We start from the raw sequence: 1086558 nt of genomic DNA, 5'->3' as shown, positions 1-1086558 counted from the left end.
CAGTATCACAATCTCTCAATCTGTCAGAGACCCAGGTAAAAATGTCACCATGTCGTCAATCTGTCTACTGCAGGGACAATTTCACATTGTTTCAAACTATTGATGGCAGTGTCCCAATCTTCCAGACTCTGTGTCCTCCGCAGAACCCTTGGTCTGCTAACATTTGAGAGATTGTGTCATGGTCAGTGGGACCTGATCTAGAATGACCGATTGTGACATGGTACTGGCGTCTGGTCTTGCAAGATTGTGACTTTGTCGTATGTATACTGCAGTTCGTACATTGACCAGGAGATGGCGCCTCGATCGAATGTCTTCAATCGCTGGATGAAAACGAGACGAAGTGTCGTCCAAAGACACTTATTCTGGAGGAGCATGGTCAGTCTCTTTAATCATTACGCTCACTATCAAATCAAGTAGTATAGCCTGGTCTTACACTGTACAATTCACCTTAATATGCTTCAATATCTTGATGTCATCAAACGATCCCTGCAGCCGGGAAAATCTATAGTCATCCATCTCAGATCACGAATCGATCGATCGCAACCCGATGATAGATTGCTACTAATTAGGTGTCGGGATGACAGGTACGTCGTCCACGGACGGGCGCTGGCCACGGTCCGAGGAAAAGCTCGGTCCTCCCGCACAGGTGTGGAGACTGGCACGGTTGTCCCGTTGTTGAACCTGTGGCCGCCTGAGGGGCAAAGGAAATCCTATTGTCCCGGGTGTTGTCGTTGATCTCTCCCATCTTCCTCTTATTGTTCTTGAAACATTACTTGCAACAGCGATCGAAGCAAAAGGTCGCATCAAAGTTACATTGAGAAGTTTGTTCATGACCCTTTATGATCGATGCCTAATTATGAAACTGGCGCGGTTTCACTTGGAACTCATTCACCAAATCAGGACATTATCTGACGGGACGATTTTACTGTTATTTTGATGTGAGATGTAAAATCCTTGACCAGGTCAAGATGCTGATGGAATAGGCCTTCATGATACGAAACGTGAGATCTAATTAGCAAAAACACACCAGCCCATTATTAGGCCCTCATTAAGATGTGGTCATCACTTTGAAACGGACATGCATGTTGTCCTCAATCTACGGACACGCATCACGCCGGGCACGCGGGATGAACTGAACTCAAATCCTTTGTTGTTTAATGTAAGCCCTATTATGTAACTGTCCCTGTGTATTGAAAGACATGGTCAAAGTTGACCGGAAGGCCAAACATGGAAGATCAAAACATCAAAGAAAACTGAAAGGATTTATGTTATTTTCTATGCCTACGTCCTCTCTAACAAGGTAAGTCCTTCACACTAACCCAATGCTAGTAGTCTACTGTATTCCCTTCATGTCCATAAACCCAGCTCCCGGCAAGATATAGTTTAAGACACATTTTGTGGTTATGAAGGGTTCACGTGTGTTTGTTTATACAGGGTTCCCCAGAAAGTGATGAGCATAATCTTGGGCAATTTCATCCAAGAGCCACACTGATCGGACTAAAAATCATTTCATATTTGGCAGTAGTCGACCATTTTAGAATAATCCTTTGTAAATGTATAACTGAGCAGTATGACTAGTGTCTCTAGCGAACTTTGTCCGCCGGTCAGGGATCTATGGCCAGGAATCATAGCCTCCGATAACGATCGTACAGACATGTAGATTACATTTTATTTCTAATTCCCCGACTTCAATGCTCGGGGTCAATGCTCGGGTCCCTGTCACAACCATCTCTGTTTCTATCCATTTTGGTCTTGTGAGGACAAAGTCACAATCAGCTACTCTCGCTAGTCCAGATTTCGTCATCCTATTCAGACTGTCTTAGGGTGAGGGACGAAGCCGGTCCACTGCGTCCGGTGTGCACAATTAGCAATTGGATACGATCATATGCAACACAATATACCGTGGTTGTGCAACCTTCAGATTTCCGACACCGAGACTGGGTCACGGCGGCCGGCCGAAGACATATTGGTTTGGATTGAATAAATGCATCAACCACCTTTTAGGTCAAAAGAATATTCATCTTATGTTCTATAACCTATGCCCTATATTTCATTTCAGACACGACTGAGATGATCCGGCGTCTTCCATCTTCCAGCTCGTCCGCAGATCTCGGGGTTGCGGTATCATTCACTCGACGATTCACCTCCATACCGTTCTGTAGTTGTAGTGTAATAAGGTAAACCATACTCGCACAAAACTGAACATCTCCGGCATCAGATAACCTTTTATCTGCCAACTAGAGAGTCAGTTCGGGGTGGCCCGAACTTCTGAAAGAGGAGAGAGCGAGAGCCGGGACACAAGTCATCTCGACTCGAATAGTTTGGCAGCTCTTTATAGGGCGGCCAAAACGGACTACAGACTCAAGTCACTATGCTAGTATCCATGGATGGATAATCTTTCTAGAGAAACAATGGCATTTGTATCCCGATGCACTAATTCTAGCTACATGCACTGAGCCAATTTTGTGAAGTAACTACCCGACTTTGCCCACGAACTTGGCTCAGTAGCTAAAAGTGCTTGACCGAATCGGGATACATCTGCTTATGTGTTTCTTGTAGAATTCAGAAAGAAACCAGTGAAATCAACTCCTTCATCAGCAATTCGGCCACTGGTCAGCTTTTCGGTTAAGATACTGCAGTCCAGTTAAATCAACTCCTTCATCAGCAATGTGGCCACGGGCCAGCTGCTTTTCGGTTAAGATACTGCAGTCCCTTCATCAGCAATTAGGCCACTGGCCAACTTTTCGGTTAAGATACTGCAGTCCAGTCAAATCAACCCCTTCATCAGCAATTAGGCCACTGGCCAACTTTTCGGTTAAGATACTGCAGTCCAGTTAAATCAACCCCTTCATCAGCAATTAGGCCACTGGCCAACTTTTCGGTTAAAGGAGTTGGGAAAGCAAAGCTGCTGATACATGTATAGGTATTGTTTTTTTGTAACTGGTATATTTACTTCCCTATTTGTGTTTTAAAGCATTACATATTTTGTAAGAAATGACTTTGACTGCTTGCCAGTGTACACGTTATTCGTGTAACATAACAGGCAGATAAATTCAGGTGACTGTCATGCACTGACGATCACTTCATTACCATGTTGTATATGACCTGCCATCCTGGCATGTGTGTACAGATGATTGGCGCATGGTCGATAGAAAAATCAGCAATTACTCCGTAAACGGTGTGTCATATCACGATTGTTCTTCGGAATAAATTAATACTTGATACCAAATTGAAACAGTCTGCTTTTTTATCATCCAATGCAGACTTCTCTGGTGAATGTAGGGAATGTATTGATTATTTTACTCTGGCGCCCTCTTTACATTTGTCAACTTTTGGCAGTTTATGATATCAAGTTGATATTTTTTTTATAAATATTGAATCTTTGAACAAATCAGAAAATAAGAAACACAAGCAACTTTTTGATGATCAACTCAAATATATCTATCGATTGAAATTTTAAACTTTTATCGGGTTTTGGTGTTTTTGATGAAATAAATAATCCTGCATTCCTTTTTCATAAACCACAGAAGCCTTGCATTGCTTCGTATACTATTAGTCACTATTCTCTCGTTCGTGACCGGCACGTGAATATTACAGATCGCTTACTTATGTTAAGCATTAGTTTTATTCTTTCTCCTTGGGTGTCCGGGTCTCACAGGCGGTTCGTTCGCCAGGGCGGTTCTTATCGCCTTTTTTGAATGATCTTCAAGGTACCCCCTGTTTCCACGCCGTTTCATTATATCATTTTTGACGCCATCCTCCTTTAGATTGTTCCTCCATCAACCCCTACCAACCGCCCCTAGTGCGCAACTTTATAAACTTCTTTCCAGATTTCATTGTCCCCATGGGTTTATGTATTAAACTATTATTTCAATTTGGGTCACACGTAGTGGCGCCCTTGGTGTAGGAAAGAAATAACAAATTGAATTAAAATATGGTAATGAACTTAAACTTTATTACGAAGTTGAAAGTTATATTACAAAACGCGAACAGAGACTAACAATAGTTGTACAATTATGTTGATACACAGAGTCATAACTTGAGTAAGAAGACATAATGTTCACAAAGGACTCTATACAAATATCTACTTGACACCCGAGACTGAAGGAAACTTATATGAGATAGTTTGCACAGAAAGAAACAGACATCAAGGAAAGGATTAGATTGCGCATGTGCGTGGACTTAGAATAATTTTTAAGTTTGCACAGAAAAAACAGACATTAAAGAAAGGATTAGACTGCGCATGTGCGTGGACTTAGAATAATTTTTAAGTTTGCACAGAAAAGCGTCAGTCTTCAGCAGAACAATACACAGAATGCACTATACAATAATCGCAGGCAGAATGAAGATATGAGTATGGAAGATTCAATCACCAAGGAGGACACAGGAGTATACTATTGCCCCTTTGATGACTTACACATGCGCCCGTAGAAAAGGATTCCAGAACTTTACACAAATGCAAACTCATAATAGCGTCTGAGTTTAGATTTCTTTTTGCGTGTGTGTACGACGAAATGAGACATCAGCATGCCATCCAGTGCATGACACAATAGATGGTTTGGTGTAAATACAGTATATCGCCAATTTTCTATGCCTTTTTCAAAGGCAACGTAAGTTTACCGTGATATAAAAGTTACAACGGACACACTTATTCAAGCTATTTACATTGTACTTGAAGTCTAATGTTCATGATATTTTGAATGATTTTGGTTTTCCTTTGATTTAAAAATGACTTTTATGTCATGGTAAACTCCAATTGCCGGTGAAGAGGGCACTTCCAAAATGGCCGAAGTATTTTTGCGAATCATCTATACGACTATACCATCATTGACGGAGAAGAGCTCAGCATTCACGACACTTCAAGAAGGATTATGGGCCCAATGTAAATAACCTGCCCGGTTCTCTCGACAAACCCCGGTGTAGTTTCTACCCCGGTGTGGCTGTTCCCCATATTTTAGTGTTTTCACACAACAGACATCTAGAAAGATTATGACTTTTCAATAGGGGAAGCAGAGAAGAACACAACAATATATTTTTTAGCGCAAAGACAATGAGGGAAACACTCAGAAACTGAAACGCTCAATACCTTACACCAGGATCAAACTTACCAATTCCATGAAGGTAATCTTGTACAGGCTTTATCGAAAGTTGAGATCTTGAGAAATAGTGTTCTTTATATCAGTTTCACCGAGTTTCCTGTGCTGCACGGAAGGTACTGTATTTCGTAAGGGAACCAAGAGCCCAATGTCAGTGGAGGAGAGGTAAGTTCTCTTAACGATACGAACACTACGCGATGGAACGAAGTGTCAATTGTCATTCAAGTATCAGAAAGTCAATGAGTACGCGGTGGATGGTAAGATATCCCGCTGAGATCTTAGTTTACCCTCTTCTAAATGCCCAGTCCTAAACGACGAAGACGGCATGGCACGGGTTATTATTGTCCGCCGACCATAGGGTTAAAACCATTGCCAAAAGGCCATGTCAATCAAGTTTCTACTAGCAGTCAACACAATCAAAACGTCCATGATATTTTAAGCAGAATGATTCCTCGGATTGCCGTGAAATGAAGTAAAAGATCCTTCAAAAGAAGGTGGCAGGTATAGTTCATCTGCATCAACGTTTGCTTCCCGACTTAGTCCATCAATCTCCGTTTCGTCCCGCACTGTGAGATCGTTAGCCAAGAAACTGCACCGTTCGTACATCACAATTACTATAAGCAATGTAATGGAGAATGCTTCGATTCTTGCAATCAGACGACCAATCCAGGGATCTGCTTGGAAAACTCTGCTGTTCATCGATTCTATTGGAGACAAGGGATGACTCTCATGACGGTTTGTACTTGGGATACACTGAAGAGGAAAGTAAGTATTTTGTAACGGCGACAATGCTTCAAAAGGAACTATAGTCTACAATATTGAATCTGAAAATGTTTTGCTGCTTTCAGTCCATATACACATATCATTATAATATATAATACTAAGCCAACCCTTGCTTAAATTAACACAGATTCAGTCATACAAATATCACTGAACCGCTTCCGCCGTTAGGCTTGTTCATTTATGAAATATGAACTAATGCAATGTAAATGGATGAATTACTTCCGTTTGACAAGACTTCAAGGTCTCCTTAGTCCTGCATTTGCTGGATTTCGTTGATGAACATCCTAAGTAACTCACCTTTTACACATGTGCTACACCCTGAATCGTTGGCTTGTAAATCGGCCATCGATGTATCGTTATCACTGACTTGAACGAGGGTACAGACTGGTGTCAAACTGTCATCACACGCAGGGACTTGCGGCGGAGAGTACGTCAAGCGACCGTATACCTACAAATACACAAATTGAAAATATTTCAAGTTTGCGAGTATAGATCTGTAACGATAGAATACCGTTTCCGCAGGTCACGTCTTCTTCTTCACAGGTGTTATGCGGTTGTGACAGAGACACCATGTTCTAGGTGGTTGTGACAAAGACACCATGTTCTAGGTGGTTGTGACAAAGACACCATGTTCTAGGTGGTTGTGACAAAGACACCTTGTCATGGCAAATCAAATTAGTTTGTCATTCTCACATCACGTCGTATCGGGCTGAAACAGGGAAAAATAGCACTTGCTCTTAGAGGTAACGCTTTTAACAGGTTGTGACATCCACATCATGTCATAAGTGGATGTGACAGTCGCATCATGTCTTATGGATTGGACAGTCCCACCATGAGTCACCTGGTTGTGACGGCAACAATGGGTGATATGAATAAAGACTAGCAAATGCTTTTATCTAAAACTTCATGTACATATACACTAGGCCTTTCTGTACAAAATTGAAGTAAAAGCATTTGCTAGTCTTTATTCATATCTTACTGTCTCAATCTTACTGATTGTGATAGTCACAATAACCTATATTCCGTCGGACTGTGACAGTGACACACCGTTCGGACTGGTTGTGACAGCGACACCATGTTACAGTCAATCTATAGTAGTGATAGAGGTACTATGTTCAAGGTGGTTGTGACAGAGAAAAGATCGTGGGGAAACCAACTTTCGACTGGATTGGACAGTAATCAGTGCAAACAAGGACACTTCAGCCGAAAAATCACATGTAAAGGCAGAAAACTCTCAGAACATAACCAGTTGCGCCCAGTTGCTAAAAGACTAAATAATACACTGGTGCGTTATTTTATGGAAACCCCCGTTAGATACAAGGTGGACGAGGAAGGAGGTGACATATATGGAAGAAGGCCGCCTGGGGAAATTGCATACTGATGTGAAGTGCAGTATGGGAAACGCTGCATCGGCAAATGATACTTTTGATAACTTTCTTACCAGAATAAATCCAAAAATTGACACATTTTGAAAACATTCTCGTAAACTTTCCTCTTGTTTTGGTTGCCATTTTGGTTCCCGACGTCACTTCCTTTGACCCTCATGAATACTCAACAACTATTGAATAACGTCTCAATGGTTAGTCGAGGAATCAGTTTCGCATGGTGTCTGCCATTGTAGGTTATGTCATTTAATTCTGACCGTGGCATTCACCTAGTGAATCAGTTTCTGATCTTTTACATTTTATGCTACTAAGAGGACTAATGAGACCAAGATATCGTGATTTGGTCCAGTAGTTTTTGCGAAAGAGCAAAAGCTGGGAGTAATTTTAGCCGAATGAAACAAAGACTGGTCCCGAGGCAAAAACTATTGGCCTGATTGGTGATTTCGTGTTCTCTTATAGTGCGTTTGGTGTCTTGGCGGCGGAATGTATGGTTGTGCGTTTCTTTGGTCACCTAATACGTTATAACGTAGGAATCTTTGGGAGATAACCTCTCTATTAATTTAGACAAGTACAAGCCTCAAAAGGCAACAATGAATACACCAACCATGTCTTTGGCATCGCAAGACGCTCGGATGTTAGCTTTGCAAGCCACAGGGAGCATAGACATCCAACTCTCGCCATAACGTTGCGATGACGCGTAATCGTTGCCGTTTGGCATTCGGCCGTAATAATCCGGCATAACCATAGACATCTTCAGCCAAACTATTCTTCCAAAAAAGGAGCAGTTTTTAGGGCTCTTTGATGACCCTTCTCTGACCTTTGTCACAAAGGGTCAAGTATGGGGACTTATGTAACTAATGAATGGTCGAGACGCTGTTCTATGATAAGGTTTCTGGCTTTGCCGGATGTGACAGTACATTTTATTTTTTTCTCGAATATCTTTTCCATCTACCCTTTCGTCGGTCGGGTTGTTCACAGTAGGCCTCTAAGCTGTAATTTGCAATCAATTGGATCCTGACTTCAGAGCGGGGAGACGAGAGATTGTCGGTCTACAGATCACCAAAACCACTTAGTTTATCAGCCCAGGCAAAAACAAAATGTGGCCAGGGGCGTCTGTTGCTTTTAGAAGTTATCTAAGTTCTTTCTGTGAAGTACAAGAGAATGTTGGAAAAAAATCGTTTATTGTTACAGATAAATCACAATCGACTCATTCTAAAAATATTCCAATCGCAAAAAAGAGATTTTAGACTTAAGTTCACTGAGCTTTTCACACTTCGCACGTCATAGAGGAATGCTCTGATTTGGTTGAAATGTCCACAGTTTGCAAGTGCATCGATGACGAAAAGCATTACCTCAAGTTAAAAGGTGACCTACATTTTTGTATACTTATATTGATCCGCGAGACATCGGTAACATTAGCGCCGGGCATCCTAAATCTGCACAAGACAGTCGTGATCTAACTCTTGAATGGCATCGAAATTCAAATCGCATCAAAAATGCTTCAATGTTACATGCTTCAGGCCCCCCGAGGACTAGATCACATCATCCAGAATATACGTTACGGACAAAATGGCCAGGACAGTCGTTACGGGCAAAGCGGACCACCCCCAAAGAGTGGCATCATCAGAAAAAGCAGAGATTGACCTGAGGTCATGACAGCATGAGGGAGAAAAAACACATTTTTTTTCGTTAATTTTGTTTTGTTGTACTTTTTTCTCGAGCATCTTGATAAATACCAGGTGGCAAGAATCCATGATAATATTACGGTCAATACAGCGTGATTTTCCGCCTATTTACGCATTACAGTTCGATCCTGAAAAGTATTACAAATCTGTCTCCAAATCACATCCCGCGGACCTGGATTAGTTTCGTAACACAGCAACTTCAAGTCCCTTTTTTCGCCGACCACTAGACATAAGAAAGACCACCCCCTGACAATTTGACCAGAGGCGAAGAAAATACTGCATAATATTGTGGATGTATAGTCAGTGATTTCTTCTCAAAGTATTCCATCTTTTTTGTCGCCAAATTCCGACCTTTTGGAAACGGACTGAACATTGGTGCTTGAACATATGACCGACCCTCTTTCTCAGGATAAAAAATACGAGATTATAGTCCATCCCTATCCTTTTTTTCCATTTGTTAGAAAAGGGGTCATGGTGTCTGCCAATGCAGCAATTTCATGTTGCAATTTGCTGTAATATTTCAAAGTCTTCATGGTCGACTCAATAAAATACTCCTTTGGATCATGGAGATATTATTCTTAATAATACCTCCATGTTTGGATGAACATAGAAACAAATAAACTAAGTCAGGAGTAAAACAGAAACCCTCGCGACGTCACCACCGACCCACGTGGAGGTAGCATCCGGAACTGGTGATCTGTCGCTCAGTCTCTCCACCCGGAGGTTCGGACAAGAGCGACCAGAAGGCTCAGGTATACTCTGCATCCACGGACCCAACCGGTTGCATTTCCGGTAATGCTGCCCACCCTTGTCCGTCATGAGACATTCTGACCTGGAGGTCACCTGCGCTGAATCGACCCCCTAACCCATGTGGGATGCAGGGCCGTCTCCCACTTCTCATTACCACCGGAAATGGTTGTTTCCACAACATAAGCGGGCGCGGTAACAATATGTACGTTCTCGGTTGCCATTTTGTTTTGTCTGTGTTTTGAATTCAACGGATACTGCGGCACGCGCGCGGCGTAGACTATCTCGTCTGCTTTATCTACTGTCGTCTCGCTGCTTTTGTAATACCGCTAAATATCACGGACACGCGTCCTTTTCATAACCTATTGCAAGTATTCGCGATACGGGCCACGATTTTACAAGAAAGAGAAGGCATTAAACGTATACAACCAGCATTTTTGCTTGAAATAAATTTTATCAGTACAATGTACTCTTGAGTTTCATGATCTTGAAGTGCTACGATTCGAAAAGATAGAGTGTGGTTGACCGGAAGCGCATTGGTAGCGTGGCGAACAGGTGTAGGGTGGAAGATCACTCTTTTTTGCCGGAAATGGCGAGAAGTCGGCAAAGAGATGAAGTTTTTCTCCAGTGGTATCACGAATGCTTTGATAATCTTGACACAAGCGGAGGATGTATTCAGCCACGACGATTCAATTCACTGACAACCGCAGTGTTGGCCAGATATATCTTCCCACGTGAATGCAAATTACCACACAAGAGCAGACAAGAACAAGAATAATAACTCTTCATCTTGCATATGATTGCTCCTCCAAAAACCATCCTATAGCCACCCATAAATCGTTACTTTTACAATGATGATAGTGTTGTAAACTGCTGCACCAGTTATTGTTCTCATCTTAAGGGGCACGGATTGCAGAAAACCAATTAGAGCAACCTTGTTCCTCAAGCCACAAATTCGTCCAATGTACATTCATTATCGGGTCCACGCTAGATAAGCTGAGACGGGCACTAGAGCGAGGTCTTGTCATTTGAAGATATCTGTTCTCTTCTATTTAACTTCTAGATATTTCATTGCAACAATACGACAATAACATTTTGATAGCAATATTTGTAAAGAGATAGCGCGCCATATTGCACCTGTCCTGTCCCCTTGTCGCGCAGACGTTATCTCACCGCGCGAGAGCTGAAGACGCGCAGCGTGTGCCAGACCTGAGGACAACCCTTGACCATGTTTACACAGCGCTGTGCGATGTCGGAATGTCTGTTTGAAAACACTCGAGATCGGAGGAAGATTTTTGCACGATTTCTTTATGATATCATAAGGGCGTGTGAACGCTACGATTTACTCGTGTGAAAACTCAGTTCTCAGAAACACATTTATTGACCTTTTAAATCCAACCTACCGTTAAAAAAAACAACCAGCAAAAAAAAGAAAAATATTAAGGCCTCTCCGGCCGGGAATCGAATCCAACCCGGGTCTCCCGCGTGACAGGCGGGGATACTTACCACTATACTACCGAAGATTGCTGATATGTTACGCGTTTGGTTAACAAGCGTACGAAATTGTGAAGTAAGCCTGCAATACCAACAACCTGTGGTTGGTTATAAAGCGTTTCACGCCGCGTCTAACGCACAAGATCTTTAATCATGCGCAACGCGGCGTAAAATAATACGGCGTTCCGGCTTCTGTTGATGGAGGTTCCGTACTAAGATAACTTCGCTGACCTGAATCATAGTGAATCCCCTTGGCGTTGTCCATTTTAAATTACAAAGTCACTCGATATCAATCATCTGGGCTTTTCTCATCGGTATGATATGAAAGTTGTGATTAATAAATCTAAGTCAATTCATTTGTGTTTATCAGCGAGTGATTAGAGCAGGGGAGAGATTCCGGTTGAACCACTTATGGCAGAAGATAACCGCAATATTCAGTGTCTCTGCTGGAAAAATGGCATATGTCACTCCTTCCTGACTACTATCACGGTTTTATACTCCCTTGAAATATGGTTCGAGTACAATTTTAAATTGATGAGATGTAAAAGTGTTGGTGGTCAAAATGATTTCGCTCTGGAAATTTCATGCTTATGGTAAATGGTAAACATCACAAGTATATAGTGAGTTGACAGTGTTACATAATTATGCATAGTCTATACGCCTCCTTCAAAGTTATGATATAATGATAATATTGGTGAGAACCACCGATCAAGTCCCTGACCCTTCCATTCAATCGTATGACCCGGCCAAAACCAGACCACCGGACCACAGCCCGGGGCAGATTTATCACCATTGAAAGTTAAATTGTCTAGAAAGCAGCGAAATCACGGTTTTGTCTCCTTTTTACTGTTCACCTCTCTAACACCTGCTGGGAGAGATTATCCAAGACCCTTTCGTGGCTCCCCGGACTCTTCTTCTGCATGGTTAGGTCTTAAAACCCGTCCACTCGACCCGCTACTGACCCTGTCCGTCCAAAAATCTCACATTCCGATGATCAGGAGAGAAAAAAGCGTGAATTACCCGTTGATTTGATTTGAATGGGAGGGAAATAACGTAGGAAAATATTGACGGCTTGAGTGTTGCTGTTCCACCTGTTTCAGGATGTTGCTTTAAAAAGTGTTTCGAGAGACGTATGCTATCGCCTAATTTATTGTAAAAGCGTTAATCTCAGTTTAAAGTCACTGCTTTTCAAATCACCCAAAGAGAAATATCGTTGTTTGCCGCTTTTGGTATGTTTCAGTTTGCCGCTCCCAAGAAGCAAAAAGATAATTCTAATTTCAGCCATCATATTTCAGAGGTTTCTCACACTTACCAAAACCGGGGCTGCCACTGTTGACATTATGATATTTGATTTTTTAAAAATGAGTTCTGAGCAACTGTTGATATTGTCTCGCCAAACAAATTGGACAATGACTCAAGATGATTCTGAGGAAGAAAAAAGGAAAATCTCAAAAGATAAATAAGCCATCGTCCAAAAGCCAATGAACAAAAGACACCATTTCTTTACAAATCCAAATGAAAAAAGGCAATTATTTACTGAAAAGGTACAACTGTTGACAAAGCATTGCGTTTTTTTCGCCGCAGACGGCCAGTCCGAGAATTCGAATGACACAAAAAAAGGATAAAAAGTTGTCCTAATTCATTGTGTGAGGTAACTCAAATTGCCCCGCCGTACAAATGAAACATTGAAGATGTGCGACTCACTCTTAAGAGGCGACTTGCAATTGAATGATGTACTTTTTTTAATCAAAGCACCGAATGAAAGAAGTAACTGCAATCAGAATATCATTCTCGTTTTATTTTGGCTCAAATCAGGCGGTTCCGTTGGCCAGACAAAGACATCCCGCTGCGTGACGTCACTTGTGTTCTTCCGGTGACAATGTTCGGAACTCTCCGGAAACAATCGGACACCTGCTCAGGACCGGACGATATCGTGTCAGCATTGGAGTGTTTTTGGGCGAACTACCGGCAGCTGAATAACGTACTCAGCTTATTTCGTGTTTTAAAAGCAGCCATATTGTGACTGGAGCAGAAAACGATTGCTTGTTCGCACATATTACAAACCATGGATGAACACCAGTCCTTATATCGGATCTGATAATGAGTAAGCACCGATAGTGCAAAGTTCCATACAATACGCGTCAGATCAATACCCAACGTGACGCGAAGTTGCTCCCTAAAATCTAGTCTCATCTGGCTGTGGTAGTCATCACGTGATGATTACATTTGTAATTGCGAAAATCCACTGATATAATCTTGCAATCATGAAGTTTAATCTCCGGTCGAACTAAACTACGACAATCAATCAGGATTTTTCCCAGCCTCACCCGAAATCTACAAAATACAACCCCTGTGGCCCTATCTTCCCATTTTTAAAACGATCCAAAAAGAAAAAAGGAAAAAAGACCTGTGGGGCTCGAACACGCGACTACCCGAACCAGATTCAACACTCTACCCGCTGAGCCATCAAGGCTTTCATATTGGAATGGCGATGTTTTTCGCTTTTGAGTCAATGAGCAGGCTCGGATGTGCCTCTGACATCATTCAGACCATCGCCATATTGAAAACGCGCCACAAGTGTGACTGGGTCGCGCAGGTGGCAGAGTGATTTGCCGAAATAGTTCCAAGTAATCGTATATTTCGATAGTTGTACGGATTTTTCTCAATCTACCGTATTCACATATCTCAGTGATATAATTGATAATGTTTGCATTTGATTTTAACGTTTGAATGGCCTTTTTGAAAAAGTTTTAAAACTCGAGGTCACCAGGTCAAATGAAATAGTTTTTGGCGCCAATGATGTCAGCAATGGCGAATTTGTACTGGAGTTCGAGACGATTCTCTTAGAATCGGAAAATTAGACCATCTGCAGACTTAGTTTTGCATACTCTGATTTAAAGGGACGACTTGGGCGTGGGATTTTGGAGTTATTGAAGGTTCTGAGTCTCTATAGAACTACAGCTTAAACTGTCACCATGCAACCAATGGCCCGATGGGGAAGGACACTTCCTCCATCGCGGGTATGGCTGGCGGGAGTGGACAAATATCTGAATTAAGGGTCGGGATAAATCAGATTTATACCACGACTATATTCATAATAGCAGACAGCCAATCAGAGAGCCGAATTTCATGAATTATGGTGACCATTAAATCTGAATTATACCACGACATAAATGAATCAACCCACGACTATAATCGTTTTAGACCCACGACTATATTCGTAATAGCAGACAGCCAATCAGAGAGCCGAATTTATGGACGGAAGTGCGATTTATGGACGCCGGAAGTGCGATATATGGACGCCATAAATAGCACTTCCGGCGTCCATATATCGCACTTCCGGCGTCCATAAATCGCACTTCCGTCCATAAATTCGGCTCTCTGATTGGCTGTCTGCTATTACGAATATAGTCGTGGGTCTAAAACGATTATAGTCGTGGGTTGATTCATTTATGTCGTGGTATAATTCAGATTTAATGGTCACCATAATTCATGAAATGCGGGGGTCTGATTGGCTGTCTACTATTATGAATATAGTCGTGGTATAAATCTGATTTATCCCGACCCTTAATTCAGATATTTGTCCACTCCCGCCAGCCATACACGAGTGGTATGGAAGGAGCCGTTTCCCTTGAATAGGAAGTCTGGATAAAATATTTTCTATGAAGGGAGCGTTGCATTATATGAACAGTATGATAGTGTTATGATATTAATATTATTCTTATTGGATCACGCTGTATGTATACCTGACCTATTGTTATCACATGACAAAGAATGACGCGCGCGAATTCACGCGCACAGCCTGTTGTGTTTTCTCTAGAGCGCCCATTCTTTCAGCAATCTTCGGTAGTATAGTGGTAAGTATCCCCGCCTGTCACGCGGGAGACCCGGGTTCGATTCCCGGCCGGAGAGGCGTTAACTTTTTCTTTTATTCATGAAATTGTTTTTGGTCATTTTTGACTGGCAGATGAACCGGATCGAAGATCAATATGGAGACGTTTCGGAATTTTTTTCTTCGATAATGCTTTCAAAGACCGTTGGTTCCTATATAGACATTCAACTTCGACCAATAGAAATAAAGGTATTAAGGCCTACAGGACTGACAAATGATCTTCCAAGGACTACATTTACTTTTACACACCTGACATCATTACAGAATGTGGACCACATTTGCCATTTTCTGGTTTGATTTGAAGTGAGGAACACGGTTCGATTCGAAGGTTCGATGTTTCGTCACTAATAAAGTTGAAAACCCTGTCCGGCAACGCCCTTGAGCGTTTCCGAGGGCACTGATTCCGTTACCCACTGACACCACAGCAACTCACTAATGAAATCATTACGTTTGCACGTAATGAGTACTCAGTAATGAAGAAACCCTCTCTATATTTGCTACAAGTAATTAAATAATTACACCGAGCAAATAAAATGGCCGATCGCATTGTCTGCCATATTGTTTTTCATTGTCGGCATATTGTTTCGGACAACAGGTCAACAATACTGGTGGCGTTGTTATGTAGCTAATGCTATTGTTGGGCGTAGCAATGCAATGTTAGCTTGTTTATTTGAAAGCATGCAGGGAAAATATTCAACAAACTCTTTTGATAGCTTTTGATGGGGGTAATACAGGTGCTATATTGGACCCGAAGCTACATCCAGTTCGTGTGGTGTTTTTATTGACTTTCTTAAATAAAGATTCCGTCACCGTGGTATAAGTTACGTGAGGTTCCCTTGTCTCCCGATACAGTTCCCACCATCCATGATAGGGCGTGTGCCACAGGTGCTCTATTGGACACGAAGTTACAGTGAGCAGAAATGTGTCTTTGTCACATCTTGCAAAGTGAGAGTCCATGTCAGTGCATTAAGGTAGCTGGTCAAGCGACAATCACGCGCCTGGAAACTCTAATTGCATTAGCTAAAATCTTATCGAGAATGCGAATGATCTTATGACAAACTTTTTTATTTTAAATTTTCTTCATCCTCGTAATCCGCCGCTCCGTCAAAACTTTCCCTTTTCATCTCCCGACCACCTGCGGCCCTTCTCGCCTGGATACAAATTCACTTTAAAAAACAATGTTATTCATACTGTATCAACTATTTATGACCTTGTAAGAATTATATCCTAGAAGAAAAAAACAAGAACTTGATCACGATACTAGAGAAACGATTAAGAGCGCTAATGAGATCAGTTAGAGAAAATTACACTGAGAGTTTTGAACGCTGCGACCCATTGCAACAAAGCAACAACAATGGACTAAGATTTAAAAGTAAGCTCGCCAATTGATTTCTCGGGAAAATCCTAAAATCGCATTAAATATATTTTCGGTCTTTGACCTGGTTTAATTCGCTAGGTCGCACGTCGGTCGTCTGTCGTTGTGAGAGGCCCGCAGATGCGTTTTGATAACCATATTTGTTAATTTCTGATTGATTTTGAGCATCCTCATACTCAAGAGTGGGATTCGAACCGACGTGCAAAGCAGAACCCGCAGTCCTCTTACTGCTTGTCGGGCTACACGGTCTACAGTGCGCCGTCAGTGACAAACCGACGACGATATTCAGAAAGATAGTTTAAATGAGCCGAAAGTGCGATAAAATGGGATATTAATCCCTTTTGAGTAATAACATTCAATGAAATATTACTGCACTGGTCCAAATTTTCTTGCTGGTTTTTCAAGCGTACCGCTATGAACCTCGAGAGAGGTGATGCGACTGTTTCCGGGCAGAATCCATGAAACCGGTTTACCTTGATTACGGCGGAGGGACAATGGCGATAAAACCAAATCGTGGTCACAGCCACGCGTGAAGTACAAAAATGTCCAATAATGCACCCGAAATATCCCTTTAGATTTTCTAATGGGATTCTGTTTACAAAACAACGCCATTGTTGACATTTTATTTCGTTGTTGTCACGTGATCATGGAACCAAACAGACGATGTGATGTTACGGTTGAGAAAAACACGCGAAGATTTCTCCGGGTTGTTTCCACAAATCTTTTAATGCTTTTGTCATTCTGGGAACAAGGTAACAAAACTAGAAAAATATTAAACACGGAATAAAGATGAAAATAAGCGTATATAATCCGTCAACAATACATCTTGATGAACGATTCCACGGTTGTAAAGGAATAAGCGTTTTAGCGACACATAAAGAATTTAATGAGGTCAAAGGAAAAAGGTCTGAGCACCGCGGGGCTTTCCATTGCCGTGGCGGTGGCACCATGCAGTTTCCATGCCCGGGGGACCAGGCAAGCCCGACCTGCTACGGTCCAGAGATCAGGACCTGTTTCCATACACAAAGAGGACAGAGACAATGCGATTTCCCTTTATTATCTATCGTATCTTCCTCTTGTCGGACTCTATTTTCCGTGACGAGGGCACGGGGTGGTATCCAGGCAGCTAATTACGAGATTGCGTGACCCTGGTCTGCGTCCGGGGAATTGTGATGACTTCCGATTCCAATGGAACAACACTGAGCCCTCGGTTTCTACCCCTAAGTGTCGAGGGAAAGGGTATTTACCGGCATTTTGCAGTCCGAAAGAGAAGAGGCAACCAGCAATGACGATTTTAGCGGAGTGCATGCCCATCATTGGTTATAGCACCCGGACGAATCGCATCGCAAAATGTCAAAACTGTCCTAATCAATTTTACTGTGCATCATTCTCACTTGACTAGCCTTCGTAGCAACATTTTCTATCGATTTTGAGGAACCCGATCCCATCCACAGAGGACGCCACTTGGCACGAGTGCACATGCCTCCGTGTGGAGCAGCTTCAACAGATAGCTTGGTCCAGAGACATTCCATGATGAAAATAATTTAGATAAACATGTAATCACAAGTGCTTTCTGAAATATGCTGGACGCCAGACGTATTGCTGAGCAAAAAATACAAATGTACCATTCTTGAGTTCCAATCCTCACCAACAGATACACGAGGCTCGGAGAGGGCAAAGTCCCTTCAACGAGTGACAGCCTTCTGCGGTGAGGACTGTGATCGGACCAATGGTTCGGCGGATTGGGGGAAGATGGAATAGGCTTTGAACCCTGAAGCACGTTATCGATCTATGAACCCTGTCGTAAGTCGGATGCAAACCTAAGGCCGAATACTATCAATGATCATGGCCTGACTGGACAAAGTAATCAACTGCACGAAAAAAAACCCAGAAGGCGTTTTTTTACTTCTTTTGTTCATTATCGTATTTAGAGGATTCTAACTGTTGTAACTGACAGAATTGTACGTTTAGTGAATGTCAAAGGATTTTTTTCGTAAAAAAGATGGCATCTTTGTTCAGTCCAAAGCTGAAATGAAATCTCTGTGAATGAGACGTCGCTGTGATCAGAGGTGAAGAGGACGGAGCAGATGATAACAATTGTAAAATTACCGCATAATTACCATCGAAATATTACGTCCATTGTTAAAACCATATTCTCTGGGTCCTACTTAACCAGCGCAGTGCGCCGGGAGGACACCGCTGGACGGGTACTTCGCGTGCCGAAACTTCGCCGCGATGGTCCTTGGCAGTATGATGGAACACGGCGCATTGTTCCATCACACCGGCGCGTGCCCCGAAAGTGTAGAACACACCGTCCGTGTGAAACCCAAGACGAAATACGCTTTAGAATACCAGAGCATACGCTCAAGTATGCTTTGAAATAAACACTTGAAGCCAGCCGCTGATATCTCAAAGCGCAGAAAAAACAGGGAGTCTTTTAGGGTTGCAGATGATTTGTGACGCGTGCTTTACCCGCTGCCGCCACCCGTACGTTCTACCACAGCACAACAGCCGTCCCTTCTGCGAAAAGCATCAGCGTCTTCGGCCAAAGTGTCCTTCTGGTGGCCTTCAGGTGCAATTTAAACGCTTGATGTTCATTTAGTGGATGGCCATTGTCTTGAATGGTGAAGTGAATTATTGCTCACCACCTTTCGGCATCCAATGATCTACTGATAAGCTTACCAGTGTATATTATAGCTCATTCTAGCCCTGTTGGCTACTTCTTTTTTATCATGAACGACTGATGATCAAATCGGACACGCAGCCCATTATATAGCGTCCGATTGTTAATTTTTCAGAAGATGTTACGCTTCGAGCCTCGAGAATTTTGGTCAGTAGCTACAATCATGTAGGCCACACTTTTTGGCCAAAAAAGCGCAAAAAGAAAAAAAACATCAAAGCATCAAAGCGTCTTCAATTTGTTTTAGAAGTGAGAAGAGTGCCCGCAGAAAGTAACGCTTTCTTGTTAACCAAAAACAAGCAATCTTAACGTAATTCATGAATCGTTGAGCTTTTAACGCCCATCATTACACCTGCAAGAATTTTGTTGTCTTTTGGGTTTCGCCATGCCCAGTGCCCCTGGCGTCTGTAGCTAGGGGCAGCATTTTAGCCACCATGCGATTTAATCGGGCTCATTTGAGCAGAAAGATCCCGGTAAGAAACAGGGTGATTTTTCAGTTAAGTTTTTGTTGAAAAAAATACGCATTTTGGTGAAACCTAGAAGAAATGAAGAAAAAAGACCTGAAAAGGGGGACATTTTCATGGTAAGGCACGGTCCATCAACGTCACCCTGAGACAAATCGCGCCCCAACGCGTCCGTAATGAAGCACCACTCTTCTCAACATGAGCAAGTATGTTTTTGTAAAGAGGATGTCACGCCCGAGACGACAAGGTGGTTGTAACTATGGCCAGTATTCACCTATCATTAACTCCAATGATTAGCACACAATGCTGATCACAAACGTGAAGGAGACGGAAGGATATTTTTGTACAAATAAACGGTCAGGACATTCTTCAACACCGCGAGTGTCTAAGCCCATCAAGTTGACCGTCATCAGCCACATCCAAACACCATTGACTTCACTGCTGAACAGAAACAATTGAAAGTGGAAGGGTCTTTGACACTGCAAGTGTCTAAGTTCATCATTGTCTGCTGAGGGAAAGAATTAGGTCATCTCGGCATATACACTGGATAGCTCAGTGGATGCTGAGAAGAGCTCACATTTACACTATCTCAGCATACACTGGGTAGCTTATCAATGGATGCTGCTGAGAACTCATATTGACACCGTCTCAGCATATACACCGGAAAGCTTATCAATGGATACTGATATAAGAGCTCACATTTACACTGTCTCAGCATATACACCGGATAGCTTATCAATGGATACTGATATAAGAGCTCACATTAACACTGTCTCAGCATATACACCGGATAGCTTATCAATGGATGCTGCTGAGAACTCATATTGACACCGTCTCAGCATATACACCGGAAAGCTTATCAATGGATGCTGATAAGAGCTCACATTTACACTATTTCAGCATATACACTGGGTAGCTTATCAATGGATGCTGCTGAGAACTCATATTGACACCAGTCTCAGCATATACATCGGATAGCTTATCAATGGATGCTGATAAGAGCTCACATTTACACTGTCTCAGCATATACATCGGATAGCTTATCAATGGATGCTGATAAGAGCTCACATTTACACTGTCTCAGCATGTACAGCGGCTAGCTTGTCAGTAAATGCGATGACTTTTCGGTAGGTCTCTCAAAGTCATTAATGCCCATCACGAGACTCTGAACGATTTTCATAAGAGACGATACCAACATCGTCTGACGCGTGCATGGTCAGGCAGATGTCATCAGCGCATGTTAGTCTGGCGACATCCACTCTCAAAGTAGACATCTTAGCCCTGATCCTAAACCCACCTTCCCCCAATCGCCAGCTTCTGTTGTTTTTAATGGCGACAACATCTCATTAAAGGATCTGACTGTCACATCCCGATATCCCCATCTTACTGTCGCAATTTCTAAATGATCGCGATAAAATTCATGGATGGCATTACAGGTTCTTAATTCTCTTTTATCCGCACTTTAATTACTGTATCCCGCCAGCGGCAGTCGAGAAACGTCATCAATTCAGCGAGACAGGCGTCCCCAACCTCATGAATGAAAGCTCCCACCTCCACGCGTAGCTCCACGTGCAGGACACAAACTCCACCAATGAAAACACGCCCTCATCTTGACATTCGCGCGGTTTGAATCTGATTGGCCAACGGCTCGCGACTTTCATGCTAATGACATTGTTGCCATTGGATGCACCTGTGACTGATATGTGAGCAAGTGGAACATGAAAACATATTGTCCTGATATGAAAAGGTCCAGATTACTGCGGGCCATATAAAACTGGACGAGGGAGGGCGGTCCAGAGATTTCGTCAATCGCGAGGCGAGAGTGCACGCACGCGGACGGATTGCGGACACGGATTACTATACCTGCAGACCAGATTTCTTGGACATTTTTATTGTTGCATCACTGCATCGTTTTGCATGTCACTTTTGAAGGATACAACGGACTTTAAGATGCCGCGGTCGTTTTTGGTGAAAAGTAAGAAGTTTTTCCATCACCATGCTGGAGAAGAGTCTGCGGATGCAGTGGGTAGTGCCTTCACTGTTGTCACACCGAAGACAAGAGAAAGAGGTAGGAAGATTAACTCGTTTTTTGTTTTGAATTTTCTTTTAAAATTATAGTTTTTCGCTTTATGTTTGCATATTTCAGCACTAAGAATATCTTCACTACTTTATCTATATGCATTTTTTATTAAGGGTACTTGTATATAGATAATGATGTATCAAAGTTTGAATGCAATAGTAGCGACTTCGATTTGCAAAGTTGTGGAGATTTTAGATGGTTAGAGGTTATTTTATTTCAGAGGTTTGCTAAAGATTAAATTGTGTTGACTGATTCTGATATAATACAATGTGAGGTTTTTATACGTCCAACATTGCATTCCTGACATTTGACATGAGTTAATGAGAGTTAAATTGGTTGAAAAAAGTGAATCTGAATTACAGTACATGTATCTGAAATTAAGATTTTCTAGTTCGACTTTAAAAATGTGACGTACCTTTTTGAGAACTAAATGATTTTTAGATAATTGCTATAAATGTACAATTTATATCAAAGGCCAAAACGGATATCCATACATTTGCACAGAAATGAATAAGCGAGCCCTCCTTATCAATCGATGGTTTGCATTTTGATAAAATAATCGTTTAATAATGGTAGATGGAGAATACTTATGAGTAAGGGATGGTGTGGCCCCATCAAAGATTGACATGAGAAAAAAAATGCTGAGTCAGCTGCAAATGCCTATATTTTGTTTTATTTGCCATTCATATATCATGCTATTAGTAGTGTACATCATCTCCGACCCCCTTCCATAATATCAATGGCCGGAATTGCGCGTCTCAAAACCTCAACGAAAGATAACGGCGAGTCCACTGGACTTGTGTTTGTTTTTCACGGGGAATGTTGATTGTACCATTGTCCTGGAGTCTCCCCCACCTGCTCCGTGAGATAGCCAGGACATATCAACAGTGCCATCATCTGGCAAATCACACCGTGATTTAGAACATGAAGATACCAGTGCAAGAAGATTCAAGTACCATTTTTTTCCATTTCGAGAAAATGCCCTGCGCACACATCACAAGAGACTGAGACTGCATGTATAAGGGAAGATGCATCTGGATAGCAAAGTTCAATGATTTACACTGGTTTACATGTATATCGTTTTTTGAGTTCTTTGAGTTCCGGCCATGGAATTAAAAGAGGCAATTTAATCATTTTGAAGAATTGCAATGAAGCCTTTGGCGAAAATAAACTACAGTTTTGAAGCTTATTCAAGATATGGTTACCATGACAATGCAAAATCTACGAAATCCTTTAAAATTGACGACAGCGTGCAGCTTTCACTGTTTCGTGGCTCTCATCTCAACTCCCTTTCTTGTCCCAGGGTACAATGAGTTTCACATAACTAAAAAATACCCACAGAAGTCAAAACTATTGTAATTTCGTAACAAAGATGTCTTTTCCTGAACAATCATAACCGAATACGAAATTTGACAATCAAATCGAATACAAAGATGTTTCGCTCAATCTGGGACAACGCGAAGATTTTTTCCGAGAATTTGAGAATTGTTCAAAAACTATTTAGAAAAAAGATAAATAGAGCGGAGACTGCTGGGGTGGATCTTTAGGGGCCTGGGACATCTTTCATTGTGTCTCTTGGACCCATTGGGTTTCTTTCGGCCGTCGTGTTATTGATGTTTTGGTAAACAGGTAGCTGGACTTGCATATTTTTCAACCTAACTAAACACCTCTAAAATGTGCATTGACGAATGTAATTTTAATTTCTGTTATTGTGAACTTGTTGACGATGTAAAATTTCAGAAGGATTATGGGCATTGTTGTTTTGACTATTTGTTAGTTTTTTTTTATTTAAATTTTTTTTTCTGTGATTCGTCATTGGTATTGTTGAGGATATCTTTGTATTAAATGTTTATCATAAAATCATTCTTGGTCTTCGTGCATGGTTACTGACCGTAGCTATGTCAACATTTTTTTTTTCATTGTGAAAATGAGATTTTCTTGGAACTCAGTGAAAGGGGTAAAAAAGGAGACATCAAAAGGAGCTTTTCACTTTCCCATTCTGAAGATTTTTTTGCTACTTGTTCACCATTGTCATATAAAAGTGAAGCAAATTTTTTTTACCACCTTGTACAATGCGGCAACGGCTAGCCAACACCAATGCTAAGAATCTGCATCTTTCAGAGTCACTGCGAAAAAAAAACTAGTCTTAATCTGATAAAAGCGAATTGATGGGTGAAAAAAACTAAACACGATTCTATACACGTTCTATACTGTCCCTTCGAAAAAGTCAAGTCTCCATTTCCAGCGCCATCACATATCTTACTGACCCACAACACTACTGGCACAATAAGCTGATGTCTTTGTACAGCCATTACAAGACAAGACAAGAGTCAGCCTCATTTGGGTATGGCAAGGGTGACAATTAACAAGGGGTTGGGGAGATTAATGAGCCAATGGCGTGTTCAGTATCTTAGCCAGTCTTAGAGACGCGCGCGTTCCTAATCTAGAACGCAGTGATCGTCAGTAAGGCTTGTTTGGTCGACGTTTTGATAGTCATGTCGACTCCAAATATGTTGTTAAAAAACCCTAAGAAATGACGTCACAGTAGTTGTGTGGATTTAAAATTGCCTGAATACCAAATGAGTTTGAATCAAGCCAATAGATCATTGACATATTTCTAGCCCCCCTACCCCTCCAATCGAAAAAAAGCGAAACGCTTATCTCATTTACAAGCGGATTCAGTAAGCGTCATTAATACTCATCAGATCGATCAACTCAAATGCGGGTGGGGGAATAAAAGAATAAATCGAAAGTAAAGTATCGCTTGGCGTCAGTCTAACTCAATGTCAGGGTACATTCTGACGTACCATACAGGAATCCGGGATATTTATACATTTATTCATTTCGTGTTGCATATTAATCAAAATCATAAAATGACATGCAAATCAGGGACTAGGAATCGGGTGACGAGCTGTTACAGTCTGAGCACCCACATTTTAATCAATTTAACTTTGTTTAAAGGGTCACTATAGGCTATATGCGGCCCAGGCCACATGAATTCACCGATAGGGGTCACTACTATCTAATCATATCGACACTAATCACGCATCTATCGGGATATTTTATTCTTTCAGTCAAATCGTCCCAGTTGCCACCAACTTGGCGTCATATAATAACATGTTATGAAGTCAATTTCGCATGGTTTCCTGTTTTAGCAAGACTCAGACAAATCACGGATATCTCGGACCTTTCACGGAAAAATACGGAAAAATCTCGGAAGAATGTAGATTTTTGTTTCCGTTGAACACATACATGAATACACGTAGAGCAAGTGATACAAACTCTCGAAATATTTTCAAGCCGTTCAATGATCAAATCGTTTGGTTCGGGCTGTGGCCAGGTGCAGTGGCCTCGCAGACGGTTCCTAACTGCTGGTAATAATACGCTCATCAGTAAATTGGTTAATGTTATTTCACATATTACATCTAATTAGCGTATTTTTCTACCAGAAATCTCTCAAATCGCCCACAGATTGCGTATATGTTGTCGCATCCAATTCATTTAGCCAATTTGATCCATAATTGAATTGGCTAAATTTATTTCAAAATTAGACATAGCACAGTAATAATGTACAAATGACCATCATATATCAAAATGTTACTTTCAAAAGTTGCAGCACAAGTATATAATAAATTGTATTCTTGAAATTTACTCAAGTATGCAGCCGCCATCATTTTCAAATCATTTGACTGGAGCCCGTATAAACACTTAGGTACACCCCCTATCTCGTTTTATCATATATTAAAATGATGATACAGGTTATCTGAATGTCTACACATCAAATAGTCACAGATGGTGAGAGGAAATCGCGCTTGAGTGGTCGGGCAGCTGACAGAAATTTGGTGTGAGTCAAGTTGGCCGTACATTCCTGTGCATTAAAGCAAAATGTACGTGAGAATGTGGTGGTGATACTTGCAACTTGTGTTGAGGCACACCTGAATCATATCATCCTACGCTGCATAGAAATCTGTGTGCATTGATGTACATGTTCATGCAGAATGTACTGTTTAACAATTGTATTAATATTGAGGTCCTCATATTTATCAATTTTCAATTCAACAAAATCACTGAATAATGTTTTAATCAGCTGTTTGCCCAGTGGGCGTTGAAGTTCAGAAAGTGTTGCAGATTTTTAAAATGATTGATACTAATAAGTAGGATCGGTGACGACAGTAGCTCACTACATATAGGGCCTAACCGTAGGGGCTGAGCGCATGACCGCAGCCAGCCAGAAAAGGGCTTTAGAGTGAAAAAGTACCCACCGGAAAAGCAATGAGTGTGCGAGATAGCAGCGTTAAACAGTAGCCCCCTCTTCACCACACTATCAAGTGCCTATACAATCATAGTCACTAAACAATAAGATTCCGATACCTCACGGATATGTGCTGATATAACACTAAGTGCTGTGTCAACCGCTGCCGAACTGTCGTAGCGAACGGCGACAGGACCGCAGCTAAACAAACAGCCATATTGAAACAGGTGGAATGACTGTTCAATACATTATAAAACGCCTAATACGTCATTAATCAAGCGTAAGGATACAAAAGTAGCCCTGTAATGTGTGATATGTTTGTAACAAATTCCGCTGTTTTGAAATCGTATTAGAAATCCTAGTGAAAACAGGGGGAAAACGTATTGAAATGCTAGGGTAGGTGTAAACGGCTCCATTCTTTCAACGCATTTTGGCGCGCGTTTACCATTTTGTGAACTTGTGGGTCACTGTCAAACCTAACACATGTATCACTGGGGTTACTGACCATTACTAAGAATGTGTCAACTGTCACTTTTTACCCTGGTCGTCACGAGATTTCCAGCAAGGCTCGAAGATGTTGCAAAAACGCCCTACGATGGCTTGCTAGGCAACCATTCCCGAGGAGGCTAATAATCGCGTGCGCCGTTTGCCGCGCGTCTACCCCTATAGCCAGAATCACAGCTCAACATCTTTTTTGTTTAGTTTCTACTTCAAATTAAGTTAACTGAAGTACCTAATGCATTTTGTACTATTTCGATTCAAAAACATGCTAGAAATAAGTTCAGGAATGAAGGAAGCCGCATAGAAAACTCAAGAGAAAGTGTAATCGCGTGTAAGAAGCGCAGTGTTGTCACGATATCTGGCTCCCGATCTCACCCAAGGGACGGACACTGCAAGGCGTCATCCTCGTGGAAAGTGCGTGCAGATCCGTTGGACAGGCCGAAAAGGAGGACAGGTGCATTGAACAGTTGATGCGAACAAGCAGAAAATAAAACATAAATATGGCCATTTTTCAGCGATTTCTGAAATTTGTTTATGTCAGATCCAAAATCGTATGTGCGTAAATAAAACATCGCCATTGGAAACTCACACAAAAGTGAATTTTGGCCCTCCTGGGATTAAACATAGAGTAGTGCTTGGTTCGTGGGATTAGAAGGTCCCTAAATAGCCCACTCCGTGCACTACTATTGGTCCAGGGTTGGGGTAATAAGTGCGGTGTTAGGTCTGGGGATATACCCCGGGGCACCTGTTAGGATGACACAGGGATTCCCATGTCCTTATAGGGTCGTTGAGTGCAAAGCTGGACTCCAAACTTTGGACAGGATTTCACAAATTCCCACACAATTGAATACGGTTATGGTTTAGTTTGATATATTCTCATAAAAATAGGCAAAGACTATTGATATCGTCTAAAAAGTGGGTCCAAATAATGAAAGGATAATTGAAGATTGATATAAAAAATAATTACTTAACATCTAATTTCTTTAAGAAGAGAAAGGTCATTGTGTCCGATGGCTAAAATGGTGTGTGAAAGCCGCGAGTTTACTTCAGAAAAATTGGGATTTCCCGAAAGATGTTTGAGCGGCGAGACAAAATCCATCTTTTATGGGAGGTGAATCTCCCGCTGTGAGATGTCCTTGGTGTGGACATGCAAATATGCTTGGACCTGATACTTAACACTTATGACAGTGCTGTCTGCAACCAACGATATTTTCTTGGCACCATTTAAAGAGTTAGGCTCCAAAGACATGCTTAGGTCGCAATTGTAAAGACGAGTCAGATTTCCTTCCTTTGCTATCGCGTCCCTTTTGGGCGAAAAATCTGCGTTTTTTCCCTGGTGATTTGAGAGAATCAGCGAAGTGCCAAATTGTCAACAAACACCCAGTTAAGGGTCTCTAAGCACCTCGTCAGTAATTTATGACTAAAGAAAGGTTATTAGTCTTTGTAAATGCAAATTAGGCTCGGGCGCGCGCCGGGGTCGAAAGGCTTAGGACTGCTGGACCCTGCCCTTCATGGCGCTGCATTCTAGTCCCCGTAACCTGCCCTACAACCTGAAACCCTGATTAGCATCAGAAAGGCATTTGCATTTAACCTGCGAAATATTTGATACTATCCACCCTAAAAAGAACTAACAATCCCCTGCATTGCATGTGAAAAAGACCAACAGATTTGGCTCAACTGAAATTCCGAGTGATTATTGTGACAAAAGTCTTTTTCCCACGACTTGCGCCAAAGCGTTACAAAAACGTGAATCATTTAGAACCCTTCTTTTCATAAAGGACCAGGACAATAGACACTTGTCGTGATCCCATTATTTTCCTATTGTGAATTTTCGCTGATTGACGGGGTAAGGGACCGTATTAAGGGGCAAGATGAGGCGCCCTGGCAACCCGCCCCGCGGCGCTCAACCAAGCTTCTTGGTCGTCTGACCGCGAAGACGATCTCCTCCCAGCGGAGTCGCGATTGTCAAAGTGCAATGGCGCCTGACATCACCAAGAACAGGTTGTTTGTCTGTGGCCTATTAGCGTATCTTCCCTTTCTTTCCCAATACTTCCCATATCTGTCTGACCAGTTGTGTCTTATGGTGAAAGCCATCAGAACAAATTATCGACCAATGGTCTTGAATGGTGTCAAAGTCAGGTCGTGGTTGGTATTGATGCCATGTCCCAGGGTTGGACCAGTTTCGCCCATGTGGACCTTGTGATGTATGATTTTGATAACCCCACCAGCGTAATCATTTGTAAACATCACCAAAAGACCCCCAACTGATAATTGCTCATGAACTGGTAAAAGGTAGGCTACACATGAAAGAACTATGAATAGAATGACAAATGGACTGCTGAGGGAATTTGGTAAAAAAAAGGTGTCGATCATGTTCAGTGGCACCAGCGAATGAACCACCACCCTTTTTCTGTAGAGCACAAAAAGTGAAAGATGAAATCATCCACTCGGTCAATCTGCCTGAAATGTTACATTAGAATCTTCTGATATTTTTAAGCACTGCAGTTTTGGCATTTTAAACGAGTTATCTAAAGGACAAATTCCGCTACAGTTTGTACGCATGTTACAGCCCCTAGATACAATCCGCCTCAATCTCACGACAACTGGCCACTTAGGAAATAATTCATGAGACTATATAACCATCGTCGTTTTCGCTTGTACTTTTTCGGATGGAATCATTTGTACAGTGAATATCACTTAGTTAATATTTGATGGTATTTATCACCTAGCTGTCAGAGATGTAATGTACTTGGTTAAAATTTCATGAATGGCCGCTCTTGGTCTATAATGTTTTCGCAGCCAGTTTTTTACACAATGCAAACCTTCTTTCGGGAATTACCTAAACCTTTTGACGTTTTCTCAGAGGAATCTTCAATACTGACTCGGTAAACCATTTTAGATGTCTGTCAGAAGCGCCTGAAAACACCACTGAAATGGACTGCAACACAGACGAATCAATATGTAAACAAAAGTCATGACAGAACACGGCAACTGATGATGAACGGCCCTACTTGTGGTGACGTCACATCGTTTGGTTCAAAGATGGCTCTGTTAATGGCTGTTCATGTCTTACTTTTGCTATAACTTATTTTTGCTATAACTATAGTTCGGAAACGAGGAACAACTTATTTAATCTTAGATAGTTTCGAGGAAATATTGCTTAAGGAATAATAACAGTTACAAAGAAAATATTGTTAATACTTTGTTTTCAAGGTAAACAGTGATTACATACTGCGACATGATGTACATGTACTATAATGTATGTATAGTCGAGAAAAACAACCCCGTATTTCAATTTTTAATAATTTGTTAATGTAAGCAAGAGAATTAATTTTGCCATAATAATAAGTATAATTACATATTATGTGTAGTAGAGATTTTAGCAAATATTAATGCTGCTGGCCCAATTTTCTCATTTCATTACATCAGGGTAAAGCAATATTTGGATGTAAGTTTGATTACCATGATTGTTCTGCGCTGTGTATTTGTCTAGTTCTGATTCGGATTCTCGAACCAGAACTGTATCCTGTAATGTAATTACGCTATAATCACTCGAATAATTTATATTATAATTTAATTACAGGCTATTTGGATAATGGGTTTGCCAGTGCGGGCATAAGGACAGTGGCGGCATTGCATCCCCTGGGGATCTCCGCCAATGCTGTTTCATACACTGCTTTAGTTATCGCCAAGTCTCAGTATAATATCGACTTTTGAAAAGAAAAGAGTTATTGCATTATATCATTGTCATTGTTGAGGTTTATGAAGTTGATGCGTGATTTTTCCTTCTCGGTGATTACTTGCTTGATTGAGAGTATGCAGTTTTTGTCTCGTTGGTATGAGAACAGCAATGTGCCCAATCAATTCAATTATCATAGATTGTGATTTTTGATTTGAAGACTGAAAGATTTGTTATTTTTTTCTTTCTTTTTCTCGAAATGTTGCAGAAGTGGGATCGGGTCAACTCGTGAGAGGGAAAGTATGTCACTAAAATTTCGCTCGTTATGTTGATAAAGGGTTAACATCGAGGCAGAAGCAATCAAAAGACAAAATCTCTTATCAAAATATCACTACCGCGAGTGCAGACAAAACATCCAATCGTTTCATCAAATACATCCAGTTGTTACAACCACTTACAGACCAAAGATCGCCCGGAGGCTGATATTTCTCTTCTCATCAATATTGTCACATTCCCGACACGAAATCTGTTGGATACTTCATCATATAACGAGAAGTGATTTCATTTCGTTTCGTTGACACATAGCCGGTGCGCTTATACAAACACCCGCTGTTTGGAATTCCGCATTTTCGTCTTGGCAATCTGACCCGAGACGTCTCGAGATCAAATCATATCCAGCCTGGGGTGAAAACCTGAACCAACCAATAACGCGAAAAAAGTGGCGAAGAAAAAAGTTGCCGAATAGATTATGCTAACCCAAAGTTTTGTCATAATTGCACCCGGAAAATATAGAATGCACTGATTATTCATCCAGAGTGCACATCACGAAATGCAACCCTCTAGTAAAAAAATCATGAAAAACTCGATTGTGGATGTAAGGGTATTCATTAAAGAAAACAAAAGGCCATCCATCTTTTTACTTCTTCCCCAGTTCCCTTTTTTAATGAAGCCTTGGATTACATTTTGAGGTTGGTGATGTGACGAATACACCATTCGACATTTTCCAAAATATCACCGGAGGGAGGGTTAAAAAATCACGACAGATGTTGACTTTTCAGGACAGAATCAAAACATGGACAAAACATTGACAAGTGATTAATAAAAGTCCATTCTAAGACTAACCAAGCAGATGCCATTTTGGGGGAGAGTTACGAAAAATGAAGTAAAAATCACGTCGGAGCGACCCAACAAGATTCCCGAGCGTGCCGAAATCGCGGTGTCGTCTGCAAAAAACATCACGCTGGCAGACGAACCTCAGGACTTGACACCGGGTCGAAGATTTATTTTCATTTTATCAGAATGTATTCTTCGAAATCTCACACGAATCTGACACCTCCTATGACGACTGTTTAATTTATTCCCGATGATTTTTTTCGGCCGTAAAATTGTCACGGCGATTTCTGATTGAGGACCCGCCATGTCAACATGGTTTTGTGCAGTGCTACATTGTCTAAGTGCCACAGTGACGAATGGCGTGACCTCGAAGCACAATATGGCGCCCGTGCCGCCATAGAGAGTTTGGGGCCTCAACGTTTTCTAAATTTACCGAATTCGATAAATGCGATACTGCACGATTCGACTTTTTAATAAAAAAATAACTTTTGTTGTAATCTCTTCGGCATTTTGATCAGACTTTCCGGACAAAATGTCAGGGCAATTCGTGATTTAATGGGACTTTCTCTCCACGTAACTGCCAACGAATCCTTTGTAGTGGTTAAACGACCGTTACGCCTTGATCTGCCGAACCGATGGAAATCGGTGATATCAGACACAAGCCAAAGAAACGCTTGTTCCACCAGATGGTAGAATATGACGAAAACTAGATCAGTGAACTTTAGTCTCACTGGATATCACAAATTCACTCTCTTACAAAGTAGATGCAAATTCTAAAAGTGAAGCGGGATACGCTGACCTCAAATGTAAAAGTGCGGTGATATCTATCCGCTCCAACGACATCAAAGGGTTGAAGGACGTAACAATCGACCAGCAAGTTCAACGAGCGTTCATTTCAGAACACTGAGCATATCAAAGAGTTAACCGTTTGACGTGATAACACTCTCATCTGCCTCGAGCTCCTTTTCCAGTCGAATGTTTGTCCAATTGACCCAAGTGTCGTTTCATCAACATTTACCCAATGTCTAATTCACTTGCCGTGGTTTTCACGTCCACGACGCCGACGGCAACGCAGCACGACCACGGCCATCAAAGCCCAAAGTTTACTTATCAAAACGCAATTATCAGTCGTCGTTTTCGTAAACTGGTCACAAATTGCCGCGATTTATCGGCAGTACTTCCAAGGTGCGGATCAAAAATGATGTTCTAAAATTGAAATTAGCTACACCGGTAATCAAAGGTGTAGCAAATCAAGGAAAATCCGGGATAAATAGGATGATGATTTCCCGCCTTTAAATTGTCGTCTGCTCGCGGCAAATCGATTGCGGTGAGAGTACGCATAAACAGAGCAAATTTGATCAAGCTTTCATCCCTATAAGGGTAATTATATCGGAAAGTGGCAGCGTTTGGCTTGTATAAATCTTGCCGGGAGAACGAGTGGAAATGACTTAATCGTTTCCCTAGCAATATTAGATTTAGCTCCCGCGTCGATTCTCCTGGCGCAATCTGGTCTGCAGTTTAACGCAATCTTGACTGCAGTTTAACCTTTGGTGGAGGTTGGCATATGACACGCGAGCTTTGTTGTCGACAATGTTTGGAGCTTGATAAATCAGAATAAAATCGAGCTATGATTTAGGAGTGCATTCTCCCGAAGTATTTCACAAAATAGAAATAATTGTTTTTTTTCAATTCTTATCCTAAGGTATCGAACAAAGATGGTTGCAGAACATGTCAACATTTTCAGTTGTATTCCAACAAAATATTCAAAAATAAGATATGTCTGACGTAGTACGCACTATCCTAAGACGCAAATCTCATATTTGTCGTTATTGTCTTTTCAGATGTAGTAGATGGACGACTTGCGGGCAGCCCGATCAGTGCCAGTACGGCTAGTCCTCAGAGGTCGCCGCTGTACTACGGACCCCCTTACCACCTACCACAGATCTATGACGGTCATATACCAGTCAAGCCATACTTGCCGCTCTACCCCTGGGCTGCAGAGGACCTTAGTCATTATACACAAGCGCTTTCAACCTTGCCACGATCAGGTAAGAATATTTAAAACAAAAAATTAGTTGTGCCATTAGCCAAATTAGCCATATTTTCTAAGGTTGTTACACTAGCATCTTTTTTTTCTGCAAATATTTGATGGGTTGGCACCATTGACGACTCTCCCAAAGTTAAACGTAATGTCTCCCCCACAATGAAACCCAACACATTTCATTCCCCAGCCACCGAGGTGTGTCTTCGTGAGGAAATCAATGTCCTTTCCATCTACTGGCTGAATCAATTGCCAGTGTCGTGGACCAGCCGACATGGGCGGCACATTACCGTCAATGTATGCTGCCGCGGCGGATAATTCGATCTTGGCCAGATTGATATGGATTTTGTGGACGTGAGCTGCGGTCTGATAAACCGAGACTCGACGACGCAGTTTCTTTGGAAGAGCTTGAGCCAGGGGTGCGGGAGCACCAGACAATTGCTATCCATAAGCATTAAAATTCAAATTATAAATGGCGTCATTATGTGTTGGCGGTTATCCATATTTATGCTTTGCCCAGGACACAAAACGACAGAAGACACATTTCATCCGAGTCTTTGGTTAAACCAGATCCGGTACGGTATTCAAGATTGGTAAACAAATCACACTGAAGAGTGCAAGATGGCCGATGAACTTTAATATGTAAACATGGAAACGCCAAAGCAACACGACCTGTTGGCCGGACACCAATATACTGCCCATCTTCTATACTCTCATTGTCATCCTATTCAAATCATCGCAATGTTCACGTACTTGTACAATACAAACAATCGTGAAAGTCGTAGTCTGTTTGATAGAACGGACCTCGCCCCAATGTGATATATCCCGTCTTGTATTCTTGTGTAATAATGGAAAATATCGAGCACTGTTGGCGAGCTTCGATATATCACTACAACAAAACCACCTGCCAAGTCATGCGCAGTGACCCGTGACCTTGTCCCTGATTGGCTGGCAGCACGCCCCTCGTCTTTAGCCCATTTTAACGTCTGCTTTCTGTCCGACTCTCTCACCTCAGGCTGATTCCGTTTCATTGAATGCCCATTGAGCACACTTCAGATTCTCTTGTCCCATCACTTAGAAAATGTCCGCCAAGTCCGCCAAGTATTCTGGCGTTGTCAACACTAGCTTTTCTCTGCTTGAGCGCGGATGTTTTCGGCTTGAGTTGGCATCAATGGGGGAGATCCAGGGATTGATACTAGCGACTGGAGTGACAGGTCTGGGGCTCCCAGTCGCGAGCCACCATGGAAATAATGTAAGAATTTCAATGTTTTGGTTTCGAATCTTGGGGTGTTTTGGTTTATATTTAGAATTCTGTACGGTTTACTGATGACAAAAGATGATGGCAATGATTTCTGGCAACAATCTAGGAATGTCAATGTTATCGTTTATATTTAGAACTCTCCTAAGCTTACTATAGGATTGAAAAATGTAGCCGCCCCATCTTTCATGGTCGCCAGCCCACTTGGAAAAGCCTGGTATGGGCTGGTGCCGGTTGTTTTGGTAGGCTTTAGGAAAAGTCGTCAGCATAACTTCAACATGGTTTTGTTGAAAGAGAAAATTTAATCAAAATTGAGTCGAGTAGATAGATAACCCTTGTCCAAGTGGCCATGGAAATAGAAGTGTTCCATGTTTTGGTTTCGCGTTGTGTTGTTGGTTGGTTGCCGGGTGTGACTCAAGCTAAGTCCGGCCGGGAACCATTATTAGGTCCTTGCATCTGAACGGTTTGACCAAACATTGCTGGTATGTACCCAGACTCGATCCGAACTGCCTCCGTGTCTATGAATCAAACGTATTGACCAGTTAGCGCGGCTGCTCATTAATGGGTTCTGATCATGTGTTGACGCCAACAGGTGTCCGAGTCGTCTCACTCATTCTACTCTGGCGACACTTAGCTGCAATCTTTTATCGGTAAACAACGTCTAGCACTTTATATACGCCTCTCCTCCCAAGCTTATGTGCGATGCTATCTATGGAATTTTCTAGGTCACCAGATCGGTGATACAAAAACGCGCTACAGGTCTGGTTATGTCGGGATGGAATGGAGTTTGTGGTTGATATTGTTTAAAAGTATGTTTCAAATTGTTTATTGACTGCAACTTTTCAACTCCATAAAGACATAAAAGTGCAATGCCAAATAAATTAAACAACGTTTGAAGTTTATGGACTTTTTAAACATGAATGCAGGAGTCATGCAAAATATAATGGTAATTTTTGGTACGGGTCCTTCCATGAATGAATCAATTCTGTCAGAAATATTCCAAACAACTGGTGCTTTTGAGTTGTGACAGAAGCCAAATACCATTCCCTTTCATTGGAGAAGCTGTCCCGTATCGTTATGCTAAATGGGAATCATACCATAGCTGGATGTTGGTCCCCCACCTGTGCATTGCATTATTGAATAATAGAAACACTTGCCTTGGTAACGTATCCAGTTGACAATGCGGTTTGAAAAAGACGCAAGGTGTACAGCAGATTCTTAAGGAATACAGATTTGTCCCGCGGTTGTGGCGACCCAAACCAGTCTTTAATAACTCCAAAAACAACATTCTTTGAGTACAACGTACGTCAAGTGTTTATTGTCGTATTGTTGTAAAGTTATTGTATTTTGATATATGAATTGAGAAAAATGACAATACCCTTGGATATGAATTGTATTTTGTGCTTTGTGATTTTGAAGACATTGTGATATGATGCATTGTACTTCAACATTGTGTTTTGAGACACTAGAAGAATGTTGATATTAAAGCAAAAAGAAAATCAACCGTTACCGAGACCAAAAGGCATATTGCTCTTTTTCACTTGACCTTGGCAGGATAAAAAGCATAAAGTGTCTCCACCCAAACGAGCATCGATATTTTGCTTCTTCTCTCGTTTGAAATTATCTTTATTGTTATTCATTTAAGCGACATTTGTTGTCAAGCGCACAAGTGGTGACCTTCACACCTCAGGTGGAAACGCCTGGGGTGACTGTCTGGACCAGCATCCACATGGTCAGTGCCGATGAATATGTTTTATGAATGTTTGAGACGCAATAAGATTATGCAATGAGGGAATGCTTCTCAGTGTTTGTCTTGTGGCGGGCACTTGCAAGTAAGAGCCCGGCGGAGAACTACCGGTTTACAGCGTTGACATTCGGTGCACCGAATCCGAAACCCTTCGAAGTTTTCTCGATTCTCCCGTGAGAAAACGATCATCAGGCATAGAATTAACGCTCAATCACACTGCTGAGCGACATCTCCATACCATTTATTGGACGTAAACTATACTTATAGTATACAACGCTAGATTATACTTGAACAAACCAATCTTATTCGTATTTCAAGAGGCTTTAGTGTTTTTAAATCACAATATCACTAAATCTTATCATCCTGCCGTGACTGATCCAACTTTTTCTTTCGCTTGGACCTTCAAATGAACAAATCCGCTCATCTGCCAAATGAACAGGATCATCCGGCGTTGTCACTTGACATGCGCATAAGACAAGGGTTTGTATAAAACATTGAAGACAAATCCGGCGGAAAGGGGACAATGGCTAAGAATAAAACCATGACAAACATGGCGGAAAACCGGTGTGGGAAATCGAGCAGAAAACACCTTTTATGTAGTAACAAGATTGGCTCGCGATAGGAAAATTGCTCCTTGAAATTTAATGACGTTTATCTGTCGTCTGCTTGGTGCGGATCACGGCGCATCCGGACGCAGTTGAGTGATTCTACAAGGTTGTTGTTATTGTTATCGGTGTCGTCGTATCCAGGCCGTTGTCACCAAGTTTCTGTCGTGGGAACTCGGTAATCTCCGTGAACCAATCGGATTCCGCCGTGTTGGAAATGCAAAATGCAAGATGTTCATTTCTCATGTCTGATGGGCCCAAACAATATCAACTCCTGTCTGAGTGATAAAAATAAGTAAAAATTAAGTTAAAGCACTGCTGTACAAGAGGAAGAAAACCCAGAATACATTTTGATGCGCCTATTCGGCACGCAGTTATGATTCGGGTCATTTTTATCGATGACTTTAAACATTTGATCTGATACCAAATTGTCCTAAAGCGAGATGATACCAGTATATTAGAATCGCATTCAGTCTTAACCCAAAGGTTGTTTACATATTCAGACAAGGGCCTATATATCATATCCTAATCTATTGAATGGGCTAAATAGTACCATACGTGTCCTATTGATATTCAAAACTGTAGACAATGACATAAAATCTAAGATTGAGAGCCATATGCTGGCAGTTTATCAAATTGAATACAGAAAGTAGTAAATAAACCCCATATCAATCACTGGAGGTATGTAATTAGCATATGCAAAGTATACATCATCCCGCCAACAACAATTTTCAGCCATGATGGATGATTACAAAAACTTTCCCAAACTCCATATCTGGAGAGTTAAAATTTAAATATTCCAATACATACGCAATAACTTGTGGTTTTTATGATTACAGAATACGATTTAATTCCATAAATTATGCTAATGCGAGCTCAACTATGTCTACGTCATTTCGACTTTTACTTGCAAATGATCTTTTGGATTTAAATTCATTGATGTCAATCTCATCTGGTCCATGTCTGTGCATTAACATTTATATTACAAACCCATATATATTGTACATGTTTTTCTGATTAGTTCTTCAAGTGGTGGCATAAATTCACAATGTTCAGACATTTCGCATAAAAGGTCTCATAATCGTCTGGCTCGGTTTACGATGAAGACTTTGTCACAATCATTCATTAGCAAATGCAACATGCATGGGAGCCAGCACAATCTTTTCACAACTGCCTTATCAAGCAATCTTTGGGTCAGGCATTTGAGGTGTGGGAGGTCACTATTAGAGCTCTATTACAGATTTATCTGAAACATCACTTCATGATTAAGTAGAAATAGCTAAGCGCACATTGGCTCCTCAAAAACTGGCCATTATAAAACCCTTGCAGCTGAGAGTCGAGAACATACCCTCTGGGAAACACCACAGGGGCTTGCGTTTAATTAGTAGAATGCAAAAAGCGCCTGAAATTGCCTCTATCGTATCATAATCAGTCAAAAGGGTCCTAATTACGCTCTCGCGGCAGGGTCCAAGATATTTTGTCCCTTCATTAGTAAAGAATAGTTCACCGCCACAGTTTCGAATTTTTCTCAGCTGCGGCTAAAGTGACCGAATATCTCGTGACATTCCGCTCTAAAAGCCCCAGGCGAGATCTTGAAAAGAATTAATACATTAATAAATCTTTCGTCCATCATATTTGAAGACTGGACATTCGTCGGACGCCAAACGACGTTCCGTTCCCATGGCCCGCTTGCCTGACCGAGTCCTTCTTTTGTAACAACCAAACAATCAAAACAAAGATGAGATGCGTGTTTTTGTCTTGCGCGCGCGCATCCTCGCTAACCATTGGTGATTTGGCACCGTCTGCCCCGGGCCTAATCCACCTCGGCAACCAAACCACTTAAGATGCGACAGGTTGTTTTAGCATCGCATTCAGGCGAGAAATCCATCAGACCGCCATCATTGACACCGATGACTTGTCATTGTTTTACCCCTATTGTCCGCACCCACAAGAAATTGTCTTCGTATCCCCCCGATTTCCCACAGCGCACGCTGCATTGACTTGTAGACAGTAATTGATGTCACGGGCCCCTCGTATTCTTTCGACCGTGGTTGTCGCTCCGATAGCCGCCACACGCGTCTTTGCGCTTGGACACCAACCGTCGTACACCGGTCACTTTTTGTCCCGCTCACTCCCCACCGAGGCCGGCCCGCGTGGTGCCGCCGAGACGTTAATTCTCAGGGGTGAAGGGTTCACGGGTCGGGGTCTTACGGCAAATGTTTGTAATTCAAATCATTCAATAAATCATAAAGAAGGGTTCAACTTTAAGTTGGACGCATCAGGGGGTTGGTGATGGGTCTAAAGTGATGATGATGATAACACGCCAGCAACGGGTTATCTCATTAGGGAGAGTGACATCCTCAAATTCAAAGGGTTTATATATTTCTCGAAAAGGAATATACTAGTAATCTACACTATCGTGCAGTGATAGTTGTCGCAAACGCTAATATACAAGTCAGTGATAGGAAGTCGCATATTCTTTAAAAAACAGGCACGATGAACTGATCACAAAAGACTCCCATAGGATTAGCAGCTCAAAAGTCGTAATTACTTGTATGTACAGTGGAACTCATTCTCTCAAGTGTTATAAATATAAGATTTGACAAAAATCATGCTTCCCACGGTCAATTACAATCAAAATGTTTCCATTTATAAGTATTTGACGTAAGATATACCATTTTCCCATAAAATAACTCTGCAGTCGTTGTTTCCCATGGTCATCTGAACATATGTCACTCCACTCATCACTAAGTAGCAATTGTTAAGACGCTTACCGGTAAAAGATCAAGAATGTTCCCACACCACAAGACCACACTGGACACCAAAAGATAAAGCACTCTCAAAAACATATTTCGAATTCTGCCCTTTAGTCTGACCTGCTGCCAGATATTGACCGTAAGAGCCGTTAATTTACAAAATACGGCCATCACGCGACTTCATCTATCAAAATGGCCGACGGTCACTAGAAAATTCCTGAACTCATTTGAAGTCTCCGTAATTTTCAGTCAAATGTTTCAAAACAATGCCCTCGATCTCTCATAATCTGTGTATTCTTCTAAAATAGTGACCAGAAGGTGAGGTTTAGCGTCTACGAGATTTTCAAATCGTCTGCTTGTTTTGTTCAAACAATATGGAATAGCTGACTGAAGATGACAAGAGATGAGGCTTTAGAGAATAACCGTGTTTGAGGACGAGTAAACAGTTGTCTTGGTGCCTCAGGCGTGTCCGCAGAGCTTGCTCCAATGTAAACAAAGAGGTCCTTCTGATTGTTCTAAAGGGGATGCTTTTGGGAAATGGTGGAAAAAGGAGACCCGTGAAATTCCTGGAGGCATGGTTTTACCGAAGGAATGCTTGGGAAGCAGTTAGGAAAGGACCGGAACGGTGTTCGTTGGTAGAAGCAGGGCTGCAGAAAAACCAATTATTCCGTCCATGGACGGAACTATCTGACGTGTAACCTTTCCCTCAATCTACAGAACCCAGCCTTTTGGTGGTTGCCGTTGTTACCAGGTTACCATGCATACAGATTTGTAATTTGGAGCTATAAAATCCAATGAGACCATCACTATATACCATGCATACAGAAGCAGTCATGGGCTACATCAACGATTAAGAAAATATCCAACCCCTTTTCTTATACTGCACAATGGAAACATATACATTTTCACTTGTCAACAAAAGTCCACGAACAATCAAATTTAGCTTCTTATCTCCTGGTGAAAACCAAACTCAAACATATCAATAACCCAAGCATCTTAACAACTAAACGAGATCGGTTTCGTGGAAGAACCAAACAATGGAAAAAAGGTAATAAAATCTCCAACTGTTTACAAAACGCCAAGATGCCTTGATATTTTCCGTTCTGGTTCAGCGCACAACAAGGTGGCAACTAGGACCACGAAGATGCGTTATTGTCATTTTCTAACTGATGATGTTTGGGCGTTAAGAAAGATAGATTATTTCTGATGAACAGAAACTAGGAAAAGTGCAAGAGCTATTTTCATGATTTTGTGTTATATTTGGAACGGACTTTTGAATCTTCGGCGTGACTTGTCAGTTCGTGCCCAAGTGCTCATCCGCTATCTGTACATTAGGAAACATGATTCCCGATGACAATGAAGGCTAAACCGCGGCTAAACCGTGAACATTTGTCTTGATATTTGGCCTTGAACCAGGTGAAGACTCTGGTGGCTCTCCAACTAGTTCAATCACGCACACGGAGCTCCAAATCTGCATGATTCCAAGGCAACGAATATCGCCGAAATCGGTCAGTTGACTGAAGTACAATGTACACATGTCCTATCAACAGCAAGACCCCTCAGTTGTAAGGTCGCGCTTCGAGGCTTAGCACCTGAAATCGCCAAGCCCGTCTTGACGTTTCGCTGTCCGAAAAAGTCTCACCAAGGCAACACACCGGACAAGGATCGCCCACTTGACTCCCTCGGCCACTTAGCTCTGGATAAACGCACAAGGTCATCGCGTATTCAACCGAAGACAAATCGGATTCTTCCGTCAGATTCCTCGGAGTCGGGCTACGTGGGAGTCGCGGCGAGTCAACAAGACTAGGGTGCCACCCTGTCCGGTTGAGAGAAGAGGGGTGAGACCTGGTGCGGTCGATTGACTGCTATCGCGGTGGTCAGCCGTTTGCTTCGCATCAGCCCCCGAGGGTGTGGCTAATGAGAGTCTACTTGCCCAATCATCGAGGTACCTGTGGTGTTGCACTTGTTTCCTTGGCGAATATTCGAGACATCATGTCTTGCTCTTTCTGTTTGAATGATCAGTGTTGAGCTTTGTTCAGCAGCTAAAGGATCAATACAAGTACATGTACTTGCAAGAGTAGGATCGCTAGTTATAGCAAAGGCCGGAATGATGATAGGCAGAAGAGAGTCCCTTGACCCTACCGTCCATAACCAGGTCTTCTCTTTCAACCAAAACGACACTATAATACCCAACCGCGAATATCAAATATTTGATTTAAAGCTCGTCATTCGTGGAAACGCTTCTGGACAAAAAGACCTCAATAAATTTGGCAATAAATGATAAAGTCCCAGGGTCACGCCAAGGACAGCGAAACATCTCGAACACGGGTACATGATCCCGAACAAAACGTAACAATCGCCGATTTTTTTGCCTTGGAGCAATGATAGAAGCAGCGCAATTTGTGGATCCTGTTCACCGACCCGTAAATTTGGGCGACAATTATAAACTCAATAAAATCATATCTTCCCATTGTCAAATGATTCATTTATTTTTCGGTTTAACGCTTCGGGATTTTTACATCTTTAGGGGGTTATTAGTGATTCGTTATCTCTCGTGACACCTAGGTTACCCGGGCTATCCTTCGAGCCCTTTCTTCGAAGCTTTATCCCAGCAACATCATTTATAGCGTCGCTTTTATGACACCAATCAGAATTATTATCAAATTCACCAATTCTGATGAAAAGCATAAGTTTTTTTATCATTCAAATCAGTGGTCAGTTCTGTTGCCATTAGATGCTCGCCATTTTGTAGCCATGCCATCGGACTGCAACCATTGGCGGTTACACATTTCCACGAGATTTTTATCACGAAATATGACTTGCCTCACGCTATTCGCACAATGAATGTAATACGTCCATCATTTCGGTATAAAATGTTTATCACCAAATAATGTGAAACTTGGGATTCATACTCGAAATGTCTCTATGGCACCACAGTTCCAGGAACTTACTGGCCCAATGCTGAGTCTATTAACAAAGCATGAACTATCGCGGTGAAGACACACTGTAATAATGATAATCATCATCATCCTTGATACATGTTGAAGAATGCGCCATGAATAATGAGAGCAGACGTCAATGATACAATGTACCACATAATGTCATTACATTTTATTCACAGTTTGAAATAGAAAGCGTCCTTGATAATCATGAGACTCTCATCCGACTGTCCGACAATAGATACGACATAATTACAATCATTCATCACGGAATGCATCCGGAATAAAGCACGGAGGCTGTGGCAACCTGCTAATGAATGGGACGCATCTATCGGAATGCATGGGGTCCTTTATCCCCTGGTCTATTCATGCACCTGTCACCGACTGCGTAGTTTCACTATGCGCCGCCTTCCCTGGACGAAACAGACAAAAAGCGAAGAGCAGCGCACGAGCCCCAGGGTTTTGTGGAGATTCCCGAAGACCCGCCACGGTCCAGTGCGCACTTGTCTTCAAATTGTAACGACGCACCAACGGGGCTCGGGATGCGAGGAAGGACACAACACTTGAAAGAAGCGTTGTCACGGCTCACTACCCCGCTGTCTTCAACATAGGGCGGGATGCTTGGTCTCATAGTACAATTACAGGAATTATTTCTCTGTAAATTTCTTGGGCTGACAAGGAACAGGTTGATGACGGACGACCTAAGGAATTGATGGCATTCTACGGGACGCCTCCCCTTCTCAAGTGCACATTGTCCGCCTTCACGTCGTGGGCCCTCCCTTACGCGTCATTTGGAAGGGTTGGGTTGGCAACCGGGCCCGTATCTCCTGACTTTTGAACTCTTTTGGCACATGCGGAGGGATGCTAGTTGCAGCCCTTAATACATCCGCTGGTTACGCCCATATCTCCGAAGAAACCTGTTGACCTTCACTGGTATTGTGATATTCTTTGGACCCCTTCCCGGGTTACCCTAGATTCCGGTTATAGGGCCTGTTGCTCTCATACGTATTGATCGTTTTTCTGTTGACCTGTTTCGGGTGCTGGGCATTTTTTTATTCAACCATATTTTGTCTTATGTGATATACTGCCAGATACAAAAGCGTAATGGCTCATTATCATCACGTTCTTGATCATCAGTATTTCAATGCCCTGTGTTTTTGCATGCATTTTTTTCAACACCGCCATCTTGATTCTCTATGCTGGCCATATCACACCATACAACATGTGCATTTTTCCACGGGAAATCAGTCACGGTTAATTTCTAACCTATCTTCGCACAATTAATTTCAGCATCAATCTGCCTATTCGGGCGGAACTACAACGCACGTGAACTGATTCATTGCAACAGTTTACATATTAAATATTCATAAACAATCTAGGTTAAAATGTAAAATCCTGAACATAATTTATCATCAGCCTGATTAGTAGATCGTTTTTTTTTCTTCAAACGCAGTATGCACCTAATAACAATTACACGAAATTGAATTGATAAGATGGACCTGAAAGTGGCATATTGACAGAGGTAGTCAATGGTAGCCCAACTTTGATAAGGTGTTTTTTGCAAGCGTTCATGTACACGTATAAATACTACAGTATATTCTGATTTACAGCCAGTTTTAAATGGGTTGTGCTTTGATATATCATTCACAGAACTTGCACCAATTCCCAACGGGCCGGGACCAGATTTGTTCAAAACAATAAAACTCTATCAAAGGTATTTAATAATTCATGGCTGTATTACCACCAGTCACAGCCAAGAGCCCACGGGTAAAATCCCACCGATTGCCGCCACTTGATCGAATTCGGGAAAAGAGCAAAATATGTCTATTCAATTAACGCGAGATCTCCTAATTGGTCTCTGAGGAAACATCGAATCAGAGACGCGTACAATTTCATATTGAAACAATAGATGTTTGGTGAAGCAACTGATGAGACTGTTTTGATAGTTTTCTTTGATTCTTTGATTTCACCTTCAGGTAGGTTAACAAACTTGTAACGGTACACGCGGTATGCGAACTCTGTATAAGTATGCATGAATATCTCCTATCACAAACCTATAAAAAGAGTGAACTACGGACGTATTTATTCTTAAAACTAAATATCAAATCTATGGTAGAATCAATTTATTCATTGATTTGTTAATATGTACTTATCATATTCAACATCTGGCCAACTTATTAATTAATCGAGGTTTAATGATTCAATAGTTGATGAGTACAAATTTTATGGAGGTTCCTCCTGAAAAGTTTCGGTGCAGAGCCGGGCTATACATGAACATGTGCGCCATTATACATAGCAAATTACATGTATACCTGATGTTTCTACACGAATGATGTTGTAATGTGCTGAGACGCGTTCACCGGTATCTGGATGACTACATACATTTGTATGACTTGGCCAGTGCGATATCATATTTTCATTCATTTGTATAGTTATTTTCGACTTCGTGTAATTACAAATACATAGCCCGTAAATAGATCACGACCACTAGACTACAGACCATATGTTTAAAGGTTCTCATCGCCGGGAAATCAATGCGATGATTTCAACATGAGAGTTGAAGATGTATCACTGCTGGCGTCGGCCCGCGAGCTTCAGATTGTGCTCAAGTGGTAAACACAATAACAAGGGGTTTCGGGCTATTCAGTTGGAATGATCAGGGAGTATGGCAAGTGCCACGCCAAGCAACCACGTACAGATCAGAGAAAAACGAATTAAACCATTCAAAATAACCAATTATATATATGTCTCATAGTCTAATATATAAACCATGTCTGCGAGAAATATGAGATTGCAAACTTTTAAAGAAGGTTGATGATTGGGTGAAAACAAGCAAACATCCTGGCAGTGACCAATCGCGTTTCTTGTTACATACAATTCGGCATGGCGGTGATTCCAGCACTCCCCACTTAAATGCGTGCCTCCAAACAGCATCTGGTTGATGGGTCCATCAACGACATACCGTCATCTGTTTAAGGATGAGCACAGGTGAATCATCAATCTATTATACACATAGATTACCAGGGATGTCATTGCAACAATTGGAGAGTGAAATCATTCAGCGCAGCAGGCGTTGAGGTTTGAAAAACTGATTTTAACACTTTCATACTTGAATTCTTTAAAAGAATTAAGCCAGGGATGTCTTTATTTGAAATAAATGCATATACATGTATATGTACACTCACAGTTTCTGGCCATCACTCATCATAGTACGGCTCCAATGCCAAGAAAAATCACCGTCTACTACAACTTTTGGTGACATATCTCATTCTCCATTACCAATAACTCCCATCCATCTTTTCGCTTTCAGAATGCACCTTGAAAAACAAGAGTTTCCCCCCCTCAAAATGAAATGTTTACCAACAATATGATTCTCATATTGATATTGTTTTCTATCTTATCATTGCAGGTGATCACCTCAAATACTTGATGAAACACGCCGACAACAAATACAGCTACGCAGACCTCTACCGAACTCATCTAGCCACCTCAGACTTCCACAACCTAGTAAAGAACTTCCACCAACTCGAACGCCAGTACCTCACCTGGCAGAACAACAACTATTTCAAAGACCAATCCTCGGAGAAAACGTTAGAAAAGCCAATCTTCCCGAATGTACCTTTAAATTTACGCCAAGAGGAAAAAATACAAGACACTGATAGTACAGGTTCTTTCGAATGCGTCAAATGTAATAAGATGTTTAGTACGCCGCATGGGCTAGAAGTGCACGTGAGACGCTCACACAGCGGCAAGCGTCCGTACGCTTGCGACGTCTGCAACAAGACTTTCGGGCATGCGGTCAGCCTGAGCCAACACCGGGCCGTGCATACCCAGGAAAAAAGCTTTCAGTGCAAGCAATGCGGAAAGACATTTAAGAGGAGTTCGACCCTTTCGACTCATCTGCTCATTCATAGTGATACTCGGCCCTACCCCTGTCAATATTGCGGGAAGCGATTCCACCAAAAGTCTGACATGAAGAAGCACACGTATATTCATACTGGTAAGTAATTAAAACATGTCTATTATGTTCAGAAGCTTTGGTATATTCATCTTTTGTGATAATGAGATTTCGGCAGAGATACTTATTCCGAAATTCATCATTTCTCGTATTACAGTGTGAAGTAATGTCAACTCGCCAGACGTCCACAATCAAAACAAATCGTATTTGTATCAAATTTTCATAAGCCGCTTCATAAGTGACGAAATGCTCAAACTGACACGTTCGACACTCAGTAACTTAAACCGGAGCAGCCAAAACTGAATTGAATCATCAACTTTGGTAAAAATCTTAAACAAAAACAGAAATTTCTATGGCAGATTCACAAATCTGTCAAGAACCGCGCTGACGATATTTCTAGTGCGAAGCAATTTTCAGATTCCAAATCTCATATTCTGTTACTAAGAATTCTAAAGCTGGTCAGGAAATCCAAACAATTCTTAATTATCCTATTACTATGCGTGATATAAAATTAACAGGGGTGCGGCCAAATGGGGGAGATCTGTGCTGTTTGGTGACATTCTTGCATTAGCTCTGAGGTCAGGGGTGACACCGGACACTCTTTCGCTAATCGTTTCGTCCGGGCGGTCAAATTAAATGCGCGTTAACTTATTGGCGAGTCACAGTTTTGATTTCAGGACGAAGATGTCATTGAAGAAGCGATACTGGCTCTCATCTGGTTGTTTAAAGTATTTTGAATTTTCCCCATTTTTGCCTTAAACATATTGAACTCTTATAATTGAAGGGTTATTCCCAATGATGGATCATGATGCCTCCACTGGTGGCAGTGATAGATCAATTCGATAACTTTGTATGCGTGCGCATCAATATCTCACCTGTGCAACTCGAAACCTCACGAGAGGATAATTTTTGTGCCAAGCGAGCCGGATGAGAGGTCACAATATATAACCACCCGGCATCGTCTGCCAATGGCTGTGGCAATCTCGTCCAAAGGCCGCCACTTTTACAGACTTCGTAACACTGCAGAGCAGAGTTTAGTCTGATAGGGTGAGGTTTGTTGTTGTGTTCGGCAGTGCATCAAAGCAAATCACGTAAACGCGTCAATATTTTATATTTGATGAATTGATGTGTGAGATTTGAGCCTTTACAGCACTCCCCAGATTGAATTTATTGAACGAGAATATACACTACCTCAAATAACTATCACTACACTCGCAATCACTCGCGATATTGCTCAGGAATGAAAATATTTCGCCATAACTTAGAATATTTCAGTCACTGTGACAGGCAGTTGGGGAAAAAAAAACCTTCAGGAGTCGAGAGTAATTTGACCAGCGAAAGAGATTACATTTCCAATATCGCTGACATACACAAGATTCAAGATTCAATCTGCTACGAGCAAAATTGCTTTCATGCACTTGACGCCCTTTCGCTGTCTTTCACTTGGCGACAGAAGTCACCCACGAAGTGTGATAACCGCTCGGAGACAACCGCCTCGAGAAATCATGACAACATTGCCCCATTCTCCTGGAGACCACGGAGTTGCAGGTGTCAGGTCACAACTCCGAGGAATGGACTCGACGCCTTCAAAGGCAATCGCTCAGGACCATTTGCCCCGCGGATTGCTGAGTTTTGCCAGCGGGTATGGGTGAACCACAGCCCGAACCGCAATCATGCTGGATTTGCCATTACTCAAAGGATGTAATTATGTAGTGAAATTGCTAAGGAGGTGAATTTTTGATCGTCAGGCTATATTTAGCAACGACTCATATCAATGAATGATTTTATTATGGCGAGATGAGAATTTCAAAATTCTGGATGCATTGTTGAGATAATCATAGGTTGTGTTTGGCGTTGTTCGCGGGTTGTTATTTCGTTTTGCCAGCGGTTGGGAGGGGTATGGTCCCCAATACGTGAGAAGGCTCTGAAGGGTGTGACCCTCGTTGCTGGAGTACGGAAACAAGATGGTTTGCATCTTGATGAAGACGTATTCACAATGAGACAATACGACGAAGTTTGCCCGCAGTGGGGATCGCGCTCAGACATGTATGAGCTATTTGAATGAAGAGTTATCAAATGGGAGCTGTCTCCCAATTTAGGCGGTCCAGGTCAAACTTTCTTCTTCATCAAAGAATGATGCATTTTATAAGAAGTTTATCCAAGGACAAGACTGGTAGGCAGTGGTGTTTGGAGCCCTTGTGTCCGGCCGAGATTTGGGACAACACCTGTAGTCTGCAAAGTGCTTTCTCTTACAAAACAAAATATCTGACACTTCACAACATGGATACAACAAAATACAACAAAGTAAGAGCCTGTGTACTTTTGCCAGCGAACCGTAGACAATTCACGGCATCATCTCAAAGAATCGTCTATCAAAAGTCGGAAAGATAAACAGTTTCTTTAAGAAAAAATAATAAATTATACTTTTTGTCGGTTGGCCAACTGTCGTCTGGCCTTAACAAAGCCATGTTGTGTTGGTTCGCGTGGACCGCGCGTCTAAAAATCGTGCCCATCAAAACACTTTTTAAAAAGTTGTATTTTTCTATTTCTTTATGAAGAAACGGCCACTATCTCAAGTTATGTCAACAAAGAAGATTTTTAAGTTTACAAAACTTATTTGAATACACTTAAAAATAAGCACCCTGGGAATCCTAAAGGATTTTTTTACTAACGATGTTTACGAAATTTCATTTGACCTATCTGTATTTGAATGAAACCTGTTTCTTCGTTCATGACGTGTGACAATGGTCTTGAATCTGGCCTCTCCAATCCGGTTTTCAGCAAATGTAAATTTACAGAAAACTGTTTTGTTGATAATATTGTCCACCTCCAGCCGAGCACGCGCATCACTGCTCATGATAGCGCAGCGAGGTCCTAACGAGATTGCGAAAATCTACAGAACGTAACGCTATATGATAGATAAATTCTAAAGAATGGTGCACCTGTTGAAAGAAGACTAGGACAATCGCTAGCCTCATCCTTTTCATTGAAAGATAAAACAGCACCTCGCAGACGATGCGCAACAGTGGGCGGGAACAATGCAGACGACCTGTTCTGATTTGCTCTAACAATGGAACTTTTCACGGCGCGTACCCTACATTATGATATTTGAAATTGGGAATAATGACGCACCGGTCCTGGGGCCGGTCTCTGTTTTATCTCATCCAGGGTGCGAATAAAAGATGAAATAAACGACAGGTATTGTTGTGAGACTTTTTTGTAAGTCGCGTGGCTGTTGCAATCACGAGGGAAAATATAACGTTTGATTGAAAATAGTTTGAATGAAGGTGTTTTGGGCACTCGACAGCCTCGTTCTTGCTGCGCGGTGGTCGTCTGCAACCATCAAAGAGGTCGTCTGCAGACCAGATCACTTGATTTCAGAAATGAATGAAACTATCTCTGATTTACATGTCTGAAATGAGGTAACATCTGTTACAGCAGAAATTATCAAAAACTTAATCACCAAACGAAGACGGGGCGTGACAATCATCCGCCATTTTTTGGGTTCTCATTCTGTTTTCAACACTAAAATTCGGGCTCGTGACGAAGTTGATGCCGACCCTTGTCTGGTAATTCAGTAAATCATGCGCAGTAACTGATTAACATTTTATCGGCCCCAATCCAATGAACTCGCCATTTTTAAAGCACAAAATCTGCCTCAGGTTCGCAACAAATCTATCACAAAAGAACCCTAAACGGACGAAATCTATGGAGCTTACAAGTCGTCTCTCCATCAGAAATATCTTGCCAGTTTCTCAGGCAATAGGTTTGATAAATCTGGCCACAGCACAGCATCAGGCTGTTCAGAGCTCAACTATAGGGGGCAAAAATCTGCCGCCATCTTGCCATAAAACGTTAGTTACATCCGGGCTTCACGCGATTGCCTCGTTCTGATTGCGCAAGTCAACATCCCATTTTCACTTCGAGTCGCCTTGGTGTGACCCAAGGGAGGCTCGCGAAAACGTCTAACGTGCAAAATCCAATTTGCTTCTCTTGGAAGCTGTGAGATTGCCTGCGTGGTGGATCCTAGGCGGTGTGACAGATGTTCACACCTCGAGAGTAGAGGACCGAGTTCGCTCTAATGTCACTGCTTTCATACACGAAAGAATGTTCAGGAATATGCTGTTTAACTGTTCTAAAGAACAGAATGACTATTGAACATCATGTGTTTGAAGTTGAACAAAGTCATGCCATGCATCCAAGTTTTTTTCGGTCTGTTGACACTTGTGGGCACATCTCACTGACGCCTTCTGTGCCCTTTGAACAGCTCTATGGTTTGCATATAAACAACAAAGATATAAGTGAAATCATCATTAGGATTCCTTGAGTGAAATGACCGCGCATCTCCTCCACGACCACCCATAATCAATGGGCACTTGTCCCTCTAATCCACCGCCCTCCTGAGCCACTCAAGGCTATTATCGACTAATAGCACGGTAATATTCCTGCAGTCTGTTTCATTACGCCACTACATTGATAATCGGCGATATAAAGCCGCCTGAACGATGCTCAATTTAGCAATCTTCAGTCAAACAGGACTGCAGCGATTACTGCCGCGAGCTTGGCTGAAGTCGTAGCTTTGGAACACTTTCAAGTCCTCACGCTGCCTCTAGCTTACTGTCACCGTTTTACCAACTTTGTCATTAATTATTTCATCCCCCTGATGTGTGAAATTAAATTTCCTCGGCCAAGTGCTCAGATGTAATTGTGTTAGTTTAGATTTGTCGATTACATCCGGGGATTTATCGATTACATCCGGGCTTTTATTGATGTCGTCTGCCAGTCAATGTGGCGCCGGTCACCGCGTCTGATGACAACATCGTCCCCGGAGGTCCATACGCTAGTCGCCATCGTGCATTTTGTTTGTATACAAGGAAGAAGGGAGCTAGGTTGATGAGACGACAGGACATGATGATCGACTGACGTGAAAGAGTGTCATGACAATTATTACGATTATGTGACAATCTTGCGCATTTTGTCTTAATCTTCGCAGAAGATTAGACAAAATCTGAGTGTGTTGGTCTAGACAAAATCTGCGACTGTCTGCAGACGCCAGACGATCATATGATGTCTGGGCCAAACAAATCGGGTGCAGTTTTATGACGCGACGTCTATTTTACAAGTTTTCGTATGACTCGACGTGAGTCAAAACAATTCACATGTAATTTAATTTTGTTTTGGGAAAGAGAGACATTTCTGAACTTCGAAATAGCAAAATCAGCACTGGTGAAACCAGAAGATACGTCGGCATTTCGACAACATACCGTGAGATTTCACGAGATGCAATAAATCTTACCCGCACACCACCAGCCCTGATCAGATTTTATATTCATCCGGACCGTTTCTCAGGGGTAATCGGGGCGCATTGTTTAGGAGTGGGCTGCAAAATCATCAACACAAAGTTCCATCCCCAGTGCTGCAATTAAACGGAGAGATGATCTATTGGGGTGTCCATAAAATGCGGAGTGATCGACCTGCCAATTGGCCTTGTATTGTTTTATTGTGCTAATAAAAGTCGTTCTCCTTCTGATTTCTCGTTCAATCTTCCCGATAGATTACTCCAGGGCTGAGGAATGTGTCTGGGTCCATTCCAGGCAGAGAACAGCAAAATTGTCCGGAAATAGTTACATGGGGTACTTTTCATAGGTCGAATGCCAAAAATGAAGCCCACTTCCCCACCAAATGATGACATTATTTTGATGAATCTGGCATACAGAGAGTAATTTAATTCGAATCTGAATCCTTCATCCAAAATCCCATGACGCCAGTCCGGCGGCCATATTTGTTTTGATGTCAAAACCTCGTCCTCAGAATAACTGTCACTCTTCAAACAATGCAAGTACTCATCTAAACTGTGTTTTGGTGTCTTGGGTCGAGGTTTAGTAATTCCGCCCCGACAAGATGGCCGCTTTGAGATAATCAGACGATCCAAGATGACACGCGGCAATCAAACTGTGTAATTACCGAATTACGATCATTCCTGGATGAGAGTGTCATTAGCTCACCAATCTCTCACTCTGGCAATCTGGGCTGTTGGCGATTCATCTCAACTCTGCCAGGAGCATCCCCGATAAACCAGACACCGCGTACGGTAATCTACCCAAGGTAATTACTGCGGGAAATAATTCTGGAGTAATTCACAATGATGGCCTCGCTATCTGATCGTAGTCCCAAGTAAATCTTGTCAACAACCCAAGTAGTGCTTGTAGAGGAATAGTAATCCGAAACTTGTCTTTGTAGTTCGTACGATTTGGTGGGTTATTGCCCTTTCAAAACATGCCACGGGCTTATAAATACTCTGTCGAGTACTTTGGCCTCTTATGACTTGGCTGACATCGGCAATCATGACGAAAACTTTGATCAAGCCGATCTTTGGCCAACTCGCTTGAAAATGGTGTATTAATATGTAATTTGTCAACAACCTCTCCTCGAGATGAACTGAAGCTACTTGAAGATTCCTCCTTTTGCAATCAAGCTGGGACTAATCTTAGACTGGCGCCATTTGAATAAAACAACCCATTTCATTCAATCCACGCATCTCTACCGCCCATTCGCCCTTATCATTCTAATAACAGCCAGCAAACACAAAAAGAAAGACACCCGAACAAGACGGTAATTTTGCAATTTTTCCCGACAAAACAATACATCATGGCGATTGCTTCCCTGTCACTAAGAAGCCAATTTCACGTTTATTTTCGGTGCGTAATCCGGAGAACACGTGTGATTGAGAGGAACGCGTAATTAAAAGTCAGAGAAAAAAATACTGATGCTCTTCGTGGTGCAAATGGTTGATTTTGTTGTTCAGAAGCTCCAAATCGATGTTGTTGTTTTGGCACTAACAGCACTGACGCCACATGGACTCGGCCACAGGGACGTGGTCGTTTTTTGATGACGCCATTGCAACTCCTACTGCGCCGCTGTTTGGACATCGTCATCGTTTAAAAAAATCAGATAAAAACGAACAACAAAACTTCGGATTCTTTTGAAGTATGTAATGGTTGCCAGATCCAATAAACCTTAATGCTAACGGTTTCCACCAAATGGAATTGTAATGCATTGCTTTGGCAAGTATACTGCATGCAAATAACGGATGATATGAACAAACCAGTAGATGCTTGTACTGAAAACTTAATGTACATATACACTAGGCATTTGTGTACAAAACTGAAGTAATTGCATTCACAAGTTTTTATTGTTTTGTATTGTTTAATGTTTCGCTGGCTCCTGGGAAGAGCTATGTCATTGGTTGTTCATCCTCCAGATGTATCAAGAAAAAACTGGTCGTATTCATTGCTCATGACTGATGACGCAGATTACCTCTCTAAAATGGGCTTGATGCGAGTTTTGGAAAATAGCAGCAATCATGGGGTGCGCCATGCTATTAGGTACGCTAAATCAAGGGTGTGCCGAAAATGGTTTGGTTTGGTGCGATCATTACGCAGAATGAACTGGACAGCTCTTGGAACTGTTACAGATTACTAGCATCATAATATTGTTTTAGTATGCTGATGTACTGTTTGGGGTAATTCAGGGTTGATGGTCTCAAATTGCCCATCACCATTCAAATCGTATTTGCTGCTGTATTGAAAAAAACCTCGCCGATTTTTATTGGTCTTTAGATACGGCTAAAAAAGCTACTAATGACCGAACAACTTGATAACCGTGGAGCAATTTGGAGTCGCTGGTTGCCGGTTCCCAACTCATAACAAAGGACACTACATCGTCCGTGGCATGAGCGGACGCGTCACCAACCGTCAAACCAGCTACTGCCGCGATTTATGTTATAAATGGTGAATATTTCATCACCACCAGCAGCCCGGCGCTATAATCATGAATAAACGCCCGCCATTATGCAGCGCTGAGGAATAAGATCGAATAACGTCTAACAAACCTCGGTCAAATATTCATCACTTGGTACAACCAGCTTGCAGTATAGTCATAAGCTGGCCCCACTGCGGGTCTCCTGGGACACCATCCTCAAATCTGGCCAAGAAGTGTCACGGAGAAATCTGTGTGCACTGAGTTTGTGTTTCGCTGATTTGTTTTCTGTCGTGCAGCGTTAATTTATTCGGATTTATGCCGCTTCTTCACTTGTCTATGCTGGGGGTTGTTGCTGCGACAGCTTTGCATGATGAGACATGCAATGATTTGTTTTTTATCAACCATTTGAAGAAATAGATACTGCTCGTTTTGGCTTCGTGTTTCAAAATTTCAAGCCACTAGCTCCTCATGTTAATGATGGCTGTTTACTGCCCAGCTTTGAACGGCATAAATGGGCCAGTGAGAGCGATTGAAAACGGTGTGACTTGATGTACAAAACATCGATACAACATTTCATTACAGTCAGCTTGATCAGGTACAAGAACCGCTACACTTCATTTAGTGGGCGTCATCATCGTCCAACAAAACAGCCTCGCTGGCAATGGGTTGGCGTATTCCTCCTTTGACCGAAAAGGTTAATTTTCAATCAGTGTTCCTAATGACTGTCACTTATGTGAATATAAGACGCCCAGCAGGGAGATGCCCTCCGCTGATGTAGTCGCTCTCTGTGTGTTTCTAAAATAGCCCATTTACACTGCAACCGCCGAATCCGATCCACTGCGAACTCCTCTGGGTGTCGTGAAACAAATTACTTGAAAATCAAAGTCGGTCATTTTTCCTCTGCGCCGAGTCACTAGATTTCATTAGGAAGGGAAATCTGGCAACTTTACGATGAAATCTGTTCTGGCTCTTTTGTGTAGAATTCAAGCGGCTTTTATCCATCACGCACACCATACGATAATTGTCGCAAATTGAAGTCCTCGGATGTCATCTCGCGACTGCTTTACGACACATCACGGTGCATTTCGGGCCCTTGGAGAAATAAACGATGCACGACTCCAAGAAATCTTAATCAGTTACTCATAGCCTTGTAATTAGAGTTGATTAGGTTTACTCAATCTCGCAGCATCGGGTGAGCCCGTGCTAAGTCCTGCCGCTGACGCCAATGGAGTCATCAAGCCAATTACCATGTTGACACCGAAACGATCCTCCATGAGACAAAATACCACGAGCTCCTCAAAAATGGAACGTAATTAGGAATTTTCCGAAATTTTTACAAATTCCCACAATGAGCGATGGCTGCAGAGAACGTGCTTTTTAAAGTCTCTAACAAATTAATCAAAGAGACTCGCAAAATTGTTCTGTAGTTTTTGTTAATCAAAATGGTTGCCAACGTAAAGAATTGCTATTCTCTGCATTCGAGATGCATTTTCAGAATTAGCTTCGTGGTTTCCAGTGTTTTTGTAGAGGTTAATACAGATTTCAGAATCTGAGTTGGAATGTAATGCTATAAATTGTATTCTTTCAATTTGAGCGCAATAATTTCGCAAAACATTCCATCGTTCCATCGTCAAGATTACCGCCATGCTGAATATTTTAACTGTAGTCAGTCAAAATTTGCTGGTCACCAGCCTTGGAACCGGGCTTGAATGTTACGGAACCTTCGCCGATCAGACCTGTTACAATTCTTCCAAGCATAATCTCTGACTCCGAGGTCGGATTTTTCAATCGCCTGTTCCTATACGACATTTCAAGATGGCGGAGCCAGAACGCTGTTCACCATCTCCATAAAGATGAAATACCAAATGAGAGCCGACACATTTCCATGTGGTAATGTTGTGTGAGAGAATCAGCCGAGAAAATCAAGACAAATCAACACAAGGTTTGCCACATGACGGCCGCGGCAGACGATAATCTGGCCTAGTGTCAAAATCACTCCACCAACAAACTCCCGAGAGACCAGAACTGTTGACTATATCTAGTTATAGGAAAAGTGTTTCCCCAATCCGCTCCGAAGTCAAGATTAACAAATTTGTTATTCGCCATTTTGTCGATTTGATTTGGTTGCAGAGGTGGCCCCCAGGGGGCTAGTGCGCAGATTACAGCAGAAATTTCTTCGAATTACCCATCCGTCGTTGTGATTTCACATTCCGCTCTGGCCGTAACGTTTGCGGATCTTCCTGAATTTTTTATCCAATTTCGCTAAAGAGTTGAAAGCTCTGTCGTACTGCGCGTACCGCTGCTTGTAACGGCTGTGTACGGATGGGGCACCCGCGTATTGGGCCGGGTGAGACAGGCCACCGACCAGCACCAATTAGCCGAACTTGCTTCAGATTGCTCCCTGAAGACTAGAATCCTATATTAAGGCTTGTCATAGCGCCTCTTGATTAGCTACTTTCGCCTAAGATGTTCCAGATCTCGTTTTCGCCATTTGGCTTCGGCGTGAGTCGACTTCATTGTATGATCCCGCCATGATTTTTTTCTGCGGAGCTACAGATGATCAAGACTTCTGTTTCGTTGGCACACTGACAGAATAACATATATGACAATCAGATAATTCGCATTTTCCCTCATCGACAGCGTCTGGAAGAGCAACACGGCAGATGGTTATCTGTTCGGATTATGTAGGCCATATTGTCTGTGAGAATAAGGCTCGTTTTGGAACACACGTCAGGCAAAAAAGATGAAGAGCACGAGCTTTGTTTTCAATACGAACCATTATTCAGGCTTTCTCTCCTTTTCATTTCGTCTTTTTTCATCTTTTGGCTACAGGCTGAGACAGACCTTCTCCGACCAACATGAAGTACTCATCGTCCACGATTGCAGATACTAGAAAAGACTATCTATTAGACATTAATCACAGCCCGATCACTTATGCCATCAAATCTTCTTTATGTACTCCTTTCATACAAGTATAAGACTTACGTTTTCTTCCATCTTGTCTTTTCAGGAGAGAAGCCCCACAAGTGTCTTCAATGCGGCAAGGCTTTCAGCCAATCCTCCAACCTCATTACCCACAGCCGAAAACACACCGGCTTCAAGCCTTTCTCATGCGACCGATGCGGCCGGGCCTTCCAGCGCAAGGTTGACCTCAGACGCCATGTGGAGACCCAGCATTCCCCACCAGGGTCCGTGACTGCTATTGATAGCCACGGAAATATCACTGTGTCGCCGGGTGTCCCGCCGAAGACGCCGTCTCCATCAACTCTGACTGCTCTTAGACAGTCGCCTCCACCCCAAATGAGCGCACCACCAGCTCATAGCCCACAAATGAGCAGTTTCAGGCCTTCACCGCCACCGATGACGGGTATGAGACCCTCACCCCACCTACATCTACCCGGATTGTCTTCTTCACCACCTCAGCTTACGGGCCAGCGCCCATCGCCCCCACCATGCCCGCCACTGCGACCAAGCCCGACGATGCACTCCGCCATGAAGCATGATCTTTCGACCATGCACTCTGTCAACCAGGATCTCTCTGGCCATATAGCCCCGCTAGCACTGACTACAAACCGGTTATCAGTCTGAGGGAGTAGCGAAGGAAATTAACAGGAATCTAGGAACAGGCGTGGCCTTGAGACCCGCATCAACAGAGACCTGTCCTCGCAGGACGACCTGCGCATGTTCGAAACGGACTGGACTTTGGAGCGTCGAACAGGTTGAAGCTATAAATCGATGATGGCTAGATGTGATAGATACTGGAGCCACAGCTCCGAAAATATTTCAACGAGAAGGCTCGAAACAAGGGCCAGAGATTCTTACACGGAAATGAACATTTGCCCATCGAACAGTTTGCTTGTCACCGATTGCAATGTGCTACTTTTCGAGAAAAGGCAAACTCACAGAAGCGCTTTTTTCAGAAATGACTATGACTATGATCATGACTATACAGTAGTTTTGAAATCATCATCCGCTTTTAGTCACGCATGACCGGAAGCGGAATCCATATAAATTTACATAGCTTTTCAATGCAAACCGTTAAGAATACTTTGTCCTTATGGCATTGGTAGCTGATAAAACCTTTTGAGCATTTTGTGCTAAGGGTAAGAAATCTGTAAAATTTTGCTCTGGTTGATTTTGAAAGGTATCCTTCAAACGAAACCTAAGATTTATTTGACTTTCTGTTGCATTTCTTTTCATGCATTTCTAACTTTTATTTATCTTTTATTTGTATCTTTTATTATTGCTAATTTAATTATTTGTTTCATAACTGCCTTAGGCGTTGAACGGCCATCGGGCTTTAATCATATAAAATTATTATTTAATTTCCTGCAGCAACAACATGAACGTGACTATTGGCCATCCACCAGGGTCGAAATTGGTACGCAATTTTGGATTACGTCATCACATTTTGTGTGATTAGTATTCAGCTTATTTGAGAGTTCGTTGGGTGCAAATGCCAGAGAGGTCATTTAGAAAGTTATCAAACTAAATGATTTTACCCTCATATGATATTCTACGCTGTTGCAGAGAAAGGCATAACAATGGTTCCCAACCCGCCAAAATTGAGAAAACAAATCGATTTTGTCGGCATGATATATATTTCATCGCTTGCAGAAAGTCATTCCATAATATCGAATCAAAAATCATTATTTTTGTTCCACACCGCCTTATTGGGGCCGAAAAAACTATAGCTAATCAAATTATTTATTTTGCATGAATATATTAAGGGGAAAAGGCGAAAAGTAAGAATTCGGTGAGGTTGTTTTCTGTGCTAAGTTTTCGCTTGGTCTTTTGGTTCGGGGACAGAGCGGATGTTCTCATTCTTGGTGTGAGAAACCGTGTTTACTGTTTAAAACAAGAAAACATACAACACGAAGAAAAATCACTCCCCAAAGTGGACTTGACTCTCGAAAATGTGACATTTCGTGGTTGACCCATCATTAACTGTGGCTTTCTGATGTTCGTGTGTGACCGACATATGTCAACAAACTACATTTAATGAATTTGTTGCCCATCCAAGAACGATTAGGTATCAATGATAGTTTACACAAATTATGTGCTCTAATCATTATTTGGACTAAATTGATGGAAAAGAGGCAAACATGGTTGATGGCAATTACTGTACCTAACAGGGCTTGTTTTAGGATGAGACGATTTATAAGTGTGTTTCAAGCCTTCGGCAATGCGATATGGCAGATGTAATTAGATAAAGACAATAGGCTTCATGCAAACTTTTGATGAATGAAAGCTTTGTTAAAAATGGGTATCGTCTGGAAACTTAATTTTGTCGGGAATTTTTACTCTTTTCTGCGCATCTTTTCAAACATACTGATGGTATGACAAACTTCTTTCGTGTATTGTCGAAAAAAAGCTGTTCTTGGGAACCCGATCTTTTTATGTCCCTAACGAATGGTTTTTATATTCTCAGTGCTTTTACCCGCCGAATGTCTTCTACAAGTCTACATCTTGTTGCGGCCTTTCTCTTACGAACAATATAAAAAATTCCTAATCATGGCCCTAACCATCAAGCAACAAAAGTAAGATTCTGTCGAACGTTTCTTTTGTCTATAAGTTGGTTTCCAGGGCCCAACTTTCAAAAGCCAAGGACGTTGGTCAGTTTGGCGTTTCTATCAGATCTCTACTTTGTATATCATCCTAATAAATCTTAATCACGGCCGCCATCAGCAAGCAAGATTCAAACAAAACAAGCCACTTCGCCTAGACTGATATAATTATGTTTTTACACATTGCCATTTGGGAAATAATGAGAGAATTATTCAGCTCATTTGTGCTCATCCCGCAGTGAATTGCCGCCATTACAGCGCCGGGCCATCCGTGTTTGTCCTGCCATGTGAACTATAGACAATAACAATCACACAAGCACTAAATGTATGACAATAAATCATTTCCTATATATCTCACCAGTAATCTTTCGTTGGCTCTTGCTGTCAGCATCTGACTCTGATACAGAGCCATGTTTTTTCCAAAAATATTTGGCCGCACTCGGTGTTTGGGGTTATGGTGTTTCAAACTGTTCACGTAAGGCCTAAAAGTACCCAACTCGTCATAAATTGGATTTTTACTTTTCACAAATCAGATCATTTCACGTTCATATGTACATCTAGATTTAGCTAAGGTTCGAACTACTTCAAGAGTTATTTGGCAGCGATTTGGTAATGGGCCAGTTCGGCTACAGAGGCCTGAAGAAAGACTCTGGGTTGACCAACAGAAAAAGCAAGCTGGCAAAGATCAGAACTTCATGCGTCATTTACAGACATGCACGTATTTAAATATTGTATTCCCAATTTTTTTTCTCGGACCTTTTTCGTCTGGGTTAATCTTGCCTGGAATTCGATGTTAATTTCATCTGTCCTTTTGATCACTGCTGTGACCTCGACCATAGTACTAAATCTCTCCACAACACAGTGCATGCTGATAACACACTGCAGAGATTTAACAAATCTTGATCCATCCCTTCGAGGAATCAAATAATTAGGTTACGAAATGCAATACCATACTCCACAAACCCCATTTACCTCTCTCACCCACGATAAAATCTAATATTAATTCGAGATTCCCTATTAATGCATTGGTTTCACACTCCCCAGGGGTTGCCAAATACCATAAACGACCACTGTAACGGTTAATGCTTTAATAGAGCGGCCCATGTTTCAGTTTTGTAATAATTTTAATCGAGTAATGCGAAAATAAACGCGGTTAATAAGACGATTGAGAAGATGACATTGATGGCTATCGTGGAGGTTTTGTAATCAGCCATCTGGATGGGTTGTCGGCGCGTGCTCAGTGATGAGAGACACGAGTTAGTCGGAAATCACACCATTTTGTAACTTTCCGTGTGTTATTTTGTCTCCTGAAATTGCTATTCGGATCTCAATGTTGACGTAGTTTTGCTTACACTAATTTACATGAAAGACTGGTTGCAGCTCCGGGATGTCACTCGACTCCCACAGCTCCCTCACACAATCGCCCTGTCTATATAAATACGGTTAGATTTTAACTGCAGTATCATGGAAGACAAAACCATCGTAATTACTGTGTCAACGCCCCGAACCAAATGTTGTCCTCTGAATATTTTCGAGTGAAGTCAGAAGGCAAAACGTAACAATGTTATTTACTGCCAATCTTATTGTCCGTTCTTGCCGAATCAACTGCCTATATGTTCACTTTTGCCTATTTATTTTCATTGTGTTCAGTATCTTTCAATGGTTGCGATTATTTTCCGGAAAACCACTTTCTGGCTTCATGTATTTATTTCGATTTTGTGTTCTAGCTTTGCGTAAAATAGCAGAGTAGATTAGATTAGAAAAGATGGCCGAACGACGGCCATCTCTATTTAACTCCACTCAAACCTATGACGTCACTAGGTATATAGTGTGCATCGTCATTAAAACCTGTGTTCATCTGTGTGTTATTTTTGCATTTAATTTAATCATTGTGTTCAGTTTGACTTTCTATTTATTTTTTTCTTGTGTAATTAACTTATAGACGCGCTACTGTACTGCCCTTAGATGAAAAACATGTACAGAATATTTATGAAAATAGCTACGACTCTTAGAGAAGAAAGCCATTGTCTACCGATTTATCGGCAAATATAAAGAATACTAAAACCTGAATGAAATGAACTACAAAACTGTACATTACAATCTGCAGCCCCAATGATGATAAAAGGTAGCAACTCCAAAGGAGATGAAATGGAGTTACTGCCTTTTCCCACAGTAGGCCTCGAAGCTCCATGTTGAAGATTCTCGTTGTATTCTCGTGGTACATGTTTCTGTATTTCAAGATCTCGTTAACTTTTCGATGATGTGCAAACAGTATTAATATCTGTAATTATCTGTATATTCATGATATAAATAGAGTAGATTATATGCTGTTGTATTTAATGAGATATTTTCTACGGTGCAATAGGATAATAGAATTGGGAATGAAGGAATGAATAGTTAAATATCAGTCTTTGTGTTTCTTATTTTCATTAGACTTTGACAGAACTGATCAATAACCAATGAGAGGATGAAGCTTATTCACTGCGAACTTGTCACGGACCGTTAGCCAACTGAGGCAGTCTCAGTGTACTTGGCGACGGTCACCTGTAGCGAGGCTTGAAGAATGAGATCTGACACGGCCTTCAGAGGAATCGTGAGCCCTCTTCAAACCTCATGGACAGCCCCGATAACGTTATTTATCCTACCCCTCGGACAGCCCCTGAGAGTATCTTACCCTGCCACTATAAAACACAATTTTTAATGCCTGCATGTTCTTTAATTAATCATCAAGGCTCATTTTATCATACACAAAATCAAGCCAGTGAGAAGAGACAAGACGATTTTTTGTGTCAGCTAAAAGTCTCGAAGCAGATAATTAAACTTGAAGCTGTGGACGGGTTGTGAAGCACGCGCTGTCAACTGGTGGTGATTGTCCTGGATCGTGATTTGCGATACTGACCATGCAGCTTACGATCAGAGAATTTGCATGCTAACCTCATATTATCATGCAAATAGCTGATCACCATACTAACCGACATACCTGATTACCGTACTAACTGAAAAGCCTACACATGCATAGCCCACACACAATGGATGGCTCTCACACATGCATACCCTGTAATTTCTTATGATATATTTTGTAATAATCATTGTATGTTACCGTTGGCCCCTAGTGGGCGTTTTTAGTGTAATAAAAGAATTTGAATTTTGAATTTGCATGTTAGACAATGCATTGAGGAATCCAAGTTAGTTTACGACGGATAGTACGCAAATTAAGCTCACGCGGATTATTTGGTTAGCATTCAAAATAAGTTGATGTATAAACAAGTCCAACATGATTTTGGTCTGGAAGACTGCATAGGCGACGAATTGAGATGTCCTACTGCCTTATATATCACATGTACAAGTAACTTCCAGTTCTCACTTACAAGAACGCGACGCGGGCCGTTAAAAAGATTCATGATATATGGAATTAGGAAGATTAACACAGGATTATAGTCTGTGGCAAAACGGGTTATTCAAGCTTAAATAGCAATTAAGGCGTACTTCACATAAAAGGAAACCTGCAGTATCATCTGTCCCTCGGGACAAGGTTTATAATAGATCAATGCACGTCATAACACTGCCCCTAGGGGAGGACACTGACAGCGAATCCAAATACATGTATTGAAAGAGTGCAATATAAAGTCCGAGTGCACGGGGTTCGTCAATGTCAATTACATATCATAATCTCGTCCCTAGGATATGAACTATGATATTGTACATTTAACCTCGGACATTATGTCTTAATTGGGTCCTAGCTTCGAGGTTTTTAACGATCAATACCTTTAATATCCCAGTCCCTAGGGTCGGCATCCGCCTCTGGATGACACGCGGCGCATAATCTTCTGGCAAGTGGTAAATTATGATATCAACGTGGTCGGGTTTAATATAAACGCGATGTCGACAATCTATTAAGTGCTCAGCTATAATCTGTGTCTTCATATCAAGGCGATCTTAATCTGGCAGACGATATCTTAATGACGTCATCAAAGGATGCCTTTGGCTTGAGGAAAAATGACGCCAATGACGCTGCTGCCATCGCAGAAAAAAGACATCTGCCCAAGAGAATAGGGCAGTGGACAGAGAATAGTTTGTGGTTGGGGTGCATCCATTTACCTTACGCCAAGCAAGGTGTCAGACACTTCCGGGCTGTATTCGCCAATCAGAAGACAGCTCAGAGGCCTGCTCCGTCACGCTCGTTCGGCAAAGGACGTAGAATCGACAGCCTCCGACTATTTGCCACAGACAGAACGTTTTTCAAAAAAATCTATGTAAGGAAAGTGGTTGGTTAAATATCTATTTTGAGCCATTTAATTCGAGTGGCTTTGGGTGAAAAACCAAGGAAATCGGAAATTCTTAGCAAGACCACCAGTATTTTCATAGTAAAATATAAGATGCACTAATTACAAAAAGAAATATAAATCTCTCCAACGTTGAGAAAGTAATCACTTTTTTCAACGTGCTGAAACCGTTAAGCAACAAGATAAGTAAAGTTTGAACATTCCAAGCATGTCCAGATCAACCCATGATGATTTCTTTCCTGTTCGTGCCGGCAAGTTCTGATTTTACAACAAGTCCCTCAAGTTAGGAACCGTCACGAACTGAAATGAACAAAAGACAACCCGAAATGTCTTCTGGGTAATCACAGCCTCGCACCTGATAGGAAAGAGAGAATCGCACGAAGATTCAAATCAGACGGCGAGCAACGAGAACAAGAAGTCGGGACTGATTTCTACTGGGACCATTTTGATTGGTGCAGCGGGTTTGGATTGGCGTCTCAGTGTTACTTCGAATACTAATAAAGAAAGCTATGATATACGATTACAAAGCTAGCTACGGAGACTATTGGTACAGCTATAGCTGCTCTATTGGCTAAGATATTTTGGGCTCAATGTTTGATGGTTTTTCTCCTATTTCCCCCAGGCGTCGCATGAATATCGTGAGGGCTGCAATTACAATGTACGTCATCTACACTGTACAAGGTTGCTGTACGAGTAGATAAGCACATTCATGCATATTTATCATCGTTTTTTCTTCTGTTTATATATATTCATTGGATTTGTAAAATGTACCAGCTTAATGTTCATTTCCTAATGAAAATGCATGAAACATGTGATGATTTTGAATAAATCGGTAATATCAATAACCAATGACAGGATATAGCTTATTCACCGCGAACCTGTCAGACTATTAGAAAAAAAGTTGATGTTGGGAGGATAAGCACATTCATGCCTATCTATCATCGTTTCTTTCCCTGTTTATATACATGTATATTCATTGGATTTGTAGATGTATGAGCTTAATCGGTTCATTTCCTAATGAAAATGCATGACACATGTAATGATTTTGAATAAATGGGTAATATCGGACGTGTTTTGGAACTAAGCCAGACCCAGGTTGACATCTGCTGTGGTATCGCTTTGAACAGAAAAACAGATTGCTGCGTTGGTGTAACATGTTTGGTTGTTTTAAAAAAACTAATAGAAGTGTTTCCATACTATAGACAGCTAGAGAGACTATGACTTTTCAATAAGAAGGAGACAGAGAAAAAGTTGTCCATCTATCATTCTGCGTTCCAAAAACGAGGGGAACTCTCGGAAACGGAAACAATCGAAAATGTTACGACGGGGAAGCTTTTTTGCAGTATGACTGTTCAACACCCACTTGGGAAAAGGGAAGTCTCTTGAACTCACTAAATCTGAACATATCGGCCGAATTCCCCCAAGGTTCATTTGGGTAACCGGCAATAAAGTCACACAGGACAAGCTGGAGATTGAATCTCGCCGTACACTTTGATTACCCCTCATAAATCTTCACCATTGTATCTTGACGATTCCAGCTTCATCTAAATGAAATAAAGATGGTGCGACTAATTACTGCCAGGATTATGTGATTAAACCTCTCACATCTCCGAGGCGGGGTCCATCGGCATAGTGTCCTTGCTTTGGAGAGTGAAACGTCTCATCCATTCCGAGTGGTCGCCGAGACTCTGGCTTTGACTTTGTAGTCCCAGCGACCAAGAGTCTGAATTCACTGGGTACTATCTTTGAAAAAGGATAGCACGAGTGAGTACCAAGAAATGGGTATAGAAGCGTGAAGGAGCAAGAAGACTGCGTTACGTAAAAAAAGATAGAGAAAAAAAGAGAAAATCATACGAATTTTACTTAGGACTGCTGTACGCGCAGATCGCGACATGGCGAAGTGTCGTTGAAGGCTGCAAGCGAGGTGGAGAAATCCACTCTCAGTCAAATCAAGCATTTACCACTGTCTAATTTTTTTAACGGAAAACGAATGATCTATCAGCTGTCTAGCTGAAATCAATTTAGAAAGGACAGGTATTTCGCTACAATTTAGGGCCATTGTGACCCCGGGTATCGGTGATTGCGCCCGTGTCAGCTCAATCAAGAAGCCGTTCTCCACACAGCTAATTGATCTGTTTCGGGCCTCCCATACCCGAGATTAAATCGTGTTTCCTTTCACTGATTGATGCTGATGACTTGAACGGGACTGTAGCAGGATTCTGATTAAATCTGGCACACAAAGATGTAACTTCGCGCCGTATAATACATTCATTGCTTTCCAGGCCGAACTATGTTGGTTCACATTCAGAAATGGCCTTTAATTAAGATCATTACGACAATTTGAGAGCGCGGGTCTCCGGAACAAGATTAATATCTTCGCAATAGAATTGACTTTCAAAGGTGCAGGGCAATGGTGTCATGTAAAACAAGGAATAACTCGGATTGAATCGGTTCTTTTGTTGCTGATGAATGCCGAGAACAGTAAAGGTTGGCACTAAAATGTGAACCGGAAATTAGCAATTGGATGAATCGACGCAATTTCAGATTTGATAACTTGAGTGATTTTTTTCGCAACGATTTGAATTGTTTTGAGCTGATGTACATTTGTTTTGGAATCTGATTTTTATCATAGATTCATAGCAAACTGTTTTGCTCCGATCGGAAATCCAATGTCCGTCATTTCTGTAGACAGCTTCTGGCGAAACAGACGACAATTCAAAATTGGTATACAGTAAAGTATGCAGGTACTTTAGAGTTTTGACATCCCGAAGTGGTGTACATGTATGTACCCAAGGGGTTCAATGAATGAAACGCTGAACCCAGGCACTATTGTTCGGTCCCTCGGCGGGTACGGTAGCATGCGACCCCACCACGCCGTGGCTTAGAACGACCACTCGTCAGATTCACTAAACCACAGATTCTTTCAATTTTGAAACGAAACGCATTTCAGATGTTGATCACTCGTGTAAAGTCAACATCGAGGATGTCACGTCAACAAAGAGAAGGGCGACACGGAAAAACTCGATGATAAATTAGTAAGCAGAATGTATAAATAATCAAGTGTAATTCACGTTGAAAACTAAGCTGGTGCTTTTGGTGGACCTCTCTGGACTAGTTTGCCATTCTTGCCATGGAATACAAAGTCAGTTTTTCAAGGGTCCTTTCACTAAGTTTCTCTCAGGCATCCTTTTTGGGCTTGAATGTTGACATACCGTATAATGACTCTTGTTGACGACAAGCTGTTAAACAATCACGACCAAATATTGAAAAGAATCTCCAATTCATCAGTGATTGTATAGTTAGGAATTGCTATTAAAGTACATCTTGGCGAGGTATATTATTCGGCCTCATCATGAAACGATTTTCCTACGAACTGTAAACAAGTAAGATCAATCCTTGTCTAGCCTCGAAACTTGTATGTTTGAGTTTATGTTTACCTATTCGCCCCAAAAGTTGCTGTAATACGTTCTGTAGCAACAAAAACTTTTTTTCAACTTATAAATTTACAAAGCGAGGAAATTAGTTATGCACAGGACGGTCAACATTTCATCAACTGGCCAATCTCAATCTCAAGACTATTGTTTTTATTCATCTGCTTGATCACCTTGCGTCTCCACTATTCCTCCGCAAAAAAACCGAGACCGCAAAACAATAAAACAGATTATTCCCTTATGCAATATGCATGGATGGCTATTTCACTCACTTTCCGCGCGCGCTTGTTATTAGCTAATGCGACTAGAACAAAAACGCCCATGGAAACCGTCTACAAGACGCCATCTTGAATCCGGTAAGCAAAAGACTTCGAATTGACCTCGTACCCATGAATATTTAACGATGTTTACAAAGTATTCTAGCTGACAGATTTTTGTTATGCATTGCCACCAAACGTCTTGACTAGTTTGTAGAGCGCCACAAATTAAAGATTTATTTTATTTTTCTGTGGACCAAGGACCGCAGACAATGGTCCGGTGTTTATTTTATGTCTTGGGTGCGCGTTTAATCTCGCGCTGCGCGAGATTTGCATTCAACTCATGGCGGAAAGAATCGTTTCCGAGATTTCATAATATTGGTGAGAAGCTGTTATGAAAATACAAGATATTATGAACAAGATGGCGACGAGATTAAAAGATAACAACCAGCCATCGAACACATCTGGAAAATCTCAGACCGACGAGATTTGATATCGAATAAATCGGCAGACGACATTGTTTTGTTTGTTTTGGGACGCTTGAAAATCGCCTCGGAGCTGTGGATATCGATTGGTATGACTTAGGATTGCCAATTTTATTCTAATAGATTACACGAGGATCGTTTTTGCTCCAAAGTAGGCGACATTTCAATTCTCAGGCAGGCGAGATTTTCATACAATGTACATACTACAGTTGAACCCCGGTCCGCGAAAAAAAATTCAACCTCATTCCCATGAGTGGTCGTGTTACCTGGGTTCCACTGCATTGTACAATGAATCTCTCGATTCGGAATGGCGGAAAAAGCCGCAAAAAATTCACACAAGTCTTCTAAAATCAGCAATAGTATTGACCGAGGTAGGCTATATAGCAAGACCAGGAATGCCATTGAGGAATGTGATGTTCGTCTTTCTGGCGGCTTTCAATCTACAGCCATCATCCCAACGAATCGAAAGACCTTCTTTATAAATAAGAAACGTACCCTCCATCGCCGCGAACGAAGTGAGTAAGACACCGTCCCACTTTGGCAAAACCTGGCCTAGAATTCCCATTGAAGGTGACACACTCCCGACTTTTAATGATTTCTCACTCAGACTAACGAACTCTCACGAAAATCAAATTAATCACAAACGGGGCGAATCCCTGCCTCCCCGGACGCCCGAAACGTGCTCATCTGTTCCATTGTCGAGAGCGAAGGCTACAAACCTCCCGCCAAGCATCTTCTCCCTCAGCTCTCTTGTGCGCAGGCGGTGCAATGACAGCTATCAGGGAGGCGCCTTGGGAATCCTACCCCAGAGTTTCTATAGAACCTGAAATTCTGTCTAAGGTCGTCAAGGATGGCGACAAATGAAACAAAGTAGAAAATATAAAAATATTTGCCATCAACCGGTGGTTTTCCTGGTGCAATTAAACCTAACATTTGACCGACACCAATACCGGATTCAGGAACTCAACAGCGAAAAAGGAGGTGTCTCGATGTACATTTCGTTACCACAGCCTAAAAAAGTCTTATTGTGATATGATCAATGGGCGATACCATCTTAGTATACCAATATCTGGCTGCAGAATGCAAGTAGGCCGATGTAGCTTTTGGTAAGCTTGATCAGCCTCTTCGCCAGACTGCCTCATGGTCGTCATCAGACGCAACCCTCCCCGGACCCTCCCAGGCAGCACCGCCAGCTGAACCCACTGAACTGCCACGACAGAACCAATCGTCACCAGTTCGTCTCATCCTCTGTGGGGGCGAGTGAAATGAATGATACGCCAAACAGAAGTTGTCCGGGTCTTCTGATTGCCCGGCAGGGGTTGGTCCCTGAGGATGATGGCGATTAGACTAGGAGTGCGTCCCATCCTCGGTCCTCCCTGTCAATCCATAACTGCCATGTATCATATTGATGATTTTCCCTTCACATTTCTTGGCAGAGGTGTTACAGATTCCTCACCTTTACAAGCTGGCACGATGTAATTAAAGCATGGATTTCCACAAAAAAGACTGGGATCAACCAGCCAAGGCAACGTTTTTTCAAAAACAACTACAATGCTGGCAGGTCCTCCATCAAAGTGGCAACCACACAAAAAAATATCAACGAATTCAACATCATGGCGATCTGAAGCTTGTGTGAAATAAAAATATCGCTGTATTTCACACAAGGTTCATATCTCCATAGCCTGGCTATTAGAGGCGAAGAAAATCCCTACCCTTACATAATAAACTCTGTGGTTCAACGGTTAGAATGCTGGACTTTCGATCTGGTGGTTACGGGTTCGACTCCCCGTGTATCCACAACATTTTTTCTCTTCATTTACTTGACACAGATGATCAAGGGATGAAAATGATCATAAAGCCATTTTGGATATGTGGCAACGTTGAAGCGGCAGCGACGTTAAGTTGGTAAACTGAATCAAAAAGCAAAAACATCCTTTTGGTTGTAACGGAGTTCTTTCCTCAAGATACATGGCTTGTCGAAGGTTGTTTCAACCCTGGTTTTAGCCATGACCATTATTCTGCATGTTTCATAGCAGAAAAACGAACTCATGGTTCTCCCTTGGACAGTGTCCTTGGTACCTCACTCTTCAAAACAAATTATGGAAGCTTCGGTCAACTCCCAGTGAACGCGAACGAATCTGAACTTTTGACAGGAAGTGACACTGGCGCATGGCGGAAGCGGTCCACAGGGACCGGATGTCATCTCCTGTTACCCTAGAACCCGGAGTATCTCTACCTGGCAGGGCTAATCTAGCCCCGAGGTCCCCAGGGTAAACAAGATGACTTCGTCTGCTAATTGGTTTGATTGGCCTCGCCACGCCAAGTGCATGGAGGGGAATATTTTCAAATTTAGCCAATCAGGGGACGGGGCGGTTGCAGGATTTCTTCAATTAATCCAAGAATCTCGCGGTCTCGCGGGACTGGGATGAGATTCCGTGGGTCTGTCGGCGAGCCGTCGGAATTAATCTCTGTGTTTTGATAGCAATGTCGTCTGCTCTCAAAAGAATTGGGTCACGTGATCAATCTAGTCAGTTGAGACGATTGGTGAGAAACATCGCCAAACGGTGTCTGATGACACCTGGATAAAAGTGTATTGGTTTGTCAACTCCTCATTGTGTCTGCTATTAGTTTATAAAGGGTTTTTTTCCGTTCCTCTGCTGATTTTCCCAGAACCAATCTGCTTTTTACACAAAATACTGAAAAATATAAAATTAAGAATACACCTGATGACAACTGATTAATCTTATTTTGTATTGTGTCTAAGTAACTTTTATAAATGCAGTTTTTAACTTTTAGTTCGCTTTCATGATGTATGTCACTTTCAGATGGACACTCCCTGCTCAAGGCGTTTTCACATCCCAGAGTGCATGATCCCCGAAGGAGCAGCTATAAAGCGCTCACTTAACCTTCGTTCTCTAACGGGAAAGAAGTAAATGCCTCTTGAGTGATTCGATCCCACGACCTCTAGGTCAACAGTGCGATACTCTAACCACTACACCGCCGTGCTTTCTACCTCCTTTCTAACCGTTTGGCAGCTGGAAACTTTCCTTTGTGCCTCTTAGTCGTATTGATGTTGGCAACCCCAGTAACCTCAGGAGGGGAACGATTTTTAATGCCACTTGTTACTAAGAAGTTAGAAAAACTGGATGAAAAACAACCCCTTCGTTATTCATTAATTGATCAAGTCATAGATTGCAATTAGTATTAATTAATTAACCTGGCTAATTCAATAGTTGTAAGAAGGTAACGAGAAATTAAAAATACCGAGATTTTGCAGCGTGTTGTCGGTTACGGACTATTTTGTTACTATTTTCATATTTCGCCACCCTGCAAGGACGTTTCAGGAACTTATGATTAAATTATTAAGGTCTAAATGGCTCTAGGCTATAATAGTTCATGCGTAAATCGTTTTTCTAATAAAAACAGCGCTCCGGGTTAGAGGATGTAATTCAAAATAGCATGAATATTAAAGCTGAGGTACAAAGCAAGTAAGGGTCAACACAGTAACTTGAACTGACTAATAGGTACATGGCACTTATTGTTCTTGGTCAACGGATTGTTGTGGGAATTTCTGCCCCTGGGAAAGTTGAAATATATACGCTAATGTTTGACTTCTGTTTTGCAACACCTCGCGGGGATGGACCAGGGGCGGCGCCAGCGAATGACGACCGCTCCAAGCCTCGCCATTGATAATGGTTGCCTGTGATACATGCACCGTGTATTAGCGTACCTTTGCTCCGCGTAGCTTTCATCTAATGGGGGAGATGATTGCGCGGATTCCATACGCCTTGTGATTGGTTCAGTTCCAAAGACAGTCCCGGTGAAGTGGGATCGAGGGCTTCTGATTGGCCAATTCGACTCTGGCAAGGAGATCGGGAAAATCGCCAGCATGATTAAAAGACTAAAAAATGGTACTAATCCGTTTGATCAACATCCCCTGCAATCCTCTTACGGGAAAACTGAAACGGTTCTAATACATTCATTATAATGACCAGAGCTGAAATGTAAATAAGCTGGATAGTTTCAGGACAAAGAAATATTGTGGGAAATTGTGCCTCTGGGAAGTTTGAAACATATACGCTAATGTTGTGGCTTTTGGAACGGCATCAGTTGGAACCATATTGTAATGCAGACAAAATGTTGAACAGAGAACTACCTCCACACTGGCAGCTTCCCAAGCTTTTAATCGGATCAACTAACCTTGCTCGATACGATATAAAAATGTGAATAAGACTGACCACAGATATTTCGGACACGAGTCCACTTTGGGGGTGCAAATGACAATAACCATAAGACACCATTAGAAATCTCCTCAACAATTAGCTTCACAAACCATGTTGTGTCGCATCTAATTAGGAGATACCCTGCTTCATTTGGACAAAATACCCAGTGGTTAATGCAGCCGGCCCGTAGCGGGGATGCGGGGCAGGGTCCGTGGTTTATCAGGGGTCCAAGCAGGAGTGCGGCCCTCTCCATGTGAGGGACAAACTGCGGTCATTGTTGGCGCAAAGATTTAATCAGTGTGCGCGAATGATTGTGTTGATCAACTTACATTTGACCCCTGGCACAGCAGTAAGATTCCCAGTTCCTCAATACACATCTGAAGCTACTTAGTCGAAATGACCAAACAACAGACCGACGAAGACAAAGTCAAAGTTTGAGAAGTGGTCATTTGTTTTTTCGAAATACCAAACCTATTTCTTCGCATAGATATCTGCAGCTTCTTAATCAATCTTTTGCTCATTTAAGAACTTAGGCATGGTAGTGTATTTTACAAACAGGATAGAATTTAAAACTTGCTAAACACGTTGGTCGATGGAGGCTGATCAGATTGGTCGATCGATGGTAGAATCGACCAAGCAGATGCGAACCTAGCTCAGTCAACTGACCAATTGAGTTCAACTGACAGATCTTCCTGAATTTGACTGTAAATTCTGTCAACTGACCATTCCGACAAGGAGTTTGGTCACCAGCAGTTGACTGAACCTTTAACAACATTGACTTGGTCCAGTGATACTTTTTGATCTAGCTACGCTTTCGGTGCGTGTAGTTTTACTTGAGGGAAGTTGCGAAAGAACAGAAATGAAATGGAAAGCATGGTCGTAGATGCTCATGAAAATGGACTCGGGTGCCTCGGATGTTGAAATTCCTTGACCGGCCACAGCATCTCTGTCAACCAGTTTCCACATCCGCGATCCTATTGCCTCAGCAAACCATGGGTGTCTTAAATCCTGTTCTGATTCGCCTGGAGTTCCGAAACACGGACCAAATCAAATTTTCATGGCACCCAGCAAGTGTCGTCTGCCCAGAATCAGAAAATCGTTTCAAGAACATCAGAAATGAGGAATAATTAATAGATATCACCATTTTCATTGAATGACTTTCAAAGGAGTTTGTTAGATAGCCCATGGTGTATGTAGCTTCGGAACAAGATGATTGTTGCGTGGAGGGGCGGCGCAGCAGGGCGGGCGCCGACGGGCCGAGGGTGGCAAAAGCCATAAGGGAGCACGCCTTGTCTGAATGGTATCGAGGCACCTGGTCAGCGGAGCATTGGACACTTCACTTCATCAGATCATTTGAAACAATAGCAAATTTGCCTTGGTAATTAATTTATGTTGTAGGTCACTCCTGGCGCTTTGCAAGGAATTAAAATCAGTTATCCTTCATCACAAATCATGTGATTTGCTCATATTTATTACTGGCTCTGGCTAAAGGATCTGTATGTCGCATTTTGGAAAAGGGGAGAAAAAGGGTAAAAGTGGAAAAAAGTCTGACGGACGCCTCTCGAAAAGCTATTTGACAATCTCGTTAACTTCACACTGATGGTTCACATCGGCGCGTGAAATTGAGAGGCCATCGCAATTTGGGCATTCTATCAAATCACTCCATCAATTAGTACACCTCCATTGTCCTCACAAACCACACTATCATCTCCAATCTTGTCCCTCCACTCTTAACAAATACTCTTGTCAAGATTTCTTTGAGATGAATTAGAGACCGATGTTTTAGAATTGGCCATGAAAGCCGTATTGTGTGGTGGCCCGGGCTGAGATTCATGAGTTTGATGCTATCGATTGACCGCTGCTGGACCTTTGGACAAGAAATGACCCAGCCACACGCAAACTGGAACCATCGGATGAATCAAAAAGGCTATTACATGAACTACCATTCATTTGGCTGCTCAGTCACCTTCTACTCAACAGTTGTACTTTCCATCATCAAATCTCAGTCACCTCTAGAAGAAAATATCAAAATCTGACTGAATTCCCACGCTTTTCCTATTTTAATCCGACTGGGCCCAAGTTAGCTCTCCATACAGCGCTTATCTTTGTACAGATCGATACACTGGCGATGCACTGCACAGATCGATGCACTGGCGACGCACTGTACAGATCGATGCACCGGCGACGCACTGTACAGATCGATGCACTGGCGATGCACTGAACAGATCGATGCACTGGCGACGCACTGTAAGATCGATGCACTGGCGACGCACTGCACAGATCGATGCACTGGCGATGCACTGCACAGATCGATGCACTGGCGATGCACTGCACAGATCGATGCACTGGCAACGCACTGCACAGATCGATGCACTGGCGACGCACTGCACAGAGGTGAGAAGCGGCATCATGACTTCCAGATTACCCCAATACTACGGGGCGACACTGACAGTGACGTTTAGAAGACCATTTCACAGAGTGTGGTGATATCATCTCAAAATTGAGGACTCAGTTTCCGAAAACTGATGAGCATCTTTACGAGAGTATAATTCGAGCCTCTTCTCATTGTCATCTGCTCCATGGAGCTACAAAGGCTATCTCCATATTCTGTGAAGGATAGACGAGCTGTTGCTGGATACTAGCTTGGCAGGACACTATAGCTTAAGGGCCGGGTAGCAGAGATTTTGATTTAGTGATGAAAAGGGCAAGGCGTCTCGCTTTACAAGGGGTACGTTTTGTGGCTCGACAATAAATTTGCTTCTAGAACAATGACGAAGGCTGCAAAAGTGGGATTTTGATTTTGACAACGAGGGCACTGGCCTTTACAAGGTGCTAGAGGTATACATATTGAAGAAGAAAAGGTTTGATATAAAACGGCATATGGCGTTTAGTGTCATCCTTTACAAGACCGAGAAGAGCAATTTGAGGCTAAGAATAAAGCACGATATCAGTTGAATCCTTCACAGAATTGCTAGCAGACTTGGGCTATATAATCCCGAACCAGGCCCAACTACTACATTAACTCTTAGCTTTATATCCAATGTTATCAACTCATCAATATTTGATATGGAAAGGTTTCGGACCATGTGGAGCCATTCTGCAGACAAAGGCATCAAGAATTGAAAGTGGTGTCCGTGTCGGTTGCCGGGATTGTGACGAGGTGGTTAAAATATCATAATGACGCACGTGTCACGCAAACCACATCTCTGGCATCGTTTTTAATAATTGATCAGGGGCCAGGTTTGAAATCTCACAGTCGCAGAGTATTCAGATTGGAACTATCTTATTCATATTGTTCATTCTGTTTTGATGATAACTAAACAGCAAAATCCTCTTCGTATAAATTTAGTCTTATCTCAACAAACATGACAGTAGATTCCCTACAGTCACAAGATTTTGAGGCCGAACCACTGCGACCGGAGTATAGAGCTTACCAAAAGATAATTATTACACTAGTTGATTTGACCATGTTCCTGCATGCTGTAGAACTTTGTCTCAGCATGTTCAACGGGTCCTCAATCTTTCGGTGCGATACGCGTACAAAATTTCCAAGTGAACCAAATTGAGACTTCTCCATCTCACAGGCCGACTAAAGCCCAATGCCACAAGCGAACCGTGCCTGAAGTATAATCCTCTGTAATGCGTCGTGTGATACATACTTTTCATTCTCTGATCAAAAATAGTCCCACAGCCCTTGCCGACCAATTGCTGAAAGTATTTCCGCAAGGAATAGGTCCTATCTCTCCAAAGCGCCGAAGTGCCACGAGTCATTATTTACCTTTCTCGATGAGTGAATTTCTCCCAGAAGTAAAAGGCACCTTCGAGGACACAGATGGCTACAGGTATGTGCTTCATCAGCAACCAATTAACAAAGCTTTGCCATCACCAAGGCGTTTTTTCGTGAGAGTTTCTAGCAGGTTGGTGATTGACCAGAAGTGTCTGACGACCACGGACGCGGTAGGAAACTGGTATTACAGAAACTGTTTGATTACCAATGTCTAAACCATCGTGCCATTGACAATCTCGGTTGATTGTTTGAAGATTCTATCAACTATATTCCAGTATGCGTCGCAAAATGCTTTTTCCCGAAGGGTGATTATCCAGAGAATGGAATTTCTTTAGAAGTGTCTCCAAATCTATTCAAAGAAACTAATGGGTGTTCTGAGCTAACCTAATTAAGCGACTGACCACTTCTGATGGTCCTTAGAAGTTGTTCAAACTCTCCGATAAGGGCGTACAGCGCTCCAACTTCTTTGCCATCGCAGACACAATGATATATATTCGAAATCAACATATCGAAATCACAAAAGATAATTGGATTCTGATGTTGCCAAATCCTTTCGAGATTTCTTTGGAGTTACATCATTACATTAAGCTACATCATTAGTCCAATCAAAGATACCCTCAGTACTCTTTGGTCCACTCAAGGTGGGGCGAAGAGATTTACCAGTCCCGAAATCACCCCGGCCATTGTGCCATAAGATTATGATAAGGTCTGAAGGGTCAAGGCGGTGGAGATAATTGACTCGAAATGTCATGGCATTGCTTTTGAGAATGTCATTCCGATCGAAGTTATAGCGAGTTGTTTTTGTAACCATATGGAAAGTTCTATGCATCTTGAAAACTTAAGCTAGAATGATTCTAATTTGGTAAATAGTCGGAGAAATCTAGGTGGTCCAGAATTGTGTGGTATCGCCGATTCGTTTTTATCATTGGTCAGAATAAATTGGCAGTCTTATGTTCGTCTGGTGACAGTAAATGAGGCCACGTGAGTCTCAAATCCGAAGGTTTAAGGAATTTGGAAGTAGTGATAGCCTTTCGAAAGAGAAGGTTGTCGAGATGATTGTACTAGTGAAAGTATTTGGCTCTCATACAAACAGAGTTAGGTATAATGTCATAACTCATGGCCTGTATAAATTTCAGTGTTGAACAATTTGAGACACACTGTCAATTAAAAATTGTCTATTCAGCATCACCGTGACGAAAACATCTACTAAACAAAGTCGATTGATTGCGTCAAACACTTTAAAACCTTGTTGAAATTAATGCAAAAGTTGAAGTAGGGGCTGTAGCAACGGTGAAGTACCTGTCTGAAGTGTTAACTTCTCACATTTTATAATGATTTACTTGTACACAGAGGTGTCAACAAACTCCAGAGAATCAATAATTCACCATTCACCATAACTAGAAAACTTCACGTGTGTCTTTTTAAGGAATATCTTTATTATGTTTAAGACCATGTGGTTTGGAGAACTGTGCATCAACATATTTTTTTTTGATTATTCTCAAAATACCATATACGTATGCAATAGAATTCTCGGCAGTGGTTACCAATTACTTTAAAGTCAACTTATCCCAGCATTGCTGGTTGTGACTTTGTCCTCAAAAGATCCATTTTGGGACAAATGGAAATTATAATTAAAAAAATAACATGGATCCCTTAACGTAGTTTGGTAGATTTGCACAGCACGGGGATGCACTTTTTGTGGAATATTTGAAACGTTCGATATGAGGCCACATGCAGTTGGTTTAGTTAAGGTTCTGGCCAATTTGGGTAGTTTGGGATTATTCACAGGTTTTCAGCACAGCACACCTAAAATCAGAGCATGCATATTTTATGCCGGTACCTGGTTTGCGCATATATATCTGCAATAATGAGGACCGCACATTTCAGGCTGAAGGGCCCTACATGCAAAGCACACAGGACGACAACACGCTTAACTACTTGAAACTGACTAACAGCACTATAATTTTAATTGAATTAAGGTAAGAGGACATCCAATCGATGGTTGGCATTGCCAAGGTGATGAATTTCAGAAAAGGTAAAGTTTATATCTCTACTCGGGCTTTGTCAATCCGTTTTTCTCCTCTCGGTTGTGACTTTGTCCATTTCCCTTCCATTTCTTTCGACAGGTTCGTTGTTGCGACTTTGTCTGTCCATTTATCGTCCACAGGATTGTGGTTGTGACATTGTCCATCGATTTCTCTTTCACAGGTCCTTGGATGTGACTTTATCAATTTCCTCCAGCAGATTTATGGTTGTGACTTGGTCCGTTCATTTCTTGACAACGGGCTTTTGGTAGTGACTTTGGTCTATTCCTTTTCACAAGTCCTTGGTTGCGACTTCGTCTGCCAATTTCTCGTCCACAGGCTTGTTGTTGTGACTTTGTCCATTCGTTTCTCTTTCACAGGTCCTTGGATGTGACTTTGTCTGACGATCCACATATTGTCCACAGGTTTGTGGTTGTGACTTTGTCCGTCTTATCTCTTCCATGTCCTTTATTGTGACTTCGTCTTTTTATTGGTGAAGACAAGCTGGTGTTTGAACAGACTACTGGTCTGGTTGTTTGCAATAGAGAGCATTACTGTCCTTACACAAGACACTAAGCCTTGTATTTGGCAAAGAAGACAAGATACAAAGGACTAACGCAATGAGAATCAATTAATATAAGAAATAAATTTTATTCATTTCTAATGTATCCTGCAAATTTGTCATAGAAAGAGAACGCATATGATATACTATAACTGACTATACATACGTGAGGAACTTATCATCACGTGTAGCTCCTGGGGGGGGGGGGGGGGGGCCTATTTGGTAAGCCAGAGTCTTAACATAAAGACACAGAGGCTCATACAATCTGTAAAGCAGAAATTGATTACTGTCTCTCTGTCAATCAATAGCCATATGAGATGTTTAACAGAACCGACATCCATAATGATCGGCGGTTTAGAGTCAATATTTCCTAACAATTTGTGGTTGTCCAAGAATAAGTGGAAAATGTTGACTGAAACTAAATAAATCATGGCCCAGCAGTTAAACAATGTGTGGAGGAACAACATTTTCAATTCAATGTTTCTCAGTCTTTATTTTCAATAATCTTGGAAAGTTTCTTCCAAACCTTCACAGAGCATCATTGTAAAGACGGTTTTGTTCAAACCCTCTCGAGCTTTTAGAACGAGACAAATATAGGCAACTCAAGTCTGTATCGGGATAATGAAAGTTGAAATCCAAGGTCGAGGGTTTTGCAAGAGCCTGCTACAACACTTGACCAATTGACCTACCTAACATGTCGTAAAATATACCCATCCACCACCGCCACATTTACAAAAGGAAGCTATGCAACACATTTTTTACAGATCACAAACGATCACTTTCACTATTTTGGCCTAAATAAATCATATCCCTGTACGATATGTTTAATTTGCCGAGACGTGTTCGGATTTTTTCTGCCGCTTTCACAGCCAACCAATCTTGAGAGGGGGCACTTTTACAGGATGTCATCAAATATTTGCCAACATGGTTAGGTTACATGTGATTGTGGACCTTCACAACAGATTAGTGGAAGGTTGTCAGGTGGAATGGTGGACACTGGTTTTAAAGGATTTAAATCAATATCTCGTAGCAGCATAGGGTACCAAATTAAACCTGATTTTGGGCTGTCTAACACAGCCAGGCCATATTTTTGATAAAAAAAAGAAAACAGTTTAGTTGACCGAACCCAAACTCTCAACCCGGTCAATAATGAAAATGAAAAATGTCGTAGATAAAAGATTGAATCAGATTTTAACAAACCTGCCATAGCGACAGAATAAATGGCCCAGAGACAATACATGTTAAATATTAATAGCAGAAATTTTTCTGGTTTGTTTTACCAATTTGCATAAATTAGAACCATTCCTGACGGCGCGCGCTGATGGCTGAAGTCATTCTTCAAACATATGCAGCAGCGGGGATACAGAGAAAACAAAAGTTGTGAATTATGCAAAGTCACCAGAAGTACCCCTCGACTGTTTTACTCAATGGTGACAAGTGTTTTTTTAATAATTGTATGCATCTGAGTGCCTGTCATGGTTTATTGAGCCGTGGTTGGGACAGTAAGGACCTCTGGCCCAGTTGTCAGCCTGAATACTTCCATCACCCGACACTAATAGTCTCAATCAAATTTTCATCAGATTTTATTGTTCATCCTAAGTGGATGAATAGTTTTCAGTGACATAAACGGTGGTGATGAGTTATTGGGTTGTGGCCTGAAATATTTACAAGCTGACAAGAATCTATTCACTTGATTAACAGATTTTTAAATACTGGGTCAAGATATTGACAAAGTAACCCTTTCTGATTTAGACAATTGAGGATACCAGGGCATGCATGATTTTCACTCTCCTATTATCTGCTTCAAAAATTACCACAGTTTACTTCAGAAATTACAGCTAGGTACTCTCTAAAGTAAATTTTTCTACGTTGTCATCAATAGTCACCTTAAAAGTGACAAGATACACCCTAAAAGCCTCCAAGGGTTAATTCTTGAGAAACCAATTAATAATGATACAGCATATTGTCGTACAAATCATTTTGAAAATTCAAAGAGACATTTCGCACTCAAGGAAATGAACTCGAGCGATTCTCGTTGATAGATACACCAATTTGTGGGTCCTAAATCAGTCATCTTCTAATCAAATCAGAGATAATTCAGGCAGGCATTGCACGGTTTGGGTCCTTGGGGAGGCCACTTTATTGCATCTGCGGCAGTTCGTGAGGGCACCAGTGCTGTTTCGTATGGTAGTGACTGCACAATGACAGCAACTCATTTCCAGGTGCCTCGGCAGAATGATCATTTGAGATGTCGTTTTGTCTTTAATGCCTCAATCATTTAACACTTGCCTGTCAGCGTACTGTCTGTCACCAAGCTGTGCCAAAAATGTCATAAAACAACTGACATGTACATAAATAACACCCAACCATGGGGTGTCATGCAGATGGAACTTTTAAAGAGAGACTCCGAGTGATCTGCACCTCACACTATGGCACCTAATGAAGAACCCGAACAAGAAAATTGGTAAATTTGTTAACTTTTCCCCAGGAGTGCTGAAGAATAATAGACAATCTTAAAGTTGGAAAGTTGAGGTGATACCTGTAAGGTGGAAGAAGCCATTTTGAGTTCATTAAGTTTCTGGAGCAGCGACGAGTGAGAAAAGAGAAGATTTGGCAAGAAAAGGAGTGGGAGAGAGGAAAAGGTGCAAATTATTTTGTCACTTTCCGTTGACTCTTGTTAGATTTGTTATTAGTTGTTTTGGAGTCCTTATTATATCCGTCCAATGCTGAGAACAATGTTGAAATCACCAGCAAAAGTACTTCAAACACTCATACAAGACATCAGAATTGACTGTAGAGGAATCCGATCTGAAACACGACTCTATTTCAGTCTAATGTTGATATGTCTGAAGATGTCATTAACTGGAGCAGATGGTCCAAATCTCCATGAGAGAAAGCAAACGTATCACAGAGGCTTTCCAGAAGAAGGGTAGCAGATCTTGAACTGAATGATTCCTGAAGGTTCTTGTCTTTAAGTGAAAGCCTGAAAATATAGGCAATAGATAGGAGATTAATAGCATTTGAATTGATAAGTTTATATGGTTTAAACAATTATTTGAATTTTGCGAAACACTGAAATTTACAAGAGAGACGTTTGAAAACTGATTTTTTTTGCAATGAAGGAGAAAACCGAGACTTATTCAAATCCAGGTAATATTGATGCAATGTAATCTCTGTTAAAAAGCCATATTCTTTTAAGATACTGCATAACATATCCATCAATGGGAACATTCATTAAGTACCCTTATTCCAACCCACTTACAATCAAATAGACTAAGCATGTCAGCTGATACATTTTAATAAACTGAACATCTCAAAAATTAAAATAGCAAGAGTTGAAGTGGTTGTGCACCAGGTCAGCATATTGAGTAATCTTCACAGTGGAAGTGGCCATGTCTAGCACCTGTCAGATTCTGAACAATCAAGGACAATGCCATACTCTGGCCGTACCAACCTTTGCGGTATAAGTAGTCTCCAACAACCCTCAGAGCATCAAAATAAAACAAATTTCCAAGGATACTCAAACACATGTGGACCTGAGGAGGCTGTAAAAATTGATAATTTGTCTGATGGGATCATAATCTGTTGAACAACCACTTGTTGACATTGAACAGGAAATTAATGTTTGTTTTTCGTCATACTTGTTTTTAAAAATAAAAACGACCATTATTTATGTGAAGTTAGCACCACCGATATGTGGACACCGATTTTTTCAATTTTTTGACAACAGGTGACAGAAACACTGAAAGTGTGCGCATTCAACAGATGCACTGTCGTCTGACAATGCACTGTGCGTCCTTGGCACATCCTGTCATGACGTGCGCCCAAACCGCGTCCTCCTAGGCAGGTTTTCAAAGAGACAATGGATTCTCCGATGATCAAGCACTTCCTGTATGGGGACTCAAGTAGCAAATGTGGATATGCGGATACTCCCCTTTCAATTTAAACTTCATAACTCGTAATTGTTTAAATTTTGTGGTAATTTATTTGTGTTTTTTCGACAAGCTGGACCCATTGATTTTTTTGTCATTTTGAAATGGACCAATATGTATGTTTTGCCTGCTATGACACTTCCGGTTTTCTATCCTCTGTTACGATTTTCCAGAGAATCACTTTAGGCAAAAAAATTGATGTTTAATAGAAATCTCTTCGATGAATAGTGTAATTTAGAGAAAGATGTCTTTTGAAAAAAGGGCATGTATTCTCTGACAATTTCCTTGGACTAGACAGACCAGAGAGATGAAAATTGGCATGCGTGATGTATCTGTATTGGTGTACACATCAGTGAAGTTGAAATTTATATTCATATATTTATTTACGTAATTCAAAAATCTCAAATTCAATTTGAAAGTTTCAAATTTTTAAACGAACCAACAAATGAAAATGATTTACATAAACCAATCATTTTAAATCACTCTCATTCTTTGATGTTGACATAACTGGACAAATAAAAACAGATTTTACAAACCACATGGATTTATCGTTATTTGTTTTAAACTATTATTTTTGGTTTTAATTTGAAATTCAAGCTTTGATTTGTTGACCACATCAATAACGTGGTTAGAGAAATCACCAAGGATTAAACATATAGATTTCGGAGTCACACAACAGTAATGACTGTCTATAGTCATCTGAGCAACATTTGTGGTTGAAGCAGACACTGCATGACTGTCTATAGTCATCTGAGCAACATTTGTGGTTGAAGCAGACACTGCATGACTGTCTATAGTCATCTGAGCAACATTTGTGGTTGAAGCAGACACTGCATGACTGTCTATAGTCATCTGAGCAACATTTGTGGTTGAAGCAGACACTGCATGACTGTCTATAGTCATCTGAGCAACACTTGTGGTTGAAGCAGACACTGCATGACTGTCTAGAGTCATCTGAGCAACACTTGTGGTTGAAGCAGACACTGCATGACTGTCTATAGTCATCTGAGCAACATTTGTGGTTGAAGCAGACACTGGATGACTGTCTATAGTCATCTGAGCAACATTTGTGGTTGAAGCAGACACTGCATGACTGTCTATAGTCATCAGAGCAACATTTGTGGTTGAAGCAGACACTGCGTGACTGTCTATAGTCATCTGAGCAACATTTGTGGTTGAAGCAGACACTGGATGACTGTCTATAGTCATCTGAGCAACATTTGTGGTTGAAGCAGACACTGCATGACTGTCTATAGTCATCAGAGCAACATTTGTGGTTGAAGCAGACACTGCGTGACTGTCTATAGTCATCTGAGCAACACTTGTGGTTGAAGCAGACACTGCATGACTGTCTATAGTCATCTGAGCAACATTTGTGGTTGAAGCAGACACTGCATGACTGTCTATAGTCATCTAAGCAACATTTGTGGTTGAAGCAGACACTGCATGACTGTCTATAATCATCTGAGCAACCCTTGTGGTTGAAGCAGACACTGCATGACTGTCTATAGTCATCTGAGCAACATTTGTGGTTGAAGCAGACACTGCGTGACTGTCTATAGTCATCTGAGCAACATTTGTGGTTGAAGCAGACACTGCATGACTGTCTATAGTCATCTGAGCAACATTTGTGGTTGAAGTAGACACTGCATGACTGTCTATAGTCATCTGAGCAACATTTGTGGTTGAAGCAGACACTGCGTGACTGTCTATAGTCATCTGAGCAACATTTGTGGTTGAAGCAGACACTGTGTGCTTGATTTCAAATTTTTCCACCGAGCTATGACCCGTTGATTAATTGCTAAGAAACTGAAACTACAGCCAAGCCATGATGTCATGACCATAGGCAAACTTAGTGTCACTAACCCATCGTCTATCCAAATTGAGCACAAAAAACACCATTCTACAATCCAGAGTTGAAATTGAAGTGGGAATCAGAAGGGTGTGCAACCTCTATAACATCATAACCAACTCCTCTTCCTCCCCTTGAAGTATAAAATCTTATCACAGTAAATATCCCATATATCTCAACCCCAAATCCAAACCGATCAACTTGATTGAAGTGAACAACCGCACACACCATTACCCTGATCTCTAAATGGTGCTCAGGGACCGACGGTGGCTCAGTGCTCAGATGTTCAGACGAAAGTAACGCGCATTAGCATAAACCAGGAGCGGACTTTGGATCAAACTCGGCAGCAGATTACATATTATTCCGATAAAATCAGCTTTATTATAAGATTTTGACATTTCGTACACATGTGCCAAGTAATTTAACAGCTCAACATAATTACAACATTTAGTGTGAGAATTTGAATGCGGTGAAATTTCACTGACGCAGATGTTGCATTTTTCTAAGCATTCAATTGGCCATTTGGGACGTGTGTCCTTAATAGAGCAATCATAATCCTTCACAGTCTTCAAATAAAGCCATGCCAGGCCTATCAATTTTGGCTGCAAGCATACATTATTGGCAGCAAAATCATTACGTTTCACAATGACTCTAGTGATCTTGCAGTAAATAAAGGTATGACTCAATTCCTAGAGATTTTTTTTTTTTTTTAAATTTTTTTTGCAAATCAACTTATTTTAATTTTAATTATAATTTTTAAAATAATCTTGGGGGTATATCCCAAGTTCAGTCTGAACAGTTCGGTGTATTTTCTTGGAAAATAATTCACTTTTGTGCCACAACATGTAGGAGGCAGAGTTACAAGTGGACGACTCTTACATGAAGAAATTTAAAGAAAACCTGGAATTTCATATTTAAGGCCATTTCACTCAAAATTTAGGAGGTGATGACCTACCTTACTTTCTGAAAACATATCGAAAGCTCAAATATCAAATGTCGCACCTCGCACATCTGCCCCATAATGCCGATCGATTCACGAGACAACGTCTGCTACCCGAAAAAAGGTTTCAAATACGTCTGCTGGCATCTGAAGCAGGTTGCGGTAATATGTGGCAATGTGCTGATTATTTGAATTTCAAACCTGTTCAGTAAAAATCACATTACAATGGAGGTCGTACATTATTAGTTCTGATTAAAATTGATAAAACTTTGTGACACCCGTTTACAAAAAGTTCAACAAAAGATTGAATTTGTCCAAGTTACGCGCAACCTGTTTTGTTTTCTTGTGAATATTTCCATAGAAATATATATGGAACATTTGGGAAAGTTATTGGCATCAACAGCAGGCACTGCATTGAATGTCTGCTCTTTTATAAAAAAATGGCTGATACAAAAGTATAAAACATAAACCAATTAAACACTTAAAAATGATATACTGTTATTTTTCAATCAACAGGCTGCTGCTGTTCAGTACAGAAAGAGCACGATTGTGCAAGATGGTGATCAAGCGAAAATTTTTCTTTGAGAATAATTCATAAAAGTTACAATGAGGCAAACTGAAAAAGGACTGCGAAGAGCCAGGAATTCAGGCCACGCTGGCTACTCTCGGGGCTAAATCATTATCATTTAATACTCATCATCAGAGTACATGAATTCTATCCATCAAATCCAGAAAAAATATGCCTGTTGACTATTCTCAACTTCTATTAAAAAGATGAATTTTAATCTCAAAAATTTCTAATCTCGCAAACGAGCATCTTTCAAGGATTTTGATTAATTCTAAAGCATTTCCATTAATCACCGATTAAAGTATTTAAATGCCGTAATCTCCTCTCGAGATTATTGCATTAAAATCCAGCATCACATTATCGCTTATTACAATTTAGCATCAAGTTATTCTGCGGTGATAAAATTTCATTTTGGGATTGACGACAGCGGATGATCGAGCCGCGAAGTGCTTAAGCGCATCTCGGGGGACACTTAAGTAATGATGGTGTGTGCATCATTAGTTTTATAAAGTTACCGGATGTCCGGGAGTCTTTGAAGAGATTACCGGCTGCTGTTTAAACCTTTCCATCCTTTTTAAAAACAAAGTTTAAGATAGCAACAGAGTTAAAATCAAATTTTTGCTGGGTTGTTAAAAGTTAAACTTGAAGTATGGGTTTATAGTATGATATCAGCTGTAAAAACTAGTCCACAGCAGTTGTTGAGACAGAGCTTGTGGAGCAGGAAGTTTTACGAGTGGCAGCCAGTCAGATGGGTAACCACTTTTCTACTACAGTGGACGAATCCCGCTTAAAGGAGAGCGGTTTGCAACAAACCGCAGACAGGTTCCTAAGAATGGAATTTGCTCTCGAGGTCCTCACCAATTAGCTAGTTCAAGGAATAATGAATGATATGGTCATACAATTTCATATCAGGAAGAAATAATTTCCGAGTTCCAGTTTCAATGACTAAGGCTTCAAATAGTTATATGTAAAATGGTTTGATATATTGAACGCACCCCACTGCTCATTGCACTGTGTGATTGCATGCATTGACAATGTGGGACACTTCAGATATCTGATTTGCGATAGTGATTTCTTACGATAATGATTCCACGGAACACATGTTGCCTACTCAACCACACCAATCAAATACAATGAATTGTTAACAAGGTTTTTCCAAATCAATTTCTTTTTTCTGATGACAGATTTGGCACCAGTGTCCAGTGTCTAGGGCATATTAAGACAGGCAACTGCAGTTGTCAGCAGAACAGGACTATATGCAGAAGAAAAAGAAGCTGAACTTTTTATAAAGTGTTTTTCTTCTTCAAAGGTGAAGGATTTTTTGTTGATGTTGACTTGCCAACTAATCAAATATATGATGAATAGTTAACATGGTTCCAAATCAATGTCTCCCTAGGTGCTGATTTTGAGTGGTACCATTCGGGTGCTCCTTCTGTCTACAATAAAACTATTGAACTCAAAATCAATGGCACGTATTGCAGTACAATAGGTTCACCATTGTCTCAAAATAACTTTCCAAATCACCTTTTATCTATATTTTCAGGTTATTACGTGTGTTGACTTGTTTGATTGGTGAAACAAAATTTATCATCAGTGATGGTGGATTATGGAAATTTAGCTGCAAAAAGCAATATCACCTAAAGACAAAAACTGATATACACCACATTTAACACCTCGATATCTAGAGATTTATAACTTAAATGTGGATATCATCGAAAAAACCAACACAAAGACATGTGCTGTGTGCTATCCATTGAAATCAGTCAATGACTGAAAGACTCCACGAGAAAAAAACTGACATGTGCGTCGTTTACCGCTTTGAGATCACAAATCAAACAAGTCACTTCCGTTCTACACTTCCGGTTTTTGTTTGGTTATCAGAAGCTGGCTTCCGTTCTCGTGGTATGATACGGTGTCTCGTCAATGCCGTCACAGATGTGGTCGGATCAACATTTCTGTGGTATTTGACTTTTACACTTTGAGGGGGTTTGGTTTCTGAACATGTGCACTTGGATGATGATATTTAAGTACGAAAAGTTATAGTGCAAATCGGGCTTATCCAGAACCAAGGATTGCAAAGGTATTTCGAACATAGGGAAGCTATTCCATTAAGTTTTAGAGCTTTGCAAGGTCATGCAAAATCAGGTTTGCCAGTGATTGTCTTGCATCCTCTGATCAGTACAATACCCCCAATCGCAAAAAATGAGAAGTCAAGAAAGGCCTAAATCACTCAAAATCAACATGGTCCAGAGTATAAAAGTCACGGTAGGCTTTTTGATCAGCCCACAATGCCAGCACACCTTTTTCCACTGATGAGAGTAAAAACATTGTGAACAAAAAGAAAGTGCCAAAAATTATTCATCGGAAAATTGGGAGTATCCTGTCCTTTCATCCGCTTAAAGGATTAATGCAATTGACACCTACTGGCCTCCATTGTTCATCTGCATAAATTACAGCGCTTGAATTTATAATGAGGGGCAGACAGGACAATATTACTAGATTAGGGAGTCACCTAGGGCGTTGCTGATTCCTCTGTCAAGAAATTACACGAGATCGGAGCGTGTTTTTGAACTTGTCTCCGCTACAAATTTCATGATTAGTTAGATTAATATTACAAAGAGATCAAATGCCGTCGTCTTCGCTGCCGGTGGAGAAATAAACGACCTGATTACACGGTAGGGGGTGGCATTTTCTACGAAGACAAAATTGCATGTTGGAAGGATGTCATCGATAGTTCATATTTCTGCTCAATTGGGCCCGCCTTCACCTAATGGAAGTTCGAGGGATGGGCTGAGTGTTAGGAGGAATGTTTTTGTTGGAAAATTTGTAGGATCATCTAGGTTATTTCATTTGCAGGGCAGAGGTGATTGTATATTCAGCCAATTTTAAGTGAATTTATAACAATTTAACTGGCTTTTAGTTTTGTGTTATTATTAAAATATATGATATTCAAAGTGACGAAAGCAGACAAACTTGTTATTTCTTTATGAACTCTGTATGAACTTGGCACTGCTTTTTATTTTAGTTCTGCCTCCTCACAATACTCCCACTTTCTGATAAATCAGTGTAAAAAATGATCACACACCAAAATACTTGTACTTTCATATTAAACTTCGAACATCACGCGAGAATTTAATTAAAATCTTGGTCGCTTTGCGTGAATTATTGTGGAGCACACAACATTACTTTTATGGCTAATCAATGTGGCAGTTTTTGATTTACGTGTAAAATACGACTTTGAGATAAATCATGCAATCGTTTGTCTGGAGAGTTGTGTAGTTAAAGCTCCAACAAAACAAAATTTTACGGTTGATAATTTCGTTTCCTTACTTGGGGGGGGGGGGGGGGGCAATGGACACAATCATGCCTCCAACTCATACCAGGGGTCACTTTCACCACAGCGGAGAAGAGACATCATGCTGCCACCTGGATCTAAATCCAAGAACTCATATTTAAGCTCGAGTATGCTTTACTCAAACTCAATAGATTGGTCACTGCACATTTTGGTGCCAGCCTTCCTGTCGCGGGTTGTTATTCTGATCACTGCTGTAGCAAATTGTGACCGCCAGAATAGAAGAAGAGGCTAAGTAAGACATACTGAAAATCTTATTGTTAGTGGCACCACTGTGCACCCATTGATTTCTGCAAGTCGGCTCCCTAACTTTGACCCAACGATTTCTCGCGTGACGACCAACCGGCCAAGATTGATCACCAGACTGAGGTGACAACTATTTGATTCGGTCACGCCAACGTGCCATTTAATTTTGATTAAACTTTAATGCAATTAAGGCTAATTACCAGTCCTTTAACGAGATTTAGTAATTGGCCCCTGATTGGAGAAGGGTCTATTTCAGGCGGTGAGTAGATTGCTAGGAGTCTGCAGGTGAAAGGTGGATCGATCATTGTCAGTGGGGTTTGATTCAAGTCCCAAAGCCCTCTCGGAATTCTATCAGTGTTATGAGGGAGTTTGTCTCTGTACTCACTGAAAGGTGAGGGGGTTTGGGGTTACATCAGGTTATCTCCTTGGCAGATATACTTTACTCTTTTTCTTTTGAACACTCTTAATAATCATATTTGGCACACATTTCATAACAGAATGAAGAAAGACGTGTTTTTTAGTGAAAAAGCAACATTTTTTCTTAAGAAAAGTGAAACAAGGTTGAGACTGAAGACAGGAGAAAAACAAGACAGAGGTTACAGACCTAGATGATGATATAGATGAAGTAAGAAGTTACAGACGCTTGAATTGGCATGAGAACAGTATGGTACTCAAAGCCATACACTCTATCATAGATACAAGACAATGGGTGATATGAATAAAGACTAGCAAATGCTTTTACTTCAATTTTGTACAGAAAGGCCTAGTGTAAATGTACATGGAGTTTTAGATAAAAGCATTTGCTAGTCATTATTCATATCACCCAATAATAGCAAGGACAGATCGATAAGATACATGATAAAAGTGTAGTAAGAACAGACTGATAAGATATACATAGATAATAGCATAGCGAGCAGAGATTGATAAAAGATATACATGTATATACACGTTAATGACAAAGCAAGGATGGCCTGATGAAAGATACAGATGATAATAGCAAAGCAAGGATGGACTGATGAAAGATACAGATGATAATAGCAAAGCAAGGACAGATAGATAAATGATACACAGATAACCTTGATGATAAAAGTGTAGCAAGGATGGGTTGATAAAGATACATAGATGATAATAGCATAGCTAGAAGGATACGTTTGATAAGATATATAGATAATAGCAGAGAGTAGAAGGAACTACAACATATTGAAAGGGTACCCATTGGAATGATGCAAATAACATCCGGCACAGTTTCTCCCATGATAGACCTAAACTTGCGCTGCACTTGCCACAAACACCAAATCATTTCAGCACATGTTTCCCCTTTAAGGTGAGTGTACAACTGCAGATATTTCGCCTTTAAGGTGAGTGTACAACTGCCACCATGTGTGACCTCATAAACAAAACATTTCTTTTCATGCAAAACACTTCAGTCCATGTATTTTATTTTGAGATCAATGTCAGTTTTGTTTGGTTTATAGTGTCGATTATTCTAACGAATGGGTGCGGATGTTCCCTTTGGTCTATGGTGGAGCAAGTTGATGACTTGTGATTTGAGTGTTTATAGGGTACATGTAGTATATTTGCGTGTTTTTGTACATTTCAAGACATATCTTTCAGGCATTATTTCTAAATACTCTAGCCTCATTTATCTAAGACCATTTCTGAATAGTTCAAATCAAGTATCTTTTTTACTGATTTTATTCTGAAAAGGTCCAAAAAATTACTGGCTGTGGCCTATCAAAACAGAAAAAACCCTCTGTTTATTTCTTTCGCAAAATAAAAATGTCAAACACATTTCTTGAGACATCAATGTAATACACAGGAACAGCCATCCTGTTAGGAAGACTCCCAGAGGGAACCACCTCATTTCGAACCGAGATTAACTTTGCCACGATCCGCGCGAAAACTCCGTAAACGGCACAAATAGCAAACGAGATTGCCAATCATGGGTCTCTGGCTGTCCCGATGAACACCAAAAAGTAATTTAAAGAACTCTCGATTTGGGGTAATCAGTGGTTATTGGGGAAAAACATCGCAAAGCGTCATGCTGTTTATGGAGGTGAATAATCGGGATTGGTAATCCTTTGAGGAAAAAATGCAGGAAAAACTCTTAGATAAGTCAGGTTTGATAGAGATAGTTTCTTAGATTTACTATCTTTTTTGACAGAATGTCAGATTTGATTCGACTTGAAATCTTTACAGAGTAATTCAGCTTGAAATTGAGATTTTACTTTGAGATTGGAATACACTTTTGTTTCTGTCATCGGTAATGGTTTCATTTCTTCAGGATTTCAAGACCTAGTGAAAAAAATGCAATTTTTTCTTCTTATTTTGCCATTCAATTTCTATTAAACGATCATCACATTATATAATAATTCCATTAATTCTAAATGAAACATCAATTGAATTGCTATCAAATTTCATTTGGAAGATATCTATCAAAATAATTGACTTTTTAATAATTTAGGACAGTTTTCAATCAAGTTTCTATCTGCTTAAATAATGAAACCCTCAGCCCTCAAAGGTGACTCTATCAAACTTGAAAGATAAAGGCCTATCTATTGAATTGCTATTAAGCAATCTAATATGTTTTATTTATAATAAATCTATAAAATTCTACAGCGTAACAATTCCTGATCATTTTCAATTAAACTTCTTGAATTATCATCTTCAACTCAACCTAGTCTCTCAAAGGTGAAACACTGGAAGATTAATCACAGACAAGAGATCCACTGACCGGCAAGTCAACCCACCTCACACGATGTCTCTATTTACTCCAACAACTAATCACAAACCTACTTAATTGACACAAGAGAGGCATCTTCATTCCAATAACGAGGTAATCAAAGAAAAATAGCAAAGCTAGCACGTGTGTTTTCATGTTGATACCAGGATAGTATCGCACAACTGCTCTCTGAACATCACTATAATTTGATAAACTATCGCCAAGGATGTTATCAGTCATGTGACAATGGCCACCGCCCGGCATTGTTGGAGTAATTAGCGTCATTGTCGCCCCGGCAGACGTTATGTATCGTCTGCTGTAATGTGCGTTATTTTACCTAGGGGTCGTTATGTTGATTGGTTTAGATTGCAGGTGGGTGATGACCACTTGACTGTAGTCTGGCGGAAATAATCGCCGACATTTGTTACGCCATTTAGGTCCATTTTTGTGATTGTCTTTTTCAGTCATCTTCATTGATGTTGTCTGTTAGCAGCATAATCATTGTCATGCCTGGTCGAGTCTGTGGGAATCTCGTCCCATGAGATGTCAGTTTATTCTCTCTAATAAAGCCGGCTAAATTGCTGTATTCCTTATGCCATTTTGGCCTGTTTTATGCAACCTTCTTTCTTGACTGGTAGCGGCCGGTAACATGTTTTTGGGATGCGACATATAAAATGCAGAAATAATGATCTTCAAAAAGGGAAAAAACATCATTTTGCCACAGGTCTAGAGTTGTCATGGCAATGAAATCAGGGTCATTACGGAAAATGGCAAACCCTGATTCCTACTTAACAATGGCGACATTAATGACTATGATTATCATGTCGGATGCGATAGGTACATGATATGATGTTCAATCTCGGCTCATCTCATTTAAACAGAAACTAAAATTACCCGAGCTATTATCTGTATTATCTTTGAAAAAAGTGCACATATTGCAAATTTTTCTGATCAAAATCAGAATCTATCATTTCGTCTATTGAACTGTAATCTTTCGACAAGATAATCATCATTTTATTGTATGATAGAAGTTACTTAATATCTCTTGAGCTCCAAAATATTGTTAGCTTCTTACTTCCATTTCATATCTTTGGTAAAAAAGAAACATTGTCCATTTTGACTTTGAGATAAAAATCAGTTCTTCGGGAAACCAAATCAGTATTTGTTGGTCGTTACATTTCAACAAATCTAAATAATGGAGACTGGAACCACCATCATACAATTAAATTATCAAATCACTCGGGATAAATTTTCGAGTTAATTTCTCGGAGCTGGACCAACATAAAAGTTGCATTCTGGGATTAAGATTTTTCCATTATGAGGTCTGATGTGTTAATTTGGTTATATCCGATTGGTCGAGTTTTCCAGAGGTACGCCAGGGAGCAAGAGCAGTTGCGATCTGGTACACAGAACGGCGGTCCAAACCTTCCGCTTCCAAATTGGCCCAAATTAAATAGATTGATAATTGCGATGATATTGTTAGAATGGCTGCGAGTCCCTCGCGGATCGTTTAAATTTCAATGATGGACAGTGGTGTCACTAGATATCCGTTGAAATTAAGTTAGCGTATTGCGATCCATCATGAAAATTTTGTAGCGTGGTCCAGCAAACTCGATTAGGCCGTACGGAATACCATGTTATTTCGATAAAGTTAATAATTAGTAGCTGTGGCGATGATGGATGTCTGGCCATTTGGTACGATTTGGCCGTTTCAATCTGATTCTGGTTCTGATATAGAAATCTACGTAATCGTAATTAGCCCATGCATTTATCAGCCTCGACTAAATGCATTATTACGTTCATTTTCTGATGTGGCACAGATCACTTTGACCATTTCCCTTACAGTCATCAAGACTTCAGATATAGTCAGCCTCATACTCTAGTTTCACGGCTCTAAGACTGGTTCTGAATATTCCATTCGATATGTATATGCACACAGTCATTCGATGTCATTCGACATGTTCAAGTTAGATAGACAATGGTTGTCAACACCAAGTTATCTGAGGTTCACAACATCACATTCCCGCTTGGTGGTATTTTTATGCTTAATTAATCAACAGTCTTAGTTCAGTTCAGCTAGACTATCTATGTGAGCTTTGCATTAGATTCCTTAGCAAGAGGACCATGTGACAAAAAAGCCCACCAATGCAAGTGCCCCCTGTTGGTCATAAGATTGATGGATGAGCTAAACTAGGAGAACTGATTGCAAAAAATTTCAAGCCATCCACACCAAATTATGCCGGCCAGATTAAGTTAATCAGAACCATGTGTCATAAGCAACGAAAATATCAAAGCATCTTCCGTTAGTCATTGCGATCATGTGACCCAGGGGACCAATCAGCTTTGACCGATGCCAGCGGAACAGATGTCAAACTTTGTCCCTTGTTGGTTATAGGCAACAGAAATGAAGCCAAGGACCAATGCCTGTTCAGAAATGACCCAGGAAGGTTTTTTTATGTTCTGATATATTTATGCTCTTTTTTCTTCACTTTATGATACTTTCATAAATGAGGTTGGGACATGGCAACTAATCAAAGAGAAACATGACAAGTATAGAAACTAGGACGAGAAAGGAATCTGAAGATGTTGTGACGGCCTGCTCCTTTGCGTCAGCTGAATATTCGGCCAAAGACACAAAGCCAAAGGCACCGTTGTAGAGACATGCACCAAATTCTCACCATGCAGACGATAAGGTGAAGCTGGATGCGATATTTTCCCTGCAACATTCTCCCCTGGTGCATGGATACTTTCCTTCAATACATGTACCCCAATTCAGTGATATCAATATTAATTCGGAAATGTCCGATTTCAGAAATGAGGTTAGTATTTCCTGACGGATGGTACAGCAGGAGATCGCACCGGACCACTTCAGCATCCCCACATCCATCATATCTGATAACTACATGCGGACCTCAAATTATCCGATTCCGAATATTAGATTGACTAACTTATCTTAATGGATAACTTATTATTCAGCGGACATTATCGCATTTATTTGGCGTAAACTTGTTATAAGAATGTTTAATTTGATTATTTGACTATAAAAGTACATCTCACAGTTGTGAATTTTGTTGACCATTGGAGGTGACGTTGATGAAATACATCACATAAAGTATAGGTGCTGCATTTGATAATGATTGAAATTATGAGCAAAGGTGGTGCGTATTGTTAGGGCCAAGCTGGCATTGTTATACTGTACATCAGCTGGCATCAAAGGCCCCCGAAGCATTCAACTGCTGAGGACAATAAAATTGAAAAATGATCACAGTTGTATTTAGATAAAATAACATTTTGACTAAAGGTGTTTTTGGCATCAAATCTGTTTGCTTTAAGTGTATTATTTTACCTTCTATTCAGAAGCTTGAAACTCCACTTCTGTCTCTGTTTTTTTTAAACTTTTAGCTAATAAAGGCAACAAAATATACGAAGATGAAAACTTATCTTCAACTTGGACACAAACAACGGTACAAGGATTGATATTCACATGAAAAAACCCAGCAACTTTTTTGTCACCCTATCCTGATTGACAACTCCCACTTTGATATTTCACTCCTCCTGACAAAATAGAAATCTTGGAGACAAATGATGAAGGATTTCCTATATTCCTGTGGGGTTCCCCACAATTTTCGATCAGCATAAACATTGAAGGTAGAATGAGTTGCTCTTGGCTGAACTAACGGCCAGTCAGTGGCTGTCACTTTTGTATGCTGTTTCATCCATCAAGCAACGACAACAACGCTTGCGCCTTCTGTCTCATCAGAGCACGAGCAGAAAAAAAAGACAGAAAACTTGACCATTGACATATTCGATTGGATTTTACCGGCAAAGATCCTCATGCTATTTTCTGTCTAGACTGAGAGCTCCTTCAGACCGACTTATCATAGAGACACACTTTGATAGTTTGCGAAGTAAAAAAACACCGAACTTGCTCATCAAAAGGCACAGATTCCCAGTGAAATAATATTTTTAAATAATTAAAAATATTTCAATCGCACATCAACAATAAAACACTGATAATTTGTCAATAGTGACACCCTCCCGATTCCCGAAAAGGTCAAACGAACTTAATAATCACTGCCAACCCCAGTGGAACAATGACCGTTATAACACAATAGTCAGAATGATTTATGTTATAACATTTTGTGACTTCCGTTTATGTATTGATCATTTTGAAAGAAAGATTCTCCCAACACTGACAAACAAACTTTTATTCTGAATCGCACACATTACCTAAACGGCGGTGAATTGAAGTTTTCAAATTGAAATTTCCTGATGACGAGTTCTATTGAAAGGTTCACGTTCAGCGCATGTGTTACAGGTGGTATAATGTCGGAAATCTAATATCAGGCGACCGAACAATTTCCCGCAAGATTTCCATGGCCGGATCGGGTGAGAATACAACCTGTTGGCTGATGGGTTCGACGAGATCAAAAGTTGGTGATTGGGAAAGGTAATGTTGGATGGGGGTGCACACAAATATTCATAATAGCGATGCAGGCTGCAATTATTCTGTGCAAATAAAATTCGATTAAAACACTTAAAATTCAAAATTCAAGAGTTTTAAAATCTGTATAGGCTAGGATTCGGTCAATATGTTTTCATCAAAGGAGATTTTTTTAAATATTGGGATGAACAGAGTTCTGATATTTTGAAATGTGATTTGGGGTGGGGTTGAGTTCCCACAAGCTTTGAGCACAAATGTTCATGACACAACTGCTAGCATGTGTTTTGAAACGCCTTGTCACTGACATCATGACATTGAATAATGATTAACTATCCCATGAATCAAAGGGAAAAGTCAAAAAACTTCAGTAAATCAATCTGGCCAAAAACATTTTAAAAGGGAGAAATCATACAATTCCAGATCTTGAAACATTATTTGGAGCGATTTGAAACAATAGCCAAATTTCCAATCAGATTTGGAAGGGTGAAAAACAAGGCAGTTTCATTTACATTCTTGATATTGAGGTGGTGAATTGTATCGACAAACAAAGGTTCTACATTTGATTTCAAAAGTATGAGTCCAAGTTAAAAGACTGAATACTTGCAGTGAGCAATAAGCTTGTTTCAGTAAGATTTCTTTGAAGTGCTTACGGCCCTTGTGAAAATAACAAAATAAATTGAGATCACAAGTGATTTATAATATTGAGTGGTCCAGCTTAGGCATTCCCCAGCCCATTCAGACAAAGTGCACTACCTCCGTCTTCAAAAGACCCACACCAATTTACTCATCAACTCTCCTAATCATATGAAAACTTCTCAAATGAAAGACAAAATCCCCAAATGAATTCAGAAGATTTATCCTGCGCATGAAATAAGAATTCCCCGACGTATTTACCACGATATCTCAAAATAAACGCCAAACCCATCAGAGCAGACTCATTCTCTCTTCTCTGTACGCTCCATTACCCTGTGTGGGCACAAGAGTTAACGTAGCATCACCGTGACAAGCCGTACCATCAAAAATGCCTACTGACGCGATCAACACTGCGATATCTTAATCGCTGCCGTCCGACTGTCTTTGCCTCAAATCCACAAAGGATTCAGAGATGCAATCGGCCAATCATGACTTCCTGATTTATATAGCAGTTGACACCCACGTCAATTTGGTGCAGAGCCTTTGGCATGTCAATCAGGGTAACAGAGCGTGACCGTGAGGGGTCTATGTCGGGAAAGATTGCATTCATTGAACGTGTGATGCCTCCATCCAAATGCAACCAACTTTGGTCTTATCTAATAAATTTCTCTGACACACAGCAGTAAAAATAAGACAGGAAAAAAACGATCAGGCTGTGACTGTGGTTGGTCACAATGAAACAAAAAAACAACTGAATTATTAACTGATTTGCTGTCATCTGTCATGTTCTATTCTCATTGGCCAAAACTGTATGATTTAATTCAACCAAGAGATGTAGTAATCTAGCTTTTTTTCATATTTTGTTTGTTTTTTATCATGACAATCTAATTTTTTTTCTCTTAATATTTTTTGTGATGTAACTTGCGAAATTAGATTTGCTGACTAGACAAGATCTGTGATAGGATCTTACTTTACATATGTTCTCAGGAATAGGGTCAATTTTGTTCGTGCACCAACAATATTACCAAGAGTTGTGCGCATGTGCAAATGACATCACATGTGGACATGTGCGAATTTAATGAGAATATGACAAATATTGCATCTTTAGTAGTATCCAATGGGGCACGTTAGCCCAGTCATTGAAAAATAAAAATGTAACTTACATTTTTAAGATGACAGCTGCCAGAAGGGTCAATTCTTGTGGCTTGAAAACAATGTTGTGACTACTCAGTCTAGAAAAGATAAACAGAAGAAAGTAGAGAGAGGCGCTATATTGAAATAGAAATATCCCCCTCGGGTTATTTTAGGAGAAGACATGCCTACCCAATACAACAATGGTTACGACCCCCTGACAACATCACCCAGCTAGACAGAAAGCATCAACAAAGACCATCGATCAGATATGAATAGTGAAGCCATCTATCATAAGATGATAGAACTGAGATCAAATACTGACACTTTCCTTTCCCGTGTGGCCGGAGAGTTTATTCCTCAGCCATAACTGAACAGGCAGAGCCATCTTCCCAAACGTTGACCAACTAACTTACCGGAATGTGTAGACAAGTTCCTTTATGGAGGTAGCGACATCCCGCGGGATCAACTTCAGGGTTGAGAGCAGCGAAGGCAGCCTGAAAAAATGTTTCTCTAATCACTATAGTAACACTTTATAGTAAATGACAGTATTACTGCATAACTTAGTTCACTATAAAGGGTGTTTATAAAAGTCTGATAACTTTGCCATCTTGCTCAAAATATGATTTAGGCCAGCTTTATGGGGAGCACCTTACAAGAATTGCAGGTCAAAGTCATCCCTTTCTTATGTCGTAGTCACTCCAATGTTAATACTGCCTGGAATAAAAGCGCTTTTTAATTACTTACACTCTGTTGATGCCATCCAGTAAAATTTTTCTCCTGATCGACATCTGTGATTGGGAATCAACCAGCGGCAGGGGAGGTTCCCACTGGATATCTCGTTCCACCACACCACCCTGTGGAAGATAAGCAGAAATTATCATGATCCTTGTCCAGGCAAAGAGGCCGAAACGTACAATTCTCAAAGAGCAGAAACGTACAATTTGACACAACCGGACTGGTAGCAGAAGCAGAAAATATACTGCTTACCTGTGCGATGTTATCTAACGTTTCTGAGGCAGCTGCCTCTCCCTCCCCTTCCACAGGGTAACTCAAATGACCTTCAAAAAACTCCTTGACCTTGAGATCATAATCATGCGTCTTCTTGGCCAAGTCTTGATAATCTGGAAGCTTCTGCTTCTGGCCGTCACCGACCGAATCCGACTTATCTAAATTCTCTAAGATTTCTTCTTCATCCAGATTCTGGCAAATTCTAGCAACTTTTTCCTGCATCAGAAGTTTTTTCCTAAAGTCCACGTCGTTTCCACTTGAAAAGTATTCTGATGTCTGCCTCGTCTTCCAAGCAAGCAGAGAATTTTTCACATCATCAAAAGAATTTTTCGGACTACTTTTTTTACGAGATGTATAATGAAGAGGACCACCACGTATTTCACTAGTAGCCCGATGACCTTGATCTTCGACGCCAAATTCTGTTGAGAGGTCAACGTTTCCCTTCTGCACAGAAGCCCTCTTGATATTTTCTTGCACCCTGGATGCAAAACTAGTCTGTGTTGGCTCCTTTTCAAATCCGGTTGCATCCCTTCCCCTTTTCTCCACAATTTGAAGGTCATCACCACCGTTTTTCTCATCACCCCCAGCCTGAGCACCACTGGTCACCTTTGCATTAACCATATCTTTCACCTTAGCAACTCCAGCATCACTGGGGGCCTTACTGCATTCAGGGCTAGAACCTTTGGGTCGAACTTTCTGCTCCTCAGATGAATGATCAAGTTTCCCTTCCTTTAAATCCGCTATCAATTTGTCCCTTTTATCAATCATCTCCATTAACTTTTTCATTTTGTCCTCCACAGACTCCACTTGGTCACCATTTCCACCCCGACCTTCCAATGACCATGGAACACCCTGTCCTGTCACCTCTGTCCGATCATTTTCAGTTTCCAAATGACCTAGGCCGACCTCTTTCCCATCATCATCATCATCATCATCATCACTGTCTAATTCTTGCACAACTTTCCCCAAACCTTTCGAATCTGATGCTATACCATCAACATCCTCACAGTGACCGGCGGCAGACGCAGAACTTGTTTGTTGCACCTCATCGCAATCATCTAGTCCCAAAAGCATCAGCTCCTCTCGTAGATCTACTAAAGGGTTCGTCACAACTTCTTCCCCAGCCTTGCCACTGAAGAAACGAAATAGAAGGGTTAGCACAATTTGCAAACTGCTCAGCGTCATGAGTGAGAAATCATTCCCGCCATAGGTTTTTGCCAAGCCATTCAAAACTCCCCAATTATAACCGTTTTGTGACAGATTTCCTTTAACTACTGACATACCTTGTTTGTTGTAGAGGTAGCAATGTGAACCGGACTGGTTGTTCCTTGTCCCTTAGAAAGAGTGGTGCCGTAGAGATCTGCCGTTCAAAATGCCTGGATGCTTGGTAACACTGGTTGCTACAGAATTTCTGAAATAGCCAAAAACATGGATAATCATCTCCTGTAAAACATGTGGAAAACAGGGCCTGTTTTTTACCATCACTTCTGTGTTTCTGATATCTTCTTCTGTTTAGCAGATCTAATTTACTGCCAAATTGTAACTGTCTCCAGAAGTGTCACGACAACTTTGACACTGGGACTACAACAGGTGTCCATTGTGCTCTTGTGCGTCAAGTTGCTTCTCCTGATAAAGTGCTGCACTTTTGACAGAAGAAAACCAATGAAGTTATCCTACCTTTCTGTCAGTGATGTCATAAACTTTATTATGTTTTGTAGAGATGTGGTACTTTTGTTTGGGAATCTGCAACAGAGTAAAATATATAGAATAGTATTCTATGAACATCTTTTGAGATCAGAATACTTTTTTGAAGCCTTCTAACCATGTAAGTATGTAAGTATTTTGTTAAAAAGTTTTGAACGCCCAAATTGCACAAATCATGATAATACGCACAGGTCCAAGTGATTTGCTGCACACTGGATATCCACACAGCCTTGCAATATTTCTCTCCTCATTCACGTCTGCATAGTGCGATGGAGTGATGAGCTGCGCCTAAAAAAAGGATTTAGAATGTCTAGATTGACCATTGTGCCCTATGATGACAAGAACATGACAAATCGCTAGCAAAGGTTTGAAAGCACTGATTTGCTGACATCTTTTCTGTCATCTTGGATTAGGGCATGTTTTTGTCCAACAAACATTGCACTTGCAAGCCAACCCAACCTTGAACATATCATTCAAAGAGACATAAATTTACTACCATGTCCTAAAATCTTGATTTTTCAACATACAGAATCTTTCAAGAATTCTTCAGTGATGTTCTCCTCGAGTAATCTCTCCACAATCTTCACTGCACGGTTTTCACACTCCTTTTGTTTCTGCAGCTGTTTTAGAACTTCTTCTCGTTTCCTAAAATAACACTTTAATTTTGATGACAGTTTTAAAAGTAAAATTCTATACAAAGATTACAATTGCTTTAGGATTTTGAGGTCTAGCCAAAATGGCTGTACCTCTGCCTTCTGCTCAGCCTCAGGCTATGGCGATGGTCAACCCTAACAAGACTTAGACTCTAAGACTGGTCTGAAAACTGACATCACTTATCAGTTCCAAATAGAAGAGTCCGAGTGTAACACTGACCTCTGTGTTACTTCATCAGCCTGCTTAGGAGCCTTTGCTGCTGACATATTGAGTTGACCGCAGTTCTGAAAACAAATAATACTGTCAATTAGATCGACGATGGTCCATGGACAACAAACAAAGTTAAACAATCTAAAAACACAATTAAAGCGTAACTGGAACAGATTCAGCACTATGTACCTACTACGTATCTTTACTGAATATGTTACTTATTCAATAGAATACAAAATACGATAACCATTCATTGACATAAAGACATAAGGTGATCAGATATACAGTTTTTAGTCCAAAAACGACTACATGCTTGAAATTTCGTGAAAACAGCGCGACACCAGTACCATCCAAACGCGATTTGGCGAAATCCGGAAAAACTAAATGAGGGAGGTTTACTCATTTGCATAATTTATGAACTTCGGAACCGAGGCGCGCCACTAGCGGTGCTGAGACAAACCAGGCTGGTGGGCGAGAAACTAAGTCTTTTGGCGGGAATAACTTGTACTGCGTGAGACGAATAAGAAAGTAAAGTTGCCTGTGCTTGGGGCAAGGATGCTGGGGGTCTGTGAAGTTGCCTCCCAGTTCCCAGTTCCCAGTTCCTTATTCGTGCCCATTTTTAAAGTTGTTATTTTGCCTGCCAATACTTACGGGTACGAATAAGGAACTGGGAGTTAAGCTAAGTATTGCACAGTTCTCAATTCAAATTTCTTTCAATCATTAACCCTCAAAAGTCTGATAACGCCAGCGATTGGTTTTAACCCATTGTTACTCCATTTCCCGGTTCGAAATGCTAGACGTTTTTTTCCACTGAGTTTATCAGTAGGCCTATCGGAATAACTCAGGAGATCAATAACTTTATGAATATTTGATAATGCGTTTCTCTCAATATACCGCGCTGTGCAAAGTACGACCCGACTGGCAACTTGTACCGTTTTCTTGTGTACGGACTAGGCCTACCTATGCTATTTTCTCTTCTAGGCCTTCCTTGTTTCAATCGTCAATGCACTCGATAATCCTTCGATAATGATAGGCTAAGGAGAAAGCTTAGATCTAGGCCTTAAGGTCTACCTAGCAAATGACGTACTGTGTTATATTTGGCTTGTTATTGTCAGATCAAAACATACATTTATTGGAATGTACAGCAAGTCATGGTTCGATGTGATGATATGTCGTGTTGAATAGAAAATACGGCGAATATCATAAATTGAAAATGGCGGAATCAAGTGGCAGTTCTGAGGACACGTCGAGGATGGTTCCTCGGGGGAAGGTGTCGTTCAACGAGACAGGTGAGACGTTTCCAATGGTATTGAACAGGCCTCGGATAGGCCATGATGTCAACCCACAGCTATTCCTATCGGTTATTGGAGTAGCTATTGACATTTTCCTTAAACGCTAGCCTTTAGCAGCCTAGATACACCTCACGTAGTCATAAATTTCTTATGGTATCATAAAACAGGGGCTTGGCTAGAGCAGAACTGCTTAACTAAAGCAGGTAGGGATCGGTGGATGAACTTGTCAAGAAGGTCACCTGCGCTTTTGAATTATGTTCCAAGATCTTGGCAACTTCCACAGAAGCTTCAGCGCACATGCCCCCACCCCCGTTTTGAAAGCTCAGCGATGTCAAAACATGGAGGGTTTAAGATGGTTACACGCACAAAGCTTCTCTAAATACCGAATATTCCTTCGTTTCAGTCCAAGAACGTCCTATTTCGTCAAGAGGAGAACGATTTGAGAATGCGGTTGAAGAAAAGAAAAAAACAGAAAACAAGGTAATCAAATCAAGCATACAAAGAAAGAATTTACATGTACTAATAAATATGGTGATTTCTACGTCTTTCACTTGTGTTCCAGTACGGGAGCATACAGTCACGCCGAACCCCCACATTCACAAGCTTGTTCGTTATTTATGGTGATAGGTCTACTGTATTCTCTAACTTTTATTTCAGTTGGAAGCCCCAACTGTTGGTGACAATGGAAGATCACGTGAGTTCGTCTACACCCCCCCCCCCCCTTACCAAAGGAAATTGCCATAGAGAATGAAGACCCGTCCTGGCCACATTCTGATCAACTTTAATTGTCAATAAAGCAGCCAAGTTCGGATTAGTTTTTGTGCTATGAGAATCCGCCCAATGATAACTGTAATAAACGATAATTTTTGCATTAATTTCAATGCCGTACACCGGGGTCGTACAGTTGATTATGTTAACTTATGCGATGATGTCACAAAAGTAAAATGACATATCTATTTATCAGTAAGATATGAAAGTATGTTTTTATCCGGTTTAGCTAAGAGTATGTACCTATTGAGGTCATTGGCAAACTCTCTCGGGTTCGACAACTTGTACACGCCGCCAGAGAAACACCTGGAAACTGTAGACATGGCGGGTGTGGTCAAATACATCAAAGATGGCGGCTGTAAGAATATCGTCTGCATGTGTGGCGCTGGCATCTCCACGTGTAAGTATACACATCAATTAATCGGGATGAAGCTTTCATGATCAGTTGAGGTGCATCAGTGTGTTAGCAAAATGAGGCAAATCGAGGAAATGAAAAAGCGTGTGACCTTGTCCTCGGCAACTTAACTGTGTACTGATACTATAAATGGCTGCCACCAGGAGATCCTGACCACTCTTACCCTTTCAGCTGCGGGCATACCCGACTACAGAAGTCCAGGCACTGGTATGTTGGACATCATGAAGCCAGAAGTGGCGAAGTTTGGATTACCGGATGCGAAGGCGGTTTACACCTACGAATTCTTTAAGGTAATCGTCAAGAAAATTTTTGGTCGTAAATGCTCTATCACACCATGGGTGAGTCCAAAACACTCCCGTCTGGTCAGTGGTTAACTGGCTCTACCCCCAAAATAACTTGAGACACTGGTAATGCTGAGCCTGTTAGATCCTATTACAATTACGGAGGCTACCATAGAAGACACTTCTATGACGGGCCATGAGTAAGATTTCTTGAAAGAGCAAAAACGAAATTGTAATCCAGATTGTAGATTCCTCATACAACGCCGTTCATTTATTTTTGCTTCTAATGGCGCCTGCTACAGTTCCTGAAATGTTATCATTCCAGGACAACCCTGAACCTTACTATTACTTCGCCAGTCAAAGGTTCCCATCAACTGAGCGAGCAAAGGTAAACACGGAATATTCTTGCAGACAGGGCACACGTCAATGCTATACTTTCATGAACGCAGTATCCTGGTCGTCAGGATGATACATTTGTGCTGGTCCGCAAACACTGCCACAAAAATGACGACGGATATGTTTGGGTTCGCATTGATCTATGCCGTATCGCACATTTCACAAGAAAATGGCACACTGATGTGTGATGATGCCACACATCAAGTGGACTGTAGCAAAGTCTCGTTTTCTGGTGATGTCTATCATCTAAGTGCTTGATACAGAAACTCTTCTTTTTTAGCCCACCGCCGCCCACTACTTCATCAGACTGATGGGCGAGAAAGGTTTATTGCTGAGGAACTTTACTCAGGTAAAGATGGGGAAATTAGTTGGGAGAATCCTTGAGGTTTTTTCAAAATCTCAAACTCCCTTCTTTGAAGAGTAAATGACGTGCTCCAAAAAAACCAGCCGCCTCAACCGGAAGGCACTCTCTCCATTGCCATTGGTTTCTCTATCACTACAACGGTGATGAATATTCTAAAACTTCTGAGTGGTCGAAATCCTTCTTTCTTACATCTTAATGGCGGATTCCTTTCAGAATATTGACAACCTTGAGCGACTTGCTGGCCAGTCTCCTGAGAAACTCGTCCAAGTTCACGGCAACTACCATAACTGTTACTGCCAGAAGTGTTATGAGGAGTACACATGGAACTGGTGCCTTGGTAGGTTTCGGCAGGGGATGAAACTTTTGCCGAGGTTCTGATCAAAATCTTGTTTAGAATCTCACCACGACATATGCATGTTAAGATCTCGTCGGAGAAGGAACTGTCCAAGAGTTGACGAAGATCCGGTGTGGCGATATCAAATGCTCTCCCTCCCCCGGAAACTAGTCCTATCATTTGTCTGGTAACCAGTTAAGGCTCTATAAATCCGACATGCAATTCTACTTTCCAGAGGCTGTCAAAAAGGACAAAATTCCCAAATGTGTTCAGAATGGTTGTGATGGGATCATAAGACCAGGTAAGCCTGAATGTTGGTTGCCATCGAATTCGGACATTTTTGACACCAAAAAGGATAAAAATAAAAACTGCATACTACATTGACACTAGTAACGGTACTAGAAACTCCTGTCAACTGAGCTAAAATTAAAGAATAGTTTCAGTTCGTCAATTATATCTAAGATGGCAGCATTGTATGGAGCATATTTGGCCACCAAGGAGGGAGTTGTTGAACTAAAATAACTAGTTTTTTTCACTCTATCATAATCGAGGCGCGGGTTGATAGACACACGATGAAGCTCTTCGAAACGGCGAAGGAGTTATCAAGCTCTCAAAATGATTTCACGCTTCTTATCTTCACATTTCAGATATAGTCATGTTCGGCGAAAACCTTCCATTCCCTTTTTTCGATAAAGCAAGTGAGGTAAGTTCACCAAGAATAATATGCATGCCCCCAAAATGAGAGCTGAAAGCTGCTATCTAAGATATTGGGTTCCTGTCTATAGTATTTACCTTAAAAAAACCCTGACAAAGAGGAATATCCCCACGTACCATTTTTGTGTTTCCAGGATTGTCCAGCCTGTGACCTGCTGATTATTCTCGGCACATCATTAGCAGTGGCGCCATTTAACAGATTGGTTTCAAAGTAAGTGTTACTGTATCATTGGCAGTGGCATCATAACAGATTGTTTTCAAAGAGATTGATGTGCTTATTTTCTCTATGCCAGGAATCATATAGTTCAGGCCGGCTCATCTAGAGATACAAATCTGGGTTCGCCCGGAATCGAACCCGGGCCCCATTGCTGCAGTGTCAACCACTAGGCTATAATGCTTCTCTTTTTCAACAGTGTCCCAGAAACGACACCAAGATTAATGATTAACAAGGAGAAAGAGGGAGTAAGTAGAGCCGCCTCCTCCATTCAGCTGAAACTCGTGGCGGGAAATATTTGGCAGCCATTTTGGATTTTGGTGGCCATCTTTGATTTGAGACTATACGCCATGGTTTCCCCGAGGCTTATTAAGAATAGTATGTTTTTAGGATTAAAAATGATTGAGAAAAACAAGACTGGAAGAAGTTGTGCCTCCACCGGCAAATGGTGACACTTGACAGCAAACAACCGAGACAAAACGGCGAATAAATCGCTAGAAAATTATCGTAGGAAGGTTATACTGGCAGCTCAAATATGCCATTTCCTCCCGAGACCATTGTAATTCGGTAACTTATCAGGCTTGTTAATATGATTATGCGTTTGTTTCCTTCAATCTTTTAATATCATCCTATATTTCCTATATTTTACAGACGGGTGATGCATTTTTTGCTTTGATGGGATTTGGGTCCGGCTTACAGTTTGATTCAAAAGACAACTACAGGTAAGGGGAGACTGAGTCTCTGAAAGACTAAGTCACTTCGTCTTGGGTCTGACCAAGTTTCCAGAAACAGTTCCTTGTCTGAGACGAATACGTTTTATAAGCAGTGAAAAGCAACTCTCGTTCTAAAGTTTATGAGGACGAGCTATGATTATCAGATAAGATTATGTGCATGTCGGATATACTTTACAATCGTGGTACTGTTACACATTCTATGGTTCCAGGGATGTGTTCATGCAAGGTTCCTGCGACGATGGGTGCTATTCTTTGGCTGATGCCCTTGGCTGGGGCGAGGAGCTCCGGGAACTCATCAAGACGGAGCACGCTCGCGTGGATGCCTTCGCAGCTGAGAAGGCCGCGGCAAAACACAGGCCAAAATCAGAAGCTGCCCCTTCAGATCAACGACCGAAGCTCAAGGGCCCTTCGCCACAGAGTGGCGACACCAAGGCTGCTTCTTCAACTGGCTCGAAGAAGGAATCGTCATGTCTGACAAAAGGTAGCAGGTTATTTCGAGTCAAAAGATCCCAAAAACGAGACGACACGTTGGATCATTGACATAAATAGTCGGAATCTCCTCCAAGCGAAATATACAGTGAATTGATTTGATTTAAACGCGAGTGCTGCCATGAGATTGGTGATTCGCGGATCGAGGGCTTATACTTTGTCAAGTTTGACAACAGCTTGCCATGTGTTATCTCTTTCCAGATAAAACTCCGACGAAGTCTCCTCTCCCGGCGAAAACACAACAACGGAGAAACTCAACATCAAGTGAGTATACCAAACGTCAAAATATCAACACACCCTCAGAAGGCTTTTAAGCTTTGGGGAAAGAGGGAAAGCTACAATCAAGATCGCTGGTCGCAGCGATTTGAATCGCGCATGCGACGATAGTTGCTCGTTTGCGGTGGTCATCGCAGGTAAACTGTGAGAATTTTGAAAGATTCAGTGATTGCAGCGGCGACAGTTGCGATCAGTTCTAAACAGTGAGATGCATCGGGCAAACGAACCCACTGTTACCTGCTATATTCTGTTGCTTTCTTTTGTTTCAGGGGTGGGTGGTGGTTACAAAGCATCTACTGCTTCGTCAGCACCAAGGAGAAATTCGACACAAGCAACACCTAAAAAATGACAGGATGACAGGAAACCCACAAATATGGTTTATTCAATGTGATATGCATTTGGCACCAAATATTGTATTCAAGGTTACTGCTTGATACTACACATTCTCCTCGTGACTAAAAGCCGAGTCACACGTGTTTGTATTGTTTACTTCAGTTTTTGCTTCTTTCTAATATCATTCATGTTAGCCCTTTTCATCATCAATGAATAATTACACAGAGAAAGAAATGTAAACAATTGGTATGATTGACAAAGATCATTTGAGGGCAGATTTTACACAATGCTTGTTTTACGGCGTAGCGGAAGAACATCAACAGCCTCCATGATCGGTCCACGGGCCTTCAGCTTGTAGACCTTCTTCCCGTGACTGGTACACGTGCCCCACACCTCCGATCTCACGTGATCCTCTTCGGTGCTGCTGGACGCCGGTTGGTTCTGATACTGTCGCCGGGGAGCTTCTACCACGGCTGTCCCGGGTGCGCCTACAGTGAAGACCTTCGGCGTCACCTTCCGGGCGCAGGCGAGGAAGGACAGTTTGAAGCATTTTCTGAAGTTTTCGCTGAGGAAGGAGTAGATAATTGGATTGACCGCGCTGTTGGCGTAGGACAAGCAATGGGCGAGAATCTTCAGGACGTACTTGAACATCAGCACGTTCTCTGCAAAGAAAAATATTATTCAGAAATTGTTCCAAGGTCGTACCACAAATTCATGATCTGTATATTAGAGTCTCAGCAGATCCCGAACACAGTCACCTTGAGAGCCCCATCAGCTCATGGATTCGGTAACACCCCCTTCCTCCTCTCCCCGCAATTTGATATACGTATTCCAAAGTCACCCCTCGGAGGTCGATGATGTCGATGTAGAGCCAACAGAGAGCGAACAGGAGCACCGTCCTAACTAAGTGCATTGTTCCAGTGGCAACTACAGATCCTCCGCTGTAACCCTTACCTGATGTTATTCCAAAGTCGTTCCAGAGGTTGATTGTGTGAATTGGGAGCCAACAGATACAGAACACGACCACCACCATGAGAACCATCTTGGTGATCTTCCGACGGGACTTTATTCTCCTGCAAAAATACTTTCTCATTCATTCGCATGTGATGAAAAGGATAAGCTGAATTATCAAGGTGTTATGTGTGTAGACTCCAGGCAATTGGCGACTCAAACACTCGTTACCAGTGTGGGGAGTCATGTGATAGACAACACATGGTAAGTTTTTTCCAGGAGAGCAACTACAGTGCATAGTCTATCACGTAAATCACCACACTGGTTACCACCCTAACTGTTACAGTGTCCCCTATTGATGGGAACAGTAAAATATGTAACTCTGGTACCAACCTTGCCCAAGACTCGTTCTCCAGGACCTCCGGACTGACACTGGACCAGAGATTCCTTGCCATGAGAAGGTAACACCCCGCGATTACCATCAATGGGAGCATGTACAGCAGCGTGAACACCAGGACTGTATAGATCTGCCTGCGGAGAAGAAAGCATTTTTTACGCCATCATGTTCGGCCAAGTTGACAGTCGAGGTACCCCCTTCCCGTAACTGATGATAAGTTTAAATTTGAAGCGGAGCGATGACCCAATTTAGAAGTAAACATTACATGCAGAGGTTTTCGGCATTCCTGTCACATAAAACAATATGCTGCCTGTGCGGCGGTGTTTGCCCAGCTGTGTATATTTTGAGAGAGCCAGTCATCTTGCTGAGCTGAAGTCTTGTGGGTTTTTTTAAGACCAGAACCACAGCCCGAGGACCATTTTCCCTGGCCCTCTCGCTGACGGCCCTCGGCTCCTACTTAATTCGACAATATACGCTTACCTATGGAAGGGCACTGACCAGTGTTCCATGCAGTAATTCTGCCAGCCACCGTAGTCGAAGTGTTGTCTCACCTGGGTGACGAAAAGTATGGGGAGCAAGACAAGAAACGATGCCACCCAGATGGATCCAAGGACCCACAGGGTCGTCTCAATAGTTCTGAAAGAGATCAAAAGCATTGAATTAGACGACGATCATAGTTCTAGAGGACCGAGCGTACCCCGTTTACATGGGCCCCAAGAACAAAGTGAGAATGGTAAGCGATGGCATGGATACTTTCAATCTTGGTCAGGTAAGATTCCCTTGGCGAAAATATAGCAACACGTTGTCTTGGCGTTACCTTGCGCTGGCCATTTTTAGAGTGACGTGAAGGCTGATTCTGCCAAAAGGGAAAATAGGACTACAAAACGACGGCTCAAAAAGAGGCCTCGTTAGTTCCGACTCGCGTTTTCAGGAGTTTCGTCTCCTCACCAGACCTACCTGTAAACCCTTGACCTGACTGGGTGGACGATAGCATAGTATCGTTCGAGTCCCATCGCAGTTAAAGTCAGGATGCTGACTGCCATTGTCACAACCATTAGATAACTTGTCAATTTACCTGAATCAAGATATAAATAGGAACGTTACATGGAATAAGTATTCCTTGAATTTAACACAAGTTTGGGGCGTGGAGAACTTGGGAAGGTGGAACTCATTTGTAGACTTGGAGAGAAGTTTGTGCTACTCGTCGAGCAGGGCGCCTGCTTGGGCCATTGAGGCCGGGACTTTCTGGCATCTGCTGGGACTAAGAATCAATGTCGTTCAAGCAGTAAAAGCCTGAGTCTCCGTCACTTAAACCAAGCGCCCTTCTCAGAGCGATGGAGAAAGCAGAGATGCAGGAAACATGCATGATTGCTACATCATCTACGGGAGCCAAGGTTTAATTTAGAATGTAGAACATCGTTTGGATTAGGACACTACCCCTGTCGTGACAAGGGCTTTTGCGTTGCTTAGAGACGCAATGACGTTGCCGTTGGCAAGATGACCACAATGCCATGAGAGCAAGAGCCAGCATGGGCCCACGAGATGTAATTTATTTTAGGCTAAAAACAGTTCAAACCGACCAGGGGGAGCAACTTTCAAGTTCCAAATATCACAAAAAGATCGGAAGATCTTACAGCTAAATTACTTACATTCGGTTGAGTGTGTACATATGTTAGAAAACAGCTGGAAAATTTTCCACCCTCTATGGCGAGCTAGACGTATAGGTTATAGAATAACAAAAACGATACGACATTGCGTTATTTTGGCCCTTATTACGGTGAGTACCTTGCAGAAGAATTCAGGCCTTGCCCCAACACACAGTCTATTGACTTTAAACAATACCCGCTCGCACTTAATAGGCTTAAGGTCCCATTGTTCTCTGTCTTATGAAGGCAAATCATGACCACATCGACCCCCGCGAAACCTCTTTCGAGTTGATCGATAAGCCTTAACCGGAGGACAAATAAACGAATTGGAAAGAAGTTACGGTTACTTACACATGGGTTCGCCGAATATCCAGTTGGGAAGCACGTACAGCCAGGCAGTGAACGGCACGCAAAACACGAGGAAAAGAAGATCAGCTACCGCTAGGTTTACTAAGTACAGGTTGGTGACTGTCTTCATGGCGCCGTTCCGCAGGACGACGTAAACGACAAAGCTGTTCCCAACGAGCCCGACCACGAAGATGAAGCCGAAGATGCTGGGTATGGCGTAGGCCTCGGGGAGGACCAAGTCCGAGGCGTACGTGTAGTAATCGTAGTAGTAATCATAACCGTAGCTGTCGTCTGCTGAACAATTGGCATCGTCTGCTTGGGATTCATTGCACGTGGGTCGAAGGAGGTGTAGGTCGTACTGGTCCTTGTAGGTAGTCATGTTTTTGTTTCAGGATTCCAAAACTGAAGTCGAGATCAACAACCTACGTTTCCTTTGCTGCAGGTGAATCTTTTGAAAACATTATCCCCTTCTCATAGATGACCAACATTGATAGAGCAAATACTTCGGTCACTGACATCTCTTGCTGTTGCTGCTAGATTAATCAGATTAATTGCAAAGGATCATCAGGTCAGAAACCATGCAGCGGCTCTCGAACACCGGCGACTTCGTTAGGCAGGCTGATGTCAAGAAAAGGTATTCATAACTTTCCCAGGTTCTCCTATAAAAAGCATGTTTTCTGAACCAGTATGTAAGAGAAGGGGAACTTGGTGTCTAACAAGATGAAGGCACAGAATTTTTAAACATTAACATAGGAATGTTTATTCATAATGGCACATCATGCAGCTGTCGGAACAATCTGGCAAATGTACAGGGTTATCGGCAAAAGTGTGCTGATCTCTCAAGCACTCAACAATGCATCATACAGTGTTGCATAAATGACATACTACAGTTTACTAGTTTACAAATACCAATTAATGGCGCGCAAGCCACAACAAGCAGAGCAGATGTGTAGGACTGACTACCCGAAGTTAGCATATCACAATCTCTGTTTCTATCAATCGAGTGTCGAGTTGGTTTGAAGACAAATTTATTAGTTCAATTGCCTTTATCGGTAAACAATAACAAACAGATACAGTTCTAGATATTAAACTGAAGATGCTATAAGAAGATGGTCAAGTGCACCGTTTTTCTTTCGAGAGAATTGGTTAAGACAATGATAAGGCGAATAGAAAATGCATTAGGGGAGCCAAGTTTAATGTTTCACACTGCTTTTTAGGCCAGTCTACAATAATGCATTCAGACCATACCTGGAGAAAGCTACGTTGTCATACAACTCAATTCTCACAAAAATGGCACTTGACTACCATCTTGCAGTAGCACCGTCATTTTGAATTGCATGTATCATCACTCTAGCCACGTTTTCGCTTTATGAACCAAAACGGGATAGTCTACATTTTCCATCACATAATGGCTCACACTTCCTAGAATGGTCCTCCGCAAGACACCCAGACCCCTGGAGCCCATCACGATCATCATCGGCTGCTCTTCGTCAGCGATCTGGACAAGTGCTTCCCCGGCATTGCCACCATACTCCATGCAACGACACCTGTAGGCATCTTTATTCTGGATTTGAAAAAAGGCCACAAAGCAATTATGACATGTACGGTATTAGACTGAAATGCGGAACAAAACGTAGATTTCGCAAGGGGAACGACGATGTACAACGTATGTAGTATATCGAATTTTTTATTTTATTTTCCCGACTTTTAGAAAATAAAATACTAATGACATGTATAAGAATGGAATGACGAATGCTGCACACTGTTACAATGTACTTACATTCACATCAATGCCATAAGACTTGAGCTTGTTTATATAATGATGCTGTAACTTGTTAGTTTGTTCCCTCTTCATCGCCAACATTGCTTCATATTCTTTTTTCGTTTCCGACTCTGCAAAAAGGAAAAAATATTTGGGTGACATTTGGTCGTATACTAGTATTGTCCAATCAAAGTGATGAAATTTGTTTCACCGGCGGTGGATTTTATCAGTGAAGGAATGAATAAAATATAGCAATTAAATGCTTTGCTTTCCTGTCGCACAAAAACGTCATTTCCATAATTCCCTTAAAATGAATTTCACCATCTACCAACTTTTGAAAAGATAACTTACGATACCAGCCCCCGAATCCCTCGAGGACGGATGCCCCTCCATAGTAAGGTGGTTCAGTTGTGTGAGCAAAGACGATCTGTACGCCAGGACGATACAACTTGGTCATGTAAACTGAGGAAGAAAGGGGGGGGGGGGGGTAATTATCACAAGAAAAGCTCGGACTTGATAAATTAAGATAGGAAGTCGAGTTCCATGTCATCACAGTATATTAGGTCAGAGCACGAAAAGGAAAGTAGGCCTAAGGCGTTTGCATGTTTTCTATCCAAATCCCTCTCGCAATTATTACTAAAGAGTCCGTGTAAAAATCTCCCTGAACATGCAGAGATTCATCGCTTACAGAAGCAACATTTTGAGGCTTCATGTGACCATATGAATGTTCATTCTTCAGGCTATCATAGTCTTAGTCAATCATAATCTTATAAAAAAGCGGCAGTGGCGATTTCATTTTTGCCACACCGACGAGTAAAATGGGTGGAACGGGATGCCTCGGGATACTCACAATCAAATGCCTTTTCGCAATTCTTACTGGGATCGATAGCAACCATGACTTTGTCTCCCATGTCCTGCTCCGACTCCTTGTCCTTTTTCTCATTATCAACAGTAGCAGCTTCAACTGTTGGCATCACTGAAGAATTGCTGGCATAAGCCATGTAGTTGGTCATATAGTTACCCATTGCTGCCTCGGAAAATCGTCTGAAACAATGCAGCCTTTTAGAAGGAAGAATTTGGTGGTGGTATTGGCCAGAATGCACGAGACGTACGTCATGCCCATTGTTGTTGACCCACATGACACGTTCTGGCGAGTTACGCTGACGAGTCACGTGGTTTCACGTGACGTCATCACCTACCATACTGGAGGGACAGACAAAAGAAAGCAAGGCCAAATGTACACTCCGGACCCAATGGACCGGCCTCATCCCTCATCATTTGATATGATGACGCAATGGACTGTTTTGGGAGTATAGGCCAAATCACGGTTCTGTCACTGCTTCAAAATCATGTCCCTCCCATATGTACCTAGGCTAGTAGGCCTACCCTACCACACCACTACCGCTACCACACCAAAACCGGCCCATAATGCCGGCCGGTTAGTGGTTCACCGACGTTCAATGATTCAATATACTAATATATCACAATGTCAGTCCAATGTGACATTGAACTTGCATGCACATCTAGTGTCAGTGCAAAATGGCCTTTCTTTTCCAGGATTCGAAACAAATGACCTCACAACTGTCATTTCGGTATATACTATACTAATCAAGGGCCTATACCTGATGGACCCGGGCTAGCGGCAAGGTCAACTGGTCAAGGGTTCCTGAGAAAAACACGGAATATCACACAGCTTTTCGATACTGAAAACTGAATAAATGCGGAATATGTTGTATGGCAGCTGTGTAGTGCTTTGATCAGCTGCAATGATGGCCTGGTTTCGATGACCCCGTTCAATAGAATATTGGCCTGCTCAACCCGCGGCTGTTCAATCTAAACAGGCCATGTCGCCTTTCATAATATATGTATCGGCCTAGTGAAAAAGGCACGCTTTTCAAACTTATATTTGTCAGAAGGGCCCAGAACGTATAGCAGCCGAGACATTTAGGCCTAAATTTCACCATACCTTTTGTCTTTCCTATCTCCTGCATACATGTATGACATCAAGGTTTCAACCCTGCTATTGCTTTTCTCAGCGCAGAGAAAACAAAAGACATGAAAAAAAGATGGAAACGTCATAAAATCGTCATTTTCCTAAAGATCATGCGGTTTTTAGAATTAACGGATAAATCGATTTCATTTCACTTCAAGGATGACATTCTACAACTTATATTTGCCCTTGTTGATTTAGGTCTAATTCGGCCCCCAGGAAAGCCGTTTCGTGCGAGTCGATGTCATTAATATTTGCCCCGATACATTGTTACCCTTTGTAAGACTGTAGAACAATGGGAATTAAGGCCGAGGTGCGAGCAATAGACGGACCGTGTTGGGTCAGGCCCGAATGCCTGCAACTGCGAGGCGTGGGGCAGAACATCAGTTCAAATATCACTGCAATGATGAAACTGGCGAATCGTTTTTTAGGGAAAGTGTCTGTAGTTTCTCCTTGAGTTGGGTCTTCAAGAGAGGTGTCCAAAGCTCAGGCTTCCGACCTAGATCTTGACACGACTCCCTGCTGAAAGTAAATGCTTTACTCCATTGAGATTCCCTAACGTGAATGAATGACCCATCCCGTCCAATGTGACACAGCCTGTTCACTCGTTCATTCATATCTATCAAAAGTTCAACTTCTGTCTTAAAACTTGCATCTTCGCCTGCAATTTTTTCCCATAAAGTTTTATTGAAGTGTTCATATAGGGCGTAATCTACCCGACTCCAGGCCTTGTGTTTTTTGACGAGGGAGAAGTAGCCATTAGATTCGATTTTATAGTCTGGGCGGTTTAAGAATATGAACAGGAGATCACCTAAATCCCAGCACAGCACACGCCTTAGCAAGACTAAAGATTCATAAAGATATTCCTTTATTAATACCAGATGGAAATCTTTTTGAATCTCTTTTATAAATGCGGCAATTTCTGAAACGTGTTCTAGATTTTCTTCATGAAGGCCAAATTCCATTGACATAAAATTCTTCGTGATGGACCTGCTACCATATGCTGTGCCATTGAAAACGAAATCCATCCTGCTTTCGAAATGCTCGGCATCGTTTAAAAATTCCGACATCGCCTCTTGGTTGGTGCGACCGAGGTATGAAGCAACCCGAAAAAAGTTGAGCGATGAACGAAGTTGTGCCAATGGCTGCCGTATAATTGCAACCAACCTTGTCCCATTTGGCATCATAGATCGTACAGTATTCCGTTTGTAAGTGGTATGATGTGCAATGATATTGAGATCGAGGTTGGCCTCGTTGATTTCCTTATGCAAAAACACGTGCCGCTTTTCTATTGGTTGCGGCCAACCAATATGGCCGAAGTCATGTGGCGGCAATGCTACATTCAAATTATGTTTCCTGGCATAGCGGAGGAATACACTTGAAATCATGCTAGAAGCGCATCTGTGAACTTTCAGAAACATGATGTTTCGGATAGGTTTGCATTCGCTTTCTGAAACATTCTTGACAATCCTTTCAAATCTTTTCAGACCTATCCAATGTCTGTTATCCGAATTTGGTGCCTTGACTTCATTCAGCGACTCTCTGAAAACATGGGGATCCTGCCATGAAGTTCTCAACCGTTCCGTTGTTCTGAAGATAAAAAAGATTCTTTAAACTCCTCGTCGATGAGGGGGGGGGGGGGGCGATGGCGATACCGAACCTGCATGCTTGCTGCTACCTGCACTTCAAATAGCTTCTTATGGATGTTTAAGACTACATGTATATACACATATGAAATAAAACTTACCCATTTATATCGTCCATCAAGGCTGACCGAAGCTCATAACAAAATATGATGACAAACATTGCCAACAGAACATAGCGCCATCTTCCCAGGCGATGAAATATTCTACAAAACATGGCCGGTAGATTCAAGGTCACCCAGTTAGGTATCGTTTCAGGTCAAGGTCAGATGCTCTTCGGCTGATGGGTGAAGGTCGCCCGCTACGACCTCGATCGTCAGAGGTCTAGGTCAGATGTTATGGCGTGTCGCCATGAACTGAAATGACATGTACATTGTCAACTTTGTGGATATCGTGATCTTAGGCATGACAGGCCTTATGCACGTTTAAAGGGTCTAAAAGATTGGGAAAGAGGTTTAGGTGGGGACGGAATTTGCTACAGCCGTAAATTTCTATTTCATTTCTTCAATAAGTTTCAAGTCTAACAGACTTTAGCATGATATGAACAAAAAACGCCATGCGGTCTATCTTTGGAGTGATGTACCGCTCTGCGGGTCAACGGCGATGAAAGGGTTAACAACATACCTGTTTTACCAGATTCCCTGCAACAATTCAGGTGGACTCTGTAACAGTTGTGGATTAGTCAAATTCTATGCCCGAATCAAATCTTTTGCCTGAACCACACGTGAAACGTAGACCAAGTTTGAAATGATTTAAACGTCTCGTCAGATACCGTCCCAAATTTTCGCGGTATGCCATAAAGGTTCTTTGAAAACAGTCGGATTAAGTTTCGGTAGGCCTCTAGCCACATATATCTAAAAAACAAGCTGTACACTTAAGCTAATCGACCATAATTCTCGAGCTTATACTGTGGATGTATGTACATGTACCTTGACGCTATTAGGCCTTGAGGGGCGCCTGTACAAAATGTCTCTTTTACGTACATAAGAGGCTTAATCCCTTCGGCAAAGCCTGGATCGCACACAGGTGGTTTGAAAGTTCGTTTTAGAACTTTAACAATCCAACAAAAGGAAAAAAATCTCCAAAATACTTGCCAGAAATGCACTTGAAAGTTTGAGCAACGAACAAAAAACGCAAAATAGGTAAATGTCATATATTAAATAACGTTTATTGAAAAAGTAATAATAATTGCTATAATAAATTTGTATAATATGTAATAACCGTTCTCATCTATATTGAGGTTATTTTTTTTGTTTGGGTAATATGTGCATTTAGATGTACATCCAGTGCTCATACCTGAATTGGACAATCTTGTGATACTTTTGCTTCCAGCTATTGATCAATGAATAAATCACAAAGGGGGTTCGTTAGAAATATAAATTGAAAATCCCTATACGCCTCGTATACAAATTTGCGTGAATGTCTCAATATACCAACAAAAACTTATATGAAAAACATTTTTTGAAATGACTTCATTATTTTCAAAAGTGCATGACAAAACTTAACATGAAAAGACTTTGCAAAGGTTTCAAAAGCAGAAGCGAATCAAGTTTAATTAATACAGTTAATATGGTAAACACAGTGAGATTTTCTCTTTTGGAAGGTGTGGGTACAACAAGTGCGCGTTTATAAGATCACTGACGAGATATCCCATCATGCCAAACGAACAAACTTAATTAGACACTACAAATGAGTCAAGCTCGCCGTCCACTACTACTGTCCACATCTTAGTTTTGTATAGTCCAGCTGAGTTTATGGCCGTAATTGTTAAGTAAGATGGGTGGATCGCTAGATATCCTATTGGGATAAGCAGATCAATTTCCTCATCGGTAGATTCCTGCCACTGGACGACATCAGCACCGTACTGGGCTGTCCCCCAGGAGATTTCGTAGGACAGAGGACTGGAGCTGTTGAAGAGACCACGCCAACTGATGGTGATCACCTTGTTTACGATTGTCCAGGCAAGTTGGATGTTTGATCCTAAACGAATACAAGGGTTAAACATAAAAATGAGAAAAAACAGGGCGACTTAAAACTTGTCCGACTTTATTGATGTTTACTCACGCGGTTTGATGACAAAAAAGGAGCTGAGCTTTCCGATGGCATCTATCATTGTATCAAAGCTATACAGGCCAAATAACACCCGTGTCCTTTTGAAATGTGTAATAAAAAGAAAAAAAGATCAAGATATGTGCCCCAATCATTCGGAAACCTTCGGATGTCCTATTTTTGGTAGTTTAACCAATTTAAAGGCATATCTTAGAACGACTGGAGCTCCCTTTTAGTGCGGTCAACTGGCCATCTGGTGTGGTCGACTTGCAATTTAGTGTAGTCAACTCACCACTTTAATAGTGCGGTCAACTCACCATTTGATATTTTTGGCTCCTCACTGTCAAGCAGGAATTTCCGCTCCACGAAGTCGCTCTCCATCCCCGCGCCGTTTTCCGCCTGGACGAGGGCAGAATACCTCTCTCCATCACCGAGGTCAAGACCACAGATCTCGGCGTACATTCGGTCACCATTGGGGATGTGGGTCGATTTCCCGCGCCAGAGTTTGTTGCCACGTAAGTTCAGCTGATCAGAAAGAGTTTAGCACATTCAAAATGGGAAACAATGTCTCTAAAATAACAAATTTTATATTGCGTACGTTCCTGCAGATTTGTAAATGATAATAATGAACTGAATGACCAACCTCTGTAGGTTATAACGAGACAGGAATCTGTAAATTAACGCTGCAGCTGTGACAGCAATGGTTTCACTGAAGAGCCCAACGCCACACCTACACTGCCATTATCATTGTCCTTATGATGACATGTTAAAGTAATGGCCGGGTCTATTTGGCAAGCCGCTCGCCAAACAGCACTAAAAAGCCACCCTGTTCGGCCAGCCGGGCTTGCCCAACAGGTAAAAAATCTACCCTGTTTGACGAGCTGGAGACTTTACTTTGATATTAATGAGTTCGGCTCTCCATTCAGGACAAGAAAAAGTCGCTGTTTGGTAAGCCGGGCTTGCCAAGTAGTCACTTTCTAAAGTAATTCTGGTGCTATTTTCTCGGCGCGAGTCATGCTGTTGATGGCCAGTGGACCTGTAACTTGTATTCCAGTTCCCAAAACTGCCAACGTATCAACTGATGATGGGACTCGTTAAGACTTTGTTTCTGCTGAGTCAATTACCTCATATTCCGCAATCCTCAAACTGTCCTTAAATCCAGACCACGATAAGAAGATCTTATTCCTAACGCTGCTATACGGACCACGACTCGGGAACTGAGTCAGAGATGGTTCGATTATGGTCACCTCTGCATCATCAGTCGTCGGTGGCTTGTCCCCTACCGTCAGCCCATCACTAGACGCAGTAGATTCTTCCCCAGCCAAGTTGAAGCAACGGACAGTGACAAATATCTCTTCAAAGGGACGCCTGCTCTCCACCGGAAGATTGGTTTCGAATTTGAATATTCCGGGTGGAAGGTCTGTTAGTTGCAAGATATTTGTGACGTATTTGTGTTTTCCTGCAATAAAGTTAACGTGTTGTAGAATGGTATTTGACAGCAATCGGTGTATTACTAAATAATTGGATAGTATGTCAAAATTAAAGGAAGTGACTACTTGGCAAGCCCGACTTACCAAACAGCAACTTTTTCTTGTCCTGAATGGAGAGCCGAACTCATTAATATTAAAGTAAAGTCTCCAGCTCGCCAAACAGGGTAGATTTTTTACCTGTTTGGCAAGCCCGGCTGGCCGAACAGGGTGGCTTTTTAGTGCTGTTTGGCAAGCGGCTCTCCAAACAGGACAAAAAAAGATGCCCGTTTGGCGAGCGGCTTGCCAAATAGACCCGGCCAAAATTAAAACGAAAACTGTTCATCTGGCCTGAGAGGAATCAGGCCAGAGTCTGGCCCTAGGGAAGGTTGCGACGAAAACGGCTTCATCTCTTCATCTCATTGTGTGCAATGGCCTCAACAGACAATCAGAAAGTAATGTCCGTCTTCCCCAGGGGAGGGGTTTAGTGAGACTCGGAGTAACGGATGTTAGTGAGACTCCGATGTTTATGCAGTACCTACCTATACCATACTGACAATAGTCTATCCCAGATTCTGGATCTGATACATTCCAATGGGCTTTGACAGTCAGTGACGACTGGAAGTCGATATCTTCATCTGAAAATTATCTATACTGTTTGCAGTAGAAGTTTAAGAGGTTTGATGTAATGGGTAATCGTAGACATGATACCCAAAAGTGAAATATATGAAGATGACTACTTCCGCTTATAAACTGCTGATAAGAGCTCAAGGAGAAGAAAATTGGTGGCCGTCAAAAGGCTGTTTCCTGTTACATTATCTATTTATAAGCTACAATGCATTACCCATGTCTATTTCCAGTTCCAAATGATGAAAAACTCTGAAGTAATACAGTGAATGGAAATAACGTAGTGTGAAAAACTGAAACATACCCGAGTCCCCGTCGTATAGATAACTGAAGACAGGTGGGGTCAAATCCAAAGTTATTCTGTCGGACAAGTGAGCAGTCTTGAGTCCAGCGGCGTTGGTGGCTATGACAGTGACGTAGATGACGGAGGTATGGCCCAATTCGAGATGATCAGACTCCCCACATGTCTCTGTACCAACGGATGTGAAGCCTTGGAGCTGGACGTCTCCTCTCTGCGTCCCTGTAGAAAAGGATGACAACATTGTTTTTCTGTCTGATTATATTCAAAATTGAGATCGGAGGTAGATCGAAACGATACACACCAACGAAAACTCGCGGCATAGTACGACGGATCGGAGATCTGAGAGTGGCCTGTTATTCAGCATGCTTAATGTACCCTTGTATACTTCCACGTGTACCTACCTATAGCCCATGTATAATCAACAATCGGACTTTCATTATCTTCAAAATCCCAGGCAACATGGACAGAATTCCAATCATTCGTAAAGATCCCACGTACAGACAACGGATGGTTATCCGTCAGTTTTCTCTTTGATGTCCATCCGTCATCTTGCGTTTCCACAATACTTATAGCATCAAATAAGACAGCGTTAGTGACGCCGACAGAAGCGATTGTGAAGTCCCCTGAAGTGTTAGTAGCATAAAAATAAAAGCTGTATCGCTGCCAGAAGGATATCATTTCCTTTCCATTGACGTCTGGACGCGAGGCCCTCTGATTGAGCTGGAAGATGTATTCCTTTCTGTCCGGCAAGACCACTCGGCCATGCTGGACGAGATTTGGCGAAGGTGATGGGTAAATCTGACTCGCATGGATAATGACCCGGTACTTCTCGCCAATGATCAGGCCGTGTATTTTCTGTGTGACTGCACCAAAAAGAATCAAGAGCTTCTGACCGTCTTTTGCCAATTTCGTGTACCCAAGGATAGCTGCTACTGTGTAATCCTGCCCAACGGTCCATTTGGTGGGGACTTGTTGGTTGAAGTACAGAAGTCCAGTTCTGCCGCTGTCCTCCTCAAATGATGGGTTCTTGAGTAAGTTGTCCCCATATTGTAACTTGCTCATGACAACAGGAGGTGTGGCGTCGATTGTGACGCCGTCCGAGACCTCGGCCGCAGATTCATGTCCAGCCTCGTCCACTGCGACAACTTTGTTGTAATATGCAACTCCTGTGAAAAGTTAAACAGAAGTCTCAATGCCATTTCAAATAGGGGCAGTGGGGATACCAAATTCCAATTAAGTTTTAAGAAATTTGAAGAAAATGCATGGACGTTTGTTGACGTTACACTGCTTATAGTGTAAGCGCTCGATTTGTATATGCACTTTTAGATATAACATTCAAAAATATATGTGGTGTTGGTCAGGTTCCACATGGCAGCCGCGACGAAATAAACCCAGACGTTAGAAGGGACAACACCTACAACCATCTCAAGGGACTTCGGGTCCAACGTTCAACCTCGCCCTCGAGATTCTCATTAACTCATGATCTTTGCCCCTGCGATACCGCATGTCCTTAAACATCTTGGGTTCAGAAAACACCTTTAAGAAACTTCATGTTCAAGTTACATTTCAAGATGTCGGAGCAAGTACAAGGTATTTACCATGTGTGAGGTCAACTTTCGCACTTGCTCTTGTGTGCAGGCCAACATTCTTCCAAGGTACCAAACCACAATCATCCGCAGCGGCTGTTGGTCCGACACACCACATGTAGTGGTCGATGTAAGATTCTAAATCCACGAAGCCACGCCAGTGGGCGCTGATAGTATCCGTACTGTTTTGGTACTCCGCATCGTGGAGACCTGGTAAGGAAAGGACAAGAAAAAGTAATACGAAGCTTAGAATGATGAAAGTATCTTAGGACAACAACACGCCTGTCGTCTGGCGAGATCCCATTATGACAATCAAACCACATGTAAACACCTTGGAAACTGTGGATGCAAAGTTAGCTGAAGAAATATTGCCGGCCTTCTTGCTTGACTGCCATTTTGTGTCGTTGTTGAACAGTCTGCTCAAGAACAAAAGTGATTAAAAAACATTTAACGATGACACATTGCCACACCAGCTGAAAAATAAAATCATCTGCAAAATGAATATCAAGATTCACCTGGTAAAGTAAAATCAAACGAAAACCGTTTCAGTCTCTGTTAACACCTACCGTGTCCATCATATACAATTCCTGTCGTGGGCGGAGTCTGATCCAGGACCAAACCATCAGAATAGGACATGGTGCAGAGTCCCGCATTGTTGTAAGCAACAATACTGCTGTAGTACCGGCGGCCTGGCTTCAGGGATGTGGTCAGGTTGGTCTTCAAGGAGGTCATGGAGGGGTCGGGGTGCTTGAAGAAATACTCGACATCGCCACCTGTTGGGTATCGGTAATTGAAAAAAAATCTGTCCGTCAGTTTGTGCCTCTTTGCTACAGGTCCAGCTTCTTTGACGAAGGAATAGAGGGGTCCATTTGTGAATGTGGACGCATACTCGTCAGGACTAGTAAGCCTGCTATTTCCCAAAACGTCCGTGTTGCCATCGAGCGTTTCCTTGCCAAAACGCCAGTGATACCGGTGTAATGTGTTTGAGTGTTTCTGTTTTTGAGTGTTTCCCCTCATTGTTTGGGAACGCTCAAAAATAGATTGACGAGTTTTTCTGTGTATCCCCCCTATTGAAAAGTCATGGTTTCTCTAGCTGCCTATTGTTTGGAAACACTGACACATGGGAAACAACCACAGATGTTACACCGGTACTAAATACGGTTACAGTACTATGCCGATACGAATATGAAATTGGTACTATGAGGCACTGTCTTTCTTCAATATCAACAAACTAGATCTAAATGGGCCGTGGCAAGTCCCAAGGTGACAACTGACTCTAAAAATGAGACTTTACTGAACATCCAAAAGACTTGCCTCCAGGGTATGAGCCGATTGAGACGAAAAACGAGTTGAACGCAGCAGTAGAACTTTCGTGAAACCTGTGCTTCCAGGAAGTACACATGAAGCGGGAGTTGGTGGTGATGTCAACGTCTCTGTCGATCGTTCCTTGGATGGGTACGCCTTGGTCATCGACAGCGCAGTCCTTCACCTGAAGGGTTTGAATAGAATCGCAACCAATCATGGAGCAGAGATATTTTCTCGTTCAAAGATAGGCATTTACCGAGTTGAAGCGATGGCACTTTTCTTACAGGTATCCGATTTTTGGCACGAGGCAATTTTTACGAACGGCATATTTCGTGCGACTGTCTTTCGGACCGTACCTCACTACTTTGGCTCAACCCTCCGGGTTGTCTGGGAAGAGTACAAATATCAAGGCTCTGTACTTCGCGAATTTACGTGTTCTTCAGTCGAAGTGAAATAAAACCAAATATTGGACCCACCTCAGCTCCCTGTAACTTTCCAAGCACTGGTGCTTTATCATCCTGAATGATACCATCAGAAGAATACACCAAGAAACGACCATTTGGGAACCATGCCCTGACGAAGATCTTGTACTCAACATCCAGATGGAGGTATTTTGCTAAAAGTATATATCGTAGAGGAATCGCATCGTAAAAGTAAAAAAAGAATGAATGTTGCGGTAAAATTCTTTGGTAATTTCATGATGAGAGATCTTGTGCGACTCCCAGACCAAGGTCAGATCATCAACTAATTAACGATCCGCCTTATATAGGATTTAGTCGCCACATTGATCCCTGCCCAGACGAGACGTACCTGGTTCAAGGGTCAGAATAGCCTGTTTAGCCTTTCCAACATCATGCCAAACGATGTCATGACTCGGGTCAAATATTCCTGATGGCTCGCTTCTTCCTGCTAGGCCTGCACTAAAGTCATATCTACGAAATAAGAAAGAGCGAAAAAAAATCACTTTGAATTGCATTTGCAATGTAGGATTGGCCAAAACTGTGCCAGAATGCAGTTTTATGTGATATAGGAAAGGAGTTAAGGTTCTTGCCAGTCTATATGGCGATTGCCTTAATAGTTATAATCGATCATTGAGAAAATCGATTTCTTGGGTCACTCCCGTGAGCTTGAAATCGTCGTACCTGACAGGGTCGTAACCATTTTCGTCAAACACATTCCAGCTCGCCGCCATCAGGCATTTTGACGGGCTGTACTTGCGGCCAACACCGCCTTGTAAATCCAGAGTGTCGATCAGTTCAGTTACCATCACTGAAAGATAAGGATTCGGTTATTTAGATTCGCCAAGTTGCGTTGGCCCAAACTTCAGAAGTAGGCCCTACCTGTATTTCAACTGAGGGTTTTAGGTTGATTTCCAATGCCAGTCAGTGCCTGAATGGAGTTGTACGACTTTCATGTACTCAAATCACGGTTTCTAAAGTCCGTTTGTCATGAACTGCAGCCTTATTTGGTAGTATTTACAAATGTTTTCTTTGTCATTATCATCGTCAAAGAATGACAATGTAAGAAAAGAGAGACCCCCTACATTCAGATACTGGCAGTAGATGCTCATCCTTTTGAACAGTCAGCTTCAGTTGCACACTCCTCTTCAATCGGTTCTTGACCTTACCTTGCTTGGTATAAAAGTGGAGTTGTGAGAGATGTGATGCGGACAGCGCTCCCAGACACGCGCTCCATTTCAACCAGCAATAATTCCAAGGGGCAGACACCCACAAAATCGATTTGCAACGGGTATCTTTGTTACATTCCGCCTCACAGACCGAGAGGGTGGTACTTCTTATATTTTTGATATCCCTCCCACCGCAATCCCCGTTCCTGTATCTGTAGCCTGCAATCTCATTAGCAGTCGGATCTGGAAAGATGAAAACTGCAGGAGGATCACTTGACAAGGCAGAAACACATGAAGGGGAAAATGATACAATAAATCTGCTCCTGGCGGGTTCACCGTGTCTTTCTTGCTGACTAGTAGAGATGGAGACCAATTGGACTCTGGTCATCAAGTTAGGAGCTTTGCGCAGGGTAATCACTCAGTGCTTTGAAAGAAACAGTTATTGGTCAGCTAAGCGAACTGGTAAATTCAGATCCGTCTCTTCCCTCAGGTAAGTCATTATCTATCTGGACTTTCGAAGCTATAGCACCCACTCACGGTGCAATAATATATTGGGAGATGAAACCTACTGCATGCTGTCGTTGGGTTAGGACACCTCTCCCCTTCCTTCGCACATATGCAGTCTCCCATGCACGTCTCGGGCTCACATCGCCTAACAAGGTCCATCTCCCCACCATTGATGAGGACAAACTTCTTCTTGAAAGGGGGACTTTTCAATCCAACCTAGGTGAAAAGTGTACATAATTTAACCTTTTGAAGTTTTGGCCTTATGCTAGTTCAAAACAAAGAGTAGTAGGTTCATCAGTGCTAAATGACGAATCGACGGATCAACTCCACTTCACGATTCCTTGACCATATGATCGATCGATCTCAGGGGCCGGGGAAAACTGATGAGGTCTTCTTGATTAGGCATACATACCTTGTTTACAGCGACAATTGTTACGTATATCTGTTGGTCGTCCGAGAGAGCACTTGATGTTGTTATCGTTCCACGCTGCACATCCAGGTCAGAATGGTTGATTGTAACCATTTCATTACCCTGGAAAAAAATTCGAAAATTGGTCCTTCAAGTATGAGGATGAGTGTGAGTACTGATACTCTCCATAAATATTGCGAGGATGGACTACTAGTAATACGAGATGGATCTCTCTAACCATTGTTATATGTCTACTTCCGGTCTTCGTAACGTGAGGACGTAAGGGGAACATGACTTCTGCAATTGTTTTATTGGAGACCATTCCCATGGTGTATCAACCTACCGTAAGCTCCCACCCTTCAAAAGTTGTTCCAACAAACAGCTCATAGTGTTTGATACCAGAATGCAGGTCGGAGAAACCCAACCATCCCAGGGTCAGAGTGTTGGCATTCCATCTCATGGTTGTCTCCTGAACTTGTCTCGAGACCCCACTGTGGGTGTCCACGGTGAACATGCCTGGAACGGAGAGAATGGCAGTGAATATTGGACACAAATTCTTGTAGAGTAACGAATACAGAAATGAACGACATTCTGTGGATTTATATTCGAGTCTGAACTACGGAACTCCGGGATACTAAAGAGGGCAGGGATTCTATCCAAAGGAAAGAGGTTTGACTTTTGCTTTTAATGCCTTTATTACCTGTCGTCGGTGGCGAATGATCCACGAGAATCACCTGGCTGACAGCACTGGTACACGCTTTGGCAAGGTTACACGCCGTCACCGTGACGGAGTACTCATTGCCATCATGGAGATCCAAGTCAACGAAGGTGTGTTCCATCAAGACTCCTTCGATCTGGAAATACAAAATGATTAGTTATCAAATTGCAACAGCTGAGAAGTAAACATTCAAACAAGGGAACGTGTGTCGTATGGAGTTCATTTTCTTAAAATTGTCCTCACCAGTTTTGTTGGGGCCGGTACCTCTCCGTTTTCATGGGTCGAGATGAACACATATTGCTCTTCAATGTTCGATTCCGGATCATCGGACTCCCACCAGACCCTGAGGATAGTCTTGAAGACTTGTGTGTTGGGATAGACGACGCCCATGTCATCCCTCAGCTCAGGATTTTTCGTAAAGACTGGAGGGCTTTGGTCCACCTTGATACCATTTGAAGTGGCGATGGCTGAGAGACCTTGAAGTAAATTTGAAGCAAATTATAGGGTCCCCGCTCATACATTTTACCACGACTTCGAAAAAAATTCATGAATTTCGGTTTACAATGGGCCGTTCCCCGAAAATATCGTATAAGTTTTAAGGAAGTGACTATTTGGCAAGCCCGGCTTACCAAACAGCGACTTTTTCTTGTCCTGAATGGAGAGCCGAACTCGTTAATATTAAGTAAAGTCTCCAGCTCGCCAAACAGGGTAGATTTTTTACCTGTTTGGCAAGCCCGGCTGGCCGAACAGGGTGGATTTTTAGTGCGGTTTGGCAAGCGGCTCTCCAAACAGGACAAAAAAAAGATGCCTGTTCGGCGAGCGGCTTGCCAAATAGACCCGGCCAAGTTTTAAACCCATCCAGACCTTCATGTTGCTCATATCAAAATGAGTAAATCGATCGTTTTATAGCTATCAAATCTAACTCAGTGTCCCGTGGAAGTTACAGCATTCAATTTGTCAACATTGGTGTGAGTTTTACTTCTGATAGATCATGATTGTTGCACCAACCTGCATTATTAGTCGCCTTGACAGTGATATAGATCATGGTCTGTTCGGGGAGATCGCCATTCGGGAAAACAGTGCGGTACGCCTCCTCGAAGTGGTGGAGGGGTTCCTCAGGGAAGATTTCAGTGCCTCCTTTGGTCGTGCCGGCCCACCATGAATACTGCTTGATTCCAGACTGCGGGTCCACAAAGCCCCACCATTTTGCAGCAAGTCTTCCCCTGGAGAAAAAAACAAACTTACATGTGACTGGACAGATGCTCTGGTCGATCCTAATGTAAATACAATTTACTGAGAAGAAGATGAAGCTTAGTTGATCGAGTTTACGCTGACGTTTATCCCGAATGCCACGAGAACAACTTAGCCCTGGACTGCTGTTGACCATTTGCAGCTTAACGGCAAACGTTAGGACTTAACCAAGAGAGCATGAACTGTTTCACCTGACTGTTTTTGGTTATTCCAAGTAACGTACCGACCAGTAAGCAACAGTACCTTGAAAACTGAAAATCTGAATCCTCAGGGTCAGTCCCGTCAGACACGACCCCTGGAATGGGTGGCGAGTTGTCCATGATAATACCATCAGAGGAGGCATCCGAGCACATCCCGGCGCCGTTACAAGCTTTCACGGTTACATAATAGACATGCCCAGGAAGAAGTTCCAAATGTTCTGCTGTTGCATCTAGAAAACAAACGTCTCGTTTCAATACAATATTAACATAAGGTCGGTGTAATGTTTTTGAGTGTTTCTGTTTTTGAGTGTTTCCCCTCATTGTTTGGGAACGCTCAAAAATAGATTGACAAGATTTTCTGTGTATCCCCCCTATTGAAAAGTCATGGTCTCTCTAGCTGCCTATTGTTTGGAAACACTGACACATGGGAAACAACCACAGATGTTACACTGGGTCTATTTGGCAAGCCGCTCGCCGAACAGGCATCTTTTTTTGTCCTGTTTGGAAAGCCGCTTGCCAAACAGCACTAAAAAGCCACCCTGTTAGGCCAGCCGGGCTTCCCCAACAGGTAAAACATCTACCCTGTTTGGCGAGCTGGAGACTTTACTTTAATATCAATGATTTCGGCTTTCCATTCAGGACAAGAAAAAGTCGCTGTTTGGTAAGCCGGGCTTGCCAAGTAGTCACTTCCTTAACATAAACACGAAGATGTTGGGGAAATATTTGCACAATTACTCAATTTCTCATATCATCATGTCATTACCGGCGTCGTAACCCTATTGGATATTTCCCGAGGAAATCGAGTCCACTAAGCTTACATGTCATAATCCCGACCGGATGCTCCTCCACCTTGTCAGAACACCCCGGGCACGATCCTACCGACCACTTGTAGGCGAGGATGCCCGAGTGAGGGTCCTCGAAGCCTTTCCAGGACGCCGAGATGGTGTGGGGGTCTGTCTGGTAGTCACTGTCTTCGTCCAGGTTTCTTCCAAGGGCGAGGCCGTCATAGACGAGGCCAGGAACTGGGGGCGAGGCATCCACGATGGTAGGCCAGGAGTTGATTAAAGTGGAGAGGCCTGCTCCATTGTAAGCCTAAAGTTTTTAAAAAAAGGAATGAACTGCCAAGTAACTGGTGAGAAGGTGTTTTTTTTCTTTCCAAAATTGCAAAAATTGAGATGACGAGCATGATGGGAATTCGGTGAATTCTTACCTTTACTGATACATAATAAGCATGCCCCTCCTGGAGATGAAGAGGTTCACTCTCGGTACTAAAACTGTTAGGATATTCGCCAAATTCTTGTTTTGTTTTGGTATATGGCATAATGTCCGCGTATCCTTCTTCGGAACCGACCGCCCATTCATAATAATCGACGAAGCTTTCATCGTCTCTGAAAATGTCCTCCCATCTATAATACGAGATGATATTTGAAATGACATTATTAGGTAGTACAGAATAATTAACTAGGTCAACCAGTCCAACCAAAAAAAGAGCTACGAAAGGAGAGCCAGTGAATCAAGTTTTTTTTTCTATTTTTCGATAACTGAGGAGAATATTCTACAGTTCCATAAAGTTAATATTCTGGGACAAAATAAACGCGACGTGTGAATGATATTGACCATTCAGAATCACTGAATCCTGCTTCACCGGTGTAAGTTTTACATTTGAACCAATGAGACTATTGGTTCATGTTCCCTCAAGAAAGGTGGGAGGTCTCCAATGGCTTACACTGCTCTCATCTCTTCGGTAGAGGTGTGGTAGTTGCTTGCAAAGCGGATACCCTGCTTTGTCGTGATTGGCGGACTCCGATCAATTGTCACTGCATTTGTGGTAGACTGTGATGACAAGCCAGCAAAATTGGTTGCTAAACGAACAGAAAGAAGAGATGTTTCAACTGCAGCGAGTATTGTTATCCTGATACCGTTCTATCGTGAGTAAGACGAAAAGTTCAAGAAACCAATTCTAACTGACATCATCGCAGCAATCGGAGGTGGTAATTGAAAGCAAAAGATACCTAGAATATGACCGTGGTATGCGACCACACCGTATTTTGGTTCGCTGCTGGTTTGTCGTGGCCTTCAATGGCTCTCCTGACTGGTGCCAGGATATCTCTATCAGCCAAGCATTGGCGAACTTCGATGGCACCCAGATGCCCCCTGTTCCTTGAGAGTTGTCAGTTGGGTACACCTTATACTGAATTTTGTAAAACAACCCACCTCTAATTGTTATATAGTAGTTATGACCATCCTGCAGCTGAAGACCATGGATCCGTGCGTGATCTGTCACTCCAACATTCACCCAATCACGGATATCGCTTTCACCATAATGGGCCCCTGCAAAGACATGACAAATTGAACTCAATCTTTTGATTATGCTCGAGACGTTGTGGTCATGAATGGACCATAACATGGACCGGTGGAAAATGCTCTTAACAGCCTGAGTGCTGCCGTGAACACCATAGATTTACCCGGTACACTACACGTACATTTTCATCACGTGATTACTGCACAGTTGCCGTATTCGTCCCAATTTACCTTTGTCACCAGTAATTACAATGTACACCAACAGCATGACTCTGTAAAGCCTGGCCGAAGCTGTTCAAAAATTAGATTGTAATGGCGTGATGAGTAGGTAAAGGTCGCCGTGAATGGAAAAGGAGGATGTTCTCATATATAGACGACCGTGTTCTCATTTACCTATCGCGTACTCAAAGAACTGAATGCCAGCATTTTGAGCTGCACTACCGTGACACTCTTCGGGTTCGTCAAACGGGTCCCAGCTTACGAAAAGCTCATTCGAAGTACTCTGAAAGGAGAAACATCACTTTAGGCCCGTTCTACCAAAGACGTTTTATCAACAAAACCTTCGCTTTTGCATTTAAAATACTACATTATGCATCGGACTGCGAAACGATTGACTCGCATGTTAGGCATTACAACTCAGAACATTGAGAAGAAGGCGAAATTCCAGAGTAGAATATCACCTACCAAGTAATCGAGAGGCCTATCGAACCCAACCCAGGCACGCCCAGGGATGGGTGCCGTGTTATCCACAGTAATGCCGTCGCTACATTCATAGAACTCGGGTAGATGCTGCACACCGCCAATGGCGTCAACTGTCACATTCGCGGCGTACAGACAGATGAAGTACATACGACCATGCTGCAGGTATCCTTCCTCGAATTCTATATTGATGAATGGTTCGCCATCATCTGTACAAAAAGGCAAAGTGAAAGCTCGGAGAATCACCTTACTTAACTTGGGTGTTTGGACAGATTATTAGTTATCGGCACATTGAGCAGTTGAGATTGCAGTACGTTTCAGCAATTTGGAATTAAGACAGCAATGTCGGCAATGGAGATGAGATGGAGAAATGGTGTTGAGCTCCCGAATCCAAAACCTACGACGTAAGACTTCAATAAGAACTCGTTTGGTATTATCAAGATCATCTTCTCTCTGTAATGACCTACCTATTTCCCCACACCGTATGGAAGTTGGCAGCGAACATGGGTCTCTGAGTTTTAGCTTGTCTGGCTTCTTGTAAAAGGTAAAAGCGTCAAAGTCTTCATCATATATCACAGCATAGTGATAGGCTCGCTTAGGAAGGCTTGGGAATACTGCGGACAGAATATTGGTGTACGCGGTGAAATCTGCATCCCCATCTATCATATTGACTGTCTGTAGGTTTATAGGTTCTCCCCGGTGTCTTGATGTCTGGCCTGTAAATAAACCCACGAAAAAATGATTTATCTGAAATATTAGATCAACAATGGATGATATCAAAAATTGATGTTCTTGGTTTTGTTTCTTTTGTTCACAGCAGGATTTCGACATGACCTATACACTCATAACGTCATACCAGACCACAAGATTTCCATTCGGACTGTGCATATATCCCCTTTGAAATTTTTAGATTTCCCTTTGGCTCCGTAAAGGGTATATGCACACTAGGGATAGCGAAATGTCATTTCTGATTTCCTTTGTGGATTTTTCCATGCTAAACTTACCATCCCCGTCTACCGGGCTTCCAATTACATCACGAATTCTATGCAGGATCTTCGAAAACTCGCAATATTTTCCCACCTTGTATATCGTGGTACTCATCATGGCTTTGGTAAAACCTCGCAATGCAAATCTGGGACAATTGCCCTTTTCTCTGGTGACATTCCCAAGGGTGATGAAGAATTCGGCCTGCGGATAGATTATCAAATAATCAAATATATATTTGTTGATACATTGTATATGATACTGCAGTGTCGGAAGAAAGGATTCATCATCAATTACTAGTCTCCTATAGCGTATAAAATTTGAATTTACAAGACATCACACCTTATGTGAATGCAACTCCGATGCAAATATTTTGTGGGAAGAATTCATATATCACTTTCCCAAGCATGCATGTAAAGTAACATTTGAATGTGCACACAACACTTTTTATTAGGCATTACCAAACATGGACAATGGCCTTTATTCTTCGTCATGAAAAAGTGCAAATACGATGTGCTGTCGTATTGGCCAATCGTGAGCCATCGATCATCTTCATTGGCGCTGTCTTCAGAGTTCAACCGATCAAACTGCTTTAGCCCCGTTAGCTTTCAATCAATTTTGCAATTTGAATTGAAGGTACATGTACACGTAGATGGACCATTACTAGCGCTCACCAAGGTTCCGTTGACGCTGACCACGGTGGCTTCCTTCCATTCGGTTACAGACCCATGGCCATTGATCCCAGAGACGGACCACTCGTACCTGTCCACTACTGATTTGGCAATATCGGGGTAGATCTCAGGAATGTCCAAGTCTTCAAACTTGTCGAAAATGACATTCAGCTGAAATAGTCAGGGGGGAATAATTGAAGGCCGGGTCTATTTGGCAAGCCGCTCGCCGAACAGGCATCTTTTTTTGTCCTGTTTGGAGAGCCGCTTGCCAAACAGCACTAAAAAGCCACCCTGTCTGGCCAGCCGGGCTTGCCAAACAGGTAAAAAATCTACCCTGTTTGGCGAGCTGGAGACTTTACTTTAATAATAATGAGTTCGACTAGAAAAAGTCGCTGTTTCGTAAGCCGGGCTTGCCAAGTAGTCACTTCCTGGGAAAGAAGACGGTATTAACCATGTTAGAACGACACTTGCACAGTATCCATCGATGGAAGAAAATTAACAAAACACTCCGCGGCCTACGGATTCGGATGGAGAGCAATGGCAAATGAAGCAAAGGTATAACCACTGAGTAATACCTGTATCTCACCACCTTTGACCAACGGTGGTAGGAGTACCACCTCCATTTGTCCAGGGGCCGGAGGTTTCGACTGAATCAGGACACCATCGCTATAAACCAGGTCATAGCAGACAGTGCCGTAACAAAATTGGACTTTTGAGCGGTACTGCCGCCCGCTGACCATGGCTAGCCCTGGTTTGATAATGTTGTCGGCCATCTTGAGGCTAAGATAGGGTTCGAAAGGCTTCCATCCGATTTCTGCAAAGGAATGCGTCGGTCAGTTTCATGTGGTCAGTTACATGTGGAGCACGTGAAAAGAGGAGTCTGAGAGATCATTGTAGACCTCTGGGGAACAGCGTTTTTATTTTGGCCGGGTCTATTTGGCAAGCCGCTCGCCGAACAGGCATCTTTTTTTGTCCTGTTTGGAGAGCCGCTTGCCAAACAGCACTAAAAAGCCACCCTGTTCGGCCAGCCGGGCTTGCCAAACAGGTAAAAAATCTACCCTGTTTGGCCAGCTGGAGACTTTACTCTAATATTAATGAGTTCGGCTCTCCATTCAGGACAAGAAAAAGTCGCTGTTTGGTAAGCAGGGCTTGCCAAGTAGTCACTTCCTATTAAAAATACCCATCTAGACGTACTTGTTCCTTTCGTGGGGTCTATATTCTCCTCTATTGCCCAGTGGACATTGGCTATGAATGGCTTGAAGTTTTCAGGGATATCCCAATGGGCAGAAAGGACACTCGAGGACACTTGGTAGTCGATTTCATCTAAGCAGGTTTGGTTGCCGAAAGTCTGGAAGGAGAAACTTCAGTCGTCAAAGAGGACCTGTCGTCAGTGCTATTTAGTTTTACGTCCAGCTCTCAAAGGATTTTTTTTCATCGGATCTAAACATCAATATCCACCTCCACAACCGCCAAATCGGGCGGGATATTAAGTTTACTCAGAGCTTTGTAGGCTCACATGAGTTCATGAAGAGGAGAGATCGTTTTCTACGCGAGGATATTCGAAGGTTCATCCGAAAGTGTATCAGGTATGATATTAAATTTCAGTAGCTCTTTGTGTGAGCGATCAAAAGAGCTGACATGGGAGGGTGTGAGGAGGTCGCTCAGAGGATGAAATGCGAGTTGGTACACAGTTCCTCAGCGAAAGGTATGCAAGTACAAGACATTGTCATCGAAACTGCTTTAAATGCCACCCACCTGATCACAGCGACGCCCGTCCTTGACCGTGATCGCGTCCATGGCTGCGCCTTTCCTCAAAATCATCACGCCGTCGGAGGTCATTCGAGTTTCTCCATGATCATTTGTCGCGATGACCGTTGTGTAATAACGCTAGAAGGAAATGAACAATGTCCCATCTTTTCAATGCACCGAAGCCAAAATCACTTGGAGACTTCATGACTGAAGGCAGATATTTAGTCTATTCTAAGTCGATAATGAGTGCTGTGGACCTGCCATTCCTAATGGCGTTTAAATGTCCTAACACATTTGTCATCATCTCCCTAACCTGTATACTCACCACAAAACTCTTCAGAGGAATCCATCGAAATCTATACTTGGTCTGTTGTCTTACGGATGTAAATTTAACCACGTTGTCCGTTCCCGGGACATCCCCCAAGCCAACCATGTAGCTGGTCGTCAGTGAAGGCCGCTCGAATCCGTACCATTTGGCATCAATCTGATTGTCTATGGTCTGGTAGTCAACATCTTCTTTGAACCTAGCCTGTTGGTGATATTTTTAGATAGTATTTGTATTAACAGCACTTTTAAATGTCGCCCACAAATCTTGTTCTACCCAATTCTATCCAGTGTAAGATCCCTATCGTGCAGACATTTTTGTGGAGAAATGTTCAACGTACCGAGAATGTGTAGGAAGGCTTGACAAGTCTAACTATGATGCTTCCAGTGCGGATGCGGCGCATGTGTGTACACCTACCCAGTTGGTTGTAAATATATCTGGTAACATAACGCTAGCCATGCCTTGTACCACCTCTGTGTCCATCACAACTCCTTCACTGGGCTTGTCCATGAAGTGGACCAGCGGGTCTGCTGTGACGACCACCGACCGTCCAACAGCATTCGTGGCTTGGAGAGATACGTAGTATGTCTTCCCCTGTACGAAGTCGTCCCCGGACGTGGTCTGGATGGTTGTACAATGAGATGGCGCCTTCATCTTGCAAGGTGCGCCATCTACTAGAGGATGCCAGGATATTACGTCAGTGGCCCCTTTTCGTGTTCCTGCAATATTCGAAAGACAGATGCAGCCTAGAATTGCCGGAGCCATATCAGCACCATTGGCTGTTGAAGGAGCGCCTCGTTCAAGGATAGAATCAAATGTGGAGGAACTGGACAAAAGTGGCAACACTTGGAACTGCTTTCAGGGTTGTTCGTGGATGAATCTTTACTAAGAGCCAGTGCGTCAACAAAATTCGGTTACCTTTTGGGAATCAGTCTTGATTAACTGATTGTTCAGGGATTCATTGCTGGAGAGACCAAGGTCTTGGCACACAGACACACACATACACATGATATAATCGAGACAGAAGTCTTAGATAAGGTCACCGCTGATTTACGCACCGACAGCGAATTCCAACGTGAGCGTGTCCGCATCCTCCCCGTCATCAAACTTGCTTTTGTCATAGGCCACCATAAGAACTCCGGCATCCATGTAGGGCATGATGGCCCCAGAATATGTCGGAACGACAACGTCAACAATGAATGGTCCGAAAGCCTGAAATGGTACACGGCACTGACGAAACTTGGCGAAACGAAGGAAGGGGAAATACCAATAAGCTTTCAGGAAAACATAGACCTACCATTTAAACTTTCAACCGATTTGCCACCGCACTATTGGACGACGGACTCGACAGGGCTCGGCTGTTCAAAAAACAGTCACCAACTATGCCTTGACTTTAACTTGATGCTTAACAAAAGGTTCGCCAGGTTAAAGCTCGAGAATATGCCTTGCATAATTCGAGCGCTAAAGAAATTCTCTTATATTATCATTAATAAATTTCTCTTCGGAAATTTGTAACGCGAATCACTGACCTAACTTGTTTCGAACAACCATGCCGTAATAAATTGACCAACCTAAAACTTTGCATACCTGTGTAGCTTGCAACATGGCCTGGTTGGTACCTCGAACGATGAAATAGAAAACTTTGCCCTCTTCCAAGCCAGGGTGATATTTCTTGTAGTATCCAGTCGTTCCCCTCGCCACCTTTTCGAAAGCCATGATATCCTCGTCACCTGGCCTTGAGGCGAGCGCCACCTCGTAGTGTCTGATGCCGCTCTCGGGATCAGAACCTGACCACCAAGCCTCGATCTGAAATTAAACATGGCAGATAAAGTTTGATCACCCCTCCCCCATGTATCCCTTCCAGTCCGTTGTCAGGCACCGTGAAGCGGTCTACTCTGCACGAATCAGCTCCTGAGGATTAAGTCCACTCAAACTTACCATTTTGTCCTGTGTGAGCCCCATGGGAAAGGTAGCTGACAGCGGTAACTTGTCCTGACAAAATGATCCGGATCCGTCGATAGTTTTAATTGAGCCATCATGTTCCCGATCGAACGAAAATTTATCCGTGCCTCCTGGAAAGTATAAGGCCTTGGTTCTGAAAGGAAAAGTTTCACAGTAAACTCATCTTTCAGCTTTTGGTTTCGCGGTTTCTAAAACCAGTGGACGTGATGCAGAAATACATATGCAGTAAAATAAAATATCGGTATATTTATTCCCGATCGGGCTTTGGTATTTGCACAACAGATTACAAAGCCTTTTTGCAGCAATATGTTGATCGTATTTCCTTTGCAAGATGTTGCTATAATTCAGTTGCCGGGTCAGATATTTTGGCCAAAGAAGCAATGAAATGGAGAGGTACATCTACTTGGTGCCGCAATAGGTGCCGCAATAGGTGCCCAAAAATTGCGCTATCATGTTGACGAAGGCTTCTACCGGGGGCTGCTCTGAAATCAAAGTTCTAGTTAGTCCAAGCATTGGGTTACGAGTTCAGCTCTATATCACGTCATTGGTCGAAGATACTATACCTGCACATTGTAGACGGATTATCAATCTTCATCTTAAGCCCGTTTTCTTGCAGATAATAAACTTTGGTCTCACTCTTCTTCATCAGACCAGCCTTCATGGCGATGCTTTTCATGCCAAGTTCCGAGACTACGGGCCTGGTTGTGTCTACGAGAACACCATCACTGCAGACGGGCTCTGAAGGGCTGAAAGCCGCGTTGTACGCCACCACCGTCACATAGTATCTGCCTGGACCAGGGGCTCGCCAGGTGGCCTCCCGCCGATCATGAGTAAGGGATTGAGCCTGGAAAAAGATCATAGTATCTAAAAACATTTTGTAATGTCACTTGGTTTTGTAGTCCGCCGAGGCTACCGATTGTAGAAGGGTGGGCTTAGTCAATCAATCGTTGCTGTAGCCACATCTCAGTCTCTACCACCTGAGGCACACAATTGAATGTGTCGACACGATGGCCAATTTATTACGCCGAAACTTAACTGTTATGTACTTACCGTTGTGTATGGAAAGTTTTGAGCATCTAAACACGAAGTCCCAAAGACATAGGAATATGACCTCACTCCGCTCTCTCTGTCTAAGAAACCATCCCAATGGGCTGCCAAGGAATAGCTCTGCTGGAAATCTACCTCCTTCTTGATGTCCGAGGCAAGACCGTCGTGAACTATGCCCACATGGGGAGGACTCGCATCGATGGTGATCTGAAATTTGAAATGAATTTGTTGAATTGTGATCCATCTTGGCATTGCTCTTCTGAAGATCAGATTTGCCACGGATAGGTAGGTACTACCAAGGTGCTAGATCAAGAAGCCAGACTCATTATTAAAACAACTTGCTACATATGCACCAACCATCTCAAATTTGAGGCAGGCTAATTGATATCACGGCTTAAACGGAAAATGAACCTCGCCCTAGTGACAATCATTTCCTATTTATCAGACCATTGAAGCATACCATCATCTCAAAGTTCGACGTCAAACCAGCCCAATTCTCTGCCTCTATACCAATGAAATATTCAGCGTCGTGGCGGCCACTAGCGGTGTCGGCGTTCAGCCCATTTCCACTAGAAACTTGTGGTTTTACACTGAAGTCCATGTTGAAGCAACGACTGACGCCTCCAGGCTGGTTCTCCGCACAATAGCAACTTTGTGGTTTGCCGCATTGGTCAAGTGTCTGGAGAGAAGAGAGTCGAGAAGTAAGATGTCACAATTGTTAGCAGAAAGTCGCAAGTCACGATTCAGCCTATTCAAAACAAAAAGGAAGTGACTATTTGGCAAGCCCGGCTTACCAAACAGCGACTTTTTCTTGTCCTGAATGGAGAGCCGAACTCATTAATCTTAAAGTAAAGTCTCCAGCTCGCCAAACAGGGTAGATTTTTTACCTGTTTGGCAAGCCCGGCTGGCCGAACAGGGTGGCTTTTTTAGTGCTGTTTGGCAAGCGGCTCTCCAAACAGGACAAAAAAAGATGCCTGTTCGGAGAGCGGCTTGCCAAATAGACCCGGCCAAACAAAAATCATACTTATGGCGAAGTAAACGCTTTCATAATGTTTCTCAGCAGAGTAGTAAGAGAGGGGAGCATGTATGGAGAAGGAGAAGTCGTAACCTAAGATTGCTTATTTGTTGGAGTGAAAGTTTGAAATGTCTTACGATATTTTGTCCGGGCACAATAGATTCTATCATGTGCCGTTACTCTCCGAGGTACTGATGATAATCGACTGGTTTCGCAAGCATTACAAACGACGAAGCGCTGTGGTTACATCGGGTCCTGTGCTAATTCATTTACTCTTAGTCCATTCGTAGGTTTTTGTAGATAATGAAATTTCAGTACACAAGTTCGCGATGGCACTCATTAAACTTTTGATTATAAACAACTCTGTACTTACGCTATACATGTTGTTGCCAATACTCTGAGTACCGTAGGTGATTATGGTCGTGTAGTTGTCGTAGAGAACCCATGTTACTGACTTCAGACCGCTGTGCTGGTCGAACACCTGCCACTCAAACCTAAAAAAGCAATAGACCTGTCACTCAAACCCTAAAAAGCAATGATCATAAATCTAAACATGCCCGATTCCAGAGTAACCGTTAGCATGAGTAACACGTTTTAGAGGAGAGGCGAGGTTCCACCCGACCCCATACCCCTATCTCAAACTAGAAATTAGAGCATGACTCGTGGACTCACGTCATCTCAGTGAACTCTTCCATGTTGTGGATGGCGAGGCCGGTCTTCCCGTCGCGGACAAGGCCGAGGTTTCTGATGACCGGAGGAGAGGTGTCCACCTGGATGGTGACGCTCTCGGTGTACTGGTGATCCGCGTAATCCGTCGCACGCACGAACACTCTGAAAGAAGTAGTAATGGCATAAATCTGTTTTTCAAAGCGAGCACCGGCCTCACAGCACCATCTTAACTTCTCGCAAAGTCTGAAAACCTATCTACTTTGGGAAGCATTGCTGCAGCAGCTGCCATGGCGCCCCTGCGACAGGGATCAGATAGTAGTGGTTACATGAACGAATTGTGGAATGAAAAGATGTCTATGGAGGTGAATTTCACCACGCCGTTTTTTTCACGTGAGCCAACCACAGCATCTTTCCCGGTGGTATTGTCCACTCAACAGTGCCGGAATCTGTATGCCCTGCGTGCTCATTTGGAGTTAACCAATCAGAAAGCTCTTCGTAGAAGCACAAGAGTAAAGACTGAATATGGCGGCATGAGATCGGCGCGGTCTCGCGGGATCGGTCAGGGCGCCGCCTGGCGGCCGAGCTGTTAACTCAGTTCTCCCTTTGGAAAATTAAAGGGATACTCTTGTGTTTGAGCCCAAATGGAGTAACATGCAAAAGTGTTCCATAGGTAAGTATGAACTAACAAAATGGCCATTTCTTGTAAGGAAATGGGCATTTTCAGTAAGCTCAAATCAAATTTTGCTTTTAGAAACGGGTCAGTTCAATGTACGTTTACGTACTGCATTGCACTTCCATCCTGTGGTTTCGTACTGAAGGTACTGGTGTAATCGTTCCTGGTAGTAGTATCATCTACGAATGTTTCCCGCCTGTAACGTATTCCTGAGCCTCGAGGGTCGGGATTCGCCCCCTTGAATATCTGATAACCCACTTCGAATTTGGTGATCCCTAGAAAAAGACAATGACAATTGTGTCCAATACATAACGGAAGATTACAGCATACTCCTGTAAGCGAGCGAGCGATTCTCTTCGACAGCATAGGTTTCCCCGTGGTCTCTGGTTTCCTCCTACTTGCTTATATTACAGCCCTATGTTTTTTATAGAGCTGATAATGTAGGTGACGCTCAACTCAATATTTCAGGTAACAGAAGATAATTTTGAGAGCTCTCTTCTCGGTTTGCTTTTGTGAGCGTACACGGGCAAAGTTTTCCACATTGAATAAATAGAGGACTTCGGAGAAATATCATAGTTTTTATAAAGGATGATTTCCATCCTTCAATTTAAGCACCCAAGAGTTTTAAAATCGCAAGCCATCCAAGAAATAGACATTGAATTACATTAAACATTTTATCTCCTCCGAGCCCCTTCCAAAAAGGTGAAAAGATATTTTCCATTGGAGACTTACCATTAAGATTGTTCACAGCATTCTTTGTTCTAAGGCCTTGGTCCAAGTCATCATAGGCATTTATGACGCCGGGAAAATCTTGAACTTGATTGAGCCAGCCACCGGTTACGAGGCCCTGGTTGATGTACCTGCGGATTGACGAAAAATGCCAGTGAAACGAAAATGGATTCGTGGCGACCAATGTTATTGGCTTTGAAGTCGATATGATGCTGTATCCGTATACGTATACGGATTCCTGATTAGTCGCTGTTCTCAACCTCCCTAGGAATAAACGGTATATCGGACTGAACATATTTTGATGGTTTTCCAGTTTGATTGGGCGTCGCATACTTACCGATTGGTGTACTGCACTGTGATACCGCCGGCTACACTCGTGATGAAGGAGCCGCTCGCTCTAACCACTGCCAGGCTTGTACCACCCTGGAGAGAGATGGCGGTGCCTGCATCGTGGAACACCAGTCTCCTTGCTGTGCGGTAGTTCCCGGCCTTGTCGTACATGTAGAAGATGATGGAGTAGACTCCGGTTGTGGTGGAGGTAAACTGGTAAGGATGAGAGAGCGTGGTTTTGATTGTTTAAGCACGCAGAGTAACATGGAAGGCTCCAGTGTGTAAGTAAACCTGGTCCCCTACTGAAAAAGTCCCATCTTGTTGTCTAGCATATTTTTTATAAACCCGACGGATTTTAAGGTTTATGGCGTAGAGGAGAACAAATGATGGCCTTGAAAAAGCCTTTGACGATAATACATAGTATATTGTTTCTCGGTTATCAATGTTCACCCCTGGAGCAGGCAAAGTGCATTTTAAGACTCAACATTGAAATTTATCATTATCAAGGCCGGGTCTATTTGGCAAGCCGCTCGCCGAACAGGCATCTTTTTTTATCCTGTTTGGAGAGCCGCTTGCCAAACAGCACTAAAGAGCCACCCTGTTCGGCCAGCCGGGCTTGCCAAACAGGTAAAAAATCTACCCTGTTTGGCGAGCTGTAGACTTTACTTTAATATTAATGAGTTCGGCTCTCCATTCAGGACAAGAAAAGGTTGCTGTTTGGTAAGCCGGGCTTGCCAAGTAGTCACTTCCTATTAATCAAATGGTTCTCCTGGATGTTGTATAGGAACCGAAGGGGACACCCTTCTTTTCGTCAGCGCATGCAATGCAAGATGTAGCTTCACCTTTGCTAGTGGCTCCAATGGTAGAGTGACACATACTTACATAGTCATATTGTGCAGATGGGCTTACGTCTCTCGACTGAATATGCGAGTATTCCTTGACCTGGTTGCCAGTCTTTATCATATTCATTATCTTTATCTCGGCCTTGTCGATTCCAGAAAAGTCGTCCCTCCAATCGGCGCTTGTCCATCTTATGCGAAAGGTGGCCCTTGTCTGGAGTACAATAAGGTTGTAAAAATCGTATCTGGGAGTATGGGATTTTCCTTGTAACTCTTTCAGTACGCATGCCGCTAGCGAAATTTTTTTCTGCAGGATACTTCTGCCATAGTGTACATCTGACAGCCAATCAGAATTCAAGGCAAGCACGTGTCTTTGTTGACATCATCTTTCCACATGGCGCAATAATGTCAACAATGCCACGTGTTCTGATAATCTTGGAAAGAACAAGTTAGCAAATGGTTAGAGGAGTATATTAGCTAAAATATATTTATTTGCAGTATCTTAACATGTATTTTCATTGTCGAGTGGACTGTATTTATTGGACTTGTCTGTTAAAGGCGCACTGTGCTCGGCAAAATAGCCGAGGTTGAATGTTTATCTGTCAACCGTGTAACTAGTTCTGCTGTATATGCATAGGTGGCGCCACCATTCAATTTATTTTGTTTGCTTGTCAAAATGTGTTTTATACAATGGCCCTTCAACAATGTTCAAACTACCAAAATCAACAGCAGACATCGGATACACTGTCCCTTTAATAATTATCAACATTGGCAACACTGTCAGTGTCACTGCCCCTTAAAATTTCACAAATCAATGCATGCACTGCAATGTAGCGATCAGATCAGCTGATGCCTCTTTTGTACGCATAATATCATCAATTTTACAATGAATCTGTGCAATTCATTCCTAAACACTACGACACAAACCTTGAGCTGAGCATAATTGGGGTCAGACAATGAACTATTGTCACATTCACAGTTGAAGTGGCACTCGGCATGCGACTCGGTATCGTCCATTGTATTTGCATTATCATGCATAAATAAACAGTGTGACGTCAAAGATCGCGCCAATTGTGATTGGCTGTCAGATGTACACTGTGGCAGAAGTATCCTGCAGAAAAAAATTTCGCATCCCGCTACTCAGCGGGCCTATTCAGTTGACCCAATAAGCGCAAACCGCCGGACAGCGATCTGTCACCATGGCAACTTCATTGTCGTCTGCTATCCACAGCATTACTCCTAACTATTGGGAAAGTAGTGTTGAGCAATGCAGACATCTATACAATAGTAATGGCCGTCATGTTAAGCTCGGTTCAGTTTTTCAACCAAAAAATTGCCCAAAATACTAGGTAGGAGAATGTTTATTTGCAAATGACTGATATGAGTTGAATCACTAGTAAACAAAGAATTACATTTTAACACTTAGCTTATATTTTTTATAAATTCTACAATAATTCTACTTTTTCTTTTGTTATTGAAAGTTTCTTGCAGAAATATTGAGTTTGTTTCCTTCTAAAGGTGGAATAGCTGAAATTCACTAAATTTAAAAAAAACTATTCCACATGGGGGGGGGGGGGGGGGGTACACCCCCTAAAAATATTTCGCCCTGAAAGGGTTCATTAATGAGTTTGAAGAAATACGAGGAATTCGAGGTCAAAGATTATATTTCAGGAAATAAACTGACTCACCCCTGTTATATGATCATCGTCGACTCGGAGACATTTATACGTGCCAGCATTACAATAGGGGGGATATTGGTCAAATTTGAATAAAACAGTTCTAGTATTGGTCTTGTAGTCATAGTAACCACTCCATCCGTGCACGGGTGCTTGCGCGTTGGTATCCATATCCTTAAGGGTTAACCGAGCACCATTTGAGGAGTGTATTTTCACTTGCAAACTGAAACAAGTCGGAATGAACGCGATGAAAAATTTCCAAGAAATCTGAGATCACATACGTATGACGCTTGCAAGACGTTAAAGTCGATTGCTCGTAGATGGAAAACGCTGTTTAAATTGGGCAAGAAACGGTTATGTTGAGATGGTCTGGAGTTTATAAAGTTCGGGTTCAGGGGTGTTGTTCAAGACAATTATGATAATGATAATGATATTAATAATAATAATAATGAAAATAGTAATATATGTACATGTACATGAAGGAATAGATAACAACAAAATGAAGAGAAAAATGAAAAATGTAGTGGAATCATGAGGAGTCGAACCCGTGACCACCAGATCGAAAGTCCAGCATTCTAACCGTTCAACCACCAAGGCTTTCATGTCAAATTTGAGATTAAGTCGCTTCTCATAGACAGGGTGTGGCGATTTGAACCTTGTGTGAAATAGAGCGAATTTTTATTTCACACAAGGTTCAGCTCTTTGCGAATTTTTGGTCGGTCAGGGCCTATGCCAGCAATAATCTATTGTCTTCAAAACTGGGTAATGAACATATTTAATATTCCTTAATTCTTGCATGACTTTATCTTCGAACAACCAATTTAGGGTGAACGGAAATATATATACGTATACAAACAATCCGAAATCTATATGCAGCAACACCGAGGCAACTGTGATCATAATGGTATGTGCCTCGACAGAACATGACGTAGGGGATTCCTTTTCTCTTATACAGCACACAAATCTGCCGCGATTCGGGGAAATATTTACATTTTCGGAAAGGAATACTTACATTGCCCGATCTCCGATGGCTTGATTTGCAGTGACTTGCATGACATCTAACTCGACATCACAGCGGACTAGTCCCTGTTTAATACCGCCACCAGTACATGTTAACACCCGGGCACTTCCTGTAAGAGAGGACAATAACTTATTCTTTTGCGTGGCAAATGCAACACCGAGTCAACCGGGCCACATCCTGATAAAATGACAACAGGCAGTCCTGAAAAAGGAGTTATGGCCATCCGGAACATGCAATCGAAGAATCTTTACGGTGGCCAGGACGAATTCTGACAGACGACAGCAAGGAAAGGAAAAGAAGAAGATGGAGAGGAAGAACACTTGAAGCATGGCTCTTGGAGCCTGCCGATGAAAGAACCATTTCAAAAATACCGAATGTATACTTTGATCTTACTGAGGACATAAAACGATTCGCAAATCCAAAAAATAATGTGATATGAACATTAGGGGGTTTACAGGAGGCCGATGTATATCTTTCAATAAATCGTTAATACAACCGTGACGCACCTCCGCTAGAGATGTACTGTACCGCCACCTTCGACGATGAGATCCCGGTGGTGAAGTCTGTGATGAAGGCGGGCCTCGTCGGAAAGGAAGCGCTCGGTTTCCACTCGGTCGTGTACTGCACGCTGAGGTAGCGAATATTATTGCCATTGGTGTAAATGGTTTGTACCCCGTTGTCATTTGGGTCGTTCTGTTTTTGTGTGGCGCCGTTCGACCTGTCAAGCAGCTTTACGGATGGTGCGTTGATCATCGGATAAGTCTTGACTGGAAGCAAGAAACAAAGAAGTTATCAGTTTCAAACTGGCGAGGCAAATTACGACAGGCAGCACAATACATGCCTGTTGACAACATGGTGCAATCAGGTGACTGGCAGCGAGATGGTCCAAGCCTGGCGGCGACCAGGTTAATCATGCTGGGTGGTGTTCACAAACATCTCTGCTAAGCAGGAAACATAGTGCATGGTATGTTTCATACAGCCAAAAACAGCATGGTTTATTTTGGCTCCAATCAATGCATTGCTAGGCGAGTCACTCAAAATATTTACTTTTGCGGCATTTGTATGTGGTACTCCCGCACGAGCTTCCAAAGCATTTCGTATCCTCGAAGTCTTGGTGACACCGGCAGCTGGTCCTAAGCATATCCGAGGCCGAGCCGCAGGTACCAGGCCAGCATGGAGTGGAGTCGGATTTCCATGAACATCGCTCTGAAATAGGATTGAAAAAACTCACTTCATGACAGATTAAAGGCAGCTGTTCTTGAGTATCGAAATGAAATGTATATAGTTACAGAAAAAAAATCGTGAGTGGGGTCAACTATTTCAATTGGATGTCTTTGCACATGTAGTACACGTAAAATATAGTATAAACTGCGGGAATGCCATAAACTACATGTATACAATGATCCGCGCCACCTTCTTTCGAAATCAGGTTAAAATACGTACGTCGACATTCGCTTCCAAGGTTTCTGTAAGCTGTGCAACCGAGACAGGCTCCATGGTCGGAAGCACACCTCGCGCATCTGCTGGCAGATCCCGAAGTGCACGTTTCTATGTCGCAGTTTCCGATTTGACGGCAAACTGAAATGGGAAGAAATGGAAAGGACTTTGATGGAAATTAGGTTGACATCATCACGCGGCTGGTGTTGGGTGAAGTCTGATCACTGATGACAGAGTGGGTCGAGTTTAGCGTAGAGGTTTTTCCGGTGTCTCCGTTTCTCACTTAATATTACAGCAGTGAAGCAATACCACATGCCGCTGATCTTTTTCCGCAGGACACACTTTGCACGACCTGGAAACTTCAAAGGGACTCGTCACTCAACAGCCGTGCTAAGCGCCAATGATAACTTGACTTTCTTTTCATGATAAGCCTGATTCAAGTGATACCATAAAGGTATACCCATAGCTCAAGATTCTGCCGTATGAATACTTACGTTCGCAGTACGATCCACTTGGGTAGAAACCCGTGTTGCAGCTGCTACACCCATTTGGGTAGTAACACCTCCCTCCACTCGCGGTCACGCTCCTCCCGTTGACAATAATCTGATTAGCCGCAACATTCTTACTGCACGGGCTCGGATTGGCATCTGCGGGCTTGTTATTGCAAATAGCTAAAAATGCATAATGCTACCTTAAAGGTACATGTGAATGGCAAACTCGCTAACAGCTTATCCGGGTGATAGAAGTCCTCCAACCGACCGACAGATGGCTCTTTAACACAAAAAAGCTGCAACAGGACTTTGATACATATGCTCGGGTTACAGTACTGCACTGAACAGTGCTCGATACAGACTCATGGTGTTATCAAATTGCTAGATTTTCATCTGGGTCACTTTCAACAGGCCTCGTCTCGAGGCAGGAAGAGAAATTCTGCCTTGCCAAGCACTGTGCTAATCAAAGAACGCGTGTGACTACTTACGAACGTTGCATTGCTTCCCGTTATTGCTGACCCATCCAGAGCAACAATTGTATTTAGTTCGGCTCCGTTTCCTGTAAAGTGATGATATATATGCAGTCATTCGCGCTGTTGCGCGCAAGACATGTAAGTGATACACGTACGTGCTACCATACACGTACGCATACGTAACTTGCACGCTACTCTGCGCGTAACTTTAATACGCGAAGCAATTGTGATTCGGACAAGTACATGTACATGTAACTCCTGAATTATATCTTTTTAGAGACGATTATATCGAAATCTACTGAAAATCTCATCTCAAGTCGTGACAATCCATTCATCGTATATTTTTTAACTGGCTCAAGGCTTTGTCGCAGCGACTTTCAATTCCAACTGATAATTTACATGTACACTGTCAGATACTTCCTGATCTGGAAGCGTCGCTTTCACAAATGTTTGAATGTCGTCAAGGTTATTTTGATTGACAATATGTGAAAGGTTTTTAAAAAGTCTCAAAAGGTGCGATTCGAGTCGACATGATTTCTAAAGTTCTCGCCATTTCGTCCCCGAAATCAATATTTCGCTGGCGACTGACCGGACGCGGGATTTTCTTTGCTTACCTATATGCAGTGCAGTAGCCGTCCCACTCCCAACAGGGATTTGAGTCATATTTTTCTTTATAGTAGGTTTTGACCGGACAGACATACGCTCTGAAATGATAATTTCATCAAAAGTTCTAGTCTCAAAATCAAAGAGGAGCAAGCTAATGCCTTATATAGGCTTTATTTGGAGTTAGGCATTTCTCGAACTTATTCGGCAGGCATGAAGACACATTCGGTGATATGAATAAAGTCTTGTAAATGCTCTTACCTCGGTAGTGTACAGAAAGGCTTAGTATAAATGTACCTGAAGTTTTAAGGTTTGGCAATAGAAACCACATTTTTGGCCAGAATTTGAAATCCCAAAGAAATTCGAACTCCTTCAAACTGAAGGGAATGCCAATTCCAAGGGTCGGAGTCTTCTTCGTCTTTCAGAGAACGGACTCTTATGTTTTGAATTGGCTTTCACTTCATTTTGAAGGAGATTAATTGCTTTAGGATTTAGAGTTCTAACCAAAATGGTGCATGCGTATGGGCAATCCTTAAGTAAAGGCATTTACTTGCCTTTATTCATACAATGTAGCATCCACTGCATATCATGATCAATCACCTGTTGTTTCTAGTCCTATCCACACTTTCTTTGAATTTCATGACAAAATATTGTAACGCACTCACCCGTTTCTATCAACGACAGAAGTCTTCCCTGAGAAAGCAACAACTACCTTTGTGGCGGCAGCTATCTGATTCGCTATCTGTGCGGCAATTTGATTCATCAAACCACCAGCGAAGGCGAACCCGACGGCCGAATGATCTACCAGAAGCAGGGCGATTAGCACGCAAAAACATGATAGAGGGTTGGCTATGTGGAGGATCTTCATGTTGGAGGAGCAGGTGGGGATGGAGGGTCACAAGACTGGGTAGTTTGGAGCAGGGCGTCGCCGTCAGCCCGTCCAGCAGGAAGTCGAACCTGAACTGTGCGCTTTCGGTGTTCGCTATTTATGTGTATAGGCCTGGTGGACAGTCGGCATAATTGTCGTTTTATAACACAGAATAGAATTAAATTTCAAGTTAAATTGTATAACATTTAAAAATCAACGCTTTTACAAAAGCCTGGTCTTACAACATAGGCCTCGACGTTCCGATCTATTCGTGGCATAAAGAAATATACATCGAACAGGCCAAGGCGGTTCCCGCTCCAACTTAACAATTATAAGTATACTTATATAAGTGTTTATGGTGTGGCCAATCAAGCGACTTTCGTAAAAAACCAACATGTTTCAAACACTTCTGGTACCTTTAAATATTTTTCCATCTTTGTTCGTTTTAAAATGACAATGGCGGGAAAAAACGAGATGCGATGGGGATGTTGTTGGTGTGAGGTAATAGGGGGCATCCTGGATTAAAATGCCATACCAGTCGTTACAACAAACAACTAGAATTGTTAGTTCCAGCCTCACCCTAAAAAAACGCGACCCAAGCTCCTGAATAAAAAGTTCCGGAAGAGATGATGGTGTTTTCCTGGTTATTAGAACCATATACATCAACCCACATTTTGCCGGAATTATCAGCCAAAATTTATAGGCCTTGTGGCCTATTTTCTCACCTAAACAAACCTGGTTTTATCACCACTCGGCCTGTGCTATAGGGCCTACCCAATTAAGACATTGATTGGCCTAGATAGTTTGTTCTTTCGCAAGTTTTGATATATATGATCATATTCAATTCAAATCCCAAAGCATTTGGCATTGAAACCATCGTGTTGTGCTGTCCTGTGATCATATCATGGCATTCGCCGGGATTGAAGGGTAAGTGTTTCATTCTCCTACAACCAGACAGGTATGCAAGGCCGACCTCCTGAAAAGGACCTCAAACGAAGAGGTACGAGGGAAAGGCGTGTTCTTCGAGAAACTTGGGTGCTGAGCAACCACCTCTCTTAGAGTCCGGCTCGGATCGAAGCAAGGGTTACCAAAAACAATTATAATGTTTGCGAGTTTTTATGAGCACTTTTCACAATACTATTTACTATCTCAAAGCGCTTTACAATCGCACGCATTATTACCCAGCCTACAATGGCAGCAACAATCCAGCCCACGCAAGGACATTTCAGCCCAGTTGAGAGTCACGAAGTGACAGCGGCCGGGTATCAAACCCGGGATCTCTCGATCACAAATGCTCAACCGTTGTGCCACCGCTCCAGATTCATGTAAGGTGAAGTGGCATAATTTATATAGCCAAAGTAGAGGAGTGTCATGGCCGGAAATGCTTAGGGTTTTTTATCTTCGACATAGGGGAAGCACTCATTCCACTATTGTCATACTAGACTCCGAAGGAAAAATACTTGCTGAGCATGAAGGTCCTTCTATCAACAAATGGGTAAGTGCAGTCCATGTTAAAAGCAACATCGTTGTTATCAAGTTTTCGATGATGAGAAAAACTGTTAGAAGGAAACCATCAGAACGTTACAAGGGAGCCCGCAAGAGCGGTCATGCCTAAAGGGTCCGTAGCGCTCGACTTATTACGATCATTTTGAACAAATTTGTTATTCTTCTAGGACGTCCTGGCTCTGGCCAGTGTCTAAAACCCCTACCACACCTGTATGTTTGAGCATATATTTTTGCAATAATGACATTAAAAAGGAGTTATCATCTTATTGGGAAAGCTGCGGGACATTCGCTTGATCTGAATTTCATTGACCTATAGGAAGTTATACGTCTACAAGAATTCTATTCCAGCTTGAAGGCATTGACGTCAGCCTCGCCCGGCTGCGTAAGATGATCACTGAGTGTCGACAAAAAGCGGGATTGGACCCTGACGCCTGTTTGGCATCTTTGGTAGGCATACGATACTAGAGTTGTAACTAAGTAGATATAGAGATATATTCGACAAAACCTTGGTGTTACATGTAATATGATTTTTTTGTGATGCATTATGTATTAAAGACCGTGATCATATGTTCCATTCCTTCCTAAAGGGTTTGTCACTGAGTGGTGTCGAAGGCCCAGCTTCCATCAAGGAATATGAAGAGGGATTAGCTGACATAAACTGTAACCATTTGTATGCCTGTAATGATGCGTTTGGTCCAATTGCAACAGTTACAGATCAAGGTCAGTATGATAATTGGTGCTTATGAGTTTTTGTCATGACTTATTGTGCGCTGAGAACACACTCCATTCCTCTCTTTGACAGTATAGCGCCTCCGTCTTCCCAAATCTGATAGTAGGTGGAGATACCCTTTTTAGAGTATTATGTGATTTCCCAGACTTTCCCAGAATCGAAACAGGACATAGTGGAGACTTCACTGGATGTCAAACAGAAATGTTACGATGGATTCCCTTGTGATCATTGCTTTCCTATTCTTTTCTAGGTGGCGTGGTAGTCATAGCAGGTACCGGATCGAACTGTTACCTTCTGAATCCAGATTCAACGTGGGTTAGATGCGGTGGCTGGAGTTACATGCTTGGGGACGAAGGCTCAGGTTGGCATTTTTACAGACGTTGTATTTGAAGGTAGAGGATGGGCAAGCCAGGGTAGTCAGATTAATTCCCTTAGATGGTGCTGTGAGCAAAACGAACTTTCTCGAACCTTTTTGGATCAACCAGTTGTCATACCGACCGCGCCCACGGGCTACGCTAGTGCAATGATCAAACCCATTTCTCACTTTTTAAGCTTATTGGATCACCAGGAGGGCTTTGAAGATACTCGTCGACCATGATGAGGGCATGGCACCTATCGACTTGGATCTAGATGTTGCTGGTAATATCACGAAAACCTTTTTTAAGGTAAGCATAAACAAATTCGCTATAAAAGAATACATTTCCCCCAAAAAGATCAATTTTCTTTAAAATTTCCTCTGAAAACATATCCATTCGCCAGTTGATGTTTGTACAAATAACCAACTAGTGTAACCAAGGGGCGTACATTGCAGATAGATTCGCGGGAAGGTCTCCTCCCGTATCTCTACACGAATTTCGACAAAGCGTTCATGGCCAAGATGTGCATAGAGTTGGCAAAGGGTGCGAGAGACCAGGAAGACGCGCTGTGTAAGAGGGTGTTCAGAGAGGCTGGGAGATACTTAGGAAGACATGTGCAGGCTGTTGTCAGGAATAACAAAGCGGACAAGGTGAATATAGAGGGGTTAAGATTATATCGATGTGTGGATACGTCAGCTTTGGGGTGAAATCGTGGGCTGTGCGGAGAGCTAGTATATCCCAGAAGAAAATTCACCAGAGCACTTTTGAGTATTAGCAAGATAGATTTAATCCATAGTTAATGACTTTCTTCCTTCAGTGTCTTCTTACGGCTGACGGTGGGCTGCAGATTGTTTGTGTAGGAAATGTCTGGAAAAGTTGGGACTTGTTAATCGAAGGTTTCAAGGAGGGGATACAACCGATCTACCAGGAGGATGTAACTGTACAAGAATTTAGCTTGATTCGGCTGACCACATCTGGTGCGATAGGTGCAGCATGTCTCGGAGCTAAGGCGGCGAAAAAGATTATAGACATCAACTATAGAGATTATCACGAAGTATTTTATCATCATAAATTCTAGAAATCAACCCCGTCTTGAAATTCTCCTATGGCAGAGGAACTAAATGTAAGTGCTGTTAAATAACGTGATACATATCAAACAACAAAAATCGATGGTATATAGAATAAATTTATTTGAAACATCCAATCCTTTCTATCATTTGTGACTGTCGATATGCCTTGGGTGTTGGGCCAACCCGACAGCAATTAAAAAACAAAACTATGTCTGTTTTAATAATTTTATTAATAAATAATACATGTATGTACAAAAATATATTTACATCAGTGTGTTGTAAAGCACAAAAAGCAAAGTAATTATCATAGGCACTAAAATTGTTCAAAAAGTTGGTCAGAAGCCGCAGTCATTGCATACATGGGAATCATACGTACAGGCTATTAGAATGTTAGCCTTTGTAAACACGGTAAATGTCTTATCAAAACTAGTTGTTAGCCCAGTTGAAAACATAGTAAGTAAAGTCGAAATCATAATGACAATGTTCGATGCAAAATTCGTCGATATTATCAACTGGGATTGGGATCAGAATCTGTAAAAGTTTCTTGTACGATACGTTTCCCTACAAGCTTCGTGCGGCTTCTTCTGTCGAATGAATGTGTTATACTGGCGGGCTCTACATGTATGTACTGCTTGTACACAATGGGTTTTGGTAATCACGAGTGGATTATAATGATTGGGGATTGGGGGTCATTGGCACCTATTGATCAAGAAACTTTTACAGATTCCAAAATCCCGAGCAAAACGAACTCTACTACATCCACTTATTGCAAGTTATACAGGTGGTCCAAAAAACGGACGACCATATTCAGTTCACAAAAGAGAGACTGACTAGTACCGATAAAAAAATGAGGGCCGGGTCTATTTGGCAAGCCGCTCGCCGAACAGGCATCTTTTTTTGTCCTGTTTGGAGAGCCGCTTGCCAAACAGCACTAAAAAGCCACCCTGTTCGGCCAGCCGGGCTTGCCAAACAGGTAAAAAAATCTACCCTGTTTGGCGAGCTGGAGACTTTACTTTAATATTTATGAGTTCGGCTCTCCATTCAGGACAAGAAAAAGTCGCTGTTTGGTAAGCCGGGCTTGCCAAGTAGTCACTTCCAAAAATGAGACCGATATCTCGATCGGTTCAGTAGTACTGCATATAGCTCCATGCAGGGTCAGTTACATGTAAGCAAAATCGTTTGATACTATTGCTGTTTTATTCCAGTTCCCTCTGTGCAGCAGCCAAAGCGAAAGGTCTATGCCGTGCACTCTTCTGATGGGCCCGTAGTCCGGCTAATTGGGAGTAGGCACTCTGACACATGTTGCATCTGTATGGCTTTTCGCCTGAAAGGATAAGAAGAGAAATCATCATTAAAGGACTACTCGGCTTATTGCTTCTCCTTCTGTTTATGTACAAACTGCACGTTTGTTAAAACGTGGCCATGGTTCTTAAGGCTTGTCCTCTGTAATTACACTCATGTAAGAAGATGATAACGACAACTTTAGGCGTATTTAGTCAGATACTAGAACACCGTAAGATAAACTTCTTAAATTTTTTCTTCAAATAAATTTGGACCTTTGACACGCGAGGTGTTACAATTCTATAAACATGTACATGTACATGTACATGTACGTACCTGTGTGTAATCGTATGTGATTCCGTAACGTCGATGACTGGCTGAAACTTCTGTGGCAATATTTACAAATAAATGGCTTCTCTAGAGTGTGAATGCGCATGTGCGACCGAAGATTACTCCGCGAGTTGAAACCTCGTCTGCATATGACGCAATTCAGGCGGCTGGGTGTGGTAGGAAACTGTGTTTCTGTTTCTGAAAAAACAACAACATCGTTTTATTGACGGAAGAAACACATAAGAGGGGGTTAATGATTAAAAGAGAAGAGACAACTTTGTTCTACAACGTGATTGTTACAAATCTGAAACTTCAGATTTCAAAGTATCTCTTCGCCAGAATCGAACAAAGCGATGGGCTATTCGGAGCAAAATACTGACTACTTTCCCCTGTTATTACACATTTTTGCGTGCAGTGCCATTTTCTCATGAAATGGACTTTCAATATCGTCTTATTTCTACCTGGTTTGCTGGCGGCGGTGGTTTCTCCTTCTTGAGCAGGTATCCCAGGGAGGCCAAGGTAAAGACTGTGTCGTCGTCCATACCATATCAGCAACTCTTGGCCCGGGGGTATCGACTGTAACAAGAGTAATTCAAACAATAAAGATCTGGCAAAGTGAAATTTTCCCTCATCCACATCCTGGTTGAAACTATAATTGTCCTCATTAGACCGATTTGGGGTGAATAGAAATCAATCACCACGGGATCTCTACGCGAACACAGCAATCAAGGGTGACTGGTTATACCTTTACATTACGACGGATGGATCCTGTTTAGATCCTACATGTATTCGAGTTAATCGAGCCACATATCAAAGTTATGCATATCTCGATTATTGATCTATACCATCATATTAATTTCAGATAATCAACCACTTGTAACCATTGTATTATCGGTACTCATTACTGTCCAATTAATGACAAATCATTGTAAAGAACAGGCTAGGCAGAAAATGTCATCCACCGCGAAAAAAAGTCCGGCGCCCGTTAGGCAGCTGGCTGGAAACAATACTGACCACCTGACCATTGAGTTGACCCAGAGACGAACCTATGCCTCCCTTTGTCATTCTTACATACCAACAATACGATGACACTGTATTAAGCTAATACAATATAAGTCCCTATAATGATTGACTAGTATTAGTTAGTAACAATGAGGTATTCATTAAAGAAGATCCTGATGACATCAATTGGATGTTTCGCCGCGCAATCACGCGGAGAATGTGTCGTAAAGTTGTTCTCATCATTTAGCGATCAAGACATTTATTAATTATTATCTGTATCACCTTTTGTGTTCTCGGGGTGCAACAGATAAGGCATTCAGGGACGACTGGGGATTTGCAAGAAGGGACAAGGGGAGGGGTATTCAGACACCCTCGAGACCGCGTCCCCGGCACCCGATTATCAATAGCACCACCGGCTCGCCGTGCGCAACCGACGTGGACACAACACCAAAGACGACCCGTTAGACAACAATTGTTACAAACGACCACAGAAAATCACGTCCCTTTAGACATTGTCCAGGAATTGTAAGAAGAACAGTAAAGATTACTGATAAAACCCATTGTCTTCCAATTCCTAATCTATCGAATATGGTTCAGGCATTGCCTTCGGACTGATCCGTTATTCCTGAAAGATGATATCGCCGATTTCTTTGCGATTGCGGGAACAAGGCAAGGAGTAGGACTCGCCCTCTCGGCGGCTGGCCCCTGGACAAAAGACAAGTCGTGGTGGCGGTATGCGGACTCCGGTCACCGACTCAACCTGCACACGCCCGACACCTTCCCTGGCCAGTTTTACAGTAAAACCTGTAATGCGTCATGCAGTTACCTAATTATGAGTCAAGTCACATTCAACTTTTGCGAGGGCGATTTTTCAATTGAAATTGATGATTATTTGTTCCGATTTTATCAACGTGGGTGGGAGGATGTTCTATTTTCATTTCGAGTACGCAGTAACCTCTAGCAATTAATTTGATTTTATGATTTAGCAAAAGAAAGCAGTCGTGATTTGACTTATGTAAGGCGTTCTTTATGACTTATTGCGCCCACGGATATATAGCACGTTATGCCCCACGAATGAACACCGCATCCTAAAGAGCACCAAAGGTAGGATCGGAAACGAGAGGGCCAGGAGGCCCTCCCCAGAAAGTCTGGTCTATCGATCCGTTATACGAACTTTTGACTCTGCCTATCACATATATACCAATATAAACATCGTCAGTAACTCGGAAGTCTTGAAAAGTTATCCCGTCAGCAACGAGGGAAGGTTACAATCAATTATCCATGGAGTCATCGCTCTCCAGAACAAGTGACGTTAATTACAAGATGAAGACCATCAATTGAGTAAAGTTATCTCGCCACAGTGGCGATTTCGGCTTCTTTCCGTTTCGTCCACCCGGGAACATCCTCCTGCCCGAAGACAAAGCCTCACCAAGGATGATAGTGACCGGCATGCCCAAGAAATTTGATTAACTTTTGTTAAATGTCTGCCCTGCCTGGTCCCGGAGTGAGCCTTTCTGAGAAGGCGGCCAAGCGGATGGAAGACAAGGGGTGGCGCGCCATGTTCCTAGGGCATGGCAACTGAGAGTAAAAATACTGACATGGTCAATTGTGGGATGATCTTGTAGTTGGAGCAATGTTTACCGCGAAAATATTTCGTTACTTTTCTCCGGAAATATTTCGAGAAAATGATCAATATAGCGTTCTCTCCCACTATTTTGGAAGTTATCCATAGCAGTCGTCGCCAGTGTGACAGTCTTGCTGCCGTCATAGCAGGAGTTTCGCCGGAAGAAACTTATCATTCTACCTCATTGCGCAAAAATCAAGTTACAGAAGACATGTTGCCAGCTGTAAATTTCCCTTAAAGTAACACAGATATTAGGGAAACGAGTGAAGACAACATGATCTTGAAGAAGACGATTCAGGACCGCCAGCAACCCAGCGAACGATCCAAGCCCAATCATCGACATGACAAATAAATTATCCTATCTGAGAAGCCCTCCGTGTATCGCTTTTCAACCTGATTACAGAGCCTCATAAAAATTACAGGACATTGTCTCTCTGACGAGGTAATCAATTCCAAAGCGACGTTTTGAGGGGATAAATTGGAAACCTCAACACGATCAGCGGTCAGAAATTGATATTAATGGTGACAGGCACGTGCGCTCGCGCAATAATTTACACTAGTAAATTACGGCCATTTTGTGACATACGATACCATAACCCAAGGCCGTTATGTGGTTGTTGGCCGGAAGTGACGTAGAGAAGCGTCAGGCAGATTTATGGATTGAGACTGTCTTCGCCTCTCCTCAGCATGCATCATCATCATCGTCTGCGATAGCTCAACTATTAAGCGCTATCTCATTCATTGAATTTTTAGTTACAATGGTAGAACATGAAGTATTAGAATTGCGAAGAAGATGCAATAAAAAGCAACCGTATGCTGTTCAGTAAACTGCTTACTAAAGGGATCAAGGGTTCCACTTGGGTAGACCTTTGATCACCACGATTTGCCAAGGATATGAAAAAGGTATGCTGAACTAGTCACGGTGAACTCGTGACATCCGCCGTGCCATCCTGAGGAGCGACTTGCCAATGATATAGGTATAAGTAAAGGTATGAAAATACAGATACGCTTAGTCTATAATAGTGATTGATAAATTTAGACAAGATGGCGTATTTGATTATGAGTAAATAGTTTCATTATTCCGCTCGTAGTTATATCAATCAGTGATTATGATTTTCATTAAGTCTGCACCGCAATCAGACACGTGCAGTAATTAGAGGCAATCTCTGTCGACAGTATTGCACAGATCATGGGCGTGTGCTGGCAGGCCATGTGAATGAGTTTCAACGTTTCGTGTCAGAGTGACAGCAACACTGAGTGGTAATGGGAACGGTGGGCAATGATCGTTCCATCCTTTCTATGATAGGTACGACCTTGTCGATTTCGCTGCCAAAGTGATGATTTGATACCCAGATCAAGATTTTGATACGAAAGATGCAACCCCCTCCCTGGTTAGACCTTTCAGTATTCTACTGAAAAAATTTGGCCGAGAAACTACATATGCTTACATATCTTAATACTGTCAGCACACCCAACCGTCCGGTTCTCACCTCGAGTCAAGATTGCAGTTTTGTTTATACTGAAACTATGCATCATCGGTAAAATGAAAGCGCGAACGTGAAAATCATGTTTAAATATCGTGCCTCATATCGCTCGCATTGTCCCTTTACCTGCTGGCTAGCCAGGCAGAACACCGACAATCACAGATCTCACCAAACGCCTCATTTTCATCTAAACACAATACAGATTCTGGTGTGATTGTTCAAAATACCGGGGGCTATGACCGGCGAGATTTTGCCGTCTTGTTTCTTTTGTGGACGGAAAACCTGGCCTATTAGTTCGAATCTAGCAGCCGCGCTTTCAAAAGAAACGCCTGTTGCAAACGCGAAATGAAAGGAATTCGACACATTTTCTACAAATGATTTTTAATTCCGCTATTTTGATATTATTACGGTTGATTTGGAGAATTACGAATGGTACAAGGCAGCAAATGGTCGGACGATTATTCTTTGGTATTTCGCAACGGGAATTTTGTCGTGGAGCATGCTCGTATCTTACCGCCCGATGTTTCGTTGAATGTCGCGATTTGGATTAGATTTAGTTGAGAAGTGATAATCTAGTTTGATATTGGTGGTCGTTGTTAAAAGATTGGTCACTGCGGTAGTTCAATCAGAACTCATAGAGAAACAATGTTGACTAACCTGTTTGACCGATTACCATATTACTGTCGGATAATTAAATGTTGCACTAAATGCCGCCTCCTCGGGTTATTTGATTCGTGGTCCTTTGATACCCAACGATTGCTGTTCGAAGTCATGGCACTAGACTGAAGCTCATGGATCGTTAGACCATTGCTGATTTCGAAGTTGAAAACTTACTCTGGTCAACTAAATTAAAGTTACAGTGTATTTGATTCAAGATTCATGGCCAATCAGAAGTCATCTCTCATGCTTCATATGTCGAAGTAGCATGATACAGGGCTACGGATTGGCCAATGCTGATTGCTAGACCCGACACTCAGCTCATAAGCAAAGTGATAAATCGTGACCTATAACCTAAGTATTGAAAATGATTTACCTTCAAAGCTCTGTAATATATTTCTTGTCCGACTTGTATCAGTTCTAAATTTTGTTCCTCGTCCATTCGCGCGCAGTTGACGTATGATATCCAGCACCGCGGAACTTCTTGATCGCCGTCGATAAAGTGAGTGATTCGGCCTGACTCGTCAAAAACCTGAGAGAAAAAGGCACCATTACAAACAATAACGACCTATCTTCAGGTTGGTTCAAAGAGGGTATGTAATCAATGAGAAAAAATAGTATAGCAAAGTTTTTGAGTTATGTGATAGTGGTGTCTGAAGAGTGGCACTCGCTCTTTTTTGTATCATCATCATTGCTCAATTTATAACAGCAATGCATTACCTTTCCGTAATGTCAGACACAAGCAAACATAAATCACCTACAACACTTCAACTCGGATTTGAACATGGGTCTCTTCAGGGGCTGTAGGGAATTGAACAGCTGCATTTTAAGTTTCGCAAGAGTATTTGCAGGCCCAGTTCAACTCAGGGTGGCCACTGAGGCATTGCTGGTAGCCTCCTGGAGGATTGAACCTGTCTGGTGACAGTCATTTTCAGTGTTCATTACCTCCCACATGTTCCCCCGATGCGTCGTGTGATTCACTTTCTCCAGTGGCACAGCTTTTCCAAGGAATGGTCCCATCTCTGTCCCCTCCTTTATCCAGCAAGAGGTGAACACGCCGAGGGCTTCCCCGGGGATCAGAGACTTTGCGATGCGGATCTGTGGCGGCGTTGGGACGTGCATGTTAACTGAAAAAGAAAGAAAACTATGTCATAATAAGTAGAAGAGTGTGTATTTTCAAGTTCATTTCGCAACTCGATATGTTGTGGTTATGATGATAACAGGTTAAACAGATGAGTAAATTGCTGGAGTAGCAATAACAAATAACATTCGACTTCTGGTAATGCTGAAGAGAGACCAGACTGAGTAAACCGAACTACTTTCCTGTCTGCCTTCTCAATTGAACTCTCCTAACCGCCCGTCACTTTCAGTGCACCCGCATCACACTTCAAAAGTTATTAAGCAGGAATACCTGGGGTGATGACATGAATTTTGGAAATATTGCTGTGCAATTTGTTTGTTTAAGCCCTTAAGTATCGTATGCTGGTTGGGTATATTACGCGTGTCACTGGTGGTCCCCACTTACTCTTGAGTTGGGTACTTAAAATGGTAAATATCTTGCCACGATTGGAACTCACAACCCACAGTTGCATGCTTTGAACATTTTATTTGCCAAAAAACGCCAAAAAAAACCTCGCAGTGAGTTTCGTGGTTGTTTTGAACAATGGGCCTGGGAGTAAAAAAGCTGCACATTCTTTTTTGCCACTTCGAAAACTTTTATCGACGATGCTCCATTGAGGGTAAAACACTTTACAACCTAGATGAGGTACTTCTTTTTATATTTTTTAAATCAGACCTGTTTTGTTGCTCGACGAACAATGAGATTAAATTTGGAAAGATGGTTAAATCGCTAGTCTCGTCAAAACTTATTTTGATGGTTGCTTCAGAAACTAAAACATGTGATGCTTTCAGGATATTTAAACACTCGAAAACTTCATAAGCACAGCCTGAGCACTTTTGTAGGATGAACAACAAAATCACAGATTTTATGAGGGTGAAAAACGAGCTTTTGGGTCTACAGGTTCTCGACACACAAACAGCAGGAGAGGAACATTACAGATCAGCTTCTCCTTTAGCTGTGCATGATTTTCAACAAGCAGTTCACGGTGATGAATAAAAAATTAAACAAAAACCAAACCTTTTGAGGCGTTATGTTGACACAATTTACACTCAAGAGTTTCCACTCAACGAACCAGAAGTTTCACCACAAAACAAAGAGGTTTTCCCAAGACAAATATAAAGTAATAGTACAGTAGCATGTGGATGGTAAAACCAGATTCCCCAACAATGCGGGCCGTTTGTGCAGAAAAACCTTAGAGTCGCGCGCGCTTGTCTGGCGATTTGAACTCAGCGCCCTTCGAATCAACTGCCACCCGCATCTAAAACACTATGACATTTCTAATATTCATATCACTAAATTCGCAATCATATATTTGTTAGAAAAAAATAAACTGATTTGAATGGCATGTTGCGAAGTGTATTGTTGCCCATTACATGGCGAGATATCAAATCCAAAGGCAACAAGTGCTGCAACGAATTCATTCAGATCTTAAACACGTGCGCCGTTGCGCGTGCGCGTGTGCGGTTCGTTTGAGCGTAATCTCAGATTAAAGCGCGCGGTGTGCGCTAGTATAGCACCTGCAGTTTCTTGGCGTGACTTTACGGTACCGAGTCACTTCTAACTACGCCCTTGCCGTAGTCCAGCAAGTAGCACAAGTCGCCCGCATCCGCGGACAGGGTGTGACTCCCGCCGATCAAGTCCGAAATGAGATATATTGTGCTGAGGCCTTTGGACATGTACCCCTTGGTAACCATAAGTTGGCTAAAGTAAGCGAATTAGCACAGATTAATAAATGATGGCGCTAATAATTAATTAACTGGTAACGCTTACACGTGCAATAATTTTCAGCATGAACGAACCAGGCGTGGTGAGAAAGACAAAAAAAAACTCAGGCTGGCGAATCTTTTTTTACGAATCTATATCATTGCCGGAACGCCTAACCGGTTTATTCACCGTTAATACAAAAGAAACCAGAATAACCCACTGATGTTGATCCACTTCGTAAGATAATATCGGTGAAGCTGAATTGAACGCTCTCTGACTGTATGGTAGGAAAGTGCCTTCCAGTGGTGTCACCAATAACACTTTTGAAAATTCCTTGCCTGAAATATTACCGAAGATCGCCGTACTTATCAGGACCAAGACGTCCAATATCATATCAAGTTTGGTGAAACGCGCTCTCGATAGTAATGGTGAAAGCCCTTTATTCCACCCGGCATTACCCCTGAATTTCGGTTCCGTTAATATATCTTACGAACTGTACCCTTCGATGCCGACCAAGACTCGGATGGATGTCCACCTACTTCCGGTGACCAATATGCAAGAGTAAATCACTGAATATGTCTGCATTGGTGCAAAAAACTGTATAAGGACTGCGGAAATGATGTCATTATGAGCGAGTAATCAACCCTTCAGCTTGAAAGCTGCTGTTGAAACGTGACTGTGCCATCCCTAGTAACTGTAGTCAGGGTATGAAGACTTCCACACGTTGGTCACACCTACTGTGCGGGCTTTAATACCATGATATAGCAAAGATAGCGTTGCCATGCGGCGCAATAACCACATTTTAAATCACAACATATTATTCAGTATTTCCCCAAACTGAACCAAATAAAAAGAACATTTCGTAAGATGCTGGTAGACAGCTACACACAATATTGCTTCAAATGTCGAGGGCAATCTCATATTTTTGACCCGGACGAATGTTAAGTGACGCAACGGCTGTTTACAACCCTTGCACGAAAGTCAACGCTTGTCAGTGAAGTAACACGATCCACTTACGGCAGCTCGCAATGCGCATGACCCTATTGTCGCAAAAGAAGTCGGCACAGCCTCGAGTTGCTCCATTCACGAGAAGTCAATTCTCCCGCATATTTGAAACTGCAACTGCGTGCAGCAGTGCGAATACATGACGTTTGCGAGTGCGTCGATCATGCACTACAACTTACATCTGGTAAAAAAACTTTTGAGTGGTTATTGTCAGTGGTTTGTCCGACACAAGACTGAAAAGGTGACAATCTATAACGAGGTTTTTTTTCTGGGGCACTCTACTGCAGTGGTTGGAACTCGCCTGAAAGTGTGGCTGCTTGGTCACAGATGCTTTAGGTGCTACATTAGTATTATGCCAATATCATTGCGTTGGTTGTAACTTATTCGGAGTTCATTATTCGGTTTGTCGGACTGTTATGTTTTGTATGTCGGAGAATGTCCCATCGTCATCTGAGCCAGGAGGAACATCATCGCCAAATCTATGCACTCTGCATATTTGCCATCACTAAACCACGTGCTTCCTTGGTCGGCCGGCCAATATTTGACAATTGGAAAATTTCATATAATTCCTGATTTTGACCAATTTGGTTAAAAGTCGATTCAAATTGATATGTTGACTGATAAGCACGCCTGATTATTTCTCAGGGGACAATGCCAATGATATAGACTAGGACCCTCCTGGTATGACTTTTTCTAATATTAATCATGAAGTCATCAAATCAGACCTTTAATCTACAATAGGTCGTTTGCCGGGCTATTCCGCTTTTTATAGGCACGGTTTGCCGGATTTAAATATGGCGGCGGGCGTTGGTTGACCAGAGGTTATGCGTTGCATGCGGGCACGGGACGGGTGCCGCTGCCATCAGTACGTTGGCCGATTCTTTAAACTGTGGTGCACCTTTGCTTATAACGGCTTGAAGCAAATTGACTCTGCAATCATACTTTGAGGTTACAATAGAAAAAAATCCGTTATTCTTTATGCTACTGACAAGATGTGACCAAAGAGTAACGAACGTGCTAAAATGATGACTTTCTGCTCTTGTGGGGAGAAAAAAGTGCAGGCAACCTTCCGGAGTGGAGTGCAGCAAAATCATATAAATCAATGTTGAGTAAGCGTCCAACACACATTGACGTGTACTTATGTACACATTACTACGTGTCTGGTCAGAAAATCTGAAAGAAGAATATTGCTCCAGAAACCCCTTGACTCATATTTTCACAATCTTTCAACCCATGCTGTTTTTAAAAACCTGTCATTTAATCAAACAAATAAATGAAATGCAAAATCTACGGGCCATTTTTCATGATATGTATTTAAAGCAGCAGGGATCCTGATATAAATTAGAGGCCAGATTCTTCCGAAATAATAAACTGATGAAGATAATCATTGAGTGTTTCATTTCCGGAAACTCAGACACTGGTTTGTTTTATACGAAAATATAATGACATGTTCGAATTTTCATAAACTGATAATTTATAAAACTTCAAGTGATAGATGAGGATCGGTTAATTAATGATGTTTACACTTAACGCCAGTGACTGGTAATTAGGCAGACGACCCAGAAACTGGTGAATGTAAATTTAGGATCCTGACTGGTAGATGGATCACCGAAGGTACAGTATTATCTCTTTGACAATGGTTGAATATCAATAATGCTTTTTGATGAGGTCCATTTCGGTTCGGATCATTACTTTTCAATGGGGGAGCAATTACTTTCACGCCTTCTTGATGTCCGGTGAAACATGGTCGTCATCCATCAGAACTGGCCGGAGTCCTGGGCGGGGAACTGGCATGGACGCGCCGCGGAGACTGACCCTCGGACCGAGGCGCATCCGACCCGGGATAATGGTGCCCTTTCCTGGACTATTCAAGCAAATTATCCTCTAATTGATATTGATGTCTTTGGGGTTTACTTGGTCCGGGGAAGCTGTTGAAAGACACACTGATTGTTGGTCAGGAAGTCGTGGACGCTTAAGGTAAATATTTCTGGGTGCAGCATCCCCGCCAGTATATTGAAAATCTTTACTTCCGAACTGAACCTCTATTTCTAATGCCAGGCGCCTGGTGAGAAGTAAGTTCATGCTATATACTTTAACTAGCTACCAGCGAGGGTCGAACATTCCACCGTCCGCTCACGGGGCGAACGAAAAACCACTAGGCCACCGAGTTCGCCTACAGATTGACATGGGCAGTTATAATACGTTTCTTCATGATGATATTAACAGGCTTAACATTTAAGTTACAATGTACTAAGGTTCGGGATTGATCCATTTTCACCTATACACTAATCTCTTCGCCTAACATATTTATGAAAAAAATTGATGACAGATTGTTATATATCAGTCGACAGAAGAACAATGCAACGTCAACACATTATTTATGACGTTATCAATAAAAACATCAATTGGTAGATTTGGTTAAAAAAATACATGCGGGTCGTGCGTGTTAAGTTTTTCTCGGTTTAGCTATTTCGACCATTGAACATTGGCGAAGTTTGACTTGGTTTGGCGGATATGTAACAGTTTCCATCATAACAGATGTTTCCAGATAGTTTTAGGTGCAATTGAAACAAATAAAACTTATGCTGAGTTAAATCGCTTGGTCGAGTTGAGAGATGCGGGCTCATTGTCAGCATTCATGTGGTTATTGAAGTTTGATATCGCGGCTTTTTTAGTTCCCACCAACTCGAGTGAAACACGGCGATGAAAATAGCAAATCGTTAAATGTTTCGGGGATTTTTTACTCGATCAAAAGCTTTTGAAAAACTAAATTGAAGGAACGTAAATCTGTCACGTATATCATATTACTGACACTTTTTTTTCAAAGGTCTCAGTTATTCATTTATAACAAATGCACTTTTTAATTTCCGTGTTGCATTATTATTTTGCTGTATGATTCAGCATCTCCAGCCCTCAATGCAAACGTCATGGTCATCCGTATATCGTATGAACGGACACAACAAACGAACAATCTTCACGGTTGTACAATTTGTCAGACAAGGAGCCGCTCAGTGTGGTGTGGTTGTTCGGGTCCCTGACTATAGCGTCATGAGGTCACTGGCCAGGTTCGATCCTACGCGTTTATACTATACCTTGCCTGACTCGTGACCATTGTTCCAACCCTACGAAATATCTGTCATAACCACATCACATATCAAGCACAACCTTATTATTCACTCAGAAAGGAGGCGTTCTCGCGACCACTGCCAGAGTAACATTTAGATAACCCTTCAGTGATGGACATAATACTACACCTAAGATATGGTTTGGGGCATGGTCAAGCTGAAATTGGAATATCGTATGGTAGGTAGCCTTCCCAATGAAAACCCATTCATTTTGGGACCTTGGAATAGCGCATAATCATAGGGCGGGACACAGATTCTGCGCCAAGCGTATCTAATAATGGCGGACGAAACGAGACGAACGCACTGGCCACGTGACCCTCACGAGATTTGGAGCGGTATTTAATTACGTTATCTTTGTGAGTCTTTCCTAAGAATGGCGGACGGATGTGGGAAGTCCTTGTGTGACCAGCCGAATCAAGAAAATCAAACACAATATGTTTCCGAGACGATTATTCTGAAGAAATTAATAAAACGCGGTAATGTATGGAAATGAACAAGGAAACTCGAAAACCCGGGACAAATTAATTTTTCCGATCCATGTCAAATTAAATGCGGTCCACGTCACAAGAAAACGACTAAATCTCCCCTATTTAACGGTACTGAGCATTTGAAATTAATTTTCTTGCTTCCAAAATAAATACAAGCGCTATATATGGTAATTTCTCTTTGTAATGCAATGAATATTGTTCTTTATGATTCCGGTCTCCGCGTGTCTTAAAATCGGGTCACAGAAGGACCTGTCAGAAGTCAAGATTGGGAGGCAACGAAAACAACAAGACCTGATTTGACAAGATGGAAGTTGTCAAATGAAAGTGTTCTTGGCGCAGTAGTTCATGAAATAGCGGATTCCATATTGCTTTCCAAGTCAATTGTGGCTGAAGATTTGCTCTAAGACTGACAAAATTGAAAACATATGATAATGCTTTGACGATTAAGATTGCTATGCTCATTTGGAATCCAGAATAATGGTTGCTTTTACATCAAACAAAAACTTACAAGTGCAGAGTAATGAACTATTTTAACGGGTAACAGTCGAAAATCTGAAGCGTCCACAACTACCCTTGAGGGTAATGTTCTCTCTCACGATATATTCTCTCTTGATATCGCTCCTTTCGTCCTAGCTACCTTCATAAACTGTTTAAATTGTTTAGAAACGGCGAGAACAATTTACCAACCCCAGTCAGCCGTGACCAAGATTTCGTCCTTTCTGTTCTCCCCTCCCCGGAGGTGTGGTAGGGCGGTCCTCGGCCCGCTATTCTACCCATAATTTATTTCACATTTATTTCTGTTACTAGATTAATGATTATTGGTGCCGTTGTTATTGTTAGAGATATTTCAATACTGGAATGAGTTCCTATTCGATAAAGCACATACGGCTGGCTTTTGGTAAGTCATTCCTTGTTTAGGGAGGTATGAATAGTCATTGTTAGCATATCACCAGTTCGACAAACGTGTACTATAAAATGTCTTCTTACATCCCAGCTCCAGTTACTATTGGTTGTAACTGAAGACATATGGGCGGACAACAAAAAGATCAAGAAAATCCAAACAGCAAAAAATTATAGGTTCCACCCTTGTTTTCTTTCTTATATTCCACCAGGACCTTAAAAACACATCTCCTGCCTCCTTTTCTGATGCTCAGTCCGCAAACAAAAGGGTCTACTCATTATAACCCTATTAGTAGCGGGAGGTGCAAGCCCCAAGCGGGTCAGATAATTGGCCTCCATCTCCCTGAGACAAGAAGCTAATACAAACCCTTTCATTAGAGGGGCATTTGTTGAAAGTGACAACCCCATTAACAGATACTTCTCGGCCACTGTGACCATGTTTTGTTCAAGACACCCCCTATCCTCATAGCTCACTAGGGGTCGAATTGGCCCGGGGGTCAGGACAAACAACAAGAATAAGAAAGTCAAAGATATCGTTAAGAAACTGTATCTTCGTTTCTAACGGGCCGGTCCCGAAGTGAAGATTAATATAGACCCGTATCGCTATAAACTTGAAGAGTGCAATTAAAAAATGCTTTTGTAAAAGACGGTGGTATTAAAAGTGGCGAGTGTCCGATGGTCGGATACGGGTATCATTACGAAGTGAGGTGACTGGAGTCATAATAGCATTGGGCCGAAACTGCTCGCGCCGACGGACCTGTAACATTTCTGATGCTGGTAGCGAGCCTCGTCTCGCGGTCTTTAAACCTCCTTGAGACAAAGCCAAGAAATCTTATTCCATAACCCTATTATTTTACAAGACATTATGTTTTTCTCTGAAAAAGCTATCGGTTACTTGAGTTGTCTACTTCAAGCGGGGATGTGTTATTTTGCTTCGGGGCTGGGCCGTTACTCACGGCCAATCATCCACAAGACATGGTCTCTCCCCAGGAAGTCAGCCAAGCCTGCCCAGCATGCCCAGGACACAGTCTAGTCATTTTATTGATGAACAAGACCCCTTCATCCCAATTTATTTAATCCTTGTCTTCTTTGACGAACTGACCAAAGGATTCGAGTGTCCTCTGCATGACTGCTTTCTGGTGAATGAGATGGTTTAATTCTTTGAAACTGGAGACAATTACGACCAATTACAATAGAGAACCTTGAGAGAGGCGCTTTACCTCTTTCCCACAGAACAACAGCTTCTGAATTTTGATTTTTTTTCTTCAGCGAATACATGACAAACCGTATACTATACCAGGTTTACAAACGGTGCCGTTTTTGCTATTTTTTTGCTGATATATTTACAGTGAATTGATAAATCATTATATCTGATCCGGGCCGCTCTTTTGAAAAGAGACCATTTTCTGCATTTCTGAAACTCCAAATTCTTTGTCTTGTTAAATTCTGGCTAACGGTAATACTGTATAACTGAAATTTCGCCAGCAGTTTACGCCTCTCAAACCCGAAGAAGGATTTGACTCGATGAAGCACGAGCTTGAATCGACGCTGGTCCCTACAAACGCAACCTGATGATTTATCATAAAGAATTTGGCAACAAAATTATTGTTACTAGGTATCGCTTGTTACGCCTTTTGTGCTAAAGTGACATTTCAAATTGTAACATACGCAATAACCAAAATCTACGATTCTCCGATCCATCTCCTTACGGAATAATTCATGGGATAAGAAGACGCTAAATTAGCGCACGTGGTGGCGGCTGCTTGAGTAAACACCAAGCCATGGAGGCATATTGGTCTAGGGACCTCAAAGGGAAGCTATTGTGTTTCAAATTTGTAAGGTTAATTCAACATCCATTTTACGATGTTGACGACCATTGACCAGTTTAGTGTATTGTTGACGTCGAGTACTTTTGAAACCGCCGTAATGAAAATCGTGATATTAACGATACTTTACAGTTTGTATGGTAATCTAAAGTTGATTTATATAAAATTATTATATCATTTTTATACCAACTGCCGTACATTTTTCAGTCCACTTGAAAATCGTCATAGAGACTTTGGAATCAATCCGAAGACCAAATTCTACCGTTCTCATCTACCTGTTTCTTGGCCCGCAAATGATACTATCGCGATCAGTATCAGCGGCCTATCAGATCGCTCAATAATACTTTCACCTCTCGTCATATGTTTCGATTGAGCTATCACAAACGCTTTTGATTACCCAGATACCAAGATAAACTTTTCCCCATCATGAAGAGTTAAGTGCTCAACCATTATGCAACAATACACGCCAAGATAACAGGAAATTAGAGAACTGGTCCTCAGCAGAAAACATGGCGGCGCTTCCGGAATACACTCGGAGACAATTCACCCGCGTTTTCTCCAAAACCCCGTAAGCAGATGTAACTGACCTGCTAAAGGAGCAGTTAAACTGTGATTAAAACGGAGCAAATTAGAAGTGAAATACGATAGCCTAATTTGAGTGCACGTCTACCGTAGTTGAGTTAGTTAAAACTGGCAGGATATACCTCGAGGGTCCCGCATAGAGAGATACGTTTCATATGGGGATATTAGTCTATGAGGGGTGACAGGCGTACCGAGGGGACGCCCCGTCTTGTGTTGCGTGAATGACGTGTGAGAAGACGTCAGACTCCCTATGAAGACTTCAGACGATGATAAGAAGTGTCAACTGATGACATAAGACGATGTCTTCTTTCGAAAGGCGCCGCACGACACCGGTGCTCGGTCAAGTTCGCATTTTTTTCAAAAACACGTTAATTTTCTATAGTCTTCTGTCACTGTCCTGTCATTGAGTTGAAAGGATTTTTTGACTGAGAAGTTTTTTTAAAGACAACGAGTACTTTAGAAAAGAATGGTGTGAAAAACATCGCCTTAACGACACCCCTCTCATCTGTTATGCCGGTTAGAAATCGGTGACACAGTCTAGAACCACCAAAAGGAATGACAATCATCCAGTGGAATACATTTGTTAGTTGTGAGTCGAAAGATATCGAAATGTTGCCATAATGAATTACTTGACGAACTTTTATAGAATTATTGGTTTGCTAACGTTCCAGCTGCAAATGTGGAAAGATTTGACTCAAGATCTGTCTAGAATACGTACGCGGAATAGACACTGATCAAGACGCGAGAGTGGACATTAAATGCAGCAGGATATCGAAAGGGAGTATCATTCAACTTTTCAAATCTAAGCTCGTTTCAACAGAATAAAGTATATCTATTGATAAGCTGGTATCCATCTCTTCTTGTGTTGCGTGGTCAGTAGTAAATTTGAACAACAAATAAGTGCCCACAATCTCAAGAAACCAAACTTCAGAATTGTTCAGCAGGTGTCATAAATTCCAAACAAATGGCAAAATGTTGAGGTATAGTTACTGCGCCGACAAAGCGATGTGACCATATTCGCCGCCCCGTGGAAGACGAATCAGGTCCAATACCCCAGGCGGAAGCCCACATTTAACACCACCAAAAACAGTTGTCACATATTATTTGTTGGCGGTTTATGGCCTAATGGAACAATAATGACATTATGGGACCAACTGGCCTCCTTCCTTTTTCATAAATCTCTCGAATAAATGGAAGCTCTCCGAATAAATTAAATTTGGTTCGATGTTATTTCTTTGCTAGTTTACCGACATAAGTTTAATGCGGTTTTATGATTTTCGTTTTGATTTGTGGTTTCAGTTGATTAATTTGAATTTGAAACGGGTGATAAGGATCTCGGGATAAATCAGATGGGGAGAGATAAGGGCATGCATTGAGAGGACCAGAGGATGTAGCACAGGATGTCCCAGAGAAAATATGGATGGGTACCTGGTTTTGATAAAATCTTATTCCGAATAATGACAGGTATTAAAATAAGATGAAAGATTCGTATATTTTGATAGGTATTGACATGTTTTTATAAATGTGAACTGAAGATATATATAAATTAACCGAATAGCTAACGCTTATTAAAAAAATAAGGACGTGGAATCAAAAATATCCCTACCGTGCTGAATGAGTTTCCTATGTTCATCACTAATCACTTGTTCCTGACAACACTTTCCTGTCAAATAACACCGAAGTATTTCCGCAGTTATAACCTCTCTCGGGAATGCCATAGTTGCTCCGACGCCCTTCTGGCCATGCGCTGTCACCATTCCGCAGTCTCCCATTTATATACGAGGTCCTTGAGACGAGTACCAGGTAAAATACTGGTGGACACGTGGAGGGCATTGTCAAACCGCCAGGGACATTACCGCCACGCTCCAGCGCGGTCACAACGGCCAATCAGCGAGCCCAAAAGTGCACGCGCTCGTGACGTCATTATGGCGCGTGCCCCATTCGGGAGCTACGTTTCGTTCGAGATGAAATTGTTGCTATTCATACACGCCACAGGTTGATTGGGAGAAGAGTACTTGAGATTTTGACTTGCTGACTTTCAGTGATCAGGAGTGGCGATCTAAACCCCCTAATAAACCTTTTGGGATGCCCGGACACAAGTATACTGACGACTTCTAAACATTGAGCGTTTCTTGTGACCAAAAGTCAAGCAGCCTGGAAGAGACCTATGAGGCGCGATATGGGAATTTAATGATATCCCTAAAATTCGAAATATCTTCTAGTGTTTTCTTGAAATATCCCAATATCTTCCTGGATCATCATTTGAACAGATGGTTTATTGTATGGAAATACTTAGATATGTGGAGCATTAACAACATTACGCCGAATAGAATATTCAAGGAATGTTATGATTGCGACTTAGGCCACTTCTATATCTTGTATATATTTCATAGTTATTGTAGTAAAAGAATAACCTCGTCTTTAAGACTACTATTTCTAGGCTAATTACCGAAACGAAATTATCTCCACCCAAATAAAAGTAGCTCCGCCGCATTACTCCCCTTAATACCAACAACAATCCCTGTCATAATCTTACATAACCTGAGCCTTTGTGCGTCTCTGTAGAAGGGGCGGTTTACTCAGCCATAATTCCTTCATTGACTCCATTGACTAAGGCCGCGAAGGCGAAACAGTTACGCCTGTACATGTTCTAATGCATTAGTATTGATCTATAGGCCAGTAGAACATACTAGGGTTTCTGGCTGGTCGGTTTTCCATTGATTTGCTAGTAACAATTTGCCCCGATTTTCGGATAATTCCCCCGGATAGTTCCCCAGATATCGAGACATTTGGACCCGAAGTCGAGTTGGTATGACGTCATAAAGTAACAGACACGCAGGCTATTTGATAATCGAACTTGAGTAAGTGGCCTGTTATCATTTCCCTCTCAATGTTGGTTATGTGGCAAGATTCCGCGTTATCGCTCGGTCAGATTGTCCGGTATTGTTTATAGTGCATTCTCCATCTATCGTAAATTGCAATTCTCGAACTCAAGAGTCGCTTGGCATTCGACTCGAAACCACGCCCACTAAAAGTCTTAGTGCAAGAGTGTTGTCACTCTTCATGACGAAGCTACTCTCTGATGAAGAAATTCAAGGATGAATTTTCAGACCCATGCCTGCATCACTAAACCCATACTGTATACATAGACTCATCCATCTACCAGCTTTTACTAACTTAATTGGGAAGGAGTTTACAATCCCCGATCACACCCCAAAAAAAGGTCATCGGTTGACTAACGAAGCACCACTGTTCAATGGATTTATAGTTGAATGCGATCAAACTACGTCATTTCCGAGCGGGGATTGTAAATTTTAACCCTTAATTGTTCAGGTCGTCTTCAGGTTTAGATACCGGTGTAATGTTTTTGAGTGTTTCTGTTTTGAGTGTTTCCCCTCATTGTTTGGGAACGCTCAAAAATAGATTGACGAGTTTTTCTGTGTATCCCCCCTATTGAAAAGTCATGGTTTCTCTAGCTGCCTATTGTTTGGAAACACTGAAACATGGGGAACAACCACAGATGTTACACCGGGCGTTACAACCTTCAAACCATAGATCCGTGCATGTACCAGTTTAACTAACCGTTCATGTCTTATTTTTAGGTTATAATGGCGGGCGTGATCACCTTCAAACCATTCCGGGCCTTGGCCACCTCCGTGGTCATTGTCTTCCTCTTCTGCATTGTCCTCCTCATGCTGACTATCAACAACAACGAGAGAAACGCCTCCTATAGGCGAGTCAAACAAATAACCAGTACCCTGCCCGAAAACCAGGTGGAGCTCTCCATCAACAAGAGGTTGGAGCAGATGTTGCGCGTGCAGGATGCAATAGCAGACGATGTGAAGGTCTTGCCAGTTTTAAAAAATGAGCACGCCTTTCATCACTATGACGAGTCGGAGCGACCGAACAGAAGGACAGGTATAGCTTTGGGGGGGGGGGGGGGGGGGTAACGTCGACCTCCCTTTAACAGCGAATTAAAGTAAAGTATGAATCAGTGGCCCGCCTCTGATTTGTTCTGGTGTGACAATCGGGACCCACTCTCCATCTGGGCCTAGTTCGAAACAAGTCAGTCATTTCGGCCATAAATTTTACGTGACGTTGCAGGGTAACGTGGCTTAACTGTTTTGAGCATGAACTGAGCCACTACAGCCTATGTTGTCGCTGAAAGGGCTTCCGGTGATTTCATCTCAATCTTTGATACTCTTCTCCACAGTCTCCCCGAGGCAGGCCAGCCATAAAGACATATTGGCCAAGAACCGCGACATCCTACTTAACCTGCAACACGCGATGCTCAAACCTGACAACCGCCCTCCAGACTCGGCCTACAACATCAACATAACCCTCAGCGACACTATCTCTCTGGATCGGAAGATCATTGACAGCAGGCCACAGCAATGTCAAGAAATTCAGTATGACGTGAGTTTGAAAGTTCGACGGGCGCCTCATGTCTATTCTCTCATCTCAATGTTATTCTTCCTTCAAATTATAAGGAAAGTTGGTCCAATATAGCATGTGTGTTCATTTAAATGTGTACTGTCAGCTGTCTTCTAGACGGTAGGAGCTGTTGTATAAGGGCTAAAATATATCACTTGACATTACAAGGAGATCTTATGGTTACCATCAAGCCTCACAAAGAAACGACAAGTTTCAAAGAACAGTGTTTAAATTTTCTCCATCACTTTCAGATTAATACCTTACCCACTGCCAGCATCATCATCCCCTTCCACAACGAGGCCCTGTCTATGCTCCTGCGCACTGTGCACAGTATTTTGAACAATGCCCCTGATGTCCTTTTGGCTGACGTCATTCTAGTGGACGATCATAGTGTTTATAGCTATCTTCAGGAGCAGTTGGTGGAATACGTGAAATACTTACCTAAGGTGAGCATGTCAGATGGGATCCCGTGATGGCACCAAGTCCCAAAATTAAAGGACTCGTCGTTTAGGGTCACCGCGGGAATATGCAGTCGTTCCATCCTAACAATATATTTGTGGCTCCGATGCCGATATGTATTGGACCGAACAACAACCTTTTATTCTGAGAAAGCAGTGCGAAACAAGAAGCCGCCAAAAGCAAATGAAAACATTTCTAGCAACGAATCCAAAACAAAATTCTGATGAAAATCGTCTGATGTTTTTTCAAGGTAAAGCTTATCCGTACTCCAGAGAGGGTCGGCCTGATCAAAGCTAGGCTGATGGGGGTCGAGCACGCCCGAGGTGACGTCATGATGTTCCAGGATGCGCACACAGAGTGCAACGTCGGTTGGTTGGAGCCCCTTCTCACGGAGATCCAGCGAAATCCAAGAGCTGTGGTTCAACCCCATATTGATCGCATCGATCCTAGATCCATTGAGTATAAGAACGACATGGAGTGGTATCCGATCGGAGCATTCGGATGGGATCTGAGGTAGGTCTTGGCTCGTGACCTTGGACAAAGCTTCTATGTCCCCTCCACAGTCAAGCCTCTACGTAGGCCAACCTTGATGAAGCATACAAGGCGAATACGCTGCGACTGCGTCGCAGTTTGGAAACCAAAGCAATGTGGGGAAGTGTTCTTACATTCTGTCCTCTGTTTTTTTTCAGGTTTGCCTGGCTTGCTGTGCCCATTCACGAACATCGACGGATCAAGTCGGACCCTGTCAAGTCGACACGGAGTCCGACCTTAGTCGGCTGTGCCCTTGCCGCAGAAAAGGACAACTTCCTCGCTACGGGCGCTTTCGACACTGGCCTTAAAATCTGGGGTGGGGAAAACCTCGAATTGTCGTTCAGAACTTGGATGTGTGGTGGTGAAGTTTTGTCTGTGCCCTGTTCACGTGTTGCACATGTGTTCAAAGTTCAGACATACGGGTTCCAAGGAGAAAAGGCCAAGGTCGTCAAGCGGAACTCAATGCGTGTAGCAGAAGTCTGGATGGATGACTACAAGCGATTCTTCTACGCGGCAACCTCGCAAACGGAAGTACCACTAGAGGATGCTGGGAAGGATTCTATAGAAGAACGAAAGCAACTAAGAGAAAAAATGCAGTGCAATAACTTTGATTGGTACTTAGACAATGTTTTCCCAGATTTACAAAGACCTTCGGACGATGCAACAGTGTATGGTGACGTCACGAATACTCACAGTGACGTGTGCCTAAAACCAGACCCAAAAACCAATTACGTTACCCTCACCGGAGAATGTTATACATTTCGAATCCAACCTGCCTACGAGTTTTACTTGGACACAAAATCCCGTCTGAGATATCGTAACTTGTGTATAGACTTTAGTGATAATCTTCTGCTAAAAATAATGAACTGTGCTGACGTCAACTCTCAACGCAGTTGGTCACTGCGCTCCTCCGGATCCGCAAAACGAAGCGGGAAAATAGTTGCTTCTACCGCCGATGGTGGCGTTGGAAGTGAATATTGTTTAGCCCACGTGACGAATGTCATTGAGCCGTACAACGGGGAACAAATGCCACAAATGAATACATGTAATGAAGAGAGTAAATTTCAAACCTGGGCATTTATGTACCACATGGACCAGAATACTCTGAACCTCAATAAACCACAATCAGAACTCTAACATTTCGAATAACATTGACTCTTCTTCCGTTTCTGTCCTACTTGGCGCATTTAACAGAATCAGCGCCACAGTCGATAGGCTATGAAATCAAAATGCAGAAAGAACGCATTCAGAATGTGTTTGCGATGCCTGCCGATTATTGCGCCGATTCAGTCCTCGAGGAGAATAAAACGAGAATATTTTCACTCTGTAAGGCAAAAACAACAGCAGACCCAGTCTAACTCAAATTATCATGAGGACTGTGGCCATCATCTGGATCAATTGATGCCATACACATATGTTGAATAATTAAAATAATGGACGCTTTGTAGGCCTAACTGTATATCAGCTGGTAACTGATGACTGGTGAAACGGTAATGTGATGGAACCGAGTGAGAGTAATGCACAGGCGATTTAACTGGACAGTGATCATCAGCGCCCCACTCGTCATCCTTCTTATTTTTAAGTCTCTTGCAAGGATTTATGAAGGTCTCGTACGGATTCACGACTAAGGACAACTGTTTAAAACAGTCACAAGTCGTGAATTAGTAAAAGACATTCCCATCCGAAAGAAAATGAAGTATTTTTGAAGCACATATGTCAATTTTGCAATAAATCTTTATAACAAGGATCGTTTTTTTGTGTTCTTTGTCATTCTTTTCGCAAAATTATATATACTTTATTGACAAGGCCAGAATTATATATTTTCGCCAATGTTGGTCGAAGCGAATCTTACGGCATGTGAACTTCTGTGAAACCTGGTAATCGTAATTTGTCCTACACATTCTGGACTGAGACCGCAAAGCTAAGTTAGCCAACTGCCAATAGGATTTCATATTTTTACCATTTGCAATTGGTCTTTAGTTATTCGATGAATTAAGACCAGGGATAAAGTGATGACTGACGCTTTTCATCATTACCATAACTCGTTCTTCGGGAATTTCCGTACGAGCTGGACGAGTTAGACCTGTGTGCCCGAGACTGAAACATGATCAGAAAAACATTTCAAATTTCGGAAGTAACGAACACGGCCTTTGATATATAGTATCGTGGTGTTCATTGAAAACAGGGACAATTTACTTAAAGTGAACAGACAGTACAGGCATCCGTCATGTCAGTTGAGGAAGACAAATCCGCAGTTTGCCTTGACTTTATCGAGTGCATGATGTACACATGTACATGCATCCAAGACCATTTATGTATTTAAGCCCGAAAATGATATTTCTTGACCGAGGAGCTCTCAAGAATACTGTTTGTCTAAATATAAAAATAGCGCTAAGCACGTTGTCATACCGGAAGAGCTCGAACCACCATCACCGGAACTGGATCGTCTACCGTATCCCAAACTAGATCTTCTGCTATAGCTGGGGCTGGAGCTACCGTATTGAGATCTCCGGCTATAGCTGGAACTAGATCGTCGGTTGTAACTAGAACTTGAACTGGGATACGACTAAAATTTAAGAAAAGCTTCATCATGTCACAATAAAATATATTTTCTGGTAAGAGTTTTGAGGTCAAAGTGTACTGACTGCACCCTTTTATCATGTTTTAAGACTGGAGACGCTCCCGATAGGACGTGTAAAGGTATTGTCGGTTTTTGAAGCCACGATCTCAACAGTTTCAACATTTTCCATGCGGTTATATATACGCATGTGCATGACTAAGTGCTGTGCTGCAGTGTGCAAGGACAACGAATTCATGCCCACAAAGCGAGCAAGGACATGGCCGACTTATACATGTACGACTGATAAAGTCACGAAGTGTATGTCAGGGTCGTAAATGGTATACAACCTCACTCTACTTACCGATTTAGAAGACCTCATCTTCTGGCGCCGGTAGGCATTAACTTTCTGAAGAATGTCTGAATTTGAGAATCAATCTCCTTATAAGAACCTCAAATAATTGGTGATTGAAACACGAAAGATTAGATAGATTTATCTTCTAAGAGGACTCTTGAATAAACAGTCGAAGTTATACAACTGTTTAACCAAAATGATACAGTAGATGTGGTAATTTGGTTTTGGTAATTTGCGGCTAGATCAGTTTAATCGCATGTTACAGACACGCGCAAGCTGGGGTAAATGATGATGGTCATCTGACTAATTTCACCACACTTACCAATGTATTTCTTACCCTTCGCCAGGGCGTCCTGCAACAAACGAGTAAGAATGATCGATCAGTGAGTTTGTTGATTCCTTGGAAGACAGTCTGAATAGTCTAAATATCAATTGTAGTCTAACTATGTAATTGTAGTTTAAATATTAATTGTAGTCGAAATATAAATAGAATCTACATAAATATCAATTATATTCTAAATATCGATTGATCCTTTACAAAGAGCGAATGCTGAAAAAAAAGCTGGTATACCAAAAACGACCACGAACCCAGGATATTGGCAGAATAGTTTAATCGGTAAAGTTAACTTTATCAACCTTAAATTACCCGACATGTACAAGACCTTGATCAGCCTACCTTTCTTGCTTCTTGAGCCTCCAGAGATGAAGCTACAATATAAGTGAAAAGACTTCTACTATCTATGTAAAGTGTAACACTTTCTTCAAAGGCCTATATTCGTCGTTCGATCATGTCGAACAAAGTATGACCAGGAACGAGCAATTTGAAGAGAAATACTGATAGCTTTTCCAAGGCATTTTAGTTTTTTACGTGCACTGCCTTATAATGTATATAGGACGTGTAGTGTAGTGTAATAAAATGTAGGGGCAGCATATATCCTCTATCCCTCTGGGGGAAACATTCTATATACATTTTGGTATTAGATGTACAGGTAAGGCAAAACCACCCAGTATTCCATATACATTTTGGTATTAGATGTACAGGTAAGGCAAAACCACCCAATATTCCATATACATTTTGGTATTAGATGTACAGGTAAGGCAAAACCACCCAATATTCCATATACATTTTGGTATTAGATGTACAGGTAAGGCAAAACCACCCAATATTCCAGCTTCAATGCATTGGTATCATCTTTCGCTTGGTCTCAGTTTGGATTCTAGATTGTTATACGTTTCTAAGTCATGTATTCTTTGTTCATGCACTTGTCATTTTGTGTCAAAAGGGAAAGCAAGGCCTTGATACTTACGACCATCCCTAGCTTTAAGGACGTTGAACTTATGAGTCGCGGCCTGCCATTCCCTAGTTGCTAGAGAGAACAACAATATCCATAAATTGGAAGAATGTAAAAAAACAGTATGCGTATACATTAGTTAAAGAATGTACATACGTGTAGTAATTAGGCAAATGAAACATATATCGTTACTTTTAAGAAAAAATTGTATCGATTCCACGCTCTTTTCAATGAGTAACGATGACAGTGATTTCGAGTGGCACATCGGGCCCCGTAAGCAGTGCTCGATGACGCAAAAGACTTTTACAGCTTTTTATTATAACTCCGTTCGATTTTTAAAACTGTTTGCTTTTTATTTAGGTTCTGTATCTTAATAACTTGTCTAAGAACAAACACGGCCGACAAGACTACTTGTCCAAAAAGCGCGGGAGAAGCAGCATTGCATACCATTCATCTTGTCTTCCTTTGTGAAGCCTGATCCAGGAGGCCCTGAAAAAAAGGGAAAGTCGTACGAAGCACTTTGACACAGGCCTTGGTTATCTAAAAACGTTGTGACCTTTGAGCAAGCACTTTTGAACGTTGATCGTTTCTGGTGACAAGGACGCTATTCCTAATCTTGTTATGTGTCATCACCTACAAGTATTTGTATAATCGTACACACTTACCATATAAATTGAAGCGAGCTGCTCTGGCATTCGATCTCCGTGACAACCCATAACTCCCTCCTGATGACCTGTAACTAGGCCTTCGCGAAGGGCTGTAGGGTGACGAGCCGTACCTACTTCCTGATGACGCGTAACCTGGCCTCCGCGAAGAGCCGTAGGATGACGAGCCATAACTCCTGCCTGATGACCGGTACCTTGATCCAGAACTGCTAGAATATCTTGAACCTAAAATGGAAACAACAGACAAGTAATCAAACCATTATGTGTGGTTTTCTTCCTTTGTGCATTCTTACAACACTCTTCCTTAAATTTTTCTTTTTCGTTCCTATATACGGTCAAATCTCGAAATCTAAACTGTAAATATTAAATTGTAAACCCAACCATGGACTATGAGTTTACCTACTTGGCCTCTTTGGTGCGGCGCAAATGAAGTACCCTCCTATTTGAAACACCTTGATGTTGTTGTGAGGACTTGCATGACATCTGCGGCTCTCATCTCTAAAAACCACCTCATATTCATCTGAAAGAGGAGACTTAGATATAAGAGGAAAATATATATCAGAGCAAACAAAATAAACAAGTAAAGGAACATTCGTATAAAATGATAGTATGATTTCCCGTGACGGTGGACCTCAGAGAATAGATTTGAATGTTGGTTCTGTGAAAGTAATTCCCAACTGGAGCATTTAAAACTATTGCCATGCCAACTTACTGGATTTCGAGCTCGATGACGAAGGATATCTTGATCGGCGTCTCGATGAATAAGAACTCGAACCATAGCGAGAACTAGTGGGATATCGCGAGGAACTGGAGCCATAGCGAGATTGCGATCGATACGAAGAGCTGGAACCATAGCGGGAGCTCGTTGGATACGAAGAACGTGAACCATAGCGAGATTTCGATCGATACGAAGACCTGGAACCATAGCGGGAGCTCGTTGGATACGAAGAACGTGAACCATAGCGAGATTTCGATCGGTAAGAGCTGGAACCATAGCGGGAGCTCGTTGGATACGAAGAGCGAGGACCATAGCGAGATGTTGTTGGATACGAAGAAAGGAAGCAGGCGTAGTAATCACCAATCTTGGCGACCTTGGTCGTCCTTGGCGATGAACTAGAGCACCCGTATTTACTGGCCGAGAACGCTGCCTCATATCTTTCTGAAAATATATGCATTTACAGTGATATCGGGCAGATAATTACATGTCACATTCATGTGCTTTGTAAAATCTTTCATAGACCAAAACTATCAAAGCTAGTCGAAGGAAGATACCAATCTACAAAATCTCGATCAATTTCCGAGCTGTTATCATATTTGGACAATAATGATGACTTGCTGTTATCATGTTTTGACACTTAATGTCCAGCTGTTACCGGTGTAAACTTTAGGTCAGTCACCCTGTTATAGATTTTGCCACTTAGGGTCGCGCTGTTACCATGTTTTAGGTCTTTCTGTTTCCATATTTTGATACCAAATGTCTCATTTTAGAGCTGAAATCGTTTTACATATATTTCAAAAAGGACCTCCCTTTGTTGAACTTACTGGATTTCGAGCTTGATGACGAAGGATATCTTGATCGGCGTCTCGATGAATAAGAACTCGAACCATAGCGAGAACTCGTGGGATACCGCGAGGAACTGGAGCCATGGCGAGATTGCGATCGATACGAAGAGCTGGAACCATAGCGGGAGCTCGTTGGATACGAAGAATGAGAACCATAGCGAGATTTCGATCGGTACGAAGACCTGGAACCATAGCGGGAGCTCGTTGGATACGAAGAACGTGAACCATAGCGAGATTTCGATCGGTAAGAGCTGGAACCATAGCGGGAGCTCGTTGGATACGAAGAACTCGAACCATAGCGAGATGTTGTTGGATTCGAAGAAAGGAAGCAGGCGTAGTATTCACCAATCTTGGCGACCTTGGTCGTCCTTGGCGATGAACTATAACACGCGTATTTACTGGTCGAGAACACTGCCTCATATCTTTCTGAAAATATATGCATTTACAGTGATATCAGGCAGATAATTACATGTCACATTCATGTGCTTTGTAAAATCTTTCATAGACCAAAACTATCAAAGCTAGTCGAAGGAAGATACCAATGAACTACAAAATCTCGATCAATTTCCGAGCTGTTATCATATTTAGACAATAATGATGACTTGCTGTTATCATGTTTTGACACTTAATGTCCAGCTGTTACCGGTGTACACTTTAGGTCAGTCACCCTGTTATAGATTTTGTCACTTAGGGTCGCGCTGTTACAATGTTTTAGGTCTTTCTGTTTCCATATTTTGATACCAAATGTCTCATTTTACAGCCGAAATAGTTTTACATATCCTTGAAAAAGGACCTCCCTTTGTTGAACTTACTGTATTTCGAGCTTGATGACGAAGGATATCTTGATCGGCGTCTCGATGAATAAGAACTCGAACCATAGCGAGAACTCGTGGGATACCGCGAGGAACTGGAGCCATGGAGATATTTCGATCGGTACGAAGAGCTGGAACCATAGCGGGAGCTCGTTGGATACGACGAATGAGAACCATAGCGAGATTTCGATCGGTACGAAGACCTGGAACCATAGCGGGAGCTCGTTGGATACGAAGAACGTGAACCATAGCGAGATTTCGATCGGTAAGAGCTGGAACCATAGCGGGAGCTCGTTGGATACGAAGAACTCGAACCATAGCGAGATGTTGTTGGATTCGAAGAAAGGAAGCAGGCGTAGTATTCACCAATCTTGGCGACCTTGGTCGTCCTTGGCGATGAACTATAACACCCGTATTTACTGGTCGAGAACACTGCCTCATATCTTTCTGAAAATATATGCATTTACAGTGATATCAGGCAGATAATTACATGTCACATTCATGTGCTTTGTAAAATCTTTCATAGACCAAAACTATCAAAGCTAGTCGAAGGAAGATACCAATGAACTACAAAACCTCGATCAATTTCCGAGCTGTTATCATATTTGGACAATAATGATGTCTTGCTGTTATCATGTTTTGACACTTAATGTCGAGCTGTTACCGGTGTACACTTTAGGTCAGTCACCCTGTTATAGATTTAGTCACTTAGGGTCGCGCGGTTACAATGTTTTAGGTCTTTCTGTTTCCATATTTTGATACCAAATGTCTCATTTTAGAGCCGAAATCGTTTTACATGTATTTCAAAAAGGACCTCCCTTTGTTGAACTTACTGGATTTCGAGCTTGATGACGAAGGATATCTTGATCGGCGTCTCGATGAATAAGAACTCGAACCATAGCGAGAACTAGTGGGATACCGCGAGGAACTGGAGCCATGGCGAGATTGCGATCGATACGAAGAGCTGGAACCATAGCGGGAGCTCGTTGGATACGAAGAACGTGAACCATAGCGAGATTTCGATCGATACGAAGACCTGGAACCATAGCGGGAGCTCGTTGGATACGAAGAACGTGAACCATAGCGAGATTTCGATCGGTAAGAGCTGGAACCATAGCGGGAGCTCGTTGGATACGAAGAACTCGAACCATAGCGAGATGTTGTTGGATTCGAAAAAAGGAAGCAGGCGTAGTATTCACCAATCTTGGCGACCTTGGTCGTCCTTGTCGATGAACTATAACACCCGTATTTACTGGTCGAGAACACTGCCTCATATCTTTCTGAAAATATATGCATTTACAGTGATATCAGGCAGATAATTACATGTCACATTCATGTGCTTTGTAAAATCGTTGATAGACCTAAACTATCAAAGCTGGTCGAAGGAAGATACCAATGAACTACAAAACCTCGATCAATTTCCGAGCTGTTATCATATTTGGACAATAATGATGTCTTGCTTTTATCATGTTTTGACACTTAATGTCGGGCTGTTACCGGTGTACACTTTAGGTCAGTCACCCTGTTATAGATTTTGCCACTTAGGGTCGCGCTGTTACCATGTTTTAGGTCTTTCTGTTTCCATATTTTGATACCAAATGTCTCATTTTAGAGCCGAAATCGTTTTACATATATTTCAAAAAGGACCTCCCTTTGTTGAACTTACTGTATTTCGAGCTTGATGACGCTGGATATCTTGATCGGCGTCTCGATGAATAAGAACTCGAACCATAGCGAGAACTCGTGGGATACCGCGAGGAACTGGAGCCATAGCGAGATTGCGATCGGTACGAAGAGCTGGAACCATAGCGGGAGCTCGTTGGATACGAAGAACGTGAACCATAGCGAGATTTCGATCGATACGAAGAGCTGGAACCATAGCGGGAGCTCGTTGGATACGAAGAGCGAGGACCATAGCGAGATTTCGATCGATACGAAGAGCTGGAACCATAGCGGGAGCTCGTTGGGTACGAAGAACGAGAGCCATAGCGAGAACTTGTTGGGTACCGCGAGGAACTGGAGCCATAGCGAGATTTCGATCTGTATAAAGGGCTAGACCCATAGCGGGAGCTCGTTGAATACGAAGAACGAGAACCATAGCGAGAACTCATTGAAGAGACAGATGATCCCCCTGAAAAATATGACATTTAGAGTCAAGATGTATGTATCGTTGCGTATAATGTAGGCCTACAGCTGGGACGACCTCACCTTTTGTGCGTAGAATCCGCCATTTTGCAGCGGTGTGTGATGCGAAGTAGAACGCAGAAACACTTGTTTAGATATTCTACACCCAAGTTGAATTACTCTCTCTATATGAGGACCTTGGCTCGGCTTTCTCAGGAAACTTGACATGTCTCAATGATTTTTTTATATACATACGGCTCCGGTAGCTGGATCTTGTGTGATGCTTAGGTATGCGACCTTTTAGAATGAAGAGAGAAAGAGAATTACCATGCAACAGCATTACAGACTCAACGATAAAAAGGGAGTAGACACAACGTATCGCGAAACATACCAGTATGCCGATTTGAGTTACGGTCGTTAGACATGAATCTATGTGTGTGCCTGTACATGTAGCTACATGGTCCTTTACGAATAAAATTGAAGGGGTGGCGGAAATCGTCAAATGAAAATAGCAGAAAGTGTGGCTGACATCACTTACCTGATTCTGATTCGGTAAAGCAGCCGTAGTAAGAGGCAATCTGATGTTTAGCGCTTCCTGACGGGCAACCCATTCTCTTTTCTGTAAACATCACCCTCATCATGAGATGTTCGTGCTGATGAGATGCCACCTCATGATACACTGAAAACAACCAGAAAAAGATATGAATAGAAAAAGAGACGAATATCTTTTTTGGTACCATACCAATGGTTAGCAATCCAGTCACGGAGACATGTAGCAGATTATACATCATTAACTTTAGCTTTCCAAAAGTTTTCGTTATGAGGCATTGCGAAGTTTTGGTGATTCCAAAATATGATACGGCGTTGTCCACGAGACTTTCTTTGTGTTGATTCTCGATATTCCTAACTGCGACTTACAAGTCATACTTCTTTTAACACGTAAAGCGTTTATTTTGAATAAGGAAATGAACAATATTGCCGATAAGAACTTACTTGATAGCGTCGCAACAGCAATTATCAAAATATGGCCCGCCATCTTGGCAATCACCTGACGAACTGATGATGTGGACGAATATAATGGAGAAGAAACACGAAATGTTTACACAAGACGGAAATCTGAAACAAATAGCAGTATATCCCTGCGGCAAAAACAATTATGGCCCAACCCCAGCCGATGCTTGCCATATTCAATCAGGAACAAACATGTGTCGATTAGAGAGGTGCATCGTTTTGCTGGTAGTATCAAAATCATTTTAACAGTCTTTGATATTGGTATACCTGTGACATACCGGGACGACTTACACAGCACATGTGATCCCTGATATTGGCAAATATCACGAACCCGGCCCGAAGCAGGTTCCAAATCGAAGACCAGAGTTGTTAAGTTGCGGACCACATTCATTCCTTTTCTGGCAAGGAAAAAACAAGTTATATACGCACCTAAAGACTGATAACGAAATTATGGCCAAATATATGAGCCAGCTTTACTGTTCTGGCAAAAGGCTGATGCTGTTCGATAATAACTCAACACGACTTCGGCCTCAAAATATTTATTAGCATTTTCAGCGAACCTTACTTCTTGGAACAACTGGTCTCTATTCCAGATTGTAATCATCATAGACAGCAGTTATAAGGAAGCTGCTGTTGGAAGCTGCATTGGTTTACCCTACCCACGTGGTATGGAGAGGCATATTTTTAGCCAATCGCATCCATCGAAATTGATCGTGACAACAGCTGGATTAACTTCCGTGTCTACCGTGCGTGGACTCTGGGGCTTCTAAAACAATCAGTAGTCATGGTAGTTTCATACAATCCACGGTGACAGGTGTTTATTATCATTGGACTGAAACACAGGAATATCGCGAACAAGCTATAGAATATCTGCAATACCGTAGTCCATGGCGGTCTCGAAGCCGCTGCCTTGTCTGTTTGAACAGCCAGCTGGGAGGGTATAATGAGATGAAAACATACCAATGATTAGCAATCGTTTACCACAGCAGTATTTGAATTTCATGTACTACGGACAGGTCGATGGCCATTCATTTCCGTTGCGTGTGGAATACATTCTGACCGAGTCTGTGACCCGTCGGGACGAAGGCAAGCAATTGGATTATATTTCAAGGTAAGGTTGGTCGGCTAAGGGGGAAAAACTAATTTTATCGGAGTTGGGTCATTTGTCAAAATCTTGTTATTCCGGTTGGACTAGCTGAAGAACTAATTTTCTCAAATTTCAGCACAAAAGGGGAAAGGGTCAATGATATATTTTGGAATCGGGATTGGCAAACAAATTTAAGTTCCATGAGATGTCGTCTTTCTAGGTGAATGAATAATACAATCTTAATGAAAGTTGTTGGTACATTCGAAAAGATTATTTCACGGCGCAGATCACTAATAGTCATAATGCGCACAATATGCATTTTCATTCTTGAATAGTGCTAAATTTGTCATTATAGATGTATGGATTAAGACTATAAAACGACAGTTTGAAAGCCCCATTTACGTTTGAGGGGGACGTCAGTCATTGCTCCGTGGTATTCACCACTATCCATAGTTGGTAGCTGGCCATACGCGTTTATGTTATATTGTACAAATACATGTTCTCATGCAACTAACTGGAATGCATACACTTTTAATTAATCACTGTAAATATCCTCCCTTACGGCATAGGCCAAGCATCTGTTCAAATATCTGGCGTGTCTTTGCAATGAATATATGAAAATGAATGAGAAACAATATATTACTGCTACATGTACAGCCACGTCTATATTTTCACCACTTGCTCTTTTATAAATGACTTGTCAGTCCGTTCTTAAAGGGACACGATATTTTACTTGTGGCTCAGTCGACCTCTTTTGCATTTTCTTTGTAAAGTGGATAAATACACCTTTCACGTTTCCTTTGAAAGGTGACCCAATGTACACCTTCCGTAACATCCTACATTGAGAATCTCACCTCTCGGCGTAATTGATGTAATATTTGCTTCCCAGTGAGTTTCCGTTTGCATTCAATCATGGCTAGCTGCCCTGTCGGCCATGTTTGTTCAATTCATTCCAAACACGGTCAATACTGGAAGGTGAACGCCTTGTTTTTCCTGGTGTTCTTGGGGCCATCTTAACGGGAGAGTATTAGTCACAGAATTACTCCCCTAGATCTCCACAGATCTCTCCTCTAGAAATCCTTTCCCAATGGAGGGGTGTTTTCAAATAATTATTAAATTTTCGCGGTCAATTTTAACAATCAACATTCGACCTTATTGACGTCTTCCGTTGACAATCGTTTCCACATTGTCCCACATTGTTCCGCTGATAGCCTTCTTGGTAGAACTTTTCCTTTTCGCCAATACCATCGACTAACCTTTAATAAGATATTGGTAGTTACACAAGACCAACATAGTTCGTGAGCTATTCCAATATCAATTTCATAGCTCAGCTAGCAAGACAGTGATGACTTATCAATTCGACTCGTACAGGTGAATCACGGATATAGCAAAACACTCTAGGGGGTTGCCCCTGCATGGACAGAAGTCCGTGGTTGCGCGAAAAGATGGCAGTAGGCATTTACACAGGATGTGATCTTGACAAATTATGTTATTCAAAAGAGTACACAGGTTACTTAACTTAAACTACAAGTGTGGAATGGGAATATGGCCAGAGAAATAGCCTCACATTCTCCTATAGCAGACGTACTATACGAGCATATTCTCTACATCTCTGTGTCTGCCAGTACTGTGGCTACCATGTTGAAAATTTACTGTACATTACACATTGCTAGATGAGGTGATAGGGACATCCTGTCCCAACACTCCATACCAGACGCTATAATAAGCAACACGTATTTTTCGTCCCAGCCTCATCCGAGATCCACACTGGTTTATTTGCCCTAGGATTTTCCCCTGCCTCGCCCTGCATCTAAAAATTACAACCCCTTTGGCCCTTAGACGGAAGGAAACCAACTTGAATTTGAGAAAACTACCAAAATTGATAAAGAATCATTACTTGTCGAAATTTTACATTTGCGTCTTTGACGTCTCTTCATCAATACAAAGATAAACCACATGTACATACGTAGTTCAATTTCAATATGTACGAAGTTATTAATATGTTTGTGTACAAAAAATGAAGAAGAAAAAAAAAGGTAGAAAGAGGTAGGTAGTTCGGGTGGAGGAGTTTTCTTCATGATAGATTCGCCGGGGCTCGAACCCGTAACCATCCAATTCGTAGTGCAACCATCTAACCGCCGAGGCCATCAAGGCTTTACTGTAAGGGGTATGATAGACAGGGATTTTTCCTTGTTCAATTCGTCGCCATATTGAAAAAGCGCAATGATTGTGACGAGGTTACGCTGGCGGAAGAGTAATTGGGTTCAAATAGTCCCAGATATTCGTATAATTCAATATTGCGACAGAGTTTTCTTGATATATCGTATTTATATAGCTCGGTGATATAAAAAATAATGCTCGCATTTGATTTAAATGTTTGAATGGCTTTCTCAAAAAAAATTTAGAAGCAAGGTCAACAGGGTCAAAAGAAATAGTCTTTGGCGCCAATGATGTCTGCAATGCCGGATTTGAATTAAGATTCGAGACGATTCTTTTGGTGTCGGAAATGCCCATGCACACGGCAATCGTATCTATATAGCTCCGTGCACGTGATTTGAAGGGACAATTTCGGTGTGGGATTTAGGTGGCCAGGAAGCTGATATGTAATTTGAATCTATCCGCCTGCTCATCACTGTAGTTACACACTAAATGCTCATCACTAATAATGAATTTAGCGTGTAATGTGAGACGGGTTTGACATGACTTGAAAATCTTAGATTTTTAGGCAAATGTACAGTTACATTCCGTTTTGGTGAGATCTTTTTTGCAGTTTGATGATATGTCAATAATTCTCTCAGCTCCTTGAGAAGTCACGGTCCTACTTGAAGCTATTTTGCATGAAAAACAGCCTGTCTCATGCCAAAGTTGTCCCTTCAACAAAGAATGTTTGTAGCTGATTTTATGGTTTGAATGGCCATTTTGTAAAAGGGTTTAGAATCGAGGTCAACCAAGATAGTTCTTGGCCTCAATGTACCCTCGGGAATTCAAGCCGCCGACTAGTCAAACAATTCTCTGGATTGCTCGAATACCTGGAATAAGTGTGTACTTCAGCTTGAAAAGTTCGGGTGAAGGGGTTTTCTTCATGATAATATTCACAACGGTATAAGATGATGGTATAAGAGGGCCGGCGAATCTAGGAACTGGAAGAAGAGGGAGCGTGCACTGCATTTCTCATCAAAATTGCTGGACAGGTGTGTTCCAAAATTTCATGAGTGGTCAATTAAAAAAAGTTTACATCAATTAGTAGCCGTGTGTCTGGTGCACCCGCTTGGATCCGCGCCTGATAAACGTACATGAATAAATAATAAGAAGAAAATGTTTCAAAAAACACGTAAAAATTAGATTTGCCGGGGTTCGAACCCGTGACCATCCTATCCGTAGTGCAACCGTCTAACCGCCGAGGCCATCAAAGCTTTACTGTTAGGGGTATGATAGACAGGGATTTTTCCTTGTTCAATTCGTCGCCATATTGAAAAAGCGCAATGATTGTGACGAGGTTACGCTGGCGGAAGAGTAATTGGGTTCAAATAGTCCCAGATATTCGTATAATTCAATATTGCGGCAGAGTTTTCTTGATATATCGTATTTATATAGCTCGGTGATATAAAAGATAATGCTCGCATTTGATTTAAATGTTTGAATGGCTTTCTCAAAAAAATTTTAGAAGCGAGGTCAACAGGGTCAAAAGAAATAGTCTTTGGCGCCAATGATGTCTGCAATGCCGGATTTGAATTAAGATTCGAGTCGATTCTTTTGGAGTCGGAAATGCCCATGCACACGGCAATCGTATCTATATAGCTCCGTGCACGTGATTTGAAGGGACAATTTCGGTGTGGGATTTAGGTGGCCAGGAAGCTGATATGTAATTTGAATCTATCCGCCTGCTCATCACTGTAGTTACAAACTAAATGCTCATCACTAATAATGAATTTGGCGTGTAATGTGAGACGGGTTTGACATGACTTGAAAATCTTAGATTTTTAGGCAAATGTACAGTTACATTCCGTTTTGGTGAGATCTTTTTTGCAGTTTGATGATATGTCAATAATTCTCTCAGCTCCTTGAGAAGTCACGGTCCTACTTGAAGCTATTTTGCATGAAAAACAGCCTGTCTCATGCCAAAGTTGTCCCTTCAACAAAGAATGTTTGTAGCTGATTTTATGGTTTGAATGGCCATTTTGTAAAAGGGTTTAGAATCGAGGTCAACCAAGATAGTTCTTGGCCTCAATGTACCCTCGGGAATTCAAGCCGCCGACTAGTCAAACAATTATCTGGATTGCTCGAATACCTGGAATAAGTGTGTACTTCAGCTTGAAAAGTTCGGGTGAAGGGGTTTCCTTCATGATAATATTCACAGCGGTATAAGATGATGGTATAAGAGGGCCGGCGAATCTAGGAACTGGAAGAAGAGGGAGCGTGCACTGCATTTCTCATCAAAATTCCTGGACAGGTGTGTTCCAAAATTTCATGAGTGGTCAATTAAAAAAGTTTACATCAATTAGTAGCCGTGCGTCTGGTGCACCCGCTTGGATCCGCGCCTGATAAACGTACATGAATGAATAATAATAAGAAAATGTTTCAAAAAACACGAAAAAATTTGATTCGCCGGGGTTCGAACCCGTGACCACCCAATCCGTAGTGCAACCGTCTAACCGCCGAGGCCATCAATGCTTTACTGTAAGGGGTATGATAGACAGGGATTTTTCCTTGTGCAATTCGTCGCCATATTGAAAAAGCGCAATGATTGTGACGAGGTTACGCTGGCGGAAGAGTAATTGGGTTCAAATAGTCCCAGATATTCGTATAATTCAATATTGCGACAGAGTTTTCTTGATATATCGTATTTATATAGCTCGGTGATATAAAAGATAATGCTCGCATTTGATTTAAATGTTTGAATGGCTTTCTGAAAAAAATTTTAGAAGCGAGGTCAACAGGGTCAAAAGAAATAGTCTTTGGCGCCAATGATGTCTGCAATGCCGGATTTGAATTAAGATTCGAGTCGATTCTTTTGGAGTCGGAAATGCCCATGCACACGGCAATCGTATCTATATAGCTCCGTGCACGTGATTTGAAGGGACAATTTCGGTGTGGGATTTAGGTGGCCAGGAAGCTGATATGTAATTTGAATCTATCCGCCTGCTCATCACTGTAGTTACAAACTAAATGCTCATCACTAATAATGAATTTGGCGTGTAATGTGAGACGGGTTTGACATGACTTGAAAATCTTAGATTTTTAGGCAAATGTACAGTTACATTCCGTTTTGGTGAGATCTTTTTTGCAGTTTGATGATATGTCAATAATTCTCTCAGCTCCTTGAGAAGTCACGGTCCTACTTGAAGCTATTATGCATGAAAAACAGCCTGTCTCATGCCAAAGTTGTCCCTTCAACAAAGAATGTTTGTAGCTGATTTTATGGTTTGAATGGACATTTTGTAAAAGGGTTTAGAATCGAGGTCAACCAAGATAGTTCTTGGCCTCAATGTACCCTCGGGAATTCAAGCCGCCGACAAGTCAAACAATTCTCTGGATTGCTCGAATACCTGGAATAAGTGTGTACTTCAGCTTGAAAAGTTCGGGTGAAGGGGTTTTCTTCATGATAATATTCACAGCGGTATAAGATGATGGTATAAGAGGGCCGGCGAATCTAGGAACTGGAAGAAGAGGGAGCGTGCACTGCATTTCTCATCAAAACTCCTGGACAGGTGTGTTCCAAAATTTCATGAGTGGTCAATTAAAAAAGTTTACATCAATTAGTAGCCGTGCGTCTGGTGCACACGCTTGGATCCGCGCCTGATAAACGTACATGAATGAATAATAATAAGAAAATGTTTCAAAAAACACGAAAAAATTAGATTCGCCGGGGTTCGAACCCGTGACCACCCAATCCGTAGTGCAACCGTCTAACCGCCGAGGCCATCAATGCTTTACTGTAACGGGTATGATAGACAGGGACTTTTCCTTGTTCAATTCGTCGCCATATTGAAAAAGCGCAATGATAGTGACGAGGTTACGCTGGCGGAAGAGTAATTGGGTTCAAATAGTCCCAGATATTCGTATAATTCAATATTGCGACAGAGTTTTCTTGATATATCGTATTTATATAGCTCGGTGATATAAAAGATAATGCTCGCATTTGATTTAAATGTTTGAATGGCTTTCTGAAAAAATTTTTAGAAGCGAGGTCAACAGGGTCAAAAGAAATAGTCTTTGGCGCCAATGATGTCTGCAATGCCGGATTTGAATTAAGATTCGAGTCGATTCTTTTGGAGTCGGAAATGCCCATGCACACGGCAATCGTATCTATATAGCTCCGTGCACGTGATTTGAAGGGACAATTTCGGTGTGGGATTTAGGTGGCCAGGAAGCTGATATGTAATTTGAATCTATCCGCCTGCTCATCACTGTAGTTACAAACTAAATGCTCATCACTAATAATGAATTTGGCGTGTAATGTGAGACGGGTTTGACATGACTTGAAAATCTTAGATTTTTAGGCAAATGTACAGTTACATTCCGTTTTGGTGAGATCTTTTTTGCAGTTTGATGATATGTCAATAATTCTCTCAGCTCCTTGAGAAGTCACGGTCCTACTTGAAGCTATTTTGCATGAAAAACAGCCTGTCTCATGCCAAAGTTGTCCCTTCAACAAAGAATGTTTGTAGCTGATTTTATGGTTTGAATGGCCATTTTGTAAAAGGGTTTAGAATCGAGGTCAACCAAGATAGTTCTTGGCCTCAATGTACCCTCGGGAATTCAAGCCGCCGACAAGTCAAACAATTCTCTGGATTGCTCGAATACCTGGAATAAGTGTGTACTTCAGCTTGAAAAGTTCGGGTGAAGGGGTTTTCTTCATGATAATATTCACAGCGGTATAAGATGATGGTATAAGAGGGCCGGCGAATCTAGGAACTGGAAGAAGAGGGAGCGTGCACTGCATTTCTCATCAAAACTCCTGGACAGGTGTGTTCCAAAATTTCATGAGTGGTCAATTAAAAAAGTTTACATCAATTAGTAGCCGTGCGTCTGGTGCACACGCTTGGATCCGCGCCTGATAAACGTACATGAATGAATAATAATAAGAAAATGTTTCAAAAAACACGAAAAAATTAGATTCGCCGGGGTTCGAACCCGTGACCACCCAATCCGTAGTGCAACCGTCTAACCGCCGAGGCCATCAATGCTTTACTGTAACGGGTATGATAGACAGGGACTTTTCCTTGTTCAATTCGTCGCCATATTGAAAAAGCGCAATGATAGTGACGAGGTTACGCTGGCGGAAGAGTAATTGGGTTCAAATAGTCCCAGATATTCGTATAATTCAATATTGCGACAGAGTTTTCTTGATATATCGTATTTATATAGCTCGGTGATATAAAAGATAATGCTCGCATTTGATTTAAATGTTTGAATGGCTTTCTCAAAAAAATTTTAGAAGCGAGGTCAACAGGGTCAAAAGAAATAGTCTTTGGCGCCAATGATGTCTGCAATGCCGGATTTGAATTAAGATTCGAGTCGATTCTTTTGGAGTCGGAAATGCCCATGCACACGGCAATCGTATCTATATAGCTCCGTGCACGTGATTTGAAGGGACAATGTCGGTGTGGGATTTAGGTGGCCAGGAAGCTGATATGTAATTTGAATCTATCCGCCTGCTCATCACTGTAGTTACAAACTAAATGCTCATCACTAATAATGAATTTGGTGTGTAATGTGAGACGGGTTTGACATGACTTGAAAATCTTAGATTTTTAGGCAAATGTACAGTTACATTCCGTTTTGGTGAGATCTTTTTTGCAGTTTGATGATATGTCAATAATTCTCTGAGCTCCTTGAGAAGTCACGGTCCTACTTGAAGCTATTTTGCATGAAAAACATCCTGTCTCATGCCAAAGTTGTCCCTTCAACAAAGAATGTTTGTAGCTGATTTTATGGTTTGAATGGCCATTTTGTAAAAGGGTTTAGAATCGAGGTCAACCAAGATAGTTCTTGGCCTCAATGTACCCTCGGGAATTCAAGCCGCCGACAAGTCAAACAATTCTCTGGATTGCTCGAATACCTGGAATAAGTGTGTACTTCAGCTTGAAAAGTTCGGGTGAAGGGGTTTTCTTCATGATAATATTCACAGCGGTATAAGATGATGGTATAAGAGGGCCGGCGAATCTAGGAACTGGAAGAAGAGGGAGCGTGCACTGCATTTCTCATCAAAACTCCTGGACAGGTGTGTTCCAAAATTTCATGAGTGGTCAATTAAAAAAGTTTACATCAATTAGTAGCCGTGCGTCTGGTGCACACGCTTGGATCCGCGCCTGATAAACGTACATGAATGAATAATAATAAGAAAATGTTTCAAAAAACACGAAAAAATTAGATTCGCCGGGGTTCGAACCCGTGACCACCCAATCCGTAGTGCAACCGTCTAACCGCCGAGGCCATCAATGCTTTACTGTAACGGGTATGATAGACAGGGACTTTTCCTTGTTCAATTCGTCGCCATATTGAAAAAGCGCAATGATAGTGACGAGGTTACGCTGGCGGAAGAGTAATTGGGTTCAAATAGTCCCAGATATTCGTATAATTCAATATTGCGACAGAGTTTTCTTGATATATCGTATTTATATAGCTCGGTGATATAAAAGATAATGCTCGCATTTGATTTAAATGTTTGAATGGCTTTCTCAAAAAATTTTTAGAAGCGAGGTCAACAGGGTCAAAAGAAATAGTCTTTGGCGCCAATGATGTCTGCAATGCCGGATTTGAATTAAGATTCGAGTCGATTCTTTTGGAGTCGGAAATGCCCATGCACACGGCAATCGTATCTATATAGCTCCGTGCACGTGATTTGAAGGGACAATGTCGGTGTGGGATTTAGGTGGCCAGGAAGCTGATATGTAATTTGAATCTATCCGCCTGCTCATCACTGTAGTTACAAACTAAATGCTCATCACTAATAATGAATTTGGTGTGTAATGTGAGACGGGTTTGACATGACTTGAAAATCTTAGATTTTTAGGCAAATGTACAGTTACATTCCGTTTTGGTGAGATCTTTTTTGCAGTTTGATGATATGTCAATAATTCTCTGAGCTCCTTGAGAAGTCACGGTCCTACTTGAAGCTATTTTGCATGAAAAACATCCTGTCTCATGCCAAAGTTGTCCCTTCAACAAAGAATGTTTGTAGCTGATTTTATGGTTTGAATGGCCATTTTGTAAAAGGGTTTAGAATCGAGGTCAACCAAGATAGTTCTTGGCCTCAATGTACCCTCGGGAATTCAAGCCGCCGACTAGTCAAACAATTCTCTGGATTGCTCGAATACCTGGAATAAGTGTGTACTTCAGCTTGAAAAGTTCGGGTGAAGGGGTTTTCTTCATGATAATATTCACAGCGGTATAAAATGATGGTATAAGAGGGCCGGCGAATCTAGGAACTGGGAGAAGAGGGAGCGTGCACTGCATTTCTCATCAAAATTGCTGGACTGGTGTGTTCCAAAATTTCATGAGTGGTCAATTAAAAAAAGTTTACATCAATTAGTAGCCGTGTGTCTGGTGCACCCACTTGGATCCGCGCCTAATAAACGTACATGAATGAATAATAATAAGAAAGTGTTTCAAAAACACGAAAAAATTAGATTCGCCGGGGTTCGAACCCGTGACCACCCAATCCGTAGTGCAACCGTCTAACCGCCGAGGCCATCAATGCTTTACTGTAAGGGGTATGATAGACAGGGATTTTTCCTTGTGCAATTCGTCGCCATATTGAAAAAGCGCAATGATTGTGACGAGGTTACGCTGGCGGAAGAGAAATTGGGTTCAAATAGTCCCAGATATTCGTATAATTCAATATTGTGACAGAGTTTTCTTGATATATCGTATTTATATAGCTCGGTGATATAAAAGATAATGCTCGCATTTGATTTAAATGTTTGAATGGCTTTCTCAAAAAAATTTTAGAAGCGAGGTCAACAGGGTCAAAAGAAATAGTCTTTGGCGCCAATGATGTCTGCAATGCCGGATTTGAATTAAGATTCGAGTCGATTCTTTTGGAGTCGGAAATGCCCATGCACACGGCAATCGTATCTATATAGCTCCCTGCACGTGATTTGAAGGGACAATTTCGGTGTGGGATTTAGGTGGCCAGGAAGCTGATATGTAATTTGAATCTATCCGCCTGCTCATCACTGTAGTTACAAACTAAATGCTCATCACTAATAATGAATTTGGCGTGTAATGTGAGACGGGTTTGACATGACTTGAAAATCTTAGATTTTTAGGCAAATGTACAGTTACATTCCGTTTTGGTGAGATCTTTTTTGCAGTTTGATGATATGTCAATAATTCTCTGAGCTCCTTGAGAAGTCACGGTCCTACTTGAAGCTATTTTGCATGAAAAACATCCTGTCTCATGCCAAAGTTGTCCCTTCAACAAAGAATGTTTGTAGCTGATTTTATGGTTTGAATGGCCATTTTGTAAAAGGGTTTAGAATCGAGGTCAACCAAGATAGTTCTTGGCCTCAATGTACCCTCGGGAATTCAAGCCGCCGACTAGTCAAACAATTCTCTGGATTGCTCGAATACCTGGAATAAGTGTGTACTTCAGCTTGAAAAGTTCGGGTGAAGGGGTTTTCTTCATGATAATATTCACAGCGGTATAAAATGATGGTATAAGAGGGCCGGCGAATCTAGGAACTGGGAGAAGAGGGAGCGTGCACTGCATTTCTCATCAAAATTGCTGGACTGGTGTGTTCCAAAATTTCATGAGTGGTCAATTAAAAAAAGTTTACATCAATTAGTAGCCGTGTGTCTGGTGCACCCACTTGGATCCGCGCCTAATAAACGTACATGAATGAATAATAATAAGAAAGTGTTTCAAAAACACGAAAAAATTAGATTCGCCGGGGTTCGAACCCGTGACCACCCAATCCGTAGTGCAACCGTCTAACCGCCGAGGCCATCAATGCTTTACTGTAAGGGGTATGATAGACAGGGATTTTTCCTTGTGCAATTCGTCGCCATATTGAAAAAGCGCAATGATTGTGACGAGGTTACGCTGGCGGAAGAGAAATTGGGTTCAAATAGTCCCAGATATTCGTATAATTCAATATTGTGACAGAGTTTTCTTGATATATCGTATTTATATAGCTCGGTGATATAAAAGATAATGCTCGCATTTGATTTAAATGTTTGAATGGCTTTCTCAAAAAAATTTTAGAAGCGAGGTCAACAGGGTCAAAAGAAATAGTCTTTGGCGCCAATGATGTCTGCAATGCCGGATTTGAATTAAGATTCGAGTCGATTCTTTTGGAGTCGGAAATGCCCATGCACACGGCAATCGTATCTATATAGCTCCGTGCACGTGATTTGAAGGGACAATGTCGGTGTGGGATTTAGGTGGCCAGGAAGCTGATATGTAATTTGAATCTATCCGCCTGCTCATCACTGTAGTTACAAACTAAATGCTCATCACTAATAATGAATTTGGTGTGTAATGTGAGACGGGTTTGACATGACTTGAAAATCTTAGATTTTTAGGCAAATGTACAGTTACATTCCGTTTTGGTGAGATCTTTTTTGCAGTTTGATGATATGTCAATAATTCTCTGAGCTCCTTGAGAAGTCACGGTCCTACTTGAAGCTATTTTGCATGAAAAACATCCTGTCTCATGCCAAAGTTGTCCCTTCAACAAAGAATGTTTGTAGCTGATTTTATGGTTTGAATGGCCATTTTGTAAAAGGGTTTAGAATCGAGGTCAACCAAGATAGTTCTTGGCCTCAATGTACCCTCGGGAATTCAAGCCGCCGACAAGTCAAACAATTCTCTGGATTGCTCGAATACCTGGAATAAGTGTGTACTTCAGCTTGAAAAGTTCGGGTGAAGGGGTTTTCTTCATGATAATATTCACAGCGGTATAAGATGATGGTATAAGAGGGCCGGCGAATCTAGGAACTGGAAGAAGAGGGAGCGTGCACTGCATTTCTCATCAAAACTCCTGGACAGGTGTGTTCCAAAATTTCATGAGTGGTCAATTAAAAAAGTTTACATCAATTAGTAGCCGTGCGTCTGGTGCACACGCTTGGATCCGCGCCTGATAAACGTACATGAATGAATAATAATAAGAAAATGTTTCAAAAAACACGAAAAAATTAGATTCGCCGGGGTTCGAACCCGTGACCACCCAATCCGTAGTGCAACCGTCTAACCGCCGAGGCCATCAATGCTTTACTGTAACGGGTATGATAGACAGGGACTTTTCCTTGTTCAATTCGTCGCCATATTGAAAAAGCGCAATGATAGTGACGAGGTTACGCTGGCGGAAGAGTAATTGGGTTCAAATAGTCCCAGATATTCGTATAATTCAATATTGCGACAGAGTTTTCTTGATATATCGTATTTATATAGCTCGGTGATATAAAAGATAATGCTCGCATTTGATTTAAATGTTTGAATGGCTTTCTCAAAAAAATTTTAGAAGCGAGGTCAACAGGGTCAAAAGAAATAGTCTTTGGCGCCAATGATGTCTGCAATGCCGGATTTGAATTAAGATTCGAGTCGATTCTTTTGGAGTCGGAAATGCCCATGCACACGGCAATCGTATCTATATAGCTCCGTGCACGTGATTTGAAGGGACAATGTCGGTGTGGGATTTAGGTGGCCAGGAAGCTGATATGTAATTTGAATCTATCCGCCTGCTCATCACTGTAGTTACAAACTAAATGCTCATCACTAATAATGAATTTGGTGTGTAATGTGAGACGGGTTTGACATGACTTGAAAATCTTAGATTTTTAGGCAAATGTACAGTTACATTCCGTTTTGGTGAGATCTTTTTTGCAGTTTGATGATATGTCAATAATTCTCTGAGCTCCTTGAGAAGTCACGGTCCTACTTGAAGCTATTTTGCATGAAAAACATCCTGTCTCATGCCAAAGTTGTCCCTTCAACAAAGAATGTTTGTAGCTGATTTTATGGTTTGAATGGCCATTTTGTAAAAGGGTTTAGAATCGAGGTCAACCAAGATAGTTCTTGGCCTCAATGTACCCTCGGGAATTCAAGCCGCCGACTAGTCAAACAATTCTCTGGATTGCTCGAATACCTGGAATAAGTGTGTACTTCAGCTTGAAAAGTTCGGGTGAAGGGGTTTTCTTCATGATAATATTCACAGCGGTATAAAATGATGGTATAAGAGGGCCGGCGAATCTAGGAACTGGGAGAAGAGGGAGCGTGCACTGCATTTCTCATCAAAATTGCTGGACTGGTGTGTTCCAAAATTTCATGAGTGGTCAATTAAAAAAAGTTTACATCAATTAGTAGCCGTGTGTCTGGTGCACCCACTTGGATCCGCGCCTAATAAACGTACATGAATGAATAATAATAAGAAAGTGTTTCAAAAACACGAAAAAATTAGATTTGCCGGGGTTCGAACCCGTGACCACCCAATCCGTAGTGCAACCGTCTAACCGCCGAGGCCATCAATGCTTTACTGTAAGGGGTATGATAGACAGGGATTTTTCCTTGTGCAATTCGTCGCCATATTGAAAAAGCGCAATGATTGTGACGAGGTTACGCTGGCGGAAGAGAAATTGGGTTCAAATAGTCCCAGATATTCGTATAATTCAATATTGTGACAGAGTTTTCTTGATATATCGTATTTATATAGCTCGGTGATATAAAAGATAATGCTCGCATTTGATTTAAATGTTTGAATGGCTTTCTCAAAAAAATTTTAGAAGCGAGGTCAACAGGGTCAAAAGAAATAGTCTTTGGCGCCAATGATGTCTGCAATGCCGGATTTGAATTAAGATTCGAGTCGATTCTTTGGAGTCGGAAATGCCCATGCACACGGCAATCGTATCTATATAGCTCCCTGCACGTGATTTGAAGGGACAATTTCGGTGTGGGATTTAGGTGGCCAGGAAGCTGATATGTAATTTGAATCTATCCGCCTGCTCATCACTGTAGTTACAAACTAAATGCTCATCACTAATAATGAATTTGGCGTGTAATGTGAGACGGGTTTGACATGACTTGAAAATCTTAGATTTTTAGGCAAATGTACAGTTACATTCCGTTTTGGTGAGATCTTTTTTGCAGTTTGATGATATGTCAATAATTCTCTGAGCTCCTTGAGAAGTCACGGTCCTACTTGAAGCTATTTTGCATGAAAACATCCTGTCTCATGCCAAAGTTGTCCCTTCAACAAAGAATGTTTGTAGCTGATTTTATGGTTTGAATGGCCATTTTGTAAAAGGGTTTAGAATCGAGGTCAACCAAGATAGTTCTTGGCCTCAATGTACCCTCGGGAATTCAAGCCGCCGACTAGTCAAACAATTCTCTGGATTGCTCGAATACCTGGAATAAGTGTGTACTTCAGCTTGAAAAGTTCGGGTGAAGGGGTTTTCTTCATGATAATATTCACAGCGGTATAAAATGATGGTATAAGAGGGCCGGCGAATCTAGGAACTGGGAGAAGAGGGAGCGTGCACTGCATTTCTCATCAAAATTGCTGGACTGGTGTGTTCCAAAATTTCATGAGTGGTCAATTAAAAAAAGTTTACATCAATTAGTAGCCGTGTGTCTGGTGCACCCACTTGGATCCGCGCCTAATAAACGTACATGAATGAATAATAATAAGAAAGTGTTTCAAAAACACGAAAAAATTAGATTCGCCGGGGTTCGAACCCGTGACCACCCAATCCGTAGTGCAACCGTCTAACCGCCGAGGCCATCAATGCTTTACTGTAAGGGGTATGATAGACAGGGATTTTTCCTTGTGCAATTCGTCGCCATATTGAAAAAGCGCAATGATTGTGACGAGGTTACGCTGGCGGAAGAGAAATTGGGTTCAAATAGTCCCAGATATTCGTATAATTCAATATTGTGACAGAGTTTTCTTGATATATCGTATTTATATAGCTCGGTGATATAAAAGATAATGCTCGCATTTGATTTAAATGTTTGAATGGCTTTCTCAAAAAAATTTTAGAAGCGAGGTCAACAGGGTCAAAAGAAATAGTCTTTGGCGCCAATGATGTCTGCAATGCCGGATTTGAATTAAGATTCGAGTCGATTCTTTTGGAGTCGGAAATGCCCATGCACACGGCAATCGTATCTATATAGCTCCCTGCACGTGATTTGAAGGGACAATTTCGGTGTGGGATTTAGGTGGCCAGGAAGCTGATATGTAATTTGAATCTATCCGCCTGCTCATCACTGTAGTTACAAACTAAATGCTCATCACTAATAATGAATTTGGCGTGTAATGTGAGACGGGTTTGACATGACTTGAAAATCTTAGATTTTTAGGCAAATGTACAGTTACATTCCGTTTTGGTGAGATCTTTTTTGCAGTTTGATGATATGTCAATAATTCTCTCAGCTCCTTGAGAAGTCACGGTCCTACTTGAAGCTATTTTGCATGAAAAACAGCCTGTCTCATGCCAAAGTTGTCCCTTCAACAAAGAATGTTTGTAGCTGATTTTATGGTTTGAATGGCCATTTTGTAAAAGGGTTTAGAATCGAGGTCAACCAAGATAGTTCTTGGCCTCAATGTACCCTCGGGAATTCAAGCCGCCGACTAGTCAAACAATTATCTGGATTGCTCGAATACCTGGAATAAGTGTGTACTTCAGCTTGAAAAGTTCGGGTGAAGGGGTTTCCTTCATGATAATATTCACAGCGGTATAAGATGATGGTATAAGAGGGCCGGCGAATCTAGGAACTGGAAGAAGAGGGAGCGTGCACTGCATTTCTCATCAAAATTCCTGGACAGGTGTGTTCCAAAATTTCATGAGTGGTCAATTAAAAAAGTTTACATCAATTAGTAGCCGTGCGTCTGGTGCACCCGCTTGGATCCGCGCCTGATAAACGTACATGAATGAATAATAATAAAAAAATGTTTCAAAAAACACGAAAAAATTTGATTCGCCGGGGTTCGAACCCGTGACCACCCAATCCGTAGTGCAACCGTCTACCCGCCGAGGCCATCAATGCTTTACAGTAAGGGGTATGATAGACAGGGATTTTTCCTTGTGCAATTCGTCGCCATATTGAAAAAGCGCAATGATTGTGACGAGGTTACGCTGGCGGAAGAGTAATTGGGTTCAAATAGTCCCAGATATTCGTATAATTCAATATTGCGACAGAGTTTTCTTGATATATCGTATTTATATAGCTCGGTGATATAAAAGATAATGCTCGCATTTGATTTAAATGTTTGAATGGCTTTCTGAAAAAATTTTTAGAAGCGAGGTCAACAGGGTCAAAAGAAATAGTCTTTGGCGCCAATGATGTCTGCAATGCCGGATTTGAATTAAGATTCGAGTCGATTCTTTTGGAGTCGGAAATGCCCATGCACACGGCAATCGTATCTATATAGCTCCCTGCACGTGATTTGAAGGGACAATTTCGGTGTGGGATTTAGGTGGCCAGGAAGCTGATATGTAATTTGAATCTATCCGCCTGCTCATCACTGTAGTTACAAACTAAATGCTCATCACTAATAATGAATTTGGCGTGTAATGTGAGACGGGTTTGACATGACTTGAAAATCTTAGATTTTTAGGCAAATGTACAGTTACATTCCGTTTTGGTGAGATCTTTTTTGCAGTTTGATGATATGTCAATAATTCTCTCAGCTCCTTGAGAAGTCACGGTCCTACTTGAAGCTATTTTGCATGAAAAACAGCCTGTTTCATGCCAAAGTTGTCCCTTCAACAAAGAATGTTTGTAGCTGATTTTATGGTTTGAATGGCCATTGAAAAAGGGTTTAGAATCGAGGTCAACCAAGATAGTTCTTGGCCTCAATGTACCCTCGGGAATTCAAGCCGCCGACTAGTCAAACAATTCTCTGGATTGCTCGAATACCTGGAATAAGTGTGTACTTCAGCTTGAAAAGTTCGGGTGAAGGGGTTTTCTTCATGATAATATTCACAGCGGTATAAGATGATGGTATAAGAGGGCCGGCGAATCTAGGAACTGGAAGAAGAGGGAGCGTGCACTGCATTTCTCATCAAAATTCCTGGACAGGTGTGTTCCAAAATTTCATGAGTGGTCAATTAAAAAAGTTTACATCAATTAGTAGCCGTGCGTCTGGTGCACCCGCTTGGATCCGCGCCTGATAAACGTACATGAATGAATAATAATAAGAAAATGTTTCAAAAAACACGAAAAAATTAGATTCGCCGGGGTTCGAACCCGTGACCACCCAATCCGTAGTGCAACCGTCTAACCGCCGAGGCCATCAATGCTTTACTGTAAGGGGTATGATAGACAGGGATTTTTCCTTGTGCAATTCGTCGCCATATTGAAAAAGCGCAATGATTGTGACGAGGTTACGCTGGCGGAAGAGTAATTGGGTTCAAATAGTCCCAGATATTCGTATAATTCAATATTGCGACAGAGTTTTCTTGATATATCGTATTTATATAGCTCGGTGATATAAAAGATAATGCTCGCATTTGATTTAAATGTTTGAATGGCTTTCTGAAAAAATTTTTAGAAGCGAGGTCAACAGGGTCAAAAGAAATAGTCTTTGGCGCCAATGATGTCTGCAATGCCGGATTTGAATTAAGATTCGAGTCGATTCTTTTGGAGTCGGAAATGCCCATGCACACGGCAATCGTATCTATATAGCTCCGTGCACGTGATTTGAAGGGACAATTTCGGTGTGGGATTTAGGTGGCCAGGAAGCTGATATGTAATTTGAATCTATCCGCCTGCTCATCACTGTAGTTACACACTAAATGCTCATCACTAATAATGAATTTAGCGTGTAATGTGAGACGGGTTTGACATGACTTGAAAATCTTAGATTTTTAGGCAAATGTACAGTTACATTCCGTTTTGGTGAGATCTTTTTTGCAGTTTGATGATATGTCAATAATTCTCTCAGCTCCTTGAGAAGTCACGGTCCTACTTGAAGCTATTTTGCATGAAAAACAGCCTGTCTCATGCCAAAGTTGTCCCTTCAACAAAGAATGTTTGTAGCTGATTTTATGGTTTGAATGGCCATTTTGAAAAAGGGTTTAGAATCGAGGTCAACCAAGATAGTTCTTGGCCTCAATGTACCCTCGGGAATTCAAGCCGCCGACTAGTCAAACAATTCTCTGGATTGCTCGAATACCTGGAATAAGTGTGTACTTCAGCTTGAAAAGTTCGGGTGAAGGGGTTTTCTTCATGATAATATTCACAACGGTATAAGATGATGGTATAAGAGGGCCGGCGAATCTAGGAACTGGAAGAAGAGGGAGCGTGCACTGCATTTCTCATCAAAATTGCTGGACAGGTGTGTTCCAAAATTTCATGAGTGGTCAATTAAAAAAAGTTTACATCAATTAGTAGCCGTGCGTCTGGTGCACCCGCTTGGATCCGCGCCTGATAAACGTACATGAATAAATAATAAGAAGAAAATGTTTCAAAAAACACGTAAAAATTAGATTTGCCGGGGTTCGAACCCGTGACCATCCTATCCGTAGTGCAACCGTCTAACCGCCGAGGCCATCAAAGCTTTACTGTTAAGGGTATGATAGACAGGGATTTTTCCTTGTTCAATTCGTCGCCATATTGAAAAAGCGCAATGATTGTGACGAGGTTACGCTGGCGGAAGAGTAATTGGGTTCAAATAGTCCCAGATATTCGTATAATTCAATATTGCGGCAGAGTTTTCTTGATATATCGTATTTATATAGCTCGGTGATATAAAAGATAATGCTCGCATTTGATTTAAATGTTTGAATGGCTTTCTCAAAAAAATTTTAGAAGCGAGGTCAACAGGGTCAAAAGAAATAGTCTTTGGCGTCAATGATGTCTGCAATGCCGGATTTGAATTAAGATTCGAGTCGATTCTTTTGGAGTCGGAAATGCCCATGCACACGGCAATCGTATCTATATAGCTCCGTGCACGTGATTTGAAGGGACAATTTCGGTGTGGGATTTAGGTGGCCAGGAAGCTGATATGTAATTTGAATCTATCCGCCTGCTCATCACTGTAGTTACAAACTAAATGCTCATCACTAATAATGAATTTGGCGTGTAATGTGAGACGGGTTTGACATGACTTGAAAATCTTAGATTTTTAGGCAAATGTACAGTTACATTCCGTTTTGGTGAGATCTTTTTTGCAGTTTGATGATATGTCAATAATTCTCTCAGCTCCTTGAGAAGTCACGGTCCTACTTGAAGCTATTTTGCATGAAAAACAGCCTGTCTCATGCCAAAGTTGTCCCTTCAACAAAGAATGTTTGTAGCTGATTTTATGGTTTGAATGGCCATTTTGTAAAAGGGTTTAGAATCGAGGTCAACCAAGATAGTTCTTGGCCTCAATGTACCCTCGGGAATTCAAGCCGCCGACTAGTCAAACAATTATCTGGATTGCTCGAATACCTGGAATAAGTGTGTACTTCAGCTTGAAAAGTTCGGGTGAAGGGGTTTCCTTCATGATAATATTCACAGCGGTATAAGATGATGGTATAAGAGGGCCGGCGAATCTAGGAACTGGAAGAAGAGGGAGCGTGCACTGCATTTCTCATCAAAATTCCTGGACAGGTGTGTTCCAAAATTTCATGAGTGGTCAATTAAAAAAGTTTACATCAATTAGTAGCCGTGCGTCTGGTGCACCCGCTTGGATCCGCGCCTGATAAACGTACATGAATGAATAATAATAAGAAAATGTTTCAAAAAACACGAAAAAATATGATTCGCCGGGGTTCGAACCCGTGACCACCCAATCCGTAGTGCAACCGTCTAACCGCCGAGGCCATCAATGCTTTACTGTAAGGGGTATGATAGACAGGGATTTTTCCTTGTGCAATTCGTCGCCATATTGAAAAAGCGCAATGATTGTGACGAGGTTACGCTGGCGGAAGAGTAATTGGGTTCAAATAGTCCCAGATATTCGTATAATTCAATATTGCGACAGAGTTTTCTTGATATATCGTATTTATATAGCTCGGTGATATAAAAGATAATGCTCGCATTTGATTTAAATGTTTGAATGGCTTTCTGAAAAAAATTTTAGAAGCGAGGTCAACAGGGTCAAAAGAAATAGTCTTTGGCGCCAATGATGTCTGCAATGCCGGATTTGAATTAAGATTCGAGTCGATTCTTTTGGAGTCGGAAATGCCCATGCACACGGCAATCGTATCTATATAGCTCCGTGCACGTGATTTGAAGGGACAATTTCGGTGTGGGATTTAGGTGGCCAGGAAGCTGATATGTAATTTGAATCTATCCGCCTGCTCATCACTGTAGTTACAAACTAAATGCTCATCACTAATAATGAATGTGGCGTGTAATGAGAGACGGGTTTGACATGACTTGAAAATCTTAGATTTTTAGGCAAATGTACAGTTACATTCCGTTTTGGTGAGATCTTTTTTGCAGTTTGATGATATGTCAATAATTCTCTCAGCTCCTTGAGAAGTCACGGTCCTACTTGAAGCTATTATGCATGAAAAACAGCCTGTCTCATGCCAAAGTTGTCCCTTCAACAAAGAATGTTTGTAGCTGATTTTATGGTTTGAATGGCCATTTTGTAAAAGGGTTTAGAATCGAGGTCAACCAAGATAGTTCTTGGCCTCAATGTACCCTCGGGAATTCAAGCCGCCGACTAGTCAAACAATTCTCTGGATTGCTCGAATACCTGGAATAAGTGTGTACTTCAGCTTGAAAAGTTCGGGTGAAGGGGTTTTCTTCATGATAATATTCACAACGGTATAAGATGATGGTATAAGAGGGCCGGCGAATCTAGGAACTGGAAGAAGAGGGAGCGTGCACTGCATTTCTCATCAAAATTGCTGGACAGGTGTGTTCCAAAATTTCATGAGTGGTCAATTAAAAAAAGTTTACATCAATTAGTAGCCGTGCGTCTGGTGCACCCGCTTGGATCCGCGCCTGATAAACGTACATGAATAAATAATAAGAAGAAAATGTTTCAAAAAACACGTAAAAATTAGATTTGCCGGGGTTCGAACCCGTGACCATCCTATCCGTAGTGCAACCGTCTAACCGCCGAGGCCATCAAAGCTTTACTGTTAAGGGTATGATAGACAGGGATTTTTCCTTGTTGAATTCGTCGCCATATTGAAAAAGCGCAATGATTGTGACGAGGTTACGCTGGCGGAAGAGTAATTGGGTTCAAATAGTCCCAGATATTCGTATAATTCAATATTGCGGCAGAGTTTTCTTGATATATCGTATTTATATAGCTCGGTGATATAAAAGATAATGCTCGCATTTGATTTAAATGTTTGAATGGCTTTCTCAAAAAAATTTTAGAAGCGATGTCAACAGGGTCAAAAGAAATAGTCTTTGGCGTCAATGATGTCTGCAATGCCGGATTTGAATTAAGATTCGAGTCGATTCTTTTGGAGTCGGAAATGCCCATGCACACGGCAATCGTATCTATATAGCTCCGTGCACGTGATTTGAAGGGACAATTTCGGTGTGGGATTTAGGTGGCCAGGAAGCTGATATGTAATTTGAATCTATCCGCCTGCTCATCACTGTAGTTACAAACTAAATGCTCATCACTAATAATGAATTTGGCGTGTAATGTGAGACGGGTTTGACATGACTTGAAAATCTTAGATTTTTAGGCAAATGTACAGTTACATTCCGTTTTGGTGAGATCTTTTTTGCAGTTTGATGATATGTCAATAATTCTCTCAGCTCCTTGAGAAGTCACGGTCCTACTTGAAGCTATTTTGCATGAAAAACAGCCTGTCTCATGCCAAAGTTGTCCCTTCAACAAAGAATGTTTGTAGCTGATTTTATGGTTTGAATGGCCATTTTGTAAAAGGGTTTAGAATCGAGGTCAACCAAGATAGTTCTTGGCCTCAATGTACCCTCGGGAATTCAAGCCGCCGACTAGTCAAACAATTATCTGGATTGCTCGAATACCTGGAATAAGTGTGTACTTCAGCTTGAAAAGTTCGGGTGAAGGGGTTTCCTTCATGATAATATTCACAGCGGTATAAGATGATGGTATAAGAGGGCCGGCGAATCTAGGAACTGGAAGAAGAGGGAGCGTGCACTGCATTTCTCATCAAAATTCCTGGACAGGTGTGTTCCAAAATTTCATGAGTGGTCAATTAAAAAAGTTTACATCAATTAGTAGCCGTGCGTCTGGTGCACCCGCTTGGATCCGCGCCTGATAAACGTACATGAATGAATAATAATAAGAAAATGTTTCAAAAAACACGAAAAAATATGATTCGCCGGGGTTCGAACCCGTGACCACCCAATCCGTAGTGCAACCGTCTAACCGCCGAGGCCATCAATGCTTTACTGTAAGGGGTATGATAGACAGGGATTTTTCCTTGTGCAATTCGTCGCCATATTGAAAAAGCGCAATGATTGTGACGAGGTTACGCTGGCGGAAGAGTAATTGGGTTCAAATAGTCCCAGATATTCGTATAATTCAATATTGCGACAGAGTTTTCTTGATATATCGTATTTATATAGCTCGGTGATATAAAAGATAATGCTCGCATTTGATTTAAATGTTTGAATGGCTTTCTGAAAAAAATTTTAGAAGCGAGGTCAACAGGGTCAAAAGAAATAGTCTTTGGCGCCAATGATGTCTGCAATGCCGGATTTGAATTAAGATTCGAGTCGATTCTTTTGGAGTCGGAAATGCCCATGCACACGGCAATCGTATCTATATAGCTCCGTGCACGTGATTTGAAGGGACAATTTCGGTGTGGGATTTAGGTGGCCAGGAAGCTGATAAGTAATTTGAATCTATCCGCCTGCTCATCACTGTAGTTACAAACTAAATGCTCATCACTAATAATGAATGTGGCGTGTAATGAGAGACGGGTTTGACATGACTTGAAAATCTTAGATTTTTAGGCAAATGTACAGTTACATTCCGTTTTGGTGAGATCTTTTTTGCAGTTTGATGATATGTCAATAATTCTCTCAGCTCCTTGAGAAGTCACGGTCCTACTTGAAGCTATTATGCATGAAAAACAGCCTGTCTCATGCCAAAGTTGTCCCTTCAACAAAGAATGTTTGTAGCTGATTTTATGGTTTGAATGGCCATTTTGTAAAAGGGTTTAGAATCGAGGTCAACCAAGATAGTTCTTGGCCTCAATGTACCCTCGGGAATTCAAGCCGCCGACTAGTCAAACAATTCTCTGGATTGCTCGAATACCTGGAATAAGTGTGTACTTCAGCTTGAAAAGTTCGGGTGAAGGGGTTTTCTTCATGATAATATTCACAACGGTATAAGATGATGGTATAAGAGGGCCGGCGAATCTAGGAACTGGAAGAAGAGGGAGCGTGCACTGCATTTCTCATCAAAATTGCTGGACAGGTGTGTTCCAAAATTTCATGAGTGGTCAATTAAAAAAAGTTTACATCAATTAGTAGCCGTGCGTCTGGTGCACCCGCTTGGATCCGCGCCTGATAAACGTACATGAATAAATAATAAGAAGAAAATGTTTCAAAAAACACGTAAAAATTAGATTTGCCGGGGTTCGAACCCGTGACCATCCTATCCGTAGTGCAACCGTCTAACCGCCGAGGCCATCAAAGCTTTACTGTTAAGGGTATGATAGACAGGGATTTTTCCTTGTTGAATTCGTCGCCATATTGAAAAAGCGCAATGATTGTGACGAGGTTACGCTGGCGGAAGAGTAATTGGGTTCAAATAGTCCCAGATATTCGTATAATTCAATATTGCGGCAGAGTTTTCTTGATATATCGTATTTATATAGCTCGGTGATATAAAAGATAATGCTCGCATTTGATTTAAATGTTTGAATGGCTTTCTCAAAAAAATTTTAGAAGCGAGGTCAACAGGGTCAAAAGAAATAGTCTTTGGCGTCAATGATGTCTGCAATGCCGGATTTGAATTAAGATTCGAGTCGATTCTTTTGGAGTCGGAAATGCCCATGCACACGGCAATCGTATCTATATAGCTCCGTGCACGTGATTTGAAGGGACAATTTCGGTGTGGGATTTAGGTGGCCAGGAAGCTGATATGTAATTTGAATCTATCCGCCTGCTCATCACTGTAGTTACAAACTAAATGCTCATCACTAATAATGAATTTGGCGTGTAATGTGAGACGGGTTTGACATGACTTGAAAATCTTAGATTTTTAGGCAAATGTACAGTTACATTCCGTTTTGGTGAGATCTTTTTTGCAGTTTGATGATATGTCAATAATTCTCTCAGCTCCTTGAGAAGTCACGGTCCTACTTGAAGCTATTTTGCATGAAAAACAGCCTGTCTCATGCCAAAGTTGTCCCTTCAACAAAGAATGTTTGTAGCTGATTTTATGGTTTGAATGGCCATTTTGTAAAAGGGTTTAGAATCGAGGTCAACCAAGATAGTTCTTGGCCTCAATGTACCCTCGGGAATTCAAGCCGCCGACTAGTCAAACAATTCTCTGGATTGCTCGAATACCTGGAATAAGTGTGTACTTCAGCTTGAAAAGTTCGGGTGAAGGGGTTTTCTTCATGATAATATTCACAGCGGTATAAAATGATGGTATAAGAGGGCCGGCGAATCTAGGAACTGGGAGAAGAGGGAGCGTGCACTGCATTTCTCATCAAAATTGCTGGACAGGTGTGTTCCAAAATTTCATGAGTGGTCAATTAAAAAAAGTTTACATCAATTAGTAGCCGTGTGTCTGGTGCACCCACTTGGATCCGCGCCTAATAAACGTACATGAATGAAAAATAATAAGAAAGTGTTTCAAAAACACGAAAAAATTAGATTCGCCGGGGTTCGAACCCGTGACCACCCAATCCGTAGTGCAACCGTCTAACCGCCGAGGCCATCAATGCTTTACTGTAAGGGGTATGATAGACAGGGATTTTTCCTTGTGCAATTCGTCGCCATATTGAAAAAGCGCAATGATTGTGACGAGGTTACGCTGGCGGAAGAGAAATTGGGTTCAAATAGTCCCAGATATTCGTATAATTCAATATTGTGACAGAGTTTTCTTGATATATCGTATTTATATAGCTCGGTGATATAAAAGATAATGCTCGCATTTGATTTAAATGTTTGAATGGCTTTCTCAAAAAAATTTTTAGAAGCGAGGTCAACAGGGTCAAAAGAAATAGTCTTTGGCGCCAATGATGTCTGCAATGCCGGATTTGAATTAAGATTCGAGTCGATTCTTTTGGAGTCGGAAATGCCCATGCACACGGCAATCGTATCTATATAGCTCCCTGCACGTGATTTGAAGGGACAATTTCGGTGTGGGATTTAGGTGGCCAGGAAGCTGATATGTAATTTGAATCTATCCGCCTGCTCATCACTGTAGTTACAAACTAAATGCTCATCACTAATAATGAATTTGGCGTGTAATGTGAGACGGGTTTGACATGACTTGAAAATCTTAGATTTTTAGGCAAATGTACAGTTACATTCCGTTTTGGTGAGATCTTTTTTGCAGTTTGATGATATGTCAATAATTCTCTCAGCTCCTTGAGAAGTCACGGTCCTACTTGAAGCTATTTTGCATGAAAAACAGCCTGTCTCATGCCAAAGTTGTCCCTTCAACAAAGAATGTTTGTAGCTGATTTTATGGTTTGAATGGCCATTTTGAAAAAGGGTTTAGAGTCGAGGTCAACCAAGATAGTTCTTGGCCTCAATGTACCCTCGGGAATTCAAGCCGCCGACTAGTCAAACAATTCTCTGGATTGCTCGAATACCTGGAATAAGTGTGTACTTCAGCTTGAAAAGTTCGGGTGAAGGGGTTTTCTTCATGATAATATTCACAACGGTATAAGATGATGGTATAAGAGGGCCGGCGAATCTAGGAACTGGAAGAAGAGGGAGCGTGCACTGCATTTCTCATCAAAATTCCTGGACAGGTGTGTTCCAAAATTTCATGAGTGGTCAATTAAAAAAAGTTTACATCAATTAGTAGCCGTGTGTCTGGTGCACCCGCTTGGATCCGCGCCTAATAAACGTACATGAATGAATAATAATAAGAAAGTGTTTCAAAAACACGAAAAAATTATATTCGCCGGGGTTCGAACCCGTGACCACCCAATCCGTAGTGCAACCGTCTAACAGCCGAGGCCATCAAGGCTTTACTGTAAGGGGTATGATAGACAGGGATTTTTCCTTGTGCAATTCGTCGCCATATTGAAAAAGCGCAATGATTGTGACGAGGTTACGCTGGCGGAAGAGTAATTGGGTTCAAATAGTCCCAGATATTCGTATAATTCAATATTGCGACAGAGTTTTCTTGATATGTCGTATTTATATAGCTCGGTGATATAAAAGATAATGCTCGCATTTGATTTAAATGTTGAATGGCTTTCTCAAAAAAATTTTAGAAGCGAGGTCAACAGGGTCAAAAGAAATAGTCTTTGGCGCCAATGATGTCTGCAATGCCGGATTTGAATTAATATTCGAGTCGATTCTTTTGGAGTCGGAAATGCCCATGCACACGGCAATCGTATCTATATAGCTCCGTGCACGTGATTTGAAGGGACAATTTCGGTATGGGATTTAGGTGGCCAGGAAGCTGATATGTAATTTGAATCTATCCGCCTGCTCATCACTGTAGTTACAAACTAAATGCTCATCAATAATAATGAATTTAGCGTGTAATGTGAGACTTGCAAATCATACAGTTACATTCCGTTTTGTTGAGATCTTTTTTGCAGTTTGTTGATATGTAAGCAATTCTCTAAGCTCCTTACAGAACAGCCATTCTCCGGCAGTCCGAAGAAATGCGCTGGTGGACCATCACATAGCCATATGGCTTTCTCCCACGTATTTATGCAAGAATATTCTGATCCATCAATCTCAGAGTCAGTTTGTTGTCCTGGCAAATATATGTCACCTTAAAGAAGTAGTGGCCGTGTTTATGGTTCTTTTATGGCACCGGTGAATCAGGATTGGGCGTTTCAGATTCGTCAATACCGGACGATGGAAATAGTGCATTTAGGGTAGTTATCAGAATCTTAGTGACCAACGCATCGTAACATATAGTCTAGTTTGATTGGATGGCTTGACTGGAGATCAGATGATTCTTTCTGGAAATCCCTGAACGACGATCGCTTGCCTACTACATTCTGGGCAATTCCTCCAAGTACGCCAGATGGAAAGTTGTCTTGTTGCCAAGGTAACTCGGGGTGGTGTCTAAAAGGAGAATGTGTTGGCAGGATCGACAAAGACATTCCATTAAAATAACACAAAATCAAGGAAATTATTAATTATGCATTTTCTTTGCTACGAAAGCGAGGCATTATTTGCTTGGTGTTCAATACACCTTGTGTAGTAGAGTTGCGATAGCTGAATCTATTGACGCCAGACATCAAATGTAGGCGAGCAGAAACAGGTGGAAACATACGTATGCATACAAAGATTACACAATCACAAAGCTAGTCACCGCTAAAACTTGTTCAGTTGCCATGACGCAAATTTGACTAGTGACTGGGAAATTTTTTTTCTCCTGTGACGCAGAATTCGCCAAGCAGACCAAAAGCGTTACAAAATTCGGCTTGACAATCCGGACAAATTTGGAGTCTTCCTATCCTGTGTGTATACTGGTGAGTTGATGCTTCCGCTTTATACCAGACCGTATCATGATGGTATTCGCCGCTCAACTTAATATCAAGAGTAACTTAAGACAAGTCTTTATTTACTCTTGATGAAGCCGATGTCTTTTCTCTGTTCCGGTGGCTGTCAATCACTCGCTTATAATTGGATTAATCCGCACATGCTGTTAAAAGCATTTTCTTGTGTCATTTGCACACCGTTACTGTCAATAGGACTTGAAACTCTAGCTTACCTTACATTGAGAATAATGTTTAAACAGACATGAGTGGTTCTGCCTACTATGTCACAATATCTCCATCCAAACAACGGTCCAATTCATTCTGACGTAAAGCACACTGAGATAAACCAGCTTGGTCGTCATGCGAATAAAGCATATGATAGTGACTCATATTTCGCCTTTTGAAACTCCAGGTATGTCTGCATTCATTACAAATGCTGCCAGTGAGTTGTTAAACCATGTTTATAGTCCCACCATTGATACCGTTACCAGTAACGCGTCATCAAATTCTGTAACATATCGGTATCAAGCATACATGTACTGATAATCTGTCGTTGCTGGACACATTTTCTGAGGAATGCCAACAAACGCTCATCATCTGGCCGTTATCCTAAAAATTCCCATGATTCTTCACAATCCTGTCATTTTTGCTGAGTCATTCATCTGGAAAGAGCGCATCTTCAATCGGTCTCAGGGTGTTTATATTCTGATGCTGTGAAGGCATGGGAACAGGTATTTTACAGGTTTTTTAAAATTAAAAATACCAAAGGCAGGGTGTCCACCTAAAGCAGTGTTTTGAAATGATTTTTTCAGTTAGATTATTCATACACATTAAAAAAATTATGTCAGGGCCATGAAACTACGTACAAGAAGTTAATTGGCCAAACAGACGATGTGCATCGACTGCGCCAGCCTGTCAATTGATTATATTGGATGGTTTGGTAATTAGTTTTTTTCTCCAGTAACGCATTAATCCTGATCCATTGATATGTTTAATAATTACTATGTGCTTTAGTGTTGTTATTTGCTTGGCATGACATACATCTATAGTGCATTTCCGAAAGCAAATGAACCCCACTAAAATCTGTCTGACTGGATCATTTGTGATGAGGTCGCCGGGAATGCAGAATTTGGCACTTTTGATTGGTCAGTCCATCGGAACTAACCACACTTTTTTACTGTCGGAAGTCCCTGAATTTCACATTTCTGACCTCATAAGAGGTAAATAGTCTCTACCTTTGACCCTACTTAACACTTTCTTTTTACAGGCCTGCACAAGAGATGACAGTTAAAACGATATCTTTCAATTTTTGACCTTCTGAGAGGAAAAGAAGAGAAACGCCATGAATGATGCGATCTACATCACTGCTGCAGTCATTTCGACGCTCCTCACCCAGATCAAGTCAACCAACGGTGAAGAGAGTATTGGCATCAATGGAGGGGGCGCCAGTTTCCCTGCAGAGGTAGGCCAAACTAGATCAGTCCGTTCAAAAAGAATTGAGTTGAAAGCTTAGCGTCTGTACCGCGCCTCTTCATTTCTGACCACAAAGTAGTGATCTTCGATTGTCACAAAGTGAACCCCTCTCCTCACCAAATTCCTCGATCCGTCCCTGAAAAGTTTATTCCTCCGTAGGTATACCTAAGATGGCAGAGCAGTTTCTCAGCCGAACGCCGGGACTATGTTCTCCTGAACATGACGTATGAGCCCGTCGGAAGTGGGGAAGGGAAAACGTCCATCTTGAATAATGACAACGGCTACATGTACGCCGGGTCGGATGTGGACTTTTCAACGACAGAAAAAGAGCATGTTAAGGACTTGGTTATATTTCCCTCACTTGCTGGGTAAGTTTTAGCCGCCAAAACGCCCCGACAGCCAGCCCTGCCCCTTCACCTTCTTCAGGGCAGCGTGCCCTGCTTGACTTTTTCCAAATTCAAAAACTTTAAGAAGGCATTCTTAATGCTGTAGCAAGTTGGATGTGAAGAAAACTCGCTGAGGGAACGGCCTGCTCACGCTAAAACAATTCCCGAAACGGTTATTTCTCTTTCAGAGCAATCGTGATCGCTTACAACATACCTGGCCTACCATCATCTCAGCAACTCAACTTAGGTTCCCACCAATTGGTTGGAATTTTCAACGGAACTATCAAATGGTGGAACGACACATCTCTGTCAGCGGCTAACCCCAATGTCCCGCTTCCAATTGCACGGATCCTTCCTGTGGTCCGAGCAGATAAGTCCGGGACCACGAAAGCCTTAACAAAGGCTCTGAGCTATTTTTCGACACAGTGGAACCAGACCTACGGCACCTTCGAGAATGGTCTCAACCCGAAAACATGGCTGCCGTACCACTGGCGGAATGATACAATCATGTATTACGGCAAAAAGACATCAGGCATGGCGGGGATTCTCACCTCCATCCGGTATACCATCGGATATCTTTCCGCCGCTGACATAGCTGGTAATGCAGACATAGGCAGAGCGCGAATTGAGAACAGGGACGGCCATTTTGTGGACAGTACCTTACAAAATGTCATTAATGCAATGAACCAGCAACGTGATAGGATGAAAAGTTCTAGTTCCTTCGTAACCGACCTCTTCAGCGCAAGAGGGGCAAATTCCTACCCTCTCTCAAGTTTTTCCTACTTCATCATACACAGCCACCACAATGACAATTGTGATGCAACCATAGAATTGATACGCTATATTGAATGGTTCCTTTACGAAACAGAAGCTAGGGATATCTGCAGTTTGTACCAAATGGTCTCAATTAGTAAGCTTCTGGCTGATGAGATCAGAGATACTATTCTGAAGACAATGAAGTGTGGAAGCAAAAGCAATGAAGATGCGTATCAGCTGATGTTGAAGGCGAAGGAAACCGAAGCTATAGTACCAAAAACATGGCTCTTACCTGTGGCTATAACGTTACCCATTGCGTTAGTTTTGATCGGATTTCTTGTTGGCTATCTCTTTTACCAGAAGTACAAACTATGGAAAATGATTAACAGCAACGAATGGGATATACCGTTAGATGATATTTTGTTCTTCTATAACCAGAGGAAGATGGGGTCAACGAGTCGTTCTCTGTTTGGAAAGTCCAGGGTTTCGTTCACGTCTTTGACGAGTGAGGACCTCACTGCGTTGGATGACAACGATGCCCTCGTCTCTCAGATCATCCAGTGGCCAGGGAAATGGAAGGGGCACACTATAGGAATCAGGCTTATGAACATATCGGACATGAACGATTTGTCTCAGTCGACAAAGCGCATGTTATTGTGGATCAGAGACAACATTATCCATCAGAATGTGTTGAGGTTCCACGGGCTTACTCTAGTTGATGCTGACCGGTATGTTGTCAGTGAATATTGCGCGAAGGGGCCAATGCTAGACATTCTTCAGGATGAGAAGTTTACTTTGAATAACGATATAAAATTCAGTTTAGCCACGGATATCGTGGCGGGGATGTGCTATCTTCATTCTCACGGCGTCGTCCATGGGAATCTAAAGTCTTCGTGTTGTATAATAGATTCACGATGGACGGTCAAGATTACAGACTGGGAATACGTCCATCTTTACGAAACCTTAAAACAGAAGAAGAGCCCCTTGTTGGCGATCAGACCAAACGCAGACGATGTAGGAAAACAACAAGCTGCATTTCGGGAGTTTTGGACAGCACCAGAGATCCTGAGGGCGAATTTTGACATTGATGTTTCACAAAGTTGTGATATCTACAGTTTTGCCATAATTCTTCAGGAGATTTTCAGTCGTGAGGACCCCTATGCTGAGCACGCAGATGTGATGAACCCGGACGATGTTCTCAAGGCTGTTGTTAACAACTGTCTACGCCCGGAGCATACGGACGAGTCCCCCGTACGGATCCGGCAAATAATGGAAATAGCTTGGGCGGATGATTCGAGTACGCGCCCAAGCTTTGAACAAATCGCAAAAATGCTCAAACACGCCAACCCAACGAAGAAAAACATGTTAGATAGCATGATGGAAGCGATGGAGGAATACACCATCCAATTGGAGGAGAAAGTCGAAGAGAGGACTTCTGAATTGACCTCGGCGAAGGCGAATATGGAGCAGTTGCTCTTCGCCAATGTGCCGAACTTTGTGGCGCAGAAACTCGTCAACAACGAGTCTGTGCCGCCACAGGAGCATAAATCAGTCGCGTTGTTGGTTGTGGAGTTGAACAACCTCGCTGCGGCCTGCCAGGAAAACAAACCAGACAAAAATATGCAGCTTTTGAGTGAATTACATCGTGATATTGACGTCATTGTTGGTAAGAGACGAGACATATACAAGGTTCAATTGTTCGGGGATACGGTCATCTGCGTTTCCGGTTTGACCAAAAAGTTCGGGAAGAAACATGTGCTCCGGATGGCGGCGCTGGCTCTGGAACTGGTCAATCTGGCCATCTCGAAATATCAGGTAAGCTAACCCAATAGCAACTAAAGTTATCTTTACGTACCGCTTTTGGTCCAATTCTTTGCCATCATTGATTAAACATCATGTATGTACTGAAAACAGTGCTACTTAAGCACATTTTTGGAGATAGGTTTATACGGCCAATATTGCTTTCAAAAAGGCAGTTAGATTGGTTGCGGTTTAAGGGGATGTCTGATCAGTCAGAATTGACCTTAACAAAGGCTATCCTGTGATCGTTTATACTCATTTTTACCGGCCATTTTTTACGGTTTTCAATAAAGTTCACATTTCACTGACAGCCTGAAGAATCCACAGACTCTTTGAAGAACATCATCTGCCGCTGTGGCCTTCATTGCGGACCTGTCCAGTCGGGAGTTCTTGGTAACAGTGCCGGAAACTACGTCATATTCGGTGACGCAATCAACGCGGCCATTACTCTGATGTACTCGAGTTGCGCAATGAAGATACAGATCTCAGAACATTGTTACAAGGTGCTGCAAAACACTGGCATGTTTCAGATGGAAAAGGCAGCAGTTATAACCCTAAAGGTAAGTTCAAGTCTCAGATATGCTGCTAACGCTGGGTGATAAAAGCCACCTGGTGGCAAGTAAAGGCAACTCACATCGCTGGTAGCCTGCAGGTTTTTGTTGAAGTGGACCCTTTTAGGATTTATTTCTTTATGATATATACGTCCAAAATCTAAGTTTCTGGTCCATCTATAAAGCGGTTGCGTTGAAGGTGGATTTGGGTTTGGCTTTGCATCTAATACCTGACCTTCGTTGCTAAGGCGGTGTTCTTTACTATACAAGTATGCACCTAAATTGTGGTCGGCCTCCTTTTTTCATCCTCGAGTACCAGGGTCAGTTGCATACTTCTCCCCTCGCACACTACCGTGCAGAAAAGAACTGTATTACTGAGTGAAAGGCTCTCAACAGTGGAATCTCCCCTTATAGCAGACCTCAGTACGCAGGTCACCCTTTCTATAAACCACCGGTTTTGGTCCCGAAAAGATAATTTCTATATTTCACCACTGTCGTCAGAACACCTCTCTAAGGACAGCTTTTGACAATCCCAAGGGTGTCCTCGATAAAGAGGTTCAGCCGTCTTTTTTGTGTGATGGAAGTTGTGCCATTTCTTGCAGGATCGATCAACGATGCAGACGTATTGGCTTCTCGGCAAAGAAGGTGTGAAGTATGGGATACCGGACACGGACCAAGAATCGGACAGTAAGAGCACCAGTACGAAGAACGGAATACCTCCCGTTAGCGTCGTCTAGCATTCTTGTCCTAGTTACTATGTGTCACGAAACAGCGACTCCAGAAATATCATGACGACAAAAAGATACACAGACTAATGATCTGAAGAATGGATATATCTAATGAACATAACTTCAGGGAAGGGTGGGCGCGCGGCGTCCACAACGCATTGCAAGAGATGACACTGACTAGACTGATTCGGGCTTGCTGCTCCACCGTGTCCCCAACATAGTGAGAGAGATGCGACAGCCGTTACAACCAAGCCTATTCGGGTCTGGGTACCTGGCCTCCACGACACATTGCAAGAGATTGGATAGGCACAACCTGACCGATTCGGGCTTGCTGCTCCACCGTATTGACAACGAGGTGAGCGGCTAGAGAGCTACGACAGTAACAACGTCACTCACTCACCGTTTTGCCAACACAGTGGATCTGCAAGCCCGAATCTGTCAGGCTGTGCCAGTCTCATCTCTCGCATTGTGTTGGGAACATGGTGGGGCAGCCAGGTCCAATTTGCTCCATGATTCAGTCATGTTGTGACTGTCTCATCTCTCTCACTATGTCAGCGACACGGTGGGACAGGCCCAAATCGGTTTGGTTGTGACTGTCTCATCTCTCTCACCGTGTTGGCAATGAATCAGTCTCTCCCCTTGTTGGTGACACGATGGAGCTGCCTGGCTTAACTTAGCCTGGTTGTGACTGTCTCAGAGCTGCCAGGCTGAATCAGTCTGGTTGTTGCCATCTTATCTTTCTCACTGTATTGGCAGTACAGCGGAGCTTCCAGGCCTGATTTGGTCTCGTTGTGACGGTCTCATACCCTCTCACCCTGTTGGTGAAACGATAGAGCTAATGGGCTTGAGTTAGCCCGATTGTGACTCTATCAAGAGCTGCCAGGCCAAATCAGTCCAATCGTCACAGAGTTGGTGACTGGGTGGAGCTGCCAGGCCTGGCTGATTTGGTCATCTTGTTGTGACTGTCTCAGCTCTCTCACCTGGTTGGAGACAAGATGAGGCTGCTGGGCTTGATTGAACGTAGTTGTGACCGTCTCAGAGTCCACCAGGCCCGAAACAGCCTAATAGTGGCCGTCTCCATGTCACTTATCATGTTGCTTGGAAACACAGGGAGAGCCTGGGCCCAGTTGTTAGAAATCGCCTTGGTTTCTAACACCTGGGCCAAGTTCTGATTCACTCTGGTTGCCACTATCACAACCAACAGAAGGGAAAAGAAATTTTGAGCTATGTACCACAACATAAAAGAAAAACAAGCCCATTATTATTCAAATGCATTTCCTTAATTTCTTTGCTTTTCAAAATAATTAATGCAGACATTACATGTAACATGATTGTGATTCCAGAAATAGAATCTTTCTTTACAAACATTGTGATGCAGCATCAAATGAAAATGCATCACTTCTTCCTATTTACAAGTTTGCAATGCAAATAACCAGGCTGTCTGCTCCTAGAATGAAGACAATGTAGGGTCAATACATCTCGGATTCCTCAACAGCCACCCGAACCCATCAAATTACACCCCAAGAAAGCCACGGCTTGTTTCATACTGCAACATTCTTTGTACCCCGTACATGCACGGTATCAAGAATTAATGGTGTGTACTGTACATGTATTTCACTTCAATTATGTGTGCATAAGACGATACTGAAACCTTCAAAGCTGGGAAGAAATACAATGATATTACTTGACCAATTATCATAGCACAACTTACCTATAAATTTCTTAACTGATATCACCCCAATGCATCACTTCACAAACTATAAATCCTTAGTTACCTGTACGACTGCACCCCTCGAATTAACTTCTACCAAGAATTGATCAGCTTGGAATGAACAACTAATAAGCCCCACTCTATCCTTTCCCTCACTAGGCTTTGGCCTTTTTATTCTTTAGTGATATGTACATGTAGGTCAATATTTCATATGGCCAATAAATTTTCTATTTTTCAACTTTACAGATACATATTTTACAGACATCTCAGAATCTCTGAAAGAATGTTCAGAGTAACATGCATTTCAATTTTCAACAAAGGTTCATTGAATTTTAACAACGAACAATGCAACATGCTGACAGATCTCTGAAGGTACTATCAAAGACCAACAATGCTTCTTTGAAAAACCGGCCCTAATATACAGGGTTGACCCAGATAAATGCATCAGCTGGATTTTCCCCTTGACGATGATAAGTAGAACTGAGATAATATTACAAAACCCATTCTAAGCCCAAAATGTGTGGTCACCGATTTCCAAAGACAATTCCGTCTGAGCACAAAACAGAAATATTCGATGTCTGCAACAGGAGGGTGGACACATCCTAAAACAGCACATGGCTGTTCCCTTCTTTGCACAACACCGCAAGTCTATCACAGTTGAAAATTTGAAAATCCTATTAAGGCTACGTGGGTTTCACGTGTCGAAATTGACAGTTTTCTCCCTTCCAACAGCCCTTAGGTCCCTGGAAATAGTTGCATATTCCATTGGGGTCACGACCCCTCCCTCTAAAGCCTCCTCCTCCTCTTGGTGGTCCTGTGCCACCCCGACCACCCCGCTGGGGGAAGTTACCCCGTCCAACTCGATTTCCTTGGAATCTCTGGCCACCAAAATCATCAACCATTCCTCGGCCACCAATTTGTTGCATAGCTGAAATATGAGAAGATATTTTGAAATTCTACAGACACAGATTGAAGTTTTATTTGCCAAATTGTTCAAAAAAGGAGGTAAAATGAAAGGTCACATCTACTAGAGACCATTCACTATCAAAAACGTTTTCAATCTCAACATACCTGGGAAAGGAGGTCTCATTTGTGGCCGACCAACCACAGGTACTCCAGGGATTCCACCAAGCGGTGGCGGTACACCTGTGGGGATCATTCCTGGAGGGAAACGGATGCCAGGGGGTGGTGGCAAGATCTTGCCATCGGGGCCAACAGGCGGTGGCATTGGGATCGGGAATGGTGGTGGGGCAGCCCCATGAGGCAACATCATACCAGCTGGAGGAGGTGCCATCGTGCCTAGAAAGTAAATGAAAGAATAAGGAATAAGGAATTTGAAAAGTTGTGAAGTGTTCAGTACAGGGCAAAATAACTTCGTCCCAGTTCATCCTTGTGAGCATTGAGACACTTTGATATATTAAATGATGTCATTGACATTTTTCCTTCGGATTACTCACCAGCCAGTTGCTTTTGGAAAGGCTCCAGGATCTGCTTGAGTTTTTCTGTGAGAACATCGTGTTGAGCTTGGTCCTGGTTTGGCACCTCAGGGTTACCATTCTGGCCCTGTGAGAAGAAGAAACAGATAACATAAGATATGCAGACTCGCAAGTGTCCTTACTTTCCTGTCCAGTCGTCTTTTGACCAAAGCAGCGGTTATCTAAACAGATACATAGTATTCCCTGGTTTGTGTTCATTGACAAACTGGTATGACTTGCTAACATATAGAGATTGCTAGATTTGCCTAGCCATTTATCAGCTTTTTGGTAACTGAATGGCAACTACTTTTGCATGCAACATGAAGTTTTCTGCTAAACGAAACTATTACTAAGTGTAACCAACACAAGACACAACTGCCACTGAACTGAACCCATTGTAACAACACCCAGGTGATTGGACATTCCCCAGTGCAGATCAGGGTACATCAAATGACCTGACAACACACACGCCTAAGTACCTCGAGCCAAAGAGGATCCTTTGATGGCGAAGGGCAAGAATGATTGGAATAATGAGACCTGAGACTGTTGTTGACACTTCTGCTTTGACAGATTCATCTTTTAGCAAAGTTCTAAATATGTCATCAAAGTTTGTTTAAGTATAAAATACGCGTACATCAATCAATGAAAGAATTTTTACAAATTACAAATTACAAAAGTTTATTGAATCCGTATAAAATTTACATTTTACATGGGACGAAAATACAATAAACAGAAGTGCAGTGTAGATAGAGAGTCAGAAGAAAAGAGAGCAATAAGTAATAAAAGTAATCAAATAATACAGAAATTACTTAAGAGTGCAAGAGAATTGGTGGGCATTATTACAATGATTGCAGCAGTATTGATTGGACAAATATCAATTTCCACTAGCTTTACCCTCTCACACTTGATTGACATGTCCAGTACTGAGCAGATCTGAGGCTGTGACAAGGCACATCGGGTGAAACTGCTGACGAGATACTGAAGAACGTCAGCAATGCTTACCATGAAATTTGTGAGCAAACTCTGCACACTTGTGAGGATGGAGCTGGGATCTGGAGCAGCACCAGTAATGGGGTCAACAGCCCCAATTGGTTGTTGAGCATTCTGTGTTAACGTCTCCAGCATGCCTGTGATCTGAGGTGGTAGGGCAGGGGCTTGCATAGCTGACGTTGACGTGTCTGAGGCCGAGATGGCAGGGGGGTTCTGAGCCCCCACCTGGGAAGAGATCTGCCCCAGGAGACTGGCGATTTCTGGAGGCAGAGAGGCTTGAGCTTGACCACCAGCGGCAATTTGGTCCATGGTTTGTTGATTGTCACCAGATGTAGTGTCATGTTGCTGTTGTTGTTGCTGACCCTGCGTAGAATCGTCTGTTGGGACATAGGCGTCCTCACCAGTGCTTTCCTGCAAACAAACAAATATTGGTCACCGACAAACTCACCGAGTGAAGGTCAGGAAGGTCTGACAACCAGTCCTTATTTCAGTACAACAGAACGATCATGTATAATTCTACTTACATCTTCTAAAGGTATAATCCTCGGTTCTTCAACATCAGTGTTCTCCATTTCTGGCTCCATTGGAGTATCAGGGATCCTGAAAATGAAACGAAATGTCATTAGTTTTCTGACTTACACTTTTTTCCAGAAGATTTCTATTACAACACACAAAGGGACTCATTCTCTTTCAGAATTCATGCGGAGAGAATTCATTTTGTAAAACTCACATCTCCTTTGAGAAGAAAATCGCCTGTAAGACTCCCTGTTCTCGAGACCTTTGGACGTCACGCTCCGTGCTCCTAGCACCATGTTCAGTAGTCCTCGGAGTCAGATTGGAGATCAGGGAAGGTCGTCTCCACTGAAAATATACATGAATCACTTTTAGAGATGGATGGAGAGAAAAATTTATCCCGTTCTGATTGACAGAGGCGAAATAGTTAGGCCTACATACATGTCTACATTCTTGTAATCTTTTATGCATCAGATGCTCAAATCCTAGGCCTGGGGTGAATTCGAAAATAACAATTTCACAAAACCTACATAAAGCGCTGACCAGCATCTCCCCAATAAACTGTCATTTTATTGCTTGTATGTACATGTACATCATGTACATGTAAATGTACATGTGCATGACCATGTACATGTAGACGCTGGATTCTAGACAACAGTGCTGTTCTCACAATGATGTATTCGATTACGGGCAAGTGATACCGTCTAAAAGCCAGACACCTCTCACACACAACTCCCAACGATCTTCCCTGAAAAGTCACTTACTGTCATCTTCTCGGCCATTTTATCAGCACTGATAGCCTTGGCCCTCTCCATCCCATGACGTTCAGTCGCCATTTCTTGCTTCTTCATGTCCTCAAAGTTGTGCTTATTCACATTCACTGTAAAAAAGGAAAACATGTCGCATTAAAAACATGTAAAATGAAGTACTTTGTAGCTGCTCCTTGACCTTTTGGCAAAGAGGGCCCAAGTGCTCGAGCTTTCTGACCTTGACATTGGTGGTTAGAGAGCTAGTTGTCCAGGTTTACAGTCATGATAATTCATGACAAGAACATGACAAATACCTTACCTCTCTCATGTTCATCCATCTCGAAGAAATGAACAGATCGTAAAAACTTTTCATCACGCCATGAAACTGTCTTCTTCTTCTTCTTCTTGCCGTTGTTATTATTTGAGGACTGACTACCGACGGATTCTGTGTCAGTCGCGCTGGAGGCATCTCCACCTGCCATGCTCATCTCAGCTTTCTTGGCCGCACCTTGCTCTCCGTCGGCCATGGGGAAATCCTCACTCTCACCCATTAATCCCTTATCTTGTTTCACCTCACTCGTATCAAGAGTCTCTTTGTAAAACTGAAAGAACAAGCGTGAATAGCTTTGGAGAACTATAGCATGAGATAGGGGCTTGAAGTAACCTATCATCTGACCTTCAAGGGTCCTCGCCAAAAGTCTCCCTTGAAGAGAAGACAAAGAGACACAAGTTTCCCTGATATGCTTACCGATGGCACATTTTTTGTAGGAGTAGGAGGCGACGTTGGCGTTGACGGTTGCTTGACGATTGTCCCAATACTTGTCTTCCGCTTCTTCTTGAGCGGCACGACTGGTGGCGGTGCAATTAAAGCATTCATGAAATCAGAACTGTCCGCCAATTCGTACGCCTTAGGTCGTTTTTGGGGTGGAATGAGCTTGATTTTCCCCGGTGATGTTTCCGTTGGTGAAGATTTCTGGTTCTCCTGACTATTTGTTCGTACAACCGGGGCCGGTAGAACAGGTCTTGGTTTTCTCTCGAGAGGTTTCGTCGTAGTTGTGCTTGTACTTGAGATGGTGATGTTGTTTGAACTGATGGAGGTGGCGCTGGTACTGGTTGTGACCATTGCACTGCCACTCCTAGAGAAAGAAATGGTATAAATTATGATAAAAGACAGTCAAGAATTAGATGCTGCTGTGGGAAATTATCATCTGCAAAGCAATAAGATGAATCAGGAGCTCAATGGCATGCACAAGTCCTGTTTGGCAGAAGAACATGCATGGACATTGTAAGTTGCGAGTAGGATATTGTCAGTCACTATTTTCTCAAGATAAGATGAACCAAGACTCAGCACTCAGTGTTACAGGTACAATAACCCATACGACCAAGCAAACTTCAACTGGGTTCTTTGAGGACAGGGTGTTGCAATGTGCTGCGTAAAGTGTGGTTAAGTGCGAACTGTAAGTTCATATGACCCGTCTCAATATAGAAGATCGCGTCATAACAATAATAATCATTATTACTTTTCGAAACAAGGACATCCAATATTAGTCTGAACATTGATAACCACAAAAAGCTTGAGCTTTTCACATTGTGCATGGACTTATAAGCAATGGGCGAAAAACTATTCAAAGTCATCTCCCAATGTGCACGCGAAGGACAGTCTTAGTGGACAGGTAGGGGACAATAAACTTTTTGTACAGTTACACTGTGCAGTGAGTTACCCGGGCCAAATTTTCCACTGCAGCCTATTGGTTAAATTTGAAATGAAAAAAATAGGTGGGATTATAACTTGAAGTAAAGGAAGTGTGTGGAGAATGTTGCAGGGGATTAGACCATGCCAGACTCTCACAAGTTCCTGGATTTGATGCGGGGAATGGATGGCAACCTGAAACTAAGAAGTGATCCAGCTTTTCAAGACATGCCCATCTGGATTTTCTTCTTCCCGCCGCACAATATTTAGATCACGATTGTCCTGAATCAGGTCAAATACCAGTACTAGCAGAAGGGATGTCGATTGTCAACCATAATACACTTTTTTACAGCATCGAGGTATATTGCAGCCTTTATGACTAACAACTCATGCAATAGAGAGCGATCTTTTCATGTGGATATGAGCCAAGTTACAAAGAGTTGCAACAAACATTTTATTGTCTGTAAAACCTTGGCAAAATGACACAAACACGAATGATAGTAAAATGGGGAAAATCGAGCTATTTCATTGCGTTCTATTCAAAATATCCAAGTGTTTGAATAGAGAACAATGCTAGCTTTACCCTTTCACCTTACATGAATTAGCATTCCATTGCCAACCATTCTTTTATGTTTCATTTAAAAAATCTATCACAGAAATAAGACCACACTTTTCAACACCCAGACACTTACGGTGTTTTCTTGATGACTAATTTTAACTTCTCTCTCTCCACCTCATCAACTTTTCGTCTCACTGGCAATGAAGGCTGCTCCGTCAAGCCAGTATCACGAAACTTAGTCGTGAAAGGTTTGACAGTCTTAGGCCGCTCTTTCCCGTCCTTTCTATCCACAACACCACTCTTCACGTCTAGTAATGAAGACGTCTTCAACACCTTTGGTTTGATATCATTTGACAGAAAATGTTCACTAGTCCGCTTATTAAGAGGTTTTTTAAGTACGTCTAATTTGCCACTATTTTCTTCCTTTTTCACATTAGGAGTCTCTATTTTAGCAGTGTTTCCATCAGTCTTTTTGTGGGTGCTGGTATCTGAATTATTTGAATGCAATCTATGATCTCTGTGTCTTGAACTTGAACCTGACCCCAATCCATCTTTTTTCTTATCATCATGACGTCTATGTTTATCATGGCGATGTTTATCAGATTTATCACCGTCCTTGCGTTTATCCCCATCGTTACTATGGCGACGATGTTCCTTATCTTTTGATGACGACTTGTGATGATGACTATGACCATGTCTGTGTTTATGTTTGTCAAGTTTATCGTTTTCTTCTTTGATCTTATCTTTCAAGTCTTTGATCTTTAAACTCCTCAGTTTGTCGTCTGCATTTCCCTCCTTCGCATCACCGTTTCCTCCCTCCGTCTTGATCTTCTTCTCCTCCTTTGATCTGTCACTTTTCTTGTGTTTTTTCTTTTTCTTTCCATCCTTGTCACCTGCTAAATGGAGGAGGAATACAACTGTATTGTATACTGTATAGTGGGGTGAACGCTAATACTCTAAAACCACAAATGTTTGGTGCCTTTTACTCTCGTGTTTCACAGAGAATATCATGGTCGTAAAAAGATCTAATTGTCACGGGGTCGACAAAATGCAAAATTAAATGTACCCCAAGGTTGCACGTCAGGACAATGGTGAAAAATATGCACTGGTAAAATGTTCATTCACATTTCCTGATGCATTCAAGAACTTCTATGTCCGCCTCGCAATATCAAGCCCTTCAGTTGTCTTACCTGAATTCACTGCATTTTCAGCCAACGCAGCATCACTTTCCCGTATTTCCCGTATCCTGTCCATCCATCTTTCGACAATCTCATTTGAAAGATTTTTTATTTCTGAAAAATATGAAAACAGTGTCATCTCCAAAACAAAGACTTCAATATGTGTTCACATCATAGAAGTCTGTGCATGCTTTTCCCCAAGCAAGTTTTATTTAATAATCACTGCCACAATCAAATCTTGGACAGGAGAATACTCCCCCATTCAGCAGCACGGTACAATATCAAAGAAACAATTCTTACCATCAGTTTCAGCCAGTTTACACAGTCCTTTGATGGTTTTAGCACAGTTGTTCGACTTTAGTAACTCGACTGAGAATTTACTGACGGGCATCATTTGATACAGGTGGAGCAATTCAAGAAGGAATGGAGTATTTTCATCTGACTTTGCATCTTGTAACCAGACATTCAGTAGGTCCCAGCCACCGTCGTCAATGAATCTGGAATGAAGAAGGTCAAAGGTCAGTGGAAATCTAGATATAATCATAAATCATCAAGGTATATGGTCACTTTGTCACTTGGAGTATGCTTTCTCTGAAAAAAAACATTGGGCCTATGAATATTTCACAGGAGACTGGCTTCACCAGGAATATTAGACTTTGACTGCAAGGAAAAAATGGCCAAATAACTCACTTTTCAAATAATTCTCGACTTCTTGTCGCCCTCAGAACATTGACAAATACACATCGGCAGACAAGCTTTTTGGCCTCCTTCATTAACCTGAAGATTAAAAACATGAATCAGTTAATCACTCGGAGATTTCTGGGGAATCCTTTTTTGTTCCACCAGTGCCTGTACTTGTGTCGCTAACCAGCCTACCAGTGTCGCTACCCAGCCTACCAGTGTCGCTACCCAGCCTACCAGTGTCGCTAACCAGCCTACCAGTGTCGCTACCCAGCCTACCAGTGTCGCTACCCAGCCTACCAGTGTCGCTACCCAGCCTACCAGTGTCGCTACCCAGCCTACCAGTGTCGCTACACAGCCTACCAGTGTCGCTACCCAGCCTACCAGTGTCGCTACCCAGCCTGGCAAGATTGACAGTCTCAATTTTATTCATCAGAGGACCTGAAGAGACAACCATCTGCTTTTCAAGACTGGGCCCACTATAACCCCTCCCCCCTCCCAACGCTGACCCCCCCCAAAATAGGACACAATGAGTTTACTTACACCACTAGTTTTGCAATCTCTTCCTCATTCTTGATGTCACCATCCACACCAAGATGAGGGGACAAGGCCTTTAGCATCTTGCTGGGTTCCACGCAGGCCTATAAGTAGACAAAGGATGAACAACATTAGAAACAGAGGCTGCAAAAGGATGAAAGAACGAAAGGGACACTTTCAATAATACAGTTTCAGAGCTCCTGTGTAGTGGGAACTAAGCGGCTTCAACCATAAGTTGAAAACAAAACAGTTGGTGGAATGTTTGTGTACCATTTTGGATGCAAAAAAACTGCCCTTTACACGTTTCACCAGTTAAATCAGGGCACACCCTTTCTGAAGTAGTCCTCAGCTCAGAACTTTCTGAAGGACTCTAGTAGTGTACAGTAGTGATGCTCAAAGATGTTGGAAGATTTCATGAAAATGCAAGTGCAAGAATATCAATATGAAGCAGAATGAAAAGAAACTGACCAATTACAATATAACCTGATCACTCTTATAGTCATTACCCAGACAATAATATGACACAAATACTATTTCAAGCAAAAGATAATTATACATGTAGTTTAACATAATATCATACAAACATATCGAAGGACAAAAAGAAAAACATAATGACAATTCATACAAAACCACCTTGGGCACCATCACAAAATGATGGTTTGATATGAAAAATCATGATATAGCAATATTCAATTAACAAAGGGAATACACAAATGTAATTGATCACGTTTGAATCACTGAAGGAAATATTGAACAATGTATGCTTCGATACCATAGGAACCTGTAAACGTGAGGCCAAAACAGCCCCAGGGCAAATGAATGTTTCACTGACAATGTGCTTTTTCCAAGATGATTACTGCAACACTGTGTATTTGGGATGAGCAGCTTGTTTAAGTGGCCTCCGGCAACTTGGAGACTGTTGCACAATCCATCACTATGGTGAACAACAAACCAGCACAGAATCAGCAGACGTCATCTTAGGGTTCTTTGTCAAACATCTTAGGCATATACCCAGCATGACAGTATTTTACAAGGACGTCTTGGTTGGAAGTAGTTGATCATGGCGTCCAGATATGTATTGTGTGCCAGAAGGTCGACTTGCATTGCATAGCACCATAAAGGACATGTTTGGAGATGAAGCCTACGGCACAACAGGCTTGGCAGGAATATCGTTTACACAATAATTGACTGCAATTCACATCGACTCTTCTCATTTCAAACATGGCGACCGAAAATTCATCAAGGAGTCGTGAATCGCTGCCAGCCACAACCAATGAAATTACTCAGTTCCTATAGAGTGAGCACTGCAGACATTGATCTGCAGGTGTTAATAGTTGGTAGAACATTGGCCGGCATTTCTGGATGCATCCAGCAACAGCCCTCTGTATGGCTCCAAGCCACACACGCCAGGCTGTAAAGCCGGCCAAAGTAATGGCTGGTGTCAATTCTTGCTGCGTTTCAAATTTTTAATTCTGGCCACATCAGTTCTTTACTACCAACAACAAGCTCTTCCAACTCTCATAGCCAAGGCTTGAAATGGTACCAATTCATGGCATTGCAACTTCTTTTATATACTTGTACTAATATCTGTAGGTGGTGCCAGCGGCTCAATTTTTCTGAACTTTCAAGTGGATTTGGCAATTCTTCTGAATTACTTATATCATGTTCATCATATTGTTCAATCTTATCTTTCACTTAATATTTCAATTTTTAAAGGGATTCAACATCGGTCGTCATCTTCTGCTGGACTCCTCCTCGGGGCTGGAGTGATGTTGTCAGCTGATCCTCAGTGTTGCATCAGGTGTCCCATGACGATCTCCTAAATTGATTCCACCTATCACCATGGTTACCTGTTGCCATGATCTATACTACCACTGAGGAAAACCACAGAGAACTTCTTAATTTCTTTCAGCCATCAGAAATGCGAAGTTATATATTTTCATCAGTTAATTGACAAAACTTAGTTAGCATGGATAAAAATAAAATTTTCATTTTTTGACAATCAGACCATCAAAATAAAATGTTGTCAATTCACCTTATGATAATATTGTGAACAGATTAATTAGTGAATAATCTTGAATTAATCAGCCTAATCTGCCTAGTCGGTGGCATTTGTCATTGTATGTTGCAATCGGATGCAGTTATCATACATTCATGGTACCAGGCGAGTATTCTAGACCCCCCCCTGTGGAGCCTACTTGACCCCCCTGTGGAGCCTACTCTACCCCTAGGTTCAGTTTCCAGCCTCCAGTCAAGGTCTTGCTTCAGGCAGTCAGTCTGTACCAAGAAGCCATTGTCCAACATCAAATGCAGCCTGCCAATGACAAATCAACAGTTATGTCCAGCAAGACCACTTCTACTAAATGAAAGCAGTCATGCCTCATTCTTCGCCAATGACAAGATGTATTTAACATCATAGCAGTAGCCGATGGTCAGAATTAGGTGTATGTCAGTCTCGTTTACCAGGGAGAGTGCTTACTGAAGATCATTCCATTGGCATTGCTGATAGCATTTTCATATTGTGAAGAACCATCACCTCAATCAGTGTACTTTGATATGTTCTTCATACAGGTCTATTCATCTTCACTAGTTTTAAACCTTGGTTCAGATCTTCTTAGGAATTCTAGGATGACATTTCAGTCTTGCAATTGGGTCAGGTCGGCAGGCAACACTTCACCAGTACCATCCTAGAAACAATTTTGTAAGATTTTTAAAGCAAGGAACATTACAGTGAGAACAATGAGATATCACATGATGCACATACATTGGAAAACTTTACAGAAAGAGACATTAACTCCACAGATACATTTCAGTTTTGAAATTTACACTAGCAGGGAATACAGCTGCATCGCAATTGAGTGAAAGGAATTTTGACTTCGAGGCAACACTATGCAAAACTGATAAACCAGTGACATTACTTCTGTGATGAAAATACAACATTAAACTTCCGCATTACATGTCCACTTTCACTCTTCGACATTGAGCCAGGTGGCAGTAGCGAAGTGTGGAGGGGTCAACCAGGATGTAATCTTCACATAGCACATGCTGTCCGCAACATCGGCAGCCGCATTGGACACGAATGGCTCCAAATCACCTCGCGGCACAACAACTAGAGGACGCTGCAGTCCATCCGGTTTGTGCACCACCCTGGCTTGAACATTTTACCAAGGAGAAGACAGTAGGCCCAGGGTTACTGCAAGGCCAATACAGTCCTGGCTCTTCCATAATTTTATGAACGTGCTCTCATCCATTAGAGAATAATTTCTTTTGGGCAGTGCTAGTACTGGGTTGAGATTCAGTTGTAACTCTGTCACAGACTTTGATAATTTGCATAGTGCTGCATCAGCTAATACTAGGGGACAGTATCAATGAAGTGTTGCCTGTCCTTTTGTTCTGTGAGGGTTCATTATGTATAATTAGTTCAATATGATGTTCCATTGAAAAGACAAGAAACAACCTTGTAACTAATCTCAAAGTTTATTGACCATATCTACATCATTTGTTACATATACACAATATGAAAAACATGGTTTATAGCAAGGTTCAGATACATCCCACAAATCAACTCCATACCAATACTTCCTTAATGAGGTTCATCTGTTCAGTTGTATATTGAGATAACAAAGTTTACCAATACTTCACTGCGATAATCAAGAACTGGCATTATAGAGCGGGCACTTTGAGGCTTTACCAGTCAGCTTAGAATACCAGAAGTTGACGGAAAATGTCAAAGCCTTCTACAGTTCTATTCGAGCGGGAGTCGGCAGATCTCTGAACCTCTCTATTGACAGGAATACCAACAATAAAGTCATCACAAAACTTCTCGAGATCAGTTTCATATTCATAATACATGACAGACACAAGTCCCTTGAAAACCCAGCAAGGCCTACTTACAGCAGACAAAAGCTTTTTATATTGGTATCAAGAGAAGAGTTGTCAACTTACCTTGTATGTCAAACGAGGAAAACAGGAAAAGATTTTAAAACAGCCACTTACCTGTTTTACAACACTCATGTTCACCTGAATTCTGAAGGACTAGATATAGCACCAGACCCCCCCCCCCCCCCAACAAGCATGACTCATACACTCCATGGAAACTGAAAGACTACAAACATCACCGCCCCCTCCCCACCCAAGCATGGCTCATTCACTCCATGGAAACTGAAGGATTAGACACAGCACCCCCACAGAGCCATGGCTCATTCACTCCATGGAAACTGAAGGATTAGACACAGCACCCCCACAGAGCCATGGCTCATTCACCCCATGGAAACTGAAGGATTAGACACAGAACTTGACACAGCCACCGGGAACCCGAGACACGCCCTTCATAGAAACTGATGGATTGGCAAGGCATGGAAACTGGACTGAACAGCCCCCTCCAAGCCGACACCACATCATGGACGAACCTTACCAATGGCATAAGGTCACCCGACACATTCCCCTCGACTGAACAGCCCCCTCCAAGCTGGCACCACATCATGGACGAACCTTACCAATGGCATAAGGTCACCTGACACATTCCCCTAGACTGAACAGCCCCCTCCAAGCCGACACCACATCATGGACGAACCTTACCAATAACATAAGGTCATCCGACACATCCCCCCCTCCAAAAAGCGGACACATCCTATCAACACTGAATACATGTGTACCACCCCCAGCAGCTAAACACCCCATGAGAACAGAACAGCTGGACAGAATGTCAACCAAGAAGCCTGGGAACCCTACTGTACTTGTGTAGCACTACATCACAATCCATTCACACTATACATTGCTCCAGTATTATCAAATCATCCAAATCATCTATGCTTTCCTCCCAAGGTTGTCATATCATAGACACAAGGTTCCCACTGCAACATTTTTAACTGTCTAGGTTGTATCGGGCTCAAGTTTAACCAGGGATTACCGCTGTAGAAGTCAGTGCCCTCCCAAATGGCCTTCAGAGGCAGACATGTGATAGCCACATTGTAGATAGTTCTAAATGTAGTGCCCAGCTACAGGTCTTCACTTAGCTATGCAAAATTCTGCATACTCAGCAGTTCTTTCACAACAGTAGCCAGTTGCTATAGCAACATATCAGACTCCCAATATCGCTCCAGCCTCTTTACATGGCAACCAGCGTCTATGATGCAACAACCTTCATCAGCACTTTTCTATTACTTGATGCTCGATTGCTTTTTTTATATCTTGATATAAATTACTTCATTGGAGTCACTGCCTCGTCATATTTCTTATTTTCAGATCTGTTTATGCTGTCAGGCAGGTAGTACTAGCAGAACTCAATATTTTCTGTTATAAGTTTTCCTGGCTGTTTCTCTGACCATCTCGTCTTGTAAGTTCCTTTATATACCAACACTAGTCAGCATTAATGTGGCTTTTGTACTTTTATATTTCAACTTTGACATTCATCCAATCACTCGCATTCGACTCGTGCAATTATTTATCATTGACAACTGCAATCTTTTTTCAAACTTCATATTTTATTGAGAAAATAGTAAACATACTTACCACCTGTTCTCCATAATGAATTATACAGAGGTGAAACTTTATGTTCATTCCTCAATAAGTCTATCCAAACTATATAGGCCCTTGTCTTTTCTATGGCACAGTAATGCCGAGTTCAGGGGCAGCCCCAACGTTTCCAAAATATTTCATCATGTACATGAAGAAGATGCATTTTCAGGTTGTGGGTTGTCTCAATACATGCAATAAGAACAGCCTGATAGAGGATACACTTATTGGGAGAATTGCACTCGTCTTTTTATGGAGACATGGAAGCTCCTTGGTTATCTTGGCAGCACAATTTTATATTATGATCCTCAATTGTTAGTCCAGCTGCTGCATTTTTTGTGGTACTAACTATTACCAGTACATTTATTCAGCTTCCTCCAGTCTTTTTAGGATGATTTCTTCAGAGAGACTGAGTCTAAGTAAGACTTCAGTGGCTAAATGAACACTAACCTTCTAATAATCTTGTTGTTTCCTTAGATCCTTCGTGATAATCCATGCAAGATATTTCGAAGAACAATCCACTGCATAATGTAATCCATTGTGATCCTAAGTGGCCTGTCCTGGCACACTTTCCGTTGAAGATATAGCTTGACCGAAACGGCAAGCAGCACCACCACAGCAACTGATTATGAATCATTTACTGTCCTCAGATCGATGATAGGCCGTGGCTCCCCCACTGGCAGAAAAGATTGGCGAAGACTCCAATTTTACAAGGATAATTCAATTGGTTGAATTTAAACCACTAGTAATCTGTTTTCACAGAAGCAGCTATGTGGGAAATGGCTTCAACCACGCAGATGGTGACCAAAAATATTGCTGTAAGTCCTACTCATTGGTTTTCTTTTCTGCCACTGGCGGCGCCGAGGCCATTACAGACAATTCGACTGCCACTCGATGGCCAAGTGATCCTTTCAAAACGTCTGTCACGCTTACTTTGGACCTTGAACTGAACCACCCAACAGTTGGTTCCCAAACTTGGTCCCAATAGAACAACTTCACGAGATGTCTGCCACATCGAATGGGTGAAAAGGCACAGGTGGTCTCAAAGTCTGACCAACCACAATAACATAATACTCACCAACTTCCCAAGAGAAAACGTTCATTGATCAGTACAGATTTTCTCCCAACTTTTTTACAGCTATACAGTAGATGCTATGGATTTTCTCTGATGAGTGGAGCTACAACTGCAATACACAACTGTAACATTGAAAATCTCATCTGTGATGTAAGCAAAGGTTAGAAGTAGCATATGTGCAACATAAACCATGAATGAACTTTTCATTACATCTTCAGGAGGTTGACTATTGGGACCAAATTTACCTAACACAATCTCAAAACAGATTCATGAATGGTCATTTCAAATTCAACCAGCTTTTTCAAACGAGAAAATAAAGATACATATTACATGTCGGTCAAACGCTTCCCATCATAGAAGAAAGGTTTCTATACTCTAAAACATACCTGAAAAAGAATGGCTGGAAGGATTGCATAGAAACAGATAAGAAATGTGCATTTTTGGATGGCTTCATTTGTCGGCTCCTGGTCGGTTTGGTCACGAGCTCAGACAGTAAAGACCATCATGCACTAACAGTTACTTCTGCTGTATCACATTGGTGCAAATTCTCTGATGAGTGACCCCTGCCCCATGCCTGTCACCAATTGACTGGTGAAAACTGATAAAGGAGTTAGTATTAGTAATAGGACCTGAATGAATTTTGAACTTGTCCTCAAACAATAGGCAATCCTCCCAGATTAAAACAAAATTCTGAAAATGCACAAAAAGGATAATGATTATTTTGTCTACTTGCACAATTGCATGAAATCTTCCCTTTGAGATCTACACTACCACAGTCTCAGAATCAACAGATACAGGAATACAGCATCACTTATGGCAACTTCTTCACACCAAAATAAGACTGTATCCCAACCAACAAAACTGCCAAATATTTCCATCAGCTAGTCGAGATTCAGAATTGAATAATCCCAGTGCATTTTAAAACAATGTCAAGGACAACAATTTATTGAAAAACCTGAATTACCATTTCCATGAGTGATTTTATATCAGTTTGAGAGTCAGCTTCATCTAACAGAGAGTCTGTCTCTGAAAGATTCCAGTTCATGGGCTCGGCTTCGGGGGAAACCATGATTATATCTGAAAAGAAAAAGAAGCAGGTCTGAGGAAATGCCTATTTGTATTACAAACAGCTGCTGCACTGGATGTGACCAAATGAAAGTTGGGGCAGGTTGCAGTGACCTTCCATAGCGCATCAAGTCACATGCATGCATGAAAAAGGGTGTTTGTCTGGTGAGGGCACTAAATTATTCCTGTCGCTTGGTTGGTGACAGTGTCCCACTCAGAATTTTTCAAGGCATTTGACAATATCATCCCAAAACAATCTGTCCACTCGGATAGGCAACATGTGCCCAAAGACGTAGGTAATTTTGTCTACGGGCTACACGGTAAGTTAGACCTCAATCACATACACAAGGACAACCCAGACAACTTGTCCCGTAGACACAACTCAGACAACATGTTCCCATAAATTCAAGACAAAGTGTCATTTTTCCTACACAATGTTAGACCACAATCTACCCTCGGGCAAGCCAGACAACTAAGAAGGCCCCTGGAACAACTCGGGACAACATGTTTCCAAGGATAACCTGTCATTTTGCCGAGGACCACAATCATCATACTCCCAAGAACAAGTCTGCCCCTGGAACAACTACATGAACTAGGACAACATGTTCCCAAGGACGATTTTGTCTAGGAACAATATCATACCCCCTAGAACAAGCCATACAAGTCCCCTGGAAAGCTCATATGTTCCCAGAGACAACCTGTCATTTTGCAATGGATAACTATCTTATCCCCTTGACCAAACCAAATAACTCGTCCCTTGGAACTACTCAGACCACATGTCCCCCGAAAAACAATAGGCTCTTTTTTCCTTGGACCACAAATTTGGCACAATCGGAACGAGTTTACAATCCCCGATCACACCCCAAAAAAAGGTCATCGGTTGACTAACCAAGCACCACTGTTCAATGGATTTATAGTTGAATGCGATCAAACTACGTCATTTCCGATCGGGGATTCTAAAGTTTAGCCGCACAATCTTATCCCCGTGTCTAATAAGCCAGGCTAAAACTTGTCCCCAACTATGAAGAACAAAAGGGGCTTAAGCCCTCCACGGTACAACTTCCTGTGCTCAAATATACTCAGCAGAAAAAGAAACTGTGCATCATGGAACTGAGGTAATCGGTTTATACTAATCATTCAAAATCTTCAATCAAATTTTTCTGATACAAAATCATGCTGCAATTTTTCAGTTTCACTGACAACAATAAAGCATAAACAGTAAAAAATGTGTTCAAAATCAAATGCCAAGTATGAAATCTTTACCTTGAAACAGGGTGAAAAACAAACATAGAGAGCCACAAATAATTTTAAAATGACAAAGATGAAGTGCAAAGTTCAAGGGGACAAGTCCAATCTGTTCAAGAGTGCGGTGCTGCCCCCTATTGGCAGTCGTTAATACTACGAACGCACCTTACCCACCACAGTGCTACCCCCTATTGGCAGTCCACAATATTACGACCGCTCCTTCCCTTCCAAAATCAATCTTCCCGACCAAATTCTGGCACAAAATACGGGGCAAAATACAAAGGGGCACACCATCTAAACGACATACGTGAATTCTAATGATAATAAAATGGCTAAATTGGACACTCTGGTGTACCAATAATGTTGTATACGGTGTGAAAACGGGAAGAAACACAAAAAGCCAAGTCGTCACAGCGCCGTCGCGCACAACCACAGCTCATTATATATGCATGCTAATCGGAACTTACGCCCATATGCTGTGAAATACGTCCTCTGTAGCTTCTCACAGTTATTCCTCGCACTTATTATATATATATTTCAAAAGTATAGTTATTATAGATCACTTTGGTATATATCTTGTTTTATATAGATCAGTAATCTTCTGTATTTTCGATGTTGAAATGGTCACATTCCTTCCACATCAATTTCGTCCGGAACGCAATATGGCCGTCTACTGGTTGGAATTTTGTCTTCGCCACCTCAACTTCGTCCCCCTCTGGTTCGATCGACGAGCATCTAACGCGTATGAAACCTGTAAAGATAGAATAATGACACATTATAGCATATTTTGAACATTGTTTGGGGTTGAAAATATTCAGGGAAAGGGAATTATTTTGATTTTATTTCAGACAGCAGATTTCTTGCCATCTTCACGCACCTTGCCACAGCCTATCTCTGACGTCAGAAGCGAGACAAGAAGGGTGGAAAGGAAGTGGAGCGTATCAGCTACGAATCCGCATTTAGATATAATAATTATTCTGTGATTATGAGCTTATATGAAAACAACTATACTCACATCAGTCCCATGTTCATATTTTCGTTCGAGAAGTTATTTTTGAATTACAGATACAATGTTTCTGAGGTACAATTGATATCGTTTCTCATGCCCGAACCTCCCATGCAATCCTCAATAAAGTGCATAATCAATATAATTTAATGAGGTCCAATTAGACACGCTTTTCTGGGTATATTCACCCTTCTATGATAAGCATGGCTTGGGTATGCGAGGGCAAACTGTTATGATTAACACTCAATGTCACAAACACGTTGATAATGCGTTAAATTGGTGCTTGTACACTCAAAACCAGTTAAGACCTCGCTTTCAGGTTAATGGTGTTACAAATACACACCACCAATGTACAGCTTTACCAACAGGATCTCCTGGATCACAGGCTAAAAAGCAAAATGGCAGCGCCCATGCGAAGTGCATGGCCAATATTTTCTCTTCTAAAAAAGCAAATTTCTATCCAATCAAATACATTTCGTGTCAACAAGTTAGCTTTAAATTATGCTCAAGTATGTATGTTTCTTATAATCCAGTTATTTACATGAAAAAGATCCCCGTTTGTTGATAAGATCACAAAATGTGTGGAAGAAACCCCCTCGCCACCAAACTAGTACTGGGTGTCCCAAAAATAAACTTGTCAGATTTGGGAAATTCTATAACATGAAGCAATCTTCACAACAATAATATAATCTATTGCTTCAGGATGCTGCAAGAACTTTCTCTGTAACAACCTCCCTAAGACAAGATGAAGAATCTGAAGAGATGGCAGCAGAGAAACCGAAACGTCTTGTAGTCGATCCACCAACAAGCATTAGGTATCTAAAAAGTAAAGGTAACTGTCATGGACAATTAACTTCAGATGCGGCCTCGCACATATGGATCTACTGATGATAGCTGATCCAATTGTATAGTGGATGTAGCAGGCTATTGTTCAGTTTCTAATGCTGTCTTGTTCAAATGCAGTCAAAAGTGTACATTATCAGAAAGTTAACTTAGTCAAATCTTATATTTTTTGGCCTTCAAACACCTTCGTCGATAAAAGTGTGGAAACCTCTTTTACTAGTATGCAGTTCTTTCACTTCAGCCTACAGAACAACTTATGGAGATGACCCTGTATGGAAGCATTATCGCAGGAACTTCAAAGCGGGAATACCACCTGAGAAGACGAGGAAAACGTGCATTGTGAGTCTTAACTGTGTTGAGTCACGTGTGCCTCAAGTATGTGATGTCATACTAGGTCAAGGTCACTGACAAAGAGAAAGCTTTGGCCAGGTTTCTCTCATCAAAAGTACTGTCTTGACATGTGATTTACTCTAGAAATATATGGTGAATATAGTGTGAGCATTCTTAACTTACTGAGGCCAACTGTACTGTAACTTAACTGTACTACATTTCATTCATTTATCTGGCTTTTACTGTTTCAGAGAGCGGGTGAGGTTTCCACAGGAAATCCTTGTCCAATATGCCGGGATGAATACTTGGTCATTGACTTCAAGGTGAGAATGTTTCACTCGATAGAGTGAACTTTGCATCTCAATAGGTGGCGCCTAATTTAGATATATCTATGTGTCACAGTACAGAGTGTAAGTCCAGCCTGTTTGAGGTTGGTGGATATTGTGGCTAGTAGGTTAGCACAGTGAAAAGCATATTCATAGGGTACATAATATAAGCCTTTGCCTTTCAGAATCGAGATCTGTTGAAGCAGTTTATCAATCCGTATACTGGAGAAGTATTGTCATGGGATGTGACAGGTAAGAAGGATATCGTAATATCTTGTTATTGGAACAACCTAGCATCTGTAAGTCTTCCAGGTTACACGATTTGCAATTTTCACTGTTAAGATTGAATGCCAATTTTTATCTAGTTTCAAATCAATTACAAGCCTCTATCCAAGAGCCATCCTGAGAAAATCGGGGGTTAGTGTTCCTATTTTAAGACTGGCATCTTTAATATTTTTCAGGTATTTGCCAAAAACAGCACAAAAACCTTTTAGTTGCTGTGGAACAAGCACAGGATTATGGTAGGTACATTTCTACAAGATGGTGCAGTAGTTGAGTAATAGGACCGCCAACAAATAATTGCATGTAATTCACCCACGAAATATTCATAGAAATAAAGTAATTTCTGTCTTCTTTTCAGGCCTGATCAATGTGCCTCTACCCCACAGACATTACGATTATAGCGAATATTATCGAAAGAAGGAATCGTCATGATCTAGTATTGTAACCATTCAAAATGACTGTGAAATGTTGATGATCAACAGGGGTAATTCTGATTACCGGTAATGGGCAATAGTTGACTTGCCAGAATCTTTTGTAGCTGGTGAAATTGAGAAAGAATTGAAAGGAGTGCCTTTGACCCCTTTGTAATTTGATTGTGATGGTGGGTTATGCTTGTTTGAGATGCAAAGACATGTAAATAAAGTTTTCATACAATACAAGGGTTGTTCAATTCATTTTCTATTTGCTTGCATCAACTAGGCGAAGGCAACATGCTGAAGTACCACAAACATGAGACCGAGTGGGTGATTCCAGGCTTGTGTCCAGCCATCAATGTGCGATTGGTGCTATCCAGTCTTCTGACTGTCCTTGTCAGAGTAATGATTTAGGTGGTCTCCAGCAGTGGTTATCCTGCTGAGACTATGCCCAGCCCAGTGCTGTCACCTCGACTGTCTTGGAGACTATGTCCATGTCATCAACTTTCTTGGGTCCAACCTGTATATCCCCACAATCTGCATTTAATAAATAAACACTCAGTCAATATTTTGAACGCATGATCACTTTACTCTCTTTATAACATTTTTAATACCATGGTATAGAAAGAGTCATTCTGCAATACAATTTGTCTTTCGACGGAAAAAATATGAAATAGTTTGCAACCATGGTGGTGATTCAAACCATAAATCCAGGAATGTGACTATTGCCACTCAAAACATGCCTCTAAAATGGTTACTTTTTGTCTGATTTGGAAAAGATCGACTAAGAGCTGAGGCATAGATCTTTCATTTCTGCTGTCAAATTATGCCCTCTTCAGGAGGGGAAAAAAGGAAACCATCCAAAAATGAACACCTCATCCCCGTAAATGACTGTGTTGGTAATCCATTTCACAAGTAATCACACCCTCACATTTGCAGCTGATCAGGCAAATGAAACAGGAAACATAACCACCTTTCATCCGTTCTATTTGGCTGCTCAATAGCAAAAGCTGTGAACACCATCAACTTATGCATGAGTAAAATAATGGGTGATATGAATAAAGGCTAGCAAATGCTTTTACTTCAATTTTGTACAGAAAGGCCAAGTGTAAATGTACATGGAGTTTTAGATAAAAGCATTTACTACTCTATTCATATCAACCAATGTTAGATCTGAATCGCCACCATGAACTCTATGGAACGGAAGCACCAAATGAAGTTTTACTCAAACATGAATTAACAGCCGCTGTCATACAAAACACAAACAAATCTTAAAACACGCAATTGAAAAGTTAAGCTTATATCACAAATATGCCTTAATGTGGTATCTTTTGCAGTGAGGTACACGAACATGTAGATCTACTTTTAAGTACACGTACACTCTACCTACAGATGCCGTATTATGAGTTGGATATCAAACAGATATTTGGGCCAAAAATCAGCATTCTTAGTAAGTTAGAGTGTCATCTCGGCCACTGTATACACCCAGGTCCTTCTCCTAAATCTTAGGAATCAACCGTTGTACAGTAGAACCTCTCTATTAAGGACACCCTTGGGACTGACTAGTGCTGTCCTTAATAGAGAGGTGTCCTTATTAGAGAGGTCAAATTGAATGGAAACAACCTAGTTGGGACCAAAACCAGTGTCCTTAACAGAGAGGTTGTCCCTTATAGAGAGGTGTCCGCTAAGGGAGGTTCCACTGTAATTACTTTAAGGAAACAAAGGGTTCTAGAAAGGTGAGGGGAGAGGGCTTCAAATTCATTCTAAAGATTGTTCTGATTAAATACACACTACAGCCTGTCCCCCACTGCAAAAGTCAGAATAAGACTTCTTGAATCACAACTTTGAGCTGCAGTACAAACAAGGACAGAATAAATTCCACAAATAGATCACAATTTGCTTTTTCTAAAGGTGAGAATTTGGAAGGGACAGACAGCCAAACACAATGCAAGCACAACTTTGCTAAGACTGCCACAGATGGGCCTATTTTTCGTCGGTATGTCAGCAATATATATCGGACTCGATACTGGTTTGAGTTGACATTAGGAAAACACATGCATACTCTTTTTGGGGTTGAGATACATGTAGGAGGCCTCCATGGTCTTTGGACCATTTGGTCATAGCGGGAGACATGATAGATTGCAAAGATGACATTGACTGAGCTTTTTAGGAGAGGGAGCATCTGAGATACACTACAAGTGGAAAAGAGCCTTAGACTTGACAGAACGGGCACAGTGTTTTCCTAATATGAGACGCTGTGTGCTTCTGATCGCTACATATGAGAAACAATCCCACTGTCAACATTAAGTGAAGCACCGCCATCTTGAGCATGTGCATTACTAGCACTCGCTGATGTGAAATCCTCACGCTCCGTGCTCATCATAAAGTTCAAGTCAGACTCAGCAGCGCTTGCTTCTAAATCATCTGGCGGTTTAACCACCGAGTCATAGGGCATTAGAAATGATGGCTGGTCCATCGACTCATATCGCTGGCCCTCACTGGCGCATGTAAAGTTCGCATACAGAGGTTTACTATACTGAGGGTACGAGCTGATTTCGTGTGGTTTGTATTTTTGAAATGCATTTTTTCCATCTGTCGTGATGCTCCGGGTCAAGTAGTCATTTGATACACTTGGAGCTTGAGCGTTATTTGAAGAGTCAAATTCTCTGTGACTGGAATCCAATTGGTCGAGTGATGAGTTCTGCTCGACTGTGATTGGCCGCGTCGTGTGCGACACTCCATTTGTTTTCTGCTCCGGGCTTGTTTCACGACTAGTATCTTGACCTAACAAAAAGAAACAAATTCAATTAGAAAACACTTCTACTGAGGCTATTTATTATGAAATGAAAATGAGTGAATCTAATAACATTAAGCTTTGCCTTCACCAGTTCTTTCAAATGCTGTTAACTTCCACCTTTATCATTTCGGAGACATCTTTATCAATCAAAGCTGATTGACACTTACTTAAGCTACTCCCATGGGGGCTTCTGTGACTAGAATGGCGCCTGTGGTTCCGACTGTACTTGTGGTGAAGTTCAAGAACGTGAGCTTCCAACCTTTGGATCACGCTCTGTTGACCTCGATATTTATCATTCACACACTGAAAGGCAACACAAAGGAGACCATGGGATTTTGATCGATGTCTTAAAACCTCATTTGGCACCGAAAGTGTAAGTCACGTTTCTGTAATAAAGCACTACCCAACGTCTCACTTCTCATTTGGACAAAAAATAATAATAAGTCGCCCAACTAAAACAAATGATGAGCCTCTGTATATGTCATGCGAAACACGTGGCAATCGCATCTCAGGTTAAACTTCTGTAATGTAGGGTTATATCTGTTTTACATTTTGCGAAGCGGTTTACCAACTTACCTCAAGTTTTGAGGTGTAAACGTTTTTCACTTTTTCCAATGACCTTTTCTGATCTTTGATGACAACGTCTTTATTTTTAATCACTTCCTCTAAATCTGCAACTCGTGTTTTCAAAGATTCGGAATGAATCAGCACCTGATCTTGAGAGGACTTTAAAGCTGAAATAAAAGGAAGTATGGTGTAAAAATGAAATGCAGAGAAAACAATTCAGTGAATAGATGAATTCTGAGGCCTCTCAGGGTTGTTTGAGTCCCTCTCCCAGGCCATTTGAACCCCTCACTGAAGAAACATGAAACTTGTTGGCCTCTGAACAACTGTCTCCTCCTTTTACATGTGTGACCCGTCACAGCAAAACCAGGTGCTTGTCGCACAGAAGATGAGCCTAAATGACACCAGGAGATAATGGAAGTAATTGATGTGCTCATATTTCACAAAAGGCAAACAATAGAGAAATGAACAAACAGTCCGTCTCAACCTGCCAAGCTCAGAGCGACATGCGCCTGGTTTTGCTGTGATGGGTCACATGTGTACTAGGTATTCATCACCCTACCTTCAATTTCTGACTTGTACGCTTCAATAATCTGCTTCTGCCCGTACCCCCGCGTATCATTCTTGGACAATGCTGCCATCTTTTCCCGATATTTCTTCTGTAACTCTCCCATGAGAAGAAGCTCCTTATTGAGATGTTTCACTTGTTCCTGCAGTTCGTTTGTCAGTGCGACTTTGCTCTCGATGATGCCCATCTCCTTTCTGAGGTTGAAAAGATCTGACCTGGCCGTTTGCAGTTCCTGCAAATGTGCAAGCCCAAATTTATGTTGTGGAAGTTCCACATGAAATCAACAATGATTTCTGTGGCCTGGGTAGCCAGTAATCAACTGCAAAATCTGGTGAAGAGTTCATGTTTAGACATATAACAATCCCACAACGATGGACCGATACTTTGCTATCATGTGTCATGATGCACGCTGTGATGGATCAAAATACAGTTCGGATGATGTCAAAACGCAATGTACTACGATGCATTACAAAATGCATGACGTCATTGCCGCAAATGACGCCATCTGGCATAAAAAACCCATTGGGAACCGCAACACTGTAACATTTAGCGAAGTGGTTAACGTTTTCCCATACCTGAAGCATGATTTTCTTCTCATCCTTCTCAGTGACTAACATTGACTGCAGCTCCTTTGTCTTGTATTCAAGCTCCTCTTCTGAACGTCGTAGTTTACTATAAAATACACAAAATGAGGTCAGAAAAAGAGCCACCAATGCAATGGAACTTGCAAGTTTGACCGTTCATTGACTAGGTGGATGCGATCACCATTACGCCCTTGGGTGGTAACAAAAGACACTCACACTAATTCTGATTCCTTCTCAAGCTCCATGACCTTCTTCCCATCGGAGATACGCCGGTTTTCCTCCCGCTGTAACTTGAGTGCCACCTGGAGTTGCTCGATGTCTTTCTCCTGGAGCTGCAGCTGGTCACGCTGAAAGGTCAAATTTTGGACATGAGAGGCAAGAAATGGAGAGTGCCTGCGATGAAGACACCAGTAAGGTAACAATGGAGTATCAGCATTGGTGACATGATGGCATCTCTTGACAAATCGAGCAGACTTTATGACATTTTCAACTAACCATAGCGGAATTCTGTTCCTCCAGAGCTACATTTTTCACAATCTTTCCCAGCAGACGACGGTTCCGTAAGGCATGCTGCTCCCGTTTGTGGCGTTCATACATCATCTGCGTATGCAGTAGCATATTCTGCCCTCTGAGGATGTTTACTTCATCCGTGGGTGGAACACCTGCAACGAGGAAATAATCAGGAACATGTATTCTGATTAATCCACTTGTGCAGCACCGCAAGTACCATAATTCATATATCTTTTTGCATCCCCACAGCAAGGCAAACATCATGAAACATATAGCCAGGTACTAAGATCCCTAAAGATTGATGTCATCGTATCTTCTCTTATTGATCTACAACTTCCAAATCATGCTGGGTAACTTCAATCGTAATATTGTTAGAACACTTTCAAGTTCAGTGTAGGTCAGACAACTACTTTGGAACACATTTTTAGTCACAATCAAATGCTAAATCGAGATCCTCAATATCTAATAACATTATCTTCTTTTTTAAACAAGATAATTACACAATGAACCTATAGGTTTGTCTGTAAAGGGAATCCTATTCTTTCAAGAGTCCAGAGTTAAAATATTTAACAAAATGCTCGTGCTTTATACATGTAAAGGAAATAGCATACTCAAATGAAGCTTATGGTTGGTCTACGAAATTAAATCTACAGTATTCTTTTGGTGACTAAAGATAAGAACAAGAACTTACAACAGTCATTGTGAAATGGAACTACAGTAGAACCTCTCTACTAAGGACACCCTCGGGACTGACAAGTGCTGTCCTTAATAGAGAGGTGTCCTGATTAGAGAGGTCAAATTGAATGGAAAGTACCACTTTGGGACCAAAACTAGTGTCCTTAATAGAGAGTTTTTCCTTAATAGAGAGGTGTCCGCTAAGGGAGGTTCCACTGTACATATTAAAGATGTGTCTGGCTATGGAACTACAACAGGGGAAGTGTGTGGTTATGTGTCGGGTCAGGAGAGGAGACAGCAACAGCATGCATGCCTACCTCCAAAGTGAGTCCAGCTGATACTCTCACCGCTAGTCAGTGGTATGTGACTCAACTCTTTAGCATGAACCTCACCTCCGAGCTGGATCTGCCTGTCAAGGAGATCTGGTGGTGACAGGGATGTGAACAGTGGAACTTCACACCCTGAAACATAAAAGCAAGACAAAGACTATAAAAATCCTCCTCCTTGAAATGCTTTTGGATTTTTCGAAACATTTATCTTAACAACATGGTTGTGATGACGTCATCTCAACGTGGAAACAGTGTTATGTACCAGTAGTAAATGGGAACACCCTTGATGCTGTTATAGTGCAACTCTACAAACAAAGGAGAATGAGGTGTTCATGACCTTGACCTTATGACTGAGAGCATGGAACTGGGAACTTCCATACCGGAAATGTTCACGTAAACTTTCGTAAATGAAGTGTATAACTTACCTAGCACCCTTGGAGGGGATGTTGTGCTCAGATGAGGCTGGTTATGTGAATCCGAAGGAACGTATGACCTATCCATACAATTCTGACACTGAGTTATCGGCGTTAACGGCAGCGATAATGTCAACAAATCTTCATACGGGAAACGTCGCACGGGCATCTGGTCTAACTGATCAGTCTGTGATGTGTTGATAAAAGGCGGGCACTGTGGAGGTGGTTGCAAGTGATGCTGCATGTGGGGCAGACTCTGCACAACACCCGCAGCCATTTTTGGGTAAATACAGTGGACAGTGGTGCTATGAGTCACTGTAGTACTCTCACAAGTCACTGCAACACTCCCGGGAAAGGGCGACAACAGACTTTGGTTAATTGTAGTAGTCCCCTTGGAATCACTCTTGGTGACCCTTGACTCATCATTGTTCTCGACTTCCTCATCAAAACTATCCTCAATGGCGTCTGCAATTTCCATTTTGGATTTCAAATCAGGACATGAACTACTACGCACAAGTTTCCCCTTTTTAACGGATCGCTTTAATGTTGAGTCATTGTTGGTATTCATACTATTGAAGCGAATCCGGTTCACGTTTTTCATGAATTGTTGCATTGACTGAGCAGTGAGTTGGGGATCGTTCATTTTGGCACTGTGATCGTATGGTTCATGGTCTATCGTGATGCTGATGTGGGAGCCGTTGATGTCACTGACCTCATCATCATCTGCATCTGAAGTGACAAACACATTTTTGAAAATCTTTGCACGAAAGTAGAGAAAAAGTACGTCTGGAGGCAAAACAAACATGCGAAAACAAAAAGACTTGTTACACGTAAACCCCTTGCATCGCAGAGGCACTCTGCTTGGGGAGCTTTGTATGAGAAGTGTCACTCAAAAGTCTTTAAAGAGCCTGGAACAGAACGTCTCAAATTCCAGCCAGGTGATTCAGAAGTGGGTTTCCCTTGCTTCTGCTTCTGTAAAGAGCAACATTCTGTTTAGAGCCTGTACCTGTGACTTACCATGAACATGACTAATATCCTCCGAATCCGCCTCAGATAATCTCTTGATCAAATTGGGTAGCATTTCCAAGGGCACAGAATGATCTCCATTCAAACTCAGCTCGGATGCAGTCTGAAAGTCCTCCGAGGCTGTGCTCACGTCACAATCTGACTGGTCTACAATATTGGGCATCGAATGTGATGGATGGAGCGTGGGAGACTTCCCACTATCAGTTACAATAATTTCTTTCTCTGCTGCCTTCGTAGTATCACAGATTTCCTTTTTAGAGCCGTGTTCGCTTATGCTACGGTTCAATTTCAACGACACATCTGTGCTAGGGTCAAACGTTTTGCTTGTTTCTAATGCCTTATCACACGGCAGTAGCAGCTTTTTTGCCACCATTTTTTTCGCCTGGTTAGGCGGTTCTGATGTGAAGTCCCTCTTCATTGGCGATACATCAAGTCCTGGAGAGTGTATGGCACACTGTTGATTGCTACAAGGAGGAGTAGGATGTCCAACTGGTACACTTCGTCTTTTTCCCACAATACCTTTGGCATTTCCCTAAACAAAAACCAATGAAAATCCTTTAGAAATTTTGAAAAAAATCTTGTTCCATCTTCTGCCAAACATGGCGTGACAACACAGATCAACATTTTGCGTTATCACAGCAAATATCCTCAAGTAGTTTCTTTTGATTATGTTCCTGCCAATACTTTCTTCAGAACTTTCATCATCCGAGTACAGGAGGATAAATTTGAACTTACGTAATTACCACTATCTTCGTACGGCGGACTGTGCCTCATGGTTGGCGTTGGAATGGTTGGAGTCTCAGCATGTAACCCTGAAAATAAAGTTGAAATTTTCGTCCCATTTTGTCTTGTTTCTTTCCGATAACACTAACAACTCAATGCTAAGTCGCCCTCATTACCAGTCAAAGAGGTCAAACCTCTCTCATGACTTATGGCTGATTTTTTAGTAAAAAGGCCCAAGAGGCTTCACAAATTTGGACCTCAGGGCTTTCACAGGCATGAGCATCATTAAGAATATTGGTCAATTTGTCACAAAATTACCTTTAAGACAACCTGTCCAGCTAATAATGAGAAGGCTAAATGTGTCACTTTGACATATTCTTGGTGATGATCCTCGGCAAAGATCAAAAACGATCAAGATGTTTCAATGATTGTGACGATGATCACCTCATGCTGTCTACTCAAAACCATACCTTGATGTGAAGTGATGCTTGCCGTATTCAGGTCCGACACACTCTGTGAAGGCGTAACCTGCTGTGAGAGAGGTGGCGTCATCATGCCACAAACTGACGACGGACTCCACAGATCAGTGCTAGAACATTTCAACTGGTTGACTAATGAGTACTGGTCACTCGCCTCGTGGTCCCTTACATGTACACTTTGGTAGGGCTGGTGATGTGAAAAGAACGACTGGGTTTGTGTGTCTGAAATTCAAAGGAGGACAACAATTCATGATGAGCTTGTACACTCGAAGCTACTAAACTCGAAGAGGAAGTCAAACTGGGTACTCATTTTTTGAAAACTTGATCCAGGCCTTCCTGGGATAACTTGTGGTCACTTCCATGTGGCATGGCATTCATACGGTACCGTACCTAGAGGGGTAGTTGGCGCCTCCATCAGAAACATACTATCAATCGACGTTCTCTTTCCAAACAGGGGGCGGCGATGACCTTCAGCAGTTCCCTCAATCATGTCAAGGGACATTTTGGCACATTCGATCGTGATGTCATGTATTTCCATCGACTTCCATCGTGACGTTGACATCTCCTTCTCTTTTGAACTCGTCACTAACTGAGGATGCATGCGCACTCTCTCCAACATCGGCTAAAATTGAGATATCATATCTAATTGAACTAATTCTAGAACTTTTTGGAAAATGGCTTTTCCATCTGATGTTTTGATGATGAAAATTTCGCTCATTTTGACAAAATGAGACCATTTCATTCTCGAGGGAAGAGGTTACAGTGAATTCTGTTTTTAAACCTGTTCAAGTACTGTGTCAACTTTGCCGTTGTGCACTTCTGGCTTCCTCCAGGACTATGAAGCCAGCTTGTAGACGACCAAGACAAGGGCATACCTTAACCTTCAGTAACAACCTACCTTGATTCTTTGCTCAAAGACCTGTGCAACTGTGTGGTCCTTCTTACTGTAGTAACTCCGCAAGAAGGCAAGAAAGTTACATGGGTACATGCCATAGAGGCGGTGGAACAGGGCATACACTCCCACTTGTAGGTGGAGCAGGAAAATATCCGGCACATTCGCTGAAAAAAAGTTCAAATATATAACATCACTAATGACTAAGGTGCCTAGCACTGTTTGTACTGGTTCGTTCCGCCAAATCTTAACGGCATTGACTGTGGTTTTACCCACAAGTGCATACTGATAAGGGTTTCGGAAAGAGGTTTCACATAAAAATTTCTCTAAAGCAACACCTTAAGCGGGGTTTACATAGAGTACACCTTAAGCGGGGTTTACATAGAGTACAGAAGTGCCACAGAGAATCCTATGTAAACACAGCCTTGTTCAAGTTGAATGACAATGACTAGTAACCCTAGTAATAAGGCACCAACATAATATTCAACTTTAACATATTTGGGCAGGTTTTCACGACCTCTTAGAGCTTCTAAGAGGCTGTCTTTTGGACAGGGCTGCTTGTAAGTGAAAGTTCAAGTATTCTACTGCATATATTTCATTATAGACAACACACATGACTCAAATGCATCAGATCAGATGATGTGTAGAGGGAATAAGAGGGAGTTAAAGAAGCAGGCAAGGTCATGCAACCCAACTTTGGTGTCATCTGAAAGGCAGGGGTGGCAATGATGCTTTTTTCAGTGTTTGACCCTTTCCAAGCAGCTGGCTTGAGTAATTTTGTTCAGTCAGAAACTTGTAACTCACTCCGCACAGGAGTCTAAAAGGTCTAGCATTTTGGAACTGGAAAGTAGGCAGTGTTAGGTCATATGGACAAAACTGGCGAGTGGAGGGTCAATTGCAGGGGTTAAGCTCTCTGGTCAAATATACATGCAGACGTCTTTTTTAAGGCAAACTTATTCCTAAAGTATAGGCATTGATTTGTTGGTCAGGCACATGGGGAATTAAAAACCATGCAGCATGCATTTGGCAAGACAGAACTGCTACATTAACAGAAAATGTATGTTTAACCATCATTGTCTTTGGCCATTGGTGGTTGCTAAAGGCTAAAGACTAAAACGTACATTGAAGTTGCAATGCCTCAAATTCAAACTTCTATTTGAAACTTTCTTCCGAAACAAAATTTTTACACTTTGGGGGAAAACACTGACTAACCGTTCGGAAGTTCTTCATCAGAGTATCGTAACCCTAGAGATAGAATTATATTCATAATAATCATCATCATCACAGCACCACATAAACATATCTTAGGATTTTGCCAGAGATTTGTAAGTCGCCCACACTTTTGACCCCCTGTGTGGGATCTCTTACTTGCCCTGGCATAGACACTCAGGTACAAAGTCTCATCCAAAAGAACTGACGCAATATTTGTACCTTATTGTGTTGTCAACAGCCAGGAATTGGACAGTGACAGCAGTTTAGTTTGATTTAAATCCCCACTTCGCTGCTCAGGAATGTCTGGGCATGCAGACATAGCATATTGTAATGAAGCACTGACAGACTATGAGATGACACTAGGACTGCAGGACAGCAAGGTTCCCTTTCTATTCCCTTACCTGGTTTCTTTAGACTGAATGCAGCAAGTCTTGTGAAGACAATAAAGATGTCTTGAAGATGACTGCCGATTGATACGGGTATGACTGGCAAGAGTGTGGTGATGATTAGACAGGCACTCATCAGGATTGGCACGTCTGTGTCCGTCTGGGAAAAAACGGAGATTGTTCAAAGAATAGATACATACGTAGAACAGCTCACTGCACGTACTGACGAGCCTCATAGCCGAGAACATGTGTGCAGAAGACCCACATAGTCATTAGCCTAACAGACAAGGACATGTGTTGAAGAGCCTCATAGCCAAGTACACATGTGCGTCGAAGAACCCTACACATGTACATGTGAAGAAGAGCCTAATACACGTGTGTAAAAGAACTTCACAGTAACTTAGTTACTTACTTTCAAACATTTGATGATCGTGGTAAATAGATGGTGATTGACGATCTTATGAAGCCACGAGGGCTGCTTGCGGACGATGAAGCCAATGGCAGTTAGAGTTGAGACCCGCGTTGGTCCTTTCATATAATCATTCAGCTTGTCAAAAAGATGCTGAAATGAGGAAAAGACAAATTAATTCAACACTATGTTATACAGTACAGTCCTGGTCAGAACAGCTATACAAATGTATACTTAGCTGATTAAGCTAAGTCTGTAGCAGAGTCTTGACTCCAACGTCAGTGGTATTCACTGTACCTGGCATGAGATTTGCCTGGCAAGGAGGATAATGCCCCTGCTTGACACCATTAGTATCACACTTCTGCTGATCTCCCGAGTATTGGCTAGAACAGGGCTGATCCATCACTATGATGCTGGTACCTTCATCCACCAGTGAATCATGGAGTAGCAGGTCCAAAATAGTGGCCTGTGTCGAGAGTCATGGAATAACGTAGTTACGCGACTGTTGCGAGAGTATAACATTTTGAAGTTTTTGACAAACCTTGTCATGTGGTTCCCGAAGTCCTGCCAAAATCTCCAGGCTGTTATCGGACTGTGTCACCATATAATACTCCACCAAACCATTCAATAGCCATGCTTCTCGTGCTTCAAGGGAAAATGAGATAGTGATCATGTGGAGAAAGTCTAAAAGTTATGTTTTACCTCGCTGAAATAGAGTCAATAATCTCAAAAATACTCATGAGTTTTAAAAGTTTTAAACTTTCGGGATAGAGTTTGATTTTTTAAAGCACTTTGCCACAGTCATCAGCGCTTAAATAGTTAAAAGGCCATTTTATGCTAACAAAAATGCTGATAAACTGTAGGCCTTAGCCCATGCAATTCTATATCTTCTACATTTGTCAAATTAACCTAGAAAATTATGTATATTCACTGTAATTTGGAATCGCAGTAATTGTAATAATGTGCATGACACTAACTACATGTAAAGTCAAATTTAGGATTCTGAAATCCTATATTGAATGAATACGATTTTATAATGCAGCTGTTTTTCCATAATTGAAACCAGCGCCTGGGGTACTCTGGAAATTATCACTGATCAAAACAATGTTGACCTGGTTACACAAACAGAGCTTTGTAGATTAGTTTCAGACAGTAGTTTGCACAGCTCAGACATTTTCTGGCACTGTTACTGTTAGTCAACTCATAGTGTTAGTATCATGAAAATATATGTCTTATCAACTTATGTCATTCTAAAAACAAAGCGTTTCAAAAAAACCAAAGTTAAAACTCAGCCTATCAGAATACCGGACATTTAGCCATGATAAACTGGGTCATTTACTTATTTCATTAGGGGACACCGGCTCAGACAGAAAAGTCAACACAGACAGTTATTTTAGAGATAAGGTTGAGAGTTCAGTTTTCTGTGAAGGTGAGATCAGGCAGATGGATTTGCATGACAGGGCTATGCCTACATGTAGAGCAAGACACCAGGGCTCTCGATTAGATTAAATATACACACCAAAATTTGGAGGGGGTGAAAATCACAGAAAAATGTGGGGGGGGGGGTTCAATCCTCCTGAAGTATTTTTTGGGGTAAAAATGGCCAAATATGCTCCTATAGACCTTTTCTCCATCCAACATCAAAGTTCTCCAAATGAAGCCAAAGAAGACTAGCGATTGGTTTATGGCCTGAAAGAGCAATGTTTGGCGCAAACATGATGAAATCATGGTACCCTGCTGCATAACAAGCAAAAATCGTGAGAAATTCAAATTTTTATCTTTGGGCATCACCGTATTTAGTGTTGGTCCCTCACCTGAGTTTAGATTCTCATGAATGAGAGCCTTTATATCCTCAACAACTTTGAGCTCCTTAGACTCAAGGAGATTGAAAAGTTCACTGGCATCGACTTGCTGTTGTTGGAGGCTCATTGTGTTTCATTCATAGGTGTCTTTCATGATGAAAGCTGAAAAGAAAGAGAGTTTTACTTAGAAGTTAGATTTCATTTTTTTCTCTACCATGAATGATGAAGTAAAATCAAGTAAAATGGTACCATTATTTGAAATGAATAAAAGCTGTGATACAGTGATGATATTGATAATGCTTACAAATACAAAGTAGAAAACAGCCAGCCGCACACAAAGGCTATGTACTGGGGTTGTAACTAAACTGCTCACCACCTTGAAAACTAACTTACTTCCAAAATAAACTGAAAATGCATTGTTTTCATTAAATACTGCAAAAACTTAGTAATACATACATTAATTTTAAAGTTAGTAAATCCATGGCAGTATTCTGTTAGTTCTTCAGGGGCGGAAAATACTTCCACACACCCACTATCTCGAGACCTCTGGGGTCAAGATTAATATGATTAGGATACGTGTTGGTCAAGGGTGATTTTTTACGAACCTCATTTCACTATATATTTTAAATTGATTTACAGGGAACTAGAGAAAAAAACTGGCTGAAAATGGGTCATAACAATACTTTCTCAACTGAGTCAAAATGTTCGAAGTGCAAGTCCTGATTTTGACACTTTGAGCACAAGGTCAAACAAACAAACAGGATGTAGACTAGAGTTTATCAATACAAATGATAAATCACTTTTACCGATAAACTCTGTGATCATGAATTTCGCAACCTGTCCTGCATCCAAGTTCACCAAGAATCGGGCCAACAAACAGGTAAAACTCAGAAAAAGAATAGACAGACAAATATTTTTAAGCCATTAGCACTACCTATTGAGTAATTGACACATGTAGGTCAAGGACCTGACTGAGATATTAGACCCTTGAGTGGAGTATTTACGAGTTATACACTAGACATTTAGTTCTGGAACTTAAACTTCCAGCCTAGTTCCAGAAAAGTTCCATTACATTCAGGGGATGTGAACATTATACCAGAGGGTGGACGCCTTGATACTGTTCATGCTATTGCTAGGAAGATTTGTCCTTGTTGCCTACAATCCAACGGCCATGGCCACCAGATTTTAAATTCTATTTTAAAAGTTAAGACCGCGTGTTCTCCACTGACCATTATGGTCTAGTGGTTCTGTCTGGTGATCCGTTCACCAGACATACATGGATGAGGGCAGGACCAAGCCCTAACAACTGAATAAAAGAGGCGGACCCTCTTTTTTTCTGTTTCACATGAGAGTTGAGTGCAGGTACATTGTAGACAGAGTCTGTAGCTGTCCATGACCAGGCAAGACCTTGTCTATAACCACAACTTACTCCTTCTCAGAGTTCACCACAACAAGTCGATTTTGACCCGATATATCAGGGGGAATGATAACAACGAGAATACGCGACAATACGCCAATTGTCCAGCTAGCTGGGAATATATTAAGTGCTGCCGCCTGTGGCCTCTCTATGATCAAGGAATGGCACTGGCCACAGTGTCAGTGTCAGTGCACTAGCAACACATTCGGCTAGCCCAGCCCTGGCCCATCCCCAGGCCTAGGCGGCGGCAGGCCAGGCCAGTGAGCCCAGTCCGCTACACTAATGACTAAGTCAGTAGCAGTAGTATTAGTGAGTGTAGTCACAGTCACAGTCGCCAGTGTTACTGTCAGTGAACATGGTCATGGTGTACTACTTTTACTGGTGTAGTATTCATTACTAGATGACATAAGACAGTGTGACTCACACTGTGAGCCTGATCGAAGGACCGAGTGTCTGGCTGGCTGTGCACTGCATGCATGCGAGAGACAGTGCATCGGCAGGTAAAGCACAGAAACTTATTCACTTCGGAACTTAAAAGAGGAAATAAAGTGTGAAAAGCAAGTAGGAATGGTACATTAGATAACTAAATTGGAAGATAAAGTAATAGAATATTAAAGTTTACCGAAATAAGATGTATCAGAAAGCCGAAACTCTCGATTGAGTCATATATTTAGGTGAAAAGTTCCATATCACGACTTCTGACAGCCATTTTCCGGACAGTTCTGCGCATGCGAAACAGTAACCAGCTGGCAGAGGGAAAAAAACAATAACCAGCTGGCTAAGATCTCATTAGAATCAGGGGAATCGGGCGTTTCCAGTGATATACGACACAAATGGGTTGTCCTCATGCATTCACTTTCGAAACGCATTTTAAAATAGATGTTACGTCCTGTTAATGGGGCACGTCATCATCGTGTGCTTTTGGGAAAAACTCCCTAACGAGACCTAAGTCAAACAATAACCATTTTGAGTCTGGTTATACCCTTATACGTGTCTCAATTTCACCATGGTAAATCCACAATTCACCATGGTCAACTGACAGCACTTCACCATGGTGAATTGGGACGGTGAGAAGTATTTACCATGGTGAGCATGGTAAATCTGAGATCTACGGTAAGGGTAGGGGTGGCAGATGAGTCATCCTAATAGCATTCCGCGAAGATGACGTCACTGCAGCTCCTGCCCTCTATTTCCCCATCGCTGAATTAAAGGCAATGTCGGACAAACATGCGGTTTCGTAATGGATTCAGGCTTTCTAACTAGGGCAGTTAGATTCAATCTGGCACATGTCCGAGTGTTGGAAATACTACATAATTGTTCTGAATATTTCTCTCTCTGACTCTTTGGTATCATTCATGCTAAAAACAATGCAGGGTCAAAGATAATTGACTTTGAAATAAGCTCAAATGCGTAGAAATAGTGTCGATGTCCGACTGTCACGTGACTAAAACGTCATGAATATCTTATTCAAATGACCTTGTGAGCTATAAATAGTAACTTCGCGGAATGCTATTGGGTCTCCTTATGGCAACAGAACGAGGCCGATCCAATGCGTCCGATGAGTTGTACTGATTTGACGAAGTGACTGTAAACATGGTTGTGACTATGTCTCAGTCTTAACCACTGCCAAGTTCTTGTATAGAGTGCATTGTCACATACCCCATCAGTCATACGTTGACGGGAGCCGGGTGGGGTATGGTTAGACTCCCGAGTCAGTCTACTTCGTCATTCTATTCATACTGTTTCAGGATAAGGGTGTGGGACGATGCCGGTCCACTGCGTCAGGAGTGTAAAGCATGGTGAGTCACTGAGTGTACACAATGGGAGTGACAATACTGAGTTTCCGCAACGGTCACTGATCTTGTGATATTGTAATTTGAAATTCTTGAGATTTGTAGAAAGTCGCTATGTCTCACCTTCCATCGGCGAATTTTAGTGCAACAAACTGCATATCTTTCATCATAGTGAACAAAGCGTTTTAGGTATATGCATTGTTGTGACAATGGGTGATATGAATAAACACTAGTAAATGCTTTTACTTCTATTTTGTACAGAAATGCCTAGTGTAAATGTACGTGAAGTTTTAAGTAAAAGCATTCCCTAGTCTTTATTCATACCACCCATTGTCTCTGAAGACAAGCGTGATTTTTTTCCCTCAGACGGAAACTTTCGGAAGTGCTCGTGGTGTGTCACAGAATTGTTTCGCGGCTCTAACCAACCATGCAGGTAGACTCCCGGGGCAGTCCATTGCCAGTGCATCATCCTAATTGGATCTCCTTATGGTGAAGGACGCGGCCGGTCCACTGCGTCCGGAGTATAACCAGGGATATAGACAGAGGAATGCAGTATTGAGTGACTAAAAACATAGTTTTATTACAACTACATGTACATGTAATACGATAACACGGGATACTAATTCTGATTTGGAAAGTAGAAAAGAAGTTGTACTTCACCCAACTTGGAGCAGCTAACACCAAGACGAACACCAAATGAGAGACAGTTTTTTCCAAACACCTCAGCCCAAAGACAGACTGTGCACTGATTCAAAATGCACTGGGCCGTGGTTATGCTAATTAAGTCATGTGACCCCCAATCCATCTTTCCTCCACATGAGGTGAGCACAATGGCCCTGGCCATTTCATTAGAATTATTCACAAGATCAGTATCTTTCATGTCATTGTCAAAAGTTTGAGCGCCAATTTCCATCTCAGTTTTCTTGGAATCTGATGCGGACTCAATAATCACGCCGCCCTGGTCACCAGGCGGAGGTTTGTAAGCATACGCTGCCGAGGCATGGAGAATGCGATCCCGAAGACGGTTTTTCGATGGTCGCACTGCGCTGTGCATGAAACTTCCTCTCAAACTTACGACAAGCAAAATACAACAAATGGGATGGAAAGTTTGTTTCAGATCGCGAGAACGTAATCATTATTCAGAAATAGTGTCTCTAAAGCTGTCTGGAGACTTCCACCCCACAAGGCTTAGACATATGAATGTTAAGCAAGCCAACCGACCCCTGCAGCTGTCCTAAAATTTATACAATGGGATCGACTTCTCTTGGCCTTGGATTCTGGATCCCAACAACGGCATTTCAGTTGATGTTCCCTTTGATCCAACTTATGAAACGCGACGTCAATTGGGTGACCACCGTTAACTTGCCCGGCCGCATGCACTCGCTGCCGTCCTCGACCAAGGCAACCACCTTGTAGATCGGCTTCCCGTCAATGTCTTGAGCTGGAACCACGATCGGAGAACCCTTGTCGCCGGCGCAATAGCCGCGTTTCTGGTACCTGGAAATTGAATAAGTATAAGATGAATGCTGTTCATTCACGGATGCATCTTGGCAAATCTCAATCTCAAACTCGACCTTTAGGAGTTTGTCGTTTCTCTGATAAACATCCAGCGGGTGCTTATTTTGCTGGCTGAAAAAACACTATAAAGGTTTTTCAGACGCTCAAAAACCTATATTGATGAGTGTAGCTTAACCATCGGATTTGCGTCTCCATTTTTCTATTTCAATTCAGTATAAGCAAGAGGTATCCGAGGTAGGCCTGGATGACTAGAAACATAAAGGCTACCAATTTGACCACCTAGCACCTGCCTATACCGCCCACCTCCTCCTTAAAGCAACCCCTAAGTCGAACATGAAAAGCAAGCAACCATACCTGTCCCCCATACACTGAAGATATGACTGCGAAGCTGTATACGAATGCGCCCGGCTGCAATCACGCTTTCCGTGCAGCTTCATGGTGCGCTCCCACGGCTTTGCCGTCATTGTCATCAGTGGTTTCGCGTTGCTCGAATTCCAGCCAACCAGCCACCTTGTCCTGACTTTATGGAAGAGGATACTGTCGGCGGGACCTGAAAATAAAATGTCAAGGACCTTTTGAAGACAAAGATTATTGTACATGCAAACTGCAAAATGTCCGCGCCTTATCTTTATCGCAATTCGCGTAAAATTCAGGAAAAAAAATTCCATATTTTTTGGACAGATTACAATTTGTTTTGGTTTTTTATATAAAAACAAATATTTTCACAGCTTTTATGTTCAGAAATCGACGTTCTCGGAGAAGTAGGAGATTTATGGAGGGGTGAGAGGTTTTCAAAGAGATCGCTTGCCGTTTCCACAGGCTGATGAAGTAACGAAGCAGACAGTTATGTCTTGGCCACTCACCTGGAAGGCAGAGTATTCGAACATATGAGTTTAGCTGGACATCGTCACGAAGCCTAATCAACGCGACATCGTTTACCCTCGGATGTGCGATGCTAAAATTAGTGTAAACTTTGAGTTCCGCTGCCACTGATGTTTGCCAACCTCCCATATCGTTCGCGTCAAAGTATCCTACCGTTACAGTGATGGGGCTGTCAGACTGTAAAGGAAACAATGGATGATGTTAAAGCCAAGTTAAGCTGATGGTGTTACTGCCAAATTCATCTCCAATACTGGTGTTCGTAGTAGAACTGTATCAGTATATGGAGGTAACTGCACTTTTGAGAGTTTATGCACAAACCTTATGGATGATAAACCCGCATACATGTAAACATGATTGAATAGCAGATAGCTGTATTACCTTCCCTACAGGTCCAAGCAGGACGCCACTCTCACTGTACAGGCAACTGGCTGTGGTGAGGACGTAGTTCTTAGCTACCAGGGCACCACCACAAAGAAATTGGCCCTGGTTCTTGGAGATTTTCACCAGCCATGGCCAAGAACGCTGAAATGTAACGAAAACCTCATTACTGGAAAGTAGTCGGTACTAAATTGAGCCGAAAGAAGAACTCAAATGGCAAAACAATTAATGTAGCTAAGCATATTTTACTTCAAGAAATTGGCTCTGGAGCTAAAACTAATGGACCGAATCGAGTTGGTTTGGAAATAAGTTCTATCTTTACTCATCCGGTACGACATGTATATGTGCGGATGGCGAAAGTAGAAATCGTTCGTTTTTTAAGCCACCGTGTAATAACTTTGAGTGTAAACGCACCGGTTTGGCTTCTTGTACTTTCGATCTATTGACAACCACACTCCTTGTCCTCTGTACGGTTGAAACACCGCATGCGCTGTAGTCTGAAAGCCAATAACAAAATACAAACTTGGAGCCTTCGGCGACCAATCGAAGAAATATTACACCGGGTACGGGCCAATAAAATAGAATACAGTCCTTTCTAAAACGAATTTAAGAGAGGTGAAATGCACTCCTTACACCATTTCGTATTCACCACTGAGCTTATTGCGATCGTAAACTGTACTTTACAAAGAGCGATGACTTCGACTTCGAGTATGGAAGTCCTCTCAAAAGATGCTTGAGAAAAACCCTTACCATTCTGTGTGGTAATGATCAACTGCTGAAGCTTGGCGAGCTCCTTGAAGTCCCTCAGACGGAAAACGTGTCTAGCTATGGGTTCGCTGGCGATTGCCTCCAATTGGTCCATGTGCAGGTCTTGCCCGATGCCAATGCCAAATATCTCATCAACTGTGATAATATCAATGACGATGTTTGTTTAGAAAAGTTTGCCCGAGACGAAAGCGCTTGTGATAATTATATCATAATCTCGTGGTGAGTGATTTCCTGGCCCAGAGGAACCGTTCAGAGCGAGACAGAGGAGGTCGTGTGATGACATCACATCACGAGATTTCATGCTATACTAGTATATCATCCTGAGATCAGGGTTTTTGCTATACTCCTACCTCGTATACAAAATCGAGAGGCGGAGTATCTTTAAAACCACTGAAGTCGTCAGTACGGCTATATATGTATACTCACTCGTCTGCTAACGCACTTCGAGCCATCTAACTGTAAATTTTGATGCAATATTTTAGCACTATCAGTAGATAAACGAGATGACATTGGAAAAACATGTCGGGATGACATTTTTAGGAAAACCGACCTCGAACCGAACCATGCTCTCCGGGAATGTGGAGATAATTCGCCACGGGGAGAATGGACGTGATCATAATTGGAGTTTTTCGGTTTCCGAAAAATGCCAGAAAATGAAGTTTGACCACCTTACCTGATCTACGAATACCATGCAACATGGCGTCTAGTGCTAGGTTAGTAACCATGTTGTCGCGTCCATCCGACATCAGGAATACAGCCTTTTCTGCATTGCATCGCATTTTAATCTTCCTCACTATGCCTAGAGCATCTGCCATGTTGGTGCCACCGCCAGACGACTGCAGATAGGAACACGGTAGAGTTGTGTGATAACAAAAAAAACACGTAAGGTAAACTCGTACAGTTATAGCCAGGGGTAAAATTTTGAAGCGTCTTAGGATAGAATGTCCGAGGAACAAAGAATTCTATCATGCGTTTTATGTCTAAGCTATTGAAGGTCATTGCCTCCATAGATTCCCCATACACCATAATCCATCAGAGTATATAAGGAAGGGACACTTTTCCCAGGGGGGACATTTTCTACGTCTACACCGGGCACTTTTGTAGTCTATGAGGGGAAACACGGTACCGTGTAAATAAATGATTCTTACAGTCATCTGATAATGCCATAATCTAACATAAAGTCACGGTACTGGTATTGGATGAGCTCAATGTTAGGTACACCAGAGTCTTTCAAATAAAAAGACTCTGGGTATACTGGGGGTTCTTTTCTGGTGCAAGTTTGAAAACTTTATTCTTAACCTAAAATAAAGGTGAGCATATTTTTACTCGATGACATGAACCCTCCAATTTAAGGAAAACACCATACATGTCATACAATCATGTACCTGTATCAAATTGATCTTGCGTTTGACCAGTTCCTTCAGCGACATCCCGATCTCGGTCTCGTTGATCCCAGCCGGGATGTTTACTGGAATCAATCCTGTGCATTTAGGGTTGTAATCGCCCAGAGGATCTGCTGTGACGTTGATACATTTCTTTGCCCAAGCAGCGTCATAATCTTGAATGTTCTCCCCGTCTTGTTTGGCCTTAATCAGACACTCTTCCATTTTCTGAATCACGTCAAAGCTCAGTTCCAGCCTAGCGTCGGTTCCGAAGGAAATTACGGCGAGTCTGGTGGCTCCTGGAATCAAAATGGCACAAACAATTTGATAACATACACTGGCAATCCTACCGAAAAAAACAACCTGTCATAATCGCTGGATGTTTTCCTTTGAGTAGTAGGAAGGGGTCATGTAAATGGCGAAGGCGACGTAACATATACTGTATCTGAACCTATAGTTGTTGTATTGCACACCGCGAAACATTCTCATCTGTGTATGCTACAATGTACTGCATTGTGTATTGCATTGGCTCATGAGTAGAGTCTACCCTCCAAACACAAAAGACACTTGGGCAACGTTTTTGTGCACGAAGTATCGAACGAAAGGTATTGCTGACTTTAAATTACTAGTAGATGAAAACTCATATGCTTTTTGAAAACATATGCTTCTTGAAATTCATATTTGAAATTTGGAAGGCGCACAACCTTGTGCTCAGGGAAGTAAGGAAAATCCAATACGGCTACACAAGTAGTAGCTGAGTAATAGGAAGAGAACGTGTGTGGAGAAAGACGTACGTTAACCAGCAGGGATACAACATGAGATTTTATATGCGTTGCAAGCAAATTCTTTGAAGAAAACTCCGTGATCTCAGCGGAAGGGGCCACGGGACACTAACTCTAATAAAAATTAGACCCATTTGGTTCATGTATTCTAAAATGCTTTCGCATATCACGCAAATTACTCGCAACTAGGGTTTTTTCTTTGACAGTGGCTCCTCCGTCAACCCAAATCTGTTTTGAGGTGAGCTCTTACCTCCTTTGCTAGAGATTCCAAAAAAGTCTACCAATGTGTTGATGAAATCCCGCGCCATCTTAAAATCGCCCGCCGAAATGCTGTCTGATCGGTCCACCAGGAAGAACAGATCGATTCCATTAACATTGGATGCGGAGATCCGGCCTGAAAAGAAGGCATGTTTGGTTACTTCGGTTACTTAACAATACGCACGCATAACCGGATGCAAAAACTGGAAATTTTGTTCCGAAGTCAGCCAACAGTGGTGTTGATTTAAATGCCTCAAATTAGGTGTTGATTCAAATGCCTCATCACGGACCAGCTGTTGTCATAGCTCTTACACTATATGTACTGAAACGCCTCCCTGCGGCCGATAAAGGTGGTGTCCCGCGCGCCGCGAGATATATATACAAATACAAGTACCTTCTCAACGGGACGAAAGTTGTATTAGACCTGTCTACGGCGAACACGCTTACCCCTGTTAGCCGCTGAAACTGTATGTTGCTTGAATTTATCGATGATGTTTTCCTGTATTCCCTTTGCCATTCCTGCGATACCCAGGTCCTCTGAAATCGAATGGATGCAACATACAGTATAAACAGGCGCTACGAATTGGTCAGGTACATTGTTGTGACTTCTAACATCTAATAAAAAGTGGTTTCATACATGTACATGTAGACAGCACATTTGTTTACTTATCATTTACTATGAGGCTGTGATTAATTGAAAACGGGCTGGTGTGACCCGATCAGAATGCCTGCATCGAGACTGAGAAAACGTGAGTTGACGTCCACTATAGGTAATGTACGCTTGAGTTCTTCCTTGGGCCTGTACAGGCTGGTAAATCGTTCTAATTATTAGGAAGCAAACTAACTTTGACTTACTTTCGCAAAATACGTTATAACCAGACCAACTTAGCGTCGATTTGCACCTCCATCTCCGATCCCCCATTAACGTGTACCCTCTCTTGCATCCGAAATGGACCTCATCCCCTTCGTTTCTAGAGTTCATGTCTCCGATTGTGATAAAGCCATTGATTGGCGCAGTGATCTTCGGACAAACACCTAAAAGAGGGAAGTTCAATAACGGTGACCATTTAGTGCCTTTACCAACATGGGTCGATCTCAAAGTACTGACACCAACAGTTAATATCAAGTTTCCAGATACTCCGTTGTAGAGCTGCGCTAGCGCTAAATCCAGGGCGTCCCCGAGTCACCATTTTCGACTGAGCAATAGGAAGGGGACGTAGAAGGAACAGAAGACCCGATAACTCAATCATCGGATGATACATGTAGTCTACGCATTGTTATTTCGTAGAATATATACTGTATTTCCAAATGGATTTATTGGACACGAGTAATATTGTATTCTGGCGGATAATGTCATGTGGTTCTTACTTTGAGTTACTTTCGCAAAAAACGTTAACCAGGCCAACTTAGCCAAGAGAATCAATACCTCAGATATGACAAGCACGCTAATAGATATTCCAGACTTTTACACCAGGACTCCTGTACCCTTTACACCAAACGCTTAGTGGTACTTACGCCTCTTAAGGCAAAAGCTGTTCCCCTTCCATGTAGTTCCTTCGCAGATGTACACCCCGGGACCATGCAGGTAGTAGTCCTCATCCACATAACAATTCACATAGAGCTTCCAATAGACGCCGCCTGCCGCCTTCTCTGTGCGATTGACGTACATTCCTTCGACCATATCCTTCGATGCCGTACACAAAGGAGGAGGTGGAGCTAGAAGGGAGTTAAGTGTTGTCACCTGATGTTGACAGTGGTCCAGACCCCTGTCCCAAGCAGGAACTTGTAATAACAAACAACTTGACCTACGCATCGTTTATCCTATTTAAAAACTAGTCTCAAACATCAAAGTTAATTGTTGATATACCTAGATACAATATAGCTTTCATGTAGTTGTAATTCATGAACCTTGGCCTTTTTAGCGAGAGCCTGAGATGCCCAATCGCCACCACGGTACTCACGTTTGGGAACGCATCGAGGCTCCACTCTCCAGCTCCAAGTCAGATCATCTTGACACGTCGCCTCCGAGTCGCCCCTGTCGATCATGTAGCCCTCGTCACAAACCACTCTCATGCGCTCACCGATGTTGTAGGTATCCTTGGGGGATCCATCGTTGCCAACGCCTTTACCGTTCACTATTAAGGACATATAGCACGTGGCATCCAGAGTGCAGCCATCTGGAAGGTTAAAGTCAAGGTCAAACATATGTTGGTCCAAGAATAGACGAGGAACTTTTGCCTTATGCTTCACTGCTGGCACCCACAAAAAATATATATATTTTGCTCCCACGCAGTAGGGTCAGTCCGGATTCGATCCCGGGGAGAAACCAGGATTGTATTTCTGGATGAACCGGCGTAGCTATCAAGGAAGGTAAATTTTCGGCTCTTCACAATCCTTCGAAAGAGCCATAAAACCCAGGTTCGCTGAATGATCTTATTGTCTCTAGCAGGGACCAGCCTACCACTGACGCATCAGATGGGCGAAGAATTTTTCAGCGTTGAAAAAGTGGTAGTCAAACGTCATTGTAATTTGAAATAACTTATCGAGACAGGCATTTTATGAAACTTACCCGCAGTGTAATCATAATCATCACATTCCGCCCTGGTGTGTGAGGTCAGAAATCCCACCACGAGGAGAAGGCAATAGCCAATCATGTTAGTATCTTGGACTGTAGCAAAATGAATAAAAATCGGGGGACCCTTGATTTTGTGGTGTTGAGCGATAGCGCGGAAGCATTATTATATGGCCGCCGTGTAACCTATATGCGATACTTGAGATATTTAAGGTGACATATCCGACCTGCTTAGATAAGAATGAGCCGGATTTCGCCGAAAAACCATTTCAACAAGGATGTGGTTGGAATTCCCGTGGCTCTTGCGGCGAAGGAAAATCTGTCATGAACGAAATCTGAATAATACGTCTATTCTGATCGAGTACGCATACACCTATAGTGTCTTTTTGCCTCTTGCGAAATTAGGTATTCCCTCAGTTCATAACTAAGGGCCTGGTTCTCCGACCAAAAAGAGATACGTATAGGTATGAGGTAGGCTTCTCTTCTGACATAACGGATGACAGAAATCGAATGCATGGTCACCAAAATGTTTAGTCTGGTGATATTTATCTCTCTCAGTTGGGCCTTTAATGAGAGCTACAATGTAAACACCGTTTTTCTATTTACACGAGTTTTTCTACATAAAACAACCTTAGTTGACCTGGATATCATTAAATGGCCTGATTTATGATTAAATGCGAGATAAAATGATAGTTCCTACATGATTGATTAACTTGGTGTTTTAGATTGATAAGTTTTTTTATCACAAGCAGAAATATTTACAAAATCAATATCGCGCAATAGGATAGTGACTGAACTATTGCATAGCCTCCCGTATGTCACAAGCTTCCTCAATCGGTGGATTTTGGGTCACTTATCCGAATCCGGTTGGGTCACTTGATCGGGCGAGGTCACCTAATTGGTTGCAACAACCTCTCTCATGCTACACTCCGGACGCAGAGGACGGGCAACGTACGAGTATGCGCCCGGGGAAGTCCAAGGCATTCGGTCATGCTAGCAGCGGTAACCACGAGGATATGAGAAGGCACCAGGATATTTCAACAAGTCCTTCTAAAGTTTGCAAAAAAGCAAAAAACTGCAAAGTTCATGTAAAATCATTTATTTAAAGATACTTTGTCTATTGTGCCATTCTCTGAATGCCAGCACAAGTTTAACGGCACAAAAGAGGACGGATTTGTCTGCAGTAGAACATTATGACAGGGGAACGATCACCATTTCTATATTATTTAAGCTATCTCTTTATAGTTCAACATACTATCAACAACAAATTTGGCAAGCATTATTTGAGTGGTGGTTGCATAAAAAAACCAAATTAAAGTGATCAAACGAAACTTTATCACAGCTCTTAGTTCTATAGATCAGTCGACTCAAGAAACCATTACTATAGAAGAGACTATAAAATAGATTATAGATTATAGATTGATGGTTTAACCTCTATAATCCGGACACCTCTCCATTCCATTAGGACAGGATTGTTCAGTAACTGGGGTGTCCTTAATACCAGAAACAAATAACGCTGTTTCAGTCAATACAGAGGTTGTATGGTCCAATACTAGTAAACTCTAATGATCATCGGCACAACAAGAGGCCCAAGGGCCTGGCGCTCAGCTGAAATACATGCAATATGGCTCAAAAAGCATGTTATGAAAATACCATACGAGAATATCTTATGGCAAGACATGAGCAATTAAACCAACATCTATGTGCTTAAAAGTTGGTCTATTACAAAAAGTGCACACTCTTGTCAATGGACATGTATTCACGAATATACACAATACTCTCAACAATATATTCTCTCAAGTGTAAATGGACTTGTGTTTCATTTACAAATCTATAAAATCAAGTATTTATTTACACACGTAAAAACGTAGAAATCATTGTTTGTTCTCTCGCTTTATTATACATGCATAAGCATAAGTTTCATTATTTACACTTTACAACACATACCAAATCGTTGATCACTGGACCCAGTTCCACTGGCCGAACCCACTCCTTTTCCCTTGACTGCCCTCACTACCCTTCCCCTGACTACCCTCCCCATCATCATCCTTTCCATTCAGATCTTCCAACCTCTCATCTATGTTCCCTAACTCTTCCTGCAAATCTTTCTTAAACCCATTGTGGTCCCCACCATCCTCCGTCATCTCCTGATTTTCCTCCTCCAGGACATTAGCGACCAAAGCCTCGGAATTCCTACGCATCATGTCTGCCATCATTTGTTCTGAGGTCGGGAAATTATCACCAAGTTTTATCATGAGGCTGGAGATAGCATTGTTTGCCATATTTTCGTATTCTGTCGCTTCTTCTAGAACTGGAGCAATCATCTTAAACCCAGCTAACTCCACTGTTTCTGGCTGGCCAGCTGTTACGTCGGTTCTATCTGTATTCGACCCATCCGTGTGCTCTTCCTCTAATACTGGCAACATGGACAACTCCTTCGCCGACCTCCGTTCTAGCTTATCTGGGGACTCCAGCTCTTCCGACTCTGCCAACGCACTTTGTCTCATTTCTGGTGAAGGTGGTGGAGGAGCAGGAGAGAAGTCAGAATCAGGCAACAGCTTTAACATGTCTGGACGCATTCCAGCAGAACCTTCAGACCGTGCAGCTGGTGTTGTCAAAGCTTTGACGGACCTCTCGTCCAAGTTAGCTATTCTAGAATCCGGTGTCTCGTTCAGTATAGATTTTTCACTATCAGCAGCTCGTGGGATTGGCTCAGGTGAAAGCATGTAATCGTCCTCGTTCACAACAGGCCATAGTTCAGGACTGGATGTGATTGAGCTGTCCTTGTCCCTAATGACCAACACTGGGCCTCTCGTACCTGGTGATGGATCAATCGTACGGCTGATCTGAGCACCAGTGACAGCCATGCTAGTAGCAGACGTGCCAGTTGGTGTCACCGGTGTCTGACTGGCTGCATGATTAGTTATGGGAGTATTGGACTGCGAGTTTGCACCAGTAGGAACAGATGATGGAGATGCTATTCCAGGGGCAAAATGGACACTGCGACCACCTCGTGATTTTAACTGATTGTGACTGTTCTGAAGCTCGGCAATCTGTCTCGCCTTTTCTGTCTCTGGCAATACGTCGAAGGATATTTCTCGAACTGGACCAAGATCTGCAAAAAAACAGAGAAGTTTGATACCACAACACGAAATTTTGTGCAGTTTTTTACCTGGTAACCTTAACAAGGCAATGAGATGAGAACCATGGGTACAACAATGAAACAGTTTTAAGAAGAAATTAAGTCAAGCGAACTGTCTTATGAAATCAACTTAAGATACAACAGGACAGTCTTAGTGCTTTGAGGTAACCAGGTCACAAAGGAAACCTGTCATAAAATGGGCATACTGGAGGACCTGGGCACCAACAGAGGCAACCATGGCGACATATCCTTGATACTCGGGATAAGCTACACTGGACTTACTAGTAGTGTCCATCGAGACCGGGCTCGCTGGAGGTGCGTGAACAGGGAGTTGTACAACACCTCGAGAGGACTGTGACCCGAGTCCTTGCCCCCCACTGGCCTTGCTACGCGAGACTGGGGTGGCTGCAGGTGTCTTGGGAACATTGGTTGAATCGGCTGGAGACACATGATGTAGCACTTCACCCTGGAATTAACAAATTAGGACATTTTGAGAAAGTTGGAGCAAAATTTCCAGCACCAAGCGCCGGTACTTTTTATGCTTTGACACAAGTCTTTTTCAGTTGCCTAAAATTTAGAAACTAATGATACATTTGATCATAGCGATACTTACAGCTGTTCCTCGTTGGTACGTGTACTCCAGCTCATCTCTTTCTGATGCAACGGTAGGAATGGTAACATGGAGCGTAGAATCAACATCAGATTCCCTTGTGATCGATTCCCTCTCTGATGGTGCGACACTGGTGACTGGAGCTGAAAACACATTGAAACTATGAGGGGCTGTTCATTTGGCACTTACGCACAATTTTCTGTGATTTTCAGTACCATTGGATGACAATTCAGTGGAAAGCTCATTCTTAACCAACACTATCTACGAGTACCATTTGTTTTACACAGATAAATCCTAGGCCAATCGTTAACACTTGAAAAAATTTCCTGGCCACAGACCTTGAAAGGTAATTTTTACTCCCTAGTAACTTACCAAGAGAGAAGTCTAACTCGCTACCCTTATAATACGTAAATGGTTTGGTGAATTTGTAGCCGGTTGGGATTTCTGGAAGACCTAGCGATATTGACGTCATTTTGTTCTTACTCTTCGGTGAGGGAGCTGGGAAGAATAAATCAATATTATCTCTTCAGGCAAACAATGAAAAGAAATTAATGAAAATTCGATATTAAAGATAGATCGCTGAAAGTGAATGATGCTTGATATTGAGTTTATAACTGTCCTTTATTGTCCTATACCTACTGACCTATTTTCATGTCTATCATTGCCAAGAAAAGGGACAGCTATAGCTGCTCGACTTACCTCTAAGAGATGGTAGCGGTTTCTTTTTGCCGTGACCAGGAGGATAATCTGACAGGGAGCGGATCTCTCTATTGGAAGATATCACAGATTCTGCATCATAATAATCATTTGGTAGCCTGCAAGAGACATTGATATTACATGTACATATAAGTGATGGATTGCCTCAAGACTAACATCAGAGGAGGATTTGAAAATTACGGAGGAGAAAATCGCATTCAAATTACTGAAAGAGGCCAGAATAGGTGATTGCTTTGAAGGAAAGTCAACATGATGTCAAACTGATCGCTTACGGTGGAGGAGGCTCATCCAACTGGAACGCAGGCTTTGTCTGGTGCAACTCTGGCTGTCGTACATTACGATTTCGACTTTCAACGAGTTTGACTTTTTGTTGCTGTAAGATGGAGCTACTGGTCAACGTCAGCGCCGTCTCATGACGAGAAAACTCAGGAACAACTTGGAGTAGAGCATTCTGGATTTCGTCTCTGGTGAGGTCATCACTGAAAAAAAAATTATCAGGGAGGATAGGGGAATGTTTTCCTGAGGTTGGGGTAGTTTCATGGTAGTGATGGGGGTATACTGAGGACTGTGGCTATTGAAAGAGCTGATGCCGGATAAGTCATTTAAGTTCACTCTAAAAGAATAGAGCTTTTCTATTGTGGGCATTTCAACCAATTACCGGTACAAAGACAATTGAACATTTCTTGTAAAAATGTTGTGGTGTTCTTACTTCTGAATTATGCATACCTTTGCTCCAAATTATCTAAGACAGCTCGGAGTATGTCCCTGGGTAGGTCAAGCAGATTGATAAACCTGGAAAAATTGAAGTGAATTAGAAACTAACTTTGGTCGAAGACGAAGTTCCTAGGCCAATAATCCCAATTGGTGCCTCAACTATAGTGGCTCCTAAAAAACACTCATCCCGCCTCGGAGGAGGAATACTCCCTGGAGAATGACATCACCAAGTGCAGAGTGAACACTAAGGAAGAAACTAGCTGAGAAACGAACATGAAATAGAAGTGATATCCCTCCAAAATCATTGAAGGTTATGTTATTTATATCAATTCAAAGGATAAGCATGTTGATCTACAGTACCTGGTTTGCATCGACCTTGGTCTCCTTGGTGACATGGACCTTCGATGATGTCTCCGCTGAAGATCAAAGGAGATGATGTTATTTTTACAAATGCTTAAACTTGTACAGTTATTTTTTTGTATATTTCAATCATCCAAACACTTAAATGTATAGAAACAGGGTTTCTACATGGAAAGTGGATCTACAGTCTGCAATACTTGTCCCACATCATGAAATGGATGCCAAGGTCTTTTGGAATATCAAGCATGGTGCAATGATGACGAAGTGAAAGGTTCTGGTATAATCAATCCTTGATTAGATTGAACTTGTATTAGTAATTCATAGGTTGGGGGATGAGTGGGTTCTATGTCGATAGTATACGAGAAACATTAAAGATAGAGAATTTCCCATTTGTTCCACAATTTGCTGTTAAAGGCACTTTAACCTATAATAAATGAGCTACTACTATACAGTGCATATACATAATGTACCTTGTATTGCAAGATAGTGTCTATAAACAGCTAATTCTTTGCGATACTAATACAGATTGTAGTATAATATATGTGACCCATCGCACCAAATCAGTAAAAGCGAAGACTCTTTTAAGGCAATTTATCATACAGTTACATGTACAGAAGCAATAAACTACAATGCTAAACTTGAATAAGGATAACGTTATCAACAGCAAGGTGAAATTATAAGCAGCAGTACGGGCCATCACTAAAGTATACCACATGAGCTCAACAACTGAGGCACGTCTTTTGGACAAAATGGCCTGAATTTGAATGAATGTACATGTATTTATTGGAACAGGTGCAGCAAAGGGACTGTGTTGCCAACCGATTGAAATTCGGTTCATAACACCCAAGAGTAAAATTGCCAAAACATGACCATCAAGGAATCTGGGTGGTCTACTTTTGCATGAGTAACATTCTGTGCTCATACTCTAACAGATGGCCCGTGACTATAGCAAGAGTTGAGACCATTACACTATAATACCTGTACTGATGGCCACAAGATGGGCACAAGCTGAGAGTGAGAGAGAAAAATAGAAGGAATATATAAATATGTTTGTAAAGGAGTTTTTCAAATGAAATGATTCAGTGGAAATATGGCAAAGTTTCTGAGCAAACTGAATGAAACATTGAATAGTAAATTGTGAAAAAATATTTGAATACTTTGTGTGGGTTTCTGTTGGTGAATGTGGCATGAAGGTGTCTGTTATTGGGAAAAAAATATCATCAACATGCAATTGATGAAAAAACAAGCGCTCATACATGTCATACTATAATAATAATATTCATACAAATTAGTGTTAACTAAATTGTTAACTCATCATGCATAGTAGTATTCTATTTTTTCAAGCATTCCCAATTTATACTTGCAAACAAAATCAAAATCAACACATCTAATACACCTAATACACAGCCCCATGTCTATTCCATCTTAATTGTCACAAACTTCTATGAAGAAATGTGTACATAACACGCATGCAACTCTGGTCAACACTGATACTTACAGACTGTTCTGATTCCCTCTGTCTCTCCAGCTCTACAGGAACCATGGACTCAGTCATGTCTTTCGTTGGCAGTGGCACCGGGCCTTGGCTCAGCTTACTGATTGTCATTCTGCAGTGTAAAGGTAAAATAGATGGTATCTGAGAGACTCTTCCTACCCCTTGATGCTTTTAACAAGTACTAGACAAGTAGTTGAGATGCTAGAGGACCAAGGCACCTGACAGTGTCATTACTCTGCTGGTGTTAAGGCAAGGCAAGGGGATATCTGCCACTTTCTGGCCTTTGGTTAAATCAAGCACTGTCAGAATTTCTGGGTCATCAGGTTGGCTAACAGTACTAGTACTCTACTGCTACATTCAAATCATAGTTACCTTTCAGTCTCAGGTGGCCTTGGTGTCTTTTTCTTTCCAGGCACCCAAACTAAACATTTACTGGCATAGAAAGTCTCATGCCAATCCTTCTGAAGGTCATCTAAATCAAACAACTCCTGCACTTCTACCTTGTTGAACTGCGGTATCGTTTTTATAGTCTTAGAGGTGATTTGTGGAGTGACAAATTTTCTTGGGCCACCACTCATAGTAGCTGGGGTAGTAAAGGGAGCAGTTGTTCCAGTCCGTCTGCAAAATGGAAGCTAAAGATTACCACGAGGGAACCATGTTATGCATTTGGCAATCAAGGAATAAATTGATCTTTTGTTAAAAATAGTATTCCTGATAACATTATGGTACTGCAGCAAAGAGCGCTCAAGTATCAAGGCAAGCACATTTCAATGAGTACCACCAGATATGATCACTGCTTGGAGCTACTCATTATTGATAATAAAACAACCAACCATGCTTCAATTTACATACAATGACTTCACACTTATATTATACTTACAAAGACATGCCAAATGGCATAGGTTCAGCGGATTTTTGTTTTTCCTTCGGTCTCCCCTGATGCTTGCTAGGGTAACGATCTCGCTTGTCACTACCATAGTCATCAAGCATATTATAGACTTTCTGAGTAGGCAATTCTGAAATTAATTTTTTTCAAAGTTATTTTATAACTCAGTTTTGAGGACTCCTGATTAAAACATTTTGAAAAAGGAGACTACGGTTAGACTAGAGTGACACCAGCAACAGCTCAATCACCAGCAAGGTCATGATTCATGAAAGCATTTGAATTACAACATAACATTTTAACTACTTTTAAAATCTTTTAAAATCTCCTACCGATAATAAATACTTACCGTCTTCATCATCACTGCTATCAGTTAGGTTATCCTTGAGCTCTACTTGGCGCTGTCTGACTCCCTTCAGTTGTTGGTTTATCGATGCCCAGCAGGCTGGGTGTTGGCACAACGGCCCACATGATGTTTCACCCAGCATTTTTTGGGAAAACAGTTGCACTGGATGAAATGAGTATCACATTATGTGGAGAAAATCTGAAATTAAAAAGCAACACTACTACAGGCTCAGCAGCGAGCAAGTAAGGCCATGACCCGCACCCGATCAACCAAGGTTCACTGCAGTTAAATAGACTTACACACGTAGTCTGAGTATGCATTGTTTAAGTGAATATCTTCTATACACGGTGAATCCTTAAGTTATCTCTCAAAATCATTATAAAGTGTGAAATTTGCAAAAACTGTAAACATTGACCACCATTTTGAAACAAAATGCTTGACAACTTGGTTGTAACGTCGTTCAAGATAAACTTAAACACAAATTCTAATATATCTTTTTCCATGCCTACCGGGATCCATATTACCGCGGTAGCCTGTCGCTGTTGCGAAATCTTGACACTAGAGGCGCTGATTTCGTTCGTCTAATTTCGGCACTGAGGCCAAGGCGAATTGGGGATGGTTAGAACACCGTAAAGCGGTTTAAAAGGGCGAGGTGAGGCGGGGGGGGGGGGGTGGTCATTTGGAATTGGACCAATTAGGGAGAGTGTAGAACGAGGGAGAGGTTCAATATCTATCCCGCATGCAACCTTTGCGTGTCCTTATGCCAGGTGGGAACAATACAGTCCGGATAATCTTTTGATTAATTTTTGGCTAATTAGCACTTATAACGTTTAAAGTAGTCGTATATCCAAGTTAGCTTATGGAACCTGAGATCATATCGTACAAAGATTTGTGCAGGTCCAAGGATGACGCAATGGGCTGCCCCGAGAGTCTACGACCGGCTAAAAGCTTTAAACAACTGCAGTATCATGCTGTAAACTCAGTCATAATCCGTCACAACCATATTATCGTAAAAACACCAATTGTCCTTAGCTGTGTCATAAATGGTACAAGCACTATCCCTATTATCTCAGGGCGTTATCTTGGGAAATCAAATACTCCCGCGCTAAATAAATCAACGCTATCTAGGTTAGCGCGCCATTGATTGTGCCAAGAATAGACAGACGCTTAGAATAACAATGGCGAGTGTATAGTAATGGTCCCGGGTCCAGATTGTGCCTCCATCGCTGTGCTGTTGTCACTCTCTGTTATATCGTGTGTGTACAATATCAACACGATATTGTTGTTGAAAGTGTTGCTTGTTTCGGAGCCGTAACCAAAAAGGCGAAGAGGTAGGAGGTTTTACTTTCGTGATCCTAGATATCAAGACGAGGTTCACCATTCGCCTTGGACTGAGAGTGAGATCCCCCCCTATATCAGCTGGCCCGTCTCGGGACCGGTCTTTGTGTTGCATACCCTGATCGTGATACCACCCGACATGGACAGGCAGTGTATTGAGTTGCAGTGGTCTGTCGGTCGTTCAACTGAATGGCTGTCCTGTCCTGGAATCGGTCCCAGGTAGTACTAGTCGAAGACACGGTCAGGTGTACATCGCGTAATCCCTAGGACTAAGGTTGCGGTTTATGTCAGGCGTGTCGGCATTGCCTATTGTATCCGGAATCAAATAATGACAAAGTCAATATATCTTCATTGTAGTTCATTATTCCAGGGCATACATTCCAGGATACATGCAGTATCTTATATGGTTTATACCGATGGGCCTAGCTGTCTCGATTGATCTCGTTCCCTTGGCAGGTCAATCCTGATCCTGTCCGGACTCCCAAGAGTCCATTCGTCATCCTATTTGATTAGTTGCCATATCAATTAAGTATCTATCTGTCACATGGTGCCACTGATTGAGAGGAGTATAGGCAGCCCTAGCAAGCTGCTTTGAGCCTGACTGGCGAGGCAAAGGCTTCCTTCGAGACCAGGACGATTGGATGCCGGTCCACTGCGCCCGGAGTATAACTTGCCAATTAATGAATTGTGGGTAGGGACTGAACAGTAAACGCCTAAAATCTTAGGGCCCCAGGAACATGTCCGTGATTATCCACGTCAATTTTTGATAAAGTCCATGGGTAATGTTCCCAAAACGTCTCAAATAAAATTGGGTTTTTTCGGGCAGATTTCGGACGTTATACGTCGTGTTCTGCTTCCCCAGAGGACCTATTGCCCCTCTCTCAAAACAATAGGGATACAATCCTCTCTGAAATCCCTCTTCGTCTTTTCTACCACAGGTACGTCTTTTGCGGTCAATACTTGCCATGAAGACGAATAGGTACGCCCCAAAGAAAGACAGTAATGATGTACCTGCGACACCTCCGACAAGACGTCCATCCCGTGGACAGGAGGAATTGCAACGCGCGGGGAGCAGCCGCTTGTCGATCTCGAGAATACAACAGCCGTCATTTCTGGACCAGAGGACCCAGCCATCGAATCCTACAGGGAGTAGAGGTTCCTCAGCGCCTGCTACCCAGCCAAGTTCCGCCAAAGGAGATCCGAGGCCGCGGAGGGTCTACCCATGCGACCATTGCAGCAAAGTCTTCACAACTCGGCAGAATCTGCTGTCACATCATCGGATTCGACAACGGGTGTATCCTTTTAAATGTGACTCTTGCGACATGGCCTTCATTGAATACAGTACTTTGTTCAAACATAAAAAGATCCACGCAAAAGTTCGGGAGAAGTTCAAGTGTAGCGAGTGCGAGGTGACTTACTTGTCAAAGCTTGGACTAAAGAAACATCAAAAGAAATGTCATCCAGTTGCATTAGATGCAAGAGCTCAACCAGAAACTACGACTGAGGACAAGAGTAAATTGACACCAATTGCAAAGGATGTGCATGAGCCTGCCGAGAAAATAACTGAAAGAAAATGTTCTGAAACTGGCGTTGTTCAGGAGTCACCACTAGCTAACGAAAATGTTTTTGATACAAACACTTCTGGTGCTACTGACGTCATATCCGTCACATCAGATACTGGTGTTATTTCCGATGTTGCTGTGGAAACCACTTCCGTCCCGGCAACTCTTGACATTGTTCTAACCGCCTCCGAAGTTTCCATGGTGACCTCTGATCCAGAGGTGCCATCGTCTAGCAGCGAGAATATCCGGGAGTCGCCAAAAAGTCAACAAGCTAAACGTAGCCCACGGAGGTCTGATCACGTGTTATCAGAAACGCTCCAGTTTGAAACGTCGCCGAAACAGAATAGGACGAATAACGATAAGGGCAGAGACAAAACTGCTACGGGTGCGATGGCATCGACTTCGGAACACAGCTCTGACGTTTGTGCAAAGCCCGTGGAAAAGTCTAAAGAACAGTCAGGTGGGAAAAGAAAAGTGACGAGGCTGTTAACTGAGACTAAGTCGCGGACAGCCAACAAAGAAAATGCTCAAACTTCACTCGGGGATCACGGATGGGGACGTCGGTATAACTGTAAATTCTGTCCGGAGTCGTTTCCGCAGGCAGTACTCTTAAAGACTCACGTTGAGACAACGCATTTAGACTCAAAGCGATACTGTTGTTGGGAGTGCGACCGCGTCTTTGCGAATCAAAAAGCTCTAGATGCGCATGCTGAAAAGCACGCCGCCAGAAAATTTGAATGCAAGACTTGTAAAAAGACTTTCGCGCAGAAGATTACACTGGACGGACACATCCGTTGCCACACTCGCGAGCAGCCATTTCAATGCGATGTCTGCGATCGTAGGTTCGCGCACTACCAGAGTCGCGATGCTCACATGCGATTTCACACTCGGGAGAAGGCGTACAGGTGCCAGAGTTGTGATTTTAAGACGTCCTGGCGGTCCTCAATGTCAACGCACTTAATGCTACACAAAGGTGAACGTCCGCATAAATGTAAACAGTGTGCGATGCGCTTTACTCAGAAATCGCAGCTGAAGACACACATGAAAGGTGTGCACAACCCTGAGAAAAAGTGCAAAGTGTGCGGCGATTATGTCAAGAATCGGAAAGCAATGGTGGCACACCTGGCAGAGCATAATGGCGACAATCCTTTCCAATGCGAATATTGTGATGATGGTTTCGTAAAGATGTTTCAGTTGAAGAAACATGTCTTGGAGTCGCACACTCTTCCGAATCGCTGCGACGAATGCGGCGCCGCATTCGCCTACCCAAGTGGGTTAAAAGTCCACAAACTCTCCCATACCCAGAAGCGCGACTTCAAATGCGATTTCGAAAACTGTGGTGCTAGTTTCTCTCGTGTGAGTAACCTGAACGCCCACAGGCGTTTACACACGGGTAATCTTCCATACGCCTGCGATATATGCAATAGGAAGTACGACCGTCGCTCTTTGTTGGTTGTTCATGTGAGGAATTTTCACGAAGCTAAGCGTAATAGGTCTAAGCCGAGAAAATCTAAATACAGGGATTGTGTCCCCCGCCCTAGGACTCTGATAGAGACGAGGACAGATCCTACCTCAGAGACATCCGCAGCTGTTGCAGCTACTCCAATCACACTGGCTGAGACAGAGTCACAATCAGAGGACACTATCATTGTGACTGTTCAAGCAACAGTTCCAACGCCAAAGAGAGACTGCATTTCAACTCGGACTGGGAGCGATGTGGAGACGACACAAGACACTACCATTGTTACACTTCCTGCGGCCAAGACTGTTTCTCAAGTTGAACTTCAAAATTCAGAGAGAAGGCAGTCTGAATCAGAGGCCTCGTTCGAACTATCGTTAGGACACCAATCTATGTCGGGTTCTCAGTATATGGAGGTAAACTCCATCACTACACCACCGCAACCTATGACACCGCTCCGGAACCCCGACATGGAATCCGATGCAAGGTCCTCCGCAGGTAGCGACAGGCAACCTGTCACCACTGTCAGCCCCCATTCGCCCTTCACTGAGAGATTGAGGCAGTGCTTATCTCCACCAAAGACTCTTGCTCCTGTAGAGATCTGGACTGCCAGTGACGATAGCTGTTTCATGATCCGCAGACTACCACGATCGGGTGGTTCTCAGGGTACCGAAATTGGTTCGGGGGGTCAAGAAACCCGAAGTAGATCAAGCGCATTAGTCATTGGCGCCACAGAGAGAACCGATGGTGTGTTTGGTGACCAACAAAGACCTCACGGGTCCTATCAGTATCAAGCTGGGGGACCCCATGATTTAGTTGCCTTAAGCCAGGTAAATGAAACCAGCCTTCAAAAATACAAGGCAACCTCTCTGATTAAACGCAAAGATGGCGGATCTACAAGTTCTGAAAGCACCGTTGGGACGCCCCGGGAACAAGAGAGACGGTCACAACATCAGATGGTCTCGAAGACTGGGGCAAAACGGAATATGGAACCATCGAGTTTTGCAGGAAGATCGGCCAAGCAGCAACGTGTAATGAAGTCACCTCATAAAACAGGCAAACCGAAAGGAAAAATCGGTACTTCCTCAAAAACTGTGAAATCGAACGGGCCTTTTAAACAAAAATTGAAATCGAATAAACTATGTGCTTCATCCCTAAAAAGGAAGGTTGCAAAAGGAGGTGATGCTTTAAACAAACTTGCCCAGTCCCGAAAGGTTTCCAATACTTCCGCGAGAAAGAGAAAAATGCCGACTAATAGTTGTAGTCCGAAACCAGAAAAACGGAAGACAGAAAATGCACTTCATCCCAAGATTGTTCCTTCGTCCTCTGGGACAAAGTCATCACAGACTTTGTCAAGAAAATCACAAAACCAGGACAAAACAAAATTAAAACCATTAGTGACACCGGTAAAGCCCAGGCCTCTCTCCAAAACGCCTGGCCCAAAGACGCCCGTGAAGGCAAGACTGATCTCCAAATCGCCTAGCCCAGAGGGGCCTGTAAAGAAGAAGCCTGTCTCCAAAACGCCTCGCCCTAGGACGCCCGTAAAATCAATTCATGTCTCCACGTCTACGGTTCCCGTAAAGGCGAGGCCTGCCTCCAAAGTACCTGGGACGCCCGTACATGAAAAGACCGTCTCAAAAACGCCTAAGACCACGAAAAGGATTCTTGCGACGAAACAGAGAAAGGTTTCACGACGACCTGTCACACACACCCCGAAAAAGCGCAGCCAAGGGCTAAAGAAGGCCGTCCCGAGAAAACCTGCTGTAGTCGCCGCCCGGTTACACCCAACAGGAGCCGTGAAACGTGTCATCTCAGATCATTCAAATGGTGCAAAGAAACCGCGAATTCTTCCGGCGACTGTGACGGTACAAGACGTGCCCATCGTTCGTCGAGGCAAGTCCAAACAGCCTGTACCTTATCGAAAGGTATCTAACTCTAAATCAGGAAGTGGTGACAGATGCATGTAGATGGCAGATCCCATCTTCTCGAAGAAAAACATATTTCTGTATTACGTATCATGTTTCCGACACTTGTAGAGGTGACATTTTTCCGGTAACACCATTGCCAAACGGACGATCGTGACAGATGTATTTTACTCCAGTTTAGCACTCGTTCTGTTTATAGCCTCTCCTAATGGTCTGATTGTACCAGTGGTGCTTCTTTTACACAACTTGCTCATTTGAAAATATTAAAATCCGTAAAATTGAAAGAATGTTTTGCTCACTTTATTTTCATCCGCTATGAACTTTAATAAAATATAGGACCATGAATTTCAGTACCTTTTCTTCACCAAAGATGGCGTTGCCAGCGTTTTTCACATCGTTCACTAAAATGGCTGTTGCATCGTAATATTAGAAAGAGCAACATAAACTAAGACCGAAAGCGTTATTTTGAGGGGGCACAACGTCTTGTGGCTCAAGACTGATTCTTGGTGTATTTCATGTGTAGGAAAAGATAGGTGGGACGTGTCTTCGTCACAAAGAGACGTATGCCCCTGGTAGTCCTCGCCACATGAACCCGCTGGTGGAAGGACAATCAACCGCCGTTGGGTGCTGAGCTGGTCTAGACATCTGTGGTTGTGCCCCATATTTCGATGCATCCATGTCCATGACTTTTCACAAGGCGGAAATCGACGTATTGCTTGCCCTGATGCATCGGTACAAGGAACCTTGGTTTTACGGCGCATTCGAAGGTCGACCAACTTGAATGAATCCGGTCGTACTCCGCCCGAGTGCGGCAGTTTTTTACCTCTGATGATTTCATTGACAGACGCACGAAGCATCTCAGAGGCGGGAGTCGGTGCGGAGTTCACCGACACTCAATCTTTGCAGCATTTTGTTGTAGCGAAAAAAAATTGTCTGGAAACATACCAAAGGTAAATATGAAGATAAGTACGGCTGCACTCGGCATCTCTGATGCCATTCATGCCTGCCATTCATGAAAATCGAGACGAGATTTTTTTAGGTTGAGTTGTTTTGTTAATTCGTGAGCAGCATTACAATGGTGCCGCTCTCCACGGTGGCATTCTCGAGTTACAGTGCGGTGGAGAAGTGCGACCTCAAGTAGCCAAGAGATAGCCCTGGTGGATCCCGCCACGCAAATGTTCTACAAAAGCCGCGTTTTTTGTGAGCTGCAAAATTGATACCTCCTACTCCCTGCTCCTCAATGAAGGGTCTACTTAATTAACCCAAACATAACCACATGCCCACTGTTGTGACAGAGACATATTTAAAAACATCGCTATGATACCACGGACCTGGTGTTTCATGGAGATTCCGTGGTGTGTGATTATAATTTCCATTCAACCCGAATCGGCCGTATGAGGACAAAGTCACAACCACTAGGCATGATAGGATCACTTTAGACTGAAGTTCGCCTTTACCAATCGACTAGTAAAGATATCAGCGCTCTCGAAGCAATTACTAGATTTTCGTCACCACCAGGGTAGTACTTAGTGACTGTCTTCAATCAGGGGTATGCGTCGGGGGGGGGGGGGGGCATTAGTTTTGGATTGTCCCAAGCCTAGTCGATCGGGCGTTAGGTCGTCTTGTGACTGGCGACACGATCCACCTTTGGCCGGGCGGGGATGACAGGAGGAGTTCGGTCACTTGCGCATGTTCATCATACATTTATATATACCCCCATTGTGCGTAGCTCCAGTAACAACACCAATGGCCACGAGCATAGTTCCGGTTTATGCAGTCGCAATAGCCCAGGACATCATCGTTGCCGGAATTCAAGAAGGCCGACTTTGCTCTCAGCCCACCTCCCTGAGAGATCTCGTGATATTTCGGTTGTCGATCGCTTGGATAACTTACTGGGCGCAGAGCCGGCAGAATCCAGACCAAAGTGGAGTCAACCGAAAGACGAAAATAATGAAAGCAAGGATATTTTACGAAATATAAATAGTGTATTTACGGAGACCATATGCTATCTGACTGACACAAAATGTTCACCTCGTGAATAAAGTAAATAGCATGCTCTTTATGAACATCCAATTCTCTAACAAAGTGGCTGTAAATTGAGAACTATACGCAGTTCCCCATGGAACTCCCAATTCTTTACCAAATACTGCAACTTCGGCTTTGTACGAGCCGCTGGTGGAGGCCTATCGGACAAGAGGATCAATGGTGACGATCGAGAGTTCTGAGCAAACAGAACATAGACAAATGGTTGGATGAGACAACTGTCCATTGCTGTATTTACATCAATTATCACACCACCGGTGCATTTAGGAGAAGATAACAGTAGGCGAGCAACATCCAACAGCGTTACATTTTGTAAATTATCCTCTGATTTTGTACAAACTGGAAAATTATTGTGTTGCCACCGCCTGGCTCGAACATAACCGTTATTGCAGTAACTTTAGAATTCTCAAAATCCGAGCCACCGTTTAAGTTAATTTTAGGTATGCAACCATCACAACAGGTCCGGCATAAAAGCGGCTGAAGAAAGACAATTATTAACAAATTCACCAAAGATGCAACTTTCGGGATCACCAAGGTTAGTATGACAATCTACCGTTACACTTAAATATTTCGCTGTAATGTGACGTCACTAAATGTGAACGTCACTTGGTTTGTACTGACCTGATCAATGGAGAAGTTGGCCAAGAAGTAAGGTGACAGACATTGTTGTTGTTAAAATTCAGACAATTCGCCGTTTTGAGTAAAACCATGCATTTTATGCAATAGACGCTGTCAAAATGTGGCACCACGTACTAAAGAAGTCTATCGCCAGACAACCGTGACCTTGACCTCTCCATGTGACCTTGACCTTGGTTTAAGAACAAAATATAACATCTTGCTCCAGTTCACCTGCAAGTTTACCTCACTTGTAGGTTTTATTATGCTGCATTTAGCTAGCTGGTTCCAAACAAATAAGCCAAAACATATTTCCGTCTTCCTTCTTTTCGCTGTCTCAGGCGAGAGTTCCGAATTGATGAGTTCCGATTAACCATCAACGTGTCATTATTGTCTCTTTCTATTTTCTTCAAACTCTATAAATCGTAGATAGCGAAATATTCAAGGTTGCCATTAATTTTAGTTCATGATATTCAGTGCCATATTCAATCAAGGGTTATTTTGGTTTGGAACGATAGTTGTTTGATCATATGATAAAAGAAGGTATGCAATCACAAAAAGATGCCAGGTACAGAAAGAAATTATGAAAATACACATTTTAAATGCTTTTTCTAACCATCAATTCTACAGCCTTGGTCTATCACAACAAATACATCCATATTCATACAACATTGACCAGGATTTTATCATAACCGTTCGAATTCGTTAGAAAATAAGTAGTTCCTTTTAACCATGATAACTTGAGACAATTACATCCATGCAGTGGGTCTCAGTTCTCAGCGTAAGCGGCGGTTTAAAGCTGAACTGTCAGATTTTCGTCAGGTTTCAATTCATCTAAAATAGACAGTTCAGACTTCAGACCAAACTACATGTATACTTATCTTTTCTAAGTTGCTAACAACAGCAATATGATCATACAATTACAAACAATATACCTATTCTTGGGCTCCATTTTGTGTGTTATAAGTTATTGTGACACTTTCTGCATACAAGTGGAACAATCGGGGGCATGACAATTCTTCTAGGTGGCAGCACCTGTTACATTATGATAATTTATTCATGACATGGCGCGTTGTAATGGCTCCTGACTGAAGTCACAGTAGATGAGATTCACTGATGAAAGAAACGAGAAAGAATTTACAGGAGATGTAGCAATGACACAGATACCTTCTCTCAGATAATTTCACAATCCGGCCATATTGTTATAGCCTATGTTGGGCACTCAGCCGCAGATAGTTCGCGAACCATTTGCGCCTGGATGCAGTGGCTAGGTTCTAGCGTAAAGCCAGAGACAATGGTACTTCAGACAAAAATATAATAAAGGTCACTGACCTTTAATTGACAATACATACCAATATCATTTAATCTATCTATACACATATAAGCTGTACTTATACACTCAAAATGCGATACTTCACTATTCACCAAATACACATCAACAACACATCAACAAAATACGCCGGAAATACGGCCTTTCTTTAATCGTCCATGATGAGAGAGACCCCAGCCTTATCATCTAATGCCGAACAATACTAGATGCATTCGACTGTAACATTTTTTACTGGCACATCTTTATACTTAGCACGGTTTCAAAATAGTTGCCAACAAAATGGCCACCAGAGACAAATGGCGGCCATTTTGTTCGCCGCATTCGTACCCAAAATAACCATCATTGACAAAGTACAATGTAGTAAACTTTCCATAAGATAATAACTCAACATGCGTTCATATTCAAATAGATTTTTTGTTGATTTCATGATCAGATGATTTCTTAATCAATGGAATATGGAATTACCCCGACCATACAGAGTACGACTAATTTTATAAAGAGCGTTGCATGTGACGCAATCTTATAATCTTAGTTATCTTTCAAGTAATCCGAAGTAAAACTTTGATCAGGCAGAAGTCAAAATAGTGATCAGGAGTTGACAGAGTGTCCCAAATAATGGACTTTTTGATTTGATGACATCGTCACGTGATGTCATGAAAAGATGGCTGCCTGTTCAATATTGCGCCAATCTGATTGACATCTCGTGCGATCTCGCTGTGCGTGAATTCAAAGCCCCACATTTATTCAATGAAGGCCATGTGCGTATGATAATAGGTAAGACATTTCTTACTTAATCTAAAACTCTTGCATTTTATGCAACAACATTAAAAGGCATCATTTAATATGACCTCAATATCAACATCCACACAAAAGCTTCCCATATGTTTGTTGGTCATCGCAAACATTGCACAGATGCTCTACAGTTATGACTAGATATGGCGAGGGACGATGTTACAAGCAAAGTATATGTACTCGTCGTCTCACCTCGACCTCTAGAGCAATTCTGCAATAGGTAAAATCCCCCCTCCCCCCGCCGAAATCAACAGATGGAAGTCCCTTTAATCGGGTAATACAATTTTAAAACGTATTTGAAGAATCATGAATCTTTGCAAAAGTCAGCAAAATGCGTTGAAATAGAAATAGAGACGTTTCGCTGACTGGCAAACTCTATGTAACGTAGAGTTTTTGGTAGAAAAGCTGCCTGTATCCACACGTTTTCACCATGAAAAGGCACCGACCCCATGATTTGCATTTTAGGCATAATTAACAACATTAACATCTTCTAACACACAAATAAATAAGAATATGTTTAATTACAGATCACAAGACTGAACAGAATCAAACGAACAGGTTTTTGCTTTATAAAGACTACCAACGATATTGGCTTCTAGATATATTTGGTAGCTTTGATCAAGACTTTATCAAACCAAGTTTGTGGATACTGCTAAAACCCAAAATGAAACGAAACGCAACGAAAATGGTTGAAATTAAATAGAAATCGTCGGAATAAAAGGGTCTCTTTAAATGGAAGTTAGTCGTTGACAACGTTGTCGTTGTCCAACTGAGAGGTTGTACTCGTGCCATCCATAATTCCGAATTTCCATTTTTGCTATAAGATATCGACTTCAGTTTGAGTGCATCTCGCTGGTTATATATCTCGTTCCGTTTCGATGTTTTCATTCCGGGGCTCATCTGTAACCACAATTTTGTTGCGATGTGTACTCTTGTTCTTGCTTTGATTGATTAGGTCTAGGAGCAGAAAAATATGTCTGGGAACAAAAACATAAATTCTTGTTTCTGTCTCGAACTCGAGAAATCTCAGACGGTTTTCTTTACCAACTTTAGGTCTCCTGTACTTTCTTAGGGTACCAGTAGAACTACGACCACCGCCAGGTGGCGCTGATTGTCACTGGGGAATTGCATTGTTGTGAGAGAGGCATGATGTCATTTCTGTCACTTTGACGATTACTCAACTTTATGAATTGTAAGAATAAAGTCGTTTTTTATTTCGTACAACGCAGTTCAACAGAGGTTTTTGAGTTGAAATTACCACAGACACAGGTAATATGCCGGTTTCGTATATTTAGCAACATGGATTGGTAAACGATCCCACCGCCCGTCTGACTCTGTTCAATCAGTTTTTCACCACTGCTTAAAGGATCATTTAGACCACACTAGCAGTGAGAGTGCGGTCTTATGATGCCAATTACCCTAGGTAATTACTCCTAATCGGTCGTGCATCTGTTGTCTGCACTTACTGAAACAACATGGTATCCGCAAACCTAGTTCTCAATATCTATGGTATGTCCCTTTTTGATGAGGGATGCTGATACTTTTGAAACTTCTCGGAACATATCCTGACTGATGTCCAATAAGCTAAACTGTGACCGATGGAGTATTGGAACGTTAGAAAACGACAAATGAAGAGCATGTTTGCTTCATGATTCTTATGTTCCGTTGTTGATGAAAGCCCACTTTTAAACTTCTGCAGCCTAAGCTCGGTTTGGAAACAACGATGTTAGGTGGCGTCGGCTTGAATCGGAATCGTCGAAATTGACGATGTATTGTCGGCAGAGAACGGAGTTTTAAATGAGTCAGATCTTCCTCCGCACGAATTGTGATAAAATCCGGATCGCCGATATAAAGTGGACTTTGGACATCAAATGGCGTGTTTCTTGATCAAGATGACGTGATTTTTGAATAAATTATAATAATTTACATGTCAATGATGAGGTAACCGTGCCTCCTGCGACTGTAGTGCCGTCTGCCTCCGCGCCGTCTCGTGGTGTCTCGGCAGGCGCTGGGGTTGTGCAAGCAGTGTCGTCGGTAGGCATCCATCATAAAGGCAATCGTGCTTCGCTTTCGCCGGCTTAAAACTGGTCCATCTCTTTCAATCCCTAAAAGATACCAAAGTTCTGGTCAATCTTTTGCCAAGATGGCTGTTCACACAGCAGGCGCGTCCGCCATCTTGGACTTCAACCGATGCCTCTTTCAGCGTCGACTGACTTCAAATTCAACTTCCTCCTCGCGAACGGACTTCCATCCGTTTATTGTACTCGAATAACAATTCGAGTGTTCCTAGGTCTGCAAAGTTCTGGCTTTGATGTACAGAGTCTAGCTCGGATAAGTGCCTCAGCCAAGTATATAGAGATGGTACGCCTTTGTCGATGTTGGCGACGGCGGCGGGAACCGGAGGGTTCAGCGTCACTGAGAACAATCTCTAGAAACAGGAAACGGATGTTATAGTCACCGTGGTAACGTCATGTGACTAGAGACAACTGGGAATGTTTCACATTTGATGTGCAATTTATTCCACTTGAGTGTCAAAAACCAAATTTTGTAATCAATGTGACAATCTGATTGTGATACGTTCCCAGTTCAGTTTTTAATGTCATTGGCTTGGTTGGGAAAGGCATGGTATTATGTACAAATGTACTTTGGCCTCTGCGGCTGAGAGTTAATCAAACCAAATGCGAAAATGCACGTGGAAAATGAGAATCATCAGAAATTTCGTTTTGCTTTCTTTTCGGCTGACGTCATAAATTAAGCAGCCAATAACGAGAGAGAGGCCAACAGCAACATTAGGAAATTAGCCAGTTTGGACAACATTGCTAGACGGCAGTGTGATGCATAGTTCTCCGGAATATATATATCGGACCTGGTTTATTTATATCGGTGGAAGTGAGAGAGAGGAATTGTGAAGTCTGTCGAAACTGCTGAAGGAGGGAAAGGTCAAATGATTATTAACAAAAAAAATATATTGAAAGAAGAACAAAACATGTTCTCAATTTGAATTAGGATTGAACTAGATCTGGTGATTTGTTGATATCAAAAGTTATTGAGCACATCTAATCAACAAAGACATAAATGTCGAATACTAATGAAAGAAGGTCGTACTAGTGACCCCAGATAGCTGGGCCGCTATCAAAGAACATCATAACTTGCAAGCAAGGATTTTGATTCTCCGGTCTGTTTTGGCCAATCACAAGCACTTAATACTGTTTCCGGTGCCGAACAAATTTGATAAAATGGTTCTGATTGGCCAATACAGTCAGGAAATTCTAGTAACTCATGAACATACCGACGATGTCTTCTGAACTCTCTTCGGCAGCATCAAAGGTGTGAATGCCGCCATCGGTGTCAATTTCAATATCTCGTCGCCTGCGGTGTGGCCTTGCTGTGACAGATTCGAAGGCCATGATGCACAATAGGCAAATAACGATGATCTTAGTGGCGTCCATGACTGAAAATATTAAAAAGAAGGATGGTCAAAGATCAAGATGTGTCAATGTCAATGATCATGAAGAATAAGCAACGCCATTGGTTCTGGCTGTCATGACTGAAGGTATGAGGATGGTTTGCTTCGATCGAAGTTTCAGGGTCAGAGGCGCTGGGCAGCCTTCAGCATAGCCGCGTATAAGGCGTATAAGGGGAAAAAGAAGTCGATGAGCCCGCTCTAAAGAGATAAATGGCCTGTACATGTACTTGGAAACTGGAGGAAAAGCAACGGAGTGACAGATAAAAGTACATTTTTAGATAGAAACGGTTAATTTTAAGATTATATCTCAAGGTAGACCTTGGGTCGGCTGTCACGGTGTCTCTCTGAAGGTTTCTTGGCACTAGTCCTACCCAGTGACAATGCCAGGCTGGTATATAGACAGAGTAGAGGCGGCGAATTACTTTTAAAACATCGAAGTAAATATGATTTTCTACTCTCAATAATGATATTTAAATATTCTTTCCAGAGTTATTGAATTGAGAGAACGTAGGTGCACTCGACGCGTGTTGTGTTGAATATGTCCTTATGGGGATTAGGTGTCTGGCTTATAATAATATAACTCATCACAAAGTCAGTCAAATACAACTGAATAAGTGGTTTTGTCAAACAGGAAGTGAGAGTTTGAGATGACTATTTATCGAGTGACAAGCTATCTGGCCGAGAATAGGCCGGGCGGATTTTGTCAATGAATAGTTTAGGAAGACGAAAGAACCTTCAATCGGGCTTTTGGTCTGCTGAGAGTGCATTTCTGATAGTCCACTTCTAAATGAGTCATACATTTGGTTGGTTCAAAAAGTCAAAAAGTTCTATAAACAGGCTTAATTTGTTTTCTATTTCTAACGTTGATAGTCTGATATACGGCGCTGGCCGGGGTTTCCTTTTTGCTCTTATTTCAAACATTCCGATACTGCATTGATTATTTTTACCGTCAAATATAATACAAATTTAAATTTATTCTGGGTATACATATAAAACGATGACACCTAAAACCACCAATACTGCAATCGTGTCGTAAAACAATAGTGACCGCGATGTAACCCGGCCATTTAAAATCCATCTATCATAACCAGCAGTAAACCAATTTTGATTATTTCAAGTGTTTACGACTTCTGATAATGACCTTAATCGTTATTTCTATACGAGGTATATGATAGTTGGACATGTTTGTCGTTTCATTGTATATACCCGTCGTGAGATTGTTTCCGTCAAACGGTTACAGGAAAATTCGTCCCCGGATAATTCGTCCCCGGAAAATTCGTCCCCGCAAATTCGTCCCCGGATAATTCGTCCCCAAGGAAAATTCGTCCCCGGAAAATCCGTCCCCGAGGATAATTCGTCCCCGAGGATAGTTCGTCCCCGGAAAATTTGTCCCCGAGGATAAGTCGTCCCTGGAAAGTTCGTCCCCGAGGATAATTCGTCCCCAGAAAATTTTACAAAGTTGAAAGTTTCTGACTTTACTTTCCAAGACTCTTAAGTCTCGTCGAATGGACTGTAGTAATAACTACTACTTTCGATTTTTCTCATTCAGTGTAACATCTCTCTTTACTATCCTACTAGCTAGTTAACTACCCCACTATTTTCAGGTAGAGGTGGGCAGGCGAAATATTTTATTGAAGAATTTAGAGTTTTTCTTTCATTCTGACCAGTAAAAATACTTATTTGTAAAAAAATAAATTATTTCGCCTGCCTACCTCTACCTACTATGAAAAGAGTGGAGTAGGTAACTAGCTAGTAGGGTAGTAACTAGAGATATAACACTGAATGAGAAAAGTCGAAAGTAGAAAGTAATGTCAGAAACTTTCAACTTTTGTTTAATTTTCCGGGTACGAATTATCCTCGGGCACGAATTTCCCAGGGACGAATTATCCTAGGGGACATATTTTCCGGGGACAAATATTCTGGGGACGAAATTTTCCTCAGGGACGAATTTTCCAGGGACGAATTATCCTCGGGGACGAATTATCCGGAGACGAATTTTCCTCGGGGACAAATTTTCCAGGGACGAATTATCCTCGGGGACGAATTTTCCGGGGACAAATATTCCAGGGACGAATTATCCTCGGGGACGAATTTTCCGGGGACGAATTTTCCTAGGGGACGAATTTTCCGGGGACGAGTTTTCTGGGGACGAATTTTCCGGGGACGAATTTTCCTAGAGCCCGTCAAACATTGTCAAAATGATTTAAGTTTTGAAAGTGGAAAAGTCAAAACGTTCACCTGTTAATGGCAATTAATTCCATCAAAACCTCTGGATTAGTGACCTTAATCCATGACCTTAGGCAATAAAAGATGGTCACTGTCAATTTATCAAGGTTAAAGGTAGTTAAGACTAAGCGTACAAAGTAACTGTTAGCAAAAAATGAACGACTGACCCCCCAACACGTGTCTTATAATTTCTAATCTGCATGTATACTTGATGTTTAGAGTTATTAAATTTCATTTATTGAATAAGGTGCCATTGTTATATATACCATTATGAGCTATAATCGGAGTTTAAAAGTTTACTCTAGAGGGCAAACGGTGGCCTATATTTCAAAAGGTAAACACGCCATATAAAAGTAGTTCCAAAGTTTCAGTATGATACAAAATTGTACCTCGACTCGAATAGACTGACATAGACCACGATTGAGACGCAGAATCGTCTATACCAAAGCCACAGTGACGATTTGTCCATGAGCTTTCAGTTAAATCTACTATCGGGAATGGAAAAAAACGATTAATTTGCATTATATGACGGTCCAGAATTTCAAAAACAACTCGCGGACAAAATGCTGTTGACCCAATTCCTTGTTCGTCTTCTGCGTGTGCAGTGGCCCCTTCCCTGACGAAAATGCGGTGAAGGGCTACGTGATAATACTACGTCACAAGACAAAATAAGCATTCCCCATTTTTCACCACTTGAAATCACTCAAAATGCTCAATTTCTTTGTGACGGTGTAAAAATTCTGTCCACATTTGACCCAGGATCTAACTGGACCCAGTTTTCGGGTTGAACTTGACCCATTTTACTTTGTGCGCACGTGCCCATCAGATCCTTGGAGGTCTGGGTGTGAAAAGACCTAGAAAGCACCGATATCTCTCAGACAGTCACTCCGACAGTCGCTAATTAGCACACTAATTAGCAATTGTGCGCGGAGTAAGTTCAGCAAACTGCGTCGGTGCAAAAGCAACCATGGGGTTGAGACAACAAAGAATGATGGAAGTAGGCTACTATACCAGATTGATAACTCTTCTGATCGGAAATTAGTAAAGGTGGCTTTGCAAACTGACAGAATAGAAGATGCTATTCAAGAAAGAGAGTATCCTGGAATCTTTTTTTAATACATAACTTATCTCCGCGTGACGGATAGACCAGTAACAAAAGAGACTCTCGTGGCAAATGCGTTAATTTGCGAGACGAGACAATCGTATTAACAGATTCTCGTTCTTTTTGTCTATTTCTTGGCAAATTCTTTTAGCATGACGTAAGCCAGACAGAAAACGATCGATAATTAATGAGTGCAGGGGAAAAAATATCTCACAGGACAAAATAGTTGTAAAATCGGCATCTTTTTGCCCTTGGCGCTCATTCACTGCGAAATGCAACGAAGTCATCTGGAGAACGCAAAACTTAAACACCTAATTTTTCGAGAGTCATAATGGTGTCATTTTTTGTAGATTGGTAATGATATATCGAAAAAAGCTGTCAAGAAAAGATATATCGATCAACTGATACTTTAAAAAATACTAGTTAATCGACATTTTTCTCAAATATCAGACTCCCTGCAGTGAACGACGGAAAAGCAGACTAAATCAGTTTAACCTTTGTGGCCACCTTTTGCCTCGGGTGTCACGAAAATAGTACAGGAAGAGACGGAATACCCAGTCAGCATCAGTCGGCCTTGATATCACTGATGTAGGCCACAAATCAGTGGGCCTCGCATCCACAGGAGTCCGGGTCCCTGATATGTTGTTGGTACACGAGGACTAAAATCATCTTGCGATTCACTGATAGCTGCTATTCATGTAGCCTGGTAAAATCCTTAAAAGATGTGGGTCAACCTTATTCAAGGTCTACGGCATTCGTCTTCATCGTAGGCCCTTCTTTCTTGTGTCTCAACAACGTACATGTACGATGTATTTACACAATTTGAAATTTTCTAATTCAAGTTCAATTTTAAATTTTTGAACAAACGGAGTTGACCTTTAAGAAGGACACATGTACGTGTAAGGACCTTGAAAAAAGAGACAATATCAAGTTCCAGTACAAGGACCCTTATTGGTTTCGTTTAACACCCCGGGTTTTACACTCTGAAATATGAAGTACCATTCTAATAGGCGAATTATTCGTCCCTTGACACCTTTATTAAAGGTCGAAGACACAAAAACGGCCGCTGTGAACTGAAAGCATCTTCACTGTCTCAAATGAAAGCACATACTCGAAAGTTCAATGGTCCTTGCTGTTTCAGAAGAGGCTGCAAAGCGTCAGGAGCCACTTCGATTTCAAAAAGGAATTGCCGGTGGGCATGGCAAAGGCCTACTCCTGATGGAAAGTACTGTAACTAGATGAGTTTTAGTAACAGATGAGTTTTAGTAATTAAAGTGTAATACTGTAATTGGGTCAGTTTTAGTAACATGATGCGTCCTGTAACTGTATCAGTTTGAAAATAAGTATGGCACCGTAACTAGATCAGTTTTTATAGAGTCAGTTTTAATATAAACCGCGTACGGTAACATGGGTTGTCATGTAATAGCTACACCCTAGTGATACGTGTACGATAACTAGAGCACTTTTGTAATCATCGTATTGTAGAGAAATCACCATTGAGAAGCATTTTTCATTAAAGCGAACCAGACATGAGTATATACATTCTGTCTGAGGGGCTCCTAGACGGACGAACCATTTCAAACTTGAGCTAAAAATTATGAATGATCTTAACCAATATTTGGTTGACATGAATTGAAAGTTTTGTTGAGCCCGTGCTGTGAATGCTAATGAGATAGATCTGCTCCGGTATCACTGTATGTATCATTGACACCCTATTATGTCAATGATATAAGCCTACCTAGCCTTGTCACCTGACAGTTCCACGGACCTCCAATGAGTCCCGCCAATAATATACAAGCGAGCTTGCCTTGCATATTTTTTTGTATGGGCTACATGTATGAATGGCATTTTGTCTGCGAATGTTGGATATAAATCTTCCTATATTTTTAACTAAAGACGGATGAAGGAGCAATTAATTTTGTTTCGTTGTCAGACCTGACATCGTTCATATATGATACACATCTTATTTTCCCGTTCTGGCTGGCAGGGCGCCGAAAACAACAAGCTAACTTTAGGAGTTTCTTTGTCTGTTTTGCTGAAGTGTCCTTGTAAACTTCTTCATTCATTATCTTAGTTTAACCATTGGGCGTGGTAGTTACCTGACCAGGAGGATAATGACTCTGCTTGCCACCATGCGCCGCCACCAGTAGTATGACACAAATGCTGAGTTCTGATAATGATTTTGGACGGTGTTGCGAGGCAGTTTTGGACATGGCATGTGAATTTCAGACAGGCTTATGATTACACCCCGTTCTAGTGCATTGTTTATTGCAGTTTAATGACTTTTTGGAGAAGTCACGGTCTTGCTGGAAGCCATTTTTGTATGATAAAACCAACATACCTCATACCCAAGTTGTCCCTTTAAGACTGTTGGGGTTATAATCGTACCACTTTACCTTACACCTTCGTATTAGTTACATTTGTTCATCAGTTGTGAGTAAGGTTTACTCGCGTGTCTGGGTTATTAAAGTACATACCAACCAGTGCTAAAGAATAATAGGATTTGGCTTTAGAGTTGTTCAAAAAGGGGAACGACTCGGAGCTTTTCAGTCCTGGGTTCGCTTTGACTTGACATAGACTATCATATCAGACAACGCTTGACAAAGACACCAACACTATACAAAGTCAAGTCACGGGACAACAGGATAATACCAACTTCCTGAGTTTTGTCAAAATGATAAAACCCCAGCCAGAAAAATCTCAGGTCTTGATGTGGTTAAGAATAGGAAGGACCTGTTTGATGTGCGGTGGTTGTATGGGTTCTTTGCCTAGCTTTGTGGCCACCTAGACGGCAATGGAACCGCCCCAAGTCCGCAAACGACTGGCGCTGCACAAAGTGCATTGAAATAATCCACTCCAGGGCATTTCTTGTACTCCAATGCTCTGTTCGGATTGAATGGAAATGAAAAGCCAATTTTATTGTCTTCAAACCTGGTAACCCGACTCCAAAGCCATTTGTTCAAGATATTGGCCATGGAGTTTTCTTTAAGAATGATGATAGAATTACATGTACTATGCTCTCAAAACAAAATGAAATATCTGTCTGTTTTTCTACAATATTAAGGTGAAGGGTGAAATGAGGCCATTTGTTTGCAGCGGGAGGTTAGTCTCGTATGGTGGTCCATTACCATCGAGGACAGCGGTGCACACTAGAGAGGTTAAGCACAGAGGTTCCGGAGTTGCGTTTGCCGCTGCTAACGAAGTAGCACTGAGCTTAAACACACGTCTAGTCAGCATCGACGTCATTTGCACCTGAAGCATTGGTAATCATGTTGTTTTTCAGTTGATACCTTGGGTTGACTTGCCTTAAAGACTGGCGTAACTTGAGACGTTGCTAAACCTCCCTATTTATTTGAGCTGGCCTTGCAGGGTTCAAATTTAGGGCATTGGCGAGAACTTCTTGTCAAATCAGTGAGCAATTTGAATTTCTAGTTGCACTTTCTCTATAGAATGTTTCGATGATATCAGAACTCGACGTGACCTTTACGCAGTCAGCCTGAGGTTAACGTAGATTTCTTATGTCAGGTGCTGCCTTCCCGGACTGCCGAAAATGAGTAGCTGTGCTTCTCTAACCTGAATGTTGGCAACAGACCAACGTGACCGAGAGAAGGTGTTAAAAAATCTGGTGCATGTAGTTTTTGCGCAAATAATGTCAACGTTGGCTTATTAGCGACCCTTAAACCGGACATAAGACACCTAGGACAGAGATATGTAAAACTGACAAGTCATTGATACGCGCATATAGCGCATAGAACGGCCATGAAATGCCGAAGCAGAGTAAGGCCTGTTTACTGTCAAAAGTTGACTTACTGTTCTATAAATTTTACATAAGAAGACAATAAATCAACCATGAACTCGATATGTATGTACTTAAATCAAACAATGCCAGATAAACAGTTGAATTAAAGTTTATTCAATAAGTTAGACCACTGGCGTTCAACACGAAAATCCGTCACAACCACAAGCGTGATGTGCCAAACCGTGGCAAACAGCTGTTTGTCAGACAGACGCCCACACAAGTTTTTTTGAAAGTTTGCACCGCGTAATTTTAAACCATTCATAAATCTGGTTGAATGAAAATATAGTATGCGTTTGGGGAATAGTGAAATCATTATATACACCTTTTGCAGTTGGTGTTAAAGTTCATGGCTATGTCGGAGTTAAATCGGGATGGTTTGCCGTTTGAGAGAAAAGTCAAAGACTGATCACAAAACAAGGTGAGCACTGTTTCTACGCTTCCAAACCACCTACCTGCGTTCATATAGTATCCAAGAAATAAAACAGAAAAATGGGAAAGGGTCACTCAGCGAACTTACCTTTTTTTGCTTTTGGCTTGTTGCTTTTAAAATGTTGAGAGAGCGAGCTAGATGTTTTCAGAGCTCTTGTTCGTTAGATCGGGTGCAGCCCACAGGGACGAGGCACCGGCGCGCGGCGCCTTAAATAGGCGCGCGGCAACCCGTAGATGCGCTCCATTCATGAAGCACCACTGAATGAACTACTCGTCACAAACTGACAGATATCCAACCAATCAGCTTCTAGGATTTGGATTTCTTTTGTCACGCCACGAAATAATCGGGGCTAGTTTGCAAAGATATGAATGGGATGAGCGTTAAAGTCTAGTCTTGTAAGGTTAAGCGCCGCCCCTTTCTAAACCTATCCAGGCCAACTTTTTCATTCAGGCCGAGTGCTGAGGTGCGTCAAACAATCTCGATACCAGTTAGACTACTGTAGAACATGACACACTGGCATGGAGTGCTGAGCGATCCAGGGAGACCAGGTACATTGAACTCGTGATCGTGCCTCGTTTTATCAAATGGCAAGCACGCATGTCATTGATTTCTTTTTACGCAACTGAGAAACATTCAGAGTCCGTCATGATGTATTGAAGTAATTATTTAAGATGATGATATACAAGTATATACCTAGTCAGATATTGACGGTGCTACGAATTACATGTATATTTTTCTCGAGTTTCAGGAAGAAAGAAAAAGTCTAAAAGACAATTGAATGAACTAAGTTAACTGGTAATAGATTAAAACTGACGATGTAAAAATCTTTCGTTTGCGAGGCGCTCAAGACAACTAAATGACAAACAAGTTCAAACTTTCCTTGAACCTGCTTGAGACACCCTGCAACAATGCATCAGAGCTAAAACGATCAAGTACAAATATTCAAGTTGACGAAATCTTGTGTAAGATGTTAGTACAAATAATACAAATCCACTCAATACTTCAACTTTAATTTGTCATATATGAAAAAAAATGTTGGCCTGGTATAGTATTTCGATCAAGGAAATCCATCTCTGACCGGCCATGAATGAAAATTAAGAAGATTAAGTGAGTAATACCGGATTGGGGCCCAAGTAAACAGATTTTACTACAAGGTGTCAGATAAGGTCTGTCAGGCTACGCTTTTATTTGCAGACATGTTCGAGCGTCCATTAGGAAAATGGTATCATCACAAAGGAATACTTAATCCAAATATTAAGATAGTGATTATTGTTATGAGAATGATGAGTACTTTCATTGACTGAACCAGATTCGACCAGTTCAATCCGTCGATTTATTCGCGAGACCGGTGCAAAATGGTCAGTACGTCAGGTGTGACAGTTTGAATGTCACAGGATAGCGTGTCCAGGGACAAAGTATTATGTAATACACTTTTGATCCCTGAGGTATTAAACGTTAAAGATTCATTGGTCTCTATAGAAGCATACCTTAAACCGTCACGAGAACGAGCTCATGTTGCACCAAATACGTGTACATACATAGTTACCGAGTATATTCTGGTAAAGTTGATAAGTCGGAAAATAAGCACACTTTGTGACTGCAACAGGTTACTTCAGTGCGACGATTTCGGATGATCAGTGACATGTAATTCACTCATCTTTAGAAGGTCCTGTTTTATAGATATGGGCCCACTGGCCAAAAACTTCTTAGAAAGATGACTTCCCCTCATGTTTTCATCGAAGTTGGGATTTCCCAATTTGCAATCAGTCTATAGATGCGGAATTAGTCAGTCATTCTACTCTCCCGTTTCACTAATCAATCTGTTGCTGGTGATAACTAGTTGGATGACATTCAGACCAACTTTCATTAAAAAATAACTACTACTACCATTAGGTGGTGATTAGTTTATACTATAAAGAGCCGACCCAGAAGACGCCCAATGATTACCAGTGTCATTATTTCGGTTCAAGCTCAAACTCCATGGATTGCGACTCCCCTGAAGTTCGAATGCCGAATTGCCAATGGTCTTTCCAAAAATTACTTATATTTTAGTTATTTCAATTCATTTGCACACCGGAAAATATTCCTTTCCTATTGTATGGTGACGGATTAAGGTATGGTTCTGTAGAGACAAATGACCTTCAATACATCAGAGATTGAAAGCACATGAAAATCTTTTTTAGAATTGGGCACTTTGTTGTGCACATCGATCTCATATTGAAAACAAAAAGAAACAAACTCGGTCATTGTCCGTCATCGTTTGAGCAACCTCTCTGGGACACTTTTTGCAAACAATTAAAATTGTGTAATTGTATCCGTGTCCCCAATTGACTCAAACCAGTATCACACCATGTTTACAACTCATGATCCGCGTTTCACAGCTTGTAGTGACGTATTCATCATAGTAATTGTTTTGTTTACTAAGATAAACGCATTGTTTCGTCTTATCTCCCGGATGAATCTCGACTGGACAGGGCAATAAAGATCTTGACCCACCCTAACCGAATGAATAGTTCAAATAAACCAAATCTGTAGCAATAAAAAACCAGTCACAATCGTTTCCCTATTGTTTTTTATGAAGACAATATTGATGAATGCATACAATGGAGTCATCAAAGTGACGTTAATACTAACGTCATGAAATGATTGCTCGTCACGAGACCTTGGTCTTTGTAAACATCGGCCATGATTGCTAATTGATTCGACACCAAACATACATCTTTTTTATTCCATATTCAACCAAACAAGAGACTTTGTAACACCAGTTCTATGTGGCCAGTTTACAAAAAACTTCAATACACTGCTGATACTGCGAAGGGAACATGTATGGAGAAGGAGGACATTTACTTATAATTTTCATTCGCGAAAATAGATTTCCTTGATGGGAAATTCATCACTTCTTGTTTCCTTCAACATTGTACCTTGTCGAGATGATGCTCTGCCTGGTACATACTCTAGGTAGTAAAAAAATCTGTTTACTGTCTTATCTAACAGAATGGTTAAATATTATTGGCGGGGGTACCGGAATCAAACTTGTAGAAAGAACTACCCAGATTTTCCAGGAATGACTAACTTCCCTCTAGGGAAGACAACTAACTTAATAGCTTACTTTCGACAATGACACTTGACCGGCATTTTCTAATTACCGAAAACTGTTGGGGAGCAGCCATAGCTAACTACCAGTAATGAGCACTACAATTCACGACAAGAACTCTTTAATTGTCATAAAAAGTAAAACACCCTACAACAAATGGTTAAAAATTCCAGGCGAAGGGATTTCAGCGAATTCCTGAAAAATTGACATTTTAGACATTCCGTCAAAATAACCCTTTTTAGATTCCTCTATTGTCATATTGAGTTCTATCGCACTTCCCAGGCCAGCGAGAACGGCCAAGACTTCACTCAGACAGACCGCGATCGTCTTATCTGTCTTTGTGAGCCACGTACTTGAGTTTCGGTGATCTAGGGTAACATTTAAAGTGTTTTACTGAATGGATGAGATCATGAATGATGTCGGGCTGATTAATGATCTTCTATCGCCCTGTAGGGGCATGTCCCCGTAACGACCGTCTGAGTTTTGTCACAGAGAACCGCGGGCTGTCTCGTCCAGACAGTGCCTTCCCTGGATCAATTTCTTGAAACACAGAGAGTTGAGATTCCGCGTGCAGTGTTGCTGATACCTAGAATTTTCTCGTCGGAAAAACCGAGGAGCAACTAAATTATACATGTACAGGCTATATGTGGTCCGTAATCCGGAAAAACAGCGGTCACAATGCAGAAATACGCGGCGTTCGGCTATGCCATAAAGCGTCTCCGTCAGTCAATGTCGGCGATATTGTATGCATCATCGTCATCTAGAAATAACAGAGTTGTCTCGATTTAAGACAAATTTCTGTAGTCATTTTAAGTTTATTTTCAAGGGGAGTGGATTTCCACGATGGAAGAGCGACAGTTGATCAGCTGATTACTGTGGTCTGCCTTCATGAATGAAATTCGATATTTCGGTATGAATGAGTCGGTGAACCAGTCGTAACTCGACCCTCTGCCTATCAATATCACTCGCCAAACAATAGGCTAGATTACAAGGATCAGTGCCAAAACCTAATCGGGGTCACCAGGCTATCATTTTGGCCCTTAATAGTCACGGGTCGGGTCGCGGTGAGACCTTGTACATGTAGCAAATCTATAATTCTGGGCATTTGCAAAGCTTTCAGACAAGTAAGTTCAGATAAAGTATATACTGGTAGAGTTTTTGGACTTATCAAAACTGAAGATTTATAGCGGGTACGCCGCGAATGTGTGACATTATGCCAAGAGTGCACTGTCAGGTATAGTTCTCGTCAAGTACTTCAGCGTTATCGCTGAACCCCGATGAGGCGACTTAGAGGTCGGTACTATTCCTGCGTTCATATCATCACCAAGGACCCTTCACAGATGACCATCGCCCCGGGAAGAAACCAAGTATGTTTGTGATTCAACAAGAAGTCATTTGATTGGCGTCCCGATCCATCATCACGACACAGCCGAGTGTTTGTGTATCGGCGGCATATCCCTGTAACGGGGATCAGTCACAACAAGTATTTTGTTTTTGAACGTAATATCATAATCTCGAGTCGCCAAGTTAAACAGTATTGATGCCACTCCGTTGGGTGTCTGCGATTTCACTATAGTTACACAAAACTCTACCAAAATCTAAACACTTAAAATGAAAATGGTTCGAGGAAGGAGAGTGTATATATGTTGTGGTAAGAAGTGCGCCGAAAAAGGGTTTAAGCGCACCATGCCCTTCGGTCCTCACTTTAAAGTTACCGATATGCGAGGCATCCAAGTTCACGTACAGCGAGAGTCAGCCTAGAGTTGGTCAGAATGGTGAGGGAAATATCAGAATAACATTGTATTCTTGAAGGTTTCTTTGACTTCAATATAGCATATGCCGAACTATTCTAATGGCGTCTGCCTGCTAGTGGCGATATTCTACGGTCAGACGACGGTTGTCATGGCGTTTCCTTTTTATTGCCTGTTTCATGTCTGCTCTAGGACCCTGCCTGTATAGCCGTCTCGTTTTGTTGTGTAAACTGCCCTTATTTTGCAATCTCCGCTTCCCTCCAACGACAGTCAAACTTCGCCAATTAGAAGACATTTACGATGCTTCTTCGGCACAGAGAGCATCATCACGATGAAATAAAAGGGCTTTTGATTGGCCAGACTGAGCGGATGTCCCTAAAAGCTGCTTGTGGGAAATGGGTGATATTTATGGGATCATGATGATGGAAGAAAAGAGAAATCATTCTTTTCCCTTTGCCATTCGGATCAGTTCACCTAACAACCTAGAGTACACATCTTTTTTCGGTTCGATACAAGGAAGATTGCCATAAAATGATGGTGTCAATATGACTAAAAAAGCAGAACAGCCGGCTAGACACCTCACCAAAGTTAAGATGGCCTAAAAGTGTCATGTCTAAAACACTTCCTTTGATAAAAACGTGTCACAAAACCACCATGTCATCAGATGGTATAACTTTTGATGAATAATTTGACGACTCTCTACTTTTCAATTGTTCAATGATGATTGTAGTGCCATTAAATGAACATAATTCATTTGGTGATATAAGGACAATGACATTGCTTCTTGTCATTAAAATGAACTCGTCAGACTTATTTTGTGACAAACTTGACCTCACGAAATGGTATAGAGCTAGATATCAGATTCAGATCTAATTGTATTGTTGAAGCGTATTTTCTAGAATTGCCTATCAATTACAGTCAAGTCAACACAATGCAGTCTGTGATCATGACACTCATAAATTATCTGTATTTCATCAGATTTTGTTTGCTTACTGAATTTCGGACACATTTCAGAGGTTAATCAACTGAAGCTCTTTAAAATCAACGATTTCATCAGATTTTGTCAAGGGAATCTGCATCAATAAATCATTACCGGCCTCTTTTTCAAACAAGATGGCCGCCATCCTCTCACAGATACGTCTGCTACGTCTGACCTTTGACCTCTATTTCTTTTCCGTCTGTATGTCAGTTCGTGTAGCTTCATAATTCATATGATTCGTCGTACAGAAAAGAAAGCTCCCAATTGAGAGTCAGAAACAGCATTATGGAAGTATTTTGGCCGTTTCCAGTAACTGTTAGGTTTAATTCCAAATGAATGTACATTATCTTACAGACAGACAATAATTCGCGCAATTATATCGGAATATTTCTAAATCGCCTGACAGGCAGACGTTGTCCCATTTGTGAAACATCACACGCGCCGCAACCATCAAAATCACCATTTACTAATATTCGATTTGTGCTACTGCCCTAACTCGATATCGGTTCCTGTCAGGTTACTGAATGACCCCGCTGCATGTGACCCGAAATCTCCATTGTCAACTTCACTGTATGATACAGGTTCTTGAAAATTCATGTTGCAGTAGTACCAACATTGGTCCGGATCATCTCCTGGGGGTCAAAGTCGAAATGAGTCGTCACCATTATTAAATCAGCAACCTACATGTCGACAATGCTAGATACAGGGGTTTGTTTGGCAGGCAATTTGAACATCCCTAAACGAGAGTAACATAACTTACATTGCTCGTTATCCCAGAAATGTGACTCGGGTCCCCCAAGGGGCCCTCCTAAGACCTCGCCTATTTTTGACGTTTGAGTTGTAAAGTGCAGTTCTGAAGTGCTTGATACCCCGTAGTCACATAGGTTTTCTGTATCCTTGGGGATATTTCTTATTGGGATACCGCATTGACTGAGGGGTGAGGGGGATAAGGTCAGCTTCCGAATCCTTTTGGTATGCAGCTTCCAAATGGCATACGTAATAATCATATCACGCCAAAAATGATCGATGGTGAAGAACGAAAGTTATTTTGGGGAGGAGGAAATGGCGAAGATACGCTTTCAGGATAAAATAAGGACACAGGAAAATAGGTAAACACAGGATTGGTAAATATAAATAGACTTCAAAGCTAACTCCACTTTGATAGTGACAATAATTATGTCGACAGGTTTGGCGACTCCAGTGAATAAGCCACAACTGCGTTTTAGAAAAATATCAAATCAAACAAGAATAGACGTTTTGAAACATTTGCAAGTATTACAGACGCTTGACATACTTTTATATTACACTTTGATAAGCATTTGACAAGTTTAATTCGATTTTCAAGTGTGGGTATTGATATTGATGTCTTTGTGGTTCAATTCGTATTGTGTGAAAATGTCATAATCTGATTCCTATTGTTTCAATCATCTGTGAGGATGGCCTCTAATTGGATGTGTCAACTTCTCAAGGTGCCTTTAGGTTATTGATGTTATCTCACGTGATTAAGTTTCTTATCTCAATGACTTTCTTCCGCTGTCAATGAACTATCGATAAGTTTGATTTTTGAATGGATATTTCATTCATACAAAAAAAGCTAAGGTAACGAAGAAAGAAAAAAGTAAAGGTAATGAAAAAGGCAATAGCGTACATTGAATCATCCCGGTGTAGAAGTTTAAAATGTCCTGGGATAGAATGTCCGGGAAACAATTGATTCTATTATGCGCTTTAATCTCTGAGCTATTGGTGGTCATGGCCTCTATAGAACCAGATAGAGTAATACAATAGGGCCGGACACTTTTTCCAGGGGGACATTTTCTTCTTTTACACTGGCACCAGATGTTTTCAATATACTCCGCCTCTCGATATTTTCTTTGTATATGGCCAGATATGACGTAGGAGTATCAAAAACCTTTATCTCCGGATGATATTAAATTGCATTGTATGTGGTTAGGCAGGCAGGGATGCCCGAACGGCGATCGAGTCGTCGCCCGAAAGAGTCATTCGTCCTTTGACTATCGCCTAATCAGCGGTGAAGGTTCAGCCTCAAAATCTAACCGTTTTAGAGACATCGACGGTTTTAGATTTCACCTGAAATTGTGAAAATATATTTGCTCAACACCTATCTGTCTCGTCTTCTGCCTTGCCAGGCTTAACTTTTAACCTGTTACGGCACTGTCAATATCTTGGGAAAGGCTTAAGCAAACACGAGCTTTCACACACAGTTCCTGGCCTTGCACTCTATCCATTTCATTCATAGATTCTCTTGATCACCTCATTCACATGTATGACCCATAGCACCCTCGTGCCTTAATTTATAATTATCGCTTCGCCTATTTATAAAAGTGTCATTCAAATTCTTTATCTGATATTCTGTGACTTTATGACAGCCAAAATTGTCTGGGCCTCAACATTGTTTAATCCCACATTGAGAATTGAAATATTGAAATTTTACTCAATATGATCTAATATATATCATAATTTCATAATGGAGCTTTTGTAATTATATGATATAGGTGTGCAAATGATTGATTTATTGACCTTAGGGACTTTCACAGTAAATGTTATAAGTGATTATCCAGAATTATATGTGTGCTTGTTGTCCATCTTTGATCAGTGTCATCTCCTGACACGGTTTCAGTCATGACTGCTGGATGCTCAACAGGCACTTCGCAGGGAAATTCCGGTGACGTCTATTAGACATCGAAACATCACCACTAACACTGAGATGTTTGGTAGACATGTAACAAGATGTCTTATCGACATCAGAGTCATCTGTCTCTGTCGACATCAAAGGACTTTCCCTCCTCTCATCCTGTGTACGTAATCGTCGTTCGTATAGGGGTTGCGGCCGGCCGAAACCAGCCTAATTCAACGTTAATCGTGAACACGTTGAAGTCTATAATGTAATCTACCTTGAAATTCGTGTTCTCACACCTTGCAAAATTTTAATCTCCAATTCTAGACACCCCAGACAATGTGCCTAATGACCCTAGATGTTGTGGACGAATCCTCATTGTCCCCAGCTGACACGACCCTTAAATGACCCCATAGAGGCGTATGTCTGAAACCTTGCCTTCTCCATCGAAGTCACAAATTTCAACGAATACAATGTAAAACGTCAATTGTTGATGGCAGACGATATGTCCACAACTGAAAATCACACCACATTTGGTCGAATGACAACTTCGATGAAAACATCATAGCTCCTAATCAAGCCTTTGATAAGCCTGAAACGTCTCTTTTCAGGTTTCTGGTCTATTGAAGATGTCAAGCGCTTTCACACACCAGACGTTTCATCCGCTTGAAGTGCCCGTCTGATATCGTTCGGGGATCGTGTCTATGATGGGCGGTATGGCGGACATGATTCGGGTTGCCGCGCAACGCGTAGCAAAGATCTGAACGATCAGAAAATAAAAAGAAGATGTTTTTGTCAAATTTGAAATATTTCTTTATTAAATCATTCGGGGACTGCACTCCCGATCAGGACCAAAGACATTCTTAAAATACCCTCCTCTTCTGTTCTTCCATTACCTTGTCTGCTCGGCAATGCCCGGTGAATCATTACATCGTGTCTGAAATTATAAGCAACGCCTGTTTTATGGTAAATAGACGGGGAGCTCTTGGGTACAAATCAATGTGGTCTTTGAGTCTTACCACCGGGAAATTACTAGATGATTTCACTTTATACCGTCTGGTCGTTTGACGTATCAACTCATTCCCCAAAGATAACATTGTTGAACAAGCAATGAACAAAATTGGTTGCAAGGATTAAACTCGACCCAGTGACATACATTGCCGTCTGCTCCACGGAAGAAGTTCAGACAGAAGCCCCCATGGACATTGTCAAACTTGCGTCAAAGACCACGAACGTGATGGAGAAAGGAAAGCAGAGATTCGCCAAGATCCTTGAAAAGTGCGTTGAATGAGAGGCCGCCGTTGTCGATGTTCGATTAACCCACTGATGAATGTACTTCGCATTCTTTTGCTTGCAGTTCACGATCTCGTCGTCTGCTGCTTCGATGACGTCAGAGATCACGTGTGATCTACCGTCACGAGGAAACCTCATCGTAAATCTTCCATCACACTTTTTAGCTCACCTCTTAGGGTCGCTCGTGTTTGGCCTGCAAATCCATCCAAAAATGACCCAAAATGATATATTGTTATAATTGATATCTGGACATGTCAGAACCAATAAAATACGTCCAATGTAGTTGTTGATGTCGTACAGATGCTGCATGCAAAAATCAGCGCAAAATTCCAACCGCTTCATGGTTTTTCCAAAATTTGGTAAATTTTTGCAAAATTCGGCCATGTTCCTTTGGCTCACAAGCCGCGTTATCAAACTGCGTCACAGTTGTGGACTGCTGACCCACATTTCAAGAACCCGACCGCACACTCATGGACGAAGGGCTCTCCAAAGACGTTCTGCAATTGAGAGTATTCTTCAAAGCTCCCGGAGCCAAGTGACCCGAAAACCAAACGCATTATGCGGTGGAGCTCGCGGAGTAATTGGGCGTGTCACACCAGACCACCCTGGTGTATATGGCAGCAGGCAGACGATGATTTTGATATTAGTTTGAGAAATTCATGCTTCACACATCATGATTGTGCCGCAATTAGTCCAAAAGCACTTTGATTCTCACAACGTCGTGCAAACTAATCAACTTAATGAATGGTAGGCCTACTGGCAAAATCATTGGCTACAGCACCAATCTTTATTTCTGTTGTCTATTCTGGTGACGACAAAGGAGGCTGGTATGAAAGCTTCCTGGCAAACTAGTGTCATCTGCATGCTCCTCCTTATCACCCTAACATGAAAAGCGAGTGAAAATGGCCAGCAGCATGCGGGCGTGTTGGTGAAACCGCTAATAGTTAAGAGGTACAGATACATGGTCCCTTTAATACGCGCCTTACTACTCGGTGCCTGTGTCATCGACCAACAGGCCAAGTCCAGAGACATGCCTGAAGAACAGTGTGGTACGGACGCGTCCCCGGGCTCATTCTTACAAAGGTAATGCATTTTAAACTTCGTGAAAGAAAACGTCCAACTCATTGACTATCACTTTATCATACAATAGTAATTTCCATATTGAAAAGGCCTATTTTGATAGATTTACGATCGCCATATTTCTTGAACCTGTCCACCCAAAAAATCGCAAAAACAAGACGCCAATGAGCTCATTAATATTCATATCGTTTCCGAGACCAAAACTATCAATTTATGTCTTTGAACAGAGATATGTGAATAAACAATAATAAATCACCAGTGTACCAATCCCCATGAACAAAGCAAATCTGAGGACGAAAGTTAGCATAAAACGATATTTCAACGTAACGTATTATGCAGATTGTTATCAACCGTGCAGAGAGCGAGAACACTCTGCATAGTGAGGTTTATTTCAGTTCAAAGCCATTTATTTAACTGTCAAATGAAAAGTATCATGAATCAAAACGCTGTTTTTCGTTTTGTGAATGAGATTTGAAGGAATTTACGAATCGAATTACTGCATACGGTTTTGTTGAAGTCGACTGACCCCATCAGGCAAATCGGCGTATCCGGGTGCGCGTTTTAATGTCAAAATTTGAATATTTTTTTCCCATTTACAAATGTTTCGCAATGTAAAGGCTCCTTCAGTTCTTTGACATAAAGGACCATTTCTTGGAATGACAAAATAATACACAGTCGTCACTACGAATGAAGCACAAACTATCCGATCTAACATGACCCTTGTTCTTGGCGTGAAATATATAAATCCTTTGTCGAAACATCCGTTGTCTCTCTGTGGAATCACCCGCTTTCGCAGCAGGGGTGGCGTATCGATATTTCTGCTGCGCAATTTCGAGGGGACCGCCGGAGGTGCTGGACCTACTTCTGAAACATTGGCGGCTAGATCTAGTATCAGCACTATAAATTGTCCAATGCATCTTTTTTGCGGCCCCACTGTCCTGCCTACTACGATTGTCTGAGTCCCATCCTGTCACACCACAGCCATGACGGTGCACCCCAGCTCGACCTAAAAAATAAGGCAGATAAAAAACAGCCAAAAAACCACTTTATACCCTTGGTGGTATGACCCGAAAGAAAAATTGACTGAGCTCTTTTACTGTGAGGTGACTGACCTTGTCCCGGCACCCGTCGCGTGCTTGGTGCGATAAGGTGCCCGCGGCTAAAGCTGGGTGGGCAAAACTACAAACAATGAGTATTTCTTATTTCTCACACAAAAGATATATTCAAATTTGAAAATCAAAAGTCTAAAAGGTGTCTAAAAAGTCTAAGTTTACTTTTGTAGAGCTCAGAACAGGACATTTACACACATTTATGTACATTTTTTTCTTATCACGAATTAATGTGTCTGGGAGAACTTTTGAATTTGTCCTAATCCATGGGCGAATCAAACACTGATCTGCCAATTAAACACAAATACCATGATATTTATGGACGGTGTTCTTCACAAAGTACAGGGATCATCCCCGAGATCATCTCGCTCAAGTGGGTCGAACGACAGAAGATTGATTCGGCCCCAGTTGGTTATGTTCAGGCTGGTGGAATGGTTACCAGATCTGGCGAGATCACCCTTGAAACTTGTATGAAAACATTTGGTTTCTGTCCAATGACTATCGTAAGGACTACATGGATGTTTAAATAAGGGAATTGGCTTCTTTCACAGTGGTTGGTTGTGACTGTCCTCATCGATAAAACGTAGGAAGAGTTGTCCTGGCTGAAGGCAGATCGAGTTGTGACTTTGTTCTGGCGAAAGACAGACGTCCCGAAGCGATGGTCGTTGTGACTATGGCAAATCCGAACTATGTAGTGGATCGAGGATGGTCATTTTCCTGTAGTGTCCGGCGTAAACTGATACGACACACCCTATACGGGAATGACAGATGCCCGTTTTTATTTTTATTTTTGGGCATTCTATTAGTGGTTGGTATGTAGAAATGTATACCAGTTGTCCTTCTTGCAAAAGTGATTGCCCAATAGCCGACATAGTTCTTGAGATGTGGTGGTTGTGACAATCCCCTTGTAACGATGTGGTCGACAGAGACATCCTGGTCACTACCAAGAAAACAGTTCAACATAGTCAAGAAACAGTTGGATGGGTCTTGATCAAAATAAGATAACAATCGTGGTCGACTGAATGAAAATAATGCTCAATCCAAATAAAAGTGCATCATGGTAATAATTCATTATTCCACAAGTCAAATTCATAATGTTATCTTGTGGAATCGTGTCAGTTCCCTCAATAATCATTCAAGCACCTTTTGACCAGGACCTCTCAGACCCTGGATGACCCGCTTTCAAGCCCAACCTACTTTTTCCTCAATGGGGCAAAATCTGTGTGAATGGTACTAGAAAGTATGAATGAAACAGCGGTGGACATTTTTGTGGTTTTCGACTATGCAGGTCCAGGTCTCTATATGCGAGTCACTACTCCGATGGTAAAGATTGTAAACACCATTGTGGTTTTGGAGGGCATTCTGTGGTGAGGACCATCTCATTGTCGTCTCATGAGATGAATAACATATCGGTGAACAGTTCCCCCTGTAGTGATTTTTATAAGAAGTGATTAGTTTCACTTTCCTTGCATTTACCTAATATTCTAGTACAATACTTTCAACTATCCATTGAGCCAACCAACAATTATTTCTGTTCCAAAACTTAATCCCCGAGAATCTGCTATAGGCAAATTTTATACCAACCCAAGAGATCTACCGTTATGTGGTCAAAACGAGGCTAACCCATTATAAGAATAAAACATTATAACCAAGGTGTTTTAGGATATACATGTATTATAAAGAGGCGCAGGTATATCACAGACTAGAGTAATAAATATACAAAAACACACATCAAATTGACATAACAGTTATTCATGTTTAACATAAAGTCATTCATGATCATTGCTGTCCATGATCAATCTATCTGTCTAATCTATATCCGCTTTCCACAAAGGTCTTCCAAAGTCAAATGACAGACAATTACTGATATCAAATATTAATAAAAAGGCCCAAGTTTATACACAGCATAGTCTATTTCAATTTTGATTCTATCTGAAGGAATCACATAGCACTTTCACTTTACAGCACCAGCTGTCTGACAAACTGAAAAGAACTGTCATGTCACCTGGCATACTATTTAGGGAACGAGTTTACAATCCCCGATCACACCCCAAAAAAAGGTCATCGGTTGACTAACGAAGCACCACTGTTCAATGGATTTATAGTTGAATGCGATCAAACTACGTCATTTCCGATCGGGGATTGTAAATTTTAACCCTTTACTGCCTCTTCATCCCAGGCTGTTGATATGAATGTCGACAATTTATTATCCCAGCTCAGAGTTTTTCTTTTGCAAGGGCCCCCAAGTCAGATACCAAATCACTCATGCCATCTATTGTAGTGTTCTCAAACTATCAACTGGCAATAAGAGAGACATCCAGCAGCTTCAACATCTGCAGGACAGTGGGGTACACCTGCACCATTCTGCCCTTCAACTATAACTTAGACTTGAGCACACTGCCCTGCAGTAACAAATCATGCATATCTACAAGGCATTTTCCGATACATTGAGCAAATTCTTTGGCATTTGTTTCCGGGCTACTATTGAATGCGGTCACGACGTAAAGAATCTGGTCAGGTTGTGGGTTGTAACAAATCCCGAATCCATCAGGTACCACAGGTCCAAAGAAGAGAGTTAACTCATGTTTACCAGGGACCTGCAATGAGATGAAAAATGGCTCAGTATTTGGGAAGTTCATCAAACTGATGCATCATGAAGAGTAAATTTCATTCATTTCAATCTCACATACATGTAGTTAGTGGACAGTTTAAAACCAACACAAAAATAAAGGCTTTAACAGAATCTTTACCAGACAAACAGCAAGATCAGAGTAGAATAACTTGAGATAAACTCTCACCTGACTCGTGGAAATGTTATGATGCATGTAGACCTGATAGGAAGAGTCCATGAAGAGATCGGGGATGTTCATGCGTTTCTCTAATGCTGTCAGTTTCAGGCCAAAGAGATGTCTGTCAATACCTTCACCATTCATTGCCTGAAATAAATAAGCTCACTTTTGAGAATTGGATCTGTAACAGTTTTGGAGAAACAGCAAATTGCTACATAGAACATTAGATGTTTACAAATCTGCAGCCTTCTTTCTTAATCTTGATAGTTTGTGTCTGCACTCCTAAGCTTGTGATTTTTAACACCTTCAGCGCCGAACCACGTCGATATACGTGGCCCAGATCCCCTCCCCTTTGAGCTGGTTATCGGAGTCTCAAGGACTACGCCATCGCCATCTTCAGGGCAAGGTAGGAACTGTGCCATCTTCAGGGCAAGGTAGGAACCGAAGAGTCTTCAGTTCCTACCTTGCCCTGAAGAGTTCCTCCCTTGCCCTGAAGATGGCGATGGCGTAGTTCTTCCATGCAGTCATTTAAAGTTCTGAACTACGCCATAGCCATCTTCAGGGCACGGCAGGAACCGAACGGTCTTTTCAGTTTCTACCTTGCCCTGAAGATGGCGGTGGCGTAGTTCTTTCATGAAGCCCATGAGACTCAGACAACCAGCTCAAAGAGGGGGATTTGGGACACGTAGATCTTCGTGGTTCGGCGCTGAAGGTGTTAATCTCCACAGAGACACGTTGGGTTGTGACTCAATAAGATCCCACAACAGGACATCAAGCAGAATAGAAACTTAGAAGTGGCCAATGATCAAACTGAAAGTCATAATGATCTACAAGACTAAGGCCAAGGACTAAGGCTAATGTTCTAGCACTCCACCACAACACTTTTACAAAACCTCAACAAAATGTATCCCAAGATAAACTGCTGATAATTGATGATTGAAGCAGTTGATCATTTGAAGGGAAATGGCTGACCTCTCTTGTCTTAGCACTATGACGAGCAACAGCTTTCTTCAGAAGTTCCACTTTAGAACCCGTGGTCAAACTTGCATCACCCATAGCCTTGCAAAATGCTAGTGACTCTATCGTACAGCATCCAATGTTTTCTGTGCGTGCCTCTTGGAACTTTTTAGTTGAACCTGTCTCGTAGGTGGAACATGTTTGGCCGAATGTTCTGAAATGAACATGATACAACTGAACAGAGAAGATAACAACTAATTCTTGGTTACATTACACATAGCTCAAAATGTTAGTTGGAGTTCATTAAGCTACCAACAGCAAGCAATCTCATCGTCGCCCCAATGGCTGCATGGCTGCAGAACATGATAATGATGATGATGATGATGATGATGATGATGATGATCTTGATCATAAGAAATTCGTATTTGTGGAAAAGGACCCTCACACTTACCGAAAGTATGCAAGCTGGAAAGACAACTGAATAAATGCATCCGGGCTCAATCTCTGCGATTTGACAAAATTCTTGCCAAATGATTTGAAGATGTTGGTCGAAAGATCCAAGTCTTCAACTAGTCTGAAATATCGGAGGCAACAAATTCACTTCTACACAACACACAGACGGTGATGTCTATGTGACAATTACATGTCTCACTTGCTGAGCAAGACACAACATTAAACTACACCACAACATCAGCTCCTAAACTCAATTGTGCAAGCTATCCATTTCGTGGACAATCAACTTACAAAAGCTCCGAGTCTGAGCCCTTTTGCCCCTTTGTCATATTATACTTGTGGTTTGCACATCCACAACATCGGCCTTTAAAACTACTGAGGGAGAAAAAGTCCAGTACATAATGAGTCATTCCTCTAGTCAATATTTCACTGAGCTCACAGCAGTCCCTGGGAACCAATTGAGCTATATCTGTCAACTTTAACTTACGAGTCAATGTTTTCCTTGGCACCTTCAATATCAGCCATAACACTAGCTGGGATGTCAAATTGTAACTTTCTTGGAGGAGTAATGCTGGTTGCGGGTAGAAGTCTCGTAGATGGACCTTTGGCACTGCAATAAGAACAAGATTGACACATAAAAGCATACAGAAATTTAGCCGAAGGCAAAATATTTAGGATTTTATGACGTGATTCAACAGTGAAGGAGTTCCCACTTTGCTAGCAATTACATATTTTTGTTAACAGCACCAAGCCCTTCAGTAATGGCCTGTGTCATAGGACACTACAGTCAATAATTCAACTCTGGTCTACGGTGCAGTCTACATTATATCAAAACCCATAGCCTCCTTAACCCGAGACAATGAGCGAAGAAGGGCACCTTTTTTACTTACATGTAATCTAGAGTGTGATCAAGTATTGACACAATGGGAGGTCCCTCGGCCAGTGCGTGTTCGTAGAGACAGCCAACGGCTCCATCAGCCCCGACAATCATCTAAAATAGTGAAAGAAGTTGTTAAAAGTTGTTGTTATTGTTAGAAAAAAACCCAGTCCATCAAGCATCATAGTTTTGAATGAGCCTTACCTGTAATGTCTTGTCAAACCACCTATTGCCACTATTCCACTTGCTACCACCTCCGTGGATCATCTGGCCTGCACACAGATCGGCCCTAGCACCCCCATCAGCTGTATGTAGCATCGGCTGGTCCAAACATAGCACCAATATACTCTTTTGGATCTCTTCCAACGACCTCTTGTTTATTTTTTCTGAAAAAATATTGCGTGAAAAAAATTGCAAATTTATCGACAACAATGTACAAGGAGGCACAAAAAACAACCATCATCTCACACAGGGAACTTCTATCATTTCTTCTTCCTTCTACCTTCACCCTTCGTGGGCATTTAACACTGTTGCAACCACTTAATGATTCTTGATTCAGTTGGAACCTTTGACATCAAAGGGGGCAGATTTCTTTTGCATAACACAGGTTACCTCAAAAGCACCGGTTTTCTCCTCTCTAACAAATCACTCAATACTGTTTACGCAGCCAACGATTTCCTCACAGGGACTCTCCTCTAAACTTTACACTTACTCTTCATTAACTGCTTATAAGCCTGAGCCCACACCGGCCTGGATTCTGACGTGAGGAGGCCTAGCGGTGTCGTTAGATGGGCAGACTCGCCTACAACTCTCTCTAGTTGTTTAAACAGCTGGAGAGTATTTAATCTTTCGCCATTTTTACCATACACATCCAAGGAAAAGATCTGAAAGAAAATGTAAAAAGGTTTCGAGCAGATATCACAACAAAATCAAATCAACTCTACAGTGATTTGTCTTCTCACCAGTTCCACTGTATTGAGTTACCATATCACTCTTGCAAAAGAAACAGTAGATACAGACTACTACTAAGTCAAATTTTTCAGTGAAATAATACACCTTGCACATCATTTTAAAATATTTCGAGGGATAAAACATGTACATGTATACCTGAATGACTCACATGGTTATTATGGATGACTATGATATGTTTGGGTCTGTAAGGATCATTGGCTGGATGGCTGAAGACCGAGTCACGTCCTTTCCCGGGGATTCGGCACGAGTTCAGCACGAGGTAGTATTGTTTCATACACTTGGGGTCTTTTCCATGATATTGGATGGGTAATGTACCACTGGAAGGAGGAGGATTATGTTGAGAAAGGTGGTGTATGTAAGATACAGTGTTCTAATCCTCCACTAAATGGCTAATTGTGTTATTTACATCATGACATCGAAAATAGAAATTTGTTTCCAAATCTTTTTGCACAGGTCACATTCTTTGATTCAAACCATATCATTACCTACAAAAGCACAATTATATTTTTCTAAAAAACTATAGAAGAAGAATTCTAATCCAATAATACATACTCATCTATCATGGTTTTGTAATCTAGGATTCCAGACAACAACTTTGAAGCATATCTGATCTGTCCCTGGATGCCACTGTAGTCTTGAGCTGGAAGAATCAGGGCGGGACTGGAGTGAACCACAACAGGCATCCGTCCCTCAAGATAGGCTTTATCTAGCCACCATTCATCTAGCTGAAATTATGAGTGTACAATGCTCTTGATTATGCCACAAGCAATAGTGAGTGGATTATTTTCAAATTAATCGGTGGTGGAAAGTATAACTTCTATATCCGATCCAAGCACTCACCCAGTTCGTTTTTTCAGCAGCTCTGTTTTCCAGCATCACTTGTAACTGACGCCCGATGTAACCAGGCAACCCAAACTTCTTAACAATCTGAAAGGAATATCAGATGATGATTTTTGAAAGGTGAGAATTAATTATTTTCAGAAGAGATTGCCCACCTGTTAATTTGCAAAGAACTAAAAACTCTAGTGTATTGTTGTGTCTTCTGTAGATTTACTACACAAGTATACTTTGGAGGAGTCTTGGTCACAATTTAATTACCATCGGGCACACGCTTTGCACTTTTAAACAGCACCATAATATTTCGAAAAAAATCTCACTTTTTCAGTTTCCACATATTCCTCTTCACTCAACAGCGGCTTGAGGGCAATCAGATATTTCTCTAGAGTCTGATTCAGGGCAGGAACTGGAAGCTGTGGCATTGTCTTCTGTAGGGCAAGCATCCGCGCTGGATGGTCAGTCTTTGTTCCTTTCACTGGACTCAGGAGATCACTGGAAAACTTCTCTACTGTCCCACGGATGTTTCTGCTGTGTTTGACCTGAAAGAGTAAGAAGTTTATCTAGTCAGTCTGGCTAAAAGGCCCACCCCAGACCTAGGTTATTGACTGACATGACCGATTGTGTTACTGTCAAGTATATCATGAAGGCCCCGGCTATTCTTACGACGATCCCTAATGCATTTTACATACAAACTACTGGTTATTCTTACGACGATCATTTTCACCTTTTTGGGCCTTAAATAATCCTAACCCTGACCCTAACACTTACTCCTAGCGCCAACCCTAACCCTAACCCTTCCTTTACACTAGTCTTATCTCCCTAGATCCTCAGTTTAATCTCTGAAATCGCATAAATCCTAAGTTACGACTAGTCGTAAGAATAGCCACTTTGTATCATGAATGATAATGGATGGTCCTGGATGTGGATGTAATTCGACATGGGGTTGAACATTTTCACTGCATACAACAAGATCAACTCACCATTTTAAGTGTCAGGTGGCGTAGCATAATTGTGAGGTATGCCAGAACAGATTAGTCATATGCTTATCAAAACTAATTCGTGATTAGAGCCCAGAAATCAGGCCAAAGTTAAAAATATCAGCATTTAATTTTGCTCATTTGTTTGGGTTGGAAAGGTCAAGGTCGGTACTGAGCATGCGCTGTGTGAGTATCCAAGATGGCGTTGCCGAAACTCGAAAGAGGTCCACCGGGTCGTTTAGGTATTAATTATTGTCATATCTAATGCTTTTTCATGGTTATAATTTTTCTCTCTCATAAAATATGTTACGGAAATCGTCTTGTGCAAATTTCGTCGGAAACGATTGCTTCATAAGCTGGAAATTCAACCATGAATGTCCAAAACTCGAATAATTTTATTCGCAGTGCTGCCACCAACGGTAAAATTGGTAACCAATTTCCAAGTTATCCTGAACTGTGAACATAATGTGTTGTGAACAGCCAACTACTGGACACATTGCCAGAAAATGACCCACCCACAAGCCTGGACTGGGTCGATATGATAGAGGCAGAGCCCCAGCCCAGGCAAGAGGCTGAAGTATTTGACCATCCATGATTGAACATCGAAAAGACCTGTGAGTGGTGATTGATCAGGTCTTTGCCTTTGGCTTGCAGTCAGTCAGGTACACCAGACAGTGCCTCTGGAACCATTGAATGACCGTGAAGGCCAATTGCTCAGTGTCCGTTTTGAGCAGACCTTCAATGTTGGATACATGGATAGGGTTTGTCTTCGTTACCAGTATCCATCCTACTTACTTGACTTCCTTTGAAATCTGTCTCTTTCAAATTTGCTCTTTTTGCAGGTGGTCCCAGAAGCCATCCAGCCCCAGAGATTGTTGATGTGGAAAAACATGCATTCACCATACCACAACGAGCAGTGTTGAATGTTACAGATATTCAGAAGTGGGAGAAGTCAAAGGTAATATTTTCAATCGGATTTTAGTTCTGAGATTCTTCGCCAGTACATTCAAACAAATAAATTCTGGATTCTCAGTAGAGTTGACCACTAAGCTAAATGTTGCTCTTATGAATGCCAGATGTCTGAGATGACGACTTTAAGCAGGGGTTGGGTGCACAGAATTCTTTTGCTCAGGAAACAACCTTGAAACACAAGAGTTTGTTGTACTACTTACCATCTGATTTCTGCTGGACTGCAAATTTCTATTCACTTTGCTATTTCAGGCTTATCATGACCTTCTGGGATTCATTACTGTACTGAATGATTCTGTGAGGGGCAAGAAGATGTCTCAGTCACCTCCAGACTCCATGTCAGATGTAAGTAAGAGTGTCATGCCTCATCTTTCTTTGTACCTGTAGGAGGAAACCGGTGAGAGCCACAACACTGGCTGCATCGGAACGGAGCCTTCCACCCTCCAATTACAAGGCGGACACCATAACCACATGGCCATTGGGAGACGTAAATATGGACATATCATATGTTTGTACTGCTTGGGTTTTATCACCAAGTCAAATTTATTTCAGAATGTGAAGAAAGTGATTGAAGTCCTTGAAGAAATGGATAAATGGATTGCTGAGATTCCAGCCATTGACCAGCCTCAGAGATTTGGAAATAAAGCTTTCAGAGACTGGTTTCAGAGACTACAAGAGGTAAGCACGCGAGGCATCAACTGCTTTTGTAGGGGGATCACTTTGGCCATACAATGTAGTTTGCTTGCTGGGAACAAATAGAAATGAATTTCGTTGAGTACCGTACTACTTTGTTATAAGTCCTGGAATAACCTGGATTTTGTATACTGTGGGAGGACTGAAAACTAATACAGAAATAAATTTGATGTTGAGAGAGTGGATCTTATACTTTCTTGAGACGGCCTCTAGCAATATGTTTAGGATAACTAAATCTTCAATATCCATCACCTTTCTCCAAATATTAGTTCAGCATGGACAAAATACCCTCATTTACCTTTGGGCCCAAGCCTGTACTTCCTACAACATTGTAATTCTTTTCCTTTTTACTTTTTTCAGAAATCAGAAGATCTTGTTCAAGGAATGCTTGGAGAGACGTACCCAGACAGTGCAGTGAAGGAATTATCAGTGTACCTAGTGGAAAGTGTTGGGAACAAAACAAGAATTGACTATGGCACGGGTCACGAGATGGCCTACATTTTCTTCTTGTGCTGTTTGTACAAAATAGGATTCTTAAAAAAGGAGGATTACTGTACTACAGCTCTGAATATATTTAACAAGTAAGCAAAACATTTGTGGAGTAGTGGCGAGTTGAATTTTTCAAGTTGAAAGAGAGTCTTCTTTTTCATGCTGTACAAGGAGAATATCTTACTTTTTTAACCTCCAGAAAAGGAGGGTCAACAAAAGAATTTTTTATTGGTAATTTTGACCCCGCCTCCACAGTTGGGGAACACATCAGTTTTAAGTGTAATTGAGAGGCCTGCATCTGTATTCTCATAGTTTTAAAAGATCATTTACTTTGCAGGTATGTGATTCTCATGAGAAAACTGCAGAATACATACAACATGGAGCCAGCCGGATCTCAAGGTGTATGGAGTATTGATGACTACCAGTTTATACCATTTGTTTGGGGCAGTGCTCAGCTATTAGGTAGGGTACAGTATAAAACTTTCCCTTTTCCAGAACTTAAAAGGACTTTCTTTTGATTCTCTAATAAAAGTAGTAACTGCAACAAGTTCATACCTTTCTTTAAGTGATCTTATCCTGCCTTCTGGTTGTGCCTTTGTCCTCATAAGGATGAGGGAGATTACAAGAAGTACTGCCTTGACCAAGTTACTTCTTTGCGGTTAATCAACAACCTTAATGCATGTACATTGTTAAGATATTTTGAAAAAGAAAGTATGTCTTGCTCATTCTTATTCCTATTATCATTATTTTAGACCAAGCTGCCATTGAGCCGAGACACATCCCTGAAGCAGATCGCAATGTGAAGTGGGTCGAAGAATACATGTTCTTTCAGTGCATCGCACACATTAATACTGTAAGTAGCGAAAAGGCATTCTTTATAGCCCAGAAACCTTGAAATATCATCCCTTGGTGCAATTTTTTTTGTTTTATTTTAGGTTAAAACCGGCCCCTTCTCTGAGCACTCAAATGTGTTATGGGGAATAAGTGGTGTACAGTTTTGGTCAAAAGTAAATGGAGGACTCATCAAGATGTACAAGGCTGAGGTGAGCTTGTGTGTATTTCGTATTTACAGTTGTGATGAGTGATTCCCACTCTTGACCCACAATCTGATTTGTTGGTTTCAAGCATAATTGGTTACATTTATCTTTTTCAGGTTTTACCCAAATTCCCCATCATACAACATGTCCTGTTTGGCTCACTGATGTCCATCGATCCAGTCACTGCGCTAACGTGAGAATCGCATACATGAACCGAAAGAACACAATGGTGGATAAGCTCATGACTTTAGGATCTTTGCAATAACCGCTGGCGAGCTCTCTGAGGCTAAGTTGGGAGCCCTGCGACGTGTAAGCTTCAGATACTGCTGTGTCTCTTCATGCCAATTCACCACGTTCTGCTAATATCCATCCTTCAGGAGGAGACTTTAGGACTGTTATTCACCGCCGATAAGTTGGCATGTGGCTCCTTCTCCAAACCTGAGTCAGAGTATGTATGAAGTCAAATTGACTTCGAAGGCTAAGGCGGATTGGGAGTGACTGATACATTTCAAAACCAACAGGAGGACCCAAAATTAGACAATGTGGAGTTTGAATGCATCTGAGCCTTCTTCATCGTTCAGAAGGAAATAAACTTCTCTACTGACTTGCTCCTTCAAACAAGCAATTTTCTGTAAACGTGTGTAGAATGATGTACTTAATATGATGTTTTCTGTTGTTGACGTGCAGTGTAAATGGACCACTGGCATTTTTGTTAAAAAGGCTGATATTAAACAAAGCTTCTTTTATAGATATATTCTGTGTTACTCTTTCCCACTAAGAACTAAGTAATATGCAACAGTTCTCCCCAGATATTTGCACACATGTATGACCCCCCTCCCCAAAGATGATCACCCTGAAAACGATTGTATATTGTACTTTCCCCAAAGACCTTTGCCCCTGTCTTCATTGTCTGAAAAAGCTCTAAATCAGACAGCACTAGGTTGTGACAATGTCTTCATAATATCCGTCCCTCGCCGCCCTTGTGTCTCTCCATATCCTTTTCTGATACATCCTGTATAAAAAGGCAGATTGCAACGTTCTGTCCATGAGATAGGACGGGCGCTGACCCTCTACTTAACAATGAAGACATAGCCAACAGCAACTATACTGATGCGAAATAGATGGGTTGTGACGATGTCTTCCTGTTGAACCCTTGGTTACAAGGCCTTATAGATCCTCTTCTCAGTGGGATAGTAAATTTCAACACCAATGCCCAAAAAATCAACCACAGCTAGGTTGTGACGGTGTCTTCAGATCAGATCCTTGACGCTCAGAATCAGACAATCAGAATGAACTGTCTCCATGTCGGGCTCTCCAGCTTTAACAGATTCATTTTCTGGGACACTCTGTATAGCTAGGCAGATTGCAACACTCTGTCCAACGCCCGAGGCAGCTAGAGACAGGTTGCGACGATGTCTCATTGGTAAACAAGTCTTTATAGACCGATTTTTGAGACATCCTGTATGTGAACAGATTTACCGGTCAGACCATCGAGGCTGCTGCGGACCATGGTTAACAAGGCTTTGTAGGTCCTTTCTCGAGACATCCTATATACATCAATGACGGTTGCCTCAGTATGTCCAACTGAAGAAACAGCGAGACATCCTAAATGAGGAAGACAGCATAACCAACTATACCAGTGTGACAGGGATAGGTTGTGACGATGTTAGGACAGGCCATAGGTTTACAAGGCTATCTAAATCCACTTTTGAGCTGCGCATACAAAAGAAATGCCCAACAAATCAGACAGAGCTTGGTTGTGACAATGTCTCCATGTCAGCCCCTTGGCCTCCCCGTTTCGTTTTCGGAGATCTCCTGTATATGGCAAGACATGACCAAGATTCCAACCGAATGCCCCGCAGTTCAGAGAGAGCTAAGTTGAGAAGCTGTCTCCATGCCAAGACCTCAAAGCTTTACGGATTACTTTCCGATACAACCAGTCCACTGCAGATTGCCACAGTCTGGCTAACTGATGAGACACAGCTAAGTTGTGACGATGTCAGTCCCCCAAAACGCTCTATGTTGTTTTATGAGACACCCTGGATTGCAATGCAAGGCGGAGATTTCAACAGATGCGCCACCATTTGGAGAGAGATAGGTTGTGACGATGTCTCCATGTCAGGCCCTCATCGAGAATTAACAGATTCTATCCTCTAGCAACGGAACTTCTTATGTGTTATCCGCTGCCTTGCTCGGTAGCTTGCAAAAGTCTGTCCAACGGCATGATGTGATAGAGCTAGCAGGTTGTTGTGACGATGTCTCCATGTCTGGCCATTGGTAGACAAGACCTCATAGACCCTTTTATCAGACGTCCTGTGCAACAGCAAGGACGACAGTAGAGACAAGAGTGTCCAACTTGCAAGACCGCGGAGGCTTTCAGTGCTAGGTTGTGACGATGTCTCCAGGTTCTTGGTTTACAAGCCCTTATCGACGGAGTATTCACTGAGATACCCGGTTTGTAAAAATGAAGACTGCAGCAGTACAAATGTATATCCAACTGAAGCAACAAACCGACATCCTAAAGCAAGGAAGACAGTACAGCCAAATGCAAACTGGTGCAGACATAGATTGTGTCAATGTCTCCATGTTGGACCCTTGCCGTTTACACAGGCTTTATAGATCATTTTCAGAGACATCCGATATAGCACGGACGACAGTAACAGTTTGTCCATGGCCACCTGAAGCGACAGAATGAAATCTTGATTGCATTTTGAAGAAAGAGTGAGGCTTTGACGATGTCCTCAGTCAGGCGCTCGCGAGGTCTTACCTCTTTTCTAATGCACACCGTAAAACACGGCAGACCGTTACAGTATGTTCAACAGGTGCGACCGAACAAGGTTGTGACGATGTCTTCATGTCAGGTCATTGGTTAACAAGTCCTTGATCCTTTTCTGAGACATTCCGTACATAGGAAGGCAATCAGTGCTAGGTTGTGACGATGTCTCCATGTCGGACTCCGTGTTGTTCACGAGCTCGGCCTTATAGATCCTCATGTATAGGAAGTTTGCAGCACTGCCAGACCTGCGTGCACTACGGACCGGCCTCGTCCTGTCGCCATCGAGGGAAGATGATCATGATGACGAAATGGACTGAATAGGTGTCGACCAGGGAGAGTTTCAGTGCTAGGTTGTGACGATGTCTGCGGCATGCCTGGCTCCAAAGGCTTCACAGATACTTTTTTGAGACATCCAATATAGAGCAACAGTATGTTCAATTGGTGAGACAGAGCTCGGTTGGGACAATGTCTCCATATCGGTCCTTGATTACAAGGCTGAAAAAATCATTTTCTGAGACATCCTGTGTAGGCCTACAGCAAGTATGGTACATCAATGAAAGGATGTGCTCTGCAGCTCTGCCTTGATTGTGACACCGTTGCACATCAAGGACAAGACATCTAATGCAGATCTGACTCGATGGAGACACCATCATTTAGGGTACGTCCAAAACAGGATGTGCTATGCAGATCTAACTTGGTTGTGAAACCATAGCTAGAGACAGTTCTAGGACAGGATGTGGTATTCAGATCTGGTTAGATTGTGACACCATAACTTAGGACACGTCTTGGACATGATGCGTTATGCAGGTCTACTTGATTATGACACCATATCTTCTGGCACATCCAAGACAGAATGTGCTCTGCAGCTCCACCATGATTGTGACACCATAGCAAGGACATGATGTCTTATGCAGGTTTGACTTGATTGTGACACCATATCTGGGAGCAGATCCAGATAGGATGTGGCATGCAGATAGGACTGGATTGTAACACTATCACAGATTTTCAAGAAAGACATATTTTTCAATAGGTTGTCCATTTATTTCCAACAAGTAGCTATACTTCTCTATACACAACAAATCTACTACATATACACTGTAACATGTACTGGTTTAGCCAAATGATTATTTACAAGGTTGTGGGGTAATATGAGCAGAAGCCGTACACTCAGCCGTACAGTCAGGAACTGCTCTTGACCTTGTTTACAGTAGAGAGCTATTTCTTAGTCTTTCATTTCAATTTGTGGTGTGGAGCTGCCTGAGTCACGAACAGCTCCTGACCAGGTTTACAGTAGAGAAAATAATAAACAGCTTTCTTCTCACTGCTTCTACATTTCTGCCCACATTCTGTTTTGATGTTGGCTTAGCTAAAATCATACCATATCTATACAAACTAACAATATAGAAATTTACATTTATAAACAAATAAATATACATTTATGTATAGCACCATTGATTTACTGACAAACAAGACATTTGGGCCCAATAAGTATTCCTCCAATCGGGTTTACAGGTAGGACTACAAGTGGTGAGACAACATTTGGAGGGAACCAGCTATCAATTGGGGGAAGCATCTTTTATAGCTTTGGGTTCAAGTTCAAGTCCAAGTTCATTCTTGGCTCACATGCCTTGTCTGAGCAGAAGACTTAGCACAGCTTTTAAGCTGTCCGTTTTTTTAAGCACTATTGGAGAAGATTTGACACTTTTGAAGCAATCCATATCCACCTTGAATATGCAGAAGTCTCCTGTCATTCATATTGCTCTGAAGTTGTCTCCTCTGAAAGTGGCAGAGACTGTCCAGCATATGCTGCTCTCTGGCGGGCTTCACGTAAATCCGCACTCATAGATCTTATGGTCTCCAGCCGCTGTTGTAGTAACGCTTTCCATGTGTGTTTCTGCTCAATACACGGGACTTTTAGCACCATGGACTGGTAACTATCGTTAACTTTCCAGATGACTTGAAACTCATTAACTGGAAGGTAAAAGCAGAAATATTGAGATAGTGTTTTGATAATCAAAAGCTATGTGGTCTGGTCCTTTGGCCAGTATTCTTCTCTATTCTTCATCAGGTACCAGGTTTAAAGCAGATGAGCTGCATGGAGCATGGAGTCGGCTCTCCAGCTCAACATTCAAATAGAGCAGATTCTTCTAAGGCTATTCTATGAAATTGTTTGGCAAATCTTTACTTTTTCAGATACTTTTGTGTAATAAAGTGCATCATTGAGCACAACCCGACAATGACATCAGCTTGAACTCCCTGGGGCTGTCAGTTCAGTCCGATGCCCTGATAATCAAGCTTGACGTATATCAACCAAAGACAGCATTTGTTAGGAAGAACTGCGAGTCTTTTTCCAAAGAGTCAGAGGATCGAAATCTCACCATTAGGCCTTGAGAAATCTTGGAAGACGATGTCAGTCAGATATACTGGTTCCTCGACGATGATGAAATTATTTGGCGTGTCCTGCTCAGCGATCAGAAGGATGTCAGTGAAGAGGAGCATGAAGATCTAAAAGGAAGAGATATCAAGATTAGATGGAGAGACAAACAAAAAGTCTATAATTTAGTATGTAAAGGTCAATACAGTTAGACAACAATCACAGTACCCACAACACATAGCTTTGATATGGCTCCATGATCTTCCCAGAGAAAAGTTCCTTCAAAAGAATAGTAATCTCAAGCAAATTTAGTCAAATTGAGATGTCCTGATATCAGACCCTCCCTCCCTCGACTGCCTCCCATGTCCTATGACTTTACCTTACGCTGGCCTTTCAATTGCATCTGCTTCAAGCCGCTGCTGTAGATAAAATGGCGGTTCGGGATGACGAGCGGAATCGTCTTGACGTCTTCCGAAAATGACACACGATTTTGAAGATCGACGATCTCGGAGTCACATGACGAGGAACTGACCAATGAGGATGTGGTGGTGGATCTGGAGGTGCTCGTTGAGATGTAGGAGGGACTCCCCTGGCCACTTGATGGGGAACTGTAGCTGATAGCTGTGCAACACTTCCGCAGTTCTGAAAAGATGGCAGAAATGAAAATCTGAATTGAGTACGAAGAGAGAGAGAAGATGTGATCATGGATAAGTTAAAGTGTTTTCTCACAGGTCATAGGAGCATCTTATCCTGTGTGAGTTCATACTGGAACCGTATTTGGTACTGAACATTGGTAAAGTTTACACTGAGACCGGCCCTCACTCGGGTGCTGAACTTTGGTAAATAAGTTCTTGTGACGAATCTGGAGATTTCACACCAACTGTGATAATTTCATCACTAATACTCAACCACAGTACATGTATAACATCCCTCTAGCTGGATGTTGTCCAGTTTACTTAAAATTTCAAACATTTCTCAGTCCTATCTTTACCTTGGACAACTTCCTCAATGAAAGAGAAGTCATGATGCTGTGTTGATGTGTACATCTGAACCGACTGCAAGTGGATCAACATCTGCCAAACATGCTGCTGGGGCTTGATCAGGAATTCCTCAAGAGTTAGGAAATTACTTGTGTCATTGCTCATGGCATTCTGTAATCAGAAAAAGAAACGACTGTTATATTACTGATCCCTTTGTGCCAAACACCAATTCACACCCCTTCCAGTAGCTATCTGGATATTATATAGCCTATTGCCCATTTCATCAGAGACTTAACGCTAGTCCCTGGGTGAGTGAGTGATCCTTGCATGTGGTCTTGGCCAAGGCGCTTGATTTGACCAACAAGAATACAATAACTAGTGCATGTATAATGCATGTTGTCATATTTCCTTTAATAGATGGCCTGATTGCATATATATAGGGTCTTTGGACAATACTTTTAAATGCTGGTAAATCTTATGTTAAAAGTCTGACGTGACATGATTCTGAATCAAATTTTTCTCTTTTCATATCAAACGACATTTCCTTACCTCAATAAATGTCCTAAAGTCCTCATCTTTCATCTGTTTAGCTAGTTTTATCTTGGCTTGCTGGAGGCGGGAACAATATGTGGTATAGGCCTCACACACCAATTGTAACTGAAAAATAATGAAGACCAAGATAAGACAAAGGGCTCTGGGAGTAATTTCCATCATTTTAATGAGAAAATGATGAAAAATGCAAAATTATCAGGTGTTCCTCATGTGGTATTCAATATCCATTGGTACTAATAATCACCAATATTCATTGATACTCATCACCAGTTCTCTAAGAATCTGATAACCACGAGAACCGACGTCAAGTGTTAATCGCTCATCTTTGCTCTACCTCTTATCAGAGATAATGTTCATTATCATCTCTCTTTACCTTGGACATATAAATGTAGCCCCAAGCATTATGAAGCCATCGCACTGCTTCTCATCGTACCGCGGTATACGACAGGCTAACGATGCCAAGACTTACGCCAAACCAACACAGATTCTGTGGATGGCTTTTTCTTAACAAACACTTGTGCGGGGAATATTATTGTCGTGAAGTCAATCCAGACCTAGCTCTCTAACTGTGCATTAAAGCCATATGGAGACCACCTGTCTGACCCCCCTAACCTAAGTCTGTAGTCCCCCTTTAAAACTCCTTTCAAAATATTTTAGTCAAATCATTTTTTACCTTCGACATATAGATGTATCCGCCAGCATCAATAAAGCCATCTCGCTGCTTGTCCATGTCGATATACGGCAGACTATTAAGCTTCAGCTGACGGACGTAATACTCCGAGATCGTCACGAGCTTTTCAATATTTTGGAACACGGTGCTGTGCTCTGTTGTTGACAGTATCTGCCGTTTAAGCGGTTTTAGATACCGGCTGATACCGTCTCTCATAGACTTGATGTACAACTCCTCACATTTTAATAATCTCTGTGTGGCTTCTTGTCGAAATGTCTCAATATCTGGCAAGTCCTAAAGAGAAAATAATCAAGATACGGTTACACTATATCTGGCACCAAAAAAAATGTCCTTGCCAATAAGCCCCTGACCAAAATTAGCTGACAAAATCTTGTCTCTAGAAACCTTTTGTTTCATTTTGAGTAATGATGCAATTTCTAATATCATCTCAAATGTCCCAATGGATTAACATGCGAGGTCAAATCTATTGATTTAACTATTGTGTTGCGATTAATCAGGACATCTTCCTTATCTTGTCATGTCAATTAGTAACCAGGAACAGACAGTAATGCTTAATGGAAATATGACCATGATTTATGACCAAGCATCGTTTTGTGATGAACATGCAGTGATAAACATCTTTGTAAGGACACAACACATGCAGGTGCTGTGACAAGTTCCTTCAGAGAAACGCCGGTCACAACCATTTTGATGCCAAATGACATTACTGATAGCAATTCCTTTTGGAAATATGACCATGATTTGTTGGCAAGTATGACTGACTGATGTTGATGGTCGATACTCACTTACCTGATAATTAAAGGTTAAAGATGGTGTTACAGTATTAACCCCTCGTGACTCCAACCTCTGTCGAGTTTGATTCTCTTTTGAATCGTCCGATGAGTCTGCGAGGTGGTCATTCTCGACAGATCGTGATGGTCGTTTCGAGTCTCCTGCATGCTGGATGGATGGGCTGCTTTCAAGGGATTCCATAACGGGGACGTCCAGCCTCTTTGCCCGCTGGATATCCAGGATGACCTTTTGGCGACAGTGGCTGTAAAAATAAGAATAAACTCATGAAACACAACAGTTTTTCTTAACAGCATAAACCAGATATCCATTTTTTTACAAGGAACTTGCCTCAAAACATAACTTGATGTCAACAAAACCCTTGTAATTCATCTCAGATTAATTGTGAAACCTTTTGATTACTGCTTATGCAGTCACCTGTACAAATATTCAGTAATTATGACGGAGAAAAAATGCTTAGCTAATGTTAGCTAAGAATCAGGCAAAACTAGGGGAAACAGATAATCTTGAAATCAGAATATCATAATGTTGGGTCCAAATATTTGTTCAGCCGCATGGCCTCACCTTATGTTGACCATGTTGACAGTAATTACATCAGTGTATGTTGCAGGCCTGTCCTGTGGTGCCCCCATGACACTGAGTGCTACCTCCAGAAAGTGGTAATTGAGGGCTTCCAACAAATATATGTAGCATGTCAAAAGCCTTGGAGAATTCTAAGCTTTTTAAAACGTTTTCTTGGAAGATTCTCTGAGCAGCTAAGTTTCAACACACTGCATGTCTGCATTACACATACTTTGTCTAATGGACTGATATAACAAGATATTTGCTTACCGAATGATTCGCCCAACGCTATCCGCTGATGACCGAGAGACATTTTGTCCATTGATTCGGACAATACAGTCACCACTCTGCAGCCCAGCCTCTTCTGCTGCAGAACCTGAAAGGTCAAATTCAGATTAAGGTCAAGGCCATTAGCTATTATTCTGCGCTGAGTGACAGGCCCTTGGGCTTCTAGTTTATATTGAAGTTACTTCACAGGTGCTCTTCGTCTTGTCAACAGAGGAATGAGATGACTAAGGTCAATGGCAAACAAATGTGGGGACAACTATTACAATATTAGTTTGAAAGAATGGTTTTGATCTTGATGAGTAAATCTATAGGCTTACCTGCATCAATACGGCCAATGGCAGCTGGGCTGCAGCCCACAAGTGTGAATCCATATCCAGTCTTCCGTCTCTTAATAGTAATCTAAAAGAATAAGATGGAGGAGAAAGGTAAGTAATGACAGAGGTTATTCTTACTATACTGGCTTCAATCCCTGGTACTGTTAAGCGTTAGCAGCAGACCACGAACCCTTTGGCTTGACTATTAAAACGAACCCATAAACGTGAGCGTGCAAACTATCAAATATGGCCAATCTGACAATAATTAGTTTACTCATATTCTTGACAATTTTAATTTGCTAATTTCTTTTCCATCAAACTCAGAAATGACCTGTGCGATAATAATTGGTGTTGATTGGCTAATCACCGATGAGTAATGAGAAATACGAATTAGTTTAGAGATGCAGTGAGAGCACGAAAGGATCTGGGGAAAGGAAGCTAATTCAATCACGGGTTGCTGTGGCATCTCGGGATGAATTCACTGCTGCAGATAGCGAATGCTAATTTTTCATTCACATCAAATCTAATGTGAAATCAAGGCAAATGTTGAAATTTATAGTTTGATATCAAAAATTTATCTAGGGCTTTGGTAACAGAGGGAAATTGGCTTTTGAGGAGGCGGATAAAGATTATAATTATTTGCTAGCATTCTGCACCTTTCCTGAAGAATGGTTCTGTATGACTTGCTCAAGCAATATTGCTCAAAGGGTAGGTAAGGTAGATAATACATCTGCACCACACCCCTCCGGAAAAACCAAGGAAAAAACAAACATTTTCTCCATTAACTTTGGTGATTCGTATCCGCATAGCTGAGGGCAAGGCAAGTTTTTATTTGTTGCATATGATCACTTGCCTGAATGCTGCTAATCATTGCACGGACAAAAAAGTTGTCAGAATGGTAATAGTGTTCAATTAGAGCACGGTTGTTAATTACTTTGTTAGCTCACAAAGGAGAGCAGCGCCAGCTGGAAGCGGTCGCAAATGTGTGGAAATAACAACTTTTTATGAAGAGATATTGCCACAAGTCAGCTCGCCAGCTGCGCGCAACACTACATGCGACTAGACCTCCAAGGGCTGCCAAAGCCAAGAATAGTTCTTTTAGCGAATTTCGTTCAAGCAAGACAATGCTCTTCCCACGCCTCAGTCGGCATCAAAGCAACTAACTGATACATCATCAGGTCATACATGAGTTTTTTAAGTTCACAACTATACCCCTCTATTGTGAAAATTTCAAAAATATTTGACTTGTGAAAATAGTGCCGGTATTTGAAAGTCTAAAGATGTAGATGCACCTGAGTGATGGGCGCATACATGTCCCTAAACTTCTACAGCCTCCCACTTCTAATCCGCCTAAGACATCCGTGTGCAAATTACCAATTCATGTATTTTGTAGGAACAGTACCATAAAAACATGAAATTGCAAGTACCCAGTATTAGCTCGTAAGCCAGTAAGCCGTAAATTACCTTCTATTAGCAATTTCTGGCTGATTTACCGCAGATAATTGTGTGCATTTTTCAAGATTCTAGCAGCTAATATGGCCTGACTTGACGTCAGTAATGATATTGGAGACAGGCGAGAGCACATGGTAAGAACTATTGGAATATTTTTACTTTCAATTTATTTATTTTGAGGAGAACTATTTTGGCCATTTTACTTAGTTGATTGCACCACCTTGTCACAATCCTCAAGTGGTGGTGACATATCTAATTTGTCAAGATGTCGACAACGAACGACATAAGAGGCACAAGCCTACGCATGCCAATACTGCCTCGGTATTAGTCACATCTCAGCATCTCAAATTTACCATATCATTCCTGAAGCAGTTCTGGCTCACATTGCAGAAATTTCACCATCAAATACAATTTAATGACACTCAAGGGATTCGTTAGCAATCAGATGACACCTGCTGAATGATTATTTCATCTTGTAATTTTATGGGACTTCAACCTCATCTAAAATTTTTCCAATTTCTCTAAAACAGGACCATTACCCATACTTTCACTGATAAGTTTTCTTAACGGCCTCTCCCCGGGATTACATTGATCTCAGTTGGCTGTAATTAACATGTCAAACAGTGCAATAGAACAGGGAACTTCGATAGCTCAATGGGTAGAGCAGTAGACTGGCGAACCAAAGATCTATGGTTCTAAGCAAAGTAAAGGCAAGTTGCTTTTCTGTCCTTATTTCATTTTTGACGACCACTGAATATGTTTGCTCCAACTGCCCTACATCTTAAGAGGATACGGAATGAAGAAATGCAATCATCATGGCGTCCCTATTTAGCCAATTGTACTTTCCTGAGATACCACCTGCGACAAACCACACCCACAGTTAATTTACAGCCGAGAATTAGTCGCAAATGAAGACAAATCCCAGGTTTGATTATACATCTTGTTGCGTAAATTGAATTTGCAGCGATAGAATAAGATTTAAACGTCGGTGAAATGATCCCGTTAAGTGTGCACTATGTTTTACTTTGACGTGAAATTGGCCAGCCATGGTGTTAAAACTCTACACTCAAGGCATAATAACACAATAATGGTTTTGAATTTAGTTGGGTAAAGTACCGAAGGTTCGATTGACTTCCTCTCAGCGCCACCTAGCTGGGGCATTACTAGTGTTTTGCTATTAATTACCCCTCTGAGTTAGTCAAGGACATAGTGGTACAGCCAAAAAGGAAGTAAACTTAATGAAAATGAACTTACATTGAGTGGGTCCATCCATAGCACATCTTTGTTGACTTCAGGAATATTTTTGTGACCTGCAAATAAAAAACGTCGAAATTCATAATATTACTATGACTATATGGTACATTGTGCAGATATCTGGGACAAAATAAATCAACTGACCATATGAACAGGCCATTTTACTCTGTGTTCCATCCAAACTCCATTTGCCAGTTTTCAGAACAAAATAAGACACACAATATTACTGATTATTTTTAACGGAATCATCAAACTCTCAGTCAAACACTGAAAACAAAATGACAAATACATGTACTTTTACCTAAAATCTTTCCGATTCTACGTAACATTTCCAACATGGCCCCCATCAGAAACCAAAGGGAATCCTAATCCATGTCCATCTCACACGAAGCATCATAAAATTCACAGCCTCATTGACCTTTATCTGGGTATCAAAAACCAGCCTTTGAAAAAACAATTTTGCAAACTACCAAATGTTGATATTCCAAATCTAGTTTGAACTCCAATCAAATCTGAACTTTGTAACCAAAATGCCTCTAAATCATGGATACCGATATTCAAATTTTGAACTAATCACTGGCCACCTCAATAACGGACAGGACTTATCCATCCCTCGCAATTCTAATTACAGATCAAAGGAAAACAATCAAACCCTAACAGATCTGATGAAATGACAAGTTGATGTGACGGAAAAAAGACACAGCTTGGTTTCAATCATTTTCCCATCAAAACCTATCATTTAAGATGCACATGTGATTCTCGTCACCTTAGGGTGGAACAGAAATGTCAAAAACTTGATTTCCGGAACAGAGATTTCCTAACGGATTAATTTCACAAGCAAAAGATAATTGGAATGATTTTCATTTTTTGTGTTCTGGATGCAAAGGATGGGAAAGGAAATAGTGAGGAACCACCATTTTCTGGGCACTTTAACTCTTCCACTGCTATAATCTTCTCAGTTTCTCATTTTAGTTTGTGCCTGATATTCACTTTTGAAATCATACAAAAACTCACCAACCCCACAAATTAAAAAGTTATCTAATCAAAATTGCGTTGTGTTGAATTCCGCGACAACAAACAAAAAGTAAAGTGTTGGAATAAGTTTGGAGTTATTTTCATCAAGGAAGTCGAGAAGACGAACTTGTGTGACACGAAGGAAGCTAAGCAGATTCCAATTAGCTACGCACAAAGGATCAAATTAAACTTAAAACAGATTCAATCTCATTTTGACGCCTTGTGGAGGAATTTACTCGACATCTGCTAAGCTGCTTAGCCTCGGTTCGAGGGAGACTGTCACTACCATCAACACAGAGACTGGAGTGCAAAACCGTAAAGACAAACTTCAGTGTCCAGATATTAATCAAAATGAGGGATAGAGGGATATTGGTCCACAATGCCAGTGTAGGCTCCCTCATATGAAATGCCTTGACTGGTATATTTCAGTGCGGCAGTTTTGAGGAAGACTTCACCACGAAACACTTTGTGATGAAAACGGCAATGGAATGGTTACAAATATGGGATTTGAATATAAAAACACATTCAAACACTCTGTGAATGACACGTTTTTCAAAGTAATATTCCAACTGATGCAAGCATTAAATAGGATATATTCCTAGTTCAAATTCCTCGCAGTCACATCTGTCCTCAATAAATCAGAGCTTGTATTTTAATCATCGCAAGTTGGAGGTCGAAATTTATCGACAAGAACAAAGTTTTCCCACATCCTGCAATCCATAACAAAACTATAAATTTGATCAAAAAACATCTGAATCAAGAAATTTTGATAGCAAATTGAAAACCACGTCCGTCTGATAGAACAAAATCACTAAAAGATGGAAAACAAAACCGTAATCTTGTGCTCGTTGAGACAAGTGCAAACTTCAAGTAATCCTTAACAAAACAAAGGTTTCAGCCTGCAATAAAGTCCGAAATTCCAAAGTTTTATCAAAACTTTACTCTAATCAATTTGATAGAAAGCGGACACCATGTCAGCACCCATGTGCAACAAGTTTGTAATTAAAACATCGTCTGCTCGTTCGGTGCCCCGACGAAGTGTGACAGGCACGTCCTTCATGCGGAATACTTGATGAAGCTAATCGCAGTGAAGACGCGTTGCGGTGGGGAAGAGGGGCTGTGTCCAGAATGAGGCTGAGCGATGAGTGCAACAGGTGGCAATTAACACAAGATACCGTAGTTTCTCATAGCAAGTCATTGGGGTATTTTAGGATTGATCAAGAAAATACAATGCCTATATGCCTGGAGGGCTTAATTAGGATGTCTGACCCTGTGGTCTTGACTGAATGATGCAAAAAAATTGTGGTGGGGAGGAGGGGCATGTCGAGAATGAGACTGTGCGATGCTGTACTAGGTGATGAGATATCCCCAGTCCTTACATCATGACAGGGTTAAATGTACTTTGGTATACTTGCAGTAAGATTCAGATACGTAGTTAATTTGCTATAATTAATTGCCAATGATGCATTTCAGCACATAGTGTCTCGGCACTATAAAACTGCATTTTACCCCGACATCGTTGCGTTAGATAAACGCGGCAACCACAAAGTGATGATGCAGCTAGCCAGGAGGGAGATATCCCATTATTGATGCAACGTAAAGAGTGACGCTTCGCCGTCAGCACGATTCAGTTCATTAGCGTTCAGATCACACGTCTTATGTCCTTAAAGCGATTTCATCGTCGTAGAAACCACCATTCCATTAAACATGTTATTATGGCTTCATTGGCAAAAAGTGCGACAACAAACAATGATGCACTTTTTCGTCAAATAGGATTCAATGGACTATTTTGCTTTCGTGAAAATATTTCACAAACAACCCAAGCAAAGATCGAGCTAAATTTTTGAGTTATCTGCCAACTTCATAAGCTTGGCACAAAATACTGTACACTTGTTTGACTGCAGAGAGACACAATTCATGTTTGTAAAAGTACTTCTTCAGATTCCCAACTGGCCTGTTAGAATAGAATAAACCTTCCAATTGTCTTTGTAGACAAAAACTTCAAAGTGAACAATCAGTCTCAGAATCACCCCAATGTGATATTTAGATCGAGCAGGTTCATTACAGAAAGTGCACCAGATTACACCCAGGGGTCATTGTTCAGATGTCATTTCAACAAATGCAAAAATGTGAGATGGATAGACCCTTTTTTACTCAAGGTTGTTACAGAAATCTACAAAAAGAAACACAACCTAAAAACAAAACATGAAACTCACATCTCTCTTTAAGTGCAGGACTTTTTTCCGACGGGGCCTGGAGGTGTTTCCTCCGTCCAGTGTCCTCTGTCAGGAGGTAGTACCAGCCATTTACGGGTCTCGTCGGCTCCAGAAGATGTTTCACACCAAAGGACATGCATCCCAAGAATTCGCTGCGGCTGAAAAATAGACAGAGAAGTTTGTGAAAATAACGGTGGAATAACGGGATAGATGTGCAATAACTATGAATTATTGTGGTCGTTTGGATTTGTTTAGTTGCAGTTTTCATGGTTATAGCGTCTTTGCGGTGAAATGAGACGACCGATTCAAACAAAGTAGCATGCACCCTTAGAAACCTGCCACTGCAAGGAGGGCACATACTTCGATAAGCCTGGCCATGTTTGGCCAGTTGAGAGTATTCAGAGTGACAGTGGCTGGGTCTCGAACCCATGGTCAAACACTCTTCCACTGAGCCAGCACACTCCGCAGGGGGTTAAAGGGCTAACATCACTAAGGGCGTGAAGGAAAGGGCACAAAAGGGAAGAGGCATTCAAATGGAAACAATCTGGGTGCAATCTGAACGCTTGAGTACGATCAACATGGATGGGGAATGTCCCGACAGATATTCATGCTTCGTCACCCATCTTAATGAGATTCATAAACACAGGAGCTGATTAGCAAAGATGTTACTAAGATAATGAGCCAAAAGGTTACAGTTACGGCAAGAAAACCTTGGAAATCTACTCAAAAGTTGAAACATCTTTTAAGCCCAAATCTACTTTTCAACCACAGAAATGAAGCTGTCTTGACTTCCCCACAAATGGCACTATTCATACAATAAAATCTGAATGTGAATTTCGTTTTCAATTTCAGCACATTATTTCATCACAAATGTCCTGCCCCTTCCCCCACCAGACCAGGACAGACACCTCCCCATCACTAAGCAGCCATTACCAAAGGGTTACAGGTTAATGGATTGACACTAATTCCTTCAATAACTTTGATATATGTGGCTCATGAACCCATAAAGCCTTCATATTGCATGATATCGACACATATATCATATTTCATATCACCCGATCGAGTAAGTCCACCGTTAATACGCAATAAGTGCGTCTCCGTGATGAGCTAATTGACATCCAGCCCACCAGGTGACAATATCTTATGGCAAGAGCTCCATCGAGTGCAGAGTGCACTATTGTTACAAAAAAACATACTTTCATGAAGACTGGCCAGTCCCTTCAAGATCCTTCACAACATTGATCCATTCTTTATAAACCTTTCTGACCATTATTAGACATTGCATGCCTCAGTTATCAAATGTCAGTATGCAACTGCCATTTCTTTTACCTGACTTAACTCTGAAGCTGTTTCTCTACTTTGTTTATGCCACAATACCGAAAGGTTTTCTTAAAGTGTAGCATAATGTCCAATCAATTAGGTAACAACAGTATGCTGACAAAGGTATGCTAACACGAAAAGCAATAACCTTAAGACATTAATTGGTCTGCCAGATCACCATACATCAAGTGTGACTGTACACATTATATCAGGCCCAATTTAGGATGGCAGGTGGAAAATCAATCTGTATCAATCCCAAGGCCAAATTAGGATCCCAAATCCACACTTGTCTTTAGAGGACAGTTGCAGATGACACTCCTTGTTAATCTCAACCCCAACCTATCAGCGTTGTCCAAATCAATCAGTGCCGACTTCTAATTAGCTGACACTGGTGACTCATGTTATGGCCTTGAGCTGCCCTTCTGATCAGATCTGAAAGTTGTTGACATTAGGTATCGAAGGTATATTTACTCATGTTTGATTAAGCCCAAGCATGTTTTAATTTAAACTGACTGAGCAGTGCACCCCTCTGGTGATTCGTCTTTTTATCAAAATCAACTCACTTATTTGTCTCATCCCTGTGCCATATAGAAACCAGCAAACGCTTCCGATGATCCTCCTCAAGAAGTTCACTGCAAAAAAAATAATTTATTCATATCACTGGGTAAAGACATCACAGATTTTCACGATTTTCTGCAATCGAATCTATTGAAGATGTGCTAGCCATGACCTCAGAGTGAAAATAATGTATCAGATGAGCTAGGGTCTCTGCTGCAGTGCTTGGAGCAGCAAACATGCGAACGGGAGGATAGCTACAAGGATCTTTGTCCCTGGTGCTGTGACATAAAACCTTAAACAACTATTAAATGTAGCGTTTAGGCTGATTGATACTTACAATGAAAACTTCTGGTCAAAGAGTGGGTTATTTGTGTCAGGGATAACAGCGGTTTTACATCTTGATCTTCTATCTGTGTCTGGCACCAGTGAAATCTGTAAGAAAATATTGGTAATATTTGCAGATGAGGTTTAATATTACCACGCTCCCTTTAAAGAATAATGGCGTCATTTCCAGGGACGGTCCCCATCATGAGTTCAGATAAGCTTTGTGACCACCCATCAAATGCATGTCTCCCTCCGGCAAGCAGTGTGCAGCCTGATTTGACAGATTAAGGCCGACACCACAAAAGGCTTATGAAGCAGTAATAGGAAACGGTCATGTAACGGTAGCATTAGAGTCAGAGTTCCAACGTTAAGTGATGCACTTTACAGCTGGAGCTGCTGCATACATCCCTGGTAGAATCTTGGACACCCAAAGCAAGCATTTTTAGACAAGTTCTATCATTATGTGGTGGACTAAGTCATTGTATGTAAGATTGCAGAAGGCTCTGTGGGATCAACTTGGGAGTAAGGATTTCTGGGAACAGAGCTCCATGCTAGAGTTGTTCTGTTGCCAAAGTGGAGGACACCGTGATGAATACTACTATTACCAAGAGTAAGAAACAGGCATCACCCAAAAAATTAAGATATTATGGCTCTTGATGAGCACTTTCTGATGGTAGGTATCATTTGCAAACCGTTGGAAAGCTCTTGATGAGCATTTCCCATTGGTACCATTTGTAATGTGGAGTCACTGTCACTCATCCTATGTCCTAAGAGGGTTAATGCTGCGATATATGTTTACTAACCTTAACATATGCATCTCCTAATGCTTTCCATTTGGACTTGAGACGTCTAGCTTGAATAACTAGGGAGAAAAATGATCCAATTTAAGAAAATAGCGCCACACCAATTAGGGTCCGTCAATTTCCTGAATGTAAATGTCTCCACATCAAACGAGACTAATTTATCTAATTTGTGTGTGTTACTATGTCGGCAAATGACATTCCTCAGGTATCATGAAATCGCATGAGAAAAGGATACTGTAAGACAATACACTATGATAATGATAACGAAACCATCTTGAAATTCAACTTTTGTTAATTTCTGCAATTTTACCCTTTTGCTGCCAAATACTTATTTGGCCTAAGGCAGCCCATATGCACAGCAGTATAGCAATGCTGAACAGTACTTCGATACTTTTATCCGAGCCGGTAGATAATATTCAAATGTGTCACCAATTATGATATTCGGTGCAGTAAACTAATATTTCCCATTGCATATGGCATGATAAAGTAAAAGAAAAAGATGTCTACTTACTGTGTACAGTCAGAAGGCCACAGTTCATATAAATTGATAATTTCAGCTGTCCTGAAAAATACAATTGGGGAAAATGTTAAGAACGCAAAAGGGCAGTTTTCACTTCTTCCAAAAGTTGCCAGATGGGGTTGAGGAGTTGTTAAGTGGAATAGACAGGGTTGTTGGGCTTCGTTCAACAGGTTTGAGACTGAAATTAAGACATCATCAGACACAATTTCTGACATCGAGAGGGAAAAGAGAAATAAATTGATGACCAGCAATAACACGTACCTGGGAAAAGTAACTCGGCCAAGTCGATATAATCTGATGCATCAATATAACTACCACCTAGAATCATCCCAAAGTCAATGAACGCGGGTAGAAATGTGCTGTTGGTGTAACTACCCATGATGATGTGACATCAACACTTTCTGAGAAGAGAGTAAAGTCTGAGAGACTCCTCATCCCAAATAACCAAAAATGACACAAAAGTGTGTTTGACGCACAAAAAACGTTTTGTTTTAAGTGTGATCTATAACATATCACAACTTCTTACAGTATGAATTAGAGCTCTCAACAGGGGCTTTTGATGGTTTAGCATAGAAACCACACTTTAAACACAGAGGAGAAGACACCTGAGGAAGAACTTAAGAGACACATAGTGCGAGGCTTGTGGTGGTTTCCCGCGCATATATTGCACTTCAAACGAAAAAGGAAACCTGAGGACCAACTTGAAGAGAAACCCTGTGATCTTTACCCTTAACTCAAATAGCATCATTGTCTTTTTCAATGCAGCACTTAAGATAAAAGATTCACAAGTTTAACACTTTTCATGAATGATTATAGTTACTTCACAATTAACTTACAAGGGTTAATTGTGACTGCTAATTGACCCACTCTCTTTCATCTCCAGATCTATTGTCTTAATTACTAGTTCCCATTGTTGATTAATCAGTGGTGCTAATTAGTAACTTCAGCTTGGGTAACAGCAAAGCTAAGTCATCAGACCCCTCTAAAGAGGTGTAAACATCAGAGTACTGGTAATTTCATCGACCGTTTGAAGGTACAGGCAATTTGGGGATAACCTTTACTGTTCCATCAGTTGAAAATATATTTTAAATTTCTGAACACTTTATAGTCACGTGGCAAAAGCTTAAGAAATGTGACTATTTGATCAATATTATCGTGGCCCTTGACTTTAAATGCGTCCATTAAGGAAGACATCCCAAAAGCTTTTTTCGAAAGACCTCTGGTCAAAGTCAGATGAAGGATGATGAGAGAGAAATTGAGCAGTGGTTGACACCAAATCATCAGCACCATCATCACCAAAGTCAAAACAAATTGGATTTTGGCAGTGGTTTGGAGTCCACTGTAGGCTCTGAAGTTAAAATTTCTTTGGCAGTAGTCAGGCACTCCACAGGGGAGATGGAATAGAGGCAGACCAAGAGAGACCTGGCGGCATTCCATGGCAAAGGAACTTCAAGAGAAGGGCCTAACGTGGGAGGCAGCCAGACAGCGAGCAGCCAACAGACTTGAGTGGAGGACCCTGGGGAACGCCCCATGTGCCACCTTAGGGCACGAAGGGTCCTAAGAGTAAGAGAAGACAGGCACTCAGGCACATAGGGGTACAAAGTTTTCATTAATGGTGAGCATAATTATTGTCATTGTGCAATAACATAAGCCCTACCTTTTGCTTTCCTATAAACCGGCTTGCCGTCACATCCTGACGACCCTGAACCAGAGCGTGGTGAAACGTCTTTCCCAGAATGCAAATTATTCAAATCGTCCTTGCAATCGTTAAGCGGTGGTGACATCACTATTCTTGAGTCAACAACCATGATAAGAAACTTCCTCAAATCCCAAAATGTTGTAAAAACATGAAAACCTGAATCCGCGAAATGAATAAAACTCACTACAAACAAATCCTCTCAAAACATTCTCATGTTTCTCGATCTTAATCCAATCAACAATATCACTCATTAGACAGCAATCCTCTCCAATCTAGAAATGTTTCAGAACTAAAACTCAGAACACCACTCACAAATTCTCAATCCTCTCTGAACAAGCTGCACACTCCAAAATATAGTCAAAAACAATTGTAACGTTGCCTTATTACTCAAATGATAGGCCAATCACACTCTCAAAACAGTGTCAAAATACTAGTCCACTCCACTTTGAGTATTAATTAGTGTTGACGTCGTCAATAATTAGCAATAAGTAATTACTGTCCATAATTTGATACTCTTCATAAAATCGGTGTCAAAACTTTTATAAAAGTTGCTCAAAATTGATCTAAATAAAATCCAGTTCTCATAACAATACTATATTGCCAAGCTCATAAATTTTCATTGTCATCATTATCATCAAATGAAATGAAATGGTGTTGTTAACTCAGAATTGTATGATGCAACCACTTTATCCTTGACTAAAGTCCTTTGTCTTTGCTCAGCTAGGCAACAAGTAACACTTCTGACTGTTGTCTTGGGGAAAAAACTGAACAAAATTTCGATAAAAATCCGTCACTCGAAAATAGCCACCTGCCTGGTGAGTAACGTTTAAAGGAATGGCTACATAAAATCGGATCAAAAATCTTTCGCTGGAAAAGTTGAAGTATCAATTAGACAAACAAGAAATCAAGGCACTGCAAAAACATCATAATGCACTAATCTCTCGGTCCATGTCAGGTAAGTTGAGCGCGTCACACTGTGCATCAATGTACTGCTTTGTGTACATGATTTTCAGGTCAAGTTCAACCGAGACCAAATCGAACATTTTTACAACAAATAGCAAAGTTTACCCAAAGTAAACGCCACACTTGATCAACCTTGTTTAACCTCTCCAATTTGCGGCAAGTCAATATTGCCCTCTAACCAAGACCAAACGATTTCATGGTTCTCGAAACAAATGCAAAGGTATAACAACTTGGAGAGAGATCAAAGGGAGTTAATCATGACCGTCCCTTCCTCAAGTGGTCAGAAAAAACCCAAACAGACTTGTCTGAGAGTAAATTGTGGTCTTTGACCAAACCATATTAGAGGAAACCTGCCACGAAGCACTTTTAGAAATGGGGAGTTTTGGATGGCCCAGTAAAAACATAAGGAATAAGTTCTGATTCATATATCGAAGCCGTTTCAAGGGCTGAAGACAGTGGGACTAGTACTGAAACACTATTTCATGTGTGTTCTTGTGAAAGATGTTTAGCACCAGTCCTGTAAGCCACCACAAAGAGTTCGATGTTCAATATAGCATCTGCTGCACACCAGCTCAGGTTCAATGCCACACCAAGGAATTTTTGATTGCCAACTTTCTGAGAATGATTAGTATTGTATTACCAACTTGATCCTTAACTCTGACAGGTTGCAGAGAGTAATGAAGACAACTTAGAGTTGCAGATCTTTCAACCAGAAAGGAATTCGCCACTTCTATTTGTTTTACCATGCAGAGCTGCCAATAACATTCTTTGGATCAGAAAATAATCAATCAAAAATCTCAACGTTGTTTTTAGGCTAACAAGTTTTAGGCCTAACATGTCCAAAAACACAATATTGCATCAATGCAGAAAGGGTGCATACTGTAGCAGCTTACATGCCTTTGATACTATTCATTTGACGCCTTCCTTCTCAAACCAGAGCAGAGGAACCACTTACACCCTCTGATCTTCTCCAAATCCCTTTCATCCCCTACCCGGGCACCCAAATCCAATTATAACCATGTTAGTTTTACCTGATTACGACAGAATAACGACTTACGTAGAAGAGTCAGATGTCCCCAGAACCCTGGGGCCTGAAAACAGGAAATGAGAAGGGGGAATGTGTTGACATGAGGGGACTTGACCCCTTTGATCCTCGTCAGATCTCTGTAATCCTATACCTGGGATTAGGGTAAGGGTGGAAGTCCTGATGAACATGATGACAAGAGGTTATTGGTTTAGGTCATGCCCGAGGCCCTGGACCCTTAAAGTATCCTTCAACTTTTCAAAGAGGAAACACAACAAATCTGCCCTAAAAAAATACTTGACACATGTTTTGGTGGAAGGAAAGCTGTAAGATGAACTATAAGCCAAAGTGTTGACAACCCCAGGCAACAGGAAATTATAATTTGGACCCTTGCAATCAAGTTTTTAAGAGAAAAAATCCAGAACAGAAAATATTGGTTACATTTCAAAATCAGCTTCTTTGGGGTTTTTCTTAAAGGGAGAATATGGGCAGGAGCCCAGTAGGTCATGAAGTCATTGATTGCAAGGGTCTCTCCATCTCAGGGGTACATCAAATCTATAAGGAATGTAAATATGGCTGAATAAAACAAACTACCCCTTGCACACAAGTACCAGGGCACGGAAGAGTTGTCATTTGAAACAAACTCGGCCAACGAGCTGACTCACCATTAAAAACCTAGGCAAAAACTCATCGCCTCAGATCTTCGCCTCAGCCATTCAAATGAAATCCTTACTCATTGTTAGCTTAAACTGTCTTAAAAGTTTGAAGTAAACATTTATCACTGTTGATATTGTTAGTTTGTTTGAGTGTTTAGGGCGTACGGCCCTGTCGTCAAATTTGCAAAGTCTGTCCGACCCCTGGTAAGCTAATTTCTATGTATGCTGTTATGTTGACTGACTTCTATGAATTGTTCCTGCTCCCGTTCAAGTAAATAGTATTTTCTGATTCAAATTTCCATACAGATTTTGAACTTGTTGCTGAATTGGAGTGCATCAAGATTAATCATTCCATACATCCTCTCATCTAGAAGATGCGATAAGCATTGTGTACATGTTTGCTATGTATCACCTGCTGCCATCTACATTTTGCAGCTGGAACTGGTCATCAAGTAACAGACCGAGACTGGTGCTGCCCTCTACTTTCCAGGTAAGGAACCACAAACAAACAAACAAACAAACAGGGTAATACCCCCACATGAGAATCCCACCCATAAGGATCTAACGTTTTAAAGAAACTATGTCGTTTTGAATGAAAATATGAAGAACCTACCTTTTCCCGCAACCAGACTGCCAATCTTATTCCCAAGCGCTTGTTTTGGAGAAATGTACAGAGAGGGCGATGGTAGATTATTAGACGATTTCAACTTGGGCGTAGAACACAATCGGAGCTTCTTGAATGGGCTCACGAAGTTTGGATCCTCATTCTCGACTGAGCTGAGGCTTGTTCGGGTCCCTCTGGACTTGCAGGACTTGGCACTCATGCCTTGGTCATGGAAACTGGAAGGAGGAGGGAAAGGAGATGTGTTAGTTGATTGCTAGTGAAGTCTAAATGGAAATGAGACTAAGTGATAACTTTGCTGTTGTCTGTGAGCTGTCTGTATGGGGCAAAAAATTGCATTCGAAATTTGGCTTTTCTCCGAAAGGTGATGGCCAGCCGTGGATCAGTTGTATTCTCCACCTATAAGTTCGTATAAAATAAGTGAAAGCAAGGGAAATCAAGATGCGAGAACTTAAACGCAGAACTCGGAACTAAAATAGCTTACATATCTGATGCGTTAAACTTCACTGCAGGGCTACTGAAAGGCAGCCTGCGTTGTGTCTGGACAACCATGGTCGAAATGATCCCAAACACTAAATAGTAAATCCAATCAAGCCGTCGAGAAAAGTCCAGAATATCAATATCCAGTCCAGGAATGTCATTCCACGAGAAACATTATTACTGTTTTGGAAAGGAACCAGTCGTCAATGATTCAGTCTGTATGAAAGTAATAGCGGTGGTCAGGCCAGTAACACGTTCAAACTGCAGATGACACAAAGTGGTGAAACCTAATCTACCAAAAGTTGAAACAAACACAGTAAAGAGAGAATGTTCTGTCTATCAGGAGTATCCTTAACTGTTCTTAACTGTCAAGCCGTCTGGGGCAATCTGTGCTCCATACTCCTCAAAAACCCTCTCCATTCGTGGAACAATGACCACTCATCACCCAAGCATATCATATTGGCCCAGTATTACCCCAGGCTACAACCATTTCGTCATTGTTCTGGCCCTTTTTAGCCCCTATAATGCTACCTCTTGGAGCAGAAATGTTGGCTTTTTGGATAAGCTGTGGACCGCGACCACCTCTGACCCTGCTTAGCCCTGATCCTGCCCTCCCTCACCACTAAACCTGGGATCATCACCTCCTCCCTTGCCCGCATCACAAAACTTGCCAAGGAAACAAAAGCATCAACACCTCCTGGGATGATTAAGTTTTTGGTGTGAAGTCATACAGATGCATGTTTTTAAACAATAACGTCAAATAACGACATCCCAATTTTGCATACATTTGTGTTGTTAAACAATAATGGTTAACACAGGAAAAGATAAAACAATGTTTTACAGATCTGTGAACATAAAACAAAGATGATTTAATAATTGGTTGACCAGTTGAGGGTTGTAACAGGAAAGGGTTGGGGAGAGAATGGTTGAAAGTACGATGGAGAGGAGTAGTTGATGTGACGATGGACCCCAGGGAACATTCAACTCTGTGGTCGCAATTATCATAGATACTGTTATTTTTATGACGTTTCCACCCCAACGAGGTACTGACAGAGTGTAGTGAATATTGGGCAGGGGGACATTACAAAGTGTCTTGCACAACTGCATGTGATGAAAGGGCCACTGCCATGACACCATGGCTTTGAAGTCCGACCTCGGACTTATTTTGATTGTATTGGGGGTAAGATGCAGATGTCTTCCCCATCTGCTGTTGTGGAAGTCGATTGACATGTAATCAAGAGATCCAGCAGATATTTTTTCTTTGCTCATGCCAGTATTCGATTGCCTGTTGCGTGTGGCATGAGATGTGTCAAGTCCATTTTATCAAACCAAGAAGAATACAACCTCTTCATACATGTAACTATTTTAACACCCAGCATAAAGCAGAGATCAAATCTACCAATTATTTTACACCTCTAATCATGTGTTTATAAAAAATACTAATTGCACTTTTTAGAATCTGATGAAAAGGAACTTCCTGCTCACGTTTAAATATTGTTTCGGGGGTTACAAGATCAAGGGTTAGCTCCAAAAACACAGCTGACCCTCATAGCCCTTGGCAGTCTGCTTTATTAATTTCCAGGTTAATTATAAGTTCCATCTTATTAACCTTATTAATGGTATTGTGTACTGATTATCATGCATGGTCTCTCTTGTTTTTAAAGCATTTCCGATAAGCTCCCAATATTATAAATTTTCTGATTGTTGGGAAATCTGAAAACAAAATATTAAAACTCAAGTACATCTGCTGTTTATAGAAGAATGATAATTCAGCCAATATTATGAATTTTTAGACTGTTGGGAGAGCTTATGCCCAAACATTAAAAGTCAAGTTCTCTGCTGTCCCCACCAGCATACTCTGGGAATTCACATGCCATTGTATACACTGTATAACTGAAACATATTTTCAAAATTTGAAGACACGTCTTTGTTGGATCAGGGAGGTGGTTGAAGGTTTCAATTAATCAGGCCGGCTTTAGCCTAGGGGCCCAGATCAGTTAAAATCAGAGGAAGTTCCCTCCCCACTTCAACCAAAAGCAAAAGTCCAGTATAAAATGGTTCTCAAGTGTCACTAAGCCTGCTAAAGGCGGGAATAAGGAAGCCTAAGTCACACCAATATAAACAAGCCTCTGATCTACCTCCTTGGTGTGACTAAATCCAAAAATATATAAGCCCGCCTTTTGCTAAAATTAAAAGGGGAGGAAAATAGAGGTAAAATAGGCCTATACTATAAGGGAAACGAATATTTTTGAAAGACGTAGCCCCAGGAATCATTCTTAAGAAGGAAGGAGCAAAACATGCTCGGGATATACCAGACTTAGCGCTGTTTCTCAAGTGGCCCACCTGAGAAGATAAGGTGTGAAGAGTGTGCCAGAAATGTGCCTCTCCTTTCAAATCCCTTTTTCTGAAATGTCTTCATGGAGGATTTGAAATATTTTGAATTCAGTCTTCAAGAGAGGTGGCAGAAGCAAAGTAGCTTATGCAGGGTGCTAACCTTTGTGAAAGTGGCCAAAAAAGGTCTTCAAGTATCTTACGCAGGGGTCCTATTAACCTTTGTTTAAGACCCCTAGAAGCCGAAAATACTCAGCACTCTTTGATGTCCCCCTAATTTTTTGTCAAGGGTCCTAAACGCTTTCTGATGGAGGTTGGGTCAAGTGGCCTAAAAGGTTTTTGATGTTTGTAAAGTGGTGATTAGCCCCTGCGACTTAGCACCAGACAACAATGTGAAACTGTCGCCTTTGGTGATAAAATCCTTGCCTCTGTCACCAAAAAAGTGACTTGAATTCAATGGCTGATGAAAGGGGAGGGAGCGGAACCAGAGGTAATGATCATTTGGGGACATCACAAAATGTTTTATTGTGATTTAGGATGATGGGTTTTTCTGCATTCTTGAGCCATTTCTTGGTAGATTTCACTCTCAATGATCAAAAGTGTTGGGCAGAGTGCTATCGAAATTTGAGAAACATTTTCTCAAACTTTGACCGAGAGGCTGCTCTTCCGTTTGCACTGGGTAACTACTGATATTCAAAATGCAAGGGGAGGGACATGTTGCTGACTGCAGTATTAAAGGAGGCTGTTTCCAAAGACTGCATCATCTGATCATACGTCATATTGGCTAGCAATATGAAAAAAGCAAAGGTTAGTAAAATTGATTTGGGCAGACCTTAGCTCAAGCATGAAGGATTTAGGCCTAGATGGTTGCTTTAACCACTTACCTCTTTTGTAGTGACAACGAGATGTCCAAAGTCACATAAAAAATATCCTTAGAAATACCTTTGGTAAAGATTCATAAAAACAGAATTGCATACAGAAACAACATGTACCTCGGATCCAATGTCGTTGAAAAAAATCTTCGAAATCCAGTCTCGGCCAAACAAAACGCCAAATCAGAAATCCACCAATCAGAAAAGCCATCATTTCTGACTCTGAATCATGGATCCCAGGAAAAACATATCGTAACCCTGCGTCAGAGCCCTAGAGGTTTGACGGCTACCAGATCAGCCAAAAATACAACAGAACACAGAAATATCCAGAGGCAATTTGCGACCTTGGGTGCCTGCATTACAATCGGTTATGAATCGAACAATTTCACAAGAAAGAATTTTAAATCTTGTCAATGAATTAAAAGAAGGAAGCGATAAAAGCGATTAGAATATCATTAAAGCAATTTCAACATAACTTGAATCAAATTTCCTCTTCATAAATCAATTTGAATATATGAATTTTAGTTCTTTCTTGAGTGAAATTGACTGGAAGGTAAGTTGAATTGAGTTTCACCACAGCGTGACATAGATTGATACCAGATTGCTCACTATGCATGTACATATTCTATGTGCTAGTCAACATGACTCCAGAGACTATGCAACCAAAAAGAAATCAAGGAAGGACAGAGCATATCTCTCAAAAGCTTTGAATATCATTAAGAAATCTAAAGGAATTTGAGGTTACAGATCGATTCCGATATGATTCTACAATAGAATGACAACCTCTTGCATCCTATATTCAATAAGGGTGACAGAAGCATGTGGCCATTATTGAATTTGATCACAGATGCTAAAAGCCTGAAAAGGCAGAGCAGGATTCTGAATTCATTGTTGTTACCTAAAATGTAACATAGGTCACATCGTGTAATGAAAATGTGTTCTTTTTCAATGCGGGTCAACTTGAAGACTGTCTTGAAGATCTAAGGCTGCCGCCTCTGGGGTGATGGTGGCAGCGAATTTGTCAACAATGGACCTCGAGTCTGTCCCTCTGAACTGTGATTGAAGCCCTGGGGGTATAGGCCAAGTGCCCCCAAGAAATTTGAGTAACCTTGAGACATTGGAAGCCCCAAGCAGTTTTGATCATTGGCAGGAACTGTATCAAACATTTGTGGATGATTGAGGCCTACCCTCTGGCAAGTAAAACGGCTAATTTCACTAACAACCCTCACTCTCTCATTAACTATTGTTCACAGGAACTCTGAAACATGGTATCCAATAATTACCAACCAAAACCCCAACACAGTTCCTGGAACCTACAATTTCCAAACATGCACCCCTCGATTTCCTCGGAGCACTCTTTCAAGCTACAGTTTAGTTCCATGAGACATTGTGACCCTCAAACTAGCCCCAGGGAAAAACAAGGAACTGGACACCATGGAACCTTTGGGGCTGATTATCCTCTGACAAGATGGTTATCAGTGTGCCACACAGAGAAGCTACTGGACCTGGACCTTAGGGCAGAGAAAACTGCAATTTTATTGCCCTGAAGCCCTTCCACCTCTTACGAGCTTCCTTTCAAGTTCCCGATTTCTCCCAGCCCCAGAGTCTCACACCAACTGTCATTGGCTGTGGGTTTTGAACCAGGGACTGCTTGATTGCTAACCAAGAGGCCGAGCCTCTAGTCCAAAGTGGCTGCTCTCATGAAGAGGTATAGCAATGCCACAGCCATTGTTTCAGCTCCACGAAGGCAGCTGACTAGCTGATTTGCCGGCTGCAAATGGCAGTATAACCCCTTAAGATTAACTCCAATTTATTCCCCGCTTTGTTGAAAATAAACAAGAGCCAAGGACTCCCATTTTCCATTATGAAAAGACCAGGTGAAAACGAAGGACACTGATTATACTGGGTGAGGTCGCTCATTATTGTTGCCTCCTAAGAAAGGGAAGTTTTCATGAAGAACTGTTGTCGCTGATTGTGATTAAGGTTGGCCCGCCCCCATGGGCAATTGAGTGGAAACAACACATTCCCAGCCCAGACTTCCTTGCATGGGGTCAGGGATGTGGAGGCTTAGAACCATTATTTCCTCCTTGTTGGGCCATATGCTCTATTTTGTTGATGTTCTATAGGAAGCAATGTGAACTAGCACACAGAGGCAAAGGCCTGCAGCCAGCAAGACACTGACGACTCTTTCCAAAATAGAACATATTGAAAATCACAGCCATCAATTCTCCTCTAAGATTTTGGCCAAGAAATCTGTTAGTTCAACATCTTTATCATCATAAGTTCCAATGTCAACAGTCTGACCACAAACCCTGCCTGAACCACCGAATCATGTCCTGAAATACTTGAATAGGCAAGGACCATGCCTGACTTAGGGAGGACAATACCCTGGATGGAGTAAGTCACAAATCCTTCCTGCACTCAAGCACAATCAAAACATCTTTGACTGACTAGACTCCAGGTCATAATTGTGTCATTATAAAACAAAATCTGTAGCCCTTTTGAGATGATCATCCTAAGGTAACAAGTAAACAAAACCATGCCAGCAGCATGGATTTCTGCCCTGACTTAGCAAGGACTATGGCTGGGTGGAGCAGGGGTGGTCAGAGTCACAAATCCTTCCTTTTCCCCCCAAGGGTATGCCAGGGAGAGGCCCATGATGCAGGTTAGCTCAACACTATGATCATAAAAAGTTCTTAAAAGTTCATAAGTCAACAATTTGACCAGTGAGCAGTGACAACAAACCCTTCAACCAATGCAATGAACTATGCCTGACCATGAGGGGAGGACTCCAATGCTAAACCATTTCTCGAGGATCTTTCGAATTTTCTGCCACGCCACCAAATCACTAAAATTTTTCAAATAATGACTGCAAGTAAAGTATCTTACCTATGAGGATGAGGTGGCAAGACAGTCAGCATCTTAAGATAAGGACTGAATGCCAATACTCCTTTGAAATATGAATAGAGTCCTCACTGCAAAGCAAAAGAATTAGCGAAGACATGAATATGATTGTGCAAATCACAACGTAGATACAAAATCGGGGTCACAGGGTTTGGGGGCGCACCATGCACTCACAATGGGTAATTGACGGAAAATTACAAGGGGTACGTGATAATGAAAAATTGGAGTACCTGTTTTGTGAGGCTGTGACAGGTGAATTGGTTGCTGTGTGATGATGTTGAGATGTTCGAATTTTCATATTTTTTGAAAGATGACCCATTGTGATGCTGGTAGTGTGGTTGGTCACAGTTATTGGGAGGATTCTTACTGATTCTGCCTGTGACCTTTCGCAAGTCAACCTGAAACACCTGTACCTCATGACATCATGATGCAATGCACTATTCAGTAGAACCTCTCTATTAAGGACACCCTCGGGACTGATGAGTGCTGTCCTTATTAGAGAGGTAAAATTGAATGGAAACAACTAATTTGGGACCAAAACTAGTGTCCTTAATAGAGAGGTTGTCCTTTATAGAGAGGTGTCCGTTAAGGGAGGTTCCACTGTAATGCAAGTTGAAATGCTTTGCATCAGTTATTGCCATGAATGACCCCGTAGAAAGCTAGCGGACCACCTCGTACTGAAATGGTTAAAAGGGTTAAATCTGAGAAGGATGCAGGATCTAAATAATGCCTAACATGACAGGGACAAAGATATCAACATCACTGACAAGCTTGAGAAATATTATCGTGTTTGCTGATAAAGCGATAAGATTGGAATCAGACAATGAATGGTCCCTATTGTCCTGGATGCTGGACAATCGATAGTCCCCATTGTCCTCGAAGCCCCCTCAATTCTGCCAAGACTTCCGGAACAATCTCAGCAACCCACGGCAATTTATCAGGATGACGAGGACGACAACTAGACATCAATTTTACAAATCCTGTTATCCTTGATTCATAAGGGTCACTCGAGTGGAAAGGAACCCTTGTTTTGGTGGCCGAGGACCCCTTGAGATGATCGAAGGGATGACAGCTCGGGGATGTCAGAGGCTGGGATGATACTGAGAAGGTTTTCCGATGGGAGAAGATACACAGCCCACCTATCCTTTAGAAATTGGTCCCTTCATTTTGGATGAGCAGTAGACCACCTGGGGTAAAATTACAATGTCCTTGGGCAAGACACTTTACACTTTGCCATTGACAGGATAGGTTAGATGCAGGGTTGAATTAGGATGAGAGGTTGGATAGAAGACAGTAGGCTACAAAGGATATAAAACAGTCTTAGACTACATACCAATAAATGGTGGTATTATGAAACGAGTACACATGGCCAGTGGAATAGTTAGGGATGGTTGGTGTATGAGGTTGAGGTTGGTTCATGACCTGATGACCCTACCAAGACCCAGACTGAGCAATTTAGATTTGGTGACAGTGTGACAAGACCCAGAGCAGGAGCAGCGAACTGGGTGACCTGGGCTAATCATTCCCAAATGCCAAATTGAGCTGGAATTGGCAACGCTACCGATAGAATGGAGGACTATCACTCACTTCTACCAAACTAAACAGTCTCTGAATTCTTCACAGCCACACTTTATAACAGTGCCATCAACTGGAAGAATAATTAAGGGAAGCAGAATCCATTATTCAAATCATCTTGTAGCCTATGATCAAAAGACATTTAAATTTGACATCCTGGGGTCCATTGTAGATGTGTCATCTTGGCCCCTTAGAGATTAGCCCCTGATGTACCTCAGAGTTGACTTCTTGCCCTCTTGGTTCTAAGTATAACACCGGCGGTAGGTGGTTGCTTTCTTGGATGACATCGCCAAGGTCAGAGCAGCGATAGATTCCCAACATTTTACTTTACAAGTTTATCATTTCAAGTGATCATTTCAAGTGATCAATCGGGTAAACTTACCAACATGTCCCTCCAGACACGGGTAGTAACGGAAGGCTGTAGCTGACATCAGCAAATCTCTCAAGTGAACGCTTCATCGCAAAAATGAATAACAAATGAAAATCCTCAGATTGAAATTAGACACAGACGTACACAATTAACCAACTGATTGTTATCCAAGATGAGTTTTTTTATCGAAATCACTTGATCGAGAATGTATCCAGATACTTTCATTCTGTCAGACAATCAGTAATTCCATCACCTAGTATCCAGGTTAAGGGCCCACTATCAAATTAATGTGCTTTTCTAGCTGTTGCTGTAGTCCAAGAGTCTGGACACAAGACAAAGACCAAGTCTCCAATCAGAATAAAGTTATCCGAGATGAAATCACAGCAGCTAACCTACTCTCAACTGTCTCCACAGCAGGTGAGCACTGGATATAGTCGGTCTCAAATGACCTCTGACCCCTGACATGTCAGGCTGCCTCTCGAAAGGACTCGAGCCTGGTTAACATAACAACTGAGAGATCCTGGCTTGATTCGATGACAATGTCGGATGTCATCCCAAGGGGTGTTCAGATTTACAAGGTTTTGAATACTTGTTAAATTGATTTGATACAACAGGGACAATGTGATTACTAACAATGCTCCAATCAAAGTTAGCCGGTCTCACCTGGCTCAGACTTTAGGAGGGATGTCCCTTTCAAATTGAAATTGTTGCAAATGGCTGACCAATACAGATGACTAGGAGGAGCTGGAGACGGACATATCTGTGTCAAGAATCTCCAAGCATCATCAAGTGATTTTGTTCCTGGAAACTGGACTGGCTGAAGAGACCCTCTGAGGTAGTCCTTCAAAAATGTGTCTGTCAAGAGGCCATCAAGCAAACTTAACAAGAAATTTACAATTCTGTCATGAATCGGATGCTCTCTGATTCAGGATAGACCCCTTTTTATAATGGGATGGCAATATTATCAACCCCCATTTCCCCGCTAGTTTTGCTAAATAGTCGGAATCGTTCGGTCATGATTTCTTAACTACTACATTGTAACAGACAAAATAGTGATGCACTCGTGAAGAGATGCCAAATAACCCAACCAGGCAACCTCCCCACCTCATGTAACCATAACCATCTAAATCTTCCACACTGTGAAATTCCTGCTAATAAACCACTTAAATGTTCTGCTTTGACTGGTTGCTCCTCAGACCTCTTACTGGCTCCAATATACCTGGAGAGCCAACACCTAAAAGTAGCACAAACATTTATGACAGTTTCTCCCCTACTTGATAATTGAGCCAATTTCAAGGGCACCAGCTAGATCAGAAGAAGTAGCGGTTAAATAGCGCTTTCTTTTCCTCATCTGTCGTATCAGGCCATCAATGAACAACAAAAATAGCCGCAACATAACCAAGTTTAGCCGGCCAAAGTTAGCAGATCACAATGGCCGACACAGTTGGTCATCATTACAAACAAGACGACAAAAGGACTCGTAATTTTCGGACCCTCACCCTCAAGCAGCCGTCATAAATATCAAGTGAGTTTCACCCCCAATAGGTCAGAGAAAAGTATACAATATTGCACAGGTTCTAAGATCCAGTATGGATGAAACCAATGACTTACAAAGTTTGCCAAAAGGGTTGAAATTAAGGTTATTTTCATGTGCAGTGAATATTAGAATTTTCGAAATCCTTGTGAAAATACCACCGATTATCCAAGATATCATAAATTTATCATAAATGTTTGCCCAACGGACAGGTTAAAGTTATTTTGATCCTTTTATAATTTGTTTCTCTGGGGGAAAACATTGAGAGTCTTTTGTGAGAATTTCTCATGGTAGTGGATATTACTGTGGTTTTAATCTGTTGGAATTTAAAACCTCTCAAGTTCTGCTTCCAAAATCTCAATACAAGTCCTTTGGTTCCATGTACTGTTGTTCCTTTCTAAAGTACTTCAATCACTCATTGGGCCTTTACAATGAATCAATTAAACTGAGTATCTGATCAGGTTGAAATTTCCTCCTTGAAATTTACTGTTTAATCTCCCTATGAATGACCATACACTTGAAAATTATTACATTGGTTCCCTTTCCCCTGGATACAGCCAACAAGCTTTTGTTGCTGAAAATCTCAGATTGCCCAAAACTTTCAAAATTCGTATGACATGGTCAAACTCAGTTGCCCTGAAATGCCTGAGACTTGCTTTGTCATGGAGGGCTTTAAATCTTTATTGTCTGTCAATCACAAAGTCGCCATTTTTTAATATTTAGGTCAGATCCCAGGATTGTAAGCATTGAGAGCATGCTCGATGGATGAGTTGATGGTATTTTGAGGACGGCTATTGTGCAGCCACATGTTTCCTCTTGAAACATCATCAAATGCCATGAATATGGGCTACATAGAATATGCTGTTTCCAGGTGAAAATTTTGCTTGGGGATACCTCAGAAGTCCAGCGATCCTTAAAGCACAGGTTCGAAACTGACTCTAGATTGCTTTGCTTCACTTGGTTTGCAAGTTGAAAACAATATGTCATGGACAGAGCATCACAGAGGGAAAGACATTAGCATGGGTCAAATCCCTGTTACAATAAATCACCCAGGACAGGATCAGGCATGCCAAGTGGATGCAATTATCAGCAAGTCAGATCCAAACTTTCACAAATATAAACCAAAATACCCATGTAACACAACATCATAAGCCCAAGACTGTAAAAACAAAATCAGACATTTCATTCAAAGTCTTGCCATGTTGTAACTGTTTATTTTGACCTTGGGCATTAAGCACCAAACTATATTGTTGCAACCCAAAACTCCCATTGTTGCAATTTAAACCACCACTGTTGAACTCTAAAGGGCATTGTTGTAACGAGATACAGTGTTGGGACATTTTTGAAGGAATTCTGCACTAAATACCCCAAGATTGTTTTGATTAGAAAATGAAATTTGTTTCTCAACTGGACAGCTGGGAAAATATTATGGCAGTGTGGGGAAAATTCCATAATTTGGGTGAAATTATCTTGTCATTGCTTTCATTCAATGTGAATGTAACCTAGCACTACCAAATTTTCAAATCATATAATAACTACATACAATGAAATGCATGGACAGTAATTAGGTATACTTTCAGTTATTTCTTGGTTCATACACAACCTTTTCTTTGCCAGCACTGAGTTTTGGGTTGTATCTGACATACCAGTATTCAACGAATCTTTCCCCAGTCATGCCGACTGCATAGCATTACCACACTGGAGAATCAGCTTCCCAACTTGTTGAGAAAGAACCATGTGAATTACGGAAGGCGTTCCAACTTATCGAGCTGGCCTAACCTGGGAAGGGCCTGGAAAAAGGGTTCCCTTCATTTAGAAAAAACCTTTAAAGAATTTCATCCTACCTTGATTAACAGCATTTAGAATCGAGGATATCTTCTGGATGTCTCAGTCTCAGAATATTATTCCATGCCACATAATCAAAAAGGCTCATCTGAAAGTTGAAAAGATTTGGTATGAATGTTTTGCAAATTGATGATGAAGAACTTCCCAGATGGTCCATCTACAATTAAACGTCGCCACGCACACTCACTTCATCAATTCAACCGACATCCTCCTGCTCGCGTGGTCACACACATTCTCATACTCAAGAGGACGCATCAATGAAATATGAGAAGACAACGGTCAACAGACGCTATTGAGCTGCCACAGGCCATAACTTCAATATGCTAATTAGGCAAATTATCCGAGTAATCCACAATATTTATGCCCACGGTTAAATCATCAAACGTTGTCTTTGTCGGTTTTTGACCATACAAACAACGCTGCTTGATAAGGCCAAACCAATTTATCAAAGGATGGATGCTCTGAATTTGTATGTTCACAAACTTTTCGAATATGAAGTGTTTGATATTACATCAGAGTTTGTCCTACAGTGGATCCAGAAGGATGGGATGCACCCCATCTGGTCTTTACAAGTGCTCTGCACTAGAATAATGTTGTGCCTTGATTAATTATGGATAGCAATGTGTTGAGAACCTGAGAACCTGATTTCAGAATGTCCCACATCGCATTGGACTGAAATAATGTCCCATGAGCAAATATTCGGTCAAATAACCTACATGGTCCCTTTAAGTTTTCATTGCTCTTGTGCAATGCGAAGCCATAGAAAATTCAAAATTCCATGGGATGCACATTTCAAAAATAACCTGACAGAAATAGTTTTGAAAGCAAACAGACAGTCCACGCACCAGAATTCTTCATCCCCAATCCCACCCATAGACAAATTCCATAACAATATGAATCCTGAGTCATCACAAGCAGTAACTTTTGTTTAAATTACATAATTCTATATCATTTTCATGTCATCATGACTAATATTGGCAAAGGTTTAAATATATTTCTGATAATGATCATGATAATTTGACAAAACAAAACAAAACTCGAGAGCAAACATGTCAAAATTACGTCATGAAGAATAGAGAATATCTTCATGCAAATAAATGTTGAGAGATATTGTTGTTGATAATGTCATGTTTTCTTCATATTTTGAAAGATTTGACAGATTTTTTTAGAAAGGATGATGCTATGATTCCCTGGTGACACTGAATGGACAGACAAAGTATCCTCAAGATTTGCACTTGGTTTTTCCCCCGGACATTTCACTGAAAAAATGAAAAGCCCTCCCCTCACACGCACACACACACAAGCTTGTACCAAAGGTTTTTTGCTTACCTCAACTTCAAATCTCCTTCAGTATCCTTTTCTCATTTGATCTACCTGCCAAATGGCAGATAAACCATAATGTGATTGGTATTTATATGATTGACATCTGCCAGTCAAATCCAATTAGTGCAAATCAATCATGTGTAGATCCACTTATCAATCCAATCAAGTGTGAAACAGGTATCATAATCTATCAATCCAATATTGGCAGCTGGAAAACGGCCAGGAAAAATGGTATCCAGAAGCATCATCTGCATTCCTGACTAGAAGCTGTAAAGAGATGCAGCAGTTGTGGGGAGTCTGAGCATGTGGAAACGTTTTTAAAGGATTTCAGGATCAGATACCCTGGGGATATTACCTTCCATCCTGGGGGTAATGCTAGAAGGATTACCTTACACTTTCCCAGGAGTTCAGGTGAGGACGCAAACCTCAGGCTATTTCTGTGAAAATTATGTTTATTTCACTGTGAAAACTACAAATATTACACATAAACACGATACATACAGTACATGAATGGTTTCTGAAATGAGGCTAAAAACATGACATCATAAAGACTAAAAATCAATCATATAGATATCAAAATCTAAAATACCACACAATTCAATCTCACTATCACAGTACAGTATCATAGACTGTTGAAAAATTGCATGACACCAAATTTTGTTTAGACTAAAATTTTTCATTATTTCCATGGCACTTACAGATAATACGTCTTTGACAAAAATCAATGATAAAATTTTAAACTAATTTAGTTCAAATAAAGATTGAGATCACCTCCCAAAATGCCCTTCAAACAATATATTTTTCCTTTTAATTGTTTCTTTATCAACAAAATTATTAAAAATCTAGGTCCACAAAGTTGTAATATACTACTTTTGTGAAAGAGTATCTATAGCACATAGAAAAAAGCACCACTACGAACTACAACTAGGCCCAGCTTCTGAGACAACAGTTCTTTAGAGCTGAGGTGCCTGTACAATCCTGTAAGAGAAACTCGGCTTCCCATAAAGCTAGGCCTTTACTTCTAACAAAGAAGAAGTTAACAATACAAATATCATTACATCCTTTTGAATGATAACATCATCACAACATTGCCCAATCTTCTTACAAGACACCGGTAACTGGTTACTACAGCTGGCAACCTGATTTCCTGAGACCAATATCATTGCCTCTTCTAAAGGACAAGTCACACAAGAATAATACATCTTAAAATATCAGGGGAGCCACCCACATCACAGGAGAGGAACTATGATGTATGAGCATTACCTTTGCATAATATTCACACATGATAGTTCCTACTCATAGAAATTGTCATTTAAACATTCGTCATTCATGTCAACCGAATCTGGTGAATACTATACTATACACTTCGGTACTGTAAACCCATACACTTTCACGACTGTCAGTGAAAATATTCTCAATGTAACACCAACATTTTCATACATTCTACAAAAAAAGCATGACCATCTTTTGAAATAATCGAAAGATTTTCTCATTGAAAAATCGATCTATCTGCAGAAATCAATGGAGAGTATGAACTTTGGCATCAAAATTTAAAGCAGGTCGTGAAAATATGGAGGTTCACAGTAGTATGATTTGCAGAAATGTCACAATTCCTAACTTCACAGCACATTATACATTTTCACAACAGTTCATGAAGTAGCTGTATAATCTATCGCTTGAAGATTATTTTTTCCAGGCCCATCATTGGTGCTTCGATGACAAGAGATGTCAAGAAAGCCCATGCATACGATACGACGAGGTGACCTATGAACAGGTATGACTGGAAAGGAAGGAGAGAATCATTATTGAAGAAGAAGGGTAGAAGCATCTCTGAAGATGACACAGGTATGCAAGGGTAAAACCCGTGTTGACCGGTCATGACCAGAAAGTGAACTCGGCATAAGCAATCGCAATTAAAGTCTCTTCTTATTCTACAGCATTGGCTCTGAACTTTGAGGTGATTTCATCCAGCGAGTAAATCTCCTCTAAGGCGGGATGAGTGTTTTTTACATGCTTCTAACGTTGGGTTTATATGCCTGGTTAACGTCTACAATTAAAAGTCGGAATAAACTCGCACAGTGTACTTGCTGCACACATCAACCAATCAGTACACAGGACAAACTATTCGAATTCTTGAAGGCAACTCTGTCACATCTGGTTCTCAATCATTGATTACAACTGTGATACTTACGATACCAACGTCTTCATAATGTATCGGCTCCTTCAGACCCATCACATACAGGAAAATGATGACAGGATGAACGAGATAGGCGCAGTAGGTCAGACGGCTGAGAGGTACCCACCCAGACCACGACAGGAAGGCATCAACAGGACCTGGAAGGTGGAATAAATGATTTGGAGACATCTTAGAATTGTATATTTGCAATATTGAGAGCTATACACTGGAAAGTTTTCCCTGTTGGCTGGCCCCCATGACTGACACATGAGCTCCTCATCTTTAGACCAACTTTGACATGACAAGGGGGTAATTTAACTACAAGGGATGCAGCTTATAAGTAAGAATGTCCAAACCAACGTTGGAATGAAAAGGAAGGAAACTGCCTTACCTCCATGGCCATGAACGCAAGCAACCACCACAATCATGAGACCAACGGACCACGCAAATCGACTGACGCTGTTGTAGAACGCCGACAGATCGATGCTCATCTTTTCTTGGTCATGGACGTACCCATAACAGCCGTAGAGCACAGAAATACAAATCAGTGCAGCGCATAACCAGCCGATCAGCGCATAGAGCTGAAAATATGAAATGAAACTGACTTTTAAAATGTTTGGTGATAATGCCCATAACAACTCTGATGGTCTTTTAAACTTAACAAACTTTTTTTTTCATCTTTCCTTTGAAATGTAGCAAACCTACCCTGAATCTTGCTCCTTTGAACATCTTCTGACAATCAGTGAGGTAGAGAATATACCCTGCGAACATTCCTACGGTATACGTCGATATCCGGGTGTATGGCTTGACATAAATCTGGTTAAAGCCGGATGTTGTATTCACACTGAAACATGCAATGCATGTGAGTATTTATAACGACTCAGAATCTTCTGAGTGGATTTAAGGTCACACATGGCTACGGCTGGCCCAGTTCTGTTTGGCCAGCCATTCCCACAATAAAACACACTAGTCCATTGAGGATACCATTTACATCATGTGACTTCACAGATGGTCTAGTACATCTTACCAACATCTGTTGTGGTGGGACGCAGTGCCCCACCGTTTGTGAAAGAGTGAATTCTATTTCTGAAGATTCTGAATGTGATCTAGTTCCTCTTCAAAGAAGTAAGTAAATAAGTAAATACAGCATCTACAACTCACTTATTTGGTGGCACTCCAACATCAAATATGGAGAGCTCGTAGGCCTTGGAGATCACGCCGGTCGCGATCAACGATGCAACAGTTATAGCAAATATCACGGCCAATCCGGCAATTCGATTCCTGCAAAATACAGTGTTAAAATAACTCACTTATTTGGTGGAATTCCAACAGCGTTTGTGAAGAGTGCACAGCGATTGAGCAGTCATGATAAGATCACCGATGATGGGTAAATCAAAGTAAAAGCAGCCGCAGTAATATAATGACACTTTTAGAAAAACAGAATGTTATTACTTGATCTAAGGTTATAGTTAATGGTTATGGTCATATGGTGATCATTTGTTGGAAAGCAAGTCCAACGGTATATGCAAACTTACTTGTACAGAATGAAGAGAATCACAGGAGTGATGAGGAAGAATTGCATGTCATTAGCAAGATACCAACCCCAATTCATGCACTGAAAAATATGGATTAACAAATAGTCAATAAGGTCATCTTAGCTTACTTACTTATAGAGGATGAAGAGGATGATAGGGGTTATCAAGAAGAACTGCATGTCATTTGCAAGGTACCAGCCCCATCCCATGCACTGCTGAAACAGAGACAGGTGGTGAAGATATATCGTGATCTGGGGTGGTCAGAGCAGTTTTTCTGACTATCTTGAATGTGATGACTGATGGGCTGACACATAGTCAAATATTGGTAAGACTGATATTAGAAATGAACATCAGTGCCTGTCGCCACTGAGATTGTGAGTTTGACTCTTGGTTGGTGTATGTCCTTATGTGACAGTTTCCTTTGGGGTATCCAGTTTCCTCCTACATTACATTATATATCGCCCCATATTGCTAATAGAGGTTAAAATGTACTGGTAGACACTCGGCTCTTAAACCGATTAAGGCGCCTGATGTTGATCAAAGTCATTTGGCAATAACAGCAAAAAAAATGTCTGCTTACACCCAGTTGTGAGTCAGTCGGGTAGAAGTTGTTGATGTACAAGAGGTTAGTCCACCAGTAATCCACGCAGGGATTCTTCTGTGTGTTTGCCACCAATGCTGCCGGTCCGATGTTGATGTATTTAGCCAGAGCGGTGTAGAACATCAGGACAAACATGTACGCAGGCGTCAACCTGAAGATGAACAAAGTTAATATCCCCAACCAAAAGTCAAATTGTAGTAATTCTTTATTGCTTGGGAGAATTTGGAGACATTTACCACAACTTTTCATATTGTCGTAGCTGGTCAGGCCTGTCCAATGCATCATTCTCTACACTGCAACACCAAATCAATAAGGTCGGTCTCTCAATAATTCACAGCAATTTGGAGCAAGTAAAATGTTTGTTAGGACTTTCTGGGTATTTGGAAATGATTGATATGGCACCAAGGTGACCGCAGGCTGTGACAAATATGAGGTTGGAGTGCAATCAATGCAAGAATGAGGGTCAACTATGACTTTTTACATCCACACATGTAGTTCCTTTGCCTTCCGTCAGCAGCTACTTGACTTACCTCCAAAACCGATGGAAATACAGCAACGCCCAGTTCACTTTGCCATCCTTCGCTCTCATTTCTTTCAGTATGAGAAACGTCACAAGCAATCCACTGAAAAGAACAAAGAATATGCAATCGTTTAATACTGCTTGGAAGGCTCAGGTTGTTAAAATAGCTAAACGAATCAAGAATTAGCATGGAGGGCAGGAGGGTGGAGCCAAAATGTTGGACCGGGTGGAATTTGAGCTCCCACATATAAGCAAGCTACCTCAGCTTTACATCTACATGAAAACACTAGCTTGTTGACAAAGGATAGTCCAGAAGGAAATAATGAGTCTGTGCAAGGTATCGAACCTAAAATAGTATGACCAGTAAAAGCATACACCAGCTCACTCACCTTAGAAAGAAAAAGGAATCCACCGAGAATGTAGCATTTCCGATCGCTTGGAATGAGAAGCGCTTTAATACGCCAGCCAGGTCTAGTAGGTTATCTGAAGGAGAGAGAATATCACTAGAGTGTGAGAAACATCTCACGTGATAACATAATAAGAATTGATGAAACATAGAAACATTCCAGTCAATTTTCTGCTGCTTGTTAAATCACTTACCTACGTTGTAAACACTGAAGGCGTAAACATGTCCCAGGATGACCCACCACATCGAGAGAACACGGATCCCGTGGATGCAGCCGATATCTGTTTTTATGTTTCCGACGGTTAGAATCTTTCCGCCATTGGTTATGGCCGAGAATGAGAGGAGAACTTTCGCGACTGTTCCTGAAATGTGATTGAAATGTGCAGAGGACATGCTGTTTATGACAAATATGATGAAGAATGGGTGGGCGAGAAGACAACAATGTATAACTGAAGAAAATGAAGCGTTCTGGTCAAGGAATGGATAGAAAATAGTCAAGTTAGTTCTCCCAAAGACTAGACAATAGACCTTGCCACGAGTCGTCAAAATCTACATGCAGGACCAACCTCGTTCCCTTGGTGTTTGTATCTTGACTGAACCGTCCAATAATGAAGTCTTTTCTTCCTCTGTCACCTCTCCCGAGTCCTCCTCATGGAGCATCCCCATACATCGTATGGCGGCATCATAGAGGGTCCCCATGACAACAAAGAATAGCAGGAAGCCAATGATGACACTGAAAATGAAATCCTACTTCTGTGAGAACAAATAATACCCCTCGAAGGTGAGAACCAAGTTCGGCATCTTGATTAAGCCATTGTTCAAAGACACACAGGCTAGAGAGTAGTTGACCCTCGGGGAGTGGAACCCACAACCTCCTGTTATAATCCCCATGCGCTAACCACTTTGCCATTTTTTTCCTTCCCATCTGATAACTTACAGGGCAGCTATAGCTCCGCTGTCGAGATCAACTGGCCCTGCACACACAGCATAGTCAGCATGAACCTTCTGCACTCCGGTGGTTTTATTGGCAGTGATGCTGAGGGCTGAAAAAGGTCAAGGAAAGGTCATATTGTGAACTTCCATAGAGAGGGCCTCATGTCCTCAATAGAGAGAGCCAACAGCTGATAGTTGTATCTCCGAGAAGCGGTTCAGATAAACACAAAAACATCTTAATTTCTTTTGTGTCAACCTGTAGTGTAGGCCATTCGGGTCATGCCGGTCCACAGCACATTCAATGATTGACCTGATCACGTGACATTTCATGGGCATAATAGAGGCCTAGTTATTGAACTATGATATGTCGAAATCAGTACATTAGTGACATTAGGCACGTTAGGTCAGTGTGAATAGGCAAAATAATGAATGCCAATTTTCACAGAGAATGATTGGGAATAACATGACTTGATAATGAAATTTCGGGCTGTGTGTTTAATGAGACATTACAATGTATTAGCTTTATGAACAGTGAGAAAGTGTTCAGGCAGATTGGAGTTGCAAAGATTACATTGACCTTAAACAGAATGGACCCTTGGCCTAAATGTGAAATATTTTATCATTGAAAGTCACTCCTCAGAAGAGCGTGACTGGCACAGACAGGTCTTATGATAGCAAGTCCATACATCAGTGTTGTCAATTTTTTTCTTCTACCCACATTATCCAAATATTGGGTTCCATATTTTGAATTGTTACATGAATGTCATGTTATTGTCTCGACTACGAAAATAATGCCTTGGGTCTGCAGTCTTCAGCCAGAAGTATGCTTAAATTTGAGAGTATAATACTGAAATTTAGTTATACTAGTAATACCGTCACAATTGCTGGCATTGCTTGATACAGCAAAACACTGTCTGCAGAAAGCACACTTACCTGCATTGAGTAGACCAACAGCATCCATAGCACTACAAGAACTAGGAAAACATGTCCCTAATGTGATCCCGAGCTTCTGACCAGGGGCTAATTCGAAATCAATCTGGAAATTTAATGATACATGTAAATCAAATTTATTCAGAGATAGGTTATTTTGATCACACTTTATTCCTAAGAAATAAACCCACATTCTGTCAGATATGAGAACTGACATCTACAAAATCGAGTTCAAATCGCTTCAACATCAACATCAAATTCTAAGATCTTTGGACACATTGATTTTTAAAATGAAGTAAAAGGTCGGCACTACAACATAGACAGGGCCAATTTGGTCTCATAAACAGTTTGTTCGAAAAATATCAGTTTTTTCCCAACATATATCTGTAAGTTGATATTCATGCAATTACTGTGTAACCTCAATAATACAGATTACACAAAACTAGTCTCCCTTTTAATACATCGAACACTATTCGTTAAAAAGAATGATTGCTTTCATTTTCGGTTTTTTTGTCAGATTCAATCAAAACCTTATCAACACTAATGAATACAGTAAAACACACATCTATCAAACTTGCATTACACATATCATGGATTGGTTTTAAGGTTCCAACTCCTGTTACAACATTGTACAAAGTCTGTTGGCGATGTGGATAATGGATTTCACAACTGACCTATTCAGTTGCGCAATTCATTCACTAACAAAGCTGGAACAATTCAGTTATCAATACACTCAAGTGCATTTGATAAATGAACTTGACCTGAGTGTTTGTTGATAGTCGATCAGTTGCTCGGACATGCTCCACCAAACTGTGTACATGTGCTTTCGCTATACGTCACCCAATGAGAGGTATCTATTTATCATAATTTATTCCTTGTTATGCGGGGTGTTTTAATCCAACAAGGACAGGTTTTTATTGGCTATACACAGACAGCATTAAAAAGTGCCCTCAGCCACTCTAAATAACAAAGGATGTAACCATTTGACGGTTCTTCCAGTCTGTATAGCAGGGTATGCTTGTGACAACTAAGTCTAAATATAACAATGACAAATACATTCAAACCTCGCTTCAACTTGACCCTCATTTATCAAGCAGTTAACAACATTTTCTACGAACCAAATTGATCTTTGGGCCTATATTTAGTGGTTCTCAAAAATGTATCGACCTTCATGAGATCATGACTATTTCAATGAATGGTGCCACACAAGATATGGTGATGGTGTAATATGGAACCATTCAACTGACAAATTGGGCAATGTTTGAGGTCATTGGTATCAAAAGACCCTATGTGAGCCTTGTTGACACAAACATATCAGAGGTCTACAGGAAATGCATGATTTTGAGCAAGGCCTTGACTTCTAACGGGATAGCAGACTGAGATGGGTTAATGTCTAATCCTGGGAATTATCTGCAGGCTGAAAGTCTGCATGTATCTCAACACTATCACATCACAAACAACACCTTATTATTTTATGCCATGTGGCCCTCAAAAAAGCTCTTGTGTGTCATACGCAGCGTGAAATACAAATGTGAAGCAAGGCTTTTTCTCACCAGTCCTCCAATAGAGGCAGAGCAGTATTTTCCAATAAAATTGCCTGTGTTTGAAGTGACGTTCATACACTCCTCATAAGCCCCAGGCCACTGAAAGTGTCCAGATAACAAACCACTCGGAACCTTCCCAAATGCATCCAGCACTGAAGAAAAGAGATACAGACATCATCAATATTGTGAACTCGATCATTTTAAACTACATTTTGATTTCTCCAATAGATTTCTTTGCTATTTCATTATTGTGATAGGAGGTTCTTTGCAAAGTCCTTAAAAATAAATTGCCTCGAAAAATTAGTGGTTTAGAGAAGACATACTTTGCAAGGCATAGTGCTGGCCACCAGTCAGATCAACAATCATCTTCTCTGTATCATTGATACATTGTTCTGACACGTTGTAGTTGTAATACGCTGATGCTACAAGTCGTGTCGTCTCTTGTTCAAAGACGGTCTGGGCGATATTGGTCAGGGAGGAAGATTGGAGCAACTGGAAAATAGATCATTTTAAAAGATCATATACTATTGATATCATTGGCAGAGTGGTTAGCACCAGACACATCACATATGTGTCATGATATTTGGCATCACTGTTAGCATATATTCACCACTCCGGCCCATAAAGTATGAACAAGAGGAGAGACTACCACATTTACCGGTGTTGTACTTTACTACTTAAGATAGGCCAGGGACAGGGTGTTGTTGTTAGAGCTACTTACGTCCATCAAACTCTCACGTATTTCTGGAGTATTTGCTGCAAGACGCTTGACATCATCTGTTATTTTTTCTGCAGCGCTATTTACCCGGATCAGCGGTTGGGTATCAACATCTTCCAACGGCAGAATATCTGGGGCATTGGCAGCAGAAGAAATCACTCCCGAAATAAACACAAACAACAAAATCGGTATCACTAAAGTCTTCATTTTCAAGTTTGACAGACCGATGGAACGTCAGTTGTTAACCCAGTAATTACCATCAAATGAAATGATGTAAAAACAGGTCGTCAACTTTGGCAAAATGTCAAATCTGATATTTGTGTGTCGCTTGCACCACTAAGAATAAAACATTAAATGAATTTGATTAACCATTCGATGTAATAAAAGTGCATTCTATTTTGTTTGTTTTGCCTTTTAAACGTATTTGTATCACTAACATTGGTTAAATATACAATAATATACATGATAAAGTCCTTTTTATGCTCTTAATAAGGCTTGATCTGTTTATTAAGCAAGATAATAGTGAAGAAATATCATTACAACAAGAAATATGGAGATAATAACACAAATTGGTGTGCAGCGCCCTGAATTGCGGTTGTTTCGCCCACAGTCGTTTCGCTCCCTTGGACTTTAGAGTGAGGATTGAGAAAGTGGCAAAGTAGATGTCTTTTTTAGGGTTGTCAAATCTACATCTATACCTCTGAGACCAAGATGTTGAGAAATGTTGCATATGGATCTCAATCTCAGTTTAACAATAAAATTTCTATCGACTTCCTCTGACTATGTGGAAGGATAATGACCTATCTTTTCTCCTTTTTTTTCAGATTTGTGAATATCTGTTTATGTAGGCCTAATCAATAATCCTCTCTGAAGACCAAGTGATATATCCAGCTCTGATTGGGAGTCTGTCATGTCTGTGATGATAACAAAATAAAAATGTCAGCACAAAACATAGACATTGAATTTCGTGTCTGTGTCGAAACTCGACCTCAGGAAGTTGTCTGCGTTGTAGGAGACGACAACAAACTTGGTAAATGGCTGCCCCATCGAGCTCAACGGTTACGATGTGTACAGAGCGCTGATATGAGACCAGGAGAAGAAGGGTAAGTCTGTTGAATTAAACACAGGTTGTCATTGCCAATAAGCAATGAACTTGGGTACATTTATCGTGGCCATTTTCGATTAGCCGTACTAACTGTAGTAATTGCCAATACCAAGACTAAAGTCCATTTTAGGGTCACCAAAATATTACATTTCCTCTTGCTTTATCTTGTAGAGAAGTTTGGAGTCGCATAATCAGTCTACCAGTAAGCAAAGACGTGCAATATCGTTACTTTACGAGTTACATCAAGCAGGCAGATAACGAGGACTGTGATAATGACATCACCATCACAAGATGGGAAACAAATATAAGACCAAGGGTTTTATCAACAAAAAGTAAGTCATAGTTACCATGCTAACGTAATCAGATAACCCTTTTTTGGGCGTTTCAGTTTTCTGCTGATTAAGCAAATCACCTTGATTCACGTAAATGAACTGAAAATCACTGAAAAAATGTACAAATGGGTCGCAGTTATATTAACTTCATGCCATCATGATTGGATGCAGTCGATCTGAAGTTAGAATCTTATTCTTGAGTTTTGTATTGTTTTTTAGCATGTCAAGAAAATGGTACAGGAAAAGCAGTTGAATTTGGATTCTATGGTAAGGGCGTTGTTGTTGTGCTGAGTAACACATGTTCAGCATTATTTTGTAGGTCAGCATCGGGATAAAACACCTTCATTTAGATTAAGAATTCTTGCCAGCCCTAATGGTACATGTACATAACTTTTTCTTTCATCCTGGATACTCCTACGTGTAGTAGTATGCTATAAGTCCTTACATTTGATACTAGTCTTGTAGGAAAATTATTCATCTTATTATTTCATGTAACATTTGATAATTTCTATCATATTCATTTTGTTATCAGATGGAAAGAAAAGCATAGATAAAGGTTGGCTCCTGGGCCACACTGAAATCCAGCTCAGACTTCACTCGTCGCCAATAAAATTATGGAAATCGAAGACGAACGAACAACAGTACTACAAGGTCAAGAGCACACACATGGACTTGAGATACAGAGAGGTAAGGAAAGAAGAGTTCATTTACATGTAGCATCTTTTGGCATTTTGGTATGCTGATAAAATGTATGGCATGGTTAACTTCAGGAACATTTCTGAAGGGAATGGGAATGGAAGTAAAAGTTTTAAAAAACCTGTCTTGTCTTGCTGGATGATGGTTCCCTGACTGGTGATAAAATTATTCTTGTTTTGTTATGCACTTTCGTGAAATACCCCGACTGTCTAAGTCCCATCTCCCATCCAAAGTCCACACAAAAGGTTCTTTTGCAAAAAAATTATTGGTTTTGTGACCTTACCAAAGGTATTTTCCAATGCTGGTGTTTTATGTTATCCAATCTGTACACTTGCAGTCAGACGAAGATGAGGTAGGAAATTGCACAGTCTAGCTTGACACTACTAACCAATCCATATTGGGTGAACTCTGCAGTGCGAGTTTACGATGTTTCAGTCTACCATTTTAACTTCTACTTTTCTCATCTCAAATTCTTCTGTGCAGTCATTACTGTAAACCCCAAATGTTATGCTGCCATTAGACTTGGCGATTGACTTTAAGGTCAACGCCCATTTATTTTTTACAGTTTCAAATTCTCTTCTTCTTCGTATTATTTAGTTCTTTATAGTTACATGTAGCCCTTCATCTTCATCTTCTTCAATTCTTTGTCAAATCTTCTCTTCATCTTGAACATAAAGCCAATGGCGTGTTGTCTGGGATTATGCATGGCGTGATGTTGACATGCAGATTCGATATGGCTGGAACGCACTTTCAATCTGCATATACAGACACGTTGGGTTTATATAATGAAACAGCGTGTCCAAGCAATTTAATGACAAGAATGATTAGGTCTCCAAAATAAAAAATAAACTCCAGATGTCCAAGAGAGTGATTAATAGAGCTTGATCAACTTTTAACTAAGAAAGCCAGGTGTGCATTTGGAATGAAGTATTTACACCTTGTATTTGCAGGCGTCCTCAGAATTCGATGACGATGTGAGCCAAGACGTTGGTGCCTTTAATCCCCAGGCTGCTGTCAGTGTAGCGGTATGTAGCTCTATATTAGTGGGAGCCTTTGAAAAGGAAGCCTGTTTTAACTGATGTGGTTTCCCTGCATTTTATTTACTTGGTGACCTGGGCATGCAGATTTACACTCATCATTAGGTGTAACAGATATCTACATGCACCTCCTTCATGTGGCCTTAATAAATGATTCTATATTTGGTACATTTTGCAGGTTTTGAAGGAAGGCCAAGCCTCACTCCATGAGCAAGGTCCATTCGGAGAGACGTTCTGTCCTGCCACTGACTACATGGTATTCAAAGCTCAAACCACGGAACCAGAATTTATAGTAAGATTTTTGCTTGAGAAGGTCATGCCGGACTTGAATTCATATATCTGCAAGTTCCTCTGTACAGAGTGTGTACAACTTCCTCTGTACATGGTGTACAGTACACGGCTACTTCTGTACACAGTGTGTTCAGCTTCCTCTGCACATGCAGTGCAGAGTGAAGAACCGTAATGCGCTTTGTTAATGTTCTTAATCCATGCTACCAGAGAAATGACCTCAGTCTGTGACCTACATGTAGGTGTTGGACAAGATTTATTAGAAAACAATAAATATCTCATAAGTAACTTCAAAGTTTGCCAACCATCAACTTGATAATTGTTGTACTTTGACTTTTTTATGTGAGTTATTGTAAACAATTTTTGTTTTTAGAGTTTTAAGTTGGAGATATACCTCGACTCCAGTGCCAACTCGACTGATGAACCAATGTACCTTGGATATGCCTACCTCCTGCCTGTTAACTTTCAGCAAACGACCGGCGTCAAAAGCCTGCCAATAAATGGTCCACGACACAAACCAATAGGACAGATTGCAGGTATGTTTTCAAAAAGTCCTGAACCCAATTGCGGTCTCATCATCTTCTGTGTTGGATTTTGTTCAACATTTTTTATTGCACTGTTACAAAGGTCACTCTCTAGGTTATTAAGAATGGATCCTTCATGTTTCAGTCGACTACCTCATTATAAAACCATTGAAAAAGAGCGCATGTGATATGAAGGTTTCCTACGCTAACCATTGGAAGCAGCGACGGCCTCTAGATGTCGGTCACAGAGGCATGGGCAATTCCTACAGTGCAAAAAAGTAAGAAAAGCATTTGTCATTGGCTTAAATTCATGGGGAACTACTGCAACAATTAAGAGAAGTTTGTGAGTTTGGTCACAGATCCCAAATGTCTCAGGATTTTAACTGCAGCTGGCAACAAGGGATCAGTCCACTGATCATTATGTTGTTCAAATTACTAATGATAAAATATCAAACCACGATGTCTTGTGATTGAGTGATTGATTTAGTTTGAGTCTCGTCACCAAGTGATTGAACTTGGTTTCTGTGTTTAGTTCAGCCACCAGTACAAGATATTCAAGATTTAGTCTATCGTATTTGTCAATATAATTTTCAGGCTCGCCGTTGTGAGAGAAAACACCATAGCATCTCTTTCGACGGCTGGTACCCATGTAAGTCAATCTTCCGTTATCAATTTGATGTCTGTCAGGCCACACTTCTTTTGGTGGAATTACTGCAAGTTGTGAGCGTGTGGGTCAAGCCAGTATTGGCTTTGATTGTGTCTTCTCTAATTGGTGTAGTGTTTTAAACATGATGTTTGCAGCGAAATGATGATAAGACAATTTTTTCATTTCTGACTGTTTTCAGGGAGCAGATTATGTCGAGTTTGATGTTCAACTCAGCAAGGATCTTTTCCCAATTATCTACCATGATTTTTCCGTCGTCCTCACATTGCGCAAGGTAAGTTTAGAATCAACATCATTTCTGGTCATCATCTGTGCTGGTCATCTGCTGTTTCAACACTTTGAAGGATAACCGCTGCTTCATCTTTGTAACCTTGAGCAAGATACTTAACTCGGAGTTGCTTTGTCTTTTGCAAGTAGTGTAGGCGAAAACGAAGGCCCAAGATTTTGTACCAACCCAAGCGGTGATGTTTGCAACAGTAAAACCACTGAAAATAATACGACTTTGCAAAATATGTCTTGTAGAATTTGGGTTTACATTACAATATCATTTTCAGAAAACCAAAGGAGATATGGATATGTTTTCAATTCCTGTGAAAGATTTGAATATGGAACAGTTACAATCGCTCAAGGTGAGTTGTTGGATAAATGTTATCAGTTATAATCAGTTGTGTGGGTAATTAAGCAATGTCAAATTACATGCACAGCCAAAATCAACGCAAGATAAATTAGTATGTCGCTAAAATTGGAGCGCCTTCGGAGGGAGATATAGACTTAGAAATTGAGAGAGAGAGATTGGTATTCTGAACTTCCTCTATTTATTTCAGACTGATCACCATACAGTATTGCATGATAAATCAAAAGACCTCCACGAAGAAGTCACTGACCACGAAGATCACCTGCACTTTCCCACGCTCAGCAACTGCTTCCAGTCCGTCGACCCTCACGTTGGCTTCAATGTGGAGATCAAGTATCCACAAAGTTACAAGGTTTGCTTTCCAAGTTCCTGTTCTTCTGCATATTATAGGCTGTATACTCCTTCAAATTCAAATACAAATATCAAATATCGAACAGAGTAGGCCTTTAACACCTTCAGCGCCGAACCACTTAGATCTGCGTGGCCCAATTTCCCCTCTTTGAGCTGGTTATCAGAGTCTCATGGACTTCATGAAAGAACTACGCCATCGCCATCTTCAGGGCAAGGTAGGAACTGAAAAACATCTCCAGTTCCTACCTTGCCCTGAAGATGGCGATGGCGTAGGTCTTTCATGAAGTCATTTAAAGTTCTGAACTACGCCATCGCCATCTTCAGGGCACGGTAGGAACTGAAAAGACCATCAGTTCCTGCCTTGCCCTGAAGATGGCGATGGTGTAGTTCTTTCATGAAGGCCACGAGACTCCGATAACAAGCTCAGAGGGGGATTTGGATCACGTAGGTCTACGTGCTTCGGCGCTGAAGGTGTTAAAGAGGAGCAAAGTTTTTAACAAGCAGGCATGGCAGCGGATGCCTTCCAGATATGGAGCAGACATTGAAATAAACGTTTCATATCTAATACCCATGTCCATTATTTCAGGATGGTTCACATGAAATGGACCCATTCTTCGAGATGAATATGTATGTTGACATCATTCTGGAGGACATCTTGAAAAATGCCAGCAACAGAAGGATCATTCTGTCGTGTTTCCATCCTGACATCTGCACAATGTAAGTCATATATTAATACATTCTTGATTCGATAGTAATGTTCTAAGTTTGTCTAATGAAATAAAAAATGACAAAATTATCCTTTTTATGGCACAAATTTTCAGTCCTCTTCAAATTCACACTCCTGCCAGCCAGAAGTTCATGGACCTGGCCTGTAACCATACCGGTACTTGAAAGTTCTTGATGAACTCTTCCTTTTCCTACATTGTTGTAGTGGTAAATATTACACATTACAAATTTTCAATGTCATAAAGGTTAAACCGTCTTAAATCTTTTCAGGGTTTGTTTTTCAACTTGCCTTAAAATTGCTTTGACTTCAAGCCTTTCAGTATTACTTTTAGTCGACCGTGTTGAATTCAGTGGCCATGTTGAATTCAGTGACCATCTTGAATTCTGCCGTCACCTTGAATTGATTATTTATCTCGTCTTTTTTCAGGCTGAAGCGAAAACAGAACAAATACCCAGTTCTGTTCTTGACAAAAGGTCAAAAGACCGAGCGGAAAGATTTTCGTTGTGATACCCTCGAACGTGCTCTTTATTTGACAATCTGTGAAAATTACCTGGTGAGCAAATGAAAGGGTTAAAGATGAAGGGGTTAAAGCCCTGAAATCAACCCCATGCTCCATGTGTGTCAACTGTCATTCGGGGGGAGGGGGAGGAGTATTATGGAAGTCGATGATGTGGTCGTTTGACTGAGTGTTTATGACCTGCAACCTGGTAAAGATATGGGAATATATGATATAAATCCCTAAAGGTAGTTGCGTAAGAAGAATTAACATTATAGGCATTGGAGCACTTTGTTATTTAGGACTTAAAGCTGACAACATTTTCCTCTTTTTGTGATTTCAGTTTACTAGGCTTATTCCATCCTCCCTCTTCCATTCTAGAGGTTCTTCCCTCGCAGTGCACTGTTCTTCTTTTGGCTCCAATTGCAAGCTTTCATTTCTTGCTCCTTTTGCTGACACAAACAACAGAATTAAAGCAATGTGCTCTTTCTTCTTTAGCACAGACTGGGCCGAAGACCTATAGCTATGTCCAAGAAATTCTCCATTACTTTTCTTTCCTTTAGGCAAACTGGCAGCCGATGTCTTCAAAAATTCAAGGCTATCAACTTACTTCAGGCCCTTTCAAGTCCTGAGGTGGAGTTTTAACTTAAGCTTGCCCATTTAAGACTATTGACAATTTCAATCCTCATTTCATACTAGGCTGCGCTTAAAGCAGAACCGCTACCCCGTCCTGCTCCTGACCTGTGGTATAAACAGCATCTGGTGTCCATACACAGACCAACGCTGCCTCGGGATCATGGACGCCCTCTACTATGCACAGAGTGAAGCCATATTGGTAAGAAATTTGAAAATGTGCTTCACCAAGTTCTTTTTCATCTTCCCTGGCTTTGGTTTCGCTTGTCCAGCTGAATATGCTGTACTCAGTCAGCCTTCTCTAGCTCCAGTTGAACTTATACCTTCACCACCTGAGGTCCAGTTGAACACATCGGTTACCTTGGCCACTCAACGTCCAGTTGAACACATCGGTTGCCTTGGCCACTCAACGTCCAGTTGAACACATCGGTTACCTTGGCCACTCAACGTCCAGTTGAACACATCGGTTGCCTTGGCCACTCAAGGCCCTGTTGAACACATGGGGTTACCTTCAACACTCTATTTTTCAGTTGAATTTCTTCACCATTCTATAGGCCCAGTTGAACTTTCCAGGTTGCAGTGTCATTTTCTTGTATAAATAGCGTATCAGAAGTAATGAAATTGTCGAGATCTCGCTATTAAGGGTCAGCCTTGGGACGATTTAAAATTGTGATTAGTTGATTATGTTTTGTTAGAGTAGCAACTGGGCATCCTGACCAAAGAGTCTCCCAGTGTGCAAATGCCTTTAGTCTTTTAACTCCTCTTTCAGGGAATAGATGTTTACACCTCAGAGCTGATGGACCACTTGGATTACGTGCAGCGTGTCAAGGCGGCCAAGTTGGTGCTGTTTGTCTGGGGCGCAATCGATGATGCGGATACTCTCAATTTGCTGCGGCGACATGGTGTCGATGGCATAATCTATGATAGGTACATCTCATACTGTTGCGGCTAGTTTTTTCCCGCAATCCTTGGTCATTAGCATCCTCCAGCTTTTGATACATTGAGCGAGGGAAGATCATATGGCATCTTATCACTACTCAGATTTCTACTGAGGTAATTGCTTGGTGGAATTATAGCGGTTTTCCAGTTTATTCAAGCATCTAGAAAAGATTTCATACAAAACATGTTGTTAAGTGTTTAGTGTAATGGAGACGTCCTACCATTCACTCTGTCTGGAATTTCCTTAGAGTTTTAATTTTTTTCTTCCATTTTCAGGATTCAAGAACTAAAAGGCGGAACTGACAATATCTTTAAGATGGAACAAGATGCAAAGATGCAGTTGCCGACTGCAATGGCTAGTAGCAGTAACGAGAGGATGGAGGCTGGTGGGGGTCTAGCGCATCATGGCTCTTACGACAGCCATGCTCTGGGTTCTATGGAAAGCATGGATAGTGTAGAATAGTGACTGGTCCGTCGCAAAGCCGTAAGGTGTGATTTGCTGGGTACGGGTGTGGAGTGTGTAGAATAAACAAGATACTCTGTTGGCGATATTAACCAGTTTTTGCATGTCTGTTTCTCATAGGCCTATCACATGTAAGATAGGCCTGTTGTACGTACAGGCATCGCTCAATCGGCTATATAGTGTCTACACAGTATTTGTACCTGTATAGTATAGTAACCACGATGTGGGTGAAAAGATATATTTTGTATTGATTATTGAGGCCTTGTCCTTACATTGGTTTCCCTCTCTCTAGAACACCCCTACAAAAGTCCTTTAGGCTCAATCTGAAAGCACACCTGGATATTTTGTATTGATTATCGAGGCCTTTTGTCAGGGCATTAGGTGACATGCATCATTCACCCACCAAATACTTGTATATTCTTTACGATTTTATTCATATGTTAAATTTGGGGCTAGTTTTAGAGGTTCTGTTATTTTGGTGTCGGATGTGTAAAAAATGTTGCTTGCAAAAATGACCATCTTTCATTCAATATTCAGAGTTGTATCGGCTCTGAAATTATTGATATAGTTGTAAATAGCATTTTCGTATTGAGTGTGATGCTCTTCAGATTCTTTAACAATAAAGGCATGGTTATGAAATATGGCTTTGTTTTATCATGGTATGCACAGAGGTTGGTTGAACACCGCAACCCTTTTATCCCTACACAAAAACCCGACTTCAACTCGTGAAGGATTTATCTTCCTATTACACCATGAGAGACGCCATGGTCGGATAGGATATACGAGTTCTTTGCTGGTGGGCATCCTAGCCCTTCAGTATTCAGAATTAGGCAGGACTCTAATCCTGGAGGACATATCTTCCTGTTACACCACCAGCGGAGTCGTTTTCTGATAGGACAGTGTTCCTTGCTGTGGGCATCACAGCCCTTGAATCTAAGAAATTGGCAGGACTTGACTCCTGGAGGATGTATTTTCCTGTTACACCAATGATTTCTGAGGACAAGTAAAGCAACCTGCTGATTGACCCCCCAAATAAAAAGGCCGCGCTCTAAACAACCGACGGCATTGGTTGTAATTTACCCTTGCACGATGCCTGGCTCCTGCTGCTCGATGCATCTGTTAAGGTATGTCCAACTGGTCAGAGCTAGGTTGTGACAATGTCTTCCTATCTGATCCTGGAGGCTCCACAGATCAAGGACAGGGTGTGACAATGTCTTCATTCCAGGCCCTCAGATAAAATGCCCTTAAAATCTTTGTAGCTGCCCTTCACAGGATGTCTCAGGAAGGGATCTACAAAGCCTTGTAAACAAGGACCTGGCTTGAGACATCATCACAGCCTATCTCTGTAGTTTCAGTCAGATATTGAAAGGGGCTTACATGACGGAGGGACAGGGACTAGGCCTCGAAATTGGTTTGGGTGGGAAATGTGAATGGCCCAAGTCACTCTGTGCACAATCAATTCTGACTAGTCACAACCATTATGTGTCTTCGGCATAACCACGGCCCCTTTGGAATTGTTTAATTCCGCTTTGGCCGTGATCTTCCCAAAGACACTGGTTGTGACTAACATCGTAGGAATGTGGCACTGCCCGTCCAAGACCCCTGACGAGTAACCTGGGTGCCTCTTCAAAACAGATCTCTCTCGCTCCGGTTGAACATACTGGTTCAATCCTCCTTGCTATTTTCTGGATGTCTTAGAAAAGGATTTATAAAACCTTGTAACCATGGGCCAACACTGAGACACTGTCTCAACCGATCTCTCTCCTGCTGAACTATTCCTTGCAACAGGATGTATCTGAAAAGGATCTGTTTAGCCTTTGTCTTACTACATCCTACATGGAAAGCTTGAAACTGAGATAACGAGATGGAAGAGTCGAAATGTCTTTGTGGAACTAATAACCAGCTGAGAAGATTTTCATATCGAGTATGATGCTCTTCAGATTCTTTAACAATAATGGCATGTTTATAAAACATGGCTTTGTTTTATCATGGTATGCACAGAGGTTGGTTGGACACCACAACTATTTTATCCCTGCACAAAAAAACGACTTCAGCTCGTGAAGGATTTATCTTCCTATTACACCATGAGGAAAGCCATGGTCTGATAGGATATACGAGTTCTTTGCTGGTAGGCATCCCAGCCCTTCAGTATTCAGAATAAGGCAGGACTCTAATCCTTGAGGACATATCTTCCTGTTACATCACCAGCGGAGTCGTTTTCGGGTTCCTTGCTGTGTGCATCACAGCCCTTGAATCTAAGAAATTGACAGGACTTGACTCCTGGAGGTTGTTTTTTCCTGTTACACCAATGCTTTCTGAGGACAAGCAAAGCAACCTGCTGATTGGCCCCCCAAATAAAAAGGCCGCGCTCTAAACAACCAACGGCATTGGTTGTAATTTACCCTTGCACGATGCCTGGCTCCTGCTGCTCGATGTATCTGTTAAGGTATGTCCAACTGGTCAGAGCTAGGTTGTGACAATGTCTTCCTATCTGATCCTGGAGGCTCCACAGATCAAGGACAGGGTGTGACAATGTCTTCATTCCAGGCCATCAGATAAAATGCCCTTAAAATCGTTGTAGCTGCCCTTCACAGGATGTCTCAGGAAGGGATCTACAAAGCCTTGTAAACAAGGACCTGGCTTGAGACATCATCACAGCCTATCTCTGTAGTTTCAGTCAGACATTGAAAGGGGCTTACATGAAGGAGGGACAGGGACTAAGCCTTGAAGTTGGTTTGGGCGGGAAATGTGAATGGCCCAAGTCACTCTGTGCACAATCAATTCTGACCAGTCACAACCATTATGTGTCTTCGGCATAACCACGGCCCCTTTGGAATTGTTTAAATCCGCTTTGGCCGTGATCTTCCCAAAGACACTGGTTGTGACTAACATCGCATGAATGTGGCACTGCCCGTCTAAGACCCCTGACGAGTGACCTGGGTGCCTCTTCAAAACATATCTCTCTCGCTCCGGTTGAACATACTGGTGCAATCCTCCTTGCTATTTTCTGAATGTCTCAGAAAAGGATTTATAAAACCTTGTAACCATGGGCCAACACTGAGACACTGTCTCAACCTATCTCTCTCCTGCGGAAATATTCCTTGCAACAGGATGTATCTGAAAAGGATCTGTTTAGCCTTTGTCTTACTACATCCTACATGGAAAGCTTGAAACTGAGATAACCAAATGGAAGAGTCGAAATGTCTTTGTGGAACTAATAACCAGCTGGAAGAGTCAACAAAAATATGATTTTTTTTTCCTGGTAACAGTCTGGGGCAATACCAAATTATGGAACATTCTTAAATTTAGCCACTTTGAAGTGCATGGTTATGTGTGGAATGAGTAAATGGAAATCAGCTAAGGGAAGGGGTTCTTATATGCAAAAAACCCAACACAGATTGAAAAATAACATTTTGACAGAATGTATTTACGCTCGATTTGACAACTTACAATACCATATCAATATGGACAACTTGGGTTTATATCTCTAAGAGTTAAAGAACACTTGGCAGTACTGATTGACACAATTAGGACATAAGACAAGTGTCTCGCAACACGTTCAAAACTGGAGGAGACGCATGACTTTCTGGATATAATATTCCCAGGATTGTCCTCATGTCTATTTGAGACAGATGTCTCAACAAAAGCCCAACACCCACTTGGAGGACACCTGCATTCGAAGCATGTCTAATCGATGTTTACAATTGGAGGATACTGTTCTTTTAGAGATGGTTTGAATCCCACCTGGAGAGGACTGTCATCATAATTAATGTCCAAGGAAATTAAGAGGGAAAACCACATAAGTTGAATGTCTCTTCCCTCAATGCTCAGTGTTTTCACAGCCAGCAAAACAATGATTTATCATGCCTGACTTAATCAACTGAATCAAATGCAGTCATGGTCATTTTGGCTTGCTCTCTTTTGTCTGTTCCTCCAGTGTGGCAGGCGACGATGTCACGTGAAACCACTCTAGCTATTGGAGGAGTGCGGAGACAAGACTATTTTAAGGACAAGACAACATTCCCTGGATGAGAGTGTCCTCGTGCCTATTAGACAGGTTCGTCTCTGGTGAGGACAGACACACTTGGAGGAGACTGTCCTCATATAGAAACTGGAGGAGCAGACACAGTAAAATGTAAAGCTGCATGGCAGCACTCATTGTCACCAGGACCAAACTGCATGAATATGTCACTCTCATTCTCACGCAGCAACATTATGACATGTACATGAAGTCGGGGCCCAGTTGTTTAAAACAAGTTTTGTCACTAATGCTAAAGTTAATTTAACTTAGTATTAAATACATGTGTTAACTGAAGGAGATAACGCTAAATTAACGTCAGTGTTAGTGACAACATTTGTTTTCTACAACCATGAGGACCCTGGTTGGCAGTTTTTTTACTCCATTTTCTTATCTATTTTAGAGCATCACAGATCATGGTTGCAGAAAACAGTACTTTTGAAGCCAGTGTACACTGAGCATAATATTTACAAAGAGTGGATGAAAATTTCACAGGCAGATGATGTCATACCAATTATATGTTGCTACCAATGCTGCAGTACACAATCGATATCAATCAATTGCCTGTGAATAGATTCAATCTTTTATACAGAATTGATAACAATTGGATATCTCATATTGTATGTATATGATTTCAACATAAAGAATGATTAAACATAATTCAACATAAATGAACATAATTCAAAGGGAATAATAAAACATTGTAAAGAGATCACTAGAATAGAAATATAGATGACTTTGATACTGAAAACCTGAACAATTTGCTGTCCTGATGTCCCATTCCTCGAAGAAAAGGATTCCTGACCCGATCTGATCAGTAACTTAGATCAATCCTAATGCATGCAATCGATGCCTGTGTGTCTACCCCAAATCCTGTCAGTGATTCACAGCCAATCCTTGGGTCCTAATTTAACGCCTCGATTCAAGTTCGAGTCATCAACATTTTCAGGTTTTACAGTATTGACTAGATACAGACAAGAAAGGACTTAAAGGGTGGGTAAAGGATCGGTTGACCTGACGTGTGCTTCGGCAGAACTGCCCGGGCACTCTTAAACCGATACCTGATCCACCATGTACGAAACAACCTGCCCTGTGGCATTACAATTTGACACAAGACATGACTTTATAATCATAGTATTTTACCACTAGCTTTAACATGTGATTACAACTAACTACGGTACATGTACTTGTACATGATACACCGGTAAACCAGCTGTATTCAAAATTTGAAACGAATCCACACCGTTCTGATCGAGTGACTAGTTTACATAATAATTTACGCTACGATACATGTACAAGAACTGATTATAATACTGATAACATCGTAGAAAATCTTGAGTTACTACGAGGACACTTGAACTTTTTTGTTTTTAGTTTATTTTCAAAAACTGCACACCCACCACGATTTTATACAAAGTAAAGGATTGGGTATCGGGGGAAAACCACAATCTTGACGACCCTAATACAAACAGTGGAACTTTTGGGTGAAGAATTTATCATAAATTACTAGTATACAGATATATCCAAACCAACTTTGACAAAAGATTGCGTATTACGCACTATAGCAAGTACACAAATTGAGCCAAGTCAGCTTGAATCAGAATGTACAGTACTTATTTACAATTTACACATAATTAAAAAATGTACCTGCATACATTTCAGTTGATCACAGCACTGCTTGCCAGTGGCATTCAAGTCTTCGCAGGTCGGAGCAGGTGCTGGGCACTTCAATACCCCACAGATGTCAATGAAAAACATATTTTTCACGATCATGATTTTTGCATCCACCCATCCTGGGAGAGTGAGCCACAGTGGCACAGTACTAAAACTGAGTTTGAAAGGGTGGAGTTAAAATGTAGGCCTACACCGGAATTGGTTTGGCCAAAAGTTTGGGGCAGGACCTGACACAGCGGCTCCATTTTTTGAACATTCTCAACATTTTCAATTCTTTTGTACTGAAAATTAAACAGGTTGTCCGCACCGAGCATACTGAAAACCAGCTCTACAGGTGTCTCTCCATTCTGTCGAATCCCAAACAGCATTGCACCTTCCTATCTCGATCAAAGAAACACAGATTGTCAATCCAATCTCTGACATTCATCCATCCTTTGCCACTGACATTACCACGATTGCCAGACTGAGGACTAATTTCCAGACTTTCAGGTCCTTCCACAATCAAGTTCCACGATACTCTCAGCACCTCCATCTGATCTATCACCAGCGACATTTCCAACTGTCCGGTGCTGCCAATCGACCAAGATGCTATGATTCTTCATCTGATATATACTCACTACCTCCCTGAAACAATAAAGTCTTCAATCAATCTAAAACCTACAATTCTGAATCATTCTACACACCATTGTCCCACATGAACTAATGTTAGATAAACTATAATATGCAAAAACTTCCTAATGCCTTCCTAAATGAGTGGGCTTGTGATACAAAGCGTACATTCGAACATTGTAGTCCTCCATTAGCCTACCTAGGGCTGGAGCCAAGGTGTGTAACATAACCTGGAGGAAAGACCTACCCGTTCAATTTTTTCATCTAATAATCGGAAGAACTCTAGCTGACTATCTGATATATTTCTGAAAGAAGAACATAAAACGTCGTCAAAAAAATTAATCTGTCATGCAATAATTGTGGTTGGGAGAAAACTGCCACAATCACTATTCTGAATGTTGAATAGAAATCGGGAACCACTAGGCGATTCTCCTGGCAGAAAAACGAGTATGGACAGATTTAGAAGACGCTTCTGTGATTCATTTTCACACCTGAAACCAGTTTGTTCAGTTGTCAGTGCAAGTGCCTGCGACAAGCATCGGCCATCGCTGTGACAAACCTCAAACAAGTGACGACTGTCCTGTTTGTCTCTCATCACAGCGATAATAATCTCATATCTCGGCATCGAAAATCTCTAGTTTGTGTAGCGCTTTGATACACGCCATATGAAATCAACTCAAGTCAGTCAAAACCTCTTTGCCTGAGCCTGAGAATTTTGTAAACAGTTTTGATGTTTTTATAAAATCTTGCCACGATAACCTACCGTCTATCCTGTGCTTTGTTAGAACTGCAATAAGATAGGGGGAGAAAAGGGACAATTAGGACCTGGACTACGAGGGGTTAAATGGTTGTGACAATCGGCAGATGGCTGTACGTTGCATGCATACGGTACAATATGCTACACACCCTAAGAAATGGGGGTATTCCTCCATCAAGGGCTACCAACGTGACGACGAATATCCACTAGCTGGCAAATAATCCTCCATCTTAGATTACCCCAGCAGCTTCTTTCAATGGGGTTGGCATTCGCATCTCATTTTGACAATGGCCCTCATGTTGTTCAACGTTACCAATCAACACAGTGTTCATTACACAGTAATAGATTGCCTTGGCTAAGAATGTCCCCAGACAACTGTTGAATTAAAGTGTCAGTTACAAGTAATCCTGGATCAGATATACGGCTCAGCTCCAAGACACTGGGGAATAATTGGTACAGCCAGGATGGGCTGCACCAGCTTGGTGACACGACAGTGGAAAGTTTCCCAGAGGCAATTGGCAGCAAGCGACTTAATCCCGGGAACCCAATAAGGCGCAAATAGTACCAACAAGAGCCGGGTGTTAATTAATTGGGGTTTCTAATTAAGATTTCGCCTCCGATGATACGATTTAGTAGTACACCTCCGGAGGACAGCAGATATATATGGTCAGCAAGCAGATGAATCACAATGATGCTTTACGAGGCATTTATGTATTTGCTGCATTAACAATACAGAATCAAAGTTGCCAGTTTTGCCAATCAAGAGTCAATAAGGATGGCGTGCGGAGGTCCTTTAAATCAAGCTGACCAATCAAACATGATTGATTTATCTTCAGCAGACCAGTGGTATTCACCATGTTAACGACTAAATTGCCTGCCGAAAGGTCAAGGTATGTATTGACTTTCACTCGGAGGGGGTCTGGAACTGTAACCTGATAAATAAGTCTCAATTTCTCCATCTATCTAGACATACCACGCTGGTAATCCCTCTGTGAAAGGCCACCTCAGTAAGTTGGAATGCCAGAATGCCCATTTCAAGGAGTGCACACCTATGGGGCAATTTACCTCTCGGCAAAGTGGATACTTACGTATTAGAATGCAACGGCCCAGTGTTTGAAACCTTGTCTTTAAAAGCTGTCTTGGTTTGTGTTCCCTGTTTATCCTGAAGAAGAAAAGGCGACTTTTCATTTCAAAATAGAAATATCAGGCAGACATTCGCAGTGACGGTGATCATATTCAAAAGTAAGCGTTGGGATATAACGATGACATAAGGTTACGCCGTTAGTTTACTTTGATGGTTGCTTCTACTTACATCTTTACTTGGCGATGAAAACTCCTTTTTATTCTGAGCATTGTCCGTTGTCTGCCAATTATCCGGCCGTAGCCCAGATTCGACACTACCCAAGCTCGACGTGACACTAATTTTTTGGTTTACACTGTTCATACTAAATAACGTTTGATTTGATATCGTGTCGTAGTTGGATCCTTTGTCCCACGACAAGGGCGTCTCATTTCCTGGTGACTCTTTCTTTTTGTGGTGCCGATAGTGCGAGTGAGATTTCTCATCTAGAAAGATATTTGAAAACAATAAAACTCATTGAGGATCGATATAAGCCTCCAGGTGGTAAATTGTTTTTTCTCAAAACAGTTCCGGACTCCATATTTTTACATTATCCTGTTCTAAGCTGTAACGTACCATAAATGTTTGCTGTTATTATCATGCTATTGCTAATGCATTAATGCAGACTTAATTTGTAATACTCCAGCATAGGACACAATGCATCGAGGGTCCACAAATGTCATGGGAATAAGAAATTAGCATTATCAAGATGAGGGTAGGAGTTAGGTCATACACTGCTGAAGACAGTTAGAACCAACGTTTATGCGGTCCACTAGAGCTTAGCATGGTGATGAACTCCAGAGGGAAAACCAGTTCACCTACTGTACAGTGACAGATTATCTGCAGACAGGGTGGACTTGGGATATAGCAGTTATGGTGAGGTCCTTTGTGGCCAAGGGGTATGTTAGTATACAGCTTTTCTGTTGCCATGGACGACTCGTTTATTTTATGTGTTATGTTTTATTTCCTTTCCTTTTTTTGGAAACTAATGTAACTTGTTGCAAACTAAATAAAAATGTTTTGTATATAAGATTTCATATTTCGTGTTTGGCGTGTTTCAATATTCACAAAAAGCTTTCATTAGCAGACGTACCGGAATCTCTGTGTATCTTTTGCTCGGCACTCTTGGAGTACATATCTTGCTCTTGTTCACCGTTGGTGTCATGCATTGACATCGTCTTGCTTCGACCACAACCCATCTTCATGTGGAACTTCATTGAGATTGTTCAACCAGTGCACAACAGAACTCTGCAAAGACAGAAAGAAGAAAAGTTTGAACACTTTGTTGATATCCATCAGATGTTAAAAGTGTTGTGAACGCTTGAACGCTGGTCTAAAATGCTTTGAAATAAGACCATGTTATAAGGGACAATGTAACGCAATACAAGTGTAGAGTAGAATGCTGAAGTTTCTACCAGATCAGAGCAATAGGCCTACCACGTAAGTCTGAAGTGCCAAGAATCTGAAGAGAACAGAGCACATCAATCTGAATGATATATCCTGAAAGATATTTCAGCTTCCACAAGCAGAATTGTTAGTTGGTCCTCATTCACCTTTCCCTCACCTCATTTTTTGAAAGTTAGTCCAGAAATAAGAAGTGAAAGCTATCCCCAAACACCACCTTCAAGAGACGAATCCATAAGAGTATCAGAAAACACAACTAAGACATCCACACTGTTTCCTCAAAGTGATTTGACTTACATATGACAGGGGGGTGACACGATAGGTGATAGTGAGATTGTTAGATGGTAGTCAAGGCAACTGTCAAAACAATATGCAGGTTCAACTGGAAATCCCAACTTTTTGGTTGTGACTTTGAGAGCAAAGTCAAATGTTGCCATTATTATCAAAGCCTGCAATAAGACAGCTGGATTCAGTGAACCTAAGGGATCGATATTCTGAATAAGTTTCCAATAAATATCTTAAACAACCTGTTGCATTTGTACTGCAAGAAAAAAGTTTACATCAAGATGCAATAGTCGTTTGTCTGTGTGGCAGTTTATTTCATCTTACCGGGTAAGTTCTTTCTGAATAGCAAAATCAACCTCTCTGGTCATCAACCCGGAACTGCTAGTGTCCAAAGGTAGATCCTGCTGATTAAATACTGGCAGTAAGAGGGGATGATTTGAGAGCCGACACTAACCCATGTCTGGCGGGGCTACGTTCAGCTTGACTGAAGGATGATGGGGAACTAATGATCTGAGGAGGTTAGGTGGTACTATGTGAAAACATTGTAAAAGATTTGATGAACACGACTGTTGCTGCTGAATTCCCAATCAGTTATAAACGCATTACTATCCCGGAAAATCGTTCTAAAACCACACTCACATTGTTAAGAGGGAAACCTGTCTCAACTCCGAAAATGTCAGCATCCAATTTCAAAGTCCATCAGAAGTAATTCCATACAAGGTTTCCAGACTAATGACATTCTGAAGTCGGGTCTGGTAATCCTAGCCAAAGCCACTGCATCACCGTACGGTTGAATTGATATCTTAATATGCATTGGCTGAGAGGATAAGGCCGGGATTGAGAGAGAAATGAGCTGTGGTATTCAATCTAGTCTGGCACCGAAAACCAAGTCGCTTAGGATAAATCATTCATCTTTTATGAATTCTTCTCAAACTGCTGAAATTCAACCTTATGCGAAATATAAACTATAAGCAAAGATACGCAGATATGCAATTGAGACGAGGCAGATTATTTTTTCTGATTTGCCTCCATCGTTGTTTCTGTCTCTTTGACATTGATCGAGGTTGGCAATGTGCCGGATCAATGAGTTTCTTTCAAAATCAAATGTCAAGATTAACTAGAAAATGTCAAAGAATTATGCGAAGTGTTGCAGAGTTGCCGAGAAAAAACAAAGAATCCATTGAAAAATTCTTACTCACGACAAGATAGCTTGTGCAATATATCTCAAGTTTTTTATTACAACACTCGATACATACACTACATTGGTGATTCAGCTGTCAGAGATCAGCTAGCCTCATGGAGGGCAGCATCTAACCATATCCCCCTTTCGACAGATATTCCCATTTGGCAGAGTACCACATCCGGCGGAAATATCAAAAAATTTCCCCTTTAAAAACAGACTTCCCCTTCAACATAAGTTACTGGCGGTGGCACCCTCTAAGGTCAAAAGATCGTGAGATTTTCCTTTAACAATAGTTATATAGAAAAAGCTTCAATCGTCATTGGATTGCCCCACCTGGAAAAAATAGGCATGTGGGTATGTGGGTATGTGGGTATGTGGGTATGTGGTATGTGGTATGTGGTTTTAGATACTGCCGTGTGGCAGAGCCAGAGGTGTATTGTTCTCGGCGGCATCAATGACCATGGATAGGGCCTACACCCCAGTCCCTATACCGGTATACCGGTTATCCTGAATAACAGGTTTTTGATACTCCTACACCATATACAATCGTTTGAAATATCGTGAGGCGGAACTATATTTAAAACCACCGATTACGTCAGGATGTATACCGGTATGCCATCCTACTTATGTAATCCTTCAAGGGGGACTATAGGCAGGGGCTAATGAGAAAATCTCATGTTTTAATAGTAAGACAATCCTGAGGAAATTGGGGACCCGTCAGGCAGCAACTAGTAGGCAAGATAAAGTTATATACACGGAAGTTGCCAGGGGTCTTTCTCATCCCACAACCACCAAATATCTAGACGGTGAGCACAACAGCCCCTGGCCATTTCATTTTTTACATAAATTCAAAAAACTTGTCAAGCACGCAGCAGGAAAGCTGAAAGCTTTCTGCGAAGCGCTACTCTGGTTTAACATGTGTGCTTATCCAGTAAGTTCACCACTTTTTTCTACCAGTTTTCATTGCAAGAAACTGTTTTAGGAAAAACTGTACTGATTAACACCCTGTACGATTTCTATAGACCCAGTCCATAATAATCAAATAAAAAGTTTATTCATTTATCAGCTTATGGCCAATTAAATCCCATTACCAATCTGGCTTAATTGGCCTGAATTACATCTGACACCTTTGTTTGGTCATTTGAGGCAACAACAGACTCTGTCAACCATGAAAGAAAGTTTGGGTGTGTTACATAAAACCACTACCTGTCACATTTTATATGTTCCAATGCTTGGTTCAAGCATGCAATGCAAGCAGAACATTTGTTCTGGCAGGGTGTATATGGTTCTTCCAAAAAGAACTATCTCCAATTTTGACTTATTTCAACATTCTGAAATAGCAACATCATTTGTGTTTAGCATCAATGTTCTTAAAGGTGGGTATCACCGTGACTGTAACTGAATCTTGACATTATCTCTTTTTACAGGCAAAAGAGATAAAGAAAGCACTGTAAATTTCTTTGTTCTTTTTGGCGGGAAACTCACATTTATTTCCATAAATACAAAGGAATAAGGTCAACCTCTGCCAAAGAAAGGCATCATCATTTTTAGGAATTTAGTTTAAGTAATGATTATACAGTACTAGCAGTGCTGTAATTTACACATTTGTGCCAATTTGTCATTTCAGCTGACACAACCTTGTCCGCAATTGCATTCGAAGATTCTCGTTTGATTTCCAAGAAGAAGGGTAGGTATTCTCATCTGACTGGTCAATAGAGGTGCCACTGTCAAATCTGTGTTATCGTTGGTAAAATAAACCTGTAACTTGACCCCAACAGGGCCTCTGAAGGCAGTGAAAAAAAATTACAGACTAATAATCTGCGAGATATATGGAAAAAGAATGAGTCACGATTCATTTTGGCGTAAGAATGCATCAATTACGAAACACATCTAACTGTTATCCCCATTGCAACTTTATTATGTGCACTTTTTCTAAGAGATCAAAGATATTAAAAATTCAACTTATTGATGTTTTGTATATTCAAAATAAAACATTTTTATCCCAAGAAATGTTTTTTAAATGCAGTGATATATTTGGTACATACATCATGAATAGCCACTGACTAAATCATATTTTGGTCATGAAGAAAATTATATAAATTGACAGTGACACTTCTATCTGCAAATCGGGTTGTAACCATAGTAAGATGGGAACGAGTTTAGAATCCCCGATCATGACACCCCAAAAAAAGGTCATCGGTTGACTAACCAAGCACCACTGTTCAATGGATTTATAGTTGAATGCGATCAAACTTACGTCATTTCCGATCGGGGATTCTAAAGTTTAGCCGTAAGATGTTGTGTGTTGTGTGTGTGCGTGTGTTTGAGATGGGATTCAAAAAGGGTGTGGGAGGTCTACGGGGAGGAGGGACTCTAGTCGCTGTAGTGAGTGCTGGAAGTGTGACTCGGTGATCAATGTTGTGATAGTTTTGTAGCTATTGTTGTTATTCTAGTTGTTAGAGTAGTTATCTAGCTAGTATAGTTGTTAGAGTAGTTATCGTAGTTATCTGGCTATAGTACAGTTGTTATTCTTTTGGTTTCGTGTTTCCTGCTTATCATCTTTTTCAACCTATTCAGCTTTCAGTTGTCCAGGCCAGGCCAGGTGACCAATGACGATGATAGATCGGGTTCGATTCAAGCTATACGCTTGGTGTATTTGGTTATCGTGACTGGCGACTGAGTCTAACTCACGTCCAAAGCGCGGTGGCTGGGTCCCAGGCATGCTTGCCACTTTGTTCCACAGTCCTCATCTAAGTTTCGACGGTGATGACATGGACTTAGGTTCAGGGTACGTGATCCCCTTGAGTCATTGTGGTTGATTGATGGGGGCAATTAACGGTTGCGTGTCGCTAGTCATTCAATTGGTCCCCTTGTTTTAGAGTGTTGGCGGGATAAGTCTTACGACTGTTAACAATAGTAAGCAATAGCTGGCCAGCGATCCCCTACCTGATCTCGAGGGGGATGGAATGACTGGGGTTAGAGGCCTGTTGTTAACCTGCGGAATTTCGTCGGACGAAATGTCAGGCGTGTCCGTGTGGGACTTGTGCTAAATCAGTTTAGTACATATGACGAAGACATTGGGCTCTTTGAATAACAACAGTGTTCTCAACCTCCTTGTGCCTCACAAAACTGACATATATACCCGCTGAAATCGACAAGACGGCGATGAAGAAGGAGAGCCGGCCTCCAGCTCGAGAGCCGAGAAGACACTGGATGGACCTGAAGAATATGTTGCTGCCAATGTTGGAGCCATACAGGGTAAGCATCACTTAGTCGTCAGTTACGTCTGGATTAAAAGAAACATTACAAAGATGTCAAAATAACTCTGAAAAAAGTATCAATCTGTCAATGTACAATTTCACCTTTTATACGTATTCACGTATTGGGGTGCCACACTCAAATTCTGCTATTTTGAAACCGCTTCAACCAATTTGGTTCCAGAATACAATTGAATGTGCTTTATTGAATTCGCATCAACTGATTCTCATTGAAACTTGTAGTGTGGGCGGTAAATATGTATTAAAACAGTCTATTGGCAGGGGGCATGCATACTAGCTTGTTCCTGTCTTGATTATCTTCTAATTACAACAAAGGGCAGGGACTTTCATCCGCGAAACGCACGTACTACAATATGCGGCAAGAGTTGCACTTTTGCATGCGCATTAGGCCAAGTGTGGTGCAGCTGTTGCGAAACTGGTGTAGCCAATTTGTAATCCGGGTAGTGCTCTCTGGAAAACAGTTTTAAATCGGATTCAGCGAGAACACAGCATGCAGTAGAAACACTCAGAAATTAGATAAACCCCTAAACAAAAAATATGATTCTTTTTAGGCAGCCCGAGCCAACATTGTACAAGGGCCACAAGGACAAGGGACAAGGGACACAAGAACAAGGGACACAAGGACAAGGGACACAAGGACAAGGGACACAAAAGACGATGTTACGCAGTCTACAGGGTGAGCATCACTTAGTCCTGGTTGATATTATATCTTCCTATGAAACAAACTTCGTAACTGTCTAACCAGTGCCACTTTATAAATGAAATGGCAAGGGCCATTGTGCTCACCTGTTGACATGGAACAAAAATGGACTCAGTCACAGTCTTTATTAACAGTCTTCAATCATTTTTGTGCACACCTCAGCTCGTCCTATGAAAAAAGGCAGAAAGTGTCGCAAAAATAAAACTTGACACTAAAAGTGATGACCATCTCCCCAAAGGAATGAAAATATTTAATTTCTTTTGGCTTCAATCTATGTAGAGATTACCCTGTATTAAATGAATTTTTCCTTGTTTTCTAGGCTATGCAGATGACTGGAGATGATGGCTGTTGAGTTGACCCAATGACTTCCACCACAATCTACAATGACGGAAGCAAGAACGACTCTCAAAGACCCAGAAAACAACAGATGCCAACACTTCGCCCCATGATAAGATGCCTTCATACCCATCCATCGACAATTTGGGGAAGACAGCCTAATTGACCTTCATGGGGATCTTCCTGGCAGATGTTGTATGAGGAAGGATTCAATGCATGTACAGTAAGATAAAGCGGTGTACTTAAAATTCAATATTATGATTTGCCCTAAAGCTGTTTCAATGAAAAGGCTGGGCTGTGTTTAATGGCATTCTGAAGATTGCGTCCGAAAAAAAGGTTGAGCTAATCTTCATTGCATTCCTGCAGTTATGCACTACTGAACTAAAACATCTTGAAAAAGCGTGGTCAAAAATGTCTTTGGACAGACAAGCAGTCCATGCAGACACAATGAGTTAGGAAGTTCTGCGCTTAGGGTTGAAGGTACATTGCCCAGTGTACTCTAATTCTATCAAAACGGCTCAAGTCTTTAATCCTGGTAAACAATGGATTGACCTTGATATTTTGTTTTCCAGCCATGCTTGGATGAGGGACTGAGAGTCGGGTAGATTCAATGGATGGAATCGTCTCGCTCACGGATATCGGCGGTGGACACTTACATCATGTGACATTCGAATAGACTTTAATGACAATCGAAATGATGCTATAAGGGGACTCTGATGACTCTAAGGACATAGAGCCCTTCTCGTTATGTAATGTGACGCCATATCCAGCAGCCACCATGGAGCCAGCTCATCTCTTACATATGGAAGGATGCCATCTCATACGGTAATAATATAAAAAATTCAATTTCTAATTTCTGCCTCATTGCTTTGCTGTGGCTTTAGCCTTATTTAGGGATTGTGAACAATTAGAAACATTGTTAAAGAGAAAACTTCTTAGATTGATCAGACCTCTGATATTAAGAAGTTTGCATTGACTTATATATGACCAGACAGATTTGTGTCTGTTGTTATTCTAAGTAGTTCTGAGAGTCCTGATGATATTTTTGGAAAGTTCACTACATTTGTAAAAATTACCAGAAATTTGAGAATTTGAAGTAATTTGATCTCTCCTTAGAAGTTTTCTCAAACATTTCAGTGTTGTACTTGATCCGTTATGATCTTAAGAATTGTAGAAAAACAATGCACCTTCACCGCAGCGTCTGCAGACCGGTGATCCAGTGCCTCTGCCAGCAATGAGAGGATAAGTGACACTTTCAAATCACTGTCCAGAAAGGGAACCTGTAACTTTGCTGGCCATAGAATGATGTGTTCTCAGTATAAGCAACCAGATTTTCTGAGATTGGCTCATTTGATGATATTGGGGAAAGAAGAGCAGCTCATTGGTGATTTTAAATTTAACATCTGAATGCCCCCTCCCCCTCTTACCAACTGCAATTAATTTTAGGGCAACTCACTGAGTAACCCATGCATTGGGCTGAGACTGCATAAAATACCCCAATCATCAAATCTAGTCATAAGTTTTGTTTTTAAATATTGACCCGAGAAAGGCAATTTTTCACAGTATGGTAACGAAATGGATGTCAATAAAGTTGGTGCTTTATCATTTCTGTACTAATCTTTACCTCACTATTGTGGAATCTAATGCGTTCCAGTGCATCATATACTTTGCTGATGATGGTGTGCACCTACTAATATTACATTATGTTCCTTTTCAGGAGATGAGCCATCCCACAGAAGGGAGGAGAATGTCGCTGATCCAGCGCATCTCTACCATGCTCCCGTCGCCGTCAAGGAGGTTTGATTTTTGTCACCGTAGGCCTTGCCCTTTTATTGCAATATCTGATTGAAAGGTGATTTAATAACAATCCTAATAATTTGTTTTCTGATTGCGAGAAGGCAATTATTTGCCTTCTTTCGGGCAATGACAAACTCTTGCCATGGCTCAAATTAGTACACATTTAAAAAAGAGTTTAGAAAATGGGGGAGGGTGTCATAAGGTAACCAGGGGGAACCAGTCTGGGCCTGTCACAAGCCCAGAAATTATTTTCAAGCAATATTAATAAGAAAAATCAAAACGTGGAGGGGACGTTCTGGCTAACAGGACAGCCAATGGGGTAAGTTGGTACCCAAACAAAACATTTGCAATAGCCTAAGGTACATTGGGGCCCTACCGGCTGCTTCAGATTTGATTCAAGCAAAAAATGATCTTTCTGCTTAAAAAATCACCGAATTCATCAGTTATTGTATTTGATTGTCCATCACATGAGACATGGGGTTCACATGACATTCGCTTTGCTCTGACCCCAGGCAAAGCGAATGAACATGTGTGTCTTGATGGAACTGTAGGCCTTTTTACTGTTTCTTGATCTCTTCAGTACCACAGAATCCACTGACATTTAAACACCACCTGGGCCCAGGCGCCAAAGATCCTTCGTATCATTGGCTGGCTCAGCTGCTCAGTGTCTTTACCTTCATACTTGAGACAACTGACCAACAACACAAATCTCGTGAATTTTTAATTCCTCGTCACTTTTTAATCAATACCCGTGAACAAAAAAGAAACATCTTTCAACCAATTTCACCAAGACAAGCTTTTTCAATAAAACATTTGTTTTATTGAAACTAATTATCAGAATAAGACTGGTTCTTGATCCTATACCTATAGCGTCACAGGAAAGAATCTTAGTCTTTTTCTTTGTTTCGATTCAAGAAGACTTTCATTGCAAGAGCATAATTTTCATGTTCTGCAGGTTATGAAAGATATCATTTTGCCCCATCAAGAACATTTTTATTGGACATGGTACTGAATGATTTGAGAAAAGTGTAACGTCAATGTGTAAGACGTTTTATATTGTCATATATGTATGTAATTATATTTGTAATGCATGTAAATCTTGTAAGTAAAATAAAAGAGATCTAAGACTCAACTTGCAAAAAAAACCTGGCAGACCAACATCCAGTCTTGCCAGGTCAAGCTACCTCTTTTGTCATGCAAATACATGTCACCTCTGCTCCTTTTGTCATGCTAATTGGCAGCCTCTGTCCAGTTCCTGGCCATGAGAAATGTGGTTCTTTTGTTATTCAAATTGGGCCCTAAACCTGTTTGGTCATGGATTAATGAGAGCAGTGACATAACCTATTGTTCGCTGAAGATGGCTCAACTGAAGTCATACACAATAGGTTTTAATACATGCATGCAGAGGTTAAGTGCCAGCTCATTGTTAGCTTGCTCATTGTTGAAATTGTTGAGTCATCTAGTGTAAGATCTCTGTTCAGCAGTGTCTTTTTTGGACATTCTAAAGGGGAAGAACATGTGTGATAGAACAATTATCTCCATGTCTTGTCCTTTAATGGGCATTGGAGTGGCAAAGTGACTATGATCGATGTAATGTACATGTATGAAGTCATTATGGTTGTAAGCGCTGTGCCTGTCACCTGTGTGATGGAGTTGATGACTCCCTCTGATTGCGTAGGTTTTCTCCCGTTGAAACGGTTTTCCTCCTACACTGACTTTCCAAGTTGCCATGTGAGGATAATTCTTGGAATGTATAACAATAAATAATTTTCAAAAGAAAATGATTTTAATTTGCTTTTCTTCTTTACTTGCCTGGTGGTGCTCCGACATTGTCATGCATTTAAACCAACAAACTGGTGACCCTGTTGATGAGGGCAGTATCTAAAACCACATACCACATACCACATACCCATACAACAGACTTCCCCTTTAACATAAGTAACTGGCGGTGGCACCCTCTAAGGTCGAAAGATCGACAGATTTTCCTTTAACAATAAGTTAGAAAAAGCTTCAACCGTCATTGGATTGCCCCACCTGGAAAAAATTGGCATGTGGATATGTGGGTATGTGGTATGTGGTATGTGGTTTTAGATACTGCCCTCATGGAGAGGGAGGAAAGGGAAAGAACGTTCAGGTCCATCAGACAACCACGCAACGGCCTGTGGAACTTGGAATCATCGGGATACCTAATCATTCCAATGTGATTGCTTGTCTGCAATAGTCACATGCAAATCAATCACCTGGATTAGTGTGTACTCCTTCATCTAATTTCATCTGTACCCCGTCATCTAGATTAGTCTGTATTTTAGTGTCATTGCCTACAAGACACAATTAGTGTATCCACAAGGAGGTTAATGACTGCTCTCACAGAGTGGGTTCATAGCTTGTTCAGCTGCTGTATCACCTAGCCCTTGGGCTGTGGGGCAAAGACTGGGAGAGCGAATGCTTCGGCCATGTCATGCATGTATGTATCGACTGGATTCCTGGTTTTCATAACCTCTGAGCATTTCCAGCGTCTGTCATCTGAGATGATTCATCGAGATCTCAAATGGTTAGATGATGACTAACTGCACAGATTCTGAAATGTACTTGAGCAAGCACTAAGAGTGGCAACCACACTGGATACATGCTTGGATTGTGAACCAGACACTGTGAATCGACACACCACCACGCTCAATTCAAGACCATTGACCATGCCAATCATGTCTCTCACATCTCCCCTCAAAAAATACTGTGGGGAAATATGCAATATTATCACTCATTGATAGGAAAATGACCTATGCACATGTTGGCACACAGAATCTTTTCTCCGATCCAAAATGATGATAGACTACACCAGTCAAAGGCCAAAAGGCAATCAAGACCACTAGATCATCCATCATGATAATCATTTCCCAGATGTCCCCCAGCAAAACAATAAGAGGAAATAAGTGATCTCATTGCAAATAAATCTGCATGTGACCAGTGCAGATGAGCTAATCATCAGCCAATAGAAACATTGATGGAAGTCATTATGGAGTGTGAGTAGGTATGAAATGAACAATGTGATAAGTTTGTAAACAGAGACTGACGAACCGTTAGATATGCCTCAACTCCAATGATAACATCTAGTTTATGGTTTGATTTTAAATGGAAATTGGACCTGCTCGATCTGTTGTATGAGCAGTGCTGGAAATTGTCGTGATACAGAAGGATCAACTTAATTTTGTTGTTTTGTCCTTTGAACAAAACACTCAACCCAAGATTGCCTCATCCTTCATATGAGATGTAAAACCGAGGGGTCTTGCACCTGGTACCCATGTCAGGGCAAGCAAAAAGAAATACCAACAGCTTAATGGAGATGGGCCTATCCTCTGGCCGAAATTGAGTCACAAGGTCATTGAACCCAATCTGTGCCTTATAGCATTGTCACGTAAACGGTGATCTCACCTTATTGGTGTTACTCTACCTGGGAAACAACACCTCCAAGGTGCAGAGAAAATACTGCAGAACAGGAAGTCTTAGTGTTCCTACAAGTCAAACAAATGAATACTTGAATTCATATTACCGCGGCATATGTCCCAATCATCTTCAACTCCAGTCACCAAAAGCTTGATCTCAAATGTGAATTGCTTAGAACAAACCCATCCTGTTTTCAAGGTGGTGGTCTCCTGAGCCTGTGGGGGAGATACCTTGAAATATTCTAGGACATTCTTCCAACGGGCCAACACTCTCAGTGTTAATCTATCTGTGACTCAAGTGATAAAGTGAACATTGCTGAATAATCTTGGGAGGGGGACTCCTGCATGAATACGCTTGAGCTGACCGAGACCACATAAGTTCTCGAAAAATCCATTTTTCACAATAAATACGGCCAATAATCATTTGACTCACTGTAAGTCACTCAACTCCATGTACAATTATTGTGTTTCTGGAAAATGAGATATTTTTATTGCTTCAACCTTCGATAATCATTGCAGCAGTGAGAATAGGGAACTTTTTGACCAAGACAAACTTGGGCTTAAACAAAGCAAATGCGCACACTCAGAACACGCCAGAAGGCCAAAGCAAACTTCTGACAATGCCAGTAAAGCCACAGGGGGGACTGTGACCCTGCTCCAGGTGAAACACAACTGGTTACCACGCTCCCGAACAAACTTTTTCGAAAAGGTCCACTGTCTGCTGTAGAGAAGCTGAGTAGCGGTTGGAGTCTGCCACAAGGACAAGCGATTACTCTGGAGATTCTTACGAGCACCTAACTCCACTTCCTCGTTATAACCCTGGCGCCCAAACCACTATGCGACTTATCCCCATTAAGGCATAACATGATCTCTCTCTTTGCCTTTCCGTCCTCTCTTCAAGAGTAAGTAGATTGGGACTGCACTACTTTACATTTACGATGATTCTAGATGCGATACATCACTGACTCATTTAGTACCTCCTCATCCTACAGTAGACATGACTGATCGATGATGGGTCGACCAGCCTCCTTTAATCAACCATTAAGTCTGAATACACACAGTATCAGACCACAGCATAACCTAGCCTTTTCCATAAATATCAGTGGCAAAAGCCCTTTTTTGTGGTATATTGAATAGCATCCTCATCCTATAGTAGCTGTGACTGATCAATGAAGGGTCGACCAGCCACCCTAATCAACCATTCAAGGCTGATTACGCATCAATAATAGACCACACTCACAAATTACTCGCTTTCATAAACGGATTGTGACCGTTCATAGCTTGGTCGCAATTGAGCCGCAAGATCCATGTGGGTTGCGCTAACCAGATTGCTGGTCTGATCCTAATGGACTTTTTGATCTTCTGAAACAAGTCTCTATACTTCATTTCCAAGTCTATAAGTACATCCCCCAGGCCTTCCAATTGCACTTGGACCAAGTGCAGCACAGTGTAGTACAACTAACCCGTGCCGAAAATGACTCATACCAAAAACTCCCTCCATCCAAAAACAATATGCAGGACTGTGATTGTCAAGGTATATGCCTAAGCAGCTTGCACCATGAACGTACTAGGGTACCAGTCCCTCACTACAGAGCAGTGGTCTGCAAACACCACTGCAACCCTGCAAATACCCCTTCCAACCACAGTACTGGAAATACCCTGCAATTTGATGCATGCCCTCCTGCCCTGCAATGGCAGGCATGGTCGGTACTCCTGTTGCAATAACAACAGCACAGCAAGCTTCACCTCAGGTTTGTGGATGATGTTTCCCTGTTTATGAAGCAATTTTCTAAAGTGCGAGTCCCTTCCGGGCGTATTTCTCACTGCCTTGATCCAAAGTGACAGTAGCACAGCAGCAACCTATCCAATTAGGTCCCACTTCCGTCTGGCTTCGTGGGCAATTGCAAGGGGAATGACAGGCGCAAGGGCATAGGGAAAATGTGCTCGCAATAAGATGTTGGATTAGCAGGGTAGACCTGGCAAGGGCAGGGGAGAAGCGAAGACAGCAAGCTGGTTTTTTTGGTTATGAAGTCTTAAGTTTGCAAGGAAACTCTTTACAGAGACTCATAAAAGAAACTCACCAGTTTTTGTTCAAGTAGAGAGACATCAAAGAAGATGCAGTTAACAGCATTCGGAGGTATCCTGGTCACATCAAGCTTCACTTCTCAAAGTCCTCAAATATCTAATGCACTGAAAAGACAGACAGATTCATCCCATTATAACATCATTACTTAACCATCCAAGAAATCTCAAGACAAAACATTGCAGGGAAAAAGGCTTACACATTGCATCTTTACACCAACCTATTCCCTTTCATCGTAACACTTTTCCTACACACAAGTGCAAATTGATGTAAAACCAATCCAGCCAACCATGAGGTAAAAATGGCCCCGCCTTTGATAAGTACCAAAGCTCATATGCATCTGAATGAGCGATGAACCCCGGATCAAACCTGACTTTCGTGCACTGAATTATTCATCAAAGCCATTTTTCTGCTTTGGTTTAATCAACCAGGTTCCATTACTTCCACCACCAAACTCTTTGTTTTCAGACTGACAAATTGATTTGGAGAGAAGCGATGCAATCACAGGGTAGAATTCCTCCAGCAAAAGAAAATCCTCCCCGAGAAAGTTGCAAGCTTTTGGCTTAGAGGTAAATGTCCACAGCCTTTTTGGGCAACTGTGTGAAAACTGCTTGGCCAATTTCTTCCAAGTGTGATTCTTCTTGGTCAAATAGTTCTCACACAGCAGCTGAAAAGGATATGTACATTAACTTCTCAAAGAAAACTTTAGGTTTTGATCTCCTTTTCATCAATGTACTCCGACTATTGCTCATCACAGTCTCAGTATGCAGTTTGTGTAACTAAGATTTTAGACTGTGCGATCGTGAAAGTGATTTTAACCCCATGTCTGAGTCCACTTAGTATACCAATTCTATGATGGTGAATATTATCATGCGGCCACATCGCATGATCTCTCTCAAACAGGAACATTGACACGTCTGAGACATGCGAGCCATCTCCGCAAGGACACATACACAGATTGGTGGACAAATTTTGCACATAATGATGAGATGCAGGTTCGGTTACGAGTCCCTCTTACAAGACATTTGCTGGCCTTTCTGTACATACAGAGCATAGCCCTGATAATCGGGTAAGGGATTTTAACACCAGGTGTGAGCCCACTTAAGTCATCAAAGCTGGATAATGAAGAATCCAATACAATTTGCCCATAGCCTGCGATAATGACGAATATTATTGGACAGCCAGGTATTGGGCGATCTCTCCCCGCTGAGAGGACATTGACACAGCTGCGATATCCTGCGTGATTTCTGTGAGGAAACACGGAAATAAGAAATGTTCATCAGAAAACCAATCGAGCACCTTGGCGGAAATGTAAATTTGACCAGGGTATGCACATGGTTATGAGATACAATGCCAGACAAAGGGAGGACCTTGGCAGACATGTATTATTTGACCAGGGTGAACATGGAGATGAGATACAAGTTTGGCTAACTGTGCCTGTCCAAGATCAGAGACAGAGGGAAGAGACAGTGAGTTGCTGAAATAGCCCTGTACGTGCAGACCAGTTTTAAACTTTACCGACAGCAAGTATAGATCAGATTCACTTATCCGTCGATTTTTATATCTCTTAGAAACAGGGACACCACCAATATACCTAAGATGATTACTATTAGATATAGACAGATCAAATCTATTGAGATACCAGATGCAACTCCCTATATCATTTTCCAAGTCTCATTACCAGAGTAGTCAACACGGACACACCACACCTTTCCCTTGCAAAACTTCAGATTCCCGGTCAATGAAATGATGTTGATTTAATACTCGTTCAGAGTGTGACAAGAATCTGAAACAAGTGAGAGGTTTTTGTTTACTGATCGTGACTTGAATTGGAGATTACCTGAAGCTTTCACTGGCCAACACCGAGGAACCACATAGCCTAGGGGTAAACACTGCTGGCTAACCACATATTAGGGCCCGAATGCGATTCTGGAGAGAATCCAGGACTTTCTTTCTCAATGAACAAGCAAGGCGTTCAAGGGACAACATGGCTTTCCTTTTCGCAAGTTATGTTTTTTGCAAATTCTGTCTGGGCAGTTGACCTGTATCAAGCCACCTCGTCTTTCTTGGCCAAATATTTTTTCTAAGAGGATGACAAACCTCAGTATATCATCCCATATTCTGTTTGCCTCGACACTTCATAATGGATGAGCGTCTGAAGCGAACTTGGGCTCCAATCAAGAAGCTAAGACCAGCACCACTCAATCTCATGGCCGTCATTTCTGAGGGTTAATTTCAGAACGTAATGATCCATAGCGTGCACAGCACCTCATTGGTATGCTCCGCGCAAGACAGCCACAGTCTCGTCTAGATTGCTGGCAAACGCGGTCCATTCGATAAAGGATAGATGAGTCACTGAGGAAAGTTCATTATCTGAAGAAAGACGTTAGGAGTGGTGAGGGAAGGACTGGTATAAAGATTGCCTTAGAAACACTGCTGGAATTCAGTATACATGGACACATTCTGCTTATATGTAGTCAAACTTGTATTTGACACTGTAGATAAATATTCACAGAATGTGATCTTGGTTTCCGACCAACCGCTACATACAATTGCATCCTCAATGGTCAAACCCATATCACAACTTTTTCATAACAGCTAGTCAATTTATTCTGTTGGGATTTCCCTACAATGATGTATGATCTGGAATGTAATTTACAGTACTCCGGCAAACTTCCATCCTGACAGTCTGCAATAGAGCCGCTGCTTCCTGACTCACTGCTGCCAGCTCTCAGCCAATTAAGATTTTTTGTCTGGCGAATTCTGTCATGTAACTCTCCGGGGAGCTTCCTCTCCGTTACTTCATTTATGAGGTTTTACACGAATAATCACTTTCATCAGGAACATTGCAACATAAAAAGGTGGAAAATTCAGACAATATGGGTCTTTCACATGATAAATTGGCTCAATTACTGTTGCTCCTAAAACAAATCAGTAATAAATGAGATATTAAGTTTTCAGTTTTCAGTTTTGGCCCCCTGGTGGCTTAGTCAAGAACCAGACCAAGCTGAAATTCATCGTCAGAGGTCATCTGACCTAGAGGGTCATGTGTACTAAGTTTCATATATTTATAGCTTAAGCGGTCAGGGGACAGGTCCTTATTTTGTGAATTGTTCACTGGCAAAGATGACTGGGATGCTGACGATGACGATGATGAATGACAGACACTGTGCTATGGTATAGACTCGACATACCAGTGAGCCAAAAAGAAAGTCCAGATCCTGACCACAAGATTTGAAGTCAATTCCCGATTATCTTGTCTGTAGCCTTTAAATGCATCCTCCACAACTACATCCATCACAACGACTCCATTGAACCAGTCTAATGGAAAGGAAATGTAGGGAATGCAATTAAACACACATTTTCATCACGAGAGTGGATTTAAAACCAACTATTCGAGTAAATTGACATTTTCCACTCGGAAAGGCAGAATCCACTTTAAAGTGAAAATTGATTGAGGCTGCATTTGCGACTCACCGAATGTTAAGGTCCAGTGGATAAGCATTTGAGGTATAACGAACCAGTATTCTCACATTTATCTCGAGACAGTAGGGCTCATCAATATGTGACTTACAGTTCTTGTCCAAGGCTAAATTGCATTTCCACACCATGAAATAACCCACTTTGGGGCAACTTACATCCTCAAGTACAAGGCTTAAATTTGCCTTGGCATGGCCGGAGGGAATGTTGAAAATTGATGTCAAACTTCACAGAAAAGGCCCAATACATACACGACTGGTTTCTCACACATTCGTTGAATACCTATATCACTTCAACATGAGATGATCATCTTAGACATGCTAGATTCATAAGGAGCTTCTTTCAGCCCACGCTGTGTCTGAAGTCTTTGAAGTGTCGGCTAATTATGGAAATGATATGACTTAAAGGAGGACTATAGGCAGGAACCCGTAGTTGCATTGTGGGTCTTTGGGTGACATGAGCGGTTACTGTGCAGCTGGAATGTTCATTTTCGTTAATTTGTCCTGCGGCACAGACAAAAGAAAGAAAAACACACAGCAAATTACCTTTATCATTCCGCATTTGAATGGATAAATTCTGAGGTAAAAATTTGTCAAACTCAAGGCAACGTCACAAGCATAAACGAAAGCTGAGATAAAGATACAAACCTACAGTGATATCCATGAAAACCAAAGAAATCCTAACTGGTGTACATTCGGCCATATGTCACGTTGTTGCCACAGTTACACAGTTCTATCTATACAGATGCAAGAGGCATGCTCCACGAAGGACGGTAAATGGATACTTCTAAGGCTACAGATCTAGATACAAATATACAAACCTCGAAAAAATCGATCCACGGATGCATCCACGTGCCACAGAAAATGGTCTTGCCTAAAAAGAGGCTTAAGACCGGCTCAAGACGAATACTAAATGGTCATTACATGAATCAATACCCAAGACATCCTCAAAGACATTGCCAAGTCTCGCAGCTAAGCTTTATTGATCCCTCCGACACGATTCACAGACAAAAGAAAAACAGGCAGATGTCTCTAACCAGGTTATTCAACGCCATGGTTGCAAGACCAAGAAGGATGAAGGATGGGAGCACTGCCGCTGGCCATCTGTGGGTAGAGTGGTCAAGTCACTTGGAATCGTTGGTTTAATACCAGATACAGATGCATTACTTGTTACCTATGGCAAGTCACTTCACTTTGATTACCACTCGTCCTTTGAATATGCCTTGAAATAGATGGTTTACAGTTTATTTATACCTCAGTTGTCACCCTTACAAAATTTTATGAAATCCCAGTGACAAAAAATTGACTTAATTGTCATCGATGCGTGGATATGGTCAATACACTAACATTTACTTCTATGATCGTATTAGCAGTAGATGTATGTGTGAGAGAAAATTTATAAGACTAGTTTTATTAACTGCTAAGATTATATCAAAGCTGTTTGCATTGCAGAGATTCTCTGTAAGTCCAGAGTGAACCAGTTTTTTATTGTGGTTAATTCCTAATCTAGAAAAATGTTATGTGTATTAGCTTAAATGTTGCGTTACATCGTGTCAATAAACTGACCAAGGGATAGGTTGGCAAATACTCTTATCCAAAGATAATATCAACTGTTGTCAAGAACTTTTCTGTTTCGTGACATATGTTTTCCCAAGATTTAAAGCGGGACTAGCTAAGACGCTATCCTTGGTTTTCCACACATCAACATTCATTTTTTAAGATCATCGTGCCTCTTCTTTTCATGGTGTTCTCATGTCCTCTTTCCAATGCTAAGTATGGTTCACCTAGCCTCTGCAATCAGCCTGATGATTAGCAATTTCGGTTTGCATCATGCACCCAAAGCATCTTGAGAAGTTACAGTAACCATGGCAACATAACCAATCAAAAGATAAATGAGTTCATTACGGAAAAACGGTTATCTGTTTGGAGTCAATTGTCATCATATGATATTGTTTCAGTCCAGGTAATCACATTTGGTAATTAAGTGAGTTGCTATGACAATCAGTTGATCAATCACAAAAAGACGAATTATAGTGTGTTAATATGTTCTTGTGGTTAATCATGATTGTGATTAAACAATGATTGTTATGTGATTACGCAATGATTGTTACTTTTTGTATTTGATATCAATATACTGTTCAAATGTAACATACCTTGCCACATGCGACATCTGCGCAGAGCTTATTTCTATACCCTACAATGTGGTCTGGGTCCTCTGCCCTATATAATGATGGACTGTGTGCAAGGTCCCTGTATCTGGGCGACTCTTAGCCATGTGACAGCATGCCTAATCTCTGAAATGTTGACTTTTGAGGCGGGGTTCAGGATAAGATGACATCAAGCATGTGATCCAAGAATGTGTTTGCCTGAATGGTAATGGTAATACGTCCCCCTCCAGCTCTTCTAAATTATATATGCAATTAGTAATACTGAGTATTACTGATGTCCTCGGCAATAAATTGTACCCTATGGACCACAATTGTACTATTGATAATATCAAATAGCATTAATTATGCAATTATTACCAAATATGGTAGAGATAGTACACATACACTGATCATCATTAATCTTCAAAATTTATTTTCACGCACTAATTTTGTGATCGTTACCATCGTCGAATGATACTCGTACAGTTAGTAATGTAACAATTATCCAGAGAAATCGTTTAAATGTGGACATTTTTGGACAGGAAATCAGATCATTGTATGCAAACAGTGCCTATGGTATAAACCCGACGCCAAATTGCAAATAACCAACAATCAATGGTCACAAAACAATACAAATATTGATACTTTGTGGCTGTCTTGGCATCAGCCATTGGTTGGTATATCAAATTAGCTGGTCTTATCTCAGTGTTGACAATTATGTGTGCATTTGGGTGACAGATCTAGGCATAGCAAAGTCAACTTTTTACCATCATGGGAGTAGTCATCCAGCAGATTACTCACTGCCAGTCCACCTCCGGTCAGTGCATATTGCCAAACAGATCGGCAGTCTCTACTTCTTCTCTGCGTTAACTGCCTGGACAGTCAGCCCTATTCTTCGGATGTACCTGTCTCCGTAGAGTTGGTCCTGTAGGCTGACATCATTTGGCTTTTTTCATAAACTTGAAAAAGCTGATGATATCTTGCACATTTCTGTCAGAATGAGACTATCAGTGTCAGAATATGAGAAGCCTCACAGATTTCTTAGCGATGACTTTTAGAGAGTTCTTCATCCGGATTGAAATTTCAGAGTCATAGCCGATTAATTTCACCTGTGCGCTCGGGGCATGACTCAAGCGGGGCCATGATGAATTTATTCATGCCATGATAAGAGTTATCAATATTTTATGGACTTAAAAACTGCATATCTTTCAGGAAAGGACCAAGATAGCTGACAATCTTTTAACCCTGTAGCACTGGCAACATCTGCAAATAGTTTCAGAAAATGTAAGATAGGCTGAACTAGGATGAGGGATGTGTCAAAGCATAGCCCTCCAGCCTAGCCCTGATCTGGGATTGACATAAAGCATTGCCTACATCTTGAACAGATTGGCCGGGATAATTCTCACCCCTCCTGTCTGAAAATGTCACCATTTACCAGTGAGATGTATTGAGAGAGACTACATATGATTGCCATACCGCACTGTTTCTCAGTTTCCATCTCACACACAGCCATCAGCAATACTGCACCAACAGTGACTTGAATTGATAAACAGCTGTCTGACCGCTAACGCCAGGCTATCGGCAACCCTCGTTGTTATCCGACATCGAGGGCCATCAACGTTGTCAGTTGCCAACAGGGAAGTGGCAGCTCCGGGAAAATTGCCAAATTGGTATGCCAATGGGTCATCAGCGCTGCTTGACACAGCGATATGTACTCTTGGTTTCATCTCATCACCCTGGTAGCAGAGATAAGCGGAAATTGCTGAAAAAAACCTCACAAGATGCTACAAGATGGAAGAGTTGACCTGGCCTTGTGAAGGCTATCTCGTGTTACTGTGGGTCGCATGAAGTGGTGAGGTCACAGAAGTGATGTCAATAAAGCCAATCAGTTATTTCAGCTTGAAAAGTGTTACATACTACTTATTGTCATGTTGGGATCGTACATCATAAATGGAGCTGACGAATCACATTCTTTTATATATAGTTTATTCACCACAAGAATCCTAACAGCGGTGCACTTAATCACGGCAAAGGTTGGATGACCAGCAAGATAACTCCGAAACTCAAGGGAAACTCAAGCGTGGCCTATACAGACGGAGGTCCGCGCACTTCTGATGGCTTGACCCAGTTTATATCTTGACCAGCATCCTTCCACGTGGTCACGTGATGGAGGGTCCTAATGCTGAGCCTCCTCATGGAGGGGTCTAAACTATACATAACATATTCTAAGAGTTTCTGTGACTTTCCAATGACTCAGACAGTTGCAAATAGAGACCACCTCCAATTCAAACTACAAACAGTAGTAGGCAATACTGCCTATTGACTGTTTCAGTGGTCTGTGCCATTGAGATAGACAACGGCAGCCGTCATTGACTGGAATAGAGACTAGAACCAACACCGATGAGACTAGGTCATAAAGCTAGACCAACTATTTCCATCGCAAAGAAACCTGCCATTGATCGCCGGCAGAATGAGCTAGCATGAGGTTGCACATGAAGACCAATTGTCATTGGAAAAGATATCGAAGTCAAATGTACTTCATGAGAAGGTGTTTGCGTCTGTGAGTGCTATTGACGCCAGAGAAAGTAACAAAACTCGTTGAACGGGGTCAGGCGTGAATGTGTGAACAAGACTGTAGCCTGCTCATTCAAATCAATTTGGAAGAGAAATACAGACTGTTTGGCATTTACTGCCAGATGATTCTGAATGATTTGTGGACCCACAACGACATATGCGTCAGAAATAATCAGCCAATATATCACCACCATCATCACTGACTGATCAAATTTTGCGGTCCGCCGACCACCTGATGACGACCATCTAATAATAACTTATCGAGGTGTGCAGAGTGAGGGTGATATCGTCTCCTGGATCAGTTAAGAGTACATTCAAGTAACGCAGGTCAATTTCGGTCGTGGAGTCAGTGCTGGTCAAGTATGGAGGTCAAGAAGCATACTAGGTCAAGTGGATGCCATAAAGGCATTTTAGACATTCCCGAATCATAATATCATGATTTCAGGTTGAAATTATGTCAAAACTGATATTTTATGTCCAATAATGATCAATTGAACAGGCTGAGATGTACATTTTTGAAGTGAATGAATAACTATCATCCAGGCTAATAGTCTGAATGAATAGTTAGCTTGTCAAAACCAGCGGCCACAAACCCAAAATAGAGAAAACGATTTTCCTGTCGTTCCATCCCCATGGATACGACACAGATGCAGCTATTTTCACTGCTCCCTCCAGATATGGCTTTCTCATCATGCTGGCATCTCTTGTGTTCAGTTTCTTATCCGTGGGCGATATCCGTGTTTTGATACGGTTGTAATAAATTGGTTGTGTCTCACCATCAGGAGACTCGAGTCTTATGATATCTTGCACTTTTGCATCAAACTGATGCCTCTTGTACCTGTCACCCATCATTGAAAGTTGTCCGTCGCTCCACATAGTATTAGGCCTATATTTCACCTTACACACTGATGCCACTTGTACCACCCATCTTTGAAAGTTGTCCGTCGCTCCACATAATATTAGGCCTATTTCACCTCACAGAAACACCCTAGCAGGACTGATATTATGCCCTGACATCCCCATATAAAAAAGGGTCGTCCTTGCAGCTGGAGAATGACCATCATCCCTCTTGCTATGAGGCTGCCATTCGTTCAAAGTTCCACTAGAAAGGATGTTTTATGAATAGCAATCGATCTATTTCTATCGGCCTATAAGCTATTTTTGCACTGAAGTGCCTAGGAAATTGTCCTCTTTTGTTATTTTTGCATTCGTTGAAAACAATGGAAACAGCTCCCCTTAGGGAGGATAGATGGAATAATTCTGCGCAAAAACATGTATTTTTTCTTAGAGGATGAACTGTAATGGCAAGGCAGTGTGGTCCAGTGGTTCAGCTGCTAGGCTCATAATCTAAACATAATGGGTTTGATCCCAGTTACTGATACACTGCCTGTGTCCTTGGGCAGGTCACTTCACTTTGATTGCCATGTCTTTGAATGCTTTCCCCTTTAAGTCGAACTCTAAGTACGTACACAACATTCAAGCCCTACATCTGATGTCACTTATTGATTGAACACTAAAGGTCACTAATGTTTTATTGATTCCTGCCTTAATCAGATATTAAAGTGCAGATACCGAAGGCCACTATAAATACTATAATCTTAACTCAGTCACTGTTAGAATAGATTAGAATACTTGAGATAATATATTTCATACATTGAGAGAGGAAATCGATCAGAATATCATTTCAAAATTGCTTACAGTTCACAGGACATTAACCTCGCTGTGCAAACCAGTTCCAATTCCATGATGGGCATGATTATCAATGGCTACAATGCTTTCAATTCAAGATGGGGAAAATACAAAAACAAAATACAAAATATGAATATCAATCAGAATACAAATAATGCCATCATTTGCGAAGTAGGCCTACAACTGAGTCAGATCAATGCCTGCGTTTTGAGAAGTGATAGGATTCCTGGAAGTCAGTCGATGTTCATCTCAGTTTATCCGAACAATGCCATACATTACAATATATAGCAAAATATTGAAATGAGATGATAGTATAATTCTAGTCGGCTAATTTAGAAATAGATTGGTGATGAAGTAAAATGAGTAGTGGTAATATCACTACCGACATTGTTGTTTCTCAAGTGGCCGAGATAAATGTCAACATTGTTCAGAAGGAGTCTGCCTGCCATGTTTTCGTACCAACCGCACCGCCTTCGATAAAATGTTGAATAATGAAGAACAAATTTTGGAACGTAATGATAGATACATAATCTGATTGATGCTAAAGCAAAATATCGATATCAGTGCAAATAAACCATTTATTCTTCTAAATATCATGAAATGACAACTTGGACATGTTCTCAAAATATCAACAATTTTTGAAAATTTTCTTGATGACGTGGAAGACAATGTCAGTCTTAGTACTGAACCAAGATTTGGGGTGAAAACATCAAAGTCTAGTTGATTGAGAGGGAATATCGTTTTCGTGATATTTTGAAGAATTGCTGCCAAACCAGCATTGATATAAAAATTTGATTTGGTGATATAAGGCTTACTTTTTCCCTTCGTAGAGGGAGATACAGGGAAACAAACAAACTTATTAGTATTACTGTGGACGAGGAACACTCAAAGCAATGGACATACTGTCATGTCAGCACTCAAGGGCTGTTCATTACATCTCACTATTGACACTCACTCCACATACAGCTCTACACAACATGCTCAGTGTGGGGGGGGGGGACACATCTGTCAGTCTTAATGATCAAGTAGAAATCTGCATGAAAGACAAGACAGTTGGGGCATGCTCCTTCCAGCGATGTCAATGCACATGATCATATCGTGTCATGTCGACTCCCACATACATGTATATAAAAGTACTGTATTAAAAACAGAACGAATGTGGCATATGACCAGACAAAATGTATTTGACCCAACAAGATTTATAATAGGGAGTGTCTCATATTGTCTTCTCTTCCGTTGTTTCGTCACCCAATACCTGATATGACAGATTATTTCAGCTTAATCGCACCTGCATGCAATAAATCATTCTCAATTTCAATATTAAAGACTGAATTGTTTTTTTAAAGGCCAGTTTCCTCTGATCAATAGGAAGACCAATTACAACTGTTGCATCCCATCCGGCCAGCTGGCCCATCGCTGATGTCACCAGTTTGTTTGTGTCTGTATAGGATGAACTGTTTATTTAAAGTCTGATGACAGCGCTAGCAAATCCGAAAAATTACATTTTCGAGACTGATAAACTTGTGACAAGTGATTAATCGAGTGATTTCAGACACATCATAATCTAGGTAACGCTGTGTCAGATGACATCCTCGATGACATCACGCAACAAGTCATGGGTGATGTTTGAGACATAGAACATCATGCTCAAGGTGCAGATGAGTCCGACGATCACCGTTAATATGTTCGGAGTTCATTGCTCCCACAGACGTGATTTTTTTTGGGCACTGTGAGCGCTGTTGTTGGGCTTGGCATGTAGAGGTGTGTGCCTGGTGAGCTGGCCGCAGATTCATGGAGACACTGCGGACAACAGGTGTCACAGGGAATGCCAGGGCCAAAACTGGTTCAGCAGTTTTAGGAGCACATAATGCTCAGCCACTGAATAAAGATTTCTCCAGCTCAAAAACTTGCTCAGTTTTAACAATTATCCAATGCTGCCTAAAGTCATGAAACCCAAAGCCTGATTAAGAGTTACAAAAGCGATTCCATTAATAAAATTAATCACGGAGCTCGCAGAGGAAAACTGCTTTGACAAATGAGAACCTGATTAGCCATTATATGCTCGCTGCAGATTTTCTAGACGTTTCATTGGGTCGGCTGGGGGAAAAACAACTTTGGTTGAGCAAGTTCTGCAATCCAGTCCCTATTTCAAATACATGTGGACTACAGAAGAACTTAATGAAATCAACATTGCCCAACAAACACTTTCCTCTCACACTTTCACAAACTCACTCACAATCCTGTTGAAAAAATCTCAACCATTCATCACATATTGACGTAATTGTTACAGTTCATTAGATGGGCATGGATATATGCACTTTTTTCTTGGTGGCCTTTTCAAAACTGTTGAGACAGAAAATATTGTAATTCATAATTCTGATGCAGGATTCTAGCCCGTTGGTTCAGAACTAATATCATCATTCACAGGAGGTCATATTTTGAGCGTGACAAATGAAAATAATGCATAAAATAACTACTAGTCCATGCAGAGCAGTGGGGGTCATATTGGGTCTGCTGCAAACCATCTGTTCAAGAAGTACTGAATTGGAGAGAGCGAAGTACATGATTGACTGTCCTTGCCACATCCAATGACCTCACGTCACAACCTGAGGGGTCGACATCAGGAGGAATCTTGACTTGTCTCTTCAAGGGGTCTGCACAAATCCCAGTGGTCTTTACCACCAGGACTGTCACAACCTAGGGATGTTCCCAATCTCTTGTCACAACCTTGAGGGGACACCACAACTGCTTTTCTTCACAGCTTTTGCATCAGTCTTCAACCAAAGTGGGCAAATATGTGAATATAACATGCTATCATCCAGGACAAAAAAAAAACCTGTGAGCACCACAATGTTGTGTTTATTTCTGGATGTTTTGTGATGTTCCAAGGCGGTTAAGAACAATACAGGTTGCCAGGGGATGTATTGATTGGCTTGATCTTCAGTTCAAACCTGCGGTCGATAAACATGTATTGGCTCTATCAGCTGATGTAATGGCTGGTGAGAATCACTAGAGATATAAGACGGCTCCTGCATCAGGCGATGAGATGATCGACTATTCAATGGCTCATGAGAATTGATAGGTGACTTAACAGTTCAAAGGCTGATTATGGGAGACCACTAAACGTTGATTAAATATCTCATCTTATCTTATGGACTCAGCTAGGTTTTACCTGTCCATGTCGAGTGGTCAACAGGCTGCACCCAGCTTCCGTGGTAACAACCGTGACAGGATGGTGTCTGCATGCATCAGTAAATCATACATCATACCGACATTCTAGCAACTGTTTGAGTTGCTTTTGAATGTACATCTATTATAGTACTATCTATACAGGAATTCTAACTGTACAATAGTCCTGGCCTAGCAGGATACTCCCTCAACCTTCTCTCCATATCGAGACATGTAACTTAGTCACCTGCAAAAGGAGAACATGCTCTTAAATCAAAGAAGCTTACCATCTACAGCTCAAAGTAAGAGAGGCAAAAAAAATCCATGATGCAACACTGCAATATGATGCTAGCGTTTGTATTGATCCGGTTGTCTCGTCTTGATTATCCCAAAATGCAATATTCCTAAAAAAGACGAAACATGATCTGGGAGTGATTAAGTTATAAAACATAACGAATTAGAGACTCTTATATCGATATTATAGCGTGCTGGAGAGCAAGACAATGGAATGTCAATTCAGCTACATATTTGATATGTCTGTAACTCTGACTGAATTTAGGAGAAGTGTCCTGAGATAATGCTGGGTCAGCAGTAGAATACTGCTGGAGAGAACCTGTGGAGGGCGTGCTGCAGATATAAGCGGCTTCAACAGAAAAAATTTACATTTAGTAGAACCCTTGTGCACATTTTCTGATCCAAGAACTGCAGCTCTTTATACAGGAACTGCGTAGACTTCAGTAAGTGCTGTCAGATTTATTTCGATACACTCATCCTTAAGACAATCACATTAGCAAATTGATGTTTTGATCAGAAAATTAATTAGAAATGTGTCATCTGACAATTCATTTACGATGGCTGAAAGGCACTCAATAGATTGCAATGGCATGTAAATTATGCAGAAGATTATAAAATCACATGAGATTACATTACAAATTTTACGATCGATCGCGAGAGCATGCCATGTGACTGGATTGCCAAAGTATTGAGCGATGGCACATCCACACAAAGAGAGGATGCTCTGACACTTAACCATCAAAATCCTGGTCAATTTGGAAGATTCAGAATGTCACTTCCTTGTATATTCAAAACGTCTTTTCCTCGTGAATTCAAAGATTTTTTGAAGTGGGGAGAAGGTGGCCTCAGACCGTGAAGTCAAGTCTGACCAACAAAACCAAAGCTAACGCCTCGGGTTGCTGATAAACATATAATGGTTCGGACGGCCAGACAGTCATTTATCATGCCACGTTTGCGTAAATTAGCCGTCAGCGACCCCAGGTTGACTTTTATATAACACAGACCACGTCTCGATCAGCCCCAGGAATCATGAAAACAGGGCCACACATCGTCTGATAATAACTAGAAAACCTCTGGTAACCATGGTAATGGTGTAACCAACTGGTAGATTTGGAAGATCCAGTGTCGGTGATGTTGTCGGAAATGACGCAGGAAAAAATCTTTTGAAGAAATATGAGAGAGTATGCAACACACTATGCAAAAGACGGGCAGTTAAAAATTCAGTCAGGTACATTATGGAGGGTATGGTCTTTTTCAGGATGCAGGGATAAGCCACAAATGGAGAGATTTAATCCAAAATATAAAGTATCTGGGGCAACTGCAAAAACCACCCACACTGGACACAATTGGAAGCCACAAACTTTGACGTCAATCCTACAAATACAAGTATAGGCACCTTGAATAAAACATCTAGTTGATATCGCATAATATGGTAACCTTGAGAATAAATACTGAATCGCTATTCAAACTAAAAATACACAGCCAAGTTTATTCTACTCTATTTGTTTGAACAACTACTAACATTCGTCAAACATCAATGATAGGGTCATACAATGTTGCCGTGAAACAATGTTGCCAGGGTCATAGAGTGGCAAACACACGTTTCCGTTGAAAATACTGATGGAACTGCTAAATGCAGTAAAAGTACACAATTGGCTCAGGGTAAATATCGATCAGACCATGTACTCCAGCAAAGAAATTATCGAGAATTGTCTGTGTTTTGCCAGATGGGCTGAGGTGAGATGCAGAACAACCTTTCACAAAAGGTCAACTCAAGCTAAGAGCCAAGAGAACCTTTCCCGTTTCTGTTTGGAGACAGTCATAATCTCAGACGAGTGTTCCCATGTTTCACTCGGAGTGTCACAATATTGGGGGTACTCCAATGTCAAATGTCTCACTTAGAGACAGTCACAATCTTAGGCAAGTGATCCTCTGTCTCACTTGGAGACAGTCACAATCTTGGACGAGTGATCCTCTGTCTTACTTGGAGACAGTCACAATCTTAGGCAAGTGATCCTCTGTCTTACTTGGAGACAGTCCCAATCTTGGGCGAGTGATCCTCTGTCTTACTTGGAGACAGTCCCAATCTTAGGCGAGTGATCCTCTGTCTTACTTGGAGACAGTCACAATCTTAGGCAAGTGATCCTCTGTCTTACTTGGAGACAGTCACAATCTTGGGCAAGTGATCCTCTGTCTTACTTGGAGACAGTCCCAATCTTAGGCGAGTGATCCTCTGTCTTACTTGGAGACAGTCACAATCTTAGGCAAGTGATCCTCTGTCTTACTTGGAGACAGTCACAATCTTAGGCAAGTGATCCTCTGTCTTACTTGGAGACAGTCACAATCTTAGGCGAGTGATCCTCTGTCTTACTTGGAGAATGTCCCAATCTTAGGCGAGTGATCCTCTGTCTTACTTGGAGACAGTCACAATCTTAGGCAAAAGATCCTCTGTCTTACTTGGAGACAGTCACAATCTTGGGGAGTGATCCTCTGTCTTACTTGGAGACAGTCACAATCTTAGGCGAGTGATCCTCCGTCTTACTTGGAGACAGTCACAATCTTGGGCGAGTGATCCTCTGTCTCACTTGGAGACAGTCACAATCTTAGGTGAGTGATCCTCTGTCTTACTTGGAGACAGTCACAATCTTAGGCAAGTGATCCTCTGTCTTACTTGGAGACAGTCACAATCTTAGGCAAGTGATCCTCTGTCTTACTTGGAGACAGTCACAATCTTAGGCAAGTGATCCTCTGTCTTACTTAGAGACAGTCACAATCTTAGGTGAGTGATCCTCTGTCTTATTTGGAGACAGTCACAATCTTGGGTGAGAGATCCTCTGTCTTACTTGGAGACAGTTACAATCTTGGGGAATGATCATCTGTCTTACTTGGAGACAGTCACAATCTTAGACGAGTGATCCTCTGTCTTACTTGGAGACAGTCCCAATCTTAGGCAAGTGATCCTCTGTCTTACTTGGAGACAGTCACAATCTTGGGCAAGTGATCCTCTGTCTTACTTGGAGACAGTCACAATCTTAGGCGAGTGATCCTCTGTCTTACTTGGAGACAGTTACAATCTTAGACGAATGATCCTCTGTCTTACTTGGAGACAGTCCCAATCTTGGGCGAGTGATCCTCTGTCTTACTTGGAGACAGTCACAATCTTAGGCGAGAGATCCTCTGTCTTACTTGGAGACAGTCACAATCTTAGGCGAGTGATCCTCTGTCTTACTTGGAGACAGTCACAATCTTAGGCGAGTGATCCTCTGTCTTACTTGGAGACAGTCACAATCTTAGGCAAGTGATCCTCTGTCTTACTTGGAGACAGTCACAATCTTGGGGAGTGATCCTCTGTCTTACTTGGAGACAGTCACAATCTTAGGCAAGTGATCCTCTGTCTTACTTGGAGACAGTCACAATCTTGGGGAGTGATCCTGTCTTACTTGGAGACAGTCACAATCTTGGGGGAATTTTTCTATGTCTCATTCAGAGACAGTCACAATCTTGGGGAGTGATCCTGTCTTACTTGGAGACAATCCCAATCTTGGGGGAGTTTTTCTATGTCTCATTCAGAGACAGTCACAATCGTTTGAAGTGTTCCAGTAACTCAGTCACAGCCAAGATGAGATTGGCATGTTAGTCACAGCTTTTCTGGCAGACTTTCCCAACCCTGCAGGAGGCACCACAAAGTTAATTTCATTTTTAAAAGAGGTCTCTGTGAAGTGTCAGGTGCTCAATACCAATGATTACTGTTAAAACGTCAACCGTTTCAGTTGGAATACCGGAAAACAAAGTGGTTTCTGGACAACAATGTGGTATTGCCATTTTTACTAAAGGCCACCTCATCAATGTCATCCATCCAAAGGTTTCCAAGTGCAGTTGATGACACCATATTGATGTCTCTTGGTAACGAGTAAAAATCAATCCAAACCTTGCCGAAAGCCACTCGACCTACTTTATCTATTTTGCCATTGAACATTTAGTCATAAATAAATGATGTGACAGAAAGTGAAAATGTCCAACTTTCCATCTAACAACTCGTCAGGACAACGCTCTCTGACGGTATCATTATTGTTTTGCACCAGCAGCTGAACTTGAGAAGTGTCGCTGCCAAATTTTTTCAATTGGTAATTCATTGAGGAGTATCCAAGTGGCTGTTTGGCACTTATCATTGCCCTGCCATGCGCTGAAAGGGGGGACAACATGAGTCCGGTATCAAGAACCACCATAAAGTTAGAAAACATTTTTTATTAGACCTTATTACTCGCATCTATAGCACAAATTTCACAAAGAGGTCTTTATTGGGAATGATTTCGAACATGAGAAGACATTTTTGTTCTTAAATTTCACTTTGTCTTCTTAAAATATATGGGTAGGAGAGGGTCTTGGTCTTGCTGGAGAAATATCAAGTTATATCTGCTCTCTTCTTCTCAAACCTACAGTGATGAAAATCAAAGAGAAAAAAGAGGACGGAATGATACGCAATTTTCAAGCTGTTCAACACCTCCAGTGAGGTACGACACACAAAGATGGTCCTTTTTAAGTGTGAATATCACCATAGTAACACTTTGAATAGGAAGAAATGTTGTGCCAATATCATTACGTTGTGCTACAGTAACCAAGGTAACGCCTCTAACAAGTCACATCCAAGGGGTCTGTGGATGATGGTCAAAGGCCTCGTCTTCTGAGAGATGATTGTATGACATGTATACACTCAAGTTTCATCCATCTAAGACCATTTCAGATATTCAACTTCCAAGTCAAGCTCCATAAGCAGTTATGCATTCCAATGCCATTCAACATGTTCAATTCGAGTAGTCAATCAGGGTGGCGACACCAAGATATTTGATGGTCAGGATGTCTCTTTGGCCCTTGCCCCTTGTGAAATGAAGTGGTCTTAAGACTGTGATAACATGAGAGTATCTTTAACTTGAAGTGTTCCTATTATAGTATGACAGTTGCAACCAAAGTCAAGGAGCTTTCTAACTCCACTGTGCAACCACTGGCAGACCCTGCAGATGACCATTACATGTTGTTAGCATTTAAAGTGGATCCCAGGAGTACGCCCCTTACTTGAACGTATTTGAACTCTGAGAACTTTCAGTAAAGAACATTGCCCATATTCTACAGACAGGGCCAACCTGACTTGTCAAGCTTGTACCTGCCTTGTATTCCTGATCTGTTGCATCAAGTTCTATATTGTAAACACGTGAAGCAGCACAAGATAGCACCTCACAAATCCTCTTTATTTTCAGTTTTCTTGCAAAAGGAAAAACCCTATCCGTCTCAGGGAAAGAAGAAAAGGTAACTTGATAAGCGTGTACTGTAGCTTCCTATTGTATCTGAAAAGTGGATGACCTTTTACGATATTGAGCAGGCATTTTTTCTCTTTCAGTGTGATGGGATTATTCATCGGTTTAGATTACAGCTTATTTTCAATGAAAATCTTGTTGATCTTATGTCATAGAGGTGACTGGACACTTTTGAGATGATTTACGCTCTCTATTAAGTTATGTTTTCACTACTTCTGCATTATAGAAGATACTGGCATCTATTAATATGTCTTTAATTCGTCTATGTTTTGTCGAAGTGGTGACATTCAAACTGCCTGCTGTATTGAATATTGACAAAAAATGTGAACCTTTGATGATTTACTTAACTGCAAAAATGACGAAAAATTGTTCGCTTATAAATTGATGCTGATGGTAAAATTCCATAACCCAGAATTCATGAAAGTGGTTTTACTATGTATCCCCACGCCCAACGGCAAATCATGGCAAACAGCCAGCAAACAACACTCTACTCTCATGAGCTGCATCCATTTATTCTCGACTTTTTCGATGCATGACATGTTGAGATTAATGATTTATACCCAATGAGAAGCAAAAGTGGATTAATGCTTCGGAAAAATAAACTGGCAACACATTTCTGGTGTTTTTTTATTGATTATGACATGCCGCGTCAACAACATGAAACAGAATTTGTATGGGAACGTCAATAAACGGGATTAAAGATGACGTGAATAAGCTACAGATCTATACACTCTATACATGATCATGTACCAAGGCAATGCTCTGGTATCGATCATGTTCTGAAACAACTGGGCATCTCTATTGAATATCAACGGGGATGAACTGATGTTATGGCATTACCACACCCTGGAACATCCTGCCATGAGGATCTATTGTAATTCTTTCCCATATGATAATGCCACTTACTTTGCCTATCAAAATGAGCCTGGGAGGTGACGGCAGTAAAAAACAACCGACTCCCAACATTAAAATTTGCACTCATTTCATTATGAAAGAGTTCTGCTGAGGATTTCAAGTTCTAGCCTAAGTGGTAATGCTTCTCTGGCAGGAAACTACAACTGACTTTCTTTTGAAGACGACCAAGGAAAGTGTCAACTCAAAGTCAGCGACAGGAGCCTTACCTGATGAGGGCAATATTTAACCTCATTTTTGGGATACTTTTTTTCTAAAAGTCTATGCAGAAAGTGATATCCTACTAGGCCTTTTGGGAGATATACCTTGCCTTAATATGGCCTCACTGTCCATCACCAAAGATAGAACTTTTTCCATTACAAGGCATCATAGGCCTGGATTCAAGATCGCATCACAACTTCGATTCATGGACAGGGGAATTCGATAGGCCTCTTTAAGTGAGTGGTCCAGAAATCCTAGCCTGAAATGTGAAATTGTATCTGCTAAGGCTCTCCCAGACTACTGACCAGGCCCGATTGTTTTGTTACAACTTACCTCTCCTACCCGTCAGTCACAGTGTGTCTCCCTCGACTCAGCCTTGACATTAGATCCCACTCGGTTAAGTCATGAAGTCGTCTCCTGGTAATTTCCGATCTATTCTAACCGTACCATCACCAGAGTCAATCTAGGTGAGAATTAATTCACACACACAAATCTTTACTGACTATATCCCGATACAAAGGCTTAATCACTACCGTATTAGTATTAAGTGTCTTCTTATCAACGACTGCTAAGGACTCCATGAAAACACAGGAATACACTATCAACAAAGAATAACAGTAACGTGTCTAGTCAAGGCCCAGGCATGCAGGGCCGCCCAGGAGGAAAAACTGACAATATTGACTGCTCAAAACAAATGTGCTTGTGTGCATAAGATGCCACTTCTTTACCAATATCCTTTGAAAACACTATCTGTTTATAGAAATAATCAGTTTCTCCAACAAAAATAAATCAACAATGACTCATGAGAAGCTAACTCCCAAGATATGGACATTTTGATGAGATGACAAGATAATGTAGAATGTGAAGACAGCTGCAGCCGTGGTCGTTGTGCTCGATATATCACTTCCTGGCTGGCTGCAGAATGCTCCATCTGAGGGACCATCTCAGAAGTAATAGATTTTTTGATAAATGAGATTCTGGGATGTCCTTTTTTGGTCCTTGAACAATCCAGTTTCCAATCCTATGATATGAAGTGATGACCAAAGACTTCTCCCAGTCACAACATGGGTACCTCACCAATCAAGAGAAGCTTCTTAATTCCAAGTTTTTATTGATTCTGATTTTTTTCAATACACACAAAAAAAGATAGTATTCAATCATAATGTTTTATTCTTTCTCACAATGACTGACTTCTGTTCATTTCAGTGAGTACATGTACACATATTGTGCATGATTAATACAAACAGAATATTTGTCACTTGTTTCAAAACAGTAAACATTAAAGACATGGTTTTAGTAAGAAAGTATGCACATTCATAGATCTGATAATATCTTTTTAACACAAAAGATCTGTTTTGAAGTGTTCAAAGTGAGCATCTCTCAAAAAATGTCAAGGGCAAAAGCATAGACAACTAAAACTAGCTTATTCATATACACACTCTGGAATAATAAAACATGCTTTCTTAGAAACATAAAAAGACACCTTTGTCAAATACAAAACATTCAAAACGTCAACTACGGCAGAATTGCTTTTTTCTGTTCCGAAGAGTTGAATACAAAAACGGATCTCGATGTAAATACAAACAGAAATTCATGAAGTTGAAATGCATTTACAAAACATGGACAGTCAATTCTCATTCACATAACCCACATTCAAAATATAATTTCCACACTTAACTAAACCCTACAGAGGCAGTGCAGATGACATCAAATCTACATCATTGACCCACACAGCGCACTCTGTTGTTGGTATGATTCATTCACTTTCAGATAAGAAAATGCAAGAATCTCTCCAAGTAAAGTCAACACAATTCTCTTAGAAACACTTTCTAATGACACAATGCTTTCTTGAAGAGATTCTATCATACGGCATATCCAAGACTGACCATGTCTAAAACAGTCCACTATTCAAGACTTTGGTGCCAAATGTAACACATTCAGCACAAAGTTTATTGCCGGGAGAGGTTCTTTGATTTCCTTCATTTTGTTTTTACGTAACACCCAGAAGGGGCTCATCACCTTCGGCTGTTTGCAAGGAGTTGGGTGCAGCAGACTGTTGTTGGCGGCCATCTTGGATTTGATGACCTGCTGCCGTTCCTTCATCTTGTGTTTGCGGGTGGTGATTGCGTGGATGCTCAAGATCTTGTCTTTTAAAGTTTTGTTCTCGATAATCTCCTGAAAGTGAGAAGTACATTTATGAATATTTCAAAGAGAATGCTAACACTTTGATTCCTGATTATGAGCCGCAATGCAACTGACCATCACTTTGAGATAGGTGTAGCCTTGAAGATTAGACACAGGGCCGAGCAGGAGAATTGACAGGACAGGGTGTAGGTTCCTTCAGTAGCTTCCAACCCAAGTACTGCTATACTTAGCTCACCTGAACAGCAAATCAAGTCAGATCCTCCCTATCTTCCTTTTATGTCAGTCCTGAGCTAGGACTATCCCAATCATGTGCTTGTACTCAGCCCTTGGTAAAGATATGGATAATGCCTTTGGAATAGATGACCTGTGTCCCATAACCACTATGCCACTGATCTCCTCCTTTGAGGAAGAGGCCAGCTCTATTAAAAAGACTATACTTGTAAATCAATTAAGCGGCTCCCTACCTCTCTTCTATGCTTGTCTTGGGACAGGACTCCAAGGAGTGTACACGCCTTTGTGAAGATATTGCCTTTCCCCAGGAAGATCTGCATTTGGTGTATAATCGTATCAATGGCTCCCTCAACGCACACGCCATCTCTGGTTTTGTCATACTGTTGGAAAAGAGAAGGAAATGGTTTGAATCAAGTCATTTCTGAGAAAAGGTTCCCACATCACAAAATAAACCGTCCATTCATTATATACATGTACTTTAGATGGCCTTAACATCGATGAGTGTAGATTGTCCTCACAGGTTGACCTCAAGTGATGCACTGCAAGTCTAGCTTTTTGAAACACCACAGTGCCTCATACTGCCCGTGCTCCATCATTATCACTATCATAAGTACACAGTCGGATGGACCGTGTCAAGTAACTAGACTGGACCAGCCAACAAGTTCTGATGAAAGATCATGGTGACCATGTCCTGTTTGTGCTCAGTCAGGTATTGAAGTTGGTGACTTCGACAATGGTCTTACCTTGGCTAAGTTGAGCAAGATATCGAAAGTATATCTGATGAGTTCCATATGAGCCACGCTCCTGTTACAGCCGTTAATGAGCGTATAGAGTACCGGTACAGCGTTGTCTTCTACCATTCTTTCACAACAGCGGGGCGACAGACGCGTGGCAACCTCTGAAATGATAATATTCATCACTTTTTTGTCACTGACATTTGTTATGGTACAATTCCCAGCTTGGAGTAAGCAGTCAACGCTACGACTCGATAACTTTTTACACAATTGGGTGGAGGCATGTTAGGCAAAGAGTCTCGCAATGACCACGGACCTCATGATTGCTAGCCAAAGACCTAGGCACCAGAACACCCTGGCTCCTCTGTTGTATGCATGTGATTTGGAGGAGAACCCCACCTGTCTTGAACGCAATGACGGCAAAAACCTACCTAAGTGCATGAGTGCCTCCAAGATGGCTGCGAGCTGTCGACAGACCAGAAGATATTCCAGAGCAGATGTGGTACGGTTGCACAGCTTCTTGTCCTCTGTTGCCTCTCGGTTCGCCACGGCGATACGCTTCCGTGCTTGATGGATTTTGACATTCTTAATTCCGTTACGGAGCTTGTGTCCTCGGTACCATGCCTAAAAAGATTAGGAAATGATGGTTCAGATATTTATCTCGCACAGTTTCAACCATTCTTATTCTTTGAACTTTTAGTGTTGTGTCCAACAATAAGAAACAAATTCGACCATTAGTTCTTAAAATGTGAAAACAGGCCGGTCACAGCCTACCTGTATAAGGTTAGCCGATTTCATCCTCCTCTCCTTATTCTTCCGATCTCGCCATCTTCTGACCGCCGCCTGAATCTGAACTGCAGCCTGTTCTCGCCGCTTCAGCCACAGGCGTGCAGCAGCCTGGATCTTTAGGGCAGAGGCTCGTTTCTTTAGGAAGTGGAGTCTTTCAAGTCTGGCTCTCATCCAACCCTGGAATTAAAAATACACTCATTTTAATACAAGTTTTGAAAATATAGCTACTGGTTCAAAGATTTGTTGTACAATCTTCTATCTTTTGTCTCAGTTGTCACTACAGTGTACACCCATGACAAGAATGAAGTTGTCAAGCACTTGTCAATATTTTCGTCTAGCATACCTGTATTAGTAGCACACTGTGCATCCTCTCCTTGGCAAGCTTCAGCGCCCGGTGACGACAGAAGCATCGCTGTATTCGGACTGCAACAAGATTGTAATGAAGTACAGAGGCAACTCTCGTCAGATGCTCTGCTCGCAGTTTCATTTGCTCCTGAAAATTAGAAAGGAAAATAAAACTTATTATAGACATTTTCAGTGGTAGTAAGGGAGGTTCCACTGCACTTGGTTGCATTATCAATGTTGCTTTGCTCAGTAAACATGTATGAATTAATCAATTGATGACGTATTGAGTTCCTAATGGAGACAAGCAAATTACCTTGATTTCTTTCCTCGTCCGACATCCTCTGTACCAAGATTGGATGACCACGACAGCAGACGTCACTTTCCTGTACACGGCCCTCTGGATCCTTCCCCTCACTGCAGCCTGCATCCTGGTTACGAGGTTGACACATCCACGATAACACAGCTGCTCACGGTGCATCCTGAAGACAGACTGAATCAAGATTGCTGCCCGGATTCTTCTAACTCGATTCCTTGCCTGTCTTCCACGCCACAATGCCTGCAGGGAAATGGCAGCCATTTTCAGACTGGCAAATCTCAGACATTCTTCTCTTGCTTGAACACATGCTCTTCGTCTGCACTGAAGAAGCATGGCAGTACTTCTCAACCGCACAAATTCTCGTCTCTTCTGAAGAGACTGAACTCTAGCCTGCAAGTTTACAATCAAGACTCTAGATCTCATATATCTCCTACGGGCAATGAAGGCACGTACACTAGCTTGAATGGTAATCGCAGCGCCGACCGACACTAAAAAGTCCTTCTGCACTAAACGTGCCAACAGTGTGGCCCTCAAACGACGCTGTATGACCCGAGCAGCTGATTTCATTCTGATGAAAGCACGCCTTGCCAGGCACATCCTCCAGGTCGCCTGAATCTTCATCACAGCTTGTTGCTGTTTCTGATAGCTTGAACAACACCTGTGCATTTTCCACGAAGCTTGGATCTTTGTAGCAGCAGCCTGTCTCTGACTCGCTCTCTTTGCCAAAAATCTTCGGACAGCGACTTGAATTCTGCATGCGGCTCGTCGTATTCCTCGATACTGCCGTCTACATTCCTTTCCAACAACGTAATTCCTGTAGCCCTCTTGAATAACAACAACAGCTGTTTGCGTTTTCTTGTAAACAGTCTCTGCACGCCACATCCGGACACAAGCTTGAATCTTTACTGCAGCTTCCTTCATTTTCTGGAACCTAGACCGCTGAACATGGCCTCTGAATGCTGCCTGAATAAGGCAAGCAGACACCCTTTTTGAAACAAACTCCTCCCTTTCCCATTTCACAAGCAGACGACTGCGGAATGTTCTCTGGATGATGACAGCAGCTGATCTGCATGTCTTGTATCGCTGACAGGCCCGATGTGCTCTAAACCATGCCTGAATTCTGGTCGCTGCCCTGTGCATTTCCTTGACTTCCTTGCGTACTTGGTAGCCTCTGTACCAAGCTTGTATCGTCATCGCTGCACCTTTCAGAACCAAATAATCATACCTTTCATTTTGCATGACCAACAATGCCCTGTAATGTCTTTGTATTGTAACAGCAGCACTTCTAAACTCAACATACTGTGCCCTGGCCCTGTATCTCCTAAAGCTGGTTTGGATCTTCCGAGTTGCATCATGCTGCTGTTGCAAATCTCTCCTTGTGCTGTACCCTCTGAACAAAGCCTGAATGGAAACCACAGCAGTTCTCAACACCAGGTATCCATGTCTTTGGTGTCTTGTTACTAATAACGCCCGGTAATGGCGCTGGATGGTTAGAGCAGCATTTCTCCATGCAAGATACTGTTCCCTTGCCTGGTAGCTCCTGTAGAAGGTTTGGATCAATACAGCCGCATTGTACTGTCGCTTCAAACCTTTTCTTGTTGAGTAACCCTTGAAGCAAGCTTGGATCGTAATGGCTGCACCTTTCATGATCAGATATTCATACCGTCGCTGCTTCGTGGCCAATAATGCCCTGTGACGTCTTTGGATTGTGACCGCAGCTCTTCTGCAGGCAAGATAACGGCACTGAGTTCTGTAGCATCTGTAGTAAGCTTGAATCTTAACCGCCGCTTCGTGTTTCCACTGCAGATGTCTCCTCACCAGAAAGCCTTTGAAGCAGGCTTGAATTGTAATAGCTGCCCCTTTCATGATGAGATATTCATACCGCTGTTGTCGCGTCGCCAATAATGCCCTGTAATGCCTCTGTATCGAAATTGCACACATTTTGAGAATAAGATATTCCTTCTCAGCCTTGTATGACCTGAAGTAGGCCTGGATCGTGGTTGCAGCTTGATGTTGACGTTGCAAATGCCTTCGCATTCTGTGACCTCTGAGAGCAGCTTGAATCAAAATGGCTGCATGTTTCATCTGAAGGAACTCTGTTCTTTGCCTCTTCATTTGTAACGTCTGGCGTAACGTCTGCTGCAGGAACCACGCTGTCCGCTTCAAGGTAGTGTAACGTCTCTGAGCAGCATAAGACCGATACGCTGCCTGGACGATGACAGCTGCACAATTCTGCCCCATCAGACAGCGCCTAAGTAGGAAACCCCTGGCAACGGACTGAATCTTCACAGCAGCTGACCTCATAGCACAATACTCGTGGTGTTGCATCCGACTCAGTCGGAAACTTCTAAACCTTCGCTGTAACATTACAGCCACTGCCCTCAGCTTTTGATACTTTTTCTGTTGCTGGTTCCCTCTCAGGACACTCTGGATCTTGATGCAGGCTTCTCTTTTCTCCTGGTAAGTTCTTATCGCCAAATAACATCTTACGTGAGCTTGGATTCTGATGATGCTCTGTCGAAGTTGACAATACTCCTGTTCCTGCTTCCTGGAAGCAACGGTAGCCCTCCAGCGCCTTTGAACTGTAACTGTTGCATTCTTCACACCTTCATATCGTTCTTTGGCTTGTAAACAACGCACATATTTCTGTATTATGATGGCAGCAGACCTCATCTTTTGGAATTTAAGTCTGCATTGCCAGCCTCTAAAGTTGGCCTGGATTGTGGTAGTACTCCGTAAAACCTGTTCACAATTTCGCTTCTGTTGTCTAGCTACGATAACGGATCTGTAGCATCTCTGGATACTAACAGCTGCATTTCGCACACAAATATAACGTAATTTGGCTTGGTGACACCGTACATTTTTCTGTATACAAACAGCAGCAGACCGCTTGATCAGGAGACTCTTTCTGCACTGCCAACCTCTGAAGCTTGCCTGGATGGTCGCAGCAGCGTTCTTCATTCTCAAGAATTCGGTCTGACATGACTTTGTCAAGAGGAAACTGCGGTATGAGTTCTGTATGATGATGCAAGCGGCCCTCCTGCGCAGGAATTCACAACGCTCTTTCACCATTCTAAAGTAAGACTGGATAACAAGAGCGCTTGAACGGATGTTGCAATACTCTTGGCGAATGACGTGGCCTCTCCATGCCGCCTGGATTGTTATAGCAGCACCCTTCTGGATATTGAACACAAGCCATTGTTGGTACCCAAGACGTTGAGCCGAGTAGCGCTCCTCGATCACTCGGACTGCCTCCTTCATCTTGAGGTATCTTCGTCTGGAAATATTACTTCTCACAACAGCTTGGAGTCTGATCACAGTCCTGAGCAGACGTTCATATGCCTTTCTAGCCATGTAGCCTCGGAATGCTGCTTGCAACGTCACAGCTGCATTTACATTATTGACAAATGCCTCCCTACAAACTCTCTGCAACTTGAGAGCATTGAACTTCTCTTGAATCACGAGGGCTGCCCATTTCATTCGATGGTAACTTCTGACTGCAACATGTCTCCTGTAGCATGCTTGAATCATAACGGCAGCATGTCTTTTCCTGAGGAAGGCAAGTCGGTCCCGATGCATCCTGTAAGTGGCTTGGATAAGAACAACTGCACGCACTTTTGTTTCCAAATGCTTGGCCAACCAACTGCGCACTTTCGTCTGTATTGTGACTACTGCATTCTTCATCAGGACAAACTCTTCCCTCATTTCTCGGCCAGCTCTCACAGCACGATACCATTGCTGAATCTTGTAGGCAGCAATTTTCATCCTCCAGAAATCCATCTGGGCTCGATTCTTCCTTGCGAATGCCTGCAGCGTAACTGCAGCCCATCTCATTCTGGCAAAGCGAACAACCGCACAATGACCTCGCCACCAACTCTGAATCAGGACAGCAGCCCTTTGCTGCGTTGCATACTTCCTAGCCCAATGCTGTCTCAGAGCCGTCTGTATTACCAATGCTGCGTTACACATCTGAAGGAAGTGTTCCCTCTGTTGCAGCATGGCACACCTAGCACGGTACTGCTCTTGTATGATGGTTGCAGCAGTGCTCTGTCTAAGGAGTTGTTGCCTTGCCCAGTACCCTCTCCAAGTGGACTGTATCCTGATACTGGCTGCAACTGATTGCTTGTACTTCTTCTTCGTCAGGTAGGATCGGAAGTACGTCTGAAAATAATCAACAAAAGCACAAGTGTGAATAGTTTTTCAGAAAGAAATAAACAAAAACTTGTGACTGTGCCATGCCCCCAAGTGGATTCAGTTTATAGCCTCATTATTATCACCTGGGAGACTTTTATTCGGCTTTATAGAAAAGGTGAAGGAAGCACAAATATCCTAACTCAAAACAAACTTGTTGTGCTTCACCAACAGGGCACGTCGTTTCAGCTCAGCAACCACCCTTGGGAAGTCTCAATGTACACAGCCTCTCTTGTCAAGGCTTACAACCTACCTGAATGCAACATGCAGCCATCGTCTGCTTTGCCAACAGAGCACGCTGCTTCTGCTCAGCAATCAACTTGCGTATTCTGTATCCTCGCCAGACGGCCTGAAGTCTGATGACAGCACGACCCTCCAGGATTGCTCTCTTCCTAGTGTAGTACAACTTCCAAGCTTTCTGGATGGTGATGATAGCCTGCAGTTTGACCTGAAATATAACATTTCAATCATTACAAAACGACATACACTTATCTCAAGTGACAGCTGACAGCCAACTGATGGGTGAAAAACAGAGCTCCTGGAGAGACAAAACTAGCATTGTCAGACAGTTACCTTCTCGAAGAAATAGCAAGTAGTTGTACTGGGATGGAACTCAAGAACACAGGCGTGAAAAATGTTGATGTTACTTTCTAAAATTGATCCACAGCTGTAGGTTTTTTGTTGTTTGCTTCACATACCCGATTATGCTTGATCTTGCTATGAAGCCAATACTTCCTCCACGCAGCTTGGATGGTTCTGGCTGCCCTTGCCTCCTCCCGGATGTCAAGCAAACGCGCGCACAGGTACGACACATATGTGATCACCACTTTCTCATCTGGGATGGTATTGGACATGTCTGTTGATTTCACCATGATGGGAACACCGCCGAGCTCTGAAACCTGGAGAGACGAAGAATTTGCTGGTAAAATTTCTATTTGACACATACATGTCGAACTTAACTTCATATGACTTCAACCAGTGTTCCAAATCACAGGAGTATAACTTACAGAATCATAAAGGACTTTGAAGTTCTCCTTCTCATTCGCCAGCAACTCACTGTAGATGGTTGGCTTCCCGGTACCTGAAGAAATGATAAGAGCTTTTCAGTAACGAAAATTTTCCAAACAGGGTTTCCCCAATATTATTAGAAGGCTGTTCTGTTCCCATTGAGGCATATTTATCATTAGGTACTCAACTTTCTGTTAAGTTGAGTCCATGACTTTGTTTTCCATACTTACTTGGACTGAATGTTCCAGCCCATGGTGCATCACCATCCAAACTCTCGTCTCCGCTCTCATCCTGGTCTTGATCTCTCTGGCCGTGGGTCAACATCGTCTGGTGGTTGATGTTACGAGACGGTAGCATACCTGGGTGGTAGTGATGGACGATATAGCAGAGGGCACGTCCGTCGGAGAAAGACACCGTGAAATTCTCAACCGATACGCCATAATAGGCACAGACAGCTTTGCACCATTTCAACAAGAGATTCAGCCGCTCACTCCGGAAGTACAGTTCCTGTTCAGCTGCATCTTGATCCCGGGGAAGGCCAAGGTACCGTGATTCTAAGTCGTCGCTGACCTTTGCAAGGTCACGTTGGATTCTGAAGTTGTTCTGAAGGAATGCAATTTCCTCTCGGAGTTGTCTTTCATCAATCAACAAATCGACCTGAAAACGTGGAAGTCGAATAAGAATGATCAAGGTGTTCAATTTCGGTTTGAGTTTTAGTTTGAGGCCTTGTTCTCAGCAAGAGGTTATTATCTACAGTTTGCTTTGAAGTTTCAAACAAAAATAGCTTGATAGTGGAAAACCTTTTCAATTTTCATCAGTTGAATCTAAGACTGAGACGAGATTTTTTAACCGATTATGAACTGTACCAGTGCAGTGTAAAGTAAACATGATTGTATTTGAGACAATCACTGACATCTTTTCTTAATCAGCCTACCTGAAACTTGAAGATCAACTGCCACAGGACCCCGAGGGTCTTCTCCCTGTGTCCATCCACGACGTCCCGTGGCACGACCCGACCACCCCGCAGACCTTCCAGCTCTACACCACGGGTGGTTAGCTCCTTAAAGGCGACTTCGACATTGTGTATCTTCTGAAGACGACTGATAGCTGGAGCACGGAGGCTTTTTGACAGTTGCCAGTTTTGGGTCAACATCTCAACAACCCTCCTGAAAATACAAAGCTTTTTTTACAAATAGGAATGTTTGATAAACTGCAGGAGTCAAATGATGTGGCATGAATCAATACAATAGCTTTTCTACAGCACTCATTCTAAGTCAGTATCAGTTCATTACAAGTCAGTACCCGGTCATTTTGAGTTGAAGTTTGCTACCATTTTGGCCTCCACAGAGTGAGAGGTCCTGTTCTAGTGAGGAGGCTACAAATAGGCCCACGCTCTACCACTATTCTTGCAATATTCCCCTGAAGTCACATCCCAGTGGGATTCAAAACGATGAGAAACTTACGTCAATCTGAGGCCATCCCTCAAATCCAGGGCCAAGTTTGTCACAGCAAAGTCGTACTCCTCTAAGGCAGTTTGGACGTGAGACACATTGTACCTCAGGTAACTGAGATGCTTGGTAAGGTCTCCCTCTCCACTTAGGTAATCTTTGTTGAACTGGATCAAGAGATCCCGACTTGTCTGGAAAGGAAGGACAAATAGAGCTTCAGCCAAATTTTAATTACGGGTAGAACCATTTGGGAATGACATGCTGTGTGTTGTCCTCTAAAGCGAGGTGTCATGACAGTCATACGGGAGGGTGTCCTGCTGGCACAGCTGCCTGTCATAAGAGGTTCCATTTTTACTTGGATCATGCAGCTGCTTAGCTTATCATTTACCTTGAAATCAGCATCCTTACAAAAGAGGCAAGGATTATGGTCAATGAGACGGCGCTGCTTTGCTTGATCCAGGAAAAACACCAGCATCAGAAACTTCTTCAACGTGAACTTTGCCAGCATCTCCTCGTAGCCTTCTCGGAAGAGATGTGGTACTGTTGGATGGGCGTATTCCTTGGCGATGTCTGGGTTCTCCAACATTCGGGTGAAAACGAAGCGAGAGAGGCCAACAACGTCAGTGGTCTTCTGAATTGGGAGGATCTCTCCATAGATTGTCTGGAAGGACAAAAGTTGATATTGAGTGGTGAAAGATCTGAGTTCCTAGTCAATCCATCTAATTTGGAGCAGCATTTGATTGTTGGCTGCCAAGTACAGTATAGAAGCATGTACAGCAGTCAACAAAAAGATACATTATGACCAATGTAAAACCAACCCACCTCTAAACCGATCCTGAGCCACAGGGGATTGTAAGACAACACCATATCAAGGATTCGCTGCTTGATGCCAAGATCAGCCCTCAGCTTCCTATCCTTTCTCACTGCCAATCTCCCACCTTCGATCTCTCGCTCAACCTTCTGAATGACAGTCACTATCGCATCAGACTGGAACAGCCGACAAGCAGCCCGGCGCAGGTTGTTCAGTTTACGGCGAGCTGTGTATGCACGGAATGACAGGACTTCTTTTGTTGGCGCGAGCTTGTCATTGTATTTCATGGGGTCAACGCAAAGTTTACTTGCATCAACTGAAAGAGAGAGTCATACGTGATGACTAACAAAACCTGGAGAATACATCTAGTTTAAACCTCAAGAGATTAAGTTCTAGAGTAACATGGGGCTATCTGCCTCCAACTCATTTCACACCAAGAGATCAAATGCAACTTTTTCTGCTTGTTTGATACTTGAGTCTGCTGTTTGAAATAACATTAAAATCATGCCCAGGCAATCTGAATGGACTGACACCATGAATGGCAAGATGTGCAAACTCTCCAAGGAGATGTACCCACCCTTTTGTTTTGTAGCCTCTGTATCATCTAGCGGAGTCAGAATGAAGTTCAACCAGCGGGTAAAGCCCCGTTCCTGTTTCTCGATCCATCTTTCATCGTAGTACATGTTCTTGGAGGCGAATGGCATTGGATGTTTTGGAAGAACTGGATAATGAAGATGAACATTCTAAGGGTACTATTTTTACTGTTTGTTCCTCACATCACTCTAAAACCTCATTCTCGGCAGACCATTTTCAATAAGGTATTGAACAATGGAAAGGGGAAGGCAACCTCCAGCTAGGCTCTTAATACATGTCGTCATAAATCAAGTTTGATGCTGGAATACACTATTCAGATGATAAATAAGATGATTGAGGCTCTTCTTACCAGTTTCAGACTTCCTATTCAACACCAGTCTTCCCTGGGCGACACCCTTCACGGGTCCTCTGACTCTGATGCTAGTTGTCTTAGGTTTATCATGGACCGTTTTCTTTTTTCCAGCAGCTGTAAGATGAAAGGTTGACCATAATCTACTGGTAGTTATTACTTGTTTACTAAAGTGGATCAATTTGCTTAAAGCGCAAAGTTACAGTGGAGTGGGAAGCAAAATATTGAGAGGAACATATCTTGTGGTGCAACTTTTTCCTTTGATATATCTTACTCATCACCTATACACCAAACCAGATGCCAGAATGATAACAGCTCTAACAAACAACATAGAGCACTACCTTTGCAAGGTAACCAAGTAAAGAATCGACAAGACTCACCAGCTATTCTCAACTGCTCTGTACGCGTAAGTTTACGCCCATTCGGAGATGGAACCTTCTGCGTTTCTTCAGCCAGCTCCTTCTTCATCTTCTTGACGACCGGGCCTTTCTTTGAAAGCGGACTGCTCTCTCGTTTGCCAGGGCTTTTCTTAGGTGCTGGCTTTGGATTTACTGACCGTCTGGGTCGAATTGGACTGGCAACGGGGACACTAGCAGTTTGCACCTTAGTGAATCCATGCCTAGTGTTACGTTTGCGCTCAGAGACAACCATGTCTGACTTCGCAACATCACTTCGACATGTATTTACAGCTTTCTTGGGCGGTGGTTGCCAATTTTTCCTAGATACGGGTGCAAATGAGTTCTCCTGACTAACTGATGACTCAGTCACAGACTTCTCCTCAGAATTACCTGATGACGAACTGAAAATACTCTCATCATGGAGTGACTGTGGCACGATTGTCTCCTCGAAGGTGTCAGGTTCCGATTCATCTTCCTGCACAGCACCAGGGAACAACCTCTTGCAGGAGTTGGCCCCATTTGGTTTCAGGACTGACGGCTTGTCCTTGGTGACCGTCATACGTCGTATGAGAAGATCAGGGGTGTGCGGAATCTCCAGGCTGGCTGGATTCAGCTGGGAGGGGCTGATGAAGATTTCCCTCCTCTCGGTGGTTGGAGATGGACAGAACAGTCTCGCAGAAATACCACAATCTTCAGGAGATTTTACAGTGTTCTCATATGGTTTCCGAGATAGCGCAAATTTTGACTCTTTCGTAACAGTTCCACTATTCACAAGTTTATGTCCAAAATCGACGCTAAGCCTTGGCATACAAGATCCCTTTGGACTATGCATAGGGAAGTTTGTACCAATAGTGAAGAGAGGTTTGGGGCTACATTTACATGGAGACTGTGGAGGAGATGCAGGTACACCAAGCGACAGACGACCTTGTACACAAGTTTTGACCGTCTCCAACTGCTTCACCATGACGTTGTGTGGGATACTGGAACCAAGGACTGCATCAGGACTTGGAACCTGGCTTGAGGGTGGTGCATCAGAGTGACGCAAATTTCCCACACTCTCCTTAAGGAAGGAGTTTGGTGTCACAGGCACGTAACAGAGGACTCCATCAGGACTTTGAACCTGGCTTGAGTGTGGTGCATCAGAGTGACGCAAATTTCCCACACTCTCCTTAAGGAAGGAGTTTGGTGTCACAGGCATGTAACGGAGGACTCCATCAGGACTTGGAACCTGGCTCGAGGGTGGTGCACCGGAGTGACGCAAATTTCCCGCGCTCTCCCTGAGGAAGGAATTGGGAGTCACTGGCGTGCAATCAGTGATTCGACCAGACACATTTCCCGATTCTGAATCTGCAACTGATACACACAAATCTGAGGAAGAAATGTCACCTTTTGAATGTCTCAGCATGAGGGAATCCTCAAACTCATTCAATTCAGACGTCTCAGACTTTGGAGACTGGACATCCTGGGGAAAACTCTCTGAACTATCCACCACCTGGGGCGTACAGTCAATGCCGCTCTCTTCTGAGGTCTCCACACTTTCAGGGGACATTTCCAGCTTTTTCCGCTGTTTGGGACTGATGGTCAACTGCAAGGCTTTAGTGTAGGTCAAAGATCTCCTCATGGAACGAGGGGTGTACAGAGAGCGGACATTTTCTTTCAAAACAGGGGTCTCACATTCGGTCTCCTCATCTCCAAACATAATAGAAAGTTCCTCGATTTTGATCTCTGGGACATTGACTTCTTCAACTTTTGGTTCTGATTGTCTCTCAACACTCGCCAGAGGTTGAACAACAGCAAATGTTTCCCGCCCAATTGAAGGTGGATCGGACAGCGTAGCTACTTGTACAAAAGTCTCCCTGTTTGTATCAATCCCAGAAGGCACGCAAGATACTTCTTGAGTGTCTAGAGCTGGATGCAAATCAAAGCAGCCCGTTTTGGCTTCTCCCTGCATTAGGCTCTTCTGTACTAGATGCAGATCTTTGTCTACTTCTCGATGATCTGAGACAAAATCATCTGATTTGCGACCGGACAATCTGTGCACTTGGCTCGCACGGACTTTGGTACCCGAAACCCTGGGTCTTCGCTTTGGGGTCTCCATCGAAGGCTCTGATCTTGATCGCATCACATTTTGAACTGATCTTAGAACATGCTGAGGTCCCCTGTCCGTTGGTTTTTTCATGCCTTTAACACTTGCGACAGCTTTGCTCCGAACTGGATGAGATTGGACTTTCTGAAATGGTGCTTTCCATGCCTTCCTCTGAAATAAGACCAAAATCAAAATTGTCAAAATTAACATAGTTTTGTGTTTTTTACAAGTGGCAAAAAGCTACAGGGTGTAATCAGTGCAATGTTTTCAGCAATGGTTGACGCATTAATGCATTATCGAAATTCTCGTGCTCTTTAAATTTCCTTTTGACAGTGTATTTATGAAAACATAATGGCTCCCCCAATCGTCCAAGTATTTTACTGACAGAATTATATAGATACCAACCTTTCTGGGTTTAGGAGGATCAACTGCTGATCCAAACAAGTAAGCCTGCAGCCTGAAGACACTGTTGATCTGAAACAACACCATCTCTCTGCAATTCTGCTCGCTCATAGGAGTCCATGAAATCACCAGGTGGACCTCCCTTTCTGGGCCAACCATAAACCTTGTAAAGTCAACATAGAAGTCTTTCTTGAATGGAAACTTTTCGATCAAAACCTCCTGTTCATAATCATGCGGATTGCGCAAGATTAATGTTTTGGATTTCGACTTCCCGGGTCTCATTTTTCCAAAGTCCATTCGCGGAGGATTCGTAAAATGTGACAAAACCAGTAGGTCAGCTTCCTCTTCTTCCGGTTCAGTTGGTTCCACTGGGTTATTCCTCTCACATTTGATTTCCATGGCAAGCATGGATGTCCGACCAGGAGTGAACCATGACCGTCGTCCCTTCTTCCTGGAGCTAGGAGTCGGCAGTTCGGCACTGGGTGGCCGATTTTCAAAGTCTGTCATCTCGAAATGTCTTCTCAAACTGATTTTAGAACACTTCAAGGTCTTCCATCATCTGTGAATAGACAGAATAAGGGAAATGGAATAACTTGACTAGCCTATCACTAATTGACTAAACAAGGCCGTTGAGCACTAGTGTAGTGTCAGTAGGCCTAGTGACTTCAATGTCTTCATGACTTACGCCGCGCCTACGCTCTGCAACCACGGAATCTCATGCCAGTGGTCATTTTGATCTTCAGTTCATTCAGAAAATGTATCGAGTTACGCTATAAAGCAAAAATGCATACCTACGGATTAATCTCTTCTTTTACAAATATCAAAATCGGAGTTATTTCAAGCAAAACCTGCTCATGTTGCTTCACCGTTGTTTACGGATCCAAATTTCGAACGTTTCTGAGGAGGAACCTATCACATCCAAGCTTTCAACTTGCCTTTAAATTTGTAGCCAATGGGGTTCCATCGTACAAATGGGGGAATTAGTTGTGGTCGTCGTTACGATCTTTCCCCCAGTGTAGCAGGTTGAAATATCCCCTCGAAAATTCCCCTTCCTATTGTATGGTGAAGGACTTGTGTGGTTGACGACGGGCCTGCTTAGGGAGCCTATTATTGCAGGGAAGATAAATGGTGACTCTCTGAGGAAAGGTCATGGGCTGAACCTGATTGTCTTCACCACGTGTGCCACAGGCACAGGCACAGAGAGGGCGGGATAGGCAAAACATTAATCTGCTCAACCATTGATGTGTAATCTTTTTAGTGAATACCACTAATTTCGAATCTAATGTTGAATGCATATCGTGCAGCGGTTTTTTTGTTTTAGGGGTTAAAAACTGATTGCACTGGTTGCATTGTTTTGTTTGTCAATTACCCTGTATAAATCTAGTTTCTACGTTTCCCAGAAGATAGCGCTGAGGGATCAAAATTCGCACGCTGATTGGCTTAAATTCTACTTCCTCAAAATGGCTGCAACCATGTTAGCCAAAAAATTGATTTTGTTTTCATGAACATTACTTATTTTGGCATATTGAAAAGTCAATTTCAAGATAAGAAGTGCCAGGGTCATGCAAAATTCTTTGCTTAGCAGTACGGCAACATCATGATGCGTGTAAGTGCCTCTGACCAGCAGTTTTCCTGCCCCCACTGCAGGATTAGTGATGAGCAGAGTGGATTGCACTTTTTGCAGGCAAAATATGCAGCGGGGGGGGGGGGGGGGCGTGGCTTTTCAAACGATTAAGCCAGGCCCAGACCAAGGGGACATTCACAACGTCGTTGAGTATTTGTGTACCTATCTTGCTATCTATTTATCTACTGCTTTGATATTTTCTCTTAATATTTCCACTCCAGATGTCATTCGAATTTGTGGATACATTTAAGGACTTCATTTTCCGAGGATGGAATGCATCGACTCTTGGAGGTAAAAGATGTTGAATAGAATTGTTTTACCATTATTACGTATGCCTATGTACGACCAAGTTCCAACATATGTGACCATTGGATTGTGTAACTGTAAGAAAACAGTCACAAAAATGTTAATTAAGTCGATGTTGAGATAGGCTGCAATCAGTTTTTCCCCTCATCCTTCTTTGAATTAATTACAATCTTTAACCAGTAAGTTTGGATGAGTTCTATTCAACTACATTTGTGAAAATCTATAAAGCAAATCTTTATTTTTAGTTTTTATTGGGTCCTGTATTGGAATATGCTTCCTCGCTATTCTCTTGGATGCAATAACAGTCTTCAAAGAATACTTGCATAAACAAGCCAATCTGAACCCCCTCACCTATGCCAAGACAGATTCGAACATTTATGGACGATCTCCTTTACTCGCACCACTCATTATACCACCAAGCTTACGGCACATCAAGCGCAGAAAGTAAGTAGTCATGAGAGAAAACTTTCAATTAATTGAAAGATTGTAAAAATTGTATTGGGCGTGTATGTTTGCTTCCCTAGAATGACAAGCCTCTAACACTACTCAACCGCTTGAAGAGCAAATAATAATATGTTGAAACCACACAACCTGAGAAAACTTGTACCAGATGATCTTCTTGGTAAATACTTTGGATTTCAATAGAATTTTTTTCTTCAGGTTTTACTACCACTGCACAGCATCACTGGTGTACATGATCCGGGTAATACTAGCCTACGTTGTAATGTTAGCTGTTATGACTTACAATGCTTGGGTTGGTATTGCAGTGGTTTTAGGTGAGTAATATGTTGCCTGTTTTGGGATTTCTGGTTAAATCCAGATTTATTCATCATAATAACCTGGCATGCGTTTCAAGGAAGTGTCAGTCACAGATATTCACAGTCTTTTTAAAATGAGTCTTAAATCAACATTCTCAGTACAACAATTCCTCTATGACAGGACAGACTAGGCGTCAGGTCAAACTTACTATATCCCATTTTCTTGGAACTGAATGGCACAAAGCTAATTAGGAATTTCATCAAGTTTTTTACCTTTGTTTCAGGGTCAGCAGTTGGCTATTTCATTTTCTATGGTCTGAAACTTCAATATATTGACCAACTAGGGGCAGATGAGGACAAGGACTCTGCATTGTCTCAAACAATTGAAGGATCAGAGATACAATGTCAAATGTCGTCTGCCTCAGCGCCAACCCTAGAGATATAAAATATCCAAATGACAACTGAGATTATATGAAAATCAGGTGCTAATAGACTGTGTATACGGGAGGACGAGTTGTGTTTGGGTTGCAAGTTTGAAGCATTTATTCCATGACTAAATGTATAAGGAAGGTGTTTTAATTTGTGCAGTAAAATGTGATAATTCTTCATCCGGTGAGCTTATGATAATTTCTCAATATGAAGTATGTGTGTGGATTCTATCATGGGCATGTGATTAATATATATTTTATTAAATGATTTATCAAGATGAACTACATTAGTCCTTTTTCCATCTGAGAATCCAAGATCTGTCGGTAGATTTGCTGAAATGTGACATATCTCTGGTAGAATACAATTACATGGTCACAGCCATGCAGGACTTTGGCACTGTCACATTGTTCTTTGGTAGAAAAGACTGTTACAACTGTCCTTGACTGTCGTATGAGACACAGTCAAAACCATTACTGAATAGACGGAGGAACATGGTCACAATCAGTGTCAAAATTGATTGCCTTGTCTCCACAAGATAATCGACATTTAGACAATCGGAATTAACCAAGATGGCAGAAGTGCAGACAGTCTGAACCATTCGGACTGTGACTACACTGTGGTATCACAAAATCATATACAACCATCATTGTCAGTGGCACTGGGTATAGTAAATCATGTTGAAAACATGACAAAGCTTGTGACGGCATCACAGTAAAAGGTTTCTGTCAATTGAAAAGTCCCTTGGAAATCACAATGATATTACTTTTCATATTTTATTTGACAATAGAGATCAAAATCAGACCTGAATTGCAACCATTACAGCACTTTACATTGGTTGGTAAATTTGGAAGGATAGACGCAAAATGTACTGCATTCAAAGGCCTAGGTCACAGGATACAATGTTGGTAATTGAAAACGTGTTCAAGGGTCATTATTGTCAAAAGGTGGACATCCACGTAAAATCACTTGTACCACTACCATGTTAGCCTAGGCAGTTGAAGCAGCATTGTTGGTTTCATTTTCACATCGACAGAATAAAATGAAATGGACACAATGATTTGGAAGCACAAAACCAGGTACATATAGAAACAGGACATCAATTTGGCCCAACAATTCAGCAAACTACATGTGCAAGATACAAAAGTTTCACATAAAAAACTTCCACATGACTTCAACTCAACAGTATCATATTTTCATTGAGAAAACAGCTTGGGAGACCAGGCCAAGGTTACATCACTCCAACACTTAAATCTTTTTATTGTACATACTGTACTGGACAACACAGGCTGATACCAACAACTCATTACTTCACATGTAACAACTTACAATGGTCTGAAGAGCTACTTATACTTTCTGGAAGTAAACAAATGTGAATCATGAAGTAAAGTTATAAATGCCAGAGATATGAAATAAATAGATAACAGTTTTATAAAAAAACAATATTGGGATTTCAGTTGCAGAGACTGACAATTGAAAACACGTCAAAACTTACAAAACAATACTACTGGACAAATTACTGGACCTTCATACAAAACAAACAGACTGGCTGATTCCCCTGGAATAATTCAAGAAATTACTTACTGAACAAGTTGTTAAAAGTACTTTTTAGTATATGAATTGGCTAAAGCTAGAAGACATCGGAATCAGTAATCATTCTTTTGATGCCACATTCCTATTTTTATTCCCTACCAATCAGACCTGGTATCTCTTGCCTATAGTCGTCCCTTGATAAATTTTAATGCCTTTTATGCATGCCTTTTGAAAATAGAGTCAGTATTTAAAGAACAATTAACATCAGCACCATCATCTACAGATCGGGTTGTTGTCCAAAAGGACAAATTAAGTACCCGGCAGGCAGATCTGCAGTTTATGACACCTTAAAAACCGAATGTGAAATCATTCATCCCATGACTCCACGCAAGCCTGTAAGCCTGCGTATAACCCCTCACAAAGTAGGGGTGTCGTTAAGTCATCCTCAGCATCTGAGAACTGTCCTGAAATTATGCTTGCACTCCTGGCACGTTTAGGTTTCTCATCCTCCGGTTCATCATCTGTATCCGGATAAATTTTGTACAAGACGGAATGTTTGTTGGATGTTAAATGGTAACCTGAATTCTGAAGCACGTCCCTGAAAGACCAATTGGGAAAAATGGTGAGTCTTGGGTAGATCTGTGATAGCTGGATCTCAAGGATGGAGCACAAGAGCTTGGACTTACAAAACAAGTGTGATTTTGTGCAGTTTGTAAAATTATGTGACTCATTAGTATAGATCCAGTGACTCTGACATCAGTCAACAGACCACACTTGAATGCATTTCAATCGACTATTTACCAAGTACAGAAGTGAACAAGGCTAGAAGCCTTACCCTGTTAAAACACACCTTGCCCCCGATAAACAGTGGAGCAGAAGTTCTTGGTGAGCTATCCACCATGAAGACTGATAAGCCAAGAAGGAATTCTGAATACCTCAATATGTTTATGTCATCACAATACTCCTTCAGCTTTCTGAATTGTAACATGTGATTCAAGTCTATTGGCATATGATTTTCGTCTAACGATTGTTCCTCATTTTGATGCTCCCGTGCAAGAAATGACATCACATATTCAGCCTCCCAGATGATCTTTTGTTCCAAGGATACTGTGTCTTTCTGGAATGGATGTTGCCAATCGGAAATCTGAAACGTAACCCAAAAAAGACTGAAAGACAGCTTATGAAATTGAGGACATTTAGGTTAAATTACATTTTTACATGTCAATACAAATCCTTGCCGTCATTGTCAATAAAGTGTGCCTTGTGAGGATTTGACGTCCAAAATAGTGCAGTTTTCTATGAGAACATCATCTGCAGTGCCTGAAAAACAAGCAGCTCTCCTAACGATCTCGTGGATGATAGAACTCTCAAGTCCCCACCACAACTTGACCAGTTCAAGAGGATGAAAGTACCACCTACCAGTTCATAAGGAAATTGCTCAGCAGGATTCCCACTCGCTGACGACCTCTGCGAGTGGTCCATCCCATAGCACCATTCATCTGCTTGATTCGCCAAGCATGATTCAAACACAGCCATCTGACTGCAGCACCCTATATGTTCCTTGCCCGGTGGTGGAGCACCGATACCCTGATATTCAACGATGTAGTTATACTTCATAGCAATATTTTCGCACCTGAAAGATATAAATGAAATATATTGATGCTTTCTACCAATAAGAACCTGCTAGGTAAATGTAGTTTTTGGTGATATATATAGGGCCAAGAAGGTTTTGAAACTGCCTCATTCACTGGAATGATCGACAGAGCCAAATTCAAGTATGTACCTTGTGCCGTCGGCACTTGAAGATCCCAAACAAAGAAACACTGCAATCCCCAGTGGATCAAAATATATCTGGCAAGCGCATATGATGCTAGAATTGTGATGTGAAGAGTAACAACCAAAATATCTTACCATGTTTTAAAATCTTCTCTGTTCCATTCAAACTTATGATCCCAGTGACGTTTTCCCGTAAAGTTCTTGAAAAGCACGTTATACTCGGCATTTGGTGTTGTGATCACCACCAACTTGGGATTCAGCTTGCCAAATATTGCATCAGGCATGGCAACCAGGACTGGCTCTGTTAAATGTTCAATCCTAGGGAAGACAAATTACGATCAAATTGTAGTTTTAAGACAATGAAAAGAAACAGAAGCAAAAAAAGGAAATTAGAAAAACAAATTTGCTATGACATTCATGGTTTCCGATTTCGCACTATTTGCATAGGCCTAGCCCTTTTTATACTTACACCTCAATCAAAGTAACACTCTCGAATTCTTCCAACCGTGAGTCATACTTTGTCAGATCTCCAAAGAATAGTCGCATCCTTAACGGTTTCTTTCGCGGCTGGAGGTAATCTGCTGTCATCGGCCTGCAAACCATCTTCCTTGATTCTAACCCACCTCTGTTCACATCAACACCAGCAATATTTTCAACACACTCAATGTTTTTTAGTGTTTGGAGAAATTTGCACTCAGCTGTCCCAAAGTCTATCACCTGAAAAGACAAAATGACAGAGCACCATTAGTATTTTAAATCAACGCAGTGCAAAGTCTCAGGATCGACACAGTTGGAGAAACAAGGCAAGGCTGTTTAGTGTCATCCTGACAATATCACTATCAGGCCATTTCACTCGATATATACTATTACTTACTCCCTCAAAAGGAAACATGCGTAAGGAGAAGTCGTGTTGTAGGCCCTGTTTGCAAGTCAGACAACAGAAACAGCTACAAAATAATGTCGGAATGACAAGCCTTTTTTATCCAAATTAGAACGTAGGCCTATCGTAAATCACAAACAAAATTTTTGAAATATGTATGATGTGGTAATGTTGTCTGACACCAATTCAACAGACATCCTTATCATAAGAGGTAACTTATTTAGTTGCAATGCATGCATGCACTTCTCTGGGACACGCTGTGGTGTAGGGCCTATTGGCCTATGTTCTGAATCTGATTCTGAACGATTTTCCTCACACTTGAACATCCATATTTGCGAATCACGTCGGCCACCCGCCTGTATCTTTGGAGATAAAGAGGAGGATTGAACACAGCACTCTCTGGATCTTTTTCCTCTTTATCTTCTTGGTCTGACTTGTCCGTAGCAGTGGATGTTTGAACATCATTTTCAACACATTTCTCCATGACTTGTTTGCGATTTGTTACATCCTCGATGTACACATCGAGGGATGGCGGAGGGGTGTCGGAGTTCTCCCCATGAATAATAGGTAACGCCACTATGAGTTCCTTACGCGGGAAATACGAATGTGCACGTGACGTGTGGCCTGGTTATGACTTTTTAACACCCACTATGCCCAGTTTCCCCGATACCGGCGCCACTGTCTAATCGTAACCGGGCATTATCAGAGTGGCCCATGCATCTATGGCTCAGCCTCCCTCCCCCTCCTACTAGGGGGTCATCTTCAATCGCAGGAGGACTCGCTAAATGCTGGGATGTCATCAGTGTGAGAATTGAGATGACAACTATCAGAGATGGAAGTTAATTCCATAATCCCCAGTTTCGTTCTTTGACCAGGTCTCGTCTTGGTCCCGAGAACTATAGTGTCCTCAATACACTTACCCTGCGAAAGATAACGGTTCCACGTGGTCCACCAATACTATTGCCAGACACTCGCCAAAATACTCCCATCTGTTGTGTAGGACTTAAACAAATAAAAGTATGACGAAGTTATATAATTCGTTCTTCCTCTTTATTATGTGAAAATCCTCATCATTATCAAGTAGATGGCATGAGAGCACCATGTATAACACATGACACTTGATATAAATGATTTTTCCTTATTGGATTTGCACTCAATATAATCCCCCCCCCCCCCCCACCACCCACTTGAAGTACTTCTTGGAATGATTCAGTGGAATAGTTCCTCGTGGGAACATGATTCCCAACTGATGATGATGATGATGATTACAAGAGTTGGAATGTTTGATACAACTCTAAAGATGAATAAAATATAATCATAAAAGTCCACTAATGACTTGTTATGCCCACTATTAAAGAGTAAGTAGAAAGCATTTAAAATCGTTCGAAATACAGTTTACCGAGAGACATTAACTCGATATATCATGATGATGAACAGTACACAACATTCAAACATTTCACCATACTGGAGCAAAGTTGACCTCAAAATGAAAACTTTAGGTCCGATCACTTCTGTGCAACATTCATACTCACAGCGATGACAAAGTTAACAGAAAACAGAATACTCTCCAAATTTATAAATTCCATTGTAATGACATTGCAACATGATGGACGGAGCCAATCAATCTGTCATGCTAATCGGACTAAGACCATCAACATTGCCAATGGGCAATCATAAAATCTATATGCACCCAGTTACTAGAAACTGATACAACAAAAACTAAACCTTATCAATATCAGTCTGAATCAGCTGTTTCCTTCCAAACTAGTCTTATAAGGACAAAGTCACAACCAGAAGGCCCAGACTGCCAAAGGCAAATTCTCACAACAGATTGTGAATTTGAAGGCAGCTGTTTTTCAAAGCAACCAGTCACTCTGGTTAACTTTCAAATGTTTCTAAAAGCATTCTCATCATCGCACAAAATCATAAAATTTATAATGGAATGTCCGTACACATCCTATGCTTTCCCATTTAGGTACAGTTTTTCCTTTTCAACTCCCATCACATAGTTGTACAAGAGTTCGTGCCATTTTGGTGAATCGTTCATGTAAGCAGCGTGACCACACTTTTCCATGACAAAGTGGACATTATTTTGTGTATTTTGCAGGTTGCTCAATGCCTGAAGGCCAAGACCTTTGTCCTTTTCTCCGCGAATAATCATGGTTGGAACCTGTAACAAAAAGTATCAGAGTTAAAAGAAATTGAAAGAAAAAGTCGTTATTTCTGGTTAAACTTCGTGCATATGGTATGAAATTGAGTAGGATCCAGAACTGTTTTAGATATCCACAACAAGAATAGGAGGGATATAAAGCAATATAGACAATGCCTTTATTGGAAAATTCATGAGGGAACCAGAAGGAAAACCTCCATCCCTCCTCAGAAACAAACAGGGAGAGTTTGTACTTGAGGCAACATTCTGTCCCCAAATTGAAGCTCTAACACAACCAACACTAAAACTGTAACACCTACCGTGATTCTATGAAACTGTGCATGGGTGTAAGTGCCAGTGTTGACTGGTGCTATGGCAATGATCCCACTGATTCTCTTGTAGGCTTTTTCTGGCGCCTCCATGACATACGGCAGACCAAATCCACCACCCATAGACGGCAGCACTATGATAGGTGGCGTGACAATCTTGGTTTGCTTGATGATCTCTTCGATGAATTCTACTCTGTTGACGTTAGAAGCACTCGAAGTGGAGCCAAAACCTGCAAGTGAAAAGAAATCGTTGATCATTTGCAGGATCCTTTGTATTTCTCCTTCAAGTCACTTTCCCAAGGAATCTCAGGCTTTTCTACTGCTTTCCCATGAAGTAAACAAACTGTATTTTGGCGCTTTTGATAACCCTACCCTACATCCCTACTTACAGACTGGTACATTCCAGTACCATTCAAGCTCAAGTCACTGGCCAATAAGCTAAAAACCATACTAACCACTGGCAAACCAGCACATGTCCTGCTCAAGGAGACAGACTACACAGTTGTTATCTAATGGTGAGAAAAACCCAAAACCTTTCAGTTATTAGCCAGACACTTCCAAACTTACCAGGCAAATCTACAGCGACCACTTGATGTCCCAGAAGAGCCAGTAATCCCAACGTCCCGAGATCCTGCCACGTTTTTGATGTAAATGATGCCCCGTGAAGAAAGAGTACTGGTGTCTTTGCCTGTTTGTCTTGCGGGCCGGCCGAGCGGTAAAACAAGTTAAGTTTCTGAAGAAGGAACAGATAGCATAATTTCATTTAACTCTCTATGTTCTTGTCACATAATACTGGGGTTTCTAAGTTGCTGCAGGCCCAGTAATGGCTTTGGTCCATTCTAAGGATTGACAACCTTAATTTTGGTGGACAAAATTGAACAAACTTCTACTGAAATTGATGCTAACAATCCTATGATAGTGCTAGCAATGCTGTCCTCCTAGACCTCGCTTTCTACTTTTAGAGTATCTTGTTTACCAAGTATTTCATCATTTAAACAAATCCAGTACTTACAATTCCCCCAACCGTCAACTTGATAGTATTTTCATGAATAGGGACTGATGTTGCTTTCTCCATAAGATCTGCTGGTGGGGCGCCGTAGTCAAAGGAATTCCATGCTGATTTCACCTCCTTGTTCTGTGCCATGAGGGTCGAGTACGAATAGTAAAGATAGAGGGCGAGAAAGATGACAACAACAATACAGACGATGAATGTCTTGTTACATCGTGGTTGGCGGGCATCTTTCCTCATCTTCCCATTGTCGTCAGGAGAGAAAGCCTGAAGAAAAGAAAGACAAAAAAACAAGTTCAATAATCATTGGGTTATTCGTACCCTTAAAATTTGTGAAATATGTGTCTTTAGATCTGCGTATATATTTCTGAAACAGCTTGGTATATCTAAATAGATATGATGAAATCTTTGCAAGAGATGTGTACCTCGGTTGAACTGGGCTACCATCGACATCGTCTTAAAAGTTGTCAACTTTCCACTTGCCCATCGGGGGCTGGTCAGAACATGTAGTATACCAGTTGTCCCAAAGCAATTGGCATCAATTCTTTCTTGAAGCATTATTGATAAGTGAATTATAAAAGGCTACTAAAGTCATAGACAGAGCAGTTACAGCAGGCTAGGGGCAACAATGACCAGGAATTATTTCCTATTCAGCGAGTCCCTTTTCAGCATATAGTACCAAGCTTCAGCATACAATGGTATGGCACAGAATGTACATACATCATTGAATAGTACAGCAGTCAAGCTTAAAGATTATAAATTACAGAAACTTGTGAGTGAATGCAGCACTGCAATTAATATTGTTTTAAAATGTTAGGAAATATTGAAAAACTTCAGTGTATCCATGTGCTTAAGAAGCCTAGTGTTTATAGGGATCCATCAAGTGTCTTGCTTGAGGACACAAAGATATAACATCCTGAAACATTGAACCAACAATCTGGTAATAAGCTTGGTCTAGCTTCTATGCAACTGATCTTTCTGCAGATGCTAATCCAGCTATTTCTTTTTTACCAACATATTTTGTTAGAAAAGAGGGATGCAGATTTCCCGTACAGACACCTAACAACATTGAGAAGAATAAAATTTGATTTAAATTTTACGAACAATTCTACAAACCTGGTGTCAAACAAGTAGATGAATAAATCATATGGATATTGCAGGTTTATATAAATATAGTGCTAGATATCGCAAACGATAAAACTCTTTTGCTGCGGCAGTCATTTTTAGGCTGAGCAGTGGATAACAATACCATCATTATTAACAGGCAAATGATATTGCCTGTGTAGACACATCTATAATAGTATTTGGATCAAACTAATAATTCCCAAGTGCCTTTGGCTTCGGCATGTTTCGAGAGGCTGCTGCCGAGTTCTGATGATTCAAAATTATAGTAGGGCATGACGTGCCATACATTTAGATGTCACCCACAGCAAAAGGGTTAACAAGAAGCAAGGACCAGTGCCAACCTCTACTCACAGTTCCCACCCTATAATGCATGCTGAAATGAATATATAAATGACTCTGAATAGTTGAAAAGCAACCCAACACCGTGGATTTTAAATTCCTACTGGTTACAACGTCCCGTTGAAGATAATTTATGTTAGAACAAACACAACAGCACACCACAAATGATGATTTGGTGGGATAAACTGAAGATGACTTACATTCACAGAAACTTCCACAGAATCTAACTGTGGAAAATATAAAGCACTTGAGATAAGAGGAGGACTGATAATACCCACCAGACAGATTGTAGGTATAGATCAAAGCAAGGCCAAATGAAACTCACAAATTGGTTCACGAGTCAAAACCATACAAAACATTGAGAAAGGACAAGACTTACTCTGGTTTCTGTGGCAGCTTTCCTACTATAGGGAGTACTGCTCATAGTACAAAACCTCTTCACTATCAGTAAAATAACCTGTGAAATATAAAATCATGTCAAAAATCAGCATTCAAAAAATAGAATTCATAAGCAAAGTCTGCAACCCTGCAGGGCAGGTTCATTTCAGGCATGGCCTTCATTCTAGTACTGATCTAATCTGTCATAAACCTACCAATATAATGTTTGATGATAACTGATCTGCCTAGTCTAAAACTGCTTGAATAAACACTTACAAAAAGTTGACACAAACAAATTCTGCTTCTACGAAATACTTGATGGCTTGCACAACTTCAAAACACTATGACTAAATACCAACACAAAACATACAGATGCTGGCCCAGTTGTTATGCTTACAAAAGAGGTCTGTAACAGCTGGATAAAGGTGATTATGCCTTCCGGTGTCCAGGTGGCATGAATGAAGATGGAGAAGGAATGTTATTTATCATTGAATGTACAAACAGACAAAGACACCAAGTTTCAACAAGCACACAGACAACACAGTGAGTAGACGACGTGGACCAAGGCAAGTTTCTGTTACCACTGGCCAAACTTCTCAGTATGTTCTCCTGGGTGGTCTCCAACTAACTGGTATGGTGACATAGAGTGACACTAAACTGGTAGTGTTCGGAAAGCTGGACAACACAACGAAAAGATTGGTGCATTCGGGAGCTGTCGAAAATGGAGTTATTTCTATGAAAGAATTACCAAGTAAATAGGCCAAATCCTCCATTTTCTGCTTGGTCATTGAAATTATTTTGAAAGAAGGATTTTATTGACCTGGAATACGGGATCGGTTATTGAAAATATAGCTTTATTTACCTTTTACGGCGATAAATTCGGAAGAAATTCAGATTTTTTTGCAAAGAAAATTGGTGTGCCGCTACCTCTGAAAGTACCCAACATTCCTTTGGTCTCGTTAGGGAGTTTTCCCAAGTGTACGCGATGATGACGTGCCCCATTAACAGGACGTAACATCTATTTTAAAATGCGTTTCCAAAGTGAATGCATAATGACAACCCATTTGTGTCGTATATCACTGGAAACGCACAATTCCCCCCCCTGATTCTGCAGGATGTTAAATCGGGCATTTTGTTTCTTTAAATAAATCATAAGCGTCGCATTTGCTCCTATCCTAGCTCTGTTCACCATCCCAAATGGCAATATTGCCAATTGGGCCGGACAATCACGAAAAAACCCAAATATTATACATTTCTTCCTGAATAATTCTTACAGTGACTATTCTTCCATGAAAGACAGTTGGTTACGCTAGACAAAAATCAAAAAAAAAACGAGGGTTAAGTAAATGAAAAAAAAGCAATAAAAACAAAAAGTGCATAATTTTTTGGGTCCTTCCGACTCCGAGATTCGAACTCGCACCATTTGTCAATGTGCATCGCTGATCTTGTTTACATAGTAACAACACGTGCGTTTCTTACTTGATGACGTCAGGCGAAGTTACTGAGCTCTGATTGGCTGGTACGAACCTACCTGTAAAAACCTCGCCGCCGGGCCAAATGTCCAATTTACATGCACCCGCTGAAATTGTCACATAGGTCGAGTGAGACAGGTTTAGCGACAATGGTCATCATTGACCACGCTTGGAGAATGTTGCGAGCCAACTGTAGCAGAGATAGTAGGTTGAGTGGGGCTTCGCGACTATGAGCACCTTTGACGACGCTTGGAGAATGTTGCACGCCAACTGTAGCAGAGACAGTAGGTCGAGTGAGGCTTTGCAACGATAATCACCTTTGACGACGCTTGGAGAATGATTATTAGTACCACAATTTAGCATTTTACGAAAAACATTCCACATTTCCATGAAAACCACTGTCAACAAACGAAAATGAATTATTTTAGACGCATGGGGAGGTTTTTTAGAAAGCTGGGAGATCAAGATGGTGATGAGAGGTAGTTGTTTCATGGGAGCATTGCCTAATTACAGTGTTTATCCTCATTAATTGTAGATTTCATTGCAAAAACAAAAACTCAAAAGTGAAAAGTCAATTAGGGGCCAGCTCAAAAGTCAAATCAAAGTGCATGAAAATTGGAGAGACCTGATCAAGCTCCTTTTACTGGTGCAGTTTTTGTATATCACTCCATCGGAGCACTCCAACAATGATTGATTGTCTTTTTCCAGTCACTGACAACCCTGTCGTCCACGAGGACGATTACAAGATGATTTCATGTCGGTAACGTTTTAGGGCTCTCAGCTGCAATCTTCTTCGCGGTTGACCTCTTCTGGGTTTTTTTGGTTAAACCCTTTCGGCAGCAAAAGATGTGATTTCAGCTAAAGATTGAGTTAACCACCATTTCTTGATGTTCTGGGAGCTAGTGAAAGGCCAAACAATACTAGTTGACACAAGTTATTTAACAAATCATACTGTCTTTTTGCAGACATTCATCCTCCAGACAATCTGCCTACCACTCGCAAAACAGCTGTCAAGCATACCATAATGAAATCAAAGAGTTCCCTCCCGTCCATACTGATGCTGTATCAAGCTTGGCTGCCATTCAACCTGGAATTTGTCTCTCGGGGAGCAAAGATCATAGTGTTGTTCTCTTTGACTACAATGGAGGTAACACACTGCAGAAATGGACAGGACACCAGCGAGAAATCACTCAGGTTTGTTGTTCTTCATTTCATTATCAACGCTGTGCATGGTTGTTAGTTTCATTACCTTTTATAGTCTCTGTCAAGTGGGCGTTTGGCAGTTTAGTTTCCTTCACAGCGCATACTTCAAGTAGAACTACTTAGCTTAGATTTTGGAAAGGTAAAGAAGTCGAAAGGGCAGTGTACTGTCTTCATCATGCTTCACTTTATGTACCGATAGTTCAGTCACCTCTACATTTCCTGTAACAGTCACCATCTTCATTTTCAGGTTGCATATGGACAGCAAAGCAAAAATGTATTCAGTGCCTCCAGAGACAAATCAGCCAAGATGTGGCAGCGAGGCCATAGTGAGCAAGTGCGGTCATTTGAAGGACATAGCCTTGTTGTGACAGCATTGGCTTTGAACGAAGGTAGGTCATACGTACATCAGATATTGAATTTTTAAAAATATCCACACAATGAGTATGCAGTTATGCAATCCCAAGTCTGATAAAACTGGTGAACCTTTCACTTTCAGATAATACTCACCTCTGTACTGGGTCAAGGGATAATACTCTAAAAATGTGGGATGTGGAGTCTGGCGAATGCTTGCAGCAGAACAATACATCAAGAAATTTGGTAAGTTTATCAGAGGTTTTTAATTAAGTTTGGGGATAAGACACATCTAGATGTGTAGAGCTCTTTCAGCCAGGAGTGTGAGGTGATCAGTTAGGGTGCCTGAAGGGTACCAATGTTGCCAGGACAGACCAGTAATTGGTCAGACAACCCCAAGTGTATAAGCATGAGAAGATCTGTGATAATAATATATAAAATCGGTTTCCAAGAATAACATGCATGTGTTTTTTTCCAGGTCACACATATGAAATGGGGAAGAGGTGCTAACATTCTTGCGCAGACTAGCGAAGACAAGGAACTAAAAATATGGGATACACGTTCGTTACAAATTTCACAGACATTCCCGAGAAAGTTATACATTCAGACAAGTTGTGATCTGTCATCTGACAATTTACACTGCCTTACAAGTAGCAATGGGTTTGGTGGAAATGGCTGTGAAGCTACGGTAAGAGGTCCAGTTGTACGATGGGATGTTCAGCGTTACAAATATCTCATATACATATAACAATAGAACTTGTACTTAAAATAGTTTATGTAAGAGTAATTTACGAGCATTGTGGATTCATTCAAATTGTCAAACAAGAAGTACATGTATGACTCAATTTTGATCACAATCTTGCACCTTCTCCTTACAGTTATGGGACTTACGGACAACCACCCCTGTTTGTGAATATAGAGGTCACATTGAGACAGTTGCTAGTTGTATATTCTTACCGAGTCAAGGTGGCATGAAGCTTATTGCCACATCAGCCAATGACTGCAATGTTAAAGTCTGGAATCGAGACACTAAAGGTATGTTGAGTAGTTGTTAATAGCTTTTCTTGAAACTAGATGCATTTCAAAGGGAGGCTATTGTATAGGCAAGGGTGGGATGGGTCAGATTAAGTTACTCGAAGTCGTCAATAGGACTCTCCTATCGCACAGAATATCAGAACTAGCCATGCTTGTACGAGGAATATATTTATCGCTCATCAAACATGACACAGTCCCCTAACTTTGATATACCTCCTTCAACGGTAGTCACCTCTCACTATCAAAGTGGATAAGTGCCTGTCATTTCAGGCTGTTGGTTAGTTCTATATTGAACTTTACTAGGACTGGTAGGATTCCAAAGGAAATTCACACAAATAAATCAAATCATGTCTTATTTTATTTCAATGAAACATCTTTTTTTGTTCCAGAATGTTTATGCAGTTTGTCTCTAAGTGGAGCTGGTCCTCTAACTAGTCTTGTAGCCTATGAAGACAATACGTAAGTTCTTGATTAGATACATCATTCTGAGTAGGAAGAGGTTAAATTCAAGGATGCATTCTCTACATTGTTTCATTGGCTTTGTAAATGAGAACCTTGACAGGCAGAGACCTGATACTTCACGTTCTGCTGCTGGTGCTTGGATAATTACAAATTGTACTGTGGAGTCTGGTCCAGATCTGTATGAATCCAAAGCCAAGGGATGCAATCAATCAATGTGTTTTAATATGTTATCACGTCATTGTATTTACTGACTTGTTGAATCATTACATTTCAGAATACTGGTGTCGAGTTTCAACCTGGGTGTTCATGTCCTATCTCTCCAAACTGATAGGAATGGATCATTGTCTTTAGTCAAGACTGCACAGTACTGAGGGATAATGCTGATTTTGATTTGAAAACTTGCGAGGTTTCCTAGTACTGTGACTCCGATTACAGTGTCTCCAAGGTTGGCACGTCCAGGACAACCTTCTCAGAGTTTGAGGGGCCGAGGACAGGAGCCTCAAAGATACCTCCAAGGACTCTCATCAGCTGGTGCAATCTTCTAATGGGAGCTGCCGAACAGTAGAAGTTTGAATGACTGGTGATACTCTACTTGGTTTTGCCTTTTGGTGTACTTCTGGAAAAGTGAGGTCTGTGATAACTGATGGAAATGGTTCAGATCCCATATATAGATTTCTTGAATCTTGGTTCAACGATGAGGTTCTGCAATTCAGATCTCAGTGGCCTGGCCGGAGAGTATAGTTTTACATATAGCTGTTCTGATCGACAGGAACATGCACTCTGGCATGTGGGTGGACCGAGTCCTTACTTGTAATCGGCACAAAAGTGGCCGTGTTTTATATTTGTGTGCAATGATTTCCCGTCCAAGTGTGAGTTTGCTTCAAGCTTGTTATACTTTTAAAGTATTTATAATTCTGTAGTTTTATGTCTATATTTGTTTTGCTCAAATTATATTTCGTTTGACTGAATGATTATTGAGTTGAGGGGTGATTGTCAAGTAACACATTTTTAGCTCTAAACAAAGATTTTTTTTCTGTCTAACCTGGATATTGGATGAATTGGAAAAGGCTGTTAGAAGTGTTTGCTTTTCTCAGCCAGTAGATTATACTGTTATACATGTGTGTATGAACATATTTGTTTGTCTCCCAGTTGTATGTGTAGTACTGTTACTGTTTCAAGTATGTTATGATACTGAAATTTAGCCAGTTTATATTTGTAATAATGTCAGTTAGTGGGGTGCACATATTGGATCAAGGGGTGCACTTTGCCATGGAGTATACCATTGTAATAAATGTAAAGTGCTTTGAGAATGTTGCACATTATAAAAAGCGCTATTTAAGAAATTTTATCTTATTTATTGTATTTGTACTGTATGAATATGATCTGTCCTCTCAACTTACAAAAAATCATGTACAATGTTTGACATTCAGTTGTATTGAGCCTATCATATTGATGAGGAGAGATTTATTTGTCTTGCAGATTAAGCTAGTAAACCTCAGTTAGATTGTGTTCTTATTTAGAAGGCCTACAGTTGTGATTTATTTTGAATAAAGAATTCATTTTGCAGAATATAAATGTTCTTTGAATCTTATTCTGTTGTCAGAAGTTCCTTTATGGCCAACACTCTTTAAACCATCAAAAGATCTCAACCTTGGTAAAGTGTCCTGCCCAAGGAAGGCTTGGGATAACATTGATTAGCTATCACATTGACAAGCTCCTGATTATGCCAGAGTACCACAATGCATCGTCACATTCATGGTCCTGATAATTGCCAATAAAACACCAGGACCCAGTCAGTGAGTGCATTGAAAGAGATTCTACAAAACATAAGAAATTTGACAAAATTTTTGAGATGCCCCCCTTGACAAACATTGTAGGTACACAAACAACGTACCGAACCTCTACCCCGACCTAGGATTGACTTTGTTCTTATGCGCTAGTACACGATACACTACATCTTACGAAAGATAGGACACCTGAAACCGGATTGACAGGTGCCCTGCACCACCATACACACAGTACAGTGAAAGTCGGAAGAAGGAGGAAGCAAGGTCAATTTTGGTCGATTTATCTGCGGTAAACAAGAAATATATAGTGGATCTTAGTGTAAATCTTCGCATTACTTATTCACAAAGTCAAGTTCAATTTTTGGTTCCTGCAGTGAGTCTGAAGACTGAGCTTCAAGGCGTCTTGAGTGAGAGAGTAGAGTTCCATTCAGTCAATATGGTAATGCCACTGGTATTGGTATATACCAATACCCTGGCTTGGGGCCTAGGCCTAATACTAATATAGGTTTGGGATGCCCCGTCGAATCAAACTTTCATCTCATGTATTCAGACATTCAGTTCATTCTTTTCCTTTTCTATCCATTTGTAGGTAGGATACGTCAATTAGATCAGGCAGACTGTTTCGTGGATACCTCACTCGCTTCAGTTTGTCTTCCCTGGTTGTAGCCCTGTTGCTAGTCTTTGTCATCTTGCGGGGCTTGGAATTTGGCGGATTAAAGCAGTATAAAGAATTCAAAATTGAGATGGATAAGATGGGTGAGATGGTGAGTTCTGGTTATGAATCAAATCTTGTACCGCTTTTTTGGTTTCTTGGTTTATGGGATAGCCATGGGAGGGGGGGGGGGGGTAATCTGGTAATTCTTACAAAGCTGTTTAATTACATACCAGTATATATGTTTATGGTTCTTCATGATTATTTGAGGAAGTGGCCTGAACAGGGATCAGTCAAACCCACGACTTTACACTATAGATTCATGCACTTGATTGGGAACAACGTTTACATGACGAAGTGTTGGCCGTCGTCACGTCACCATCCATTTTACATTACTGTAACGTGACGAGACGCGACGTTTTCGTAAACGTTGGTCCCAATCAAGTACATGGATCTATAGGTATGACTCTGAGAGTCGGACTGGTGAGCCCAAGCTTGGTTGTAACGCACTCAGATTTGAGAAAAATATTTCATTCAGGGTCACATGACCACAGGGATGCCAATGGACCACAGCACGATGAACCACACTGGTATGGACCACAGCATGATGAACCACACTGGTATGGACCACAGCATGATGAACCACAGTGGTATGAGTATGATGATGATGAAGGTAAGCCTGTTATTTTTAAGCAACCATTTAGAGATGTACTTCAAATCTATAATTTAACCAAATAAATATGAAAGCGAATAGAAAGATTTCTAACGAATGGTCATGTTGATAGGTTTTGACATTCCTCAAAATGTTAGGCCATTTTCTATGGTTGAGCTCATTTTATAGTGAGGAAGTCTATCTATCTAAATCAGTAGCCGTGTCAGGTCAAAGAACATACACCAAAGTTGCCGTTCGTGGTCTCTTCATTCACACACTCACAGTACATTGTACATTGAAACTATTCACGCTTGTAAAAGGAATATCCGTTGCTGATTCACATGCGACTACATCCCCTAAGTTGATATTAGTTGTCTGAAGACCACCAATTTGATCCTCTTTCCTCCTGCCTAAAGTCTGTCTTAGAGTGTGTGTAATCATATTTCAGATGTACTTCCACACTGGTGTGGAAGAAACTGTACTGTTCCAACAATGGAAGATTACAAATGTCGGAGGTAAGTCGCATACATGTTGTAAAAAGTGTCCTGTGTCTTTCTGTTTGGTTGGAGAACCAAGTCCAAGAATCTCACCTCATGTAGAGAACTTTTGAGGGCGTTGTTATTGCACTTGCAACGCCTTATAATATAAATTCAAGTAAAATAGGTTTATTGGGAGCTGTCCCACTCTGTATCTCAGTAATTTTAAGTGGGAAATTCTTTTTAGATGATTGTGAATTTCAAATTGCAGGTACAGTATTCAAGTGATTAAATGTAATATTAATAAGTTAAGAGCAGTCATATGGTTATACGTGGCCAAAGCCGAAATATTACTTTCAGTGTGATGTACAATAATCAATATGAAGACAAATTTACACCTGTCATTTCTGACTTCATTCACAATATGATACTGAATAGTTCTGTAGTATTACGGAAGAAGTATACTGTGCTATGGTGATTAACAGGTTTTTCTTGTTGTGATTGTTCTCATGGGTTTATAAATGACTCATTTAATCATTCAATGAGATTTATATGATAAAAGTACTGCTGGCTTTTTTTCATTTGCGGAAAAGGTGTTTTTGACACATTTCAACTGATGCGAGAATCACACTTGTACCTTATACCTTCCCCCTCTCAAAGCATCGACACCTTTTTCATTTTGACCTCAATTCTTAAAGGTCAAGCATCTACATGTACACCTCATCACTAATCATGAATTTAACTTGTCAGAGCAGCAACACAAGGCCATGAATGGTTCACTAATGACGTGGCAAGAGGGTGTTGTTTGGCCACTCCTGATGCTTTTCATCCAACACTTAGGGCCGAATTTACAAAGGGTGTTTAGCTTAAAACAGTGTTTAATGTCTGAATAGACAGAGTCAGGGCCTTGCAGGGTTTCTTCATGAAAACCGCATTAGGCCCTGAAACTGATTATGTAGAATTTACACGCGTCTTACTCTTAAACACCCTTCGTAAATTCGGCCCTTAATGTCTAAGGACAAAAACAGTCTAAATTTTAGAATATAATTCTCCCCATTTACAAGGCATGTCTATTGAGGGTCTGGAAGCCTCCAGCTCTTTGGACCGGGAAGTTCAACCCATTTGAATGTAATTTACTTACTGGAAAAAAATTAGAATTTAGGCCACCAGCTCACAGGACCAGGAAGTTCAACCCTAGTTAACCTTTTTGCTGCCGAAACCATTTTTTGGCTGTTGCCAGGCCGTAATTCGCAAAGCCCCAAAATGAAAATAAGTATGCAAATACCAGTAATTCAATATTTGTTTTGCCTAGTTTTTTCCAGCAAAGGATTTTCCTTCTTTAATTGCTGACAAACCGTGAAATATATATCAGACCTTAGACATTGAACCGGGATTATACCCCCATTTGAATGTACTGCGACAGATCAAAAGGAACAGAAAAAAATCCTGTTTACAGATTAGTGTCTTGTTTCTTATTCATTAGGACCAGGAAGCTCAACCACCTTTGAATTTTATTTACCCCTAGAAATTAATACGACTAAAAGAAGAAAGTAAAGTTTTGCATAAAGTTTTTTTCCGGCAGAATGTTATCCCAAGTGTTTATTTGTTGAAGTGCATTGATAATCGACTCAGATGGAAAAAACTACTGAAGACTTGAACCTGGCAGACAAACACACACACACAAGTTTGAATTGGGTATGTTCCGTTTCTTATTTCAGGAAAATCGGTACAATTTCCTGCCTGATGGTTAAAGAAGCATAAAAAGTATATAATTTACATTCCCCAACACCTTTTTAGGAGCTCTGCTGACCTTTTTGTGTAATGCCACTGACATAAAAAGCTTCCTTGTTTCTTTTCAGAATTGATAGGGTCCTGTCTTGGTATCTTCTTCTTCGCCATACTCTATGAAGGTCTCAAGGTATTGCGGGAGCATTTGTTGAGGAAGTATAATGTACATATGCGTTACAATTCATACCCAGTCCCCAACAGTAATTCAACCTCGTCACATGATGCCATGATCATGGAAACACATAAAGTAGCACAGTAAGTATGGGTTGGACCAAAGGCAAACATGCTTTTCAATCAATAATTTTTTAATTTCGGCTTTACATGTATGTGCACTGTATATATTTAAATACATTTGACCGGGCAAAAACCCAACCAGAAGCCATTTGTTCTATTCTACTATATACCATTGTACCCTTAATATGTTGATCAAGACTGGTTTGGTATGTGGGTGAACTGGACCCTGCCTATAATTTCTTTAAAACAAGCATTTGCAAGTGATTTGGCTCTGTTTTCAGAAGTTTGACAAAACCCTAGAAAAGTCAGCCTAATTTTTCTTCACAAAATCATGTGGATGGTTCTACTGTGTAAACCTACTTGATACATGTGATGTATGTGTAACAGTTAACTATGTTGGCCTAGACATGTCTTCTCGTCATTTCAGAGCAAAGTTGTGCAGCTGGCCGCACTTCCTCCAGACGTTACTCCACATTGTACAAGTTGTCATGAGTTATTTCCTGATGTTGATATTCATGACGTATAACATCTGGCTTTGTCTAGCGGTGGCGCTAGGAGCAGGAGGAGGATATTTTGTTTTCGGATGGAAAAAAGCAATAGTGGTGGATGTCAATGAACACTGCCACTAACATAATGATTACTTGACGGTCAATTAGTTAATTATTATCATATATTTTTGTAAAATCTTAAAAAGGATATAGTTGACATTTGACAAAATTGTGATATTAAAAGCGTCTTGTAATTTTATGTTTTAAAACTAGACGTGGTCTTATCATCATTATCCAGCATGTAACCTTTGTTTGCTTTTGCTGTATCCTTTTTTTAGGGCAACTGTATGATCATTGATAGTATAGCATGAGTAGGAACAGTTGCTTCCTTATGTATTGTTTTCACCTGTTGATCATTTTTGAAGACATGATGTTGGAGCGATGTCAGGAAAGATGTCTAATCGCAGGCCATGCTTGGTGCCAGATGATAGGTCAATATATCAAACAGGGGAAAACCCACGTCAAAAGTAATCTCTGTGGCGGCAAAAACATTGTGGTTGGCCTGGAGCCATACTGAATGTGAATTCCAATTATTTTGGGACCAGTCGGCATTTGAATAGGCAAATCACTGCTGATTTGTCTTCCTGGTGAAACATGACTTTTGGAACTTATGAGAACTTTTTGCATTATGGTTAATTGCAGTTGATTACCAGTAGGCAGGTAGTTGAGGCAGTGTGAAGGCTGTTTCACATACACATGTTATATCAGCAGTAAGTTCTGATATAAACACGTTATATCAGCAGTAAGTTCTGATGGTTGAAGGCTGTTTCACATACACATGTTATATCAGCAGTAAGTTCTGATGGTTGAAGGCTGTTTCACATACACATGTTATATCAGCAGTAAGTTCTGATGGTTGAATCTTTGTGTGTTATGTGCAAAAGTGGTCAGCGTCTCATTTGTTCTATTTGAAGAGTTGGCTCATTCGACCATGACTAATAAATTACTTTGCTGAAATATTTAAATTGTATTTTAAACCGTCCCAATGACTTTTGGCCAAGTAGACAATGGGTGATATGAATAAAGATAGTACCTTAACTGAAAACTTATGTATTTATTTACACAAGGTTTTTCAGTTAACATGGAAGTGTAAGGTATTAATCATTATTCATGTCACCCAACGATGATATCTTGTGGCTTCTTTTCATTCTGTTTACTTAAGGTGCGCTACATCATTTAGGGATAAACCTCTCTATTTTCTCAAGCCCTCATTTATTGGTGCCTAACTCTCACCGAATGATTAACTCTTTTGTTCACAGAAGTTGGTGAAGAGACATTTTCTCACATTTTAAAATGAGAGGAAAGAAATAGTGACATTTGCCTTCAAATGATACTCAAAATGGATCATGTTCAAAAAAACTTTGGACTGTGCATTGTTTTCTGAAATGATTTAGTTTTTTTAACACAACCTATAAATCAAAATGGAATGAAATGTTTCAATTGGTTGGATGACCTATGTCAGGAAATAATATATTAATTCTTGCTAAAATGGTTAGATAGGGTACTCATATATTGTGATCTATAAAATCACAAATTTTCTATTGGCAGTATTTTAGTTTGATGTGTTGGCAGTATACCAACCTGTCATATCTGTGTGTCACTGACTGTTAATTCGACCAACTGTTCCCACGGATAGTTTAGTAAATGTTTGCTGAGGCAGGTTGTGTGCTTTCCTGCCATTATCAGACAACTTCTTTTGTTTGTACACAGGCCTACATGTTCATAAACAGTTACTTTGTTTGTACAGGTCCGTGACCTTTTAATTGGGACATCACCATCTGAATTCTGTTGATTTTGATTCTGGATAATGTCTTGCAGAATGTTTGTTTTGTTAAAGGTAGTCTAGACAGGAACCGGAGGAGTCAGATTAACTATGTAGTTTAACAGAGTCCCGTCTGTCTGATCTGACAGACAGTATATCTCGTAGATGTAAAGTTTGTTAGCAGTGAGATTATCGCTCTTGATAGGTTTTGAACGTCGTCACCATGGTGGCATGACTTTCATGCTTGCTTTGTGTACAAGTCTGTTTTCCCACCTGTACCCAGTCTTCACTTGATAAATTTGTATATTTGCAGAAACTTTAAATCACACCTGATTATAATATGAATATTATGTGAAGAGTTGTATGTGCAGGATGAACTCTTGGTGTGATTCTTTCTTTTGACTGGTTGATTTAGAAGTTAGGTGATTTGTCTGGTCTGCATGATAAATCAGTAAATCATAAGAGTGAATTCAGTAATTTTTGTCAGAATTCTATGGGTGAAAAATAAAAGACGATTTAGTTGATAAGTTACATGTAACAAACTTTGTTGATGTCTAGTGTACTTTGGATATTAATCTAAATTTTAATGTGGAGTATTATAGTGGGGTAGGAGGGGTGTAGTTGACCTTTAAGTGTCATCCTTTCATGCACAAAGCTTTCTTCCAAATTCTCCAACCTTTCCACGGGCTTAACAGTATTTATTTCAATTACATTGTACATGTACATGTATCGACAGTTTGTCTTGAACAGTTTTTTCTAACAAACATGTAAGTCCTTTTACTCTTCAGAAACTTAGGCCTCTCTCGCTACTCTTCCAAAGCATAGGCCCCAGTAGTTCACATGACAGTTATATCTTTAAAACATTCATTCTCGACTGAATCTGAACTATTGTAGAATAGATCATTTATAGTTGATGCATTGCATGAATGATTCTGATTATCTTCACATCAGAGAGTGTTCCAAATATGAGCTTTGTCCTAGACAACTTTGTATCCGAGATGTGGTAAGCTTCTTTAGTCAACCTATATGCTAAGTCAACTGTTTGTGAATTGTTTATTTGTGGGCTGTAAATCTATCTAGAATGTTCAAAATGACGACCAATGTGAGATATACTGTAGACGTTGAAATATGTGGCTGCCCAAGGAATCACAATATACCTATGTTTTAATTCATGCATTGTATGGCGAAGCGGTGTTGGGCCATTGAAAGGTGACACTGCCTTTCTGATTGCCTGTGGCAGCCAACTATTCCAATGTGTACGGCGGTTAATGGTGTGTAAAGCTTGGAATCCACTGCTATGAATCCAACACCAGCAAACTTTCAACAGCCAGCCCGATACCCATTTTTTCTGGTTCTTTTTCTTGACTGAAGGCTCTGGGATTGCAAAGTCACATTGCACCGATCAGAGGTGATGCTTCATTATGTGAGTGACTTTAAGTGTGGTCAAGGGATAATTAAACTACTCTGTTGATTCAGATTGGCTGCCTTCTTATAGTGGCAGCATCTGGTATAGAAAAAACGTGCGCCTTCTGTCTGGCGGTGGGAGGAGAGACTGAAGGACCTATCACCTGCACTGGTAATTCGGCTTTCTATTACTAGAAACAAGACAACTGCAGGCTATGGCAACAATCACAACTCACAGCAGTGGGTTCCCAGCTGAGTGTAAAGGTATTCAGGGTTACACCTTCTTTACTCTCGAATGTATTCCTGACTGCCTTGTCACAACTCACATTCCACAATCGTATCAAAAGTGGGTGCCAAAATATATTTTTTGTGATGCTATTATTTCCATGCAATAAATGATGGAATTCAATTGCAACTGGGCCTTCTTGTTTTTTGTATTCTCGTACTTTTCTAGATGTTGTGCTATCTGAATCTGGCGATCTGAATTTCAAGCATTAGTCCGTTTCAGCGGTGTCCATGGAACTGGGAATGTCCCTAAAAATACAATACATTTTCCTACTCTTCCAACTGGTTATCTGTTCCCAGGAGGGCGCATCAACTCCTCCAGCTGGTTATTAGTCCCCGGCTATGTTGACTCTTCCACCTGGATATCTCAGGTTCAATTCTCCCAACCTGTCCTTCATTACCGAAACAAGACACACATGTAACTGATTGTGACTACAAGTATGAAGGAAAGTACAAAGGACGTGTGGTAAGATCCTGAGGAAATCGGGGGTTAATGTTCTGTTCGCTTCTCCGGGGCCGTTGTGTGCAGGGCCGGAGAAGCGAACATTAACACCTTCAGCGCCGAACCACGTAGCAGCTCTACGTGGCTCAAATCCCCCTCCCCTTTAAGGTGGTTATCGGAGTCTCATGGACTTCATGAAAGAACTACGCCATCGCCATCTTCAGGGCAAGGTAGGAACTGAAAAGACCCAAACGGTATTTTCGCGGTACTTTCAGTTCCTATCTTGCCCTGAAGATGGCGATGGCGTAGTTCTTTCATGAAGGCCATGAGACTCCGATAACCAGCTCGAAGGAGGGATTTGGACCACGTAGATCTACGTGATTCGGCGCTGAAGGTGTTAAATAGGAGCAAAGTCTTTAACAAGCAGGCATGGCAGCGGATGCGACATAAGTAGAAATCGGAATGGGAACCAAGATTGCAAATGTCTAGATGGGCTGTGATGTCTCCATGTCACACCCAGGCATCCAGTGTATCATCCTCGGCACCCAGTGGTTTTCCATATGCTCCAGCTCTCGCTATTACAGGTTATCAGGTTATCAGAACAGCCACCCTTCGCTGTCGATTCTAATGGATTTTCTCAGGGTTTGTATGGGACGTAGGAGTATCAAAAACCTGAAGCTCAGGATGCCAGTGTATAGCAAGGGGACTGAAGTTCTGAACTACGCCATCGCCATCTTCAGGGCACAGGAGGAACCAAACGGTGTTCAGTACCTACCGTGCCCTGAAGATGGCGATGGTATAGTTCTTTCATGAAGGCCATGAGACTCCGATAACCAGCTCAAAGGGGGGATTTGGACCACGCAGATCTACGTGGTTCGGCGCTGAAGGTGTTAAATAGGAGCAAAGTCTTTAACAAGCAGGCATGGCAGCGGATGCGACATAAGTAGAAATCGGAATGGGAACCAAGATTGCAAATGTCTATATGGCCTGTGATGTCTCCATGTCACACCCTTTGTAAGTCTCCCCAGGCATCCAGTGTACAGCAAGGGGGACTCTGGCAGTCTGCCTTACTGGCGTGCTCGAGTTAGGTTGTGATGATGTCTCCATCTCGGGCCCTAGTGCTAGGCTGTGACAATGTCTGTTGTTTTCTGAGACATATAGACCCCATTGTAAGACAACAGTATGTCTCATGTCTATGAGATCCAAGTTGTGACAATGTCTCCTTGTGGTACCCTTGTTCAAATGAAGTCACATCCTGTGCAGAACAAAGCAGATTGCAACAGTATGGCCAGCTGGTCAGACAATCGAGGACAATTGTTATGATGTCACTTTGTCAGGTACATGACGCCCTCCCCCTCCCCCCACTGATCCTTTTCTGACACATCTTGTATATACATGTGTATATATATATATATATAACAAGGATTGCAACAGTGTGTCTGAGCTGGTGTGATCTGGCTGTGTTAATGTCTTAATGTCAGGCCCTCTGTTATGAGGCTTTACAGATCCATCATGTATATAAGAAGATGGCGAAGGTATGGTCAACCAATCAGATTAGGGAGGATTTTAGTGCAAGGTGCATGCCCTTGATGCTCTGGAGGCCATTTTCTGAGACAGTCTGTATATGAAAAGGTATATTGTAACAAAGGGTGTGAGGTAGATAGGTTGTGACAATGTTTCCAGGTCGGGCTCTTTGTTTACAAGACCTGAGACATCCTGTACATTGTGGAACGAGGGTTTCTGACCGTTTCTGTCCGTGGATTAGACAGCATGCCAGCCTGGCGTGTGAGAGATAGATTGTGACCACCTCCCCTCAATTGGGAAATGAACAGTGATGCCCGCATTTACGAAACACATCCTCCCCATTAACATGCTACGTATGTCCTAAATGGATGACTCCAAAGTTGAATAACCCACTGAGACAATTTTTCAACAGCGATATGCACGTGAGTTTATTTCTGATAACGCAATATACATTAATTACAACTAACATTTACAAGAGGAAAATTTACAGCGTAGTTCAATTACATATTGAAAATGTACAAAATATGATGAAACCTGGGCAGACGTGATAGGCCTAGTTTCACTGGAATAATTCTTTTCATATTCAGATTCATATTCAGATTTCTTAAATTTTTGTATGTTCAGTATGGATTGTCTTCATTTGTACAGGTAGATGTAGGTAATTAGGTTAATAGCAAAGTTGGAATAGACTTAGGATACATGATAAAGCCTCGATGCCAGGCCTACCATGTCTGCCCCTAACTATCATTGCATCACAGCAAAGTAACCACAATATGTGTGTCTGTAGCCTATGGTGGGACATAATGTCTTGTACATGAAGATACAGGTGCAGTGAGAAATCTTTTTCAAGAGTTCTCCTTACACAACACTGACATCAATTTTTATATACAGTCAAAGCGTTTTGATATTTTGTAGAAGGGAAAAAGTGCTTCCTACATACAATATACAATTTTCAAATTGAGTGACTTAACAATCTCCGGTGAATCATGACTCTTCCATAACCAGACCCTCTCTCTTTTCAGTATTGTACTCGGAGACAGAAAATGATGATACACAGACATTCGTTCATGCAATGTTTCATCACTAATCACGATAAAACTTAGACTGTCTGCTGAACTATTGTTGTATCTTGCTATTGACCATGTGAGGTACTGTAGGTTTAATGAAATCCAAAAGAAATGAGACTGATATGCAACATTTCTCAACATCTTGGAGCAAACTATAGATCAGTCATGCCTGATAGTTTTGAGACAGCACATGTGGGCTATGACTAGAATAAATCATTTTCATTAAGGAACTACTCATTTTTAGTTTGATATTCACATACCTGGTCCTATTATCACCTCGCTCTGGACAAGAAATGACACCCTGTTCTCAAACTTACAGTATTTTAAGTACACAGCCTAAACTAAATTTGCTTGAATCTGATCAGCAATCATCATATGATCATAATAATGACCTCTCAATATTTCCAAACTAATCTCTTATGTTCTAAAATGCATGAAGTAGAGCAAGAATAGACTGCTAATTCTCTGAGTTATGATTAACCTCCAACGATATTTAACAATGTGCAATGTGCATCACACAAAATACAATATGCAAATCATATCACAACAATTGTTAAAAGTTCAATCCTTTCACACTTGAGGTAACGTGCTCCAAATTAACTTATCATTGGCGTTAAGTCCTCGCGTTATTTTTACAAAAGAAGATAATGCTTGGTGTTTCTCATCACATCATTGCTTTCAGGGGGGGAGGGGGTGTTCAAAGTTACCCTATTGCTCAAAGTCACCCCATATGACAATAAAACTTAAATGGATGAACTTGCCTCAAGAGTGAAAGTACTTCGTAGTAATCACAACATTGAATTGTTAAAAGTTCAATCCTTTCACACTTGAGGTAACATGCTCCAAATTAACTTATCATTGGCGTTAAGTCCTCGCGTTATTTTTACAAAAGAAGATAATGCTTGGCAGAGCTAATGCTTGCATTTGTAAATCATATCACAGTCACATGGGTGACTTTGAACAACAGGGTAACTTTAAACACCAGGCTGATGTTTCTCATCACATCATTGCTTTCAGGGGGGGAGGGGGTGTTCAAAGTTACCCTATTGCTCAAAGTCACCCCATATGACAATAAAACTTAAATGGATGAACTTGCCTCAAGAGTGAAAGTACTTCGTAGTAATCACAACATTGAATTGCATAATAATATTGTCAAAGGACAAGGAGAGCCTTGACTGGCATTTGACCAAGTTTGAGAAAACATGAAGAAAATCTTGAAGCACACCTAAACAATGAAACTGTTCCACATTATTACTGGTGGATTACTAATGAATATGTAAGAGATATGTTACGTGAAACTAAGACAGTGTCACCATGCACCAGTTGGACAAACTTGGTTTTGCAAAAGTCAATGCAATGATAATTGTGACACTACATTACATTACCTTCAACTATCTGACCGAACATAATATCATACATGTTATTCATTATAATCATATAACTGGAGTATTTGGCACAAGAAACTAACCTATTACCTTAACTTACTACAGAACTTACATTTCATTCAATCTTTGCAGTCTATCATAGAGCATGTCTCATAAAACACTCACTATATACTATATGGTCAAATATAACAAATAAACAAAAGCATTTAAATCAACTGGCTGTCACACAGATGGGTATTGAAAAGGTGTCTGATTGATGCTGCAAAAGTATGCAATACCCGAAGCTCCAGTGCTAAAGATAAAACCTTTTCATAAGCTAAGCTGAAACACTGATTTACAGTCAGTGCAAAAGTCACAAGACCTGTTTTTTGGTCCTTTTACGACAGCAAGTCATGAAAGCACAAACACTACTTGGGATACACAAGAACAAATGCATTTATGGACATAAAAATCCCACGGAACTCAGGACATCTGCACTGTGGTTAATAACTTAAAGAAGGCAAAATCTGTTGTAAAAACCCATGCCATATATGTGACATAGATCTGTTGATGCCCAAGGGTTTTTAATGATGCCGTGTGGCCCATTAACAAAAGCCCAACGTCAAATGCTCTCCCGTGTCTAAAATGTATGTAACTCTGTTTCTAACTGGAACCTGACTTCAGGTTTGGTGCAGTTTAATGAGCGACAATAGGCATCATTCCTGTCAAGCTCGGGCGTATATTGCACGATTCGTTCTCCAACATGACCTCAGTCCGGCATCCGTTTACAACGAGTTTAGATCACGTAGCTGTGAGAGTAGCGATTCTGGGGTAAGAACGGTTGATGAACCTGAAATAGGAAATATGATTATGAAACTTGTGATTCTTTTACAAGGTTATCGAGGGACAAATGTGATTTACTTTGATGAAACAAAATCAAGCAAGTACTACAAGTAAAGCAAGAACCGAAATATAATTTTTAGGTGTTTTGGTATGACTAGTCTTAAAATCAAGTGACACTTAGTTTAGAATCCCATGGCTATAAGCAACATCACCAAGGATAACTTGGAGTGAATGGTTATCTGGTGTCTTTGAACCCAAGTTGCTCAGCCCCCTATTTTTCCAGGGTGGGGGTGGAGGGAAGGGCGGAACCTGCAGAAACTCACCAATCAGTACTTCCCAGTTCTTGACTGACTGCGTGACCTCGTATGCACACCTCATCTCCGAGTAGGACACACCACCCACAATGAACACAATCAACCTCGGCCCAGCCTTGTAGTTGGCGCCCTGGCTCTTGTCCTTGTGCCAATGACCATAACGTGCACTGAAATCGAAATAAAATGATATCATTCCAGCACAGTGATAGACAAACTCCTGAGGAAGAGTCCATTGAAAGCTGCCATCCACTTCGATGTGGTCATTTTCCTCTCCCGAGCATAGAAACCGTATACAAGTAACATTACTTCTCAGTCTCATTTGAAGGACGAAGCTATTTTGGGTTCATTGTCTTGCTCGAAGACAATGCGACGAAACACTTACCTGAATGCTGGTGCTGGTCTGATCATGGGCCTGGTGCCTCCTGGTAGGAATGGGAACTGTTTTGCATCGAGCTTCTCATCAACAGCATCCTGCAACAGCGACACAAATATTACAGATATGAAGGTACATAAACAGATCGAATTTCTGCTCCTGTCCCACAGTTTGGTCGAAGCATTTAAAAGATCAAGCTACATGCTTTGATCGCATAGTTTGTGTAAAACTGTTTATACAAAAGAACAGCTTCAGCTTTGCTGTGGTTACGAGACCTCTGGACCAGAAAGGGCAGGAAGACTGATGGAAGAAGAGACGAAAAAACTTACCTCAATGATATCCTTTACGTAAGGTGTCCACCTGGACATCTGATAGGCATGCTCAAGGACACGCTCCTTTCTATGCTGAACCTGGTACGGCTGCTGAGCCCGACGCCGCCCGCCCTGGAAAGAAATCGACAATGATTCTACAGCCAGTGAAAAAATCTACCAACACAAAAAATGGGTGATGTGAAACAATCAGAAAGCTGAGCACTTTCAAGGAGAGGGCAGTTTTCTCCATCTTTCCTTTCTGTTTTTCTTTCCTGAAATACCAAAAGGGAGCATTTTTGAATCAAGACGTGCTGTTATTTAGAGTTGTTATTAGATGCGATACGTTATTTTTACTCCATTCATATCTGAGGTATAAACGAAAAAGACACAAGAGTCATCCAAGGTTAATAGCAGATCCTCAAACACACTGGGCAAAATACGAAAATGGCTGATGTCATGAAGTACATGAGTCTATTATTGGATTTAGAAGAAACTGTACAGGAGTATAGAAATCAAATAAGAAAATAAATAAAACTAAGGAATATTAAAAGAGCTCTGTGAATTAATTTTTAGGATATAAAAGCATAAATATATCTCATTTATACAGCTTTTCAAATATGTAAGTTTGTTACCAATTTGAGATAAGATAGGTCTTTATTTTAGTCATCAATACCACAGATCGATGAATCCAAGTCAGGAGCATGTTGTGGAAATCTCAATGATACAATTTTCCCAAAACGTTTTCAACATTTCTTCTCAAAATGATTTTCTAAGAATGAGGAACATTATTACCGGTAGGTGGCAGTATTTAGCAGTCCCATGCAGATTTCCAGCCTATCAATCATATCTGCAAGTGGTTCTGTATGAATAGGACTAGACCTCCCATATTAAAGGTAATATTTTGTGATTTGAAGGCAAGCTATGAGGCAGAAAAAGCAAAATAGAACAGTTTTAACCCTTTCACAGGTAACCTTTCTCCACAAATGAAGGTATTTACATGGTAAATTGGGATAATTGGGTAAATTGGGATGATCTAAACCTCTCTAATTACCGTTTGCTTATCAGGACAGGTGTACTCATACTGAAAGGGTTAAAATACTCTATATGTATGATGTGCATAAGTCTAATTAGTTCAATGCTGAAGTAAGTTATTGAATAATGGATCGTTTGACGAAAGGCAGCATTTTGATTTAAAGACTTGTTAATAAAACTGTTACATAAAAATAAATGTGTAAAAATCTTTGCATTTTGTAAACATACTTTATATTAACTCGAAGAGGACTGAGGTGATGGCATCTTGAAACTCTCATGGTTTAGAGATGCCAATACATGTACTTCTGTCAGAAGTAGAGCCTGCAGTCCTCCACAAGTCATCAAAGGAGCCCAAGTGACTGTAGGCCGTCATTAATGTCGACAGTAGTGACAAAGTTCCTCTGGATAATGAACTGTCACGCGATGCATCAGAAAATATACATGGACTCGCAAATTCGGTCAAAATAAGCTGATAAAATCATATTTGAACATGACTGCTTCAGCATCTCTACAACTGTACCTAACATCAATGACGGCCAACAGATCTTTCCTTTAAAGCAGACTGATAGACCAAAGAACAGAAGAAATAAATTGTGTTTGAACTAAAGGCTTACAAATCCTTCAATGCGGTCTCGTAGATTTAAGGTTTGATTCTCAAAAAGAGAAAGAAAGTAATGATGTTTATGTGTGAATGGGTGTCGATATAATGATTTGGTGTAATAATTGTTGAGAAAACATCACAAACAACTTCCCAATTTCATCAGTGTAAGGATCATTAGGAAGTAGCGGACACTTTTGTTAATGAAAGTATTCAACGGTGCAGCAGTGAAAAGGTCCGACTGTTTCAGGTGGCAAATATTAGCAGCCAGGTCACTCAATCCCGTTTGACTTTAAGTCATAAACGAGGCCTCGTACAGGCATGAAAATGCTGATGCGCCGAGAGATAACAGTGACAGCCAACATTATTCTGCCCCAACCTGGCTCCTGCCTGCTCTTTCCCAAACACAAGCACATCCTACGACAGTTTTATTGCACAATTGGTGTTACAGACCAACACCAGTGTTAGCTCAACTCGGCCTTGTCTCCTTCAGTAAATACATGCAGTAGCATTTTACTTAACACCACAGTTACTGCTAAAGCCGATTGAGCATCCTGTCCTTGGACACTTGGATGTGATCAGATGGGCTGGACAAACACTACAGTTTTTTACCTAAGCCTGATACATGTAGAATGTTATACAGAGGTACAGTGTAAATCCACCTGAAAAAGAAATGTTATCAGGAAAGAGCATATTGTTTCCTATCAGTATCAGATTGCTCAACTCTTCTTTCAACTACTTACTGATGCAAATAAAAACAGTATCTTTAGCTGTTGCATTCGTACATGTAAGACTTGTCTTTATATATTCTTGATAAGATGCACGACAAATTTACAATTGTTACTTGGTTATTTACAGCAAAATGCACCAGTTAGTTATATTTACACCAAAGGGTTAATCTCATGTCCAAGGAAAAACACATTATTTGGAAATCTCACCACCGAAGGTGCCACTGCTGTCTATCAAGAAATATGTCAGATTGCTTCCTGATTCATCGCCAGGAGAACTTATGAGACAATGTTGACGAGCCACGGAATCAGCGTTTTGGACCGATTGTCTCGCTGGGGAAAATCGACCAATCATTAGGCAGCTTTGACTTCACCCACAATTATAATACCTCGACAATATCAATCACTTCATTAGCTCTCAGCAAGACAATCAGGAATCTAGAATGTTTGGTTTGGAAAGCTCGGCACCCCTGGTGTTGAGATTGTTTTTTGGGTAGAAAAAACAAATCGGTCTGTACATCAGGAGATCTGTCTGCCACAGACAGGATACAGACAGTATTAAAGACGAACATGACCAATGCAACAATAGAAGTTGCTCTTGCGAATTTGTAAAGTTTTAAAACTCTATCAGCTCAGCTGCAGTGGGACCACTGGTAAAAAAAAGGAGCCAGAGGGTACTTTGGGATGAAGTATTCATTCAGGTAATATGATTGGCTCATCTTGTCAAATATGATAGGTTAAACCAAGAATTCATAAAGACTAGTCTTTATGTATTCTTGGTTAAACCAATGCTCATCACAGGACGAAGAATTCATGCGGGTAATATGATTGGTTGATCATGTATAACATTCATTCATTCAGGTGATATGATTCGTTGAACCGCAGGACAAAGCATTCATTCTTTTTCTTTTCTGCAGTGGTGACACTTCAGCTATTTTGGCAAAACAACGGTGGATGATCTAAAATGCAATCTTATTGGTGAAATTTTAAAGATTTAAGTAAACCCCAGAATTGCATAAAAAGTGTGATAGACAGAATCTGAAATGATGGTAAAGGTGCAGTAATGTCTAATTCTTTGGGCTTTAAAAACACTTTTTTTGACGAGTAGATGTTCGAGAGGCTATATGACAAAATTATCAGAGACAGTAGAAAAATGGAAAAGTTGTGAAATCTACTTGTAAATCAAAACCAGGTGACGATCACTTCATTATGTTCACAAATTGCAAACTTGCAGACAAGCTGATTTAAACTTGATCAAACTACAGGTCCATGACTATCCTCAGGTCGTCATTTTACGCAGGAGTCACTTTTAATAATAATAAATGTCATTTGTATCGCGCCTTTCCGCGGTTAAACCACGCTCAAAGCGCCCCCTCCACTTGTCGAAAAGTAGCGTTTTTAACTGACTCTTGAACTGTTTAATGCTTGTCTCTGCCCTGAGGGCTGGTGGCAGTTTATTCCATAGGCACGGCCCGCAGCAGGAAAAACGGCGCTCACCGTACCTACTTTTGACTGGCTTTGCTGGTTAAGATGAGTTCTGTCCATCAGGCTGCCATGTTTCTTGGATGATATAAACAGTTTATGTCCTTAGAAGAAGACATGTTCACCAGAGTTCCTAACGTTTTACAGGAATGTCTTCTGCAATGCCTGTTCCACAAAAGTACTATTATGTTTATCCTATGGGCTGCACCGAGGCACTGCATAAAGTACTATAGACCCTGTCACGTTCACTGCCTTTATATAGTTTAAAGTAGCCTAGAAATTGTAAATAAAAAAAGTGACAAATCATAGAAGTTTTATCAAAGACAGTAAAAGTCACTAGTTTATTTGAGAGAATTGAAGGTGAAATTGGTAGTCTACACTAGCTGCAAACAGAACAGGATCTACAGCGTGCCAATAAATGTCACTTTCAAAAATGAAAGTTTTTAGGTGTGGAACGGGCATAATGTAAAAAATCTCTAGAAAATAAGGCAAGAGCAACTATGGCTTACAAACAAAGACGGTAGTTGGAGTTTGAAAACAAGCAGAAGTCGAATTGGGTTGAAAAGGCCATGCATTTTCATTTGCTGGATTACGGACCGGTATCCATTATTTCTATCCAAAATATCACCCACACTATAGATTTTCTTCTCAGTAAAATTCTGTGTTTCACCAATGGCAAAGTCTGTTCAAAATGATGTGAGGAAATTTTGAAATCCCAACCTAAATTAGCAAATGGATTACTGTACTACTTCATAGTGACACCATGAGTGATATATTCATTCAAGTTCAGATCAAACATCAAGTCATAAGGAAAGACTGTCTTCTGCTACCACTTTAAGATATTGGTTTTATGCGTGCCAACAACTACATTTCCCAGCTACATTTGAGCTTTTTCGACAGCTGCAACTCTGATGGTCTAGGTCCATAATCCAGGAAATTAATGTCATGTGGCCTAACCCCAAGTATACTTACTACTACACCTGTCATGCCGGGAACTTGAAACAAGTCTGTGTCCATACTCTAAACAAATTGAATGAACATTTCAACGTTGGAACTCTTTAGATTTTTCACAAATATTGGGAAAGGAATAGATAGGAGATAAGTCTTTGTAACCAAGTTGTACATGTAGATGAGTGTCAGCATTGGAAATCTGGAATCTTCAAAGATTTACTCTGGTGGGAAGATAATCATTAAGAGTCAGGACTCAGTCGTCAGTGTTCCAGCACTGCATGTCTATGGCTTGGAATCAATGATGGCACACACTTCTTGGCCAGAGTCAGTAAAGACTTTTCTGTGCTGTGTTGTTAACATGAAGAACTTTCAGCATAAACGAACTAAGAAAGAGAAGTTCATCTCCAGCCCTGTATAAAGTTCTCCACGAAGTGATATACTCCTTTCTATCAAGACCCTCTGGATGTGCCCAAAATGCTGACCAAAGACATAGGGATACAAATTATGGGTAGGAGGAGAGAGGATCAATGCCAGCATAAGAGCAGTACTCACTCTGGTCGTACATACACTATTGGATGCTACCCAAACCCCATTTTAACATTGTTGGTATTCCTCGAACCCAGACTGGTATGCAAATGCCTTGAAAATACCTCAACGATCCCATGTCAAATATTCGCCCGGCCCCATAGTGTACATGTAATGATGTATGTAGGACCAGGGTAATTTCATACAGTTTTTCAGTCCTGAGCAAACACAATACTATTGTAACGTCATAATGTCGAGATTTTTTTTCCAACAGTAAATTCAAATACAATGTAACCCCATTTATAGTAATAACTGGAGAATCACAATTATGATTTAAAGCTGTCTTGATAATGAACTACGAGTTCCATCCAACTGATTTATCTGTAAAGATGTACTGTGTCAATGCAATTAAACCAACTGAGGGGCCCCTGTACAAAATGCCAATTTTACCTAAGACAAGCCTGTGTAATAGAAGCACCTCAGTTAGCTTAACTGCATCTACACGTACTTAGCAGGCGCGAAAAGATATCGTGTGACTGATAAAGATGAAAGAATCACTGAAATCTGAATGCAAATGATGGAAAAGTTTATTACAAAATTGATTCTAAATATCAAAGTAACATTGTGTGTTCTAGTGTACGATTGCATACTGACATGAGTTTTTGCCGGCTGGGTTGCTGAAATGAGTTGATCGATAGTACCCAAGGGCAAGACTTAAGACTCATATTGCTCCAAAAAGAGAATCAATGCGATGAAAAGCAAACTGCGAAAAAATCCTATAAAACTGAAGGTAAATAAAAGTGGAAGGAATGAGGGGAGAGACGTTATGCATGTGCGAATATGCTTTGAATTGGTGAAAACAACAACAAGGACTGCTATCTGCATGCAGAACTCTTAACCATTTCACTACGGTAGAAAATTACTCCAGTCAGATGTGCTGTAGACCCAAATATGACGTTCACATGGTGAGATATTGAGTGATTTCATTTAGTAATACGGAGATCATGGGGAGTGGTGCTGACACACCCAGCTGCTATCATTGATGAGAAGTGCTCCAGGGGAATGTGTGGGGTTTATGACACACGTCCAGACGTTATATCAAGACAGAGTGGCAGCATCCAGTATAAACATGTCATTCATTGTGAGTGCAGACATACATTGATGCATGGGGTAAGCATGGCCGGGAACATCATTCACAGGGAATATCAACTTCTGAATATCAAGTTGATGAAATGAATGGTACAAGGTGCCAAGTCATAATCAGGTAAATCATGATAGTGAAATCATTCATTAAAACATTTGCCGACATACATAAAGATACCAAGAAGTAGTACGGGCGTGCTGAAATAACATTTGGATACATGAATAAGTGATGTCATTCAATTACACCATTTTTAAGAGCACACCAAGGCCGACTTTACATGGCACATATGACGTATTGCGTTTTTTAATGGGTCATGCATGATATCAAAAATAAAACCGAGTTTGTGTTTTGATGATATGAGGAATGAACAAGTCATTTCCAAAAAACTGGCTGGATATGCATCCATGTGTTGCTTCAGAAATTCCAAAATCGTGACCCGAGATGCGACACAGGAAACCTTATAGACATAATGTGACATATTTACGTAAACACTTCCTTAGAGCGCTTTAGGAATAGGGGTAAGACACGATCATGGGAGGAAGTGATTGAGAGGACATGTGAGTAACAAAAATGTGCTTTGACCTATCAACAGAGATTGTGTCCACTAAAAAAACTTCCTCATCAGGCAAGTGGACCCTGCTGGAGACAATGGGTGATATGAATAAAGACTAGCAAATGCTTTTACTCCGGTTTTGTACAGAAAGGCCTAGTGTAAATGTACATGGAGATTTAGAAAAAAAGCATTTGCTAGTCTTTATTCATATCACCCAATGATGAGTTACATGTAAACTTTAAAACAAAGTTACAACAGACATTTCAACTCATCAATCTGATACCATTTTAAGACCACATCATGTCTCATCCTTGAATTCTGCACAACCAGATCTAATTTAGGACTAACTTTTGCAGTATACAACATTTTGATTTTTCTCTCAGCAAAAATAAAACAAATTTGGAGTGTGACGTTCAAAGAACAAGGCAATCAAAACTGCATCATAATCTGGTCAGTGCAGGCCACTTAACCGTTTCTGTGACCATGTCCCAGGCATGTTTTAAACCATGAGAACAGAGACTGTTGTATCGTAAGTCAGATAAACTACAGGCAAAAAAAACACACAATGAGTCTGTGGTACAAGGAGACGACATTAACCCAAACACGTCACGTCATTATAAGACAGAATATAAGGAGCATCCATTAAACTTGTTACCTCAGCATGGATTCTACCAGTTTAACATGGCGTCTCAAAATGACCACTCAAAATGGATAGGATGAAAAAATCAGAGTCGATAATTTCTGTTGCTGATGATGTGGCATATTTGATGCAATGAGCAACACTGATTATAAGCACAGCATGCAGGTGAACATCAAGGGGAGGGCTCAAACATTCTGTCTCGGCCAGAAAAGGCCACAGAATCTCTTGAGCCCTGACAGGAATAATGGTCTTGGGGACATTGAGCTAAACAAAAGTGGCTAATGAGAAGAGACCAACTGAGTGTGCAATATAATGCTAAAGTTTATTTCTGCGAAGGACTTTCAGGATGAATCATATTCATCTCCCAAGATGGGATTGATTTCAAATATTTGGAAGGTCAAGCTTCCATTTTAAGGCGTTTAAAAGAGCTTTACTGCTTATTGACCATGATGGCAATATTCATATTGACCTCAGCGTAACCAATTTTTTCCCTTGAACCAGATAAAGTTACCCTCAATCACACAAACTTTCATTCACCAGAAAGAAAAAATCAGCTTGGAAAAACCTCACTCAATTGGAGTTTTACTTGGGCTTGTCAATGAAAGACCACAATAACATTCTTTCATAGTTCTGGCACTTATTACCACCCTGAAACGCAGATTCAACTGAGTCTCATATGAGGGCAGGGCTACTGATCTACTGCTAGATTACAATACAAGACAAATTGACAATTTCTAACGAGAGAAAAGTTGGAGGACGGGTAAGAGAGATCTTAGGTTTAATACATGACTGGACAAGACAATGGGCAGACGCCCCTATTCTATCCACTGCACCACAGTTACTCGATTAATGAGGTAAATAATGCAAGTGAAATCCAGCAATTGGGTTTTATAATGATTGAAACGTACACCTGGTCACAACACATAAAGTGAGGACTGGAAGACATAAGCATGATTTGCAAAATCTGCAGGACATTGCGAGTTGCTATATGTTGGCACAGACTCTTTCACTATTTCAAGTGTGTATGAGCCAAAATGAGTCAAATTGGTCCAACTTCTATTCAACACCAGCAATAGAATTACGAAAAAGTTTGGTGATCACTTTCTGTGTTGACCAGGCATAACCTGTGAGTGAACTAACTGATGAAATCATAATGTGGTACTAGGTGGAGAAAACTAGAAGTGATGAAACTTTTCAAGAAAATAAATAATGGGTAGTGTGAAGGGGAAATAAGCAGTGATCTACGACATGAACAACTCATTTCATATCAAATTTCAACAACAATTTTCCTGGCAAAAGTTGGTCGAGTCTGAGTCTGTTTTCTAGACCTCACTCTAGGCCTATCAGTTGGGCATAAGTCCACTTTTTAGGCCAGGAGCAGCTCAGGTTTCTGACCACCAACTACTTACGAAGGCTAATAACATGTCAGCCTTTTGTTAGTAAAACAGTTCATTACTCTCAGTGTCAAACATTGAGTGTGATCTGAATACAGTTCTATTCTTGACAAGTTGAAAGCTAAGTGCAATCATACATGGAAATGCATGACAAAGTGTTATAACCAGATAGATTTTTAAGAAAAGATATCAGCAACTTTACCTTTGCCAGATAAGCCTTATCATAAAGAGACCCAAGTAGAATGTGAGCAAGATATTTTCTGACAGAAACCAGATAATCTGTAATAAGTCATAAGGCCTACACAAGATGTTGGAACAACTTAAGCACCATCAATTACTTTTGGGAGGAGGCAGCTCAACTCCCCCCTCCCCACACCCCCACCAACAGGGGATAATGAGGGCACATCAGACCAGTATTTGAGTTTGACAGCCAATATCGCACATTAAGAAGACAAGTAGCTTGGCCCCTTAAATACCTCAACAGCTAAATGCCTTCATGGTGATTCGTAAAGGAATCCCATTGAACTTATCAACATTAACCTAATCCTGGACATTTTTCATTCAGACTGAACTGAAATATTTACCTGAACTGAATTGGTCTCTCCTTGCCAGATTAACTTATCGAAACCTTACAAAAGGCACTGATCGGCAGCAATCGGGACTCCAACAGAAAAATCCCCTAGGGACAAGTCTGGTAAGATTTGCATTGTTTCTTTGACATCAAATGTATGCAACTTTTCTCAGTCTAGTCCAAGGTTGAGTTTTTCTTTGGGCCCCGACTTGACCTGTGTAGGTGTTGGCAGCGCAGCGTCAAAAGTAGCACAGAAAAGACAAACCAAGGAACATCAGAGCTGGCGGGAGGAGAAATGAAACGGATCACTTACTTCAAGATTAAGGGGCACTCCTTTCACCGATCTACTTACATCCTGAATGATGGGCACTCCAAGGTTTTGCATGGCCGTGATGATTGGCTGAACGTCATCTGGGATCTGGGCATGCTGGATTAGCTTGGCAAGATTCTCTTCAGTGATGCCTAGTATGAAAAGTATCAAATTTAAAGATGTATTGCTCTCCATATCGTGTATCAGGGGAAAAACTTATCTCTCCCAAGCCCCTAAGAAGTAATCTGAATAAATTTAAGTATGAAAAGCTTCCAACGATTTTACATAGCTATCAAACTGCTTTTAGACTAGCTAGCACTTGGCCGACACCTGTTCCTACCTCCTTTGTGAATGATGTAGAGTAGTATAATCCGGATCTTATCGTAAGCAGATACACTGGCATCCAGGAGGATTGGTACAATATTCCTCATGTGGTCTTTGATCTTCTCACCATCGGCATCCGTACCCATCGCCAAATCCTGAAGAAAAAAAGATTTGACACATTGATGTATGAGGATATTATCTGCACACAGATAGGATCCCTCCCTACCGAGTCATACTGGCATCCCCTCGGCAGTATAAACTTTCTTATTCACACCAAAACTACTCTCTACTCGGGAACACTATGTAATGTAACTGAGAGAATGTGCCTCACTCACCTGCTCAACACGACACAGCTTATCCACGTGTCCCTGGTACTGTTTCATACAGTCCTCAGCAAGATGGAAGTGCGTTGAGTAGCGACTTAGCTCTTTCTGATACTGAGGCATCTTCTTCAGCATTTGAGAAAGGTCTCGCATCGATGTCTTGTCTGTGCCACCCATACGCTTCTCCATAGCAAACTTTTTGAGTTTCTTGGTCACGTTTCTGAAAGAAATTGAGGAATAATCGTTAGCTACTCTTTGTTTTCTGCGATTATAATGTTCCCAATCGCACTTAAACATACAATTCGCAAGAAACTGGTCCACCTAAAGTACTGGTGGGAAATCAAAGTTGCCTTCACATTCAGTGTAATATCTGAGTTACGTTTCAATGCTCCGACCAGAAAAACAGAAATAAACAGTAGTAAGAGTAAAACGACGAATCTTAGGCCGAAGTTACATAGGCCTCATTCGTTCATTTACCACCAGTCACTTTCCTGGTTTTTCTTTCATTCCTCAGTGAATGCACGCCACAAGGCCGTGCTTTTACAGGGGAACGAAAGCAAAAGGGGAAAATGAGTCCTGGGAAATGAACGAATGAGGTCTATGTAACTTCGGCCTTACTGTGACACAATTGCAATGTGCTGGTGCCGCAAGTCCTCCCACAAGTCATCATTCTCATCCAGCAGAACTTCTTTGTCTTGTACTTCAGCGCCTCCTATATGTGAGAAAGAAGAGTCTAGGCATTTGAAAGAGACAATAATGAGCATGGTACCTTGTGTCATAATCAAAGCTTTCATACATCATTCAACTAACCCAACAGTTTAACTGTTTGAGAGGGTGTTGGTCTGGCCATGAAACCATTTTGTTGCTACACATACTTGCAATTTAGACAATCAGGAGCAGCCACTGGGGAAATATGGATATCCACAAACAGACTCATCTCTGAGTTATGACTAACCTTGTGTGTTCTCATATCGGTAAACGTCATTATCAATGGGCAGTAGGTCATAGGCCATGGCTTGGAATGTCAGCTCATGGAGGAGAGGGGAGACAGGGTCATAGCCACGATCCAGGATGACAAGCTGGGAACGATCTTTCTGGTGGCCCTGAAAATATGAACCAGAGTTGTAGGCAACACTTTCAAAGCAGTAGGATTAAGGCAAATTCGGCATTTGAGTATGTGGCGTTCCATTTTTTCATACCTTTGCCTGCATAACTATTTCAGGCTATCGTAGTGTATGTAATGGCACATTGGACTGCAATATCCATCAATCTTATCAAAACAATTCTTCATATTGAAACAGTTATGCTTTTTAAGGAAGGGAAGACAGTGGCAAATTCAACAGATTTTGCGATGGTCATATTGGCAACTGGGTGCTGGTTCTCCATAGGCCTGTTCTTCTTAATCTTGCTGAAGTGAAACTGGAGGCCATCTTACCTCACCCATAGTTGCATCATCAGCCTTGTATGCATCAAGCTTCTGCTGCACAAGTTGTGCAAACTCAAAGTTCTGGTTGAAAGCCCTGGAAAATAAAAAACAAACGATATGAAAGTTTTTTATAAGTGCTTTGCAGTCAGCATTAGATAGGCTCCCTTGTCAGCCAGGCTTCTCTTGAATTTGTTTAGAGTTACATGTGCGATGTTCTGTGGAAGTTAGCAATAAACAATTATCAGTGCATCAATGGGAATTATACAATTTATACAACCAGTATGTCTATTGTCTCTCTGAAGATCAATAATACAGTTTTGGCTTTGAATACTACTTCATAAATCTCACCGGTACTGAATAGACAAATTTCTGAGCTCAGGTTGTAGCTCAATTGCCGTGTCCAGAATCACAACAAATCTTATCAGAAAATGATTTGACATAGTCACAATATAGATCCTTCTGATCAACAACAGACTTGCCACAGAAGCAGCATCTTCATGCAGTCTCAAATAAACTCTGGAAAATATTTACGCTCTATATCTGATGGATGGGTACTCTCCAAGAGTGGCACAGAGTGTTGCAATCTGCTCAGCAATTCTCTCCAGGTGCTGCAGACGACCAGGTTGCCGTTGGTGGTTGTAGTAAAATTGGAACGTATCGATTGAGTCAAGGGAAAAAACCTGAAATATGAGGATTGGTATTACTCCAGTAGTGAGGAACACTGGATGCAGGTTTTGACTTGCATATTCGAGTTACTCAGATATATAGCCATTGTTTTGAAGGTCAACTGCATAAGACGGATCAGAGACTGTAGAAATGTTCATCTTCCAGCAGATGCAATATCCATCCTTTTATACCTCAATCAAGTTTTCAGGCCTGATTTGAAATTTCCCTTACCCTGTTGCTGTAAACATACCTGACTTTCATATGGTAGGAATGCAATGTTAATCTCCTTGAGGGTCTTGATGTATCTTGATACCTGTGACTTACACAACTCATTGAACAACTCATCTGGGCAAGCTGCAATACAAGAATAAGGGCAGACACCCTGACGTATTCCCTCCATAACTCATTCTAACTGTCCTAAGAAGCAGCGTATTGCTGTACCACCAAGGCAAGTCAAAGTCCTACATACCATTTTAATCTTTAGGCATACCCGGTACGTGTTATTCACAATTTTCTGTGGACTCGTAAGATGTATGTACTCAATAGCCCTACAATTCAGCTGCTAATGGTGTCAAAAAGTCAAGCAAACAGTTGAATTGTAAGTAGCCCCAGAAGTTGGACGTTCTTCCACTTGCCACAGCGCCTCCCGGTTACCAATTCCCCAAGATGACTTGTGTCGGCCACAACACCTCATATCATCAGTAATATAAGACTTTTCTATGAAGCTTTATACACATAATGTGGGGTGGGGCTTACCTTCAGTGAAGAAGATGTGTGCTGCTCTGTACATCCTCGTCATGCCAGTGAAGTCGCCCATCAGTGCTCGAACAGACTAAAACGAAAAGAAAAAAACACCCTTTAGGACTCGGACGAACTCGAGTATAAAATCGTGGACTGGCATGTCACCCATCTGCAATCTAGCACACTTTAGAAAACCATCTAAAGCAGTGGTTGCTACAAAGGTTTTCTGTGATGTGTTACAAGTCAATTGACCCTATTTCAAAGATGACATCACGGTCTTATGGACTAACTGGTGCACACTGACTCTTATGTCAGGTCTTTTCATACCTTCTCTGTTGGCGATAACAAATAGATGCATTCTAATAAAGGCAGTGGTTCTCGTCGTTTTTGGATGTCCTCGACCACTGGAAGGAAAATGAAATCATTAATTGATAATGTATTATCAGCAATTTGGAATATTGAAAAAGTTCTAAGCTGTATATAGGGTTTAGAACACCAGTAGCATGTAGCACAGGCACCAGCACAATATTCAGTTTGTATTTCTGTCCAAAGAAACTATTTTTCAAGACACTTTTTGTAGCTGAGATCATTCGTCATAAGGTTTAGGGAAAAGTTTCAGCATACTAGTATTACAGAAGTGGTAGGCTTAACTGAAGTGGCCCTGGTTGGCCATAGATGGTGTGGTCATCATCTCAAACGGTTGTCTTCAAGATGTTGTAATGTTGTTTGATGTAACATACTTCAGCAAATAATGTTTATGTTATCACTATATCAGCAAAACAGCCTTTATTTCAAGGAACCCAAAACACCCCCTTAAAGCTGAAAAAAGTTAGATAGGTGGTATCCCCTATGGATCTGTCGGGTAATCAATCAAGCAACTTCAAGGACCCTAGCACAAGATTTTACAACTTACGCGTGATTCCCTCAGACATAATTTCATGCATCTTACAGCATGATGAAACCATCCGCATACTCAGCTGGTCCACCACCAACACCTTCCAGTCTTCCTTCTTTTTACATGCACGGATGACATCCGTGAGGATTTCTGAAAAGGATGGCATAAATGATCAGAATCAATACCACTAACAGTTTTGACAAAGACGAACCAGAGCCTATACAAAAAAATGCACACTCACTCGCACTGATCGTCTTCTTCGAATTCGTCTACTAACGGCGTCGTAACTTTACCCTTTTGGATTTTTGCTGGACTGGAGGTATTGAGTTCACTACATAGGCTACTGTCCACCTATGTGGGATCTTTTACTTGCCCTGGCATAGACACTCAGTCAGGTACAAGCCACAAGGGACCACAGCTTTTAGTCCATCACATAGGCCTATAATATATACCTGTCGGAGGTGGGTGTTCCAGGTATACAGGGCCTAAACAAACCTATACATGTATTTAACTTTAAGCACAATGAACAAAAGAACACGGCAACCACCACGCAGTCTCATAGACTTTTCGTTTTGTTTGCTGCTGTTTGTTGTGGCCCTCAACTCTCATTTATAGTTTCACTTTCAAGACTCAGACGTCAAGTTCCAACTGAACAATGGCTTCCTCCGACTGGAGCAATGACATTTAATTTATTTTAGCGGCCTAACTACAGAATAGCCGGGATAGTAGTAGGCTCTGTACATTATGTACACTCTGTCCCTCTGTTCTGTACATTATGTATGGTGCTGCTCCCCAATTTCGAGTCATCCCCAATTTCGCGAAAACCCGTTTTTTCCCGTTTTCTCGCGCGTCACTTCGTTTCCAGAGAAGAAATTTTCTGATTTTTGATTTTCATTTCGTTCCGCAAAGAAAGCGCCCAAAATGCGTCCTAAACAGGCAAGCAATTCTCTAATTACGTTCAAAACACTGGGTCAATACCTAGGATCATGCACACGACACAGAAACACAACAATCAGTTGCGCATGCGCAATACCCCGCGAAAATGGGGGAGCCGCTTCGGATTTGTTTTGGTCTGCATCGATCTTTCAGTGAGCGATTTCAAGATTAATTCACGCTTAAAACATCCACGCAGCACCCCAGATATTTCGTTATTGATCTCAAATTTCGTAATAAATAAGCTTTTGCGTGTATGGAATCGCTGGAAGCTAGTAAATCTGCACTTAGTGATAAGACCCGCGAAAACTGGCTCCTACATGATACACATTCCTATCATTTAGATTTACTAGCACAGAGTGTCCCGGCTATTCTGCAGTTGCTCCATTTTAGCTTGTGTGCACCTCACCTCGGTCAATGGCCAGGCCATCACCGTGGTCATGGAGAAGGAATATCAGACAACTTGCCCTGCTGCATGCATGCATGTGAATGCATGATGTACAACCTTCATGTACATGAAAATGTACAGCCATAGCATAGGGCGATGCACAACAAACACCACTACGAATGTAAACACAGGAAACTCCCAGTTCATAGAAGCCGTTTTGAGCTACTTTAGGGGAATAAATAGCCATGAACTAGGATTTTCTAATTAGGATAGACATTGAACAATATAACGAATCGAATATCTTTGTGTACTAATATGGAGGGAATAATTTATTGAAGATTTTGTGCTCACTAGCTGAGACTGCCTCTTTCAGCGCCATCTTGGATTAATTTGATTCCGAAATCGAGGCTTAGCCGAATGACCTCATCGTCAAAACGTTTCCGGTATTCATACAGGAGAAAAACCATTCAATTGCGCACGTGTTCGGTGAACTTGCCCGGGTTTTGTCCTTACCATGTACATGTGTATTCACACTAGACCCTCCCAGGTCTCGAATGCAAATCAAGAGTCCGCCCTTTCGTTTTCTTTACCCTAATTCACCATTCGAATATGAATTCGGAAAGGCAAAAATTGAAATCCCCAGTGCGTCCATCCATCCATGTCACCCACGGATAGAAAACATCGCAACTTCATCCTCCTGTCCACCCAACCTAATCGGAGACGCTATAGGTGGCTTCATGTCAATGCGGTTGGAAAAGAAGCCAGCAGTAACTACTGATTACGCGGACGGCAACCACGGCAAATCCGAGTTTAACCACATCCACGAGCATCCGCTCATACACCCCAGGAAAGATTGGCTGAAAGAAGTTTGAATCATCTCAACATCCTCCGGCTCACTTCTAATGTGAACAAATCTGCGACAGTGATCCAGACAGAATTCGGCCCCTCCAATATGGACAATACGCACGGAAGTCTGCCCAAAGCGATTTTCAGGAAGTTTTTATTCATTTCAGCGGTGCGGTGTCCTGGTCCCGAGGCCCCGCGAAACGGCTGGATCACGAACAGGAACCGTGATGTAGGCACTACAGTCCATTACTATACAGAGGCTATGAACGCTACGGGGCACCCAATCAGACATGTCAAGCAAACGGGAAATGGTCCGAGGGCACGCCCATTTGCGCACGTGTTCGGTGAACTTGGCCGGCGAGTTTTTTTCTTAGTGGTAGGTTCGTACCATTGTGTACATTGACAGCCAATCAGAGCTCAGTAACTTCGCCTGACGTCTTCAAGTAAGAAACGCACGTGTTGTTAGTCAGTAAACAAGATCAGCGATGCACATTGACAAAAATGGTGCGAGTTCGAATCTCGGAAGGACCCAACAAATTATGCACTTTTTGTTTTTATTGCTTTTTTCATTTACTTATTTATTTTGATAATAAATTTCTCTTCGTCAATGTACACAATGGTACGAACCTACCTGTAAAAAAAACCTCGCTGCCCGGCTTTTGTCCTTACCATGTACATGTGTGTTCACACTATAGACCATCCCAGGTCTCGAATGCAAATCAAGAGTCCGCCCTTTCGTTTTCTTTATCCTAATTCACCATTCTGAATATCAGGGCCGTATTTAGAGGGGGCGGGGGGGGGGGCAGCTGCCCCCCCCTCTGTGCAATAAATGTTGAAAAAAAAATTTTCAGACAGTAATAAAAAGACAAACTAATCTTAGCCATAGCTTTACCAGCATGATAGCAGCATATGGATAGCAGATGTTATCAACTCTTTATGTACATGTGTTTTGATACAAACTATAAGGACTATTGTAAATTCGGATATCAAATGAGATGGGCACTTTTAAAGGTAGGATGCCAATGCTTTAACAGCAGCATTTCCATTTCAGGGCAGAAGAAGTTAGAGCAGCTGTCATCTCATGCTAACCCTAAAACCTGCTAAAACTAATGACACACTTTTTCTCCATTTTTTCAGGCATTTTATTCTCATCATGTAAAACTATGAAAATTAACATTTTCTGTCCAAATGTGGTATTTTCGTAAAATACTTCATAAAAGTGGTCCTTTTTTAGAGTAAAAATACCATTGATTCACACTTCCAAATGCCAGGAAAATGCCATTTCAGACCTTTTATTTTCAAATTTTTATGGGGGAGGGCCCCCAGACCCCCCCGTTCGGATGCGCCTGCGGCGCATGCAGATCGCCTTCGGCGATCTATCCCACTGCCCCCCCCCCTGGACAAAAAAGTTAAATACGGCCCTGAATATGAATATGAATATGAATATGAATATGAATATGAATATGAATTCGGAAAGGCAAAATGGAAATCCCCAGGTGCGTCCATCCATCGGAGTCACCCACGGATAGAAACATCGCAACTTCATCCTCCTGTCCACCCAGGACTAATTCATGACTGCGCTCTGTAATGTTCAGTCCCAGCTCGATCGAGAAGGTCAGCTGTTAATTGGCCATTTCGTCAGTTCATATATTTCAGCAGCGTGCAAGGAGCAGCGTGTCGATATTGGGTGGGAAGGCGCTACATAGAATAGCCGATATATCACTATCACGAACGCCATTACCAAAGTTCAGTATTACTTGCTGGATCCCCGGACTAAACAGACATATTTAGCTAACCTGGTAAGTCTTCCTATCACTGTCGACTCTCTCCGGCCTTTGTCAGTGACGTTTGTTCTTATAAACTACTATCACCTTGTCTTTGGATGATAGTGTTGCATATTTTTACTTGTAGTTTAAATCGGAAGTATGGGAAAGTGAAAGTAGTTTGTTTCAGATACCTAACAACTACTATCACCTTGTCTTTGGATGATAGGGTAACTCGTGTCAAATTTCACCATATAATGTTTTAGCTGTTTTTGACAAATGACTACGTCACTTTCTCATAAATCGGTAAGGTTTTCGAATCGAAATGCACATTTTCTAGAAATTGATGGTTTAATCCCGCCCGGACGCCTCGCTTCAATGCCGTTTTCGTTGATGACGTCTTAACATGAACATTTTCGCGGTCGCGGTGGTTTACATTCAGCGATTTTATAATAAATCTAATCAAAAATGGAAAATTTGAGCTTTACATTTGTGATTAACAATTAAAAACGGACGTATTTCCGCAAAGTTGTAAATCACATCATAGTATCACTTTAAATCGGAAGTATGGGAAAGTGAAAGTAGTTTGTTTCAGATACCTAAAAACGGGGTGGGTTCTAGCTATATAATGTTTCCAAGGGATTCTAATGGGACCCAACTTGTATGTGTCCCATGTTCTATAAGCGACAGTGCATTGGGGGAACAACCTATCTTGAAGACAAGCATCAGTGCCAGCTCTGGGCGATGGTGTGTTGGGGGAACAACCTATCTTGAAGACAAGCATCAGTGCTGGCTCTTGGCGATGGTGTATTCTAATTATTTTGATAATAAATTTCTGTTCGTCAATGTACACAATGGTACGAACCTACCTGTAAAAAAAAAACTCGCTGCCCGGCTTTTGTCCTTACCATGTACATGTATACACACTATACCCTCCCAGGGCTCGAATGCAAATCAAGAGTCCGCCCTTTCGTTTTCTTTATCCTAATTCACCGTTCTGAATGAATTCGGAAAGTCAAAATGGAAATCCCCAGGTGCGTCCATCCATCGGAGTCACCCACGGATAGAAAACATCGCAACTTCATCCTCCTGTCCACCCAGGACTCATTCATGACTGCGCTCTGTAATGTTCAGTCCCAGCTCGATCGAGAAGGTCAGCTGTTATTTGGCCATTTCGTCAGTTCAGCTCGTGTCGATATTGGGTGGGAAGGCGCTACATAGAATAGCCGATATATCACTATCACGAACGCCATTACCAAATTTCAGTATTACTTGCTGGATATCCCCGGACTAAACAGACATATTTAGCTAACCTGGTAAGTCTTCCTATCACTGTCGACTCTCTCCGGCCTTTGTCAGTGACGTTTGTTCTTATAAACTACTATCACCTTGTCTTTGGATGATAGTGTTGCATATTTTTACTTGTAGTTTAAATCGGAAGTATGGGAAAGTGAAAGTAGTTTGTTTCAGATACCTAACAACGGGGTGGGTTCTAGCTATATAATGTGTCCCAGGTTCTATAAGCGACAGTGTATTGGGGGAACAACCTATCTTGAAGACAAGCATCAGTGCCAGCTCTGGGCGATGTTGTGTTGGGGGAACAACCCATCTTGAAGACAAGCATCAGTGCTGGCTCTTGGCGATGGTGTATTCTAATTATTTTGATAATAAATTTCTGTTCGTCAATGTACACAATGGTACGAACCTACCTGTAAAAAAAAAACTCGCTGCCCGGCTTTTGTCCTTACCATGTACATGTGTATACACACTATACCCTCCCAGGGCTCGAATACAAATCAAGAGTCCGCCCCAAGGAGGATACCGCGGTGACGTCACGGCTTTTTCCAAGATGGCGCTGCATATTGTAAACAAACTCGATCCACGGCCAAGGGAAAATCAAGTCATCAAAAAAGTTAGATTTTTCGCATCAAATCAGAGTTATTAGTACTTTTCTGCTATGAAATAAGTCTTCAGACAATAAGCTATCATTTGAATAATGAAAAGTGCTGTTTTGATGGGGAAAAATAGGGTTTTTTAAACCAAATAGCCGGGCACCGATCTTCCAAAATTAGCGATGGTTTCAAAACAGTCTCCCAGATATGGGGCAATCTCTTCATTATCATAATGGGATTTGGAGTCATGTTTACAGATTTTACAAGTTCGAGACCTGTAATACCTAAAACTCGCATAGATCCCCATAGATCCCCTCTATTTGTCGAGTTAGCGCCCCTGTAAGATCATGCATTTTCGGACACTAGAACGAAATCTTCCTGCGGATATCGCGGTTTCGGTGATGATTTAAGGAGAAATTGACTGTTCTTAGAGTTGTATGTGATAGAAATGAGTTCATACTTCATGAATACATGAATATATTATGATATGGGCGAGCTTCTAAGTCAAAACAATAACAAACTCAACTGCATCTCTACTGTATATTGCGTAGTGCATTGATTAGTGTATTTCGTAGTGTATTTTAGCGGAGACATTATTTCCGCACTTTGGCCACGCCAAACGTCTTTTTTATTCGTGGAAGTTAATCTGCTCTGTAAATTTTATTTTACACAGGAAGAATCCATACTAGGTATTGCAATATTTCATGTCTATTGGTGTTTTTGTGTACAGGAGCGCACCAGACAGTGAGACGTGGAGATGTGTTCAGTGCTGGTGCTGTCAGTAGACTGAATCTGATTGGCCATAGCGATCACTAATATGGGTCGGGATCACGTGATGTGACGTCACCGCGGTATCCTCCTTGAGTCCGCCCTTTCGTTTTCTTTATCCTAATTCACCATTCTGAATGAATTCGGAAAGGCAAAATGGAAATCCCCAGGTACGTCCATTCATCGGAGTCACCAACGGATAGAAAACATCGCAACTTCATCCTCCTGTCCACCCAGGACTAATTCATGACTGCGCTCTGTAATGTTCAGTCCCAGCTCGATCGAGAAGGTCAGCTGTTAATTGGCCATTTCGTCAGTTCATATATTTCAGCAGCGTGCAAGGAGCAGCGTGTCGATATTGGGTGGGAAGGCGCTACATAGAATAGCCGATATATCACTATCACGAACGCCATTACCAAAGTTCAGTATTACTTGCTGGATCCCCGGACTAAACAGACATATTTAGCTAACCTGGTAAGTCTTCCTATCACTGTCGACTCTCTCCGGCCTTTGTCAGTGACGTTTGTTCTTATAAACTACTATCACCTTGTCTTTGGATGATAGTGTTGCATATTTTTACTTGTAGTTTAAATCGGAAGTATGGGAAAGTGAAAGTAGTTTGTTTCAGATACCTAACAACTACTATCACCTTGTCTTTGGATGATAGGGTAACTCGTGTCAAATTTCACCATATAATGTTTTAGCTGTTTTTGACAAATGACTACGTCACTTTCTCATAAATCGGTAAGGTTTTCGAATCGAAATGCACATTTTCTAGAAATTGATGGTTTAATCCCGCCCGGACGCCTCGCTTCAATGCCGTTTTCGTTGATGACGTCTTAACATGAACATTTTCGCGGTCGCGGTGGTTTACATTCAGCGATTTTATAATAAATCTAATCAAAAATGGAAAATTTGAGCTTTACATTTGTGATTAACAATTAAAAACGGACGTATTTCCGCAAAGTTGTAAATCACATCATAGTATCACTTTAAATCGGAAGTATGGGAAAGTGAAAGTAGTTTGTTTCAGATACCTAAAAACGGGGTGGGTTCTAGCTATATAATGTTTCCAAGGGATTCTAATGGGACCCAACTTGTATGTGTCCCATGTTCTATAAGCGACAGTGCATTGGGGGAACAACCTATCTTGAAGACAAGCATCAGTGCCAGCTCTGGGCGATGGTGTGTTGGGGGAACAACCTATCTTGAAGACAAGCATCAGTGCTGGCTCTTGGCGATGGTGTATTCTAATTATTTTGATAATAAATTTCTGTTCGTCAATGTACACAATGGTACGAACCTACCTGTAAAAAAAAAACTCGCTGCCCGGCTTTTGTCCTTACCATGTACATGTATACACACTATACCCTCCCAGGGCTCGAATGCAAATCAAGAGTCCGCCCTTTCGTTTTCTTTATCCTAATTCACCGTTCTGAATGAATTCGGAAAGTCAAAATGGAAATCCCCAGGTGCGTCCATCCATCGGAGTCACCCACGGATAGAAAACATCGCAACTTCATCCTCCTGTCCACCCAGGACTCATTCATGACTGCGCTCTGTAATGTTCAGTCCCAGCTCGATCGAGAAGGTCAGCTGTTATTTGGCCATTTCGTCAGTTCAGCTCGTGTCGATATTGGGTGGGAAGGCGCTACATAGAATAGCCGATATATCACTATCACGAACGCCATTACCAAATTTCAGTATTACTTGCTGGATATCCCCGGACTAAACAGACATATTTAGCTAACCTGGTAAGTCTTCCTATCACTGTCGACTCTCTCCGGCCTTTGTCAGTGACGTTTGTTCTTATAAACTACTATCACCTTGTCTTTGGATGATAGTGTTGCATATTTTTACTTGTAGTTTAAATCGGAAGTATGGGAAAGTGAAAGTAGTTTGTTTCAGATACCTAACAACGGGGTGGGTTCTAGCTATATAATGTGTCCCAGGTTCTATAAGCGACAGTGTATTGGGGGAACAACCTATCTTGAAGACAAGCATCAGTGCCAGCTCTGGGCGATGTTGTGTTGGGGGAACAACCCATCTTGAAGACAAGCATCAGTGCTGGCTCTTGGCGATGGTGTATTCTAATTATTTTGATAATAAATTTCTGTTCGTCAATGTACACAATGGTACGAACCTACCTGTAAAAAAAAAACTCGCTGCCCGGCTTTTGTCCTTACCATGTACATGTGTATACACACTATACCCTCCCAGGGCTCGAATACAAATCAAGAGTCCGCCCCAAGGAGGATACCGCGGTGACGTCACGGCTTTTTCCAAGATGGCGCTGCATATTGTAAACAAACTCGATCCACGGCCAAGGGAAAATCAAGTCATCAAAAAAGTTAGATTTTTCGCATCAAATCAGAGTTATTAGTACTTTTCTGCTATGAAATAAGTCTTCAGACAATAAGCTATCATTTGAATAATGAAAAGTGCTGTTTTGATGGGGAAAAATAGGGTTTTTTAAACCAAATAGCCGGGCACCGATCTTCCAAAATTAGCGATGGTTTCAAAACAGTCTCCCAGATATGGGGCAATCTCTTCATTATCATAATGGGATTTGGAGTCATGTTTACAGATTTTACAAGTTCGAGACCTGTAATACCTAAAACTCGCATAGATCCCCATAGATCCCCTCTATTTGTCGAGTTAGCGCCCCTGTAAGATCATGCATTTTCGGACACTAGAACGAAATCTTCCTGCGGATATCGCGGTTTCGGTGATGATTTAAGGAGAAATTGACTGTTCTTAGAGTTGTATGTGATAGAAATGAGTTCATACTTCATGAATACATGAATATATTATGATATGGGCGAGCTTCTAAGTCAAAACAATAACAAACTCAACTGCATCTCTACTGTATATTGCGTAGTGCATTGATTAGTGTATTTCGTAGTGTATTTTAGCGGAGACATTATTTCCGCACTTTGGCCACGCCAAACGTCTTTTTTATTCGTGGAAGTTAATCTGCTCTGTAAATTTTATTTTACACAGGAAGAATCCATACTAGGTATTGCAATATTTCATGTCTATTGGTGTTTTTGTGTACAGGAGCGCACCAGACAGTGAGACGTGGAGATGTGTTCAGTGCTGGTGCTGTCAGTAGACTGAATCTGATTGGCCATAGCGATCACTAATATGGGTCGGGATCACGTGATGTGACGTCACCGCGGTATCCTCCTTGAGTCCGCCCTTTCGTTTTCTTTATCCTAATTCACCATTCTGAATGAATTCGGAAAGGCAAAATGGAAATCCCCAGGTACGTCCATTCATCGGAGTCACCAACGGATAGAAAACATCGCAACTTCATCCTCCTGTCCACCCAGGACTAATTCATGACTGCGCTCTGTAATGTTCAGTCCCAGCTCGATCGAGAAGGTCAGCTGTTAATTGGCCATTTCGTCAGTTCATATATTTCAGCAGCGTGCAAGGAGCAGCGTGTCGATATTGGGTGGGAAGGCGCTACATAGAATAGCCGATATATCACTATCACGAACGCCATTACCAAAGTTCAGTATTACTTGCTGGATCCCCGGACTAAACAGACATATTTAGCTAACCTGGTAAGTCTTCCTATCACTGTCGACTCTCTCCGGCCTTTGTCAGTGACGTTTGTTCTTATAAACTACTATCACCTTGTCTTTGGATGATAGTGTTGCATATTTTTACTTGTAGTTTAAATCGGAAGTATGGGAAAGTGAAAGTAGTTTGTTTCAGATACCTAACAACGGGGTGGGTTCTAGCTATATAATGTGTCCCATGGGTTCTAATGGGACCCAAGTTATATGTGTCCCAGGTTCTATAAGCGACAGTGTATTGGGGGAAGAACCTATCTTGAAGACAAGCATCAGTGCCAGCTATGGGCGATGGTGTGTTGGGGGAACAACCCATCTTGAAGACAAGCATCAGTGCCAGCTCTGGGCGATGTTGTGTTGGGGGAACAACCTATCTTGAAGACAAGCATCAGTGCCAGCTCTGGGCGATGGTGTGTTGGGGGAACAACCCATCTTGAAGACAAGAATCAGTGCCAGCTCTGGGCGATGGTGTATTGGGGGAACAAACCATCTTGAAGACAAGCATCAGTGCCAGCTCTGGGCGATGGTGTATTGGGGGAACAACCTATCTTGAAGACAAGCATCAGTGCCAGCTCTGGGCGATGTTGTGTTGGGGGAACAACCTATCTTGAAGACGAGCATCAGTGCCAGCTCTGGTGATGGTGTTTTGGGGGGGAACAACCCATCTTAAGGACAAGCATCAGTGCTGGCTCTGGGCGATGGTGTATTGGGGGAACAACCTATCTTGAAGACAAGCATCAGTGCCAGCTCTGGGCGATGGTGTATTGGGGAAACAACCCATCTTGGAGACCGATCAGTGCTAGCTCTTGTGTATTGGGGAACAACCTGGGCGTATAGTGCATGGGGGGGAAACCCATAGTGAAGACAGACCTGTGCCGCGCTGGGCAATGGTGTATTTGGGGAACAACCCATCCTGAAGACAGATCAGTGCTTGCTCTAGGTGACGGCGTAGTAGGAAACATATAAGGAACATAGTAGGAAAAATATTGAAGACAGACTGTATCACAAGGCAATGCAAAGGGCAAAGGTCTGCGAAGGTGGCGGCAACACAACTTGAGCGGGGGGGGGGGGGGGGGGGGCAGAGGAGAGTGATTTTGACCATGTGCTTGGCGAATGGAAACTATCAATCTGCAGGGCCATTATAACGACATTATAACTTATACTGAACAGTGTCCTGGGGTTCAAACCCTTATTCCTAGGTTATGACAACTAACCGCCAATCTGCAGGGCCGGAGTTGATGACAGTACAATTACAGTGTCATTGGGTTCAAACCCTCAATCCTTTCTTACTAAGGTATTAGAGCAGCAAAGCCTCAACTCGAACCCCAGCCCTAGAGCCCCAACCCTAGACCCCACCTTCCCCTACAACGGATCACTTGACACATAGAATCCATTTGATTTAGGGACTTATTTATAGATTAGAACCTGAGACAGAACTGGGGATGCATAGAACATCCTCTACTAGATCGGGACGCAAATATCCTGGGATGCATAGAACCCGGGACACATACGGATGACCCCCCCCCCCCCATCAGGGACACTGTCCGCTGATCTATTCGAAAAGAGACCAGACTATGTGCCTTTGAAGAGAAGTTTTATTTGCACTTATACACTATAGTTAAGCAACATTCGGTCCCCTTGGCTTTACTAGCCCGGATGTGGTGGTGGTGTTTTGTCCGGCGCTTGGCTGTTAGGTACTTAATGTCTCTCAATTGTTTCAGGTTTGTCGGCCTAGCTCCTACAAACCTTCTCCCAGATGGCAGTCCAAGTTCAAGACCAAGGGTTTCCTTCCCCAGTCCAAATCGACAGAGGCATGTGTGTATACACGAGTATAGATGAGAATGGTGACCAACGTCTAATCATCAATGCACCCGAACCAGAGAGTAGTGCAGTCGCTGGAGTGGTCAAGGATCTCTTCACCTCGAAACCCGAAGACCTCTCCAATGATTTCCGACGAAGTGCTATGCTCATACGTATAGCAAAATATCTTCTGGTCGCAGCCTCCGAGGAACCCCTTACGGATGACATGACAAAATTAGGGACCAAGTTCGAAGAATTATATAGCCAGTTTCGTCTTAAGTTGCAGAATCTAATGCTATTTTCCTTCGAGATGTTTGAAATGTTTAAGACAGCCTGCTTCTACCTTGATGAAGGGAACGAAGAACTTGGAGCTGAGACGCTGCGGGATATGCAGGGGAAGTGGACAGAAAAAAAACAGGTGTTCATCATTCTTTCCAAAAAGATAAAAAGCATTGAAGAAGATGCCAACAAAGTGGTACAAAAGCTGCATACCAGAAGAGAGAACATAGGGAGCATATTCGATGCGTATGTGGCCGTTCTGAGCGAATGTACTTCGGGCATCCTACAGATTCGTAGTTTTCTAACGGAGCAGCAGGACCTACTGGAGAACATGCAGAACGCTTTCGATTTGGAGGCGCACTGCGCTAAGTTGCAAGTGCGGCTGAATGGTACAACTTTCCGGCAGCTGACCAATAATGTGACATCTGGTGGATTCCTCTATGAGATTCATCGCACAATCCTGAGGTACATGTAGGTCATTGATCTTCAACTTTCTTTGCAGCCAGGTGCTGATATGGAAGGGCCATTAGACTCCTCCCAAACACAGTCCATTCGCCAACTGAATCATTCTTCCTACATTGTGTATGCGGAGAGACGAGACCAGGGGAGATAGGAGCCGATACAATGTATCTGATGTGTAGGCGCACGGATACACGAGCAAGGAACATCCTTTGCTAACGCTCTCATTCGTTTTCTATAAATTCATGAATCACTCCAAGGGCAAGGCTGTATAAAATGTATTAAACAGTAAAAGGTTTCCGAAGAGTGGTCACCAGATATCCTCTCTCCATTTGCTTAGGGAGCCTGATTTTGCCTCATTTTAATCAGTCTTATGACTCTTTGTGCAGTTTGCTTTATGTCTCCCTTTCAGATGTGTCGCAGCAAAGCAGATCAGTGGATCCTATTCCAGAGCACTGGGCTCCGAGGAGGCGAAGGCCACATTCACCCGGATGGTTTCTGCCTCTCCTTCTCGTTTAACCGCACAGGAAAATTGTCAACACCTTATCACGGAGTTCAACGAGGCATTCACTGAGTATCCTCTGAATCGAGGCATCGTCGAGATGATTCAAACGGGTAAGGCCCCAAGTTAGATTCATAATCTTGTCCCTCAGCAATACTTTGCCATTGGGTAGCCTGGAATCCCGGCCAGTGCAGTGTGGGGGATACAAATCCAATTACCTGCTGGTACAGTCGATTTGCTTGCTCCAATATATCTGTAGTGCGCTGAGAGACTCACCAACAGCTACCTCGGGAGCCCATTTGTGCAGATGTAACCCAGTCAGACTAACTCAAAATCCCTGAGCCTGAGAGGGATGAGATTGGGTGTGAAAACCCTGACGCATTTGTTTGTCACAATATCCACATTTGTTTCTCATCTCATGCATACTATCAGTGATCGATTCGACACGTTAGGCCTACCTAATTTTTAGAGTGTACATGTATTTCGAATTTTCGATAAAAACACGATTTCTTTACACCAGCACGTTTTACATTTCAGCGGATTGGGGCAATCCGCCTCCACCGCAGAATGAAAGATGGTGTGCGATTCTGTAATCAGAGATTTTTTGGCGATATGAACGCATGACCGGTGGGATCAGGCCAAGGATTACGTAGAAGGACGTCTGTAAATTGACTCCACTGACCAGCCGGGCTTCCATATCAAATGTCATTCGAGATCAAGGCTATTGTAAATACATGCTTACATTCGCAGAGAGAGGTGGAACGACCGTCCTGCCCCCTGACTTTGTCCGAGATTCATAGCTTGATTAGTGCTCTGGTTGAGGCTCCTTCTTTCATTCCCACGCTGATAATGCCAACCTCTCTGAATTCTCACCCCTTACTGCTGACCTTCAAAAGGTACTGTCTCTCTACACTGATCCGGCCAATGCAGTTATGTTTCCCCGCATGGACACGCTCGTGGCAACCACACGAGGGCTAAAGATCAAGGCTACGTCTCTGTACGACAGATTAGCAAAATATGAATCTCAATCGCTATAGAGACATATAAATGTAGATTGGATTCGGGCATCGGACAAAGTACGTTACACTTCCAATGCGCCTGCTTTCGTCACGCCCAAGACTCTTCCACTCCCGAAGAAGTAGTGATGACACCACAGCTGAAGTATAATGTACATAATTTTCTAAGGATCTGATGAAACGTTACCAATGAAATATTTCTCTGTAACAAGTTACCTACTGTAAATTTCCGTGTTATCCTTATTGCATATAACCATATGTATAATGCTGTGGTAATAAATGTATAGAACTGGCTTGCCACTGGCATTTGATTTGCTGATTTCTCTTTAAATCAACCGATAGACTTCTTCAAAATACAGAACCTCCTTTTGGGCCGCTGTGCGGGAGAGCAGAGCAACTGTGTTGGGGCCCAAAATTAGAAGAAAACGGAGGGATGCCGACGCACTTCGCCGATAGATCGGCATGCCCATAAGGACGAGCTCGATATTCTTCTGAAAAGCCTTCCCATCATAATCATGAATACATGTACATTCTATTAAAAAAACTGCGGCTACTTCCGAGAAACGACACCTGCATACATGTACATGCTACTGCAGGAGGTGTTGACCAGAGTCGTCCGAGATGTTGACAAGGAAGTCGCTCAACTGCGATTATTCGCGGTAATTAGAACTGGCACAGACTTTTTTCGTGACCTAGAAGCGTGATTTAGTTCTTGTAGCAGTCTGAGTTGTTGAGCGGAGACGACGGGGCGCAAGTTTCTATAAAGCGGACTGAGACAACGACACATTCATTTCGGACAAACGAATTTTGCGACAAGTTGCTGATTGAAAAAGGTAAGTTTTCACTTCAATCAGGGTCGGTTTATCGTTGAAGAGATTCATCCGTCCTGTAGTAATCACGTCAGAAAAGAGGTGGTTCGTCATCAAGATGGAGAGTTGACATCGAACATTTGGAGGTATAGTTCTCTAACACTCAAATACTTCGTCTTGACTGAAGAATCTCTATTCTGAGGGTCGGTTTAATCTTTCTTACCTTCCCTTAGTCTTTTTTTCCCACTTTGTAAAAGCATAGACTGTTCTTTCACAGTCTGTGGTAAAAAGTAGACCCTTGTCAACATCTTTCAGTCGCAGAAGCCACGCATCTAACAACCATAGTGGCCTGGCCCACCGACATCCATCGAGCTCATCATCGACAATTTCACAAGAGACTATATCGTTGTTTACATTATGGTCTTCTTATGACAAGCTTGGCATAGGTTTGTTCAGTTTTATGTATTAACTTTTGACAATTTCTTTTCAAGTCCTTTACCGGACCGGAGGCATCCATTGTAGCAATGATGCTGCTGTTGGTTTTCTTTTTGGTGGCCATTATCATTGAGGGGTCAGGTGAGTAAATGATGGTGACGATGTCTACATTGATTTACATATATGCACTAGTGGGTGTAAGTGAGGTCCTACGGTGTATATTTATTACATTTTTGCATCCAAGTTTGGTCATGGCAGCGTATACAACCATGACGGGTATTTCCTTACCATTTTAAATATTTTCTTGGCCATATAAAAGCTATATAATCGTGCAAATGATTCCATTCGCGGCGGGGTTTTATATCTGCAGGACTAGGGTAAGTTGCAGGGTAAATCAATCTTTTATTTTCAAAACGGGTCACTGCATAACCTTCAAGCACGTTGGCCGAAAACAGGAAGTAATGCAGTGTTGTTTTCAAACTCGCCAATAGTGCAATGAAGTCGAGAGTCAAGAATATCGTGATGTGTGTTTTGATGGAATCAAGACTTAACCGGATGCAAGTCAATACGCTAACCTAGATTTCGTAAGGACCAATTAAACTCCTTGAGAATGCAATTCTTTTTCAAACAATATTCTTGACCTAATGATCATAGAAATACATCAAAAAGGAAAAGAATGTTGTACAATAGGCTGGTACTGAGTTGATACCCAATGTCAAAGAAAGAAACCCTGCCTTAGTGGAACTTTAAAATGGTAAACAAAACAATTTAACCACTCACAAAGTAACGATCGTTAAAATCAAATCAGGCTACATTACGCAGTTTCACAAAGGAAATCTGAGCGACGAAACTTTCGTTCGTTCGCTTCGTTCGCCCTTGACCATTCTTTGACTCCCATGCACCCTCATCATTTTTTCGACTTGTAGTTGGCTTGCCGCAGCGCCCCGACGAGGGCAGTGTGAGGTGTGACATGTCGAATTACCACGTGGGCGAGGGTGCGACCACCATAGCCACCGTCCGAGCCGGCGAGACCCTGACCCTCGAATGCCGTAAAGGGTACTACTTCAGCCGGTCTCTCCAGGACGTGGATTATTCCGATGGCGTCAAGGATTTTGTCTATGATAGGGCGCCCCGGGTACTGACATGCCTGTATACCGGAAGGTGGGATAAACCCATCCCTACTTGCCACGGTGAGTGGACGTGACAATATAACTGACTTGCAATAGTCATCCTCAACCGAGACGCAGAGGGAATGCTCAGCTTTCAGAGGAGGAGGACTTGGCGTGACTTCGTGCCATATCGCCACATATTGTCCCCGGTGTTCGCTACTCGGGATTCACGTACACACGGAGTTATGGCTCTGGCGTCATCAGAGTGTGGCCCTCAGCTGGCTGAGTTTTAACTTCAGTCAGTATACTATTAGGGAGCTCAGACATATTCCACTGTTACGTATACGTGATGGATATAGAGTGTGAATGTCGCTGAGACTCACCAAGCGAATACTGTCTTTTTGCAGCCTTCACGTGTCCCCGCCCAAACATACCTGCCCGCGGCGCAATACGGCCATATGGGCAGACCACCTTCAAAGCGAACGAAAGCATCACATACGTCTGCGGAGAAGGCACAGTCCTGGTTGGCTACTCGTCACAGACATGTGACATGATGTGGAACGGGTGGAGCTATGGGTTGAGTCCACCATCGTGTATAAGTAAGCGATAGGTATATTCACATGCATGCATATATCAACCAAATCGGAGACGCTATAGGTGGCTTCATGTCAGTGTGGTTGGAAAAGAAGCCAGCAGTAACTACTGATTACGCGTCTGATCACCGGACGGCAACCACGGCAAATCCGAGTTTAACCGCATCCACGTGCATCCGCTCATACACCCCAGGAAAGATTGGCTGAAAGAAGTTTGAATCATCTCAACATCCTCCGGCTCACTTCTAATGTGAATAAATCTGCTGCGACAGTGATCCAGACAGAATTCGGCCCCTCCAATGTGGACGGAAGTCTGCCCAAAGCGATTTTCAGGAAGTTTTTCTATTAACCTTATTCATTTCAGCGGTGCGGTGTCCTGGTCCCGAGGGCCCGCGAAACGGCTGGATCACGAACAGGAACCGTGATGTAGGCTCTACAATCCATTACTACTGTAACAGAGGCTATGAACGCTACGGGGCACCCAATCAGACATGTCAAGCAAACGGGAAATGGTCCGAGGGCACGCCCATCTGCAAGAAGGAGAGACAGATCGGAGGTAAACCGATGAAACAAGCCCTCTGGCGACATGGTTCGATGACGACGCAGGAAGAGGTCGACCAAAGGGCGATCAGTGAATTTGGGTCGACAATCCTAGACATTTCAAATTTCAAACCATAGGACAAATTTCTAGTGTTTATCTGATGTAATTCTATATAGTATTCTAGTGTCAAGAAGTCGTAGCTACATAGTATATTGCCTCTAAACTAATCAGTGAATTGAATGGTGTACCCCTGAAAAATTTATCATAATTTCCTTGTATTTATTCTCCTATCGTCCATGCTTTTCTTTTCTGACAGTCTGTGATAATCCTGTGGTCCCTCCTGGATCAAACGCAAGAGGAGACTCCACTCTGAACGGAGCGAAAGTTACGCACCGATGCTTCAGGCCAGAATTCCTGAAAGGGCCGTCAGAAAGAATATGTGGCCCCCTTGGATGGTCACCGTCCTCGGAACCAGAGTGTGAAGGTAATTGATTTTATTTATCCTGTTCGAAACTATCTCAAAATATGATCTTGTGATTGGCTGATTTCAATGACTGCAGCGGTGGTGCAGAACTTGGCACTTCTGATTAGAAGATTGAAACATGGCCTGCCAGTTTGGGTGGGGGCTATACTTCATGATAGTGAGTTAACTTTACCTCAAAATCATCATTTCCAGCGCTGCACGCCTTCGATCACCGAGACACTTTGGCCGAGACGTTTTTCTCCATTGTTGACAGATTCTCCTCCGTGGTAAACGGGGACGTCATCAATGGAATGTTTGACCGTCGATACGATCTTTTTTTCCTGATCGACTCTTCTCACAGTGTCCCACCAGACCACTTCGCCTTGGCGAAGGAATTCGTGTACAATGTGATTGACGAGGTGGGTGCCATTTCAATCAATGGCCATTCAAAACATCCGAACTTCCACAAAATGTATTTTTCAGTGCTCTTCCAGGATTGTATGGGATACTCTCCACCGTGCTAACAATAAGATTGCTTGATTTCTGGAACAGGCAAGATCATTTCATCGATCATGATAAACGAATACCTAAATAGATAAATGCATAAAATTGATTTATTTTTCATTCCCTTTTAACAAGATTTTATAAGGACTACCCAGCAAACTAAAACTGTTTCACTCCAAAAGCAGTGGCGTTATGACGATTGACCACGAGACATGTTAAAAAATTTCGTCTGTCTGATTATCATTCCACCGTGTCAATGATAATAACCCATCCCGGCCAATATCCTCAACCTGCCAGAATGAAGTTGCAAAAGTAGATACATTTAGGAAGATACTGATTTTGTAAAGGCGTGTATTTTTCCTTTCCTGTTTAGCTTACACTGACCAACACCAATACGGCTATCGGCCTTGCCTCTTTCTCTACCAAGCCGGAGGAGGAATTCACACGGAGCGGCGGAGTCCATGCGGACACTGGCAGAGGAAAGCCATCGCTCCACCGACGGTTAGAAGATCTGAAACGCATTGGTATGCCACAGACACACAATGAATGGTTCTGGTTATCGACTTTCCGCAGCATCTTGACCCTCAATGTATTGACATTGCTCAGCTTCCAGACAATGCAAGTCAAGACGGCGGAGGCTACGGAGGCAATACCACTGGAATTATAGTTCAGTATGTTCCGCAGTGGCGGTACCGTTGCCACTGAGGTTTATCCGAGGCGCGGTTATTGCCAGTTGCAAAAGAAGGCTCCGACGAGGGTTGATAACAAGCTAAGAAAAGGATGTCAAGGACGACACCGCCACGAACAATCTTCGCGGCATCTTGACCCCAAAAGACTTAGACAACCCCCTTGTTAAACTATAAGTACGAGGTGGTAAAAAAACTTTGGGAGTAAGAGGTGTTTACGAGATGTTTTCGCATGGGGTTGGATGAAATGTACCTTTCTCTTTCTATCTAGATCGCGACACTAACATCACTGGTGCCCTTGAGTTCGCCCGCAAGGTCATGATCCCTTTGAGCTCGCATGCACGACGAGGAGAGGATGCCCCCAAGGTCATCTTCCTGTTCAGTGATGGTAGGTATGCGTTGCGCCTGGCGAAGTTGGAAGGACTGATAGGAATCTCGGCGATCTGGATGGAAACTGATTCTCCTGGGTGAGAATGAATTTGTCCTCTCATGAATGCTGTTGTGTCAGTTCGATTACTCAAAAATATGTCGTTTGCGGCGATGATTGGCGAGGTTTGGCTAACCTTGACACAAATGAGCACATCTTTCCTATTATTTTTGTCATGCAGGAGATGTAACTCTTGGCGGTAACCCAACATCAAGCGCCAAGAAGCTGAAATACCTTGGCGTGGAGATCTTTACCATCAAAATAGGGACCATGATGAACAAAAAGACCAGGTCTATACTGGAGGGGGTGTCCTCTGAGGCTGACTTCCCGAGGCATTATCCTCATGTGTTGAGAATCAAGGATAAACTCGATCTGGAGTACATGGTCGCGAATTACAAGAGTTATTCAACAGGTTCGTGAAGGCCAAATCGGTGCTCTTCAAACACCGTTCTCTGACAGTATTGTGGTTCATACCATTGCAAACAGTGAACACGAGAGCTTTCCCTTTCTCAACTTGCCAAATAGACCCCAAAGGCAGCCTTTCGTCATTCTTTCTTCCTGGCAGGAGAGAGAAGGGACGAGGCAAATACATGTACATGTAGGTCTATATCTTGCAAACAAGTTGTAGGTTTCGTCGCAAGCAACAATCTTACCCTCTCCTTAAATGATAGGCCCACTTAATAAGCCTTTCAGATCTGTGCCAACAGGGACATTGGTCCAAATCTTCAACATGACCTTCGTCGGGTCAAAAAGCAACCGAAAGTTGCTGTATTGTCAAAAGTGATAATGCAGTTTGTAAAAATATTTGTTCTTCTTCAGCCGGGACCCTTTTCCCTCGGTTCCCAACCTGCGGAGTCGCCGGGGACATCCATTACACCAAGTCGTACCAAGTCGGAGGTGATGCTGCCAACTCCACCACTTGGCCCTGGGTCATGGCAATCAGCAAGATCAGACTGTCGGCGGATAACAGCATAAACAAGGTATGTACTACCTTCAAAAGTTGGGTACCACAGGTTGCAACCAATCCGCGCCATTTCGCCTAAAAGACGACCTGCACGCTACTGGGGAGTACCGTAGAAGGTGAACAAATATCTTTTGGACACCGTTTTCTAAGTCAATTTCCAAACTTTTTCAGGCTGTGTTCGCGTGTACGGGAACCCTGATTTCTGAGCAGTGGGTGCTGACTACCGCGAAGTGTATAGATGATCGTAATGATACCAATTTCGTGGTTACATCTGGTAAGACACATGCATGGACATATTTGGCGTTTGACGAAATGTCTTGGCTTTCTTTACGCAATACAGTCATGTATCCTAACCGTTACATTTATTTAGACCTATTTCACCCCATTCTCCACGTCAAACCAGAATCTTTTAATTGAGTGTTTTTTGGGGGCAAACGAACGTCTTTTCCCTTTTGGCCTTCTTCTATTGAACATCATCAGCAGTTTCACATTGCATTGTCATTTTTTTGTGTTTCTCACGTTGCAGTACCACGGATATCCTCCTTCATTAAAAAGATTTCGTTTACCCTTTTCAGCGTCTTCCCCCAACACATTCGACGGCGAGATGGTAAGGGAGACGTTCCGTTATGGCAATATGCCAGGTGACATAGCACTTCTCAGACTTCTGCGGCCACTCAAATTCGGACCATATGTGAGACCCATCTGTCTCCCGAACCACAGGCCGAGCGAATTAGGTATGTACATTTTAAGATTCAAATCGTCTCACGCTGCCTCAACCATCTTCACGCCCAGCATGCAGTATCTTGACCCTCAATGCATAGACATTGCTCAGGTTCCAGACAACACGCGGAGGCGGCGGAGGCAATACCGCTGGAAGTTAAGTATGAGCATGCAGCAGGTTCTGGTCTGGTATAACGATCGCTCTTCTATCTGACGGTGAACCAGCTGGATTTTCTTTTATTTGTTACAAGATGCTAAGAACGAAGCATGCAGTAAGATCATTGTAGTTTGTTCGCCCATTATATCATAATCTTTCGTCGACCAGAAGGACGAACTGAAGCAGTCGAAGGCAGTCGTAGCCATATCCCACAGAATATTTTGTTGATCCGAATTATCATACAATGCAGTTTGGCACTTGATCCCTATCTCTGCGCGCTCTCGACTATACGGCCACATTACATGATATTTGCTATAGTTTTGTGGCTATTCACTAGTTCATTCATCACCTATGAGAAGGGATTGCATTTGCCGCTGCATGATCAAATTCTTAATATATTAGCTTTTTCCGATTTCAGACGATAAATTTGGTGACTACGCCGTGACAATTGGTTGGGACCGAACTGAAGAGAAACCGAAATTGATACAGGCAGCTGTTCCCATCGTTGAGGACAGGAAGTGCAGAGCGCGCTCTCGTGTTGTCGGTTACTGCGCTGGTTAGTAACTCCCTCTCGGCTTTTAATCTTTTTGTCATAAATTGGACTCCCAAAATGAATGTCTGCACATCTTTATTTATGTAAACTGCTACTGTTCCACTCGTCTCAGTCTGAAACATAGGCTTTGTCGCTGACTACGATAAAGCTCACACTCTTGCACTGTTCCAATCGTAAAACCGACTGTAAAAGTATATGTATCCGAGTTTGCCACAAATCTTTCTTCCGACACATATTGTTTTGTCTTCAGGTTTGAACACGGTCCTAAACGGCACCTGTTCCAAAGACATCGGTAGCCCACTCATGATCAAATCTAGGATGGACAAGATGACAAGAGAGGTCCACTGGATTCAGATTGGTAAGTTCAAAGAACTCATTCCGTCAAGTGAACTTACAATAAAAGACTCTCATGGTTATTTTCAAAACTTCCGAGAATCAAAACGCATGAGTGCAGAATGCTTCGTCCTATTCACGCTTAACACCTTCAGCGCCGAACCACGTAGACCTACGTGGCCCAAATCCCCCTCCCCTTCGAGCTGGAAATCGGAGTCTCATGGACTTCATGAAAGAACTACGCCATCGCCATCTTCAGGGCAAGGTAAGAACTAGAAAAGGTCCTTTCAGTTCCTTCCTTCCCCTGAAGATGGCGATGGCGTAGTTCTTTCATGAAGTCATTTAACATAACATAACATAACATAACATAATTTATTTCTCTCCAAAAAACCCTTTCGGGTATAAGAGGTTACATGATTTAACATTTACATATGGTGGACCAAGCTGATGAATTCTTTACAAAAACTATGAATATTGTCTAAGTTTACCCGGGAACATTTAGTCATAATGCGATGGAAAAATTCATGATAAAAAACCTGAGGTAATTCTTTTAAGTTTGGAAACAACTTTACTCGCATGTGACGGAAATACGGACACGTAATAAAATAATGAAGTTCGTCTCTTACACAAACCTGGTCACAAAGACCACAAATATTTTCTGCAGTTTCATTTCTATACATTCTGGTTACTGTTTCTGGGAATTTTATAGATCCAGTACGAAATTTACAAATACTGACCGTTTGATATAATGGTAATTTTTTAACATAGGGCTCCATATTCAGGTTTTGTTTAAACATTCTATAAATTATACATCTGAAATCGTTATTTACCTCGTTTCTCCATAGTTGTTCACACTGGTCTCTCATTATCTGTTCAACTACAATTTTCAGTTCTCGTAGGGACAAAACCTCGGGAGTATACCAAATTTGAGTGAGGCCACAGCCGTCTAGAACAGTTTTCACACTTTTACACCAGCCTTGGTTTAAATAACCCTTGTCTAAATGCTCCCTAGTTATGTTATAAAAGATATAAGCCCATTTATCTGTTTTTCCAATTCTGAGTCTGTTCCAAAAAGATAACATTCGCACGGCTATGTGAATCTTCAAAGAGTGTCGCCCAAGTTCTCCCATTACCATTACTGTAGGAGTTCTTAACGGTAATCGTAGCAAATATTTGCAAAATTTAACTTGTACACGGTCCAGCAACTCGGTGTTTTGGTTACCCCACACCTCACTACCGTATAGCAAAACTGGTGTGACTACTTTGTCAAATATGTCTAGACTCAATTCGACCGTAAGAGAAAGTCTTCTACACGCTCTCAGTACACCAAACATGGCTTTCATACCTTTATTATATCTATCTTTTATTGCCCTCGCAAAATTTCCATTATATGAGAATGTTACGCCTAAGTATGTGAAATGGTCTACCAACTCGACCCTACCCCCATTATATCTAAATTCCGGTATATTTACTCTAAGCTTTCCCCGAGAAAAAATCATTGCCTTGGTTTTCTTAATATTTACGATCAGATGCCACTCCTCACAGTAATCGTGCAATAAGTTCAGGGCGTTTTGTAACTCGTTAGGATCATCTGCCATAAGAATCATATCGTCCGCATACAATAATATTGCCAGCTTCAAAAAAATCTCCAAGTTGTCTAAAAACTCACATCGGCTATTGATATGTAAATCAGAAGGACCATTAAAACCATGGTCGTTCAAAAAAATTTCAAAATCGTTTAGATATAACGCAAATAAGAGTGGCGACATATTTTCGCCCTGCCTAACCCCTATGGAACACGGAAAATAATCTGATCTATTATTGTTAATCTGAACACACGATTTCGCTTTATCATACATATTTACCATGACATTCAATATTTTACCGTTTATACCATTTCCAATAAGTTTACGCCAAAGTCCTAACCTCCATATTTTATCGAAAGCTTGTTTGAAATCAATAAATACCACATATAAGCGTTTGCCCTTACTCAAATACAAATCAATCAAACACTTCAGAACAAAAACATTGTCCATGGTAGAGTAACCTGATCTGAAACCTGTTTGTTCTTCACCTAATACCTCGTGTAAATTCACATACTCGTCTAACCTGCTATTTAAAATAGCTGTGAACAATTTACCTAAACAGCTTAATAAAGTAATACCTCTGTAATTCTCACCCTTTGTTCTATCACCCTTTTTCTTATAGATTGGTTTTATAATGCCATTAATCCAATTTGTCGGTATGCATCCACTGTCCAAAATTCTGTTAAACAAATTATAATAAAAATCTATTAAATACTCCCCGGTGTTAATGATAAGTTCGTTTGTAATACCGTCAACTCCACTGGCCTTTCTCCGCTTCAATTTTCTTATTTGGGTCAAAATTTCCCCCCTCTCTATCTGCCTATTCAACACTTCATCTCCCCTGTTTATCTGCTCAGTAGTCATCTCGAAACTTTCGTCGGCCACATTCCCAGCATTTAATTCTTTAAAATGATTTTGTAAAGTGTCGAGCATATTATCAGGTATTCTATCTTGTTCATTTCCCCTAACATTCAACATCTTCCAAAATTTGTGAGACTCGTGGTCTTTCAACTGTTTCAGATCCTCTATTCTACTCAGATTATACCTATGTAAACTGGTCTTTAGTAACTTCTTGTACTGTTTTCTCTCGTTTTTCATTTGGGTCCTATTTGCATGCGACTTAACATTTCTAAAACGCTTCCGGGCACGATTAAAAGCACTTTTCTGTAATCTGCACTCTTCATTATACCAAGGTTTCCTTTTTAAAATGTCAGGTCTATGTCTCCTATTATTCCCTTTTACACCGAATGTTTCAACAGCACTACCAATCAGTACTGACTGATATTTAAAGTTCTGAACTACGCCATTGCCATCTTCAGGGCAAGGTAGGAACTAGAAAAGGTCCTTTCAGTTCCTTCCTTGCCCTGAAGATGGCGATGGCGTAGTTTCATGACGTCTGGGATCTACTGCCCCCCGCTAGCTACACTGTTATTTTGATAATACAACATTCTGAAATGTGTTTTTTCATGTGTTGCAGGAGTTGCCTGGCAGACTGATGGATGCACGGCAACTAAAGGAAACTCGGGCAGATTCGCCCGTCTGGAGCCTTTTATGCCATGGATAAATTCAATCATGAATTAAAAAAGAAATTAACTGGTTTAACCATATTCATGTAAATTAACTAGTTTAACCATATAAACAGCTTTCGAACTAAATAGACGTATGAGTGTGTTAGCATATCAAAAATAGTCACCGACTAGAACACAATATAATTATTGAGAAATGTGATTAAATTGAGAACGGGCGATCGCAACGAATTTGACGAACGTTTCGCTGCGAACGCCGCTGTTTGTTTGGGCGTTGTCGACGAGTTATTCCATCTTAGATTCTAAGATTCCATACAACGCATTGGTCAAAGCTGAAATGCAGGATTCTTCTCACATCGGCTTGACAAAGGAAGCGTCTTGGACATATGCTATCATGTGTGTGAAATCGTTGACTTATAAGTTGAAGTTTCACGGCTCACGCTGTTGTCCATGACAATGTCATAAAGTGTTGGCGGGAACCTCAAGGACTTTCGCGCACGATAAGAGAGGGCATCTTTTCCAGTCATTAAATTTTGATTTGACATTATTCAAGAAGAGGCAGGTCCCTCAAATTCTATATGAAAACCCCTTGTAACAGCCAAAATAAACACTCTTTGAATAAGCGGTAAAGAGCTGAAAACGCTTTGGGATGTCAAGTATCCCGTGTAACAGCCAAAATTATACATATTTGATTTATCACATTATCATTTTCACATGAGACTTTTCTCATTTGGTCATCTTCTAGTATACAAATGTGTTTCGAATCAAATCGAGAGCCCCGTAAAGGCATTTTCGAAAAACTGAAGTGTTATTATTTCATCAAAACTTGTATCATGAAAGAAATAAAACGCACCAATGTTCCATGTTATCTTATTTAACACACTTTACAAAATGTACACCGTCACAAGATCGGCGCGTGTCTACGAAACCTCTTTCCTAATTTGCCGTTATGGCATCATTGTCGGTCACGCCATGTGGATTGCCATCTACTCGTTATCAGTAATGACTATATGCCGTTTCTGCGGGCTACCTCCACAGTGAATGACGTCACGAAGAACATTAATTGGATATCTTTACATCGGACTAATGGTACAGGGATGTCATCATGGCCCTATAAATATTGAGCGGGGTGAGCTTTACTGATACGGGTTACGATAATTCTAGGGCACACGCCACTAATTTGAGGACTGTGCTCTCCGTCATTCGACGTCTTTGCCGCTTCCCCCTGCACGCAATTGCGGTTCAGTTTCCTCCTCGATGACAATACTTGTGATTCACAGACGCGAAATTGGATATTCTTGTTAAGAGTTCCCTGGTCCTCCGTCGTAATGAGCCTTTAGCTATCCGTTTATGAAAGATAATCCGTACAATATGGGTATCTGGTTATCAAGAAGCTAATTGTCAGTGCCCTTACGTTGCATACTTTAACCTACCTTAAGAGTGATACACGAAACCAATACGGGCTACAGAAGTCATTTAATTTCGTCATCGTAATTGCATACATGTACTGCCTGCTCTCAGGAAAATAATTCTCACGAAGGAAGATTTCGTGACGACCACAGCCACTGATTACACCCACCAGAAACCTCATTGGCAAAGGAAAGGATGGAAAGAAATATCTTGTTTCCAAGGGCCATCGATTGAATCCTTTTTAAGGACGCAGCGAGCGTTTTAAAAGTACATAATCTCGGGACAGTACGCTCACGCCAAACAAGGCAACGAGGGGAACGAGTTTGCACGTCCGTCCGTGCCTGAGCTGCCCGAAGTCGTATGATCGTTTGTGTTTTTGGTGTCAGGATGGCGAAGAGGCGACTTTAAGGATTTGAGGTAGGTAATCAAACCAAATTCAATTGTTTTGATATTGACACCAAAATCTGTAATGTGTTAATTTCATGAGGATATTTGTAATAAAATGAGCTGCGAGCTAACGAGGTAAAAAACAATGGAATGGAGCTCATATCCGATCACTCAGTTGTCACGACACTCGTGACTTCCCGTCAGTTGACGAAGCCTGAGCTTGATTTATGCTGATTGCAAATACCAGCCACAGATATTGGTTGGCATGGCATTGCCTTATTGTCGTTGTTGTCGTTATTACGACGCAGCCTATGTCTAACCACATCCGAAATGTTGACCTCAGCCAACGCAGCCTAGAATGATGTCTCCGTTTATTTGGCGACCCGAACCTAAGTTTATTGCTTAAGACCTCTTTCACACTTTACCTTGTAACTTTCGGACTGTGACCTCGTTCACACTATACTCTCTTCACAGTTATCCGACCATAATTCCATTCACACTGTTGTTTTCACAGTTCTCAGACGATGCTCCCATTCAAACCATTCACACTTCGACCGTTCCTCACACTAAGATAATTCCTTTCTTGGCATTGCTTGCTCTGAAGATCACCGTGTGGTGGTGTATCAAGGGACTCCAGTCATCCGGAGTCATCGATCATATGTCACAAAAGAATGGGCTCAGTCGTTTTCACCTGTTTAAACTTTTTTGTATTTTCCAGGACTCAACGACGAGGTGCGTCGGAACCCGGTGTGGTCTTGTATCCCTGATGTGAGTGCTGTCCGTTCAAAATCCAACACTTACACACAATGGTTTTAACTCAACCATGACCTCACAGAGAAGATATCCAGCTGACCCGCCTTCAGGGAGAAGGTAAATTACACCTAATCGCTGCAAACATATCAAGGATTATCACACCTCCTCCAGGAGAGTGAACTACTCTAGTCCAGTAATGTATTAAATTTCGGGGTGGAGCGACTGTTTTTTAGTTATAACTACCAAAAGGTTGTGTCCCTTACGTCGGCCCTTGGCCTTCGCATCATGGAGAATCCGGGCCAAGAAAACGCTACGGAAGATCCCCTCATAGACCTACTCAACGCAACGCTCAACAAGAGCGGCGCATCAAATCAAACTACGGATTTCTCCAACTTAGATTTCTACGTAAACGTCCTCATTACCTTGAAGTCATACGTCTTCCCGACAATGATTATCTTAGGAGTAGCAGGGAATACCTTGTCATTCTTGGTAGCAATTAAACCGTCCAACAGGAAAATCTCTACTTGTATTTTCATGGCCAGTCTTGCTGTGGTCGACTCCGGGGTTCTATTAGACTTGTTGGCATATATCGTCTTCATTGAGTGGAATGTCGGCGAAGGAGTTATAAACAGAGTTATGGTGCATAGGTAAGTGTTGCTTCACTTCTTACACATTGCTTCTTTACCTATTGCTTCGCTTCTTACCCATTGCTTCTTTGCCTATTGCTTCTTTGCCTATTGTTTCTTTACCTATTGCTTCGCTTCTTTACCTATTGTTTCTTTACCCATTGCTTCTTTACCTGTTGTTTCTTTACCCATTGCTTCTACCTATTCCTCCTTAACCTATTGCTTTTTACCTATTGCTTCTTTGCCTATTGTTTTTTATACCATTTCACATCTTTTACAAGTGGAAACAAAATGGCATTTGGTCACCCACTGACACGAGCAATATTGTACGATATTTGAAATATGAATTATGAATTATGACAAAATCAAAAGGAACATTATTGGAGCAACTTCGCTGACATCTCTCTTTTACTACAGGGTGACGTACTATCTGGTTGAGTTTCTCGGCCAGCTTTCCGGCTGGATCCTCGCGGGAATGACCATTGATAGATTCATTGCCATTCGGTTCCCTCTGAAGGCTTTTACGTTCTGCACCGTCAAAAGGTAAGTGAGTTATTCTATATCAAATACATAGTAAGAGTAAAGGGAAAACGAACTGGTTCTGTCAAATTGAATTCCTTTACTTGTATACGATGGTCATATCACGCTGACTCTTCGCTAGCTTTTTTCACACAAAAGTAAACCGGATAATCTTGTCTCGCGAAAAAGTTGAAATATGTGTGATTCACGCTTCTTTTCTTTTCCTCTTTTCAAAAGTGGTATGACCCTATCTCCAGCGCCTATACGCCAGCAAACATAACTGAATTACATGCTCCTTTAAAAAATCTAATCTTATGTTTTCCAGGGCCAGAAAAGTTGTGTTTGGTCTGACTCTGGTCATTGGGACTGTCAACGCTAACATTCTGTTCACATATCAAGTGAAGAGAGACCCTGTCTTCGGGTTGGAGCGCTTTGTGGAGGACTTCCCTGCTGCACCAGTCGTGGAGAAAATAGTCTCCTGGTGGGAGCTGATCGCTGGGACTGTTGTTCCGTTTTTCGTTCTCATCATTTTTAATTGCCTCATCATCTGGAATGTCCGGAGCGCTTCAAAGTTCCAGCGGCAGATGACTTATGATCAAAAAGACAAGATGCAGGCACTACGGAAAGCCAAGGCAGAGGCTCATTTGACCAGGATGTTGCTCCTCGTCTGCATTGCCTATCTCGTTTGCTCAGTGCCCGTGAGGATCTACCTTTTGGAAAACACGGGGTCCTTCAATTACCAGGACCCAGAATGGTTCATCCAATTCAATGTTGGGTACTGGTATGGGTGTATCGGCTGGTATATGAATTATGCCATCAATTTTTACTTGTACTGCATCGCTGGGGGTCGGAAGTTTCGGCAGGATGTTTTGGAGATTTTGTGCTGCGGGCGCAGAAGACAGCTAAAAAGAAATTCCGAAGGTTTATCTGAGGAGGGCAGTATGAAGATACATGTATCTACAATAGCCTGATCTAGAGTTCTCTTTTTCCCTTAAATTTTCGAGTAGGATCAATGTATAGCACGGCCGGGTGATGATTGTGAAGTAATTATTATAAATCAATCAAAAACAATATACATGTACATGTATTTGGTATGAAGGCATCGTGACGTCTGACATTCGGACAACGTTGATGGTATTGTATCTCATGCTTCAGCTGCTTCACTGAACCTTTCGAACAGTATGGGCCCGGCGTCTTCAAAGGTCATTTATTGCTGGTACCGTATTCTCTAGTTTCATTTTAAATTGTTGAGGACTGTTCATAATTTTTCGGGCTCCGCGCTACGGAGAATGTCCGTTTAAACTTGATTTTGGTGCAGAGATGCCCGTCATATTTATTTGGCTCAGACGTCATGACAGTTCAATCCCTCCTGGTCAACAAGGAGAGCAGTGTAATAACTTGTTCTTATTGTTTATAAGTTTTAATAATATCATTTTAAAAGAGTGTCGACATTTGCTTGGTCTTTGTTTAATTCACTTCAAAAATCGGACGGCTTTCGAGTGAAAGATCTGTGGAAATTGGGTACAGCGAGAAATAAGGTATACCTGGTTTCGTTAGATTTCACTAGCAAGCAACGGAAGCAGCGTTCGTCGGATCGCGAATCGCAGCCTCAAAGCAATATACCGGGTATAATTAACTACACATGGAAACTGACCAGGAAGATGATATGTAATTTGAATCTATCCGCCTGCTCATCACTGTAGTAACAAACTAAATGCTAATCACTGAGTGAATTTAGCGTGTAATGTGAGATGGGTTTGACATGACTTGCAAATCTTAGATTTTTGACAAATGTACAGTTACATTCCGTTTTGGTGAGATCTTTTTGATGATATGTCAATAATTCTCTCAGCTCCTTGAGAAGTCACGGTCCTACTTGAAGCTATTTTGCATGAAAAACCTGTCTCATGCCAAAGATGTCCCTTCAAAAAAGAATGTTTTAGCTGATTTTCTGGTTAGAAGGGCCATTTTGAAAAAGGGTTTGGAATCGTCTGGTCCAACCCCTTGGACCCGCGCCTGATAAACGTACATGGACGAATAATAACAAGAAATTTTTTTGAAAAAACACGAAAAGATTAGATTCGCCGGTGTTCGAACCCGTGACCATCCAATCCACAGTGCAACCCTCAAACCGCTGAGGCCATCAAGACCTAATGTTAGCCCGGGATTTTCTTTGTCTCTCATACTGCAACCTTACAGGCCTTAGGGAACGTTATCCCTCTATTATCATTCAAATCGTCGCCATATTGAAAAAGCGCCATGATTGTGACGAGGTCACACTTGCGGAAGAGTAATTCGGTGCAAATAGTTCCAAGAAATCGTATAATTCAATATTTCTACAGATTTTTCTTGATATATCGTATTTATATAGCTCGGTGATATTAAAGATAATGTTCGTAGTTGTTTTTGATGTTTGAATGGCTTTCTGAAAAATGTTTTTAGCAGCGAGGTCAACAGGGTCAAAAGAAATAGTTTTCGGCGCCAATGACGTCAGCAATGGCGGATTTGTAATAAGATTCGAGTCGATTCTCTTGGAATCGAGTTGAAGTCGGAAGTGCGCATGCACAGGGTAATCGTATTTATACAGCTCCGTGCCCGTAATTTGAAGGGACAATTTGGGTGCAGGATAAAGGCCGACCGGGAAGCATCTGGTGCCGAATGTCACTTGGTTGGGATGAAAATAGTGCTGAGTTTTTTTTCTGAGAGCTGGCTGTGCCTTTGTCTTCATTAGACTAGTCGCATAACTGTCGGTAATGAAAACTATTAAGATTCATCATTATTTCTGCAGATCCATGTAATCAATGCAACAACTGACGATGCTGCAGTCCCGGCTACAATAATGAAGCCGAGAGCAATGTCATTGGGGCGATAATTGAACATGGTGTATTCATGAATATCGGGTTCCGAATGCTAATTCAGATATGGACACGTCGTTCGAGAGAATTAATCGATTTGCATCGCGATTTCGTCCATTAGTTGAAAGAGGTTGGGCAAGTTATCTGGTGGTATTGATCATTTAAGACAACCTGTCTCTGAAACGCAAAATGCTGTGCTCGGTCATCGTCATAGTTTTTACATGGATGGTGACATTATCCGGTAAGTTCCATTAAGACTGGTGACTAGTGACGAAACTTTGAATCCTGTGTTGCTAATAATACGTAGCCATGGTTTCAGGATCATCCGAAAACTCGGAGGTTCCAAGCCGTTGCATTACTCAACGAGAGGTGACAATGTGACAGTCAAGATTTAATACAATGTACCTGTCAGGCCAATCTTTTGATTCTATTCCTTATCGACGCATCATTTTTCGAAATTGAACAAAGCCAGGTGGTTTTGTGATGTGCCTTCCCCCACGGCACCTTTTCCATCCTCCAATAGCAAGCAGTTGGATCGATTCTATACCTTAGAGCGATCCTACTCGCACAAAGCTGGCTACATTCAGCCGGGAGTTGTGTGAATGTCTTTTTGAGGTGATCAAATGGGCGGATGCCTTTCCCCATTGTATCTCAATCCTTCAGCTTTCTCACCTGCTGCTGCCGAGTTTCAAACCGATGACACAGTATCATTCGTAAGAAGCGAAAATGACTGTCCCCAGAAGATTGTACCAACCGGCTACCGGAAGGCCTTTAGGGTGAGCGGGTATTACGTCTGCATGATATCGGCAAAGGAGAAGGGAGGTAAGCACGTGGAAATGTTCCGTATTAACGTTGCATAGCTGTTATAATGCGTGATATCACCCGTTGGATCTCCTAATAACCAGCGAAGGCCTCCAGGCCGTTAGGCCTCTAGTTAAAGATGCTGTATTTGAAGGGAGTCCGCGAACTAGCAATAACCCAGATGATTCTTTCAAAACCAAGTAAGTTAGATTTTATAGTCACTCAGAGTTGGCTCGGCTTTCGCTTCTTATCTTGGGATTCACCATGAATTTGGTATAAGGGGTGCCCGATGTCGCCAACAGTATCTATAGGGAGTTCTTCCTTTGCAGACACCTGAAGTCGCCCTCGTAAAGCGACCAAGGACATTGCATTACCGGTGAAATCACATCCTTTCAACACCTTATTGTTCTCCTTTTTCAGACGAGAATACGGAAGAAAAAGGTAAAATTCGCTGAATAGAATATGCTGGGTTAAGTGAGATCTATAGACGCAGACGTCTGTATCGGGATGGACTCCGATCACGAGATTGTTGTGCCAGGCTAGGTGACTGGGAAGAAGTTCTTAATTAGAGGACAACTTTTTTATCGCTGAAAAAACCCATTTCGCCTTATATACTTTATGTTCTATTTCTCTTTTAGATCAGGAGGATGAGAAGTTCAGTGATGAGGATGACGATTTCGAGGAATCGTCAGAGAGTTATGAAGGTGAAGGGTCGGAAAGCCGTAAAAGAGGCGTCCAGGACTGTCATCCCTCCATTCGGATGCAGCGCCTGACCGGCCTCTTCCATGCGTCGACGAATCACGCGCTGATCGAGTTTCGGCTCCGGGGACAAGTCAGTGTTATTGGTCCGAGGGTCTTCCCCCGATCATGCCGACACGAACTGTATGAGGTCTTGATGCAAATTATGATTGAATTGTAAACGCTAGTAAACCGAGAGTAATCGGAAAAAAATCGGCCCTGCATGTTACTCGATATTTGTCAATGTAACACAATGAACTGGTTGACTTTCCACAGTGACTAGCTTCCCCACTTCTCCTAGTCATTTTGCCGATTATTCCTTACGCGTCCAGTCTCCCGATTCAGTCCGTTCGACATCATAATATCTCTTCTTTTAGGGGGGGGGGGGGGGGACGAGGCTTTTACCAGCCATAGACCTTATCTATTTTCCTTCCAGATGAAGGCAATGGCAGAGGTGCCAATGTCTGGAAGCACAAACTTTCCAGACTCGCTCGGAAAATTCAAGAAGGTGCGTTTGAGTAATTACTCATGTCTAAGAAAAGGGTCACAACCACAGCGAGGTGGTGCTTCCTTCTGTCTTAGGGTATTGTCACAACCTCAATGTACATTGAGCTTGTCTACAGTGCAGGACCACACACTCAATGGGGTGGTGCTTGGTCACCTGTCTGAGTGCATCGTCACAACTTCCCTTGTTGTACATGGTGCTCGTCTTCTTTCTTTGGGTATTGTCACAACCTCAATGTACATGGTGCTTGTCCTCTGCCATAGTGCATTGTGAAATAGAGCTTGTTTTCTGTCTTAGCTCGGGGTCACAACCTCAATGTACATGGTGCTTGTCCTCTGCCTTAGTGCATTGTGAAATAGAGCTTGTTTTCTGTCTTAGCTCAGGGTCACAACCTCAATGTACATGGTGCTTGTCCTCTGCCTTAGTGCATTGTCAAATAGAGCTTGTTTTCTGTCTTAGCTCAGGGTCACAACCTCAATGTACATGGTGCTTGTCCTCTGCCTTAGTGCATTGTCAAATAGAGCTTGTTTTCTGTCTTAGCTCAGGGTCACAACCTCAATGTACATGGTGATTGTCCTCTGCCTTGGTGCATTGTGAAATAGAGCTTGTTTTCGGTCTTAGCTCAGGGTCATAACCTCAACGTACATGGTGATTGTCCTCTGCCTTAGTGCATTGTGAAATAGAACTTGTTTTCTGTCTTAGCTCAGGGTCACAACCTCAATGTACATGGTGATTGTCCTCTGCCTTAGTGCATTGTGAAATAGAGCTTGTTTTCGGTCTTAGCTCAGGGTCACAACCTCAATGTACATGGTGATTGTCCTCTGCCTTAGTGCATTGTCAAATAGAGCTTGTTTTCTGTCTTAGCTCAGGGTCACAACCTCAATGTACATGGTGATTGTCCTCTGCCTTAGTGCATTGTCAAATAGAGCTTGTTTTCGGTCTTAGCTCAGGGTCACAACCTCAACGTACATGGTGATTGTCCTCTGCCTTGGTGCATTGTGAAAAAGAGCTTGTTTTCTGTCTTTGCTCAGGGTCACAACCTCAATGTACATGGTGATTGTCCTCTGCCTTAGTGCATTGTCAAATAGAGCTTGTTTTCGGTCTTAGCTCAGGGTCACAACCTCAACGTACATGGCGATTGTCCTCTGCCTTGGTGCATTGTGAAAAAGAGCTTGTTTTCTGTCTTAGCTCAGGGTCACAACCTCAATGTACATGGTTGTCCTATCTAGCACAGGGTTGCACTCTCATGTTCATGGTGCCATGTACACCCAGAAATGAAAATGGTGCTTGTCCTTCTGAATCGGTATCATCAGCAATCAGTGTATTTTCGATATTACTTTGATACAAAAGTTCATCACTTTCCAGATAACCCTCAGAATTCAGCAGAGACTATGAAATCTGTGAACCAGCTAAAAAAAGCCAGTCATCAGGTAAGTGTTGGTTTTGACTAGCTGGAAAGAAGGCATGGAAGAATGAAGACTTGGTCGATTGAGCATGCTGAAAAGAGATCAGCATTCTACCATATTCTCAACAACAGCTTATTGATAAATCCCACAGCTATTACACCAGACAGTAACTTCTGTTTTTTAGGTATTCTGATAAGCTGTACATTGTAACTTGCAATATATTTCGTGACTTCCTTGATATCTTTCATAGGTCCGAAGCATAGTGAAAGATGCACTTTCAAGACTGTTTGGTCGTAAGTACATGTAATATTCAAAAGGGACAATTTGAATACAAAACTATTGAGTTAGCAGCCTGGTGGAAAGCAAATTTAGTCTCAACAGGGATATAGAACAACAATTTTTTTCACATGGACAATGTAATAACTCTGTTTCAGTTTCAACAAAACACATCCACCTGAGTCAAAATATTCAACATTACTTTTTCAGGCAAATAAAGTATACGTGTCATTGGATCCTGATAATGCACTGGATAATGGATATATGAAACATGAAACAAACCTCCCCAGGGTAATAAAAGACACTGTTAGAATTAGAATTCTCCTATTCACACTCCGGGCACTGTGGGCCGGCCTCGTCTCATCGCATAGAGCAAAGGACAATCAGGATGACAAAATGGACTACATAGGAGTCTATCTCCTATCATGCTTTTATGAGAAACCAAAGGGGATAGGCATTGAAACACCAGGATCAAGGCCCAATGATGACCAAACATATTAGTCATTCTATCCATTGTCTATAGCCAGAAGCTTTTGGATAAGTCTGGGTAAAAAAACAAATTATGCAGATTTTCAAGTGATCAACAATACATGTACATGTACATGTACATGAGACAAAACAACAACGCCCTTTACTAAATTCTTGTACATTTTAATAACAGGAAGACAACATCATAAGAAATCTAGACATAAATTTTTATAGCACAAAATCAATAAAGCATTATACCAATTTACAGCACAGGCATTTGAAAAATGCTGTTCTCTCCAATCATTGCCAGCTTACCAATATGTCCTCATCTCCAAAAGTCCAAGGAGGTAGTGTCCTTGGTCTGTCGAAATATCAGTCATGTGACAGGTGGACCTGAAGCCTCGGCAATTGCACACACAAATTTTACCAACAGACTGTGAAGACACACTTTCAGGTGAATATCTACAACGCCGTCTGCACAGGAAGTCTATGAACAACACTAGTACCAGCCATTCTTTACATCTCAAGGCAATCCTCCTCTATAAAGTAGGAGGCATGTAATTACAAGACATTGTCCAAGAATGTTACAACTTATAGCACAGACAATTGAAAAGTATCAAGTCTATCTAATAGCACAGGCAATAATTGTAAAGTGTCAGTCTCTCTGATACAGCAACATTGAGAACTATTAACACCTTCAGCGCCGAACCACGGAGATCTACGTGGCCCAAATCCCCCTCCCTTTGAGTTGGTTATCGGAGTCTCATGGACTTCATGAAAGAACTACGCCATCGCCATCTTCAGGGCAAAGTTGGAACTGAAAAGACAAGGTCCTTTCAGTTCCAACCTTGCCCTGAAGATGGCGATGGCGTAGTTCTTTCATGAAGTCATTTAAAGTTGAGCTACGCCATCGCCATCTTCAGGGCACGGTAGGAACTGAAAAGATCAAACGGTCTATTCAGTGCCTCCCTTGCCCTGAAGATGGCGATGGCGTAGTTCTTTCATGAAGTCCATGAGACTCCCATAACCAGCTCAAAGAGGGGGATTTAGGCCACGTAGATTTACGTGGTTCGGCGCTGAAGGTGTTAAACTCTACCAATGACATGCTTTTTCGTATCTCGACAGGGGGCACTTCCAGATATGTCAAGGATATCTTGAACTCTTCCACACTGGGTAGTGCCACATCACATGCCTATATCACAATCTACATGTATGTACATTACCAGCTACAATAGTCTGAACCTATATCATGATACTTTCCTTTCACTTTTATAACATCAATCAAACTCAAGTATACTTGATTCCTATGCCTCTTTGCATTGAATTGAAAGAACTTGCACAAGCAGGTGAGCATTGCATTGAACTTGCATTACATTGGTGACAGTTAGACTGGAGTATCTTCTTGCTACAGGCTGACTGACCATCAATGCTTGATCTAAAATTTCTCTGACAATCTCATGCAGAAATATACCAGTGGTGCACATGAATATAAGTCACTGACGTTATAAAAGTGAAAATAGAGTACATGAAGTGTTTACTAGCTGAATCCACTTGCTGATAATACTCTAGAATTTGCCGCATTTTTCTCTGCATGATATATCCGCGATATCTGCACAAGCATCGGTCCAGTCTCTGGATCATTCAACCAATGACTTGTTGTGGCAGGATTGTCCAACATACTCACAAATGCTGAAAACAGAACAAGACGAATCAATTCATATATCATGAATTCTACTCCTCTTTATGTCACATAAAGAGGAGTAGAATTTTGAAATACGTGCCTAGATCATGAACACTGGCAATAGCTCTGTTTGGATTACAAATGTAACATTGATTGGCAATGACCAATTCTTAATCACAGTCAGTCTGAGTGTCATTATCAGAGAGGACGTGGCAACCTGGTAGACAACGGTATCTGATTTATCGAAGGCGGAAGTGACAACAAACAAAAGACAATATTATCTCTAATATTAACGCACCAGATAAACTTCTTCGATTATTTAAACCTAACTGTACGACCGGGTTCGACATGATTGCCTTGTAGATTGGCCCGTCCACGTCTAGGCCTTCCTGGCTGTCCTCTGGAGGTGGGGCTTTACGGTCTCCCAATAGCCACTCACACTGAAATATGAAACAGGAGTATGTACCAAAGGAAATGTAAATTCTTGTTACAGTTAGTTTACTAAAAGACTAGTTGGCTCATAGTCAATACACATGTACGATATGCAAGATATGAAAGATAAAGAAACTTACTGCTGCATCCTCATTATTCCCTGTTGCCAGCAGTGCCTCTCTTACATCTTTAATCTCAAAGCCCATCTCAGTGAGATTTTGTTGAGCCTGAAACAATGAAAGAGATGAGAAGTTCATGGGCTGGATGATTGTCACACTCTAGTCAACCAGTGAATACCCTAGACTGTCTCTGTGGCATCTTGACTCCCAAGTGCTTGAGATCGCAGGGTGCCCCTTCCCTGAAGTCTGGGGATGCAAATGCACGATTCAAGATCCCCTGAGGATACTCGGAGAATATTTCCTCCCACATTCTCTAAAGACTGCCATCACTGTGCTGCCCACAGGAACAAGGTTTGGCCATTTGACAACATGTCAACCAGACAGCAAACAAGAGAAAGAAGAAGGTGAACTTCTAAATCAGATTAGCCTCACCAATTTGGCAAATGTAGAATGCAAAGTATATGGTCGATCAACACTTATAACTAAGTTGAGAGCAAAGCAACTAGGTAAGTTATTTCTTGAACCTAAACAATATGGGTTGACTCAAACTAAAACGTTGGAGAAGATGCTAAAAATATCAACTTACCCTTTGATTTGGCCGGAATTCTCTTCTTTTCATTGCTCGGTAAGACTCCAAGATGTTTGAAACTTTCCCTGGCATCTTAGACATAGTCCTCTGATGAGATACCTGGAAAATTTGCAGAATTGGTATAAAAAGCCCAAAAATACGAAGACGTAGTCTCCAGGGAAAAAAACACAAGTCATGTGTGGAAGCCTAACAAATTGGCATGCAATAAAGACACAACAGTGACCAGCGAGTCAAATGAAGATGACAATGATGATAAAAACACTCACATCAGCACTTTTCCGCCGTGGCTCTTTATAATTGGACATCCCTGGCACAGGCTCATCAATGTCAGTGTCCTGCTCGTGATCCAGTAACCACTCCATGGCATCCACCGTAGACATTCTGGAACAAGGATTATTCAAGTTGATATCACACGGTCAACCTGGTCAGGAGCTACCGGCCGACCGGAACTTTCAGTTAGGCAGCACCTTGCACTTGCAGGATGAAAAGTACTTTGATGAATAGGATTCACAACCAAGAAATATCAAGATATGCCAAGTAAAAAGTATATCACAAGAGAATTTCCTGATCCAAAGAGATACTTGCCTATTCAGAAGTAAAGCTTTGGCTGCCCTCTGTTCAGGGAAACCCATATCACGGAGTTGCTTTAGGGCTTGACTGTCCAACTTTGGAGGTGCGTCATTGGCGTGGCCTTGGATGAACTCTGGAAATTGAAGGCAGTGACAATACATTATGGAGATCAACCTTTTTCTTCTTCTTCTGCCTTCAGAGAGGAAACCAACCAAAAAAGTTTATTTCGTAACGAAGAACTGCTATTCTGACAAAATTCCCATTACTGCTGCAAGCATATAGTTTAAAGTTTGAAGAAGTGCACACTGTGACTTCTAATGCGTCTGATGTTGACAGAAGATAATCTTTAAAAAAACAACACTACAACTCTGCTTGCTTCTGTAGGTCCCTTACCAAAACCCATCACAGATCCAGAACTTGGTGAAAGACTAATTCAAATAAGATTAAGAACACAAAATCCTAAATATGTTGGCTGTGAAGAAAATACACAGCTTTACCTTCAGTTTCTTTGAAGATCTCTGCAGCATCTGGACTAAAATGTAGAATCTTCTGAGCAGCTTCAATCAAGGAAATCAGAATTTTCCTCAACTCTCTCTGAAACTGGGAAAAAGAAAAAGAGTCCAATTCAAATTACAGAATGAACATGATGAACCCTGGTCCACTCCCCAAATGAGGAGACACCCAGGGTCAGCAGAAAGGTTTGGATATCTCCCCATCATTGGGGACATAGATGCAATGAGTGATAAGACTATTGAATACTAGAGGTAAAGCAAAGCAGCTGCTCGGAATAGTTGCTACACTCATTGAAGCCAGCAAGGAGTTAGCATCCCATTTCAAGGATGGAGACAGCACTGAGCACAACCTGATATCTTGCTGAAATTACTTACATCAACTGCATTAGCACCCTCATCAGGGATCTTGGTGGGACTGGGACTAGGTAGATCTTTGGTGGCCCGCATGATCTCATCTTTTGTGGGACCCTCCTTGGTATTGGTCTGTTGGGAGAGAAACTGAAAGGTCAAGCATCTGATCACTTTTTATAGTAGAGCTGATGATCAGACAGATTTTAAAGCTGGACTGCTAGAATTTCATTTTCCAGCAATGCAGAGATTGTATTCCTTTGACAAGCTTCATTGAATTATCACTCATTCCTAAACCTAAAATGATATTATAACTGAAAAAAAGTGTCCATATCTAGTGCAAAGATACAGAACAATTTAGTGAAAACTTGAAAGTGAATCACTGATTGCACATTTAAAATAGATTATGAATGCTTTAGAGCCAACATTGACTAAAATAATGTTATTGAGTGGAAAAGACGGTACCTTTTTGGCAGCTTCAACAGCACTGGAAGGGGCTATTCTTCTTCTGAGCAGCAGGACTTCATCTGAATAAGAACACAATGTATGAATGTATGGGGTGCAAATAAGTTGCCTTTGTTTTACTGTCTTATCAGCATCCATTTCACCGACTCTACCCAGTATGACTGGTAGGCCTACCGGCTTATCTGGAAAGCCTTATTGCCAATATTGGCTATTCATCAGCTGAAGTGTGAATTATTACCACTAACCCAGACTTTCCCAAATACATACCATTATTTTCAACACCGGCTTCTGCTAGCGTTGAATCTTCATCTAAAACCTTTCCATTTCTGCTGCACAATAGTCTGTGATAGAGAGAACTTCTCATGCTGCTGGATTCTTGAGCTGGGGCATAAAAATGGCCAAGTGCCATCACTTTTAGCTTGTCTACAGAAAATGTGGAAGGAACATCCACAATCCAATCCACCCCCTCCATATTAGTTAATCTTAACTTCATGTTATCGGTATCAAATGTGTTAGATTCCGTTACAAACATCTGCAAATATCTGGATTTTATTGACAGACGTGTGAGCTTTTGCTGCATATTGATTCCAGCCTCGTCCCAAGGAAAATTACTCAAATGATTTCGTGCCTGCTTTCACACGTACCAATTTGGCAGAATTTTCAAAACAAAACTTCCATCAAAACACACTTTTCCTGTATAATCCAAACAGCGAGTAATATGAGCTACGGCTCAAATATGCAGCAGAATCCATGGGATTCAGACATACCTACATTGGGTAAAATCAATGATGTTTTGGCCCTTGCTGAACGAAAAGGTTATGGAAATTTGGTGAGGAGAAAGTTCTCTTTGTTGTACAAAATGCAGTGGGTAGTGAATTAAATGTAGGCCTACATTAGATTCAGAAATGCAGTAAGCTTATTCAGTGAACCATCCCGAGTAAACTATTCTGTACAGACATTTTATCATGATCTTTCAGCGTTAAGATTTACAGATTGAGATTGTCATCTGAGACACAACTTTTGAAAATAGAATAGACTGACTCATGCTCGATGCTGTGTAGGCATACTTCGCAAGAGAATCAGCAACGGGGTTGCCACTATCAAAATGGGCATGCCTGTATGATGTTTTGCAGATTTGACCACTTTGTTCCCTTTTCTGACCTTTTTAAGAATATTTTTCAGCTGCGAGAACGAGCAGAGGAAGAGCTCAAAGAATATATCTTGGAGAACTCTCCATCCATTATGCTGATGAGTCTGCTCAAGGGGCTGACAAGGAAGAAGAAGGAACTAGACAGGGTCAGTATCACTGTCGGCTACAGACAAAGGCCCACAAAAATGTGCTTCTGTAAACTTTTGAATGTTCTGGTTGAAATTCTGGTTCTTGGGCTACAGTGACATTATGTAACTCTTACAAAAACTCCCAGCGGGCTGTTTTATAGGCTGAAATTGTTTCACTGAAGCGGAACGCAGTCAAAGCCAACCTCATCTGCAACTGGCTATAACAAGGTACAATAGAGTATTCAACTTGCAAGACTAATGCAACATTTCTTGTCCAGATAGAAGGCTGAAAAAGTTACCTGAAATATTGTCTTCTTGTGTCATTCTAGTACTTGTATAATCCATTGTTATTTCAGGTAAAACTTCAAATTGACTGCAGAATGAGAGACAAGGAAACAGCTGATATCACTCATGTTGACCAACAAGGTATGCATAACATCAAGAATTGGTAAATTTTAAAACTTGTTGCTCAGTTATCTTTCAAGATGATTCACTAAGTTGGGTGAACAACGCCAATCTAATATTTTGAAGTAAAGTCTTCAAAGTCAAATCCAAATAACTAAAAGACAGAGACAGCTGCAAAGAACTAGAGGCAGGGTACATGAACATTTCCAACCTCTCTAAGGCAGAGTTTTATATATGGTAAAGTCATGGCTGGATAGATTTTTCTAAATGCTCGGTTTCAAAGTTGATGCCTCCATTTCAGAGAAACATGCAGAGATGATAGGAGAGATGAACACACATGTGCAGGCCATAATGAACACTAAAGACCTGCTTATCAACCGACTGCAACGACCATATGTTGGGAAGTACATCAAAATGGAGGCGGCTTATCACCGGTAAGTTTCAGCAAAGTCTCAGGGAATAAAAGTCATGACTTAGTTGGTGCAGCAGAAGCTGTTTTGCCCAACAATCACACAAACAAGGTTGTCTTCCTCAGTGGATGGCAAACTTTTTTTGATCAGGCAAGCATCTTTTAACTCTAGGTCTAAGTCTTTGTAGGAGAATATTGGCAGGAATGTATTAGGAAAGACTGTAGACATTCTGTTCAAGCGATGACTTAGAGGTGCATTATATAAACGCGTATATGACCTTATTCTTCCAGATATGCTGGTGAACTCTTCAAGTTGGCCACACCCATTCTGGCAGACCTAGCCATGCATCTTGATGACATCAAGTGGTCCAAAAATCTCAATGTCGATGACGGGGCGGTTGAGACCATCCTCGGAGAAATATCGAGTGCACTTGCTGAAGTTACAACAAATTTTCAATCTATGCTGCGAGTTAGAGACTCCATGAAAACTCTTCATGACAGGACTATTACTGACTGAGCTTGTGTAAAAAGTTCTGTAAGCGAATTGTAAAGAGTAAGGGTGTCTTAGTATCCATATGACTTCCAGTGTGCAAACTTGATTTTGAAAAAAGGGGAAATAAAGTGTGATTTGCTGAACATATTTGGAATATGTCAATAGGAAATAGGGTATTCTGTCTATCATACAAGTCTCCTTCTGAAATAGGAGATAATTTGCACAATTGATAAGAAATACAACTGCCAGTTATTTTGAATAATAAATTTTTTGGAAAGAATTTTCTTTTTTCAGTTCTTTTTTGTTATCCTCAATCAAAATAGGAGAAAGGCTGGTATAGGTATTTGTGTCAGGTGCATGTGATTGTTGGCAAGAAAGAGAGAGTTGCGGTCATGCTCGAACAATTACATATGGACCCTTTGATGTGCATGCTTTAAGGACAACGAAATCGAATAAAAACGTCCTATGTACTTCAACGCTATGAAAAGATTGGAACTACTGACTGACCCTAAAGCACTGAAATGCCCAATTGGACCCCTATTCAAAATATATGGATTTTTGTGGATATGGCACGCCATAGATTTTTAGACCTGGTTGTGAGGTTAACACTGGTACTTTTGTTTGTTAGCCGTCATGAAATTGTATTTCTTTTTTTCTCAATTTTCGGTTGAATAAAGCAAGGCTTCATAATTTTACAATCTACTTGATGTACACTGATTAGGTAAGCGTTTGTCTTTGACCTACAGTGTTTGCAGCACCTAAATGTTTTCAGTGATTGAATAAAATGGCATAAAGAACGAAAATTTGGAGGAATGGCAAATTCTATCATATATGGAGTGCCTTATCCGCAATAACCTTTTGACAAGGCCACTCTCAAACATCATTGATTAGGTCTATTGCACTGATCTACCAGCTTCCCATCTTGCTACATTCCCGCATCCATTCCGTTGATGTCCCCAACAGGTTTTCATGGTCATCAGGTGTGACATAGTAACATATGCCTATACACTTACAGCTGGAACATAGGGTGGTCCCAAAAACGTGACAGATTCAATTGTTCCAGTTTGCCCATAGATCTCAGTTGGGTTGTTATGTGTCACTTTTCTTATTCTTTACAGCTATTGAGTGAGAAAAGGGCCACCAAATCCACTTCATCCCCCCAGTCATACGTAGTAGTATTGTAAAGTTCTCCATCAGCGGCGGAATTCAAAGAGAACAAGGACAGCATGAACTCCTCAGTTGAAACTGTTGAGAATCAAAGTTTGTCTGCAGTTGTGAAGGTGGAGCCTCAACCAATGGACACAGCTTCATCATCAGATGTTGATTGGAAGGCGAGGGAGCAGATATCAACAATGTCTGAGGTCGATTCAAGTCCTCGTGCTAGTCACTCAAAGAGAAAAATTAAATGTCCGCGAAAGGTACCACTGCCAAAAGGTGCTGTGACATCAGATATCAAGGTTTGTTCTGAAAATGCATCGGAGATGGGGGGCCAGGATACTGATGCGATTGAACAGGGAATTGGTGACCAATCTGTTGAGAACGCTGCCGGAGACCTGGTAGGAAAAGGCAGGGCTGGTACTGGTAGAAGAAGTGTGGCAAATAAAAGCACCTCAAATAAGCGAGCTGCTGGTGGGAAGAAGTCAAAGAAACCGACTGGTAAGAGGACAAAAAAGACAAAAGTATACAAGGATGTACAAGAGGAGGAACTATCGGATGGATTTGTTGGAAGTCTTGATTCTGATGGTAAGTAAATTTCAAATATTTACTGATTGTCCGATTGGGTGTATGTGAAGAGGAGTGACCGAAAGCCTGTTATGGAGGATGGTTCTGTTTGTAGCATTCTTTTGTATTAGACTCTTAGTAGCACGTATTTCATCAGGGTCTATGATGTCAGATATCAGGTCTCAGGTGCCATGTGCATAGTATGATACACTAGGGGTACTATTACAACTTCCTGGTTCTTATATGAAGTGAGGTTAGGTATTGCTCTATGACTAATTAAAAAAGACTTCAATTTCAGAGAGATGAATAATCGCTGGTGTACATTGCATTGTCATTCCACAATTCTCTTTCATTCAGGCCTTTCTTTATTGGATCTTCTATTTTCAGGAAGATCTCAAGACTCCAAAGTCCAGGACAAGTATGCTGGAAAAAATCCTTGCAGCGTTTGTGGGAAAGGATTCCGATATCCATCAGACTTACGACGGCATAGTTTGACCCATTCTGATCAACGTGCATTTCAGTGTGACATCTGTGACTTAAAGTTCAGGTACCGCAGTAATAAAGTCACGCATATGAACAATAAGCATAAGACGGAGATGGTGCACAGATGCGACAAATGCGGCATTAGGTTTCTAACAGAGGTGGACCGAGACTATCATAGGTTGACCTACTCGAAGTGCAAAGATCGGGGCAATTATAGGTGCAAGTACTGTTACCAACGATTCGCTCGGAGAGAGACATTAGAGGAGCATGAATATTGCCACACTGGCCAAAAACCGTTCCCGTGTACACTTTGTGAGCAAAGGTTTGCCTCGCTGCACGCCCTTAAGACGCACAAGTACACGCATCCCGAATTAGGTCCGAAACCTCATGGTTGTGACTTGTGTGACCAGCGTTTTGACCGTAAGGACCGCCTGAAAAAACATGTTGCGATGGTTCATGCCAAAAATTCCCCATTTGTATGTGAGCATTGCAATAAGTTTTTCCGTTGTGAGGACTCATTAAAGAGTCACAGAATGACTCACACAAACGGGTTCAGGTATTTGTGTTCAGTTTGTGGATATGGTTGCAACTGGATTAGTTGTTTTAAGAATCACATGGTCATGCACACAGGTGAGAAAAAACATGTTTGTCAGGAATGTTCCCGGTCTTTCATGTCATCCAGTGCGTTAAAGATGCACATGATAGACCACACTGGGGACGCCCCTCACCCATGCTCAAAATGTCCAGCAAAGTTTAAACGTTTATTCCATTTGAAAACTCATATGATTACACATTCAGATGCCAGACCTTTCAAATGCATCCATTGCGACAAGGGGTTCAAGCGCCGCGATAATTTAGAGGCGCATATTTTGACACATTCAAATCTTAAACCATACCACTGTGAGCTTTGTGAAAAGCAGTTTAATAATCCGAGTAATCTTCGGATGCACATGTCACGCGTCCATGGTGCCAAGAAGGATTTCAAATACGAGCGCACAAGCAAGAGTATCAGTAAACTTCTTGGCATTGGGGAGATAGTGAAATCTATCGAAGCTGATGTTACGGTGAGGCAAAGATTGGCCGAGAATTCAGAGCAAAATTCTCAAAATGTTGATGTTTCTGAACAGTTAGAATGTCCAGAAAAAGATCAACCCACAGACCTTGTACTAACATCAAATACCGAGGTGATGGATGCTGCTGGTATCGGTGCAGAAAGTTCCAATGTTTTGGTGGTCGAATCGACCTAAAGATGTATCAGAAACTGTTGTACATGTGTTGTAATTTATCTCAGTTTTGTATAAATAAGTCTCTTACTGTCAAGTGTGACAATTTGCACATCTCTTCTCCAATGCATATATTTGTTTGTGTCTACTTGTATCGTTTTATAGTTGGTCAATTATACGGTTTGAAAAGAAAAACGGCTTTGGTGTCTTTTGTCCTTGAAGAAGTGGAGTGCCTACTTTATAGCAATACAGTCACTGCTGCATGCAGATTGTCTTGGCTCCAAGAATACAGATCATCAGCCTGGACTCAGTACATGTTTGAAAGCTCGAGTCCATCATGGCCACAAGTAGTCTTACACCTGGAAAAGAAAACAATGACTTGTCATTGTGTTAGACCGAGGGTGTCATTGAATACATTAGTTATCGCATGCAATGCCATGGCCCTCCGAGGCAGACACACCCACCTGTAAAAACTTGGATCAGGCAGAGGTGAATCAGCGTGCTAAGCCATGTGCTGGGAATGAAACCAGACGTCATATCAAATTGGGCCTTCAGATGGACCCTGCAAGGAAGACGCAAGCACAGTCAACAAATGAACACCTGGTGACACACGACAAAGGAGTTCGAAAGTTTTGGCCGGTCTTGGGATACAGCAATACGAGTGGCCAGGGGAAGGGTTGTGGAGATTGTGGCCTCATGTTCCAGCACTAGGGAGGAAGCAAGTCATTGCTCTAGAAGTTCGTCCTTGCTTTTGGGGAGGGGGGTTCATCACTACTCTATTCATCCCAAGTCAGTCTTCTGAGGACAAAGTCACATTCTGACAGCCCTTATTGAGGTAGACTTGGCAAACAGGTGACATTTCTTACTTTTAGGACGACACAAAAAACGTACACAACACATCATATGAAATGGAAGTTTTTTATTGCATACCATTTTGTGATTACAAATATACATTTTCTGATTTGTGACCATAACAAATGGGGTCACATCGTTTCTTTGATGTTATTTAAATAAGGTTAAGACAAGGCATTGATAATAATTTAGTATCATTCCCTCAGATGAAATGTGATCACTACATATCAATGGAACATCAAGAAACTGACAGCAGACTCACTGTCAGTTTCTGAACATACCCTTTTCCTACTGAAAAAAGATGATCACTTCATAACCCCCCCTTGTCCCAATCCCATATTCTACTGCTTTCAAAATAACCAAAGAAAGCTTCTTACATATTTGGTACAGCTGAAACTACTCATAAATAAGCATAAATAGAACAAGCGGTTTATTTTTACCAAGCCTGAAAGTGAGTCTCAGACAAGAAGTGTACAAAATAATCGATCCTCTGACAATCTGAACAAGAAAGCTAGAGCATGTACAGCAATGCTGGCCTAATATATCGTTTCTGTGGATGGATAAGCATTTAAATATTGGAATGGTATGATACTTGATAGACGCTAATTACACCTGGATGGATCATACCGATGTGGGCTTTGGATGGAATCGTCAAGTATTGATCAACTGTTCACGGAGAAAAACCTTCTGTTCTTTATAACCTGTGATTGCATGACGCATTTATCAAAACCATTCAGGGACATTCATTTTCAATAAAAACAACGAAACCTTTTATCACCCCATGAAAAGTTGATCAATGATTTGGATGGAATTCTTGAACTAACCATTACCAGAAAAAAATATGCTTTATGGGCATTGAAGCTTTGGCAATTATATTTACATTAACAGGGCGAAAGTTTTGAACAAACTGCATTAGGGAATACTGAATATTGAATTCAAGAACTAAACCTGAAGAAAAATCCCACCCTAGGACGGTTCAAATTACAAGTTTATCTCAAAATCTTCCAATGAAATTAATCAAAAAACTTCTTTGGCTGGATTCAATGTGTATTGGGAATAACAGAACTAGACTCACACGAGGAACTAGACTCTGCAGATATTGTGTGATTCTGAACTGATATGTTTGTTTACATGTAAGCAGCATGTAATCAGACTATTGCCAACTCATTTTAACATATTGGATGAATGAATTAAGAACTGTCTTCACCAAAACCTGATGATATGTACGTAAGAGTGCTGATATATTTCAACTCAAAAACAAACAGACACCTAGAACGGACCAAACTTTGTAGAGCGGTCCAAAAAGGGCGAGTGATAAATAGACCGAGAATTGATATGTTTTCAGACTGGACTCGATAGATATGTACTGAATTGGACGTTTACATTTGCTTGCATCTGATACGGACTGAATAGTATACCGGGATTCTGTTAAACTAGACTGACAACTGATATGTTTTCAAACTGGACAGATATGTACCGAATTGGACGATTAGGTTTTCTTCCATCACAGGGTCCAAAGTATGAATTAGCCAAACTGGACCGCGAACTGATATGAGTAAGACTGGACAGTAAGTGGACGTTTTGATCTGCTACCTGCATGATCAACAGCGATTAGTGTTACCAGCCAGCGACGATTTGCTGTTGATCCCATTCAGGACTTCACATGAACCAACTTTACATGTTTCATCTCATATCCTTTGGTCATGATCACTAGTCAAGGCACACAACAATATTTGTTAATAAAATTAGACTACATTCCTTTTCATAAGCTAAGTACATTATGTACATTGTACAAGACTTTCAAAAATACACTATTTACAGACACACAATGTCATCATGCCATATATGTATAAATGCAACTCAACTAAGACTGAATTATGTGCAGAGAATAAGCACAAAAAACATTTCCACGCCTAAAATGTGTATCACGCATTCCCACCCAAGACATAAGCAAAGACAACCGACCATACCTAATAGTTTAACTTCACCATTTCATCTAGGCCAATATTTTCTAATACAACCCCTCTGTCAAACCCACTATAAAACCTCAACAAAGCATTAGTCTACCTGAGCACATACATACATGTATTGATACACGTTGGAGAACCTCCTACACACTGAAGCACATTTTGCCCAAGAGCAAAATACAAATAATTTGTTGAAAACTGGAAAATGCATTGAATTGCATTGCCATACCGAGTGATATTTTGTTTTTTCAGAAATGAATAAGGCAAGCTGCTTTAACTTTCATATTTTGGCTATAAATATGTCAATGATACATTTGTTGACTAAAATATTGTTAAACCTGAATGATATTATCGGTGGGTTAGATGAATAACTTTTTGTGCTGGCATCATCCTTAACAGACAGGTGCTGCCACCGCAACATAGTCTATACATGTGAAGCAGAACAAGGTTGTTAGCAACATTTCTTTGATTGCACTTTTGATACTGTTGCCATGACAACTCTCCCTGATTTTCACATCAACATCTATAAACCGAAGACAGTTAACCCCCCCCTCCCGAGATGCCTATGCAAGACTGATCTTTCCCTTCTTAATGGTCTTAACAGAACATCAAACTTACCGTACGATCTGGCAATTCCTCTAGCTGCTTTTAACGACGGCTACTGGTGAATAGACTACTCAGGTTGTATCCCAAAATGCCTCACACTACTTCTCATCAAATAAATACAAATAAAATATATATACATTAATACTGTCTGATTAAAACTATAAAATCATGTACCATGTGTTCAAAACACGCAACCTTGATTTTAAACCAAATTCTGTTGTAATCAGAGGCCTAATGAAAGATATGCCCCTGCTAAAGAATTTCAAACCACAAGTGTTCTCCTTAGCACCAGACTTCTAGGATTCGTCAAAATTGACTGGACATGGGGATTGGGTATCATCAGTAAAGCGAAAAGTTAACGAGTGCAGCACTCCAGAATAGGGCTCGAAAAAACGTACAACTAAAATTGCACTCACGCATGCTGCCCTATCCTACATTTATTTATCTTACTAAGTCTAACACTCACTTATGCTACCTCTTTCATTCTCAATGCTCCAAAATGAATTGAGATAAGTTGATGGCACAATGGCACTATAGACACTCAAGCCTCTGCTATCTTAAAGGAACCATGCCTCTGCCATCTCAAAGGAACCATGACACAGACCTCTCGCAAAACAAACCCCTCACAGATTCAATCATTTTAAGGCACCATTTGCTGAGATCATTCCTATAATCGTGCCGTCAAGGCAGGCTATTCCCTATTTATGATTTCGCGGAGTCGTTCCCTATCTCAGCGAAACTCTCACTGTTGCAAACGACACAGGGCAGCCGGTGTTACTTTTCCTTTCAAACACCGACCATGGACTGCCAGTGGAGTTTGATTAAGGCCTATATGGATGACCAATATATGTGATATGACGCTGCATCATTGATACCACACCATGGAATCGCTGTGGTGAGTTTTTCCGAACAAGCCAAATGATTTCATATCCACTCAAGACGATGATCCAAATTGCACTGAGCCACATGGAGACCACAACTTTTATTTTTCCCTAAAAGACTGCCACACCTCCTCATATCAATCGCTCCTCTGGGGGTTGTTTCAGGACATTTCCCATTTCGACCCTTGACCCTTCCAATTCCTGTCGACTTGGACTGTATGTTCCTCGTGTTGCTCTCTTCTTTCTTGCAGTCATGACGAATACGATTATCACTGGAAAGAAAACAGATGAATAAGGACATATCCAACTGAACTCATGACTGCTCTTCAACATAATGGATATCTTTAGACATAGTGCGAGAAAAAGAGAAAATAGGTAGAGAAATCTCCCATACTGAATAGGGCTGCCAGGATGGAAGGCCACCAGCTGTATCAACTGACACTTTTTTTATACAATTCGACCTACCTGACATGGCCCCCTCTCTTTTAATAGCATTTGTCATTCAGAGTTGAACAAAAAGTAACCTACCTATTAGAATAATGAGAACCACTAGCGCTGCTATTGGGGCTATGATGATGACGAGATTGAGCTGTGAACTGGCCTGCAAAGAAGAGAAATGTCCAGCTATTAGTAACACGTTAGACCAGCAGACAATGTCTGTTAAAAGGTCGGATATCTGTGTAGTTATGAGCAAAGTACTCAACTGGCCGGCCACGAAGAAGTCTCACAGCTCAACTATTCTTTTTCCATTGAGAATGAAATGAATATGAAACTTACTGCTTTCTCGCAGATGGCTCCGCTGAAACCGCTAAGGCAGGTGCAGAATCCCACAGCTTTTTGATCAGCCTCACTGATGTTATATCCACAGGTGCCGCCATTTTGACAAATGGTTTTGTTACACGGATTCTCGGAATGGCAAGTCTTGCCGACATATGGATCGAGACAAGTACATGTATATGATCCAATGGTGTCTTTACAAGTTCCGCCATTCAGACAAGGTTGGTTTACCGTGCATTCGTCGATGTTCACTGTGCAGTTGATGCCCTCGAAACCTGGAGAGGAGAAATGAGGGAAAATTGTTTCAATGTTGAAGCGGATATTGTGGAAAACCTGAACCAGCAGGTTGGTTGGACATACTCCAGTACGCAGGGTACACAATGCTCTTCTTTCCTGCTGGCTTTTGCAAGTGTGTGCACTCTTGAGAGTGAGGACCGATTCAGGTCGAAACTTTAGTCGAGTGACTCCAGCTTTGCCCAGGGAGACAGAGTCCATCAAAAATTCTCATGCTTTCTCACATGGATCATGTCTTTTCCTTGCCCTGACAGCAACCTTGGTTTTAATACGTCAACAGACGGACAACCAAGTGCCTAAAGAAGAAGAAGAAGATGAAATCTTGGTTTTACGTCTCATCCAAACAATGTCGCAATCAAAGAAAAGTGTCTTGCCCAAGGTAAAAAGTGATATGACAGTGTCAAGTATTGGAATAGATTTCACAATTGGGTCTTTGAATGTTGGAGTGCTGTACTCACCTGTTCCGGCACAATTACACTGGTACTTGTTAACTTGGTCACTGCATACGCCACCATTCTTACATGGCTTGTCTGCGCACTCGTTGATGTCAACGCTGCAGTTGAAGCCCTCGTAACCTGGGTTACAGGTACAGTTATAGCCGCCGTCAAAGTTGGTACAGTTTCCGTTCTTGCAGGGGTTGGCGTCACATTCGTTGATGTCTTGGTCGCAGTTAGTGCCTTGCCAGCCTGAGAATGAGAAAGAGACCGTTAGCGATTGCAGTGGCTTGAGACCAAAGACAAGTTGTTTTTATCTTCTGCGCTCTTCTGACATTTGTTGTCAGATTCTCCTCAAGACTATCTGCATAATAGACGGAGTACCCACCTTTTGTGCACTGACATGTGTAGTTCATTGTTGCAATATCCTGGGAGCAGACGGCAGAATTATTGCATGGAGCATCAGCACAGGGTCCCTTTGTCTGACAGAGGTTTCCTGTAGGGTAGAAAGAGGTAACATAAGTGATGTGCACCAATTTACTTTCAACATCAATTGAGCAACTGGGGGGGGGCTATAATAGTTGCAGTTAAGTACTTTGACACAGACCAAGCTTGGTCAGAAGAATGTGCTATAAAGCAGCAGTAAACAACTTACCTTCATAGAATTTTGGGCATTGGCACATCCACTGGCCATCAGTCTTTACCGAGCAGTTACCGCTGTTCTGACAATTAACAGCACTACAATTCGCTGTGCTACAGTTCTTGTCTTTGTATCCGAGGGTACAGGAACAGGTGTAGGAACCGAGAGGCTCGTTCTTACAGGTGGCGCTGTTCTGACAAATTGGTTGATTGAAGCCGCATTCGTCAATCTCACTTTGACAGTTATTTCCTGAAGTGGAAGAATAATTTCTCATCAGAGCTATTTCAGGTACAGCTTATAAAGACAACATTTTAAGTGGCCCTCTTCTTTGGAACTAGCTAAGATTTTAAGAGGTGATCTCAACGTTTAGCTCATGTCCTCAAATACGAAATCGCCACATCAACAACTTACCACTATAGCCAGTACCAGCACAGTCACAATTGTAACTTCCCGCCTGTTCTATACACTTCCCGCTATTCTGACAGATCGGGGGCACTTGGCTACACTCCTTTATATCTGTAGAGCAGTTCTTCCCTTCCCAACCTGAAAGATAATTCCATGCTTAATCTTGGTGCAAGACTTTTCTGACCTTCTGCGACATTTCACAAGTTAAGATAGACGTGAATGGGATATTTAAACCTAAGTCAGACTCACCTTGCTCACAGGTACAGTTGTAGTCATTGAAGAGGTCTTTACATGTCCCATGTAGGCAGGGTTTGGGGGCACACTCATTGGTCTCAGTCCCACAGTCTTTACCCTCATAACCTAGAAGCAGAGGAAGAAAGATATATTAACGGAATGCTACAGGGGGCTTTACACATCCCATCCATGCACACAAGGTGACACACGGATTGGTCTTGTTTCCAGTCTCTACCCCACTACAGAATGAAAACAGCAGTTAACTTACCCGGTACACATTGACAGCTCCAGTCATACTTGATGTAGTCATTCTTGCATACTGCCTTGTTCTTGCACGGATCCACCTTGCAGTAGTTGATGAGGGTATCGCACACCCTGCCCTCGTACCCTGGGTAACATGAACAGTTGAAGCTGGAATACTCTTTCTGAAATATCATAAAAACAAGATGCAATCCAGGGGCTGGGTCGTCTGAAGAAGAAACTCTGAAGGAATCGGAAGGAGGCAGCCTCCATATCAAAACATATGAGTATATGACATATATTCTCTCACTGACTATGACTCTCATGCATACTGCACCACTTCTCCAGGAAGGAAAGTGGAATTGCTTACCCCGGCTGACGTTGTGACATTGACATCTGTACAGGACCCATTCACACATGGATTTTCTTTACAGGAGCGGCCAATCTGAAAAAAGACCCAAGATTACATTATTTACCGACAAACAATGTTATGCTATTTATTTTTAAGACAAGACCAAGGGATCAGGAGCCACATTTATAGGTTAGATAATATGAAACGAATTATGGACAGCCTATTACCAGAGACAACATCAGTCACTGAGGCTGGGTTCACAACAATCCTTGCAGAATACCAGCAAACCAGCGAAATTTTGAGGACACCTACCGGAACATCACATGTCTTCCCGGTAAAGTTTGCCGTACAGTTGCAACTAAAATCGTTGATCTTGTCAGTGCAAGTACCGTTATTTATGCAAGGGTCAACGGCACATTCGTCGATATCAGTCTCACACCTGGAAAGATAAAAGGAGAGGACGACATAAGAATTTGTACCACTGAAAGACGGGGTGACATTTGCCCTCTGGCTGATACAGGTTCTCTGGCCATAATACCGGTGTGACAGCGGATATAGTCCCCCTGGAGTCATAGTCCGGTAGCATTGTATTTGACCAATTAAGCAGCATGATGTACCGCTAACCCTAACCAAAACATTTAGCAATGCGGGCTATTGTTACACAGACTATCAGCCCTAGGACTACTATCCCCGCCACACCGGGACTGATATGACTCTGCTCATATCATCTAAATACCGGTGACAAGAATTAGTGACCGAAAACAGGTAAGAAATAGTTTTCTTACTTTTTGACAGATCTCAGATGGACTGTCCTGTTTTTAGTGATGGAAGGTCAAATTGTCACAGTTGTCTGAAGTGTTCTTTGAACAAGTTTGTCCTCGTATCCAGTAGAATTCCTCCCACTGGAAAGGACACTCACTAATCATGTCAGGCACGTCAGGCATGAAAAGTACGATCAAATCGAGTTTGCATTCAAACTTTTCGTAAGAGTCATGACACAAGTTTATAAATTGATGAAAGAAGCACAGGAGCCACCGTGAACTCAGTGGTCGCATTGTCTCAACATTCAGATAGAGCCTCACCTGCTAATATAGTAACAGAAGATAATAATCCAAACATTCTGTTTATCCATTTTGAAAACCTAAACTACAATCACAAGCTATATCTTGTCCTACATGGCATGCCACTTAAGTCTTGTTTGGCCACTCAATACGCCATCATCATGATGTGTGACGAGAGCAGTACATGACCACCACAATCGCTCCAAACACGCATAGAATAATCACAATCGTTGCGATAACGCTCATGCTCAACATTATTCTCTTTTTATAGCGTCTTCTAACAACGTAAAATATGTGATTCCAACAGGCAATGATGCCCCAGAAACAAGCTGCCTGGTCAAGTAAACTGAACTTAGATCCAAAAGTCCCAGGTCCTCTGAACAAAATTATCAATAGGTGGGAGATCTTCAAAGGTCTGAGAGCTGATGAGAGTCAACGAAAGCTATACTTCTAAATCCTGTGGGCAGCAATCTCTGAGAAATGTGAACTTGCCAAATGGTATAAAACTAAGACTCCAAATGCCCATCAATCACCGACAGAGCATTCACAGCTTGCGCGCAATAAAATTCCCTGAGAATTAACAAGCCCTTGAGACAGAAGAGTTGACAATGCCGTGAACTTGATGAAAGCAGTACAATAACATGATAACGTACACATGAAATGGGCACAGATGGTGGAGGCAAAGGAGGCAAATTAGTTGTTTCTAGGCCTATGGAGCTAATTTTGAATCAATCAACTGAATGAAGTTGTTACGAGACAAGTGACAGGAATAATATTTCTTTGGAAACGTGAGGCTTCTTGCAAGACTGGGATAGCAAAGCTGAAGAACAGTGCTGTCAGGACGAGTTCATCTAATGGACAGAAATATCAAACTGAGCTGAACTTCGCGGACGGAAGATGATCGCGCTGATAAATTAAACCAGAAAATCAGTTGTATTTGGCCATCATTAACAGCTGTTACCAAAGTAAACAAAAAGCGAAGGAGCCATAATCAGATTCAAAAACAATAGCTCACACAGATTCTATGAAAACATTGATTTTACAAGGGCCGATTGCCATGAGCATGTGACCGGAGATGCAGAGACAATGAGCATTGCCATTGATTTTCATTCATTCATGCTCATCCTCAATTTTACACATTTCCACAATTTGATGACAGACGGCTGTTGTTTACAAACGTGCCACTAATGACTGAGAAGGAGTGGCTGATTTGAATAGTTTGGTTCCGGTCATCGATATTCTTTTTTTATCATTGCATCCTTTACCTGCCTAAATTTTTAATTAGGCTGGTGAGCAACAAAAACTCCAAACTATTCGACTTTGGTTTTATCTTCGGCTGAAAATCATTGTGATACTCTTGGTCCGGGGCAGAAATGCCACCAGCACAGATCGTATAAATTTATCGTATAAGATTATCAGTAATGCCTGGATAAGCACTAATTGTAGTTAACAATGATTTCAGACGTCATGCTCAGCAGCTGACCCCCTCTGGTCATGAGAGCCACAACCAGGGTGAATTTTATGGTTATCAGCTAGATATTTATGGTTATCAGCTCATATCATACATCATTTCCCTAGTCTAGACTATAGCCAGGCAAGGACTGTGGTTAAAAATCAGGACAGTTCAAGCAGTTTATTGATTCTGTATTATAGTGAAAGGAACTACATGTTACATTTGACCAAGAAAAGAACAGTCACTGTCACAAAACAGAAGAGAATGTTGATAATGCATTGTTATCAGTATTAGCACAAATGTATACTGGCAGACGTAAAGGTGCAATTCCCCAGGTCAAGCAAAACAGGCCACTGCATCATTATATTACACAGGAATTTCAGCCAATCACTCAATCGTTTAACCCATTCAATCAACATGAAATTCCACTCCAGCAGATTTTATATCGCATTTTTTAATCCACAAGTATCTATATACTTCCATAGAGAAGTGATTCTCAATTTAAGGGCTCGAACTATAAAAACTGAAGGCCCATAACAGAACTACCTGCACTCTTTGGTCTTCCAAATTTCTTTGAGGTTGTTCATTCTCAAAACCGAATTTTGGAGGTAAACAATTCAAGAAACAGGTGCGGCCAGCATTTGTTATTTCTAGGCCAGCAATTTGGATGACAAAACATCTTATCCAGTAACGACTCCAGCAATCTTTTTTGAAAGTTGTATGGAATTTTCATCATTGACAGAATCATTTATCCCTCTCCCCATAAGAGAAGAAAATCACTCACCACGTTCCTCTGTATCCTGGTTTACAATCACAAGAGAAACTGTTGATGCCATCAACGCAACGTTTCGTTCCTGGCTGACTGCAGTTACTCTTCGGACAGTCCGGGATATTATTCTCGCACTTCGTCCCATTGAATCCCAACACGCACTTGCACGTATAGTCATTCCAAATATCCTGACAAGTGGCGTTGTTTTTACAATCATTAGTGGCACAAACTGGATCCCCCTCACAGCCAATTGTAATATTCTTAATCACCTGGGCCGAAAACTTATCCAATCTTGTATCGTTTACTAGTTCCGCATCCTTAAATACTGGAAGATTGTAACCGTTAACGTTGACATCATCTAAGCAACCTTTAAAAGGAGCGCTCGCGGAGACACCCCCAACACTCAAACCGCTGTAACCATTCGGTATAGAAACAGTATAGTTCTCTCCAGTTTTTGTCGCAATTGTGCTATCAACATCAAGATCTATACTCGTCGCAATTATTTTGATGGTAATGTTATGGTAAGAGCCATCATTGACGGTTTGTTTGGACTTAAGAATATACTGGGCACTCCCGGTCTGCCCTGTAGGCCCCTTCATCTCAAACTTCACTTTCCCATTGTTGAGGGACAGGCGGAATTTTCCATCTGTGGTATCCAGGATTATACCACTCGTTTTGCGTGTTCGTACTTTAAGAGATATCGACTCCAAGACCATATCGGTAGCGTTCAGTGTGAGATTGTAGTCTATCTGTGAGGATTCACCGTTAAATGTGGCTGGGGATATACCTGAAATATAAGACATAGAGACGGTAACAGTTTGGTGACCTCACACTTAAGCGGAGTAACTTCTCATTATGTCATGAAGTCACATTGTAGCTAAACAGTGGTTACTTCTGAATGTTCTGTCATTTCATAAACAGTCTCAAAAGCTGCATGATTTCACGCTTCACAACTGCCACATTTCAGTCCAAGGAAAATGGTTCTCCAGAGAGTAACTTTACGTTACCAGATACAAGGAAGCTCAGACTGCTGAATCTGTAATCTGCTGAGTTCAACCTAATATTTCAAATTTAACTCCTCAAATCATCCACTTACATTCATATCCATTTGGTTTATCGCGACAGGAGGCACCCCCTGGACAGGTTGAGTAGAGACAGTAGTCGATGTTACTGCAGTTCTTCCCGGTATAACCAGTTACGCACGTACAACTGAAAGACAAAATTTGAAGAATTGGATTATGCAATGAAGTCTAGAGTTAATAGCTGTTGGGCAAAACTTTTGACACAAAACAGCTGAGTTTGCCACTCAATGAACATAATCCAGAACTTGAGAGACTTATTTTGAATAACGTGAAAATAAAACCAAATGGCAAGTGAATCGAGGACTCGTATAGGGATACTTCAAGTCTAACTGAGGGCAGAATGACAGGAATATAGTTGGTGATGACATTGACTAGTAGTGATGTACACCATAACCTGATGTTCAAGATTTTGAAAGCGAAAGTGATATGCAAAAAGGCTTTTCAATTCAAGTTCTAAGTTTACAAATAAGGTGGCTCTACATCAACTAACCTCAAAAGATGAAAACACATCTGAGTTAAAACCAAGAAGAATGGTATATCCAGCCAGAACATGGCAATGTTGGCTAACGGGTTATCCGAAGCACAGTCCTAAAAGTCCAGTTCAGTCCAGTTCTAAAACCACACAATTAAGACACTGAACATACCATGCACACCCATTCAAAGACAGGAATGTGAAATGCTGTTCACTCAACTGTCTCAAAAACCAATTCAAGTTATCTCGTCCCCAACACTTCGTAATGGGACGACCTATTTCAATGCATTGGTACACAAGTGGAGGGTCTATCTTGACCTCTGAAGGTATGCCAGGTAAGGCGATAGGTATTTAATCATGCCACTGGATACCGTCCAACAAATTACAGTTTACTGAATAAGCAGAAGTGTCCATTATAAATGACTGTTTCATGTCCAAAAACACTAAAGTTTTTTTCAATGTTTACCACTATCATTCACACCAGAATTGTCTGTAGCCCGCTCTTTGGAAATTACTTTTTCACTCCTCTTGTCATGAATGACAACAAGTAAAAAGTGACACGTTACATGAACGTGAACACGATATTAACTGGGCCTTAGAAACGATTATCTGTAAGTCAGTGCCAACTCCTTATCAGAATCTTGAAAGGTGAAATCATGCATTGTGCATTTCTTACTTGTAATCATTGTAGAACATGTTCTGACAAGTGCCATTGTACTCGCAAGGGTTGCTAAGGAGTTTACACATATCTTCTGTCTTCTCGCCTTCTGCGATGTTCGTCTTTCTGGCCGCTGCGATCACCGAGGGAGTCTGACCAGTTCCTGCAGAGGATGGGATATACATGTATATATTAAGAAGACAAAACAGCAGAACCTCTCTATTTTACCCATGGTGCTTAAAAGAGAGAGATGTCCTGATTACAGAGGTCATATTCAATGGAAATTACCCATCCTAAGATGAGGACAATGAGCTTTATTCCAAAAGACTTTCAGTGTTCATTGCATGAAGATTTCAGAAGGAATATCTTCAATTATGTTTTATTACTTTGTACTTTTCTACACGAAGAAATTATATATGGGGCTCATTCAGAAATTCACAGTCTTTATTTGGGTTTTTTTTAAGGCACCACAATGAGTTTTTCTACAACAAGAATTATAGAAACTTACCGGAAGGTGGAAAGAGCTGCAGAGAGTAGGTGCCAAGACGGGCATCTTGGAGAGTTCCAACAAATGGTGTCTGCGAACTGGAGCCATTTATATCAACTGCACGTTTCCTCCGCCGTGATGTGGTCCAACCAGGCAGGCTACCCATGTAGACATTCTTGACCGTTAACACCTGCGTGCTGGTGCACTTTGAGAGCGTCATATCAATGTCTTTAAAAGCTGCAGCTGAGCCGAATTGCAGGGTCACAGTCAACTGGCAGCCATCGCGTGTCAAATCTAATTTATACTGCTGGCCATCGCTGACGTATCTGTTCCCATTGGTAACCTCAACGTCTGCAGCAAGTTTTGTTCGGACGGATATCTTACCGCTGACTATCTCCAAAGAGATGAATGTGTTGACGTTTGTTGCAGAAGTATCACCACCAACATAAATGACAAAACCAGCAGTGTTACGCGTTCGAATGAACAACGAAATTTCTGTGTGGATTTCCATGAGTTTTGCCTTGTCTTGGGCGATGACGAACCATGCAAAGCTCTTTTTCTGACCGAGGCCAAAGGTCGAAGCCGGAAGAACTGAAAATAGATGAGGTTTGAATTCAAACAAATGCTAGGCAACCTCCTAGAATCAAAACCAAGAAGGTCAAACACACAGAATATAAAAGTGACCTGGATTGAACTTACCATTTTCACATTTCACTCCGAAATAAGGGCGGCGACAGCTACACCTTGGTTCAATCCACTCATCAATACAGTCTCCACGGGCGTTGCAAGGGTCGGGGATGCACACTTCCGTTCTGGGACAACCCTCAATCAGATGATCCACCTTTGCAACATACTCAGATGGCACCAATTTTGTACTATCCACAATGATATCGCGGGTACAGCCGATGAAGTTAGACACAGAGGAAGAGATCTGGCTGAATGTTTTGAGATCTGGTGCAGCTATCTGACCTAATGACGTCGTCCCACCCAACACAAGTGGTGCTGTGAGTGCCCTTTCTTCTGTACAGTTCGTTACACCACAATTTTCCAAAGTCAAAGACAAGGATGTGTTCAGAATAACAAGTTTCACATGGTGCCACGCTGCATCATTTACAGCAGTGTCTATTATAATCTGCTCCTTTTCTTTCCCTGGCATTTTATAGCTCAGCGTAACTTTCATTTGAGAGAGTTCTAGGGTGTAGAAACTATCCGAAATATTTTTCGGGTCACCGCTGAAAGCAAGGATGCCATTTTGTAACGTCGTCCTAAAACCTATCTCAACACTCGCAGAATCTTGGTTCTTGTTCAACACAGGCCAATGTGTTGTGCCGTTGAACGAAGCAACAGTTGTGACATCACAATAATGACCAGCCCATCCCACTGTACAGGTACATGTATAATTATGAACACCTTGAGCCTCATTGACCAAGAACGGGACACACGCCGCACCATTTTTACATCCGTTATTCACACAACCTGTCAACTCCGTCGTACAATTCTTCCCTCCATATTTCTTCCCCTGAAACTCACTCGGACAAGCACAATCATAATCGGCAACTTTTTGCGTGCAGGTACTGCCAAACTGGCACGGGTCGGCAGGTTCAGAACATTCATCGATGTCGATGCTACAGTTGACGCCTCGGTATCCAGGGAGACAGTTGCAGGTATACTTGTTGTAGCCATCCGTACAGTTGCCATTGACACAGGGGTCTGGGTCACATTCATCTATGTTGATTTCACATTCAACACCTGCAAAATGACAGAAAATAGAAGAAATTTAATATTATCACTGTTCCTTCAGACCTGGCTGCTCTATGTCTGAAAATGCTCAGAAAACACCAAAGGCTTTCCTTTTAGATAGAAAATATCAAGATGCCAAGAAAGAATTCAGACCGTGAATTGTGTAAGGGAGGCCTTTAACAAGGACATGAGAGCTCTTGCTGCTTCAAGATGGGGGTGCTTTAAGTATCAGAGAAACTTGAGTGGACACTTGATGAATGATTTGGAAACCAAATTATTTTGAGAATTGGACCAATTTGATTTTATAATCACAGATTTGTACAAAGTACTGACCTTTAAATCCAGGAAGACATTGACATACATAGCCATCAGCAGTTGAATAGTTGAACGCAGCCTCAAATCCTGGGAGTTTGGGGACTTGATTGTACAAGGTCTGGTTAGACTTCTGGAGGCAGGTACCGTTGTATTGACAAGGGGTCGACAGGCATTCGTCTATGTCAGTTTCACAGTTCTTGCCAGCGTAACCAGCAAAACAGGAACAGTTATAATCCTGAAAGAGTATGGAGAAGATGAGACAACAGGTCCAGGAGCATTCGTTTGTAAAGGGGTCCGATTCGAACATTGTGTGTTCAATACCTATTCTCAGTAGCTCAATCATCAATTGATTAAAATCTTGAAATCAATAGATGATTGAGCAACTTGAGCAAATGTAGAGATCATAAAACAATACAGTACCTTGATGAGATCGTTACAAACTCCTCCATTCTGGCAAGGGCTGCCCACACAATCATCGATGTTCAACTCACAGTGTGTACCATTGAAGCCAGTGTCTGTACAATTGCATTCGTAACTGAAAATAAACAACATGGAAAACTTGAGATATGAGATAAATAACAATCAGAATTCATGGTCTTTCTTCACAAATAGTCAAAATGTTGACATCTCATGATGAGAGTCAGGCTGGCTGGCCTAAGATATTGTTTCTTTAAAGTAATTTACCTCTCCAAAACTTTAGGGCAGTAGGCCCGAGGCCTTTGTCTAAATAAATGAGAAACACATATAACTTAAAGAATGCTTCAGAATCTTGAACCCAACTGAAAATCAAATGAATTATAACATGCAACCTGTCAAATAGGGCGTCAAAGCCCAGCAATGAACTCCAAAACATGCATCATGTATGTGCCATCCATGCTCATTTCACAAGGAATGCATTCTTTACGAGCGACATCTTTAAGACCTTGGGTCAACAGTAGTCAAGAGACAGCAAATACATACTGCAAACGTCAAATCTTCATAAGCTCCGTGGAAATATCTTTATCGCCAAAATCAAAAGCATGAATATCTCTACTTTTTAGAAACTTTTCCTGAATCTGGCGGTTGCAGTATGCAGTAGAATAGTAGAGAAGACGAGTAAGAGAAGGAACATCATAAGCAAATATAGAGAGGAAAGAAAAGAATGATATGTTTCCTTTTTCAAGAACAAGTACAGATCAGTGAATATACAATGGCAGTCTGATAGGGGTATCTCATTTTGTTTAGAAAGTGAAAATCTGAAGAATTTCAAACAAATGAAATTTTGGGTAATTCTACATCTTTTTAACACGTTTCAACATGACCATGAGAGTTTACTTTTCGAGATCGAGTGCCAGGTGTATTAAACTGAACAGAAACTCTTGCGTGTCTAATATGAACTTGTGTAGAAACGTCAACAGGGAAAGGAGATAGAGACGGAAGCATGCCATTATTTGGAGAAAGGATCAAAAGATAAGACACTGGTTCTACGTACTATCACAAAGACTACGCCCAGTCTGATGAAGAGTTTATTTTCACTGCTTGTGTCCCTCAAATAGCTATGAAAAGGGGCTGAACAAAGGCATTGACGAGTCCACACCCTAAGTAATTATAATCTTGCAGGCCCCCTTCATACGTAGGACCAGTGATGGAATGAACTAAACAGATTTCAGCAGAACATGCCCAATGCTTAATTCACTCATCAGTATTGCTCAAAGGGTTAATCAAAGGAAACATAACAATAGGAAGGAGAAAAGATGGTTAGTTTTGCATGATTTGCAGGGGTTGAAAATGATCCGAACTGCCATTGCGCTTCTGTGTGCTTTCGAATGTAACGTAGAAGGAAACTAGGTCACAAACAAACACTCAGTCAGAGAATGTCTCTGTTTTCATCTTTCCTCAATTATATCAGGACGTCAACCGACACGTAATCAGGCCCTGGAGGCAACATTCATCGGACTCATCCACTGCATAAATCTACAGCCCACTTCCATATCCTGGCCTTTATCATTCTGACTTCGCTATCATTTGGATCGCACCCTTTTCTTTTTCTTCATTCCAAAGTCGGCCTATAGCCCTCACCCCAAAAGCAAGGCAGCAGTACAGGTTTAACCACTGGAGGCTGACAGCTCTGTTATTTCAACCTCTGTTCAATGGATCATGCAATAACCTCAGAGAATCCTACCCTTCTACAGGAAATTGTTTAAGACAGAGACAGAAGTCAGTCATATTGACTGGTTCTAATAGGTACGATTGGGACAGCAGCGTACTGAAACATGAGACACAAAATACAAGTGACATACGAGGCAAATACATGAAATATTCACTAATTCACAGATAGGGTCAAATAATAGAGAGGGTACGCACTACTCCTACCCCTACTGACGTAAACTTGAAGTCGTTTTCGGACAAGCATGGCACACCTCATCAAAGAGTTAAACTGTTGGGACTCATTCTGCATTGGGACAAGTTAGACGTCCCCAACAAATTCAAGGCCGCCAAGTCGTTTTCATGACCAAGTTCACAGGGAGGACCGGCCTGATCACTGATGAATAAAATCACCTCGAAGAGGGAGTCAAAGTGGTGTGCAAGTTCTCTAATGGACATTGCAAAAGAAGCAATAATTAAACAGAGTGAGAAACTTCTTTTCAGTCTGAACATGAAAATACACTTTTTCTGGCAAAACCTTCCATCAAGCAAGCAACATAGCTTTACAATTTGACAGGTCACATCAGTTTACACCAAGGACACAGGTAGCAGGGACTTACGTCTTGTTCAAATGGATACCCAGGCGGTAGAGCTCACTGAGGAAATAGGAGCACGTTAGGACAGGAAAGCTACTTTGTGAAATTAATCCAAGTTGGAGACATGTAAGGAAATGAAACTGGGATTTCTGTTTTTGGATCAAGGGTGCCGTGTAATAATACCTCAGGTCCAGTGTGACACTGATTGTACCGTGTGACGGAAGATGAAAAAATAATCGATAGGAAAGTGTGTGCGAGTTGTGTTGTCAAAATATAAACAAAGCTTGTTAGCTTTTAGTGATTAGCTTTGATAACAGATGGAAGCACTGAATGGAAGTGACCTCGAACTGCTGATCGGTGTTGGTGTGGATATTTTTGGAAGTTGTGATGACAAAATTTGAGTTTCTTAAAGGCTAGTTAGTACTGAAAATTTAACTTAAATTTGCAACTGTGGTGTAAAATATGTCATGAATTACTCATGGTTGCCGCCGAGCATTTGAACCTCACCTGTTTATCTTGTCCAAACACGATCCATGTTGACACGGATTAGACAGGCACTCATCGATGTTGATCTCACAGTTAGTACCATTGAGACCCGGCAAGCATTCACACACATAGCCGTTCACCTTATCAGTACACTTCCCATTATACTGGCATGGATTGGATGCACATTCATCAATGTCGATTTCACAAGTTGGACCTATAAATTAGAAGAATGAAGTTGACTTGTTTTCATTTGTAATGTTTAGTTAGATAATTTGAGGGTGGCAGAGTGTAGAAAGTTGTCAGACTTACGCAAATAGCGTAAATAGCGGTTGATACTGTCTCGTTACAAATTGTTTGTGACCTTGGGCAAGCTGGAATCCTTAAATTGCCTCGTCATTTGATTGAGACTTGATGAAGGAATATTTACTCCCGAAATGTTTAACACAGGGGTTCCAAAAAAGTTCTTTTGGATTTATGACACCATCTCATTCCAGGTGCAAGAACAATTACCCCCAACTGTCATTAGCCTGACATTCATTGGAAAGGTCACCTTCCATTATCTACCGTACTGTTATCATTTGACTTCCGATCCATGTCATTTTGGGTATTTTGACACCTCCTAACCTTTTTAAAATAGTTCTGGTCCCAAAGGTTTCCTGGGAATGTAGTGTATCATACACACCTGTAAATCCTGATGCACAAGTGCAGTTGATGCCTCCAATACCACTAAAACTAGGTGCGCAGGTCCCCCCATTCTTACACTTCGGTAATGTGCCAGTTGCGGGTTTCATATCACAGTAGCTCATCATTACCTCACAGTTGAAACCTGTAATAAGAAGCACTAGATATAACACAGAGGATGGTTAATCTTCATGATCTAGATCAGTTGCCAGCATCATGTTTTCTGGTGTCTATGGATGATACGATAGAGTAGCAGAGCAACTCCCTACTGGGAGTCATTTCTCGAAGTTGTCACATCAAATAGCAGGTTACCTCCGACAGAGTTGAAATGACGTAAGGCTCCTACTCCGGAAAAAACATGAGACAAAACCAACGACTTGACATTTTCATGGATGCCAATTCGTTTTCACAATTACACTAACATACAAGTGATGATGAAAGTGTTACATGTAACTGATGACGTAATTGGCCAACTTTAGTGGGAATCACCTCGTTGTAGAAATGAAATTGGCCGTGCACCCACCCCCTCTACCTCTCATTCAGCTACAGCTGAAGCCCTGACTATTACTGCATCAGCTTTAAAAACTCACCTGTAAATACGTATCCCGCAAGAATAGCAGTAGCATTATCACATTGACACCGATAATATAAAGGACTTTGGGCCAATACACAAGTATTTCCATTCAGGCATATTTCAAGATCACATGCATCGATAGTATTCTCACAGTTGGTGCCATTATAACCGACTACGTATCTAGATCCACCATACTCTGTCAAGTCGACTGTTCTTTGTGGACACACGCACGTGTAGTTCCCGATGCCGTCCTTGCACTCGCCGCCATTTTTACACGGCTTCGCGGCACATTCGTTGATATTGTCTGTACAGTTGACTCCAGCAAAACCTGGAACGATATGAGTGAAGAAATACTATACAATGAGTAGAGGAAAGATATGTTTACAGACCATCATTGGGGCTACCAATCAACTCAAATGATATAACATCGGACTTTGGCAACAACATTAACACAAGCAACTTTTCCTTTCACACCTCTCCTTACAAGTTTTTTTGTCATCCATTTGGGGTACACTGGAGCACAGCAGATTTATTTCACTATTTATCTCAAGTTTTTAGCATGAGGGGATGAAACTTCTCCCAAAATTAGATTTCACCATTGCCAGAACCTATCTCTGCTGCCTAACGAGTCTCAATTCTAAAGACCTGAAAGAGAAATTCTCCAGGTCATACCAGCGCCCAGCCTGGCCTATGTCTTTCAATGTATTTCTGATCACGCATATCATGTTTCATGATCGTTAAACAATGAAAACACATGTCTTGTGATTACTGATGTATCAATCGATAGACTTGATGAATCATTAGAACATGAGATTTTTCCTTATACTCAATAAGCTATGTTCAAAAAGTGTCAATGGCGTGTTCAAATCTTCACACCATGTTTCACAGTTACGTTGCCATGCCACAAGATAAATAACCAGTCTACTGCCGGGGGAGGATTTTGATATATAGGTCGGTACAAATATTTCACAAGATTTCATGAACAATGACATGACTGAAGGCAAGACTAAATGCTGAAAAAAATTGTAATACAGGACGTCTCAAAGATATAAATCGTACTGCAAATGACGAACATGCTTCAGGTTCAAGTCAGCAACACATCACTGAGGGCCCTTCACCATTATGGAATGGAGGCCTTGATGGCCTCGTGAATGAAAACTGGAATGTTGAGACTCTGCCTTTACAATGTACGAATTGGCCCTCACACGTTTTACGATGTGTTTATACAGCATGCACAACATACATCTTCACACACAGGACACCCTCTCCATTATGGACACCCGATTTCTTGGTCCGGAATGGGTCCTCACATTTCAATTTGACCTTTGTAAACAGAACACCCCTATTTGGCAGATCCATAGGTGTCCATAAATAGAGTAGACCTACTGCAATATTGAGTATCAATCAATGGAATCCCGGACATTTCAAAAGAACCACCACGCACTTGTTGAACTTCCGTCTTCTGCTCACTAGAAGATGCCACTGGTTGTGACTCATGCTCTTTTGTCCGACACGCAGCCCCAATGAATTCCCCACCACAGTACGTATCACTGATAACTAGACCAATTTAGTGATATTTAACAAGAACATGAGCTGACTATCAATTTGGGCGGGTTCAAACTGTGCGAATACAATCTGTCTTTCGTTTTAGGCTCAAAGATGAGTCATCACATCATCTCCAAAATGAAGAGAGACACTGAGTACAGCTTGAAAGAGAGACGTCACAGTTTTGGAGGCCATCAGTCTCTCCTGAACCACATCTTATTCTGTCTCCATACAATAGGGACAGACATTTCTTTCAGGGAGATATTCAAGACTGTTACACCAGCAAGTGGAAACCTGCAGAAGCCTGACGCCATCGGCAGCTGTACATGAGAGTGTAAGCATTATTCATGCCAAATACATGCAATATATACAATATTGATATCCTCAAGTATCAATGGAATGCCACTGATGACTGACAGGCTGCACTTGATACATGAGGACTGGCAGGGCAGGTACGCCATATGCATCAGGGAAACCACAGGCAAGTGAAGATAAGGACTCAATTGCCTCCCACAGCCCCCTCAACTGACAAACAACCCTCACTCAGTGACAACACACACACAGAGAATAGTTCTCAGTGGGGGGGGGGCATAAGGTTTCCAATGTATATCCGACCCAGGGATCTCGAGACTGTAGCCAGGAGAGCTGGAGGGTGGTGTCTACGTTTTTCTGTCCATGACTCAATTTTGCTGATTAGCACCAACAACTTTCAGGTTTTTTCTTGCTAAGAACGAATGTTTATTGAGAGACCTTCTCACGCTAAAAAGTAGGCTGCAGACCTCTTCAACAAAATGAAACAAAGACTATTTCAACTACTTCACAAAATCTTAAATACTCTTGTTAATTGTTGACTATTTCACTTTCACTTGTGACTTTGGTGTTTCGAAGTTTAAAATAAGCTGTTTCGGTACATGATAAAGTTTCCCACATTGTTTTTTAAGATCAAAGATTATAAGGCCAGCTATGACCGAGGAAATTCAATGACCTGACCTCAGCAAGGCGTAATAATGTGTCAATCCATTGCAAGCATTGGATTGAAACATTCAGGCAGATTTTTAAAAGGGCATAGATTTATGATAAGCTTGTCAACCCAGCAGAAATGGTCAGACAGACTTGGTTCATTAGACATTAATTACTTACAATCTCTCATGATCGCATGCCAAGTGCCTGGTGAAAAGGCAAGTTAGTATCCTATTTTGTACAATTTTGATAATATCTTGCAATTTTCATATTGTAGGGCCACCACAAATCTACGAATTAATGATGCGTAATAGAATAGCATGCCTTGCATATATCACAGCTGTATTTTGTCACATGAAAATATAGCCGCACTTACACCACCTGAAAATGGACCACCATCTTGGTTCGGGAACCAATGCCGCACCATCGAAAATCCACCAAGCGCTTACACCAGCGCTGCAGCTAGTTATAAAATCCGGCTACAGATGGCGCGCAAACAATAAGCAGAACGCGGAAAGCCTTGGCAGAAAGCGCCATTTCGAAAGCGCCGCCTGGAGCCGAACCATCTAACTAGCTAATTGCCGATCCATTTGCGCTTACACCACGACAAAGCCGAGCTTTTAACAAGCCGGGCGAATTTGGACCATCAAGCTTGGTGGGACAAATTCGCTCGGCAATTTGTATCGGCAATGGATTGCCGAACCAATTTGTCGCAGCAATGTGGTGGTGTAAGTGCAATTGGTCCACCAATATTTCGTGGTGTAAGCGCAGCTTATATCAGAAAATATCTAACCTGTGAATTGCAAACCTGTGTGTGTATACAGATTATGTACAATAGATGTACCAGGCTAATGTGTATTATGTATATTTTTTGAATTTTTTATATTGTGACTAGGCACGCTTTGAAAATATAACAAAACATTGGCAGCAAATCGAAAGCTGATTTGAACCGGATGCATTCTTGATATTATGTGATACATATCAACAAGGATCCAACGAATATATACAGAAAGAGTGCAAAGTCTGAAGAAAGTAACTATTGTTCGAACAAACGTGGCAATCATAGTTAGATTATAGCGCTGATTTACAAGGATCAAGAATGCAGTGGAACATCCCATTAATGTACGAACCTGACCCACAGATAACCCCATACGTCATTTCTTGAGCATATATTCTACAAGCCCATAAAACGATAACGATACCTTACTTGTACTTTCCGATTCAATTAATATGACATCATCAGAAGACTATAAAACGGTACAGTAACCTTATATATCATAGATGATTCAAGTGAAGGAGTTCCCAACCCCCAGAATGCATCACAAGACCTTAAAGCCACGACAGATTTAGGCCAATGTATCAAGCAAAAAATATACATTACCTGTCGGACATGCACAAGTATAGTTGTTTACACCATCGTAACACACATTGCTATACGGACACGTCACATTCATGCAATCATCGATATTATTCTTGCAATTTTTGCCATCATATCCGAGAATGCACGTGCAGTTGTGGTCACGTTGTCCGATGGTGGTGTGACAAGTCGCCCCATTCATGCACGGCGCAAAGGAACATGCGTTGTATTTTTCTGTACAATTTGTCCCCATATACTCGGACGTGCAGTTACAAGTATATCCATTTATACCATCAATACAAGCCCCTCCGTTCCAGCATGGCGCTGACAGACAATCATCGATATTGACCTCACAATGTGTACCTGAAATTCAAGCAAAAATAACAAAAATTTAACTCACCAAATATGAAAAGAACTAAAATAATCCACATGTTTTAGAAACGTTCCGCATGCTTTGCCTGTACAGCAGAGCAAGCGATCCAATCAGTCTGATTTCCAATAGCACACTGTGTATCGTCTCGGGAATGCCGCCCAACTCCTAATATAGCCAATGACTAACACGCACAATAGAATTCTGTGGTATGGGGCACACAAAGAGACTCTCAACAGGTGACAATCTGTGGAATTTTTACCTGTATTGGTGACATCAAAGGGTATGCCTGATTGAGCAGGGTCAAGGATACAATAGGCCTAGATGTTTACATACATAGAGGCCTCTAAAGGGCATATTATGCATTACCTTTATTTCTGATTCACAAAGATTGACACTACAATAGGCCTAGATGTCTAATTGAGGATGCATATTTGTGATGCCTCACCAGAAAGAGGAACTATGGCAGGAGTGGTGGTCTTCATGTGACGATTAATGCACAGTTAGGGACTGGGTCATGTTGATTCAATGATTAATACCTTCCGCGTACAAGTATGAATGGTTTCAATATTCTGTGAAATTGAAGAGACTCCACTGAGTGGGACGACCCCAGCGATAACTCGATCTACCCTTCCTTTAAGACTTGACACATCATCATTTTGGTTTGAACTTGAAATTCTAAAGCAATAAGAACTCTCAAAACAAAGAGAATGTCAATTTCAAGAGTGGGAGTCTTCGGAGTTGTTTGTTTTCGAGAAAAGTGGGTGCCTATTGGTCAACCCATTAATAAACAGTTGACAGTATTCTGCAGCGCAGTAATAGTGCATACAGAGGTCTAAGAGCTAAGCATTAATGTGGACATCTTGAAATATTAATTTTTGTTATACAACAGGGTTTTATAATGAGAGTGCGATCAATTAGTTGAATAAACTTCCGACACACAATACAATGAGATTAACGAATACAGCACGCTACATGTAATTGCCAGGTGTGGCAATCACAGACGGAGTAGTCAGAGCTTAATTGATCTTGGGACAGCCATTTCACAGGTTCATTTCTCCCAGTACTCACTCAACTCGCATGATATTAAGGTAACTAAATAAAAATTTGTCATAGGCAACAGTGGGATTAAACCAGGGAAGACGTTTCGAGGGCCCCTCTCTTGAATTCCACGGACAGTAAATGCTTAAGCCAAACGCTCAAACCACTGAGTAGGGTCCTTTCAGGAGACGAAGAACATTCCCCACGTTCGACCACCACCGTATTCTGGAGATGATGTCAACCGTTGCAAGATCTGATATGAGGTGAAATCAGTACTGCTAGACCACAATGAAAAAGTCCTGTCCGTAACAAGCCTTTATTAGCAAAATCAAGCTTTCAGTCCGTGTCTCGATCTGTCTATACAATTCATACATCTGCTGTCTGTATTCTATGCGAGGCCCGTCGGCTCTTTACACAGTATGTAATCACAACAACACACTATTATTGTATAACCCCAAGATATGATTGGTATGTGAGAATATCATGAGTATTCTCAAAATGTGTATACTGGGAGGGGACCAAACAGCACACAGTCTTAAACAAATAATTCTTAGCACACAATTGTTTTCATTTCATTGTTTTCATTTCATATCACTTGTGTGACCGGTCAGGGAATAGATGATATTTTGAATGTCAATATGATAGTGTGGCCTTTGTTTTCACGAACCCCTTCACCTTCAAGCTCTTTGCCAGGCTTGTATATGAGACATTACCATATGCCATAACTTTGGGCGTGGTGATTTTGGTCTTTTTGATACGAACTCTTCAGCTCTGCTTGAAAAACAGTTATTCCCAACATCTATGCCTCGACTTAACACTAGTTCTAAACTTGAGTTGAACTCGCCACTACCCATATATTTCAGTTGAACTTCCTGAGGCAATACTTTTCCAGAACCTTGGCAACTCCCGAGTTTATTCAGGCCTTGGGACACTAATTTTAGGTTTGCAAACATCTCTATGTCAAAAGACACACAGAGTTGTGTTTGAGCAATCACATATAGAGCAGTAACCACTTCTGTCTCCAAAAACATAGCTCAATCATGACATCGGACAACAAATATTCACAGGATAAGTGTCTCCATCTTGCAGAGAATGAGAGTACTAGGATCAATAAACCCAAATGACCAGCAGATTGCCTCCTGGCTGATCACTGAAGCGAAATCTTAGTCAAAATCTGTCAGCTTTCAGATAGGCAAGCTGAAGTGGAGTGACCGGGAGGGAATTAATACCAATTCAATGAAATGTAAATAAAACTCACCATTGAATCCGAGGACACAGGAGCAGTTGTAGCCATTGGTCAGTTCGTTACACTTTCCCCCGTTCTGGCACGGATTCGAATTACACTCCAAGATATCCTCGGTACAGTTTTCCCCTGTCCAACCTTGGGTACAGGTGCAGTTGTATCCGTTAATCTGGAAAAACAATTCAAAGATCGAAATGTAATTTCAGGTTTTCTGTTTCTGTTTTCTGTTCTGTCGTAAGGGGAATGACTCTGGCAAGAGCTCCAGCCAACCTTCCTCCAAGATGCTCTGCGTAAAGCAATTTCCATATGTGCTGAATAAAGAATCCTACTTTTGTGCCATCTTAGCTTGCTTTGCTTTAGCACTATCACCACATTCACGTAATTTCATGAATATAAGGAGACATATTTAAATTGCAAAGGCTGGCCTCTTAGTTCTTTTGACCTTTGTTTTCATTAGTCTGACATTGGTTCACTTCAATGGAAGTTAGAGCCCTTCATCTTAGACCGGGAAGAAACCCTCTACAGCATTGGCTTCAACCATGATAAAACATAAAGGAGTGCTCTATGCTAGTTCTACTCGCAACGAATAACTAAGAATCTCTCCATAAACAATTGGGTGTCGGCATCCAAATAGGCAGCACTGATTTTCACTAGGGTAAGCATCAAAATGATGACAAAACTTTGTGGTGGCCTGTCCCCTACTGGTTGTGGAAGATGATGGGGACAAGACATGGTGCAGACCAGGTGACATTACAACAAATTGTGAAATACTGCATGGACATTGCTGCATGTGCATTATACCTCAACTGGTGCAATACTAGTCGAATGAACCATCAACGTTTTTTCTGAGTAATGGCCGCTGATGAGAGAGTTAAGACGGTAAAAGAAAGCTCCTTCGAAGTATTTTTTTCTTTTATCGTCTCAAGTTTTAAGACTAGTGCAATACGATATGTTCCTTTTTTTAGCAATAACAACACAAATGACATTACAACATCCACACTCACCCCCTTTTAACAAAGGTGAAAAATATATAACATTAGAATATCATTTCCAGAGGAATGCTGTAAATGTTTTGTATAACCGAATGACAGAAGTAACTTTCAACTGACATGACACTTTGTGCTCGTCAAAATCCCTTTTCTTCTGGATCATTTAGATGGACCACAACTTGATATTCTAGAGTGCCTCTGTGGAGAGTTCATGACAGAAGTATTTGTAAAGTGCTTTGAGACAGAACTCAGTCAGAATAACTTCAGCGCTTCGCAAGCTCACCTGATCGTTACACTTTGCCCCATTTATACAGGGGTCAGGATGACACTCATCTATGTTCTCAGTGCAGTTGTCACCGGTCCAGCCAGCATAACACTCACACCTGTAGTGGTTCACTTTATCATGGCATCTGAAATAAGAAGATACATATTTGAAAAGCTACCTCACCAGACACAACTTCTGACATACAGGCCAAACTGAAGACGAGAGAAGACAGAGAAGATCGTGCTTGAGCTGTCTGGGCCTGCATCTCATACGACAACCATGGACAATTGCCACAATAAGCCAATACTTAATCAAGTCCACTTTGAAAATTACTCACTTTCCATTCAGACAGGGATGTCCTGAGCATTCATCAATGTCCGTCTCACAAAACGTCCCTATGAAGCCCGCAACACAGGAACATTCAAATGCATTGACTAGATTTTTACAGGTGGCGTTGTTTTGACATGGGCTGCTTAGACATTCGTCCGTCTCAACACAGGGATCTGTTGTATTTGAAGTGCCTAAAAGATGCAAAGAAAATAGAACCGGGTCATCGAAGGTTGGACTAGGATGCAGACAGGTTATCCAATACTGGTCTATATTCCGACCAACAAGGTCAGCCCTCTGCTTTAACCCCTCCTTTAATACGATTGCTCTTCAGATTCTTGTTTGTTGTATCTTGTTCCTCTTTGTGTTTCATATAATCAGCTTAAAACGTCTGAAGAAGGCAGTAGCTTTGGTCAGTTTGTCCTTCCCCTCTACAACTGGTTGTGTCAACTCGCCAAATGTCTCTCCTCAAGGCTGGAACAGATTTGTATGATGTGAGCCAGGGGACCTTGGTCCCCGAAATATAGGCAAAGGTCAGTTCTCCAGGTGGTGACGGATCCCAAGTGAAAGATCACTGCTAAATCTGCAATGGTCAGTCTCTTTTTATTATAAATTGAAGTAGAAAAGTATAGATATCACTTCTGATTGAGATAAATATTTTAACTATGGCTGGGACTTGGAAACGTGTACCTGTATAACCTGCCTTACAATCACAGGTAAACATGTTCAGCCCGTCTTTGCATTCCCGATTCGCCGAACACTGTACGCCCAGACAGTCATTGACGTTGTCTTCACAGTGGATACCGGTATACCCCACCGGGCATGAGCAGTTATAGTAGGCAAGATAGTCATGGCATTGGCCACCATTCTGGCAGGGATTCGATAAACACTCATTCACCTCCTGAAAAGTTCAGATGAGATTCCAGATTAGGTACAAAACTCAAAATCCAAAGGGTATATAATGGCAAAGATATGTATGCATGTCAGTGCAAGAGCCTAAAAACAAAATCAATGACTGTAAAACCTCGCTGTGAAGACACCTGTGGGTGTGACAAATGCTGTCCTTAAAGTTAAATTGAGAGGAAATTTGATTACTACAGAGGTCAAATCAAACAGCCATGGCGAGATGGGGTGTCCTCTGGAAGAGGTGGCTGTTGATATGAAATCCTGTCTGATCTTAATACTGATTGATCACAAACTGATTAGCCTGCAAGTGTAATCAATACTGACCGTTTCTCAACCAATTGGCTGATCATATTTTAATTGATATTTGATGCGACTTAAGTGGATTACCACTATCTGTTTCAACACATAGGAAATCATAGGATGAGAGTAATCTCAAAAACCTCTTATTCCTAAACTAGCAATACACCTAGGGCCCCCTATTGATAACTTAAGTAATCAATGCACAATGCTGGCTTTGTTAACAGTTGTCAAGTTTAATCGCAACAACTGTCACAAAGTATAAATTTTCAAAGCCTCCAGAAAAGTTCCAACCTACAGCATCACAGTTCTTTCCACCATATCCATTAGTGCATGAACATTTATAACTTCCAAACGTGTTACTACAGGATCCATTCACACAGGGGGAAAGGGTGGTGCACTCATCAATGTCATTGGTACACTGGCTCCCTTGGTAACCTGAAAAACAGATCACGGGACATCATCGTCCATCATAAAAAACACTATCATCATCTTCACGTCATGTTCCCTCAAGATCTTGCCAAACACGATTAGATCCCCCTATTCTGTAAAGTTTATTTGTTAAACTTTTGATTGATTACGATGTATCCACTCTCAATCATATGGCCATCACATTATGTGATGTGAGTTCATGAGCAGACCCGAGACAGCTTCTCTGGACTAGACCTATCATAGTGACCTTTGCTGTAAACCGCTTTATGAGACAGACCCTGGTAAGGCCAGAGCGATAGATTTTTTTAGTACAACAAGACACAATCTTAATGATGTGCAAGAGCCAGGTGTCACTGTCATCACTTGATAAAATCATCAAATATTATCAGTATTATGCATCACAAGTGTTCTCCAACATCAGATGTACTCTTGATTGGTCATCACTGTCATAAAATCAGCGCATGTACAACGTGTAGTCAAGGATGGGATAGGATTTTAATCATTTACTAGGTAATGTGGATAACTGGTTCTAATGTACAACAATGATTTCATTTTATGTTAGATCTTTGAGATGTTTTATCATCAATATTTCATTGGGAGGACTTGATAAAACCAGCAGTGGAGTGGAATATACACAGTGATAACAGACCCACTTCAAACATGATAAAATGTAGTAAACATTATCAACCCAGCCTGTCTTTTCACATGGTTGACTGCTAATGTACAACGTCAAGTTTTCAACATCATCATGACCAAGTGATGTGTGATGAGGGTTTAATGAAGTTTCTTGCCCAATGTTACCCATGAACTAAACAATACTTACCTGTACCAGAACAATTGCACCTATAGGAATTGACAGCATCTGTACAGAAGCCATTATTTTTACATGGCGATGATGAACACTCGTTGATGTCAATCTCACAGTTGACGCCTACATATCCTGAGAGAAATACACATGTTCAATTTAAAATTTATCATGTTTATGATGACATTCTGTTAAAAGAGTTTAGTAGGAAGGACAGTTCTATATTAAGTCTCTCTTGAGGTCCAAATGCAAGACAAAACAATTTGCTTGATTATCGATGAAGTATTAACAGGTATTAGCATGGCCTCATCCATAATGACCAACTAACACAATTGACCAATGTGGCTATTGTGGAAATGAACAACACTCAATCACATCAATGGTCATCGATCAATGTTTATGAAATGTTCATTCATGTTTATAACTCAATCACAGGCTGCAATCAAAACCCAACTCCGCCAAGTACAAACATCAGAAACTGGCATTCATCCATGTACGCTACATGCAATATCACTTATCAGCATACAACTTTATTGCAGGGTTGGGGCAAAATATTTAAACTGGCAATAGGATCACAGTCAGCTAGTGGACTGGGCTGCATCTGTAACTTACCATCAAGGCAAATGCACTCATAACCTAAATGAGTCGTTGTCACGTTCTGACAAGTAGAGTTGTATTTACAAGGATCCAATGAACAGCCGATGGAACCTGCAAAGACGAGGAACTTGAGAGACAAAACGATAGAATTATATAATAGAATAGGCCAAGGTTTAAGGCCAAGACATCGATATTCTAATTTGAACACAATTTCTCGTCCTTTGGCCTTATCAAAAAGAAAGATGTTTTATTTCATGCATTTTGAAAGTGAGAGGTTCATTCCTCTACAGAACTGACAAAAAAGATGTCACAATTCAATAATTGGCAGAGTAGCACATGCTTTTCATTTCGACATTTTGATATACGTCAGTATGCCTGCATGTATAGTCTTGTTTTTAAAAAGATTTTAAAGTTCTATGTATGATATATTAATGCATCTTTATCTTATCTTGTTATGTCGAGAGATGTTTTATGTTCTGATATGATTGCAGGTCAAATCTGCTCGAAAAACACTGTTCTGCCTATCCTAATGACGACATAACATTTTTTTAACCTGACAATATTCTGAAGCACTGTAACTATCAAATACAAAGTCAAACTAACAACAGAACATGAAATAACGAAAGATTTCTTTCAATCACACACTCAAGTCTCCTACCATTGACCATCAGGTCCTCCCACAACTCTATCATGTCATAATCGACTTTTCCTATCAACGAGATGTAAATCAGTAATGCAAAACACATGACTTAATTGCGATCAAAATTATTGGTTGAAAAGGCATCTAGCCTTTAAGTTTTCATGTTAATGATGTCAAAGACAACCACTGACGAATGAAGATATCTAGAGGTGAAACCTGGTCATTTTTACGTAAAATAGAAACATGTTTCAAAAGTTGCTGCATTGGTTCTGGTAGCATGAATATTCCAGCTCAAATTTGCCTCCGCAACTGCAAATTATTGATTAATTTTATTTTTGACTTGAAGACTTACCAAAAAACGTTTGACAATCAGATCCACCATATCCTGTGGCACAATCGCAGGTATAAGATTTAAAACCATCTTTACACGTGCCGCCGTTTTTACAAGGATAATTCCAACAATCGTTGATGTCATCTGTTCCTGGAAACAGTAGATCAAATATGACATCACCTCATCATACAGATACCTTACAAATAAAGAATAAGTTCTGGGAATTCAAGATATTTTATCATCTGTGTCCTACTATCAGCACCATACCATGGAAACTGTGGTGTCTTCTGAGTAAACAGACAGATATTGTATCCATGCAGCAAGAGGACATAAATACATTCCAACATTGCATTTCAGGAATATACAGACCATAAATGTATATATTCGCCCTTCACGAAGTGTTGTTTTACTTCATGCTATTTTGTGTCGACATTATCAAAAAGGAAGCTGTCACATCCAACTAATCTGGTGAACCCTTTGCTACGTGAAAAGTTATCCAGTTTGGCCAAAATATGAAACCAATTATCTCACTGACAGCTTATACTTACCACAACCTGACTCGCTATCTAAAGGACAAGAATTCCAGACTACACCTGTATCCGACACCGCCTGACTCAACTCTATCGTACTCCCCTCAGAAATACATGCAACTATGTCACCTCCGACGACTAAATCTCCTCCACTTAATGAAATATCCCATAAATATCGCCGATATGTGGCGCTACTGTTTGATATCACATGTAAAAACTTGACAGTAGCACCTTCTTCTACAGACACCTTCACCTTTCCTAAATCAAATTTGATATCAACCGTGATCCAAGAATTTTGGTTAATGTTGCTCCCGATGGTGTCGCCATCGACTGTCCCATTGACACTCCACCTAATTTCTAATGAACCCGTACTTGATAAAGAAACATTAAAATAGTCCCCCGAAGTCCCTTTTTGATAAATTATTTGTCCCAATGAGCAAGTTCGTATGCCGAACACTGTTTGATGACGCAAGTCGATGACTGTTTTCAAGATGGCAGATGTTTTGTTGAAATAGCCGCGCGATCCTGAGGCCAAAATGAACCGCCAGAGGATGGAAAATACCGCCGCAATCAGCATCCCTGTAAAGAAAATATATTTGTTGGGAGGACCACAAGACCTCAAGTCATAGTCAAGCGATAATCTTAAGAATTCTGGCGAAGCAAAATACCTGAACACAAAACAGGGAGAACAAGTCAATGTGCTTCCAGGGGGAGTTTAAAAAGCGAAGACATTTCAATGACTCTGCTGGCCGATACCATGATGTCACAGATGATGGCGCAGACCGTTACTGCACATGGGCGTGATCAAATCTCTGCAGACTGGCCTGGAAGACATGAACATGTAAAGCCACCAATCAATTTCTCCATTAGTTTAGAACTCGCAGCATTGGCTTTAGATGGGAGAGTATATCATTGCTGTAGCCAAGGAGGGGTGGTACTAGAACTTTTGGAACAGACCAAAGAGGCCAAACATGTTAGACCTATAATTGTTTAGACTGTGGCTTGCAAAGAATACATTGAATCTGCATTTTGATATCACCTTAAAGCGAACTGAAACCGCCGAGCGATTTATTCAACTTTTCGACTTTCACCGCCCGAGAAAGTCAAACTTCCAACTTCCTATTCGAGTTCAGATTTGTAGCTCCGCCCCCAGTGCCCGAGCATGCGCAGTTCAATTTGTTATTATTGAGAATCATGTGAGAATCACGTGAGTCATGCGATCTTTCATTCATGAATGAGTAAATAGTAAATTCCATAGTAGTGACGTCACTGAATGATTGACAGCTAGGCGCCATGTTTCATTCATGCCTCGTTCTGATCACCCGATACGCGGGAAATGAAAACGAGGTCATACGAACTGGCTTGGCGGTTCCAGTTCGCTTTAATACCACATTTATTCAGGAACTAAATCAAATGTGGCACCCGTTATCAACAAGGAATGTGGCATAAAGATATGGGTCAATTGGCTAAGGTGCATGACCTGTGGCTGGGTATCTCTAATAGACACTAATTTGCTACAAAGTATATCACACCCAGAATGGTCAGACGAGATCGAAACCTAACAAATTATCAAAGAAAGCATATGCCAATGTGAAGGCGAATATGCAAATACTGAACATGTATCTGGAATAAAATTTTCTATGTATTGTCAGACATGTATTGTACATGTCTTGTTTGGCCGGAGGACAACCTTCAGGGAGGAATTATCCTCAGGGACAAACGTCAGTCCCAGATGACCATAACTGTCGGAGGTCTTCAAGTTGACAGTATTGTTCATGGAGTTTGACCCAGAAGATAAACCTATAACACAACAGCCCAAGACTGTTTTGTCCTCGGCATGAAAGCTTCAGACTTGTAACAGTCTCAGGTTTTGATACTTTACCAGGACAGTCTGAATTTTTGGGTATAGTAACATAAAATACATAATTTTCATTAACAGCTTTTTAGTCAATGAATTCAATGGTACACACATAGGCCCATGCCTAAATATCAAATCAATTCTACCTTTCCTAAAATAGCTTGTTGTTTCAAAAGCTGTTATTCAAACTATTCCCTACAGCTCAATCGTCTTTGCACAATATCGGAATGCAGGCTAAATGTCACAGGATTATTTTCATCTTCATGTATATGAACCTGGGGGCAAAATAACTGATATCTATTGTGCGAAATGAATAATTTATCACATTGATTGAACTATTTGGAGTTCAGCTGATATATGGCTACTGACAACACTAGCATCATGCTAGGACGAATTTTCTACCACACCGTGTAAACTGCCTCGCCTGATTGCAACATGTAGGCCTACCTCCAAGGATCAATTAATAATCACAAATTCTGGCACTGAATAAATCATTGAGTTTTTGGCAACCTGTAATTCCGAGCCATACATAGCAGTAAACGGTCAGGTGAAACATCTGAATTATTCAGTCTGTTTTGAAAATGCTCTCATTTTAAATACACATGCCAGATTCAAGCGAAACAAGCCCACATGATCGTTGGCTGGTGAAGAGGCAGGGGTAGGCTATTAAATCCACAGCCATCTTAACTGAAAGTCTGTAAAAGGTGAATCCCGAAGAGCAGACAAAGGATCAGACATGTAAATAGCATGAGGAATTGCTGGATCACAAAAAATTTTATCTCACTTTTCTGGGTGTTTGATACACAGTACTGTAGGAAACACAGTCATTATATGTCAAGAGACATTTCTCTGTAGACATGTAACAGGATTGAAAAGACATTTTTTAGGTCTCTTCAAACGTTCAAAGTAAACATAGTCAACTTTTAATCCCCTACCATACATACAATCACTTTTTACTAGCAGTGTACAGTTAGTATTTTAAAAGCAAAGAAGTGCTTTCATTCATGTCATTCTGACCTAACTTTAGACCCACATGGATTTAAAATGTATTTGTACAAGTTGGATGGAGCAGTGATATACACGGACAATCCCAAATTCCTTGTGAAACAATCGGCCAGTTTGTAATATCACTTGAGGCCTCTAGACACAAGGCAAGAGTGAGGCCTTAACAAGACTGACTGGCAGCCTTGTAGGCCTCTGGTGATGATGGCAACTTTCACATGTTTTTAAAGGGAAACATGGCAAGGCTTGAAATACACTTTTTAAACCCCCCCCCCCCCCCCCCCCCCCCCCGATATTTTTGAGCCTTCCATGGCTCAAGTCAATATACCTCTTTACAATGTTCTGGTGTGAAGCGCCACGGAAACAAGTGATTCTTAAATTGTTGCAACCTGCAATTATAATTGCTAGTGTGTGATCTCCTCTGTGGGTAAAACCGGTAATTGCTGGGTTTAATAGTGATTGCCGGTTGCTACAACCACTGATTCTTGTCACAGGCACCGTGAAGATCAAAAGTAGAGTCATTCATTGGTCAAAGTAAGACAATGGCCAATATCAAAAGAAAATTTGCCCCTTGTTCAAAATTGGATCTATAGTCATTTTATCACCTGCTGAGGCTGCACTCTAATTACTCAGTTATCACGTCGAGCCTTCCAGGGATTTTCTACATGGCATTCATACTTGAACTGACCTTATTCATGCTTCTAATCTTTCCTTGATTGAATAACAAAGGAATATTATATTTATAGGCAAAGAAGAATGCAACAGATTTCTTCTACATGACAAAGTGCATAACGAAGCAAGCAGAACTTAGTCAATAGTGGTGTAAATCAAATTGTCTGAAGGTTATAGGCCTGTAGGGGACCATACTGCCAATCAAGAACCAATACTGATGAGATCAATAATAGGCCTACTTTCTTGAGAAACGCAAATTCCACACGAGAAAGAAGAGGTATCCATAACGACTAACACTTGAATCACTAAAATATTTTATATTATCGCAGAAAAAGTTCTGAGATGGTCCCTATACAAAAGTTTTGACAGGCAATAACGTTGAGTAATCGATCAAAAACAGCCAAAAACGTGTGTTATAGTTGCCAAATCGGGCTAAAAACTCACCATGCAAAGGATGCTGTGTTTTTCTTGAGGTATTCCAAAAGATATGCATGTTTTAGGCTATAATAACTCCATAATCAGTAAATAAAGTCACAGCTTTTCCGCACATGTGTGTACTCGAGCATGTGGGTGTTGTATACATTGGTCATGTGACCTACTTGGCCATATTTGGAACGAAGCAGGTGGCGTCTTGTAAAAATAGAATAAAACCCGAACAAAGCCCTCAAAGAAATTCCAGTGCACTCGTGTATGATATTTAAGCAAATTATGGTCAATACTGGCCTGTGTTAGCACAATAGAACACTTAGCAGAGGGATCAAAACTACCGTTACACTATTTAGTGCTGCCCTCGTCGGCATAATTTGTAACTAAACGTCTCAATGGTGTCCTTAGCACAACCAAGCAAGTTGTGCCAATGTCTTCGCAAGTGAAAAAGATAACCGCTATCTTGACGAACACGGTTTGAATACATTAGCTGATGAATGCATGTGTCTTTATGACATGGCCACTGCACTACAGTCCTAGTCTACACTAATACATCGTCACCACCTAGCACCAAAAGCCTCCCTAATCCAACCGGTTAACCAAAAGAATCGACTCGAATCTAAATTCAAATCCGGCATTGCTGGCGCCAAAGACTATTTCTTTTGACCCTGTTGACCTCGCTTCTAAAGTTTTTTGAGAAAGCCATTCAAACATTTAAATCAACTGCGAGCATTATCTATAATATCACCGAGCTATAGAAATACGATATATCAAGAAAACTCTTTCGCAATATTGAATTATACGATTATCTGGGACTATTTGTACCCAATTACTCTTCCGCCAGCGTGACCTCGTCACAATCATGGCGCTTTTTCAATATGGCGACGAATTGAACAAGGTAAATCCCTGTCTATCGGCCCCCTACAGTTAAGCGTTGATGGCCTCGGCCGTTAGACAGTTGCACTAGGGATTGGATGGTTACGGGTTCGAACCCCGGCGAATCTTTTTTTCGTGTTTTTTTTAAACATTTTCTTATTATTATTCATTCATGTACGTTTACCAGGCGCGAATCCAAGCGGGTGCACTGGACGCACGGCTCCTAATTGATGTAAACTTTTTTTAATTGACCACTCATGAAATTTTGGAACACACCTGTCCAGGAATTTTGATGAGAAATGCAGTGCACGCTCCCTCTTTTTTAAGTTCCTAGATTCGCCGGCCCTCTTATACCATCATCTTATACCATTGTGAATATTATCATGAAGAAAATCCCTTCACCCGAACTTTTCAAGCTGAAGTACACACAGATTCCAGGTGTTCGAGCACTTCAGAGAATGGTTTGACTAGTAGGCGGCTTGAATTCCCGAGGGTACATTGAGGCCAACAACTATTTTGGTTGACCTCGATTCCAAACCCTTTTTCAAAATGGCCATTCAAACCATAAAATCAGCTACCATCTTTCTTTGTTGAAGGGACAACTTTGGTGTGAGACAGGCTGTTTTTCATGCAAAATAGCTTCAAGTAGGACCGTGACTTCTCAAGGAGCTGAGAGAATTGTTGACATACCATCAAACTGCAAAAAAGATCTCATCAAAACGGAATGTAACTGTACGTTTGCCAAAAAATCTAAGATTTGCAAGTCATGTCAAACCCGTCTCACATTACACGCTTAATTCATTATTAGTGATGCGCATTTTGTTTGTTACTACAGTGATGAGCAGGCGGATAGTTTCAAATTGCAATGTACATATCACTTCCCTGGCCACCTAAATCCCACACCGAAATTGTCCCTTCAAATCACGTTCACGGAGCTATATAGATATACGATTGCCGTGTGCATGGGCATTTCCAACTCCAAAAGAATCGACTCGAATCTTAATTCAAATCCGGCATTGCTGGCGCCAAAGACTATTTCTTTTGACCCTGTTGACCTCGCTTCTAAAGTTTTTTTGAGAAAGCCATTCAAACATTTAAATCAACTGCGAGCATTATCTATAATATCACCGAGCTATATAAATACGATATATCAAGAAAACTCTGTCGCAATATTGAATTATACGATTATCTGGGACTATTTGAACCCAATTACTCTTCCGCCAGCGTGACCTCGTCACAATCATGGCGCTTTTTCAATATGGCGACGAACTGAACAAGCTAAATCCCTGTCTGTCATACAACTTCAGTAAAGCCTTGATAGCCTCGGCGATTAGACTGTTGCACTAAGGATTGGATGGTTACAGGTTCGAACCCCGGCGAATCTTTTTTTCGTGCTTTTTTCAAACATTTTCTTATTATTATTATCTTTTTCCAGTTCCTAGATTCACCGGTCCTCAACCATCGTCTTATACCATTGTGAAGATTATCATGAAGAAAACCCCTTCACCCGAACTTTTCAAGCCGAAGTACGCGTATTTCAGGTGTTCGAGCAGTCCAGAGATTGGTTTGACTAGTAGGCGGCTTGAATTCCCGAGGGTACACTGAGGCCAACAACTATTTTGGTTGACCTCGATTCCAAACCCTTTTTCAATATGGCCACATATATATATAAACATTAATTAGGAGTCGTGTGTCTGGTGCACCCGCTTGGATCCGCGCCTGATAAACGTACGTGAATAAATAATAATAAGAAAATGTTTTAAAAAAACACGAAAAAAGATTCGCCGGGGTTCGAACCCGTAACCATCCAATCCGTAGTGCAACAGTCTAACGGCCAAGGCCATCAACGCTTTACTAAATGACAGACAGGGATTTACCTTGTTCAATTCGTCGCCATATTGAAAAAGCGCCATGATTGTGACGAGGTCACGCTGGCGGAAGAGTAATTGGGTGCAAATAGTCCCAGATAATCGTATAATTCAATATTGCGACAGAGTTTTCTTCATATATCGTATTTATGTAGCTCGGTGATATTATAGACAATGCTCGCAGTTGATTTAAATGTTTGAATGGCTTTCTCAAAAAAACTTTAGAAGCGAGGTCAACAGGGTCAAAAGAAATAGTCTTTGGCGCCAGCAATGCCGGATTTGAATTAAGATTCGAGTCGATTCTTTTGGAGTCGGGCATGCCCATGCACACGGCAATTGTATCTATATTGCTCCGTGCACGTGATTTGAAGGGACAATTTCGGTGTGGGATTTAGGTGGCCAGAAAGGTGATATGTACATGGTAATTTGAATCTATCCGCCTGCTCATCACTGTAGTAACAAACAAAATGCGCATCACTAATAATGAATTTAGCGTGTAATGTGAGACGGGTTTGACATGACTTGCAAATCTTAGATTTTTAGGCAAACGTACAGTTTCATTCCGTTTTGATGAGATCTTTTTTGCAGTTTGATTGTATGTCAATAATTCTCTCAGCTCCTTGAGAAGTCACGGTCCTACTTGAAGCTATTTTGCATGAAAAACAGCCCGTCTCACACCAAACTTGTCCCTTCAACAAAGAAAGATGGTAGCTGATTTTATGGTTTGAATGGCCATATTGAAAAAGGGTTTGGAATCGAGGTCAACCAAAATAGTTGTTGGCCTCAATGTACCCTCGGGAATTCAAGCCGCCGACTAGTCAAACCATTCTCTGAAGTGCTCGAACACCTGGAATCTGTGTGTACTTCAGCTTGAAAAGTTCGGGTGAAGGGGTTTTCTTCATGATAATATTCACAATGGTATAAGATGATGGTATAAGAGAGCCGGCGAATCTAGGAACTGGAAGAAGAGGGAGCGTGCACTGCATTTCTCATCAAAATTCCTGGACAGGTGTGTTCCAAAATTTCATGAGTGGTCAATTAAAAAAAGTTTACGTCAATTAGGAGCCGTGCGTCTAGTGCACCCGCTTGGATCCGCGCCTGATCAACGTGCATGAATGAATAATAATAACAAAATGTTTTTTAAAAAAACGAAAAAAGATTCGCCGGGGTTCGAACCCGTAACCATCCAATCCGTAGTGCAACAGTCTAACGGCCGAGGCCATCAACGCTTTACTGTCAGGGTATGACAGACAGGGATTTACCTTGTTCAATTCGTCGCCATATTGAAAAAGCGCCATGATTGTGACGAGGTCACGCTGGCGGAAGAGTAATTGGGTTCAAATAGTCCCAGATAATCGTATAATTCAATATTGCGACAGAGTTTTCTTGATATATCGTATTTATGTAGCTCGGTGATATTATAGACAATGCTCGCAGTTGATTTAAATGTTTGAATGGCTTTCTCAAAAAAACTTTAGAAGCGAGGTCAACAGGGTCAAAAGAAATAGTCTTTGGCGCCAGCAATGCCGGATTTGAATTAAGATTCGAGTCGATTCTTTTGGAGTCGGGCATGTCCATGCACACGGCAATTGTATCTATATTGCTCCGTGCACGTGATTTGAAGGGACAATTTCGGTGTGGGATTTAGGTGGCCAGAAAGGTGATATGTACATGGTAATTTGAATCTATCCGCCTGCTCATCACTGTAGTAACAAACAAAATGCGCATCACTAATAATGAATTTAGCGTGTAATGTGAGACGGGTTTGACATGACTTTCAAATCTTAGATTTTTAGGCAAACGTACAGTTTCATTCCGTTTTGATGAGATCTTTTTTGCAGTTTGATTGTATGTCAATAATTCTCTCAGCTCCTTGAGAAGTCACGGTCCTACTTGAAGCTATTTTCCATGAAAAACAGCCCGTCTCACACCAAACTTGTCCCTTCAACAAAGAAAGATGGTAGCTGATTTTATGGTTTGAATGGCCATATTGAAAAAGGGTTTGGAATCGAGGTCAACCAAAATAGTTGTTGGCCTCAGTGTACCCTCGGGAATTTAAGCCGCCGACTAGTCAAACCATTCTCTGAAGTGCTCGAACACCTGGAATCTGTGTGTACTTCAGCTTGAAAAGTTCGGGTGAAGGGGTTTTCTTCATGATAATATTCACAATGGTATAAGATGATGGTATAAGAGGGCCGGCGAATCTAGGAACTGGAAGAAGAGGGAGCGTGCACTGCATTTCTCATCAAAATTCCTGGACAGGTGTGTTCCAAAATTTCATGAGTGGTCAATTAAAAAAAGTTTACGTCAATTAGGAGCCGTGCGTCTGGTGCACCCGCTTGGATCCGCGCCTGATCAACGTACATGAATGAATAATAATAACAAAATGTTTAAAAAAAAAACGAAAAAAGATTCGCCGGGGTTCGAACCCGTAACCATCCAATCCGTAGTGCAACAGTCTAACGGCCGAGGCCATCAACGCTTTACTGTCAGGGGTATGACAGACAGGGATTTACCTTGTTCAATTCGTCGCCATATTGAAAAAGCGCCATGATTGTGACGAGGTCACGCTGGCGGAAGAGTAATTGGGTTCAAATAGTCCCAGATAATCGTATAATTCAATATTGCGACAGAGTTTTCTTGATATATCGTATTTATGTAGCTCGGTGATATTATAGACAATGCTCGCAGTTGATTTAAATGTTTGAATGGCTTTCTCAAAAAAACTTTAGAAGCGAGGTCAACAGGGTCAAAAGAAATAGTCTTTGGCGCCAGCAATGCCGGATTTGAATTAAGATTCGAGTCGATTCTTTTGGAGTCGGGCATGCCCATGCACACGGCAATTGTATCTATATTGCTCCGTGCACGTGATTTGAAGGGACAATTTCGGTGTGGGATTTAGGTGGCCAGAAAGGTGATATGTACATGGTAATTTGAATCTATCCGCCTGCTCATCACTGTAGTAACAAACAAAATGCGCATCACTAATAATGAATTTAGCGTGTAATGTGAGACGGGTTTGACATGACTTGCAAATCTTAGATTTTTAGGCAAACGTACAGTTTCATTCCGTTTTGATGAGATCTTTTTTGCAGTTTGATTGTATGTCAATAATTCTCTCAGCTCCTTGAGAAGTCACGGTCCTACTTGAAGCTATTTTGCATGAAAAACAGTCTGTCTCACACCAAACTTGTCCCTTCAACAAAGAAAGATGGTAGCTGATTTTATGGTTTGAATGGCCATATTGGAAAAGGGTTTGGAATCGAGGTCAACCAAAATAGTTGTTGGCCTCAATGTACCCTCGGGAATTCAAGCCGCCGACTAGTCAAACCATTCTCTGAAGTGCTCGAACACCTGGAATCTGTGTGTACTTCAGCTTGAAAAGTTCGGGTGAAGGGGTTTTCTTCATGATAATATTCACAATGGTATAAGATGATGGTATAAGAGAGCCGGCGAATCTAGGAACTGGAAGAAGAGGGAGCGTGCACTGCATTTCTCATCAAAATTCCTGGACAGGTGTGTTCCAAAATTTCATGAGTGGTCAATTAAAAAAAGTTTACGTCAATTAGGAGCCGTGCGTCTGGTGCACCCGCTTGGATCCGCGCCTGATCAACGTCCATGAATGAATAATTATAACAAAATGTTTAAAAAAAACACGAAAAAAGATTCGCCGGGTTCGAACCCGTAACCATCCAATCCGTAGTGCAACAGTCTAACGGCCGAGGCCATCAACGCTTTACTGTCAGGGGTATGACAGACAGGGATTTAACTTGTTCAATTCGTCGCCATATTGAAAAAGCGCCATGATTGTGACGAGGTCACGCTGGCGGAAGAGTAATTGGGTTCAAATAGTCCCAGATAATCGTATAATTCAATATTGCGACAGAGTTTTCTTCATATATCGTATTTATGTAGCTCGGTGATATTATAGACAATGCTCGCAGTTGATTTAAATGTTTGAATGGCTTTCTCAAAAAAACTTTAGAAGCGAGGTCAACAGGGTCAAAAGAACTAGTCTTTGGCGCCAGCAATGCCGGATTTGAATTAAGATTCGAGTCGATTCTTTTGGAGTCGGGCATGCCCATGCACACGGCAATTGTATCTATATTGCTCCGTGCACGTGATTTGAAGGGACAATTTCGGTGTGGGATTTAGGTGGCCAGAAAGGTGATATGTACATGGTAATTTGAATCTATCCGCCTGCTCATCACTGTAGTAACAAACAAAATGCGCATCACTAATAATGAATTTAGCGTGTAATGTGAGACGGGTTTGACATGACTTTCAAATCTTAGATTTTTAGGCAAACGTACAGTTTCATTCCGTTTTGATGAGATCTTTTTTGCAGTTTGATTGTATGTCAATAATTCTCTCAGCTCCTTGAGAAGTCACGGTCCTACTTGAAGCTATTTTGCATGAAAAACAGCCCGTCTCACACCAAACTTGTCCCTTCAACAAAGAAAGATGGTAGCTGATTTTATGGTTTGAATGGCCATATTGAAAAAGGGTTTGGAATCGAGGTCAACCAAAATAGTTGTTGGCCTCAGTGTACCCTCGGGAATTTAAGCCGCCGACTAGTCAAACCATTCTCTGAAGTGCTCGAACACCTGGAATCTGTGTGTACTTCAGCTTGAAAAGTTCGGGTGAAGGGGTTTTCTTCATGATAATATTCACAATGGTATAAGATGATGGTATAAGAGGGCCGGCGAATCTAGGAACTGGAAGAAGAGGGAGCGTGCACTGCATTTCTCATCAAAATTCCTGGACAGGTGTGTTCCAAAATTTCATGAGTGGTCAATTAAAAAAAGTTTACGTCAATTAGGAGCCGTGCGTCTGGTGCACCCGCTTGGATCCGCGCCTGATCAACGTACATGAATGAATAATTATAACAAAATGTTTAAAAAAAAACACGAAAAAAGATTCGCCGGGGTTCGAACCCGTAACCATCCAATCCGTAGTGCAACAGTCTAACGGCCGAGGCCATCAACGCTTTACTGTCAGGGGTATGACAGACAGGGATTTACCTTGTTCAATTCGTCGCCATATTGAAAAAGCGCCATGATTGTGACGAGGTCACGCTGGCGGAAGAGTAATTGGGTTCAAATAGTCCCAGATAATCGTATAATTCAATATTGCGACAGAGTTTTCTTGATATATCGTATTTATGTAGCTCGGTGATATTATAGACAATGCTCGCAGTTGATTTAAATGTTTGAATGGCTTTCTCAAAAAAACTTTAGAAGCGAGGTCAACAGGGTCAAAAGAAATAGTCTTTGGCGCCAGCAATGCCGGATTTGAATTAAGATTCGAGTCGATTCTTTTGGAGTCGGGCATGCCCATGCACACGGCAATTGTATCTATATTGCTCCGTGCACGTGATTTGAAGGGACAATTTCGGTGTGGGATTTAGGTGGCCAGAAAGGTGATATGTACATGGTAATTTGAATCTATCCGCCTGCTCATCACTGTAGTAACAAACAAAATGCGCATCACTAATAATGAATTTAGCGTGTAATGTGAGACGGGTTTGACATGACTTTCAAATCTTAGATTTTTAGGCAAACGTACAGTTTCATTCCGTTTTGATGAGATCTTTTTTGCAGTTTGATTGTATGTCAATAATTCTCTCAGCTCCTTGAGAAGTCACGGTCCTACTTGAAGCTATTTTGCATGAAAAACCGTCTGTCTCACATCAAAGTTGTCCCTTCAACAAAGAAAGATGGTAGCTGATTTATGGTTTGAATGGCCATATTGAAAAAGGGTTTGGAATCGAGGTCAACCAAAATAGTTGTTGGCCTCAATGTACCCTCGGGAATTCAAGCCGCCGACTAGTCAAACCATTCTCTGAAGTGCTCGAACACCTGGAATCTGTGTGTACTTCAGCTTGAAAAGTTCGGGTGAAGGGGTTTTCTTCATGATAATATTCACAATGGTATAAGATGATGGTATAAGAGAGCCGGCGAATCTAGGAACTGGAAGAAGAGGGAGCGTGCACTGCATTTCTCATCAAAATTCCTGGACAGGTGTGTTCCAAAATTTCATGAGTGGTCAATTAAAAAAAGTTTACGTCAATTAGGAGCCGTGCGTCTGGTGCACCCGCTTGGATCCGCGCCTGATCAACGTACATGAATAAATAATAATAAGAAAATGTTTAAAAAAAACACGAAAAAAGATTCGCCGGGGTTCGAACCCGTAACTATCCAATCCGTAGTGCAACAGTCTAACGGCCAAGGCCATCAACGCTTTACTGTCAGGGTTATGACAGACAGGGATTTACCTTGTTCAATTCGTCGCCATATTGAAAAAGCGCCATGATTGTGACGAGGTCACGCTGGCGGAAGAGTAATTGGGTTCAAATAGTCCCAGATAATCGTATAATTCAATATTGCGACAGAGTTTTCTTGATATATCGTATTTATGTAGCTCGGTGATATTATAGACAATGCTCGCAGTTGATTTAAATGTTTGAATGGCTTTCTCAAAAAAACTTTAGAAGCGAGGTCAACAGGGTCAAAAGAAATAGTCTTTGGCGCCAGCAATGCCGGATTTGAATTAAGATTCGAGCTAGATTCTTTTGGAGTCGGGCATGCCCATGCACACGGCAATTGTATCTATATTGCTCCGTGCACGTGATTTGAAGGGACAATTTCGGTGTGGGATTTAGGTGGCCAGAAAGGTGATATGTACATGGTAATTTGAATCTATCCGCCTGCTCATCACTGTAGTAACAAACAAAATGCGCATCACTAATAATGAATTTAGCGTGTAATGTGAGACGGGTTTGACATGACTTGCAAATCTTAGATTTTTAGGCAAACGTACAGTTTCATTCCGTTTTGATGAGATCTTTTTTGCAGTTTGATTGTATGTCAATAATTCTCTCAGCTCCTTGAGAAGTCACGGTCCTACTTGAAGCTATTTTGCATGAAAAACAGCCTGTCTCACACCAAACTTGTCCCTTCAACAAAGAAAGATGGTAGCTGATTTTATGGTTTGAATGGCCATATTGAAAAAGGGTTTGGAATCGAGGTCAACCAAAATAGTTGTTGGCCTCAGTGTACCCTCGGGAATTTAAGCCGCCGACTAGTCAAACCATTCTCTGAAGTGCTCGAACACCTGGAATCTGTGTGTACTTCAGCTTGAAAAGTTCGGGTGAAGGGGTTTTCTTCATGATAATATTCACAATGGTATAAGATGATGGTATAAGAGGGCCGGCGAATCTAGGAACTGGAAGAAGAGGGAGCGTGCACTGCATTTCTCATCAAAATTCCTGGACAGGTGTGTTCCAAAATTTCATGAGTGGTCAATTAAAAAAAGTTTACGTCAATTAGGAGCCGTGCGTCTGGTGCACCCGCTTGGATCCGCGCCTGATCAACGTACATGAATGAATAATTATAACAAAATGTTTAAAAAAAAACACGAAAAAAGATTCGCCGGGGTTCGAACCCGTAACCATCCAATCCGTAGTGCAACAGTCTAACGGCCGAGGCCATCAACGCTTTACTGTCAGGGGTATGACAGACAGGGATTTACCTTGTTCAATTCGTCGCCATATTGAAAAAGCGCCATGATTGTGACGAGGTCACGCTGGCGGAAGAGTAATTGGGTTCAAATAGTCCCAGATAATCGTATAATTCAATATTGCGACAGAGTTTTCTTGATATATCGTATTTATGTAGCTCGGTGATATTATAGACAATGCTCGCAGTTGATTTAAATGTTTGAATGGCTTTCTCAAAAAAACTTTAGAAGCGAGGTCAACAGGGTCAAAAGAAATAGTCTTTGGCGCCAGCAATGCCGGATTTGAATTAAGATTCGAGTCGATTCTTTTGGAGTCGGGCATGCCCATGCACACGGCAATTGTATCTATATTGCTCCGTGCACGTGATTTGAAGGGACAATTTCGGTGTGGGATTTAGGTGGCCAGAAAGGTGATATGTACATGGTAATTTGAATCTATCCGCCTGCTCATCACTGTAGTAACAAACAAAATGCGCATCACTAATAATGAATTTAGCGTGTAATGTGAGACGGGTTTGACATGACTTTCAAATCTTAGATTTTTAGGCAAACGTACAGTTTCATTCCGTTTTGATGAGATCTTTTTTGCAGTTTGATTGTATGTCAATAATTCTCTCAGCTCCTTGAGAAGTCACGGTCCTACTTGAAGCTATTTTGCATGAAAAACCGTCTGTCTCACATCAAAGTTGTCCCTTCAACAAAGAAAGATGGTAGCTGATTTATGGTTTGAATGGCCATATTGAAAAAGGGTTTGGAATCGAGGTCAACCAAAATAGTTGTTGGCCTCAATGTACCCTCGGGAATTCAAGCCGCCGACTAGTCAAACCATTCTCTGAAGTGCTCGAACACCTGGAATCTGTGTGTACTTCAGCTTGAAAAGTTCGGGTGAAGGGGTTTTCTTCATGATAATATTCACAATGGTATAAGATGATGGTATAAGAGAGCCGGCGAATCTAGGAACTGGAAGAAGAGGGAGCGTGCACTGCATTTCTCATCAAAATTCCTGGACAGGTGTGTTCCAAAATTTCATGAGTGGTCAATTAAAAAAAGTTTACGTCAATTAGGAGCCGTGCGTCTGGTGCACCCGCTTGGATCCGCGCCTGATCAACGTACATGAATAAATAATAATAAGAAAATGTTTAAAAAAAACACGAAAAAAGATTCGCCGGGGTTCGAACCCGTAACTATCCAATCCGTAGTGCAACAGTCTAACGGCCAAGGCCATCAACGCTTTACTGTCAGGGTTATGACAGACAGGGATTTACCTTGTTCAATTCGTCGCCATATTGAAAAAGCGCCATGATTGTGACGAGGTCACGCTGGCGGAAGAGTAATTGGGTTCAAATAGTCCCAGATAATCGTATAATTCAATATTGCGACAGAGTTTTCTTGATATATCGTATTTATGTAGCTCGGTGATATTATAGACAATGCTCGCAGTTGATTTAAATGTTTGAATGGCTTTCTCAAAAAAACTTTAGAAGCGAGGTCAACAGGGTCAAAAGAAATAGTCTTTGGCGCCAGCAATGCCGGATTTGAATTAAGATTCGAGCTAGATTCTTTTGGAGTCGGGCATGCCCATGCACACGGCAATTGTATCTATATTGCTCCGTGCACGTGATTTGAAGGGACAATTTCGGTGTGGGATTTAGGTGGCCAGAAAGGTGATATGTACATGGTAATTTGAATCTATCCGCCTGCTCATCACTGTAGTAACAAACAAAATGCGCATCACTAATAATGAATTTAGCGTGTAATGTGAGACGGGTTTGACATGACTTGCAAATCTTAGATTTTTAGGCAAACGTACAGTTTCATTCCGTTTTGATGAGATCTTTTTTGCAGTTTGATTGTATGTCAATAATTCTCTCAGCTCCTTGAGAAGTCACGGTCCTACTTGAAGCTATTTTGCATGAAAAACAGCCTGTCTCACACCAAACTTGTCCCTTCAACAAAGAAAGATGGTAGCTGATTTTATGGTTTGAATGGCCATATTGAAAAAGGGTGTGGAATCGAGGTCAACCAAAATAGTTGTTGGCCTCAATGTACCCTCGGGAATTTAAGCCGCCGACTAGTCAAACCATTCTCTGAAGTGCTCGAACACCTGGAATCTGTGTGTACTTCAGCTTGAAAAGTTCGGGTGAAGGGGTTTTCTTCATGATAATATTCACAATGGTATAAGATGATGGTATGAGAGGGCCGGCGAATCTAGGAACTGGAAGAAGAGGGAGCGTGCACTGCATTTCTCATCAAAATTCCTGGACAGGTGTGTTCCAAAATTTCATGAGTGGTCAATTAAAAAAAGTTTACGTCAATTAGGAGCCGTGCGTCTGGTGCACCCGCTTGGATCCGCGCCTGATCAACGTACATGAATGAATAATAATAACAAAATGTTTAAAAAAAAACGAAAAAAGATTCGCCGGGGTTCGAACCCGTAACCATCCAATCCGTAGTGCAACAGTCTAACGGCCGAGGCCATCAACGCTTTACTGTCAGGGTATGACAGACAGGGATTTACCTTGTTCAATTCGTCGCCATATTGAAAAAGCGCCATGATTGTGACGAGGTCACGCTGGCGGAAGAGTAATTGGGTTCAAATAGTCCCAGATAATCGTATAATTCAATATTGCGACAGAGTTTTCTTGATATATCGTATTTATGTAGCTCGGTGATATTATAGACAATGCTCGCAGTTGATTTAAATGTTTGAATGGCTTTCTCAAAAAAACTTTAGAAGCGAGGTCAACAGGGTCAAAAGAAATAGTCTTTGGCGCCAGCAATGCCGGATTTGAATTAAGATTCGAGCTAGATTCTTTTGGAGTCGGGCATGCCCATGCACACGGCAATTGTATCTATATTGCTCCGTGCACGTGATTTGAAGGGACAATTTCGGTGTGGGATTTAGGTGGCCAGAAAGGTGATATGTACATGGTAATTTGAATCTATCCGCCTGCTCATCACTGTAGTAACAAACAAAATGCGCATCACTAATAATGAATTTAGCGTGTAATGTGAGACGGGTTTGACATGACTTGCAAATCTTAGATTTTTAGGCAAACGTACAGTTTCATTCCGTTTTGATGAGATCTTTTTTGCAGTTTGATTGTATGTCAATAATTCTCTCAGCTCCTTGAGAAGTCACGGTCCTACTTGAAGCTATTTTGCATGAAAAACAGCCTGTCTCACACCAAACTTGTCCCTTCAACAAAGAAAGATGGTAGCTGATTTTATGGTTTGAATGGCCATATTGAAAAAGGGTGTGGAATCGAGGTCAACCAAAATAGTTGTTGGCCTCAATGTACCCTCGGGAATTTAAGCCGCCGACTAGTCAAACCATTCTCTGATGTGCTCGAACACCTGGAATCTGTGTGTACTTCAGCTTGAAAAGTTCGGGTGAAGGGGTTTTCTTCATGATAATATTCACAATGGTATAAGATGATGGTATGAGAGGGCCGGCGAATCTAGGAACTGGAAGAAGAGGGAGCGTGCACTGCATTTCTCATCAAAATTCCTGGACAGGTGTGTTCCAAAATTTCATGAGTGGTCAATTAAAAAAAGTTTACGTCAATTAGGAGCCGTGCGTCTGGTGCACCCGCTTGGATCCGCGCCTGATCAACGTACATGAATAAATAATAATAAGAAAATGTTTAAAAAAAACACGAAAAAAGATTCGCTGGGGTTCGAACCCGTAACTATCCAATCCGTAGTGCAACAGTCTAACGGCCGAGGCCATCAACGCTTTACTGTCAGGGTATGACAGACAGGGATTTACCTTGTTCAATTCGTCGCCATATTGAAAAAGCGCCATGATTGTGACGAGGTCACGCTGGCGGAAGAGTAATTGGGTTCAAATAGTCCCAGATAATCGTATAATTCAATATTGCGACAGAGTTTTCTTGATATATCGTATTTATGTAGCTCGGTGATATTATAGACAATGCTCGCAGTTGATTTAAATGTTTGAATGGCTTTCTCAAAAAAACTTTAGAAGCGAGGTCAACAGGGTCAAAAGAAATAGTCTTTGGCGCCAGCAATGCCGGATTTGAATTAAGATTCGAGCTAGATTCTTTTGGAGTCGGGCATGCCCATGCACACGGCAATTGTATCTATATTGCTCCGTGCACGTGATTTGAAGGGACAATTTCGGTGTGGGATTTAGGTGGCCAGAAAGGTGATATGTACATGGTAATTTGAATCTATCCGCCTGCTCATCACTGTAGTAACAAACAAAATGCGCATCACTAATAATGAATTTAGCGTGTAATGTGAGACGGGTTTGACATGACTTGCAAATCTTAGATTTTTAGGCAAACGTACAGTTTCATTCCGTTTTGATGAGATCTTTTTTGCAGTTTGATTGTATGTCAATAATTCTCTCAGCTCCTTGAGAAGTCACGGTCCTACTTGAAGCTATTTTGCATGAAAAACAGCCTGTCTCACACCAAACTTGTCCCTTCAACAAAGAAAGATGGTAGCTGATTTTATGGTTTGAATGGCCATATTGAAAAAGGGTGTGGAATCGAGGTCAACCAAAATAGTTGTTGGCCTCAATGTACCCTCGGGAATTTAAGCCGCCGACTAGTCAAACCATTCTCTGATGTGCTCGAACACCTGGAATCTGTGTGTACTTCAGCTTGAAAAGTTCGGGTGAAGGGGTTTTCTTCATGATAATATTCACAATGGTATAAGATGATGGTATGAGAGGGCCGGCGAATCTAGGAACTGGAAGAAGAGGGAGCGTGCACTGCATTTCTCATCAAAATTCCTGGACAGGTGTGTTCCAAAATTTCATGAGTGGTCAATTAAAAAAAGTTTACGTCAATTAGGAGCCGTGCGTCTGGTGCACCCGCTTGGATCCGCGCCTGATCAACGTACATGAATGAATAATAATAACAAAATGTTTAAAAAAAAACGAAAAAAGATTCGCCGGGGTTCGAACCCGTAACCATCCAATCCGTAGTGCAACAGTCTAACGGCCGAGGCCATCAACGCTTTACTGTCAGGGTATGACAGACAGGGATTTACCTTGTTCAATTCGTCGCCATATTGAAAAAGCGCCATGATTGTGACGAGGTCACGCTGGCGGAAGAGTAATTGGGTTCAAATAGTCCCAGATAATCGTATAATTCAATATTGCGACAGAGTTTTCTTGATATATCGTATTTATGTAGCTCGGTGATATTATAGACAATGCTCGCAGTTGATTTAAATGTTTGAATGGCTTTCTCAAAAAAACTTTAGAAGCGAGGTCAACAGGGTCAAAAGAAATAGTCTTTGGCGCCAGCAATGCCGGATTTGAATTAAGATTCGAGCTAGATTCTTTTGGAGTCGGGCATGCCCATGCACACGGCAATTGTATCTATATTGCTCCGTGCACGTGATTTGAAGGGACAATTTCGGTGTGGGATTTAGGTGGCCAGAAAGGTGATATGTACATGGTAATTTGAATCTATCCGCCTGCTCATCACTGTAGTAACAAACAAAATGCGCATCACTAATATTGAATTTAGCGTGTAATGTGAGACGGGTTTGACATGACTTGCAAATCTTAGATTTTTAGGCAAACGTACAGTTTCATTCCGTTTTGATGAGATCTTTTTTGCAGTTTGATTGTATGTCAATAATTCTCTCAGCTCCTTGAGAAGTCACGGTCCTACTTGAAGCTATTTTGCATGAAAAACAGCCTGTCTCACACCAAACTTGTCCCTTCAACAAAGAAAGATGGTAGCTGATTTTATGGTTTGAATGGCCATATTGAAAAAGGGTGTGGAATCGAGGTCAACCAAAATAGTTGTTGGCCTCAATGTACCCTCGGGAATTTAAGCCGCCGACTAGTCAAACCATTCTCTGATGTGCTCGAACACCTGGAATCTGTGTGTACTTCAGCTTGAAAAGTTCGGGTGAAGGGGTTTTCTTCATGATAATATTCACAATGGTATAAGATGATGGTATGAGAGGGCCGGCGAATCTAGGAACTGGAAGAAGAGGGAGCGTGCACTGCATTTCTCATCAAAATTCCTGGACAGGTGTGTTCCAAAATTTCATGAGTGGTCAATTAAAAAAAGTTTACGTCAATTAGGAGCTGTGCGTCTGGTGCACCCGCTTGGATCCGCGCCTGATCAACGTACATGAATGAATAATAATAACAAAATGTTTAAAAAAAAACGAAAAAAGATTCGCCGGGGTTCGAACCCGTAACCATCCAATCCGTAGTGCAACAGTCTAACGGCCGAGGCCATCAACGCTTTACTGTCAGGGTATGACAGACAGGGATTTACCTTGTTCAATTCGTCGCCATATTGAAAAAGCGCCATGATTGTGACGAGGTCACGCTGGCGGAAGAGTAATTGGGTTCAAATAGTCCCAGATAATCGTATAATTCAATATTGCGACAGAGTTTTCTTGATATATCGTATTTATGTAGCTCGGTGATATTATAGACAATGCTCGCAGTTGATTTAAATGTTTGAATGGCTTTCTCAAAAAAACTTCAGAAGCGAGGTCAACAGGGTCAAAAGAAATAGTCTTTGGCGCCAGCATTGCCGGATTTGAATTACGATTCGAGTCGATTCTTTTGGAGTCGGGCATGCCCATGCACACGGCAATTGTATCTATATTGCTCCGTGCACGTGATTTGAAGGGACAATTTCGGTGTGTGATTTAGGTGGCCAGAAAGGTGATATGTACATGGTAATTTGAATCTATCCGCCTGCTCATCACTGTAGTAACAAACAAAATGCGCATCACTAATAATGAATTTAGCGTGTAATGTGAGACGGGTTTGACATGACTTGCAAATCTTAGATTTTTAGGCAAACGTACAGTTTCATTCCGTTTTGATGAGATCTTTTTTGCAGTTTGATTGTATGTCAATAATTCTCTCAGCTCCTTGAGAAGTCACGGTCCTACTTGAAGCTATTTTGCATGAAAAACCGTCTGTCTCACATCAAAGTTGTCCCTTCAACAAAGAAAGATGGTAGCTGATTTATGGTTTGAATGGCCATATTGAAAAAGGGTTTGGAATCGAGGTCAACCAAAATAGTTGTTGGCCTCAATGTACCCTCGGGAATTCAAGCCGCCGACTAGTCAAACCATTCTCTGAAGTGCTCGAACACCTGGAATCTGTGTGTACTTTAGCTTGAAAAGTTCGGGTGAAGGGGTTTTCTTCATGATAATATTCACAATGGTATAAGATGATGGTATAAGAGGGCCGGCGAATCGAGGAACTGGAAGAAGAGGGAGCGTGCACTGCATTTCTCATCAAAATTCCTGGACAGGTGTGTTCCAAAATTTCATGAGTGGTCAATTAAAAAAAGTTTACGTCAATTAGGAGCCGTGCGTCTGGTGCACCCGCTTGGATCCGCGCCTGATCAACGTACATGAATAAATAATAATAAGAAAATGTTTAAAAAAAACACGAAAAAAGATTCGCCGGGGTTCGAACCCGTAACCATCCAATCCGTAGTGCAACAGTCTAACGGCCGAGTCCATCAACGCTTTACTGTCAGGGGTATGACAGACAGGGATTTACCTTGTTCAATTCGTCGCCATATTGAGAAAGCTCCATGATTGTGACGAGGTCACGCTGGCGGAAGAGTAATTGGGTTCAAATAGTCCCAGATAATCGTATAATTCAATATTGCGACAGAGTTTTCTTGATATATCGTATTTATGTAGCTCGGTGATATTATAGACAATGTTAGCAGTTGATTTAAATGTTTGAATGGCTTTCTCAAAAAAACTTTAGAAGCGAGGTCAACAGGGTCAAAAGAAATAGTCTTTGGCGCCAGCAATGCCGGATTTGAATTAAGATTCGAGCTAGATTCTTTTGGAGTCGGGCATGCCCATGCACACGGCAATTGTATCTATATTGCTCCGTGCACGTGATTTGAAGGGACAATTTCGGTGTGGGATTTAGGTGGCCAGAAAGGTGATATGTACATGGTAATTTGAATCTATCCGCCTGCTCATCACTGTAGTAACAAACAAAATGCGCATCACTAATAATGAATTTAGCGTGTAATGTGAGACGGGTTTGACATGACTTGCAAATCTTAGATTTTTAGGCAAACCTACAGTTTCATTCCGTTCTGATGAGATCTTTTTTGCAGTTTGATTGTATGTCAATAATTCTCTCAGCTCCTTGAGAAGTCACGGTCCTACTTGAAGCTATTTTGCATGAAAAACAGTCTGTCTCACATCAAAGTTGTCCCTTCAACAAAGAAAGATGGTAGCTGATTTTATGGTTTGAATGGCCATATTGAAAAAAGGTTTGGAATCGAGGTCAACCAAAATAGTTGTTGGCCTCAATGTACCCTCGGGAATTTAAGCCGCCGACTAGTCAAACCATTCTCTGAAGTGCTCGAACACCTGGAATCTGTGTGTACTTCAGCTTGAAAAGTTCGGGTGAAGGGGTTTTCTTCATGATAATATTCACAATGGTATAAGATGATGGTATAAGAGAGCCGGGGAATCTCGGAACTGGAAGAAGAGGGAGCGTGCACTGCATTTCTCATCAAAATTCCTGGACAGGTGTGTTCCAAAATTTCATGAGTGGTCAATTAAAAAAAGTTTACGTCAATTAGGAGCCAGGCGTCTGGTACACCCGCTTGGATCCGCGCCTGCTCAACGTACATGAATAAATAATAATAAGAAAATGTTTTAAAAAAAACGAAAAAAGATTCGCCGGGGTTCGAACCCGTAACCATCCAATCCGTAGTGCAACAGTCTAACGGCCGAGGCCATCAACGCTTTACTGTAAGGGGTATGATAGACAGGGATTTAACTTGTTCAATTCGTCGCCATATTGAAAAAGCGCCATGATTGTGACGAGGTCACGCTGGCGGAAGAGTAATTGGGTACAAATAGTCCCAGATAATCGTATAATTCAATATTGCGAGAGAGTTTTCTTGATATATCATATTTATGTAGCTCGGTGATATTATAGATAATGCTCGCAATTGATTTAAATTTTTGAATGGCTTTCTCAAAAAAACTTTAGAAACGAGGTCAACAGGGTCAAAAGAAATAGTCTTTGGCGCCAGCAATGCCGGATTTGAATTAAGATTCGAGTCGATTCTTTTGGAGTCGGGCATGCCCATGCACACGGCAATCGTATCTATATAGCTCCGTGCACGCGGTTTGAAGGGACAATTTCGGTGTGGGATTTAGGTGGCCAGAAAGGTGATATGTACATGGTAATTTGAATCTATCCGCCTGCTCATCATTGTAGTTACAAACTAAATGCTCATCACTAATGATGAATTTAGCGTGTAATGTGAGACGGGTTTGACATGACTTGCAAAGCTTGGATTTTTAGGCAAACGTACAGTTACTTTCCGTTTTGGTGAGATCTTTTTTGCAGCTTGATTGTATGTCAATAATTCTCTCAGCTCCTTGAGAAGTCACAATCCTACTTGAAGCTATTTTGCATGAAAAACAGCCTGTCTCATGCCAAACTTGTCCCAACAAAGAAAGATGGTAGCTGATTTTATGGTTTGAATGGCCATTTTGAAAAAGGGTTTGGAATCGAGGTCAACCAATAGTTGTTGGCCTCAATGTACCCTCGGGAATTCAAGCCGCCGACTAGTCAAACCAATCCCTGGAGTGCTCGAACACCTGGAATCAGTGTGTACTTCAGCTTGAAAAGTTCGGGTGAAGGGGTTTTCTTTATGATAATATTCACAATGGTATAAGATGATGGTATAAGAGGGCCGGCGAATCTAGGAACTGGAAGAAGAGGGAGCGTGCACTGCATTTCTCATCAAAATTCCTGGACAGGTGTGTTCCAAAATTTCATGAGTGGTCAATTAAAAAAAGTTTACATCAATTAGGAGCCGTGCGTCTGGTGCAACCCCTCGGACCTGCGCCTGATAAAGGTTACATGAATGAATAATAACAAGAAATTGTTTTTAAAAAAGACGAAAAAAAACATTCCGTTTTGGCGAGATCTTTTTTGTCTAGTACTGTTCAAGAGTACTGTTCTGAATTTGTAGTTGGGAGGTTGAGATCCGCAACTTATCCGTATACGGATACTTATAATGTACAAGGTCATGTGACCATGCATGGGGATTTCTAATGGTAAAGATACGTATAAGGATAAGGATACGTTATAAGTTCGAAATCTCAACCTCACTAGTATTCCAGTGAAACTAGGCCTATCACATCTGCCTAGTTTTCATCATATTCTGTACATTTTCAATATGTAATTGAACTACGCTGTAAATTTTCCTCTTGTAAATGTTAGTTGTAATTAATGTATATTGCGTTATCGGAAATAAACTCGTGTGTTGCATATCGCTGTTGAAAAATAGTCTCAGTGGGTTATTCAACTTTGGGGTCATCCATTTAGGACATACGTTGGCCCCTCGTGGGCGTTTTTAGTGTAATAAAAGAATTTGAATTTGAATTTACGTAGCATGTTAATGGGGAGGATGTGTTTCGTAAATGCGGGCATCACTGTTCATTTCCCAATTGAGGGGAGGTGGTCACAATCTATCTCTCACACACCAGGCTGGCATGCTGTCTAATCCACGGACAGAAACGGTCAGAAACCCTCGTTCCACAATGTACAAGATGTTTTGGGTCTTGTAAACAAAGAGCCCGACCTGGAAACATTGTCACAACCTATCTACCTCACACCCGTTGTTACAATATACCTTTTCATATACAGACGGTCTCAGAAAATGACCTCCAGAGCATCAAGGGCATGCATTACTAGGGTCCTACTTCCTAGTCAGCGAGGTAACAATCACATACCAAGGGTTCCAACATGCTCAGATTGCATTGAACAATGAAACAAAGGACAATTCATTTGTATTTGCATACTTTTATTACTAATTAATAAAGAATGCATGTAGTAGTAAGACAGCTGATTTATAATCAAAGTAGCTGCTTCTGTTTCCTCTGATAGACCTCGAACTTCACTGTAACACCTCTCTCCACCTGAGTTAATACCCCAGCTGGGTCACTGAAAATAAACATAATCATCGGTAAACACACTATTTACATGATAATTTTGACAAATGGTGGTATTCAAATTTAGTCACTAACATGTTTTATGCGAGATTAAACTGGCTCAGTGTGATACTGTTGGTATGTTTAATACATAGCTGTGATAGTACTCTCACCTCAACCATATCCACCAGATGGTGAAATGATATTTTTTATTTCAAGTGACTGAAAACAACCCACCCAGGTTATTGTACTTACTCTGTTAGTTCATAGTCATTCTCAAATTCAGGGAAGAACCTGTCTGCTTCAAAATCAGCCTCAATTCTAGTGATGTAGATTTTCTGGCACATGGGGTGCTTTATAGCTCCCTGGAGACAAAAACAAGGAGGAAAATGTCATCAATTACTGTACGTTTTCTACTAACGATAATGGTGGTATTTTGTGCAAATGAATTCTTTATAAATTCTAACTTCTCGGTTGAGAATAACAACGGTGGTCCCAAATTGCATGCCTTCAATTAGATCTCTGCAATAAGGACAACTTTCAGATAAGGACGGTGTCTATTTCTAAGACCTTGTCTTCATTAATCTTGAAACTAAAGGATGCTACCATAAGTAGAAAACCATACATTTTGAGTTCAGTCAACCTACTTCATAAACACCTTCTCCTCCAAAGATCCAAATATTCTCAATGTAATCAAGGTTTGAGGCATGGACAAGTGCATCATGGAGGGAGGGGACAAGGTAGTTTGATCCTTCAGGAGCTTGACTAGAAAAATAAGAACTAGGAGTGGGTGGTCATATCCCAACAGACGAATCTCTCCATTCCTTCAATGGGTGATATACACTAGTAAATACCTTTGCTTCAGCGATGTCCAGAATGGCCTAGTACCATGTACATGAGAGTTTAAGTAAAAGGGTTTGCTAGTCTTGATACATATCACTCATTGTATCTAGAATTGGCATGTTCACTGACAATGGGACTTGTCCTGACTATCCCTAGATGACAGTAATTCAAGTATTCATGTTTAATACATTCTGCTGAATCTTTTTTGTATCGCTTTTACTCATTCTCAGATGTCTGATCATAAATTAGTGCAGAACAACTGGATATGCTAGTGCCAGTCTTGAAATGGAAGTAAGTACGACATTACATTATGAGTGACTCACCTCAATGTTTTGCTGATGACTATATTGTACCGTGCTGTGTTATTTTTTCCATCTCCTGTATCAAACCATGTATGACGGCCACAAATGATAGCGTTTTGCTTGCCTGAAAAAGAGAAAAACTTTTGATATTTTACTCAAGTGCTCCAGAATATCAACACTCACTATTTGTACTCTGGATATCATGGCTAAATGACATCTACAGAAATAGCTACAACAGACCGACATGTCGTGTCACAATTTACACCAGACCAAGGTAAAAGTTAAAAATCTACCACCTCAAAGAACTTGTCTGCAATTCATTTAGCATCAATGGCTTAACAGCCCTTGGGTTACTGGCCCCTGACCTTAACACGTTGAATCACAGTGTTAAAGCCACACCGGTATAGCAAACAGTGAGTCAATATAGCCTTATGTTAGTATGAAAATGAGAATGTAGTTTAAAAGTAAAATTAGTCAATCTATAAAAAAGTGCTGCAGATGACAACTAAAATGCTTATGCAAATCTACATCAGTAGCACAAATATCAAAACTGAGCTTGTGGGACTGGGAGCGCAACACTATGCATAGCTTAAAGGCACAGACAGGGTTTTAATTTTCTGTAACAAAAGCTTTATCTACAGGCTAAAAGAAAAAATTAGGTATGGGATAAATAAATTCATCAAACCTTCAATACACTAATACACCTGTAATGAAGCATGAAAAATAACAACTTTAAAGACAGAAGGATATATTCAAGAAAAACATATAGTATGTATGTGCTACAAATGTTCTACAATTTTCATAATTTTGGTCTTCCTTGAGATGTAACGAATTTGACAGGAACTATAAATTGTACTAGTATGGAAACAAATACATGACATTGTAGACTTTTAGAATAAAATATAAACAAGCTGATGTGGGCCAAAGATACCACTAATACGAAGAATTTACCTGGCTGGCATCTATTGACAGTTGCAGTGAGGTATTCATAGTCTGACCTGTGTGAGAAAGTTGTGAGAATTAGAACAACTTTAGATTGAAAATATACCAGCAGCTCATTTGAAATGTAGAATTTTAATTATGGAATTGCAGACTTACTTAAAATGAGGCCAGGGCAACTCTCCCTTATAACCTATTCCTCTATTTCTGCAGACAGCCACCATCACACTAAATGGTTGAATTCTGGATGGTAAACAGACAAATAATATGAAATGCAATTAACCAAAACATTCAATCTCATGACAGTAAGTGATATCAGGCGATAAGGCGACAGTAAGTTATTTCAAATGCCACCACAGTATCTTTGGTTTACACCAACAAACCAAGCTGCAGATATGTTCAAAGAATTATGTACTATCACCCTACATGCCATCCATGCATGCATGTTGCAACGTGGCTACTTTTTTCTTGCAGTCATTTCATTTTCATTTTCCCATGGAAGAAAAACAATTCAGAAGGGAATGAAATCACCCAGCTTGTGGCGGCATAGGCTGGTAACATATCTATCACAAAAAAGCTTACATTCCTTCCATATCCAGTTGTATTTTATCAAAAAAACTGTCACGATTTTGGAAAATTTCAGTTTTTCGTTTTCAGCAGCGCAAGAGTAGTACCACAGAATAGTTGTTCCAGTTGTTACGAAACGGCGACAGCAGAGATATTCTTACGGGTGATAAAACATTCATATATTTTCACCGCAGCAGGCATGGGGTGGTGCTTGTGTGTGCATATGGGGGGGGGGGGGGGCAAAGAGGTGAACGTCTCACATACTTTTAAGACTCCTTGTTTTTTCTCTCCGGAGTAGCCCCGGTGGTTTGATCCGATGAGGGGGCCGCGGGTGGGCTGGTTAATGGTAGAGAGGTATGGGCAATGTCTACTAAGCACCTCCATATGTGGCTAGATTTCTTTTTTCTCATCTAATATCTTGTTAAATGTTCCACCGTTTCTATTGGGTTTCTTTTCCTCTTTCGGAATGAACAATTCTGTCGAGCGTTTCATAGTATCACTCGCATCATCTTCCAATAAACTCGAACAACATGATATTTTCAAAATCGCAAAGAGCTTTATTCTGCATAAGTAATTGAATGTGATACATAGCACGCGTGTTTTTACATCGAAAGAGGCTGACCCTCTAGTTATATGCCCAATCACAGTAGCCAACTAGTCTTTCCCACGTTGCTCGCACTGTCCTTCCCGATGATTATGTTAACAGGAGGGTGGATAAACGGAAGAGGATTGGGTTAACTTGGAGGATGCAGACCTACACTCCCAAAGCAGTGACGCCTTTCCGCGAAATAGAAAACTTTTAGACATCTATTTCCCGAGACGTAGGAGTGAATGGAAGGTGATGCCTCCACAAAGTACACTCCGAACGCACTGGACCGGCCTCGTCCCTCACCCTAAGGAGATCCAATTAGGATGGCGCAATGGACTGCCCAGGGAGTCTACCACAAAGTTGCTTCAGTGATTCTTGGTGAAGCTATGGACACTACACATTTACATGACATATGGCTCTCTCATTTCCTGTACGTCCAAAGATTAGGCGGTCATCCTATTCTACAGCTGAGCTTCAGTGCCTTTTACTCCGCATTTACTGAGCTGATGTGAGTGCGAAGGGAGGAGCACACAACTGACCCTGGTATTCGAAGACGCCTTTTCAGAGAACTTAACTGAATTATTTGAAATCGCCAGCAGCAGAAAGTCGAATGAATATAGGCCTACAGTTCTTCAAAGAAGATGCAGTAACCATGGTAACAAACAAAACTAACTAATGGTATGCAATGCATGCATATTTACAAAATATGATATTTACAGTAATTGGAATGTTTTCGTATGTATTTAGCGTGTGATATAAACATAAATTCTATATCAATAGACATGGACATGATTGCATGAACTATCAAATACATCATTTTTCTACGATTCATAGAAAGATTACAAGCTTGCAAACTGGACGGACAGTAGTGGGCTGGAATCAGCTAAAACTAGATTACTAAAGCAAGAATAAATAGTCTTTATGAATTCTTGCTAAAACAAAAATAGTAAAAGCTTCCAAGAAATAATAAAGATAGCTACAAAAGACGCATCTCGTGACAATAGATTATACAGAGATTTGGTCAGAAACCCATACATTGCTCGAACCTCTTACACGGTCACTATACTCTAATTTGAAAGACGGTTGACCATCTTTGAAATGAAAACCTGTCCGCGACCCACTTGTGCCAGTCGCTTATCATTCTTCGTGGCTCCGGGTCTGCTGTGACATGAATCAGAGTCGTCCTCGAAATCACTTCGACAAAATGACTGTGGTAACAGATGGAAATGAACTCCGTACAGGTTTCAAACTGTCCTTCAAAAGTGGCGAGGAAGCGTCTATCACAGTCAAGCAAGGCAGAGGTGCTGAAGAAAACCTCTCCTAATAATTGAAATGAACAATGAACGTGGTTGTGCTAATGTAAATATGGTTCACAGGCACGATGTCGCTTTCAGAATTTACATTCCTCTCCGCATGGCTCTCCCAGTAGGACTTCATTTGCGGTATGGTAGATTCCACCCGTCGTCTGAAATGGAAAAACTGGTGACTTGAACGAAGTTAAATTGAAGCAATCGTTGCAGAATGAACCAGGATTTGAATTGACACAGACTCAATGCCATGAGCCGGAGACAAGGTTGTGACGGTTTTGTGGTCCTCGAAATAACCTCTGACAGACCGTTGGACCAACACAGAATATTCAGCGTAACAGACGTTTGACTGATGTATCAGTATTCAAGAAAGACATGCCACCTATACTATATGTCTTTGCAAGAACTCACCTCTTGATACCGGAGTTTTTTAATCAGCGGGTCATCGTTCCTCGCCCTGTAGTTAGGACGGTCTGAATCACAATGCCACCCTTCAGAATCGTCTATCTCTTGCTCCTGCCCCTGGGCACCCTCCTCTTCCGTTCCATTTCGGTTCTCCCCATCTTCACCCTCTTGGTTTTCTCCATCCGCACCATTCTCGTCTCCTTCACCTTCTTGTTTTTCATCGTCTCCCTTTTCTTTCTGGCTGTTGTCGTCGCCGTCTTCATCCTGAAAGAAACAGTGTCAGAACCAAATCATTGTATACATTCATGCATATATACACACGATGTCGGTTGAAAATGGTTGTGCTCTGACGTCATCACATTACCTCCTTAGACTGGACAGACATCACATTGTGGTCCTCTATCTCCGACAACTTGACGCATCACGTCCAGATTGGGTGCAAATGTTACCCTCACACTCCGGACGTAGTGGCATTGGCCTCATCCCTCCCCCAAGATACGAATACCCGGGCCACATTGGGAACCCAGCTTCTCTAGATGGAATAAGAAGGCGTGACCACTTCTGCACAAAGATAATAGATTGTTATTGACTAACCTCTTTTGTCTGTTGGTTTTCCTCCTCCTTAGAACCTTTATGTTTCCCCTTGTCTTTGTCCTTCTTGTCCTGAAAAGAACGAGGTTGGTCAGTTCACGAAGATGAATGCAAATAGGTGTCTACAATGTTTGCCATGCGAGATGGATGAGGAGCAATACACAGTTGCAGAAAAAACGTCAATTATGTCGGGAACAACCAATATGAGTAAATGTATATGAAAACGACATCCGGCGGAGACTCGTCAGTCCGCTACAAACACACTCCCAAGGTGTTACAATTAAAAAATACTTCCAGACCAACGTCCGATCTGACGAAGAGTACTTACATGATAAGAAATCGGCCTTGCCTTCTCCTGGACTAATTTTCTGTCTTGCTCCTCGCCTGGGGGAGGCGTTCTCTGAAAAATGATCAACAAGCAAGACAGATTAGGCTGAAGTGATTTGCTACACGACGTGAGCAAACTGGGTCTGATGACCCCTAAATATCAAAATATCACACAACGACGGCACAGTGGTTCTCAGCGTTCCTTGCCAAAACTCGTCAGTGGTTGAATACATAACTGTCAGTTTAGCCGGCCACTCGGTAGTCACACCAGCTCGATCACCACCCTAATGTGTTCTATTGGAATCAGTATGGATGCTGATCTTACCGTTCGGCGTTGTTTCCTCCATTTGGTCGAGTCCTGCTCCCTGAGTTGCTCGGCTGTCATCACGCCGTCTGAAATCAACCGTCTCTGTCTCTGTCGTTCCTTCTCTGCCAACTGGCGCTCTTTATTTTCTTGTTCTTTCTGAAATGGCCACAAAATACAAGTTCAAAGTATGTGTACTGTCTTTCAAATGCAGTCTTTCACCATAGTTGTCAAGAGGAATGTTTGAGGTTGTTGCGCCAGTTCTTCAGTTTGAAGGGAGAATTAGACACACTACTTTGAAGTGCATTGAAGGGGGTTGGAAATGCATTTGACTAACGCCGCTGTGACTGCTATTGGTAGTGATGTCCATCAGGGCCCAGTTGTTCAAAACCAGATCGTTAAATCTAATTGCATGTTAGAAATTAAAGTTAACGCAAGGTTAGTGACATTATTTTGAATAACTGGGCGCAAGAAGGACAGTAATGATCTCATGAACACATCTTGAAAAGACGAAACATAATATAGATGGGATTAACTGAAGATTGTACCATTGTCTTCCTCCGAACTCACCTCGTATTCATCCTGGACTCGCACCTGGAGCCTCTCGATGAACTTCTTGTCGTTGATTCGGCACACGTCGGTCCCCATCAGGTAGAGCATGCGCTTACGGATTACCTCAGACTCAGCAGCACTGCAAATACAAAACAGAAGATCCAAATTAAAGATGAAACAAAATTCAAGATGGCTGCAAAAGCGACCATTGGAAAAATGACGGTGCTGATTATCGAAGGGTACATTGTCATCTCTCATGAACAACAGGAAGGAGACTTGGGTTGGAAAGCACTGAAAGAAAGGCTCTGTAGCTCAGGATGCATTACATACTAGAAAGGACTATAGACTGTCATTCCATTTCGCCTATGCTCATACCACCTGATGTTGATGCAAGGGACAGTCACGGAGGCGAGTTAGCCGGATGCATCTGAGAGGGCGGGACCGGGAGAAGACCAATCGCAACCATGAGTATCGTCCTTCTACACCCTGGGTGCGTTGGACTGTGATAAGGTCGACTAATATAACCAGCCTTGGGAATCTACCTGTCTACATTAGCCCTGTATGTTTCATTTCACGCGTCGAAAATCTCATCAAGGTGGACTTTCTCGTTTCATGGTAACCAAAGTATCGATCAGGTATTCGTTTCACTTCCAATTAACTTGCTAATGAGTTAATTAGTGTTGGATTCAATTGAATATGTGTTAATGAGGCCCACTTGGTGTTGGGTGACCGACTGGCCGACACAGCTGACGAGGTTCATGAATTTCATGAATTTGGATCAGTGATAAATAACGCTCAGAGTGCACGCGGCTTCCAAACATCGTGAAAGAAAGAACTTTAGTACAGTTTTTCCTATCTCCTTAAAAAGATGCATGGCGAACGAGTAGTGGCGTCAATTATTCGAAATATGCCGTAAATCAAAAAAAGTTAAAGTGATAGTGAATCGATTGGGTTATCTGAAACTACTGATTTTAAAGAATGTTGTTTGAATTGATCGTTATCGATCCCACTTGAACATTAGACACAGGTCATGTAAATAACTGGCCTATGTGAACTATATCATGATAATGATACAAGCACTTGCAAATTTTGAAATATTTGAAGCATCCCTATCGACAGACTATCAGTTAAATGAAAAATAAGGAGTATTCAAGACACCGCAACGAATATTGGACAAAGAGGAACTCTCTAGTCCCATGGAGGAATAAGGGTGCGGACAGGGCAAAAACAGGACAGAGACAATATTGCTAAAACCGCACGTTGAGTTTATTTTAGAACATCCATATACAAAAGACCTCTCACCAGTGAATGCTAAAACACCTTTGGTCCAGTCTATACTCCATTGGCTCCAGACATTCATATTTCCTAATAGTTTTTTCGAGGCTAAACTTCCCAAGCAGATCTCTGGTGATCTCCATCTTTCTCTTCTGCCACTTCGGGTCCTCCCTGCCCGTAGCCTGTGGACCCCAAATATCCAACTCTGCCTTGCTAAACAGACGACTTGAATGTTGCAGAACGCCCGATGAGAATGCGAGGGGATTGTCAGCCTCCCAGTCTAGGCGGTAGAGTCTCCGCCGCGGAGGGCTAGGTGGACCTGTCTCCGACTGTCGCGGGGCTCCGGGTTCCGCGAAGCTTGTCCGCATCGGACTGGCAGGAACTGATGTCGCATCGAACACATGTTCAAGTCCTGGTCTCGGGGAGTGTCCTGTCGCAATGTTTTCTGGAGCTGTTTTTCTGCGCCTAAGCAGGAGTCCAGATCTCCCCGTGTGGTTTAATGACGGTTGCTGAAGCAGGAGGCCAGAGCACATCGTTCGATTAAGTGCTGGTCTTCGTCGAAGTAGGAGTCCAGGGTTTCCTTCATCGCGGTTAAGTGACGGTGGTTGAAACTGGTGTCGAGAGCTTCCCACCTCTTTTAATGATGGTCGTCGAAGCAACCGTCCTGGGTTCTCCATCCGATTTAAAGTCGGGCGCTGAAATACTGGTATGTGTCCTGAACTCCCCGCTCGTTTATATGACGGACGACTGTTCAGTGGATGTGCCATTGTCTTGAGTTTCAGACGGCTTTCATTCGGACTTGCAATAGTTCGAACAAAGGGAACATTCCATTGAGTATGTATGTCTCATCCAAGTATATTAGGTCCAAACGAAATCCAACACTAACTGTACAGCTCCCACAACAATAATACGAACTCCAGTCACATCTCGTTCGTGTCCCTCTCCGTCGCCTTCCCCGAATCAAAAGTCACCAGCAGCCGAAGATACGAGACCAAACTGGCCTGGAGCACCTAAATCCTGGACTCGGGCACTTACCCACGAGGGCTATGTCACGTGTCCTCCTCCACCTGAAGCAAAGCAGGAACCGACTCTTTTTGAGAAAGTTCCCAACTTTTATCCACAAGGTCCACAGAAACAAGCTAAACAACTGGTCATGTGTCTTCCAATGATCGATCATTAATTAACTTTCTGATATGAAATACCGGATGCCACCTGAGATTGAGACTAACACTCCGCTGTCAGAGTTACTAAAGCTCTCATGTTTATCTAAATTGTGTCAGGTACCTGGATTTGGAGAGCAATCACCCAAATTGGAGGAATATTTGAGACGTTTGAGATATGCAATATGCCAGAGGTGTGGGGGAGGGGGGACATTTGTGACATTCTTCGTCGTTGAACAACTACTGAAGAGGTTTAAACAAATAAAGCCAAAGACAGGTTCACGTATGCACGACCTGCCCGCAATGGAGATGATTTAGAATCATTTGAAAGGAACAAAAGATCAATCAATACAAGACACGAGCGAAGTAGACTGCACGAGCGCAGTGGGCTGTTATCGCCACGACAAGATTTCCAACGTTGTTACTTATTAGTATGACAGAGGGAGGGACATCTGACATACTGCACCAAGGTTTTTCTCAATAAATCACGATGCTGAGCTGTATTCCAGTATTTTGTCGGTAACCAAGCAGCTAACTGTACAGTTCATGCCAATTCCATTCATCGACTCTCGCAAATGTGGAAAAACATTGAAATCGAAAGACATTAAAGGCCATATATCAAGGTTTTTCGCCATTTTCTGCTGTAAGACGATTTCAAAAGTGTACCTAAACCTTGATATATGGCCTTTAAGGTAGTAATGGACATGTATTCATTCCATGATTAAAGTCACTGGGAGAGCGTCGTGAGACAAACTGTGACTTTACTCGGTGAAATCATAGCCAGGGGCCATGCGTCGTGAAATAGATCGCCAGTCATTTATTATCATAAACCACAACATATCGAATCAAACCACATATTTGAATGCCGATAAAATGCGTTTATATTTGCCCTCAATGGCCTAAGTTGTCTTAAGAATTCATGGCAGTGTATTTAAGGTATTTGAGATATTCATATGAGGAAAATCTTCTATCAAAATGGACATATCATTTGCTTCTATGCATAGGCTTTTCTTCCAAAGATGTGCTAATTTTTTACGAAGGTTGTGCCTTCTATCAGTTTACATAAGTTATGTTGAGATGATATGCGTTGCGTTTGAACGGTCCGACGGCGTGCTTAACGGGGCCAATATAGCATACACACACACAACCAACACCACGACCACAACGTCACCATGAGATACCACGAGACGCAAAGAGCACAACGAAGATGAGGCTGCCCATTTTGGTCATCCTTTCATACTTTAGATAAAGGGGAGGGACGAGGGCGATCCTGTGCGTCCTCGGTGTAACTCCGACAGTCATGAGAGGCACAACATGAGGGACACAAAATTGAAAATTGACAACAGTCTTTGACATGACCATTCATTCCTTGGAAAGATTTCGACCAGTACTTTCTGCTGGCATTTTCCCATATATCCGAATGAATCTAGTGTTGATATTCATGAACATGACTGTAACTATTGTTCGGGTTTTCGTCGCGTTACAGTGATTGACACAGCAAATTAATATCAATATGATGCCATCAAACAAATTAGAAATTAATAATGAATATTGCAACGAGATGGCAATATCCGCTGGTAACTAAGGGCAGTGCAGGCATGCCACTGGTCGAGAGCCATGTAGAGGATTAGGCTTGTTTACAAATGCAGCATTCAAATGAATATCGGATTGAGCATTATTTCGGACGTCGAACAAGACATACGTCTGTCATGTGTTCCAGACATCAAGTTGATGTGGATGTCACTGCTGATGATGCATTACATGTGGATAGTATAGATGGCTTATGTATTTTTCAGGCCCCCTCCCTCTCCCTTTGTATTGCGTCTCTCCTTGAGGATGGATACAGGGGGACAGTTATGGCACAACGGACCAGGAATGTTGGAGACAACAAACTTTATAGAGTGCCCTTTTTAAACGAGTTTTAGACTATGAGGTTCAGGAAGCCTCGAGAATTAAGTCAACATATCATTGAACTGGTAGTGGGAGACGAATAATGAGGTCTTTGACAACAAATATTAGATTAAATGTAACAATACTTACTATTTCAAAGTCGCCATTTCTCTTTCAGACAATGTAAATCCAAGTTATGTCAAATGCCAGGTTATGGTATCATAAAAATAATAATTATGTCAGCTTTCGATAGACATAAAAGATAAATCTTGAAATTTTTATCATGAAGTGTTGTCAGTGTGTATACAAAGATTGGTAGTGGTAACGTACACACATCTATGATCTGATACTCACAAAGGCCTATTCAACTTAAGAATATTTTATCTAGCATGGCAGATAAGTACAAAAAGACAACGATTGTCCCACTATTCCTTTGTGATGCGTAAGTGTACCATGAACGATAGGCTTGGCTTCACAATGCTATATCATGTGAAGCTTTCCTGTCAGTTCAAATGCCATTTTCTTCTGCAAATGAGACCTTCGGGGACGCGTGGTGCCAATATTTCTTTTTGACATGGATAGTTCGCTCATGGGTTGACCTTTCTGTCACGTTCATTTTTCCCTGGATGCGCTACGACGACCAAGAGACCAATTTGGTCGTTTACCCTCGTCAATGGAATGTGCCTAAATGGTCAAGTCAGAAATGGCCAACGAGTCAAATCTAATCTTGAGTTGGTCAACCAGTAAGCTGAACCAAAGACAATACATGAGAAGGCTCTGCAATTTGAAGAACGAGACAATGTCACAACCAAAGAGAAACATGAGTACCACTGTGAAGGTACCATGGCTACACAACTCCTGTCTATACTTGGCATTTGACGCCGGTGTAACATCTGTGGTTGTTTCCCATGTGTCAGTGTTTCCAAACAATAGGCAGCTAGAGAGACCATGACTTTTCAATAGGGGGAAACACAGAAAAACTTGTCAATCTATCTTTTAGCGTTCCCAAACAATGAGGGGAAACACTCAAAAATAGAAACACTCAAAAACATTACACCGGTGTAGACGTTTGTAATGTCCTATAGGATAGGTCGTCCGATTGATGACGTATGCATCCGGAGTTAAATTTTTTATCAAGGCTCAGCTTTTTGTACTTACTTGAAAGTCAACAACTTGTTGATGCTGTTTTATTCCGTCGTACCGATAGTGATGCCTGCCTTAGACGTTTCATTTGCATGGCTACACAACTCCTGTCTATACTTGGCATTTGACGCCGGTGTAGACGTTTGTAATGTCCTATAGGATAGGTCGTCCGATTGATGACGTATGCATCCGGAGTTAAATTTTTTATCAAGGCTCAGCTTTTTGTACTTACTTGAAAGTCAACAACTTGTTGATGCTGTTTTATTCCGTCGTACCGATAGTGATGCCTGCCTTAGACGTTTCATTCAGAAATGTTTATCTCATGTTGTTGAAATTCTTTCGTATGTACTACAAGGAGTGACTTTGACTGCCGAGTAATCAACACCAGAAAAACCCGACCAACGCCGTCCGATAGAGGCCGCCAGTGTAATCAGTCACGTGCCGCCATTGACGAATCAGCTCGCAGCAATCAATCACAATGGCAGCCTCAACGAGATGCGGTATCCGTTTGAATTACGCTTTGTTATCTGATATAAAATTGCCGAATTACAAGAGAGAATGAAATGGCCAGGGCCATTGTGCTCACCTCATGTGGAGGAAAGATGGATAAAGAGCATGGTATTGTGTCATGTAGTGTTAGGTTTGATGTAGGTCCAAGCAATTACAATTTCCCCAAAATGGCCAATTTACAGTACATTCGACCTCTGTGACCTTGAAAAGTAGGTCAAATCAAAGAAGACCCGGGTGACACATTGAATGGTTGTGAGAATTAGATGTACCTATGATATAAAATTGGTGACAATCGGGGAAGTCATTACTAGGAATAATGGCATTTTGAAGAATTTAGGATTTGGCCCCCTCCCTGGAGGCCAAACGGCAAATCAGATCGCACCAAACTTCGGTACCTGAGATCACCTGACCAAGGGGTACATGTGTACTTAATTTGTGATCAATAGTCATTGCAGTTAAGAAACGTGCCATAGTTACGGCCTGACGGCGAATTTACGCCATTTGACCTCTGTGACCTTGACAAGAAGGTCAAATTAAAAACCTGTGTGACATATACTGTATGGTGGTTAGATGTACCCATGATATCAAATTGGTGGCAATCGGGCAAGAAGTTAAGGAATAATCACATTTTTAAGGTTTTTGGATTTTGCCCCCTGGTGGTCAAGTGGTGAATTATATTGGACCAAACTTCGGTCCCTGAGATCACCTGACTAAGGGGTAAATGTGTACCAAATTTGGTATCAATAGTCATTGCAGTTTAGAAACGTGCCATCGTTACATCCTAACGGCCAATTTACACCATTTGACCTCTGTGACGTTGAAAAGGAGGTCAAATCAAAAACCCGGAGGATATATGATGCACCTTTGCTAGAAGTACCTACAATATTTTTTTCAAAATTTCCCGACTACTATTAAGGGAGATATTGCATATTTTCACTTTTAACGTTTGGCCCCCTGGTGGCCAAACCATGAAACGAATCGGACCGAAACTTGGTCTCCAAGGTGTCATTACATAAGGGTACATGTGTACCAAGTTTCAACTCAATAGCTCTAACAGTTACGAAACGTGCCCTGCTAACGGACGACGGACGACGACGACGACGACGACGACGACGACGGACGACGGACGCCACGGTATGGGATAAGCTCACCTCTGCTAAGAGGTGAGCTAAAAACGAGTAGTCCATAATAACACCAGTCAAGAGTTTTATGATATCTCAAACCTGGATGCCAACAAGACCAACCTCCACCCCACCCCACCCCCACCCCACCCCCACCCCCAAAGTAGGAGAGGCCAAGACCACAGTACACCCCCCACAAAATGCCCAACTTTTTTACATTAGACAATTACATATAGGAAAGCTACCATCAGTAATAAACTTTGGGTGCAGGGAAACTGGACTCATGCAGTCATAATTAGCATGATCATCAAGTGAAAAATGAATTTTCAAACTTCATTTAAAATCTAGAGTGAAAAATTTAAATCTCAGTAGTATCAGAATGATGGTGTTTCACATTAGCATGAAACAAGCACGATTTAAAACTAGGTATATTGCATAGATCAACCCCCCAAGCTCCCTAGTGACCCCCTCGCAATGACCAATTCAATTTTTTGCTGTCACATCATTAAAACCTCCAACTTCGGCATGCAAGTGGACAAAGAAAAAAATGTTCCAAAACACCAGAAGCAGTGTTATTATGACTCTAGATGGTATTGCCCTCTCGCGGATCTATCGGCAACTAAAATATTATCTCTAGAAATGCCAGTTTTTGAGCCGTAAAAACGCCTCAAAGGCTTATTTTCCTGATTTTCCCTGTTTGAACTTCATCAATGCATGCAAAGCGGCGGTACAAAGGTGGACAAAGGATTTTTTTGACTAAATTCACTGAAATTTTGCACAGTATTAGCTAGACATTAGAGGAAACCAATGGGCTATCGGCAAAGTGCGTAATGCTCCCCACCGCCTGATTAACTCAGCTTTTGGAGATTGCCCTAAGCTAAGCGCACTACTGCGTTGATCGGCCGAGATGGTAATTAGTGCGCATGCGCAGGTTCGAGGTCGGGGATTTCTGGTATTGTTTACCAATCCTCGGCTAAAGCTTACTCAGGATAAAGACTTGTGATCCAATACGAGTGTTTTCAACTTTTCGCAAACGGCATATTTGACCCCCTTCCTCACTGGGAAGCCAGACCCCTCGCAGCTCATCGTGGGGCGTTTAAAAAGGATCAGAAAATAACCCTTTTGTGACCCTTGTTTTTGACTGATTGGGTGAAATGCGTTAAAGGTAATGACTTACTCTCTAAATGTAAAAGAGTGAACCCAGAGTGTAGTTAGGGACCACTCTTGCAAAAGAGTGAAATTCCACTCTTTTTGGAGTGAATTCCACTCTTTTTGGAGTGAAACTCACTCCGGCAGAGAGTGAATTTTCACTCTGGCCAGAGTGAATTTCACTCCAAAAAGAGTGGAATTTCACTCTTTTGCAAGAGTGGTCCCTAACTACACTCTTTTAAGAGTGAGCTTCACTCTTTTACATTTAGAGAGTACGTTTCGGAACTCAATGGATAATCAAGAAACTAACTTCTCTCTAGTGGTTAGGATCCGGCGTTCTCACCGATCTTATGTCATGTCAGATATCATTTGCTATCGAAATTCAGATCAGGATTGAACCCTCTTTATTAATTGCCTGAATTAATAGCACACAATGAATGGCTCAACGGTAACATTATCTTTCAAGCACACAGCGACAAAGTTGTGGACGACAAACAAATTCATCTAAATAAGTAAACGGAAACTAAATGCTCTTGGCATAACTTTTTGCAATCGCTTGCCAGATAAATCAGTTTAGTGGGTTCCTACTGTTCTGTTTGACAATAGTAAGAAAATCTGAGGAATTAACCTTATGGCTGTACAGTATTTGTCGAGGTCTCTATATCTGGCGATGACAGGAGCTAGTCAGCTTGTAGACGCCGAATCTTTCCTTTCCAGTCTTAATGGTAAGCCAGACGAGTCCTCTACAAGACTGACCGACATTGCCCCTCCCCCAACAGCGTCGTTTTGGCCCAAGATGTCCAAGACGAGGGAGGACCAGTATGGCTGTAAAGGGGGTTTAATCTTCCCCACTGCTTTCAACAGCCGAAAGATGATAAAACTATATGTCAACTAATGCAAGATAATAAAGATAAAAGATTTCTGATTACCGAAATCCGATTTCTGAAGAAATTTCGTTGAAGTGACCCTTTTGAAATACCCAAAAACGTCAAATTATGAATTATTGAGGCCTACCTTGGACTGTTAATCCGATCAGTCGTTGAGAGAATGGCGTTTTTCTATGCCTCTGTGATATAGGTCAACGGAGGCCAGAAATCAATAGATCAATAGATAGAATGCAATGACATTTGCACAATAAAAAGTAATGGCAATGCTTTCCTTGCTGAACGATATTGGTCCAACCCCGTCCCTATGCATTTCTTGCTTTTCGAATTGATGTGTGAGAATGCATTGGGGATAACCTCACCCCGGTTGTGGTTACTTGATGCAAAATCCTTTTACATGTGTTTAGGACCATGTCCATTCATTGGTTATTGCTCACCAAGCGCCGGAAATAGTCCATAGCGACGGGAAGCGTGCTTAGCAACCAATGGTACCTTATTGATTCCCATGTTCAGGACATTAAGTAATCGTTGTTGTAATACGATCATAAAAAAACGATTAAAGCGAATTCGTTTTGTGAACAGTAAAGGATTGTGATTGGAAACTAGTTTGAACGGGACTTAATAAGGGGGTGGGTTGCGGAACTGAGTTTTTAAGGCACTTTGTAGGCCATCCTCACTGTGTTCCAAGGTGGTTCTGAGATGCATGTAAATCAAAAATTCTACCTACTGATTGTATCTCCGCACTGCCCGTCACAGGAACAGTAAATGTATGAATTAGTGACGGCTAACAGTAATTCCAAAGACCCTTAATCTATAGTGATTAATACATCATTCAGTGGTAGAGGGTCGCTCTCATCCTGAACTTCAGGGCAACACTCGGCACTAATGACTGAATAGATGTAACGAGTGCGAGGGGTGGAGCATACGTCTGACTCTCTGGTATTCGGGATGGTCGCTGTGGGCTGGATGGTGCATTTGTTGCTTGTATTGTTCATTGGTTGTGAAAGGCGCAACAGGGTTTAAAGTATCAAATCAAAGAACATATTTATTCATTGATTTCATGATATTATGTCACTCGCCAACCCAACAGTGGTTTGATACCACAATATTTTTCATACCTTTAATGAGGTAGCATTTACATTAGCATCTCTGAGACCAATCCTCAGGACTAACGTGTCAGGTTTTGCAAAGTGGTCTTCATGTAGGGGCGCGTGCAGAAATTTGATGCCTTTACTTACTCTTGGTCGCCGATACAAGCTCCACAGTAGGACGACATCCTCAGGGCCCGCCCGGACGTTTAAGTAGCCAGACAACTGTATAACTTTAGGATGTTCAGCTCAGGCGGACAGTCCGAATTAAACTGTCTTGTTTATATTTCTCTTTGTGAATATTTGCTATCATTAAATCCGGTCGGAGTTAATCCATTGCCTCACTAGAATCCCCTTTGCCCGCTTTGCGCACTATCTTATCAGAAAGTTCAATTTTCCTCGCCAAAAACGTTCAAAGTCAATTTCCCCTCCCAATTTCACAACCAATTAGCCCGGACGCCCGTCACCACCAACAAACACGAGGTACATGTATTGTATATATCTATATCAGTAATTTATATCGTAACTGGGCATTTTCAGCGATTGAATTATAGTTGCCAAACAAAACACAGTTAGAGTGAAAAGTATCGCTTTTGTAGTCATTTCACAGACGAGACATAGTATACGTCAATCACTTTCAGCTTATCAAAAAATCATGACGAGTTAGTCTGTATGTTGATTGATCTGTTTTCATTCATCCCACGCAGGGACACGCGGCGCAACAAGGGTGCCTTTCGAATTGATATATATATCAGGTTTTCATACTCTGGTATAGGTCTTGTGGAGCTGACAAAATTAATTCAACAAGTTTACTTGCCAAAGTTTTCAATGATGTTGATGGGGGGGGGGGGGGGGGGGTCTTAGTTTATGTTTGTTTGCCGTGGTCATATTATGTCCTGATCTGGTGTGAACTCCACCTGAGGGCACTCAAGCTTGGGCCTCTATCCTTCCAATTGGCCTGGTCACATTATAGGTTCATGTTTCAAAACATGAACAGAAGTGATCTTGGCTATCTCTGCTTTGAGATGGCTTATTAGGCGTGGATCTGCTCGTGCTGCCCTTGGCTCTGGGTGTCACAGCATTTGTTATCTCGCCAGGTCTGGTTGTGACAGCATCTGCAATCTCATCAGGTCTGGTTTTACTTGTGGCAGCATCTGCAATCTCATCAGGTCTGGTTGTGACAGCATGTTATGGTATGGTTGTTGCAGTATCTGCTGTCCTTCAGGTCTGGTGTTCTGATTTCATGCAATCCCTTTATGAAAATGATCAGGTATTCACCATGTGAAAATGAGACACATTTTTCCTAAGGGTTGAAACAAGGTCTACCCTGTAGAAACATGGTGCACTACGTACGCATAGTGAAGGGGCATGGCACATCCAACAAAGACTTGGTACACTCTCTGGCGTCATGGCGAGCTATGAAGGAGAGGGCACATCCAGAAGAGATATGGTGCAATACTGTCTCATTGGCCGAAAGTCATTTCTGCAGGTAACAGTATAGAGCGACGGTAAAATACACAGGCCCGCTGCGGTGGAAAACAGAAACTAGGCCTATAACTTGTTATTTGGTCTCTATCACACCTCTTTATCGGAGGACAAGGCGCTGTGCAGGATTTAGTGTCCACGGGAGAGATGATTCTAGATTCTAAATAAAAGTCCTATGGTAGCCTAGGGAAGTCTAGTATACAAGCTCAATCCAATACACAAGTAATCATTGAACAATAGGATAGGACTTTCTGAGAGTCACGGTGGACTAGATTTACTTTCACACCGGTCAAAGTAGAACAATCCAACGCAACCAACGAAAGCGGTACGGGATTTTTTTTTATTTTAAGAAATAAAGCTAAATAAAGCAATTTCTTTGAACTAATTAAGGTTTTTTATGTAGATAAATTATAGGAAAGTACGTGAGGGTTATCAACGTGCTGATTAGGCCCTTATATCACTCTGATAGCTTGTTTTTGTAATTTGACCTAATTTCGGACACATTCGGTTCCCGGATTTCAGCCTTCATTGTTTTGCTGAGTCTATATCCTTTATGTTGGTGAAAATCCCTGCATTTCACAATCTTATCTTATGTCCCGGTGCCTGGAAACCGGAGGAAGAGTATGTTTGTCTACAATCTCTATTATTCAACAACTCTTTTCGAAGATGAAGCCGAGCCAAAACAAATAAAATGCGCTCACTCAGAACACGTCAGACAGAAGGCCTAAGCCGACTTCAGACAATGCGTGAATGCCATAAGCCACTGTGACCCTTTGTTCCTGGTGAAATGCATGACTGGTCAGCGCGCCGCCTTAACAAAGTTCTTCAAATGGGTTGATTACAAAGTACATGATGGCACGACAGTACGATGAAGAAAAACACTCAACTTCCTAATTAGGCTAATTACCTTGATTCTTTAATTTGTTTTTTAGCTTTGACAAAATGTCAGATGATGAAGGAGCTTACGTCAAGCGTGCCAAAGTGGTACATTATGGTGCAATCGATGAACAGATTCGAAGCCGTGGGTTTACTACCATGGGCCAGTCTGCCCTCGATGCTGGCATCAAAGCAGGCAACATCAATGTTTCCAACTGTATGTATATCAAGCTTCTGTTCGTTAAATTTGCCAAAGAACAGTTATTGAGACAAGATGTTAGTGCAAAGTTTAAAACCAAATGCCAGGATAAATTGCTGGAGTGGCTAAAAAAGTTGGCAGAGTAGGTTCTAGTCTGAACCACAAGATGTAATGCATGCCAAATCTTGTTGAAACTAAATCTGTAGTTCAATTTTGTAACCTAGACATGCAATTACTATCTATTTAGAATGGTGAACCTAAGACAACAGTTGTTTTTTTTCTAGCTGCTGATGTCATGGACATGGAGGAAGAAATCAGAAGCAGTAAAAATGAACTTTTGGAAGAGTTTGAAAAAAGGAAACGGGTGAGTTACAAGACAACTTTTACACAAGTAGGAAAATTTCCTCTTTGGGAGGTGTGAACTCAAGTAGCTTTTTGCATCCACTTTTTTACCAAAAAGGCCTTTATTCATCACTAAAATGGACTTTTTTCCAGGCAAGACAAATCCAAGTTTCCACTGATGATGGTGAAGTAAAAGTCAATCTAAGAAAATATGGAGAACCAATTTGTAAGTAATCAGCATATGGACTAAACTTGCCTAGTTTGCAACTTGGTTGGCGAGCTGTACATCAGATCTTGGAGTTGAGCAGAAGTGCCTTAGCACCCTGAACCACTTTAGAGCATTTTTTTGGCAGAGTTGAAACTTTAATCCTCAAGTCATTAAGCATTGCCAAAGACTATGTTGCTGTCATGACTTAATCTGTGGTTAATTCTGCTTCCAATCTGAATCTAAATAACTTTCTGTTCATACAATTTAAAACTTGTAAAAACCACACACGAGATTGATGCTCACTTACTCTTTCCTTCAGACAGTTGATTTCTGATTTCAGGTTTATTTGGTGAAGGACCAGCTGATAGGAGAGAAAGATTACGCCAGTTGTTGGCATCGCTAGGTGAAGATGTCTGGAAGAAGAAGGAGGCTGAGGAGAAGAAGAAGGAGAAGAAGGATGAGGTGATTTAGATGAGTCATGAATGCTCTGCTTATGATCAGTTCTGGTTCTGCAGAATGGTGAAGAGGAATTGAGTGTCATCGTCATATCATGTCGCGCAGGTATTGACCATTGGGTTGACCCTGCACTTTTCACAATGTGACATGAGTCATCACACTGTTCTGTCCTGGGATCAGGCTGCCAGTCTTTCATCCTTTTCATCCTCTCTGAGGGGTATGGGGTGTGTTTAGGATATTCAGCAGTCGACTGCAGCACTTGACCTCTAACATATAGATGCAGTGTGTTTCATATATTCAATAGTTTTAAGATACGTATTTCAAATGAGTGATGTTTTCTTTCGTTGCTACCTTGCAGGATAACATCACATGGTATCACCAAGGACCCCGGTCACTCCAAGACGCTAGGCACTGGATCGCTAAGTATTCCCTGCCAAAAGCTCAGTTGAGGATACAACAATCACGGACAAAAAAAGCCATCCCATCTGCCCAAGCCAATGCACGAACTCAGGAGCTTCAGAAAAAAATCAGGGTAAGTTTGAGATTTTTTGTGCAGTGTTCAGTTTCTTCTTTTTGGTAACTTGTCTATTAATTGGTTGTGTGATATCTCTCAAGATGTTCTCTGGCAGTATGGAATTGTCCTTGAGGCACAATGTTTGAGTCGGGGTCACATCCTCTAGGTCCAAGGTTAGACGGCCAGTTCTTGAGACTTTCAATATTGTGAGCGAGTCCTTTGATATTGTGAATAAATGGGAGAGTAGGTTTTTTCTTTATTGCTGTTTTCTGGCTAGTCTTATCAGAACAGCATAACAATAACATAAGAATACTATGCAGAGAGATAATGATGTCTGATAATCTGACTCGACTGAATGAATCTTCACTTGGTTTTTCTTTTTCAGTCCTTGTCGATTGAGTGCAGTCAAATTGGTGATAACCGACCACTGTCGTTTTGCCAGTTCAGTCCCAACAGTGAGATGTTGGTCACTGCATCATGGAGTGGCCTGTGTAAACTCTGGTCCATACCAGATTGCGAACCTATCAGGACCCTGAGAGGCCACAATTGTCAAGTCGGGGCCATCGTATTTCATCCACAAGCGAGCTTATCAATGGATAATTCGGAGTGTTGTATGGCCTCTTGTGCCCAGGATGGGTCGGTCAAGTTGTGGAGTCTTGACAGGTATGTAAAGTCTGCCGAATTTGCTCTGTCAAGTCTTTGTTGCTTGCACTGCAGTTTGATGCCACTTGGGGTTATTGTGTGGCTCTGTCTAGGGAAACTTCTGCCACGAGCGTGAGCTACAAGGAGTGTCTTGCCCAAAGTCACAAGTGGTGCTGTGTCTTTATGCATATTGAATCCTCTATGTTAAGATTTCGGGTCTAATTCCGAAAACCACTCGACAGAGTCTTCCTTCTGTATTGTAATTAGTTAAAATATCATGTTCTTTATTGTTTCCAGTGATGAACCAATTGCAGACATTGAAGGCCACGCTCCATACAGAGTCTCCAGATTGAGATATCATCCCTCGGGACGGTTCCTGGCTACTTGTTGGTAAGAAAATAGGACAAGTCCCACCTAGCTGCAGAAGTGGTTGTCATCTAAACTATAATTGCTATACAAGAACCCTTATTCTGCCATGTCTTTAGGCCTTTGATGGAGCTAGAGCAAAGGCTTTTGTCCAGTGTCTTCTGCGATCTCCCTCTGTCAACTTGTACCAAATAGAAGTTTCTTTCTCAGGATTATCCTTTGAGGCATCCTTTTGTGTGATTTTGGAATTAAAAAGCTGTGGACAATCTAACTATCATGATGTATTTTCACTTCTTTCTAGCTGGGACAATTCCTGGAGATTATGGGATCTTGAAGTGGCAGAAGAAATCCTTCACCAGGAAGGACACAGTAAGCCTGTCTATGATATAGCATTCCAGGGAGATGGAGCATTGGCCGTCACTGGGTAAGGAGAAGAGTCCTAGAAAATATCAGACTCACTCAGGTTCACCCGACTCACTCAGGGCACAAGTCTTAGAGGGCTAATTCTGTGTCCCTCACTGCCCATTTTGATGCGTTTGCTATCTGTCTCAGTAGTGGTATTGTCAGGCAATGCTGTCCCTCAAGTTAAAAGACTGAGTATTGGACTTGTCTTCATACCCCCTATTAGAATGAGCTCAGCTTCTTTCACTTGGCACTGTTTATCTATTTCAGTGGGTTAGATGCGTTTGCCAGAGTTTGGGACCTACGAACTGGTCGTTGCATTATGTTTATGGAAGGTCATCTCAAGTCAGTTCTTTCAGTTGATGTCTCTCCAAATGGGTAAGTGCAGTTGGCTTTATCAACCTCTCAGCCCCTTACATTGGGTGTGATGATGAAAAGGTCTAAAGACCTAGTAGAAATGTCTTTGTCTTGATTCCTTTGAATGTTCTCGATGCTGCTAGTTAATTACTATATTTTGTTGTTGTGTTGTACAGATATCACATTGCTACCGGGAGCGAAGACAACACAGCCAAGATTTGGGACCTCAGGCAGCGAAAATGTGTTTACACCATACCAGCACATACAAACATTGTCTCTGGAGTTAGATTTCAGCGTAAGTGTTATGCCACATCGTCGTCCTGGACGAAGTACCGGTAAATTAAATGCTAAATTTCACCATGTGTGCAATGTCCATCGTTGTTGGGAAATAAGTTGTCAAAGCCTTAAAAGCCACAGCTGTGTTCGATACATGTAGCCTTCTTGATTATTTCAAAAGTTTGATTTCCCCAATATATCAAATTCCATCAAATTAAAATTGTCATTTTCTTTTCAGCGGAAACAGGGAACTACTTGATCACAGCATCGTACGATAACACTGTTAAAGTTTGGGCGCATCCAATCTGGACGCCGCTAAAGACACTCGCAGGACACGGAGGAAAGGTCATGGCCATTGACATCTCGCCAGACAAACAGTACATTGCATCAGCATCGTACGACAGGACATTCAAATTGTGGGCACCGGAAACTACATGATGAAGGAATATGGCTTGTTCCTGTTATTGTGTATGGACTTTAAGTTTGAGACACTGCCAGTGAGAAACAAGTCACAACTTGTTAGGATTGTGATTACTCAATGGGATTTCTTTCATGGGAGAATTCAGTAGGGAGGAGTCAGTACCGGAATCTTGAACCCGATATGTCAAATTAGAGATGTATAATGACTTCATGTTGTCATTAGGTATAAGAATTTTTCTCTAATAAACAACTTTTAAAGCAGTCCGGTTTTATTCCCAGATTTTTATTCCCTTATTAGTCCCTGGAACTTGCATTTCAATTGCACTACAAGCACTGCATATGGCAAAACCTCGCAACTTTTTAGCTTTAAACCAGGTATTAAATTCGGGATTCATTTCCCTTCCTTCCATGAGGGGTTGTTTTTTCACAAAAGTCGAGGATGTCAGAAATCATAGAACACAACATGTATGTACATGAACTGATTGAAATATGAATTTATTAAAATTTACATCTGTACGTATCTACAAATGACATTCTCTCACAACACATATTCCTTGTATTGGGCCAGCTAAGGGACTGATCCGTGGTCGACAAGCTTTGTAATCCTGATAAGTTAAATGATGATTTCGTGTCTTCTTATTTCACATGTATAACCCACCTGAAATTCAGCAACAGATGCTTAAAATCAATGACTATTACATATAATGGTCAAAACTAGCTGGCCCTTGAGGAACTGGGACATACTGTATTACGGGTCCAGTTCTCAATCGGTGCTAGAAACATCAGCATTAGCTCAATTAAGTGTTATTTGCTGGCTGACAGCCCATTACTCACCTGTTACTTCAATACAAGCACCAGTTATGTAACTACTCTTGGAAGACGAAAGAAATGCAATTGTTTCAGCAACCTCTAGAAAAGATGAGACAAGATTCAAATGGATAGATGTTAGAAAGTACTCTTTGTGTCATTTAAATCAATCAAGAGTTTAACTTTGATCTGTGTCCATGTGTGTCCCCGCATCAATACTATACATGCTTGAATGAGGGATATTTTGGTCAAGAAGTCAAACAAGACTCAATTACTGTCCAACGTAATATTCTCAATCCCAGAGCCAGTTCCAAAACGGTGCATGAGAGTCACCTGCAGACCCTTTAGCACCTGTCAACAGTAACCCTTTTTTTCTGTACTTCATATCTCACCTTCAGGAGTTCCAGTTCTTTTCATCGGTATAAACCACTTGATTGTTTCTATGATATCATCAGGGACTGCGTCAGTCATTGGGGTGTTGATGAAGCCGGGCAAAACAGCATTGCATCGAATCCCAAATCTAAAGGCAAAGAAAGGTAACCTGACTATGTCATACTTTCAGCAAGTATGGTGCAGTTTTCCGAGATCAGAAGTACAAAACAGTTGGCCTTGTCATATAGCACAGTGTATTTCCTCCCTTTTCAACTGGTCTAATCATTCAGAAACTGAGAGTAGAGGGGGATTAGAGTTGAGTCTAACACACTATTTTCATTCAGAAAGTGAAGCAGCTTACTTGGCAAGTTCTTGTGCAGCACTTTTCGTCATGCCCATCACTCCTGCTTTAGAGGCACTATAGTTCACTTGCCCAGGGTTTCCAGTCTGAAAGATTTATATAATTGTCACCATTAGATAAATAAACTGTTTCATTGTCTAAAAATGCTTCTTGCCTGGTGTATAGGCAATGTTATATAGTGGAACCTCAGCTGACACCTCTCCCTCTCTATGTTTTGTTTACACATAGATAGTTTCTGTACAATCCAACCTTGTCAAGTTAGTCTTTGACCTACCTTTCCAATAATGCTTGCGACATTAACTATGGAACCATTCTTCACTTTCTTCTGTGCCATGACTTTGCCTACAGCTTGCATCATTAGGAATGAGCCCTACATTACAAAGAAAAAGTTTTTAACGATAGCTGTCACAACCAAGCCTATTGTTACTTATTGCAAAGGATGATATTTTCTTAGTTTCCTTGTCCTGGTGAAGTAACAAGGAATCTCACATTTCATGATGTGAGCTGTCACATAAACATTTGCCAGAAACTTCTTTATTGGCTCATACTTTTTGGTTGGTTTGGAACAGTAAACGCGCTGACCTTGAGGTTAACATCTATCACTTCGTCCCACTGTTGTTCTGTCATCTTCAGCATGTATTTATCTCTAGTGATACCAGCAGAGTTTACCAGTATAGAGGGCGCTTCATTGAAGTGAGACTGAACATCTGCGACAAGCTGCGTTGCGGAGGCTGTCTTCGATATATCACCAGTGATCATCATATGCTCTCCTGAAATTAGGGGACATCATAAAAGGGATTGAGCTCACGAATGATTTCAATACAATTCGCCTCTGGTCCTACCCAGATGACTACCTCTTGCAGAGTGACCAGACTTATGGGTCTTATGGCTAGCAGTCATGATTTTGACCACAAGCAAGGACAACCAGACATTCTTTACAGGTTTCAGACAATTTTTGCCTCAACCCTTCTCAGACTAGTCCATGTAACCTTTATAGTCCTACTCCGACTAACCATTTAATTGGTTCAGTGTCTCCTTTGCACCCTTCTCATTGACGTCCACCACAGCTACCCTGGCGCCATCTCTTGCCAATATCTGGCAAACAGCACGCCCGATACCACTGCCGCCACCTAGGAGAAAATGAAGTATCAAATTGTAATGAAATATGTCTTGAGAAGAAGCGTTGCAACAAGTCCTCTCAGTCAGTTGGCCGCGGCCCCATTTCCGCGTAATTCTCTCTGCGCTATGACGTCACTGCATATCATTACGAGCTCATTATCGCGTACATTTTGGCGTGAAAAATATGAAGTCGGAAATCGATCCTAAACTTGCCAAAATCTTTCTGAATGACATGTAAACGGAACATATTATTCTAGATGAAACATTAATTAGTAGTTTCATTAAGAAAAAAGTGTAAAAAGTCCTGAGGTTTGCTGTTTACGTGACTTTGAACAGCGGTCGTCGCCCGAAAATTTGCAATTTTTTCACGTAATTTTGTTGAATAAATGCACCTAACTCATCAAAAACATCGCGCGTGCTCAGAAGTAATGACTGATATTTATTGTTATATGTATCTTTGACTGAATAACAAGATAGTAAAAATGATTATTTCTGCCGCACGGCTAGAAAATACGTTTAAGTTGCCTCTGATTTTTGTCAGAAAATGTTGCAGCCGGATTTAGGTTCCGACCACACCCGAAGTTGAGCCGAAGAGGCCCGAACACTAGGATCGCCACCATCGCTACAAAACGTGTTCTAGAATACTGATTATGAAAACTTGTCCAATAGCCCATCCTGCCGTCCCATCCCTCCTTTCATGAGACCACCATTGCCCAAATTTAATGACAAAATGATGCAAAGAAGAAACTTAACATTAAAGATAACTAATCCTCTCTTCTGCATCTTGAAACTCTTTAACAGTGAAACGCTAACATTGAAACAAGAACACCAATAACAAACAGACAGTCAATTGTTGAAGGGTGTAAAACACAATGCCAAATTCAAATTCTTGCAAGTGGTGCTGTTGAACTTTTCAAGTGGAAGGAATCAAACTTATTTTCATTCGTGACGTTATTTGCTAATGATTGTTTACACCATTCAACAGCTTGACATGTTCATCAAACCCGATTGACTGGAGAAGTGAAAGTATTAGCTGAAAGATAAAGCAGATTTTTCCTGAATGACAACAGCCTGGATGTACAATTACAACAGTCAAATTGATGACAAACTTCAAGTTAAACCAATCACAATCTTGCAGGAAGATGTCCTGTAATAGGTTAAGTTTACACCTTTAACACTGGCATTGGTCATGCTGCTCAAATTACATACTTTATCAACTTTTTGGTATTATCTTTTACTGATACAGCAACTCTAAAAATGAGATCATGGCAAGTTCTGTGCGCGATGTCTGGCACAAAATAACTCTTGTGGGGGTACTGATGAGGCTATTCCCGGCTTTATAAGCATCATTGATGGCTTGGAAGCCCGTTCAGACCCAGGCCAGGGTCAGGGAAAATAAACTATCCATCCAAAGGTCGTCCAAAATTACCAGACAATGCCTATTATTGAGCCATGTCACCTAGTAGGCCCTGGTGTTTTGGACCGTGAAGATCCACATTGTAATGTGTATATGATTTCTTTTCCTGAACTATGGCAGCCTTTTACAGGCAAATCTGGCAAAAAAGTGCCTAAACATAGGCAACTAAAATTACCAAACAAACAAAAGATATATCATTATGAGAAAGTTTATTTTCACAGAGGATATACAGAGAAATTTCTGAAGAATCAGCCGGATTGCCCAACAGTAGTAGTAGACATCTCAGTCACCTGGATCTTTTCGGAAGTGAAGCATCATGGCTCATGCTTTACTGTTTGAGCACATCCACACAAATCGATAGTATTCCTGGTCAATATCAATGACGATATGGTGGAACACATGACATACCTCCAGTCTCATAACATAACAATAACATAACACTCACTCAGTCACTGTCGCTCTGACATTTCTGACGACTATTCTACCAGTAGCTTTATCAAAAGGCTCAAATCATCTGGTCATTTGGCCACAAGTTGTAGAAATTATAGTCAGACTAAGCATATTCATCAACAGAACTCAAACAGGCTACCATCATGCCATTCTCACTTTTAACCACAATTTTTTTGAGACACGCTGTGCATTAAAATATTTTTACAATATCGCGTCGTGCACGCAATTGCCGCGAAAAACGGCTTGATTAACATCACGTGATCCAAAACGTCATAAATATTAATGAGATTTCTTCGAAAAATCACCAAATTAAGTGCCAAAAAAGAAATATTTAGGAAACCGGGTGCTCAAATGTTTTAAAAGATATGAATTCATTTAGGATTGGTCAACCACTTCGCAAAAAATCAATTTACCAAATATCGCCGCAAAGCTGGAAAATATCTTTGAGTGAGGTATGTTCAGCGAAGATTGCGAAAATATCATATTTCGAAAAATTGATCAAACTCGGTTGATTTTGCTTGGAATTTGATGAAATAAACACCAATTTTTTCTTTCAATAACGAACAATTTCGCCATCTTTGATCAATCGCTCTCCCCGAACAGTCGTGCATGCTACAGAGGTTTTAGTCTCTGCCACAAATATGGCGCGAATTAGTATCAAATTTTTACCGATAGGTGACAGTAGCAGCGCAACGCAGAGAGAAACGCTCTTTTGGCGCTGCGAACGGGGGCGCGGCCAACTGACTGCTCTGTCCCTGTTGCCCGACTGGTTGGTCCATAGTTCGAAAAGGAAATGTTGAAACATTATATTCAGTTATTTTATTGCCCTCCTTCCTGCAGCCAGTCTGTGAAGCAGACGATTCTAGAAGTATAACACAAGGCTCTGATTATGAAAATGCAACACATCAACACTCTAAGGACAATAATTACCCGTAACAACCGCAATGCCACCAAGCAAAATACTTTTGGCTGCCATGTTTACTTCATGACTTTTGAGATGCCCCCCGAAATCTCAATGTCGCAGATTTAATCTGCAGAATTTCCCTGTTCATTCGAGTTGCGCCTGTAATCGATTGTCGAACGATGCATATTTTTCAGCAATAAAAACAACCAAAATCAACGTTTCAGAACAAAATTTTGAGGTAAATATTAGTTCCTAGTTTCGTCTCCAACTTCAAGAATGTAACAGTAGGTACCTTAGAGCGCGAGTAAGGTAATTTTTACCCTAAATCGGGCGTGGAAAAAAAATTAGCCGCTCGTCCGTTCCCAATCGACGACTACGTCACTACTAGTACTACGTGCACATAGGCTTATGTACAGAATGTACAGTGAATGTATTATCGGACAATAGTTGGCAATTCCATTGTCGTGTTTACATTGTATTGTCATCATTGTGAACTTCCAGAGATACACCGGTACACTACACAGTCATGTGGTGCCAACAGTGACATGTTACGCTTAGCCTTATCACCATTTGAAATGGCCATTTGGCATTTTTTTGGCTTCGGGCAATGGCATCGGTCCACCAGTTTTGATGTTTGTGGCACTGGCATCTTCTTAAATGTCAAAATTTAATTTAAAGTGGGCCTTTCCTCATACTCATAACGTTGAATCAGATTCTCCTCTCAGACCTCTGGGCAGTCTGGCTGACGCATGTGCAACATTTGGTCACTCATTGTGAGAAAAGATTACACAGGTGAATTTGGTGATGATATCCCACATTATAATATATGCGTAAGGAAATGATTTGTTTCTCATATTTGAATTGATGAAGATATTTACGTTTCTTAGTGATATAGTGATACTGGAGAAGCATGACTAGGAACTACAGCTTTCAGGGACTTTTGTTTTTGGTCAATAGAAAAGAATTCTCACTGCTTTTTGAAATACTCTTGACCAAAAGAGGACTTTTTCTGAACAAAGAAAATACAACAAAATTCCGAAAAGTTATGGGAAAAAACTTTCAAATGAGAAACAAATTATTTCTTTTCTAGGCCAAGCTAAATAAACATGCCGCCATCTAAAAGAAAAAGGAAACGAAAGCTCTTGACGGCACCTAGAAAGAAGAGGAAGTTTGTCCACACTGAGAGTTCATACCATAAAAGCTCATCCGAAGATGAAGATGTGCCAGTATTGAACTTAAAAAAACCTGTTCACCATGGGTTTGGTGGTGGTAGAAAAAGTACCCTAACACCAGAAGTTGAAAGGAAGTTGTACAAATTGGCGAAACATCGTGGCCAACTGGGAATGACGCGTCCGCAGTACCTTGAGGTTGTTGGTGAAGTTGCCGACACGCTGAATATGCCATTTTCCAAGGGGGTGCCAGGGAATCATTGGTACATGGGTATGATGGCACGACACACCAAGAAGCTTGGTGGTAAAAAGGAGGAGAGTTCGGATGAAGAAAGCAGCCAGAATTCATGTTCTGAGAAAGTGGAAGAAGCCATTGAAGATGCTATTGAGGTAACTATCTATATTGTATTAAGTATGTAAATACTGAGTAATAAGGATTTGAGGTGTTGGTCTGGCCATATCAAGACTTGAACTGATCCGTTCATCTCTAGAGTATAGAATATAATGTTTTTAGTTATCCTTGGGCATTTTTACTGACAAGAATGTTCTCTTGATAGTTAGTTTTAAAAGGGGATAATAAACCTGGATTCGATGTGATGTATTAATTTCAAAAGTGAAGCCTGTTTATATGGAGGAAAAAATAAATATATATGTATTGTTTCAGAATTTTCGTCTGCAAAAAGAAGAGAACAAGAGTAAAAAGCGTTCGTCCTATGGATCGTATAATGAACAGGATATGCTGAAGGCTATTGAGGCAGTGAAGTCAGGTGAAATGCGTATGCACGGTGCCTCAAAATATTACAGTGTACCCCGGTCAACGCTGCGTGATCGAATAAGTGGTGTGCACCCATCTGGTTCAAAAGCTGGTAACAAGAGGGTCCTGAGTAACGAGGTAGAAAAGGAATTATTCACTTTAGCTAAGAGGCGTGGAAAATTGGGACTGACGACGCCAGATTTCTTGGAGATTGCTGGGGAACTAGCTGCAGAGAAGAAAACACCATTTTTAAATGGTCGCCCGAGTATGAACTGGTTTCGACAAATGCTAAAGAGAAATGAAGCAGCACTAGTCAGAGATTCTGATTCTGATTCTGAGAACTCTTCTGGTGAAAGTGATAAAATTCATAAATATGCGTCACTTGGGAAAAGTAAGAAACAAAGGAAAAGTTCAATTAAAAAGGGATCTGTTGGTGAGCCAAAAAAGAAAGCACGAAAATGTGTTGCGAATGTATCTGGTGAAAATGATGGTTCTGATACATCAGATTCTAATGTGTCATTTGAAAATGATTCATCCGATGAAAAAGATTCTTCGTCTGAAAATAATACATCGTTTGAGCATACTGTCTCTTGTGGAAATAGCCCTTCATTTGAGACGAGTGTGTCTAATGAAATTAGGCCAAGCGATAATACAACAACTTCTGATAGTGTGGTGTTTGATCAAGGTTACGTGCTTGAAGATCAAAAGAACGCACCACAAAGAAGCGATCATTCTTCACAAGGAAGGGATATTAGCATTGAAAATAGTTTGCCGGTAAATGAAAACCATGTTACTTCAGTTTATGAAGTGATGAAATCTGACTCCCAGGAAACTGTTTATGTTCCTGTTACTGAAGGCTGTATTGAAGTTCAATCAGAAAGTAGTGACCAACAGGAAATTATTCAAGTGCCCGTAACTTGTGCTGTAGAAACTGTGACCTTTAATGCAGGGACTGTGATCTCTGATGCTGATACTATTGTCATGATTGTGGAGCCTGGAGAGGGTCCGATCCTTGAAGTGGTCCACGAGGTGGAGGTATCAAATAGTCATGAGATTGGATGATGAAATCAACATTGGACTTCTTGGTTGGACAATTGGGTGATCCTTTGGGTGGGTGGGAGGGGAGGGGGGAATTTGTCCCTCCCCTTTCTAGCTACAGCCCTGAAGTTGTATTCACATTTTGCAGTCTGAAAATTAACCCAGGTATTTGCCAGGGAAAATATGAGAGTCAAAGTTGGCTAACTGAAGTTGACACTAAGCATTTTGTGGCTAAGGTAGTGTTGTTGGTGGTTTGAAATGTTTTCGTTTGTAGTATTTTTTATATTCAAATTCTCAAAGTCTGTTGACTTTTCAGCTTTGTACACTTTAAATACTTATGATGTAAGGTTGCAGTCTGTAACTTTTGTCAATAAACTTTTTGGCTAAAAAAGAGTTGAATCTTTACTTGTGTGTAAATTATTGGACTACCCCTAGCGACTATTTCGGATGTTTGGCTCCATTCTGATGGTGGATGCTTCAGCTTAAGGTCATTATTCATATCTTTCCAGGTTAAATGGCAGGACAGTGCGATGATGAATCAATAATTGGTAAGTGCTCTTGGTCGTGGAATATAGATGAGATGGAACAGGCAATAAAGGATGTCAAGAAGGGAAAGCTCACCCTACGCGCTGCAGCCTTACTGTACAATGTGCCAAGGACAACCCTTCATGATCGAGTACGTGGTATCCATGCGATGAACAGTCGCAGAGGACCAAAGCCACGTCTACGTGAAGATTTGGAACGGGAACTTTACAAAATAGCATTGGAGAAAGAGGATACTATAAGAAAGACAGAGTTTCTAGCAATTGCTGGTGAATTCGCAGCTAATCATGGGTTGCCGTTCAGCCGAGGTACGCCATCTATGGCATGGTACAGCAAGTTCATGGTTCGAATGAAGAAGACTTTAGAGGGTGAAAGGTATCGTCCAAACACGTAAGTATGATGGGATAGACATAGGGGTCTGCAGGTCTTGGGAATTCCAGATGTGTTACGACTTACTCAAGAGGGAAATGTGATTGTCGTTTATTTACCATGGGCATGAGGTTGTTTCTTACAACTCAAAAGTAATTGAAAGACTTTCTTTTGTTCAGCTCTCAAGTTTGACTATCTTGACTTACCATATCAAGAGCAAATTTTTTTTGTTTCAAAAGTATTATGATAATAAAAATTTATTATGATTGGCAATTTTATACTTCAGGAAAAAGAGGAAGAGTGTAGATTGGTCACCTTCAAAGAGAAAAAGTACGATGCCACGGAAAGCGCGTGTGGACCCTGAACCCGACTCTGACAAATCTGACTCTGAGTCTAACTCGGATTCTGAATCTGAGGCAGAATCATCCTCTCTTCCTTCCTCAAGCGAGTCTGAGGCAGAGCCAGAGCCCGTTCCCCCACCCCCTAAGAAAAGAAAGAGGTCGCCAATCAAAAGAAAGAGATCGCCTCTCAAAATATCCAAGAAGAAAAATATGCCAACGAAAAGAAAGAGACGAAGGAAATATGTTCCGCGTCGACGAGCACAGCAGACATATCAGTCTTCTGATGTGTCTGATGTGGAGTTTGATAACTCGGCTGATGAGAATATGGCCAAGGCCATTGAGGCTGTCAAAAAGGAGGACATGACTTATAAGAGGGCTGCAGAGATGTTCCAGGTCCCGAGGTCGACCTTACATGATCATGTCAAGAAGGGTTACACCCCTGGCACCAAGCGTGGCCAGAAACCTGTCTTGAGTAAATTTTTGGAAAGAGAACTTTACGACTTGGCGACCAGGAGAATAGAACTTGGATTGTCGCGTGTGGACTTTTTAGAAATGGCAGGCGAACTTGCCACAGAGCATAACACACCATTTAAAAATGGCCGCCCATCTGAATCGTGGTTGTTGAAAATGATGAAGCGGTGTGGAGGTAAAGATTATAAAGGAAGAGACTTGGGTGGTGCTAGCCTACCAAGAAGTGGAATTAAACTGACGTCGGACAGTGACGACAGTGATGACAGTCCATCAAAGTCAGCTAATGCAGAACAATCCGATCATCCATACAGTGTCCGATTTTTTACTTCTGAGGTTGAAGTTGGTGCACGTTCTTTCCCCAGGAGGAATCGGCCCAATAGTGACTTCATCAGGAGCCAGATTTCTAGCCGTGTGAAATCAGCTTTGGAAGAGCATCTGACCAGGGAAGAGCCAATTCCCAGCAGAATTGAACAATTGGCGGATCTGGCGGAGAGCATGAGCCAGGAGTTGGCTGCACATCGTGCGCAGATTGAGCGAGATAGGGCAGAAAGATCTGCAGCAAAATCAGTAATTGCTGAATTAACCAAGAGTGTCGTTCCAAAAACTGATCATGTGACAAAACGTGTTATTATCACTGGTGATATCAAAGACGGTGTTTACACTGAAACGAAAAGGATTAAAGAGGAAACAGTAACGAGTGCCGGTCAGAAGAAGTCTGAGTCTGAGAATGTTCAAATTGATGTTGATTTGCCTCTTGTCAAGGAGGAAAGAACAGAAACAAAGTTGGGGGCTTCCTGTGATTGTGGTTTGCAAGATGCCAGTGCAGAGAATGTGGTTTCATCTCCTGAGCATGCTCAACCTGTAACTATTGTATGTGCAAACGAACCTGCTAGTGCTAGTCAAATCTTGGCTCAACAAGCAAACAATGTAATTACCACTTCACTGCAACCACAGAATGATTTCTATATTGTCTGTGATCCCCATGAATCTGCTGTTTCACAAAAAATTAAGATCGAGGAGGTGCTGAGACAGTTGCAGAATTCTGGACAGAGCATTCAAGTCAGCCACACGACTGTGCCTGAGCCCTCTTCACGTTCTGAGCCCATGCAGTTTGTTGAATTGAAGGATATTGCTGGTAATTCCCAGGAGGCTGTTCAGTATATACAAGTGTTGGCCGCGAATGATGGCTCTGAGGAGACGGAGACGATTCAAGAGGGTGTCCCAGAGGAATACCTGTTGAAGAGTGATCCGTCTCAAGAAGTTCAACATATCCTGGTCGATTCCTCGATGATTGTAGAAGATGATAATAATGTGCAATATGTTATCACGGAGGAGGTCCCATTGAATGATGACGCAGCCATTACCTATGTTATAGCTGATGAGAGTATGGTGGTTGTTCCTCAGTAATACATATGAGCAAAATTACCTCTGGTGAGGAATAAATGTAATTCCTCCTCTGCGATCAAGTATGCATCGGTGTAAAGAATTTCTATGTAATTAGTTTGCAGTTTAAAATTGTTCCGTTTGGTTGGAGTTGATAATGCACATCTGTTGGGTGTTTTTGCGGCCGCTATCAATCACGACAATAAATAATGTTTAAGGGCACGAGCACGGTCAGGGCACGCCCATCTCCTGACGGGCCCTGGGCAATATTGACTAAATATTGCATTTCGTAGTGACTTGTACTGTTGTAACGAAAATCTAAAGAGAATCTCGCTGGTTGACAGATTTGAAATGTGGTAAATACGAAATGAAACTTCGGCCTCATTGATGTCAATGTTTTGTCTCTGCCACAGCCAAATGGTAAACTGTACAATGTATATATGCCTTATGGGGTCATACAAGTAATCTTGTTGTATGGAAACTGGACTGTGTGGCTGATGTGAATATTGCTCCTGTGACAATTTCTCCTGTTACGAGTAGCACGCTTACATGTACTATTATTTCGGTGTTCTCAAATCAATATGACGTCAAAAGGAAGTTTGTAAGATATCTGTAATGATTTGAACCAATCAACCCCATCACAATTTTGACTAGATTTTAGCTTGTTTCTTATGACTTGTATTGTATAAATTTCAGTGTATATAACAATATATTGTTCATATACAAAATAACACCTTGTTGTTCTTCATTACCTGTGAGGACCATCCATGTCCAGTCAAGAAAAATATGTTTCTTGCATACAGATGTCACAATCACAGCCTATTATGAGACTGCCAGGCCCTGAATACATATACATTACCAGCTGTCTTATCATCATGAGATGTGCTCCACTGCAATGGACAATCTTTATTATCAATGGCAAAAGTGGTTTGAGGATAATTTGTCCGTGATCAACGATTATACTATTTGGCAGGGTAGTCGTGGTGGGTTGGTTGGCCCCAGCCGATTCTGTAGCATCTGATATTTTGTCCCTGGATATCCAGGACATTCATGAACAAATATTGAATTGTAGAAAGCTGGTCATCTGGTTAAAAAGCCTGGCACTCGCAGGGGAAATGGCAGAAATGCTAGCATGCAGCAGGGAAACGCCTCGGGCCCAATAGTCACAATCGAAGACAGACAGCAGACGAAACCACCCACTTCATTGGACAATCAGATGACTATCACAACTGATGGATTCATTATTTTCAAGCCCATTGTCAGTCAACTTCACGAACCAGGGTTGGTTGCATGCTCCACCCCTTGCACATGAGCTCGGTAAGTGCCAAAAAAGGAACTGAAGCTCAGGATGGTAGTCTTTTGGACCCTACCAGTATCTCATCTGACATGGAGCTCGCTGCTGGTTCGGCAACAGGAACACCCAAAGGCTTGTGCCCCTGGAAATGAATGCAAAATTTGTTTAATTTCTAATAATTTCTGTAGTGCTGTACCCTGCTAAAGCCATCACGATGATGTAGTATGAAATATTATGAAATATTTTGAGGACAATGATTTTTGTTACACCGAAATATTTTTCTTTGCCTGAGATGGTCCCCAGCACAAATTAGTTTTATTTGCGGGCGGTAGATGGCGCAAAACACCAAAAGGTACGTCCTCATTTACATTACAGGAAATTTGAATGTGTCAGTGTGTTGTGAAATTTTCATTTTGTCACATTTGTACTCATAATTCATTCCTCTAGAGTTTTCGAAGTAAGTAACTAAGATTAAAATAAACAGGTAAAGGTTAATTCCATCGTGACAGTTATGTTTAGTTCAAAATTATCTTTGAAATAAGAAAATCTGTCTGAAGATACTAGATAGGCCTAAATTTGCCATATCTGGTCTGTCACTGTCTGACTGACTGGGCCCTGTGCCTGTGGCTTGGCTGGCCCGGCGGTCTAACTACAGAATAGCCGGGACAGTAGTAGCTCTGTACATTATGTACACTGTGTCCCTCTGTACATTATGTACACATTCCTATCATTTAGCACAGATAGAGTGTCCCAGGTATTCTGCAGTTGCTCCGCCCCGGCTAAGGGGGCCAGGGCCTGGGCACTCTGTCGACTGTCGTGTCAGCATGAGCATGGTGACATGGTCATGTGGTCACTCGTGTACATGATGTTTTTGGAAGGTGATGGAGTCAGTTTCTTTCCTCAGGTCATGGCCCAGTGAGTTCCACATTCGAGGGGCATGCACTGAGAATGCCCTTGCCCCGAATGCAAGGACTTGACCTTGGAGTACGTACAGTTTTGTTTTGAGTATGAGAGAACGATATGAATTTGGCAGTAGGGGCCTAAAACTTTCTCTTTCTTCACCTTTTTCAGCTTTACAATGGATCCTACACAGAACCAAGTCCCAGCGAAGGGTGTTGATGCTGTCCTGGTCCACAGTGAAGCCATGCCTGAGGGTTCAGAGACTGTCAAAGGTTATGATTTCAACCAGGGTGTAGACCATCATGAACTACTAAAAACATTCAGATATTCTGGCTTTCAAGCGACAAACTTTGGTTTGGCTGTGGAAGAAATCAACAAAATGGTACATATTATCAGAAATATGAGATAGTTTTTATTCCCTAGAAAAAATTTATAAGATCACGACATCTGGTCAGTTGAGACATACGGACTTTATTCATTCTTGGTAATACAGAAGATTTGCAATTTAAAGATGGTCATAACCTTGAGGAGGCGCCACAAAGTCTTTGCGGAGGTTTGAAAGCTTCTTTTTCTGATGGCGCAGAGAGAATCTTTTGGATTAACTCCACAGGAGCAAAGTTTGTGCCAGTTTTCATGATATTTGTATTTGTAGATTGAGTGTAAGAAGAAAGCAATACCAGAGGGAGCCTGTGAGTACAATCTGGACCCAACCGGAAGAGATCCAACCAACTGTACCATCTACCTTGGCTATACATCCAATATGATCTCATGCGGTGTGCGAGACACCATCAGATTCCTGGTGCAGCACAATATGGTAAGAGACAGTGATTAGGATATTTCACAGGGGTCAAATTTGGGTTGCGAACACAACCTGCATATATCAATGTTGGCAAATTAATATTACCTCCACTAGAAATGCAAATAAATTTTTTTTTTTAAGTTCGCATATGGCAAATTATTTGAAGTAGTTAATATTTATACAACTAAATGGAATATGTAAAATGTAGGCTTCACGACCCCCATTTTCATACACATGAATCCATTGTTTTGACAAACTAAATGGAGTATGGAATATGCAGGCTTCAGGACTCCCGTGTTCATACACATGAATACACCTTTTGGACAATAATGGCATAACCTCCCTATAAAGGACACCTCTACATTACGGACACCAATGCCCTGTCCCATGGTTGTCCACAATAGAGAGGTTGTACTGTATTCTGAAATGTTAGTCCTAAATCTCCCAACAAAGAAAGGAATAAGATGTAAATATAATAGCCCAGAAATCTGGGGGTAAAGAGTGCTCAGATACACGGATTTATCTGCATTTATCTGGATCGAGACAAGTCTGGTGTCCTTTTGATGAAAAAACACTATTTCAGAGAGTTATAACAATGTCATGTAAATAATAGGCATCATTGTCTTCAGGTTGATTGTATTGTGGCAACCGCTGGTGGCATTGAGGAAGACTTCATCAAGTGTCTTGCTCCGACCTACCTCGGCCGGTTTGATCTGGTTGGGAAGGAGTTACGGAAAAAGGGATTCAACAGGATTGGAAACCTGGTTGTGCCTAATGACAATTACGTCAAATTCGAGGAGTTTCTGATACCAATTTTAGATAAGATGTTAGAGGAACAGAATACTGATGTGAGTGCAGCTGCATTGAATTGTGAAAAATGTTATAGCAGAGCTTATAGGAAATGTAGGGCAGCTGGAGCTGCTTCTGTGTTCGGAATACTGCATAATGTATTTTTCTTTTAATGAATTGTGATAGATAGCCAGAGACAAAACCTGAATAATAATAAATAATAATGAGTCTTTTATAAAGCGCAATTCCGTGACACTATAGTTCTTGCTCAAAGTGCTTTGGGATATCATATTATTACCCCGGTCTCCACAGAAATCAATCCGGTGTTTCAAGGAGCAACCAGAAGGTGCTCACTTGAACTCGACCAGTAGGGGAACTAAGCAGTGACTCGGCCGGGAGTTGAACCCACGACCTCCTGATCATGAGGCCGACTCTCTTCCACTGCGCTACTGCTGCCCCATATGAATGTGCATTTTGAGTTGATAACTTTACTCCTGATATCAATTGAACAGCCAAAACTTTTCTTAAAAGAGGTTGAGAAAACCTTTATCCCTTTATCATGAATTGAAATTTGGTTCTCATTTCCAGGGTACATTATGGACACCGTCAAAGATGATACACAGATTAGGAAAGGAAATTGACAACCCAGATTCAGTGTATTACTGGGCATTTAAGGTACTGTTACAAGATCCTTTTGGCTGAAATAAGTGTGACATGGGCTTTTTAGTGTGATGGTGAAACTGTACTGATCCGCGATACCACTGGTCATAGCAAAGAAGATGTACTTCAGCATCAATGATATAACAAATGTGGGCTGTCTCAGCCTTTAAAAGTTTATGTATAAATAGGAAGTTTGTTTTCATCAAGAATAGGTTGTGAGTACTTGTAAAGAATAGAATATGCATGCCAGGTAGCCTGTTTGATTTTCTGGATATTCCTTGAGATTTGAAGTTCGAAGCATAGACTCTCATTGCCATTGATCATCCTTTTCTTGTGACAAATATGAATATTTTCTTCTTTCAGAATAACATTCCTGTGCACAGTCCTGCCCTTACAGATGGTTCTATCGGTGACATGCTCTATTTCCACTCGGTGTCCAACCCGGGGCTTGTCCTGGATATCGTCTCGGACATCCGGTTGATCAATTCCCAGACTTTGCACGCGGCGAATACGGGTATGATTATCCTGGGAGGTGGATTGATCAAACATCACATCTGTAATACAAATCTCATGGTGAGTATGAAAATTGTATAGACCTCTGCCACATAGTGTTCCCTCCCCCCATCTCTTTATAGTGCATGCATTATATTCTTTCCTCTTTCTTTCAGCGGAATGGAGCAAATTTCTCGGTCTTTGTGAACACAGCCAGTGAGTTTGATGGAAGTGATTCAGGTGCAAGGCCAGATGAAGCAGTGTCTTGGGGCAAAATCAAAATGGATGCTTCCCCAGTCAAGGTAAATATAAGTTCTTTTGATATCAATAATCACTGATGAAAACTCTAAACATGAAGCCAATCTGTCAGCGGAATCAGTCTTTCAGAGTTGGAGCTAATACTGTCCTTAGTGAACATGCAGAAGTCTCAAGTAGGCCTGTTATTTCTGCCCTCGAACTAAAGGCATGATGCGTTTCCAGTGCCAATACTTCTGCATGTATCTTTTCAGGTTTATGGTGAAAATTCGATTATTTTCCCACTACTGGTGGCGGAAACCTTCGCTCGGGATTACCATCAAAATAAGAAGGACTTGTCAGATTAGTTCGGGAGGAAACACCTGTTTAGGATGGAACACAAGGATACATGTATCTTCCATTAGATTCTTTGTTCATCTTACGATATTAATAATGCATGTTTAAGTGCTGAAAGGTTTGATAAATAGCGCTACCTGAAGTTAGCATATAAACTCTGGTTTCTCTGGAGGGAATAGCAATGTATTGGAAGTCTTGTCTCTCTTATTATTATCTTTATTTGAAAATGTGGTACATGTATGAATAAAATGTAAATAAACACATTGAATCTCATGTATTATGATATTTATTGAATTGTCTGCAGTTATGTTCACTTTGTATCCTCCTGTGGTTAGTAGACAAGACTAGGCTGAGGCAGAGACGTAACAACATTGTCTTGGTCTTGACATCACCAACATGACATACTTTTTGACTGCCATAACATATTTTTTGACCATCATGACATCTACACCACCTATTGGGATGCTGATACACAAGCATTTGAAAAGGGTTAAAACGTGATGCTCAAATCACCCCTTATTAGTCTATGATTACTATTCTACTGCAGCAGTGTCTTTTCTATTTCCATTACTCATTGGGATGGGTAGCATTGTAGGCTATTAGGCCAAAAGAAGAAAAGTATTGGAGTGTTGTTGATATACTATAGCCTAGCTAATGCACAATGGTAAACTTAACAGAAATGTGTGTGGCCTGTTTTCGTTAGGGGACAGTGCACTACTAGCATCATGATTAATGTGTTTGCCAGTATTTTATCAGACCTAGAATATTGTGTTAATTCCTTGTCAGTGAAGTGGCAGAGTCGGAATAGAGTCAAAGATGGCCTCCCTGTACATGCTTCTAATGATTGGGTTCCTCCAGTTGGGATTACAACAGGTCTCGGCTGAAAAAGGTCTTGGTAAGTTTCATTCCATTATTACTTTTATTGTTGTATTTTGCATGTCGAAATTGACAGGTTATTGGCTCTTTGTCCCCATAGGGCGATTTCAAAATGTGGGTATTTTCCTAAACCATCTGTTCTATTGCCTTTTTCAGATCGGGTGAAGAGACAAGGACCCACCCTTTCGGTGACTGCAGTGCTGGTAAGTTAAACAATGCACTTCTGTTGTACTCTTCAGCTCCCCCCTGTGTTAGCTTCCAATGATAATTTAGTTATTCAGGTTTAGACCTTCAAGTTAGCAGAAACTTCTTGGACGCTAGTTCTGTTGGTAGCCTGTTGGATAATCTCCCTCGCAATTTCTTATTGCTTTATCCATCAGTTTGCCAAGGTATTGTCATTGAAAGATCGTGATATATGGAGAGAAATGCTTGTGAAGACCATACCTGTTAGTTGCTACAATCTAAATGACTAATATCAGAGATGGTTTGGGAGTGAATAGATAGCATTTTTAAGCCAAATCTATCTTGCCCTTTGATTCGGATTACACACAGTAAACAAACTTGTAAGTTTTTCTTCCAGGAGAAACCATTCATTATGGAGAAAGAGAACCAAACACAGGCGGGGAATGTCCAGTATGAGGGCTTTCTCGTGGACCTTCTTGAGGAAATCAGCAAGAAAACTGGTCTGAAGTTCACAATCAAACTGAATGTGAGAAATGACCTCAGTTATAGTGGCATGATTAACGAACTCATCAATAAGGTAAGTGTTGCTAATTGTGACAAAGTTGTTCATCCATTTGCTCTGATCTGATGTTAATAAAGGGTCTTTTGCATGTGAAACAAGTAGTCCTCTGTTTGCATACTGACTTCCAAAATGTCTTTCACCTCAGTCTCAAGCTCAGCTCTGTCACATATGGTGAGCCTTTTAATGACAGGTCTGACAACAGTCTTTGAAGTTTCTTAATTTCTTTGGTAAACTTATGTTTGATATGGCCGCTGTGTATTCCTCAAATACTTCTTTGATTGTAATTCTTTGGTAACCTCCAAACCCTGGCCTCGCACCAACATTCTTAGCTAAACCAATTATAGAATTTTATTGGATTTTTTATTGCAGACGGCTGATTTGGCGGCAGGCGCACTGACCGTCACCTGGGAACGAGAACAGAAGATTGACATGACCAAGCCGTTCTTGAACTCGGGCATCACAATCTTGATGAAGAAATCGGATGCCATCGTAGAAGTACTGCCACCTGTCGATACATCTGTTGTCATGAAACCATTCGAACCCGCTGTTTGGGCCTGCATTATATTGGCCACATTTGCGGTGAGTATTCCCTCAAAAGGGACAATGTGTGTTTGGCCTGCTTTTGGGTAAGTGTTCTTAGAGAGGTTTCTACTTGGTAATAAAGGAGACAGCGTCACCATGCACAGTTGGTGCTAGTGTAGAATAGATGACAGTGTATGACAGCTATACTATGCTGTGTGTTCAGGAATCTCTGTTGAAACTTCACTGGAGTTGCTTCATTGTATTTTAAAATACGTGTAGTTTGAAGTCAGCACTCCTGATGCTGAAGGACTTGACTTGCTGTTTTCAAATGCCATGTACACCCTTTATCAGTTATCAATACCAAAGGTTTCTTATCCAGGTGACTGGCTTGTTCTGTCTCATCAACCGTTTTGACCCCCACGAGAGACCTATCTGTGAACAGGCAGACAAGAAGGATAAGAAAGAGGGCCAGGAAAAGAGGGAACTTCATTTCAGTATCCTTGCTTGTCTCTGGATGGTCGTGGGCAGTCTAGTCGTACAAGGTGAGTGACAATTTCTCCTATTGTATCAAAGTGTTCCCGGTCTGTACTAAACAGAAAAATATGTGGATTGTACAGATAAGACAAGGACCAACTGGAGAGGTAGGGGATCTGTGCAGCGCCAAATTGTTTTTGGTTTTGGTGATGATATGCTGCCACTTGTTATGAACAGAACAAGATGGTGTACAGAACGACCTCTCTATTGTGGACAACCATGGGACAGGGCGTTGGTGTCCGTAATGTAGAGGTGTCCTTTATAGGGAGGTTATGCCATTATTGTCCAAAAGGTGTATTCATGTGTATGAACACGGGAGTCATGAAGCCTGCATATTCCATATTCCATTTAGTTTGTCAAAAAAATGTATTAATGTGTATGAACATGGGGGTCGTGAAGCCTACATATTATTCCATTTAGTTGTATAAATATTACCTACTTAAAATAATTAGCCATTTATATGCAAACTTGAAATGAGTTAATTTGCATTTCTAGTGGAGGTAATATTTTTTATTTGCCAACATTGATATATTCCATTTAGTTGTATAAATATTAACTACTTCAAATAATAGCCATTTTTTATGCGAACTTGAAATGAGCTAATTTGCATTTCTAGTGGAGGTAATATTTTTAATTTGCCAACATTGATATATGCAGGTTGTGTTCCCACACTACATACTACATAGACAGCGTACATCCTTATAGTTGTATAGAAGCATTTGATTGAGCTACCACACATCAAGCTTTATTCTTTGTAATTAGAGCACAAGGGGATAAACAACTCAATGGACTGCAATTAATGTTACAATATACAGTAGCTTGGCAATGTGATGCACAGTGAAGATAATTAAACAATACATTCTGTTTTAATTAGGAGAGCAACAGACATTAAATTCACTCCACCATGTAATTTACTGAACTTAGCGTCTATGTTCATCAATTACGCAAACTTCACACCTATTAGGTCTAATCGACTACATACGGGAACACGGGAAGCCATTGGTTTTGTTTACTGTCCGTAATTGTGAGGTGATTGGACCAAAAAGTCACCATGGCCGTGTCCGCAATTCGGAGTAGAGAGGTGTCCGCCCTACCGAGGTTTTGGTTAAAGCAAATGACTTTGAAAAAAATCGGGACTGAACGAACATGTCCGTAATGCGGAGGTGTCCGCCTGGCAGAGGTGTCAGCAAGGGGAGGTTCTACTGTACTTAACTTCTTATTTTCAAGATGATATGATGACCTCACAATGTTTCCACCTTACCACTCTGATGGTCACTTGTATATTTCATAAAATCAGTTTCTTTTGGGTCGGAAGCTTGCTCTTTGAAACAAATCTGTGTGCCCAAGAAGAATTTGAAAATTTTGCAGGTTACACCAAGCGGCCCAAGTCCATAGCAGCATTGGTTCTCTTCTTTGTCTGGTGGGTCTTCTGCCTGGTCATCTTTGCCTTCTACATCGGCGGTATACTGAGGAGCGGCATCTACGAAGCAACCAAGGTCAAGGTCGCCAAGGTCGAGACATTCAGTGACCTTGTCCAACAAGACGATATCAAGTTTGGAGCAGTGAAGGGAGGGTCCACCTATCAGTTCTTCAAGCAGAGCAAGGTGATTTTACTTAAATATTGATGAGAGTTTCCCCCACGTATGTGCTCGATCCTGCTCCAGAGCTAGTTTATAACTTCTATCTCCTCTACACTGTCTAATTGCAACTTTTTCTCTGATTCAACATTGGTAAAACTATGAGACATATTTCAATATCTAAGTATGTTTGACTTGCAGAATTATGTGCAGGGTTATAAGCTGATGTCCGCTAACCCCTCCATGATGGTGGCCACAAGTTCCGAGGGTGAGGAGAGAGTAAGAAGAGGGGGATATGCTCTGTTGGCTGAGGTGCCTTTTGTGGAATATGCGGTCAGTATGAGTAATATCATGCTCACCCTGAAAACTGACTATTTCAGACTAAACCTAACTTTCAGTTCTTACTGATACCTGGCCACGTAAAACTTTTTTTCGAATATGGAAGATGGAACTGGTTTGGCCATGTCTTGAGGATGGAGAAAAGTTTCCCTCAAAGTTCTGCAGTGGACTCCAGCAGGAAGATGGAACCCGAAGAAGACGTAGGTTAACGCAATCCTGGGGCCTGGGGAACTTCCAAGACACGCACTGAACAAGACGTGGCATAAGTTGAGATGGGATGCACAAGACATGACTGGCAACTGCAGACGTGTGAATGGCTTATGGTCTCCACAGAGCTACAAGATGATGATGCTTACAAGAACACAAGCTTTGTGATGATGATGATGATGATGATGATGATACTCCTTCACAATTTTGTTATTGAAATGAAGTTAGAAGTCATGTATCTCTTCACTTTTCAGTCGGCCAGGAAGCCATGCAATGTGATGCAAGTTGGTCCCGTGTTGAACAGTTTTGGCTGCAGTTTCGGCCTCCAGATGAACTCTCCGTACACGGAGAAGATCAACCTAGCAATCCTGAAGCTTCGTGAAGCCCAGGCCATTGGGCTGCTGTGGAAGAAGTGGTCGTGGTGGCAATCGGAATGCCACGGGGTGAAGCTGAGCCAGTCAGGCAATGCAAAAACAGTAGGTGGCATTATTTTATTTGATTGCAGCTGTTTTGAAGAAATTGTTGAAAATGAATGATTGTCCTGTTTTGACATATGTTGCCCCCATCCAATATGAGAGATCTTGTTTTTTTCAATGATAGTTACTCTTGGTTAGTCCTTCTGGCACCGAGCAGACTGTTTCAAGAGACAGCTTAATCAGGAGCAACTAGCTAACACTATGCTCTAAACCTAATTAATAATTTTGGCAGACACCGCCATCGCGACCTCTGTCCATGGCCAGCGTAGGAGGGATATTCATCACATTCTTCGTAGGCCTCCTCTGCACAATGGTTGTCATGGCAATAGAGATATTCCTTCATAGACGTAGCCAGGCACAGGTAAGGTAATTCAAATCTTGATTACTGCGACCCACAAGTATTTTTGGTATTGGTTTTTATTGTATGACAAGTTAGATGTTTGAGTTGGAAAATTAAGGAGTTGGTAGACCACGTCTTGAATCTTTTGGAAAACAGTTTACCTGCCTAAGCAGTGCATTCTACCTACTCTTCAACATTCACTCTTTGCTTTTTTCAGGCTGAGGAGAGAAAGAATGAACCAGTGACACTGCAAACATTGGCCTTGACCTAAATGGCTGAAGATGCCGGTTGATTTTGTCTGTATAATCTAAATTTGATGTAGGCGTGCGGAACAATAAAATTCATCTTTGAAAAAAGTCTCTTTTCTTTCATTTCTGTTCCGAAGACAGACACCTGTTGAATATACATGCACATGTACTGTATTGGAACTGTGCTACTGCATCTGTACATCATCTGTCACAATGGCTATTTGGGATGGTTAGCATAGCATCGAGGCCAGTTAGGCCAAATGAATGAAACAATTTGGGAGGCTGCTTTCGTAATTACAAAGTTAGATTTTTAACTTTTGGAGTTGCTTGGTGTCCCTGGACAAGGTAGCGAGCCTCTTCTTATAGCATTGAGCCATAAAATTAAAAAATATATTTCATTGAACAATAGTGTGAGTGCGTCTGGAAACATGACATCAAAATGTCTTGCCTATATTACTTGGAATGCTGTTGGATAAAATGTTGTCAATTAAGCTTGTCTGTGAGAACATTGATGCCCCTAAATGATATAGCATACCCAAGTACCTGAAATACTGTTCTGAGTTCTGTTGTCTGGTGTGGCGGAGTCGGAATCGAGGCAAAGATGGGCTCTCGGCATGTGCTTCTGTTCTTTGTATTCCTCCAACTTGGATTAGTGTATGTTTCAGCAGAGGAAGAATTTGGTGAGTTTTAACTTGACTTATGACTAAGAACTGCTAACTTGTTGTGAATTCAGAAGTTTTGCTTTAAACAATCTTGGTAGATTCAGTTAACCAATTTGCTGGATGTAGTGGATTATTAAGAAGATGGAGATCTGCCTTAGACCCTTTGTTGGTTGGATTTAGATGACATTTTCAAAAGTGTTTGATCAATATAAATAAAACTTGGTTGCCTCGTTTGTTTTGTAAGGGTATAGATATGGCCTGTTGAGTCTTGTTAAGTCTTCACAGTGTTGTTTATTTGTTTAACGTTCCTAGTCTTACCTCTCAAAATCATGTTTTCAGAAAGAGTAAGACGAGCTGGGAGCAAGCGTACTCTTAGCGTCACAGCGGTCCTGGTAAGTCAAGAATTCCATTATCGTTGCGCAGTCCTTTTGAACCCAATTATGTAACTGTTGCGTGACCTTCAAGACCTTGAATGAAAATCCTTTTGATGCGTGATTTCAAGGCCAACTGGCATGTATTCTTGCCTGGGAGAGTTGACATGGGTGGCTTTGCATTTGCATTCAATACCATTGGGCTGTGAAAATAGAGAATAGAAATGGCCCTGGAGATAATTAGCTAGACTGAAAGACACTAAACATGGCAATTAATGGAAGTGACAGCTCGCCAATTAGTTGATGATAGATTATTGATGATCATATTAATTTATGGTACATGTTCATTCCCATTTGTATTTTATTATTCCGACTGGTAGTCTTGTTTCATTTATGCTGCAGCGCACCCCACATAACTTTTTTAAATATTGTAGAAGGAGTGTTTTTTGCCTTTGACAGAGTAATCGGTAACACATGCTGTTGGTATGGAGACACCAGGTATAATGAAGGACAGTAATAGGTGTCAGCAGTAGTTGGTGGTTCAATAAAAAAAAGAGTCTTTTGTGTTTATTAAGTACAGAAAAAAGTTTCCTGCCCTGGGATTGAAATCACAGATCTTTGGACTGCCAGCCACAGTTCTGTTGTTAGCTATCTAGGTTTCCTCACTTCGCGACGCCATTATAAGTGCCCACTGAGATTTTAGCACAACAGTGGGTGGCAGTCAAAAAGATCTGTGACAATGCAACTTGGGCAGTAGTTTATTGCCTGGGGACTCTAACAATAATGCACATTGTCAAGTTGAACTAAAGCCAGCAGCAGCAGCTTCAGAAGAACACGTTTTGATGATATTTTTCAGGAAAAACCTTTTCTTATGGAGATCAAAGATGAGGTAACGCAAACACTGACAGGAAATGACCGCTATGAGGGATTCATCAAAGATGTCTTAGATGGAATTAGGGAGAAGACTGGTCTGATGTACGCATTGGATGTTAGAGATGATCAGAGCTATGGTGGAATGGTACAAGCTTTGGTCAATAGGGTAATTCATGTGCTTTCCTCTGCGGCCAAGAAGAGCTGGGAATAGTTTTTCTTCACTTGAAAGGGTAGAGCTTTCATGTGACTTATATTCACTCTGAGAAGTTAGGTACCTGTACTAAAAGTTCTGAAGAACAACTGGGCTTATCTATGCAACAAAGCTATTAGCTTTTATCAGGATTGTGAAATGGCCTGCAGGGAACATTTTTGAGAATGCGTAATTGATTTACTTCCAGAAAACGGACATGGCTGCAGGTGCATTGACCATCACTTCAGAGAGAGAACAGAAAATTGACATGACTAAGCCATTCATGCATTCGGGCATCACAATACTGATGAAGAAATCAGATGCAATCGTTGAATCAGCCCTTCCGGTGGATACTTCTGTTATGATGAAGCCTTTCAAAGCTGGTGTCTGGGTCTGCATCATTTTGGCTGCAAGTGCAGTAAGTTTATCTTTGGTGCAGGCATTTGCGCCTGTAAATAGACCCTCTTCCAATGCAGTCTTGATGAGACAACAGCAGCGAATTTAACTCTATTCCGAAAAAGTCTCAACTGCCACGCACACCTCAGTAAAATGACATGACACAGAGTAGCATTATAGAACACACAGACAAATGATAGAACACACAGACAAATGATAGAACACACATACAAATGATAGAACACACAGACAAATGATAGAACACACAGACAAATGATAGAACACACAGACAAATGATAGAACACACAGACAAATGATAGAACACTCAGTATAATGATAGAATGCACGGTAGCATCTTCAGTTATTGTAACCAACATCTATCCACACAATCATTGATATCTTCCTTGTTTCAATTATAAGGTGACCTGGTGTTTCTTCATCATCAACCTGTTTGACCCATATGAGGAACCAGTGGAGTCAGTGAAGCGAGGAGTCAGTGAACACGGAGACCAAAAGAGTGAGGATGGTGGGGAGAAAAAGCTTTCCTTTGGGTTCGTGGCTTGTACTTGGATGGTCATTGGCGGCCTTACACTCCAGGGTGGGTATACTTGGAATCAAGAATGATTGCTTTGTATTATGCTTCCTTGGTAGATGGTAATGTGTCTTCTTCTGTGTGTCTTAGCATGTACAAGCATGTATGTGTGACATCAAGCCTAGCTTAGCTTGTCCATAGCCGCAATGTCATTGATCATCATGAGAAGGCAGCGATGTATCAATTTCAAGTCTAAGTGTATTCCTGATTTCAGTTCAGTCAGTCTAAAAACATTGTAGATGCCCTTGGGTGTGAGAAATTGGTTCCAATCGGTATTATTCCCCTTGCAGGTTATACCAAAAGACCACAGTCAGCGGCCGCATTGGTTCTCTTCTTTGTCTGGTGGATCTTCTGCCTGGTCATCTTTGCCTTCTACGTCAGTGGCATCATGAGGAGTGGCATCTATGAGTCTGCCCCAGTCAAGATCCCAAAGGTCACATCGTTTGATGACCTCATGGAACAACACAAGATCAAGTTTGGAGCGATGAAAGGTGGATCGACTCAAGAATTCTTCAAGACGAGTAGGGTTCAGGTATGTTGTTAGCTTGAATTGGAGTTTTATTTTCTTCTGATGGTACTCTTTCCTATAAGACAAGGTACTCAGACAGTTTGAAGTGGAAGGACTAAGAGAGCCTCCTACTGAATAATGGAGGAACTCATTCTAGCTGCCAGGGGTACGAAACCCATTTCAGTTTCACACCTCATGTTGTATTTGCTTGCAGATCTATCATCGTGCTGGCAAGTGGATGCAGTCCTACCCTTTAACGATGGTGTCCTCGCTCACCGAGGGCCTGGAAAGAGTGCGAAAAGAAAAATATGCTCTGCTTACCGAGTCAAAGTATGCGGAGTATGTGGTAGGTGTATTCTAATACTGTCATCCAAAAGATGTATACTTGAACAGACATTGTTGTTAAAGTACTGTGCAAACAAGAGATTTTGTCACTGCAACCTGCGATTAAAATTGCTGGCCTTTGTTTGATATTCATTGATTGTGTAGGTCAATGCAGTAATACACAAAAACATGTTATGTAGGTCAAATACTGGTGAAGACTCACCATAATGTCCTGACCAAGTTCTGTTGGTCCCTCATTGCAGCATCACACTCTTCATAAGACTCCGCACCTTTTTTCAGGCTGGTCAACGCCCCTGTGATGTGATGCAAGTTGGTGACCTAATGAATAGTGTCCGATATGGTTTTGGTCTCCAGAAAGGTTCCCCCCTCAGGAATGAAATCAATATGGCAATCTTGAGGCTTCGAGAAGACCAAAGTCTTGATATGTTGAAGAGGAAATGGTGGCATTCGCTGTGTAGGCTCGCTGAGGAGGAAGAGGAAGAAAGCAAGTCCTACTCAGATGTAGAAATGGTAGGTGAATTCATCATCAAATTGTGTGGCGATTTAGACAAACGTTTTGTTCACTGTTAACCATAGGGCACCAAGCTGTCCTATTCTTGGTGAAGTTTAGATGGTATCGATCTCTATGCTAGTCTGTACACAGTGTGATGATTCAATGATTCGAATCCATGAAAATATTTCTTCCAGATGCCTCCAGCGAAGCCTCAATCCATGGGCAGTATTGGTGGGATTTTCATCATTTTCTTTGTGGGCCTCCTCATCGCGATGTTCATCATGTTGATAGAGATATTCTGGGACAAAAAGCGTGAAGCAAAGGTATGAAGTCTTTGGTGACTTTGGTATTATTTCAGTCTCCGTCACGGAGTTCTGTTGGCCTTGTTATTGTTGGATATTGAGGTGGCTGCTCCACAGACCTCTGCCGATACTGATGCAAACATGTTGATTTGCTGACAGGCATGTCATCATATCATTCAGAATTGTTTTTCTTTATTCTAATCAGAGTTATTTTTAGGCAAAATTCTTTACAAAATTGGTCAATCAACTGGTGATAATAGCCACAGTCAAAGGCCGGATTTTGCTATTAACCTTTTCTATATTTTCCCTTTGAAAGTAACCACTTCCATTTTTCAGCCTGACCAGTCAAATGCTGAGGAGGATGACCCGAATCAGGAAGAAGTGACCTTGACCTAGATGTCTGGCTCATGAGACTTTGACCAAGATATCTGGCCAGTGTGACCTTGACATTTGCCTGTTGGCTGATTACTTTTTATCAACCAGTTGTTTTTGTCATGACAAAAACCAAATTAAAAACAAATTTATGGGTACCGTAATACGTTTTTGGTCATTTGCATAACAGCCCTGAAACACAAATAGAGTAATTCATTAGAGGTCTACATGTTGTTGTGCATGGTGGCTAGCAGGGATATCATCCTCCTAGCCACCTAAATCCCACGGCCAAGATGTCCCTTTAAAGAGTTTCTAATTGAACTACCAGTAATCATAACCTAATTTACTTCCTAATTGCAGTCTTTTGATGCTTTCATTTATTATCAATTGCCACTGAGCTAGATTTAGCTGGGGCAATGCTCTCGTTTGGGATTTCCAATCAAGCGGATATGATAGGCAAGAAATTTTTTTTTACTGGTTGAGGGACTGCTAAACCTTGGCGTCTCAGTTCTGATGACACTCTCTCCCAAAGTCACTCTTGAGCTATACCCGCGAGTCAGTTTGTCTTATGCCATGGCATATTAGTCCCTATTTGGAATTTGGAGATGCGAGGCCAGTACAGGTTAACACTCACAATGGGCATATAGATATGTGAGCTCAGCTGGTAGTAATGCATCTAATGATAAACATTTGGCCTGGAAAATTGCTGCCTAATTATGATTGTGTCTGACTACCAGTAAAGTAGTATAAGTGGCCAGCGATGGGCCATAAAGCGATCATTTTCAAGAACTGTTCTGAAGTGTGGCGGAGTCTGTATGGAGGTGAACATGGCCTCCATGTATATTCTCCTCCTCTTTGGATTAGTCCAGCTAGGATTAGCGCAAATATCTTCTGATAAAGCTCTTGGTAAGTTTTACCTTGTAGTGATGGGTTCTGCCGAGGTTTGTATATTTTCCCGATTCTATCAATGAAGCAAAAGCCTTCGCTTTCACAGTCTTCAAAAGAAAGCATCAGATGCAAATTTTCAAAATAATCAGTCGCAGCAGAATTTTTTCGTTCACTTAACAAACTTATGAGAAGTATGTCTAGAGAGATTGAATGTTTTCGAAGAGCAGATCTCATAAAAGATATAAATTTTCAAAACTTGTTTAGATCTATATCCTTGGAACTTCATGTCCCATCATAAACCTGACTCTGTATCATTTTGTTTCCAGTGCGTGTTAAGAGACAAGGGGTTAATCTCACTGTCACTTCTGTACTGGTAAGTTAAAAAAACCTCATTTAGGCAACCTAATTCTATTTTCGTATTATTTAGGACTGACTTCACAACTCGCTGCCTCTTGCTAGGAAGGTCCACATCCTTGTTTTGATTGATGAATAAAGTGGCATATATCATTAGGTGAAAAAAGTTGCACCTGATGAATCCTCAAATTACATGTAGGCCGTTTCTTCTAATACAGCTTGCTTCTAGTGAAGGCTGCCAAGTGTATAACACATTTTCTCATGTATTTTCTATATAGTTCAATGTAAATGTCATCAGATTTGAATGATCGAATTCAAACTCTTCCAGTCGCCACCGTTCCTGATGGAGGTGAAGGGCGCGGCGGCCTCGGGGTATGACCGTTATGAAGGTTTCATCAAAGACATCCTTCACGAGATCAGCAAGAAGATTGGTATGGCGTACACGCTGAAAGTTAGAGTGGATAACAGTTACAGTGGAATGATTACTCAGTTGGTCAATAAGGTATGTCGAGGAGATTTTCATCTTTGTTGGTAAGTGATTCTTCAATGTACTTAATATAACCTTAACAATATACTTGATATAACCTTAACAATATACTTGATATAACCTTAACAATGTACTTGATATAACCTTAAGGAGAACTTCCTTCTTTTCTTGTCCCGATCATTACATTATGGTGATGGGTGAAACAAGAATTTAGGAGCAAGAACTCTGAAAGGAGACGATCAAGAGGAATGCATCAGAATCAAAAGAGATGGCTCGTGGAGAGGGAATGTCCAGATTCTCAACTTGCCTGTGACAAAAACCTTGTCTTCAAGTTGTCTTTCTGATTGCAGGAGGTTGATATGGCAGTTGGTCCGATTACCATCACCTCACAGAGAGCGGCAAAGGTCGACATGACAAAGCCATTTATGAATGCCGGGATCACCATCATGATGAATAGAAGGGATGCCGTATCTGAACTGTCATCTCATTCATACTCTCTGGACGTTGTCCTGAGGCCATTTGGGCCTGTAGTTTGGGTTTGCATCATACTGGCTGCCTTTGTAGTAAGTATAACTACTTCAACCTCTGCATGCTGCAAACATGGTAAACTATAGAAAGTTCCTTTTTCCTTGGAACGGTCGTTGGTCAAAGCCGTGGGTTTAAACTACCTGTTGCTTTGGCCAGCCTAATTCTTCTCCTGTTGTAGGTGATCGGTTGTTTTTACCTCATCAACCGCTTTGATCCCAATGAGAAACACGCCTGCAGACACGGAGACAAGAAGAAGGAGACTGAGTCCGAGGGAGAAAAGGAGCTACCGTTTAGCTTCCTTGCTTGTCTCTGGATGGTCCTTGGTGGACTTACCATACAGGGTGAGTTGGCTCACTTGGATATCGATACGGGAAATTTGGCCCCTGGGCAAAAATATTAACTATAGAGTCAGCCTGCCAGACTTGGTAATGTAGATAAGCCATTATCAGTGAAGTGACCGGCATGGAGCTGAGGTTATAGTATGTTGAAGTGGAGTTGGGCAATCACTGTCAAAAAGTGTGCTTTATAAATCTAAATATTATTATTATCATAATGTGAAACGTATAGAATTTGACTTCTCCTTGCAGGATACACCAAAAGACCCCAGTCAGCAGCAGCATTGGTTCTGTTCTTTGCCTGGTGGGTGTTCTGCCTGATCGTGTTTGCCTTCTACGTGGGTGGCATCATGAAGAGTGGAATCTATGGCACCACCAATCCGGGGCGTGTCAGTAAGTTCAAATCATTTGATGATTTAGTCAGACAGACCGAGGTGCAGTTTGGAACTGTGGATGGTGGATCAACGTTCCAGTTCTTTCGAACAAGCAAAGTTGAGGTATGTTCTTTTCTCATTGTAGAGATATTCCTCAAAATTATAGTTTTGTAGGCTTTGGAAGTGGAACTCCCTTTGTCCTGTTCCTTCAATAATGACCTCATGGTGAACTGAATCCACTAGGAGGAGTAGTGACTTATGTGTCTGCTTAGGGTTCATACTGGGTCGGTTTTTCCACCTGAAAACTATCAGTGAGATAAAATGACGACTGTGGAAGCAATCATTGTCTTATGAGGCTAATTGTAATGCATTCCTCAGCTTCTATTTTCCAGTACTTTCATTCCTTTAGTGCTAGCCTGCCATTATTTCCTGGACCTCCACTGATTATGAGATAAAGTCCTTTTTATCAAACAGGTGTATCAGCGAGCTGCAAGGATGATGACGATGGTGCCCACATTGTCTGAGGGAGTTGAGAGGGTAAGAAAGAGTCGATATGCACTTCTGGCAGAGTCTCCTTATGTGGAATATGTGGTAAGTTGTCATGTCAATGTCCTTCACTTTGTTTCTTACTCATACTTTTTTCCATGGGGCAGGCTGGAGGTGTTTGTCACATGGCCCAGGGAGAGGAGTCAATTTCAAGCTACTAAACACTTGAATGTGGTCTTTTGAGTCCAATCCAAAGATTTTTAAGGGAAGTGACATTCTTAGAGGCTTGTGTGTCATGGTGCCATGGCATTGGCACTTGGTACAAGGAACTGCGCTTCACTTCTCATTCACCTGAGGCATAATTGTAGGAATAGGTCACCGAGCCAAAACTGCTGTGGTCCTTCCAAGAGTTTAACAACTGGTGACCTCGGGCTCTAACCACTATACATGTACCACTGATCTTCCTGAGCTGATCTGTCAATTGTCATGTCAAATATTCTTCTTTCAGTCTACGAAAAAACCCTGCAATACGATGCAAGTTGGTGGTCTATTGAACAGCTTTGGATATGGTTTCGGCCTGCCGAAAGGCTCACCGCACAAAGATGCAGTCAACGCAGCCATCTTGCAGCTTCAAGAAGATCAAATCCTCCAGATGCTGTTCAATAAATGGTGGAATGAATTCGAACCATGTACGAAAGTCTCTCAGCCGAGGGAATCTATCAATGACATGGACAGGGTATGTCAATTAATTTGAAAACAATTATGCCTTTTTACAGTTGTTGTGTGAGTATGTAGACATAATAAGCAATCACAATGTGTAAGTATAACCTTGGCAAATCCCTCAATGATGTAAAAAAGTAACAATTAGACAAGTCAGTGGCGCTAACCTCCAGTTAAATATTTTCAGAGAAACATAGATGTCTGCTCTCTGAACGAGATTGAACTGACATGTTTTTCAGTGAGCCGCTCACCAAGCAAGACAAAAATTACTACTTAATTTGGGAGCAGCTGGCAAACATTCCCAACCATTTTATTGTTTTAACTTTTCTTCCAGGAGCAATTATATGTAGCCAGTTCTCTCTCCATGGGCAACGTTGGTGGGGTATTCATCATCTTCTTTGTGGGAATCTTCCTCGCAATGATCGTCATGCTGTTGGAGATACTTGTTCACAGACGCAGACAGGCAAAGGTGAGGAAATCAAACATTTTGAACGTCGTGTAGAAGATTGCCAGGTCCAGAAACTCTGGAGTATATTTCCTCATGTTCTTGATGGGGCTAGTCATAAGAATGATAGCTTTACTTCCTTGTCCATTGAACATGACATCTTTTGAGACACCCTGTTTATGTGGACAGAAGTTTGAAATGGAGTCTCTTCCCTGACCAAAGAAGAAGGCTTTTGGCCACAGAATTAATTTGGTGCCTCACCATAGTGGCCTGCACAGATGCTCTCCAGAACCCATTGTAGCCCTGTCACTGAATTCATTCCAATTGTTATTTTTTTGAATATTCCTGTTTTCAGAAGTTGGACACACCGAAGGAAGAGAAAAAGGATGAGCAACTCTTGCAAGAAGTAGCTGAGGCCTAGAGCAGTGATGGCGTCCAATGACCAAGTCGACCCAGTTTTGATGTATTTTAATGAAACACAATAAAAGTTTGTCAACAGACATGTTTTCTCTTTGTTATTTGTCCCTCTGGCCAATTGTTAGATAACACGAAAGAAGAATCCATTGGCGACCTTCTTTGTGATTTAGGGTGGTCAATTCCAATCCACCCGGAAAATATCCACCTCTGCGGTAATGAATAAAAGGAAGGAAGGACATGGCTTGGCTGTGACAATGCTCCATTGCCAAGTAAAATCTACCCCCAGTCGACTCCAGGCCAATGCAGATAGGCCAAGATTGCAGCCGAGATGACAAATCCATGTCCAAACTGAATCTTAGCCAATGAGCCGAGACACCAAGGAGGATACCGCGGTGACGTCACGGCTTTTCCAAGATGGCGCTGCATATTGTAAACAAACTCGATGCACGGCCAAGGGAAAATCAAGTCATCAAAAAAGTTAGATTTTTCGCATCAAATCAGAGTTATTAGTACTTTTCTGCTATGAAATAAATCTTCAGACAATAAGCTATCATTTGAATAATGAAAAGTGCTGTTTTGATGGGGAAAAATAGGGTTTTTTAAACCAAATAGCCGGCACCGATCTTCCAAAATTAGCGATGGTTTCAAAACAGTCTCCCAGATATGGGGCAATCTCTTCATTATCATAATGGGATTTGGAGGCATGTTTACAGATTTTACAAGTTCGAGACCTGTAATACCTAAAACTCGCATAGATCCCCATAGATCCCCTCTATTTGTCGAGTTAGCGCCCCTGTAAGATCATGCATTTTCGGACACTAGAACGAAATCTTCCTGCGGATATCGCGGTTTCGGTGATGATTTAAGGAGAAATTGACTGTTCTTAGAGTTGTATGGGACAGAAATGAGTTCATACTTCATGAATACATGAATATATTATGATATGGGCGGGCTTCTAAGTCAAAACAATAACAAACTCAACTGCATCTCTACCGTGTATCGCGTAGTGCATTGCCTAGTGTATTTCGTAGTGTATTTTAGCGGAGACATTATTTCCCATTATTTCCGCACTTTGGCCACGCCAAACGTCTTTTTTATTCGTGGAAGTTAATCTGCTCTGTAAATTTTATTCTACACAGGAAGAATCAATACTAGGTATTGCAATATTTCATGTCTATTGGTGTTTTTGTGTACAGGAGCGCACCAGACAGTGACACGTGAAGATGTGTTCAGTGCTGGTGCTGTCAGTAGACTGAATCTGATTGGCCATAGCGATCACTAATATGGGTCGGGATCACGTGATATGACGTCACCGCGGTATCCTCCTTGCCGAGACACCTAATGTTAGAGCAATTCTTGATTTTAATAAAGTTCAAGTGAATCTCTCCCGTGGTTTGTTCTTCTGTCTTTGAATGAATATCTTGCAGCTTAACCTTCCACAAAGTATCATACAATTAAAAAGTCTCAGTTGGAATCATCATCCACTACACCAAAGAAATTTATAATGCAGTCAGTAACAATTTCTATCGTATATTAAAATTTCAAATGAGATTTCCTCGTAAATGGGGTAAGGGCAGGGTCGTTGAGTTGGCAAGACAGTACAGAATGTCTCAGAAACAAGTCTTTATGGCAACAAAGGGCATGAAGACATAATATGGTCACAACATATTTCTGTCTGTCTTACCCCACCCTATATACCGTAGACGACACACTAGCATAGCCAAGAGGGGTTTATTTTGTCTAGTGTAAAGATTGGTAGTTCCGAAGACACTGTTTGCGACTGGCCCTCATTCCTCTTGTCCATTTTTGAGAATCCTGTATAGGACAAGGAAGGCTGCAACAGTCTGTCAAACTGATGACAAACCTAGGTTGTGACGATGTCTTCATGCCTGGCACTTGATTTTCTACACATCTTTTACGACAGAGACATCATGTATACATCAAGGAAGATTGCGACAGTCTGTCTTTATTACTTGCACGAGGCTGTGACGAGGTCTTCTTGAGGCTCTACACTATCCTTCTAAGACCATCCTGTACCCAGCAAAGACGATTATTGCAACAGTAGGCCTATGTCTAACTGGATGACCCGGCAAGGTTAATGTTGCATGGACCTGGATGCTCTAAATCCCGGAGACATCCTAGAATGGAAGATAGCAACAGAATGTCTAACTGGTGCGAGAGGGGTAGATAGGTTGTGACGATGTCTGTCTTCATATTGGCCCCTTGTTTACCAGGTTTTATAGATCCCTTTCTGCGACACCCTGTGTAGCATGGCGGATTGGAACAGTCTGTCTCACTGGTGCGGGAGGAATAGGTTGTGATCATGTCTCTATCTCGCACCCTTGCATTGGTATCAAGGCTTGATAGATCCTTTTCTGAGACGTCCTGTGTACAGCGAAGAAGATTTTATTCAGCGGTATGTCTAAATAGTGCGTGGGAGACAGGTTGTGACGATGTCTGTCTTCATATTGGCCCCTTGTTTACCAGGGTTTATACATAGATACCTTTCTGCGACACCCTGTATGTAGCATGGTGGATTGGGACAGTCTGTCTCACTAGTGCAGGAGGAATATAGATTGTGATCATGTCTCTATCTCGCACCCTTGCATTGGTATCAAGGCTTGATAGATCCTTTTCTGAGACGTCCTGTGTATAGCAAAGAAGATTGTATTCAGCAGTATGTCAAAATGGTGCGTGGGCCTTTGGGCTCAACCTAATATCCTTTTTTGATACATCATGTAGGCCTTTTCAAAGTTAAGTAGCTGGTTGAGAGGGGTTTCACAGAATCGGTGTAAATACAAAATACATGTAACAGCAAAATTAATTTCAAAAGGTTTATTTGAATTGCAGATAACAATATAGGCTGGCTGAACAGAATAACAATATAGGTTTGCTAAACAGAATTATAACGTGTCATGCTCAAAGCTCAAAGATTAACAACAGTCAATCCAGGTGGATACAAAACTAACAAATAAACATCAAACAAGAAATGAATCCAGGCTCTTCTCTGGTTCTACGCAGGAGAAACTAAATCCCCTTCCCAACAGAAACTATTCCATAGAGAGTCATGTCGCTCGGTAGGAAGTCTGAGTACCTCCCCCTCCCAGGATTGTTACCTCACGATTATTTTTGAAACAACTGTACATAATCAGATAATTTTATGGGAACATCAGAAGACATATTGCTATTATGCTAAGTGTCTTTTGCCATTAACATCAAGACGTTATTCCCAATGAAATATTTGGCAATAATACATGTGACGTGGCAAGATGTCTTCTAATGCTAAATGAGTATTACAAGCCATGAATAGTGATCACATAAAAGACATTTCCAAAACAGATGTTGCAGACAGTTAAAACATACTGAAGGAACTCTCTATAAAGGAGACGCATGGAACTGATAAATGCTGTCCTTAATCAAGAGGTGTCTTAATTGCAGAAGTCTTATTGAATGGATAGAACCATTTTAGGGCCAAATGCAGTGTCTGTAATAGTTGTCCGACGAGAAAGGATTTACATACAATGGGTGATATGAATAAAGACTAGCAAATGCTTTTACTCCGGTTTTGTACAGGAAGGCCTAGTGTAAATGTACATGGAGATTTAGATAAAAGCATTTGCTAGTCTTTATTCATATCACCCATGGGCAGACAAGGCACTCAACCATCTGTTCTTGAAATACACCCGATCTCCTCTATTGAATACAGGATATAATGCAATACATACTGATTACAATAGAAACATTTGTACAAAGAACTCGAGACGGAATTTGAAAACAGAGCAAACATCTCTTCATATACATGTAGTTTGCCAGGTCATCTTGTATTTATATTTGACCTTGAAAAGAATTTGCTTTGCTGACAGTGACAAGCGACAGGGCGATATTAAGAAAAGTCGCAATGACCTTGCAAAATAGATGTTCCATTAGTTTCTTATTCCCGTTCAAAAACACTACTAGTCTACTGAGTATTCAACTGAGCAGAAACACGTTGTGGAAGGGAAACGGTGAGGGACGGGCACAATAAATGTCTGAGTGAGCACAATGGCCTAAAGATATATTACAATAGATACTAGCAATACAAATCTTGTATAAAAGGTAACAAGTTGAAATACAAATTTAAATCATATTCATTGGCGCTTTTTTTCTGGATAAAGCATCTTTTTAAGTGTAGCTATGTTACATGAGCAAAGCAAGCACTTGACCGCACTCTCAAGTAAAAAATCACCAAGAAAATAATGTGACCAATGGCATCAAGTGTAACATCACCACCACAACCAATCACAATTCAGCTTTTAAACAATTTCAAACAATATCACTCTAAAGGAAGGTACAGTCAAGAGCACCAACAATATCTAACAGACAATTTTCAAATACACACTTGGAGAATTGGTTTTCCACCGAAATAAGAATCAGCTTTCCAACTTGTCGACAATGAAATGTTAAACAGATGCACATGTAGACACCCCAAATCTCTTGCTCGACAAGTTGGGAAACTGATTCTCCAGGACAATATTGTTACCCTGGGTCAAAATAAGCACGGCAGCAAAAAGGTTGATCTTTCGGTATCTTTCAGAAAACAAAGGGACTCAAGGCTTCACGAATTTGACCTCGAGAAACTCCTTTGGCAAAACCTCAAATTCCACATTCCGCGATTCTGGCAATTTCACATCTTCATAATCACCCTTTATAGTCTCCCGACAGAGAGAACAGAAATTCTGCGGCTTTTCAGGACTCGCTGACTTCCCACGTCGGGGTGACCTGCTTGAAAATGAAAGACGTCCAGATGCACTCGAATGGCGATAAGGCAGTGGGACACATGACTCGTTGAGACGAACATAGCTACGGGCAAGTCTACTATATCTTGAACCTGGCAGTGACTTTGCAGGCGACAGTTGTGGGGTACTTGCGCTGAACGTTTTTTTGATGGGACTGCGAACTGGAAGGCGACTTTTTTGTGTATTACTGTCCACATCAACAGACATATTTGGCGGTTTCTTCATGTCCTGTTTTGCTGCACTTTTACCAACAGTGCTCCCTATTGGCTTATTAAGAACTCGACTACCAACAGCTGACTTTCTTGGGCCGGGATTTAATGGAGCCCTGAAGAGGCCGCCACCACATTTATCCTTGGTCGGTGAGTGAACCTGCGGCTGCCTCAACTTCGACGGTTTGGCCATCGGCGTCGAATGAGCAAGAGGGTCAACTGGCATTGTTATTGTAACGTTGAGGCATGGGTCAGGTTTCTTGGGAGGAGGCACAGGTCCTAAAGACCTCCTTGTCTGACCCTTGGGTCTTGGTCTAGCTTCTGCTGTAGAGCTCACACTACTGACCCCAGAGTCACTACTCGGTGATGCGCTTTTTCTCGCACCGGATGCACTATTCCCAGAGTCCTTTTTCGGTGGTTTCAAAGTTTTTTTCATAGCCCCTGATGTACTGGCAGAAGCAGACCCAGGGCCCTTAGAAGAAGACTGGTTCATTTTAGAAGCCGATTTTGTATTTGTAGCAGCAGACGGACCCTTATCAACCGATTGATCCAATCTTTTTACACCCAAATCAAAACTCTGATTTGCATGAGATTTGGCCGATGCTGCCCGACTTGGGCCAACAATCTCACTCCGATTCAGGCTAACCGCAACAGATGTGGCTCTAGGCTTACTAGGACCTGGTAATGCGGCATGTTTTTGATTGGCCTTGCTCGATTTTGAATCCTTGTCGGATGTGCCCGGAAGACTGGGTCGAGTGGTCGGAAGTGCAATCTTTTTCTGATCAGGTCCACCGCTGGCTCCAGCAGCATTCCCTTTACTCCTTGCCCCACCTGTAGTTGGCTTTGTTGAAGCGTCGGAACTCACAGATGCATTCCACTTTGCTGCAGGAGGTGCTACCATCTTCAGCTTGGTTTTAGGCGGTACACCCTTGGGTAATGTGAACGGGATGCCGCCATGTTTTTTTCCAGTGAATTTCTGAAAGGAAAGGTCAAAGTTTAGAAATGTGTCTCAGTGAATCACACAGATAAAGCACTTTCACTTGCAATTTAATATGAAAAGTTTGCAAAACAAGCATTTAGAGTGATAGGCTCTACAAGAGAAAAACTGACAAAAAGATTCTTATTTGGGTCGATTCAACACACTCATAATTTTGTATGCTTCTTCAGACATAGTTTATTAGCCTAAAAGGCTGGGGTGGGCCAACATGTAGTTGTAATGAAAGTGCACTTCCAGACCAAAGGTCCAACACAGACTGCAGGTCTTCCATTGATTATTTATAGCTACCTTATTGTCACTGGAAAGTTTGGGAGGTGTTCGCTTGACCTTGCTGTCACCAACATTCACAAAGGAAGCACCTGAAATGAGATTGATGAAACATACACTTCGTCACAGAACATTTTTAAAGAAGGAAAGAAGCTCTTCTGGTCTTCAAAGTCACTGATGGCTGTCTCTATGATCTCTCAGTTTATTGGCACTATTCTCACTAACGCAAGGATCAACTCGATCACAAAGCCAAATTCCTGGATCCCTACCTCCTCGAGCCCAAGTTTTGACATTTTGATTATTCAATTTCTATAAAATATCAGTTACTTCAAGAAATAATTCAGCAGTCTAAAGCAATAGTGGACAGGGTCATACACATGGGCATCCCAGCATAACTAGTTTCAAATGATTGCAAACCATGCTATGCATGCACCGTAACTAATCTAAGACTAACACTAACAGAATCCTGAACCAAACCACGTTGAAAACTTGAATTTGGTGGCAGATCTTCGAATGTAAAAGAGGTATAAAGCACATTCATCATGTAGTGGAAAGGGGGGCAATCTGTGAAGCAGCATTCAGTAAAACAGATGCAGGACTGGGGAGGTAAATAACCACTGTGTACAATCTTACAGTGCTATATCTGCTGGAAGAACAGTCCTTGATTATATCCTTTAGGCATGCAAGATATTTCCAAACGAATCTCGGCCACATTTTTGTATTGCTATACACTGTGGTGTAGGCATTACCAAGTGATTTGTCTACCCTTTATGACAAAGAATGTGGCCTGTTGGACTGTTCTTCCTGTCTGTATAGCAGTGTACACCTGTGACGTGGTTGTCAACAGTGATAACTAGCCAAGCAGATACACATGTAAACCACGAACCAGGGGACAAGTATGACGGCTGTCTGGGCAAGTGTTTTATGACATATCTTGTACTCGCTGTAATAGAAATGTGATGTGTGCATTCAGACAAGTGTAAAAGTTAAAGTCAAACCACATTCATGCTGTGCTGCATATTGTGTGTCTCAGAATTAAGCACGAAACACAACAATCTCACTGTGACAACAACACCAAGAATTTTAAAGTCAACAACCAATCAATTTGCCATCACAATCTTTTCCTAATACATGGTGTTACCCTGGTAACAACTTGTTGTCGTGGCAATAATAAGTCACCATACCAACCTCACCTTCTTTGATTGTCTTTTGTTCAGCAGCTGGAAGTTTTTCAAACTCTGGCGTAAACTCTAAATATGAGATATTATTTCTCAGATTCTGACGACATTTTTCTGTGAGCGTCCGAACGAATACTTTAAAATCCTGAAAGTGATATAAGCTAAATTTGCAAAAGCAAGCAAACAGGGATGCTACCGCTGTACAGGAAATCATAAAGGATAATTTGTGTCATACCAGCTCCGACTTGATAAAATAGGCCAAGGTTCTCAGGAAGGACCCTTCAATAACCCCTTTTTGTTACCAAGAATGATTGAGGCAGAACGAAGTGTGTGAACAATGAACACCCTTTTTACCATGAATGTTGATAAAATATTTAATAATGATTACCGGTAAAACAAAGGAATAAACCCATCCCAGATATATTTGGTGCCAACTCTCTATTCAGGCAAGTAAGTGTATAGCTGTGTGAAAATAAAGTGATGACCTTTAAAATTATTCCTCTATTCTTCTTTCTGAGATTTTTAATGCATACATTATGTTTGTGGATTAGGACCATGAAAAAATAGGACTGCAGATGTGTGCATAGCATGACTCTACTTCTTGCAGGGAATTCGCCTAGACAAAGCACCTAGTAAACCAAGTGTTACTTACATCATTCCAGCCACACTCTTCACTATCCGCATGTTGGCAGAGTCGAAAAGCAGACATAAATGTCTTACAGGAGACGGAATGAGGCATCTGCTTGACTGTGGTTGTGATCACTTCTTCCAAGAAGTTTAAACTCCAAGCCATGTTCTGAAACAATAGATCAAGAGCCTCTGGCTAAAACTGGTGAGCAAGCAAAGTCTAAATTCATACTCATGGCCAACACTCAAGTACAGATACCGGGTTACTGAATACTGAATAAGGTCACTGAAAGACCAGTGTCAAAGCAACCTACTTTAGGCCATTCTATCAGTTGACAATTGAATCCTTTCCCATACCGGTAATTGGGAGTCCCACTGGCCCAACTTATCAAAAATACCCACCCTTCCTAAATCACTAAAAGTGCGGCTCTCCAATACTTCAAACAAGTTATTCTGCAGGTAGATGATACACGCCCCCATCAGCCTCGCTGCAAGTTTGTTTATTGGCTCGGCCCACTTCACCTGCGGGATGCTGCCTTTGAGTTTATCACAGTCGAAGATGACATCAATCACCGAGTCTTTGGTCTGAAATTGTAAGAAAAGACAAGGAGTTCCATGCAATTTGACTGATGCTATTTAAACGCAGTTATAGAAACATCAAGAGGGTGAGATGGTACGAGGGAATTCACCTGCACGGTCACCGGTATTGACAGTGCTTTTCCTGGCTTTAATTTGGAAGTGTCGGACCTACCGGCGTTTAGTCGGATGAATCGTACTTACCAGGTCAGCTGACACTGTATCACAGCACTTCTCCAAAATCTCAGTCGGCAAACTTGCAAATTGTTTTGTTGGCCACATTTTTACGAAATACTTGTCACACCATCTCAATATTTTGTGTAAGAGATCCTCCATTCCGTGAGAGAAAGATAAACAAAGGGCGTCTGCTACTTTTGTGATGCATTCTGGACATGGCTGCAAAATAGTTAACAATCTGTATTAAAAGGATGTTGGGTTTCTTTCGAGTTGTAAATTCACTCACCAATATGAGGTTCAGAGTAAGAACCACCACGGTTTGAAACAGTTCAGTCAAAATTATCTTTCTATTGCACCTGAAAGACAATTACATTCAACGTTTCGACTCTAAGCTCATTCCAAGGCACCATACCCAATAGATAGCAATCTAATACAATGAAGATAGAGGACCAATGGAGGGGCGATGAGGCTGATACCACAGTAGATGTCTTATATCTCAATATCAACAGATGAGCCTTTTGTAGTTAATAACTTACCTTGTGGAAAAAGTGGCAATAGTTCTTCTTGATCTCAAAGATAACAACGTCCTTGAGACCGTCCATCCCATACATGTCAGCGAGGATGAGTAAATCTTGAACATGGCAGTCAGTGTCGATATCTATGACTCCGCCGTACAAGTAGAGAAGTGCCTGTTGGAACGCAGCAGCACTCACACTGGAATGAAGAGCTAGATTATGATTTGGAGAACTACAAAGCAGATACATATAGACAAGTCTTCAATGAGGCAATTCTGTCATGATGTTTCTGATGGTAACTGTGTCTGGACCAGGATGGAAGTGTTACTCTGCGTAGATCAAAAGGTAAAACACCAGACAAAGGGTCTTGGAGGAGGGTACTGGATAATTTTGAGAACTTACCCATCCAGTTTGACACTCTGGGCGCTGCTCTCCACCCAGGCTCCACCCAACATCATCTCAAAATAGTTACAACGAGTAGTCAGTAGAAATCTGAAATATCAACAAGTCACAGAATTGTAAAAACACCGCTTATTTATCAAAAACCATACATTTTTTACACAGCTCTCATTTAGTCCCTCAGTTACATGGAATACTACTGTACCAAACTTTCTTTCAAACCCAAGTCAGTTGCATCGTTTGGTTAAAACTACCCTGGAACTACACACACTACCAAATACAACTTTAAACAAGAGGGCTAAATCTCATTTCACAGGAGTTCTTTGAAATGGCCCCATACTGACCTTACATAAGACCTCATTCTGCAATTCCACAAAGTCATCAACTGAACATAAAGAATACTCACTGATGACCTCTGAACTCCTCGTCTCCAACCTTGAACGCCACATCGCCATCAGAAGAATGGAGAAACAACCGAAGCAAATCCAAACCGAGGCCAGACGCAGGGAGATATGGAACATCAACTGAACCAATAAGGTAGGCTGGGACATCCGCGAAACTTGGTAGATTTTCATCTACAGGGGTTGGTGGAAAACTACAGAGGCTGCCAACAGGTGTCTCACTTGATGGACTGGTTACGTCTCGTAGCTCTTCCGACGAGTTGGTTAAAGTGCTGTGGCTTAGTCCTTGTACTAGGTCTGGTTGTGCAAAGTTTATGTTATTGTCGTTTACCGCTGGTGCTGGTTCTGTAGTGCTGCCCTCTGCTGTCCTATTGAGGTAACCTTGTGCCATTTCCGTAGCAAGACTGAGGTCATCTGTCATATAAATTAACCTGAATGAAGAAAAATTTCTATAGAAAAGTTTGCATTTATAATATATGATAGCACATTTCCATTCCTGATCAAAGTGCTTTGCATCTATAGGGAACCAGCACATCATTTCACCATAGAATTCTAAAGTTGCCCAGAATGGATTTCAACCCACAATCTCTTGGTCAGAAGTCAAGCACTCTCGCCCCAAAGCTCCCCTGTTCCCTATGATCAGAGCTATATCCTTGCTGCTAAATAGTAAAACATGCAAAAGATGGGATAGTGACCATTCATTTCCCTTTATTTTCATTGGTTCATGCTTCAAGTTCAATAGTCACCTGAAGAGTTCCTTGGCGTCCTCCAGGCTGACTTGAGGTAGGTTTATCACCGAATCATCACCAGTAAGATCTTGTAATAAAAGTGGCATGCGTTGCTTGATTATTTGACGGTGGACTGAAAATTGACCCTCCCTTGGTTTCACGGTGAGGTTGGTATCAGTGGCATGGGTGTACAACCTGAAATTTGGAAGGTGTCTGTCAGCATGGTAATAATGTAAGGATTCTTTCCATCAGAAGTGGGAGTTGAACGGAAACATTCATAGTAAATGTTGAACTTGCAGCTGTGTTCAAATATATCGAACTTAAGACTTCAGATACAAGTGAGGCTGTCTTATACTCAGATAGACATATCATAGTGAGTGAGTTCAGTGAGTCATGCGGACGCTCAGCTCAATTTGATTCACAAGGTTTTTTTCCCGTACGGCCTGATGTAAGGATCTAGCACAGAAAGGTAGGATAACATAAATGAGCTCACATACATGTTTGTGTGAGTCAGAGATATTTGATCGGCTGCACATTACGAGGGATAAAATACTCTAGTATTGACTTTCCGTTGGAAACCAACACCAACTCAGATCAATAAAACACACCTGGCCAAGGCTGAGGGGAGATGTACACTAGTATAACTTAGACAAGTCGGGCCGCTTAATGATAGAAGCCACAGAAAACTTTACATTCTGACTTAATTAATAACTGACCATCGTGCCAAGTTCCAACGGGATTCTCTCACTCAGTTTGTAAATTTTAGTGTCTGTAAACCTTTTGGCTTTACGGCTGCAGAGATGGATTTAACGGAAGGGCACAATAGGTGCACAACCTCCTTTCATTGGGGAGCAACATCTTTTTAGGGCACCTCTCCCCAAGAAGCAAAGAACTGCTCCTACTTTTAGGCCTCAGATACCTGGAACCCACAGGGTCACTTGATTCTTAATCTTATACAGTTTAATTACCTCCACATATCAGCTTTCAGGGCCTTCATGATTTTGACCCTCAGCTTCTCCCTCTCCTGAAGACACTTCTCCTGGAGTGTCATACTCAAGCGCTTCATATTGTCGGGGCGAGGCATCTTGGATTCTTGCAATCAACGATGAAACTGCAAGGAGAAAGGCATCGGAGGAGTCATTTTTAGGTACTGTTAACAGTGAAATTTCTGGTTTTATTTTTGCCAAGTTAACCTCCGCTCTTAACATGAAATGACTCATTCCTGAAACCTATTCTCACGTTGTTTGATAGCAAATGACCTCATTCATAGCTTACATTATGCAACACTTAACAGTTACCTGATTTCCACGTGGCCAGCGCTATTTATAGATCTGACCAAAATCAAAATTTTTCATTCGGCTATTCCAATGGACATTTCTCTACTCATTGTACGAGAATGAGATGCCTTTCAGCTTAAATAAATGACATATAACAGAAGGTATGGTCATCGAATTCAGCCAAATGCTATCTCTATGATCCGATGAACAAAAGCATGCCTCATTCCTCCCGGATGCCACCATAACTCCTAACCTTTCAGGACATACAGCAATTGATTTTTTGCCTCGACCATTAACGTAACAGTACTGATTGATTCATGATTGAAAACAATTATCAACAGATTTCCTATTTATGACATGGTAATATTCATGCATTGAGATCGAGTATGCAGCTTGCAGGACGTTGATGACCTTTGCATGATGAATAGTTCAAATTCGTTAACTTCAGCTTTGGGAAAACTTCACGTGGGTTTACAACAGGTTACACTGCAGCATGCTAGGACTTAGAAAATCGTAAGGCAAAACCGGACTGGTATCACCGTATATGCATAGGATTTTTTTCCCCTAGGCTTGGGGAGGTGTCCTCTGCCCACTGTGTTCCCCAACCATCCTCCTAGTGTTACTGCCCTACACCACAACAAAGCTGAAGCTGACTGAAGCCATGTATTCCACTGCATCCACAGTACACGATGTGTGTAAGCATGTACATCCACTACAGTACATGTATGTCATGTGTGTATAGAGTATGACCTCAAAAACACAACAAAACAACAGAATCAACCCGAAAAATCGGTGAATGAATCTTACCAAAGGATGTCTTATTCTTCCAGCCACATGTAAAATGCAAACTGCACCAGTCAAATCATGGTCAACGCTTGTAATCCCAACTTTTCAGGGGCAGTGAACTTGACAGCACTACAAAATTTGTATTTTCGTTCGAGCGAGTTCGTCGAGAGGGCGCACCAGTGGAGTTGTCTCCCGCGAAATTTTGAACTGCTGCTCTGTGCGAATAACATCAAATGAAGCGCTACACAAACATTCATGCATAACAATGATTACAAAACGTATCATTTATATCATAAGCAGAATGTATGTTATCTTTCAAATAACAACAGTTAGTTTAAAGCATTTATTCATGCCAATGCCGCGCCACGTGGCATTTCGAATGGTTTGTCTCCCGTATAAGAAGGTTTTCGTTGTTTGTTTAGTGACAAGTAAACTTAAAACATCATCCCGACCGGCCGCAAGATTAACGGACCGGATAGGTGTCTCGGCCGACTTCGGCCTTGCCACCAATAGTTACTGATTGCTCCTGGATAAGCAGAAAGGGGTTTCGTCTGCATGTTATGTCGCCTTCTTATTTCTCATGCATCAACACTAAACTTCAAGCTGGCTTAATCTGAATGGTATTTCTCTTGTACAATTGTTAATGAACCATAGATTTAGACCAGAGTGCTTGAAGGTATAGGGCCCCAACCAAGCTTCTGGTCATTGTGCCACAGTCAGTATAGAATGCAAAGAAACCAAAATATCATATATAAATATATTATTTTATTCGTCTGGTTGTATAATCTCTAAATAATGCTCCAATGACCCAGCCCATCAGCAACCAAATCTTTGTAGATTTATTTCTGTGCAATTGCACTGGTGTAACATAGTTTTTTTGATTTCGATACCACAAGGTTTTAAACATTTCAGAATACCGACAACATTGCAGATGATGGTGCTCAAGGAAGTAAAAACCTACATCTCGGGAGTTTATCATCGTGTAAATGGTGGCCCTCAATAATGGACTGGGTCATAGAAGTATTGCCAACAGTTTTCAAAATACATGTATACAGATATGCATAGTTCAGATCATTATGTAATGAAGACACATTTCAATAGTAACAGATAATATTTTCAACAATATTGCATCTTGTATGTTGCATGCATAGTTGATTACATGAGAAACATTAGACAGAATGCTGATAATGTGCCAGAATTAAGGAAAAAAAATATTTTTTTCAGCAGTGTGATATGGAAAGTTTACATTATTTAGAAAATATTGCAAGATATTTGTCAAGAGAAAAATTCTGAGACATTTGTACCAAAGTTGCCGTTGGTAAACAACAGAATATCAACTAAACGAAAACAAAACAAAGAATCAGGTGACACTAACATTGTATAAGTAGTAACAGCCAGGAGTCTAGTATGTTCATGCACAATCGGGACAATGCGAAATCGGACAGGAATCTCATTTTCATGTAAACATTTTTTTTACTGATTTTGCAGCCTAATGCAAACCCAGATACTACAAGTAATCTGTAACTACCTAACAGCAGTACTAATGAAAGACGAGGCTATATTTCTGTTCCCAAAACCAGAGAAAAGTGGCACCTTCATGTAAAAAAAAGCAGGAAAACTAGAGGTAACTAGAGGCACCAAAACAAGCAAAAGTTGTGTACAAGAGCATGCGCTTGTATGTGGCAAAGTAAATTTGGAACCATTAGCTACTTCTATTATGTTTGAGGAAAAATCAGCTGAACAGCCTCCTTCATGACAGTACAATCATGTAGTATGGTTATTTGTCGAATTCTTGCATGATGAATAACCACTATTCTCAGAAGACACTTGAAAATACCAGTACCTAGGAGGGCAACATTTACTTAGATGGCAAATTCACCATGCAAGTTAGTCCCTACATAAATCACATTTGAGACTCAACACACAGGGTTTGCTTCAGTATTTCTTGAACTGGAGTTATTATTTTGAGCAAGATCTTTAACTTCTTGAGACTTGTCTGCAGCAGTTTCACGAACATCTGTACAAGTCTTATCAGATCCAGACTCCTCCTTTGCCACTGATTGTCCACTTACGTTGTCACCATCACCAATTTCTTTATCACTATTAGAATTTGAATCCGTTGTTTTATCAACAGGCTTATCGACCAATGATGTTTCAGCTAGCTGTGGACTAGAATTCTCTTTGAGATCAGTTGTAAGTTTCTCCTTATCTGGACTCACTGGTTGAGCTGTGACTGGACTAGTTGGCTGTGCCACGACTGGACTAGAAATAGGAGACTGTCCAACTGCTGCACCACCCTCCCCCTGATTCAATGGAGAATGCCTAGAATGAGAAGGACTCACAGGACCATGCGGCCCAAGTGTCTGACAGGAATTCATCATGCCCATCTGTGGAAGTGGAGGTAAATCAACTGTCAGATCTTCCGCTGAGCACTCCATTTCTAGTTTCTCCATCAATTCTGCTAACTTTTTTGCTTTTCGGACTTCATTTTGGTAAATGATTGTATAGAGATGTTCTGTAAGTTGTTCCTTTGTGTCAGATTTGCTGTGCAGGTCAAGCTTTGCTTCCACAAATTCTTTTTCAGCTTTCTGGTATCTTTTTCTGAAAGACATGTTCAAGAAAATTTAACCGAATTTTATATCAGGTCCTTTTCCACAATTTTCACAAGTCTCTTGAAAACTACTCAACAGCAATGCTTTCTATCAACTGTTTTCTTATACATGTAGTTTCTAATAGAAGATTCAACAACATATTCATCAGGGAAATCAACAACATCAGTATAAAGTTGATTCCAGTTCCTGACATCTGATGCTTAATTTTACCTTCTTACACTAGATTAGATAAAACCAATCCCCCTTCACCCACAAATGAAGTAACTACTAAGTAAGAATTCTCACTGTGCTTCTGTGAAGTGAATACTGGCATCTTCAATCTTGTCCCTCAGGATACAGACTTCGGTGCTCAGCAGGGCATCTAAGTGGCCGAGTTCTTTCTGGATGTCTGTCAGCTTCACTGCTTCTGCCTTGGCCTTCTTGCGCCTGAAAATGGATGACATAAGAGACCCAGATTCAGACCAACATGACAAATGGATTTATTGAACCACAAGTGACCAAGTGTGAGACACATTTTACTCTTTCCAAACAACTTGAACCATAGTTTTTTATATGGCACAAAATCTGCAATTAAACTTGTCTTGACAATCTTTCAGTTAAGTAAACGATACAGTCTGAAATGTTAGAGCTACCTTTGTTCTAGTGCTTTCATCAGCTGTATCTTCTTCTGTTTATTTAACTCCTCCATAGCCTTCTGCTGTTTTTGGAAGTTGGCAATGTTGGCAAGCTCCATACTGGAAAGAGGACAACATGGAAGAACACTTATTTTCAGGGTATTTCAGGAGTGAGTTATATGAATGACAAGTGGACCTCTTATCAAAACCCAACAATCATGCTGATTACAGCAGGATAAGACCTTAACCAGAAGGTGTGCAATAACTGCACTTCATTCATAAAATTTTTTGACATTACAATTTGATATTTGTGACATACATTGTTAACAATCAATTCAACCTTTACATGATATTTAAAGATGTTGTAGGAGTATTTTGGTTCCAGTATTTTTGTCTATAATATAAACATGGTGTTTCAGAAATGGACACACAACATCTGACAGTACCTCAAAATTTCTTTCTCGCCCAGTACTACGACATCTTCTGTAGAATCTTTCTTGGACATGGACTTCTGCTCAGCTTTAGTCTCTGGCTCTATCTCTGGTGCTTTAGAGTTCACTGCATCAACTGGTGAATCTGGAATCCTTGGAGCAACTGTGCCATTCTGTTCTCTCAGTCTCCCACAAGATGCCTCATTCCTTGGTTTCTCAGCTGTATTCTTCATGGGTTGCTTTGACAACATCTGAGATGACGACAACTGTGCTGCTGGATCCAGAGACTTGCTTGTGCTTCCTTGGGGTGGTGGCCTGGACTGCCTGGATGGATTCTTTGGTGGATTGTATTGGAACTTTTTTGCCATTTTATTGCCTGACACAGCTCCTGTCAAGAATAAATCAACACACTCACTCATGACATAGGCCTAGTCATGCAAGGTCAACACTGATCTGGAGTGATCAGATAAAAAAAATATTTGACAAAAATATTTGACAAAGTTTAGGAGTCATACTGGCTGACAGTGGTCAGTATGGCAGTCAAGACTTGACAGCGCTAAAAAATCTTCAAACTACAAGTATAACGAACATCAGGCCGGCCGGCCGGGTGGAGAGCAGTATAGACTTGGCATGTTGGGGACATGGCGAAAACAAAGCACACTCAATCATTGAATGTTGACATGGAGAAATCTCATAATTATCGACCAATGAAAGCTTTAACACCAAAACTGAAGCATCAAATTCAATCTTCACTATATTCGACTTTGATTTGGCTCGTAATCTTACTTTCGTTTTGATCAGAACTGTGTTTTAATCGTTGTAACTCAGCGTCAGAAAATCCACTCCAGCCAGATGCTGCCATGTTGGCATTTTACTCCCCCTATCGTCAAGGTATGAAATTCAAACGTGTCACAGATTTTTGCAATCTCCCGGGGCGCCGGGCCAAATGTCCAATTTACATGCACCCGCTGAAATGGTCAGAGAAGGTCGAGTGAGGCTTGACAACGATGATCATTGACGACGCTTGGAGAATGAGATTTCTGGCGCGAAATTTGAATCTCGGCACGCGACCCACGTGTTTGGCCCGGGGTGTTTGGCGGCATACTTGTAATTAACCTCACTGTTGCAATGTTCGTAGGCCCTGCCTAGGAAGAATCTACCGGTGGAAGAGAAGATTTCCCCTGGGTAAACAGTTAAGTTAATTGGGACGAAATGATGAGCCCGTAGTTTTATCAACCGCCGACGCCACGGGCGGGGTGGGGGTGGGGGGGGGGGGGGGGGCTTCTCTTCAGATTAGATGTGTTTGGCTAAGTTGTTTTGAAAAATCGGATCCAGATAGGCATAGTAAAAAGCTGTGGCATTGTACCAAACCGGAGACCACCATCCTAGTCACTATATCAGAAGTCACACCCTCTCACAACTTGCTTCACTATATCATCTTGACCCTCAAAGTATTGACACACGGGACCAAACCAATCCAGATCCGTATAAACGGCCCTATTGCTCAGCTTCCAGATAAGGCACGTCATTAGCCTATACGTAGGCGGGCAATATCGCTGGCAGTTCGGTATGATATTTGTTGGCTGGGTGTGTTTTTCAACTGTCTCACCTGTTATATACCTTTACAGGTCAAGAAAGAACAATCAAAATATATATTTTACAACAACTGTTTTATTCAATTAGAGACCATAACCGGATGGAGCATTTCTATACAGTTTAGGGGCAGATCTACTGCTGCCGTGGCAAAATATTCTGTGGCGTTATAACAGCCCAGGGAAGATAACTTTTTATTCAGTATCTTTATAACATTGAGCTGTATGCAGGGTATTGCCAACCAAGATTTCATTGTCAACTGCCTGACTTATACGGGCTATCAAACAGCTTGGGTTGATCTTAGAGTACCCACTCTTTAGGCTGGTTACTCTCAGGGTTAATATAATTCTGTAACGTAAGAAGACTTGTATACATAATGAAAGGGCAGGAATACATCCGGGCAATTTAATCGGTTTACTGTTTCCCGTTTCCGTTAATAGCCATATTCTTATGTTCGTCAGTATCTCTGTAGGCTTTGACTCCAGGGCGGTTGATCATGCGTTCGTGGTAAGCCTTGAGAACAGGATAGTCGTCCAAGCAGCCAGGGGATAGCACTGTGAGGTTGTCCAGCATGTCGAACAAGTTGTAGTCAACGAAACTGGTCTGAAATGAAAAACAAAACTTTCAGCTGTTGTCAAATTTCGACCTAAAAATACCACCTAAGAGGAAAAGGCAACCCAGTCATGGCAAAACTATAACGCATACGTACCTGGTTTCCAACTGCAAATCCCTTTCCACCATTATTAGACGAGACCAACTTTTCAAAGTTCATAAGGAAATTCTTCATGTCATTGTTGATGTAAGGCTCTTTTCCTGCTTCCTGAAAGAGATAATGAAGTATCAGAATGTTGTTGGGAACTGGATGGGAGATCAGCTTTTGCGAGGTCTGATGTTTCCTGAACCAACAACCTGTACCGAAAAGGGAAACAACCTTGCTCTCTACGACGCAATCGAAGTCTCTTGATAAACTATTTGAACAAAAAAGGATACCACGGACGGTACATATGCACGTGATCAATTACAAGTACGTTTTGCAACAGTGATGGACACTAATACTTACAACACTTACCCCAGGCATTCCCTTCCCTATATTAACCCTTACCATTCGCTAACTCAGCCCTTGCAGAAGAACTGGTAGTGTCAAAAGCTAGTCTCAACAAAATTTAAGTTGTTCTACGATTCTCATCCATGGAGCCTGACAACTCCTGAATCTGCGAATTTTTTTAATATGTACAGTTTGTCAGTCTGCATCTCTGTTTTTAACACTAAGGATGAGTTGATCTCCAGGGCCAGGCTACATGTCAACTGCTTACATAATTCTTGTATATCATGTTGGTGTATTTCATCCTCTCATCCTCCACTCCATCATTCAGCATATCAATCATGGCTGCTTCTCTGTTGTTGCTGCCATAAAGACCTGGAAAATAAACAATGGGAATAGTCTGACCATCAAGGACAAGACTCCCGGACATGCCGGAGCAGTCCAATTTTGTAATCGAAATCTCACACTTCCTTGGAGGGACGTCCACTGCGTCCATGTAGAGTATATCAAGAACCAGCTATTTGAACATGTCAATTGATAATGCCATGGAAATGTGAACATTATCAGGCGTAATGATTGCAAGACGGCATAGCCTTGGATTACCGGCGGTGAACGTCAATCTACACACACGCCGGTAGATCGGCACGATCCAGGGCAAGCCTTTGAGCATGTCAAACATGGCTCTTTCGAGACCAGCCGTTGCTGCCAGCAAAATACGAAAACAACAAAAGTCTGAAACGATCTTCCAGTGCCAGCATTTGTGTTGGGCAATCATAGTTGTTTATCGCTATACCATTCAGAAGGAGTCTGGCGCACGAGATAAGAGACAATGACTTTCATCCTTTCAAATAGGACAGTCCAGCTGAGAGGGGACGCAGAAGAAGAACAAGAAATAGAAATAGAAAGAACCTTTGCCCTCCTGACACCGGCATGCCTCGCAGAGGAATTTGTTTGTTTCTTGTACGAGGGAAGCCGCATTCTCAAGTAAGGAGTACAGGGCTCAAATCTATTAAGCACAGCCCCTATGATCAAAACCCCAACCTACCGTGTGTACGGCCCAAGTGTCTTAGGATTGCATTGGATTGCACGAGCTGGAAATCTCCATCCTTCAAGCAAGGCAACTGACCGAATTCCTGGGGGAAAGAAAGAATCTTTTTTAAGCACTTTCGGTATGAGAAGCATTTTCAAGGGAAAATCATCAAATTTTAGAAAAGTACCATGCAATTCAGTGCTTTTTCGTTTAAAATAATAAATATTCATACCATTTTAGGCTTGAGCACTGGCCAGTCTTTGAAGTCAACGATAACTTCCTCGCAAGCAATTCCTTGATCCTTCAGGAGATACCGCGTGTGGTGGCCACGCCCTGAAAGTTAAGAGATGGGGGTCATGGTACAAAGTTTATACACAGACAAAGGCCACCACTCACGATCAAACTGACAGAACGTGAATACATGTAATAAGGTTTTAGCCTAGTCACCGGTATATAATATATATACGAATCCGATCTTGGTAAGAAATGTTACTGGCAAACAGCAGTGCACTTCCTGTGCTGGTGTAAATAAGGCAATTGGAAAAGGCAAGTCAATGCCGTTGAGAATATGCCGAGGGCCATATTTCATTTTTAGATATCGTTATAATATATAGAAGTTAAGATTTGATCCGAGAACGAGAACGATGAGATTTTATTTCTCTGGCTGTCGTCATCAAGCTGAGGTGATTGTTTCGTCTTATTGTTTAATTATAGCAAGTAGTATGATATACACATGTACTTGTTTTGAGTCGTATACCAGACTAAAGATAATGTTTCTGACAACTCGCTGTCTGTCGTCAAAGTCACTTTGGAGGTCTGAATAGCTGGGGTGAAAATGTCACCTTATTGTCACTTGGGAAGTTCACTTACCTCTACACCCGAAGTAGGTGAATTCATACTCCGACACTGAAATGTAAAAAATGCAGATTGCTAGATGGTAGTGAGCATGCCCAATCAATTTGCCTTTTATGTTGAGGCATCATGAGGACAATGCAAAGGGTAACACTATTCATGTCACGTCTGTGATAAATTGCATGTGTCGTGACGCAACCCAAAAATTTATTCATTATCTAATTTATATTTAGATAGCAGACATAGTCGATCCTCAGTGTAGATACTAGTATAGGCTAGGCCTATAGTCTTGTCAGAACAGGTTGTCTTTTGTCATTATTTTAAGGGACAACTTCGGCATAGGATAATGTGTTTTTTTGTACAAAAACGGCTTCCAGCAAGACTGCAACTTCTCCAAACAGGAATAATAAAAACTCTTTTAACTGTAAAAAAACAATGGACTAAAACAGGGTGTAACCGTATAGCCCCTTGCGTAGCCCCTGAAATTCGCAAGCCATACCCAAAACGGCCTTCCAACACTGGTGAAAATGGTTATCAGAGAACAGCATCAGTGTAATACTGCAAGTGGCGGCGCATGGTGTCAAGTGGGCACATTATCTTTCTGGCAAGGTAAATCCCACGCCCAAGTTATCCTTTTAAAAGATACGTAGACACTTTGCGGCTAAGGTCTTTAGAAATTTAAAACGTCCAAGGCTAGGAAATTTCCGGGCTGCAAAATCTTTGAGGTATTGACAGCAGTGGCCTCTATAGACACCGTGCTATAGAACCATACGCCATAATCCGCCATAATACTATAGGGCAAGAACTTTTTCCAGGGGGACATTTTCTACCTCATCACCGGCATGGTCCTTCGCCGATGACAGACCAGGATGACATACGGACCCGAAGACAATGGTAGCTCGCTTTTTGTTACACCCGGGACACATACAGTGGACCAACCTCATTCCTCACCAGAAGGAGTTCTAATTGCTTTATGATTTTAAGTTCTAGGCAAAATGGCAGAACCTATGGTTAATCCTTAACCCCCGATTTCCTCTATGGATGTCCTTCGGTATGCAGCCTCCTCTAACCATGCTGACACGAGTGAGTGTTTCCCTTATTTCAGTGTTTCCCTTATTGTACTATAAGGCGCGCGACCATGCACTCACTGGAGCCACCATTCGATTAGAGGAAACTCGCACATACAGAAGCACTCCGATACTAACTACTGCACACAGTTTCAGCAGACTGCAGACAATGCATATCGATCGTACTCACTGTTGCTATGGTTTAGTCTGGCTTGCTCGTCGTCTGGTCGCGGTAGTGCCCTACTCGTGAATGCCGCGAATAGCCTGGCAGGTTTTCTCGCGATCGCGTCAGACGGCTGATTGTAACATCTGTGGTTGTTTCCCATGTGTCAGTGTTTCCAAACAATAGGCAGCTAGAGACCACGACTTTTCAATAGGGGGGATACACAGAAAAACTTGTCAATCTATTTTTGAGCGTTCCCAAACAATGAGGGGAAACACTCAAAAACAGAAACACTCAAAAACATTACACCTGTATTAAATCACGATGACGCAACTACCAAAGATGACAGTCCAACGATCGTCACGCGAAATATCGACAGGTGGAGTATATTGAAATCCACTGGCTATATCGGAATGCCTCATCTACCGCTGCGTCAATAAACGAGTTTTTGGTTCCATCAAGCATGTAAGAGATGTTTGGTTCGATGTCAAAGAATAATGTACGTGGACTGAAAAAAAACGTGCAATGAAATCATGATATTTTCTTTATTTTTCGACAAAATAAAATAACTGTATTTGAATCACCAAAACATCGACGAGGACTATTCTTATAGGGAGTGTTGGTCTATAAAGCGGAGCCTATTGTAGCAACCATTATATTAAAGATAGAGTACTGCTGATAAGTCAAAACATTGTCTTCTTGCTCTTGGTTTTGGACCGAAAATTTGCCGCCTCGAACATGACCTTAACATTCGGATTGTTCCTTTGCAGGACCGCTCTGAAAACTGGCCCGCTATAATCGTGCGCTCGACCACCTGATGTCCAGGCAGTCCTTACACCCAAAATGTGCGGCCATGGAACCGGTTCTTTATGGACCAGGTCGAAAGTTCCCTGCAGGCTTTGATAATTGGCCTGCTGGCCATGCGCTCGTGGTAGGCCTGAAGCAGGGGGACTTCTGAGAGACAGTCCTTGTCGAGCACCTGCAGGTGCGTTTCCAGGATGTCGAAGAGGTTGAAATCAAGGAAGCTTATCTGGAAAAGTTAGACAAAAAGTTATATTTTGTAATTTAATCAATAATCTGAAACCAAATTTTGTTGTCATGACATCATGATGGATGTTAGCGACTTCATCCCGAGACTCTTACCTCGTATATTATTTTGTATATGACATAGGAATGAATCTCAGGATGACATGCTTTGAGATTTGGCTCCCCTCACTGACTGTCTGAAGTGACTCTCCTCGCTGAGCAAAATGGAAAAAAACAACTTTCTAAATGTCTCACCTTCTTTCCAACCATAAATCCAGCTCCACCATCGTTTTCAGCTAATAATTTCTGAAAATGAAAAGCAAACATAATTATGATCCACTGGGGTTCACATTTCATGGAGTCTTTGATTTGCATATAGTAGGTTTCTTGAGATTCCTAGTTAAAAACATTTGATTTCGCGTTTCATATAAGATAAGATGCCAAGTTAACTGGAAAGGCCTTCAGGTGTCCTTGTTTTCTCAATGAGAAGCAAGTCACTTGAAATGTTCGAAGCAGTGGCAACGTTCAACAGGCAGGTCTTTCAGCAGGTCCAGCCCGTAATAGATAACAACCATTCAACTCCAGTTTTGAATAATACTTACTTCAAATGGTTCCAAAGACTTCGGAATATTTTTCACATATTCTGCTTCGTCACTCTGAAGAAAAAAAACAAGAAAAAGCATTGCGATGTTAGTTCCAAGAAATTTTAGGCCTAGTTTGGGTAAAACTCCAACACCGCCATTAGTTTTAAGCCTTTACTTGTACTTTGAAAACTCGCCTGTATATCTAAATTTTCCTGTAAAAATGACTTGCAAATGCGTATAGGAGAGGGGCACATGAGGCGCGCACCCCCTTTTCGCGATTTGTAAGGGCGCCTCTCTCTGAAGCCAAGAAGCAAATTTATCCCTCAGATGCCCGGCAATTGGAGAAAAAACTGCTCCTACTTCGTCCATATCTTTGGCCATGAAGAATTGCATGACAAATTTGATCCTTAAATCCTCAACGCCATCGTTGATCATGTCAATCCGCGCAGCCTCCTTCAGGTTATCGCCGTATAAATCTGAAATTAATATCATAGTTGGTCATCTTTGGTTTGCAATTCAGGCAGGGTTTCCTCCGGGGGTGGGGGCGTCGAGTGACACGTCCCCTCCCTCAAAAGCAAAAAAATGGAAATTTTATCATTTTTACAGGAAACTTGATATATTTACGGATGATACATAGTATGGTGCTGCCACTAAGAAATCCACTGGTGTCGAAGGTCGTCGCTCGGTTTTTGATAGATGTGTGTGTGGGGGGTGGGGAGCTTTACATATCTCAAGACAGTGAAAAAGAACTGCATCTATCTGTATGAAAAACATATTTTCTGTAACCAAAGAGGGGCGCCCTGTGCCCCCCCCCCCTCAATTTCTACGGCCCCGACATTCTGTCAGACTTTAGAGAAATCAAGATAGACTCATTTATAGTCGATTATAGTTCTTACCGTGTTTTCGGCCAAGATATCGAAGGATGGCATTTGACTGTAACAGGGTGAAGTCACCATCTTTCAATAACGGCAACGTCGAACCGAATGGCTGCAAAAATACTTCAAAGTTAAAGTTAAGTTTCCCTTTCAAGATTGAATGGTGCCTAGGCCACCTGTACATTGTACACAAACTTATCACAAACATAGTCAGACTCCGATGCAGTCCATTTTCTCATCCTGATCGTCCTTCTTTTGACCGGGCGGCCGCACTGTCCGTCCAAGATTACGGTGAGATATGCATGCGAACACGTGATAGGTGGGTTATAGATTATAAGTCACACAAAGTTGTCATAAATCAAACCAGAACAGAGGGCTCCTGGACCGCAATCTCGCTAAACCACGAAAGCCGGCAGAACCAGACTAATAGGGAAGATTAAAAGAGCCAGGCAATCTTCGAAATTACGAAAGTACCAAAGTTGCTTTGAAGTCCTCCCAATTGTCATGGTCATGAACGTGCTCTACAAAAGGTATTTTCTGGTCTCTGAGGATCGTCCTGATATGACGGCCACGTATCCCTGAAAAGAGACACAGGCATCACACACAGATTTAGGAAGTATTCTGCCATTTCTGACGAGCGCTCCACTAAACTGCTCTGAAGTTTCTAAGACTTTTGACGTCATGTATTTGTCGAAATCTGATTGGCTGAAAGTCCCTGTACAAATGTACACTATAGTGCTCCAAAGGTTCAGGAAAAAAATTCGCGGGCGGGCGGCGAGTTTTTTTACAGGTAGGTTCGTACCATTGTGTACATTGACCGCCAATCAGTAACTTCGCCTAAAAACACGTGCGTTTCTTACTTGATGACGTCAGGTGAAGTTACTGAGCTCTGATTGGCTGTCAATGTACACAATGGTACGAACCAACCTGTAAAAAAACCCTCGCGGGCGGGCGAACCAGCGCCGGTCTTGCAATACCGCTGGTTCAGTATGTCCTAAAATGAAGGGCTAATTAACCTACCCCGATGACCGAAATAGTGGTACTCGTAAACAGGGGAAGACACTGAAAGTAAATGTAAAAGAGACAATGTGATTGTTGGCAAAAAAATATTATTACATGAATAATGGGGGGGGGGGGGGGGGGGGTTCCATCTTACTCCGTGTTTATCGTTTTTTCGACTTCGTTGTTAAAGGGACAACTTGGGCGTGCATGGGATTGACCTGACCAGGAGGCCAATGTCTCTACTTGCCACCATGCACCGCCACTAGTATAATAAGTATCACACTAATGCACATCTCCACCTATGACTTTCACCAGAGTTGCGAGGCAGTGAATTTCAGACAGGCCTATGGTTATATTGCTGGTGCCTTCTTTATTGCATGTCAATGATTTTTCAATTAATACCCTGTTCGGACTAGTCACGGTCCTGCTGGTAGCCATTTTTGTATGAAACCAACATATCTCATGCCCAAGTTGGCCAACTGGTCTTAGCATGCTTTCGTATACGCGTCTAGTGTTTAGTTAGTTAGTACACGTATAGGCCCGACCATGCATGTAATGTGGACGGTCTATACTAGGCCTATAAAATAGTAAAATATCATGAGCCCGGCTTGCATGTAATAAACAATGGCGGTGCCGATATTATTGTTAAATAATATCACAATACTCAGGATAGGCATATACTAGCATATCTAGTTGAACTAAGAAAGACTTTCTTTGGCAACTTCCGGGGGTGACTTACTTTCAAATTTGTCCTATATTATGCTTCGATTCAATGAGCACCACCGTCCTCGAATGGACCGACCACGGTCATGCAGGCCAACATGCAGTTTGTTTATCTAACCTGTATAAAATTCTTGACATATGCAGTGGTTTTGTCAAACGGCACAATAAACACGCACGTGACCACAATGGAGGGGACAGTGATAACTTGTCACTATAGATATTCAATGGCCGGTGCTTCGTTACTAAGGGCATGCGACGTGACAGGGTCCACCCTAAACTAATGATACATGTACATTTGTAATTTCTACGACCACCTAATACCAAATAAGGAGTTTATCGTTGAAGTTATATCTTTCCATAAAACTGCACGCATATCAAGGGGTTTGGGGGTCCTCACACGCTACTCTCATCCTGGCACCACTAGTTGTTTTCAATATGCTCCGCCTCTTGATATTTCAAACTACGTCATAGGAGTGTTATTACTCGAAGAAACTGGGGAGTATGCCTATATAGACGAACAGCTGCGCTGAACGCAAGCACAAATAGGCCCGTATACATATGACATGTACGGACATAGTCGATGGCATTTATGACAGTTGTTATCAACCATGAGAATATCGGCCGACATAATTATCTGGGCGTCTGTAAACCACGAAATAAGAAATGAAATCAAAACGAAATAGAAATGAAATAAAATAAATCGGATGTTTATAAAGTGGAATGCCGACTAGTGTTGTTACTAGGGGAAGGAACCAGCAGTGTAGTGTAGATGGTATATGTATCGAACATGTCTGACCTAAGGGACAAAGGTCGCACAGGATAAAGGCAAATGCAGGTTTATGAAGGCCTTAAAAATTCGAGTCATCACAGGCCTGCGATTTCAAAGCAATTCATAAAACAAAAGACGAATTTTTCAACACCCTCATCACGTTTTTAAAAAGTGCAGAATCTGCCACAAGAGTGTGTTTTCACGAAAGCACTCTTGGGCACCTTTGCGGGTCTACCACACGCAATCACTCCAATTGATGTATATTGTTTCCCCGCGCGGATCTACTATTTTGTGTTTTGATTTCATTTCATGTCGTTTTTTATTTCGTTATTTCGTGGTTTGCAGATACCCGATTGACATAGATAGGCCTATTCACTGTCATGACAGTTCAGGTCGAACCACTGTCCCAGCAAGTCCAATCGGGTTTCATCGCCGCGCGGCCGGGCCAAAATGTCAGAAAGCCAAGGAACCAAAGACTGCCCGAATGACCCCTTTCTGCAAAACAAGGGTCTAAGAGGGCGCAAGATGGCTATATTGGAAGCAGGACTATTTCACGCGCAGATGGTCCACAAGTGGGTGATCAACGTCAACGCAGTCATGATCAGCTGTAAACAGGAGATCACCCCGGATAACGCCAGGGCTGCCCTCCGGATGCTTTGCCAGAGACATCCTCATCTCCGTATGAAAGTCGTCACGGGCAAATCCATCTATGACAGGTACCTTGTATTTTTCGACACGGACCCCGAACCCGATTTGGAAGTGTTGGAAACGGACAACTGGATTAAGACTTGTGAGGCACAGTTCGACAAAAATTTTAAAGAAGATGGCTTGCAGTGGAGAGTGAAGATGCTGAAAGCTACCAAAGACCCGGACAGTGAACGTCTGCGCTATACCTTCGTGTTTGCGTACAACCATGCGTTGGTAGACGGCGGATCCATCATGGCAGGGATTCACACAAATTTCCATCACTATCTCGAAGACGTCGTCTGCGGCAAAGGCAAGGTTATCGAAAGTCTTCCACTCCTTCCTGGGGTAGATGCGATGTTCCCCGAGACAGTGCCTTCTAGGTTGGATAAGTTGATCTACAAGGTGAAGGAACTTTTCAATGGTCCTACGTTGACTTTCGATCCAATGGCTGCCGAGCTGCTGAAGGCGATTCAACCCGAGACGGACACTCAGGTGCGAAGTACCAAGTTCATCCCCATGGATTTCTCTGTTGAGGAGACGGCCAGGATCATCAAGAAGTGCCGTGAACATGGCATCAAGGCCAACGGCTATGTCTCTGCGGCTGCAGCTATAGCAACTGGTAACCTTCTCCGAAAATACACAAAAAATCCCAAACTGAAAAAGGAACCGCTGACTTATGATCTATCCACAATGTTGAATTTGAGACGGTTTCACAAGCCTCCGATTCCATCTGAACAAGTTGGAACCATGGTTGCGATTTTGTCGATGTCGGTTACTGTCGCAGACGACGGAACTCACTGCGATGCATTCTGGAAGGTGGCGCAGAAATGTCACGAAGATCTCCATTCCTTGATTGATGGAGATTTACCAACTGAGCCTGCGAAATTTTTCAACTATTGCCTTGGGGATGCTGAAGGATTCTTCAAAAAGGTTGCCGAGGCGGAGAACCCACACTGCCTTTATTACATGACCAACAGGGGAAACTTCGAGGTGAAGCCGCAGTACCCGGATGATGAGGGAGCGTGTACGTTCGAGGCGAATTACTGGACTTGTGGGGAAGAGGAGATGAATTATGATGTTTTTGTTCACAACCTGCAGTCGGTCAACGGTCACATGATGTGGACCTTGTCGTATTACGGACATAAATGCTCCGATGAGACCGCCAAGGAGTACTTCGATAACATCAAGGAAATCATGCTGAAGATGTCATCGGAATAGTTGAATCTTATCTAAGGATCTGGCAGAGTCAAATCCAGTAGTGCACTTTTAAATATGTCGCTAAACAGCTTTAAAGGCGGACTATAGGCAGGAGCAGGGGGTTTAATTCATCATCTTCGGGTGACTAATATGCACAGCAAGGGGACTGGGTCATATGTGAGTATAGGCTAAGCAGTTATATTTCTCGTACAGGCGTGAATGGGAGAGAAACCTATTGGCGACTTTGTGTAACTTTATCTTGCCTACCTAGCGGATGCCTGTAGAGTCTCTTTAAGAGTTCAACGAGGAATAATTACGAACTCATTGTGTGCATGTTTGCTCATCACGTACACGGGACGCAAGTTTAACATTGTTTTCTCACGTTATCGCCGTGTCCAAGAGGGCAAAGGCAGACTCACAAGAATCCTGCACCAACAAGTACATGTAATTGATTTGACCTGATTGATAAATCACGAACCATATATCAAGGCATTAGTGATGTTATATGATAGACCGATAGTAATTCATGGCAGAGAGTGTCTGGTGACCCAGTTGTGCCGTTGCAGACCTAAGCCTATCATTTGTCACCAAGAACTATGCCAAAGCAAGTGACATTTAAAATGGTATGTACTGTATATCACAAGAAGAAGTGAATCTTAATCTACTGTAGGTTAATCAACAGACAATAAAATCGGAACATATAAGATGAACAATCGCTGGTCGTTGTGTTCTGTTATCAACTTATGGGGCGAATGTATGAATTCAAGTCTTTATTCGCTAGACGTGTAAATAAGGACAGGTATCTTCGCATTGTGCATGACGTAATCACTGAGGCTACCAAAGAGCGCCCTCTTCAGTGCCCCAAGCGTCTTGGTTCCCATGACGATCATGGAGGCTGCTTCCTGTTCAGCTATATTCAGTATTGATGCGCCTGTCCCCGCCGAGGAGTCGCAGACGCGCCATCGGAAAACCTTTCCCTGAAAATGTAAGAAGACACTTTCAATGGAAGCAGATACTTGCATGGAAAACTTCTGAAGAAAAACGCTCTAAGAACACCAAATATTCAAAAGCCAAGCGCAATTACTAAAGCGAATGGAGACCAGAGAGTTCGTCACTTACGCCAGAAGTGGCCATGATGCACTGGAACTTCTCCTTCAGCTTTGAAACGCTGCCCCTTTGCTTCTTAGCGATTGTTGCAAACTGGCTTGCCGGTGGGGCACGGGCGTCAACTGCAAACGAAACGGGCAAATGTGATGAGTTCATTTGTTGAAACAGACCGAAGCTCAGGCAAATACTCGGCACTATCAACCGAGCTTAGTAACGTGTGCGAATGGAGGAGGACACGACTGACTCTGGATTTTCGAGGATGATGTTGACATGAAATACCCCTCAGCCTTTGAAATACCCCTCCTGCAACTGTTACATTCCCGCCAGTGACCTCTCGACCATAATCTCATTCTCAATTATTCCCTACCTGACTGTCTTCGCCCACCATGTCCACGGACACTCCCTGGTCTCTGGCCTACGGTCGTCGGCTGCGAGATGGACTCCACAATTTGAAGGAAGACGACCTCATGGGACGGCTGGTATAGATTCTCAAGGTAAACTAATCAAACAGAAAAATGGTAAACCGAATCTTAGTTTCAGCAATGACTATGACATATTAAAATCGTTTGTGTGTAAAGAATGCCGAAGGGTGCGATTAGTGACCTTGTGAACAAAGGTTTAGTTTCTAGTAAGACAAGCAAACGTACATGCACGTTGCTCAAAAACAACTTGGCAACAGGGCAGTGAACTAACAATCAGTTACTTACACCTTGTAGCATACTCGGAATACGCTTCCTCATCGACAAATATAAGCACGACCTTGACATCCTCGGGTTCAAGGTCACTGGATGCCGACCTTGAGGTCCGCGACGGATGACGCGACACCCCTTTTAGGAGGGGAGCGTTAGAATCGATGGAAACCATATCGACGGCAGCTGGTGTAAACAGTAATAAGAGTCCCCCTTGAAAAGGTATCCTACCCTATTGTTTAATGACCGGTTAGGTGAATGGCTTCAAGACCGATGACCTAAGATTATCGTCCAATAGAATATTTTGTTTTACTTGCTTTCACACACCTGTCACGAAAATGGCAGTGAGGATAGCTTTATATCATACTCGAGACAGAGACTATTTTTCATGCAAACACCTGTCTTTCCCTTCGCCAGATGCGGCTAACTTCTACAATACTGATTTACACAATGTCCCGGACAGAGTTTCTTATTGTATATTCAGTATTGAATTATGAAATCCTGATAGGGGGTCTCATCTTGCAGATGGCAAATGGAATTGGCCAGCATTCTTGGATATTTCAAATGTTTACACCTGTTTCTTTTAGATCGTTCTTACAAGTAAATATTTATCATTTCGTTTATGTGAGGCATTGAGTGGAATGGCTCTTTTGTGAGTGGAATGGCTCTTTTGTCCTCAGGATTTTCTGTGAACGACAAATATCAAGTCGGAGAAAAGACTGATTTTTCCGTTGACAGCGATAATAACAGGTAGGCCTACATATCGACCGGTTTTATGTGGAGCCATACACGATGAATATTTATACTTAATCTTTGAAATACACGACTTGTATAAAGTTTATGATTTCTGAATGTGAACGCGGTGACTTTTTTTAAAAAGTGGTTGATTGAATGTCGGCATATACTTGTCATGCTTGGGATGTGTGATGCCAAATATGTCAAAGATATGATCATAATCTGGAATATTTATCAGACGACCACAACAAGACATAGAAGAGAGTTATTTCAGTATTTAGATTTGTTTTCTTAGAAAATATATCTTGATTCGCCAAAATATTCTGCAGCAAATATATCCATCATTGGGCAATCGCGAAAATGTTATGCCGCGAAAATTTTCCGTTCTACAGTAATTTGTTTTGAACGCGGCCTGATTATGAGGCGATAACAATTTCCATCACCAATACTGTTGATCCATAAATGCGATTGTATCCCGGCATACTGGATGAAACTTTATTATTCTGTAAAGACGGATTGATTGCGAATCTCTCTTCGGCCGTGCTAAATACTGATACTTTTAACTCAAATATAGCAACGGATCGTCAATATTGACATAGAGGATTGATAGGCCCCCCCTCAGCGGAAATAGTTTGGAATTACACTCCGACTATGCATTGGTGAAATAGTTGTCAGATGGCGACTACTACGTATCTCCAGGCATCTCTGCTTTGCTCTGAAGTGTTGTTTTATCTAACTTGACTCCTCAACGTGTGGCGATTCACCTTTGAAATTATTACCTTGTTTCTGTCAATTTCGTCTCTCATCACTGACACTATAGGGGGCGTAATAATAGGTAGGTAACTAATGTTTGGGAAACACGAGAAAAAACAAAACAAGACCACAATTTTCTTGTACACCATTCATTCATCATTTATTTTACAAGACAACACACCTGTCTAACCTAGGCACATTAAAAACACTTACAACACTGTCTGTTGAGAGCAGAGACTGAGAAAGGCATGATTTTTAAAATGTTATAGTTTTCATTAAGCTTGTGCTTTTCTAATCCTAATGTAAGCACTTCAACCTCCCAAAGTGCTTCAGAGAACGTTGACATCTCAGAGTGCTTCGGAAGATGTTAAGGAACAGCTTCTATTTGAACTTTAACAAGGAAAGAACAAAATCACAAGGAAAGGATTCGACCAAAAGTCTTACCACTTTTCCCATTATTTGAATTTAACTCGCCAAAATGCGCATCCTGATAATAAATATCCTTGACCCAAAACAGTAATCACCATTCTGCGACCAACCGCAATTTCAAAGGGTAGCTGCTATGACCTAATCCTAACCAAAAGCAGCCCTAGTTTGAGATTATTTGCTTGTTTCCACAGTTTTACAACATGTATTCGTTCCCATTAACTCTTGAGTTTCAATCTAAGAGACATTCTCTATGCTACATTGGAATATCTGCACAACATCTTGGACAATACATTGTTCACAGAAAAAGGTTGGAATTTATAAGAATTCTAAAAACAAAACTTAAACATTGTTTAACAGTTTCGAAACAAAACAAAGTCTCACGAAAGTTTTAACTACAATACTAACCCCTGACTTATACAACTTAAACCACTCTGAAATTTGGTATTAATCTAACCAATGAAAGAAGAAACAAACATGATTTTTGAAGTATCAAATCCCACATCATAACCTGAAGCAGAAAGGCTACCTGTGAATTAACAAGAAATAACTGTGCATCGAAATTCAAATACAACAACACGGGACAACATTATATTTGCCAATCACTAACTGCCTCAACAAGACTGTTAATTACAAAGTTGACAAAACAACATTTGATAGACTTCTATCCAAAATTATACATTGGGTGGTCGTCTTTGTCCAATGCTTGTTCAAAAGACACTATCCAAGTTGACAACTCCAGACCCAATCGCCCTCACTTCCGAATTGATGGCAGATTACTTTACCAATAATAAAGGAAAACTGACACGAATCACAAAAACCATCAATTATGCCCCCTGCTCCTACAAACAGTCCCCTTTTAAGTCAATGGATGTGTATTCCACAAAGTCCAGGTTATATCCAAGAATGTTCCTCAGACACTTTGATTTTCAAATTATCCACAAATTCTGGGATTCCAGGTAAGATTTATTCAAGAGTCCACACTGGAGAGGATACAATCTAACGTCCCGACAGACCTCACTCAAACATAATCATCTGGAGTGGGAATGCCACTAACGTCGCAAGTGTTGATATATACTCCAATCGTACGTGGGAAAAGGGCCGACTCTGCTGCCTCTGCATGCCCTATAGCCTCGGCAAGACCCTCGAAGCACCCGAAGGGCCAGATGTGTTCCATCGTATAGAGTTTATGAAGCCCAACTGGAAATAAAAAATGTTGGATCGGAATTAGAAAAAAAAGCGGGCTGAGAGATTGCATAAAATACTGTCATAAACAGAAATTCTTTCACTGTGTCTGCTCAAGGACAGTCTAAGGCGATAGTGCATATCAGCAAAGTTTATAGCAATTTTCTCATAGTTACCATTTTCAGTCGAAACAGAAAAAGATCTTTTCATCATCTCCAAGTCATTCAGAAATATTAAACTTTGAAATATTGTGTAAACAGGTAACTTTCATGCTGTTTCGTAAACTCACGCTTTTCTTCAATTATATCCACGGCATCTTTGTCCTCTTCTTTAGTGTTTAGATTCTCCAAGTGGGGGAGCCATGGTATATCTGTCATGGCTTCCCATGGACTGTCATCTGGAGAGGTACCTGAAAAAAAACAACATAAGAATGTACAATCGTTGAATTCATCAGACGAAGTTGGTTAAAGTGGATATCTGAAACTGACCAGAAGATTTGGAAGAAACGGCAAGATAGAATCAGAGCCAAGACTCACCAGTCAAGTTGTGTAGATTTCTTCCCCAAGGTGGTTCAGATGATGGCGTTTTCTTGAATACTGGGTACTTGTCCAATCTGAGGATATGGCTGGAAATAAAGATACATCATAAAGTACAGGATTGTTCTTACGAAGAGTTTAACAGTACGAAATAAGTTGAAGAGAAAAGTTTGGTCCTTTCTTACAAGGCAATGAATCAAACAGGTTTGTTACTTACAAGCTGATTGAGGAAATGAGTTTGATTTTCTCAATGAATCTTGCTTTCTGTATCTGAGTGGTGCCGGGGTCCAGACTGTGATCTTGGATCAAACAACCATGGTAACCATTACTGACACGGAACAGTTCCTCACCGATACACTTGGGATCAAACTGAAGCAAAGAAAACACTTTTAATACAAAATGGTATACAGCAGAATAAATCTTCCCAAAGCTGGTGGAAAAGGGAACTACACGTAATGTTCTTTTAAGTGTACAGTGCACACTGATATTTCACAGGAATGCCCTCATCAAAGATATTCCGAAAAGGCCATCCTCTGCTTGGCTGTTCAAGTTGACACATTTATTTTTCCACATTAGGTTTTTTTTAGATGTACACTATAGAGTCAGTCTGTTTTCAGTAAGGAAGCCTGCTCTTCTCTAGACAGAGCCCAAGAGCTTTGTGGTCAGGGTGGTGTCCTTTGGCCAGTATTTCTCTCTATGGAGTATGCCACGACATAACAACTCACTCAATTCTGTTCATAGACCTACTAATTCTATCTCAACTTAATACTTTTAGAGAGAATCTGCCCTCACCTTCGACATAGGTCGCAGGAACACAAATCGATCGCTGGTGGCAGGTAGCCGGGTCACGTCTCGTATCACACTCATGTGGTTCAGCTTGGAGCATTGAGCAAATGTTACACGGATCAGTTTAGGTGTGTTGTTCAGTCGGACATTCTTCAGAACCCGGCAAGCAGTACCTGCGAAAGGAAATAATTTACAGTGCAACTGGAAAATCAATAGGGTAAAATGAAGTCCATCCTAGTTTGTCCTATACTGTCCTGAAAAAAGACTTTCCCCAGAGTAACACTATGAAGAGTAACCCATGTGGGTGTTCCCCTTAGGTGTCTTGTCAAGGTGGTTCAAATTCAGGGCTTCCGTAAACTACCAAAAAGTATCAAAAATCTGTCTTAAAAACTCCATCTTTATGGAAAACTTTTCACCTACCATGAAGGACCTTGACCTGTGGCGAGTCTACGATGACGAGATCTGTGATGCCCACCATGTGGAGAGTCAGACTGACCAGCGTCCGTGACTTGACGGTGAGGACCTGCCAATGAAAATGTGATTCAATTATACATGTATACCGGGCTGGAATAATAATTTATTTAGAACACAGCAAATGATAAAGTCCATATTTTAGGCCAAGGCTGTTCCTGCAGATTCTGGTGATACCATGATTTCTTCCGCAGTATAAACCAATTATTTTTATGACTATTAGATTTTCACTCTTGAAGAAAAGCCCTTAAACATATTTTTCTAGAAGCAAATTCCTTACCTGGGGTGCATCTTCCTCAAGTTCTTCATCATCAACATCAGAGAGACATCTGAACACTGGAATATCCCGTCGCCGTGGAGGCGACTCTGCTGCACCTTGAACTGGGGGACCAGGTTCTCCAGGTGGGGCATATTCTGCAGACGGTCCTGCGTGAAGGTCGCCTGCATCATTGTATGTCGTCTGGGTACCGACAGTTTTCCGTGCTTCGACTGGTTCTGGGGAAGCAGGAGGTTCTAGAAAATGCTCATGTACAACAGGACATTTCGAGCTCTCAATCTTAGATCCTACTGTTTCATTTTTAGATCCTGATTTTTCTGCTTTTGATCCTGTTTTTTCATTTTTGGCAGTTGTATTGTCAGAGGCCATCTTCAGCATTTCAGGCGACATGCTTGGATCATCAGCCAGAAGGTTATTGTCTTTGGGAGATGAGGCCACACTGGGAGGAACACCAGACCCAGATGAAGCACACGTCTCAGTAGCAGAACCAGGTAGTGCTGTTTTGGGAGTACTAAATGGCATATCTGAACTTGAAGAACAAGATTTCTGTGTATCATGAGAGACTTTTCCCATTTCTCCTGATTCTTGCTTCCCACAACTCAGGCCTGTTGGCTCTTTCTTAGAAGACTGCATCTCGTATGGCCTTACCACAGGCAAGTCATCATCAACATCCATAGGTGTCATCAATGTTGCCTGTGTAGCCGAACCCACTGTCCTCTTGGCAGAATTCTGCAAAATAACGTCCCAAACTTCCTGAGAGTCCACTGCACTATCTTTGTCATCCTTTGAAGGAAGAGAAACACTGTTTGTGTTATCTGTACCACCAGTACAGCCTGCCTCCCCTGGTCCTTCAGATCCACCAGGTATCCAACTTATGTCTTGAGTTCCTGGTTCCACATCCTGCTGTCTATGACCAGTAACCCCATTAGTTGTGGTGTCTTGGTCTTGAGGCTCCTTGTGGGCAGCTTCTTTGTCTTCGTTCCTATGAGAATTTGCCCCTGACCCACATCCAACACAATCAACTTGATCAACAGATCCGGCATCAGATTCTTTATTCGGGCTTCCCTTACCATTCTCAGTTACATAAATCCCTACACCAGGTTCCTGAATGTTGCATTCCATATCATGGCTATCTGTCCCCTCTTTTTCTCCACCTGTGACTGACTTGATAGGTGTCGGACTCTTATCAGCAGCACTTGCAATGTTCTCGCCAACCATTCTAGAACCCTCGCCATTAGAGCAAACAGGATGACTTCGATTACCATCCAATTCATTTCCATTCTCTTGCCCTCTATTACCATTACCAATGTCTTTGCCATCTGCAACACAACTAGTACCAGGCACCACACTAGACTTAGCCCTCTTCTTAAAGAAAGCCTTACGCCCTACAGGCCTCTTTCCCTTACCGGGATAAGAACTCGTGTCATCTGTCGCAGCATCCTTGTCATCATCTACCACACCAGACTTCACACAAGTACTGCCAACATCATCAGGAACTTTTTGGTCACATAGATGATTTTCCGATAATTCAACATTTTTGTCCTTGTTGCTTTCATCTGCTTGACCAACTGACTGTTTCACATCCACAACTGCAGCCTCAATGCCATCCGGGTGTTGCAGCTTAGCCGCAACATTTTCATCATTCTCTCTCTTGTCAACCTGATCACTCTCTTTATTCAATGGAGTTCCAATGGTAGTAGCAGAAGCTCCGCTCTCTGCACCCTTTCCATCTTTTGACCCAGTCTCAGCTCCTGTATTCACACTATCATTAACATCAGATATTGAACCGTCCAAGTCAGATTTGTTGTGATCTGAACCAGATTTGTCATAGTCTGGGTAGAATTTTCCACAGTTCATGCAAGATTTTCCAACTCCAGTTCCAGATTTCACCGAACTAGCACCAGACGGCCCAGATGCTTTAGAAACTGAACCAGACTTCTCAGAGTTCCCAGCACCTCTCAGATTTGCCTTTTGAGCAGGATTTCCGTCATCGTTTACAGGGTTGCCTCCCTCTGCACTGTTGCCTTGGTTCATCGGACCCTCCTGAGGTGCGGGGGCCGCATTCCCTTCAGGAGCAGGAGGTGCGGCTGCAGCAGCAGCAGCAGGGGCTGGCTCCTGGTTAGCCACGAAGGCAGACGAAACTCCAAGACCTGTACCAGCACTCAGACCAACTCTGAAAGATAAGGAAATAAGTTTTAAGACAATCTTTAGAATATTTTGATAAAGAATGAAATGAAATGAATCATACAGTTTCCATCCAATACTCAAGATGGTCCCTTACCTAGAGCATCCCTTTGGGGGTTCCCTGAACATCCTCTCTAGGTAGACTGTCTCTATTGCTGGCAGCTCGGCAAGCATGTCACAGAATGATTGGAGCTTGATGGCGTGGCAGCGATTTAGGTGGAGTGAGCGAAGTTGAGCAAAGCACATCCCATCTGCAAAGAAATTGGCAGGATTTATTGGAACCATCACATGCCATTGGTACAGAGAACCACAGCCACAGCCATATCGACTCAAGTAACGTGACTTGAGGTCAGGCTCAATGTTGTTATCTCTGCTCAAGAGCATGAATCTACAACAGCAAATATGATAACAGCAATGGATACATCAAGAGATACAAACTGATTTAGTGGGTTCAGGAGGCGAGCAAAGAATGGACAAAACATTCACCTGGAGACAACCAGTCCCTGGGATTGATCAGATGAGGGCAGTTATATGCATTCAGATTCTTGACGAACGAGAAATCCTTGCCGACATGTTGAATGCCAACATCGGTAATGAGGGCCGCGTGTTCTGATGATCCTGCATCAGCCAATCCAGCGAGAGCGAGCTGTAATGGTTCCCATTTTCCTGAAAAATATGTAGCAGTTTTAAATATCATTTATGTGGTAGTTCATACTGTATAAAACATGGCAATAGGTAATCGCAGGGACAACAACTTAAAGCATAAGCCATCCATGCAACTGTTATGCTAGTTGTTTGATGGGCTAGGAGTTGAACCAATGGGTGATATGAATAAAGACTAGCAAATGCTTTTATCCAAATCTCCATGTACATTTACACTAGGCCTTCCAGTACAAAACCGGAGTAAAAGCATTTGCTAGTCTTTATTCATATCACCCAATATCTACTCCACAAATTTTCTCTTGAAGACTGACGGATGCCAGAAATGCATGCACGGATGTAAAAGTTTGAAAGAAATATTTTACAAACCTTTCTCTACAGGAAAGGGATCAACATATCCCAGGCTGATGGTGTCAATCTTTGGGAAGTCAGGTTCAGCCATCGATAGAGCAAGAAATAGACTGTCCTTTGTAAGGGAAGGTTGGATGTATACTTCACTTATACTGAAAAAAGACAATCGAGTATTAGCATTGTACATTTCTATACAATTCTCATGACTGTTATGATCACATAAATCACCAATAAAAACCCGCTTGGACTAACCTTTCAGCAGCAGTGAGCAGTAAGTGTCCCATGTCTATTTCAGTGGCATGTTTACACGCACTGATGAGTATTTTCTTCAACTGCCTGAATCCACCAAGTCTCCAGGTGTCTTCCACCACATGCTGGAAAAATGCACCTGAAATGAACGTGTAGAAAGTGATTAGATTTCTGTTTTCTGAACATTCATTCTTTGCTACTTGAATTTTTAGGAAAAAAAATCCAAACCCAGGATTCTATTTTCCAACCCGTCCGCTTGCCCTGGACAACCAAATTATCAGACAAACAAGTTACTTCAGTAAAGCAATTGCTCAGTGGACAAGTAGAATTTCTTGATTCTTGAAACTCGGATTTTATGATGACGTATTCAGATTCATCAGACAGATTTGCTGACTCACCTAAGAATGGCACTCGTACCAACTCCAGCCTGGTAAGATTCGATGCAGCAGCCAACCTTGTCACCAGTGGAACATACTTCAGAGCATTTGTCGGACCAGAGCAGTTGTTCATGACAAACGTATGCAACCTCGGAGCCATGAACTCACGGAATGGATTCAAATTTGTAAATTTCACCCACTTCAATGCCAAATAGATCACATAGTCCATCCTGGGTAGTTCTGGCAGAATCACTCCCGTTAGATTAAGTTTTGTGATAGGTGGATTTTGTCTCAAGCAAAATGATTGTGTCGGTGGTGCTGGGAATGTCCCACCACGATTTTTGAATAGGCCGAGAATCTTTATATGGGGAAGTTTGAGTAGGATTGCTTCTAGTAAGTGTACGTGACTCGTCTCAATTCCCTTCAACTTCTGGCAGTTCTTCAAAATCAGCATCATACCCTTGATTGTGAAACAGTCAGTGAGTTTAGCATGGTCTTTACAATGGGGTTTACATAAGTGACTGGGGTGGAGTCCATAAATGTTCATGAGATCTGGACACCTGTGAACCAGGCTGCCAAAGATTTTGTCACTGATTTTACTTGACATGTAACCACAGACCTCGCCCTCAGTGAAGTTTATACTCCTACATATCCGAAGATGTAGCCGAACTGCCTCACGAAGTGTCCGAGATAAACACTGCAATTTCAGTGCGTCTCTCAGGGGCAAGAACTGAATGATTTTACACAGCACCTCCAGGGACAACCTTTCAATCGGAGACAGTTCCCGGGCTTCCTGCAATTCAATAATGGGCTCCTCATGACTCTCTTTAACCCTCTTCTTAGGTTTCACATCATCTTGTGTTGACCTTTTCCGTTTTACAGCACCTCGTCTAATATGTGGCTTCTTGTCAGTTTTCACATTCTTCCCTGTCTGATTTTTAGTCACACTCCTCGTCTTTATTTCGTTGTTCACTTTTACAGTGTTTGTACTTGTTGAACACTTTCCGTTAACACCCTTGCCCTGCATTACAATTCGTCTTCTACCCTTTGATGTCGAAGCTTTCACACCTTGGCCTTGCTTTCCTTTTTTCTTCCCAGTCTCCTGACTCATATCTCCTTTCACAACCCTCCCTGCACCACTCGTCCCTTTTAATTTTTGACCCTTTGACCATTTAATTGCTTCCTTGGGATCTTTAGCTTGTCTTCCTTTTGCTTTTGAAACCTTTGCCCCTTTCTGCACCCCTTTCCTCCCAGACTTTGCCCCCTTCCCATTCTTGATGTCTTTACTCTGTTTTCTTGGTGCCATTGCTAATCGTTGCTGCTGTTATTTTCTCCTGCAGAACGGATTCTACCAGCGTCTTCGATGCCTTTGCTTTGTCACCACTTACAGCACCTCCCTCTCCTTGGGCAATAGCTGCAAATAAATTGATATGCGGGAAATTGCGCAACTGAATTCCAAAATCAACTATTAGACATGCAATTGCTAACCACAGAATGAATTTTATTGCTGGTTTTGCATGGATCTTGCCCCTCGTCAAGTAATACTAGTTTAATACTCTCTCCGCACTGACTTATGGCTGACCCCATGCGCCATCAGCCAAGTTACATGACAAAGGCCCATACCTAGGCCATGATGCCATTGAAAGATTGATCATGATGATGATGATGATGATGATACACGCTGAAGAATGCCATGGATTGGAACTGAAAATCACCTTCATTTTTTGGCTGGAAGCTTTTGTACAGCTCGTACACCGGACAAATGATGATATCATAGATTGGTTTGCTAAAATATATACATAGACAGGTGCTTGTAAAGACTACTACGAATCTCTTCTTCTGTCTAATTGTTCTAAGTTTGAAAAATCGTCTCATAGCTGGAGATATTGGCAACTTTTGAAGGAAAAAATTCGAAAAATGCACGAGTAAAAATTGACATGGTACTTGTGCAGTTAGCAATGCGTGAAATTTGGTTCGACAAAATCCTGGTAGGTGTCAGGACAGGACGGACGACGGTGTAACAGGAATAAGGGTCTCACAGACATTAGTGTCCGCTGGTGAAATTTGCCCGGCTGGTACAACGAGTGGTAAATCTGTCCCTTAAGACACCAGCTTCCAGATCAGCTTCGAAAAAAGTATTTTAATAAACATAGTACTATTTACTATGTAATCAAGTATGCTGTCTGAGAGGATCCCCATCCGTACAGACATCCGTTCAATCATATACCCGTGCGCAATGACCCCTGCCACTGATTGGATAGAGATAAGCTGTGATCGGCAACGATTGTCAGCACCATGTTTGGGGTTCATGGAATAACTCGACCCGGTGTAGAAGTTTAAAATGTCCTGGGATAGAATGTCCGGGAAACAATGGATTCTATTATGCGCTTTAATCTCCGAGCTATTGGCGGTCATGGCCTCTATAGAACCAGATAGCGGAATACAATAGGGCCGGACACTTTTTCCAGGGGGACATTTTCTTCTTTTACACCGGCCCCCTGAAACGGGTAACTTATTGCGTAGTTCCCCTTTTTTCCGCTCAGATGGCGCCAGCGTAGATCCTGTCAAAATCATCGATGAGCAAACTCACAAACGTCTACAGGGTGGCCCAGAAAGGTTTTCCCTTGTACAACCGCAACGGGCCTGTGTATTTTACCGTCGCTCTATAATATTTATATATATCTCTTATTTGAAAGGATATGTTGTCCAGAATTCCAATATACATGGCTAGGACCAGGTCGGTCATACTAGAAAAAGATATGAGACAATGTCACAACCTTCCAACAGCAGAGACAGTGCTATCTCAGTCTGTTGTCTTAGTGGTTGATTGCACTTGGACCATCATTCATTAGACATTGATCCAGGGGTCAGACTTCAGTTGGATTCGTATGAACAAAACCACAAGTAAAGACTATATATATGACACAAGCATCACTTTTAGAAAGTGGTGATGACTAAAGCTCGCAACCAGTATAGTAAGGCAGGCTCTCAGATTGAACCCACAAGAGTGGCGACGTCCAGACAGATCCCGCAGCACATGGAGATGATCCTTGGAGAATGAGATGAAATCTCTGCAGCTGTCATCGGGGCAAATTGAGGCAGCGGCACAAGACTGTTGTAAGGAGTCGGAGGAAGATCCTTGAGGACCTTTATGCACCAGAAGGAACCACCAGTAAGTGTCATCATACTTTATAATATATTCATACTTTTATTCATTTATAAATTAAAAATCATAAGATATGCCGCATCATGATCACAAACATAGAACAAAATTACTTTCTTCTGATATAGCCCACTCTTCACTGCCCCTACTGTGAAATCAGCCAGGACCAAAAGCCTGCTACCGAGACGATGGCACTTGACTCTGATCAGTTCTCTCCTTTCTAAAATGCACGTTTTTGTCAGCCGATCTTGTCGACGCTGAACTGTTAATGCGATCGTGATCAGGCGACTCTAAATGTCTCGGTTTGCTCTTAACACGCCCCTCATCATTTAAAAACTTCACCTTTAATTCCTCCTTGAAAGAGACCTTTGGTTGATTTGGCCTTGACCCCGGCGACATCCGGTGTCGGAATTCTAAACTAGCATTCTGCAAATCCTCATAACTATCTTCCCCAATAAGGGAATCTCGAAGCCTGTCGGACGTAACATCCTTATGACTTTTCTTTCCTGAATTCGGTCGTCCACTTTTCCCACCAGAGTTTACATCTCGGTAACGTTTTGATCTCAAACTGGCACTTGAGTCTGATAGGTCCTTTTTTGATGCCAAGAAATCCTTTTTAGTAGCAGCACTTTTTGGTGCAGCTTCCTCAAGATCGTCTGCATCAATATTAGCTAAATAGTGATCATATTTTTGATTAACTGATAAATTTTGATTGAATAAATCCGTGAACATGCCAGAAGGCATTCGACTGTTTGGAGTAACATTGGAGGTAGCACACATTGGGGAACTTTTCGATTGTTTTAAACTTGCAAGAATGTATTTGTTGTCTCGGAAACTTGGTCGTACATCAGTGAGGTCACCAGGCTTGTTCAATTTTGCAGCGCTACCTCTTGGGGTAGGAACAACTGGCTTGGGCAGGGTTCGTAGAGCAGTGATCATATCGCGCCATGTCGTGTCGTTCACTTTCGACATCAGGTCTCACAAGGAGATACTGAAAAGATAAGGAAACTGCAAGGTTAAGTGACTTGCCAAAGGATTCATGCTAACTGACGGGAGAAGGCCAGAGAGAGCTTTGGTTTGTGATTTTCTGTGCACATCAGGAGTTGGTTGCTCAATTAGCAGTTACGTTGGCATTAAGTCCTGACACTACTGTTGTAAATTAATCAGTTCAGCTGATGCTTGTATGTCTCTTGTGCCAATAGAGGAACTGACCCATGTAATTAACTTTATGACATGGCAACACACTTGACGCTAGATGACAAAAGTTGCAAGCTGCAATACTACAATTGCCATAAAAAAATGTGTCACAGCTGAGTGACAGTCACTTGGACCTCTTGTTAAAGCATTTCCTGAACCAAGTTCCTTTGTTTTGTATGAGCTGTTTTTCACATGTGCATGTATAATGTTCATAATAGATTCATAGAGCTCAATCAGGTAATCAAACATGCACCCTAATGATGGCCATTTATTGCCACTTGAAATATTAATCCACAAAGAGTGTAAACAAACAATACTGTTAATACCATTTAGAATTGGTTGTGGTGGTAAAAAAAGTTCAATTCTCATAAAGCGCTTTCAATGAACACGTCCTCCCTCAAAGGGCTTCCTCATCCCAGAGTCTTCCAAAGTGCTAACTTAACCTTTGAACTCTAATGGGAAAGAACTAAGTGTCACAGAATGTATTAACCCATGACCTTCAGCTGAAGCTCCGACCTGTGTCCAGGCTGTAATTTGCCTTAAAGGGAGACAAGCGAGCCAGGTAGATCAAAATCAAATACAACCAAACCTCTGGTGTATTGTGCATAAGTCACATGAAGACTACCAATTTGACCTGCTAGGTCCTGCTTATAGTCCCTCTAATGCTGCCACTGTTCCGCCTTCTACCATACCTACTAAACTAACTAACATGGTGAAATTGAGAAATTAACTTTTGATTAAGTTCCCGGGTTTATGTGCTCCAGTGTAATAAACCTGTCTAGAACTAAATTAGATTATATTGGTTCTCATACTTTTCATTATGTGACTGCAATTTGACAAGCTTGAAGGATATTGGAAATGGTTGATGAAAGATGTGTGACTGGTTGCGGTGGTGAGCGAGAAAGGTGGCTTCCTGCTGGCGCGGTGATATGAAAAAGATGCCAGGGAGGTTTGTTTCAGAGTGTCACTCAGGTGCTTGAGCCAGTTAACCAACCCTTCAAGCCTGGCATAACCATGCCAACAATGCTGTAAATGAAGAAAGGTACGGCCGCAAAAGAGGTATCTTTACTTGAAATTACTGTTACAGGGTTGTCAAAATGCTAAATCAAAGTATGCAAAAGTTGAATTTTCACAAAATTATGAAAAAAAGGCTACAAATATTTTGGAGTTGACAGTAGTTTAGTTGTCTCAATTCAAAATAACATTTTTTATGATAACAAAAAGAATTGGAAATAACAAGTGTTTGTGACAGTTCAGCTATAATGATAAATGCTGCAGTTAATTTATCATGCAAGAATGGAAAGCCCTTTTGTGTGCAATAGGATTTGAGGTAGTTTTGAAATGTTTGCCTGCAGCATCAACTGAACAAGACGATAATTTGTGTTCCCCTTGATATGCTTAAGTGAAGAATTATCGATAAGAACACACAATACAATAGAAATATATCCAATATGAGCATTATACAAAAACCAAAACAAACTGAATAGAAGAAAAAAATACCTACAGATTTCTACATCCAAAATATGATCAATACACACGTCGCTTATTATAAGTCTCTAATCCGACTAAATTCTCCAACAAGGCTAGACTAAGCACTGATATTGTCTTCGAAACATTTAATAGTCACGGCAATACCCACAATGCAATTGGATAGAGAATGTGGCAGTGATAATATTGTAGTAAGTTATTGACGGTTTTCGCACTGGGGTATTTGGCGAACTTTTGATGCATGGCGTGTGTCACGACAAACAGTACTACTTTAATACTCAGTACCTATCAAAATATGAAATGGCAAAATCAATACAACCTGCAGGGGGCAAATCATGTCAGATCTTGGTTGTGACCTTAAGCCCTGCAAACAAATGATTTTTGGTTGCGGTGGTGGTTGCAAGTGCAACAAGAATTAGGGAGGGACTCGAGATGTTGGGCAACCTCTATATTTTCTTGTGTTAAAGACCGAGGAGGTATGAGTCCCTTACTCTGCTGTGTAGATGGGGGTCATACAAAGTGTTTTTTAGCTCTGAGAGATGGCAAATTAAAGAACAGCGGAGGTTGGGGTTGACTCGTGGACATCAAGTTAGCCAAAATGAATAACTCAAAACTCAATATATTTGGGGTTACCACACATGCCATAAAACTACCCTAACTTGAATCATTCCACCAACACAAACAATAAACAACTGTGTGGATTGGTGTGAACATTATGTACAAATCATGCTAATCTAAAACGCCTGAAGTTATTGTCATTTCTACTAAAACAGATTAAACTTTTGAGGACCATTTATATGTTTCTTTTATGCCATTAAATATAAACAATTAGATTGAATTGGTACACTTTTTCAGTGTGTGGTCTTCCCTTGAACACATTATGGCTATGAAGTCAACAAACCATAAAGGCCCCAAGGCTTTAATCCTAAAATGTCAAAATAAGACATCGGAAGCAACAAATCTACTCTTTTTTCAAAGAACACTCAGTACTGTTTCATGTCTATCATGCAGTCAATGCCAGGTAAACATTACATTGTTTTTAAGTTGACAGCGTGGCACAACGTTGTCCCTCAAAGCTTCAAGATGGCTGACCATTGATACAAGATTAAAAGGAACCGGTGGATATGAGAAGATCCAACTTACCGAAAAAGAACCAGCTTTTTCATCTGGGAGGACGAAACAAGGCTATTTTCTGATTGGGTCATATCTTGTTGCCAAACTAACATAAGCTCGTCCGCTAGAGTCAAACCACATCTGAAAAGAAAAGTAATTTCATAAGCAACATGATGAGACAAGAAGGCAACACTGTGTGTAAATTACTTGATGCCATCTAAATAACCACTGTGAACTTGTGAGACCTTCCTCGGGTATAGTCATGTCACATGCCAATTAAGCCATCTTAGCTACGACTTCAAAGTGACTTGCTGTGAACAAAACTTGGTGTTCTTGTGATAAAGCTATGTGCCTTTCACATGGCAGTCCTGAGTTTATCAGTCCCTGTTTACTTATTGCTAACGACCCAGTTTAAAGGATGTGCAATGGATGGTGAAAGGGTAACAAAGAAGGAGACAGGGAAAGGGTAACAATCAAAAAGACAGCATACCCTCCCTCTGAAAAAGATGGCATAGATTAGAAGAAGGAAATGACAATGCATAACACATTTCCAAATTAATTTTCCAAATTCAATTCACGGAAACTTTTCAAAAAAGTTTCAAGGTCAAGTTTGTGCAGAGAAACAGAGAGAGAGAGAAAGAAGCCTTACCATAAGAAGAGAGAAACATTGGTTAGAAACTTGTCCAACAAGTAATCGAAAGCACTCCTATCAGATTTGACTAATAGTTGTACCGCCTAATACATGTACCGCCCTGAAACACTATATGAATATGAACTTACTATGCCTTCTTCAGACGAAAAAAATATGGACTTAACTTTAAACCTTTACTTTGATACTGGGTAATGAATTTAGTCAGCAGGGAGGCATATTTGTTGAGTAAGCCTTAGCCTGAGTTTAACACACTTGCAAAAAGTAAGGCAGGAATCATACTTCGGTATATTTGTCTTTTTTTTTGTTTTAAGTCGAGACACGTCCTTTCAAAGAAAACTTTATTGAACAAGATACCCAAAGACCCATCTTGAAAACAAAGATTTGGGCAACATTAGACTCTCAGTATGCACTCTCCCAAAAGTATAAGGTGAGAGGACTTTTTGTTCAGCTAACTAACCCCCAGAGGTTCAATTGAACAACTGATTACACAAAAACTGTCAATTATTTTTATAAAGATTTTGACGTTTGTCCCACAACAAGACCACATACTCTAGATACGCAAATCTAAGACCGGTTTCCAAATTTTAATTTGAGCCAGATATCTAAAATGGTTGACCGATAACCATTGAACTCATTCAATGAGGAAAGACAGTGTAATGTGATGGTGACAGCAAGTTGTCCAATGGTGCACAATAATAGTAATTATGAAACTGATATTGGAATCCAGTTTACGATTAAAGATTTACTTGATAGAAACATGTGGACCAATGTGATATGGACATACAGTACATAAGGTGAAAATACATACCAAAAAAATGTCCCCTGTCAAACCAGGATATGCCTATCCGTCAGACCCAAAGTGCTACACACGCTGTCTAGCAACGATATGGCAATGTAAAGTGCACCAAACTAGCTTTAACTGGCACAAAAATTGATATTTTTCACACCAATATCCACACTTTGTTCAAATTGTTCAACATTTTGTAAATAGCAAAGCTAATTTTCTTAACAATGCAGAACGAAGCCAGTGCAAATAACGTGTGAAAATTCTGTAATGGATCTAAAGTGATTTGTTCTAAGATCTAAGGCATTTGCTAAATGATCATTATAGAAGTCAAATAAGACATTTGGCAGGAACTATATTGGTTTGGTGGGGCCCTCTTGGGTTGAGAAGGGAAATGGTTGAGCAGAACAGTGGTGCCAACTCCTGTTCTTGTCAGAAACCAAGTATATCGGCTTGATGGAATTATACGTTAACATTTGGATAACACTCTTATTGACATCTGAAGATTAGTGACACCACTTCATTGGGATGGATTCGTAAGGCCGCGGATAGGACAGTTAAAGGAAGACTATAGGCAAGAGTTGAGTGGGTCAGATAAGGTAATACGAAGTTACCATTAGGTGTCTCTACTACCTCACAGCACTAGAATACTATATACTGTATATGAAAAACTTTAAGTTCATAAGCAGATTCAGTTCCCATTGTGTATATTTGTTACACATAGACCTAAAATTGGACACTCTGACTCCTGCCTATACACCGCCCTTAAATATTGGGTTCATTTACATGATATTTAAATGTTATCAAGGAGACAATTTCACATTACTGAAAGGAGAAGGAATATACAGTCCAAGGGTAAGGTACTCAAAAGTTAAAACAGACATACATAGAAAGTGCAACTGATGGCCAAAGGGTTATGTGCAACCTTGGACAAAATAACACTTGATAATTATTGCTGATGAATAAACTTAAACTGTTACGAATTTTGTTTTGATATTAGTAATGAATCTGGGATCCTTTGAACCCTGTCAATGAATAGCCTAGAGGTGATTCACTTTCAATATTCAAGAATAGGTTTTCTGCCGACCACTAGTCAAAGGTATAGAGATGCATTTTGCTGGGAAAAAGGAAATTTTGCCACTCAAAAATTGCCTTTTTTATACAAAGTCCAATCAAAAGTCGAACGCTGTTTATTTTCAGGTTGAATCTTTTACGGTTTTTCCAGTTCAGCAACTTTATATCATAGATTGACAGGATCAAGGAATATGACAGCAGGCAGTGCTAGGGAGGATCTTTAGAACAGGAACAGAGGGGCTGGAGGAGGCAGGGTTCAAAGGCTTATAAATGAATTATCATACTATATGACATATTTATTCCTACCAATAAAAGAAGAGACTAGCACCATGAACCGAAAAATGTGTTTCAATCGTTAAAATTTCAGCTGTGGTCGGCGGTGATGCATTTTGACCTCTCGGACCATTACTCCCTTTGCTAATTCTTGGGTCTTGCGCCATCTTTCCTCCTGTGGGGGAATTAGAGAGGTGTGAAAACAAGGTTAGGGGAAACAAAATTCAATTTAATGTGGGCGTGCGTGGTAAGAAGTAATAGAGAGGAAATTAATCACGGTCATCTGCAAACAATCGAATAAAATGTAATTCACAAAATGTTATACCAAACCAAACCTGCAAAACGGCAAGCAAAAATGTCATATCAACAAACAAAATCGCAAACGTCACTATGTCAATGTGCAGCAAACCACAATCAAAAACCAAACAAAGTGATAAATCTAACCCCGTTCACTATCGATGGCCCATTCTTCATGGTTTGAAACATACTGTAGTCCACGCTATTGGATCGGCTCACTTCTCCGTTCTCGACCAGAACAATTTCTGTGACCTCCTTTAGTTTCGCCTCCCGAACTTTCGCCGCGTTATCATCTTGGCGCGATTTTGACGTCCTTGTCGGTTGTAGGGCGTTCAATCCCATGAACTTTGGATAGTTTATATTCGGTGCTTGTTTGATTGCGAGCATCCCATCTTTTCCGCGGAGAATTTCCCGCCGTCGATGCCGCATCAAAATATTCTCCAATGCCCTGGTTTGCTTTTGTAACAAACTCAACCTCTCCTGGGCCTCCGGGACATTCTGTTTTTTAGATCGTCCACGAAAATTTTCATATCTCGGAGCCGACTGAGTTTCTCCATTGCCCTGAAGTTCAGCACCAACATTAATCTCTGTTGCAGTCTCCATAACTTCACCAGTTTCTGGTACTTCTGATAAAAACTTCAAAAACGTTGGCGTTTCTGAATTCCTTGAGCTTTGCCATTTTCTTCTTCCTTCTGGTGTTAAATTCTCACACAAGTGCTGTAGCCATGGAGATGGTTGACCTTGGCCCTTTAGACCTTGTTCAGCATCAAGGTCAACGTCATCAGCTTGACCTTGGGAGATTCCATCATTAATACTTGGCAAAACAGGCTTCCTGAGGTGGTCTTCTTCATTATTTAGACAAACTGTGGACATGTTTCCAAGCAGGCTTCCTGATTGGCTTATGACTGACTCCAAGTCCTCTTTAGTAGGCATGCTTTGACCCTGGTACACTCCAGGCAGGGGGACAATCACCTTTTTTTCCAAGCCAAACAAAAATGAACTGCATAAGTCAAGCGAAGCAAAGCAAATAACAGTGCATAGACGTAGCCTGGAGATCTGAGGGGAGGTTGCTTTGCCCGAGGGAGTGGCATTTTCAAAACAATAAGAGAATTTCCTGTTGAATTTTAAAGATGCCTTGCAAGGTCAAATTGAAAGATTTTCCCGAAATGTGGGCTGTTTGTACCCCCAACCTCAATCCCTATGCACACGCCTATGAAGTAGAATGAAAACATATCATTAAACTTTCATCCACCTCAAGAAAATGAAATGCCAACAAAAATGGTTTCATCTCTCTTTGGGATCTCTATGCCTTAAAAAAGAAATGATATCATTTTTTGCACCTTTTCATCCTGAGGTGATGCAATTAAAGGGCATTGCGAGAAATTCCTGCTCTTTGCTGTTACATGGAAATGTGATTGTCTTATGTCCTGACTAAACTACCATGCCATCTGCTAACAAGATATGGAACAACACTGATTTTGATTCCACAAAACTAGAAATGTTCTGCAACATCTCGACAAGACAGGCACATTTACAATTCGATAACTTTTTTCTAGAAGGTTCATAAACTAAGGAAAGACTTGTATGCTAATTTTGTACAAGAATTTTAGGTCAGCACCTGAGAAGGAATTTCTCTAACTAAAAAGCAAAGCTTGGATGATTACGATAAGACTTACAACCTCGGGGTGTAATCTGTGAGCCCTGGAACTGACATTGCCCCAGGGTGCACTGGCTGCCCTCTGGTGGAAAGAAGTGGAAGTATCAGCATCGCTATTAAAAAATATACAATATGCTCTCCAGCAGCCTGGTGGACATCCAGGGTCAGTCCCATGCTCCTCTCCTTGCACATGTTCTTGTTGATAAGTGAAGACCCTGAAGCTCAGGATGCATGGGAAAATGCTAGTAGGCCTATATTTCAGAGTTGCTGTGAAGAGGGCATTGCAGTATGCATCCGAAACTGTACACAAACAGAATATGTGTATTCAAAACAATAATAAAAACAAACAGCTTAAGACAGCCACACAGGACTGGACAGTTACTGACTACAGTTACAGATAAGAGGATATAATGTTCATGCTTTTAAGAAGATCTATCCTATAGATGGAAAGAATTTACTGTTCTAATCAGATGCATAAATAATCACCTGGTCCTGTTTTGACGCCATCTGGGTTAAAGCTTCCAAAGTTTTAATGTTTGATGTGTGGAGTAAAATGTCGCTCTGGCTTCGACCAGTAATATTTCTGAAAAGAGAAAAAGGCAAGATTTTATGCAAATTATTGTTCTCCAGGACACATAGGCATAGTATCAATGCATCAGTTCAAAAAATGTTGAAGTAAGTTTTGTTGATCACTTTCTCATTCATAGTGTTTCAAAGAAAACAATTGGGGCTAAAGAACTAACACGAGGACTCAAGTGTAAAATGAGTTCAAGAAATTTATGAGCAGTGGGAGTGCAAGCAATTAGCTCAAGCTCACACACAGTGACGCTATCTCCAATTGGTGTAGTGAACCAAAAGTTAAAGGGGAAACTTGATAAACCTGAAACCGTTTTTCTGTCTGCCATCAAATTGTGATCACTTAAACCGGACATTGATCAGCATGTATTTTCTGTACTCTTGGGCCCACTATAATCTGAATTCTAATCTTTTTTGCCTATACCACTCTCTGTTAAATCGATCTTTCTAATAATCCCACAACAGTTATTTGTACACATTGCGTTTCATTGTGTATATTATTCCAGCATTAAAACACTTTGTTGCTGAAATTCTGAACATGTTTATGATCAAAGGATATATTTGGATAATGTATAAAATTCATATCAAGAAATGTAGGCTGAATTCAAACGTGTAATAAAGTACATTTCTGCATAGAAAAAGTACAGGTCTTTTGACAGAGTTCGAGTGAAATAAACTTGAAAATAAAGCTTCTTAGTTGCTTGGTTAGGGGTTCAATAAAACATATCTTTGCAAAGCAGCTCAGAGGAAAACCTATACCAACTAATACTTTTCAGAGTAAACTCGAGAGGAGACACTTTTTGTGTGGTTTTGCTTGAAAGGGGGAAAACCTGTTTTTGTTGCTGGATCACTAACAACCATAAACTTTAGAATAGACACAATTAGCTATAGATTTCCGCCTACTATCAATGTGGTCTGACCTTCACAATGATATAATTAGCAAGTTGCGTGTATAGTTTCTAAATCAATGCAATTTTAAATCACTAAGCAACCACCCGGTGTTTAGCTTGTATCAATATTAGGTTCAAATAGATTATTTATGTGACAGCAACTCATCAATACATTGCTGTTATCACATGATATGGCTTGCCTCAGGATCGTAATTAAAAACATGTTATCACCTGGCATGGGTTGCCTCAAGATCTGCCTTAAAGCTGAACTGCACATAAATGATAAATGCACAACTTCAGAATATCAATACAAACATGAACATATCAAGCCAATAGTTCAGAGCTGAAATCAATATTGACCTCTCACTTATACACCACAATAGAAAATAATGAGCACAAAATTCACTGACAGTTTGTCCATAAAATAAGTTTACACAAACTTGAAAAGGGTGTCCGTCAACAATTGGGGGAAAATTTCAACTGTCCATAATCTAAATGAACTTGTACTAAACTTTACTTAGGGATAGTAATACAAATATTAGCACAACAGGATATAATGAGATATGCTTTTCCACATACAATTAGTTGAGTCCAGTTTGAAGAATGCATGTGTCTGTGTACTGTCAGTGTGGATGTTGATAAGATCACATTGCAAATGAAGTCATCACACTTATGGACATATCATGACTATAGCCGCACTTACACCACCTGAAAATGGACCACCAATCTTGGTTCGGGAACCAATGCCGCACCATCGAAAATCCACCAAGCGCTTACACCAGCGCTGCAGCTAGTTATAAAATCCGGCTACAGATGGCGCGCAAACAATAAATTGCATGCGCAGAAAGCGCCATTTCGAAAGCGCCGCCTGGAGCCGAACCATCTAACTAGCTAATTGCCGATCCATTTGCGCGTACACCACGACAAAGCCGAGCTTTTAACAAGCCGGGCGAATTTGGACCATCAAGCTTGGTGGGACAAATTCGCTCGGCAATTTGTATCGGCAATGGATTGCCGAACCAATTTGTCGCGGCAATGTGGTGGTGTAAGTGCAATTGGTCCACCAATATTTCGTGGTGTAAGCGCAGCTTATAGCTCAAAATAGGTTTGCATCCATGTGGGGGCCGAGTACTGATAAGTGCTAAATGATATAAAGTCTTCCCTTTCACTCTCACATTATAATTATCAATTCAGATCATGTCAATGGGGTTACCCCTAGTGCCTTCATACTTTCTTTATCGCTTTATATCTTTGGACAAGATAAAACAACTTAATGTCTTTTATATTACCAGTACATTTGGGGCAACTATTATGACCGTGATAAAAGCTGGTGTGGGACAGGTGGCTAATAATGTTCCTCTGGTTCTATCTGGGCACAAGATGTGGTGACAGAGAAAAACCATGACCAACAAATTTTTCATTGCCCCCACCTTTGCCAACCTCTGTCATAATGATTTAGTTTAAGCCTTTTTATAATCTTTTATTTAATGATTTAGTTTTTAAATCTTTTTTGACATAATCTTTCCAAATTGGCAAAAGTTTGATCAGTCATGACCATGGGGATTTTGAGCTCAACCAATTATTGACATCTAATTAGCTCTGCAAACCGTCAAAATAAGTCATTGGTTTTGAAAAGAACCTGCATATTTTAAAAGGTCTACTCCCGATTTATGGATCTATTCATTAAATTATTTTCAACCCTTTCTGAAAATTAAAAAAAAGAAACTGAAAAATAATATACATTGCATATTTCAAACTTTTAAGAATAAAAAAGTTGTGAATGATAATTACTGAAGTTATAAACTTACAATGCAATCTGAGATCCTGTCATACTGGCAGCTGGATTTTTCTGGAATGCTTTATTTCCACGGAAATCTCCAGAAGTCGGCTTTTGTTTGGTGGCACCCGATATGAACGAGATTTTTGTCGGTGATAAATTGACTGTCCGTGATGATCGACTACTAAAGGACTCTTTGGCGGAATTTTCACGACTTCGGTTCCGAGTAGCAGAACCTTCTGTCGTCAATTCTGTATTTTCTAATTCACCGTTTATCATTCCTTGACCAGAAGTTGCCGGCAATGATCCTGGTAAAGTTGTACTGGCAGCAGACTTAGGGGGCGCTAGTTTATATTTACTGTTATATGGGTTATAGCCTAACTGGAAAATGCTCGACAAGGAAGCATCATTTGACGCCATTCCGTAAAGTTTATCTATCGTTGACTGATGCTGGGCCTGGGGAAGTAGCGCCTCCTTTTGTAATCTCTCGGACACAGATCGGAGGGTTTCGGCCGTCCCCATTTCCTCACCCCTCGACTGTTCACTCGAACCTTTATTCAGTCTCTTATACATCATTTTGTTATCTCTAATTTGCATATGATCCCATACATATGGCTGAACAGAATAAGTGTGTGCATGTTCCCGCCGATAATGATCGATATAATGTTCCCATTCGTCGAAATGCTTGAAAAAATATTCCTTTGGTTTTTCTTTTTTGACATACCCCAGGCCCATCGTCAAATCTCGAGATAATCCCAAGTTGGAATTTTCACGTTTTGAGTTCGTAGGTGGCGGATCAGCTGCTAATCTCCGATAGGAAACGCTTGGATCGGGTATCCAACCAACGACATCTTGACTTCCAGAGCACCCGTTCTTGCCCTTCAATTTATGAATAGCCTCATACATCGGTTGCGGAGACCCCTCTTCGGAGGCCTCCAGTAGATTTTCGAGTAATTCTCTTGTGGCCTTCTCAGCATTGTCACCAACATTGTCAATTTCTTCTTCATCAGTCTCTGGTGGTGATGACATGTCCAATTTTTCCACCATACTCATTCAGGGCGTTGTAAATATGAAAACAAATCGGCTATATCACAAACATATCAACTCCATGCTTTGAACAGCCCACTAGGCCTAAGGTACAACTAACTAGGCCCCACTACCTGTCTACAATGTATAACTTTGACAGCTGTCAAACTCGACTGAGTTTAAAGTACACCAGTGGCTCTTCCAGTGTCTAAACTCACCCCCTTGGAAGGGCAACACTCCCAGGAGATGTTTCGGTTTACCCAGCCAAATTTATCTATTCCGGCGTCTAAGACTGTAGGAGATTACTCCTCTGTTACCCAAAAATATATTTTGCTACCAAATTTTGCATTTATTTCCTGATTCATTTTGTTTTCTGCTGTTTTGTTTCAGTTTTGTGAACCCGTTTCATGGAAAATAGCAGACGAAAATGAAAGCTAATTGCCAATTAAATTTGTCGCAAAATTTACTCAGAAAAAAGCAAGTTTGAATTCTTTTAAACCGTCATAAGTTGTAAGAATGTTTTAAAAAACTGTGTTATGCATCGATTTTGAGATTTATAAAGAAATAAGTGGAGAAATTGATTGTTTTATTTACGATAGTTACCAAGAACTAAATACGCATGCCCAAACAGTGTTTCAAGATGGCTTCCTAGTGAGGACAAAACAGATCAAAACACTGCAAAAGTTGCCAAAATCTTCCAAACCATACATCTAATTTCACTGCAATAACGCTAATCAGTAAGAACAATAATCAGGGTAACTGAAAAACATAACTTTTGTAACAGTTATTGTTTGTATTCTGAAATATTTTCGTAGGAAAAGAAAAGTTCAGAGTTTTGCATGCATCTGACCTGTCGACTCATCTGACAATGACATCTGCAGTGCATGGAATGGATTGGATATGGAATGGACAGCCACAAGTGACATGACATGTGACGTTACCCGTGTTTGTTTGTTCCAAAATCTAGGCCTACTCATACAGTCATTGTTGATCAACAACAGCCTTGTTACGATGTGGGTGCCGATAGATCACTGGTATGGTATTGGTAAATGGTATAGCACTGACCATGGGCGTGGTGGTTCCACACAAAATGGGCATTTCTCTTTGTTTGCTGCTAATAGTTTGGTGGCTATGGATTGGCGGATGGACAGTACATGGCTTGATGCAGTAGGGCCTACATGGTCAATGCATTGTGTGTTGCTTGTAGCCAAATTTTGGGTTGTTGACATGTTGTGCACACAATAAGTTCATCCTTCTTAATTCTCAGTTTCTTAATTTCAGGGCATGGAGTTAATAGGCTCTGAAGAAACAGACACACCAAGAACTGCTGCCAAAAAGAAAAAGTCTGCCTTGTCAAGATTTGCTGCCCGAAAGAAGAAGGGTTCCGATGGAGAGAGCGATTATGGGTCAAAAGGTTCTTTAGGTTTAGTAGGCGATGATGAGTCCACTAGAGGCTCAAATATTGACTTTGGAGTGAGGCCTAGTCCGTCTCCTCGATTCACTAGCTCATCGCGGTATGGGGAGGATCAAACTGATGCTGATTTTGGAGGCATGAAAACAGGAACAGTCGGTTATCAGCCAAAAGTCGGCATTTCACCAAGACTTGACAATCCTTTGCAGTATCAAGATGTTGACATGCTGAAGGCTGGTGCTGATGTGACAGACTCTGGGTACACCAGAAACTATGATAGGTCTGGCATTACTCCATTAGAATATTCTTCAAATACCAACAATACTGGTCCAATTCCAAACCAACGATCAGTACGAACTCCTTCAGAAAATACACTTGAGAGATTTCAGTCATTAAACGTAGAGGCAGGTTCCTCATTCGATGCAAGTTATAAGGGTGAAAAACGAAACCGCGATCAAAATTCATCAACTGAAGAAGTTGATCCTGAGACTGGGCATTCACGGAAGCTTACAGCAGGAGATGCTATTGGTGAAAGCCATTCAGATGACTACAGGAGCAGACCATCACCGAGACATCCATCACCATCACCAAATAATGGTGGTTTTGATTACGGTGCAGCAGCAGTGAGTGCTTCTGCTGCTGCTGCTGAGGAAATGGAAGTTGAAAATGATAGTGATGACTCTGGAAATGTAGACTTTGGTGATACAAATAATGAAATTTTAGGTATGTTAGAAAAACATGAAGAAGCTGAAAAGGCTGGTACACCGGATCCTTTTGCCGCATATATGACAAAAAATACTAACGAATTGAATGAGGAGGACCCAGAGACACAAGAAATCCATGATCATTATCGACATTTGTTGACGAGTACACCTACTAATGAGCGGAGAGTGGACCAGGTGGCGCGACAGTCTGACAGAGCTGGCCCGTCCCCCTTGGCCTCTGAACGTCCATTCAACCCGCAAGGGCGTCCATACACGCCACAACGCCCGTCCAATTTGTCCATGACTGCTACAAGTTCTTTCGGGAGTGATACTTTTGATACCACGTTTTCTAAGACTTCACGGATGCAGCGTGCATTGTCTCAGACAGGTTCCGCTGGTCAGGCTCTTGATTCTATGTCACAAAGATCCTACTCGACTACCTGCTCACTTGCACCGATATCTACAAAGACGGCTAGAGAAAGGTGAGTATTTCGAGGTTGGTTGGTTTTGATACCTAAAGTATTCAGAATCTAGGGATAAAGCACAAGAAGGTTTGAAGTTTGAGACTTCGTGAAAATCCCTTGAAATTTTTGTCTGTAAAGACGGAGATTCTCAGAATTTAGTTCGAAAAAGTAAGCTACAGTCAACTCTCGAAGACAATCAGAGCTTACAAGCCTGAGCAGTTTGTAGAATGGAAAGGTGATCTACTGTTCTCCATTTGTTCTTGAGCTTTCTTCTTCTATTCACCTTGTAGGAGCTTCCTAGTTGGTAGCATCAACTCAAACTCGATGCTTGGTAATGAGGAACTGATGAGGTGTTTTCCAGACAAGAAGATGAAAGTTTATGTGGCAACATGGAATGTTGCTGAGAAAGATCCGAAGGTTCGTATTAGGAAGTCTCAGATACCAGATAATTACCCTGCAAATGAGTGATTTAAATCGCCACTCTCTGCAATCATGGTCACATCCCACTTTTATCTTCTTTCTGTCAGTATTTGAGATTAGTGTGCATGTTGATTTGGCAAACACTCACAGCATATCCAGCCCTTCTGCAATCTTTCCGAGTACCCTTTGGCATCTTGATCAGAATGCTGAAGCCAACCAATCTCTCAGCTTCTCATTATAACTGAAACATTTGCCAAATCCGACCTAGTTCTGACATTTCAAGTGTATGCTGATCTTTCAAATCTGTTGAAATATGTCCTTGCTTTGCACCCCTTAGTCATGGATATCGTGATTTATCCCACAATGGTTTCTCTTCAAGGATTTGCCAAAATCACTCAACGACTTCCTGCTACCAGAGACAGTTGATTTCATGCCTGACCTGTGTGTGATTGGCTCTCAAGAGTCTTGCCCCGACCGACGAGAGTGGGAGATCAGGCTACAGGAGACACTCGGTCCATCACATGTCCTGTTCCATTCAGCTTCTCATGGCTCTCTCACATTGGCTGTGTTCATTCGTAGAGATCTCATTTGGTTTTGCTCTGGTAAGTGTATGTTCCTGTTGATTGTGCATACCTCCAATGATATCACTAGGGAATGGCTTGCTCACCATTCAAACAATGTTGCTAGTCAAATGGATTGCAAAGGGCATAGCAGAAATCGATAAACTACGGATGCATGTTAATCATACTTCGTGACTTTCTATTGGAATGAAGGTGAATGTTTAGTTTATTGAACATGAAGTTAAGAAGTATCCTAACTGTTAATGTTACATCTATTTTTTTCAGTGCCCGAAGACGATCACTTATCGACTCGTACCGCAGTCCGTACCAAGGGTAGTGTTGGTATCAGCTTCACAGTATTTGGGACTTCTTTCCTATTCATCAATTCTCATTTTAAATGTGAGTGTATTTCAAATTGGTGCCATGTCAAGATCATCATTTATACTGTTGGAGAAATTTAGCTTGGTTAATGTTTGGCTCACTTATGCATGTAAATGAATCAGCCCAGAGTTGCAATGACTTCCCTGTTAGTGTTCCATTCTGTACATAAACGCGAATACCTCCCTTGTGCAGTTTGTGGCTGACCTCTTACAAGCTAACTAATCTTGCTAATAACACTTTCTTCCTTACTTAGCAAAGTACGGCGAAAATGTTTGGAAGTATTTTTGCTTTCCTGTCTGAACTCGTAGTTGTAGACCCTTAGTTGTCTGTTATAACATGCTAACCTACACGTAGCTTGACCAGGCTCTCATTACTTCATTTAAACAGCAGATGATGGCAAGCTAGCCATGAGGTTGGAAGATTACAGCAAGACGATCGCAGGGCTCAAATTACCAAAGCCTGATGTTGATTGGCATGGGACTAAAGGTTAGTCACAACGTGTTTTCTATCTCTCTACATTTTTCACTGGTATAACTACTACAATGTTTGAACGAGGTTTAGAAAGAGTTATTGTTGGCCATGTCAATTTTCTATGTGAATTAAAAAGAGTCACCGAGTTCCTGTACTTACCAAGAGTCGCCCATCACATGAGTATACCAGGACTGACAAGGAATTGAACCTGGGACCTAGTTGACAAGCGCTGATCTTTCTGCTGTGTTACTCGGACAGCCCATCAACAAATAGCTGAGAGCAAATAGCCATAAGTTAATCAAACCGATACGTGTTCTTTCAGCTGATGATGTGACAGCACGCTTTGATGCCGTCTTCTGGAACGGTGATATGAACTTCCGCATCGAGAGAGACCGCCACATTGTGGACAATGTGATGGATGCGATCAAGGCTAAGCGACACCCGAATTATGAAGATTTGCTCGTTGGTGATGAGTTACTGAAGGCAAGAAATGAAGGTACATGCAGGCTACTTTTTCTTGGAAGATATGTTCAATGATTAGGAAAACAGGGCCCACCTCAAAATGCAAAACGGCTAAACGGTCTGTGCAAGTAAGAGCCACTGTACCATAGACCATTATCAGTTCAATGCTTTGAGGTGACCAATTTCAATTATTTGTGCCTTTTAGTATATTGTTGTTTTCTTTACAGGAAAAGCATTTGCCAAGTTTCTGGAGGGTCGTATCAATTTCGCACCAACATATAAATTTGACATCGGTACAGATGATTATGACACATCACCTACTCTTAGGATACCATCTTATACTGTAAGTTTCTTATAATAGCCCTTTTTTCAAAAGATTGTTTGCCAAGAGTGAGTCCACTTATGACACCATCTTGGAAAATAATGTGTTCTTCATTCATTTTCAGGATCGTATTCTGTTCCGCTCCAGAAAGAAGCATGGTATTGTTTGCCATCACTACGACACTGTGGATACCATCAAGACTTCTGATCATCGGCCAGTTTATGGTCTCTATGAGGTCGATGTTAGACCTGGACGTGACAAGTAAGTCTAGTGTGACTAGCTTAACTCATTCTGCTCCTCAGCAAGCATTCGGGTGCTTCAGTCTCTCCTTAACCACTCACACCCGCATGCCCGGGCAGTGAACAAATTGGGTTGGGGTCAGTGAAGTCACCTTATGGTGTCATGGCTACCATCCAAAACAGCAAAAATCTGAGTATCAATTCCTAAATTTGAGAAGTTTTTTCACTGGTTGATAACTTCAGGGTATATTCAGTAATCCTTTTCATTATTGATTATTGAATAGTTGATTCTAATTTCCAATATTTGCGCGGTACTCTTATTGGTTATGTCTAATTTTAACCTACTTATCTTTCAGTATCCCTTTGGCAGCTGGGAACTTCAATCGTGATGTGTATTTAGAAGCCAACAACCGACGTGCCCAACATTTAGAAACCGATCCAGTGCCTCTCCCGAAATCACAGAAAGCAAGTGGTGTATGCAACATTCAATAGGAATCGTATTGCAGAGTTTCTGTTGCAATAGGGTATTGCAATCCCAATAGGTAGCACTGATTTTCACTATACGATTCGTATCATGTCCAAATTTAAAGTGACGTCACATCTTCATCACAAAAATGCAATGCCTAGTGACAGTCAGTGCCACGTAACGTGGTCACAGTTCTGCTGGTATCCTCTTAGTCTTATCATCATTTGTTAGAAAACCTTCCAAAATATTCCCTCCAAAACTACTCAAGGACTTTAATCTCCCCCTAATCATACCTAATGATATCTTGACACACCCAACTATAGCAGTGACAAAACAAGCCTTTTTCAACAAAACATATAATTCCGTCCCCTTTCTGGTTGGGCCCTGTTTTGCCCGTGCCCATTTGATAATTAAACATCAACATTATATATTTGTATAAAGCTGCAAATCCCCCAGGTAATGAATTCAGGAATCAAATGCACTTAATTATTTTCTTGACTAACTGAGCTTTACCTGAAATATTAAGATTGTGACAACTCATGAAATTATTTCCGCCTGCCTTTGTTTAGGATTAATGAACAGTGTTAGAAGTAGATGAAATGCTGATACGCACATTAACTAGTCAAACTATGTGCAATATAATAATAAGCAGGTTAACCTGTGTGTGAATGGCATATTCTGAAAATATAAACACCATGTTTTGCCAAAATGTTTATTGTCATTTGACCTGCAACCAATTAAATATATTTGGCCTTATTCTAGAGTTGAAGCATCTTTGTCGTCTTCAGCGATGGAAGAAATTCAGCATATACTTTAATTTCGTGTTTTGGTGTAGTTTAGGTATAAGCTTTTCACTGTTTCACCTGAGAAAATTTATCATTTGTGTTGAGAGCTTGACATAGTCAGTGAAACCGTGTTTGAAAACAGTCATGTCTACTTCATATCATGTCTGAATATGTGAAATTTGTACACAACATTGTTGTACTTGGACTTTGATAATTATGATGTATTGATTCTGCTACTTAAGTTCTCCTCTGTAGTTTATTATGAGATTGTAGATATTGAACATGCTGAGTTGTTTATGTCAGATTTTTGCTAAATAAGGCATGCTGTGATAAATATTTTATATAAAAATAAACCAAGTCATCTCTTTCTAAACATTTTCGTCTCATTCTATCACCACGTCCGCTACCAGGGAACTGAATTCTCGCTGCACAATGTATTGCAAAAACTACAATTGCTGTGCCCATGAGGTCGTTGTGACCCCAGGTTGTGACATTGACAAGACAAAATGGAGGCAGGGATGGAGGTCGTACTGACCAGGCTGCTGTTTGTTCGTTCAGATAAAACTTTCAATTAAGACATTGATCACCAGCTACATTGTCTCTGGCAGCAAGATTCAGACATGTCACAACCAAGACTTGGTGTGAATGAAGACAGGACGAAAAATTACCTCCGTACGGTGCTGTCATCTGTGGACAGGTATTCAAACTACAATCCTTTTAATAAATAGTTGAAAAAGATGCGTTTAGCCTTTAAATATATATTCAGTTCCCACTCATCTTTCGTTATATCCTTTTGGCTATTTGGAAATCAAAATTCCCGCCTATTGGCAAATTGCTTTCATCCAGACCATTTTCTGATTGACGTCAATATGCTCCGAGTCGAAATTATGTTCTGCACCATTTCCCTTTGTATGGAAATTTGCTATGGGAAAGAGAAGATGTTTTGGTTACAAAAGTGTCGATTTCTCCTTAAATAATGGGTCCTAAAGCCCCCAAATTCGGGATATAGTACATGTCAAACTAAGGTTCAGTTTGATCCTAAATTTCTGACATTGAGAAGTGTTAAAACCGGTTTAGAGCATGGTTATTGGGGGACGTGAATTTTCCCTCGACAGAGCCTCCAGCATAACCAAAGTAAACATGTCGGTGGATGTTCCAATGGATGAACACGAAAGAAAGGTTGTCAATGAATTTTGTCATCTTCTGGAGAAGTCCAAGCAACTGTTCAATGGACTGAGGTACTGAGATTAGATTATCGTTAGAATCATATGTAATGTGCTGTCTTATATGTTATTCTATTGACCAGTGATTTTGTTGTGTTTTTAGTTTGTTGTTGTGGCAACTGTCTGTCTCGCATGTCTGAGACGGAGTCTGAACTGTCTTCTTCAGAATCTAGTCTTCACTGAACAGTATACATTGAAGTAACATCATCTTCTGGCTATGGTTGAAAGTTATATTTGAGGGCACCTTCACTGTCCTCGTGACAGACTTGGATGTGACCTATTTCAATTTGATGAGAGACAATCGTGTCACAACCTACCAAAGGGAATGATTGGGACAGTGTCACATCTGGAGGACCGTGGACAATCCTGTTCACTTGGTGTGTTTCCTTGGAGTTTTTTTCACTTAATTCGTTCCAAGTTTTGTAGAGAAAATGCTGTTTCACAGAATTTGGATGGTGTCACAGAAATTGTCACTTGACTCCATTTCCTTGTTATGATTGACTCCTATTTTCCGCCTTCTCCCAATAAGATGAGTGTGCCACCTCATTGTCACGTATATTTATACCTACCCTGTTTGAAACCCAACGTTCCTAGCTCTGCCTTCAAACAATATTGTGCATGCATACATTGATATAATGTGCTTTGCTAATGCTACACAATGAATCCATTTTTAATGCATGCTAAACACAATAATGTTATTAACAAAGGTTTAGTTAGTCTGTGTGTTATTTTGAGAACCAACCACTGTGTGCCTGCGGCTGGAAGGCTCTAATTATCACAGCTGATACGATTGTGTTCGAGATGCCCCAGGTGGTAGGTCGAGATAATGCATTCGAGCGTGGAGAGAAGTTTGTTCTTAGTTGGTTGAACATTTTCAGTTGAAACTCTTGAAGCCATGAAAATATCTAAAACAAACATTCGTCCTCGAAGCTCAGGGGGATATCCCCCCCCCCCCCCAGAAGAATACATGAAACAAATCTTATTGCACTCAGCACAACCTACATGTAATTCAACTCTCATCCCCATAAAGTCGTATTTTATACATGAGTTCCTGGAGTCCTTTTTTTAAAATTTAAATTGATTTTTGCACATGTATTAATGCATAATAGAACAGTTTTGATGAAGTATTGTTTTTCCAACACAGAATATGTATGTACAAGTGGGAGGGTTTCTAATGTAACAGTCCCACCATTCTATTGGTTTCAGAACTAATTGGATTAAACCACCCACACCAAGACAAACTGTCAATAGACTGGCTTGAGACCATGTTCATCTACATGTACCAGTTTCCTGTCTGACTGGTAATTAGTTTTAAAAAGTACGTGAGACAGGAGCCTAGAGTGAGGTATCAGTTTCTATTCTAAAACACCTCAGAGATGAAGGCAATTTCATATGAAGATTACACCAATCCCAGTGGTTGAGGTTGTGACAACAGCAAAACCACTGCATTTTACTACAATGCTACAAGGTATTTCAAAATTGGTGACTAATCATGTCATGGTCGTCATGGTGGTTAGATTAAAGGGCGAGAAGGCCCAAAATGATGCAATGTACAGGGACAAATTATAGGGTTTACAGTATTCTCCACACACAGGTTATCATGACATGTATAGCGGTAACCCATCACCAACCCCCTTCTTATCAGATATTCAAATTTTCTGCTGCTCCAGACAGAAATCATGATTTGGTTGCCATGGTAACCGGAGTATAGGGTGTATTACAGAATTTGAACTAGATTATGGGTGGTGAACATATTACTCGCTACTCCACGACTGACAAATTGCTACATTTGTACATTAGAAGAAGTGAAGTGTTCTCTGTTGTTTTTGGTGTGGTTTAGAGTCATCTTTGTAGGTTCAGTCATAAACCTTGAAGGTATTTAATGACATGAATAATGTGATACAAGTAAATTGATGCCGAATTCTAGAATACCATATTATTCTAAATTATCATTTCAAAGGGCATTACTCGGCTCGCTAATCCAATGTATTTCTCGTTGGAACCTGCAGCGTTCTGTTTATGTTGAGCTACAAAAGCCACTCAACTTCCTTGACAGTATTTTTGCTCCACCCGCAAGGGATCATATCTCAACATACTCTGCCTCGGGTATAATCCCATGGAATAAAAAATATGGAGAATTTCTTTGGTCTTTGTCTTGGCAAGAAACTTTCATGGTGTTGACACTTATGGCAGATTACCAAATCTTGCTCTGACATTTTCTTTAGTTGATTGATATTTTAAAATGGAGGCCCGCAAGCAAGCTGCTGTAAGTTTAATTGTTGTGGGTGTGTCTTGAATTACACATAAGATAACGTATCAGGAGTGGGATGCAGCTCGGCTGAACTTGATTCAGGCTGCTCAGAACCTTTACAACAGTTTAAATACAGGCTTTCTTTGTACTTTTGGTTGGTGAAAGTGGTATCCATCTAAAATGTTCTAATGCAGAACCTCTGCAGAACTTTTCATTTAACCATGTTTTAAAGAACACTTTTTGAAATTGTTTTTAAAACTGTTTTTTTTTTGCTTTCTCGTTGCAGAGACCTTCCCCAGTACGGTCATAAACAATGGCAGTCCTACTTTGGCCGCACATTTGACGTCTACACAAAACTATGGAAGTTTCAGCAACAGAATCGGTAAGTTTTCATGTGTCTCAAGTTGAATCTGTCATGACCAACCAGACTACACTGTCACTGTATGACGACTTAATCACAGCGTTTATAGAAGAAGAATGCATAGACAGTCTGTTTTCTTAAAAATGGTGTCGATTTCTTCAGAAAAGTCTTCGAATAATCTTGTTCATATTTGTGTATCAAAATATTGACACACTTGTGTCCTGGAGGCTCTTGAATCATAGTGAGTGGTAAATATAGACAACGGAGTGCATCTCTTTCCCACAATCAAGAGACCCAATATGTAAGAGCAGTAAGGTCTAGGGTAAAATTACAAGTGGATCGATTCACTTCCTTGGATGCTGTGTTGATCTGCTTCCTTGGATTTAGATTGAGTTGGAACTGTAAGACTAAGAGTTCATCGGCCATGAAATCAACCATTGCATTGATTCTCATGAATACAAGAGTTTGGAATCTAAAGATTTTCAATAATTTATTCTGCGGATAAGGTTTTCCAATCTTGTCCTTGGAAGCCCAATGGTCTTGACTTGCATGGTGATCCATGGTGTGGCAGAGGCAAAGGCACTCTGGGGTATTTCCTGGGAGCAACTTGGATGGTCAACCTGTGAAGGACAAAGCCATGACAAGACCAGAGTAAAAACCCACAACCTTTTGGATTACTTAAGGCACTGGTCTCCTCCATGAGAAGAGCTCACTTCTGATGTAAACAGAACCTACCATTGCAATCAACAGCCCAAACACTAAGGCTACAAATAAAGGCTACAGATGTACGTACATGTACCGTTCCACACAGGAATCGATCGCCTTACCATTCCAGCGCAATAAGACATGGATTGATCCGGTCCTGAACATTATTGTTATGCCAATACCAACTTGATGAAGGAGAGGTTTCCAAGCGCAAGATCGGTTCGCTGTAAAATTTGGCATTTGATGTGACGGCTAGCAAATATTGATGTTGCTGTTGCTTACCTAATTTCATGAAGTGCCAATTCTGGTGAAGGAAAGTGCAGATGAGATTTGAATTAGTATCCTGCTGATATCATCATGATTTGATCGATGTGCAGGTTGATGAACTCAGAACTTCTTCCTCGTGTTTTAAAGACAGGCACGGAGGCAGGTGCAAGAACTTGACTTCCCTGTGATAATGTGAACGACGTGAGAAATAGTCGTCGTTACTAATTTTAGATTAGGTTGTATCTCTTTGATGGTAGGTTTCGTGAAAATCTTGTTGGGGAATTCAGGAGTTGCAAGTTAGAAATGTCAACAGGTAAAAAGCACACACTCTACACTCCAAAATGGATAATCTCTCCTCTATCTCAAGTTCTACTGGGTACTCTTGTGACATTTTCCGATATGCATACTTTTGTGCCAATCCTGCGCACGAAAACAATTGGTTCCTAACCTTTTCTAAAAATGACTCCTAAGTAAGTTCAATGACTGACAAACAGTAGGACTAGGAGTGTATCAGTTGATTGTGGAAGCTGTCAGACGATGAGGGGGGGATCTATTGAGCTCATATTTTCATGTGCCTGTGGTTGGAGTGGCAAGGTGCATAAGAATAAAGATCTTTGATGAAATTTAAAGATTGGCACCTCTCCCCTTGTGTCAAGGATTTGATTCCAAGTCACACCAGTCCTCATTTGCGACACAGAGCAGACCAGGCCCTAATAGGGTTAAAACTGCTTCGTTAAGCTAATTCTTCACTCAGTCTCCTCCACCAGATACTATGGCAATCAGACCTGCCTCCAAACACGCATACAATAGTGGCAATAGTTATTGGCGATCTGTACACTCTCACTGTTGGTTTGTATTGATCGAGCTACGCCGGCAGTGCCACCACATGTGGGATATAGCTAGACAGCTATGTGCTAACGCTAGCAATGAAATCTATGCTGCGGACGCGATTTGGTACGTTAATATAGATGATTTTGCTGGCACCAAAATTGTTAACATTGAAGCCAATGTTGGTGATAATTTGAATATTTCAGTCTTTCCTGCTGTAGTCATACATTTTCTGTCAGTGATTTCACTGTAACATGTCATTTATAAAACACACCCATTAAATCTTCATAACACTCGCTTGCAGGGCGTAAGATTCACTCTTTAAATGGAGACTTATGCCAGGGCACCAGATTTAAAAGTTACACAATGTCGCTGTAAATATCAGCGCCTTGAGCATGCCAAATGGACCCCTGCCTATAGTCCCCCTAAGGATCCGTTCAATGACCCCACAGTCATTTCCAGCAATTTATAAATCTTGTACACATAAAATGGGAGAATCCGACAGAAAAAGTTCTGACAAATTTGTATCCATGGAGACAAGATACTGCAGCACGACAAGAAGACTGTATCCAAACAATGCGGCGGAGTCGTGTTCACAAGACGGGTTATGATATTATCGGGGCCGCGGGATGTAATGTGCCCGTGACCCTGCCTGGCTAGTGGCAGTGTGGAAGTGTGGTAGAGTAGTTGGTCAGGCAGATTATGATACTGTTAAGATCTGACCTTGTCTGGCTGATATCATCACCATAGTTTCCTGATGATGATGATGATGATGACACTCTTGCACTCCTGAATCTCATGGCAAAGTGATGATTGTGAGAAATCTGTCTCTGAAACTAATGACAAGACTTTCCTTTCATAACACCAGCAACATTACCCTAAATCCTATAAGACTAAGGCTGGATTTTGAATGAGACAGATAGGATGAGGATGGGGTTAAAATGAGGAGACCCAGTGAGGTCAGTGTCCGAAGAGTGGGTCGATGATGACAAGACCAGATTATTGATACATAGCCCAGGAGTCGGGAAGTACCATTCAACTTGGAGATGTATGATCCATATAGGGCCACGCTGAGAGATGGTCTGGTATTCAAAGCAAGACCATGCGCATATTAGATCTCGCCATGCTTAGGTCTCATTGAGCTTGATGACTTTTTGCGATGCTGTATATGCAAGTTTCAGAAAGCACCAAAACCAAAAGGACCAAGTTCACGTCCTACCGGAAAGACTGCTTCAGGACTTATACGCTGCCAACATGAGTGTACATGTAGGACATCAGTGTGCCATGCATGTCAATTTGATTATTGGTAAAGCTCTTCAGGGAATTTTCTATTCCATACCACATAGACAGCTCACATGGCTTGCTGGTACTAAGACAACAAGAGGTAGTTATTTAAAATGACATGGCTATGGCAAAAGTTACTGTTAACCGATGAACATTTCTGGACATTGATGTTACTTGTCACAGTAATCATATCCTTCCGTCCAGATATTCATAATGTCTATAGATTCTGTCGACTTCAGTTCTGCGTCTAAATTGGTTGCCAAGTGGACTGAAGGGGAATCGGCCGACAGAAAGCTGGGGAGTTAATTGGGAAATAGCGACATGACGTACATGTATAGGAAGTCATTTAACCCTTGGGGACTGAAGCGGGGAAGTAGATTGCCTTGGAGAGGTGATTGTTTTGCCCCAGACATCAATTCGAGGTCAACTGGGAATTTGATCACACAGTCTGTAAACTCCTAGTTTGTAGAAGATAAGTTAACTTGGAATCCCCCCCCCCCCCCCGAGACATCCAGGTATTCAGTTATTGACTAATATGTTTGCTTTTCTCACATATGTTCTCTATTCTATCTTTCCAGGCAAATTTTGGACTTGAAATACGGGTTAAAACGATGGCAAATTGGAGAGATCGCGTCAAAAATAGGGCAGCTCTATTACCATTACTAGTAAGTATACTTCAAATTACTTCTTGATTCGAAGTTGTTGGATGGCAAATTCCCGACAGCGATCGCCATCAGAACTAGCAGAAGAACCTTCTGCAATCAACATGACCAAAGCTTGATGGGTTGTACATTGCAAAATACGCACTGGCATGTCTACGCTGTGCTTTGTGCGATGATTGCATTAGCGGCTATTTCCAATTATTCTGATGAAAGAATCCCAAAGGGGATAAAGCATCAAGAATTTATAGCTGTCTATTGGAGTATGCCACAATAATGGTTTTATTATTCAGGGCTCTGTGGTTGTGGTATCCCAGGGGGGCTGGACTTTCATGTAGCTGACATGTATATTAGTTGCAGTACGGCCATTTGGTTGAGAGAGAATTCAAATTTAGGTTACCAATCCAAAACTAACGCGATTATCTTGCAAGGTCTCTCTAGTTATTCAAGCCTGAGGGACTCCTTTGTGTTGTTCCTTTTCATAATAAGTGATACTGATATTGTCAGCTTGGGTCAAATTTTGATTTGGGTCTATCAGTGTGTCACAGCTATCCTGACAAGGCCCAGTGCAGAATCCGGCGGGTCAAGGACCTGCCATGGAGAGCCTTGTTTCCCAAAATGTTTATCAAGTGGTGCTGGTGGTAATCCTATGCACATGCTAGATCATCTTGAGCCCCCCCCCCCCCTCACCGCCCCCAAAGCTTTGGTATGTGTGAATTGGCAGGTACGCTACCAGAGACATTTTACATGTCCTCAAAGAAGTTGAGGGTTGAAGAATATGTCAAGACATTCACATTCTTGTCTCTGTATAACTCTCTTTCAGTCTCAGAACCAGCGAAACGAATTACTTAAACGAATCGTTTTCATTTTACTCTGCCATTCGAATGCGAGCATACTATTCGAAAGCTAACAAAGAAGACAGCCGACCCGACCTGATGGTGAAGAAGCTCCGTTATTATGCAAGATTTATCGTCGTGTGTTTACTGCTCAAGAAAATGAAGTTGGTTCGGGACCTCGTCAGAGTGAGTATGGGCTGAACCTGGGACTTGTGTCACACTGCTCTTATGATTAGAGAAGGGACCTCTTGATACATCCCAGCAGATGGCCTCGTGAGCCTAGTACCTTTTCAAGGAGTCAAGTCAAAACTGTCACGATTTTGAATCAGGAAAATATCAGTCTTGCCAGTACTTGACAGCTTGCAAGCTTTGTTTACCTTCTCGGTCTGGTCTAAACCCCACTGTCTTCCTTGAGAACTCAGAACTAATCAGATTTCATGGTTAATTAGTCTGACATGATTGTACACTAATTAGATGCAATTATCTTGCTGGAAATAGATCATAATGACGTCTGCGGATAATGTTTTGATGAGAAAAATATCACTGGTGCAGACTAGGCCAGGGAAACTGGCTAAAACATAATCATAACAGTTATATAGCTGAAATTTCTTGACTGGTTTAGGCACGGGTGTTAATATTTTAAGTTTTCTCCACTGTGCCTGCCTTGGTGATTCATGTATGCTGAAAGTCTAATGACACCCATGTCATCCATATTTTAAAAGTTTAGGGATCCTGCCAGTTGGCTAACAGTCAGATAAGTGAATCATCACCAATGATGAAATATCATCAATCATGACAATGTGATGAGGATGGTCTTCTTGCCTGTTGCATGTCAATGAAATAATATGGAGAGAGCAGAGGTTGAACCTTAAACAATTCGCTCTAAATCCCATGAAAATGGTGGAATATTGAGCCTGTTTGTTTGTTTATGTGCATAACTCATAGCACAATTTTTCAACCTCAGAAATGTCATCAAACATCCTGATCATGGTTGTAACCACTGACAAACTGAGGAAAACATTTGTTTGCCTTTGTCTTCTGCGTTTTGCCAACCAAGTTGTTTTGTCTAACAGTAACAGCAGGTACAGTCCATCAGTTTCATATTAACACTAAGGAATCAATCAGAGTTCAACCCTGCAGTGTGTCAGCCAGGTTGTTTTGTCTATCTGCTAAAGCACAGTCTGTCACATTCATAATAACACCCTAAGGCATAAATCAGAGTTCGCAGTAGTCTTCATTGTTGTCTAGTGCATTAGGTCTGATGTCATAATGTTTTTCTTCTTCTAGGAATTGGCCAAACAGATAGATGACTACACTGCCATCTATGAACCAGAGGATCAGCTAGAATGGTCAATGGTCCTGGGCGAGATTCGAGCATTTATAGAGGTAGGTTTGCCCCTCCCCCTCCCCCCAGGCCTGGGGCTGTGGTTGCGCTGAATTCAAATAGAGGGGGCTGTTTTTGGGGCTGTAAAAGTAGTGGGCCGTCGAAGGGTTGGTGATCTTGAAAAGTAAAAAATGTGCCTAGATACTAAATCTCTCCAAAATGTGTCTTTGAAAAAGATCGCCATCAGCCTCAAAATCCCGCAGAGACTCGACTCATACGAGTAATTGATTGACTTTCCTTTGAAGTTGCTGATGATAAAAAACTTTGATGCATTAGCTTCGAGTTGGAGTAGGATAATCTGGTGGTGGCCTGGAGCAGTGACTGATTATATCATGGGTCTTAATTGAATTATGGGCAAAGATGTGCTTGTGGCATTCATGTGTCTATAGCTCTTGGGGTGACCCCTTGTGGTGAACTGACTACACTAGTCTGTTTAGATGTAAAAAGAGTTGATTTATATCAGATCTTTATTTTTGCCTGCTTTGTTTTTCAGGCTGATGCATTAGTTAATGTGGTTGATTTAGATTCCTCCACGATCATTCTGTCTCATCGACTGACGCCCCTCAATACTCCTCCACTAGAGAAGGGCACGCCTGTCTACCTTACGCTACAAGAAATACTCATTGTCGGAAACTGCCATGACCAGGTAGAGTAGCACGACCCTGTCCTCTCGGTGTCAGCCATTTCACAGGCAAAGAGTCCATGTAATCGTGATTTAAATCTGTTGTTGCTTTGTATAAGCTGTGGAGAACTTTGACACAGCACTCTGGTAACTGTTAAAAAATACCACCATCATCGAAATGAAAACTTTAATTTTGACCTCCACTTTCAGGTGAAATTCAGTGAGTTGACATTGGATATGTTCCGGATGTTACAAACCCTAGAACGTGAACCACAAGAAGATTTAAATAACCAACTTTACGACGCCTCCCCTGCCCCGGGGCGACCACCATTTGGGCTCAGCCTTGGGGTTAGTTTTGGCGGGGTAAGTTGATCAAGATTAGTGCATATCATCAGTCATTCGTCATATCTGCCACATGTTGTACTAAGCTAGACGATGAGATAATTGGGTCATGTTGCTACAATGCCCCAAGGGTCAAAATGCTTGGTGATTTCCAGTCTCATCTACTAGTGATAACCTTTATTTTGTCTGTTTCAAGGAGAACGGAGATCGCATCAACAAACGTGACAACCCCCACAAATATCTGCTCTACAAACCAACATTCAGCCAGCTCAACGCTTTCCTCGCCTCTGGCTTCAAGGAGCTCCCGCCAAACGGAGCCATGTTGTTGTATATCTCGGCTGACGGGTCGTTACGCAATACCAAGCATGGTGATGATCGTAAGTAGACTAGTCTTTGCCATAGCAAGCTCTACCAGAGTATGAGTCACTGGGCTCGAATGGCCTTAGTCATGTCTGCATGTCTTATTCCTTCTAACATCTCATACAGAAGATGCTAGGCACTTTGTCCAGCATACACATGTGACTGATGGTTCACTGTTGACTTTTCAGCTGCTTATGATTATGGCGGAGTTATCACAAATAGTCGACGAGAGGTGGACGTCTCCAATAAAAATAAACGGCCAGGAAATCTTCGAGATATGCATTGGTAAGCATTCGTGATGACCAGTAAATCACTGCCATACAAGTTTACTTTTTGGAAATGACTGGAACTTCATCTTCAGTTTTCAACCTATATTATTTGACTTATAAGTTGCCTGTTTAAAGGCCAATATACCATTTCTGAAGACCTGTCATGATCCATATCCTTCACGGATACTCGCTTGTGATCTTAGGCAAGTTCCTTTACTTTGATTGCCTCATCTTTTGAATGAGATGCTGTGTCCTCGAGTGAGAGGAAGTCCTCAATAGAGAGGTGTCCGCTAAGGGAGGTTCCAAAGTAATTGCATCCTATCAAAGTTCTCTGTGCTTCTATTTTAGTGTTCATCCTGGCGACCTCTATCCATACACAAGAAAACCTCTCTTCATCGTCGTGGATAGTGACAACAGCTCAGCCTACCAGGGTTTTCCCAACTTCTTCGGCCAGCCAGTGCTGTGTCTATTATCACCAGAGCAAGTCCCAACAACGATGCAGGGTAGGTATCATTAGCCCCCCTATTGTCAAGCTTTGTAATAAAACCGAGGCTGCTTCCTACAACATTTGTCAGGTACAACTGGACTACAAACTATGGTTATGGTGTGCTGTGTACAAGATTCTGATATCTCAAATAAGGGTAGGATTTGGGCCTGCAGTCAAATTATGAGAGAGTGATGAATTTTCAAAACTATGTGTAAATCGAGTCATGTGTGTTTGTCATTTATGGGTGGAAAGGCAAAGGGCTCTCAGTAGCCAAGAACAGGGCAAAACGTGGTATCTGCTCCTTATAGTCAGTAGGGAGTTTGATAGCCCAATTTGGAGAAACTTCCTTCATTTGTTCAGTGATTTTCATATCGCCATTATTATAGGAATGAGATTTCGGTCCACGTCCTCTATACTGCAAGGTCAAGGTAAATGAGAATGAAAAATGATCCTTTCCCATGTGGCATGAAAAATGGGTCAATATGTCTTCTGCTAGATTTCTCCTGTAAATTGCCTTTAGTTTTGTACAGACTAGAATACGAATTACTTGACCTACAGGCTACACTGTCAAATTGTTCCATCAATTTTTTGATCAGTTTGAGATCGGCTGGAGTCAACTAGCTATTGGTTCTTAAAAATGGATCATTTGGCTCTGTCTGGAAAATATCAGCAGAAATTTCACCCATCTTTTCATGCCAGTATTTAGAGGAATAAATCTCTGATATCTGTGGACGTACTCTAGGTGTCAATCTCTCTCTATCTCAAATGGTTGTGGTGTTTATCAGTTACTTTGTTTTGATGTGTTTAGGTGAGAAAAACATTTCCACGGAGAAAGTAAATGCTTTGACCTGGTGTGAATTTCTTTCTGGTTGATGATGTAAATCTTTAAATTTTTATGACAGGACTACGGATGGTTTCTTATTCACTTTAAAGCTCAAATAAGATGCTTTCAATTCATTTGGCAATTGGAAATATGTTTTGCGTCACAGAGGATGGCATCTGTGACGTCACTGACTGATCACAACTAAACAGCCAAAATTTAGGAAAAACAACAGTTTACATTTTGGTGTGAGCAAATGTTGAATATAAACCATCCTCAACCATTACGTGGCTTTCCGGTGTCTCAAATCTTGAAATATTTTGTTTGTATGTAATGTTGCTATCATATTAAATCGTTCTTTAATCCATAGCCTTGTTGCTAATTGGTCTAATCATCATATTATGCTAATGATTCAGGTCGTTCCTGGGTCTCCCCGCGCCATACCCGATACGGAAGGAAACAGGGCAAGTTGATTCTCGAATCACTGGCTTAAAACTTCCCTATTTAGAGTTGCTTGTCCAACACAGTCCCGTAAGAAATATAATGGTAAATCATTGGACATGGGAACTTTGGCTGTCCATACTTCTCGTATGAGGCTGTTCACAACTGTTTTGGACAAGCAACACATTTTATCAACAGAGTTATTGGACCATCTATCTTAACTTTGAGGGGGAGGTTCAAAGTGATAGTACTGCTGAGTCTTTCGCTCATAACGTGACAATGATTCTTAAAAACTGATGGAAAAGCATTTGCGATAAGATAGATGGCCACGTTTTTTGTCTTGGACTATTTCCTTTATACTGTGAGCAATGTCCATCAACTTTTAGATCTCCAAGATGTCAGTTTTGCTAACTTTAGCACTTTGTGCCTGATACCTGCGTAAGTCACCATACATCAAGACTTTTTGCACTTTTTGACAGATTTTAAAGTTACACAGGTTTGTTCTTGAAGAAATATGACTCCTTCCAAGTCCCCCTGCCCAAGCTTTGCACAAAAATTGAATAACAACAAATGTTTATATTTTGTGAAATCAATTTGCAGTTGACTGAACCACTTGACTAATTCACACCCTAAGATTTATTCCCTATATTATGACACATTCCCAAATCTATCAGTCTCAAATTAAATTCTTCTTCTCTTTTCATCCATTTCATAAACTTATTCAAAGGTACCAAAATATAAGGCATCCAGTCATGTCGAATTTGCTGTACTTATTTAAATGCACAACTCAACAAAAACTGCTCAACACAAATTACATAGAATTACATTTCTCAACACACATATTCATTTCAATTGCCACATTTCCACATGTCATATATCAACATGTTTTATATCCACTTACAGAAATACAGGGTGAGTCAAAGAGTAATGCCTTGTCTACATTTTCTGCAGCTAAACTTCTGTTAAGTTGCAGTATCTCTAGTACCTGTATTAAATCTGTCAGTTTAAATCTTCTCTCAGTTGTTCAGAGCTCTTTCATCAATGTTCTTACATGATGTCTCTCTTACAATAATGTTATTGTGTGCAGTCTTCATTTGTAGCTAATCTCATCTGTGTTTCTAAGTTTGAGCTATTAATTGTTCAAATTCATTCAATGTGATAGGATTCACCCACTGTCTTGTGGGTCCAAAAAGCAACAGTCGTTTACATATTTTTCTGTGTTACAATTTCACCCTGTACTATTCTCTGATAATCATTGTGTTGGTATACTTCATTCTGACGATTTTATCATTTGCTTTCAACTTTGATATTTGATAACCTTTCATGAGAGGGGGCGTATTGTTTATCATGCAATAGATGGTTAAGAAGAAGTCGTATCTGTCTTGAAAGCAAAGTTCTTTGTGCTGGATCAGGGTGGTGGGAAAAAACAACGGTGACCTTATTGATGCAATGGAATGCCGTACGATAGTAGTTCCTATACATTTTGTCAGATAACTATCGGTACTCTAGAAAACAGTTTCTGTAATAACGCATTGGTGGCAGACTCTTGGGTTTGAAGGGTCATGAATATTTCAACAATATTGGCGCCTTTCCAGTAATGCATGAGCCATTCATTCTCTTCTGGAGTTGTACACTTGCAGCATTTGTCATAACCATTTTAAGATGGAAATAACGTATGTTATGGCCTTCTGTCATCACATGTGGTATAACCCCCTCCCCTCCCTGCCAAACAAAATCGAAAATCATAAATTCAAGGACGAAGGGTGCCACCATCAAAAGGTCCTTTGAGACATACTTTCTATTTTGTTTACTCAATTTGTACCATCTTCTTTCAGATCAGCATCAGAAGGGCAACCTGTTCACCCTGTTCATGCACAGTCCCCTCACAGCATTCTGCTTCATCTGTAACATCATCGATGTACCCATCGCCATATGGGAAAAGTGCCAGACTCAGGTCGATAAGTTCCTGGCAGAGGCGAGCAAAATGGTCACAAGGTCACGGACAATAGGTAGGCTTGAGGAATTTTTCAATACCTGCAACATCCCTTTGTATTTTCAAAACAGTCTATCACATTTAGGCCTAGTTAAAATGCATCAATGTAAACATCGTCATCTGGGAGTGACATAAAATATGGTGTCTTCCATTTCAGATCACACATTCATTCAATTCTTCGGTGACGATTTCCTCCGCCTCCTCATCCTGAGGTTCATCTTCTGTTATGTCCTGCTACGACTACACAGAGGGTTCAAGGTCAGTATCATTGTTTCTGACCTTTTGCAACTCCTTTAGGCCTGGAAAGTCATCAAGAATATAATGAAGCTTTAGTTCGGCCTGGATATGATGTTTCTAATGATTTTTTTGAGGGAAGCCACTCTCACTTTAGGTATGAAAAACTGAGACATTTTGTCGGAAATGTGGTCATGAACATTTCTGCTTCTTGAACAATGTTATTTTAAGGTAAAATGATGAAAAAGATATGTCAGGGTTTTTATCCTGGTCATTCCCATCCCTGCTAGCTTCGACACAATAATTACCTTCTATTCTCCATCTGTTTTCAGGGTCCCAACTACTACCCAAGTTGTCACCCACGTCTACCAGAAAATGAGATTCTGGACCATCCGTTACTGCATAAAATCATCTTAGACCTGGCGAGCGTGTTGGAGGTTCGTGGACTATTCGCAGACCTAGGAGAAACGGATTGATATAAGGCAGCAGCATGGTTCTCTATGGGTTAATCACTTCACCTCTTATAAATAATGGAATGATCGGACTTTAGCTTTTTGCTATACATTGGACTAGTTCACTTTGGATGTCGGGTGTGATAGTTTCATGTTGGAAAATTAAATCATACACATGTAATTTTTCAACTTTTGTTGTAGTATATTCTGAGTATGCTATTCAAGTTATCAGTTTTCATAACTGTGGACTGTACCAAGCCTCATTCCAAGATCTGTGAGGGCCGGTCGGTTAGAAGCTACCTTGGTGCAATTTACAACGTATCTTGAAGGATCAAATAATGTTCAATTATGTCTTGTTCGAGTAGTTTGAAGGATCAGAAGACCACACAACGATAGCATGTAATCAACAGCAAAATACCTATGGGCCTTTAGAGTAAATCATTAAAAAAGAGCAATACATGATTTAGACCCTTTACAGATCATTGCACAAAAAAGGTCAGGTTATATGTAAGCACTGTATCAGAGAGGTCGTACTGTGAAATATTTGTATATAGTCTTGTTTTGTAGACATCTGAAGACATCTAGCATTTAATGATATAATATCATTATTAATATTACAATATTGTTATTATGAAATATTTTGGCATCCAAAGTAATATTTTGCATATCATTCTTATAATGATACCATTGAATGTTTCAATATCGGACAATCTCCTTTAGAAGGTGTAATAAGAATTGTATGAGTGTCACCCAGTAGTGCCTAGAGTTTTCCTTCATGTCCCCATCAGATAATTTTCACTGCAAGTTGGCTGAGGTAGATTTTGGGCAAAATCACCACAAATCCTCTCTCTTAACCCAAATATTTTTTCAAAAATTGGTTCACTCTAGAATTGCTAAATGGACACTTCAGTTTATTTACCAAATTTCTAACTTTCTTCCCAGTAATAATGGTAGTAGCATTTTTTTGTGTTGCACTGGCTATTGCACTACAAACTGTGATGAAACGAACCATGCTGCAAAACTAGATAGTCTTTATCACTTCTAGGTGTTATTTTGTAGCTCTGTTGTTGTACAAGGTATGAGGAAGGCCGTTTAGTAAAAGCTGATGGACATGACACTACGGAGTGTTGGTATTTAGAGAAAAACACAAGGAGGTAGACTTACATCGAAAGCAGTCACTTTCAAATTATTTTAGTGCAAGGTGCCATGGGTTGGCTTGTGATACAGTGCTGACCTTTAACTGATACCCAGCCCCGACTTGAAGCTAGATATTCCAATTATGACTGACTGTAGCACTGGAAAGATCTCCCATCAGAGTTTATTTATTTTATGTTCTTTTATTTGTGTAGTTTTGTAAGTTGTGTGATCATCAAATGAATTCAGTATAATTTTTTAATCTTATTTATTCTGACTTTCATAATGATCTCATTTATTCTCAAAGGGGTTTATACAACTGATACCTGGTCTGTATGACCTGCGGGTAAGAAATCCAACGTTTCCTATTTATTTATTAGTGGCAAATAGTCAGCGAAATGGGTGATTTAGAACAGATATAATAAACTACATACTAAGTTACGCGAAATGTGCTTCATTTTCTTCAAAGCTTATGTCTTTTAAATGCTACAGATACATTTAAAATCCATATAAGTGGAACCAGGAGTGATGATTGGGGTCAATAATAATGAAATCTCATGAAAAATAAAATAAGTTTGAATAAAAACTAACTTTTTTGCCCCCTCCCCCCCCCCCCGAAAAAAGGTACCCGGGCAGAAACTCTGTCTAATCTGCAAACCTTACCTCAGAGTGGCAGTTATCATTTTATGGTATGAGCTTTATCAGGTAATGATCTGGTGTAATGGATAATGATCCCTTAATCCAAGTGAACAGGTTTCAGTCACTATTTACATGTAGGCTCGTAAAATATCATTCATTGTTGGTAAGTTTATGTAAAGCTTGTACATATGCTCAATTATTTATGTAAGAATGAATGATTTATGTACCTGTTGGCAGTGAAAGATCGGAGAACTATTATATTCGTAATAATGTCTCATTCCGTTCCGGGAACTTGATGAAATTAACTCCTTCATATGATTTGAGACACACAACCTTAGCTAAGTGGCGTAAACTGTTGAGAACATGATGCTACTTTATAATTAGCTGTGGCTTAGAAAATTATAAACCACCAAATTTTCGTGGCTCTTTCTTTTGGTTGCTGTTTGCGGAAGGAATTGATGAACAAATTCCTTGAGACCAGTTCCACCACTGCCAACAGTTACAAGAAGAATTCACACAATGTTGTTGACGTCTTTTAAAGTTTATGTTCTTTTTACAAAGTTTGATAAAACCAAATAAATAACCAGTGTTATTCAATATGTCTCGCTTTAGATGGGTCGACGCCATCACTTGTTAAAAACATATACATTCTAGCTATCTTTATGCTTTGTTGGTCCCTGTTCGCTCTCCCAGGTTCTGCTCTGCGTTGTACATATTTCCCGGATGGCCAGCTCTGAGTTCCTGTTCAAAAAAGCTAATTTTCTCTGCCAACATACACATTATGGCATTAAAAAGTGAGAGGAACTTTTCGCAGAAGCTCAACCTGGTCAAGGCAGATTTTTGGAACGTCTTGTGCTGGCTTGTCCGTGTTACCTCATTTCTATATCTTTGTCTGCATGTCATATTTTCCTTTCATATCAGATTGTGGTAGTCAAATTTTTAAAAAATGGAAAATGCTGAAACTGATCTGTGTGGGTGTGACATTTTCTGATGACCGGCGCACCGAGGACCGGCATTTTGCACTGATGAGTTCACACAGGAGGAAATTTGGCAAAAGTTTGTGATTGACAATGTGTTTCAATCCAGCACACCTCGAACTGGAGAAACGGAAACAGATTTTCTGTGACAAACTGTATTTCAATTTCAAGCAGCTCTCAATGTTTATAAATGTAGTTTCAAAGGTTCTGGTTTGAGACATATCTGGAGTATGATGAAGAAATCCATAACTATTGTGAGATAAGGTCCAGTTTTATGCTCCTAGCTGAAGTAAAATTTTGAAAGTGTTTGTTATGAAATAAATGTAGGAGACAATTTTATCAAAGTGTACATTTCAATTAGCTTTGTTGGAATCTGAAGTGCAAGAAATCCTCTGTTTGTTATGTCTCTTTATGGTACCAGGTATACAGTCTGTGGAAAGGGGCCGTCTGTTTTGAGGTTAACCAACTCAGGTGTGAGACGTGAGTTTGGCTACATATGAATCTCTTAGAACATGTTTGGGCTATTGGTGGTCAGTCACCCCCTCATAAGATCTGAGACCTATGTCCGGTCAGCGCAAATCCAGGTTGTGACATTGGTCCTGTCTCAGCCTGATCTGGCCACAACATATTTTGAGATTCCTGCACTTCAGTTTATGGTTCCGATCTGTTCCAAAGAGAACACCAATCTCATCCCAAGAATACCCTGCGCATTACTTTATTGTACATTGAATAAAATGCTATAGTCTTGGGATGAGGTCTGGTACGTACCTTGTCCTCAGGTACCATACTGTGTGAAACAATTGTATATAACTAGTAAAATTGCTGCCTGGGGTAAGGAATTGGAGTTCAATTGAAACAGATTTCGATGTTGTGGCAATGTTGCGCTTGTGGACTGTTTTAGCAATGTCTGGTTCCTTTCTTGTCGCAAAGGCAGTCATCATCTACTTCTGTCAAGATAGAAGCATATCAGCCTCTAGTCTTCTAGTGGTTGGTAGTATTGAAATGTCTCATCTTTGTGGTGATTCAGAAACCAGTCTTATTTTAGCCTTGACTTGGCCATTTTTCCATGCGTGTCTATGAATCATGTTTATGTCACGTCGCATCTTAACCATTGTCATTCTTGTCTCATGTAGACATTTTCAATAAAAGACTACCAGAGAGAAATGCAGAGAAATCTTGTTTATCTTCTTGCAAAGACAACTTCCGAGCTGCACATGAGGGATCACAAAGGAAGCAAGACTCATGTCACTTCAAGAACGAACAGGCACCATGCCAAGTGACAAGGTAAATCTAAACATGTATGCAAACTCTGCCTTAGGGACAAGTGTCCACAGTGACTATAACCTGACAAACACCAAATACAAACACTGAATGACATACATGTACAACTACAAAAAACAGATCTTTTAGACTTTGTATCCAAAACGAAGTATGCCTGTGCATTGGCAGCTAATATTCAGCACACCCTGGCGACAGTCAACTTATGGGGTATTCAGGTTATGTTCCTTCAGTTAGAATTACAATGTCTAGTCCAGTTTTCCTCTCCTTGTTGGCCTAACTCATCCCTTTGGATCCAAGATTTGTTCTGCAAAAATAAACCAGTTAATAATTACAGACTTTCAGAGTCATAATGGAAATGAAGACAAGATCGAGATTGACTACACCTTACAGCTAATTCACAAACAGCTCCTGACCAGTTTGACAGTAGCTCAGAGATACTGGAAATGAATACACAATGGGCTGCAACTTACAGCTAAACCTGACCATTTTGACAGTAGTCCAGAGACATAATGGAAGTGAAGACAACTACAAATTACAGCTGATTCATTTACCTTCATTCTCTGAGCCCAGGTTAGAATGTTTATCTTCCATTACCATCCACATATTCTGGCAAGCTTTCGTCCGTAGCCGTGTCACAGAGTAGGAAGTGATCGATGCGATAATGATCGTCGGGAGAAGGAACGTCTGTCGTCCGTATGGTAACTTCTTTTGGAGGAGTTCCTGGAGGCCGTAGACACCAGCACCACCTATAAAGAGGAATGAGAAAGGGACGGTCCCTATTGTACTGGTATAATGAGGACGAGTTGTGCCTCAACCCTCCTGGAGGGCATGACACAATATTGACCCACGTTTGAAGGAGATATCATCAGGATGTGACTGCTCAATCAAGACGGTCCTGATGAGAATAATCTGTGGTAGCGATTTACGTTCCAAAGCGTAAGACATGAGTATGCTATTATGTTCTTAGACTGGTACAGTTTATACTCTACTTACTGACGAGAAATGTGGCCATCCCTGCCATGAATGCTCTTGACTGACACTTCGCATAGCTTTCATAGTGCTGGAAGCAGAACAGAGAAGATAGCAATCAATAATGAACACATGGTGATTTGTTGCAGCTTTAAGCTTTATATGGCTAAGGGATATGCCTGTAGGTAGTATGGGATAGTCACTATCAGCATCACATCTGTAGACTGCTGTCAACTACAGTCTTTATGCAGCTTCTAGTCATAAGCAATAACTAGCTGATACATGATGGGCAAGCCACTATGTCGATAGCCCATCACTAAATCATGATAATGCTGCTAATTGCTGCTTTAGCCTTAATTCCTTTTTACCCCTCCCTGCAGACTGTCTTCAACTTACAGGGAACTTCTTAGAATAAGTCTCCTTGACCTTTGTTAGATCATTCATCTTCAAAAGATAAAGGACTGATCATATAACCAGAAAACAGCTTAATAAGCAGTCTGCTAGTCTACCTGAACCCCAACTAATAATCACAGGACAGTTAGTACAACCAATGTAACGAGATTGAGCGCCTGGATTTCAGGTTGGAAATTGGCACTCTTGTCATAGAGCGCTCACGAAATGTTCATGTCAAAATCAAGAAGGTTTGTTTTTTATGAACTTTACCCACTTTTTTTTTCGATTTTCGATTTATTTTAATGTGTGAAAAATAGTTCTTATCACTTCAAAAAAGGTTGACATGCTTTTTTCTTGCTGGAGATGAGTTCTAGTAAAAGTGTTTTGCTTCATAAGCAAACAAAAATGAGTTCTAAGTGAAAAATTGAAATCCCATGATTGATTGGCATGAAATAAGCTCGGGGCCTATGCTGTTAGTGCACTGATTGTAGGGGCCTACCCCTAGTAGGTCTACCAGCTGGATATTGTGTGGCTTTTTTAGGTTAGAATTGATTCATTTGACCTGTGGTGAGTGCGTGTGCATGGTTCATGATGATGATGATGATGAATGAACATATTTACTTGTTTCACTTTCAGATTTGTTTAAACCATGAGGCGAGGCAGCGTGGTAGGTCTCTCCCTACCTATGAAGCTGGAAACAGAAAAAGGTAATTATACCAAGTGGTTTAGGAAAAACAGTCACAAGTCAGAAGCCCTGAAAAATAATTTCCTCCTTCCTCCGACGTCCGTTCTGATAAGCCAGCCATTCCCAGTGTGTCAGCAGGTGGGATCGTATGATTTATTACTAATTATGAAAAAAACTAATTTTATTCCGTGGGTGGTGCATGATGCTGGTAGTAGTGTGATGTAGTCTTTGTTTCATTAATTTTTTCTCTATTGGCAAATTGAGGAGATGTTCAACGTGTGGCTCATATGATTATTGATTAGATTGATAAGAGTACTTAGACAGCTAGAAGAGTTCAAATCTGATGAGTCATTTTAGTTTTTAAAACATGATGATATACTGATAGAAATTTTGCTTGATACACTTAAGACATACCTTGATATCATTGACCTTTATTAAGCTGTGTCCTGTTTGGACACTGATATAATGCATGCTACATCATTCTGTAGGCCTACACCACTCACAAGTACTTACTGTCACCTGAGTGTGATTGCATTAATGCTTAGAGATCCTTCTCAGTAACAAGATAGTTCAACATAGTTCAAGATGTTTATATCAGACTTTTTATGTTTAAATGTATATCACAGCCAATTGAAGATGCCTGCAATGGAGTTGTCATATTTTATTCAAGACCTATTATTATATTTGCTGGGATTTGGCGACATCTGTTGTACAATTAATTTGCACCTGCAGTATAACACGTTGTAATTAGCATAACCAATCAGTTCAGTCTGACAGGTGTTTAATTGCACTCATATGTTGAATAGACAAGGTTGATGTTCATGGCCTGGTGTCTGTTTACGTATTGTTCGCCGTTTCCCTCACAAATTTATGATAACAGTTCTTTGTTTTTGGAAACCTTGAAACCCTGACGGTGTTTATCAGAAAGACTGTGGGCCTGTAAAATGTGTCACTCTAAGCCAGTCTCAGGTTTTTGTATGAAATCCTTTCAGTTTTGGAGAAGAGGGAATTGGGAAAAGATAACATTAAAGAGATAATACCGCCCGACGGAGGATGGGGCTGGTTCTGTGTGATAGGATGTGCCCTCATGCACACCTTCCTCATTGGCACCGAAAGAACGTTTGGCCTCCTCTACCTGGAGTTGGTTGATAAGTTCAATGAGAGCGCTGCCTTGACTGCATGGGTTGGAAGCTTGACTACTGCCTTGAGGATGGGGCTAGGTAAGGTTGTGGTTGGAGAATGGGGGATGCAAACAACTGACAAATACTGTCCTTAACTGAGAAGTGTCCTGATTACAGAGGCCAATTTCAATCAATATTACCAATTTTCTGTGTCTTAAATAAAGAGGGGTAGTTAATAGAGAGCTATCCGCTCACAGTAGTTCCACTGTATTTTATAGTAGAGACTTTAATTTTCAAATGATTCAGACTTTTGATATCATCTTTAAATCTTTGATTGTTCCAGGGCCACTAGCAAGTCTCCTCTCCAGCCGTTTCACCTGCCGTAAAGTAACCATGGTTGGAGGTCTGATCTTCTTCAGTGGAGTTGTCCTGAGCTCCTTTCCACCAAACCTTTTTTATCTATTTTTCACGTGGGGTGTTCTAGTAGGTGAGTTCTGCAAAAGAAGATTACCAATAGCGTTTTTAAAGGTTCTTACTATCAGGCCTCGATTCTTTAAGATCTGAAATAGGAGGCTTCTAATCATTGTTCCCTTTGAACAGGATGGTTGAAACAGGATGTGCATTTTATTTCACGTGATTGTTTTTCAGGTGTGGGTGGTGCAATGGTGTATACGCCAAGCTTCATCATTGTTGGCAAATACTTCGACAAGCGCCGTGCTATCGCCAATGGGATCTCGACGGCCGGTGGTGGAATTGGACAGTTCACCTTTCCGCCATTGTATACAGCTCTTCTAGGCCACTATGGCTACATGGGAAGTCTGTTAGTTCTTGGTGCTATAACACTTAATTTAGTGAACTGTGGTGCTCTTTATAGACCCCTGAAGCCGATTAGAACTGTAAATGATGACATTGAAGTTATTGAACCGGAGGGTATGTCTAGTACTAGCAATAAACGTTACCAGTGTGTAGAAATGCAAGATCAAAGTCAAGGGAAGAGAGATAATGGGGACCACAATGGGGATACTGATTCGATTGGTAGCATAAGACAGGATGGGGCTCAAGAGGGAGATGATGGCTATGTTGAAATGTTCAGCAATGACAATGGGAAAACGAACTCTGTTGAACATCTTGATGAAATAGCTGGCTCAAGCAAAGATAATAATGACAAAGAGACGGAAATTAAGGAAAACCATGAAAAAGGTGCTCCAATTGCCCCTGGGATAGATAGCGATGATGAAGTCGTGGATTTGAAAGGAAAAGGTCAGAGTAAAAAAGGATGGCATTTAGACTGTAGCCTGCTGTGCGACCCGACATTTGTTCTTTTTGCCTGTTTCATTGGCTTTGGCACGCAGGCCTACGTTCCAACAAGTACATTTGTTCCAGCTTTAGTCGTGAACGATCGGGGATTCACGAAAGAGGATGCAACAATGTTGATTGTTGTGATTGGGATCGCTGACATGTGTGGCCGGTTGGGCTCGGGGATTATCTTCGACATCAAGCCAATACAGCGGGTGCGGAGATACATCTACGGCCTAGCACCACTCCTACTTTGTGTCTTTTTAGCAAGTTTTCCCTTTGCCACTCTCTATTGGCATTTTATCGTCATCTCCGTCGGTTACGGTTTGAGCGTCGGGATGTTCCTGTCGCAGATTGCCAGCCTGCTTGCTGATTGGTTAGGGAAAGAGAGGCTACCGAGTGCTATTGGATTGGCGACCTTCTTCCGTGGTGCAGGAGTTCTGGTGGGACCCGTCATTGGAGGTAAGAATATTGGAATTATTTTAGAGTCAAAAGTACAAATTGAAGATTCCTGACTAAGTTGAGGACGACCAGACTATACGTTCCTGAAACCTTATTCTCACTAATCAGGATGGGAAAAGAATGTGGTTGCCCCTTGGGGAAAGCAAAATCCAAACTGACCACAAGTATATTTTTAAGAAAATTCTGAAGAAAAACAAATGATGTGCACAATGGTGTCAGACAACCATGTACATTTTTTGTCCAAGAAAATTTTTATGTTGATTTGAAATAGCTTTAAAACATTCTCATTCTGATTTCCAGGTTTACTCTACGATATAACCGGCTCGTACAACACATCCTTTTACTACTCAGCGTCGGCAGCACTCTGTAGCGGGCTTGTTTACTTTTCATTGGTCATGATGCATCAGATTAAACAGCGTAGACTGGAGAGAATCGAACCAATCAAAACAGACGCTGACGATGGACAAATACATGAATAACAATAGTCTATGTTGTGATTTTCAAATTATTTATATATTTTGTTAGTTAAATTTGTTGTATCAACTGTTTTTAAAGGTTTTAAATTGGCAGCTTTCAGATATTGCTGTAACAGCCTTTAGATGTTAATCAGGGAGATATTTGATGCCGGTATGAAATCAATCTAAAATTCAATCATTAATTACTGTAAAATCTGCCAGGAGCCATCACGGCTGCTGAATTACGAGGTTGCTTTAGTGATATAAGTTCCATTGCAAGCACATTGCAGTGAAAGTCACGATATTAGTAGCTCCAGACTGAGTTTCAAATTAATTACCGGTACTCTCAAACAAATTTTACCAATGCACCACTTTTCTAGTCAACACCGCTGAACGGTGCTCCAATTTGGATGATGTCTCATACTTCTTATGAGATGGATGATGATAAATTAGATAATATTCAATCTATGATTTGTCTCACTTGTCTTGTGTTAGTAATTATTTGACGTTTGGCACTACCTGTTCTACAAAGGAGAGCATTTACTTCAGCAGTAGAAGTTGTGGAACTATAAACTATATCATATTATGTTGTAGGCTTCGACCTATTCTAAGATGCTCCTTAGATTGACAACCTCAGGGGGGTTGCCAGTGGCAGTTGCGAGGTGTCCTTAGATGAAAAATTTCAGAACAAGGTCCCTCAGACAAACACTGACAAGAGACATTCAGTCATGGTTAAACTTGTTGTCTGGAATCTATGGACAATGTCACATTCATGTGCTGTTTGTCACAATCAGTGTCTTTGAGAAGATCAGTGGGTCAAATGAGCTTTAGCGACAGTGGCGCTGTCTCGTGGCAAAAAGAAGAACTGAAATCTTCGCCCAAAACCTTCAGTTCAACTGTTTACCGCTAGATTGCACCACCATCGCAATCGACGTCTTTGAGAAGATCAGTGGGTCAAATGATCTTTAGCGACAGTGACGCTGTCTCGCGGCAGAAAGGAGAACTGAAATCTTCGCCCAAAACCTTCGGTTCTACTGTTTACCGCTAGATAGCATCACTATCGCCTTAGTCAGCACAGCTTTGTCCTTGCTTTTTAGGCCTTATTCAATGTATTGTATAGACAGACTTATTGCATAATTATGTAATAAGACACAACTTGGGGGTTTTACGGGCCCTTTCTGTACTGTACATATACTAGGCTTAATGTTAATAGAAGCCAGGTCTGCCTATCAGACAAGACCACCAAGCAATGATGGCATAAGACCTCGTCATTCGTGTCACATCTGAGGACCAGACTCATGTGCAGTCCATTCGTCATCCCGATTCTCCTTCCTTGATGTATCAGGTACCAAGGCCAAGCCAGTTCATTGCGTCCAGAGTCTACTTCGAGCTGGTTCCTCAAAAGATTTTTATCAACAGGCGCTGGATTTGGGTTGGTGGACAATTACAATGCACAGCTAGGAAGTTGTCCCCATTCCCCGAAATCTAGACTGGGCAGATCTGGGACAATTTGAGCCGTCTCAGCTTGTTGTGTTCCACGACAAACGGAAACGATTTTTTTTCATGGTATCCCCCCACCACCACCACTACCATTATGGCGTAGCCAGGGGGCAAGAACAGCCTTCAACTTGCAATGACCTTGGAGGTTGTGATCACCACTTGTATGGATCACATTAATAACATGCAACAGGTGTTCTACAGGCGAGGCCTGGTCCCAGCCATGCCACTGTTGAAAGGACAATTCTGGGCTTCATCTTGCACAAACAATACAGGTATGCAAGGCAGGAGGGGCTCTTAAGGTAGATTTCCGGAAATGCTATTAATTAGTTTTTACAGAGAACTGGCAGCAACTATTACTAACTAGTTTAAAGGCACTCTTGCACAAACCATGTACAGGTGCGGAGCATATTTTGCAGGTATACTACACCTTATATGCAGTAACGACATTTTCTGCCCATTTTTATCTTATTTATAACTTCTGCAGCTCCAATCCTATAGTGATGGCAAGACCATTTATACAGCAACTATTACCAACTAGTTTAAAGACACTCTTGCACAAACCATTTACAGGCGCGGAGCATATTTTGCAGGTATTCTACACCTAAAATGCAGTAACAACATTTTTATCATATTACTTCTGCCCATTTTCATCATATTACTTCTGCAGCGTCAATCCTATTGAGTCATGCTGTACAATTAAGCAAACAAGATCGTACTTATATCAGTTTTTAATTCCGATAATAACTAAATTTACAATGCATATCTTTTTCAATCAGCGGCATGGCTAGCTTTTAGATCTTTAGGGGGCAAAATAGCACTTCTTCAAATTTTTCTACCGAAATCGTGGTCAAAAACAAACTTTTTGGTGACGTCTGGAGGGGGGGGTGGGCATTTGCCCTCTTCCGCTAGCTATGCCCCCGACAATGCTAGAACTTGTAGAAATGCAGCAAGGCCTAAATGGGCCTGCTCATGGTGGATTAGAATCACAGAAACTATCCTCAAATGAGCCATTGAATGTAACATGTAACAAGCAACACTACTTTACAATGGACGTGAAAGAGTTAAAAGTTTGACAGGAACGCCACATAACTATCAGGTACTGGTGACAATCAGACTGGCGATGTCTTACAACGTCATAAATGGTTACATAATATATTTATTTTTTATCAAGTAGGGTACATGTAGGCTTAGGATTCCCAAAGTTTCATTAGCCTAAACTTTTTCTTTGGCTCGGGGCTTTCCTGGCAGCACTTAATTGGCTCTTTAACAGCGTCTTGGCTCTTGGCTCTCAGATTAGGGCATCCCGCGGATATTCCATTCTACAATCTTTACTACAATAACCAGATTTACAACTTTTTAGATCACATACTAAAGAGCACAAACTACACAGTTTAGGTTTTAATGGGCCTGCTCATGGTAAAGTAGAATCACAGAAACTATCCTCAAATGAGCCATTGGATGTGACATGTAACAAGCAACGCTAATTTACGAAGGATGTGAAAGAGTTCACCGTTTGACGGAATGCCACATAACTATCAGGTAATCGCCCTCTGAACTGGTGACAATCGGACTGGCCTGAAATTCTCATTATCGTCCACTCCTCAATAAAATCCAACTAAAATGGGGTCATTGTATACAGTGGTACTGTATTACCCCGATGAGAAGCAAGTACGTCCCCCACTCTCAGCTAAGATATTTGTACGTGTACCGGTTTGACTACGGGCTGAAGTTGACGATGTACTCCTGACGGAGCCATTGGGTTCTTCGCCCGCTCATTGACCAAGGTGTGGTGACCTGGAGACAGTGACCGGGTTAGCACTAGCTGGTCGAAGGACATATTCTAAGGCGTCCATTCGCAACTTCTCATCTTTCAGGTACAACCTATTCACGTGGACCAAGTCTTACCCAGAACCTCCCCTTACGTAGCGTGGGGTACCAACCCACCGCAAATTCAAGAGATGTGTGCGTGGTAACCAGATATCCTACACCACCCCCAGATCTCAGAACTGGTTGTGATGCTGCCCATTCGCAATAGGTTGAACCGCCGTCATGCCCCTTTGATTTTGCCATTCAACGCCACCATCGGGACACAGGCCTCAAATTGAGGGATGGGCGACAATGACTATTTCAGACCGATCAGAATGTCACAAGCCCAGAGCGAAATCACCAGACAGTTATATGGAGTTACACCAAAAGGCTGACCCCCTCACTTCATTTGTAAATAGGTGTTGGATATTTTTGTCACATTTAATGGACCCAGTCCAACAATCTCTGGAGGGACCTTCAGTGCGGCAAATCGCATAGGTTTTTAAAAGTGAAAACAAAAGGTCACTACACAGTAACTAAAGAATACCAGGTGTGGATATTGGGACACCCTAATCCTAGAGCCGCAATAACCGTCGGTTTTTTTATAGTACAGATAGGCAGAGTACCGCTATCTCATTACTTGAATTGGCAGATTTCAATCAAGAATTTACAAATTTGAGCAATATCATGCCTTTTTAAAACAATTTTGATTGAACTATTTGCGCAAGGCTACATGATACGGCAGGAATGACTAACAAGTGCGATTGTACACAGTGTATGAAGTGCAGACTCGTGTACACTGTACTCGCCCTATTGTATTGACAGCATAACAAGAGTACAATAAAAAATCCTGGCATGGTAGACTGTGAACCATATAGCTATCAAGGTGGTGATTTCTTACAATGTCATAAATGATTACATAATATATTTATTTTTATCAAGTAGGGTACCTGTAGGCTTAGGATTCCCAAAGTTTCATTAGCCTAAACTTTTTCTTTGGCTCGGGGCTTTCCTGGCAGCACTTAATTGGCTCTTTAACAGCGTCTTGGCTCTTGGCTCTCAGATTAGGGCATCCCGCGGATATTCCATTCTACAATCTTTACTACAATAACCAGATTTACAACTTTTTAGATCACATACTAAAGAGCACAAACTACACAGTTTAGGTTTTAATGGGCCTGCTCATGGTAAAGTAGAATCACAGAAACTATCCTCAAATGAGCCATTGGATGTGACATGTAACAAGCAACGCTAATTTACGAAGGATGTGAAAGAGTTCACCGTTTGACGGAATGCCACATAACTATCAGGTAATCGCCCTCTGAACTGGTGACAATCGGACTGGCCTGAAATTCTCATTATCGTCCACTCCTCAATAAAATCCAACTAAAATGGGGTCATTGTATACAGTGGTACTGTATTACCCCGATGAGAAGCAAGTACGTCCCCCACTCTCAGCTAAGATATTTGTACGTGTACCGGTTTGACTACGGGCTGAAGTTGACGATGTACTCCTGACGGAGCCATTGGGTTCTTCGCCCGCTCATTGACCAAGGTGTGGTGACCTGGAGACAGTGACCGGGTTAGCACTAGCTGGTCGAAGGACATATTCTAAGGCGTCCATTCGCAACTTCTCATCTTTCAGGTACAACCTATTCACGTGGACCAAGTCTTACCCAGAACCTCCCCTTACGTAGCGTGGGGTACCAACCCACCGCAAATTCAAGAGATGTGTGCGTGGTAACCAGATATCCTACACCACCCCCAGATCTCAGAACTGGTTGTGATGCTGCCCATTCGCAATAGGTTTAACCGCCGTCATGCCCCTTTGATTTTGCCATTCAACGCCACCATCGGGACACAGGCCTCAAATTGAGGGATGGGCGACAATGACTATTTCAGACCGATCAGAATGTCACAAGCCCAGAGCGAAATCACCAGACAGTTATATGGAGTTACACCAAAAGGCTGACCCCCTCACTTCATTTGTAAATAGGTGTTGGATATTTTTGTCACATTTAATGGACCCAGTCCAACAATCTCTGGAGGGACCTTCAGTGCGGATAATCGCATAGGTTTTTAAAAGTGAAAACAAAAAGGTCACTTCAGTAGCTAACCTACAGTAACTAGAATACCAGGTGTTGGATATTTTTGTTACATTTAATGGAGTCACTCCAACAATCTTTTGAGGGATCAATGCAGTTGATCATGATGGCTTTGTAAACTGAAAACAAATGGGTCACTAACACTGCCTTAAGTTACTGTGGCAAACAAAATGACACTTGTTCCATTGTACAATCCTTACTCCAATCTTTTCAAATCACATACTACAGAGCACAAACTACAGTTATAGGCCTAAAGCAGGCCCAGGGGCTTTAGTCCTAACTTGAAAAAAGGTCCTAATCTCAGCTGAAAAATTGAATGTCCAAATATTGTTTGTGTTGTCTTTCGGAATATTCTTCATGTTCAGGATGTTGTGTCCAAACTTTACCATTCGAGGACCGACTGGTGAACCAAAGCTGAAATAATGATAACAACTGATTAAGAGTGAAAGAAAATGAGGGTTACCCATTCAATTGAAAGGTGTCCGTCAATTATGATGTTTACAAGATGTTGTACCGAAAGATATCAGTCATATCGAATACTCAAATTACTTTTGTGGCACTATCACGGGAGACTGGTTGTGACTTTGTCCTTGAATTTTTCATGGCAGGAAATTAGAATCATGTACCACAGACTATCCTTCCGTGCAACAATGTCATCATTAGGATGATAGTTGCAGTCACAGAAGGGTATCCTGAGCTTGCCTAGGCCTCAGCCAGATCAGCCATATTTAGACCTATACCGCAAAACACAATTTCTGCTATAAACAATCAACAAACCGTTGTAGTCAAAGACGCCTTGACATCACAGGGCAATCTTGCATCAACATTGTAGATTCCCTCATCTTTGTCTTCAGTAAGATATTGCTGCAGTCCACTGATCCCAGCTGAGAGCATTGGTAGTGGTGTTGGAGGGCCAACCCTCCCCATCTGGATTGGTCTTGGCTTGTTAACCAGGAGGACGATTGTGCGGTATCAGTCTTGATCACCTGTGCTATTTTTCAGTCTAGTTCATGAGGTGTTGGCTGCTGGAAAGACCAATAGTATTCATTTAATTTAGAGTTTTGAATGACCAATCCTCGATTTCCATTTCTCTGAAATTTTGAAAGGTCATCCTCTCCTCCCTTGGTTTTTTTATTTCTGAAGATAAAATCAAAACTCAGCCACCTTGTAAATTTGGGACAATTCAAATTCCAATTTAATACCGCAAGGGAGTCTTGGCCATAGCCAAATTCCTTTTAATCTTCTACAAACATTGTGTAACTTGGCACAACCTACATTTTACCACAGAGGACTTCTTGACTGCATCCAAAATTATGGTCTTATGGTCTGGTGTCATAACTTTCAACGCCAGTCTTTCCAAAAAAGCAACCTCAGCGTTTCTATTCATAAAGCTGGGTGGAGTTAAACAAGATAGACAGTGACCTGCCACAGGTCTCATGCCAACTTTAAGGTTCAAACGATGGGCCTCTGGAGTTCAAGCAACTAATCCACAGAAGCTCCGGTATATGTGTCGTCTTCCCAACCTGCTGTCACTGTCTCACAAAGTGCAATGATTTGAAGCCCTAACTAGCACACATCACAGGCAAATGGAATAATTTCAAAATGCATGCTTACAGCAGAGGGTAACTGTACTTGTCACTAAACCACCTTTCCTTTTACTGTGTGGTGCAGTCTCTCTTGGACAACCTCGGGGACAAAGTTCATATCTATTCAAACTGAAAACTCTTGTGACCCCAATGATCTTGAAACCATGCTGAAAAACAACACGAACCATTTAAATAATCATAAATTTGTTAACAATTTTACATAAAAATTCGGACACTTTGACATCTGGAAGCATCCATCCTATCATCGACTGGCTACTGATATCTCATCCTAGCAATTGCTAGGTAATTGCCTAGCTGTGGTGGTTACCTCGTAGATATGTTCCCAGGCGGCACAACCCTAATTTCTGTTCTTGTTGATAATCTTTCACTATCACAAGTCCAATTATCACTATATGAGCAGTTTTCACTTCACCTAAGATCACAAGCAAGCACTTTTTAAACTGCAGAATTACAGCAGAATGAATGTCACTAAACAAAGAGACAGGTAACTTCACGGCACACAGGCCTCCACCTCCTTTGATGGACAGTTCGCCTGCATACTTGAGCCACGCCAAACCAAAGTGCTCCATGATCTACCTGATCAAGTAGGTTGCTGAATCTCCCTTGGACAGCCTTCGTGGGAACCATGCTCTCTGATCTAGCTATTAGGCTGAAAAGAAACATCAAGATTTATCATAATTAATGCAGGCTATTACCGCATGCAAGAGTCTTTGATATCTCGCTAAGCGTACATCCTTTGATTGACTGCTTTCCAATCTCCTCTGTTTGAACATCATCCTCATTGTCTTGCCATGGGAGAGGGTTTGAGCCCTGTTGGTATCCTTTTCTGATACGGCCAGTGGTTAGCCACTAGCTTGATAAATTAAGTGGGTACAGATTGCCTCCTTGCCACGCTCTTGGCATGTAAGAAAGGAATATAGCAAGTAAGGAGCATCTCATATAGCAAGTCTGGCTGGCCCATTCTTTATGGGTAACACAATTAACTTTTTCTAAAGTTGTTTATTACATCATCAAATATCATGCAGATTCCACACCAACCTTGTATCCCAAGACGGATTCTTCTCGCAACAACATTTCCAGTTCAAATGGTATTGTGGTCAGCAAAACCCAGCCAATGTCGCAGCAAAGAACTGTGGTTCTTGGTAAATTTTGTTAGCGGGCCATGGCTTGTCAGTAGAATGACGATTGCCATACCAAATCTGAATGCCTTCATCTCCTTCCCTGTTAATGTGGGTCATCAGGTGGAGGGGCTGAAAAAGATAATGGTTCTCACTTAACTTTTGATTCTGAATGGTAAATTCTCCACGGCACTCGCGGCAAATGGTAACCCCAAAGTTATGGGCCTGGCTGCCTTATTCTAATTATACAGCCCCAGTTCTTAGGCTACGGATCCAGGTGTGCATTGCCAGGAGCTCCGCAATCACTCTGGCAGGGTCGCTATGCCTAAAATAAGCTGAGGCAAATTTGTCTTCGGCAAGGGACAAATTGCTGTTGAGAGGCCTCTACCTCCACAGCACTTTTTTCAAGAAATGCTTTGGAGGCAAAATCCTGAATTTTGAGGCCCCAACTAACAGTGAGTAGAAACATTGGCTTTCCACATCAAGTTCTTCTGCCAAAGATTAAGCTTTATAAAATCAGAAGAGTCATTTAACACCAACAGCTTTGAAGTAAAGAATTTCAAGATTGAGGTCCAAGGCCAAGTTTTATGTTTCAAAGGACACATATCGAACTCTGTGAATTAAGACAAAATTAAGAAGCAGTCATCCCTCCAGTCCACATACCAGAGTTTCTGGTTGTTTATGATCACAATGACAAGGATATTGTGGGTTCAACTCTCACATAATCTGCGCCACCTCATCTCGTTGTCTTTGAGCAAGGCACCTAATACTTCATTGTGTCACCCAAAGATTGAGGACACTCAAAAATCTCTGTCAATGTAAACCTATGTCAACTCATCCTGATATTTTGATGAGGAGACCCTAGGCTTCCACTGATCAGCACATCTGGGAAATTTTTAACTATGGAAGCACAAAAAGGGCCTTGTCCAATCCCAGTTTGATTATGAATCACTGTATGAAATATCAGGTGGGCCAAGTTTGGTATTTATTGTAAATTGTCAGTCAGGTACTCATCTGGAAATACTGCTTTTTTCAGTTGAGTGATCCCTTCTTGGCTTTGTTGCTCAGGCTGGGAACCACCTTCCTCTAAGCAAAGCTTCCTCCGCAACTGTGCTTTCAGGCAACAATGGGCATCACCAATAAACTTGATCGTTTCATTGCTATAATCAAGAAGATGGAAGAATATTTACAATGGGTAGTCTTGTTTAATACATCCAAGACCTTTTCAACTTTTCCTTCGACCAAGCTCATTGCTGAAGACTAGAGTGTCAGAATAGCACAATACTCAACATCTTCATCTTGATCTTGGGTAGGTGGACATTGGTGACTTAGCCCTAAATCTTGTGAAAGTAAAAATCTGGCAAGGGGGTCTGAGCATGGGGTCCCCCAGAAACATATGGGCCACATATTTTTTCCTGACATCTGGATTCCAATAAATACACTAGGCTGTAAAACCTTTGCCTATGCTGCTGCTGCTGGAATATAGATGGTTGGCGAAAATATTTAATATCAGCCATTTTTTTCACAGGAACTTGAGGAAGCGTAAGTTTTACGACAATTGACATCACCCTTGTCGAAAGAGTAATTCTTCTCAATAGCTTTTAAAAGTGCGACCTCGAAAGAATTGTCTTCCTCTAAATAATAAGAAATATAGGCTTCCAAGTCTATTTCCACATGGATGGGCAGTATTTTAATGTGGATTGATGGAGGGATAAGCTACAGAGCATCACATTGCACTGAACTGAATAGTGAATGCACTGAATGAAGCACACATGATGCACATATGATGCACAGACATTCAAGTTTTTTAAGAGTTTTCAGCTGCGAATTTCAAATGTCACATCTACATTCTCGCCTCAAAATCGACGAAAAACAGAATAGAAATACGAATGTTAACAGCTTACCAATGGTTATTCTGTGTGTTAATTCCTGAACAGTTTACTTATCCAATTCGATCTACGTTTTCCAGGAGGCGAGATGCCATTTCAGCCACAAGACGGCCACGAGAAAAACGAAACGTGTCACGGGATAAGCTCGCGAAAAACCGTTGTAAACGGCAGATTTCAACCTGAAAATCAAAAGGAACGACTTACAATGACGAACAACAAGTTATATTTACTAGTTATCGAGCTGTCAAACCAGGCTGATTTATGATCGAAAACGACCATGAAATCATCACCACTGTTGCGCGAAACAATGTATTCATCTTTATCAAGAACTTGCCGTCGTTCGAAGTTACCGTTTTCAAAAATCCCTTGTATATGATATCGTACGAATACTTTTTCACAGTATTTGTTCCTATAGATGTAGAAATTCACAAAGAACCTCAAAATAAGTATTATTGGTGCTAATTCACAAGGATGATGAAGGATTTGATCGGTGTTTCGCGGCCGATTTTTGCTCTGAGCATGCATGTGACGCGAACTGGCGCATTGCGCATTTCGAAAAAAAAAACATCACGCTAACTTCTCCGACGGAAAAAATAGGGAACAAGTTGACTAAAATGAAAATGAATGGGCCTGTTATGGACACGAGATCATAAACAAGAATTCGGACATAAAACTTCTGTTATTTACCCGACAAAAACTGTCTTTGAGGACCAAAAATAACCACGAAATGTCAAAAGTTTCCGAAATGTATATCGTCTGCGTCCACGGCGTGCAGGAGTGCGGGCGTCACGTGATAGCAATGACGCGATGTCGTTGGTTGGAAACAACCAAATATGGTCCTCAAATTTGGCGGGGTATTGGGTCGACAAACCAACCCTCAAAATGGCGTTTTTTGGCTTTACAAACCACGTATGGGTCCTGAAACTGACTATGAATTTAAGATGATAATATCTCTGGCAATGAACGCTGCAATGACCCTGTCTTTTTTTGTTTTGTGAGAGTTCATTCACCCCTACCCCCCTCTCCCCCAAACCTCATTGGGCGGGTCCATTTTCCCTTTCCGTTGCAGATGCGAAAGCTATAAAATGGGATAGGAGCCGTATCGGCTTTCCTTCGGCAGCAGATGGAAAAGCCATAAAATGGGATAGGAGCCGTCACGGCGCCATTGTTTATAGCACATCCAGAAAGAACATCTGCATCTAGGGGTTGTCAAGCGGGATCGGGGTAGTGCGGTGCATAGGCCTACTCAGGGATTGTTTCATGATATCTTTTAAAGTCATTACATCAAAACCAGGCGAAAAGATATATAAATATATAAATACGCAGCCCTATTGAACGAAGGACAAGAGAGGAAGACATTGTAACAATCTTACTCGGCCACAATTGTTCGGTACTGTCGCAACCTTACTGTCTCAGAAAAGAAGGAGTATTGCCTCAAATGACTGACATGGAGACATTTTCACAACCTACCTCTTTCAGAATTGTAAGACATGCGATTGAAATCTGCGCCTTCGCCTTGCAATAACAGAATAAGGTTTGTATAGACTACAAAGGATCATGGCCAGAAACAAAAAGACATCGTCACAACCGAGCTTTCCAGTGTATACTGTTGCCTTCCTATACAGAATGTCTCTGAAAAGGATCTGCTGGTTGGCATACCGTTGCAATCGTTTGATGTTTCTCTCTACTATTCTTGCAGTCTTAGACTGTCTCGTCCCGAATAAGCCCCATCTCGTCAGGCTCATGAGCTGCCATCATCTTTTGCCGTATGGTCCAGAAAATATAACCATAGTGCCTTGTTCAACAAGGGCTCAACATGTGGACATCCTCACAATCGATGCCTCTCGCATCATTGAGACATGCTGTCCGCTTTGCTATGTACAGGACATCTCAGAAAGGATCGACAAGGCTTTCAAAACCAAGGACCTGACATGGAGAAATCATCACAACCTAGCTCTCTCGCACCAGTTGTAGACGTTTTAATATTCCTTGCTATATACAGTCCTGGTCCATCTTTTTCTGTCCCCATATTCGTCGCCTGCTTGTCCACATTACCAATCCCTAAGAAGCCAGCCAGTGTGTCGGGAAGCTAAGATCCCAGCTATTTCTTGATCTTGCGGTGGTATGTTGGGACTTGTCTCCTCGAGGTCCATCTATGTCTGTCCCCGTAATTGTCGCCGGCTTGTTATCCCCGTGACCAATCTCTCAATGAGCCAGCCAGTGTGCCAGGGAACTAAGAACCGAGTTGCTCCTTGATCTCGTGGCGGTATCTTGGGACTTGTCTCCTCGAGTCTGTCCACAGTTTCGTCGCCTGCTTGTCCACATGACCAATCTCTCAAGGAGCCAGCCAGTGTGGCAGGGAACTTTGGAACGAGATGCTCCTTGCTGTGGTATGTTTTGACTCGTCTCCTCGATGTCTTTCTATGTCTGTCCTCATATTCGTCGCCTGCTTCTAGTCACAACTGTGTTTTTGGGACGTCTCTTGAGCAGGAACATTGTGCTCTTAAAGACAGCCACAACCCTGACGGTGAAGTCCCTGGATGTGACCCAAGATATAGTGCCACAATCAAGTCAGATCCACATAGCATCTTGTCCCAGATGTGCCATAAGCTATGGAGACAGAATCAAGTCAAGTCAGATCTACACACGCAAGGGAGAATGATTTTTGATGAATTATCACCAATGTAATGAGGGGACATATAAAAGTTACACTTTTTGTAGAATCGCTTGCCAATCTGATGCTGCCAGCTGGTTAGTGCCCTAGGATCAACTGGGGATGATGTTTCACTGTAATATATTCATACTGGAGAAAAAACATTCTCATGTGCTAGTTTGTCCTCTCTTCTCAACTGTTGATGCTGCTTTACTGTTATGTATTCATATTGAAGAAATACCATTCTAATGCCACAGGCAGTCTCTGTCCAGACAAAAGTCATATATGTGGTGTTGCTGTGCGACTGACATGTTCATACGGAAGAACTGCAGGGCAATTACTATTCAAAACATGTATTTGTATGATTTATTACTTGCATAATTTACACTTCATGCAATATCATTGAACCGACTAGAATGCATATGCGAACGAGAGAGATCAAAATACATTTCATTGATAATCAAAAAAAGTCCTGCATGGTGTGGAACTAATTTTGCCCCCTGGACAAACATGAAGGTCCCCACCCACCCTGACCCACACCGACTGACCCCATCTGGAGCATTTGATATCAGGTATTGACTGGATATCAAATCATGTGTGATACAGCACCCTCTGAGTATGAAGCAATGTTTTATCACTGTATGCGCAAAGCCCCTAAATCTTGGCTCTGGTCATATTTTCATGTTCATCCTAGGAGAAGAAACCCCAGAGAAACACGCCAAAGACCAAAGCCATCACTGCACTGACGTCGACGAACGTCTTCCATTTTGGATTCTCCATCACGGCTAAATTCCGTAACTTCTCCTCCATTTTGGATTTGTCTTCCTCTGAAATGTCATCCTCTTCTTCCTGTAAACCGCACACCAAGTTCCAGGCTTTTCTCAGTTTAGATGTTGGACGAGCCTCTGCAAAAAAGAAATCGAAAACAGGAGAGTTACTCAAGTTAAATGCTGTAAAGAAGCTACTGTACAGTGCTGAGAACGATAGGGTACTTGATGGAAAGTTCCCTTGCCTGCCACCAGGAGAGAATGCGAAACATACTAACCAACAGTGAGACATTCTTCTGAGGATGTCCCCGCCGCAGTTTCTTCTACGAACTCGTGCACTGCCGCGTGCGTTTTCTGGGGCGGTCCATCTTCGGTTTCAGGGTCAACATTCTGTATAATGTTCCCTCGCCTTCTCGTGAACCACGTCATACCCTCAAGCTGAAATAAAACAACGTTTGCTTCAAAACCTCGGGGATTCGACATGTGTGATAAAGGGACTATAGTGCGTGAACTATCATCACATACACGTTTACCGTTTTTTGCTATAAGCTAACAACTTTTGTTAGCAGTGTCAATTGAACAAGAAGAAGAGTTCCTGTATGGAAAAGGAGGAGGTTACGATCGACAAAGGATATCTTTAAAATGGTGCGGGTGCGATTTTAGCCTTGTCGAATCTTGTAAATAGTGGCATCTGTGTTTGTTGTCTCCATAGCTACCTGTAGCGTCCAACTAGAATATCACTACATACGTTCTGAACACTTCACCCGTTAATTTGTGCTCTTCCCCCAGTGGCCTTTTTCTGAACACTTGCTGTGTGGTGCTCAGTTCGAATGTTCCACTCCCGATAACCTTTTATTACCTTTTCCTCCGGAATTGGTTCAGTGAGTAGACTCACAACAATCGTTGCTATCAGGCTGATCCCGAACAGAAAAATGGCGTAGTGGAGAAAATGCCACTTGGAAATGATTTCAGGACGGTCGTCCGGCTCGCCGCAAGGGGGATCTGGTAGTGCGAAACTCGCGATCAGTCTCGCCAGACCGAAGGCGAGGCCAACCATCAGGCCCCAGAAAGCACCCTGTGAAAGAAACTAGACGTCAGTGATATCCCGGGAGTGATATGAACCGCACGAGATCCAAAGTCAGGTAGGAAAAGGTGAAGGAAAAAGGGATACAACACAAATGTGGGAAGGAGCCAGGTAAGCGAGGGCACCATTTATTATACAGGTTTATACTATAAACACCATCTATGGGGAATCAGGGAACTATACTGCGGCAAGATATCAACTTTTCTTACGGGTTCTGTAGTTCGTTTCCATAATACAGCCGACAGATAGCAAGCAATAATGGGCGAGGCTAGGTACGAGCCAAGACTTTGGAGATAGTTGAAGAGCTGGCCACCTGCTGCGTTACCAACCATAGGCAACCAGGCAATGGCAATTCCCAGGAAGACAATGATGAATAACCTGAAGAACGTAGGGAATGGGAACAATTTACTGTAACCTGGGCTCTGTTTCGTTCTTCGCACAGCCAAGTATACAATCGCTTGTGACACGATTGTCTTCATGCGAACTGCCTGATGAATGAGACAGAGTCGAGATTACAGAAGTAAAGGCGTTCATTGTATTAAAGACGGGTCCAGTAGAAACTACATTGATCATGTCGTCATTTGAGGTCCTTAAATTGCCGCCACGTCCTCAGATATCATCCTGGCATGGTTTCAATATGCTCCGCCTGTCGATATGTTGTAACTTGTTCTCTTACAACTGTTTTCGCATTTACCGGCTTACCTTCCTACTATAATCTGTTCGGTCTCTGAAGCATTCTTCCTGATCTTCTTCCACAAGTCGATGGTGAAGACGGTGCTGCTACTGTTGAAGATCGAGGTCAGAGAGCTCATCAGAGCGGCCAACATGGCCGCCAACATCAGACCACGGAGACCAATTGGAAGGATTTCGATTATTAGTTTCGGGTAGGCGATGTTTGAGCAGCCTGACGGGTTACCACAGGCAGCGATGCATGCCTCGGGCGAGGCACAGGCTAGGGTCTCTGTATAATCGAAATGTTAGTAGGAAATGTAAATCCAATACCTAAGGTGGCCAAAACAACCTAAGCTGAAATTGCCATTGGAGGGGGAACAACACGCTCGGTGGAAATATCCGTCGCGATCGAGAACCAAAACTGTTATTAGTCTCAACAGTTGCCATTTGATGGCATGGAATTAATACCAAAACGCTAACTTCATTTGAATGGTTCCTCACAAAAAGCGGCGCCGAAGAAGCTGGCTTGAGGGCTTCCGATTGGCCAATGAAACAGGAATTTCAGCTAATGCTTTCAGTGCTCACCTGGGAACAGGATCCTGCTGACCAAACCCGGCCAGACCATAAGGAACATTGGTAGTGTCTTCAGCAAGGCCGCCAGGACACTTCCTGCCTTGGCATGCGTCAGGTCCTTGGCTGCTAAGATCCTCTGGACAAGCACCTATAGAAGAAGACATGTATCCCTTGATCTAATGATGAAACTGGAAGTACTTGATTCTTGCGTCTTGTCTACGCTGGGAGGTTGGCCAAATACGTATGGCCAGATGGCTCTGGAAACCTTGTCTGCTGCAAGACGTCATATATATATAAAAGCAAGAAATCCTCCGGAAGAAGCTCCTATAATCTCTCACCTGGTCTGTACAGAAATACCACGCGGATAAGATATTGCATCCAAACAGTACCCCAGGCCAAGGGTAGCCACCATCGTCCGCTGGTCTCAGTATGTTGAAGGCATAGGGGTCGGGGCGACCACATGTGCTGTTGTCGGTCATGTTTGCAGACACTGAACGCATGTATTGGTCTTTCATAGATTCGTAACCTCCAACTTTTACCATGCCTGAAAATTTTCATGACCGTTGACGATATGGCATGAAGTCGGGAAGGAAACAAGTATGGAAAAGTTTGAAGTTACGATCGATATAATATTCTATAAAAACGACCAGGGCTTTGATGTGCGTTTTCCAAATGAAGGGTGGCTGTTTATGTACTGGTCACTGCGACAACTCACCATATTGGCGGAAATTCGGTTTAAATATCAGTGGCAAATTCACTTCGTGTCACACTGCACGCGGCGGCCCTGTACGATATACGCCGTGCATGGCTACAGGATGTTCGAACCCGACCAGGATATATATGTTTTGGTCACTTCGCCCTACAAGAAATGCATGATTTCTTCCTCAAGGGGGTGCCTGTAAGTGTATTCACTTACTGATAACAGCGACAATCGTAGCTCCAACGATTACTACCACAGACTGTAAGAAGTCTGTATAGATGACAGCCGCGAGTCCGCCAAGTACGGTATACAAGGCCGTGGCAGCAAGCAGGGCCAAGGCAGAGAGGTAAATATTCCACCCCAAGGTCTCCTGGATGATGATGGCGCCACAGTAGATTTCGGACTGGAAGGAAAAGGCTTGATTTGTCACTTCAGGTAGTTAGTCTTATCCACCGGCTAAATATCAAAGGCGGGGAAGGGATGATGATAGAAAAACAAGATATAGTCCATGGCTGCTTCTGTTGACACTGTTTTACAGTTTTTTCTACTTCAATATTAAGTTCTTCACATATAATTTTTCCAGTCAATAACCCACGTGAACCTTGTAGCCGGAAGGCTTGCATTACTTTCGATTTGTATTTGTATAGGATATGCAGTCATTTAGATAATCCTAACGTACCAGATTATGCATCATGGAATGAAGGGTGAACGCCGTCTGAGATTAGCATTACTAATATTTTGATTGGATCTTCGTTAATGAGAAGCGCTTCATTTCCAGAGTGCATTAGAGTAGAGACATAGTTTCGACATATCTGATGGGCTTACCGAGAGTTTTGCTAAGACAAAGAGCAGCAGAGAAAGCACCCCCATATAGACCTGAAGGCGCTTACCGCCGAAGCGCTTATGCAGATATTCTGGCATTGTGTAAACCTAGAGATGAAATCAATACAAAAGTGCAGAATATATATCAAATACAAAAAACGCCGGACGTGTACTACCAAGATACATATATATATATAGTAATATAAAGAGTCTGCAGCAATTCGTATTTGATCTGACATTGCCGAGAGACGAAGTACCGACGTTTGGCTGTGAAGGGGGTTGCGTAACTAAAATGAGTGATGTATGTAGGTTCGACAGTGTTGGAAAGATTAGTTTATATTGCGATATTTTCTCCATTTCCTTGTTTTTGGGACCATACTTACCCCGCTGGATATGTATACGGGTATGAAGAGATAACCCAGAAGAATGATGTTGAGTAAGCCCTGAAATGGATATTAATGTATAGAACCATACCACATGTAAATATTTCTTGTGCCAAGAAAATACATAATTGCTGGCCAACCTAAAGACATTGAGAAAAGTTTAAGATGGATCGAAGCTCCCCCTCAACAGACTTCACTGGATGTATATGGGGATTTTTTGGCTCAGCAGCGTTTTGGTAAATCTTGCTTGTTTATCAGATGCAGTTTTCCTTCCTTTTAATTCAAGCTGCAGCGGCAACAGTTCACTTATTCACAGAGGGGTGGCATGTCGTGACAAAACATGAAAAAGGCAGATTTGAGCTTGGGACGGGAACTCATCAGGAGACACTTACCGCAAACTCATAGCAAATGACGGCGATGCCAACGGCGGAGGAGGCCCCCGCTATTCCTATGAAGCTTCCTGTTCCAATATTGCTCATGTACAGCGAGGTTCCAACCTGAAACACGAGGCAAGAGTTCTGAAAGAGGACTCTTTAAACGTATGAGGGTCTCTGAGAGTTCAAGAGAATTGGGCAAATGACGGCGATGCCAACGGCGGAGGAGGCCCCCGCTATTCCTATGAAGCTTCCTGTTCCAATATTGCTCATGTACAGCGAGGTTCCAACCTGAAACACGAGGCAAGAGTTCTGAAAGAGGACTCTTTAAACGTATGAGGGTCTCTGAGAGTTCAAGAGAATTGGGCGAGAAGCCGTCCGTGTCACGTTGGCAACACCAGGGTCAAACACCTGGTGAGGAAACGACTGCTCCACGGACATAGTGAGCAACACCTGATAATGAAGTCGACGGCTTCGTATTCGTAGAAATGTTGGGTAAACAGATTGTTACCTACCAGCCACCACGGCATATCTCTTCCCGCCAAGAAGTAACCTCTCGCTGATCCGCGACCCTTCCGACATGATGCCTGTGACGAAATGATGGATAATCTTGTTTTATATTCCGTGGTTTCATCGGCGTGTTTTACAAAGTTAATGTTCTTGTAAAGACTAAAGGCAGGCATAGATGTGAATTGCGAACCTTGAGTTGCTCAGTTCCAGGGGACAAGTACATACTCTAAGTATCACTTATTACCATTTCTAAAGCGATCAGTAATGATGACTTGATTGAGCTTATGGCTCCGCAAACTGACATATCATGATGCTCTTTGCTACAGTTTTATAGGCTGTTATCCCCTCCCTGACAAGAGGAGCACATTCAATATCTAGCCAGATATTCTGATTGATCACACCTTTTTCGATAGACCTCATGACTTACCCATAGGCCAACTGCAACTGTGATAACGAAATGCAATCCTAGAATAACGAAATCGAGGACCTCTAGTTTCCCCGTCATAATGCAGTTCCAATCCGAAGGTGGAACCAATGGCCGGGGTTGGACGGCAGCCGCTGTCAATGTACACCAACTGAGAGGAAATAGTATACGAACATTTACTTAAATCACTGGAGACGAAGCTGTGGGGAAACCGGCAAAAACCTGTAGCAAACAGCAGATTTTGTTGCGTCGCACGAGCTGATGTTATGACGATTACATAAAACCATAAGGCAGAAGAAGAAGAAGAAACTGTTGTGATCAATCACTTTGCCTGCCATTATAAAGAAGATTTGTGCATAAACAAATGAAAAAGAAGGAAATGGCTTTACTTACTTTTCAACTTGTCACAGTCACATAGGTAAAAGAACAATGAATCATTGTAATTATCATACACAAGTAACAACATTATCTTAGGGTCACGGAACCCGCCTAAGATAAGTCTGACAATCTTTTTAAAGGGAGAACTATATAGGCAGGGGCCAGGTAGATCAAAGGAAGTTATACGAAGTCACCGATAGAGGTTTCTTCTATCTCTCGGTAAATCAAAACTGTTGAGAAATGTAAACCTCGCTGAATCAAACACAAGTTAGACTAAATACTGTACCAATTTGAAACCCTAATTGCTCATGCCGATTGTCGACATTACAGGTATAACACGCCTGTCAGTTAATATAATCTATATGGTTTGATAACTGTAAGACATTTAGTTATATCTAATATATATCTTATTCTGATTCTTACATATTTAGATAAAGTATAAGTGTTATAAAACATGATAAAGTGAAACATACTTGATATAACTTATATAAGTATCTACAGTTTTACTAGAATGTCGAGTTTGCGACTATTGCCACGTAATATTGGTTGTTTCATACGTTAGTGAAACCTTATCCCTCCCTACTAATGGCATCATCATATTGGGTTTCACTTATTCAACGAGATTCTCTCCAGGCTATGACAATTAATGCCAATATCCTCAGCATCAGCACCCAAACAAAGACAATTACAAGTTACTGTAGTATTTCTTTTATAAATGTATAGCCAATTACCGCTTTAGTGATTTCAGTGGTCCATGCAATTTGAACGGTGATGATGATGATTGCAGGACCAAACTGTACTTGCTTGAACTGTCGACGAATCATCAACATACATGTATTTCTTCGGCTGTTAGTCTTGTTCTGCAGAAAATGAATCCTAGACTTTCAAGAGTTAAACTTGTATGCACTGCATCAGAGACGGGCGAAGTTGAATCTCCGCCCCTACGGGTTGAATGGGGATGGTATTGTTGATTTGAAGGAATTCAACTCATTCCTGCCTATTAGAGAGGTGACTGCAACGCAATGCGAAGGTGATGAAACTTCTCCACCGAAAAATGGATATAGAAACAAGTAACCTTACTTCTCAAACCGATGTTCCGTCCTATCCGGACTTAGAGCTGGCTTTTTTCATCATTACCCGCATTGGGATACTGGTGGTGGTTGCTGTCGGCTTGCCGGGGAATCTTATAGCTTTTCTTGTTGCTGTCAAGAAGAGCAACAGCCATCTCTCTACGTGCGTATACATGGCAGCCCTCGCTGTTGCCGATAGTGCTGTTTTGGTTAACATTTGTGGCGTAAATGTTTTCATTTTTTGGAAAGTTGGGAGACAAGTCTTGCAGGATAGGGCCACACTCTTCAGGTATATATATAGGGTTTTCTATCAGGTTTTTGCGTTGATAACGTACCGATGGCGCGAGATATGCTTGAAGAAATCTGCTTCATTTTCATGCAGCAGTTATATTTTTGACGATGATCGAAGCATACAGCAATTCATTTTCGTTTTGAAGACAAGCGAACCCCGTGCCTCACCTTTGAAAGTTAAGTCATTAATCTAGATTTTGACCCAAAACAAATTGCAACTGCTGTCTAAAGGGAAGCTTCATCTGCATCAGAAGGTCAAAGGCAGACAAATTAGTAGTTGCGACAGCAGTTCTTTATTGTTATTTAGTAATGGGATATTTCTGAACTGTTTTATTAAATAGGTTCTTCTGGTTCATAGCGAATGCAGCTGGGATCTCATCGGGACTCTTCTTGGCGGAAATGTCAGTGGACAGACTTATCGCAGTGTGGGCCCCGATGAAGGCAACAACACTATGTACGACCTCCAAAGCAACTAGGTTGACTATTGCAACTGCAATTATAACCTCTGGTATAAACCTCAATCTCTTTTGGACCTTCGACTATAATGAGGATCCGATTTCTGGTAAATGGTTTTCGTAAAGTGGCCAGCAGGGGGCGCTGTAGTCTTTGTTGCACGATCGCCCAGAATTGTCGGAGCTATCGCCCAACAGAAACCACAGATCCCGCGAGCCCATCGAGCGATAGTTTGCATCTGTCGAAAACGTTTAAAAACAGAGCTATGCTCTATCAGCCTTGTAATTAATTCTCACTTCCCATCAACATGATTTCAGCAGTTTTGCTCGGGCAACCTAAATAACCAGAGTATTGGTTCGATGGTAGCCTGGACATTTTCAACGACGACATGTTCATGGATACCATCTTGTGATTCTTACAGGTATAGAGAGCGTCCAGCCGGCCATTTTTGATGAACCCTACATAACCCTCTTGGCACCAACATACATTCTCGTATTTGGCACCGTCATACCCTTTGCGGTGATATTCTTTTGTAATGTTGGCATTATCATCGGGGTTCGGAGGGCTGCAGGGAAGAGAGACACGCTCATGACCGCCGCGATGAAGAAGACGGAAAAGGCGGAGACGTCGGGGCGATCGCGAGATGATAGCTACATGATACGGATGCTTATCTTAGTCAGCCTTGCGTATGTCTTCTGTTCCATACCATTAAGATTTTACACTGTGATCTTAGATTTTCTCCTCAACTCAACTTATAACCTAAACATGCGATACTGGTATCTAAGATACAATGTGGAACACTGGGTTCTAACTTTGTTGTGGCATGTGAACTATGCTATCAACTTTTACATGTACTTTCTCGGTGGAGGGAAGAAATTTAGAAATGATGCCATTGAAGTGTTACACCATGGTTGCAGATTCCGTATCCGCTAATTCGTAAAACCTGCCATATGTGAGCGGCGACAAATTAAGTACAGGAGGGATATGAAAGGACTCTGTGATTGCCATGCGGAGGCGCACAGACCAACAGAAGACGCACTCACCACGGACACCACACCCAGAAGCACCAATTTCACGCACATCACTGACACGTGCATCACTTACCGGATCTTTAAGTCGTTGGCAAATCCTTCAAAGGTTAAGGCTACTTTCTTTGGTTTCTCGCTTACTAACTATAAAAATATTCAGTTCGTCCGAAAATCAAAAGACATCAGCTAAATTTCATTTGAATCAAATTTACACTGAATAGTAAATTGACTTATTCATCAAAACAAAAATAACTTGAATTTCAAATTAACTTGAATTAAGATTGAATAAAATATCAAGTCAATAGTATAAAGCAGATCAGATTTTGTATACGATTTAAAGCTGACGGGTCAGATATGTTCAGCAGCATAAAATGGAGTCTGACATTTCTGTTACGAGCAATATCCACTGCAGGCTGTGCCAAGGAGTGAAGGCAAGGGGCGTGAAGTTCAAGACTATTAGTGAAAATGACTGCGGTTCTACATACCTGGAGGAGCAATGGGTACACATGTTTGATAAGGTTGAACCGAGATTATCTGGGCAACTAGATCTGGTGTATAGAAGCCTTCATTACAGACGCATGAGAAAGAACCTGGGCTGTTGATACACTGCGCGTTATCGTCACAATTGTGGACACCAGTCGCGCACTCGTCGATGTCTGAAAGAGGTCATCTTCTTACAAAAACAGAGAATGTTTTTTGGCACTCAAAAAGAGCGACTATATATAGACAAGAGCTGGGGAGGTTGAATTGGTCATCTCGTAATGCACGGCAATGGCACTTGTTTGATTCTGTGAGATGAGGGAGACTCCTATTGGCAGTTTCAGAATCGCTCGATTTCCTGTGTGGATGGAATTAAAGGGGCAAGGAGTCGTGTGCCAGAGGGGCTGTTGTTTTTTCTCCGGAAAAGGCCTCCTGAAACCCTCATCACATGTGCAGAAAAATGAGCCATAGCTGTTCGAACATTTGGCGTTGATGTCACAATAGTTTTTAGACGCACATTCGTCGATATCTGGGGAATACGAAATTTGAAGAAAAAAAGAGTTATAAAAGATGAGCATCAGGGAATAACGAGGAGAGGAACAAGCTCTGATCTGTCACATCGTTATCTCCGGACTTTAAGTATAAAGGTCTTGGTTCAATCACGGAGCGAGCTGCGCACATCACACATGTTCTGTTTTAGCATTTTTGGTCAGGTATAATGGAGTAGAACTGCCCTGCAAACGTGATATATTTGTTGCAGCAATATGCAATAATACCTTCTGCATGAAGCTCTCGTTTGCGGTGACCCAAGCGAGAATTAGCCATCGCCAAGACCTATACAGTAAAGATAACGTTTGCAACCTTACCTGCGCATTGCTCTCCTGGCGCCTCTTTTCTAAATCCATTTTTACAAGAACAGAAGAATGATCCGATTGTATTGACGCAGTGGGAACTACTTTGGTTACAATCGTCCCGTCCCAAACTACACTCATCAATATCTGTGTTGAAAGAGAAATTAAATAGCACTATACGCCTACCAGTAAAATTTTCTTCTCCGGTTCTCTTCGACCACGACCGACACAATTCGGACAAAGTCACAATCAGATCGAATGCCGGTGTTTCGTTTTTGAATGTTTTTCGGGCCGTTTTGGAGTGGTTCCCCTCATCTTGTGGGAACTCTGAGATATACATTAGCACATTTTCTGTGTTTCCCTCTTTTGAAAAGGCTTGGTCTCTCTGGCTATCAATTGTATGGAAACACTAAAATATGGGGAACTGCCACATATGTTACACCCGCCAGTATATCAGACCAATTTAATGAGAGAACACGCATGAGAATTCGACATTCTCGAAACACCACGGAACTCGGCAATGAGTAGAATGATATGAATGACAGGATCACAATTTGCTCGAACCTTCAGGATGCTTGGTGAGAGCCCCTTTCTGAGATCAGGTTTTATCGAGAGGCGGAGTATATTGAAAATCACTGATTATGTCAGGATTGGTGAAAGGACAAATCAAGGTGATTAGGCCTATACCTTTCTTGCAAATGTAATCCTTGGTGTCGAAACATGGTTCGTCGTGCCATTTCTTGTCTGTCATCATTATGCACCTTTCATCAGGGTCGTCAAGCTTTACGCCACTTTCGGTGCCAGCAGCTGGCACATAGTCTAAAGGAGAATTATCACCCCAAGTCATGTCGGCAACAACGCCCGTGGCCTCTCCCGATATTCCAATCCAGGCTTCGGAAGACTTACAGCTGGAAAAAAAACTGAACAGAATTTTACGTGTTCAATTACCAATACAATGGGTGATATGAATAAAGACTAGCAAATGCTTTTATCTAAAACTCCATGTACATTTACACTAGGCCTTTCTGTACAAAATTGATGTAAAAGCATTTGCTAGTCTTTATTCATATCACCCATGACACTACTCTGTTACCTGTGAAAATCGAAAGGAAAAACCAGCTCAAGTGGGTGAACTAATCAGTTGCATCTGGTGAAAGATGGCGATGACGCCTGACATGATCGCCTGACATGAAACCTCAAGTTTCAGGTTTCAGCCCAAGCGTTGAGGTTTCGCAAGCTCACGTCTTGACTAACGTTGTGTGTTTTCACAGCAGTCTTAGTATAGGATTCAAGTCTGTTTCTTCCATGAAGCAGGCGAACTGCATTATTTTTAGAAGACGTAAATCTAAACGTAAAGATGCGAAATCTCACTATCATTTCGTTCTTCGATTTTACCATGTCATCAAATAAATGATGTTATCATTCTCTTCTTGGCTATGGATACTTGCGAGCGTTCCGTTTAGTCTGCGACAGGCCAGAGCTGCTGTCGAATGGTTACGTGTTCCCGTCATCACCCTAAACTCACTCGGTATCGAGTCAGTTGGAAAGATATCCCCGTACGTCCAGTCGACTGGACATTCACAGTGCGACCCGTGACCACCAGAGAATATCACCTGGTCTGAAAAACATTAGACAGAACTCTCTTATCATCAATTCTTTGTTAAAGCAATGAATGGCTAAAAACGCGTTAAAGATGACATGGATCAAAGGGCTCTATACGCAGTAAATAAAGTTGGTGATAAAACGAGTGTACACGGCCTATACTTACCAACGGTCCAACAGAACAGAAGCACAAGGATGTCAATTTGACGCATCCCGAGTCACTGAAGGTTGCGTCTATCCAATAAAGGCACGTTATGTGAACCTAAAGCGTGTGTTGTTCAGACGAGAATATGCCAAAGCGTGCGATCTCTGAAGAAATATGATGTGAAGCTTAAAACCTTAGTCTTGGTTGTTCGATTAACTGGAAGACTGTCGAAAGAAAGACGATGTCCACATATATCCAGAAATAAAAAAGCACCATCAACACATCAGAATTCAGAGCTACACCGGCTTGAGTTGGTCACAGCGACCATCCATGAGTCAGACGGAGACAAGGACGGCGACTGAATGAGGTCCCCGATTCGTTCTGAGTTTTCGGAGGCTGTTTCAGCGGTACGGTGTCCTGGTTCCAAACCCAGGACCCAGTTTGATGATACTACAGAGTTCTAGAATTCCGTTCTAATTATCATTATGATCATGAGACAAGAAAATATCGTGCCTTCCACTGCCTTATCCTGCTGACGAGGCTGGTCAACTGTCACATCTCGTATTTGAAGACATACAATGTGTCAACAAATATTGTTCCTGGCCTACACCATATTCCCCACTTTACTGAGAGATTGAGAAAGTCGATCCGAGAAAGTCACAACTCTAGCTGAACAAACACGAAAGGGCCAAGCAAACAATCATACCAGCACTCTTATTAACTCAAAGTCATTATTAATAAATGATTCATTCTGTGTGCAATCATTGTCGTTGGCAAACAGGGAAAGTTACTTAACTCTTGTTTGAACAGTTTTCTTCAGGAAAGTGTCCGAGATGTGAGAAACCTCACCATTGTATTAAAAAATGGCAGGAATCTTAAGGACGACGAAGAACACAAAGTTGATTCATAGTGAAGTCCGAATGATTCTGACCAGGTTGAAAGTCACAGGACAAACTGGTCGCCCAGTGTAGCAGTCGTAAATGTCACCCCTCGAAAAAGAGTCCTTCCCTGTCCTTGGGATAATGAATAGAGTACCTTGGAAGTCTTCAATAAGCATGCATCCCGCTGTCGCTGACTGTCAATTGTCTCCTGTTGTTGGGACATAATACTGTCCTAACCAGGCACAAGAGGGCATCCTCTCCTAGTCACAACCAGGCACAACATATCCTTTTCTGAGACATCCTGTAAGGGAGATTGCAGCAGTATGTCCAACTGGTGGAAGAGAGACAGGTTGTGACATTGTCTCCATGTCTCCTGGATCAACCTTTGTATAGGCTCCTTGTATCATGAGGACAGAACAACAAAAGGTGGAAGAGATAGGTTGTGACAGTGTCTCCATTGGTGATATGAATAAAGACTAGCAAATGCTTTTATCTAAAACTCGATGTACATTTACACCAGACCTTTCTATACAAAATTGAAGTAAAAGCATTTACTAGACTTTATTCATATCAGCCATGTCTCCTGGATCAACCTTTGTATAGGCTCCTTGTATCATGAGGACAGAACAACAAAAGGATTATTTCATACAAAAATTCCTCTTTTATTGCTTGGAAGAAACAGCCTACATGTACATGAGGGTAAAGGCAGTGAGGCGGGTGATATATTTCTACAACACGAAATGTTAATCAGTAAATTTGAGAACTACAACAATGCATTGTTTACAAGAAGAGCACATGACTATTTAAACCAATTCAATTCATCACAATTTCTATCATTCCATTTTTGATTTGATATTTTTAAGAGAAGAAATATTTACAAGCAGGATTTTCAAAATAGGGACAGAAAAAAGTGTTCAAACCCAATTATGAACGTGTAACAAGACTGTACAGGATCTATAACACAATGTATGTACATGTACAAAAGAAACTTTAACCACAACATGAACATGTATGTAGATTTCAAACAAAGGTAAGGGGTGCAATTATAGCCTCTGTGTGCATTGATGTGTACAGCCAGATGTATTCTACAACTGTGGGGGCTATTATTGTAACACTTAACTTTATATATTGGCAGTGAGTATAGAAGTTACGAGTTTACATATTAAATGCCAAGCACACTTAAGTCCCCACTTAACTCCTCAATACTTGATCTCCTTGACCCGTAGGAGAATCCACGGGATCAGTTCCCCTTTGGAGAGGTCCGTTGGGGATTACGTTTCCTCATTAATTGCAGACCATCATTGCATGTCAAGTCTTAGAATGTCTATAGTCTTTTATAATATGATCCTTCATTGTCAAATTTTCAGGAAAACGAATCATCCTAAGAACTTGATCCCCCTGGTTTTGTGGGCGACTCAACAGGTTCTGTTTTTTTGGGAGATTCTGGTTTCGATTTCGTTTCCCCAGCTTCGGTCGTTTCCATTTCTTCCTCAGTTTTCGTTTCCTTGGTTTCCTAAAGTTAAAAATATCATTGTGAATTCATGTTGCAAAGTGGTCAGCTTATTCTTGATCAAATATACTTGGGTGTGCAAAATGAATATGGGGGAAGGACCAGTCAACCTGAGCACATGGTACTGATACCACAAGTTAGGCAGACATTTTTATCCCTAAATCTCAAAGAATGGGCAAGCCAAGACGCCAAGACGCCATGTTGATTTGTTTTCATAGCTACTGTACATCTATACATGATTTTACCTTCTCTTCTGCATTGACTTGTTTCTGCTTCCAGATGAGACACTTCTTGATCTCTTGTCCAATTTCTCGTGCCATTGGTGGGGGGACAGCATTGCCAACCTGTAATAAACACGATATGTTGTGATACAATGTCCATTCTCCAAGCTATAGTAGATCAAAGGATATTGTCTCTGTCAACACAGATTTTCATTACATAGTAGAGTCACAGTCCAAACCCACTGCAACTTGACCTGTCACAGATACATACTCATTCTAAATTCCAAAACTCACCTGTCGATGTCTGTCCAAGATCGTACCATAGAACCTGTACGTGTCAGGGAATCCCTGTGACCTGGCACATTCCCGCACGCTGACGACGCGGTGTTGCTCAGGGTGGAGGACTCGCCCTTGTTTTCCCATTGGCTCAGGATTGGTCACTGTTGTGCTGAAGAAGCCATCCCATTGTAAGCGCCCATAGAGCCCAGCCCAGTGATTGTGGCGGTTCCCTGTATGCGGCAGACACCAGGGGATTAGTGTTCCAAACTGACGATCCATTGGGTCACATGATCCTTTGCCTGTCGCACACTGGCAGACGCCTCGAAGATTACCACCTGGTGAACGTCCATTTTGTTTATCGTGATGTGTGTAACGACTAGAAAAGAAATATCAAGATATAGATACAAGAATTATCAAACACTTCATGCATTTCAATGACCCCCTTAGAAAAAGTATAAACGGTATAACTAGCCCTCCAATGGCTGAGAGTACTTCAGCCCTGCACCCAATTCAGCAAGTTGAAACAATATCAATCAAACGTTCTAAATGATGCTTGATAGTAACATGTTTATGGATAACAATATTGAACAAGAAACATGGCGATTAGAGTAATGCTTACAGTTTCTTTGTGCGTGCCCCATCAGACATCCTAACCTCCCGATTGGGCAGATCCCTCCAGTCGGCGCCAGGGAATGTCGGGATATGCTGCATGCGGACATGAACCAGTGGATTCATGTCCTTGCAGATATGGTCACGCAGGATTGGCTGGTACTGTGACCCTCGGATCTGGTAAGACAGACAGTGGCATCAAATTGTAAGTTGTTGAGATTAACTTCTTAATGAAGGGACGAATCAGAAGATAAGAAGCATGTGCTTTGTTTCTTTTGCCCTCTTGTACCAACTGAAAGCTTGGTTTGGAAGTAAGACTCCGCTTATGCAATGCAAAACAGACAAAAGAATATCCAAATGTTTACACAGACTGACAAAATCAAGTATGAGAAGCTTTTCTTAGCTTGGCAGGACAGCAAGTTTTGCAGCCAGACTAAACCAAAACTCAACACTCACCATTTTTTGAAAATGAGACTGAGGCTCTGTATTGTACGATATCTCATCCGCTTTAGCACCGTTCCGAATCTCTGGTAGATCAGACATCGTATCACGCACCGTGATCGTCCGGTACGGACAGGAGACCCGCGTGATGTTACTGAGGTATTTCTTCTCGTCAATCATGACCGTGAGCTGGACCGCACGTGGTGAGAACACGTGGAGTGGTTCAGGATAGAATGGCAGCTTCTCTCCAGGAGCTGCGGCAAGGATGATAGCTCTGAAATGGGAGGAACCAAAAGATTATTAAAACTCTACTTCTTTGTTCTGCAAGGTTCATATCTTCCCGACTTCAAATATAGTCAGCACTGCACTTATATTTACACCATGATTCCTTCTTTCATTTGAGAAATTTCTGATCGCGTGATGATAAAATACACTTTCAAGCCTTGATGATTTCACACAAAAACAAAAGTTAGAGGAATCACCTTCGTCTGGTCTGAGCCACGCCATAACTTCCTGCCTGCAGGACACCAAACGTACACTGGTAGCCCATCCTGATCAGACATCGCAATGCTAACTTCAACACCATGGACTTCTTGAAGGAGACAAAGTTCCGTACGTTCTCCAGGAGGAAGAACTTTGGTCGGTAGTAGTCACAGTAACTGAGGTAGGAGGAAATCAAAGAGTTCTGAAAGGGAGAGTGAACATTTAAAAGTTTTTGGACAATTCACCAATTCTTACCAATCAAACAACGTTTTTTTCTCTCAATTTGTCATGAGGAGGTCGAGACCTCTCTACCAATAGCACTGGATAACCATCCTGTTCATCTGTGATCAAACACTTGTCTCCTCATGATCAATGTCCTTTAACCTACCTTGAACATAGAATATTCTCTCGAGTTGAATCTATTCATGCCACTGAAACCCTGGCAGGGTGGCCCTCCGCACAGCAACTCAACATCACCCTTCTGGGGAAGTTTCTGGCCAACCTTGTTCATGGTTTCACCCTGAATTGAAAAGATTGAATCTTATGCAACTACGAACACGAAAATATTAACCAATACTATTACAAACAGCTCCAAGTAAAAGTGTCAAGAATACTATCATCGGAGGTGCAGGAAAACATGTCTGAACAAGTGAACGTGAAGATGAAAACTTACATCCATGACCAGCCTCAGTAGTTGGTTACAGTCATCAGTGAAGACAGTACATCCTGGGTTGTTAAGTCTAAAGGCTGCGGCTGCAGGCTGTTCGATCTCTATGGCCCATCTTGACTCGGCCATACCAGCTTGATGGAAACCCTCAGATAGACCTACACAGATATAAGAGGTAATTCTATAGTGAAGAAAGTACATCCAAATAAGCAACATTTTACAGAGTATCCCTGTCCATTCCGTACAACAACTTGAAATAATGTTAAAGTAATTCACCGTCTTCAATCTATCGGACATTCCCGACTGTCTTGGCGCACGAAGTCATTTCAAACAACAACAACAACGACAAACATCTTTCCACCCACCTCCACAACCGGCAAACACATCTAACATCCGTAACCTTCGGAAGTCCACTTTCTCTTCCTCTGTGTTCTCTTCGGGAGCCTCCTCCTTCTTGACCGACGACTTTCCCTTGCCCTTTCCTTTACCTTTACCCTGAAAGTGATATTTGGTATGATAACTTAAAAGTTGAACAAAAGTTTTCAAATGAAATGCAAGAAAAACAGCTTATACTGGCTGCCATAAATTGCAAAACCAAAGATTCATCACTTCTCTTAGGTATCTTAGCCACAGCTCTCTACTTCCAACAGATGCAATGATCAGTTTTGTGGCTAACCTGGCAGGACACAACTTTCCTGCCAAACACCTACCTCCCCCTCGGACTCCTCATCCTGATGGATAGCAGCAAAGAAAAGAAACGAACATATTCACCATAAATCTTAGGACTTTTCTGAACAGAAATGATGTATAACTCCCAGGACTATCTGCATGCAAAGAGCCAGTTAGGTACTAACAATAGCTAGTTTTATCATGTCAATTAGCATCAATGCAAGCTATCATCCCAATAAACTTACTTTTCCCTTCTTAATCTGGCGAGCAGAGGCAGGAGGTTCACCAAATGATTTGTTACTGGCATCGTACGACTCTGTGAAGTAGAATCGATCTGGGGCACCTCGGAAGTACTCTCCAAGAGGGACGTGCAAGTCTTCACTATAGACTACTTGACACTTGCCCTCGACATGGTGGAAACCAACTGTGGACTCTGCAAGGCAAGAATATGAAGTGACGAGAGGAAAACATCGCATGACTGCACTCGAAAGATTCCCATAGAGAAATTTACTGCCATACTGGATGATTAAAGCCAAGAGAAATCATGATAGACTCAGCAGCTTCCAAGACCCAGTGTATTAAGAGTCAGATAGAAAAAGACATCAAATCTTCTTGTCTGTGGGGATCAGTGGCCGAGTGGTTGCTGCGCCTGGCCGATAACCAGTAGGTGGTAGGTTTAACTCTGGGACAGATCAGCACTGCTTCCTCTTTGTCCTCAGGCCAGGCACTTCACTACTTGCTTCTCTCCACCCAGGAGTAAATGGGTAGCTGGCAGAGACCTATGCTGCCTAATATAACATACCTTCATCACTCCAGTACAACATGTTCAAATCAGCCTGATGTCCAGCAGTTGCCCCTTTATGCGTGTTCTCTGGTCGGTAAAACTTCGTGACACGCAGTTTTATATCCTCTTCCTTATCTTTTCCCTTTCGGACAGTTATCTGATTGATACGGCCAATCCTTAAAGGTTCGGGTGTCCCTTGATTGTTTCCTTTTACGTAGTCAGATTTTCTGTACAGTTCTGGATATTCTTCTTCATCAGTAATCTGGAAAATTGGAAGAAACACTTTATGAAGTGAACAACAACAAGTTTTTCATCATCAGATGACTACAAGTCGTTCATCCTCAGATGACTACAGTGACGATGTCCCCACCAGTGCAACTACATTCCTCCAGCGACTTAGGTCAGTTCAGAGGGTGAGGATATTTCCGTCAATACCAGCAGCCCTCACATCCCTCTCAACAGCCCCCTCCTCTCTATGACCAACCGTAAAGCTCAGAACTACAAGACTTACATCTCTCTTGTCCTTCTCCTTCTTCTGCACCTCCTCCTTGACTGGGAATACAAACGAGTCGGGCATCATGTAGCAACTGTCACCAATCTTGTACTCTTCCCCCTTCCACTTGACCGAGGCGTAATACGTCCGGTTTGAATCAGCTTCCTTCGGTTTAATCTCTTCTCCTACAGCTGGTGCATTAAGCTGAAAAAAAACAAAGTAAGGATGGGTAAGAATAAGTTTTAAATGAATATTCATGATTGAATGAGGCGTAAATTCCAGGGTTTCCTTCAAGTTTGGTTACAAAACTCCCGACAACAATTTTCCATTCCTTGGAATTATTCAAACATCTGAAGAAAACACATACCTTTCTTTTTTCCTCAATGCGATTACATGAAACACAGTAACTGTATTTCTCTTCCTCATCAGGAACAGGATCAACAGGAGGTGTCTCAAATCGTGCCATCTCTCCTTCGTACCTGAAATAAAGATTATGTGGAGAACACTTTAGTAACAAGTGAATCTAGGTGGAAGACTTAACAATGCGGACCACCTCAGCTAAAGCTGACTCACATCTGGCCAATCTGTACCCGCTTTTTGCACTGCAGGTCTGATTGGTGAAGGTGAGCTGATAAGGGCATGCAATCCCTTCACTTCAAGCCTTCAATGTGTGAGGGTTGGGATGACCAATCTCTATCACAGCTCAAATCTTCATGAACACCATCAGACTGGCACAGACTAGTAAGAAGCTGATCAACTTCTGCCATCTTAAAATGGCCAACAAGTGTGATCACAAAACAACGAATACAGCACTTACCAAAACTGATAGAAGAAAGAGTGGCCGTCATCCTCCAGTTGAACGGAATCAAAGTCCGGATTCTCGATGCCTCCAAGCTTGCTCCAATCTTTGGCCGGGGCTTTGTAAATAATGGTCGCCTTGTTCGCGACAGTTGCCAAGAGGACGTCCTCGCAATCATCCATGAGGAAGACTTCCAATGGATCGGCAGCTTCTCCAAGGCACGTGTCTGACCCTCGACTGGAGTAGTTACAAAAAATTGTATTTAGATATTTGTTTTTCCAAGTCCTGCAGGCCTCCTTACTTCCATATGTGCTTTTCTTTGGACTATTCTTATCCTAGTCTGTCAATTATGCAGGATACAAAGTAGGAACAAGGAAACACGGAACTCAGCAAATCTAATCTAAGTTTTCAACATCACAATGCTTACCACAGCCAATGAGCATGGAACATCTTATCTCCATCTTTCTCAAACATGTACGAGATCTTTGCCACGTAACAGGCTATGGATGGGTCGTCAGGGGTGACAGTCACATGATCGCCGATTTCGACCTCACAATGTCCCAGATCGACCTTCTCATAATATTTCAACTTCTTTTCTGTCTTGACTGGTTCACCAATCCATTTAACTTGACCCTGGAATAAACAATGGGTGATATGAATAAAGACCAGCAAATGCTTTTATCTAAAACTCCATGTACAATTACACTAGGCCTTTCTGTACAAAATTGAAGTAAAAGCATTTGCTAGACTTTATTCATATGAGCCAATAACTGGTCAAACTTGTTTGGTAAGCGCAAGCATCGCAGAACAAATTCACGTTGCTTTCATAAAAAGTCCAGGAACCTGTATAATGAAAAATCTTGTCAGCAGTTCGGGGAAGACGACATGAGCACCAGGGGGTCATGTTTCATATTCAACAGTGAGGCAAGTTCAGGCGACCAACCTTGGCTCGGAGCTTGTGTTTCATGACCAGAGATGACACTTTGATGGATTCTATCTCCCCATATCTAGGTGTGGGGGGTTCTGACTACTAACCCTGGCTTTAGTCTTGTGTTTCATACCGGGGGATGACACCTTTGATGGTTTCTGATTCTCCTTGTCTGTGGAATCATCAGTGTCTTCCAGGATGTCATCTTCATCTGCTTCCATAACCGCTGCATTTGGACATCTGAAAGAGACAAGTTTGATTTCATTATTATTCTATTTATATTACTTCTAGCTAAATTATTACACAGTTTTGCATCTCTTGAAAACTCAGCAGTGTACTTCAGTCACCCTCATATTTGACTTATTAGTGGCTCAACACTTACATAATTTCTTCTCTCATTACAGTCTTGGGTATGTCAGCATGAACAGGAGGTCCTGTCACACTTTAAAGCAAACTGGAACCGCCAAGCCAGTTCGTATGACCTCGTTTTCATTCCCCGCGTATCGGGTGATCAGAGCGAGGCATGAATGAAACATGGCGCCTAGCTGTCAATCATTCAGTGACGTCACTACTATGGAATTTACTACGAAAATTCATGAATGAAAGATCGCATGACTCACGTGATTCTCACATGATTCGCAATAATAACAAATTGAACTGCGCATGCTCGGGCACTGGGGGCGGAGCTACAAATCTGAACTCGACTTTCTCGGGCGGTGAAAGTCGAAAAGTTGAATAAATCGCTCGGCGGTTCCAGTTCGCTTTAAATCAAAAAGTCATCCTTATCAACACTTACCTTCTCTCCATACAAGCCTGCTTTCTCTTTCCAGTGCCACCAAACTTCACCATATCCTTACAGTGCCCACACTTGCCGCAATCCGGCTGCTGACACATCTCACAGACGCCACATCTCTTCTTGCGTGGGCCCTCTTTCCCCTTATCACCAATCTGACCCTGGAATATGCTCTCAAAGATGCCGCACACCAGTGGGGTGACGCACGCCATGGTTGGACCAGACTTCTTTGGTCTAATGGCTTTTTTGCCATCTTTACGCATTGCACGCCTGAAAAAAAAAGGGATTCTGACAACCCATTGTGTGACAAGGAGCAGTACTCAATCAGCTCCTGTGACTGAGAGGATATGTTTCATCAAAATTTTTGACAGAATGTGCTGTCTGCCATAAAAGGGTTAATTCATAGACTTTGCCCTCATATATTCCACTCGCACTCAAACAAAGTGCTAAATACTAAACTAACTAGGCTTAATTGGCTTTATCAGTCCAACAAAACACGCAGATCCATTCAAATCATTTTTATAAGACCAACTGTGCACATCAAAAGATCTTGCCAAGCTTTTCAATTCCACAAATCCATGCTTGATTGCCCCCATTGAGAAAGTGTCATTCAAATTTGTCATGCTATAATAGATGTCTTTAATAAGGCAAATTATCATCTAATCCCACAGATAGTCTCAATGCATAACTGTTCATGTCATTCAAACTTGACATGAACCATTAAAATGTAATTTTCAAAGGGAGATTTAAATAAGGCAGATTAGCATTTAGTTCCACAGATATTTTCAATTCATAACTGCTCATGTTTGTCGAACTTTACTGTTAATGGATCTAAAAGGTGTGTATTGTCAAGTAGAGTTGATGGATTTCAAAGGAGGGTATTGTCAAGTGACCTGAAACTTCATGTTGATAAACTTGAAAGTCGACTTAGAGAGTTGCTGTGCACTTACATATACCGGAGTGAAATAAGCGTACGGCAGCTGACCTACTCTTCAGAGGGGAAGGATTACGTTATCGATGATAATATATAGGCCTACATTGAATTTGTCAGATTGAAAATCAAGGTGGGTAACATTTTTATGAGCAGCTTACACCACCCGGACCAGTGATAAGGTCAATAGAGCTGTCGTTTCAGTTAAGGTGAATAGAGGTGTCATGTGATGAAACAGAATTTGATAAAGTGGTTGCAGGCTACACTGATAATATAATTTTAACCAGTTATTCAAAATAGTGCTGTAATTGTTCTTCCAGACTCTCCGCTAAGAAATCAACATGGTGATGTCGATTCTGACCATATTTCGGCAACGAGACTTTGACAGGCCATGGGTGCCAGATGAGATTGATGAGACAGACGACAAGACAAAGATGGCCGCCACCCAAGATTCTCCAAGAAAATATGAGCAGTTGGCGACACCGAGGCGAACAATAGATCCAGGAAGGCCGAGAAAATTTATGGAAGTAGAGGCAGACAGTCCGAGAAAATTTCGGAAGGTTGGGGCAGAGGCAGAAACTCCAAGGAAATATGTTGAAAATATGGCAAACCCGACATCACCTAGGAAGTTTTGTGATTTAGCAACACCCAGACGTGCGTCTGATCCTGGGACTCCGAGACTATTTCTTGAGTTTGGATCACCAAGGAAGGAAACAGAAGACCTGAAAGACACTGAGGAACTGGGTTCACCAAGAAAAGAATCTTATACACCTAGGACAGAGTCTTCCTCGCCAAGGAAGGATTATGCGGGCAGGACACCGAGATATGTAGGATCGCCACGGAAGGCACAGACACCACATGATCCGTGGAGGCCCAAGTTTGCAAACACCCTCAGCGAGATATCAACTCCACAGGTACCGCAAACGCCACTTAACATCATCCCAGAAGAAAACCCAAACTGTGAGTTGATTTGCAAGTTCAAAGCAACGACAGGACGTGATGAACGCGAGGCTTGGATAGGAGGCGTTACTGTTCTTAAGAATTCCCACATTGCCTTGACGGACATGGCAAACAAAACAGTCAAGACTTTTGACTTGTTTGGGAACATGAGGAAGGAGTTCTGGGGGAAAGGGACCTTCAAATTTGGTGCAATTCGAGGGATAGCAAGAACTTCAGATAACAATATCCTCGTAGCAGACACAGAGAGGGAACTATTCTATGAATTTTCCACCACAGGTGAGCCAATCAAGATGAAGAAGACCAATGGATGCTGGCGTGTTGCCATGACGTCTGCAGGTAATACCCTCGCAATCGACCACAAGAAGCGTTGCATCTTCATGTTCAACATCCATGGGACTCTGATGCGTATCCTAGCAACGGCCAATGAGGAAGGCAAGTGTGTTTTCCTGTCACCACAGAGTGTCGCAGTCGGCAAAGATGACACAATTATTGTAGCAGACGACAGATTGAATGCTGTGCAGATCTTTGATAATGTTGGTGACCACATCAAAACATACGCCGGCCATAAAGGCAGAGGAAAAGATTTCCTGAACGGACCAAAATCCGTCTGTACAGACGAAGAGGGCAATATCTATGTCGCAGATACAGCTAACGATATGATACAAGTGCTGACCCCAAGTGGAGAGTTCAAGGAAACGCTCCTAAGCCGTGGAGACAAGATTCATTTACCCTGGGCTATAGCCTACCACAAAAAGAAACTGGTTGTTGCTGAACAGTTCGGCCAAGTGAAGGTTTTCAAAATTGAAACTTAAACCACACCAAGGGCTAGAAAAGAGCCCCGTAAACAAGTGATATAAACTGCTATAACAAGGTGTCTCCAGCAGACGAGAGCTCTTTTTGTAGCACATAGTAGTGTGTGACAGTTTTGACTCAATGAACTTTGAGGGAGAAGAGATCCCTCACCCATCAACAAGCACTCTGTGATTCACACAAACTTTGTACATACATGTATTTGTCATCAAAACTGTAAATATTTTGAAAGTTGTAAAGGTTACTTGACAGGATCCCAATTCGATGAGTAAGTTACCTTTTTCCAAGTGTGACCCCAGCCAGTGATATGAGGGCTCTCACGCATGGCATTGTGATCAACAGACTCTCATCTTCATCAGCTGCGTCATCGTAACTTTGAATCTGTAATAATGGAGAGAAATATGGAAAATAAGTAAGCACCAAATACAAATGTACTGTGCCGACAATATTGAGCCAGTAAGGCGCATCTATTACACGTAGGCCTATAGTACAGGTTATTGCACCGGGCTAAATAGCGTCAACACATTATGTTTTATTGCACAGCATACTTAAGATGTTGAGAAAATACACACAATGTCTCGTACATCTCAAAATAAGAATCAATGTCTCAGAATGAGAAATTATTTACTTCATTTAATGACCTTTGGATTAGAGAAGATCTGAATGGTCTGAACAAGGTGATGCACCTGGACAACAAGCAGAGTGTAGAACCCTGCCATTTTAACAAGATCTCAAATTCGGTAATCTGTGTTCAACTGGCCTACCTGGTCAACAACAAACTGTGAATGCCTCAGCAACGAGTCTTCAGTGAATGTACTACATCCCAATGGAGGGATTGTCGTCTGCAGCTTGTTGAGTAAATCTTCATATGTCGACTCTTGATTATTGACAAGGAACTCGATGACGACCTTGGACATATGGATCTTCTCCTTCATCGTGTCCATGAACGGGCTGTAGATCTCGCTAGGAGCCATCAGGATGTACTCCGCAAAGGCTGGAAAATTAAGAGTTGTGTCCATTGAGATGAGAGTTGTTGAATAAGAGATGAAATAATGCGTCCACTCTCTGTCTTCGAAAAGGCTGTATCCCAACCTCACTCTGACTGGGTCTCGTTATTATAGAATTCATTAGAATAGAATTGCATTGTACCAGTTTCCAACATACTATGAGGGACACAGAAATTGTTCCAAATAGCTCAGAACTGTTAAATCTTAAGATTTTCAGAAAAAGATGCAAATTATCCCAAACCTACCTGTGCTGAATCCAATTAGAGCATTCTCTCCACCATCAAAGCCTGCTGTCCACCACTCATTGATTGGGCCCATCATCTTGGTAGGTAGACCACCTGAACAAAAACAAAACCTCTATTAGTCCTTTAATCTACTATTTGAGTGTCAAATATGACTTTTATATTGTGATCAAGCACCGACCCTAGGCCTTTCTATTGCATTAGTTTGGTCTAGTTTCTATGTAAACATTATGGGCATCTAACTTTGGCCTCACAGTTTTGTGTTGTCAATCGGGTCAAAAACGCTTTTCATACCAAAAACCTGAACCTGACAAAGCTAACTTACCCTCAAGGCTAGAGTTCTCATCATAAATCGGTTTCACCACAGCACTAAAGAATAACTCAATGTTCTTCTCGATCAGCCCACCATCAAATGGACAGAGATGACCGTGTTTGTCGTAGACGGTGAAGTTTGTAATCTTGTGCTGTGGTCTTTCATCAAATTGGTTAATGTCGTCTTCGTCCCCAGTGAACAGTGATAGCTTTTCACTAGTCAGTGTGACAAACTCCTCAACCTGAAAGATTTGAAGTTGTCTCAATCTGTGAAAACTACTTGAATCAATGTCACGAGATTTGCCATTGCCTGGTCATGGCACTGATCCTCTAAGGAGGCAATATCTCTTCTCCAGGGAAGAGGGAATCATCAGTCCAGTTGTTTCACCAATCATGCAGGGGAATGCTCAAGATCTCATGGTTAGGCCTACATATACGAGTAATGCCAAGAGTTTTCCCTGAAATGTAATAAACCCAGTCCCATCTTGTTCTTGAAGACGCAAGTATTACTTTACACCATTCAGTCCTGTTGTGGCTCATTGTGGTTTTTAGGGGGTGTGATGGCAACCCGTCCAAGGTGTACTCTAAAAATATTGTAGACATAGATTTCTCATGAGCATATCCGTTTTACAAATTGACCTAGTTACTTACCGCTTCTTCCGAGTCTCCAGGGAAGAGTTTGAGGTCAGGGTCATCCAGCAGCTGCCGGCACTGGTTACATTTGATTGGCACGTCTTTTACCATCTTCACTGCCGTCGTTTCATCCTCTTTTTCTGGGCGAGGGCGCAAGTCACGACTGGAAGAGGAGGTGCACTTCATTAAAGATAGTAATTAACATCATAATCAGTGATAGTGTATTCAGCAAATTCGTTTGATTCTTGAATATTTTTGTCCAAAAATTCTGTCTTCACACAACTTACTCTTTCTCATCTTTTGCCTCCACACCATTCTCAGCTTTCCTGTCACCATCACCATCTTCTTCCATCGTCTCATCACCTTTTTCCACTTTTCCATTTTCTTTCGTGACATCACCATTTTCCCTTTTCCCGTTTTCTGTCCTCTCACCATTCTCTGTTTTATTGTTCTCTTCCTTGACGTCACCATTTTCATTTTTCTCATCACCGTTTTCTTCCTTCACACCATTTTCCTTTTTCTCTCCCGTGTCTTTTTCCATCTCGCTCATCTTCTCATCCAGCTTCACCCGCTTTTCTTTTTGCTCCACAACATCATCACCAGAATCTTCCTTCTTATTGTCTCCACTGCCATTTTCTTCTGCTTTCCTCTTCGGACTAAAAAATAAGATAAAATGGAAAATCCAAATGTCACAACAAGTAAGTAAATACTTCAGTTAAAGGTTACACTAGAGGTGCCAAGGCAGGTGGTGTGATAGAAATAGAATTAAACCCTAGAGTATTGGAGATACCGTATTGTAACTTCTCTCCACCTTCAGCAGCCAACCAAATTAGACAACATTGATGTTTACCACCAAATATGATAAGAGACTAGATTAAGAAATCCTGAACTTACGTCTTGGAGAAGAAAGACGACAGTGAGGTCTGACCAGTTGGCGATTGCAGTGATTTCTTCCCCTTTGTCTTCTTGGCTGATCCATCCTTTTTCTCAGAGTTTCCGTTCATTCTCTTCTTTGATTTTGGCGTTTTCTTCTTTACAGCAGGAGAATCATCACCGCTGTCATCCTCGATCAGAACTGTATCTTTCATTTCAACAGATCTGGAAAGACAAAGGAAAACATCCTAATTATCACAACTGACTGTCATTTCATCATTGGCACTTGACGACAGGTCATTGGGTGTGATTGGCATCATGACCTGCGGAACTTCGTCTTATCTGTCATCACCACACGTTAGCACTAGCAGGGTCACCGTCCTCAAGTTAACTGGCTGTGCTGCATGCCTGGGCACACATAACGGCAACGGAACGATCGAGTACAGGCCGGTATAGTGATAGCGCGGATCCGAAACATGACCCCTAAACTATCCAAGCTTTAAGCAGATATTGCATTTATGTAATCACATTTTTTCATTATCATGTTTTATGTTATCATGATGATCATCTTTGTCTCTTCTTGATACTCTTCTTGATTAATTATATTTTGTGAATTGAAGTAAAATCTCCACGAACTAACCCATTTTCTCCTACTGCAGGAGATGTCACTTCTGTTCCAGGCATTGTGGTTCGAGTATTAGATGAACTGATCAATGAACGAGCAAATCGATCACCTCAATCTGTCGAAATTTGGAGAAAATTGATATTTTCAGGTTTCCAGCCTGAAACACCAAGAAAATAAAGTTTCCCGCGATATAATGAACTAACCGATACTGGGAAGATAGGTACATGAACAGATATGCGTTTCAGATTAAAAAAAGAATGTTTTTCATATAAACAGATTTTTTGGTAAATATAAGACATTCACTTAAGATTAAAGCTTTAAGAAGTTTAAATGAATACCCCTTATTTACATGACTTTCTTTAAATGAAATTGATACCACTATCTGTTACCCCTACTATTTAATAATCCGTTGGTCCAGGGGAACCGGATGTGGAAAATTAAAGATGGAGGACAGAAGGCGGAAAATTTGAAGTCAGTAGATTTCTGAACGAAAATCTTGCTGTTTTAGTAGCTACATCCCATTAAAATCCCTCAAGTCCTTCAATTAAATGATAACACAATCAGTTAAACTTCAAAGTGTAACTTAATTACGGTGACAGAATCAGATAATTTGAAGTAATAGGTCATCCGACAATCGATTTTTTTTGTGTATGATATCTGTCAGAAAGTCCCAACGAAATTATTTTTATTCTCGGACACTACCTGATAAATGAGGTCTGTGTCTGTTGAGGAGGGTTTACATTGCTATAAGGCAATTCACCCAAATTACCTCGGAAGTATTACAAATTACCTCGGAAGTAAGTAGAATAGGCCTTTACTTTAGTTTCTTCGCAAACTGCAAAGAAGACGAATCATTAATCAGCATGATCAGAGCCCAAACAAATCCAATCTGCACACTCTTAAGCTGACTTTGGACCCTTCATTCTAGGTGAAACACATGACTGGTCAGCGCTCAAACAAACTTCTTCTAAAACGTCGATTGATAACATTACACAGTTATGAATTTTATGACATTTGTTTAATGTCGTTCAGCACTTTCACTTTCAGACAGATTTCTTATCTCACATCTGATGCTATAGGATGTCGCAAACATCCTTCCTTGAAGATGTTGCCTGCTGGTCTGAAGCAGACTGCAAGGAGAGGTTCGCAGTCACTGTCCCAAAGTTACTTGTATCCTTTCTTGAGAAAACCGAAATCATGCGCATGATATATCAGAGGCTCATTGCTCACTCTCACAGACAAGACCTGGTTGTCCTTCAGAGCATTTAAAAACATCTTACAAATGTTTTCGTTTAACAATCTGTCAGTCATGTCTAGAGTCTTCCCCATCAGTGGAAAAAGAGCTGAGCACCCTCAAAATCTTGACGTCTTCTTTCCTGCCATGTGTGTCTGTGGAAGAAGCCGAGACTGTGTTGTATTCTAAACTTGTGCCAAAGGTATGATGTTCTTTCAATAAACTGTGAACAATAAACTTTTTGAGTTGCAGACCTGACTTCAGTACATTACAGTAGATAGCGTATGGGTCAAGAAAGTAGTTCTAACCAGCTATATTCGCAATGATTCGCACATTAGGACTGCAGCAAATGTGTCGCTGAAATCTTGTAATCGCTTTGGTAATTTTCTGTACAAATGCCCTTTCAGGTGAGCAAGGAATTCCTCCAGCTCCTTACTTCAGCTGAGAAATTCTTGGCCGATGCCTCGGTGCATCTACAAGAAGTGAAACAAGAGATCAGCACCAAGTTAAAATTTGGCCTCGACATCATCCAGTGCATTGAGAAGTGTGTGAACCATGCTGGAGGGGCTGACTCCCTCCATCTTCACATGGTACACTCTCTGACACAGCCTGTGTTAGACGTGGTCAAGGGAACGTATGGTCACTGTAAGGTGGGTGAAATTCTATCCTCATACAATTCGATTCTGAAGTAGATGATTTTGATATTTTCAAACACTAGTCCACTGTACCCGTGGCCGCCATCATCAGAGTTTCAGTGTACTATAAGTGATGTATTGATAAACGAAAAGAAATAACAAAAACTCAAGTTTATTTGAAGGTATCTGTATTTTGATTTGAAATCAATAAATTATCACAGGGAAAACGGAGCCGGGTCTTATTACATGGACATGATTGGACAAAAAAGAAATGTACATGTAGGCTGAGCATACTTTGTACATGTTATTTACAATGTATAACGGTACATGAATGTGCACGAATGAAAAGGAAGGCTAGTGCCTCACTCAGAAATGAAGGCGGAAGAAGTATCAGATTGAGACGATCATGTCCCCCACTGATTGATTGATGGAGAAGAAGGAGGAAGTATCAGATAGATTCGGTCATGTCCCCCACTGAATGATTGAGAGAGAAGAAGGAGGAAGTATCAGATAGAGACGGTCATGTCCCCCACTGATTGAGTCACGGGACCCATGATCTGATTCATGTGGACTGCTTAGCAATAGAATGTCAAGATGCCAAGAGCCATGGACCTATCGTAGGCTATAGGCCTACCGTACCTTGCATGTCTAATTTCTTCTTCTTCGACTGTTCGAGTCTGCTTTATTCGTTTACTCCCTGGCGTGTGCCTAGACAGGCTCTTTTTTCTTTTTGGCGGGTTAGGCATCTTCTTCTATAAAAAGACAAAATAAACTATTTGTATTCAATCAACACAAAGTAGCTAGGCCCAAATGGTGTGTGACTGGGTCTGATGTCATTATCAGATCATGCACTGGCCTGGTCAGTGGCCTTTCACCGGGTGATTGACTAATTTTATGTTCTCGCGTGGGTAGTAGGCCTAATGAGGTGGGCAGTATCATTTGCTCTGACCATGAAGTGACCGATGAGAAGTGAGATGTCAGTAGGCCAATGGAACAGTACACAAAAGGCCGATACTAAACACGCCCACCGGCCAGCAGTAGGCCTATCATCAATCTTTTTCATTCGTCATATACATTTAATACAAACCTTCTTTTCACAATTTGATTCCGAACAAAAATCGATCACCAAGCTCTGTGTGAACGCGCAAAAGCTTTTGATTGAAGTGACAGGGCTCGAGACGTCGCATTGTGACGTCATGACGTCAGCAGACCCATCCTGACGTCGGAGCCGTGACGCCATCAGGCTGTGTCGGGAGTGACGTCGCCCGTGACGCGAAGGTAAAATCGCCGTGCGGGCAAGCTGAATCACGAAAGATAAAACCAATAAACGGCGTTATATCGGATGTTAGTTGGAAATTCAAAAATCGGGCTTCGTAAGGACATTTTTGGGACCCGTTAAATGCTACATGCAAAATCTGGGGTCGCTCAGCCATTCGGTATGGGAGATATGAGCGCACAAACAAACACACAAACTTTTCTCGAATTTAGTAAGGATGCTTTTTTTTTCTTTGCTGGCTATTTCTACACGTAGAGTCAATTGTGTTTTCTATGGGTAAGTTGAGTTACATCAAATAAAAAAAATTTAAGGGTAGTAGCAGCTTAATAAGAAAACAAAAATTCTTTTCTCATTTTATTCGTTTATTTGGATGTTATTCTATGGAATCTAAGACAAAACATACTGAACAATTTAGCATTTAAATACATAACCTCATTCAATTACTCGGTCACGGTTCATACAAGAAACTCCTCTAACTGCAGAAAAAGTAGAATTGTAACCTTTCAGCTGTTCCAACCTCAAGTAGTTCTAGTCAGTTGGTTTGGAAAACACACCTTACTTTGTATTTGATGGTGACCTGTGATCTCCACCCCATTTCAAGGGAATCCCGTAGTTTCAGTCGCTCGGATGGTGTGGACAACACATCTTACATTGTAGTTGATGATGATCGGTGTTCTCCACCCCATTCCTAAGGAATCTCGTACCATAGTTTCAATCATATGGTGGTGTGGAGAACACGTCTAAGAAGATAGATGATGTTTGAGATCGGTATATTTCCCAGGCAAGGTGATGATAGCACCTGTGTTAAATCTTCAGGAGAATAAATATTTACAGAATGAAGGTTCTATATGAACATCAAACTGAGAAATGATACATTTAAAATTACACAGTTAATAACACAACATGCAGCAAGCACTGAAAGATGCCAAAATTATGATAATGTGTTGGCCGTTCATGCATGTCACAACATGCAGTCTTTGGAACCGTACCCTGGTCAGTTTATGGAACCAAAAACATGAGAATTGGAGACTTCAGTGGTGTTTGGATGACCTGTGCTGATACATGTATGTCTGAGTGAAAATGTATTGTGCGCTTGGTATTGAAAAATTGAGTTTTGAAAAATGGTCGTGATGGATGATTTTGTGTACATGAAAACTTTTGAGATGATCCCTAAATGATATTGCTGCCTTCTCGTTGTCTTCAAAATTTGAAGACAAAAACATGACCGGGTTAAAACTAAAAGACAAATCTATTAGAATATCGTCTGGCTTTATCAGCCCCAATTTTGCTTTTTGAGAGAAAAACATTAATTGGACAGTTCTTTTTAAGAAATGTAGTTAGAGTTAAAGAACATTCTTGGTGGCCCACAAGTCTGAAGTCCTAAAGACGAGTTGAGAAATTTGTGTTCATGTCGGTTTGAAAATTTGCAGGAGAAGATGTTTGTCATTGCTGTCAATTTGTCCATCTCGCTGGTTCTTGAACCGGCCGGTGTCGTCAAATGCCAGGTACACTCCGCGTGTACCTTTAGACTCCAGTGTGCAGTGGTTCTGGTCCAGAAAATAGGGTATAAATTTGGTTTGGTCATCTTTGTCGTCTGTTTTCTTGTCTCGTTTCTGGAAGAAAGAGATTAGCGATCAGCTGCTGGCCAGATTGAGTTTAGTTTGAGTGTTAGCCTCTAATTTGGGATAGCATCATTGTAGCCCACCTGGGATATAAATGAAGGTCACCTTATCTTTTGCTGCTTGAGCACCATAACGAGAGGCTCTCATAGTACAGTATCATGCATTATGGCACTATGCACTATTGGCTACCTGGATGAGTCATCACTTCAAACTCAGGTTTGGAGAGTAAATGATGGCTGGTTTTTGGACTTATGACCAAATGCAAGCAGCTTGATGCTGCAATGCATCGCATGGTGTCATTGCCATGCATTGCTTCATACATGCCATGAACATAGAAGCCTGTAGCATGAATTACGACGCTATTGACCACATAACTGCTCCTTCCTAGCAAAAATGTGTAAGACTCACCCGTGCCATAAGCTGCCAATTACAAATGTACATGATGAAGTTGGGAGTCATGTCCGTGATGAACTGAAGACTGCCGTCAGACCATTTGTCACACTTCCATATTGCTGAAAAACAAAGTACACACTCTGGTAAAGTTTAGGCTTTTGAAATTTCATGATTTACAAAATCTGCTCCAAGAAATCTGTGTGTGAGTAATGTGATCTTCTTCTTGTGGGTTGAGCATTTGAGGGCCAATTGGAGTACTTTCATTGATTGTGACAACTAATATCTCAACGAGAGTAGATGTGGCAAGAAATCATAGTTTTACAAAGTCTCCTGTCTAGCGTTGACTGACACCCATTAACCTCTGTAGTCTGTAATAGAAAAAGTGGGCTTGTACTGATTGCTGTCCCATTTGCTCCCATGGCAACGTTAGGCAAGACAACGCTCTTACATACTTACTCGCTGGATCATCATGAGTCCCTGTGGCGCTCACTGTCTTGGTGTTGAGTTCCACTTTCAGATACCGCCATGCGCTGGGAACGTTCCTGGCACTCAGGTGGATCTTCTTGTCCGAGCTGCAAATATCTTTATTATCCTTGTGGACTTGCTCAAGAATTATGTTCCAGTCGTCTTGATCGTAGTCTGTGGTGTCAATATACTGGAAGACACCAAAATAACATTATAACGTATGGGCAAAGTAAAAACGTTGAATTAGGCGATCACATAACGTAATAAAAAGTTCCCACAAAAAGTCGTTCTCACATTTTGAGACATGTTAAGCTTAGATTTTGATCTTTTAATTGAGAATGGCACAATTACCTGATCAGTCATTATGATGTTGTCCATGGTGCTGTTTCCAGTAGAATCAATCAAGGGATAGATTCCGTAGTCTTTTTACTGAAAGTGTAAAAAAATCCTTAACGGCTCAAACAGGAGCTCTTTGAGAGAGTGGCCTCCTAAACCTTGGGCGGCAATTCGTCTAGGAGAAAAAGAACACTTGGACTAAAAACACCGGGAAGGTGTCGCTTTTCAGCCTTATATGGCAAGTAATTAGGAGAAGGTGACCCAGTCACCAAAGTTGGAAGGACCAGCAAATTTGGCGTGGAATAAAAATAAATTCTCTAAATGCACATACAAAAAATGACGCGCACCAAGTGAGAAAAATTCAGAGACATCAGAGAGTAAGACATCTTGTAGATAATTAGCAAATTTTCCCGATGGTCAGTAACCAGACACGCTAATGAGATTTAGATTGACCTATATCTGTGCCTATACTCGCTATAGAGTTCATCTTGGTAAAATGCGGAAATCTGTATTCAGTGTGTATTTTGATACTCAATCAAAAAAATTAGTTTCAAATTTTGAACCAATCTGGCCTAGCTTTAAACCCCCATGAGCCATAATTGATGACATATAAGAACTCCAGCAATATGCATCTAATCATATAGAATAGCAATGTCAACCCTAACAATTCTTGAACCGACAACGCTGGGCTTGAGCTATAACTGATGACAACTAAGTACTCCTGAAATATGCATCCTATAAACATATCAATTATAGAGTATCTTTATCAATATCAACACCAAACAACATCAGAATTTCAGGTTGATGTTCAGAGCCATTCAAGTCAAGACCTTCAGAGCTATTCAAATCAAATGCATCCAACCATGATATTGTTGATAGAGTGTGATTTATGGTCGTATGCATTTGACAGTGTATATACGAACAACAACTATCGTGCATACAGTACATGAAATATCAAGCAGATTTTGAAATGAACTTAGTTGTGACACAGATTGAAAGGAGTTTGGAAAAATCAATCAATATGGTCTGAAGATAATCTAAAACTTGCTGTTCAGTCATCATTACATTTGAATGTAACAGCATGTGGCAGGAATCGAATATCAATGAAATCCGATCTATCGTTATCGAGGAATCTAACGTGCTGTACAGATCGTAGAAAGTCCTTATTGTATGAATTTTGTAAGTGCTAGTAACAGGTGCTGACTGGCAAAAACTGATGATGAATTCTGATATTCATCGACTATGTTTTCATATGCATAAAAAAGACTGCATGAATAATAAGTGAAGCGCCAATATTGCCCTTTTTTTCGAAAGTTCAAGATTGGGAGCTCTGTATCTGTTGACAAGATGCATCAGGACTACGAATTCCTCGAAACACTTTTGTTGGCATGCTAACTATCTCCTGTTGACAGTTCTGAAGTGGGTGAAATAAATCAGTCAGTTGAATAGATTGTTTGGAAATGATATGATGAGGATTTTAGAGATATTGATACCTTGATAAGTCGCACTTCAAAGCAGCAAGTCTGTACTTGCAAAGCAAGAAGACTTCATTGTTCATTGTCTTACTGTAGACAAGGTAATGTATGCGACCTTTTGAATTCTGTGATTAGGGAGTCGCACTACGCCTCACACTTGGTATGTGTGGAGGCTACACGTTCACCTCTATAAAGAGCATTGGGCCTTTCCACCCAAATGCAAAGATATCAAATGACATAAGTTCAAAACTCTTTGGCTTTTTACTCCCAAGTGTCAGCTCAAAATTTTCATTGCCTTCAAAACGAGTCTTAAACTCGAAAAAGTTGAGGCGATGTTGCTGCAGTAAATTCCAGCACGCTTTGTGATGCATGATTAGAATGACTGTGTGTGTCCTGTAGAGTATCGAACACGTGGAACTGTTCGACAACAACAAAACAATAATCTATAAAAGGACTGAATGCCTGTCAGCTTTTACCTACTACTAGTACTAAAATTGGATAATACCAACCTTCTCTTAATCCTGGTCAGATACTGCTTGCCCTTGAGAAATTTCACTACACAAACTTGTTAAATTTTATAGTCGTCTGTCTAGTAGTAAATACGATCTGGTCAATGAACACTTGAATTCTACTCAACAGATGTGTTCGCCTGTTTATTTATTCTGTCTCGCATACTGCCTACTCATCTGATCAGCCAATCACAATTCATATCTGCCAATACGCTCCACAAGACCTTGTACAAAGATCAACAATATCTGGGTCGATCCTCGTGGATTTTGTTCTGGGATTTTTCAACCATCAGACCACAACAATAAATGTCAGGTCAAGATATAAAAAAGATATACACTTCCCCCTACACTTCCTCTTATTTAGTCTTTTATGTCCCATGCAAACATCTCATTTTTCTACTTGTGCTTTTTAATAACAATGAAAAGTGACAATTCATGCATAAATAAGTCTGTCGTGGATTTCCAGTATAATTTCAAGTGGGAGGTTAATTCAGCGTTGACTTAAGCTGTTGCCGAAACTAGTCTGTGATAGGATTTCCAAAATACATTAAAGTGGGAGGCTTACGATTCAATGTTAACTTTCGATGTTGCCGAAACAACAAGTCTGTGGCTGAATTTCCAGTATAAATGTAGAGTGGGAGGCACAATTCAACGTTGATCTTGGATATTGCAACCTTTTGATGCAGACTAGCAGTTAACTGTCTAAAACTACAGTTAGCTCCTTTTTCATGGGCCAAATATTTCTATGATTTCTGAGACAGGGTGCCCTGACGTGAACTTTAGCAGTGCCAAAACTTGACCCGTTTGATCAGATAAACCCAATTTAAAATGCTGACTATTGTCTCTTTCCGATTTAAACAGACCACATTTCCTGAGAAGTCATCTGGTTGAAGCGGGTTAAAGTTGTGATGTAGGTTATCTGGGTCACCTTCACAAGTTGTCAGCATTGAATATTAGTTTTTCATGCACCCCTCGGCAGTTCATGTCAAAAACATTAATGTCTTTGTAATTTTTTCTTCACCTTGTTGGAGCAAATGTCTTGGTTATTGTTCATGTTGAATACGATGGATGGAGGGGAGTGGTGTATATAAATCAAACCTGACTGTACGAGTAAGTGCATCTGAAACCAAAATAGGATGATGTCATTCCCAAGATTTTTTTTTTAATGGTTTATTAACCTTATGATAATGAATTACTTAGATTTCTTCTTCCGCATCTAATATGTTCCTGATAGCGATACTAGAATTGAAAGTCAAATACGTTGTGGGTGTCGTTTTATCTGAAACATAAAAAAAGATATAAAAACCCATGATTGACTGTTTCAACTTGTTTCATTCCATCGGTTTGGACTTGTTTCTTTTCACTTACAATACAAAACTTCGCCTGAGATCTTTGTATGAAATCTTGACGCTTGAATGAAATGCGTGGGACGAACTTCACTGAATTGTTTGGGAATCCCCTGGCCGGGAATTGCTTATCTCTTATCTGCCAGTCTTGTTATCATGGCTATGTAGGCCATGGCCCATAAGCCAAAATGGAGCTAAGGTTTAAATTTGTGACATTTCAGGGGCAAAGTAAAAGTGCTCTTATCGTAAACAGTAAGGTCCTTACTGCACATAAAACTAAAGTTCCTTCAAAAATAGTTGCTTCTCAACCAGATATTCATTTCATTGTTACCAGAAAATCCTATTAACTGGTCTCAACGGATAATTTAATTTCATCGGTTGCCTCCTCGGTGGCAGGACTGAAGGAAGAAGGTCCAACCAATAGAAGACAGCAACCTTAGGCCTTGTTTTCTTTTTGGTTATGAAACTTTTCCATAATTCCAAAGAGTTTAATATAGATATCATTCTAATTCATATTTTCAGGAGAGCTCTACAATCTATGGTGATCTTATAGTAGCTGTGTCAGACCAGCTGACAGCGCTGTTCAAGAGAGCACATGCCCTTCAAATGGTAATTATACAGCCCTGGGTTTGGGTCAAATTGCAGTTATCGCAGGCAACTTCAAGGGTCAAAAGATTGGAAAACTTATTGTGACATTTCTCTTCATGAGAGAGATGATGATTGCAGTACACTATCCCATAAACTTACCTTACTGTTAGTGTAAGCTGCCAAATTGTCACACCTTTTTTGTTACATTGTTTTAGGTCTTCCTGTCCCTGCTTGATAATGTTGTCTTGACACAAGATGCAGCTGAACAAGAAGTAGCAGACATGGCAATGGGTAGGTTCTTACTTTGTCGGGAACATACTCTGGAATCGGCAGAGTAACAGTAAGGGCACCAGCCAGGCTGTGGATTCAAATCTGGGTAGAACCACGAACAATTCATTCAGTTTCTGTGCACAAGACCCTTAACCCTGTAGTTGCTTCTCTCAACTGAGGAATGTAAATGGTACAAGTTGTGGGCATTAATACAAAGTGCTTTTGATTATGTAGCCTAAGCCATTTTATCATTGCAGTCTGTCATGAATTGTTCCATATCAGTCAAGTTGTTGCAAGTTTGGATGTCAAAATCATGGTCACGTCGTGGAAAACGTTATCAAGGTAAAATCAGTGACATGATGTGCATTGTACATTGCTTACTGGCGCCACCTGTGTGAAAGAGCGTACACTCCTATAGTTTTCCTGAGTGTTGAGGAGTGGATCCCACAGGGAAAACTGGTCTTCCCCAATTCACTTAACATGTTGAAAGCTTGCCTCTTAAAATTTTGTCATTACCAAGGCTACTTATTAAAGCTGTTGTTACAATATGTATCGCAGAGTTCTTTTAAAATGGCCAGATCAGTTTATTGATTTAATCAACCTGATAGAGGACCTGGACTCTTAATGTGTGGTTGCCATTGACAAAACCGTTAACTACAAATAAATGGATTATATCAATCAAAATAACTCGACAAGTAGTCATACCATTTAATAATTATTCCTTTATGTTGCTATTCTTGGAAAATATTTGAGAGGCATTATAGCATGAAGTATTTTATTAGCTCACCTGCGCTGAGCTCAGTTACCACCATCCATCGTCGTTGTTGTCATCTGTCATCAATATAATTTTCAGCTAATTGCTCTTGCAGGTTGATATGTCAACACAAGGTATTGCTAGGCAACAGCCTTAATGTCTCCATGGTGATCACAGGCCTTAGCAACAGTGTTGAGGCAGCATACCAGTATCTCTTCCAGTTGGCCCCATCTGTGAGTCCCCAGGGTGAGGTAAGCGTAATGTTCTGACAGGTGACTTTTCACATTTTTGAAAACAGAAGCTGCAGGTGCGGATCCAATGGGAGGTACCAGATGCATCCCATCCACTAATTCATGAAAAATTTAGAAATTGACCAGGAAATTTTGGAACACACCAGGAACTTTGATGATAAATGCAGTTCAAATGCATCTTTGATGTAATTTTTTGGCACCATTTTAGATGATTTCAACTGGTGATGAGAAGTCGTTTATGAAGTCGGTGAAGATCCTTGGTTTCCAAGTTAAGATCTTAATGGTCCTTGTCAAAGAGCTCCTTGATTTGTTGGGAGAGTCTGCCAGAGCTTTGTATAGTCTCCTTCTGCATGTACACAGGTAATCAAATACAAATGAGCACTACAAGTTGCTGCTACCTTCGATTATAATCGCTGGGATGTGCGACAAACTGATCTCTTGTCTGCTGGTAGAACCGGCAGTTGCTGGGTTCGATATTTATCCAAGAATGATCAAAAGATTAAGAAAGTACCTCCCTTATTGTTTGTAGTTGTCATGGTAATTTCTTATGTGACAAGAAAATCACACTGAGGTGTAGAAAATAAAATAAAATAATCAGAACGCAAGTCAGTGTCACTTCAAATTATAAAACTTGATGAGAAGAACTGTCTCGTTATACATTACAACATTTCGGAATTTATTTCGTAGATATGTCCCTCCATCTCTGACCGCTCAAAACATTCCTCCTCCCTTCATGAACGAGATGAGAAAACATGTACTGGGACCGATGGACACTCTGGTCTCCTACCTCATCGGGAACCAACACTTTCTTGAGAGCTTGACTTCGAGAGAAGGTAGGTAACTCACTTTCATCAAGGGGGAGAGATCATGTTATGTGACAGAGAAAATCTCCACTAGCCAGGCTACATAGAAATAGATGTAAACATAGTGCAGTGACTATGCAAATTCTCTTAAACTTGGCATTTCTAGTCTACACAACAGCTTTGAACTAACACAATAGGCTTTTAAGTGGTATTACTACAAGGTACAAGTCTGAGCTTTTTCTGATTCTCTTGCAGAAACACTGTCAGAGAATAACATTCCACGCTGTCAGATACAAGTGATAAGTTTGCACTACATTGCAAAATCCAATGGTAAGAACATGTGTGATATACAGTAGAACCTATCTATGAAGGACACCCTTGGGCCTGACCAATACTGTTCTTAATAAAGAGGTGTTTTGATTACAGAGGTTAGTTTGAATGGAAAAGACACTTGTCCTTATAGAGAGTTTGTCCGTAATAGAGTAATGTCCTTTAGGAGAGGTTCCAAATTATGAAAACCTGTTGATTTTGCCCAGCAAAAGGAATTTCTAATGAATAGTTTGCCTTGAGAAGCCTACTGTATCTAAATAGAAATTTGATGTCATGATTTTAGATGATGTCCTTGATAGGTGGATGAACCAGCAACCTCCCTGTGGCTGTGAGTCTATTATACAAGCTACATTTAAATCTGTAGCTAACTGTGAGTATTCATCCCTTTCTATCCAGAAAATACATTTCAAAATCACTTTACCCATATTTAATTTTATGAGGGCATCAAAAATTTGAACGTACAGCTTTCAACTTCAAAATGTGTAAAACTTCATTTGAACATTCATTCAGTTTCCTCACTGATTATCATTGACATGTGTTCCTAATCATTCTCCACAACTTTAGATTTGCCTGACATTGATATTGTAATGTAACAATTACTATTTCAGGCTACCTAGAATTGTGTTGCCCAGTTTCACTACCCGGGGTTCCATGTAATGGCAACTCAAACAGAGATGTAGGACTATATGAATACATTGTCACAAGGGTCTCCGCTTTTGCATGCAGTCTTCCTGTGCGCCATTTTCCACATATGGTAAGTGACTCGAAAGCAAATTAACACCGCGACATAGGTTAGCATGGAAATAATTCGTCAACGGAATTCTTACAGTATAGCAGTGAATGGACATAGTTCGCCAACTTTTCCTTATCTTTTGCAGGAAATGTGCCTCCTCACTAATGTGCTATCATCTAACTTCCACTGCGCTCTACTGGCCATTGATGTTTGGTGCTTAGTTGCAAGGTAGGTAGATATTCTGTGTCCTTTTCAAGTCTCAACTTTCATGCAAGCATCAATGCTTCCATGAGATGTCATTTTGACGCAGCCATCAAAGTTTTGGGTTCATATATATCAAATATAGTAGAGATTACCATCTGATTTCAAGCTTACTTCATGACTAACCCTGGTCTGACCTTTTAGTAGACCTCAGATGAGTTCCACGAGTTCCTTAATTAGGTACATGTACTGTATATGCAAACCTACTGTCGACCTGTTTATATTGCAGTTATCTTTCTTGAGTGCAAAGTATCCTCTGAATGGGTCTTCTTTTGCTCTCTAGATGTAAGCTCCTTTCTATTACAGTCAGTTTAATTCATGTTAATCATATTCTTACAGATATGGTACGGCAGAATTGTGCAGAAACCATTGCATCGCCCTGGGAAAGCTGCTCCTCCAACTTGAGGTCAACTCAGGTCCACAGTACCTTCACTTGTTGTTGTTGCTGAGAAGGATATTCCAGTTCTTGGCACCGGAACATCAGGTATGAGTAAGAGGGGTGATGAGACACATCTTTTGTCATCTCAGACAAGTCACTTTACTAAGACTGCCTCAATGAGATGTAAAACCCTCTTTCCTTGTACTTTGTGCCGGTGCCATTGCCAAGGCAAGCAAGAGGCACCATCCAAGTCAGATACTGGAGTAGCCTTATTTGGAGATCTTCTCCCGGGCCAAGAAGAGAATTGAATCTTTGCACCCAAACTCCTCTAAGAAACTATAGGATTCATTCCTCACCAGTCTTCCTTGATTCCAGGTTGATTTTGTGCACGAGTTCCCCATTTCCAAGTGCTGTCATCTGTGGGCTACTTTACCAATCTCCAGTCTGTCCCAAGATCTGCTCAAGCCAACTGTGGAAAAGATGATCGAGTTCTGCATAGATCAAACACAGAAATGGAACACAAGCAAAGCTAGAAAGTTAAAAGATGCTAAACAATTGGTGAGAAGAATTGAATGCACATGATGCTTTGCGATCTCTGCTCATTTACTCCTTATGCCTGTGTGCCCCATTGTCTACAACTTTGATTGTTCTACTGTTGAAATGATTACCTTGTTGGGGATCAGTTGCAACAAAGACATGATAATAGAGACTTGTACATGATATAGTAATGAGGTACCTGAGCCTGTTAAGAACGAAGTGGTTTTCAGGTCGAGACAATGCCCATGCAGATTAGGATGGGCTTTATCATGTGAACCAAACCGTTCTAAGTAAATCAGATACTGGCATAAATCTTCACAGGGTCCGTGTCTGATGTCCTCTGCAACCCTCAAAACTCCTTTAAACTATTTTCCAGTTTGGCTGCCTACGCTGTCTCCAAAATCTCTTTAGCAATACATCTGTTGTCGAGCACTGCATACCACCAAACCAGCGAGCTTCAGCCTTGAACCGTACAATCGGGATATGGAAGTCTCTGCAGGTCGAAGATGTGCTCAGGTTCCCCATTCTACAGTCCTGTGTTACTGTGCTGACTGGCTTGACTCAACACATGGTGCTAGATCTCCAAACAGAGGAATTGTTTCTGGTGAGTATTGCTTGGAAAACCCCTGAACAAATACCTATCATACATATACAAAGTCACTCAAACAAGACGAAAGTTGTGACATAAACAGTGAGAGTGTGACTTGTTTCAAGCTATAATGTAAGGATCATACAGATGTGTTTTCTGGGCAAATCAAGAAAGAGATTTTGCTTCAAAATACTGGCAGCTTTGTTCAGGGATTGTTAGTGTAGAAGATGAAAGAAAACAATGGTTGTTTAATACCTGAATCATTCCTCTTGCAGGTTTTAAACTTCCTCCATTCCCTCCAAAAACAAGGAACAGCAGATGCGATACGATTATCAATATCTCAACTCCTCGCTGCCCTGGGAAAGAAAAATATTCCTCCGTCATTCCAGCAGTCTCAGATCCTGTCCACCTTGCCAGAAATGTTTGCTCAGGTTTTAACAGACCCGTGCGTCATGGTGAAGCAGCACGGGTTAGAAGCGTTCAGTCAGTTTGCTGAGGAGACGCCCCATGAGGGGGTCGTGCCTGAATGTCTCCAGCTTCAGGAGGGAATCAAAGATGTGATTGTGGACTACTTAAATAAGGTAGATAACAACGACAGTAGAATCTCTCTGTTGACATTTCCCTCTGGACTGACAAGTACGATCCCTAACAGAGAGGTGTCCTCATTAGAGAGGTCAATTAGAATGGAAACAAAACTAGTGTCCTTGATAGAGGTGTTCAATAAGTGAGGTTTCGCTGTACTGTTATTCATTGCCATTTGATTGCATGGTTTTATTAAAGTGACAAGCCTGTAAAGGAAGATATCCGTTTTTTTGCACCATTGTGAAGATAGTACTTTTCATCTTTCATCAGCAGAGCTGAGTTATGAGTCATAACACCATACATTTTGAATTCAAACTACAGGTTCCTCACCAAACAAAAGAGCCATTCATTTTAGAAGATTACCTGAAGATGCAACATGAAGCGTTAAAAATCTGTGATAGATTAGCACCGCAACACAGGACAACAGGTATGAGGACCAAAACGGAATTCCCTGGGTCACCAAGACAGGAACCCCCAGCCAAACGATCCAAACAGGATCCCAGTGAGGTAAGAAATCTTTCAATGCAAGTTTCAAAGAATAAGTGTCTATTCAGGACGATGTTGTCAAATGACAGGCACTGGTGTTTCCACTTTGACAGCCCAATTGAAACTATGCATGCTTGTAATTGCTGAATCAAGCCCCAGGCTCCTAATTGTGCCTACTAGTCACCCAAAGACGACCCTCTAGCTCTTGCCTATAGTCCTCCTTATTTGGCACATTTAACAAGCAGATGAACATACATCTCTAAGAAACTTCCCAAGCAAACAACTACAGGTCTATTTTCCTCCAATTGCAGGTTGAAGACCGCTGCCGTGAGATCCTTTCCCGTGTTCAGCAAGACCTTGGTGACCTTGCCGACCTCCATCATGCCAATTCACTGCCGTGTTGGGTATTTGATGACCTCAATGCCATTCAGGTTCAGTTGACAAGTCTGCTATGATTTCACGTGGACATCAGAACATTGTTTGGATGCATAGCAAAGTTATTTAATTGGTGCCAGAGAGACCAAATCTTTTTTGTGGAATTTGTCAGTGCACACTTTTTAGACATCTTCCAGCTGTAATTAGAACAAGTAATTATTTGTCACTGTTTTTTTCTGATCAGCGTGAATAAAATGAAGAATTTGATATTGAAGAATACTTTTACTTTTACCAGGGTTGATGATTGTACATAGAATATTGTTACTTTTTGTAAATAAAAGAATCTTACAATATAATAGGTCTTGTTTCTTCTTTGTTCAGTCATTTCATTGAGGATGGTATTGGTATGGAATTTGGAATCACTGAGAAGGCAGTTGAAGAGTGTTTCACTGAGAAATCTCTTTCCAAGTCCAACTCAATGGTTTTTCTCCTGTGTGAATCCTGACAATGCTGTCAAAGTGTGATTCACTGCGTAATCTTTCCAAATTCAATCTGACCCCTTGCTCTTTTAGGACTTGATGTTGTTTCAATTGGTCACATTCCTGGCTATGTTGGTGTTGTACAGCATACTGACCATCAAGGTTTTCGCACTATATACCCTGAGAGTATAAGATTATGAGGTCCAGGATGGTTGTACACACATAGCTGAGATCATATAAACATGTAATATTAATCTTTCCCAGGCTCAGTGTAAAAGATTAGGTACCAGTCTGACCCAAGAATGGAGGAAATTTGAAGTGGCCGTCACATGATGGTGCTACTTGACCTGAGCTCGGCAAATACTGGTGTCACGAGCGCATCTAAATAGACCTCGGTGACACTTTTGCTGTAGGTCATATAATTATGACATTGATGCCTCAAAAAAACAGATTTATTCTGTGGTAGTCTTGAATGTCCCCTCCCACCCCCTTAGAAAAAGTGTCCGTCCCAATTCGCGCAGTGGTTACAAGCTTAGATATGGGCACGAGGAAACCGAGACTTGCGTTCGAACGTCCATATACTGCTTTAGAGTGTAACAGATGGTGACGGATTAAGGTATTACTTCAATTCCAAACGGAATCCATGGGAAACTGTTTCATATGAAACATTCATCTCTGACGTTACATCGGTTTCGATTGACTCAGAATCGCAAGTTTTCCAAGAATCCGTTCTCTATTTCTGTGAGAAGAACGACCACGAAGTCTGGTTTCCGGAGAAGGAGCACTAAAAAGAAATTGAGACAATATCAGACCTAACCTCACTTTATTGCTATGCACTTTCCATTTATATTGCATACAGCTGACATGCCTTAACTTAACATAGGTTCGGGGTTAAACAGGGAGACCCCGAGAAATCCGGGTCACAAGTTAAGTGTATTGACATCCGTCTTCACTATTGACACGGTTTTAAATCATGCTTATTTTCCTTATCTCCATGTGCCTACTCCAATATCACGGAGAATTAAGGAAGTTAGATATCATTATGTTATTGACCGTATAGACAGGACAATGTCTAGAGATTTTCTCCTCACGGTTTCGCTTCTACTCATTTTTGGCTCGTGCGGATTTCCATCAATTTTGGCAGGTAAGTTGTCCTAAGCTACAGTTGAGGTAAACTCCCATTTTATACTGAAAGTAGATGAGGTCAGTATCCACGATAACGCGACCATTATTTGAACTAACTGATTTTATGTTTTGCTGATTCTTGTCCATTTTCCAATACCTTCACAGCTCCCTTTCTCATAGACCACGAGACCGGACGCCGTGTCCCCGTGCCAAACCGCTGCCTTAAAGGTAGGTGCCAACACTGACCACGTCGATAGTTTGCTTGCTCTAGAATAGCTAAGTAGAGGATATCTGAATTTTCCGAATCAAACATCCTGGTAAACCATGCCAGTGGTAGTCAGTTCACCGCGCCTATCGATATTTTGTCTACGACGGAAAGAATGAAAAAAAACCTGACTCTCAGAATAGAATTAAAGGGGGACTGGTGATTCCGCATATTGTATAGATCTGCATAGTCACCGGTTTGATCCCAGATTTCTTCCACAGAGCATTACCAGCAATTCCCAACCTTTTAACTGCGCATGCGCCAAACTCCCTTCCAGGGCCAAGCATACGTTTTCTATAGCAGATCGAGGTGAGAGACATCTCAGGGCTTTCTGTGTAACTAAAGCCTAGTTGCCGATAGCGTATGTGATTCTATGACTATCAAGGCATTTGCAGGCCAAATTTTGAGTTGATTGGTGAAAATGTTTCCATGTCCACCTATGGGTTGAAAATACCACGTGAATTGCAATTTTTCCTAATGTAAATTCTAAGAAAACATGAAAATTGGCCGACTTCTGTGGCCTTTTTGAATCACATAGAGTTTGCAAATTTAGTTTGCCGATAGCTCCTGCAGAAGGCAGCATCATACTGAGTATACTGAAACACATGCCATTGGGAAAATTGAAAATTTTTCCATGTCCACAGGGGGGTCCAAATTGGCGTCCCAAGTGGATTTGAGGAGAGAATATATGTCCAAACATCAACATACATGAAAAGCTGGACCTCAAGTGATCTTTGAAGATATGAGAATGACTACCCTTTGATAACTTCTTGCTTTATTTGTCCACTTTATGGCCTAAGATCCCTATCTTTGGATGGTTCAATTAAGGACACTAGGGCTGGGAAGGGTCATGTCGGGGGGGGGGGGGGGGGGGCGGGGGACCAAGCCCGAAATATTATATTGCATCTGTTACAGACAAAATCAATATATATATATTACATATTTCTTATCCTTCATGCTGGCTAACCGTTTCTCTTTCTATTGATTTATGTAGGCCTATCTGAACTTTAGCCTTATCTTAGCAGTTCCCAGAGTGTCAAGCCGTAAAAGTTAATTAATACTGTCACAAAGTTCATGTTGAAGTCATTGAAGATTTTTGGGTCATCTGGAGTCAGTGAGATGTACACCGTCAAGGAAGCAAGATGAACATTTAAAGGCTACTTATATGTATTACTTTCAAGTTAAATTCCAGAGAAACTTAAGAGTCCCCAGCTTTGTAAGTTTGATTCCGGTTCCCGATTTATATCAATATATTTCTCATGTTAATATCTTTTAGGTAGTATCACTAGCATTAGGCTTATTTGAATGATTAATTTTACAGATTGAACCGCCGCCGCCACCGCCGCCATCACTATATAGATGAAGACATCATCATCATCGTAAGAATCTCCAAAGTCATGTTATGTAAAGTGAAAGATCAAAAGGGGCAAATAAAAGGCGTGTTTCTTTTTTACGGGACACAACTTCGTTCAAGTTATTCTTAAGGATATTTGGTACATCTCATTCGAAACTACATTTTCTGTTCAATAAAGGAATTCTGGATGGAATTACCTTTTTTGGTCTTTCGACTTTCGAAGGAACTCACTCCTTATCCAAGGATAGAGGCCGACCATATGGGTCACGTACCTCACGACGTAAGGTTCGATATGTTAGTGATTTGAAGCTGATCAAGCCCAAGGCTGTCCGACACAGATTGTGAAAATGGCGTTTTCCATGGTGCCCCAAAGGGATCTAAAGGTGTTAAAGAAGAAACGGTCGACCGCAAAGGGACTATTGACTAGAAAAGGCAACGAAATTCAGACATTATTGGACTGTGTTGATTCTTATGGACAGTTATCAAGGATAAATGATTTAGGCGAAGAACTAGGTAGGCTGTTCACAAACTTTCTTGCATGCCATAATGCATATCATAGTCTTCTTTACAGTCCAGAAGATATTGCTGAGTCGAGGTTGTATGTCGATAGGGTTGCGCGTTTCATGGGTCAACGCTTAGAAGAGGTATCTTCTTGGTCTGAGGCTTTAAAAGACAGGATCTCAGAAGGGGGGGTCAGTAGTGTCGGTTCAGATGTAAGCTCATTTGATACTAGTGTCAGCCCAGATGATTCAATTTCAACCATGGCTTCTGAGCACAGGTCTGTCAAAGGTCGTAGCAGCACCCGAAGCGGCAGCCACAGGTCCAATGTTTCCATGGCCCAGATGCGGGCAGCAGCCAATTGTGCCGTTTATGAAGTAGAGGCGTCACTACTGGCTGAGAGACAAGCTCTTGCCAAGAAGGAGCTCGAGATGGTACAACAGCGGGAAGAGCTTGAGCTGAAGGCAAAATTGGCGCATGCTCGGGCCAAGGAAAGGGCATGTTCCATGGTTCACTCAAGTAGAACGTCACCTACTAATGAGAAGGTGGGCGTTTCCGGGAATGAGTCACAGGACAAGCCAAAGCGTGACCCCGGACAAGTAGGCCTAATTCCCGACCCTAGATTGAATCCCAGGCAACCTGCGTTTCATCCCGGCCAAGTTCATGGCAACATCTCCAATTACCAGTCGACCCCGACCCCGATGGCTCCAGAAAGTGTCACCACCAATTTCCTTAGACCTACTCCATTTCAAGGAAACAATGAAGTAAGTACATGTATCCAGGCAACGGAGGTACCAGTAAGTCACGTGAGTGCACTTCCGGATGCACTTATGGAGGTTTTGCATCAAGGGCAGCAGCAGCAAAGGTTGTTATTGAATACACTGCAGTTGCCTAAGGTTGACCTGATGACCTTCGATGGGGATCCTCTCAGGTATTGGTTGTTTATAAGAGCGTTTGAGAACTCTGTTGACCGTGACCTCATTGATGATAGTGTCAAGCTAAGTAGGCTTCTCCGTTACTGTACTGGAAAGGCAAGGCAGGTAATTGAGTGTTGTGCAGTTAAGGACCCTACAGAGGGTTACAAGCTTGCCAGGAAACTTTTAAAGGACCGGTTTGGCAGTGATTTTGTGGTGAGTCAGGCCTGGGTTAACCGGATTGTCAACAGAAGGCAAGCCAAGGGTCCAGAAGCGATAAGAGATCTAGCTGATGACCTGAAAAACTGTGTTGAAACTTTGACTGCAATGAAACAGTTGGATCGCTTAAACGATTCGTACTTGGTGCAGATCGTTGAGAGGTTGCCACAGTATCTTCAGAATAGATGGAAAAGAGTGGTCCAGAAGATACGGAAAACCAAGGATGATAGGCCTAGTCAAGGAAACCCAGGCATTAAGGACCTTCTGCAGCTTATTTCTGAAGCCGCAGAGGAAGAAAATGATCCTGTGTTTGGTAAGTGTGGTGCTAAGGAATCCAAGACAGAATCCAACCACAAGTCGAACAACAAGCAAAGACCTGGTCATGGGTCAACGTTCAGTATCCAGACGGATACAGGTTACCAAGGTTCAAGTGGTGATAAGCCCAGGGTACCCAAATGCCTGGTATGCAAAGAGGCGCATCATGTGACGGCCTGTGAAATATTCAAGAAGATGACGCAAAATGAGAGATGGGTAACTGTGAGAGACAACAAGGTCTGCAAGAATTGTTTGAAAGGACCGCATTTTGCATCAAATTGTCGTAATCCTCCTGCATGTAAAGTTTCTGGCTGTGGGAAGAAACACAACACGCTCCTTCATTTGGATGGTGCTCCTGCACCCAAGTCTCGTGCAGACGGGCACGATGTTCAAGAGAAGAAGGCCGATGTCAAGCCGCAACCTGCAAGGTCCAATGCCACAGTTTTGTCCACTGGGGCCGGTATCAACCGTATTGCCTCGCCAATCATTCCGGTAAAGGTCAAGGGTATCGGAGGGAATGAAGAAGTCATAACCTATGCGATGTTGGACAACTGTTCTACGGCAACACTATGCACGGAAAGTCTGGCGACCAAACTTGGACTAAAGGGAAAAACGGCAATTACAGAATTGACAACAATAGAGAGGAAAGACAGTCGATTTGAGACCACGATTTATGGATTGGAAGTGGCTGACCTCGATGGTAAGGAGGTTATTACTCTTCCTCATGTTTTCTCCAAGTCTAATCTCAACGTTAGGCCTAATGACATAAAACCGTCCGACTTAAATGACTGGCCTCATTTACAAGGACTTGATATTCTGACGGTAGACACTGACAAGGTAGACCTACTTATAGGACAGGACGTGCCGGAGGCTTTGGTCCCACTGGAGGTCAAGAGTCACGATGACGATCCCCGAAGAGTACCGTACGCTGTAAGGACAGCCCTGGGATGGACCCTAAATGGACCATTTGGAGAGAATGGAAGGACTGATGAGCGGCACAGCTGTCACTTTATCAACAATGACACAAGTCTACAGCAGCAGGTCGAGCGATTTTGGAAGCTCGACAATCTAGGTGATGGAACTGGTCTATCCATGGATGATAGAAAGGTGGTTGACCTTTGGGATAGGACAGCCGTGTTACAGGATGGACATTATACTTTGCCCATACCATTCAAACAAAGGCCTCCAAATTTACCGGACAATTACAGTATGGCGAAGAAAAGGTTGGAAAGCCTAGGAAGAAGGTTTCAGAAAGATGCTACCCTACATGAGAGGTACAACACTGAGTTCAAGACCCTGCTGGAAGAAGGTTATGCAGAATTGGTGCCTGATGAAGAAATAAGCAGAAAGGACGGAATGGTCTGGTACCTCCCTCACCATCCCGTACTGAACCCAAAGAAGCCAGAGAAAACCAGAATTGTGTTTGACTGTGCTGCGAAACACAGAGGAACCTCACTGAATGAAAATGTGCTCCAAGGTCCTGACTTGACCAATAAGTTGATTGGAGTACTGTTGCGGTTCCGCCAGGAGAAGGTAGGGTTCACGTCAGATGTGCGGGCAATGTTTAATCAGGTCAGGGTTGAAAAGGATCATAGGGATGTGCTCCGCTTCCTGTATTTCGACGAGGGTGATATAACGAAGGCTCCAAGGATTTATAGAATGCGAACACATATCTTTGGTGGGGTTTGGAGCCCCAGTGCTGCAAACTATGCATTGAAGAAGACTGCAGCTGACAATGCTTCAGACTTCCCTCCTGAGACAGCTGAAACCGTAAATAGGTCAATGTATGTAGATGATGTCCTTGGAAGTAAGGTAAATGACCCTGAGGCTATTGTACTGGCAACCAGTCTTCGAGAAATGCTCAAAAGAGGAGGAATGGATGTAATCAAATGGGCCAGTAACAGCCGGGTTCTCTTGAAAGCCATTCCAAATTCTGACTTGGCCATGGGGATGAAGGACCTAGATTTAGACAGCGATGGTCTACCCACTGAACGAGCTTTGGGAATGGTTTGGGATGTAGAACAGGATACCTTCAGACCGTGTATTACCACACAAGATCGCCCCATGACAAGACGAGGAGTGCTTAGCATCCTGAGTTCTGTTTATGACCCTCTAGGATTGGTTAGTCCATTCGTGTTGAAAGCGAGGACTATATTCCAGGATCTGTGCAGAGAAAGGTTAGGGTGGGATGATGGAATGTCCCAACATCAACAGCAGCAGTGGAACAGGTGGCTTGAAGATTTACCAAAGCTTGAAAATTTCTCTGTGCCACGATGTCTGCGTTCAGAAGATCTGGACACTGTAGTACATAACCAGCTGCACCATTTTTCAGATGCATCTGAAGGAGGGTTTGGCGCGACAAGCTACCTCAGACAAGAGGACATATATGGACGTGTCCATTGCGCACTAGTAATGACCAAGGCAAAGTTAACCCCATTAAAGACCACCACCATCCCAAGGCTGGAACTTACGGCTGCTGTCGAAGCAGTGAAACTAGACAAACTTCTGCGTAGCGAGCTCGAGATCCCTCTCTGCGAGTCTGTTTTTTGGACAGACAGCATGATTGTACTTTATTACATAAGGAATGAGACAAAGAGATACCAGACCTTCGTGGCAAACAGGGTGGCTAAAATCCACGAGAGCACAGTGCCTACTCAGTGGAGGCATGTACCCACAGATCAGAATCCGGCAGATGATGTATCACGGGGTATGACAGCCGATGAATTGATTGGAAGCGGAAATGATCGGTGGAGAAACGGACCAGAATTCTTGAAACAGCAGGAGACGCAATGGCCTAAAGAGCCCATTGTTATTGAGACTGAAGGAATGATTGAGGTCAAACCGGAGGTGAAGGTTTATGCAACGAACCCGACTCAGGATGGAGGACAACAGGCAATCAGCACGATGATAAATCACTATTCCTGTTGGTATAGGCTCAAGAAAGGGATTGCATGGATGCTGCGACTGAAGAAGGTGCTACACCAGAAGGTCAAGAATAAGGACATTCCCGGACAAGTTGCCATGACCCCTCCAAGACGTGGCCTCACTGTAGATGAACTTTTGGAAGCTGAGCAGGAGGTGCTGAAATTCGTGCAGAAGAAGGCATTTGGTGACATTCAGGCAAACTTCAAGACCTGCAAGCTAAAGAAGCTGAACCCAGTGCTGGACAGCGATGGGATCCTGCGTGTGGGTGGTCGATTGGAAAACTCCAACCTTCCTGATGAAACCAAGCACCAGATCATATTGCCGAAGAAACACCATGTGGTGGACTTGATAGTTCGTTACTATCATAATTTGACGGGCCACTCGGGATCGGAAAGGGTACTGACGGAAGTCCGTCAGAAATTTTGGATAATCAAGGGAAGGCTGGCCGTAAGAAGGAACAACACAAAATGTCTGCACTGTCGCAAAAGAAATGTGAAACCAATGATTCAACAAATGGCAGACTTGCCAAGTGACCGTGTTGCTTCCCCTAGAGCCGCCTTTTGTCATGTTGGATTGGACTACTTCGGCCCATTTGAAGTTAAACGAGGCCGCAGCATGGTGAAGCGGTATGGCTGCATATTTACCTGCCTCACGACCCGGGCCATACACATTGAGGTGGCAGAGAATCTTACAACTGATTCGTTCATCAATGCCCTGCAGAGATTCGTTAGTAGGCGAGGGATGCCGATCAGGATCCGATCCGATAATGGCACAAACTTTGTGGGTGCTCAGAAAGAGTTAAAGAAAGCAATACGGGAATGGAATCTCAGCCGTATTGAGGAGTACATGCGCCAACGAGAAATCACATGGGTTTTCAATCCCCCTGCAGCATCCCATATGGGGGGTGTATGGGAGAGGCAAATCAGGTCTGTAAGGAAAGTGCTAGATGGCATAATAAAGCAGCAGAACCTGACAGACGATACTCTTCACACAATGATGTGTCTAGTCGAAGCCATAATAAATGGAAGACCCCTGACGAAGCTGTCAGATGACCCAGATGACTTACAACCCATCACACCAAACCATTTGCTGCTCCTGCGCCCCGGAACCTGTCAACCTCCTGGACTGTTTGATGAGGCCGATCTGTACAGAAGGAAATGGAAGCAAGTACAGTATCTTGCTGATTTGTTTTGGCGTAGGTGGACCAAGGAGTATCTGACTGCACTGCAAGAGCGCCAGAAGTGGTGTCACGCAAGTCAAAACCTGAAGCCAGATGACCTGGTTCTGATTGTAGATGACAATGCTCACAGGAATTCCTGGTTGTTGGGACGAGTAATTGAGACGTATCCTGGTAAGGACAACCTGGTAAGGTCAGCCAAGATCAAAACACATCACAATGAGCTGACACGACCTGTCACGAAGCTATGTTTACTTGAGTCGTCTGTTGATATCTAATGAGTTTCATCTGACCAGCATGTTTCTTTTGGGGGGCAATGTTTATGACACACGATGCGCGTGACCTTGTCACATACAACCTTTGACTGCTCATCCATGATATGTATTACGGTATGCATGTAGGCCCATGTGCGGCTGGTTGTTTGTAGATTTAGGGATTTTGTCTCTTGTAGATTTGAATATTAGGTAAATGCTAGGCTAGGACGCATTTATGGGGCCGGAATGTTACAGACAAAATCAATATATATATATTACATATTTCTTATCCTTCATGCTGGCTAACCGTTTCTCTTTCTATTGATTTATGTAGGCCTATCTGAACTTTAGCCTTATCTTAGCAGTTCCCAGAGTGTCAAGCCGTAAAAGTTAATTAATACTGTCACAAAGTTCATGTTGAAGTCATTGAAGATTTTTGGGTCATCTGGAGTCAGTGAGATGTACACCGTCAAGGAAGCAAGATGAACATTTAAAGGCTACTTATATGTATTACTTTCAAGTTAAATTCCAGAGAAACTTAAGAGTCCCCAGCTTTGTAAGTTTGATTCCGGTTCCCGATTTATATCAATATATTTCTCATGTTAATATCTTTTAGGTAGTATCACTAGCATTAGGCTTATTTGAATGATTAATTTTACAGATTGAACCGCCGCCGCCACCGCCGCCATCACTATATAGATGAAGACATCATCATCATCGTAAGAATCTCCAAAGTCATGTTATGTAAAGTGAAAGATCAAAAGGGGCAAATAAAAGGCGTGTTTCTTTTTTACGGGACACAACTTCGTTCAAGTTATTCTTAAGGATATTTGGTACATCTCATTCGAAACTACAGCATCCTTCTCTTCAGCATATTTGCCAAAGCTTTTGCTGTTGCATGGATTCCTCAGATGTTTGGGCTCTCTCAGCTCTGTCATTTGGTAACCTCTGTCTGGGTGTTGGCTAGGTAGATAGGATGGGGGGGGGGGGGGGGTTCCTGACAGTGTTGACAAGGAGAAACTCGGAAAACCGTGATTCTAGACAGAACCCTGTTCTTTTGATGAGCTGGAACACTGTACATTCAAAATTGTGAACCCGCAATGAAGGCATAAAACTGACACAAGGCATTGATTTCTTGTACTAAAAATATATTTTATTATTGATGAACGCTCTGATTGGCTAAATTGGGTCACGTGTCAAACTCGATCGTAGCGCCTGCATTTAGCAGCGGCATAATAAAGTTGGGGATTGCTGGTAATGCCATTACCAGCAATTCCCAACCTTTTAACTGCGCATGCGCCAAACTCCCTTCCAGGGCCAAGCATACGTTTTCTATAGCAGATCGAGGTGAGAGACATCTCAGGGCTTTCTGTGTAACTAAAGCCTAGTTGCCGATAGCGTATGTGATTCTATGACTATCAAGGCATTTGCAGGCCAAATTTTGAGTTGATTGGTGAAAATGTTTCCATGTCCACCTATGGGTTGAAAATACCACGTGAATTGCAATTTTTCCTAATGTAAATTCTAAGAAAACATGAAAATTGGCCGACTTCTGTGGCCTTTTTGAATCACATAGAGTTTGCAAATTTAGTTTGCCGATAGCTCCTGCAGAAGGCAGCATCATACTGAGTATACTGAAACACATGCCATTGGGAAAATTGAAAATTTTTCCATGTCCACAGGGGGGTCCAAATTGGCGTCCCAAGTGGATTTGAGGAGAGAATATATGTCCAAACATCAACATACATGAAAAGCTGGACCTCAAGTGATCTTTGAAGATATGAGAATGACTACCCTTTGATAACTTCTTGCTTTATTTGTCCACTTTATGGCCTAAGATCCCTATCTTTGGATGGTTCAATTAAGGACACTAGGGCTGGGAAGGGTCATGTCGGGGGGGGGGGTAGGCGGGTGACCAAGCCCGAAATATTATATTGCATCCTTCTCTTCAGCATATTTGCCAAAGCTTTTGCTGTTGCATGGATTCCTCAGATGTTTGGGCTCTCTCAGCTCTGTCATTTGGTAACCTCTGTCTGGGTGTTGGCTAGGTAGATAGGATGGGGGGGGGGGGGGGTTCCTGACAGTGTTGACAAGGAGAAACTCGGAAAACCGTGATTCTAGACAGAACCCTGTTCTTTTGATGAGCTGGAACACTGTACATTCAAAATTGTGAACCCGCAATGAAGGCATAAAACTGACACAAGGCATTGATTTCTTGTACTAAAAATATATTTTATTATTGATGAACGCTCTGATTGGCTAAATTGGGTCACGTGTCAAACTCGATCGTAGCGCCTGCATTTAGCAGCGGCATAATAAAGTTGGGGATTGCTGGTAATGGGACATGGTACGCCTAGCTCTCAATTCAGCATGGCCTTTTCGCACTTTCAGTTTCCCCACATGAAGAAGTGGTGGTCGACCAAGGCGACACACCTGTGTTGAGGTGTCGCGCCTTTCAGAACCAAGTTCGCTCTTCGACCCTGCAACAGGTCTTCTGGAGGATTGGCGGACGGCCTCTCTATCCCAGTCACTCAAAAGCAAGGTAAGATGTCGCTTGCCGGTTGGTTAAAGGGGTTTTTCACTCCACTGAAAGACCTTTAAACGGGGTTGAGTAGTTGCGTTGGCCGGGAAACCTTTCAAACGCTCAAAAACCTACTTTTCTGTTAGTGAAGACGTTAATGGAGTCAACTCACGAGACTTGACATCCCCATTTTATCTCTTTACTTTCAGATTATCAATACTTGAAGATTACACCCTAGTGTTGAGGAACACCAACCTCCACGACAGTAAGACATACGCGTGTGTTGCAGTATGGAAGGACATTCGAGGTCGACTTTGCGTTGTGGAATCCACCGTCAGTCTTTGGGTACTCAGAAAGATTAAACAGCCGCTTGACGACAGTAAGTAGTGTAACGTATTTACTGTTCCCTCAGTTAAATTATCCCCTCCACCAAGGACTTCTATACGAGATAAGGCCGTGCCAGGTAATTTCAACAATACGGGGGCACTCAGAGCTGTCATTCGGCGTTCGTCCCGTCCTTCACCAATGACAAACATCGGGTCTTTCAAAGCATGTTTGGACGCCAAAATGTCTTTCCATTTGAACTTGTCTCAGAGCCGTCTCTGGTGAAAACAATATGGCAGTTTACTGTTGTAAATAACGGTGTGATGTCTGTGCTGGAAGATTCCAGTCACAAAAAGCCACATAAATTAAATCTTCCCTTTCTTGGTCTTACAGTTTGCGGTCAACCATGGGACAGTAGCAACCCGCCCAGTCAGGTCCCGTGGATGGCGATGCTGAAGAGCAAGTTTACAAACCAACCATTCTGTGGAGGAGCCTTGATTAGCGACCAGTGGGTCCTCTCTGCTAGCCATTGTTACAACGAATATACTGGTGACTTCGAGAATGATGTCGTGGTGAAGCTCGGCGCGGAGGATTGGTCGGGAGAAGAGTTGGAGATTGAGGACAACGGCGTACACCACCACGGGGGAAGTGGAGGGCACTCAATGTACGACAAGGACTTGTTACTCATCAAGTTGAAAACTAAAGTCCAATATAACGCTGCCGTCTGGCCGATATGTCTCCCTCCCCACTCTACAACAGAAGGTGAACTAGGTCTGATGACCGGTTGGGGATCTCGTCACCTAGGCGGGCAACCTTCAAGACTGCTGAAGAAGATTCACTTGCCTGTGAGGAGCAGACAGCTTTGTGCGAACAGAATCCCCCGGGGGCACAGGTTCACGGAGAACATGTTGTGCGCCGGTCGTGGTGACGGGCGGCCTGAGCAGTGCAATGGCGACTCCGGTGGTCCATTGGCTGTTCAGAGGTCGGGCAAGTGGACACTAGCGGGTGTGGTGTCTTTCGGAGATGCATGTATAGGGCATACTAACCAATACGGCTACTCCGTCGAAGTTAGCAAATTAGTCAGCTGGATCAGGAAAACAGTGCTTGACCAATCTTTCGTCTCGCCGAGCTATGGTACTGACTGTGCGGATTACGATTATGACTGCCTATCCGACACCAACGACTTTCACATGGACGACTATTAAACTCTGCGACATTCCTCAAAGGGACCAATATTTCAGATACAAAGACGGTTTGCATAGCCAGCCGGTGTGTAATGGATATAGTATCATGCACGAATACAATGTATCAAGGGAAGAAGAAGATCTTATCCCACGTTCCCGATCATTTGTCTCAATAGGCATACACCTTAATCTACCATCGAACAGCAGGGTATGGCCCATTTTACAGAGGGACACTTATTACGTACGTAGTATCGATATATTATACATATATCCTGGATTTGAAGTGATGTGTGATGGTTGTGACTTCGTCCTCAAAAGGCCGATTTGGGACAAATGGCAAGTGATCTACTGGTCATTGTGCTGTACACGAACCTCGTAATCAGTGTCTTTATTAGAACATTTATGGATAAAGTATATAGAGAGACATTCTGGGAGACCGTCGTTCTTTTTCTCATTGCAATTTTCAAAGAATCATCGTTATCGCCTCCCTGCATTGCCTGCATGCAACAGCATCTGTTGACCTGGGGACGGGAACGATGCAGGGGCTGGTCAGGAATCAACGATTGGTTGAGACATTGGGTGATATGAATAAAGACTAGTAAATGATTTTACTTCAGTTTTGTACAGAAAGGCCTAGTGTAAATGTACATGGGGTTTTCAGTAAAAGCAATTGCTAGTCTTTATTCATATCACCGAATGTCTCCATGTCTGACCCATGCTTGCAAGATTTTTGAGATCATTTTCTGAGACACCCTGCGTAAGCAAGGAGGATCGTATATGTCGGTATGTCTAACTGGTACGACAGACTGAGGTAGGTTTATGACGATGTCTCCATGTCTGGCCTTAAGATCCCTTTCTGAGACATCCTGTGTGTGGATCTTTGACGCATGTACTGTTAGTCACAACCAGTGTCTTTCGGAAGATTACGGCCGAAGTGGAATTAAGCAAATCCAAAGGGGCCGTGATTGTGCTGAAGACACTGGTTGTGACTGGCACTTCATTCTCCATCCTTATTGAGAATCCTTTATAAACAAAGAAGGCTGCAACAGTCTGACCAACTGATGACAGAGCTAGGTTGTGACGAAGTCTTCATGCCTGGCACTTGACGCTCTACAGATCCTTTTTGATTGAAACATCACGTAAACATCAAGGAAGATTGCAACAGCCGTCGGTAATATGCAAAGGTGATATGGGGGAAAGACATCACATATCGTTTTCTGATACATCCTGTAGGCCTTTTCAGAGCAGTAAATGTCGAGATGGACGATGTCACATTCACGTCTTGATGCAGGAGGCTGACCGGCACAAGAGTCGATCAGTCATCGGGAATGGCAAACTAAGGCCATAACAATGAATGTCTGGGATCATCCAGCGGACAATGAAACATTTCACTAGCTTGTGACAGGGGAGATATTAAATTGCGTCAGATTCGTATCATATAATAACTCACAGTCCTGAGAGACATTCATGTCAAGGGGATTGGTAGATGCTGTGGATCCTCAGATGAAACACTTCACAACATCATTGCCCACTCTGACAATAGCAAGAGACATTCAGTCGTCATTTTTCTTAGACCTGTGTGCTGTTGGTCACAGTGTCTTTGGGAAGATCACGGCCAAAGCGGAATTGAATAATTCCAAAGGGGCCGTAGTTGTGCCAAAGACACTGATTGAGACTGACCATTCCATATATAAATCATATCCTATATTTATACTAAGAAATTAATTGCCTTCCACCTGAAAAAATCAAATCAGTGGTGTTTTATACCAGTGTCTCCAATCCTAGGTGTTTGCTCTGATAAGTTAACACTATGATGCGGGGCACACCAGCTGCAGGAAAAAACGTTTCCGACAGAAAGTTCAAAATGAAAGCAGGAAGTACGAAAAACGCCCCGGTCAGTGATGCAGAGAATCACCACGATAAGAGAGTATAAATAAATGAAACTATTTTCGAAGTCAAAACGAAAGAGGCAAGACCATAAAAAGAAAAGTGTTTGATATTTCAAGCCAATGCGATGTAGGCCTACAATATACATGTGCTTATCGAACTTTAGAATATGTCATCATTTAGAATTGAAACTAAGTGAAGCTGCAGTGTTGTAAGACACCTATTGCTGTGCGTCCTGTGTAAATGTATGTTAGGCAACGACGTAAAATTTACTCATTCTTTAAAGATATCCAGTTATTGCGCGACGAAAGTTGAAGTCACAATCGCGTTGTCATCACGCGCACATGCCAGTTTGTCCATACCCTCACCACCAGTTTGATCATGGACGATGATGATCACGACTACCTTTTGGTCTGTGACATGATGAAGAGATGGATGCGCTCAAACAAAATATTGCAATGATTTGATTTTGCAGCCTCCACGAGCCTGCAGTCGGTCATTCCTCCTTTCGGTGGTTGTGACCGTTGTTGTCCTCCGTCTTACCCGCCTCTCATCTCGTCTGCACCTTGTCTCCTTTGAAACAGCAGCTGCATCTCCATCGGAACACTTTTTCGATCGAGATCCTGTCCCAAAGGCGCAGGCCTCATCTTCATCACCGTACACGTAACATTCTCGTCGCCATGTCCCTTGCCCGCTCATAGCAACCTCATCCAGAGATTCGGTTAATGTTGTTGTGGTTTCCTGGGAACTTGGCCGGGATAGTTTTTCCCCGGGACCCCCCAGGTTCTGTAATTGCTATAAGGTAAACTGTTGCACGACACCGTGGTAAGGCTTTGAGCACTCCGAGTTCTTGGAGAGTTTCCCGCAGCAAGACCAGTGTTGGCGGCCTGGGTGCCCGGAATGTCCGTGACCACACCCTTGGAAACCTCCTGTAAGAAAACAATGACGATACCAAGGTGTAACAGTACTGATAGTTCCCTCTAAAAAGTCTCATATTAATGGTTGGATCATGTCTTTTCTGGACTTTTTTTTCAGACGTCTGAAATTCTTTTCATATGGTGTGACGTGACCATATTGCAAATCCATGCAGTAGAGACTTATAAAGGCCTTATAGATGACGATCTTAGATAACAACAGGGGCAGTTTTTTCCAAGGACGTTATCTCCAAAAGCATGACACTTTCTGAGCGGTTTGTCGAGAGGCATTTAAAAAGTGTACACTTACCAGGCATGACTGAGCCACATCCGCAGACGACATCTTTTCGTCCTCCACTCGAGCAGAAGGTACAACAGTGGAAAGTACCCGTATGTTTACGCCATCTTGCTTTCACGGCCACGTTGAAAGGAGCATCCTTGAAGAAAAGAGCTAAATGAAACCAAGCCGAGAGTCGGGAGTTGGTAAATGAAAATATTACTGAAATGTTATATAAATCCAGCATGGTTTCTAGCTCAAATGCTAGCCGTGTCAAGTGTACGAAGACCGGGCCGTTCAAAACTATCAATTTTATAAGTTTTTCCTGACTGAATCCCTTTAAATAATGGACAAATCTTCTACATTACCTTGATTGGTTTTCCTTTAATGGTAATGTTGAGTGAGAACTGTCCTGGTCTGTCTGGAGTGTAGCTTATCACATAGTTGCCGTCTCTTCTGTCTCTGATATGAACTGGGATGATTCTGCAAAATCGACGTTCACATTTCTAATTAAACACCCAATGCCACCAGGTTTAAAACGTATGGACGGCGCGCCTTCGTCCCCGGCCTAGATACCTAAGTGTGTTTGATATCAAGGAACTGTAAAAATTGAAAAGCCACGCCCCACGTCCATGACCATCTTGGCATTTGACACATTTTGACTTGGATAGGTCCCCACGTGTTTAGACACTTACACCTCTGCATTATCCTTGGCGGCCATCTTGGCACTGATGTCCGCTCCTCCCTTCCCCATTGGCTGGCCTTCCTGATCTTTGGTGAGGAGGATAAGTTCCGTCTTGTGGCCTTCTCTTGGTGTGTGCAGACCTGAAAAATATGGTGACAAAGGTGATTGTCAAGGCCCTCAGAATATTCATACTGGTATTGAACTTAAAAGAAAAGGTGCAATCGCGTTTTAAAGGCACCGGCAAGCCAAGTGTCCCATGGCCCAGGCTTTGCTTTCCGCCCGTTAGGTCGGTCATTGTGCAGATATCGATTCGGCGGGAATTATTTAGAACAAAATCAGGAGATCTGTCACCGAATGGGGGACTAGCTCAAATGGTAGAGCGCTCGCTTAGCATGTGAGAGGCACCGGGATCGATACCCGGGTTCTCCAACTCTTTTTCTCGGGTCTTTTTATATATATGTCCTCAGGTTGTTGTCAGTCCCAAGGATGTCCTCAATAGAGAGGTTCTGTTGTTGGAGCAGCCCGTTGTTAGGTTTCCATATCATCTTCAAGATTGAGATGTTAACGATGTATCATCAGGTCCGCCACTTGGCGAGAGAGCTGATTTAAATTCTGTCTTTTCATCCTTCTTATCATTATTTTCTCTGGATGCGGGGGCATATGCTGTGAGATAGGAGAGATCCCTATTGGCAATTCTGTGTAACTTTATCTTGCCTAATATTCCTGGCTTCTGCCTATAGACTCCCTCTAACCACTGCCTCTGGATTGTAATGCCAATGGAACTTGGCCCTGACCAGACTTACCTTCCCCTGTAATTGTTGAACGGACCGCGTCCACACATTTGGAAGATATCGCTCCGTAAAGTTTGTACCCGTTGATCACCTCTCCCCTCTCACTTGGACAGAATTCGACGAAATCGTCAGCTTTCGGCTCCGAGGCGTAGGGCTTGGACACCAGCTCGTTTAGACGTGCCTGCATGCAGGAAAGATCAATGATGATAACGATAATGATAATGACAATGACAATGATGACACCGTTGATAATACTAATGAACGGAAATTTGACCAGACGCCATCATACAACTTACTATACAATGGCACCTCCCTATTATAGGCGGAAACCTCGGTTACAAGGATACTCTGTACTGCAGACACTCGCCCGCTTTATAAGGAGTATTTGTCAGTCCTAAGGATCTCCTCAATAGGGTGTACATATTGTTTGAGCAGCCCGATATAAACATCCTCAGATCAGGATTTTTTACTCCGTCAATATCGACAGGCGAAGTATTATTGAAAACCACTTGTTATGCCAGGATTGATATAAAAAGTGATTCCTATTTAAAACTACCACGAGAGAGATATAGTTCGATGGCCGGATGAGTGATTGACGTCCGTTAAAGTTTAAACTTCCGGTGTGGATGCTACCTAATAGATGTGTTTATAATCATTGCGGCATGTAAAACCTAATTGGATTGGTAAATCACGCGCATATCGATTTAAAAGCCAATTAAAATTCTCTCAATTATCCATCTGTCAATCCAATCAATCGTCGAATATGAAACCGAAAGATAATAGATCTAAACTCTTAGAAATAAGGTTTTCGAAGGCTTCTAAAAGGCTTTCTAATAAGGCTTCTAAAATCGTTCTGTGCCATGAATACTTTCCGCAGACCTTGATTTACCAATTTTAACTTCACGCGGCGCACTTTCACCTAACAGAAATTTTCTTGTTTAAACTTCGGTTAATTCGAAAAAGAAGCCCCGCGTCTTAGATACCTTCTGAAACGTCAGATTGTTTGAAAAATTCTACCGTTGACCTTTAAACAATTTCTCGTTTAGATATCCTTAGATATACCTTGGTCGTTTTTTGTATTTAGCTAGGTTGTTCAGGAAAAGGTAGATGCTGGTTTTGAGATGAGTATACTATATACCATGCATGCGCTGATGTTATGGGCTTAGTATAGATAAAGGTCTTATAGATGCCGGTAAAGCGTTGATTTCACGCAGATGGTAAAGGAGTGTGCAGACGTCAAAGCCTTGCTTTCGAGCACGTGTCACGTGGCACGTGAACGATGGCATGACATTGCCTTCACAGGCAGATGGCAAAGTATTGCTTTGATGCATAATATTTGTTTTAGAATAAGTTCGCGAGGCGTCAATACCCCCAGATGTCAATTCGCAGATCATGCATCTAAATGCTGATGAAAATGTACAAAAAACGACTTACCTGCACATCTTTTTTGCAATGCAAAACCTCGACAGCCGAGCCTTCCGCCAGCAATTCCTCTGTGAACCGACAGGTGTGGAAGATGTCATCTAAATTCTGTTCAAGTTGAATTTTCTGCAGTTTCAAAGCCTTCACCTTTTTGTTACAAATCGTTTCAATTCTCCCAACAATCTTGGTCCTATATTTCTCCAATGCCTTGACGTAGGCGTCAATAAACTGATTCACCTCTTTTTCTAAGACGTCTGCACGCCGATCTATTTTTTCGCGCATCGTTTGGACATTGCGCAATGACGTTTTAACTGTGTCTTTGAAAGGTTTCAGCCTTTCTAGGTTTTCTTTGAGCTGTTTGAGTTGGTCATTCATAACTTCGTTGGTGAAGCCGTACCTGTGGTCTTTGTGGTCCACCAGAAGACAATCTCTGCATGCGAGTCTGTCGCAGGTCTCACAATACAGTTTCATTTCGTCATCATGGAACGGGCACATGATATGTCTTTTAATCTGATTGGTCGGTTTCAAACGTCGGATGTCCTTCAGCGTCAAAATGGCATGGCTGGAAGTGCGTCGCTGGCGTTTGTGAGCCTTGGTGCAAATATCGCATAAATTCTCATGGCAGATTGAACACCGTGTAATCGCCTCTTGATTCCCTGTGCACAGATCGCAATGAATGCTTGCCTTTGGGCTGCTCAAGTTCTGAAGGAACAACTTATTCCTGATCAAATGATTCACGGGGAGAAGCTCAGTGCGGCGCGGGATGGTCACCTCTGTGTCGCACTTCGGGCACAAGATTGTGACAGGCTGCAAGGAGATCTCTGCGGAGAGTCTTTGGCTCGAATAGCCAGTGCTCTGCGAGGAAAGGGGGGTCTGAAAGCTCCGCTCTCCCATCGCATACGGGTCCACCTCCTCGATACATTTTGCACAAAATGTGTGAAGACATGGCAGCAGACGAGGGTCGTCGAAGGCGCGGTGACAGATCCCGCAGATCAGTTCGTCTTCGGCCTGCGAAATGTTACTGGACATCTTCGAAAGGTAGCTGGCCGGGGAAGGGATAAATACTCCACTCCAAATCGGAGACCCTTTCCTAGCCTAGGCAAATATCTTATAAACAGTCAAGATTAAGACCTCACTATATATTCCCGCAGGAACAAGTGTAGTGAAATAATTACAAAATCTCGTCCTCACTATTTAAACGCTGATTCGATATATTCTAAACAATTGGAACCACTGATTTCCTGGCTACGGGGTTGCCCAGCAAGTGTGAAGTGAACGGTGAAAGTCGATCTTGCTACCAGAATGGGAACCATACGACGATAGAACGCTTTTCTGCTTCATGCAGCGAATGTTTGTTCGAGTAAACTACCCAGGCTTCAAGGTGAAACCAACAACACCTGCAGTTCAATATACCAAGCGAAAAATTCAAATCTTTGCCAAGAAATCGACAACTTCCGGTGGAAGCTGCTGGCAGCCTGCAAACTTAGCAGACGTCGCGAAAAGGGCGGCAAAGCGGTTTTATGGCATGCGGTTCCTTATACTGTCGCCCACACGAATGTCGCGGAAACCAAAACGTAGGATCTGCTCGATTAAACTGATGATAAAAAAGGTTTTACCAGTTTTCGCAACGGTTTCAAATGTTGCACGGAAAGGAACGAATTCGTATATGACTGTATTGTCTTCAACTCGAATGCTGGCCCCTAAAATGCCTATGTTTTTCAATGAAATGTGAAAACTAAAATTCGGCGAAAACCTTGAACATCTCCGGTGTCAAAGAATTCCACAAGAAGTGAGCACATCCAATGATCCGAGTCTTGCTGTAACCTTGGAGTACTCCGTTGCTTACTCTGGCAACTTTGATCCGAAGAAACCGGCGTTGCTCCGTTAATCCGCACGTATACCCAAGGTGCGGAACCAGAACACACTCGCTCCTCCGGGGTTGCAATACTGGCGGGACGTTTTTGCCGTTAGGTAGATTCGCATATCTCATTCCCTGCTTGTTGATGAGAACGCGGGCCCAGCCGCTATCTGTAACAGAGGAATATGCAAGAACAAGGTGAAGACGTGTTGTTGCTGATGGCTGGAAACCAAATTAGATGCAACACTGGTATGGGGGGTCGTTTGTGGAGTAGAGGAAATGTTGTCCCTGGAAAAAGGTGTCCGCACACTGAACCAATCCAGCCTACACGCCGGACGCAGTGTACCGGCCTCGTCCCTCACCCTAACACAAGGAGATCCAATTAGGATGACCCAATGGGTTGCCCCAGGAGTCTAATCCAGCCGAGCATCTAAATCTATAATGTAACCCCTACGGAAAAGTGTCCTTCTCTGTCGTATGAAGACGGATTTAGGTATGGTTCTAGAGAAACCTCGGTCATCACTACCTCAGACATAAAAAGCACAGAATAGAATCCTTTGCACCCAGGACATTTATGTTAAACCGGGATGCGGCACAGGGGCGACATATAAGCACCAGGGCCTAAGCACTGCCTTACGCGACCAGACAGAGACGAGGAAAGCAGGTGTAAAATCTTTGAGAGTACCCGCAGCAATAAGTCACCGCCTGTTGATTTATTTGATCAACACCAAGGAAGGCAGATACTGCTGCAGAAATAGCAACATGCTTTTCTTTCATCAGTATCTGGAGGTGTTACGATAGGAACGGAAATGCAAACAAGCTGGTAAACTGACAACACGCCGGGAATAAACGGTATAAAAAAATTACTCACTGCAGATGGGGTGGGTGCCGGGTGCGATTTTTTTTCCTGAACCTTTCGGGCAGTACAGTGGACATTTGTACACAGGTTCTCAGCCAATCAGAATCCGATAAATCTGAAGAAAGCACCACATTGTCTAGAGAAGTGCGTTGAAAACAATCAGTCTTGAAAAAACACATTGCACGAAATGATAAATTTTGACTAACTGTATGCAAAACAGCAGGGATGGCTATTTCTGTAAAATGATGCTTCAAATAACGCTGTTCTCAGCATACAGTATCAAAATATACTGGAGGAAGACCATACACATGAGGTAGTATCGAACAGGTCTCATTGCAGAGAAACATATTCATACTGGAGGAAGACCATTCACATGAGACAAGTCTCATTGTATTGTCCCAAAATAGTCCATGTTTTGAGCGACAATCACTGGCTTTAAATGCTGACAAACCTGTCACATATGGTATTTCTCCTGTATGAATACAACCTTGCAACTTCTTTCCCTTAATCATTCAAATTACTAGTAATTCATAGATTACATTGTGTTTATTAGTAAATATATATGTACAGTTATAAAATATTTCATTAACACAATGAAAGCCTGTCCCAATCCACAACTGTATCCGTTTCCCGAAAGACACACATCTTTCCGGACTGTCAAAGAGGCAGATACTAGTCAATCCCAAACCATCAATTTATAGCTTTTTCCAAGTTAAAGGGGGACTAAAGGAGCTAGGCGTCCACTAGGTGATCTCCGTGGGACTAGTAATCACAGTTCAGGAACTGAGTCTGCCTTGACGTTAGATGTGGTGACAAAATCATTCCTGGTACAAGCATGATTGTGTTGACGCACTATGAGATAGTAGAGACCACTATCGATGACCCACATCACTCCTACCTATGGACTCTTTAAAGGCAGCTCAAGCCATCGCCCTCTATCACGTCTACACAACCAGTGTAAGACCATTCTTTGAAGCCCATGGATCCATCAAGTCAGTTGAGGGCTCTGCTACGCACAGGCCTACTGCAGGTTAAATAGGCCTATTGTACAGGCTCCACAACCAGCTTAAAACGCAGACACTGTACATTTTACAAGTGTTCTTTTTTTCACCACATATGCACACTCTCGTGTCTTTGAGAAGAACCCAGCTGCAGGAACACAGCGAATCCCTGAAACCTATTCAACATGTACTCTATGGTTACATGTATCATGTGCACATACACCAAATGCTATAGTTACTAAGTTCTATATACTTACACATAGTTCTCTTACACATAGTTCTCCGTAGTTACACATAGTTCTTCATAGTTGCACACAAGTGCATGACTCCAAAACAGTGTGCTTGCCTTTACATAATATGCGACCCGCCATGACGAAACAAGTCGCATGTCGCTCCAAGCTTGACAGGTTGAGACGGACTGGTTGATCATTTTACTGTTGTATGCCTTTTGTCACATCTGAGTACATCAATTTCTTCTCTTATGTCCTGGAGTCATTTTAGGCTCATCTTCTGTGCGACATGCGACTCATTTGGTCATGGTGGGTCACATATATCTATGTCTATTCCATATAAATACATGATATTCACAAAGAAGTTGACAGGTTTATCTACAGTTACACACAGCTTTCTACAGTTAACACACATAGTTCATATAGTTACACAAAAGAATATGATTCCTTCAATGGTGTACATAACTTGCAATGCAGTTTCAATGTATTCTATAGTTACATGAATTATGATATTTACAGTTTGACAAGTTATCATGTCTATGTTCAGCACAAATACATTTGATAGATGGACACACATGTAACACGATTGTTTTCCTCAAATGAAATGGCCAGGGCCATTGTGCTCACCTCATGTGGAGGAAAGATGGATAAAGAGCATGGTATTGTGTCATGTAGTGTTAGGTTTGATGTAGGTCCAAGCAATTACAATTTCCCCAAAATGGCCAATTTACAATACATTCGACCTCTGTGACCTTGAAAAGTAGGTCAAATCAAAGAAGACCCGGGTGACACATTGAATGGTTGTTAGAATTAGATGTACCTATGATATAAAATTGGTGCCAATCGGGCAAGTCATTACTAGGAATAATGGCATTTTGAAGAATTTAGGATTTGGCCCCCTCCCTGGAGGCCAAACGGCAAATCAGATCGCACCAAACTTCGGTACCTGAGATCACCTGACCAAGGGGTACATGTGTACTTAATTTGTGATCAATAGTCATTGCAGTTAAGAAACGTGCCATAGTTACGGCCTGACGGCGAATTTACGCCATTTGACCTCTGTGACCTTGACAAGAAGGTCAAATTAAAAACCTGTGTGACATATACTGTATGGTGGTTAGATGTACCCATGATATCAAATTGGTGGCAATCGTGCAAGAAGTTAAGGAATAATCACATTTTTAAGGTTTTTGGATTTTGCCCCCTGGTGGTCAAGTGGTGAATCATATTGGACCAAACTTCGGTCCCTAAGATCACCTGACTAAGGGGTGAATGTGTAACAAATTTGGTATCAATAGCCATTGCAGTTTAGAAACGTGCCATCGTTACATCCTAACGGCCAATTTACACCATTTGACCTCTGTGACCTTGAAAAGGAGGTCAAATCAAAAACCCGGAGGATATATGATGCACCTTTCCTAGAAGTACCTACCATATTTTTTTCAAAATTTCCCGACTACTATTAAGGGAGATATTGCATATTTTCACTTTTAACGTTTGGCCCCCTGGTGGCCAAACCATGAAACGAATCGGACCGAAACTTGGTCTCCAAGGTGTCATTACATAAGGGTACATGTGTACCAAGTTTCAACTCAATAGCTCTAACAGTTACGAAACGTGCCCTGCTAACGGACGACGGACGACGACGACGACGACGACGACGACGGACGACGGACGCCACGGTATGAGATAAGCTCACCTCTGCTAAGAGGTGAGCTAAAAAGTATGCAACAAATATCTGCTGGAAACTTAACTACATCTACATATTGTAAAGCAAGTGCTACCTGGTGTTTTTTTACATCAATTTTCCAATATTCATAGTAAATTTAAAAACATTTCTCCAATAAGGGGTGGGGGGGGGGTGCTCTCTCAGGGTGCAGCGGAGTTAACAATAATTAATTTTCTCAACTGACACAAACTCAGCTGGTCGCTGACTTGGGAACACACATTTAATCACACCATTATATAGAGCAAAGACAACACAAAAAATATCAAGAATTGTCATGGACAATAATGATAATTCGAAACAGCTACAACAAAAGCAAAAAACACATCCACAATAACATATCATTACAACACGCTGCCTAAAGCACACAATAGAAATTTTTGGACCTGTACTATGCCATATCTGTCCCTTGGCAGATGGTGGGGAGGTTACCATGTTTGACAGTGCAGCGAATGAAAACAGTGACATCACGTGATGATGAACGATGAATAAAAGTCAATGGTGAGATCAATACTGAAGCACATTAAGATTAACATAATCAATAAATGAAAGCTAATCAGAAATAAGTGAGATCTCTAAAATACCACCACAGTTATTGAAAGATGCAGAGTGCTCCATTCATTGACTGTACCAGAGTGGAGAATGAAATCCAGTAGCAACAGACCAGCTAGAATTGTTTGTTTTTGGTGAAACTACCCCTGATGGGAAAGCATTAGTGCCACCTAAATTTGTTTGACAAAAGATTCGGGCAAGTCCACACGTATTGTGGCACGGGTATATTCATTTGAAGAGACTCCATCCATCTCTTGGACTGTCCTAAAAATTTACATTTTTGAAAAAACTCCTTTAGGGGGGTAGGGGGACCCGAAGATACCAGAATAACAGTGATCGATAGTCCTTCAATCGTTAAGAGAATCAAGAAGAAGAAGATTCTTGGCACACAGGGCCCCGGGCCAAATCCTGGATCTCGGACTGTGACTTGTTGTAAGTTTACATCCTAATTTTCCCTGAGCATATTTGAGAGTAGACCTGCTGATCGATTGGAACATATCCGCCTGATTTGGAATCCATGTAGAAAAGTCTGTCTTTGACAATGGAGGGATTGTAACCCTCCTTTTGGAGGTTGACTTTCTTTAGCTTGAAGGTACCTAAAAGAGAACAGTTAAGATTAAGACAGATAAAAAAGAAAATGTTACTTCTTATACCTGTATTGCGACTGATGTTGCAATCGCATTGTTTACAAGGTTTATGTACCGGTAGTTCCTATTTACAACATAAATATAAATTCATTGAGGCAAGAAAAGCTGCTTAGCTCAGATGTTAAGGTTGTATGCGTCAAAGTTACAGGGTTCAAATCCCCCACTGACCGGAGTTTTGGGGGATTCAGTTCAGCTTTTACTCACCCGTTGCTTCTAATTCCTCTAATAACCTGATGAACACAGGCCGGGCATAAGGCGGAAGAGACCGCCCTAAGTCTTTGCAAAGTCTGTTCAAATCTATACTATGTTGACCATCAACAATCGCTGCCATGCCGGCCTTCCCTTCCACACCTGAAGAGCAATCAGTTAGAATAAGGCAAAAGTCCATCTGTGTTGGAATCTATATCTTCCGTTTTTTTATTACATCACAAACAGAACTTCAACAGTATCTAAAACAGTTCCCCAAGAAAAATTCATGGAGGGCAATGTTGTCAGGTGGTATCAAAGGTGCTGGATTCATAATCCAAGATGCACTGTACCTGGTGCCTATGCCAGAGAAACAGGCAAAAGACTTCATCAAAGTGAGAAACATAAGTTGCTGGAAATCACTCCTTCGCTCTCACACAATAGCAAATGCAAATTTAGAAGAAGATCTGATCCTTACCAGGTACCTCAACACCATACACAACACAATCTTTGAGTTTGACAATGTTGCTAATCGAAGCCTCAACCTCCGATGTGGACACATTCTCTCCACGCCACCTGAATGTGTCGCCAGTACGATCCTTGAAGTACATGTAGCCACAGTCGTCCATAATTAACATGTCACCTACAAGATGGCAAAAGATTACAGGTAGTGATTATTCTAGCAACCATGATAATGTCTGAAACGTGAACAGCAATTTCCAGCTACAAACTGCAACAAGTAGTGCTTCTAACTTTTTAAATTGTTCTTCAATAAGCATTCAATCGTGTTTGGAGACTCCCAATGTGAATTTATAGCTATGCAGGTTTTTTAGTCTCTGGGATTGAAAACATTACTTTGATAGCGGATTCAGCAGATACAGCTGATAGTCTTGGTTTTAGTTTCATTTGCAACCAACCAACAAGTAAAACCCATTTTGGAGCACTATGCTGTCAACAGGCCTTCATGACATAATTGGTATCAGCAACAAACCGCGGTGATTTGTTGGCACAAAAAGACACAAATCAGCCTACCTGTCAAGAATGCCATGTCTCCTTTCCTGAACACATCATATGCGATCTTTTTACTTGTTGCATCTTTGTTCACGTAGCCGTCAAACTCTCTAATTGGATCACCTTTCACAATTTTACCTACTAGTTCTCCAGGCTCTCCTGAAACAAGTCAGATAACAACATTTAAAGGAATAATGAGAAAAAGAGACTTATTGATTCCTGACAACCAGAAAACAGCAGGGAATTTGTCCTCGTTAAATGACAAACATCATGATCATGATCATGATTGATTTGTAAAAAGATCTTTGAAAATGGCCAGCATTGGAAAGGCAAGAAATTTGAAAACAGAGCTTAGTGCCTTTCTTCAGTAACATCATGGAGTCATCCCTGATCAGTGTTGAGAAACCAATGATCAATATAGCAGGTCTATGCTTACCTGGTTGACATTGTATACACAGGCCATGACTGTCTCTGATTGGACTGCCTGTCAACTCATCGACCTTGATCAAGGTTACTGGATACAAGAAGGGAGCAATCCTTGTAGTGAAGCCCACAGCTGCTACTTTGTTGTCCATATTCACTGAAACAGAATGATAAAGAGTCAGCAACCCATGAATGCTCCCCTGATTTATGACATTTTGAGAGGTACTTTTGACAAAGAATGAATAGGTGCAGCAGGTTTTGCCAGGGCAATCAAAGAATCCATCGAAGTGAGAAACATAAGAAGCGGGTGATCACTTTGGCCAAATGGAGTGACTCGGCTGTTAATATCAACTGGAGCCCAAACATATGGGTATGCAACAAACACTGATAATAGCCACCACAGAGAGTGTGTAAAGTATGAAGGGTCCCCGATCAAAAATGTCTCTGCAACTTTTGTTCTAAACTCTCCATACCTATATTGGCATTTCCTTCTGTGGCCCCATAGAATTCACCAATTTGCCCCACATTGAATCTCTTCATGAACTGTTCCCAAATTTGTGGACGAAGACCGTTGCCGTAGGCTAGTCTCACATGATGCTGTGATTCTTCAGGTCGATGGGGTTGAGCAAGGAGGTAGCGACAGATTTCACCAATATACTGTACAACCTAGAAATAAAGAGCAAAAAAATTTTAAGTTCGTTTTTAAACAAATGAAGTCAATGTGTAATGACTTGATTCTGATTCTGACAAATCAACACTATGAAAACAAAATAATCCACTTACTGTGCAGTTATAACGGACACAATCAGTCCAAAAGTTGCTGGCAGAAAACTTTTTCCTAATCACCAACGTGTTTCCCCAGATGAGTGTCTGACCGATCCCGAGGATGCCCCCAGCAGTGTGGTAGAGGGGTAGGCAGTCGTAGATGATGTCACGGTCAGTCAGACGGAACATCATGTGCAGTGTGGACGCCATGTAGTAATACCTTGAAAGAGGCAAACAAATCAGTACCGGTACATGTACATGCAAAAATGACAAAAAAGTACCAGACTTGTTTTGATTAGATTGAGCACATTCTATGGTGTTTATTATTTCATTCAAACCTTGCTTCACTACATATGATGTAGATCCACCCTGCATCTCAGTTTGGCTCATCCAGTTCCTTCTATAGGACACCACAGCATCTAATGAGGACACTGACATGTGCTGTCCCGTTTAAGAGGTGTCCTGATTACAAAGGTCAAATTGAATGGAACTGACCAATTTTGTACTAAGAGTAAGACAAGTATCTTTAGTAGTAGAGTGACCTGCTTATAGATGTGTCTGCGAAAGAGACGTTTAACAGTACATTGAATACAACTCACTAGACAGCCCTTACTGTAAGTATTATTCTCATGGCCATACATACCTGCTGTGGACAACGACCGCAGCCTTAGGCATCCCAGTTGTGCCAGATGTATACACAAGGAATAGACGACCTAAAATGTTTCAATGATATTATTGATATTGGAAAAACTTCTTGGGATCAGTATGAAAGTGGGAATTAGGTTGCCAATTCTGTGTTGACTGAGTGTCAAACTGAAACGAGCAGATTTCCAAATTTCAGCGGCAGAGTTTCACACCCCTTTTTAAACCCCCAAGAAAAATTCAGAAAAAAGCAGAAAAGGGAAACTTCCTTGGTCTTCGAACAGCATGTACTATCTATATCTCTCTCAGCTTTGAAAATGTGGGGGATGAATGTTCATCAAAGGTGGATTTGATTTTTTTCACCCATTTATGGATGGTCCAGTGGACTGAGTAAATTATATTTATAGTCCTACTCGAAATTATGGATTAGGCCTACAATTCAAACGATAAGGGTTAATCTTTGTGTTTGCATTGATATTGTGGACAAATATTACATGATAAGTTCACCCATGTCATACACCCATGTCATACACACCTAGTACAACTTTAGACTTTGAACAGTGACCCTGCAAGTCACTCAAGTACTAGAGTCAGTCATGTCGGGGTCATTAACTACGTCATGTGCATTGATGGGACAACCTAGATTTGTAAATAGTACATTGGTGTGCTTAAGTGGCATAATGGACATATTCTTCATCAATAGATATAAGAACTCTGAAAAACATGTTTGCTGAAAAGTGACATATGTACATGTACATGTAGTTTAGGCTTGAAGAAAATGAAAAATTCTTTAAAAACACTTTCCAATGTTTGTTTTGGTCTCATTATCAGCAGTATTATAATTTGGATCGGACCAACACGATTTTCTTTTCATCAAAGCCAAATGCCCAGATCAACAAGTGACATACCCTTGAACTTTGTGGCAAGATTTGGTGGAGGAAGCCTCGAACAGCGCTCCAACAGCGGATCAAGATGTACAGCAGGTAATACAGCGGCATTATAATTTCCCGAGCAGAATAGCGGCATATCATGTCTGAGGCTTGGTCGGATATCTTTGACAGCTGAAATACAAGAAAAGTAAACAATGAAAATTTCAACTTATTCTAAACTGAGAAAATAAAGAATTAAACAACTTTCCAAAATGTGTCATCACAGAAAACATGACTGAATTTTCTGTGTGTAGCAATGACAGGTTGGACTTCACCTGAAGGCCTATGACTCACCATCTATCAGTTCGCCACCAAATATAAGACCCTTGGCTTCAGATGCCTGGATGCAATGTAACAATGAATCCATCCGAAGATTGAAGTTGATAAGTGCTCCAACCACACCTATCTTTGCCATTCCGAGCCAAAAACACACAAATTCTGGCCTAGACTCCATGAAGAGGGCAATGACATCATCACGCTGATAGCCATTTTCTAACAGATTATTTGCAATCGCATTTGAACATTCATCCACTGCACGGAATGTCCATTCATGTCCCTCATAAATGAATGCCACTTTATTTGGGTATTTCCTAACTGTTTCTTGGAAGATTTTCGGAATGCTAGAATTTTCCCTGATGTATTTTTTCATCTTAAACTTCATGGTAGTCAGGATGTAAAGTGCCCTGAAATTGCATGAAAATAGATCTTGGTAAATTGTTAATGAAACCATATGCAAAGAATATCAATACATCAACCACCAACTGGAGGAGATAAAATCAAGGTAAAATGAGCCTAAATGGTGATGCTGATGGATGGTCACCACATATTTCGACAATATTTAACAAACCTGTGTTAAAGTTGTTTGTATTCTAATCGACTGGCAGGGCCATTGCCATCCACTGAGTTTGGGATCAGTCGGTGAGTAAATCATCTCTGCAGCTTTCATGGATTTCACATAATTTCACACAGCATCACCAAGCTGCTTTATCTTCATCCAAAAGCATAAGATGCAGGAACTTTCGAAGAGAATCTTCAAAGATCAGTTTTTAAAACTCTTCCACGTACTCAGTCTCAGTCGATTCTGACTTTTGTTGCTAAGCAGGGCGTGGCCCCTTTTGGGAACGAGGTAGAATGAAGAGTATCAACCACCGTGTCTGTGGTAAAAACCACTACTTTACCTGGCATCTCTCGGCAGCGTCTTGAGTACTACCAAGATAAACTTCCAGCCCCCCGTGACTAGATACAGACTGAAGGAAGCTCCTAGAGATAGTGGGAAGGAGAGCCCAGAATAAAACCACAACAAACAGGCAAAGCTGCTGAAGCCAGCAAACTTCACAAGGGGCAGATTGGCATGCATACTGTGAGCCACACGACTTAAATGTCGTCCTGCACCGAAAATACTGAACTGTGCACCCATATACGTTCGTAATCTTGTGATTTAAATCATTGAAATGTTGCCAAAACAGGCCAAAACATGCCAGAAAGCCGGGTACGGTGCCGCCACCTGGTAAAAATTTGGATACAAAACATTTTGTGGCAGCTAAAAACAAAAGTACTTCCACGTTTTTAGAGTAATCTACAGACGATTCAGAATATCGCTAAATATCAAAATAACTTAAGCTGTTATAAGTCACAAAGTATTCAAAAAAAAGATTTTAAATAGATAATTTTATTTAATGCAATAAGAAAATTGCTAGATCAGCTCTACAGTTTAAAGGAATGAAGAATAAAGTAAAGCAGTATTTTGTCTGCAGCCCAATCTTCCACCTCAACATCCACAAAAATGGAGTCTCTGTATGCAATTCCGTTCACTCTTTTGGAGTGTCCTAACTTGAAATTAAAGAAGCCATCATGGGTCAAAATGCCATCAGCAATGTTTATGTTTGCTGCCGTTTTGGGGTCATACTTTTTGGTGACCGGAGGTAAGTGTAAAACATTTTAAAGGCCCTTTTCTGATCGACAATTTTGTGTACATCGTGTACATTTTGAGCACTAGTTTTCTTATGCACCATTTTTCGACAGGTCCCTTATGTAAAGTCTTGGTGTATTCTCACCAATTCGGTTCAGTTCTATTTTTTTCTAAGAAGTAACTAATTTGGATCTTCTGTTAATAGTTTTTGCCTGCAATTTACAGTAATCAAACTGACATTATTTCTTTTGCAGGTATCATTTATGATGTGATTGTGGAACCCCCAAGTATTGGCTCGACAACAGACGAAAGAGGAAATTCCAGACCAGTAAGTTCCTCTCGGAAAAACATCTTCTGTGGCTGATGTTGCTACATTCACAATCGGGTATTTGCGTTGACAATAACACACATCTTGTTGTTTGACACTACATGTACCTTTCATTCAACAACCTGTACTCAAAGTCAAACTCTCATTGTTTCAGACAACCAGAGAATTTGCAGCAGTTTAACTACTGATGTTAGCAATGTCAAAGCCTGCGGCGCCAATATGTTCACCGATCAGCCTGTTTTCAGTTTTTTTGGAGTCTTGTTAGTACAGGGATGGTGGGTGGTTCGCTCAGAAAAACTGATCCATTGACAGAGCTCAATGATTTGACTTATTCATATGCAGATTTTGGATAATTAAGGTAACTGAATGAATCCCTCTCTTTCCAGGTAGCATTCATGCCTTACAGAGTGAATGGCCAGTACATCATGGAAGGTCTCGCATCGAGTTTCCTCTTCACAATAGGTGGTCTCGGGTTCGTCATCCTCGACCAGACAAATAAACCAACAACGCCCAAACTCAATAGAATTCTCCTTCTTAGTGTTGGATTTGTCTCCATCCTTGTGTCATTCTTTATGTGCAGAGTCTTCATGAGAATGAAATTACCGTAAGTCTCAGTCCGGTAAACCTTCCATTAAGTTCTCCAGCTTCACGGTGTCATGCCATGCGGTTTAGGATTCTTGTAGCTGATAAAGTTGACCAGAACAGCTGACATTTTGTAACTTTCAATCATGTCAGTGTACACTTTAACCCAAATTGTTGCAAAATAATGTACAGGATCTCTGAAAACAAGTACAAAACTGAGAGTCCCATTTTGGCGAGGTTTTAAAAACATCGTGGGCCATACATACACATTGGCGTTATTTGTGAAATGATATGCTTTGAATTTGAAGAAGGTCAGTGGCATATCGTGTGAGCATTCATTCATACAAGAAAGATTTAAAATCTTGTTTATTTCTTTTCAGTGGTTATCTTCAGGAGTAAGAGGAGCTAGGGTTCAATGCTGGGAGATTACATTTTGGTGCCAACCCTGGAATATCGTAACAAGTCAAAAGTGCTCTTCCCAATCTTATAATTTTGGGAACAAAACAACCGTCCCAAAATAAAATTTTCTACTTATCACATTGGAAGTCCTCCAATACCAGATTTACTGAACTTCAAAACAAAGCAAAGAAAATGAACAATTATAAACATTTAGCATATTTGGTGAAAATTGGACCATTTCAGTTTTACAAGATTATCATCCAGGTTCTGGTAGATCTTAAATTGAAGTGTGAATGATTGTATGGTACTTAAGAAGAGTAAAATAATTTAATGCATTAAACTCCTTTCCCAGTTGTACAGTCCCAGAACCCGAACATACATTACTTTTGAGAAACTGTATTGTTCACCCTGGTTGATCTTGTGTACTACTATTTACAATCCAGTTCATATTTTGTATTGTGGCAATGTTAGGAATTCATTTGCAAGCCCTGTCGTGCTCAAATGAAGACGGGATCATGTTGAATTGAACAGAACTCAAGAGAAGGAAAGAAACTGTAAATATAATCAAGTAACAACCATGATGCAATTTCTTGTATAAAACAATTAAGTGGGTTTTTGTCATTACACTGTGTAATACATGTGTGCATGTAATTTATAAAAGAAATAAATATGAGGAAAAAAATTTGGAAACTGTTGTTCAGCAGTGAATTCTTCACCTACTGACTACAATGTACATGTTCATGTATGAGCTGTCTGGAGGATATCAGGGAACTGTCTTTGCATTTATTGATGTGATATATTGGTTTATGCTAAAATATCCATATATTCTAGAAAGACGTGTTATAACACCGCCATTGGAGAGGAGTATACCAGTACCATGAACCTGGACAGGCCAGGATTAGACGGGCTCTGTTTACTTCCCATGCCAATACTGCAGCCCCTATGATTGAGACAGGGATTCGGACGTTATCTCAAACCCATTCGCTGCGGCCAATGGTACAGTTATGTATGTAACCAGAAGGGCGAGTCCATTGACTACCTCTGTATGTTATTTGTTATGTACGGGGGTAGCAAGTGCTCATATCTGGCCGAGATGCAAACTTGTTGAAGGCGGACATTTCCTGTGTTGTAGACTCCTATGGCACACTTTGTCTTCAAGGTGAATTGAAGTGCAGTCAGGTAATATCAGCCATGATGTCATCTCACTTCATTAGCACGGTGGACTGCTGGTTAAAAGTGACCAAGTGACGCAAGCGGTTCTAGTTGAAAAATTTATTGACCATTCATTCAATCATTTCAAAGGTCTCAAAACAAAGAGAACGACTTTGTGATGATAAGAATATCATGACTGCCACTTTCTGGTAAATTACACATGTCCTGAAATGTTCTCAAAATAGTCTTTTTGGCTTTGAGGGTTTATCAGACAGTATTAGTCCATATAGAGTTAGTCAAGCACTAGGCATAAAGTTTGGATCAAGATAATTGTATCCTTCCTGTGAGAATTTTGTGTAGTCTTTATCCAAGAAACCCTGAGTTTGCGGAAAATGAATCGGATTCATTCGATGGCTGGAGTTGTGACTTGCTGTTTCAAATGGACTGAAATGAAGAAAGAGAACTGTATCAGAAGAGGGAAAAGGGGAAAAGCCTTATCAGAGTATTTCAACCAAAAGGAGATATCATCAAAGCACAAAATGGGATTGTGTCTTACCTGTCTATACATTCCTGGCAGAGATCTATGGCCAGCTCATTTGGACAGTCCTCACAGTGCCACCGGACACCAAGTATAGGCTCACATTCACATTTATCACACTGAAAGACGGAGTGAGACATTACCTAATGAAGAAGGCTATAGTTTATTTCAAAACCATATTACAGAAAACTTGCAGGCACAACATCATTTGAACGCAGTGAGTATTTGCCTGGACATAACCTCATAGATAATTGAAGAAAGTTGCACCTTATTCAAGATTTAACAGACAAATTCTTTCAAGTCCCGGTGAGAGCTACAGCCAAGAATGGGACAAAGATTTCTCCATACATGTACATGTACAAAAGCCTCAACCCAACCTTTTCCTGAAGCCCTGGTTTCCTAACGAGTGTTTAAGAAAGGCCAAGAAAACATTTTTCACACACACCTTGTAACCCACATGATGTGCAATACCACTGTCAGCTCCCACGTCCTGAAGGCGCTGCTTTCTTATTCGCTTCAGCTTCATGAGTTCCTGATACTCGTTTGTGTTCCGCAGTCTGACCGGGACAGTCTCATCATCCTGAGAAGGAGACAAAAGTTTGGAAAGATGAATGAAACTTGTCAACAGTGTTCCGTCCTTTGCCATATCTGTGAACCGATAATCTTTTGTACAGGTTTTGCGACAATGAAACCAAAAATATGGAAGGCAAATATTTTTTGTTACTCACAGAGACATCTCCGACATGGTTTGTCTCATTGACATAACCCCCCTCCTCATCATCAGACATATAGACTGGGGGCTCGTACGCCTGCATGAACGTGGACGGTTGGTAATAAAACTTGTTGTGTCGTTGATGTTTGTGGGTGGTCATCTGAAAAATGAAGAGCTGAATCATACAACCTAGCACCTTTGAACAAGAGAATTGGTACACAAACTAAATCATTGTGTCGTCGACGTCATGTATTTGGGATCGTCCACAAGAAGACTTTAAACTAACCAACCTTTTTATTATGAGTTGTCATGTTTGGTACCCTACCGGGGACTGGAAGCCCAGCTCTTGCTAACTTGATGAAATATTTCTGCACCCGACTGGCGACCTGCGCTGTTGACCGGTTACCAAGTGCAGTGGCAATCTTTTGCCAGCGTTTGGCTTCAACTTCTTCGGGAGGATATTTCACAAGGAAATCCTCCAAGCGTTTCTGTTCCTCGACAGTCCATAGTTGGTTAAATGTTTCGGGCTTTGTCTCGTCTTTGATGCGCCCCCTGATGACAGTCATGGTATCGATGTCCCCAAGCTGGCTATCCAACTGACTCATGCTACTTGCAGAGACGGATTCCGAATCTGCGGTGTCTGGAATTGAAAAGTTGAGGGTTAATCAACAAAAAACTCATCTCTCAGACAAGTCAATACACGATATGAATGAGTGTTCAACTTAGCATCATCACTTCATTATGGTAACATCATAAAATGACATAAAAGACACATTGTTAATGTTGTGGTGACTGGTGTCCTCAATGACAGGTCATACTAACAATTCATTTCCTCCCGTCTTCTCAAACTTACCACTCACAACAGATGCCGTCTCAAAACCACCCTTCTTTCCTCGCGTCATCGGCTTTAGAAATTCAAGATTAAACTGGTCTGATCCAGATCCATAGATGTAGTTATCCCAATCAATCTCAGGCATTTTTGCAATCTTCACAGGCTGTGGGAAGCTCATATTGACACCATCCTGAAGATTCTTCACAAATCTGATGGGATCCTGCAGCGCTACCTTTTGGCATTCCAATAATGAATCCAGATCATTTATTGCCTGTTGTTTCTGAGATTCGAGCACGACTAAAGTTCTGAGAAGTTTCTGATAGTCTTTGTTGCCTTTGAGAGCAAGGTGGTCCGACTCAAAGCAGTACATGCCATCATCGTCACTGTCTTCTGATGATTGATGACAATCAGCCCTTGCTCCAGCTCCATCTGCCTCATCAAGCTCCATTGAGGACATTGTTCTTAATATATGATTATCTGTAAGTAAAAACAATTGATGCATTTGTAAGGAAGAGTGAGGGATCGGGCAGTGCACATTATTTTGTTTTTTGGGGTCTGGTTCATCTTCGTCGAACATGTCTATGAAGCACATACATATGAAAACATAGATAAGCAATACACACAGTAGGCCTACTCCTGTACTATTGTACACATGACTGATGACGTACACAGTACACCATTTATGTATGTATGATGTCAGTCTCACAGGAGAAAAAAACACTTTCTCGTACTATTTTCTCATTTTTGATTATTTTTTCTCATCGCATTTATTGATTTAAAGTACCGGTATATGATTTTTACTTAATGTTTCACTTCAAGACCATATCTCGAACGTATAAGCAGTTTTTTAGATGAAATCAATAAGAAGATCAGGAAGAAGTTTTGTCATTCATGGAGGCTGACATCTTGAAAATTCCCGGATGTACAACACATAACCAATCCATAAACGCCTTTAAAAATAGGTTTAAAAGTTAATTTGATTATTTCATTGTGTTTATTTGTCAATTTTTTATCTAAGTAAGGGATAAACTTGCCAATGGCTCTGAAAAGTATCATTTAATTGGTGCTAGATGAAGTTGAATCAAGCAGCTTTTTATGAAGTAGTTTGATCTGTCCAAGGTACACAAACCAACAATAATGGATAAGGGGATGTCCCAAAAATCTTATCAACATAATAAAGATAGAAGTCATCAAGAGGTGTTTGACCCTCTAATGCTACAAAAAGAGACTTGTGCTTCTCAAGAACATGATGAAATAACCATAGGTAATAGGCTAGGTATGACAAGTTTGAGCGAAAGAAGTGATATTTTTCTCTTTTTTTCGGGACGAGGTCGACGGTCATTGTTGTTCATGAGATGAAATGATATTCACACAGCTGCCTCGAGCTTCTTTTTGCCATGCACGTTATGATTGTTGATGTAGTGCAGGCGATTGTCCTGGATGGTCGCATGATGACCATATACACGGTCCCCGTAGATCTGGTTCATATATGTGACCACGGTAGTCGGACTACCCAGCGATCTTATCCCAGTTACCAGTGCGTTCATTCTTCAATACTAATGACATCCTTACAGTATATGAGTTGCTAGGAGCCTGTATAGTGCGAGGGGTGGGGGATTTTCCCTGCTCTCAAATACCTCGGGGAATGTTTAGAGGTTGAGATGTTGCAAAATAAAAATTGACAAAAATGCCCTCTAGAAGCATTTTGATAAACTAAGACTGTTGAAACTGTTGTCACAAAGTCATCCTCATTGTTAAAATGCTTCTTTTCTAGAATGTGATGCGGCATCTAAAGAGATAATGATAGTGTGTGATGCGGAGGAAACTATTGAGGGAAATGTCAAAGATGAGTCTGCTGCAATCCCACAGCCTCCTCAACAGACTCTGCAAAGTTCCCCAGGAAGAAAGAGTAACCGCCGCCCAAAACAACCAAGGTCATACTCCCCTTCCTTACTGGCTGATGGCCAGAAAGCATCTAAACGGAGAAAGAAAACTTCAGTCAAGCGGCGAGAGACGGAAAGACTGTATGATAAACTATCAGATGGTATGATAATGTACACAATTTCCTTCTTGGAAAGAACAGATTTTACTCTTGATTATGAACAGGTTGATATCAAATGGCTATTTCATCCTAATTCACAGAACACTACATAATCATGAGATCAACAGACCGGATCTTGCAAACAGTGTTTCCTTCTGTGCAACAGGTAATAAAAAGTACATTGAAAGTTTTAAAGTAGGTTAAAAAAACTGATTGTGCGAAATTCACTGTAATATTGTTTTTTCTGCTACTACAGGGTCTCCATTCTGTTGTGATCTATGTGGCAGTGCGTACGTTTGCAAACCATCACGGAAGTCTCGCTCCGGTAAAGTCTCACGACACACGCCATACCCACGATTTGGTATCGACCCAAATACGGGCAAGAAACTGATGATGTGCAATGCCTGTGGTCTTGCCTTCAATCGTCCAAAAAAGAAAAAAATAAGGTTCAAGGCGTGTCAAGACCCTTCTGTCGATCATTGCGAGAAAGAGAAATATCTCAAGGATGCAAAGGAGTTTGGAGAATCTTTGGCACAGCAGCTGAATGAGCCCTTAGGTGAGATGTTGTGCTGTGGCTGCATTCAAATAGATTTTGTGGGATGTTTAAGCTTTATCTAAGCTGGCTACTCTCCGTTTACCCAGGGGCAAAGCCTGGGGGGAGGGGGGAGAATTCAGCCCTCTCCCTCAGGTAAACATTAAGCCTAGGCTTTAGGCCCTTGGTGCCCACAAGCAAATTAGCAAATTACATCATGATATTCATGGCTAAGTTTGCTGATTAGATGTTGCTTTAGCAAGAGAGGTTTGGTGAGCTGAACATATATCTTTCTTTTAACCGGAGGCTCTCCCAGTGCTTTACATAAGAAATTTTCTTCCCTTGTGCCTGTGTTTACCTTGTCAGTATTCTGAATTGTACTTTTTGAACTGAGGAGAAAAAAAAACTTTTTAGAAACTAGACTTTTTCTCTGTTTTTCAGCTGATAGGCTCTACTGCCCTAAATTTGTTAAGAAAGCTTGTGGATGCATACAGACATATATTATGGGAATGAACAGTGGTAGGTTGTACTTTAGGGCAGTTTTCTTAAGTGGATAATATCCTTGGAAGCAATGGGTACAACCAGCACTTGGTTGAAAGCCTTTGACAGTCCTGTTGGCAACAATAACAAGAAAATGAAATGGACTGCATGAGAGAAGTTTCATATAACCATATTTTAAGGTTTTTAAACAGCATTTCTCCAAATTTCTTTTCACTTTTTCAGGGAATTATGATTCTTCTTCCAAGCGTGCACTAGAACTGTTAGAACTACTCACAGCAGCCAAAGAGCTGGCAAGCCTCAAGTTCTATGACACTGGTGTCGCTATCCCAAAAGTAAAAAATAGAAGGTGAGAACAGCAACTAGAAGTGGCTTTTTAAAATACTTCCCTCGCCCAAAGTAGCTGACGTCATACATGTCGTAATGGATCGACAGCCAGTGGAAAATGGATGACCCAACTAAATTTTACAAACTCTTCTTTCCTAGTTAGTTGCCACACCTTTTCGAGACATGTTTTTCAAATTTTTCAGGGGCACAATAGGCTTAGGTTGTGGACAGAGAAGATCCAAGATATTCGAGGCGTTTGTTCTAGAAGAGCGTAGGAAGCTAAAAGAAGGGGAAAAACTATGTGATGGGTTTTGCCTTTGTGAGCTTGCCTGTCAAAGACTGCTGTGCTATTCGAATAATTTCTTGCACAAGAAACTCAAAACTGTTGAAGGAGTCAAGAGATTAACCAGAACCAAGGGGAAGTTGGAGATGGGACTGCTAAAACCCATCCATGAGCTTCCAAAGGAATGGTGCTGTGGGGACAGGTGTAGTAGGGTAAGTTTATGGAAATCTTTATGTTTAAGTTGTTGGTTTACGTATAGTCTGATATCAACAAGAGTAGAGATTATCATCTGACTTTACTCTTCAATCCTGGTCTATTCTGAAACCTTTCAGTAGAACTGAGGATATATGGCCTGTCAAATTCTATGAACCTTTGAGGTCCTAAATTAATTTAAAACATGCCAGCTAACAGTAACTGCACCTGTAACTGTTTGAGCCTGCACAGAGTGTAGAATAGCACACCTTCCATTGCCCGATGCGGTTAGTTGCGCAGTTACATAGATTGTCATGCGCTTGAACCAGGCCAGTTACCTCCAATAGAGGCATGGCATTGTCACCCATCTGTACTTCCAAGAATTGCAAGTCACTACTCTGTAATGAAGACACATTTAAAATATAACTGACTGAGCACAACTTTTCAAATCCAGATGGCCATCTCTCATGGTAAACTTCTTCAGCGCTGGCGATCACAGGCCAAGGAGGGGCAAGCTAACGCGAGGCGAGTTTTGGCTGAAATGCTCACTCCTGCGGGTAAGTCATATGTACAGCATGCATTCCATCAAAGTCATGTACATCTGAACAGTTTTGGTTTTTGTTGAGTTTCATGCTGCTAGAGCCCCAGAAGTGGCATGCTTTGTGACCAGAGGTTTTGCAGTTCGTCATTTGACTTATTAAAACTCTAACAAGATTACTGAATCTTCTTCCAGGTGGTGCCCGCCCAAACTGTTACAGATTCATTGCCATGGTAACAGGCTGCAGCCCAAGTACGATATCGCGTGTGAGCGAACAGATGAGAGAGACAGGAGGTGACCGTGAGCCACCTGTGCATGGCATGAAAAAATACTGGAAAAATAAACCCAAGAAGCCAAAGGAAGGAAAGAAAGTGAAACCTTCAGTGTATACAGAGCTAAATGTAAGTATACAAGTGACTTCCTCATAATCATAGTCTTGAAGTTCCAAAAGTAGGTGACACGTTAGTCATCGTGGGAGAGCTGGTATCTACGATGGCTCTATGTCATGCCTTGCAGTAATCTTGACAGGGTGGTATTCATGTATTACTCTATGTATTCTAATCATCATTCATACATGTATTTCTTCAGATTCCATCCTCCTCTGTCCAGAACCAACTCCATCAGAATCAAATCCTCCACCACGCCGCTGTAACAAAAGATGGCAAAAAGATCATCACGCATGAGAGATCACTCCTGAAAAAGATGCTCAACAAAGTCAACATGGGTGGATTAGTTGATGTGCCCTCCACTGAGATTCATTGTGAAACAAACGTTGACAGAAGCATCGTGGAGGTAAGCATGATCAGAAGATGTGGTCTTCTTCAGAATGCAGAAATGGGTCAAAAGTTGTTGTCTGGATTAGTGATATCCCCCCTTCCTTTAACAAGTCATTCCCACTAGCTCAGGCTAGAGGAAAATTCCCTTTAGCTCAATCGGTAGAGTGATAGCCTTATATGCCTTATATATATACATGTAGATTGGGTTGTATCGATAAGCCAGAGTAACCCAATGACTTATAAAGCTGTACTTATCCTCTGATGAACTATTTCAGCCCATCCAAGTGATACCCAGCCAAACATCTCTGGCAGGGCAACAGGACCAGTCAATTACGATACAACTTGCACCAACGTATGCTCAAACTATGGAACATTATCAAGTTCTTGTGCAGAACTCTAATCACGATTCAATTCAATTTGCGAATGCTTCCAGACCTTTGAATCTATCACCACACACACAAAGTGAGATGGTTACCGGAGATGGATTACAGAATCCTGTTCTTGGAAACGACCAGAAAGTTTTTAGTGTTCCGCTGGGTGAAGCGTTTACCAGTCTGGCTGGTGATGCGTTAGTCACGGGAGAAGCACTACCCCGATACAGTGATGTGGTATCTCTGAAGAAGAGAGCTTCAAAAGGTGCTCGGAACGCATCGCAAAATAGCAATGAGAAAAAACAGGATGGAGAAGAAGTGCCACTATTATCACCTGTGCCCATTGTTAGTTCTAGTGGTCTGCCAACTGGTGGAGATACTGTCCCTGTGACAAATGTGTTGGGTGTTCCTTTGAGTGACACACAGACCACTCGGATTGAGAACAACAGCAATTCAACCCAAAATTCAGACACTGACGCTGAGATGATTCGTGCCAAAGTTAATGAGAAAGTGGCTACTTCTGGTTCTGTTAAACTGATGACACCAAATGTGGCATCTGAAAAGGACACTCTATCAGCAAAAGCCAGAAAGAAGCAACCAGTTTCACTTCTGCCTTCAATGACAGCACAGCCCCAAGTGTTGCAGTGCCAATATCAACAGTCTTCTGTGCCTTATGGAAACGGCATTCACTACGCGTCCCCCCAACCTGGTAGTTTTCAACTGATTCTTAGGACTATCTGTCTGCAGCCGCAAGGCCAAATCATTCAGGTTCTCAGTCCTCTAAGTGGACCAACTGTTGTTGGAGTAAAATCAGAGGGTGCAACACAAGTAGAAACAAACAAGACATTAGATTTGACCCCGGTACACTCTCTTGTTACTAATAAACTGTGTTCACCTTTGCAAGAAAAAGGTGTGATTGCTAAGTCGGCCACATCAGATGTGAGGTATGTCCAGTTAGCTCCGCCTGGCTCTACAGACCAAGCTGTGACAGGTACAAATGTAACATCAGATGAAAACAATGTGGATTTAGAGTTAGTTGAAGAAGATACTGGGGAAAGGTGGTATGAGTCCAACAGGGATGAGAGTCAAACAGTGGTGAAAGACGCTTCTAAAGAGAATGCACCAGTCATGACTGGACTGTTGCCCAAAGCTGCAAGGACTGGGAGCCTCCGGTTATCCCCAGACCACCTCGAAAAGGATTCTTTGGAAAGGAGGAATGACCCTAACAATGACGAGAGCCCTGCAGCAACAAACATAAGTTCAAAGGTTAACAACTCGCTCCTAGGCCAACTGTTGTCTCAACCTCCAGTTTCATCTAGTGTTGATATTAAATCTTCTCCAGGGAAAGGACCGATTTTGAAGAACGTGGCCACAAAAGACGGTGCCCCTGTGAGTGGTGAGTTTGCTCTGACCAAGAAAACTACTGGTAACCAAGAGAGGGGGTTAATATCTACTGCAAAATCATCAGAGCCTAGCAACAATGTATTTGTGGTACCAAACCCAAGTCTTGTCACATCGCCAATGAAACCGAATTTCATCCAAGTACCAGTGTCCCCACCAAGTGGTTGTGGGGTGCAACTCATGACAGTGCCAGTGTGTTCAGGTTTGATGAAATTTGCCCCAGCGAGATATCAGGCTGTGAACTCTAATGCCAGGATAGTATCAGCACCACCTATGAATTTGGCAAGGAACATTCAGGTGGTTGGAAATGCAAACAGTACATGTACACAGTTTCTCATGCCAGATGGGAAGCTTCAAACGCTTCCACAACAAACTGGGACGGTTGTGGTACCGGCTCCAGGGACAGTTCAGATGACTTCAGTGGGTGGCGCTCTTCCATTGTCTTATGTTCAAGCTACCAGTTCTCAGTTGATGTCACCTGGGAATAGAAATGTCCGAATGGTGTCACTGGGGTCTTTACCGAGGGCAAATGGCGGTGTCCAGTTTTTAAATCCAAATTTTCAACCAATCCCTCGGTCTCCACCACCAAAGTATAGATGTCCTTTGAAGTCAACTGAGGGTGTTTTGATAAAAAAAGATTTTAAAAATTTGGCACCTAAGCCATCTGTAACTTCTTGTAACAGTCAAATCATTCTTCAGCCAATCCCTTTGACTGTTATGCGAGAACCAGTTGGCCAAGCCGTTACTATGGTAACCACTGCATCAAGTGAAAAACCCACCACAAATTAGTGGTCAGTTGGGAGATCAAAAACAGAGGAGTCTCATGATCAAATTTTCCTTCTTGTAACTATGCATACAGTCACCAATAATACTCAACTTTATATACCGATGAATTGCTTGTGAAAAACATTATTATTTCTTTTCAATAAAATATTGTACAGAAATGACCTTGTCGCTTAATTTGAAGGTAGCCTGGTTGGACACCTTGGATGTGGTCTTGAAGTCTGAAAGACTTTAAAGGTCACTTTGCCCCTCAAACTGTGCTTAATCCATGTGGTAGGTGCTGCTCTGTGCCACAAGCATGACCATATCAAGATGGATGCTCCACCATCTGGCCGTCACAGGAAAAGAGAAGAGACAGTCAAATCCAGACCAAATCAGGCCTGGCCGATCCATCGTCTTGTATGCATGGTGGGAGCTTTGAGACAGTCACAACCAGGCCAAATCGGGCCTGGGTGCTCCATCTTCTTACAGCCATGGTGGGAGATTTGAGACAGTTACAAAAAGACCAAATCAGGCTTGGCCAATCCATCTACTTGCATACACAGTGGGAAATTTGAGACAGTCACAACAAGGCCTAATCAGGCCTGGCCAATCCATCTACATCTACGTACTTGCATGCATATTGGGAGGTTTGAGACAGTCACAACAAGGCCAAATCAGGCCTGGCCAATCCATCCAGTTGCATGCATAGTGGGAGGTTTGAGACGGTTACAACAAGGCCAAATCAGGCCTGGGCAATCCATCCACTTGCATGCATAGTGGGAGGTTGGAGACAGTCACAACAATGCCGAATCAGGCCTAGCCAATCCATCTACTTGCATACACAGTGGGAGGATTGAGACAGTCACAACAAGGCCAAATCAGGCCTGGCCAATCCATCTACTTGCATGCATAGTGGGAGGTTTGAGACAGTCACAGCCAGACCGAATCTGACCTGGCAGCTTCAACCTGTTGCATGCCGACCGATTGAGGGAGTTGAGACAGCCACAACCAGGCTGAATTGGTCCTGGCTGTTCCATCTTCCTAATCGAGGATGGGAGCTTTGAGACAGTCACAGCCAGACCAAATCTGACCTGGCAGCTCCAACCTGTTGCATGCCGACTGACTGAGGGAGTCGAGACAGCCACAACCAGGCCAAATCGGTCCTGGGTGTTCCATCTTCCTGATAGAGGGCAGCTTTGTGACAGTCACAGCCAGACCAAATCTGACCTGGCAGCTGCAGCCTGTTGCATGCCGACCGATTGAGGGAGTTGAGACAGCCACAACCAGACTGAATTGGGCCTGGCTGTTCCATCTTCCTAATCGAGGATGGGAGCTTTGAGACAGTCACAGCCAGACCAAATCTGACCTGGCAGCTCCAACCTGTTGCATGCCGACCGACTGAGGGAGTCCAGACAGCCCCAACCAGGCTTAATCGGGCCTGGCCGTTCCATCGTATTGCGAATCAGAGGAGTGAGATAGCTCTGTTGTATTTTCAACAAGCTGAGAGAGTAGAGACATGAATCAGAAAAGACGAGTGTACAATTATTCACAATTTTATTTTTCGTAACAATGAAGATATCAAAATACCATTAAAGTAAAAGCAATACATTCAGTACAATACATCCACAAAGAAACATTAAGTCTTGGCAACTTAAGAGACAAAATCTTGAGACAATTTTTGCACAAAATCGGCTCTGAGAATACAAGCACCGCATTCATCTTCTTTCAATTAAATATTTTAAAATTCTTAGGTCTAGCAATTTCAATTCTCTATAAAGAAGCTGGCAAATAAATTTGGAATTTAAAATAGTTTTGTCTCCAAGACCATTAATTTCACTGTGGATTTTTGTGCCCAAATGTTATGCAGCAACTCCAAAGCATTCTAATATATCTACACCTACATTCAGCCCAACTCATTAACAGAATTTACATATATACAAGAATTTACATTATACAAGTGTCAGATACTGTGCATATTCATGGCACTTAAAGAGACCTCACTAGGCACAAACCAAAACAAAATCTTACTTATGGTAGCAAAATGTATACATATACTTCAAGATTATACATTTTCAGACTTCATTTTGGGAGTACATTTTTGGCTCGTAAGACACATAACTCTAGCACAAATTCCAAGCAAAATAAATGCAACAGAGTAATACTACTAACAGCCAGAGAAGCTAACTTATGCTCTTAATACTTAAATGTCCGATTGTTTGATGACTTATTTTCGAAGGCAGTACACTGGCAAATGATTTTGAGACAGTTTTCTATCTAAATGAGTCTGCTAACAGAACAAACACCTGTGCAGACTTACCAGCGGTGTACGTCAATCCTAAAAACTCCTCCTTCCTCATCCTGAAGTACAGTCAGACGCATAACGCCAGAAGATACTGGCATGTCAAAGACCAGATGATGTCAATATGAGACAATGGCAAAGAAATTTGGTCATATTTGTAGAATTCAAAGCCTACCTCATAACAAATCGTATTTCACCATTCATGTGCATGTGAAGTTGTTTTTTAACACGAAGGGCTCTGACCACGTCCGGGCTATAATGAGTTTTTAGTAACAGCACATGGTGAAATAATCAACAGTATTTACCTCGAGACTCACAACTGAAGTGTGTAGGCTCCTCACTTACAGCAGTACAATGGCATTTTAAATGGCTTTAAGTACAAAAACTATTGTAAACTTGCCGCAAGTACAAAGACTACCACACCTCTTCTTACTTTCGTCTATTTATAATAATTTATAATGATATAAAAGATGGGCCTATCTCATGACTTTGGCAAATTAAAAGATGTGAGCAAAATCTGCCAACGTTACTTCTCCAGAAAAACAAACTACATGTAAGCACATTTTTGCAGAGTTCCTGGATTAGTTTGAAATGTTTCTTATCAACTTATGATGTAGGTGTAGCTTTGAAGAAATCATCTTCGCCTGATTACAATATCCTTACAAAAGTCCCCGGAAAAAACTCGCAGAGTTCTTGTCATTTGATTGAGAAGTGTTGCAGCACCCAGCCAAACGAACAAAGCACCATTAGATTCTCAGTGCCACAAAAGTCCGACGACTGTCAGATTGTGGACACAGAAAGATGTTTAATCTCAGATCAACCTCATGGTTTCTGCATGTCTTGGTCATTGTAACACCTGCAATGAGAATTTCATTTCAACATTAGATTCAATGCTTATGCTATACATGTTTCAAATTTGAAATAAGGTCAACAACTGGATGTATTCCAGTTGTATTCACTGGGAAAGTTGACATAGATCATGAATTATAAAGATTTATATAGCAACAAGACTCCATGACTGCATGGTTTCCCATAGATTCCTCAAATGTGACAACGACATCTATATAAACGTTGCCAAAGACTTAGTTTGAAATTATTTCAAACATGCCAAGGACATCACCTATTCACCTAGATAAGGCCCATGCCTACACATCTGGTTTAATCATTCTAAAGTCCATTGGCATACGACACATTACCAAACCTCTCTTGAAACATGATGCAATGTTAACCTTGATCATTTTATAAGCAGTCCAACTTGGGTTGGCCATTACATCATCATCCAATAAAAAGTTTCCACTACCCAATACTAAATACTTAAAACATCCTAGGATAATATTGGATTTAGCTTAACTGATTTCTATTTCAAAGAGTAACACACTTTGCACTCCTCAAAAGAAACATCAAGAATTTCCAGAAATGACTTTTTCAAAAATTAGCATACTTACAATAATTTGATTCAATGGTTCCAACAAATTTGTTCCGTCTTTATTCTGCCATCTTTCTCACCTTGGACGGAGAAAGCTGCTTATAACAGGAACACGCAACTGCAACGGCAAATGCTGGAATGAAACAGATAAAACAAATTAAGTTAATGTCTACCATGAAACTATTCTTAAATTGAACAAAGAAACTACGGGTAGAATGTCTGACAACCTAGACTTTGTATTCTTCTTCAATTTGAACTCAGTAATCCTCTATAGAGTGGTTCTACAGCAGAACCTCGTATTTAGAGAAACTCACCAAATGGGATTGTCGTTCCCTTCAACTTGTTTGGCAGCTTGTTGAGAAGAGCGGTTTGAGCGGCAAAACTACCAGTCATCGCTGAAAGGGAATGCACATGGTTAGTTTGGAGTGTTCTTAGGGAAGGGGCGGATTCATGACATTCTGAGTTATCTATGATGAACTAGGGGATGACTGAGGAAGGAGATGTGGATTCAGAAGAGGCAGTGAGGACAGTCCAAGATATATTCAGATGTTAATGCAGTGGTACAGCTCAGTAGAAAAAAATAGCCGGATTCATATTACACTGTAATTGTCTAAATTTTTACACCAGAAATAACTAGAGCTCAGGCAGATCAAGCCAATGGCATGGCCTATTAAAATCTACCACTGAATCTTTTCAGCGAAATACCAAAGGAACTGAATTTGCAATGTATATGAGAGCCAATAAAATTTGATGCAGAAAAGTTCTTATGAGACAATATGGCTTAGATATCATGTTGAAAGACATTTTTCAAGTAAGTTTTTTTCGTCAGAAAATTAGAATACCAGAAGGTGTGGGAATAAAAGAACTACATTTATAAGTTATACAGCACAAAAACTCATGATGATACAAAAATACATGAACAAGATAAGTACCAAACATAACGAATCAAGATGATTTGGTAACCATGGCAACTGTAACGAGAGGTTCCTCTTGTCACAGCCCGATTTATGCATATTTGGACCCAAGAGATCAGCGTTCCTCACGTCAGGTCGCAAGCTGCATCGAATGAGGTTGTACGTCATCTGGAAGAAAATCTGATTGGAGCGATGGATGCAACAATAATACAGAGGCAATGATAATATGATTGATTGAGCCCAGCCACAGATAATCACACCAGAAATTATGAGTTCTATTTTCCGACACCCAGACATTCCTGGTTGTATAAATAGGTTATTGGCCAAGTGCCAGCCGCCAAGTACTTATAAGTATAACATGACCTGACCGGGAGACGTGAGAAAAATCTAGGCTTCTTTGTGCACGTGAACAGAGCATGTTCAGTAAGTAATATAGTAAACACGACAGCTGTTGCTGGTTACCCCACCAGGCCATTTTTAGACTAGAGCTTTTATTACATTTTCATGTTGGGCCTGACTCATTATTGGTTGTAAGGGGGGAATGAAATTATGAGAATATCACGCATCAAGCACATGAATATTGATCCATCCAGTTATGACTATTTTCACATTGATAAGTGCTTTTTTTCATGATTCATTAATATCCACCCATACACAATTATACCAACCTTACATTTCTATTTAAAAAGTATCAAGTTAATGTTGTTAAGACATTCCTATAGGTTACAACCATAACAATGGACAAACACAGTTGGCTGTACAGTAGGCCCAATATCAAAACTTTTTTTTCTTTTCTTTTCCATACCCCTTCATCCTTGTTCCTTCCTGATTGATAAGGCCAATTAGTATCAAATAGGCCAATGAGATTTCTCAGAAAATAGTAGAGAAAGAACATCCGATTCCAAATTTCACCAGGATGTTTTTGCTCTGATAATGATATACAACAGTCATTGGAATATTCCAAATATTTCCAACGATCGACTTGCCTTGGCAGCAATCCATGTAGGCCTTCGCAATAATCAGCGTTATAAAGTCATCTAATCAATTCAACTGACTCATATTATAATCATCGGACCAGACAATAAGTTGTGCAACGAATGTAACTCTTCCAAAGTTCCATAGCTTGAATATTACTTTATATTTCAATGAAAATATGACGACTTTTTGGGTGACCAACTTCATTATGATTTCGACACCAACTTGGTGTAAAACATGTTCATGTCTTCTCATACCCTAGAAAAGAATGATGCATGGAGTTCAACCAGGAAATTTCATGAATGACCTGTTTTGACTATTCTGGTAAACTGGCAAACTGCATTGTAAAGTTTTGATTCCAACATTTATTATTTGGCCTAATGATCATTCTATACTTCTTTCAATGCGACTACCAGTGAGAATTCTGATACATTATTGAAGAATAGGCAACAAAGAATCCCTAGGATAGCTGAGTGAATTACCCAAGGCCACAAACCAGTCCTTTGGTAAGCTACTTACTCATAAAGAATGCAACACTTGCTCGCACAGCTGCTGAACCTTCTCCATTTATGTCCTGAAAGAGAGTGTTTTTAAGATTTAGTATGACTTAATATTGAACAAATAATAAGACGGCCACGTGCAGCAACTTCAGTTCAGGGAGCTCAGGTTGAGTCGATAGGGACTTGGGCAGGACGTCACTTGTGGCAATAGGGGGCCTACTAGAAACCAAATTGACAAGCAACTTCTGGGCTGCCAGCGAACCAGCGATTTAAATCGGCCTTTCGATTGCTGGCATGGGTTGCCCGCATGCCCCCCAGCCCCAGCCCCAGCCCCAGCCACATATGGGATGTACATGTACATGTGCCATTACAGACATTATAGGCCGCGCCCCCATCCCATTATTTGGCCATTGGATGGATCCGGCTTGATTAAAACAAACACTACAGTAACAGCATGAACAGTACTGAGTACATCAAGACAAAACAACAAACACATGCACTGCATAATACACTAAGAGGATACTTTGTTTCAACATAGATCATGTTACCTGATCTCTACTCACTTCCTCCGCCAGTCTCTGAACCGCCAAGGGTGCCATTTCTTCTTTATTTACTTCAAAAATCGGAACGATATTAACACCAGTAATATGCTTGCGAAAATCTGTAACGTTGGCAGAGAAACCGGCTTAAATATGAAATGAATGAATTGGCCTTGAACTATAAAGATGCCATGAGCTGTGCACGTGAAACGGGAGTGATTATGAAAGGCAATCTCCCGGCCGTCGGTCCGTCGGTCCATCTGTCGAATTTTACATGCACCCGCTGAAATTCTCACATAGTCAGTAGGTCGAGTGAAACAGGCTTGGCAACAATGGTCACAATTGACCACGCTTGGAGATTGCAAATACTGGGAGGCATAGAAAATCAGAATACAGTTTTCCGACTAAAACTTTTTTTATCGGAATAAGTTCAGGTTCAGACTATTTTGGTGATATTAGTTCATAAACTTTCGATTCTGGTGTCTTTTGATTCGTTTTATTCTTTTTTATATAGAGACTTGATTTTTATTCCGTTTCGTCTTAAACCCGGAAGTAAATTCCTTGTTTTTACAACACATGTAAACATTGCCATGTGCTCTTTTGAGCAAGTTTGGTTTTGAAAAAGATATCTCCTTTTTTACTGATTGGTGAAGTGTAAGTGTTACAAAATGTTTCAGTTGGTCAATAAAGAGCCAAAGTACCATCTCTGGTATTCATTTTAATGATTGATTTAGGCGTTTGCAGAGGGTTGGCTGTTACCTCAGCAAGACCACATACCCAAGACCATTATGAAGACCCAAACCGCAGAACAAAGACCCCTACTACTACAAAGCTAAGACAAAAGTCTACAAAGACCCTCCATGTAATTTCTCCATGTTTTAAAAAGTATTGTACATTATACAATTTAGTTGTTATAACATCATAGCCACTGTGTACATTTATTTCAATAGTATAACGATGTTTGAGACATACTGCGAGATATTCCACTGACTCTGACACTCTCTGATCCTTAGATTTAGTTAAATTAAAATATCTTTCAGATTTGATCAGAAATATGACGACAAAGAAGGTTGTATTTGATGGTGATATCACCTTTTGTCCGGAGTGTGGAACAATCATGCCAAACCCGGGATTGGCCGATGTTGTCACCTGTAGCAATTGTAAATTTCAACTTGATGTTATAGGTAAGATGACATATGAGTAAGGTGATGGTGACTCATGTTTGCTGCTTGCTGCTTGGTTTAGATCCAGCTGGGTTTTAAGAAAGCCTTGACGAATCTCAAGCCTATGTTCAAGGTTAGCTCACAAAAAGTTTTGCCACATTGTCTCATGTGCTCTATGACAGGACAACATCCTTAGACAACACTCACAAAGCACTTGTAGAGATATTACCATAGAAATAGGTTGCCTCTCAAATGATAGTCAGAACATTTGGTATTTCACAGATTTCTTATATTTGCTCACAGAATATGATGGTGTAGAGATCCACTCCAAAGTTGTGTTCAATAAGCGAAAAACTCAAACATCTTCAGCACTCGATGATGAGGAAGCAAGTAAAGGGCCTCTGGTAAGTACAATTGCGTTCATAAGAAACATGCCTTGTTGTATGCAACATACACATGATACAACATTCTGGTATTATTCTTTTAGCACAGTTGAAAATGTGAGTGTATAAAAGTAAGGATAAGTTTGTTTAAAAACATGATAGTTTGATCAACTTGCGTCAATTCAAGAACAGACTCAACATATCTGGGTTGAATACTTTGATTTTCATTGACTAATTCTCCACTGAGCAATGGACACATGAGTTATTGATTCTAAGGTCTAGACCTGCCTATCACGAGGCCTGCTCCTGGCCATGCTAATGGTATTGACCTTCACAGTGTGCACGTGTGCAGTTGGCTGTCAATATTGATTTAGAATTTTTCCAGGTCAACTCCAAAATTGATCGGATTTCCATTTGAAGACTTTAGTCGGAACAGATAACAGCAAATAACTTAAGTTTTATACCAGAAAAAGATAGTGACTAATTCTCCATCCTCAGGTTGACCGGCAGTGTTCCAAGTGTGGTAATGAGGGAATGACATTCTCCACCAGGCAGACGAGAGGAGCTGATGAAGGCCAGACAGTATTCTTCACATGTCCACGCTGCGGGTGAGTAGGTTTTGCTCCTTCTTTTCAATAAAGACAACATAGTACTCATATTAATATTACACTTTAACAACCTATAGTATTTGATTGAATGCTTCTTGTGTTTGAAAAGGTCGTAGGTTGGGTTGGTTGAGGCCTATGGAGGCCGCCTAGAATTTTTTGTATTCTTTCATCACTTGATACCTTGTTGTTGTTCTTTGCAGGTTCCAAGAATCCGAATTTTCTTAGCAGCATCGAATCATATTTTACTGTACATATTAAGTTGTTAAACAATAAAACTTGAAAAAGATTCTGTTCTTGTTTTGTCAGATCAATATAAGATTGATACACAACTGTCCACGGTATTGTCAAGTTGTAACTTAGTCTCTAGGGCCATATGTCAAGTCTGCAGTGGCCCGTCTTGAGACAAAAGGTGGTGGCCTCTTTTCTCTACCCACACTACTCGGACTGTCCGTTCTATTGTCAGGTTATGACTAAACTACACTAAGGATGGAGGAGCCTTCAGTACCATTTCAAAATGTATCGTTTCCTCTGTATGGATGACGTCAATTGGGAGGTACATCATCACACTGATGAAAGACTCATTGATATACCGGGAGATCATTTGCTGATAAGATGGTTTCTTAAAAAGACAGAACAACAAAGAAAACAACTCTAAGTAATGAATTCTTTTATTGTTATGTCAATAACAAAATAATAAATGTAGAAATAGAACTTTGAAAGAAATCCTCCTGTATAGATTGGCTATACAAACATACTGATGGACAAGATATCGCCATCGTTGGGCAATTAAGCTCGCCTGATCTTGTTTAGCTACTGTGTATAATCAGTCTTTCCTCAGGTATGAGTTGCGTATCACAGAATTCCAGCCTGTTAATCATTTCCTCCAATTGAGAATAGCCACATTTGAGCACCTCACGTTTTTCATTATCGGAGTAAAAATACTCGAGCTGGCTGGGTTCAAGTGGGGGTGATGTGATCTGCAAGAACAGAACAAATTACCATTAGAATGGCTTTTTAAGGTACCCAGGTCCATATAAGTACATGTAGAGTTTACTTTTAGTGAGTCCATTGCCAAACGAGATATGCCACATATCGACCTTTTTCAAGTTAACAACACCCTCATTCTTCCTCACTTGGATCTTGGTGTCAGGATGGACCTTATAGATACTGTCACCATGGTTACATGCCAGATAAGGACGTTCATGCACCTACCTGTACATCTAATTTGACAAAGAATGAGTTGACGTTTTCACAGAGTTTGAGGAAGACCTGGGGATGCGCTTCAAGCTGCTCGGGCGAGGACATTAGCATACTGGAAACAAGAGAACTCGTCAAACAAATGTCACAAAATTGATGGGGAGGGGGTAGAGTACCACTGGAGGTTGTGAGCTAAAAACCTTAATGACCCTTCTGATTTTGAGCTTACTTGCTGAATAGAGTTTAAGGGAAATCCCCCCTTGTATATATGGTTCTAGCTGAGCTGAGAATCCAAATCTGACACCAAAGACAACAGACGACACCACGGACTACATGTAGACAAGGCTAGACTAGACTGCCCAAATAAACTAGGCTAAGCCAGACAACTTCAATACCTCCCTGGTCTGGTCATAGTAAAGAATCCCCCTGGAAAAAGGACATAATTCCCCAACAGACTCAAGGCTGAGAGCAGTTGATTAGAAAGATTCTTACTTTCGGTAGCTTGTCCGTAGCTGCTCAATGCACGGCAGTAGTCTGGCAAAGAATTCAACCGCCTGGTCACGACTGGGCAGATCAGGGGGTAGAGGACCACCATTTGGGACTTGGAAGACTTGCATCAGGAGATCACTAGAAAAGCAGAAAGACCCATCAAATCTGAACTGACTGTAAATGTATCTGTTAAGGGACTAATAGTGACATCTGGTGCAAAAGTTCGACACTAAAATGTAAAATATCAAGACTTATTGTCATGACCTCATGATAAACACTTGTGACATGATTATATTTAACTAGTAAGAAAAACCTTTTCTGAAATATCTCAAAATCCGTAAATCCTCACCAAAAGTGATTAATATTCTCCCAAAGCTGTTGAAATTTACTCTGGACGGCTTCAACATCTTTCTGCCTTAGGTTGAACCCGACGGCTGGTGAGCGCCCCCCACTGGGAAGCATCGTGATATCAGACGTAGACGGCCTCATTGTGGAAGTTAAAGCAGATACAGAGTCTTGTGAGGTAGCAGCCTGAACACTGGAAGTCACTGTTGTAGGATTAAGCACCATTTCTTTCAGCCGAGTCAGCCCTGCGTCAACAGGTAATTTTTCTCTCAGAACACCCTGGCAGATTTTTCGGAGAGTGTGCAGATTTTGAAGGCATCTGTCAAATGTCTGTGGGGCATTGTGACTGGAAAAGGGATGTCATTATTATTATTTCAGGTCAGGGTCAAAATCATGAGTACCAAGAAAGCATGAAGAAATTGCACATGAAAATGCCCAAATGTCCAGTCAACATAGAATCTAGTTGGAATGTTCAAATGCACAAATAAACTATTCAAAGTGATTTGTTACCTTTTAAATTTTCTGGCAAGCTCGTATAAAGCTAATGCATTATAGATCAGACCACACACCTCCTTTATACCAATACCAAAACCTGCAGATGGAAAGATTGACCAATACACCCCCACTTTCCCAAATGGACTCTTCTAATGCACTACCTGGAGGAGTCTATACAGAGAAATTTGGGTGAAGAGCTGAGGTGTACAGACCTTGCACACAGGAGAACGTTTCACAAACAGAGGAGTTTTACTCATTCCTGATAGTAGAAAATATACTTTTTCCCCAGTTTACCTCGCCATATCTGAAGTGGCAATACCAACAATAGTATTCTGAGAAACATCAAGAACTTAATCCATTACATTTGGGCAAACTAGAGCCCCAGAATCACATCTACTGATCTAAACATACCTTGTCCAGACTTGAAGTGCTTGGCAAGGGCCTGAATGTGGCATTCTAAATCTCGACCAAATAGATCTCCAAAAACAGCAATCCAATGTCTGCAAGTAAAGCCAAAAATTCATCAGGGAAAAGACGTTTCAATTCAACTAGGGCTCAGCAACAGATCAGATAATTCCAATTCAAAGGAGTTTGGCTGGAAATCTTCGAACCCATTGCCAAAACAAACCAATTCACAGGTTATAACAATACATCCGGTGAATTAAGTGTTGAAAGTTCAATGACTGATGTGTTCACAAGACAAATTGGTTTTAAAATAGCCTAAATAGCTTACTGACAGTCTCACAGCCAGAAAATTTTTGCCCACAACTAAAGCTAGCAACACTCTCATGCCATGTTACACTTACTTTTTGATAGACTGGAGAATATCACACAGAGTCCAGGGAGGTTTCTTGAAGACTATATCTTTCCTGGAAGACAGAGCACACACTAATGTATTCAAACTCAGACGGAAACTTTTGCCTGTGTAGGCCAGTACAACCTGAGTAAATGGAGATTGGACAGCAATGGCAAGCCCTCTGCAATTTCCCAACTCATAACAACAATGACTGGAACAAGAACGTAAATTTACTAGAAAAGATCACTGAAGCATAAAAAGGTAAGTGTAATGAGAAATGCTACTGACCATACGTCATCATAAACTGCCTGTAGCTCAGACCGGAGGACGATTGACAGCCCTTCATGGAGAATCTCCTTCAAATCACAGAGGATATCATCAGCCTGGAAAGTAAACCAAGGGATGATGCATTGGAAATGTGTTAGATTTCCTGATTCTGATAATAGATGACTTGCCTGATGTAATGGCGGACGCTGTCAGGAAACGCAACAGCGCTTGTGATGTGTGGTGGAATTCCACCAGACATCACAAGTGACCTGGCTCTGTTATGTTTTCTGACCTAGTCTGCCATTATGTCATGCAAAAGATCTACACCAACTTACCAGTTTTTTAGCATCTTCTTGCTTTTTCTGAACTGGATCTACCAAAACTGGTGGTGTATGGGTTCGGAGGTTATCAAGCTGATCATCATCGACATCGGCAGGAACTACACAGAAGTTATTGATACCATTTTGGAGATTCTGTAACGAAATTAAAGAGCTACAGGAGGGCCATTTCAGAACACTTCAATGGTTTTAAAGGCAGATTCATGACTCTGAGAAGTTTTATAACTCCATGGTCAATTTGAACGATCTTGCTGAAATTCAGGGGCACAGGCCAGGATTGCCCCCCTTCCCATTTGGGTCTGCACCAGTCCTTCATTGCAAATGTCACTACTGTAGTTTTCACAGATCTTCTCTTCTTTAAAGTCAAAACTTTGCTGGGGCAAACTTTCTAGGGAACCAATCAATTCTAATGATTAATTGTAAAGTTTCAATAACCATGCTAACCTCGTGTGTAAATGCCTGTATCCCCATTATCATAGCTTTACTGCACAAATTCATGTCATTCGTAAAGAGTACCACCAGGGAATCTGGATCTGAAACACACAACATTTCAACAAATTCAACCTATCATGCCTATCTGGTACTTCAAAATGATGTCTGAATAGTCTGACCTAGCATGAAATTGATATTCTAACAGTGTTTTCAATGTTTGATGGAAATGGGGCCTATCTGTTGTAATTCTTCTTGACAAAATTACGATTCTTATTTACATACCCTAAAGGCCTGAGAAACAATCAGAGACTTGAAATATCTATCAACTTACATTTTTCTTTGCACTGTAAACAACACTGTAGCACCTGGTCATCATTGGATTCTATCGTGAGGTCTCCTGAGGTAGGAAGCGCTGCCTGAAGACGAGGAAAACACATGTACTATTGTCCTTGATAGAAAGAATGTCCTTATTAGAGAGGTGTCTGCTTAGGGAGATTCGACTGAATCAGGTAATTTCAATATCATACATGTACTGTCTTGGAGCACAGCACTGCAGCACAAGAGCCGGTGCAATTCCAGACCGACTGCCAGTCAATACTTACATGTCGTTCCCTTATAGGTTGATGTCTAACTTTCAAAATATTCTATATGACTAAGAGTTGTCTGAGAGATGAATCCTTACCTCCCGCGGGGTCTGCCCTACAATCCGTGGATGTTTGCTCTGGAAACAAGTGTGTAAGAACTTCACTGCCAGGCGGGCCTGTGTCTCGGCACTGTAGCTTCTTTGCAGAATCTGAAAATGGTGACAACAGAGATGGATTAGATAATGTCTGTTGAAGTCTACTCTTAAGTGGAATCTTTCAACAAGCTTTTGTAGACAACTCTTTCAAATGAATACTCGACACTAAACTGTTTGCTCAATACTGTCAGCAAGCCTAAATAGTGAAAGACATCTCAAAGCTCTTGCAGTGGTTGATTCAAAACAACACTCACCCTATTAGGACCTTTGTTGTCTTTCAAGGAATCCAACTCCTGCATGACAATCCAAGGTATGATGACCACCGGCTTGCCGAGGTTGCTGAAGCTTCGATCACGTAGATCTTCAACGTAGGCAGTGTGTTGCATTAGGACATTCGTATCTAATACGATGAAGAGTTTCTGTAACAGGAAGGCAGGTTTTATCAAGAAGCCAATTTTGAAAGATCCTAGTTTTTGACTTTTGCCATAAAGGAGGTGTGGCTTTAGCTCTTCTTCTTCTGCTTATAGCCTTGAACTGCCTCATTGAACTCCCTGCTATATTTTCACCAATACTAGTACAAGTGGTCCAGAATGTATGCCAACATGATGAGAAAACTGACAGCTTGTTGTGATCAGTTGTGTTCCTCATCCAAGCAGTTTTCCTTACCAAAGCCAGGAACCGCTGCATGGGGTCTAAACCACAAGACTGCAAACATTGCTCCAAGTATTCTGGTCAAACTTACCGTATTAACAGACGATCCTTGATCTGTATCCATCGACTCGATCACATCTGCATGATATGTCTGGTTCCCCATGCCAAGTGCTGCTTCAAATGGTGATACATTCATGTCGCTTCTCAAAGGCAGAGGCTCGGTCATAGCACTTCTCGTGTAACCCGTTATGTGTGGAGTGTGGAAAGGTGGATTTTGCTGCATCACAGTGTCCATTCCTTGCCATGTTTGGGCCAATTCCATTGTCAATTCTGGCGTAACAGGACGGTGTATCGGCGAGAAAAAGGCATCCTGCTGCATAGCCTCAGGGCTCGATAATGGTAATGTTTCGCTTATAAAATCAGGCGACTCCAAGTCTAACACAGGGGATGCATTTCGGTTCGCAACCTCATTCCCCTGCTTTCCAAACAGATTTTTTGTAGCCCCCTTTCCAAAAAGGCCACCCGACTTTTCAATAGTTTTCAATGCTTCACTTTGGACAACTTTCTGTTCCATGCTCATGGTCAGATTTCCAGAGGCCATGTTATTGGAATTGAATTCATGTTGTCTATCCCAATTAGCATCATTCTCCTCTTTACCTGAAATTTCATCTGCTCCAGTGCCAACATAACTTGGACCAGCTAACTGTTGAGCATTGAACAATGCATTATTACTGTCCAAAGGCAAGTCAGGGCTCTGTCTTCCAAATAGCCTGTCTGATTTTTTGACTGGCACAATTTTCTTCTTTGCATGTTGAGCATTCAATAGATTGAAATCAATGGGCTGAATTTTCGTCTGCGGTTGCGGAGCCATCTTAAAACTGAGTTTCATATCCTGTGCTGCTGCATTTTGTACTGTTGCTGGTGGAGCTATTGCAGATTGGGATGGAACTAACTTAGACCCAAGCGACCGATTTTGCAGAATAATCCCAGCAGTTGTAGTTGCAGCAGGTTTGATTGCATTGACCAGCAATGACCGAGGTCTCATCGAGTCAAGAATCGGTCCCAGTGGCCCCGCTGTATTGACAGCACTCTCTTTTTGCACCAGGTCAGGTGTAACAGTCTGCCCAAATGTGTGCAATTTCCTCACAGCTTTCAGAACAGGTCTATCCTGAATAGAGACATTTGGTACTTCCGAAGTCTCTGTTGACTGAGATTTACGCAGCGCATCCAATTTTCGCTTCTCTTCCGGAGAATCAGTCACTTTTCGAATCTGCGTTGTAACAAATTTAAGATTTTCCACCAATTTTGCCGTCTTCGCTCGAGCCTTTGCTCGCTTCTTACGCTGATTTTTTGTCAACTTTTCCATCCCAACTTCAGCAGTTTCTGTCTCTGGAGATGATTTCAAACATTTTGAGATTGATTTCAAATCATCTGACTCACCACCTCTACTTCTCTTGTGAGATTCCTTAACAGTTTTTTCAATAGCCTTATTCAACCTTTCAATAGCTTTACTGACATCTCCTGAACTTATACCCCTGGATTTCTCCAGCAAGGATGACTTATCAACTGATTCACATTTTGCGACAGATTCAATCTTGCTACTAATACTAACACTACTCGATTTTTCGGATATTCCATTTTTCGTACCAACTTCATTTCCACTCACAACCAAATTTAACTTGGAACAAGATTTTCGGCATTCCGCTCCTAACCCTCCAGGATTAATATCTGTTGACTTTCCAGCCGAGGTTTCATGCTCTTTTTCCCTTTCTACAGAACAAGGCGCCCTTTTCGGTGCCAGAGCAGGCCCGACAACACTAACACTAGAAGTCCTAGGCCTCCTCAGTGGCTTATCTAACTTCAAAGGCTTCAACCCTAACTCTCTCGCACTGCGCACTGGTACCCTCATTTCTGAACTATCCTCTTCATCAACTGAATCACTGCATCTTTTCCTACCCCTATCACTACCCGTTTTGTCGCTCCTATGCGGACTTAAGTCATTTTTTGACGATTTCTTTGACCTATGCTTTTTATGTTTATGCCTCCTAGGAGAATGTCTCGACCGTTTAGAAGGAGATTCTGCTGGCGAATCTGAATCACTCAAATCTTTTGCTTCCTTGACCTTAGATCCTGACTCATTGACATCTGACTGTTGCTTGGAATCCGTTGCTGTTGGCTGCACAGCTGAATTTGTCCCAGGTTCTTCTACAGAGTCGACAACTTCACCCTTAAAGGAAATTAGCATACGTAAATAATTTTCAAAATCAAAGATGTCACTGGCTTTGACTGCAGGTAAGCAACAGGAATACCTTGTTAAGGCAAAATGAAATACAGTGACCAGGCGATAACAGATTAGTACTGAGAAGAATGAAAAAGTACAGAAAAATCGAGTTGCCTTCACTGGGATCTGTAGTTCCAGCCAAGGCAAGTTGATTTTTCTCTCGATTTCTTTCATTCTTTCTATACTTCTTTCATTCTTTCCATATACCATGTGTACAAACCTCTTCCAGGTCAGAGCCTGTCTCATTCACCATTCCCTCTTCTGTCGTAGCTGTCAGATCTACTTTCCGTTTGGCCACCTCCTTTCCTTTAGATTCTGTCTTGTCATTTCTTTCTGATTTCCGTTTGACTGCAACCTGTTCTCCTTTCGATTCCATCTGGCGTTTTGGATCAACTTTGAGCTCAATTTTATCTTTGTCCTCCATCTTTCCTTTTACCACTGCTTTAGATTTTATCTTATGTTTCTGATCTAGAAAATCCCCCTTCTCTCGGACATCAACCTTTTCTGTCTTGTTCTTTTTTGTTTGCTCTTTCAGACCGCCTTTCCCATCAGCCTTATCTTTTTCTTTGGTCTTCTTCATTTTGGTATCTTTAGTTTCATCCAGCTTTGGCAGCTCCCAAGTCGAGACACCTGTAATCTGGTTGAAGTAATACACCCGGTCCTTGTATGTGGAGGATTGTTTTACAATCCAGCCAAGGGGTAGGGACCCCTTCTTCCCTTTTGTTTCACTCATTGTGGCGATGAGGTGTCAACTAAAAAACAAGCGGGAAATATTGTTTCAAGACACTTAATTATTTTTATTAGAAAGAATTGACTACCCATCTCCACACACCTTGTGTTGATTTTAATTGAAGTAGCTGCTCAGACTCAGGGAGCTTGTGGGTACTGTTGAATTTCATTGCAAAATCCATGTATAGATACCAATCGACCTCTTGAATGTTTCAGTCTTGGAACAAAGGGTCACACAGAGGCTAATGGCATACAACACTTCGGTCCAAGATATGACGATGGTACAGTTTGCCTAAAGACCGGACCTATAACACAGAGGCCTATCGCCTTCACACTATCACAGTAAACACTGCGATCATTTGCTGGCTCGGTTAACCGTACCATCGTCATATCCGGAACCGCAGTTCCGAAGTGTCGTATTTTTCTGCCAAAAGAGTTTGCCCAGCCCAGCCGGTCGCTCATCATTATCATCAATCATGCCTGGCCATGGGATGCGTCGTCCTCCTCTGCCGCGCCCGTGACTGACAGTCCGATGTGACAGTAGAGTACAGTCAGTCAGTGTCGACTGCGAGCGAGCGAGTCAGAGACTGACTGACTCAGCGTCTTCATGAGACTGTGCACATACCACAAACTTTCTATTGTTCATATTGTCAATTACATCTTAGATTCTCAGTCTGGTAGTGGTAGATAGATAACTATAGTGAGTGTATTATTAGTGTACATGCAACTTAGGCTAAGTTTAGTGAATCACCTCAGATATGGATACTGACTCACAGTGACTGGGAATTCATCTTTGCATAATTTTCAATATTAAGCCACATTCATTGAGAATGGTCTGTAAATATCCAGAGATATATGCTGTTTTAAACTTATTTTCATGAATAAAAATGAGTGAAAAAGGCAGATTTGGTGAAATTCTATTTATAGATACAACAAGGGATCCCTCTGTTGTAAGAATTTCAAATTAGATCAATCTGCAAGTGCTCAGACCACTTTATGTGAAGTCGTAAATTAAAGTAGTACCAAATTAATGCGCTATAATTTACTCTTCGTTTTCCAAGAGATCTGAGGCTTTAAAAATTCATACAACTATAGATTATTCTTTAATGTAATTATTTTAAAAGTTAACTTTAGTGAACTTTAATTAAAGGAGTATACTTTTTCCGAACTTGTTTCGTGAAATTTGTCAAATTGCGTAGGAATTTGCAAGTGTTGTTGGGCACTTGGTAGAATACATTAGATTACATTTTCGCAACAATCAAAGCGTTGTTCTGATTATTAGTTGTGGCAAGTGATTTCTCGTTGAAGAAAGTATCATATAATACATAACAGATGTAAAAATGCTCACGAATTCTTCGCGAAATCATACGGTTTTGACAATCGAAAATGTCGATACGTCACAACTAGGCAAGAAAGGCCAAAGCAGAAAACGTCAAGCTTATTGGAGGGTGAGTACTAATCACCCATTTGTGATTTTGGCCCTTTTTTAGCCAACACTCAAGCAATTGCATATCTTTTATATCAACTCTGGATGGACTAACGTTGCACGGTATTGTATCACGCGCCACGTGACATTGTCTTGTCATGAGGAGAGTCTCAGTCTGCGTTGACGCCGTTGTATCGCCAATTTTTTTTCAATTTTGTGTGCACATTCACACTCGGAACTCATCTGACGCCTCGGCCAACTTAAGACAGTGCCAAAAGCCACTGTGAACCTTCCAGGTCAGCGCACAAACGTCATCAAAATGGTTTCTTACAGGTATGGAACCGCCTATCCCGTCTACAGCGATGTTTGCTGACCATTCTGTCATTTGCCGCCGTCGTCTGCCTCGTCTATGTCATACCCACAATCTACGAAGACTTTGCTCATTTGGAAGATGTGGACAAACTCTCCCGAAGAAAACATGCTGATGCGCTACTTGATAGCGCCAAACATTTGGATAAACTGGATGAAATTACTAGGCAGAAAAACAAAATGCTTGTAAGTCAATTTTAAGTTTCTTTTGATGTACTTGTTTCTTTCTTATTAATAATAATCAATCATGAAGGTTTTAAAAACCTTGTGATGCACTAAAAGGATGCTGATATTTACTGAAGTCTTCAGAAAAAAACCATCCTTGTGCGACAATGCCCGAGTCTCTAATTAGTCATTTGGTCTTGCTTGATGTGAATTTCGATATTCAATTTCTTTTGTCCATGTTGCCGGCCTAACGAACTTGAGGTAGCTTGAGGTATGTTAGTAGTAATTTGCCTTTTTAAAATTGTGTATTTCAGGAGAAGTTGCGAAAAAAAATTGTTTCCAATGAAACTGGAGAACATGTTTCACAGCCACAACAGCATGTTCCTCTGAAGGAGCCCCCTGGTGGCCAAGATGTGAACAATGCAGATAAGGATGAGGCGGAAGGAGCGGGTGAGGTGAGTAGAATGAATGAATGAATAATGTTGGATTACCTAAATTTTTTGCTACTTCAAAAATCTGTTTTGACAGTCAAACTCAGACAAAGAAGTGGATAATCATGAGCATGATCTTGGTCTACCTAGGATTTCCGCCAGGATTCATCTCGAGGGTATGATTTGGGGGACCCTGATCTATATGTACATTGAAGTTTTTGTCTTGTCTTGATCTTTTCAGAAGCCGGGTGAGACAGAAAATGCAGAAACAAGTGATCCGTACGGTGGTAAGTACTGTATTCATCATTTCTGACGTTTCATCTGAAATGGGGTTTATATATTGCTCAGCAACCAATTGGCAGGCAATGCTACTTTCCTTGTTTTGACAGATGATCTATTTAGGTTACTTGATTCAATTTACTTGATGAAGGCACAATATTACCTCCAGTATCTATCCTACCAAGAGGAAATAACATCAAGAAAGCTTAGGAATAAAGTACCTCTTGCCAACTTTCAGATTAGTAGTCTAGATGCATCGCCAATTATTGATTGTAGCTAATTGCGCAGATGGCTCCAGCCCATTACGTGTGTTATATACTAATGGCCTTCACTGATTGAAACAAATGAGGCTCTTCCCAGGAAAAAATCAGAAATGCGATCATTTTGCTCACAGGAGTTGTTTCGTGACTTCCAAATTCGTTTAATGGACGCATTCACCCATTGTCAACAATTACAAGGACTTTCTTTGTTCAAAATCTATCAGGTTTCCAGCCAGGATTCACTAGAAATAGAATTAAAAACTATACTCTCGAGAGTTTAGTGCACCGAATAAAACCACTGATATTGGCTTTCAGGGCCCTAAAATGTCCCTTCCCACAGCATGAACATTGAAACAAACTGCTTCTCTGGCTCTATGACAAATTGGTCAACATACTTGCTTATTTGCACAATCTGAACAAACTCTGGGTTGAGCAAGTTAGTCTTGATCGATTGTTTATAACTCATCTGCCTAATGGCCGACTGGAGGGGCAAAACATCCATACCAACTATAGTTATTACCCTAGAGAATGATTATTTGCATGTTGTGCTGAAATTGCAACTTCTGGGCCCACTGTTATTTACACAGGATGACCCGAAAACATTCTATTTGTCAAAGGCAAGTTCATAATTGCCTCCGTTATCATCGAGTTGATCTTGTTCTTCTTGCATACACCAATGTTTCCCCCTGATGATTTACAATAATTACCTTAGGTTAAAACAGTTAATGTACGAAGTGTGAGAAGTTATCAAATTGATTTATCCAAAATCTTGGTTTGTTTGTGTTAAACAACACATGTGCTGCTGTGTCAATTTATCTGAACAGCCGATCAGTCCAATAGATTTTACTGTTTCTACTGTATGTTTCTACTGAGAGTTTTGTAAATGATGAAGGAGTGAAAAAACCCTGAATTCACAATACATGTGTAGACTTAACCATACAAGATAGCAGACAGCAATTTCCTCCGCATTGATTGATTGCCCTGTTGTTCAATCTTCTTATATTGAGAAGATTTGTTTGTCTCCAGGGGCCATTTTCTTATCGCTAACAAAGATTATCTGAGCACTGTAATCGATCAATGCTGATGGAACATAGAAATTCCAGTTCATTTCAAACATCCTTTTGCAGTATATAGTTGGATGTACACCCATGCCCTTACCAAAAATGAACGCAAAATCTTTCCCTTTGTATATTTCAGGACCCCAGAATGAAAAACAGCAAGCAGTCGTCAATGCATTCAAACATGCATGGACTGCGTACAGGAAGCATGCATGGGGACACGATGAACTCAAGCCAATTTCAAAATCTTATTCAACGTGGTTTGATGTCGGGCTGACACTGATTGATTCATTGGATACCATGTTTATCATGGGGCTAAAAGAAGGTTGGTTTAGTGATCTCACTTATGTGTGGAGGTGGATGAAAATCTGTATACAGCCCTGCAAGAATGACAACCAAGAAAGAACGTTGAGACAACAGAAGTCCCTGATTTCAGGGCCAGCAATCACAGACTTAAGTTCCCCGCTAACAAAGCATTTGAATTGCTGCAACCTGATTCGAAAGTGAAGTGTCTTGTCCAAAGTCACAATTGATGAGTCCGACAGCTTTTACCTTTGTATCAATTGACAAATGTTTCTGTTTTATTTCTGAACTTTTTTGACCGGCTGTTTCAGAATTTAAGGAAGCTCGCACCTGGGTTGAGCAGAAGCTGTCATTCCATAACGATAGAGATGTTAACTTATTCGAGATAACCATTCGTGTTCTTGGTGGTTTGCTCAGCACATATCATCTCACAGGGGATAAATTATTTCTCGAAAAAGCAGTAAGTATCTTACCAGATACCATGAAGTACAACTGACCCAATCTCTCTGCAAATATCATAGTAGTCACTGAGGTATAAGCTGTTGTCAGTAAAACCAGATGTCACCACAACCGAGTGTCACACTCTGATGTTTCAGTGAGACTTCTCAACACTTTAAAAGCTGTCTGATTGTAATGAAATATCCAGTAACCCTTGTGACTGTGGTGTGATCTTCAAACCTTGTAGCTGACTGCGTGTAAAAGGCTCTCCTTTTGAGGAAAAGCAAGGGGAAAAGACTATTAGTACTAATCAGAAATGATTTTGTTTCAGACTGATTTGGGGAATAGACTGCTGCCATGTTTCAACAAGCGTTCTGGCGTGCCGTTTTCCGATATCAACCTAGCCACCGGGATGGCCCACGCTCCACGGTGGGGACCTGACAGTAGCACATCAGAGGTCACGACCATTCAGATGGAGTTCAAGGATCTAAGTCATGCTACAGGCAATAAAATATATAAGGCAAGTATTAGTATTTACAGGGCAACTGCTGGCATCATTTATGGTACAAAATTGGATGAAATTTGGAAACATTACCACTGAAAATTGACTAAAAAAGAAGACAGGAGCAAGCCACGTCAAATGTTTCCATGTTCACAACTTCCACTGGGGACGATATCTCATATTTAATGAACCTTTCTCATAATGATCATTGCAGGAAGCTGTTGAGAGTGTCACTAACCATGTACATATGCTGCCCAAACAGACAGGACTAGTGCCTATATTCATTAACGCCCAGTCGGGTCAGTTCCGTAGTGGGTCGACGATAACCCTTGGTGCCCGTGGTGATAGTTATTATGAATATTTACTCAAACAGTGGATACAGACGGGCAAGAAGGAGGACATGTAAGATACTGAGAGTGTAAACTGATACACCCCTTAAACATAAAATGAACTGATGTCAGAGTTACTCGGCCATGGCCGTTTGCTAGAAGTAGAAATACTATTTAAAAAACTACTAATGAGTAGCATATACATTGGAGGAAAGACTGCTGAACCTTATGGCTGCTGAGGTGTAGTCAATTTGGAAAATATGGCTTTGGCAAAGATGTATCTTTAGCTTGTTCATTACAATTTAGAAAAATGGGATCTATAAATTTCTACATGTATGTTTTCTTCTTCAGGTTACGAGATGATTATAACCTTGCCATGCACGGTGTCAGCACACAACTAGTCAGAGAATCAGGGCCAAAGAAGCTGACCTTTATTGGGGAGTTACTACGCGGAAGTGCATTTAGTCCTAAAATGGTATGGTCATTTTCATCTCTTCAAAGTCATCGATATCTACTGTATTGGTTGCCAAGTCCACCCTAGCAGACTCTTGTCGGAATTCTGTTTCAAGTATCTTATCTTTCTCTTTTAGGACCATTTAGTGTGTTATTTGCCGGGGACATTAGCCCTCGGCTATCATAATGGCCTTCCTAAGGCACATATGGAGCTAGCAGAGAAGTTGGCCTACACGTGTTACCAGATGTATGCCACGACTGAGACAGGGCTCAGTCCCGAAATTGCACACTTTAATATGTTGCCCGGTGCGAAGGACGATATCTTTATAAAGGTTAGTACTCTTGTTTAGGAAATGGTTGATTGCCAATGCCCAATCCTAAAACTGGAATGAAGGTGTTTTTTACCAGGCGAGTTGATTATCTTACACTACTTGCTCAAGGTTTGCTTGCTCACCTAGTCATGTCGTCATTTAAACTAAAACCTTGGCTTGGCGCCTTCGTTTTTGCCTACATTTTAACTCAACCTTGCAGTATTTGGTGCTACAACAAATACCTCCAGTTTGGTATAATTTCCCTTGGCAAAAACATATAAGAAGTAATGTTGCTAAAGGTGAGGCTGGTTTTCTTTCTGAATACTTCACCTTTCCTCTTCATGTCATACAGCCTGTCTCAACTTGTTTAGCAGATATTTGGTTGTTGTTGCAATACCGTCCTGCATGCTTTCTCTGATTTTCTAATGTCATTTCTCTTTCTTAATCGCTTGCAGTCGGCAGACACCCACAACCTCCTTCGACCAGAAACAATCGAGAGTTTCTTCTATCTCTATCGCTACACGAAGGACAAAAAATACCAAGAATGGGGCTGGCAGATATTCCAAGCTTTTGAGCGCCACACGCGGTTAAAGGAGGGTGGATACAGTTCAATAAATAATGTGAAAAATCCAGAACGCCCAATCTACCGGGACAAAATGGAGAGCTTCTTTTTGGGCGAGACTTTGAAATATTTCTATCTTTTGTTCAGTGAGGACGAAAATCTATTGCCGTCAGATAAGTTTATATTTAACACGGAAGCACATCCTTTATTGATATATAAGTCATAGCGATAGTGGAAATTAGTCAAATTTAGTATGAACTGAAATTCTAAGTCTGAAATTGCTATATCTTGAATCAGTGTAAACCTCATTGAATTGAATGAGTACCATAAGAATATTCGGTGATGCATGATAAATGCAAGCTGTGGACTGAAGCAAGCAAAGTGGTTGATTGCCTTCTTGTATGTGGTCTAGCTTTATAGCGTAGATCTGTTTGTGTCAAAGGTATCAGTGAGGCTTTAAATGGAGTCTACAGACAGAAGCCTGGTTGGTTTCTCTTCTCTGCTGTTGACTTGAGATGGGTTGTGGTGTAGTCTTGACCAAAATGTCTGTGATTTAAGCTAGTCCAAATGGTGCCAGATGTTGCTGTTTGAAGGACGCTTTTGTAGCATTGGTCCTTTGAAATGGATTGCAATGTTGTCTGTTTAAAGAATTCACCTGTTTCCTTGTAAAGAGGTGATGTAGACGACATCACAGCCAAACACGCCAATTGTTATCAATGCATTGGCATAGTTCATTCAGGGAAGTGGAGGGTTTTATTCTCATTAATGCAGTGGAAGAGTTCATTCAGGGAAGTGGGGGTTCTAATCTTATCAGTTCATTGTGTGGGGTTTATTATTATCAATGCATTGGAAGAGTTCAATCAGAGAGGTGGGAGGTGTGATGGTTCATCTTAACCTCATCCATGGTGTGTGAGTAATAATTAGGTTTACTCACCATTGCATGATTACTAAAAGAGATCTGAGAGATTGGTAAATGTATGAGCAATCAGGTGGTCACTAATCAAAAGTGCTAATTATTTGGTACATGTGTAGTTAAAAAAATGTACTCAAGCCTTCTTGAGCTACTGGTAGGAATGATATTAGAGTATAATACAGGTTGAATCCACAACCTTGCCTTTTTTACTTAGGGACCTCAGTAGGTTTTGTTTGTCTTGGTGATGTGGGAGAAGGGGGGGGGTTACTCGGGACAAAACATCAGGCAAGCTCTGTCTTGGTGTTAGTAGAGATCTGAAAAGTTCTGTAGTATACCGGTACGAATTGAGATGTTCATGTATTTATAACTGTTCAACAAAATTTTGTTCAGTGTGTACTGATTTTGTAATCTGTATCTTATACTGAAAGTATTGCATGTCCAAATATGATGAGAGATATATTTGTTGTCAACTTGGTTGAAATGTGTGCTGACGCCAGAACAATTTCAATATTAACAAATTATAATGAAGAACTGTTAACTTAGAATTTTGATGTGTGAATGTCTAACCAAATGTTTGTGTTGTAAGTTCTTCACCTAAAATCAAATGAAGTCAAGAAACTGTAGCAAAACTAACACTGGGTCCAGTTGTTAGAAAGCATGTTAGCTCATAACAACATGCTGACATGTTGTTACATGTGCATAAGCTTTGATGATCATTCATTAGGTCTGTATGGTGCTCGGTTTGTCTGCACTATTTGAGTGGCGAGAAATACGATATTCATTTGTAGAATACAATCTAGGTTAGGAAAACGGGTCACATATCGTCAGTTGATTGAGTATTCGCAATATAATTGTACTTGTCATTTCAGAGGAGGCTTTAAGATTTTGAGAATTCAAAGCAGTCATGTTAAAATTTGCCGCTACTTCTAGTCTTTTAACTTTCTATGCAGAATATAGTGGATTTTATTTAGTTGTTAAGTGCAGGTTACCAGTTTGAAAGTGTTGTGGGCCTACCAACTTTTAATTAATACTCTACCTGAATTTACATGTGTGTAGTAATAGATGGCAGCAGTGTGCTTTAAATTCTGATAGGTGGCAGCACTAGTTAGTCAATGTGCTGCCAACTAAAGAGTGTTATTTATACAATCATTGTTTTGTTTGACTGAGAATGATTCCCAATCGTCCGTCAAAACGCTGCGACATTTGTGTCATCTTTTTATCATGGGATGTGATGTCTCCATTATTGTGTATGTCATGGGCTGCCCAGCCACAGCAGTGAAAACTGATTGGTTAAGAGAACGACGCTGCTGAGTGCTGTAATCACATGATTGCCCCAATGCAGACATCACATGATAAAACAACCTGAAGTAATAGTTGATACTGATTGTCCTGTTAGGTCAGTTCTCGGACAATCGGGGACCAATCTATGTTAGAAAATGATTTGATCTGTCTCCGTGAAGCTACATGTAGCAGAGTTCAATCCAACCCAACAATGAGCATGGAGAGAGCATATCAGAAGGGCTTGTAGCACTGAGGACAAAAGTGCACAATTTTGAAAGAAATTGAGTTGCTGATCAGTGAAGATAGACAGTGTCGCCATCATAAAACCCTGCATAAAAAGTGTATTCGGGTATGTCCTTTGTGCTCTCCGCTCTCCAGATCCACTATCAATGCTCTGTTCAAGCAATAGATGGCAACAATGTCTATCTGAGCTAGTCATTCTGTCAATTTGATCCATGATAATTACATGTATGTAAAAGATATGGAAAGTGTGTATACATCTTTCTTGTGTTGTTTGTTTAGGTAGTGCATTGTGCAGTATATACTGGTGTTCCTGGGATGAAATGGACTCTTATGCACTGTTGTATGTGATCAATAAAGTATATTTTCTTGTATTTGTGTTGTAAGATTCCCTTTTATGGAGACAATTCAAACAAAAAGACAAAGCCATCTCAGATTGGAGAGCATGTTGTCTTGCCTGCATCCTTATCATGATATTTACATCGCTCACTGGTTGGCATCTTAAGGGGTCGTACTTCAAGTATGTACAAATATCCTTGAAATTGTCACAACCTTGAGACTGTCTCAAACATGTCACAACCCAACCTGGAGAAGACACCAAAGCCTTGAGTTGAATGATGTAATAGTATCAGAATATCTGCTGGTTGTTTCTATCAGTGCTCAATAAGTAAAGTGAACCTATCCCTGCATTCTGGTTGTGAGTTTGTTGTGGTCTACTGCTGATTACTCTTGACGGAGCTCATGAAGGATGTGACAGGTGTGTTGTAAGCAAGGTTTATTCAATGTACAAGTAATAGTTATTTTCATCTGTTGCAGCATGAATACATTTTGATTTCGATTTAAGAGAGACGAGGAAGGTCACAAGCATATACATGTATATATATAGTGAATTCCAAAAATATGGGCCTGCAGACTTCAGCCTTCATTATCAGTCTCATGACTGCACAACGGGCATGTGAACATAGCGTGAGGAAAACAGGTGCAAAAGTGTTGATACGCAAACAAAAGGTTCTTCTTTCGCTATGCATCAATCCAGTCTGACTGCTGTGAGCTTTCCATCTTCGTACACGCAAGCCTAAAGGTTCCTACGCCAAGAGACAAACTTTCAAATATTCAGCCATCCAGTACACTCCGGAGGCAATGGACTGGCCTAGTCCTGTCGCCCGGTAAGGATGATGGAGAGGTGATCAAAAAGGCGAACTGGAGTACATAGGAGTCTACCATGCAGGCTATGCCTCAATAAGGTTGTATTTGCGGTAAGTCTTTCCCTTGGCCTTGCGGTACTTCCTTGCCCGGCTACAACGCTCCTCTGAAAATATGAATATTACGGTCAGTCAGCTGGCCGGGGCACTCCCGATGTAGTGGAAGCGGCCTTGCCCCATACCTCTCCCCCATTTGGAATGAGGAAGGATGAATATAAGGAGGACGGGGTCGGGCTGCCTCGGGAGCTATCCGCTGGTCAATAAAAATTGAACAGTCGAAGTTTTTGGCCTCATCTCCTTCTGCATCGAAGTTTTTGTTTCCCTCGATAGACCGGCGTTAGCACGCTGCATAACTGATGCTAATTTATCCTAGGACACTTCAAACTGCTACACCGGTGTAAACGTTTGAAATGTCCAATAGGATGGCGTGTCCGGGGGACAGAGTATTCTATTATGTGTTGTAAGCTCTGAGGCATTGACGGTCATCGCTTCTATAGAACCACACCTTAATCCATCACCATAAAGAAAAGTACGGAGGCAAAACCTGCATCCTTCTTAGTTTCGGGTGGCCGAGTTGCGACGCCAGCTCAAGTAACAAAAGGAAGAAATCTTACTTGTGAATTGATGGAATCGCTTGTCACCTCTGTAACCTATCTCTCGTTGTCTACAGGAAACATATTTCCCCCAGCAATTACCCCGTCCATTTAAGTTCCAGCTGAGCCACTGGACAGACTTGCACCACGGTCTTTGGGAACACTCTTCCAAACACACGTCTTGAGGTTTGTCGCCGAGGTTGTAGAGATCGTAGCCACCGCAGTTGTTATGTTCAAGTTTGTAGCAGACGCTTGGACCTGAAGATTTAACCAGTGCGTAAAGCAAAGCTATATTCACCTCGATATACACAGTCACAGGGATTTGAGGCATTAATAATTTCTTGCCCTACAGATATGAGCACTTTTTTGCCACAAATCCTCAAAACCATCCCACGACCACGATCCCGCTATAAATATTTTGTCTTCATTGTTGTCATCCCTTTAGGTCTAGGATCCCCTCAGACTTGATTTGGCGTCCCAGCCATGTCAAACTCAAAATTGCTGTCAATACAACCACCAAAGTCGTTCCTGGCGCATGTAAACTGCAAAATCAAGGTGCGTTTTGCAGGGATCTGCAGGGATCCACTTCGCCATTTTTGTTTGCGGCAAGGGCGCTTTTGAGTTGCGGTAGTCAGTTTCTCGTACAATAACTACTGTACGTTCATTTGTATAAGAATCAGCGGCGATCTTCATGCGGCTATAGCCAAGACCCAGTCTCCTGGTGCTGAGGGAACAGAACTGACCGCACCCTACTGTACCCGCAAATTGAAAGGGAACACTTCCTAGAGTGATTCGTTTCTCTGTGTAGCCTACCTATCATCTCGGCGTTACACTTGCACACTTACGATTTGGACTCTTGTTGACGTGATGAACTTTCCTGAGGAGGAGGAAGCTAGGGTGTCCCTTGCATTTTAAATACCGACTTTGGCACTCGCTTGACTTGAGGTAACAGCGCACCCTACCATTAGGGGCCGTATGCACTAAGAGAGATTGACACTTGAGCTCTCTGCTGCATCTCTGAATGCAGGGTTCGAATCCACGGCTGGGTCTCAGAATCGGACTGATTGTGTGTCCAAAGCAATTCGCGTGAGTTGATGTGTACTCTGGAATAAAAAGTATAAGGTGTGGGGCTATAAATTAGAACCTATTCTGTCCTACAATATATACCGAAAGAGTGGTTCCGGTAATCAACAGCTTGCTGCATGCACCAGGAGGGTAATTCTATAAATACGGTGCCCAGTGACCGAGAGATGTCCATGAATGCCAGGCTTTCGTCTGTTGGGGATGGTGGGTAGGGCCAGTCACTATCATTCTCAACAGAACGACTTCACTGGCCTTAATGTGTATACGTTGATCTGAAGCGTTCCCTCAAATTAAGAAATTACGCTGTTCATGTCGCTGTCGGCCTGGAGTCCGAGTCGAAGCCGTTGCGGATGCGAAACCTCTCTAATGTTTGTGCATTGAAGAAGCCTGATACTGGACAGGACCCACCACCACTGCAACATCCGCCGTCGAAGGCGACTTACCGACACAATAGATGTCTGGACGTGACCATTTTCTATTCGGGAGACATTTCGCCACGGAGCTGTTCTTCCCGGCCGGGTAATAACCGGGTTTGCAGTAATACCTGACCTGGACTCCTTCGCTGAAGTAATTTCGAGCAAGACCAATGATCTTCGCACCCCTATAACGGGGTGGGGGGCGGCACCTCACTGTAATGTAATGATACGTGTTTTTAGAAGGGTCAACACCCTAGGACATTCACCAAACATTGTTTGAAAATTATCAATCATCCTTAACACAGGGTATGGCATACATGTATATACTAGTATATTCCTAGTTATAAGCTCTTGGTATAGTGATTGCTTTCGAAGGCCAGTCCTTGGTGTGGTGGGACCAAACTGGATCTCTCCCTTCCTTAGCAGGCCAGACCTTGGTGTGGTGGGACCAAACTGGATCCCTCCCTTCCTTAGCAAACAGTGTCCCCCAAAATGTGCGTCCTTGATGCAATAGAGAGTTTCAGAGCTACGTATCAACTTACCCACACAAGTGAAGTTTATATTGGACCAAGTTCCGTTACGAAGGCATGTACCTACTCCAGTGCCGACGAGTGTTGAAAAATTCTGACATCTGTAGGTCAGCACGGACCCAACCTTCCTTCCGGCAGTCATCCGAAATCCAGCATTCTTGATCATTTTTTGTGGTACTGGGCAGCGGATACCTTCAAAAATGGGGTTTTGAAACAATAGAGAGCTTGAGAGATCAATCGTTAACGCAAACGCTAACACAACGCATTTTCTTTAAATGTACCGACATTTTATTAGTAAGTTTTATCGGGAGGCCTGGAGGCAATACTATATAAGGGTTCTTTTTATCTTGCCTAGGGTGAAAGGATAAATGTTATATATTACCCCGCTGAACCTGGTGCCGATCCCTGATATTGTCCCAGGGAGGAGTACAGGCAAGGATAGATTGAATCGGCGCCTGCTTGGATTTCGAGACTAGGAAGAACAGGGAGGTTAAGATTTTTCTCGAAATTACGTCCGTTGAGATACGTCCGTGAAAGTCACAACCAGGTACGTGGTACGGTATATCAAGAAAGTTTTGCTTTTAAAATGGAAGCAAATATTTATTTGATACTTACGAATACATTCAAAACTAGTCTTGGACCATTTTCCACTCTTTTCACAAACTCGCGTGTTATTTCCGGTGAGTTTGTAATACTTCTTGCAAATATAAGTCACCTTGCTACCAAATACTGCTTTGGTTGTGCTTGTCTTCGTCAAAACCTTGTCTGCGTTCGGCACATTCGGAGCAGGCGGGCATGTGATCTCTGGTTAGAAAAGCTTGATATTAAAGGATCGACGTTGACGGTCAATTTGGTTCTCAACCTAAGTTTAACTCGGCGCAGTGGTTATTTCACACTTTTAAAAGTAAGTTTTTTCGCGCCGGTGACTGAGGACAGAATATTGTGCCCTGGTTCATGGGGAAAAAAGCGACCTTATAGACAGACACATATGAGTTTGTTGGAAAAAGGGCGCCAAATACTGTCTTACTTTTGCAGACGACATCTTTGCCAGACCATTTCCCATTTGGCAGACATTCTCTGGCGTCGTCGCCACCTGTTTTCTTAAAACCTTTAATGCAGGTGAAGATCATGATTGATCCGACAGTCCTCTCATTCGTCGCAGGACCAGTATTGGTAATGTTGAGAAGCGGACACTTTTTGCTTGTTGCAGCACCATCGGGTGATCCAGAATCAAGGTCAAGGCCATCTCCGCCAGTGTCAAGGTCGCCAAGGTCATCGAAACCAACGGCGAGATGGATGCCCTAAATAATAAATAGCGAGGTTGGGATGAAGAGCACTTACGGGTGCACAGACGTTCCAATTGTTTAATAAGCAGAACTCGTATAAAGAGTATCATTGCTGATGGTTGGGTATACGGACCATAGTTATGAACTCCTTTCACAAGGATTTTGAGTAACCTCCCTGATTATCAGATTCCATGGAGCAAACTCTCCAGGTTGGACACATCGCGTTTCAGACGTAGATCTGCCGCACACGACTTACAGACAGAATACTTTCTAATTCCTTTGTGTCCTGCCTGAATTTCCCCGGTGTAACATCTGTGGTTGTTCCCCATGTTTCAGTGTTTCCAAACAATAGGCAGCTAGAGAGACCACGACTTTTCAATAGGGGGGATACACAGAAAAACTTGTCAATCTATTTTTGAGCGTTCCCAAACAATGAGGGGAAACACTCAAAAACAGAAACACTCAAAAACATTACACCGGCATCAGAACATGATAGGAGATGATATGATGTGACGGTTGGACTGTACCGGTGTATGGTATAGGACTGAGTAAGTCATGTTGGCCTACATGACATAGTTGGACTCACCTGCGAGATGCATATCGTCAACAACAGCAATACGTCCATCTTCCACCTCCTATTATGAATGTTTAAAAAAGATGTGTCGACTCTGATATAAATGTCAATGCAATTAAAATATAATATAACAAAACCGTTCCCCTCCCAGGTAGATCCTCTATTCGCATCATACATTTGGATTTCATTTCACGTCCTTAGAGCCAAGAGGCTTGAACATTTAATTGATCGTATCATTGTACCCCGGGGTGTTTGACCAGCAATTGACAAAACTGTGGATGTCTTTTGTGGGAAGTATACCTTACGTAAAATGTCCAATTAGCTCTGAAATACAGAATATTGGGTGCGGGGTATGATAATGATAATAATGAAGATGAAAATTTCGGCATCTGTACATGGATGATAAGATAACAAGATAAGGTAGAAGAAGAAAAGAGAAAAGAGCGGCAGATTCACCGGGAGTCGAACCCGTGACCTGCCGATCCACAATCAAACACTCTTAGCGCTGAACCGTCAAGGCTTTCATGTTGAAATGAAGATTTTATTTGCTTCTTATATGCGGTATGCAAACGAGCGCGCCGCAATTTTGACAAGGTCGCGTAGGTGGCAAAGTGATTGGCCGAAATAGTTCCAAGTAACCGTATATTTCGATAGTTGTACAGATTTTTCTCAACATGTCGCATTTATATACCTCAGTGATATAAAAGATTATCTTTGCAGTTGATTTAACGTTTGAATGGCCTTCTTTTTAAAGTTTTTAAAAATCGAGGTTGGCAGGGTCAGAGTCAATCAATCAATTGTTTTGAAAGACTCCGGCAGGGTCAAAAGAAATAGTTGTTGGCGCCGATGATGACAACAATATGGCGGATTTCCACTCCACCCGTGAGATTTGCTCTCGTCACGTCACGAGCACATTGAGGTGGCACTGCACAGTGCAGAGTACGGCATCAAAGGCAGCGTCAAATAGGCCACGTGCAACCGACACGATGCATCATAGGCACAAGGGCGTCAAAGTAAATAGTATTTGAAACAGGTTGGACCCATTCATGAGAAAATGGAACTAGGCAATTACCAAAAATTAAAAATATCGCCCTTTTTAGGGCGGGGGACGATTTACAGCTGGGACCCCTGAACCAGCTCCCTGTCGCTACATGAAATTCACGCACGAATTTGTGTCACCATTAAACGCATTTCGTACCGCGTCCTTTGCCCGGTCGTCTGTCATTCGTCAGATGTGTAACTGTATTATTCACTAGAAATCTGTTCAACCTCGAGGGAGTGTTAAACCACCTGACATTGTTTCCTTGGGGCCCGTGAGAGCAGCCCCGTGAAATTACTTCTGCCATTGGAGAAATCAGCTGATAAGCCAAGTGTAACCTGCGTTGAGATATAGAGCCTGCTAGAAAATTCATAGCACCAATACAGGCACGGTAGTACGCTATACAAAATGTTGAGATTAATACAGACGCCGTAAGTTTTACGATATTTTATTGAGATTTGTCAATAGTAAGATAAATCTAAAGAAATGTTTAATTTCTGCCAAGATTGATGAGCTGAAACATTATATGCATACACGTTATAACTTTGAAAGGCTGGTTCACAACTAGACTGGTTTATAGGATTAAAAAGATGACAGGGCGCATTTCATTACACTGAAGTTCCTCGGTCACGACCGTCACCGCTTCCATACTTTCCTCCCGAAGACAACCTAGCATTTATACTCGTTTGCCGTTTGCACATTCGCCTGAGCAATCTTTTGAAATCGTTCCTAAAGGACGAACTTGCCAAAATATAGATATAAAAGTTAAACTGATTGTTACATAAGACTAAAACTATCGTCACAGAGAAAATCAACTTTCTGAGCGCCGGATTCTCGTCGGTTTTTTCGGGATGGAGAACTATCCAATAGATGAAGTCAATCGGCCATGACGTCATGAAGATGACGAATGCAAATGACATTGTCAACAACATGGCGGTTATTCCCCCGTCGTCTGCTTTCGGACGACAATTTCCTAGTATTGATGTTTCTTTGTTTGTCCGCCGTATCTTTAGTAATATACAACTATTTGCAGCAACAACTAAACAACATGGCAGAATCACATCTACCGCATGGTAGAAGAATTCTTGGGTGTATTCGTATGACGGAGACACCCATGGCACAATATGGCATATATCATGAATGACGAGTAGCTCTACAGGGTAGCGAAATTCCAAAAACGCGGCTCGTGGTGCGTTTATCATCAAATGAATCACGATGTTCAGAAAGATAAAGATTTTTGCTTTTTTCTTCGTACACAATGTCTGCGCCTTAAATGGAAAACAGATAGCAATAAAGCGGTCAACAGTCAACGCGACGACGCACCAGGCAGCCACAGAATATGATGTGTATGAGGAAAACAGGTGCTCCTTGCAAAAGAACTGCCCCCACGGATATATCCACTCCGGGACCGCCTGAATCAAGAGTATCTGCACCATATCCAAGCTTGAAAACTGGTCCGCTATTGCTAAAGCCTTAAAATGAAATCCTGCAACGGATTTACTGAATTTTCCATAGTGAACCGTCAGAAAGATTAACGTATTCCCAATTAATCCGAGAGAGAGTAACAATATAGGAAGATAAATTGAAGTGATACGATACCAAAACTGAAGATATTCAGGAAGATTTATTTCAGTCAAGTGCAGCGTAGCGTTTGGGAGATCCTTCCCTGAATATTTATACACAGAAGTATTACTTTCTTCGGCCATGCCCGCTATCGTTGTTTAGCTACACTTTGGCTTGGTACGCCACGTATCGGACATTAGAGAAACGACCTACCATGCACCATTAAGTAATAAAATTCCAGAAGTTGTGCCTTTATCTGTATTCCTTTTATCTTGACCCTAAATCCTTGGATCCACTCCGCCGACCCGGAGGTAACGGACCGATTTACCCTGATGGTTCAGAATGTATTCCTTTATGCTCTAACCCAAAGCGAGAACTGTTGCGCTCTAGTTTGATATCTGAGTTATACTTTCTTTCCAGATTATGCCTACTTCTATGCGTGCACCCCCACAGTTTTTAATGTCACCAACATCAAGCAAAACAGCAAGCGAGTGAATTAGATTTTGTGAAAGCTGCTTTTCAAATATTGCGTTGTCATTGGTTTCGGTCATCGCGTTGCTTTGGTAACCGCCTGACATTCAACCTCTGTGTGGGGAGTGTGCCTATATTTAGCCTTTTGAAATGTTTAGCATCCAAAAAAGAAGATCCTTCAACACCACTGGCAGCCCACACATATTTTTCCTCGGAATCCCTATGAGGTCTCGTCAATTGTCAATACCGAGGTAGGTTGAAGACGCTCCTCAACAATGTCTGTAAGTGAAAGATGATCCTATACATATAAAGATTGGAATTTATTATCAGGGAGAAATCTATAGGCGGAGAAGTTTCAAGCGCCGGACGTTTGTCAAGCACTCTTTGTGGGACTAGCACATCCAATTTCTTCCTATTGAAAAATCGATATCCTCTAACTGCTGTCATGTTTGAAATTCACTTAGAATTGCTGAATCCTTTCATATCCAACCGTTTTTATATAGAATGTCCTCATAGTATATAATGTAGTCAACAACTATGCAGGTATCGCACCTTGTCATGGCAACATTATCACAGGGGCTTCTTCAGGCTTTATTAATATTCTCGCCACGACAGGGCGGCTATCAGTTTGCTATCGTTAGATCAGTTAGGTGGGAAATGGCGGAGACACAAAGGAATGTCAAGTCTCAGTGTCGAGAAGAAATATAGGAAATTAAACAGAAAGCTGTGTTTTAAGCTCATCGGACGAGTACATCCATATCCTTGGACTGGAAATCAATATCCACGCCAACATCTCCCTCTTGCCATGCATGTCGTCCGAAGAAGAAAAACAGTGCCACCAACTTCCAATGTTAAACCCCGTTTAGAATTGCTTTCAATACTTTCTTGTAATAATCCTTCTCGACTGTCGTTATATCAATATATAGTGGCGGAATGTGTGTTAGAGATATAAAGGAATGTCAAGACTCAGGAAATGTACGAAACAAAGAAGAAAGCGATGCTCAAAGCTATATTGAGAATGGCACATCCATGCACAGGCCACTTCCATCTCTTTGATTAAAAAGCATCTTCGACATTATGTTGTCCGAACCAGAAAACTGTCACGAACTTCTCAATCCCTTTAAGAATGATGTTCAATGCTGAATCAGTCTATTAGTAATATAATCTCTTCTTTCTAAAATATCTCGATATCTGATATCCATAATATCAAAATCAGCGTGTACACCATCACCTGTTAGCAGCATAGTACTCAGGCTCTGTCAATATATTCGAGGTGGCTGTTGATATATCCGATTACATCGTTAAATCAGTAGGTGAAAGCAAGAATTGACAAACACTAGTCTTTCTGATTATGCGAGGGTTGCTGTCAGACGATTTCATGGCTGATGTAGGGACCAAGAGGAATGATATGTCTCGGTATACCGATAATAGATGTCAGAAATTAAACAGAATGCGATGTTTGGAGCTCCTGGGACTATATCACATCGATCTTTTTTGACACAAAAATCAATCCAATTCAATATCATGCTCCTCAGGCGGCTGTCATCAAGACGCCGAATCCAAGGACTTGTACAAAAGTGAAGTGTTCAGCACGAACGTGATGCTGAGCCAACGGGACAAGTATATCCATCCATGTCAAAGAGAAATCGATACGCGGAAAATTGAAACCGCATCTCAGAATCATCATGCGACGTCGGAAGAAAAACCGTGTTCGATGCTTTTCTTTTGGAATTGGTTTCTACGTTAATACTCTGAAAGCTTTTTCGTCGGGAACAACCCTGGCGTCGGCGTCATACAATTATTTTTAACCTCACATTTCGTGCTTACAGCACTCACGCTTCATCAATATTCCTTGAAACTAGCTGTAATATGGTTCGTTATAAAGCAATGGTGTTTAGCGAATGAAGCGAACGCAAAATTAGGAATCCCGGTGGAAAGTCAAATGAGGGTTATTGACTGTTAAGTGTTTGAATCTCGCAGGACAAGCACGTCCATTTCTATCTTTGGATTGCTCAATCGATACAGCTTTCCATTAGGCGGAAAAACAGCTACAGGCGACAATGGCAAGACATGTGAATGTCCCAACGCCGCGAGTCATTTGATCTCGTTGCAATCACTTACGCATATCAAGACAGTCGAACTAATTTGCAGAAAGAATTTACACAGATGAACCACCATGGCATGCTGTTATCGACACACCCTCTCTCTGCATCAGTTGATTCAGGGAGTGACTGACTAAGATAATGAGGACGGACCGCCGGAGAATCCAATAGTTTAGCCAATAACCTTGTTTCCCTGTAGCCGTGGGGACTGACGCAGTACACTAGTCATCATCGTTAACAAAGTCTGGTTAGTAGGGGAGGGACGAGGCCGACCCACCGCGGACCGTCCGTCTGCGACGCCAAGGCTGTTGCATGAAGAACGAACTCAGAATAAAACGCGGCAAGCAGCTTTTTAGATCGACATATCAGTTAACTGCCACCCCTATCCTGATGAAGCGGATGTTAACATGTTCTCGACGGATCCTACTAACGAGACCCATTTCGCTCTCTGATGTGTTTTTTTCGTGCTAATGGCAGACCGTTTTGCTTCCAGATCACACTATACTCCGCCTGATTACGCCTTACCCCCGAGCCTTATAAGTGTTGTGAGGTGGTTTTGGACATGTCTAGGAAATTCTACAGTTACATTCAGTTTTGCTTATATCACATAAAAGTGTCATCAATGGGACTTGTGCATGGTCCATCATATTCATGCTGTGCACAGGGAACAACCCCAGTCTCCGAGAATTATACATGCAGAGTCTGGTAATCAATACCATTTTTGATATGTGTTAGATGTCGAGCAAATAAGAGTTTTTGATAAGAATTGATTACTTCCACGAGACATGATACTGTATTCTCCACTACAAAAAGCTTAATCATTCTATGATAAAGCGTTGCACGTGCGAGCGTTCGTGTGACAACATGACTATTTTACGGAGATTGCACGAACCATTAAAGCTCCCTCCCGCATATATTTACACAATTTGAAATTTCCATTTCAGTTACAAATTTCAGGTTTTTTAAACAATGCGAAGGCCTTCAAAGGAATCTTGTTTACGTACAAGTACTTTGTTACCACCTTGACCACTAAGGTTTCTGCATATTCCATGAGGTTCAGGATGCTTCTAACGAACGGGAACGAAATAGGTTGGTGAGTTGGGCAGTTACGACCCTTTTGGTACACGCCATATTTGTCCTTTAACTGTATTTGCCAGGGAGGACAGATCATTTATCTTGTCTCCACATTCCACACTTCACAAGAGGAAGTGGCGAAGATTCCAGAAGATATATCTTCCTGATTACCATCTTCAACGCCAGAGCAACACATGAACTTTCCCAGCCCGGCGCCTCCGCTCAGTTAATATTGACTGTTAGTTCATGTGGGAGAATACCATGGATACAAACTGGACATGGCCTAGTCGCTTTGTTAAACAATTGATTTATTACGGTCCTCATCACGCCGCATCATTTCCAGCCATCGATTTCCTGTAATGAATGGGAACTTGGACAGATTGAGGTTAGAGAAACCAGAGGCTACTATCATGGCTTTTAAAGATAGCTTAGTATACCTAAACACTCCTTGAAGTATGTCTTGCGCTATTGCTAATAACTAAATTGCCAGACTTCATATGAAGAATAAAGAGGCCCCTAGGATTTGGAATCAAAAATAAAATCCTTGACCAATCTTATCAGCATCGTGTATTGACACGTTGAAGTTGCTCCATTTCACGTAGCTGGGGACCGGTGGGATTCGAACCAGCGCAAAAAGAAAAACCCAATCAGGTTAGCGCCTCAGACCACTGAGCTACCGAACGAAGTACGGTTGGAATGAGAGAGCGCAGAGTCTATCCCAGATTTAATTGTGTCCTAAGCCCGCTCCTGGCTCCCCTGCCGTTGGCCATTCACACTACTTTTCTAGCTCAGACGGCGCCAGCTGGGGTCCTGTCAAAATCATTGAAGAGGAAACCCACGAAACTCTACAGGGTGGCCCAGAAAGGTTTTCCCTTGCACAACAGTATTTTGTATCCATTGTGTTAGGGAAAATAATTCTGGGCCACCCTGTTGTCACCCTGTTCAAAGACATCGGAGCGAAAGTGAAAAATGGGGACATTTCTGTTTTCCACCGCAACAAGCCTCTGTATTTTACCGTCGCTCTATATTGTTACCTGCAGAAATGACTTTCGGCCAATGAGACAGTAGTGCACCATATCTCTTCTGGATGTGCCCTCCCCTTGCCATGGGGAGACAGATGTGATTCATCTAACTTAAGAAGACAAGGACAGTCCTTGAGACAGATGTGATTCGTCTAACTTAAGAAGACAAGCAGTCCTGGAGACAGATGTGATTCGTCTAACTTAAGAAGACAAGGACAGTCCTGGAGACAGATGTGATTCGTCTAACTTAAGAAGACAAAGACAGTCCTGGAGACAGATGTGATTCGTCTAACTTAAGAAGACAAGGACAGTCCTGGAGACAGATGTGATTCGTCTAACTAAAGAAGACGGGCAACCAAAGGAGACAGGGACAATCCTGGGGACTTTATCCAAGTCCTTGTAGAACAGGTTGAATGACTAGTACGTATAGTCAAAAGGTGTCTGAATGACAAAAGCAAGAATTTCTCTAAAATAACCTCATTTTATTCTTGTAGAAAATAAGGCATTATTTCATCCATGCAGACCCAGCTGCATGGCCTAAATAACAAATGTACCTGGATGCATCTTTCAAAACAAGTACCGGTACATTTCTCAGAGTAAAGGGTGTCCACACAGAAGTTCTACCGTACATGAATTCAGATTTGGATATCGGATACCAATCCTATAATATTCAGGTATCGCCAGTGGCTTTGAGGTTTAATCACCGATGGTATTGTATCTGTGTCTCAACTGTGGAAGCTGTGGAGAAGGAGGCCTCTGAATCGTCATCTAAAAAGAATAAAAAACATTTAGAATAATCAGATAATTATGGCACAATATCGGAACTTCATAAGCAAGCCTCTGGCTTGTCCCATTTTGGCGATGTGGATAAATAAACTCGACTTCTTCAAGATTATAATGTTATATCACATGTACTAGGACACAGCTGAAACACATTTGTCATCGCCAATAAAAAACAGGAGGAGAACTATCTGTGAGCAACTCCCCAATTGACTCAAGTAGGAAACTTCACTCTCAAGTTTCTTAAAAATAGCCCGTCAAACTTGAATGAAATGTTATGACTTGTAACTCACAATATTCGCTATCCTTCGTTGGAGTTCTCTCCTCGTCTGTCGTTGCTGTCAATGTCGGTGTTCCCTCGCTTGTTGTTGTTGTATTATCCAATGTCGTATCTGTACCAGATTCTGTGTCAAACAGTTGTCTTGGCGTGAATGAATTTGTCGTGTTTGCAATTTCACTCGTGGCTGGACTCGTCAAAAGGGAATCCGTCTCAGTGGAGTCTTCTGAATCTGGAATTTTCTGAATCTTTGTGTTGTTATTGTTTATCTCTAAGTCAGGATGTGTATTTTGTACATCTCCATTCGATTTCTGACCCCTCGGCTCATTTCCATGTCTGTTTCTCCTCAACACAGCTTGCTGTGAAGAACTTTGGTGCCCATTGGTTGGGCAGCTCAGGTAACCATTTCCATTTATAGGTTGGGGAATGTTCTGGAAATTGTTCAGTGAACCGCTTGGAAACATTGGTGGTGGAGGGCACATTTTATTCACATGGCGAAGCATACCTTGGAACGAATCCAAGTCAGTGTCTGATTCTGATGCAGAGAAAACACCACTGATATTTGACCTCGGGGGATTGGGGCTTGGTCCTGTAGAATGAGGGTTACGAGGACTCAGATCAGGTACAGGAATCCTCGATCGTCCAGGCTGCTGGGAATCCATAAACTCCACATTCCGACTCCTTGGACTTCTCTCGAATGGTATGTGACGGAAAGGCATGGTTACAACCTCTGTTTCAGACTCTTCAGTCAGTAACTTGATGCTGTAATCCGACGTGCTGCGGCGCATTCCACCGGGGAACCGCTCATTTCCTGAGCGCGTCGAGTCGCGTCCCATGTTGTAGATTGTCTGTGACTGCATGTTTGCAGCTCTTTGGTATCCAGAAATCTTTGCTTCTAGTCGTACAATTTCAGCTTCCTAGAAGGACAGAAAGACAAAGTCGGACTTGAGAGATGATTTCCAACTGGGATTTTTGTTAAACGTTATTTGATGATTTGAACAGAAATAAAATCAGCCCTCTCGAACAAAAGGTTCCTGGAGGGTTTATATGAGTATGACATTTGTGACCAGGGGTGAAGCTAGCTTTTTGGTCTAGGAGAACCTCAAGAAACCACAAAAAATGGCTGCAATTATGACTGGGTTTACAGTCACTGCCTCACCTTTAAGACCATAGACTCATTGGCTGCATCCACTGCATCTCTCCTGCCATCCAACTCTCTCTCAAGCTGCAGTACATGATCTCTGGCACTCTCCAACTGCCCAGTTAGACACTGCATATTCTCCTTCAGGTCTTTTACATGTAATCTGTGCTGGGCTGCCAACTCGTCCTTGGAGGATACGATCTTGGCATGGTCTTCTCTCAAGTTGTTGATCTGAAAAACACACAAGTGCTTTCATTTTGTGACTTGTCATTAAGTGACTGGTCGAGTGGCTGAAGTGTTTGGAAAATCAGAATATTGAAACTGACACATCGTTTGCTACCTTGGGTAAGTCACCTTATTATCAAGTCTTACATGGGTGTGAATTTTGTAAAGAGCTAAAGAGGAAGACATAGCAAGAAAAGCAAACCAAGATGACACTACTAACCTCTTTCGCATGTTGCTCCCTCAACAAATCAATCTCATGCTTCAGACGTCTGACCTCAGCAGCTGTCCGGCTCTCCAGCTGTGCCTCGCGTGCACGCCCAGCGCCCAACTCCTCCGCCAATCGGTTTGCGTCTGCTTCCTTTGTCTGTGCCATGGCAATCGCTTCGTCTACTTCGCGGGCAAACCGCTCTTGCTCCCGCTGACATTGCGACATCTCTTTTCTCGTCTCGGTGACCTCCATGTGTTGTCTCTGCATCTGTTCACGTGTGATACGTAATTCTTGGTTGAGCTCCAAGTTCCCAGATCTTAGTTCATCATAGCTGTCCTTTGCTTTTTGCAGTTGCTGGAAAGATAAATGCATTTGCTTCTCTTTAACAATAATGCCTTTTACAGCCAATAGAAAATTTGACTTGATTCCAAGCAATGGGAAATCGACTTGAACTCAAGTACAAATCCGCCATTAATGACCTCACTGGCGTCAAAAACTATACTGCTTATAATCGTTTTTCTTTTGACCTCAAATCTCCTTTTAGTATTTGATTTTCTTTTATGGATATACTACAGAACTAGGCCTATGTCTCTCATAAACCTAGCTGTCATCTCCTGTTCCAACTTTGATCCCCAGAGCTTCGTCTCGCTTGATGCACCTTCCGGCATTTAAAACCCTTACACCACCTTATTGTCCATAATGAAACAAAGTGTAATACCTTTTCCAATTCAGAAATCCTCGAATTCTTTCCCTCGATTTCAATTTGTAGTCTGTTGGCTGTGTTGTTAGCTGTCTGCAACAAATGTTGAGTCTCAACCAAGTTTTCATGAAGACCTTCAACTTTTTTGGCCAATTCTTCAAACTGAAATTGGAGAAATTCAAAAACTTCACATTTTTTCTTCAGCAGAAACATATTGACACAAAATAGACAAGGAGAAAATGATCAAGTTCAGGTTTTGTTCTGTACAAAATAGCTTTGATTTCTGACCTCATTTGAACGCTGTTCCAGCTCTGACTGTCTCTTCGCCAGCAGTGTCTCCAACCTCATCACTTGCTGTTCCATGTCGCTGCGATGTTCTCGAATTGTCATGTCCAACTGCGACACCTGGAGAAAAGTCAAACGAAAATAAAATGGTTGCAAATATTTCCAGGGTTTACCGTATAGTATCATGATGAAAAGCTGTGGAGGTTGATATTCAAAGTATATCACCTGTGCTGCCCTCTGTTCAAGCTCCCACTGACGTTCCTTCAACACCTGATCCAAGTCGTCCAACTCTGTGGTTCGATTAGTCAGCTCAGCCTCATTGATGCGCACAATGTCTTGCAAGCCAGAAATCTCTAATTCCTTATTCTTGAGGTCTGTTTGGCTGAGGGTGAGAAGTTGCTGTAGTTCCGTCAGTTGGCGAACCGTCTGGGTTATCTCAAGCTGAAAATAATCCGATGCAATATTAAAGGGGAGTGTCTCAAGTAATGATGGGCCGGACAGAGTGACTCTTGGATGTGCCCTCTGCACACAAACTAGGTACCGGTAAACAATATCAGTACCAGTTCGAGGCACTTCTCCTTTTATAGTGTCAAGGCTTTGTTGTGTCTTTCAGGTTGGGTGAAAAACTGCTCTGAAACTTTGCAAGCTTTTTGCCAGTTAATTATTCAACTGTTACTTGATTAATATGTTCAACTTTACCTGTGTTTTCTTGAGTTCAGCATCCAAGTCCTTATTCATCTGTAACTGAACTTCATAGTCTGCTTCCAGTTTGTGCACCTGTTCCTCTGAATCTGTTACTGGAGATGAAAAATATCAGGTAAAGCCCATATTCTAAAACACCTTGACTGTATAGTAGGTTTGATTTGCATGCATATTATACAGTGCCATATTTTGGCGCAGCGGTCTCCATTTCACAATCAAGATATGGAGGCCGTAATCAAGTTGCACATGCTGTGTTTGATTCGACAAAATTGAGCCATGGTAAAGGAAAAATAAGATTTTTAAAATTCTTCATTCTTACCAGTGGCTGCTTTCTTATCTCTCTCCTGTTTAAACTCCCTCAGTTCAGTCTCCAATTCCATGATCTTAGCTTCCTTGTTATCAAGGTCTGTCTTTTCCTTGGACAACTCATGCTTCATGTCATCGAGATTCGTAGAAAGTTGCAGTTTTTCAGATTGTAGATTTCTCGAAAAAGAAACAAATTACCATTGTTATTATCATATGTTAGGTTTTAGCAATTTCTTCTTTATCAGTGTTCTCTCTGCACTTACTTTCCCCCTTCAAACGATGTCCCAAAGATGTTCAAACGAGGAAACAGTATGGGGCAGTCTGGCTGTGATGAAATTAACTTACTTGATGACTCTCATCAGCTCCTTGATTTGTTCCCCTCTTTCCTCAATATCGAGACAAGCTTGACGCAGCTTGTGTTCTGTGGTCTGGATCTCTATCATGGACTTGTTCTCAGCTTTCGTCAGTTGTTGCTCAAGTTTACACACCTGGAATTTGTGACACAAATCTCATTCTAAAATGCTCATTCTAAATTGACGGTAGACGAAATATCACATTTGCTTCTGTATTTTAATGGTCAATGCAAATGATTACGGCTGAAATGTTCACAGTTTTAAAGTTTGCATAGGCCTGCCAAAATAAAACACTCTCAAATTTCAGGGGTAACAGTAGCCTGCAGACCTGGTTTTCCATCTGACTCTGGCCGTCTTCGAGCTCCCCGATTCTGTGCGCACTCTGTTGTAACATCTCTTGGCGCTCCTGTAAGGTCTTCTCAAGGTCAGCGATATGAAGGCCACGTTTCTTCAGCTCTGAATGATACTGATGGAGCTGGTCTTCTAAATCTGCAGCCTGGAATATCAAGAACGAAACTGAACGAATCTTTGAGGTATATTTTATCACCAAACACCCGGATTGATAGGCCTATACAGGATGAAGTCAAATATATCAACCTGATGGTAATAGAGTTGAAATTCCCTTCAAATTTACTCCAAAATATAGATCAAATTTAGCATACCTCTTCTGATTTAGCAGTCATTTCCCTATCATATCTCTCCTTTGTCTCCTCTAGTTGTTCTATGACCATTTGCAGCTCCTCCTTACAGACGACCAACGCCGACTCTAACTTCTCCACCTGTCCTGTCGCTTCAGAGGCTCGCTCCTCTAATCCTTTCAACGTTTCATTGTCAGCTTGGCTTTTGGTCTCAACATGCTAGAAAGAGAGGGAACTAATAAACTTGCAAGTAAAACTGCTTCTCTACTATACCATGCAATACGGCCCTCCTCGTTCAACTCAGGGAGAATCTCCGTACCAGGTTGAGTTTCCAGGGCGTTAAATTCTTGGTTCTTCAGATGGAAAACCATCACCAACAGAACACAAGCTCCCCCTGAAACCTGCAGCAGCCATAGGTTGTCAGAGTCTTGAACTTTTGTTCTGACCTCTGGCAACCGCGGTGGTGATTCAAATGCCTGATCAGATCAGATCCTGCTCAACCTCGGAGGTCTCAGGTTCTAACGAATCACTCTCTCCTACGATTTCGGTTTCTTTCTTAACTACAAAACAGATTTTGTCTCTTACTACTTTAGCTTGGCCAAGTTGATCCTTCAGTTGTTGAACATGTGATTCCTTGAAGTCCATCTCATCTCGGATGCTTCTCATAATGCTCTCAGCCTCCTTCAACTGGTCAGTGCGCTCCTCAAGCTTCTTCTGGAACTGAAATTGGCCGCATAAACATTATAATTTAACTTAATTCAATCGAGACCGAAGTCTGACCCAATGGACTAACCAAGTAACTTGCCTGAGGTCACACGCGACATCAGACCCACGGTGTACAGATTCTGAACATCTTGATCAAGATTTGAAGGAACCATGCAGCCTTTTCAGCATCAGCTGTAACTGGTATTAAAACACGACTTACAATCTCAATCTGTTTTTCATACTCCTGACACTGCTCCACATGGATCTGCTTCATTTTGCTGGCCATTGCCTTGGCTTCGATGACCTCACGTTTTCTCTCATCCATCTGCCCTTTGATGGAATTCAACTGTCCCGTCTTCTTATTCAGTTCATCTTCGACCGCATCTAACTTCTTGACATGCTCGGTGTAATCCTGCACCTTCTCATCAAGTTGACGCTCCATCGAGGCCATCTGGTTGGTTTTTCGCCTCAACTATAAAAAATTTTGATTACTAATTTTGTTAAGTACCATTGTCCTCAATCATTGCAATGGTTATATATGCCTCGAGGTTGCACAAGGAAAAATATATCATATCACTATCAGCTTAAATTTTCTGAGAACTGAAATAAAATATAGTCAAATATGTAGTCTACCTCTCGCTCTAAAGTCAGCACTTCTGTGTTCTTAGCTGAAAGGTCCCTTTGCATTTCTGAAACGTCGCTGTTACGATGTTTGAGTTTAAAACTCAGGTCACTACTGTTTGAATCCAATTCCGAAACCCTTGCCTCCAGACAAGCTATTTTGCCTTTCAAACTCGTCCTTTCTTTTTCCATGTCTGTGATTGTCCTTTTCAATTCAATGGTGTCGAGTTCACCTATGAACGAAAACATCTGATAGTTTAGATCACGTTTTTTAAAAATCCGACGCAAACATCAAAGTAAATGCAGAAAAGTTTGTCACTGACGTAATTGTATTTATATTTGTTCTGCTGATTGGTTTTAACTTAAGATAGACAATACCAAATAACACATTGAAGAATCTGCTCATTAGAAACCTTGAAGCATCAAAACCAAGCTTACCTGACTTATTTTTCTCAGCATAAGCATTCAACTCTCCTCGTATTGTTTCTAACATACTTTGATTCTTATCATCGAAACCAACTGACGCCAACCTGGCCTGCAGGTTCTGGACCTCAGCTTCCTTCATCGCCAACTTCATTCTCAAGTCGCTGACTGTAGCCCTAGCACTGTCTGGTGACCCCTCGGAACTGCTAAAGCTGTTGTAAGGATGGGCCGGGCTCATTGGACGGGAACCACCCCTCCTGTCATGGATACCACTATCATTGCTCCGCGTTGACAATCTCGGTGTCATTCTCTCCGCCTTTTCGCTTGTGATTTGTTTGACCCATTTCTCCAACCGCGCAAGTTGTTTCCGACTCTGCTCAACTTCTTGTTGGCATTCGTCTAATTGTTGCTTCTGATGATTTATCTTTGCGACAAGTTCTTTATTTTCTGATTGGAGAGCATTGAAATCCAGGAGATGATTCTGGAGTTTGCCTGAAATTGAAAAATGTATAATGTTAATCTGCTTAACTCAATACAATACTTCTGTGGATGAAAAGGACTCAGTGAAATTATATGTTTTGATTAAAATTTGAACTCCTAGCAAGAGATTTTGGCACATACCTATTTTTTGGGCCTGGCTTTTGACCTGAGCTTGAAGGTCACCGGTCAACTCTTCTAGGTCATCCTTCTTCTCCTGATCTCGATTCGTCTCGTCTTGAAATCGTTTGATTTCCTCTTTCAGGTCGTTAAGCTGAGCTTCCTGACTCGCGACTTTAATAGTTAGATCATTGCGTTCTTGTTTCACTTTTTCGAAGGTTTCGCGGAGATGTTCTTCATTACTTTGGTGCTGAAATTGTCAATAAAGCCAATGAGATCAACACCCACATTTTTCATCTTGCTAATAAAAAATGGTATCAAAAGTCGCCCAAAATAGAAATATCTACCTTTCTCAGTCTATCCTTGACCTTCCTCTGATACTCATGAAAGCTGGCTTGCAGCTCATCAATCCCCGCCAATGCCGCATTTTTCTCCACCTCGATCCGATTACGTCGATCGACCTCTTCCGCTAATTCATTCTTCAATCTCCCGACATCATCACAGAGCATCTCAATTTCCCTACGAGATTCATCTAACGTGCGATGGCTACTATCGCAGCGGTCCTCAGCATCCCGAAGTGCATTATCCTGGACCTCGACCTCAGATTCCAAGTTCATCAACTTCTCTTGAAGTTCTAGCACCTTTTTAGCATCTTGTGATTTTTTGTCGAGCTCCTCTTTGAGAAAATTAATCTGTGATAAAAAAAGGTTAGGAATTACACATTAGAATTTAAAAATTTGTATCACTGCCGTTATTGCTGATGGAAGCGGAAGAGGAAATGATAGTAAAAAGATAAAGGTTCTCACCTGTGTGTTAGCTCGACCAAGCTCATATTCCATATTTTCTGCCTCATTTTGGAGCTTGTGGTTCTGTGTCACCATGTTGGCATTTTCTTCCCGTAAGGTTTGTAACTTACGGCGTAATGTCTCATTGTCTTGTTCAATAGAGCTCGCTGACAGGGAGGGCTGGGAACACATGCTCCGCTGAAGAAAACAATGGAGAAGATAATAATGTGTCTTCTTACAGGGCCAAGAGTGGCATCAGTGCTGAGCAGGGGTCACACAGTGCCACTCTGACAGCCCTGGTTGGTTTTAGAACCAAAGGGTCATTTGTGTTCTATTAGACTTGAAGGGATAAAATTCCCCGGTACACCAATCAAAAAATGCCTCTGGGATGTCCCCAGCCTTGGACAATAGGCATTATGTAAATTGTGGTATTGTGCTCTTATTATTATATTATATTGGAAATGACCAGGTTGGTTGTTATTCAGGGTGTTTTATGAGTCATTACCAGGTGGCCAAGTGAGCACATTAAACTGAGTCATTTCAAGTAGGCTAAAATTAACTGCCATTCCCCATTCAATTCAACCGCCTTTACACCCTCCAGTGAACATCCCCATTGTGCGCTTCATTCACTATTGATCAGTGAGTGCCTAACTAGGTCAATTCATGGTCAGGTGAACAGGGCGGATTGCCTAAATACCAGTACAGCTCTCAAAACAGGAAGCTCAACAAATTTTACTGCTGATTTTGGAACTGTATTTAGAGGGTAAGATTTGGTGGTATAGTAGATTGGTGTAGTGTTTTGTGGAAGTTTGTATGAAGTAAAATCAATAGATCGACAACATGAGTTATTTGTATAGTGATGGTTGTATGTTATGTTTGGATGTGAATGTGCCACATATGGCAGTACAGGTATGTGTGTACATGTATACAGGGTGAGTGAAACAGTATGTGAAAGAGCAAACCACAAATGTAGGCTATACCCTTGTTGTTTCGCACACCCTTCATACAAACTATATGGCTAACAGTCCTCAGAAGTAATTTGTTGCATTTCTCCTTCAGCAGACACATCAGAACACCACAGTCACTCAGAAAATCAGGAAGTTGATGAAAACTACTCGGAATCAGATAAGAAGACTAGTTCTATAGCAAGAAGAAAGACACGGCCATCTCAGGGAGAATTTCACTTGAAAAAAGACCTTTGTTGGCACAATCATGTTGGCCGCACCATGGCTAACAGTCGTGATCTTGTTCATCACATTCAGCCTGCAGCTGATTGTGCCGATGGTTGTCTGGGGATACCGTGGATGTTGCAAGAAGCAGACCAAGAAAAAAGACGAGGAGCCGGATCTGTTCGATGTTGCGTATGATGATGCTGGGCTTGATCAACTTCCCGTAAGTAACTTATGGATTTTGAAATAACCCAAACTCAGCAGGCAACAGAAGTTTAGTTGGTGAATACCATCTCTGTTTGAAACTGATAAATGAAAATGACCAAGAAATCCAGTAGATAGTTTTTGTCATTTCATTACGACATAAATCTCATCTTCAATTCCAGGAGGCAAGTGAAGAGGGCGCATTCAGTAGCTTCACCCAGCAGACGGTTACAGAAACTACTCAATACAGAGAAGGGGAGGAACCTGCCGAGAAGCCGATAACCATTAGAGTCAAATCAGACCGACAAGCAGAACCAAAAAAGAACAAATTCTCGATCTGGGAACTCATCAGAATCTTCTCATTGGACTTTTATATCTCATTTTGGCTTTGGTTGGTTTTCGTAATTGGATGTGAATCTACCCAATGTTACAGGATGGGTTTTGCATTGGAGTTTTTACGCGGGCTTTCCCTTTTTATGATTTGTGCGATTCCTTTGTTTATTTGCTATGAATCGTACAAGTCCCGTGAACGGAATTATATTCGGAATATTCTCAAGACCGATAGTATTAAGTTTTATATTGAGCGGATGAAGAAGATTGAACCGTTGATTACGTTGAAGGCGACATGTGGGCACTGGGAGGAACGGGAACGGACAATCACAATCACAGACACGTACGGACATGTCAACACACGGACAGAGACCTACATGGCTTTCATCGTAACACACAAAGAGGAGGAAGATTTCAAATTCGACAGATGCCGGGACGTGTCGGCCGAAGATGCCGATAACTATAACAATTTGAAAGCGACACGCCTCTGTTTACGAAAGGAGGTGGAGTTTGGCGACCTTTACACAAAAGATTTATACAACACGAGGCTGCAGGCGATGATTGACCGCAATAAGGACAAGGATAAAAATCTCAACATCAAACTTGTAACAGAGATCCCTGGTTTTAAATGGCGCGTGACAGCGTTCGTTGATATGCATGATAAGGCGTGGTGGATGACCGAGAAGTGGTTCTGGGTCGCAACTGTTTTATTCTTCTCGTGGCCATATCGGTTGATTTTCCGGCGCTGGTCCGCAAAATCAAAATATACATTGCACAAGATGGTTTATGTTAATCCGTCCCCAGATGTGGCCAATCACAATGAGACCAAGGGCGATGAGGAGGCTGTCCCAGCTGCAACACTTCAAGCAAGTGAGCCGGAATATGTCCGCAACCCTCAAGAGGTTCAGATTCAGATTCAACAATCAACTGTGTGAACCTGTAGCTAGTTATCTTTTTACATCATGACTTTTTTTAAAACAGCTGATTTTAGTCTGGAAATTGGTGTGTGCGTAAAGTTGCAACAAGCAACAGCTGATCAAGCTTTTTACCATTGTTTTTAAAAATTGCAGGGAATAGTCACAACTCCAGATGATAGTGTCATCCTAATTCACAAAGTCAATAATTTGGACCAAGTTGAAAACTTTTTTTGTTGTTTTGTACTGAAGTTGAACATTGTATTTCAACTGATATTCAGTGTAATACATGATCAAGTCCCTCCACACATAAAACATTCCACAGCATATACTGGCACAATGAAGCTCATGTAAACATATTTTAACATATTTGTATTTTGTACCCAAGATTTTATCGCCAATATCCATTTTGTATGTTATTATTTACAGTACTGTACAAGAATGTAGATTGATTGAGGTGCAAATTATACAGTATATCCAGCCCTCAACTGCCTTGTCCGATGTTAGTGAAATAAAGAGTTTATCAAATTATGAGACGAGTTGAATTCAAGGTTTTGTGAAACATTGCCACTTTCAGTAGTGTGAAATTAGAAGGACATCTTCCTGTCCTGGGCCAGGTGCTTTATTTTGTGTGGCACTGGCAATCTCTCTGTCTCCAGTCCAAGATTCTCTAAATGAAGATAAGATAGCTAACCTTTTCTCGAGGAGTGCTGTATTGCGGGAACATTCTTCTCTCAAAGTTACTGAATGATGCTCCAAGGCCAAGGCTGGCTGTGCTGGCCGACACCTGACTGAGAGGATGATAACTTTCTGTCCCATCATCCGGGGAGACATCGAGGGTGAGGGGCGGTACCTTTGTCCGAGGTGTGCCAACGTTTGATTGAAATGTACTGAAATTGAATAGTGATTTTGTTGTTTTATTACAATTTTCACGGAAGAAAGCTTTTTCAATTAAAGAGATGAACCTTTCTTCACCGGAATCGAATTTACCATGAAAATGAAACAATATAGGTCGCCCATACTGTACCTTGTGAGAACTGGCTGTTCATCATCATCATCAATACAGCTCAAGCTCTGTAAAGATCTCTCGGTTTCTTGCAATCTCTTTCTCAAATCGTGAACATTCCTGATCAACAAGTCCTCCTTGGAGCGAGTCAGTTTTGAGGCCAACCCATGTTCGGTCATTTTGACACCTGAAAAAGATTCAGTTGGAGTTGATGTTGACCTTACTGTATACATGACCTACCACAGCAAAACCAGTCAGTGTCGCACAGATGATGAGCCCAAATGACACAATCAATGCTGATGTAATGGAAAAGAGTGCAATCCACCTGACCACATGTACCCTGGTCCCTGGGCCATTTAGAACTTATCAATTCAGTCTATGAATTTGCCTACCTAACCTGGAACTGCTGACCTGCTTGCAGGGCTCCAGATGGCTGCTAAGGGCCTGATTATGATGAAGATTGCATTTTTGAGACACCCTGTGTATTTGCTTTTGGTCAATTTGGATGTTGATTCATGACTAAAAATGTTTTCAAAGTGAATATAAACAATGACGGTATTTCTAGTGGCGGAACTTTGATGTGCTGTGTATTCTTACAGTGTCTATCTTGTCACTGCAGTAACTCTATGCCATTAAACGAGCGATTAAGGGCAGAACTATCCATATAAATGTTTTCAAAGTTTGATTTTTTATTTCATTTCCACCATCATGCCGCCGCGATCGCTGATTGGTCAATAGGTTTCATCGAAGTAGCCTCGTTCTCGAAAAAAACAGTACGGGATTTTTCTTAATTCGGATACATTTCCGAATTCTGAACTTCAGCTTTGGCACCCTGTTAATATCAGTCAAGGGGATGTGTACCACTGCCCTCTCGCTGGTCGAAACCATGTCAGTATGAGGATTTTCCCCAGGAATTTGAATCATTCCTTTATATAGGCTACACTAATTAAATGAGATTTAACTAAATAGTTAATTGATACCTTATACCTTAAAGCTTCTGCCTCTGGTAAATCCCCCTTAACTTCTCTCAAAACAATAAAGGTACTTCAGAATATATGTCAAAACGTAATCTTCGCGAAACCTCTCTATTGTTTCCGAATTCGGAAATTTCCCGGACGGCAAGTTTGGGTTTTACCCCATAATGCACTGCGGTAAACAGCTCAGAAATGGCGGTCGGTAGCAAGCCGTTGAAAAAGTCGATTTTCTAGGAAAAAACCGCTAATACTTCACCATTGTGCTAAATATTTCAAAATTGATTGTAATGAATGCTGAGAATTTGATCTGAGAATATATATATAAAAAAGGTACGTTAGGCAATATCAATTGTCATTGCTGATTCCTATTTTCTCCAACTTTCTCATCATGCATGTTGATGTGTACAACATAGTGTGTACAAAATGTACAGTGTATCACACATGCTGGTTGTTGAGAATATATGTATGTGGCTTCATCAAAATTCAATCAATCACTGATGTATTGTAGTGTACTCTGACTGGCGTTTTTATGTGTTGTAGTTGTGTACTACATGGATTTTGCTGTTTAGATGGTGTTGGTGGTCCTACCCCTACAAAAGTACAATAGACGAATATTATTAATATTAGCCTAGGCCTATATATATAGCCTACAACACAAAGTCAATAGACTCACAAGACTGATCGTAAAACAGTTTCCACACGAAAATTTAGATTTATTTTTCCAGCTTGGCCGTGATTAATTTAAAGGTATAATTGACTGTTGGCATCAGTGTTTGTACACATATTGATAAGACAAAGTAACTGTACTGGTGTACTCTGGGACAACTGTGCTACCAAGCTCCAGGTCCAAATCATCCATTCCCTCAAATGCAATGAAAAATGTCTATTCATGCAGAAACCGCAATTGTTTTCAAATCTCTGGTAAACTAAAGCTGTGTTATTGTTGTAAATGTGCCATTGTGGGCCTAGGAAGTGGACATCATGGAAACCATTCAATCGAAGCTAAAAAGCTGAGGGCTGCTGCCCAGTTTTTAACTAAGCTTCTTATATGTTATTGTTAACAGCCTTTTATGTATGACCACAAGTGAGATGGTTTTTTTGTGGGCCAATGCTCCTTTTGTTCTACTGTTATTGTGTTAAAACAGGTGTGCCATCAAGAGTGTCAAAAGGAAACCAAAGATGTGGAAGGACAAATGTGCAATCATCATCATATCAATACTTTTCTTTACAGATGTCTAATTTCCGAGGTCGCCGGGTCACGGAACCCACCCCTGTCATAAGAGCACCGCCCAACACAGATTTCTACCATGATACTAGCACGCTTTCTGGTAAGTATTTCAAAGTGAGAGCCTAGAGTTTGGCGAATTCCTTTGCTGTCTTGGTACTCATTGATTAGAATAAATGTTTCCATGCGTTATTTGGGGCAATGAATGACACTTATAAATTTTTTTTTAAGTTTTGAGAATTTGGGAGTCAAAGACTTTGATGAACAAATCGAATATCAGTCATGGAGTCATGGAAAAAATTCTTTCAGAGTAAATATTAAAAGCAATGAGGTAGTAATCGGTGTCAAGGCAAGAGCATCATTTGAACTATTTTGTCCCTGTTTTCTAGTCCACACCAGGAGGCACCACCACCTCCCACGATCTTATTACGATCGTAACAGGAGGTTGGATTGTAAGTTGAATGAAAGTAAGTAGGCAGGGCTAGGTTCCAGATAAGTGAATGCTTTATTGATTTACACCCCTTCACTTCACTTACAAGACGAGAAAGAATGCAGATTTCACCGAGTTGGATTGATTGAAGGAATCCAATATAGTAAAACCTGTTTTGATCAGACTCGCATCAACCGGATATTTGATTCAGCTGACTGGTAAGTTCCATGTCTATTGATGATGCGGATTTTGTTTTGGACAAAATGTTTGTCCAGTTAAGCCAGATCTAGGCAGGTTTTACGGAACTTTCAATTTTAGAGAGTGCATGTCTTGTTGGGTGCATCTTCCATTGAATCACAAGAAAGTCTTTCTTTCAAGTTCACATCACTTCTTTTCTGTTTTCTGAACTCACTTTCTCAAGATTCAGGCTTGCCAACTCGGGTAGTAAATGAGCAATCATACGGATAATATGGAGTGTCTTTGTCTAAGTTGTGGGACCTAGCCCTGATGTTAATGTTTGTGAATGTGTAAATCATCACTTCGGCAAAAGGTTTGGCATTCTAAATCTGGTTTTTCAACTGGCATGAACTTTGATTTGTTATAAAAACAGTGAAGCTAATATTTTGATTTGCTTCACTCATTTCTGATCCATTTTAATTTGCAGTGGCTTGCACAGTCTGCATGAGTTCAGAAAAAGGCTTGGTCTGTTTTAAAATCTACTGTATAGCAGTTCATCATGCAAGCATGTTGGAGTATGTCAGGGATGGGTTGGATTGCATTTTGGCATTTAATTTTATCACATCTTTTGTAGTATACTATACCGTGGAATGCAAACAATGTGGTATAATCAAGTATCGAATAATATAGTTTATAAACATGTATCATCCTTTGTAAATATACTCAAACAGAACTGAACTGTAGAGTTATGAATGAAAGGTTCAGACTTGTCACACGGAAATTTATGTTTAAAATGAAATAAACACTGTCAGGAAATTTGAAACCTCATAACTATCTTTTAAAGGGACCTTCCTGACTCGCTGACACTGACAGCAGTCTGATGAATGTATTCTCTGAATTCCAGGTTTGGCACAAGCGTGGGACTCCATGGGAAAAGCAAAGAGTGTTGTAAGTAGTTCAACAGAATCGTCTGTCAGGATACCTACATGTAGGTTGAGGTCTTGGGGCCAACTATTCTGATGAGGCCTCAGTTCTCAAAAAACAAAAGGAATAATTGTGGTTTTGAAGATGTGCTTTAACATTTGTGTGTCGCTGGTCAAGTTTCTGGACCTATTTGAGTATTTGTGACCCGCTCTACCAAAACTAGGCGCGTGTCGCATGTGAACTTGACAGGTTGATACGGACTTGTTGTTCATTTCCCTATTGTAGACCTTTTGTGAAATGTGACCAAATCAGTTTGTAATAGATTTCACAAAAGGTCTACAATAGGGAAATGAACAACAAGTCCGTATCAACCTGTCGAGTTCAGATGCGACAAGCGCCTAGTTTTGGTAGAGCGAGTCACATTTGTGCTTTGATATTGCCAGTTTGAATGCAAGTTCGTTTGTCTCTATTGTGTATGTGCTACCATTTGCCGTTGCAGCTGCGTCGCGTTGAACACCGCCTTGAAGATGCCCGCCGTCCATCGCCCACCAGCTTTGAAGAGCGGGAGAAAGAAACCTGCATCTCCATGGATGAAAAGTCCACCAAAGTGAAGGTGAGTGGTGTGATGAGTGTAATGGCCATCTTGAAAGCAGACCTAACGCTCAAATAAACCGAACTCGACGATCGCCCCTGACGTAGGAAAGCTCTTTTAACCCCCCAAAACCCATTTGAAATCCCCTACAGGAGCCGCACTTGACAAATAAACTCAATTAACAAATGCAGTGTTACTACTACTTTTGATTTGAAAACTAGTGAAAAGGTGAATTTTTGTAATGTTCTTTCCATTGATATTTCAGAATGAAAACTCGTTCAACAAGAGCCATCCTCGCCACAAAGACAAGCAGAGTCTTCGGAAAATCAGTCGCTTGGGTAAGTGAACAAATTTACAGTCCAGATTCTTGTTCTCATCATCTCACCCAGGTGTCACTGCTATGCATTGAGACCCCCTGGTGACCTGCACACAAATATGACATACCAACTCAATATTGCACTGGGATTATCTTGAGTGTGAAAATTTCAAATTTTCTCTGATTTCTACCTCTATTTGGGGTAATTCTTTGACTTTCTCACAGATATGTGGTACGTAATTTACGCACTTTCGTACTCCAGTTATATTTTTGCCGGTTGAATCTTTTTGGGTTCTTTGCACATGGTTCAAATGAGTAGGCCTGATATGAGACTTGCCATGGTCATGGTGTGTATGTTAGGTGATTCATAGTGAATATAACATAGTGAGGCCTAGTATTACAATGTTGTTTCTTGTGAAATCTGCTAGAGAAACATAAAGATTTCATTTAAGTGGTTTCATGTCCTTGGTTTGATTTTCGATTTTTCTGACTTTTTTACGATCCTGGTCCTTTTTCTAAATGGGCAAGTGGTTTTTAGTATTGGACGTTGACATCACCGAACATAAAAGACATTCCAGGACATGGTGTTATTCTCGCTTTATGGCCATGAAAAGGTGTTTATTCGCATTGGCCGAAGAGATCTAAAAAATTGGCATTCAGCGTTTAAATAAAGGCCTGTTGCAGTATATTTGCACCAATATTCGCATTTGTTGCATTATCTTTTTGACAAACATGTTTACTCTTGCAGCTAAGACGTGTTGTATGTGTGAGATCTTTTGGACTTCCAAGTCTACTGCACAGTTACATGCAGTTAAATGATTTTGTACCGGTATGACGGACATATCACATCTGTGTAATATTGTCGGTAGAAGAGAAACACCTGGACCTGAAAGTTACACTCTTGCATCTAATTGCTTTGGTTGCTGTCTCATTCAGTTTGTCTGTGTTCTGTGGCAATACCACATGTATGTGATGGTCTATCAGTTTGTAACTTTACTTCTCCCTAGATCAAGCCAAAAAGTCAATCGAGGGGAAGCTATACCTCAAGCTGATGATCTCGTCAAATACAGGCCCACGGAACACACGATTTGGTATACATTGAGAACATGGGCTTTTAAAATCGTTTTAAATCCATCATAAACTGCTGGGCCAGATTAACGTCAGACTGAATAAGAAATCTTTTAAAAATCACATGCCTGGCGCATGTACTTGTGCAAACAGCTCATGTAAATATGGGGGCTGTTGAATAGGCATAATAAGCCGGGTGAGACTGAGGGAGTTGCCCTATATCATATTCAAATGTTTACTGTTTTGTGGTTTGGTGTTTGATAATCTTATAAAACACACTGTTATGCTGTTCACTAACATTTCACTTTAAATGAATGGAATCGAACACATTTGCTTATGAAGATTTTCAGTTCAGTTGTCAATGGTGTCATCAACCCTAGATCGATCCGCCCTACATTCATGCCCTTGAATAGTGCATGTTGTAGTAACATTTCAATATCAACACTGTCATTAGTTCTGTGTTTCTGCGAGTTTTGAAATAAAGGGGAGTACATGTACAAGAATGTTTTTTCAAATATTTTGTTCTTGAACAGGTAAAGAAACTCCCAGCCATGTAATTTCAGCTTCCAGACTTGGCCTGAGACCACTGTGATGTGACCCTGCCCTTGGTCTCCTGTACAAAAATCCTACATCAGGACAAATTTGGATTACCCCTAGAAATTTTGGTCAAAGTGGGAAAATATTTCACGTTGTATGAACGCTAATTTACTCACTAATGTTATCTAAATATTGTTGCGCTGACCCATTGTGGATAAAAAGGCATAATTTGCAAAAAGCTTATGGTGATGATGCAAGAAATGGTAACAGAATGAAATGTCCGCGTTGACAGTAAGTTGAGTGTTTTATACCCCATGGGTAACTTGTTTCAGAGACTAATTGACTGGTTAATGTTAAGCCGACTGACTAAACAGGCCTTTTGAAATGTCGCTGAAATTCAATGCGTAGTAATGTAGAACAAGGTGAAAAACACTTGTGCCCAAGTCAGGTGAATGTGGGAGATTTTGATGACAAATGCAATGAAGCCTCCCTATTGTGGACACCCTTCTCTATATAACTTGACCTCTGTAATCAGGACACCTCCCTGCTACGGACATCATTTTGTCAGTCCCGAGGGTGTCCTTCACTCCTTCACTCAATGGAGGAAGGCTTCAGAACAGACGACTTTGAATAGCAAGTCAATGCATACCACACCTTGCCTCCACAAAAACAAATTTGGTTGCCCCTTTTGTTGGATGTGACTTGGAACTTCTTGTCCACAGGGTAATTGAGATCAGGCCAGTACACAAGTCGGATATCATACTTGAAAAAGCTAATTGCTTCCCTTATTGATCGAAAGTAGTTTCTGAATGGGTGTTTTGTTGACATAAGATCGAGATATTGACATGCACAAAATGTGCCCCAGAAAACTTGGCTCATCATTATCTTGTCTTATCATGTGCAGTCATGCATCGGTGTTGATAATATGTATTTTGATGTATGTTGTTTACCCTTTATGTGCTGATATCGTGTTTTGAGCGAAGAGGTTGAACTAGAGTTTGAATCTTGGTTCCAATGGAAAAAACAAGTGCACATTCTGAGGATTAATTGGAGCTTTTTTGTTAGAAAGAGCGTCCAGATCCAGATTCTGAGGATTATCAGTACTGTAAGTGTAAACCCTGACAGACTTAAGAAACTAAGTTTGCAAATTCCAACTACGGGTATGTCAAGAACTGCCTTACTGATTTAGTTTCTTACTTCTGCTTCGACCTCCATTTCTTACCATAAACTCGGTGGAAGTCTATCGTCAGCAGGTTTTGTCATGTTCAGTTTGTCTTTTGTCACCTTTGACAATTGTGATATTTATCATAGGATCACAGTGCAGTCATTCAGCCCTGCAGGATATTTTCATTGTCTTCAGTAGTCTTCATGGTCATAGTCTAATTCTCAGTAAACAAAGATGTCCAGTTCTGAATAATGGATTGTGTGAATAATTCTTGTATATAATGCACTTCCATGTGGTAGGAGCAGGCCCCAGACAGCTGTAAATTTCGATATGAATCAAAGGGAAAGCTCTCAGATCTGAGCCAGACCCAGACACACTGTGGAAGATAAGAAGAAAGAACAATTTTACTGTGGTGTCTGGAGAAAGTGAAGTGTTGGATTCTGTTTGAGGTCTAGTCTTGCCCAGGGCAGCTGTGGCTGTTTAGCTTGAATACTTCTTTTCATTGTTGATGTACCTGGTTCCTGAAACCTTTCGTACACATTGAAAGTCCTTTGTGTGACTTTGACAAAAGATCTTGCTAGGTATTATTCGGCTAAAAGACTAAAATTGTTATGTAGCAATAAGCTTATTTGTCCTGGTTAGCTCAGTGAGCATGTGTGAAAGATCTACATGTGCATGCATGCTCTCTCCAAATACTGTCATCACTATTTTTAGTCAAAGGCCTAGGACTGTGTGGTCAGGTGCAAGATTAGCGTCTGATATCACACTACCACTACCAGTAGAATTGTCATAAAATGGACTTGATTCTGTCAGTAATGGTAGGCCATTTCAGATTTCTGATGCATGCATTCTTGACTTCCATCAAAGCCTCCATTTCATCTTGTGCTTTGCTGCCTATATCCTTTAAAATTCTCACTTCATTCACTGAAAGTGTTAAAAATCAATTGGCATTGCTATAACCTTCAGAACATTAGTAGAAATTGATGTCTACCTATATAGTCTCACAAAGGAAATAGGTTTAGGTGGACCCAGGGCGGGGAGATCTATATATCGTGCTTTTGGAATCGATAGGCCTCCCTGTCACATAAGAAGTATGCATTTGATAATATAAAAGCATATTTGGACATAGTATGTGTGGACTATTTGTGGCAGAAGGCCAGAGTTCGTTGGCAAATAGTTCGGGAGACAATATTTGGACAATAAGTGCCTACTGATCATTGTGTACTCACGCCAGGACTGTCAGCTTGCTTTGTCGGTGCAGGCCGTCAACCCATGCCGTATTCCCGCGTAAATTTTACTGCCAAAGGTTGGTGTCATTCTAAGTATGTCATAATCAATGATGCATTGGTGTAAATTGTCAATATGAAATGTATTGAGAATCCTGCATGATTGAGCTTCATATGGACGAGAAGTCTGTCTCGAATTAAGAACGTTTGAATCACCTGTGCTATGTACACGGCACATTATAGTTGCGCGTACACCACGAAATATTGGTGGACCAATTGCACGTTCACCACCACATTGCCACGACAAATTTGTTCGGCAATCCATTGCCGGTACAAATTGCCGGGCGAATTGATGGTCCAAATTCGCCCGACTTGTTAAAAGCTCGGCTTTGTCGTGGTGTACGCGCTAATGGATCGGCAATTAGCTAGTTAGATGGTTCGGCGACAGGCGGCGCTTTCTGCTTATTGTTTGCGCGCCATCTGTTGCCGGATTTTATAACTAGCTGCAGCGCTGGTGTACGCGCTTGGTGGATTTTCGATGGTGCGGCATTGGTTCGCGAACCAAGATTGGTGGTCCATTTTCAGGTGGTGTACGTGCGGCTATCATGTACTTTTACAGTTTAAGACATGAATAGAACTTCAAATAATTGAGCGATATGGCATGCTCTCTCAAAGTTTTGCTCCCAGTAAATAAATGGATAATGAGCTCTCTGGCTATGATAGCAATGTTGTTGACAGACACCATACCTTTTTCAAGGGTATTTCACTCTTACTCTTCATTATATGAAATGGGTATCCTGTCAAAACTTGAATGAAAAGTCGCTTTGGCCAACACAGGGTGACATATTTTATATCATTGGCATTATGCCCGCCAACTATAGCACATTAGAATTATAATACGAGGAATATTTATCCTTTCAATGTATGATTTGGAAATGGTCATAGGTCCCGGTAAATTGGCACTGGTGCTTGGTCTGTGGTGAGATTTTGAGGAGGGTTTATTCGGTCGCTGACTTATAATACACGACCAGTCAAAGTAAGTTCTGTGTATTCCATTTCACGAAAATATACTGCATGAAAAAAAGCCTAAAATGTCTGAAAATGGTGTCAATATTTCGCCTCAAATGTCTAGCTCTTTATCCCGGCAGTGTGAATATTTTTAGATAATTTTGAATTTGAAGTTTCAGATGAAATAAGTGTAAAATCTCCAAAATTCAGGGTGCCATTTTCTCGTGAAATCTAATCTAATGTCTTGTTTAATTCCTATCTTTTCAGATGATAAATTCAAAGATGACTACATCTACACCAGATCCCGCAGTCCGCTCGCTTCACTCAACTACGATCGTCACTTTGTCCGAAATGAATCTCGTACCCTTACTCCCACAATGCACCTTAATGACGATCATAACAGATCCATTACACCACCAAAACATGTCAACTTCATCGAGAAGCCAGAATTTCATGAAATCGAATCGAGGACACGATCGTATTTAGATCAAAATTCAAATATGTCCGGAAAACGATACGGGCATGGCTCCGGGTTTGATAAGACTTACGAAACGGAGCCTTATGGTGCTTACGCTGCTGATGACTCCATCGCCGACACCCCAGTGGGCGCAGCGCGTGAACCTGAGATTAACTTTCTCAACGATAATTTGCATTTAAATACAAATCGAGATTTTGATTTAGGATTAGAGCCTGGGTCAAGGGGGCTCGATCGTGATGACTTTCCAAAGCTCGGGTCATACAATGCTGCCAGTTTGTTGCGCGGCTCAGAGCGCAGGACTAAGACACCGTCTCCGTATATGCTCGAGGGCGGTGCATTTGATCATTATGGATGTGCGTACACGGGGAGTATGGATGACATGGATATCGTCGCTCCGGGGCGGAGGATAAAGAAGGGCATTAAGGATTTAGGCAAGGACTCAGGTTAGTATGATTAGGGGAAGCACACATGGAACTGGTTTTGAACAAATCCGGTGGAATTCAAGTGTTTTGCTTATAGAGACTGAGAAACCAGTCTGGCACTTTGATCTCCCTCAGACAGATTGAGGGTGTTCATAAAAAGTTAAAGTGAACACCTGAATAGAGGGTGTGAAAAGTCTTTTTTGAATTTTCAAACCTCATGAAATAGCGAGACTCGTAAATTACCCGGTTTATTTTGAAAATCACAATGGCCATTGGCAATGTTCCAGCTGAACTTGTGATCTCTCACTCCCAGGTTGGACTATCAAGATCATTCTTTTAAAAAGTTAGCTAAAATATTGATCAGTGCAGAGTGCCAAAACTAAAAGTTGTTTAAACTTTTTAAAATAAAGCTTTTGAAATTTTGAGTGTCTCGAAAAACATGATCAAGGTCGCTTGGGCGTCCAAAGGTGTATCTGGCAGAATGCCCAGCAGGCATCTTTTCATTCAAGTCATCATGTATGGCGATATCAATCACTAGGCCTATGTTAGCTAAGGCTATGTGCCTTACTTACCTTGGCCAAATATCCAGCGGCTTATCTATCTACCACATACCAAATTTATACCCAAACAATTCACTTTTCATCGTGTCTTCTTTAGAATGTTTGAGATTGCCATCATACGCTATTCATCCGCGTTTATTTATCAATTGCATTGAATTGATTGATTGTCCATGGTAAAATTGCTCCCATTCATTATCACCAGAGAGGGCAGTGGCCTATTGTAATAAATCCCGGTATAACGGTAGAGTTGTCCTCCAGAGGAGCGGAACCCCTATTAAAGGACACCTTGGAACTCTTGTCTCACATGTACATACTGCAAGTGCAACAACCTGAGCTAAACGTAAGGTCAGTGAATCCAACAGCATCTTTCGCATCACTTGTTACCATGGGTAAGTCGCTTGACTACAATTGTCACGACTTCGGAAAGAGATGTGAAGTCGGATTCATTGTGCCTGGTCCCTATGCGTGGGGCTTGCAAAAGACCATATTGAAGAGAGAGTACCTGGTGTGAGATCCATGTATTTCTTTCCGCTCTTCAAAGATGGGTCAGATCATCGTCATCATGTGCTGTGTCTCAATACTAATTGATCTTCGCCATAGGCAAATGAACCGACTGACACCTGGCCATAAATATCTTGCTAACTGTGAGAAAAAAAGGGGATTGCTCTTAATCTTTTCAGTCCGAACAGTCCATCTTATCGAGGTTCAAGCTAAACATTTCGTTTGGTCCGATCGCAAGCAAATAATCAGAGTCGCCACAATGAAAACGGAAAATTATCATTCCTGTCTATTTTAGGCCTTGTTTTTGATGTACTGCCCATAGGGGTGTATAAACCTTAGCCAATTAATAGGTTCATATCATAGGTCTTTCTTTGGCCTTTTATGCCTTGAGATGTCCGTTATAAACTTAAGTTTCCAAAATGCACATTCATGAAAAGGCCTCTTTGCTCTTTAAATCATCGATTTATTCAAAATGTCTTGTGTATATTTTCTCTGTACATAAAATTGTCCATGGGCCCAGGCAGACCTGTTGTGTGTGCATGGTATTCAAAATGTCATGCTCACGATTAGCTCTGAAGAAGTGGGTATACAAGATGTGAAATATTACCCTGAAACATTTAGTTTGACATAGATTATCGCTATTTCTAAATCATGTCATGGGACCCCAAAATATCCAAATCATAGCGAAGTGGTTAAAAACCCTCTAATAATGTGGTCTAACTATCTTATGAGTATGTTGTCTAATAATTTTTTAGTGAACACTTGAAATCTGCATGGATCATTCAAAAACTTGGCTGTCTTTGAAACACTATCTGACAGTTCTAGGCTTTTAACATGAAACAACTGAAATAGCTTCGACTTTATCACTAACGAAACCTCCAATAACTGAAAGAAGATTTAAAATCTCAAGTGCACACATTAGTTTTATGATTAGGACGCATTATCTCACTGTCTAGGATTGATTGAATGACTTTTGATTGAGTAATGTCAAGTACTTTTTCCGAAATACTCTGAAGGTTGTAAAGACCTGTCACAATGACATTGATGTGTGGACATTTAGTGCAGTGATAAGCACCTTTCTGACGATGTCAATTTTGAGGTATGGTGGCTGGTTTTGCCTGGAGAGTCTGGAAAAAAAACCTATTGCGAGATAAAAAACCATCAAAACATAGCATTCAAAACTTCACTGTTCCCAAGTTTTCTCGGTCATTGAGTGTCCCTTGCCTTTGACTCTTTAAGAACTCACCTGGCTGTTTATCTGATTTTTCTTTTTTTGGGGGTGGGGGGGGGGGGATGGTTGAAGGCCTTCAGCATAGTCTCAGTAAAATGTTTTGTATTCGTGCCAGCCTATCTCACCAGAGATCAAGTACCGGGTATGTGAAAAGTGAAATATCTTGATAGAAAACAGAGGCCTTCGATAACGTACTATAGTCTGCTTTTTCACTCGTTTCACAGTTGGCTGAACAAATACTAAGCCTTTTCGATATGTTCTCAATCTCTAACGTGTTCAGTTGTATGAGCTTGCCCGAAGACTTGTCCAATAGATTTTCAAATTGTATTGCGTTTGGTGCGTGGGTTGAATAAACAGTTGTGTATTTGGACACATAGTACGTGGTGGCTTCAACTTTTGACTTTTGTGGTTGGGTTTTTTTTTCGGGGTGTAGGGTGCATTGTGTGGGTGCCCTCAGACTTGTGTAATCTAAACACTGTGGTTCAATCCTTGACACAGACATATCCCTCTTGACCTTGGGAAACTCACTTTGCTGCTATTGCCACATCAGCCTTTGAATGAGACCTAACACCTACATGTAGATATTGTGTTTTCCCTGTAAATATACCTATGCCAACCAAATGAGTAAATCCTTAATATTATTTCATAATATACTTTCAGATGGGCTGGCTCGGATCAAAGAACTCATAGACGAACAGCGAAGGAATATGTCATCACCTCAAGGTAAAATTTACTCTACTGCTTTAAACAACTTCAATAGGATGGACCAATATTTTTTTTTGGGATGTGCTGCAGCAAAGGGCCGAAATACCTGTCATGATGCAGTGCATTATTTCACTGCTGTGACTAAGACTGAGTCCAACTGAAAGGTAGGCCACTGTCAAAGTATGAAATTTTGAATACAATACCGATGACAAGTATTAAAGAACACTTGAAGCTGGCCCATTGGAGTATAGGCTCCTCAGTACTCTTAGATCAGGGCCTCAAGGCATTTCTTCACAAACTGCAAGTGTTCTCCTTGAGCATGTTGAGGTAGGAGAAATCTTCAGGGAATCCCATGATGTTTAAACAATAATTCCGAATTCGTTTCAGCAGAGCTAGAGAGTCACAAGGAGGAGGAGGAGGAGGCCGAGTTGTTGGCCAAGGTGCGTCACCAGGAGTCTGACGCCGTGATGCTGAATTCGTATGATGCCTGGGAGCAGCCAGCGGGGCAGCCACTGTCGAGGAAAATCGCAGCGGGGCCTCCAGCGCCGTCCTACAAAGGTAAGCAGATGATTGAACTCATGCTTCATCATTGGATTCGTTGGGTTGAGGCTCTTTGTGTTTGTGCCTCTGTCAAGTTTAGGTGCGAGTGTAATGGCCGCAGACCTGAATTGACCACAGGAACCATGAAGTCTCCAAGTTGAGATTCTCTGTAACATTGGCTGCTTAAGAGAAAAACTTTGGAATGCACCTGGGACGTCCATCTCTGTAGCATCTATCTTGATTGTTGCAGGGTTCAATGAAGTTGAGACGAAGATTCGCACACCTGAGGGACGCGTTGTGAAGGTGCCATCACATCGCCGAAAGACAAAGAAAGTTGACCGAGCCAAAGAGAAGCCCAAAACAAAAGGTTGGTTCTCTTTATCACTGAAGCATGAGATATCTTCCTGCAGTGGTTCTCTAGCTGGGGAAGCAGAATACTGCAGAAGGAGTTGCCGACTGGTTTCTGATGATATCGAACAGGAATTTAACAAAATGGAGAGCTGTATATGATTGAATTCTGCTGTAACTAAACTAGCATTGTTCTCTTTCCAGCTACTGAAAAGGAGCCCCCTTTGCCCCAAATAGCCCAAGCCATGTCCCCCCTCGATGACACCCCCATCAAGGAAAATCAACCCAAAAAATCTGCCCGGGTGCTAGCTACAAAGAAACCGTCAAAATTCGAACGAAAAGATATCATCACTACAAAGTCATGGCGTGAGGGGCAAAAACTAATTCGCCGGGAACTTGGACCACTGCCAAAACCCTCTGTTGGGAAGAAGAAGGATAATAAGTCAATGGGTAAGTGGAGAACGGATCCAACATACCGGTACTCTAGGCCACCAACTTTTGCGGTTTACAGTGATTGAAATTGTTTTTGTTTCTTTTAGATGATTCACAAGAGTTTGAAGAGCCAGTAGCGAAACCGTGGGATCGCGATGATAATGATGATGATAATGACAAACATGGTGCTGATGAAATACCCAAACAACCCGAGCCCAGGCCGATACTTTCAGAGCCAGGGCCGATACTTTCAGAGGAGGCGAAGGATGTACTGCATGACCTTGGTCTAGGTATGTTGCTCTTGAGTTTTAAGTTATAGAAATGGAATATGGAGTTAGTACAGTTATCACTACTGTACATGTATGTCAATGGTTCGTTCTGTATTTCAAACCATGCCTTATTGTAGTGTACTAGTGAGAGTACTGAGTCCTATATTATCATCTTTCAGGTTCTGATTCTGAACATTCTGACGACCCTCATGACCATGATGGTGCTGATAAGTCAAGGAGGAAACACACAATGAAGAGGAAGGCACCAACATCAGAAGGTAAGGCTGCATTGATTAGGCAACCTGGGGATTGTCTGTCTATCTGCAGGCCATTGGCAAAGTGTTCATAGTCAGGAAGAAACTATATGTAGATGCCTCTGGCTGTGATTCAGCTTCCTAAAAAGAGTTGTTGTTCATAGACTGTGCTCGATTCCTTTCAGTGCCATCTAAGAAAGAACCAATTGCAAAAGTACGCCACTACGACTCAGACGAGGTGCGACGCTACATCCAGAAACAACAAAACGAGCGTAAGAAACGACAAGAGGAAGAAAAGCGAGCCCAGAAAGAGGCTGAGGAAAATCGTCAGAAGCAACTGCAGGATTTGTACAAGCGAGCCCGATCAAAAACAACTAAAACGAAACCAAGAAACCGTCCTGGGAATGAGACACGACTTGATGAGACCTTCTCTAAGGGTCCAGCCCCTGAGCTTTCAAAACGCCATCCATTTCATGAAGATCGTCCGTCCATGGTGAGTAACACTCTCTTTAAAACTTTTTAGAGATTGAGCATGCATCAACTTGGACATTATGAGATATCATTCCTTTGAATAAATGCTCACAAAACACATTTCTTATCATGCTTGTGCTATTTCCAGGGGGTAAGTGGTTCAGATAAAGAGAACTTCGACTCAAAGAAGGTTGAAGCTGGTCAGCTGTGGAACAAAGATGAAGAAGATGACAGTGACACACTGACGGAGGAGAGTGATGGCGAGTTGACTCCCCGTGCTTCAGCTGGGTAAGTGGAAACTTTTCACGAGCAGAGTTACCTAGCGTTTATGGTGTTGCTGTTCTTTTGAGTAATTTTGCAATTTCTTTCGATTTCCAGGAAAGAAGGTCTTAAACCAGCTATTCCTGAATCTGAGCCTATGCAGCTTGAAGACCTCATGGATCGGTTCACCTCGTCCCAAGCTGCTGCTGCTGCCCCTGAACAACCTGCTGCTGATGCTGCTAAACCTCGTGATACTCAACAAAATACTCAAGGTACGGACTATTCTTTCTTTTGCATTATGCATAATGCATTTGTTGACCTACCTTAATGATTGAATGGGCTTCAGGCTCACATTACTCGATGGTCATTCATCTAATGCACTGTATATCTGTCTGTAGTTGTAGAACTCCACTTTTGAGTACAGCCATATTATAAAGTCATCGTCTGTGTCGTTTCAGAAATCCCATCAAACGACCTACCAACGTCTGCACCTGCCGTGACAACGAGCGCCCCCACCAGTACAGTCAACCAGAGACCCTTGACTGCTTTTGATTCTACTACTGCCCTGCCTGCCAGCTATTCTACAAGACCTTACTCCGCCCTGTATCCAGGTATGGAATCTCAAGATTAATTTGATGATTGAGGGGAACCATTGACATTGATGAATGCAGGTTAATTCTTATCAACTACCTATTTTGGTGGTATCTTTTACCTGGGTCTGTCTCGGTGTACCTCTCAACAAGTGTTACAATGGGAGTCGCCACAGTCCCTCTCTATGGTGCCAAGTTGCTGCTCGTACAGTGCTCACTTGAATTCGTAATGGAGACTACTGTGGGGCCTTGGTCTAGTTCTTGATTTGACTCCATGCTGCTTTGTGATTGTTCTCATATCTAGGTTTATTTGGTTGTCATATCATCTTTGATGTTCTTTCCTCGACCTAACTATCATGCTCATCTGATGAACTCTTTTCGATATTTCTCGGTTGCAGAAATTGGTCAGAACCGAACGAGAGCAGACCGCCTCCAAGCCCTGCATAACACTGCAGCCTCACTTCAGAATCGTCTAGATTCCGAGACCCACCGTCTCACAGCTGATGCAAACATCCTTCCACGTCGAAGTAAGTCCGATAGAAAACTTACCTTTATTACTTTATTGAAACTTCTAAAAAACTGATGATAAAATGTTTGTGTGTTGTTACTGATGACATTTCTTGGGCTAATCACTATCTTATCGCTCACTAACATTTAGCCTCTAATTCATAATCCTATATAGCTGTTACTTGTTCATGTCTATCTTAATCTTAACGTGTGAAACTTTGTCAAGAAAGACAAATTTGATGATGGATAAAAGAAAAACTTGTGGTCACAGTGGCCATTTCTCTTCCAACATAGGGTCAGCCTCCTTCACTCTAACATCACCCTTGCCGTCTGACTGCCCTATTGTTCTTATTGAAAACCGATTAACCCCAATGTGGTGATATTTGTGGTGTTTGAATGTTGTGTTCTGTCTCTCTCAGCCTATCTCGGATATCTAACACCGTATTCCCAAAGATATTACTCATATTATCGTGGTATGTATGGCATGAATTTTCACCCGATCACTGCCTGCATTCTATGATCACACTTCAACTCTTGTACAGTAACCCCTTTGTATAAACTTCACACAAAACTGCTTTCGTCTGTTGTCACACTTTGTGTCAAATTATGTCATTGCTGCAAATGCCATTCTATCACTTGCAAAATTTAAATAACGTCTGTCTTTTTGTTGACAGATTTCAATTTTCATTTTGTCTGAAAGGTGTTTGCTTGTTGACCATATCATTTTGAGTTGTCTGAAGAATTACATTCTGCACACATTAGGCCTAACTTTGTTTGAAGTCTAGAATGTCTGCATGCAACAAGTACAAACTTGCCTGATCAACCAAGTTGAAAAGTTGATGGGTCTTGTCCCTTTTTGACTCTGTGTTGAATACCACCAGAGAGAGGGGGTCTCGAAGTAGTGCTTCCTTGTGAGACTTGCGAGAATTTCATGTACATAAGCATAACTGCCTGACCTCATAGTCATATGCATGATTGCCTATTTCTTAAAAATGACCACAGATTTGTGGCACGTGCATGCATCATTGAAGTAGGAATTGTAGAGTTGTAGGCACAGTGGAAATAAAGTAAAAATAGACATTGATAACTAATCTTGGTAAAATGGGTGTTTGACTGAACAAGTGGTTTATTCATTCTCTCCAGGCCCTTTAGATCCGACGTTTGGTCCGTCCAGAGACGCTTGGGGTTATTCCCAGCCAGACGATAGTGTGCCATTTGTGAGCCGCCATGACAAGATAGCTGGGACTCATGATGACTACTCAGTGTTCAATAGAGATTTACCTGGTAAGAAGCAAAAGATAAGTCATTTCTGATGACACCACTCTAACAGTGGTTCATTGCAATCTGGCACTCTTTCCCATCAGCCATCAACTGGTTTTGTCATCATCATTTATCTCTTTGATGTTTTTATCTCCAGGTGTTGGAAACTTGGCCAATAGAGCGCAGGTGATTGAGGGCGACCGTGAGCGTAACGATGCGGCCACCGCCATCCAGGCTGCTTATCGTGGCCACACTGTCAGACAGAGTATGGACTGGAAGATGCCATCGGGGAGCCCAATGAGGTCCAGTCTCCGCAAGGATGTGCACTTGGAGCCAAGGGTAAGTGTTTTGCCCAAAGGGTCAGATGGTTATGGTTTGACTCCTGTTAGAACATGATCTGTAAGTAACATATTGAAAGTAACATGTAATTCATCTTCTCTTTCAAGGCCTTGACGTCAAGTATGGATCGCTACAATGACAGTGATGTGACCGAATCTTTGGATGAGTCAGATTCTGACTACATTAACCGACGGGTAGGTGTTATTAAGAACAACAGTGTCTTTGGCCAAGATTTCTTGCAATCACAGCTCTTCGAATAGAAGTTTCATGCCAAGACCCTATGATTTCCATTTTGAGCAATGCTGGATAGCATTTGATTTAAAGTGAAATTTTTTGTCGCCTTCTTCAGATCGGTGCTGCCCTCTTCAGTAAAGACTACTGTGCATCAAACACGGAAATCAAACGATCTCCGGTCGAGTTTACCCAGGTGCCGTCCCACCGCCATCTGAGGTCAAGTAAACCACGCTACATGTGGGAGGAGAAGAGGGCGGATCCTTTTAGTATTTATAACATACATACGAGGAGACTGCAGCAGCAGAACGAACAAGGTACAGTCATTTTATGTTGATATAACGAGGATTATAGTTATTGATTATAAATAATCATTCGAATGGCGCCTTTCCGAGGTTCGATCAAGGTGTTACTCTCTCAAAATGATCCTGAAGCAACCAAGTCTTAAGCCAAGTTTTGAATGTGTCAGTGTCTGGAGAGTGTTTCAAAACCTGACCGCCTTCTCTTTACAGAAAGATGGAAAAGGTTTGCAAATCGAGTTTGCCCTGGATTGTCCCTTGGTCATACATTTTGAACTGTCTGAATGCAACAAGCCTGTTTCTTTCTTCAGGAAATCCACGTAGTTCACCACAGGAGTTCTATACAAGAGAGACTGTGGCCCCACGACTAACCGCTCCTGAGAATTACAAGTACAGCAGTTTGCCAGGCCAAGAACAACCCTCCAGTTCCACCTTGACCTCAATCAGTCCACATGGCATCGATGGTGATACCCCTCGAAACCCAGACGTACCAAATCTACCTCTGGACAAAAAGGATGATGGTTCTTTGTCCCAACCCCGTACCCAGAGCTTTCAGCAGAGGTCTCATTCAGCTGCGTATGAGGATGATTTCACCGGTGACGAGAGCACGTTATCCATATCCGAGAACACGATATCAGGAACATCACCAGTGTAAGTTCATCCAAGATAATCATTTAGAACTAGCGTATAATCTGTCTGTTCAACCATTCTATGTACCCTCTTTTTTCCAAATCATATCTCGTTGTTCGTGGTATTCGCTCATGGACTGGCAAAAACCTTCAGCTTCAAATATTGTTGAGTAAGATGAGTTTATCTTCTCTTCAGCAGCCAGACAAAGGAGAAGACGAAATCACTGACGAAATCAACTCACTCAAAGAAACCAGATTCACTCGATTCGGAGCTTTCAAGTCTTGTTGATGATCATGCAAAACCCATACCTGCTCCAAGAAGGTCTGAGCAACCCAGACCAGAAAGAGACACCCAGTTTCGTCCGATAAATCGGGAAATGCCTCGGGAATATCATATGCAGCGTGATAACATTCGACCTATCCAGCAAGGCCGTCTCTCGCCGGGATCTTTGGAACGAAAGCTTGCAGCGGAGTTGAATCTGTTGGAGGGGATGGAGGAATCAGTGCGGCAGCTGACAGATGTCGAGAGGACGAGAGCTGTGTCATTGGCACAACAAGAGACAGTCACATTGGCTCAGATTCTAAAGGTACGTCATAGTTGTAGCATACAGTCATGAGCCGTTAATGTTGCTCTTTCTACTAAAACATGCTTTGGTCTTAAAAGATGTTGGATGTTTACAGTAATGTTATTATTCTTTAAAACTTTTAGGGCAGGCAACAGACACATGATCAAGAAATGGCAGCACTGCAGCAAAAGGCCCGCCAAGAATCCCTGGAGGCGACCCAACAGCTGAACCAGGCACGGCAAAACACTGTCAGTGCTGAGGATCGAGCAAATAGGACCGTCACGCAAGTACGACAAGAGGCGACAACGACATTGCAAGATTCTACGGCCAAGTTGCTTGAAACTCAGGCGGCCGCAGCCATGACTACAGCTGAGGCTGCCAGACAACTTGCTGAGGTTAGTTTCTGTTGGGTTTTTTGGTGACCGATTTTCTGATATTGCCCCACTATGTTCCGATTGTGAGTTCAACTCTTTGCTCACTAACTGACAATGCTGAAAGTGAAAACTTTTAATCGATTTCAATCTGATCCTATTTTCAGGCCAAGAATGTAATTCTTAACCACCCAGCTGCTGTACCAACTGAGCAGACTCTAAAAATGGCCACAGATGTCGCTAGTGCTGCTGCAACCGCTGCTGTGCAAGCCACGCTAGCAAAACATGAAAAGCCACCTCTTCCTCGCTCCACAAAGCGTGCTCCATCTAAGGACGTTTCGGAGGTCATTTCGAGTGCTGCATCTTCAGACTTGAGCCGTTCGCTTGCTGCGCCTTACAGCACTGAGAGCTTTGAGAGCGAATCAACTGATTCCAAGTCGACACTTGGGAGGAGGCGCCCTAGGACACCAGAGTAAGTTTCTCAAAAATGTTTGGCTTGCAAGCATTCTGTTCTCATCGACTCACAGTGGTTTGCTTAGTTGTATAGTTTTGAATATAAATTTCATGAATGACAAAACTGTTTTGTTTGACTCCGCAGGCCTGCATCAGATAGTGTTCACACTGCCCTTGATGACTCTGGTGAGAGGACCCCCAAGGCAGACGACAGCACAATCAAAACAGACCCAGGAGCAGACGCTGACAAGACTGAGAGCATCAGTGAAGACTTGGCTAGCGAAAAAGGTAGAAAGGAAATTTACGACTTGTAGCTTGAAGAAAAAAGTTTGAAAATTTCATAGGATAGATTGCAGGACTCCCTCTGACTATACTTCTGAGGTGTGTAATGGTCAGTGTTGTTCCTCTCCACCTCTCATACTTTCATTGGCATTCTTTTCCAGACTACTCCTTCAGTTTCGACGAGACGATGACAGAAGATGAGATTGAAGAGCATTCATTTCGTGCAGTGCTGCCATCTGAAGGTCATCGTCGACGCGCCAAGAAAGACTGCAAGGGTGATGTTAAAGTGAAGGAGGCTGACCCCATATCGGTGTCATCTGATGATGTCACTTGTAAGTTTTGCTTGTATTTGAGTCTCCGAGGTCAAGAATCTTTCCAGTAGTTTTAAGTCAATGCCATCTTGTGGGCGATGAATATTGTGTAGTTGACGTCCGAAGGACTATACAGGAAGAACTTCCTTGGATTTTATATGGTGCAGAGGGTCAGCCCTTTCAAAGCTTGTTTAAGCTCATGATCCTTTTGAAGACCATCAGTGTTAATGTTTTATTTTCAGTGACCAACACAAACTTGAACATCGACAATGTCACCGGCCCTTTCACCCATGAAGAATCCTTCAAGAAATTCACCGCTGCGATGGTACGACAGTACATGAAAGAGGAAGAGATCCGCTCACAACATCAGGCGGCACTCCTGAAACTCCGTGAGAAGGCGCTGAAGGAAAAGACCAAGGCGGAGCTTGATTGGTTGGAACAGCAGAAGAAACACCACCGGGAGAAGGGAGCAGACGACATCTACCCTCAGATTAAGAAGAAGCAACGTGGCCTCATGTTGAAGCTGCAACAAGAACAAGTAAGTTGACGAAGTGACAGATTCCTGCCAGATTTGAACTTTTCCGACAACAAATAGATCTTGTTTATAACAAAGTTTCAATCAAAATGATGCAAGTGGTTAAGTTTTCGGACTCCTGGTCAAATCATTGTGTATTCAATACCATACATACATAGACACAATGCTGATTAACTTGGGCAAGTCCCTAGATCTGGACAAGAGCTTGAGTAAGCTACTCAAAGCATTGTGCAAAAGTTACATTTCTCGTTCTTGTTTATAACAGGCAGAGATCAAACGTTTGAGAGAAGCGAGTCGAGTGGCAAGTAAAGAGCGCCAGTTGATGTTATACCAGCAACAGGAGATTCAGCGCCTACGCCAATCAGCTGCACAGGTCCGTGATAAGCTGAAGAAGGATAATGGGCCCGTTGACGACTTTAGTTTGAGCGTCAGTGAGGTGAACACCGAGGATGAGATAAGCATTGGTGTAAGTAGTCTGACAGAGGAAAAGTGGCAAGGCTGGGGGAGTAAATGGGGACTTGATGCTGGAAAGATGGCCCTAAAAACCTGCAACTGTATACCAGAGCTCTGATGCATGGCAATGTGTGATTGGTTGCGGGACTAAGAAAAGAGTAGCAGGACTTCATAGGTTAGTGGCATGAAACAGAAACTTAGAGACAATTTTGTTTATTTCAGTTTGATGACCACAGTGAGATGAGGAGTCCAAGTCCTAAATCCAAGGATTATAAATCAGACTCCGAGGTGAATAGCCAACAGGAGAGGTCACGGTCAAGGTCACCGGATGCCAAGGTCATGCGTAACATCAAGAAAATGAAGGCAGATCCAAAGTAAGTCAAGCAAGGTTGAAATATCAACTTGTGAAATGCAGAAGAAATCGCTGTTTCTATTGGTGACTTATACATTCCACCTGTGTCCCATCAAGTTAGAACACAGCCTTACTTTTATAGAATAAAAGTATTCTCATGCTCTTATAGACTACTCAAATCATCTTGTCTGAAAATTGGCAATAATCTTCATTCCCAGGTACCTGACAGCTCGTGAGAAGAAGTTGGCCCAGAGGCGACGCCAGGCCGAGGAATTACTGAAATGGAAGAAGCGCTTGGATAAGGAGGAGAAGGCTGTGTACAATCTTGAGGTGGAGGCCATCAATGTCTGGGATAAGACGGGCAAGGCCAAGGGCAAGACACCAGAGAAGGAGGCCAAGAAAGAAACAAAAGGTAGAGGAATAATTGGTCTTCTAGCACTTGGTGCCTGTGAGCCTATTACAAACATCAGTCAGAATGGCTCGTGTTTGTATCGAGAAGTACTGACAAACAGAATCGCTGTGGACTAGCGGCTTGGACTTTTGGCTAGTTGGCATGAGGTAACTGGTTGATCAAATATTCACCAGTGTTAATATATTCCATAATTTACAGTAGGTTTTTCACTAAAGTCTCATTCTGTCCAGCCTGCAGTTAGTTTTCTAGGATAACATTTTAGGTGTACAACTCCTAAGGAGATTTCGGATTAGATTCATTTGGTTCTCGGTGCAGGTCTTGAAGGGTGCAACTTTGTGAAATGAATTATCAAATTGCACTCGTCCCGGCCTGCATTTGGTGCCACAAATCAACAAGGAGAAGAGAGTGGAACTTGCTTCTACCCGATTGACCTACTAGATGAGAGAACATGAGATCCCACCAGATTCGGACCTAGACCTACTGCTCACGAGGAAACCACGCGACCAATAATACCAGACTTCATATTTGATGGAATTACTGCCAAATGTGAACACCTTCAGCGCCGAACCACGTAGATATACGTTGCCCAAATCCCCCCTCTTTGAGCTGGTTATCAGAGTCTCATGGACTTCATGATAGAACTACGCCATCGCCATCTTCCGGGCAAAGTAGGAACTGGAAGACCAAAACGGTATTTTCAGTTTCTACCGTGCCCTGAAGATGGCGATGGCGTAGTTCAGAAATATTTCTTCCATCGCCATCTTCCGGGCAGGTAGGAACTGGAAGAACAAAACGGTCTTTTCAGTTCCTACCGTGCCGTGATTGCGTAGTTCAGAGCTTTAAATGACTTCATGAAAGAACTACGCCATCGCCATCTTCAGGGCAAGGGAGGAACTGAAAGGACCTTTTCTTGTCTTCAGTTTCTGCCTTGCCCTGAAGATGGCGATGGCGAGTTCTTTCATGAAGTCCATGAGACTCCAATAACCAGCTCAAAGGGGAGGGGGGATTTGGGCCACGTAGATCTACGTGGTTCGGCGCTGAAGGTGTTAAATGGCCAGGGGTTGTAGGGCTAATGTAATAATCACAACTGTATATTTCTGTTGAAATGTTTAACTAGAAACGGAAAAATCTAAACATTATTTGCTCTCTTTTAGATGTTGCAAAAGCTCCAGAGTCTGCAGCCTCCGAAACTCTCATCTCCGCTTCTGACGCCTCAAAATCGATGTCATTCACCGGTAAACCACTCCCGGCCAAAAAATCAAAACCTGCTGAGCGAACGGAGAGCGAGAGTTCGATTGTTGAAGATATCTCCGGCCATTGGCAGGCAAGTGCGAGCTTGGTTCCTGAGGTTTTGAGCGTCCAATCAAAATCAGTGAAGTTTGAGGAGAAGCCCATCCAAAGTGGTAGCGAGAGTTCTGTCTTCGAGGATGTGCACACCGCTTCTCAGTCGAGCAGTATTGGTGAAGATTTGCCAACGGTGACAAAGTCTTCAAAACCAAGGTAGGCATCGATGATTTTGTATCTTTGGATATGGTGATGGGGTCATGGGAAACCTGCATAACTGAACTAAAACGATGAGAAGTGGAAATGCTTCTTGGAAATGCTTCTTAGAAAGTTAAAATATTGAGAACCTGTGACTAGACATTCCTGGCTTTCCAATTTTGGCATAGTTTGTGCATACATGTGGTATTTGAATAACTTTGAATAAATTTCATCCTCAAAGCTACAGAAAAACATAATTTGTGCTATATTGTGTGGCATGGGGGGTTGAGTGCAGATATGGATATCTACTCTACTGCATCAAGTTGATCCTTGTGACTTATGAAACATCAGTTCATCAAGAGGTGATGAATTTTCCTCCTTGATATTTCTTCCATTGAGTTAAATATGCTGAACACCCAGCAGGAAACATTGCGCTTCATTTTGTGTTCTTTTTCATGACACCCTACGTACAATTATATATGAATTATTCTAGGAATTGTCGCTTGACCTGCAACAGCTGTTCTAATAGATTTTCCATGCATCCCTGTATTGATTTATGCATATCTTTATTTGTTGCATGTGTGTGGATACATGTGGGCCTGTGGCTCTTCTTTCCAGTGTGCACACTCCTGGCAATAATATATTTCATTGTTTTCTGTTTCAGATATTCTGTAATTTTTTTTCTGCCATTGTACCATGAGTATTTTGAGGTCTACTCAAAAAAAACCTGTACTATAAAAAAAGCGCGCTGCTGACTAGCAGTTTCCATTGCACACTAAAAAAATTAACTGATCGGAAAAAATAATCCAGTGATCTGACCATGATATTTGGGAGTCTCTCTCTTCGAATTGGCCCAACTTATTTAGAGCATCTTGGCAAACAAGTTCAGTGCACAAGAGGCATTCTATAACATGACTACGGACCCTGACCTCATCCTCTAAACATGCGTACAATTCTGTTTACTTTCTGCATGATAAGTACATTTTACGTCAGGTGAATAGTTTGAGTGGTTTTTACCAAAACTTGTATCGTGCTCTTGACCTGAATTTGGTATAGACAAATTGGGCTGCTTCTCACGATATGTCTGGGCATACGATGACTGCATATCACAGGAATTTGATTGCAACATTGGAGGAAGTTCATATTGTAATGATGACGCAAAGATTCAAATTGGTAGGGCAAATAGGTCAGATTCAAACATGGATTGGCTGAAGACACTTAATATTATTCATTCACTTGGATATTCTGAATTGAGTTCTCATCTATTATAGAGCCAATGTCCCCGAACAAGTTTTGACGATTTGAATAGAACTTTGCAAGATCATGGTAGGATTTCAAATTGTTTCAGAGATGGAAACATTCAGGATTGTTCAGAATGTTACTCATATGTTTATTCAGTTTATTACCTTCATTAATGTCACATATTCATGGTCCTTATGCTTTTTGGCGCCAGTGTCTCAGAACTTTAACATAGAGAGTAGAGCAGTTGTCCTGTTGAGGATTAAGTATTGACGGTCACACACTTGTCCCAGATTACTCCATGGCCATTGAACTCCTTTTGTCACATCAGCCGTTCATGTGGGTTTAATGAGTTCATGCATCTCTGCGTACCAGGTACATTTCACTTTAACTCTGTTTCATGACTTCCCTCCATGAGATACCATCTGTTGATTAACCAATAGCCTCCGGCAGCATGGTTACACCCAATGCAGCTAAAAATCAATGGAAATTGCTGCCCCTGCAATTGGAGATTTATTGAAATAAAAGAGTTGCGGTCTGATTTGAATTTGGAAATAATATGATATCACCTGTGGATTCTGTTCAAACTTGACGGAATCTGGGCTCATAATATTGACCTCCTACCCGAAAAAACTGCAATTTAATACCGACTTTTTAACAATGTCAGACTGTTTGTGACATCAGTATCATTTTAATTGAAAGTTTAAAATCAACTCTGTTGTAAAGTAAGGTTGAATGTCGTCTGCCTAATAGAAAGTGTTGATTTCTGCACCCCTTGACCGGCGAGTAGACATCAAAAGCTGAGTTATTGTTTACAAAATGATTAATATGTATGCATATGGTCTCGCGGGAGAAGAATCAATAATATCATAATAAGAACGTAGGCCTGTGTAGGTTGTCTGTCTCCGGACAAAGTTACACAAGCAGTGGACGTGTCATTCTCCAGTGTGGTTGTCACGTTCGTGTGTGTGTTGATGACATATTGTATCAAAACTGGGTGTTGGAGAGTTATTTTAACCTTCAAATTTTCACATTTATTTGGAAGATGCAGTCAACTGGTGTCATGAGGAATGAATGACTTTCATCGTCAAAAGTTGATCTGTGCTTGTTCTAGAAACATTGCTACTTTCTTGTGTGTTGGAAGAGGACTATGAGAATCGTTGACCTTATGGAGTATCGCTCTCACCGTAACGTGTATTCTTAGCCAACTGATGTCCGCTTGGAATCTTTAAGTTTCTTTTTGTAGCTATTTCTACCAACCTTGGTTGGAGGACTACAGTTGTCCCCATCGTTGTTCGTGGGACCTTGGGCTCCATATGTTAACTCGTTGCTTTTCCTGAGAGGATAACTACTAGGCCCTACCTTGAGTGGTTCCATTCAAAACTCATACATCATACAGCTACCAGATTACCTGCTGGTGTTGTATAGCACTAATGAGCCGATAAATGGCAACTGTGGTGTCTGATGGGGAACATCCAGTTTCATTGATACAGCAGGTTTAGTTTGTCGCTACACGAAGTATCATCTAACCTTAAGTGAGTATTTAATAATTTATAAAGCTCAATTTGCAAGTTGAGCTGTCCCATCTCTAGAGAGTACTAAAACATTGCCGATTCCACCTCTGACTGATCGAACTTCACAATGGAGAGTGGGAGTAGAAAAATTTGAGTTGAGTGCGGTGTGTCAACTAGGACATCATTAGTTCTATAAACAATATTGGGTGATTTGCAATGTTATGTACCGTAGGAGGAAACTGAAGTAGCAGTGTTAGGATTGGTTGGTATCGTTCAAGGAAGGTTCATGTATCATAGGTTGGGGAGTACCACTGGATGCTGATGCAGGCCTACCTTTGGTTATCACACCTGTACTTAGAGCGTCTTAGATCATTTTCAAAGGATAATACCCTCTCAGTTGCTATCTGGATGCTTATACAAACCTGTAGTTTTCATTACTTAATGGTAAAATAAGTCTAGAGGAAGGGCCTAATGCTCTCAAGGCCTACTGGTACCTCTTAGGTTTTATGCCCTTTATGCGATGTGGTAACCTTTGATGACTAGGAGATGGATGATATTTTCTGCCAACAATATCAACTTATTTCTGTTTTAATGGAATCTGATTGCTATTGTGAGATGAGAACAAAACACTGCCGGAAATGATAATTGCAGTGGCCTCTGTGATAGCTACGATATTCAAATGATCATTCAGGATTACAACTCCCATGCACCTAAAGATTTTGACGCGTTATCAAAGTCACGATATTCAAATGATATTTGTGGATTATGACAGCAGCCAATGATTTTGGCCTCATCACTGAAGAGTGCTCTTACCCAGCCGGAACACCTGTTAGACTTATTTCAATGGATAGGCCCTGACTAACGCTTTGACTAGGTCCGCCAACCTTATGCTACAATTGCTCAACAATTTCGGATCAAATCTACAAAATCAATGATGGATTACGTTTAGGAGACCTTAAAGGCTATGATAGTCACTTTAGGTGTGGATTTTTTCGGCCAGGGAAATGGGAGGTAGTCTCTTTGGCTCCTGCGCGTGTATATCAGGACGCCATGGCTCGAAAAAGTAAGTCGACATCTGTGCGATATATGGTGGAGGTGGTACATATGTTGGTGCTTTTGTTGGTTGCTGATGTGTACAACATGGCATGCTTGTATTCATGTGTGTATACCCGGCGATATTTTCTTTGATGGGCCTATCAATTTCCTCAGAAAGACCAAAAAGTGTCTTCTTCTATTTATAGTAACTGCAATGGCCATCTTTTAATCCCTACCTTGATAATAATGGCAAAAAAGTTCTCGATAAGGTTTGATAAATGGTAGATAACTCAATGTTAAGGCAGAAAATAAAAAATAATTTAGTCTAGTTAAGAATGTGATCATTGCATTTCCGACTACAATATGATTTGATAGTGGCTGCCAACGAGCCTGTTGAAACCATGACCCTTCATCAAGACCTTTAAAATCGCTAAATCTTGCCACTCCTCCCTGAAAGTGCCACTTTGAAAAGTTATGCATGAGATCAGATTGACTAGAAGTTTATGGCTTCAAAATAAAAGTGATATCACTGCACTGGCTGATTACATAATTAGCAGTATGCCACTATTTGCATCAGTGTTGACATTTTGTCAATTATATAACTACATTAGTCAGCTGGGATCCACAAATTTTATACTTCGTGTTTAATGTTCGATATGGATGTGTGATAGTGTTCTGATGTTTAACATCTCTCATTCTATTCATGGCATGGATGGGTTTTTCACTTCGTATTTTACGCGGATATTTGAGAAAATCAACTTCTGTCGAAGAGTGTAAGTCATAATGTAGCGATGAATTGCTGTATATATCATTGGGTTTAGACTAAAGGAGCCAAGGTTCCAGTCTTGGGGTGACCTGTTTCTGGTGGCTGACCGGCAGGGCAGGTGTCATTGCTGCTGCTACTCACTCCGACTCCACGTTAAAATGAGTTGGGGGTGGGGGCCTTGCCATACTACAAATGGTGAAGGGGTGTTGAAGACGTATGGCGGTCATTTTACTGAATTTCCTCTGCTAAACCATTTGCCTCGTATGACTTATCACGTCATTTTTTAAATTTGATATTTTCCAGTAAAATTACCCTCATCCCATTTCAGATGATTAGTCATATCATTGTATCTGGTTATGCACGTGCTGTCGCATATTTTGCATGATGTTAGCCACACTGCCCTTCTTGACGACTGGGTTTTATAGTTGCCTGTACATGTATGTACAGTAAAGCACATACTAGCCAAGGCCTACATGACAGAACATGCATAATTACCCCACTTCGGAACACCTGAACGCTATTACATCTGTCGTTTATACCCCCATCAGCTGATCAGTGATGATGATCATGGGAATTTAAAGATCCTAACAAAAGCTACTGCAGAATCAATTGTGCAGAGGTAGATGACTTATCCAAGTCCGGTCATTGACCCATCTCTGCCTCATTCACTCAGATGTTGACAATAGCATTTCATAGCGTTTCCGAAACGCAATTTCCATGATTAAAAGTTGCCAAGTCTGGTTGGCAATTTCTGTCACTGATCACGTTTCCATGGCAACGCTTCATCAGGGTGGAGGGAGTGTCCCTACAGTATTTAGGGCTTAAAGGGATCAGAGGCACCAAAATCAATGAATTGTGTTTGTGAATTAGCTCGCAGGGTTCCGATTGGTTCATTTTGAGTGTGTTTCCTACTTTTCTTGTCTTTTTGAAGAAAAAAATTTTAGAAATTTTTTTTTTCAAATGAGATATAGCAGCACCAGCCTATCATGTTGTTCCTGATTCTGGGTGATAGTTACCGGTTCTGCTTTTCGGGACGCAAAAGCAGAGGCAAAATCTTGTAATCGGGACACCCCCTATTATGGACAGTATTTTACAGTCTGGAATGTGTTTTTTAAAGAATTGTTTGACTGTGCTTTCTGAATAGAAGTTGATCATGAATATATATGCGGAACCGAACCATTCATTACCATCGTGTTTCAGCCAGCGCATTGTCAAAAAGTCCCGTATAGCTTCATTGCTCATCGAACCAGTCTAGTCTGACCCTGATTAGAGCCTGAATGAAAACGATAAGTATTTCTGTATTGTGGCCAACTCCCCAACCATGATTTATCTCCGGTTGGCTGATACGGTGGTCTGTTTTATCATCGGAGCAGTATGTACATGTATTTGTCTGCGGCCGAGTGCCAGACTTCCCCGCCAGTACAGCCGGGTTAATCGCGATAGTAATATCTTCCGTGGAATTGATGCATCACCATGGATATTTTCGAAAAATTCTGAGTTGTTCGTCGAAGGCCAAATGGAATTCCGGCGAGGATAGGTGTTTTGTCAGCTGCTGAATCGGCTGTTTGATTGGTTGTTGTCAAATAGTGTCAGGAGATTCAAAGAAGGGATTTCAGAAGGGAATAGAATACAGAGTGTAAAACTTTATCAGGATGCAACTTACCAAGGTATTTGGCATTGTCTGCTGCCTTGTCGAAGTGGTTAATTCGGAATGAACTTAGAATCTGAATGACGGTTTCCTCAAATATTAAAACTTGCCGTTGGATAGAAATCTGAGATCTGTTGATAACAAACATGACATTTCAAAACATCACATCGATTATTTGTGCACCAGAATTCTTGTGAATCAACTTCGGTGTGAATGAACTTGATTGTTTGATTGGCAATCATATATAATTCTATGATGGTGCTAAATTGGTCGAAGTTGACCTCTGATGGCATCAATGAACTCTTTCGGTGCAGACATCATCGATTCATTATGTCAGTGATTTGATCAGCTGATTGTCAGTGAGATGATTATTTCTGAGCATCATTCTGTGATCCTGCTCCAGTTTCAATGTCAATAGCTTTCCTATTTTTGAAAATGCCATTTTGCTATCACACACATAACAAAGGGTTAGGTTTCAAATCTTTTGAAATATAATCATGATACATTCATTCCTTGGTCCTCCATTGATGGATTCTGTTGCTAATCAATGATGTCAGATGGTCTAAAACATCAAACGTCAAATTAAGGCGAGTGACGCAGTACCATCGGAGCAGTATCTCCGTCATACCTTTGATGATTTGATCATTGAGGCGCTACATTAACGTCTTCAACCGTCTCGGCACTCCTCGGTGCGCCAAACCAATGAGGTGGTCATGGGCGTTCCGTATAAAATACGAAATCTTTCACAACATGCAAACCGTCATCCCTCGATCTGATGATTATTGGTGATACGCAGTATGGGTACTTCTGTTGAAGTGCATCAGCCAAATCAGCGACATGTTTGTTCCCCGTCCATTCATTTACCAGTATCCAAAGATACTTAGATGCGTATTTTTCCCTGCGGTAATTTCCCCATGTCAGATTGTCAGTCATCAGCTGATAAGTTCACTCCAGTAATGAAATCTTTGTTGATTGAGATCTTGTTGATGTCCTTTGTGGCATGTACGATGATTATTGAAACCCTCCTTTTTGACCCTCAAGGTGTATTTCGCAATATCTACTCGTCATTCTTTGTCGATTTGGTCAGCCAATCAGAAAACAAAAAGGGCGATGCTCACTTCATGAGACGCAGTAGAAACCGATAGCTTCTATGGACTGATACTTGTGCCAGCATATCGTCTAAGGATTAGAGGAATAAGTTCTCTTCATGTATTCTTGATGTCTGTTCAAGTTCCATTGATATAATCTTGATGTTAGATCCATTCATTGTAAGAAAACCTTGCTGTTTATGACTTCTGATTCGTGGCTCATGAAAAACTTCCATCAATGGATTTCCAGACTCCAATTTATCCTTCAGGGCTTATGTATCGATTTTGCACAATATTTGCTCATTTGTGACTTCAGTTGTGGAGAGATTGATGCGTTGACCAGGCTGTGACCATCTCTCAGGGAAGTGAGCGATACGATTATCAATTGGATTAATAAGTTAACGGTGTGAAGGATGCTGTGACGCACCTAATTGTCGTCATCCGTTGTGGAGTTGATACAGTTTCGTGGCTATTACAGCTGAGTAACTTATATGGACTCGTTTTGATTTCATTTACGGCATATACCTTCGACTTTGATTCTGTTAGGAATGGAAGTGTTTACATTAACCTACACCAATGACATGAGCCTTAGTTGGAAATGTTGTGAATAAAAACCAGTCACTTCTTGGATTTCGTCAGCCTGTGATATTGATTGTTGTGTAGCTACAGACTGCGGACACCTGACACGTTTTCTTGATTCTGGTAATTTTGCAAGGTTTTAGATTTATAATGGCGTGTTCTTTGGATAAAATGTACTTTGGATGAGATGTACTCTGGACTTTATCAAGGATGTAATGATGTCAAGCCAGATGAAATCTTTCTGGTTTAAGCCGGTTGGATCAGTTTTACAAATGGGTTGCATATTCTGGCTGTTCAGGTGAGTGATAAAAGATAATCTACTGTGTGGTTCATGTTCTGGGGAGAGGGGGGAGGGGGGAAGGGGAGGGTGCACTTCACAAGCAGGGCTAGAACCCTACATGAAAGTGCATGAGCAACAGGGATTGGACATCTGAATGTCAGTAAGCTCAGTGCATTTTGCTAAAATAAAATGTATTGATATTGTGGTATTATCATCATCCTGCAAAGACAGAGGACTAAGCCTCATTAACCCAATAATCTTCCATTGTCTTACAACTTAGACAATACAGGAATCCCATTGTCTCTGAAATATCAAAGGTATTAGCGATATTGAACTCTTGGGCGTTCCCATGTGCATGGTTGGTCAGTCTCAGTGATGGACAATAATCTTCAGAATCAGGCGAGTAATTTTGATCCAATAATTCGATGATACCTGTGTCGGCTCATTAACCCATTGCGGGTTACGCCCTGGTTGTGGTCGGTCAATGAAATAAAGTTCATTAACCATTTGAGAATGAATGCTGTGACAATGCAGGGGCCATATCTGAGGTAGCAGAGAAGGCAATGCCCCCCCCCCCCCCCAAATAGTCACCATGAACCCCATGTTTTTTGGTTGATTCGCAGACTGTTGGAAGCCAAAAGAGGGGTCCCAACTCCAAACCAAAAAGCTGAATATGGACCTGAAAACCTCAATGAAGAACTGTTGTTGGAAGTAATCAGGTCGACCATTATCTTTAATCCTTTCCAATGAATTCAAAGTAGCAACAAATATGGGTCATTTTGCAAGGAAACTCCAAATATTTGTCATGTCAGGAAATGAATTCATTTCTTTAAGAAGTGATCAACAGTAAAATCCATTAGATTATCATATTATTCATTCAGATTATCCTATTGATCGAAGTTTCTTGTATTCTTCTATTGAGTTACATTGTGCACTGTCAACTTCCCATTGTGTTTTCAACAAAAAATCCATTATGCTGTACCATGTATGACTTCCGAGGACACCTGTAAGCTTGGCACAACGGGATGCTGGATCAATACCGATATGGATCGGGTGGGGGTGGGTCTGCATCCTGGGGTAATCTCTCTGTATCAGGTATTAACTGTCATTTCAAGGTTAAGTAATCGGAAGAAGCTCCTGTACACTTCAATTGTACAATATGATGGTGTTGCAGAGTGTTGTTGTACTGAAAGGAAGGAAGTTAAGAAAGTGTAATGTGCTGAAGTCAAGGTTTTAGTAGAGTAGAGGTGACATTCGACCTCACAACTTCACCCACTCTATCCTGAAACCTTTCTTTGTGAGGTAGAAATTGACCTCGTCCCTCTTTACAAAATATAAATGATGAAATACGTAAAATAGCCGTCGGTGCTTATGACTTTATTGAACAATGCTCCCAGCGACAGGTGATTTTTTACGACCCCACCCAACTCCATATAATTCTCCATATAATTCTCATCATATTCAGATATGTGTTCATATCGATGAATTGATGATAAATGTGATGATGATTAGGGTTTGTTTATGGTGGGGGCGGGTGACTTATGGCAGTTTCATTAGTCTGAATATCTGCCCAAGGCTGTTTGGTACAGATTAATGGCCAGAAGGTTGCTTCATTGATTAAATTGACTTCAAGTTATCAGTGAAACTTGCTAAACTAATTCATCCAGTATTCTTCAATAGTCGATCTAAATCACCAAGTCGTCTGACTGTAGATGAGCCCTAAAGATTAACAAATCGCAGTAAGATATGTTGGCCTACAGCTAGGCCTATGATATCGCTGAACTGCCTCTTCCACATGAAACCATACTTCTCTCAGGTTAACCAACCAAGAAAACGATACCTTGGATAAATACCCAAGCATTTTAGATACAATTTCTTGTAAGATATCATGTTAGCACATCTGACAACCTTTCAAAGTTCTCGGATGTTTTTCTGGGCATTCCAAAGATTTCTGTTTTCACCTATTTTCCTTGGCTCAGTTGCAGGATTTCAGTAACTCCTCCTGCAGTGTCTTGCCCTATAGGCTCAGTTGAAGACCTATAAACACCTGTGTGTGCAATTATTTTCCTTTAACCCTTTGAAACCAGGGTTACAGGCCGCAATTTATGCTCAATTTGCCCCTCTGGAAACTGACCTCATCATCAGGCTTGAAAAGGTTAAAAAGCATCGCTAGCTGTATCCTCCTCGCTCATGACTATTGATAGACGTGTCAATTGCGGACAAAATAAATAAAATTATCCCGACTATGACCTTGTCTAGACACCCGCAAACTTTGGTAATGAGATCACAAAACTCGTCATGATATCCTTGTGCCATAAAACAATGGATATAAAGTATGCAAATAGGTGGACAAATTGACCTTGTAAATGGTATCAGGGACGACTCATCATGCAAATAACCCTTCGTGATATCAGATTATCAACTGTCAAGGTATGGTCATCGGAAATGGGCGTGCTGACATTAGCCCAGCTGGCAGAGGAGTGCCGTTTTGCAGAAAACGTGACTAAAGGAAGGGAGGGGACCTTAATATTTGCTGTTTGAATTGGTAGGCTAGGTCCCAAATGGAGGACAATAGAAAAGGCCATAGATTTTGTTATTTTTCCAGAGAAATCAGAAAATTTTGGGCGAACTTTTCCACTGTTATCTCTCCGAATACAATTTTCAAGAAAACACTGATTGCAATTTTCAATCTCTGTGGGTGTGGGTGAATCATGCAAGAGCCAGTCACCAGTGGGTGTGCACACTCACTGTATCAGCCAGGCAGTTGTGGGTGGAGTGGGAGTGATTCAGTCTCTCTGCTCTTGATGTAATCTCATCAGATGATGATGTGAACAAGTTGTGTCATTATCCCACGGAGTTGGGACATGTTGTAATGTACACTGTACAATAATGAGGGGATAGATTGTCAAGTCAATGAACAACAGGCGGCATTGTTTGCTCCCCTCAGTTTCTCCTGTCCCAAATGATGACGTCAAAACTAAAATCTAAGAAATTATGTAAAAACAATGCCAGGACAAGTAGTCTATTTGTGTATCATTGATGAAAAAGGTCTGCGATTGACCGTTTTCATTTGGTAACCAGAAAATGCCAATAAGTCTCATGAATATTCCCTGCTATTTGCTATAACAATAGCTCAGTTATTGTCTCCCATCATTGTTCTAGATCAAAGCAGCATTGATACACTTGGCCTACTCCCATATCAATTGATCATTGTGTCTAGCCATTGTTTCTCTTAGAAAATCACAATGTTCTGCCTGAATGCTTGAGGTTGCCGGTTAATTTCCGCATTCATACAACATTGTCAGCCTGTCTTAAATATCCAATCACTGTTCCATTGATTATCAATACAAATTGAATTAGATCCTTTAACCCTTAAAATATCAAAGACGTTTATATTTTATCCGAAAAAATGTCTTTTTGATGAGCTCCAAGTCCATGTGATAGAATATTTTTGTACCTAATACATATTCACTTCAGCATCTATTCCAGCCTTCATTACTTTAGGATATCGTCTATTTTCTTCTCTCCAGGTGTCTGATTTCTAAACTAATGGTTTTCTCCCAATTTTTTCTCTCTTCAGAACGCAAGACTCTGGTGATGACACACTCATCACAAGTAACCATTCTGTACGTGAAGAATACTCCAATGATACGTTTGTGTCCGGCGATACCACGACAGTTCCTGGCGCAAAGCCGCCGCTCAAGTCACCAGTCCAGGCTCGGGTGTCACGCAGCCTCTTCCCCTCCGATAAGAGCCTCACTCCCAGGAGCCCACGATCGCCGAAGAGCGCTTTCCATCCCAAGAAGAAGGGGTCAGAAAGCGAATCTGAGGACTCCTTCTCTTATACGCAGTCAGGTTAGTGCTCAAGAATCACATGTAAATCATGTTAAAGGTCCCAGGGTAGCTGGGACAGGTTGTGGCAGGAATGTTGCAGAGCACCAGCCATGGCCATATGAATCCTTAGCTTCAAGTGGCCTGCTGTATGGGAAGACTTGGCAGGCATATCTAGTCCTGCTGGAGTAGAATGCATAATGAGTTGTACCAAGTCTGTGTTCCAGACATTGATCATGTTAGAGGTGCTGGAAGCCTTGCCATGCAATAGTTGCACTTGTGAATGTGTGTCGATCTTGAATGAGCTTGTCTCAAACGAGGGACTAGTTTCCAACTCAAAAGATCACATTTCTTCCTTTCAGAAACGGCCTCCATTTCTGATGCAAGTGACATAGAAGGCCGGATCAGGGCATTGAATGAAGATCTGAAGCGGCGGAAGTCAGAGGCTGACCGGCTTAAGAAGGAACAGAAGAAGCGCCACAAGGATCGTCTCAAGGCACAGGAGGCATCGCTCAAGAAGCAGATTGAGGTGGGTAGCGCTTCAGATGCTTTGAAGTCAGTCTGTTTTGCATTCTATGACTGCAGCAGCCAGTACAAAGGCTGGAAAGAGGCAGTTGTATTGTTGGGCCAGCAAACCTGCTGCAGTTCCAGGAGCATGTGGATCGTTATCCAATAGTTCTTCTATCTTCAAATCTTATTGAAAATCCATTGACTTTTCCAGGCCTATGATAACTTCATCAGCCAGGTCAAGACCGACCTTCAGAAAGAACTCGAATTGGAACCCACCAAGGTCGCCGTCAAACCTCAGATCAAACACCCCAACGCTGACCAAAAACGCAAACGAACTACCCCAGTGACGACCAAGTCCATGCCGCCAGAGGGATTCCAGCGTAGCGACTCGGAAAGCAGCTCTAATCGATCCAGCATTGATGAGAGCCGAGGAGGAATCAGTGAAAGCTATACTCCCTTTAGTCCATCGCTGTCTATCACTGCACCTGATGGTTAGTATTTTCTCCTCATGTAACCTCAGACTTAAGCATACAACACTCATTGCCCACATTTTCTCGAAAAGTAAGGTGTAAGTGGGACAAAAATTGAAGAACAGTAAATTGTGTTAGCTATCTAAACAATGTTTCTTCAATTTGTTACCAAATACTTTGTTAGATTCAGCAGACCTCACCAACCAAGATGTGTTCAAATGGTTTCCTGTGGCTGCTGCGTGAATGTTATATAGAAGGCTTGGGGTCCTCATCTGTGGTGCATGAATGTGTGGGGAAGGACTCGCACTCATACATCCTGTACTGATTCCATGGTTGCTTCATTTCAGATTCACTTCGTAAGTCATCCCCATCGCCAAGACGTCCTGGGGCACTTCCACCCATCGGCCGCAAACCAAAGTCTGATTCTGACAATGAGCGTACACCATCAAGGAGCAGCGCTTTGAACGGGGACTCACAACGTACCCCGCCAACATTACGTGAGGTCAAGGACAGATCGGAGATATCAACAAAAAGGGATGTCAGTCAATCGGAGCTTGTTGATGAAATACCGGAAGATGTCAGCCTCAGTCAGAAATCTGAAAAATCTGATGGATCTGAGTTCAGGCCATTAAAATTAGACGATCTTGCTTCGACAAAATCGGAAATATCAGAACATGTGCCATCACGAAGAGCAGATACCGAGTCGTCGTATTCTGCGACGGCGGAAAAATCTGATAAGGGGGAGTCCAGCGTGTCAGAAATGCTTCCCACGAAAACGGATAAAACGGCTAATGCAGTTACAGATGCTTCAGAGGGCCGGAAAGAAAAAACTGGAAGTGTGATGGAGAGTGAGAAGAAAGATGAGGAGTCCATCATATCTGAGGCGATACCCACTGCGGTTGATGACTCCTTGCCTCCATCCACTTATAAGAGTGAACTGAAATTAGATCTGAAACTAGACACTAAACCGGTTGTGGAGTTCCGGGCTCCGGATAGTGCGAGAACGATCGGCGATGTCGTTACAGATATTCCAGATGAATTTTCACAACATTCCATTGGTGCCGATCTGAAACTGAAAGAAGACGAAGATAAAACTGATCAAATTCTTACAGCACGGTCGCACAGGTCGGAATCAGATCTGTGGGACTACGTAGAAACTCACCCCGAAGATGAGCCTCCAAAGGGCCAATCACAAACAAGTCAAAAGAACGAAAAAATAGAGAACGATATCTCATCGGTGCAGAGCGATAAGTCTTCCAAAAGCTATGTGTCAACAAACTCATATCACACTCGCACTTATAGTGACGATTTTTCCGATGATTTTTCTGATGTGTCTGCTGACCGCCGGTCAGAAACATCGGTCAGGGATAGCCGGAAGGAGGCTGCGCTGTCTGATGATGACATCAGCGAACATTTGTCCTATCGGAGCGAGTTCAGTGAGCGATCGGCTTCAGAGCCAAAAGCATTAGATTTGTCCGACGGCTCACTTAAACTGAACCTTAAGGATGTTGAAGGTGATGATGACAGGACCCCCATTCAGTCTCCTGCACCAAGAAGTATTACATCTCCATTTGAGTCTCTTGTGACAAGCACTCCAACACCGGAAGAGGACCCCTTAGCACATATCAACATCGGCGACTCAGTCATCGTTGCTGGCATCGAACGTGGCACGTTGAAATTCAAGGGTCTGACAATGTTTGCTCCGGGGCACTGGGCTGGGGTTGAACTAGAAATAGCAGAAGGCACCAATGACGGCAGCAAGGATGGCGTACGCTACTTTGACTGTAAACCAAAACACGGATTATTTGCACCACCTGACAAAGTAACTTATGAACCCGAGGTTCAGAAGGAGCAAGAAGACGCCCCAAGTGATACATCAGATCACACCTTGACTGAAGAACCCATTGACATTCCATCTGTATCAGAAAAATCGGAAAAAATTACCGAGGAAGGAAAACCGTTATTTTCGCCAAGATCAGTCCTAGATGACTCCACGACTGACATATCGATCTCTAGTGATTTGGAGCGTGCCATTACATCTGCCCAGGCTGCAGTTGAAGGATTTGGCGATGGGCAGAAGGTGCCAGAGAAAGTGGTTGAAACGGAAGGGAGGAAGCCAAAGAAAGATATGAATAAGATTGTTGACAGTATTACGGATAATTTGACGGAGATGGTGGTGAAGGATTCCGTGTTGGTTATGGGCGATATCGTGGCCAAGTCTCCAAGTAAAATGTTGGATGAGAAGCCGGGAGAGGAACCCAAGGTAGCTGCTCCTGCTGCTGAGAAGAAATCTCATGAGGTTACACCGGCTGAGAACAAAGAAGGTAATTGAGTCTTTTATCTTGGTTTTACTACTCGATGAGTCTGCTGTTGGGTGGGGTGCAAGTAATATAAAGTGATATCAGTAACAATCATTTGAATATCTATCATACAAACAATTGATGCATCGTAGAACTTTTCATTTGTGTTTCAATTTGCAATTTGATGTTTATCGATTGTGTTTTTCAGAAGTGCCCGAGAACAACGTCAACAATGCCGCAGACACCGCTACGAGAAATATGCTCAATGATGCTATCAGTCACATGCTCACAGTTCGACAGAATCAAATCTCGCGGTCGTCTGAATCATCCCAAGACGACGACGGAACTGATTCAGGTATTCCGTTCGATGAGTATAAAGATGACCGGAAATCCACCCCGGCAAATTCCCAGACGTCCATCGACACACCAGAATCAGCTTTCGACAATAAGTTGACCCCTGAGGATAAGATTACTCCAGAGAAGAAAGATCTGCTGATACCAAAGGAGGATGCTCTCATTCCCCCAGTTAGACCAGTGTCACCTGTGTTCGGAGAGCCAGCGGCCAAGTCTGTCAACCAACTCAATCATGTAAGTTATTTTGGAAATATTTGCATTTGTACTCATATCTCTTTCGAACTTCCCAGCCAGTAAACTCCTTGTTTCCATGCAAAACCCAAGGACTTTCTACAGTCATTCTCAGTGCAATTACCATTGTCATTATCATCATTTCAGGATGAAGTGAATGCACGCCTTGAAGCCCTGAATCGCATGGACAGAGAGCTAATGGACGGACACCTCCTTGGCTTGGGTGATCAAGAATGGTTCGATGATGACTACGGTCTGAGCGCCCAGGCTCAGATTCCTGACCACCCACCACCACCATACCCTGGCTCACCCCCACAACACCCACAAGGTATGTAGTTGGCCAAGATGGGGCAAATCTTCTGGTCAAAGCATCCAGATCATGCGGTTGTTTACCCCTGTACCCCTGTAGCTGGAATTTGAGTTTCAAGAGCAAATACCATTTCTTAACACCTTCAGCGCCGAACCACGTCGATCTACGTTGCCCAAATCCCCCTCTTTGAGCTGGTTATCAGAGTCTCATGGACTTCATGATAGAACTACGCCATCGCCATCTTCCGGGTAAGGGAGGAACTGGAAGACCAAAACGGTCTTTTCAGTTCCTGCCGTGCCCTGAAGATGGCGATGGCGTAGTTCAGAACTTTGACTCATGAAGAACTGTTGACTTCATGAAAGAACTACGCCATCGCCATCTTCAGGGCAAGGTGGGAACTGAAAAGACAGTTTGGTTTTTCAGTTCCTACCTCGCCCTGAAGATGGCGATGGCGTAGTTCTTTCGTGAAGTCCATGAGACTCCGATAACCAGCTCAAAGGGGAGGGGGGATTTGGGCCACGTAGATCTACGTGGTTCGGCGCTGAAGGTGTTAAATGTAGAAGAGGTTGTGGCCTAGGAAATGCATTAATATAAGAACTGTTACACAGACAAGGAACATAAATATGCTTCTTCTTCTCGGATGTTGATGACATGAGAATTTGTTTCTGGTTACCTACATTTGTCGTGATTTTACAGTTCTTAAATATATTTTCTCTGTTCCATTAGGCGTGCGACATGACATCAGCAAACTTGAACTGCAGCGTTTGACGGAAGAAGTGTTCTACGCCGTTCCTCACAAAGATGCTGAAGTCAAGGGCATCATATCTGAAGTGGTGGATGTTTTCTGGGAGCGGCGTCGATACGGCGAGCCTCTGGATGACGTTGAACCACCAATGGAGTTCCTCACAAAAGACGACAAGGGACAGGATATTGAAACAAACAGTCGGCGAGTGTATAAGAAATTGATTTTCGACCTTGTTGCCGAACATATCCGTGAAATGTACAAGGACGAGGAAGAGGTTGAGCCCCCACCGTGGGCAAAATCCAAACGTCTGACGAATAAACTATATCGGGGGGTCAGCCCACCAACGACGTCAGAAAGTTTGAAGGATCTATTGTCGGATCGTATGATGATCATGCTCGGTTTGAAAGAAAACCAGAAAGAATCAAAAGTGACTCGCTGGAGTGGACGGAAGAAGAAGGATCACGTCGACGAGATTTTAGTTCAGGAATTACGTGAGGAGGAACCGCAGTGGGTTAATTACGACGATGATGAACTCGCCGTGAAAATGCAGTTGACGGATGCGATTTTTGATTTGTTACTCAATGAAACTGTGACTGTGTTCAGCCAAATCCAGACAAAGTTAGACGCCAGGGTTGAGTGAAATTGATACATTCCTTATGTGGGATTTGATACATTCCATATATGGGAGTTGTTTATACTTCATGCTAGAATCTCAAGAATGCGTTTCAGTGTTTCAAAAATTGATTTAGATTTTGAGTTAGAGGAAAGTAGATATTTTTTTGAAACCAAGTGTGTAGTAGGGTTGCACAGAGGGTGGTTGTTTTGAAGGCGTAGGTTGAGTTGTAAAAAAACATAGTGTTTCTAAAATGGGCATTCTTCGAAACAAGATAGTATGGTATGTTCCATTGGCAGCTTACCAAACTGTCAACCCCTGTTTTGAAGAGTGCGGCAGATCTGTACAGAAGTGTGCGAGACTGACCAGAATTGAGCAAGACTGTTGATCGGCGGCGTAGATTCTGACGTGTGACCAGTTTGTTATGTATTTAGTGTGTAGAGAGTTTGTAAAGACCCGATTACCTTTTTCATGGAAAACTCAGGTTTTCGTTTTTTATGGCATTCAGACCAATCTGGCTGTCATTGTTGGATTCCGAAAAATTCTTCAGTTGCATTCTATTTGACATAAATCATTGACATACCGGTATTTGTTAATATCTGTAGCATTGCGAGCAAAATCTGAAAAGGATGTTTGAAATAATTCACTTGTTAAAATAATTCTCAATCTTTTATCTTTCCTGTTCAGAATGTGTTATTTTGATCTTATGTACAAGAATATACAAAATTGGCACCACACATTTGACATTTCTCTCCATTCTGACAGCCAGTTTGTGACGAACCTGCCATCTATTGTATGTGTTGAACACTGTTGAGCAGTGGGATTATTATATCATAAGTTATAAGTCTAAATGTGTTTTTCTCATCTCAAGGTAAATGCCTTACCAAGTTATGCTGACTTTTACCAAGTTGAGTTGGCCTTGTGACCAAATGGTCTTGTAACACTACCTCTAGTATTTCTAAACTAAATAAATGTACATCTAACTTCAGAGATTTTCAGTTTCCTATTTCTAAACTAAATAAATGTACATCTAACTTCAGAGATTTTCAGTTTCCTACAAATAAGATCACCAGACTTGGGGGTACTCTGCGACCCCCTTCCCCCTCTAGCTATGGCCCTGGTTCAGTCGATAATACAATAGAACTATCTGCAAGTAAGGCACTTTCCTTGGGTGAGGCAGACCGTGATTGTGGTGTACATATTGAAGCATACAAACATGCACAACAACGGTATTTAATTGCGTACAGCTGCTCAAAGATTTGCGGTGCCTTGTAATTCACAGATGCACCTTCACTATGGAAAAGTGTAAATGTTTTATCATTGTATTGGTATTGGTAGAACCCCATTTGGAGTTATTTGGGGGAATTCGACAATATCATTGTGTCGGTGTTGGTAGAACCCTGTTTCGAGTCATTTAGGATAACTTTTCAAAAGATTCCTGCCATGAAATCCAAGACCATCTTGTGTTAGGTAAGCATGGTGTTGCTTTGAAAAGTTAATCAAAGAATTTGGGGAAACTGCTTCTAGGAGTATAAATGTCTGTGAAAAGGATTGAAATTTCTAAGTTCATACGAACAAACCCGTGAACCCATTTATATATAGAAGAATTTGTTGCCGATCTCCACCCCAAATAATCCAGGCACCACTGACATGTCTTAGATCAGGCGGTCAGATTTGCTAAATTCATTTGTCCAGCAACGTAACCCTCCAAAGCTATGTGGCATTGATAACTATTTGGAAGACATCATGTTTGTATATCAGTAGCACTTTGGCGTAGGTATGTCTACAATTTTGATAGTATGGTGCTCGCTCGTGTTGGCCTTGTTTCAAGTTGGCTAAAAAAATCAATGTCCAATGTCCTGTGGAAAACCTACAACTAAAACAACTTAGGATTAAACGGAATTCGTTTAAGTTTGCGTTTAAAGTGTAAAGTTGTGCGTTTTCAGACAATAGTCCGGATGATTTTTGGCAAACTTGAGACCGATCTAACTTTAAAATAATACCTAACAATAGTTTATTATACTAGATGATCTCGTATATTTACATGTAATACACCTTGGATTCCTTTGGTTTATCTTTTACAATGATTCAGTTGTTCCCTGAAGGGTTGAGGGGCTGCACAGCATTTTTGAAATCATACAAAATGTATGTCTACAACACAGCGAACAAATAGTGATAGCAGTAAGATAGCCAGCAGGTTGCCATGCCATGAAGCCATTACTTTAGTTTAGAGTAGCGATACTGATAGCGATTCTGGTTGTTGGGTCAAGCAGTCAAGCTCCAAGTCTCAAGTTGTACAGTTAACTATATTTCATTCTAGCCTAATATGTTCTAAACACTGTTATCAGCAGTGTATGACCGCTGCTGTTATGTACATTTTGTTGATTTCTCTCTAACAATTGCTTGCATGGCTTAGGTGTATTTTGCACTCTCTAGAAGTGTGTTTTTATGGTTATGGATTTTCTGAGGGTTAAAGTTGAAAAAAGGTATGAAAATGGTTCTAAGGAGGGCCCCAGAAATAGTAGTTAGTTTTCCGAAAGAGATAACTTTAAATGGCATGAATGCTTCTGTATCACTGAACAGTTGAAGTTTCACAAAAAGTAACATTTTTGGTAATACTGTGAAGAAGATGATTTCTGTTCTCGCGCAATTGGACATGTACTTAAAAGACTTGTTTACAGAAAGATATATCGCTTATGTTATTGTTTTCCTTGTTGTAAAATTGAAGTTTGGGTTCTGAGAAATTCACGTTTTCCTATTCAAATTTTACGCATCAGTTATTCTTGCAACCTACATTGGGCTAGAATGATGTCATCTCGTCTGCTTTTGCCTGGTACATTTGTATCATACCTGACTTGGTTTATCTCCGTAGACATTGGTAAAATCACTGGCATCTTGCTTTGCTAGACACTTGTACATATGAATAAGGATGTAGTTTTGCTAACTTAGCGAATTAATTTATGTAGCGTGTGTGCTTGGCGTTTAACTAATTTAAAATTCTAATGATTATGGTAATGTTATGTTAAAATATTCGTATTCGTAGGAGCATTTAGAGACTTGGAGATGTTTTGGCTGGTTGCGACTGGTAGATCGGACTAGCTTCCCGTAGGACTATAAAGCTAGATAGTGCTAGCAGCGACATGAATATGAAATTAGTTAGAACAATCTTTTTCTTGCATGTACAATTTTTGAGGTGATATTTTTGTAAACTTGGATGCTTCTGGGGCATGATGTATCTTCATCTTCATCTTCATCCTTATAATGATCGGGTTCCTTTCGGGACGTAATTGATCGTATCAACATTCATATATTGTTCATTTCTTAGCTTCGAGTTGAAATTGAAATAGTATCATGTCAGAGTAGCCCAGAATTGTGTCTGATGGGTGCATAGTCATGAATCATTTTAAAACGACCATTTAGAGCCAGTTAGGGTTGTTGTCAAAATCGATTTTATAAATCTAAATTAATTTTGTGCAGGACTTTGATATATTGAGAGGCTTATCAAATGCTTGAGAGAAGATCCTGTGGTATTGGGTTTGGTCTGAATTGACATTTTGGGTGGAAATTCTTTGGGTGAGGGTTTAGGGCTGTGCTGCTTGCTTTGAATCGGATATGGCAACAGTCCCAACAGGCCTGAGCTTTCATGCGACATATCAGGGACCATGAGTAGGTATCATGATCATCTTTTCATTCAAGTTTCATGGGGATTTTGAAGGTGTTGGCTGTTTTACTTAGTATTCTATTGTATTTCCATTCTCTTTGGCCTGAACTTTGCAATGAAAGATTGTACATCCTGTATGGATATAAAACCATCCACATAAAAGTGGTTACAGTCTTTGTGGATGAAATGTCCTCAGTGTTGTGTCTGGGTAACATGTATTTTTACCACCTATGCAAGTGTCCCTGCCTTTATCTGCTGCATTTGTTTTCTGTGTGCTCGATATTCGTCCAAAAGGAGCTGTGTTGATGCACCCCGATCAGTTTTATTTCATGATTTAGAAATGGACAGTTCTGCTTCAGCTGTAAGTATTTACTGTCTTGCCATTTCAAGGATTTGGGAGATATTTTGAGGAAATATTCTGCAAATCAGCAAATTCACAGATGGTTATCTAAAAATAAACGTTATTGAAGACAAGCAACTTGTTTTCTTTCAATTTTATCTGAATTATTCTAAAAAAATATTCTCACTTCTTGAATAATTTTGCCAAATTTGAAAATAGTCCAACTCAATTTTCATTAATCATCATCTTATGGTAGTTAAACATTCATCTGTAGTAGAACATAGTTTTGTGTAAATCATCTACAGCGCTGTTCACACCTCATCAGTTCTAGTTTGGTAGAACAGCGCCATTATCAGATCAGTTGTTTTGCACTACTTTATTGTTCTGATGAATTTTATGGTGACCTTGGGGTTGACCTTGTATATAATAATGTATCAAATGCTATGAACTACTGAGAGGAATAAATTTAGTAAGTTTGTAAAAAAGAAATTGGTCTTGTTATTTGTTTTTTGCTACGCTATTTACTGTGCATGTTTGATTGTTTAAGACAACCCGCTGTCTTCATTGACAGGCTTGTTGTCATCCTGACAAGCCAGTGATGGAGCATGTATATGAGATCGATATCCTCACCAAATGAGGGCTTATATCTCCGGGGTTTATGTGCAGGCCTCCAGTGCGAACATTAACCCCGATTTCATCAGAATGTTCTTTCATAAAATCATGTCTGTCCAATAGATGGCAGCAGCATTCACCAAAGGGAAACTGACCACAAAAGTGCCGAGGCCTCCTAATTTAGCCCTAGAGTAGGCTATTACTGACTGGAAGTTTACAGGTGATGTGATGATCATGAATCAAAGTAATTGAAGATGAGACTCATTTTTTGTGTTCATGCCCTTTGCTCCCTAACCTTCGTTATAAATATTTGAACAAAACTCATATTGGGTTAACTAATGAACTTTCAAATAGAAATCTATTATATCTTTTAACTGCTGAAGACAATGTAGCTCGCCTCACCGGTAAATTATGTTATCTAGCTTTTCAGGTGAGAAAAGCTCTATAATTATTAAAAATACTGCTGCAATCAATGTAATAATATCCACCAACTCTGCAATTTTTGTATTATTTGATTACTTTTATTACTTATTGCTCTCTTTTCTTCTTACTCTCTATCTACACTGCACTTCTGTTTATTGTATTTTCGTCCCATGCAAAATGTAAATTTTATACGGATTCAATAAACTTTTGTAATTTGTAATTTGTAATTTACTTACCATCCCTGATATTTCCTTTAAATATATAAGATTGAATAAGACTTGTATGAAAGGTTAGAAACTGTAAAGATCATCATAACACCATTCCCCTTTGATCATAATAGAACTAATAGGATTAGCAGATAATCCCATCAAAAAGTGACATCCAATGAAACGCCCACCTGCTACCTCGTCCTCATGATACTTTCATTTTTATCGCTGTACATCAAGTACAGCCACTGTGCCACAATAAACATAGATCCGAGGTTGACACATCTCCAAAATGACGTTTCTGGATAACACCGCCTGGCTTTAATTGATAAACATGGCGGAAAAGTTGTTGTAGTAACAAGAGTGCTGCTGAAATGGTTGAGTAATTTAGTGATTTAGTGACATAACTGGACGCAATGACAACAGTTCAGGCTGGGGTTCAACCTCCCGCCGTGAATGGGATAGGGATACAGCAGTCACAACCTACTGGGGCGCTGGAAAAGCCGAAATCGGAAAAAAAAACTGATCCAATTCCGGGTCCCCAGCACAAGACTACTTGCTTTCGTCCTTACACTTTACACACTATGGAGAGGAGGCAATACCAACGGGATTCTAAGGCTAGGAGGGATCTGGTGAGGGTGAAATACTGCCCACCCCGGTGCCAGTCGAGGAGTAACATCACTGTGGATTCATCAAAGGCTAAGTCTAATTTGGATGTCCTGAGGTTGAGCTTGAAGGAGTTGGGATGGAGAGAGGTAGGACCCCTTCCACTATCCCATCTATCAGCTGATCAGTGATTGTATCACATCTTGTTTCTAGTGATGTCCTGTTTAGGGTTTACCTACATGAATGATTAAACGCATTATCTTACAACTTAGTGTCTTCAGAATGTGCTCTGAACTGGTTGTGACATGTCTCTAGTTATTGTCCTTGTAATTGATTACATGCATAATTAATTAGTTACATGGCTCGTGTAATTGATTGTATCACATCTTGTTTCTGGTGATGTCCTGTTTTAGGCTTTACCTACATGAATGATTTAACTCATTATCTTACAACATAGTGTCTTCAGAAGTTGCTCTGAACTGGTTGTGACATGTCTCTAGTTAGTGTCCCCCTGGAACCCAGCCTCCTGTACCCAACCCTGTAAGGTTTGGCAAGTCATTTGATCTTGATCGGCATATTTTACCAACAACGACCCCACTGAGTACTTGAGCGTAGAGCTTTTCTTGGTTTAATATCTTCTACCAACAGGGTTAATACCTGTGTGACTACTATAACTAATGACACCAACCTTTTAAAATAGACATTATGGCGTTATGACGTTAGTCTCTCCTGGCTGTCCTTACATTTCCCCCATTAAATCTCTATCGTGTTGTGATATGTTCTTGAGTTATGATTAATTCTCGTCATGAAATACCCCTTGAGCTGTGTGTTTTGTATATCTTTGTCCCAAGGAGTGTTTAGTCAAACAAGTTTCTTTAGTCCTTATGAAAGGGTTTTACAAAAGTTGTTTGAAATGCTACTTACGGAATGCTCAGAAAACTTTGACTTATATTCTCAGAAATAATGACTGTATTGTAAAAAGGTGCTTTAGTATTCCTTGGGGTTTTGAGACCCATTTTATTTTCTATTTCTCAGATCCTCAGGGATAATAACAACTGCTGTTTCAGTTAGACTTTGGATGGGGTCCTCGGATTGTTGTTGAATTCCTTTTGAAGCTCTTCCTTGAATTGAAGCTTTAAACTTAGCAAAGTGAGGAACTTTAATACTTGTTGGCACCAGTAGTTAGAAGGTGAATCGCAGATCATGATTTGCCGATCAGTCACATTGCCCTGAAATGAGAAGTCCTGCCTATGAAAAAAAGGGTGGTTCCTTCAGGAAAAGACTTTGGAAAAGTAAGACTTGGAGTGCAGTGCACTGATTCATCTTCAATTGTGGTGGATGGACCGATTCTTAAAAATCTCGCTTTTGTCAATTTCAGTACCCATATGGTCGTAAGGATTCACCCTGTGATGTGTATTGGCTCAGTGTGAGTTTCAACGAGCTCAACTCTGACATTGCCTCAGGAAGAGTCAACAAATATCCTGGTGAGGAAAATTACTTTCTAGTCTAATTTGTTGATCTAGATTGTATCATGTTGATCTTTCAGGGGTTTACCATTCAATGAGCACATCAGAATTGTATGGATTTCAGCCCTTGAAGATTCAAGATGTTAATCTAGATAGCCTAAAGAGTTATCTATTTCCTGATTGCTGAGATAATTGACAATTGATACTGACTTGTGCTCTAATTTTCTTTCATTACTTTCCCCTCCATCTCAGGTATGGTGGACGTCTTGAAAAAGGCCAACCTTACACGGGCATTAGATTTGATGAAACGGCTGTATCCAGAGGAGTACGACTTTTATCCACAAACATGGTACATGCCGCAACAACTCAATGAATTTGCTGCAGATGTCCGACAATTTCAAAGCAAAAACCCAAAATCAAAAATGACATTTATCGCAAAACCTGACGAGGGCTCACAAGGAGAAGGAATCTACTTATTTCGTGACCCGGACGAATATATGTTGTCCCAAAGGCGAATGGTTGTTCAGGAATACCTCAGTAAACCGTTCTTATTGGACAAGCTTAAATTTGACTTGCGGGTTTATGCCGTTTTAACGAGTATTGAACCTCTGGAGATTTGTATCTGTAAAGAGGGACTGGTACGATTTTGCACTATCTCATATCACGAACCTTCGTATAAAAATATGCATGAATCGTACATGCACCTGACGAACTACTCACTGAATAAGCGGAGCAGTACATACGTACACACAGACAACAGTAACGATGGCAGTAAACGGACACTAACAAGCGTTTTTACAGAAATCGGCCGATTGGGTCACAATGTGGATCAAGTTTTCAAGGATATTGAGCGAGTTATTGTAAAGACTTTGATTGCCGTTCTGCCGGAGCTACGGGTTGAAATGAATGCTGAAATTCAGCGTCGGAAGGCAACGGATCTGAAATGCTTTCAAGTGAGTGTGAATGTCTTAAACTTCCAAACAGAGGTCCTCTTACGCGTCTCAGTTGAATTATATTGTAACTATTTCTTTCTATCATTTTACCCAATGTTCTTCTATCACTACGATACTAACAGCCTGGTGAAATATGTACTGGGTACTATAATGATAGATTGGGCTAATTCTATCTAAGCTGGCCGGGGCCAACACAAATAAAGCATAATAAAGCAGTCTTTTATAATAGCTTGAAACGCTTATGATCATTATTGCTGTCCTGACCGTGAATAGGGTCATGACAAGTGAAGATGATTTGTTGTTGATACGCAAGGAGGATTTTACTGATTAGAATTGCCATCAATTGATTAATACAGACAAATGTCATACAATAACTTCATCGATAGGTTACCTGATAAAACCGCAATTATACGTCCTACCACAGCTCTGTATGTTTACATGCCAGTTGCTAAGCAACGTGGTATTCACTTTTGCTATTCTGGGCCACGGTGTCCAACTAATGAGAATTTGAAACGTGATGCGATAATCGATAATGATAGCGTGATTGGCTGATCAAACTAAACACATCAATGTCCAGATTATTGCTTTTGTAACGCAGAGGTGAAAGTCGCCTTTGTTTATAGTGGTTGCTATGCTGAGATATGTTCAGATACTTCACCCTTGAGAGACGGATGTGATTATGAGAAATCTTCATCAGAACCAAAGACTCATTCTTTCTTCTATTTTCTTGTTAAGTAAAGTAAAGCCTCCCCAGTTACAGAAGACCATATTTGAAGAAAATGTTTTGGGAGGATTTTAACTGATAACACTAACGGTGCATTGACTCTCTTAATCTCATATGTCAGGGGAAAAAAATAGGTGCAAATAAAAATGATATTTGTTTTCTCCTTTTGCTCCTTAGATTCTTGGTTTCGACATCCTTCTATTGGACGACCTCAAACCCGTCCTCCTCGAGGTCAACGCGAACCCAAGTCTTCGCATCGACTACGAGCATGAAGTCTCACCTGGGGTGACAGAATACTACAATAGCGCCGTTGATGAGGAGATTAAGCAACCACTAATACGGGACACACTGCTGGTCATCGCGCCGAGAAATGTAAAGAGAAAATTCAAGAAAATCAAAAGATGGTAAGAAAATTATCTTCAAGTTACCAATGTCTAGAGTTGTATTTTGAACCCACACTGGTCTTAGCACTTTGTCTATAATTACAGGAGAAAAGCACGACAGAATCGCCGATACGGTTCTGTGCCTCCTCGACTCACTTCAAGGGAAGGAACGATGATCGAAATCAATCATGATGACCTTGAAAACATGATGACCTTGGAGAAAGAAAATATCAAAAAGGAGAAAAACACTGTCGATAATGTGATGGAGGAGACAAAAGTCGAGGATACAGATGACAAAATTGACAATAAAAAACACAAAAATGACAAGAAGAAGGACAAGGAAAAGGAGAAAGTTGACAAGAAAAAAGGAAAAGAAAAAAAAGAAGAAAAAGTTGACAATGAGAGTAATGATAATGAAACGCCGCGGCCGCGTACGGTTGATGGGAATAACAATCCTGAAGAGGAAGATGAAGATGAAGAACCTTCGTCGATCGAACAGATTTATCCGCAAAAATACTCAGAGTATGAAGAGATGAGGATTTATGACCGGGTGGCGAATATTTTTCTGCAGTCGGTCGGTGTTCGGGGTTCGCTCAGGATGGGAGGATCAGGATTCAGGGTGTTCACAAGGTAAGTCCTGTTTAAGATGGAAATCAGTTCTTCTTTCTGACGGTGTGTCATTTGCTTATTTTTGGCAAACAAGTTTGAGTCATAAGAGTAAATGAATGCATGTTCATCATCGTGATTGGATATTAGCCTGGATAAAATACTCTCTCTTCATTCCAATTGGTTGAAATCTTCAAATTCAGTGTGTTCTTTTTCAGACGGTGCAAGCTAACAAATACAGGGTTTAGTACGGCTGACATGGATCTCATCTTTATTGAGATGACACGCAAATGGGAGCACTGCAATCCAGATAGAACTGCCGGTAAGTTGAGTAAATCTGTGAAACTTCTCTGGCGATATGTTACATCAATAATGCACCTGTATTGTTGGTTCTCTTAAGCGGACAGCAAAGGAGATTTTCGTTGCAGCAACCTACAATAATTATCCCTGTGATGGGTAATAAAAAGGTCTCTTTCTTGTATGTGAAACCTGTCATTGCTGAAACATGTAAATTAAAAGTGACTGTCTCATATAACTCGATACTTCACCGTAACACATAACAGTAACACCTCTCACTACCGCCCTAGCTCAATTCACCAGGGTTCCTTACCTCAAAAGGAATCCCTGACCCTTCTCTTGGCAAAGCAGTACATCAATTCTGACAATTACAGACCAAAGATCAAATATTTATCAAAATATTTCATAAAATAATCAGATTGTTGCTTATTCATTCCATGCAGCTTTCCAACACCTTAAAGGGCTTTGACAATGCAGCTATAAATGATAGAATTAGACATTTGAAAACCACATACATGAAGATGCTTTAATCGTTCAAAAACATTGCACTCTTTGATATTTGCATTATTTACAGTTCGCAAACACAGAGTAGGACTTCAACCGATCAGTTTAGAAACAAGTGCTGGTACGCATTTTCTCCCTCGAAACTTGCATGTAACCTTAGTTTAGCTTACTTTGTCCTGTTATGATGCCACAAAGTTGTTTCAGCTAAGTACATGTTTTCATGTAGTACTGAATATACATTTTGGTAAATATTTCATTAGCTTTTGACAGCACTTCAGAATTTCAGATTGATTTTTGGGCAGGCCTCCTCACGGTGCCCAATTGATATGACTGTATTGCCTGGGGTATAGATTTCCGGTAACAGTAGACCACCCCGATCTTTTGTGACTGGTGAAATTGAGGGATGGAAGGAGTCCATCTCTCTAAAATTCCCTTGAGAAAAGATTTTGGCGGGTCTATTGCGGCCCATAACCAGTATATTCATTCAATTGGGCACCATTTCTCTGATGAACCAAAAGAACTGGGGGTGGTTTAAGTCCAATTTCTGCTTTTCCACCCCTGCTTTATCCAACTCTACACATTCATGGTTCAGCACGATCATATCATTGTTTCTCGCACGTTTTGCTGAGTTTTCCCATCCTAATTTCTTACCATTATTTTATGTTGATAATCTAAAAAAAACGTTTCATGCTAATCCTTAATATTTCACCCAACACGTAGGTAGATTACATGTTTGTTCAGATCATAATAGCGTGTAGACACATCAGTGCCTTGTTTGTTATTAGCTCACCATGGACACTCGAGCTAACCTGTGACCAACCTATTGATCTCATAGACAGACCAGACACATATCAGTCAATGGTAGTGTATAGAGGATATGCATTGTTCGTTTATAGGTATCTTGTAAACACTGTCACAGGTGGGACATTAAACTATCCGTGTGGAACTGACAATTCATCACCTTTTCAAATAAATGTCACTGTAATTCTATCGCAAAGAAATAGTTGTAAATGCCATTTGAATTTTTTTTTCATGTGAGTCGAATATGACTTCCCATAAAAGGTCTCTGAGATCAAACCTGTGTTTAAATGTCAAGGGGATATAACCTTACGAATTCAAAATCATTTCATTATTTTTTTACCGGGGTAGTTTGCGGCACTTTCTTTAAAAGTAGGCCAACATGTTGGAAAATGGAACAAGCTATTATAAGAAGTCATGATCAGTGTTCATGATTTAGGACTTGGCACTTTCACTAAAGACACCCTAACTCTTGTGGGGCATGAGTGTTTTGGCTTTTAGCTCACCTGTGGGGAGCTTATATGATACTGTGGCGTCATTTTTACAATAACTGTAGCCTACGTTAAAACAGAGGGGAACGCCTCCAAATTGCCTATATTTGGGTAAATATACTGACCCTAAAGACTGTTCGACAGCTATGATAGCTAAAATGAATGCGTTTTAATGCAAAATTACCTTTCATTTCAGGTCTTTGCTTTCTCGGTTTCATTGAAGCATTCTACCACATTGGTAGACGGAAATTCTACTGTAGGAACCGCATCGAAATGCTAGAGAACCTTCTTCAATACTGCGAACAGAGCATCGCCGAAGCTCAACAAGAACCAATGTCTGGTCTTCCGAAACTGCCGAAAATAAGTGGAGATGAGCGTTATATCAACCAGATGAAAAAGATATATACAACAAATAGGCGTGTTGTGAGAAAGGGCGAGTTTTTCTACGATTTCAGAGGAAGTAGTAAGAGCAATCCTTACAAGAAAGATGCTTAGGTTGTTTACTGATTCAAGTAATGGTTCATTTCATTCAACGGTGCATTCTTACTTTCAAGCCAGTTGTTTCTATTGAAAGGTGTTTTTTTGGAATCTAGTGAAGACTGCTGATTTAAACCTCTTCTGAAACCAATTACTCAGATGGAAGATCTGCGCTTTGCGACTCCTTTTGCTAGCACGGGTCACATGTTATCTGCGATGGAGTGGGTAATGATGATATCATGTCGACCGTCAAAACAGCTGAAATCTCAGAGACTTCAGCTTTTTTCAAAACTGTGTTTTTTCAAAATTGTATTGCAAATAGGGAATGGGTTGGGATATGTACTTTCTAACTGTGATTCTGGTCTAACTGTGATTTTGGTAAGTTGTGACACTTCTATTCTAGTAATTAAGTATCATTATCGAGGCTAACAATGTTCACATTCTACTTTTGAACATTCCTAAGTTATTCCTATTGTAGACAGCATTATTCATTTTGCAGATGCAGTATTTCTTTGGAAGCAAAGGTTCCAACTCTATTGACCAATTATGTTTAAATTATTCCACTGTTGTTTAGTCTCGTTAAGCTTTTCGATGGCCAAGCCATTATTTTGTTGCTCTTCCAGACTCAGTGCATAATATTATACTCTGGTGTCATATTGACTCTGTTCACAACTTTATACTCACTTTATCCAGCTATTGCATTGCTTTTTTAGCTCACCTCTTAGCAGAGGTGAGCTTATCCCATACCGTGGCGTCCGTCGTCCGTCGTCGTCGTCGTCGTCGTCGTCGTCGTCGTCGTCGTCGTCGTCGTCGTCGTCGTCGTCGTCGTCGTCGTCGTCCGTCGTCGTCCGTCGTCCGTTAGCAGGGCACGTTTCGTAACTGTTAGAGCTATTGAGTTGAAACTTGGTACACATGTACCCTTATGTAATGACACCTTGGAGACCAAGTTTCGGTCCGATTCGTTTCATGGTTTGGCCACCAGGGGGCCAAATGTTAAAAGTGAAAATATGCAATATCTCCCTTAATAGTAGTCGGGAAATTTTGAAAAAAATATGGTAGGTACTTCTAGGAAAGGTGCATCATATATCCTCCGGGTTTTTGATTTGACCTCCTTTTCAAGGTCACAGAGGTCAAATGGTGTAAATTGGCCGTTCGGATGTAACGATGGCACGTTTCTAAACTGCAATGACTATTGTTACCAAATTTGGTACACATTTACCCCTTAGTCAGGTGATCTCAGGGACCGAAGTTTGGTCCAATATGATTCACCACTTGACCACCAGGAGGCAAAATCCAAAAACCTTAAAAATGTGATTATTCCTTAACTTCTTGCCCGATTGCCACCAATTTGATATCATGGGTACATCTAACCACCATACAGTATATGTCACACAGGTTTGTAATTTGACCTTCTTGTCAAGGTCACAGAGGTCAAATGGCGTAAATTCGCCGTCAGGCCGTAACTATGGCACGTTTCTTAACTGCAATGACTATTGATCACAAATTAAGTACACATGTACCCCTTGGTCAGGTGATCTCAGGTACCGAAGTTTGGCGGATCTGATTTGCCGTTTGGCCTCCAGGGAGGGGGCCAAATCCTAAATTCTTCAAAATGCCATTATTCCTAGTAATTACTTGCCCGATTGGCACCAATTTTATATCATAGGTACATCTAATTCTAACAACCATTCAATGTGTCACCCGGGTCTTCTTTGATTTGACCTACTTTTCAAGGTCACAGAGGTCGAATGTACTGTAAATTGGCCATTTTGGGGAAATTGTAATTGCTTGGACCTACATCAAACCTAACACTACATGACACAATACCATGCTCTTTATCCATCTTTCCTCCACATGAGGTGAGCACAATGGCCCTGGCCATTTCATATATTCGAGTCATTTTACTCCAGATATTCAACTCATATGTTTAAAGGGGGACTATACGCAGGGGCTAGGAGGTCAAATTGATAGTCTTCAGGTGACTCACAGGTATGCACAGTTATGGGAATGGATTATGCTTGATTCACCAATTCCAATTCCTCACAAATGTTTTAATAGTTTCAATTCAGTGTGAGATAGGAGAGATCCCCATTTACGACTTAGTGAAATTTAATTTGACCGACCTGATTCATCCTGCCTGTAGACTGCCTTTAAAGAGGAACAGCGGGGGTAAAGACAATTCCCATTTCCCTTAAACTAGGGTCAGGGATAGGCTTCATGCCCTTGTTCCCCTTTAAAGCTGTAATTAACAGCCATCACAAATGTATAATTTATTAGGTGCTACAAGCATACATCCAAAAGTGTACACAAACATGGATGTTAACATGCATTATCTGATGGATCCAAAACGAATTACTTCAAAGAAGTACGTTTTTGGATGGATCCCATAATGATTTTTACAGAAACTCTGTAAAATAACCTTGTGTATAGGCCATATTTTTGAGTCACATGGACTTCATGAAAGAACTACGCCATCGCCATCTTCAGGGCACGGTAGGAACTGGTTGGTCTTTTCAGTTCCGGCCTTGCCCTGAAGATGGCGATGGCGTAGTTCAGAACTTTAAATAACTTCATGAAAGAACTACGCCATCGCCATCTTCAGGGCAAGTTAGGAACTGAAAGGACATTTTCTTGTCTTTATAGTTCCTACCTTGCCCTGAAGATGGCGATGGCGTAGTTCTTCATGAAGTCCATGAGACTCCGATAACCAGCTAAAAGGGGGGGGGGGGCATTTGGGCCACGTAGATCTACGTGGTTCGGCGCTGAAGGTGTTGATTAGGCTATTAACAGAGGTAGATGTCACCCGAATTGGTGTGATGGGTCCCATATACTGCTTATAAAATGCCTCAACTTTTTGCCGTTTGTACCAAATGACTGTGATAAGCAGACGCTTGGACATTTTTACCTTTCCAATCTTAGCAAAAGAAATGCTCGGTGCAGTATTCCTTGTATAAACGAGCACAATGCTGATGTACTGTGGCATAGCAGAGACACCAATCTGTGACTTCATGTCACATAATTTGGCCCACCTGACACCTGCCTAAATTCTCCCTTTATTGTAGAATGCCCATTCCATAGTACCACATCTGTTATATTAAATTATCTGCTCCTTATATCAATAAAAAAGAAGTTCTGTTCATATGGCTGGCTTAATGTTGTCAATGAATGCCACAAGGAAGCCTGGAGCCAGTTAGTTGAAGCAATAAGAGGAACTGATGCTATGTTTTCCCTACACTGGTTCGAGCGTGATGCAAGCAAAGAGACCTGAGTTGCACCAAACCTGGATGATGATTGTGATCACCAGAGATAAATAGTCCAGGATCAATGAATGTCCAGTAAACCAGGTCTAACTGATCTTAGTTTATTGAGTTTACATCTTCCAGTGATGTGTGTCATCCTTCCAGTTGAAATAATAGTCCGTAGACTGAAACTTTAGCGCCGAACCACGTAGATCTACGTGGCCCAAATCCCCCCCTCCCCTTTGAGCTGGTTATTGGCGTCTCGTGGACTTCATGACAGAACTACGCCATCGCCATCTTCAGGGCACGGTAGGAACTATAAAGACAAGAAAATGTCCTTTCAGTTCCTCACTTGCCCTGAAGATGGCGATGGCGTAGTTCTTTCATGAAGTCATATAAAGTTCTGAACTACGCCATCGCCATCTTCAGGGCAAAGTTGGAACTGAAAAGACCAACCGGTCTTTTCACGGTCTTTTCAGTTTCTACCGTGCCCTGAAGATGGCGATGGCGTAGTTCTGTCATGAAGTCCATGAGACGCCAATAACCAGCTCAAAAGGGGGAAGGGGGGATTTGGGCCACGTAGATCTACGTGGTTTGGCGCTGAAGTTTCAGTCTACGGACTATTATTTCAACTGGAAGGATGACACACATCACTGGAAGATGTAAACTCAATAAACTAAGATCAGTTAGACCTGGTTTACTGGACAGTCATTGATCCTGGACTATTTATCTCTGGTGATCACAATCATCATCCAGGTTTGGTGCAACTCAGGTCTCCTTGCTTGCATCACGCTCGAACCAGTGTAGGGAAAACATAGCATCAGTTCCTCTCATTGCTTCAACTAACTGGCTCCAGGCTTCCTTGTGGCATTCATTGACAACATTAAGCCAGCCATATGAACAGAACTTCTTTTTTATTGATATAAGGAGCAGATAATTTAATATAACAGATGTGGTACTATGGAATGGGCATTCTACAATAAAGGGAGAATTTAGGCAGGTGTCAGGTGGGCCAAATTATGTGACATGAAGTCACAGATTGGTGTCTCTGCTATGCCACTGTACATCAGCATTGTGCTCGTTTATACAAGGAATACTGCAATCACCGAGCATTTCTTTTGCTGAGATTGGAAAGGTAAAAATGTCCAAGCGTCTGCTTATCACAGTCATTTGGTACAAACAGCAAAAAGTTGAGGCATTTTATAAGCAGTATATGGGACCCATTAGACCAATTCGGGTGACATCTACTTCTGTTAACAGCCTAAGTAACACCTTCAGCGCCGAACCACGTAGCTCTACGTGGCCCAAATCCCCCCCCCCCCTTTAGCTGGTTATCGGAGTCTCATGGACTTCATGAAGAACTACGCCATCGCCATCTTCAGGGCAAGGTAGGAACTGAAAAGACAAGAAAAGTTCCTCACTTGCCCTGAAGATGGCGATGGCGTAGTTCTTTCATGAAGTCATTTAAAGTTCTGAACTACGCCATCGCCATCTTCAGGGCAAGGTCGGAACTGAAAAGACCAACCGGTCTTTTCACGGTCTTTTCAGTTTCTACCGTGCGCTGAAGATGGCGATGGCGTAGTTCTTTCGTGAAGTTCATGAGACTCCGATAACCAGCTAAAAGGGGGGGGGGGGATTTGGGCCACGTAGAGCTACGTGGTTCGGCGCTGAAGGTGTTAATTAGGCTGTTTACAGAAGTAGATGTCACCCGAATTGGTGTGATGGGTCCCATATACTGCTTATATAATGCCTCAACTTTTTGCTGTTTGTACCAAATGACTGTGATAAGCATTCGCTTGGACATTTTTACCTTTCCAATCTCAGCAAAAGAAATGCTCGGTGTAGTATTCCTTGTATAAACGAGCACAATGTTGATGTACTGTGGCATAGCAGAGACACCAATCTGTGACTTCATGTCACATAATTTGGCCCACCTGACACCTGCCTAAATTCTCCCTTTATTGTATAATGCCCATTCCATATTACCACATCTGTTATATTAAATTGTCTGCTCCTTATATCAATAAAAAGTTCTGTTCATATGGCTGGCTTAATGTTGTCAATGAATGCCACAGGGAAGCCTGGAGCCAGTTAGTTGAAGCAATGAGAGGAACTGATGCTATGTTTTCCCTACACTGGTTCGAGCGTGATGCAAGCAAAGAGACCTGAGTTGCACCAAACCTGGATGATGAATGTGATCACCAGAGATAATTAGTCCAGGATCAATGACTGTCCTGTAAACCAGGTCTAACTGATCTTAGTTTATTGAGTTTACATCTTCCAGTGATGTGTGTCATCCTTCCAGTTGAAATAGTCCGTAGACTGAAACTTGGCAAAGAACAGGGAAAGGACATAAATAGTTGAAGACATAAGATATTGTAAATTTCTTATTTTATTGCATTGATTAATGCAATTCATGATAAAATGAATATGCACCATGGTGGTTACAATGAACATAGCTTGCAAGGAGTTAGCTGAAATCATATCAGAAATGATCTTTTGTTCAAAAGAAATTTTGTTTTTAGGGATTTTTTTATTTCAGAGTGAACATTACCCTCAAGTTGACAACCCTCTTCCAAAAATTATAGATTTTTTTATATTCTGATGGTCTCGTCTACTGATGCGTATCTCCTCATGCAAATTTTTTAAGTACATGTACATACTAAACATAAATGACATGAAAGGTGACAACATAACATTCATGACATGATGATGTGTATACAATGCTGTTTGAGCCTTGTTTTAATACTCTACATGTACAGTCAAATAAAAATATTTCTAATGGTAGAGTGACCTTTTTTAGAGTCTGGTCAAAGTATATTAAGTCTTGACGTATCAGAGGCATCCTGTCATACTAACCTTCCGGTTTCTAGTAAGACATTCATAAATATACCACAAGACGAAAACTTTGCTAATGCCAGAAAGTTTTTTAAGTTTCAAGGAAGACATTTGGAATGCACAACTTTTTGAAAACAGACCATCAATCAATTCATCAAATAATCGGTCAACTAATCAATCAAATGAATAATTGATGCAGTAAAAGTTTCCTCAAATTCTCTGGCAAAAGCAACAGAGCATTGATAGACAATGACCAGAGAAATCTTCAGATGCTTATCGTTTCAATCTCTCCATGAAAAACTCCTCCACAGAGTCCGTGTTCCATTTTTCAATTCCGAGCGTCTCGACAACGTTCCTTTGCTGATCCATCAGTTTGATGATCGGGTCTGATCCTCGTACGTAACGGACAGTCAGGCCGGGGAACTGGTTGGGACGTTCGCTCTTGACAAATGCTGGTAATAAAGAAAAATTGTCGATGGAGTGTCAGGAACTACACAGAAGAGGAAGATATAGATATCATAGATGTCGTTTTTCTCAAGGATCATTTTTAGAAAAATATGAAAAATGAGTTACAAGGAGGGATATGGAAGATTACTACTACAAGCACAACCAACTAAAGGAACCTGACTTTGTGGATATAATGCTGGCAGAAAAGAAGTTGGGTTCCTTTTGCCAAGCAAATGAACTTTTTCAAAATATGTTCTGTGATCACATCTCCTGATCTCACTCAACTTTGCTAACTAGCAACCAGTAAACCATCTTGATATTTACGTTCTACATGCAGATGACATACCTTGGACCTGTGGATATCTCCCCAATTTTCATTGACATACCAACAGCTCTGCAAATGGAAATTGCTGAAACAAAGAAAAGGAAAGTAAGGTGCTGTAAAGAACGATATCCCTTGTACATGTATGGTTGCCAGGCCGGGAAACTTAGTGTTGACAGCCTATTAACATGACTGAAACGCAATTGAATCAACTCTAAACATCTATTTTTCAATGAAAAATAAGGAGATCTTCTGAAATTGAGAAAATCACCAACACAACCTTAAATCCTTAATTAATACTGATCAAGCTTACGTTTTGTTCCCCACCATCTTCATCTTGATGGCAGCAGCTACGACATGACTGTTTCAAGGGTGACAGATGGAACTGGTCCAATGCTTTACAGCTGCTACACAAGAGATTCGTAGAAAATCCTACATTCCGACATTGTTCTGGTCCTAATTCGATACCCACAATAAAGGTAACCTGAAAGAATAGAAAAAATGACGTATAATGACCACTTTTATGGCCCTCCAGTCACCACTCCAACTACAACCTAGAAGAAAAGAAGTAAACTATGATCCGACTTATGAAATGTTGCATGTGACTTCAGAAATGTGGTCTATTCTCGGACAGACAGCGATTTTTCCATCTTTTCACCGCAAAATCGAAGCTCCGATTGAATCAAATATCAACATATTTAGTATCAATAGAAAGTTTGTGAACTGGAGATCATCTTTAATTAATCACTTTAAATATTTTGGGAAATTTGTATGAGAAAACCTACGAAAAATAGGAGAAAAATCACCAGCAGACCAAACGGGTCCGCCATATTGATTTTTCTTGAGAGAAGCGAATACGTGGCACCTTTTCATTGTACAAAATTTATTTAATTTCGAATCATAAATAATAAAAGGTCGTTAAAATGAATTCATATGTTTTCTATGGTAAAACTGAATTAATATCGTCAGTTTGCTCTCATCTAGTATTTGTTTAAGTCTAAATTAAATAAAAAATTATAAAAGTTGATGCGGTCTAGCTTTCTATTTTATCCCAGAAAAAGATAAAAATCATCCTGCAAAATCTCCTTATTTTACCCCTCTAACATTGACAATGGCACGGATAGAACATGTACAATGATAGATGGAGATCTGAACATGTGATATATCGCTCACAGGTTTGTATTTTTCCTATTTTTCCCACTAAAAAACCTTGATTATTGGACGTCTTCTAAACTATTCTCCATTTTTGAGTTCATTTTTGTTTTGTTGACATTATGAGTATGACTGACTGTCAAAATATAGATCTGCCCTGTCGTTAAGAAATGGTCTCTGAGGATGTCGAACCATGGAGGTCTCATCTTCAAACAGAAAAAAAGACCTGTACTGATGCGTTTAGGTGACTTTGACAGATCAGGTGTGACACACTCACCAGTGGCAGTGAGTGGCGGTATCTATCAGTCGCATTCAGTGATTCACATCACAACTGACACAAGACACAACACTCGCCAGTGACGTGCAGTGTCACAATGGCTCTAGTGTGACCAGCCAGCCTGAAATTATACTTTGGTTCGAGATGTTCTGAAATGTTGCATATCGCTGTCATTTTCACAGTTGCTCTTGTATATTTATACATTGTATTTCTCTAATACTCCTCAAAACTGCCTTAGGCTATATTCTACTCCTTGTACTTATTTTTCAGGTTGTGCCATTAGTGAGGCCACACCTACTTCAAGTTTCAGACAAACAAATAAGTTTCTGCAGGATCGGAAACTTGATTAGTCTGTTACGATAATGGTGCTGATTAGTCCAACAGCTTCAATGGAGCGAGTCAAGATGTTGATGCAGTCTTATCTAATGAAGCCAAGTCTCCTATTGGTGGCGCTGCTACATGTAGTTGCCCACCTGGATGGTGCATTTGGCTGCAGTGGTCGTCAAGTCATCACAAATTCAACTGAGGGGATCCTGACAGATGGTCCCAATGATTATCCTCCAAATGCACATTGTGAATGGCTTATAGTTGGTAAGTGGTGCAGTTCCCAATTAGTCAAGCAAGTAGGGAGTAAAGGTCACTTTCTAAGTACATAGACTGGCTGTTGATCTCAATGTTATCTTATATCTTATAACCTCCAAATTAGCTCCTCAAATTGATGTGATTCGTCCTTTCAGCACCCCATCCAAAGCAGTACATTACGCTTGACTTCACGAAGATGGATACTGAGTGTACCTATGACTTCCTGTTTGTGTTTGATGGCCAGTCATACTCTAGTCACCTCCTGGGCAGCTTCAGTGGAAACACTGTGCCTGACACCCTATCAGCAAAGTCAGGATATGTAAGTATATACTGTAACTGCTCAAGCCTTGTCAGCAATCCTCTTGGTATAGCTAGTTGACCAGATGATTGATATCTGGTCATCTGTACTAAAGCTTGAGGCGGTGCCTCCCTATTTTGCTACCTTACCCAGAATTGCAGAAGCCTGCCCTTTCCTGATACCAAATAAAGAATATCTGCCCTTTTCTGGTCTTTGATAGAAATCATACCTTGGTGTCTAGGGAATAACTTACATTATGTGGGCAGATCAGAGGATTATGAAAAACTAGACAATAGCGTGATGTGTTTCAGTATCCCAAGGCAGATCAGTTCGAGGAGAAGGTATAGAGATGAATCCAGATCTCCCCTGAACCATCCCCTTTCATCCAACACGGCATATATTTTGTAATCAATCATGTCTGTGACGCTTCAAGCTGCGACGTCCGTTTCTGCTCTGTTCCTTGGAGCTTTGAGCCATAGTAACATCTCTTCTTTCTCCTCAGATGCTGATATACTTCTACAGTGATAGGAACTATGTCTTAGGGGGGTTTGACGCCATGTACAAGATCACAAACTGTCCGCTAGATTGCAACGGCAAGGGCTCTTGCAAAGATCACGTGTGTCACTGCAACGGTGGTTACTATGGCGATTCGTGCGAGTTGGAGATGTATACTGATAGCTGCGGTGACGGGACCTGGGATATAATCAAGAAAAAGTGTATCTGTGTTAGGGGCTATGCAGGAATACTCTGCAAGATAGCCCTCAATGTGAGCGACAATGTCAATTCCTGGAACATTGTTGCCCACTCTGAATCAGGTTTTTCAGCCCGTGTAGGCCATGCTGGGGCGTTTCTAAAACCGTCAGAAAGTTTATGGATATTTGGTGGTCACAATTTGAATGGTTTGCTTAACGATCTTTTACAATTTAATTTTGTACAAAATGAATGGATTACAATGGCACAGTCTGTGCCCTGGCCCCGTGCTTGCTATGGTCATACTGTTACGGCGGTGGGAGCGGACTTGTTCATGTTAGGCGGTATGCTCGAGGATAACACTCACACGAACGAGCTCTGGCACTATAACGTCTCTGCTGGGTCGTGGAGTTTGAAGGCCAACACAAGTAACATCCAACCGCCCGGACTAGTCTACCATACCACAACCCTTGTCGAAGGACGCTGGTTGTATGTTTTTGGTGGCAGACATGAAAATGGATCCTTCTCATCGAACATGTACAGGATTGTTGTTCCAGAGGCAATAAAGTGGGAAGTGGTCGCAGTTAAAGGTGGGAAAGAAACAGTCAGGCGCCTTATTGGTCATTCCACAGTCTACCATCCCGAATCAAAATCGCTTCTAGTATTCGGCGGCTTGAAACCAGAATATGCCAGATTCAGCGAACGTAGTAACTGGCTCCACGCTTTTAACGTTGATAAAAATTACTGGTCGCGGATTTATTATAACACAGATTCGGATGTTGAGTCTCCTCCCAAGTCTCGAGCGTTCCATTCTGCGAATATTATGGGCAATTACATGGTCGTCTACGGCGGGAATAGTCACAAGCACAGTCATGATGAGATCTGTTATGATAATGGATTGTACCTATATCATCTTGGATGCCATATTTGGGTCAAACTCAGAGACCTTCAGAAGAACTTCTCAGGTAAGTCTAGAGTTTGTTTATTTTTACCCTTTCAGGTATTTGGAATGCTAAATGGTCTTTGATGGCAAAGTCAAGGGCTTTGTTGTTCAAGACAGATTGATTCACATATTTTAACTTATATAAGTTAACTTTTACATAAATATAGAGCAAACTGCATGCTGAATTTCTTTTTTAGGGAATGTTCATTTAATCCATAACATACATGTGTATAACAAGTTCATATGACACCGTAATCTTAAAGTTATGATTGATTAGACCGATTTGCTACTCTATTTTAGCAGAGTAAAGCCCAAATTGTTGTCCCCCAATTTCGTGAACACAACCGGACACTAGTGTAAGATTATATTCTGTGCAGACCTACATTGTTAAGTATCAAACATGCCCATGGTTGTTAAGAGTAGGCAGTTTTATTTATTCAATTGTCTATTGTGAAAATACATACATCGTTAAAGCAGGCATTGTCGATGTCATATCATAGCATGTGATGTCTCCTGGTATTTCATGTTTTCATTATGAACATCTGCCCGAGGGCCCAAGGCCAAAATACTTTTATTCCTTGATCACATGTATTTTCACTGAGATGGCTGCATTGGCATACAAAACAAGGCAAACAAGACATGAAGTGTGTACCATACATGTAGCGTCATTATGAATTTATCTCTTGAGTTGCTGTCCGACACGTTTGCATCTGACTCAATCTTTCAATATCTGCTGAAGGGAGTCGCTGACATTTAAATGTGAAGATTATTTCTTTTGATGTGTAGCATTCCCTGTAGTACAAAGAATGAGCTACATGTACATGTGTGGCTTACTTCAAGATATTGCATCCATCTTATTGTCCGATGTGGCCAGTTGGTTAGCTGTCAGCTAGTTATATAGGGTACAAACGGCCATCTCTCGTTACATGTAGTACTGTAGTCAGGATTTTAGAAGTAATAACATATCTCATAAGCCAAATCTGGCCCTTCCATTCGGGGTGACACTTAATAATCAAAAGTCCTTTTTATCCTTCTGCAGTGCTTGTGGAAGCTCCTCCTTCTGGTCGCTTCTCCCATGTAGCAGCCGTGGCATATGATAACACTCTCCTGATAGCCGGTGGTTACCGAGGCAACGTGCTTGGCGATCTACTGGGTTACATTGTACCGCCTCCTTTGGCAAAACATGAGGTAAGCATTTTCAAATTTCCTGTCGTTGTCTTTACTGTGGTCTCGCAAACCCAATGGTTCTTCATGATGATTCACCTGCTCTCACACACCGTGATGTTATGTTCTGAAAACACGTGCTTTCTGGAAAGGGAGGGGGAGGGCCTCTAGTCCCAAGCATGTTTTGGACTTATTGACCAAATTCAAATTTAAGCAAGTTCTATTTTTCAAGTTAAATTTTTGAGCTAGAATCGACTGTACATCACTACATGTGTAAGTGCCGAGGGTAAAAAAAGCTGTACCACTTGGTGCTTTCCCAAAGGTTTTATTTGAGGTTAAGCTGATCAAACATAACTTCGGTAAGCCCATGGGTTTATTTTGACAACTGTGCTACAAATGTTATGAGCCTTACCTAACTTAACAGTTTATTTTTTGATTCTCAGAGGGTTTTATCAGCTAAAAGTAATACGAAAAAACAAATTTCTAAAATCTGCTATACATTTAGTACAAATGTAGTTTTTTACTTCTTTGGGAAGTTTGCAAATTATGTATTTTCCATCTCGGTACCAATCTAGGTTTGAGAGAGTAATACATGTAATTGTTTTGTAGATTAAGTATGGTTCCTCTTGTCTGTTTTGAAGAAAAAAAGTCACTCATAGTCTTGTGCATCCAAGGTATTCAAGCCCATACTGGCCATAGACCTATTGTATATTTCAAATCATGAAACCTTTTTGACATCCTTGTTCAATTTGTTTCAGAGTGAAGCAATGATAGCGCGGCAGACGGACCACTGTTCCCAATACTCCCATGATGACTATTGTATCGCTGACCCCGAGTGCGGCTGGTGTTATAAGAAGAAGGTGTCACTAGTGCCTGGGTGCTTGCACAGAAGTAATGGAAGGGTAAGTCATCTTCTTCTGCATCTTTTTGGGACACCCCGTGTTGCGGATATTTGGATAGTAGATAATGAACCCGTCCACTGGAGATTCAGTCACTGGGCCTGTTCCTTTCTTTAGATGAGCACCTCTTGTGGTGGAGTGAACTTCGCCGAGGTTAACTCCATGAATTGGCCATTTTGTTGGCCCACAACAGATTTGGTGCCCAGCTGCAGCGCCCCAAAACAAATGCTCACATTGCACGATGAAAGGAAAGAGAAGGAAGAAAATGAGCAAATTGGACGATATTCAGTCTCTGATAACTTTGACATTTCCAGCTATGTAAGGAGAAGCTCCGTACTAAGAAATGCCCTGGAATCTGTGGTACCCTGATCTCATGTCAGGCTTGTGCCGTTATGGGGAAGAAGGCACTGCCAACAGACACCACACTCACCAGGTTACAGCAGAATGAGAACTGTGCCTGGTGCGTCAAGGAAGCAAGCTGTCAGAAATTAGATGGTAAGATTCAATAAAACTTTGTTCTGTTGAGTTGGTTCAGGATCCTGACGCCTGAGGGTACAACAGTTCTGATATGAAAGTGTCTTCACTGAGGCTGTCACTTCAAAATCCATTTCACAACTTTGTGTGTGACTTGGAGGGAAACATTGCCTTGTTATCTACCAAGATGTATAACAGTCAGGTTTAAGACCATGACACTGATAGTTGTAAATAGTCGAATAAGTACATGTAGTCAGTTATAGCGACATTGAATAAGGCAATGATTGCAAACTACACCTAGGATTAAAACAGGTGGTAAATGATCTCATCTCTGAAGATTTATGAATGTTTTTTGTGCTTCTCTCTAGTTCCTAGTGGCACCTGCAGCCCTGCCCACGGGACCATCTCAGGTATACCAGGCTGGTGGGGTAAGAACAGCACTCGTATCACCAAGCTCTCATCATGTCGGACTGACGATTTCCCTGCTGGTTTGCATTGGATCAAGTACAAGAACCCACAGAATTACTCCTATCCTGATGTGGTGAGTGATGAAGTTGGCTGTCCTAAAGCGTTCTGCAATTGAGTCCATGAGTTTGGGTGGTGACAGTATTCCTCTCTGTTTTTCATGAATAGTTACAAGACACAGACTCATCAACAACCTTCCCCTGGCATAAAGAGAAAGCTATTATTCACCACTGTTCCTTTTACTCTAGGTTGAACTTGTTCGCACTAGCAATAACGAATATCAGTTCCCGCACGTCATCAAGAAAGAACTGACGATTGGCGGGAAGAACTTGGCCATGTTCAAGGGATTCATCCACCCTCTTGACGCACCCTCATCGACGGGAGGAGACCTGATTGTCTCATTGGTTGTAATTGCATCGGAGGGGAAGCTCTACATGAGCAAGAACGGATCCCCAAAGGAAAAGGTAAGACAACTTTTTAAAATTCTAATCAAAAGCTGACAGTATGAGGGGGAGTGTCAGCTTTATTGTCCAAATTGCTTTGGACTTGGTCTCATCACACAAAGTTCACTTGGTATCTTTTCTGGAAATCTATGGTGAATGACCAAATTTAGATGTTATCATGAACTGTCTCTGCTTGAGCTCTATCCATTTCTTCTGTTAACTTGCAGGAAGAAGTAGCAATCGTTGCTTCAGATTCTTACGGTACAACAAATGCCAGGCGTCCAAAGGGAGGTCCAATATTTCCAAACAAGACACGTGGTCATAAGTATTACACGGAGCTGGAGTCTTGGCATGAGGTGCCACGCTATGAGAATCAACAGATCAGGTCGACGATGTCGCTGAAATGGACGGGGGCTCTTGCAGATAAGTCACATGCTGATCAGGTAAAAAGTGTTATCAGTTAGTGTTTGGTCTTGAAACGTCTCCTGGAGTCTCATGTTCAAGAGGCAAAGTGCAGTCATCTGCATTCTCAAATGGATGGTTCTGTTTGTGGGATGTATGCAGTGTTCTCCACCGTATCTGGTTTAATAGGGGCGGATGTACTAAAATATATACCTCGAAATCATGTTAGACTAGAGCGGCCGTAGGGCGAATGATGAGTCACCACAGAGTTAATAGCCTTCTCCTCTCCTGTCACTCAGCCATGATTGATTTCGGTGTTAGGCCTACTTTGATTGGGAGCGTTGATCGGCAGAGTGCAGCTGAGATCAGAAGACTCGCTGCCGGTACTAACGTGACTCAGACTGCAACTGTCAGGTGGATTGGTTTTGATGGGAAATCGCCACGTGGTCGCCGATTGACGGAGTGCGGCGGCACTCGATGTCAGATGGATTGTTTTTTGCGGAGTAATCGCCACGCCGTGGGCGATGATGACGCGTTATAGGAAACATGTTGTTTGCCTGCGGCCGTATGAAAGGCCCTTTTCTATTTTCACAATGGCCTGTCAAGTGCCTTAGCCTACAAAATAACAAATAATTATATTATCATTCACGGTCACCGACGGGACCTTTCGTCTGACGTACCGGCCATTAAGAAGGCCCAGGCCTAGAGGCTATAGCCTTGGTTATTGACTTGCGCATTCGCCTGCGCACAAAGTTTTATATATTTCCTATAAACCACTAACATTGGTTACTCAAACTTGGCCTGGGGGTCATTGTTTTACTCACCCTTTTTCCACATCATACATAAGCCACGCGTATGTCCTTAGCCAATCCTTCTTGAACGAATCACCGTGCTTTGAATTACCGGTACCTTTCTTCGCTGTAGGCCTCTGCGGCGTTGCGCTAGTCGAAGGTCGATCGACATCACTGACATCACTGTCAGAAGATTCGTCTTCTGAAGATGAACCACTTTCGCTACTGCTACTAATACAGGGTTCTTCAGGAGCTGGGCGCTTCGAGCCAGCCGCTACAAAACCGAATCGTTCAAGGCCCGCCATTGTTTTAGCACTGCGCCTCTGTGCTGTCCAGTCCAGTACCCCAACGCAGAAAATTCCAGTGCTATCTGCTGTAGCTAGCGCATACCGGTACTTTTCTTTTCAAGTATATAATCTCCCACCCACGCTCAGTGCTATCTCATTAAGTGGTAATTGGAGCCACCACCAACGGATTGCAAATTGTTTACTGTCGGGGCTTTTGATCAATTGAACCATCGGGAGTGTTTTCTTAAGACGTAATATCCCCTCTGCTCGTGCTCGCACGTGGCCGGCTGGCCACTGGCGTAGGGGCGGGCCGCCTTAATTTTTAATGGTGTGGAGAACACTGGTATGCGGTTGTCTGTCAGAGTTGATCCTGGTCACTGAATAGGGTGAATATCCTCTCCATTTCGTGTTTGTGAGACCAACAGCCCATGGTAACTCTTGACTCCTCTCTTCATCTTTTCCAGCCAATCTCGGCAGAATTTCTAGAACCTTACAACTCGGGCTCTTGCAAAAACTACACCAACTGTATGGCTTGTATGACTGACACGTCCTGCGGGTGGTGCCCCTCTAGTGCGGCCTGCCTCAACAAGATGAGCACGGATCTCCCTGCCTCGAGCTGTGGATCAAGCAACCCTGACACCTATTTGATCACTTTTTCTGACGACTGCCCTGTCTGTAATGACTTGGTTAGTTGTGATGTGTGTACGAAGGTAAGATCATGTGTGTTCAAGGCTCATTTGTATTATCACTTGTTTTCATGTGTATTCTTGAAACTGATCTTCTTCTTCTTCTTCAGCGTTCGCTCTGCACTTGGAGGGGTCATTCTCCTAGGAGTAATCCTCCTCCAAGGCGGGATGAGCGTACCCTGCGTGCCACTACGGTTAGGTGCCAATTGGGTTTATTGGCCTAGTGGTCTGACTTTGGCGAGAGAGATAGAGTCCACGCAAGCTACTCATGTTTCTCACTTGGTGGGGTCTTAGCTTGCCCTGGCATAGACACCAGGTACAAGGAACCTCGGTTTTGAGTCTAATTCGAAGGACTGTGAAGAGCCAGGAATTTTAGTTCCTTGAAAGCCACGCCGGTTCATCCAGACATCATGGGTTCTCCCCGGGATCGAACCCGGGCCCTATTGCGTGGTGGCCAGCAGTGTAAACCACTAGGCCATGAGGCTCCTTGCTTGAAACTGATCAACTCATCCAACGTTTTATTGGTGGAAAATGAATCAGCATGGAATGCAAGCATTAGTTTGGTGTCTGGAATTGACATATATCTCAACATATCTATTTATTTTCCAGAATCTTCTCTGTGAATGGTTGGTTGAAGATGCCAGGTGTATGAGACGTGGGCGATTCCCTGGAGATGCAGTCCTGACCCCTGACATGTGCCCGCTTTCTTGTGTGCTGTAAGTTTTCAATTCATGCAATAGATCAGTTCGCACTCTGAATATTATGCAATTATGAGTGAGATAGCGGACTTACTGAGGATCAGGAGACACTTTTACCTCTGAGCGGGGTATTTTGCATGGGCATGTACAGAGATACATGGTCAAGTACATAGTCATAGCAAGCAGTATTACTTGGACACAACCAATATCCATTTTCCCGCTTTATTTCAGACGATCCAATTGCTCAAGCTGCATGAGTACCCCAGAATGTGCCTGGTGTGAGAAAACGAAAACCTGCTTTGCATTCTCGCAGTACATCACACGCCACGTGTACGGCCAGTGTGCAGAGTGGGTCGACAGTATGAGCGCTAAGAAGTGCACGGAGTGTTCCCAGCATAAGACGTGTAAATCGTGTATCGATGACTTCCAGTGTGGCTGGTGTGGTAATACATACAACCCAACTATAGGACGGTGTATGGATGGAGATTTTGTTGGTGAGTTGATCCTAGTTGTTGAGCTTGATCTTAGACAGGTGTCTAGAGTAATGTCTCAGTCTGTTTACTTCTTCTGTGTTGAGTGTTTCTGATGACACTCATCTCTTCAGTAATGGTCATCTATCGATGTCTTTTGTTTCAGGTCCATTTGACAGTAGCAATTGCTCCGTGCTGATTTCCAACGTCAATAACGTTTCTGCACCAGCTGATTGGTCATATGGAATCTGCCCAGATGTTGAAGAGTGTCTTCTTGGGTTAGATAATTGCCATCAGAATGCTACGTGTCTTAACACGTTTGATTCCTACATGTGCCAATGTAACCGTGGATTCATGGGAAATGGCAGGGACGTCTGCAACAAAACGTAAGTTTTTAAACTCTGTTGCTATGAAGAATCGAAGACTAATAACTTCAACACAAGATAATTTCAAAGTCCGTTGAAGGATTGTATAGAGTTTATGCATGAATGGGTATAGCTTATGTTGTGAGATGGGAAAACAAAATGGATATGATTTGTGACTAACAAAACCTGTTGAATTTACAGTTCATTTCTCCCTTCATATCTTGTAATTTGAATTCCAGGTGTTACTACAACTGTAGACACGGCCATTGCTCTGGACCACCTGACTACATCTGTCGGTGCAACATCGGCTGGACGGGCAACGAATGCAAGTCTAACTGTGGCTGTAACAATCACAGCACCTGTTTGACAGGCAACGGCAAGTGCGACAGATGTCAGCACTGGACGGTTGGTTCACAATGTGAGAACTGCAAGCCCGGAAGTTATGGAAATGCCACAAATTCACTTGGTGAGTAAAGATGGCAAGAATTGGGCCTCGCCATTATAAATGGTGGACATTTCTGATAGCTTGAAGAAAAACATCTGTTCTTATCAGGCCTTTCGATTACATCATTTTCACACCGCTATACGGTGAAGGAAATTTGGCATGTCCCCAAATTAGGCCCTGAAAAAATGTCCCCAAAATAGAAAAAAAAAAAAAAAAATTATTTTTTAAAATTTTTTTTTAAGGGGTAATTTGACCCCCTGAAGCGTTTTTTGACACCTTAAATGACCAAATCTCATCCTAAATGGCCTAATTTGATACTTTTCATCCTAAAATTATGAGTTTTTAGGTGCATGTGACAATGTCAGTCAATAAGGATGTCGATGTTCAGGAAAATTGGCACGCCGAAATGTCCCCAAATTAAGCTAAAAAGAAAAAAAACCATGTTCCCAAAATAGGCTAAAAAAATACAGGGTGTAGAGCTCTCCATGTAATTGAAAGGCCTGCTTATCAAGAACAGTTATTTTGAATAGAATAACCCTTACTCTGCTGGTATTGTATTGTTAATTTTACAAAATTTGACCTTTCAGCTGAGTTTCTTTCTGATTTGCCCTGTAACCATCGTCCTCTTTAACTCGATTTCTTCCACACTTGCAGGCTGTACTAAGTGCAACTGTAACGAGCACGGTATCGACTCCCTGGGGGTTTGTAACATCACATCAGGCGTCTGCTTCTGCCAGGATAACACTGAGGGTATCAACTGTGAGAGATGCAAGAGTGGTTTCTATGGCGACCCCAGGTGCGTATTGTCTATGAGATTAGAAGGGCTGGATATCCGACACCATGTCAGTGCACATCCCCAAGTTTGAATCTGCGGTAAATACATTTACCTGAGTGTGAAGTTACCAGCAACAAATCTTGTGGCACTTCCTTCCTTGCCTTATCGCAGCTGGCTCACAACCATTAAAGCACGCCCTGAAAGAGTTGCAAGATTCATCACAGAAGAAAAACGAGCATACATGTAGGTCTAACTTAAGTAAACCCTTAACTCTTTCTCATTTTGCAGAAATGGAGGCAAATGTTACCTGAAGTGTAAAGGCCGTAACCTTATTGTTAACGCCACCTCCAGTGCCCTTGGAACGTATGCTGGCAAAGGCATGGAGAATAAGTCGCACGTCTTCTGCCTGTGGATCATCACGGTATATCCCGATCTGAATTCAACCGAGAGTGACCTCAACACACCCATCATCACCTTCACCATGGAGAAGACGATCAGTTTGGAATGTGCAAAGGTGGGTTGTGTAACCTTGTTTTGTTGTCAAAAGCTCCTAAATATTCAGCGTAGGAGTTAAAAAAAGAATGTGTTCTCAATTCAATGCGGATCTTTCATGTTATTCTTGAAGATCTTTTTGCATTTCAGTGGGTTGGGTGGTCAAGTGTAGGTCTTCAGGTCTGTCAGTCAAACGGATTTGGCAAGTCTTTGTAAAGCCAGCTATTAACATGTACATGTCAACCCTTTTAAGCGCACTTCTTAGAAGTAGATTTCGTGTTTCTTGTTATTTCAGGACTATGTCTACGTGTATGATGGCATACCAGCATTGGCCTCAGGACGCCCAGAAGACAAACCCAACCTGTTAGGAGCTTTCTGTGGTCGTGGACTTGCCCATCCGATATCTGTGGAAGCAAAGACTGGCTACCTGACTGTATACTTTGAGGCAGACCTCACAGGTAAGACTGTGATAAGAGTGTCTGCTGTGGTTATTCTAAAGTCTACTTGGCCAATGCAAGGGCTGATGCTCAGCTGGCCAAACAGCCGGTATTAAAAGTCAATTTTCACAAAGTAACATTTTATTTCTTCATCATTATTTTACCTTTACCCATACGTATTAATTTCTTCTTCAGAACCGCCGGACAGTACCAGTGGAGGTTTTAATGCCTTATACACAGTTCACGGCTGCCCATCGAGTTGTTTTGATAATCGTGTCTGCCAGGGGGGACATTGCGTCTGCCGCACTGGATTCAGGGGGGTCGCCTGTGACCAGGAGTTGTGTCCACTCAATTGTTCAAATGATAAAGGACAAGGATCTTGTGACTTAGTAAGTTGTCCAGGGAAGTCCTTTCACCATTTTGAAATGTGGCCTTATGTAATGGTGTACCCTCTACCATTCATTATCAAAAGTGTATAGGGTTGAACTGTTGCTTGAATGTTTTGCCCTATCTACAACTTGCACTGAAAGAAATATGTATGTCTATAACAATGGAATGTATTGCAGATTCACTTTGTGGAGACTCTACTTGATAATTTCAAAGGTACGGCTGAACAGTGTGTATAACATGACAGTTGATTCCTTGCCTCAATCATTTCTTCTCCTGCAGCTAAAAGGTTTGTGTGTCTGTCAAAGCGGTTTTGGTGGCGCCGCCTGCAATGAGACCACAACTAATGTCGGCGCCTTCAACCTCCTAATGGATCCAGACCGACTCCGCCCAAAGAGTTCTTTGGCACTTCCGCCAGCGCGTATGGGACATTCATTTGTGTCATGTGACGGGGAGAGTTTCTATTTGTACGGTGGGTACTCAGTGACGCATGGGATACTCGGCGATATGTGGGAGTATAACAAGGTGGCAAAACTTTGGACCGAAGTCACATTGCTTTCGACAGACAATCCTAAACCAAGGTAAGATCACTCTATGGTAGACAAATATTCTGATCCAAAAAATCCTTTGAAAATCTTGTCATTGTGTGTGATTATTCTGTTCCCTTAGTTGCGCCGTTTTGAAAAATGATTTGAAATTTTTAAAATTCTAACATCAGTCTAAAAAAGTTAATTAGTGCTACTCGTAGCTGGATCTCCTGACAAGGAGCGATGTCAATAACATTTGCTTCTTGGCATCTTCTTCAGGTATTTCCACGCTGCCGCTTGTGTCAGCACTGTACAGTACATGTACATGTTTGGTGGCCACATGAATAACATGACTGACTTCCTGAACTCCAAGTTGAATTACATGTGGAAATACAGCCAAGCACACAAGAAGTGGACCCCTATGAAGGTAAGGAAATTACTTAGCAGTGGTGGTGAGAAAATCTATAAGTTCCTTGGATAAAGTTAGCATGTTGAAAAGTATTGTGTTAAAGCCTTTTGTTATGGATAAAATACACAAGATTGGGGTTTCTTTTAAGATATTTTGAATGTTGAGATGACACTTTATACTATTTCAGACTCCAGCGATGATCCAGCCGCTAGCCGGCCATACCATGACTCTGATTGACGACACTAACCTTATGATAATTGGTGGATTCACAACAACCAATTACTTCTCTGAAAAGATCTATAAGTATGACACGAGCAAGTCGACCGGAGAATGGAATGTGTTCACAACAAATGGAGCTGTGCCAACTGGTAAGATCCGCGATTTGATATTCCCATGTTTCACCTCATGAATAAGGTTTACTTTGACAGCAGAAATAGAAAAATCTCTGCCTCCGCTCTATGCAGAAATCTAAATATGTTTTTGGTTCAAGTCTTGAACAGCAGGCTTACAGAGAAGCTCCATCAGTGTGGTTGAAAAGCATCATTTGTCAGACAGACTCACTATGCACAGGGTTGAGTGACTATAATTTCTGTTCTAGGGGTCTATGGCCATACATCAGTCTACCACAAGAATAGCAATACAATCTATGTGTACGGCGGTTATTTCTACCACACTGAGAAAACCGTTGTGTCAAACTTTCTCTATGCGTTAGACTTCAATGATTTGACGTGGAGTAGGCTGCAGCCCTCAGCTGGCACAGAGGTAAGTGAGAAAAAATGTTTCCAATCGAAAATTCTCCTATCTCCTTCAAAATTTGGAGCCTTATGAGGCATTGTATTTTGACTTGGCTGTCAGCATGGAAAGGATCATCCTACATTACAAATTGTGCACTAGCATAAGTTTCTGATCCCCTAGTTAATATCAATCGCTCCCTTTTATCAAAACTGAAGAATTGATCTGGGGTTTCCATGATCAATGATCTGAATTTTTTGTGGTAAAAGAAGACTTGATTTGTTCTTGGTTGTCCATGGTTACAAAATAGATAAATATTTTCCTCATATTCCTTCCAGCCTCGCCCCTGTTTCTTCCACGCTGCTGTCACAACCGACGACTATATGGTCGTTCTCGGCGGCCGATCAGCGACGGAGAGTTTCTCATCTGACGTAATGGCTTACCATTACAAGTGTAACAAATGGACAAACTTGAAAAAGGGCGGGAATGGCACAGCATTCAGAGTGTATGGGGACGGCCCTCCAGCTCTGATAGGTCAAGCTATCAAAGCCACACCAACTGAAATATATATCTTTGGGGGTTACAACGGTATATCGCACGGGTCGCTCATAGAGCTGCAGATGCCACCTGATCTGTGCCAGATGATCGCAGATATTGACGTGTGCTCGGTGACGCTTGGCTGCACAGCTTGTATCAAGATAGATGGCGCTGGGAATAATTTGACATTTTGTTACTCATCTTCGAAACAATCTCAGGAGAGGTAGGCAAACTCAAATAAATTTTTTCAATGACTGATATTTTGTCGTGACAATACTTTTCTTGGGTGAGCATACCTACATGTATAGTAAGCAGCCAGAGAGAAGGGACTTCCTTGCGTTGATCTTGTTGGTTTAACAAGAGGTACATTTCAATCAAACGTTTAGCAGCTTTCTTGATTTCTTCTCTCGGTTATTTCAGCCCCTGTGCAAAAGATCCCAAAGCCCAGTTCTTCCCAGTGAAACAGGACAATATGTGTAATGTTCAGCGCCTGGAGAAACGGGACTGCAACATACACAAGAATTGTACTGATTGTTTGGCCACTTGGCCGGTATTCAGAAATGCCAGAAGGGTAAGTATAATCATTCTATGGAACCTATTCATCTGTGTTAACTCTTCCCTGACAAAATCATTCTCTAACCAATATTACTCTGTAGGGACTTTTGCGTGCCAATATAGCTGGCTGCCAATTGGGTTTATTGGCTAGACACACTGCTTTCAGCCAGGGTGAGAGGTCAACTATCCACTAGCTCAAGCTACTTGTTTTACAAGAGACTTTACAACTCTTTCCAATAACAAAGGAAGGAAGGGTTAGGCGTCTTGCTCAAGGCCTTCCAAGAGTCACACCAACTGTGCCTTGATACATTCTAGAAACTGCTATGCTGCTGACATCCCAAGGTGTTGTCATTGAATGCCACCATTAGAGTGAAATAAAAAATTGTTGTTGTTTAATCCAAATCTAGGTTTGCAAGTGGTGCAGCTCTTGCCCAACTGGAAAGTGCATTCCCAGTAAATTAAACTGCAGCGAAAAGAACCCTTGTAGCCAGGAACAGACAGACATGACAAGCTCAAGTATGTGCTGGGCGAGGCAGTGCCAGGCTGCAGATTGTGACAAGTGTGGAGCCCTCGGCTGCATGTGGTCAAGGCAGTTCAAGCGATCAGGTATGTGTAGACTGGGCACAGGGGTCTTGGGTGGTGTGGGGTGGATGTCACATAGCTCAAGTAGGTGCTTGGCCAGGTAGCAGATTGTGTGTTGAGTGTGGAGCCCTGAGCTTCTTGTGGTCAAGTCAGTTCAAAAGGTCAGGTACATGTAGTTTGGACTTAGGTGTTGTGTTCATTTTCAGACAAGTGGAAAAGTGTGGTGAATCAAACTCTTGGCCATTGCATATTCCTCCTTCTTATTTCTAGGCGAAGTCAGCCGATCTGTTCATGCAGTCCCAACATTTGATTGGAACTGTGTCACGGTGAACCTGCGTCAAATAAGCCAACATAAGATTCGATCAATTGAATCGATGCCTCCAGACCGCTGCCCTAGGAGGTGCTACCTTTACAGTAACTGGTCCACGTGCTTGTCGTCACTCGGCAGTGAGGGAGGATTCCAGAAGTGTGTTTGGAGTAAGACACTCGGAGAGGTAAGAAAAGTTTATATAGATTTCAGAAAAAATTTCGCACCACCTACACCAGACCTTGTATGTGATGCTACATTTGAAACAACTAGACTGATGAAATAATACTGTTTCAACCTTTCAATTTCAGTGCATGCCCCCTGCCTACTTGCCAATGCATTGCACAAACGGTCGCTGTGGACATATGGTGTTCCATACCAAGAGCTACCCTAGCAGGTGTAGCGGCTACAAGCAGTGTTCCCAGTGTCTTGATGCCGCTGGATGTGGTTGGTGTGCCTTCGGGAGCCGAAATGGTGTTGGTCTTTGTATGGAGGGAGGCCTCTATCGCCCGATTTACGGAAGCTGCAAAACTGGTGACGTTCAGCTTGGAAATGAACCATTGTCAGGTACGAAATATTCTTAAATCACTTGCTCAGTAGGACTTATATTTCCATTATGTGGAATATCTTCAAGCCAGCATATTTGGTTGACCAAAGTGAATGCTTAATGAAAAATCAGGCAAATAATGATATATTGACAAAATTTTCATTATTCATGAAGAAAAATTAAATCTTCTTTTCCAGAGTTACTCTCCCATCTTTTGGTTGAAGCAAGGAATGTGCAGATCACATGGGCGTTTGCTAAATGCCCCGCAGAGAATGAATGTCAGAACGATCACCATACATGCGATGATAATGAGGACTGTGTGGACATCCCTGTTGGCTTCAATTGTACTTGTAAAGTGGGCTACCAGAGAGATGAATTGTAAGTAGACTACCTCTGCATATTTGATCCTGCAAAAGTTGCTCATTTCTCGGTCACTGCCATCAAGTAGATATAAATTTGTGCTTGATGCGAAAAATATAATTGAAAGCTTTAACACTCGTCCCTGATATATCCAAACTTCTCTTATAGATCCAAGAAGTGTCTGCCTGTCTGTGACCAAGGGTGTGGCAAACATGGAACCTGTGTGGAACCCAACAAGTGCCTTTGTCACTTTGGCTTTGTCGGGCATGATTGTTCTACAGAGTGTGACTGTAATGGCCACAGCGCCTGCCTGAGCGTTGAACAGAAAGATGTCTGCTTGAAATGTATGAATAATACACAGGTAAATATCAACAGAAATGGAAATTATTTGTTTTTTTTCAAAAATGGCCTTACATGTTTGTCAGTAATTTCTGCGACTATAGCTATTTTTCTGCCCATTGTTTCCTTTTTCTCCTCTTGTAATTGTAAGTATTGCTTCCATTCCAGGGCACGAGGTGTTCAGAATGTAAGCCACTCTTCGTCGGAGATCCACGAAATGGGAATAAGTGTGTCCCATGTTTCACATACTGTAATGAGCATACGACAATCTGTATGGAGGACACAGAGTACAAGTGGTACATGTTAATGACTGGCCTGTCTGGGACGAAATTGGGAAATGTAAGTATAGAACATCGTTTTTTAGGGCTGTCATTTTGCGAAATCATCACAAAAAGTTATATCTTTCCCCAAAGTAATTTGATTGGGACAGAAACGGGTCACCATAAAAAAGCTGCTGACTGAGAGTCTGAGCCACTAGACTTGCTGGGTAGTTACTTACTAAGATGTCTCTTTACAGTTGACTACTAAGTTTTTGACGCGTGGGCCCCTGGAGAAAGCCGTCTGCTATGACTGTGGTAACAACACGAGAGGAGACAAATGCGAGGGATGTCAACTTGGTTATTTCAGACTGAATGCGGATACTAACTTTTCTCCAACCCTTGCTTGCAGAAAGTAAGTCAATGTGCAAAGCTGTGCCTCTGTGGGGAGAATATACGATACCATAGTGTCCATTGTTGTCGTCTGTAGCAGAGAATGTCTTGTCTCAAGTCTAAAATTAACTTTGATTAATAAGAAAAAACACAAAACGTTTATTGCATGTGGTCATATTGCCTTAAATATCACAGAAATGAGTAACTTCTTATCCATTGAATAGATGCGAATGTAACGGCCATGGGGAGATCTGCGACCAAAAAGACGGCAAGCACTGCGACTGCAAGAACAACACTGAGACGCATTGCAAGGACGACAGCGGGCCGTGCTGGCAAAGTCAGTGCTCTGACTGCAAGGAATACTTTCTCGGCCGCCCGACGAGTGGCCATCAGTGCTACCGCCAGATGACGGTCGAGATTGACTATTGCTTCAACCCGAAGACGCAGACAGAATGTCAGAATCCCAGCCCTCTACCGTATGGTCATTCGGTTTTCTATGCTGTGCAGCCAAAATATCTTAACGTGGATATAAGGATTACTATTGATGTATCGAAAGGAGGTAAGATATTTACTGGTTTTAATGGTCAGTGGCCTTGGAACCTTTCTTTTTTGACAACGTTTTGCTCTGCAATTGAAAGAGAATGAAATTGTGTATGATACGTACAATGCATGTCGAATCTGTGTGCAGTGAGTTACCTTAGATGAAGAGATTTTGAGGTTTGTTCCATTTAAACCCTGGCCTGATTGGTGCTTTTTTGCCCCTGAGGTCGAGAAGGGTAGTTTTGTACAAGCATCTTCTTGATTCCAAAAAGTCATTTTTTATTGATATGGGTAAATGTCTCTCTTTTATAGGTGTGGATGTGTACTTCTCTCCATACGACGACACATTCATAGTCAACACAGATCCACTCACGTACACCCATCTTGTCACAATCGACCCAAGATACCGCACAGTCATGGCGGAGCGAGATGCGAGCGGGAATCTCCGCACAAAACGATCAGTCGGCTCCAACTCTACAAAGGCGATTCACGTGATGGACACGCAGAACGCAAAAGAACTAAACACATTTATAACCATAATGGAAAAGGATACATTCTTGATTGTCCGGGATGTCAGATTCCGGTTGGTCATAACATTACCATTGGAGATACACAATTTAAAGGAATCGCGTTTCTACATTGTTTTGATCAGTAAAATGGACAGTGAAAATAACGGGACATTTGGGAATATGTATTTCCGGCAAGACCAGCCTCACATTGACTTGTTTGTTTTCTTCTCTGTTTTCTTCTCCTGTTTCTTCCTGTTTCTCGCCGTCTGTGTCTTGTTGTGGAAAATCAAACAGGGTATCGATGAACGGAGAAATCGCCAACGGAGGGCCATTGAGATGGAGCACATGGCTTCCAGGCCATTTGGAAAAGTCACGGTTTTAATTGACCGAGATTTGCCGTACCAGCAGATTTCACCCCCAGCTCGTAAAAATCGCCTCCCAAAAATTCATGGGCGACAGAGCCAGGACAATCGGGACAATCACTCGGCTTCGGATCCATATAATGTTGCCCCGATTGCTCATGAGCCGACGGATGATGGGATTGCAGCAGTCGGAACTGTTATGTTTCAGCTTCCAGGGGGCAGTAGTGCTCCCGTTCGTGCTGCGCTTGGATCAGCCCTGATTACGATGCGCGTAATGTACCCAAATATGAATCAACCAAAAGCGCAGATACGTCGTAGAACTTGCAGTGTCAATACGTAACAAAGTGTCGTGCAATGCAATGGTTGCCGGTTAGGCAACTTTTGAGAACATTTTGGTGTTTTTTCGACATTTTGTGTATTTGCTCAAAGACTATTGGTGTTAATGGTGTATTAAGTATTCACCCTTGCTTGGGGGCCTTTGTAGGAAGGAAAACTTCTTCATTCAACTAATTCACTCTTTCCAGTTGAGCACATCTTGTGGTGGAGTTGGCGAACGTCTCCGATTGATTTCAAAGTAACGGCTGGAAAGGTCATTAGGGGACTGCATTAGTCGGCCATTTTGTTTCCCCACAACAGAGTGCCACGACATCTGGAAAAATGTGAACTCTTCTTCTTCAGTCATCATTTGTTGACATATTTAAAAATGTGGTTCATTTGGTCTATTGTAGGACACAGATATACTGTGAAAGTTTAAAATTGTCAATTAAATGTATTGGCAAAAGTTTGGAAATATCTCAATGAGCACTGGATAATGGTACCTTTAGTCTCATGGTCCATAAGGCTCGAGATTGATTTCTACTTAGGAGGGCTTTTGTTCAAGGATTCTCCACAAAGGTTTCCTTTGCACAGTTTTTTTCACAGGTCAGTTAGAATCTGTGCTTTTGTGCTGTAAGAGCATCGCCTATTATGGGGCCGACGGTGGGGTATTCGTCTGCCTGGCTATAGGACAGTATTTACCTGATTTATTCTCAACTACTTAAAAAAAGCATGTTTAAAGATATGTGATTTTGATTTTAATCAAAATTTGAAAATGGTTATTACAAATTTATGTTAGTTTGGTTTGTTACGTTGTCTAATTTTTGTTACAGATTCACGTTGTTTTTTCGAGAAACTTCATCCCATATTTTGACTTAACACATAGGCATGTGAAGAGAATGTGTACCTCAGCAGCCTATTCTGTTTCAGGAATTTATTGAAGCAAAGGATGACAGTCAAGTGGTGGGAATTATTCTCGTGTGTTGTTTTTTGTGCAGTCTTGGCTCGGCATCACTTTGAATTCATCCGTAAACTTGTATTTGACCAAGTGCCGGCTTTTCTCCCCTGGGGATGAGAGGTTTCACATTCTCAAAATGATTATTAACCAGTGGGTCACATATTTTACGTTATGGCAAGTTCGGTACGACGACGATTATGAGATTAGGCTGGCAGTGACACCAATAGATGGTGCTTTGCTAGGCTCATAACTCCATGGCATATTGATCAAAATGATGGTCTCATAGGGGTCACAATACTGAATAAAATCATCTATCTTTTTTGTTTAAATGTTGGATCTAAAAGTCTCAATTTGCAGAAGTTGAAAACTTGAAAAGTTTTAGTTAGAGTTATCTATTCGCAACTGTCACAGTTGTCCTATAACATGCTAGGTAATGTCAGAGTTCATGCGACTTTTCAATAACTAAGACTATTGCAAATAGACAACTCAAATCATCATTCGAGGATCACTTATTTTTGTGGGAATTCTTGCATCGATTTGTCATGTTGGGTCTTTACAGTATCTTGGGTGGATTTGAGAAGAAAATCTCGCAGATGGTTTCAACATTAGCAGATTTGCGATCATGATACTTATGCTTAAATAAGTCATTTTACAAATACATGAACATGTAAAAGTACCGATACACGAGCATCACATGATGCTGTGAGTTGTTTTCTTGAACAGAAGAGTACATGTATGTAGACTGTGACTTGGTGTTCAACTTTATACCATGACAGCATAATCATATGTGTATTTATTTAATTTGTATTTGTAAATCAAGGTTGTATAGAGCATTGTGAATTAGTTGAGGCAAACAATTTTTAAAGTATTAATGAGATTTTTTGCTTTGGGTGGACTTGACTTAATCCATGTAAATTGTGACCCACCACGGCAAAATGGGTCGCATGGCGCTCAGAAGACGAGCCTAAAATGACACCAGGACATAATAGAAGAAAGTGATACACTCAGATTTCACAAAAGGCGGACAATAGTGAAATGAACAACCAGTCCGTCTCAACTTGTCCAGCTCAAGCGACATGCGACTCATTTTGCTGTGGTGGGTCACAATTATTGTTTGTTTAGTTTCGTTATGTGTCAGTAGGTGTCTCTTCTTGCCGAAAATAATGGCAGGTTGTGTCAACCTCATCTTCAGGGGCCATTGGTTAAATGAGGTGTCCTGCAATTATTACAACTAAGCTCTTGTAGGCCCTGTTGAAGAGGTTGATCTTTTTTCTATATGTTGGGACAGTCATTTATCATCATTTATTATTTGACACCGGACAGAGCTATCTGAGACTGGGACTACAACAGCAACAGGCAAAGTTGTCCGAAAAAATGTCTGGAGCCTATGGATCACCCGCATTATTCAGAGTCAATGAGTACATTTTGGCATTAGTAACACAGTCTTTGTTCCAAATTGTCATTATTTTTAGACTTTGGCAAATCTATCTTGGGAAAAGGACACTCTCTAATTGTTTCAATATGAATGTTTCAGCAAGACGCATGTACTCACATTACTCTTTTTGGATGTAGGTAATGCACAGACCACTGATTTAGCACAGGGCTAATCTCTGAAAGGAGTAAAACTTTCAGCTTTGCCTTCTACTAGATAAGTATGTTAAAAATAGGCCATCTTTTGTGCCGGTTCAGTATTGATGTTTTAAGAGTGCTATTAAAGATAGTGTGTGAAATTTTGGCAGTAAAAAAATAGTGCAGGTGGATTTTGATGTAAAATTTTACATGAACTGGCATTAACTTTGACTTGGTACAAAGTCTATTGGGCTGAAGGAACACCAAGTTACAGTTAAGGCCAATTTGTGACTTATATTGTTTGAACATCTGGGCCCTGGAGGGTATTTGGTAGCGTAATTTTTTTTGAAACGCTCTATTTCTGTCAAACAAATTACTTGGTGGTGTCCGGATGGCTTATATATTGAGCACTGTTAGGTGACTGGGTCTGGTTTTGAATACTGGCAGTGGACAGAGAGATAAGGGATACACCTGTTAGCAACATTGTGTAACTTAATCTGGCCCACCTTGCTTCTGCCTTGTGTCTCCCGAGAATAATTACCCATTTTAGACTGTGTAAACTTTCTAAATATCATGTCCACCTTTTGTGCTAGCATTGCTTCTTTGAGTGCAGTGCCCTCCTGTACCAGTGTGTCCTGGCCTCTTTCATGACTTAGTCAAGTATGGGTATTGTTTTGTATATCCAGCGGTGTGTACATATATTGAAGCGCTCTTTATATTTGGTACACTAATAAACAATTTTCATTGAAAATGATTTGGAAGTTATGTTCTTCTTTGGGTTATTGTGGTGCCTGTGGCTCTTGTAATCCTATCTTGATGCTGCCTGTGCTCGTATACCTCAATGATTGTGACCCTATCATGATGCTTGTGACATCTATCCCTGAGAAATATGATTGGACATCAGGAAATGTGCCCCAGATATGTGTATGAAAACTGGGCACACCGCCATGACTGGTGCTAGTGGTGGTATCCCTGCCACTGCTCTATACGAATATCATTGTTTCGTTCCCTGACCTTTTTGCCCCCAGTAAAATTGAAGTCATTTCGTTCCCTGGGACTTTTTGTTGGGGATGGAGAAAGTACCCTGGGAAAGAAAGGACAGTGCTGGGGGATGTCACAACCCAACCGACTGTCCCCCACTAAAAAGTTCAGTCCTTGACCGAGATTCCGAACCCCAAGAACCTGTACTGGTTTTTGATGGCCACTCTCTGGGCTCCTCAATTTTTCATATCTCCAACTGATCCCACTGACATCATTGCGATTGCAGGAGAGCGGCTTGCCTAAGGACAAAAGCACAACTCGTTTCAGAGTCCACATTTTAGCACCACCAAACGCGGAACGATGTCAATCAATCTCCCTGACCTTCGATCCGTATTAATGTCCAATTTTACAAACACCCGAGCGCGCCGCAATTGTGACAAGGTCGCGCAGGTGGCAAAGTGATTAGCCGAAATAGTCTCAAGTAATCGTATATTTCGATATTTGTACAAATTTTTCTCACCATATCGCATTTATATACCTCAGTGATATAAAAGATTATCTTTGCATTTGATTTAACGTTTGAATGACCTTTTTTTAAAGTTTTTAAAAATCGAGGTCGGCAGGGTCAGAGTCAATCAATCGCTTTGAAAGACTCCGGCAGGGTCAAAAGAAATAGTTGTCGGCGCCGTTGATGTCAGTAATATGGCGGATTTCCACCCCACCCGTGAGATTTGCTCTCGTCACGTCATGAGCACATTGAGGTGGCACTACACAGTGCAGAGGACGGCGTCAAGGGCAGTTTGGTCCTGGTGACAATGAGTGCTGTCATGCAGCTTTACAATTTACTGTGTCTCCTCAAGTTTCTATATGAGGACAGTCTCCTCCAAGCGTGTCTCCTCACCAGAGACAAACCTGTCTATTAGGCACGAGGACACTCTCATCCAGGGAATGTTGTCTTGTCCTTAAAATAGTCTTGTCTCCGCACTCCTCCAATAGCTAGAGTGGTTTCACATGACATCGTCGCCTGCCACACTGGAGGGACAGACAAAAGAGAGCAAGCCAAAATGACCATGACTGCATTTGATTCAGTTGATTAAGTCAGGCATGACAAATCATTGTTTTGCTGGCTGTGAAAACACTGAGCATTGAAGGAAGAGACATTCAACTTATGTGGTTTTCCCTCTTAATTTCCTTGGACATTAAAAATGATGACAGTCCTCTCCAGGTGGGATTCAAACCATCTCTAAAAGGACTGTATAATCCAATTGTAAACATAAATTAGACATGCTTCGAATGCAGGTGTCCTCCCAGTGGGTGTTGGGCTTCTTTTTGTTTGCCCTTCCAGCTGGTTATTAATTCCACAAAGACATTTCGACTCTTCCATCTGGTTATTTCAGTTTCAAGCTTTCCATGTAGGATGTAATAAGACAAAGGCTAAACAGATCCTTTTCTGATACATCCTGTTCCAAGGAATATTTCAGCAGGAGAGAGATAGGTTGAGACAGTGTCTCAGTGTTGGCCCATGGTTACAAGGTTTTATAAATCCTTTTCTGAGACATCCAGAAAATAGCAAGGAGGATTGAACCAGTATTTTCAACAGGAGCGAGAGAGATCTGTTTTGAATAGGCACCCAGGTCACTCGTCAGGGGTCTTAGACGGGCAGTGCCACGTTCATACGATGTTAGTCACAACCAGTGTCTTTGGGAAGATCACGGCCAAAGCGGAATTAAACAATTCCAAAGGGGCCGTGGTTATGCCGAAGACACATAATGGTTGTGACCAGTCGGTCATTCTCCAAAGGCTAGCTTAGACCAAGTCAGTGCAGCGTCAGTGGATTATAGAGGAACACCGATATAATTTTGGTCTTCGGCTGCGAAGTAGAAGTAACGGCTCAGGAGGATCTTGTTAAATGAACAACAATAAAACATGGCGGCTGCGGTGTCAGAAAAAGTTCTTCCTCCTGATAATTCTCAGGTATTTTACCCTATCAGGCCAGGAAATCATTAAGGAAATCGTAAAATCGGTTGTGGTGGAGACATTCTGCAGCTTTATGCCGAACAGAAGTTCCTGTTTGGGGGTATTCTTAGCAACTGGGCCTTTGTTACATCCCGGTATTGTTATTACCGAATTCCGGATGGATTCATGTGTATCCATTATCGGACATAATGCTTTGGGATGGCAGTGTATCAGGCCAGTGTATCATGGTCTGTTGTGTCACATATAGTAGTGGGTGCCATAAACTCATTACAAGAAAGATATTGCCCACGCACGGCCCTGCTATTTTTATTGCAGCAGGCGTTTGATTTTCTCTTTTCTTCATTTCTTGCAGGAGATACTGACTCAGCTGAAGAAATTTGTAAATGCCTCAAGCTACAAGGGAAAAATCAGTCGTGAAGAATTATGTTGCTGTGCGCTATACCTGCTACAGAATCTTCCCTCGGCACACCATGCTGTCCTGGAATATCTCTGCGACCTTTTTGATGAAGCAGTCAATGCCCATATCCTGGAAATCGAGTTGGGGAGTAATGTGACTGGAACAATGGGTTTGTTACATAGGCTCTTTTACATCACTCACTCAAATATTTTCCCATTCCTTGAAGATTTGAAAAGCTACTTTATGCATGTTTCAGAACACATAATTTTGATTATATTGAAGTTTTATTTCATTATTTATAACATTTACAGTTTATAAGGCCGGTGCGACAGGATATTGGCCCTAGATTACAAAATACCTGTCAGCGTTTGCCATGACATGATAATGAAATATACATGACAAAATACTAGTAGTGAGTAGTCAGCTGATGTACATGTTTTAAAATAACTGACAAACTTTCATGAATATTGTTCATGATTTCAGACAAAAGTCGGGAGCAACTTGAGAACATTATCCAAGATGTCAGCAGTGTCTTGTTGGGATTTATCATGTCAAATTCTGAAGCCTGGTCACCAATCATTTCTGCTGTGAGTAGCTATTGATCTTGTTAGTCACTACAAACAATCCAAACTTACATGATTTGACTCTCCTGTACATCTACAACACCATAGACATAGTAGACATGAAAAATTCTTTATGATATGGTAACTAAGTTCAAAACTTGAAGTGATAGTTGAAGACCTAAACATATGGTACTTCCCATGATGTTTTGGTGGAGGATAGCCAAACTGATGATGAATATGTCTATGTTTTCAGTGGTCCATTGAGTTGCTTGGCCACATCAGCAGCAAGTATTCTGACCGTCAAGGTGTGCCTCATTCCTCGAGTTTGAACAAACTTCTCCAGCTATGGATGACGTGTCAACCGACTAAAATACTGATGGAAATTGCGACAGAGTGCTTTGCTTCAATGTACGTAGATTTTCCCAAAAACCCAACAAATTCTCTAAAGATCGAGAAATATTTTCAAGAATACAGTTCATCTGCTTCAGTCACCTCAGTTGAAAACCTGTGGAGGACACTAAATGGTTGTTATCTTATCATGTTGGCTTCAACAAACATGTGAATACCTTTTGCACTGTGAACTGCCCAAATTGCAATTTTATCCAACCAACTCTAGAGTATTGCTGAATTGTTAAAAATCACTTCTATTTGATAAATCTGTTCATGTTCCAGGATTGGTACATCACCAGATGTATGCATCAATGCCCTCTTGGAAGCCTCTGTTAAACATTCACCACACTTTGACTGGGTGGTTGCTCATATTGGGTAAGTCTCTGATTGTGTTTTCCATTTACCATTGTCACCCAAGAAAATCAGTTTCACAACTTAAACAAAAACTAGCCTTCCATGTTACTCTCGTTTCAGCTCATGTTTCCCAACGACCATCATCACGAGAGTCTTGATGTGTGGCCTAAAGGACTTCTGCCACCATGGCAGTGCCCAGACCGACCATCACACCAGCTCGGAAAGCATTCCCAAGATTACATCTGTTGTGGGAATCCTGGGCCATCTGGCATCACAGCATGGTCAGGATATCAAGAAGGCTTTGTTGAATTTATTCCAAGTGAGTATTCATCCCAAGTGTACAAAGCTTATAAAAGTTTTGCTTCTATTACAGGAAAGTCTGCACAATCCAATGTATAAGATCCAATCATGGTCAATTTCAAAGATTTTCTACAACTGAGAGTGAGGGGGGAGGGGGGCTGGAGCACCCCTGGAGCCACCACAGCTATTGACTTTTAATTCATGCCATTTCATTCAAGCCTGTTATACTTCTTTAACAGGAGAGTCTACACAATGAGGACAACCCCATGTATACCTCAGCCGTCCCATACCTCCTTTACCTGGCTTCAATGTCAAACATGCTCCTGAAGGTCATCACAAATGAATTTGTTCAGATATGTAAGTTGTAACATTTTCTCTGAAAAAAATTGACTGGCTTACCTTATGACGCAAAAATCCTTCCAAAGATGCTTGAACAAAATACGTACAGTGTGATGTCAATGAAGGGTACTATTTATAGCTAGATTCAAATGCTGCCTTGGATTCAGAAAATACCTGGCATGTTCCATTAAAAGGTGAGAAGCATCATATTTCCCAGATACGTTTTTATAGAACATACCTTTTCTTGCATTTCAGTGACACCGCCAGTCCTAAATGGCCTTGCGGATAAGTTTTCACGGCTCTCTGCTCCAGTTCTCCAAGACAAGCAGGGGTACGTTATATCTTATCGTACGGTAACTCATCCCTGTATGACCAAGCATCTCTGTAATAATGGGTACAGATCTTGATCTCTACTTGATCTACTTGATGAGACAAGAACACAAGTTTGCACAATAGAAGAAGTGTTCTGTTGTGCATCATTTTGTTTCCCAATAACTCTTGAGTCAGGGATGTGAACAACCTCCATAACTTTGCTTCATGTTTCAGCCTGCTGGACCTGAGTGTACATCTGGTGATGAAGACAGACATCGGTGCTGCCAACATGCTCAACTTCCTTTTGGATATTGCAGACCCACCCTCTGGTAAAAATATTGCACATATTTACCATTACCTGGAATTGCTATAGAATCATTTGTTATTCCGTGTCATTTCCACTTTCGAATTAGCGATCTTATAGCTTCCGCTTGAGTTAAAACCAGGGGAAGAACTGTGTGGAAATCAGAGGCAAAAAACCTATTTTACTTCAGAATTACTTTCTGACGTGAATGTTTGGGGTTTACAGAAATTACTGAAATGTAAGTTGGTCGACTTGACTTAGGTTTATCTGCTTGTACTTCAGATAAGAAGTCTCAGATATCCCCAGTGGTACAGCAGACATGTAAATATATTTTGGTAAGTTACTATCAGCAGTTAGTGATACTAAATCGGAACGGTGAGAGCTCATCAGTGTAAAGGAAACAACATGTCAACATTACCCTGGCTTTCACTGCCTATTTGAACAACAGGCCTTTGCTTTGTTTACCTGGTCATCAAGAATGGTGAAAATGGAATTACCAGGATAAGGGTGAATATCAGGCAAGATATAAAAGAAGTCACTGTTTGAAATCAGCCTATCAGGGAGGTAAAATAACTTATTGATGCAATTCAGGACAAACTGTTGGCCCTGCTCCACAAGACAACCCACAGTAGAAGAATTGAGACAGAACCCGACATCCCACTTTTAGCCGCTCTGGAACCTAACACGATTCATCTCTGTGACCAGCTCATCAACGGAAAGCAGGTCCGCACCCGCTGGATCTCCAGTCTCCTGGTCTGCATCTCTGCTTACTGTGGGGAGAACTGTGCTGCTAGGATATTGAAACACATATTCTGTAATGCGCAGAGTTATAGACAGGTAAGGACTTGCTGTTGTGCACGTGAATGTCTTCATGTGCATGTAGCCTACAATCATCCTCCTATATCTTCTGCCCTTCCTCGAGTCTTGGTGCGCATGAAGATTGTACTGCTTCTGTTCAATTGCAGGGAAGAGATTAGTTCTCAATAGTTCTTTCAGATAAATGATTGTGAACCAATTCAGTAAGAAAATGTCTCCTTTGGCAACAATTTGTTATTCTGCCACTTCTTTTCACGACAACATGTCTTGGCCTGAAATTTGTGATTCCCCTTTCAGCTGAGATCCTTCATGCAGCTACAGAAAGAGATCGAGATCCAGCTTCCCCACATTGTTTTGACCACAATCAATCAGACCATGGAGGCCCTGAACTCACAGAGTATCGAGGCCAACAGACTGATGGAGAACTTGTTGAATATAGTTCAGTGGGAGAACTCACATCACAAGACCATGGGGTGAGTAACCAAGTGGGGCTGTTTATGCAGCTGTTTTTTACTATTTCACTTTTTTCTTTAGGTTTTGGACTTTAACTGATAGTTTAACTGTATTATACACTGCCCATATCCATGCCTGTAGTCAGAGACAAGACCATGGTGGGAACAGCCAGTGGGGGTAAGAGTACGACTCTAGAGCTAGAGATTTTTTAAACGTTGTAAGAGTGTTTTATTGCTGATTTATCTTAGAGTGTTAACCTGGATTTCTATGGCATTGGCTTGGCCACAAAAGAAGTCAGGACTGAACTGCATTCAAAAGTTTCAGGTTAAAAGTCTGACTGTGATTTTCCTTTCAAAACCTCTATTTCGTGATAATTTCAGGAGCAGTATCTCAAGAGTTCTACAAAATCACATGGTTACCTTGGCAAGACAGCTTTCCCATGGCAACTTCAAGGTTACCATGACAACCATTCAGATCATGAATCTGATTGGCTTCTCAACTCAGTCATATGACATGGGCATGGTACTCCAGCTCTGTGGCAGTGTGGTCATGTACTTCTATCGCTGTTTGACATGCACAGGTACAATTCAAATTTGCTTTTTGGTAAATGTAAAAAGTAGTTTTCTTTCTGACCCAATTTTTCTGTTTCCAATTTAAGAGCACCAAGCCCTAGGCCTGTGTAAGTTAAATGTGCTTTTTTGCCGCTGACCATGTCTGGGGACTTTCTGGGGGCTTTCTTGGGACTTCTGATGTCACCCCTTGTTGTGATTTTAGGTAGGTGCATGTATGTCTGCTTGATTGTGACCATCCCTTTCTAAAGCTTTGTCCCTGTTTTAGAGCCTCGTCTGAAGATGAAGTCCATCCATGTTTGTTCCCAGTACTTACAGAAACTGAGCCAGCTGCCGTCTGCCACGAGTATTGTTTTACGATTTCTCATGGAAGGTGCATTGATGCAGGTAGGAACAGATTTCAGAAGTAAATCTTAAAAGACTCATTGAAATCTTATTGGTTTTAAAGCGAGATTGCAGGAGCAAAGTAGGCCAAAGTAATATTCTCTAAGTAGAAGAGAGGTGTTTGGATTCTCAAGAGTAATCAACTTTTGTTCAATCATTTCAGGAAAATGCAAATCTGTTAGGGTCAAAGGTCAACATGAGCAAGCAGACGTTGACCCAGAAAGACAAGGATTCCTTGCTTGAGGAGAACATCAAGCAGGCTTCATCTGTCAACCTGCCACAGTCCCATATGACTGTTTTCCATGCTGGAGTAATAGGGGATGGGCTAAGGCTTCCGCCAAAAACAAACTTGATACCCTTGGTAAGTTACAAATGCCCTTGCACAAAATGTTCCCATATACGCCATGACAGGAATTGATCCCTGACATATTTCGCTTGCATTTTGCAAAACAACTAGTGAAGTGATTCCACAGTGTTGGTGTCGATCACAGCAATGCATAATGTGTTTCAAAGGGAAAAGCAAATTGTTCGCTTATCTGAACATCTGACCTTGTAAGATGTTAGAAAAGTGGGTTGAGATGAATCGTTAAATGTTCTGTCTCCAGGCTTTTGTGACGTTTGTGACAAATTTAACCCTCCTAAGCTCACTCTCTTCCAGGACCAGCAAATATTTAACAAACAGTGCTTAATAGAAGCCCTTCTCCTGTGTGGTTGTCTGGAGCCCGGGATGCCAGAACACCCATTAGACAGCCACCACGACATGGAAGTCGACCACCATCACGATCAGCAGCCCCACACCGAGAATTCTAAGAAGATGCTGTCGAGTACAGCATCGCATACCCTTGCCCAGATCCTCGTGCATGTAGCCATGCCAGATACCTTGTATAACGATATACCGTGGCCTGATGAGGATTTTATGAGGGTGACAGTTCAAAGGTAATGGTTCCCCTGGTTGCTCTGAAACCTTCCTTTTTTCTGGATTATGAATTTGGTTTTCCCAGCCATGCAATTTTGAGATAATAGATTGAATGAGATTCTTTGAAATTTACCTTTTCAGAGATCTTTCAATCAAAAAGACGTTTGATGACAATCCGATCCTCTGGGATGTGATGGAGCTGGTGGCGTCTGCTAACGTTGGCTTTATGTTCTGTTCTTGCATCCTCCGTGGGATCATCGCACCGTTGTTGATGTTTTGGGAGAGCAGCCGTGAGGTCTCAACAAGAAACAGCCCAAAGGAGCTTGAGGCATCGTGTCGATTATTGGAGTGCATGAAAAGGGTTAGTATGCTTTTATCATCAGCCTGAGATTACTGGTTCAGACATCTTGAGGTTGGTGGTGGGAGAATATTCCAGCACGTGATGACATCATTGGCCTTTTACATTATAAACACCCAAGTACAAACCCTAGCTTTGCATGCATGAAAATTGACATCATTATCTACTTCAGGGGAACTTGTTACCAGAACCGCTATGCTACGTCGGCGAGATCTTCTCCGTTGTGACGCCATACCAGTTGCATCTGATTCTGCTGGGAGTCTGGCGCTACATTATGGAAAACAGACAGATATTTGACCCAGAGATAAATAAAGCTGTTATGGCTGAAAGTAAGTTGAAATTGATTGTCTGTAGCAACATTTAGGTATGCTCTTTTGGCTATACCGCAGCCCTAAATAGTTTTCACTATGTCATATTAATAGTATACACATAGCAGAAGTTCTGGTGAACTAGTAGTTAGTATTACCTTGTCTGGAAAATGCAACCTTTGACATGTTATGGAAAAAACCTTTGATCTGTTGGGTTGGTTTGGGGTGTCTGAGCAGTACTTTCTTTCATACAAATCAAATCTTCAATCGGTTAAGATGGCATGTAAACCATTGTGAAAATCATTGCAACGGTATTCATGAATGTTTTGTTGGTTTTTCCAGGGTGCGATGGAAAATATCTTGGTGTAATTCAGGCGGTTCTCCACAACAACATTGACAAGATGGGTGATTTGTATACAAGATTCTTCCCGCGTGGTGCTCGGATAGAAAGCACTGGTTCATAGACTTTAGACTAGATCTGCTGCTTCAAAATGCTCAGCACTGCCAAAACATGAGGTCTCAGATAGAGGTACATATGTGAAGGTGTATAATAATCTGCATCGCAAAAGTAATGAGTCATTAGAATTTGAACTTGAAGGAAATTCTCGTCTCCAATAAACATTCTCTGGAAGGTTTATAGCCTGGAGAAAAATATGTTTTTCACTAAAAAGAGGATACTTGTTCTCGCTTGAATGTATTGTGAACTCTATCATTTCAATAAAAACAAGTTAAAACAAGCAGTGCTTTCTTTGTTTTGTGTTCTTTGTACCTATTCCAGAAAACATAAGGTGTGTATCTGGTGGGGTCTTGACTAGCTTGTAAATCTTACCTATAGTATATAAGTTTACATGTTAGTTACAATAGCCCAATAGGCCCGTTTTTAGCTTACAGATGAGGCAAGGTCTGTTACCTCATGGGTCTGGAGACCAGCCCAATAGGCCCTATAAAAGGTTACAAGGTCCTCTTGTCTGTCTCATTCTTTCACAAAGCAGACACCAGCATTGTGATATGCAAGTCATACTTCCATGAAGACCCGAGTTGCCTTACCAGAGAAGGGCCAACTTCCATAATACTGCCAGAGCTATAGGCCAGCCACACTTGCCCATGTCTGCAAGATTACACCCTGGAAACAAGATGTACTCCACACCAAGGCAAAGCTGACCTTAGGAGCACAACAGGAACCACTACAGGGTAAGGAAGATTTGATATTTTCACCCTATAATGCAACAGCATTTATTTACTTCTTGCACAATCGAAACAATGTCGAAATTGTTCATGTAACGTGCAGATCGCATGTGGCATGGTTAACATTTTGTGAAGGAGCTGATGGTGTCAGATATTGGGATAGGCAAACAGTGTTACCCACTGGACAATATGGGGCTCTTCTGGGAGCATGGGAAAAGGCCACCTCCTAGTGACATCTTGAAGAGCCATGAAGCTGCTCAATCATTGGCCTGTGAATTCGGCATTCCTTATGGTCCAGTTTCGAATGTGGTCTATACAGGTTGAGGTATGTTTGGCCATTGTCAATGATCTACAACAAAAGGGTCACTTCACAAAGCGTCAATCAATTGAATGAAGTCTAACCAAAATATATTAATTATAATTTAATCAAAATAATGATCTAAAAGTGTATATCATACATTTTGTCTACATGTACATGTTAGCACATTTGCATTTTTATGACCCGTAGTTTATATCTTGGGTGAGATCTACAAATTTACTGGCACAAACATAACAAAGGCCCGGGAAACATTTCTCAATTTCATCCCTGTGAAATTCCTACATTTCCAAATCTAATGATAGCACTTCAAATTTCAATACCTATAGAATACATAGTGATTTCTTGAATTTTACATCATCTATTTCATTCTATGAGATGAATAACAACTGTGTTTGATGCGGCAACATATAAGGGTTCGGGTAGTTTGGGTAGTTTAAACTATATATACTTTATATTTCCTTGGATATGCCCATTATTTACAGGGGTTACATCTCTTTCATTTAGCAGTCCATTTATTTGATCTCCACAGACGGGTATCCCTCCATTTTCAGGAGACCAGCTGACACTTCCCACAGTTTCTTCTGTTTTTCCTCGTCATACGATTCCTTGGAAGACTTGGCAATGGCACCTTTTGTAAAGAACTTCCCTGTAACACCTGGAAAAGTTGACAAGAGTTTGAGTCAATAGGGGACAAGACTAACAAGAACAGGGTTTCTGGTTTTCTCTTACATAACATAATGAACACATCTCAAGAGAACCGCTGACTTTATCATCAGATCAAAGTCGACTGTCTAGCGAACGAGAAGAAGATAATGAACACATCATTACACAACATTGTGTGCCGTACGTAAGAATGTACCTTTGTACTCTGGATTCGTTGCCACATCCACCAGTTTTAAACCACCGTCTTTCATCGATGTTGTGACGCCCTTCCACCACAGGATCCAACCAAGTACATATGTGACAAAGAATCGTACAAAAGCGGGCTGATTCTGGCCAAGGCCCGTCTCGGGGATGAAACCTGAAAGTGCAAAATGATTCAAATAAATCGATCGAAACATCGTAGTCCAGACAGTTAGAAAGTTCTTCATCTTCAACAAGAATGTTACTTTCACAAAACCAACATCCATGGACAACTTCTCATTGTGACTAGCTTTCAATTTACGAGGTGGGCTGTGTTGTCCACACCAGCAGTTTTTCCCTGCATCCATTTGCATCCATAACTAAGTCTGACCTGGACAAAATGTGTTCACAGTGACTCCTGTACCCTCCAGCCTCCGAGCAAGCTCATAAGTAAACATCACATTGGCAGCCTTTGACGTCCTGTAGGCATGGAAACCTGAATATGCATCTTCTTCAGACATTAACAGGTCATCAAGGTCGGTTGGCCGAGGTGCTGAAAATTAGAAATTTTCTTCATCTAAGGGCAGATTTGTCTGTTCAAAATGCACTGCATGAAAAAAATGCTTAAAACAACACTAAAATCACTGGAAATTAAAAAATATATTTTGCTAAGAATGACTCATTCTTGGTGATTTACTGCTCAATTCTGGCAAAGTAAATATTTTACTTTTGAACTTTGAAGTTTGAGCATACTCACGTTCTTTAGACATTCCTTTACTGTCTGGGTCATGTAAGGATGATGTCGTCACAACAACCCGGGCCTCCCCGTCCTCTGCAGCAGTTTTCTTCAAGACATCAAGCAGAAGATTGGTCAGCAAGAAGTGGCCTAAAACGAAGATGATAATGAATTATAAAACAACTTGGTTACAATGTCTCATCTTTATAATGGATTATGTACTTGCCTCGCCAAGCTTGATGTGCTTTAGAATGGCAGACTCGGTTTTAGCTCACAGTTCTGCTCCACGCTTGCAGTATTTCAATTCATCTATTTGATAACCTATTGCTGACCGCATGTTGATAATAACAGATTCCTATTTACCTAGATGATTTGTTCCCATGGTAACCTCAAAGCCATCTTTTGTAAAACTTCTTTCATGTCCCTTGAAGTTCATGGTGAGACCAGCATTCAGTGCCAAGATATGGAGGGGTTTCTTCATCTCAATGAATTCCTCTGCAAATGCCTTTATCGATGATATGTCACCAAGATCAAGCTGGAAAGGAGTAAAAAAGTAAGGGCTGCTTATAATAGTTAGGTATATATAGCACTTTCATGGACTTGGATATGTGCAGAAGCTTTTCATAGCTGTCACTGTTACATGTAATTGTCTTCACACAGGAAGTCTGGGAAATCAAGGAGGAATAAAATCCTCAAGAAATTCAAAACACATACTTGCATAAAAAATGCGTCAGCTTCAGGGTTATTATCTGCGATCTGTCTTACAGCGGCAGTGCCTCTCTCCGTGTCCCGACATGCCAAGATGACTTGGTATTCATCCTGGCAGAGCTTCTCAGCTGCTTTGAAGCCGATCCCAGAATTAGCTCCGGTGATGATCACGACTTTCTTTTTTGATTCCGCCATAGTTTTCTGATATGTGACTCAAGATATATCAAACTGGAAAGAATTGGACTGACAATGAACTTTTTTATCTAAGTCAAACTTTTACTAGAATAATAACTCCAGCAATGACACCCCGTCAATTTCAATAAAGTGGGTGAACATATTTACAGTTACACAAGCTAGTCGTCATATAACTTCAATTCAAATTACTGATGTGGGCCATTTATTTATGCATCATCGTCACCATCATCATCAATTTTCAAATTGAGAAAACTGAACAGCGGCTGCAGCAATGATTGGGCTGAGAGGTCATACATCATGAAGAGTAATCAGTAGACTGCTCGATGGGGAGGACATCATTGCCATGTCATGGTGATCCATCAAGGCAAGAAGAGCGTGATTTCTGTCAAACCAGGCATTGGCTTATCCGTCAAAGGTCTACGTTAAGTTCAGCACTCTACAACTTACACATACTACACTACACAACTCACTCAGCCCATCTAAGCTACACTATTGGTCTACACTGTTTCACTCTAGTCAGTTGTCTCTGACTCTACTACTACTAGTACTACTAGGCCTAGGTCAGGTGACTTTTACCAGTCTTGGCCGGATTAAGTTACAAGTTAGTTCGATTTTACAAAAACAACACAAGAGTCTCCGAATTGCCATCAGTACCTTGATATGCAGAGTAATGGTGAAACCTATCCGATCACTCCGAATCTGCCAAATCTTGCCTTTGTAACACTTTTTGTCAAGAAAATTTGGTCTTCTTCTAAAAGTTGGGAGGTGGTGACACCTAGGGCGACACCTATTCGTTAACGGCAGAACTATTTTATAACGATTAAACTACAACCGCCGGTTCGTAGATTCATTTATCTTGATTTGGGGCCCAAATAAAATACTAAAATATAAACAGGAACATTTAAGATGCAATTTAGTGCTTTTATAGCTGTTTCATTATTTGAATCCGCCCAAAATGTTTTTCTCATTAAAAATGACCTTTTTGTATCAAAGCATTGAATCAACGAAACCGTTTCACCGTACATTTTCAGTTTTACACTGCATATACACAGGACATGCTTCACAAGCTAAACATTGCGAAACGCGTTGGATTTACTCTCCCGATTTCTCTGTTTTCACCAAAACTGTGTAAATAAAAACTAGAAAGTTAAGCTCATTGTGGATTAAGCTTTATATATTTTGACTATGTTGTGATGGTGTTTCGAGCGTTTAGAGGGATGCAGGGGAAACACTTCGCCCTTCTTACCGCATCCTGCGCTATCTTCGTTTTGTTTGCCGTTGTTCATCTTGAGGGTGAGATATCACGTTTAGACGCTGCAAGATCAAAATTAGGTGAGTTTACCAAAAAATCAACAATGTCACTCCCTTCAGTGCGTTAATAGCTTTCTTTTCACCTTTGCCGCGTCAAAATCGGCCTCATAGATTTTGTAAACTTTGCATTTCTTTGCGGGGTTGACTAAGAGAATACATTGTTGCATTGTACGTTTTCTAGTGGAGGTTCTACACACTGGGCTGGCTTCCTATGCTGATATACACGTTCTGTTTTTCATTCGGGGTAGTTATGGTCACCTGTCACATCAGCAGTCATGTCAGTGGGCCTATGACATGCTCTTGATTCAGAAAGGATGGGGGTCTGATGTCAATTTTGTCATCTATTAAGTAATATGTATTAAATGGGGTCAAATTCTCTCTCGCATTAACAAATGAATTTAGGCTAAACGTTCACAGATTGAATGCTGAAAAGCGGTTGGGGGACTGTGACAACAGTGGATTTTGGATGATTTTATATCCATCCATAACCACTAATCTAATCTGCGTGATGGTAGGCCAACATCTACAATCATGAAAGTGTTAGGATTATATTGGGCATAGTCATAAAAGAGGTGAAGCAACAACTTTAACCAGTGTAAGGACCAGGGTTCATCCTTGATTTATTTTCCAGGCCTACACCAGAACCTGGTCCTTGTCCCTTACATACCCTAAAATTAGCTGAACTAATGTGTCGGGCATGCCATAGATAATCAAATGAATAGTCAAATGAGTGTCACAAAAATGGAGTGCACAGCAAAGACATAAAGTACTTTCATAGAAAAGAAGGGCCAAACCAGAACCCCCTCCATGATCCATCCCAAACCCACCCCTGTCACCCCTGTAATAAGTCAGACTGATTGCCAAGTGCCACGCTTGATTAAGCCACATAATAAACCAATCATAATCATAACGACTAGTCTACTAATTACAATCAAGACATTGATTGCATCACAATGGAATTAATCCAGATTGTCCAGCCCATTGATCTTGTTCCTTGGCAATCGGAGGTTATGTGTTCATTCTTTATTGCCATTCATTCATTCATAAAGTTCATTCTTTTTTATTGCCCAATTATTGTGATTAAGAATCAAAACAATTACAGAGCTTCCCTTTCCTTTGTCTTTTTTGATTCTCGATTTCTTCATTGACAATCAGCTGGTCATGATGAGGTGGCCCTTCCAATAACTGAAGAGACTCTGAACAATGATGTGACAAGAAAACATGGCCTGAATTCTGAAAAAATCAATCTATATTCAAACCAGTGCATAACAGTTAAAAGAGTCACTTGACCTGCACAGAATTTCTACCATGATTTTCATCATTGAAGCATCTGGCTTACCATTGTAGTGTTAGTTTCGTCACTTTCCATTGAAAACCACACTCTCTTGCATGCCAGCCACATCCACATTGCCTTGATTGAAAGAATCATAAACAACTTACATACTGTAGTGTATCCCACTGAACCTAGGTCTCCACCAAAACAGCTAATTTATTATCATCTAAAGGCACCATCGCCGGCCTCAACTACAGCATGTATTGTAACATTGCATGTTTTTTATCTCTCAGCCATGATCGATGTTGTTGTTACACTTGGAGAGTCACACAAATATTTCCAATTTTTACATGCCTTGCTAAGTGGATACACAATGCTGTGCGATCCTTGAACTCATGATATCGAATAGCGACTGCTCTTGAGTGCATAAAGGTGGAAAAAGGCGGCAGAAAATAATTTCTTAAGGTTTTATCATCTTTTTGTCACTGTTAGTGTAATACTGAAGGGCAATCATTGGAAACCAAACGTTTTGAACCTTCTTTAATCGTGGTAAATTTGAGCTCACCTGGGTGAGCTTATGTCATCTCGTCCGTCAGTCCGTCGTCCACCGTCCGTTGTCAATGGTCCGTCGTCGTCGTCCGTCGTCTATTGTCAGTCGTCCATTGTCCGTCGTCCGTCGTCCGTCAACAAGGTTGGCACATTTGCTCAGAGGTCAAACTCTAAAAGTGTCACTGACAGTGCCACATTTTGTCATATTAAAAAGTCAGTTAAACCTCCATGTCTCATTACATCTACCACAAAATCATTCCCAGGACGGTGAGCACATTACAGTAGCCGTGCTCATATTTTGTAAGCCCGATTCGTAGCCTTCTCAAGGAAACCCTGGATAAAACCTGTCCTTGCACACCGGCAGGGTTTCACAAGAGGGGGCAGACAAAAAATATTGTATGACAAAGGTAAGTTTTAGATATATTTTCATGATTTCGGATGTAAAATACATGATTTGGGAGCAGAGCTAGCCACATTGAAAATGAATGAGATGCATTTTCAAAATAAAATTTACTTTTCACCGATGTCTGGTTACTATTATCATGATTTTTTTTCCTGGCCTAAACACACAATGACAATAAATGACTGAGCTAGAAGTCACTATCAACACAAAGTGATCTCTCCATGTTTTTCTACAAAATCCATCCCAGCTGCCTGATTCTTTTCAGTGCGGCGTCTGCCTACCCAAGCAGATCACTGGGTGGATAGTATTCACTCGCTTATGACACAGCCATTGACAGGACAGAGAAAAGACATCCGCCATATGGGCGATTATTTACTGTGGCAAAAATCGCGAAATCGTGGTCTTTGTGTGAATGGTTGATGATGAAGTAGTGTGGATTTGATGAAGTGAGATTGCAAGACACAGGAGTGGCACTTTAGGTTAGGTGCACAGTTCATGTATCTTGTGACCTTAGGCAAGTCACTTGATCATTACGAACAACTTCCAATGCACAGCAGGCCAACCAATAACAATCCCATCAGACTTTTACATCACTACGCCCTCGGTCCCTTTAATTTCAAGAGTTTATGCAAGTAAAAACGGTAAATTTTAAATCCTACATCTCATGCATGTAGTGTAACCCCTAAATAAAGGGCCTGCCAGCTTTGGCTTAAATTATGAGACACCCTTTATTTCTAAACATGCACCAAAGAGACACAAACTTTTATACCTCTACCCCTGCCATATCACATAGCACACCATCTGACAACTTCTTTGAGAATCCCTGGCGTGTATTCATACAGTGCAATCCTCTGGACGAAATTGTCAGCTCAATAGATGAACATCTTATGATTTCTATAAAGATCGTATCAGATTTCATCTTTGTGCGATCAAATGGTGTCCTTTATTATAGATTGTCGGTACAAGTGTATGGGAGGGCTCGCTTTATTCCTTTGCAAAAATACACCAAGAATTGGTCGTGTTATAGGAAAACCTGTGACAAGAAATCCGGGTTTAGTAACCCATTGCATTTTGGAAGCGGTCCAGTTTTGGGACGTACATGAACAGCTCAGAGGACAGTATTACTACATGAAAATCTTTCTGCCAACTATCAATTTTACAACTTGATACTGAAGCTTGGTATAAGTAAACAGAGGCATCCAAGTTCCCATACTCTCCTCTCGTCTAAACGACACACAAGGCTCCAAGATCACACAGCTCTTTATAGCGAGCTCAATATAGACTGCCTGTCATTCCTGTTAATAAGATGGTCCAAAATCCTCTATAAAAGTACAAAAGGTTTCGAGAGTTCGTTAGACTAGAGGGATGTTACAATCTCTGACGCTTGTGTGGGGTACAGTTGAGTGGTGGTGCTATCTGATCATTGCTGAAGTTAGCAATAAGATTGTGTCAGTCTGGCCCATGCACAACAAGGTAGGGTACATGGGGAAACCAATGCAAATCATTTGGGCGTATGATCTATGCAGTGTAGTATCGATGCATCATTGCCTGTGCATAATGGTGTTTTGGTTACCCTGTGGTGTAAGTTTTATTACACCGACCTGCTAATTTAGCTAATCCTATCCCAGTAGGCCTTCAAATGTACTTGTGTGTGGTAGGATTATCCAAAGGATTAGAAAAACAAATGTATGCTTCGGTCAACTCGAAGTTCTGTCATGCATGTATTGATGTATCTTACAAGACCAGAACCCATGTAATTCTGATCATATTACCTCACTCTCTTTATGCCTTTTTCAACTTGAACAAGATTATTCAAAGGGAACCCGTACATTTTTTAAATCCTACATCATGTCCACATCGTGTCAGACAATAGGCAGGCCTGGTCAAGTTGAATAAGGGCTCAAAGACATCAGAACATGTTTGACGGCTTGCACGTTTACATTATGCAGTGCATATCATTTAACTGGGATGAAGTTGAAATCATGTCAAAGCATTTAAGAATAACACAAGTTTTGAACTAACTTCCTTTGTATTTATACCATGGCTTTGAAATTGGGAATGTGTTTGTGCATGAATAGGAAGTTATTGGTCATGGTATAGGCCTAGATATTATGGGGTTCATTCTATATGCATGCATGATATGATTGAAACTAAGGTCTTTGAGAATGCATTCAAGTATTCTCAGTTCAGTACATTCATAAAACTCAAACTTTCCTTTTTCGTAACCCTCAATAATTTATGTTTCAGATAATTCTCACTTTGAAATTTTACCGCATAAGGTTGATCGACACCCTCTGCCAACTAGGTAGATAGGTAGGTAGGTATAGTCACCAAGTGAAAATGACCGCAATGATGCTCATGATGCCAAGAGGGTACTATACTGTATTCATGTAACCCGTTTTGATTTTTGCTTTTGTCGGACAACATCTTTTGAAGTACCCAGTAGTACATGTATCAATGCATCAACGAACTTCAAAAATGTACTCCGACGCCATATTTTCTGGCATGGTGAAAATATAAGGTCGATTTGTGGCTTATTTGACTCCACCATGTCTATGCTGGATTTGAAGCGTTTGAAGTACATTTCTCAAGTGATACATGTAAGTATTCATCCACCTCCGGTGATCCAAAAAAATTTTACTCCGTGAAGAAATCATCATACTCCGTGGAAAAAGTCATCACACTTCGTGGAAAAATCATCATACATGCCGAAAAAAATCTTCATACCGGTACATGTGCTCCATAAACTCAGTGGAAAAATCATCATTAAAGGAAAAAAACTTATACAAATAAGAGGTGCTGTGTTTCATTTGTTCATGTTTCATTCGTTTTATATGTGTCTTGTGTATTGTGGTCATGTGGGCCCTTGTTTAAATTGAATGCCTGATTGAGTTCGTTACCTTTGTTTACAATGAGAGTTTTCATTATTGGTACAGAATATGGAGACATCCATTGAGGTGTGAGGCTGAGAGTGAAGTGGCAAGGACAAGTTGAGATACAGTGCGCGGTACGCAGTGTGGTACATGGTGTAAAGTACTGTAAAATGTATAGGAAATTTTATATAGCCATGGCAAACATGGTTATTGACATGATTTAGGCTGCATTTCCACAGCTCAAGTGGGGTTAGAAATGCTGTGAAACAGCCATTATCGTTGTACCATGTCTCCCTTCGGAAGATATCCCTGAATAGTGACATGAACTCTAATAAAAAGGCGGAATCCAAGCAACTATTTTTCACAGTGATTGAGTTACACTGCTGTACAGAAATTGGAATTGGTTGATCCTTATCAAAATATTTGGTAGCATTTTCAAAATTTCATTCGACATGCCTTACATTTCTGCTGCTTCATCTTTAGAGCATCGCCAACATCAACAGCATCGCAGCTCACAATCTCACACCACCATCTCTGCCCCTGCTTCCCCCTGTCACTCCTAGTGAGAGAGAGTACTGAGGGAGCCCCGTGACTCACTCATGATGACTCCTTCAATCAATTACATCCAAAGCTCTCTCTGATAAGCCATTTGTTGCACTTTATGGCAGTTATTTTGTGGCGTTACGAGAATGTTGTGCAAAAAGTTGTGGCGGTTGATGCTGGTATGGTGGCCACAAGCAGGCGCTGGCATGGTGGTCACAAGCAGTGGTTTTTATACAAAATGAAGCAGTTTTTGCTGTTGAACATAGTGGCGATAAGTGCAATGAACCAGGTTTAGTAAATATTGACCCGAGGGAGTCGTTTGTTTCACTAAGTGACTGTTATTTTACTGCACTGTCGTTTTCTCACAAATGATGGGAAAATAAAGTAGCGATGGTTGTGTTAGTATGGCATTAGTTATGATGCATTTAGCGTCAAATAGATTGCGGCAGTCATTTATGTAATGAACGTTGGAGAAAGTGACCCATGAACATTTTTAAAAATAATAATATTCTGGCAATAAGAAATATTACTTGCCACAAAGGACACCTTTGGGTAGAAAGAAGTAAACTGTTACTTCTTTCTACCCATTAAAAAAAATTGAAAAAAAAAAATTATAAAAATTTTACCACACCTATGGCTTCTGAACCCTGGGTCCTCTGGATGGTAATCACAGCCCCTGCCACTACACCACAGAGGAACACATGAGTAAGGGAGGTCCTTCAAAGATATAAATGTGGGTATTGTTCTTGAGAAACAATACAACTTAGAACTATGTCCACCAAAACCATTGTCTTGAAAACATATTTGAGCTGGTTGGCAATACTTTTGCTGTTTGTAAAACTGACACTCCTGGCCATGATTCAAAGTCTATTGGTTCAGATTCCTCAAGAGTTTATTCGACTTGGATAGAAAGAGATCAATGACAATTTTTTTAGAAATAATAATCTTCTGACCATAAGAAATATTACATGCCACAAAGAACACCACTGGGTAGGGAGAAGTAAAACCTTTACTTCTCTCTACCCATTTAAAAAAAAAAATTGAACGAAAAAAAATTATTAAAAAACATTCCCCCTCCAGCCAAGTCTGGGTCCAGAAGCCTGGTCCCTCTGCTTGGTGATCACAGCCCTTGCCACTAGGCCACAGAGGATCACACAACAACTGCAGGCTTTATTCAGTCTAAACTTCTTCATGAGGGTGTTTGGCGATCCAAAACACTGCCAGTCAAAACTATTGTCTTTGAAAACTTAACTTAGGGCTGGTCGTTTGGTTGGTAAAAATGGGGGGATTTCACTTTCAGATTGCTCCTGCAGCAACATTTACTCTGATGAACATTTTGCTTTTGGACTGAGATTTTGTCTTGTCTTATTTTATTGATTCTGACTTTTCAAGGGTGTATTTATTTGAAGAAAGTGATTCAAATGACACTTTCTTAAAGGAACCAAATTCTGGCCAAAAGAAATATTTATTTGTAGCAAAGATCACCTTTTGGTGGAGAGAAGTAAAACTTCTTTCTACCCATTCAAAAAAAAATCAAATACCAAAAAATGATAAAAAGATACCCAACCCCTCCAGCCACGTCTTGGTTGTGAACCCTGGGCACTCTGCTTGGTGATCACAGCCCTTACCACTAGGCCACAGAGGACCACATAAATAGGTGAGGTCTTATCTAAACATAAATCTGGGTTTTGGGTTTTTTTCTTGAATGGGATTAGCATTTCAGAACAATGCCCATCCAAACCATTGTCTTCGAAAGCATCTTTGGGCTAGTTGACAATATTTTTGCCAGTTGAAAGACACATACTTCTGGTGGCAAGTTTCTGATCTGCAGTTGAACTCTTTCCCTTAATTTCGAACATATTTTGTTGGCTTTTGCCGGCTAGTATGTCTACTACTCAAATGAATACCTATTTCCACTTGGCAAATAGAATAGGAGCAATATGTCTAGTTGTGAAGAAGCATGTATTTATGCTAACTAGTATGCTAACTAACTAGTATACTTTTGCTACCTGGCAAAACTTCTTATCTTGACACTAGAGAGCGACATCAAGTTGGTTTTTGAAGTTGAATTTTTTTATCAGTGCAGCTGTCTCAAATGGCCTCGTCAAATCATGTACATTTCTCAACAGACTCATGTAGCCTAAGACAAGTATACCAAGGCGGAGCAAGTAGTGGAGATATTCTAACTAGCTAGTACATACTGCTCTTCCTACCTAGCAAAACTTGTTAAACTTGACATGATGATGAGCAGCAGGGGAAAATCTCGCGGAGCAAAAGATCACAGAAAAGCGAGGAAATGGGTGTAACTGAAGATCAGAAACTTGCAGGCGGGAGTGTGTGTCTTACAAATGGCGAAAGTGAATACATGCGTTTTATTGGATCAATGTTGAGCAGTTGCTGGCTAAAAAGCATTAGCAGTGGGGTGCACAGAACACCTCGGAGATAATGATTTTTTTGAGGAAGTGAGAAATGGCCAAGGATGTCTCTATTTTAAAATCTTTCAAGTTTCTGTTTATGTTGACTGACCATCTTTCCGAGTTAGGCCACCATACATCTGACCATTGCGTACTGCAACAATGGCTTTTTGCAGCGTATCCAAGCAGAGTCTGATAGCGGGGCAGTGCAGTACAGATTGGACTTTGAATAATGTTGTGGATATGACTTTTTAGACAGGCTTTACAGTGCAAAACATTTTTTATCATCAAGGCGATGAAAAATAGTTTCTTTGCGGCATGCTATTACTGGTGTTGCATCAAAGAATGGTGTTTATACCAAACACCTGGCTATTGGAACAAAAAGTCACTCAAAAGGTTTCTTTTCTTGAAGAAAATCTGAAGCAGGCAGGTTGCAGAAAGATGTGTAACTCATAAATCATTATTTTATCATCATGTCTGATTGGGAGGATAACCAGTTGCATCCCTTGCATCATGGTTCGATAAAAGACTTCTATCACAAGCACCTGTGGTGACTAACTTGGCTGTTTGAAAAGAAAATTGAAATCAAGCTAGAAGAAGATGATCTAAGATCTTGAGTTTGCTTGAAACAAAAGCTTGTGCAGGGTTTATAGAAAGCTGTAGGCCTAACAAGGTGGTTTATCATTGTGTCTAGACAGAATTGTAGATAAGCTGAACTTTGCCAGGAGAATTACTTGAAAAGATACAGTGTGGATGCAATGGAATGTTTCAGATAGGCTTTGGTATTTCAGAGACTTAACTGCACTTGTGAGGCAGTAGAAACCTCACCAGACAACATATCATAGCCTGAGAAGATATGCAGATTTATTGGAATGTTTCAGATATATAGCCCTTGACCTATCCCTGACGTGAAATCACACAGAAATACTGAACCTTGCTGTTGAAGTTAACTTGAATGTCACACCCTATCAATCTCTGGACCTGCTATCAATCTTCCGAACCAGTTTGCTTTTATCTCTAACCCTACAGTTATTTGCCACATCACAGATGATAAATACCAGGAGTATGCAGCACTGTGTGGTTAGCAGTTATACTTGAATAGTGATGTGAACAGAATTGTAGCCTGAGGACTATGGCTGCTTTCATAAGCTGGGTTACCTTCTTTCTTTTTATGCCAAAAATATTTGCTATTGTAAGTCCTCCTTGGGATTTTTAATCAAAATAATCAAGTTCCAAAATGCAACATCACCTTAGGAAGATATCATGCCTTGCTTTCATAAGCTGTGTACTTTCTCCCTTTCTTCACCAAACATGTTTGCTGTTGTTAGACCTACATTGGATTTTCAGTCATAAGCAACTTTACCTTAAAATAAAAAGCTGCATACAGAAGGGTATGCCTTCTCCTTTTGTATATCACACTTGTTTGCTGCTATTGCGTTAAACGTTGGCGTCAAAATAATCAAGTCGGGAAGAGTGGAACATGGCCTCAGGCTTCGGCTGCATTGGTAAGCCATTCCAGTAAGGGATACCACTGAATCCAAACAAACAGGAGAAATATTTCACCATCAGGTGGTAGATTGGTAAAGTGGGGAGCTTTTTCTGCCACATTCAATCCATTGATCTGGACAGGCAGGTGAATTCTCACTTCCGAGAACTTGGCCTCCACTGATACTATCCTTGGTTCAGTAGAGTTTTGTGGTTGTAGTGTTCTAACATCAGTGACTACCGCATTCTGATCAAATAACAAAGCAAAGGGTAGGAAAACCAATTCAAGATCAAGTTGAAGCTATGGAAAACATTGCATATGGATGTGTGGCAAGGTCATTAGTTGAACCCAGCGTGGTTTTGGAGATATTTGCAGTATATTCATATTCCAATCATATGTGAGCTTTGGCTTTTCACTATCATGCTGTTTTTACTCATCTGCAAGAAAAAACACTATCAGTCTGGACCATCTCTCCACTCAATGAACCAGACGTCAGTACGATTCATCTTCTCCTCAAACTAGATTACAGCATCCCTTCTTGACTCAATGAAGCTAAAGCAATGATAAACATTCCCCTCAATCTATTGCTGTTATCCGTTTCGCCAGCAGCAAGTCTACCAAAGAGCTTATACCATCTTAGCTCTGAGAAGGGAAGGCCGATAGATTTCGGGATGGGTCTCCTGTTTGTGTGAAATGTCCCTGTTCTGAGACAATTTCATCAATGGCTTAAGCATTGTTAAAGCTCTCTCTGGTGGGGAGGTAGGGGGGCATGTCTTTTAGATATTCAATGCCTTCCCTCTCCCTCTCCCCCGCCATCTACGGCCATGGACGGAATGGTGAGATGGGTTACGGAGAAATTTTGTAATGATCTCTGAACATTATGCTAGAAAGCAGTTAAAAAATATCAAGAAGAAGAAAGTTTGCCTTGCCTGATGCACCTGCCTGGTCTGCACCTGAAAGATTACTTGAGTACCAACATCTCATGTTATACATTCTCACTCAGGATCGTAAAATTGTTACCAATCTTGCTGCTCATAGCGAACTATATGTACTTCTAAGTATTCTGTAACACATCAAGAAGTACATGCAACCCTTTGCCGCTCCATGTTCTTCGATATGCTTTCACTTGCTTGATGCTGTTGGTCATGAGGGTCACCAATTTTACTCCTGAGAAAATGTTGCCAGAAAGAGCTGGTCATTCAGACTCCTTAGCTAACAGTCAGAGTGCTGGCAGCAGTAAAACAGTCTGAACAGTCTGGCCAAGCTATTTTATTCCAGCTAAAAGAGCTTGAGGTACTTTCTATTGATACATCAAGTTGTCAGTTTGTTGCTGTTTGAGTGTTTTCCTGTCAGCAATATCTTCTAATGGTATTTAAAAGCTTTCATGCCATGTCTGGACAAAACTGTTCTTTTTAAACCAGGTTATGAGGAAAGTTGTTGAAGTCCATTTCGTGCCACAAAAAGGGGGGATTTCATCCACTTGCGTTGTGAAGAGAACATGATTTAGCTAGCTTTCCTTTGGGCCAAGCTTTACCCCATCACCTTATCTATGTTTGGCTAGAGATAAGTTTACACTTAGATATTCTCTGGAGAAAGGTGACCGGATCTTAAGATCTGATTAGGTCTGATGAGATGCATTCTTCCAATAGTAATTTCCTTAAGTGTGCTATCCATTGTAATGTGGAAGTTAGTGAATCTGATCGGAATCCAACTGTGGTTGGACCTTGGCCATCACCAAGAAGTATCCATTGTCATTTACCATGTCAGATAATCCTCCTAGACCTTTGGTCTGAATAAAGTATTTGGGGATGCATAAAACTAAAGTTATGATGGAGGGGTAGCATTGCGACCAACCTTTGACCACTTGGAGTGAAGAGAGATGGTGGCAGTCCTCTACGGTGTCTACTCTGAAGAATGATGTGTCTTTGACTGATTTTCTCTTCCCTGTGTGTGACAGGGAGTCATCACTTTGAGCTGCAATGCAATAGAGAGCCTGATAATCATGTTTGGCAGTGGGTCAGTGACACCTCTAACTCTCCGCTTTTTCAATCTGTAATCCTCAGGGACTATCAATTTCAGTACACTTTTCTTTCAATTTTTTTCTCTATTATCTAAATGTATCTCTTGTCTATCTCTTATTGTATGTCCTCTCCAAGTCGATGTGACAGAAATGCTTACATTGATTTCCAATGGCTACAGCGCAGTAATCTTTAAATCCAGAGATTTGGGCAATAATGCGCCAACGGGGGCCATCGATGGATTCTGATGGAATTAGTGCTTTGGTGTCGGATGTCATGTGTTGTCTCAAATATCGGATGTTCTGTTTGGACATGAGAATTGGTCCTGAGGGGGTGGAGATTGATCCATTGAGCTATGAAGCTGCTGTGTCAAATATAGGGCAGTGACACGGAGGGTTGAAAGGGTAACATTCATCATAGGAGAGGCCTTTACCATCAGTTGCATTCATATGCCTTTTGCCCTTCTTGACCAGGGCTGTGGCATACATCCCTTTTGCAGGTTTTGAAACAAATATTGATTTGTCAGTTTTTCTGTGCTTAAAAATCTCTTGCAGATGAAATTATTATCTTGATAACCTGCTAACGCAATAGGTGACTCCCTTCCCTCTGCTATGACTACTACATGAACAACTTATGAAAACTCCTCACCGCGGCCGCGGCAAGATTTCTTAAGATGCCCAGTTTCCGATTGCAGCCATCAATATCCAGCATCGATTCACTGGAGACATTGAGCCAAGTGTTGGTTGATTCATTACGAATACAATCACATCGCTTTCATTATACAACAATCGTTCTCATTAGTAAGGCGATATGATGTCACAGTCTGATTTACCAGAGGTCAACCAGATTGGCCCAATATGTAACACTGGCCATTGGGAGGTGGTTAGCGGTCATAAAACAGTATGTAAGGTTGATATTGCTGGATAAACATGACAATGTATTCATTAGGCTGATGATGTAAGAGTCAAGCTTGGCACATTTGTGGCCAGGATCGATGTACTGTTATATATGCGTTACAAAAGCCCAGACATGAGGGAGCCAATGGATGAACTCGGAAGACCCAAAGGATGACGTCCATTGATAATAATTAGTAAAGTTGTGTCTCTTGGGCCTCAATGGGCTGTCCATTAATGTGTCAGGTTCCATTATCGAAGAAGCTGCAAGACCTACTTTGACTGGAAAGCCAATCATTCTCATTATCATCAAGCCTGGTATGACCAGCAGACAACTGAAAAATGCCTTGTTTGAGAATCCATGCAAAACAGAAAGTTTAAACTGAACAAACTTACTAATTCTCTCCAAATGGTCACTTGAACTTGAAAATCATCAGTTGATATCCCTCTCAAACATTGTCAAAACTGGCACATGGTTACTTTTGAAGAGGGTTTGAGATGAGTCAGATTGACATCGATACAGTCCTCAACTACCCAAGAACTCTTCAACGATGTGTCGTCTCTCTCGAGACCCTTGTGAAGTCAGCAAGATTGACCCGTAGCTAAGCCAGAACAAGCAATGCCAGGTGCACCAGCTGAGAAGTTTGAACAAGTTGGACAGTTATGACGGCCAAAACGTTATTGTCTTTTTCAGCCAATGTGCCAGTGGGGATGCCAATAAGCGACGGGAAGCCTGAAAGTATCTCTTGTTCTGCACATCAAGAGATGGATAGTTTTCAAGGTGCTTCCCTGTTCACATGTAAAACTGCTACCTCGTGATGTGTGTATATAAAAATTCGAGATAATCCAATAAATATTTGTAACCTGTTGACACTTATTTGATAACAAAACACAAGTTGTTGAGACTGGTATTGGTTATGAAGGTGTGTTTATCAATTTGACAGGTAGCACTGTAGTCTTTCTGGCTTGAATTAGAAAAATATCACAACTTCCAGGTCTGTGAGAGGGGATCTTGGCGCCCAGGTAAGGCGTCTAAGTAACTGAAGGAGCACCCGTGTGCTTTTCACTAAAAAATTCATGGTCAGTTTCAGAGAATTCTCTCAAATCAGGGGTGTCCCACCCCCAGCCCTGTATCCGCCCTAGTATGATCAACAGTTGCTGACTACCCCTGATACTTTGCAACTGCAAACTCACATCCTCGGTGAGCTAGAAGAAGATTTTCCCAGTGAGTTCAAAGGGTCAATTGGTATTTCAGCAGCAATTTTAACGAGATAATAAGATATGATTTGTGATCAAAGATTGTGAATTGATGTTTATGTGATCATACAGCATAGTGATACATCATTCAGTAATGAAACATTTACGTCATTTCATCTATCAGTTGTATTTGTGAAAAAACTGTTTGTTTTCCCATATCTTTAAATAACCTGTTCTCATAGGCCACAGGGTTGATAGGTTAGATATCATAGCTTTAGATATATCTTTATTATGAAACTCATTTGTTATTTATAGATGGTAGTTAGCCATGGGTATTTCTCCAAAGGCATCTTTAGTCATAATAATAACAATAGCTGATATATGGATTGAGTTGATTAAAGACTATAATGGCGTTGTTGTAGACTAACTAAAATAAAATATGTTATTATTGTATATTATTTCAAGAGATATTCATTGTATCCTTTATAAACATATCAGTTACAAAAATAAATAAAGTATCAGTACAGTACTATGAAGCGTTGACCGTACCAATTTGTTGTAATGTGTAGACAAAATTCTTTGTTTTGCTGCAAAAAAATGTGAAAATAAAACATTCTCTTTGTGCCCTGTGTTTTTCGGTTTACAGTACTGTGTTGCAGATAAAGGTTTATAAAAAAGTAATAGAACTGGAATTTCTTTCGTGTGCAACGAGTTGTCATTCATCTCAAGGGTCATCAAATAGACCAATGGTGATGAAGAATCGCCACGAATCTTGAGAGGTGCCAAGTAAACCTCTTATGCCAGACAAGAGCATTCTTGCAGGCCCTCCTCAGCCCACTCGAGATGTCATCAGATGGCTCGGTCCACAACTCATCAGTCCTCAATAGATCTATTTAAGGATGTGATATATTCGTTTGATAGTACCACTGTTGATGACTAGAAATGAAAACATCACTATAGTATGGCTTTGGCAATATTGACTCATCTGGTTTTCACAATTTCTAGCTGACTGAGCTGACTGCCAAGGGTTTACAACTTATACAAGCACTGTGTGTACCCTCCCTTTATGGATGCAGTCCAGAAAACTTACAACCTACATACAGTCTGCAATCTAGGCCATATCATATCCTTATCTGCTAAAACTCAGCCTCGTTGCTAAAACTCAGCCTCGTTTTGGTACCAATGCATGATAGTGCATTGGTACTGCAATGTACTACCTGTCTGATAGAGAGTAGCCAAATGAGGTACACATTTTTGTGTTGTTTTGAAAGAAGTTGCCCTTTATTGTCTTTTTTCTGCAGCAATATTTTCCATTTATCCTTTTCCGGTATTGATATACTTATCTAAAGAAACTTGTAACATTTTGTTTGACATTTCTTTCAGTAGGTGTCCATTGTTGTCCACTTCCTGGTATAAAAAAGCACTTCTCCCTAGAGCAAAAGATGAAAGTGTTGCTAACCTTTGCTTGGACAAACTCACAGGCTTTAACCAGGGTCTTGATCTTTCATGAGTAGATTTTTTATGTAGGTTGGGATCAGTTTCAGCTGAAAAAAGATGGCATTGGCTGTCTGGACCAAGAGCAGTTAATAAGTGGGTATAGCAGGATGAATGTTGATCTTTTTTGCACCCAGCCTACTTGCAGGTTTTGCTTGACCTCTGTTGATCTCTCACTAAAATGTCACAGCGGAGTGACTTATTGCCCAAAGGAAGGGATCAACATGTATAGTGTGTAGGTGCTTCTCTTTCATCTGCACTCTAAATCACTACCCCTCTCAGCATGTCGGCCGACTGCTGGGGTGGAGTATCCTTTCGTCAGGACTTGGACTTCCATTATCGTAATTCAAACAGAATTAAAAGCCTGATCTCAGAAATAAGTAATTCCATTTGATATACGCCCTGCCCTAATTCCGTGGAAGATACAGATCACAGCCTGGGTGGCTTGTCCCAATAACCATACCAGCAAGGGGGCCATGACAACTCACACTTACAAGAATCAAACAGGACATCCCTGTTGCTATAAATGTCACAAATTGCCTCACATCTTGCTCATCCTTTGATGAGGGGGTATTTTTAGGAACTTCTCCATTTATCTGTTCGGCCATCAGGGACAGCTTATGGGTAATGATAGCAGAATTTGGGTGGTCATGTTATTTCAGGCTGTAAAATTGCAGAAGTTTGGTGATTGTTATACTGCATGTAGGCCTAGACCTGTAAAATTCAAATGCACTCTTTGGTTGATCTGCTTGATGATATCTATCAGAACAAATTTTGTCAGGACATGTTCCCTAAGTCAGCATTTGTCCAGGATAAGCTAATTTGAGAGTAACAATTCCAAGAATTCGGCTTTGACAATGGATATTAACATGATGTTATCTATCAGTGATAGTGTCTCTCATCGTTCTCGGTTCTTGACATGAAAGATGTGTGGTACAAAGGAACACATGCGACAAGGAAGGAAAATTATTAGAATAACTTGAAATTACCTTAGTTTGCATATTCTGCCCCAAGATTGGAATGTACTCGAATGCAAAGTCATGAATTTGATAATTTGCTATTCATTTTATATCAGACAACATAAACACTTTCTGAGGAAACATGTCTTACACTTGAAAGGATTTCATTTATTGATTTATATCAGTTTTGATCACGTGTGATGAGACCCTGATAGGTTTGGTCATGGGTGGCCCTTTTTGTCATATGGGAGATAGATGGAGAGGTGGCATAAACTAATAATGGTTTTTCTGACTTCCATTTCATTGGTCCATGGGTGGTCAGTGGTTCTGCTATGACGGAATATTCAGATATGGAAATATATTTGGAACCAAATTCAAAGAGCATCTTCCTGGAGAACAGAAATTTCCATTTTTTGGCTTTTGAAGGGCGAGTGGGGAGGGGGGGACACCTCCACACCTCCACTGGACTAACCGATCTAGTTCATCAATTGATCGCTCAGCAATTATGGTTTAGTGTCTAGCCTGAGGACACAACTGTAGTCAAGACTGCTGAAACTCCCGTCGTCCCAGTTACAAGCCAAGCACTCTAATACTGGACCAACATTTGGACAAACTGATCTTCAATTATCCATTGCTCGTATCCCTTCCCAATCCAGTTCATGAATTGATCTCTCGGCAAATCAAGTTATTGACTTATGTCATCCTGGGATAGCCGGCAGTGATCCGGGTATCAAGCCCGATGGACAAATCTTAATGAAAATTTCTCATCTGTAGCATCCGAGCTGCATTGGACATGCGAAAAAAACCAATGTGATTTTGTAACGGAGCAGAAAAAAGAGGGATGTGCATCTGATTTCTGAGATGAATATGTCACAGTGAGTGAGGCAGTTTGAATGGATTTACTTGGTTTTTAGCTGTTTTGTGCTTTGGTGTTCGAGTGAGGGATTTAGTAACTTTCTGATACTGAGAGTGGGTCGATATAATGGTTGCCCAATATCTGGGGTTTAAATTCTGACTGGAAAACTATGCCATTCATAGAAAGTTGGCTGTAACCTCTTGAGACTCACTCATGGCATCATGACCCCACATGCCATTTCTGATATCTTTTTGAAAAATTTGAAAGTAAAGATCTCTTTCTTTCACTGGGAGCACTAGGTCAAACAGTCCAATGGACCGAATGAAATTAGTCATATTTTTGAACCTCTCAAAGTTTCCAATCTACTTTCGCCTATCTTTTCTGGATTAAGTTTATGATTGTCCAGGGGGCGAGTCTGTAGCAACTATTGACTTAATGTCAATCAAGGATGACCAACTGAAGCCAGAGGTTTATAATGTGACACTTGGTCCCTCCACTTAGTCACTCTAATCAGTTAAAAGTTGGGGAATTTGTTAGTGGTATTAAAAAGTTTCGGGAAGGTAGTTCTTTACTTTGAATATTGTACTTATTTTGATAAGTATGATGCAGGATGGAAGTCAGGACATGAAGGACAGTGATGTCCAAGGGTCAAGCCCTTGTCTTACCTCGATGAATCAACTATTGACTGAGTGTCACTGAGGGATAACTTGCCGTAATCCTGGGGTTTAAAACGTAATGGACCAGACTAATGAGTATTGTTATCCTCCTGCCTATCTATGACTGGACCTGTCTTGGCCATGTGAGGAACGTGAGTCTCATACTGCAGACTGCTAAATTGTTGTTTGTGAAAGTCGTATCAAACAATAGAGCACTGGTGAGGTAAAAAATGTTCACAAAAACATCCAAGGTTTTTCAGTCGCTAGAAGCAGCCTGTTGGGGCACAATGCTATACCAGAGGGCACCAGAAAACTGCTAGGCTGTCACAGGGGACACCAGGCTGCTAACCCCAGAAGCTTGCTGAAAAACATTTCTATCAAAGATTTAATTGTTTTGGTTTTTGACTTCCCACCACATTTTAACCACAAAACTCAAGGCAAATGGGAATAAACAAGTCTATTTCAGCTTCAATATTCTCTTCATTTGTTCGAAATATTGCTCTCCCAAGAAGTGAGGTTAGGGTCGTTGCACATCTTTCATGCCATTATCGGTTGAGTTGAAGTTGAGATGAAGAACACCTGCGTCTGAGCATGGTCTGAGATATGATATAAAAATCCCCTGCAACACTCTATATGATATTTTAGCTGTCATGGACAATAATCTTGTGTTTCCCGGCAGCCCTCATAATGGACCGTCTTGCCTCAGGTTATTCATATCGATATATGGAATCCCAAAGGAGGGAACAGCCTTGTGTGCATTATAGGCATAGACATTAATATGTGCATGAGTGGGGATTTTTGTCATGTCCCGGAATGATGATGTCCATATTCCTTTTTTTTTGCTGGAATGCCTTCGATATTACATAACTAAACCTGTGTATCATGAAATATAACTCCTCCTTAGACCCTCATAAATACAATTCAGAGCCCAACATTCCACTTAGTGACCATACTGGTCTTACATACACTTTCAGACGGGTTTGCATTGGGGGTTGGATGTACCAGTGTCCCATCTACGAGAAGTGATACTCCTGGCCACTTGATTGTACAGAAACTGGAAGCCAGATAGGCCCCTGTAGAATTATAAGACAGATATGAGAAGGTACTCCTCCTTGTCAATCTTTGAACCTCCCTGATCTTCAAACCACCTAAAGTTAATCCAGCGTTGTTTGTCTCCCATAATGGAACTTCTTGCTTGGGGCTGTACATATCAATATTGCAGACTCTAAAAGGAGAGCTAAGCCAGCATTGTATAAGACATGAAGATGCGTTCGTCGAAGATGAAGGACTTTTCTCTTGTCGAAGAAAAGATGCCTTGTTGGTTGTGCAAAGAAAGTGCCTAAATAGGAACAGCAATTTAAAAAGAATGGTGCCCAGCATGGCTGATCATACAGTGTGGGTAGAGGACAGGATAGGCATCATGGTTTACCCAAAATAAATGCCTCCATGTTTGGAGACATTTGCTCCAATATCCAAGTTAGTCTGTACAAAGTTTCCCCGAGGCTGCAATCAAAATGAACCTCTAGCCGGGGGCCCTACATATCGATATTACGAATTCCCAAAGGATCTACCAGCCCATCTAGTCACAGACACCATGATGTATGAAGAGGAATATGTTTTTCCCGCCTGTTCGCTGCAAATATTTTCCAGGTCAAAAAGTGATGGCCTTTGAAGCTTTGACTTGATGTTTACAGTTGACGGCCATAGCAACAATGGCTCTCCCATGTTGTGTCATGTCAACTATCATGAAATATTGATGCGTGATATGATTTATCGGGTAAGAGATTCGTCTATGAGTAGTCTGTAAATGTCACAGGCAATATCACAGGCAATATGATTGTCTGCACTTAATACAGATCTATTCATAAGGAACATTGCTTAAAATCTAAAACATTTCTAATCGGCTAGAGAAGAAGCAGTTGAAATATCAGTTGACATCCTCATCTATTCTGTTGCCTTTTTAAACTTGTAACTTTCCTCAATAGATGTCAACAGCATTTTAAGTACTTTTTGCAATGTTCCACTCGATGCAATTTGCTGCAGCATTAGACGATTTTTAAATCATCACATTTCTTCCCTAATTCTCTAAAGTGTCATTCACACTAATGTTAAAGAAATGAGCAATCTGACTCCTGAACACTTAATTTGTCAAATTGACTGAGATTTTTGATGCAGTGAAATTCTCCATATCCCTTGGCGATGAAGGCTTCATGCTCTGTTGTAGCCATGGTGCTGTGCAGTGGGAAGATCAGAATGTCTTCTTCAGCATTTGCTATTTTGACCTGTTCTGAGTGCCAGGCTATTGAGGAGGTTGTTGCATCAAAGTAGGAGTGGGATCCGCACCATGACGATACAGGCACTTTCATCTAACAGACGAAACATTTCACACCAGTGTTCTTCTAAGCCCTATCAGTAACTGAAGAGGCCAAAAATCCTGATATTGTGGAATGATCAATTTTGATAGATACAGAGTTCTTTAATCAGATCGATCATGGGATAAACACCGGGGACGTCCCACCAAATGAAGTGCTCTCATCGCAATGTCACGCATGGATGACGTTGCCAGAAATCTCCACGAAGGTAATTTGGAGTATCATCATCTTCATTAGCCGATTATTACGATGGCGGACCCACTTTGATTCGATTGGTGGAGATTATGAAGGCATGATATCGTCGCTTTGGCAAATCATGGTGATCGATTGCTCCAAATTGTCCATCAATCGGAATCATTGCTTGCGGAAATTTGAGTATTATGATTGCAGGATGGAGGGGGCTTTATGGAGACTTCCTGATTAGTGGCCTCGTTGATATCAACCAAATATCCTCAAATTTATGTGTATTTTGATTAGACCGGCAGATTCTGGCCAATAAACGATGAGGTAAAGTCGTGCTTTAAAACCGAAATTTGATTTAATATACCCTTAACCTTTTAAACAGATTTTGTGTTTGAAAGTCACCAGCGGAGGTTGTTTTTTATGCATCTTTCGACATCCAATCGTTTCAAACCAGATAAATGAATCAGGCTCACCGCATCAGTGTGGATGTGTGCAATGTCATATCAAGAGGAAAATTCTTAGGAAGAAAAAGTTGTAATCTTTATCATGTTTTCAATCGCCAACTGTCCAAACTTTCACTGGAGAAATTCTTGACCTACTTCTGCATTCATGATCACATCGAATGAAAGACCTTTTCATTTTCTCCAACAATTCCCAGTATCCCATTATGTAGTACACATATGAGATGATGAGGTCAGTTTACGGGGCTTTGTTCGTTTTGAGCGCAGTGGAATTGAACATAGTCACAATTATAATCCTTTTTTCCCTGAGCTGTTCAACTCGAATGAGGACAGGCTGGCATCTGATATTCCACACTCCTTCTTGAATCCATTTTAACCAATTTGACAACATGGGAAGTTTTCTGTCAGAATGTGTGTATAATTGCTCCAAAGTGAGATTGAAAAAACTAGGTTGTTCATTTCACCCTAGTTAACTTGAACAAATTCATACATTGATTGTGCAATGAGTGCAGAAGATTGGGACCAAGTTTCAATGAAATGAATTTTCAAAAATATCGAACAAGAACCTTGCTTTTGTCATTTATGAAATCTGATCGGAATTCTGTGAGAGGTTGGGCAGATATCCTTTTATCCTGGTTTCAAATGGGAGAGAGACAGCCCTATAATTGTTCATATTAGGTGCGATGGACGGACCGCCCAACTCAGCGGGTGCTTCTTGTGACACCACCTGCCTTTGATTGGGCTTACATGTTGCGGACTATGTGTCTTTGATATTGTCTTCAGAACAACTCTGGGTTGGATTGAATTAAGCACATAAAAAAGTAACTGAAGAGAAAGAAAAACTGTTTGACGGTATTTCATGCTGGTCTCAGATACAGCATAATGCCTGATCCAAACAGAAGACAAACTACACCAAAGCATAGACAAATGTTTGGTTCCTACGTTCAACATGTTGTAGTACACATCATATACAAGCGTCATTAAAAATTGATTGATACATGTACTTTCAAGTGGCTCACACTTAGTCATAGAAATCGAGCCACAAGTGAAGATAGTATTTTCCAATTCTCTTCATTTCATACATTTCAGGCACCCTGGCGCTGTGTTGCCAATACTACAATTAGAGATATGTCCTACTGGTTACAGAGGTTCAGTCAATTCATGGACAAAGGGATGTGATCATTGTAGTGTCTGTTACTGGGGCATTCTCGATGTATGTGAATTGTGAGGCAGGGAGTGAGAAATTCAAGGTTTTACATGTTCAATGTCGCTCTTTAATGGGCTCTATTCTTACTTGTTCTATGACATGTTAAAGTTTGCTTGGCTTCTAGCTGAGCCGCAAATGACTCATCAGGTCATCCTAGTTTCCCTTGCACTCAGCATTGAGGAGTATCACTCCCCCTAATGGAGAGCTGGTGCTCTGCACCATAGTACAGCTAAGATATGTTCTGGCTTAGAATAATCAGTTATGACAAACATGGAGATGCAACAAGTTGGAGCAGACTAAGCTCCAATACAAAAGTGGCTTGTAAAATTCTACTTCACTGACAACTGTTTTGCTCCAATAACTGTCAAATTGAGGAAGTTATTAGCAGGGTACATCAGCAACACCTAGGAAAATAATTGAATTTGAGTTGCCGGACCATTCTTGAGACCCGGCCATGAATCACCAACAGTGTCGTGATATGATACAAAAATTATGGACATACAGTACATGTAAGTAGTTACAACACATGAAAGCAGTCAATGCATGATTCCAAATAGTTTAAATTTTCATGACAAATCAGCAAAGATACACCTAAATTATAGGTTTTGATAACATGTCTTCAATTAATCAGTGATTCCATTGACATGCAGTCATGATTCGAGTCAAAGTAGGCGGGGACGCCATGAATAGTAAAACACGCAACACAAAACATTTATAAATAATCTAATACGTTTTGGCTCGAAACTGATATGAATCATAGTATACACTACAAAGGAGAGAAGTCAGATCACAGACGAGGCGTGGTTTGCCGGATGGTCTTTCATCGGACCTCCAGGATACGTGATCGAGTGAATACTTAGATGAGGAGAGCATGACCATGCAGTGTATTGTAATACCATGACTACACATGGAGTTATCATTGACTGTGACGGACCAAACAAAGCTGGAACAGGATGGAGGATTTTAAGGCAATGACTGTTTTTGGCCGTGTTTATTGTCCGAGGTGTCCAGCTCGATTCTGATGGGTTCCATATCAGACCTCCCAAATCAGTTGGTTCCTCAATTAGATCTCCTGTTCAGCCCTGAAAAGTCAGAAACATACCTTAGGAAAGAACTTATTTTGCAACTGGTCTACCTGAGATGCATATCTTACTTTATTTAGGCCGAATCTGATTCTGATATGTTCCATATCAGACCAACTCAATCAGGTGGTTTCTGAAATAGATTGCCTGTTCAGCCACGAAAACACAGAAAGAAACCTTGCTTAACCTCTCATTTCTCAACAAGTCTTACAAGATGAACCATTAGCCCAGACATTCACATGAACAGATTCCCATTATCTTGCAGTATCCAGCCCGATTCTGATGTGTTCCGTATCGGCCACTATGATGTATGGGTGTCTAGGGGTTGCTGATTGATCCTGGGGGGTAGAGATGGATGGTTAATATGGACAAAGTGACGTCTTAATGGCTTTGGGCGACAGGCAAGAAACTGAAAATATTAATCAAGTTATGTGGAGTTTCTCTACTTTGCATTTTGAAAAGAGACAGGGTGCCTTGCCCTGCTAAAACTAGCTGAAATGCTAAAACTGTTAACGAAAGGTTACAACTATATGACCAACTTTCCTTATATCAAATGATTATACTTGTAAATCATAAAGTAACATTTCATAATTGCTTTGAGCAAAGGCTAAGAGGAAGTTACTCTCTTAGCATATCCGACAGAGTGTGACTGCTAATGGACATTTCAGTTCACTATTGACATTGATTTTTGAAAATGGAAACTGATGTCGACTGAACCTCGGATGCTGGGCTTTGATTTTTCATTAAAGGTTGTGTGTGACGGGATGTTGCAGTAATGTAGGGTGACAACTTTGGACACAACTTTAAGATTATATGGAAGTTTAACTGAAAATGGGATGTGTCTAATGCCAAATGATTACTTGTTGATCGCATGCTTACATTCTATAACTGCCCACGCAAAGGACAAGAGAGGAAGCCTTTCTTCCATGAGTATCCAACACAGCGAAAGTGCTAATGGATGTTCGAATACAACATTGACATTGATTTTTGAAAATGGAAACTTATGTTGACTAAACCACGATGCTGGGCTTTGATTTTCCATCAAAGGGTGTGTGTGATCGGATGTTACCACAGCATGTTGTAGTTCTGCCCATCCCCAGTGGTTTCCTGTTTTGTTCAGCAGGCCACAAACTCTAGTACAGCTCTGAAGGACCATATCATTACAAGTTAAGTTAAAGGGGGATATCTTTTCTAATGTCAACTGATAATACCTGTAAATGATAAAGGTACAATTCGTAGTTGCCCCGGGCGAAGGCCAAGAGAGGAAGCCACTCTTCCAGGATTATCCGACCGTGCGAGACTGCTAATGGACATTCCAATACCATTGATATTGGTTTTTGATAATGGAAACTTATGTTGACTGAATGGCGGATGCTTGGCTTCGATTTTATATGAAAGCTTGTGTGTGACCGGTCAAAGCTTGTGTGTGACCGGATGTTGGCACTGCCTGTTCAGGCTTCAGCCCATAATGGATTCCTGCTTGTTCGGTCGGTCGACATTATAATTGTACGGAACCTCTGTATAAAGCCTAAAGGACGCCCTCCTAACAATATCTTCGGTGAGTTATCAGCAGAATGGGGACATGAAACCATGTGCCAAACACACATGGCCTGGCCATCTTGCACCAGAAGCAGAATCTTGCATCCAATGACTACAAGCTTGACAATTAGTTACCTTCAGCTTCAAGGGTTGCATCATCAAAGATGAGAAATTGTAATGATCAGTATCGCCAAAGGTGGTTATGCTGAGAGAGAAGGGACGACACCAGCACCATATCTTTTGCCTGTCAAATTGAATTTATGAGATGTAGTCATGTACATCATGCTCTATCCAAGCTCTTTGCGTATCGCAATTGAATTTATGTAGGGATTGATTTGGGGGGGTGGTATGGTATCTTCAACTACTGATAGAACAGTAATGTGACGCATTAAGAATGGTGACATCAAACATAGCTCTAGTTGTGTTGTGATGGAAAAGGAAAAGGTTCTTGACGAGTGGAAGATTTTCTAAGACGATTAAGCTCTGTACAAGCCCTCAGAGAGTGTGTTATCCTAAATATGTAGCCTTGGTTTTTGAGAGCAGCTTGCAGTAAGTTTTCAGCAGTGAAAATATTCAGGAATTTAACCTCCACTGTATACTCCCATTCCTCACATTATCATGAGCATCCGGCATGTATTTGAGTGTACAGCAATCAATGATACAAAAGCACATTTCATCATATGCCACAATATGAAACATATGACAAGTTGAAGTAATTTACTATCAAAAGATGAAGTATGTATCACACATTCATTGTAAATTGTAATTTTGAAATTCATTCTCATTCTCATCTCTGTCAAACGTAAGTGGTCGCAATTTGTAAGCATTTTTTGAGCGCAATTGCAGTTTGAAAATTTATGAAGCGTGTATCTTCCATATGGTCTATTGTGGTTGTGAGTTTTACCGAACATATCATTATTCATGTGACCAAAAGTCGCTGCTGAAGTGTCCACTTTGTCGACTATTTTCTCGGGAAAGTAGCATAAAGGCCTCTCAATCACACCAAATACACACCGTTTAATGCAGCAGTTGTCGTACTGGTGACCTTTATAAAGAGGTTCTTCTACGATGTATCAGAAACAATTGCTGACCCATTACTCTCCTATAAATTGGTTTCTGTCACATTTAATCATAGTGGCGGAGAAATTAGGCGTGTGACATTCTCCAACCCCTCTACCCAGGCATGAATGAGATGTGATTTATAGTGGCATACTGTTAAATTCTTTATTAACCCATCGTGATCTGAAAGCAGAAGATACAGAAGCAATGCCCTGCTGAAGGAATGATGCCACAAATTTCTTAATTTGATCCATCTGATGTAGACAAAGTCCTTCAGCGTCATGGCCATGGCGAGGATTTTTTCAATCGGATGACCCCAGACCAAAAGCTGTACTGCTACAACTTTCCTGATAAATGTTTGGTGGATGATGTCATGTTTGAATGACATCTGGTGGATGATTTCATCTTCAGATGACATCAGACATCAAGTTAGTTTCATGATTAGCAAAAAAGACTGATTTTTGGCTCAAAAAACCTTTGTTTAACACAAACGCAATGAAGTCACAGGAAAATATGCCAAATTAAGGAAAGCAGGAGGTCATTCAGATGACCAGAGAGCACTCCTCATGTTATATTCAAGATTTGAATGGTAGGAAGAAGACACACTCAAAATCAAGCACTACCACGAAAGGGTTTGACACAGTTCTATGAGAGAATAAAAAGTCTTTTGAATTAGTTACTTTAATTGCCTCTAGGCCTATCAATTTAATGCAATTATTCTTCCATTTCTTTTTTATGTTATTCGACGGCTATTGTTCACTACGATAGGAAGGTATGCTTTTGAAGCTTGTTCATTAATTGCTATAATTTTCATACCTTTGACTAGTTTCTACAATAGGGCACAGGTCACCTTTGTTCAAGGCATGACCCAAGGGGTCCCCCAGTACCGCAATATTGCCTTTTCTAGACCATCAAACTTCCAGCCCAGTGGCAGTGCCCAGTTATTCAAAACAAGTTTTGTCACAAAGGCTGGCTTTAAGTTAACTTGGTGTTAAGTCTAAGGGTTTAACTGAAGCAGATAACGCCAAGTTAAGTAGATCTCAGTAAACATGGTAAAGACTTTCACAAAAAAACTTCAAGGTTGTATCACCACCACAGTGAAAGGAGTCAAAGAAAGACCTATCATATTAAAGCACCTCATCCAGGCTCCTCACCGCAAAGCATCAGACCTAAATGGCAATCTCACATATATCCAATAAAGATCACCAGCTCCGGTATATCAAACAAGATATTGAAAAGCCGAGGCGAGCGGTCCTTGCGTGCAGAATCAAGCGTGGCATGGGTGGTATGATTCACAACATCACAGGGGTCTCAAGATCAGTCTAATATGTGGCGAGTAATCGACTGTTTGTTGAATTGTGAGGGGGAAGATGTGATAATATGCTTCAGTGGACATATGATGATTATGAACTTGAAAAGGGCTGGTCGTCTAGGCATTACGTTTCTGGTTATTGGATACACATGCGCACTGTTGGTTGTCCAGGACATTGATCAGTTTCTTGTCAAAGGGAAATTTTGGTTCACTTGGGTCCTTCTACTGTCTAATATTCCATCTCTTGTGCTGCATCAACATAAATCAAACTAAATCCTCAAGTCAATCCTGCAAAACACAGCCTTGATGATGTTGATGATGTCTCACTTCCATTAGTGATGGCTAGAGGCGGGAAAACATTGCTGGCAATATCGATGCTTTTAATGAGGAAATGGTTGTCGATACTTAGACGGGTTGATCGCAAATGGTACCAAGAACGTGATGGGTATTATTTGGTGACACTAAAAACGCATCAGACCTGGTTGCGTTTGGCTGTTTGGAGGTTTAATCTGTTGTATCAGATGTTGTGTCAGTTACAAGGCTCATGAGGTGATAATAACAGAAGATGGATGACCGTAGCCTTTCAGCGTCTAATCAGAGATCTTCAAGACAAAGCTCCCCGCAAATGGGAAATTTTGTATTGCTGCATCCTGCGATAATTGTTGCTGCTGTGAGCGACATAAAGAATGCTTGTCTGCTGTTATAAAACTGGTTTTATTCTTGATATTGATATAGATCACACTCACAATTCAGACCTTATTCTTATTGCGGGCACCTGCAGCAATCTCCTCATACACGAGACTTTTGTCACATGTAATAACAATTGAAGATTGCTGCAGCATAACCTCTCATGCTTTATAGTTCAGATAGCACTCAATCCTCATGGTGTTGCATCTTACCACTGGTCTGTGCATCTAAACAATTGCTTAAGATGAAGAGGCATGGCTCATCACTGCAAAAATAATAAGGCTCAAGGAATATTTTTAACAAAGGTTCCATCTGATAATACCCCAGCTCCAACCTTGGTAATAAAAATATATTCATTTCCTCCACTGACATTTACAGTAAAGAACAAGAATCAGATATCGATATTTCACTCTTTGATTTGGCGAATAGATGCAAATATTACAAGATTGTGTTGTTTGAGTGCATGCGGCATTTGATGGAAAGGAAATCAGGTTCGCTGATGCAGCGTTATCTATAAGGTTTCTTTACTTTGGATTGGAATGGGTTTCAAATGTAAATGAAAAGGAACCAAGTAGTTGGAAAGATAACGACAAAAAGTAAACAAGATGTTTGTTATCTTTTGACTTCTGCACACATTTTGTTTCCAGTAGCTCAGATGAGAAATTCAGATTTTCCAAGCTTTCATGCATTTTTCACAGGCAGCCATTCGATTGTCTTCATACATGTAGAGCAAAGATACAGGAATTACATCAGTGTCATCAAATGCCTGTGAACATCATAGGATGATTCACTGAGTACATGGAGGCACCAAAGGATCTAGCATCTTCTGAGTGAAGCCAGACAGAACACAATCATTTTCAATTTGTCTCCACTTGGCCATGCCTGTCAGGTCTTGATGAGTTAAATCAAGATGGATGTGTATATAATCAGTGAAAATGAGTGAATGGCAGCTGATTTTATTAGTGTCCGATTGAGGAGATCAATGAGTGACTAACAAGCATGTTATCCTAAGGTGTGGTCTTATGGTTGTCAGGACTGGCTGAGTCTGAAGACGAAGACGAGTCTCCTCAGGTCAAGAAGCGAATGGTCCTCGGGAGATTTTGGCAATAATCTGCTGTGAGGTTGTGACTGGTGTCGGAAGTTGCATTGTGCTAGAGCCTGTGCTGCCTGTGCACCCTGCAGTGCTGTATCTTGACACACTGGTCTCTAAGGTGACATTGCATTCCTTGCTTGCACTAACCTGGGTCTGTAGCAAGGAACTTCACAATTACTGTCACTATTATAGGTCCCCACAGAGGCACTCTCAACTGGCTGTCGTCATTTCAGTGCTCCAGAGCTCAATCTGTAGGCCCTGTAGGACAAATCTTTACCACAGTACACCACAGCGCTTCACAGATTACCCAAACTGAAATCACATCCAACATAGGAGGAGCCGAAAATCTACTTCAACTCTAGTTGGAGGGTAGCAGCTGAATATTCAATGTATTGTGGTCTGCAGAAGATGCACAGCTACATCTGGCAAACCTATTTTGAAATGAACTCCAAAGTGGTCTTGATAAATTGGATGTGAAGCTTTTCATTAAGTGAGAGTGCTAGATATTTGTTCAATTTTTAACATCTGCACATCAAAAAATACAGCAGGAGCCGTAACTGTGCATTTAGGTTTATGCATGATTCCCGAGTGCTTTCTTGACTTTTCAGTTAATTTAGTAAAATAGATGTCACGATTTGATATGGGGGCAGATGTTTAATGAAATTAGTGCATCCAAGGTTGCTATCAATAGTGTGCCATATTGACTCCTTATGAGAAGGTTGCATGGTTATGACTCGACCAGTTTTTCTGACTGTATTACTTTGTAATCATCCCTCGAATGGAAGAATTCTGCCCAAAATGTTTAAGAGATTATGAGAAAAAGGTTGTAGGGGTAGCTATTCCCTGTAAACATGGTCAAGATGTAAACTTAGACCTTGTACTCTATGCTGTTCAACAACATTGATCTTCTCCTAATGAAATTTTAAATAGAGACAGAATAGGGAATGGTTCCTCTAATTGGGATGAACCACCAAGAGAGACTCGTAGAATTCTCGCCATGATTGATACCAGCAGAGAGACAGATCACCAGAACCGATAATAATGACTTTATTCCCGAGGTTGGAACTTGAAAAGAAGCTTTGGGAGAGTGTATGAATTGTGTATGAATTGGTCCTTATGACTCGATCGTACTCCATTGCCGGAGAGATTTGGTGAAATAAAGCAATTTCGGTAGTCGGCACTGTTAAACGGATTGTGTTTGAGAACCGAAGTTGAGATTGGTATCTCTGGAATGTTCGGGTCGTTGTCTCAAATTGGGTGTAAATGTGTGTCTTTTTCTGGAAGGTACTTCTCTCAGTGTCAACAGCCATCATGTTGGAGATGAGGTTTGTTGTAAAAAAACTATTCGTTAAGGAAAAGGGTATGTCAAACAACACACAGGAGGAATAGTTGTTACATGAATAATCTGAATAATGATTTGCGGGCGATAAATTTTTGTAGGGGGCTGGGTAGTGACATTCTTGGTTGTCTTAGACTAGAACCAGGGCAAAAGTATCTCTACACCCTCAACCTCTGGGATACGATAACATATCTATAGTCCTCCTGGGAATGACACCGGGCCGTAATCTAAGTTTGGATTCCGGTCCTGATTCCTGATCACTGCGCCCCACTGGGAACGCAATCATTGCAACGTCCAATTGAATAAATCAAGATGGCTACATTGGAATCGATAACTACCTTGGACAAACGCCGCTAGATACGACAATGTGATTCTAATGTAAACAGTGTGCGTGGAATACTAAAATGATGAATTACACAGTTGGTAGACTTGCAAATTTAGGGATAGTGTCCTTGTTTGGGCAGTGCACTATTGAGGGTTGGATTAGTCACCTCTTACCACAGGATCTAACCCTCAAGCCGGGCCAAATGCTGCAGATTTGGATTTCGAGGTCATTTCAAGTTGTTTTCAAAGTTTTGAACTTTGGCGTTGAAAAATATAGGTATAGGGTGCACTTCAGCTTTTTACACACTAAATCTGCCTCTGTATTAGCCTCGTTGACTTGAACTTGACCTGAAATGAAACAAACTATTAATAGTTTGCAATTTAAAAACAATAAACTGTGCTCTGATAACCCTTTTTTCATGATGGATGATATGCCTGGTGTTGGCCATAAGTCTGTATCAAATTGGTAATCAGACATCAGACTGCCAATCGAGTTTTGACTCTACTTTATTGTTTCCCTTTGTTATAAAATGATGTATTGCCATAGTAAACACAATAGAGCAGTGGTGACCTTATCTTGTCTCCAATCTGTCTGGTCAGTGCCTACAACAAAAACAATAGGCAAATATTATACCATTGTTATTTAATTTCAGAAAATTTTTGCTTTGATGTACCCTCGAAGTTTGTGTTGTTTCTATTGTTGAATTACTCTCAATTAACCCAGTGAAAATAATAAAGAACTTACTGTTGCATGATAATTATGTAGCGTGGAATGCTGGTAAGGTAAGATGGTACAATTGTAGCCCGGTACAATTATAGCCTGTCTGTAAAATGTTTACTGCCTACTGTTTTCTACAGTGTAAGGGGCTGTCATTGTACATGGGCCATAATTGTATCACATTACCAAATATTGGCATATCCATTAAATCTATAGAGAATCAGTCCAATGACATCTGACTTTGTTTTCGGTCTGGCCCAGACAGATCGAATCACAGTGTGATGTATTGCTTTGATGAATAGAGTGGATCGAGCCTTTTGGATCGGATATATCTTGCCTTCATCTGCTGTCTGGCTGTCACCAACCGAGAACGAATGACGAAATCATCGAAACTTGGTTTTACTGCCTCATTGGGGATATCTAAATTTTAGTTGACTTGTCGGCTTCAAATATCAAAGCATTACAGACAATATTCTTTCAACAGAACTCTTGACGAAAACTGCAATAATATTGTCAGACAATGGCAATGGCACTTATGCAGAAAAAGGTTAAAAAGGATAGAAAAAATAAAAGCACCATAAAACAGAAGAAGCTGATTGATTAAAAACTGTCCCACTTTCACTTAATCCCCTTCTCGCATTTCCGTTCAGCAAATTGCGCTATTTTTCTCATCCAATCACGTTCAGTAATGGAATCTTAGCAAATGTGACACATCCCAGCTCGTCCCGGGGGCGATGTAAAACTCCATCATTGAGAATTTGCCCTCATTAATCTAAAAGAATGGGACACAATAAAATATTACTCTTTCAAAGGATTTCTTTTGAGTTGGTGAGGCATTGATTCTACAAGTGGCAGAATGCAACAGTTTGTAGAAGATGTTCAATGATAGTGCACTGTGTTGACTTGTGTATCTTTACTTAAAGACCAAACCATTCTCTTTTAGAGTCAGAATTTTGAACTTTTGAAAAAAGTCAAAGAAAATGAAGAAACATCATCAGCTGCCAAAAAGTTTTGGCTTTAAAAATTTTTCAGAATTTTGAACTTGAGCCAGATAATTTACCAACTACTTTTCCAGTAAATATCCCCCAGAAATACACAAGATTCTAATCAGAGCAAAATTGGCTGACTTGGTCGTTTGAGGTCCAAGCGTACCACTTTAATTTGAAATTCTTTTGAGCCAAATTTCTATCAGATGGGAAATTGGTTGGCAAGATTGGTTGAGATTTCCTCTATAAGCGCTGGAAGACATTAATATGGTTCGATTCAGATGTTGGTGATTATATGTACTTTCATTCCGTTGGTTTTCAAACGACTTCCATCAGTACCAATGATCTATATCTGCAGAGGAATTAGACTTATAATCTTTCAAAAACCTTTCAAAGCTAAATTCGTTAAAGCTGTCTTCCAAACTCTATTAGTGAAAGTTTGAATGTTCAGGTGCAGATACTATTTGAGAAAGAGCTTTCTTATGGTAAAGTCTCTGTAGCATAACGCTCCCTCTTTCTAAAGGCTGCCCTCTCTTTGGGCTCCTGGATTCACCTCGGCCTTCATGGATGATTAATCCGATAGTCGAAACTGCCAAAATTTCTTCTGTCTTTGTTTGTTTTACCAACCTAAGTCGTTGTAGGTGATAACACCAACTGATACAAGCAGCCTGATGGATATCTTTAAAGCTATTCCTTGGTAAATTCTGTAGGCGGTTACACCAACTAGAAGAAGCAATCTAATGGATGTCCTTGAATCTATTCCTTCGCAAATTCTCATAAGCTCCTGTTCGAAGATAAACTCCTTCCCTATTTCTCTGGTTGCATCGCTAAGTCTCTGATCCTCTCTAACCAGCATGTTCGATGCAAATTGCGGCTACACAATCCATTGTTTCCAACCGTTCGTCAAGTAACGCGACCTCCACACTTTGCTCGGAATATGCAACACGACCCTTAACAAAACAGCAAACCGCATCGACAAGAACCTCATCTGCAACTGAACCCACAAGTTTTTTTATGCCAAGGCTGTCGGTGTAAAAAGTAGTTCTTGTGGAAGAGATTCCGTAGACGAACCACAAAGAAGAGGTTGTACTTGGGCAGCACCGACACAGCAAAAGCGAAGAAATTGATGTACTCAGATTTCACCAAAGGCAGACAACAGTGAAATGAACCATTTTGTCTTAAACTGCCAAGCTCAGAGCAACATGCGCCTGGTTTCGTTGCGACTGGTTACACATAAGAACTAAAATTAATTAAATTTTTTTAAGAATCACCCCTCGACCATCCATGATTTCCAAGCAAGTGCTCAGTTTGATAAATCATCAATACTCAGGAACCTCGTAGCAATACATTTCCAGGCACAAAGGGCACACCAAAAAATACTAATATCAAATAGCTCAAAAGAAATCAAAGAAAATATTTGATAACTCGCAGGCATAGAAAGATGTGCCTGTAGGTATAATAGGACATATAGCTCGTTGATACTATGTATCAAACGCCTAAATTTATCCTCTCAAGTCTCAAGTGTAGCATGTTCCGCAACATCAGAGTTTTAGTTGTCGATAATTAGGAGGCAATATCCCGCCAGCAAGGGCTTTGATGTCCACAGTAACAGAAATGGCTAATAATGGAGAGAGAAAGTGTTAGGTTCTTGTACCCCTTCGTGAGCAACATGATTTGTTAGAAGTAGCGTGTATTGGAAAGGGTTAGATGACCATAAACATGATGAACACAGTAAGGGATGTTTTTATTTTTTTAATGATTAGGAAGTCCTTGTTGACCAGAAGTATAATTACTGGAAATCCTGTATCTTTGGCTGCATGGCCTTTTACAGGAGCATACGATTTGGGTACCATACAGATGACTTTTAAGTTAAAACATTGCAACTTTTTAATGATTATGTATATTTGCACAAAATGTATGTGAATAAACCTATTCTCCTACGTCAGGAGGTTTTCCCCCTATTGTCCACAAAACATTCAAGAACAGTTCACTATCAGTATCCCTCGCAGAGATTGATAATCCACAAACTCAATCTGTTGTAGTGAAATCAGGCATAACATGGCTCAATTGGACGGATCTATGGCTGAGATCCCTTGCCAAGATAGATGATGATTAGGCGAGCGTTCTGGATCACCAAAGGTCAATCAGTGTGATAATTAATTGGACCATTGTGATCAGCTTTGGGATGCTATGTTCGCTGGCATGACTGGAGTTTGCTTAGTTACGAAGTTCAAATGGTTAGCAAAAAACAGGACTATGAACTGTGGAAAACTATATAAATCCTCCACCTTTGCACCTAATGTATGTATGCATACTTTGTGTTGATGGAAAAACGACCAGTCGATACACTGATAGTAAACTGAAAAGGTTCAAGTAAAAGTCAGCACTCAAGCCTAACAACTTTCAGACTCAGGTAAATGTTTTGGTTGTCTTCTGATGGATCAGTGATGATACATGAGCCATGTAACTGCCGCTCTCAGCTGCTCATGATCATGATAAATACTTTCTAGACACAGGTGTAGCAAGTAAGAGAACTTCCTGGCCAAGCCTGCCAACTTTCAAGGCACACAATGCTAACAAGAAAATAAATCATCCTATATAGTATTCAGATAAACCTGAAGAAAAAATGTTGACTGCTAAGAACCCAGGTGCCAGAAGCCTCTGCTGACATCTATCTGCACAGATAGGGTGCTTTAGCCACAGCCTCTTAAGAAACCAGCTACAGTGCCCAATTTCATGTAGCTGAACACACATCATTATCAAGATGATTCCTCTACATCACTGCTTCTTGTGAGTCTTCACGTTAGAGCATTATCATATAGAACCAAAGTTGAAAGATTCTATGGCATCAGGCTTGAATGAAACATACTGACCAGTTTTAACAAACGATATAATGCTTTTAAGTTAGATTTCTTTGGAAAGTCATGCTGTGAAAGGGGAGTCATGTCATTGAGAGTCGCTATGGCTTCTTGGTTGAGATAATATTCGACGAAAGAAGTAAAATACTGATGGTATCTTGTCCAACATTCTTCTGTGTAGGGATGATTCAAGATGCTCTCACTATGAGACGATCTTTAGATACTACCAGCCTGGTTCATAGATATGGAGATGGAGATGCTCCTGCCAATGGACTGAAGATGTGGAGATATCTTGATAAACCATTAAATGATGCTCCAGGAGGTTGCCATAGTGGCTTTCTCATCTCAAGTAAGTGTGCTTATCAGTGAGATGTGAGATGGCTCCAAACGTTATCTTACGTGGTTACTGTGATAACTATAGTTCCACAGTGTGGAGGTGTAAATCCCGGAGAGGAAGATCCTGTGCTTACTTTACAGTTTGCTCTGGAATCCAATCTACAAGAACCATTCTGTCTGCTCAGCCGAAAACTCCTACGTTAACCTCTGCTTGTATGTCAAAATGAAACAGTGAGAGCTTATGATGGTTGATTTGCATTGCTCTTATGACATGTTGAGGAAGTTGGAAAGTGATGAGTTACTCCTCTGAGGGTACAGGTTAAAAATGCTGAGAAGCCTTCCTGATTTGTGCTTGAGGTCAAAGCATGAAAAGTGTAGTACGTGGCCAAAACCTGGCTGTCCCCTTTTCAAAGTAAGGCATGTATTTAACTGATGATAGTAGCAAATATCATTAAAGAAACAACTCTTTGATCTTTCTAGTGACTTATAGCAGCATTATTATATCCAATTTCAAATGCATCATATGAGATAAACAGGAAGCTATATGCCTTTGCATCTTTTTACTAAAGATTTCGTGAACAGGGGGCTTATGTTGTTTTCTTCAAAGAGGTATATTGGGCGAGTTTTAATAATACAAAAAAAATCAGTCATCGCTTTTGCAATTCCTTCGTCTAAGTTTTGCTTAGGTTCGGCGTAAGGTACAACAGTGTGGGTGGGGCACACATCAGACATGTATTTTGGTTGTATTTCATTATTTTTTTCATTGGTTTTGAGCTGATAGACGAAGTGTCGCTGATCTTAGGTTGGAAAAAAGGCACAGTTACTTGCAGTATGTTTTGTGCAACTAAACGATCTCCGGTGTGTGAGAAAGACCAGTAATCAATTGGTTTGATATTGATCACAGGTTGCTGTGATTTAAATTGCGCATTTGCCAGGCGCTGTATGGTAACTCTTCAATCCTGACAGTGGTACCAAATCCATCTTGTCACATTTGTGCCACATTCCGTCTGTAAGGTAAATCACAGCATTTGTCACTGCACAAGCATATAACCTTGTAATAAAAACCCATCTCATCAGAGGCAAATCCACAGAAGCCTGCCGTAAATGAATTAAGCCAATCAGCATTCCCTTTATTAGCATTGGCACCTCCAAGGTAAACACGACAGTATGATATTTCCACGACCACCTCGGTCCCCAAGCAGTGCTCCGAGCTCATAGAAAAGCTTTGAACTCTGTTGAGTCATCGAGAGAAAGGAAGCCCACTAACGGCAAAAGAGGAAATTGTAAAATAAGGTTTGTTTGCCGTCATTTGGAGCTTGGTGTTGGGATATTTTACCGATGTCGCAAGTGAAGCCGTGAGAAAATGGTTCTGAAGCAAATTGGCGTTGATTTGGTGAGCAATAGTTTGACTCGACAATGGCAATTTGTGTTTGTCACCGGTGTGTCAAGAATTCTGGTGCTTGGTGGTGCAGCTGTGATTTTTTCCTAACTTATGACCTTTTTAGCGTGCTCATCCATTTTTGGAGTCACCCATAACATGTAGATCAGCTTTGCTCTAACAAACTACACCAACTCCTATAACAGTCATAGTGACCCTTGACAATCTCGGTATCAGCTCAAAACCTACGGCTGCAAATCAAATCTGTCACTGGCCAAAATTGACCAAATCACACCAAAACATTCCGAGTCACATTTCAAATTCTCTGCAATACACACACCATTCTGTGTGACGAGAACCCCATCATCAGCTTATCCGTAAATTAAATTCACAACCACGGATTTTGTGGCTCGATTATGACGCTTATTGATAAAGATGCGGCACAGACACTGTTGAATAAGACTGACTGCGGGGAACGTTCCAGAGTAGTGTGTTAGTTCTAATGTGCTTTTAACCCTTAGATAGTTGTAAAGCATGGTCGGGACCAGTGGCCCTGTTGTGTTTTAAAAAGCAGACACTTTATAACAGCTTCGAATGCCACCATTGACATAAATGGCTGGGATTGGGAGTACAAAATACGGGAGGGGAAAGAAATTATGAAAGCATGCCAAGCAATTTTTGTAATGATGGTTGCCAATAGAAGGAAAGTTTCCCATAGTCATGTGTTCGCTCATCCCGACAACTAATGCGGCAGGGAATGGGTGCATTGATCCAAAAATTGAGTCTGTCATGTCAACAGCAATGAAAGCCCGGGTGATGGGTGCGCTAGGAGAGGCTATTGTGCCTCCAGATAAAAAATCATGTGAAAATATGGAGCACTGCAATATGCCGGCAATTTCATTTGGGCTTTCTAACAATCCATGACACTTTTTGAAAGTGAACTTTTAAAAGTAGTTACCATACAAATTTCAGCTCAGTCATGTGTCAGGATGTTGATAACAATTCAACACAGCTGTGTATTGGAGTAATCTTACGTCATGTTTTAGCAGCAGGATGGGGGCGTGGGGGGGGGGGGGGGGTTACATAACTGCAAATTTTTGTCAACTTTTAGAAAAGTCCTTGTTTTCATACACATAGATGTAAATTATATCAGCTTTAGAGTTTTACTATATTTCTTGAACATTTGCTATCCACGTCTCCCGATTGAGACCTCATCAAGACCTGTAGGATTGGTTTTCGTCATTCGTAATAATTGAAAGTGAATTATGTCTCATAAACAATGCATGATTACAGTGCCCCATTATTGTGACATCCAAATAATTTGATGAGCACAAAACTCTTAATTATTGCATCAGTTTGTGCACTATAAAAGCACTAATGATGCCACTGCTGATGCTGATGTGTTGCAGTTGCTGTCGACTCTCATCCCATATTTGATAATTATTAAAGGGGTATGTCGTTGTGTTCACTGTATTTATTGATGGCACAGGAAAATAGAAAAACACACTATCGTAGTGCTGTGAATTCATGCGAATTTGCTTAAACTTGGTATTTATAGTATTTGTATGTCTGTCTGCAAAACAGTATTTTCAAATTTATATTTAGCAGTCTTTATGCAATTGTCAATTTTCAATTACAAACTTCAAATTTTTAATGAACAGTGTAAGGCTTTAACAATCTTGATTGACTCAAAAGAAGTTAGGCTCCTGCTGTCTGCAACATCAAAGCCCGATGTGAAATTTCAGAAACAGTTCTTTCAGCAAACTCTCGATTTGGACCAGATGCCTACAGTGGAAAGGAAGAGGAAGCAAACTGAAACCACATATTGTTTGTATTGTTTCTTTTCCCAGTATAACAAGAACTTCTGGCGGTAGACGTTCAAAGTGCTGTTGTATCAGCCTGCAGTGACGAACTAAATACATGCCTGTTTCAACAAAGATGGCGCCTTGGAAATTTACCTGGTGAAAACGATGAATCAGATAATGGTTTAGAACTTTACGTTGATGACTATCAGAAAAATGAATCACACTAACCACTTTCAATGACTTTTCTGCCAAAATGTAATGTCATCATGCACTCTTTTCCTTCTCTCTCTCTCTCTTTACTACTGCTGTAATCAACTGGTCTAAACAACCAGTGTTTGTAGAAAAGTTCCCTTATGATCTACCTTCAGATTGCAATTTGTGTTTTTCTTAGGTTTAGCAATCAAGCTAGCTAGTTACCACATTCATGCCTGGTATGCTTGGTAGCTTTACCAAACAAACATATATAAGCAAATGCTACCTCTATTAGCACTATAAATCAGAGGAAAACTCATGATCCTAAATTCTCGTTGGCTCAGTTATATTGGCAGAAGAAAGAAGCAATGATTTCCAGATGCCTCTACAATCACAAACGAGTTGTAATATTGTAAGCTAAAAGTATAAATTTGAGATTAAAGATAGACAGTTGTGGACACAGTGCTTTGTTATGAAGCCAAGTGAGCAGAGGGTTCATGACCAGGAGGACATATCTTTCAGTCATTTTGAGCCCTGTGCCAGTCTCTTTGCTTACTTGACAATGGCAGGTTACCAACATCTTATTGACATCCGTCCTCGAGGCTTGTACCCACAAGTTCAAAAATTGCATTTCTAGAAACCTGCCTTCAGCACCTGTTTTAGAATGAATATTGCTGAGAAAACAAGTACACAAATGGAGACCATCAGCAATTGGCTACCAATACCATTGAATGGTTCTGAAATAAGCTTTCATGCTGGCAATTTCTCTCATGATTACCTCAGGCAATGTATTTAACATGAAATACCGCTGTCCATTCCAACAAATGCTCTTGAAGGCTGCCTTACTCTTTTAAACCAAGTTGGTACCACTGACTGAAAAACAGGCAGAAAACTAGCAAATGTTGGCAAATGTTGGCAAACCATCAGATAGTGGAGAAACATAGTTTAGTCTTGACATTTGCCTTGAGCAACTTCTCGTGGTTTATGTAGTCCAAAGCTGTATGTATAATGACACCAACTTGTAATAGCTTTCTATTTCTTTGCCTCTACATGTATTTGTCTTACCATTGGCAATAATGTGACGTGATGGCTCTTGCAAAGATAGTAACTTGAGGTCAAAAGCAGATACTGAGTTATTCCTACCAACTGTTGGCTACCATCAAACAGATGAATAAGGCAAATCCGTTTTGTCATTGCTTTGGGCATCTTTGTATTGTTATCTCTCGATCAAAGCTGAACGTATAATCACACCAACTTGTAATAGATATCTGTTTCTTCCCTATTAGCCTTACGAGGGGCAATCTTGATGTTTGTACACCTTGGGATACAACTCTGGTTTGTAAATGTAACATTGGCTGCTGGTATGTTTGTCTTACTTCCGGGATTAACTTTGGCTGCTGGTATGTTTGTAGAACTATATCATTTATCAAATAACCTGGGGATGAATACATTAGTGATGCATATTTCTGTTGTTATTTCTTGATCGAATAAGTACGCTGTACCCAAGAGTCAGGGTTGAAGTGTCGGCAGCCTGTGGGGTCAACAGATGAAATATGTTTTCAACTTGTTAGCAATTTTCACCTGTCTCGTTCATTGACCTTAAATCAAAGATGTACATCCTCACCCTCACGAGTGCTTAGTTGAGCAGTAAATTCCATCAAGAATTGCTAAGATTATCAAAGCCTTTGACATGTTATGACTTTGATAGACAATGCTGTGTTGCCAAGGAGATTTCAAATAAGATTATCAAATGACGTGGAACGACTTTGATATTATCACAGCATAGCTTGCGAATGATTCAAACCTTGCAACTTAAAGTGTCTAATCTGCACAAATAGTAACTAAGTCACTGCTTTGAATTTATTTTAGCTCAAATCTTTGCTTGAAAAGATTTGCTCGTCATGTGTTGTTGGTAAGCTGATGGCAGTGCAGTAATTTTGTCCTGCCTTGATGGCAAATGCATACAGAGGACAGAGGAAGGAGGGACACGATAGCGTTGGGGCACCTTGGTGGTTTCACGGTCAATTTATCTAAATAAGCCTTGTAAAAGTTTATCCTGTGGTTGCAGAGTGTTTTAACATAGAGACTGTCACCGTTGGATATTTGAAAACAGCGCCCAATTGTTCACAACAAGTTTAGTCACTCACACTTGCGTTAACTTGACACGCTAGGCATTATCTCCTTCAGTTAAGTCCATCAGACTTGACGCTAGTTCAAGTGAAAGCTGCTGCTGACAAGACTTGTTTTGAACCACTGGGCCCAGATCTTGTTAAAAACATGACTGACTTTTACCGAGAGCTAGTTCAAGTGAAAGCTAGTTCTACTGACAAGACTGGTTTCGAACCACTGGGCCCAGATCTTGTTAAAAACATGACTGACTTTTACCGAGAGAAACATCGGCAAGACACTTTGTTCAACTATCATAATTGACAGCCATCAACTAAGCCTGTCCTCCATTGCAGAGATAATGGATAGAGTCACCTCAACTACATGATAAATACCCTTTTAACATAGAGACTGTCACAGTTGGATATTTAAAAACAGCGCCCAATTGTTCACAACAAGTTTTGTCACTTACACTTGCATTAACTTGATGTGCTTGGTGTTATCTCCTTCAGTTAAGTCCATCAGACTTGACGCTAGTTCAAGTGAAAGCTACTGGTACTGACAAGACTTGTTTCGAACCACTGGGCCCAGATCTCGTTAAAAACATGACTGACTTTTACCGGGATGCTAGTTCAAGACTTGTTTCGATCCACTGGGCCCAGATCTCGTTAAAAACATGACTAACTTTTACCGAGACGCTAGTTCAAGTGAAAGCTAGTGCTACTGACAAGATTTGTTTTGAACCACTGGGCCCAGATCTTGTTAAAAACATGACTGACTTTTACCAAGAGAAACATAGGCAAGACACTTCGTTCAACTAACATAATTGACAGTCATCAACTAAGCCTGTCCTCCATTGCAGAGATAATGGATAGAATCACCTCAACTACATGATAAATACCCTTTTAACATAGAGACTGTCACAGTTGGATATTTGAAAACAGCGCCCAATTGTTCACGACAAGTTTTGTCACTTACACTTGCGTTAACTTGACGCGCTTGGCGTTTTCTCCTTCAGTTAAGTCCATCAGACTTGACACTAGTTCAAGTGAAAGCTAGTGCTACTGACAAGACTTTTTTTCAAACTGGTGGGCCCAGATCTCGTTAAAAACATGACTGACTTTTACCGGGATGCTAGTTCAAGACTTGTTTCGATCCACTGGGCCCAGATCTCGTTAAAAACATGACTAACTTTTACCGAGACGCTAGTTCAAGTGAAAGCTAGTGCTACTGACAAGACTTGTTTTGAACCACTGGGCCCAGATCTTGTTAAAAACATGACTGACTTTTACCGAGAGAAACATTGGCAAGACACTTCGTTCCACTACCATGAATGACAACCATCAACTAAGCCTGTCCTCCATTGCAGAGATAATGGATAGAATCACCTCAACTACATGATAAATACCCTTTTAACATAGAGACTGTCACAGTTGGATATTTGAAAACAGCGCCCAATTGTTCACAACAAGTTGTGACTTACACTTGCATTAACTTGACGCGCTTGGCTTTATCTCCTTCAGTTAAGTCCATCAGACTTGACGCTAGTTCAAGTGAAAGCTACTGGTACTGACAAGACTTGTTTCGAACCACTGGGCCTAGATCTTGTTAAAAACATGACTGACTTTTACCGAGACACTAGTTCAAGTGAAAGCTAGTGCTACTGACGAGACTTGTTTTGAACCACTGGGCCCAGATCTTGTTAAAAACATGACTGCCTTTTACCGAGAGAAACATTGGCAAGACACTTCGTTCAACTACCATAATTGACAGTCATCAACTAAGCCTGTCCTCCATTGCAGAGATAATGGATAGAATCACCTCAACTACATGATAAATACCCTTTTAACATAGAGACTGTCACAGTTGGATATTTGAAAACAGCGCCCAATCGTTCACGACAAGTTTTGTCACTTACACTTGCGTTAACTTGACGCGCTTGGCGTTTTCTCCTTCAGTTAAGTCCATCAGACTTGACGCTAGTTCAAGTGAAAGCTAGTGCTACTGACAAGACTTGTTTTCAAACTAGTGGGCCCAGATCTTGTTAAAAACATGACTGACTTTTACCGAGAGAAACATAGGCAAGACACTTCGTTCAACTACCATAATTGACAGTCATCAACTAAGCCTGTCCTCCATTGCAGAGATAATGGATTGAATCACCTCAACTACATGATAAATACCCTTTTAACATAGAGACTGTCACAGTTGGATATTTGAAAACAGCCCTCAATTGTTCACAACAAGTTTTGTCACTTACACTTGCATTAACTTGATGTGCTTGGCGTTATCTCTTTCAGTTAAGTCCATCAGACTTGACGCTAGTTCAAGTGAAAGCTACTGGTACTGACAAGACTTGTTTCGAACCACTGGGCCTAGATCTTGTTAAAAACATGACTGACTTTTACCGAGACGCTAGTTCAAGTGAAAGCTAGTGCTACTGACAAGACTTGTTTTCAAACCAGTGGGCCCAGATCTTGTTAAAAACATGACTGACTTTTACTTAGAGAAACATCGGTAAGACACTTCGTTCAACTACCATAATTGACAGTCATCAACTAAGCCCGTCCTCCATTGCAGAGATAATGGATAGAATCACCTCAACTACATGATAAATACCCTTTTAACATAGAGACTGTCACAGTTGGATATTTGAAAACAGCGCCCAATTGTTCACAACAAGTTTAGTCACTTACACTTGCGTTAACTTGACACGTTGGCGTTATTTCCTTCAGTTAAGTCCATCAGACTTGACGCTAGTTCAAGTGAAAGCTAGTGCTACTGACAAGACTTGTTTCGAACCACTGGGCCCAGATCTTTTTTAAAACATGACTGACTTTTACCGAGAGAAACATCGGCAAGACACTTCGTTCAACTGCCATAATTGACAGTCATCAACTAAGCCTGTCCTCCATTGCAGAGTTAATGGATAGAATCACCTCAACTACATGATAAATACCCTTTAGATTGCATTAATATCACCCATTATCCTTTCCATCATTCTATTAACGTATCAGAAAATACAAAAGGTCACTGCAACTGAAGAATCCTTGCTTCGCATGAAAAACTTTCTGGATATAATAAGACGTCAAATTAAGAAATGGTATTGACCTTTTCACTTAGTTACACTGACATTGTTGCTGGTTTCAACAGACTTAGGATGTATCATAGTGAAAATTGCTTCAGATGTACAAGTCGGGTCTGTTTCCGCATGTTTTGTATTGAGGTAAGACAGTGTCACTGTCTATTTGTAGCACAATCTATGATATTCAACCACTTTGCTTCAAGATGATTTCTACGTTCTGTATTATGGCCATAAGGGTAGACGATTTATTTTGTAATATTCTATGACTTGTAAGTCACTTAACCAATTTAAAACGAACCAGGACTTGAAAATAAATTCACAAGACATCCGGAAAATGGCCGTTTCCTTCATTAGCTTGCTCTTGAATAAATAATAATAATAAAATGGTACTTAGGAAATAGTACGTAGAAATAGCCTGAATAAGTGTATGAACCTCATAAAACTAACGGCAAAAAACCCCTCTTATCTGATTCACCCTCTTTGCCAGTTTCACCATCGGTATTACAGAAATTTGTTCAGGAATCTGCAGATGATATATTTTATTCTTGTGTTGGATGAGATGTAAGAAACTGATTACAGGTTCTCATGTTCAGTTACTATTTATGCCAGCAAGTAATTTAGCGGTATTGTGTATCTAAATGGTGCACCTTAATCATGTTAATAAGAAGTAATAGTATCATATATATGTTTTTTATGAGAAAATGAACAATTATTAATTATTTATTAACAAGAATTATCCAATTATTGAGTTATGTAACTGTATATGCTTATTATTGGCTTGGCCATTGACAGAGCTTCTGTGCAGTGGTTTGGCTGAATTCGAAATAAAACCAAATTCTTCTCATATATCGTGTCAATGAAATATTTGTTTTGACAACAGTAGTTCTCTCATCATTTCAGTATCGATGAACATTCTTTCGAGTTTTGATGCCAAATGTTCAGTGTAATCGTTGGTGATCTAGGTTGAGTCTCATGTTGGTGTGGTCACACTCTTAGAATGCAGGTTGTGCACACATTACTAACAACACCTAATGGATTTTCTGCATGAAGCTTGTCTTTGTGGTATGAAAGACAAGGTTGGCTCCCTACAACTTGAGAGCTCATTCATTCAAAGACTTCCTCTCTCCTGTCTTTTCAGAAAATGCCCTCGGACGTATACAGCTTGAAAACACCGAGCATGCTCGCCGACGGTTACCCTCCAGTTATACAAAGGTAAGATTCATACTAATCAAATCAAGGTTACCATTTCAAAGAAATTTTATGTAAAATCAGACATGAAAATAGCAAAAAATAAGTATCAGGTAGCCTTGTATCTAATACCTGTTGATAGAACATTGGATGGCTTTGCAGTGCATAAGATGACTGCTTGATAAAGTTACATATCCATCACAGCATCAATTGTCCTGTTCTCATTCAACTTGATCTCCTTGCTTTCGTAGATGGTATCAAATTCTCTTCATTGTGTTTTGTGCTCAATGTCTTATCCAATGTAACTAGTATATACTTACTATGTACTATGTGCAATGTAATCTTGACTACACAACAATGATTCTCATAGTGTATTCTGCAACATTTTTACACATTTCAGTAGATTTTCTTCCCATTTTCATGGAGTTCATTCCATCACCGAATGAAAACTTTGAAAGATGCGGCTCTGTTGTATCATGATTCATCCAATCAGTAGTAGACCCCACCATACCATGTATTCGACTTCCCCAATATTTTTATCGATGAAAATAAATAACGGGTTAAAGCACTTGTTGCTCTTATCATTTATTAATCCAAAAACAACCGTTCTATCCACAGCCTAATCGGATTCAATCTCGTTTTCTGATCCTAGATGGTAGAAATCAATGGAAACTGAATTGAAATTGACAACTGATGGTGAACTTGAGGTCAATTCCATCAGTTGTAATGTTTTTACAAATGATTTCATTCATCATGCTGACATCTTTGGATTTTATGTGCTGTCATGCACGTATGACATATTTCAGTCGATACTTAGAAGCGAGAAGCTGTCGGTGTCATGAAAAAGGGTTTCAGTCTTCTTGGGTTTCTTCTCGGAGGTGACAATGATGCTGGTCCACAACCACAACAAAGCTAATTTGGTTCACAGTTAAGCTGCTTCAGGAATAAGTCCATGATGTAATCCTTGGCGGACTCTATTTCAGGGGAACACTTCGTTCGAAAACATCATAGAAAGACGTTGGCTTTGGAAGATAATGGATGGCAAAGCTTGTGGTAAAGCTTTTCTTTCTAGTTTGAAACTAACACCACTAAAGAAACCATCCTTCTGTTGATGCTATTCCAGACGAAATGCGATTTAGGAGAAATGATGTATGGTCATATTAATGTGGTTGGTACCCCCGGTAAATGGTAACTGCCTCATTTCATTGATCTATGGGGGTGTTGATAGCATGAGATGTTGCTGACCCATGCTGAAGCGATGTGGTGAGGGGCCCTGCATGTCTTTGTTAGCTGAAGTCTGAGACAACGAATCTGTCAAGAAGCATATTCTACAGGAAATCCAACCAATGCTCTTGGGGCTGGTGACAAGGAAACCATATATTATGGCTCAAGCCTATCAATTGCGGATCAAAGACCACCACATGGTCGCATGATTTTCCCCAGCCTCTGCCGCTCATACCCCCACTTTCTTCACAACCACTGTGACTGGTACCAACAGTGTCCACAACTTTACCCTCTCCATAAAATCCAAGCGACCAGCTGACATTATCACTTCTCCCCCTTAGGACGTCTGTGTAAGAAGCTCTATCTAATAGCTGTATATTCCCTCAGTAAGACAAGACCCACTTCAAAGGAAATATTCATGATTTCCTAATGTAGATACGACACCCAGGGGACGCAGATGAAAGTCATGCCACTCGAGCATAATCTATACATACTAATCGCTCGGAAGGCAGTTTTTGAGAGGGGCCAGGACACACATAATATCTTGAGACGTAACCAGAGTATGGGTACAGCCTGAGTGTTGATTAAATCTTTTTGTCTTACTCTGTTTCTGAATAGCCCGAACCAAGCAGAAGAACATATCAATACCTATAGTTCAAGGAGCGCTACGTGAGACTGATAAAAAAGATATAAAAAAGCAAATAGGGGTGTCAGCTCAACCACATCTAGCATTAAGTAACCACACTGATAGCATCCTAAAGGGACTTCAGCGCACCTCATCATCATATCTCTAGCGGTAAACGCAGATCAGCTTTCCCACACCAATGCATTTGATCAGACACCGTAATGATATCGCCAGCAACAGCTCTGATTGCGTCCCCCGGGGATTAGCGAACACAACTCTAGATACAGCGATAACATGGATAGATTGACCAGTAATTACTCATTAATAGTATTTTGGTGCAAACATGTTAACAAATCTAGCAAGACTGTGTTGCTCTGAAAGCACCAATCATGTTCCTTTATTGCTAATGGTGCACCATCTAATTGGGGCTGATGGTGACAAAAGTGCGACCGATAGCACATTACATGAATATCGGTACAGATTTACAGGTTGTAGGGTGCGAATTTGCAAGAATGGACTTTCTCTGTAATTGGGAAATCAATCCGATAGTCATTAACGATGTCTTTGGTCCATTTCAAGCCATTTGTAGTGTTCTTGTGTATGTTACATGTAGAGAAGCGTTACTTGAAATAACTGAAAACTCTTGAGTGTTTTCAACCCTGATTAATATTTCACACATGTTATTTTCACGTGCACAACAAAAGTTAGAGCTGTTTTAGCTGCATGCCAGAGTTCTGATTTTGTGGCCAACAGAATTTTGGAAAATCCTTCACTAACTCCATTTCACATGCTACAGCCAGTAAGGTCATGGCTGCCATTGCATTCGAGACGATGTGACTAGCTGTTTCCAGCAAATCAAGTGTCGGATTTAGCTCTTGTTTCAGGATGAAGATATTGAGATTCTTAGAAGAAAAAAAGCTGATCTAAGGGAAAAAAGCAGGAGAGAAAAAATTAGAATGACCTTGAGTCATGACTTGGGCAATATGTCACGTGCTGCTTTGTTGTTGACATTGGTCAGCAAGTTTTGATGGTGACGAACAACAGATCGTCAATATTAAATCTTATTTGCAATATCAGAACAACTACCATAAATCCTGTTCGGTGATCTTGAGGTGGTTTCTCGATGACTTTAGCTGCTCTGAAGTGCCACAAAAGGACATGAACATGAACATGCCTGGTATCACAAGTGACTCGTTTGTTTGAGTGAAACGTGCTTTCTCACATCGTCGGGTGTTTCTAATGATTAGGCGCGCTCTCGTAAGTCACAGGAAGCTGGACAAAATAAGCCAAGGTCGAAACGGAATCCATTCGAGATTATTCTTTATTATCTACTATTTGACCGTGTGTTATGCCATGGATGTGTAAAGGACTGGTGGGTCATTGCAGTGGATGATACTGGATGTCTTCCAACATCATCCTCTTGAGTTTTGCCAAACAGATTGCAGGTTTTCTTACTCTGATGTCTTGATATTTCCAACTTGTCGCCAGCTGAAACAAAAAATGCTATAATATATGAATCAATCCAAAAGGATCAGATCTGACCTTTATGGTGTTTCGTTTTTAGCTCTCTCTCCAACCTTATTGGAACCAATGAAATTTATGATTATATCAGACATGAGCAGAAAGTAAAAAGCTTTGAAGAGGAGGCAGCCCATGTTGTTTTCACTTCTGCCAACTCAGGCAGCAGTATGGTGTTGGTTGTATTGGATAATGTTGACGGTCGTGCCAAAGTGCAAGTGATTGCATTTGGTGTCCATTTTGCCATCAATCGGGAAGACAACCAGGTTCTCAGCATCATGTTAGCCATCCTCACACACACCCTCAGGCGCAGTGGGTTAAATCCAGTCTAGACACTGCTCAAATCTAACCTTTACAAAGCATTCCTACTCTACCAAATCCTATCAAAACCTCCAGAAAGCGAAGACAAAACCATTCACCCGACACAAGAGCAATCTTCCCATGTTCTAGTAACTTCTGATTGAAAAAAGAACATCAGAACATTCTCTTGTCGGTGTAACCAGACACATGATATCTTTCCGCAAAGTTGGTTATTCAGTTGCAAATCTGACTGGCAATTTTTTTAAAGGTTTATTTTGCTGGAAACAATTGATTTTAGAATTGCAGAATCATGTTGTTTTTACACAGGACTTGCGAGTTGTTGGTCAAGGTCTGCAAGGACAACATCACCATATCGTCACAAAAAACTGAGCCGTTGGTTGATGTTTTGATTGAGATGTTGAGGTCACCGGTTTTGGTAAGAAAACCATTGAAGGAATATCCAATCTTGAATTCAATTGTGCGTTTATCCTGATCTGTCTTGTTCTGGGAAACTGGCACCACTGTCCTGATATCGTATCACGGTGTCAAATCTGATGTCATTTATTTAGAGATGGCTATTTCGCTTAGTGGAACTGTGCATCGTCATGTCCCCCAACTTTCTTATGATGGTCCAAGTGGGATGAGTTAACCTCACCCTGATGCCACGTTATAATGGCCAATCGCAATTGCATTGACGGAAAAACACCACAACGAAACTCCCAGTGGAGGTGAACAAAAACTCATCTCATCTTCGAATGAAGCGTAATCTCCACAAGACCCATGCTACCCCTACTCATCAATCTTGGTTTCTTATTCGAATACTATCGCTGATATCTACGACGCTATAATAAGAAACGCAACCCGCTCAGAATCAATAGAATCCGCATTGAATGGCCGACAAGGGTTTCAGAAGACGTGATCATCCAATCTCATCCAAGGGTACACAATTCACATCCGATGTATTGTTTGGCAGGGCATTATAAGCACCCTTGGGAAGAGGTTGGTGATCATCTTCGAGTATGGTCGGTGTCATTGGGATGAGATTGATTGCCATGGAGCTGTTAGAAGTCTGGGCCCTAATTCATTATCCGGATAAAAGATGCGGCTAAAAATCATCTGCAGATTCTTAGGGATTTGGCTGCTCATCAGTGATATTGGGTGGTACGGATAACGGCATTGAAGGATCAGCCAGTCTCGTATATGGTTCTTGGCATGAATGTAGGTTGTGATATTTCAAAAATCGGGCGAGTCACTGTGGAGTAGTGTTCCGGGTCTTTGACAGCCGGCCATGTGGCCCCTGGTTTGACTCTTGGCAGATCTCTCACAGTCCATGTAGTTTTCATTGTGTGAAGCAAAAGGTCAACAATGTAGTCTGCAAATAAACATTATGAATATCGGTATGCTTGGTGAAGCTGGGTTAATGTCTCCAATATCCTTGTACACTTGATGATATCATACTACACAACTTGAAATTACAAATCTGATAACTGTAATTGAATAGAACATATCTGAACAGCTAGATTAAGTTCAACAACAGAAGCTGAAATGAATTCCCAGGGTGAATGTACATGAATTACATTCCTTAGGTAAGGTTGGATTTCTTCAGTGATACGTTAGGATTTTGGTGAACTTGATTTGGATGAAATTGATATGGGTTATTATGAGGTGTGTTGAAATCGTTGATGTTCTGCTGAGTTCGCGAATTGACTTTCGTCGCTTTTGAGATTTCGCTCAGTTTGAAATTACTGCTCTCTGAGTTCTGCTTTCACCAGTGTGTTCATTGTAAAAAGTGCTTGAATAGGTTCATAGGTCTTAAATTTGTGGATGTTTTGTTGGGGCGGATGTCCACTTCATGTATTAGCCAGGGACTTGACTGAATGGTATCATACCCCTGGGGAATGCCTTAGGGGTTTGTGGGCAGGGTTGGAGAAGGGAACATTAAACCCTGAACTCCTCGGAATGGGTTTGTAAATTTGGTCGTATTGGTTATGTTACTGCTTGGTGGAATGAATTGAAAATGAAACATTTCAAGCAACAAGTGAGCAGTCCATTGCAACAAGTCACCGCCCGGCTATTACTCACAGACATGAATAAATTCATTTGCTAATCCAGACGAACTGTCATAATGTGGTATAATCTATTCCAAGACCCATGGAACCCCACTCCTCATCCATCATTGCAACTTGTTTGAATATTTTGTGTCCAATCATTGAATTAAATCTACATCCATTAGTGGGCTACATCTAAAGTACATTTGTTAGACGGGTATTTGCTTTGAGTACCCTTTCGCTGCAAAAAAAGATGGTTACCCTGTAATTTGCTTGGACCAGCTAACTTGCTGGTGGGGTTTGACCCGTATCGATTGGGAACAAAGGAATTGGTAGAGTGGTAGAGAAAGAGCCAACACGAGCCAACACATTTACGAGATGGGTGAAGGAGGCGATTTTTCTTATGCATTGTGTTTTGTTGAGCAATAACTCTGGCAGTTGCTTGGCGTGCACCACAACAGTTGCTGTCAAGTGGCTCCAACTTCAGACAAAAGTTGATTTAATTCAGCAACTTTTAAAACTTTTATCGTTCCAGGAGGATTACCAAGAAACAACGGGCAGCCGAGGAAAAACGGATGACCAAATCATCATCTATAATCGTGTTCCAAAGACTGCCAGTACATCATTTGCCGGGATTGCCTACGATTTATGTAATGTGAACAAGTTCCATGTCCTTCATTTAAACGTGACCAAAAATATGCACATCCTATCTCTCTCTGACCAGGTGAGGAAATTATTCATGTCTTTTTCTTGAGGTGATGTGATGCAATAGAAGCCTCTATGTGCACCAGTGTGTACTGGTAGCTATTAATACTTACCCAATATATTTTGCCTTAATCAAATTTTATGCATCGAGAATTTTAATGTATCCTATGGAAATTGATAAGGAAACTCAGCATCACTTTTGCTTCAGTTCATTAGAAACTGATGCAGAAATCAACTTGTAACATATTTAGTAGTTGCTTTCTACCATGTTGGGTGAATTTCAGTGGAAAATTGAACATTGAATTAATTGAGGTTTTGGTTTAGCTTGACATCACAATCAGATGTTCAATATTTCAGTGCACTTTGTTGGCATCGAATGTCATCTTGCTTGTACGCTGTCACGATATGACATGGATTTCATTAATTCAAATAAACAAGTGTCAGTCTTGGGTGAAATTTGATTGGTTCTCATATTTGAGATGGAGTCATTCAATTTTGTACACTTCGTAGTTAGTATACAGGGTGTACCACAATAGTAAGTATTCAAAAATGTTGCCAACTTTCTGGGAGATGTTCTCCAGGTTTGGATAAGTACCCAAATAAACTATTAAGACAAAGAGCAACGATTGAATGGATATCGCGAGAGGTGATTGCGTTCATGGTCATTGTTTCATCTATTTTGTTATTTTTTGGGTGTAAAATCGTCCTCTGTATGAGCACTGAAAAGGTATGTGACTCACTGCGCCTACTAGCGGATTCGTATGACCACTACGCCATGAAGCCAAGCGAGATTTGTCTATTGTTCATGCTACCAAATATAACATGAGAGTCGTCTGGGATTGCACAAAGATGGTGATAAAAACATGAAAGGCAACAGAAATTACAAATGAAAGTCTTTTTCCGATAAACAATAAAGCACTCTCCTCTGAATAAGCACGGACACAACAAAACAAACACTAGGCTGGGAACATCATACCACGATACAATCAGTCGACTTCCTTTTATATGCAAAAGTAATTAGCGTTTCTGAACCACGGTATCAACCATATCACATCACTCAGCAAAGACATCAGTGGTCGAAACAAAGCAAAACGAATTGGTGAGGATGCAGTAATCCGTTTTCCAATAAGTCAAGTCATTTCCTGTATGTGTGTTATGGTCTTGCATCGCTTTCATTTTGTTTTCCTCTTGTTTTGGGAGCTAAAGACTCCGAGTTAATGCATTCTTATGTTACTCTTAAGGGGATCAGGGATTCTGGGGACATCTTCGAGACAGATGGCGTGTTATGCAGGAATAGGTATGGTAGAAATAGCAAAAAGGTCATTTAGCCATTTCCTGTGTATTGCGTGTTTGGTTATAGACTATTTTCGCTTTCCTGTTGTTTTGAATGTAATATCAGCCCCTTGGTTCCTCAAGTTTCTCTCGTGAGTGATTCAGAGGATTTTGTCTCATTTTTCCAGATGGATGGCATGCTGCAAAGGAGTAGGAATAATAAAAAAAGTGATGATATTCATTATGCCATTTCCTGGGGATTCATTGCATTGTCTGTTTTATCTTATAGGGGGAACTTGATAGTAGGATGTAGATTTGGACCTTTTTAAGCCATAGTTTGTTGTAAGCGAGGAATCTGTAGGCACAGCAATATCCGACCTCCACAAACGGGAAAAAAAACATACTTATAACCCTTATATCTTGACATCTCTTTCTGAATATGCCATAGGTCAAGACTGGTAATCCCCTTTGTGAAAACAGCAAAACTTCTATGCGAGTCCGCCTTACATACCTACAGGAAATAGACCCACACCAGAGAACAAGATGATATCATTTTTCATGTCTTTTTTTATGTGTTTTTACGTTCAAGATGATGATTTTATGGAGCCTGGACTGGCCAAACCTCGGCACACTGACTGTAGCAACACACAGTCAAATGGTTTTGTTGCATACACAGATGGTGATGCTGGAGTATAGCTATGGCGAAGTGATGTTTTTTCTGGTCCCTTGCATACACTGCAATGCACAATACTGAAGAATACTCAATTCAAAGAAACCCATGCATATCGCCACTGATCCCCTGGGGCAATACTTGTCCCACCTGATGTGAGTCACATGTGCTCATGACCCTCAGGTCTTCTCCAAGGTGTCTTCTGGGATACTAGTGGCCTGTTGACTTCATGGTAACTATGGCAACGAAAGATCAACGCAAATTGATGACGACAAAAATTACTGTTTGTCCTCTGCTTCGTGATTATACCTGACAACTAATTTTAGACAACAAAGGCAACATGTGCGTGGTCTCCAAGTGGCCAAATTGCTCCGATGGTATTGTAGGTGATCGCATGCGAAAATAAGTTGCATCAAGGCAAAGCAATATGTTTATCTTGTAATTGGCACATGATCAGTTTATGATGCAACACAGTGGTGCGAGCTTTATTAATGTTTTTCTGCTCAAAATGAGGAAACATCATCAGCCCTAACAACTTCACTAACGCGACCACGCCGGTAATGCAACCATTCAACCTCGGTCCCATGAGTGGTCGTGTTACTGGGGTTCCAGTGTATACGAAGAAGTGTTCTGCAAAGTGACAAAGAATGATGAAAAAAGTTCTAGAACGCCTTTGATCCACCTTTGCTCGATTAGGCACCAATTAAGAAAAACTCGTCAAGTAGATCACTCTCTAACGAATCGTGTATCATTTATTGCTTTGTTCCTGTCTCATCTGCCTTTAAACACTGATGTTCTGATCAAGATTGTTTTTTTGAAGTGACGCTCTTCAAAGTTAGTGTTACATTTTTGTTGTCTGAAGGAAGTGATGTTTCGTTTTTTAATTGCACATTTGTTTTATTTGGGCATGGGACTTTTGAGTATAAGATGGTCCCTGTCACAATGTGTGAAAATGATTGGTTCATCATCCGATTTGAAGAGATTCCTGACCTGGCTGGACTCCAGGGTATGGCTACGAAAGATGTCTACCAGTGACACTGATGTTATTCTAAGACCGGGTCTTCTCCCCTCAAATCAAAACTCTATCAGTTGTCTAAGATATTGCCCTTGCCATCACGTTGATATGAAAATCAACGCCCTCGGGGGATTAAGGGGAGAATTAGCCAACGTCTTTAGAAATCAGAAGTCAATCAAGTCGTGATTGCCGTTGAGACGTGAGGTGGATGATGCCCCCAAAGGGATGCGGGTCACAGCGCCAGATGAACAAATTAACTCTGACGTGTCACCGGGATTGAGTTTGCCTCAGACATGGTGTGGTCCATGATTTCTTCTGTTTGGAAATAAGCAGAAGTCCATACAGGAGTGGATGAATTTTGACAAAAAAACATGTTTACGCAAATATTTAGGGCCACGAAAATAAAGAGATTAACCCCAAGTCACAACTGTTAAAAGAGTTGATACAGATAAATACACTATCTTTGTGATTGCTGCTATTACTAATAAAGGTAAATGATGGCACTACAAATCTTCCATAAAAACGTGCGAATAAATGACAACAGACAATCTTTGCAACACTGCTACACCGGTCTACGCATAATTGTGTAATGAATAATCGAGGAGCACCGCAGATCCATTGCATTCTCTGTGTCTCCTGAGCATTCAGTCTTAGCGATACGTTGGCGTCGACGGGATTTTCCCAGCGACGGCAAGATGGCAATCATGCAATGCCGTGATGAGATTTTCATATGGTTATTTTGTTAAAGCTGATTTCGTGAGTCATAATCATGTATATGTTTATGGTATGATTTACTCATATGTCTCATTCATACAAAATAAAAAATGTAAATCCTTGCTACCTTGTGAAACTTGATACAACAATCAACCCTTTTCTGTCAGAAAATGTTTTAGTGGTCTTTTGCCGGAGGTAGGTGGTGTATGGTACAGTAAGGGTATCAAACTCACAAGTCCATAAGCGTGGGCTCAAATCCAAGTCTTCTTGAACTTCATGAAGTGACCAATCTTTAAGGTAAGTTTACCAAGACTAGCAAGTTAGTCAACTGACCAAAGGTTTGATCACTAGCAGCTGACCTGCAACATTAAACAACCTGAATTGGTCAGTTGGCCAATTTTTGACCGTTTTCAGTAGTTGTCATTGACTCGGACAAACCTTGATTGGTGACTTGAGGCATTAAAATCATACGGTATCTCATCAAACTTTCCATCAGAATGATGAGAATCCAAATTGATCATGTTTCGCTATCTCTTTCATCATCTGATTAAACTTTCCAATATTGCCGGCAAAAAATTGATTTTCGATGAAGAAAGTTGTTACTGAGATTGCTATTCTCTCAGCTGAAAAAATCTCAACTTGTTCTTTGAAGGACTGGCGGAAATGATTTTCATTTTCTCTTTTTCTTTGCAGTTCATTACTCTCTGAGTTATACTCAGAGGTTATGCAAAAGGTTATACACAAGTTATGCACAAGGTTCATGACACAGACTCCTCGGGCGTTGTCTGAGCAAGTGGCAATGAGGATGTTTCAGGGGCTGATTGTAGAATTGCTGAATTTGGAATCCATGGCGATTTGGAACCTGTGGTTGCCGACATCGCAGATGCCATTAGCAGAGGAGTCATTGGGCGTGGGGAGACAGATGAAAGCACACGGACAATTCACAGATGACAAGAAAGGGAGACTGCCTGAAGCAAGGGTGTGAATGTGCCCCTGCGGGGTGACTTGCGGCTGATCGCCACAGACATAAAAACTAGCAGTATTACTAAGAGAGGACTGCGGGTTTGCTCGATACACTTGAAGAAAGAGGGCCTGTGTTTCATCCAGTGCCTCTACACTTCTGATGATACTAAACAAACAATAGTTCATGGCATCAGTGTGACTCTCTCTGAATCTCTTCAAAGTGACTCTCTCTCAATCTATAGCAATTTCTGTCACACTACACTACAAAACAAGTCTGCCGATGACAGAACCATTAGACTTTCTTCTGGCTGAATGAATGAGTGGCCTCAGTTATTCAGTCCACGTCCATATGTCAAAGTCGCTATCCAGCCAACGTTCACACCACCAAACCAATGTTAACTTCTGTTACCAAAAGGATGTCTGCGAATGACAGCAGAGCATTTCTCCAGGTTGAATGAAGAATTGACCTCAGATATTCAGTCCATACGAAAAACAACAATCCAGCGGATTTTGCGACTGAACATGGAATGATAGCAACTATCTCTGCTATCTCTGGCTGAATCACTGACATTTCTTCAGGTTAAATGAAAGACTTTAGTTATTTTGTTCACAGAGGTAAAATCAACCGCCAGACTATAGTATAAGCCACTATCAAGTCAGTTCTTACACCACCAAACCAACATATTGCTCTCGCAGTCTCTGTAACACCAAAACAAGATCAGAACAGTCTGTAGATGACAGAACTGGGAGCACTTCTTCAGCTTGAATGAGTGAGTGGCCTCAGTTATTCAGACCACATTCGTAGTAGCCACAACGCGGCTAATACCTACTTTGTTGCAAAAACGCTAATATCGCTGTGAGTGTTTTTGTCATCAATCAGTGCGTAGTGTCCAATGATGACTTCAGACATCATTAGGCCGTGTTGGTTGCTGGAAGTGTTTATTGTCTAAGGTAGACGGGTATCTGAGGCAACGAAATTCAAAAAGGGATATGTGTTAACCCTTGGATGAGGTACGAATACTATCATTACTCGTACGACTACAATAATTACACCTATTTGTGCATTTCATAAATGGCAACATTTTTATTGGTTTTGAGATGGAAAGACTGGCTCTGCTTGAAAATGAACTTGATAAACCTAACAACAAAATCAAGAATCAAGAAAGTGATTCAAGAAAGCACGAAAAAAATTGGGGGATTGTGGACTCGGCCGGAGTCTAACTAGGATGTCGAAGAAGTGTTGTGAGTCATGCATTGTATATCAATCTGTTCCTCACGGTTGGACCATGTTCAACAAAGAACTAAATCCAATTGTCCACGAATACACCTTAGCCAGTACCACACAGCACAAACGTTATCAGTGATAAATTGACAACCTTGTCCCCAGAGATGGCAGGCTGGTGCGGTAGAAGTTGTAATCTATCGGAGAAAAAGTGTTATTTGATGTAGGAGTGTTCTCCACCCTTGAGACCTTGCAGTGATTGTTTCCAGTGGTTAAGGCTCTGCTAGGGATGTCAGTGGAAGATTGGTTTGGTTAACTGGACTTCGGATCAATCTGCTTTTTCTGAGGCCAGGAAAGACTTTATGGAACCTTCAGGAGTGGACAGTGGCTTTGGAAATGGGGACCCTGTCAAAATTGCTGTTAAAGGCCAGTCGTCTACAGAAGGAGGCTGAGTATAGTCCGTCCACCTGATTTTCACTCCTTGATCACCACTATGACTACAGGTCGTCAAGTGTTTGAGTCTGGGTTACCTTTTGCTCTATTCTCCCAGTGTTAGATGAGACAACCAACTCCACCAGTTCAGTATCACCCCTAAATTTAAAAAAAAGTTTAAAACAAAGGCTTGAAGGGTTCCCTGCTGACATACATTGGTGCAGAGATTGGCCATTTGAAGAGCTGTGCTGTTCACCAGTCTGAGGTGGTCTGTAATGAATCGGCCAAAGTCACCCTTGAGACCTCCGAGAGATTTCTCCTCCACCGGACGGCCCGCAGCTTTGATAGTTAAGGTAAGCGGAAGGGAGCCGTTTGGTAGGTAGATAACCAATCAGTTTCCGTGATATTCTGAGGTAGATAAATTTGGTAGAGATAGTAAAATGGCTAGTTTGGATTCTGTGATGAATGACTGAAGAGCACCTGTGAGACCTAGTGGTGATTTCTCTTGCACTTGACGATGGCTTCCACAAGTTTAGGTATGGGAAAGACTGTCCTGTTTGGCTGGTAGATACTGTTTATTGATGAGCAGTCAGTCACTTGAGGAGATAGTAAAATGGCCACTTTGGACTCCATGATGAATGACGGAACAGCACCTTGGGGCTCCCCAGTGGTTCTTCACTCTCAAAATGATGGTTTCCGCAAGATTTTGTTTATGTGGGAGAGATGCTATTGATGTCAGGCTGCCCCATCAATACGGATGTTCAGCGTAAAATACATTTGGAGAGATGTTGGGAGCCTAATTCTTGATTCTGTTGCCAGCCATTTGTTGAGGCTCTTGGTGATCAGCTCATACACCAATCTTCATCCCCTGTATTGCAATATTGCTTCTCATGAATAGATCATATCACGATATCATGTCATATCATATGATATCAAATTTCATATTCACGTGTTGAATATTTCACGTACAATCACGTTCCATCAACAGAACATCATGCGATATCAAATCTTCAAGATGCAATAAAAATCAATCTATTCTCTGTCGAAATCCCATTATGGTGCGGCAAGTTTAAAATTCAATTTCATTCTCATACCTCATTTGAAATTGGCTTTATAGGACTGCAGGGCTATTCAATTTAGCTAAGTGTTCACAATGCAAAAACTGTGACTCGTGTGACAGCGTTTTGCATCAAGTCAAGTAACTTCGTTAAGCGAGTGAGGAATTGTGTGCTCTGATTCAATTCTTGGCGGAGATAGCGGAATTTGTAATCTAGAATTCGGAATTTGCTTTCAGTAAAGGTGGATACTGCTGCAGCGAGCAGTTTGTGCCAATTAGAGTTGAGAATGCAAATGTGTAACAGCAGTTAGAACCAGAGAATCAAATTTATTTCAGTGCCGCGCATTTGCCCAAAATGATTCAGGTGTGGTCGCAGTTTTCACACAGTGACACAAGGCCTGTTCCGCCACAGTCGTAGTTGGGAGAAAGAGAACCATGTCAGAGTGTCCAGGCCAAACCTTTGCTACAGATCACCCCAAGCAAATGTAACGAACAAGATCATTTACCAGCAATTTTCACTTCATCATTGCCTCTGCACAGTGATAATTTACCCTTCACGATCTGACAGAATTTCTGACTTATGGCTCGAGGCCGAACTAGAACCATCTATTTTAGATGTGAGATGACATATTGGTGAATTAGTTTGTCGGTACTTGAAGCCATAATAAGGCAAAAAGACTGGGAAGTTGTCCGCAGAGTCATTTTCCGGTGCTTGTTTTTGGCAGGTCATGGTTTTGATTAGGAACTATGATTACAAATCTTACTTCATTTCCGAGTTGTTTCTCATCAAAGAATTTCTGACTTGAGACTGAACTAGAAACATCTATTTAAGACACGAGATGACATGTTGGTGAACTAGTTTGTCAGTACTTGCAGCCATAATCTGATGGAAGAAAGGTTTGGAAGTGGTTGGCGAAGTTGTTCGTGGCACTCGCTTTCGGCAGATAATGCACTTGCCCCTTGCAAATTCTTTTTCCTCCAAAACTTTGTCGAATTCAACTCCTTGGTTGACATAAGAAGACATGAACCAATCCCAGATTTTCCCAGCAATCGCCTGCTAGAAAATGCACTTTGAGTTAAATCACCCTCAACCAAACGCCCACTCTGTTAACCAATGTCAATCAGATGTCACGCGGTCCAGCAAGATATTGAGATGTTCACTTCAAGATATGTTTGCCAGTTGATTAACTGTTAGCCAGTCTCTTGGTTCTGCCTTCGTTACTTGAAGATTGGCCAATGCTTGTCTTTACTGAGTGATCAATCAATGATAGATGGTAGTTTAAGGGACTGAAGCAATCGTTCTTGTTCCGTAGCACTTTGCTCAACAGATGAATACTCTGTGTCAATTGGAGAGCTGACTGCATATGATGTATGGATGACTATGCTAGTCTTGAAGTTTGCAAGCAACATTGTTTTAGTATTTGGTTACAAATATATTGGACTAGCCTACAGTTTGAATAGTCTCTATCTGTAGATGATGTATAAATGCTTGAATTGATTTTTCACCAGGAGGCAGCCTCCCATTTAGGATCTTGTTCAAAAGTGAAAGTCGGAAATGATATGTTTGATTTGCCTACAATTTGAACATACAAGATGAAAATATGCATCTTAGAATGGTCTTGCATTGAAGGAAGGAAAACAAAGTCAATAGATACTTGTGATGTTTAGACACATATGGAGCTTGGTAGCAGTCCAACCACTTGTCCTGTCAAGTGCAAGAAAGTGGTAGAAATGTAACAGTTGCTATGTAATGGTGTTGGAATAATGAGGTCAAAACAGAAGGATATTTGGAAGAAGATGGGATTGGATATTCTTGGGATGGTAATGTATAGATAGAATGGCATTGAGTAAAAGCAATGGTCTTAAAAAGGCTTCTATGTATATGCTTCTGCACTCAAACGAGAGACCGATGCTGAATAGAAATTGCTTGAGTTAAGGAGTGATACAGTGTGTTTGAGATTAAGAAACATCAATTGCTCATTCGGCATGTTCGAGAATAAACTAGTAAAAGATTGAAGATTTGAGATGAACCATTGAGAAAGATAAACTGCTCCACGAGACAAAAACAGCCTCACCATGGTTTTTGAACTGCCAATAAGTTGTGAAAAGAAGTTCATCAAACACTACCAGCCTAACTCTGATGGTGCTTAAAAGTGACTGAGGCAATCTCTTCGGCTTCATAGCTTGTTTGTTTTTCCGGCTGACTATCGCCGTATCCGTTTGAGCAAACTCCCACATCGGATGATAGATGAGTATTTGCCCCCAGATCGACTGTATCATGACTTCATCAGCGAGCAACTTGTTTCTTTCCCCGCTTGTTGATTAATCTTTGAGGATTAATCCAAGTTCTTTTTGACAGCAATAAACAAAGGGATATGCAAATCAGTTTACTTTGTGATGCTTGTCTGAATGAGTGCCTATTTCGGAATTGGCGCACATTTGTTAAATTTTTTGAAGAGCAATTTGCTTGGATCTTCTTTAGTTAATAAAGTATTGAGTTGGTTGGAAATGCTGGGCTTGCCGATTGGTTGGCTTTTGGATATGAAGCTGCCATTAAGAGATCCAGTGTGCAGAACCCAAACCCAAGTCTCGGGAACAGTCAATTCAAAAGGTTGATGTTGAAAAGGCCATCTTCTTTCAAAAGATCAACCTGTAGTATAATTTCAGGCCAACCTTGCAGGTATGAGTAACTCAACATGTGGGAAATGTACATCAAAATGCATTGTCACCACAGCCAATTTTGGTTGAAATGACATACTTGTCAATGGAATCACATCAATGGGTCCCAATTTTAGCTACTTTGATTAACCTGACTCTAGAATCTTATAATATTGAAGATGAAATAGAATTTCTCAAAAACACCTTTTGGGGCCTAATTTAGAATGATATTGATATCATAGCGAAGCGAAAAGGTCTGTAAGGGTGTTAAAGATCTGGTAAAGAATATGAAACGAAACAAGACTTTAATATTGACCCATTTGAAACTTTGTAAATAAGCTGTGATTGAAGGGAGTTTGAGGTGAAAAAGCTATTTCACATTGCATTTATGCTTGGTTAATCGGACTGGGAGTTTGTGCCTTGGGCTGATGATGCCATTTTACACCCATCCTCGTCTAGCAGAGCTGGGCCCTTTTTCTGCTACCGGTCCTAGACAGGTAAGATCAGTCACTGTGCACATTCTCTTGGTGACGATCTGATAGAGTCAGCTCCTTGATGGACACAATGACAATCAGCCAGGGTTGATATCGACCCAATGTAGGGTCATCATCTTACCCGAGGGAAACGCAACAAACATTCCTGACAGGGACGAAATTGCAGAACATGTCAATGTCAAGTTCCAATTTGCTTCAAAGATGGATGGGTCCTTGCGGTCGAGTTTTGGTAATCGTAACAGTTCCCACGTTGGCAAATGCTAGATTTGAAACCGTCGATCGATCCAAATCTTATCTGTCTTCAGAGGTGCTGTGACTTAGTGGAAAGGCCAATGAAATTCGATATTTTGGTTATCGTCAGTAAGCCATGGTTTTACTGGTGAACGACACGCAAATTTCTTAAAATTAGTTGGTAAAAGTAGTAATTTGTTTTGGTGCATGCTCAAATTAAGTGAGGGTGGTGACAAGAACCATGAGATCAACTTTCAGTGGCCTTTAAAGGTGGCTCCACATTAACATGCTGCTAAAGGATGTGGGTGGAACACTCGTTTGTGAAGGATTTCATCGGGAGATTAATTTATTGTTAGCGGATTATTGATGACCTTTGAAGCAGCAGCAGCTGAACCAAAGATTGACATTCCTACAGTGACAGGCTCTGGTCTTTTCAAGAAAATGTAGATTGTAGTGAGCAGCATCGCCTGAACCCTTTTGAGAGAGCATGATGATTTGAGTGGGGACAAGTTTGGGTCAAATTGTGCTTAATGGGCATTGTGGCCCAAGAGAGCATGATGATATGTGGATGGACAAGTTTGGGGTTCAACTAACTGCTATGTTTAGTCAATAGGTCCTTCTCACCAGGTTCGTGGCTTCAATCTCACACATTTGGATGTGCAGTTACAGCTCACAGACCAAAATGATGCTGTTGATAATGATCTATTCTGGATGTGATATGTATTTGACATAGTGTTAAGGCTGCTACTAAAATGTTATGCGCAATGAGATGTCTTACTTACGGCCAGACGTGAAAGTACAGAGAAATGGCCAATAATGTTTTTTCTTCATAACTTTCAAGTTGTCTGTTGTCCGCGTCATGTTAAGATTATCAAAATAAGTTACACATCCACAGAGATAAGTAGACATGAATGTTTATTAATTTCTTCCAGTTCCATCTTGGCACTTAACGATAATTTGTTTGCAATATTCACCAGTTCTGATTACATTCAGAATTCTCTCATTATTGGAAAATTATAACATTAATGTCGAGGATCATCCTGTTCATATGCTTTGGGGCTGGAGCGTCGTGGCGAGGGGCCTTATAGGTCACTGCACAACTGTTCCGGTGTAAGAGAAGCCACAGAAATGGCAGTAAACCCTTCAAATGATGGCAGAATCGTAAAAAATACTTATTCTGCATTATTCGTGCATCGGTAACGGTGGTTGGAGAACAGTGCTTTTGACTCCGTACATTGAAGTGGAAAGGCCAACTCATCGCACACACGCCGTTTTGTGCATTTTCTCCTTAGCACGCAGATGCACTTGTCAAATATTTGGACAAATTATACAAATTCAACAAATCTTTGTCAATGAATGAACACTTTATTTGTACAGGAGAATATGACTCACATAAGTGAAACGTTTTTTTTAACTTTTCGTGCGTCCTTTCGATGTGCAGAGTTGAAAGGCGCATTCCGTTTTATTTGCTGATGTTGAACATGAACAAACTTGCGGGTCGGCGGTTTCTGCGAGCAGAAGACGGGCAATGAAAAGCCACACGAGGGGTGGCGACGTTCAAACATGTTGATTTCAGCAACTTGGCTTAAACATTGTGTAGTTCATTTCACTCGTGCCTGAAGAAAATATATCATTGTTGGTCAATCTTGGGTGGAATTCTCTGTGATGGATTGTAAACCCTTGAACCCACTGCTTCTCTCGTTGCATCAACTTTCTGAGTCACCCAGAGAGCCAGGATCTTGGTAATATGTTGAAGGATCCCCAAAGGGGACTTATATTGACTTGATTCAAACATTAATGTCTCTTATGATGAACAGTTTCAGTGTTCTGATAGTACATGTGACTCTGGTAAAGTTATTGTGGTCTAGCATGCGATTTGTACGTCTTGTACAAGTGCCATTGGGATTTTAAGAAACCAGCAATTCTGACGTGATAACCTTTGAGTACTTTTCACCTCTGTCTTAAACATCTAATAACCCAATTTTGTGATTGTGATATTTGAATCTGAAATTTCCGAGTCATGCAGACAATTTAACCGAGTCTGGAATCTGCCTACTGTATTTTGAAACACCCGATATGTTTTAATTTGGCTCTGTTGGTTTTCATTCAAAGATCAGTTTTGGTGATGTGTTTTTTTCACCCGGTGTTATTGGTATAACCTAACTGTGAAGTCATATATCTACCATTGTTGATGTCTCAAAATAACCCCCATTATTCTATCTTTATCGTCAGATCATAACAGTCAATCAGACAAATAGGTCAACTAAAAACATTATAGCGTACCTAAACTCTCAAAGGAGGCAATAAATTGTTGGTATCTCTCTTATTGGGATCTCTATTAGTCTGAGCCATTCCAATATGATTGGCCTCTAAACGATGTGATTCATTCCCGTTGATTAATTGATTCACAATACTTTACTCATGACTAAGACATCTACAATAAATTATAGTGTGATTTACCTATTCAAAAGATCTTCTTGAGTTAATTGGGATGTCGGTAGCTCTGTTTCTAATCTTGAGTGATCAATCGTGATAAATCAGCAGAAGAGGAACTAGGAGATAGCTATATCTTCATTAGCTTCGAGATTAAATGGTTTCTGTCAACTGTTGGGGTGTTACTGTTTTAATTTTTGGTGAACATCTGTGATGCAAAGGCTTGAGACTTTGTACCACAGTGGATAAGGTGACCTCTAAAAAAATCCAATGCAAATATTGAGCTACTGGCCCATGTCATTTTCATACCTGAACAAGCCAGTATTGTATTGGACTGCTATGCAGAGTCTTGCAACCAGTGGCAGTGAAGTCCCTCATTCAACAGTCATTACCGACTTTCTGGTAAGAGAAGCCTCAACAAGTTCTTCGACCCCAAGTCCCATTTGTATCTCATATAACTCTTCAGGCATACTAGTTCTACTTTTCATGCTTCCGCAAGGGAGTTGTAATCTGTGATCATCGATGAGACAAGAAACGAATCAGGAGTCTTGTATTCCTCCATGACTCGCATGTTTTTTCGTTTTTGCAAGTTTCTCCCGGTTTGTTCCATCTTTAGACACACATAATATGTCTTTCTGCCAAGACTCCGACATTGTGGTATTTTTAAACATCCAAATGACAATTATTGATGTCAAAGAAGCGAAAACACATCCCATGGGAAGGGATTGACATTTGGCAAACATATCTGCAGTGACAGTTGGATATGGTATTCATGATCCAAGATGGCCCAAGTGCTGGAAGCCTACTTGGCTCACTGTTTACCTCCTTTAGAAAAATCACTAAACGAGGTATGTTTGGATAAAGTGGGAACATGGGTCAAAAGAATCCCTAGATAGGGTTCTCCCAAAGATTCACTGAGTGGAGGGTTTTCTAGCTTGTTTGTGGTTGCTTGACAAATCTATCCCAGCCGCTTACTCATTAAGGAGAAATCAATTAAGTAAAAGCTCGTTCCACTTTATTGGTTCAAACAACAAATGATGATTGATGATATTGGAGAACATGTTTTACCAAGTGATGGTCGCAGTCGTTATTAGGTAGTGGAGTGGGGAAATTTTTATTGGAAATCACCTTGAAATCTACAGTAGGAAGGTGCATATAGGTGATATTCATATGCGTCTCCCTGTAGATCAAACATTACAAAAAATCCAACTCAATACAGACTTTAAAAGCATCGTACAAACTTTTGAATATTTCATATAAAATGGCCAAAAAGTGATAGAAAAAATTGCTTCATCCTATCTACATTGATCACGCTTGGAGAAGTCTGTCGGCGACGCATTTGAGAAAACCCATTTAGTTTTTCACCGCACACACAAGAAATATGTTTCAAAATAACTTCAAAACCACCACTTCAATGGAGAAAATTGTCAGAGGACGTATCAATCAAAACACCATTATGTTAGAAACATCTTTTAAATCTGCGCATTCTTCATCTTATAATTCAAAGCGAATATGTTTTTGACGTCTGCGAGCACCACTGATGATAAATTTCTTGATTGTTGTTGGAAAAAACGTCTGCTTGCCTTCCGAATTCAAAGAGATGAATTCTCGTCACAAACTGTTGCAAAGATGAGATGGTCTGATTGGAATATTGCGCAAAAATGCCGCCAAGTGTTATCAGTTGTTGTTATCTCTATATGTTATCTCTTGGGATATAGCATGGTTCGTTTCTTATTTAGTTATTTATGTTTGTGAGAAGCTGAACTGAGCCAGTACCATCTCATATAGTCTGTTTCTTTGGAGGACACCGTTGCAACTCGTCAATGAGACAAAATCAAAGAAAGGAGGATCAGGAAGGAGGAAGACCGAGTGAAAGGCTTAGGCTGTCATCTTTTATATTGCTCTATTGCTAATGAAGTTTTACGCTTTCTGTTTCTAGATGAGGTTTGTCCATAACATTTCTTCCTGGTCCGCCATGAAGCCAGCCTTATACCACGGCCATTTAGCCTATCTAGAGTTTACAAGGTAAGTTGTGCTTTCGTTATAAGCTTGAGGGTAAGGCAGATACAACATACAGCAATGTCTCAGTGTGGGCTACCCAGCCCAGCTGTCTCTGTGAGGACTTACGAGAATGTCCTGACTTTCGTTATGTGCATGGTGTTCACCAACAGTTTTAGTCAGAATGGACTGGTGCCGCTGTGAACCAAGTAATTGGTCTCTCTGTGAACATTGCCTAACTATAGATATATCGATAAGTATCTTACATTAAATTGTTGCCAATAAAACGTTTCTTTCTATTGCCTATGTGGAATTGCGTTTTAAGTAACAATTAAGTTAAAATTGCCCCATCGTTATTCCAAGCATTATAATTCCACTGATAGATCTGTAAAAGGTTTTATGATCCCCTGATGACATCTAATGACTATTTGATGTATCTAAGAGGAGATTGGGTTTGATGTATAAATACTTATATGGATGGGAGCAACAAGTGTTTTCCCAAGAGTCCCGATGCTGTGTAAGGTTTGGTGAGAATGGTCGATATGGTTCAACAGATGGTGCTACATTGAGAGCAGGTCAGCCCTAACTTAAAAGGTGCTCAATGTTTTGGTTAAGAAGTAGGCTATTATAAATCTTATACTTCTTTGAAAAATTCCAAATAATATCACGATATTGTATAAGAAAAATCATGTGTTGAAAAAAGCAAAGAATAGCTTTTTCGGAATTATCACCAAAAAGGATCAGACTATCAAATTACTGCATCATCTTCTTCGCCACACTGTGACAGAAAGTGCGCTGTGCACTTCCTGATTCGAGTAAAACCCATTAGCAAGAAACGAGACAGGAAATCCACTGTGTCAAGTCGAATAGGCGAGATTTCGTGACACCTGTGAGTTTGCTGATGCTTTCCAAAGGTACTTTGTTTATCTGAGTGTGCGCCATCTTTTGAGTGGCTGAGTAAGTATACTGAATCCCGCTTATAAGTTTGTTACTCATGCCTGTCAGGTAATAGAACTGTAAGTGCAAGGTATAGCCAACTTCAACCTGCCCGTATGATGGGTTATTGACTAGTCGAACTAATGCAAGGCTTAGGTGAAATATTCACAAGCCTTTGGCGGGTATTTCTAAGACTAAGACATTGAAGAATCGTTCTAAGCCGCTTTGGACGATCGTAGTGAAAATCGTCAGCCTCTTTATGGGATTTTTCTCCAATCAATAGATTAGCGCTGGGAGAAATGGAATGTCTTTTCAAACGACATCAAATAGAGCTTCATCGTCGAACATCAAACATCACTTTATTGGAAGAAATATTGGATGAAATAACGAAATTTGATGAGAAAAGTGATAAGATAATTTTCAGTTCAAATGTCAATGGTGACTTGAATTGGGTGTGTTACCAATCTAAAGTTGTCAGAATTACTCAAGTCTTTTAAGCAGTTTCTCAAGAAAGTGCATCGAATCTTCTTCATCTGTCTGTAGGAGTGTATGAACATGGTACTAAATGCGATATTTTTCACAGTTTTCTGCAGGGAATTCTCCAGGTGCTGAACTAGTAGCCAGCTAGTAGCACCTCCCTTAGCGGACATCCTATATGAATCCTAAATGAGGTCTGTGAGAGAAGAGTCAAGGCTGGACAAGTCTTTGTACTGTGAAGAAGAGAGAGGGAATTGATGCATTTTGGGCATTACAATTGTCAACTTTGAGAGATTCTTTTTGTAGGCATCTGCACTGATAATAAAATGCTAGTCGTACATATTATGTGACACTGCAACCACTTCATTAGTTTTTTCAATACACCCATTATGAGAGTGTTCGGATGGAAGAAGTGTCACAAGAAAAACCCTGCAAACAACAACATCGGTTCTACAAGCAGTAAAAAGGAAAATAAGCGAGAAAACGACTCCCATGTTGGTCGTTATGCAACTAAAGATCTCTGCTGTGGCATCGTGAATATCATGGAACTCTTCAGTGTGTCAAAGTAGTAATGTATCATCGTGTCCTCAATAGTTTGCGGGGACTGTTCATTCCACGCTGAGAATTCAGGATGATCTCTTTGGGATTTAGGCAACCGGATTAATGGTAATGGGACTGTTTAATGAGCTCGCAACAGTTCCCTAGATTTTTGCAATGGGATTTGTGCAACGGCTGGTATTGGGAATGACAATATAGAGAAGTTGTGGACTCATTCTCTTCCAAGTCATTCTCTCCCTCAAGAGCTTTCAGATCTAGTGTTGCTGAAAAGTAGGTTGTGGCCTACCAACAAGAATTGAGTAGAAATGATTCTCATGCACAGGAATAACACTTATAACTTCTAGGCAGTCATGTCCGCTACAAAGACTGAATTGATTCTACTTTTAGAGCAAGATAGAACTGCATGCTACCCCCAGCTGACTCCCACGCTCTTCTTAGTTGTGTTACAGAAAGCATCCAATCTCCTCTTAAAAAGAGGCAGTACAGCCTCCCTGGAGAAGCGTCAGTACAATTCTGAAGGAATTTTAACCACCAATGAAGTTTTTATACAACGACGATAACATTATTGAGATTGGTTGAAATTAGTCAGAAGTGGACCAGTATCAATTGCACTCACAATATAACTGGATTAAAACCAAATAACAAGTTCGAGGAGTCGAAGTCATCGCCTGTTCATCTGTTCATTTCTCATATTGAATTTTCACGATGTGGTGAATAATTCAGTGTGAAGCAACAGTGCATGTTTACAATTCCGCTCTGTTGCTGGGAACTTTCCTCCGGGGTCTAATTACTGTTGAAAAATGGAAAATATCAAAGATTTATTTCTGGAGAAATTAATATGGCTTCTGTTGTGGAGCGAGTTCAGCAGCGAGTTACATTTTATTATCTCAAATTGAAAAATGACATTTTTGGTCATATCATGCTGATATGTTATGTTATGTCAGGCGTTGTCCGCAAGTGAACGCTTCCGAGTAATGTAAAAAAAAGAATTAGTGGAAATTGTTATTATATCCTATTGCTAGTATATCAGACTGCCAAGCCTTGTGTCTCCCATAAGTGTTTTAGGATGAACAAAATGATTATGGCCTTTCAACTACATATTTTCGCACTTAGATTAATACCAGTAATAGCAAAAATAATCGTGATTATGCGCTGTGGAGGGAATTGCCACAAAGGTCAGGCGAATATTATGAGGAGAATGATCCTCAAGTGAATGAGTTTATACGCTAATCATACAGACTATTATTCAGCCATTTTCATCTGTCATATTTTATAAACATCAGAATTACATATCTGCAGCGGTGCAATGAACTCTTAACATGGGGGGGGGGGGGGAAGGGAAGGTTAACCCTTAACTGCAGGCGGAACTAGGGTCAATCATGTACTCCTTCCCTCTGCATCGTGCAACAGAGACGTGACATCAATTTTGGAGGACATTCTGCGGTATTTTTATTGTAGCACCCATTGACAGCGACTGTCACTTTACACTTACGGAATAGACTTCAAAGCAACATCTTTATCTGCCTCCGACACGCCGACCGTCAAATGTGTTCATCGAAAGATTGATCAGTTTGGATTAACTCGTCTTCTAATGCGATCTGCAGCATCGATTCGGTTTAATTTCTGATCGTTTACCCATCATGCAAGATTAATATGACAAGCCACAGAAAGTAAACCATTAAAATGGTGTGTTGACAATATTTGAGAAATGATCAGTATGTTTGCTCAATGTTTATAATGTTTGCGGAGAAGAAATTTGCTTTAACTCTTGACTCGTAACGAGGGGGTTATCGGTTGGGTTGCATGGTGTGGCACTGACGTTTCCCAAATCTGTTATTCCAAACCTGTTGACTCTTACACCTCTCTACTATTGTCTCTTTCCAGATTTGGGGTGACACAGATGCCCCTGTACATAAACATTATCCGGGATCCATTGGATCGTCTTGTTTCCTATTATTACTTTGTGCGTAATGGTGATGACTTTAGACCACACGTCAAAAGAAGAAAATCGGGGAATCGTCAGGTATGGCTTCTCACCTATCGCCTGCACCACGGTCCACTCGTTATATTCAGCAGTTGTGCCTTAAACAGTTTTAAACACGACTCCATCAGTTAATAATCTAGACTCATTGATTAAGCATAGCCTCAACTCTGCCCATGAGAGCAATTGGCACTAAGAGATTGTTCCATGTAGGACAGCTTGTAATCAAAGTAGCATCAAAATCCTTTAACATGTGTATTTTACTTTTCAGTCATTTGATGAGTGCGTCGCCCGAGACGGTCCTGATTGTGATCCTGAATCTCTATGGATGCAGATTCCATTCTTCTGCGGTCACAGTGCCGAGTGCTGGTAAGTTTGCATCATAGCAGTGTTGTACCTGACGTCTTTAGAATTCAACCCTCTTACCTACTGTATTCGTTCTCTGGTCACTGTTGGAACTTGGATAATCTGGCCTGAAATGGCCAAGTTTAGCGGAGTATATATCATACATTACATCCAAATTGGATCTTGATGACCAGCTAGGGAAAATGATACTCCTGGTCGCTTAATGCTGTATCATCCGGACTAAAAATTGAAATACTGCTCATAGTTGTTGCTTTTAAGAAGCTTATATGCTTACTGGATCTATCTTGGAGCTTATCCATCACAACCAAGGCCAAGGGATAATCTACATGTAGTAGCTGATAAGTATGAACTTGCCAAACAGAATCATTTTCCCAGCTTTATAAGAGACAAATTTCTGCCAATTGTTCAATTGATAATTAGCCTTGTGTCTCTTATTACTTCCAGGGTACCCGGTAATCGATGGGCCTTGGAACAAGCCAAGTATAACTTGGTCAATAACTATCTAGTTGTCGGCGTCACTGAGGAGCTGGCTGACTTTGTAGCAGTGTTAGAAGTCACGTTACCGAGGTTTTTTAAGGGGGCTATGGAACTTTTTAATTCAGGTGAGATATTTGAACTTTCGTGCAAATTGGAAGTCTTATCAAATTTATTAATATATTTGGATGATAATTTGGACAAAGTTTATGGATTTTAGTGTAGGTGATTCAATCGGGTCAGTAGTATATAGGTTCAGGCTTTTAACTAAGTTTAGAGGCCGTAAGGTCCCAATTTTGGCAACAATATTGATGATAGTCTGGTCTGTCACTACTGATGCCACCTATGATCATTTCAAGGAACTGAAATTGTATCAAGAAAACTTGTGTCATTTGAATGGTTTCTTCATATAATGTGCCTTAAACAGGCCAAGTGGCTTATTCTGTTGAGCATCTTGAATAGAAAATTGCCTTGGTTATTCGTCTAGGAATATGCCTTAAAAAATCACTCTGTCTTTCAGGCCGCAAGTCCCACCTGAGAAAAACATTCAACAAAGTTTCTCCAAGTGAAGAGACAATTGCCAAAATCCAGGAGTCGGATATCTGGAAAATGGAGAATGAATTCTATGAATTCGCAAAAGAACACTTCCATTTTGTCAAACGACGAACATTTGCTATCAAAAATGGGGTATTATTAGAAAAAGGACTTCAATTCATGTATGAAAAAATTCGCCCTAGGTGAAAGGATTACTCATAGGAAATTATCTCAGTTATGCTTCCAGGAAAAGTTGTGGTGTTGGGTTGATTTGTAGGATCATTTTGGATTGATGGAAAAAGAGGGATTGTGAGTCGTTGCCCCACTACAGTGGCGAAACCTGGTGTTACTGCTGGTGTTGAAAAGCCTCTGTGGTTGTGTCTTGAACAGTTAATGTGGGGATGGGGTGGTCCTGCACTCCACGCTTCTGTCATGAGTCTCTGTTAACCAATGCCACCACTCAGAGGTAGAGTTATTATATACTTTAAAGCATCCCACAGACAGGCGATTTTTATAAAAGTGACCTGTGATTATTATTGCAGTAATAAGATCAGCTTTCTGTTGGTAAAATTGGTTGTCGCTTAGTTCGATATTCATTCAGATCGCAACAATGATGGATTCTTGTTGCAGGTATCTATGGTTACTATGTCAAGCAAGCAATTTTCGTTGCATATGATAAAAGTCATCTGTCTGCTGGGTGCTTAACTGTGGGAAAGAAAGTGAGGCCTATTGGTGAGACAGAAATTGTTTACTCAATGATGTAATGTGTAAAGGGTTACAGTGCACCTGTTATAGCAAGCAAGAACCCATCTGGACCCTCAAGGTTTTGTCATTGCCAGCTGGGGAAAATATGAGGCTATAAGTCTAATGACTTGTTGCCGTATTTTCTATGACATGGTTATCCTATGCCAGCTATGTAAGACATTAGGAAAGCATCTTCAATTTGATACAGTTGTACAGTATGGCTCACCTGTAGGTAAAAGTGGTCATTGCTTGGTTTCATATGGATTACAGGATCCTCGTTGCAGACGCTTGCAGTGACCACCGGCACCGAGAGTCATCTGGTGCGGGAAGTTTAATAGAAAAACGGAGAGGATTTACAGCATGATGTAGCCATCAAAGAGTACTAGCATCTTCCATGAGGAACTTATTAGTTTGTGATTTTCTTAAGTTTTGTTTTTTGTTTTCTTCCAAGTTGAGAAAAGCTGCAAATTGATAAATATCAATGTCGTAATGACTTTCATCAAGGTTGAAAAATTTGGGTGTGGTTGAGGATTAAATGTGGGATTCTCTAATACGTTTCAGGAGGTTGTATCTGTTGGGCGCTATGAAAATAATCATCTGGTATTGTGAGCTAAATGTCTGTACGATGTACATGTCTGTTTTATACCTAATTGACAGTGGACCACTGAGCTTTAGTACAATCATCCAGTGTAAATATACAGATATGTACTGTCAATTTAGGGTGAGATGGATGTGTGGTAATGATATTTTCAGACTCTGCCAAGTGTCCTGCCCGTGTTTTGATTTTTAACTTGTGAATCGCTGTTAAAATGCTCAGTTTAGATAGCAGCCAAGTGAAAATAAAGTTGATATACATAGTACATTTTCGAATTTTACGCTCAGTGCATTATGCTACAGTGCAAAATTCGAAAAAGCACCAGATCAACTAGTTTATAATGCTCAGTTTGGATGGATTCTAAGTCAGTTTGTACCCTGGTTCTTGTTACGTTGGGGAAAAGAGGCAGTGCATTGAAATCAAGGTTAGGGTATCGATTATAAGTAACCGACGAATTCTGAGATTAAATATTCAATCTCTTAGTTGTAATTTGGCGATGTTGGATCTAACAACTGAGCCGAGGTTGTAATTTGGGCGTGTTGGATGGTAACTAAATGTATTGACATGTTGCTAGGCTTTGTATAATATGCTTGTGAGTTAAATAGACAGTGAGTGCTGAGCATTATTACTTGGCCAAATTATATGAATAATTGTATGAGTGTCTCTCTATCAACTGGAGAAAGTTCTGTTTTTAGCACAAACTCTTCTTCTCGTTGAATGAGTTTTGTATAGCCAATTTGTTAGAGGTAAGGGGAAGAGTGTGCAGGAAAGCCTTGGCTAGATTATCTTGATATTTTTGTTCTTCCATTGTACAAATTCAGCTTTTGCCCATTAGGTTCCCTGACCAAGTGTCTTGAAATTATGAAATGTAATATCATACTATACTAATGCACCATTCGCATTGAACCAAATCTGTGACCTGTAATATGTATATCTCTTGTTAGCCAGAGTGTACTGATGAGGGTGATCCAAAAAGGAAATTGACATATATCTGCTTGGTGAATTAAATGTGTGATTGGGGTCCAATACAGAAGAACAATCCTCGCACTGTGCAGTTATGTAGTGATTATATAAGTGTTTGGTTCTTGCGATTTGGAAAATATTACTTGTATACCATATTGGTACAACAAAGATTCAGCACAGAATCACGACATTTGAAAATTTGTATTGCATATTAACATTCTTGATATTGGGCTGCCTGACGAACAAATAGTTTATAATATGTGTGTAGTCTAGTTTGCTTGAGGTTCAATACCATTGGCAGATAGTGTAAGGTTGTAAGTTATGACTATACTTGTGAGTAAAATCTCAAATTAAGGCTAGAGTAGGTAGCACTATGTATTTTAATATATAATCTGTGTTATTTATGTACTTGGAGTATTCCCAGCCCATGTTTCAACGTGGATTTTGTCTATGAAGTCCTTGTCCAACACTGCCAAGCACTCACTACAAACAGGCACAAAGACCATCTTGGCTAGTCTTTCGGTAATTGGATATGTCACATCTTTAATACTTTTACGGACGAGCCACATAGATTTACGTTTATGTGCAGTAAGAATGCTCTTCCAGTTTGTTGTCCCTGCTCTAATACTTATGAAAGAGATTTGTACTTTAGTGACTATTTTGCTTTCAGGGGGTCAGGGGTGCCTGGCAAAGCAATCATTTTTGGGTTTTTTCAGCAAAATAGGTATAGGATGGGGGAGTAACTATCTTTGCTGTATTGATTCGACTGTTTATGGTAAACACTTAATTTTATTTTAATAGCAGTGACCTTCTCTAGCCTTAATTCTGATGGAAACTACTGTGTCAGCTCCTGATAACTAAGTTCTCATCTTTATCATGTAGACTCATCTTCCTGAGTGTTGAAGAGAAGTTGGGGGAGGGGGCACTTTTTACATTGTGTTCTTTCGGCGTCTTTCAGAAAGACAAAGCCAAAATGTCCATTTGAAATGGAGAGCCCTTCACAAAAATATACATTGATCCAATGAATGTGTTCACGGCTTTTGTGAAAGAGCAATTCACCGTACTTATTTAATGTTCCGCATCGCATCAAGCATCTGTGTCTTCCTTCCTCGCAGCGCTGGAATTTGGAAAGTAGCAGAAAATGATCCATTTATAGCTGGGTGAGCTTTGGCCGATTGTGATGTCTTCTAACTTAAGACAGTACTAAAATGCTTCTCTAAAGATGGCAGGAGTCGGTTCCACTTAAATACCCAGAAGATTTGTTGCCATGTGTGTCCTTGACAGATACTAGACTGACAGAGCCAAGAGATGCTGATGACCTCAATGACCAGATCTGAAGTCTGTGAATTTTTACCTTTCATAGATCAAAAAGCAAGGCCATGGCTGCCTCAAGTGTTGGCCACATTTGACAAGTTAGTGACACTTTTGATGGCTTAATATTTCTAGGTTTTGTATCCGATGGTTTTATAAAGCATAACGATCAATTGTAACTAAATGTAAGCTGGTATTCATTCAAAGAGAAGTATTTTTTTCATTGGTGATTTTTATCAGCTGTGGCAGTAAAGCCCCAAACACTGTCATATGGTTCTAGCATTATGTAAACCTGGAAGGACGATATCAATAAAGTTTTATTTATAAAAGGATGTCAGATTTGATGTTTGTTTCTTTTCCTTGTGGAAGTGCCTGCTGTTTCTTGATGCTGTTTTGTAACTTCAGTCAAGATTCGTCATAATTCATAGGCTACAGCCATTGGCATTTCTCTAGTGTTATATGAACACTTCAGCCACATCAAATGGAAATGTCCGACCAAATGGTGAAAGTCCAAGGTCATCAACCATGTTTGGGACCATCCCAACAGAACTTTAGTAGGGTCATTATCAAAACCTACATCAAGAGAAGTGTTGTCCATCCTCGTACCTCATGGAAACTCCTGCATACTATGGACCTAATCACAACCAAAAGAAGGAACTGACATAATCAAAAGCAGCTTTATATTTATATTTTATTATTTTGTGAAAACTTAAAAATACATGTACATGTATGAAAAATCAAGTTAACAATATAAACCAAGTGAAATTGTCCAACCCTTTGATCATTTGCCAATTTCATCTTGCATGTACATGCTGGCTCGATATTTATTTCATACATGTGTCCCAACTACATTCTAAAGAAAACTATCAAAACTAAAGCACACGGTTAAGATGACATGGCGTTTTTTATCAATAAGAAGCTATTCATGTTCTTACATTTGTAAAGGTATCACTGGGTCAGAGGGAGGACAGATACATGTACTGGTACTAGAATGCTAGACAAGCCCAATCCTAAAGATTTCTAAGCTACTTTAGTATTGTTGGTGTCAAGAAGGATGATTGGATTTGGGGCAGCAATGCTGGTTCACAAAAACAGAAGATACATACAAAAAGACACGCTAGACATATGTACTTAGTAAGGTAGTCCATATTCCTAGACATTTCTTTGTCTTTTCAAAGGATTGTCTCAAATAAGGAGATGCCCATTTCGCTTTAATGGTCGCTGATCTCTTCTAATTGATCTGATGCTATTGTTCTACTGGTAAGCTCTTTGAAAAGTTGGTTGGGTCCCTTCCACAATGTCAATTCAGTCAACAAAGTGTTCACATGGTTTTGACATCGTCGACAAATCTTGTAGGAAAGGCCATACCGTCACCACAAGGAGGTGATGGAATGAAAGGTGATATCCAGGCGTACTTCCAGTTTTTCCCCATAACTTGTTTAATGTTCTCCTCTCGCCCGACGTCAAAATCTTTTATCTTCTGTGATTTTTCATATGACGTCTGTCCGCGGATTACCATCTGTGTGGCATAAACAAACAATGTTGTCATAAGAAGGAATGACATCATGAGTAGGCTGGAGGTAAACGCGACAATGAAACTATAATGTCCCGCGATTCCTGTGATGTACGATATGAATGGTAACAACATCGTAAAGAATGAACGCCAGCTGAATCCGTCCATCACGTCCCACGTATAATCAAAGTTAATGAACGAGGAGTACATTGACGCCACCATACCGTAGAAAATTATCAGAACATAATATCGTTGGTTCAGAAACCCAATACAGCTTCCAGAGAAGGAACAATGATGATCGCGACGCAGAATGCAACAGTTACAAAGGAAGCAGTGTTGGGATCGTGGTGGAGCGTTCCGGCCACAGTTCGCACAATATTTCCATCCACGATGACCGACACCAGTTTTTAGAACGGTCGGCAAAGGGAGGTTGTTCGTCGTCGACGGGCAGAATATCAAGAGGTACAGTGACCCCATGATGTTCACGTACAGGAACGCTCCAAACCCAACATTTAGTAAATAGTTGAAGTTCCACTCGTGAAAGACAGTAGGGAATACCACATACAGTTCGAAGCAGGCAGTGTAGGTCAGGAAAATATTGAGGAAGCAAAAAGCGACTTGGTCTCCTCTTTCTCTCGGGAAATACCTCTCCCACATCTCCTTGAAATGAGGCATATTTGGTATCGGTGTAAACGTTGAATAGTGTTCTATCCGGTGAGTCACTCAGAACAGCGATATTCGATACCGTTTAGGAGATTTCGTGGCTTTTGTTGGGGAAAAATATAAAAAACTTCTTTTTTTTCGTTTGTTAACCCGTTAACCACGAGCAGTGATAAACTTTCGCGGACCGCTGCCACATCTGCCGTGGTTGATAGTTCGGGAAGGTGTAAACTGTTGATGAATGCTGATGAAAATGTTGATGGGGGTCCTCTAACTTTGGTGGCTTGATATTTGTTCTTTTTAAAATATTTTCCAATAAAATTGCGCTATGTTATGCTTTAGAGTCATCTAGTGAGGTGGTAGAATGGAAAAGAGAAAATACTGTATATGAATGGGTGATTTTGATCAAAGAGTGGAGGCCATTTTTTGCGTGTTATATGTACATGTATATGTGTTGCGCTATCAGTTGATCTGCGCCATCGAGCGACAGCGCTGCGCTTTCTACGGATCGGTAACTAACGCGAGCATCGATAGATAGCGCAAGCATCGATCGATGGCGCCAGCCTTCTTCAGGCATAGGCCCCTGAATTCTAATTAGCGGTATTATCGGGCTAAACAATGGGATTAGCTAGGAAATAATATATAGGGAGTTAAAAAACTTGAACTTGAATTAAAAATGTTTTGCCGTGTGTGACTACTACTGGTTATATATTTCAACAATCATGTTACGTCACGTAGACTCAAGTTTCCGCGAAGTTATGTCACTTGTTGTCCGACTCCTGTTCATCCGACCGTGACCTAAGTATATGACCAATCAGCTTTAAATCGTGAGCATTTTCGTGTATGGGTCAATGAATTTGATTGAAAATCACAATTTGAATAGATGAGTGGTTTGGTAACCTCTCTGACGTAACCTACTCAATACGAGCCGTTGAATTTGGCTGTGCTCCTGGTATGACACACCGGTTTTGGGAACACAAGCGTTCAGTTGTGTCGACGCGAAGTCGAAGCACTGGTTCAATATTGGTGAGTTCAGCCTGATTTCTCCACAACTTTTTCTCCCCAAATTTTGCGACTATTGATTGTCTGATACAATGTACAATCTTATCTTATCTTTTCACTTTCATTTCTTGCAGACGCCAGACACGTTGTCCTGTCTAGCACACCCAATGCTGCCCAACCGGTTTATCACAAGATACGACGTGAACACCACGTGGTGAGTTATTTTTCTCTATCGAAACTTCCTTTATCGCACATACATGTATTCTTTTGAAACTTCTCATCTCTGCAGCAGTGGCGGATCCAGAACTTTGGGAAAGAAGCGGGGGTGGGGGGGGGGGGGGCGCTGCCCCACCAATGAGAACTCATGATAGAGTTGAAGGTGCAATCCTGAAAATGAGCGGGAGGGTTCTTGAGGAGAGGTGCCCTAAAATGTCAAAGAGGGATGACGGGACGCCCCTAAATCCGCCACTACTGTTCTGAATAATTCCACACTCGGCTCAGCTGACCTTTGAAAGGAGGACACTATATCGTTCTGGCAGCAAGAAAATGAGACGATCGGTCATGTCTGCCATGTTTTATGACGTCACACGCCACGTGCTTGTTGCAATGTGTCACGTGCTCATAACACATTCTATCTCTGAACCAATCAGCCCTTGATACTGTGACATGTGATATGTATGATGAGGACCTTGACCGGATCAGAAAGATAAGGCATACAATCGAAGTAGTTCAGAGACATTTACATGAAGACATGACAGAAATTACCAATCGTCTCATTTCACCTCTGTGCTGCCAACTTCAGAGCTTTGATAAACCCTGCCAGTTGTTCCCAGGCTTGTGTTATGAAATGACCATGGTTTAGTGATATGCCTACCCCCTCTTGTATTCAGTGGTATTAAATGGACAACTGTGGCATGAGATATGGTGGTTTTTCCTACAGAAATGGCTTCCAGTAGAACCGTGACTTCTCAGTCCAAACAGAAAAATTGAAATACATCATTGAACTGCAATAAACAGTGCACAAAAACTGGGTGTAACCTTAGGCCTGCCTGAATTTCACGGGTCATGTCCAAAACTGCCTCGCACACTGGCGAAAATCGTTATTTGAGATAAGTGGCGGCGCATGGTGACAAGCAGAGGTATTATCCTCCTGGCCAGGTAAATCCCACGCCCAGGTTGTCCCTTTAAAGCTGACATGCATGCATAAAAACCCTAACGGCAAAATTAGAAAAGACGGAAAGGATGAAGTGGCGAGGGTTCCGAGTTCGAACCCGCTCGAGGAATATTTTTTCTTTCTCTGTGACCTGTCTCGCCAATGAACTTGTGTTTGTGCAGTCAAGTGAGACCTGTCGCTGGGTGTCTATCATGTTTCAAGTGCAGTTTGTCGTGTGTTGGTCGGGCGTTTGTGTTTTCTAACTTGGTCATTTGGGGTTTTTATGCATGCATGTCACCTTTAAGTATGTTTTGGCGTGGTCACGAAGATGATAAATGTGAATAATGACACCAATGCATTGGCCCTGCTGTCACGTGGTGGCTTTCAATGATATCCTTGTGCCGTCGTAGGAGGCTGCTGAAAGTCGAAGCAAAGCAGCAGCCAACAAAAGACTTGGGCTACTTAAAATTTCTTTCGGGAGCAGTAATAATCTGGTCACAATTGAGTTTTACCTATAGCTCTTATAAAGATGGTGTGGGAAGATAAATTTCGGCCATTTTGTTACCATTTTAATATCTAACTGTATGCGCCTGCTTAATCGCCCGCCCGCGAATTTTTTCCTGAATCTTTCGGCCAGTACAGAGTACATTTGAACACAGGTTCTCAGCCAATCAGAATCCGATAAATCTGTGTCGTCATCGAGGCGTCATCATGAAACTTAGAAGTAAGCTTATATTGTTTTGTGCTTGTTAATCAAATTTGAGGCATACAGTATAAAAATATACTGGAGGAAGACCATACACACGAGGCAGTATCGAAAGACAAGTCTCATTGCAGAGAAACATATTCCTACTGGAGGCCATTCACACGAGACAAGTCTCATTGTATATTCATGCTCAATATGATATCTGAAGGGCTATCCCTTGGATCTTGGAGATGGGCTATTGTTATTGTCCTTTCTGTAGGTATGTTGCAGGCAGCAGAAATAACTCAAATATCTAAAATCTAAATAACAAGGGAAAAGAAAGGCGTTATAAAAATAAAATCTAAAGAGTAAAAAGAAAAAGAAAAATGTTGTCCACAACCGGATTCGAACTCGCGACCTTTGGATCGAACATCGTATTCTGCCATTTTTGACGAGCGCTCTACCAACTGCTCTAAAGTTTCTAAGACTTCTGACGTCATGTATTTGTCGAAATCTGATTGGCTGAAAGTCCCTGTACAAATGTACACTATAGTGCCCAAAAGTGCCCCAAAAAAATCGCTACCCGCCCTTTTCAGATAGACAGTTAGCCCATCTATCACTTCGATCAATCTACCGAGCTGTCATGGCCAATACTTTTTCTTTCAGAAGCCCCGACGTCCTTTGAACTTTCAAGAAATGGTTGGGTTTGGTCAAGGGACTGGTATTGGATCTGATATATTATCATTGTTGTTACACCTTTTCGCTAAATATGAGGTCTTGAAAATGCTTGGTATTGCTCCTTGTGAGGTGTTACCCAACGTTAATGACGCCTGTCTGTATAAGTGGTACATACTTGACACCTATGGCGAAGGATGAGCCAGTTATTTTCGAGTTTGTACTTTGGGTGCATCTCGTTCCTCGGGTTGCATTGCGCCCGCGACCCCATAGGAGTTCCTGGTCTTGTCTCTTCGCCCCCAACCCCGATAAACTCTATGTGCCGTGAACGAATGCTCATCAGGTCGACAGTTATTTGACGACGTAAATCCATCCATATTAACTGGCGCTGCGGCTGCGCTCAATAGACTTCGTTGGGGAGTCTGAGCCTGATAGGGTGTACCAGTCCAGCCGGTTATGTACGGTTGGTATGCTCTATGATATGGATCTCCATCCACCTGTCAGCTGGGGGCAGACCCCAGTGTCTCAACCCCGGGTCTCAGAGGCGGTAACTTCTAGTCAGGCAGCGCGCTATGTCTGGTTAGGCGACATGGGTTACCAGGAGCATCCACAGCCAAAATGGTTTGCACATGGAGGTCATCGCGACCGACTTGTGAGGGGGAAGAAGTGATGTCCATGGCGGTTTCAAATTGATCTGACGACCCCCGCGTCTTCTGGACACGGAGGGGTTCATGTGGCCAAATCCTGTCAGCTAAATCCTATCGTTAGCATCGTTCGCGGTACATGGAAACCAAGGGCATGGAACCCTTTTTTGTCTTGGTTTAATTTCTCTGAGGATTTCAATGATGATATATATATTTAGATCCACAGGTATAGTCGGTACATGTGGCGACTCGCCACATGAACATTTTAAAAGTTTTTTTTCGAGCATTGTAAAAAGTTATGAGAATAAATTTCCCCTTTGGACGTGTTTCTTTTACCAGAATGACAATCAAAAAGTTTGTCACTGGAGAGTTTCCCCATCCCCCACCCCAGCCCTAGAATAATATACAGACTAAATAGTATCTTTGGACTGTACTGGTAATATAGGTCAGTCACGAAAAATAAAATATATATTGGACTGTACTGGTAATATAGGTCAGTCACGAAGAATAGACTATATATTGGACTGTACTGGTAATATAGGTCAGTCACGAAAAATGAAATATGTATTGGACTGTACTGGTAATATAGGTCAGTCACGAAGAATAGAATGATATTGGACTGTACTGGTAATAGAGGTCAGTCAAAAAAAAGAAATATATATTGGACTGTACTGGTAATATAGGTCAGTCACGAAAATATCTGAAAGTCTGTCCCCCATTGTTGACGAATATAATATCGTGAGGACTTTATCAATAGTCACGGTCCCTGGCCCCTCCCACATAAAAATCATTAGCAAGGTCACTGCAGGCAATAGCTTCAGCATTGTTATTGTATAAACATGTCTTAAACATTATAAACGGCCCTATTTGTGGGGTTACATTGGGTTCTTGCTGGGGTAATGATGTCAGTCCATGTCCGATTCTGCGTTTTGTGGACTTGTAAATCAGTCCAGCAGTGACATTGCGTTTTGTGGACATGTAAGTCTGTCCCGCAGTACCATGTTTCACCCCAGCAATTACCAATAAGACCTGCACGTGACCTTAAAGTAAATAGCTATGCAAGTGTGGTCGAGACAAAACGCGATGTATGCATTGGAAGAAGGAAATCTGCGAAGAGTAGCTGGAACTGTCTGTCCAGCTCTCGTTTATGAAACAATGGGCGATTTGAAAGACGTCTCCTGAACAGATCGCCCATTGTTAACTGAAGCAGCATTCGTATTGTCTCCAATTTTTTCAGGTGGATTGCTCCATCTCCTGTGATTTCGCTGTCCCGTCCCAAGAATCGAGCCAACGCGATCGAGGCCACTTCTGAGAGATAAATATTCAGGATGCCAGATTTGTGGAACACAATTGAGGTAAATGAGATAAGCATGGCTACAGTTGATGAAATGAGGCTTTAGGTCCGTCATCATGTGACTGATATTGGGACAAACCCGAGGCAGGTTGACCACCATTGCCTCACAATTCAATTTAATTTATTCATCTTATTAGTGCCATGATTTAAAAAAAAAACGTCATGAAAAATGATCAAATACTTCAATTTCTTAAATTGTATATTTCAATGTTTCTTGGTATCTAAATCTTCCCTTTCTATTCCAGGTCAGTAGTCAAGAGCCATGATCAGGGAACGGCAGTTCCCAACGGACCGGAATTGACCCTTTTTCTTGTTGTAATTCATGCTGTTGGCTCAGAATGGGTTGACACTCACCTGTTTTCGACCCTGAAAATTAAACAGCAAACATTGTTACTCTCTGTTAAAAGTGAACCTTGCAAAATGTGTGCTTATTCCTGAAATCAATAGCACTTCATGTATGTACTCGCTGATACAGAATATTGCTATTTCTTGTTCCGTTTTCAATGTGGCAATCCATTTACCGTATCTGAGCTATTTCACAGCACAAGAAGTGCAACATTACAACAATGGAGCTCTTGATCACAGCAAAAATGTGTTTCTACATTGTTTTACTCAAATGATGCATGGATGAGCCATATTGACATAATTGTTTTCAAGAGGAATTGGTTGTAGGTTTTCTTTCTTTTTTCTTGAGGCAGGCCTAATTTAACAGAAGGCCTATATTTTAAGTAGGATATTATTTATACTATAGGCCCATATCAGTTTTGAGAGCAATTTCCTCTTGAAGACATTAAACGTCAGTCGAGTCTCTGCACCATTTTGATTGGGCGGTTTTGGGCTAAAATACAGGACAAGAGAATGCTCCATTGGTGTTAACAGAATATGTCATTGTTTTGGTCAGCAATCAGTTCTTGCCACCTTGAAAGCGGTCACGGTTACTTATAACTTGTACATTGTTCAATTGTTATTATGCTATTATCATTTGCCCCCCCCCCCATCCTTATCGACACTCACAGTGCACCGCCCTCCATCCCGCACTGACCAAACATCTGATCCCTTGACACGCTTGCTCAAGCGGCTCAAGCGGCGTCAGCAGTATCAACGTTGTGTTATTGTATTCCAAGTTTTGCATTATTCATATGTATGTACTTGCCAAATAAATGTTGTCATATCATAACCTTCGTCTCTTGTCCTTCGGTCAATAAGTGTGCTGATCACTCCTTTTTTCTGATTCCGCATGCCGGCCACTAATTCTAAGTTTTGTAGTACATGTATATATTATATACTTGCCCAATAAAAGTTGCCATATCATCAGGCTTTGTCTCTTGTCCTTCGGTCTCTCAGCGTGGGGGACACTCTCGAAAAGTTAGATTTATGCATTTACCAAACGACACCAAATGCACCTTCCTCATCAAAATACCTCCCGCCTGCGGACAGGCACGAAATAGCTCAGAGTCTGTACCGTAACTTAATTTGCATCCCGTTTCAATCCAGAATAACACATCATCAGCCTTTGTCTCTTGTCCTTCAGTCTCTCAGCCTTCAGTCTCTCGGCGTGGGGGACACTCCCGAAAAGTGAGATTATTAAAAATAACTGGCGCTCAATGTGTGTATCTGTGTGTCCCTGGAGTTCGAAGGATGTGACATTACAGAGCGTCCGATTAAGTCTCGCAGAGAGACGCGAATTATTCCAGGACATTCAAACTTGTGTTGTATCCTATCCTTACAATGTATATTATGGTTATCCCTACCGAGGTGCTAAAAGCCCTGTCTCTTTAGTATTGGATGAGAGAGACATCCTGCAGACAGTCCGCTGTACGCTCTTGAGAGAGACACCCCATCTCTGCCCAGAGTAACCCGTGCTTAGAGTAACTGGTAAACCGCAATCGTCTCTTGAAGACGAAGCATTGCTGGTGTTTATTCATATCATCTCCTCAAACACTACTGGATTACTTCTTGGGTGGTACCTGATACGAGACAACTAACTGAGCTATAACTAACATGAAGTGCTGTTTGATAAGGGCACATGAGCTTTGTCCCTTTAGTTCGAAGGATGTGACACCTCACAGTGTCCAATGCAGCTCCTTGAGAGAAAAAGACACTAATACATTCACAGGACTTTCAAACTGCTGTGAGCGTCCCCACAGAAGTATGGGCAGTGAATTAGCGGACAACCCTGTTCCTCCAGTGTTAGTCTTGGGGGTAACTGATACGAGACAACTGATTTGGCATTACCTGGTATGGGCAACTCGTCTGGCGAGGGTGCAGATCGTGTGTCCCTTGTACTTCGAAGGATGTGACATACGACAGAGTGTCCAATGCAACACCGCGCGAGAAAAAGACGCTAATACATTCCTAGGACATTTAAACTGCTGGGGGCATCCCTACAGAACAACGAATAGGAATAGGGATGGGTGAAAACTCGAGCTGTCTTCGATTTTTGGAACAACGCTGATAATCTGTAAGTACTAGGACCCATCAACAGAATCTAAAAGCCGATCGGCGCATCTCGAAAACCTAAAAAAAATGGCCTCCACTCTTTGATCAAAATCACCTATTCAAATAAAATATTTGCTATTTTCCTTTTTACCACCTCACTAAATTCCTCTAAAGTATAACATAGCGCAATTTGATTGAAAAATATTTAAAAACAAACAAATGTCAAGCCACCAAAGTTAGAGGGTCCCCATCAACATTTTCATCAGCAATTTCATCAACAGTTTACACTTTCCCCGATAGTTCAGCGATATTCCAACAGAGGGCAATCAAGTATTTCCGCTTTCCAGAAATTTATTTTTGCTTCCAATATTTTTTACAAATGTGTCCAGAATTGATCCCCAAAGATTGAAACGAAGAGCAGAAGAACATTAGTGTTATACAAACAATACATTTCAGTCCTTTTCGAGAAAACTATGGCTGGGAATTTTTGGCAAAGTTCTCATTAGTGAGTGATTTTTCATCTGATCTTTCCAAAAAATACAGGGTGTCCCAACAATGAAGCATGTCACAGGCAATGCAAGGTTGAATGCGTGTATTTTGGAAATTGTTAACACACATTCCATACATATCATCTTTAATTCCTATTGTAAATGATGCATTGTCATGTATTGTATGTATGTCTTATACTTTACAGTCAACAATGGGTTCTGGACAAGCAAGATTTAATGAAGGAAAGAGCAACAGACCTGAAAGTTCTGGCAGAAGAGGAATACAACAAAATCATGATTTTCTATGCAAATTGTAAGAAATTCCACAACATCTGACCAGGTGTACATAAAAAAACATCACATGAACATGCCTATTCCTGTGATTTAGGAGCCCATGGCCAACCTTTGTACTTTTAAAAACATGATGATTAGAACAGCGTATTAGAATAGCCAGTTTGTGTGATTTGGGAAGCTGCAATTTCACTTCTTTTTTAAAACTCTCAACATACCGTCAGTATGATGATTAGGAACTTGGTTATTCGTTTCTTTAAAAATGCACAGTGCATAAATAATTAATTCCTAAGGGATCTTGGCTCATTGTAGTAAATATTATCCCCCATTCATTTCAGTCATCCAAGCCCTTGGTGAACAGTTGAAAGTCCGCCAACAAGTCATTGCAACAGGAACCGTCTACTTCAAACGTTTTTATGCCAGATCTGGGTAAGATCTGTTAAGAATATAGTGATTTGTTTCATTTTCTTTTACATCAAGGAACCAGTAGTGAAAACCTTTTCAAAGATTTCAAACTGCACTGCATTTTTTATGGCAGTTTTACATTGTATCCTGACCCACTCCACTTGTCTATTAGGAAATAAGCTATTATTCGTATGAAAGGCAAGGCACAGTTGACAAAGGGCCTGATATAATCTTCTTTTTCTTCAGAAATTCCCTCAAATGTATAGATCCATTATTGTTGGCACCAACGTGTGTGTTCCTGGCATCAAAAGTGGAAGAATTTGGTGTCATTTCAAATACAAGACTTATTTCTACATTAAATTCAGTTGGTAGGTACTAAAACTTTGTCTTCTCAAGGTTGTCCTGTCATTTTCTGATGTGAAATTCTGATGCCAACCTGAGATTTGTTAGCTATCCTTCACTTACTAGGGTTCAATTTTCTCACATGCCAGCTTGCCTGGACCACCAAGATTGTCATACTAATACACTGAATATTTCTTTTCCAGTTAAGAACAAATTCTCTCATGCATTTGGAAATACAGAGTCGCCATACAGAATTAGCCAAGTCTTGGAATGTGAATTCTATCTCCTTGAAATGATGGTGAGATTTGACCACAGTTCACAGACATTTCTCTAAAACACATCTTCTTAAATGGATTGGCACTTTCCTCAAGCGAAACATTTGAGTAATCTGGTCTGTATTTGCAAATTAGAAGCTCTCAGAGTAATTCACCTTGGCGATCCTTTTTGAACCGAACAAACATGATTTATTGATGTCTTCTGATTAGTTGTTTTCTTCTTTTGCAGGATTGCTGTCTAGTATTATATCATCCATACAGACCCCTTGTCCAGTATGTCTCAGATATGCAACAAGATGAAACACTACTGTCATTGGCTTGGTAAGTTTATCAGTACAACTATCTAGTGTTACATCATCCAAACTGACCCCTTGACCAGTATGTCCCCGCCATGCATCGAGATAAAACACTTCTATCATTTTGGTGAGTTTAGTTGCTCTGTCCATTGGCACACACAACTTGTCTTGTGCTAGAGCTGGATCTCTGCAAAAGGTAGAGGTTTCCATGTGTACCCTGGAACCCGGCCACACTCAGACTTTGGGGGGAAACTATAGTATTATAATACTGCTTATACAATTTTCATCTCTGTTATTGCAGGCGTATAGTGAATGACAGTTTACGAACAGATGTCTCTTTATTGTTTCCTCCTTACCTTATTGCACTAGGTGAGTTCGAATCTGCCTCTCAACATCCTTCATCAGTCATTGTTGTTGATTTGTGTTTAATATGCTCCTCAATTTGAATATGAATTCTTGATGATTTTTGTTAAGACCAATTGTATGGCTAATTCTTGAACATTTTTGTTTTGGCTTACCAGTAATAACATCTTGACTTTCCCCTCTCTTCACTTCAGCCTGTCTGCACATGGCCTGTGTGATACAACAAAAAGACTGCAAAAACTGGTTTGCAGAGCTATCTGTGGACATGGACAAGGTATGGGTATCCTCTTGTGAACAGTATTCTGCAATCTCCATAGGTTCTGGACTTTACTTGTAAGAAGCATATCATTGTTCTGACTTTTTGTATAAATATATTCTTGTTCCAGATCCTTGATATAACTCGTTACATTCTTGGACTCTACGAACTGTGGAAAAACTACGATGAGAAAAAGGAAATATATGGTTTACTACAGAAAATGCCAAAACCTAAATTTGCCCCCTCAAGGTAAGAAATGTGAATTAAATTGTTGTGTGCCGTGGAACCTCTCCCAGCCGACACCTTTGTTAGAAGGAGACCCCCTCTATAAAGGACAGTAATTTTGCAGTCGATACAGTCCGACTTGATACACTACCGTAATTTAAAAAGGAACTCAGACAGGAAGTACTGCAACACAATAAACCAAAAAAATCCAATGCCAGAAGCAATTGCTGAGTACTCCTTTCATTTCTCTCTTCAGACCTCCTTCGCAGGGACCTAGTGGGCAGGAGCCCGGTGGGTCACAGCAGAAAGTACAGTGAAGTCACCCATTGCTTATCTTTTGAGAGACATCTACTACTTGGCCTGAAGGAAACACATTGATTCAACAATCTTGTCGGAAATGAATTCAGGAACTGTCAGTGGCTGGTGCTGCTTGTTGTGGTTATGGACTTCACTGCGAGGAGGTGACATGGCCTCATGGGTGTCCGCTGGAGTTGCAAAGGGGTTGATTATCCTAAAATAGAAGGCTTTTCAAGGTCGATTTTGATAGCGTGTTTCAGCTTGGGGGTTGTTCTGGGTCAATTTCAATGATTTTCCCTGCTTTTTCCTCAATGGTTTTGCACCCCTGACCCCCAGTGTGGATGCCTATGTGATTTGCTGTGTGCCACTTGGGCAAGGATGCCTTTCCCTCATGAGGCTAAACACGGGTTCTCTTCACAGAAACATTACATGTATAGTACTAAAGCCTTTTAGGACATTGTAAAGTTGGGACCATGGTTCATGGTACATTTGAGAGGCTAGGATACTTGGGGCAGTGAGCTGAGATATCAAGGAGGAGATCTTATGAGCACAATAAAGTGCTCAACATGAAGAATAACTGGACTCTCTTGCCCTTCCTTTCTTCATTAATTCTTGTCAGTATTACAAGGAGAACAATGGCTGGAGCATGTGTTTGACCCTGTGATATTTTGGGAAATGGGGTAGGATTATAAAGCCACAGTCACTCAAACTGTTGAAGCATCTGTATCCTAAAACCTTTACTAAAACGGGGAGTCCATGTGAAAAAGGTGGTGTTTTTGAAGTGACACCTCCGAGGTATCTGTAGAGTGATATTCCAATTCTCATCAGATGCAAACATAGCTTGAATCAAAGACTAGGAAGCTTTTGCTTGAGTAAATAAAGATGGTAGCTCTATAAAATGTTGCATATTTATTAGCACAGTAGTTGTGCATGTCTCATTGGGTGATATGAATAAAGAGTAGAAAATGCTTTTATCTTAAACTCCATGTACATTTACACTTGGCCTTTCTGTACAAAATTGAAGTAAAAGCATTTGCTAGCCTTTATTCATATCACCCATTGTCTCGAGATCCCCTTGCCTGACAATGTTGTGACATGGTCCTATCCAACAAGACTGGTCTAGAGCGACCAGTCTAGTTGGATAGGACATGCTACTCTTACTCAGGATGTGGCATTGTCTCCACTGACCAGAATGCAGGATTGGTCATCATGATCACTCTGATGGGGACATTGTCCTCAAAATGACACAAAATGAATCATGTAGGAAGAGACCCTTGTCCCTTGCACAAGTAATTGATTGCAAGTGCCCAAGTATGGACCAAGACCCTATTGATCATGATGATTTGTCTCAAACATGAGTTGTAGGTTGTTAACTGGGACAACCCTTTGCACAGGATGTGACATTGTCTCAATATACCAGACTGCTGTGACAGCCCCTGGCATAGGTGTGACGTTGTCTTCAACATCCCAGCACTTGCACTGACAGGATGTGACATAGCCTGGCTTGACATACCAGGCTGTTAGATGGTACACCATTCCAAGCAAAAGGTGTAACCTGTCTCCAAATGTGTTAGGAACACTCTTCTCCAGTTCCTACGTATTACTAAACTGGACACCACCAATTCTGCGACAATCCGGAAATATTGGAGGAGGGATATCGACAAAGAACGGCGGTAGATCGGCATGGCCTGTAGTCTCCCTTTAACAGTTGAGAGCAAAATAATCACCATGTACAAGTACATACAAATTATACTCTTTTGCTATATCAGTATCATATTTATTGACAATTAATACATCCCAAAAAGCATTTTTGGTGAGACATTTACTATGATAAGCAGATGGGCAGTTCCGCTGTGCAGATCATGATAAGCTCGTCAAAAGAAAATTTATATATTCTCTCGAAATCGCAGCTGTACGCCCGGAATAACGTCGAGGAAGGAGAAACAATATTTTCCCTCTCAGTTTTATTATATCTCGTGAGGATGATGTTTGTCTGGTTGCTGATGTTGTTTGCCGCTTCCACGGTGGCTGCAAGAAAAGGTATGTACCAGTACAACTCGGATGAATCTTTCGACCAAGGTAACATGTTCACCGGCATCTTAATTTCTTTAGGAGGGGTTGATCCTGCCCGGGCAACGCCGCCCTAGTGTACACTCCGGACGCAGTGGACCGGCCTCAGATGACACAATGGACTGCTTGGGAGTCTACCCTACAGCGGCTTAAAACGGCATTTATCATCTTCACCGAAACACTTCTGAATGATACATAACTTTCAGGTGTAGGTCTACAAATGACTGTGAAGACAAATGACTCAAATTAACTCCTGGGTTTCTTCCCTCCAGGCTTCAACAAGGACGACTGGAGCGTCTACCACAACACCGGGGCTTTCTGCGACACGATGGTGGCGTCCACGACCGTCAAAAAACCTTACTTGGAATCCTGCCTGAAATTCTGCCACAACTACGTCATGGAGTTCTGTATGGTGGAAATAAAGGAAAATAAGGGAAAATGCCTTGCAAGTGCGAAATGCGACAGCTTCCGTCCTTCAAATACCCCGAAGGAATCGTTTGTTATTTACAAGGGGCCAGCGTACGGAGGTAGGTGAAAGCAGCTGCCATCCAACACTTTCCCCAAACAGAACGAATTCGTATTGCCCGGGAGGGACTATATCTTCTTTATTACATGTATATGTCTACCACAAATTTACGAGCTCGCATCGTTGTTCATATCGACCGTAATGTCGACTTACCGGCAGTGGACACCAATCTTAAAGTTTCCTCCTTTCAAACAGGATGGACATACGCACAACGGCGGTAGAATACACTCCGGACGCATTTGACCGGCCTCGTCCTGCCGCCCGGTACCGTACCAATTAGGATGACGCAATGGACTGCCCTGGGAGTCCACGGTAGATCGGCATGATCGTTGTTGTAACATTTGCATTTAAGATTAAAAAGTACTGTTTTCGGTAATAGGTGGCAAATGCACAATCCCGGAGCGCTTCCATGGCGACTGGTGGGTGTACGAAGGGCCAATGGCTTTCACGATGAAGGGTAAAGAGCTCAACATCTATGAGAACAACGGGGCCGACACCAAGAAGTTCAGATGTGAATTCCAAACGAATGACGTTGTTTTATTGAAGTACACGGAAATGGTGAAGAAGGATGGGTATGTGATCCTTATTCCACCTGACGCTAGACTCCCGGTGCAGTCCATTTCGTCATCCTATTCATACTGACTCATTGGGTGAGGGACGAGACCGGTCCACTGCGGCCAGAGTGTACCTGACGCCTCTGAGTGGTTTGTTTGCCGATTGAGTGATGCGGGAAGGTTGAAGAGGGTAATACATTGAATGGCATCGGGTGATGATTGAATTGCAATCAGAGTCCAATCACAATCCAATATCACTGATACGATTTTAAAGGAGTTCATTCTGCAAAGACAATAAAACTACAGTGCAAAGAAGGGTCTGTTGTTGACTAAGGTACGGAACGAATGTAGGTATACATGTACAGTTATTGACAGTGTAACATTTAAGATATGGTCGCACTTCATTACTTTCAGAAAAGTTGAGAAGCCCAAAGTCTGTTGCGACTTTTACGTTTGTTTTAGGATTTCTAGATTCGGAGCTGGGAATCTGAAAGTCGAGATAATAACAAGTACGTATCATACTTAACCTCTGCCACTGCGGTTGTACAGAGGGATATTCACTCTGCCAACACATGTTTCCATTACTCAGTCAACGAAGTCAAGAGTCTGCATCACCGGTGCAGTCATAAGAAACGAACCAATGGAAGGTACACTCCGGACGCAGTGGACCGGCCTCGTCTTGTCGCCTGGTAGGACGCCATCATGATAGAGATGACGAAATGGACGTCATCGGAGTCTTAATCAAAGGTTGCTATGTTGGGGAGCCTTCTTATCAATTCTGTTTTCGGATTTCCGCTGGCTTGCATGCCGTCGAGCTCCCGTCTTGTTTCGCTTCGTTCCGCTCGGCCCGGTCACCGGCTCCCATTTAGTAGGGGGTCGTAACGAGATTCAGTGGATCACCCATATAGATTGCCAAAATGACCGTTTGTCTTCTTCCCTCATTGTTTTAGATAACAGCCATGATGAATCAGGAATGTATCTTGTGCCCTACACAAAAGGAATAACAATGGGCGAGGTCTGCAGTGGTAATGTGAGCGAAGTTCACCTCCTTATGGACAGACCATCACCGGCCATGCAGCCAGCAATCGAAGGGGAATTAGGTGTCGAGTAGGCCGAAAAGGAATGAGCTTTGCCCCTAATGGTAGCATCTATAACAAGTTGGAAATGGTGAACGGCAAATAAAACTGCGATTTGCTTCTGTTGATTTTCATCTTGTACTTCTTTGGCAAGTACGTACATGTAGTATCACCATATGGTCCGCTAAGCCTTGCTTGGCGTGATTTTGATATCAAAACCGCGGCTTCTTCAGAATTCTGATGACAAAAGTATCGAAGATTGGTCGATACTCTTCCAAAACATCTCGAGTAAAGTGACAACGGCATCGATCTGGATCGCCACACGTATGACAATAACTTACTGTCCGTTGCTCCTAAGTATTGAAGCATCATTCACAGACTAGTAGCGGTAGGATGGAAACCACGTTCACAGGCGAGGTTGGTATGGAAAACGCGCCACACGCTGATCATGCCGGCATTGTGGATAATGCACATTTATTTCTAGAGTTTTGTTACAGTCGAGGAGATGGCGCACTTCTCAATCCCTTCGATTTGATCGGTGTTGGGAGGCTCGCAAAACCGATGCGGCTATTGAAAACCGAGTATCCTTTCCAGTTACTGCGCGTAAAATGAACGGTGATGGGAAAATTGGCATGTCATTGGAGGCGGGTTGGTAACACTGACAATGGACTGACATATTGAAATATTATACATTCGTTTCTTGGCGACAACAGGCTGACATGCGACACAAGATTCGGACAAAAGATGTCAATTATTGCAACCCGCGATACACCTGTGGTGAGCGCGAATGATGACAATAATTGCCGTGTTTCGGTCGCAAGTCGTCTGCCCTGTTGTCGTAAAATTAAATTCGTTTCCGGTGAGAGTAGAAAATTTGTATCATTTCTTAAAAACAATGGATTTTATATCCGACGTTTTCTTCCCGGTGTAGTCGATTTCCGGTTGCGGATCTCTCCGTCTCTCGGGGATTCACGAACAATGGTAGCAGTGAGATGTTGATGGGTGGAACTTAAAAGAGGAACCACCCAACCACCTGCTCTCAATGTCGTCGAGGATCCCCATGGGCCCTGGTTCCGGTTTCTGAAAGATTGACGTGTTGCAGTGGGGGGATTATGTCACCGAGCTTAATAGTTTGATTGTAAGAAAATAAATGACGTAAGTGGCTTGAATCTCGGGTGTCGCAGTTTGAGAATGCGCTGAAAATGACATTGCCTGGCCATGATTCGACCGTCGTGAGAGATCGAGTTTGCCTTTGTGCAGAAAAAGTAGATAAGGTATTACGCAACACAACCCTGATGTGTTCACTGATGAAAACATGCCATGAAAAAGTAGTAGAGCCTATGGCATCTCAGTCGGCCAAATAGTGAAGCCCAAGCGATATCAAACGACGATCTAAGGAAGGCTAAAATGCTAAAACATGTCAATGATGTCGTTCAAATGCACTAAATTTTGAGGTAAATTAAACTACCGGGTTACTCCGTGGTACACGCACAAATCAGTCCATGTATACTTTTGGGAAACGACCGTCTTCCCAGGACATACCAGCCCGCCTTCATGATTTGCGACAAGCTCACCTATACTCGCGCCGTTATCTTCGCACGGCGCCACTCCGCACGTGCGACCAGTCCAATTCATTCTCGATGTAGATTGTAAAGGGCTGCCTCCAGTCTCCCAAGTCTTCTAAGGCGTGGAACTGAGGAATAACGAAGCCAGTTGAGCCTGCTCTATCATCCTCATTGTCTTGTCATTGACGCTAACTATCCGGTGAAACATAGCGATCGATGGCGCGCTGGGGTGTGCATCAGAAACAAGGAACGGCAAAGACGATTAGATGCAGCAGAATAAAGGCTCGGTAAAGGGTCTTCAGAGAAAAAATAGACGAACACACAGTCATGTACATGCTGTTAAATACTTGCTTTATTAAACAACACACTGAATGTTTTTCTTTTTGATATCATGAACTTCCAAAATGATTTTTATTCAAAAAACAATGCCAGTGTGTCAAAGAGCAACTGTCTGCTATTTTTGTAACTTCGCGCAGTGACGACGCCATATGTTTTATTGCCTCTTTGCAAACACAATACTAAACTACCCGACCTCTGTCCTTTCCTTGTCGTGTTCAAGCATGAACTCCTTCAGCGTCCCCTCCATTCTCATACTCCGCACCCAATCCAAAATGGCCTCCATTTCGTCTGCTGGAATCTTAGTCCAAAACCAGTTACACTTTCTGACGTCCTCACGGAGCGGCCCGTTCTCGTCAAAGTACAATTCTTTCGGAATCATTAACGTATTCGTCGGTGCGATGATTTCAACGTCAGAGAACCCAGCCTCGGTGATGATATCACAAAGCTCTGTCAGACCGGGATAAAGTTTGGTTAAAAAATCGAGTGTGCGTGGGAAAAGGTATAGTCCCACCACACTGACTTCTTGACTTGGTTGGGGGATTGAAGAATGTCTCTGAACTGCTCACTATCCCTGTGGTAAATGACTAAATTGCCGCCGGCAGAATTTAGGACATGAACCATTTCACCAAAAAATAAAAATCCAACAGTTCATTCACACCAGTTGGTTGCCAACTTTGATATCATGATCTCAATTCCGCTTTACAGCTTGTACACGTAATAGTTTACCATCATCAATGGCACAGAAAAACGAAAATTTATATTTTGCTTTTTACTGGAAACTACAATGTCTCTTACATGTGTATTTCAGTTTAATTCTGTCTCCAAGAATAAGAAAAAGAAGCAAAATTATGACATGGTCGAAACTTGACAAATCGCTTTTTGTCTTACAGCAGAACGCCGTGACAAATATCAATGCTAAGTGATTTAAGGTTTAAGTGACACTTGCCAGAAGCGGATTAATGATGATAATCTGGGGATTACATTTATCAATTGTGAAATACGCTGATATAATCCGGATGCTGGAGCTTCCGTCGCGACTGTCCCCTAATTAGTGTCTGCGCTCTTCCGTCATCTGTATGCATTCACTGCTGCCACTTAATTGATTGACAAGCAATTTCTCCATGAACATGTACATGAAATGAAAAATATAGGATATTTCATTCATCCTATTTGTAACTGCTCAGACGTTACTGTCTTCATTTCAAAAATGTCGCCTCAACTGATATTTGTTGGATCCTGCAAAGCCTTTTTATTAGCAAACTACATGTTATACCAAACTCAGAGGATGCATGCCCATTAGAGGGGATGGCAACAGACACAGAAAGAGCCGCTGTCCGGACAAAGATGTTTTGCGACACTTCCTTTTACGACGAGTAGCATATGCCGCCTGCCTCCTCGGAGTGGTGTCAAGGGGACGACGGCGATTCTGCAGCTAGTTGACAGGGATTTAGAGGTCATTATTGAACCATCCAGACCTCAGTCGAACAGATGGAGCTGTATATCATTAGAGTTCTGAGATCACTGGGTGACATAATCCTGTCTATGACCGCTATCGGGGTAACCTTGGGGGTTAAGATGTGGGTGACACTGATATATCTCTCCCAACTATTTGTTAAGCAGGGTCTGAGAGTACCGAATACCAATGGGGACCAGATATACCTACAAACAATTAGCCAAGTGTTACTCCTGCCAAAAGTCGTGGTGCATTCGTCTCCAGCAAAGATATATCGTATAAAAACATGATACCTTTGGACCGTAAAAAAGCGACAAAAAGGCGAGGCATCTGATACTTTTACAATAATACCTTAAAAAATATATCAAGGGAGGACTAGCTGGACAGATGGATAGCCCATCATACATCACGCTCGATAATCCCCTCATTCATGGCAATAATATCGCTATCAGGACGTCAAACGACACTTTATTTTTCAGTGTCTCACACTGAACTCGGAGCTTATTATTCAATCTGTTCGCTTAATTGGAGATGTCAATGTTAAAGCCAGTGAGTGGATGTTAAAGAGATGTTAATGATGCTGGCATGACCACCGCGCTCTCTCACCATATGGTCCTCTCATTGTGCGGTGGGGTGGATGGACCGATGGACCGATATGGAGATGGACTTGCAATTCAAATGGGCGAACAAAAACTGCGAACAGAGGGTAGACAATTTGGGTTGTTCTTTAGACGACAGGTTCGGGTTATTAATTGCTTGTGTTAAAGGTTTCTTTAATAAGCTCTGAAGAGATATAATATGTAGCTGCAGCAAAAACGTCCAGGTAATTCTTACTTCCGGTGTTTATTGCCACAGTGATGTACGACTACAATCTACATGTACATGTATTCCAACTTCTTTCATCTTCAATAACATACAGACTTGTCAAGGAAAGTAAACACTGACAAACTTTCTTCTGATGCTAAGACATAGAGTCAACAGACTATCAACGTTTTCAAGATGCTGATCAAAATACTACAAAACGCGTCTAAGGTTCCTTTCAAGTGCTGTAAAACGCTCGGTGTGATAAATCCGCTGAGAGTTTCCCGTGCGGAAACCAAGATAGTCACAATCTCTCATGGTTTTTAGTTGCCTAATTCAGCGTATCTCGCTCTCGGAGAACACGACTGGCTACTGCCTTATTAGCCTTGTTAGGGAGCGAGTACGAGGGAGCTATGCGTTCTAGCCGCTCAATCGCCCGAGGGTTACATGTCCGCGCTTTTGTCGTACACGAACGGGGGACTTTGGATGTGACGGGGATCCGGCGCTGCGCTCCGCTAATGAGGCGGCGTGGAGCACAAGCGCTGTCGCTGGGCTGCTTCAACGGGTCTCCTTACCCGCGGGTCATGCGTTAGAGATCCTCTGTACCTTAACTCTTTGTTGAGTGAGGAAATCTGATTGATATCTTTGATGATTACCCTTTCCGAGATTGAAAGAAAGTTCAAGGGATTTTTATTTTTTTAGCATAAAACACTCCAAAGCCCTCTCATCTTTCGTTACATAAATCGGATACATATTGGTTCAACCAGAATCTTTAAGCCATGTTTATATAAGATTTCTTATAAGAATCTTAATGGAAGCAATTTTCTTATCAGACAAGATTTTCCTCCATGACAGTGACTAAATTGAAAAAACGCTTGATTTTTGTTGTCACATTTTCAGCTGTTCTTACCAGTTACTTTATGAAGACTCCCATCTTCAGCTGCAGTCCTGATTTTATTAAAACTATTTGCTCCCGATGGCAGTCTTGACCCCAAACGCGAGAAGTCTTTATCATAATTCGCTGGGCGGGGCAACTGTTAGGCGACCCGATTCATTCGCACATTTAATTGCTTTTGGGGTTAATTAAGCCTGAAAAGAAAGTCCCTTAACGCCACTCAGCTGCTCATATGAGGTCGTTATGGGTTTTTTGAAAGGTTTCTTGGCGTCGAATGGATATTATCGGATTAGAATACACGGCGAAAGCCGCGCGGATATCATTCTGATAATCTGTTTTATAGATAAAATTAGACTGGAACCTTTCCGAAATAGTAGACCTAAACTGAAAAATATTTTTACAAAATTCGTTGCTGCAATAAGTTTTAAACGGTTTTTTTACGAACGGCCAAACTGAGTCAAGATAGAGGAAGATAATGGATTTGTGTACCTTCTTGAACTTGCAATTACATAGCGCATATGTCAGTATGACTTAGTATCATCACCTTTACCTTTGAAATACAGCCTACTCACTTTGGGGTTGTTTCCCATCTCCTAGGGGTACACCTTTAATTAGCGTACTACGTAACGAGTTTGTGTGTAAACAGACACTTGGGTGACACGTCATGGAGTGGTGTGACTTTGTTTGACTTAATGATCCCGTGAGGTCTTTATATAGCTAAATTAAGAGATCTGAGGTGGAGATATCGCTTTACCAATTATCAGTAGATTGTGTAATTATGACTAATTGATTATTACTAGTATTTCTACGCGATAACACGATAAATGAGCACTTCCATTGAAACAATTTATCCTGTTGTTGTCATGGTTTTGAATGGAAATTGATTGGCATTTCTGGACCGCTGTACTACTTGACCACCTGAAGGTTGTAAACTGTTTGATGAAAATAACTTTTTTCAAAGAAAAAAAACGGCGAGAGTTCTGTCGGAGTGAACCGTTAGACAGTTTTTTGAGGAAGAGTTTTGACAAAATATCAAAATATAAACCCGACAATCATCAAAAAGGATGAATTCAGTTGTCTCGTCCTCCTTGGAATCTGTTGATCTAACATGTTGGCTTTCAAGCACGCTTTGCCCCTGAGCTGAAAAGACATTGAATTAAATTCACACTTTACTGGCCATCGCTGTCGGAATGAATGATGCTTCATCTACCGATAAAGCTTTTCTGCTGGTGAGATGACAATATCAGGCATTTGGGCAAGAAATAGAACAAATGATGCTAGTAGCCTGGGCTGGACAGTCATACAAGAATAGAAATAGCCATTTTTGAAACAATAATCCATCACAGGCATTCATCTTTTTTCTAAAATTTGTTCATCGCCAGCGCCTTATTGACAAGCATTGTCCAGAAGCAACACGGTCTCGCTGAGGCGTAATTCCGTGGATGAATCAAATCTTTCGCTCAATATCTGATCTTTGCACCTTTATTTCATCAAACAAGGAACACTAATTTTTCCATAAGAACAGGATCAATAGTAGCTGCAGCAAGTGCTTCACAGAAAGATCTTGAAAACTGCTTCATTTAGCTTCTATTATCTTGTGATTATCTTTGAGGGGCGCGCGATCGA

General features: G+C 41.4%; 84 protein-coding genes, 4 long non-coding RNA genes, 2 other non-coding genes and 1 pseudogene across 149 annotated transcripts; 45 read left to right on the top strand and 46 right to left on the bottom strand.

Moving 5' to 3' along the window:
* Window positions 1–15030: 15030 nt before the first annotated feature.
* Trnad-guc (transfer RNA aspartic acid (anticodon GUC)) lies at window positions 15031–15102 on the top strand. The gene has a single exon. It is a non-coding gene; the product is annotated as a tRNA-Asp (tRNA).
* A 6280-nt stretch (window positions 15103–21382) lies between these two features.
* On the top strand, window positions 21383–62246 carry LOC135501318 (zinc finger protein Gfi-1b-like). The gene is made up of 4 exons (XM_064793372.1): window positions 21383–21669; window positions 33068–33274; window positions 45982–46572; window positions 57302–62246. The coding sequence occupies exons 1-4, from the start codon at window positions 21519–21521 to the stop codon at window positions 57877–57879; spliced, it is 1527 nt and encodes a 508-aa protein (XP_064649442.1). The 5' UTR covers window positions 21383–21518; the 3' UTR covers window positions 57880–62246.
* A 16875-nt stretch (window positions 62247–79121) lies between these two features.
* On the bottom strand, window positions 79122–102637 carry LOC135501790 (RNA polymerase II subunit B1 CTD phosphatase Rpap2-like). The gene is made up of 11 exons (XM_064794101.1): window positions 102503–102637; window positions 102319–102383; window positions 101973–102090; window positions 101635–101733; window positions 101419–101484; window positions 101025–101152; window positions 99721–100873; window positions 99478–99587; window positions 99147–99227; window positions 98763–98831; window positions 79122–81893 (listed from the first exon to the last, which is right to left on the bottom strand). Exons 2-11 carry the CDS (start codon window positions 102363–102365, stop codon window positions 81737–81739), a joined length of 2028 nt encoding a protein of 675 aa, XP_064650171.1. The 5' UTR covers window positions 102366–102383; window positions 102503–102637; the 3' UTR covers window positions 79122–81736.
* Window positions 102638–103447: 810 nt separating this feature from the next.
* Window positions 103448–109309, top strand: LOC135501422 (NAD-dependent protein deacetylase sirtuin-2-like). The gene is made up of 16 exons (XM_064793540.1): window positions 103448–103598; window positions 104005–104081; window positions 104259–104295; window positions 104599–104769; window positions 104956–105074; window positions 105391–105453; window positions 105742–105810; window positions 106039–106162; window positions 106395–106460; window positions 106807–106862; window positions 107008–107084; window positions 107287–107335; window positions 107739–107809; window positions 108031–108302; window positions 108512–108574; window positions 108856–109309. Exons 1-16 carry the CDS (start codon window positions 103523–103525, stop codon window positions 108933–108935), a joined length of 1470 nt encoding a protein of 489 aa, XP_064649610.1. The 5' UTR covers window positions 103448–103522; the 3' UTR covers window positions 108936–109309.
* Window positions 109199–115809, bottom strand: LOC135501038 (galanin receptor type 1-like). Its single transcript, XM_064792758.1, has 10 exons — window positions 115646–115809; window positions 114874–115067; window positions 114375–114485; window positions 114042–114154; window positions 112265–113825; window positions 111225–111342; window positions 110748–110903; window positions 110264–110401; window positions 109874–109992; window positions 109199–109581 (listed from the first exon to the last, which is right to left on the bottom strand). Exons 5-10 carry the CDS (start codon window positions 112638–112640, stop codon window positions 109199–109201), a joined length of 1290 nt encoding a protein of 429 aa, XP_064648828.1. The 5' UTR covers window positions 112641–113825; window positions 114042–114154; window positions 114375–114485; window positions 114874–115067; window positions 115646–115809.
* LOC135501037 (uncharacterized) lies at window positions 113607–115048 on the bottom strand. The gene is made up of 4 exons (XM_064792756.1): window positions 114874–115048; window positions 114375–114485; window positions 114042–114154; window positions 113607–113825 (listed from the first exon to the last, which is right to left on the bottom strand). The coding sequence occupies exons 1-4, from the start codon at window positions 115046–115048 to the stop codon at window positions 113607–113609; spliced, it is 618 nt and encodes a 205-aa protein (XP_064648826.1).
* A 3348-nt stretch (window positions 115810–119157) lies between the features above and the next one.
* On the bottom strand, window positions 119158–120910 carry LOC135501842 (uncharacterized). Its single transcript, XM_064794220.1, has 3 exons — window positions 120830–120910; window positions 120023–120230; window positions 119158–119636 (listed from the first exon to the last, which is right to left on the bottom strand). The coding sequence occupies exons 2-3, from the start codon at window positions 120165–120167 to the stop codon at window positions 119329–119331; spliced, it is 453 nt and encodes a 150-aa protein (XP_064650290.1). The 5' UTR covers window positions 120168–120230; window positions 120830–120910; the 3' UTR covers window positions 119158–119328.
* Window positions 120911–136332: 15422 nt separating this feature from the next.
* Window positions 136333–140837, bottom strand: LOC135501036 (uncharacterized). Its single transcript, XM_064792755.1, has 9 exons — window positions 140829–140837; window positions 139901–140119; window positions 139444–139647; window positions 138957–139237; window positions 138370–138526; window positions 138019–138237; window positions 137490–137643; window positions 136849–137150; window positions 136333–136635 (listed from the first exon to the last, which is right to left on the bottom strand). The coding sequence occupies exons 1-9, from the start codon at window positions 140835–140837 to the stop codon at window positions 136333–136335; spliced, it is 1848 nt and encodes a 615-aa protein (XP_064648825.1).
* Window positions 140838–151079: 10242 nt separating this feature from the next.
* Window positions 151080–155282, top strand: LOC135501250 (N-acetyl-D-glucosamine kinase-like). 2 transcript variants are annotated; one of them, XM_064793267.1, is made up of 9 exons: window positions 151080–151191; window positions 151675–151759; window positions 152119–152217; window positions 152358–152490; window positions 152751–152861; window positions 153053–153165; window positions 153312–153506; window positions 153674–153979; window positions 155132–155282. In XM_064793267.1, the coding sequence occupies exons 1-8, from the start codon at window positions 151169–151171 to the stop codon at window positions 153932–153934; spliced, it is 1020 nt and encodes a 339-aa protein (XP_064649337.1). In that variant the 5' UTR covers window positions 151080–151168; the 3' UTR covers window positions 153935–153979; window positions 155132–155282. The 2 variants fall into 2 exon arrangements, with proteins under 2 accessions (XP_064649337.1, XP_064649338.1); XM_064793268.1 differs by lacking the exon at window positions 153312–153506.
* Window positions 155123–161896, bottom strand: LOC135501035 (PR domain zinc finger protein 12-like). Its single transcript, XM_064792754.1, has 6 exons — window positions 161830–161896; window positions 161250–161431; window positions 160681–160836; window positions 155999–156113; window positions 155544–155735; window positions 155123–155250 (listed from the first exon to the last, which is right to left on the bottom strand). Exons 1-6 carry the CDS (start codon window positions 161894–161896, stop codon window positions 155123–155125), a joined length of 840 nt encoding a protein of 279 aa, XP_064648824.1.
* An 11866-nt stretch (window positions 161897–173762) lies between these two features.
* LOC135501821 (polypeptide N-acetylgalactosaminyltransferase 12-like) lies at window positions 173763–177627 on the top strand. The gene is made up of 6 exons (XM_064794150.1): window positions 173763–173915; window positions 174657–174972; window positions 175268–175470; window positions 175740–175934; window positions 176198–176460; window positions 176637–177627. The coding sequence occupies exons 2-6, from the start codon at window positions 174663–174665 to the stop codon at window positions 177613–177615; spliced, it is 1950 nt and encodes a 649-aa protein (XP_064650220.1). The 5' UTR covers window positions 173763–173915; window positions 174657–174662; the 3' UTR covers window positions 177616–177627.
* Window positions 177628–178353: 726 nt separating this feature from the next.
* LOC135501298 (hornerin-like) lies at window positions 178354–186888 on the bottom strand. 2 transcript variants are annotated; one of them, XM_064793337.1, is made up of 18 exons: window positions 186840–186888; window positions 186385–186525; window positions 186102–186143; window positions 185389–185853; window positions 184556–185002; window positions 183723–184169; window positions 182890–183336; window positions 182060–182506; window positions 181751–181867; window positions 181348–181572; window positions 181130–181171; window positions 180698–180757; window positions 180067–180098; window positions 179713–179743; window positions 179400–179455; window positions 178888–179044; window positions 178513–178575; window positions 178354–178432 (listed from the first exon to the last, which is right to left on the bottom strand). In XM_064793337.1, the coding sequence occupies exons 1-17, from the start codon at window positions 186880–186882 to the stop codon at window positions 178556–178558; spliced, it is 3219 nt and encodes a 1072-aa protein (XP_064649407.1). In that variant the 5' UTR covers window positions 186883–186888; the 3' UTR covers window positions 178354–178432; window positions 178513–178555. The 2 variants fall into 2 exon arrangements, with proteins under 2 accessions (XP_064649407.1, XP_064649406.1); XM_064793336.1 differs by lacking the exon at window positions 178354–178432 and having other exon boundaries at window positions 178485–178575.
* Window positions 186889–187753: 865 nt separating this feature from the next.
* Window positions 187754–222397, top strand: LOC135501296 (atrial natriuretic peptide receptor 1-like). The gene is made up of 6 exons (XM_064793333.1): window positions 187754–187968; window positions 216749–216943; window positions 217114–217322; window positions 217529–219911; window positions 220208–220456; window positions 221050–222397. Exons 2-6 carry the CDS (start codon window positions 216824–216826, stop codon window positions 221182–221184), a joined length of 3096 nt encoding a protein of 1031 aa, XP_064649403.1. The 5' UTR covers window positions 187754–187968; window positions 216749–216823; the 3' UTR covers window positions 221185–222397.
* Window positions 222398–222442: 45 nt separating this feature from the next.
* On the bottom strand, window positions 222443–240944 carry LOC135501121 (serine/threonine-protein phosphatase 1 regulatory subunit 10-like). Of its 3 annotated transcripts, none has more exons than XM_064792944.1 (17): window positions 240625–240944; window positions 238812–238924; window positions 231265–231362; window positions 230731–230817; window positions 230341–230537; window positions 230053–230154; window positions 228996–229758; window positions 227362–227749; window positions 226933–227215; window positions 226629–226744; window positions 226082–226212; window positions 225876–225951; window positions 225364–225762; window positions 224841–224858; window positions 224344–224449; window positions 223958–224185; window positions 222443–223814 (listed from the first exon to the last, which is right to left on the bottom strand). In XM_064792944.1, exons 2-17 carry the CDS (start codon window positions 238914–238916, stop codon window positions 223570–223572), a joined length of 3342 nt encoding a protein of 1113 aa, XP_064649014.1. In that variant the 5' UTR covers window positions 238917–238924; window positions 240625–240944; the 3' UTR covers window positions 222443–223569. The 3 variants fall into 3 exon arrangements, with proteins under 3 accessions (XP_064649014.1, XP_064649015.1, XP_064649016.1); XM_064792945.1 differs by having other exon boundaries at window positions 228996–229755; XM_064792946.1 differs by lacking the exon at window positions 224841–224858.
* Window positions 240945–241562: 618 nt separating this feature from the next.
* LOC135501613 (small ribosomal subunit protein mS40-like) lies at window positions 241563–243603 on the top strand. The gene is made up of 7 exons (XM_064793813.1): window positions 241563–241672; window positions 241866–241995; window positions 242248–242345; window positions 242588–242659; window positions 242848–242914; window positions 243124–243183; window positions 243303–243603. The coding sequence occupies exons 1-7, from the start codon at window positions 241574–241576 to the stop codon at window positions 243374–243376; spliced, it is 600 nt and encodes a 199-aa protein (XP_064649883.1). The 5' UTR covers window positions 241563–241573; the 3' UTR covers window positions 243377–243603.
* Window positions 243604–243925: 322 nt separating this feature from the next.
* LOC135501185 (hamartin-like) lies at window positions 243926–258858 on the bottom strand. Of its 3 annotated transcripts, none has more exons than XM_064793096.1 (20): window positions 258766–258858; window positions 256739–256888; window positions 255466–255569; window positions 254928–255077; window positions 254531–254675; window positions 254130–254162; window positions 252924–253084; window positions 252416–252647; window positions 252017–252247; window positions 251559–251635; window positions 250815–251355; window positions 249810–250526; window positions 249373–249516; window positions 248366–248532; window positions 248087–248217; window positions 247862–247958; window positions 247281–247518; window positions 246731–246888; window positions 246322–246457; window positions 243926–246141 (listed from the first exon to the last, which is right to left on the bottom strand). In XM_064793096.1, the coding sequence occupies exons 2-20, from the start codon at window positions 256851–256853 to the stop codon at window positions 245630–245632; spliced, it is 4089 nt and encodes a 1362-aa protein (XP_064649166.1). In that variant the 5' UTR covers window positions 256854–256888; window positions 258766–258858; the 3' UTR covers window positions 243926–245629. The 3 variants fall into 3 exon arrangements, with proteins under 3 accessions (XP_064649166.1, XP_064649168.1, XP_064649167.1); XM_064793098.1 differs by having other exon boundaries at window positions 249448–249516; XM_064793097.1 differs by lacking the exon at window positions 254130–254162.
* A 1633-nt stretch (window positions 258859–260491) lies between these two features.
* LOC135501508 (complement factor B-like) lies at window positions 260492–268651 on the bottom strand. The gene is made up of 14 exons (XM_064793654.1): window positions 268474–268651; window positions 267866–268081; window positions 267420–267620; window positions 266760–266939; window positions 266352–266441; window positions 265897–266040; window positions 264868–265163; window positions 264156–264318; window positions 263465–263617; window positions 263129–263211; window positions 262715–262858; window positions 262318–262513; window positions 261809–262004; window positions 260492–261433 (listed from the first exon to the last, which is right to left on the bottom strand). Exons 1-14 carry the CDS (start codon window positions 268556–268558, stop codon window positions 261235–261237), a joined length of 2346 nt encoding a protein of 781 aa, XP_064649724.1. The 5' UTR covers window positions 268559–268651; the 3' UTR covers window positions 260492–261234.
* A 927-nt stretch (window positions 268652–269578) lies between these two features.
* LOC135501609 (ubinuclein-2-like) lies at window positions 269579–277158 on the bottom strand. 3 transcript variants are annotated; one of them, XM_064793808.1, is made up of 14 exons: window positions 277043–277158; window positions 276747–276960; window positions 276395–276530; window positions 275887–276132; window positions 275518–275626; window positions 274998–275027; window positions 274020–274075; window positions 273672–273737; window positions 273218–273424; window positions 272928–273043; window positions 272601–272726; window positions 272232–272371; window positions 271901–272084; window positions 269579–271591 (listed from the first exon to the last, which is right to left on the bottom strand). In XM_064793808.1, exons 2-14 carry the CDS (start codon window positions 276883–276885, stop codon window positions 270435–270437), a joined length of 2712 nt encoding a protein of 903 aa, XP_064649878.1. In that variant the 5' UTR covers window positions 276886–276960; window positions 277043–277158; the 3' UTR covers window positions 269579–270434. The 3 variants fall into 3 exon arrangements, with proteins under 3 accessions (XP_064649878.1, XP_064649877.1, XP_064649879.1); XM_064793807.1 differs by having other exon boundaries at window positions 276747–276941; XM_064793809.1 differs by lacking the exon at window positions 274998–275027 and having other exon boundaries at window positions 276747–276941.
* Window positions 277159–277931: 773 nt separating this feature from the next.
* LOC135501616 (uncharacterized) lies at window positions 277932–283296 on the top strand. The gene is made up of 2 exons (XM_064793819.1): window positions 277932–278074; window positions 279020–283296. Exon 2 carries the CDS (start codon window positions 279047–279049, stop codon window positions 283067–283069), a length of 4023 nt encoding a protein of 1340 aa, XP_064649889.1. The 5' UTR covers window positions 277932–278074; window positions 279020–279046; the 3' UTR covers window positions 283070–283296.
* Window positions 283297–284992: 1696 nt separating this feature from the next.
* LOC135501146 (uncharacterized) lies at window positions 284993–299025 on the bottom strand. The gene is made up of 3 exons (XR_010449565.1): window positions 298918–299025; window positions 291097–291258; window positions 284993–289912 (listed from the first exon to the last, which is right to left on the bottom strand). It is a non-coding gene; the product is annotated as an uncharacterized LOC135501146 (long non-coding RNA).
* A 13394-nt stretch (window positions 299026–312419) lies between these two features.
* LOC135501188 (carnitine O-acetyltransferase-like) lies at window positions 312420–318785 on the bottom strand. The gene is made up of 13 exons (XM_064793102.1): window positions 318637–318785; window positions 317977–318195; window positions 317660–317746; window positions 317372–317544; window positions 316968–317136; window positions 316560–316731; window positions 316052–316233; window positions 315861–315961; window positions 315458–315580; window positions 314969–315091; window positions 314533–314731; window positions 313570–313707; window positions 312420–313368 (listed from the first exon to the last, which is right to left on the bottom strand). Exons 1-13 carry the CDS (start codon window positions 318661–318663, stop codon window positions 313147–313149), a joined length of 1935 nt encoding a protein of 644 aa, XP_064649172.1. The 5' UTR covers window positions 318664–318785; the 3' UTR covers window positions 312420–313146.
* Window positions 318786–318826: 41 nt separating this feature from the next.
* On the top strand, window positions 318827–322569 carry LOC135501324 (serine/threonine-protein phosphatase 2A activator-like). Its single transcript, XM_064793380.1, has 9 exons — window positions 318827–318875; window positions 319476–319591; window positions 319855–319947; window positions 320155–320280; window positions 320656–320876; window positions 321122–321246; window positions 321537–321637; window positions 321720–321827; window positions 321938–322569. The coding sequence occupies exons 1-9, from the start codon at window positions 318833–318835 to the stop codon at window positions 322016–322018; spliced, it is 1014 nt and encodes a 337-aa protein (XP_064649450.1). The 5' UTR covers window positions 318827–318832; the 3' UTR covers window positions 322019–322569.
* A 3043-nt stretch (window positions 322570–325612) lies between these two features.
* On the bottom strand, window positions 325613–358042 carry LOC135501812 (uncharacterized). 2 transcript variants are annotated; one of them, XM_064794140.1, is made up of 17 exons: window positions 357482–358042; window positions 345563–345789; window positions 340599–340649; window positions 340088–340146; window positions 339298–339392; window positions 338966–339034; window positions 337083–337240; window positions 333853–333908; window positions 331150–331231; window positions 330815–330920; window positions 329984–330227; window positions 329177–329467; window positions 328501–328608; window positions 327963–328122; window positions 327351–327613; window positions 326976–327102; window positions 325613–326568 (listed from the first exon to the last, which is right to left on the bottom strand). In XM_064794140.1, the coding sequence occupies exons 2-17, from the start codon at window positions 345771–345773 to the stop codon at window positions 326345–326347; spliced, it is 2304 nt and encodes a 767-aa protein (XP_064650210.1). In that variant the 5' UTR covers window positions 345774–345789; window positions 357482–358042; the 3' UTR covers window positions 325613–326344. The 2 variants fall into 2 exon arrangements, with proteins under 2 accessions (XP_064650210.1, XP_064650211.1); XM_064794141.1 differs by lacking the exons at window positions 345563–345789; window positions 357482–358042 and adding an exon at window positions 342265–342430.
* Window positions 358043–360472: 2430 nt separating this feature from the next.
* On the bottom strand, window positions 360473–368478 carry LOC135501375 (nose resistant to fluoxetine protein 6-like). Of its 2 annotated transcripts, none has more exons than XM_064793455.1 (16): window positions 368172–368478; window positions 367774–367942; window positions 367460–367602; window positions 365910–366012; window positions 364981–365086; window positions 364610–364776; window positions 364238–364405; window positions 364027–364120; window positions 363648–363740; window positions 363097–363268; window positions 362649–362728; window positions 362143–362262; window positions 361687–361825; window positions 361373–361562; window positions 360997–361139; window positions 360473–360585 (listed from the first exon to the last, which is right to left on the bottom strand). In XM_064793455.1, exons 1-16 carry the CDS (start codon window positions 368373–368375, stop codon window positions 360475–360477), a joined length of 2202 nt encoding a protein of 733 aa, XP_064649525.1. In that variant the 5' UTR covers window positions 368376–368478; the 3' UTR covers window positions 360473–360474. The 2 variants fall into 2 exon arrangements, with proteins under 2 accessions (XP_064649525.1, XP_064649524.1); XM_064793454.1 differs by lacking the exon at window positions 362649–362728 and adding an exon at window positions 362517–362596 and having other exon boundaries at window positions 368172–368477.
* Window positions 368479–368767: 289 nt separating this feature from the next.
* Window positions 368768–377682, top strand: LOC135501710 (glycerophosphocholine phosphodiesterase GPCPD1-like). Of its 4 annotated transcripts, none has more exons than XM_064793957.1 (18): window positions 368768–368803; window positions 368993–369271; window positions 369445–369605; window positions 369825–369872; window positions 370138–370292; window positions 370639–370653; window positions 371252–371326; window positions 371517–371630; window positions 372000–372162; window positions 372296–372428; window positions 372745–372799; window positions 372996–373088; window positions 373369–373443; window positions 373639–373800; window positions 374386–374516; window positions 375722–375857; window positions 376425–376582; window positions 376871–377682. In XM_064793957.1, the coding sequence occupies exons 2-18, from the start codon at window positions 369105–369107 to the stop codon at window positions 377055–377057; spliced, it is 2028 nt and encodes a 675-aa protein (XP_064650027.1). In that variant the 5' UTR covers window positions 368768–368803; window positions 368993–369104; the 3' UTR covers window positions 377058–377682. The 4 variants fall into 4 exon arrangements, with proteins under 4 accessions (XP_064650027.1, XP_064650026.1, XP_064650028.1 ...); XM_064793956.1 differs by having other exon boundaries at window positions 368787–368826; XM_064793958.1 differs by lacking the exon at window positions 375722–375857 and adding an exon at window positions 374953–375079 and having other exon boundaries at window positions 368787–368826.
* A 2773-nt stretch (window positions 377683–380455) lies between these two features.
* Window positions 380456–420385, bottom strand: LOC135501708 (uncharacterized). 2 transcript variants are annotated; one of them, XM_064793953.1, is made up of 9 exons: window positions 419848–420385; window positions 413086–413202; window positions 399740–399848; window positions 386329–386483; window positions 385428–385681; window positions 385204–385277; window positions 384122–384145; window positions 383606–383663; window positions 380456–383373 (listed from the first exon to the last, which is right to left on the bottom strand). In XM_064793953.1, the coding sequence occupies exons 4-9, from the start codon at window positions 386450–386452 to the stop codon at window positions 383338–383340; spliced, it is 570 nt and encodes a 189-aa protein (XP_064650023.1). In that variant the 5' UTR covers window positions 386453–386483; window positions 399740–399848; window positions 413086–413202; window positions 419848–420385; the 3' UTR covers window positions 380456–383337. The 2 variants fall into 2 exon arrangements, with proteins under 2 accessions (XP_064650023.1, XP_064650024.1); XM_064793954.1 differs by lacking the exon at window positions 413086–413202.
* LOC135501600 (uncharacterized) lies at window positions 389738–394368 on the top strand. The gene is made up of 6 exons (XR_010449618.1): window positions 389738–389794; window positions 390685–391365; window positions 391937–392061; window positions 392405–392644; window positions 392994–393246; window positions 394139–394368. It is a non-coding gene; the product is annotated as an uncharacterized LOC135501600 (long non-coding RNA).
* Window positions 420386–420678: 293 nt separating the features above from the next.
* On the bottom strand, window positions 420679–436232 carry LOC135501034 (abnormal spindle-like microcephaly-associated protein homolog). Its single transcript, XM_064792753.1, has 20 exons — window positions 436153–436232; window positions 435365–435920; window positions 432856–435130; window positions 432476–432592; window positions 432110–432253; window positions 431544–431848; window positions 431110–431382; window positions 430737–430912; window positions 430208–430439; window positions 429504–429930; window positions 429273–429346; window positions 428964–429164; window positions 428519–428713; window positions 424072–428235; window positions 423757–423906; window positions 423399–423590; window positions 423056–423248; window positions 422634–422788; window positions 422124–422270; window positions 420679–421689 (listed from the first exon to the last, which is right to left on the bottom strand). Exons 2-20 carry the CDS (start codon window positions 435866–435868, stop codon window positions 421423–421425), a joined length of 10191 nt encoding a protein of 3396 aa, XP_064648823.1. The 5' UTR covers window positions 435869–435920; window positions 436153–436232; the 3' UTR covers window positions 420679–421422.
* Window positions 436233–436804: 572 nt separating this feature from the next.
* On the top strand, window positions 436805–438759 carry LOC135501765 (protein SLC31A2-like). Its single transcript, XM_064794053.1, has 5 exons — window positions 436805–436967; window positions 437207–437276; window positions 437537–437735; window positions 437952–438067; window positions 438334–438759. Exons 1-5 carry the CDS (start codon window positions 436959–436961, stop codon window positions 438492–438494), a joined length of 555 nt encoding a protein of 184 aa, XP_064650123.1. The 5' UTR covers window positions 436805–436958; the 3' UTR covers window positions 438495–438759.
* Window positions 438760–439237: 478 nt separating this feature from the next.
* LOC135501761 (small RNA 2'-O-methyltransferase-like) lies at window positions 439238–443151 on the bottom strand. Its single transcript, XM_064794042.1, has 6 exons — window positions 442981–443151; window positions 442254–442501; window positions 441920–442102; window positions 441428–441641; window positions 440944–441152; window positions 439238–440606 (listed from the first exon to the last, which is right to left on the bottom strand). Exons 1-6 carry the CDS (start codon window positions 443146–443148, stop codon window positions 440375–440377), a joined length of 1254 nt encoding a protein of 417 aa, XP_064650112.1. The 5' UTR covers window positions 443149–443151; the 3' UTR covers window positions 439238–440374.
* A 528-nt stretch (window positions 443152–443679) lies between these two features.
* On the bottom strand, window positions 443680–448934 carry LOC135501763 (putative protein-lysine deacylase ABHD14B). Of its 5 annotated transcripts, XM_064794047.1 has the most exons (7): window positions 448856–448889; window positions 447995–448072; window positions 447628–447649; window positions 446155–446418; window positions 445710–445875; window positions 445134–445372; window positions 443680–444834 (listed from the first exon to the last, which is right to left on the bottom strand). In XM_064794047.1, the coding sequence occupies exons 3-7, from the start codon at window positions 447646–447648 to the stop codon at window positions 444622–444624; spliced, it is 903 nt and encodes a 300-aa protein (XP_064650117.1). In that variant the 5' UTR covers window position 447649; window positions 447995–448072; window positions 448856–448889; the 3' UTR covers window positions 443680–444621. The 5 variants fall into 5 exon arrangements, with proteins under 5 accessions (XP_064650117.1, XP_064650114.1, XP_064650116.1 ...); XM_064794044.1 differs by lacking the exon at window positions 447628–447649 and having other exon boundaries at window positions 448856–448934; XM_064794046.1 differs by lacking the exons at window positions 447628–447649; window positions 448856–448889 and adding an exon at window positions 448391–448846.
* An 870-nt stretch (window positions 448935–449804) lies between these two features.
* Window positions 449805–454075, top strand: LOC135501762 (WD repeat-containing protein 31-like). Its single transcript, XM_064794043.1, has 8 exons — window positions 449805–449944; window positions 450431–450659; window positions 450916–451057; window positions 451165–451265; window positions 451498–451707; window positions 451898–452054; window positions 452444–452513; window positions 452791–454075. Exons 1-8 carry the CDS (start codon window positions 449880–449882, stop codon window positions 452885–452887), a joined length of 1071 nt encoding a protein of 356 aa, XP_064650113.1. The 5' UTR covers window positions 449805–449879; the 3' UTR covers window positions 452888–454075.
* A 439-nt stretch (window positions 454076–454514) lies between these two features.
* Window positions 454515–462228, top strand: LOC135501764 (high affinity copper uptake protein 1-like). Of its 4 annotated transcripts, XR_010449634.1 has the most exons (7): window positions 454531–454592; window positions 454893–455067; window positions 455494–455628; window positions 456056–456122; window positions 457943–458126; window positions 458533–459333; window positions 459416–462228. XR_010449634.1 is itself a non-coding variant. In XM_064794052.1 (6 exons), the coding sequence occupies exons 2-6, from the start codon at window positions 455047–455049 to the stop codon at window positions 458732–458734; spliced, it is 609 nt and encodes a 202-aa protein (XP_064650122.1). In that variant the 5' UTR covers window positions 454515–454567; window positions 454893–455046; the 3' UTR covers window positions 458735–462228. The 4 variants fall into 4 exon arrangements, 3 of the variants coding, with proteins under 3 accessions (XP_064650122.1, XP_064650119.1, XP_064650120.1); XM_064794052.1 differs by having other exon boundaries at window positions 454515–454567; window positions 458533–462228; XM_064794049.1 differs by having other exon boundaries at window positions 458533–462228.
* A 2243-nt stretch (window positions 462229–464471) lies between these two features.
* LOC135501930 (syntaxin-binding protein 1-like) lies at window positions 464472–484359 on the bottom strand. Of its 6 annotated transcripts, none has more exons than XM_064794364.1 (18): window positions 484318–484359; window positions 482664–482795; window positions 482078–482154; window positions 481766–481841; window positions 481260–481363; window positions 480875–481023; window positions 480353–480437; window positions 479873–480020; window positions 479536–479629; window positions 478930–479137; window positions 478611–478749; window positions 478274–478422; window positions 473155–473202; window positions 469394–469423; window positions 468361–468474; window positions 468041–468129; window positions 467668–467825; window positions 464472–467351 (listed from the first exon to the last, which is right to left on the bottom strand). In XM_064794364.1, exons 1-18 carry the CDS (start codon window positions 484343–484345, stop codon window positions 467287–467289), a joined length of 1893 nt encoding a protein of 630 aa, XP_064650434.1. In that variant the 5' UTR covers window positions 484346–484359; the 3' UTR covers window positions 464472–467286. The 6 variants fall into 6 exon arrangements, with proteins under 6 accessions (XP_064650434.1, XP_064650436.1, XP_064650435.1 ...); XM_064794366.1 differs by having other exon boundaries at window positions 478313–478422; XM_064794365.1 differs by lacking the exon at window positions 469394–469423.
* A 1961-nt stretch (window positions 484360–486320) lies between these two features.
* Window positions 486321–509142, top strand: LOC135501597 (complement factor B-like). 3 transcript variants are annotated; one of them, XM_064793787.1, is made up of 23 exons: window positions 486321–486611; window positions 487842–487891; window positions 489553–489709; window positions 490940–490989; window positions 492651–492807; window positions 494541–495363; window positions 495770–495972; window positions 496397–497708; window positions 498176–498260; window positions 499046–499309; window positions 499636–499827; window positions 500186–500377; window positions 500679–500846; window positions 501039–501244; window positions 501703–501853; window positions 502287–502403; window positions 502624–502854; window positions 503262–503422; window positions 503578–503680; window positions 503982–504140; window positions 504702–504839; window positions 505087–505194; window positions 508233–509142. In XM_064793787.1, the coding sequence occupies exons 9-23, from the start codon at window positions 498209–498211 to the stop codon at window positions 508334–508336; spliced, it is 2346 nt and encodes a 781-aa protein (XP_064649857.1). In that variant the 5' UTR covers window positions 486321–486611; window positions 487842–487891; window positions 489553–489709; window positions 490940–490989; window positions 492651–492807; window positions 494541–495363; window positions 495770–495972; window positions 496397–497708; window positions 498176–498208; the 3' UTR covers window positions 508337–509142. The 3 variants fall into 3 exon arrangements, with proteins under 3 accessions (XP_064649857.1, XP_064649858.1, XP_064649856.1); XM_064793788.1 differs by lacking the exon at window positions 487842–487891; XM_064793786.1 differs by lacking the exons at window positions 486321–486611; window positions 490940–490989 and having other exon boundaries at window positions 486625–487891.
* Window positions 502002–502073, top strand: LOC135501947 (U4 spliceosomal RNA; annotated as a pseudogene).
* A 94-nt stretch (window positions 509143–509236) lies between the features above and the next one.
* On the top strand, window positions 509237–514747 carry LOC135501598 (kiSS-1 receptor-like). Of its 3 annotated transcripts, none has more exons than XM_064793791.1 (5): window positions 509237–510108; window positions 510797–510948; window positions 511374–511478; window positions 511875–512000; window positions 512302–514747. In XM_064793791.1, exons 2-5 carry the CDS (start codon window positions 510902–510904, stop codon window positions 512945–512947), a joined length of 924 nt encoding a protein of 307 aa, XP_064649861.1. In that variant the 5' UTR covers window positions 509237–510108; window positions 510797–510901; the 3' UTR covers window positions 512948–514747. The 3 variants fall into 3 exon arrangements, with proteins under 3 accessions (XP_064649861.1, XP_064649860.1, XP_064649859.1); XM_064793790.1 differs by having other exon boundaries at window positions 511344–511478; XM_064793789.1 differs by lacking the exon at window positions 509237–510108 and adding an exon at window positions 510117–510506 and having other exon boundaries at window positions 510797–511478.
* Window positions 514748–514966: 219 nt separating this feature from the next.
* Window positions 514967–519150, top strand: LOC135501631 (uncharacterized). Its single transcript, XM_064793849.1, has 8 exons — window positions 514967–515072; window positions 515495–515653; window positions 516053–516073; window positions 516271–516336; window positions 516807–516878; window positions 518241–518305; window positions 518532–518574; window positions 518768–519150. Exons 1-8 carry the CDS (start codon window positions 515021–515023, stop codon window positions 518773–518775), a joined length of 486 nt encoding a protein of 161 aa, XP_064649919.1. The 5' UTR covers window positions 514967–515020; the 3' UTR covers window positions 518776–519150.
* Window positions 519151–519187: 37 nt separating this feature from the next.
* Window positions 519188–524327, bottom strand: LOC135501629 (ubiquitin-associated domain-containing protein 1-like). Of its 2 annotated transcripts, none has more exons than XM_064793845.1 (10): window positions 524009–524327; window positions 523742–523803; window positions 523304–523426; window positions 522914–523016; window positions 522432–522549; window positions 522113–522227; window positions 521844–521945; window positions 521279–521365; window positions 521005–521146; window positions 519188–520714 (listed from the first exon to the last, which is right to left on the bottom strand). In XM_064793845.1, the coding sequence occupies exons 1-10, from the start codon at window positions 524319–524321 to the stop codon at window positions 520563–520565; spliced, it is 1317 nt and encodes a 438-aa protein (XP_064649915.1). In that variant the 5' UTR covers window positions 524322–524327; the 3' UTR covers window positions 519188–520562. The 2 variants fall into 2 exon arrangements, with proteins under 2 accessions (XP_064649915.1, XP_064649916.1); XM_064793846.1 differs by having other exon boundaries at window positions 523304–523411.
* On the top strand, window positions 524243–526590 carry LOC135501630 (uncharacterized). The gene is made up of 5 exons (XM_064793848.1): window positions 524243–524570; window positions 524924–525037; window positions 525376–525445; window positions 525726–525858; window positions 526125–526590. The coding sequence occupies exons 1-5, from the start codon at window positions 524358–524360 to the stop codon at window positions 526348–526350; spliced, it is 756 nt and encodes a 251-aa protein (XP_064649918.1). The 5' UTR covers window positions 524243–524357; the 3' UTR covers window positions 526351–526590.
* A 365-nt stretch (window positions 526591–526955) lies between these two features.
* LOC135501414 (zinc finger protein 883-like) lies at window positions 526956–529927 on the top strand. Its single transcript, XM_064793530.1, has 3 exons — window positions 526956–527047; window positions 527445–528069; window positions 528436–529927. The coding sequence occupies exons 2-3, from the start codon at window positions 527553–527555 to the stop codon at window positions 529776–529778; spliced, it is 1860 nt and encodes a 619-aa protein (XP_064649600.1). The 5' UTR covers window positions 526956–527047; window positions 527445–527552; the 3' UTR covers window positions 529779–529927.
* A 731-nt stretch (window positions 529928–530658) lies between these two features.
* LOC135501854 (protein crumbs-like) lies at window positions 530659–566627 on the bottom strand. The gene is made up of 32 exons (XM_064794233.1): window positions 566546–566627; window positions 562588–563148; window positions 562061–562189; window positions 561084–561179; window positions 560490–560606; window positions 559533–559672; window positions 558722–558932; window positions 558042–558225; window positions 557723–557849; window positions 556466–556619; window positions 553821–554159; window positions 549951–550262; window positions 549362–549505; window positions 548701–548893; window positions 545894–546008; window positions 545492–545708; window positions 544118–545167; window positions 543440–544009; window positions 542950–543094; window positions 541816–541928; window positions 540735–541506; window positions 537749–537875; window positions 537455–537529; window positions 537113–537269; window positions 536860–536970; window positions 536617–536748; window positions 536221–536454; window positions 535954–536061; window positions 535590–535817; window positions 534838–535112; window positions 534589–534661; window positions 530659–534332 (listed from the first exon to the last, which is right to left on the bottom strand). Exons 1-32 carry the CDS (start codon window positions 566592–566594, stop codon window positions 534193–534195), a joined length of 7398 nt encoding a protein of 2465 aa, XP_064650303.1. The 5' UTR covers window positions 566595–566627; the 3' UTR covers window positions 530659–534192.
* Window positions 566628–587624: 20997 nt separating this feature from the next.
* On the bottom strand, window positions 587625–590505 carry LOC135501853 (dihydrofolate reductase-like). 2 transcript variants are annotated; one of them, XM_064794231.1, is made up of 7 exons: window positions 590415–590505; window positions 589992–590075; window positions 589845–589891; window positions 588915–589017; window positions 588396–588528; window positions 588004–588113; window positions 587625–587761 (listed from the first exon to the last, which is right to left on the bottom strand). In XM_064794231.1, the coding sequence occupies exons 1-7, from the start codon at window positions 590423–590425 to the stop codon at window positions 587674–587676; spliced, it is 576 nt and encodes a 191-aa protein (XP_064650301.1). In that variant the 5' UTR covers window positions 590426–590505; the 3' UTR covers window positions 587625–587673. The 2 variants fall into 2 exon arrangements, with proteins under 2 accessions (XP_064650301.1, XP_064650302.1); XM_064794232.1 differs by having other exon boundaries at window positions 588396–588513.
* Window positions 590506–590933: 428 nt separating this feature from the next.
* Window positions 590934–605155, bottom strand: LOC135501849 (uncharacterized). 3 transcript variants are annotated; one of them, XM_064794227.1, is made up of 7 exons: window positions 604845–605155; window positions 594493–594613; window positions 593944–594081; window positions 593620–593691; window positions 593295–593363; window positions 592707–592964; window positions 590934–592453 (listed from the first exon to the last, which is right to left on the bottom strand). In XM_064794227.1, exons 1-7 carry the CDS (start codon window positions 604880–604882, stop codon window positions 592379–592381), a joined length of 771 nt encoding a protein of 256 aa, XP_064650297.1. In that variant the 5' UTR covers window positions 604883–605155; the 3' UTR covers window positions 590934–592378. The 3 variants fall into 3 exon arrangements, with proteins under 3 accessions (XP_064650297.1, XP_064650298.1, XP_064650296.1); XM_064794228.1 differs by lacking the exon at window positions 604845–605155 and adding an exon at window positions 598950–599153; XM_064794226.1 differs by lacking the exon at window positions 604845–605155 and adding an exon at window positions 595777–596760.
* Window positions 605156–606473: 1318 nt separating this feature from the next.
* Window positions 606474–611498, top strand: LOC135501847 (U4/U6 small nuclear ribonucleoprotein Prp4-like). 2 transcript variants are annotated; one of them, XM_064794224.1, is made up of 12 exons: window positions 606474–606504; window positions 607112–607272; window positions 607539–607618; window positions 607750–607822; window positions 608145–608266; window positions 608619–608792; window positions 609160–609437; window positions 609714–609806; window positions 610084–610206; window positions 610455–610562; window positions 610718–610836; window positions 611056–611498. In XM_064794224.1, exons 2-12 carry the CDS (start codon window positions 607122–607124, stop codon window positions 611253–611255), a joined length of 1521 nt encoding a protein of 506 aa, XP_064650294.1. In that variant the 5' UTR covers window positions 606474–606504; window positions 607112–607121; the 3' UTR covers window positions 611256–611498. The 2 variants fall into 2 exon arrangements, with proteins under 2 accessions (XP_064650294.1, XP_064650293.1); XM_064794223.1 differs by lacking the exon at window positions 606474–606504 and adding an exon at window positions 606698–606800.
* A 209-nt stretch (window positions 611499–611707) lies between these two features.
* On the bottom strand, window positions 611708–616754 carry LOC135501851 (estradiol 17-beta-dehydrogenase 8-like). Its single transcript, XM_064794230.1, has 8 exons — window positions 616694–616754; window positions 613791–613907; window positions 613360–613547; window positions 613052–613147; window positions 612778–612863; window positions 612437–612564; window positions 612072–612146; window positions 611708–611895 (listed from the first exon to the last, which is right to left on the bottom strand). The coding sequence occupies exons 1-8, from the start codon at window positions 616737–616739 to the stop codon at window positions 611879–611881; spliced, it is 753 nt and encodes a 250-aa protein (XP_064650300.1). The 5' UTR covers window positions 616740–616754; the 3' UTR covers window positions 611708–611878.
* A 58-nt stretch (window positions 616755–616812) lies between these two features.
* On the top strand, window positions 616813–623443 carry LOC135501845 (uncharacterized). The gene is made up of 3 exons (XM_064794221.1): window positions 616813–616905; window positions 620138–620561; window positions 620827–623443. The coding sequence occupies exons 2-3, from the start codon at window positions 620143–620145 to the stop codon at window positions 622757–622759; spliced, it is 2352 nt and encodes a 783-aa protein (XP_064650291.1). The 5' UTR covers window positions 616813–616905; window positions 620138–620142; the 3' UTR covers window positions 622760–623443.
* Window positions 623444–624393: 950 nt separating this feature from the next.
* On the top strand, window positions 624394–628554 carry LOC135501850 (deoxyhypusine synthase-like). Its single transcript, XM_064794229.1, has 8 exons — window positions 624394–624486; window positions 625101–625311; window positions 625582–625743; window positions 626358–626576; window positions 627106–627192; window positions 627541–627750; window positions 627846–627971; window positions 628179–628554. Exons 2-8 carry the CDS (start codon window positions 625108–625110, stop codon window positions 628269–628271), a joined length of 1101 nt encoding a protein of 366 aa, XP_064650299.1. The 5' UTR covers window positions 624394–624486; window positions 625101–625107; the 3' UTR covers window positions 628272–628554.
* A 246-nt stretch (window positions 628555–628800) lies between these two features.
* LOC135501033 (uncharacterized) lies at window positions 628801–639582 on the top strand. Its single transcript, XM_064792752.1, has 20 exons — window positions 628801–629155; window positions 629293–629339; window positions 629717–629896; window positions 630251–630460; window positions 630783–630945; window positions 632306–632541; window positions 632716–632847; window positions 633315–633536; window positions 633769–633897; window positions 634094–634117; window positions 634675–634804; window positions 635126–635178; window positions 636014–636196; window positions 636429–636638; window positions 637037–637214; window positions 637499–637740; window positions 637931–638062; window positions 638341–638571; window positions 638749–638877; window positions 639193–639582. Exons 1-20 carry the CDS (start codon window positions 629077–629079, stop codon window positions 639250–639252), a joined length of 2970 nt encoding a protein of 989 aa, XP_064648822.1. The 5' UTR covers window positions 628801–629076; the 3' UTR covers window positions 639253–639582.
* Window positions 639583–639996: 414 nt separating this feature from the next.
* Window positions 639997–644345, top strand: LOC135501848 (glutamate receptor 2-like). The gene is made up of 10 exons (XM_064794225.1): window positions 639997–640134; window positions 640443–640489; window positions 640799–640972; window positions 641308–641520; window positions 641664–641826; window positions 642073–642317; window positions 642669–642785; window positions 643189–643416; window positions 643735–643869; window positions 644201–644345. Exons 1-10 carry the CDS (start codon window positions 640044–640046, stop codon window positions 644264–644266), a joined length of 1479 nt encoding a protein of 492 aa, XP_064650295.1. The 5' UTR covers window positions 639997–640043; the 3' UTR covers window positions 644267–644345.
* A 2750-nt stretch (window positions 644346–647095) lies between these two features.
* On the bottom strand, window positions 647096–657323 carry LOC135501263 (BTB/POZ domain-containing protein 8-like). Of its 2 annotated transcripts, XM_064793287.1 has the most exons (13): window positions 657196–657323; window positions 656080–656222; window positions 655130–655306; window positions 654389–654814; window positions 653986–654075; window positions 653605–653782; window positions 653096–653287; window positions 652718–652900; window positions 652341–652484; window positions 651704–651833; window positions 651397–651453; window positions 650532–650602; window positions 647096–650222 (listed from the first exon to the last, which is right to left on the bottom strand). In XM_064793287.1, the coding sequence occupies exons 2-13, from the start codon at window positions 656193–656195 to the stop codon at window positions 648849–648851; spliced, it is 3138 nt and encodes a 1045-aa protein (XP_064649357.1). In that variant the 5' UTR covers window positions 656196–656222; window positions 657196–657323; the 3' UTR covers window positions 647096–648848. The 2 variants fall into 2 exon arrangements, with proteins under 2 accessions (XP_064649357.1, XP_064649358.1); XM_064793288.1 differs by lacking the exon at window positions 651397–651453.
* Window positions 657324–657951: 628 nt separating this feature from the next.
* Window positions 657952–661694, bottom strand: LOC135501264 (RAB6-interacting golgin-like). The gene is made up of 5 exons (XM_064793289.1): window positions 661618–661694; window positions 660847–661219; window positions 660419–660520; window positions 660072–660212; window positions 657952–659775 (listed from the first exon to the last, which is right to left on the bottom strand). The coding sequence occupies exons 1-5, from the start codon at window positions 661691–661693 to the stop codon at window positions 659091–659093; spliced, it is 1377 nt and encodes a 458-aa protein (XP_064649359.1). The 5' UTR covers window position 661694; the 3' UTR covers window positions 657952–659090.
* Window positions 661695–662486: 792 nt separating this feature from the next.
* LOC135501277 (glutathione S-transferase P-like) lies at window positions 662487–666723 on the bottom strand. The gene is made up of 7 exons (XM_064793305.1): window positions 666606–666723; window positions 665367–665402; window positions 664729–664829; window positions 664512–664599; window positions 663738–663841; window positions 663134–663244; window positions 662487–663027 (listed from the first exon to the last, which is right to left on the bottom strand). Coding segments are annotated over exons 1-7 (630 nt in total). The 5' UTR covers window positions 666607–666723; the 3' UTR covers window positions 662487–662838.
* A 381-nt stretch (window positions 666724–667104) lies between these two features.
* Window positions 667105–670946, bottom strand: LOC135501429 (glutathione S-transferase P 1-like). The gene is made up of 8 exons (XM_064793545.1): window positions 670805–670946; window positions 670084–670125; window positions 669538–669641; window positions 669085–669175; window positions 668549–668664; window positions 668207–668260; window positions 667860–667910; window positions 667105–667608 (listed from the first exon to the last, which is right to left on the bottom strand). Coding segments are annotated over exons 1-8 (657 nt in total). The 5' UTR covers window positions 670806–670946; the 3' UTR covers window positions 667105–667410.
* A 3265-nt stretch (window positions 670947–674211) lies between these two features.
* On the bottom strand, window positions 674212–675550 carry LOC135501256 (uncharacterized). Its single transcript, XM_064793277.1, has 4 exons — window positions 675256–675550; window positions 674916–675047; window positions 674561–674670; window positions 674212–674418 (listed from the first exon to the last, which is right to left on the bottom strand). Exons 1-4 carry the CDS (start codon window positions 675410–675412, stop codon window positions 674212–674214), a joined length of 606 nt encoding a protein of 201 aa, XP_064649347.1. The 5' UTR covers window positions 675413–675550.
* A 1271-nt stretch (window positions 675551–676821) lies between these two features.
* Window positions 676822–686158, bottom strand: LOC135501334 (F-box only protein 38-like). The gene is made up of 13 exons (XM_064793394.1): window positions 685943–686158; window positions 684249–685641; window positions 683854–683989; window positions 683620–683753; window positions 683077–683256; window positions 682688–682841; window positions 680410–682579; window positions 680079–680181; window positions 679665–679831; window positions 679090–679241; window positions 678873–678961; window positions 678626–678745; window positions 676822–678351 (listed from the first exon to the last, which is right to left on the bottom strand). The coding sequence occupies exons 2-13, from the start codon at window positions 685531–685533 to the stop codon at window positions 678173–678175; spliced, it is 4869 nt and encodes a 1622-aa protein (XP_064649464.1). The 5' UTR covers window positions 685534–685641; window positions 685943–686158; the 3' UTR covers window positions 676822–678172.
* Window positions 686159–687412: 1254 nt separating this feature from the next.
* Window positions 687413–700357, bottom strand: LOC135501682 (uncharacterized). Of its 4 annotated transcripts, none has more exons than XR_010449625.1 (5): window positions 699200–700357; window positions 696412–696508; window positions 694005–694146; window positions 691219–691329; window positions 687413–688381 (listed from the first exon to the last, which is right to left on the bottom strand). XR_010449625.1 is itself a non-coding variant. In XM_064793919.1 (5 exons), exons 1-4 carry the CDS (start codon window positions 700219–700221, stop codon window positions 691261–691263), a joined length of 1263 nt encoding a protein of 420 aa, XP_064649989.1. In that variant the 5' UTR covers window positions 700222–700357; the 3' UTR covers window positions 687413–688381; window positions 691219–691260. The 4 variants fall into 4 exon arrangements, 3 of the variants coding, with proteins under 3 accessions (XP_064649989.1, XP_064649990.1, XP_064649991.1); XM_064793919.1 differs by lacking the exon at window positions 694005–694146 and adding an exon at window positions 695933–696007; XM_064793920.1 differs by lacking the exon at window positions 694005–694146 and adding an exon at window positions 695948–696007.
* A 474-nt stretch (window positions 700358–700831) lies between these two features.
* LOC135501617 (phosphatidylinositol polyphosphate 5-phosphatase type IV-like) lies at window positions 700832–707242 on the top strand. 3 transcript variants are annotated; one of them, XM_064793822.1, is made up of 10 exons: window positions 700832–700931; window positions 701476–702791; window positions 703064–703190; window positions 703573–703795; window positions 704039–704152; window positions 704525–704620; window positions 704928–705101; window positions 705295–705410; window positions 705514–705650; window positions 705985–707242. In XM_064793822.1, the coding sequence occupies exons 2-10, from the start codon at window positions 701479–701481 to the stop codon at window positions 706118–706120; spliced, it is 2436 nt and encodes an 811-aa protein (XP_064649892.1). In that variant the 5' UTR covers window positions 700832–700931; window positions 701476–701478; the 3' UTR covers window positions 706121–707242. The 3 variants fall into 3 exon arrangements, with proteins under 3 accessions (XP_064649892.1, XP_064649890.1, XP_064649891.1); XM_064793820.1 differs by having other exon boundaries at window positions 704522–704620; XM_064793821.1 differs by having other exon boundaries at window positions 700838–700949; window positions 704522–704620.
* Window positions 707243–707797: 555 nt separating this feature from the next.
* LOC135501163 (protein SCAI-like) lies at window positions 707798–724444 on the top strand. Of its 2 annotated transcripts, XM_064793036.1 has the most exons (14): window positions 707798–708117; window positions 710640–710735; window positions 714377–714463; window positions 715281–715479; window positions 716581–716679; window positions 717171–717323; window positions 717510–717662; window positions 717838–718018; window positions 718190–718286; window positions 718619–718773; window positions 719144–719185; window positions 721854–722027; window positions 722169–722269; window positions 722578–724444. In XM_064793036.1, exons 1-14 carry the CDS (start codon window positions 707960–707962, stop codon window positions 722719–722721), a joined length of 1839 nt encoding a protein of 612 aa, XP_064649106.1. In that variant the 5' UTR covers window positions 707798–707959; the 3' UTR covers window positions 722722–724444. The 2 variants fall into 2 exon arrangements, with proteins under 2 accessions (XP_064649106.1, XP_064649107.1); XM_064793037.1 differs by lacking the exon at window positions 719144–719185.
* Window positions 724445–726619: 2175 nt separating this feature from the next.
* On the bottom strand, window positions 726620–728177 carry LOC135501164 (transmembrane protein 141-like). Its single transcript, XM_064793038.1, has 4 exons — window positions 728094–728177; window positions 727722–727788; window positions 727280–727474; window positions 726620–727032 (listed from the first exon to the last, which is right to left on the bottom strand). Exons 1-4 carry the CDS (start codon window positions 728139–728141, stop codon window positions 727007–727009), a joined length of 336 nt encoding a protein of 111 aa, XP_064649108.1. The 5' UTR covers window positions 728142–728177; the 3' UTR covers window positions 726620–727006.
* A 127-nt stretch (window positions 728178–728304) lies between these two features.
* Window positions 728305–732595, top strand: LOC135501387 (monocarboxylate transporter 13-like). The gene is made up of 6 exons (XM_064793476.1): window positions 728305–728338; window positions 728727–728797; window positions 729768–729995; window positions 730240–730383; window positions 730545–731654; window positions 731955–732595. The coding sequence occupies exons 2-6, from the start codon at window positions 728740–728742 to the stop codon at window positions 732131–732133; spliced, it is 1719 nt and encodes a 572-aa protein (XP_064649546.1). The 5' UTR covers window positions 728305–728338; window positions 728727–728739; the 3' UTR covers window positions 732134–732595.
* A 4042-nt stretch (window positions 732596–736637) lies between these two features.
* Window positions 736638–740557, bottom strand: LOC135501542 (uncharacterized). Its single transcript, XR_010449608.1, has 5 exons — window positions 740166–740557; window positions 739704–739776; window positions 739135–739273; window positions 738298–738545; window positions 736638–737934 (listed from the first exon to the last, which is right to left on the bottom strand). It is a non-coding gene; the product is annotated as an uncharacterized LOC135501542 (long non-coding RNA).
* Window positions 740558–741040: 483 nt separating this feature from the next.
* On the bottom strand, window positions 741041–742912 carry LOC135501058 (uncharacterized). Its single transcript, XR_010449549.1, has 3 exons — window positions 742822–742912; window positions 742150–742313; window positions 741041–741405 (listed from the first exon to the last, which is right to left on the bottom strand). It is a non-coding gene; the product is annotated as an uncharacterized LOC135501058 (long non-coding RNA).
* A 2429-nt stretch (window positions 742913–745341) lies between these two features.
* LOC135501032 (sodium/mannose cotransporter SLC5A10-like) lies at window positions 745342–757461 on the bottom strand. Its single transcript, XM_064792751.1, has 16 exons — window positions 757416–757461; window positions 757043–757265; window positions 756409–756555; window positions 751100–751247; window positions 750678–750749; window positions 750181–750285; window positions 749789–749848; window positions 749409–749513; window positions 748800–748986; window positions 748222–748427; window positions 747896–748031; window positions 747341–747599; window positions 746848–747016; window positions 746414–746641; window positions 745833–745992; window positions 745342–745692 (listed from the first exon to the last, which is right to left on the bottom strand). Exons 1-16 carry the CDS (start codon window positions 757459–757461, stop codon window positions 745478–745480), a joined length of 2466 nt encoding a protein of 821 aa, XP_064648821.1. The 3' UTR covers window positions 745342–745477.
* A 1477-nt stretch (window positions 757462–758938) lies between these two features.
* LOC135501247 (DNA (cytosine-5)-methyltransferase PliMCI-like) lies at window positions 758939–773533 on the bottom strand. 2 transcript variants are annotated; one of them, XM_064793262.1, is made up of 26 exons: window positions 773360–773533; window positions 772741–772944; window positions 772134–772502; window positions 771865–772009; window positions 771227–771455; window positions 770905–770997; window positions 770417–770646; window positions 769930–770033; window positions 766955–767221; window positions 766266–766398; window positions 765658–765863; window positions 765249–765467; window positions 764799–764910; window positions 764450–764635; window positions 763957–764200; window positions 763400–763587; window positions 763196–763216; window positions 762851–762980; window positions 762492–762643; window positions 762207–762338; window positions 761818–762020; window positions 761351–761609; window positions 760905–761071; window positions 760301–760661; window positions 760031–760129; window positions 758939–759788 (listed from the first exon to the last, which is right to left on the bottom strand). In XM_064793262.1, the coding sequence occupies exons 1-26, from the start codon at window positions 773401–773403 to the stop codon at window positions 759657–759659; spliced, it is 4629 nt and encodes a 1542-aa protein (XP_064649332.1). In that variant the 5' UTR covers window positions 773404–773533; the 3' UTR covers window positions 758939–759656. The 2 variants fall into 2 exon arrangements, with proteins under 2 accessions (XP_064649332.1, XP_064649333.1); XM_064793263.1 differs by lacking the exon at window positions 763196–763216.
* On the top strand, window positions 767888–770257 carry LOC135501248 (E3 ubiquitin-protein ligase TRIM71-like). Its single transcript, XM_064793264.1, has 2 exons — window positions 767888–768015; window positions 768203–770257. The coding sequence occupies exon 2, from the start codon at window positions 768224–768226 to the stop codon at window positions 769652–769654; it is 1431 nt and encodes a 476-aa protein (XP_064649334.1). The 5' UTR covers window positions 767888–768015; window positions 768203–768223; the 3' UTR covers window positions 769655–770257.
* Window positions 773534–774073: 540 nt separating the features above from the next.
* On the top strand, window positions 774074–789653 carry LOC135501309 (FIGNL1-interacting regulator of recombination and mitosis-like). The gene is made up of 20 exons (XM_064793354.1): window positions 774074–774141; window positions 774392–774514; window positions 774652–774780; window positions 774986–775228; window positions 783158–783244; window positions 783439–783514; window positions 783751–783835; window positions 784363–784498; window positions 784707–784858; window positions 785186–785331; window positions 785557–785631; window positions 785915–786001; window positions 786240–786385; window positions 786510–786592; window positions 786965–787109; window positions 787380–787562; window positions 787918–788145; window positions 788406–788711; window positions 789034–789219; window positions 789510–789653. Exons 2-20 carry the CDS (start codon window positions 774425–774427, stop codon window positions 789651–789653), a joined length of 2727 nt encoding a protein of 908 aa, XP_064649424.1. The 5' UTR covers window positions 774074–774141; window positions 774392–774424.
* LOC135501773 (uncharacterized) lies at window positions 776820–781536 on the bottom strand. The gene is made up of 5 exons (XM_064794072.1): window positions 781290–781536; window positions 779321–779398; window positions 778961–779159; window positions 778520–778623; window positions 776820–778102 (listed from the first exon to the last, which is right to left on the bottom strand). The coding sequence occupies exons 2-5, from the start codon at window positions 779345–779347 to the stop codon at window positions 777896–777898; spliced, it is 537 nt and encodes a 178-aa protein (XP_064650142.1). The 5' UTR covers window positions 779348–779398; window positions 781290–781536; the 3' UTR covers window positions 776820–777895.
* A 1399-nt stretch (window positions 789654–791052) lies between the features above and the next one.
* Window positions 791053–803561, top strand: LOC135501105 (prostasin-like). Its single transcript, XM_064792909.1, has 5 exons — window positions 791053–791196; window positions 791343–791405; window positions 801490–801640; window positions 801829–801998; window positions 802337–803561. The coding sequence occupies exons 1-5, from the start codon at window positions 791121–791123 to the stop codon at window positions 803146–803148; spliced, it is 1272 nt and encodes a 423-aa protein (XP_064648979.1). The 5' UTR covers window positions 791053–791120; the 3' UTR covers window positions 803149–803561.
* Window positions 792422–799943, top strand: LOC135501580 (uncharacterized). Of its 2 annotated transcripts, none has more exons than XR_010449615.1 (2): window positions 792422–799654; window positions 799760–799943. XR_010449615.1 is itself a non-coding variant. In XM_064793751.1 (2 exons), exon 2 carries the CDS (start codon window positions 793144–793146, stop codon window positions 799120–799122), a length of 5979 nt encoding a protein of 1992 aa, XP_064649821.1. In that variant the 5' UTR covers window positions 792422–792658; window positions 792764–793143; the 3' UTR covers window positions 799123–799943. The 2 variants fall into 2 exon arrangements, 1 of the variants encoding a protein (XP_064649821.1); XM_064793751.1 differs by having other exon boundaries at window positions 792422–792658; window positions 792764–799943.
* A 1546-nt stretch (window positions 803562–805107) lies between the features above and the next one.
* On the bottom strand, window positions 805108–811045 carry LOC135501104 (E3 ubiquitin-protein ligase TRIM45-like). Its single transcript, XM_064792908.1, has 6 exons — window positions 809116–811045; window positions 807694–807862; window positions 806901–807030; window positions 806574–806688; window positions 806239–806365; window positions 805108–805943 (listed from the first exon to the last, which is right to left on the bottom strand). The coding sequence occupies exons 1-6, from the start codon at window positions 810130–810132 to the stop codon at window positions 805810–805812; spliced, it is 1692 nt and encodes a 563-aa protein (XP_064648978.1). The 5' UTR covers window positions 810133–811045; the 3' UTR covers window positions 805108–805809.
* On the top strand, window positions 807247–807319 carry Trnaa-agc (transfer RNA alanine (anticodon AGC)). The gene has a single exon. It is a non-coding gene; the product is annotated as a tRNA-Ala (tRNA).
* Window positions 811046–812347: 1302 nt separating the features above from the next.
* Window positions 812348–821426, bottom strand: LOC135501465 (long-chain fatty acid transport protein 4-like). The gene is made up of 11 exons (XM_064793596.1): window positions 821111–821426; window positions 820227–820615; window positions 819912–820064; window positions 819005–819074; window positions 818380–818581; window positions 818070–818262; window positions 817610–817753; window positions 817195–817332; window positions 816641–816805; window positions 816181–816327; window positions 812348–815925 (listed from the first exon to the last, which is right to left on the bottom strand). The coding sequence occupies exons 1-11, from the start codon at window positions 821347–821349 to the stop codon at window positions 815768–815770; spliced, it is 1998 nt and encodes a 665-aa protein (XP_064649666.1). The 5' UTR covers window positions 821350–821426; the 3' UTR covers window positions 812348–815767.
* Window positions 821427–821694: 268 nt separating this feature from the next.
* LOC135501328 (oligosaccharyltransferase complex subunit ostc-B-like) lies at window positions 821695–823840 on the top strand. The gene is made up of 4 exons (XM_064793385.1): window positions 821695–821854; window positions 822096–822169; window positions 822556–822773; window positions 823132–823840. Exons 1-4 carry the CDS (start codon window positions 821716–821718, stop codon window positions 823148–823150), a joined length of 450 nt encoding a protein of 149 aa, XP_064649455.1. The 5' UTR covers window positions 821695–821715; the 3' UTR covers window positions 823151–823840.
* A 573-nt stretch (window positions 823841–824413) lies between these two features.
* On the bottom strand, window positions 824414–827290 carry LOC135501477 (ZZ-type zinc finger-containing protein 3-like). 3 transcript variants are annotated; one of them, XM_064793609.1, is made up of 7 exons: window positions 827116–827290; window positions 826406–826861; window positions 825843–826192; window positions 825569–825712; window positions 825286–825420; window positions 824859–824959; window positions 824414–824746 (listed from the first exon to the last, which is right to left on the bottom strand). In XM_064793609.1, the coding sequence occupies exons 2-7, from the start codon at window positions 826839–826841 to the stop codon at window positions 824599–824601; spliced, it is 1314 nt and encodes a 437-aa protein (XP_064649679.1). In that variant the 5' UTR covers window positions 826842–826861; window positions 827116–827290; the 3' UTR covers window positions 824414–824598. The 3 variants fall into 3 exon arrangements, with proteins under 3 accessions (XP_064649679.1, XP_064649680.1, XP_064649678.1); XM_064793610.1 differs by having other exon boundaries at window positions 827169–827290; XM_064793608.1 differs by having other exon boundaries at window positions 827186–827290.
* Window positions 827291–827394: 104 nt separating this feature from the next.
* Window positions 827395–834236, top strand: LOC135501476 (uncharacterized). 2 transcript variants are annotated; one of them, XM_064793607.1, is made up of 10 exons: window positions 827395–827648; window positions 828159–828428; window positions 828682–828981; window positions 829399–829476; window positions 829681–829804; window positions 829986–830277; window positions 830712–830814; window positions 830991–831196; window positions 831384–831587; window positions 831847–834236. In XM_064793607.1, exons 1-10 carry the CDS (start codon window positions 827522–827524, stop codon window positions 834130–834132), a joined length of 3990 nt encoding a protein of 1329 aa, XP_064649677.1. In that variant the 5' UTR covers window positions 827395–827521; the 3' UTR covers window positions 834133–834236. The 2 variants fall into 2 exon arrangements, with proteins under 2 accessions (XP_064649677.1, XP_064649676.1); XM_064793606.1 differs by having other exon boundaries at window positions 827395–827660.
* Window positions 834237–840206: 5970 nt separating this feature from the next.
* Window positions 840207–843201, top strand: LOC135501290 (DNA-directed RNA polymerase I subunit RPA12-like). Of its 5 annotated transcripts, none has more exons than XM_064793324.1 (6): window positions 841083–841210; window positions 841506–841623; window positions 841802–841945; window positions 842228–842328; window positions 842806–842915; window positions 843116–843201. In XM_064793324.1, the coding sequence occupies exons 3-6, from the start codon at window positions 841816–841818 to the stop codon at window positions 843138–843140; spliced, it is 366 nt and encodes a 121-aa protein (XP_064649394.1). In that variant the 5' UTR covers window positions 841083–841210; window positions 841506–841623; window positions 841802–841815; the 3' UTR covers window positions 843141–843201. The 5 variants fall into 5 exon arrangements, with proteins under 5 accessions (XP_064649396.1, XP_064649394.1, XP_064649395.1 ...); XM_064793323.1 differs by having other exon boundaries at window positions 841088–841195; window positions 841496–841623; XM_064793326.1 differs by lacking the exons at window positions 841083–841210; window positions 841506–841623 and adding an exon at window positions 840207–840228.
* A 419-nt stretch (window positions 843202–843620) lies between these two features.
* LOC135501721 (uncharacterized) lies at window positions 843621–852390 on the bottom strand. 3 transcript variants are annotated; one of them, XM_064793971.1, is made up of 16 exons: window positions 852300–852390; window positions 851166–851697; window positions 848756–850891; window positions 848268–848432; window positions 847957–848067; window positions 847606–847690; window positions 847287–847375; window positions 846840–846977; window positions 846526–846620; window positions 846248–846310; window positions 845853–845941; window positions 845457–845538; window positions 844951–845292; window positions 844605–844739; window positions 844128–844227; window positions 843621–843892 (listed from the first exon to the last, which is right to left on the bottom strand). In XM_064793971.1, the coding sequence occupies exons 2-16, from the start codon at window positions 851676–851678 to the stop codon at window positions 843722–843724; spliced, it is 4314 nt and encodes a 1437-aa protein (XP_064650041.1). In that variant the 5' UTR covers window positions 851679–851697; window positions 852300–852390; the 3' UTR covers window positions 843621–843721. The 3 variants fall into 3 exon arrangements, with proteins under 3 accessions (XP_064650041.1, XP_064650042.1, XP_064650043.1); XM_064793972.1 differs by having other exon boundaries at window positions 852333–852357; XM_064793973.1 differs by lacking the exons at window positions 843621–843892; window positions 844128–844227; window positions 844605–844739; window positions 845457–845538 and having other exon boundaries at window positions 845082–845292.
* Window positions 852391–852922: 532 nt separating this feature from the next.
* Window positions 852923–861368, top strand: LOC135501415 (endoplasmic reticulum mannosyl-oligosaccharide 1,2-alpha-mannosidase-like). Its single transcript, XM_064793531.1, has 11 exons — window positions 852923–853122; window positions 853434–853655; window positions 853949–854089; window positions 854307–854352; window positions 855802–855987; window positions 856277–856425; window positions 856735–856923; window positions 857120–857307; window positions 857586–857709; window positions 857825–858019; window positions 858454–861368. The coding sequence occupies exons 1-11, from the start codon at window positions 853015–853017 to the stop codon at window positions 858784–858786; spliced, it is 1881 nt and encodes a 626-aa protein (XP_064649601.1). The 5' UTR covers window positions 852923–853014; the 3' UTR covers window positions 858787–861368.
* A 5-nt stretch (window positions 861369–861373) lies between these two features.
* LOC135501416 (sushi, von Willebrand factor type A, EGF and pentraxin domain-containing protein 1-like) lies at window positions 861374–866730 on the bottom strand. Its single transcript, XM_064793532.1, has 8 exons — window positions 866691–866730; window positions 865846–866119; window positions 865434–865622; window positions 864831–865010; window positions 864316–864501; window positions 863635–863892; window positions 862811–863047; window positions 861374–862303 (listed from the first exon to the last, which is right to left on the bottom strand). Exons 1-8 carry the CDS (start codon window positions 866727–866729, stop codon window positions 862224–862226), a joined length of 1443 nt encoding a protein of 480 aa, XP_064649602.1. The 5' UTR covers window position 866730; the 3' UTR covers window positions 861374–862223.
* A 7626-nt stretch (window positions 866731–874356) lies between these two features.
* Window positions 874357–887028, bottom strand: LOC135501511 (coiled-coil domain-containing protein 18-like). The gene is made up of 22 exons (XM_064793660.1): window positions 886916–887028; window positions 886340–886505; window positions 886007–886202; window positions 882717–882893; window positions 882258–882602; window positions 881935–882160; window positions 881329–881805; window positions 880903–881123; window positions 880490–880741; window positions 880150–880284; window positions 879589–879783; window positions 879255–879422; window positions 878919–879061; window positions 878587–878750; window positions 878265–878362; window positions 877791–878006; window positions 877569–877685; window positions 877299–877442; window positions 876593–876934; window positions 876166–876378; window positions 875023–875923; window positions 874357–874717 (listed from the first exon to the last, which is right to left on the bottom strand). The coding sequence occupies exons 2-22, from the start codon at window positions 886495–886497 to the stop codon at window positions 874650–874652; spliced, it is 4956 nt and encodes a 1651-aa protein (XP_064649730.1). The 5' UTR covers window positions 886498–886505; window positions 886916–887028; the 3' UTR covers window positions 874357–874649.
* On the top strand, window positions 883348–885843 carry LOC135501512 (transmembrane protein 151B-like). 2 transcript variants are annotated; one of them, XM_064793662.1, is made up of 3 exons: window positions 883348–883458; window positions 883758–884087; window positions 884251–885843. In XM_064793662.1, exons 2-3 carry the CDS (start codon window positions 883908–883910, stop codon window positions 885331–885333), a joined length of 1263 nt encoding a protein of 420 aa, XP_064649732.1. In that variant the 5' UTR covers window positions 883348–883458; window positions 883758–883907; the 3' UTR covers window positions 885334–885843. The 2 variants fall into 2 exon arrangements, with proteins under 2 accessions (XP_064649732.1, XP_064649731.1); XM_064793661.1 differs by having other exon boundaries at window positions 883755–884087.
* A 483-nt stretch (window positions 887029–887511) lies between the features above and the next one.
* LOC135501793 (centrosome-associated protein 350-like) lies at window positions 887512–933507 on the top strand. Of its 5 annotated transcripts, none has more exons than XM_064794103.1 (40): window positions 887512–887622; window positions 888524–888620; window positions 888907–888969; window positions 890029–890072; window positions 890548–890661; window positions 890906–890978; window positions 896228–896881; window positions 899813–899875; window positions 900248–900415; window positions 900648–900764; window positions 900950–901195; window positions 901285–901467; window positions 901626–901724; window positions 901886–902193; window positions 902320–902459; window positions 902550–902704; window positions 902891–903043; window positions 903421–903549; window positions 904673–904813; window positions 904947–905128; window positions 905236–905322; window positions 905478–905676; window positions 905970–906309; window positions 906484–906874; window positions 906997–907248; window positions 907392–907696; window positions 907823–907965; window positions 908121–908291; window positions 908513–908808; window positions 909071–909271; window positions 909481–909632; window positions 909829–910022; window positions 911177–911522; window positions 923234–923508; window positions 923847–924013; window positions 924206–924485; window positions 924812–926788; window positions 926973–927352; window positions 927497–927677; window positions 928386–933507. In XM_064794103.1, the coding sequence occupies exons 2-40, from the start codon at window positions 888524–888526 to the stop codon at window positions 929042–929044; spliced, it is 10125 nt and encodes a 3374-aa protein (XP_064650173.1). In that variant the 5' UTR covers window positions 887512–887622; the 3' UTR covers window positions 929045–933507. The 5 variants fall into 5 exon arrangements, with proteins under 5 accessions (XP_064650173.1, XP_064650175.1, XP_064650172.1 ...); XM_064794105.1 differs by having other exon boundaries at window positions 900245–900415; window positions 906487–906874; XM_064794102.1 differs by having other exon boundaries at window positions 900245–900415.
* Window positions 933508–934601: 1094 nt separating this feature from the next.
* On the top strand, window positions 934602–942508 carry LOC135501343 (tubulin polyglutamylase TTLL11-like). 2 transcript variants are annotated; one of them, XM_064793407.1, is made up of 8 exons: window positions 934602–935014; window positions 936244–936349; window positions 936584–937284; window positions 938186–938412; window positions 938497–939021; window positions 939216–939319; window positions 939869–939919; window positions 941284–942508. In XM_064793407.1, exons 1-8 carry the CDS (start codon window positions 934676–934678, stop codon window positions 941580–941582), a joined length of 2352 nt encoding a protein of 783 aa, XP_064649477.1. In that variant the 5' UTR covers window positions 934602–934675; the 3' UTR covers window positions 941583–942508. The 2 variants fall into 2 exon arrangements, with proteins under 2 accessions (XP_064649477.1, XP_064649478.1); XM_064793408.1 differs by lacking the exon at window positions 939869–939919 and having other exon boundaries at window positions 941284–942507.
* A 4669-nt stretch (window positions 942509–947177) lies between these two features.
* On the bottom strand, window positions 947178–949248 carry LOC135501292 (selenoprotein F-like). The gene is made up of 4 exons (XM_064793328.1): window positions 949196–949248; window positions 948724–948894; window positions 948435–948498; window positions 947178–948093 (listed from the first exon to the last, which is right to left on the bottom strand). Exons 1-4 carry the CDS (start codon window positions 949238–949240, stop codon window positions 947915–947917), a joined length of 459 nt encoding a protein of 152 aa, XP_064649398.1. The 5' UTR covers window positions 949241–949248; the 3' UTR covers window positions 947178–947914.
* Window positions 949249–949453: 205 nt separating this feature from the next.
* On the top strand, window positions 949454–972584 carry LOC135501049 (multiple epidermal growth factor-like domains protein 8). Its single transcript, XM_064792774.1, has 34 exons — window positions 949454–949585; window positions 950110–950430; window positions 950577–950740; window positions 951222–952374; window positions 953392–953540; window positions 954275–954418; window positions 954730–954910; window positions 955258–955430; window positions 955603–955818; window positions 956025–956240; window positions 957742–957987; window positions 958573–958679; window positions 958893–959155; window positions 959298–959517; window positions 959736–959962; window positions 960596–960737; window positions 961005–961230; window positions 961504–961666; window positions 961841–962034; window positions 962315–962613; window positions 962839–962986; window positions 963156–963336; window positions 963567–963730; window positions 964039–964460; window positions 964658–964808; window positions 965200–965398; window positions 965645–965868; window positions 965993–966248; window positions 966426–966606; window positions 966757–966949; window positions 967096–967266; window positions 967445–967599; window positions 967802–968136; window positions 968430–972584. Exons 2-34 carry the CDS (start codon window positions 950202–950204, stop codon window positions 969326–969328), a joined length of 8391 nt encoding a protein of 2796 aa, XP_064648844.1. The 5' UTR covers window positions 949454–949585; window positions 950110–950201; the 3' UTR covers window positions 969329–972584.
* Window positions 972585–974737: 2153 nt separating this feature from the next.
* LOC135501259 (integrator complex subunit 5-like) lies at window positions 974738–982250 on the top strand. The gene is made up of 19 exons (XM_064793282.1): window positions 974738–974785; window positions 975141–975354; window positions 975669–975772; window positions 976002–976156; window positions 976421–976513; window positions 976613–976811; window positions 977032–977149; window positions 977387–977462; window positions 977678–977772; window positions 978030–978082; window positions 978339–978584; window positions 978861–979036; window positions 979397–979596; window positions 979854–979972; window positions 980133–980330; window positions 980628–980905; window positions 981027–981246; window positions 981416–981572; window positions 981894–982250. The coding sequence occupies exons 1-19, from the start codon at window positions 974738–974740 to the stop codon at window positions 982013–982015; spliced, it is 2871 nt and encodes a 956-aa protein (XP_064649352.1). The 3' UTR covers window positions 982016–982250.
* An 895-nt stretch (window positions 982251–983145) lies between these two features.
* Window positions 983146–986324, bottom strand: LOC135501110 (retinol dehydrogenase 14-like). The gene is made up of 7 exons (XM_064792916.1): window positions 986192–986324; window positions 985349–985570; window positions 984998–985169; window positions 984656–984784; window positions 984290–984451; window positions 983915–984076; window positions 983146–983710 (listed from the first exon to the last, which is right to left on the bottom strand). Exons 2-7 carry the CDS (start codon window positions 985535–985537, stop codon window positions 983568–983570), a joined length of 957 nt encoding a protein of 318 aa, XP_064648986.1. The 5' UTR covers window positions 985538–985570; window positions 986192–986324; the 3' UTR covers window positions 983146–983567.
* A 266-nt stretch (window positions 986325–986590) lies between these two features.
* On the top strand, window positions 986591–1062622 carry LOC135501109 (heparan sulfate 2-O-sulfotransferase 1-like). The gene is made up of 8 exons (XM_064792915.1): window positions 986591–986869; window positions 1031723–1031796; window positions 1038023–1038211; window positions 1053293–1053378; window positions 1057207–1057345; window positions 1057575–1057672; window positions 1058114–1058271; window positions 1058664–1062622. Exons 1-8 carry the CDS (start codon window positions 986731–986733, stop codon window positions 1058882–1058884), a joined length of 1104 nt encoding a protein of 367 aa, XP_064648985.1. The 5' UTR covers window positions 986591–986730; the 3' UTR covers window positions 1058885–1062622.
* A 10124-nt stretch (window positions 1062623–1072746) lies between these two features.
* LOC135501194 (cyclin-C-like) lies at window positions 1072747–1076543 on the top strand. The gene is made up of 10 exons (XM_064793115.1): window positions 1072747–1072920; window positions 1073110–1073216; window positions 1073533–1073623; window positions 1073846–1073967; window positions 1074145–1074239; window positions 1074446–1074537; window positions 1074814–1074881; window positions 1075070–1075149; window positions 1075262–1075380; window positions 1075613–1076543. The coding sequence occupies exons 1-10, from the start codon at window positions 1072889–1072891 to the stop codon at window positions 1075671–1075673; spliced, it is 867 nt and encodes a 288-aa protein (XP_064649185.1). The 5' UTR covers window positions 1072747–1072888; the 3' UTR covers window positions 1075674–1076543.
* A 1013-nt stretch (window positions 1076544–1077556) lies between these two features.
* On the top strand, window positions 1077557–1080007 carry LOC135501522 (uncharacterized). The gene is made up of 5 exons (XM_064793675.1): window positions 1077557–1077693; window positions 1077996–1078250; window positions 1078629–1078821; window positions 1079218–1079312; window positions 1079754–1080007. The coding sequence occupies exons 1-5, from the start codon at window positions 1077636–1077638 to the stop codon at window positions 1079912–1079914; spliced, it is 762 nt and encodes a 253-aa protein (XP_064649745.1). The 5' UTR covers window positions 1077557–1077635; the 3' UTR covers window positions 1079915–1080007.
* Window positions 1080008–1086558: the final 6551 nt, after the last annotated feature.

This window comes from Lineus longissimus, chromosome 17 (genome assembly GCF_910592395.1).
Source record: "Lineus longissimus chromosome 17, tnLinLong1.2, whole genome shotgun sequence".
In the NCBI taxonomy this organism is placed as follows: domain Eukaryota; kingdom Metazoa; phylum Nemertea; class Pilidiophora; order Heteronemertea; family Lineidae; genus Lineus; species Lineus longissimus.
The sequence above is the reverse complement of the archived record's forward strand: the minus strand, read 5'-3'. Positions and strand labels throughout refer to the sequence as shown.

Bases quoted from the DNA above. Each gene is read 5' to 3' on its own strand.
- LOC135501318 (XM_064793372.1), top strand. From the start codon at position 21,519: ATGTCACTTTTGAAGGATACAACGGACTTTAAGATGCCGCGGTCGTTT. The intron at 33,275-45,981 runs GTAAGAATATTT...TTATCATTGCAG, and splicing joins TTCAACCTTGCCACGATCAG to GTGATCACCTCAAATACTTG. The intron at 46,573-57,301 runs GTAAGTAATTAA...TTGTCTTTTCAG, and splicing joins GCACACGTATATTCATACTG to GAGAGAAGCCCCACAAGTGT.
- LOC135501790 (XM_064794101.1), bottom strand. From the start codon at position 102,365: ATGTCAGCAGCAAAGGCTCCTAAGCAGGCTGATGAAGTAACACAGAG. The intron at 102,091-102,318 runs GTCAGTGTTACA...GTGTTATTTTAG, and splicing joins GCTGATGAAGTAACACAGAG to GAAACGAGAAGAAGTTCTAA. The intron at 81,894-98,762 runs GTAAGTTACATT...CTATATTTTCAG, and splicing joins GCAGCTGTCATCTTAAAAAT to GCTTTCACTTAAAGACAAGA.
- LOC135501422 (XM_064793540.1), top strand. From the start codon at position 103,523: ATGGCGGAATCAAGTGGCAGTTCTGAGGACACGTCGAGGATGGTTCCT. The intron at 104,082-104,258 runs GTAATCAAATCA...CTTTTATTTCAG, and splicing joins AGAAAAAAACAGAAAACAAG to TTGGAAGCCCCAACTGTTGG. The intron at 107,810-108,030 runs GTAAGGGGAGAC...CTATGGTTCCAG, and splicing joins GATTCAAAAGACAACTACAG to GGATGTGTTCATGCAAGGTT.
- LOC135501038 (XM_064792758.1), bottom strand. From the start codon at position 112,640: ATGACTACCTACAAGGACCAGTACGACCTACACCTCCTTCGACCCACG. The intron at 110,904-111,224 runs GTAGGTCTGGTG...GATCTCTTTCAG, and splicing joins GTCAGGTCAAGGGTTTACAG to AACTATTGAGACGACCCTGT. The intron at 109,993-110,263 runs GTTGGTACCAGA...GTATTTTTGCAG, and splicing joins GAGAACGAGTCTTGGGCAAG to GAGAATAAAGTCCCGTCGGA.
- LOC135501037 (XM_064792756.1), bottom strand. From the start codon at position 115,048: ATGGGTAACTATATGACCAACTACATGGCTTATGCCAGCAATTCTTCA. The intron at 114,486-114,873 runs GTGAGTATCCCG...TTTCTTCCTCAG, and splicing joins TTGCGAAAAGGCATTTGATT to TTTACATGACCAAGTTGTAT. The intron at 113,826-114,041 runs GTAAGTACATTG...TTTCAAATCCAG, and splicing joins CTTATGGCATTGATGTGAAT to AATAAAGATGCCTACAGGTG.
- LOC135501842 (XM_064794220.1), bottom strand. From the start codon at position 120,167: ATGTACGCCGAGATCTGTGGTCTTGACCTCGGTGATGGAGAGAGGTAT. The intron at 119,637-120,022 runs GTGAGTTGACCG...GTATTCGTTTAG, and splicing joins GGAGCCAAAAATATCAAATG to GATCAAACATCCAACTTGCC.
- LOC135501036 (XM_064792755.1), bottom strand. The intron at 138,527-138,956 runs GTATAGTATCTT...TTTTCCTTTCAG, and splicing joins AATCCGTCTACAATGTGCAG to AACCAAGGCCTTATACTTTC. The intron at 136,636-136,848 runs GTAGGTGTACAC...TATCACCAACAG, and splicing joins ATATATTTACAACCAACTGG to GCTAGGTTCAAAGAAGATGT.
- LOC135501250 (XM_064793267.1), top strand. From the start codon at position 151,169: ATGGCATTCGCCGGGATTGAAGG. The intron at 152,218-152,357 runs GTAGGCATACGA...TCCTTCCTAAAG, and splicing joins ACGCCTGTTTGGCATCTTTG to GGTTTGTCACTGAGTGGTGT. The intron at 152,491-152,750 runs GTCAGTATGATA...ATTCTTTTCTAG, and splicing joins TGCAACAGTTACAGATCAAG to GTGGCGTGGTAGTCATAGCA.
- LOC135501035 (XM_064792754.1), bottom strand. From the start codon at position 161,896: ATGCAACTGTGGGTTGTGAGTTCCAATCGTGGCAAGATATTTACCATT. The intron at 161,432-161,829 runs GTAAGTGGGGAC...TTTCTTTTTCAG, and splicing joins TTTAAGTACCCAACTCAAGA to TTAACATGCACGTCCCAACG. The intron at 155,251-155,543 runs GTACGTACATGT...TTATCCTTTCAG, and splicing joins TCACATACGATTACACACAG to GCGAAAAGCCATACAGATGC.
- LOC135501821 (XM_064794150.1), top strand. From the start codon at position 174,663: ATGGCGGGCGTGATCACCTTCAAACCATTCCGGGCCTTGGCCACCTCC. The intron at 174,973-175,267 runs GTATAGCTTTGG...TCTTCTCCACAG, and splicing joins GCGACCGAACAGAAGGACAG to TCTCCCCGAGGCAGGCCAGC. The intron at 175,935-176,197 runs GTGAGCATGTCA...TGTTTTTTCAAG, and splicing joins ACGTGAAATACTTACCTAAG to GTAAAGCTTATCCGTACTCC.
- LOC135501298 (XM_064793337.1), bottom strand. From the start codon at position 186,882: ATGGCGGGCCATATTTTGATAATTGCTGTTGCGACGCTATCAA. The intron at 184,170-184,555 runs GTAAGTTCAACA...ATATATTTTCAG, and splicing joins GTCATCAAGCTCGAAATCCA to AAAGATATGAGGCAGTGTTC. The intron at 182,507-182,889 runs GTAAGTTCAACA...ATATATTTTCAG, and splicing joins GTCATCAAGCTCGAAATCCA to AAAGATATGAGGCAGCGTTC.
- LOC135501296 (XM_064793333.1), top strand. From the start codon at position 216,824: ATGAATGATGCGATCTACATCACTGCTGCAGTCATTTCGACGCTCCTC. The intron at 217,323-217,528 runs GTAAGTTTTAGC...TTTCTCTTTCAG, and splicing joins ATATTTCCCTCACTTGCTGG to AGCAATCGTGATCGCTTACA. The intron at 220,457-221,049 runs GTAAGTTCAAGT...CATTTCTTGCAG, and splicing joins CAGCAGTTATAACCCTAAAG to GATCGATCAACGATGCAGAC.
- LOC135501121 (XM_064792944.1), bottom strand. From the start codon at position 238,916: ATGGTTTCCCCCGAAGCCGAGCCCATGAACTGGAATCTTTCAGAGACA. The intron at 229,759-230,052 runs GTAAGACAACTG...TCCTCCATTTAG, and splicing joins TGAAAATGCAGTGAATTCAG to CAGGTGACAAGGATGGAAAG. The intron at 227,216-227,361 runs GTAAGCATATCA...TTGTTCTTTCAG, and splicing joins CTACAAAAAATGTGCCATCG to TTTTACAAAGAGACTCTTGA.
- LOC135501613 (XM_064793813.1), top strand. From the start codon at position 241,574: ATGCGAAGTGCATGGCCAATATTTTCTCTTCTAAAAAAGCAAATTTCT. The intron at 241,996-242,247 runs GTAACTGTCATG...CTTTCACTTCAG, and splicing joins TAGGTATCTAAAAAGTAAAG to CCTACAGAACAACTTATGGA. The intron at 243,184-243,302 runs GTAGGTACATTT...TCTTCTTTTCAG, and splicing joins GGAACAAGCACAGGATTATG to GCCTGATCAATGTGCCTCTA.
- LOC135501185 (XM_064793096.1), bottom strand. From the start codon at position 256,853: ATGAGCCTCCAACAACAGCAAGTCGATGCCAGTGAACTTTTCAATCTC. The intron at 254,163-254,530 runs GTAAGGGAATAG...TTCTATCTCTAG, and splicing joins ATTCAGTCTAAAGAAACCAG to GGTTACGATACTCTGATGAA. The intron at 251,356-251,558 runs GTAAGTTCAAAT...GTTTTTGTTTAG, and splicing joins ACGAAGATAGTGGTAATTAC to GGAAATGCCAAAGGTATTGT.
- LOC135501508 (XM_064793654.1), bottom strand. From the start codon at position 268,558: ATGATTGGCTATTGCCTTCTCCTCGTGGTGGGATTTCTGACCTCACAC. The intron at 262,514-262,714 runs GTAATACAGCTA...TTTCCTTTACAG, and splicing joins TGCTTGGACCTGTAGGGAAG to TCTGACAGCCCCATCACTGT. The intron at 262,005-262,317 runs GTGAGTGGCCAA...TTTTATTTTCAG, and splicing joins TCGAATACTCTGCCTTCCAG to GTCCCGCCGACAGTATCCTC.
- LOC135501609 (XM_064793808.1), bottom strand. From the start codon at position 276,885: ATGCTGGGTGAAACATCATGTGGGCCGTTGTGCCAACACCCAGCCTGC. The intron at 276,531-276,746 runs GTAAGTATTTAT...AATTAATTTCAG, and splicing joins TAGCAGTGATGATGAAGACG to AATTGCCTACTCAGAAAGTC. The intron at 272,727-272,927 runs GTAAGTCGAGCA...TATTCTTCCCAG, and splicing joins ACCGCTACCATCTCTTAGAG to CTCCCTCACCGAAGAGTAAG.
- LOC135501616 (XM_064793819.1), top strand. From the start codon at position 279,047: ATGAAGACGAATAGGTACGCCCCAAAGAAAGACAGTAATGATGTACCT.
- LOC135501188 (XM_064793102.1), bottom strand. From the start codon at position 318,663: ATGCTACGCCACCTGACACTTAAAATG. The intron at 316,732-316,967 runs GTGAGTCATTCA...ATTTTCTTTCAG, and splicing joins TAGTCATCCATAATAACCAT to ATCTTTTCCTTGGATGTGTA. The intron at 315,581-315,860 runs GTAAGTAAAAAA...TTCTTATTGCAG, and splicing joins GATCACACTCTAGATTACAT to TGCCAAAGGTCCATCTACGA.
- LOC135501324 (XM_064793380.1), top strand. From the start codon at position 318,833: ATGGCGTTGCCGAAACTCGAAAGAGGTCCACCGGGTCGTTTAG. The intron at 318,876-319,475 runs GTATTAATTATT...CTCTTTTTGCAG, and splicing joins AGGTCCACCGGGTCGTTTAG to GTGGTCCCAGAAGCCATCCA. The intron at 320,281-320,655 runs GTAAGCACGCGA...TACTTTTTTCAG, and splicing joins GGTTTCAGAGACTACAAGAG to AAATCAGAAGATCTTGTTCA.
- LOC135501812 (XM_064794140.1), bottom strand. From the start codon at position 345,773: ATGAGTGCCAAGTCCTGCAAGTCCAGAGGGACCCGAACAAGCCTCAGC. The intron at 337,241-338,965 runs GTGAGTTGATTT...TCTATTTTTCAG, and splicing joins CACAGGGATGAGACAAATAA to CCGCAGCGAATTCTTGGGAT. The intron at 328,609-329,176 runs GTAAAAAATGAT...ATTATTTTTCAG, and splicing joins GATACATCTATATGTCGAAG to TTACAATTGGTGTGTGAGGC.
- LOC135501375 (XM_064793455.1), bottom strand. From the start codon at position 368,375: ATGAAGACTTTAGTGATACCGATTTTGTTGTTTGTGTTTATTTCGGGA. The intron at 366,013-367,459 runs GTGAGAAAAAGC...TTAAATTTCCAG, and splicing joins CTGCCTCTATTGGAGGACTG to ATTGATTTCGAATTAGCCCC. The intron at 364,406-364,609 runs GTTGGTCCTGCA...ATCACATTTCAG, and splicing joins ACAAACACCAAGGGAACGAG to GAACAGTCGCGAAAGTTCTC.
- LOC135501710 (XM_064793957.1), top strand. From the start codon at position 369,105: ATGTCAGCACAAAACATAGACATTGAATTTCGTGTCTGTGTCGAAACT. The intron at 373,444-373,638 runs GTGAGTTGTTGG...TATTTATTTCAG, and splicing joins AACAGTTACAATCGCTCAAG to ACTGATCACCATACAGTATT. The intron at 374,517-375,721 runs GTAAGTCATATA...ATTTCATACTAG, and splicing joins CATCCTGACATCTGCACAAT to GCTGCGCTTAAAGCAGAACC.
- LOC135501708 (XM_064793953.1), bottom strand. From the start codon at position 386,452: ATGAAGTTCCACATGAAGATGGGTTGTGGTCGAAGCAAGACGATGTCA. The intron at 384,146-385,203 runs GTAAGTATCCAC...ATCTTATTGCAG, and splicing joins GGGCCGTTGCATTCTAATAC to TTCTAACAAAGCACAGGATA. The intron at 383,664-384,121 runs GTAGGTTATCGT...TTCTTCTTTCAG, and splicing joins AACAAAGCACAGGATAGACG to AAATATATCAGATAGTCAGC.
- LOC135501034 (XM_064792753.1), bottom strand. From the start codon at position 435,868: ATGACAGACTTTGAAAATCGGCCACCCAGTGCCGAACTGCCGACTCCT. The intron at 431,849-432,109 runs GTGGGTACATCT...TCTCTCTTTCAG, and splicing joins AGAGGCTACAAAACAAAAGG to TTGATGCAAGTAAACTTTGC. The intron at 431,383-431,543 runs GTGGGTTGGTTT...TTGTCCTTCCAG, and splicing joins GGCTCAGGATCGGTTTAGAG to ACAATCTATGGAGAGATCCT.
- LOC135501765 (XM_064794053.1), top strand. The intron at 437,736-437,951 runs GTAAGTAGTCAT...TTTTTTCTTCAG, and splicing joins CGGCACATCAAGCGCAGAAA to GTTTTACTACCACTGCACAG. The intron at 438,068-438,333 runs GTGAGTAATATG...CCTTTGTTTCAG, and splicing joins TGGTATTGCAGTGGTTTTAG to GGTCAGCAGTTGGCTATTTC.
- LOC135501761 (XM_064794042.1), bottom strand. From the start codon at position 443,148: ATGGAGAAATGTGTTGAAAATGATGTTCAAACATCCACTGCTACGGAC. The intron at 442,502-442,980 runs GTGAGGAAAATC...TTGTCTTTTCAG, and splicing joins GCAAATATGGATGTTCAAGT to GTGATAGACTTTGGGACAGC. The intron at 440,607-440,943 runs GTATTCAGAATT...TTGGTCTTTCAG, and splicing joins GATGACATAAACATATTGAG to GGACGTGCTTCAGAATTCAG.
- LOC135501763 (XM_064794044.1), bottom strand. From the start codon at position 448,039: ATGAGCAGTACTCCCTATAGTAGGAAAGCTGCCACAGAAACCAGA. The intron at 445,876-446,154 runs GTAAGTACTGGA...TTCCTTCTTCAG, and splicing joins AGTTGACGGTTGGGGGAATT to AAACTTAACTTGTTTTACCG. The intron at 444,835-445,133 runs GTAGGTGTTACA...TTTTTGTTACAG, and splicing joins CACAGTTTCATAGAATCACG to GTTCCAACCATGATTATTCG.
- LOC135501762 (XM_064794043.1), top strand. From the start codon at position 449,880: ATGAATTATTTTAGACGCATGGGGAGGTTTTTTAGAAAGCTGGGAGAT. The intron at 449,945-450,430 runs GTAGTTGTTTCA...GTCTTTTTGCAG, and splicing joins GATCAAGATGGTGATGAGAG to ACATTCATCCTCCAGACAAT. The intron at 452,055-452,443 runs GTATGTTGAGTA...TTTTTGTTCCAG, and splicing joins CTGGAATCGAGACACTAAAG to AATGTTTATGCAGTTTGTCT.
- LOC135501764 (XM_064794052.1), top strand. From the start codon at position 455,047: ATGGATAAGATGGGTGAGATG. The intron at 455,629-456,055 runs GTAAGCCTGTTA...ATCATATTTCAG, and splicing joins TGAGTATGATGATGATGAAG to ATGTACTTCCACACTGGTGT. The intron at 456,123-457,942 runs GTAAGTCGCATA...GTTTCTTTTCAG, and splicing joins GAAGATTACAAATGTCGGAG to AATTGATAGGGTCCTGTCTT.
- LOC135501930 (XM_064794364.1), bottom strand. From the start codon at position 484,345: ATGGCGCTGAAAGAGGCAGTCTCAGCTA. The intron at 480,021-480,352 runs GTAAGATGGCCT...TCATATTTTCAG, and splicing joins ATGATGCAACTATGGGTGAG to GGCCACCAGAAAGATCGTTC. The intron at 478,750-478,929 runs GTGAGTGAGGCA...TTTTTTCTTCAG, and splicing joins AGCTGTGTCGTGTTGAGCAG to GATTTGGCGATGGGTACGGA.
- LOC135501597 (XM_064793788.1), top strand. From the start codon at position 498,209: ATGATGCTGCTGTTGGTTTTCTTTTTGGTGGCCATTATCATTGAGGGG. The intron at 500,378-500,678 runs GTAAACCGATGA...CTTTTCTGACAG, and splicing joins GAAGGAGAGACAGATCGGAG to TCTGTGATAATCCTGTGGTC. The intron at 501,854-502,286 runs GTATGCCACAGA...CTTTCTATCTAG, and splicing joins AGAAGATCTGAAACGCATTG to ATCGCGACACTAACATCACT.
- LOC135501598 (XM_064793789.1), top strand. From the start codon at position 511,117: ATGGAGAATCCGGGCCAAGAAAACGCTACGGAAGATCCCCTCATAGAC. The intron at 511,479-511,874 runs GTAAGTGTTGCT...CTTTTACTACAG, and splicing joins AACAGAGTTATGGTGCATAG to GGTGACGTACTATCTGGTTG. The intron at 512,001-512,301 runs GTAAGTGAGTTA...TATGTTTTCCAG, and splicing joins ACGTTCTGCACCGTCAAAAG to GGCCAGAAAAGTTGTGTTTG.
- LOC135501631 (XM_064793849.1), top strand. From the start codon at position 515,021: ATGCTGTGCTCGGTCATCGTCATAGTTTTTACATGGATGGTGACATTA. The intron at 515,654-516,052 runs GTAAGCACGTGG...CTCCTTTTTCAG, and splicing joins ATCGGCAAAGGAGAAGGGAG to ACGAGAATACGGAAGAAAAA. The intron at 516,074-516,270 runs GTAAAATTCGCT...TTTCTCTTTTAG, and splicing joins CGAGAATACGGAAGAAAAAG to ATCAGGAGGATGAGAAGTTC.
- LOC135501629 (XM_064793845.1), bottom strand. From the start codon at position 524,321: ATGCAGCAAAAGCTCACACGTCTGTCAATAAAATCCAGATATTTGCAG. The intron at 523,427-523,741 runs GTACCGTCTTTT...TTGACCTTTCAG, and splicing joins CTGTTGAAGCTGCCAAAAAG to TTTCTCTCCCAACAGACCAA. The intron at 523,017-523,303 runs GTAAGTAATTTC...TCTTTTTCCCAG, and splicing joins AGGGTGCTAATGCAGTTGAT to TTTCAGAGAGAGTTGAGGAA.
- LOC135501630 (XM_064793848.1), top strand. From the start codon at position 524,358: ATGATTTCGTGCCTGCTTTCACACGTACCAATTTGGCAGAATTTTCAA. The intron at 524,571-524,923 runs GTGAGGAGAAAG...AATATTTTTCAG, and splicing joins GAAAAGGTTATGGAAATTTG to CTGCGAGAACGAGCAGAGGA. The intron at 525,859-526,124 runs GTAAGTTTCAGC...TTATTCTTCCAG, and splicing joins ATGGAGGCGGCTTATCACCG to ATATGCTGGTGAACTCTTCA.
- LOC135501414 (XM_064793530.1), top strand. From the start codon at position 527,553: ATGAACTCCTCAGTTGAAACTGTTGAGAATCAAAGTTTGTCTGCAGTT. The intron at 528,070-528,435 runs GTAAGTAAATTT...TTCTATTTTCAG, and splicing joins TGGAAGTCTTGATTCTGATG to GAAGATCTCAAGACTCCAAA.
- LOC135501854 (XM_064794233.1), bottom strand. From the start codon at position 566,594: ATGCATATCTTTTGGAATACCTCAAGAAAAACACAGCATCCTTTGCAT. The intron at 544,010-544,117 runs GTAAGTTCAATC...ATCTATTTTCAG, and splicing joins CGGAGTGAAATGTGAAAATG to TTCTTCCGGCTTCGACCTTT. The intron at 541,929-542,949 runs GTAAGAAATGCA...TTTGTCTTTCAG, and splicing joins ATGTTCTACAATGATTACAA to TTGTACGTGCGTAACTGGTT.
- LOC135501853 (XM_064794231.1), bottom strand. The intron at 589,018-589,844 runs GTAAATTCTTCG...TCTCTTTTTCAG, and splicing joins TGTCAATAGATGCCAGCCAG to GCAAGCAAAACGCTATCATT. The intron at 588,114-588,395 runs GTAGGTTGACTG...TTTTGTCTCCAG, and splicing joins GAGGAGAAGGTGTTTATGAA to GGAGCTATAAAGCACCCCAT.
- LOC135501849 (XM_064794226.1), bottom strand. From the start codon at position 596,516: ATGGCACATCCACTGAACAGTCGTCCGTCATATAAACGAGCGGGGAGT. The intron at 594,614-595,776 runs GTGAGAGGTCTT...TTGTATTTGCAG, and splicing joins AGGTGTTTTAGCATTCACTG to TGCTGCTGAGTCTGAGGTAA. The intron at 592,454-592,706 runs GTGAGTTCTTGC...TTTCCATTTCAG, and splicing joins AAAAACTCCGGTATCAAGAG to ACGACGGGTGGAATCTACCA.
- LOC135501847 (XM_064794223.1), top strand. From the start codon at position 606,733: ATGTTGGTGAAAATCCCTGCATTTCACAATCTTATCTTATGTCCCGGT. The intron at 606,801-607,111 runs GTATGTTTGTCT...TTTGTTTTTTAG, and splicing joins GCCTGGAAACCGGAGGAAGA to CTTTGACAAAATGTCAGATG. The intron at 607,823-608,144 runs GTAAGTAATCAG...TTCTGATTTCAG, and splicing joins AAAATATGGAGAACCAATTT to GTTTATTTGGTGAAGGACCA.
- LOC135501851 (XM_064794230.1), bottom strand. From the start codon at position 616,739: ATGGCAGCCAAAAGTATTTTGCTTGGTGGCATTGCGGTTGTTACGG. The intron at 613,908-616,693 runs GTAATTATTGTC...ATTTTCTCCTAG, and splicing joins TGGCATTGCGGTTGTTACGG to GTGGCGGCAGTGGTATCGGG. The intron at 612,565-612,777 runs GTAAGCTGCTTC...CTTTGCCTTTAG, and splicing joins GCTGCACAAGAACTTGCCAA to ATTTGGGATTCGATGCAATG.
- LOC135501845 (XM_064794221.1), top strand. From the start codon at position 620,143: ATGGCAGGACAGTGCGATGATGAATCAATAATTGGTAAGTGCTCTTGG. The intron at 620,562-620,826 runs GTAAGTATGATG...TTTATACTTCAG, and splicing joins GAAAGGTATCGTCCAAACAC to GAAAAAGAGGAAGAGTGTAG.
- LOC135501850 (XM_064794229.1), top strand. From the start codon at position 625,108: ATGGATCCTACACAGAACCAAGTCCCAGCGAAGGGTGTTGATGCTGTC. The intron at 625,312-625,581 runs GTACATATTATC...TTGTATTTGTAG, and splicing joins TGGAAGAAATCAACAAAATG to ATTGAGTGTAAGAAGAAAGC. The intron at 626,577-627,105 runs GTGAGTGCAGCT...TCTCATTTCCAG, and splicing joins TAGAGGAACAGAATACTGAT to GGTACATTATGGACACCGTC.
- LOC135501033 (XM_064792752.1), top strand. From the start codon at position 629,077: ATGGCCTCCCTGTACATGCTTCTAATGATTGGGTTCCTCCAGTTGGGA. The intron at 629,897-630,250 runs GTAAGTGTTGCT...TTTTTATTGCAG, and splicing joins TTAACGAACTCATCAATAAG to ACGGCTGATTTGGCGGCAGG. The intron at 638,572-638,748 runs GTAGGTGAATTC...TATTTCTTCCAG, and splicing joins CCTACTCAGATGTAGAAATG to ATGCCTCCAGCGAAGCCTCA.
- LOC135501848 (XM_064794225.1), top strand. From the start codon at position 640,044: ATGGAGGTGAACATGGCCTCCATGTATATTCTCCTCCTCTTTGGATTA. The intron at 642,318-642,668 runs GTATGTTCTTTT...TTTATCAAACAG, and splicing joins TTCGAACAAGCAAAGTTGAG to GTGTATCAGCGAGCTGCAAG. The intron at 643,417-643,734 runs GTATGTCAATTA...CTTTTCTTCCAG, and splicing joins CTATCAATGACATGGACAGG to GAGCAATTATATGTAGCCAG.
- LOC135501263 (XM_064793287.1), bottom strand. From the start codon at position 656,195: ATGCCTCGCCCCGACAATATGAAGCGCTTGAGTATGACACTCCAGGAG. The intron at 652,485-652,717 runs GTGGGTATTTTT...CTATTGTTTCAG, and splicing joins CTTTTAGTGATTTAGGAAGG to AACATGGCTTGGAGTTTAAA. The intron at 651,454-651,703 runs GTGAGGTTGGTA...TTTCTATTACAG, and splicing joins ACAAAAGACAATCAAAGAAG to CGAGTACAAGATATGTCATA.
- LOC135501264 (XM_064793289.1), bottom strand. From the start codon at position 661,693: ATGGCAGCATCTGGCTGGAGTGGATTTTCTGACGCTGAGTTACAACGA. The intron at 661,220-661,617 runs GTAAGATTACGA...TATTCTTGACAG, and splicing joins CAGTTCTGATCAAAACGAAA to GAGCTGTGTCAGGCAATAAA. The intron at 659,776-660,071 runs GTGAGAATTCTT...CATGTCTTTCAG, and splicing joins ATTCACTTCACAGAAGCACA to AAAAAGATACCAGAAAGCTG.
- LOC135501277 (XM_064793305.1), bottom strand. The intron at 664,600-664,728 runs GTATGAATATTT...TCTTTCCCCCAG, and splicing joins CAGTGCTCAAGCCTAAAATG to GAATTCGGTCAGTTGCCTTG. The intron at 663,028-663,133 runs GTACGTATGCGT...TTTTCATTTCAG, and splicing joins GATTTGCAGTTGGAAACCAG to ACCAGTTTCGTTGACTACAA.
- LOC135501429 (XM_064793545.1), bottom strand. The intron at 669,642-670,083 runs GTAGGTTAATTA...GTCTCTTTTCAG, and splicing joins CCACTATTTCGGTCATCGGG to GGATACGTGGCCGTCATATC. The intron at 667,911-668,206 runs GTAAGTATTATT...TTTCATTTTCAG, and splicing joins AGTCTTTGGAACCATTTGAA to AAATTATTAGCTGAAAACGA.
- LOC135501256 (XM_064793277.1), bottom strand. From the start codon at position 675,412: ATGGTTTCCATCGATTCTAACGCTCCCCTCCTAAAAGGGGTGTCGCGT. The intron at 675,048-675,255 runs GTAAGTAACTGA...CTGTTTGATTAG, and splicing joins TTCCGAGTATGCTACAAGGT to TTTACCTTGAGAATCTATAC. The intron at 674,419-674,560 runs GTAAGTGACGAA...TTACATTTTCAG, and splicing joins GCATCATGGCCACTTCTGGC to GGAAAGGTTTTCCGATGGCG.
- LOC135501334 (XM_064793394.1), bottom strand. From the start codon at position 685,533: ATGGCACCAAGAAAACAGAGTAAAGACATCAAGAATGGGAAGGGGGCA. The intron at 683,754-683,853 runs GTTAGTCCAAGC...GTCTTTTTTCAG, and splicing joins CTGCTCACTGCTGCTGAAAG to TATAAGTGAAGTATACATCC. The intron at 679,242-679,664 runs GTGAGGGCAGAT...TCTTTGCTTCAG, and splicing joins TCCTGCGACCTATGTCGAAG to TTTGATCCCAAGTGTATCGG.
- LOC135501682 (XM_064793919.1), bottom strand. From the start codon at position 700,221: ATGAGTATGGTGGAAAAATTGGACATGTCATCACCACCAGAGACTGAT. The intron at 696,509-699,199 runs GTAAGTTTATAA...TTCTCTTTTCAG, and splicing joins ACAGGATCTCAGATTGCATT to AAATATTACTGGTCGAAGCC. The intron at 696,008-696,411 runs GTGATTATTTAT...TCTTTCCACCAG, and splicing joins TGGCGTCAAAACAGGACCAG to AGGGCAGCCAGTGCACCCTG.
- LOC135501617 (XM_064793820.1), top strand. From the start codon at position 701,479: ATGGAGTTAATAGGCTCTGAAGAAACAGACACACCAAGAACTGCTGCC. The intron at 702,792-703,063 runs GTGAGTATTTCG...TTCACCTTGTAG, and splicing joins ACAAAGACGGCTAGAGAAAG to GAGCTTCCTAGTTGGTAGCA. The intron at 704,621-704,927 runs GTTAGTCACAAC...GTGTTCTTTCAG, and splicing joins TGATTGGCATGGGACTAAAG to CTGATGATGTGACAGCACGC.
- LOC135501163 (XM_064793036.1), top strand. From the start codon at position 707,960: ATGGTTATTGGGGGACGTGAATTTTCCCTCGACAGAGCCTCCAGCATA. The intron at 710,736-714,376 runs GTAAGTTTTCAT...CTATCTTTCCAG, and splicing joins AAGTTTCAGCAACAGAATCG to GCAAATTTTGGACTTGAAAT. The intron at 718,019-718,189 runs GTAAGTAGACTA...TTGACTTTTCAG, and splicing joins TACCAAGCATGGTGATGATC to CTGCTTATGATTATGGCGGA.
- LOC135501164 (XM_064793038.1), bottom strand. From the start codon at position 728,141: ATGAATGATCTAACAAAGGTCAAGGAGACTTATTCTAAGAAGTTCCCT. The intron at 727,475-727,721 runs GTAAGTAGAGTA...TCCTCTTTATAG, and splicing joins GATGGCCACATTTCTCGTCA to GTGGTGCTGGTGTCTACGGC. The intron at 727,033-727,279 runs GTAAATGAATCA...TTATTTTTGCAG, and splicing joins CCTGGGCTCAGAGAATGAAG to AACAAATCTTGGATCCAAAG.
- LOC135501387 (XM_064793476.1), top strand. From the start codon at position 728,740: ATGAGGCGAGGCAGCGTGGTAGGTCTCTCCCTACCTATGAAGCTGGAA. The intron at 730,384-730,544 runs GTGAGTTCTGCA...ATTGTTTTTCAG, and splicing joins CACGTGGGGTGTTCTAGTAG to GTGTGGGTGGTGCAATGGTG. The intron at 731,655-731,954 runs GTAAGAATATTG...TCTGATTTCCAG, and splicing joins GGTGGGACCCGTCATTGGAG to GTTTACTCTACGATATAACC.
- LOC135501032 (XM_064792751.1), bottom strand. From the start codon at position 757,461: ATGCGTCAAATTGACATCCTTGTGCTTCTGTTCTGTTGGACCGTTG. The intron at 751,248-756,408 runs GTGCATAATGAT...ATTTCCTCTCAG, and splicing joins CTTGACGACCCTGATGAAAG to TTGGTGTACATTGACAGCGG. The intron at 747,017-747,340 runs GTAAGCCGGTAA...TACGTTCTTCAG, and splicing joins GAACAGATTATAGTAGGAAG to GTTATTCATCATTGTCTTCC.
- LOC135501248 (XM_064793264.1), top strand. From the start codon at position 768,224: ATGGTGATGTCGATTCTGACCATATTTCGGCAACGAGACTTTGACAGG.
- LOC135501247 (XM_064793262.1), bottom strand. From the start codon at position 773,403: ATGCCTGGAACAGAAGTGACATCTCCTGCAGTAGGAGAAAATGG. The intron at 767,222-769,929 runs GTAACTTACTCA...TTTTTTTTTCAG, and splicing joins GGGGTCACACTTGGAAAAAG to GCGTGCAATGCGTAAAGATG. The intron at 761,610-761,817 runs GTGATTCCTCTA...CTCCCATTTCAG, and splicing joins GTGGCTCAGACCAGACGAAG to AGCTATCATCCTTGCCGCAG.
- LOC135501309 (XM_064793354.1), top strand. From the start codon at position 774,425: ATGTCGCAAACATCCTTCCTTGAAGATGTTGCCTGCTGGTCTGAAGCA. The intron at 784,859-785,185 runs GTAATCAAATAC...TTTATTTCGTAG, and splicing joins CTCCTTCTGCATGTACACAG to ATATGTCCCTCCATCTCTGA. The intron at 785,632-785,914 runs GTAAGAACATGT...TCATGATTTTAG, and splicing joins CTACATTGCAAAATCCAATG to ATGATGTCCTTGATAGGTGG.
- LOC135501773 (XM_064794072.1), bottom strand. From the start codon at position 779,347: ATGGACAACATCATAATGACTGATCAG. The intron at 779,160-779,320 runs GTAATTGTGCCA...GGTGTCTTCCAG, and splicing joins ACATCATAATGACTGATCAG to TATATTGACACCACAGACTA. The intron at 778,103-778,519 runs GTGAGTCTTACA...TCTTTCTTCCAG, and splicing joins ATTGGCAGCTTATGGCACGG to AAACGAGACAAGAAAACAGA.
- LOC135501105 (XM_064792909.1), top strand. From the start codon at position 791,121: ATGTCTAGAGATTTTCTCCTCACGGTTTCGCTTCTACTCATTTTTGGC. The intron at 791,197-791,342 runs GTAAGTTGTCCT...ATACCTTCACAG, and splicing joins ATTTCCATCAATTTTGGCAG to CTCCCTTTCTCATAGACCAC. The intron at 801,999-802,336 runs GTAAGTAGTGTA...TTGGTCTTACAG, and splicing joins TAAACAGCCGCTTGACGACA to TTTGCGGTCAACCATGGGAC.
- LOC135501580 (XM_064793751.1), top strand. From the start codon at position 793,144: ATGGCGTTTTCCATGGTGCCCCAAAGGGATCTAAAGGTGTTAAAGAAG.
- LOC135501104 (XM_064792908.1), bottom strand. From the start codon at position 810,132: ATGTCCAGTAACATTTCGCAGGCCGAAGACGAACTGATCTGCGGGATC. The intron at 807,031-807,693 runs GTAAGTCTGGTC...CATATTTTTCAG, and splicing joins TTCAACAATTACAGGGGAAG to GTCTGCACACACCAAGAGAA. The intron at 806,689-806,900 runs GTAAGTGTCTAA...TCGATTTTGCAG, and splicing joins GCCAAGGATAATGCAGAGGT to AATCATCCCAGTTCATATCA.
- LOC135501465 (XM_064793596.1), bottom strand. From the start codon at position 821,349: ATGGGTGCACAGTTCAGTATTTTCGGTGCAGGACGACATTTAAGTCGT. The intron at 820,616-821,110 runs GTAAAGTAGTGG...ATGCAATTTCAG, and splicing joins ACGCTGCCGAGAGATGCCAG to GGCACTTTACATCCTGACTA. The intron at 820,065-820,226 runs GTGAGTCATAGG...CTTGTATTTCAG, and splicing joins TGGTGGCGAACTGATAGATG to CTGTCAAAGATATCCGACCA.
- LOC135501328 (XM_064793385.1), top strand. From the start codon at position 821,716: ATGGAGTCTCTGTATGCAATTCCGTTCACTCTTTTGGAGTGTCCTAAC. The intron at 821,855-822,095 runs GTAAGTGTAAAA...TTTCTTTTGCAG, and splicing joins ATACTTTTTGGTGACCGGAG to GTATCATTTATGATGTGATT. The intron at 822,170-822,555 runs GTAAGTTCCTCT...CTCTCTTTCCAG, and splicing joins AAAGAGGAAATTCCAGACCA to GTAGCATTCATGCCTTACAG.
- LOC135501477 (XM_064793609.1), bottom strand. From the start codon at position 826,841: ATGTCCTCAATGGAGCTTGATGAGGCAGATGGAGCTGGAGCAAGGGCT. The intron at 826,193-826,405 runs GTAAGTTTGAGA...TTTCAATTCCAG, and splicing joins GACGGCATCTGTTGTGAGTG to ACACCGCAGATTCGGAATCC. The intron at 824,747-824,858 runs GTAAGACACAAT...TCTTCATTTCAG, and splicing joins TGCCAGGAATGTATAGACAG to TCCATTTGAAACAGCAAGTC.
- LOC135501476 (XM_064793606.1), top strand. From the start codon at position 827,522: ATGGATAAGGGGATGTCCCAAAAATCTTATCAACATAATAAAGATAGA. The intron at 830,278-830,711 runs GTAAGTTTATGG...TTTCAAATCCAG, and splicing joins GTGGGGACAGGTGTAGTAGG to ATGGCCATCTCTCATGGTAA. The intron at 831,588-831,846 runs GTAAGCATGATC...GAACTATTTCAG, and splicing joins TTGACAGAAGCATCGTGGAG to CCCATCCAAGTGATACCCAG.
- LOC135501290 (XM_064793326.1), top strand. From the start codon at position 841,816: ATGACGACAAAGAAGGTTGTATTTGATGGTGATATCACCTTTTGTCCG. The intron at 842,329-842,805 runs GTAAGTACAATT...CTCCATCCTCAG, and splicing joins AAGCAAGTAAAGGGCCTCTG to GTTGACCGGCAGTGTTCCAA. The intron at 842,916-843,115 runs GTGAGTAGGTTT...TGTTCTTTGCAG, and splicing joins TTCACATGTCCACGCTGCGG to GTTCCAAGAATCCGAATTTT.
- LOC135501721 (XM_064793971.1), bottom strand. From the start codon at position 851,678: ATGAGTGAAACAAAAGGGAAGAAGGGGTCCCTACCCCTTGGCTGGATT. The intron at 848,068-848,267 runs GTGAGTGTTGTT...CACCATTTTCAG, and splicing joins ACAACAAAGGTCCTAATAGG to ATTCTGCAAAGAAGCTACAG. The intron at 846,621-846,839 runs GTAAGTTGGTGT...TTTACTTTCCAG, and splicing joins AAGAAGATGCTAAAAAACTG to GCTGATGATATCCTCTGTGA.
- LOC135501415 (XM_064793531.1), top strand. From the start codon at position 853,015: ATGCTCACGAATTCTTCGCGAAATCATACGGTTTTGACAATCGAAAAT. The intron at 855,988-856,276 runs GTTGGTTTAGTG...CGGCTGTTTCAG, and splicing joins TATCATGGGGCTAAAAGAAG to AATTTAAGGAAGCTCGCACC. The intron at 856,426-856,734 runs GTAAGTATCTTA...ATTTTGTTTCAG, and splicing joins AATTATTTCTCGAAAAAGCA to ACTGATTTGGGGAATAGACT.
- LOC135501416 (XM_064793532.1), bottom strand. From the start codon at position 866,729: ATGGACGTATTGCTGTTGTTGACGATATGCATCTCGCAG. The intron at 863,893-864,315 runs GTAAGTCGCCTT...TTTTTATTCCAG, and splicing joins TCCAGACATCTATTGTGTCG to AGTACACATCAACTCACGCG. The intron at 862,304-862,810 runs GTAAGATTTCTT...TCATATTTTCAG, and splicing joins GCGATTCCATCAATTCACAA to AGGAGCGTTGTAGCCGGGCA.
- LOC135501512 (XM_064793662.1), top strand. From the start codon at position 883,908: ATGTTGGCCGCACCATGGCTAACAGTCGTGATCTTGTTCATCACATTC. The intron at 884,088-884,250 runs GTAAGTAACTTA...CTTCAATTCCAG, and splicing joins CTGGGCTTGATCAACTTCCC to GAGGCAAGTGAAGAGGGCGC.
- LOC135501511 (XM_064793660.1), bottom strand. From the start codon at position 886,497: ATGACCGAACATGGGTTGGCCTCAAAACTGACTCGCTCCAAGGAGGAC. The intron at 880,742-880,902 runs GTAGACTACATA...AATTTTTTATAG, and splicing joins TGCTGACTTTAGAGCGAGAG to TTGAGGCGAAAAACCAACCA. The intron at 876,379-876,592 runs GTTAGTAGTGTC...TGTGTTTTTCAG, and splicing joins GGGAGCAACATGCGAAAGAG to ATCAACAACTTGAGAGAAGA.
- LOC135501793 (XM_064794102.1), top strand. From the start codon at position 888,524: ATGTCTAATTTCCGAGGTCGCCGGGTCACGGAACCCACCCCTGTCATA. The intron at 903,044-903,420 runs GTATGGAATCTC...TCTCGGTTGCAG, and splicing joins TTACTCCGCCCTGTATCCAG to AAATTGGTCAGAACCGAACG. The intron at 926,789-926,972 runs GTAATTGAGTCT...TGTGTTTTTCAG, and splicing joins ACCGGCTGAGAACAAAGAAG to AAGTGCCCGAGAACAACGTC.
- LOC135501343 (XM_064793407.1), top strand. From the start codon at position 934,676: ATGACAACAGTTCAGGCTGGGGTTCAACCTCCCGCCGTGAATGGGATA. The intron at 939,022-939,215 runs GTAAGTCCTGTT...GTTCTTTTTCAG, and splicing joins GGATTCAGGGTGTTCACAAG to ACGGTGCAAGCTAACAAATA. The intron at 939,320-939,868 runs GTAAGTTGAGTA...CATTATTTACAG, and splicing joins CAATCCAGATAGAACTGCCG to TTCGCAAACACAGAGTAGGA.
- LOC135501049 (XM_064792774.1), top strand. From the start codon at position 950,202: ATGGTGCTGATTAGTCCAACAGCTTCAATGGAGCGAGTCAAGATGTTG. The intron at 965,869-965,992 runs GTAAGAAAAGTT...TTTCAATTTCAG, and splicing joins GGAGTAAGACACTCGGAGAG to TGCATGCCCCCTGCCTACTT. The intron at 967,600-967,801 runs GTAAGTCAATGT...TCCATTGAATAG, and splicing joins CCAACCCTTGCTTGCAGAAA to ATGCGAATGTAACGGCCATG.
- LOC135501259 (XM_064793282.1), top strand. From the start codon at position 974,738: ATGGCGGCTGCGGTGTCAGAAAAAGTTCTTCCTCCTGATAATTCTCAG. The intron at 975,773-976,001 runs GTGAGTAGCTAT...CTATGTTTTCAG, and splicing joins GGTCACCAATCATTTCTGCT to TGGTCCATTGAGTTGCTTGG. The intron at 979,037-979,396 runs GTGAGTAACCAA...TGATAATTTCAG, and splicing joins TCACATCACAAGACCATGGG to GAGCAGTATCTCAAGAGTTC.
- LOC135501110 (XM_064792916.1), bottom strand. From the start codon at position 985,537: ATGGCGGAATCAAAAAAGAAAGTCGTGATCATCACCGGAGCTAATTCT. The intron at 985,170-985,348 runs GTATGTGTTTTG...ACTCCTTTCCAG, and splicing joins CTGACGCATTTTTTATGCAA to CTTGATCTTGGTGACATATC. The intron at 983,711-983,914 runs GTACATTCTTAC...CAACTTTTCCAG, and splicing joins AACGAATCCAGAGTACAAAG to GTGTTACAGGGAAGTTCTTT.
- LOC135501109 (XM_064792915.1), top strand. From the start codon at position 986,731: ATGGTGTTTCGAGCGTTTAGAGGGATGCAGGGGAAACACTTCGCCCTT. The intron at 1,053,379-1,057,206 runs GTAAGTTGTGCT...GTCTCTTTCCAG, and splicing joins GCCTATCTAGAGTTTACAAG to ATTTGGGGTGACACAGATGC. The intron at 1,057,673-1,058,113 runs GTAAGTTTGCAT...TATTACTTCCAG, and splicing joins GGTCACAGTGCCGAGTGCTG to GGTACCCGGTAATCGATGGG.
- LOC135501194 (XM_064793115.1), top strand. From the start codon at position 1,072,889: ATGGCTGGGAATTTTTGGCAAAGTTCTCATTA. The intron at 1,073,217-1,073,532 runs GTAAGAAATTCC...CATTCATTTCAG, and splicing joins CATGATTTTCTATGCAAATT to TCATCCAAGCCCTTGGTGAA. The intron at 1,073,624-1,073,845 runs GTAAGATCTGTT...CTTTTTCTTCAG, and splicing joins CGTTTTTATGCCAGATCTGG to AAATTCCCTCAAATGTATAG.
- LOC135501522 (XM_064793675.1), top strand. From the start codon at position 1,077,636: ATGATGTTTGTCTGGTTGCTGATGTTGTTTGCCGCTTCCACGGTGGCT. The intron at 1,077,694-1,077,995 runs GTATGTACCAGT...TCTTCCCTCCAG, and splicing joins CACGGTGGCTGCAAGAAAAG to GCTTCAACAAGGACGACTGG. The intron at 1,078,251-1,078,628 runs GTAGGTGAAAGC...TTTCGGTAATAG, and splicing joins CAAGGGGCCAGCGTACGGAG to GTGGCAAATGCACAATCCCG.